The 1,049,631-nt window shown below is 37.0% G+C and overlaps 1 protein-coding gene, 2 non-coding genes and 2 pseudogenes across 3 annotated transcripts; 2 read left to right on the forward strand and 3 right to left on the reverse strand.

Annotated features, from left to right (window-relative positions):
- Window positions 1–75,716: 75,716 nt before the first annotated feature.
- On the reverse strand, window positions 75,717–940,668 carry DACH2 (dachshund family transcription factor 2). The gene is made up of 13 exons (XM_070366582.1): window positions 940,160–940,668; window positions 721,070–721,108; window positions 580,748–580,860; window positions 383,025–383,156; window positions 287,442–287,600; window positions 249,089–249,261; window positions 225,085–225,220; window positions 214,878–214,961; window positions 87,555–87,703; window positions 87,282–87,429; window positions 79,637–79,783; window positions 76,866–76,931; window positions 75,717–75,760 (listed from the first exon to the last, which is right to left on the reverse strand). The coding sequence occupies exons 1-13, from the start codon at window positions 940,666–940,668 to the stop codon at window positions 75,717–75,719; spliced, it is 1,899 nt and encodes a 632-aa protein (XP_070222683.1).
- On the forward strand, window positions 405,413–405,515 carry LOC138986535 (U6 spliceosomal RNA). Its single transcript, XR_011463350.1, has one exon. It is a non-coding gene; the product is annotated as a U6 spliceosomal RNA (small nuclear RNA).
- On the reverse strand, window positions 476,960–478,488 carry LOC138983911 (ubiquitin carboxyl-terminal hydrolase 10-like; annotated as a pseudogene).
- On the reverse strand, window positions 479,257–518,174 carry LOC102284834 (ubiquitin carboxyl-terminal hydrolase 10-like; annotated as a pseudogene).
- LOC138986594 (U6 spliceosomal RNA) lies at window positions 573,672–573,778 on the forward strand. The gene has a single exon (XR_011463398.1). It is a non-coding gene; the product is annotated as a U6 spliceosomal RNA (small nuclear RNA).
- Window positions 940,669–1,049,631: the final 108,963 nt, after the last annotated feature.

A 1,049,631-nucleotide genomic window follows, 5' to 3' on the forward strand; every position in this document is an offset into this window, starting at 1 on the left:
ATAAAATACTTAGGAATATATCTACCTAAAGAAACTAAAGACCTATACATAGAAAACTATAAAACACTGGTTAAATAAATCAAAGAGGACACTAATAGATGGAGAAATATACCATGTTCATGGATTGGAAGAATCAGTATAGTGAAAATGAGTATACTACCCAAAGCAATTTATAGATTCAATGCAATCCCTATCAAGCTACCAACGGTATTCTTCACAGAGCTAGAACAAATAATTTCACAATTTGTATGGAAATACAAAAAACCTCTAATAGCCAAAGCTATCTTGAGAAAGAAGAATGGAGCTGGAGGAATCAACCTACCTGACTTCAGGCTCTATTACAAAGCCACAGTCATCAAGACAGTATGGTACTGGCACAAAGACAGAAATGTTTATCAATGGAACAAAATAAAAAGCCCAGAGATAAATACACGCACATATGGACACCTTATTTTTGACAAAGGAAGCAAGAATATACAATGGATTAAAGACCATCTCTTTAACAAGTGGTGCTGGGAAATATGGTCAACCACTTGTAAAAGAATGAAACTAGAACACTTTCTAACACCTTACACAAAAATAAACTCAAAATGGATTAAAGATCTAAACATAAGACCAGAAACTATAAAACTCCTAGAGGAGAACATAGGCAAAACACTTTCTGACATACATCACAGCAGGATCCTCTATGACCCACCTCCAAGAATATTGGAAATAAAAGCAAAAATAAACAAATGGGACCTAATTAAACTTAAAAGCTTCGGCACAATAAAGGAAACTATTAGCAAGGTGAAAAGGCAGCCTTCAGAATGGGAGAAAATAATAGAAAATGTAGCAACTGACAAACAACTAATCTCAAAAATATACAAGCAACTCCTACTGCTGAACTCCAGAAAAATAAATGACCCAATCAAAAAATGAGCCAAAGAACTAAATAGACATTTCTCCAAAGAAGACATACAGATGGCTAACAAACACATGAAAAGATGCTCAACATCACTCATTATCAGAGAATTGCAAATCAAAACCACTATGAGGTACCATTTCACGCCAGTCAGAATGGCTGCGATCCAAAAGTCTACAAGCAGTAAATGCTGGAGAGGGTGTGGAGAAAAGGGAACTCTCTTACACTGTAGGTGGGAATGCAAACTAGTACAGCCACTATGGAGAACAGTGTGGAGATTCCTTAAAAAACTGGAAATAGAACTGCCTTATGATCCAGCAATCCCACTGCTGGGCATACACACTGAGGAAACCAGAAGGGAAAGAGACACATGTACCCCAATATTCACCACAGCAGTGTTTATAATAGCCAGGACATGGAAGCAACCTAGATGCCCATCAGCAGATGAATGGATAAGAAAGCAATGGTACATATACACAAAGGAGTATTACTCAGCCATTAAAAAGAATACATTTGAATCAGTTCTAATGAGATGGATGAAACTGGAACCTATTATACAGAGTGAAGTAAGCCAGAAAGAAAAACACCAATACAGTATACTAATGCATATATATGGAATTTAGAAAGATGGTAACAATAACCCTGTGTACATGACAGCAAAAGAGACACCGATGTATAGATCAGTCGTATGGACTCTGTGGGAAAGGGAGAGGGTAGGGAGATTTGGGAGAATAGCATTGAAACATGCATAATATCATGTATGAAATGAGTCTCCAGTCCAGGTTCGATGCACGGTACTGGATGCTTAGGGCTGGTGCACTGGGACGACCAATAGGGAGGGGAGGGGAGGGAGGAGGGAGGATGGTTCAGGATGGGGAACGCGGGTATACCTGTGGCGGATTCATTTCGATATTTGGCAAAACTAATACAATATTGTAAAGTTTAAAAATAAAATAAAATTAAAAAAAAAAAGATGATGCTGTGAAAGTGCTACATTCAATATGCCAGCAAATTTGGAATACTCAGCAATGACATAGGACAAGAAGAGGTCACTTTTCATTCCAATCCTAAAGAAACTTAATGCCAAATAATATTCAAACTACCACATAGTTGTGCTCATTTATCATGCTAGCAATGTAATGCTCAAAATCCTTCAACCTAGGCTTCAACAGTACATGAACTGAAAAGTTACAGAACTTCACAGGTCAGATCCCAAGGAGAGGACTGGATGGGCTGCCATGAAGACAGTCTGAGGGGTTTAATTGGACACAGCTGAGGGAGTCAAGGAAACAGTCTAGGCTTTCCATATAAGCAAAAGATTATTGTTGTGGGATGTGAGAGGAGAGGGATATGCTAGCCAGGAAGCTTCCAACTTCATGTTGCAATGCCATCACAGATGCTATGCCATCACAGATGGCAGGGCACTGCCCTCATGAGATCCAGAAGTGGAATGAGCAGTGGTTGCTATCTCCAGCCCCATAGGTGGGTGTGATGGCTGCCAATGCTGCCATCAAGCTGTGAGAAAGCAGAGAGCACTGCCTATATCCTCTGTGGAGCCTGCACAGCCTGGCACTGCTAAGAGTCCCATGAACTGCGACCAACCAAGACTCCAGGACTGGGCCATCTCAGGCCAAACTACAAGGAGAGATCACAGCCCCACCCACCAGCAGAAAATGTGATTAAAAATTTATTGAGCATGGCCCTGGCCAACAGAGGAAGACCCAGTTTTCCCCACAACCAGTCCATCCAATAAGGAAGCTTTCACAAGTCTCTTATCCTCATCCATCAGAGGTCAGACAGAATGGAAACCACATTCACAGAAAACTAACCAAAAAGATCACATGGATTATAGCATTGTGTAACTCAGTGATGCTATGAGCCATGCTGTGAGGGCCATCAAAAATGGACAGGTCATGGTAGATAGTTATTTCAAACATGGTCCACTGGAGAATGAAATGTCAAGTTACTTCAACATTCTCACCTTGAGAACACCGTGAACAGTATGAAAAGGCAAAAAGAGTTGACACTGAAGGATGAACTGCCCCAGGTCCAGAGGTATCAAAAATGCTACTGCAGAAGAATGGAGAACAATGCCAGAAAGAATGAAGAGGCTAGCCAAAGCAGAAATGAGGTCCAGTTGTGGAAGTATATGGTAGTGAAAGTAAAGTCCAATTCAGTGAAGAACAGTATTTTATAGGAACCTGGAATGTTAGGTCCATGAATCAAGGTAAATTGGAAGTGGTCAAACATGAGATTTGACCAGGGCTTCTCTCATAGCTCTGTTGGTTAAAAAAAAAAAAAAAATCCACCTGCAAAGCAGGAGACCCTGATCCAATTCCTGGGTTGGGAAAATCCACTGGAGAAGGGATAGGATACCCACTCCAGTATTCTTTGGCTTCCCTTGTGGCTCTACTGGTAAAGAATCCACCTGCAATGCGGGAGACCTGGGTTGGGAAGATCCCCTGGAGAATGGAAAGGCTACTCACTCCAGTATTCTGGCCTGGAGAATTACATGAAGTCCATGGGGTTGCAAAGAGGTAGACACAACTAAGGGACTTTCATTTGCACTTACCTCATTTCAAACATGAGGTGGCAAGAGTGAAAGTCTACATTTTAGTAATTAGGGAACTAAAATGGATGGGTATGGCTGAATTTAATTCATATGACCATTATATCTACAATTGTGGGCAAGAATCCCTTAGAAGAAATGGAGTAGCCTTTATAGTCAACAAAAGAGTTCAAAATGGGTGCGATCTCAATAACGTCAGAATGATCTCTCTTCATTTTCAAGGCAAACCATTCGACATCACAGTAATCCAAATCTATGCTTCAACCACTAATGCTAAAGAAGCTGAAGTTGAATGAATCTGTGAAGACCTACAAGACCATCTAAAACTAACACCAAAAAAGATGTCCTTTCAGAATAAGGGAATGGAATAAACAGGTAGGAAGTCAAGGGATACTTGGATTAACAGGCAAGTTTGGCCTTGGAGTACAAAATGAGCAGGGCAAAGGCTAACAGAGTTTTGCCAAGAGAATGCACTGGTCATAGTAAACACCCTCTTCCAGCAACAAAAGACATGACTCTACACATGGACATCACCAGGTTGTCAATATCAAAATCAGATTGATTATATTCTTTGCAGTGAAAGATGGAGAAGCTCTGTATAGTCAGCAAAAACAAGACCAGGAGCTGACTGTGGCTCAGATCATGAGCTCCTTACTGCAAAATGCAAACTTATGTTGAAGAAAGTAGGGAACACCACTAGGCAATTCAGGCACGACATAAATCAAATTCCTTATGATTATACAATGGAAATACCAAATATATTCAAGGGATTAGATTTAATAGACAGAATTCCTGAAGAACTGTGGACAGAGATTTGTAACATTGTACAAGAGGCTGTGACCAAAACCATTTGCAAGAAGAAGAAATGAAAAATGACAAAATGGTGGTCTGAAGAGGCCTTACAAATAGCTGAGAAAAAAAAAAAAACATGAAGAAGTGAAAGGCAAAGGAAAAAAGGGAAAGATATACCCATCTGAATGCAGAGTTTCAAAGAATAGCAAGGAGAGGTAAGAAAGCATTATTAAGTGAACAATGCAAAGAAATATAGGGGAAAATACAATAGGAAGGACTAGAGGTCACTTCAAGAAACTTAGAGATACTAAGGGAACATTTCATGCAAAGATGGGCATAATAAAGGACAGAAATGGCAAGGACCTAACAAAAGCAGTGGAGATTAAGAAGAGGTGGCAAGGAAACACAGAAGAACTGTACACAAAAAGGTCTTTATGACCCAGATAACCATGATGATGTCACCTAGATGCAGACATCCTGGAATGTGAATTCAAGGGAGCCTTAGGAAGCATTCCTATGAACAAAGCTATTGGAGATAGTGAAATTCCAGATGAGCTATTTCAAATCCTAAAAGATGACACTGTTAAAGTGCTGAACTCAATAAGTCAGCAAATTTAGAAAACTCATCAGGGGCCACAATCTTGAAAGGTCAGTTTTCATTCTAATCCCAAAGAAAGGCAATACCAAAGAATGTTCAGACTACCGCACACTTGCACTCATTTCACACATCATCAAAATAATGCTCAAAATTCTCCAAGGTAGACTTCAACAGTACAATGACCATCAGATGTTCAGGCTGGATTTAGAAAAAAACAGAGAAACCAGAGATCAAATTGCCAACATCTGTTGGATCATAGAAAAAGCAAGAGGATTCCATAAAAACATCTACTTCAGCTTCATTGACTATGATAAAGTTTTTGACTGTGTGGATCACAACAAACTGTGAAAAATTCTTAAAGTGATGTTAATACCAGACCATCTTATCTGCCTCCCGAGAAACATGCATGGAGGGAGTTGAGAGGGTGTTCAGGATGAAGGAACACCTGTACACTTGAGGCTGATTCATGTTGATATATGGAAAAACCACCACAATATTACAAAGTAATTAGCCTTCAATTAAAATAAACAAATTAGCTTTTAAAAAAAATGGTTAGAACCAGAAGTGGAAAAACAGACTGGTTCCAAATTGGGGAAAGAGTACATCAAGGCGGTATATTGTCACCATGCTTATTTAACTTATATGCAGATTACATCATGCAAAATGATGGGCTAGATGAAGTACAAGATAGAATCAAGATTTCTGGGAGAAATGTCAATAATCTCAGATATGCAGAAGACATTACCCTTATGGCAAAAAGTGAAGAGGAACTAAAGAGCCTCTTGATGAAGGTGAAAGAGGAGAGTGAAAAAGCTGGCTTAAAACTCAGCATTCACAAAGCTAAGATCATGGCATCCAGTCCCATCACCTCATGAGAAATAGATGGGGAAACAGTGGAAACAGTGACAGACTTTATTTTCTAGGGCTCCACAATCACTGAAGATGGTGACTAAAGCCATTAAATTAAGACACTTGCTCTTTGGAAGAAAAGCTATGACCAACCTAGACTGCTTATTAAAAAGCAGAGACTACTTTGCCAGCAAAGTTCCGTATAGTCAAAGCTATGATTTTTCCAGTAGTCATATATGGGTGTGAGAGATGGAGCATAATAAAGAAGGCTGAAACCTGAAGAATTGATGCTTTTGACTTGTGGTGTTGAAGAAGACTCTTGAGAGTCCATTGGACTGCAAGGTCGCCAAATCAGTCAGTCCTAAAGGAAATCAATCCTCAATATTCATTGGAAGGACTAATGCTAAAGATGATGCTTCAATACTTTGGCCACCTGATGTGAAGAGTTCACTCATTAGAAAATACCCTGATGCTTGGAAAGATTGAAGGCAGGGGGAGAAGAGGATGACTGAGAATGAGATCGTTGGATTGCATCACCAACTCAATGGACATGAGATTGAACAATCTCTGGGAGATGGTGAAGTACAGGGAAGCTTGATGTGCTGCAGTCCATGGCATTACAGAGTCAGACACGACTGAGTGACTGAATACCAACAATTCAAAATTAATTGTTGTGAGTAGTGCAATATAGGAATTCTATTTCATTTGTCTGCATATGTCTATCTAGTACACTCAACACCATTTAGTAAACAGAATATCCTTTCCCCAGTGAATGTTCTTGACTTCCTTATTGAGTATTCATTGCCCATATTTGCTGAAGTTTATTTCTCGGCTCTCTATTGTGTTTCATTTTTCTATATGTTTTTATGCCAGTACCATACTCTTTGATTATTATAGATTCATAGTATTGAAGAAAAGAATGGCAAACCACTCCAGTATCCTTGCCTGGAGAATTCCATGAGCAGAGGAGCCTGGCAGGCTACAGTCCATGGGATCTCAAAGAGTCGGACATGACTGAGCAACTAACACTACACTACTATACTGTTTGATTACTATAGATTCATAGTACAGTTTGAAATTAAGAAGTGTAAGATGTTCATCTTTGCTCTTTATCAGGTTTGTTTTAACTATTTTGGGTCTTTTGTGGTTCCAAACAGATTGTAGGAGTGTTTTTTTTTTCTTCTTCTATTTCTGTGAAATATGACAGAATGTGAAATTTAAGTAGGTATTTCATTTAATTAAAAATGGCTTTGGGTAAGACAGACCTTTTAAAAACATTATTTTTTTCATTCCATATACACGAGGTATGTTTCCATTTGTTTGTCTTCTTCAATTATTTTTTTTTTCATCAAAGGTTTAAAGTTTTGATCTTATAGCCATGAGAAAGAAGGAAATTCTTCCATTTACAAGATGGATGGACTTTGCAGGCATTATGCCAAGTGAGAAAAATCAGCCTAGGACAGAACTCATAAAGTCTGATATCATTTAAATGTGAAGTTTTAAAATTTTGAACTCATAAAAAGAGTAGAATGGTGATTATCAGGGGTTGGGAGTATGTCAATTAAGGAGTTGTTGGTCAAAGGACACAAGCTTTCAACTAATTGATGAATGTCTCTAAGGTCTAATCCACAGTTTTGTAATTATATTCAATAATACTCTATTATATATATCAAAGTTGCTATAGGTCTAGATCTTAAATGTCTTTAACTCAAAAAATGATAATTATGTTACATGACAGATATGTTATCTAGTGCTGTAGTGATTATATTGCAATATATAAATGCATCAGATCAATACATTATTTTAAACACAGACTACATTATTTGCAACCATATCTCAGTAAATACAAAATGAAAGAAACTATTTGACAGTACTGAGAACTGATAAAAAAAATCCATAAAACTGGGGATTTTGAAGGGAGCTAAAGTGGCCTCAGGTTTGTACCACCCACAACCTCCCAGTAGCCCAGTGGGGAAGAAAGCATTCACCCAATGTGGAATGCTAACAGATTAAAAATAATTGAATACGTATTTATCATCAAAAATCACTGAAAACATACAGGCAAAAAATCTACACATTTATATACTCAGGATTTATTTATCACAATTATTAGATGCAGAACATGAGATAACTATAATAAATATGTAAATAATAAATGAAACTCCAAAAATGAGTAAACAAAAATAGTCTACACAAAAACAAAACTAAAAAAGGCAGAAATAATGTCTATACATATAGAATGTGAAATTAATAAACAGAATCCCACTGGGTCAATTAAAAGTAAAATCAGATAAAGTGGAAGAGGCAAGTAGAAAGAACAAAAGAAATTATAAAAATTCCAAAAGTAGATAATAAAAAGAATTTAGGGGAAGCAATATATTTTTATAAAGATATAACTGACATATAACATTATATTGGTTTTAGGTATACAGCATAATGTATATATGTATACATATAGGTATATGATATATGTATACATTGAAAAATATTATCACAGTAAGTCTAGTCAGCATCCATCTTCACACATAGGTACAAATTTTTTCTTTTGATGAAAAATCTTAAGATCTACTGTCTTAACAACTTGCAAATATACAGTACAGTATTATTAACCATAGTCACCATGCTGTTGTATATTACATACCCAAGATTTATTTATTTTGGAACTAAGAGTTTGTACCCTTTGAATATCTCCACCTATTTCAACCCCCACCCTCACCCCCGTCTTGCATGTCTTACAGCCACAAGTTGGTTCTTTGAACCTATAAGTTCACTTTTATCATTTTTTAGACTTCACATACAGTATAAGTGAAATTACATGATACTTGCTTTCTCTTTCTGAAGCATTTTACTTAGCATAATACCCTAAAAGTCCATCTATGTTATTAGAATTCTGCAAGTGACAGAATTTCTTTATTTTTAAGGCTGAACAATATTCCACATGTGTCTGTATATATACAAAATGGAATACTGTATAGGGATTACATATTCTTCTCAGGCTCACATGGAACATTAACCGAGATATTAACGGAACACATTCTGGGCCATATAACAAAATTTAACAATTTAAATAATAGAAATGATACAATGTCTACTCTCAGACCACAGTGGAATTAAACTAGAAATCAATAATAGAAAGATAGCTAGAAAATTCCCAAATACTTGGAGATTTAAGAACACACTTCTAAATTAGACATATGTCAAAAGAAGAACTCTAAAGAGAAATTTTAAAATATTTGGAACTAAATGAAAATAAAAATATAAGCTATTAAAATTTGTAAAATGCAACAAATGCAATATCTAGGGAAAACGTATGGTATTGATGCATATATCAGGAAAGAAGAAAGTCCAAAATCAATAATCTAAGTTTTATCTTAGTAAATTAAAAAGAAGAGCAAATCCAAAATAAGAAGAACAAAAGAAATAATAAATTTAGAACAGAGATCAATGACATTTGAAACAGGAAATCAGTAAACAAAACTAAAAGTTGCTTCTTTGAAAAGATCAATAGAATAAAATAGCCTTGAGACAAGGTTAATTGAGAAAAAATATTAATATTAGAAATGAAGAAAAGAAAATCACTACAGAGCCAAACAATATTAAGAGGATAATACAGAGATATTAGGAATAATTCTACATCCACAAAACTGATAACAAGGATGAAGTAAAATGGATGAAATCTCACAAAAAAATCAAACAGTAAATTTGAATATGCCTATATCTATTAAAGACACTGAAACAAAAATGAATAACTTTCCAAAACAGAAAATGCCAGGCCCATTGGATTCATTGATGAATTTCACCAAACGTTAAAGGAATAAGTCGTACAAATTCTTGATGATCTTTTTTTTTTTTTTTAAGAGTTGCAGAGGCATACTCTTTACTTATTTACTTATTCTAAGACGTCAGCATTATCCTAATATCAAAATTGAACAAACACATTATAAAAAAATAGAGATAAATATTTTCAGGAAACATAGATATAAAAATTCTCAACTAGGTATTACCAAATCCAATCCAAAAATGTATAAAATAAATATATACCACTATCAAATGGGATTTATCACACCTATGAATTTCAACCTTCAAAAATCAAACAATATGACCAATCATTTCAAAATATTGAAGAAAAAAACACATAATCATTTCATTAGGTGAATAAGCATAGAAAGCATTTGACAAATGCTTCCCTATCTATCACCAACCAATACCCGGAGCTTACTCAAACTCATGTTCATTGAGTCAGCGATGCCATCCAACCATCTCATATTCTGTCAGCCCCTTCTCCTTCTGCCTTCAATCTTTCCAGCATCAGGGTCTTTTCTAGTGAGTCAATTATTTTCATCAGATGTCCATCGTATTGGAGTTTCAGCTTCAGCGTCAGTCTTTGCAATGAATATTCAGGACTGATTTCCTTTAGGATGGACTGGTTGGATCTCCTTGCAGTCCAAGGGGCTTGCAAGAGTATTCTCCAACACCACAGTTTAAAAGCATCAATTCTTCTGTGCTCAGCTTTATAGTACAACTCTCATATCCATACAAGATTGCTGGTAAAACCATAGTTTTGACTTCACAGACTTTGTTTGCAAAGTAACATCTCTGCTTTTTAATATGTTGTCTAGGTTGATCATAGCTTTCCTTCCAAGGAGCAAACATCTTAATTTCTTGGCTACAGTCATCATCTGCAGTGATTTTGAAGCCCAAAAACATAAAGCCTGTCACTGTTTCCATTGTTTCCCCATCTATTTGCCATGAAGTGATGGGACCAGATGCCATGATCTTAGTTTTCTGAATGTTGAGTTTTAAGCCAACTTTTTTACTCTCCACTTTCACTTTCATCAAGAGGCTCTTTAGTTCTTTGCTTTCTGCCATAAGGGTGGTGTCATTTGCATATCTGAATTTATTGATATATCTCCCAGCAATCTTGATTCCAGTTTGTGCTTCATCCAGCCTGGCATTCCCCATAATGTACTCTTCATATAAGTTAAATAAGCAGGGTGTCAATATGCAGCCTTGACATACTCCTTTCCCGATTTAGAACCAGTCAGTTGTTCCATGTTCAGTTCTAATTGTTGCTTCTTGACATGTCTATAGGTATCTCAAGAGGCAGGTCAGGTGGTCTGGTATTCTCATCTCTTTAAGAATTTTCCACAGTTTGTTGTGATCCACGAAGTCAAAGGCTTTGGCATAGTCAGTAAAGCAAAAGTAGATATCTTTCTGGAACTCTCTTGCTTTTTCAATGATCCAACAGATGCTGGCAATTCTATCTCTGGTTCCTCTGCCATTTCTAAATTCAGCTAGAAGAACTGGAAGTTCATGGTTCAGATACTGTTGAAGCCTGGCTTCAAGAATTTTGAGCATTACTGTGCTAGCATGTGAGATAAGTGCAATTGTGCAGTAGTTTGAACTTTCTTTGGCATTGCCTTTCTTTGGATTGGAATGAAAACTGACCTTTCCTAGTCATGTGGCCACTGCTGTTTTCCAAATTTGCTGGCATATTGAGTGTAGCACTTTCACAGCATCATCTTTTCAGATTCAAAATAGCTCAACTGGAATTTCATCACCTCCACTAGCTTTGTTCATAGTGATGTTTCCTAAGGCCCACTTGACTTCACATGCCAGGATGTCTGGCTCTAGGTGAGTGATCACACCATGGTGGTTGTCTGGGTAGTGAAGATTTATATATATATATATATATATATATATATATATATAGTTTTTCTGTGTATTCTTGCCACCTCTTAATATATTTTGCTTCTATTAGGTCTATACAATTTTTGTCCTTTATTGTGCCCATCTTTGCATGAAATGTTCCCTTTGTATCTTTAATTTTCTTGAAGAGATATCTATTTTTTCCATTCTCTTGTGTTGCTCTATTTTGTTGCATTGATCAGTGACGGAGGCTTTCTTATCTCTCCTTGCTATTCTTTGGAACTCTGCATTCAAATGGGTATATCTTTCCTTTTCTCCTTTGCCTTTAGCTTTCTTCTTTTCTCAGGAATTTGCAAGGCCTCCTCAGACAACCATTTTGCCTTTTTGCATTTATTATTATTGGGGATTATTTTGGTCACTGCCTCCTGTACAATATCATGAACCTCCATCTTTAGTTTTTCAGGCACTCTGTCTATCAGACCTAATCCCTTGAATCTATTTGTTACTTCCATTATATAATCGTAAGGGGTTTGATTTAAGTCATACCTGAATGGTCTGGTGGTTTTCCCTTCTCTCTTCAAATTGTCTCTTTTTAAATTTATTTTTCTTATTGTACTGAATTAGCTAGGACATCCAGTACAATGTTACAAACCAACCATTAGAAACAACATCCTAGACTCATTCATGATCTTAGTGGGAAAGTTTGGTGTTCTGTACTGTTGCTTTGCAACATTGTACTGACTGTTCTAGCTAATTCAGTAAGATAAGAACATAAATAAAACATGTGCCAATCTGGAAGGAAGAAATAAATCTGGTTTTGTTTGTAGATGACATAACATTTGTGTCAGAAATCTAAAATTATCAACTAATAACACTCCTGGAATTAATAAGCAATTATAGATCTTCTTCAACTTATAGTGGGGTTACATACTGCTAAACCCAACCTAAGTTGAAAATATTACAAGTCAAACGTGTATTTAATACACTTAACCTACCGAACAGCATGGCTTAGCCTAGCCTATTTAAACATACTCATAACATTTGCATTTGGGCAATATTTAACACAAAGCTTATTTTATAGTAAAATATTGAGTATCTCATGTGATTTACCTAATACTGTATTGGAAGCTAAATGATAAGCAAACAAACAAACAAAAAAAAAACAGAAAAGTTGTGTGGGTACAGAAATGGTTTTAATTGTATCAGTTTCTTACCCTTGTGATCTCATTCTGACTGAGAACTATGGTTTTTTGCTAGTACCCAGCATCAAAAGAGAGTAGCATACTGTGTGTCAGTAAAGCAGGAAAAGATCAAAATTAAAAATTAGAAGTATGGATTCTATTCAACACATACCACTTTTGCATCAACATAAACTCACAATATTGTAAGTCAAAGCATCATAAACATCAGAGTCTGTATATCAGGATGCAGGATGTAAGCTTAATATGTAAGAGTCAATTGCTTGTCTATAAATGGCAATGAACAAATGAAATATGCAATTAAAAGTACTTTACATGAACCAACTCTCTCATCACTACTACTCTTATCTTTTATTGTTATAAAAATATAATTACCAAGTGAAAAGAAACCCAGCTTACAAAAAGCATGTACAATATCATTCATCTCTTAAATGCATGGTGGCAAAAATATCTGGAAGGTTATAAATAAAAAAATTGTAAGTGTTATTTTGAAATGGTAGGGTTCTAGATGAGTTTTATTTTCTTTTAAAAATTAATTAATTAATTAATTTATTTTAATTTTCTTATTTTTTTTTTTTTTTTTTGTTTATTAAATATTTAAAAAAATCACATGCTCCCCATCCTGAACCCTCCTCCTCCCAACCTCCCCATACCATCCCCTGGGCCTTCCCAGCGCACCAGCCCCAAGCATCCAGCATCGTGCACTGAACCCGGACTGGCATCTCGTTTCATATATGACATTTCACATGTCTCAATGACATTCTCCCAAATCTTCCCACCCTCTCCCACAGAGTCCATAAGACTGTTCTATACATCAGTGTCTCTTTTGCTATCTCGTACACAGGGTTATCGTTACCATCTTTCTAAATTCCATATACATGCGTTAGTATACTGTATTTATGTTTTTCCTTCTGGCTTACTTCACTCTGTATAATAGTCTCCAGTTTCATCCACCTCATTAGAACTGATTCAAATGTATTCTTTTTAATGGCTGAGTAATACTCCATTGTGTATATGTACCACAGCTTTCTTATCCATTCATCTGCTGATGGACATCTAGGTTGCTTCCATGTCCTGGCTATTATAAACAGTGCTGTGATGAACATTGGGGTACACATGTCTCTTTCCCTTCTGGTTTCCTCAGTGTGTATGCCCAGCAGTGGGACTGCTGGATCATAAGGCAGTTCCATTTCCAGTTTTTTAAGGAATCTCCACACTGTTCTCCATAGTGGCTGTACTAATTTGCATTCCCACCAACAGTGTAAGAGGGTTCCCTTTTCTCCACACCCTCTCCAGCATTTATTATTTGTAGACTTTTGGATCGCAGCCATTCTGACTGGTGTGAAATGGTACCTCATAGTGGTTTTGATTTGCATTTCTCTGATAAAGAGTGATGTTGAACATCTTTTCAAGTGTTTGTTAGCCATCTGTATGTCTTCTTTGGAGAAATGTCTATTTAGATCTTTGGCCCATTTTTTGATTGGGTCATTTATTTTTCTGGAGTTGAGCTGTAGGAGTTGCTTGTATATTTTTGAGATTAGTTGTTTGTCGGTTGCTTCATTTGCTATTATTTTCTCCCATTCTGAAGGCTGTCTTTTCACCTTGCTAATAGTTTCCTTTGATATTTTGTAAAAATCAATGCCTATTGTCTATAATAGAAAAGGTAAAGCTATACTTAAGAGTAAAGGGAGGGGATAGACACAGAGAAACAAAGATATAGCGTTGAGGGAAAGAGACAAACTTTTTTGAGGTCTGTGAAAATTCAGATATTTAATCAAGATATACATTCCCTAGTGTTAATTATCTGCTTTTTGCAATTCAGGGTAGACATTGACTACTACTTACACTATTTTAAATCCTCTAAATTTTAAATCTGTATAGCTGTATTTCTAAGTCAGAGGTGCACATGGAGATAATCAGGGGGATTTTTTTTTAATATCCTTACCAAGGCCCCAACCTCAAAAGTTCCAATTCAGAATGCCCAAGTAATGTCTGGTTCAGAGTCAGGTGAAAAAACCTTCCCAGGTGTTCTAATCCTCAACTCATATTGGCTGAGAATTATGTGTTGTGCAAGATGATCTGCTGGGGTATCTATAAAAAAAAGTAGAAATTCTAATTTTATTTATTTTATATTGCATCCTTTTAAAAACTCTACTTGTGTGTGTGTATATATATAGTATATATAATATTGCTAGAGTAAGATGAATAATTTGCAAATAATAAGTTTAAATACTCTAAAAACACATTTATATTAGTACAGAAAACCAATTAAATATGCACATCCATCAAAACAGTTTGAGAGGCTCCCAGAATCTCTAACTGGGCTGATTTTTTCTGTGTCAAAGTGAAGTGAAAGTTTCTCAGTTGTGTCAGACTCTTTGCAACTCCATGGACTATACAGTCCATGGAATTCTCCAGGCTGGACTGGGTAGCCGTTCCCTTCTCCAGCAGATCTTCCCAACCCAAGGATCCAATCCAGGTCTCCCACATTGCAAGTGGATTCTTTACCAGTAGAGCACAAGGGAAGCCCAAGAATAGTAGAGTGGATAGCCTATCTCTTCTCCAGTAGCTCTTCATGACCCAGGAAGAGAGCTGGGGCCTCCTGCATCGCAGGAGGATTCTTTACCAGCTGAGCTACCAGGGAAGCCTTCTGTGTCAAACTAGTTCATCAAAACTGGGAGAAGTTCCTGTTCTTTATTATGTACTGACACCAACACGAAAAATCAGGGAGGTTTAAAAAAACACAGAAAGGAAGAATATAAACTTCCAGTAACCAACTTGAAAGAAATGGATATCTATGAATTACCAGGGAAAGGGTTTTTTTTTTTTTTTTTTTAATTATCTTAAGAACAGAGAGGAACAAGATGGTGAAGGAATAGGTGGATGTGGAGTACATCTCTCTTCATAGATACATCAGATCAGGAATACACCTTCAGACACAGAAGATCTTGCAGAACACCAGCTGAGAGCAGGCGGGAGTACATGACCACTGGAAAAAAATATATAGAAACACACATAACTCAGCAGGAAAAGGAAATAGGGGAGAAAAAGGAGAGTGAGCAGGACTGGACCTGCCCTTAGTGGGTCAGGGAACAGAAGCAGGGGTCCAGTCCCCACATCGGGGCAAATGTTTGGAACAGAGATGAAGCATTTGAGGCTGAGAGTGAAAAAGCTGCTCTGTGACAGTCTAAAAGGAATGAGAATCACACAGACAACCCCTGCCACAGCCATATCCACTCTCGACAGGGACACAGCACCCTAGAAGGCACAGTGGTTGGTAGCCTGAGCATAGGGATTGAGGAGTGATCCCACGGTAAGGTCTGGTGTTGACTACAGGGAGACAGCCCAAGGAGATGTGAAGAAGGAGACTGTGGTGGGAAATGCCTGTGGAGGAAAATCAGGCAGCATGGAGGCAAGGCAATACTGCTGAGTCATATGTAGGGGGAGGAGCCAGGAGTATAGCCCCTCTCTCCCCACATGCCACCACAAGCAACTGAATAACACAGAGAAAGACCTAAGAGAGGCTGGCCTTATAAGTGCCTGATATGTCAAACAACAGAGAAGAACCCCAGCCACAGTGACCATTTAAGTGCCTGATGCACCAAACAACAGAGAAGGACCCCAGAGGAGGTTGGGGGGGGGGGATCCTTTAAGTGCCTGAATGGGCAAAGCATCAGAGAAGGGCCAGCCAAAGAGGCCCACTGATTGCCATCTGCCGGGGGCTAGAATAAGACTCATATAGGGCCATAGCCTGTGTGACTAAGGCATTCAGTGTCCCTGAATACTTGAGTCACCAGGGTCTCTATGATCCAAGCAGCTGAATCACCTTCACACTCAATCTTCACTAAGAAGAGCTGCCACAGGCTACAAAAAGTCCTAATAGCACCATACCTCCTGTGACAATAGTCGCCAGCACCCCTACATAGCTGCCACTGCCAAGATTACTGTGAAACAAGCAACTTAGACCATTCATGGGGTTACAAAGGCAAGAAAACTGAAGTGGTTTGCCATTTCCTTCTTCACTCGGATCATCAAAAAATACTGAAGTGGTTTGCCATTTCCTTCTTCACTCGGATCATCAAAAAAGCAAGAGAGTTCCAGAAAAACATGTACTTCTGCTTTATAGACTATCCCAAAGCCTTTGACTGTGTGGATTACAACAAACTGTGAAAAATTCTTAAAGAGAAGGGAATCCCAGACAACTTGACCTGCTTCCTGAGAAATCTGTAGGCAGGTCAAGAAGCAACAGTTAGAACTGGACATGGAACAACAGACTGGTTCCAAATTGGCAAAGAAGTACGTCAAGGCTGCATATTGTCACCCTGCTTATTTAACTTATATGCAGAGTACATCATTAAAAATGCTGGGCTGGAGGAAGCACAAGCTGGAATCAAGATTACTGGGAGAAATATCAATAAACTCAGATATACAAATGACACCACCCTTATGGCATAAAGCAAACAAGAACTAAAGAGCCTCTTAATGAAAGTGAAAGAAGAGAGTGAAAAAACTGGCTTAAAACTCAACATTCAAAAAACTAATATCATGGCATCTGGTCCAATCACTTAATGGCAAATAGATGGGGAAACAAGGGAAACATGACAGACTTTATTACTGGGGGCTCCAAAATCACTGCAGATAATGACTGCAGGCATGAAGCTTGTTCCTTGGAAGAAAAGCTATGACCAACCGAGACAGCATATTAAAAAGCAGAGACGTTACTTTGCCAACAAAGTTCCATCTAATCAAAGCTATAGTTTTTCCAGTAGTCATGTGTGGATGTGAGAGTTGAACTATAAAGAAAGCTGAACACTGAAGAATTGATGCTTTTGAACTGTGGTGTTGGAGAAGACTCTTAAGAAGCCCTTAGACTGCAAGGAGATCCAACCAGTCAATCCTAAAGGAAATTAGTCCTGAATATTTAATGGAAGTGCTGATGCTGAAACTCCAATACTTTGGCCACCTGATGTGAAGAACTGACTCATTGGAAATGACCCTGATACTGGGAAAGATTGAAGGCAGGAGAAGAAAGGGATGACAGAGGATGAGATCGTCGGATGGCATCACCAACTCAATGGACCTGAATTTGAATAAGCTCCGGAAGATGGTGATGGACAGGGAAGCCTGGTGTGCTGCAGCCTATGAGATCACAAAGAGTTGGACACGACTGAGCGACTGAATTGAACTGAAGCAAGTGAAATACCTCCATGTCTCAAGCAATGGATATAAAGTCATAAAGAATAGACTATTGGAAATTGTGTTGGTTGGGTTGAGGAGGAAGGAGAGGTGGGATGTACAGACAGAGTAATATGGACACTTACATTACCATATGTAAAATAGATTGCCAATAGGAATTTGCTGTATGACTCAAGGAACTCAAATCAGGGCTCTTTAACAACCTAGATGGGTGGGATAGGGAGAGAACTGGAAGGGAGTTTCAAGAGGGAAGGGATATATGTATATCTGTGGCTGATTTATGTTGATGTTTCAGTTCAGTTCAGCCGCTCAGTCTTGTCTGACTCTTTGCGACCCCATGAACCGTGGCATGCCAGGACTCACTGTCCATCACCAACTCCCTGTATTCACACAAATTCATGTCCATTTAGTCAGTGATGCCATCCAGCCATCTAATCCTCTGTTGTCTCCTTCTCCTGCTCTCAATATTTCCCAGCACCAGGGTCTTTGCAAATGAGTCAACTCTTCGTATAAGGTAGGCAAAGTATTGGAATTTCAGCTTTAACATCAGTCCTTTCAATAAACACCCAGGACTGATCTTCTTCAGGATGGGACTGGTTGGATCTCCTTGCAGTCCAAGGGACTCTCTCAAGTGTCTTCTCCAACACCACAGTTCAAAAGCATCAATTCTTCAGCACTCGGCTTTCTTTACGGTGCAACCCTCACATCCATACATGACTGCTGGAAAACCTAAAACCTTGACTAGATGGGCCTTTGTTGATAAAGTAACTTCTCTGCTTTTTAATATGCTGTCTATGTTGGTCATAACTTTCCTTCCAAGGAGTAAGCATCTTTTAATTTCATGACTGCAATCACCATTTGCAGTGATTTTGGAGCCCCCCAAAATAATAAGGTCAGCCACTGTTTCCACTGTTTCTCCATCTATTTTCCATGAAGTGACGGGACCAGATGTCATGATATTTTTCTGAATGTTGAACTTTAAGCTGACTTTTTCACTCTGCTCTTTGACTTTCATCAAGAGGCTTTTTAGTTCTTCTTCACTTTCTGCCATAAGGGCAGTGTCATCTGCATATCTGAGGTTATTGATGTTTCTCTGGGCAGTCTTGATTCCAGCTTGTGCTTTTTCCAGCCCAGTGTTCCTCATGATGTACTCTGCATATAAGTTAAATAAGCATGGTGAAAATATACAGCCTTGATGTACTCCTTTTTCTATTTGGAACCAGGCTGTTGTTCCATGTCCAATTCCAACTGTTGCTTCCTGACATGCATACAGGTTTCTCAAGAGACAGGTCAGATGGTCTGGTATTCCCATCTCTTTCAGAATTTTCCACAGTTTATTGAGATCCACACAGTCAAAGGCTTTGACATAGTTAATAAAGCAGAAATAGATGTTTTTCTGGAACTCTCTTGCTTTTTTGATGATCCAGCAGATGTTGGCAAATTGATCTTTGGTTCCTTTGCCTGTTTTAAAATCTGCTTGAACATCTGGAATTTCACGGTTCACATATTACTGAAACCTGGCCTGGAGAATTTTGAGAATTAGTTTACTAGCGTGTGAGATGAGTGCAATTGTGTGATAGTTTGAGCATTCTTTGTTATTCTTTGGCATGTTGATGTTTAGCAAAAACCAATAAAATTCTGTAAAGAAATTATCTTTCAATGCTTTCCTTGTAGCCCAGCTGGTAAAGAATCCATCCAGAATGCAGGAACTCCCAGTTCAATTCTGGATCAGGAAGATCTGCTGAAGAAGGCATAGACTACCCACTCCAGTATTCTTGTGCTTCCTTGGTGGCTCAGCTGGTAAAAAATCCGCCTGCAATATGGGAAACCTGGGTTTGATACCTGGGTTTGGAAGATCCCCTGGAGAAGGGAACAGCTATCCACTCCCATATTCTGGCCTGGAGAATTATTTAAGGGTTGCAAAGAGTCGGACATGATTGAGCAACATTCACTTACAGCTTCCATAATAGCTCAGTTGGTAAAGAATCTGCCTGCCATGTAGGAGGCCCTAGTTAGATTCCAGGGTAAGGGATAGGCTATTCACTCCAGTATTCTTGGGCTTCCCTGTGGCTCTGCTGGTTAAGAATCTGCCTGCAATGCAGGAGACCTGGGTTGGGAAGATCCACTGGAGAAGGTAAAGGCTAACCACTCCAGTATTCTGGCCTGGAGAATTCCAGGGATTGTATAGTCCATCCAGTCGCAAAGAGTTGGACATGGTTGAGCGGTTTTTAAAAAAGTATATTAATTTAAAAAATCATCCTAAGGAAGCTCAATGAGTTACAAAAGAAAACAGAAAGGCTACTAAACAAAATCAGAAAAATGAATTCTTATGAACAAATGAACAAGTTAGAATTTGTTCTCGTGAACAAATGAGAATAAATACAAAGAGATACAAACCATGAAAAGGAAAAAAATAGAATTTAGGGACTGGAGAATAGAACTGAATAGGAAAAATATGAAGAGAGAATTTCAAGAGCAAAACTTGATCAAGCAGAAGAAAAAATTAGTGAACTTGAGGATCTTTCACTTGAGACAATCTAGGCAGAGGGCCAACAAAAAAGAAATGAAAAAGACTGAATCAAGACTGAGGGACTTATTAGAAACCAGCATGAAAATCAGCATATCCATTAAGTGAGACCATGAAAGAGAGAAAGAAAAAGGTAAAAACCATATTTAAGGAAATATGGGTTGAAATCTTATCCAAATATGAAGCAAATTGCCACCCAGATTCATAAAATACAGATATTTCAAATAGGATGAACCCCCAAAAAACTGCACTGAGACATATAATAATTTAATTGCAAAAAGTCAATTAAGAGAATTTTCTAGGTCCATTTATGTTGCTGCCAAAATGGCATTATTTCTATTCTTTTATGAGTAATATTCTACTGTATGTATGTGTGTGTGTGTGTGTATGTGTGTATGTATGTATATACACCATATATACCATTTTTTTATCCATTCATCTCTCAGTGGATATTGTGATTGCTTCAATGTTCTACTGCTACTGCTGCTAAGTCACTTCAGTTGTGTCCGACTCTGTGCGACCCCATAGATGTTTCTGGCTACTGTAAATTTTGTTGCAGCGTACATTGTGATTCACACATGCTTTTGAATTATGTTTTTCTCCAGATATATGGCCAGAAATGGTATTGCTATATCAAATGGGAGCTATATTTTTAGCTTTTTAAAGGAGACTGTATACTGTTCGCCATAGTGGCTGTACCAATTTACATTCCCACAAGATGGCAGAGTAGAAGGACGTGTGCTCATCTTCTCCTGTGAGAGCACAAAAATCACAACAAGCTGCTGAACAACTATAGACAGGAAGATGTTGGAATGCAGCCAAAAAAAGGATACCCCACATTCAAGGACAAAGGAGAAGACACAATGAGACAATAGGAAGGGTGCAATCACATTAAAAATCAAACCCCACAACCACCTGAGACTCTTTGAAGGCACAAACAAAGCCTTGTGTGCACAAAGACCCAGGGGAAAGAAGCAGTGACCTCAGAAGAGACAGAGCCAGATCTGCCTGTGTGTGTTTGGGGTTTCTTGCAGAGGTATGGGTAAACAGTGGCCTGCTGAAGGGACAGGGGCACTGGCAGCAGCATTCTAGGGAGGTGCAGCATGTTGGCCTAAGTCCTCTTGGAGGAGGTCACTATTAGTCCTACCATAGAGCCTGGAGACCTACCATAGAGTCCCTGGTAGTGGGAGGTGCGACCCACAAACTGGAAAACAACTATACCAAGGAAGTTCTTGCACTGTTATGAAGGTTCTAGGCCACACATCAAAATTCCCACCCTGGGGATCTGGCTAAGGGATTGGAAATCCCCAGGTTTGAAGGTCAGCTGGATTTGATTACAGAACTTCCACAGGACTTGGGGGAAAAGAGACACTTGAAAGGGACAAACAAAACCCTGTACACACCAAGACGCAGAGGAAAGAGCAGTGACCCCACAAGAGACTGAGCAAGACTTGCCTGTGAGTGTTTGGGAGTTTCCTACAGAGGTGTTGGTCTATAGTGGCCTGCTGTGGGATCAAGGGCACTGGCAGCAGCATTCCTGGGAAATGTGGTGTGTTAGCATAAGTCCTCTTGGAAGAGGTACCCATTAAGCCATCAAGAGACTGCAGACACCAGGACTGGGCCACCTCAGGCCAAACTTGAGGGACGGAGTAGAGTCTCACCCATCAGCAGAAAATTGGATGAAAGTTTTACAGAGCATGGCCCTGCACAACCAAGCAAGAGATTCAGTTTCCTCCCATCAGGAAGCTTGCACAAGCCTATTAACCTCATCCATTAGAGAGTAGACAGAAGAAGCAAGAACCGCAATCCCATGGCCTCCAGAATGAAAACAACAATCACAGACGACTAAGAAAATTATCACATGTATTACAACCTTGTGTAACTCAATGAAACTATGAGCCATGCTGTACAGAGCTGCCGGGAGCCGGCGAGAGACATTCCGCTCGTGACAAAGGTCATGAGGAAGGAGGCTTGGCATACGCAAAGGCGGGATCGAGCCTCGGGAGTCTCCCCGGATATTCTCGAGCATCTTCCCCCCCAAAAAATAGAACTGCCTTATGATCCAGCAATCCCACTGCTGGGCATACACACTGAGGAAACCAGAAGGGAAAGAGACACGTGTACCCCAATGTTCATCGCAGCACTGTTTATAATAGCCAAGACATGGAAGCAACCTAGATGTCCATCAGCAGATGAATGGATAAGAAAGCTGTGGTACATATACACAATGGAGTATTACTCAGCCATTAAAAAGAATACATTTCAATCAGTTCTAATGAGGTGGATGAAACTGGAGCCTATTATACAGAGTGAAGTAAGCCAGAAGCAAAAAACATAAATACAGTATACTAACGCATATATATGGAATTTAGAAAGATGGTAACATAACCCGGTGTACGAGATAGCAAAAGAGACACTGATGTATAGAACAGTCTTATGGACTCTGTGGGAGAGGGAGAGGGTGGGAAGATTTGGGAGAATGGCAATGAAACATGTAAAATATCATGTAGGAAACGAGTTGCCAGTCCAGGTTCGATGCATGATGCTCAATGCTTGGGGCTGGTGCACTGGGACGGCCCAGAGGGATGGTATGGGGAGGGAGGAGGGAGGAGGGTTCGGGATGGGGAACACATGTATACCTGTGGCGGATTCATTTTGATATTTGGCAAAACTAATACAAATATGTAAAGTTTAAAAATAAAATAAAATTAGAAAAAAAAAAAACAAAAAACAGAGTCTGCCTACTTTATTGCTTTGTGCTCTCACCTCTGACTTTACTGGGGGCTGTCCCCCACCACCATCTCACTCTCTCTGTCAAAGAGTTAACTTACAGCTCCAATTAATAAAGTTCCTGGGCAATTAGGAGTGTTTAAATCCAAACCCCTCAGATGGCTCTCTAACTCGCCTGACAAGTTTACCCAGACTCCTACAGCTATGCATACGATTGTTTACAGTCTCCCAGCCTCGAGAGGCACGGAAAGCTTAAGATATTCAAATAGCTTAGAGCCTCTCAGAGAGTTAGAAATTGTCAGAATAAAACTAGTAAAGGATTTCATTGATGAGCCAATGTTTGTTGCCAAGTTTTCACATCCCCTGAATTGTATCCTTGAATATGTATTAATTAATAGTTGGTATGTAGAAAAAATAAGTAGTGGCCTTGGTGTTAGTAACTTTAGACCCTTAAGGTAATAAATTATTTCCTTTGTTGTAAACCCATTACACATCCACCCTATAGGAATGCAATTTTATCTTCAGAAGATGGCTCCAAACCTTAAAATAATTACTCTTAGAGAAAATAAGTCTTTGTTGATAAGTCCTTGTCAAGAGTCATAAAATGTTAATAGGCCTTCTGGCCAGAAGATGATGTAAATCACCTAAACCATTTGTATACGACAAATTTGCAGGAAAGAAACCCTGGTTTTTGATAAGGATCAAAAGCTGCTGACTTTGCATCCCCTATTATCCTCTATGTGTAACTTAGGGTATAAAAGCCCCCATTGAAAATAAAGCTACGGGCCTTGCTCACCAGCGCTTGGTCTCCCCATGTCATTCTTTTCACATTCTGGCTGAAGTCTCCATCTGGAGCGCGGAACCCACCATGCTTACTAATTATGCCTGGGCTTCTAAGACCCACTCGAGAAGGTGTCTAGGGTGGGGCACCTTCCGCTATTCGAGAGGGCGCCTGCGGCCTACGTAAGTGGTTCAAACTTCTTGTCTTGAAGTTTTATTGGTCTCCCGCGTAAACCAAGCTACTCAGTCTCTTTTCTCCACTGAATTTTCCTACTGAGCTATCCTCATTCTATTACTCTTTATATCTTTGATAAATAAATAAATAGTCGCCGACGCCATCTCCCCTTCGAATACCCTGGATCAGCCGGGGCTGGTCCCCGGCACAGAGCCACCCAAGACAGAAGGGTCATGATGCAGAGTTCTGACAAAATGTGGTCTATAGGAGAAGGGAATGGAGAACAATTTCAGTATTCTTGCCTTGAGGATCCCATGAACAGTAAGAAATGTAAAAAAGATATGAAACAAGAGATGCGTTCCACAGGTTGGTATGTGCCCAGTATGTTACAAGGGAAGAACAACAACAAAAAAAATTCTCCAGAAAGAATGAAGGAAATGATGACCAGTTGTGTGTCTGGTATAGAAAGTAAAGGCTGATGCTGTAAAGAATAATACTGTATAGGAACCTGAAATGTTATTTCCATGAATCAAGATAAATTGGATGTGGTTAAACAGGAAATAGTAAGAGTAAGCCTCAACAATTTAGGCATCAGTAAACTAAAATGAACAGGAATGGGCGAATTTAATTCAGATGACCGATATATCTACTACTGTGGGCAAAAATTCCTTAGAAAGAATGCAGTAGCCCTCCCTGTGTCCCTGCCTGATAAGTTGCTTCAGTCATGTCCAACTCTTTCCAACCCCGTGAACTGTAGCCTACCAGGCTCCTCTGTCCATGGGATTCTCCAGGCAAGAATACAGGAGTGGATTGCCATATTCTCCTTCAAGGAATTTTCCAAACTCAGGGATTGAACATGCATCTCTTGTGTCTTCTGCACTGTCAGGCAGCTTCTTTACCACTAGTACCATCTTCAGTGGCCCTCAGAGCCAGCAAAAGATTCTGAAAGGCAGTACTTGGGTGCAATCTCAAAAACAGAATGATCTCTGTTCATTTCCAAGGTAAACTATTCAACATCACAGTATTCCAAGTCTATGCTCCAACCACTAATGTTGAAGCAGTTGAAGTTGAATGTTTCTATGAAGACCTAGGAGACCTCTAGAACTAATACCAAAAAAGATATCCTTTTCATCTTAAGGGATTGGAATGTAAAATTAGGAAGTGAAGAGATACCTGGAGTAACAAGCAAGTTTGGCTTTGGAGTACAAAATGAAGCGGGACAAAGGCTAACAGTTTTGACAAGAGGAAGCATTGATGATAGCAAACACCCTCTTCCAATAACCTAAGAGATGACTCTAAAAATGGACATCACCAGATGGTCAATACCAAAATCAGGTTGATTATATTATTTGCAGCCCAAGATGGAGAAGCTCTATACAGTCAGCAAAAACAAGACCTGGAGCTGATTATGGTTAATATCATGAGTTATTTACTGGAAAATTCAGACCTAAATTGAAGGAAGTTGAGGGAACCACTAGACCATTCACTATGACCTAAATCAAATTCCTTATGATTATACAGTGGAAGTGACAAATAGATTTAATAGAGTGTCTAAAGAATTATGGATGAAGATTCATAACATTATACAAGAGACAGTGATCAAAATCATCCAAAAGAAGAAGAAATGCAAGTAGTTAAAATGGTTGTCTGAGGAGGCCTTAAAAATAGCTATTAAAAATAGCTGAGAAAAGAAAATAAGCAGAAAAAGGAAAGATACACTGAACTGAATGCAGAGTTCCAAAGATTTGCAAGGAGAGATAAGAAAGCCTTCTTAAATGAACAATGCAAATAAATATAGGCAAACAATAGAATGAGAAAGACTAGAGATTTCTTCAAGAAAATTGGACACAATATAGGACAGAAAAAGTAAGGACTTACCATAAGCAGAAGAGCTTAAGAAGAAGTGACAAGAATACACAGAAGAACTATACCAAAAAAAAAAAGTCTAAAGTGACCCAGATAACCACCATGATGTGATCACTCACCTAGAACCAGACATCCTGAACTGTGAAGTCAAATATTAGTCAAGGTATCACTACGAACAAAGCTAATGGAGCTGATAGAATTCCAGCTGAGCTATTTCAAATCCTAAAAGATAATGCTGTGAAAGTACTACACTCAGTACACCAGTAAATTTGGAAAACTCAGCAGTGGCCACAGGACTGGAAAAGATCAGCTTTCATTCCTATCCCAAGAAGGGCAATGCCAAAGAAGGTCAAAACTACCAGACAACTGCAATCATCCACATGCTAGTAAGTTAATGCTCAAAATCCTTCAAGCTAGGCTTCAATAGTAAGTGACTCTAGAACTTCCAGATGTATAAACTGGATTTATGAAAGGCAGAGGAACCAGAGATCAAATTACCAACATCTGTTGATCATAGAAAAAGTTAGAGAATTCCAGAGATATATTTACTTCTGTTTCATTTACTACACTAAAGCTTTTTACTGCATGGATCACAACAAACTATGGAAAATTCTTAAACAGATGGGAATACCAAACCACCTTATCTCCCTCCTGAGAAACCTGTATGCAGGTTCAGAAGCAACAGTTAGAACTGGACATGGAAAAACAGATTAGTTCAAATTTAGAAAAGGAGTACATCAGGGCTATATATTGTCTCCCTGATTATTTAATTAATATGCCAAGTGCATCATGTAAAATGCCAAGCTGGATGAATCCAAAGCTGGAATCAAGCTGGCTGGTAGAAATATCAACAACCACATATATGCTGATGATACAACCCTAATGGCAGGATGTGAAGAGAAAGTTGAAATAGCAGAGTAAAAAAGCTGGCATAAACTCAACATTCAAAAAACTAAAATCTTGGTATCCAGTCTCATTACTTCATGTCAAATAGAAGGGGAAAATTTGGAAATAGAGATATTATTCTCTTGACTATGCCAAAGCCTTTGACTGTGTGGATCACAATAAACTGTGGAAAATTCTGAAAGAGATGGGAATACCAGACCACCTGACCTGCCTTTTGAGAAATCTGTATGCAGGTCAGGAAGCAACAGTTAGAACTGGACATGGAACAACAGACTGGTTCCAAATAGGAAAAGGAGTACATCAAGGCTGTATATTGTCACCCTGCTTATTTAACTTATATGCAGAGTACATCATGAGAAACGTTGGACTGGAAGAAGCACAGGCTGGAATCAAGATTGCCGGGAGAAATATCAATAACCTCAGATATGCAGATTACACCACCCTTATGGCAGAAAGTGAAGAGTAACTAAAAAGCCTGTTGATGAAAGTGAAAGTGGAGAGTGAAAAAGTTGGCCTAAAGCTCAACATTCAGAAAACGAAGATCATGGCATCCGGTCCCACCACTTCATGGTAAATAGATGAGGAAACAGTGGAAACAGTGTCAGACTTTATTTTTGGGGGCTCCAAAATCACTGCAGATGGTGACTGCAGCCATGAAATTAAAAGATGCTTCCTCCTTGGAAGGAAAGTCATGATCAACCCAGATAGCATATTCAAAAGCAGAGACATTACTTTGCCAACAAAGGTCCATCTAGTCAAGACTATGGTTTTTCCTGTGGTCATGTATGGATGTGAGAGTTGGACTGTGAAGAAAGCTGAGCGCTGAAGAATTGATGCTTTTGAACTGTGGTGTTGAGAAGACTCTTGCAAGTCCCTTGGACTGCAAGGAGATCCAGGCAGTCCATTCTGAAGGAGATCAGCCCAGGATTTCTTTGGAAGGAATGATGCTAAAGCTGAAACTCCAGTACTTTGGCCACCTCATGCGAAGAGTTGACTCATTGGAAAAGACTCTGATGCTGGGAGGGATTGGCGGCAAGAGGAGAAGGGGACGACAGAGGTTGAGATGGCTGGATGGCATCACTGACTTGATGGACGTGAGTCTGAGTGAACTCCAGGAGTTGGTGATGGACAGGGAGGCCTGGCATGCTGCGATTCATGGGGTCGCAAAGAGTCAGACATGACTGAGCGACTGAACTGAACTGAACTGTGCTCCAAAATCACCATGGATGGTGACTGTCATCATGAAATACAAAGACACTAGCTTCTTGGAAAAAACAAGTTATGACAAACTTAGCATATTAAAAAAAATTAAATAAATAAAAAGCAAAGACAGCTCTTTGCTGACAAAGGTCCATATAGCCAAAGCTATGGTTTTGCAATAGTCATGTTTTGATGTGAGACTTGGATCATAAAAAGTTCAGTTCAGTTCAGTTCAGTCGCTCAGTCATGTCTGACTCTTTGCAACCCCATGAAAGGCAGCATGCCAGGCCTCCCTGCCAATCACCAACTTCCAGAGTCCACCCAAACCCATGTCCATTGTGTCAGTGATGGCATCCAACAGTGTCATCCTCTATCATCCTCTTCTCCTCCTGCACTCAATCTTTCCCAGCATCAGGGTCTTTTCAAATGAGTGTGGCCAAAGTATTGGAGTTTCAGCTTCAACATCAGTCCCTCCAATGAACACCCAGGACTGATCTTCTTTAGGATGGACTGGTTGGATATCCTTAAAGTCCAAGTGACTCTCAAGGGTCTTCTCCAACACCACAGTACAAAAGCATCAATTCTTCAGTGCTCAGCTTTCTTTATAGTCCACCTCTCACATCCATATATGACTACTGGAAAAACCATAACCTTGACTAGACAAACCTATATTGGCAAAGTAATGTCTCTGCTTTCTAATATGCTGTCTAGTTTGGTCATAACTTTCTTTCCAAGGAGTAAGGGTCTTTTAATTTCATGGCTGCAATCACAATCCACAGTGATTTTGGAGCCCAGAAAAATAAAGTCTGTCACTGCTTCCACTGTTTCCTCATCTATTTGCCATGAAGTGATGGGACTGGATGCCATAAAGAAGGCTGAGTGCTAAAGAATTGATGCTTTGGAACTGCGGTGCTGGAGAAGACTTTTGAGAGTTCCTTCAATTGCAAGGAGATAAAACCAGCCAATCCTAAAGGAAATTGACCCTGAATATTCAGTGGAATGACCAATGCTGAAGTTGAAGCTCCACTACTGTGGCCACCTGATGCAGGTAGCCAACTCTTTGGAAAAGACCCTGATCCTGGGAGAGATTGAAGGCAGGAGGAGAAGGGGACAACAGAGGATTAGATGGTTGTTTGGCATCACTGACCACTCACCTGAATTTTTTGAGGCCAAAAAACTTATTTTATGAGGCCAACACCACCCTGATAACAAAGCCAAACAAAGATACCATTAGAAAAAGAAAACTACAGGATAATATCTCTGACAAAAATAAATGGGAAGTCTACAACAAAAAATTAGAAAACTGTGTTAAGCAGCAAATGTTTTATGGACCATGTGTCTTATGGACCAAATATCTTGTGGCTGTTTTGTTGTTGTTATTCAGTCACTCAGTTGTGTCTGACTCCTTGAGATCCATGGACTGCAGCACACCAGGCTTCCCTGTCCATCAACCAACTCCTGGAGCTTGCTCAAACTTATTTCCTTTGAGTCAGTGATGCCATCCAATTACCTCATCTTCTGTCGCCCCCTTGTCCTCCTTTTCTCAATCTTTCCCAGCATCAGAGTCTTTGCCAGTAAGCTGTTTCTTTGGATCAGGTGGCCAAAGTATTGGAGTTTCAGTTTCAGCATCAGTCCTTCCAATGCATATTCAGGGTTGATTTTCTTTAGGATTGACTAGTTTGATCCACTTACTGTCCAAGGGAATCTAAAGAGTATTCTCTAGCACTACAATTCAAAAGCATCAGTTCCTCAGTGCTCAGCCTTCTTTATGGTCCAACTCTCACATCCATACATGATTACTTGAAAAACAATAAGTTTGACTAGACAGACCTTTGTTGGCAAAGTGATGTCTCTGCTTTTTCTTTTCTTTTCTTTTCTTTTCTTTTCTTTTTAAACTTTACATAATTGTATTAGTTTTGCCAAATATCAAAATGAATGTCTCTGCTTTTTAATATGCTGTTTAGGTTTGTCATAGTCTGCCTTCCAAGAAGCAAGCAAGTCTTTTTACTTCATGGCGTCAGTCACCATCTACAGTGATATTGGAGCCCAAGGAAATAAAATCTGTCACTGTTTCCACTTCAGTTCAGTTCAGTCCCTCAGTCATGTCCGACTCTTTGCAACCCCATGAACTGCAGCACGCCAGGCCTTCCTGTCTATCACAAACTCCAAGAGTTCACCCAAACTCATGTCCATTGAGTGGGTGATGCCATCCAGCCATCTCATCCTCTGTCGTCCCCTTCTCCTCCTGCCCCCAATCCCTCCCAGCATCAGAGTCTTTTCCAATGAGTCAACTCTTCGCATGATGTGGCCAAAATACTGGAGTTTTAGCCTCAGCATCAGTCTTTCCAATGAACATCCAGGGCTGATCTCCTTTAGAATTGACTGGTTGGATCTCCTTGCAGTCCAGGGGACTCTCAAGAGTCTTTTCCAACACAATAATTCAAAAGCATCAATTCTTCGGCACTCAGCTTTCTTCACAGTCCAACTCTCACATCCATACATGACCACTGGAAAAACCATAGCCTCGATTAGATGGACCTTTGTTGGCAAAGTAATGACTGTGTTTTTAAATATGCTATCTAGGTTGGTCATAACTTTTCTTCCAAGGAGTAAGCGTCTTTTAATTTCATGGCTGCAATCACCATCTGCAGTGATTTTGGAGCCCCCAAAAATAAAGTCTGTCACCACTTCCACTGTTTCCCCATCTATTTGCCATGAAGTGATGGGACTAGATGCCATAAAGAAAGCTGAGTGCCAAAGAATTGATGCTTTTGAACTGTGGTATTGGAAAAGACTCTTGAAAGTCCCTTGGACTGCAAGGAGATCCGACCAGTCAATTCTAAAGGAAATCAGCCCTGGGTGTTCTTTGGAAGGAATGATGGTAAAGCTGAAACTCCAGTACTTTGGCCACCTCATGCGAAGAGTTGAATCACTGGAAAAGACTCTGATGCTGGGAGGGATTGGGGGCAGGAGGATGAGATGGTTGGATGCCATCACCAACTCGATAGACATGAGTTTGAGTGTACTCCGGGAGTTGGTGATGGACAGGGAGGCCTGGCATGCTGCAATTCATGGGGTCTCAGAGGGTCGAACACGACTGAGTGAGTGAACTGAACTGAACTGAATGTGAACAGATGATTCAATCGAAAAGTCCGTGACGCTGTGAAAGATTGAGGGCAGAAAGAGAAGACGTTGTCAGAAGATGAGGTGTCTTGAGGGCATCACCAATGCAATGAACATGAACTTGGGCTAACTCCGGGATATAAGAGGGACAGAAAGACCTTGCGTGCTGTGTCCATGTGGTCACAGAGTCAGACAGGACTCGGTGACTGAACAACAACAATGGTAGTTGTATACCTGGTTTTATAAGTAAGCCCCATACTGTTCTCCAAAGTGTCTATACCAATTTACATTCCCAGCAACAATGTAGGAGGGTACCCTTTTCTTCACACCCTCTCCAACATTTATTATTTGTAGATTCTTTGATGATGACTACTCTAACTGGTGTGAAGTGACATCATTGTAGTTTTGATTTGCAATTCTCTAATAATTAGCAATGTTGAGAATCTTTCCATGTGTGTTTTGGCCATCTGTACATCCGCTTTGGAGAAACGTATACTTAGATCTTCTGCCCATTATCAAATTAGATGTTTGTTCTTATGATATTAAGCTGCTTAAGCTGTTTTTATATTTTGAAGATTAATCCTTTTTCAGTTGTTCTGTTTGCAAATACATTCTCCCATTCTTAGGGTTCTCTATTTGTTTTGTTTATGGTTTCCTTTGTTGTGAAAACTTTTTAAGTTTAATTAGGTGCCATTTGTTTATTTTTTCTTTTATTTTCATTACCTTAGGAGATGGATTAAAAAGAAACTTTGCTGCAATTTATGTCAAAGACTGTTCTACCTCTGTTTTCCTTTAAGAGTTTCAAAGTATCCTGACTTACACTTAGGCCTTTAATCCATTTTGAGTTTATTTTTGTGTATGATGTTATAGAGTGTTCTAATTTCACTGTTTCGCCAGTAGCTGGTCAGTTTTCCCAACATTACTTATTGAAGAAGTTGTCAGTTCTCCATTGTATATTATTGCTTATTTATTATTGATTAGGTGACCATAGGTATGTGGGTTTATCTCTAGAATTTACGTCCACTTTCATTTATCTATATTTCTGTTTTTGTGCCAATACAAAATTGATCTGATTACTGTAGCTTTGTATTATAGTCTGAAGAAAGGGAGCTTGTTTTCTCTGGCTGTGTTTTTCTTTCTCATGACGGCTTTGACTATTTGGGGTCTTTTGTGTTTTGTACAAGTTGTAATATTTTTCTTCTAATTTTTTGAAAAATATCATTGGTAGTTTGATAGGGACTGCATTGAATCTGCAGATTGCTTTAAGTAGTATAGTCACTTTCATAATATTGATACTTCCAATTCAAGAAATTGGTATATTCTCTCCATCTGTTTGAGTCATCTTTTATTTCTTTTATCACTATCTTAGAGCTTTCTGAGGGCAAGTCTTTTTGCCTCTTTGGGTAGGTTTATTCCAAAGTATTTTTTGTTTTGTTTTGTTTTGATGGTAAGTTTTAAATTTTCTCTTTCTGATCTTTTATTGTGGTGTATAGAAATGCAAGAGATTTCTGCATATAAATTTTGTATCCTGAAACTTTACCAAATACAGTGATGACCTCCAGTAGTTTTTGGGTAGCATTTTTAGGATTTTCTACGTATAGTACCACACATCTCCAAACAGTGACATTTTGATTATTCCTTTCCAGTTTTGATTTAATTTTACTCTCTGATTTCTCTGGCCAGGACTCCCAAAACAATGTTGAATGATAGTGATGAGAGTGGACATCCTCATCTTGTTCTTCATCTTAGAGGGGATTTTTTCTTTCCTTCACTATCAATAATAATGTTTGCTGTGAGTTTCTCATATTTGGCCTTTCTTATGTTGAGCTAGATCCCCTCTCTGCCCACTTTCAGAACAGGTTTTAATCATATATGGATACTGAATTTGTGAAACATTTTTCTGCCTCTATTGATAGTATGGTTTTTCTTCATCAGTTTGTTAATATGGAGTATCACATTGAATGATTTGCATATGTTGAAAAATCCTTGCATCCCTGGGGTAAATATCACTTGATCATGGTACATGATCTTTTAAATATATTGTTTAATTCTGCTTACTATAATTTTGTTGAGGATTTGTGTATCAATGTTCATTAGTGATTATTGGCCTGTAATTTTCTTTTTTGGGTGATGTCTTTGTCATGTTTTGATATCAGAGTGACGGTGGCCTCATAGAATGAGTTTTGGGGTGTTCCTCCCTCTGTAATCTTTTGGAAGATTTTGGGAAAGATAGGTATTAGCTCTTCTCTAAACATTTGTTAGAAGCCTGTGAATCCATCTGGCTTTTGTTTGTTGGAAGATTTTTTATCACAATTTCGATTTCAGTGCTTGCAATTGATCTGTTCATAATTTCTATTTCTTCCTGGTTCAGTCTTGGAAGGTTGCACTGTTCTAAGAATTTGTCCACTTCTTCCAAATTGTACATTTCATTAGCATGTAATTACTTGTAGTAGTCACCTTTGATGCTTTGTATTTCTGCATTATCTGTTATACCCTCTGCTTTTTCATTTGTAGTTTTATTTATTTGATTCTTCTTCCTTTTTTCTGGATAAATCTGGCTAATGGATTGTCAGTTTTGTTTAACTTCTCAAAGAGCCAGCGTTTAGTTTTTATTGATCTTTGTTATAGTTTCCTTCATTTGTTTCCATTTATTTCTGTTCTGATCTCTATGATTTCATTCATCTTAGTAACTTTGGTGTTTTTCTCATTACTATTCTTTTGTTATTTGTTTTAGATGAATGTTAGGTTGCTACTTGGAGTTTTTCTTCTTGAGGAAAATTTTTAGCAGTAGGATTGTATTTCTAAAAACTTCCCTCTTACAAACTGCTTTTGGTACATAACATAGGTTTTTGTTCTTCATGTTTTCATTGTCATTTGCTATTAGATATTTTAAAAAAATTCTTGATTTTTTTTCAGTGATGACTTGCTTATTTAGAAGTGTATTGCTTAGCTTCCAAGTGTTGCTGTTGTTGTTTTTTTACAATTTCTTTTTCCTGTAATTTATACCTGATCTCATAGCATCATTTATATATAATCTAATAGCATTCACAGAATGGCAGAATAGAAGGACTTGCACTCATCTTCTCCTGTGAGAACACCAAAATTACAACTCACTGCTAAACAACCATGACAGGAGAATGTTGGATCCCACCAAAAAAGATGCCCCACATCAAAGGGCAAAAGAGAAGCCCAAGCAAGATTTTAGGAGGGGCAAAATAACATTTTGAATCAAACCCCATACCCACCAGAGATGCTCTGAAGGCTCAAAAAAAACCTTGTGCACACCAGGAGACCCACAGAGACTGAGCAAGACCTGCCTTTGAGTGTTTGAGTGTCTCTTGTGGAGGTACAGGTCAGCAGTGGCCTGCTGCAGGAGCAGGGGCACCAGGTGCAGCAGACCTGGGTGTGGCATAAGCCCTCTTGTAGAAAGTCACCATTAACACCATCACAGAGCCACCAGAATTTACACAGAACTGGGGAAACAGAATCTTGGAGGGCACAAACAAAACTTTGTGCAACCAGGACTCAGGAGAAAGGAGCAGTGACTCCACAAGAGACTGACCTAGACATGCCTGTGAGTGTCCAGGAGTCTCCATTGGAGACCTGGGTCGGTGGTGGCCTGCTGCAGGATTGGGGGCATTGAGTGTGGCAGTGTGTGCATGGGACCTTTTGAAGGAGGTCGCCATTATCTTCATTACCTCCACCATAGTTTGGTCTCAGGTCGAACAACAGGGAAGGAATACAGACCCACCCATTAACAGAAAATTGGATTGCAGATTTACTGAGCGTGGTCCCTCCATCAGAAAAAGACCCAGTTTCCTCCACAGTCAGTCTCTCCCATCAGGAAGTTTCCATGCATCTGTTACCTTATCTCTCAGAGGGCAGACAAAATTAAAACCACAACCAGAGAAAACTATTCAAACTGATCACATGGACCACATCCTTGTCTAACTCAGTGAAACCATGAGCCATGCCATGTGGGGCCACCCAAGATGGACTGGTCATGGTGGACAGTTCTGACAAAATGTGGTCCAATGGAGAAGGAAATGGCAAACAACTTTAGTATTCTTGCCTTGCTGCTGCTGCTGCAGCTAAGTTGCTTCAGTCAAGTCCGACTCTGTGCGACCCCATGGATGGCATCCCACCAGGCTCCCCTGTCCCTGAGATTCTCCAGGCAAGAATACTGGAGTGGGTTGCCATTTCCTTCTCCAGTGTTTGCATGCATGCTAAGTTACTTCAGTCATGTCCTACTCTGTGCCACCCTATGGACAGCAGCTCACCAGGCTCCTCTGTCCATGGAATTCTCTAGGCAAGAATATTGGAATGGGTTGCCAAATCCTTCTCCTTTCCTTTACAGTACCATAAACAGTATGAAAAGGCAAAAAGATATGACACTGAAAGATGAACTCCCTAGGTCGGTAGGTGCTCAATATGCTACTGAAGAAGAGAGGAGAAATAACTCCAGAAAGAGTGAAGAGTGAGAGCCAAAGCAAAAACAATTCCCAGCTATGAATGTGACTGGTGATAGAAGGCAAGTCTGATGCTGTAAGCAACAATATTGCATAAGAACCTGGAATGTTAGGTCCATGAATCAAGGTAAATTGTAAATGTTCAAACAGGAGATGACAACAGTGAACATCAACATTCTCAGAATCGGTGAACTAAAATGGACTGGAATGGATGAATTTGACTCAGATGACCATTGTAGCTACTACTGTCAGCAAGAATCTCTTAGAAGAAATGGAGTAGCCCTCATAGTCAATAAAAGAGTCTGAAATGCAGAACTTGGTTGCAGTCTGAAAAATGACAGAATGATCTCTGTTCATTGCCAAAGCAAACCATGCAATATCACAGTAATCCAAGTCTATGCCCCAGTAAGTACTGCTTAAGAATCTGAAGTTAAATGGGTCTATGAAGACCTACAAGACCTTCTAGAATTAACACCTAAAAAAGATGTCCTTTTCATTATAGGGGACTGGAAAGCAAAAGTAGGACATAAAGAGAAACCTGAAGTGACAGGCAAATTTGGCCTTGGAGTACAAAATGAAGCAGGGCAAAGGATAATAGAATTTTTCCAAGAGAATGCATTGATCATAGCAAACACCCTCTTCCAACAATAGAAGAGAAGACTCTACACAAGGACATCAAAAGATGGTCAATACAGATATCAGATTGAATATATTCTTTGCAGCCAAAGATGGAGAAGCTCTATACAGTCAGCAAAAACAAGATGAGGAGCTAACTGTGGCTCAGATCATGAATTCCTTATTGCCAAATTCAGACTTAAGGTGAAGAAAGTAGGGAAAACCACTAGACCATTCAGGTATGACCTAAATCAAATTCCTTATGATTATATAGTAGACGTGACAAATAGATTTAAGGGACTAGATCTGATAGACAGACTGCCAGAATAACTATGGATGGAGTTTCATGACATTGTATAGGAGGCAGGGATCAAGACTATCCCCCAAAAAAGAAATGCAAAAAGGCAAAATGGTTGTCTAAGGAGGACTTAAGAATAGCTGCAAAAAGAAGAGAAGTGAAAAGCAAAGGAGAAAAGAAAACATATACCCATTTGAATGGAGAGTTCCAAAGAATAGCAAGGAGAAATAAGAAAGCCTTCCTAAGTGATCAATGCAAAGAAATAGAAGAAAACAAGAAAATAGGAAAGCCTAGAAGTCTCTTCAAGAAAATTAGAGATACCAAGGGAATATTTCATGCAAATATGGGTTCGATAAAGGACAGAAATTGTATAGACCTAACAGAAGCAGAAGATATTAAGAAGAGGTGGCAAAAATACATAGAAGAACTATACAAAAAAAAATTTTTTTAATGACCCAGACAACCACCATGGTGTGATCATTCACCTAAAAACAGACATCCTGGAATGCAAAGTCAAGTGAGCCTTAGGAAATATCACTATGAACAAAGCTAGTGGAGGTGATGAAATCCCAGTTGAGCTATTTTGAATCCGAAAAGATGATGCTGTAAAAGTGCTGCACTCAATATGCTAGCAAATTTGGAAAACAGCAGTGACTACATGACTGGGAAAGGTCAGTTTTCATTCCAATCCCAAAGAAAGGTGATGCCAAAGAATGTTCAAACTACTGCACAGTTGCACTCATCTCACATGCTAGCAAAGTAATGCTCAAAATTCTTGAAGCCAGGCTTAAACAGTACATGAACCTTGAACTTCCAGCTGTTCTAGCTGAATTTAGAAAAGGCAGAGGAACCATAGATAGATTTGCCAGCATCCGCTGGATCATTGAAAAAGCAAGAGAGTTCCAGAAAATATCTACTTTTGCTTTACTGACTATGCCAAAGCCTTTGACTTTGTGGATCACAGCAAACTGTGGAAATTCTTCAAGAGATGGGAATAGCAGACCACCTTACATGCCTCGGAGACATCTGTATGCAGGTCAAGAAGCAACAGCTAGGACTGAACACGGAACAGAAGACTGTTCCAAAATGGGAAAGGAGTACGTCAAGACTGTATATTGTCACCCTGCTTATTGAACTTATGTGCAGAGTATATCATGAGACACGCTGGGCTGGAAGAAGCACAAGCTGGAATCAAGATTGCTGGGAGAAATAGCAATAACTTCAAATATGCAGATGACACCACCCTTATGGCAGAAAGCAAGGAACTAAAGAGCCTCTTGATGAAAGTGAAAGAGGAAAGTGAAAAAGTAGACTTAAAACTCAACATTCAGAAAACTAAGATCATGGCATCTGGTCCCATCACTTCATGAAAAATAGATGGGGGGGGGAAATGGAAACAGTGAGAGACTTTATTTTGGGGAGCTCCAACATCACTGCCTTTCTTTGGGATTGGAACGAAAACTGACATTTTCCAGTCCTGTGGCCACTGCTGGGTTTTCCAAATTTGCTGGCATATTGAGTGCAGCACTTTCACAGCATCATCTTTCAGGATTAGAAATAGCTTAACTGGAATTCCATCACCTTCACCAGCTTTGCTCATAGTGATGCTTTCTAAGGCCCATTTGACTTCACATTCCAGGCTATCTGGCTCTAGGTGAGTGATTACACCATCGTGCTTATCTGGGTCGTGAAGATCTTTTTTGCACACTGCGGCCATGAAATTAAAAGACGCTTACTCCTTGGAAGAAAAGTTATGACCAACCTAGATAGCATATTGAAAATAAGAGACATTACTTTGCCAACAAAGGTCCATCTAGTCAAGGCTATGGTTTTTCCAGTGGTCATGTATGGATGTGAGAGTTGGACTGTGAAGAAAGCTGAGCACCGAAGAATTGATGCTTTTGAACTGTGGTGTTGGAGAAGACTCTTGAGAGTCCCTTGGACTGCAAGGAGATCCAACCAGTCCATTCTGAAGGAGATCAGCCCTGGGGTTTCTTTGGAAGGAATGATGCTAAAGCTGAAACTCCAATACTTTGGCCACCTCATGCAAAGAGTTGACTCACTGGAAAAGACCCTGATGCTAGAAAAGATTGAAGGCAGAAGGAGAACTGGATGGCTGAACATGAGTTGGTTGTGTGGCATCACCAACTCAATGCGCATGAGTTTGATCAAGCTTCAGAAGCTGATGATGGATAAGGAAGCCTGGCATGCGACAGTCCATGTGGTCTCAAAGAGTTGGACATGACTGAGCGACTGAACTGACTGTCTGAGTCAGCATTTTGGGGCCAGACAAGGTACTTGATACATTTCAATTTTCTTATACGTATTTGTTCCAAACTTGTGATGCAGATGTGCTCTATCCTGGAGAATGTTTCATGTGCACTTGAGGAAAAAAAAAAAAAAGTGTATTCTGCTGCTTTTCATTGGAATGTCTGCTGCTGCTGCTGCTGCTAAGTAGCTTCAGCCGTGTCCGACTCTGTGGGACCCCATAGATGGCAGCCCACCAGGCTCCCCCGTCCCTGGGATTCTCCAGGCAAGAATACTAGAGTGGGTTGCCATTTCCTTCTCCAGTGCATTAAAGTGAAAAGTGAAAGTGAATTCTCTTAGTCATGTCTGACTCTTAGCGACCCCATGGACTGCAGCCTACCAGGCTCCTCCATCCATGGGATTTTCCAGGCAAGAGTACTGGAGTGTGATGCCATTGCCTTCTCCGATTGGAATGTCTAGTAGATATCAATTAGGTACATCTGATTTAATGTATCATTTAAGTCTTGAATTTCCTTACAATTTTTCTGTCTGCATGATCTGTCCCTTGGTGTAAGTGAGGTGTTAAATTCCCCCGCTATTATTGTGTTGCTCTATATTTCTGCTTAGCATTTTTCTTATGGATTGTGTTGCTCCTATGTTGGGTGCATAAATATTTTCAATTGGTATGTCTTCTTCTTGGATTGATCCTGTGATTGTTATTTAATGTGGTTCCTCATTTTTTGTAATATTCTTTATAGTTTATTTTGTCTTCTATGAAAATTGCTGCTGCAGCTTTCTTTTGATTTTTATTTGCATGGAGTATATCTTTCCATCCCCTCACTTTCAGTCTACATGTGCCCCTACATCTGAAGTGGGTCTCTTGCAGACAGCTTATATACTGGTCTTGTATATATACTGGTTTTGTATCTACTCAGCCAGTCTGTAACATTGAAACATTTAATTCCTTTACATTTAAAGTCATTATTGATGTACATGTTCCTTTTACTCTTCCTTCTCTTGTGTTTCCTGCCTAGGACAGTCCCTTTTGCATTTGTTGTAAAGTTGGTTTGGTGGTGCTGAATTCTCTTAACTTTTGCTTGTCTGTAAAATGTTTTGATTTTTCCAATTTTGAATGAGATCCTTGCTTGGTAGAGTAACCTTTGTTGTAGGTTTTTCCATTTCATTACTTTAAATATATCTTGTCACTCCCTTCTGGACTGTGGCATTTCTGCAGAAAGATCTGCTGTTAACCATATGGGGATTTCCTTGTATGTTATTTGTTGCTTTTCCATTGCTGCTTTTAATATTCTGTTTATTCTGTGCAAGACTGTCTGCATTTCCTGGACTTGGGTGGTTATTTCCTTTCCCATGCTAAGAAAGTTTTCAACTATAACCTCTTCAAATATTTTCTCAGACTTTTTTATTTTTGGGACCCATGTAATTTGATTTTTGGTGTGTTTAATATTGTTCTAGAGATATAAAAAATGTCCCTGAAGTCCTTTACTTCTTTTTTATTTATTCTGCTCTTTGGCAGTTATTTCCAGCTTTCTATCTTCCGAGTCACATATCTATTCTTCTGCTTCAGTTATTCTGCTATTGACTCATCTAGAATGTTTTTAATTTCACTAATTGTGTTGTTCATCACTTTTTGTTTATTCTTTATTTCTTTTAGGTCCTTGTTAAATATGTTAGCAGAGAAGGCAATGGGACCCCACTCCAGTACTCTTGCCTGGAAAATCCCATGGATGGAGGAGGCTGGTAGGCTGCAGTCCATGGGGTCGCTAAAAGTCGGACATGACTGAGTGACTTCACTTTCACTTTTCACTTTCATGCATTGGAGAAGGAAATGGCAACCCACTCCAGTATTCTTACCTGGAGAATCCCAGGGATGGTGGAGCTTGTTGGGCTGCCGTCTATGGGGTCTCACAGAGTCGGACATGACTGAAGCGACTTAGCAGCAGCAGCAGCAGCAAATATGTTAGAGACTGCTTGCATTATCTCCATTCTATTTTCAAGATTTTAGATCATCTTTAATCTCATTACTGTGAAATTTTTTGAGGGAGTTTGCTTATTTCTTCTTAGTTCATTTGGTCTTGTGTGCTTTTACCTCATCCCTTCATCTGTTAGATATTTCTCTGTCTTTTCCTTTTTTCTAACTTACTGTTACAGTTCTCCTTTCCCCAGGGTATAAGGTCATGGTTCATCTTACTTCTGGTCTCTGCCCTCAGTGGGGAAGTTTGGCCCAGTGTATTATGTAGGCTTTATGTTGGGAGACACTTGTGCCTATATTCTGGTTGGTGGAGATAAGTATTTTCCCTCTGATAGGCAGAGTATGTGATGTGTTTTGGGGTGTCTCTGGGCAGTCTGTCTGCTGATGGTTGGGTCTGTATTCCTGCCTTGTTTCGCTGAATCATCTAACACTGGGTGCTGCAGGCAGTTGGGTGGTACCAGGTCTTGGATTTGGGTGGAAGCCTTCATGGGAGCTCTCACCAATTAATACTCTTAGGTCATACGTTCTTTGGCTATCTAGCATCCTGAACTCAGTGCTCCCACCCCAGAGGCTCAGTCCAAACTTCTGGTCAGGAAAGCGAGACTCCACAAGCCATTTGTCATGGCAATAAAGGGGATTCACACACACACACACACACACACAAAGATGAAACATGAAATCCAGACAGATGGTAAAAGCAAAATCAGGCAAACATAAACAAAACCAAAGGAGTCAATGCACACAAAACCAAAATAGACCAAGACAACAGAGTATTAGAAAGTGACCTAATGAACAAATAAAACCAAAAATGAAAACAATCAATTAAGAATGAAATTAGTTAAAACAGAAAACAGGGGAAAAAAAATCAAGGCAGAATGCTACCCAGTGAATGAAGCAAAGAAAACTAAACAAACGGATAAAAATGGTGAAAAATTAGAAAAACAAAGTTAAAATAGAAGTATACAAAAGATCTATATATATTAAAGAAAAATAACAAAAAAAAACCCTAAAACAAATAAAAATAATTCAAACTTTAAAAGCCTAAATAGAAATAATAACAATTAAAACAATAGCCAAAACAACAGAGAAAAAAGAAGAGAAAAAATAGAACCAACAAAACAACAAATTAAAACTTATAAATAATAATGAAAGTTTTTCCTAAAGTCTCACCTGTTAATATCTTTTCCTCTGCTGTGCGACACAATCCAACTTCACCTCCCCAGGAGGCCCTCCAATGCTAGGGAGGGCTGGTCTCCTCTGTAGCGGTTGTGAGGACAACTCATACTTTAATGTGACTCTACTCCCATATGTGTTTGCCTCCGATGTTCACAGCTGCTAGAGTTGAGTGTTTCCTTTTGTGAGAACATTCATTGTCCTTTTATATATTCCAGACACACAAAATCTACCTATTTGATTGTGTGGACTTAATCTGCAACCAAAAAATGGTGTTGTTAAGGTGCTGCACTTAATATGCCAACAAATTTCTAAAACTCAGCAGTGGCCACAGGCCGGGAAAAGGTCACTTTTCATTCAAAACCCAAAGAACAGCAAAGCCAAAGAATATTCAATTCACACAATTACACTCATTTCAGTGCTAGCAAGTTTATGCTCAAAATCCTCCAAGCTATGCTTCAGCATTACATGAACCAAGAACTTCCAGGGGTTCAAGGGGAAGTTTAGAAAAGGAAGAGGAATGAGAGACCAATTGCCAAAATTTGCTGAATCAAAGAGAAAGCAAGGGAATGCCAGAAAAACATATCTCTATTTCATTGACTATGTTAAAGCCTTTGTGTGGATCATAGCAAACTTATTTTGTTTGGAAAGCTCTTAAAGAGATGAGAATATACGACCATATTACCTGTCTCCTGAGAAAACTGTATGTGGAAACAACAGTGAGAACATTGACTGGTTCAGGGCTGAGAAAGGAGTACGACAAGGCTGCTTATCATCACCCTGTTTATTCAACTTACACACAGAGCACATCATGTGAATGGCCAGGCTGGATGAGCAACAAGCCAGAATCAAGATTTCCAGGAGAACTATTGACAATCTCAGACATGCTTCTTTGTAGGAAAGCCCTGACAAACCAAGAGATTGTGTTAGAAAGCAAAGACATCATTTTGCTGACAAAAGTCCATATAGTCAAGGGTTTGGTCTTTCTTGTAGTTATGTATGGATGAGAGAGTTGGAGCATAAAGAAGGTAGAGCACTGAAGAACTGATGCTTTTGAACAGAGGAGCTGGAGAATACTCTTGAGAGTACCTTGGAAAGCAAAGAGATGAAATCAGTCAATCTTAAAGGAAATCAACCCTGAATACACTTTGGAAGGATCGATGCTGAAGCTGAAGCTCCAGTACTTTGGCCACCTGATGCGAACAGCTGACTCATTGGAAAAGACCCTGATATTGGGAAAAATTTAAGGCAGAAGGAGAAAAGGGTGACAGATTGTTGGATGGCATGGAGATGGTCAGGGACAGGGAAGCATGGCATGCTGCAGTCCATGCAGTTATGAAGAGTTGGATACGACTGAGCAACTGAACAACAACATGATATCCAATATATTATTTTACAGAGATATGGTGTTAAATATAGTATTATGCCAAAGCTTATGTATTAAAATGGAATTTTTAATGGATATGCTCAAATTTCAAATAGAACACATATAAGTGCAATAAAACATCAGACTTCCTTGTTCTTCATCTCCTGGAGTTTGGTCAAACTCATGTCCATTCAGTTGGTGATGTCATCTGCATATCTGAGGTTGTTGACATTTCTCCCTGCAATCTTGATTCCAGCTTGTGCTTCATCCAGCCTGGCATTTCACATGATATACTCTGCATACAAGTTAAATAAGCAGGGTGGCAATATATAGCCTTGACGTACTCCTGTCCCAATTTTGAGCCAGCCCATTGTTCCATGTCTAATTCTAACTGTTACTTCTTGATTTGCATACAGGTTTTGCAGGAGGCAGGTAAGGTGGTCTGGTATTCCCATCTGTTGAAGAATTTTCCAGTTTGTTGTGATATACAAAGTCAATGGCTTTAGCATAGTTAATGAAGTAGAAGTAGATGTTTTTCTGGTATTCTCTAGAGTTTTCTATGATCTGATGGATGTTGGCAATTTGATCTCTGTTTCCTCTGCCTTTTTTAAATCCAACTTGTACATCTCAAAGTTCTGGAGTCATGTACTGTTGAAACTTAGCTTGGATAATTTCGAGCATTACTTTGTTAGCATGTGAAATAAGTGCAATTGTGTGGTAGTTTGAACATTCTTTGGCATTGCTCTTATTTGGGATTGGAATGTAAACTGACATTTTCTAGAACTATGGCCACTGCTAAGTTTTCCAAATTCCCTGGCATATTGAGTGCAGCACTTTCACAGCATCATCTTTTAGGATTTGAATAACTCAGCTGGAATTCCATCAGCTCCACTAGCTTTGTTCACAGTGATGCTTCCTAAGGCATCACTACTTTCTAAGGCCCACTAGTATATAAGTGTTCAACAAATATTTAGAGAAAAAAAGACTAAAAGTAAGAAAGGAAATAAAGAAAGAAGAAAAATTCATAATATTTTTGTTTTCAGATTGGCCAGATTACTTCATATAATAATAATGATGGTGTTGATAATTGCTATGTTTTTTTTTAATGGACTTTAGTAATATATAGCATAATAGCTAATCTTCTGAATTTTGGTGATGGGCAATAAAAGATTTATATCTCTTTTACACTTGATCCTCAAAAAACATTGAGACTCGGGTGCACTGATCCATGACACAGCTGAAAATCATGTAAAACTTTACAGTTATTCCTCCCTATCCAAATTTCTTCATCAATGAATTCAACGTAACTTGGATCAGTAGTGCTATAATATGTTTTTATGAAAAAATGTTATAAATAAACCCTCATAATTCAAACTTCTGTTGTTCAGATCAACTGTATTTGGTATATTTGAAGTTTAATATAATTTATTACTTATATTGTAACTATAACCACTACTATTCTACAACTACAAACATAATATTCTGCATAGGTACAGATATACATGTCCATTTGCATATCTGTAGGCAAACAAACTAATTCCTCTCCTTTATGAGTATCTATATTGTCTGTATAAGAATATGTATACATACATGTTAATGACATGTATCTTCACCAAATAATTGATGCCTTAGCTATAATTTTTCATTTGCTATCATGACTATGTTCTAAAATGTTTTACAGTGGCTGTTTTTCAAAATGTTGCTTGATTTACACACTCAGTCTGGCATTAATCCACTTACATATATTTGAGGACTGTCAATTTAAAATCATAGTATAGTACTATAGTAGCCCGCCAAGCTCCTCTGTTCATGGGGTCACAAAGAGTTGGACACAACTTAGCCACTAAACAAAAATTTAAAGTCATAGTAACACTTTTATATATATTGTTATATTCCACACAGTCAAAATAGACCATATATTAATAATCAGAAACTGTACTCTTGTTAGCTGCCATGCATCTTCTATACTGATTATCAACTAAATTTTCCTTTAGTAACTGTTTTAGATAACTTGTAAATCCAATAAGTCTGTCCTGATGATGATGCTGATGATGACTTTTGGCTATTTAGTTAGAGAAAGCTAATATCAGATAGATGCTTGTGGCTTTTAATCTGTACATAACTGGAGCCATTTTAATTTTCAAAGTGTAATCATTTAATACTGAAAAAAAAGTAACGTGCTCTGTCATCTGTTTTTCACTGGATATTTTTATCCTGTGAAGAAACTCCTATTTAAAAACATTCAATAAATCGAAATGCATTCAGTAGCAATCCATTATTACCACTTGTCATTAGGTATTGTGAGATAGACCATGTTATAAATGAATATTTTAAACATTAAATTATATAATAGGTAATTCTGTGTAGATGGCTGTTGGAGTAATGCTTTTATGGCATAAAAGTTGCTGCCATGCCTTAGGGCCTCTACAAATGATTTCTCTGGAATGCAGGCACAAATACATATTTTGCTCCTTTCTGTATTCATCACTGAGGGCTCCTTCAGATATAGGATATTCAACATGAAAGAAATTTCCACTGAGAAACATTATGTTAGTCTTTGGTATCCTTGAAATAGAAATATTATTTATCACATAGAGATATTTTCTGGCAGCTTGTTTCACATGAGAGTTACACAAATGAAATGTTTGGATTCTTTTAAATTAATTTTAATATCACATTAAGGAATCAGTGGTTACTTGATGATAATTCTAATTTGCTCATATTGAATGTATGAAAAAATTAAGCAAAAGAAAATATTAATGTCATTTGCCAGTACCTTGACATTTAAAATTCTTAGAATGGTAAATTAGAAATCAATATTGTACTCACCAGGCTAATATCTGTTCAGTTTAGACAAATGTAAAGCAAGGTTTGAAGGAAAATCCCAAAGACTGCAGCCTTCCAGGCTCCTCTGTCCATGGAATTCTCCAGGCAAGAATACTGGGTAGTGGGTAGCCATTCCCTTCTCCAGGAGATCTTTCTGACCTAGGGATGGAACTCTGGTCTTCTTCCTTGCAGGCAGATTCTTTACTGTCTGACCTACCAGGGAAGCCCACTAAAATTACAATTGTGGGAAGTTAACTTCATGGGAAATAGATGGGGAAACAGTGGAAACAGTGTCAGACTTTATTTTTTTGGGCTCCAAAATCACTGCAGATGGTGATTGCAGCCTTGAAATTAAAAGACACTTACTCCTTGGAAGAAAGGTTATGACCAACCTAGATAGCATATTCAAAAGCAGAGACATTACTTTGCCAACAAAGGTCCATTGAGTCAAGGCTATGGTTTTTCCAGTGGTCATGTATGGGTGTGAGAGTTGGACTGTGAAGAAAGCTGAGCACCGAAGAATTGATGCTTTTGAACTGTGGTGTTGGAGAAGACTCTTGAGAGTCCCTTGGACTGCAAGAAGATCCAACCAGTCCATTCTGAAGGAGATCAGTCCTGGGATTTCTTTGGAAGGAGTGATGCTAAAGCTGAAACTCCAGTTCTTTGGCCACCTCATGCGAAGAGTTGACTCATTGGAAAAGACTCTGATGCTGGGAGGGATTGGATGCAGGAGGAGAAGGGGATGGCAGAGGATGAGATGGCTGAATGGCATCACTGACTTGATGGACGTGAGGCTAAGTGAACTCCGGGAGTTGGTGATGGACAGGGAGGCCTGGTGTGCTGCGATTCATGGGATCACAAAGAGTTGGACATGACTGAGCGAATGAACTGAACTGAAAGAAAATTCATGAAGATGGCTCCTGAAGTTCTTTATGAAATGCCTACCATTAAACTTTACTTTTAGTCCTTATATTATAATGTTGTAAATTCACATAGAGTTTAGTTGTAAGAGAAAATCGTATTACTCCTTCAGTCAACACGAGGGAACTGATAAACTTATGCCCAAAGGCTTCATGCTAACAGGTCATGGAATGTTAATGATATCGATGAGTCTGAACTGACATTCTAGGTGTGTTGAAATGTTGGCTGAATTGTGACAGAACATCAGATGTCATTCCATCAACATTTTCTTTTACCACTAAAGCGTAGCAGGATCATAGCTTGGAATTCTGAAAGATGGTTTAGCCTCTCTATTTAATTTACTGTGAAATTCTAAGAGCTAGTCTCAACAAGAAAAGAAAAATAAAGCTTTTTATTGGTCATCTTGCACTATGGTATTAAAAAGAAAGCTTGCCCTAAGTCAGAAACCTACTAAAAACTCCAGCATCCCCTAAGACAAGAATGACTGGACACATTTGATAGAAAATCTCCTCTCCCCAATATTTTCCCTTTTTTGACCACTCCTCATGACATGTGAGATCTTAATTCCCTGACCAGGGATTGAACCCACCCCATGCATTAGAAGCATGGAGTCTTAACCACTGGACCACTAGGGAAGTTCTGATAGTTTCCTTTTAATATAACTTCATTTCCTTGGAATGGGAAGAAACATTTCTTGCTTTCAGTCCCACCAGAAATATCCAGCAAAATTGTTTTCTAATTTTGGCTGCAACTGAGAACTGTGACTTTAGCTAAATCTAGGATGTAAAAGAATAATTTTTTTATGAATTCTAGAAAAATCTGTTTTTAACAGGAGACACAATTGCAGTTTGCTGTGTATTTGTAGCAGTGGATGTCAGCTTCAACTGAAATGTACATGATGATGGTTAAAACAATGATTCCTTCAAAGTAATATGACACACATTAAAAGAATGTGTACTGTGTGACAGGTGTTGTGCTAAGTGCGCAAGAAAAGATTTAGCTCATTTATTCAGCGTACTTCCTTTGAGTGTGCTGAGAGCTATGGTAGATACTGAGGGGAATATAGAGAATAGATGATCTCTAGTATAGTGAGGAGAGGAACACAAATAGTCAGTATAGTGTCACCTGTTAATAATGACAATAAAGCTACCATTTATTGAGTGCTAAACACTGTTCAAATTATTTAAATAATTTTAAGCCTCATACAATCTTGTGGGTACTGAAATCTATATTTTAGACAAGGAAATTAAAACTCAGAATGAATAAATATTGTATCTAATGACACAGAGACAGAGTCAGATCTCAAACTTAGTTTTCTGGTTCCAAAGCCTATGTATATTAACAGGGAAAAGTGCAAAAAGTTATAAAGTCAATAAAAAATGGATGTTGTGAAAAATTTACAGAGAGGAATGTGGTTGTGCTAAGTTTTAAAGACCAGGTAGGAATTAACCCAATGGAGAAGAATTAACTGGCAAGGCTGACTTTTGTATTGAAAACTGTCAGCACTCACTATAAAACTGAATGTTAAAATCCATATTAATAATATTTTTCTTTTTAAAAATTATTTATTTTAATTGGAGGCTAATTACTTTACACTATTGTGGTGGTTTTTTCCATACATTGACATGAATTAGCCATGAATGATATTAAATAGCAAATAAAAACATCATGTCCAGATAAAAGAGAGGCCATGGGAGAAAGAAAAAACCTTTATACGTACATTTAATAGCACTTCTTCCCTATTTTTTGAACAAGGTTATATATCTTCATTTTTCACTGGGCCTCACAAATTATGTAGTTGGCCTTAAGTAATAATCATTTTAGGCAGAAAGAATATGAGAGATACAAGGAAATGGAGGCATTAAATCTTTTATCTTGCATACATTGTGTGTGCATGTTTGTTATATGAGGGAATGTAGTAGGAATTAGGGTGGAAGAAGTAAGACTGCCTTGAATGCCACCCCTAATTAAGGAAAATATATTGAAAAATTAATATTAATAACAACATGATCCAAATAAGGTCCAGGTAAAATCTCTCTAGTAGGTGGATTAATGATGGAATGAATAAGAAAGACTAGAAGCTGAAAGACCAGATATGCCCTGAAATTCTCTGGGTAGGAGAAAATAAGGATTTGAAGTAATACAGTAGCAATTTGAAAGAAAATTATTTTGAAAGATATTTCTGAGACAGAGCTGATATGTAATGTTCAAATGGATATGTCCAATAGACTGTTGGAAATATGAATCCAGAAATAGTTGTGTTCCAGGAAGACAATCTGTTAAACCTTCAGCAATAATTGTGAATTATCTGTCTCTGATTTTTGGTCATTCACATTCTTCAGAAATAGTTTCTAATTCCAGAAATAAGAAAATCAGCTTGAAACAACAAAATATTGTTCACAAACTCTGTGGACTTAAACAATAGAGTGTATTCCTTTAGACTGTGATCTGAAGTTTTACTCTTAGTATCAATAATATTTAATCAGGTTGAGAATCCAACCCTGAGATTCATGTCACTCATGCCGTACTTTTTAGAAAAAAGTTCTGAAAAGCATCAAGTATATGTAATGAAGGACTATATAGAAATAAAAGAAGTAATTTTCCTTTATAAACATGTTGGGTAGTTAACATTAAATGAAAAGGTAAAGACAACTTATCAAATGCCTATACAAATATCTGCTATGGTAATAGTCATTTAAGGTAAAACTGGTCATCCTCATCATTGAGGATAGAGGGTAAAACACATATTTTCTCTTCTCACAGTTGCAACTATTATAAGAAATAAGGAAGGGTGACTTAATCTGGGAAGATGTTTGAGCCTTGAAGAACTGGAAGCTTTCAGGGACTTTGGAACCCTTCAAGGCCTATGGACTTTGGAGTGAGTACCTTGTATTTAGGGTCATCTCTAATACTTGAGAAATAGTGGATCACAGAGAAGAGAAAACCAAAGGAAAAACAAAGATGAGGATATTTTAGTCTTATTTTATCCTAGAATAGGAAGATACTGAAAAGAGAAGGATTTTAAGGAACAGAAGTAGAGTTTTTTTCTGGAAATAAATTTTATCTTTGCTCTAACACCTAGCTAATGGTGCTCATTCTTCAGGTTGCAAATGAGATGTCATTTTTTCCAGGAAGTTCTCCTTGAACTCCTTAAACTCCAGGTCTTAGAAGTGCTCCCCCAGAAACCTTTATTCCTCACCCTCAGATCACACAAAATGTGTACTTATGTGTAAAAGTATTGTGAGGTTCCTGAAGACAATGGCCATTGTTGTCTTATCCATTACAACATCACAACATACACCAAAGAGCTCTATAAGTATTTGTTGTATGAAAGAATGAATAGATGAATGGAAGAAATGAGTGAATAAATGGTCTATTTTGGAGGAATCTGAGTCTTTGTGTAAATGGGCATATTGAACAGTTAGAGAACCACAGCAGAAGATTCTGAATGGAACAGATTTCAACCATCAAAAAGTAGGTAGGAGAGAATGGACATTATTAAAAGCAGTCATAGAGACAGTAAAAATTATAGTTGTCTACTGGATATAGAAGGAAGAGTAAAGAAAACTGAAATGCAGATTTCCCAGCAAGTTAGCCTGTAAAAAAAAACAAAATAAAAAAAACACTCAGTTGCATCTGACTCTTTGTGATCCCATGGACTGTAGCCTGCCAGGCTCCTCTGTCCATGGAATTCTCCAGGCCAGAATACTGGAGTGTATAGCCATTCCCATCTCCAGGGGATTTTCCCAAACCAGGGATCGAACCCAGGTCTCCAACATTGCAGATGGATTCTTTACCATCTGAGCCACCAGGGAAGCCCAAGTTAGCCCATAAGAAAAAATAATTATGATCCTGAGTCATAAAAAAAGAAAATTAGGCATTAGAAGATGTATGGTATATATGTGACTGCTTTTTACCTCAAATAGTCCTCCCCCCAATATTTTAGTGTTTAAAATAATTTTAGTAATCAAAACAGTACATTTTTTACCTAAAAAGAGACATACATATCAATGGAATAGAATATAGAGCACATAAATAAATATACATTTATAGGATCAATCAATTTATAACAAAAGAGATAGGAATATACAATAAGCAAAGGATAGGTTCTTCAATAAATAGTGTTGGGAAAACTGAACAGCCAATACAAAGAATGAAACTTGACCACTGTCTCACACAATACAAAAAAGGCAACCGAAAATGGATTAAAGATTTGACTGTAAGACTTTAAACCACAAAATTTCTAGAAGAAGACATATAGTGTAAGCTCCTTGGCATTGGTCTTGCCAATGATTTTTTGGATTTGACACCAACAGCAAAAATAAAATGGGACTACATCAAGGTAAAAAGCTTTTGTATAGCAAAGGAAACCATCAAAAACAAAATAAAAGCAATCTGTGCAATAGGGTTTCCCTGGTGCCTCAATGGTAAAAATCTGCTTGCAATGCAGGAGACTGCCTGCAATGCAGGAGTAGCAGGTTTGATCCCTGGGTTGGGAATGACCCTGGGGAAAAAAAAATGGCAACCCCTCCAGTATTCTTGCTTGCTAAATCCCATGGACAGAGGATCCCGGTGGGCTACAGTCCATGGGATCGCAAGAGCTGGACAGGACTTAGTGATTAAACCACCACCAAAACCTGTGGAATGGAAGAAAATATTTGCAAATCATATGTCTGATAAGGAATTGATATCCAAAATAGATAAAAAACTCATATAACTCAGCAAAAAATATTTTTATTAAAAAACGGTCAGAGGAACTGAATAGACAGTTTTCTGTGGATATCCTAATGGCTAATAGGTACCTAAAATGATGCTCAACAACTCTAAGCATCAGGGAAATGCAAATCAAAACCACAATGAGATATCACCTCAGACCTATTAGGATCAGTTCAGTTCAGTCGCTCAGTTGTGTCTGACTCTTTGCGACCCCATGAATTGCAGCACGCCGGGCCTCCCTGTTTGTCATCATCTCCTGGAGTTCACCCAAACTCATGTCCATCAAGTCAGTGATGCCATCCAGCCATCTCTTCCTCTGTCGTCACCTTCTCCTCCTGCCCCCAATCCCTCCCAGCACCTATTAGGATAGCTATTATCAAAAAGATAATAAATATATTGGAGAGGATATGATTTTTTAAAAAAGGAACGTTTGTCCGTTGTTGGTGAGAATGTTTCTAGTCATTATGGAAACCAGTATGGAGTGTCCTCAAAAAATAAAAGTTAGAGCTACAATATGATTCAGCAATTCCACTTCTGAGTATTTATCTGAGGGAAACGAAAGCACTATCTTCAAAAGATACCTACACCTCTATGTTCATTTCATTATTTTTTACAGTAGACAAGACATAGAAACAACTTAAGTCTTCATCAAAGAATGAATGGAAATATAAAACATGATATAGTTCAGCCATAAAAAAAGAAGGAAACTGCCATTTGAGACAATTTGGATGATGTTGATAGCAAGTGACCTTATGTTAAGTGATAAAAGTCAGAGAAAGACAAATACTGTATTATCTCACTTATATGTGGAATCTAGAAAATTTGAACTGATAGTTACAGAGAATATTAGTAGGTGACATGATGGGGGGTGGAAGGTAGATGAAATATGGGTAGGTGGTGAAAATGTAAAAACTTCCAGATATAAGATAAATAAGTTCTGGAGATGCAATGTACAGCATAGTGACTAAAAAATAATAATTTTAGTTATTGGGAAAATTTATTTATGACTCCACCTTGTTGCCTGTCAAAGTGGTATTACTATTAGGAAATCCATGATTTCCACCTGGAATGTGTTCAAACGTTTCATTGGTGAGTAGGTTTTTCCCAATGAAAACTGCATTTTCCCTATCAGTCTTGTTATTTATAATGTCTATCTTCTTAAACCAACAAAAATAGAATTAAACCAATAGGATATCCAAACTGTAGATAGAACCACACATCCTTTAAAACTCCCAGTTACTAACAATCTTGTCCATGGGGAAAAATCAGCTTCATTTTGAGTTCTATATTAGACCTAAAGGATATAGCCATCAGTGCATATTTAGTAGCAGGATACAGAAATTATTGATAGTGATGGAAGCAAGGGGTTTCACTGGACTGGGAATGTTGTAGAGGCCCTGACTTTAGGGTTAGCCTGAACATAGAGGTACAGATGGTGGGGGATGGACAAGTCAGACAAAGTCAGAGCATGTCTTCTTAGGTGGTAAAACAGCCTACATCTAAAAGTAGCAAAAACCATGAAACTTTGGATAGTAGGAAAGGAGATAACAGAAAGCTGGAGCCATTTTCACACATTGTTAAGCTATGTAGAATTAAAGAGTTACTAGTATTAGTAAAAGTGAAAGAATTAGATTGAGTCTTCAGTTGAAATGTTTATTTCAAATGAAACCCAGTTTATGGTTTATGATTTTATTGATTTTTGCAGAAGCTTAAATCCAAATATTAGATCTTGCCAAAAATGTTTTCTTCACTTTGATTGACCCACAACATACCTCACATTTTCACAGTTGACTAGAATTTTAAACACTGGAGAAAATTGACAGTAAGTGTGACATCCTTAATTACAATAAACACTGTTTACAAATTAGAAATATGTAGAGGAAATATGAAAGTTATTTTAAGGCTTGTTACTATCTCTTCCTGTATCATTTCCATTTAAATCATTCTACAGTACTTTCAGATTAATCTCTCAAATTGGTTCCTATTATATGCTTATTGCCTACCCATTCACTGTGGTCTGTGATTTAGTCCCATATTAACTGATGGAACCCAGGTCTCCTCCACTGCAAGTAGATTCTTTATAGTCTGAGACACCAGGGAAGCCCTCCATATTAACTATCAAACCTTATCTCCCACGAATTCTGTGTTTCCTTTTAGTTGATTCCTCAGTGTTTCATGACAGAGAAGGCAATGGCACCCCACTTCAGTACTCTTCCCTGGAAAATCCCATGGACAGAGGAGCCTGGTAGGCTGCAGTCCATGTGGTTGCTATGAGTCAGACACAACTGAACAACTTCACTTTCACTTTTCACTTCCATGCATTGGAGAAGGAAATGGCACCCCACTCCAGTATTCTTGCCTGGAGAATCCCAGGGATGGGGAAGCCTGGTGGACTGCCATCTATGGGGTCACACAGACTCAGACATGACTGAAGCGATTTAGCAGCAGCAGCAGCAGCAGTGTTTCATGAACAGTATCTAAACTCCAATTTCTTACTCTTTGGTTCACCTGGTGCTAATCTCTTATCTTCAACCTCCCCCTTCAGTTTTACTTGTTCTTTAGTGCTCTATTCAAGTTTTATAAAGACTACCCATTATTATTGAGTACAACATGTTCTTTCTCCTTTTGCCTTTGAATCATGCATATTGATATTTAACTATAGCTTTTATAGTGATTTCTAATTATTTATAATGTAAACCCTGTTGCTTCAACTCTATTGGAAATTTTTTACATAAAAATTATTTTCAATTTTAGACATTGAATTATACCTAAATACTTTTTAAATTTTCATTCTCCACCTTGATGAATTAAGATAGATTTTTTTCTTTGGCATGTTCATGTTGCTTTGGAATTTCAAAATCTTCACGGGCTGCAAATCTCAGATGGCATGGCAATCCAAGAGTCAAGCTCTAACATCTTTTTAAACATAAATTGTATCCAAAGTGTTTTGAGTTTAACTTGTTTTATTAAAAAAAAAAAAAAAAGTCATCCAAAGTGAAGAAATACCCTCCCTCATCAAAATACAATGAATTATCATGGCATAGTCTGAAAAGTTCATTCAGTTCAGTTCACTTCAGTTGCTCAGTCATGTCCTTCTCTTTGTGACCCCATGAATTGCAGCACGCCAGGCCTCCCCGTCCATCACCAACTCCTGGAGTTCACTCAGACTCACGTCCATCGAGTCAGTGATGCCATCCAGCCATCTTATCCTCTGTCATCCCCTTCTCTTCCTGCCCCTAAATCCCTCCCAGCATCAGAATCTTTTCCAATGATTCAAGTCTTCACATGAGGTGGCCAAAGAACTGGAGTTTCAGCTTTAGCATCATTCCTTCCAAAGAACACCCAGGACTGATGTCCTTTAGAATGGACTTGTTGGATCTCCTTGCAGTCCAAGGGACTCTCAAGAGTCTTTTCCAACACCACAGTTCAAAAGCATCAATTCTTCAGCACTCAGCTTTCTTCACAGTCAAACTCTCACATCCATACATGGCTACTGGAAAAACGATAGCCTTGACTAGATGGACATTTGTTGGCAAAGTAATGTCTCTGCTTACTGGTAGTAAGCAACCTTGATAGTAATGTTATCTAGGTTGGTCATAACTTTCCTTCCAAGGAGTAAGTGTTTTTTAATTTCAAGGCTGCAATCACCATCTGCAGTGATTTTTGAGCCCCCAAAAATAAAGTCTGACACTGTTTCCCCACCTATTTCCCATGAAGTGATGGAACCAGATGCCATGATCTCAGTTTCCTGAATGTTGAGCTTTAAGCCAACTTTTTCACTCTTCTCTTTCAATTTCATCAAGAGGCTTTTTAGTTCCTCTTCACTTTCTGCCATAAGGGTGGTGGCATCTGCATATCTGCGGTTATTGATATTTCTCCTGGCAATCTTGATTCAAGCTTGTGCTTCCTCCAGCCCAGGGTTTCTCATGATGTACTCTGCGTGTAAGTTAAATAAGCAGGGGGACAATATACAGCCTTGACATACTCCTTTTCCTATTTGGAACCAGTCTGTTGTTCCATGTCCAGTTCTAACTGTTGATTCCTGACCTGCACATAGGTTTTTCAAGAGCCAGGTCAGGTGGTCTGGTATTCCCATCTCTTTGAGAATGTTTCACAGTTTATTGTGATCCACACAGTCAAAGGCTTTGGCATAGTCAATAAAGCAGAAATAGATATTTTTTCTGGAACTCCCTTGCTTTTTCAATGATTCAGTGGATGTTGGCAATTTGATCGCTGGTTCCTCTGCCTTTTCTAAAACCAGCTTAAATGTCTGGAAGTTCATTAGTTCAACTCAACTGGATTTCTCTTTATTGTAGTGCATACTGGTCAGCAGCAGTATCTGATTAAAATAAGTGATGGAAGTTGTTGATAGCTCTGTTCCAAAAATTTTAATAAATATGCTTCATATCCCAGGAAGCCTTGCCATTGCAAAATCAGTACATTTGCCTTCCTGGAATTTCTGCCTCCTGTAATTCTAATGTATCAAGGCTTAAAACAGGGTCCCACTGGGATGACCCAGAGGGATGATACGGGGAGAGAGGAAGGAGGAGGGTTCAGGATGGGGAACACATGTATACGTGTGGTGGATTCATGTTGATATATGGCAAAACCAATACAATATTGTAAAGTTAAAAAAAAAAAAAAACAGCATCCCAGGTCTGTTTTCTCAGTTCTGCTATCATTTCTTTTAAAACTATAAATGTTAGAGAAGGATTGAAATAAACCTAAATAATGCATAAAAGGGGGAAATATCATATGGTTAGTGTGGGGCCAAGAAAGGGGACTTTTGTTTAAACTTTTAAAGGGCCAAGATTCAGAATTATCATCATGATTTAAGCATTTTATATTTGAAATGACTACCACTCTTCCCAGTGATACTCAACCACCTTTATACATGACTTTGCTTTTATATTTCTTAATTTAGTCATTCATAGACTTCAAGGGAGAGAATTTTTTTTTTAATTTCCAAAGTTGATTTCAATACTTCATTGATAAAAGAAGACATGCTTTGTGTGTATATACTGTGTGTGTGCACACATGCATACAAATGAATAAAAAGAGGAATGAAACTATGTTGAATCATTTTCTATTACCTGTAATAACTGATGGATTGCTGTCATTTTAAATAAGAACCCACTAGCTATGTGTGTAATTGGGAGTTGTTTTCCTTCACCAAATCCAAGTTCAAGTGGCAAAATTTTGGGTATCACCTTTGATCTTTCTAATACTGAGAACTGTCTAACGAATAATAGTTCCATGACATTATAATTGTTCAAATAGTAATTGTGTGTTATCTTTGAGAAGTCAGGCAGTTGATAAGTTTCAAAGACACTGCCACTCATTCCCTAATCTAACATCCTAAGTTATTTTTGCAATGCTATACACACAGACACTTTCCTCTAAGTAAGAAGGCACAATGTTGATATTGGTGGAGGGGACCTTCATGGCCAGATCCCTTGGGGTTATATATGCATTAGTTAGTTGGGCAGAGTGACAACAATTGGACCCCCTAAAAGGTTAGTTGCTTTGAAGGGTATGGGAAGACACTTATACTAAGACTGTAATTATACATGAAGGTACTGTGAGTATGTGTGAAGTTGAGAGCAGTTGTGTTCTCCCGGCATTACTGCACAAGCAGTGAACTTGAGGTTAGAGTCCCTTAAATTTGTATAAGACTGATCTAGTTCCTTTAGCCATAGTCTGAATATAATCTGTATGTTTTCCAAAGAGAGTGCAAGGAGAATGATGTAACACTGATCCTCCCAACTCTAGAAGAAGGTATACACCTGAGAAAAAATTGACATACAGTGAAACCACTGCCCTGCAATGAAGGAATTCCTGTCCTATACCTGGCTTCTTTCCTTAAGATTCTTATGTTATAGAGAAAAAAAGAAGTAGTGAGCAGGAGACTGTGGAAGGGTAGTTAAGGGTTTGCCTTGAAATTGCAGCAGTTTTATCCCAGGAAACATGGTGGTGGAGGGTGGGTTTCATTCTCTCCAGATGGACCAATTAAGTGGGCTTCATATAACCAGGAGATTCCTATAGTTGCTCTGCTAGTAAGTCTGGTTATCTATGCAAACCTGAATCAAATCGCCCCCATCAATATTAAGCCAAGGTAGGTAACTTCTGAGTAAGCTAAACTATGGACAATATTGAGCACTTGGATCCCTGAGAGATGGGCAGCCAATGCCATAGATGTCCTCTGATTGTGACATTAAGCTTTAAATAATGTGACCCTGAATATCATATGATTAACTATTTGGTACCCTGCTTATTGTGCTATGGTGAAGACAGGACATACTACCAGAGCAAACCTGTTTAATCAACAAAAGTCCTTAGGAATCTTTTTCCTCTAGAGCAGAGGAAGAGCTTTAACCTTTTTAGGACTCTTAAAAATTCTATAAATAAGGATGGTGATGAGGTGATAATGAGAGGACATATTTTTGGAAGAAAGCAATCTGGTTCACAAACAGAAGACCTACAGTCTTTGGCTGACAAGCTAGAAGCACTGTGAGATACAACACACCTTTTATAAGAAAGGATCAGGAGTGGAAGTGGCACTTATAGGAAAAACTGAGGGTTCCTTGGTGAACCAGAATTTGGATGAGCTCCAGGATTTTTGTGTAAATGAGCTGAGGAGAAGGTAGAGATAGACTAGATAAACTGTAGGGCAGGGCTATGGTATTGGTTTATGATTAGGTTATTTTTTTAAAAATTTGCTTTGTTTTTTCATTAGCCTACAATGCTTATTATTTGTAGATACAAGGACACTTGGATTTTCTTTGGGCCTGAGTAGATATATGACCTTCATATTTCTGTTCTTCACTGAAAGTGGGAGAAGCTGTTTTGAAATAATAGATATTCAGAAAATATTTTCCAGCTCAATTCACCACATATTTCCTGCTTCCTAGTACAACCCTTCTTCCTGGAAGCAGGTTTACTAAGCACACACAGCCACGAAAAGGAAATCTGGTGTGATTCAATAAGAACATTTGGAGACAAGAATATTGGCCAGTTTAAATAAGTTAAATGGAATAAGTTGATTTGTACTATAACTCTGCTTCAATAATTGCAGTTGGCAACTTGAAAATAAACAGTTCAATTGACAAAGTCATAATGCTTTTATTTTACTGAAGTTTAGCAAGTACATTTTTAACAAAGAAGATGTAATTTAACTTAATATATGGTAGAACAGAGAAACAATACATGTTCCTAGTCTCTAACACACTACCGAATTTTTTTTTCCCTTAAAAGACAAAAAACCAAGCTGAAGTGAGCATAGAAAAGCATAAAATATGGTCAAGTTACTTTAGACATTAATATTTAGCTCATATTATTAAACTGGTCAATCTAATACAAAAACAAAGCTTACATCATTGTTTTTAAAATGCACACACATTCTTTTTTTTTATAAAAAATGTAATATAGACTGAATAACTCCTTCAGTAAACAAAGCTTTGCTGATAAAAACAATTAAAATGACACCATGTTGAATAGTTTCAGAGATAAACTGGAATCACAAGCATCTTCATTTATGTAAAGCCAGTGAGGACCTTTCCAGCCAAATAAAACTGTTGTGCCATTGCTAAACAGTAATAGTTACCTCCGTTAAAAAAAAGAAAATGAGTTAGTTTTTCTGAGGAATAATCGTAATACGTGCTTTAAAATACTAAATTTCTATCTTCAGGAACTTAAATGATCTGATGTAACAGGCTTGATTTAATATCAGTAAAATTAAAATTTCTTAACATTTCTATATGCTAATGCGTCAGTTTTCAAAGATCCTTTAAGCTGCATGCTACAGCTCCTGGTTTTTCCACAGCACTGAACACATCAAAGACTGAAAAGAATCTTCAAAAACTATTATGTCTATGGTTATCAACATTACTTATCCTTTTGTACAGAATGCCATGTTTGAGATCCTTTTACTTTACCAAAACAAGGAAAAGGGAATATCTGGTTATGATCTAAAGGTGATGACAGCTTTACAGAATCATTTTGTTTCCTCTCCCCAGGTTAAATGAGACCATGTATACTGCATGAAAAGAGACAAATTGTGAATATAATTTAAACCATAGTGTTTAGTCAAACTGGTATCTATTTAAATATTGATGATCAAAAGAATCCATTCCATCCTAGAGTTAGAAAAATATTTCATCGTAGAAGTTATAGTAGGAAACAATTTTCAACAACAATTCCACCTCTTTGTCTAACCTTCCTCTCTTTTCCATAACCATGACTTATAGCCCCAATATCTATTCAGCTACCTCATAAAAATTGGCTTTTGGTGACAAAAGAAGAAGAAAAGAAAGTGTGGATGATCAGTACAAATCCATTACCCAGGCTTAAGAAACACTTAAAGTCTATGTTTGCATCTTCTTCACATATAAAGCAGAATACATTATCATTGTTGGACTGATAGGCCTCCTGTAAAATATTAATTCAATCAAATCAAAGCTTAGAATTGTCAGGAGGATAATATACCCCTCTAATGTATAAACTCTTTAAAATATTTTCAAAGATAAGGTAATAGAATAATAAAGAATGTGGTTCTATGTTAGTCAGACCACCTGAAGGGTCAGACTTCATTAGAAGGCAACCTAGCATTTTGCCTTAGAACCCATGGAATTCATTTGAACTTTTCCAGGGAAGAAGAATACAAAGCTTGAATTTTGGGAAAATATCTAGTAATCTGTCACTCTAGAGAATTGCTTAGACTCCTTTATGGTGTCTGAGAATATTTATTTTAACAAAATTCACCAGATAGTTACTCAGTTTTCCAGTCTATCTCATCCTCCGTATACACAGCCTAAATGTCAAAGGAAAGCACCTGAACATCAAAGAGCAGACACTCATTTTACCAGATATCAAATTTATACAATATAACTAAAACTTAAATCATGCAATACAATTTGTGAACATTACAAATATGAAAGCAAATAGTAAACAAAATAACATCCTGTTTAAAAAAAAAAAAAGGTACATAAACACTAACAAATGGCAAAAGGCAATCACCATTTGTCCTTTAGCAAAATGCAGTTTCTAAAAAATCTCCCTCCTTTAATGTTTAATTTTTGTCTTTATTAAAAAAGACAAACATATTTGCCCACACTCTTCATTAAATGTGCCCGTTTATAAGGCTTATCAGGAATTGTTTCCACAGCAGTTCAAAAATCCGAAGAAAAACTAAGCCAGCAAAGACAGTATTAATATGATTTTTTTTTTTTTTTACTTAGAATACAGTAAGCTGACGATACACAGTAGTAAAACTTTTTTTTTCTTCTAATTTAAAGGTTAGTAGCAAAATAGAGAAGGCAAGGGCACCCCACTCCAGTGCTCTTGCCTGGAGAATCCCGTGGACGGAGGAGCCTGGCAGGCTGCGGTCCATGGGGTCGCTAAGAGTCGGACACGACTGAACGACTTCACTTTCATTTTTCGCTTTCATGCATTGGAGAAGGAAATGGCAACCCACGCCAGTGTTCTTGCCTGGAGAATCCCAGGGACCGAGGAGCCTTGTTGGGCTGCCGTCTGTGGGGTCGCACAGAGTTGGACACGACTGACGTGACTTAGCAGCAGCAGCAGCAAAATATACTCCTGTGCAGCTTGCTATACAGTGTTGACATAGATTCTGTTACTCTTTTACATATGCCAATACTATGATCATAGGGAAGGAGACAATACTGACCTGCTAACTGACACTGATTCTTGGAGCAATCTCAAAACTTTGCCACATTTCAATCTCAAAATACATTTCAGCTATAATATGAGTGATCTATCACTTAGTAGTAGCTGTCAAAGTAAACTCCGAGATAAAACAAAAACATCTGGAACCATAAACAGAGGAGAACAGTAGCTGAATTTTAATCCAAACCTGGCATGCCCACTTCATTAGGAACAGGAAACACCTAATTAGTATTTGAATGCTTCAGGTTTTTAAAAAGGTTTGTACTTTAGCTCCAAACAGAGATGAGCCAATATGCATTTTGGATGTAAACAAGATTAAAGATCAGGAAGAGCAATAAACATAGCCTCTCCAGAGGAATGTTAGGGAGTTTGGGAACTTACAAAGGGTGACACACTGACATTTCAGGAGAGCTGGTAGAGTTTATTGCTTTAAGATTTATAAGATAATTAAAAGGGGGAATTCAAATACATACAAAATTTACCATTGTAAAAATAAAAGTAAAGGCCCATACAGTCCATTGCTTAGTACAGTGCTGCTTGACATGGGCATACCCCATGGCACAGGACTCTGGTGTGTCCTCCATACAGTAGATGAGCCTCTACTCATCAGTTTTCTTTAAAGGGGCATACCTGGTTGTTCCAAACTCAAGTTAAGTGTGAGATTTGCCTTCTGTGGTACATACCTGATGCTTATGAAAAATAAAAAGCTAAAATAAGGCATCATAAAGAAGGTGGATATGTGGCAAAAGACCAGACTAAAATACATGGGGATTTCTTATAGTTCAACTGAAGTTAATTAAATATGTCTATTTGTAAAAAGATATAATTAGTTTATTTTTAAGTAGCAGTTAATTTGAAAATACTGTTCAATTTCCCCTATTGTTCAATATAAGCTGTTTGACTATCATGACTATCAAATAATGAGACATTCCAGGATGTTATTTTTAAGTAATGCCTCTTTGTTATTCATTTCAAATAATTGATATTAATAAATTTCTAAAAGAAGTATTTGCCTCAGTTCTTCTCCATTATTTATTTTTTAAATTAATGTATTCAATTTAATTGGAGGCTAACTACTTTACAATATTGTGGTGGTTTTTGCCATTAATTGATATGAATCAGCCACAGGTATACTTGTATCCCCCATCCTGAACCTCCCTGGCACAATTTCACTGAATTGGGTTAAAGCAACATACCTGCTCTATACAAAAAGATCTTCTACAGTATATAGAGAGCACCAGAAGCCTTAAAAAATCTTTCCAAGCATGGAATGACTGGAATGTTACACTGATATGAATTAATGTGATGTTTTATGACGTGTAGGGAAAGCAGCAATTCCAATAGAAATTGCATGTATTGCCACCAGGAACTGGTTATTGGGGAATGCATAAAAACTCAGTTGGAATTTTGCATAGAATGTGTGGTACCTCTGTCATATCAGAACTTAATTCTAGGGCAGATGTAAAAATAACATAATGGATTAGTTTTTGCTTGGTATAAAGAGAGCACTTTAGGAGGGGAATTGATTTTTTTTTATACTATTTAGCACACTGGACTACTGCTGTATTAGATTTTGTTGTTGTTCTTGTTTAGTTGCTAAGTCATTTCCAACTCTTTTGCAACACCATCGACTGTAGCTCTTCCCAGGAGCTCTAGGTTCCTCTGTCCATGGGATTTCCTAGGTAAGAATACTGGAGTGGGTTGCCATTCCCTTCTCCAGGGAATCTTCCTGACCCAGGGATTGAACTCACATCTCCTGCATTGGCAGGTGGATTTTTTTTATCAGTAGGCCACGAGGGAAATCCTATTAGATTCCTGCTGCTGTTCCTGCTAAGTCGCTTCAGTCATGTCCGACTTTGTGCGACCCCATAGACAACAGCCCACCAGGCTCCCCCGTCCCTGGGATTCTCTAGGCAAGAACACTGGAGTGGGTTGCCATTTCCTTCTCCAATGAATGAAAGTGAAAAGTGAAAGTGAAGTTGCTCAGTTGTGTCTGACTCTTAGCGACCCCATGGACTGTAGCCCACCAGGCTCCTACATCCATGGGATTTTCCAGGCAAGAGTACTGGAGTGGGGTACCATTGCCTTCTCCAATTACATTCCTAGGAGGCATGAAAATAATGATAGGTATTTGCCACCGGCCTTTGGTGGGTATCCATTAAGTAAACAGTTAAATATACTTGAGGCCATTTCTTGGGCATCTCAAGCAAAATGGCCCATTTGTTTCTAATCAGTGCAGCAGCTTAGGCATCTGGCCATGTCTAGACAGAGGGTGAGCAATGGAAAATATCCATGATGTGACTGACCCATAATATCAGCCTTTCTCCTTTCATTCATTCATTCATATATATATATATATATATATATATATATATATATATATATCTTGGTCTGTTTAACTGTTGATAGCTTGAAGAAGATTGAAGATGGAAGGAGAGCAAAAAATAATAAAGGGGTATATTTTTTTGCTGCTTAGGTATGTGTTTTTATTGTTGCCTTCTTTACATGTAAGGAACAAACTAGTAGAAAGGTATTAAATAACTTTCTCTACCATCAACAAATCAAAGGAAGAACTAGGTGTGGTAAAACCTACAAACTAGAGCTCTCTATATTTCCTAGAGAACTCTACAGGCAATGTGCTTTTTTCAGAAAGGTGATCTTCAATGCAATGATAATAAATATTGATTATTTGCACATATGAATTACCTCCTCACATTAATTCCTATTAAATCTCGGGTCATCCAAATATAAAGCTATTTCATAGCAATTACAGCTGAAACTGGGTTTGTCTGCATTTTCATTTCTGTCACACCATTTAGAAATAGGATTTTCTGTGTCTTAAAAATTCTTCCACCTACTTACCCCACTAGGGTGATCCGGGTTTAATGTGATAATGTTTATGAAGCACTATGAACTCCGTGAAAGAAAGGGGTTATAAATGTGTAACATATTATGTTCAATCATCATTATGATTATTCCCTAAACATTGTGAAGCCCAATCTCTAACTTTTTTCCTGTACATGTAAGGTTCTAATTATCAGCAATGAACACGTAGTAATCGATGGTTCCATATTTTAAGAATTTGAGTATGAATTTCAAAGATTTACAACACTAGGTAAGCAGGTAACTGCTACAGCACCCTATTGGTGCCTATGATCAGTTGGAGTTCCGGCGTCAGTGTTCAGGCTGCACAGAAAAAACAATAAAACCTGGTCAAAATTTCATTCCAACAAACGAAATCCAAAATCTACTCCAAAAATAAAAAAAAATTCAAAATGAATTTCACTAAAAAACACAAACTGACTTTCTAGTATTTTGCTAAACTATACATTTTCAAGATTTGAATAAAGCTGTGTGCAATAAATGTATTACTTCATTACAAATATCCCTTAATCATATGTTCATTGATGTGACCCTCATTCTATTAAAAGCAAAATTATACAAAGGTGAGTAAAATTGTAGATTTGCATAATTTAAAGCTCAATCAAATTCTCTGGGTGTGATATTGACAATACAAAATTAGCCTAAATTATATTCCCTAACTCTGAAATATGCATTATGAGCCCCGTGTGCATGTTCTACTGTTTTACTACCTATAATGAAATGCATGACTAGCTTAATAAGCAAGACATTTCAAAAACATATTTATTTCCCCTTCACAATCTAAAACACGAGTAAAGATTAACACCATTTTCTCTGAATCAAAATCTTTGTTAATGATTGCAATTTCCTTTCAGGATGAGATTTCCTTCCCCAACAGGATGGTTATTTAAAAGTAAACTCTCACTTAAAAAAAAAATACTAATAAACATGTCTATAATGTTTTTGAAGGCTAAATTTAAATGTAGAAAATGATTTTTTCTACCCAGGACTCATATTTTCTTCCAAGTGTTGCCTCAAATCTTATTCACTTATATAATATAAACAAAGAGATTGCCTTAAGAACTACTAGGCTTCATCACAGGCATATTTTCAGCTATCAAATCTTTCTTTTGTGGGTAGCTAATTTATTCATGAACAAATGCCAATATTTTATAAATGATTTACCCTGCTAAGTATGACATTTCTATTTTCTTGAAATTTGTTTAATTAGTGATATGCTTCTAATTTGAAAATGGGCATAATTCCCATTATGCCCACATAATGTGCCTTGGTAGTAAAATAAGATCACATCTAAAAGATCATGTTATCCTAACTTGAATAAGAGAAAGATAAAACATGCTGGTCAATGGTCCACTTTAGTCTTAGGTTCAATCCAAATTAATTTTATACAGTTATTTGTATGAAGTAGACTCCAATTCTGAAATATGTTCAGAATATGATAAATAAGCAACAGTAATGAGGTTATTTTGAGGTCCAGTTAGATATTAGTACAGTTATATAAAAACAATGCTTCTAATCTGAGAGTAGGAAAAGTAGGCCATTACAAGATAGTGGCAGATTAAAAAAAAAGTAACATTTGATTGTTCTTTCTCTAGAGAAAAGCATTGTTTTATAATCATTTTCAGAACGGTCTAGTGCTTATTTTAATAACGTGGTGGTTCTGTGGGAAAAAAAATGGAGATTTAATGAAAATTATAACCACTTAGCCTTATTAGCTTTAAAAATTTCTGACTTACACGTTAGTCAAAACAAATACCAGTACAAGTCATCTTTTTATTGTAAATGGTATCATAATGAGTATCAATCTCTCTCACTTGTATTTAACTCACTTTATTTTTGAGAATGAATTCTTTAATATACCATTTTCTCCTTTATTTAATCTCTAGTTCTTGTAAGAAATATCCTCAAAAGGGATATGGATACCTCTTATTTCATATGGGGATAAAATACAAAAATATGTTTACCACAACTATATATTAAAGAACAGATGTTTTATATATCAATTATAGAATACTAAATATTTCACTCCTATTAAAATCTATATACACAAACAGAAATGTTAACTTCAAATGTATTTTATAAGGCATAGTAATAATATCTTGTACTTATATTTGTCAAAGAATATGGATCTAACTTATTGATGAGGAAGATCAGGCAAACATAATTTTACTAAAATTAAGGCAGAGAAGTTGAATGACTTCTCAAGGTTAGTAACTGATTTAGCCAGTTAGTAACTGAGAAACCCTGACTACTAGACAAGTCTTCTTCCCACTACTTCATTGTGCCTCCTATAGATGAGTTAAAAATGTCAGTAGACGTTCCTGTGTTCAACACACAGACCTGAAAATTTTGAGCTACGAGTTCTAAAAGTTTTAGAATTTTACTTTCCAGCATGGAAGAGAAAGAAAGGGAAAGGAGAATAAATAAAAACTACTATTCATGGATGCTATGTTAGAAGGCATACTAAGCCATTCTAAGCATTTATGTCACATGTGGAATGCTATATTCTTTCACTACTTCTTATTGTAGATCATACCATGGTAAAAGAGGTAAGCTGCTTATGTTTCTATGCTATTGCAGTAAAAATTCTAGGGTCATATAACCCACCTTTTATACGTGTGTAAGTTACAAAATGATTTGCAAAAGTCAAATTTACTTGAGTTTTGTATACGATGTACATTGGAGATATTTTAATGCAATATTTAAAAGTACAACTATGTTCTTTTCATAACTTTTAACTATTTAATTTTAATGCTTAATTGTTAGAAAAACACTATACAACTCAAAGTAATCATAATATGAAATCAAAATATGGAGAAAATGACAATGAGAGTAATGTAAAAACGTTAAATGTTTATTTGAACATTAAAAATGACCACTTCCAACATTTCCCATTGAAATGCAATTATCAGGAGATTGTAAGATTTGAGTTGCAGGCTTTGATGTATTAATTTTAGTTACTCATCAATGGTGGGATCAACAAGACACTCATTTGTATTGTTTTGGAGAAAGTAAGACCACTTAAATTTGGAAGAATAGGGAAATAGAGAAGGAAAACATAAAATAAGATGCTTTCTTTAAAGTCATAGAGGAATTGGTGAACTTGTTCAAATAACCATTTGTAATACTGAGGTAGTATCCAACTTTAATATACAGGTTATTACTAGTGTTCAAGTATTAAATGTCTAAATCATAAACTTTGGGGTTAATGGATTAAGGAGCATCCGTGAGGTCTGTAAAAAATTCTAAACAATATTTTTCTTTAAATTAAATATAATTTTCAAATGGAATACTATATGGCTGTCAAAAATGAAAAATGTTCCTGTGAGCAACAAATAAACCTTTATGCTACTGTCCCACAGAAAAGAATCCTAGCATAAAATTAAATAAAAATCTGTTAAGGTCTAGTTCCAATATGGTGATGTGAATTTAGCCACAAATAGAAAATTTCTTTCTATGAGTACTTAAGCTTCTCTTCACAGTTTCAAATAGAAAAGAGAGATTGTATTTGTGTAATTTTTAAGTATTACCCCAATCTATGCAAACTTTTAAGGCAGAAGTGATTATTATAGTTGGCTTTAGTCTATTTTGGTTAATTAAATATTACACAGAAATAATCCTGTTAGCAGATCTATGTATTAATAATGGCACAAAGACATGATCCTCTTTCTGATGGAATATGTTACTAATGAGTGAGCTAGCAGTAAGCCTGGACTTGGGACATTTTGTGCAATGGAACAGGAAAACTTAGCAAAAAAAAAAAAAAAAATCTAAGTCTTCAAAGGGAAGGGAGACTAGTGGGAACTGAAAAGGGAGAAACCTTGAATGGATTTATTATTTGGGTTTCTGGATTCAGCCATGCCTGAATCTATCCTTTGAAGTGTCAATTAAGTCACTCCATAAGTTACCTTTCAAAATTAAGTTTCCCATAAAAGAAAAAATGGCACAAAGATCACCAGGTTGTACAAATACTAGGTAGTGCCTTTTTTTTCTTTTTGTTCCAATTTTACAGCATCAATCCTCATTCCAAGAGTGACAAGCATCTTGGTGTAGAGCCACCATATATTTGCATATCAGCAATATAATAATGCTATGTTTTGACTGATGTGACAATAATGACACATGATTACAGACTTTTATGAGAATGCTGGCTGTTTTCCTGAGTAAAACACAAATGTGAAAGTGAAAAATAAAACTTAAAGTTTTAATTTAAGAAAGGCTTTCCTTTTGCTTGCCAACTGGAATAGGGTGACTCTTAAGCCAAAAAAAAAAAAAATTGTATTGCATGTGTAAATAGGATGGAACATAAAGTGAGTGGTTAAATAGTTATGTGCATTGAGTTAACCCTCCTTAGATTATAGTCACAAAGATCTGTTAATTAATGAATTAGCCCTGTAGACTCTAAAATGCTGAGTGGCAGATCAACCTATTTTGGTTTGTAAGTCTCACTATCTTTCTATCCCTACAACTACAATTTCACCTATTATGTGAGTGACATATAGCTTAAATTCTTAGATCTGTAGATGAGATTTCACATTATAATAATTAGCATGACAGCTTTTGGTCATTGCAAATATTCTTTTAACAATGCAGTCGTAAGTGGTGTAAACCAATCCACGAAAACCAGGCCCAAAAGTATAAACTAATGTTTGTCATATCTTTCTAAGAAAGAAATAGAAGCAGAATATATGGTATAATCTGACAAGTATTTCAGAGGAGAGAAGTATGATATGAGTTGGGAAGTACAATCAGTTAAAATAATGATCCTTTGGAGGATGAAGAAAATTAGAGACAAATACTTCGTGGGAAAAAAAGTAAAAAGAAGGAGTCTGTCTAATGAATCTAACAAGTAAAAACATATTGCTTTAAATAAAGATGCCATGCTATGATTTTTTTTCTGTGGGGTATGTGCTACAGCCTTTTTCCACTGATAATGCCAGTTGCAGTAAAGTTTCTCTGGGTGGTAATAGTCTCCCATTATTAAAGGAAATATTTAAGAGGAAAGAGGACCCATTTCTCACAATCCTTCTAATTTCTAACAAGCTATGTATCTCTGCTTTACAAGAGAACACTTCTACTTAACAATGGGAATATTAGAGTGCCTGTGTATGTCTTCCAACACAGTACAAGACATCAAAGGGGAGGGAAACTAATGATTATGAGGGTAAGGCAGGAAATAGTCCATAAAAAGAAAGATGTAGACCACACCCTGGTGGGAGTTAGTAGAAACGATTATAGAGAAATTCTATCTGTTCTCCTTCGACTTTTTCTTGCCATATCACTTATGTGGCAAGGCATTATATGTAATTTCTCTTTTCCAGTCCACTTACTTGCTCCTACCATCACTTTCATTGATACTTTATCAAATTCTTCAATGACAATCTTAGCTGAAGGGCAATTGTTTTCAATAAATATTGATATGTCATCTTAAGATCTTTGGAAAAGTGCTGTTTTGGTTACCAAATGAGCAGCAAAGAGAGAAGATAATGAGGTATAAAAGGTCAAGGAAGGAGAGACCAATGTTCAAATTGATTTTGAGAAAATAAATATGAATAAAATATTCATATATATATTTAATAGTATAAATATATTTGAAATTATCTATTATAGACTGCTTGATGAACTATGGAATGAGGTTCATGACATTGTACAGGAGACAGGGATCAAGACCATCCCCATGGAAAAGAAATGCAAAAAAGCAAAATGGCTGTCTGGGGAGGCCTTACGAATAGCTGTGAAAAGAAGAGAAGTGAGAAGCAAAGGAGAAAAGGAAAGATATAAACACCTGAATGCAGAGTTCCAAAGAATAGCAAGAAGAGATAAGAAAGCCTTCCTCAGCGATCAATGTAAAGAAATAGAGGAAAACAACAGAATGGGAAAGACTAGGGTTCTCTTCAAGGAAATCAGAGATACCAAAGGAACATTTTATGCAAAGATGGGCTCAATAAAGGACAGAAATGGTATGGACCTAACAGAAGCAGAAGAGATTAAGAAGGGATAGCAAGAATACACAGAAGAACTGTACAAAAAAGAGCTTCACGACCCAGATAATCACGATGGTGTGATCACTCACCCAGAGCCAGATATCCTGGAATGTGAAGTCAAGTGGGCCTTAGAAAGCATCACTACAAACAAAGCTAGTGGAGGTGATGGAATTCCAGTTGAGCTATTCCAAATTCTGAAAGATGATGCTGTGAAAGTGCTGCACTCAATATGCCAGCAAATTTGGAAAACTCAGCAGTGACCACAGGACTGGAAAAGGTCAGTTTTCATTCCAATCCCAAAGACAGGCAATGCCAAAGAATGCTCAAACTACTGCACAATTGCACTCATCTCACACGCTAGTAAAGTAATGCTCAAAATTCTCCAAGACAGGCTTCAGGAATATGTGAACCATGAACTTCCGGATGTTCAAGCTGGTTTTAGAAAAGGCAGAAGAACCAGAGATCAAATTGCCAACATCCACTGGATCATAGAAAAAGCAAGAGAGTTCCAGAAAAGCATCTATTTCTGCTTTATTGACTATGCCAAAGCCTTTGACTATGTGGACCACAATACACTGTGGAAAATTCTGAAAGAGATGGGAATACCAGACCACCTGATCTGCCTCTTGAGAAATTTGTATGCAAGTCAGGAAGCAACAGTTAGAACTGGACATGGAACAGCAGACTGGTTCCAAATAGGAAAATGAGTTCGTCAAGGCTGTATATTGTCACCCTGTTTATTTAACTTCTATGCAGAGTACATCATGAGAAATGTTGGACTGGAAGAAGCACAAGCTGGAATCAAGACTGCCGGGAGAAATATCAATAACCTCAGATATGCAGATGACACCACCCTTATGGCCAAAAAGTGAAGAGGAACTAAAAAGCCTCTTGATGAAAGTGAAAGTGGGGAGTGAAAAAGTTGGCTTAAAGCTCAACATTCAGAAAACGAAGATCATGGCATCTGGTCCCATCACTTCATGGGAAATAGATGGGGAAACAGTGTCAGACTTTATTTTTCTGGGCTTCAAAATCACTGCAGATGGTGACTGCAGCCATGAAATTAAAAGACGCTTACTCCTTGCAAGGAAAGTTATGACCAACCTAGATAGCATATTCAAAAGTGGAGACATTAATTTGCCAACAAAGGTTCATCTAATCAAGGCTATGGTTTTTCCTGTGGTCATGTATGGATGTGAGAATTGGACTGTGAAGAAGGCTGAGCGCAGAAGAATTGATGCTTTTGAACTGTGGTGTTAGAGAAGACTCTTGAGAGTCCCTTGGACTTCAAGGAGATCCAACCAGTCCATTCTGAAGGCGATCAACCCTGGGATTTCTTTGGAAGGAATGATGCTAAAGCTGAAACTCCAGTACTTTGGCCACCTCATGCGAAGAGTTGACTCATTGGAAAAGACTCTGATGCTGGGAGGGATTGGGGGCAAGAGGAGAAGGGGACGACAGAGGATGAGATGGCTGGATGGCATCACTGACTCGATGGACATGAGTCTGAGTGAACTCCGGGAGTTGGTGATGGACAGGGAGGTCTGGCGTGCTGCGATTCATGGGGTTGCAAGGAGGACACGACTGAGTGACTGATCTGATCTGATCTGATTATGAATATATATATACATATATTAAATTACATCATAAAATATGTGTTCTTTTTAACATAGGGGCATCAAGATTGTGTCTGCTACTTTTATAGTCAAACAACATTTTATTCACCTTGCTTTTAATTCTTCAGTGACATCTTCACCAAACACTGTATAGGTGAGATCATGAATTTTGCATATTAGAATGGTAAGCTTATATTCTTTGAATAAGCTCTCACTTTTTTTTCCTGAATAAAAATTGTTCACAGGGGGAAAAGGGATGTTTTATAGGTTTAACTCTTATACCAAAGTTTGGTTTACTTTTCACATGTGGGTTGGATTTAATATCCACTTCTGGTATGTTAGTCTCAAAAGAAGGGAAAATCATTTAAGATTCCATCCTATTTACTGAAAAATATCAGATTAAAAATATATTCCAGTGTTAAATCATGTTTTGTCATTGTCAAACATGTAGGCAAAAAATTAAATATGAAAATTATTCAAAGAGATTGACATTCCTTTTGCAAAAGCATTTACTAGATTTTTTTGTTTTGCTTTCTTCCCCCAAAAAATGCACTGGAAGAAAATAGAGCAATGTGTCACTGTGCCTTTGTATTTTATGATGTTATTACAATAAACATTTCAAAATAATATTTTATTTTGTTACTAGAAAGCCAGTTCATGAAGGCTATTTGTTTTCCAAAATTTAGGAGCTTCATGTTCTGGATTTGTTTTATCTGTTATTAAGATGACAATATCAATTTTTAACATTTAAGAAACATGTACTGTACCAGTAGCTCTAAACAATGAAATACAGTCATACAAAGGTTAACTAAGTATAAACATGCAAAAGGAGAAGTCTCCCTTCAATCATAAAGTGATGTTATTTTCTGTTCAGCAGTTCATGTTACTGCTGTTCATGCTAATTAATTAAAGGAGCTGTTGCTGTAATGTGCAAACAGGGAATCTGAGAAACTGAGAGGGCTTTTAGGTCTCCAAGTGAAGTTAAGTCAGTCTTGACACAAGCAATAAAATGTAATGAAATCACTTGTCATTGCTAAGCTTGTGAAAACTGTGAAGTGTGACTAGGGAGTAAAAGGATTATAATTAGATTTCCAATAGGATAATAACTAAATGGCAGAACGCAGTAAAGAGAAGATGTCACTTTGTTAGCTAATGGTACTGCAGTTTGGCTTTAGTTTTTACCATCTCACTTGTAGTTGTGCTAATTTAATTTACTTTAATCAGCAAAAGTGCACTACACAAATGGTATTTGGGTGTCATTTGCAAAAATCATTGATCTGAAGGTACACTTAATGAGAACTGATATGTTTATTTTATGTGAAAAGGAGATTAGTTGATAAAACGGTTGATGTGTGTCTTGCAGGCCTCCAACTTTGTTATGAGAATCTGGGTTGGAGGATATTAGTATACATCCTTCACTTCCAGAAATAGTGGACACTGCTATCAGAATGGGTGTGTATTCATTTTTTGATCTCCTTATAGTATACAGGAGGAGTTGCTATATAGACCATTAAAATATAAGGAATACAGAAATCCTTTTATCAGAAGGTGATCTATGCATAATAACTTGTCTGTCAAACAACACTCAAAGCATAAAAGACATAAAATAACTAAGCTGAAGAGATCTAGAATACATATAAGTATAGCAGTACATGGTCAGTTTGTGGAAATTATCATAAAACTGTACAGGACTTTATTACTTAGAATGATAGCCAAGCAACATTCTTCCAAATCCTCTTTAAGTCCTCTCAAGGAAATGTTACAATGCAACTAATAGAATTTCAAAGAGAAATCACTAAGTGAATGACAGATTTGTATCCAACAGAGATATTGACAATAGGAAGAAAAAAGACTTCACTGATGCTGGAATTATTTGCTGCGATGGAGATGGGTTGTGAAAATAGCATTGTATTAGCATGCATGAATTGACCCTCACAGACAATTCTAGGGAATAATCATCCAAGTTAAAAAATTTCCTGTTAAAGAATGCGGAACAAGCTGCCACAAACCAGAAGGAGGGAAGTGAAAAAGATGAAAATAGCATCAAAATATGTCAAAAAAGAAAGATAACACAAAAGAACAAAATTATCAGGCAGAAAGGAAAAATAGTGGTTAAAATTGCATTTTATGTCCACCAACCATTATACATTGTCTCAAGTTCATAGGTACATATAAAAGTAATTTCTCAATTCTGTGCATCTTAAACAAAAAAGTAATATTATTGGGATGTTGGGAGAGGGTTGGATGATTTGGGACAATGGCATTGAAATATGTATAATATCATATATGAAACGAGTCACCAGTTCACCAGTCCAGGTTCGATGCACGATACTGGATGCTTGAGACTGGTGCACTGGGACGACCCAGAGGGATGGTATGGGGAGGGAGGAGGGAGGAGGGTTCAGGATGGGGAACACATGTATACCTGTGGCAGATTCATTTTGATATATGCCAAAACCAATACAATATTGTAAAGTTAAGTAAAATAAAATTTAATAAAAACAGAATGAAAAAACAAAACAAAAAATATCATTTGAATTTATTGATTCAATGAACTATTTTTAAGATTAATTATGATAATATTTTCAGGCATCTATTCACCTAGTTAATAGAATAAATCAATTTCTGCTCATAAAGTAATTTCTTTTAGATATTAAATTGTGATTCTACTATCATATTAATATAAGGCATTTACTCTAGTTTTTCATAAATTGATGATAAGAACTTTATCATTTATCATACTTATATATTGTGCTAAGGAAGGTGAGAATATGAACTTTTTCATTTTTACCATATTTATTCAAGAATACTATTTAACATAACCCAAAAGGCAGATATTTAATAAAAATTATTAACCATCATATTTTACCATATATATGGAAAATATTAACCACAAATGCTAGAAAATTTGACTTATAATTTGAAAAGTATATATAAGTTAATCTCCTTGCTTTAAAATTGTTCTATCTCAATCCTTTTAAAAGTAGACCAAATTTTCTCATATTTAGCTAGCAAAAACTAAGGAAGATTATTAAAATTATACTCACTGAATACAAGTATTAAATGTGCCCTCTCCTAATCACAAGTTAATATCAAAAGCCATTCTTTGAAGACTTCACTAAAATAAAAGACTGAGCCAAATAGTGAATGTAACTTTTCCTTATATCATCTAATTGGCCTTCTATGAATAAGTTATCTGTTTGTTGCATTGAAATGCAACTTTAGGACAGTTCAAAATTTATATTTATTTCAGAGTCAGGAAAGATGCTATTACTGGGGACTAAAGGAATTTGTATATAATACAGATAGATATAGATAAAGATTCATGGGCTTCCCTGGTGGCTCAGACAGTAAAGAATCCGCCTGCATTGTGGGAGACCTGGGTTGGATCCCTGGGTTGAGAAGATCCCCTGAAAAGGAAATGGCAACCCACTGCAGTATTCTTGACTGGAAAATCCCATGGACAGAGGAAACACACACACACAGATATATATATATATATATATATATATATATATATATATGTATATGTATGTATATATAATAGCTATGAATGGTGAGTATAAGATTAAAGGATAGTAAAGATACAACCTGCTGATAGTTTACCTTCTACAGTTCCAAAGATGACCTTATATCTCACTTAAAGAAGGGCCCAATCAAGCTCAATGCTCCTTAAAGATTCAGTCTATATTTGTGTTTTACAGATTCACTAGGGACCATATGCTTCAGACTTGCTCAATCCTACCTTGGACCTGTGGTGGCAACCTTAAATAGTGGTAGCCCACAAATAGTGGGGATTTATTTATCAATTTCACAGTGGTAAATTGATTGGATAAACACCGAGTCTCATTCAAATTGGCTTTGCTCACACAGACACAGCCTTTAAGTTGAGAGAAGAAAGTAGGTAAGCTAAAGAGGCACAAGACAAAGCAAAAGCTTTATGAGCTACACATGCATGTTTCCACACCTAGTAAAGTTAATACATTAGTTAAGTCTATCCAGCTGCAGCAGAATCAGCCATTCCCAGAAGATCCATGATCTTTGACACTCCTAGATTTGCAAAGATGATGTGCAAAACTTCATGAGTGAGGATTTCTAAATTTTCTGAAACTGCCACATAAAATGGTGATCCACAGACAAACCCACATGGATCTTTTGGTCATATCTGGTTCTGTTGTCTTCATATTGATCCAGTCATTACACTATGGAAAGGCACTGATTAGTTAAACCTCCAAAAGGTAACATTTCTATGGTTGTTTCCTTTTTGAAAGTTAGGTAATTTTTTTTCTTTTTTTATTAGAGTGAGACATGAATATGAAAATAAATATAATCTGCATACAGAGGGCTAGAAAACTGTATTAGAAAGACACAGAGAAACTCCAGTGGTCAAATTTCAATTTTTAATTTTAGTTGTGTTTGCACTCCAATGAGACTATATTGATTTGTTTTGCCTATTTTCATACTACTAAATACTTTTAAATATTTTAAAGGATCTAAGCAATTATGGGAATCCTACAAATTATGAATTACAAGTCCTGCTTTTATTTTCATAGTCAGTTTCTAAAATATCTAAATTTGGCACCAGAACTTAAATATTGATAAAAATGTTGCCTAGAATACTTTGCAAATATTGATAGGTTATGATTATTGAACCACTGTCTTTTAAAAACAGTAAAGTAGCAAGATTTAAAAACTGTATTATTGTACACTTATAAAAAGGTAAATTATATTCACATTTTGTATTTTTAGAATATGCCTAACTTCTAAATGTACATTCTTTTAACAAGTAAACATACAAGAAATTTCCTCACATTGTGTATGTAAAATTCTTAGTCCCTAAATACATAGTCTCAATAAACATTACAGACTTTTACCCTATCATGAAGTAAGAAAAGTTTAACTTATTTATTTACGTTACTTATATGAAAAGTATCAACAAAGGAGCTCATCCTCATCCAACCCTCTGGGATCACATATTAAGCAGTTGTAGAAAGAAGTACACTATTTACTGTACCTTGCATAGCAGTACTATCATGTAGAGTTCCAGTGTTTTCTATTTCAATATCTGGAATCACAGTATCTGAAAGAAGTGACACTCAAGATTAAGGCATATTCAATTTTTCCTGACTCCATTTGAGTAAAAACTCTCAGCTGGTCAGGGTCTTGGTCCTATAGTAAACACGAGACTTTGAGTGGCGTTTTGATTTTTTTTAATGTCAATATATATATATATTTTTATTTTATTTTATTTTATTTTATTTTTAAACTTTACATAATTGTATTAGTTTTGCCAAATATCAAAATGAATCCATCACAGGTATACATGTGCTCCCCATCCTGAACCCTCCTCCCTCCCCATACCATCCCTCTGGGTCGTCCCAGTGCACTAGCCCCAAGCATCCAGTATCGTGCATTGAATGTCAATATATTTTTAATGGTAGTGTTTAGAGAACCACTGACTGAAACTTCCCAGCCTGGCCATGCACTATAGTAAACACAGGCATGAGTTATCTTACAAAAGGTGGTCCTGGTAAGGAATGCAGAACTAACAAGCTACTAACAACTGGAAGAATTCTGGAAAGGTCAAAAGGAGAGAGGAAACACCAGTCCATATGTCCTACCAACCTCCTAGAATCCTTCTCACTGGAATCTATCTATCTTTGCTGAGTGATGTGCATGCCACTAGAAAGGACCCTGAGTCAAGAGTGATTGGCCAGAGACAACTTGGAAACTAATCTAATTATCATAAAATCCAAGACTGTGAGCCACATGGCAAAGCAGTTCTCCTGGGTTCCCTTACCCTCCTGCTGTCCACCTAGGGGGGCCCCTTTCCAATAAAGTAACTTGTGCCTCCTTGGACAATCCATTGCCAAGTGTTAGGCAAGAGCTCACTCTTGTGCCCTAGAAAGGGTCCCCTTTCCTATAACAGTAAGAAGGAGGATTATAAACCTTAGTTAAATTCTACAATTGGGCATATATTTCCAGGTATATAGTAAATACTTCTTTATTCATTTTACTCTCTAGAGATAAACCTCAAGAAAATAATATATCCATATAAACCCCCTCAGACTATCAGGTAACATGCTCTATGAAATAAAGAAAAAGTTAATATAATTACCCCATTCTTATGTATATTTTCCATTTGTGAAATGTGATAGATGATGATTATCTCTATGGTAAATGTACATGAACACTAAAACACAGACTATGATTTCTGGTCTTTATTTAGTACTGGCTCTTGGGACCAAGAGATACATGAATTGTTTAAAACAAAAACAAAAAAAATAAAAACTTGAGGAGAAGAAACAAGGAGATGGGTTTCTTATTTTCAATTTTCAATATGATTACCTAAAAGTTATTCATATTCATGAAACACAGTTTAATATGTTCATTTCTATATATAAATTGCTCAGACCCCCTTGGGTAATATAATAACAGAAGCCTATGTATCATCCAATGTCATCAAGGATTAATGTGAGAAAGAAATTATTTGAATACAAGTTACCCACATGCTGTAAAAACAGCCTCTTTTCCTTTATAACAGAGAACACTGGAGCTACAGTGGAATTCACATATGGGTGGATTTCAAATATATAAAAAAACTCAAGGGTCCTCATAATTACATCTTCAGAGCCTCAAATAATGAGTGTACTGAACATTTGCTCCATATCTGATTCCCATTGTCTAAGATGTTCCACAGTATGAAATATCGATGTATTATTATTTATCCTCTCTCTTCTGTGTCTCAATGAGGCATAGCTGTCATGAGCTAATAATCTAGTTCTGTATTCCTATTGACTGTGATGACAATGATTTAAGATAGTCACAGCAAAAAGGGAATTGAATTTTTAGGAGGTAAAAATATGATTGAACATTTGTATGGAATTGTCTATTTGTTCTTAGTATATGGCACTTGAAGAAACACTATTTCAGTTCATGCTTGTGTCATATCATGTACGGAATATGTGTACATGCATGTATGAAATTCTTAGGCTCATCCTTTTTATATACACATATCAGTTAAATATACCAGCTGTTAATATGCTATGAAAGAAGAACTTGAGTAGCCTATGAGATAAAATTATGTTGTAGACTTTCATCATTTAAAATAGAATCAGAAAAATTTGGAATTAAGAGATTTCATGAGAAGCACCTCTTCTCACAGGAACTCCAGTAATTTATTTAGAACATTCTTTTTCAACCAGGCACTCTTGAAGCCCTCATCACTGATACAATCTGCACTAAAGGAACCACCTTTCTAAAAGCTCATTAAAATAAATGAAACATTAAAACAAACATTAGCACATTTTATCATGAATGGAGATAAAATGCATTTTAAGTGTAGGGAAGTTATCAATATTACTTCTGCAAAAACCAGGAGGATTCCCTGTTACTCCTAAACTATTATATTTATATCTCCCAGGATAGGGATTATTTTGACAGATTAAATTAATGACCTAAAACACTTGGCTTCAAATTGATGTATTAATTGTGTGCTTAGTCACTCATTCATGCCCAGTTCTTTGCGACCTCATGGACTGTAGCCCTCCAGGATCCCCTTTCCATGGAGATTCTCCAGGCAAGAATACTAGAGTGGATTTTCATGCCCTCCTTCATGGGATCTTCCGAACCCAGTGATCGAACCCAGTTCTCTTTACCATTTGAGCCACTTGGGAAGCCCTGATATATTAATTGTTCCTAGACAAAATCTCTCCCATTCCATCTCCCTCCCTCACCCCCTCCCCTTTGTGTACCCTAATTGTGAAGTTCCAATTCACACATTACCTTTCAACATCCTTAGTCCACTGTCACTAGTAGTGGCTTGCTTAAATGCTTGCTCCACTTGCTCCCTGCACTTTGATTCAAATTCCAAGGCTTCTTGTAGTTTTTTCTTTGCTTTTTTCTCCTTCTTTAGGCGCTTTTGCATGGTAGCTAAAATATGGAAAGGGAAGTAGTTTTCAAAGGCTTGGTCATTGAAATCAAGTTGCCAGTTTTGATGAATTATAAAAAATATATACAGAGATTCAGGTAGATATATAAATGTATGATTAGCTTCTGTTGATTCCAGTTATCATTAGACTCAACCAAAGAATATTCAGTCATATAACTGATTTGTTATTGCTTTCACATCTCCAGTAAGTAAGCTCTATAATACACATGCATTTGTACAGTGTTGGTGGTAGTACTGGAAAACTGTTTTCTACCTTGACTACATGGATTTAGTGATAACATGAAATATTTTATAAACTTGTTAAGAAAAGTATTCTTATTATTCATCAGGTTATTCCTATACATACTTAAAAATACAAAAAAAAAATCCTGAAAGTATTTATTGAGTTTCAAAACATGGTATGTTTTTTAAAACTTACAATGTCCAGGGTCTATTTCTCTGAGATGTTACTACTTTTAAGGGAAAATATCTATCTCTTTAAGTATATGCATATATCATGGGACTCTGCATCTCTCCATATATTTATATTTGAACCTATCTACACATTTTAAAGAGAATAATATTCAGCAATCATTTTATTAAGCAATCTATAAAAGCACAATAGCATTTTTTATAAACAGTAAAGGAAATGAAGAGTTACAAACAATTATAACTCAACTCTCAAGGCTTTTTATCCTAACAAGAAACTTTAACTGCCCTAATGTATAATTGTTACTATACTCTGAAACCTTGAAATCTGTGATAATTTCTCAAATAGAATTAGTGAACTTTAGCAATAATATTGGTACACAGCAGGGCTTTAACAGGGTTCTAAGCAAACCGACCTTCATATTCTTCCAAAATCAGTTTGTAAAAATTAAGATATTAATATCATGGCAATAAAAAATTATTCAAGGAACATTAAGCAAAATTATAAATTATATGATATTTTAAAAGTTAAAATATTCATATACATTTAAAATATTTCAGTCACAGTAAACTGAATATGATGCTAATTTGAATTTCAATTGCTTTATCTCACATTTCAATGTCTTTCCATATAAATGACCTTCACAACTTGAAAAGAGTCAGTTACTCATCTAAATGTGTGCATATTTCAGAGGACTAAGGTAATAACAAAATGAAAATCTTGAAATAAAAACACTGAGAATGTATAGTTCTTGTTCCATTTTTGATAAAAGGCTGATAAATAAGGTTAAACATAAAAATATTTTACTATTATAATTGTACAATATTACATCTACTATGTCTAGGAATTTTTAAAAGAAAATAGATGTGTTATCAATTACAAAGATTGACCTGAAGAGTCTATAAGGAGTAAACAGAAATCAGTATGGGTAGATCCCTAAAAGTTAGATGCCAATTTTAATGTATGTAGTTTTTCATAAATCAATTTGTGAATGTTAGTATATTAAACATATAATTATTTCATTTTTGTTGTTGTTTAATCACTGTCATGTCTGATTCTTTTGAGACCCCATGGACTGCAACCTGACAGTCTCCTCTGTCCATGGGATTTTCTAGACAAGAATACTGGAGTGGGTTGTTATTTCCTTCTCCAGGGTATCTGCCTGACCCAGGGATCAAACCCACGTCTCCTGCATTGCAGGTGGATTCTTTATCACTGAGCCATCAGGGAAGCCAATAATTATTTGTTACTTTAGTATAAATAATTTCCCTACAAAAGAAATGTGCTTTTATGACTCTTAATCATAATAATTCACAATTGCCCTCTGCTCTTTCATAGTAGCAGATTAGTTACCTTGCTTGTTTAACTTATAAGCAGAGTACATCATGTGAAATACCAGCTGGATGAACCACAAGCTGGGATGAAGATTGCCAGGAGAAATTTCAACTGCTTCAGATATGCAGATAACCCCACCCTAATGTCCAAAAGTGAAGAGGAACTAAGGAGCCTTTTGATGATGATGAAAGAGGAGAGTGAAAGCTGACTTGAAACTCAACATTCAAAAAACTATGATCATGGAATCTGATCTCACCACTTCATGGCAAATAGAAGGGGAAAAGTGGAAGCAGTGACAGGTTTTCTTTTTATGGGGCTGTAAAATCACTGCCGGAGAAGGCAATAGCACCCCACTCCAGCACTCTTGCCTGGAAAATCCCATGGATGGAGGAGCCTGGTGGGTTGCAGTCCATGGGGTTGTGAAGAGTCGGACACGACTGAGCGACTTCACTTTCACTTTTCACTTTCATGCATTGGAGAAGGAAATGGCAGCCACTCCAGTGTTCTTGCCTGGAGAATCCCAGGGATGGGGGAGCCTGGTGGACTGCCGTCTATGGGGTCGCACAGAGTCGAACATGACTGAAGCGACTTAGCAGCAGAAACAGCAGCAAAATCACTGCAGAGGATGACTGCAGTCATGAAATTAAGAGACACTTTTTTTTTGGATGGAAGCTGTGACAAACCTAGACAGTATATTTAAAAGCAGAGACATCAGTTTGCCAATAAATTTCCGTATAGTCAAAGCTATGGTTTTTCCAGTAGTCATATACGGATGAGTGTGTTGGACCACAAAAAAGGCTAAGTGCAGAAGAATTGATGCTTTCAAATTGTGCTGCTGGAGAAGACTCTTGAGAGTCTCTTGGACTAAAAGGAGAGCAAACCAGTCAATCCTAAAGGAAAACAACACTGAACATTCATTGGAAGGACTGATGCTGGAGATGAAGCTCCCATAATTTGGCCACCTGGTATGAAGTGCCAACACATTGGAAATGACCCTGATGGTGGGAAAGATTGAAGGCCCAAGGAGAAGAGAGAGGCACAGGATGAAATGAATACATAGCATCACCAACTTAGTGTACATGAATTTGAGCAAACTGTGGGAGATAGAGGAGGACAAGGAAGCCTGCTATGCTGCAGTCCATGGAGTCACAAAGAGTCAGACACGACTTACTGAATGAACAGCAATCATAATAATACATATCGCATACCAAATATCAAAAATGTACTAATTTCTCCAAACCTTAGAAAGATAATTTAGCCTTTGTTTTCTAGTATTTAATGACTTCAGCAAGATAAGATAATGTTTAATTCTTCTGAAATGCAAAGGTTAAATTTCCATTTTGAACTAAGCTTATAATTTCTAGGCCTTAAGGAAAATATCTATAAAATTTCAACTTCTTGATACAAATTTATGAATATAATGTTATTTTGGAATAATATAAAGTTAGTGGATTTTACTTAAATGGAGTAATCCTTCCTTGTTTAGGGAAGTATTATGTGGGTTGTAAATTTTCTCTCCCTTTTTTGCCTCTCCTTCATACTCTTTAACTCTTACTTAACGTTTGCTTTGTGATCATTCTAGAGAAGACTAAGCAAAGAAAGGAAAGAAGCTAAAAACACAGTAACCACTTGCTGCTGTATAGTAATTTATGGGAAATATAGGAAGAGGTGGAAATTATTGGTTAAAGTAAAATTTTGAATTTTCTTTGATTTTGATACAAGCTAGTCTCATTATCCATGTCTGCAGATTATCAAATGTCTACCCATTGTTGAAAAGGTATTTCTATTTCTGAACAGTATTTCTTCATTCTTTCCCTTTGTGTCTATATGCTACCCTATTTCAGTCCTCTTCACCACTGTCTAGATGACAGCAATCTCCTTTTATATAGCTTCCTTGTTTCTAACCTCACTCTAAGGCCCCTTCTAATCTATTCCCAACACTGGAGTGTTTTATCTAATTAAAATCAGACCAGATCATTCCCCTGTTTATCTTTTAATACTTCCCATAATCTACAGGTCAAAATCCAAGGTAATATTTTCCATAATTAAAAATCTCCTTCATAATTCAGCTTCAACTTTCTGCATCGTCTCTCAACATTTACTTTATAAAAGTCAGAGCCACAGTAATAAAAAACTGTATATAGTTCCCCATGTTTGAGGCTTCTTGCCTCTATGCTTGGGCTTCCCTGGTGGCTCAGTTGGTAAATAACTCATCTGCAATGTGGGAGACTTGGATTCAATCCCTGGGCTGGGAAAATCTTCTGGGGAAGGGAACGGCTACCCACTCCAGTATTCTGGCCTGGAGAAGTCTATGGACTGTGTAGTCAGGCTCATTGGTGCAGAATGAACAAACTGCTCAGGTACTTTCATGCCCTTTCTTGGCTTACTGATTCTTCAAGACTCAGATTCAAGTGGCAGCATCAGAAAACCTTCCTCAACCATTAAATCCCCAGAGCACCAATTTGAACTAACTATCTTCTCTCTATATAAACATATATAAATACATCATTGCTCTTGCCACTTTGTCTTAAAATTAACTGATTGGTTGTGCTAGTCCTTTGAAATGTAAATCTTTCAAGAACAGGAACTGAGTGTTATTTATCTTCTACCTTCAGAATCTAGTGTTGTTCTTGCCAAAGAGTAAACATTTCATACATAAGGATTTTTTTTTTACAATAGTGAAAGATGTTTATCAGTTTTCACAATCAATAGCCAGACAAAAAATAAAAGATAATTAAAATTGCAAGCCATAATGGGAACATGATTAACAACAATATAAATAATTACATACAATCTTGGGGGTCAACAAGTGGAAGTGCATACATGCACATGTTTTCGTCCACCCAGCCAGTCTATGTCTTCTGGTTGGTGCATTTATCCATTTACATTTAGGGTAATTATCTTAGGTAATTATATGAACCTATTACCATTTTCTTAATTGTTTTGGATTTATTTTTCTGTAGGTCTTTTCCTTCTCTGGTGTTTTCTGCCTAGAGAAATTCCTTTAGCATTTGTTGTAAAGCTGGTTTGGTGGTGCTGAATTCTCATAACTTTTGCTTATCTGGAAAGCTTTTGATTTCTTCATCAAATCTGAGTGAGAATCTTGCTGAGTAGGGTATTCTTGGTTGCAGTTTCTTCCCTTTTATCACTTTAAGTATGTTCTGCCATTCCCTTCTGACTTGTAGAATTTCTGTTGTTAAATCAGCTGATAGCCTGAAGGGAGTTTCCTTGTATGCTATTTGTCATTTTTCACTTATTGCTTTTAATATTTTAACCTTGTCTTTAATTTTTGTCAGTTTGGTTACTATGTGTCTTAATGTGTTCCTCCATGCTTTTATTTGGTTGATTATTTCCTTTCCCATGTGAGAGAATTTTTTAGCTATTATATCTTCAAATATTTTCTCAGGTCCTTTCTCTCTTTCACTTCTCCTTCTGGGACCCCTATAACATGAGTGTTGGTGCATTTAATAGTATCCCAGAGGTCTCTTAGGCTATCTTCATTTTCCATTCTTTTTCCTATATTCTGTTCTGCAGCAATGATTTCCACCATTCTCTCTTCCGGGTTATTTATCAGTTCTTCTGCTTCAGTTATTCTATTAATTCCTTCTGGTGTATTATTCATTTCTGTTTCTTTTTAGTTCTTCTAGATTTATGGTGAACATTTCTTGCATCTTCTGCATTGTTTGCCTGAGATCTTGGCTCATCTTCACTATCATTACTCTAAATTCTTTTTTTCTGAAAGGTTGCCTATCTCCACTTCTTTTAGTTGTTTTTCTGTTTTTTTTTTTTTTTTTTTTTTTCTTGTCACTTCACCTGGAACATAATTTTCTGCTTTTTCATCATGATTACATTCTATAATATGTATGTTTGTTTGTTTGTTTAGCCACTGTGAAACTGTGCTTCTTTTTGCTTCTTCTGTCTGCCCTCTGATGGATGAGGCTAAGAGTCTTGTGCAAGCTTCCTGCTGGGAGAGGCTGATGATGGGAAAAACTAGGTCTTGCTCTGGTGGGCAAAGCCTTGCTCAGTAAAGCTTTAAACCAGTTACTTGCTGATGGGTGGAGTTGCATTCCCTCACTGTTCATTGTTTGGCCTGAGATGAATCAGCCTTGGGGTCTATGAGTTCTATATCTAGGGTTAATGGTGAACTCCATAAGGGTTTTACAACAAGGGGGACTTTCCTGGTCTGATGCTGCCAGTGCCCCCACCTGTGTGGTGAGCCCCTGTGAACCCACGCCTTCACAGGAGACCCTTCAACACTAGCAGGTAGATTTTGTTCAATCTCCTGTGGGTTCTGACTATGTGGATGATAACAAACTAGAAAATTCTTAAAGAGATGGGAACACCAGACCATCTTACCTGTCTCCTGAGAAACCTGTATGCAGGCCAAGAAGCAAAATTTAGAACACTGCATGAAACAAATGACTGGTTCAGGATTGATAAAGGAATATGACAAGGCTGTTTACTGTCATCCTGTTTGCTTAACTTATATGCAGAGCACGTCATGCAAAAAGCTGGGCTAGATGAGCTACAAGCTGGAATCAAGATTGCTGGGAGAAACATCAAAAACCTCAAATATGCTGATGATATTATTCTAATGGCAGAAAGTGAAGAGGAGCTAAAGGACTTCCTGATGAGGGTGAAGGAGAAGAGTGAAAAACCTGGCTTAAAACTCAATATTAAAAAAAAAATTAAGATCATGGCATCCAGTCCCATCATTTCATGGCAAATAGATGGTGAAAAAGTGGAAACAGTGACAATTTCCTCTTCTTGGGCTCTAAAATCACTGGTGATGGTGACTGCAGACATGAAATTAGAAGACGATTGCTTCTTGGTAGGAAAGCTATGAAAAAGCTAGACAGTGTGTCATTTTGCCAACAAAGATCTATATAGTCATGTCTATGGTCTTTCCAATAGTCATGTATGGATATGAGAGCTGGACAATAAAGAAGGCAGAATGCCAAAGAATTGATGTTTTCAAACTGTGGTGCTGTAGATGACTTTTGAGAGTCCTTTGTAAAGCAAGGAGATCAAACCAGTCAATCTTAAAGGAAATCAACCCTGAATACTCTTTGGAAGGACTGATGCTGAATCTCCAATAATTTGGCCACCCGAGGGAAAGAGTCGACTCATTGGAAAAGACCCTGATACTGGGAAAGTTTGAAGGCAGGAGGAGAAGAGGGTGGCAAAGGATGAGATGGTTGGATGGCATCACTGATTCAATGGACATGAACTTTGGCAAATTCCAGGAGATGGTAAGGGACAGGGAAGCCTGGTGTGCTGCATTTCATGGGGTTGTAAAGAGTTGAACATGAGAGTGACTGAACAACAACCTGTGGGCTCACTGCTCCTTTCCTCTGGTTCTTGGTGTGTGTAAGGTTTTGTTTGTGCTCCCCAAGACTAGAGTCTCTTTTTATGTCAGTCCTGTGGAAGTCCTATAATCAAATCCCTCTGGCCTGCAAAGCTTGATTCCCTATGGATTATCAGTCCCTTTGTAGACCCCCAGGCTGGTAATCCTGACATGGGGTTCAGAATCTTCACAACATTGGGAGAACTTCTTTGGTATTATTGTTCTCCAGTTTGTGGGTCATCTACCTGGTGGGTATGGGATTTGATTTTATCATGATTGTGCCCTTTTCAGCAGTTCCAGGCTATATCTGAGAATATTTCTATTACTACGGAAAATATTTCCAACACAATGTTAACTTTTTCAGTTACACTGAGTTTGTTAAACTTACTTCTGCTTTGAAGCTCAACTGCCAGTTGTCTTTCAAGGTTTTCTCTAATTTCTCTCTCTCTATAGAGCTCCATTTGCAGTTCCCTTTTTTCTTGTTGAATCTGCTTCTCTTGAATGCGAGCATTATCCAAAGCCACTTTCAGTAAACCCTGTCAAAGTACAGGAAATGACATACAGTTCATCTTATCTGTTTTAATTTCTCAAATGTGAAATAATTGATGTAGGTGCTAATGTCTTGTATTACATTTATTTTGTTTATAGAAATATTGTTGACCTGAATGTTGGTCAACAGAGTCTCCACAGAGGACAGACTATCAGCAAAAATGAATGGTCCAGGAAATCCAGGAGGCAGTGCCTGCCCAGGAGTCAGTTGGATCTTGTCCAAGGGTGACTTCATCATTGGAATTTGAACAGGTACCTCTTCTGCAAAAAACAAAACTAATATCAGAAGGTTCATAAACTAATAGCTCAAAATCTTCACTATGTTTCCTTCACCTCTAATAGCATCTATAAAGATTTTGTTTCTAAAGCTAACTGATGGAAAACTCATAATTGGAAGCCACACCTATTTTGCACCTGACTCTAACTTCTCAAAAATAAATGTTTCAGTAAAGAATCTGTGAAATGAAGCAACATTTACTGCTAACTGGCATAAAGTTTTTAAAAACAAATTTAAGATATCTTCATTACTATCTATAAGTTAAATAATCCAATCATTTCTTAGTAAAACATAAATTGCTTTATATGTTTCTCTTTAAATGTATATATATATCTATGTCTATATCCATCTATCTCCATGTTTTAACACATTTATTGGAATATAATTTACATATAATAAAATTCACCTTTTGAATGTATGCATCACTAATTTTTACATTGTACATCCATTACCAAAACTCTATTTCAGAATACCTCATTCACCCCCAAAATAATCCTTATGCCCATTTATATTAATCTCCTTTCCCACTTCAAGTCCCTAAAACTACTAATTTAATTTTTGTCTCTATAGGATTGCCTTTACTAGGTGTTTACATAAATAGAATCATACAGTAAATGGTCTTTTTGTCTGTCTTTTGCTTAGCATATATTTTTTGAGGTTTACCTATGTTGTGGCATGTATCAGTGGATTTTTTTTTCCTTTTTATTGCTGAAAAGTTTTCTATTTCATGGATATATTACTTTGTGTTTAATCATTCACTAGTTTAGGATCTGGACTGTTTTCCAGTGTTACCTCTTACTTTGAAGACTATTTCTTATGAAAAAAATAATAACCTATGGTGTAAAGCCACAAAATGTATATTTTCTCTCCTTTGATTTGTATATTAACTTCTACACACTCATGACTTTAATGAGATTCCTTTAGAGCTTGATATGAAGAGACAGAAATAGAATTTTTGTCTAATAAAATATTTCAGGTTTGGCACAGATACATCTAATTACAAAAGGAGTCTCCTGTTACTTTGAGAAGCTAACTAATTGACTATCTACTTGAATTCTGGTTGAAAATCTTTTGTGTGAGATGTGTGAACCAGATAGCAAAATTTTCTCTGCAATTAGGAATTGGAGATTTTTTGACATATGTAAAAGCAAACTTCTACAGAGGTAATCATGGAAAGTAATCAAAGTCTGATATTGTTAAATGGCTTCTATAGCAGTGTACAGTGAATTGAATCACAGCACCTCAAACAAAATTATTCTATTCACCACAGTTTCCTTATTTCAGTAACTCAGCACATGCAAAATTTGAAAATATGCATCTCTCTGGTCATAAAAAATTTCAGTGACCCTATATATATTGAGACTTATTAAAAAATATTAAAAAAAACTAGACTTGAATCTAGACTAGAAATCTAGAATTTTCACATGGTTTGAAAACAAAACTCTACCTATTGGTTCTGGTCCTTGTAAGGATAGGAATATGGATTTGTCATAGACTTCATTTTTCAATTGCCCAAGCAGCCTATATACTTAGTGTCCAGAGTCTTGAATCCCATTGATTTCACAGTCATCATGGTTTGCTGTGTGGAAACCTGTGGCATACAATTGTGGGAACTTCTGTGGGATTACTTAATGGGATAGCATTATCTCTGAATAAAGTACTCTTATGTAGATCACCTATACAATTTCTAATTTTCTAAAGCCTATAGAGATAAAAATGCAAACAATTATTTTAGAGAATAAAGTTTCACATTATTTGAATCCAAAATGTTACAGGGCATTTGAATATTGGTTTTAAAGAATTCAATAATATGGATAAAATAAACTGTGAATTTCCTTTTTGCACAGCAAACTATAAGGAACATCTCTATAGCACTGGTGCAAAGACAGAAATATAGATCAATGGAACAAAATAGAAAGCCCAGAGATAAATCCATGCACCTATGAACACCTTATCAAACACAAAGGAGGAAAAAATGTACAATGGAGGAAAGACAAACTCTTTTAACAAGTGGTGCTGGGAAAATTGGTCAACTACTTGTAAAAGAGTGAAACTAGAATATTTTGTAACACCATACACAGAAATAAACTCAAAATGGATTAGATCTCTAAATGTAAGACCAGAAACTATAAAACACTTAGAGGAAAACATAGGCAGAACACTCTCTGACATAAATCACAGCAAGATCCTCTGTGACCCATCTCTCAGAGTAATAGAAATAAAAACAAAAATAAACAAATGGGACCTAATTAAACTTAAAAGTTTTTGCACAATGAAGGAAACTATAAGCAAGGTGAAAAGGCAGTTTTCAGAATGGGAGAAAATAATAGTGAATAAAATAACTGACAGAACATTAATCTCAAAAATATACAAGCAGCTTAATACCAGAAAAATAAATGACCCAAACAAAAAGTAGGCCAAAGAACTAAACAGACATTTCTCCAAAGAAGACATAGAGAAAAGATGCCCATTGTCACTAATTATCAGAGAAATGCAAATCAAAACTACAGTGAGGCACTATCTCATGCCGGTCAGAATGGCTGCCATCAAAAAGGCTACAAAAAATAAATGCTGGAGAGGATGTGTAGAAAAAGGAAGCCTCTTACACTGTTGGTGGGAATGTAAGCCGGTACAGCCATTATGGAGAACAGCGTGGATATTCCTTAAAGAAGTGGAAACAGAACTGCCAGCAATCCCACTGCTGGGCATACATACCAAGGAAACCAGAATTGAAAGAGACACATGTACCCCAATGTTCGTTGCAGCACTGTTTACAATAGCTAGGACATGGAAGCAACCTAGATGTCCATTGGCAGGCGAATGGATAAGGAAGTTGTACATATACACAATGGAATGTGACTCAGCTATAAAAAAGAATGCATTTGAGTCAGTTCTAATGAGGTGGATGAAACTGGAGCCTATTATACAGAGTGAAGTAAGTCAGAGAAACATCAATACAGTATATTAACACATATATATGGAATTTAGAAAGATGGTAATGATGACCCTATATGTGAGACAGCAAAAGAGACACAGATGTAAAGAACAGTCTTTTGGACTCTGTGGGAGAAGGCGAAGGTGGGATGATTTGAGAGAATGATATTGAAATGTGTATATTACCAGATGTGAAATACATGACCAGTCCAATTTCGATGTGTGAAACAGCACACTCAAAGCCGTTGCACTGGGACAATCCAGAGGGATGGGGTGGGGACGGAAGTGAGACAGAGGTTCAGAATGGGGGGACATATGTGGCTGATTCATGTCAATGTATGGCAAAAACCACCACAATATTTTAAAATAATTATCTTCCAATTAAAATAAATAAAATATTTTAAAAGGAACATATTCCCAGGAAATGGTTTTTAGTAAAACTAACAAATAATATCTTGAACCTAAATGCTTGATGCATGTGTTTTATAGAATTTGCTTATAAATTAACCCTAACCTCTTACAGAACTTTTCTTTCTTCCTTCCTTCTCTCCCTCCTTTCTTTCTTCCTTCTTTGTCAGTAGTAGCTTTAGAAGAGGCAAAGTATTCCAGAGAGAATGAACACAGATTCTGTGAACTATTTCAACTACAAGGTTTGAACATTGGAAATATCTCATTAAAAATCTAATTTATAAAAAATGTCTTATGTAGCAGCTGTAATGTCTCAAAAGGCTCATTTCTCAACAACTAATGAAGCAATATTATGCTTTATTTATCGAAGTCTTGATTTAGCTAGCATTTTGTCTTCTGCCTATGAATGAATTAAGTGGATAGATAGAATGACTTCACAATGATCTATCAATATTAACAGTAATTAGGGAGTTTCAACATATTTATATTGGTGTTTATAAATCTTCAAGATGAATTTATGTAGCCTCATAGAAGATTTATTTTTGCAAAATGAACCACTACAAAGTTAGAATGTTGACTTCCTGATGATTCATATATAACATAATGTTTCTCCTGAATAAATATTTTGTATCAAGGCAGAGTTCTTAAAAATATGGATTATTTGTCATGTCTTACTCTACACACACATGTAACCTCAGTGGTCAGAATCAGAGGGGTATTCTATTAACAAAAATCTGAAAAGGAAAGCAGTAAATTAAGTATGCATAAAACAAAATTAAAACTACATTAAAATCGCTAGAAATCGTCTATTTGGAGATTAATGAAATTCCATTAAATTGTCTGAAAGGAAAATTACTATTGACTAAGAAGACAGGTTGCATGGACTATGGTTTGTAATGTTGCTGTACAGTAGATTGAAGTTTCAAAACTGTATTACTCTTCTTTAAAGAGACAGACACAGCTGAATTAGGTGCTACTTGCTGCAATGAGGATCAAATGCAAAAGAATCATATTTCATCAGACCTAGTCAACACCAGTAAAATAAATAGAAATATAAGAGGTATGCAGGCAATGATTCATTTTGATAATCTGGCCCAAGAGAGACACACAGAGACAGCACACAGATCTAAGCTTCTACTAAAAGACAAATAGGACACAGAGGGTGGGAACTGAGATGACAGTAGAGCAGAGATCATATCGATTTTCAGCAGCCGTTTTCACATGGATGAGATAACCCTGGACTCTATTTGGCCCATTGTTCATATTCTATCTGTCCCACAAGAAATATATTTCCTAGTCCTAGAAAAGGGCAATAAAGAAGAAGGATTCTATTTATGACTTCTCATGATTAAGTTTCTGTGCAAACCAAACACGCTTTTCCTGACCAAGGTCATATTGCATTTTAAGGTCCATAATAGCCAAAAACTAGTTGAAATGTATTATATTTCGGTGTATATAAGTGAAAACTGTCAAACCATTCATCATTTTTTTTTTAATTTAAGTCACAGGCTACAAAAATGAATGATCTGAGTAGCACTTACATTTTCCTCAGAGTTTGAATAGATGTACTTTTATGTAGGATTTTATTAGGTAGGATTGGAAAATCCTTATTGGCAATGAAATTAAATGTGGCAAGTACTAGAAATATATACTGTTAGTGAAATAAGAGAATCTCTTTTTAATCCAGGGAGAAAGTGTTTTGATGGAGAAATTTTATTTAAAAGTCTAGTGTTCAAGATACATGTATTAAAATATTTAGCAAAACATATGATGCAATGGCATAAACAAAAAGATAAAGATAGAACTGCTATCTAGTTGAGGATATGAGCAATGCCTGAATTTATTGAAGCAAATTGGAGACTACTTTTATTGAACATGTTGGTTAAACCTGCCATACTTTGCAATAGCACTTGTAAATCCATTTAGAGAACAAGCTGTTAATTTTAATATCTTACTTTTAGGGCCCAGATGAATAAATATAAAAGTTGACAAGAAGTTTATTTATAGAAAAACATATAAACATATGGTAAGTACTCAGGATGGAAAAATCGTTCTAAAAATTAAAGTCAAGGATGCTGGAGACTTTCTGCTTGACTCTAGTGTTTTTCCATTTTTCATGGGGTTAAGTGTTTCTTCTTTCCTCTGGGCTTTGAGGATTGTGGTACAGGAATAGAAATTGAACACAGCTGAATCACTTAGCAGTGGAAAAATGCAGCCACCTACCAGGTCATCAGTTTTCATTCTTTAACAAATAAATTAAATTTCATTATTTCAGAGCTTTCCCCTAAATAGATCTAGCCCAGGGGATTCTGTTTTGTTGGTGTCACTAGTATTACATTTGGCACAAGCAAGACACCTGCTTCCCTCTTCCAAAATGAGGAACAATAACAACAACAAAATGACCAACTGTTGTGAAATGATCTGACCTGCATGAATATGAGGAAGTGTTCATGGTCTGAGTTGAACAATGACTCAAGTGTTGCCATCATCAAATTTGAAAAGAAAAACTTGATCCCCAAATTGTTACATTTCTTTAGGGAATCAAAAAAAAAAAATGCTGATAAATGAAAACTGAAAGTTAGTAGCAAAGGAATGAAGGGTCACCAGCCTGAGACAGTGAGGCAAAATACTTTTAAACCAATTATGGCCCTGTATTGCTCTAGATGCTTAGATTAGCAATTTGGAAAAACAGACTCCCTTTATAAATTATTAATTAGAAATAAATCATCTTTCAGATAAAATAGTATGCTGATAATAAATATTATATTTAGTGAAGGATTTGGAGGAAGTATGATACTCAGTCCCTTTCATTAAGAAGCTGACACATTATTTTGGAAAAAAGTCAACAAGTTATAGAAGTGTACAATTATAGAAGTGTACAATTATGTGTGAAATCATGTGGCATAGATTAAGTGCCCCTCTGAGTTCAAAGAATGAGAGATCACTGTGGTCTGGAGTAAGTACTCAAACTAATCTATTGACTCTAGTTGAAAAGTGTTCCCACTGCCCTTAGAGGAAAGTCCCATGGAACTTCTCTAGGATATTAAGTGTTGCGATAAGAAAAAGTTTCCTTGCTCAAACTAGTGTTGAAAAAAATTTCTTTGAACAGTATTAAACAGTTTTCTTTAAAGCAAGAGCTGTCAGATAAATTACAGGGTGCCCAGTGAAATTTGAATTTCAAATAAAGAACAAATTATTTGTTTACTATATTAATAAGTATGCCAAAACATTCTATGGAACATCCTTATGCTAAATAATGATTTGTTTAGCTGAAATTAAATTTTACTGAGCATTTTGTTCTCATTTTTATTTACTAAATCTATCAAAATAAAACATATCAGAACCTTTAAAATGCTAATTATAAATATTAACATAGTTAGAAGTTAAAACAGATAGCTGAGACCATAGTGACAAAGAATAAAAGATGCTAGAACTTGACTTTCTATGTTTGCAATACTGCTCTGTGATTTGCTAGCCCCAGGAAAATTTCCTTAATCTTTCTGTGCTTCAATTTACTCATCTGTAAAGTTAAGATAATAATAATATTTATATTACAGGGTTGTTATAAATATTAATAAAGTAATATTTGTAAAGTTATTCAAAGTAAAGGCAATATACATGCTTGTTAAATAAATTGTTTATTGAAAATTCCCAGGAGTGGAAGAGGAGACTACAGTAATGTATTTGACAAACTAAGCATCCACTAACACCTCATGAAATGACATGTTGAAATAAATCCTCTTTTGGAAGCCAGAGTTGGATGACTCTGGCTTCACTCTAAATTAGGCCAATGTTACTTTCTCAGTTATCAAAGGTCTGAGAAAACTTACTAAGCCAAGACCAGTGGCTCTCAGCTGGGAGCAATTTTCCTGCCCAGAGGAGAGCTGGCAGTAGCTGGAGACATTTATGACTGTCAAAACTGAGGAGGTAGGGGTGTGTGCTACTTGCATCCAATGGTAGAGGCCAGGGATGCCCAGCCCCCTCCTCCATCCCCACCAAATAATTATCTGGCCCAAATGTCAATACTGGTTGAGAACCAGAACTGTTTCAAAATTATATAGGAAAATCTCAATGAATTAACAATTAACTAGATCTCCCTTTCTGTACTAAACTTCTAGAGAGTTTAATATGCTTAATAAGACAATAAAGTACAGTCAGTGATTTAGAACTAACACAGTAGTTTACATGGTATGTTTTAGAGTTCTTAGACATTTAATTTCAGGTTCCTGACTTCAGTTCTTTGCTCAAATATCACCTTATTAGTGAAACTTATGCAAAACATCTGATTTAACATTGCAGCCTGAACCGCATTTCCATCCCCTTTACATGATTTTTTCCTATAAAATTGATCACCATTTAATATACAACATAACTTATTTATTCTTTATTTTTGTTACATGTTTCAAGGATTCCTAGCTAGTAGAGTTGTAATGAATCCGCCTGCCAATGTAGGAGACATGGGTTCGATCCCTGGATCAGGAAGATCCTCTGGAAGAGGAAATGGCAATGCACTCCAGTATCCTTGCCAGGAAAATTCCATGGACAGAGGAACCTAGTGGGCTACAATCTATGGGGTCGCAAAGAGTTGGACATGACTGAGCATGCATAAGGTAGCAGTGGCTACATTTCATTTTATTACAGTATACTCTCTATGAGAGTGGGGACCTTTTAGTGTTTTTAATGTTCCTATTGCTGTCTATCTGGTATTTAATTAACTATCAGGTATCTACAACAGTTGCAATGATTTTGAATACATACCAATAATCTTAAACCGTGAGGTAAAACTTCAGATCATCAGATTTATTCCCTTTTTTTTTTCCTATTTCAAAAGGTAATATAGTACATGAATACATAAATATAAAAGTTTTTTTTTTTTTGTACAAATATATGGTGAAAGGAAGGAATAAATAGGGGACTGAAGTAGAGTTTCTTGTCAACTCTTAGCCTTTCCAATAGAATAAATAATTATTATAGTCTACAGATGTTATCACTGAAATCATATTGATTATATTATTTGCAGCAAAAGATGGAGAAGCTCTATACAGTCAGCAAAAACAAGACCAGGAGCTGACTGTGACTCAGATCATGAACACCTTATTGTCAAATTCAAACTTAAATTGAAGAAAGTAGGGAAAACCACTAGACCATTCGGGTATGACCTAAATCAAATCCCTTATGATTATACAGTGGAAGTGAGAAATAGATTTAAGGGACTAAATCTGATAGACAGAGTGCCTGATGAACTATGTACTGAGGATCATGACATTGTACAGGAGACAGGGATCAAGACCACCCCCATGGAAAAGAAATGCAAAAAAGCAAAATGGATGTCTGGGGGGGCCTTACAAATAGCTGTGAAAAGAAGAGAAGTGAAAGCACAGGAGAAAAGGAAAGATATAAGCATCTGAATGCAGAGTTCCAAAGAATAGCAAGAAGAGATAAGAAAGCTTTCTTCAGCAATCAATGCAAACAAATAGAGGAAAACAACAGAATGGGAAAGACTAGAGATCTCTTCAAGAAAATTAGAGATACCAAGGGAACATTTCATGCAAAGATGGGCTCGATAAAGGACAGAAATGGTATGGACCTAACAGAAGCAGAAGAGATTAAGAAGAGGTGGCAAGAATACACAGAAGAATTGTACAAAAAAGATCTTCATGACCCAGAAAATCACAATGGTGTGATCACTCACCTAGAGCCAGATATCCTGGAATGTGAAGTCAAGTGGGCCTTAGAAAGCATCACCACAAACAAAGCTAGTGGAGGTGATGCAGTTCCAAGTGAGCTATTTCAAATCCTGAAAGATGATGCTGTGAAAGTGCTGCACTCAATATGCCAGCAAATTCGGAAAACTCAGCAGTGACCACAGGACTGGAAAAGGTCAATTTTCATTCCAATCCCAAAGAAAGGCAATGCCAAAGAATGCTCAAACTATTGCACAATTGCACTCATCTAATACGCTAGTAAAGTAATGCTCAAAACTCTCCAAGCCAGGCTTCAGGAATATGTGAACCATGAACTTCTGGATGTTCAAGCTGGTTTTAGAAAAGGTAGAGGAACCAGAGATAAAATTGCCAACATCTGCTGGATCATCGAAAAAGCAAGAGATTTCTAGGAAAAAAAAAAAAAAATCTATTCCTGCTTTATTGACTATGCCAAAGCCTTTGACTGTGTGGATCACAATAAACTGTGGAACATTCTCAAAGAGGTGGGAATACCAGACCACCTGACCTGCCTCTTGAGAAATCTGTATGCAGGTCAGGAAGCAACAGTTAGAACTGGACATGGAACAACAGACTGGTTCCAAATAGGAAAAAGAGTACATCAAGGCTGCATATTGTCATCCTGCTGATTTATCTTGTATGCAGCATACATTATGAGAAACGCTGGGCTGGAAGAAGCACAAGCTGGAATCAAGATTGCCGGGAGAAATATCAATAACCTCAGATATGCAGATGACACCACCCTTATGGCAGAAAGTGAAGAGGTACTAAAAAGCCTCTTGATGAAAGTGAAAGTGGAGAGTGAAAAAGTTGGCTTAAAGCTCAACATTCAGAAAATGAAGATCATGGCATCTGGTCCCATCACTTCATGGGAAATAGATGGGGAAACAGTGGAAACAGTGTCAGATTTTATTTCAGGGGCTCCAAAATCACTGCAGATGGTGATTGCAGCCATGATATTAAAGGATGCTTCCTCCTTGGAAGGAAAGTTATGACCAATCTAGATAGCATATTAAAAAGCAGAGACATTACTTTGCCAACATAGGTCCGTCTAGTCAAAGCTATGGTTTTTCCAGTGTTTATGTATGGATGTGAGAGTTGGACTATGAAGAAAGCTGAACGCCGAAGAATTGATACTTTTTAACTGTGGTGTTGTAGAAGACTCCTGAGAGTCCCTAGGACTGCAAGGAGATCCAACCAGTCCATTCTAAAGGAGATCAGCCCTATGTGTTCTTTGGAAGGAATGATGTTAAAGCTGAAACTCCAGTACTTTGGCCACCTCATGTGAAGAGTTGACTCATTGGAAAAGACTCTGATGCTGGGAGGGATTTCGGGCAGAAAGAGAAGGGGACAACAGAAGATGAGATGGCTGGATGACATCACTGACTCGATGGAAGAGTTTGAGTGAACTCCGGGAGTTGGTGATGGACAGAGAGCCCTGGCGTGCTGCGATTCATGGGGTCGCAAAGAGTCGGACACGACTGAGCGACTGAACTGAACTGATGTTATGGACTTCCCTTTTGGATCAGACGGTAAAGTGTCTGCCTACAGTGAGAGAATCCGTGTTCAATCCCTGGGTCGGGAAGATCCCCTCGAGAAGGAAATGGCAACCCACTCCAGTACGCTTGCTTGGAAAATCCCAGGGAAGGCGGATCCTGGTAGGCTACAGTGCATGGGGTCGCAAAGAGTCAGACACGACTGAATGACTTCACTTTCATAGATGTTATGACAAACTGAAATTTTGCAATTTCAAAAAATAGTTGATATAGTTATCAAAACATGCCTACTGTATATTTATTGAACCAGTCTGCATATCCTAGTCCTTTGAGGACTAAAAAGAGTAATAGTATATACATACTTTTCTTTTATCTTTGAGATGTATTATTGTATTAAAGCAAAAATGACTGATTTTTTTAAAAATCCATCTGTATTTTCTAGAACATAGAAACAGAAAAAAAGCTGAGGACTTGGAATAGAAAGAAATTTCATACAAAGAATAGAATTTGATCTAAAAACTGCAAGAGAGACAAGAATTTTCAATATACAATCAAACAGCACTAGAGGCATGTTCAAGTCTCTGCTTCAGAAAACAAGCCCGGTTACCTCTGTGAAAAAGGGCTGCAAAGGGGAGAACAATAAATGAGTGGAAAGCTAATATGTAGGAGTCTGCATTAGAAACTGGCAAACAGGAAGCAGGTGTGGTCATAGAGGTAAAGTGGGAAGGAAGCTGATGCTTTAAAGAGATGTGTTTAGGAAAAATGGGGGAGAGAGTACATATTTCCATCAATCAGTTGCTCCTTCCAGGTGATAATGTTTCATTGCCCTGGCTTAATCTGCAAAATAGCCTCAGGGTTCTAATATAACCCTGCTTTTAAACACTTACTGGAGGTTCAGTCATCTAGCTGACTGCAGATGCTATAAAGCAGATTTTTCATTTTGCTTCCCTGCCAGGAAATGTGCAATCATTTCCATCCACCAGGGAGGAAAATTCTCTTCTTAATCTGGCACAAATCAGGAAGAAAAATTTACTGCTCTGATCTGGCAGTCCTGCTAACTTTAAAATCACTGTTTTTTTTTTTTTTTTTTAATCCCTTAGTTAACATATCTAAGTAGCTCAGTGGAAGGTACAGAAGAACAACTTATTAATCCAGTACCTTAACATCAGTGGTTGGTAAACTTTATCATGCATTGGAACGTCCTGAAGTTCTTTAAAAATTTTTTCCAACTCCCAAATTTTCTGATTCAGTAAGTTTAGGGTAGGCCCTAGCAACTGGAATTACTAAGTACCCAGCTGATGTTTTATGTTCCTGGTGTGGAGATCACAGTTTGAGAAACCACTGAACTATATAAAAGTAAATTTTGCTACATTTAAAGATGATTAATATTGCTTCTTATACTTTAAGAAATTTAAAAATGATACCTAATTTTAAACATGTATTTTCATAGCCTCAAGAAATTGTGTAAAATTAGAGACACATAAACTAGATTGTTCTACAGACTTAGAGATTCTGAAGACCAATTTATACTGCACTAAAAAAAAGTGTATAATGAAATCTATTTGTAACAAAGGATCAGGAAACAACAGTTAAAAAAAGTTAGTCTATACAGGTAAAAGCAAAATACTTTTCCAAGAATGAATTTAACATAAGCAACCATTCAGTATGGAAATCAGCTGTTATATGGATTAATATTTGAGTACTATTTCATTGTATTTGTGAAAGATAGAAGTTGGATATTTTGTTAGGATTAAGATGAAAAATTAAAGACGAGTTAAAGTTAGAATGACACTGTCATTTGAATGACAATGACATTTTGGCAAGAACAGTCTATGTGTTGGATTATAATTTGTCACCTTGTATAAATTCTGTAATGAGGAATATGTAGATAATTATACAGGTATGGCATTTATATTGACACAATCACTAATAACTCTGCGATTGTACCCATTTATGGCCTGGAAATATTTACACTTTTGATGTTACCACAGTACCAATGATATAAACATGAAAACATTCTTTTATTCATTAATTAACTCTCTCTTCTCTCCATTCCTCTCTCTGTGTCTCTCTCAGACATAGAAAATTGTATGCACACACGTTGAAGAGAACATATACTGATCTTTCTGTTTTAGCTAGTAAATAAAAAAATCTGAGGCACTGAGGCATCATATTTTTATAATAGAAAACAATTAAGAGTTTTTTCTAATAGATGAGTCTTGAAATCATAATCAAAACACTATTGTAAATCTAGCCAGTTCAAAATTATGCCAATCAATTCAGTTCATTTCAGTTCAGTCGCTCAGTCTTGTCTGACTCTTTGTGATCCCATGGACTGCAGCATGCCAGGCCTCCCTGTCCATCACCAACTCCCAGAGCTTGCTCAAACTCATGTCCATTGAGTTAGTGATGCCATCCAACCATCTCATCCTCTGTCATCCCCTTCTCTTTCTGCTTTCAATCTTTCCCAGCATCAGAGTCTTTTTCAATGAGTCAGTTCTTTGCATCAGGCAAAGTATTGGCGTTTCATCTTCAAAATGAGTCCTTCCAATGAATATTCAGGACTGATTTCCTTTAGGATTGATTGGTTTGATCTCCTTGCTGCCCAAGGGATTCTCAAGAGTCTTCTCTGACTCCACAGTTCAAAAGCATCAATTCTTCAGTGCTCAGCTTTGTTTATGGTCCAATCATTTAATTATTTTACAAAACTGAATTTTCTTTAAAATAAATTTTAATTACTAGAGAAAAACACAGCAATTTTTACATTTTAAAAAATTTTCTGTGTAATGTTGGCGTTAAGACCATCAAAACTGTTGCTTCTCCTTTGGAAATCTCTGAAGTTTTATCAAAGAAGTAAGTATCCATTAATAATGCTCAGATCAACAATCTTCACCAAATGCACAATCCTATTTTTAGATAGTGTCTATTGCCATGATAGCTTATACTATCTGCTGAACAAATTCTTTTAGAAAATGATGTAAATAGATGATAAAAAATAATAATAAAATAATTCATAAGATATAGCCAAGGAAGCAAGGAGGGCTAAACATTATCAATAAAACAAGTTAATATCCTATTTTCTTTCATGTTTCACATTATCTCTTCCTCAACTATGTTTTGAGTTAGGTTGTATGGCTTGTTTGTTTTACTCACTTCTATTTCAATATTCACATCTAACGTTGTGACTTTTATCAGAAGCATTTATTGAGTACTCAGTTGTGCCTGGTATTGTGGTGCCAATTAAAATGAGTTCACATATTTGCAAATTGCAAAGTATTGCAGTGATTTCCTTTAATAATTGTATTAGAAGTCTCAATTACAAAATGTTCACAAATGTATCATTCAGGATAACTTCAATAGTTATTCAAAGGTTAATCACCAGATACCCCACTTTCTTATTTTAATTCCTTTCTTTCCTGAAATGTATGCTTCTTCTGTTCTACTTAAAACACAACAAAGTTGCCTGAATCTGTGTCTTGGAATGTTATATCTCTTAACTTCAATGGCCTTAATTGTAGAATAGGAAGAATTACCTGAGAAGTGTTTGTGGAAGGTTTAAGTGGAAAAACAAACATGGAATCACATAGCACTGTACATAGCATATGAGGTGAAAAAGTGAAAGTGTTAGTCCCTCAGTCATGTCCAACTATTTGTGACCCCATGGACTGCAGCCCGCCAAGCTCTTCTGTCCATGGAATTCTCCAGGCAAGAATATTGGAGTGGATGGCCATTCCCTTCTCAAGAGGATCTTCCTGGCTATAGTCCATGGGGTCACAAAGAGTAGGAGACAACTGAGCACATATGCGTGTGTGTGTGTGTGTGTGTGTGTGTGTATCAGTCAGTCATCCAGTTCAGTCGCTCAATCCTCTCTGACTCTCTGCGACCTCATGAACTGCAACACACCAGGCCTCCCTATTCATCACCAACTCCCAGAGTTTACTCAAACTCATGTCCATTGAGTTGGTGATGCCATCCAACCATCTCATCCTCTGTCATCCCCTTCTCCTCTCGCCTTCAATCTTTCCCAGCATCAGGGTCTTTTCAAATGAGTCACTTCTTAGCATCAGGGGGCCAAAGTGTTGGAGTTTCAGCTTCAGCATCAATCCTCCCAATGAATATTCAGGACTGGTTTCTTTTAGGATGGACGGGTTGGATCTCCTTGCAGGATATATATATATATATATATATATATATATATATATATATATCTCCTATTAAAAGCACATGACATAAAAGAATTGTTTGCATGATCTGAATTACTTTAATACTACACAAAGTGATCAGAACTACCCAGGTAACTTCTTAGCTCTCAACATCCAGTGACAGCTTGGGTTCCTCTGATTTTCTCCATTTTCTTTACTTATCTGATTCCAAATTTATACATATGCATAATCAATGATATTTCCTCTGAGGAAAAAATACATTTTTAAGGTTTACTTTGTACAAAGCCCAACAAAAAACAGTAGTTAATATTAAGTATAATTCTCTAAACTTTTCTGTATCTATGAATGTATAAATATTATGAATTCATCCAGAGGAATCATGTAGTGAGAACAAATGAAAATAAAACCAAAATTAAGAACCAATATAGTATATATTTAATTATTGTAAATGTAAAATGAAGCAGGGCAAAAGCTAACAGAATATTGTCAGAGGACACACTGGTTATAGTAAACACTTTTGCAATAATCAAAAAGACAGCTCTAAAATTTGACATCACCAGATGGTCAGGACTGAAAGCAAATTAATTACATTCCTTGCAGTCAAAGATGGAGAAGCTCTATATAGTCAGAAAAAAAAAAAAGACTTTGATCTGACTGTAGCTCAGATCATCAGCTCTGTATAGCAAAATTCAGACTTATATTGAAGAAAGTATGGAAAAACATTAGTCAATTCAGGTGTGACCTAAACAAAATCCTTAATAATTACACAGTAGAGGTGACAAATAAATTCAAGGGATTAGATCTGGTAGATAGAGTGCCTGAAAAACAATGGGTGGTGGTTCATAGCATTGTACAAGAGGCAGTAATCAAAACCATCCCAAAGAAGAAGAAATGCAAGAAGGCAAAGTGGTTGTCTGAGGAGGCTTTACAAATAGCTGAATAAAGAAGAGAAGTAAAAGGCAAGGGAGAAAGGGAAAAATATACCCAAATGAATTCAGAGTTCCAGAGCATGGCTAAGAAAGATAAGAAGGCTTTCTTAAATGAACAATGCAAAGAAGTAGAGGAAAACAATAAAATGGGTAAGACTAGAGATCTCTTCAAGAAAATTGCAGATATCAATGGAATATTTCATACAAAGATGGGCATGATAAATGACAGAAACAGTAAGGATCTAACAGAAGCAGAAGAGATTAAGAAGAGGTGGCAAAAATACACAGAATAACTATACAAAAAAAAAAAAAGATCTCAATGACCTGGATAACCACAATGGTGTGGTCACTCACCTAGAGCTGGACATCCTGGAGTGTAAAGTGAAGTGGGCCTTAGGAAGCATTATTATGAACAAAGCTAGTGGAGGTGATGGAATTCAAGCTGAGTTATTTCAAATCCTAAAAGATGATGCTGCATTCAATATGTCAGCAAATTTGAAAAACTCAGCAATGACAGAGGACTAGAAAAGGTCACTTTTCATTCCAATCCTAAAGAAGGACAATGCCAAAGAATGGTCAGACTACCATATAATTGGGCTCATTTCACACACTAGCAAAGTTATGCTCAAAATTCTTCAAGCTAGGCTTCACCAGTATGAATTGAGAATTTGCAGATGTGCAGCCTGGGTTTTGAAGAGACAGAGGAACCAGAGATCAAATTGTCAACATTAGCTAGATCATAGAGAAACCAAGGGAATTCCAGAAAAAAACATATACTTCTGCCTCATTGGCTATGGTAAAGCCTTTGACTATGTGGGTCACAACAAATTGTGCTAAATTCTCAAAGAGATGGGAGTACCAGACAACCTTCCCTGTCTCCTGAGAAACCTGTATGTGAGTGAAAAATCAACAATTAGAACCAGACATGGAACAACTAACTGACTGGTTCCAAATTGGGAAAGGAATATGACAATGTATTTATTGTCATCCTATTTATTTAAGTTATATGCAGAGTGCATCATGCAAAATGCCAGCCTGGAATAATAACAAGCTGTAATCAAGATAGCTGGGAGAAATAGCAACCATTTCAGATATGCAGATGATACTACTCTAATGGCACAAAGTGAAGAGGAAGTAAAGAGCCTCATGATGTGGGTGAAAGAGGAGAGTGAAAAAGCTGGCTTGAAATTCAACATTCAAAAAATTAAGATCATGGCATCTGATCCCATCACCTCATGGCAAATAGAAGGGGAAAGTGGAAGATGTGACAGATTTTCTTTTCTTGGGTCAAAATCATGGCAGATGGTAACAGCAGCTATGAAATTAAAAGACATTTGGACCTTGGAAGGAAAGTTATGACAAACCTACACAGTGTATTCAAAAGCAGAGACATCTCTTTGACAACAAAGGTCTGTATAGACAAATGTGTGGTATGGATGTGTGTGTTGGACTGTAAAAAAGGTTGAGCACTGAGGAATTGATGCTTTCAAATCATGGTGTTGGAGAAGACTCTTGAGAGTCCCGTGGACTGCAAGAAGATGAAACCAGTCAATCAGAAAGAAAATCAGTCCTGAATATTCATTGCAAAGGCTAATGCTGAAGTTCCCATACTTTGGCCACGTGGTGCCAAGTCAACTCACTGGAAATGACCCTAATGCTGGGAAAGAATGAAGGCAAAAGGAGAAGGGAGTGGTAGAGGATAAGATGGCTAGATAGCATCACTGACTCAATGAACATGAATTTGAGCAAACTCCTGGAGACAGTGGAGGGCAGTGGAGCCTAGCATACTGACAACCATGAGTCAGACAAGACCTAGCAACCGAACAACAACAGCAGTCAGACTTGAATATATCACCCAAACTTTTGTACTAGATTCCAATTCTATGTTTTTGATTCATTTATTTGGATAAAGTGTTTTAAGTAGCAACATTATAACATTAGATTCCTATTCATTTTAGTACCATATATCAACCATTTCTGCATATGACGTGTACCTGTCTTCATTTTCCTTTGGTTTACTTTAAGGAGCATGATTTTATCCCCTGGTCAGATGTGTTTATCTAGTTTCCCCAGACTGTCATTTTCCCAATCTGAATGGATCAGTATGGAAAATCACTTTTCTCACTCCTTCTATACTGACTGTCACCTCCCAGCCATCATTCAGCTCCCATTTGGCATTTTTCCAGCGTTTAAAAACAAAACAAAACAAAACAAAAAAACCGTATTTTTATATAATGTTGGAAATTACTTCCTACTCTTAGTTGCTAACAGTGCAATCCATCCTACCTTCAGTTAAAACACCTATGTTAATAGATAATGAAATGTGCCATAGTTAGCCTGTATTTTCAAGCACAATCTACATCACAGTTTCTTGGGAGAATGTTCTAATAACCCAAGTAAATATCTAATTTAATTTAACATTGTCTCTAAGAAAATCTGATTAAAAAAAAAAACTTTCAGAGAGTAAAGGCTACACAATATGCTATTCTAGCCTGGACATTAATGCATCAATATAATTATTGCTTGCAACGTCCTCTGAGCTATCTGGACACTTATAATATGTATTATTTTTCCCACTTACTAAGAAAGTGGGCTCTATGGTTAGCAAAATTCTATTAAAAATATTTCATAGCTTTTTAAACTTTGTCAACCCTCCCAAACATTTAAAGTAATAGAGGCCAAATTTTCAGCTCCCAGGTAATATTTATTATTTACTTTTCTAATGACCTGGAGGGATGATATGGGGAGGGAGGAGGGAGGAGGGTTCAGGAGGGGGAGCACATGTATACCTGTGATGGATTCATTTTGATGTTTGGCAAAACTAATACAATTAGGTAAAGTTTAAAAATAAAATAAAATTAAAAAAAAACATCTTATAAAGATAAATCTTGTCTTTCCCTGCTTAGTCTTCTTAAATAGTATATCCCATGCCATCCACTGAAGCCAGAAAGTATAGACAGGCAGTAGTAGGAGTATTACACAGATGTAAAATACCCTAATAAAATTGAGACATAAAATTGGAGCAAATTACTCAGGTCTACTATAATAAAAGACAGGCCTTAAAACTGCATTACACTAGTGATACTGGCATTCCTATAGGTGTATTGTATATACACTTTCAAAGCTATACACCTTGTTCAAATGACACGGCCTTTTTGTAATACAGTTTATGTCCAAGCAGATCCAATGCTTTTAGAGAATATAATGTCTAGGGAGTCATAAAGCTGGTAAAAACATATTTATCCATGATAGCTTAGTACTTTGAAAAATTCAATCACAGGGAAAAATAAATATCTTAAAAGCCTTATAAAGGCAATGGCTTCCCATAGTACTTGTTTAAATAATTTTAAGAGTTGGAATAGATCTTATATATCACAGATCAAACTCTTTTTAATTTCCTTCATTTTTCTCAGACTTTGTTCATTAATTTAAACAAATTTTAAGTGCAATGCAATCTGTATGCCAATATGATAGTGAATAATCTGGCTGCCAATTTGTAACATTACAATATTTACCAAAACAAAGCCAAAAATTGCATTTTCCCTCTGCTTTGTGTTTACTCTTGCCACAGAATGTATTGTTTGATAACTATAATTTAGCAAAGAAGATTGGCATTTTACATATCCAGTGTGCTATGTATGCTTTTGTAAGGTTGACATGAGTCAAAGTAGGGAAAAATGGCCTATGAATTCCTTTTTTTTTTTTTTTAATGCATTCCTCATAGTAGAGTTAGAGTTTAACTTAAAAGCAAAGACAGTCAAATCCTAAATTCAGGATTTGGAAAGTTGAATTTTGCAGTATATGTTTTTGTTTACAAGCTTTTTCATTTTTTTAATAAGTTATTTAAAAATTAAGTTCTTCACCGTTATATGTTGTGCCTGTTCAGGTCTCATAAATTTCATGTCCGTATTTGTGAACAAGAAATGTAAGTATATGTGTGTTTGCATATGTATGCATATATTCTCCACTAGCATTCAGTGAGTAGATCAAAATGGTCCAGTAAGAGGATGTGGAACTCACCTCTCTCCACAAACACATCACAAATACATCTCCATGTGGAAGAATTCTCACTGAAAACTGGAAACCGAGAGAAGGACTCCTGTACAAGCAAGGTTGCAAGAAAGATACACACATAAGATAAGAAGGGAAGAGAAATGAGGACCAGATTGGAACCTGTGCCCCAGGGAGGGGATGCAGAGGGAGAGGGAGATTAAGCAAGTGGATATGCTCCCTGGGGAGTGAGCAGTTCAAGTCACATATTGGGCAAGTGAGTCCTGGGATCTGACATAGGAAAGATGAGTCTCCTTGGTCACTTGGAGGACTGGTCCTGGTGGGAGCAATAGGAGGGCTGTGGGAAGCTTGAACTCTGCTTGTGAGGAACATACACACATAAACTTGTTGCTGAAGGAGGGCAGAGGGTAGATTAAAGCTGCACAGGTGGCTGACTGGTTTCCTGTAACTGCACTGGCACATGCCCTAGCTTGAGGCAAGAGAGAGCGCTAGCTCTGCATCTTCATTTTGCAGATCCACACTGGAGCAAGAGCTATGTGACCAAGAGAAGAGCTCGGTTGTGGACAAAGAAGTGATTAAGACCAAAAGTACTGTATCAGAAGGATGACAGCAGCCATTATTGACACTTACAAAGGGAATATATCAGAAGCAGTCCAACCTCTGTGGCGGAACTTACACAGCTCAAGCCCTAACAGATACTGACAGCACACACAGACCCTGACTACTCTGCAGCACTGTTCCACACAAGAGCAGAGGCAGCAGAGGCCAGTGGGAAAGATTGGTTGTGAAGGACAAAGGGGGCTCAGGCCAAAAAAAGGCATCTAGTTTTGCAGGGAAGCCACTGTAGGTGCTTACCAAGGCAGTGCATCAAAAATAGTCCTGACTTGTCTACAGCTTGACTGTTACTGGCCATGCAACATGAGATACCACATGAGCCCCTATTGCTCCAGCACTGGTTCCCTCAGACTCAAGAGGGCTAGGACTGGGAAGAGAGAGAGCATATACTTGAGGGGAACAGAGTAAGTTCAGACCTGAACCTCAGGACTCCTGATCCAGCAACTTGAAACTTTCCCCTAAATCTAGTAGTGCAATTACAGCCACTAAATAGAGGGGAAGTCCCAGCTTCACCTTCTATCAAGGCAAGAGCTACCAGAACATCCTGGGGAAAAAACGTGACTCACGTTCATATCATATCCAACTCTCCCAATAAAGCTACTGGGCACAAGCAGAGAGTATCAGGATGTTCCCACATAAGGACACCCTTTAAGACCTCATCAAGCAAATATTTTACCTAACTTCATAGAGACATAGAAAGTTAAGCAAGGTGAAATGATGGATGAAGTGGTTTCAACTGAAAAAACAACATTAACAAAAAACCTGAAAAATCAAATAATGAAATAGAAATAAATAATTTACCAGGTAAATAATCCAAGGCACTAATTATAAGTATGCTAACTGAATTATGGGAAATAATTTAAATATCAGTAGGAAGTTTAATAAGAAACTAGGAAATAAAAAATAACCCATCAGAAATGAAAAATACAATAACTAACATGAAAACCACACTAGAAGAAATTAACAGCAGACTAGCTTGTATACAAGAATACATAAATGATCTGGAAGATAAAATAATGGGAATCATCCAAAGGGAGCAGCAGAAAGAAAAAATAAATAAATAAAGTGAGTACGGCATAAGATATCTTTGAATAACAATGAATGTACCAACATTCTGGTTCCTCAGAAGGACAAGACAGAGAGAAAGGCATTTATAACATATTTGAAAAAATTACAGTTAAAAATTTCCCATACCTAAAGAAGGAGCTTGTGATCTGAGCCACAGTCAGCTCCTGGTCTTGTTTTTGCTGACTGTAGAGCTTCTCAGTCTTCTGCTGCAAAAGTACAACCAATCTGATTTTGAACTGACCATCTGGTGATGTTCATGTGTAAAGTTATCTCTTGTGTTGCTGGAAGAGAGCATTTCCTATGACCAGTGAATTCTCTTGGCCAAACTCTTTCCACCTTTGCCCTGCTTCATTTTGTATCCCAAGGCCAAACTTGCCTGTTACTTCAGGTACCCCTTGATTTCCTACTTTTGCATTCCAATCCCTTATGATGAAAAGAACCTCTATTTTTGTTGTTAACCTTAGGAGGTCTTGTAGGTCTTAAGAAAACTATTCATCTTCTTCGGTATTGGTGTTTAGTCGTAGACTTGGATTACTGTGGTATTGGGGGCTTCCCTCATAGCTCAGTCAGTAAAGAATCTGCCTGAAATACAGGAAACCCAGGTTTGATTCCTGGGTTGGGAAGATCCCCTAGAGAAGGAAATGACGACCCACTCCAATATTCTTGCCTGGAGAATCTCTTGGGCAGAAGAGCCTGACAGGCTACAGTTCATGTGGTCGCAAGAGGCAGACATGACTTAGTGACTAAACCACCACAACCATCATTGTGATATTGATTGGTTTACCTTGGAAATGAACCAAGATCATTCTGTTGTTTTTGAGATTGAACCCAAGTACTGCATTTCAGACTCTTTTGTTGATTATAAGGGCTACTCCATTTCTTCTAAGTATTTTTGCCCACAGTAGTAGAAATAATGGTCCTCTAAATTAAATTTGCCCTTTCCCATCCATTTTAGTCCACTGATTTCTAAAATAGTGAAGTTCACTCTTACCATCTCCTGTTTGCCCACTTCCAATTTACCTTGATTCACAGACCTAACATTACAGGTTCATATGCAATAGTGTTTCTACAGCATCAGACTTTACTTTCACCACCAGACACATCCAGTACTGGATGTCATTTCTGCTTTGGCTCAGCCTTTTCATTCCTTCTGTAGCTATTTCTCTGCTCTTCTCTAGTAGCATATTTGACACCTACCAATCTGGGTGGGTTCATCGCTCAGTGTCATATCTTTTTGCATTTTTATATTGTTCATGGTGTTCTCATGGCAAGAATGCTGAAGTTGTTTGTCATTCCATTCCCCAGTGGGCAGAATATACTCATATTCAACCTATAAGGCCACCATATCATGTAAAAATCAGACAGTGATACTATAAAAATTGAACATTATAGTCCAATATATTTAATGAAAATAGATGTAAAAATCCTCAACAAAATATTAGCAAACGGAACCCAACAATACATAAGAAGGATCAACAACCATGATCAAGTGGGATTTATTCCAGAGATTCAAGAATTATTCAACACTTGAAAATCTATCAATATAATATGACCACATTAACAAAATGGACTACACAAATCACATGATTATCTCAAAAGATGCAGAAAAAGCATTTGACAAAACTCAGCATCCATTCACAATAAAAATTCTTCTCAAGACTGGCAGAAAGGGAATATAGATTAATGTAACAAGGCCCATTTATTACAAATCCACAGTTATCATATTCAGCTATGAAAACCTGAAATTTTTTCCTCTAAAATCATGCACAAGTCAAAGATGTCACTTTCTCCACTTTATTCAACAGTCTTGAAGGTCCTAGACCCAGCTGTCAGCCAAGAGAAGGGAATAAAAGGCATCTAAACTGGTAAGGAAAAATATGAAAACAGGTAATTAGTAAAAAAAACTAGAGGAAAGTACAAGAGTCACTATTTGCAGATGATATGCTGCTAGGTTAAGAAAACTCTAAAGTATCCACAGAGAAAGTGTTAAAACTGATAAATGAATTTAGTAAATTTCACAATGCAAGATCAATATCTATTTCTTTTCTCTGCACTAATAAAATGGTATCAGAAAGAGAAAGCAAGAATATAATACCATTTAAAAATATACCAGACAGGAAACCGAGTGGCTGGGAACAGGGAGGTGATTGAAACACACTGTACACCTGGGACAGTGTGCTCACCAAGCACCTGGTGGCCTGAGCTCCTCGGACCTAGGAAGGGCACAAAACACAGGCCCAACCAAGTCTGTGCCTTTGTGGAGTACCGAGAAACTGAACCTGAGCAGCTAAGACGGGGGAAGTGCGTGCAACCCAGGGCCCGCTTTGGACAGTTCCCCTTCAGGGGAACCTGGAGCCTGAGCAGACCGGGAAAGCACACATGCAGTGAGCTGGGGCAAACCCAGTGTGGTCTGTATACTGTGAATACTCCCCACACATGCCAGTGATATTTGTTTCCAGTGTCCCTCCATCCAAATAGTACAATTGGACAAATGAGCCTAAATAAGTGACCAGCTTCACTCCCTTGTGTCAGGGAGGAAATTAAACACTGAAGAATCTTGCAAATAGAGGAAGCCAAAATAAGCAAAGAAGAGGGAGCTGCTCTGGAAGTGACAGGTGCAACAGATTAAAACCCTGTAGTTAGCATTGACTAAACATTGGAAGGGGCCTATAGACCTTGAGAAGAAGTATAAGCTAGAACAAGGAACTCTCTGAAACCGAACTGACCCCACTCTGTGCTCAACAGCTCCAGAGAAATTCCTAGATGTATTTTTACTATTATCATTTTTTAATTTTTAAGTTCTTTATTACCGCTTTAATTTTCATTTTTATAACCTACTATTACCTTACAGAATAAGACCCTATTTTAAAGTAAATTTCGCATATATATTTTTATAACTTTTGTGATTGAATTAGTTGTGTATTTTTAATATTATATTTTTGAGACTTTGACCTCTACTCTAGATTTTTAATCTTTGCTTTTTGGTATTTGTTATCAGTTTTGTACCTTTAAGAATCTAGTTTTCAGTACCCATTTTTACTTAGGGGCGTGATTACTGGCTTGATTGCTCTCTCCTCTTTTGACTCTCCCTTTTATCCCCCAGGTCACCTCTATCTCCTCCCTACCTCCTTTCTTCTCTACTGAACTCTGTAAATCTCTCTGGGTGTTCTGGGCTGTGGAGAACGCTTAGGGGAGTGACTACTGGATAGATTGGTCTCTCCACTTTTAACTGTTCTTCTTTTCCACGTGGCCATGTCTATCTCCTTTCTCCCTCTTCTCTTCTCTATGTAACTCCATGAACCTCTCTGGGTGTTCCAGACTGTGCAGAGCACATAGGGAATTGAATACTGGCTAGATTGCTCTATCCCCTTTTGATTTCCCCTCTTCTCCTCCTGGTCACCTTTATCTCCCTTCTCCCTCTTTTCTTCTCCATGTAACTTTGTGAACCTCTTTGGGTGTTCCTTACTATGGAGAATCTTTTCACCTTTAACCTAGATGATTTATCATCAGTACTGTAAGGATTGAGAAGTCTTGAGAGTACTGTAAGGATAAACCTGAAAGCCAGAGTCGGGAGGCTTAGATCCAAAACTTGAGAACACCAGAGAACTCCTAACTCCAGGGAACATTAATCAACAAGAGCTCATCCAAAAGCCTCTGTACCTACATTGAAACCAAGCTCCATCCAAGAGCCAACAAGTTCTGGAGCAAGACATATCAAGCTAATTCTCCAGCAATGCAGCAACATAGTCCTAAACATTCAAATACAGGCTGCCCGAAGTCACACCAAACCCATAGACATCTCAAAACTCACTACTGGACACTTGCTTGCACTCCAGAGAGATGAAATCCAGCTCCACACACCAGAATACCGACAGAAGCTTCCCTAACCAGGAAAACTTGACAAGCTACTCGTCCAACCCCATCCACAGGGAGAAACTTCCACAATAAAGAGGAAGCACAAACTTCCAGCATACAGAAGGGTCACCCCAAACACAGCAATCTAAGCAAAATGAAAAGGCAGAGAAATATTCATCAGGGAAAGGAACAGGATAAATGCCCACCAAACCAAATGAAAGAGGATGAGATAGGGAGTCTACCTGAAAAATAGTTCAGAACAATGATAATAAAGATGATCCAAAATCTTAAAAACAAAATGGAGGCACAGATAAATAGACTAGAGACAAGGATTGAGAAGATGTAAGAAATGTTTAAGAAGGACCTAATAAAAAAGAGTCAATCAGTAATGAAGAATGCAATAACTGAGATCAAAAGCACTCTGGAGGGAACCAACAGTAGAATAACTGAGGAAGAAGAGATGATAAGTTAGGTGGAAGATATAATGGTGAAAATAAATGAAGCAGAGAGGAAAAAAGAAATAAAAAAAGGAGTTAAAAGAAATGAGGACAACCTCAGAGACTTCTGGGACAAAGTTAAAAGCCTCGAGATTCGAATCATAGGAGTCCCACAAGAAGAAGACAAAAGAAAGGCCATGAGAAAATACTTGAGGAGATAATAGTAGAAAACTTCCCTAAAATGGGAATGGAAAGAGCCATCCAAGTCCAAGAAAACTAGAGGGTCCCAAACAGGATAAACCCAAGGTGAAAACCCCCAAGACACATAGTAATCAAATTAGTGAAGATCAAACACAAATAGCAAATATTAAAAGCAGCAAGGGAAAAGCAACAAATAACACAGAAGAGGACACCCATAAGGATAACAACTTATCTTTCAAAAGAAACTCTTCAGTCCAGAAGGGAATGGAAGGGCATACTTAAAGTGATGAAAGAGAAAAACCTACAACCCAGATTACTATACCCAGCAAGGATTTCATTCAAATATGAAGGAGCTTTACAGACAAGCCAAAGCTGAGAGAATTCAGCAGCAGCAAACCAGAACTTCAACAAATGCTAAAGGATAGTCTCTAGACAGGAAACACAGAAAAGGTGTATAAACTCCAACCCAAAACAACAAGGTAAATGGCAAATGGATCATATTTATCAATAATTACCTTAAATGCAAATGGGTTGAATGCCCTAGCACCCCCACTCCCCCAAAAAAAAGACTGGCTGAATGGACACAAAAACAAGACCCCTATATATGCTGTCTACAAGAAACCCACCTCAAAACAAGGGACACATACAGACTGAAAGTGAAGGGCTGGACAAAGATATTTCACGCAAATGGAGACCAAAAGAAATCAGGAGTAGCAATGCTCATATCAGATAAAATAGACTTTGAAATAAAAGCCATTAAAAGAGACAAAGAAGGACACTACATAATGATCAAAAGAACAATCCAAGAAGAAGATATAACAATTATCAGTATATATGCACCCAACATAGGAGCACTGCAATATGTAAGGCAAATGCTACCAAGTGTGAAAGGCGAAATTAACTGTAAGACAATAATAGTGGGCGACATTAATACCCCACTGACACCTATGGATAGATCAACTAAACAGAAAATTAATAAGCAAACACAAACTTTAAATGATGCAATGGACCAGTTATACCCAATTGATATCTATAGGATATTTGACCACAAAACAATGATTTTCACCTTTTTCTCAAAAGCACAGGGAATATTTTCCAGGATAGATCACACCCTGGGCCATAAATCTAGCCTTGATAAATTCAAAAAAATTGAAATCATTTCAAGCCTCTTTTCTGATCACAATGTGGTAAGATTAGATGTCAACTACAGGGGAAAAAAAAAACTATTAAAAATACAAACATATGGAAACTAAACAACACGTTTCTCAATAACTAATAATCACAGAAGAAATAAAAAAAGAAATCAAAATATTCACTGAAATGAATGAAAATCAACCCAAAACCTATGGGATTCAGTAAAAGCAATGCTAAGGAGAAGGTTCATAGCAATACAAGCTTACCTCAAGAAACAAGAGGAAAATTAAATAAATAATGTACATTTACACCTAAAACAATTAGAAAAAGAAGAAATGAAGAACCCCAGGGTTGAGACTATAACAAAAATCAACAAAACTAAAAGCAGGTTCTTTGAGAAAATAAATAAAATAGACAAACCATTAGCCAGACTCATCAAGAAAAAAAGGGAGAAGAATCAAATAAAAAAAATAGAAATGAAAATGGAGAAATCACAACAGGAAACACAGAAATACAAAGGATCATAAGAAACAACTAACAGCAGCAATATGCCAATAAAATGGACAGACTGGAAGAAATGGACGAATTCTTAGAAAAGTATAACTTTCCAAATTTGAACCAGGAAGAAATAGAAAAATTTAATAGACCCATCACAAGCACAGAAATAAAACTGTAATCAGAAATCTTCCAACAAACAAAAGCCCAGGACCAGAAGGCTTCACAGGGGAATTCTAACAAAAATCTAGGGAAGAGCTAAAACCTATCCTACTCAACCTCTTCCAGAAAATTGCAAAGGATGGTTAACTTCCAAACTCATTCTATGAGGCCACCATCATCCTAATACCAAAACCTCACAAAGATGCCACAAAAAAAAAACAAAACAAAAAAAAAGAAAACTAGAGGCCAATATCACTGATGAACATAGATGCAAAAATCCTTAACAAAATTCTAGCAAACAGAACCCAATAACATATTAAAAAGATCATACACCATGACCAAGTGGGCTTTATCCCAGGGATGCAAGGATTCTTCAATATTCACAAATCAATCAATGTGATACACCACATCAACAAATTGAAAGATAAAAACCATATGATTATCTCAATAGATGCAGAGAAAGCCTTTTACAAATTCAACATCCATTTATGATAAAAATCCTCCAGAAAGCAGGCACAGAAGGAACATACCTCAACATAATAAAAGCCATTTATAATAAATCCACAGCAAACATTATCCTCAATAGTGAAAAATTGAAAGCCTTTCCCCTAAAGTCAGGAACAAGACAAGGGTGGCCACTCTCACCACTACCATTCAACATAGTTTTGGAAGTATTAGCCACAGAAATCAGAAAAGAAAAAGAAATAAATGGAATCCAGATTGGAAAAGAAGAAGTAAAACTCTCAGTGTTTGCACATGACATGATCCTCTACATAGAAAACCCTAAAGACTCAATCAAAAAATTACTAGAACTAATCAATGAATATAGTAAAGTTGCAGGATATAAAATTAACACACAAAAATCCCTTGCATTCTTCTACACTAACAATGGGAAAACAGAAAGAGAAATTAAGGAAACAATTCCATTCACTATTTCAATGAAAATTAAAATACTTAGGAATAAATCTACCTAAAAACTAAAGACCTATATATAGAAAACTATAAAACACTGATGAAAGAAATCAAGTATGACACAAATAGATGGAGAAAAATACCATGTTCATGGATCGGAAGAAAAAATATAGTGAAAATGAACATACTATCCAAAGCAAATTATAGATTCAATGCAATTCCAAACAAGATAACAACGGTATATTTTAGAGAACTAGAACAAATAATTTCACAATTTGTATGTAAATACAAAAAAACCTTGAATAGCCAAAGCAATCTTGAGAAAGAAAATGAAACTGGAGGAATCAACCTGCCTGACTTCAGAGTATGCTACAAAGCTATAGTCATTAAGACGGTATGGTACTGGCACAAAGACAGAAATATAGATCAATGGAACAAAACAGAAAGCCCAGAGATAAATCCACACACCTATGGACACCTTATCCTTACAAAGGAGGGAAAAACATACAATGGAGAAACACAATTTCTTTAACAAGTGGTGCTAGGAAAACTGGTCAACCACTTATAAAAGAATGAACTATAACACTTTCTAACACCATACACAAAAATAAACTCAAAACGGATTAAAGATCTAAATGTAAGACCAGAAACTAAAACTCCTAGAGGAAAATATAGGCAAAAAATTCTCTGACATAAATCACAGCAGGATCCTCTATGACCCAAATAAATAAATGGGATCAAATTAAAATTAAAAGCTTTTGCACAACGAAGGAAACTATAAGAAAGCTGAAAAGACAGTCTTCAGAATGGGAGAAAATAGTAGCAAATGAAGTGACTGACAAAGAATTAACCTTAAAAATATACACGCAGCTCCTACAGCTCAATGCCCGAAAAAGTAACGACCCAATTAAAATATGGGCCAAAGATCTAAACAGATAATTCTCCAAAGAAGACATAAAGATAGCTAATAAACACAGGAAAAGATGCTTAACATCACTCATTTTCAGAGAAATGCAAATCAAAACCACAATGAGGTACCATCTCATGCTTCTCAGAATGGCTGCCATCAAAAAGGCTACAAACAATAAATGCTGAAGAGGGTGTGGAGAAAAAGGAACCCTCTTACATGGTTAGTGGGAATGCAAGCTAGTACAGCCACTATGGGGAATAGTGTGGAGATTCTTTAAGAAACTGGAAATAGAACCGCCATATGACCCAGCAATCCCACTGCTGGGCATACACACCAAGGAATCCAGTATTGAAAAAGACACGTGTATCCCAATGCCTGTTGCAGCACTGTTTACAATAACTAGGACATTGACGCAATCTAGATGTCCATCACCAGAGAAATAGATAAGAAAGTTGTCATACATATACACAATGGAATATTACTCAGCTATTAAAATGAATTTGTTTAAATCAGTTCTAATGAGGTGGATGAAAGTGGAGCCTATTATACAGAGTGAAGTAAGTCAAAAAGAAAAACACCAATACAGTATATTAATGCATATATAGGGAATTTAGAAAGATAACAATGACCCTATATGCAAGATAGCAAAAGAGACACAGATGTAAAGAACAGTCTTTTGGACTCTGTTGGAGAAGGTGAGGGTAGCATGATTTGAGAGAATAGCATTGAAACATGTATATTACCATATGCGAAATAGATCACTAGTCCAGGTTCGATGCATGAGGCAGGGCACTCAGGGCTGGTGTACTGGGATGACCCTGAGGGATGGGATGGATAGGGAGGTGGGAGTGGGGTTCAGGATGTGGGACATATGAACACCTATGGCTGATTCATGTCAATGTATGGAAAAAACTATTAAAATATTGTAATTAACCTCCAATTAAAATAAATTAATTTTTAAAAATGTGCCATAAAGTATAAAATACCTACCAGTAAACTTGATTGAGGTCGTTAAAGACATATACTTTGAAAACTAAAATGTAAATGATGAAAGAAATTGAAAATGATACAAAGAAATGGAACAATATTTCATGATTTTGAGTTAGAAGAAACAGTATTGCTAAAATGTGCATAATACTCAAAGAAATCTACAAATTAAATACAATTCCTTATCAAAAATTTCTGTTGTTCAGTTGCTCAGTTTTGTCCAACTCTTTGCAATCCCATGGGTTGCAGTACGCCAGGCTTCCTTGTCCTTCACTATCTCCAAAAGCTTGCTCAAACTCATGTCCATTGAGTTTGTGATGCCATCCAACCATTTCATCCTCTGTCATCCCCTTCTCCTCCTTCTTTCTATGTTTCTCAACATCAGGGGCTTTTCCAGTGAGTCAGCTCTTCTCTTTAAGTGGAAAAGGCATTGTAGATTCAGCTTCAGCATCAGTCCTTCCAATGAATATTCAGGGTTAATTTCCTTTAGGATTGACTGGTTTGAGTTCCTTGCAGTCCAAGTGACTCTCAAGACTCTTCTCTAAAACCACAGTTCAAAAGCATCAACTCTTTGGTGTTCAGCTTTCTTTATGGTCCAACTCTCACATCAATACATGACTACTGGAAAATCCATAGCTTTGACTAGGCAGACCTTTGTTGGCAAAGTAATGTCTCTGCTTTTTAATATGCTGTCATGATGTGTCACAGCTTTCCTTCCAAGGAGCAAGTGTCTATTAATTTCATGGCAGCAGTCATCCTCTGCAGTGATTTTGGAGCCCAAGAAAATAAAGTCTGTCACAGTTTCCATTGTTTCCCCATCGATTTGCCATGAAGTTATGGGACTGGATGCCATTATTTTCATTTTTTGAATGTTGAGTTTTAAGCCTGCTGTTTCACTCTCCTCTTCCATTTTCATCAAGAGGCTTTTTAGTTCCTCTTCAGTTTCTGTCATAAGAATTGTGTCATCTCCATATCTGAGGTTATTGATATTTCTCTGGGCAATCTTGATTCCAGCTTGTGCTTCATCCAGCCCGGCCTTTCACATAATGTACACTGCATATAAGTTTAATAAGCAGGGTGACAATATACAGCTTGATGCACTCCTTTCCCAAATTTGAACCAGTCTGTTGCTCCATGTTCAGTTCTAATCATTGCTTCTTGACCTGCACACTGGTTTCTCAGGAGGCAGGTAAACTTGTATGGTATTCCCATCTCTTTAAATATTTTCCACAGTTTTTTTGTGATTCACACAGTCAAAGTCTTTACTGTAGTCACTGAAACAGAAGTAGATGCTTTTCTCGAATTTGATTTCTTTCTATATGATCCAGTGGATGTTGGCAATTTGATCTCTGATTCCTCTGCCTTTTCTAAATCCAGCTGGTACATCTGGATGTTCTCAGTTCTCAATCTCTTGAAGCCTAGCTTGTAAGAATTTGAGTATGCACTTGCTAGCATGTGAAACGAGTGCAATTGTGCAGTAGTTGAACATTCTTTAGCATTGTCCTTCTTTGGTTTTGGAATGAAAACTGACCTTTTCCAGTCCTGTGGCCACTGCTGAGTTTTCCAAATTTGCTGCCATACTGAGTGCAGCACTTTAATAGCATAATCTTTTAGGATTTGAAATAGCTCAGCTGGAATCCCATCACTTCCACTAGCTTTGTTCATAGTAATGCTTCCTAAGGCTCACTTGAGTTCACCCTGCATGATGCCTGCTCTAGGTGAATGATCACACAATAATGGTTATCTGGGTCATTAAGATCTTTTTTGTGTATTTCTTCTGTGTATCCTTGCCACCTCTTCTTAATATTTCTGCTTCTGGTAAGTCCATGCCATTTCTGTCCTTTATTGTGGCTATCTTTGTATGTAAGATTCCTTTGGTATCTCTAATTTTCTTGAAGAGATTTGTCACTTCCACTGTATAATGTAAGGGTGTTTATTTAGGTAATATCTGAATGGCTGAGTAGTTTTCCCTGCTTTCTCAATTTAAGTCTGAATTTTGCAACAAGGAGATCATGATGAGAGCTGTAGTCAGCTCCTGGTCTTGTTTTTGCTGACTGTATAGAGCTTCTCCATCGTTGGCTGAAAATAATATAATCAATCTGATTTTGTTATTTACCATCTGGTGATGCTTATATATATATATATATATATATATATATATATATATATAGCCATCTCTTGTGTTGTTGAAAGAGGGTGTTTGCTAAGATCTGTACATTCTCTTGACAAAACTCTATTTGCTTTTGCCTTGCTTCATTTTGTATTCCAAGGCCAAATTTGTCTGTTACTCCAGGTATCTCTTGACTTCCTACTTTTGCATTCCAGTACCCTATGATGAAAAGGATATTTTTTTCAGGTGTTAGTTCTAGAAGATCTTGTAGGTCTTCATAGAACCATTCAACTTCAGCTTTTTCAGCATTACTGTTTGGGTCATAGGCTTGGATTAAACTAATCTTGAATGGTTTTCCTTGGAAATGAATCAAAATACCCTATCAAGTTGCCAATGACATTTTTCATAGAAGTGATATTGAAACTTATGTGGCAACACAAAAGACACTGAATATCCAAAGAAATCTTAAGGAAAAAAGAGCAAAGCTGAAGGTATCATGGCCTTGAATTCAGACAATAATATAAAGTCACTGTAATCAATACAGCATGGTACTAGCAGAAAAACAGACAAGATCAATGGAAGAGAACTGAGAGCCAAGAAATAATTCCACACATTTATTGTCAGTTAATCTACCAAAAAGGAGATGAGAATCTACAATGGAAAAAAGACAATCTCTTTAATAAGTGGTGCTGGGAAAACTGGATAGCTACATGCAAAATAATGAGATCTCAGAAAATCTCTTCACACCATATACAAAAATAAACTCAAAATTGATTATAGACCTGAATGTAAGACCTGAAACACTAAAGTTTCTAGAAGAGAATACAGACAGAACACACTTTGATGTGATTGTAGTAATAATTTTTTGAATTTGTCTCCCAAGACAAAAGAAATCCATGCATTTAAGTTCAAACACATTCTAAAGGATCAATATTCATTACATGCACCCCCACCCCATATTTTATGGTTTTGATAACATATTTTATATCTCCATGTTTATCCTTTCAGTGTTTATTGTAGGTATAGTTGCTTTTACAAATTTTTGTCTAGTAATGTACATACTGGCCTATTTAAGGAGGTGATCTTCTATCCTTTCTTTATATTTGTCTTTTCTAGTGAGCTAGTCCTTTTACTATAGATTCTTACTTCCTTTCCATTTAGAGAAGACCCTTCAACAATTCTTTTAAGGTAGGTTTAGAATTGCTGAACTCTTAGCTTTTGCTTGTCTGAGAAATAATTTATCTCTCCTTCTATTCTTTCTTTTAAAATTGAAATATAGTTATTTACAATATTGTGTTAGGTTCAGGTGTACAGAAAAGTGATTCAGTTCTACACGTGAATATGTATATATCTATATTTGTTTAAAAAATTCTTTTCCATTACAAATTATTATAAGATATTGAATATAATTCCCTATGCTATAGAATGAATACTTGTTGCTTACCGTCCTTCTATTCTAAATGATAACCTTTCTGGAAGCGTTTCCCATTCAGCACTCTGAATATGTCATGTTACTCCCTTCTGGCCTGCAAAGTTTCTGGAGGAAATCCGTTGATAGCTTTATGAGTAATTCCTTTGTAAATGACACTTTTTTTTTTTTCTTGCTGCTTTTAGAATTATATATCTTTAGCTTTTGCTATTTAATTATGATATGTCTTCTTGTGAGTCTGTTTGAGTTAATCTTGTTTGAGACCCTTTTAGCTTTTATAACTGGATACAATTTCCTTTCTTTAGGCTTGGGAATTTGTCAGCCATAATTTCATAAAATACATTTTCTACACCTTTTCTCATTCTGGGAAGCCTATAATTTGAATGTTAGCATGCTTAATGTTATCTTATGTATCTCTTAAACTGTTTTCACTTTTTATGTTGTTTTTCTTTTGGCTGTTTTTATTGGGTGTTCCATCATTCTACTTTCCAGGTCACATAAGTGTTCTTCTGTATCAGTTAGTTTACTATTCATTTCTTCTGGTGTGCTTCCTATTTTAGCTATTGAATTATTCATTCATCATTGAATTTTTAAATATTTTCCTGTTCTTGTTAAAATGATCAATATATAGATCCATTATTTTCTCTAATGCAGTTAATATTTTTATTATGAATATTTTCAACACTTTATCTGATAAATTGTTTATTCTTCATTATTTTTTCAGAGGTTTTCTATTGCTCTTGAAATTGAGAGTAGTACCTTGGCCATTTCACTTTGCTTAACTTTCAATGCCTCTATGAATTTGGGTGAAACAGTTATCTACTGTGGTCTTGATTGAGTGTTCTTATGTACAAGTGTCCCCAAGCAGACAATGTGTGCCTAGTGACTATTGTGGGAAGGTTGGATTTGACACCAGTCATATATTTCCTTTGGATGTTATGACAATTATCATTATGGAAAAAGGTGAGGCTGAAGACAGAGGAGCTAGTAATAGACTCAGAGATCCAGCAATTCCATTTCTAAGCATACATCTGAAGAAAATGAAAGTACTAATCTGAAGAGATACATGCACTACAATCTTGATAGTAGAATTTTCTAAAAAGCCAAGATATAAAAGCAATGTAAGTATTCATCATATTCATCAGCAAATGAATGCATAAAGAAGATGTGTGTGTGTGTGTGTGTGTGTGTACACACATATATGGGCTTCCCTTGTGGCTCAGCTGGTAAAGAATCAGCCTCCAATGCAGGAGACCTGGGTTTGATCCTTGGGTTGGGACGATCCCCTGGAAAAAGGAAAGGCTGCCCACTCCAGTATTTTGGCCTAGAGAGTTCCATGGACTGTATAGTCCATGGGGTCGCAGAGTCACGTACATGTACAATGGAATATTCAGTTCAGTTCGGTTCAGTTGCTCAGTCATGTCCGACTCTTTGTGACCCCATGGACTGCAGCGCACCAGGCTTCCCTGTCCATCACCAACTCCCAGAGCTTGCTCAAACTCATGTCCATCAAGTCAGTGATGCCATCAAACCATCTCATTCTCTGTCACCCCCATCTTCTCCCACCTTCAATCTTTCCCAGCATTAGTGTCTTTTCCAATGAGTCAGTTCTTTGCATCAGGTAGCCAAAGTATTGGAGTTTCACCTTCAGCACCAGTCCTTCCAATGAATATTCAGGACTTATTTCCTTTAGAAAGGACTGCTTTGATCTCCTTTCAGTCCAAGGGAATATTACTCAGCTCTAAAAAAAAATGAAATTTTGCCATTTGCAACAATATGGATGGATCTAGAGGATATTATGCTGACGGAAATATGTCAGACAGAGAAAATAAAATACGATGATAACACTTGTATGTAGAATATAAAAAAAAAAAAAATTACAAATGAATGCATACAGTGAAACAGAGACTCACAGATACAGAAGAAAAAGTAGAGGTTACCAGTGGAGAGGGAAGGAGGAGAGGGAAGGAGCACATTACGGATATGGGATTAAGAGATACAAACTAATATGTATAAAATTGGTAAGCTGAAATCAGAGACAACATGGCAGAGTAGAAGAACGATTAATAAAGTGGACATAGGCAATCTACCTTAAAGATAATTCAGAGTAATGTCAGTAAAAATAATCCAAGATATAAGAAAAAGAATGGAGGCACATATTGAGAAGATATAAGAAATCCTTAGTGAAGACCTAGAAGAACTGAAAAACAAACAGAGATGAATAATACTATAAATGATATGAAGAAGTCATTAGGAGGAATTAACAGCAGAATAACCAAGGCAGAATAAAGAATAAGTGACCTTGTAGACAAAATGGTGGAAATCACTGTCACAATACATAATACAGGAAAAAGACCAAAAATAAATTAAGACAGCCTAAGAGACCTCTGGGACAACATTAAACAGATAAATATTCGCATTATATGGATCCCAGAAGGAGAAAAGAGAGAGAGAACACCTGAAAAAACACTTGAAGAGATAATAGCTGAAAACTCCCTAACTTGGGAAAGGAAATAATCAACCAAGTCCAGAAAGAACAGAGAGACACAGGCAGAATAAACTCAAGGACACATAGCAATCAAACTGACAAAAAGTAAAGGCAAATATAAAATATTAAAAGCAACAAGGGGAAACCAATAAACAGCATACAAAGGAATTTCCATAAGGTGATTCCATAAGCTGAGTTTTCAGCAGAAACTCTGCAGGTCAGAAAGGAGTAGCGAGATATATTTAATGCGATGAAAGGGAAAAACCTACAACCAAAAATACTCTACAAAGAAAGGCTCTCATTCAGATTCAATGAATAAGTTAAAAGCTTTAAAGACAAGAGAAAACTAAGAGAATTCATCACCATGAAACCTGCTTTAGAATAAATGCTAAAGGAGCTACTGTAGTCAGGGGAAGAAGAAAAACAAAAGAGGGCAACAACTAGAAATAAGAACATCACAATTGGGAAAGCTCACTGTTAAAGACAAACATACAATAAAAGTTGGAAGTCATTCATACACAAATATGATATCAAAACCATAAACCATGAGAAGAGTACAACTGCAGGAAATGGGAATTGCATGCAACACTAAGAGAGTAACAACTTAGAACAACATTTACATATACAGACTGCTTTATCAAAACCTCATGGGAAATGCAAACCAAAAAACTAAAATAGATACATCCCAAATAGGAAAAGTAATCCAAACACAACACTGAAGATTGTATTTAAACCACATGAGAAGGGAACAAAAGAAGGAAAAAAAAAAAAGACCTACACAAACAAACCCAAAACAATTCAGAAAATGGCAATTGGAACATTCATACATATCAATAATTTCCTTATTGTAAATAGACTAAGTGCTCCAACCAAAAGATATAGATTGGGCGAATGAATACAAAAACAAGATTTGTGTGTATGCTGTCTAAAAGAAACTCACTCCATACCTATGTACACATAAAGCCTGAAATTGAGAGCATGAAAAAATGATATTTGTACAAATGGAAATTTTAAAAAGCAGGAATAGCAATACTCATATCAGACAAATGGACTTTGAAATAAAGACTATTACAAAGAGACAAGGAAAGACACTATATAATGATCAAGGGATCAATCCAAGAAGAAGATAAAACAATTATAATTATTTATGCACCCAACATAGAGCACCTCAGTGCATAAGGCAAATGCTAACAATAAAAAAAAGGGAAATCCACAGTAACACAATAATCATACTTAAACCAATGGACAGATCATCCAGACAGGAAATTAAGAACAAGCCTTAAATCACACATTAGGCCAGATGGACCTAATTGATATCTTCAGGAATTTTCATTCAAAAACAGCAGAATTACACTTTTCTCAGGTTCATATGGAACATTCTCCAGGATAAATCACATCTTGGGTCACAAATCAAACTTCAGTTGCTTTAACAAAACAGTGAAATTAGAATACCTTCTAACACCATACACAAAAATAAACTCAAAATGAAATAAAGACATAAATGTAAGGCCAAACACTATAAAATTCTTAGAGGAAAACATAGGGACAACACTCTTTGACATAAATCACAGCAATATCCTCTTTGACCCACCTCCTAAAGTAATGGAAATGAAAACAAACATTTGGACCTAATTAAAGTCAAAAGCTTTTACACATCAAACTATAAGCATGATTAAAAGACAACCCTCAAAATGGGAGAAAAAAATGCAAATTAAGCAACTGACAAAGGATTAATCTCCAAAATATATAAGCAGCTCATATAGCTCAAAATCATAAAAACAAAGAACCCAATTCCTCCCCCCGCAAAAAAAAAAATGGCCAGAAAACCTATACAGACATTTCTCTAAAGGATAAATACATTAGCCAATAAACATTTGAAAAGATGTTCAACATCACTCATTATTAAAGAAATGCATATCAAAACTACAATGAAATATCACCTGACACCAGTCAGAATGGCCATCATCAAATATCTACAAATAATAAATGCTGGAGAGGATGTGGAGAAAAGGAAACCTCACTACACTATTGGTGGGAATGTAAATTGGTACAGCCATTATGGAAAATGGAATGGAGATTCTTTAAAAACAAACAAACAAACAAACTAGTATTAAATCTACCATAAGACCAGCAACCCCACTACTGGGCATATACCCTGAGAAAACCACAATTTAAAAAGACACATGTTCCCCAATATTCATTGAAGAAATATTAATAGTAGTCATAACATGGAAGCAAACTAGATGTCCATCAAAAGATGAATGGATAAAGAAGTTGTGGTACATTTATACAATGGAATGTTACTCAGCCATAAAAAAGAATGAATCTGAGTCAGTGATAGTGAGGTAGATGAAGAGAGAGCCTCTTATACAAAGTGAAGTAAGTCAGAAAGGGAAAAACAAGTATCATATATTAACACATATATATGGAATCTAGAAAAGTGGTACTGATGAACCTAGTAGAGAATGGACTTCTGGACATAGTGGATGAAGGGGAGGGTGGGATGAACTGAGAAAGTAGCATTGACATATATACGCTATCATGTGTAACAGAGTGGGAAGTTGCTAAATAACACAGGGAGACCAGACTGGTGCTCTGTGATGACCTAGAGAGGTGGGATGGGGGGAGAGGAGAGAGACTTATGAGGGAAAGGCTGTATCAATGCAAAATTATGAGTGATTCATGCTATTGTACAGCATAAACCAACAGAAAAATGGAAAGCAATTTCTCATTATCAGAGAAATGCAAATCCAAACTACTATGAGGTACCACTTCACGCCAGTTAGAATGGCTGCGATCCAAAAGTCTACAAGCAATAAATGCTGGAGAGGGTGTGGAGAAAAGGGAGCCCTCTTACACTGTTGGTGGGAATGCAAACTAGTACAGCCACTATGGAGAACAGTGTGGAGATTCCTTAAATAACTGGAAATAGAACTGCCTTATGACCCAGCAACCTCACTGCTGGGTATACACACTGAGGAAATCAGAACTGAAAGAGACATATGTACCCCAATGTTCATCACAACACTGTTTATAATAGCCAGGACATGGAAGCAACCTAGATGTCCATCAGCAGATGAATGGATAAGAAAGCAATGGTACATATACACAATGGAGTATTACTCAGCCATTAAAAAGAATACATTTGAATCATTCTAATGCGTGGATGAAACTGGAGCCTATTATACAGAGTGAAGTAAGCCAGAAAGAAAAACACCAATACAGTATACTAACACATATATATGGAATTTAGAAAGATGCTAACAATAACCCTGTATACGAGACAGCAAAAGAGACACTGATGTATAGAACAGTCTTTTGGACTCTGTGGGAGAGGGAGAGGGTGGGATGATTTGGGAAAATGGCATTGGACCATGTATAATATCATATATGAAATGAGTCACCAGACCAGGTTCAATGCACGATACTGGATGCTTGGGGCTGGTGCACTGGGACGACCCAGAGGGATGGTATGGGGAGGGAGGAGGGAGGAGGGTTCAGGGTGGGGAACACGTGTATACCTGTGGTGGATTCATATTGATATATGGCAAAACCAATACAATATTTAAAGTTAAAAAAAATAAATTAAATAATTATATAAAACACTAGAAAAATATAAAATAAAAGCTAAATAGACAGCTACATAACTTCAATAAATATCATCAAAAATTAAAAAATAGGTAACAAATATATATTGTACAGCACACTAGGAAATATAGAAATTGTTTTATATTAATTTTAAATGGAATATAATCTATGAAAATACTGAACCACAGAAAGTATATGATAAAAGGGTTCTTTCCACATGATTATTTTTTCAGCAAAGAGTTTGTTCTCTTTTACGCATTTCAACAATCATTTTTTTTTTTATCAATTAGCTCCCTTCTTCAAAATTTACTAGTGTTTCCCAATTGTTTATCCAAAAGAATATATTTATTATTATGAAATGTAAAACCTTCACCAACTACTTATCCAGCTGTCTTTTTTTTAAATCAGTTATGTGTCTGCCAAAATACTGAAATTTCTTAAATATGTCATAAGTATTAATGATTCTTTCTTGTCTCCTAAAGTTATCCAGACCAATGAAGATGGTAAAGTTATAGTTTTGTTTTGTTTTGTTTTTCTTTGAAATAGAAAGTATTAATAAGTATCTAATTCAGCAATGATTTGTACTTTCAAATTCCTATTGGACACTTTCACTGGAATATTCAATTATTACATGAAAATATTGAGACATCAAGTCTATTGCTTTATTGAGGTTAATTATCATGAAGCATGGCTTGATGCTGTAAAGAGTAATATTGCATAGGAACCTGGAATGTTAGGTCCATGAATCAAGGCAAATTGGAAGTTGTCAAACAGGAGATGGCAAGAGTGAATGTCAACATTTTAGGAATCAGTGAATTAAAATGGACTGGAATGGGTAAATTTAACTCAGATGACCATGATATCTACTACTGTGGGCAAGAATCCCTTAGAAGAAATGGAGTAGAAATCATGGTCAACAAAAGTGTCTCAAATGCAGTACTTGGATGCAATCTCAAAAATAACAGAATGATCTCTGTTCATTTCCAAGACAAACCATGCAATATCACTGTAATCTAAGCACTTTACAATTATTATCTCAATTAATCCTCATAACAACATCATAATATTGGTACTATTGTTTTCCCAACTAGTTGAGGAAACAGGCTTTGAGAGGTTAAAGATGCTTTCTCAACTCACATCTCAACTTATCTCCATCTGACATCAGATTCTAAAATCTTACCAGTTGTCTTTTAACTATGCAGCATAACGCTTGCCTTGTGATAACAATATATTAATATATAACCAGTTCACAAACCTCAAAAGTCATACTCAGAAAAAGAAGACATGCTAGGATGATGAAGCTTTGGTTTTGAGTTTTCCTTACAGCAAAGATTCTCAGTCATGTTTGCTAATAGGGACATGCCTAAATTATGTGTTTATGTAGGTGAATAGGATTCAAGAAGCCACCATATGAAACCTAATCAGGTTTAGCTATACCTAGCAACATACACACTTATTTAAAAACAATGTAAAATTCAGTCTTCCACAAAAGAAGCAATATCATGAGAAATCTTGGGTTTCAAGTTTATAAATGTAGCATTTTCAATATCACAATGTCAGTCTTCATTCACTCTTGACAAGGTTGTCAATCAAATAGAAATTTGGTTTTATAAGACTTTAAACAAAGATCAAAGGAATGACACTGCTGAGTTAATATTATCTTCCCACTTAAGCACTTTCGTACTCTAGCATCAATATTAAATTCAAGGTATTCTTTCAAAGCAAACAAAATGATACAAACTTTAGTATTTCTCTTGCTCATATAAGGTAAATAAACGGGGTGACAATATACAGCCTTGACGTATTCCTTTTCCTATTTGGAACCAGTCTGTTGTTCCATGTCCAGTTCTAACTGTTGCTTCCTGACCTGCATACAAATTTCTCAAGAGGCAGATCAGGTGGTCTGGTATTCCCATCTCTTTCAGAATTTTCCACAGTTTATTGTGATCCACACAGTCAAAGGCTTTGGCATAGTCAATAAAGCAGACATAGATGGTTTTCTGGAACTCTCTTGCTTTTTCCATGATGCAGCAGATGTTGGCAATTTGATCTCTGATTCCTCTGCCTTTTCTAAAACCAGCTTGAACATCAGGAAGTTCACGGTTCACATATTGCTGAAGCCTGGCTTTGAGAATTTTGAGCATTACTTTACTAGCATGTGAGATGAGTGCAATTGTGCAGTAGTCTGAGCATTCTTTGGCATTGCCTTTCTTTGGGATTGGAATGAAAAATGACCTTTTCCATTCCTGTGGCCACGGCTGAGTTTTCCAAATTTGCTGGCATATTGAGTGCAGCACTTTCACAGCATCATCTTTTAGGATTTGAAATAGCTCCCCTGGAATTCTATCACCTCCACTAGCTTTGTTCGTAGTGATGCTTTCTAAGGCTCACTTGACTAAGGTTATTATAACCAAAACATGTTACTTTCCTTTGAAAAGTAAGATATTCGGCCACATTTGAGAGTTTGACCTTGTCACCTTATTATCAGCTAGTGATAGAAACTGTCAGGTGAAATAACTCTCTAGCCATTTTTGAGTAAAGGAATTGATGGATTTATTAATGTATGCTTTATCCCCGGGTACAATTTGGTGATGAGAGTTGGTCAGGAAGAAAATGCAGCATTTTGTTTTATGTTTGCAATTGTTGGGGAAAATGAGCTGATCCGTGTGGGCAAAACTGATGCAATTCAAGTGAATTGCGTACAACTACATCAAGTCTAAAGTAGCCAGGAGTTCTTCATGATTCTTCAAAAGATGTTTCTGAAGCCAAGGGAATGGCATTTGAGAAGTCTTTGACAGGATGAACTTATGATTCTCTGGACTCCACAATAATTTTCCTGTGAAATTGTAGACATCCACATGAATATTGGGCATATTGATGCTTGAATAAAAAGTGGCTCATATATAGTCACTGATGGGTATTTGTTTGTGTATGTGTACTCCAAAATTAATGGTGAGTTCACTGAATATTCCCCATATAAAATGAGGGTAGCATAAAGGGTCATTGTAATTACAGTCTTCTACTACTGGTATACCAGAAGAATCTAATAGAGCTTCTGGTATTATTTGTGGTGTCAGAATTCATAATAGTATCCTGTAATTAAAATGCTAAATGTGACCCTTCAGGTGAAATTACTTTACCTTAACCTACTGTGATACTGCCAAGAATATGAGAAGGTCTATGTCCTTGATTTCTATATGACTATATACTTACATATATATGTTTTCGGATTTTTAAAAAATCATAAAGTCATGTTATAACACTCCAAGCTATAGCAAATGAGATAGTGATATACATATCTTGGCATTTTTCAAGAAATTAGTTGGAATATATGCAAAATAATCTTTTTAATGATATAGATTTATCATTTAAATTAACTTTATCATAAGGCTACTGAACCCTCTCCAAGATCAATTATTTTCAAATAATTGCAAGAAAACTCTCTAGACTCTATTGAAGTTTTCTTTCACATAGAGACAGAAAGACGTGGATGCTAATTTAAGCACAACTGACAGTTTTCAGTGTTTTGCTAAGTCGCTTCAGTCGTGTCTGACTCTTTTCAACTCCATGGACTGTAGTTAGCCAGGCTCCACTCTTCAGTTCATGGGGATTCTCCAGGCAAGAATACTGGAGTGGGTTGTCATGTACTCCTCCAGGGGATCTTCTCGACTCAGGGATCAATCCCACGTCTCTTATGTCTCCTGCATTGGCAGATGGATTCTTTACCACTAGCACAACCTCAGTGCTTTACCTAGAACAAATTTGAAAAACTTACAGAGTTAAAAGGGAAATGTAAGTACAATTACTTTTAAAAGTAGATATTAATAGTGATTCTTGAGTTGTTCTAAGTCTTTGTTAAATCCTTCTTTCATAGTCTCAATCTTCACCTCCATTCTTTTTTCTGGCTCATCTTTTTCTATCATCTTCGCTATCATTATTCTGAATACTTTTTTCTGATTGGTTGCCTAAGTCCAATTCAGTAAGTTGTTTTCCTGGGTTTTTGTCTTATTCCTTCATTTGGGAGACAGTCCTCTGCCTTTTCATTTTGATTAACTTTCTGTGATTATGGTTTTTGTCCTGGAGGCTGCAAGATTTTGGTTCTTGCTTCTGCTGTCGGCCCTCTGGTGGCTGAAGCTATCTAAGAGGCTTATACAAGCTTGTTGATGGTAGGGTCTGTTGGTGGGTAGACCTATGTCTTGCTCTGGGTGGGCCAGTGGTAAAGAATCTGCCTGCCAATGCAGGAGATATGAGACATTGGTCGATTCCTGGGTCAGGAAAATCCCTTAGAGGAGGGCATGACAATGCACTCAAGCATTCTTGTCTGGAGAATCCCATGGACAGAAGAACCTGGTGGGCTACAGTCCATGGTGTCACAAAGAGTCAGACACAACTGAAGCAACTTATCACAAACACACTGGTGGGCAGGGCTCAATGAAATTTTAATCCACTTGTCTGCTGATTGGTGGGGCTGTATTCCCTCCCTATTAGACCTGAAGTGACCCAGCCCTGGAGTCTACAGTCTCTATGGTAGGGCTAATTGTGATGACCTCCAGAAGGGCTCACACCAACAGGTGCTTCCTAGGACTGCTGCTGCCAGTGTCTCTGTAGTAGCCACTGCAGACACACACCTCTGCAGGGGACCTTCCAAGGTTAGGAAGTTAGTCTGATTCAATCTCCTGTAGGGTCCCTGCTTCTTTCCCCTGGGTCCTGGTGTGCACAAGATTTTTTGTGTGCCCTCCAAGAGTGAAGTCTCTTTCCCCTGGTTCTGTGGAAGTCCTGCAATCAAATCTCACTGGCCTTCAAAGTTAGATCCCCTGAGTATTCTTAGTCCCTTTGCTGGATCCACAGACTGAGAAGCCTGACACGGGTTTGAGAACCTTTACAACAGTGGGAGAATGGTATTATTGTTCTACAGTTTGTGAGTTACCCACACAGTGGGTATGGGATATTATTTTGTCATTATTGTGCCTCTCCTATTATCTCATTGTGACTTCTCTTGTAGGAGTGTTTTTTTTTTTTTTTTTTAGGATCCAGTGTCCTCCTGTCGGCAGTTATTCAATGGTTAGTTGTAATTCCATTGCTCTCACAGGAGGAGGTGAGTGCTTGTCTTCCTATTCTACCATCTTGAACCAATCTCCCCAGACATTACTAATCATGAATTTTTGTCAAACACTCAATCTTTCTCTTTATTTTTTATATTGATAATTTATTGGTTTTCAAAAAAAATCCATTAATCATTTCAGAAATATCAAATGTGATGAGAGAATTCATGTTTAAGTTTGGCTTAAAGCTGTGAATGATTTGTTTGTTAGAAATACTATTCCATATACCACCATACAGGAAAAATATTTGTTATGACATATTATATCAAAAATAGAACCAATTCTTAATTACCTATACAAACAGAAGATGGCAAAGAAAGGAAAAATCTAATACAGGGGATAATTCATTTGATTATGAAATATGTTATATGGTTTTAAGTTAACTTTCCTTCCTAATTGCTTTGCTTAAACTACAACATGTTCCACAATCTCAATTTTCTGAGCAGAAGAGGACTTAATTTTCCCGTATTCTAATCCATCCTGCAAAAGGACAATAGATTTACCTTTCAAAACAGTGTTTTCATAGCACTACTCTAAGACCTGTAAAATAAAATATAACACTTTATCCTGAAAACACCTGATCTACAACTGGATCCCACTGGTTCTTCCTACCATTTCATCTAGAAGTCTCTAATGGAGGAACCCTTTTTTAACATGAAAAAACAGCAGGCTGTTTTCAGAAGATATTTTGTGAAGGTGGTCAGTCAATGTGTTATAGGGCAAAGAAAATGCAAACCTGTGTTCAGATTTTGGTGTAATGCTTACTAGCTGTGTCAAAGTGGCCAAATTGCATACTCTTTCTGTTCTCCAATTTTCTCACCAAGTTCTTTGAGTATAGCCCATATATTAAACACTTTGAATTTGTCAATCATTTAATATATTAAATATAGATAAATATAGCCTAGGCCACTTGAGTTAGCCTGAGATATAAATTTGTGATAGAGATTTCACAAAGTGGCAAATAATAGAAAAAGGCAAATTAAGAGTTGACATCAGTTATAATTTAGTTAATAGGAATTGGAGGAGAAATTTGTAAGAGACTATACTCTAATTATGCCCATAGATTCTCAGAGTAACTACTCACCCACACTTCTGGCAGGTGGCCTCCAATTTGATGCTTTCTAGAAAAAATATCATTTGGATACTTAAAAGACATATCTTTCTCTGTGATACTTTGCTTAAACTATGGAGGAAGGAGAGAAATACATGTTTAAATAAAGGTATAAAGTCAGTTCACTTCAGTTCAGTCACTCAGTTGTATCCAACTCTTTGCGACCCCATGGACTGCAGCACGCCAGGCTTCCCTATCCATCACCAACTCCTGCAGCTTGCTCAAACTCATGTCCATCAGGTCAGTGATGCCATCCAACCATCTTACCCTTTGTTGTACACTTCTCCTCCTGTCTTCAATCTTTCCCAGCATCAGGGTCTTTTCAAATGAGTCTGCTCTTCACACCAGGTGACCAAAGTATTGAATTTTCAGCTTCACCATCAGTCCTTCTAACGAATATTCAGGACTGATTTCCTTTAGTATTGACAGGTTTGATCTCCTTGCAGTCCAAGGGACTCTCAAGAGTCTTCTCCAACACCAAAGTACAAAAGCATCAATTATTTGGTGCTCAGTCTTCTTTATGGTCCAACTCTCATATCCATGCATGACTACTGGAAAAACCATAGCTTGACTAGATGGACTTTTGTCAGCAAAACAATGTCTCTGCTTTTTAATATGGTATCTAGTTTTGTCACAGCTTTTCTTCCAAAGAAGAGGTGTCTTTTAGTTTCATGGTCGCAGTCACCATCTGCAGTGATCTTGGAGCCCAGGAAAATAAAGTCTGTCACTGTTTCCATTGTTTCCCCATCTATTTGCCACAAAGTGATGGGGCTGGATGCCATGATTTTCGTTTATCTAGTGTTGTGTTTTAAGCCAGCTTTTCACTCTCCTCTTTCACTTTCAACAAGAGGCTCTTTAGTTCGTCTTCACTTATAAGTAAAATACAAATTATCATTATAGGAAATAAATATTGCTTCAGAGGTTCTAGCCAATGAATTTACCCTCATTCAAATCTTTTGCAGCCCAAAAGTAGTTAAAACACAGGTATTTGGTGGTATTAATTTTCTTACAAAAGCAAAATTCGGTGGTCTGTTAAATCTCTAATGTTTATTTATTAAAGACAATTGTTTACTGCAATGATTAATTAGATATGTCAAGTCTACACAAAGTTAAACAACTAGATTTTTTGGTACAGTGATCTGTTTCAGGGAAACTTGTTCCTGTCACTTTACAAAATGCGGAAGAAGAGAGTTTAAATGCATCACTAAAATACATCAAACAATATTGATTAGCTGCAAGTGAGTGGTTTGTCCATCAGCTATCAATTTGTTTCAACTGTAGGTATTGAGGATATAAGCAAAACTAGTCTGAGTACTTCTGGGAGGAAAAACAAATCCCTGGACTCAAGATGATGTATGTCAAAAACCATCACAATATTGTAAAGTAATTATCCTCCAATTAAAATAAATTAATTAAAAAGAAAGGGAATGTAAAAAGAAGAAACAATCAAGATATTAAAAATATAATGAAAGCATTAAAAAGATACAAAGAACCTTGATTATGAAAAGAGATAGGTTTGGAATTCATAAAAGCAACTCACAAAAGAATACAACATAGAGTAAGTTAGTGTGGATATCAGAAAAATCTTAAAGGAACTGGACATTTAAAAGTTGATTAGAAACAAAGGGAGAAAAATCAAATCAATAAAATTAGAAATGAAAATGGAGAGATCACAACAGACAACACACAAATACAAAGGATCATAAGAGACTACTATCAGCAATTATATACCAATAAAATGGGCAACATGGAAGAAATGGAAAAATTCTTAGAAAAATACAGCTTTCCAAACTGAACCAGGAAGAAACAGAAAATCTTAACAGACCCATCACAAAGCACAGAAATTGAAACTGTAATCAAAAATCTTTCAGCAAACAAAAGCCCAGGGCCAGATCGCTTCACAGCTGAATTCTACCAAACATTTAGAGAAGAGCTAACATCTATCCTACTCAAACTCTTCCAGAAAATTGCAGAGGAAGGTAAACTTCCAAACTCATTCTATGAGGCCACCATCACCCTAATACCAAAACCTGACAAAGATCCCACAAAAAAAGAAAACTACTGGCCAATGTCACTGATGAACACAGATGCAAAAAACCTTAACAAAATTCTAGCAATCAGAATCTGACAACACATTAAAAAGATCATACACCATGACCAAGTGGGCTTTATCCCAGGGATGCAAGGATTCTTCAATATCCACAAATCAATCAATGTAATACATCACATTAACAAATTGAAAAATAAAAACCATATGATTATCTCAATAGATGCAGAGAAAGCCTTTGACAAAATTCAACATCCATTTATGATAAAAACTCTCCAGAAAGCAGGAATAGAAGGAACAGACCTCAACATAATAAAAGCTATATATGACAAACCCACAGCAAACATTAACCTCAATGGTGAAAAATTGAAAGCATTTCCCCTAAAGTCAGGAACAATACGAGGGTGCCCACTCTCACCACGACTATTCAACATAGTTTTGGAAGTTTTGGCCACAGCAATCAGAGCAGAAAAAGAAATAAAAGCAATCCAAATTGGAAAAGAAGAAGTAAAACTCTCACTGTTTGCAGATGACATGATCCTCTACATAGAAAACCCAAAAGACTCCATCAGAAAATTACTAGAACTAATCAATGAATATAGTAAAGTTGCAGGATATAAAATCAACACACAGAAATCCGTTGCATTCCTATACACTAATAATGAGAAAATAGAAAAAGAAATTAAGGAAACAATTCCATTCACCATTGCAATGAAAAGAATAAAATACTTAGGGATATATCTAACTAAAGAAACTAAAGACCTATATATAGAAAACTATAAAACACTGGTGAAAGAAATCAAAGAGGACACGAATAGATGTAGAAATATACTGTGCTCATGGATCGGAAGAATCAATATAGTGAAAATGAGTATATTACCCAAAGCAATCTATAGATTCAATGCAATCCCTATCAAGCTACCAATGGTATTTTTCACAGAGCTAGAACAAATAATTTCACAATTTGTATGGAAATACAAAAACTTCAAATAACCAAAGCAATCTTGAGAAAGAAGAATGGAACAGGAGGAATCAACCTGCCTGACTTCAGGCTCTACTACAAAGCCACAGTCATCAAGACAGTATGATACTGGCACAAAGACAGAAATATAGATCAATGGAACAAAATAGAAAGCCCAGAGATAAATCCATGCACCTATGGACACCTTATTTTTGACAAAGGAGGCAAGAATATACAATGGAGAAAAGACAATCTCTTTAACAAGTGATGCTGGAAAAACTGGTCAACCACTTTTAAAAGAATGAACCTAGAACACTTTCTTTTTTTTTTTTCCTCCCTTTTTTTTTTTTCTTAATTTTATTTTATTTTTAAACTTTACAATATTGTATTGGTTTTGCCAAATATCAAAATGAATCCGCCACAGGTATACATGTGTTCCCCATCCTGAACCCTCCTCTCTCCTCCCTCCTCATACCATACCTCTGGGTCGTCCCAGTGCACCAGCCCCAAGCATCCAGTATCGTGCATCAAACCTGGACTGGCGACTTGTTTCATACATGATAATACACATGTTTCAAAGCCATTCTTCCAAATCTTCCCACCCTCTCCCTCTCCCACAGAGTCCATAAGACTGTTCTATACATCAGTGTCTCTTTTGCTGTCTCGTATACAGGGTTATTGTTACCATCTTAATAAATTCCATATATATGTGTCAGTTTACTGTATTGGTGTTTTTCTTTCTGGCTTACTTCACTCTGTATAATAGGCTCCAGTTTCATCCATTTCATTAGAATTGATTCAAATTAATTATTTTTAATGGCTGAGTAATACTCCATTGTGTATATGTACCACAGCTTTCATATCCATTCATCTGCTGATTGACATCTAAGTTGCTTCCATGTCCTGGCTATTATAAACAGTGCTGTGATGAACATGTCTCTTTCCCTTCTGGTTTCCTCAGTGTGTATGCCCAGCACTGGGATTGCTGGATCATAAGGCAGTTCTATTTCCAGTTTTTAATGGAATCTCCACACTGTTCTCCATAGTGGCTGTCCTAGTTTGCATTCCCACCAACAGTGTAAGAGGGTTCCCTTTTCTCCACACCCTCTCCAGCATTTATTGCTTGTAGACTTTTGGATCGCAGCCATTCTGACTGGCGTGAAATGATACCTCACAGTGGTTTTGATTTGCATTTCTCTGATAATGAGTGATGTTGAGCATCTTTTCATGTGTTTGTTAGCCTTCTGTATGTCTTCTTTGGAGAAATGTCTATTTAGTTCTTTGGCCCATTTTTTGATTGGGTCATTTATTTTTCTGGAATTGAGATGTAATAGTTGCTTATATATTTTTGAGATTAGTTGTTTACAGTTGCTTCATTTACTATTATTTTCTCCCATTCTGAAGGCTGTCTTTTCACCTTGCTAATAGTTTCCTTTGTTGTGCAAAAGCTTTTAAGTTTAATTAGGTCCCATTTGTTTATTTTTGCTTTTATTTCCAATATTCTGGGAGGTGGGTCATAGAGGATCCTGCTGTGATGTATGTCGGAGTGTGTCTTGCCTATGTTCTCCTCAAGGAGTTTTATAGTTTCTGGTCTTATGTTTAGATCTTTAATCCTTTTTGAGTTTATTTTTGTGTATGGTGTTAGAAAGTGTTCCAGTTTCATTCTTTTACAGGTGGTTGACCAGATTTCCCAGCACCACTTGTTAAAGAGATTGTCTTTAATCCATTGTATATTCTTGCTTCCTTTGTCAAAGATAAGGTGTCCATATGTGTGTGGATTTATCTCTGGGCTTTCTATTTTGTTCCATTGATCTATATTTCTGTCTTTGTGCCAGTACCATACTGTCTTGTTGACTGTGGCTATCCATAGGTGTGAGTGGGGTATTAAAGTCTCCCACTATTATTGTGTTATTGCTAATTTCTCCTTTCATACTTGTTAGCTTTTGTCTTACATACTACAGTGCTCCCGTGTTGGGTGCATATATATTTATAATTGTTATATCTTCTTTTTGGATTGATCCTTTGATCATTATGTAGTGACCGTTTTTGTCTCTTTTCACAGCCTTTGTTTTAAAGTCTATTTTATCTGATATGAGTATTGCTACTCCTTCTTTCTTTTGGTCCCTATTTGCATGGAAAATCTTTTTCCAGCCCTTCACTTTCAGTCTGTATGTGTCCCCTGTTTTGAGGTGGGTCTCTTGTAGACAACATATGTAGGGGTCTTGTTTTTGTATCCATTCAGCCAGTCTTTGTCTTTTGTTTGGCGCATTCAACCCATTTACGTTTAAGGTAATTACTGATAAGTATGATCCTGTTGCCATTTACTTTGTTTGGGGTTCGAATTTATACACTGTTTTTGTGTTTCCTGTCAAGAGAATATCCTTTAGTATTTGTTGGAGAGCTGGTTTGGTGGTGCTGAATTCTCTCAGCTTTTGCTTGTCTGTAAAGCTTTTGATTTTCTCCTTCATATTTTTTTTTGTTTTGTTTTGTTCTTGCATCTGACACTTTATTTTTTTTATTTATTTTTTTTTAAATTTTATTTTATTTTTAAACTTTACATAATTGTATTAGTTTTGCCAAATATCAAAATGAATCCGCCACAGGCATACATTTGTTCCCCATCCTGAACCCTCCTCCCTCCTCCCTCCCCACACCATCCCTCTGGGTCGTCCCAGTGCACCAGCCCCAAGCATCCAGTATCACGCATCGAACCTGGACTGGCAACTCGTTTCTTACATGATATTCTACATGTTTCAATGTCACTCTCCCAAATCTTCCCACCCTCTCCCTCTCCCACAGAGTCCATAAGACTGTTCTATATGAGATCCTTGCTGGGTACAATAATCTGGGCTGTAGGTTATTTTCTTTCATCACTTTAAGTATGTCTTGCCGTTCCCTCCTGGCTTGAAGAGTTTCTATTGAAAGATCAGCTGTTATCCTTATGGGAATTCCCTTGTGTGTTATTTGTTGTTTTTCCCTTGCTGCTTTTAATATTTGTTTTTTTGTGTTTGATGCTTGTTAACTTGATTAATATATGTCTTGGGGTGTTTTGCCTTGGATTTATCCTGTTTGGGACTCCCTGGGTTTCTTAGACTTGAGTGATTATTTCCTTCCCCATTTTAGGGAAGTTTTCAACTATTATCTCCTCAAGTATTTTCTCATGGTCTTTCTTTTTGTCTTCTTCTTCTGGGACCCCTATGATTCGAATGTTGTAGCGTTTAATATTGTCCTGGAGGTCTCTGAGATTGTACTCATTTCTTTTAATTCATTTTTGCGTCTTTGTTTGTTTTTGTTGGTTTTTTTTTTTTCCCCTCTTTCTTTTTCTTCTTTTTTTTTAACATTGTATTTTTGAAATTCCAAACTCTACTCTAGATTTTTAACTTTTGCTTTTTGGTATTTGTTATCAATTTTACACCTATATTTTCTTTATAATTTTTGTGACTTTGTTTTTTTTTTTTTTTTTTTCCTCTCTCTCTTTCTTTTCCTTCTTCTTTTCTTTAATATTGTATTTTTGAAATTCCAAACTCTACTCTAGATTTTTAATTTTTTTCTTTTATGTATTTGTTACCAATTTTGTACCTTTAAGAACCCAATCTTCAGTACCCATTTTTCACTAGGGATCGAAATTACTGGCTTGACTGCTCTCTCTCCCTTTGGACTCTCCTTTTTCTCCACCAGGTCGTCTGTGTCTCCTCCCTAACCCCTCTCTACTCTACCCTACTCTGTGAATTTCTGTGTGTTCCAGACGGTGGAGAACACTTAGGGAACTGATTAGAACACTTTCTAATACCATACACAAAAATAAACTCAAAATGAATTAAAGATCTAAACATAAGAGCAGAAACTATAAAGCTCTTAGAGGAGAACATAGGCAAAATACTCTCCGACATAAATCACAGCAGGATCCTCTATGACCCACCTCCCAGAATATTGGAAATAAAAGCAAAAATAAACAAATGGAATCTAGTTAAAATTAAAATCTTCTGCACAACAAAAGAAACTATAAGAAAGGTGAAAAGACAGCCTTCAGAATGGGAGAAAATAATAGAAAATGAAGCAACAGACAAACAACTAATCTCAAAAATATACAAGCAACCACTGCAGCTTAATTCCAGAAAAATAAACGACCCAATAAAAAAATGGGCCAAAGAACTAAATAGACATTTCTCCAAAGAAGACATACAGATGGCTAACAAACACATGAAAATATGCTCAACATCACTCATTATCAGAGAAATGCAAATCAAAACCACTATGAGGTACCATTTCAGGCCAGTCAGAATGGCTGCGATCCAAAAGTCTACAAGAAATAAATGCCGGAGAGGGTGTGGAGAAAAGGGAACCCTCTTACACTGTTGGTGGGAATGCAAACTAGTACAGCCACTGTGAAGAACAGTGTGGAGATTCCTTAAAAATCTGGAAATAGAACTGTCGTATGACACAGCAATCCCACTGCTGGGCATACACACTGAGGAAACCAGAATTGAAAGAGACACGTGTACCCCAATGTTCATTGCATCACTGTTTACAACAGCAAAGACATGGAAACAACCTAGATGTCCATCAGCAGATGAATGGATAAGAAAGCTGTGGTACATATACACAATGGAGTCTCACTCAGCCATTAAAAAGAATACATTTGAATCAGTTCTAATGAAATTGTTGAAACTGGAGCCTATTATACAGAGTCAAGTAAGCCAGAAAGAAAAACACCAATACAGTATACTAACACATATATATGGAGTTTAGAAAGATGGTAACGATAACCCTGTATGCGAGAGATGAAAGAAACACAGATGTATAGAACAGTCTTTTGGACTCTGTGGGAGAGGGAGTGGGGATGATTTGGGAGAATGGCATTGAAACATGTATAATATCATATAAGAAATAAATCGCCAGTCCTGGTTAGATGCAGGATACAGGAAGCTTGGGGCTGGTGCACTGGGATGACCCAGAGGTATGGTATGGGGAGGGAGGTGGGAGGGGGGTTCAGGATTGGAAACACATGTACACCCGTGGCAGATTCACATTGATGTATGGCAAAACCAATACAATATTGTAAAGTAATTAGCTTCTAATTAAAATAAAGAAATTTAAATTATAAAAAGAAAAGAAAAGCTGATTAGGATTCAGTTAGCTAAGGGTGGAGTGTGAGGTTTTTCCAAATTCAGTCAATAACATGAACATAGCAGTTTATGAAGATACAGGTAGAAATGTGTGGTGCACACTCAGCAAATAGTAGTTTAATCTAATTCAGTGCAGAAAGAGAATATAAAGCTGGACATAAAGTTTGAGGACATGGTAAAGACAGTGATGTATTGGAGATGGTTCACACTAGTTTGTCAGAGGAGACTATTAGCATCTCTTTTCATGTCTGCTTTCAGTGACATCCTGTTGTTAGCTTGAAACTGACAACAGTAGAAGAATTTATATCACAAAATTTGGCAAAGTCTCCAAGTCAACACTGTTATTTATTTATTTATTAAGAGCCAGGTAACAAACCCTTTTCAGGACACTACTGTGCTTAAAAATTTGAATGCTAGGATCAGGAAAATATTTATTATAGGAAACAACTGTGAAACCTTGGAGAATTTTAGCAGAGAATGATATAACATGAGTCACTTCTTTGATCTGAAAGTTAAAGCCACAGACATGGATAGGGTATTTAAAAGAGAAATTATTTAGAGAAAGAAGAGTTCTGAGGAAAGAATGTTAAGGAGGGGAAAAAGCAGAAGCAGTGACAGATTTTATTTTCTTGGGCTCCAAAATCACTGTGAATAGTGACTGCCGCCGTGAAATTAAAAGACACTTGCTCCTTGGAAGGAAATCTATGACAAACCTAGATGGTGTTTTAAAAAGAAGAGACATCAGTTTGCTGACAAAGGTACATATAGTCAAAGCTATGTTTTTTTTTTTTTTTTTTCCGGTAGTCATATACAGATGTGTGTTGAATCATAAAGGCTGAGTGCTAAAGAACTGATGCTTTTGAATAATGCATTACTGAGAATTGATGTGGTGCTGGAGAAGAATGTGAGACTAGAACCCAGGGTTTCTGATTCAAAGACCAGATTTATTTTTCCTACAATAAGTTGGCTCACATATTCCTCTTATCTTAGTACTTATTAAATTGCAAAGCCATGCTCCTTAATTGAATTAACACCTAAACTTAATGATTTGGTACAGTGTCTTGATATACAAGGAATGACTAAGACATAGTGAATAAGAGTGTGTTCACTGACTTAGATATGAAACCTAGTTGTTCTTGCATGTGACTTTGGTAAGAAATTTTACTTCTCTGTGCCTCAGTTTTCTCAAGTGTAAATGAGAAATTTCATGTGAATATTTAATGAGACAATCCTTTCAAGCACTTATAACAATATATAGCAATAAGTTGGTCATAAATGCTAGATACATAAATGCTAGATACAGTAGCCCCCTTATCTGTGGGAAATACATTTCAACATTCCCAGTGAATGCCTGAAACCAGAGATAGAACCAAACCCCATATATACTATTTTTTCCTATACATACATACCTATGATAAAGTGTAACTTGCAAATTAGGTACAGGGATGGATTAATAACAACAATTAATAATAAAATAGAACAATTATAATAATACAGTATAATAAAAGTTATGTGAATATGGTCTCTGTCTCTCAAAATATCTTATTGTACTGTACTCACAATTCTTGTAATTATGTGAGATGACAAAATGCCTAGACGATGAGATGAAATGAGGTGAATGAAATAAGCATTGTGACATAGTATTAGGCTACTATTGACCTTCTTATAATATATCAGGGGGATTATCTGCTTCGATTGATCTTGGATCATCCAGCCATGACTATGTGGATGGCTGGATATCAGGAGCAGAAAATGTTGATGGCTGGGAATCCTGATCGTAGTGGAGTAGGGTGGCACAAGTTTTCATCATGACACTCAAAATGGCATGCAATTTAAAACTTATCAATTGTTTATTTCTGGGAATATTCATTTAATATTTTCAGACTGTGATTTACTTTGGTTAACTGAAACATGGAAAGTAAAACTGCAGATAAAGGAACATGTACTTAGATCACAGCATTGTAGAAAGCAAGAGCCACTTACTAATATTCAACAGTTAAATATGCTTTTTATATGGGGCTGGGATCTTTCTGGATTGATGGCACTCTGATAAGTAAATGCTGGAATTTACTAAAACTGTTCTATGTAAGGTGAAACAGTAAGTTTCAAAGATAAATCAGTGATTGTGCTAATCATAATACATTCTGCCTTTAACTAAATGTAAATAGCCCCTCCTTATAAAGTGCCACCATCTCAAATATAGTATTCATAAGTTTTTGAAATAACTATAACAGATGTCATGATAGTCCAAATTACATTCAGAAACAATAACAAGGAATAAAATTTCAAACAAAATAAGGAGTTTCTGTGAACATCAATACTTTAAAATAATTTAAAATATGTTTTACAGATGCAAGCAAAGTTTTTTTTTTTTTTAAGGCACATAAAAATTTTTCAATAAATTAAATATGACCATTATAAGAAACACAAAGATATCCTTTTAAAAATACTTTAGCAAATTTGTTCCATAGCAAGTATTATTCATCAGTTTTGAAATCAGACCAAATATTAACAGTGGAAATGCACAAATCTTGGCACACAATAAAAAGAATGGCAATCTCTCCCCCTTTCAAATGCAGGTTAACATCAGATTTACACATTTGTCAAGTTCTTATTTCAAAGCTCAAGCACTGTTAACATACTTTTCAGAAATCATTATACACTGTTTCTAATGATTTCCTCATAGTGGATTTTCTTAAAAAAAAAAAACGAAACATTGATTGTCTGTTACTATCACTTTTTACTACTTAATTTTGCATATAACAAAAATGGACTCAAAAGATTGAAGAAAAAAAACAGCTACTTCAATTTTTTTCATTTTCTATTTCTATATTTTATAGATATCTTCACACTGTGGTATAATTTGTCTTTGTTTTTTAGATGTCCAATCTAATGTTAGGGCATGGTTGTCCATTTTTATCATGTCTTCAAAATAAGAATCTTTTTTTCTCTCTCTGTGAAAGGCAGAATAATGACCCTACTCCACAGATGCCCAGATCCTAATTCCTAAAACTTGTGAACACATTACCTTACAAGGCAAAAGGGAATTTGTAGATGTGATAAAGCTTAAGAACATGAGATCAGGAGATATTCTTGATTATTAGGATAGACCTAGGGTAACTGCATGAATAACTAAAAAGGAAGAAGAGTGGGTCAGAGAGATAAAACATAAGAAGATCCAAACCCACCATTACTGACTTTGAAGATGGACGAAGGGGGATGTGAACTAAGGAATGTAGATGGCCTCTGCTGCTGCTGCTGTAAGTCACTTCAGTCGTGTCCAACTCAGTGTGATACCAGAGACAGCAACCTACCAGGCTCCTCTGTCACTGGGATTCTCCAGGCAAGAACCCTGGAGTGGGTTGAGATGGTCTCTAGACACTGGGAATAGTATTCAAGGAAAAGCCAGTGAGCACACATGGACCTTAGTCCTACCATCACAAGGAACTGAATTCTGCCAATAATCCAAAAGGCCAGGACATAGATTCTCCGCTAGAGCCTCCAGAAAGGAAAACCTACTGCCAACACTTCAATTTTTGGTCTACTAAGGCCCGCATAAGACTTCCATGACCTACTGAGATATAAGATAATAAATTTATATTGTTTTAAACTACTAAGTTTGAGATAATCTTGTTAAGTAGCAATATAAAACTAATACTTTTTATAAAAATTCTTTTATACAGAAGTTTCTACAGATTTTATTTTTTCTTGAAAATATGAATAAAATAAATAAAAATGGGACCCCATAAGGATCACCTGTTATATGTGACTATAAAAATTGCAGCCATTCTTACTTGTTATCTGCTTCACTAAGGAAAATAAAACATATAATTATCTGAGTTAGGTCAATTAAAATGTGTGAAGCAACAGATATTTTGTATCAAGTAAGAATCTAATCCATAAGCCTGTATTTTAAGATTTTCTGATATTATGAAATTCAAATTCAGATAACATATCTGGAAATATAATCTTAGTTAAGTATTTTGAAACAGAAACAGCTACACTGACTACAAATTGGGGATATTTAATTGTACTGATGTAAGGCACATCATGGCATCTGGTCCCATCACTCCATGGTGAATAAATGGGGAAACAGTGGAAACAGTGGCAGACTTTATGTTGGGGGGCTCCAAAATCACTGCAGATGGTGACTGCAGCCATGAAATTAAAAGACACTTGCTCCTTGGAAGGAAAGTTATGACCAACCTAGACAGCATGGAAAGTTATGACCAACCTAGACAGCATATTAAAAATCAGAGACATTACTTTGTCAACAAAGGTGCATCTAGTCAAGGGTATGGTTTTTCCAGTAGTCATGTATGGATGTGAGAGTTGGACTACAAAGAAAGCTGACTGCTGAAAAATTGATGCTTTTGAACTGTGGTGTTGGAGAAAACTCTTGAGAGTCCCCTGGACTGCAAGAAGATCCAACCAGTCCATTCTAAAGGATATCAGTCCTGAGTGTTCATTGGAGGGACTGATGTTGAAGCTGAAACTCCAATACTTGAGCCACCAGATGCAAAGAGCCGACTCATTGGAAAAGACCCAGATGCTGCAAAAGATTGAAGGCGGGAGGAAAAAGGGATGACAGAGGATGAGATAGTTGGATGGCATCACCGACTCAATGGAGATGAGTCTGGGTAAATTCCAGAACTTGGTGATGTATAGGGAGGCCTGGCGTGTTGCAGTCCATGGGATCGCAAATGGACATGACTGAGTGACTGAACTGAACTGAAGGCATATGAGAGATAGAAAGGAGATCTTAACAGACATTAATCGGTTTCCATTGGTTTCTTTAGGGCTCAAAAATTTGCCTTTATTTATTTTACTAATAATTATGAAAGAATCAAAAAAAAATATTTATAGAGAAATTCTATCTTTAACACTTTCATTTTTAAAACAAACAAAATTACCCTACATATAAATAATTCTAAATTGACAATGCAAAAAGTGGTTTCATATTCATTAATACAACAGGCTTCAGAACAACACTGAGAGGTTAGATATTATTTCCATCTTACAGGTAAGGAAACTAAGACTCAGAGCTCTTAATTTATCTAATTTGTCATTGATTAATTACTTAATTCATTTATATTATCAAAGGTCAATTATCTACAAGATACATTAGCTAGTATGCTGGAAAAGGACAAAGGACATACAGCTTTTAATTTCAAATATGCATTTCATTCTACTACTTTGCTTGTGAAAACACTCTTTTTTAAGTGGGAGCTTGACATGTTAAAAAAAAAAAAAAAAAGTGAATTCCTTAATCTGAATTAGCAGCATGCAGATAGAGCTCTACTTTTTCTACACATTATAGAGAATAACAGTATTCAATTTCTCCATTATTAGGAGTTGGCTTCCTGATTCCAGGAATTAGCAAAGCATCTTACCAATAGAAGACTCTCAAAGAAAAAAATATGAAAGGGTGGGAAATAATCACACCTTTATCTCATTTCCACACTTACTGAGTCAGTCAGTTCAGTCACTCAGTCGTGTCCGACTCTCTGCGACCCTATGAATTGCAGCACACCAGGCCTCCCTGTCCATCACCAACTCCCGGAGTTCACTCAGACTCAAGTCCATCGAGTCAGTGATGCCATCCAGCCATCTCATCCTCTGTCGTCCCCTTCTCCTCCTGCCCCCAAGCCCTCCCAGTATCAGAGTCTTTTCTAATGAGTCAACTCTTCGCATGAGGTGGCCAAAATACTGGAGTTTCAGCTTTAGCATTATTCCTTCCAAAGAAATCCCAGGGCTGATCTCCTTCAGAATTGACTGGTTGGATCTCCTTGCAGTCCAAGGGACTCTCAAGAGTCTTCTCCAACACCACAGTTCAAAAGCATCAATTCTTTGGCTCTCAGCTTTCTTCACAGTCCAACTCTCACATCCATACATGACCACTGGAAAAACCATAGCCTTGACTAGACGGACCTTTGTTGACAAAGTAATGTTTCTGCTTTTCAATATGCTATTTAGGTTGGTCATAACTTTTCTTCCAAGGAGTAAGCGTCTTTTAATTTCATGGCTGCAGTCACCATCTGCAGTGATTTTGGAGCCCCCCAAAATAAAGTCTGACACTGTTTCCACTGTTTCCCCATCTATCCCACTTATCTCATTTCCACACTTACTGAATAGTACAAGATTTATGGAGATTTATTTTTAAAAAAATAAAACACTGTTTATTTGAGATTAACTGCCTGTAGATTCTAATTTAGAGATATAAGCAATTTATCTTGCATTTATCTTTAAATACATACTCCCTTTCTTTTGCTTGGAAGGCAGGATATTAGCTATATGGCTATATATGTATAAATGCGTGTATGTGTATATATATATGTATATATATATATATATATATAGAGAGAGAGAGAGAGAGTGATATCAGGCTTAACACAGATTTATAATAAGTATCTACCAAAATACATCTATATAAACCTTCTTTTCTCATAACATCCTATATCTTCAAATAAAGTAGCTTAATAGAACCCATGTTTAACACTGTTCTTGCTTTATTAACTTTTATTAAACTATTAATTGCTTTCCATGAGAAGAAATGCACTGTCAAACAGGAAATTGGTGTTAAATTCCTGTATGGACTAAAACAGCAAGAGAAGCAAACAAATTAGATAATGTTTTCAAAGTGACATGCTGGGTACAAATTTAGTGAAAGGAGTGTGCTAGAAATTAAAGTAGTTGAAACACTAATTGGCATTTTAGCTTATCTCTTCAGTGGCTCTCTCAATTTTTACATCTTTTTCAGAACAGTAAACATTAGCTTTTCATATTTTTTTTTTCATTTTTCATTTCTCTCTGTATTGTCTATTTTGTAAAGATTTCAGTGCATAAATCCAAGAGATATCTTAAATGTATTCTGTATTCACAGAAGTATACCATTAGCCATGTTGAAGTTACTGAATTCAATAAGATAAAAGTTATAAATATAGAGGATAATTAATGCACAGATGTAAAGATATTATAACCTCACTTAATATGGGCTTCCCTTGTGGCTCAGATGGTAAAGGATCTGCCTACAATGCAGGAGACCCAGGTTCAATCCCTGGGTCGGGAAGTTCCCCTGGAGAAGGAAATGGCAACCCACTCCAGTATTCTTGCCTAATTCAATTAGGCTATTAACAAAACATGGAATTTCTTTTCTACCCAAGAATTTGGGTTATACAAATCTTTACTGGACACAGTTTCATTACCTATGTGATGTGGCATACGAAATTTTCACAATGGCTTCCAACCCTCAATCAAAAAATTCTCCATGTTTTGGAGAAAGCACTCTTGAAGTCTGTTACCCTAATGTCACTATTCACTCGTCCCTTCCCATGACTGTTCAACTCTGAAAGGTGATTGCACATGCTGTTTCCAATTGCAATACAACACAGATATTTAATTATATTAATTATGGTTCCAGAGATACGTTCTTGAAAATTTCTTAGCCATTTTCTCTTTGAGTATTTCCTTTCTTCTGTGTTCTCTATTCCCTTCTCCAGAGAATTCACCTAAATATGTGTTGGAATTTCCTGCCTTACCCTCATTTCTCTTAAACTCTCATATTTTCTATCTCCTTGTCTGTCTATACTGCATACTGCATGATTTCTTCAAATATATCTCCCAGTCCACTATTTCTCTCTTTAGGTTTGTCTACTCTATTGTTTAACCTATACATCAAGCTTTTAATTTTAAATATTATATTTATTCCTAACAACTCTATTTTGTACTTTAATATATGTTGTACTTGAAAAATATCAATTTAATCTCATTTTTTGTTTCTTTAGGAAGTTCATATAAAGTATAAAATGACTATACATCTGAGTTCTTTAGGTGTCTAAATCTATGGGGTTTTCTGTTTTTTTTTGTTTGTTTGTTTCTGTGATTCTCTCTTACAGTGGGTTGATTCCTTAGATGTTTGAGCAGTTGTTTTTTTTTTTTTTTTTTCCTCTTGTGAGATCACATTTGGTTAAATTTAATTATAAGAATCCAAAGGATCTAAAAGGGTATTTCTTTAGTGAAAAAAAATGTATTGGCTTAGACTAGGAGCCAGGAAGTGCTAATGACATAAGGGTTCTAGCAAAATGCATGTGTTTAAGTTCAGCCTCTTCATCTTATTTGTAGCTCAAAGCTTTGTCTCTTGATATCACTACAGAATGGATATTTATTTCTATGGCAACCCACCTTTCCTATTAATTTATTACTTACTGTGTACAGCCACAATTTTGAACTCTTGGTTTTCAATTCTGTGCATATTTTCCTTTATTTGTTCATTCTTTCTTCCCCTTCCTTCATCCCTCCCTTTTTCTTTCTGTCTGTCTCTCTATTTGGTCCACTGGGATTTATCTCCTGTGAATCCAACAATATATTAAAATACATATTCTTTTAATGAGGATCTAACTGTAGCAGGAGAGCCTTTCAGGGTAACTAATTTGACATTGTTGAAAGCAGAATTCTCAATATATGTTTACAATGAATGAATAAACATGCGTCACTGTGTATCTGAGCTCACTGTACATTATAGCACATGTATGCAAATATTACTTTTGAATATAAATATCAAAATACTGGGGAAACAAATACTCTAATAATAAACACTATTAAATATACTAATATATTAGAAACATTCTTGTAAATGTATAGATTTTTATGCAAAATACTGAACTCACAGAAAACTATCTCTTTAAAGAATACATCACAATTTATTTCAATAGAATTATGGCATTATCTGTGAGCTATTAGAGGACACAAAAAGATCCTGTCATCATTATATTCCTAGCACGTGAAAAATAATGTGGGGCACAGAAAACATTATTTACAAAAGTAATTAATTAAAATCATATTAAGGGCCCAAATTATGGCCCCGAGAAAATTATGCACGTGTAAACTCTTTTTGTTATTCTATCACTGCTACTGCTGCCCCTTCTGCTGCTAAGTCGCTTCAGTCGTGTCCGACTCTGTGTGACCCCATAGACGGCAGCCCACCAGGCTCCCCTGTCTCAGGGATTCTCCAGGCAAGAACACTGGAGTGGGTTGCCATTTCCTTCTCCAATCACTGCTACATCAAATATTAATTTGATTTTTATAGTGTTCCCTACCATAGTACTTTAACAAGATTAGCTCTGATCTATTATAACCATGGAAATCATCAAGATTCCTCTTAATGGAAATCTACAAAGTAAATAAATATATATAACTATACTTTCATTCATAATAAATAATTTTTAAATACTTTTTTTTCTTAATTTTACCTATGGACTTATATAATAGAGTTATCCAAAAAAATACATCCAGAATAAATAAAACCTTGACAGAGCTATTTATTATTAGAAGATTAAAGCTAAATTTTGACGCTGGATCACTATAGAACTTGGGAGAAAAAAAAGAGATGAAGTGCACTTTTTTTTACAACATGGAGAGGTTCATATCCTCTTCACATATTTTTTAATTAATTTATTTATTTTAATTGGAGACTAATTACTTTACAATATTGTGGTAGATTTTGCCATACATTGAGATGAATCAGCTACGGGTGTACATGTGTCCTTCCCATCCTGAACTCCCCTCCCACCTCCCTCCCCAACCCATCCCTCTGAGCTGTCCCAGTGCACCAGACTTGAGTGCCCTGTTTCACACATCAAACTTGTACTGGTAAGCTATTTCACATATGGTAACATACATGTTTCAATTCCATTCTCTCAAATCATCCCACCTTCGACTTCTCCAAAAGAGTCCAAAAGTCTGTTTTGAATATCTGTGCCTTTTTTGCTGTCTTGCATATAGGGTCATCATTAACATCTTTCTAAATTCCATATATATGCATTAATATACTGTATTGGTGTTTCTCTTTCTGACTTACTTCACTCTGTATAATAGGCTCCAGTTTCACCCACCTCATTAGAACTGACTCAAATGTGTTCTTTTTAAGAGCTGAGTAATATTCCATTGTGTATATGTACCACAATTTCCTCATCCATTTGTCTGCCAATGGACATCTAGGTTGCTTCCATGTCCTAGCTATTGTAGTGCTGTGATGAACATTGGGGTACACGTGTATCTTTAGATTCTGGTTTCCCCAGTGTGTATGCCCAGCACTGGGATTGCTGGGTTGTATGGCAGTTCTGTTTCCAGATTTTTAAGGAATTTCCACACTGTTCTCCAGAGTGGCTGTACTAGTTTGCATTCCCACCAACAGTGTAAGAGGGTTCCCTTTTTGCCACACCCTCTCCAGCACTTATTTTTGTAGACATTTTGATAGTAGCCATTCTGACCAGCGTGAGATGGTGCCTCATTGTGGGTTTAATTCGTGTTTCTCTGATAACAAGTGATGTTGAACATCTTTTAATGTGTTTGCTAGCCATCTGTCTTCTTTGGAGAAATTTCTGTTTAGTTCTTTGGCTCATTTTTTTGATTGGGTCACTTATTTTTCTGGTACTGAGCTGCATGAGCTGCTTGTATATTTTGGAGATTAATTCTTTGTCAGTTGTTTCATTTGCTATTATTTTATCCCATTCTGAAGGCTGCCTTTTCACCTTGCTTATATTTTCCTTCATTGTGCAACAACTTTTAAGCTTAATTAGGTCCCATTTATTTATTTTTGCTTTTATTTCCATTACTTTGGGAGGTGGGTCATAGAGGATCTTGCTGTGATTTATGTCAGAGTGCTCTGCCTATGTTTTCCTCTAGGAGTTTTGTAGTTTCTGGTCTTACATTTAGATCGTTAATCAATTTTGAGTTTATTTTTGTGTATGGTGTTAGAAAATGTTCTACTTTTAATCTTTTGAAGGTCGTTGACCAGTTTCCACAGCATCACTTGTTAAAGAGATCATCTTTCTTCCACTGTATATTTTTGCCTCTTTTGTCAAAGATAAGGTGTCCGTAGGTATGTGGATTTATGTTTGGGCTTTCTATTTTGTCCCATTGATCAATATTTCTGTCTTTGTGTCAGTACCATAGTCTCTTGATGATTGTAGCTTTGTAGTATAGTCTGAGGTAAGGCAGGTTGCTTCCTCCAGTTCCATTCTTCTTTCTCAAGATTGCTTTGGCTATTCGAGGTTTTCTATTTTTCCACACAAATTGTGAAATTATTTGTTCTAGTTCTGTGAAAAATACCATTTGTAATTTGATATGGATTGCATTGAATCTATAGATTGCTTTGGGTAGCATACTCCTTTTCATTATATTGATTCTTTTGATCCATGGACATGGTATATTTTTTCCATCTATTTGTATCATCTTCGATTTCTTTTGTCAGTGTTTTATATTTTTCTATTATAGATCTTTTGTTTCTTTAGGTAGATTTATTCCTAATATTTTATTATTTTCATTGCAATGGTGAATGAGATTGTTTCATTAATTTCTTTCTGTTTTCTCATTGTTAGTGTATCAGAAAGCAAGGAATTTCTGTGTTTTAATTTTATATCCTGTGACTTTACTATATTCTAGCAATTTCCTGGTGGTATCTTTGGATTTTCCTATGTAGAGGATCATGTCATCTGCAAACAGTGAGTTTTATTTCTTCTTTCCAATCTGGATTCTTTTTTTTTTTTTTTTTCTTATCTGATTGCTGTGGCTAAAACTTCCAAAACTATGATAAACAGTAGTGGTGAAAGTGGGCATCCTTGTCCTGTTCATGACTTTAGGGGAAATGCTTTCAATTTTTTGCCATTGGGATAATGTTTGCTGTGGGATTATCCCATATGGCTTTTATTGTGTTGAGGTACGTTCTTTCTATGCCTGCTTTCTGGAGAGGTTTAATCATAAATGGGTGTTGAATTTTGTCAAAGGCATTCTCTGCATCTATTGAGATACTCATATAGTTTTTATCTTTCAATTTGCTAATGTGAAACATCAGATCAATTGATTGGCGAATACTGAAGAATCCTTCCATCTCTGGGATAAAGCCCACTTAATCCTGATGTATGGTCTTTTTAATATGTTGTTGGATTCTGTTTGGTAGAATATTGCTAAGGATTTTTGCACCAATATTCATGTGATATTAGCATGTAGTTTTCTTTTTTTGTGGCATTTTGTCTAATTTTTCTATTAGGGTGATGGTGAACTCATTGAATGAATTTGGGAGTTGACGCTCCTCTGCAATTTGCTGGAAGAGTTTGAGTAGGATAGGTGTTAGCTCTTCTCTAAATTTTTGGTAGAATTCACCTGTGAAGCCATCTGATCCTGAGCTTTGTTTTGCTGGAAAATTTTTGATTACAGTTTTGATTTCTGTGCTTGTGATGGGTCTGATAAAAGTTTCTATTTTTTCCTGGTTCAGTTTTGGAAGGTTATACTTTTCTCAGAATTTGTCCATTTCTTTCAAGATGTCCATTATTTGGCATATAGTTGCTGATAGTAGTCTCTTATGATCCTTTGTATTTCTGTGTTGTCTGTTGTGATTTCTCCATTTTCATTTCTAATTTTGTTGATTTGATTCTTCTCCCTTATTTTCTTCATGAGTCTGGCTAACGGTTTGTCTATTTTATTTATCGTTTCAAAGAACCAGCTTTTAATTTTGTTGATTTTTGCTATGGCCTCCTTTGTTTCTTTTTTCATTTATTTCTGCTCTGATATTTGTGATTTTATTCCTTCTACTAACTCTGAGGTTTTACATTTCTTCTTTGTCTAATTGTTTTATGTGTAAAGTTAGGTTATTTATTTGATTTTTCCCTTGTTTCTTGAAGTAAATTTGTATCCCTAAGAACCTTTCTTTTAGCACTGCATTTATTGAATCACATTACTTTCAGGTTGTTGTGTTTTCATCTGTTTCTATGCATATTTTGATTTCCTTTTTATTTCTTCTGTGATTTGTTGATTATTCAGAATCATGTTGTTTAGCCTCCATATGTTTGTATTTTTAATAGTTTTTTTTTTCCTGTACTTGACAACTAATCTTACCTCATTGAGATTAGATAAGATGCTTGATATGATTATAATTTTTTTGAATTTACCAAGGCTAGAGTTTTGGCACAGGATGTCATCTACCCTGGAGAATGTTCCTTGCACACTTGAGAAAAAGGTGGAATTCATTGTTTTTGGTGAAATGTCCTGTAGGTCTAACTGGTCCATTTATCATTTAATGCTTATGTTTCCTTGCTAATTTTCTGTTTAGTTTATCTATCCATAGGTGTGAGTGGGTATTATTTTGTTACTCCCAGTATTATTGTGTTACTGGTAATTTCCTCTTTCATACTTGCTAGCATTTGCCTTACGTATTGAGATGCTTCTGTGTTGGGTGCATATATATCTATAATTTCTATATCTTCTTGGATTGATCCTTTGATCATCATGTAGTGTCCTTCCTTGTCTCTTTTTCTGGCGTTTATTTCAAAGTCTATTTATCTTTTATGAGTATTGCTATTCCTGCTTTGTTTTTGTCTCCATTTGCATGAAATATCATTTTCCAGCCCTTTAATTTCAGTCTGTATGTGTCCCTTGGTTTGAAGTCGGTCTCTTGTAGAAAGCATATGCCCCTTTTTGCATCCATTTTTTTGCATCCATTCAGCCAGTCTTTGTCTTTTAGTTAGGGCATTCAACCCATTTACATTTAAGGTAATTATTGGTAAGTATGATCCCTTTGGCATTTACTTTGTTTGGGGTTTTGTTTTGTTTTGTATTCAAGTTTATAAACCTTTTCTGTATTTCCTATCTAGAGAATATCCTTTAGCATTTGTTGAAGAGCTGGTTTGGGGGTGCTGAATTCTCTCAGCTTATGATTGTTTGTAAAGCTTTTGATTTCTTCTTCATATTTGAATGAAATCCTTGCTGGGTATAGTAATCTGGGTTGTATGTTTTTCTCTTTCATCATTTTAAATATGTCCTGCCATTCCTTTCTGGCCTGCAGAGTTTCTAGTGAAAGATCAGCTATTATCCTCATGGGGATCCCCTTGTGTGTTGTTTGTTGCTTTTCCCTTGCTGCGTTTAATATTTGCACTTTGTGCTTGATCTTCATTAATTTGATTAATATGTGCCTTGGGGTGTTTCACCTTGGGTTTATCCTGTTTTGGACTCTCTCGGTTTCTTGGACCTGGGTGGTTACTTCCTTCCCCATTTTAGCAAAATTTTCAAATATTATCTCCTCAAATATTTTCTCATGGCCTTTCTTTTTGTCTTCTTTCTATGGGAGTCCTATGATTCAAATGTTGAGGCTTTTAACATTGTTCCAGTTATCTCTGAGGTTGTCCTCATTTTTTTAAATTATTTTCACTTTTTTTTTCTCTCTCTGCTTCATTTATTTCCACCATTCTATCTTCCACCACACTTATCCTATCTTCTGCCTCAATTATTCAACTGTTGGCTCCCTCCAGAGTGGTTTTGATCTCAGTTATTGCATTGTTCATTACTAACTGACTCTTTTCTATTTCCTCTACATCTTTGTTAAACATTTCTTGCATCTTTTTAATCGTTGTGTCTAGTCTCTTTATCTGTACCTCCATTTTGTTTTCAAGATTTTGGATCATCTCTACTCCAAAATCACTACAGATTGAAATTGCATCCATGAAATTAAAAGACGCTTACTCCTTGGAAGGAAAGTTATGACCAACTTAGACAGCATATTAAAAATCAGAGACATTACTTTGCCAACAAAGGTCCATCTAGTCAAGGCTGTAGTTTTTCCAGTAGTCATGTATGGATGTGAGATTTGAACTATAAAGAAAGCTGAGCACCGAAGAATTGATGCTTTTGAACTGTGGTGTTGGAGAAGACTCTTGAGAGTCCCTTGTACTGCAAGGAAATTCAACCAGTCCAGCCTAAAGGAGATCAGTCCTGGGTGTTCATTGGAAGAATTGATGTTGAAGCTGAAACTCCAATACTTTGGCCACCTGATGCGAAAAGCTGACTCGTGAGGGCAGGAGGAGAAGGGGACAACAGAGGATGAGATATTTGAATGACATCACTGACTCAATGGACATGGGTTTGGGTAGACTCCTGGAGTTGGTGATGGACAGGGAGGTCTGGCGTGCTGCAGTTCATGGGGTCACAAAGAGTCGGACATGATTGAGCAACTGAACTGAACTGAACTACTATCATAATTCTGACTTATTTTTAAAGTAGACTCCCTATGTCCTCCTCTTTTGTTTGGTTTGGTGGGCATTTATCATGTTCCTTTACCTGATGAATATTTCTTTGCCTTTTCATTTTGTTTAGACCGGTGTGTTTGGGGTGGCCTATCTGTGTGCTGGAATTTTGTGGTTCTTCTTATTGTGGAGTTTCCTCCATATGTGTGGGGTTGGACGAGTAGTTTGTCAAGGTTTCCTGGTTAGGGAAGCTTGCATCAGTGTTTGGGTGGGTTGAGCTGGTTCTCTTCTTTCTGGAGTGCAATGAAGTGTCCAGTAGTGAGTCCTGCTGAATATTTCTCTGCCTTTTCATTTTGTTTAGATTGCTGTGTTTTTGGTGCCCTTTGTGTAAGCTGGAAGGTGTTTGTTCCTCTTTATTGTGGAACCTGGTCTTTATGGGTGGGGTTGGCCTAGTGGTTTGTCAAGGCCCTGGTTGTGGGAGCTTACATCTGTATTTTGGTTCATGGAGCTGGATGTCTTCTTTCTGGAGTGCAGTGAAGTGTCCAATAGTGAGTTTGGGTTGTTTATGGGTTTGACATGACTTTGGGCACCTTGTCTTTTAATGATCCGTGTCGTGTTCCTGCTTTGCTGGAGAATTAGTCTAGTATGTCTTGTACAGCAACTTTTTAGCTCTTGGGTGAAGCTTGTTTCAGTGTAGGTATGGAGGCTTTTGGGTGACCTTTTGTCTATTAATGTTTCCTGAAATCAGGAGTTCTCTGATGTTCTCAAGTGTTGGAGATAAGTCTCCTGCCTCTTGCTTTCAGTCCTTCTCTCACAGTAGCCTTAAGACTTCTCTATCCATACAGCACAGATGATAAAACATCTAGGTTAATGGTGAAACAGTTCTCCACAGCAAGGGAAGCCCAGAGAGACTCACAGAGTTACACAGAGCAGAGAAGAGGGAGAAGAGAGATAGAGTTCACCAGGAAGAGAAGAGTTGGAGTCAAAAGGGGAGAGAACAATCTAGCCAGTAATCAGTTCACTAAGTGCTCTCCACATCCCAGAACACCCAGAGAGTTCCCAGAGTAAAGTAGAGAAGAGAAGGGGGAGGAAGAATATAGAAGTGACTTGGGGGAGAAAAGGGATAATCAAAAGGGGAAATAATATTAAATACAGTAATCACACCCCTCCTTTCAAAGAGAATGGGCTGCCTTTCTGGGTGACTGGTGTCCTCTGCCACAATTCAGAAACTGTTTTGTGGAAGTCCCTCAAAATTCAAATGATCTTTTGATGAATTTGTGGAGGAGAAAATGTTCTCCCCATTCTATTCCTCTACCATCTTGGGAACACTCCAACTACATGTATTTTTAAAGTGCTGTCTTACAGCACTTTAAGTATAAGAATCAAGTAAACCAAACTCTCCTTTATATTTGTATTCAAATAACTATATTTTCATTTAGGTTAAACATGAATGTAGATTGTGTAGACTTATAATACTACTCTAATAGCATACTAGAAAGTTTATTCGACCAGAGTTTCATGAATATGACTATGAGACTATTAATGTAGAACTTGTAATATCAAGCAAGTTTCTATTATTTGAGCTCTCACATTTAAATTCAATACAATCTCAAATACTTCTTTTAGAATTTAGCTCCCTTAAAAAGGTGAGTGTGCACACAGACACACACACAAACACACACCATGGCTCATTCATTATTTAAGAAAAGCTCTTGGTTAAAAATAACAAAAATACATTTTCATTACAACCAGTTTGTTTAATGTGTTATTTTTGGCTGTTAAACTGATGGTCTAAATAGGAATATTTTAGAACTATAACAAATCTCTACATCAGGTTCAAATAATTTATAAAAAGGGAAACCCAGTCACAATGATCAAAATAGCTCAGACAGGGTCAAAAGTGGTGTAGCTTATCTTGACAAATTTTGATAAGAAGGATTAAAAAAAAAAAAAAAAAAAGGAGTTTCTAAAAGATATAAACTACTAGTTTGATCTGTCTGATTTGAGATTTGTCAAATTACTCCCAGAAGTACTATTATAGCAATCACATCCTTATAAGCAGAAGCAGACTCTGTTCTAACATGATTTTCAGATATGGGCAATAGAAATTGAGATAAAACTAGTTTAAGTTATTAAAAACTCCATGTCATTTTAACCTGGAATGCTAAATTAGTGTTATTAAAGACTTATTTTGTCATGATTTTACAAAATGGGGAAAATGAATGGCTGATCTTTAACTTGAGAGAGAGATATATATATATATATATATATATATATATATATATATATATATATTTACCAGCAAAAACTTTACTGATGATGCATGTAAAATCATGTCTTGAATGATTTACCTTAAAATGGTATGAAAAAACTCTAGCTCACAGGTCATGACTGATCCAAACTAGTAATAGGTCAAACAATACACAGGTGTTATAAAATAATATTGCCTTTTAAAATCTTTGGATTTAATGTGTACCTTGGTTTCTCATCTCACTGTTTGTACTTTGTTCACTTCATCTGTATGCTTTCAGGTTAATTGTTAGAAAACTTCTGGAGATTTAATCCTTATGTCACTTTTGCCTATTGCTGTTTCAGGTCTTGTGCACCTGTTTTTTTTGTTTGTTTGTTTGTTTGTTTGTTTTTTAATCATTTCATCACTTTAAAAAAATTAACTCTCTTTTGTCAAAGGAGTATCTCCAAGTGTACAATATATTTTTTCACTAATAGAATATGTTAAATTAAAAAGAAGTAACAGAATGCTTCCCAAATAATTCTATAAAGCCAGTTTCACAATTTATCCTATGAAGCAGTAATTTCCTGATGCTAAAAGCAGACAAAGACATTACTAGAAAGAAAAAAAATCTATGAAACAATATAAATTATGAATATAAGTGAAAAAAAATTCAACAAAATATATAAGAAAGTGAAACTCAAAAACAAAAAAAATAAGTATATGCTATGACCAAGAAGACTTTATGAACAAAAGTTTAGTTCAACATAAAAAAAATAAAACAGTAAAAATATCTCTTTTTGTGATGACATGATATGTCATGTAAAAAATGCTCAATACTCCACAGAAAGCTTATTAGAACTAGTAAACAAATTTACTAAAGTTGCAGAATTCAGAATCTGCATACAAAAATCAGCTGTTTATTAGTTCTATACACTAATAAAAAACAACAAAGAAGAATTAAGAAATCAATTCCAAGTACAGCTGCATCAAGAAGAATAAAATACTTAGCATTAATTGAACCAAAAAGGCGAAAGACTTGAACACTGAAAACTAAAAAATATTGAAGAAAGAAATTAAAAGCATAAATAGAAAAAAATCTCATGTTCAGGAGTCAAAAGACTTAATATTATTATGATGTCCATACTACTTAAAGTGATCTAGAAATTTAATGCAATTACCATTAAAATATTAATAGATTTTTTATATAAATAAGAAAAAACAAGTATAAAATAGAAGTTCAAATGACCCCATATTGCAAAAGAAAGAACAAAGATGGAGGCATCATACGTCCTGATTTAAAATTAACCCCAACTCCAACTCTAACACTAACCCCATGCCAAAGCTGCAGTAATCAATAGCATGGTCCTAGATTAAAAATAAACATATGGACTAAAGGAACACAGAAATAAACCCATGCATATATGGTAAACTGATCTTTGACAAAGGTGAGAAGAATACACAATGAGAAATAGTGTCTTCAACAAAAAGGTGCTGGGAAAACTGGATATGCATATGAAAAATAATAAAGTTGCCTTACAACATAAACAAAAACTGACTCAAAATGGATTAAAGACCTGAGATTGTAAAACTCTTAAATTAAAGCAAAGAGGGAAATATCCATGACACTGGTCTAGGGAATAATTACTTTGATATGCCACCAAAAGTGCAAGCAACAAAAGCAAAAATGGTAAGTAGTTATGCATCGTAAGAAAAAGCATCTATATACCAAAGGAAAAATAAATGTAGTGAAAAGGCAACCTATAGAATTGGAGAAAATATTTACCAACTAGATTATGTGGTAAGGTGTTAATATAATTACCAGGGAAATTCAAAATCAAAGTGAGATATAACCTTACATCTGTTAAGATAGTTATTTTTTTTAATGTAGGAAATAACATAGCATCAAATTTATAATCTTAACAATTTTAAGTGTACCCTTCAGTATATTAAATACACTCACATTGTTGTGCAACCATCACCACCATCCATCTCCATAATTATTTTCATCTTGAAAACTGAAACTCTATCCATTAAATAATAACTCCCTGATGGCAAAGAGGGTAAAGAATCCACCTGCAATGCAGTAAACACAGGAGAGGTGGGTTCAATCCTTGGGTCAGAAAGATCCCCTGGAAGAAGAAATGTCAACTCACTCCAGTATTTTGACTGGAAAATACCATGGACAGAGTAGCCTGACAGGCTACATTCCAAAGGGTCACAAAGAGTCAGATATGACCAAGTGACTAAACACAGAGCACACCACATTTATCCTTTCTGTAGGCCCTGGTAACCACAATTAGATTTCTGTCTCTATGACTTTAAATATTCTGATTACTTTGCAGAAGTGGAACTATACAATATTTGCCCATTTTTACTGGATTATTTCACTTGGCATAATGTCCTCAAGCTTCATACATGTTGTAGTATATGTCAGAATTTCCTTCCTTTTTGTTTGTTGTTGTTCAGTCACTAAGTCATATCTGATTCTTGTGACCTCATAGACATGCCAGGTTTCTCTGTCCTTCACTACCTTCCAGAGTTTGCTCACACTTACGCCCATTGAGTCGGTGACACCATGCAACCATCTCATTCTCTGTCGCCTCTCTTCTCCTCCTGCCCTCTCTTTCCCAGCATCAGGGTCCTTTACAACGACTCAGCTCTTGTCATCATGTAGCCAAAGTATTGTAGATTCAGCATCAGCCCTTCCAGTGAATATTCAGGATTGATTTCCTTTAGAATTGACTGGTTTGATCTCCCTGCTGACCAAGGGACTCACAAAAGTCTTCTCCAGCACCACAATTCGAAAGAATGGATTATTCAGTGCTCAGCCTTCTTAATGGTCCAACTCTCACATCCATACATGACTACCTGAAAAACCATAACTTTGACTATATGGATCTTTATCAGCAAAGTGATGTCTCTGCTCTGTAATATGCTATCTAGGTTGGTCATAGCTTTTCTTCCAAGAAGCAAGTGTCTTTTAATTTTGTGGCTGCAGTCACCACCTGCAATGATTTTGGAGCTCCAAAAAATAAAGTCTGTCACCGTTTCCATTTTTCCCCATCTATTTGCCATGAAGTGATGGGACCGGATGCCATGATCTTAGTTTTACAAATGCTGAGTTTTAAGCCAGCCTTTTGCACTCTCCTCTTACACCTTCATCAAGAGGCTCTTCAGTTCCTTTTATCATTCTTCCATTAGGGTGGTATCACCTTTTAAATGGAGCTTGTTGATATATCTCCAGTAAATCTTGATTCTAGCTCGTGATTCATCCAGCCTAGCATTTGCATTATCTTGATGTACTCCTTTCCTAATTTTTAATCAGTCTGTTGTTCCATGCCCAGTTCTAACTGTTGCTTCTTGACCTGCCTATGGTTTCAGGAGGCAGGTAAGGTGGTCTGGTATTCCCATCTCTTTAAGAATTTTCTACAATTTGTTGTGATCCACACAGTCAAATTCTTTAGCACAATGAAGCAGAAGTGGGTTTTTTTTTTTTGTTTGTTTGTTTGTTTGTTTTAGAATTCTATTGCTTCTTCTTTGATCCAAAGCGTGTTGGAAATGTGATCTCTGGTTCCTCTCTTTTTCTAAACCCAGCTTGTCCATCTGAAAGTTCATGTACTGCTGAAGTCTAGCTTCAAGGATTTTGAGCATTACCTTGCTAGCATGTGACATGAGTGCAACTGTACAGTAATTTGAACATTCTTTTACATTACCTTTCTTTGGGATTTGAATGAAAACTGACCTTTTCCAGTTCTGTGGCCACCGCTGAGTTTTCCAAATTTGCTGGCATATTGAGTGCAGTACTTTCACAGCATCATCTTTTAGGATTTGAAATAGTTCAGCTGGAATTCCATCACCTCTGCTAGCTTTGTTAATAGTAATGCTTTCTAGTGAAAGTCACTCAGTCGTGTCTGATTCTTTTCAACCCTATGGAATTCTCTAGGCAAGAATACGGGAGTGGGTATCCTTTCCCTTCTCCAGGGGATCTTCCCAACCCAGGGATCAAACCCAGGTCTCCTGCATTGCAGGCGGATACTTTACCAACTGAGATATCAGAGAAGCCCTTTAATGCTTCCTAAGGCCCACTTGAATTTTACACTCCAGGATGTCTGTCTCTAGGTGAGTGATCAAACCATCATGATTATCTGGGTCGTGAAGATTTTTTTTTTAATAGTTATGCTATGGATTCTTCCCACCTCTTCTTAATCTCTTCTGCTTCCCTTTGGTCCTTGCTGTTTCTGTCCTTTACTGTACCCAATTTTGCATGGACTATTCCCTTGGTATCTCTAATTTTCTTGAAGAGATCTCTAGTCTTTCCAATTTTATTGTATTCCTTTATTTATTTGCATTGCTCACTTAAGAAAGCTTTCTTAGCTCTCCTTGCTATTCTTTGGAACTTTGTATTCAGGTGAGTATATCTTTCCTTTTCTCCTTTGCCTTTAACTTCTCTTTTCTCAGCTATTTTTAAGGTCTCCTTAGACAACCATTTTACCTTCTTGTGTTTCTTCTTTGGTACAGTGTTGATCACTACCTCCTGTAGAATGATATGAACCTCTGTCCATAGTTCTTCAGGGACTCTGTCAGATCTAATCCCTTGAATTTATTTGTCACTTTCACTGTATAATGCTAAGTTATTTGATTTAGGTCCTACCTGAATGGTCTAGTGGTTTTCCCTAATTTCTTCAATTTAAGTCTGAATTTTTCAATAAGAAGCTCATGATCTGAGCCACAATCAGCTTCAGGTCTTGTTTTTTGCTTACTATGTACAACTACCAATATATGTATAAATCCTATTTTGCTTTTCCATTCAACTTTCAGTGGAGTCAGGATGTTTCCATACTTTACCAAGTCTAAAATTCTGCTATGAATATGGGTAAACAAATATTTCTTTAAGACACCGCTTCAATTCTTTTTAATATATATCTGGAATTCAGAGTCATATGTCAACTCTACTTAAAAAATTTTTAATATAAATTTATTTATTTATTTTAATTGAGGTTAATTACTTTCCAATATTGTATTGGTTTTGAGACACCTCCATAGTGTTTTCCAAAGAAGATACACAATTTTATATTCCTACCAACAGTGTACAAAGATTCCAATTTTTTGACATCTTTGCCAATGATTTTGTTTTCTGTTTATTTTTTAATAATTGTCATCTTAATGGGTATGAGATGGCAACTCATTGTAGTTTTGATTAGCATTTCCCTATGAGAAAAGCTGGGCTGGAAGAAGCACAAGCTGGAATCAAGACGGCTGGGAGAAATATCAATAACCTCATATATGCAGATGACACCACCCTTATGGCAAAAAGTGAAGAGGAACTAAAACGCCTCTTGGTGAAAATGAAAGAGGAGAGTGAAAAAGTTGGCTTAAAACTCAACATTCAGAAAACAAAGATCATGGCATCTGGTCCCATCACTTCATGGGAAATAGATGGGAAAACAGCGGAAACAGTGTCAGACTTTATTTTGGGGGGCTCCGAAATCACTGAAGATGGTGACTGCAGCCATGAAATTAAAAGACGCTTACTCCTTGGAAGGAAAGTTATGACCAACCTAGATAGCATATTCAAAAGCAGAGACATTACTTTGCCAACAAAGGTCCATCTAGTCAAGGCTATGGTTTTTCCAGTGGTGATGTATGGATGTGAGAGTTGGACTGTGAAGAAAGCTGAGTTCCGAAGAATTGATGCTTTTGAACTGTGGTGTTGGAGAAGACTCGAGAGTCCCTTGGACTGCAAGGAGATCCAACCAGTCCATTCTAAAGGAGATCAGCCCTGGGTGTTCTTTGGAAGGAATGATATTAAAGCTGAGACTCCAATACTTTGGCCACCTCATGTGAAGAGTTGACTCATTGGAAAAGACTCTGATGCTGGGAGGGATTGGGGGCAGGAGGACATTGGGATGACAGAGGATGAGATGGCTGGATTGGACTTTATGGAAATGAGTTTGAGTGAACTCCGGGAGTTGGTGATGGACAGGGAGGCCTGGCGTGCTGCGATTCATGGGGTCGCAAAGAGTTGGACACGACTGAGCGACTGAACTGAACTGAAGTGAATCATTAGTAATGTTGAGTGCCTTTATCATGCTTTTTGGCCATCATATATCTTTAGAGAAACGTCAGTGTAAGTCCTTTGTCCATTTTTGAATTGATTTCTTTATTTTTTAAATTAATTTTTATTTGGAGTGTAATTGCTTTACAATGAAACAGTAACATTAAAACATATACATTGCCATATGTAAAATATATATCAAGTGGAATGTTGTTGTATTACACAAGGACATTAACATGGTGCCCTGTGACAACCTAGAGGGGTGAGATTGGGAGTTTGGAGGGAGACTCGAGGGAGGGGCTATATGTATACCTACAGCTTATTCATGTTGTCGTATCGCAGAATCCAATACAACATTGTGAGATAGTTATTTTTAAAAGATGAGAAGGGTTTCTGAGAATATGGAGAAATTGAAACACTTGTACATTGTTGAGTGAGAATTTGGTAGCCACTATGGAAATAGTATGGAAGGTCTTAAAAATTTTTTTTAATAATTGCCAAGTGATGGATTCTTGGTATATACCCAAAAGAATTGAAATCTGTAACTTGAAGATATATCTGAAGTCCCAAATTCATTGCATCGTTATTTACAACAACCGAGATATTGAAACAACACAAATCCTCATCAATAAAGAAAATGTGGTATGTATACATAATTAACTATTTAGTCATAAATAAGAAAATTCTGCCATATGCAACAACCTGGATGAAACTAGAGGACATCATGCTAAGTGAAATAAGTCAATCACAGAAAGAAAATTATTTTATGATTTCACAATATGAGGTATCTAAAATAGTTAAGCCAATAGAAACGGGGAGAAGAATTGTGGTTTGTTAGGGGCTAGAGACAGATGAGTGGGAAGCTGTTGTTCAATAGACACAAATTTCAATTATGCAAGATGAATAAATTTCAAAGATATGCTATAAACAGTGTTCCTACAATTAAAGATATTGTTTTGTGCACTTAAATTTTTGTTAAGAGGATAGATTTCACATTAAATGTTCTTATCACAATAAAACAATTATAATTATTATTATTTTTGATAAGATTTTTTTTAAAAATGAAAACAATCAATGTAAAACATTTGTTAGTAGAATAAAGTACATAAACACATGATAAACTCAATTGAAGCAGAAAAATAATATGACAATATCTAACACATATTCATGATAAATGTGCATGTACAATGAATAAGACCTACAAAGAAATTTCCTTAACCAGATAAAAAGCATCTATGAAAAACCCTCTGACAGACAGAAGTGCATGCAGAACACCAGTTGAGAATGGATAGGGGTACCTGACCAAGGGAAAAGAATATATAGAAACACACAATAATCAGTAGGAGGAAGGAACTAGGGGGAAAAACAGGAGTGTTAGGAGGACTGGACAGTCCCTCAGCTGGTAGGGGAACTGAAGCAGCAGTCTGATCCCCACATCAGGTCATTGTCTGAGTCAGAGGAGAAACATTTAAGGCTGAAAGTGAAACAGGTGATCTGTGGCAACCTAAATGGAATGAGAATCAGACAGTCCTTGCCACAGCCATACATACGCTGGACAGGGACACAGGGACCCTGGAAGGTGCAGCAGCTGGGAGCTGGATTTTTGGGATTGTGGAGCAATCCGAGGGCAAGGGCTGCTGTTGACTGCCGAGAGATGGATCAAAGGGATGTGAGGGAGGAGACTGTGGTGTGAAATGCCTGAGGAAGAAGGCTGGGCTGCCATGAAAACAAGGTGATACTGCTGAGTCACACGTAGGAGGTGGAGCCATCACCATAGCCTCTCTTTCCCCATATGCCAGCATTGGCAGCTGAACAGTAGAGAGGCTGGCCATCAGATGCCTGATGCACTGAACTAGAGTAGGACCCCACCGAGTGTGCCCCTTTAAGTGCCTCACGTGCCTATCTACAGAGTAGGACGCCAGCCTGGGGGGGCCCTCTATGTGCCTGATGCATCAAACAACAGAGAAGGACACCAAGCAAGGAAGGCCTCTAAGTGCCTGAACAGGTGGAGCTACGGAGAAAGACTGACCAAAGAGGCCGTCTGATTGCCAGCTACAAGAGGCTCAAAAAAAATACTCTGATAGGGCCATAATTCCTGTAGCCGAGGCAGTCCACATCCCTGCACACTTGGCGCCACCAGGGCCCCCACAAGTCAAGCAGCTGTGCCACTTTCACACTCAACTCTCATTGGGGCAGAGCTGACACAGGCAAAAAAAAAAAAAGTCTTGTGTCTATGCACACAGGGTCGCTTCAGTCGTGTCTGACTCTTTGCAATCCTGTAAGCTGTGGACTGTCAGGCTTCTCTGTCAGGGAGGGGGGACTCTCCAGGCAAGAATACTGGAGCCTATGGGCAATACTCTTTGTCATACCCTTCTAGAGCACTATATTTTTTGCTGCCCTAGCCACCAACTACCCTGAGTACCTGGTGCTGCCAGAAACCCTGCAACCCAAGCAGCTACACCACCTCCACACTTGGCCCTTACAGGGGTAAACCCGAGTCCACCAGTGCAGCCTCAGGAGCAAATCCAAGTGGACAACCCACATGCAGAGGGGGAAATAAAACCACAATTGAAAGCCAGGGGCAGTGTGGCTAAGGAAGAAGATCCAAAACCTTCCCACCAGCTGTACAAGTTGCAGATTAAATCCACAGGATCAACTAGGCAGACTCTGTGACTATGGAATATATAAAAGGTCATTGAGAGCTCCTACAAAAGAAAACGCACTAGTTCTGATAGCTATGGACACTGGAGGCAAGAACACACAGGAGTAGGACCGGATTAGAATCTGAGCTGCCCCCAGAGCAGGTCTAGAGATCAGCACAGTGTTGGAGGGCATCCTAGAGAGGTGAGGTGGACTGTGACTCCCAGTGAGGGAAAGGACTCTGACAGCAGTGACTCAAGAAAAACATTTATTATTCTTATGTTTTGACTTGTTCTATAAATTCTTTTGGAATTTTTTTCTTCTTCTTTTGGATTCTTTTGTTTTTTAAACCTCTGTTGTAGTTGTCAATTTTATTGGTGCTATGAAATCTAATTAAGCTTATGAGGTTTTTTTTCCCCCTCAGTCACAATTTTTACTGTTATAAACATGTGCCTCTACGTTTGGCTTTTGCAGTTCTGTGGCGTTTTCCTTTTTTTTCTCTTTTTAAATTTTACTTTTTAAACCTTTTACTATTTTTCTACACTTATTCATTTGTTTGCTTTTCCTACTCTTCTTTTCCCCTTGCAGTTCATCTTTAATGTATATAAATCTCCTTTAACTACCTCTATTTAACTTTGCATATCTCTTCTTTCATTCTTTTCTTTCCTTCCTTTCCTCTTAACATTTTTTTTTTTAGTTGTATTTTAACTGCTTTATTCCTCAGTTGGCACCTTGCTTTAGTTTTGTTTTCCAGTTTGCGCTTTAGTTAATTTTGTTCTGGTAGATGTAATTTTTGGTTCCCTTTGTTCACCAGGTCAATCTATTGTACTTTATTTTTGTTGGACGGTTTTGATTTTGCTTATGGGTGTATATGTATATGTGTATATTCAGTTACACTTATTGGTGTTATAAACCTCTGCCTCCACATTGGGCTTTTGCAGTTATGTGGAATTTTCCTTTTTTCCCTTTTTCCTTTCTTCTTCCTTTTATTCCTTTTTCTCTTTTTATAATTATAATTTTAATTTTTTAAAACCTATTATATTTTTCTATATGTATTCCTTTGTTTGCCTTTCTTACTGTTCTTTTTCCCTTGCAGCTAATCTTTAATGTATATAAATCTCCATCCACCTATATTTAACTTCGCATATCCATTCTTTCTTTCTTTTCTTTATTTCCTTTCCTCTAAATATATTTGTTAGTTTCTTTTCATTGCTTTATTCCCCACTTTGCACCTTGCTTTAGCTTTGTTTTCCAGTTTGTTCTTTAGTTAGTTTTGCTCTTAATTTGTAAATATAATTTTGTATTTCCTTTGTTCACTGGGTCAATCTACTGTACCTTATTTTTGTTGGACTGTTTTGAGTTTGCTCATGGGTATATATATATATATATATGTGTGTGTGTGTGTGTGTGTGTGTGTTTATTCATATTTAATTATTATTTGCCTTATTTTGTAATGGCCATTTGTCTGGGGTTCATCTTTGGTTTCTCATTTTTGAATTATTATTATTTTTTTTAATTTCACTTAATGTCATAATAAACCACTTGTGGAATCTTTGTTCCTGACAAGAGATCAAGCCCTGAGCCTTTGGAATGAGAGCACTGACTCCAAGACACTAGACTACCAGAGAAATAACCCTAGGGAGTATCGAATAGTGAGAACTCACACAAAGGAAATCACTTGAATACAAGACTGAGCATTGCCCAACGACCAGTAGCAACCTGTGCCAGACACCTCATCTAAACAACAAATAAAAACATAAATCTAATCATCTGCAGATAGTATTAACACTTCACTCAGCTTTGCCCATCAGAGGAAAAACAAACAACAACAACAAAATAACTCAGCACAAATCTCACCCAATAGGAAGTTTGCACAAACCATTGGACCAAACTTAGGAGGGTAGAAACCAAAAGGAAGAAAGAATTCAACCTTGAAGCCTGGGAAAAGGAGACCTCAAATAAAATAAGTTTTAAAAAAATGAAAAGGCAAAGAAATACAACACAAATAAAGGAACAAACCAAAAACACAGAAGTCCAAATAAATGAAGAGGAAATAGGCAAATTACCTGAAAAAGTATTCAGAATAATGATAGTAAAAATGATCAAAAACCTTGAAAACAGAATGGAGAAAATGCAAGAATAATTAACAAGGATATAGACAATTTAAAGAATAAACATACAGTGACAAACAACACAACTACTGAAATTAAAAATACTCTCAAAGGAATCAATACCTGAATATCTGAAGCAGAAGAACAAATCAGTGAGCTGGAAGATAAAATGGTAGAAATAATTTCTGGAGAACAAAATATAGTAAAAAGAATGAAAAGAACTGATGATAGTCTCAGAGACCTCAGAAAGTGAAAGTTTCTCAGTTGTGTTTGACTCTTTGCAACCCCATGAACTATAGAGTCCACGGAATTCTCCAGGCCAGAATACTGGAGTGGGTAGCCTTTCCCTTCTCCAGGGGATCTTCCTAACACAGAGATTGAACCCAGGTCTTCCACATTGCAGGCGGTTTCTTTACCAGCCGAGACACAAGAGAAGCCCCAGAGACCTCAGGGACAATATCAAACAAACCAAAATTTTAATTATGGGGGTCCCAGAAGAAGAATAGAAAAAGAAAGGGTATAAAAAAATTTTGAAGAGATTATAGTAGAAAATTTCCCCAACATGGAAAATGACATAGTCAATCAAGTCCAAGAGGCACAAAGAGTCTCATACAGGATAAACCAAAGGAGAAACATGCCAAGACACATAATAATCAAACTAACAAAGACTAAACACAAAGAAATACTATTAAAATCAGCAAGGGAGAAGCAACAAGTAACATTTAAGGGAAACCCTATATTCTTAACAGCTAATACTTCAGCAGAAACTCTGCAGGCCAGAAGGGAATGGCAGGGTATATTTAAAGTACTGAAAGGGAAAAACCTACAACCAAGATGAGTCTACTCAGCAAGGATTTCATTCCAAATTGATTGGAGAAATCAAAAGCTTTTCAAACAAGGAAAAGTTAAGAGAATTGAGTACTACCAAATCAGCTGTATAACAAATGTTAAAGCAACTTATATAGTCAAGAAATATAAGAGAAGAAAAAAGATCTACAAAATTAACCCCAAACAATTAAGAAAAAGGCAATAGGAACATATATATATATAATTACATTAAATGTAAATGGATTAAATGCTCCAAGCAAAAGACACACAAGGGCTGAATGGATACAAAAAGAAGACCCATATATATGCTGTCTACAAAAAACCCACTTCATACCTAAAAACGCATATAGACTGAAAGTTAGAGGATGGAAAAATACATTCCATGCAAATGGGAAGCAAAAGAAAGCTGGAGTAGCAATCCTCATATCAGACAAAATAGACCTTAAAATAAAGATTACAACAGATAAGTAAAGACACTACATAATGATTAAGGGAGCAATCCAAGAAGAAGACATAACAAGTATGAATATCTATGCACCCAATGTAAGAGCACCTCAATACATAAGACAAACACTAACAGACATAAAAGAAGAAATTGACAGTCACACAATAATAGTAGGAGATTTAACACCCCACTTACACCAACAGACAGCTCATCAAAACAGAAAATTAATAATGAAACAAATCTTAAATGATTTATTAGATGAGAAGGATCTCATTGATATCTTCAGGACATCCCATCCAAATGTGGAAGAATACACTTTCATCTCAAGTGCACATGGAACATTCTTCAGGATACACAACATCCTGGGTCACAAATCAAACCTCAGTATATTTAAGAAAATTGAAAGTGAAAGTGAAAGTGAAGTCGCTCAGTCGTGTCCGACTCTTTGTGACCCTGTGGACTGTAGCCTACCAAGCTTCTCCGTCCATGGGATTCTCCAGGCAAGAATACTGGAGTGGGTTACCATTTCCTTCTCCAGGGGATCTTCCCCACCCAGAGATCGAACCCAGGTCTCCCACATTGGAGGCAGACACTTTAACCTCTGAGCCACCAGGGAAGCCCTTAAGAAAATTGAAATCATATCAAACATCTTCTCCAACAACAATGCAATGAGACTAGATATCAATTATAAGAGAAAATATAAGAAACACAAACACATGGAGATTAAACAACACGTTTCTAAATAACCAGTAGGTTACTGAAGAAATCAAATGGGAAATCAAAACATTTCTAGAAACAAATGACAATGAAAACATGACAAATCAAAACCTATTGGATGCAGCAAAAGCAATTTTAAGAGGGAAGTTTATAGCAATACAATCCTACCTCAAGAAACAAGAAAAACATTGAATACATAAGATCATTTTACACCTAAAACAACTGGAAAAAGAAGAACAAAAAAAAAAAATTTAATAGAAGGAAAGAAATCATAAAATCCGAGCAGAAATAAATGAAAAAGAAATGAAAGAAGCAATATTAAAGATTACTAAAACTGACAGCTGGTTCTTTGAGAAGATAAACAAAAATTGACAAATCTTTAGCCAGATGCATCAAGAAAAAAAGTCAAAAGAAACAAATCAACAAAACTGGAAATGAAAAAGCAGAGGTTGCAACAGATAATGCAGAAATACAAAGGATTATAAGAGACTATTATGAACAAGTATATGGCAGTACAATGGATAACCTGGAAGAAATGCACAGCTTCTTAGAAAAGTTCAATCTTCCAAGACTGAACCAGGAAGAGCTAGAAATTATGAATAACCCAGTTACAAGAAATTAAATTGAAGCTGTGATAAAAAAAAATCTCGCCAAAAACAAAAGCCAAGGACCAGATGGCTTCAGAGGAGAACTATATCAAACATTCAGAGAAGAGCTAATGCCTATCCTTCTAAAACTCTTTCCAAAAAATGGAAGAAGAAGGAACACTTCAAAACTCATTTTATTAGGCCACCATCACCCTGATACCAAAACAAAAGACAACACAAAAAAGAAAACTACAGGCCAATATCACTGATGAACATAGATGAAAAAAGATCCTCAACACAATTTTAGAAAACGGAATTCAGCAACACATCAAAAAACTCATACAACATAATGACGTTGAGTTTATTCCAGGAATTCAAGGATTCTTCAATAAATGCAAACCAAACGATATGATACACCATATTAACAAATTGAAAGATAAGAAAAACATATGATAATCTTAATAGATGTAGAAAAAGCCTTTGACAAAATTCAGCACCCATTTATGATTAAAACTCTTCAAAAAATGGGCATAGAAGAAACCTACTTCAACATAGTACAGGCCATATATGATAAACCTAAAGCAAACATTATTCTAAATGGTGAAAAACTGAAAGCATTCCCCCTAAGATCAGGAACAAGACTAGGGTGTCCACTTTCACCACTATTATTCAATGCAGTCTGGAAATCCTAGCTACATCAATCAGAGAAGAAAAAGAAATAAAGGAATCCAGATTGGAAAAGAAGTTAAGCTCTCATTGTTTGCAGATGCCATGATACTGTTGATAGAAAACCCACAAATATTATCACAAAATTATTAGAGCTAATCAGGGAATTTAGAAAAGTTACAGGATACAAATCAAGACACAGAAATCACTTGCATTTCTATATAGTAACAATGAAAACTCAGAAAGTGAAATTAAGGAATCAATCAAATTCACCATTGCAACAAAAATAATTAAATATCTAGGAATAAACTTACCTAAGGAGATAAAAAGAACTGTACTCAGAAAATTATAAGACAGTAATGAAAAATCAAACATGACATAAACAGAAGAGAGATAGTCCATGTTCCTCAGTAGAAAGAATCAATATTGTGAAAATGACTACAATATCAAATGCAATCTACAGATTCAATGTGATCCCTATTAAATTACCAATAACATTTTTCACAGAACTAGAACAAAAAATTTCACAATTTATATGGAAACACAAAAGACATCGAATACAAGAATCAGTCTTGAGAAAGACTATTGGAGCTGGAGGAATCAACCTTCCTGACTTCAGATTATGCTACAAAGCTACAGCCATCAAGACAGTATGGTACTGGCACAAAAACAGAAATATAGACCAATGGAACAAGATAGAAAACCCAGAAATAAACTCATGCACATTTGGGTAACTTATTTTTGACAAAGGAGGCAAAAATATACAATGGGGAAAAGACAGCCTCTTCAATAAATGGTGTTGGGAAAACTGGACAGCTACATGTAAAAGAAGGAAATTAGAACATTTCCTAGCACCATTCAGTTCAGTTCAGTCTCTCAGTTCTGTCAGACTCTTAGCGACCCCATGAACTGCAGCATGCCAGGGCTCCCTGTCCATCACCAACTCCCGGAGTCCAACCAACCCATGCCCATTGTGTCAGTGATGCTATCCAACCATTTCATCTTCTTTTGTCCCCTTCTCCTGCTGCCCTCAATTATTCCCAGCACCAGGGTCTTTTCAAATGAGTCAGCTTTTCGCATCAGGTGGCCAAAGTATTGGAGTTTCAGCTTCAACATCAGTCCTTCCAATAAACGCCCAGGACTGATTTCCCTTAGGATGGACTGGTTGAATCTCCTTGCAGTCCAGGGGACTCTCAAGAGTCTTCTCCAACAACACAGTTCAAAATCATCGATTCTTAGGTGCTCAGCTTTCTTCATAGTCCAACTCTCACATCTATTCATGAATACTGGAAAAAACATAGCCTTTACTAGACGGACCTTTGTTGGCAAAGTAATGTCTCTACTTTTTAATATGCTGTCTAGGTTGGTCATAACTTTCCTTCCAAGGAGCAAGCATATTTTAATTTCATGGCTGAAATCATCATCTGTAGTGACTTTTGGAGTCTAGAAAAATAAATTCAGCCACTGTTCCCACTGTTTACCCATCTATTTGCCATGAAGTGATGGCACCTAACACCATACACAAAGATAAACTCAAAATGCATTAAAGACATAACCGATCTATATTTCTGTCTTTGTGCCAGTGCCATACTGTCTTGATGACTGTGGCTTTGTAGTAGAGCCTGAAGTCAGGCAGGTTGATTCCTCCAGTTCCATTCTTCTTTATCAATATTGCTGTGGCTATTCGAGGTTTTTTGTATTTCCCTATAAATTGTGAAATTATTTGTTCTATCTCTGTGAAAAATACTGTTGGTAGCTTTATAGGGATTGCGTTGAATCTATAGATTGCTTTGGGTAGTATACTCATTGTCACTATATTGATTCTTCCGATCCATGAACATGGTATATTTCTCCATCTATTAGTGTCCTCTTTGATTTCTTTCATCAGTGTTTTAGAGTTTTCTATACATAGGTCTTTAGTTTGTTTAGGTAGATATATTCCTAAGTATTTTATTCTTTTCATTGCAATCGTGAATGGAATTGTTTCCTTAATTTCTCTTTCTATTTTCTCATTATTAGTGTATAGGAATGCAAGGGATTTCTGTGTGTCAATTTATCCTAAAACTTTACCATATTCATTGATTAGCTCTAGTAATTTTCTGGTGGAGTCTTTCGGGTTTGCTATGTAGAGGATCATGTCATCTGCAAACAGTGAGACTTTTACTTCTTCTTTTCCAATTTGGATTGCTTTTATTTCTTTTTCTGCTCTGATTGCTGTGGCCAAAATTTCCAAAATTATGTTGAATAGTATTGGTGACAGTGGGCACCCTTGTCTTGTTCCTGAATTTAGGCAAAAAAAAAAAAAAAAAAAAGAGCCAAAGAACTAAATAGACATTTCTCTAAAGAAGACATACAGATGGCTAACAAACACATGAAAAGATGCTCAACATCACTCATTATCAGATAAATGCAAATCAAAACCACAATGAGGTACCATTTCATGCCAGTCAGAATGGCTGTGATCCAAAAGTCTACAAGCAATAAAGGCTGGAGAGGATGTGGAGAAAAGGGAACCCTCTTACACTGTTGGTAGGAATGCAAACTAGTACAGCCACTATGGAGAACAGTGTGGAGATTCCTTAAAAAACTGGAAATAGAACTGCCATATGACCCAGGAATACCAATGCTGGGCATACACACCGAGGAATCCAGAACTGAAAGAGACACGTGTACCCCAATGTTCATCGCAGCACTGTTTATAATAGCCAGGACATAGAAGCAACCTAGATGTTCATCATCAGATGAATGGATAAGAAACCTGTAGTACATATACACAATGGAGTGTTATTCAGCCATTAAAAAGAATACATGTGAATCAGTTCTAATGAGATGGATAAAACTGAAGCCTATTATACAGAGTGAAGTAAGCCAGAAATAAAAATACCAGTACAGTATACTAACACATATATATGGAATTTAGAAAGATGGTAACGACAACCCTGTATGTGAGACAGCACAAGAGACACAGATGTATAGAACAGTTTTTTGGACTCTGTGGGAGAGGGAGGGGGGAATGATTTGGGAGAATGGCATTAAAACATGCATAATAACATGTAAGAAACGAATCACCAGTCCAGGTTCGATGCAGGATACAGGAAGCTTGGGGCTGGTGCACTGGGATGACCCAGAGGGATGGTATGGGAAGGGAGGTGGGAGAGGTGTTCAGGATGGTGAACATGTGTACACCTGTGGTAGATGCATGTTGATGTATGGCAAAACCAATACAATATTGTAAACTAAAAAAATTATTAATTAAAAAAATAAAGACATAACCGAAAGACCAGAAACTATAAAACTCTTAGAGGAAAACATAGGCATAACACTCAATGACATAAATCAAAGCAAGATCCTCTATGACTCACGTCCTAGAGTAATGGAAATAAAAGTAAACAAGTGGGAGGTGATTAAACTTAAATCCTTTTTGCACAGCAATGGAAACTATAAGCAAGGTGAAAAGACAACCCTCAGAATGGGAGAAAATAATAGCAAATGAAACAACTGACAAAGGATTAATTTTCAAAATATAAAACCAGCTCATAAAACTCAATGCCAGAAAATCAAATAACCCAGTCAAAAATTGGGAAAAGACCTAAACAGGCATTTCTACAAAGAAAACATACAGATGGCTAACAAACATGAAGAGACGCTAATCATCACTCATTATTAGAGAAACACAAATCAAAACTACAATGAGATATCATCTCAAACCGGTCAGAATGGCCATCATCAAAAAACTACAAACAATAAATGCTGGAAAAAGTGTGAAGAAAAGGGAACGTTCTTGCACTGTTGGTGGAATGTAAATTGATACAGCCACTATGGACGATAGTATGGAGATTCCTTAAAGAACTGGGAATAAAACCACCATATGACCTAGCATTCCCACTCCTAGGCATATACCCTGAAAAAAACAAAATTGAAAAAGACACATGTACCCCATTTCCTCACTGCAGCACTATTTACAATAGCTAGAACATATAGGAAACATAGATGCCCTTCAACAGATGAATGGATCAATAACTTGTGGTACATATACACAGTGGAATATTACTCAGCCATATAATGGAAAATATTTGAGTCAGTTCTGATGAAGTGGATGAACCTATAATCTATTATACAGAGTGAAGTGAGTCAGAAAGAGAAAGAAAAATATCATATTCTAATATATATATATATATATATAATCTAGGAGAATGGCTCTAAAGAACTTATTAACAGGGCTGCAGTGGAGAAACAGACATAGAAAACAGACTTAGGGACATGGGGACAGGGGAGGAGAGCATGAGATGTATGGCAAGAGTAACATGAAACTTACATAACCATATGTAAAATAGGTAGCCACAAACTAGAGGGGCAGGATGGGGAGGGAGATGGGAAGGAGGTCCATAAAGGAGGGGATATATGTATACCTATAGCTGATTCATGCTAAGGTTTGACAGAAAACAACAGAATTCTGTAAAGCAATTATGCTTCAATTAAAAAATAAGTTTTAAAAAAAGAAAAAAAAAACACTGATAAAATTATACTCAGTGATGAAAGACTGAATGCCTCCTCCCTAATTCTGGAAAGAAAGACAAGAGTTTCCACTCTCACCACTTCTACTCAACATTTCATTGGATGTTCTACGCAAAGGAATTAGGTAAGAAAAAGAAAAGGCATGTAGATTGGAAAACAAAGCAATAAAACTATTTTCAGATATCATGATTTTATACATAGAAGATTTTAAAGCATCTACAGAAAAACCATAGAGCTAATAGTCAAGTTTAACAAGGTTGACGAATACAAATTAAATATTGAGAAATAAAATGTATTTCTATACAGTAGCAATGAACAATTCAAAATTGAAATTAAAATGATTTCATGTACAACTGAAATTAAAACATTAAAAGTAAATATGAATAAACTAAGCAAAAGAAGTACAAAACTATGCTCTTAAAACTACAAAACATTACTGAAGAAATTAAAGAGAACTTATAATAAATAGAAACAGACTCTTGAGAGTCCCTTGGACTGCAAGGAGATCCAACCAGTCCATCCTAAAGAAAATCAGTTAACTTTTCACTGGAAGGATTGAGGTTGAAGCTGAAACTCCAATACTTTGGCCACTTGATGCGAAGAACTAACTCATTTGAAAAGATCCTGATGGTAACAATAACCCGGTGTACGAGACAGCAAAAGAGACACTGATGTATAGATCAGTCTTATGGACTCTGTGGGAGAGGGAGAGGGAGAGGGTGGGAAGATTTGGGAGAATGACATTGAAACATGTAAAATATCATGTAAGAAACGAGTTGCCAGTCCAGGTTAGATACACGATACTGGATGCTTGGGGCTGGTGCACTGGGACGACCCAGAGGGATGGTATGGGGAGGGAGGAGGGAGGAGGGTTCAGGATGGGGAACACATGTATACCTGTGGCAGATTCATTTTGATATTTTGCAAAACTAATACAATTATGTAAAGTTTAAAAATAAAATAAAATTTAAAAAAAAAAAGAAAAAAAAAGAAAAGATCCTGATGTTGGGAAAAATTGGAGGCGGGAGGAGAAGGGGATGACAGAGGATGAGATGGTTGGATTGCATCACTGACTCAATGGACACAAGTTTGAGTAAACTCCAGGAGTTGGTGATGGACAGGGAGGCCTGGTGTTCTGCAGTCAACACGGTCACAAAGAGTCAGACAAAACTGAGTGACTGAACTGAACTGAAAATATTAATATTTTTATGATGACAATATACCTCATACTGGTCTACAAATTCATCATCCTCCCTATAGAAATTCCTATTGACTTTTTAATAGAAATTTATCATGAAGTTCTTATGGAAATATAAGGGACATATAATTTACAAAATATAATCTTTAAAAAAATAAAGGGAAAAAATTAGAAAACTCATATTCACAAATTTCAAACTTACCCTAAGTTTACAGTAAGCAAGACATTGTAATACTGGCATGATGATAGACATATTAGTCATGGAACAGAATTGAAGGTCCAGAAATAAGCCTTTAACTTTGATGGTCATGTCTTTTTTTGACAAGGGTGCCAACTCAACAGGGGAAACAATAATATTTTCAATAAATTATGCTGGGACATTTTGATACCCACCTGCAAAAGAATAAAAGTGATTCCCTGACTAATACCAAACACAAAGTTAACAGAGATCATAGGTTCAAGTGTGAGAGCTAAAATTATAACCTTCCTAGGTCAAATAACTAGGAATATATCTTTAAGTATTATAGTTCAACTTTCAAGGATCAAATGACAGGAGTATATCTTTGAAAAGTGTCCTTTGGTTTTAGCAAAGAATTCTTAGATATGACAAGAAAAGCTTATGTGGCAAAAGAAAAATAGATAAATTGAACTTCATCAAAATTAAAAAAACTTTTTTCATCAATAATATAGAGATATTAATAATACAGAGATGTCAATAATACTGGGACTCTTGAGATCTCTGCAAGGAGATCAAACCTGTCAATCCTAAAAGAAATCAGTCCTGAATATGCATTGGACAGACTGATGCTGAAGCTGAAAATCCATTATTTGGCTACCTGATGCAAAGAACTGACTCATTGTAAAAGACCCTGATACTTGGAAAGATTAAAAGCAGGAACAGAAGGGGATGACAGAGGATGAGATGGTTGGATGGCATTGCTGCCTCAATGGACATGAGTTTGAGTAAGCTCCAGGAGTTGATGATGGACAGGGAAGCCTGGCATACTGCAGTCCATGGGACAACAAAAAGTCAGGCAAGACTGAGAGACTGAAATAAATCTGAACAAGAGGGAGAAAACACACTTTTAACAAACAGGGAGAGACAGAAACTACAGAGGTTTGTGGAACTATGACAAAAGATTCAACATTTGTATAACTGGAGTCTCAAAAAGAGAGGAGAAAAAAAGTAAGGTTTAAAAACCACTCAAAGAAATAAGTCCAAAAGCTTCTCAAATGTTGAAAGACATGCATGTACAGATTCAAGAAGCTGAACAAATCCCAAAGAGAATATATTCAAAGAAATCTTCCAAGATACATCATAGTCAAACTTCTAAAACTAAAGACAGAAAAAATCATGAAAGTAATCAACCATTATATATAAAAGGAAAAGCAATTCAAACAGCAATGGATTTCCCATCAGAAATCATGGCAGCCAGAAGGAAATGAAATAATATTTTTCAAGTGCTGAAAGTATTAATAATAATCAACTCTGAAATATGTGAAAATATCCTTCAGGAATGAAGAGGAAATGAAAATATTTTCTGACGAAATCAAACAAGGAAAATTTGTTATTAGCCAACTTAACATTAGGTGAAGTGAAGCAAAAGTTGCTCATTCTTGTCCATCTTTTTGTGACCCCATGGACTATACACTCCATGGAATTCTCCAGGCCAGAATATTAGAATGAGTAGCTCTTCCCTTCTCCAGGGAATCTTCCCAACACAGAGATCGAATCCAGGTCTCCTGCACTGCAGGCAGATTCTTTACCAGCTGGGCTACAAGGGAAGCCCAATAAATGAATGGCTAAATAAAACTGTCTAAACAGAAAGTGAATAAGAGAATGAAATCTTGAACATAAAAAAGAAATAAAAAATAACAATGGACTCTGTGGGAGAGGGAGAGGGTGGGAAGATTTGGGAGAATGACATTGAAACATGTAAAATATCATGTAAGAAACGAGTTGCCAGTCCAGGTTCGATGCACGATACTGGATGCTTGGGGCTAGTGCACTGGGACGACCCAGAGGGATGGTATGGGGAGGGAGGAGGGAGGAGGGTTCAGGATGGGGAACACATGTATACCTGTGGTGGATTCATTTTGATATTTGGCAAAACTAATACAATTATGTAAAATTTAAAAATAAAATAAAATTTAAAAAAAAATGAGCACTTTGCTGTTAAGTGAATTTTTCTATAAATAAATATCAATTAGATCCAAAAAAAAAAATATAAGAATGGGAAGGCAAAAAATGAGTAAATATTTATGAAACACTTTGAATTGAGTGAAAATAAAATTACAAGACATCAAAATTAGTAGAACATAGATAAACTAGTATGGAAAGAAATTTTATAACATTAAATGTTTATATTAGAAAAGAGAAAGTGTATAAAATAAGTCATCTAAGCTCTCACTTTAAGAAACTAGAAAAAGGTAGCGTTAAATAAAAACAAATCAAGCAGAAAAGGCACTAATAAAGGTAAGAGCAGAAATAAATGAAATTGTAAGCAAAGGAACAATTAAAAAAAAAAAGCAAATAAACAAAAGCAGATTTTTTAAAAGAGCAATAAATTTTGGAAATGTCTAGCTGGAATGACAAGTATAGAAGAGAAGTCACAAATTACCATTATCTGTATTTCAGAAATATCAAAAGGATAAAAATGAATACTACAAAAAATATTATACACATAAATTCCTCAAGTTAGATTAAATGCTCAAATTCTTTAAAAACCACAGATAGCCATAACTTGTATAATAGAAAAACTAACCTAAGTATTGCTATAACTGTTAAAGAAATTAAAACCTGAATTTTTAAATATCTCTAAAATAAAATTTTTGCATTCAAATAGTTTCATTGAATAATTCCACAAAGCATTAGCACAAAGAGAATTGACACCAACTCTACAATTCTACAAAGAGAATTGGCACCAACTCTACAAAATTTTTTCCAAGAAATAGAAAAAAAAAAAAAAAAAAACCACACCTTTCCAATGCATTTTATGAGACAAGTATTACTATGTCTCTAAATACAAAACCATTGCCCAGAATAGACTACAGGCCAATCCCTCAAGAATATAGATGCAAAACTGCAAGTAAAATATTAGCTAACCAAATCTAACAATATATACAAATAATTATATACTATAACCAACTATAGGGAAAGAACAAATTATCCAAGATGGTGTGTTCATGTTCTCTCACCCCACAGCCTCTAGCTCTTGCCCCACGTTTTGTAAATAATGATTATGTAACAGCTGAGATCTTTTATAGCACTGTGCATGTGGGTCATGAGGTACTCACTTGCTCATGGGTTGTGTGCCATAGGGATTTATGAGCTCCACCTAGAATGCAGTGGAATTACTGCTGTGTCATGGCTGTGTTGGTGGGGTCAGCCACGAGAGGAGAGATTTATGGTAGGGCTGCTGCATCAGCTAGGAGAGAATGCTATTATGGCTGCTGTGCCAGCCAGGAGAAAATAAACGTGTCTGCAGTTCCTGTCGCTCTTCCTCTTGTTATCTTCTTCCAGCCTCTTAGCTCACGCCTTTCCTGCCCTGGGTTCAATGAATGGTGTGCATAGTGTGAACAGCAAAACAAGTGGCACTGTGAGCAGTATGAAAAACAATACACCAAGTGTGATTTATTCCAGGTATGCGAGGTTGGTATAACATTGGAAAAATAATCAATCTACTTTACTTCATCAATAGACTAATTTTTTTTTTTAAACGCATACTATCCTATAAACATATGCAGAAAATACATTTGACAAAATGCAGTACCCATGCATGAAACAAAATCAACTAGTTAACAACAGAACTAAATTACCTCAACTAGATAAAGTGTATCTACAAAGAAATCAACAGATAATATCATACATGATGTTGAAAAACTGAATGTTTTCCTACCATAATCAGGAAGAAATGAAGGATGTCCACATTCATCACTATTATTCAGTGTAGTAATAAAAGTCTTGGCCAATACAATAAGGTAAGAAAAAGAAATAAAATTTCCATAAATCAAAAAAGCAGAAAAAAATTGTTTTCATTTGCGGATGGCATAGCGTGATTGCATATGTAGAAAATCTCAAGGGTTAAAACCATCCAAAAACCTTTTATAGATAATAAGTGAGGTTAAGTAAGGTGGCAGTATGCAAGACCAGTATGTAAAAATCAGCAGTATTTTGATATATTAAGAAAGCTGTAGTGTGAAAGCTGAGTTTGAGAATACAAAACCACTTATAGTCAAATGAACAATTTGTAATTATACAAATAATGAAATAGGTAGAAATTTAACAAATCTTGTACAGAACTTGTATGCTAAAAGCTAAATTAGCTGAAGAAAGAAATCAAAGAAAACCTAAATAAATGGAAAGGCATACTGTACTCATGTATTGGAAGACTCAAAATAGTAAAGATGTACCTTTACCAAAGTAATCTGTAGTTTTAATGTAATTCCTACCAAAACCCCAGCAAGGATTTGTACAGATACATGCTATATTTTATAAGATACATGGAAAAGGCACAGTCTCTAGAACAGCCATGAAAATCTTAGAAGAAAAAAAAGAAGATTAAAGTAGAAAAAGCATTTCTGTAAGTTATTAAAACTTACTATGGAGCTTCAATAATCAAGAGTGTGGTACTGGTAGAAGGACAGATACATAGATAAATAAAACTGAAGAGAGAAAAAGTCCTGAATAAGTAAAGATTACTGATTTTTGATAGAAAGTAACAAAACAATCCTTCACAGATCCTTCACAGATCACTGCCTTGTGGTGAAAGGGCTTGAATAACTCAATGAAGCTATGAATCATGCCATGTAGGGCCACCCAAGATGAGTGGGTCATAGTGGAGAGTTCTGACAAAACGTGATTCACTGGAGGAGGGAATGCCAAATCATCCCAGTGTACTTGCTGTGAGAACCCCATGAACTTTATAAAAAGACAAAAAGATATGACACTGAAAGATGAGTTCCCCAGGTGGGAAGGTGTCCAATATGCAATTGAGGAAAAGCAGAGGACAACTACCAATAGCCCCCAAAAGACTGAAGCAGCAGGGCCAAATCAGAAATGACACTCAGTTGTGGACATGTCTGGTGATGAAAGTAAAATCCAATGCTGCAAAGAACAGTATTGCATAAGAACCTGGAATGTTAGGTCCATGAATCAAGATAAATTGGACATGATCAAGAGGGAGATGGTAAGAGTAAACATCAACATCTTGGGAATCAGTGAACTAAAATGGACGAGAATACATGAATTTAGTTCAGATGACCATTATTTCAATAACTGCGGGCAAGAATCCCATAGAAGAAATCAAGTAGCCCTTATAATAAACCAAAAAGATTTGAAATCAATACTTGGATGCAACTTCAAAAACGACAGAATTATCTCTGTTTTCAACACAAGCCATTCAACATCAGAGTAATTCAAGTCTATGTCCCTACAACCAATGCCTAAGAAGCCGAAGTTGATCAGTTCTATGAAGACCTAGAAAACCTCCCAGAACTAACAAAAAAAGATGTTATATTTATTATTGGAGATTGGAAAGCAAGAGTAGGAAGTTAAGAGATACCTGAAGTAACAGACAAGTTTGGCCCTGGAGTAGAAAATGAAGCAGGGCAAAGGCTAACTGAATTCATCCAAGAGAATGCACTGGTCATAACAAACACCCTTTTCCAACAACACAAGTGATCACTTTACACATTGACATAACCAAATGGTCAATACCAAAACCGAATTGATTACATTCTTTGTAGCCAAAGATGGAGAAGCTGTATACAGTCAGCAGAAACAAGACCTGGAGCTGACTGTGGCTCAGATCATCAGCTTCTCATGGCAAAATTTAGGCTTAAACTAAAGAAAGTGGGGAAAACCACTAGACCAGTCAGGTATGACTTCAGTCAAAGCCCCTATGAATATGCAGTTGAGGTGATGAATAGATTCAAGGGATTAGATCTAGTTAACATTGTGCCTGAATAACTATGAACAGAAGTCTGTAATATTATACAGGAGGCTGTGAACAAAGCCATCCCAAAGGAAAAAAAAAAAAAAAAAGCAAGAAGGCAAAGCGGTTATCTGAGGAGGCATTACAAATAGCTGAAGAAAGAAAAGTAGCAAAAAACAAGGGAAAAGGGGAAAGGTACATCCAAATAAATGCAGAGTTCCAAAAAATAGCAAGGAGAGACAAGAAGGCCTTCTTCAATGAACAATGCATAAAAAAAGAGGAAAACAAAAGCAGGGAAAATCTAGACATCTCTTAAGTGAAATTGGAAATATCAAAATAACATTTCACCCAAAGATGTGTACAATAAAGGACAGAAATGATAGAGACCTAGTAGAAGCAGAATAGGTGAAGATGAGATGGAAATAATACACAGAAGAATTGTACAAAAAAAAAAAAAAAAAACTTAATCAACTGGCTAACCATGATGATGTGATCAGTCACCCAGAGTCAGGCATTCTGGATTGTGAAGTCAAGTGGGCCTTAGGAAGCACAGCTGTTGATAAAGCTAGCGGATGTGATGGGATTCCAGTAGACCTATTAAAAAGCCCAAAAGACAAAGCTGTCAAAGTGTTTCATTCACTATGTCAGCAAATCTGGAAGGCCCAGTAGTGGCCACAGTATTGGAAAAGGTCAATTCTTATCCCAATTTCCAAGAACAGAAGTACTAAAGAATGCTTAAACCATCAGACAATTACACTCATCTCCCGTGCTAGTAAGGTCATGCTTAAAATCTTGCAGCTGGGCTTCAGCATTACTCAAACCAAGAATTTCCAGATGTCCAAGCTGGGTTTGTAAAAGGCAGAGAAACCAGAGATCAAATTGCCAACACTCACTGGATCATAGAGAAAGCAAAGGAAGTCCAGAAAAAAACATCTACCTCGGTTTTATCAACAATGCTAAAGCTCTTGATTGTGTGTATCATAACAAACTGTGGAAAGTTCTAAAGAGATGGGAATACCAGACCATCTTACCTGTCTCCTGAGAAATCTGTATTCGGGTCAAGAAGCAACAGTTAGTACCTTGTATGGAACAACTGATTTGTTCAGGTATTGAGAAAGGAGTAGGACAGGGCTGTATGTTGTCACTGTGTTTATTTAACTTATAGGCTGAGCACATCATGGGAAATGCTAGGGTGGATGAGTTACAAGTTGGAATCAAGATAGGCAGGTGAAATACCAATGACTTCAGATATCCAGATGATGATACCAGTCTAATGGCAGAAAGTGAAGAGGAAATAAAGAACCCCTTGATGAGGGTGAAAGAGTAGAGTGAAAAAGCTGGCTTATAAATATTTAAAAAAATAATAATAAGATCATGGCATCTGGTCCCATTTTTTTCAAGGGAAACAGAAGGGGGAAATGTGGAAACAGTGGCAGATTTTCTATTCTTGGGCTCAAAAATCACTGAAGATGGTGACTGCAGCCATGAAATCAGAAGACGATTACTTCTTGTCAGGAAAGCTATGAAAAACCTACACAGTGTGTTGAAAAGCAGAGACATTACTCTGCTGACAAAGGCTTGTATGGTCAAGGCTATGGTCTCCCAGTGGTCACGTATGGTTTGGACTGTTGGTCCATAAAGAGGGTAGAGTATGAAAGAATTGATGCCTTTGAACTGTCATGCTGGAGAAGACTCCTGCGAGTCTCTTGGACAACAAAGAGATCAAATCAGTCAATCTTAAGGGGAATCAACTCTGAATACTCGATGGAAGGACTGATGCTGAAGCTCCAGTATTTTGGTCACCTGATTCAAACAGCTGACTCATTGGAAAAGTCCCTGATGCTGGGAAAGATTGAGGGCAGAAGGAGAAGAGGGCATCAGAGGATGAGATGGCTGGTTGGCATCACCAATGTAATGGACATGAACTTGGGCAAACTCCAAGATGGTGAGAGACAGGGAGGCCTGGCATACTGTAGTCCATGGAGTCGCAGAGAGTTAGACATGACTGGGTGACTAAACAACAACAAAAAATTCAATACAGAAGAATAGCCTTTTCAACAAATGGTACTGGAGTAGAAAAACAGAAAGAACCTTGACTTGAGATCATGATCATAAATGTAAAAGGTAAACCATAAAAGATAGAAGAGAAAACACAGGAGAAAATCTTCAGGACCTAGGTAAGGTGAAGTGATTTTAGACTTAACAGGAAAATTACCATAAAAGAAAAAAATCAGAAATTGAACTTTATCAAAATTAAAAACATTTGTTCTGCATGTGACTCTTTTAACAGGTCATACAAGACTCTTTTAACAGGTCATACAAATAAGATACAGAGTGGGAAAATATTTTCAAACGATATATTTGACAAAGGACTTGTAAGTAGATATATAAAGAGCTTTTAAAATTCAACAATATGAAAACAAACAAATGAATTATAAAACAAGGAAAAGACATGCAGACAGACATTTCATCAAAATTGATATATTACAAACAAGAGGTTCAAAATAACTAGTCACTAGAGAAATGAAAATTAAAACTGCAATGAGACAGAAGAATGGATAAGTGAGCTAGATGATAGAATGGTGGAAATAACTGCCAATGAGCAGAATAAAAAAGAAAAGAATGAAAAGAAATGAGGACAGGTTCAGAGACCTCTGGGACAATGTTAAGTATACGAACATTCAAATTATAGGGGTCCCAGAAAAATAGGAAAAAAAGAAAAGGTCTGAGAAAGTATTTGAAGAGATTGGAGTTGAAAACTTCCATTATATGGAAAAGGAAATAGTCACCCAAACTCAGGAAGCACAGAGAGTCCCATCCAGGAGAAACACCTGGTGAAACATGCTGAGACACATATTAATCAAAATTTAAAAAAAAATAGACACAAACAAAACTATTAAAAGTAGCAAAAGAAACAAATACCATATAAAGGAATCCCCCCTGATTTTTTCAGCAGAAACTCTGAAGGCCAGAAGGGAGTGGCAGGATATGTTTAAAGTGATGAAAGGGAAAAACCTACAGCCAAGATTACTCTAACCAGCAACGATCTCTCTCAAATCTATTTGACAGAGAATTCAAAAGTTTTACAGACAACTATAAGCTAACAGAACTCAGCACTCCCAAACCAGCTTTAGAAAAAATGCTAGATAAAATTCTTTAGGTGAAAAACACAAGAGATAAGAACAACAAAAACAAATCCAAAACAATGAAGAAAATTAAGAAAAAATGAAGAATAATGAAGAAAAACATATCAATAATTACCTTAAATGTAAATAGACTAAATGTTCTAACCTAAAAACACATACTCGCTTAACGGATACAAAAATAAGACCCATGTACATGCTATCTACAAGAGACCTGTTTCAGAACTAAGGACACACATAGACTGAAAGTGAGGGGATGTAAAAAAGATATTCCATGCAAATGGAAATCAATATAAATCTGGAGTAGCAATAGTCATATCAGACAAAATAGAATTTAAAATAAAGGCTGTTAGAAGAGATAAGAAAGGACACTACATAATGATCAAGGAATCAATCTAAAAAGAAGATATAACAAGCACAATTATTTATGCACCCAACACTGAAGCACCTCAAAACAAAGCAAATGCTAACAGCCATAGAAAGGGAAATCAACAGTAACACAATAATAGTGGGGACTATAATATCCCACATATTATAGTGTCCATAGTATACTGTCCATATATCAATGGACAGATCATCCAGACAAAAAATTAGGGAAGAAACACAAGCCTTCACTGACAAATTAGACAGATTTAATTGATATTTATAGGACAGTCTATCCTAAAGCAGCAGAATGCATTTTCTTCTCAAGTGCACATGGCACATTCTCCAAAATAGATCACGTCTTGGGTTACAAATCAAGCCTCAGAAAATTTAAGAAAATTGAAATCATATTAAACATCCTTTGTGATCACAATACTACAAGATTAGAAATCAATTACAGGAAAAAATAAACTGTAAGAAACACAAACACAAATGGAGTTTACACAATATGATACTAAATAACCAAGAGATCACTGAAGGAATCAAAGAGTAATTCAAAAATGCCTAGAACCAAATGAAAACAAAAAATACATGACCCAAATCCTATGAGATGAAGCAAAAGCAGTGTAAGAGGGACGTTTATAGCAATATAGTATTTTTTCTTAAATATCTCAAATAAACAGCCTAATATTACACCTAAAACAACTAGATAAAGAATAACATACAAAACTCAAACTTACTAGAAGGAAAGAAATCATAAAGACTGGAGCAGAAAAAGTGAAATAGAGATGAAGAAAACAATAGCAAAGATCAATTAAACTAAAAGCTGGTTCTTTGAGAAAATAAACACAATTCATAAACTCATCAAGAAAAAAGCGAGAGGACTCAAATCTATAAAATTTAAAATGAAAAAGGAGAAGTTACAACTAATGCCATAGAAATACAAAGGGTCATAAGAGACTTCAACAAGCAAGTATATGCCAATAAAATGGACAACCTGGAAGAAATGAACAACTTCTTAGAAAATACAACCATTCAAGACTGAACCAGGAAGAAATAGAAAATATGAACAAATCAAAGTCAAGTAATGAAATTGAGACTGGGATTAAAAATCTTCCAAGAAACAAAAGGTCAGGAACAGATGGCTTCAGTTGACTTCTATCAAATATCTAAAGAAGAGTTAATGCCTATCCTCAAACTCTTCCTAAAAGTTGCAGAGGGAGGAATAATCCAAAGCTCATTCTACAAGGCCAATGTCATTGTGATAACAAAGTCAGACCAATATATCACAAAAATAAGAAAACTCCAGACCAATATCACTGACGAACATAGATGCAAAAATACTAACAAGATATTAGCAAGCAGAATCCAGCAACACATTGAAAAGATCATACACCATGATCAAGTTGAATTTATCCCAAGCATGCAAGATTTCTTCAGTATATGCAAATCAACCAATGCGATATAACATATTAACAAATTGAAGAATAAAAACCATATGATCATCTCAACAGATACAGATAAAGCTTTTAACAAAATTCAACACATTTATGATAAAAACTCTCCAGAAAGTATGCATACAGGGAACCTACCTGAAATAATAAAGGCCATATATGACAAACTCACAGCAAACAATGTTCTCAATGGTGAAAAACTTAAAACACTTCCTCTAAGATCAGGAACAAAACAAGGATATCCACTCTCATCACTATGTTCATCATTGTTTTGGAAGTGTAACAAGAATAAAGAGTAAAGAGAGATGAAAAAGAAAGAAAAGGAATTCAACCTGGAAAACAAAAAACAAAACAAAACAAAAAAACAAAAAAAAAAAAAAGAAAAACTCTCACTTTTGAAGATGACATAATACTATACATAGAAAATTTGTAAGATGCCTCCAGAAAATTACTAGAGCTAATCAATGAATTTGGAATAACGACAGGATACAAAATTAATGCACAGAATTTACTTGCATTCCTATACACTAACAATGAAATATCAGAAAGAGAAATTAAGGAAACAAACTCATTTACCATTAAAAAAAAAAAAACGATTAAATACCTCAAAATAAGTCTACTTAAAGAGGTAAAATACTTCTACTTGAAAACCTATAAGATACTGATGAAAGAAATCAAAGATGACACAAACAGATGGAGAGACATGCCATACTGTTGGATTTCAAGAATCAATATTGTCAAAATGACTATACTACATAAAGCAATGTACATATTCAATGCAATCTCTTTTATATTACCAATGACATTTCTCACAGAACAACAACAAAAAAATCTTAAAATTTATTTGGAAACACAAATGACCCCAAATAGCCAAAGCATTCTTGGGAAAGAAAAATCGAGTGAAAGTGATCATGCTCCTTAACTTCAGACTATACTACAAAGCTGTAGTAATCAAGAAAATATGGCACTGGAACAAAAACAGAAGTATAAATCAATGGAACAAGGTAGAAAGCCCAGAGTACCCATGTACCTATGGTTATCCAATCTATGACAAAGGAGGCAGGGATATACAATGGAGAAAACAGTTTTTTTTTTTTTTTTTTCAAATAAATGTTGCTGGAAAACTGGACAATTACATGTAAAATAATAAATTTAGAACACTCCCTAATACTATATACAAAAATAAACTCAAAATGGATTAAAGACCGATATGGAAGGCTAGACACTATAAAACTCTTAGTGAAAAACATAGGCAGAAGACTCTTTGATATAAATTGCAGCAAGATCTTTTGTCCCCACCTGCTAGAGTAATGAAAATAAAAACAAAAATAAACAAATGGAACCTGATTAAACTTAAAAGATTTTGCACAGCAAAAGAAACCATAATCAAGATGAAAAGACAACCATCAGAATATGAGAAAGTATTTGCAAATGAAGCAACAGACAGTGAGTTAATCTCCAAAATATACAAACAGCTCATGCAGGTAAATATCAAGAAAACAAACAACCCAATCAAAAAATAGAAGACCTAAACAGACATTTTCCCAAATAAGACACAGAATTTGCCAACAAACACATGAAAAAAGTTCAATATCACCAACTATTAGAGAAATGCAAATCAAAGCTACAGTGAAGTATCACCTCACACCAGTCAGAATAGTCATCATCAAACTACCTACAAACAATAAATGCCAGAGAGGGTGTGGATAAAAAGAAACTCTCTTACACTGTTTTTGGTAATATAAATTCACTCAGCCACTATGGAGAACAATAGGAGGTTCCTTAAAAAACTAAACATAGAACTACCAAATGACCCAGCAGTCCCATTCCCGGGCATATTTCCACAGAAATCATAATTCAAAAAGGCACATCCACCTCATTGTTCATTGCAGCATTCTACAATAGCCAGGACGTGGAAGTAACCTAAATGTCCGTCAACAGAGGAATGGATAAAGAAGATGTGGTACATATATACAATGGAATATTACTCAACAGTAAAGCAACAAAATTGTGCCCTTTGCTGAGATGTGGATGAACCTAGAGATGGTCATCCAGAGTGAAGTAAGTAAAAAAAAAAAAAAAATGTTTTATATTAATGCATATACTCTAGAAAAATGATATAGATGATCTTATTTGCAAAGCAGAAATAGAGACACAGAAATAGAGAACAAACATTTGGCTACCAGAGTAGGAAAGGGTGTGGGATGTATTGGGAGGTTGGGATGAGAAATATATGTTACTATGTATACGTAGATAACTAATGAGAATAAACTGTATAGCACAGGAAACTCTACTTAATACTCTGTGGTGATTTAAATCAGAAGGAAACACAAGGAAGTGGCGATAGTTGTATATATGTGGCTGATTCACTATTCTGTATAGCAAATATTATCACAACAGTGTAAAACTCTATACTCCAATAAAAATGAATAATACCAATATAAGAGTAAAAAATGCAATGAGATATTGCTACACACACCTCTGAGCAGAGCTAATTTGTTTTTTACAAAAAGATACCACACAATGCTGATGAAGATGTGGAGAACTTGGACCAATCATATATTTCTAGTTGGAATATAAAAATGATCTGGCGACTCTGGGAGATAGTTTGGCATTTTGTTATAAAACTATACATACACATATCACATGACCCAGCTTTTGAGCATTTGTCCCAGAGAAATAAAGTTATATACATAAAAACCTGTACATAAGTTTTCCTAGAAGCTTTATTAATAACAGACAACTAGAAACAGCAAGATATTGTAAAATAAATGTTGGCAAATTCTGGTGCATGCATACCACGGGGTACTACACAGTAATAAACAAAACAAAACAGGAAAAATTACTGACACATCCAATAATCTGAATTAGTACCAAGGAAATTTTGCTAAGTGAAAAAATTGTCATTCTCCAAATGTCATATACTGTGTCATTCCAGTTTTAGAACATTCTTTCTGCTGCTGCTGCTGCTAAGTCACTTCAGTCGTGTCTCACTCTGTGAGACCCCATAGACGGCAGCCCACCAGGCTCCCCCGTCCCTGGGATTCTCCAGGCAGGAACACTGGAGTGGGTTGCCATTTCCTTCTCCAATGCAGGACAGTGAAAAGTGAAAGTGAAGTCGCTCAGTCGTGTCCGACTCTTAGCAACCCCATGGACTGTAGCCCACCAGGCTCCTCCATCCATGGGATTTTCCAGGTAAGAGTACTGGAGTGGGGCGTCATTCCCTTCTCCAGAACATTCTTAGGATGATGGAATTATAAACATGGAAAACAGTGGTTTTGTGGGGTTAGGGATAATAGAATGGGGAGGGAGACAATAAAATAATAGCAGGAGAGCTTTTTGAGGATGGCAACTGATTCGGTGGAGCCGCCCCAGGAGATGCACCTACAGTATCACCTCTTCCACTTCCCCATTGCAAACAATAAAGGCCATTTGTACCGTTTGTAAAAAAAAAAAAAGGATACATGCAGACATACACATCAGTGAATTCATGTAATATGGTGAACATTTTATTAAAGTCTGTGGACATACCTATATAAAGTTTCTGATTTCCACATTATGTTATAATTATGTAAGATTAAGCCATCAGGGGAAGTGGTTGAAGGGTACAAAAGATCTGTATGTACTCTTTTTGCAACTTATTTTGAGTCTATATTAACACGTTCATACTCAGTTGTGTTGAGTCTTTGCAATCTCATGGACTGTAGCCTGGCAAGCCCCTCTGTCTACAATTATTTCTAAATAAAAAGCTTAAAAATGAAAGTAATTCAGAGAAAATTTCCAGTAAAATATGTTCCTTGTTTCTCTAATTTCTATTTAGAATCACTTTGATAAAATCCAGTAGTAATGTGTGTATGTAAGAGTTGAACTATAAAGAAAGCTGAGTGCAGAAGTATTGATGATTTTGAACTGTGGTGTTGGAGAAGACTCTTGAGAGTCCCTTGGACCACAAAGATATCAGAGCTGTCAATCCTAAAGGAAATCCATCCTGACTATTCATTGGAAAGACTGATGCTGAAGCTAAAGCACCAATATTTTGGCTACCTGATGTGAAGAACTGATTCATTGGAAAAGATTCTGATGCTGGGAAAGATTGAAAGCAGGAGGAGAAGGGGAGACAGAAGATGAAACGGTTGGATGGTATCACTGACTCAATGGACATGAGTTTGAGCAAGCTCCAGGAGTTGGTGATGGAAAGGGAAGCCTGGCATGCTGTAGTCCATGGGGTTGCAAAGAGTCAGACACAACTGAACAACTGAACTGAACTGAGGATAAAATGCACAAAATTATATTATCCACTTTCCTTTAATGTATCTTAATGCCACTATAAATTTATTTGTAATGATGTTTGTATTTTAGTTGGTCAAATATAGTAGTCTCTCTTATTCAAAAAATATAATATCCATCAGATATATTATCCTATTTAGCCAGGGACATGATCATTTCCAAACACTTTCACAAAGAGACTTAGGATTTCTGCTCACAAAGAGACTTAGGATTTCTGCTAAGATGGCGGAGGAATAGGAAGGGGAGAACATCTTTGTCCCCACAAATTAATCAAAAGATCATTTTAACGCTGAGCAAATTCCACAAAACAATTTCTGAATGCTGGCAGAGGACACCAGGCACCCAGAAATGCAGCCCATTCTCTTTTAAAGGAGGTAGGACAAAATATAAATGATAAAAAGACGGAAAAAAAAATTTAGGGATGGAGACCTGTCTCAGGGAGGGAGTCATGAAGCAGGAGAAGTTTCCAAACACCAGGAAACCCTCTCACCAGCAGGTCTGTGGAGAGTTTCGGAATATCAGAGGGCAACATAACTGGGAGGGGAAAAAAAAGAAAAAAACCATAGATACAGGCCTAGCGGCAACTCCCATTGGAGATGTATCCCAGATGCTCACGTCCACCTGCAGTGATCAGGGGCTGAACAGGAAGACACGGGCTGCATGCTTAGGGTAAGGACGGGGCCTGAATGCCCTGAGGACAATCTAAAGGAGCTAACATGAGCTAGCAATGCAAAGTGTGGGACAGCCAGGGAGAGAGAGAAACAAAAAAAGAGAGAGAGAGAGAACTTTCCCATGAAAAACTCTAACCTAAGGCACTGCCCGGCCTGATCACAGAACAAAGGGATGAGTGAATACCAGAGGAGAGCTAGCCCGCTGCGAGCTGGCCCCTCCCCCCACTGGAGGCAGAGAGGCAGGTGGGGGACAGCCAGAGCCAGAAGGCAAGGGGCAATCTCAACCCCAGAGATGGCATCCTCCACCAAATTGTGAGCAGACTTACAGCTGCTATCCAAATCTTCCTGGGACCGTGGATGGCTGACATACACCAGGAGGGTTGCAGTCAGAGATCAGCTCCCCAGAAGAGACACACAGCACACGTGAGATGGTGCTCTGGTGGCACAACCAGGAAACCAAAGGTTGGGACCAGGGAGGTGATAAGAGGCACCGCACACCTGGGACAGTGCAGTCTCCAAGCACATGATCTCCTGAGCTGCTTGGACCTGGGAAGGGCACAAAACACAGACCCAAATGAGTCTGTGCCTTTGTGAAGTACCAGAGAACCTGAAGCTGAGTGGCTTAGACCTGGGAACTGCACACAACCCAGGGCCCACATTAGACAGTTCCCCTGCAGAGCAACCTGGAGCATGAGCAGTGTAGACCGGGAAAGCACACATAGTGAGAGCACGGTCAAACTCAGTGTGGCCTAGACACTGCAAGCACTCGCCACACATGCCAGTGATATTTGTTTGCAGTGTTCCTCCTTCTGCACATCACAACTAAACAAGTGAACCTAAATAAGTGACCACCTTCACCCCCTTGTGTCAGGGTGGAAATTAGACATTGAAGAGACTTGCAAACAGAGGAAGCCAAAATAAGCAAAGAAGAGGGAACCGCTTTGGAAGTGACAGGTGCAACAGATTAAAACACTGTAGTTAGAACTGACTATATTGGAAGGAGCTTATAGACCTTGAGAAGAAGGATATGCTGGAACAAGGAATTATATGAAACTGAACTGACACCTCAAAGTCCTCAACAGCTCCAGGGAAATTCCTATATATATTTTACTACTATCATTTTTATTTATTTCATTTTTAAAAATTTTTAAGTTCTTTACTACTCCTTTAATTTTCATTTTTATTTTCAAAGTGAATTTCATATATGTATTTTTTTTTTATAATTCTTGTGATTTTTTTAATAGTATTTTTGAGAGTCTAACCTCTACCCTAGATTTTTAATCTTTGCTTTTTGGTATTTGTTATCAATTTTGTACCTTTAAAAATCCAATCTTCAGTACCCATTTTTACTTAGGAGTGTGCTTACTGGCTTGATTGGTCTCTCCCCTTTTGACTCTCCTTTTCTTCTCCAGCTCACCTCTATCTTCTCCCTCCTCCTTCTCTTCTCTACCCAACTATGTGAATCTCTTTGAATGTTCTGGGCTGTGGAGTACACTTAGGGAACTGACTACTGGATAGATCTCTCTCCTTTTGACTCCCACTCTTCTCCTGGTAACCTCTATCACCTTCCTCCTTCTTCTCTTCACTATGTAACTCCTTGAGGGAATCTGAGTGTTTCAGACTGTGGAGAGCACACAGAGAATTGATTTCTGGCTAAATTGTTCTCTACCATTTTGATCCTCCCCTTTTTCCTCCTGGTCACCTCTCTCTCTCTCCTCCCTTTTCTCTTCTCCATGTAACGCTATGAAACTCTCTGGGTGTCCCTCACTGTCGAGAATCTTTTCACTATTAACATATATGTTTTATCATCAGTGCTGTATGAATGGAGAAGTCTTGAGGCTACTGTAAAAATAAGACTGAAAGCCAGAGGCAGGAGGCTTAAATCCAAAAATTGAGGACACCAGAAAACTCCTGACTCCAGGGACCATTAATCAACAAGAACACATCCAGAAGCCTCCATACCTACACTGAAACCAAGTTCCACCTAAGAGCCAACAAGTTTCAGAGCAAGACATACCAAGCTAATTCTCCAACAATGCAGGAACATAACCCTGAGCATTAAAATGCAGGTGGCCAAAAGTGACAGCAAACCCACACACACCTGAAAACTCACTATTGGACACTTCATTGCATTCCAGAGAGAAGAGATCCAGCTCCACTCACCAGAACACTGACACGAGGTTCCCTAACCAGGAAATCTTGACAAGCCACTCGTCCAAACCCACCCATATGGAGGAACCTCCATAATTTAATGAACCGGAAACTTCCAGCATACAGAAAGGCCATGCCAAACACAAAAATGTAAACAAGAATAAAGGGCAGAGAAGTATTCAGCAGGAAACGGAACATGATAAATATAGCCACCAAACCAAACAAAAAAGGAGGACATAGGGAGTCTACCTGAAATAGAATTCAGAATAATGATGGTAAAAATTATGCAAAATCTTGAAAACAAAATGGAGTTACAGATAAAAAGTCTGGAGACAAGGATTGAGAAGATGAAACAAATATTTAGCAAGGACCTAGAAGAAATAAAAAAGGTCAATCAATAATGAATAATGAGATAACTGAGATTAAAAGGATTCTGGAGGGAACCAACAGTAGAATAACTGAGGCAAAAGAAAGGATAAGTGAGGTGGAAGATAGAGTGGTGGAAATAAATGAAGCAGAGAGGAAAAAAGGAAAAATAATTAAAAGAAATGAGGACAACCTCAGAGACCTCTGGGACAATGATAAACGCACTAAAATTCGAATCATAGGAGTCCCAGAAGAAAAAGACAAAAAGAAAGGCCATGAGAAAATACTTGAGATAATAGTTGAAAACTTCCCTAAAATGGGGAAGGAAATAGTCATCCAACTCCAAGAAACCCAGAGAGTCCCAAAACAAGATAAACCCAAGGTGAAACACCATGAGACACATATTAATCAAATTAACAAAGATCAAACACAAAGAGCAAATATTAAAAGCAGCAAGAGAAAAGCAACAAATAACACACAAGGGATTCCCATAAGGATAATAGCTGATCTGTAAATAGGAAATCTTCAGAATGGAATGGCAGGACATACTTAAAGTGATGAAAGAGAAAAATATACAACCCAGATTACTATACCCAGCAAGGATCTCATTCAAAGATGAAGGAGAAAGCAAAAGCTTTACAGACAAGCCAAAGCTGAGAGAATTCAGCACCATCAAACCTGCTCTTCAACAAATGCTAAAAGGTTTTCTCTAGACAGCAAACACAGAAAAAGTTTATAAACTCAAACCCAAAACAACAAAGTAAATGGCAATGGTATCATACTTATCAGTAATTACCTTAAATGTAAATGGGTTGAATACCCCAACAAAAAGACAAAGACTGGCCGAATGGAATACAAAAACTAGACTCCTATATATGCTATTGAGAAGATACACTCCTCAAAACAAGGGGCAAATACAGACTGAAAATGATGGGCTGGAAAAAGATATTTCACGCAAATGGAAACCAAAAGAAATCAGGAGTAGCAATACTCATATCAGATAAAATAGACTTTGAAATAAAGGCCGTGAAAAGAGACAAAGAAGGACACTACATAATGATCAAAGGATCAATCCAAGAAGAAGATATAACAATTATAAATATATATGCACCCAACATAGGAGCACTGTACTATGGAAGGCAAATGCTAACAAGTATGAAAGGGGAAATTAACAGTAACACAATAATAGTGGGAGACTTTAAAACCCCACTCACAACTATGGATAGATCAACTAAACAGAAAATTAGCAAGGAAACATAAACTTTAAATGATACAATAGACCAGTTAGACCTAATTGATATCTATAGGACATTTCACTCCACAATGAATTTCACCTTTTTCTCAACCACACAGAAAACCTTCTCCAAGATAGATCACATCCTGGGCTATAAATCTACCCTTGGTAAATTAAAAAAAAAAAAAAAAATATTTCAAGCCTCTTTTCTGATCACAGTGTGGTAATATTAGATGCCAACTACAGAAGGAAATGGAGAAGGAAATGGCAACCCACTCCAGTACTCTTGCCTGGAAAATCCCATGGATGGAGTAGCCTGGTAGGCTGCAGTCCATGGGGTCGCTAAGAGTCAGGCACAACTGAGTGATTTCACTTTCACTTTTCACTTTCATGCATTGGAGAAGGAAATGGCAACCCACTCCAGTATTCTTGCCTGGAGAATCCCAGGGACAAAGGAACCTAATGGGCTGCCATCTATGGGGTCACACAGGGTTGGACATTACTGATGTGACTTAGCAGCAGCAGCACAGAGGAAAAAAAAAGACTATTAAAAGTACAAACATATGGAGGATAAACACCTCGCTTCTGAATAACCAAGAAACCACAGAAGAAATAAAAAAAGAAATCAAAATATGCATAGAAACAAATGAAAATTAAAACACGACTACCAAAAATCTCTGGGATTCAGTAACAGCAGTGCTAAGGGGAAGGTACATAGCAGTACAAGCTGCCCTCAAGAAACAAGAGAAAAATCAAATAAATAACATAACTCTACATATGAAGCAACTAGAAAAAGAAGAAATGAAGAAACTGAGGGTTAGTAGAAGAAAAGAAATCATAAAAATTAGGGCAGAAATAAATCCAAAACAAGGAGGCCATAAAAAAAATCAACAAAGCTAAAAGCTGATTCTTTGAGAAGATAAATAAATTAGAAAAACCATTAGCCAGACTCATCAAGAGAAAAAGGGAGAAGAATCAAATCAACAAAATTATAAATGAAAATGGAGAAATCACAACAGACAACACAGAAATACAAAGGATTATAAGAGACTATTCTCAGCAACTATATGTCAATAAAATGGAAAACTTGGCTATTATAAACAGTGCTGCGATGAACATTGGGGCACTGTTTATAATAGCCAAGACATGGAAGCAACCTAGATGTCCATCAGCAGATGAATGGATAAGAAAGCTGTGGTACATATACACAATGGAGTATTACTCAGCCATTAAAAAGAATACATTTGAATCAGTTCTAATGAGGTGGATGAAACTGGAGCCTATTATACAGAGTGAAGTAAGCCAGAAGGAAAAACATAAATACAGTATACTAACGCATATATATGGAATTTAGAAAGAGGGTAACAATAACCCGGTGTACGAGACAGCAAAAGAGACACTGATGTATAGAACAGTCTTATGGACTCTGTGGGAGAGGGAGAGGGTGGGGAGATTTGGGAGAATGGCAATGAAACATGTAAAATATCATGTAGGAAACGAGTTGCCAGTCCAGGTTCGCTGCACGATGCTGGATGCTTGGGGCTGGTGCACTAGGACTGCCCAGAGGGATGATATGGGGAGGGAGGAGGGTTCGGGATGGGGAACACATGTATACCTGTGGCGGATCCATTTTGATATTTTGCAAAACTAATACAATTATGTAAAGTTTAAAAATAAAAAAAAAAAAAAAAAAAAAAAGAGCTGGAAAAAAAAAAATGGAAAACTTGGAAGAAATGGACAAATTCTTAACAAAGTATCACCATCCAAAATTGAACCAGAAAGAAATATAAAATCTTAACAGATCTATCACAAGCACAGAAATCGAAACTGTAATCAGAAATCTTCCAACAAACAAAGTCTCAGGACCAGGTGGCTTCCCAGGGGAATTCTACCAAAAATTTAGAAAATAGCTAACACCTATCCTTCTCAAATTCTTCCAGAAAATTGCAGAGGAATGTAAACTTCCAAACTCATTCTATGAGGCCACCATCACCCTAATACCAAAACCAGACAAAGATGCCACCAAAAAAATAAATAAATAACTACAGGACAGTATCACTTACGAACATAGATGCAATAATTCTTAACAAAATTCTAGCAAACAGAATCCAACAACATATTAAAAAACATCATACATCATAACCAAGTGGGCTTTATCCCAGGGATGCAAGGATTGTTCAAGATTCGGTAATCAATCAATGTGATGCACCATATTAACAAATTGAAAGATAAAACCATATGATTATATAAATAGATGCAGAGAAAGGCTTTGACAAAATTCAACATCCATTTATTAAAAAAAAAAACCTCCAGAAAGCCTAAGGAAACAAAAGACCTATATACACAGAAAACTATAAAACACTGATGAAAGAAATCAAAGATGATGCAAATAGATGGAGAAATATACCATGTTCATGGATCTGAAGAATCAATATAGTGAAAAGTAGTATGCTACCCAAAGCAATCTATAGATTCAATGCAGCCCCGATCAAGCTATCAACAGTATTTTTCCTAGAACTAGAACAAATAATTTCACAATTATTATGGAAATACAAAAAAAAAAAAAAAACTCAAATAGCCAAAGCAATCTTGAGAAGAAAACTGGAACTGGAGGAATCAACCTGCCTCACTTCAGGCTCTACTACAAAGCTACAATCATCAAGACAGTATGGTACTGGCACAAAGACAGAAATATAGATTAATGGAACAAAATAGAAATCCCAGAGATAAATCCACACACCTATGGACTTCTTATCTTTGACAAAGGAAGCAAGAATATACAAGGGAGAAAAGACAATCTCTTTAACAAGTGGTGCTGGGAAAACTGGTCAAATACTTGTAAAAGAATGAACTAGAACATTTTCTAACACCATACACAAAAATAAACTCACAATGGATTAACAATCTAAATGTAAGACCAGAAACTATAAAATTCCTAGAGGAAAACATAGGTAAAACACTCCCTGACGTAAATCACAGATGGATCCTCTATGACCCACCTCCCAGAGTAATGGAAAAAAAGCAAAAATAAACAAATGGGACCTAATTAAACTTTAAAACATTTGTGCAATGAAGGAAACTGTAAGCAAGGTGAAAAGACAGCCTTCAGAATTGGAGAAAATAATAATAATGAAGAAACTGACAAAGAAGTATTCTCAAAAATGTACAAGCAGCTCCTACAGCTCAATTCCAGAAAAATAAACGATCCAATCAAAAAATGGGCCGAAGAACTTAACAGTCATTTTTCCAAAGAAGACATACAGATGGCTAACAAACACATAAAAGATGTCCAACTTCATTCATTATCAGAGAAATGCAAATCAAAACCATAGTGAGGCACCATTTCATGCCGGTCAGAATGGTTGCTATCAAAATATCTACAAACAATAAATGCTGAAGAGGGTGTGCAGAAATGGGAACCCTCTTACACGGTTGGTGGGAATGCAAACTAGTGCAGCCACTATATAGAATAGTGTGGATATTCCTTAAACAACTGCAAATAGAACTGCCATACAACCCTAGCAATCACACTGCTGGGCATACACACCAAGGAAACCAGATTTGAAGGAGACACGTGTTCCCCAATGTTGATTCCAGCACTGTTTACAATAGCTCGGTCATGGAAGCAACCTAGATGTCCATTGGCAGATGAATGGATAAGAAAGCTGTGGTACATATACACAATGGAATATTACTCAGCTATTAAAAAGAATGTGTTTGAATCAGTTCTAATGAGGTGGATGAAACTGGAGCCTATTATACAGAGTGAAATAAGCCAGAAAGAAAAACACCAGTACAGTATATTAACGCATTTATGTGGAATTTAGAAAGATGGTAACAATGATCCTATATGCGAGACAGCAAAAGAGACACAGATGTAAAGAACAGACTTTTGGACTCTGTGGGAGAAGGCAAGGATGAAATGATTTGAGAGAATACCACTGGAACATGTATATATCATATGTGAACTAGATCACCAGTCCAGGTTCAATGCATGAGACAGCCCTGAGCACACTGGTGCACTGGGATGACCCAGAGGGATAGGATGGGGTGGCAGGTGGGAGGGGGTTTCAGCATGGGGAACACATGTACACCCATGGCTGATTCATGTCAATGTATGTCAAAAACCATCACAATATTGTAAAGTAATTAGCCTCCAATTAAAATAAATAAGTTAATTTAAAAAAGAAGATTTAGGTAACATCTGCGATTATCTCAGGAAAAGACTAAGATAATGAAGCACCTGCCTGAATAGAAAATATTTACATTTTAGTGTCAGTATATACCCCAAAGCTTTCCCTGAGGCTCAGGATAAAGAATCCACCTGCAATGAAGATCACAAGTTCGATCCATGGGATGGGTAGATTCCCCAGAAGAGGGCATGGTAACCCACTCCAATATTGTTTCCTGGAGAATCCACATGGGCAGAGGAGCTTAGTGGGTTACAATCCATAGGGTCACAAAGAGTCAGAAACCACTTGATGACTGAACATATGTGTGTGTGTGTGTGTGTGTGTGTGTGTATATATATATATATATGGTCCTGAATGGATAGTCATTTACTTCTCCAGGGATTCTTCCCAACCCAGGAACTGAACCCAGTTTTCCCACATTGCAGGCAGATCCTTACCATCTGAGCCACCAGGGAAACCCCAAACTGAAATTAGCCTATTTGTAAAAAATAATAAATGATAGTACCTTTATTTTCATTTATTTTTACACAGATATGCTAATTTCAGTTCAGCAGAGGGTTTAGAACATGTATTGATGCTATGATAGTATATTTATTTTGGGCTTGATATGATAGTATCTTTGTTTTAGGCTTCCCTGGTGGCTGAATGGTAAAGAATCTGCCTGCAATGCAGGAGACCTGGGTTTGATCCCTCGGTCAGGAAGATCCCCTGGAGAAGGGAATAGCTACCTACTCCAGGATTCTTGCCTTGAGAATTCCATGGACAGAGGAGCCTTGTGGGCTACTGCCCATGGGGTTGCAAAGACTTGGAAATGACTGAGCAACTAACACTTTCATTTTCATCTTTATCTTAGATTAAATATACTTTATGTTCTTAAGATTCTTAAGGATGGTCAAACCATTATCTTTTCATCTATAGTGGACTGACTTAAAATGTAATGTTTTAGTGGACTCAAGTATTGGGGTTGATGATAAATTTATTGTTCCAGTATTTAGATAGCATGCCAAAGTTTGATCATTGGCACTTATTTTACATATAAAGTTTTCAATAGATACAATCAATGTTAAGTGTAAAATATCAAAAAGCCCCTGTATTCCTACTAGCAGTTTCAGAAACCAAAGGCTGCCAAGGGCAGAGGGCCTTTCTTTGTGCCTTTGCTTCCACATGGGTAAAGTAGAGTGGATAGTCCCAAAGTCTCTAAAAAATTCCAAAACTGATTGCTAAAAAATTATGTAATACAATGTCATAATATACAATTGATTTGGTCAATTTGTTTGAATATATGTAGAAAAATAAAATCAAAGTCTTTAACTGACCAGTCAGTTTAGTGAAACTATTAATACTTGAGTCAAAACTAAAATATCAATTTTGATAATTCATATCAGATACAATATAAAGGGACATCACTGCCAGGAAAGCCTAGATCATATAGACTATGAAATGTCTGCATATGAAAACTCAAGGCAAAATGCAGATTATCATTTGAGATACATATTACACTGTCTGTCACCTAATTTTACAAGATAGAGCAAGGGGCAGTCTACATGAAGCATATTCTATGGTATTTCTTCATTTTCTGAAAATTTAGACATAACAGTAAAGTTGGCATTTTCTAATTTCCAGAGCCATGGATGATACTACTCAATAAAATCATGATAATATTACTCAAAACAGATGTGAAAACATATGTTTGCCACAGTTGTATAAACTGCCTACTTGTCAAACTTAATGAATGTTGAGATTTCTACTTTAAACTGCATTCCCTTTTAAGAACTAAAATCTATTTCAGGAAAATATATTTTATCTTAATACCACAAATCCAGCTGGTAGAACTTGACGTAGAAAATCTCATTTAAAAGAAAGCTTTTGAATGACCCTGAGGGGCAGTCCTAAGATGATGGAGGAATAGGATAGGGAGAACTCTTTCTCCCCCACAAATTCATCAAAATACCATTTGAACACTGAGGAAATTCCAGAAAACAACTTCTGAACACTGGCGGAGGACAGCAGGCACCCAGAAAGCAGCCCATTCTCTTTGAAAGGAGGAGGACAAAATATAAAAGACAAAAAGAGAGACAAAAGAGTTAGGGGTGGAGACCCAGCTGCAGGGAGGAAGTCATGAAAGAGGAGAAGTTTCCAAACACCAAGAAGTCCTCTCACCAGCAGGTCTGTGTTGAGTTCTGGAATCTCAGAGGGCTAACCAGGAGGGGAAAAACAAAACAAAACAAACAAACAAACAAAACAAAACAAAACAAACAAAAAAAAAACAGAATATGCACCTAAACACCACTCCCAGTGGAGAAGTAGCCCAGATGCTCGTGGCCACCAGCAGAGAGTGGGGCATGAATATGGAGGTATGGGTTGAATGCTTAGGGTAAGGATGGGAACTGAATGTCTTGAGGACAACCTAAGGGATGTAACATGAGATAGCAACCCAAACTGTGGGATAGCCAGAGAGAGAGAAAAAAGAGAGAGAGAGAACTTCCCGACAAAGAGCTGTAACCTAAGGCATAGCCTGGTCTGCTCACAGAACAAAAGATTGAGTGAATACCAGAGGAGAGCTAGCCGGGTGTAGAATGGCCCATCTCCCCACCAGAGGAAGTGAGGCAGGCAGGCAACAGCCAGAGCCAGAAGGCAAGGGGCAACCTTGGCCCCAGAGATGGCATCCTCCACCAAATTGTGAGCAGGCTCCCAGTTGCTAAGTCTTCCTGGGATTCTGGATGGTGGATATCTGCCAGGAGGGTCACAGCCTGAGATCAGCTCCCCAGAGGAGATGCATGGTACACCTGAGACAGCACTCTCATGGTGCAACCAGGAAATCAAGCAGCTGGGGCCAGGGAGGTGATAAGACACACCGTATACCTGGGACAGTGTGCTCACCAAGCACCTGGTTATCTGAGCTGCTTGGACCTGGGAAGGGCACAAAACAAAGGCCCAAATGAATCAGTGCCTTTGTGGAGTACCCGAGAACCTGAACCTGAGTGGCTTAGACCTGGGAAGTGCAGGCAACCCTGAGCCTTGTTGGACAGTCCCCCTGGGGAGCAACCAGGAGTCTGAGCAGTGTAGACCAGGAAACACACACTCAGTGAGCAGAGTCAAACCCAATGTGGCCCAGTCACTGTGAGCACTCCCAACACAGGCCAGTGATATTTGTTTGCAGTGTTCCTCCCTCCCCAAAGCACAACTAAACAAGTGAGCCTAAATATGTGACCACCTTCGCCCCCTTGTGTCAGGGCAGAAATTAGACACTGAAGAAACTTGGAAACAGAGAAAGCTGAAATACACAAAGAGGGAACTGCTTTGGAAGTGAAAGGTGCAACAGGTTAAAACATTGTAGTTAGCACCGACTACATTAGAAGAGGCCAATAGACCTTGAGAAGAAGTATAAGCTGGAACAAGGAACTATATGAAACTGAACTAACCCCACATTGCCCTCAACAGCTCCAGAGAAATTCCTAGATGTATTTTACTATTATCACTTTTTAATATCTAAATTTTTAAATTATTTATTACTCTTTTAATTTTCATTTTTACAACTTATTTTACCTTGCAAAAAAAAGACCCCATTTTAAACCAAATTGCATATGTATATATTTTTTATAATTCTGTGACTTTTTTTAATATTGTATTTTTTGAGAGTCTAAACTCTACTCTAGATTTTTAGTATTTGCTTTTTAGTATTTTTTTTAATCAACTTTGTACCTTTAAGAATCTAATCTTCAATACCCATTTTACTTAGGGGTGTGATTACTGGCTTGACTGCTGTCTCCCCTTTTGACTCTCCTTTTTCTCCCCCAGGTCACCTCTATCTCCTCACTCTCACTCCTCTTCTCTACCTAACTCTGTGACTTTCTTTGGGTGTTCTAGGCTGTGGAGAACACTTAGGGAACTGACTACTGGCCAGATTTGTCTCTCTCCTTTTGACTCCCCTTCTCCTCCTGGCCACCTCTACTTCCTTCCTCCCACTTATCTTCTCTATGTAACTCTGTGAAACTCTCTGGGTGTCCCTCACTGTCGAGAATCTTTTCACCATTAACCTATATGTTTTATAATCAGTGTGGTATGGATGGAGAATTCTTGAAGCTACTGTAAGAACAAGACTGAAAGCCAGAGGCAGGAGGCTTAAATCCAAAACTTGAGAACACCAGAAAACTCCTGACTCCAGGGACCATTAATTGACAAGAGCTCATCCAAAATCCTCCATACCTGTACTGAAACCAAGCTCCACCTAAGTGCCAACAAGTTTCAGCGCAAGACATACCAAGTTATTTCCCCCAAAACACAGGAACATAACTCTGAGCATTAAAATACAGGGGGCCAAAAGTCACACCAAACCCACAGACACCTCAAAACTCACTACTGGACATTTCATTGCACTCCAGAGAGAAGAGATCCATCTCAACCCATCATAACACTGATGAAAGCTTCCCTAACCAGGAAACCTTGACAAGCCACTCATCCAATGCCACACATATGGAAGAACCTCCACAATAAGAAGAACCACAAAATTCCAGCACACAGAAAGGCCACCCCAAATACATCAACTTAAACAAAATGTAAAGGCAGAGAAATATTCGGCAGGTAAAGGAACATGATAAGTACCCACCAAAGCAAACAAAAGAGGAGGACATATGGAGTCTACCATAAAAATAATTCAGAATAATGATAGTAGAGATGATCCAAAATCTTGAAAACAAATGGAGGTACAGATAGAGACTAGACACAAGGATTGAGAAGATGCAAGAAATGTTTAACAAGGACCTAGAAGAAATAAAAAAAAAAATAGTCAATCAATAATGAATAATGCAATAACTGAGATAAAGGCACTCTGGAGGGAACCAACAGTAGAATAACTGAGGTAGAAGAGAGGATGAGTGAGGTGGAAGATAGAATGGTTAAAATAAATGAAGCAGAGAAGAAAAAAGAAAAAAAAAAAAGAATTAAAAGCAATGAGGACAACCTCAGAGACCTCTGGGACAATGTTAAATGCACCAACATTTGAATCATTGGAGTCCCAGAAGAAGACAAAAAGAAAGGGCGCCATGAGAAAATACTTGAGGAGGTAACAGTTGAAAACTTCCCTAAAATGGGGAAAGAAATAGCCACCCACTTCGAAGAAACCAGAGAGTCCCAAACAGTATAAACCCAAGGCGAAACACCTCAAGACACATATTAATCAAATTAAAGAAGATCAAATACAAAAAGCAAATATAAAAAGCAGCAATGGAGAAGCAACAAATAACACAGAAGGGGATTCCCATAATGATAACAACTGATCTTTCAATAGAAATTCGTCAGGCCAGAAGGGAATGGAAGGACATACTGAAAGTGATGAAAGAGAAAAATATACAACCCAGATTACTGTACCCAGAAAGATCTCCTTCAAAGATGAAGGAGAAATCAAAAGCTTTACAGACAAACAAAAGCTGAGAGAACTTAGACCACAAATCCAGCTCTTCAACAAATGCTAAAGGATCTTCTCTGGACAACAAACACAGGAAAGGTTTATAAACTCGAACCCAAAACAACAAAGTAAATGGCAAAGGTATCATACTTACAAATAATTACCTTAAATGTAAATGGGTTGAATGCCCCATCAAAAAGACAAAGACTGGCTAAATGGAATACAAAAACAAAACCCCTATATATGCTGTCTACAAGAGACCCACCTCAAAACAAGGGACACATACAGACTGAAAATGAAGGGCTGGAAAAATATATGTCATGCAAATGGAGACCAAAAGAAAACAGGAGTAGCAATATTCATATAAGATAAAATAGACTATGAAATAAAGGCCGTGAAAAGAGACAAAGAAGACACTACATAATGATCAAAGGATCGATCCAAAAAGAAGATATAAAAATTATAAATATATATGCACCCAACATACAAGCACTGTACTATGGAAGGTAAATGCTAACAAGTATGAAAGGGGAAATTAACAGTAACACAATAATAGTGGGAGACTTTAAGACCCCACTCACAACTATGGATAGATCAACTAAACAGAAAATTAGCAAGGAAACACACACTTTAAATGATACAATGGACCAGTTAGACTTAATTGATATCTATAGGACATTTCACCCCCCAAAAATGAATTTCACCATTTTCTCAAGGGCACACAGAACCTTCTCCAAGATAGATCACATCCTGGGCCATAAATCTAGCCTTGGTAAATTCAAAAAAATGAAATATTTTCAAACCTCTTTTCTGCAGTAAGATTAAAGGTCAACTAAAAAAAAAAAAACTATTAAAACTAGAAACATATGGAGGCTAAACAACATTATTCTGAATAAAAAACAAATAACAGAAGAAATCCAAAAAGAAATCAAAACATGTATAGTGTACACCTGTGGCGGATTCATGTTGATGTATGACAAAACCAATACAATATTGTAATGTAATTAACCTCCAATTAAAATAAATAAATTTGTATTAAAAAGAAACAAGTACATGAAAATGAAAACACAATAACCCAAAACCTATGGGATTCAGTAAAAGCAGTGCTAAGGGAAAGGCTCATAACAATAAAAGCTTACCTCAAGAAACAAGAGAAAAATCAAATAAAGAACCTAACTCTACACATGAAGCAACTAGAAAAAGAAGAATTTAAGAACCCCAGGGTTATTAGAAGGAAAGAAATCATAAAAATTAGGGCAGAAATAAATCCAAAACACAGGAGACCATAGCAAAAATCAACAAAGCTAAAAGCTAATTCTTTGAGAAGATAAATAAAATAGGAAAACTGTTATCCAGACTCATCAAGAGAAAAAGGGAGAAGAATCAAATCAACAAAATTTGAAATTAAAATGGAAAAATCACAACAGACAACACAGAAATACAAAGTATCATAAGAAACTACTATCAGCAACTATATGTCAATAAAATGGACAAATTTTTAGAATGGCAAAACCAATACAATATTGTAAAGTAATTAGCCTCCAATTAAAATAAATTTATATTAAACAAAAGAAAAGTATAACCTTTTAAAACTGAACCAGGGAGAAATAGAATATATTCACAGACACATCACAAGAACAGAAATCGAAACTAGAATCAGAAATCTTCCAACAAACAAAATCCCAAGACCAGATGGCTTCACAGGGGAATTCTACCAAAAATTTAGAGAAGAGCTAATACCTATCCTACTCAAACTCTTCCAGAAAATTGCAAAGGAAGGTAAACTTCCAAACTCATTCTATGAGGCCACCATCACTGTAATACAAAAACCAGACAAAGATGCCACAAAAAAGAAAACTACAAGCCAATATCACGGATGAACATAGATGCAAAAATCCTCAACACAATTCTAGAAAACAGAATCCAACAACATACTAAGAACAACATACATCATGACCAAGGGGACTTTATCCCAGAGATGCAAGGATTCTACAATATTTGCAAATCAATCAATATGATGCACCACATTAACAAATTGAAAGATAAAAAACATATGATTATCTCAATAGACGCACAGAAAACCTTTGACAAAATCTAACATCCATTTAGGATTAAAAAAAAAAAAAAAAAAACAGAAAGCATGAATAGAAGGAACATACCTCAACATAATAAACGGCTTATCTGGTAAACCCACAGCAAACATTATCCTCAGTGGTGAAAAACTGAAAGCATTTCCCCTAAAGTCAGGAACAGGACAAGGGTGCCATTCTCATCACTACTATTCAACATAGTTTTGGAAGTTTTAGTCACAGAAATCAGAGAAGAAATAGAAATAAAAGGAATCCAGATTGGAAAAGAAGAAGCAAAACTTTCACTGTTTGCAGATGATATGATCCTCTAGATAGAAAACCCTAGATTCCACCAGAAAATTACTACAGCTGATCAATGAATATAGTAAAGTTTCAGGATATTAAAATTAACACACAGAAATGCCTTACATTCCTGTACACTAACAATGCAAAGACAGAAAGAGAAATTAAGGAAACAATTCCATTCACCATTGCAATAAAAAGAAAGAAAAAAAAAACTTAGGTATAAATATACTCAAAGAAACAAAAGACCTATATATAGAAAACTATAAAACACTGATGAAAGAAATCACAGATGATACATAAAGATGGAGAAATATACAATGTTCATGGATTGGAAGAAACAATATAGTGAAAATGAGTATACTACCCAAAGTAATCTATAGATTCAATATAGTCCCTATCAAGATACCAATGTATTTTTCAGAGAACTAGAACAAATAATTTCACAACTTGTATGGAAATACAAAAATCCTTGAATAGCCAAAGCAATCTTGAGAAAGCAGAATGAAACTGAAGGAATCAATGTGTCTGACTTCATACAATACTGCAAATCTACAGTCATCAGGATGGATTGGTACTGGCACAAAGAGAGAAATAGAGATCAATAGAACAAAACAGAAAGCCCAGAAATAAACGCACACACCTATGGACACCTTATCTTTGACAAAGGAGGCAAAAATATACAATGGAGAAAAGACAATCTCTTTAACAAGTGGTTCTGGGAAAACTGGTCAACCACTTGTAAAAGAATGAAACTAGAACACTTTGTAACACCATACACAAAAATAAACTCAAAATGGATTAAAGATCTCAACGTAAGACCAGAAACTATAAAACTCCTAGAGGAAAACATAGGCAAAACACTCTCTGACATAATTCACAGCAGGATCCTCTATGGCCCACCTCCCAGAGTAAGATGGTAACAATAACCCTGTATACGAGACAGCAAAAGAGACACTGATGTATAGAACAGTCTTATGGACTCTGTGGGAGAGGGAGAGGGTGGGAAGATTTTGGAGAATGGCATTGAAACATGTATACTATCATGTATGAAACGAGTCGCCAGTCCAGGTTTGATGCACGATACTGGATGCTTGGGGCTGGTGCACTGTGATGACCCAGAGGGATGGTATGGGGAGGGAGGAGGGAGGAGGGTTCAGGATGCGGAACACGTGTATACCTGTGGCAGATTCATTTTGATATTTGGCAAAACCAATACAATATTGTAAAGTTTAAAAATAAAATAAAATTAAAAAAAACACAGAGGATTATCTCTGTAATATCACTGTCCAAAAAGAATGCAGCTTCTTTTAATAAAATGAAATTACATGATATAATACCTTGAAAAAAAAAAAAAGCAAGAATAAACAAGTGAGACCCAATTAAACTTAACAGCTTTTGCACAACGAAGGAAACTATAAGCAAGGTGAAAAGACAGCCTTTAGAATGGGAGAAAATAACAGCAAACAAAGCAACTGACAAATAATTAATCTCAAATATATATAAGCAGCTCATGCAACTCAATTCCAGAAAAGTAAATGACCTAATGAAGAAATGGGCCAAAAAATTCAACAGACATTTCCCCAAAGAAGATCTACAGATGGCTAACAAACACATGAATAGTTGCTCAATGTCACTCATTATCAGATAAATGCAAATCAAAACTACAATGGAGTACCATCTCACGCTGGTCAGAATAGCTGCTATCAAAATGTCTACAAACAATAGATGCTGGAGAGGGTGTGGAGAAAATGGAACCCTCTTATGCCATTGGCTAGAATGCAAACTAGTACAGCCATTATTGAGAACAGTTTGGAGATTCCTTAGAAACCTGGTAATAGAACTGTCATATGACCCAGCAATCCCACTGCTGGGCATACACACCAAGGAAACCATGTGTACCTCAATGTTCATCGCAGCACTGTTTACAATAGCTAGAACATGGAAGCAACCTAGATGTCCATCGGCAAACAAGTGTATAAGAAAGTTGTGATACATATACATAATGGCATATTACTCAGTTCTTAAAGAGAATTCATTTGAGTCAGTTCTAATTAGGTGGATGAAACTGGAGCCTGTTATACAGAGTGAAGTAAGTCAGAAAGAAAAACACCAATACAGTATATTCACACATATATACAGAATTTAGAAAGATGGTAACAATAACCCTATATGTTAGAAAGCAAAGGAGACACAGATGTAAAGAACAGACTTTTGGACTCTGTGGGAAAAGGAGAGGGTGGGATGATTTGAGAGAATAACTTTGAAACATGTATATTACCATATGTGAAATAGATTTCCAGTCCAGGTTTGATGCATGAGACAGGGTGCTCAGGGCCAGTGTACTGGGACGATTCCAAGGGAAAGGATGGGGAAGGAGGTGGAGGGGGTGGTTCAGGATGGGTAACACATGTACACCCATGGCTAGTTCATGTCACTTTATGGCAAAAGCCACTACAATATTGTAATTAATTAGCCTTCAATTAAGATAAATAAATAAATTTTAAAAATAGAGAAATAAAAATTTAAGAAACAAAAAATAAAATAAAACAGTGACCCTAAACCAAATAAATCAAGGAATGAATAAATCAGAAAAAAAGATAAGCTTTCCATTATAACTGAATAAATGCAGTTTAATATGTCACTCTTGTCTATTAATATCCTCATCAGGATGTGTGACCAATCTATTTCAAATGAGTATAACTGTGCCATTCCACAGCAAGAGACTCAGAAATGGCAGTGCATACCACTGTGTATTTTTATGAAATTCAGTTACTGTACATCTGTACTAGCACTCCAGCTGATTTTTCATTAGACGTAGCAGTGTGTCCTTGAGCATTGCAGCACACAAGCCAGTCCTAAATGCCACTGTGACTTATGGGGTTTGCAGTTCTGATGGAATCATGTGTATCATGTACAGCTTGAGATTTTCCTAGAAAATCTGCTTTACTACCAAGCTGTCCTTCAAATTGTCATCACTTGCTGGGAAAGAGGTTTCAGGAACAAATTGTTGCTGAGTTATGAATGAAGTTTCATCTTTAACTACAGTTCCATTACCTCTGTAAGTGTTTGGGTAATTTAATATACTAAACTTGACTTCTTCCACTCTGACAACTTTTCTGAAATCAAGCATTTACAACTTGGGCCCCAGAAAGTACAGTCTTTGAATAAGAAAAGACAAAACATATGGCAAGAAAACCAAACATGGTTCGATGAAATTAAAATCCTAGAATATTCCAAATTCTAACTAAAATGCTCATCTAGGTAATTAGAAAGCAAGTTAAGTCTAGAGAAAAAGTAAAAGAAAATTCTCCGTCAACTCCTCAGCTGTTCATGGAGGTTTTTTTTTTTTTTTTCCTACATATTATCAGCATCTTTATTAAAGACAGAAAAATGCATCCTAATAGTGAAGTACAGTCAGACCATCTGGTGATCTGACAAATTACCTATTAGCTTATGTTCTTTAGCTTAGAGTTAATAAATTCATGATGACAATCATAGTGCATAGCCTATAACATATGCCGATATATTTTCCTTTACTCTTACCTTAAGTCTTTTAAACAAAGTTGTACTCAGTTTTCATATCAAGGAAATGTGACTGAAATTCTTACTCTCCCTACCTTCTTCAAACAGATATCCTAAGAAAAAATTGGATGCTGTGCAGAAATTACACATTTGTCAGTTGATTACAAGCCAGATTGATGTCATCATTCTAGGTAAATACATGATTGGAGTAGCTTGCTAAAATTTCATTTGAAATGTCTAAATCAGCATATACTTTTAAAATCACTTTTGCATGTTGAGGGTAACATCTTCCTGCATGACAGCAACTCAAGTTTTTCAAACATAACCATAAAATGATGATTAATTTAAATATAGTCAACAAAGTACAAACATAATAAAAAGAGAATCAGATGTCTCTAATCAGGCATAATATAAAGAGCTTAGGGTAAAACTTCCAACCACAGGCACTAAGAAACTTCAGGTTAATATGTTATTTATAATATCAAATAAAATTCAGGTAAATATTATTTTTAATACTAAAAGAATTTATCCAAAGTCAGTATAGATCTATTCTGACTGAGGGAAATGTGTATACAATATACCGCAATAGGGTGTTAAGTGAGCTAGTGTCCAATCTTTATATGTACATTAAATAAGCAAAAATTATTTTACCTTTATTTTCCCTTTGGAATTTTTTGATAGTTGGTCCAGTATCCTGGTCAACAATAAGGTCCTCTCTATTGTTGGGCATCATAACTATAAGTAAAAGATTTAAGTGAGTAATTCTCTTGCAAAATACGCAAAAGAAAAGCAGAAAAGCATTGCATAAATAGCTATTTTACCACAATAAATAACTAACAGGAATTTTATACACTTCTACTTATGAACCACTGAAAAGATTTTTGTTGGTATGATGATCATGCAATTTAAAAATCAATAAGCTGCTCAATCACGATTTTTAAAGTATAATTAATGCATAGTACATATATAATTTCTAACATATTTCTTTAAATCATTTAAAATATATCCTCTTTTAAAATTCATGTGCAAATTAGCTATTTACCTCTATAATCAATAATTCCAAAAATGCTTCTGAAATGAATTTTGCATTTAATCTTATGAGTTTAAAATAATTATGATTCAAATGTACCTTACAGAGTTTTTGCAAATATATAGCAAAATTAATAGATATGATATAATTTTCTGGTCGTTGTTGTAAGTACTTCACAAAACATTTATATTGAAAGAGGAAAATCATGACAATTTCAGTTTATCACTTAATATTCCTTATTTATACTTTATTAAAATATTATATAGCACCATCAATAAATATGGTCACTTTAAAACAAAAATCATCAAAACTTTTTATGCAGTTATAGACAATCTCATCATGCTTCAACAATTGCTGAATGCACATAAAGAGTATAATTGCTGTCAGTGTAATTAGAAATACTTTATGTTGTCAAGATTTTTTTTTATAATACTATACTGCTTTGACATATTTTATTTATAAACATAAGACATCCTTTAAAATATGTGTATGACAGTTCAGTTCAGTCACTCAGTCATGTCCAACTTTTTGTGACCCCATGAATCGTAGAACACCAGGCCTCCCTGGCCATCACCAACTCCCGGAGTTCACTCAAACTCACGTAAATCGAGTCGGTGATGCCATCCAGGCATCTCATCTTCTGTCATCCCCTTTTTCTCCTGCCCCCAATCCCTCCCAGCATCAGAGTCTTTTCCAATGAGTCAGCTCTTTGCATGAGATGGTCAAAGTATTGGAGTTTCAGCTTTAGCATCATTCCCTCCAAAGAACACCAAGAGCTGATCTCCTTCAGAATGCACTGGTTGGATCTCCTTGCAGTCCAAGGGACTCCCAGGAGTTTTCTCCAACACCACAGTTCAAAGGCATCAATTCTTCGGTGCTCAGCTTTATTCACAGTCCAACTCTGACATCCATACATGACCACAGGAAAAATCATAACCTTGACAAGGCGGACCTTTGTTGGCAAAGTAATGTCTCTGCTTTTCAATATGCTATCCAGGTTGGTCATAACTTTTCTTGCCAGGAGTAAGCATCTTTTAATTTCATGGCTGCAGTCACCATCTGCAGTGATTTTGGAGCCCAAAAAATAAAGTCTGACACTGTTTCCACTGTTTCCCTATCTATTTCCCATGAAGTGATGGGACCAGATATCATGATCTTTGTTTTCTGAATGTTGAGCATTAAGCCAACTTTTTCACTCTCCTCTTTCAATTTCATTAAGAGGCTTTTGAGTTCCTCTTCACTTTCTGCAATAAGGGTGGTGTCATCTGCATATGTGAGGTTACTGATATTTCTCCTGGCAATCCTGATTCCAGCTTTTGCTTCTTCCAGCCCAGCATGTCTCATGACGTACACTGCATATAAGTTAAATAAGCAGGGTGACAATATACAGCCTTTACGTACTCCTTTTACAATTTGGAACCAGTCTGTTGTTCCATGTCCAGTTCTAACTGTTGCTTCCTACCTGCATATAGGTTTCTCAAGAGGCAGGTCAGGTGGTCTGGTATTGCCATCTCTTTCAGAATGTTCCACAGTTTATTGTGCTTCACACAGTCAAAGGCTTTGGCATAGTCAATAAAGCAGAAATAGATGTTCTTCTGGAACTCTTGCTTTTTCCATGATCCAGCGGATGTTGGCAATTTGATCTCTGGTTCCTCTGCCTTTTCTAAAACCAGCTTGAACATCTGGAAGTTCACAGTTCACGTATTGCTGAAGCCTGACTTGGAAAATTTTAAGCATTACTTTACTAGCGTGTGAGATTAGTGCAATTGTGCAGTAATTTGAGCATTCTTTGGCATTGCCCTTCTTTGGGATAGCAAGGAAAACTGACCTTTTCCAGTTCTGTGGCCACTGCTGAGTTTTCCAAATTCGCTGGCATATTGAGTGCAGCACTTTCACAGCATCATCTTTCAGGATACTAAATAGCTCTCCTGGAATTCCATCACCTCCACTAGCTTTGTTTGTAGTGATGCTTTCTAAGGCCCACGTGACTTCACATTCCAGGGTGTCTGGCTCTAGGTGAGTAATCACACCATAGTGAACATCTGGGTTGTGAAGCTCTTTTTTGTACAGTTTTTCTGTGTATTCTTGCCACCTCTTCTTAATATCTTCTGCTTCTGTTAGGTCCATACCATTTCTGTCCTTTATCGAGCCCATCTTTGCATGAAATGTTCCCTTGGTATCTCTAATTTTCTTTAAGAGATCTCTAGTCTTTCCCATTCTGATGTTTTCCTCTACTTCTTTGCATTGATCGCTGAGGAAGGCTTTCTTATCTCTTCTTGCTATTCTTTGGAACTCTGCATTCAGATGCTTATATCTTTCCTTTTCTCCTTTGCTTTTCATGTCTCTTCTTTTCACAGCTATTTGTAAGGCCTCCCCAGACAGCCATTTTGCTTTTTTGCATTTCTTTTCCATGAGGATGGTCTTGATCCCTGTCTCCTGTATAATGTCATGAATCTCAGTCCATAGTTCATCAGGCACTTTATCTATCAGATCTAGTCCTTTAAATCTATTTCTCACTACCACTGTATAATCATAAGGGATTTGATTTAGGTCATACCTGAATGGTCTATTGGTTTTCCCTACTGTCTTCAATGTAAGTCTGAATTTGGCAATAAGGATTTCATGTTCTGAGCCACAGTCAGCTCCCGGTCTTGTTTTTGCTGACTGTATAGAGCTTCTCCATCTTTGGCTATAAAGAATACAATCAATCTGATTTTGGTGTTGGCCATCTGGTGATGTCAATGTGTAGAGACTTCTCCTGTGTTGTTGGAAGAAGGTGTTTGCTATGACCAGTGCCTTCTCTTGGCAAAACTCTATTAGCTTTTGCCCTGCTTCATTCTGTATTCCAAGGCCAAATTTGCCTGTTACTCCAGGTGTTTCTTGACTTCCTACTTTTGCATTCCAGTCCCGTATAATGAAAAGGACATCTTTAGGGATTTTAGTTCTAAAAGGTCTTGTAGGTCTTCATAGTACGTTCAACTTCAGCTTCTTCATCAGTAGTCGTTGGGGCATAGACTTGGATTACTCTGATATTTAATGGTTTGCCTTGGAAACAAACAGATCATTCTGTTTTTTTTTTTTTTTTTGTAGAAATATACTGGAACTTTATTTTTTTTTAATTTTATTTTATTCTTAAACTTTACATAATTGTATTACTTTTGCCAAATATCAAAATGAATCCACCACAGGTATACATGTGTTTCCCATCCTGAACCCTCCTCCCTCCTCCCTCCCCATACCATCCGTCTGGGTCGTGCCAGTGCACGAGCCCCAAGCATCCAGGATCGGGCATCGAATCTGGACTGGCATCTCGTTTCATACATGATATTTTACATGTTTCAATGCCATTCTCCCAAATCTTCCCACCCTCTCCCTCTCCCACAGAGTCCATAAGACTGTTCTATACATCAGTGTCTATTTTGCTGTCTCGTACACAGGGTTATTGTTACCCTCTTTCTAAATTCCATATATATGCGTTAGTATACTGTATTGGTGTTTTTCCTTCTGGCTTACTTCACTCTGTATGATAGGCTCCAGTTTCATCCACCTCATTAGGACTGATTCAAATGTTCTCTTTTTAATGGCTGAGTAATACTCCATTGTGTATATGTACCATTGCTTTCTTATCCATTCATCTGCTGATGGATATCTAGGTTGCTTCTATGTCGTGGCTATTATAAACAGTGCTGTGATGAACATTGGGGTACACGTGTCTCTTTCCCTTCTGGTTTCCTCAGTGTGTATGCCCAGCAGTGGGATTGCTGGATCATAAGGCAGTTCTATTTCCAGTTTTTTAAGAAATCTCCACACTGTTCTCCATAGTGGCTGTACTAGTTTTCATTCCCACCAACAGTGTAAGAGGGTTCCCTTTTCTCCACACCCTCTCCAGCATTTATTGCTTGTAGACTTTTGGATCTCAGCCATTCGGACTGGTGTGAAATGGTACCTCATAGTGGTTTTGATGTGCATTTCTCTGATAATGAGTGATGTTGAGCATCTTTTCATGTGTTTGTTAGCCATCTGTATGTCTTCTTTGGAGAAATGTCTATTTAGTTCTTTGGCCCATTTTTTGATTGGGTTATTTATTTTTCTGGAGTTGATCTGTAGGAGTTGCTTGTATATTTTTGAGATTAGTTGTTTGTCCGTTGCTTCATTTGCTATTATTTTCTCCCATTCTGAAGGCTGCCTTTTCACCTTGCTAATAGTTTCCTTTGTTGTGCAGAAGCTTTTAAGTTTAATTAGTTCCCATTTGTTTATTTTTGCTTTTATTTCCAATATTCTGGGAGGTGGGTCATAGAGGATCCTGCTGTGATGTATGTGGGAGAGTGCTTTGCCTATGTTCTCCTCTAGGAGTTTTATAGTTTCTGGTCTTACATTGAGATCTTTAATCCATTTTGAGTTTATTTTTGTGTATGGTATTAGAAAGTGTTCTAGTTTCGTTCTTTTACAAGTGGTTGACCAGTTTTCCCAGCACCAGACCCACCTCAAAACAGGGGACACATACAGACTGAAAGTGAAGGGCTGGAAAAAGATTTTCCATGCAAATAGGGACCAAAAGAAAGCAGGAGTAGCAATACTCATATCAGATAAAATAGACTTTAAAACAAAGGCTGTGAAGAGAGACAAAGGTGGTCACTACATAATGATCAAAGGATCAATCCAAGAAGAAGATATAACAATTATAAACATATATGCACCCAACACGGGAGCACCACAGTATGTAAGACAAATGCTAACAAGTATGAAAGCAGACATTAACAATAACACAATAATAGTGGGAGACTTTAATACCCCACTCACACCTATGGATAGATCAACTAAACAGAAAATTAGCAAGGAAACACAAACTTTAAATGATACAATAGACCAGTTAGACCTAATTGATATCTATAGGACATTTCATCCCAAAACAATGAATTTCACCTTTTTCTCAAGCGCACATGGAACCTTCTCCAGGACAGATCACATCCTGGGCCATAAAGCTAGCCTTGGTAAATTCAAAAAAATAGAAATCATTCCAAGCATCCTTTCTGACCACAATGCAGTAAGATTAGATCTCAATTACAGGAGAAAAACTATTAAAAATTCCAACATATGGAGGCTGAACAACACGCTGCTGAATAACCAACATATCACAGAAGAAATCAAGAAAGAAATCAAAATTTGCATAGAAACGAATGAAAATGAAAACACAACAACCCAAAACCTGTGGGACACGGTAAAAGCAGTCCTAAGGGGAAAGTTCATAGCAGTACAGGCATACCTCAAGAAACAAGAAAAAAGTCAAATAAATAACCTAACTCTACACCTAAAGCAACTAGAAAAGGAAGAAATGAAGAACCCCAGGGTTAGTAGAAGGAAAGAAATCTTAAAAATTAGGGCAGAAATAAATGCAAAAGAAACAAAAGAGACCATAGCAAAAATCAACAAAACCAAAAGCTGGTTCTTTGAAAGGATAAATAAAATTAAACCATTAGCCAGACTCATCAAGAAACAAAGGGAGAAAAATCAAATCAATAAAATTAGAAATGAAAATGGAGAGATCACAACAGACAACACAGAAATACAAAGGATCATAAGAGCCTACTATCAACAATCATATGCCAATAAAATGGACAACGTGGAAGAAATGGACAAATTCTTAGAAATGTACAACTTTCCAAAACTGGACCAGGAAGAAATAGAAAATCTTAACAGACCCATCACAGGCACGGAAATTGAAACTGTAATCAAAAATCTTCCAGCAAACAAAAGCCCAGGTCCAGACAGCTTCACAGCTGAATTCTACCAAAAATTTAGAGAAGAGCTAACACCTATCCTGCTCAAACTCTTCCAGAAAATTGCAGAGGAAGGTAAACTTCCAAACTCATTCTATGAGGCCACCATCACCCTAATACCAAAACCTGACAAAGATCCCACAAAAAAAGAAAACTACAGGCCAATATCACTGATGAACATAGATGCAAAAATCCTTAACAAAATTCTAGCAATCAGAATCCAACAACACATTAAAAGATCGCATACACAATGACCAAGTGGGCTTTATCCCAGGGATGCAAGGATTCTTCAATATCCATAAATCAATCAATGTAATACACCACATTAACAAATTGAAAATAAAAGCCATATGATTATGTCAATAGATGCAGAGAAAGCCTTTGACAAAATTCAACACCCATTTATGATAAAAACTCTCCAGAAAGCAGGAATAGAAGGAACATACCTCAACATAATAAAAGCTATATATGACAAACCCACAGCAAACATTATCCTCAATGGTGAAAAATTGAAAGCATTTCCTCCAAAGTCAGGAACAAGACAAGGGTGCCCACTTTCACCATTACAATTCAACATAGTTTTGGAAGTTTTGGCTACAGCAATCAGAACAGAAAAAGAAATAAAAGGAATCCAAATTGGAAAAGAAGAAGTAAAACTCTCACTATTTGCAGATGACATGATCCTCTACATAGAAAACCCTAAAGACTCCACTAGAAAATTACTAGAACTAATCAATGACTATAGTAAAGTTGCAGCATATAAAATCAACACACAGAAATCCCTTGCATTCCTATACACTAATAATGAGAAAACAGAAAGAGAAATTAAGGAAACAATTCCATTCACCATTGCAACGGAAAGAATAAAATATTTAGGAATATATCTACCTAGAGAAACTAAAGACCTATATATAGAAAACTATAAAACACTGGTGAAAGAAATCAAAGAGGACACTAATAGATGGAGAAATATACCATGTTCATGGATTGGAAGAATCAATATAGTGAAAATGAGTATACTACCCAAAGCAATTTATGGATTCAATGCAGTTCCTATCAAGCTACCAACGGTATTCTTCACAGAGCTAGAACAAATAATTTCACAATTTGTATGGAATGACAAAAAAACCTTGAATAGCCAAAGCGATCTTGAGAAAGAAGAATGGAACTGGAGGAATCAACCTACCTGACTTCAGGCTCTATTACAAAGCCACAGTTATCAAGACAGTATGGTACTGGCACAAAGACAGAAATATTGATCAATGGGACAAAATAGAAAGCCCAGAGATAAATCCACGCACATATGGACACCTTATCTTTGACAAAGGAGGCAAGAATATACAATGGATTAAAGACATTCTGTCATTTTTGAGACTGCACCCAAGTACTGCATTTCAGACTCTTTTGTTGACTATGATGGCTACTCCATTTCTTCTAAGGGATTCCTGCCCACAGTAGTAGATATAATGTTCATCTGAGTTAAATTCACCCATTCCAGTCCATTTTAGTTCACTGATTCCTAGAATGTCATCATTCACTCTTTCCATCTCCTGTTTTACCACTTCCAATTTTCATAGATTCATGGACCTGACATTCCAGGTTCCAATGCAATATTGCTCTTTACAGCATTGTACCTTGCTTCTATTACCAGCCACACACACAACTGGGTGTTGTTTTTGCCTTGGCTCCATCCCTTCATTCTTTCTGGAATTATTTCTCCACTGATCTCCAGTAGCATATTGGGCACCTACTGACCTGGGGAGTTCCTCTTTCAGTATCCTATCATTTTGCCTTTTCATACTGTTCATGGGGTTCTCAAGGCAAGCATACTGAAGTGGTTTGCCATTGCCTTCTCCAGTGGACCACATTCTGTCAGACCTCTCCACCATGACCCATCCATCTTGGTTGGCCCCACCAGGCATGGTACTCTAAAATTTCCCTATGTGCTCTGCTTATAACCAGTACTCTAAATAATTCTCTCTCTCCTTTTACTCTCCACCCCCTCCCTCATCAATACAAAGATTATTCTAATAGAAGAATATGTGTTTCTTGATTGCTTAATGGTCATTTGGCTATATCCTAAGACTCCCTTTAATCAGTTGCACACAATATTGTAACAAGTAAATTAGGCTTTATCCACAGAAGAGAGTTAAGCTAGAAAACCTCTGTCACTTCTTCCAGGAATTAAATTTACTCCAGTATGGATATTAGCTAAAAGTTCTAATTCAGTGGTTCTTAACTCTGGCTGCACATTAGAATATTCTGAGGATATATTGAAAAGCAAAACAGAACGCTGCTGTTAGGCTCTATACTACACCAGGTACATGAGACTGAGCGTGTGGCCTGGGCATCCATATTTGTAAACCTTCCATAGGCGATCATAATGGGGAGACAGTTTTGTGAGTCACTGAGATCACTACAAAGCTAAATAGCTACAAAGAATACATAAAATTGAGAAGCTAAATGAGACTTGGATGAATTTCCACAAGAGTGAAATCATCTTTATCCTTTCCCAGAACAAATCCAGAATGTAAAACCTTCCCTAATCCCTCAAATTCCTTTCTTCCCCCACAAAAACATTATTTTGGACAGACTTGAGATGATCATTATTATGAATTGTAAAAATTTAGAATTTACATGAAATAAATATTCCTATAATAAGATTAAAAGAAGAGCAGAAATTATTTTCCCTAGAGGAAATGGATACCTACAAAATTGGACTTGTGTAGGTATAGAAGATTAACAAAGATTTTACTTAGCTCACCTGACTCATAATTATCATATATTATATGAAAATTAGTTATAGCTGAATGCAGTGGGTAACATCTGTATGCCTGAGTAGGATCAGACAGCAGTTGATAAGCAATCAAGGTAAAGCCACAGAGAAAAAAAATAATGTTTATCCATCACATTTCCTTAGTGCTTTAAATTTCTGAAGTATTTTCCCACATATTATTTCATTAGACCTCACAAAACTCCAGTGCAATAGGCAGAGCATTAATCATATCTATGCATGTGTGTGGGTTCCAGGTCACTTGAGTCGTGTCTGACTCTGCAATGCCATGGACTGTAGCCTGCCAGGCTCCTCTATCCATGGGATTCTCCAGGCAAGAATACTGGAGCGGGTTGCTATGCCCTCCTCCAGGGGATATTCCTGACCCAGGTATCAAACACACATCTCTATGTCTCTTGAATCGTCAGGCAGGTTCTTTACTACCTAGAAGCCCAATCATATTCATATGTTAGGTAAAGATACTCATGGTGGTTAAGTGACATACCCAAGATGTCATAGCTAATTAGTGCCAGACTGTGGCTAGATTAGAGTCTCCAGTATACCAGATCACTGAAAATAATATTATACTATTTATGGAACAATGTCCTAGGTGTAAGACTTCTGAAACAATTAAAAAATGTGTGAAAAATCATGCCAAATATTAGATCAAATATTTTTTTTATCTAAATTATTGTTGCTGTTGTTCAGTTACTAAGTCGTGTCTGACTCTTTGTGACCCCATGGACTACAGCACATCAGGTTTCCTGGTCCTTCACTATCTCCCAAAGTTTGCTGAAACTCATGTCCATTGAGTCAGTGATGCCATACAACCATCTCATCCTCTGTTAACATTAAAATTGTTGAGATTATTGCAAATCATATATTGATTCACTTTTTAATCACTCTTACATAATCAACTGCACAAAATATATTTTATCATCCATTATTCAAAGGGTGCTGTGAATATAGCAAGTGATTTGTGTCACACTAGCTGCTAAATACCAACATATTGAATTAACCTATATTCTATAAAACTCCCATCAAATTGTTCCCATCAGATCCAGTGATACATTATTTAAGACTCTTCTGGAGAACAAACTACTAACATTTTTGTTGTTGTTGTTCATATGACTTTTCCAATAACAATTCACCATTTTAAAAAACCATTTAAATCAAGGAGGCATCAGCTCCCCCAGATTTTTCCCCCTTCACTATTGCCTAATGAAGAATTTCCTGAAAGATTATCTTTCAGTTCCTTGCTTCAGGTGAGATACTCACCTATTCTCTCTGAATGGTGATCCATCTGAGAGGGAGAGCTGGACACGCTGCTGCTGGGGTGGGAGGAGGTCTGGCTCCCAGGGCGATGACTCTCTTCCGGAGAGGGAGCAGGAGAAGGACTCTGTGGAATCCGTTCCTTATATAAAAGGAAATACAAAAGGAAATGTCATCTCGCACCGAGTTTTTGATGTTGGTGGAATCCATAACGTTAGAAATGTTGACCTCTCATCTTTAAACTGAGTATATACCTGATTTTAAAATACCTGATCATAAACATGTATCTTTAAACAAAACCATATTTTTTGATATTGGGAAATTAATGGGATATTGTGAGGTTTAAATAAAATAAGAATGTGAAAGGCCTCAGTGCTATTTCAGATACATGGTAGAACTCAAGAAAGGTTAACTTGCACTTCCTTTCCTAGGAAATTCACCAATCGAATTTATGAGGTGAAGTGATTATTATTAGTGAAGGTTTGTTATTATAAGCTTCTACAATGATATAACGTTCAAGCCATAACTTGGAGGGTGAGCCTACTACCTGAGTAAGAAGATCTCCCAAAGGTAAACACTTGGAACATTGGAATAAAACTCAAAAACAGTGGGAGGACCTGGTACATGTTGTGTCTTTCTGCACTGAAAACATTATGGCAATAATATATGTGTAATCTATCACACCTTAGGAATTTATTTTTAATGTTGGCAACAAAACGGTTTGATGGTCACAAGACACAATGATGGGTGTTTGAAACCAACACTAAGACCTATTATCAATTTGTTCAGTACAGTCGCTCAGTCATGTCTGACTCTTTGCGACCCCATAGACTGCAGCCCACCAAGTTCCATGGAGTTCCATCACCAACTCCCAGGGCTTACTCAAACTCATGTCCATATAGTGGGTGATGCCATCCAACCATCTTATCTTCTGTAGTCCCCTTCTCCTCCTACCTTCAATCTTTTCCAGCATCAGAGTCTTTTCCAATAAGTCAGTTCTTCACATCAGGTATCCAAAGTATTGAAGTTTCAGCTTTAGCTTCAATCTTTTCAATGAATATTCAGGACTGATTTCCTTTAGGATGGACTGGTTTTATCTCCTTGCAGTCCATGTGACTCTCAAGAGTCTTCTCCAGCACCACAGTTCAAAAGCATCAATTCTTTAGTGCTCAGCATTCTTTAATTCAACTCTTAACCCCATACATGACTACTGGAAAAATCATAGTTTTGACTAGATGGACCTTTGTTGGCCAAGTAACGAATGTCTCTACTTTTTTAATATGCTGTCTAGGTTGGTCATAGCTTTTCTTCCAAGGAGCAAGTGTCTTTTAATTTCATGGCTGCAGTCACCATCTGCAGTGATTTGGGAACTGAAATGATTTTCATCAAATTTATAATTTAAAATTATAAAAATTAAACAATACTAAAAGGATGTTCGTTAGTATTGTTTAAATTTTTATAGTTTAAAATTACGAATTTGATAAAAATCAGTTCAGTTCAGTCACTCCCTCATGTATGACTCCTTGCAAGTCCATGGACTGCAGTACGCCAGGCTTCCCTATCCATTACCAATTCCCGGAGCTTACTAACACTCATCCATTGAGTTGGTGATACCATACAACCATCTCATCCTCTGTTGTCCCTTCTCCTCCTGCTTTCAGTCTTTCCCAGCATCAGAGTCTTTTCTAATGAGTCAGTTTTTTGCATCAGGTGGCCAAAATATTTCAGCTTCGGCTTCAACATCAGTCCTTCCAATGAATATTCAGGACTGATTTCCTTTAGGATCAGCTGGTTTGATCTCCTTGCAGTTCGAGGGACTCTCAAGAGTCTTCTCCAACACCACAGCTCAAAAGCATCAGTTCTTCAGTGCTCAGCATTCTTGATGGTCCAACTCTCATATCCATACATGACTACTGGAAAAGCCATAGGCTTGACTAGATGGACCATTGTCAGCAAAGTAATGTCTCTGGTTTTTAACATGCTGTCTAGGTTTATCATAGTTTTTCTTCCAAGGATCAGTTCAGTTCAATTCAGTCATTCAGACTTGTCCAACTCTTTGTGACCCCATGGACTGCAGCATGCAAGACCTCCCTGTCCATCACCAACTCCTGGAGTTTTTTTCAAACTCATGTCCATTGAGTCAGTGATGCTACCCAACCATCTCATCCTCTGTCATCCCCTTCTCCTCTTGCCTCAATTTTTCCCAGCATCAGGGTCTTTTCAAATGAGTCAGCTCTTTGCCTCAGAAGGCCAAAGTATTGGAGTTTTAGCTTCAACATCAGTCCTTCCAATGAATATTCAGGACTGATTTCCTTTAGGATGGACTGGTTTTATCTCCTTGCAGTCCAAGGGACTCTAAAGAGTCTTCTCCAACACCACAGTTCAAAAGCATCAATTCTTCGTCACTCAGCTTTCTTTATAGTCCAACTCTAACATCCATACATGACTGCTGGAAAAAAAAACATAGCCTTGACTAGATGGATCTTTGATGGCTAAGTAATATCTCTGCTTTTTAATATGTTGTCTAGGTTGGTCATAATTTTTATTCTAAGGAGTAAGCATCTTTTTATTTCATGGCTGCAGTGATATTGGAGGCCCCCTCCCCCCCCCAAAAAAAAAAGTCTGACACTGTTTCCACTGTTTGTCCATCTATTTGCCATGAAGTGATGGGACTGGATGCCATGATCTTTGTTTTCTGAATGTTGAGCTTTAAGCCAACTTTTTCACTCTCCTCTTTCACTTTCATCAAGAGGCTTTTTAGTTCCTCTTCACTTTCTGCCATAAGGGTGGTATCATCTGCAAAACTGAGGTTATTGATATTTTTCTCAGCAATCTTGATTCCAACTTGTGCTTTTTCCAGCCCAGGGTTTCTCATGATGTACTCTGCATATAAGTTAAATAAGCACGGTGACAATATACAGCCCTGATGTACTCCTTTTCCTATTTGGAACCAGTCTGTTGTTCCATGTCTAGTTCTAACTGTTGCTTATTGACCTCCATACAAATTTCTCAAGAGGCAGGTCAGGTGGTCTGGTAACCCCGTGTCTTTCAGAATTTTCCACAGTTTATTGTGATCTACAAGTCAAAGGCTTTGGCATAGTCAATAAAGCAGAATTAGATGTTTTTCTGGAACTCTTTTGCTATTCTGATGACCCAGTGGATGTTGGCAGTTTTATCTCTTGTTCCTCTGCCTTTTCTAAAACCAGCTTGAACATATGGTAGCAAATTTGGAAAACTCAGCACTGGCCACAGGACTGGAAAAAGTCAGTTTTCATTCCAACCCCTAAGAAAAGCAATGCCAAAGAATGCTCAAACTGCTGCACAATTTCACTCATCTCACACTCTAGTAAAGTAATGCTCAAAATTCTCCAAGCCAGGCTTCAACAATACATGAACCGTGAACTTCCAAGGAGCAAGCGTCATTTAATTTCATGGACTCAGTCACCATCTGCAGTCTAGCCCAAGAAAATAAAGTCTGTCACTGTGTCCATTGTTTCTCCAACTATTTGCCATGACATGATGGGACTGTATGCCATGATCTTAGTTTTCTGAATGTTAAGTTTTAAGCCTCCTTTTTCACTCTCCTCTTTCACTTTCATCAATAGGCTCTTTAGTTGCTCTTCGCTTTCAGCCATAAGGGTGCTGTCATCTCCATATTTGAGGTTATTGATATTTCTCCAGGTGCTCGTGATTCCAACTTATTTTTCATCCAGCTCAGCATTTTGCATGATGGACACTGCATATAAGTTAAGTAAACAAGGTGACAATATACAGCTTTGATGTACTTCTTTCTCAACTTGGAACCAGTCCATTTTTCCATGTCCTGTTCTAACTGTTGCTTCCTGACCTGAATACAGATTTCCCAGGAGGTAGGTAAGGTGGTCTGGTATTCCCATCCTTTTAAGAATTTGTCATAGTTTGTTGTGATCAGCACAGTCAAAGACTTTAGCATAGTCAATGAAACAGAAGTAGATGGCTTTTATTTTTCTTTCTTTCTGTAATTCTCTTGCTTTTTCTATGATGCAATGGATGTTAATAACTTGATCTCTGGTTCCTCTGTCTTTTCTAAATGCAGCCTGAACATCCCAAAGATCTCAGATCACATACTTTTGAAGCCTAGCTGGGAGAATGTTGAGCATTACTTTGCTAGCATGTAAGAATAGTGCAATTGTGTGGTGGTTTGAATATTCTTTGGCATTTTCTTTCTTTGAGGTTGGAATGAAAACTGACCTTTTCCAGTCCTGTGGCTGTAAAATTATTGATAAAAATAAAATAAAATGTTTATTTTATATAGCTCTACAGTAACTGTTATGGTTCTCAGGATTTTTATCATAATTAATATTGCTATAAAGCTCTGAAGTTATTCACTATGTTTATGAATCACAAACTGATGAATAAATTTGACATTTAGTTAATTTGATCAATTAAAAATACATTATTGTTTATCCATATATGCAATAAATGTGACTGAATAATAGACATTCTGGGACAGAGAATATTTGTTTTATTATATAACTCATTCATAATGAATTTCTTAAAGTTCTGTATATTTATATGCAATTACAACATCAGTATTCTAATCACCATAAGATTAAAAATCAGTTTGTCAAATATGTGTTTATATATTTTCACATTGATTTTGCATGAAAAGCCCCAAACTGATAAATTCTTCAAAGAAAAACTGTTTGCTTAATGCAAAATTAATAATATGAGAGCTAAAGTCTATTATTTCATTAGTAGATGTTAAGATTTTCCAAAGTTTATCATTATGGCAGACAGAATAATATCATTAGCTCAGCAAAAAATGTTTAGTCCACGTCCTAATAGTTGAACTTGTGAATATGTTATCTTATATGGCAAAATGGACTTTTCAGATGTGACTGAGAACCTGGAGATAGAGCTATTACATGGCTTAACTTGAGGGTAGAAAGGAAAGTCAGAGGAAGATATGATTATTGAAGAATGGTCAGAGAGATAACCTGGAAAAGGGAAGGAAACTGATACTATCCTGGAAGCTTACAGAAAGAAATTCAGCCCTGTGATTTTAGCTCAGTGATACCCATGTCAGACATCTGACCTACAGAACTGCAAGCTAATAAACTTGCATCATTTAAAGCTATTAAATATATCATACCTTGTTCCAAAAGTAATAAGGAACTAATACAGTCATCTGTGTAGTACGTTCATTTTTTATTGATGTATAATGTTATTTAGTATTCAGTAAACATCTGATAAATTTAATGAAATGAATAGTGGACTTTGAGTATATTAGCTGCAGTATCATATAGTTATTAAATACTATTAATTGTAAATATATTACCTCTGAAAGGCTTTATAACTTTTGTTATGCTTCAAACACAATATTTTATGACAGAGAAATATACATGCATTTATATTTAGTATACAGTTAAATATACAGTTGTAATACTCTATATACAGGAAAAGATAAAAAGATACATATAAACAAAGCAGAAGATAATATTTTTTTCCAAATAATTATATATGTTGTTTAGAGGGATAGTATGGGCATGGATAGCAAATTATATATGGCTTTTATAATACATTTTTAAATTTTTTGAAAAGTTCATCAGTTGTGAAATTCAACCTAAAGTGCAGTGATTAAAATTATAATCCCTAAATAGCATATGTACACACACACCAATGAAAGGAATTTCATATATGAGGTCAAAATTATTTTCTTACTTTTCACTGTTGTGTAGTCTCAATGATTCTATGCTAAAATATGTATATAAATTGTGGAACAGTCTTTGCATTCTAACATTGGTTATTTGCTGAAAAATATTTAATTTAATGAACTACTTTTATCTTTAATGGACTGGTAAGTGAATGGATAGGGACAAAAGTACAGCAGTTATTGAGCAAAAATAAAACTGAACAAACAAAATCACTGTGTAGTGGTAAACAATAATCACACATAGCAATATATCCTGCCATAATAAAAATGGAAAATTTGGGAATGAATTATAAAGTTGATGGTTTAGAAAAAAAGAGAATACAAGTGATGTGACCTTGCCCATTCTGCTTAAAAAATGAATGGTCATTCTGAATTTTTTTTAATTGAAAGAATATCTACACAAATAGAAAATGCTATAAATAATGAGGAAAATTTACAATGCTATAAAGAGGAATCCTCCAAAATGTTTTAAAAGTACATATGATCAAATACTATGAACTCAAATACTTTACTTTTAAATTCATCTTTTGCCATTGTCAATAGCACATCAGGTGGATATTATTTCAAATAACTTTGAAAACATGATTTAGAGTTACAATAACATTTTGCATAAAACCACAGTTCATATTTAAGATTTGTAGCCTGCACTTACCAAATTCAATCAAAATTCAATTCATTGTTATTGTTTCCTAAGGCATCACAGAGGTCACATTTTTTTTCACCATATAAACATTAGATGAGTCCAATACCTTACACTGATTAAGAATTAGGTGGGTTTTTAAAATACCTGTATGGAACTGGAAACGTTAATTTCTTCTAAAATAATCAATAGTTATATAACTAATTTCTACTTTGCAAGTAAACAGATCCATTTTTAAGGCCTGTAATCAGTATGCATCTATTTAGCTACTTAACTGCAATGTGCTTCGGGTCATTAGGTGGTTACTGTTGTGTCTCAGCCTAGTTAAATTTTCACAGCAAGTTAATCTGTTTTATTACAAATGAGAAGACAAGGATAATGTCTTCACCACTTACCAAATACAGGGTTAACAGTATTTGCAACAAATCAGTAAGGACATTAAAAAGGAAAATTGAAAATCTAAAACCCAAATCATTTTATTCATTCATGACTTAATTTTATTTGGCATTTATGACTTTTACAACCCTGTTACTTTTCATTTATTTCATTCAAGCCCCTTCAAAACAGCTGTAGCTCTTCTAAATCACTGCAGAAATCTTCTCCAGATTCAGTCACTGTAGCAGAGAAGGGAGATTTCCAAAACTGATACATACTTACCCAATGAAATCCCGAATTTCCCTTGCAATTAGTAAAATTATCTTCAGTAATAACTCAAATTTCTAGCATATAGTTATATAGTTCAAGGCTTATGCTGAAGAAGAAAGAGACATTATAGAAAATATTTCTAATTAGTACATGTTATTACTTCCTCTTCTATCATACTGTTTCCATTTTTAGCAGGTACATATGGTCAAAGGACATTTACCTCATATTAAAAGATTTAAGAGTACATTTGAACCTTGAATAAAGAGCAGGGTCAAAGCTAAGGAAAATTAGCTTTATATGGTTTAACACAATCAATAGAGTATAGAACTTAGTTTATTGGCACTAAGGTATCAACTCTACCCTTTTTAATGGAGATCTTTTATTTCATCTCAATGTATTTCTTTACATACCTAGATATGGCAAAACACAGAACTTGTAATGTACTAATGCATGCATATTATACATGTGTTCACATTTATGTATATGTGTGTGTAGTTGACTTTTAAGAACACCTATCTCATTGTGTTGTATCTATGATATTCTCTTATATTGATTCTTCTCAAGCATTTGGTGGGGTTATGTAATATATAATTTGTCTTTTTTTATTTAATTGCAATTCAACTCTCACTGTAATTAATCTCCCAAATGTTAATCTCTTAATAAGTTCCTAAAGGATTTAATGGCATTTCGCTGCTGAGGAGTGGCTTTTGGAAGTTTAACTGATACTAGATATTTTATTCATGCATTTGTCGAGATATTTTGCATTTAACTGATGTGTTCCTTCTGTACTGTCACCAGAGTGCTAAAGAAATAGAATAGATTGTAATCTGACAAATTTAAATAATAAAATCAGGAACAAGACTATATGTTTGTTCATTGATTTTGTTAACTTGGTTTACCACTAGTACTGAGAAAGAATTACATGCTTTGTTTTATCTTTGAATATTATTGGATGCATGACACTTTATGAATTTTTTTGAATCAGTTTAAGAATTAATATATGTTCCACAATCATCAATTTACAATTGCATTTAGGTTAATGCAGATGGATATGGCAAGTTTTCATTAATTTTCATATGAGAGAGTCCAAAATCATAAGCATACCCTATCTGTGACCTATGTGATAGCTGGACAAAGTACCCTCTCACCTCTTCAATGAGATCAACTTATCCTGGAAGAGGCTGACAGCTTAAAGGGAATCAGCTATAATATCTGTTCATAGGATGCAAATGCCCTCAAATGGGAGAAGGAATAGTTCAGTGGAAATATGTATGGCTTGCAAATTATGTTGTAGGCCTGGGCCTCTGCCACCCACCCAAATACATACACACATACACAGCAAACAGCCCTCAATTCTCACACAATGCATCTTCATCACATGTTCTAAAATATAAAGTAAATAAATAATAAAATAAAATAAAATATAGTAATAGTTTTTCCTTTCCACAGAGCACTTAGAATAAGATTCACCTAGTGATTTTTTTCAGTGAATTTGAATTATCACAAAAAGTGCTCTCTGTGTTGACTAATTTTAATGCCAGATGTTCACATGCTAATGCCATTGCCCTGTGACCATTTCCAATCAATTCATTAATTACCAGCTGCTCAGGCAACCAAAAAACACAACTCATCAGATGGTATTGGTAAACGGCCAAATAACAGCTTCCTACTCAAATTTCTTAAATTTGTTATCAGAGAAAACGACGATGAACTTTCCCACAAATATAGAAAAAATGTACTATGAGATATTTAAATGTAAGAAAATATGTGTTCATATCAGTCAGGTATTTTACCTATTCTGCTCTCAGGATTTTGCCACATTGTGTAATATAACAGAAAGATAAGTCTTAAAAATCTAATGATCATAATACAATTTCTAATTAATGTTATAGCTCTATTAATTATTAGCTACAAATGCTAATAGCTGAGCCAACAGTTAAGAGATCTGAGTCAGACCTAAGGACTCTGTGCCCAGGCACAATAATAGTCTCAATCTATTTTTGACCAAAAAACAGAAATAACAACAAAACTAAAATTAAAAAAAAAAAATATTTCACAACTTACAGTGTTTTTTTTTTTTTTGTCAGTTTTGGAATTAACATCTATATCATTAATGATCATTATTTTAAAAACACTCCCCAATGTTTAATATCCAATGAATCATTAGTTTGCATTCATTTATGCAACAAACATTTATGGAGTGTATAATGTACCCATTGAAAATGACAGAAAATCCTACAGGTGCCTTCATATTGTGTTTATAACTGCACAGTTCAGACTACAGACTAAATAATCCACATAGAAACATTCAAATAGTTGGGGCAAATAGAAGGGGAAACAACAGAAATAGTGAGAGACTATTAAGGGGGGCTCCAAAATCACTGCAGATGGTGAGTGAAGCCATGAAATTAAAAGACGCTTGTTCCTTGGAAGAAAAGCTATGACCAACCTAGACAGCATATTAAAAAGCAGAGACATTACTTTGCCAACAAAGGTCCATCTAGTCAAAGCTATTATTTTTCCAGTAGTCATGTATGGATGTGAGAGTTGGACTATAAAGTAAGCTGAATGCTGAAGAATTGATGCTTTTGAACTGTGGTGTTGGAGAAGACTTGAGAGTCCCTTGGACTGCAAGGAGATCCAACCAGTCCATCCTAAAGGAAATCAGTCCTCAGTGTTCATTGGAAAGATTGATGCTAAAGCTGAAACTCCAATACTTTGGCTACTTGATGCAAAGAATTGACTTATTTGAAAAGACCCTGATGCTGGGACAGATTGAGGCAAGAGGAGAAGGGGATGACAGAGGATGAGATTGTTGGATGGCAACACTGACTAGATGGACATGAATTTGAGGAGAAGGTCATGACAGAGGATGAGATAGTTCAATGACATCACCAACTGAATGGACAGAGAAACCTGGCATACTGCAGTCCATGGGTTCACAAAGAGTCAGACAAGACTGAGTGACTGAACTGACTGAACTGAAATATTCAAAGGTAATTTAAAATAGAATAAAACTCGGATCAACTTTGATATTAAAATGGGCATCTCTCTCCAGTCCCCACCAGATCCCTAACCTTCCTTTTGTGACATCAGGATCAAAGTACTACAAGTTATCAGTTTCTCTGCAGAGGGAGAGTCCAATACCTGTATATGCGTCTAATGGTGGGGACCCCTTAGTCCTATTACTGATAAGAATTTGCATAGACAAATGTATATAGGAAAAGCTATTTCTTTCTCAGTCTAGCTCTCTGCCATGATCTTGGTTTCCACTTATTACTATTTCTATATGAGTCCTTGAGTATAAAACATAATAAAATATAATTAGCTTACACTGAGTATTTACTAAGTATAAGCACACTAAGTGTGTTAACAAGTTTGTCTCATTTAAGTATATATTAACACCCCATGTTATGAGGTAGATACAATTATCTTCTGCACTTCACTGCAAAATAAGGCAAATTGATGGGCAAGTATGGACAGGTAAATTCATTTTCCTGAATTCACATAACAAGAAATTGTGCAATCAGAATTCAAATACAGGCATACAATCTGACTTCAGAGCTTATGCTCTTACCCATCATTCCATATTCCTCCACTGAAATCTTCTTCTTAATACATCTTACTTAACTGACAAATTATGATATATCTAGAGAGAAACAGTATATAATTCTATAAACTATTTTTGGGGGTGGGGTATCTGTTTCTTTTTCTTTCTTTCTTTCTTTTTTTTTTTTGATAAAGCAACATAACATGATTATTTGCAAATATTAGACCTATGTTAAATCAGTTAATTCTGTTCTTGCTCTCTGTTTTCTAATAGAAAATGATGACAATAATAATGGACTAAGCTTCTCGATGAGGGTGAAGGGGGTGAAAGTGAAGGAAGAGAGTGAAAGAGCCAGCTTAAAACTAAATTATTAAAACTAAATTAAAAAAATTAAGATAATGGCATCTAGCCCCATTACTTCATGGTAAATAGAGGGGGAAAAGATGGAAGTAGTGACAGATTTCCTCTTCTTGGGCTCTACAATCACTGCGGATGGGGACTGTAGCCATGAAATCAGAAGACATTTGCTTCTTGGCAAGAAAGTTATAACAAACCTAGACAGTGTGTTGAAAAGAAGAGACAATATCTGCTGACAAATGTCCATATAGTCAAGACTTTGGTCTTCCCAATGGTCACACATGATTGTGAGAGCAGGACCATAAAGAAGGTACAGTACTGAAGAACTGATGCTTTTGAACTGTCGTGCTGGAGAAGACTCCTGAAAGTCCCTTGGACAGCAAGGAGATCAAACCAGTCAGTCTTAAGGGAAATTGAGAGGGTAACAGGCAGGAAGGCCAGGGGTCTCCAAATGGAGGAAAGAGGCTGCAAGTGTCAGACATTTTTATCTCTCATAAGCGGCAGGAGGAAACAAACTAGCAATATTCTTTTCTTTCTCTATACAAATTAAAGAAATTTTCTCTTAAAATACTGATGCAATAATAACACCTGGTCTCACCTGAAGTTAACTATTCTCAAACCTTGAGTTAACCAAAGCATTTTTCTTATGGAAATGTTTGTCTTAAGCTATGTTAGTGTACTATGCATTTACCTCAAACTCTTGTCTTCAAATTGGTTCTGCCTAATGGCTCAGAACCTACTTGACAAACCAGTATGTTACACTCAGATATTGTTCCCCTAATCTATGTAAATGAAACTATTTGTATGGTAATCTGCCCTTCTACAAGACTCAAGTCAATCGTTTTTATGGCCCGGGATGAATCGCCTGCAGCCAAGATTATCCCAAAATACAATTTATGGATGAGGGGTCTGGTGCCATTCTGAGTTTTAAGACATTCCTTTCTTTCATTAACAGACTGCTAGTGACTATATAGCATCCAGCTGAAGACTATCAGGGGGGTACTCTTTCTGCCCCCTTCTGATGCCTATGTCAGAAACTTTCTCTATCTCCTTTATACTTTAAAAAAACTTTATTACACAAAAGGTCTGAACAATCAAGCCTCATCTCTGGCTCCAGATTGAATTCTTCTCCTCCAGAAGCCAAGAATCCCAGCGTCTTTTCATGCTTCAGCAACAATTTTTTTTTTTTTTTTTAAACTTTACAAATTGTATTAGTTTTGCCAAATATCAAAATGAATCCATCACAGGTATACATGCGTTCCCCATCCGGAACCCTCCTCCTTCCTCCCTCCCCATACCATCCCTCTGGGTCGTCCCAGTGCACTAGCCCCAAGCACCCAGTATCGTGCATCGAACCTGGACTGGCAACTCGTTTCATACATGATATTATACATGTTTCAATGCCATTCTCCCAAATCCTCCCACATTCTCTCTGCAACAAAGTCCATAAGACTGTTCTATACATCTATACATCTATACATCTATACATCAGTGTCTCTTTTGCTGTCTCGTATACAGGGTTATTGTTAGCATCTTTCTAAATTCCATATATATGCGTTAGTATACTGTATTGGTGTTTTTCTTTCTGGCTTACTTCACTCTGTATAATACGCTCCAGTTTCATCCACCTCATTAGAACTGATTCAAATGTATTCTTTTTAATGGCTGAGTAATACTCCATTGTGTATATGTACCACAGCTTTCTTATCCATTCATCTGCTGATGGACATCTAGGTTGCTTCTATGTCCTGGCTATTATAAACAGTGCTGTGATGAACATTGGGGTACACGTGTCTCTTTCCCTTCTGGTTTCCTCAGTGTGTATGCCCAGCAGTGGGATTGCTGGATCATAAGGCAGTTCTATTTCCAGTTTTTAAGGAATCTCACACTGTTCTCCATAGTGGCTGTACTAGTTTGCATTCCACCAACAGTGTAAGAGGGTTCCCTTTTCTCCACACCCTCTCCAGCATTTATTATTTGTAGACTTTTGGATTGCAGCCATTCTGACTGGAGTGAAATGGTACCTCATAGTGGTTTTGATTTGCATTTCTCTGATAATGAGTGATGTTGAGCATCTTTTAATGTGTTTGTTAGCCATCTGTATGTCTTCTTTGGAGAAATGTCTATTTAGTTCTTTGGCCCATTTTTTGATTGGGTTATTTATTTTTCTGGAGTTGAGCTGTAGGAGTTGCTTGTATATTTTTGAGGTTAGTTGTTTGTCAGTTGTTTCATTTGCTATTAATTTCTCCCATTCTGAAGGCTGCCTTTTCACCTTGCTAATAGTTTCCTTTGATGTGCAGAAGTTTTTAAGTTTAATTAGGTCCCATTTGTTTATTTTTGCTTTTATTTCCAATATTCTGGGAGGTGGGTCATAGAGGATCCTGCTATGATTTATGTCAGAGAGTGTTTTGCCTAGGTTCTCCTCTAGGAGTTTTATAGTTTCTGGTGTTATCTTTAATCCATTTTGAGTTTATTTTTGTGTATGGTGTTAGAAAGTCTTCTAGCTTCATTCTTTTACAGGTGGTTGACCAGATTTCCCAGCACCACTTGTTAAAGAGATTGTCTTTAATCCATTGTATATTCTTGCCTCCATTGTCAAAGATAAGGTGTCCATAGGTGTGTGGATTTATGTCTGGGCTTTCTATTTTGTTCCATTGATCTATATTTCTGTCTTTGTTCCAGGACCATACTGTCTTGATAACTGTGGCTTTGTAGTAGAGCCTGAAGTCAGGTAGGTTGATTCCTCCAGTTCCATTCTTCTTTCTCAAGATCGCTTTGGCTATTCAAGGTTTTTTGTATTTCCATGCAAATTGTGAAATTATTTGTTCTAGCTCTGTGAAGAATACCGTTGGTAACTTGACAGGGATTGTATTGAATCCATAAATTGCTTTGGGTAGTATACTCATTTTCACTATACTGATTCTTCCAATCCATGAACATGGTATACTTCTCCATCTATTAGTGTCCTCTTTGATTTCTTTCACCCGTGTTTTAAAGTTTTCTATGTATAGGTCTTTAGTTTGTTTAGGTAGATATATTCCTAAGTATTTTATTCTTTCCATTGCAATGGTGAATGGAATTGATTCCTTAATTTCTCTTTCTGTTTTCTCATTATTAGTGTATAGGAATGCAAGGGATTTCTGAGTGTTGACTTTATATGCTGCAAATTTACTATAATCATTGATTAGTTCTAGTAATTTTCTGGTGGAGTCTTTAGGGTTTTCTATGTAGAGGATCATGTCATCTGCAAATAGTGAGAGTTTTACTTCTTCTTTTCCAATTTGGATTCCTTTTATACTCTGATTGCTGTGGCCAAAACTTCCAAAACTATGTTGAATAGTAATGGTGAAAGTGGGCACTCTTTTCTTGTTCCTGATTTTAAAGGGAGTGCTTTCAATTGTTCGCGACTGAGTATAATGTTTGCTGTGGGTTTGTCATATATAGCTTTTATTATGTTGAGGTATGTTCCTTCTATTCCTGCTTTCTGGAGAGTTTTTATCATAAATGGGTGTTGAATTTTGTCAAAGGCTTTCTCTGCATCTATTGACATAATCATATGGCTTTTATTTTTCAATTTGTTAATGTGGTGTATTACATTGATTGATTTGTGGATACTGAAGAATCCTTACATCCCTGGGATAAAGCCCACTTGGTCATTGTGTATGATCTTTTAATGTGTTGTTGGATTCTGATTGCTAGAATTTTGTTAAGGATTTTTGCATCTATGTTCATCAGTGATATTGGCCTGTAGTTTTCTTTTATTGTGGGATCTTTGTCAGGTTTTGGTATTAGGGTGATGGTGGCCTCATAGAATGAGTTTGGAAGTTTACCTTCCTCTGCAATTTTCTGGAAGAGTTTGAGCAGGATAGGTGTTAGCTCTTCTCTAAATTTTTGGTAGAATTCAGCTGTGAAGCCGTCTGGACCTGGGCTTTTGTTTGCTGGAAGATTTTTGATTACAGTTTCAATTTCCGTGCCTGTGATGGGTCTGTTAAGATTTTCTATTTCTTCCTGGTCCAGTTTTGGAAAGTTGTACTTTTCTAAGAATTTGTCCATTTCTTCCACATTGTCCATTTTATTGGCATATAATTGTTGATAGTATTCTCTTATGATCCTTTGTATTTCTGTGTTGTCTGTTGTGATCTCTCCATTTTCATTTCTAATTTTATTGATTTGATTTTTCTCCCTTTGTTTCTTGATGAGTCTGGCTAATGGTTTGTCAATTTTATTTATCTTTTCAAAGAACCAGCTTTTGGCTTTGTTGATTTTTGCTATGGTCTCTTTTGTTTCTTTTGCATTTATTTCTGCTCTAATTTTTAAGATTTCTTTCCTTCTACTAACCCTGGGGTTCTTCATTTCTTCCTTTTCTAGTTGCTTTAGGTGTAGAATTAGGTTATTTATTTGACTTTTTTTCTTGTTTCTTGAGGTGTGCCTGTATTGCTATGAACTTTCCCCTTAGGACTGCTTTTACTGTGTCCCACAGGTTTTGGGTTGTTGTGTTTTCATTTTCATTCGTTTCTATGCAAATTTTGATTTCTTTTTTGATTTCTTCTCTGATTTGTTGGTTATTCAGCAGGGTGTTGTTCATCCTCCATATGTTGGAATTTTTAATAGTTTTTCTCCTGTAATTGAGATCTAATCTTACTGCATTGTGGTCAGAAAAGATGCTTGGAATGATTTCTATTTTTTTGAATTTACCAAGGCTAGATTTATGGCCCAGGATGTGATCTATCCTGGAGAAGGTTCCATGTGCACCTGAGAAAAATGTGAAATCCATTGTTTTTGGATGAAATGTCCTATAGATATCAATTAGGTCTAACTGGTCTATTGTATCTTTTAAAGTTTGTGTATCCTTGTTAATTTTCTGTTTAGTTGATCTATTGATAGGTGTGAGTGGGGTATTGAAGTCTCCCACTATTACTGTGTTATTGTTAATTTCTCCTTTCATACTTGTTAGCATTTGTCTTACATACTGCGGTGCTCCCGTGTTGGGTGCATATATATTTATAATTGTTATATCTTCTTGGATTGATCCTTTGATCATTATGTAGTGACCATCTTTGTCTCTTTTCACAGCCTTTGTTTTAAAGTCTATTTTATCTGATATGAGTATTGCTACTCCTGCTTTCTTTTGGTCCCTATTTGCATGGAAAATCTTTTTCCAGCCCTTCACTTTCAGTCTGTATGTGTCCCCTGTTTTGAGGTGGGTCTCTTGTAGACAACATATGTAGGGGTCTTGTTTTTGTATCCATTCAGCCAGTCTTTGTCTTTTGGTTGGGGCATTCAACCCTTTTACATTTAAGGTAATTACTGATAAGTATGATCCCGTTGCCATTTACTTTAGTTTTCGGTTCAAATTTATACACCGTTTTTGTGTATCCTGTCTAGAGAATATCCTTTATTATTTGTTGGAGAGCTGGTTTGGTGGTGCAGAATTCTCTCAGCTTTTGCTTGTCTGAAAAGCTTTTGATTTCTCCTTCATACTTGAATGAGATCCTTACTGGGTACAATAATCTGGGCTGGAGGTTATTTTCTTTCATCATTTTAAGTATGTCTTGCCATTCCCTCCTGGCTTGAAGAGTTTCTATTGAAAGATCAGCTGTTATCCTTATGGGAATTCCCTTGTGTGTTATTTCTTGTTTTTCCCTTGCTGCTTTTAATATTTGTTCTTTGTGTTTGATCTTTGTTAATTTGATTAATATGTGTCTTGGGGTGTTTCGCCTTGGATTTATCCTGTTTGGGACTCTCTGTGTTTCTTGGACTTGGGTGTTTATTTCCTTCCCCATTTTAGGGAAGTTTTCAACTATTATCTCTTAAAGTATTTTCTCATGGTCTTTCTTTTTGTCTTCTTCTTCTGGGACCCCTATTATTCGAATGTTGTAGCATTTAATATTGTCCTGGAGGTCTCTGAGATTGTCCTCATTTCTTTTAATTCGTTTTTCTTTTATCCTCTCTGATTCATTTATTTCTGCCACCCTATCTTCTAATTCACTAATCCTATCTTCTGCCTCTGTTATTCTATTATTTGTTGCCTCCAGAGTGTTTTTAATTTCATTTATTGCATTATTCATTGTATATTGACTCTTTTTTTATTTCTTCTAAGTCCTTGTTAAACCTTTCTTGCATCTTCTCAATCCTTGTCTCCAGGCTATTTATCTGTGATTCCATTTTGATTTCAAGATTTTGGGTCAATTTCACTATCATTATTCGGAATTCTTTATCAGGTAGATTCCCTATCTCTTCCTCTTTTGTTTGGTCTGGTGGACATTTATCCTGTTCCTTTATCTGCTGGGTATTCCTCTGTCTCTTCATCTTGTTTAAATTGCTGATTTTGGGGTGTCCTTTCTGTATTCTGGACGTTTGTGGAGTTCTCTTTATTGTGGCATTTCCTCGTTGTGTGTGGGTTTGTAAGGTGGCTTGTCAAGGTTTCCCGGTTAGAGAAGCTCGTGTTGGTGTTCTGGAGGGTGGAGCTGTATTTCTTCTCTCTGGAGTGCAATGAAGTGTCCATTAATCAGTTATGAGATGTCTGTGGTTTTGGGGTGACTTTTGGCAGCCTGTATCTTGAAGCTCAGGGCTGTGTTCCTTTGTTGCTGGAGAATTTGCTTGGTATATCTTTCCCTGGAACTTGTTGGCCCTTGTGTAGTGCTTGGTTTCAGTGTCAGTATGGAGACTTTTGATGAGCTCTTGTCAATTAATGTTCTTTGGAGTCAGGAGTTCCCTGGAGGCAGGGTTTGGATTTAAGCCTCCTGCTTCCAGTTATTGGTCTTATTTTTATGGTAGTTTCAAAACTTCTCCTTCTATACAGCACCAATGCTAAAACATCCACGTTAAAGATGAAAAGTTTCTCTACCATGAGGGTCACCCAGAGAGGTTCACAGCGTTACATGGAGAAGAGACGAGGGAGGAGGGAGTTAGGGGTGACCCGAATGAGATGAGGTGGAATCAATAGTGGAGAGAGTGGACTAGCCAATAATCACTTCCTTATGTGCACTCCACAACTGGACCGCTCAGAGATGTTCACAGAGTTATACAGAGAAGAGAAGATGGAGGAAGGAGACAGAGGTGGCCAGAAGGATAAAAGGGGGGAATGAAAAGGAGGGAGACATATCCAGCCAGTAATCTGTTCCCTAAGTGTTCTCCACTGTCTGGAACACACAGAAATTCACAGAGTTGGGTAGAGTAGAGAGGGGTTAGGGAGGAGATACAGGCGACCTGGTGGAGAAAAAGGAGTGTCCAAAGGGAGAGAGAGCAGTTAAGCCAGTAATCTCGTTCCCTAGTGAAAAATGAGTACTGAAGATTGGGTTCTTAAAGGTACAAAATTGGTAACAAATACATAAAAGCAAAAGTTAAAAATCTAAAGTAGAGTTTGGAATTTCAAAAATAAATGTTAAAAAAAAGAAGAAGAAAAAGAAAGAGAGAAAAAACAAACAAACAAAAACAAACAATGTCGCAAAAATTATAAAGAAAATACAGGTACAAAATTGATATCAAATACCAAAAAAGCATAAATTAAAAATCTAGAGTAGAGTTTGGAATTTCAGATATACAGTGTTATATAAAAAGAAGAAGAGAAAGAAACAGGGAAAAGAAAAAAAGAATCACAGAAATTATAAAAAAAACTATAGGTACAAAATTGATAACAAATACCAAAAATCTAAAATCAAAAATCTAGAGTAGAGTTTGGAATTTCAAAACTACAATGTTAAAGAAAAAAGAAAAAAAAAAGTCAAAAAGTTATAAATATATACATATATGAAGTTTGCTGAAAAAAAAATAGGATCTTTTTTTTTTTTTGCAAAGTAATAGGCTATAAAAGTGAAAATTAAAGGAATAATAGAGGACTTAAAATTTTTAAAAAATTTTAAAAAAGAAAGAAAGAAAGAAAGAATGATCGTAAAAATAGTATAAATATATCGAGGACTTTCTCTGGTTTTGTTGTGAGTATTGTGGGTTCAGCTCATTTTTGGCTAGTTCCTTGGTCCAACTTTTACTTCTCAAGATCTATAGGCCCCTTCCTATGTAGTCGGTAGTAACCACAGGGTTTTAATCTGTTGCCTGTAGCTTCCAAGGCGGTTCCCTCTGTTATTGCTTCTTCTGTTTGCTGGACTCTTCGGTGTCTGGTTTCCGCCCTGATGCAAAGAGGATGGTGGAGGACACTTTTTTTTTTTTTTTTCTTTTTAGGCTCACTTGTTCAGTCGCGCTGTGGGGAGGGATGGCGGGATGCTGCAAACAAGTAACACTGGCGTGTGCTCACAGTGCCTCAGCCACACTGGCTCTGCCCCCACTCACGGCGCGTGTCGCCTCCCTGCCCACACTGCTCAGGTTCTAGTTTGCTCCGCCGGGAACCATCCGTAGCCGGCCCTGGGCTGCCTGTACCTCCCAGGTCCAAGCCGCTCAGGTTCAGGCACTCGGGTAGTCCTCAGAGGCGCAGACTCGGTTGGGCCTGCATTTTGTGCCCTTCCCAGGTCCGAGCAGCTCAGGTGATGAGGTATTTAGTGAGCGCGATTGCCGCGACTTATCGCCTCCCCGCCACTCAGTTATTTAGGTGTACAACCGGCACACCTTCCCAGGGAGATGTTGACCGTCCAGACCCCCAAGAAGTTTTAGTTAGCAAAGAAGCCTACTTACAGTTTTATAGATAATGTCTCTCTGGGGCTGTGATTGCCCCTTCTGGCTCTGGCTGCCTGTCACCGGAGGGGTAGGTCTGCAGCCTGCTATCTCTGTTAAGTCCTTTGTTCTGTGCACGGGCCTGGCGGTGTCTTAGGTTAGGGCTGGCTTTTCGTGTGATAGATATCCCACAGTCTGGTTTGCTAGCCCAGATTATTTTGCTCAGATAGCGCTCAGGGTATTCAAGCCAGGTCCTTACTCTAAGCGATGCAGCCTGTGCCCCACCTCCCTGCCCAGCCCCTGCTTGCTAATGGCGTGTGCAGGCGTCTGCGCTGCTTCTCCGCTGGGGTAGTTACCATAGGGCTCGCGATCTGCAAGTTTTAATTGTTTATTTATTTTTTTCTCCCTATTATGTTGCCCTCTGTGCTTCCAAAGCTCGGCACAGATTCGGCAGTGAGGTTTCCTGATGTTTGGAAACTTCTCTCTTTTTAAGACTCCCTTCCCGGGACAGAGTTCTGTCCCTCCCTCTTTTGTCTCTTTTGTCTTTTATATTTTTTCCTACCTCCTTTCGAAGACTTGGGTTGCTTTTCTGGGTGCCTGATGTCCTTTACCGGCATTCAGAAGTTGTTTTGTGGAATTTACTTGGCTTTTAAATGCTCTTTTGATGAATTTGTGGGGGAGAAAGTGTTCTCCCCGTCCTACTCCTCCGCCATCTTGGCTCCTCCCAGCAACAACCTTTCAAAATCAACCCTAAATACTCATTGGAAATACTGATGCTGAAATTCCAATATTTTGGTCATCTGATGTGAACAGCTGACTCATTGGAAAAGTCCCTGATGCTGGGAAAGATTGAGGGCAGAAGGAAAAGAGGGAATCAGAGGATGAGACAGCTGGATGTCATCAACAATGTAATGGACATGATGATGAGGGACACAGAGGCCTGGGTGTGCTGCAGTCCATGGGATAGCAAAGAGTTGGACAGGACTGGGCAACTGAACAACAGTAAGGCCATTTAAGCAACAACTATCCTTTCTGGCCAAATTCAAGGCAAATTGCAATACACTTGCTGATTTTTCAAAGTGTATTATCTCTTTTCCCCATAGACTGAGTGTTCTGAACTTTGCAACCATCCTATCTAACGTCTTAGAAACAGTGCTGTCTGATAAAATTTTCTGTAAATAGGCAAATGTTCCCTATCTGTACTATCTAATTAGAAATTTAAATGTAGCTAGTAGCCATTGAGGAACTGAAATGTCCATTTTATTTAATTATTTTAAATTGAAATAGCCACATGTGGCTAATGGCTACTATATTAAATAGTATTGCTGTAGTAGGTATGTGCTATGCATCTAAGATTGTTTGTTGATTGTTTACCACCATGGAGGTGGGGAATTTATTAAAATCTAAGTAAATACATATTTTCTTTAGATGTCTAAGATTCTAAAAGTCACATCACTTCTCAAAGCTCTTAAAAGCTGTGGTTTTATTTCCTACCTGTGAGAAGGAAATTCAAAAGATGAAGCCAGGTCTAGTCTCCCTTGTGTTAGTTTTCACTATTTAAGAGCATTTGCAGAAGTCAACACCTCTATTCACCAATTTCCTTCTTTTTTTTTTTTTTTTTTCCACATTGGGGTGGAAATATTTACACACTGGTAGAAGAAGAAGGCATAAATGCAATTATGCTCTTTCCAATGTGACTTTATTTTATGTTAAAGTGGCATAATTTCAACAACAGGAAAAAAAAACTTTACTCATTTTTATAGAGATCTCAAAACTTGAGTTACATGTTATGTTTTTCTGAGTAAATATGAGAGGTAAACTACTTTGAAAATATTTTGTTTGATTTACTGGATATGGGGGAATATTGGTGTAGAGAAGCTGATTTGATAAACATTTCATATTTCATATAAGGCTTTAAAGGAGAGTATTGTCTTTGTTCAAATTAGAGCTAATTATTAAAAACACAGTAATTCTGTGAGTCAGGTGTTAAGCTGCTGTTAACATTAAATCAGCTATGGTGGGAATTACTTATACCACATAAATTGGCAAATGTTATAAATCAGAGGTTTTCACTTTCTTTTCTTTTTTTTTTCCCTCATCTATAGGCATACCACTGGATGCTGGCCCAAATACAAACTCTAAAACACTGGACTTTTAAGCCTATTACAGGAACCTGAAGGTTTTTATTTAATTCTAATATGCAACATTATCAGACTAGTCAAATGATATTATGAATAAGTATACTAAGTGGTGCATTCATTTGAGTCTATGAGCATTCAAACAAAAGTATACTGTCACATTATAAAAATACATATTATATAAATATGTAATCATGATTGTATGCACTTTACATCGCTCCTTTTAAAGAACCTGAAAAAATAAAGACAAACATAACACATTAATAATCATTTACTACTAAAATTTTAAGCACACAGAATATAGGAAAATTTAAAGCATTATATGTAGTTTTCACATGACTCAGGAATCCTGGCTTCAGATAGTACAAAACAAAATCAGCAAAAGCATGTTTTCAAAATAGTACACATTTGTTTATTTTATCCATTTACATTTTAAATCAAAAACTTTGTTTATTTTTTGTCTCTCCCTATTAGGTCACAAACCTTAATAATCACATGATGCATAATAGGGACCCAGTCAATAGAAAGCAAAAAATACAGATGGATCCACAGTATTTTAAAACCAGATATCAGTGTCTTATTCTGATTCTCCAGAAAGTGAGCATATAGGGAATGTATTTCAGCATAATAAAGGCCATATATGACAGATCTACAGCTAACATACCCAACTGTAAAAAGCTGAAAGCATTTCCTCTAAGATTAGTAACAAGATAAATATGTCCACACTCTTCACTTTTAGTCAAAACAGACTAACTCACTGAGGGCCACAGTCCTTACAGAAAGCATACTGCTACATGGCCATAAAAATATAAATGGAGCTTAATAAAAAATTATCAGTTCTTTCCCTTTCTTATAAAGATTATATTTTAAATTTTCTTTATTGCTTTAGAAGTTCACCAAATTAGAAGCTAATTTAATATTAAACAAATATGTCTAGAATCTCTTATTTCTTCTACCTTCAGTTCTTTTTCTCTCATGTTCACCTATTACAATAATATCAATATTTCAAGGCCTAGCTCAAATCCATCAACTGTAATACCATTTGTGATTCCTGTTCCCTCTCTTCTCTAACCTAGATTTGCTCTCTCCCTCCTCTAAATTCATGTAATGCTTGATGGATTGCTATGCATCACAGTCTGTGTTGTTATGCAAGTTAAATGTGTACTTGTTATTCTCTAGAATTTAGGTTGTGGGTCCTGGAAGTCAGGAACTACATCCTAATTATTTCCCATATTACCCTATGTGATGTCTACATATTGAGTATTTTTGTTGAATAAATGGAGGGACAAAGGAACAAATCAAGGGTTGCCCTGATTAACTATACTATTTGATTCTATACACCCTTATATTATCTTCTCCACAAAAGGAAAAATGTATTACAAAACTTAGTTCATGTTATACTTGGAAGGCAAAGGAAGATGTGACAAACTAATAGGAGACATAAGGAAGATTATAAAATATTTGTGTTTCATTACACAATGGTCCAAACATTTTGAAAAATTTTATTCTAGAATATGATAATGATAAAACTCCAATACTTTGGCCACCTCATGCAAAGAACTGACTCATTGGAAAAGACTCTGATGCTGGGGAAGATTGAAGGCGGGTGGAGAAGGGGATGACAGAAGATGAGATGGTTAGATGGCATCACCAACTCTATGGACATGAGTTTCAGTAAGCTCCGGGAGTTGGTGATGGACAGGGAAGCTTGGCATGCTGCAGTCCATGGGGTTGCAAAGAGTCAGACATGACTGAGCAACTGAACTGAACTGAATACTATAAATTATCATAAGGATTTGTTTAATGTTTCACAATTTTAAACTGTATTTTACTCATATTACCTCCAGACGGCCAATGAAATAGGTGGGATAGATTAGGACTTTTATTTTACAGTTGAGGAAAAAGTTGAGGAAGGTTAATTGCTATATCCAAGGTCATTCAGATATTAAGTAGCAGAATCAGAACTGAAATGCAGGTCTTTTTAACTATAAATCTTTTATGATATATACTATTCCACAACTGTCTCACAAACACCAAGAAGATGCAGTGTTTACTTTGTTTCACTCCAGCAATGGGAATGGATTTTGCACATTCTTCTGTTCTCTCTTTAGCTGAGCATGCCTCCCACACACTGTGCTCATGAATACAAGACAGGATGCTAGAATTAAAGGTAGTATCTGTGGTCATTGAATGAAAACAAATGACAATAACAAAAACACCTTAGCAGGCCTAGTCAGAAATCAAACTCATCAATACTTTATGCTAAGCAACTGAGTCAATGAGCTATGTGTTTATACTGAAGATTTCATGGAATTATTATTATTTTATCAAAATTGACATGTTATTAACAACTTTATCCTCTTCTAAATTACTATTCTTACCTTTATAACTGAGGCCCCAGCTCTAGAGAGTGGATTGTGAATCTGGGCTGCAGCAGCCATGTTGGCAATAGTATTAAGATGGTTCATCTGATTCATTGCCATAGCAACTGATGCAGGAGGTAAGCTGACTGGAAGTAGGGGATGAGGCATCATCATAAATGGCAGATCCAGTCCTAAAAGAGACAGTGCATGTTAAACTATAATATTAGTTACATTATATGGACAAATGGAAATTACATAAAAATTGATGTTATTAAATAGTTAAGAAAAAAAGTCTTCACTCTTGTTGAATTTTAAGTGGTTTTATCATATTTTAGTATCTCCTTGAGGAAATAATAGTATCTGTGGAATTTAACATGGTTTTATAATTTAAAAATGCACCTATATTCAGACTTTTATTTAACAATATTCCTTATTCTTGCTCTCACTTCCAAAATATTTATTTATAATGTTCAATTTTTTACTCATAAAAAGAAACAAAAAACTTTAAGCTAAACATCGTTGTGTTTAATAAAAAGAAGCAACTTGCCTTTTAAATATTATAATGTAATGATGTGTTGATACTTTCTAGCTTAACTCTTTCCTTAGGAGTAAAGCTAGTGAAGGTGATGAAATTTCATTTGAGCTATTTCAAATCCTGAAAGATAATGCCGTGAAAGTGCTGCACTCAATATGCCAGCAAATATGGAAAACTCAGCAGTGGCCACACGACTGGAAAAGGTCAGTTTTCATTCCAATCCCAAAGAAAGGCAATCCCAAAGAATGCTCAAACTACTGCACAATTGCACTCATCTCACACACTAGTAAAGTAATGCTCAAAATTCTCCAAGCCAGGCTTCAGCAACATGTGAACCTTGAACTTCAAGATGTTCAAGCTGGTTTTAGAAAAGGCAGAACAACCAGAAATCAAATTGCCAACATCCACTGGATCATCAAAAAAGCAAGAGAGTTCCAGAAAAACATCTATTTCTGCTTTATTGACTATGCCAAAGCCTTTGACTCTGTGGATCACAATAAACTGTGGAAAATTCTTCAAGAGATGGCAAAACCAGACCACCTGACCTGCCTCTTGAGAAACCTATATGCAGGTCAGGAAGCAACAGTTAGAACTGGACCTGGAACAACAGACTGGTTCCAAACAGGAAATGGAGTACGTCAAGGCTGTATATTGTCACCCTGCTTATTTAACTTATATGCAGAGTACATCATGAGAAACACTGGGCTGGAAGAAGCACAAGCTAGAATCAAGACTGCCAGGAGAAACATCAATAACCTCAGATATGCAGATGACACCACCTTTATGGCAGAAAGTGAAGAGGAACTAAAATGCCTCTTGATGAAAATGAAAGAGGAGAGTGAAAAAGTTGGCTTAGAGCTCAACATTCGGAAAACGAAGATCATGGCATCTGGTCCCATCACTTCATGGGAAGTAGAAGGGGAAACAGTGGAAACAGTGTCAGACTTTATTTTTGGGGGCTCCAAAATCACTGCAGATGGTGACTGCAGCCATGAAATTAAAAGACACTTACTCCTTGGAAGGAAAGTTATGACCAACCTAGATACCATATTTAAAAGCAGAGACATTACTTTGCCAACAAAGGTCCGTCTAGTCAAGGCTATTGTTTTTCCAGTAGTCATGTATGGATGTGAGAGTTGGAATGTGAAGAAAGCTGAGTGTCGAAGAATTGATGCTTTTGAACTGTGGTATTCGATTAGACTCTTGAGCGTCCCTTGGACTGCAAGGAGATCCAACCAGTCCATTTTAAAGGAGCTGAGTCCTGGGTGTTCTTTGGAAGGAATGATGCTAAAGCTGAAACTCCAGTACTTTGGCCACCTCATGCGAAGAGTTGACTCATTGGAAAAGACTCTGATGCTGGGAGAGATTGGGGGCAGGAGGAGAAGGGGACGACAGAGGATGAGATGGCTGGATGGCATCACTGACTCGATAGACATGAGTTTGGGTGAACTCTGGGAGTCGGTGATGGACAGGGAGGCCTGGCGTGCTGCAATTCATGGGGTCACAGAGTCGGAGATGACTGACTGAGTGACTGAACTGAACTGAACTGAATAGAGGTACTAGTATGATAAGATGTAGATTCTTTAGGCTTCAGAATGATTGAAGAAAATAAGACTGGGACTATGTCCTAGTCTTTTAGCTATAAATCTCTAAAATGAATGCTTATAGTTCTAATTTGAAGACTTTGTCCATAAGGAATAAGTCCTCTATCAAAATATCAACCTGTTTTCCAGTTTAATAATGAATATCCACATATTTGGGTAGTTCCAAGAATTCTATTTGTTTTATTATGCAAAGTGAAATATTTTTCACATATTTTAAATTTCTGAAAGAATATCTTTCAAGTATTATCCATATAACACTTGTGGTAGCCACAGATATGTCATTATGAAAAAAAAAGTAACAAATTGAAATAGTTGTCTGCTTATCCTTCATAAGGTTGGTATTTGTATGGAAAGAATGGAAAGACCTTTGAGTAGAGGCTAGGGAAAGTTGGCCTAACATTATGGATATTAACATGACTACAATAAGTAAACCATATCACATTATAATGTATTTTAAGCTATTGTCTTGACAGTAATCTTGCCTTTTTTGGACATGATCCCAGAAACAAGTAATATTTAACAGATGTTCGAAAATGTGCCTCCTTGTAATTTTCCAAAATTATTATAGGCTATTGAAACTCTACTATGGGCAATGTTTATGTTAATCTTACACACAATTATCAAATGTTAATAACATCCCTTTCTCCTGTTTGCATCCCATCATTTTTTCTCGTTTCCAATATCACAACAACAAGTGTACAATGAATCTATAGGAAATATATTCAGAGACCTCTTAAATCTCATTCCTCAAAACAACAGTAATGGTAATACAAACACTCAAAACATAATTTTAGGACACAAACAGGGTTAGAAGGAAGAATGTTGTAAATAAATCTCCTGGGCTCAACAAAGATGGTTGAGTTAAAGTCATTAACAAAGTTTTCAAAAGTAGCACAATGAAACAAACTCCTAGATATGACAGGTCTCACACATTAAAATGATCACTCTATTAAAGAAATTCCTAAATAAAGAATAAAACAGTCATCAATATTTCTGATAAAGACAGACACAAAATGTACTGTTATCAGAATTATTCAAGGATAAAAAAGCTGGAAACAAATTTAGTGTGGAATCTAAGAAGGGAAACATGTTCTACACTTCCTATGACTCCAAATCCCCAAAGAGTATTAGTAAAGTATTTAAAAATCTTCCCCATCACTTCATTTATGGCTCACCCTCTGATTTGCTTTTAGGAGCAATCTATTAAAACAGATTTTGCAGTTTTGAAGCCTTTTTCCTGTGATTATTAATTTAAAGTCTCAATAGAGTGCAAACACTGAATTAAAAATGGATTTCTGTGTCACCTTTTAAATTAGTTTATTTTCAGTTAACTTTACAAAATTATGTAGATGTATATGTATTTTATGCTTTACCCATCATGCAGCTTTGCTATAATGATGGGACATTCCATAACATAAATTAATCACTATTTATCTCTCCCTAAAATCTTCACCTCTTGTTCAACATAATAGCAACCATCAATAACCTTCGCCTTATGTTCAACATAATAGCAACTATCAATAACCCATTTATATAAGGTTAACATTTACAACAAACCCAAGACAATTGTGGACTTCCAATTCTTCTTTGTATAGTTAGTATTTTAATAGAAAATTGATCAAACTATAAATGAAAAGTAGCCATCAGTGCCTCAATTTATCACTCAAATGCTCAAACTTTTGTTGAATTTACACTTCTGTTAACAGTATAATACTCTTTCCTCATCCTTGAAAGGTTTTCAGTATTATCCAGATACCATTTGGCCATATCAAGGCATATGCCTATGTAAAGTCCAGTTGACAAGCAAACTACATGCAAACCACAAAGAGAATTTAACAGCCCACTGACAGTTTTAAAATATAATTCATTCAAACATTTCAAATAACCATGAAATACTTAAAAGCCACAACTTCAGATCATGACCTACAATAACCAACCATCAATTGACTATAATATCCTGGAATTTAAGCTAATATTTATATTACATGTGAGTTTAATAGTGACCCCACTTGAGATGCACATGCAAAGCATATGCAAATACAGAGTTATGCAAGTCAAACTTTTTCCGAAAGCTGAAAACATTAAATTAAGAGCCATCAATATATATATAATTTCAGCAATCTGGCTCATTGAATTACATCTCAGAAATGTACAGAGACTTTTAATAGAATGGTAATGAAGACAAATTCTTTTCAAAAATCACCAAAATGTTATTTTTTTCTTTCTTGTCAATCACATCAGGTGTACTACTATAAGCCCTCTTTCTAATGCATCTTGGTATTGTGGCAACTCCTTTAAGTTTTATGCAAGTGCATGGCACCACCTCCTTTCAGGAATTAAGGCTACAAATTTCATAATACTCTGATCTTCCCTCTACAATTACACTTACATTTGGTTTCCAAGTCATTGTCATATGTAATATCTTGTATTCTACAGTCAGGCACCAATCCTGTCATGCCTAGATGGTAAAATGTTTTCCTGGTTGGTTTTCCTATACCATTGAATTTGCCTTTCCACTTCAATTTTTAAGACTTTCAGCGGCTACTCATTATCTCCAGAATAAAACAGAAGCTCTCTGGTTTCATATGAATTTAACTTTCTAGCTTTGATATTTCACTATATTCTTCTATGTATGCCCTATTCTTTCCCCTCTGGGCCAGCTGCAGTTCTCCACAATTTTAATTCATCTTAGCTTTCACTTTTTTTTTCTTTTCTCATTATTATTTTATTTAATTGGAGGCTAATTACAATGTTGTGGTTTTTGCCATACATTGACATGAATCAGCCATGGGTGTACATGTGTTTCCCATTGTGAACTCCTCTCCCACCTCTCTCCCCATCTCATCTCTCAGGGTTGTCCCAGTGCACTGGCTTTAAGTGCCCTATTTCATGCATAAAATTTGGACTGATCATCTGTTTCACATATGTTAATATACATGTTTCAATGCTATTCTCTTAAATCATCCCACCCTCGCCTTATCCCACGGAGTCCAAAATACTGTTCTTTATATCTCTGTCTCTTTTGCTGTCTCGCATATAGGGTCATCATTACCATCTTTCTAAATCCCATATATATGTGTTAATATACTGTATTGGTGTTTTTCTTTCTGACTTATGTCACTCTGTATAATAGGCTCCAGTTTCATCCACCTCATTAGAACTGAAAATGCAAGCCTTCACTTTTGTTGATTTTTCTCTCTGAATTCTGCCACTCTAACCCTATTTATTCAGGTATGGCAAAAGTTGTCTTTTATTTTAATCAACTGACTTTATTTTTAGAACATTTTTACATTTACAGAAAAAGTGAGCAGAAATTACAGAGAATTTCCATATACTTCCTCTCCACCAGCAGTTTCCCCTCTAATTAACATCATATACTAGTGAGGTACACTTGCTGCAATACATGAATCAATATTGATACACTATTGTTAACTACTGTCCATAGTGTACAACAGAGTTCATTCTTTGTGTTACAAATTATATGGCTTTTCACAAATGCACAACATCATGTGTCTACCATTACAGTATCATACAGACTACTTAGTTTCACTCCCTTAAAAATCTCTTCTGCTCCATCTATTCACTCCTTCTCTTAAACTTGGCTTTTAATATCTCTATAAGTTTGCCTTTTCCTGAATGCCATATAGGTGGAATCATACAGTATTTACTCTTTTCAGACTGGCTCTGTTTCACTTGGCAATATGCACTAGTCTTTTCTTGATTTCATAGTTTATTTGTTTTGTTGCTAATTATTGTTCCATGGCATGGATATACCAGTTTGTTTACTCATTTAACTACTGAAGGACACTGTGGTTGCTTTCAACTTTTAGCAATTATGAATAAAGTTGCTATAAACATTGGTATGTAGATTTGTTTAGACATAATATTTTAATTCATTTGGATAAACAAGGAGACTCTGTTTAGCTTCGTGAGAAAGCACCAAATGCTTTCCAAATTGCTGTGCCATACTACATTCCCACCAGCAATAAATGAGAGTTCTTATTGCTCCACATCCATACCAGCAGTTAATGTTGATACAGTTCTGAATTTTAGCCATTCCAATAGGTGTGCAGGGGTACCTCATTTTTGTTTAATCTGAAATTCTCTAATGGCATATGATGTTGAATATATATTCATATGGTTATATGTCATTTGTACATTTTATTTGATGAGGGTCTGTTCCAGGTCTTTGACACGATTTTAATCAGGTTCTTTTTTTTTTTTTTAATTGAACTATAACTGACTTACAATATTAGATTATCTTCAGGTGTACACTTAGTTATTTTATATTTTATAGCTTACACACCATACAACACTATTAAAAAATATTGATTCTATTTGATGTCATGTTTGTTACATCCTTAAAACACTTATTTTCTAACTTGCAGTTTGTACTTCTTAATCCCTTTCACCTATTTGGTCCTTCCCACAATACCTGTCCCTTGTGATAACCACTAATTTGTTCTCTGAATCTGCCAGTCTGTACCTGTTTTTAATACTTGTTAATTTTGATTTTTGAAAAATTTCACATTTTTGATATACATACAACATAGAGCATTTGTTTTTCTCTGACTTATTTCTCTAAGCATAATACCTTCCATGTACATCCACACTGTTGCAAATGGTAAGATTTCATTCTTTATTATTGCTGAGAAATATTATATTGTGGTGTGTGTGTGTGTGACCTTTTCTTTATCCATTCATCTGCTGTAGGCACTTAGGTGGCTTCCATTATTTGGCTATTATAAATAATGCTGCTATGTACATCTAGGTTCATATTTCTTTTTAAGTTAGTATTTTTTTGTTTTTGTTTTTTGTTTTTTTTGTTTTTTTCAGATAAATACCCAGAGTAAAACTGCTGGATGGTATGGTAGTTCTGATTTCAATTTTTTGAGGAACTTCCATATCATTTTCCATATGGTTGCACCAATTTAAATTCCGTCAACAGTGCATGACGGTTCCTTTTCTCCAGATTCTTGCCAATATTTGTTTTGTTTTGTTTTTTAATAACAATAATTCACAGGCATGAGGTGATATCTCAGTTTGGTTTTGATTTGCATTTCCCTGATGATTAGGGATGTTGAGCATCTTTTCATGTGTCTATTTGCCATCTAGATTTTCTTTGGAAAAATCTCTTCAGGTTTACTACTCATTTTTTAATCAGGTGATTTTTGGATGTTGAGTTGTATAATGTATAAGTCTTTTGTATGTCTTGGGTATTAAGTTTCTTATCAGATATATTTTTGAAAATATCTTCTCCCATTCAGTAAGCAACTTTTTCTATTAATAGTTTCCTTCACTGTGCAAAAACTTTGTAGTTTGTAGCCACAACTGATTCTTTGTTTACTTTTGTTTCCCTTGCCTGAGGACAAATATCCAAAAGAATATTGCCAAGACTGATGACAAAGACCTTACTTTGTATGTTCTATTATTTCCCAAATAATCCCTCTGCCCCCCTCCAGCAAGTTAATTTTAGGATTCTTGATGTTTTCCCTAAATTGTTTTCATTTTTTTAAATTTTATCCTCTTTCTGTTCAGATTGGGTGATTTCCACTACTCTGTTTTCCATTTTGCAAATGCATTCCTTTGTATCATCCTATCAACTGCTGATTGCTTCTAGTTCATTTTTTTATGTTATTATATCCTTAATTTATGTTTAGTTATTCTTTATATCTTCCATCTGTTAAATTCCTCTTTGTGTTCACCCATTCTTCTCTTGACTTCACTGAGGGTCTTTATGATATTAACTTGAACTCTTTATTGGGTAGATTCCTTATCTCCACTTTGCTAAGTTCTTCTGTGGTTCTGTCTTATTTCTTTGTTTGAAACACATTCTTCTTTCTTCTCACTTTGCCTACTTTTCTGTGTATAATTCTATGCATTAAGGAGCTTGGTTACATTTCCTGATCTTGTAAAATTGGCCTTATATAGGAGACATCCTATGAGGCACAGCAGCACAAGTTATATGCTCTAAGAGTGCCTTCTGTGTGGGCTGCATGAACACTTCGTTGTGATGGGATCAATTACTATGGGCACACTATTAGGAAGGGTTAGTTTCGCCCATTTGGCTGCCAGGGATCTTTTTGTGCAATGGCTACAGGCTCATTGGTGGGTTGGACTGTGTGTTGGCTGGGATAGTTGTACTGCTCAGGCAGTCCCAAGGTTTGTGCTAGCCCACTGGCAGTGGGGATGGGGATGGGGAGTCTCAGTATCACTGGCTCCTGGGCCTCAAGTGTCCCAGGGGTGGTGTTTGCATATACATTCCTGCGATAAGGTTCTGGTGTGACTGGATATAAGGCCTGTGTGGCTAGGATTGGTGCCAGCATGCTGGTATGTGGAACTGGATCCTAGAGAATTTGTCTGTGTGACCCAGTGGGCCTGGGACTGACACCAGCCCTGTGGGGGCAGGGCCAAGTCATAGCTTGGCTGGTTATGTCACCTGGTGAGTCTCATGGCTGGCAAAGACCCACTGGTGAGTATAGCTGTAGCTGGCTACTTAACCAGAGGAGTGTGGGACTCAGGTTATTATAGATGGGATATAAAACCTCAGGGCTAATAGACTACAGAGAGAAGTCCAAAATGGCACTCATCAGAACTGGTGTTCTCATGATAAAATGAGCTCCAAAAAATGTCTACTGACATTCTATGTCCCCAGGCATAATCCTTGTTGCTTCCTGCCTCTCTGAGAGGCTCTCTAAGATCAGCAAGTGTATCTGATTAAAGCTTGTTTCAAACTACTGCTTCTGTGCTGCAAAAGTTACAAGATTTTACATGCATTCCTTAAGAGCAGAGCTTCTGTTTCCTACAGCCCACTGACTCTCTATACACAAGCCCCACTGGCCTTCAAAACAAGGCCTTCTTGTTCCAGGGAGTTCTCTGTTGGATGCAAGTTGCCTAGGCTACGGAACTTGATGTGAGGCTTGGGCAACTTTCTCCTTGGAGAGAATCTCTGCTATTGTGATTACTCTCCCATATTTCAGTTACCTACCCTGGTGTGTGAGTGCTGATGATTTGACTTCTCCACTCATCCTATCTATCTTGTTGCGGTTATTTCCTTATGTCTTAAGTTGTGGAAAATCTTTTCTGCTGGTCTTCAGGTCATTCTATAAATACTTACTCTGTGAATAGTTGTAATTTTAGTGTGCTTTTGGAAGAACTTTGAACTTGGCTTTCCCACTCTTCCAACTTAGCCACACTGCCTCCAATTCTATATTTTTAATAAATATGTGTCTTTATAATTAAAGTAAGTTTCTTAAAGAAAATAAATTGTTTTCTTATCAACTTCAATAGTTTCCATATTTGCTGTTTTTTTTTTTTTTTTTAATTGAATCACGATTATATACAAGGGCCACTCTGGTGGTTCAAATGGTTCAGAATCTACCTACAATGCAGGAGACCAAGGTTCAATCCCTGGGTCGGGAAGATCCCTTGGAGAAGGGAATGGTTACCCACTTCAATGTTCTTGTCTGGATAACTTCATGAGCAGAGACTACCAGGCTACACTCCATGGGGTTGCAAAGAGTTGGACATGACTGAGCAAGCACACATGCATAATTATAGTTGGACATGACTGAGCAAGTACACATGCATAATTAAATAGGAAGTAGGTGGTTTACATACAAGCAAAATCACCAACACCATAGGTCACTAATATGCACATTTATGTCTTTAGTTGGTATATTCAGTTCAGTTCAGTTCAGTTGCTCAGTCGTGTCCGAGTCTTTGTGACCCCATGAATCGCAGCACGCCAGGCCTCCCTGTCCATCACCAACTCCCGGAGTTCACCCAGACTCACGTCCATCGAGTCAGTGATGCCATCCAGACATCTCATCCTCTGTTGTCCCCTTCTCCCCCTGCCCCCAATCCCTCGCAGCATCAGAGGCTTTTCCAATGAGTCAACTCTTCACATGAGGTGGCCAAAGTACTAGAGTTTCAGCTTTAGCATCATTCCTTCCAAAGAACACCCAGGACTGATCTCCTTCAGAATGGACTGGTTGGATTTCCTTGCAGTCCAAGGGACTCTCAAGAGTCTTCTCCAACACCACAGTTCAAAAGCATCAATTCTTCTGTGCTCAGCCTTCTTCACAGTCCAACTCTCACATCCATACATGACCACAGGAGAAACAATAGCCTTGACTAGATGAACTTTTGTTGGCAAAGTTGTGTCTCTGCTTCTGAATATGCTATCTAGGTTGGTCATAACTTTCCTTCCAAGACCAATCATATTTAGAATGTGCTGCATTCAATATGCCAGAAAATTTGGAAAACTCAGCAGTGGCCACAGGACTGGAAAAGGTCAGTTTTCATTCCAATCCCAAAGAATGCTCAAACTACCACACAATTGCACTCATCTCACACACTAGTAAAGTAATGCTCAAAATTCTCCAAGCCAGGCTTTAGCAATACGTGAACCATGAACTTCCAGATGTTCAAGCTGGTTTTAGGAAAGGCAAAGGAACCAGAGGTCAAATTGCCGAAATCTGCTGGATCATTCAAAAAGCAAGAGAGTTCCAGAAAAACATCTATTTCTGCTTTATTGACTAGGCCAAAGCCTTTGACTGTGTGGATCACAGTAAAATGTGGAAAATTCTGAAAGAGATGGAAATACTAGAACACTTGACCTACCTCTTGAGAAACCTATATGCAGGTCAGGAAGCAACAGTTAGAACTGGACATGGAACAACAGACTGATTCCAAACAGGAAATGGAGTACTTCAAGGCTGTATATTGTCACCCTGCTTATTTAACTTATATGCAGAGTACATCATGAGAAACACTGGGCTGGAAGAAGCACAAGCTGGAATCAAGACTGCCTGGAGAAATATCAATAACCTCAGATATGCAGATGACACCACCTTTATGGCAGAAAGTGAAGAGGAACTAAAACGCCTCTTGATGAAAGTGAAAGAGGAGAGTGAAAAAGTTGGCTTAAAGCTCAACATTCAGAAAACTAAGATCATGGCGTCTGATCCCATCACTTCATGGGAAATAGATGGGGAAACAGTGAAAACAGTGTCAGACTTTATTTTTGGGGGCTCCAAAATCACTGCAGATGGTGATTTCAGCCATGAAATTAAAAGACACTTACTCCTTGGAAGGAAAGTTATGACCAACTTAGCTTATTCAAAAGCAGAGACATTACTTTGCCAATAAAGGTGCGCCTAGTCAAGGCTATGTTTTTTTTCCAGTAGTCATGTATGGATGGGAGAGTTGGACTGTGAAGAAAGCTGAGCACCAAAGAATTGATGCTTTTGAACGTGGTGTTGGAGAAGACTCTTGAAAGTCCCTTGGACTGCAAAGAGATCCAACCAGTCCATTCTGAAGGAGATCAGTCCTGGGTGTTCTTTGGAAGGAATGATGCTAAAGCTGAAACTCCAATACTTTGGCCACCTCATGCGAAGAGTTGACTCATTGGAAAAGACTCTGATGCTGGGAGGGATTGGAGGCAGGAGGAGAAGGGGACAACAGAGGATGAGATGGCTGGATGGCATCACCGACTCGATGGACGTGAGTTTGAGTGAAGTCTGGGAGTTGGTGATGGACAGGGAGGACTGGCGTGCTGCAATTCATGGGGTCTCAAAGAATCGGACATGACTGAGCAACTGAACTGAACTGAACTGATGCTACTTGAATAAGTAGCTATCATATTTTCTATTCATTATCCTTGGTTCTTTTTAAATCTTGTTTTCCATTATTTTCTTGACTTCTGTAGTGTTAACTGATGATTTTATATGATTCATTTTCTCTCCTCTTTTATCAGGTTATTTATACTTATTTTTACAAAATTTTAGTGATTTCTCTTTTAGTTTGTAATATATATTTTACAACTTATTTAAAACTGCTTTCGATTAACACTAAATCACTTCATGAATTTTTGAGGTTGCACACAAGAACTGTCTTTCAGACTCTTTTGTTGACTATGAGGGCTGCTCCATTGCTTCTAAGGAATTATTGCCCACAGCAGTAGATATAATCGTCCTTTGAATTTGCCCATTCCTATCCATTTTAGTTCACTGATTCCAAAAAGGTTGATGTTCAATCTTGCCATCTCCTTCTTAACCACATCCTATTTACCTTCATTCATGGACCTAACATTCCAGGATCTTATGCAATAGTGTTTTTCATGGCACTGGATTTTATTTTTATGACCAGACACATCCAGAGGACACATCCACCACCAGAACTGAGTATCATTTCTGCTTTGTTCAAGCTGCTTCATTCTTTCTAGAGTTATTGGTAATTACCTTCCACTTTTCCTCAGTAGCATAGTGAACACTATCCAACTTGGAGGTGGGGATCATCTTCTGGTGTCACACTTTTTCGCCTTTTCCTACTGTTAATAAGGCCCTCATGTCAAAAATGCTGGAGTGAGTTTGTATTTCCCCCTCCAGTGGACCACAAATTGTCAGAACTCAAAAACTATAGAATGATCATAGTTCATTTCCAAGGCAAACCATTCAACATCACAGTAACCGAAGTCTATGCCCCAGCCACTAATGCTAAAGAAGCTGAAGTTGACTGGTTGTATGAAGATTTACAACACCTTCTAGAAGTAATAGTAGAAAATGATATCTATTTCATCATAGGGGATTGGAATGCAAAAGTAGGAAGTCAAGAGAAACCCCAAAAAACAAGCAAGTTTGGCCTTGGAATGCAAAATGAAGCAGAGCAAAGGCTAACAGAGCTTTGACAAGAGAACACACTCGTCATAGCAAACACTCTTTTCCAACAACCCAAGAGACAACTCAACACATTGACCAGATGGTCATTATTGAAATCAGATTCATTATATTTTTTGCAGCCAGAGATGGAAAAGCTCTATACAGTCCAAAAAAAAAAAAAAAAAAAATGGAGGTGACTGTGGCTCAGATCATTAGCTCCTTATTGCAAAATTGAGGCTTAAATCGAAGAAATTAGGAAAACTACCAGAACATTCATGTATGACCTAAATCACATCACTTATGATTATACAGTGTGGTTGATGAATAGATTCAAGGGATTAGATTTGGAAGATAAAGTGTCTGAAGAACTACGAACAAAAGTAGATAAAATTATACAGAAGGCAGTCATTAAAACCATCTCAAAGAAGAACAAATGCAAGAAGGCAAAGTGGTTGTCTGAGGAGCTTTTACCAATAGCTGAGGAAAGAAGAGAAGTGAAAGTCAAGGGAGATAGGGAAAGATATAGCTAAGTGAATGCAGAGTTCTAGATAATAGCAAGGAGAAATAAGAAGGCATTTGTAAATTAACAATGCAAATGAATAGAGGAAAACAGTAGAATAGGAAAGACTAGAAATCTCTTCAACAAACTTGAAGACATCTAGGAAACATTTCAAGCAAGGATGGGCATGATAAAGGATAGAAACAATAAAGATCTAACAGAAGCAGAAGAGATTAAAAAGAGATGCCAAAAGTACACAGAAGAACTGTACAAAAAATGTCTTAATGATCCAGATAACAACGATGGTATACTCACTAACTTAGAGCCTGATATCCTGAAACATTAACTTATGTGAGCCTTAGGAAGCATTATTACGAACAAAGTTAGTGGCGATGACAGAATTCCAGTTGAGCTATTTTAAATCCTAAAAGATGATGCTTATAAAGTGCTGCACCCAACATGCCAGCAAATTTGGAAAACTCAGCAATGGCCCCAGGACTAGGAAAGGTCAGTTTTCATTCCAGTCCCAAAGAAGGGCAATGTCAAAGAATATTCAAACTACCATACATTTTTGCTCATCTCACATGATAGCAAGGTTATGCTCAAAATCCTTGAAGCTAGACTTCAGCAGTACATGAACTGAGAACTTTCAGATGGAAAAGCTGGTTTTCTAAAAGGCAGAGGAATCAGAGAAAAAATTGCCAACAATCATTGGTTCATGGAGAAAGCAAGGGAGTTACAGAAAAACATATACTTCTGCTTCACTGACTACACTAGAGCCTTTGATTGTGTGGATTAAAAAAAAAAAAAAAACTGAACAAATTATTAAAGAGAAGAGCCTTTGATTTTTTGGATCACAAAAAAATTGAAAAATTATTAAAGAGATGGAATTGCCAGACGTCCTACTTGTCTTTTGAGAAACTTGTATGTGGGTCAAGAGGAAATAGTTAGAGTCAAAAATGGAAAAACGGACTGGTTCTAAATTGGGAAAGGAGTACAAAAAGTCTATTTATTGTCACCCTTCTTATTTAACTCATATGCAGAGTACATCATGTGTGATGCCAGGCTGGTTGAATTACAAGCTGGAATCAAAATTACTGGGAGAAATACTAACCACCTCAAATAGGCAGAAGATACCACTCTAATGGCAGAAAGTAAAGAGGAAGTAAAGAGCTTCTTGATCAGGATGAAAAAGGAGAGTGAAAAAGTTCGTTGAAACTCAACATTTCAAATAAGATCATGGCATCTAGTCTCATCATTTCATGTAAAATAGGGAAAAATTGGAAATGCATATTTTATTTTCCTAGGCTCCAAAAACACTGCGGATGGTGACTACAGCTATTAAAAGATGCTAGCTCCTTGGAAGAAAAACTTTGACAAACTAGACACCATATTAAAAAGCAAGAAGTAATTTTGCTGACAAATGTCGCTATAGAAAAAGTTATGTTTGTCAAGTAGTTCTTTACAAATGTGAGGGTTGGACTACAAAGAAGGCTGAGCACTGAATAATTGATGCTTTTGAATTGTGGTAAGAGAAGACAATATACAGACTTGACGTACTCCTTTTCCTATTTGGAACCAGTCTGTTGTTCCATGTCCAGTTCTAACTGTTGCTTCCTGACCTGCATAAAGGTTTCTCAAGAGGCAGGTCAGTGATCTGGTATTCCCATCTCTTTCAGAATGTTCCACAGTTTATTGTGATTCACACAGTCAAAGGCTTTGGCATAGTCAATAAAGCAGAAATAGATGTTTTTCTGGAACTCTCTTGCTTTTTTGATGATCCAGCAGCTGTTGGCATTTTGATCTCTGGTTCCTCTGCCTTTTCTAAAACCAGCTTGAACATCTGGAAGTTAATGGCTCACGTATTACTAAAGCCTGGATTGGAGAATTTTGAGCATTACTTTACTAGCATGTGAGATGAGTGCAATTGTGCAGTAGTTTGAGCATTCTTTGGCATTGCCTTTCTTTGGGATTGGAAGGAAAACTGACCTTTTCCAGTCCTGTGGCCACTGCTGAGTTTCCCAAATTTGCTGGCATATTGAGTTCAGCACTTTCACAGCACCATCTTTCAGGATTTGAAATAGCTCCCCTGGAATTCCATCACCTCCACTAGCTTTGTTTGTAGTGATGCTTTCTAAGGCCCACTTGACTTCACACTCTAGGATGTCTGGCTCTAGGTGAGTGATCACACCATCGTGATGATCTGGGTCGTGAAGCTCTTTTTTGAACAGTTTTTCTGTGTATTCTTGCCACCTCTTCTTAATATCTTCTGCTTCTGTTAGGTCCATACCATTTCTGTCCTTTATCGAGCCCATCTTTGCATAAAGTGTTCCCTTGGTATCTCTAATTTTGTTGAAGAGATCTCTAGTCCATTCTGTTGTTTTCCTCTATTTCTTTGTATTGATCACTGAGGAAGGCTTTCTTATCTCTTCTTGCTATTCTTTGGAACTCTACATTCAGACGTTTATATCTTTCCTTTTCTCTTTCGCTTTTCACGCCTCTTCTTTTCACAGCTATTTGTAAGGCCTCCTCAGACATTTTGCTTTTTTTGCATTTCTTTTCCATGAGAATGGTCTTGATCCCTGTCTCCTGTAGAGTGTCACGAATCTCAGTCCATAGTTCATCAGGGACTCTATCAGATCTAGTGCCTTAAATCTATTCTCACTTCCACTGTATAATTTGATTTAGGTCATACCTGAATGGTCTAGTGGTTCTGCCTACTTTCTACAATTTAAGTCTGAATTTGGCAATAAGAAGTTCATGATCTGAGCCACAGTCAGCTCCCAGTCTTGTTTTCGCTGACTCTATAGAGCTTCTCCATCTTTGGCTGCAAAGAATATAATCAATCTGATTTTGGTGTTGACCATCTGGTGATGTTCATGTGTCGAGTCTTCTCTTGTGTTGTTGAAAGAGGGTGTTTGCTATGACCAGTGCGTTCTCTTGGCAGAATTCTATTAGCCTTTGCCCTGCTTCATTCCATACTCCAAGGCCAAATTTGCCTGTTACTCCAGGTGTTTCTTGACTTCTTACTTTTGCATTCCAGCCCCTTATAATGAAAAGGACACCTTTTTTGGGTGTAAGTTCTAAATGGTCTTGTAGGTCTTCATAGAACTGTTCAACTTCAGCTACTTCAGCGTTACTGGTTGGGCTGAAGGAAGCACAAGCTGGAATCGAGATTGCCAGGAGAAATATCAATAACCTCAGATATGCAGATAACACCACCTTTATGGCAGAAAGTGAAGAGGAACTAAAACTTCTCTTGATGAAAGTCAAAGAGGAGAGTAAAAAAGTTGGCTTAAAGCTCAACATTCATAAAACGAAGATCATGGCATCTGGTCCCATCACTTCATGGGAAATAGATGGGGAAACAGTGGAAACAGTGTCAGACTTCTTTGGGCTCCAAAATCACTGCAAATGGTGACAGCAGCCATGAAATTAAAAGACGCTTACTCCTTGGAAGGAAAGTTATGACCAACCTAGATAGCATATTAAAAAGAAGAGACATTACTTTGCCAAAAAAAGGTCTGTCTAATCAAGGCTATGGTTTTTCCAGTGGTCATGTATGGATGTGAGTGTTGGACTGTGAAGAAAACTGAGCGCCGAATAATTGATGCTTTTGAACTGTGGTGTTGGAGAAGACTCTTGAGAGTCCCTTGGACTGCAAGGAGGTCCACCCAGCCCATCTTAAAGGAGATCAGTCCTGGGTGTTCATTGGAAGGAGTTTAGTTTTCAGCTAAAGCTGAAACTCCAATACTTTGGTCACCTCATGTGAAGAGTTGATCCATTGGAAAAGACCCTGATGCTTGGAGGGATTGAGGTTAGGAGGAGAAGGGGATGACAGAGGATGAGATGGCTGGATGGCATCACTGACTTGATGGAGATGAGTTTGAGTGAACTCCAGGAATTGGTGATGGACAGGGAGCCCTGGCGTGCTGCAATTCATGTGGTCGCAAAGATTCAGACACGGCTGAGGCCTGAACTGAACTGAATAGAGAAGACTCTTGAGAGTCTCTTGGACTGCAAGGAGATCAGACCAGTCAATTCTAAGGAAAAGCAGCCCAAAATAATCATTGGAAAGACTAGTGCTGAAGCTCTCATACTTTGGCCACCTGATGTGAGGAGCCAACTCATTTGGAAAAGACAAGACTGAAGGCAAAAGAGAAGGAGTGGAATAGAATGAGATGGGTATATAGTACTACCAAATCAATGGACATGAATTTGAGCAAACTCCTGGAGATAGTGGAAGGCAGAAAAGCCTTGAATGCTGCAGTCCCTGGGGTTCACAAAAGAGTCAGATATGACCTAACAACTGAACATCAACAACTTAATGGTAGTGAAAATTAACTTAAAGCAGATTATCTTCATAGCTCAGTTTTGTGTTTTGTGTGTAACATCACTCTCATCTTCTGTATTATCATTGGTGTTATTATTTGGAAGAGTGTATTTGCTAGATTAAGAATAGAGACATAGACATATTAATGTATTGCTTCTCTAACTCTCTCCTTTTATGTTGATCAAAATTTCTGACCTATATCATTGTTCTTCTCTATGAAGACTTTCTTTTAACATTTTTGCAAGGCAGCACTGATGGTATGGCCACAAATTCCTTTAAATTTTGTTTGTCTGAGAAACTCTTTATTTTTTCACTTCAAAAGGAAAGGTTCAGTAAGTTGAAAATTCTAGGTTGGTGGGTTTGTTTCTTTTATTATTGAGTATTTCATACCACTCTATTCTATAGTGCCTGGTTTCTGAAGGTAAGTCTAAAGTAATTCTTCTTATACCCCTCCCTAGCCTAAATGAGTAAAATGTGCCCCAATCAGTCACTCCTTTCTCTCCCTCTCAACTCAGAAAGGAACAGACATATGAGGGTGGCACACACAGAGAGATGAACCCCAAAACAAAGCTGAGCCCCATAAGTAGTGCAACTAAAGAAGAGAATGGAAATCTCTCTGAAGCTTCACAAGCTGAAGATTAAATCCCTGTGATTGGCATGGTAAATCCTGTGTCTTTGGAATGTATTAATAGACAGAGTGTTCCCACAACTGAGACCAGTCTAGCTTTAGTAGCAGTGTACTTTGTGGGGAAATACACGTGGGAGTTGGCACAGATCAGAATCTGAGCCACCCCAACAGTGCCCACAGTGGGTCAAGAGACCTATCTAGAGGGTCCAGTGCTGGACATTTAACACAAAGAGCCAGCAAGACAGGGACACAGTCCCATGATCAGCAGATGGGCTGCCCAAAGTTGTACTAAGCTCACAGACACCCCCGAACACACAAACTGATGTGGCCTTGCCCATCAGAAGGAAAACAGTAAACTTCACTCACCAGAGTTCAGACACCAGACCTGCCCACCAGGAAACCTACATAACTCTGGATCAACCTCACCCACCAGGGGACAGACATCAGGAATAAGTGGAACCATGACCCTGAGGGTTTTGGAAAAGAGATTACATAAAAAGTAAGACGAAATGAAATGACAGAGAAATATGTTGCAGAAGAAATAGAAAGATAAAAACCCACAAAACCAAAAAGTGAAGAGGAAATAAGTTATCCACCTAAAACAGAATTCAGAGTAATGATAGTAAAGAAGATTCAAGATCTTGGAAATAGAATGTAGGCATGGATCAAGAAGATACAAGAAATGTTTAACAAGGATCTACAGGAACCAAAGAACAATCAGTGATGAACAATACAATAACTAAAATGAAAAACACCCTAGAAGGAATCAACCACAGAATAACTGAGGCAGAGGAACAGATAAATGAGATGCAAGGTAGACTGGTATAAATAACTTTTGGGGAGCAAGTAAAGAAAAAACAAATAAAAATAAATGAGGAGGGCAGCAGAGACCTTTGTGACAGCAATCAACACAGAAACATTCAAATTATAGGTGTCCCAGAAGACACAGAGAAAGCACCTGAAAAAATACTTGAAGAGATTATAGACAAAAACTCCCATAATATGGGAAAGGAAACAGTTACCCAAGTCCAGGAAGCACAGAAGGTCCCATACAGGATAAACCCAAGGAGAAGAACACCTAGATACATATTAATCAAAATAATAAAAATTAAACCCAAAGAAAAAATATTAAAAGTAGCAAAGAAAATGCAACAAAAACATACGAGGTAAACTGCACAAGATTATCAGCTGATTTTTTCAGCAAATTCTGCAGACCAGAAGGGAGTCACAAGATATATTTAAGTGATGAAAGGGAAAAATCAACAACCAAGATAACTCTAACAAGCAAGGATCTCAATCAGATTTGACAGAGAAATCAAAAGCTTACAGACAAACAAACAAAAGCTAAGAGAATTGAGGACCACCAAACCAGCAGTACAACAGATGCTAAAGGAACTTCTCTAGGCAGGAAACAGAAGAGAAGAAAAATACCTACAAAACAAACAAAATACAATTAAGAAAATGGTAATAAGAAAATATATAGTGATAATTAACTTAAATGAAAATAGACTGAATACTGCAACCAAGACACAGACTGGCTGGATGGATATGAAAACAAGATCCATAAATATGTTTGCTACAAGAAACCAACATCAGATCTAAGGACATATACAGACTGAAAATGAAGGGATGAAAAAGATATTCCATGCAAATGGAAATTGAAGGAAAGGAATAGTAGTAATGCCCATATCAGAAAAATAAATAAATAAATAAATAAAGACAGTTATAAGAGACAATAAATAACACTAAACGATGATCAAGAGATCAATCCAAGAAGATACAGCAACTGTAAATATTTATGTTTCCCAATATAAGAGCACCTCAATACATAAAGCAAATGTTAATAGCCATTAAGCCTGGTGTGTTGTGGTCCACGGGGTCGAAAAGAGTTGGATACGACTGACTGACTGACCTGAACTGAACTGAATTGAACACAATAGTCATAAAAGGGGAAATTGACCACAAAACAAAAATAGTGGTAGACTTTTGCATGGCAGTTTCCAATGGACAGAACATACAGACAGAAAATTAATGAAGAAAGACAAATCTTCAATGACACATTAGACTAGATAGAATTATGATATTTGTAGCACATTCCATTCCCAAAGCAGCAGAATACACTTTCTTCTCAAGTTCACCCAAAACATTTTATCTAACGGATTACATCTTGGGTCACAAATAAAGCCTTGGTAAATTTAAAAACATTGAAATTGTATCAAGCATCTTTTCTGACCACAAAGCTATGAAATTAGAAATCAATGTCAGGAAAAAAAAGAAAAAACAACAACAACTGCAAAAAATATGAACACAGGGAGGCTAAACAATATGCTACTAAATGACCAAGAGATCACTGAAGAAATTAAAGAGGCGATAAAAATTACCTAGAAACAAATGACAATGAAAACACAATAGTTAAAAAGCCATGGGACACAGCAAAAGTAGTTTTAAGAGGGAAGTTTATAACAATATAATCCTACCTCAAGAAACTAGAAAACCCTCAAATAAACAACCTTAACTTACTTACAACCTTAAGTAACAACCTTAGCTTACACCTAAAGCAACTAGAGCCAGACATCCTGGAGTCCGAAGTCAAGTGGGTCTTAGGAAGCATCACTGTGAACAAAGCTAGTGGAGGTGATGGAATTCTAGCTGAGCTATTTCATGTCTTTAAATATGATGCTGTGAAAGTGCTGCACTCAATATGCCAGCAAATTTGGAAAACTCAGCATTGGCCACAGGACTGGAAAGGGTCAGTTTTCGTTCCAATCCCTAAGAAAGGTAATGTCAAATAATGTTCAAACTATCATACAATTGCACTCATCTCACATGCTAGCAAAGTAATGCTCAAAATTCTCCAAACAAGGTTTCAACAGTATGTGAACTTCCAGATGTTCAAGCTGGTTTTAGAAAAGGCAGAAGAACCAGAGTTCACATTGCCAACATCTGTTGGATCATAGAAAAGGCAAGAGAGTTCCAGGAAAACATCTATTTCTGCTTTATTGACTATGCTGAAGCCTTTGACTGTGTGGATCACAACAAACTGTGGAAAACTTTTAAAGAGGTGGGAATACCAGACGACCTTACCTGCCTCCAGAGAAATCTGTAAGCAGATCAAGAAGTAACAGTTATAACCGGACATGGAACAACAGGCTGGTTCCAAATTGGGAAAGGAGTACGTCAAGGTTGTATATTGTCACCCTGCTTATTTAACTTATATGTAGAGTACATCATGCAAAATGCCAGGCTGAATGAAGCACAGGCTTGAATCAAGATTGCTAGGAGAAATAACAATAACCTCAGATATGCAGATGATACCACCCTTATGGCAGAAAGCAAAGAGGAACTGAAGAGCCTCTTGATGAAAGTGAATGAGGAGGGTGAAACAGCTGGCTTAAAATTCAACATTTAAAAAACTAAGATCATGGCATCCAGTCCCATCACTTCATGGCAAATAGTTGGGGAAACAATGGAAACAGTGACAGACTTTATTTTCTTGAGCTCCAGAATCACTTCAGATGGTGACTGCAGCCATGAAATTAAAAGACACTTGCTCCTTGGAAGAAAAGCTATGACCAACATAGACCACATATTAAAAAGCAGAGACATTACTTTGCCGACAAAGGTCCATCTAGTCAAAGCTATGGTTTTTCCAGCAGTCATGCATGGATGTGGGAGTTGTTCCATAAAGAAAGATAAGTGGTGAAGAACTGACACTTTTTAACTGTAGTGTTGAAGAAGACTCTTGAGAGTCCCTTGGGGTGCAAGGAGATCAAACCAGTCCATCCTAAAGGAAATCAATCCTGAACATTCATTTGATGAACTTACGCTGAAGCTGAAGCTGAAGCTCCAATACTTTGGCTACCTGATGTGAAGTTTTGACTGACTGGAAAAGATACTGATTCTGGGAAAGATTGAAGGCAGGAGGAAAAGGGGATGACAGAGGACTAGATTGTCAGATGGCATCACTGACTTGTTGGACATGAATTTGAGCATGCTCTGGGAGTTGGTGATGGACAGGGAGGCCTGACATGCTGAAGCCATGGGGTTGCAAAGAGTCAAACGTGACTGAGCGACTGAACTAAATGAAAGCAACTAGAGAAAGAAGAAGAACAGCAACAACAACAAAAATTGGTTCAAGGGAAGAAATCATAAAGATCAGAGCAGAGATAAGTGAAATAGAGATGAAGAAAACAAAGGCAAAGATAAATGAAACTAAAAGGAAGTTCTTTGAGAAGATAAACACAATTCATAAACCTTTAGTCAAACTCATCAAGAAAAAAGAGAAGAGGACTCAAATCAAAATTAGAAATGAAAAAAGAGAAATTACAACTGACATCCAACCCTTGGCGACCCCATGGACCATAGCCTATCAGGTTCCTCCGTCTATAGGATTTTCCAGGCAAGCGTGCTGGAGTGGATTGCCATTTCCTTCTCCAGGGGATCTTCCTGACCCAGGAATCAAACCTGGGTCTCCCACATTGCAGGCAGACGCTTTACTGTCTGAGCCACGGAAGCCCACAACTGACATCACAGATATACAAATGATCATAAGAGACTACTACAAGCAACTAGGACTTCCCTGGTAGTCCAGTGGTTAAGAATCTGCCTACCAATGCAGGGGCCACAGATTCAATACCTGCTCTGGGAAGATTCCATGTGCATCGGGGCAGCTAAGCCAGTGCACCACAACTACTGAGGCCAAGCTCTAGGAACCAAAAGCCTCAACTGCTGAGTTCAAGAGAGACAACTGCTGAAGCTCACATGTCCTAGAGCCTGTGCTCCACAACATAAGAAGCGCCTGCAATGAGAAGCCCGAGCACCACAACTTGAGAGTAGCTCCCACTTGCTGCAACTAGGGAAAGCCTGAGCAGTGCACAAAGGCCCAGTATAGCCAAAAATTAATAAGCAATTTTTTTAAAAAAAGAGACAACTACAAGTGACTATATGCCAGTAAGACGGAAAACATGCGAAAAATGGACAAATCTTAGGAAATTGCAACCTTCCAAGACTGAACCAGGAAGAAATAGAAAGTATGAACAGACCAATCACAAGTAATAAATTTAAAACTATGAGTATAAAAGACTCAACAAACAAAATTCCACAACCAGGACAAGAGGGCTTCAGAGGTGAATATTACCATATATTTTGAGAAGAATTTACACACATCATTCCCAAACTCTTTCCCAAAATGTCAAAGGAAGGAACACTCCAAAGTTATTTCTATGAGGCCACCATCACCTGATATAAAGACTAAAGAAAGATATCACACTGAAAGAAAATTACAAGCCATTGTCACTGATGAACATAGATGCAAAAATCCTCAACAAAATATTAGCAAACCAAATCCAACAACACATTAAAAGGATCCTAAACTATGATCAAATGGGATTTATCCCAGGGACACAAAATTCTTCAATATGTGCAAATCAATTGATGTCATACACCCTATCATTAGTGACAAATTGAAGAATTAAAACCATATCATTTAAATAGATACAGAAAAAGCTATTGACAGATTTCAACACCCGTTTATGGTAACAATTCTCCAGAGCATGGACAGAGAGGGAACCTACCTCAATAATAAAGGCCATATATGACCAACCCAGAGCGAACACTAATGTCAATGGTGAAAAACTGAAAGCATTTCTTCTAAGATCAGGAAAAAGACAAGTTTAATGACTCTCACCATGATTATTCAACATAGTTTTTTAAGTCCTAGCCATGCCAATAACAGAAGAAAAAGAAATAAAAGGAATCCAAATTAGAAAAGAAGAAGTAAATCTGTCACTTTTTGCAGATGAAATGATAACAGTACATAGACAATCCTAAAGATGCCACCAGAAAACTCCTAGAGATAATTAATGAATTTACAAAGGTTTCAGGATACAAAATCAATAAACAGAAATATCTTGCATTTCTATGCACTAACAATGAATGATAAGAAAGAGAAATTAAGGAAACAATCCCATTCACCACTGCAACAAAAAGAATAAAATACCTAGGAGTAAACCTACCTAAGAAGGCAAAAGACCTACACTCAGAAACTATAGTATACTGATGAAAGAAATAACAGATGATGCAAGCAGATGGAGAAATACACCATGTTCTTGGATTGGAAGAATCATTATTGTGAAAATGACTGTACAACCCAAAGCAATCTACATATTCAATGCAATCTCTTTCAAATTACCAATGGCATTTTTTTGCAAAATTAGAACCAAAATTATACAATTTGTATGGAAACACAAAAAGCCCAAATAGCTAAAGTAATCTTGAGAAAGAAAAAAGGAGTTAGAGGAATCAGGCTCCCTGTCTTCAAGCTTCACTACAAAGTACAGCCATAAAGACAGTCTGGCAGTGACACAAGAATAAAAATATAAATCTGTGGAACAGGATAGAAAGCCCACAGATTAGCCCACACTACTTATGGTCACCCAATCTATGACAAAGAAGTCAAGAATATACAATGAAGAAAAGACAATCTCTTCAATAAGTGGTGTTTATTGTGGAAAACTGGAGAGCTGTATGTAAAAACATGAAATTAGAACACTCACTAACACTATACATAAGAAATAAACTCAAAATAGATTAAAAATCTAAATATAAGTCAACATTCTATAAAACTCATAGAGGAAAACATAAGCAGAACAGACTTTCACATAAATCACAGAAACATCTTTTTTGACCCATCTCCTAGAATAATTAAAATAAAAACAAAAATAAACAAATGGAACCTTATTGAACTTAAAAGCTTTTGCACAGAAAAGGAAACCATAAACAAGGTGAAAAGAAACCATCAAATGGGAGAAAATATTTATGAATGAAGCAACTCACAAGGGATTAATCTCCAAAATATAAAATCAGCTTATGCAGCTCAATATTAAGAAAACAAACAACCCAATCAAAAACTAGGCAGTGGGAGAGGGAGGGTGGATGATTTGGGAGAATGGCATTAAAACGTGTATAATATCATATAAGAAATGAAACACCAGTCCAGGTTCGATGCAGGATACAGGAAGCTTGGGGCTGGTGCACTGGGATGACCCAGAGGGATGGTATGGAGAGGGAGGTGGGAGGGGGGTTCAGGATGGGGAACACGTGTACACCCGTGGTGGATGCATGTTGATGTATGGCAAAATCAATACAATATTGTAAAGTAAAATAAATAAATAAAATAATAATAATAAAATTAAAATAAATAAATAAATATGAAAAAAAACTAGGCAGAAGACCTAGAAAGATATTTTTCCAAAGGAGACATACAGATGCCCAACAAACACATGAAAAGATGCTCAACATAACTACTAGAGAAAGAAATACAAATCAAAACCACAATGAAGGTGGTCCTGTGGTTAAGACTCTTTACTTCAACTATAGGGTCATGGGCTCAATCTCTAATCAGGGAGCTAAGATCCCACATGCCACACAGCATGGCCAAAAACAACAAAAAGAATAAAATGAGGTATCACCACAGACCCATCAAAATGGCCATCACCAGAAGATCTACAAATAATAAGTCCTGGAGATGATATGGAGAAAAGGGAGCCATCTTGTACAGTTGATGTGAATGCAAATTCAGACAGCCACTATGAGTAACGATATGGAAGTTCCTTTAAAACCTAAAAATAAAACTACCATACTACCCAGCAACAACACTCCTGAGCATATACCCAGAGGAAATGACAATTCAGAAAGATACATGTGCCCCAATGTTCATTACAGCAATATAGCCAAGACATTGAAGCAACCTAAATTTACAACAAAGGAATGGATAAAAAAAATATGGTACCTATATGCAGTGGAATATTCAGTTCTGATCAGTTCAGTTAAGTTGCTCAGTCGTGTCCGACTCTTTCTGACCCCATGAACTGCAGCATGCCAGGCCTCCCTGTCCTTTACCAACTCAGGGAATTCACTCAAACTCATGTCCATCAAGCGGGGATGCCACCCAGCCATCTCTTCCTCTGTTGTTCCCTTCTCCTCCTGCCCCCAATCCCTCCCAGCATCAGAGTCTTTTCCAGGGAGTCAACTCTTCGCATGAGGTGGCCAGAGTATTGGAGTTTCAGCTTTAGCATCATTCCTTCCAAAGAACACCCAGGACTGATCTCCTTCAGAATGGACTGGTTGGATCTCCTTGCAGTCCAAGGGACTCTCAAGAGTCTTCTCCAACACCACAGTTCAAAAGCATCAATTCTTTGGCGCTCAGTTTTCTTCACAGTCCAACTCTCCCATCCTTACATGACTACTGGAAAAACCATAGCCTTGACTAGGCGCACCTTTATTGGCAATGTAATGTCTCTGCTTTTGAATATGCTATCTAATTTGGTCATAACTTTCCTTCCAAGGAGTAAGCGTCTTTTAATTTCATGGCTGCAGTCACCATCTGCAGTGATTTTGGAGCCCCCAAAATAAAGTCTGACACTGTTTTCACTGTTTTCCCATCTATTTATCATGAAGTGATGGGACCAGATGCCATGATCTTAGTTTTCTGAATGTTGAGCTTTAAGCCAACTTTTTCACTCTCCTCTTTCACTTTCATCAAGAGGCATTTTAGTTCCTCTTCACTTTCTGCCATAAGGGTGGTGTCATCTGCATATCTGAGGTTATTGACATTTCTCCTGGAAATCTTGATTCCAGCCTGTGCTTCTTCCAGCCCAGCATTTCTCATGATGTACTCTGTATATAAGTTAAACAAGCAGGGTGACAATATACAGCCTTGACATATTCCTTTTCCTATTTGGAACCACTGTGTTGTTCCGTGTCGAGTTCTAACTGTTGCTTCCTGACCTGTATATAGGTTTCTCAAAAGGCAGGTCAGGTGGTCTGGTATTCCCATCTCTTTCAGAATTTTCCACAGTTTATTGTGATCCACACAGTCAAACGCTATTACTCAGCATTAAAAGTAATCAAACTGTGTCATTTGCAGAGCCATGAATGGACCTAGAGACTGTCCGACAGAGTGAAGTAAGTCAGAAAGAGAAAAATCACTTTTATATTCAGGCATATATGTGGGATCTAGAGAAATGGTATAGATGATCTTATTTTCAAAGCAGAATTAGAGATGCAAAGAACAAATGTATGGATGCCAAGAGAGAAGTGGGGGTGGTGGGATGAATTGGAAGATTGAAATTGACATATATATTGTTGTTCAGGCACTGTTGTGTCTGATTCTTTGCGACCCCATGAACTGCAGCACACCAGGCTTGCCTGCCCATCACCATCTCCCAGAGCTTGCTCAAACTCATGTCCATTGAGTTGGTGATGCCATCCAACCATCTCATCCTCTGCCATCCCCTTATTCTCCTGCCTTCAATCTTTCTCAGGATCAGAGTCTTTTCTAATGAATCTGCTCTTCACATCAGGTGGCCAAAGTATTGGAGCTTCAGCTTCAGCATTAGTCTTTCCAATGAATACTCAGGACTGATTGATTTAGGATTGACTGGTTTGATCTCCTTGCAGTCCAAGGGACTTTCAAGAGTCTTTTCCAACAACACAGTTCAAAAGCATCAATTCTTCTCTGCTCAGCCTTGTTTATGGTCCAACTCTCACATCCATACATGACTACTGGAAAAACAATAGCTTTGACTAGACAGACATTTCTCAGCAAAGTAATATCAATTTTTTTTAATACTTTTCTTCCAAAGAGCAAGCATCTTTTAATTTCATGGCTCAGTCACCATCTGCAGTGATATTGCAAACCAAGGAAAAAAAAGAGTCTGTCAACTTTTTTCCATTGTTTCTGCAACTATTTGCCATGAAGTGAAGGAACAAGATGCCATGATGTGCCTTTTTGAATGTCCAGTTTTAAGCCATTTTTCACTCTCCTTTTCCAACTTCAAGAAGAGTCTCTTTACTTCCTCTTTGCCTTTGGCCATAAGGGTTGTGTCATGTGCATATCTGAGGTTATTGATATGTCTGCTGGCAATCTTGATTTCACCCTGTGCTTCATCCAATCTGGCATTTCGCATGATGTACTCTGCATATAAGTTAAATAAACACGGTGACAATATACAACCTTGACGTACTCCTTTCCCAATTTGGAACCAGTTCATTGTTCCATGTCCAATTCAAACTGTTGCTCCTTGACCTGCATACAGGTTTCTAAGGAGGCAGGAAAGGTGGTATGTTTTTCCCATTTCTTTAATAAAAATTTCCAGTTTCTTGTGATTCATACAGTCAAAGGCTTTAGCATAGTCAATGAAGCAGAAGTAGATTTTTTTTCTGGAATTCTCTTGCTTTTTCTAGTATTCAGTGGATGTTGGCAATTTGATCTTTAGTTCCTTTGCCTTTTCAAAATCCAGCTTGAACATCTGGGAGTTCTTAGTTCAAGAACTGCTGAAGCCTGGCTTGGAGAATTTTGAGCATTACTTTGCTAGCATGTAAACTGAGTGCAATTGTGTGGTAGTTTGAAGATTCTTTGGCATTGCCTTTCTTTGGTAGTAGAATGAAAACTGACCTTTTCCAGTCTTGTGGCCAATGTTTAATTTTCCAAATTTGCTGGCATGTTGAGTACAGCACTTTAACAGCATGATCTTTTAAGATTTGAAATAGCTCAGGTGGAACTCCATCACCTCCACTAGCTTTGATTCTAGTGATTCTTCCTAAGGTCCACTTGATTTCCCACTCCAGGATGTCTGGCTATAGGTGAGTGATCACACCATTGTGGTTATCTGGATCATGAAGATGTTTTTTGTATATTTCTTCTGTGTATTTCTGCCATCTCTTCTTAATATCTTCTGTGTCTGTTATGTTCATACCATTTCTGTCCTTCACTGTGCCCATCTTTGCATGAAATATTCCCTTGGTATCTCTAATTTTCTTGAAGAGATCTCTAGTCTTTCCCATTCTATTTTATCCTCTATTTCTTTGCATTGATCACCAAGGAAGGCTTTCTTATCTCTCTTTGATATTCATTGGAACTCTGCATTCAGATGGCTATAACTTTCTTCTTTTCCTTCTCTTTTTGCCTCTCTTCTTTTCTCAGCTATTTGCATGACGTCCTCAAGACAACTACTTTGCCTTTTTGCATTTCTTTTTCTTGAGGATGGTCTTGATCACAACCTCCTGTACAATATCATGAACCTCCAACCATAGTTCTTCAGGCATTCTGTCTATCAGATATAATCCCTTGAATCTATTTGTCAGTTCCACTGAATAATCATTAGGGATTTGATTTAGGTCCTACCTGAATGGCCTAGTGGTTTTCTTTACTTTCTTCAATTTAATTTTGCAATAAGGAGTTCATGATCTGAGCCACAGTCAGCTCCTGGTCTTTTTTTTGCTGACTGTATAGAGCTTCTCCATCTTTGGCTGCAAAAATTATAATCAATCTGATTTTGGTACTGACCATTTGGTGACTTCCATGTGTAGGGTCATCTCTTATGTTGTTGGAAGATGATGTACTAAAATAGATAACTGATGAGAACATACTGTATAGAACAGGAAATTATACTTGGTGTTCTGTGGTGACCTAAATTGGAGGGAAATCTGAAATAGAGGGCATCTGGGTATATGGCTTTTTCACTTCCCTGTATAGCAGAAACTGACAAAGCACTGTATAGCAACTACATTTCAATTTAAAAAAAAAAAAAAAAGTTTTGTGTTCAGTTGCTAAGTCCTGTCTGCCCCTTTTGTGACCCCATGGACTGCATTATGCCCAGCTTCCCTGTCCTTCACTATCTCCCTGAGTTTGCTCAAACTCATGTCCATTGATTTGGCATTGCTATCCAACCATCTCATTCTCTGTCTTCCTCTTCTCTTCTTGCCCTCAGTCTTTCACAGCATCAGGGTCTTTTCCAATGAGTCAGCTCTTCTCATCAGGTGGACAAAGTATTGGGAGCTTCAGCTTCAGTATCAGTACTTCTGATGAATATTCAGGGTTGATTTCCCTTAGGATTGACTGGTTTGATTTTCTTGCTGTCCAAGGAACTCTCAAGTGTCCTCTCTAGCACCACAGTTTGAAAGCATCAATTTTCTGTGCTCAGCCTTCTTATGTTCTAACTCACATCTGTACATGACTACTAGAAAAACCATAGCTTTGACTAGACAGACTTTTGTCACTGAAGTGATGTCTCTGTTTTTTAATATGCTGTCTAGGTTTGTAATAGCTTTTATTCCAAAGAGAAGCATCTTAATTTCATGGCTGCAGTCACAGTCTGCAGTGATTTTGCATCCCAAGGAAAAAAATCTGTCACTGTTTCCATTTTTTCCCTATCAATTTGCCATGGAGTGATGGAACCAGATGCATGATCTTAGTTTTCTTAATGTTGAGTTTTAAGCCAGCTTTTTCACTCCTTTTTTTTTTTAACACTCATTAAGAGGCTCTTTAGTTCCTCTTTGCTTTCTACCATTAGAGTGGTATCATCTTCATATCTGAGGTTGCTAATATTTCTCCTGGTAATCTTGATCCCAGTTTGTGTTTAATCCAACCTGGTATAAAATAAGTAATTTTTCTGTTCATTCCTGTCTGCATAAAGAGTTTTTTCCCTTCATGTTCCTTAAAGATTTTTAATTTTCCATTTTGAATATAATGTTCATACCTGTATATTTTAAAATATTTATCCTTCTTAGTGCTTTTTGTGAGCTTTCTGGATTTGCAGTTTGGTATCTCTCATTAATTTACAAAACTTTTCAATCATTGTTATCTCTTTCTTTCTAATATAAATTTATTTATTTTAACTAGAAGTTAATTAATTTACAATATTGTATTGGATTTGTAATACATCAACATGAATCTGCCATGGGTGTACATGTGTTCCCCATCCTGAACCCCCCTCCCAACTCCCACCCCATACTATCCCTCTGGGTCATCCCAGTGCACCAGCCCTAAGCATCCTGTACCATGCATTGAACCTGGATGTGTGATTTGTTTCACATATGATATTATACATGTTTAAATGCTATTCTCGCAAATCATCGCACCCTCGCCCTCTCCCACAGAGTCCAAAAGACTGTTCTATACATCTGTGTCTCTTTTGCTATCTCACATACAGTGTTATCGTTACCATCTTTCTAAATTCCATATATATGTATTAGTATACTGTATTGGTATTTTTCTTTCTGGCTTACTACACTCTGTATAATAGGCTCCAGTTTCATCCCCCTCATAAGAACTGATTCAAATGTATTCTTTTTAATGACTGAGTAATACTCCATTGTGTACATGTACCACAGCTTTCATATCCATTCTTCTGCTGATGGACATCTAGGTTGCTTCCATGGCCTGGCTATTATAAACAGTGCTGTGATGAATATTGGGGTACACGTGTCTCTTTCAATTCTGGTTTCCTCAGTGTGTATGCCCAGCAGTGGGATTTCTGGGTCATATTGCAGTTCTATTTAGTATTCTAAGGAGTCTCCACACTGTTCTCCATAGTGGCTGTACTAGTTTGCATTCCCACCAACAGTGTAAGAGGGTTCCCTTTTTTCCACACCCTCTCCAGCAATTATTGCTTGCAGACTTTTGGATAGCAACCACTTTGGAGTGAAATGGTACCTCATTGTGGTTTTGATTTGCTTTTCTCTGATAATGAGTGATGTTGAGCATCTTTTCATGTGTTTGTTAGCCATCTGTATGTCTTCTTTGGACAAATGTCTGTTTAGTTCTTTGGCCCATTTTTTGATTGGGTCATTTATTTTCCTGCAATTGAGCTGCAGGAGTTGCTTGTATATTTTTGAGATTAAGTTATTTGTCCATTGGTTTGTTTGTTATTATTTTCTCCCATTCTGAAGGCTGTCTTTTCACCTTGCTTATAGTTTCCTTTGTTGTGCAGAAGCTTTTAATTTTAATTATGTCCCATTTGTTAATTTTTGCTTCTATTTCCAATATTCTGGGAGGTGGGTCATAGAGGATCCTGCTCTGATTTATATCAGAGAGTGTTTTGCCTACGTTCTCCTCTAGGAGTTGTATAGTTTCTGGTCTTATGTTTAGATCTTTAATCCATTTTGAGTTTATTTTTGTGTATGGTGTTAGAAAGCGTTCTAGTTTCATTCTTTTACAAGTGGTTGACCAGTTTTTCCAGCACCACTTGTTAAAGAGATTGTCTCTTCTCCATTGTATATTCTTGCCTCCTTTGTCAAATATAAGGTGTCCATAGATGCGTGGGTTTATCTTTGGGCTTTCTATTTTGCTCCATTGGTCTATATTTCTGTCTTTGTGCCAGTACCATACTGTCTTGATGACTGTGGCTTTGTAGTAGAGTCTGAAGTCAGGCAGGTTGATTCTTCCATTTCCATTCTTCTTTCGCAAGATTGCTTTGGCTATTCGAGGTTTTTTATATTTCCATACAAATTGTGAAGTTATTTGTTCTAGCTCTGTGAAAAATACCATTGGTAGCTTGATAGGGATTGCATTGCATTTTATTGGCATATAGTTGCTGATAGTAGTCTCTTATGATCCTTTGTATTTCTGTGTTGTCTGTTGTGATCTCTCCATTTGCATTTCTAATTTTATTGATTTGATTTTTCTCCCTTTGTTTCTTGATGAGTCTGGCTAATGGTTTGTCAGTTTTATTTATCTTCTCAAAGAACCAGCTTTTGGCTCTGTTGATTTTTAGTATCGTCTCTTTTATTTCTTTTGCATTTATTTATTGTCTAATTTTTAAGATTTCTTTCTTTCTAGTAACCCTGGGGTTCTTTATTTCTTTCTTTTCTAGTTGCTTTAGGTGTAGAGTTAGGTTATTTATTTAACTTTTTTCTTGTTTCTTGAGGCATGCCTGTATTGCTATGAATGTTCCCCTTAGCACTGTTTTTACAGTGTCCCACAGGTTTTGGGTTGTTGTGTTTTCATTTTCATTCGTTTCTATGGATATTTTGATTTCTTTCTTGATTTCTTCTGTGATTTGTTGGTTATTCACAGCAGCGTGTTTTTCAGCCTCGATATGTTGGAATTTTAATAGTTTTTCTCCTGTAATTGAGATCTAATCTTACTGCACTGTGGTCAGAAAAGATGCTTGGAATGATTTCAATTATTTTGAATTTACCAAGGCTAGAGTTATGGCCCAGGATTTGATCTATCCTGGAGAAGGTTCTTTGTGTGCTTGAGAAAAAGGTGAAATTCATTATTTTGGGGTGAAATGTCCTATAGATAACAAATAGGTCTAACTGGTCTATTGTATCATTTAAAGTTTGTGTTTCCTTGTTCATTTTCTGTTTAGTTGATCTATCTATAGGTGTGAGTGGGGTATTAAAGTATCCCTCTTATTTGTTATTGTTAATTTCATCTTTCATACTTGTTAGTATTTGTCTTACATATTGTGGTGCTCCTATGTTGGGTGCATATATATTTATAATTGTTATATCTTCTTCTTGGATTGGTCCTTTGATCATTATGTAGTGTCCTTCTTTGTCTCTTTTCACAAGCTTTATTTTAAAGTCAATTTTATCTGATATGAGTGTTGCTACTCCTGCTTTTTTTTGGTCTCAATTTGCATAGAATATCTTTTTCCAGCCCTTCACTTTCAGTCTGTATGTGTCCCTTGTTTTGAGGTGGGTCTCTTGTAGACAACATATATAGGTGTCTTGTTTTTGAATTCCATTCAGCCAGTCTTTGTCTTTTGCTTGGGGCATTCAACCCATTTACATTTAACGTAATTATTGATATGTGTGATCCCATTGCCATTTAGTTTCTTGTTTTGGGTTCGAGTTTATGCACCCTTTTTGTGTTTCCTGTCTAGGGAAGATCCTTTAGCATTTGTTGGAGACCTGGTTTGATGGTGCTGAATTCTCTCAGCTTTTGCTTGTCTGTAAACCTTTTGATTTCTCCTTCATATTTGAATGAGATCCTTGCTGGGTACAGTAATCTGGGCTGTAGGTTATTTTCTTTCATCACTTTAAGTATGTCCTGCCATTCCCTCCTGGCCTGAAGAGTTTCTGTTGAAAGATCTACTGTTATCCTTATGGGAATCCCCTTGTGTGTTATTTGTTGTTTTTCCCTTGCTGATTCTAATATTTGTTTGTGTGTGTGTATGTGTGTTTTTGATCTTTGTTAATTTGATTAATATGTGTCTTGGGGTGTTTCACCTTGGGTTTATCCTGTTTTGGACTCTCTGGGTTTCTTGGACTTGGATGATTATTTCTTTCCCCATTTTAGGGAAGTTTTTAACTATTATCTACTCAAGTATTTTCTCATGGTCTTTCTGTCTTCTTGAATGCTAGGGCATTTCGCATTGTCCCAGAGGTCTCTGAGATTGTCCTCATTTCTTTTAATTTGTTTTTCTTTTTTCTTCTCAGTTTCATTTATTTCTACCATTCTATCTTCTACCTCACTAATCCTATCTTCTCCCTCCATTATTCTACTATTTGTTCCCTCCAGAGTGTTTTTAATTTCATTTATTGCATTATTCATGATATATTGACTCTTTTTTATTTCTTCTAGGTCCTTGTTAAATCTTTCTTTCATCTTCTCAGTCCTTGTCTCCATGATATTTATCTGTGATTTCATTTTGTTTTCAAGATTTTGGATCATTTTCACTATCATTATTTGGAATTCTTTATCAGGTAGATTCCCTATCTTTTCCTCTTTTGTTTGGTGGGCATTTATCTTGTTCCTTTACCTGCTGAGTATTCCTCTGTCTCTTCATCTTGTTTATATTGCTGTGTTTGGGGTGACCTTTCTGTATTCTGGCAGTTTGTGGAGTTCTCTTTATTGTGGAGTTTCCCCACTCTGTGTGGGGTTGTACGGGTGGCTTGTCAAGGTTTCCTGATTAGGGAAGCTTGTGTCAGTGTTCTGTTGGGTGGAGCTGGATTTCTTCTCTTTGGAGTGCAATGAAGTATCCAGTAATGAGTTATGAGATGTCAGTGAGTTTGGAGTGACTTTGTGCAGCCTGTATATTGAAGCTCAGGGCTGTGTTCCTGTGTTGCTGGAGAATTTGCATGGTATGTCTTGCTCTGGAACTTGTTGGCCCTTGGGTCATGCTTGGTTTCAGTGTAGGTATGAAGGCTTTTGATGAGCTCCTGTCGATTAATGTTCCCTGGAGTCAGGAGTTCTCTGGTGTTCTCAGGATTTTGACTTAAGCCTCCTACTTATGGTTTTCAGTGTTATTTTTACAGTAGCCTGAAGACTTCTTCATCTATATAGCACCATTGATAAAGCATCTTCTTTCAAAGACAATGGGCTGCTTTTTTGGGTGCCTGATGTCTTTTGCCAGCATTCAGAAGTTGTTGTGTGGAATTACTCAGCGTTTAAATATTCTTTTGATGAGTTTGTGGGGGAAAGTGGTCTCCTTGTCCTATTCCTCTGCCATCTTAGGACCGCCTCTCCAATCACTGTTATTTCAAATATTTCTTCTGTTCCATTCTAGTCTTATCCTTCTTGTATCTCCATTACATATGTACTACACATTTTCTAATTGCCACACAGTTCTTGGCTATTCTGTTGTATTGTTTTTGTATTTATTTCTGTTTTTCTTTTTCAGTTAGAAAAATTTCTATTGACATATCCCCAAGTTTCCTAATCCTTGCTTTGACCCTGGCCAGTCTACCTATGCCCATCACAGGCATTCTTCACTTTGTTGGAGTGCTTTTGATTTTCAGTATTTCCTTTTAATAGTTGGATTTTCCCTTTCTCTGATTAAAATTTCCATGAATAATTTTGTTTTCCACTTTTTCTATTCTCTTAGTATACTGTGCTAAGTCACTTCAGTCGTGTACAACTCTGTGCAAACCTATGGGCTGTAGCCTGCCAGGGTCCTCTGCCCATGGGATTCTCCAGGTAAAAATACTGGAGTGGGTTGCCATACCCTTTTCCATGGCATCTTCCCAATTCATAGATTGAATCCATGTCTCATGTCTCCTGCATTGGCAGGTGGGTTCTTTACCACTAGTGCTCCCTGGGAAATCCATATTAATCATAATTATATAAAATTCCTAATCTGATAATTCAAAATATTGACTATATCTAATTCTGGTTCTGTTGTTTGCTTTATATCCTCATATTATTCTTCCCCCCCCCCCTTATTTATGTCTTGCACGTCTTGTTTGAAGCTAGAAAATATATATTGTGTGTATTCGGAAGAAACATAAACATTTAGTGGGAAATTTTATGTTTTCTGGCAATAAGTTAGGATGTTTGGTGTAGCTGTCATATTAGTAACGGTATTTTCCTATCTTCCCTGTTGTCTTTGTTTTTTTCCTTGAGATTTTGTATTAAATAGGGTCTGAGGCTTTCTGTTCTTTCAATAGTTACCTCCTGGTATTATGTAGAGCCCCAGTGTGGTATTAGTAAAGTGTGTATAGAGATGCAGCAGTCTATAATTTTATGATTAAGTCTCAGTCTCCTATTGAGACTGAGTGTCCTTGGGTTGTGACTTTCACAAGTACTTTTCAGCTTCTCCCCTCCTCTTAGGTTGGCCAGGAAGGCTAGACAGGACTATAGGTGAATATTCCTCTTTTTTTTTTAATATAAATTTATTTATTTTATTTGGAGGCTAATTACTTTACAATATTTTTTTTGCAGCCCACTTTATTTATTTATTTATTTTTAATTTTTATAACTTTACAATATTGTATTGGTTTTGCCATATATTGTAGTGGTTTTGCCATACATTGTCATGAATCCGCCATGGGTGTACATGTGTTCCCCATCATGAACCCCCCTATTTCTAATTCTCCACATGAGAACTAAAGGGGCTGGAATTTTATAACCTTGTTCCCTCATATTAACAGCTACAGGATACTGGAGTTTAGTGTATCCCTTCCTCTGGGTCATGCTGTGCTAAAACCAAATAGCTTAAGCTCTGGGAAAATAGTTTCCTTTGAGGATGGGCCTCTGTGTTAAGGAGAATAGAATATTCTGGACATATTTTGAAATGGTTACTTTTCCTTCCCTTTTCCAGAATATAAGGACAATTTTCTCAAATTAATATCTGAGAACCTCATGGGGCTTCTGGAAGTAAAATTCATGAAAATGTAGAGGCCCCTTTAAGAATGGCCTCCTAGGAAATTTTATTTCTCAAGCTAGATCCACACTGAATCTTCAGAAATAACTCAATCACCCTTTAAATGCTTCTATCAGTCTTCAACTCTGGCTTCTTTTCCCAATAAGCTGTGATTCTCTGTATCTGCCTATTTATTTAGTTTGTGCCCTATGTACTCAATCTGTGATAAATTTAAAAGAGTTGTTGATTTTCAGATTGTTCCATATTTTTTTCTTGTTATGTGGACAAGAATGACAATTTATAAGCTCTTTACATGTCAAACAAGAAATCAGAAGTCTTCTAGGTTCCCCTTTGTTTAAAGCTGCTTTTTACTTCTTGTAACATAAAATTTACAACTTTTCGGGCATTGATTTTATTTTCTTTTGCTTAACATTACATTTTTGTGAGACATTTAACTCTTTAGATTATAATCTTCTTAAAGGATGACATTATAACTTATTTTATATCATTAATAACTGATGAATTTCATTACAATTTAGATTATGTTAAAGTTTCTCAGAATTCCTCTGTTTTCTTCCTTCTATTGAAAGACTGAAAGTCTTAGAGAAAGGAATAATTAAACTTTTCTGTTATACTTCCTATCTGTAGGAAAAGTAAGAGTTTGTCCAAGTAATGTATATAAGGCCTGCTTTCCTATAGAAAGATTTCTGAGTCTTTGAAGTTTCTAAAAACATCTCTAAATGTGAATTTCTATAATTCAGCTATAGTTTGACTACTGAATAATAAGTACTTACTATATGCAAGTCACTGCTAACAGTTTTCCCTTTAATATTTTTAGCCCTCTCAGTAGCCTTAAAGATTGGGTACATTTGTATTCCTATTTTACAGTTGTGGAAACTGAAACTTGAAAAAGTTATCTGACTTCTCCAAATCCAAATAGTGATACAGGATTCAAAATATGTAGAATTCAAACCCAAGTTTATGTGACTATAGCCAGAATTCTTAATTACTCTGTTAACATATCCTCCTAGGTACCTCTACTCTGCTACATGGCCATTCAATCTATTTCTTCTCTAAAAACCTCACCCTGTCAAATGAATCCCTCTCTATATACCTCCTAACTTCAAATTGTTAAATCTTATTGAAGAGAAATAAATTATCCCTGATATCCCAAGTTGTCCAATGGGTCTTGGGTGGTATTTTTCTTACCAAATCCTGGGAGGACAGTATACATACTATTGGTCATCAGGTGGTTCTGCTGCAGTGGATTGAGGGTAGGAGTACCCCCAAGGCCTGGCTGGCCAGCTAAGGATGCATGAACAATTCCATGTTGGGGTCCAGGAGCAACAAGAGGAGACTGCATCTTATCCTTATCCCAGGAGGATTCACATCCACCTGAAAAACATTCATATAAACAGATTGCAAGTTGACAACTTTCTAAGAGAAGGATTTATAAACTCCCTTTGTAAGGTTGTAATTATTAATATTACTCCATAGAAAATTATTACTAAATAAAAGTGACTCATTTTTATCATGGTTTCAAAACTCTCAATAGTCTTGGATTTAAGCTGACTCTGGGAAGACTAAACAACTCTCACTAAAAAGATAGGCTCATTTGTCTACAGGTAGTCAAAACAAGTCTGGAAACATAATGAATAACTTTAGAAAGCATGTATATGTTAAAGGCCATTAACTGAACACTACTGCCTCCTCCCAGAGAAGGCAATGGCACCCCACTCCAGTACTCTTGCCTGGAAAATCCCATGGATGGAGGGGCCTGGTAGGCTGCAGTCCATGGTGTCACTAAGAGTTGGACACGACTGAGCGACTTCATATTCACTTTTCACTTTCATGCATTGGAGAAGGAAATGGCAACCCACTCCAGTGTTCTTGCCCAGGGACGGGGGAGCCTGGTGGGCTGCCATCTATGGGGTCGCACAGAGTTGGACAGGACTGAAGCGACTTAGCAGCAGCAGCAGCAGCAGCAGCAGCAGCCTCCTCCTGCAACCCTCTAACATACGTGCACTATATCTTACTGACGAGCAGTTGCTATTCACTCCAAAAGAACACATTTATAAGAGCATGATGACATGCAAAAATATATGGTAAGATACAAAATGATCAGTTATTTTGTTCTGATATACAGCCCTCAAAAAGCTAATCTCTTTATACACAGCAGGATTTTATGCAAAATAAACTGGATAAAACATAAAACCATGGCTCTCAACTTGAAATTGTGCTTTACTTTGATCATCCACGCTATAGAGTGAAGTAAAGTATGCATAAATGCAGACTATTATATTATCATGATAAATTATAGTGGCATAGCTATTACATCAGGCAATTAGCATATTATGGGACAGAATCATTGCTTAAAAGCATATAAGAAACAAACAAAAATTATTTCCAGGGTGTCCTTTTAAGAGGAATACTTTAAACAGACTGGTCAGGGATTAAATTACAGTAGCAGTAGCAGACAATTTGGCTTTAGAAAACAAGGTGGTTGTGTAGGCAGTCCTATTGATTCACTTGATGTGTTTCATTACTTGAGAGATCCGTGCTTCTGCTCCTATGCTCATACTGGAATTGTGACATTAGGATCTCTACTTGGCTGACTCTGTCCCATCTGCTGCCCAAAACATATACCCTGTTGTGTGGAGAAAGTTAAGTCTGGAAATCTTGCACCTATTGGTCTAAAAAAAAAAATTAAAAATAAATCAAGGTGCTCACATCCCTAACATTAAACATTGTAACTTTTTCACTTCTTTGAGTTCCATCAAACACCTCTGCCATTTTGCTTCAGATATTATATTTAAAAAGTATAATGGCTATATAGTAGTCTACTGAATTAATGTAATATAATTTATTAAAATTGGGTTTTCTTTTAAATTTGTCACTATTATAATAAGATCATTCATTTGAATATTTTCTTAGACTCAAACAACTTCTTAGAGTGGGATTTCTGGGTCAAAGGAAATGAATTTTTTTATTTATAAAGTATTTATTTATTTTATACTTCTGCTTTCTAGTATTACATTTGTAAAAATCAGGTTTTAGAGTTACATACATTTTAGGGAAATGTTTTCAAGGCAAATTGGCGTTCTCCCTGAAAATTCTAAATTTATTTAAGCAAACTGCAACTGCTAAATCTCTGAGAAGTTTTTGTTCATTTGTTTTTGTTTTGTTTTTCAACTATTCTACTTATACCTCTATTCTTCCCCCAGATATGGGATTCAATCACTTTTGCAGGACTCATTCAAGCTCTCCTGAGTGCAGAGTCAATTTTTAATTCAAAAGTGGGAGTCTTGGCTAACCTCCAACTAGGTAAGTTCCAGAGAAGGAAATACCAGATTCTCCATCAGCATATATAAAGGCTGAGGGATACCTGGCCATGATTATAAAGACAAAGTTTTTCCAATCAAATGGGGAAGATATAAGTAGCTAACTGTTCAGTTTCTGATTTATGGGTGTTCATGTGTTACCCATCCTGAACCCCCCTCTCTGCTGCCTCCCCATCTCATCCCTCAGGGTCCTCCCAGTGCACCAACCCTGAGCACCCTGTCTCATGCATCCAACATAGATTGGCGATCTATTTCACATATGGTAATATACATATTTCAATGATATTCTCTCAAATCTTCCCACCCTCACCTTCTCCCACAGAGTCCAAAAGTCTGTTCTTTACATCTTTACATTCTATATATATGCATTAATATGGCAGTGAGATATTTCATGGTTGGTGCATTGACATAATTTAGGATTCACAAATTTGAAATTCCAATTAAAATCAATATGATATTGTCATGCTGTAATGAACAAAAATGCTGGAGGGGAATGAGGATAGTATCTTAATAAATGATGAATAACCACATTACAACACTGAGATTCTTTATAGTAACATTGGGCCAATATACATGATTAATACCAGAAAATGCAAAATTTTGAAAGATCCATTGCTGAGCAAAAAACAGAACCACTTCATCATTTTAGCACTATGTCCAAAATATGAATTACCTCACCATTACAGAACTGTAATTTGTAAAATGATAAACAATACATTGACAGAGATACATTTTGAATAAACTAATATTATGCCTTTGATATTAACATGGTATTGTACCATCACAACAGCAACAGCATATAGCAATACTAGGGCTGAGACTGTCAATATTTATTTTATAAAGTGAAAATCCTTTAGTCAATTTTCAATAACAAATGTACATTAGGTATTAGTTTAATATTTTGTATATTATATATTCCAAATAACTTGAATATAAATGATTTTTAAACTGCATTAAAAGATTCCAGGTGTTATAGTGTCTGCTTTGATGAGAGCTTTAGATGAACTTTCACCAACAACTCTCATCTTTTTAACTACTGTGTTAAAAATAATACAAGGAGGCTGGTTACCAGGTATGCCCATCTTTGCCAAGTATAAATATATGAAATTATCCTGCATTCTTAAGGTAACTATTTATGAAGCAAGTGAAAGCAGAGTATAGGACATCCTTGATGCTTGCATAAGAAGCTCTGGACACATTTTTGTCTTTTGACCCAAAACACTTACCATTTTAAAGTCTATACAAATTGACTTATGAATCAGTATTGAGGCTTTGGTAGCCTGAAACTTGATATTTGCCTATGCCTTTGTGCCAATCTGTAATAACATCCACTGAACTTAAAGTTAACAAAATATTTTTACCAATCTAATCTAGAGTCAACCTTTTTTTTTTTTTTTACTACTATGTGATGGGCTTGAGTATTTATCTTCTTTTTCTATCTATCTAATATATATGTATATATATGTGTGTGTGTATATATATATATATATATATATATATATATATATATATATATATTGGTAAGGCTGTCAAAATAAAATATATACTATAGACTGAATGTTTGTGACTCCCCAAATTCATATATTAAATACATATTCCTAATGTGATGGTATTTCATGATGGGTCATTTAGGAGGTGATGAGGTCATGAATGGGATAAGTGTCTTTATAAAGGAAATCCCAAAGAATTTCTGAGCCTCCTTATACCATGTGAGGACACAGCAAGAATATGGTTCTCTGTGAACTAGGAACTTGGTCCTCATCAGATATTAAAAGGGCCATGGTATTGATCTTGGTCTTCCAGCCTCCAGAATTGTAAGAAATAAATTCCTGTTGTTTGTAAGTCACCAACTCCATGGCATTTCTGTTATAGAAGACCAAATGGACTAAGATACCATAGAGTGCATAGATTAAACAACCAGAATTATTTTTATTAGAGTTCTAGAGGCTAGAGGTCCAGAATCAAGATGTCAGTAGATTTGGTTTCTCCTGAGGGTTCTCTTCTCCCTGTGTCCTTACATGGTCTTTCTTCTGTGTGTTCAAATTTCATCTTCTTATAAGGATACCGCTCAGATTGGATAAGGGGACACTCTAAGAGTTTAATTTTAACATAATCACCATTTTAAAGATGCTATTTCCATATATGGGCACATTCTGAAGCACTGGGTGCCTTCAACATATGAGTTTTTGATGCATACAATTCAAGCAGTAACCCTAGAGTATGTACCATTTACTGACTCAGATATTAGCTTTATGAAGGAATCCCTCTAATAAAGAGAAGAAAAACTGGATAACATTTCAACAAGGCAAGTCTAAGAAACAAAGTACACAGTTGGTTAGGGCAAACAAAGAAGGCTCATCAAAGGCTTCACCTTTACTTCAAGAAACTTCATATTAGGTATAAAACTAATACAACACAGTCCTAAGTAGAGAAAGATAATGTATAAAACACAGAAAATTCTTAAGAATTGAATAAATGACAAGCTTTTCCATATCATCTAATTATCACTACTTTAGCTTGATGTTTAGAAGAACTAAAACTAGGAAATAAGAAGGACAGGGACTGTTGCTACATTAATACTATACTTAACTAATTAATACGGTCACAATCTTTCCAATGAGAAAGATAGAGAGAACTACATTTTTATAAGGTTCCACTTAGTAGAAAGTTATTATTAATTAGAATCAGTGTAAGAATAATTAAGTGATGAATGATGAAGGAATATTAATTTGACAAACAATTTGACAAACTTTCGTTGCCACAGTTAAACACTCTTAAGTTGCAATTTATTTTTTTCCTTTAAGACTCATTGCAAAATGTTAAGGTTCCCAGAGGATTGTTTATTTTTGCTGTTTTTTCTTTGTTGGAGAAGTGGCCAGAAGAAGAAGACTCCTGAGTCATGCAAACTTTGTGATAGATACATAACATTTCAGGGATGGACAGATTTTTATATCCATTTACTTTAAAATAATACATTTGACAAGGAGAATGAACATGAGTAGGGCCCAAGGAAGTATTTTAATTTACCAAAATTTTGCCTAACTAGTATTCTTTCAACCCTGTTCTTTTGATACACTTAATAACTGAATGCTTTCTGTGGTCAGGTTCATGAAAAGTAATGGAAAATAGTTTATGTTTCAAACAAATTAACATAGGCCTACAAGCCAAAACCCTCAACTTATTTCAAATAAGTATAAAAGAAATCCAGCAGTAAGGCCATAAAGACCATTACAAAACATCATTCTTAACCTTAACACTCTCATTTTACCAGACTACTGGTCTTCACTTAATATGCTTTGCTCTTAAGAATGAAAGGAGCTAATAAAACATTGACAGAAATCACAGTGAAGAGTCTCAGAATAACTTAGTAATCAGTGATCATATTCCCCCTTAGGGTGAGTAATCCTCTATAAATGCATAAACTACTACTGTGGGTTTGAGTTTTTAGGACTACTAGATTTAAGTGAGATATCTATAAGGAATTTATACTTAAAAAAGATCTCTGTCTTCTGACTAACATTGAATGTGTCTTGACTTTTAAAGGAATAATACAGTAGGAGTTGCTATTAGAAATTGGAAAGCAAAAATATAAAAGCTACTCATTAGAAAATATAAATTAATTATTAAATGTAACAGTATGCTCTTGCTATTCAGTCCCTCAGTCGTGTCCGACTCTGCGACCCCAGGGGTAGCAACACACCAGGTATCAAAAAATGTAAACATTTATAACAAGCTACCCTTACTTTCAGAGTTTTATAGCTACAACAAAACATATAACTTTGATTATTTGCAATATGGATCTAAATTAATCATGTTTCCAGTAATCTTGTATACATAAGGCACAAAGCAAGCAGTCAAATAGGAAGAAAAATCTATGTAGCATATGACCTAAGTCGAGCTTGTTTTCTTATTCATAGGATATTTTGTTTAGCTAGAGTCTTAAATGAATGTACATTGCTTGATGAATCTAAATAGCATGTAGCCTTTAGAATTTAAAAAAAAAATAAAAGTCATAATTAAATCAGTAAATTGGAAGTAGTCTAAAAAATATGGAGCTTTCCCTGAATAGTAAGGAGTTTGTACTCAACATCAGCACTCTAAACATTGAGAATTACACTGAATAGATGCACCCTCAACATGTTTACCTTTAAAATCCAATGAAGTTTACTGCAGAATAACCAAAGGGAAGTTGGAAACTGAGATTCTACTCTTAAAGCATTCACTCACAGTCTGACTTACTTCGGAACTCAGCACAAAAGCAGCAGTTCGAATAGAGCCTAAGCTATATGTGAAGGAGATTCAGTTGCTAATCTTAAAGCATATGGTGAAAGAGTAAGGGTCTGTTGGGACTTTATTGAGAAGCAGAGACACTGGAGGGTACCATTTTTGCACTCTACTTCTGTCTGGCTAGTAATGGCACTGGCAGGTACCATTTTTGCACTGTTCCTCTTCCATGGTAGCACCAAATGGGATTCTGAGTCACAGCACTCTTCCAATGTCCCACTTAAGCCTGTGGGCATGCCCTGCCCCTGTGCTCTCCCAGTTGCTTATTAAAACAGGTGCCAACCCTTGATTATTAAGCTCCAGCCCTGCACACTCTGGATGCCTCGCTAAAGCCAGCAGGTGCACCCTGACTCTGTGCTTTTCTGCTGCCTCACTAAAGCTAAAGCCAGCAGACATGCCCAAGCCCTGCACTCTCTCTATGTCTTGGTAAAGCCAGCAGGCATACAGAGTCCACACAGGGGATGCTCCTTGCTCACCTGTCTCTTTTGGCCAAGGGGATTTGTGTGGCCGAGATAGACATAAACAATTGGAGAGACAGTTCTTGGTGGGCTGCCACCTACAGGACACTTCAAAACAAACTGACACATCCACAATTTTCCTGTGAAAAGATCTATTTACTAACCTAAGTGGCAGGCTTTAGGTTTGCCACATTTCTAGAGGCTAGAGTGGAGCTTTCAGAAAACAGGCTAAGAAATGCCATTTTTTCATTTTTTTCTTGGCCTCACTACAGCTTGGTAGCTCCCAGAAAGGAGTACACAAGTATTCACCTGGAATAATTCACCTCAATTTTTGAAACTGTCACTCAGGAGACACCTCCAGATAACCAAGTGAGGAGGCAAGCAGGATTTTCAACTGGGACTCACAGGAATTTACATATTTGCATAGTTTAAAAGTTGCAGCCTGAGACTCTAACTTCCACTCAACCTGAATCTAGGTTCTGACTGAGATTCCTCCCTTTGCAACACTGACAAGTATTGGCACACACTCATTAACCAAGACCCATCAAGAATAAAACAAGCTGCTTAGACAATCACAAGATTTCAGAAGACAACCAAGAGCAAGAGCAAGGTTGAACATCAAGGTTCATAGGTTCATATACTATACAAGTTCACTCCTTCAAGATTGGGAGATGTAGCTGTTTCACCTAATATACAGAAACAGAGATTCTAGCAAATTGAGGGAACAGAAATATACAACAATAAAAGGAAAAGATAAAACATCAGGAAAAAAATCCTAAAGAAACAGCCATAAATTACATGGTAAAGAGTTCAAAGTAATGATCGTAAAGGTGCTCAACAAACTCAGGAGAAGAATGCATGAACACAGTGAAAACTTCAACAAGGAGACAGAAAATAAAAGAAAGCACAAAACAGAAGTAACAGAACTAAAGAGTACAATAAATATACTGAAAAAAAATACACGAGAGTAGTTGTACAGAAGGCTAGGTGAAGCAGAAGAAATAATCATTGATCTGGAAGACAGGGCAGTGGAACAGCAAAAAGAAAATTTGAAAAAATTAGCTAGACTCACTATTTAATAAAGAGAGTGAGAACAGAAATAAAATCAGAAATTAAAAAGAATTTTAATTGGCCACAGAGAAATGTGAATTAACATAAAGTACTGCTTTGAGCAATTGTATGCCAAAAAATTGAACCAGCTAAAGAAATTAACAAATCCCTAGAAACATATAGTCATCTAAGACTGAATCAGGACAAAACAGAAAATCTGAATAGAGTGATTATTAGTAAAGAGGTTGAATCAGTAATCAAAAATCTTTCAACAAACAAAAGTCCAAGACCATACAGCTTCGCTAGTGAATTCTACCAAATGTTCAGAAATTTAATACCTATCCTTCTCATATTATTTTAAAAAACTAAAGAAGAGTAAATGCATCCATACTCATTTTACTAGGTCAACATTACCCTGATACCAAAGCCAGACAAGGACACCACACATACACACACACACACACACACACACACAAAGTTACAAGTCATTATCAATGAGAAGCATAAATGAAAAATCCTCAACAAGATACTAACAAATTAAATTCAAGAATACATTAAAAGGCTCATACAATACAATTAAGTGGGTTTGATCACAGAGTTGCAAAGGTGTTTCAGTATTCACAAATCAATCCTTGTGATAAACCACATTAACGAATTGAAGAATAAAAATCATATGATCATCTCAATAGATGCAGAAAAAGCATTTGACAAAATTCAACACCCTTTTATGATTAAAAACTCTTAACAAAATACATATAGAGGGAACATACTTCAACATAATAAAGGTCGTATAAGTCAAGCCCACAACTAACATCACACCCAATATTGAAAAGTTCAGAGGTTTTCCTCTAAAATTAGAACCAAGACAGTTTAACTCAACATAGTAGTAGAAGTCAGCCAGAGGAAATAGTCAAGAAAAAGACATAAAAGACATCAAAGTTAGAAAGGATAAAGTGAAACTACCAATGTCTGCAGATAACATGATTTTATATACAGAAAATTCTTAAGACTCTACAGAAAAACTTCAGGAATTAATAAAAGAATCAGTAAAGTTTCAGGACACAAAATCAATATATAAAAATTGATTTTTTCATTTCTACACAGTAACAAATAACTATGAAAAAGAGAAAGTAAGAAAACAATTTCATTTACAAATGCATTAAAAAAAATAATATAGCTGGAAGTAAATTCAACCAAGATCTGTACACTGAAAACTAATACACTGATAAAAGAAACTGAAGAAGACACAAATAAATTACGTGCACATGGACTGGAAGAATTCACAGTGTTAAAATATCCATATTACTCAAGGCAATCTACAGATTCAATATATTCCCTATCAAAATCAATGACTTTTTAAAAATAGAAATAGAACCAAAATATCCTAAAATTTCTATGGAAACACAAAAGACCCTGAATAGCTGAAGCAATCTTGAAAAGGAAGAACAAAGTTGGAGGTATCATGCACCCTGATTTCAAACTATATTGCAAAGCTACAATAATAATAATAATAATAAATTGATATTGGCATAAAAGCAGATACATAGATGAATGGAACAGAATCAAAAGTATAGAAATTATCCCATGCATATGTGGTCAGTTAATTTATGACAAAGGAGGCATGAACACACAATGAGGAAAGAACAGTCTCTTCTATAAATACTGCTGAAAAAACTGGACAGCCACATTCAAAAGAATAAAATTAGACTAGTATCTTACAGCTTACACAAAAATTAACTCAAGATGGGTTAAAGACATGAATGTGATACCTGAGAGGAGAAGGGGATGACAGAGGATGAGATGGTTAGATGGCATCATCAACTTGATGGACATGAGTTTGAGCAAGCTCCAGGAGTCAGTGATGGATAGGGAAGCCTGGAGTGCAGCAGTCCATGGGATCACAAGGAGTCAAACACAACTGAACGACTAAAGTGAACTGTGATACCTGAAACTATCAAACTCCTAGGAGGAAGCATGGACAGTAACACTTGGACATTTGTCTTGGTGATGATATTCTGGATTTGACTCCAAAAGTAAAGGCAACAAAAGCAAAGACAAATGGGTGGGACTATTAAAAGCTTTTGTGCAGCAAAAAAAAAATATATATATATATATATATATATATATACATATATATATATATATATATGTGTATATATATAAAGAATGAAATAACAACTTATTGAATGGAAAAATGGAAATCATATATCTGATAAGTGTTTAATATCCAAAATATACAAAGAACTCATAAAACTAAACCTCAAAAAACAAAACGCTGGATTAAAAATGGCCAGAGGACCTAAATAGATATTTTTTTTCCAGAGAAAATATACAGATGGGCGATATACACATGAAAAGATGTTCAACTTCACTATTCATGAGGGAAATGCAAATCACAACCACAATGAGACATCACATCACACCAGTCAGAAATGTTATTTTCAAAATTATATCAAATAACAAGTGTTGGTAAGGATTTGAAGAAAAGCCAACTGTCATGCATTGGTAGGAATGGTAAATTGGTAGCAATGTAAACTGGTGTAGCCAGTATGGATAACAGAATAGAGGTTCCTCAAAAAATTAGAAACAGAACTACCACATTATTCAGCAATTCCATTTATGGATATTTATCTGAAGACAACAAAAACATTAATTTGAAAAGATGCATACACTCTTTTGTTCATTGCAGCATTACTTACAATAGACAAGATAGGAAACAACCTTCATGTCCATTTGTAGATTGATGGATAAAAAAGATTGGTATACATATACAATCGAAAATTAGCCAGAAAAAATGAAATCTTACCATTTGCAACAACATGGATGGATCTAGAGGGTATTATGTCATGCAGAAAGAGATAAATACAATATAATTTCACTTATATATAGAAACTACAAAACAAAACAAATGAACAACAGAAAAACAAAATAAAAGTTATATATACAGAGAATGGGTTAGTGGCTGCACCTTTGCCCTATAGGAATGCAACTTTATCTAACACCTTCAGAGGATGTCGCCAAACTTTAAAATAATTACTCTTAGAGAAAATAAGTCTTATGGTTGACAAACCTTTATCAGAGTCATAAAATGTTAACAGGCCTTCTGGCCAGAAGATGATGTAAATCACCTAAACCATTTGTATACGATAAGTTTGCAGAAAAGAAAGCCTGGTCTCAATAAGGATCAAAGACTGCTGATTGTGCATAATTTTACACCACCCCCCCCCCCATTATCCTCTATGCACAACTTAAGGTATATAAGCTCCCTTTGAAAATAAAGCTATGGACCTTGCTCAAAGCTCGGTCTCCCCGTGTCATTCTTTCTTGCTTCCTTTTCTCTCCTTTTCTTGTCTGTTCTTCCTTCAGGACAAATAATTGGAGTGTGGGGGCCCTCTGAGACCACTTATTTGCCCAGGCTTCTAAGACCCACTTGAGAAGGTGCCTAAGGTGGGGCACCTTCCGCTATTCAAGAGGGAGCCTGCGGACCCTGTGGTCAGTGCAAACCTGGTGTCACAGGTTTTATTGGCTTTCCGCATAAACCAGTTATATTGAGCCTCTAATCTTTCTCCTAAACCAGTTATATTGAGCCTCTGATCTTTCTCCTTTTATCTATCCTTTTAATCGCCAACTCTGTCCTCCCGAGGGAATCCCTGGATCCAACCGGGGCTGGACCCCGGTAAGAGTATAACAAGTAACTACTCAAAAATGTTGAAGAGATCTCTAAATCAGCTTGTCTTCTATATGATTTGAAATGTTGTCTATAGGAACAACTACCTCCTGGGGCTATAGGCTAGGAGTTTCAAGTTTCCTCAGAGGTAAAAATGGTGGTTCAGATCTCTAGGGCTATAGTCTCAAATATAGTAGCCAGTCTTCACATAAGGCTATTTAAATTTAAATTTTAATAAATTTAAATGGAATAAAATAAAGAAAATCACCTTCTCAGTTGCACTAAGTCACATTTCAAATGTTCAAAAGCCACATGTGACTAGTGACTACCATATTGGAAGGTGCAGATATTATTCCCTTTGCTGAAGAAGGTTATATTAGATAGCACTATTCTAGAGTGTAAGGAGTCAGCAGTTTGTGTAAAACAAATACACAGAGGTATCCACAGCATCTTTAGTTCACCATGAAAGTGAAAACAGGAAGTGTTAGTCGCTCAGTCATGTCCAACTCTTTGCAACCCCATGGACTGCAGCCTGCCAGGTTAGGCTCCTCTGCTCATGGAATTCTCCAGGTAAGAATACTGTATTGGGTAGCCATTCTCTTCTCCAGGAAATCTTTCCAAACCCAGGAAGGACTGAACCTGGGTCACCTCCATTGCAGGCGAATTCTTTACCATCTAAGTCACTAGACAAGCCCCTTAGTACACCATATGCAATAGTAAATTGACCCTTATTCAATGAAAAAGATTTTGTCCCTTTACTTTCTATATCTGGTAGTAGCATAATTTAATTGTTTTATCTGGAATATATTGAGTTCCCAATATGTATCAGGTGCCATTTTCAAGTACTCAGAATACAGAGAATACAGATCTTTGTCCTCAAAGATCTCTATCTAATAAGTATCACTGACATCTCTCTATCTCTTTGCTTCCTGTTAAAGTGGCCAAGTCTCTGCACTTGGCCTTGCATTTGTTTCCTTTCCATTCCCATTGCCACCATCTTCATTTGGACCCTTGTTACTCTCACTTATCTTGAGTCACTTAGCAGACTTTCCTACCTGAAGATCCTGTTGGATCTTCTTCTCAAAGTGACCTTTGTCACTGCTGCCAAAATAAGCTATCAAAAATGAAAATAAAGAAGGTGGAGTTTCAGAAAGGACAATCAGAAAAGTAGGGGGAAACAACACAGCAGTATGCAGAAAGCAAGAAAGGAATACTTTGATTCCATGACATCCAAGTTTACACACAATGAACACCAGTATAGAAGAGTTAACATGGACAGGTATGCTCCATAACTGTTGTATCAATGTATCAGCATCACTCTAATTATGAAATTAAAACAGCTTTACATTTTTATCAACATCATCATTCTAAAGGATGTGAAGTCAAGCCCCAAAGTTTATATCTGGGTTTAATGGGAAACTGTTGCTTAAAAGTATACTTATTAATTAAAAATTAAGTATTCACCTCTGGCTTATCCAAATAAATTGCACCTGACTCGTTCTAAGAATTAAGCTGACATGTTTCACTAAATAAATGTGAAACTCAAAGTCCCTGTACATTTGTTTCTAAATTAAAATGCTACAAGATGTACATATATTTACTGTGCGTCACTTCAAAGCACAGTTGTTAAAATATGAACATCACATTATTGAGTTTCAAAGATTAGTTCAGATAAATACAGAATTAAATTGTACATATTGAAAGCACAGTACTCGCCTATAAGACCTGCTGAGTGTGATGACAGTGTCAGAGAAACTCTTACAAGCTGTTAGTCTATGTATAACTTGAAAAAGTCTGGTTGAAAGGAATTTTGCTGAAGACAGGAAGAAAATGAGATTTTGTCTGCTATTAGTTTGTAATTACAAATGATAAACTTTTCTTAATTACTCTTCTGTGAACCCCACAGGTGTTTTAATTGTCCTTGTATTTATAGTGGTATAACTTTGAATTTCCTGGAGCCAAACTTTTAAAAATACTGCAATTTCATAAAAACTGTATGCTATGGCTAGTACAGAACATTTTTGTCTGTGCTGTGATCTTGGACTGCAAGGAGATCAAACCAGTCAATCCTAAAGGAAATCAACCCTGAATATTCATTGGAAGGACTGACGCTGAGGTTGAAACTCCAATATTCTGGCCACCTGATATGAAAAGCTGACTAACTGGAAAAGACCCTGATTCTGGAAAAGATTGAGGGCAGGAGGAGAAGGGGATGACAGAGGATGAGATGGCTGGATGGCCATCACTGACTCAATGGACATGAGTCTGAGCAAACTCAAGGAGATGGTGAAGGACAGGGAAGCCTGGTGTGCTACAGCCCATTGGGTCACAAAGAGTCTGACATGACTTAGCAACTGAAGAACAACAATAACATTTTTTTGAAATTTGGATTCATCTCTTGCTAGTGTAAGTAGTACACATAGAAAGATCCTCAAAAATTATTATAATTTTAAGCCACTGACAGTACTTTCTTATCTGAATTTGAGTTTTCTCTGTCACCCTAAAGGCATGTGGTCTGTCTAAATGACAACCATATTATTTTCACTTTTTAATAAATAATCATATAATACCAGTATACATCTTATCCCTTTTCTGTCATATTTTAAGAAATATGAAAATACTGAATATCTGTTGCTGAGAATAAATTCTAAAAATTTATTTTAAAGATATAGGTACTAGAATTCCTAAATTATGACATATTCTTTTGTGAAATATATTTTAAATTGGAGGTCCCTAAAGTGAGGCATGCATATCCCAGGAAATACAAAAGATGAAGATAAAGCAAGATATGCAGATTTTATTTTCTAACTAAAAAGAAAGTACAACATTATATTTCACTAATTTTTGAGATATGGATAACCACCAATGCCCTCATCAGTCAAGTACTAGAAGTATCTCAAAGGAAAAGTGGGAGTTTGAAGCAGAGCAATTGGTTGGCAATTAGCAACTCCAGTCTTATACTTACCTCATTGTAATGTGATCTACATATGCCCCATTGGGTGGATAAATGGGCTACCTTATTTATTTTTAACCAAGCCATATTACTTAATGGATAACACAACCACAAACTTAACATAATGGAAGTACAGGGGTAAAACAATAAAATAGCAAAGCTGATATGTCTTCTTTTAGTAGGAACTCTTTGTCAATTTTATTGTCAGGGTTATAAGATAAGACATATTAGTTGTATTGTTCTTTTTGCCATCAATAATATATTTTAAAGTTTTCATATCATTGATAAATGCATTGGTTATAATCTTCTTTAAATCTTACTCTAAATATCTAATTATGTCTCTTAATATAAGATTAAATATCTTATAATTCAACTTATACTATGAAAATAGAATGCTTACTATTTATCTGATAGGGTATATGAACAAAAGATTTCAGAAAATTGCCTTAAATTGAAAAACAATTAAAAGGAAGCAGAAACTTAAATTTCTTTTCACAGTCTATCAGAAATCCTCCCAAAATATACATTAAGGATCCTCAGTTTTACAACTTTCATTTTTCATTTTTTTATATAATAGAACTATGATCTATAAACTTTCTATTTACATAATTAAGTACTGTTTCTATTATACTATTAATTTAATCAAATGAGCCACTCTTTTGAAGACAATGAGCTACATCTAAAAGCATAAGACAAGACTGGCCACATGGATTGAAGCAGGAGAATTCATCTTTTCTGGTTTTTACCCCTCCTCAATGGTGATATATTGTACATAATTATCATATGTATATACATGATCAATATGTATAATGAATGCATGCTAAGTCACTTCCGTCATATCCTACTCTTTATGATCCTATAGACTATTGCCAGCCAGGATCCTTTGTGCATGGGATTTTCCAAGCAAGAATATTGGAGTGGGTAGCCATTTCCTACTTCAGGGGATCTTATGTCTCTTGTATCTCCTGCATTTGTAGGGGGGTTCCTTAATACTAGTGCCACCTGAGGGGGCCCAGTATGTATAATATATATGTATTAATATTATCTCTACAAATAATACTACTTTTCTGTCAGAATAATCCTTACAACTATCAATAATTATTTGGGAGAACCATAAAGTGGTTTCTAGATAATAAAATTAATTTATCCAAGGAAACTGAAGTGAAGCCATTATGACTGTTTGGAGATAATAAGGAAATTTAATTATTACTCACACAATTACTTTTTTCTTGGGGTTTTTATGCCTTTGCATGTGAGATTAGAGTGATCTTACTTGACTGGCAGTTGAAAACTAATGAGTGTTTAAGAAAAAATAGTGGCAGATAGAGACAGATGCAAAATAGAGAATGAAGGACTGTATCCTCCCCAAACTAGAATAGCACACTAAAAAGAGCATCAAGCAGACTTAAGGTTGAATCTTGGCTCCTCCAATTAATACCTATGTTGTTTTTATATCTAGTATGGAGATCATTATATCTACCTATTTAATGGTTGTTGTAAGGATGAAATGAGATATAACAGAAGACACATAGATTCGATTCCCAAGTCTGGAAGGTCACCTGGAGAAGGAAATGGCAACCCACCCCAGTATTCTTGCCTGGAGAATCCCATGGACAGAGAAGCTTGGCAGGCTACAGTTCATTTGGTTGTAAAGTGTCAGAGACAATTGAGCCTAAACACACACACACACACACACACTCACTCATACATGTAAAACAGCACACTATCTGGATATAATAAGCACTAAATTAAATGTAAGCAATTACCATTTAAATTAGTTTAGAATATAAAAGAAAATAAAATGTTATTTTAGTTATTAATATCATTAAATTATCTATAGGGTAAATATATTTTTAACGATAATACCAATATGATGAAGAGCACCAGTGACCCCAAAAACTGAATAAATAATTCATAAAAGTAAATTTCATTATTTTTGCAGGTAGAATGTTTACTTGCATGGCCATATGCATTTTAACATATTGTCCTTAAAATGATCTGTATAATCAGGTATGTTAAAACTGAAAACCAAGAACTCCAGATATGATTTTACTGGGCTACTTCCAATAAGATATCAAATGGTTCAGCAGACGTAATTACCATCAAACCTTGCCAAGGTTTTGAAATGTGCCCATTAATTAGCAATTCCCAATCTGTTCATCTGTCAGTCATACTTTAAAGATATGCCTGTCACCATGTAGGTGAAGAAATCTATTGATTATTATACAATAAAATCCTTTTGAATACTTAAATATATACTCCAAACTTTTTCTTAAAAATATCCCATTAGCAAAATCAATCTTTGTCTCAGGAGCAGGTACAAAAGAGATACTGAAAATAATGAGCAGTTCAGAAAGTTATTCACAAAACAACTGACTGTGCTGAGGTTGAATAATATCTAAACAACCACTTGTATTTTGGTATCCTCTTGGGAAAGCATTACTTTGCCAACAAAGGTCTGTCTAGTCAAGGCTATGATTTTTCCAGTGGTCATGTATGGATGTGAGAGTTTGACTGTGAAGAAATCTGAGCGCCAAAAAATTGATGCTTTTGAACTGTGGTGTTGGAGAAGACTCTTGAGAGTCCCTTGGATTGCAAGGAGATCCAACCAGTCCATTCTAAAGGAGATCAGTCCTGGGTGTTCTTTGGAAGGAATGATGCTAAAGCTGAAGCTCCAGTACTTTGGCCACCTCATGCAAAGAGTTGACTCATGGAACAGACTCTGATGCTGGGAGGGATTGGGGGCAGGAGGAGAAGGGGATGACAGAGGATGAGATGGCTGGATGGCATCACCGACTCGATGGACGTGAGTTTGAGTGAACTCTGGGAATTGGTGATGGACAGGGAGACTTGGCATGATTCATAGAGTCGCAAAGAGTCGGACACGACTGAGTGACTGAACTGAACTGAACTGAAGTGGGAAAGCAGAAGCAAAGTGCTTGTTTTTCTTTCTCTGTACACAGGAGACTAAGTTTGGTTGGCAGAAAGTTTATATTAATCCTAGAATTTCCTGAAAGAATTATCATAAGAAACAGCAACATACTTACATACTTAGTAAGATGAAACAAGCACTAATATGAAAAGAATCTTGGTAGAAAAAAATGATTATAACCTTTTAAAGTTTTTTCATGTCACTCTAAAAGAATGCAAAGTATAATAAAAGATAAGAGAGGAAAGAATCAGCAAACAATGTAAAACTACAAGGTCTAAAGGAAAGGAGAATTTCACCAGGAATAAAACCATAATTTTACTTAAAGACAAACTCTACACTAGATAAATGAGATAACACATTTAGAGCTTTTAGCTAAAGATCAAACTTCACAGAAAGCTATAAAATTGGGCAAAATATAACAAATTGAAATACAAGGCAGAATCTAGGATAACAAATACAAAGGTAAAAACGTATTTTGTTAAGTGGAGACATTAGAGTGAATACACAAAAATCCATTTTAGATGAAAAAAAGAGATGATAGAACACAGCTTTTTAAAAGGGAAAAATAGAAAGGAGAAGGAAATGGAGTAGGAGAAAAGAAATGAATAGAATATAATCAAAGTAACATAACAGTACATAATGATTATTAATTTGACAGGAGACATTTACTAGGTCTGAGTTCTTAATTCTTACAGATACATGGCATTAGTCTTTCACTTTTATGATGAGGGGATTTCTGAGTTACTGCTGATGGTACCAAATAAGTTCATAAATGTACTTTATTATTATGTTAGAAGTTAAAGCTATAATTAACAGTTATGGGCCACTACTTAGAATAAATGCAATGCATATCTAATATCTGTGGGAATCACAATTAGTAAATGCTTATTATGTGCAATAAAAGTGTTCAAAGCACATTGAGTACTGGATATGTGCCAGAAAGTACTCATCTAGTACTCAGGACAGCCCTATAGGTTAGTATTATAATCAGTCACATGTTATAGAGAAAACTTGGGCTGAAAAAGATTTCAGAATTTTCCAAAATTTACACAACCAAGAAGAAATTGAACCAAAATGGGCTCCAGAATGCACACACTAAACCACCATCATCAACTGTTGTTAATATAAGGCTGCTGCTGCTGCTGCTGCTGCTGCTGCTGCTGCTAAGTCGCTTCAGTCGTGTCCGACTCTGTGCGACGCCATAGATGGCAGCCCACCAGGCTCTCCCATCCCTGGGATTCTCCAGGCAAGAATACTGGAGTGGGTTGCCATTTCCTTCTCCAATGCATGAAAGTAAAAAGTGAAAGTGAAGTCTCTCAGTCGTGTCCTACTCTTCGCGACTCCAGGGACTTCAGCCTACCAGGCTCCTCCATCCATGGTATTTTCCAGGCAAAATTCTGGAGTGGGGTGCCATTGCCTTCTCCATAATATAAGGCATATTGATGCAAATACTTTCAACTGAAACTATTTTTATATGTGCACCCTGTTTCAACTCTGAGGAACAAAATGAGGCACTTGGTGAAGAGAACTGAGAAAGTAGGAGTTTTAAAGACAGGCTTACTCGTGTGGAATCTAATTTAAAATTATACAAATGAACCTATTTACATAACAGAAACAAGTGCACAGACTTTGAAAACAAACATATGGTTACCAAAGGGGAAACTTGGGTGGGGGGAAGAATAAATTAGGAGCTTGGGATTAACATATATGTACTACTATATATATAATAGATAACCAACAAGAACCTACTGAATAGCACAGGAAACTCTACTTAATGTTATGTAACAATCTATATTGAAAAAGAAACTGAAAAAGAATGAACATATGTATATTTATAACTAAATCACTATACTGTAGACCTGGAACTAACGCGACCCTGTAAATGAACTATATTCCCATAAAATTTTAAAAAGAGAGACCGGCTTACTAGACTAGGCCAAGATCTGTAGTGAGCAGACCCATGAGTCATGAAGTACAAAACCTTTACAGAAAATGTCTCAATTCCAAGTAAGCAGGAAAGCTACATTTGTATTCAGGTCTCTCTTTTAAAAGCAAGTCTTAAAAATTACAAATCATATGGGCTGACTCTGGGTAGTATTTTCTCTGTCTTTTGAAAACAAGGGAGACTGCAAAGCATCAAGAATAAAAACGCCATCTTGATGCCTGAAGAGGAAACAAAAGAGTGGAAAAATAATGGCATTTCTTGGAAGTCAATCATTGCAAAGAGGACAGAACATATAAGGGCTAATACCACAACTGAAAAGGATAATTCAAGTGGAAAAGGCAGCATTATTACATCCAATATGATTGTCAACACTTATTTAATTTTCAGGAAAAAGGATAAAATCCATGGGTTTAAAGTAATGAAAATATACAAAATTCAAAATACAATAAAAATGCCATAAGTAGAGAGAAAATCTTGATAGTTTTGTTTTTTAACCTCAATTCCCAACCTCTATTTAACCAGCAGGAATTATTTTTCAAGAAGTATACAAGACAGACATTAGAAAAAAACAAGAGAATATATCCTTTTAGTAGCTGCATTCTTTCAATATATCTAAGCATATCATAAATAAATAAATTCAAGAAAATCATATGAATCATGACAGAATGGAGTCAGACATACATATGGATTTATGAGTCTGAAATATATCGCCTCAATTCCCTGTGAACTGAGTCCTAGATAAAGAAATGTCCTGTTTTAAAATCAAGGGAAAATGAGTCATTTACTGGCTTTAAAGCCACTAAAATTTTTTTTAAAGAAAATAATGATGAGTGTAGTCAAGACATTCACTACATTTTCAAGCGATAAGGAGAAGCACTACAATTTGCTCTCCAAATGGCCATTCACTGGACCATAGGCATGTGTGCATGCTCAGTTCCTAAGTTGTGTTCAACTCTTTGCAACCCCATGGACCCATAGACCCATGGCCAACCCCATGGTCCACCAGGTTCCTCTGTCCATGGGATTTCTCAGGCAAGAATCCTGGGAGTTGCCATTTCCTTCTCCAGAGGATCTTCTTGACAATAAAAACAAGTATCTGATAGTTTGTTCTAATTCTAGATATTCCTCTGAATACATTTTTCAAAGAAAGAAATAAAACATTACATTAAAATACTTAATACATTAATAGTTTAGCATAATTGTTTACTACACATATATAAATGTAATAGGTAGATTTTTCAAAAATATGATTATATATTTTATATTAATGGCTGGATGGTCCTTAGTTAACTTTAACACATTTTAGTTACACAGGAGCAGTGCAATAATTAGAAAAGTTTTAGAAACTTTCAGTTATGTTTCAATGCTCATTTTCAAAATTCAGCAAGATTTGGAAGGGTGAAATTGATCTCAAAATAAAAATAATGCAATTTAGTATGTTTGGAATTTTTCAATTAAAAATTTAGTATTTCATCATCATTAAGTTCTTTGACTTGATCTCTTCATATATGTAAGGTATGCTCAGAAAAGACAGTAGAATTAAAACTAATGCATTTATTTTTCCTAAAATATATATTTTTAACTTGTGAATTATTAGTAGACCATATTTTTTCACATGCAAGCCCTTATTCAGTTACATAATGTAATTCAGTATGAGATTTTCTATTTATTGTTCACAGGCTACTAAATCCCAATACATAACCACTATTAAGCTCAGACTCATTCCTGTAAAAATGAAAGGTTCAATATGCACCAGCACACCACAGAGGCTCAGCTTATTAGGGCTGGCAAAGCAGCACAGTGGCTGCGATGGTGCAGGAGCGCAGCAGCTGCAACAGTACAGGAACATGGCTGAGAGGAACTACCCCACGTCCAAGGTCAGGGGTGGTGGCCGAGAGGAGCTACCCAATTTCAAGGTTAGGGGCAGTGGCTGAGAGGAGCTACCACATGTCCAAGGTAAGGAGCAGTGGCTGCACTTTGCTGGAGCAGCCGTGAAGAGATACCCAGTGTCCAAGGTAAGAGAAACCCAAGTAAGATGGTAGGAGCCAAGAGAGGGCATCAGAGGGCAGACAGACTAAAACCACAATCACAGACAACTAGTCAATCTGATCACACAGATGACATCCTTGTCTAACTCAATGAAACTAAGTGATGCCATGTGGAGCCAACCAAGATGGACTTGTCATGGTGGAGACGTCTGAAAGAATGTGGTCCACTGGAGAAGGGAATAGCAAACCACTTCAGTATTCTTGCCTTAAGAACCCCATGACCAGTATGAAAAGGCAAAAAGATAGGACACTGAAACATGAACTCCCCAGGTCAGTAAATGCCCAAAATGCTACTGGAGATCAGTGGAGAAATAACTCCAGAAAGAATGAAGGGATGGAGCCAAAGCAAAAACAATATCCAGTTGTGGATGGGACTGGTAACAGAAGCAATGTTTGATGCTGTAAACACCAATATTGCATAGGAACCTGGAATGTTAGGTCCATGAATCAAGGCAAATTGGAAGTGGTCAAACAGGCGATGGCAAGAATGAACATCAACATTCTAGGAATCAGTAAACTAGGATGGACTGGAATGGGTGAATTTAACTCAGATGACCATTATATCTACTACTGTGGTCAGGAACCCCTTAGAATAAATGGAGTAGCCATCATAGTCAACAAAAGAGTCTGAAATGCAGTACTTGAATGCAATCTCCAAAATGACAAAATGATCTCTGTTCATTTCCAAGGCAAACCATTCAATATCACGGTAATCCAAGTCTATGCCCCAACCAGTAATGCTGAAGAAGCTGAAGTTGAACAGTACTATGAAGACTAACAAGACCTTCTAGAACTAAAAGCCCAAAAGATGTCCTTTTCATTATAGGGGACTGGAAGGCAAAAGTAGGAAGTCAAGAAACACCTGAAGTAACAGGCAAATTTGGCCTTCTAGTACAGAATGAAGCAGGGCAAAGGCTAATAGAGTTCTGCCAAGAGAACGCACTGGTCATAGCAAACACCATCTTCCAACAACACAAGAGAAGACTCTACAAATGGACATCACCAGATGGTCAACACTGAAATCAGATTGGTTATGTCCTTTGCAGCCAAAGATGGAGAAGCTCTATGAAGTCAGAAAAAAACAAGACCAGGAGCTGACTGTGGCTCAGATCATGAACTCCTTATTGCCACATTTGGACTTAAATTGAAGAAAGTGGGGAAAACCACTAGACCATTCAGCTATGACCTAAATCAAATCCCTTATGACTATACAGTAGAAGTGATAAATGGATATATGGGACAAGATCTGATAGACAGAGCACCTGATGAACTATGGATAGAGGTTCATGACATTGTACAGGAGACAGGGAGCAAGACCATTCCCAAGAAAAAAGAAATGCAAAAAAGCAAAATGGCTGTCTGAGGAGGCCTTACAAATCGCTGTGAAAACAATAGCGGTGAAAGGCAAAGGAGAAAAGGAAAGATATACCCCTTTGAATGCAGAGTTCCAAAGAATAGCAAGGAGAGATAAGAAAGCCTTCCTCAGCGATCAATGCAAAGAAATAGAGGAAAACAACAGAATGGGAAAGACTAGAGATCTCTTCAAAAAAAAATAGAGATACCAAGGGAAAATGTCATGCAAAGATGGGCTCAATAAAGGACAGAAATAGTATGGACCTAACAGAAGCAGAATATATTAAGAAGAGGTGACAAGAATACACAGAAGAACTGTACAAAAAAGACTTTTATGACCCAGATAATCATGAAGGTGTCATCACTCACACTCACCTAGAACTGGATATCCTGGAATGTGAAGTCATGTGGGATTTAGGAATCATCACTGCGAACAACTAGTGTAAGTGATGGAATTCCACTTGAGCTATTTCAAATCATCAAAGATGATGCTGTGAAAGTGCTGCAATCAATATGTCAGCAAATTTGGAAAACTCAGTAGTGGACACAGGACTGGAAAAGATCAGTTTTCATTCCAATGCCAAAGAATGCTGAAACTACCACAAAATTGCACTCATCTCACATGCTAGTATAGTAATGCTTAAAATTCTCCAAGCTAGGCTTCACCAATACGTGAATGGTGAATTTCCAGATGTTCAAGCTGGCTTTAGAAAAGGCAGAGGAACCAGAGATAAAATTGCCAACATCCGCTGGATCATCGAAATAGCAAGACAATTCCAGAGAAATATCTATTTCTGCTTTATTGACTATGCCAAAGCCTTTGACTGTGTGAGTCACAATAAACTGTGGAACATTCTGAAAGACATGGGAATGCCAGACCACCTGACCTGCTTCTTGAGAAATCTGTATGCAGGTCAGGAAGCAATAATTAGAACTGGACATGGAACAACAGGCTGGTTCCAAATAGGAAAAGGAGTACGCCAAGTCTGTATATTGTCACCCTGCTTATTTAACTTATATGCAGTGTACATCATGAGAAACGCTGGGCTGGAGGAAGCACAAGCTGGAATCAAGATTGCCTGGAGAAATATCAATAACCTCAGGTATGCAGATGACACCACCCTTATGGAAGAAAGTGAAGAAGAATTAAAAAGCCTCTTGATGAAAGTGAAAGAGGAGAGTGAAAAAGTTGGCTTAAAGCTCAACATTCAGAAAACTAAGATAATGGCATCCAGTCCCATCACTTCATGGCAAATGGATGGGGAAACAGTAGAAACAGTGGCTGACTTTATTTTTCTGGGCTCCAAAATCATGGCAGATGGTGATTGCAGCCATGAAATTAAAACACGCTTACTCCTTGGAAGGAAAGTTATGACCAACCTAGAGAGCATATTAAAATGCAGAGACATAATTTGTCAACAAAGGTCCATCTATTTAAGGCTATGGTTTTTCCAGTGGTCATGTATAGATGTGAGACTTGGACTATTAAGAAAGCTGAGCACTGTAGAATTGATGTTTTCAAACTGTGTTGTTGGAGAAGACTCTTGAGGGTCCCCTGGACTGCAAGGAGATCCAACAAGTTCATCCTAAAGGAGATCAGTCCTGGGTGTTCATTGGTAGGACTGATGTTGAAGCTGAAACTCCAGTACTTTGGCCACCTATGTGAAGAGCTGGCTCATTTGAAAAGAACCTGATGCTGGGAAAGATTGAGGGCAAGAGAAAGAAGGGATGATAGAGGATGAGATGGTTGGATGGCATCACTGACACAGTGGACATGGATTTGGGTGGACTCCGGGAGTTGGTGATGGACAGGGAGGCCTGGTGTTCTACAGTTCATGGGGTCATAAAGAGTTGGACATGACTGAGCGACTGAACTGAACTGAAAGCAGCAAAGGTAGCATAGGTTTATAGCCAAAGAATGTCTGGTACGTTTGGCCTATTTAGACTTCCTTTTCTAAGGCTGGTAATCTGATGTGATGAATACATTTGGAAGAAAACAATATATCACCAATGCCTGGCATTGTAAGTAATGTCCATATGTTAAATTTTAAAAATAACTCTTTGAAGTTTTATAAAATAATAGTAGCTTCAAATTTATTAACATAAATTTATAGGCATCTATACCTGTGGCAGATTTATGTTGATACATGGCAAAAAAACATCACAATGTTGTAAAGTAATTATTCTCCAATTAAAATAATTACTTTTTTCAAGTTTGAATTTGTCTAAAATTTTTGCATTAAGTTGTGAATAGTAATATATATTTTTTCCCGATTTTAGAACAGAAAGCAGCACAGATAGGATCTCCAAATAAAGAGTGGAATGAGGCTCTTGTTAGATCTGTAGAAGGGCAATTTATCCTTGTGTATTCAAACAAATTTCCTTAGCACTCCCAACCTAACACTGAATATTACAAAGCAGCTTTCAAAAATGGGTTTCAAATTAAGGAACCACAAGAACATGTGTTTTTTAAAAGGCTGCTGCTGCTGCTACTGCTACTGCTGCTGCTAAGTCGCTTCTGTTGTGTCCGACTCTGTGCGACCACATAGACGGCAGCCCACCAGGCTCCCCCGTCCCTGGGATTCTCCAGGCAAGAACACTGGAGTGGTTGCCATTTCCTTCTCCAATGCATGAAAGTGAAAAGTGAAAGTGAAGTCGGTCAGTCGTGTCTGACCCTCAGCGACCCCATGGACTGCAGCCTACCAGGCTCCGCCATCCATGGGATATTCCAGGCAGGAGTACTGGAGTAGGGTGCCATCTTCTTCTCTTTTAAAAGGCTAGAATTTATTATTTCCCAAGCTTTATTAACAACTCAATTCATATCTGTTTACTTCATGCAGTCTAGATAGTTCAGACACAATTTATAAAGTAAGCCTGAAAATTTTAAATTATTGTAGAAAGTGAGATAAGAAGGAACATACCTGGGGTGTAACTTGCATAAGACTGTAAGAGATGGATGATGATGTAAGATTGCTGCCCAAGAGTAATCTAAGAAAAGGACATAGAGATCAGGAACCTTTGATGCCAAGGGAGCAGGTAGCTCCATATATTTGTCCTTATGCCCTCTTCTTTTTCACTGACCAAAGGGATCTAATTTGCAATCATTCAGTTAAATTCAGCATCTAGTATGCAGGTGACAAAGATGAAAGAGACACCTACTCCTTAAGGAGGTCAGAAAAGTTCAAAGATAAATCCACTAGCTCTTGTACATATGTTTTCAACTTAATAAAACACACTTAAGTGGTCTATTTTACTATTTTATATTCTAAAGGTTACTCTTATTTGTTTCACCGTTACACCTATGGAAAAATGTCTATAGATCATACGTATCTGAATGTTAAATTTATAAAATGTACTCATTATGCAATTATTGCTGCTGCTGCTGCTGCTGCTAAGTTGCCTCAGTCGTGTTCGACTCTGTGCAACCCCACAGACGGCAGCCCACCAGGCTCCCCCGTCCCTGGGATTCTCCAGGCAAGAACACTGGAGTGGGTTGCCATTTCCTTCTCCAATGTATGAAAATGAAAAGTGAAAGTGAAGTCACTAAGTCGTGTCCTACTGTTAGCGACCTCATGGACTGCAGCCTACCACGCTCCTCCACCCCTGGGATTTTCTAGGCAAAAATACTGGAGTGGGTTGCCATTGCCTTCTCCAGCAATTATTGCTACAAGTCAATGAATGTGCTGATAAAATGAAGTTATTTAAATTTCTGCTATTGATATTTTGTAAGTGATATGAAACATGGTTTCTTATTCTGTCTCATTTTTATGAAGTAAAACAATTTAATGTTTTGAAACACTGTTTTCTCACTAATATGTTTTCTTTTGATATTAAGTTTGTTTTCCAGTTTTGAAGCATATTTTCAGTTTGGCAACATAAACAATAAATATTTCATATTCTGTTATCTGATTGTAAAGAAAAACAAACAATAGTTTGTCTTTGAATAGAGAATGTGTGTACTTTCCTTCAAATGAAAATAGGTCACTTTTTATCATAAAATATCATAGCCTGAAAGATTTCATGGCTACAGGGATCAGTAGGAATATAACATCTAAAAATGTATTAATCATCTGAAATGTGAAAACCTGTGCCTTTGTATTTTCTCCTTAAAATATGAGTTATATTTTTATCATGTACCACCTTCATTATCTATTAAAAAATATTAACAACTTGCCTCCTCATTCCAGTGCCCAGTTACAAATATTTTATCACATTTCTTGTGAGCAATGCCATCTGCCAGAGGAGGCATTTCATGGCTGTTTACCATAATTCCCTCTAAGAATTCATCTGCCACTATCTAATGCTGCCTGAATAAAGGGGATTAAGACTCTGATGCAACAGAGACTATTGATAATTTGGTATAATTGGGAAGAAATGAAGATAAATGAGGTTGAGGAGGCAGAGGCAATTAGTTGCGCTCCCTGTACAGCTGTGTTCTCAGCGTTGCTCCCCTGGCCTTTTCTTCAATGAGGTTGTGCAAATTAACCATAATGACAAATACACACTTCACAAAGGTCTTGTACTTTCTAAAACTTGAGAATTCACTTTTCACTTCTGAAAACTGAGTTGGTTGTTTGGTAAATTTAACACAGTCTCCTAAAGTCCTTATAACACAGGACTACTGCACCTGCTCTATTTCAGGAATCATGCCCCAGCCCTACACACACACACATACTATATTTTGCTTTTAGTTGATCTCAGGCTACTATTCTCAACCTGAGTAGATTGCAGATCCAAACCCTTAATTACCTTAATTTTAATCCAGAGTTTAGGACAGATTGTCAATGTTTTCATTTTTAGATGATTAGAAGCCAAGAGAACTCTTTAGTCAATGAAAAGAAGCTTCTAATTATTTTTAGGAAATAGTCTATAAATAAATTCTTTTTGACAGTTTTCAACGAAATGGTAGGGATAGCTTTACAAAGAGGCTCTAAGGGATCTTTAGAGATTGGCAAAATCAGTATTTTCAAGGAATAAATTTACATATTCATATAAAAATAATTATTGTCATTATTAATATGTTTCCTAAATGAAAAAAAAAAAGCCACCTTAGTACAAAGTTATCCATTAAAATGTTTAGGCACTAATAAACTTAATTCTAAGATATCTTTTTCTAACCACAGAAACGGTTATTTAGGGTATTTAGTTAAGGATGCTATCATAAGAACTAAATATTTTGAGGTCCATATTTCTATTGGCAGCTTCTCCTCTATTTTGTTCTTGAAATTTTTCTTATTACTCCTTGTTTTAACTGGGAATCATATCACTGTGTGTCTCTCAGTTGTTACTTGTTACACAAGAATGACAAATCTACACTAATAAATAATAAAGTGTCAGATTATGGATGTCTTTCCCATTATATAAAAAGAAATGCATGAAAATAAACACTTCTTCAGAGGGCGGTTCTAAGACAGCAGAGGAATAGGATGGGGAGAACACTTTCTCCCCCACGAATTCAACAAAAGTTCATTTGAATGCTGAGCAACTTCCTCAAAACAACTTATGAATGCTGGCAGAGGACACCAGACACCCAGAAAGGCAGCCCATTTTCTTCAAAAGGAGGTAGATCAAAATATTAAAGACAAAAAGAGAAACCAAAGAGTTAGGGACAAAGACCCGTCCTGGGCAGGGAGTGGTGAAGGAGGAAAAGTTTCCAAACAGTAGGAAACCCTCTCACAGGCAGGTCTGTGGGGAGTTTTGGAATCTCAGAGTGCAACATTACTGGGGAAAAAAAAAAAAAAAAGAAAGAAAATGTACCTAATCGCAACTGCCAGCAGAGAAGTAGCCCAGACTCTCACATCCACACCAGCGGGTGGGAGCTGGACAGGGAGGCTCGGGATGCATCATCAGTGTTATAGGGTAAGGATCCAGCCTAAATGCCATGAGGACAATCTGAGGGACCTAACATGAGACAGCAACCCAAACAATGGGATCACCAGAAAGAAAAAAGAGAGAGAGAACCTCCCTGTGAAAGGATCTAACGCTCAGGCTGGCTTGCTCACAGAACAAAGGATAGAGTGAATACCAAAGGAGAGCTAGCCAGCTGTGCCCCTCCCCCTCACTGGAGGCAGAGAGGCAGGCATGGGACAGCCAGAGCCAGAAGGTAAGGGGCAATCTCTACCCAAGAGACTGGCATCCTCCACTAAACTGTGAGCAGGCTCCCAGTTGCTAACCAATTCTTCCTGGGGCCCTGCACGGTTGACATCTGTCAGGAGGGTCACAGCCTGAGATCAGCTCCCCAGAGGAGACACATGGCACATCTGAAATGGTGTTCTCGCCACACACCTAGGAAACCAAGTGGCCAGGAACGGGGAGGTGATTAAGATGCACGGCCCACCTGGGACAATGTGCTCGCCAAGCACCTGGTTGCCTGAGCTGCTCGGACCTGGAAAGGGCACAAAACACACGAGCAACCAAGTCTGTGCCCTTGTGGCATACCAGAGAACCTGAACCTGAGCAGCTTAGACCTGGGAAGTGCACAAAATGCAAGGCCAGCTTTGGACAGTGCCCCTGAAAACACCCTGGAGCCTGAGGAGTGTGGACCCAGAAAGCACACTCTATGAGCTGGGGAAAACTCAGTGTGGTCTGTACCCTGCGAGCACTCCCCACACATGCTAGTGATATTTGTTTGCATCACCCCTTTGTGTAAGGGAGGAAATTAGACACTGAAGAGACTTGCAAACAGAGGAAGCCAAAATAAACAAAGAAGAGGGAACCACTCTGGAACTGACAGGTGCAACAGACTGAAACCTGTAGTTAACATTCACTAAGAACTGGAGGGGGCCTATAGACCTTGAAAACAAGTATAAGCTGGAACAAGGAACTATTTGAAACTGAAATGAATCCACATTGCACACAACAGCTGTAGAGAAATTCCCAGGTATATTTTTACTATTATCATTTTTAAATTTTTAATGTATTATTACTCCTTTAATTTTCATTTATAATCTAATACCTTGCAAAAAATTCTATTTATAAAGCAAATTTCATATATATATTTATATTTATAATTTTTTGTGACTATTTTTGCTTTGTATTTTTAATATTGTATTTTTGAGAGTCTAACCACTATTCTATATTTTTAATCTTTGCTTTTTGGTTTTTGTTATCAATTTGTACCTTTACGAATCTAATCTTCAGTTTCAACTTTCACCTAGGGGTTTGATTACTGGCCTGATTGCTATCTCCCTGTTTTGACTCTCCCTTTTCTCCCCCACCTCTATCTCCTCCCTCTGCCTTCTCTTCTCAACTCTGTAAATCTCTGTGGGTGTTCTGGGCTGAGGAAAACACTTAGGGAACTGATTACTGGCTAGATCTGTCTCTCTCTTTTTTACTACCTCTCTTCTCCTGGTCACCTCTATCTCCCTCATCCTTCTTCTCTTCTATGTGTAACTGTGTGAACCTCTCTGGGTGTCCCTTTTGTGAAGAATTGTTTCACCATTAGCCTAGATGTTTTATCATCTCTGCTGTATGGATGGAGAAGCCTTGAGGCTACTGTAAGAATTAGACTGAAAGCCAGCTTCAGGAGGCTTAACTTCAACACTTTAGAACATCAGAGAACTCCTGATTCCAGGGAACATTTAAAGACAAAACTCACCCCTAAGTCTCCATACCTACAGTGAAACCAAGCTCCACCCAAGAGCCAAAAAGTTCCAGAGCAAGACATGCCATGCTAATTCTCCAGGAAAGCAGGAACACAGCCCTGACCATAAAAAGACAGGCTTCCCAGAGCTATGCCAAACCCATAGACACCCTAAAACATACTACTGGATACTCCATTGCACTTCAGAAAGAAGAGATCCAGCTCCACCCACCAGAACAGAGATGTAAGATCCCCTGACCAGGAAACCTTGACAAGCCACTAGTCCACTCCCACCTATAGGAAGCAACCTCCACAATAAAGAGGAACCATGAACTTCCAGCCAACAGAAAGGACACCTAAAACAAACTAATCTAAACAAAAGGAAAAGACAGAGAAATATTCAGCAGGTAAAGGAACATGATAAGTACCCACCAAACCAAACAGAAGAGGAGGAGATAGGGAGTTTACCTGAAAAAGAATTCAGAATAATGATAGTAAAGATGATCCAATATCTTGAAAACAAAATGGAGTTACAGATAAATAGACTAGAAAGAAGGATTGAGAAGATGCAAGAAATGCTTAACAAGGACCTAGAAGAAATAGAGAAGTGTCAATCAGTAATGAAGAATGCAATAACTGAAATCAAAAGCACTCTGGAGGCAGCCAACAGTAGAATAACTGAGGCAGAAAATAGGATCAGTGAAGTGGAAGATAGAATGGTAGAAATAAATGAAGCAGAGAGGAAAAAAGAAAAAAAAAAAATAAAAGAAATGAGGAGAACCTTAGAGATCTCCGGGAAAATGTTAAATGCCCCAACATTCAAATAATAGGAGTCCCAGAAAAAGAAGACAAAAATAAAGGGCGTGAGAAAATACTTGAGAGATAATAGTTGAAAACTTCCCTAAAATGGGGAAGGAAATAGCCACCCAGGTTTAAGAAACCCAGAGAGATGTGAATAGGATAAAGCAAGGTGAAACACCCCAAGACACATATTAATCAAACTAACAAACATCTACCACAAAGGCCAAATATTAAAAGCAGCAAAGGAAAAGAAACAAATAACACACAAATGCATCCCCATAAGGATAACAGCTGATCTTTCACTAGAAACTCTTCAGGTCAGAAAGGAATGGCAGGACATACTTAAAGTGATGAAAGAAAAAAAAACCTAGAGCCCAGATTACTATACCCAGCAAGGATCTCACTCAAATATGAAGGAGAAATAAAAAAAAATTTCTGGACAGGCAAAAGCTGAGAGAACTCAACACCACCAAACCAGCTCTGCAACAAATGCTAAAGGATCTTCTCTAGACAGGAAACAAAGAAAAGCTTTATAAATCCGAACCCAAAACAACAAAGTAAATGACAATGGGATCATACTTATCAATGATTACCTTAAATATAAATGGGTTGAATGCCCCAAAGAAAAGAGAAAGACTGACTGAATGGACACAAAAACAAGACCTCTATTATATGCTGTCTACAAGAGACCCATCTCAAACCAAGGGACGCATACAGACTGAAAGTGAAGGACTGGAAAAAGATATTTCATGCAAAAGGAGACCAGAAGAAATCAGGACTAGCAATAACTCATATCAGATAAAGACTTTGAAATAAACGCCATTAAAAGAGACAAAGGACACTACATAATGAACAAAGGATCAATCCAAGAAGAAGATATAACAATTATAAATACATATGCACCCAACAAAGGACCACCACAATATGTAAGGCAAATGCTAACAAGTATGAAAGGGGAAATTAACAGTACCATAATAATAGTGGGAGACTTTAATATCCACTCACACCTATGGATACATCAACCAAACAGAAATTAGCAAGGAAACACAAACTTATATGCTACAATGGACCAGTTAGGTCTAATTGATATCATAGGATACTTCACCACTAAACAATGTATTTCACCTTTTTCTAAAGTGCACACAGAACTTTCTCCAGGATCGATCATATCCTGGGCCATAAATCTAGCCTTGGTAAATTCAAAAAAAAAAAAAAGAAAGAAAGAAAGCATTTCAAGCTTATTTTCTTTCTTATCACAATGCAGTAAAATTTGATGTCAACTACAGGAAAAAAATATTAAAAATATGAACATATGGAGGTAACCAAAAAATCACAGAAGAAATAAAAAAGGAAATCAAAATATGCATAGAAACAGATGAAAATGAAAGCATGACAACCCAAAACCTATGGGATTCAATAAAAGAAGTACTAAGAGGAAGGTGCATAGCAATACAAGCTTACCTAAACAAATAAGGTAAAAAATCAAATAAAGAACCTAACTTTACACCAAAAGAAAGTAGAAAAAGAAGAAATGAAGAACCCCAGGGTTAGTAGAAGAAAATAAATAATAAAAATTAGGGTAGAGATAAATGAAAAAGAAACAAGGAGACTATAGCAAAAATCAACAAAACTAAAGGTGATTCTTTGAGAAGATAAATAAAATAGATACAATAGACAAACCATTAGCCAGACTCATCAAGAAACAAAGGGAGAAGAATCAAATCAACAAAATTGGAAATGAAAATGAAGAAATCACAACATACAACACAGAAATACAAAGGATCATAAGAGACTACTATCAGCAACCATATGCCAATAAAATAGACAACTTGGAAGAAATGGACAAATTCTTAGAAAAGTATAACCTCCAAAAACTGAACCAGGACAAAATAGAAAATCTTAACAGACCCAATCACAAGCACAGAAATCAAAACTGTAATAAAAAATCTTCCAGCAAACAAGAGCCCAGAATCAGATGGCGTCACAAATGAATTCTACCAAAAGTTTAGAGAAGCACTAACATGTATCCTACTCAAACTCTTCGGAAAATTGCAGACGAAGGTAAACTGCCAAACTCATTCTATGAGGCCACCATTACCCTAATACCAAAACTGGATAAAGATGCCATGGGAAAAAAAAAACTACAGGCCAATATCACTGAGGAACACAGATGCAAAAACCCTCAACAAAATTCTAGCAAACAGAATCTAACAACATATTTAAAAGATCATACATCATGACCAAGTAGGCTTTATCCCAGGGATGCAAGAATTCTTCAATATTCACAAATCAATCAATGTGATACACCACATTAACAAATTCAAAGATAAAAACCACATGATCATCTCAATAAATGCAGAGAAAGTCTTTGACAAAATTCAACTCCCATTTATAATAAAAACTCTCCAGAATGCAGGCTTAGAAGGAACATACCTCAACATAATAAAAACCATATGTGACAAACCAACAGCAAACATTATCCTCAATGGTGAAAAATTGAAATCATTTCCCCTATAGTTAGGAACAAGACAAGAGTTCCAACTCTCACCACTACTATTCAACATAGTTTTGGAAGCTTTAGCCACAGCAATCAGGGAGGAAAAAGAAATAAAAGGAAACCAGATTGGAAAAGAAGAAGTAAAACATGTATTGTTTGCAGATTACATAGTCCTCTACATAGAAAACCCTAAAGACACCATCAGAAAATTACTAGTGTTAATCAATGAATAAAGTAAAGTTACAGGATACATAATACACAGAAACCCTTTGCATTCCTATGCACTAACAATAAGAAAACAGAAAGAAAAATTAAGGAAACATTCTAATTCACCATTGCAAAAAAAAGAATAAAATACTTAGGAATAAATCTACCTAAGGAAACAAAAGACCATTATATAAAACACTGATGAAAGATATCAAAGATGACAGAAATAGATGTAGAAATATACCATGATCATGGATCAGAAGAATCAATATATTAAAAATGAGTTTACTATCCAAAGCAATCTATAGATTCAATGCAATCCTTATCAAGCTACCACCGGTATTTTTCATAGAGCTGGAACATATAATTTTACAATTTGTATGGAAATACAAAAAACCTTGAATAGCTAAAGCAATATTGAAAAAAAATAATGGAACTAGAGGGATCAACCTGCCTGACTTGAGACTATACTACAGAGCTACAGTCATCCAGACAGTATGGTACTGGCACAAAGACAAAAATATAGATCAATGGAACAAAATAGAAAGCCCAGAGATAAATCCACACACCTATGGGCAGCTTATCTTTGACAAAGGAGGCAAAAATATACAATGGAGAAAATAGAATCTCTTAACAAGTGATGCTGGGAAAACTGGTCAACCACCTGTAAAAGAATGAAATTAGAACACTTTCTAACACCATACACAAAAGTAAACTCAAAATGGATTAAAGATATAAATGTAAGACCAGAAACTATAAAACTCCTAGAGTAAAACATAGGCAGAACACTCACTGACATAAATCACAGCAAGATCCACTATGACCCACCTCTCAGGGCAATGAAAATAAAAGCAAAACTTTACAAATGGGACCTAATTAAATTTAAAAGCTTTTGCACAACGAAGGAAACGATAAGCAAAGTGGGGAGACAGCCTTCAGAATGGGAGAAAATAATAGCAAAAAAGCAAATTATAAATAATTAATCTCAAAAATATACAAGCAGCTCCTGCAGCTCAATACTTGAAAAATAAATGACCCAATAAAAAAAAATGGGCCAAAGAGCTAAACAGACATTTCTCCAAAGAAGACACACAGATGGCTAAGAAACATGAAAAGATGCTCAACATCACTCATTATCAGAGAAATTCAAATCAAAACCACAATGAGGTACCATCTCAGGCTGGTCAGAATGGCTGCTATCCAAAAGTCTACAAACAATAAATGCTGGAGAGGTTGTGGAGAAAAGGGAACCCTCTTACACTGTTGGTGGAAATGCAAACTAGTACAGCCAGTATGGAGAACAGTGTGGAGATTCCTTAAAAAACTGGAAATGTTACTGCTCTACGACCCAGCAGTCCCACTGCAAGGCATACACACTGAGAAAACCAGACCTGAAAGAGACACGTGCACCCCAATATTCATCACAACACTGTTTACAATAGCTAGGGCATGGAAGCAGCCTAGATGCCCATCAGAAGATGAGTGGATAAGAAAGCTGTGGTACATATACACAATAGAATATTACTCAGCTATTAGAAAGAATGCATTTGAATCAGTTCAGATGAGGTGGATGAAACTGGAGCCTGTCATACAGAGTGAATTAATTCAGATAGAAAAACATCAATACAGTATATTAATGAACATATATGAAATTTTGAAAGGTGGTAACGATGACTGTATATGAAAGTGAAAGCGACGTTGCTCAGTCCTGTCTGACTTTTTGTAACCCCATGGACAGTAGCCTACCAGGCTCCTCCATCCATGGGATTTTCCAGGCAAGAATACTGGAGTGAGTTGCCATTTCCTTCTCCAGGAGATCTTCCCAACCCAGGGATGGAACCCAGGTCTTCCACATTGTAGACAGACGCTTTAACATCTGAGCCACCAGGGAAGTCTTTATATGCAAGACAGCAAAAGAGACACAGATATAAAGAACAGACTTTTGGATATAAAGAACAGACTTTTGAACTCTGTAGGAGAGGGCGAGGGTGGGATGATTTGAGAGAATAGCATTGAAAATTGTATATTACCATATGTGAAATAGATCACCAGTTCAAGTTTGATGCCTGAAACATGGCACTCAAAGCTGGTGCACTGGGAAAACCCATAGGGATAGAATGGGGAGGGAGTTGGGTAGTGGTTCAACATGGGGGACACATGTATACCCATGGTGTCTCATTCATGTCAATGTATGGTAAAAAACAGCACAATATTTAAAAGAAATTAGCCTGCAATTAAAATAATACATTCAATTTAAAAAGAAGAAAATAAACACATCTTCAATTTTTATTTTATTTACATGAGAAACTAACCTAAATTTATTTATTAAAAAAAAATCATGATGATTACAAATGCATATCAACTCAGACAAACATGCCCAGTAGGATGCCTCTTTATAATTATAACCTAACCTTATTTCTTGCATAGCTACCAATTAGCCTTTTATTAATTTTTGTCTGATATTTCCTGATGGTTCAGATGGTAACGAATCTGCCTGCCATGCAGGAGACCTGGGTTCCATCTCTGGGTTGGGAATATTCCCTGGGGAATGCAATGGCAACCCACTCCAGTACTCATGCCTAGAGAATACCATGAACAGAAGAGCCTGGCATGGCAGGCTAAAGGCCGCAAAGAGTCGGACACAAGTGAGCAATTATCACTTTCATTTGATATTTCCAATGCAGTAGCCACATGTTGCTATCTAAGATATTCAAATAAATTAAAAATTCAGTGTCTCAATCACACTAGCCACATTTTAAGTGCTATAGAGTCCCATGTTTCTGTGTATGTAAAAATATTTCCATCATCAAAGAAAGTTCTATTGGTCAATCAGAGTGAAAGTCACTCAGTTGTGTCCAACTCTTTGCAACTCCATGGACTATACAGTCCATGGAATTCTCCAGGCCAGAATACCAGAGTGGGTAGCCCATTCCCTTCTCCAGAAGATCTTCCCAGCCCAGGGATCGAACCTATGTCTCCCACATAGCAGGTGGATTCTTTACCAGCTGAGCCACAAAGGAAACCTATTGGTCAGTGTTGGTCTATATTTCAGACTTACTACCTCCCTATTAATATAAAATGGTGACGTTGAACTTTAGGCAAAACTATGATTTTAACACAAGATATACCAAAAACTGAAAATTCAATTTGCAAAAGTATTCACAATTCCTTTCCTCGGGAGGTGGGCAAACATTATAATCTGATTAAAAAACACCAGCATCTTTTTAAGATTTCAGAAAACTTTAGCAAGACTATTTAACAAAATCAGTGCCACTTTACCCACAATGCCCCTTAAATGAATCCAGAAGCCAATATATGGAGTGAAAAAATGAAGAGGGATCAGAAATAAGTCTTAGGTTATCAATTCTATAAGGAGATGACTGGGATGTAATAATGTGTTACAATTTCTAGGAACTGTTTTGGAAATTAATACTCTAGTTTGCTGGTCTGAGAATATACACACATACTTGGACTCATCACATTAGTTCACTAGTTCACCACACTGTTTTAATGAGTGCAGTGATATAATTTAAAGAAAATCAGCATAGATTAATATTTTAATAAGAAATTATTTTTCATTGACATATTTCTTCTATAACAATTTACTACACATTTTAAAGTTTGCTACTATCAAATGAAACTGATACTGTGTTTATATATAAATAAGAGACTGATATATAATGCATACAGCTTTAATTTATAAGCAGCTTTTCTGTAAATAAGTTCTTATATAGTTTATATATTTTAACATACAAAGATTTCTAATTTGAGAAATATTAACACCTAGCTTTATTAAGTATTCAATATCAATTATTATGACGGGGTTACCACTGAATAGATAGTAGATTCACAGAATATTAGTATTTTTTCAACCTCCAGATGATGACAGTACTCTCACTTAAGAGCTAGATATTCTCATTCTATCTTCTGTGAAGTTGAGTTTTCTTTTAAGAAGCAGTGTAGCTCTGTCATTCTATAAGGAGGAAGGTAAAAGCCTGGGAAAAAATATAGGCAAATAAATAAATACAAGTTTTGGATATTTTAGTTCTTGGATTGCTTGGTGGGTTTACTGATATTTATATTATTATACTTTATAATTACATTTATGTTATATATTTGTTTTCTATATTTTAAATATTTTTAAAATAATAAAGGGAAAATACACACTGGCCACTGACAAACCCATTTGGTTCTTAGAATCAAATTACTTAATGTTAAGATGTGGTACATTAACTATTTAGGGCAAGACTGCTTTTAACCAAATATTGATGAGAGAAGAGTAGATATGTCCAGATATCAGAGAGTGAACAGAACTAATTCAAAATACTTGTCATTTTCTTATAAGGTAGAAATCGTATATTTTTATCAATTAAGACAAGCCAAAATGGAGAAGAGTAACAGATTTTTAATTTGTGGAATGTCATTTCTGAGCCAGAGAAGATAAACACTGAAAATCCAAAGGATTTGTATTGACAATGATGCTACTCATCCTTAACATGCACGACATCTTAATGAGTGAGTCCAGATTTATATTAAACATGATTCTATTGTGCATTTTGGACCATTCAGCTGTAAAAGATCAAAACCAACTGTCTGTATATACCAATAAAAATCAATTCAAGATAGAATAAGTTTGACACTGAGGTCACAACCTTCTTTGCTGGTAGAACATTTGGACATTTACAGCTTGTAAATTTCCAATCACATATTTCCTGAGCCCTGTGGCCAGTAAAGTTAATGAATTGTGACTTCAAAAGTTGTCAAATCTTTTATGGTTCTACAGTGGAGGTGACAAATCAGATCAGATCAGATCAGATTAGTCACTCAGTCGTGTCCGACTCTTTGCGATCTCATGAATTGCAGCACTCCAGGCCTCCCTGCCCATCATCAACTTCTGGAGCTCACTGAGACTCACGTCCATCGAGTCAATGATGCCATCCAGCCATCTCATCCTCTGTCGTCCCCTTCTCCTCTTGCCCCCAATCCCTCCCAGCATCAGAGTCTTTTCCAATAAGTCAACTCTTCGCATGAGGTGGCCAAAGTACTGGAGTTTCAGCTTTAGCATCATTCCTTCCAAAGAAGTCTCAGGGGTGATCTCCTTCAGAATGGACTGGTTGGATCTCCTTGCAGTCCAAGGGACTCTCAAGAGTCTTCTCCAACATCACAGTTCAAAAGCATCAATTCTTCGGCACTAAGCCTTCTTCACAGTCCAACTCTCACATCCATACATGACCACAGGAAAAACCATAGCCCTGACTAGACAAACCTTTGTTGGCAAAGTAATGTCTCTGCTTTTTAATATGCTATCTAGGTTGGTCATAACTTTCCTTCCAAGGAGTAAGCGTCTTTTAATTTCATGGCTGCAGTCACCATCTGCAGTGATTTTGGAGCCCAGAAAAATAAAGTCTGACACTGTTTCCACTGTTTCCCCATGAAGTGATGGGACCGGATGCCATGATCTTTGTTTTCTGAATGTTGAGCTTTAAGCCAACATTTTCACTCACCTCTTTCACTCTCATCAAGAGACTCTAGTTCTTCTTCATTTTCTCCTTTTCCTATTTGGAAACACTCTGTTGTTCCATGTCCAGTTCTAACTGTTGCTTCCTGACCTGCATACAAATTTCTCAAGAGGCGGATCAGGTGGTCTGGTATTCCCATCTCTTTCAGAATTATCCACAGTTTATTGTGACTCACACAGTCAAAGGCTTTGGCATAGTCAATAAAGCAGAAATAGATGCTTTTCTGGAACTCTCCTGTTTTTTTCCATGATCCAGTGGATGTTGGCAATTGGATCTCTGGTTCCTCTGCCTTTTCTAAAACCAGCTTGAACATATGGAAGTTCACAGTTCATATATTGCTGAAGCCTGGCTTGGAGAATTTTGAGCATTACTTTACTAGGGTGTGAGATGAGTGCAATTGTGTGGTAGTTTGAGCATTCTTTGGCATTGCCTTTCTTTGGGATTGGAATGAAAACTGACCTTTTCCGGCCTTGTGGCCACTGCTGAGTTTTCCAAATTTGCTGGCATATTGAATGCAGCACTTTCACAGCATCATCTTTCAGGATTTGGAATAGCTCAACTGGAATTCCATCACCTCCACTTGCTTTGTTCGTAGTGATGCTTTCTAAGGCTCACATGACTTCACATTCCAGGATGTCTGGCTCTAGGTCAGTTATCACACCATCGTGATTATCTGGGTCATCAAGCTCTTTTTTGTACAGTTCTTCTGTGTATTCTTGACATCTCTTCTGTATATCTTCTGCTTCCGTTAGGTCCATACTGTTTCTGTCCTTTATCGAGCCCATCTTTGCATGAAATGTTCGTTTGGTATCTCTGATTTTCTTGAAGAGATCCCTAGTCTTTCCCATTCTGTTGTTTTCCTCTATTTCTTTGCATTGATCGCTGAGGAAGGCTTTCTTATCTCTTCTTGCTATTCTTTGAACTCTGCATTCAGATGTTTATATCTTTCCTTTCTTCTTTGCTTTTGCTTCTCTTCTTTTCACAGCTATTTGTAAGGCCTCCCAGGCAGCCATTTTGCTTTTTGCATTTCTTTTCCATGGGGATGGTCTTGATCCCGTCTCTTCTTGTACAATGTCACGAACCTCATTCCATAGTTCATCAGACACTCTATCTATCAGATCTAGGCCCTTAAATCTATTTCTCACTGCCATTTAATCATAAGGATTTGATTTAGGTCATACCTGAATGGCCTAGTGGTTTCCCTACTTTCTTCAATTTCAGTCTGAATTTGGCAATAAGGAGTTCTCATGGTCTGAGCAACAGTCAGCTACCAGTCTTGTTTTTGCTTGACTGTATAGAGCTTTCATCTTTAGCATCTCAATTGATTTTTGCTGAGAATCTTGTGTTGTTGAAGATGATATGTCCATGTGTTAATTTGCCTGTTATCACAGGTGTTTCTTGACATTTCCTACTTTTTGCATTCCAGTCCCTTATAATGAAAAGAAAAATTTTTTTGTTACTCCAGGTTTTCTTGACTTCCTATTTGCATTCCAGTCCCTTATAATGAAAAGGACATCTTTTTGCCTGTTAGTTCTAAAAGGTCTTGTAGGTCTTCATAGAACCGTTCATTTCAGTCAGAATTTGGCATTAAGGAGTTCATAAACTTGGATTACTGTGATACTGAATGGTCTTGTTTTTGAAACGAACAGAGATCATTCTGTAAAGAATATTTCTGATTGCATCCAAGTACGGCGATGTCCATGGACTCTTTTGTTGACCAAGAGGGTGGCTACTGACCATTTCTTCTTGGCAAAAGGGATTAGCCTTTGCCCTGCAGTTCAGATATAATGGTCGTTACTCAGAGTTATATTCAGTCCCATTCCAGTCCATTTAGTTCTAAAAGGTCTTGATTCCTAGAATGTTCAACTTCATTCTCATTACTTGCCATCTCTTGTTTAACAGAGATCACTTCCAATTTGCCTTGATTCGACTCTTTTGGACCTGACATTCCATTTCTTCTGGTTCCTATGCAATATAATGGTCTCTGAGTTTATAACATTCCAGTCCATTTCTTCTGATTCCACCAGTCACATCCACAGCTGGGTATTCTCTTTATTTTGTTTTGGCTCTTTTTGTTTTGGCTCCATCCCTTCATTCTTTCTGGAGTTATTTCTCCATTGATCTCCAGTAGCATATTGGGCACCTACTGACCTGGGGAGTTTCTCTTTCAGTATCCTATCATCTTGCCTTTTCATACTGTTCATGAGGTTCTCAAGGCAAGAATACTGAAGTGGTTTGCCATTCCCTTCTCCAGTGGACCACATTCTGTCTTATCTCTCCACCATGACCTGCCCATCTTGGGTTGCCCCACGGGTATGGCTTAGCTTCACTGAGTTAGACAAGGCTGTGGTCCTAGTGTGATTAGATTGACTAGTTTTCTGTGAGTATGGTTTCAATGTGTTTGCCCTCTGATGCCCTCTTGCAACACCTACAGTCTTACTTGGGTTTCTCTTACGTTGCGCGTGGGGTATCTTTTCACGGCTGTTCAAGCAAAGCACAGCCATTGCTCCTTACATTGAACGAGGGGTATCTCCTCACCGCCGCCCTTCCTGACCTTCAACTTGGGATAGCTCCTCTAGGCCCTCCTACGCCCACACAGCCACGGCTCCTTGGACGTGGGGTTGGTCCTCCGGCCACTGCCCCTGGCCTCGGGTGTGGGGTTGCTCCTCCCGGCCGCTGCCCTTGGCCTTGGGCATGGGGTAGCTCCTGCCACCCACCACCCCTGACCTTGGGCTTGGGGAGTGGGGTGTCTCATAGATTCAAGGAATTAAATCTGGAAACAGAGTGCCTAAAGATCTATAGACAGAGGTTCATAACATTGTAAAGAGGCTGCTGCTACTGTTAAGTCACTTCAGTCGTGTCTGACTCTGTGCGACCCCATAGACAGCAGCCCACCAGGCTCCCCCATCCCTGGGATTCTCCAAGCAAGAACACTGGAGTGGGTTGCCATTTCCTTCTCCAATGTATGAAAGTGAAAAGTGAAAGTGAAGTCGCTCAGTCGTGTCCGACCCTCAGTGACCCCATGGACTACAGCCTACCAGGCTCCTCCACCCATGGGATTTTCCAGGCAAGAGTACTGGAGTGGAGTGCCATTGCCTTCTCCCGTAAAGAGGCAGGGACCAAAACAATCCCAAAGAAGAAGCAATGCAAGAAGGTAAAAAGGTTGTCTGAGAAAGCCTTACAGACAGCTGAGAAAAGAAGAGAAGTGGGAGGCCGTCCTAAGATGGCAGAGGAATAGGACGGGGAGACCACTTTCTCCCCAACAAATTCATCAAAAGAACATTTAAACGCTGAGTAAATTCCACAGAACAACTTCTGAATGCTGGCAGAGGACATCAGGCACCCAGAAAAGCAGCCCACTGTTTTCTAAAGAAGGTAGGAAAACAATATAAGACAAAAAGAAAGACAAAAGAGGTAGGGACGGAGCTCCGTCCCAGGAAGGGAGTCTTAAAAAGAGAGAAGTTTCCAAACACCAGGAAACACTCACTGCCAAGTCTGTGGTGAGCCTTGAAACCACACAGAGCAACATACCTGGGAGAGAAAATAAATAAATAATTACAACCCACAGATTATATGCCCAACAGTAACTCCCCCAGCGAAGAAGCAGCACAGACGCCTGCACCCGCGACTAGCAATCGGGGGTTGGGCAGGGAGGCACAGGCTGCATTGCTTAGAGTAAGGACTGGGCCTGAATGCCCCGAGGGCAATCTGAGGGAACTAACTTGGACCAGCAAAACCAGACTGTGGGATAGCTACCACATGAAAAGCCCTAACCTAAGACACTGCCAGGCCTGCTCACAGAACAAAGGACTGAACAAAGCTAGCCGGTTGCAGATCATCCCCCTCCGGTGACAGGCAGCCAGAGCCAGAAGGGGGCAATCTCAGCCCCAGAGAGACATTATCTACCAAAGTGCAAGCAGGCTTCCTTGCTAACTAAGACTTCTTGGGACTCTGGATGGTCAACATCTGCCTGAGAAGGCACGCCGGTTGTACACCCAGAAAACTGAGTGGCAGGGATGGGGGATGTGATAAGTTGCAGCGACCGTGCTTGTCAAACACCTCATCACCTGAGCTTCTAGGACCTGGGAAGGGCAGGAAACGCGGGCCCAACCGAGTCTGTGCCTCTGAGGACTACCCAAGTGCTTGAAACTGAGAAGCTTAGTCCTTGGAGGTGCATGCAGCCCAGGGCCGACCTTGGACAGTTCCTAGCAGAGCAACCTATACCTGAGCAGTGTGGGCAGGGAGGGCACACGCGCTGTGAGCAGGGGCAGGCCCAGTGTGGCTGAGACACTGCAAGCACACTCCAGGGTTATTTCTTTGCAGTGTCCCTCCATCCCTACAGCACGACTGAACAAGTGAGCCTAAAAAAGTGTCCACCACTGCCCCCTTGTGTCAGGGCAGAAATCAGACAGTGAAGAGACCAGCAAACAGAAGAAGCTAAAACAGAGGGAACCATCTTGGGAGAGACAAGTGCAATAGATTAAAACCCTGTAGTTAGTACCGACTACATAGGAAGGGGCCTATAGATCTTGAGAAATATAAGCTGGAGCAAAGAACTAGACAAAAATGAACTGATCCGACACTGCCCACAACACAACCAGAGAAAGTCCTAAATATATTTTTACTACTTTTACTATCATTTTTTAATTTATTTTTAAATTTTTAATCCCTCTATTACTCCTTTAATTTTCATTTTTATAATCTACTACTTTGCAAAAAAAAAAAAAAAGAGAGAGAGAGAGACCCTATTTTTATTTGGGAGTGAGATTACTGGCTTACTGCCCTCTCCCTCTTTGGACTCTCCTTTTTATCCACCAGGTCAACTCTATCTCCTCCCTCCCCCTTCTCTTCTCTACCCAACTCTGTGAATCTCTGTGTGTGTTCCAGATGGTGGAGAACACTTAGGGAACTGATTACTGGCTGGATCTGCCTCTCTCCTTTTGATTCCCCCCCTTTATCCTTCTGGCCACCTCTGTCTCCTTCCTCCCTCTTCTCTTCTCTGTGTAACTCTGTGAACATCTCTGAGTGGTCCAGACTGTGGAGCACACGTAAGGACGTGATTACTGGCTAGCTTGCTCTCTCCTCTTTTGATTCCACCTCATCTCATGTGGGTCACCTCTAACTCTCTCTTCCCTCTTCTCTTCTCCATGTAACTCTGTGAACCTCTCTGGATGTTCCTCACTGTGGAGACACTTTTCATCTTTAACCTAGATGTTTTATCAGTGGTGCAGTATAGATGGAGAAGTCTTGAGGCTACTGTAAAAATAACACTGAAAACCAGAAACAGGAAGCTAAAGTCCAAACCCTGAGAACACCAGAGAACTCCTGACTCCAGGGAACATTAATCAACGGGAGCTCATCAAACGCTTCCATACCTACATTGAAACCAAACACCACCCAAGCACAACAAGTTCCAGAGCAAGACATACGATACAAATTCTCCAGCAACCCAGGAACACACCACTGAGCTTCAATATACAGGCTGCCCTAAGTCACTCCAAACCCACTGACATCTCATAACTCATTACTAGACACTTCACTGCACTCCAGAGAGAAGAAATCCAGCTCCACCCACCAGAACACTGATACAAGCTTCCCTAACCAGGAAACCTTGACAAGCCACCTGTACAACCCCACCCACAGCGAGGAAACTCCACAATAAAGAGAACTCAACAAACTGCCTAACACAGCAATATAAACAGGATGAAGAGACAGAGGAATATCCAGCAGAATAAATGTCCACCAAACCAAACAAAAGAGGAAGAGATAGGGAATCTACCTCATAAAGTATTCTGAATAATGATAGTGAAAATGATCCCAAATCTTGAAATCAAAATGAAATCAGATAAATAGCTTAGAGACAAGGATTGAGAAGATGCAAGAAGGTTTAACAAGGACCTAGAAGAAATAAAAAAGAGTCACTAAATAAAGAATAATGCAATAAATGATATCAAAAACACTCTGGAGGGAGCAAATAGTAGAATAATGGAGGCAGAAGATAGGATCAGTGAAGTAGAAGATAGAAGAGTAGAAATAAATGATCAGAGAAGAAAAAAGAAAAACTAATTAAAAGAAATGAGGACAATCTCAGAGACTTCCAGGACCATGTTAAACGCCCCAACATTTGACTCATATGAGAAACAGAAGAAGAAGACAAAAAGAAAGACCATGTGAAAATGCTTGAGGAGATAATAGTTGAAAACTTCCCTAAAATGTGGAAGGAAATAATCACCCAAGTCCAAGAAACCCAGAGAGTCCCAAACAGGATAAACTCAATGCTAAACACCCAAAGACACATATTAACCAAATTAACAAAGATCAAACACAAAGAACAACATTAAAAGCAGCAAGGGAAAAACAACAAATAACACACAAGGGGTTTCCCATAAGGATAACAGCTGATCTTTCCATAGAAGCTCTTCAGGCCAGGAGGGAATGGCAGGACATACTTAAAGTGATGAAAGAAAATAACCTACAGCCCTGATTACTGTACCCAGCAAGGATCTCATTCAAATACGAAGGAGAAATCAAAAGCTTTACAGACAAGCAAAAGCTGAGAGAATTCAGCACCACCAAACCAGCTCTCCAACAAATGCTAAAGGATCTTCTCTAGACAGGAAACACAAAAAGCGTGCATAAACCTGAACCCAAAACAACAAAGAAAATGGCAACAGGATCATATTTATCAATAATCACTTTAAATGTAAATGGATTTAATGCCTCAACCAAAAGACAGACTAGGTGAATGGATACAAAAACAAGATCCCTATATATGTTGTCTACAAGAGACCCACCTCGAAACAAGGGACACATAGAGAGTGAAAGTGAAGGGCTGGAAAAAGATATTCCACACAAACAGAGACCAAAAGAAAGCAGGAGTAGCAATACTCTTATGAGATAAAATACACTTTAAAACAAATGCTGTAAAAAGAGACAAAGAAGGACACTACATAACGATCAAAAGATCAATCCAAGAAGAAGATATAACAATTATAAATACATATGCACCCAACATAGGAGCACCACAATATGTAAGACAAGTGCTAACAAGTATGAAACGTGAAATTAACAATAACACAATAATAGTGGGAGACCTTAATACCCCACTAACGCCTATGGATAGATTAACTAAACAGAAAATGAACTAGGAAACACAAACTTTAAACAATACAATAGGCCAGTTAGACCTAATTGATATCTATAGGACATTTCACCCCAAAACAATGAATTTCACCTTTTTCTCAAGCTCACATGGAGCCTTCTCCAGGATAGATCACATCCAGGGCCATAAATCTAGCCTTGATAAATTCAAAAAAAAAAAAAAAACTGAAATCACTCCAAGCATCTTTTCTGACCAAAATGCAGTAAGATTAGATCTCAATTACAGAAGAAAAACTATTAAAAATTCCAGCATATGGATGCTGAACAACACTCTGCTGAATAACCAACAAATCACAGAAGAAATCAAAAAAGAAATCTAAATATGCATAGAAATGAATAAAAATGAAAACACAACAACCCAAAACCTGTGGGACACTATAAAAGCAGTGCTAAGGGGAAGGTTCATAGCAATACAGCCATACCACAATAAACAAGATAAAAGTGAAATAAACAACCTAACTCTACACCTAAAGCAACTAAAAAACGAAGAAATGAAGAACCCCAGGGTTGGTAGAAGGCAAGAAATCTTAAAAATTAGGGCAGAAAAAAATGCAAAAGAAACAATAGAGACCATAGCAAAAATCAACAAAGCCAAAAGCTGGTTCTTTAAGACGATAAATAAAATTGACAAACTATTAGCCAAACTCATCAAGAAACAAAGGAAGAAAAATCAAATCAATAAAATTAGAAATGAAAATGGAGAGATCACAGCAGACAACACAGACACACAAAGGATCATAAGAGACTACTATCAGCAATTATTGGACAAATTGGAAGAAATGGACAAATTCTTAGAAAAGTACCACTTTTCAAAACTGAACCAGGAAGAAATATTCTCCTTCTCAATATTTATCTAAAGAAATAGAAAATCTTAACAGATCCATCAAAAGCATGAAAATTGAAACTGTAATCAGAAATCTTCCAGCAAATAAAAGCCCAGGTACAGACAGCTTCAGAGCTGAATTCTACCAAAACTTTAGATAAGAGCTAACACCTATCCTACTCATATTCTTCCAGAAAATTGCAGAGGAAAGTCAACTTCAAAACTCATTCTATTAGACCACCATCACCCTAATACCAAAACCTGACATAGATGCCACACACACACACACAAAAAGAAAACTACAGGCCAATATCACTGATGAACATAGATGCAAAAATCCTTAACAAAATTCTAACAATCAGAATCCAAAAACACATTAAAAAAAAAAATCATACACCATGACCAAGTGGGCTTTACCTCAGGGATGCAAGGATTATCTGCATATCAATCAATGTAATACATCACATTAACAAATTGGAAAATAAAAGACATATGATTATCTCAATAGATGCAGAGAAAGCCTTTGACAAAATTCAACATCCATTTATGGTAAAAACTCTCCAGAAAGCAGGAATAGAAGGAACATTCCTCAACATAATAAAAGCTATATATGACAAAACCACAGCAAACATTATCTTCAGTGGTGAAAAATTGAAAGCATTTCCCCTGAAGTCAGGAACAAGACAAGGGTGCCCACTCTCACCACTACTATTCAACATAGTTTTGGAAGATTCGGCCACAGCAATCAGAGCAGAAAAAGAAATAAAAGGAATCCAAATTGGAAAAGAAGAAGTAAAACTCTCATTGTTTGCAGATGGCATGATCCTCTACATAGAAAACCCTAAAGACTCCACCAGAAAATGACTAAAACTAATCAATGAATACAGTAAAGTTGCAGGATATAAAATCAACACACAGAAATTCCTTGCATTCCTATACACTAATAATGAGAAAATAGAAAGAGAAATTAAGGAAACAATTCCATTCACCATTGCAACAAAAATAACAAAATACTTAGGAATATTCTACCTAAAGAAACAAAAGACCTATATATAGAAAACTATAATATACTGGTGAAAGAAATCAAAGAGGACACTAATAGATGGAGAAATATACCATGTTCATGGATCAGAAGAATCAATATAGTGAAAATGAGTATACTATGCAAAGCAATCTATAGATTCAATGCAATCCCTATCAAGCTACCAATGGTATTTTTCCCAGAGCTAGAACAAATTATTTCACAATTTGTATGGAAATAGAGAAAATCTCGAATAGCCAAAGCAATTTGAGAAAGAAAAATGCAACTGAAGGAATCAACCTGCCTGACTTCAGGCTCTACTACAAAGCCACAGTCATCAAGACAGTATGGTACAGGCAAAAAGACAGAAATACAGATCAGTGAAACAAAATAGAAAGCCCAGAGATAAATCCACACACCTACGGACACCTTATCTTTGACAAAGGAGGCAAGAATATACAATGGATTAAAGACAATCTCTTTAACAAGTGGTGCTGGGAAAACTGGTCAACCACTTGTAAAAGAATGAAATTAGAACACTTTCTAACACCATACACAAAAATAAACTCAAAATGGATTAAAGAATCTAAACATCAAATATGTATATATATGTGTGTGTATATACATATATATATATATATATATACATAACTTGCATACATATTTTTCAAAAGATAAAAGGCAGATTGGGAAAAATATTTGTAACATGTTAAATGTGATTAATATCATTCATATCAAAGTACATCTATACATCAATAAAAAAGAAACAAAATAGAAAAATCAGTAATAGATTAGAATGCAATCTCACAATATAAGAAGTATAAATGGAAAATAAATATGATACATGAAAAAATAGTTCCATGAATAATAAGAAAAATGACTTCCCAAGTTGTCTGCCCACACCTACTGTCCAACTGCCTGACTGAAATTTAAGAGGATAACAAGTCACCAAGGACTCCAGAGGAGGAGATGGAAGCTTGGGGCCATCAGAAGATGTTTAAAGAAATGGTCTCCAAAGATCTTAGGATTTATAAAAGTGAGAAGAAGCAGCTAGCAGCAGCTTCAGGAGTAAGCTATCAAAGAGGGCAGGGGCTAACAAGATGAGCTCTTTAAAAAAAAAAAAAAAAGATGAGCCCTTGTATGTTAGCTAATATTTCTGGCTTCATTTTGTTGATTCTACCCTTGTTGTTCTTTCTTTTTCACTCCTGGTTTGGTTTTCATAGGCCACTTTATGGTATCTTATTAATCTTATAAACTGCCTTACATATTTGCAACATTTTTAGAATGGTCAATCTAATCAATTTAGAATGTAGAATAAAATGAACGAATAATTTACTCATCAAAAAAAAAAAAAAAAAAGATTCTAAACATAAGACCAGAAACTATACAACTCCCAGAGGAGAACATAGGCAAAACACTCTCTGACATAAATCACAGCAGGATCCTCTATGACCCACCTCCCAGAATATTGGAAATAAAAGCAAAAAAAAAAAAAAAAACAAATGGGACCTAATTAAAATTAAAAGCTTCTGCACAGCAAAGAAAACTATAAGCAAAGTGAAAAGACAGCCTTCAGAAATGGAGAAAATAATAGCAAATGAAGCAACTGACAAAGGACTAATCTCAAAAATATACAAGCAACTCCTGAAGCTTAATTCCAAAAAAAATAAATGACCCAATCAAAAAATGGGCAAAAGAACTAAATAGACATTTCTCCAAAGAAGACATACAGATGGCTAACACATGAAAAGATGCTTAACATCACTCATTATCAGAGAAATGCAAATCAAAATCACAATGAGGTACCATTTCACCCCAGTCAGAATGGCTGCTATCCAAAAGTCTGCAAGCAATAAATGCTGGAGAGGGTGTGGAGAAAAGGGAACCCTCTTACACTGTTGGAGGGAATGCAAACTAGTAAAGTCACTATGGAGAACAGAGTGGAGATTCTTTAAAAAAAAACTGGAAATAGAACTGCCTTCAGTTCAGTTCAGTTCAGTCACTCAGTCGTGTCCGACTCTTTGCGACCCCATGAATCGCAGCATGCCAGGCCACCCTGTACATCACCAACTTCCGGAGTTCACTCAGACTCACGTACATTGAGTCAGTGATGCCACCCAGCCATCTCATCCTCTGTTGTCCCCTTCTCCTCCTGCCCCCAATCCCTCCCAGCATCAGAGTCTTTTCCAATGAGTCAGCTCTTCACATGAGGTGGCCAAAATACTGGAGTTTCAGGTTTAGCATCATTTCTTCCAAAGAAACCCTAGGGCTGATCTTCTTCACAATGGACTGGTTGGATCTCCTTGCAGTCCAATGGACTCTCAAGAGTCTTCTCCAACACCACAGATCAAAAGCATCAATTCCTTGGCGCTCAGCCTTCTTCTCAGTCCAACTCTCACACCCATACATGACCACAGGAAAAAGCATAGCCTTGACTACATGGACCTTTGTTGGCAAAGCAATGTCTCTGCTTTTGAATACGCTATCTATCTTGGTCATAACTTTGCATCCAAGGAGTAAATGTTTTTAATTTCATGGCTGCAGTCACCATCTGCAGTGATATTGGAGCCCAAAAATTAAAGTCTGACACTGTTTCCACTGTTTCCCCATCTATTTCCCATGAAGTGATGGGACCGGATGCCATGATCTTCGTTTTCTGAACTTTCTCACTCCCCACTTTAACTTTCATCAAGAGGCTTTTGAGTTCCTCTTCACTTTCTGCCATAAGGGTGGTGTCATCTGCATATCTGAGGTTATTGATATTTCTCCCGGCAATCTTGATTCCAGCTTGTGCTTCTTTCAGTCCAGTGTTTCTCATGATGTACTCTGCATATAAGTTAAATAAGCAGGGTGACAATATACAGCCTTGATCTACTCCTTTTCCTATTTGGAACCAGTCTGTTGTTCCATGTCCAGTTCTAACTGTTGCTTCCTGACCTGCATACAGATTTCTCAAGAGGCAAGTCAGGTGGTATGGTATTCCCATCTCTTTCAGAATTTTCCACAGTTTATTGTGATACACACAGTCCAAGGCTTTGGCATAGTCAATAATGCAGAAATAGATGTTTTTTCTGGAACTCTCTTGCTTTTTTCATGATCCATCAAATGTTGGCAATTTCTTCTCTGGTTCCTCTGCCTTTTCTAAAACAAGCTTGAACATCAGGAAGAACATCCTAACTGGGCCTTAGGAAGCATTAATATGAACAAAGTTAGTTGAGGTAATAGAATTCCAGTTCAGCTATTTAAAACCCTAAGGGATAATGCTCTTAAATTGCTGCACTTAATATCCCACCAGTGAACCAGTGAAGTTGCTCAGTCGTGTCCAACTCTTTGCCATCACATGGACTGTAGCCTACCAGGATCCTTCATCCATGGAATTTTCCAGACAAGAGTACTGGAGTGGGTTACCATTTCCTTCTCCAGGGGATCATCCCAACCCAGGGATCGAACCCACGTCTCCTGCATTGCAGGCAGACGCTTTACTGTCTGACCCACCAGGGAAGACCCCTTAATATGCCAGGAAATTTGAAAAGCTCAGCAATCATTACAGGACTGGAAACGGTCATTTCTTTCCAATCCCAGAGAAAGGCAATGCCAAAAAAATGTCCAAATTACTATACAATTGTGCTAATTTCACATGCTACAAAGTTAATGCTCAAAATCGTTCAAGCTATGCTTCAGCAGTGCATGAAACAAGATCTTGCAATATACAAGCTGGGTTTAGAGAAGGTAGAAGAATCAGAGATCAAATTGCCAACATTCCTTGGATCATATATAAACAAAGGGAATTCTGGAAAAACATCCACTTCTGCTTCATTGACTATTCTAAAGCCTTTGGCTATGTAGATCACAACAAACTATGGATAATTCTTAAAGAGATGGGAATAGCAGACCGCCTTACCTGCCTCCTGAGAAACCAGTAGGCAGGTCAGGAAGCAGCAGTTAGAAATAGACATGGAACAATGGGCTGATTCCAAACTGGGAAAGGAGTAGTCAAGGCTGTATATTGTCACTCTGCTTATTTAACTAATACACTGAGCACATCATGCAAAATGCCAGCCTGGATATGTTACAAGCTGGAATCATAATTGCTAGGAGAAGTATCAATAACCTCACATATGCAGATGAAACCATCCTAATGCCAGAAAGAGAGGAGCAACTAAAGAGCCTCTTGATAAAGCTGAAAGAGGAGACTGAAAAACCTGGTTTAAAACTCAACATTCAAAAAATGAAGATCATGGCATCTGGTCCCATCACTTCATGGCTAACAGACAGCAAAAAAGTGGATACAGTGGCAGATTTTATTTTCTTGGGCTCTATAATCACTGCAGATGGTGACTGCAGCCATGAAATTAAAAGACGCTTGCTCCTTGGAACAAAAGCTATGACAAACCTAGACTGGGTATTAAAAAGCAGAGACATCACTTTGCTAACAAAGGTCTGTATAGTCAGGATGGTTTTTCCAGAAATCAGGTACGGATGAGAGAGGTGGACCATTAAGAAGGCTGAGCACCAAAGAATTGATGCTTTTGGATTGTGGTGCTGGAGAAGACTCTTGAGAGTCCCTTGGACAGCAAGGAGATAAAACCCTGTCAATCCCAAAGGAAACCACCTCTGAATATTCATTGGAAGGACTGATGTTGAAGCCGAAGCTCCAACACTTTGTCCACCTGGTGGGAAGAGCTGACTCACTGAAAAAGACCCTGGTACTGGGAAAGATTGAAGACAGTAGGAGAAGGGGGTAGCAGAGGATGCATTGGTTAGAAAGCATCACTGACACAATGGATATGAATTTGAACAAACTCTGGGAGATAGTGGATGACAGAGGAACCTAGCATGCTACAGTCCATGAGGCCACAAAGAGTCAGATATGATTTAGCAAGTGAACAACAACAATAAAACTGTTGGTGTCAATGCTAATGAGCTAGAATTAATCAAATTCTTATTACTAAGTTAATGATTTTTAATGCTAATTGCTAAATTAATGCTAGTACAATGCATGGATTTTAACAAGCTAATATGGAACATAGCTGAGCCTAACTGAAATAGAAGTTAGTATGTATACAACTAAGCTCACTGAGAACTATATTGTTAAAAAATATATCTATTTTATTTTTTGCTTTATGTCACCCATTTGGTACTCATATAGTATATATGACATGGAGAGATTTTTGTTACTGTGCCAAATGATATTCAATTGGTTTTGTCACTAAAACAAAGGAAACAATTCAATCAAGTTAATACACATTAAGAACTTGGATTGTGAGGCAATTACTATATCATATTTAATATATCTCACCCCATCCCCATTGATTTCTGTCACCAGCAGTGCTATCTGTACCACGTAGCACTAACTCCTCAAAAAAAAAAAAAAAAAAAAACTGAGTTGCAGTAAGGGGTAATTTAAAATATACTGGCTAGTTTTGTAACTACAGCATTTGTTGTTGTTTAATCACTATGTCACTTTCAACTCTTCAAGACCCAATGGGCCTCTGTCCATGGCAGAAGATTTTACAGGCAAGAATATTGGAGTAGGTTGTCATTTCCTTCCCCAGTGGATCCCAGATCAGGGATTGAACTCTTGTCTCCTACATTTGTAGGTGGATTCTCTACTGCTGAGTCACCAGGGAAGCCAACTATCATACTGTTGTTGTTCAGTCAGTCAGTCCAACTCTTTGTGTCCCCATGGACTGCAGCATGTCAGGCTTCCCTGTCCTTCACCATCTCCCGGAGCTTTCTCAAACTCATGTCCATTGAGTCGGTGATGTTATCCAACCATCCTGTCCTGTCATCTCCTCCTCCTGCCTTCAATCTTTCCCAGCATCAGGGTCTTCTCTGAGTCAGCTCTTCACATCAGGTGGGCAAAGTATTGGAGCTTCAGTTTCAGCATCAGTCCTTCCAATGAATATTCAGGATTGATTTCCTTTAGGATGGACTGGTTGGATCTCCTTGCTGTCCAAGGGACTCTCAAGAGTCTTCTCTAACACCATAGTTCAAAAACTGCAGCATACCTTCATGTTAAATGTAAAGAAGAGAAACAACAAATTCTAATTTGTACTCATAGTAACAGTATATTTCAGCTGGAAGGAACTTTTAAAATCATGTTTTAGATAGGAGAAACTGAGATTCATACAGAGGAGAATCAAGATCACACTGTCACTTAGTGGTTGGACCATTAATTTACTGCTAAAACCTCTTTCTGTTCATCAGTCAAAAAATATAAATACATAAATATATCTGTACTAGGATGCAGGGTCAGGATAGGAATCAAGCTTAAGTTGGCAAGTAGGTAGATTTCATAGGGGATATGAAGGTGGTATCTCTCCTCTTGGAGAGAAACTATCCGCATTCTCAGGTAAATAATTACCACTTGTATATATTTTACAATTAGAATCTGTAAAGTATATTTCACATCCATAATGTCATTTGATTTTCACAACATGAACTCATAAGACAATGGATATACAACTGCCTTGAAATTTAAAAGTTCTATATAACCTCTATAACTAAAAAAGTATTGTAGCTATACAGAAAAACTTGCTATCCATTTTCCTCCCACATATATTTCCCAGAAGTACCTTAAAAATAAGAAAAAAGATAGCCATGAGGCCTAATTCATTCAGATGAAATGTCTGTATGCACTATCCAAGTTTATGAAATAGTCATCACACATACTGGGAGTTTGCAATAAAAATACTTAGCATTTGTAAAGTACTTTTAGTTTTTGAAAGCACCTTCAAAGCCATTATTTCATTTATCTTCACAACAGTTCTATGGGTATCTCTAGGAAACAGACTCCTACTTTCCTTTACATCAATATCACAGAGTAGGCAATCAATAAATATTTATTGAAAGAATACGTGAATTAAAGGATAGAAGAATAGATGGATTGTGTGAAAACAAAGGAAATCTCATTTAAAATGGAATCGGCAAGCCAGTAATGGGAAACTTTCAGGTACCACCACTAAGATCCCAGGAAGAGGAAAGAATTTCTCCTTGCCCAGTCAGTCAATTAGAAGCAGGGTTGGACACAACTGAGCAACTTTCACTTTCTACTTTCACCACCCTCTTAGAAATAGCAACTCCCAACTCACTCTTCTCTATAAAAACAAGCCCTTTTCCTCCATTCTTCAGACTTGCCTATAATGAACCATAGTTTACTTGTCCCAAATTGCAATTCTCTGCTATTTCTGAGTAAATTCATTTTGCTAGTAAAGAACTGATTCTTTTGCTTTTTTTTTTTTTAAGGTCAACAGTTTCATGGATGTGTAAATTAATAAAAAAGAAGCAGTTATTTATTTTTATTGTATTTCTTGGCAATGCATCTATAATCTGTCCCTCCAACTCTATATATGTAACAATGTTTTAGATGATTAAGTATTCAATCTTGCCTTTATTTTTCTTTAGTATTATAGTTTGAAGTCTATTTCCTTTCTGACTTATATTGCCTTCCTATCTTTAGGAATATCCTAATTCAGTATACTTTACGTAACTGAACTAACTCAGACATGAGATTATCTGAATGCTTCCATAAATGGGTGAAAAATATAGATATGCCTACACTTGTTCTTATTTTTTCATTGCTTATTTTACTGACCATTCTAATTCAGTATTCCTGGATTTTATTTTATTTGAGCCTCTTTATATTCAATATCATGACTTTTCACAGGTTTCCAGTGATTTCATTTCAACCATCACTTGATTTTTGCTTTTGAGATAACTAGGCACCACTGGTTTGATTTAAGTTGTTCCAATTTTGTCTGGCTTTGTATCTACTGGCCAACACCACGTTACTCCTCCATTTACCCTGACACATGCTATCAAAACTATCAACAGCAGGTCAAAATATATTAAAATCATGTGCTCTCAGTGATTTGATTTTTTTCCAAATTTTCTATGATCAGCTTTTTATGTTACATAGTGTTAGTCACTCAGCCATGTCTGATTATTTGGAACCCCGTGGATTGTATAGGCTCCTTTGTCCATGGGATTCACCCAGCAAGAATACAGGAGTGGGTGACCATTCTGTTCTCTAGGGGGTCTTCCCAACCCAAGGATCAAACCTGGGTTTCCCACATCACAGGCAGATTCTTTACCATATGAGCCACCAGGGAAGTCCTTTTATGTTACCTTCCATGCCTAATACCTAAATTTCCCTGTACTAATGCTTCCAATCACCAAGACAAGCTTATCTTTCAAATTGGAAGTGATTCACAATAATCCATTAGTAATTACTCTGTAACTGACTTTGCTTTATTGTGCCTGCTGTTATTTATTTTTTAACTAGTTAATTTATTTTAATTGGAGGCTAATTACTTTACAACATTGTGGTGGTTTTTGCCATACATTGACATGACCTAATTAAACTTAAAAGCTTTTGCACAATGAAGGAAACTATAAACAAGGTGAAAAAGCAGCCTTCAGAATGGGAAACAATGATAGTAAATAAAACCACTGACAAAGAATTAATCTCCAAAATATACAAGCAGCTCATGACTTTGTTTTCAGTAGCAAACCACAGCAACAAATTCAACTTTTCCTTTGTAGTTTCTAAGTTGAAACTAATTACAAAATTGTTCATTATAGCTATTTTACCTTTAAGTATATTTTTTCTGTAGGATGTTTAGAAGGAAAAATAACATTAGTCATAAAATTTCTATTTATGTATTTATTTCAGACTTCGAAGGGAAGTGCAATCTTTTGTTTTTATTGACAAAAATATCTTTGTCGATAATGAAGACCAAGCTAGAATGACAATATAGTGTAGTAATCCATAGGGCTCCCGTGTAATGTATAAAATATGATGCACATTACATTATCAGCATTCAGTAAACATTTGGTATTATTCAGTAAACCTACTGTGTGCTAGGAACATACATTAAGCTTGATATAATTGGTCTATCTTTTATATATTTATCATACCAACTTTATGTTAAGATATTATTTTAGGCTAATGAATATAAACAGGAAAATTAGACAATTGCTGTATTGCTGCATAAGTAAAAAGAGTTTTCTCATATTTAGTAATGAAGCAGCTCAAATCCCTACAGTTAATTTGTACTTTGGAGCACAAACAGGTCATTTTATTAGCCCTTATAGCTTACTGACTATGTGTACAAATAACAAATAAATTTATTTTAAAAGTAGGAAAAGAAAATCAAATTAAAACCTCCAATGCATATATGTTGGTGTTTGCAATAAATTGCAACAGGAGTGGTAAAGTGCACATGCCTTATTTTTAATCTTATGAAGCAAGCATTTTATAATTGTTGCTTTGTCATTGATATGATCTTTAATTTCTTTTGCAAGGAAAGAGTCAGCAATCTAGTGGTGATCCTATGTTTCATGCAAAAAATGCTAGTTATCATAACAAATAAAATATTCTGTTCATCAACAGCAAACTAAATCCACTCTATCACTTTGAAATGTGAGCAGAGTTATGAACCCACTTTTCGGGTGTATTCCAATTCTAATTACACTGTGTTCTTATTCATGATGGAGTCACCAAGATCTATTAACCTGTATATCGATGGAAACATAAGCATTCTCCATGCATTCTCAATTTAATTTCTTCATAGTGAGTAATTTTACCATGGAAAAATGTTGGCTTTGGCATTAAAAGTAATGTATTTAACAATATACTATCTGCTTGAACTTAACCAAATCTTTGAGCCTTTTGTGGCTCTGGTTTCTTCAACTAACAAAAAAGGGATAATGATAATACCTGCTCTGCTTACTTTATAGGAATTTTGTGATAACCAAAGGAAATAAATAGATATGAAGACTGCTTTGTAAACTAAATTGCTAACAAATTCGAGCTTCTGAGGAAATGACCCACTATATTTTTCCTCTTTTGCAAAGTCCTAGATCTACTGAGTCCAACATATGAATTAGAAAGCAAAGGAATGCAGTAACACCTCAACTGATGAATATATACTATCAAGTACATACTATTCCGGGCTTCCCAGGTGGCACTAGTGGTAAAGAATACGCCTGCAGATGCAGGAGACACAAGAGACTCTGGTTTGATTCCTGGGTCAGGAAGATACCCTGGAGAAGGGCATGGAAACCCAGTGCCTGGAGAATCCCATGGAAAGAAGAGTTTGATGGGCTATAGTCCATAGAATTGCAAAGAGTTGGACACAACTAAGTGACTTAGCATACACAGACATACTAATCAAAATCTCCAAGAAAGTGTCTGGGTGTACTTATTATTATAAATGTCAATAACACACGTGTTTGAAGAGACAGTGAACCCTATCCATGACACAACTAATTTCTTTGTATGTATTTTTTTTGGTTCTTGGAATCCATTTAGCATTAAATGTAAAAACATTCACTATCTACAAACACTACTAAATTGTCAGTGTCCAGTATGATTTGTGACAATAGCATTTACTGACAATGAATAATATCATGTACAGAAGAGCTGTTGCTTTCACTTGGCCCACTCTTTAAATTCTTTGTATAAATCTAAAATTTGTTTTTTAAAAGATGATATTAATTATTTTGTATAATTATCCTGACACAAAATATATGCGGCAATGATATGATCTCTGTCACTTAATCAAACTTCTCTACCTAGTCTTTGAAATAACATTCAAAGATCATTATCAGGAACAAAACAACAAACCTAAAACTCTTGTTTCCTGAAATTAAAAACAAGTTACGTGCCCTTTCCCTCCCTCGCTGCAATATGTTGAAAATAAAACTAAAATATTTAGATTGGAAGTTTTTATTAGATCTTATTTTCCTTTTAAAAATCAATTTATTTGCTCCTTGTACATATCTCCTGTCAATAAAATGAAAAATGATATAGATTTAGGAGGATAGTGGTCTCAGCGTAGTATCTCTCATATTATTATTCCAGTATCATCTGTTACAAAGTAAGTCCAATTCCCACATCTAATTACAAACAGGATTTCAGAGTCATTAAACAAAATACATTTCCATTAGTGCTGCTGTAAGAAGATAGAGGGAAAAATGAAGATTAGTTCATGCTGCACCTCTGTTTTTTAAGCTTTGAAGATTTAGACCATGTACTCAGAGAACATAAATTTATAGAAGATCAGCAAGGTTATAGACTTGTGAAAATGTTTATTATAAACAGTTTAACGTGCTACTTGCATTTTTATTACTAGTTTTTGTTGCACTGCATTTAGTTCTTGTAGTAAATATAGCATGAAACTAAGAGGTTCCTTCCCTATTACTTGGCAGGTGCCTGGAGTATCTTCTTGTACTCTACAAAGATGTGTTCCTTATACTTCAAAGTAAATTTGGTACAACAAAACTTACATATGAAAATAAATTACTTGCAAGCAGATAATTTTGATTTAATTAGACAAAGTTATTTTTTATGCTATTAAAACACAGAGTCAGTTCTTAAATGTAAGGAAGGTTACAAACTAGGTAAATCAAGTAAAATAGATCATTTGATTATGCCTAAATTGCTGAAATACAAGCTAAAAAGTATATATTTTTCTTCAGTGAGTGCATTAAGTTCCCATTAACGTTAATGCATTCAGGGAAGAGTATACCCTGAAGCACTGTAGAATAACTGAAATACACAATCTGGTGCACTTTATCTAGTTACAGTTTTTCTTACAGAAAGCCTATTCAGGTAGTTCAAAGAGAGCTTGAAAGTTTTGCTCTCCACAGTATGTTAAGCCATACAGTTCATGGAAATCAGAATTATTCTAAACTGAAGGAGATAAATACAGTTGACATGGTCCTACAAGCAAAGAAGATAGACAGCTTCTCACTTGAGTCTTAACTCTTTCAAGAACAATGCCAAACCCAGTTCTTCTTCCAGCATATATTATATTAATCCTTGTACCTTTTTATTGTGAGTACAGGAAGATTTTGGTGAGGATCACTTTATCATGTACTATTGAGATGCATTCCATAGCAATTCAGCATTATCTAATACGTATGAATTCAGATGTATTCTGCTGCTGCTGTTAAGTCACTTCAGTCGTGTCCGACTCTGTGTGACCCCATAGACGGCAGCCCACCAGGCTCCGCCGTCCCTGGGATTCTCCAGGCAAGAACACTGGAGTGGGTTGCCATTTCCTTCTCCAGTGCATGAAAGTGAAAAGTGAAAGTGGAGTTGCTCAGTCACATGTCCAACTTTTAGCGACCCCATGGACTGCAGCCCACCAGGCTCTTCCATCCATGGGATTTTCCAGGCAAGAGTATTGGAGTGGGGTGCCATTGCCTTCTCCGCAGATGTTTTCTATGCTATGCTATGCTAAGTCACTTCAGTCGTGTCCGACTCTATGCAACCCCATAGACGTCAGCCCACCAGGTTCCCCCGTCCCTGGGATTCTCCAGGCAACAACACTGGAGTGGGCTGCCATTTCCTTCTCCAATGCATGAAAGTGAAAAGTGAAAGTGAAGTCGCTCAGTCGTGTCTGACTCTTAGCGACCCCATGGACTGCAGCCTACCAGGCTCCTCCGTCCATGGGATTTTCCAGGCAAGAGTACTGGAGTGGAATTCTAGAAAAGAAACAGGGCTCACAATAAAGTCATATCTGAATTATTCCTTTTCTAAAATCTATTTAAAGGTAGTCTCTGAACTAAACAGCAACACTTATCTATGCACAGAACACTTTCCTTGCCCCATTCTGAAATCAGAGTGCCAGAAATAAGCACTTAGCCTGTGCACAAAGGCTGAATCTCCACAGCTGGAATTGTCCTTAAATGTCATCTAGTTCCACTTTCTCTTTTTACATGTTAAAAAGCACAGGGTCAAACACAAGAAGAGAATTGCTTAAGGTCTCACAGCTACTTCTTGGCAGAGTTGGTTCTAGAACCCATATCTCCTAACATTTAATAATCTGCTGGCTTTTCCAACTTAGCCTCAAATGCATCCTCTTATTTTTGTTCATTTCAAAAACCATCCTGGGAGTTCTTGTTTCTTGCTTGAGGGCAGAGCTTTAATTCGATCGAATATAATCCATTTATGTTCAATCAACACAACTACTTGACAAAGTGAAGGATGTACCAAATTTTTTTTTTTAAAGTAACTGTAACAGATAACGATACCATTCAAAGTGGAAAATAATCAGAAACAATTAGGAAGACTTTGCCTAGGAGGAATATCTTTCTCTCCTCTTTTCTCTCTCTTTCACACAAACCTCCAGAAATACTACTACAGGATAGGAAATGCTCTTATTAATGTATATGGTTGTTACTTACACAGGTAGACACAACTCAGAAAGAGGGTAAAAAGAGACTGTTGAAGAAGAAAGAGATTGAGTCTGAAAACACCAACAAGAGACAAAGAAGCCGGGTGAAGTGGTAATTTAGACCTCAGACCATTCCATAGATAGAACTGAAAGTATTGTTAACTCTCTGCGAATTTCACTGTTGTGATTTTGTCAGTAGAAAGAGCAGGTAATGGTAATGACGATGAATTTTCTGGAAATAAGAAACGCAAATTGATGCTCCTTTTAAAGGAGTATTTGCAACACAAAACCCACAAGAACTTATGGAAAGAGAGTTTAATCATCTATGTGTCAAAATATGCACATCTCTCTCCACAGAAAGGCTGTATGTATGCATGCTCAGTCACTAAGTCATATCTGATTCTTTGCAACCCCATGGACTGTAACCCACCAGTCCCCTCTGTCCATGGCATTTTCCAGAAAAGAATACTGGAGTGGGTTGCCATTTTCTCCTCCACAGGATCTTCCCAACCCAGGTGTCGAACCTATGTCTCTTGCACTGGCAAGTGGATTCTTTACCACCGAGCTAAGGAAGTCCCCACAGAAAGGTTAGAGACCCAGAAAATGGAAAAAAAAATACATTCTATAAATTACTCATATTCATTATTTCCAGTGGTAATAATATCAAAGGCTTATCATTTTCTACCAAAGTAAGGTGCAGTTTTAAATTGGACCACCTCGTTATCAATTTTACTTCTACAATATATCTGCATAGACTTCCAAAATATTGATGAGACTGAAAATCTTATTTTCCAATTTCATGCCATTACCACCAGTTAGCTCATTACATGGTTTTTTTCTTCATTGTCTATAAATTATCAACTAATAACCAGTCAATCCTAAAGAAAATCAACCCTGGATATTCACTGGAAGGACTGATGCTGAGGCTGAAGCTCCAATACTTTGGCTACCTGATGAGAAGAGCCGACTCATTTGAAAAGACCCTGATGCTGGGAAAGATTGAGGGCAGGAGGAGAAGGGGGCAACAGAGGATGAGATGGCTGGATGGCATCACTGATTCAATGGACATGAGTTTGAGCAAACTCTGGGAGATAGTGAAGGACAGGGAAGCCTGGTGTGCTGCATTCTATGGGGTCACAAATATTAGAACACGACTCTTTGAACCACAAGACACAGAGGCAAATTGAACACTTATACATGCACAGCAACTTACAGAGAAAAGTCTGGGTGTAACAATAGCATAGAAAGTCCACTAGGCTCAGTAGGCTGAAACATAAAATCTTGTCTCTATTACCATTCATTTTCTCCTATAATTAAGATTTGTAACTTTAAAGAAGGCACTGGATTTGTTTGTGTCTTTCTTTTATACAATAATAAGAAGAGTATTGCCTTCTTACTGTCTCAAAGGAGTAATACAAGAGCATGAGGGGGTCAATAACTGTATTTTTACAGTATAGTACCTAGAGAGAGGATAAATTATGTATTTAATAATAATAGAATTATTTTAAATGTGGATTTCCTTGGTGGCTCAGATGGTAGAGTCCATCTGCAATGCTAACAGACCTGGGTTTGATCCTTGGGTTGGGAAGATTCCCTGGAGAAGGGAATGGCAACCCACTTCACTATTCTTTTTTTTTTTCTTAATATAAATTTATTCATTTTAATTGGAGGCTAATTACTTTAAAATACTGTAGTGGTTTTGCTATACATTGACATGAATCCACCATGGGTGTACATGTGTTCCCCATCCTGAACCACAATCTCACCTCCCTTTGCATCCCATCCCTCTGGGTTATGCCAGTGCACCAGCCCCAAGCACGGTGTCTCATGCATCGAACCTGGACTGGCAATTTGTTTCAAATATAATAATATACATGTTCCAATGCCATTCTTCCAAATCATCCTACCCTCGCCTTCTCCCACAGAGTCCAAAAGACTGTTCTATACATCCATGTCTCTTTTGCTGTCTCTCATATAGGGTTATCATTACCATCTTTCTAAATTCCATATATATATATATATATATATATATATATGGAATTCCATATATATATACTGTATGTGTTAGTATACTATATTGGTGTTTTTCTTTCTGGCTTACTTCACTCAGTTTCATCCACCTCATTAGAACTGATTCAAATGTATTCTTTTTAATGGCTGAGTAATACTCCATTGTGTATATGTACCACAGCTTCCTTATACATTCATCTGCTGATGGACATCTAGGTGGCTTCCATGTCCTAGCTATTATAAACAGTGCTGCGATGAACACTGGGGTACATGTTTCTCTTTCGATTCTGGTTTCCTCAATATGTATGCCCAGTAGTGGAATTGCTGGGTCATATGGCAGTTCTATTTACAGTTTTTTAAGGAATCTCAACAATGGTCTCCATAGTGGCTGTACTAGTTTGCATTGCCACCAACAGTGTAAGAGGGTTCCCTTTTCTCCACACCATCTCCAGCATTTATTGCTTGTAGACTTTTGGACAGCAGCCATTCTGACCGGCATGAAATGTACCTCATTGTGGTTTTGATTGGCATTTTTCTGATAATGAGAGATGTTGAACATCTTTTCATGTGTTTGTTAGCCATCTATATGTCTTCTTTGGAGAAATTTCTGTTTTTCTTTGGCCCATTTCTTGATTGGGTCATTTATTTTTCTGGAATTGAGCTGCAGGAGTTGCTTGTATATTTGTGAGATTAATTCTTTGTCAGTTGCTTCGTTCCACTCCAGTATTCTTGCCTGGAGAATTCCGTGGTCAGAGGAGACTACAGGCAGGCTACAGTCCATGGAATCGCAAAGAGTTGGATACGACTTAGTGACTAACACTTTCACTTTCTTTCACGTATGCTATCTACATTTTCATTTTTAATACTGATAGAGGATAAAACTTTCCAAGTTTATAAATGACAAGCTAGTGTGGTTAAAGCACTAAAACGAAGTTTTTCCTCCTGTTCTTTGAAAGGAAAATAACTTAAAAATACTTTAACTATAAGATAGATATGTAAAAATAATACTTAGCTTAACAACTGTAGAGCCCTCCTGGAAAACTTCCATAGCACTCATAAAGATGAAAAAGTCTTTCTTTGGTCTTGCCATCTTTACTCAACAGTAAAATAATAGCCTACACATATGTTTTTTTCAGAATAAAAGACCTACCTCTTTTGCCTTTTGAAGCACTTGAAAATTTAAAAGAGAAAAAATAAAAAGCTAAAAAACGCTGACCACATAATAGCTCACTATTCATGGTGGGTGTAGACATGAAAGGCTATAATATGGATCTTTGCCTATGTGTTTCTTTTCAACTTGAGCAGCATCCTCCTGCTTTTGCTAACTCGGCAATCATACAGCTGACAGATTTCTGAGTTGTCTAAATAATGCATGGGCTTTTCTTTTAACTTGTCAGTGCTAAAGTTTCAATTCTGCCCCAGTGTCATTCGTGATACTGATTTGACTTGACAGCATTCCATTAAACCAATGAGTGTTTCCCCTCCTGATGGTTCCTTAAATATTCCTCTGAATGATGCATTTGTGGGTTAAAACACACACACACACACACACACACACACACACACACACACACACACACATTGTGAAGGATGCTTGCATTTATGAGAAAACTCCATGGCAGGTATATTTGGAAAAAAAGTACAACAATAATAAAACTTTATAACAGGACACTTCTCCCCATTCTCTGGATTCCTCAAATGTCACTCCTCTTACCATCTCTAGAAAAGCTTCACATTCAAAACATTTGAACTTCATTAGGAAACACCACTGAAATATTTAGAACTGTTTAATATCTCTCCTGGGAAAGTAGAAACACATTTATTAAATCATGCATGCTAACTTCAGAACCTACACAAGGAAAACAAATGCTTTGTTCATTGCTCAGTTCTTTATGGAAGCAGGTTCAGTCTTTAGCACAATGCATCGATGCTTCATTGATTATTACCCAGAAGGATAAAGCAGTCCAAAAGCCAGAAAATTTTAATGAAAGAGCATTTGCACTCTATTTTTATAACGAGGTATATATTTTTTTGCAGAAGTTGCTGTGCCATAAAATGCAAACCTTGAACATCTAGAGGAAAAAAAAAAAATTGCCTCTTGGCTAGGGATGATTTAGATGCAAATAAGTCCTGGGGGTTTCTAGTGGTTGCTTTGCAAATTTCTGCAAGCCATTTAAATAAATATTAGGAACTTATAATGATCACCTAGAGAAAAAAAAATTTTTTGTAAACATTCATGACCCAGCTAGAGAGGCTTGACAATTTGATTCATATAGAAAAAATAAAACATGGTCTGGGAATACATTAGGTATAGTAGACATAGACACAGTTGCATGTGGAGGACAATTCTTGTGAAGAGACTTTTGTGGGGTTTTTTTTGGCAAGAAAGAGAAGCTAGACATTTTCAAATTTAGAATTTTTGTAAAATTTAGATATAGTTTTTCTTGGGACATGTTGGTTTAGAAAAGAAAGAGGTAAAATGTAAGTGTCATTTAAAAGAGGCTACTAAGTGTTTGTGGCCCTAACCTTCAATTCTCTCTTCTCGTTGCACACAATATCTATCTGTCAGGCTTTATCAAGAGAACATCATCAGCATCAATTCTCAAACTTTCATTCACTAAGATTTAAAAAATAGATAAGTGTGAAAATTATAATACCCTGGACAGCTTTGAAATGAACTTTATATTTTTGCATTAGACAGGTACTGTGAGTGTTGATAATTACACAAACATTGATGTCATTTCACAGAGTCCATGAAATCATCTTAATTACAGATCAAGCCAGCTTTGACGAAGTGTCTTATATTACTTGTGTAATTTAATTTTGCTAAAATAAACATGTTCTATGAGAATCCAGGCACAATCAATTTCTCTCAGTAAATCAGAAAATAAAACTCTCACATGTAAGTGAAATAAATATTTCCTACACTGAGTACTTATATTAAGTTTCTACCTTGAGCTTCTACCCTAAGAGCCAGTGGTCTTAATTGAGATTTCTGGAAAGTTTCTCCAAATATATTCTTCTGTTATTCCTGAAGACTGACTCATTTTTACTGTGTTTACTAAGATTTGTGACTTGTTTTCCCTTGGCTTTCCATGCTACTGCTTAATTATTTATTCAAAATATTTAACCAGAAATATACTGACAGTATTTTAATAATTATTTATGTGTACATACCACAGAAGTGCACTCATCTCACATGCTAGGAAAGTAATGCTCAAAATTCTCCAAGCCAGGCTTCAGCAATACATGAACTGTGAACCTCCAAATGTTCAAGCTGGTTTTATAAAAGGCAGAGGAACAAGAGATAAAATTGCCAATACCAACTGGATCATTGAAAAAGAAGGAGAGTTCCAGAAAAATATCTATTTCTGCTTTATTGATCATGCCAAAGCCTTTGACTGTATGGATTACAATAAACTGTGGAACATTCTGAAAGAGATGGGAATACCACACCACCTGACCTGCCTCTTGAGAAACCTGTATGTAGGTCAGGAAGCAACAGTTAGAACTGGACATGAACAACAGACTGGTTCCAAATAGGAAAAGGAGTACGTCAAGGCTGTATATTGTCACCTTGCTTATTTAATTTATATGCAGAGTATATCATGAGAAACGCTGGGCTGGAAGAAGCACAAGCTGGAATCAAGATTGCTGGGAGAAATATCAATAACCTCAGTTATGTAGATGACAACACCCTTATGGCAGAAAGTGAAGAGGAACTAAAGAGCCTCTTGATGAAAGTGAAAGAGGAGAGTGAAGAAGTTGGCTTAAAGCTCAACATTCAGAAAACAAAGACCATGGCATCTGGTCCCATCACTTCATGGCAAATAGATGGGGAAACAGTGGCTGGCTTTGTTCTTTGGGTCTTCAAAATCACTGCAGAGGGTGACTGCAGCCATGAAATTAAAACATGCTTCCTCCTTGGAAGGAAAATTTATGACCAAACTAAAGAGCATATTGAAAAGCAGAGACATTACTTTGTCCACAAAGGTCTATCTGGTCAAGGCTATGGTTTTTTCAGTAATTATGTGTGCATGTGAGAGTTGGACTATAAAGAAAGCTGAGCGTCAAAGAATTGATGCTTTTGAATTGTCGTGTTGGAGAAAACTTTTGAGAGTCCCTTGGACTGCAAGGAGATCCAACCAGTCCATCGTAAAGGAGATCAGTCCTGGGTGTTCTTTGGAAGGACTGATGTTGAAGCTGAAACTCCAATATTTTGGCCACCTGATGCGAAGAGCTGACTCATTTGAAAAGACCCTGATGCTGGGAAAGATTGAAGGCAGGAGGAGAAGGGGATAACAGAGGATGAGATGGTTGGATGGCATCACCGACTCAATGGACATGAGTTTGGGTAAACTCCTGAAGTTGGTGATGGACAGGGAAGCCTGGCATGCTGCAGTTCATGGGATCACAAAAAGTCAAACATGACTGAGAGACTGAACTTAACTGAACTGATGTGTACACCTATCCTTTTATCATTAAGATGATATATGTGCTTATTTACAGATAAAAAAAATACTTGTGTGTGATTTTTGGTGTGACAGTCACCTTGAAAAGGGTTCTATTTAATTTTTTTAGGGCTTAAGATTCAGTCCTAACTCCATGGTAAGATGAGAGAGAATGGAAAAACCCTAAGACATAGTAACTCCCTTGAGAATATACTCAAATCCATGAAAAATGTATCTTAAAACATTCAGCCAGTGACAACTCCTAGCATATGAATTATTCTCGCCTCTTTCATGCTATATCAGTAGGAAAGCATTGTACAGCCTCCTCCAAGTCAAATATGTATGAGTTTATCCCTGCTAATAATACTCTTCACAATACTTTGACTAACCTTTTTCCCTCTGAACAATCTTACTTCCACCTGTAATCAGTAGCCAAGAGTTAGAATGCCAGACTAATTCTAGGAGGATTTTATCTATGAAATCACTAGTTTTGATGACAAACTGCTATAATAATCTTTTTGTTGTATGATTTATTTCTCTCTTGTATTTATATACTATAAACTGGAAAAGTAAGGGGTCAATTCTGTTCTCCCTAAATCAACAGAACTATCATATTTCACTTCTCAAATTCTCTATCAATTAATAATATTTGCTCTTCTTAGAAGTTTTTGGAGTACTTGAATTTCTGCTATGCAGCAGGATCAGCTTCCGTTTAAAGGTGGAGGAGGGGTGTTTAATGTTGGAATATCATGAAAATTACACAATGAAGACCACAGAGTAAAGAGTATCCAGTAAATGTATGATCTATTAAAATGTGATTTTCGAAAACAATCTGTGGATACATAAGCCACAAATGTACTTTGAGAATGTAAGATGTTGCAGTCATTTTGGAAAACAGAGATTTTTTCAAAATGTTAAACATAAAGTTACCATTCAATCCAGCAATTCCACTTATAGATATATATGGAAGATAGATGAAAACATATGTCCACCTAAAAATTTGCACCTAAACATTATTTATAATAAGCAAAAAGTGGAAACAACCTAAATTTATCCGTCAACACCTGAACTGGGAAACAAAATGTAGAATAGAATATGTAGAATGTTCATATGATGGAATATTATTCAGGCATTAAAAGCATTGAAGTACTGAAAAATGCTAAAGTATGTATGAGCCTTAAAAACATCATGTTGAGAAGGTAACAGGCAGGAAGACCAGGGTCTCCAAATGGAGGAATAGGCTGCAAGTGTCAGACATTTTTTATCTCTCTTAAGTGGCAGGAGGAAACAAACTAGTGTTATATTTTTCCCCTTCTCCATACAAATATAAAAATAGTTTTCTCTTAAAATTTTGTGTTGCCATAATGACACTTGGTTCCACCTGAACTTCACTCTTCTCAAACCTTGAGCTAACCAATGCATTTTTTTTTTTTTTGGAAATGTTTGTCTTAAGCCATGTTAATGTACTATGTATTTACCCTAGACTCTGTCTTCAAGTGGGTCCCACCTAAAAGCTCAGAACCAACTTGACAAACCAGTATGTTATACTCATACATTGTTCTCCTAATCTATGTTAATGAAATTTGGAAATCTGCCTTTCTTCAAGATTCATATCAGTCATTTTATGGCCTGGGATGATTCACCTGGTTCCAATGTTATCTCAAAATGCATGTTGTGGGTGAGGGGCCTGGTGCCATTCTCTGAGTTTTGAGACATTTCCTTTCTTTAATTAGCAGCCTGCTAGTAGTTATATATCATCCAGCTAAAGACTAACGGGGGCATTCTTTCTGCCCCCTTCTAATGTCTATGTCAGAAGCTTTATCTATCTCTTTTATACTTTAATAAAACTTTATTACACAAAAGCTCTGAATGATCAAGCCTCATCACTGGCTTTGGATTGAATTCTTCTCCTCCAGAGGCCAAGAATCTCAGCATCTTTTGTGGTTCAGCAACAACCTTTCAATGTCAAGTTAAAGAAGTCAAACTTAAAAGATCATATGTTCTATAATTCCATTTATATGAAATATCTAAAATGAGCAAATCCATAGAGACAATATAATGCATTAATAGATTAGTAGAGGACTGGAGGGACTGGAGAGTGAAGAAAAGTGAGGTAACTCTTAATAGTTATGAGTTTCTTTTAGGGGTGACAAAAATTTCTGGAATTGGATAATTGTGATTATCTCACAGATCTAAACTCTCAAAAGCACCTGAACTGTGTACTTTTAAAGGGTGAACTTTGTGGTGTATGAATTATACTCTAATAAAGCTTATAACAAATCACTTTGTGACAACACAGATGGACCTTGATGGCATTATGCTAAGTGAAATAAGTCAGATAGAGGAAAAAATATATGCTATGATGTCATATATAGAACAAGAAAAAGCTCATAAATATAGAGAACAGATCAATAGTTGCTGAGGCTAGGTGGAGGAATGGGCAAAATGGGTGAAGGGGATCAAAGGTAAAAACCTCCAATTATAAAATAACTAAAGTCATATGATTATAATGTAGAGCATAATGACTATAGTTAATAATACTGCATACTTTAAAGTTGCTAGAGTATTAAAAGTCCTCATTTCTAGAAAAAAAATAAAATAAAACTTTTTAACTCTGACAGTGACAGTTAACTAGACATATGATGGTGATCATTTTGTAATATATGCAAATCTTAAATCATTATGTTTTGCACCTGAAACTAATTCAATGCTATAAAATAAGAGATACCAAGGGAACATTTCATGCCCATTTCATGACAGAAAGGACAGAAAGAGTATGGACCTAATAGAAGCAGAAGATATTAAGAGGAGGTGTCAAGAATACTCAGAAAAACTGTACAAAAAAAAAAAAATTAATGACCCAGATAACCACGATAGTTTGATCACTCACCTAGAGCCAGATATCCTGGAGTACCAAATCAAGTGGGCCTTAAGAAGCATCACTATGAATAAAGCTAGCGGAGGTGATGGAATGTCAGCTGAGCTACTTCAAATCCTAAAAGATGATGCAATTAAAGTGCTACACTCAATATGCCAGCAAACTTGGAAAATATCAGTTTTATTCCAATCCCAAAGAAAGGCAATGCCAAAGAATGTTCAAACTATTTCCCAATTGCACTCATTTCACACACTAGCAAATTAATGCTCAACATTCTCCAAGCTAGTGTTCAACAGTATGTGAACCAAGAACTTCCAAATGTTCAAGCTGGATTTAGAAAAATGGAGAGGAATCAGAGATCAACTTGCCAACCTCCACTGGATCATAGAAAAGGCAAGAAAAACCTACTTCTGCTTCATCGACTATGCTAAAACCTTTGGCTGTGTGGATCACAACAAACTTCAGAAAATTCTTAAAGACATGGAAATACCAGACCACCTTACCTGCCACCTGAGAAATATGTATGCAGGTCAAGAAGCATCAGTTAGAAGTAGACGTGGAACAGCAGACTGGTCCACATTGGGAAAGGAGTATGTCAAGGTTGTTTATTATCACCCTGCTTATTTAACTTATATGCAGAGTACATCAAGCACAAGCTTGAATCAAGACTGCCAGGAGAAAAATTAATAACCTCAGAAATTCAGATGACACCACCATTATGGCAGAAAACAAAGAGGAACTAAAGAGCCTCTTGATTAAGGTGAAAGAGGAGAGTGAAAAGGCTGGCTTAAAACTCAACATCCATTAAACAAAGATCATGGCATTCGGTCCCATGTCTTCATGGCAAATAGATGAGGAAACAATGGAAACAGTGACAGACTTTATATTCTTGGGCTCCAAAGTCACTGCAGATGGTAACTACAGTCATGAAATTAAAAGACATTTGTTCCTTGGAAGAAAAGCTCTGACAAACCTAGGCAGTATATAAAAAAAAAAGCTAACAAAGGTCCAGTAGTCATGTCTAGATGTGGGAGTTGGACCATAAAGAAGGCTGATCATCAAAGAATCGATGCTTTTGAAATATGGTGTTGGAGAAGACTCTTGAGAATCTCTTGGACAGCAAGAAGATCAAACCAGTCAATCCTAAAGGAAATCACTCATTGGAAGGACTGATGCTGATGCTGAAGCTTAAGCTCCAATACTTTGGCCACCTGATGCAAAAGAACTAACTCATTAGAAAAGACCCTGATGCTGGGAAAGATTGATGGCAGAAGGAGAAGGGAATGACAAGATGAGATGGTTGGATGGTATCACCGACTCACTGTACATGAGTTTGAGCAAACTCTGGGAGATGGTGAAGAAAAGGGAAGCCTGGCATGCTCCATCCATGGGGTCTCAAAGAGTTGGACTGACTGAGTGACTGAACAACAATAATGTCAATTACATCTCAATTTAACAAAAGTTACATGATTCTGTTTTCTAGTCCCAAAATCCAAAAAAGAGTATTGTGATTGATAGATTAACATTAATTTGAGTTATAAATGACTGAATCTTTCTGAAAATTTTCTTTCAAAATTGTTTTAGTAAATAGTAAAAGCTGCTTTTGCAACATAAAAATACATTTTAGATAATAGAAAACCTTTAAACTTGCTAATAAAGACACAAATATGTTTTGAATTTAGATTCAGTGCATGCATTTAGTTTCACTGTATGCACTGGTCTTATTCATACTTCAATACTGATGATATCCAAGTATGACAGAACCATAAAGGATGGAGTTTAGAAAAACTAGGGATTATTTCCAAGTCCCTTAGACTAATATGTTCATGAAATGTGTGTGCGTATTTGTGCACTCAGTCACTTCTGACTCTGCGACCCATGGACTGTAGCCTGTCAGGCTCCTTTGTCTATGGGATTGTCCCTGCAAAAACACTTGTATGGGTTGCCATTTCCTCCCTCAGTGCTTCTTTCAAAAGTAAAAATCAGCCCCAGGTCTCCTGTATCTCCTGTATTGCAGGATTCTTTACCACTGGGGAAGCCTCACTAAATGTGAATCTTCATTAAATGTGAGAGAAAATTTAATATGCCCAGTTATATATTAAAACTTTATGTATATTAACCTGCCATTTATAAAAGAAACAGGAACAATGATGACAGTGCATAGTAATTGCTATTTTAATTTTTAAGTTACACATATAATTTTAAGAGGTAGATATATGCTGTAAATCAGCTTTTGAAATCTGGCTCTGCAATAAGCACAATTACTATTAAATTTTTTGTGAAGTTCCAATTAATTCGCAGATGACCTTCTTCAAAATGTTAAAATGTACCCACAGTCAGCTATTGTAAACTCTATATATGAACACAATCTCTCAAGTAACATATAGAACCAATTATTTACAATAATTTATCCAAAGGTTTTAGAGAAAGGAGTTAAAATTCTATATTTTGTCCAGTTTAAGAACTATCACTTATATTTTCCTTGTTATTTTTCACCTGTTTGCACTTAATCTGTAAGGACAACATGCATTTTCTAGATGATACTGCAAATAAACTTGCAAATACCTTGAAGAGAAAAGTCTGCTGGGTAATACCCAGCATGGTTTCCTAAAGATCAAGTATTGTCAGATGAATTTAATCTCCTTCTGTGACAGAATGACAGCCTGAGATATCGAGGGGAAGTGATAAACGTAATTTATTTTGACTTTATCAAGGTTATTGAGACCAGTCTAAAATACTGGCTCATCAATAAACTGTGAAAATCCAAGCAAATGATACACCTACAAAGTGTTCTCAGGAGGCAGGAAATGGGCACTCTAAGAGTGGTCGCCCATGGATCAATGTCAGTCTGGGGTTATGATAAAAAATATCTCCCAGATTCCCAAGGGTAGAAAAATATTTGTATCCGTGCCCTGAAAGTGGACATAGGCATAATTTTGATCATGTGACACTAGCCCAAAGCTTCTGAAGACCAGTTTAGAATTTGAAGTGTCATCACTAAAGGAAGATTCAATAAGAAATTAATGATACAGAAAGTCAGAGCACTGGATTCAGGAGAGTACCCATTAAGTAAAAATGATTCAAACAGGTTATGGGGACAAACAATGTTTGAGAATCATAGAAATAAAATTAGAATTCAAAAGCAATAATGATCTTTCAAACTCCTTTATTGTATCTAAGGCACAAAGAGAGGAAGGGACTCATTCAAAATCACAGGACAAAACTGCACCAGAGCTAAGCATTTAGTATTAGAAATATTTAAGGAGTATATAACATGTAGGAATCAAGACAACAAACCTAATACTGGTTAGATCCTTCCTTAGAAGTAGATTTCTGCACATTATTCTATTGATATTGTATATGAGGGCAGGAGGAAGTTGGGGGATTAAGAAAAATTCAGAATGATTATAGTATGGCAAATGAGATCTATAAGGAAAGATCACATCGTTTCAAATTATTCACTGTAAAGAAGATGAAATGTTTAGCTTAGCTTGGAGGTACTATTATACAAACTATCTTAATAACACTGACAAAACAAGTTGTTAATCCACTACATGGGTTATTGAGAGTAGACACTGTAATTCTCCAATAGTGAGTTACTTATTCCTGGAATAAGTTTTTAGAAGTGTCTTTGAAAGTACAATTTTTCCCTGTTTACATCCTTTTGAAGGAGCCATGGTGGCTCAGATGGTAAAGAATCTGCCTGCAATGCAGGAGACCCAGGTTCAATCCCAGGGTTGGGAAGCTTCCTTGAAAAAGGGAATGGCAACCCACTCCATTATTCTTGTCTGGAGAATCCCATGGACAGAGGATCCTGGTGGGGGGAATCCATGGGGTACAAAGATACAGTTCTTATTATTAGGATCTAATGAACACAAGCATGCCTCACTTGATTCTCTAGAAACATCTTGTTTATCCACTGGGGTGTTTGGATAACATAAAGAAGGTAACCTTGAGAGTTTCTAATTCTACTTTGCAAGTTAATCACATATACTTTGATTATTTTCACTATAAATGATATTTTCTAAAAGGCAAAATATTAAACATCTGCTCAGAAGTGAAAGCAACACAAAGTCAGAACAAGCAGGGACTCAGAAGTTAAAGATTTCCATGACTATCATCTTGGATTCTCCAGTGAAAGTCACTGTGCACAGTTCTTCCTGAAAAAAAAACAATGCAGTTAAAAAATACTCCATTTATTTCTACAAATAAATGGGCGCATGTTGAAATCTTTGTTACAGTAAAACAAAAATGTATTGATGTATAACTATATTTCTGATTTGACAGCTACAGCTATAATCATTCAGGCATCTATTTCCCATAAACTCTCCACAGCCATAACCTTTAGAGATTAATTATAAAGTTCCAGGACCAATAGTACACAGACTAATTTTCTAAAACTAATTTTCTAAAATTTGGAGCTAAATGAAACACTAACAGGTTTTTATTCATGGAAATCTTGATGCAAAATCATGGTGCAGCCATTATAGAAGCTATTAAACAAAACCTCAAATCAAAGAAAGTATAGGTGTTCAAAAGAGAAAATGCTTTTCCTGCTAAAGAATCCTCTAAATTCTATGCCTGCTTTTCCTTTTAAACTTATGAACTATGTTTTCAATTTTTCTTGCCTCTACTCTTTCAGAATCATCAAATATTATCAATATTAACTAAACAGAAGGAGATACAAGAATTCACAGAAGGAAAATTCCTACTACATTCAAACATCTCAACTGAACACAGGCTACCTGTTTTGCTTATTTCAGGATATATCAATAAATTTGTAAATTACCCTGGGTTAGGGATCACATGTTCTGCGACTGCCTTTGTTAGTTTTTTTTTTTTTTTTAAGCAAAACAAAATAGGCAATAGTTGACCCTATACCCTGGATGAAGATGTTCCATTCTGTACATTTTCCTGTTAAGTTTGGAAAAGGCTGTGTTTCATTCCTTATTTTGATAAAACTTATCACAAACAAACGTTTTTTTAAAAAAGTTAAATGGCAAGAGTCAAGCATATAATGTGGATTGGAATAAGAAGTTATGAGAAATGTGCAGAGAATATAAAATGTAATTATTTTTAAATGACAAAATTGTAAACATATTAACACCAATATAAAATTTTAATTGACTACTATATTTTTAGTTTTCATACTTTACCTTCTGGGGATTTAGGAACTAGTAACAGTGATAAAGCTGAATGGCAATCCTGCTACAATATGATGTTTAAAATAGAGTATGTTCCTTCTGAAATTAAAAAAAAAAAGATTCTCCTCCTTTTTTGAGTTTTCTGGTTATATAGATCATTGTGGAAATGGCTTATAGGAAGTAAACATCTTCCTCTAATGTTAAATGCTCACATGGCCACAGATAAAAAGAACTGAGAGATTATTCATTTCTATTTACAATTTTGCCTTATAAAAAAATGCTGCCCAGGAGGGGAAAATTAAAATATTCACTCAGATTGATCTGAAAGCTGAGATCTTAGTTATTGAGCTATATTTTTTAAATGATAGAAAATTATAAATCATTTTTCATCATTTGTGCATTTGTGATATTTGTGGGTTTAGAGTATTTTACTTCAGTCGCTCAGTCATGTCCAGTGAACCCCATGAACTGCAGCACACCAGGCATCCCTGTCCATCACCAACTCCCAGAACTTACTCAAACCCATGTCCATTGAGTCAGTGATGCCATCCAACCATCTCATCCTCTGTCGATCCCTTCTCCTCCCACCTTCAATCTTTCCCAGCATCAGGGTCTTTTCAAATGAGTCAGCTGTTTGCATCAGGTGGCCAAAGTATTGGAGTTTCAGCTTCAACATCAGTCCTTCCAATGAATATTTAGGACTGATTTTCTTTAGGATGGACTGGTTGGATGTCCTTGCTGCCCAAGGGGCTCTCAAGAGTCTTCTCCAACACCACAGTTCAAAAGCATCAATTTTGGTGCTCAGCTTTTTTATATTCCAACTTTCACATCCATACATGACTACACAAACACAACTTTGACTACAAGGACCTTTGTTGGCAAAATAATGTCTCTGCTTTTTAATATGCTGTCTAAGTTGGTCATAAGTTTTCTTCCAAGGAGCAAGAGTATTTTAAGGATTAATTAATTGAACCCAGTTTCAGAACTATAAACATTTCTTTTCTATCCATACCACATTAATTTAGGAGAAATAAGATAATATCAAGAAATAAAATCTATCAGAAATATAGTTAAAATATAATGCCCAAAGTAGATCCTGAGGTCAGGTTAAGTCTGACCTTGTAAACAGAACTTTAGTCAGTCTGAATTAGGGACAATCTCCCTTTCAGCTGCATCTCAATCTCCTAGCCTATTGATTGATTGATACGATATAAAGGAATGGAATTTCCTTATATACCTTAGACTATACTGGAAAATCAGTTGAAATATCAGAAGTATAATGTTATAGCAGAATCACTGCCAGCTCTTTCATTATCTATCTGTGTTACCACAAATAAGTCAATTTCTCATCCTGCAAGTACCATCTGTAATAAGAAGGGATTGTGTTAATTATTTCAAGTCACTTAGATCTCTAAAATTTAACTTGAGAAATACTTGCCAATTCTGGTTTCCTTGGTGTGCATGCCCAGCAGTGGGATTGCTGGGTCATAAGGCAGTTCTATTTCCAGTTTTTTAAGGAATCTCCACACTGTTCTCCATAGTGGCTGTACTAGTTCGCATTCCCACCAACAGTGTAAGAGGGTTCCCTTTTCTCCACATCCTCTCCAGCATTTATTGCTTGTGGACTTTTGGATCTCAGCCATTCTGAATGGTGTGAAATAGTACCTCATTGTGGTTTTGATTTGCATTTCTCTGACAATGAGTGATGTTGAGCATCTTTTCATGTGTTTGTTAGCCATCTCTATGTCTTCTTTAGAGAAATGTCTATTTGATTCTTTGGCCCATTTTTTGATTGGGTCATTTATTTTTCTGGAATTGAGCTGCAGGAGTTGCTTGTATATTTTTGAGATTAGTTCTTTGTCAGTTGCTTCATTTGCTATTATTTTCTCCCATTCTGAAAGCTGTCTTTCCACCTTGCTTATAGTTTCTTTTGTTGTGCAGAAGCTTTTAATTTTAATTAGATCCCATTTGTTTATTTTTGCTTTTATTTCCAATATTCTGGGAGGTGGGTCATAGAGGATCCTGATGAAACTGGAGCCGATTATACAGAGTGAAGTAAGCCAGAAAGAAAAACACCAATACAGTATACTAACACATATATATGGAATTTAGAAAGATGGTAATGATAACTCTGTATGTGAGACAACAAAAGAGACATCGATGTATAGAACAGTCTTTTGGACTCTGTGGGAGAGGGAGCGAGGGGGATGATTTGGGACAATGGCATTGAAACATGTATAATATCACGTAAGAAATGAATCACCAGTCCAGGTTCGATGCAGGATACAGGAAGCTTGGGGCTGGTGCACTGGGATGACCCAGAGGGATGGTATGGGGAGCAAGGTGGGAGAGAGGTTCAGGATGGGGAACACATGTACACCCGTGGAAGATTCATGTTGATGTATGGCAAAATCAATACAATATTGTAAAGTAATTAGCCTCTAATTAAAATAAGTAAATTTAAATTAAAAAAAAGAAAAAGAAATACTTGCCAATAAGAATATAAACAATAGTTTTTTTATTGATAACCTAAGAATGCAATTAATCAAAACTTTCTAATTATCAAATGTAATATTTCCTCAAACAAATAGTCAACACTTATCTGACTCCTAGAGACAAGCTGAGGGCTTTAGGAACTACTCTTTGAAAATCAGTGACATGGGGAATCACTCATACAATCTCCACAATACATTATTTAATACTATTCATTTTTCTCATGTTCACTTTGACATCCTTCAAAGACCAATTCAAATGTCACATGCTAAGCTTGAATTCCTTCCTTATTTGGTTATTCAGAAGATTTTCCCCTTTCTCTGTATTCTCACAGCACTTTGTCCTCTCATCACTTTTATCACATTTCTTTTCAGAGTATGATCATTTATCAGTTCAGTTCAGTTCCCTTGCTCAGTCGTGTCTGATTCTTTTGGACCACATGGACTGTAGCATGCCAGGCTTCCCTGGCCATCACCAACTTCCATAGCTTGCTCAAACTTGTCCATCGAGTCAGTGTTGCCATCCAACCATCTCATCCTCTGTTGTCCCCCTCTTCTCCTGCCTTCAGTCTTTTCCAGCATCAAGGTCTTTTCCAGTATGTCAGTTCTTCACATCAGGTGGCCAAGTATTGGAGCTTCAGTTTCATCATCAGGCCTTCCAATGAATATTCAGGACTGATTTCCTTTAAGACTGACTAGTTTGATCTCCTTGCAGTTCAAGGGACTCTCAAGAGTCTTCTCCAACACCACAGTTCAAAAGCATCAATTCTTCATCACTCAGCCTTCTGATCATCTATACATTTATAAATGTATGATCATTTATATACTTATTCATCTTTAATGTTTCTTTGACTAGATCATAAGCACTTGAAAGCCAGTAATCCTTGTCTTTTCTCCTCATAGTGTCAATGTATAGCTTTATCCATTGCTGGAATATTGTAGATTGCAGATAAATGAATTTTGTTAAAAAAAAAACCCTATATAAGAATTAAGCTAATTAGACTCCAATTAAAATAATGAAATTTAAAAAATAATTAAGCTAATTATTGTGGAATGGCTGTTAATGGTCACTAGCTACATTTCATTCATATACTGAACCTCTGAGTATGTCTGTTATTATCATTTGCTAGTCATTTTTATCTATACAAAAGAAAGGCAGTGCCAAAGAATGTTCAAACTACCACAAAATTGCATTCATTTCACACACTAGCAAAGTAATGCTCACAATTATTCAAGCTAGGCTTCAACAGTATGTGAACCGAGAACTTCCAGATGTTCAAGCTGGATTTAGAAAAGACAGAGGAACCAGAAATCAGATTGCCTTTGTCTCATAGAAAAAGCAAGAGAATTCCAGAAAAGCACTTACTTCTGCTTCATTGACTATGCTACAGCCTTTGACTCTGTGGATCACAACAAATTGCAGATAATTCTTAAATCTCTTTAAGGCAGGCACCTTACCTGCCTCCTGAGAAATCTGTATGCAGGTCAAGAGTCATCAGTTAGAAGCGGACATGGAAAAACAGAGTGGTCCACATTGGGAAAGGAGTACATCAAGTCTGTATATTTTCACCCTGTTTATTTAACTTATGTGCAGAGAACATCATGTGAAATTCTGGGCTCAATGAAGCACAAGCTGGAATAAAAACTGCTGGGAGACACATCAATAACTTCAGATATGCAGATGACACCACCCTTATGCAGAAAGCAAAGAGGAAGTGAAGAGCCTCTTGATGAGAAAGAGGAGAGTGAAAAAGCTGGCTTAAAACTCAACATTTAAAAAGCTAAGGTCACAACATCCAGTCCCATCACTTCATGACAAATAGATGGGGAAACAATGGAAACATTGACAGACTTGATTTTGGGGGCTCCAAAATCATTGCAGATGATGACTGCAGCCATGAAACTAAAAGACACTTGCTCCTTTGAAGAAAAGCTATGAGAAACCTAGACAGTATTTTAAAAAGCGAAGGTATTACTTGGCAGACAAAGTCCTATCTAGTCAAAGCCATAGTTTTTCCAGTAGTCATGTATGGATGTGAGAATTGGACCATAAATAAAGCTGAGCACTGAAGAATTGATGCTTTTGAACTGTGGTGTTGGAGAAGCCTCTTGAGAGTCTCTTGGGGTGCAAGATCAAAACAGTCAATCCTACTGGAAATCCTTCCTGAATGTTCATTGCAAGGACTGATGCTGAAGCTGAGGCTTCAATACTTTGGCCACCTGATGTGAAGAACTTCCTCATTGTAAAAGATTCTGATGCTGGGAAAGATTGAAGGCAGGAGGAGAAGGGGATGACAGAGGATGAGATGGTTGGACGGTATCACCGACTCAATGGACCTGAGTTTGAGCAAGTTCCAGGAGTTGGTGATGGACGGGGAGGTCTGGTGTGCTGTAGTCCATGGGGTCACAAAGAGTCAGACATGACTGAGCAACTGAACTGAACTGAGAGTTGTCATGCTTCTGTATTTTCTAATTTTAGACAGAAAGCTTTAAAGTTTTCATGATTCAATATGATGCTTGCTTTGAGTTTTTCATTAATAGTCTTTAATATAGTGAGATATGTCCCTGCTATCCCAACTTTATTGAGAGTTTTTATCATGAATGGATATTGAATATTGTCAAATGCTTTCCTTCATCTAGGGAGATGATCATGACTTTTAGACTTCATTTTGTGAATGTAGTGTATCATATGGATTGAACTGTGGCTATTGTACCATGTTCGCATCCCTGGAATAAATCACATTTGCCATGGTATATGATCCTTTCTATACATGGTGGAATTCTGTTTGCTGGTATATTGTTAAGGATATTTCCATCTACATTCATCTGAAATATTGTTATGTAATTCTTTCTTTTTTGGTAGTGTCTTTTTTTTTCTGATTTGGCATCAGGGTAATGGTGGTCTCAGTATTAATTGGGAGTGTTCCCTTATTTTCAATTTTTTGGAATACTTTGAAGATACATGTAAATCCATCTTTATATATATGAATTCTCCTGTGAGTCTATCTTGTCTTTGATTTTTGCTTGTTGAATGGTTTTGTTTATGGATTCAATTTCAATAATAGTAACTGAGAGAATCAATTCCTAAGCAGACTGATAAGAAGTTCAGGGTGCCAAAGGAGGAAAAGGGGTCTGCTGCTGCTGCTGCTGCTGAGTCACTTCAGTCGTGTCTGACTCTGTGAGACTCTATAGATGGCAGCCCACCAGGCTCCCCCATCCCTGGGATTCTCCAGGCAAGAACACTGGAGTGGATTTCCATTTCCTTCTCCAATGCATGAAAGTGAAAAGTGAAAGTGAAGTCGTGCAGTCGTGTCCGACCCTCAGTGATCCCATGGACTGCAGCCCACCAGGCTCCTCCATCCATGGGATTTTCCAGGCAAAAGTACTGGAGTGGGGTGCCATTGCCTTCTCTGGAAAGGGGTCTGGGGCTCTCGAAATTGAGATTGGTGGTCTGGAATTCTCAAGGGGGAGCAAAGGACAAATGTTTTGTTTTGTTTTGTTTTTTCATCCTCTGCATTCCTTCTGTTCAGTTCAGTTCAGTCTCTCAGTCATGTCCAACTCTTTGCGATCCCATGAACCATAGCACGCCAGGCCTCCCAGTTCATCAACAACTGCTGGAGTCCAACCAAACCCATGTCTATCAAGTCGGTGATGCCATCCAACAATCTCATCCTCTGTCGTCCCCTTCTTCTCCTGCCCTCAATCTTTCCTAGCATTAGGGTCTTTTCAAATGAGTCAGCTCTTCGTATCAGGTGGCCAAAGTATTGGAGTTTCAGCTTCAACATCAGTCCTTCCAATGAACACCCAGGACTGATCTCCTTTAGGATGGACTGGTTGGACCTCCTTGCAGTCCAAAGGACTTTCAAGAGTCTTCTCCAACACCACAGTTCAAAAGCATCAATTATTCGGTGCTCAGCTTCCTTTATAGTCCAACTCTCACATCCATACATGACCACTGGGAAAATAATAGCCTTGACTAGACGGACCTTTGTTGACAAAATAATGTCTCTGCTTTTTAATATGCTGTCTTGTTTGGTCATAAGTTTCCTTCCAAAGAGTAAGCATCTTTTAATTCCATGGCTACAAAAAACATCTGCAGTGATTTTGGAGTCCAGAGAAATAAACTCAGACACTGTTCCCACTGTTTCCCCAACTATTTTCCATGAAGTGATGGGACCGGATGCCATGACCTTAGTTTTCTGAATGTTGAGCTTTAAGCCAACATTTTCACTCTCCTCTTTCACTTTCATCAAGAGGCTCTTTAGTTCTTCTTCACTTTCTGCCATAAGGGTGGTGAAATCTGCATATCTGGGGTTACTGATATTTCTCTGGGCAATCTTGATTCCAGCTTGTGCTTCCTCCAGCCCAGCGTTTCTCATGATGTACCCTGCATAAAAGTCAAATAAACAGGGTGACAGTAAACAACCTTGACGTACTCCTTTTCCTATTTGGAACCAGTCTGTTGTTCCATGTCCAGTTCTAACAGTTGCTTGCTGACCTGCATACAAATTTCTCAAGAGGCAGATCAGGTGGTCTGGTATTCCCATCTCTTTCAGAATTTTCCACAGTTTATTGTGATCCACACAGTCAAAGGCTCTGGCATAGTCAATAAAGCAGATATAGATGTTTTTCTGGAACTCTCTTGCTTTTGTGATGATCCAGTGGATATTGGCAATTTGATCTCTGGTTCCTCTGCCTATTCTAAAACCAGCTTGAACATATGGAATTTCACGGTTCACATACTGCTGAAGCCTGGCTTGGAGAATTTTGAGCACTACTTTATTAGCCTGTGAGATGAGTGCAATTGTGTGGTAGTTTGAGCATTCTTTGGCATTGCCTTTCCTTGGGATTGGAATGAAAACTGACCTTTTCTAGCCCTGTGGCCACTGCTGAGTTTTCCAAATTTGCCAGCATATTGAATACAACACTTTCACAGCATCATCTTTCAGGATTTGAAATAGCTGAACTGGAATTCCATCACCTCCACTAGCTTTGTTCATAGGGATGCTTTCTAAGGCCCACTTGACTTTACATTCCAGGATGTCTGGCTCTAGTTGAGTGAGCATGCTATCGTATTTAGCTGGGTCATGATGATCTTTTTTGTACACTTCTTCTGTGTATTCTTGCCACCTCTTCTTAATATCTTCTGCTTCTTTTAGGTCCATACCATTTCTGTCCTTTATTGAGCCCATCTTTGCATGAAATGTTCCATTGGTATCTCTGATTTTCTTAAAGAGATCTCTAGTCTTTCCTATTCTGTTGTTTTTCTCTATTTCTTTGCATTGATTGCTGAGGAAGGCTTTCTTATCTCTCCTTGCTATTCTTTGGAACTCTGCATTCAGATGCTTATATCTTTCCTTTTCTCCTTTGCTTTTCACTTCCTTTTTTTTTTTTTCACAGCTATTTGTAAGGCATCCTCAGACAGCCATTTTGCTTTTTTGCATTTCTTTTCCATGGGGACGGTCTTGATCCCTGTCTCCTGGACAATGTCATGAACCTGTTTTCCATAGTTCATCAGGCACTCTGTCTATCAGACCTAGTCCCTTAAATCTATTTCTCACTTCCACTGTATAATCATAAGGTATTTGATTTAGGTCATACCTGAATGGTCTACTGGTTTTCCCCACTTTCTTCAATTTAAGTTTGCATTTGGCAGTAAGGAGTTCATGATCTTGATTTTGCTGACTGTATAGAGCTTCTCCATCTTTGGCCGCAAATTATATAATCAACCTTATTTTTGTGTCGACCATCTGGTGATGTCCATGGGTAGAGTCATCTCTTGTGTTGTTGGAAGAGTGTGTTTGCTATAACTAGTGTCTTCTCTTGGCAGAATTCTATTAGCTTTTACCCTGCTTCATTCTCTATTCCAAAGCCAAATGTGCCTGTTACTCCAGGTGTTTCTTGACTTCCTACTTTTGCATTCCAGTCCCCTATAAGGAAAAGGACATCTATTTTGGGTGTTTATTCTAGAAGGTCTTGTAGGTCTTCATAGAATTGTTCAACTTCAGCTTCTTTAGCGTTACTGGTCTGGGCATAGACTTGCATTACCATGATATTGAATGGTTTGCCTTGGAAACAAACAGAGATCATTCTGTCCTTTTTGAGATTGCATCAAGTACGGCATTTCAGAGTCTTTTGTTATAAATTACATAACTCACTCTGTACTAGGGAGTAAACAACAACAGTGTATCTGGCTGGAAGAGAGTTTCTCCTTCCTGAAAACCTTCTGACTAATCTTGATATCTTAGAATGCATGTTATGGGAGTGGGTCTGGAAGATCTTTCTATTATTAAATTCTAATCTTGTTATCCTAAAATGTAAATTGCTGTAAAGGTAAAATTTTCACAAACTTGAGACATTCTTTTGATTAATTGTAAGAACTAATTAAAAGGTATATAACTCCATTGCTAACACTAGTAAGGGTATATTCTTTCTGCCCCCTTCTGATGTCTATGTCAGAAGCATTTTCTATCCCTTTTACACTTTAATAAAACTCTATCACACAAAAACTCTGAGCAATCAAGCCTCGTCTTTGACCCCGGATTGAATTCTTCTTCTCCAGAGGCCAAGAATGCTGGGGTCTTTCATGGTTCAGCAACAACCTTTCATAACTGTCTGTTTAGATTTTAGATTTCCAGTTTCTTCCTGTTCAGACTTGGAAGTTTGTATGCTTCTACGTACTTATTATTTCTTCTAGGTTGTCAAGTTTGTTGTTTTCTATTGTCTATATCTCTGTAATATTTCTCCTCCATCATTTCTTAATTTGTTTGTTAGTGTTCTCTCGTTCTTCCTTAATGAGTCTAAAGGCTTGTCAATTTTAACATTTCAAAAATCTGTTTTTTCTTCTTTTTTTTTTTGGTCTCTATTTTATTTATTTCTTCTGTAATCTGTATTATTTCCTTCCTTTTGTTCTTTTTGTGTTTGTTTTTATTTTTCTAATTCCTATATGTGGTAGGTTATTTTTTTTATTTTTTTTTTTTTAGATTTCTTTTTCTTTAAGTAGGCCTATAAACTTTCCACTTAAAACTGTTTTTACTACACCCTATAGATTTTGAAAACTTATGCTTTCATTTTCATTTATCTCAAATATATTCTGATTTCCTTTTTGATTTCTTCACTGGCACATTTGATTTTTAGTAAAATTTTTTTATACTCCACCTGTTTGTCTTTCTCCCATTTTCTCCCTCTACTTGATCTATGTTTTATACCATTTTTGTCAGAAAAGATGCTTGATGTAATTTCTATCCTCTTAGCATTTGTTGAAAATTGTTTTGTGATCTATCATGATCTATTCTGGATAATATTTCATGTGCTCTTTAAAAGAATGCATGTACTGCTGGTTTGTCCCTCAAGAAATCTATTAAGCCCAATTGGTCAAATTTTTCATTTAAGACCACCGTTGACTTACTGATTTAATGTCTGGATGATTTGCCCATTGATATTAGTGGGGTGTTAAAGTCCCCAACTATTGTAATATGTTAATTTCTCCCTTTATTTCTGTTAATATTTCCATTGTATATTTAGGTGTTCCTACATTAGGTACACATATGTTTATAAATGTTATATCCTCTTCTTGTATTGATACATGTATCATTACTAATGAAATTCTTAGTCTTTTGTTTTAGACTGTTTTAATGTCATTTTGACATGCATCTTGCTATCTTAGCTTTCTTTTCATTTCCATTTGCATGGAATATCTCTTCCCACACCTCACTTTCATTCTGTGCATGTCTTTACCTCTGAAGTGAGTCTCTTAAGCGGCATATAGACTGATCTTTTGTGTTTTATTCAATCAACCACCTTGATGTCTTTAGATTGGAGCAATTAGTCCATTGACTTATAAAGTGACTATTGATAGGCATGTAGTTACTTTTTTTTTTTTGCTTGTTTTCTGGTCATTACTGTGGTACTTCTCCATTATTTTCTTCTTCCTTTAGTCATTTCCTTTCAAACTATTACGATTTTCATTAGTGTGATGCTTTGTATTTCTTTCTCTCTAGTTTTTGTGTATATATTGAAGGTTTTTCATTTGTGGTTACAATGGATTTCATATGTATTTCCCTCTTACCATATTTTGCTTGTTTAATCCAATATTTTTGTTCAAACACACTGTAAAAAATCTACAATTTGTAGATTGCTTTGACTATTTGAAGTTTTTTGTATTTCCATACAATTTGTGAAAGTATTTGTTCTAGTTTTCTGAAAAATACTGTTGGTAGCTTGATAGGGACTACATTGTATCCATAGATTGCTTTGGGTAGTATACTCATTTTTACTATATTGATTCTTCCAATGCATGAACATGGTATATTTCTCCATCTATTCGTGTCATCTTTGATTTCTTTCATCAGTGTTTTATAGCTACACATATATATTTTTTTCTTTTGTTTATATATATTGCTTATATATTTCTTGTGTATATACTATATATATATATATATATAATTTCTTTTTCTTCTCTGACTGCTGTGTATAAAATTTCCAAAACTATGTTGAATAATAGGGTGAGAGTGGGCATCCTTGTCTTGTTCCTAACTTTAGCAGAAATGCTTTCAATAATTCATCATTGAGGATAAAATTTGCTGTGGGTATATTATATATGGCTTTTATTATGTTGAGGTATATTCCTTCTTTGCCTGCTTTCTGCAGGGCTTATTTATTTATTTATTTATTTTTATCATAAATGGATGTTGAATTTTGTCAAAGGCTTTCTCTGTATCTATTGAGATAATCAAATGATTTTTATCGTTCAATTTGTTAATGTGGTGTATTACATTGATTTATTTGTGAATATTAATGAATCCTTGCATTCCTGGGATAAAGCCCAATTGGTCACGATGTATGATCTTTTTAATATATTGTTGGATTCTGTTTGCTAGAACTTTATTGAGGATTTTTGCATCTATGTTCATCAGTGATATTGGCCTGTAGTTTTCTTTTATTTTCTTTTTGTAGCATCTTTGTCTGGTTTTCCTATTAGGGTGATGGTGGCATCATAGAACGAGTTTGGCAGTTTACTTTACTCTGAAATTTTCTGGAAGAGTTTGAGTAGGATAGGTGTTAGCTCTTCTCTAAAATATTGGTAGAATTCCCCTGAGAAACCATCTGGTTCTGAGCTTTTGTTTGTAGAAGATTTTTTACTACAGTTTTGATATTTGGGCTTGTGATGGATCTGTTAAGATTTTCTATTTCTTGTTGGTTCAGTTTTGGAAGGTTATACTTTTCAGGGGAGGTCAGAGGAGGCGGCTGAGAAGAGCAACCCCACGTCCAAGGAGCAGCGGCTGTTCAGGCACAGGAGGGCCAAGAGGAGCTATTTCATATTCAAGGTGAGGAGAGGCAGCCATGAGGAGATGCCCCTCGTTCAAGGTAAGGAGCAGCAGCTGTGCTTTGCTGGAGCAGCCATGAAGAGATACCCCACATCCAAGGTAAGAGAAACCCAAGTAAGATGGTAGGTGTTGCGAGAGAGCATCAGAGAGCAGACACACTGAAACCATAATCACAGAAAACTAGCTAATCTGATCACAAGGACCACAGCCTTGTCTGACTCAATGAAACTAAGCCATGCCATGTGGGGCCACCCAAGATGGGAGGGTCATGGTGGAGAGGTCTGACAGAATGTGGTCCACTGGAGAAGGGAATGGCAAACCACTTCAGTATTCTTGCCTTGAGAACCCCATGAACAGTATGAAAAGGCAAAACGATAGGATACTGAAAGGGGAACTCCCCGGTTTGGTAGGTGTCCAATATGCTACTGGAGATCAGTGGAGAAATAACTCCAGAAAGAATGAAGGGATGGTGCCAAAGTAAAAGCAATACCCAGTTGTGGATGTGACTGGTGATAGAAGCAACATCTGATGCTGTAAAGAGCAATATTGAATAGGAACCTGGGATGTCAGGTCATTGAATCAAGGCAAATTGGAAGTGGTCAAACAGGAGATGGCAAGAGTGAAAGTTGACATTCTAGGAATCAGCGAACTAAAATGGACTGGAATGGATGAATTTAACTCAGATGACCATTATATCTACTACTGTGGGCAGGAATCCTTTGGAAGAAATGGAGTAGCCATTATGGTCAACAAAAGAGTCCGAAATGCAGTACTTGTATGCAATATCAAAAATGTCAGAATGATCTTTATTCGTTTCCAAAGCAAACCATTTAATATTACAGTCATCCAAGCCAATGCCCCAACCAGTAACATAGAAGAAGCTGAAGTTGAATGGTTCTATGAAGACCTACAAGACCTTTTAGAACTAACACCTGAAAAAGATGTCCTTTTCCTTATAGGGGCCTGGAATGCAAAAGTAGGAAGTCAAGAAACTCCTGGGGTAACAGGCAAATTTGGCCTTGGAGTATGGAATAAAGCAAGGCAAAGCCTAATAGACTTTTGCCAAGAGAACACACTGATCATAACAAACACTGTCTTCCAACAACACAAGTGAAGACTCAACAAATGGACATCACCAGATGGTCAACACCAAAATCAAATTGATTATGTTCTTTGCAGCCAAAGATGCAGAAGCTCTATACAGTCAGCAAAAACAAGACCGAGAGCTGACTGTGGCTCAGATCATGAACTGCTTATTGCCAAATTCAGACTTAAATTGAAGAAAGTAGGGAAAACCACAAGACCATTCAGGTATGGCCTTAATCAAATCCCTTATGATTATACAGTGGCAGTGAGAAATAGATTTAAGGGACTAGATCTGATAGACAGAATGCCTGATGAACTATGGATGGAGGTTCATGACATTGTACAAGAGACGGGGATCAAGACCATCCCCATGGAAAAGAAATGCAAAAAAGCAAAATGGCTGTCTGAAGAGGCCTTACAAATAGCTGTGAAAAGAAGCGTAGCAAAAAGCAAAGGAGAAAAGGAAAGATATAAACATCTGAATGCAGAGTTCCAAAGTATAGCAAGGAGAGATAAGAAAGCCTTCCTCAGCGATCAAGGCAAAGAAATAGAGAAAAACAACAGACTGTGAAAGACTAAAGATCTCTACAAGAAAATTAGAGATACCAAGGGAACATTTCATGCAAAGATGGGCTCAATAAAGGACAGAAATGGTATGGACCTAACAGAAGCAGAAGACATTAAGAAGAGGTGGCAAGAATACACAGAAGAACTGTACAAAAAAGAGCTTCATGACCCAGATAATCATGATTGTGTGATCACTCACCTAGAGTCAGACATCCTGGAATGTGCCGTCAAGTGGGCTTTAGAAAGCATCACTATGAACAAAGCTAGTGGAGATGATGGAATTCCAGTGTGGCTATTTTAAATCCTGAATGATGATGCTGTTAAAGTTCTGCACTCAAAATGCCAGCAAATTTGGAAAACTCAGCAGTGGCCACAGGACTAGAAAAGTTCAGTTTTCATTCCAGTCCCAAGAAAGGCAATGCTAAAGAATTCCCAAACTACCGCACAATTGCACTCATCTCACACACTAGTAAAGTAAAGCCCAAAAGTCTCCAAGCCAGGCTTCAGCAGTATGTGAATAGTGATATTCCGTATGTCCAAGCTGGTTTTAGGAAAGGCAAAGGAACCAGAGATCAAATTGTCAATATCTGCTGGGACATCAAAAAAGCAAGAGAGCTCTAGGGAAAACACACACACACACACACACACACACATGTATTTCTGCTTTATTGACTATGCCAAAGCCTTTGACTGTGTGGATCACAATAAACAGTGGAAAATTCTGAAAGAGATGGGGATACCATACCACCTGACTTGCCTCTTGAGAAACCTATATGCAGGTCAGGAAGCAACAGTTAGAACTGGACATGGAACAACAGACTGGTTCCAAATAGGAAAAGGAGAACGTCAAGGCTATATATTGTCACCCTCCTTATTTAACTTATATGCAGAGTATATCATGAGAAACACTGGGCTGGAAGAAGCACAAGCTGGAATCAAGATTGCTGGGAGAAATATCAATAATCTCAGATATGCAGATGACACCAGCCTTATGGCAGAACGTAAAGAGGAACTAAAACGCCTCTTGATGAAAGTAAGAGAGGAGAGTGAAAAAGTTGGCTTAAAGCTCAACATTCAGAAAACTAAGATTATGGCATCTGGTCCCATCACTTCATAGGAAATAGATGGGGAAACAGTGGAAACAGTGGCTGACTTTATTTTTTTGCAGTCCAAAATCACGGCAGATGGTTACTGCAGCCATGAATTTAAAAGACACTTACTCCTTGGAAGGAAAGTTATGACCAACCTATATAGTATATTCAAAAGCAGAGATATTACTTTGCCAACAAATATCCGTCTAGTCAAGGCTATTGTTTTTCCAGTGGTCATGTATGGATGTGTGAGTTGGACTGTGAAGAAAGCTGAGTGCTGAAGAATTGATGCTTTTGAACTGTGGTGTTGGAGAAGACTCTTGAGAGTCCCTTGGACTTCAAGGAGATCCAACTAGTCCATCCTAAACAAGATCAGTCTTGAGTGTTCATTGGAAGGACTGATGCTGAAGCTTAAACTTCAATACTTTGGCCACCTTATGCAAAAAGGTGACTCATTGGAAAGACCCTGATGCTGGGAAGGATTGGGGGCAGGAGAAGGGGACGACAGAGGATGAGATGGCTGGATGGCATCACTGACTCAGTGGACATGAGTTTGAGTGACCTCCAGGAGTTGATGATGGACAGGGAGGCCTGTTGTGCTGTGATTCATGGGGTCGCAAAGAGTCGGACACGATTGATCGACTGAAATGAACTGAACTGAAACTTTTCTAAGAATTCGTCCATTTATTTCAAGTTGTGTAATTTATTGGCATAGTAATCTCTTATGGTCCATTGTATTTCTGTTTTGTCTGTTGTGATTTCTCCAATTTCATTTCTAATTTTATTTATTTGGTTCCTCTCCCTTTTTTTTCTTTATGAGTCTGGCTAATGGTTTGTCTCTTTTATTTATCTTCTCAAATAACGAGCTTCAGTTTTGTTGATTTTTGTTATAGTCTCCTCTGTTTCTTTTTTATTTATTTCTGCCCCAATTTTTATCATTCTACTAACCTTGGGGTTCTTAATTTCTTCTTTTTCTAGTTGCTTTAGGTGTAATGTTATGTTATTTATTTTATTTTTCTCTTGTTTCTTGAGGAAATTGTGTATTGCTATGAACCTTCCCCTTAGCACTGCTTTTACTGAATCCCACAGGTTTTGGTTGTTGTGTTTTCATTTTCATTTGTTTCTATGCATATTTTGATTTCTTTTTTTATTGCTTCTATGATTTTTTGGTTATTTAAAAGAGTTTTGTTTAGCCTTCATATGTTTGTATTTTTAATATTTTTTTTCTGTAGTTGACATTTAATCTTACCACTTTGTGATCAGAAAGGATGCTTCCTATGATTTCAAGTTTTTTGAATTTACCAAGGCTAGATTTATGGCCCAGGATGTGAACTATCCTGGAGAATATTCCTTGTGCAGTTGAGAAAGAGGTGAAATTCATTGTTTAGGGGTGAAATGTCCTATAGATATATAATTAGGTCTATCTGGTCCATTTTATCTTTTAAAGTTTTTGTTTCCTTTCTAATTTTCTGCCTGGTTGATCTATCCATAGTTGTGAGTGGGGTATTAAAGTCTCCCACTATTATTGTGTTACTGTTAATTTCCCCTTTCATACTTGTTAGTGTTTGCATTACATATTGCAGTCTTCCTACGTTGAGTGCATATATATTTATAATTCTTGTATCTTGTTCTTGGATTGATCCTTTGATCATTATATATTGTCCTTCTTTGTCTCTTTTCACAGCCTTTGTTTTAAAGTCTATTTTATCTGACATGAGTATTGCTACTCCTGCTTTCTTTTAGTCATCATTTACATGAAATATCTTTTTCCATCCCTTTACTTTCAGTCTGTATGTGTCCCTTGTTTTGAGGTGGGTCTCTCGTAGACAGCATATATAGGGGTCTTGTTTTTGTATCCATGCTGCAAAAACTGGTCAAGCACATGTAAAAGAATGAAACTAGAACACTGTCTAACACCATATAGAAAAGTAAACTCAAAATGGGTTAAAGATCTAAATATAAGACCAGAAACTATAAAACTCCTAGAGAAAAATATAGGCAAAATAATCCCTGACATAAATCACAGCAGGATCCTCTATGACCCACCTCCTAGAGTAATGGAAATAAAAGCAAAAATAAACTATGTGACTTAATTAAACTTAAAGCTTTTGCACAATGAAGGAAACTATAAGCAAGGTGAAAAGACAGCTTTCAGAATGGGAGAAAATAATAGCAAATGAAGCAACTGACAAAGAATTAATCTCAGAAATATATAGGCAACTCCTGCAGCTCAGTTCCAGAAAAATAAATGACCCAATCAAAAATTGGCCAAAGAACTAAACAGACATTTCTTCAAAGAAGACATACAGATGGCTAACAAACAAATGAATACATACTCAACATCACTCATTATCAGAGAAATGCAAATCAAAACCACTATGAGCTACCATCTCTCCCCAGTCAGAATGGCTGCTATCAAAAAGTCTACAAACAATAAATGCTGGAGAGGATGTGGAGAAAACGGAACCCTCTTACACTGTTGGTGGGAATGCAAACTAGTATAGCCACTATGGAGAACAGTGTGGAGATTCCTTAAAAAACTGGAAATAGAACTGCCATACGACCCCGCAATCCCACTGCTGTGCATACACACTGAGGAAACCAGAATTGAAAGAGACACATGTATCCCAATGTTCATTACAGCTCTGTTTACAATAGCTCGAACATGGAAGCAACCTAGATGTCCATTGGCAAACAAATGCATAAGAAAGTTGTGGTACATATGCACAATGGAATATTACTCAGTATTAAAAAGATTGCATTAGAACCTATTCTAATGAGGTAGATGAAACTGGAACCTATTATACAGAGTGAAGTAAGTCAGAAAGATAAATACCAATAAAGTATACTAACGCATATATATGAAATTAAAATGATGGTAACAATGACCCTACATGTGAGATAGCAAAAGAGATACTGATGTAAAGAACAGACTTTTGGACTCTTTGGGAGAAGACGAGGGTGGAATGATTTGAAAGAATAGCACTGAAACATATATATTACCATATGTGAAATAGATCGCCAGTCCAGGTTCAATGCATGAGACAGGGCACTCAGGGCCAGTGCATTGGGACGTCCCTGAGGGATGGGATGGGGAGGGAGGTGGGAGAGGGATTCAGGATGGGGGACACATGTGCACACATGGTTGATTCCTGTCAATATATTTGAAAAACCACTACAATACTTTAAAGTAATTATCTTCTAAGTAAAATAAATAAATTAATTTAAAAATTTATTCCAAGGTTAAACAAAATAAAATTCCTCTTAACAAAACAACATTGAAGTGGAGGAGAATGTGAAAAGGGTACATACTTTGGACTTAACCATATACGGTTGAAACTGAGCTCTGCCACTTACTAGCTTTGTGATTATCAGCAAAGCTTAAACATTCTGTGCCTCTGTTTCACCATCTGCAAAATGGAAATTTTGAAAATTCCATTTTCCCAGGAATTTGGTAAGAAATAAACTAGTTAACATGAGAGATAGAAGATGGATAATTTCAAGAAATCTAATGCACAACACTATGATTGGAATTAACAATATGGTATTGTATATTTAAAAGTTGCTATTAGAATTGATCCTAAAAGTTCTCACTACCAAAACAGAAATGATAATTATGACATAATAGAGGTGTTAACATTATTGTTAATAATTATAATGTAATATATACATGCATCAAATCAACACTGTGTACATTTCAAACTTACACAATATAAAAATGAACATGTTTCCATTTATTCCCCATTGTGAACACTGGTTGAAGACCAATTCCCACTCCATAATTCCCCATGAACACTTCAACTTTACATGAGTTTATTATGTTGAAATGATTCAGTAATTTATTTCTTTAATTCTCCTTTCCTTTTCTCTTCAAAAGAAAGTCCCAAAATGCTTGAAATTTTATGAGCCTAATAGAAGAGAGAAAATGCTGCTACCTATTTGCCTATCAAATTATATTGAATTTAACTGAAAAAGCATATTGGAAGCTTGTGGCTCCTATGACCATTATTGGTTGCCCCTTATTATTCCTTATTAAAAGTACACTTTATTTATTTGTCTAGTTATTTATCCATTCACGTGTGTTACACAGATAGTCATAATCCCACCTACTTCCTAAAGAGATCTCGAGGGTGATCTTATGATCAAAGTCAAGGTACAATTATTACAGGGTAATGGGAAAAAAAAAAAAAAAAAAAAAACAGTTACTGAGAAGGAAGAGGACATTCCATTTCACAGGCATTTTTCTCATTTTCTTCCCACCCCCATCTTTTTTCTTTGCTTTCTGCTTGTTCTACCACATTTCTTTAGCCCCTACTGATAATGCCTCATCTCGTAGCACCTCAAAACAAAGGTAGATTCTCAGTATTGCATTTCAGTGTTAAATTTAAAAAAAAAAAAAAAAGTGAAGAAGGCTGTGGTGAAACTGAAGTAGGCATCATTTAGTAAGCAAAGGGTGCAATAGGTAGCACTATAAAAATTAGAATTTAACCCCACAACAACAAACAATGGAGATACTAAATGTTTCCTGAAATGAGGTTTTGATCTATAATAGTTTTCTAATTTCAATGTACAAGTTAGAGGTAAGATTAAGCCTCCTTTTTTGTGTGCATGTGTGCTAAATTGCTTCAGTTGTGTCTGACTCTGTGTGACACTAACAGCAGGCTGCCAGGCTCCTCTATCCATGGGATTCTGCAGGCAAAAATACTGGATTGGGTTGCTGTGCCCTCCTCCAGGAGATCTCCCTGACCCAAGTATCGAACATCTTTTACATCTCCTGCATTGGCACGTGGGTTCTTTACCACTGAGCCACCAGGGAAGCCCCCTCCTTTTGTAGTAGCTGCTTATAATCAAAGTATACATGTTATTCTCTCCTTTCCTCCTCTCTCCAATTCCAGAATAAGTCAAAGAGAGCCACCTGCCTTGGATTCCTAAAGACACTCACCTGTATGAGAATTAAGATCATCAGGCTCTGATTCATTTCCATTTTGGCTTCCTTTTCCCTGAAGAGTGTTCATGGCTATAAGCTTCATCTTCTGCAGCTTCATTGCCTCAGCCATTGCTGCAGCTGTTATACCTAAAACCAGAACCATTCCTTTTAAAACAGGGATCATTTCTTAATGTAATTGAAAACAGGATACGTTTAACAGGACTATACTAGACAGCACAAGCCAAAAGGAAACCCGAGTCTAATTTATGAACAATATCCTTTCAAAATTTAATTTTCTACTCTTGTAATAACTTCATCTTACAATGGACAAGTTGAAAATCTGAAAAAAAAAAAAAGTATTAAATATGCATCTGATTCTCAATTCAAAACAGAGAAAACATAGAGCATAACATGGAAAACTTGGGAAAATACCAAAACTCTTGCTAATATCTTCTGGTGTCTAGTAAGAGCTCTGGATAGTTGATTAAGACAGAACTCACTATGCTCTAAAAACCCATCTAAGACAAAACTGTCAGAAGAAGCACTCTGAAATGGTATAGGGAATGACTTTCTATGGAATATCCTTGTTGACCCTTCTGCTAAAGAATGGGCTATTTTGCCTCGAAAGTTACCTTAGCAAAAAAGAATAAAGGGGAGTAAACATTTAAGTAGTCATCATTCTTTTACTGGCCTCCTTCTTATACGCTGAGAGAAAAAAAAGAAAAAAAGAAAACATAGCAGATCACTGCAGAAAGTGTGCCAGCCCTTGCAATATAATTACATTATTTTATTAATATAAAGCAATTTTTACAATGCTTGTGTAAACTCACCTATATTCATGCACAAACCTCCACACACAAATACCACACACATTTCTATATCCATGTGAACCCATAAATACAGACACATGTGCATATTACATTCACACATCAGATTTGCCAATTTAGAAAGAATGTGTACAGATGGAGGAATGGAAGAACATATGCTAACCCCTTCTTATGAGAACATCAGAATCACAGTTAACTGCTAAGCAACCATTCACAAAAAGACACTGAAATGTACCAAAATGATACCCTACCTCCAAAGAAAAATCCACAATGAGACGGGAACAGGGACACAATCATGATAAAATCAAATCCCATACCTGCCATGTGGAAGATTCACAAAGTGGAAAACAATTATACCACAAAAGTTCTCCCACTGAAGTAAAGGTCTGAGACCCACTTCAGTCTTCCCAGCATGAGGATCTGACAACAGGCAGAGACAACCCCAGAACATCTGGCTTTGAAGGCTAGCAGTGTGTGCCTGCAGGAATTACACCAGACTGGGGGAAACAGGCTCTACTCTTGGAGGGTACACACAAGGACCCATGTGCACCAGGACCCGGGGAAATGAAGCAGTGACCCCATAAGAGACTGGGTCAGATATACTGGCTGGTATTGGAGGGTCTTTCATGGGGCGGTAGGGCTGGGGACCACTGTGGGGGCAAATAAACTTGCAGCAACAATTATAGGGGGCACTCATGGTGTGAGATACTGCAGAGGTTACAACTAGCCCCACCAACAGCCTGTAGGCACCAGTACTGGGAAGCCTCTGGCCAAACAAGTAAAAGGGTGGGGAACATAGCTCTACCCATCAATAGCTGCTGCTGCTACTGTTAAGTCGCTTCAGTCGTGTCCGACTCTGTGCAACCCCATAGACAGCAGCCCACCAGGCTCCCCCGTCCCTGGGATTCTCCAGGCAAGAATACTGGAGTGGCTTGCCATTTCCTTCTCCAGTGCATAAAAGTGAAAAGTGAAAGTGAAGTCGCTCAGTCGTGCCTGACTCTTAGCGAGCCCATTGACTGCAGCCCACCAGGCTCCCCCGTCCATGGGATTTTCCAGGCAAGAGTACTGGAGTGGGGTGCCATTGTCTTCTCCACCCATCAATACAAAAGTGGCTAAAAGTCTTACTGAATACAGCCCTGCCCACCAGAAGGACAAGAACTGGCTCCATTCATCACCAATCTCTACCTTCAGGAAGCCTACACAAGCCTCTTAGATAGCCTCATCAATCAGAGGACAGATAGCAGAAGCAAGCAGAACTACAATCCTACAGCCTGCAGAACAGAAACAACAATCACAGAAAGTTAGACAAAGCAAAATGGCAAAGAAGTATCTCCCAGATAAAGTGACAACTACCAGAATAACTAAATGAAGTAGGCAACCTTCAGAAAAAGAATTCAGAATAATGGCAGTGAAGATGATCCAGGATCTCAGAAAAAGAATAAAGGCGAAGATCAAGAAGACACAATAAATATTTAAGAAAGATCTAGAAGAACTAAAGAACAAACAAACATGAAAAATATAATAACTGAAATGAAAATGCACTAGAAGGAATCAATAGCAGAATAACTTTGGCAGAAGAATGGATATCGAACACAGAATAGCAGAAATCACTGCCACAGAATAGAATAAAGAAAAATAAATTAAAACAGCCTAAGAAACATCTGGAAGAACAGTATATGAATCAATATTCACATTATAGGTGTTCCAGAAGTAGAGGACAGAGAAAAAGGATCTGAGAAAATATTTGAAGAGATAATAGCTAAAAACTTCCCTAACATGGAAAAGGAAACAGTCACCCAAATCCAGGAAGCACAGAGTTTTAGGCAGAATAAATCCAAGGAGGAACATACCGAGACATGTAGTAACCAAACTGATAAAAATTAAAGACAAAGAAAACTATGAAAAAAGCTACCAGGAAAAAGCAACAAATAATAAACAAGGGAACTCTCATAAAGTTATGAGTTGATTTCTCAACAGGAACTCTGCAAGCGAGAAAGGAGTGGCAAGATATATTTAAAATGATGGAAAGGAAGAAACCACAGCCTAGAATATTCTACCCAGCAAGACACTCATTCAAGTTCAATGGAAAAATCAAAAGCATCACAAACAAGCAAAGTTAAGTGAATTCAGCACCACCAGACAAGCTTTACAACAAATGCTAAAGGTACTTCTCTAATTGGAAAAGGACACAACTAGAAACAAGAATTCAGTACCACCAGACAAGCTTTGCAACAAATGCTGAAGGGACATTTGTAATTGGAAAAAGAAAAGGTCACAACTAGAAACAAGAAACTTATGAATGGAAAAGCTCATCAGTAAAGACAACCACATAGTAAAGTTAGGAAATCATCCACACACAAATGTGGTATTTAAACCAGCAATTGTTAGAAGAGAAGAACACAAATGTAGGGTATGGGAAATGCATCTGAAATTAAAAGACCAGCAACTTAAAACAATTTTATTCATATATAGATTGCCATATTTAAATGCCATGTTAATGGCAAGCTGAAAATCAACGATAGACACACACACACACAAAGGAATAAAAATACAACACTAAGATTAATTATCAAATCACAAGAGAAAAGAACAAAAGAGGAAGGGAAGAAAATGTACTTATAAAAACAAATCCAAAACAATTGACAAGATGGCAATAAGAATATTCATATAGATTATTACCCTTAACATAAACAGATGAAATACTCCAATCAAAAGACACAGATTGGCTGCCTGGATACAAAATCAAGACTTGTATATATGCTGCTACAAGAGATCTACTTCAGACCTAGGGACACATACAAACAGAAAGTGAGGGGGTATGAAAAGATAATCCATGCAAACAGAAAGCAAAAGAAAGTTAAAATTGCAATACTAAAATCAGAAGAAATACTTTAAATAATATAAGAGACAAAGGAACACTTTATAATGATCAAGAGATCAAGCTAAAAATAAGATATTGCAAATATATATGCACCCAACATAGAAAAACCTCAATATATAAGGCAAGTATCAATAGCCATAAAGGGAGAAATTGACAGTAACGCAGTAACACCAGGGGATTTAGCCCACTTACACCAATGGACAGAACATCCAGACAGAAAATCAATAAGGAAAAACAGGCCTTGAAAGACACATTAGTTCTGATAAACTTAACTGATTTTTATAGAGCTTTCCAACCAAAAACAGCAGAATACATATTCTTCTCATGGGCTCAATGAACATTCTCCAAGATTGACCACATACTGGGCCACAAAAAGTCTTGGTAAATTTAATAAAACTGAAGTTATATCAAGCATCTTTTCTGACCAAAACACTATCAAATTGGCAATTATCTACAAGAAAATAAAAACTCTAAAAATCACAAACATGTGGAGGCTAAATGATATTGTACACAAGAATCAATTGATCACTAAAGAAATAAAAGAGGAAATAAAAAAAATAAATAGAGACAATGAAACAAAAACACAACATTCCAAAAGCTGTGCAAAAACAGTTCTGATATGGAAGTTTATAGAAATACACTCTTACCTCAGGAAACAATAAAATCTCAAATAAACAACCTAACTTTACCCCTAAAGCAACTAGACAAAGAAAAACTAACAAAACCTAGAGAGCATGAGGAAAGAAATTTAAAAATCAGAGCAGAAATAAATTAATTAGAAACAGAAATATTTAGAAAAAAAGAAAAGATCAATGAAACTAAAAATGGCTTCTTTGAGAAGATAAAACTGACAAATTTTTAGCATATACTTTTGCTTTTCATGCTGTTAAAAGAAAAAGCAAGGGAATTCTACAGAAATATCTACTTCTACTTCATTTACTATGCTAAAGCCTTTGACTGTGTGAATCACAACAAACTGTGGGGAATTCTTAAAGATATGGGAATACCAGACCATCTTACTTGCCTCCTGAGAAACCTGTATGCAGGTCAAGAAGGAACAGTTAGAACTGGACATGGAACAACAAACTGGTTCAAAGTTGAGAAAAGAGTACATCAAGGCTATATATTGTCACCCTGCTTACTTAACTTATATGCAGAGTAATTCATGCAAAATGCCAGGTTGCATGAATCACAAGCTGGAATCAAGATTGCTAGGAGAAATATCAATAACCTCAGATATGCAGATAACACCAACATAATTGCAGAAAATGGAGAGGAACTAAAAAGCATCTTGATCAAGGTGAAAGAGAAGAGTGAAAAAGCTGGCTTAAAACTCAACATTCAAAATACTAAGATCATGGCATCTGGTCCCATCACTTCATGACAAATAGATGGGAGAACAATGGAAACAGTAATAGACTTTATTTTATTGGGCTGAAAAATCACTGAGGGTGATAACTGCTGCCATGAAAATAAAAGACGCTTGCTCCTTGAAAGGAAAACTATGACAAACCTAGACAGCATATTAAATAAAGAGACATCACTTTGCTGAAAAAGGTCCATATATTCAAAGCTATGATCTTTCCAGCAGCCATATACAGATGTGAGAGTTGGACCGTAATGAAGGCTGAGAGCCAGATAATTGATGCTTTTGAACTGTGGTGCTGGAGAAGATTCTTGAGAGCCTCCTGGACTGCAAGGATATCAAACCAGTCAATTCTAAAGGGAATCTATCCTTAATATTAATTGGGAAGACTGATGCTGAAGCTGAAGCACCAATATTTGGTCACCTGATGTGAAGAGCCAAATCATTGGAAAAGACCTGATACTGGGAAAGATTGAGGGCAGGAGGAGAAGGAGGGTGATAGAGGATGAGAAGGTTGGATGGTGTCATCGACTGAATGGACATGAGTTTGAGCAAACTTCAGGAGATAGTGAAGGACAAGGAAGCCTGGGGGGGGGGGGGCAGCAATCTATGGGTTTGTAAAGAGTTAGACATGACTGAGCAGCTGAACAACAACAAACCTTTAGTAAGACTTATCAAGCAAAAATTAAAGGCGAGGGCTCAAATCAATATAATTAGAAATGAGAAAGGAAATGTTACAATGGACATCAGGTAATACAAATGATCATAAGATACTACTACAAGCAACTATTTATCAATTAAATGGTCAAACTGGAAGAAATGGAAAAATTCTTAGAAAGGTATAATCACCCAAGACTGAAACAGATAGAACCATATAATATGAATAGATCAATTAAATGTACTGAAATTGAAACTATGATTTAAACATTCTCAACAAACAAAGTTAAAGAACCAGATGGCTTCACAAACAATGTCTATCAAACATTTAGAAAAGAGTTAACAGCTATACTTCTGAAATGATTCCAAAAAGTTACAGAGGAAAGAACACTCCCAAACTCAGTATATTCGGTGACCATCACCCTGATACACAAACTAGACAAAGAAAGCATTCACAAAACAGAAAAATACAAGCCAATATCACTGATGAAGGTAGACACGAAAAACCTCAACAAAATTCTAGCAATCAGAATTCAATAATATAGTAAAGGCATTATCCACCATGATCAAGTGGGAATCATCCCATGAATGCAAGGGTTTTCCAATATCCAAAAATCAGTGTAAAACACTGTACTGAAGAATAAAAACAATATGATCATCCTACTAGATGCAGAAAAAGCTTTGACAAAATTCAGCACGCATTTATGATTGAAAAAAAAAAAAAAAAAGAAATCTCCAGAAAGTTGGCTTCGAAGGAACATAACGTAGTAAAGGCCATATAAGACAAACTAGACATTACATAGTAAAAAGTTGAAAGCATTTCCTCTACAATCAGCGAGAAGACAAGGATATCTACACTCTTCATCATTATTCAGTATCAGTCAGTTCAGTTCAGTTGCTCAGTCGTGTCCAATTCTTTGCAAACCCATGAATCACAGCAGACCAGGCCTCCCTGTCCACCACCAACTCGCAGAGTTTACCCAAACTGACTCATGTCCATCGAGTCAGTGATGCCATCCAGCCATCTCATCCTCTGTTGCCCCCTTCTCCTACTGTCCCCAATCCCTCCCAGCATCAGGGTATTTTCCAATGAGTCACCTCTTCGCATGAGGTGGCGAAAATATTGGAGTTTCAGCTTCAGCATCAGTCCTTCCAATGAACACCCAGGACTGATCTCCTTTGGAGGGACTGGTTGGACCTCCTTGAAGTGCAAGGGACTCTCAAGAGTCTTCTCCAACACCACAGTTCAAAAGCATCAATTCTTCAGTGCTCAGCTTTCTTCACAGTCCAACTCTCACATCCATAAATGACCACAGAAAAAACCATAGCCTTGACTAGATGGATCTTTGTTGGCAAAGTAATATCTCTGCTTTTCAATATACTATCTACATTGGTCATAACTTTCCTTCCAAAGAGTAAGCGTCTTTTAATTTCATGGCTGCAATCATCATCTGCAGTGATTTTGGAGCGCAAAAAATAAATCTGACACTGTTTCCACTGTTTCCCCATCTATTTCCCATGAAGTGATGGGGCCAGATGCCATGATTTTGTTTTCTGAATGTTGAGCTTTAAGCCAACTTTTTCACTCTGCTCCTGCACCTTCATCAACAGGGTTTTAGTTCCTCTTCACTTTCTGCCTTAAGGGTGGTGTCATCTGCATATCTGAGGTTATTGATATTTCTCCTAACAATCTTGATTCCAGCTTGTGCTTTTTCCAGCCCAGCTTTTCTCATGATGTACTCTACATATAAGTTAAATAAGCAGGGTGACAATATACAGCCTTGACGTACTCCTTTTCCTATTTGGAACCAGTCTGTTTTTCCATGTCAAGTTCTAACTGTTGCTTCCTGACCTGCATATAGGTTTCTCAAGAGGCAGTTCAGGTGGTCTGGTATTCCCATCTCTTTCAGAATTTTCCACAGTTTACTGTGATCCACATAGTCAAAGGCTTTGGCATAGTCAATAAAGCAGAAATAGATGTTTTTCTGGAACTCTCTTGCTTTTGTGATGATCCAGCAGATGTTGGCAATTTGATCTCTGGTTCCTCTGCCTTTTCTAAAACCAGCTTGAACATCTGGAAGTTCATGGTTCACATACTGCTGAAGCCTGGCTTGGAGAATTTTGAGTATTACTTTACTAGCATGTTAAATGAGTGCAATTGTGCTGTAGTTTGAGCATTCTTTGGCATCGCCTTTCTTTGGGATTGAAATGAAAACTGACCTTTTCCAGTCCTGTGGCCACTGCTGAGTTTTCCAAATTTGCTGGCATATTGAGTGCAGCACTTTCACAGCATCATCTTTTAGAATTTGAAATAGCTCAACTGGAATTCCATCACCTCCATTAGCTTTGTTCGTAGTGATGCTTTCTAAGGCCCACTTGACTTCACATTCCAGGATGGCTGGCTCTAGGTGAGTGATCACACAATCATGATTATCTGGGTCATGAAGCTCTTTTTTGTACAGTTCTTCTGTGTATTCTTGCCACCTCTTCTTAATGTCTTCTGCTTCTGTTAGGTCCATACAATTTCTGTCCTTTATTGAGCTCATCTTTACATGAAATATTCCCTTGGTATCTCTAATTTTCTTGTAGAGATCTCTAGTCTATCACATTCTGATTTTTTCCTCTATTTCTTTGCACTGATTGCTGAGGAAAGCTTTCTTATCTTTCTTTGCTATTTTTTGGAACTCTGCATTCAGATGTTTATATCTTTCCTTCTCTCTTTTGCTTTTCATTTTGCTTCTTTTCACAGCTATTTGTAAGACCTCCTCAGACAGCCATTTTTCTTTTTTGCATTTCTTTTCCATGGGGATAGTCTTGATCCCTTTCTCCTGGACAATGTCATGAACCTCCATCCATAGTTCATCAGGCATTCTATCTATCATATCTAGTCCCTTATATCTATTTCTCACTTCCACTGTATAATCATAAGGGATTTGATTTAGGTCATACCTGAATGGTCTAGTGGTTTTCCGGAACCACTTTCTTCAATTTAAGTCTGAATTTAGCAATAAAGAGTTCATGATCTGGGCCACAGTTAGCTCCTGGTCTTGTTTTTGCTAACAGTATAGAGCTTCTCCATCTTTAGCTGCAAAGAATATAATCTGATTTTGGTGTTGACCATCTCGTGATATCCATGTGTCGAATCTTCTCTTCTGTTGTTGGAAGAGGGTGTTTGTTACGACCAGTGTGTTCTCTTGGCAAAAGTCTATTAGCCTTTGCCTTGCTTCATTCTGTACTCCAAGGCCAAATTTGCCTGTTACCCCAGGTGTTTCTTGACTTCCTACTTTTGCATTCTGGTCCCCTGTAATGAAAAGACATCTTTTTTGGGTATTAGTTCTAAAAGGCCTTGTATGTCTTCATAGAACCATTCAACTTCAGGTTCTTCAGCATTACTGGTTGGGGCATAGCCTTGGATTACCGTGATATTGAATGGTTTGCCTTGGAAATGAACAGAGATCATTCTGTCGTTTTTAAGACTGCATCCAAGTACTGCATTTTAGACTCTCTTGTTGACCATGATGGCTACTTCATTTCTTCTAAGGGATTCCTGCCCACAGTAGTAGATATAATGGTCATCTGAGTTAAATTCACCCATTTCAGTCTATTTTAGTTCACTGATTCCTAGATAGTTTTCAATATTCTAGCTAAGACAATCAGAGAAGCCAAAGAGAAGGACTCCAAATTGGAGAAGAGGTAAAACTGTCACTGTTTGCAAATGACAAAGAAAATCTTATAGATGCTAACAGAAAAATACTAGTGCTCAACAATGAATTTGGTTAAGAGGCAAAATTAATACAGAGAAATATGTTGCATTTCTATACATTAACAATGAAAAGTCACAAAGAGAAATTAAAGAAACAACACCATGTACCATTGCATCAAAAATAATAAAGTGTTTAGGAATAGACATACTTAAGGAGACAAAAGACCTGTTCTCTGAAAATGATGATGCTGATTAAAGAAATTGAAACCAACATAAACAGATGGATAAAAATATACCGTATTCTTGGATTGAAAGAATCAATATTGTTAAAATGCTTACAGTACCTAAGACAATCTACAGATTCAATGCAGTCACCATCAAATCACCAATTGTATTTTTCACAGAACTAGAGCAAAAAAATCTTAAAATATCTATGGAGATACAAACGAACCCAAATAGCACAAACCTGAGAAAGAAAAAAGAGAGCTGGAGGAATCAGGCTCCCTGACTTCAGAGTATACTACAAAGCCATAGTCATCAAAACGGTATGGTATTGGCACAAAAACAGAAATATAGATTAATGGAACAAGAAAGCAAGCCCAGAAATGAACCCATAAATCTATGATCAATTAATCTAAAACACTGGAGGTAAAACTATATAGTGGAGAAAAGACAGTCTCTTCAATAAATGGTACTGGGAAAACTGGATAGCTACATGTTAAAAAAAAAAATGAAAATAGAATGCTCTTTAACATCACTCACAAAAAATAAGCTTAAAAAAATGGATTAAAGACCCTAGTGTAAATTTGGATACTATAAAACTCTTAGAGGAAAACATAGAAAGAAGACTCTCTTTGATATAAATCATGGCAATATCCTTTATGATTCATCTGCTGGAGTAATGAAAATAAGAAGAAAAATAAACAAATGGGGCCTAATTAAAAAGCTTTTTCACAGCAAAAGAAACTACAAACAAGATGAAAAGACCACCCACAGAAAGGAAGAAGATATTTGCAAATGATGCAAGTGAAAATGGATTTATCTTCAAAACTTACAAACAGATCAGGTGTCTCAATATCAGTAAAACAAAAAACCTAATAAAAAAAATTTGCAGAAGGACTAAATATAGACATTTCTCCAAAGAAGACATACAGGTGGCCAAGAGGCACACGAAAAGATGTTAAAAATTACTAATTAAAAGAATTAAAATCAAAACCACCATGAGCTATTACTTCACACCTGTCAGAATGGACATCATTAAAAAATCTACAAACAATAAATGCTGGAGATGGTGTGGAGAAAAGGGAATTCTCCTATACTGTTTGTGGGAATGTAAATTGGTATAGTCACTATGGAGAACAGTCTGGAGGTTCCTTAAAAAACTAAAAATAGAACTATCATATGATAGAGCAATCCCACTCTCAGGCATATATTCAGAGAAAAACTTTATTTGAAATTATGCATACACTCTAATATTCACCAAAGCACTGTTTACAGTAGCCAATACAGGGAAGTAAGATATATGCCCTTCTACAAATGAATGGATAAAGAAAATGTGATACATAAATAAAACAGAATATTACTCAGACATAAACAAAAGAATGAAATAATTCCATCTGTAGCAACATGAATGGATCTGGAGACCATCATACTAAGCAAGTCAGGGAGACAAAGACAAATGTTATGATATCACTTACATGTGGAATCTAAAATAAGAAAGATACAAATGAACTTCTCTACAAAACAAAAACAAACTCACAGGCTTAGAGAATGAATTTATGATTACCAGGGAGAAATGTAGGGGCAAGGAGATAGACTGGAAGCTTGAGATTGACATGTATATACTGCTAGATTTAAAATAATCAACAACTACTTACTATAATATATATACGGCAATTTTTTTAACTCTATGTAAACAGTTCAGTTCAGTTCAGTCGCTCAGTCGTGTCCGACTCTTTGCGACCCCATGAATCGCAGCACGTCAGGCCTCCCTGTCCATCACCAACTCCCAAGATATAATATGAATACTCAGGTTTGAAATTTTTCCTCCTATGAAGTCTGTATCAGGCTAAACCATAGAAATATATCAGGAAATAGGTACTAAAAATAGATCAATCCATACTTCACCAATGCTTTCCAAAATATCTAGTGAATTCAACTACATTATTTTTTATTTTATATTAATTAATTTATTTAGTTTTGGTGGCACTGGGTCTTTGTTGCTACACACAAGGCTTTCTCTAGGTGAAGCAAGCAGGTGCTACTTCTTATTGAGAAGCACAGGCTCTAAAGCCTATGGGCTTCAGTAGCTGTGGCTCACAGGCTGTAGAGTGAATGCCCAGTAGTTGGGGTGTGCAAGCTCAGTTGCTCTGCAGCAGGTGGGATCTTAGCTCCCAGACCAGGGAACAAATCCAGAATCCACGTCCCCTGCATTCCAAGTCACATTCTTAAAAAACTGAACCACCAGGGAAGTGCCTAAATTATTTATAGATATTATCAAAATCCCTAACCATCTACTGGTACACTGGTGCCATGAGCCAAAAAGAAAAAAAGTTCTTGCCAATTTAAAACAATATTTTAGAATTCAGTCAAACCCATTCTCCCCTGCAAATGCAAATCAAATAACACATGTATTGATTGTTGCAAAAAGAAAATATAGCTACTATTATTATAAATACATATTATAAAGGACATGTGAATTCTTATCAAAGGTATAAGGGGAAGTAAATACAGCCTGGAACATCTGTCTATGTTTAGTGGCATCAATGAGCTCTTATTTTGTCACTCTGCACTTTTTGTAGTACATGGAAAATGCAAGATAAAGCAAACTTTTCTCCACATTAGCTTGTCTATGAATCGTGGCAAGCAAAAGATCTGAAAGAAAATTGCTTTAATCTCTGAAATGATGGTACACGTTTGTGCATTTTCTAGATAGTCCTAGAGATTTTCTTGCCATATTTATCATTGCTGAATCCCAATTACTCAAACTGGCCTATCCAACATCCAAGGGTTACTATGAACAGAAAATATGATGACAATGATTTAAACAAAGGGATCCTGCTTAGAACTGCCAGGACTGAGTGCTTCAAAACTAAAAATGTATCAGGAAAAGTTTCCAAAATTTATATCTGATCTTCTGACTACCAACTCAGAACTGGATCTTAACTATAGTACTTATTGAATTACTGGTTGTTTCATTATCGGTAGTATAAATAGTGGATTTTTGTGTACAATATATGGATTCTTATGATATGAAAAATAAAAGTTGACATAATATCTTATAGACAGATAAGGTAAATGTATATCTAATACAATGACACTAAGAATTAATGAACAAGATTCCCCTACTATTTTTTTTTCTTAAAAGATGGTAAGTTCCAATATCAATTCATTTGTTCAAGAAAATGCTATCTGTATGTCACTGCAGAAAAAAAAAAAAAAAAAAAAAACAGTAAATTCAGAAAGTAATAAGGTGGTGAAGAATCATGGTATAATAGCACTACAAAGACATTTAAGAGCCATCTGGTTCAGTCTCTTCATTTTGAAGATGAGGAAACTGTCTCACCGTGATGTGTCATAGATAAGTTATTTAGGGGGAAACATGGAGCAAAACTCAAGTTTCCTGATGTGATCTAGATATATTTAAGTACTAAAGTTGTTCAAATATGAATTAATGAAAATCTCTAAAGGGATATGATCCCCTCGTCACACCACAGTCTCATATTGTATTTTATACTTCCTTACAATTTATTTGAGGTTTAGAGACCTAAACTCTAACACATATTTTGTATTGCCTCATGGTTCATATTACAGTGACTTTAGCCTTAAACAAAATCTTAAACCCTACTTGTTGAATCTTCAGTACATCATTTGAATATCTATCTTCAGGGAAAACCAGAAACACATGAAAAGCAGTGGAAAAGATGTTATAGTTTATTTGGTATTCATTAGCAATTTCTCCTCTCATTCAACTGATCAATTAAATTTTTAACCTCAAGATATGGCTCAGATGGATTTAGAACAGACAATTAGTTCCAGACACCAAGTTCTCAAAAAATAGCCCTGAAATAGAACATGCTGTGAAAATGATGCACTCAATATGTCAGCAAATTTGGAAAACTCAGCAGTGGCCACAGGACTGGAAAAGGTCAGTTTTCATTCCAATCCCAAAGAAAGGCAATGCCAAAGAATGCTCTAACTACCGCACAGTTGCACTCATCTCACACGCTAATAAAGTAATGCTCAAAATTCTCCAAGCCAGGCTTCAGCAGTACGTGAACCGTGAAGTTCCTGATGTTCAAGCAGGTTTTAGAAAAGGAAGAGGAACCAGAGATCAAATTGCCAACATCCGCTGGATCATGGAAAAAGCAAGAGAGTTCCAGAAAAAGATCTATTTCTGCTTTATTGACTATGCCAAAGCCTTTGACTGTGTGGATCACAATAAACTGTGGAAAATTCTGAAAGTGATAGGAATACGAGACCACCTGACCTGCCTCTTGAGAAATCTGTATGCAGGTCAGGAAGCAACAGTGAGAACTGGACATGGAACAACAGACTGTTTCCAAATAGGAAAAGGAGTACGTCAAGGCTGTATATTGTCACCCTGTTTATTTAACTTATATGCAGAGTACATCATGAGAAACGCTGGACTGGAAGAAACACAAGCTGGAATCAAGATTGCCAGGAGAAATATCAATAACCTCAGATATGCAGATGACACCACCCTTAAGGCAGAAAGTGAAGAAGAACTAAAAAGCCTCTTGATGAAAGTGAAAGGGGAGAGTGAAAAAGTTGGCTTAAAGCTCAGCATTCAGAAAACAAAGATTATGGCATCTGGTCCCATCACTTCATGGGAAATAGATGGGGAAACAGTGGAAACAGTGTCAGGCTTTATTTCTGGGGGCTCCAAAACCACTTCAGATGGTGACTGCAGCCATGAATTTAAAAGACGCTTACTCCTTGGAAGGAAAGTTATGACCGGCCTAGATAGCATATTCAAAAGCAGAGACATTACTTTTCCAACAAAGGTCCGTCTAGTCAAGGCTATGGTTTTTCCTGTGGTCATGTATGGATGTGAAAGTTGGACTGTGAAGAAGGCTGAGCGCCTAAGAATTGATGCTTTTGAACTGTGGTGTTGGAGAAGACTCTTGAGAGTCCCTTGGACTGCAAGGAGATCCAACCAGTCCATTCTGATGGGCAACTCAGAACTTACAGAACTAACACCCAAGAAAGATGTCCTTTTCATCATAGGGGACTGGAATGCAAAAGTAGGAAGTCAAGAGATGCCCAGAGTAACAGGCAAGTTTGGCCTCAGAGTACACAGTGAAGTAGGGCAAAGGCTAACAGAGTCTTCCCAAGAGAACACGGTGGTCATAGCAAACACCCTCTTCCAACAACACAAGAGAATATTCTACATATTGACATCACCAGATAGTCAATACCAAAATCAGACTGATTATATTCTTGCAGCCAAAGATGGAGAAGCTCTATACTCATCAGAAACAAGACTGGGAGCTGACTGTGGCTCAGATCATGAATTTCTTATTGCATAATTCAGCCTTAAGTTGAAGAAAGTAGGGAAAACCACTAGACCATCCAGGTATGACCTAAATCATATCCCTTATGATTATACAATGGAAGTGACAAATAGATTCAAGGGATTAGATCTGATAGACAGAGTGCCTGAAGAACTATGGATGGAGGTTCATGATGTTGTATAGGAGGTAGTGCTCAAGACCATCCCAAAGAAAAAGAAATGCAAAAAGAAAGGCAAAATGGAAAGTCCAGAGATAAATCCACGCACATATGGACACCTTATCTTTGACAAAGGAGGCAAGAATATACAATGGATTAAAGACAATCTCTTTAACAAGTGGTGCTGGGAAATCTGGTCAACCACTTGTAAAAGAATGAAACTAGACCACTTTCTAACACCATACACAAAAATAAACTCAAAATGGATTAAATATCTAAACGTAAGACCAGAAACTATAAAACTCCTAGAGGAGAACATAGGCAAAACACTCTCCGACATACATCACAGCAGGATCCTCTATGACCCACCTCCCAGAATATTGGAAATAAAAGCAAAAATAAACAAATGGGACCTAATTAACCTTAAAAGCTTGTGCACAACAAGGGAAACTATTAGCAAGGTGAAAAGACAGCCTTCAGAATGGGAGAAAATAATAGCAAATGAAACAACCGACAAACAACTAATCTCAAAAATACACAAGCAACTCCTACAGCTCAACTCCAGAAAAATAAACGACCCAATCAAAAAATGGGCCAAAGAACTAAATAGACATTTCTCCAAAGAAGACATACAGATGGCTAACAAACACATGAAAAGATGCTCAACATCACTCATTATCAGAGAAATGCAAATCAAAACCACTATGAGGTACCATTTCACACCAGTCAGAATGGCTGCCATCCAAAAGTCTACAAATAATAAATGCTGGAGAGGGTGTGGAGAAAAGGGAACCCTCTTACACTGTTGGTGGGAATGCAAACTAGTACAGCCACTATGGAGAACAGTGTGGAGATTCCTTCAAAAACTGGAAATAGAACTGCCTTATGATCCAGCAATCCCACTGCTGGGCATACACACTGAGGAAACCAGAAGGGAAAGAGACACGTGTACCCCAATGTTCATCGCAGCACTGTTTATAATAGCCAGGACATGGAAGCAACCTAGATGTCCATCAGCAGATGAATGGATAAGAAAGCTGTGGTACATATACACAATGGAGTATTACTCAGCCATTAAAAAGAATGCATTTGAATCAGTTCTAATGAGGTGGATGAAATTGGAGCCTATTATACAGAGTGAAGTAAGCCAGAAGGAAAAACATAAATACAGTATACTAACGCATATATATGGAATTTAGAAAGATGGTAACAATAACCCGGTGTACGAGACAGCAAAAGAGACACTGATGTATAGAACAGTCTTATGGACTCTGTGGGAGAGGGAGAGGGTGGGAAGATTTGGGAGAATGGCATTGAAACATTTAAAATATCATGTAAGAAAGGAGTTGCCAGTCCAGGTTCGATGCACGATACTGGATGCTTGGGGCTAGTGCACTGGGACGACCCAGAAGGATGGTATGGGGAGGAAGGAGGGAGGAGGGTTCAGGATGGGGAACACATGTATACCTGTGGCGGATTCATTTTGATATTTGGCAAAACTAATACAATTATGTAAAGTTTAAAAATAAAATAAAATTAGGGGAAAAAATCAAAAAAAAAAAAAAAAGAAAGGCAAAATGGTTGTCTGAGGAGGCCTTACAAATAGCTGAGAAAAGAAGAGAAGCGAAAGGCAAAGGATAAAAGGAAAGATATACCCATTTGAATGCAGAGTTCCAAAGAATAGCAAGGAGAGCTAAGAAATCCCTCCTCAGTTATCTATGCAAAAGAATAGAGGAAAAGAATGGAATGGGGAAGAGTAGAGATCTCGTCAAGAAAATTAGAGATACCAAGGGAACATTTCATGCAAAGATGGGCACAATAAAGGACAGAAATTGGATGGACCTAATAGAAGCTGAAGATATTAAGAAGAGGTGGCAAGAATACACATAAAAACTATACAGAAAAGATCTTCATGACCCAGATAAGCACAATGGCGTGTTCACTCACCTAGAGCCAGACATTTTGGAATGAGAAGTCAAGTGGGCCTTAGCACTATAAACAAACTTAGTGGAGGTGATGGAATTCCAGTTGAGCTATTTCAAATCCTAAAAGATGATGCTGTTAAAGTGCAGAACTGAATGTGCCAGCAAATTTGGAAAACTCGGCAGTGGCCTCAGGACTGGAAAAGGTCAGTTCTCATTCCAATGCCAAAGAATGTTCAAACTACTGATCAATTGCACTCATCTCACATGCTAGCAAAGTAATGCTCCAAATTCTCCAAGCCAGGCTTCAACAGTAGGTAAACCATAAATTTCCAGATATTCAAGCTGGACGTAGAAAAGGCAGATGAACCAGATATCAAATTGCCAATATCCGTTGGATCATCAAAAAGGCAAAAGAATACCAGAAAAACATCTACTCTGCTTTATTAATTACTCCAAAGCCTTTGCCTGTGTAGATCACCACAAACTGTGGAAAATTCTATAAGAGATGGGAATGCCAGACTACCTTACCTCCTTCCTGAGAAATTTGTATGCAGGTCAAGAAACAACAGTTAGAACTGGACATTGAACAACAGACTGGTTCCAAATTGGGAAAAGAGTACTTCAAGACTGTATATTGTTACTTTGCTTATTTAACTTATACGCAGAGTACATCATGCAAAATGCTGGGCTGGATGAAGCACAAGTGGGAATCAAGATTTCCAGGAGAAATATCAAAAACCTCAGATACACAAATGACACCACCCTTATGGCAGAAAGCAAAGAAGAGCTAAAGAGCCTCTCATTGAAAGAGAAAGAGGAGAGTGAAAAAGCTGGCTTAAAACTCAACATTCAAAAAACAAAGATCATGGCATCTGGTCTGATCACTTCATGGAAAACAGATGGGAAGCAATGGAAACACTTTATTTTTTTTTAAATAAAAAGACTTTATTTTGGAGGGTGTCAAAATCACTGTAGATGGTGACTGCAGCCATGAAATTAAAAGACACTTGTCCTTTGGAAGAAAAGCTATGACCAACCTAGATAGCATATTAAAAAGCAGAGACATTACTTTGCTGACAAAGGTCCATCTAGTCAAAGCTATGGTTTTTCCAGTAGTCATGTATGGGTGTGAGAGTTGGAATATAAAGAAAGCTGAGCGCCGAAGAATTGATGCTTTTGAACTGTGGTGTTGGAGAAGACTCTTGAGCATCCCTTGGACTGCAAAGAGATCAAATTAATCAATCCTAAAGGAAACCAGTCCTGAATATTCACTGGAAGGACTGATACTGAAGCTGAAACTGCAGTACTTTGGCCACCTGATTGGAAGAGCCGACTCATTAGTAAAGACTGATGCTAGGGAAGATTGAAGGTAGGAGGAGATGGAGGACAATAGAGGATGAGATGGTTGGATGGCATCACCAACTGGATGGACATGAGTTTGAGCAAGCTCTGGGAGTTGATGATGGACAGGAAAGCCTAATATGCTGCAGTCCATGGTATCACAAAGAGTGGGAAACAACTGAGAGACTGAACTGGAACTGGAATAAGAATGAAAGATGCCTTCAAAAATGAAAGTGCTATAATTATAGGTAAATATCTACATAAACATCTAGAAGCATAAAAGTTGTCTTCAGTAACTGAATTTGAAAGTGGTAACTTTTACATTATGTTTAAATTACATATATTTAGCTGATTGATAATGATTTGGAAAGGCAGAGACTCATTGATACTGGGGAAATATTCACCTTCTGCATTGTCTAATACTTGTGCATTTACTCCTATAACCATAGCACCTTTCATACTTGTTCACCTACTTTCATAACTGGCTCATGGCTAGTCAGTATAATTATTGACCAAGTCATAAAAACAGCCCTTATAATCATTTACACTCACTCCCTAATCTACAATTCAACATAACAATATGAAAATGCCCCAAATATCATAAATTCATGTGCATGAACATGTGCCCCTTGTGTGTGATTATTATTATTGTAAGTATTCAGATATTCAAACTCCAGCTTCAGATTTAGAGTAGTGTAGAAAGTTCTTAAGAGTAACAAGAACTTTAATGAATATCTAAACCAACCTCTCCATCTTACAAATGAAGAACTGGATCCTAAAGGGGATAAGTGAGAGACAATACAAAATAGACAGTAGGGCTACGATAAGAAATCAAGTATCTTGAGGCAATTTTATAGTTTCCTATTTGGATGAACTGTGCCCATCTCTTCATACGTTTGAAAGCTTTTCTGTCAAAACTGTGAATAAGTAAATTAATTAAAGGAGAACTATGAGTAATCAAATCTTGAGGTTTGCAATTACTTAAATGAAATGGTGGGTCAGTTTATTGCAATATGGTTTTATTATTAAAATAACATTTAATTAAATTAATGGTGTTGCATTAATAATATCACTCCAAAAATGAAAAACAGTTTATATCTCCCTCATTATGTCTCTCTACTGTCAAGTACTGCATGTTGGCTTGTTTATTGTTTACATTCAAAGCTACTTTGGGTTAAGTATGATGTACTAAAATATGAATAATGAAACATCTGGCGATATGAAATGTTAATGTGGTATATCACATTGAATCTAATGGAAACAATTTTGAAATTCCCTATAAATCAACTGGGTAGATGTAAGCCTTTTCAGAGGTAGTATTCAGACTAATTTTCAGGAAATGCTTATGCTCTGAACTCTGTTATTTGGAAAAACATTTGGACTCCAAAAGATTCAGAACTCAACTAACAGGAAAGCCATACAAATATAAGAATAGAATGAAAGATCAGAGAAGCCACATGCAAGTAGTTACAGACCACTTAAGTGAGGAGCAAATATTACAGTGATTCTTAGGAATCACCACTCAGGGATAGATACAAAATTTAAAACTACTCAGCTCAGCACCATGGCTAGGAGGGAAAGGCAGTCAAACATAGGTATATGCAGAGTTTGTAAAACATTTGCAGCTGTATGTGGGCTAGACATCACCAAAGCCATCAAATGATGTGAGACTGGAAATCTGCTATATTGGCATGAACTGTTTGTTCAGTTCAGTTCAGTTACTCAGTCGTGACTGATTCTTTGTGACTGCATGGACTGCAGGGCGACATGCTTCCCTGTCCATCACCAACTCCCAGAGTTTACTCAAACACATGTCCATTGAGTCGGTGATGCCATCCAACCACCTCACCCTTTGTCATCCCCTTCTCCTTCTGCCCTTAATCTTTCTCAGCATCAGGGTCTTTTCAAATGAGTCAGCTCTTCACATCAGGTGGCCAAAGTATTGGAGTTTCAGCTTCAACATCAGTCCTTCCAATGTACATTCAGGACTGATTTCCTTTAGGATGGACTGGTTGGATTTCCTTGCAGTCCAAGGGACTGTCAAGAGTCTTCTCCAACACCACAGTTCAAAAGCATCAATTCTTCAGCACTCAGCTTTCTTTATAGTCCAACTCTAGTTTGTACACTTTGTTAAGCCACAGATAGATATGAAGAGAAGATACACTCAATCTTTGTTAAAGTTCAGCTTATTCTACAAAAACAGCAGATTGGAGAATGCACAATAAGGCAGTGAATTTGCCATTTAGAATGGGGCCAGAGATAGGAAAATGATAATTAGTAAGGGTTGGGAGGGAAAGCAGCATTGCTCATTAGAAAGTGCAACCAAACCAGGAACCTAGGAGAAGGCTGACTTCTGCTTTGAGCAAACTGCTATCCTGTAGCCTGAAATGCCTAACAAAATTTGAGGTTGCCAAGCAACATTTTATTTTCCTATATACTATTATGAAAATGAATAAAAATACATTTTAAATGTCTTTGAGATTCTAATAATCTCTTCAAATGCTCCAATTACATCTAATGTTAAAAGATTAAAGCAAGAAAGAAACATCATATTGAACTTATACCAGTATATTTTATTTTCCATTTTCCTGCTTGTTCACGAAATGTTAAGAGAATTGATGAAAAAAGCGAGGATAGTTAGGAAGGTGAGAGAGTTTCATGACCAATTGAGCTAACACTAAGTTGGAAACAACAAATTTTATATACCACTTATCATATGCCACACAGTTGTAAGTTCTTTACATATTTACTTATTTAATATTTACAAAACACTTCAGAGGGAAGTAGCATCAGTATTTCCATTTTTCAGATGAGGAAACTGATTCACAGAAACTGAAAAAACCTGTCAAATGAAAAACCTGTCAAAATTAACCTTCACAGCTAATAAGCCTTGAAGTTGTATTTAAACTCAGGTACACTGACTCCAGGTTTCCTTAATGCAGATATTTTCAAAGTTTATAATATGCTAGTATTTATTGTGACTTTCCAAAAGAGGTAGAGAGCACACTATTTTCTAAACTTTTGCAATAATGGAACTTGTTTTTACAGAATATCTATTAAAGACTCAAAAGACACCACTAATCCATAGAATGAAGTTTGAGAAATACTGTTGTAAACATTTTTTTTTAACTTGGATGCATGCTTAACTTCAACTATTTTGACACTATTTCTCTGTTTTTGAAATATATATTTATATAAATATATCGGGAATTTTTACATAGTTATAAATTTAAATTTAGGAGTTTTCAGTTTACATAATGTTAACTACTATCTCAGTTTTCACAGTTTACATACAATTAACTACTATCTCATTGGGTTATACTTGCCCTTGGTGATATCTTTTTAAATTAGAAATGTTCCAGGTTTTTAAGCATAGTCACTGACAATTATTATATTGTTGGTACCTCTCAATAGACCATTTCTTTTTCATGAAAATTTGAGCCGTAAAAATTCTTCAAATGGTACACACAAGTTCTTATAGGTTATACATGTCCCTAGGTACTTTACTTGAGCATTTTTATATAGTATTATAGAGTAGACATGTCAAGATAATTTCTAAGGTCTTGCAGCCCTGACCTCCAATTGGTCTGATTTTCAAACGAGAATTGACACATCCAGCAAATATCATTGTAAGTCTATGGGAGGGTTGCATTAGACATAGATTAATGGTAACAAAACATCTCAAATTTCTGACATTAGGGCAAAGATTAGCTATTCCCAGGAAGCTGGGGACCCAAGACAAGTTGAAGGAGCTCCTTCCACAGCCCTTCCATCCTCAAGTGCAGGATTTTCTCGTATAGACCATCCCACCAAATAAGAAACCAAGCTACTAGTCTATGAAATATAGACTCTCAGATATCAGTCAACTTCCAAAAGCTACAGAAATAATTAAAAGCTAACACTTCATATACCAGAATGACCTTGAAAACTGTTGGAGTAGTCAACTTATTTTACTTTTTATATTTCATTTCATAGATATTCTTGACACTTTAAAAATATATTTGGGTGTCAGCTTCAATAGCTCATATACTAAAATTAGGACAAAACAGAGAAAACTACCATGGCCCCTGCACAAAGATAAAATGTGAATTTGTGGAGTGGTCAATATTTTTGGTGATAGTTGCACAACAGTGTGACTGTACTAAATGCCACTGAATAGTAGTCATAAAATTGTTAAAATTGTAGACTTTATACCATGTATATTTTATCAGAGGAAGAGAAAACATAATTGGTCAAGTTAGTGACCTCTTACAAATTAAAAACAGATTAACATGGATGTAAAAGAAGAAAAAAAATTATTAACTTCTGGGATACTGCAAAATTTGTGATTATTTTCTCCCATAGTTGCTCAAAGAAAGAATTTAAGTTTTGTGTTATACATGTTGCTGTTTGTTGTTCAGCTGCTCAGTCATGTCCGGCACTTTATGATCCTATGGACTGCACCACAACAGGCTTCCCTGTCCTTCAACAACTCCAGGGCTTGCTCAAACTCATGTCCATTGAGTCGGTGATGCCATAAAAACATCTCATCTTCTGCCATCCCCCATCTCCTCCTGCCTTCAATCTTTCCCAGCAACACAGTCTTTTCTAATGAGTCAGCTCTTTGCATCAAGTGGACAAAGTATTGGAGCTTCAGCTTCAACATCAGTACTTTCAGCGAATATTCAGGACTGATTTTCTTTAGGATTGACTGGTTTGATCTTGCACTCCAAGAGACTCTCGAGAGTCTTCTTCAACAACACAGTTTGAAAGCATCAATTCTTCAGGGCTTAGCCTTCTATATCGTCCAATTCTGACATCCATATATAACTACCAGAAAAAACATACCTTTGACTAGATGAACTTTTGTCAGTAAAGCAATGTCTCTGCTTTTCAATATGCTGTTTAGGTTTGCCATAGCTTTTCTTCAAAGGAGCAAGTTGTTTTAATTTCATGGCTGCAGTCACCATCTGCAGTGATTCTGGAGCCCAAGAAAATAAAGTCTGTCACTGATTGATCTATTTGCCATGAAGTGATGGGACCAGATGCCATGATCTTAGTTTTATGAATGTTGAGTTTTAAGCCAGCTGTTTCAATCTCCTCTTTCACCTTCACCTTCATTAAGAGGCTCTTTAGTTCCCCTTCACTTTCTGCCATAAGGGTGGTGTCATCTTCATATCTGAGGTTTCTGATATTTCTTCTGGAAATCTTGAATCCAGCATGTGATTCACCCAGTCCAGCATTTCTCATGATGTACTCTATGTAGGTTAAATAAGCAGGGTGACAATATACAGCCTTGACATACTTCTTTCCCAATTTTGAACAAGTCCATTTCTCCATGTCCAGTTCTAACTGTTGCTTCTTGACCTGCATATAAATTTCTCGGGAGGCAGGTAAGGTGGTCTGGCATTCCCATCTCTTGAAGAATTTCCAACAGTTTCTTGTGATCCACACAGTCAAAGGCTTTAAGTAGTCAATGGAGAAGAAGTAAATGTTTTTCTGGAATTATCTTGCTTTTTCTGTGATCCAACGGATGTTGGCAATTTGATTTCCAGTTCCTCTGCCTTTTCTAAATTCAACTAGTACATATGGAAGTTCTCAGTTCACGTATTGTTGAAGCCTCACTTGGAGAATTTTCAGCATTGCTTTGCTGGCATGTGAAATAAGTGCAATTGTACAGTAGTATGAACATTCTTTGGCATTGCCTTTCTTTGGGATTGTAAGGAAAACTGACCTTCCCAGTCCTATGGCAACTGCTGAGTATTCTAAATTTGCTGGCATACTGAGTGCAACACTTTCACAGCATCATCTTTCAGGAATTGAAATATCTCTACTGGAATTCCATCACCTCCACTAGCTTTGTTCATAGTGATGCTTCCTAAGACCCAGTTGACTACACACTCCAGGATGTCTGGCTCTAGGTGAGTGATCACACCATCAAGGTTATCTGGGTCATTAAGACCTTTTTTGCACAGTTCTTTGGATTCTTGCCCTCTCTTCTATCTTCTGCTTTTGTTAGGACCATACCGTTTCTGTCCTTTATTGTGCCCATCTTTGCATGAAATGCTCCCTTGGTATCTCTAGTTTTCTTGAAGCAATCATTAGTCTTTCCCATTCTATTGTTTTCGTCTATTTCTTTGATTACTGAGAAAGGCTTTCTTATCTCTCCTTGTTATTCTTTGGAACTCTGCATTCAAATAGGTATATCTTTCCTCTTCCCCTTTGTCTTTCACCTCTTTTCTTTTCTCAGCTATTTGTAATGCCTCCTCAGACAACCATTTTGCCTCTTTGCATTTCTTTTTCTTGGGGATGGTTTTGATCACCGCCTCTTGTACAATGTTACAAACTTCCATCCATTGTTATTCATGCACTCTCTATATCAGAACTTGAATCTATTTGTCACTTTCACTGTATATCATTGGGGATTTTATTTAAGTCAGAACTGAATGGCCCAGTGGTTTTCCCTACTTTCTTCAAATTTGAGTCTGAATTTTGCAATATGGAGTTCATGATCTGAGCCACAGTCATGCATGTTAGGCAAAATTAACTTCAATTTTAAAACGTCCTTTACTCTAACAATGGTGCCAGCAAGAATATATACAATATAACACATAGCCATTTTAATTTTAATTTACAGAAACATGCAGCCACACACGAGTCATATTCCTAGAAGAAAGCTAAAAAAAATAGTGATTCATTAATTAAATTTACTTTTAATTTGCAAATCAATAATAACAGTAATCAATCAAAGTGCAACATGCATTTAAATGATTTGGTACTGCACTGCAGCAGGTATCACCAATTAATAGAAAGGAGAGAGCATTAACAGAATTAATGGGAGAGAAAGAGAAACCAACCTAGCCAAGTTCAAATTTATAACAAAAATCAAGTTTCCCTTAAGATAGCTTCCATAGTAAAAGGAAATTCAATTTACTAAATGTATTTTTGAAATGTGGATTTCAGGAACTCAGAATGTGTTTAGGAGAGATAGACTTATCACTGAGGATATTAATATGAAAAAGTGATCAGTGGTTATTATGTAATTTCATTTTCTCTACTTGGTTTGTTCTGCTCACTGTAACTATAAGACTTTTCTTCCTGCTGCATTTTGGAAAGCTATTTTTGCCTGTGTGAAAAACCAGCAACATGCTTAAGAGTTAGATAAAGTAAAATATTTTATGTCTAGAAGGCAAATTCAAGAGGAAAACTTCCTATCCATTTTCCTTTAGAAATAGAAGAAATGGGAATTTAGCCTCAAACAAAAATGTAACTTTGTCTAACATTGAGCTGAAGTGCTAACTCCTGTGTAGCAGCTAATGAAAACTCAAATGTATTTTGTGTTCATTAAAAGGTATCAAATTGCTACTACAAGAATATTGTTGTTTAGACACTAAGTCATGTCTGACTCTTTTGTGATACAGACTCATTCACTGTTGCTAACCAGCCTTTTCTGTCCTGGGATTTCCTAGGCAAGAATACTAAAGTAGGTTGACTTTTCCTAATCTAGGGGATCTTCCTGACCCAGGGATTGAAACAGTGTCTCCCACATTAACAGGTAGATTATTTATCACTGAGCCAGCAGAGAAAATGAACATTTACATCTTAGGAACCAGTGAATTAAAATGGATGGGAATTGGGTGAATTTAATTCAGATGACCATATCTACTGCTGTGGGCAAGAATCCCTTAGAAGAAATGGAGTAGCCCTCATAGTCAACAAAGAGTCTGAAATGCAGTACTTGGTTGCAATCTAAAAATGATAGAATAATTTCAGTTCCTTTCCAAGGCAAACCATTCAACATGACAGTAATCCAAGTCTATGCCCCAACCACTACTGTCAAAGAAGCTGACACTGAATGGTTCTCTGAAGACCTACAAGACCTTCTAGAACTAACACCAAAAAAGGATGTCATTTACATCATATGGGATTGGACTGAAAAGGTAGGAAGTCAAGAGATATCTGGAAAAGAGGTAAGTTTGTCCTTGGATTACAAGATGAAGCAAGCCAAAAGGTAACAGGGTTTTATCAAGAGAACACTAATCACAGCAAACACCCTCATCCAACAACACAATAGACCACTCTACACATGGACATCACCAGAAGGTCAGCACTGAAATCAGATTGACTATATTGTTTGCAGCTAAAGATGGAAAAGCTCTATATTGTCAGTTAAAACAAGACCTGGAGTTGACTATGCAAAGACCATGAGCTCCTTATTGTAAAATTCAGGCCTAAATTGAATAAAGTAGGGAGAACCACTGGGCCATTCATGCATTACCTAAACCAAATCCCTTATGATTACACAGTGGAGGTGATGAATAGATTCAAGGGATTAGGTCTGATAGACAGAGTGCCTGAAGAACTATGGACAGAAGTTCCTAACATTCTACAGGAGGCAGTGATGAAAACCATTCCAAAGAAAAAGAAATGTAAGAAGGCAAAATGATTGTCTGAAGAGCCTTTACAAATAGCTGAGGAAAGAAGAGAAGTGAAAGACAAGGGAGAAATGGAAACATATACTCAACTGAATGCAGAGTTCCAGAGAATAGCAAGGAGAGATAAGAAGGCCTTCTTAAATGAACAATGCTAAGAAATAGAGGAAAATAATAGAGTGAGAAAAACTAGAGATCTCTTCAAGAAAATTAGAGATATCTTGGGAACATTTCATGCAAGGATGGGCATGATAAAGGACAAAACAGTAAGGATCTAACAGAAGTAGAAGAGATTAAGAAGAGGTGGCAAGAATACACAGAAGATCTATACCAAAAAAAAAAAAAAAAAAGTCTCAGTGACCTGGATAAACACAATCGTGTGGTCACTCACCTAGAGCTGGACACCCTGGAGTGTGAAGTTAAGTGGGCCTTAGGAGTTATTACTATGAACAAAGATAATGGAGGTGATGGAAGCCCAGTAGTGCTATTTAAAAGCCTAAATGATGATGCTGTTAACATGCTGTACTCAATATGTCAGCAAACTTAGAAAATTTAGCAGTGGCCATAGGACTGGAAAAGGTCAGTTTTCATTCCAATCTCAAAGAAACACAATGTCAAAGAATGTTGAAACTACCATACAGTTGTGCTCATTTCACACACTAGCAAGGTTTTTCTCAAATTCCTTCAAGCTAGGCTTCAGCACTATGTGAACCAATAATTTCCAGATGTACACGCTGGGTTTTCTAGAGGCAGAGGAATCAGATCAAACTGCCAACATTCATTTGATCATGGAGAATGTAAGGGAGCTCCAGTAAAACCTGTACTTCTGTTTCAGTGACTACGCTAAAGCTTTTGACTGTGTGGATCACAACAAACTCTGGTAAATTCTTAATGAGATGGGAACACCAGACCACCTTGCCTGTCTGCTGAGAAACCTGTATGTGGGTCAAGAAGCAACAGTTAGAACTAGACATGGAACAATGGAGTGGATCCAAATTGGGAAAGGAGTATGACAAGGCTGTATATTGTCAGCCATATGTAACCCTGCTTATTTAACAGATTACAGAGTACAATCTGTGAAATGCCAGTCTGGATGAATCACAAGCTGGAATCAAGATTGCCTGGAGAAATATCAACAACCTCAGATATGCAGATGATACAACTCTAATGGCAGAAATTAATGAGGAAGTAAAGAGACACTTGGTCAGAGTGAAAGAGGACAGTGAAAAAGCTGGCTTGAAACTCAACATTCAAAAAATTAAGATCACAGCATTCAGTCCCACCATTTTGTGGCAAATAGAAGCAGAAAAACTGAAGTAGTGACAGATTTTATTTTCTTGGGCTCCAAATTCATTGAGGAAGTTAACTGTAGCCATGAAATTAAAAGACAGTTGCTCCTTGGAAGGAAAGCTATGACAAACCTAGACAGCATATTAAAAAGCAGAGAAATCACTTTGGAGACAGTCTGTATAGTCAAAGTTACATTCTTTCCAGTAGTCATGGTAGGTAGGAAGATAGGCATGGACAAGGAGGGGGCCTAGCTGAAAAGGATGCAAACTGATCTCTAAACCCCACCTGACACACCCTGCAGAGCTCACAGATAGACTACAAAAATAACCAGAGACTTTTCCAACTCCTGCACATGCACCCTAGGCACACACTGGATACAAACTAACCACTGGGGCTTCCCCAACTTTGGCACATGCACACTTGATGTATAGCTGTGTCCTCAAGTAACCTTATGCAGCTAGAATAAAGCTTTGTAAATATTCTGTACATACATACACCTGATTATAACAGACTGAATTATGGGGAAGACCTGTGCAATAGAGCCTATTGCTATGTAACTTGCAACTGTCAATCAAAACTCTCAGTCCACGCCCATCTAGATGGATATGCAAAGGCCTTATTTTGCATGTGCCTAGATATGCCCCTTTCTCTGATTAGCCTTGAGTGTATGACTATTTGCATTTTGCACAGGGCAGAAACAAGAGAATGAGACCGGGCATATAAAAAGGGAAGCCAAGAAGCATTGTGACCACTCCTTCAGGGTCAGCCCACTCCCACATCTTGGGAATGTACTATCTGCTGTCTGTTTAATAAAAGATCTGTCTGCTTGAGCTGTAACTGAGCTGTAAACCAGTTTGTTGTTTTAGATCCTTGCTAAGAGGAGACAGGATCAGATAAATCTTGCCTGCTTGAGCTGTAATTAGTCTATTGTTCCAAATCTTAGTTACAATGAGATAAGAACTGAGTGAGAGAAATAAACAAACCTGACGGTGGGGTACAGATTTGAAAGTTGGACCATAAAGAAGGCTGAATACTGAATAATTGATTTTTCCAATTGTGCTTCTGGAGAAGACTCCTGAATGTCCCTTGGACTACACAGAGATCAAACCAGTCAATCTTAAAGAAAATCAACCCTGCATGTTCACTGGAAGGACTGATGCTGAAGCTGAAGCTCCAATACTTTGGCCATCCCAATGCGAAGAGCCAACTCATTGGAAAAGACCCTGATGCTGAGAAAGATTGAAGATAAAAGGAGAAGAGGACAGCAGAGGATGAGATGGTTAGATAGTATCACCAACTCAATGGACATGAATTTGAGTAGACTTTGGGAGATAGTGGATGGCAGAGGAGCCTGGCACATACAGTCCATGGGGTTGCAGTCTGACACGACTTAGCAATTCAACAACAACAATGAAAATATTAAACTTGATTCCAAATCACCTTCTGTAAAGGTAATTGGTTTCCAAAAGATGACTGCCACTCATGGCTTGTAAGTAGATGGTTTTCACTTGTATATGCCATAAGTGCCAGAGAATCAGGTGTGCAATACATTCTCCAATCTTCTATACAGTAGTCCTCAAACATTGCCATGTTCTGTTGCCCAGAGAGCTACTACAATGATTCTGTTATCTGTGTTTAACAGTGGTTGGTTAAAAAAAAAAAAAACAAACCTCTTTATGATAATCTGCATATTTATAATAGTCAAGATGTAACATATAACATCAAGAAAGACCTGAGAAAATTGCAAGGAGAATGTTCCTCTCATGTGAAAAATTATGTCCCAAATCATGATTTTAAAAATACTGCATGAGGAATCTGAAGGGATGCATGTTAAAATTGGACTTTTCTATAACTAGTTATATGCCTATATTACCCTCTTTCAGAATCAATATTCTTGTCTTAAAAATTAGGTTCATGGAAGCAGCCATGTTGTCCTTCAATAGGTAAATGGAAAAAATAAAATGTGGTACATCCAGGCAATGGAATATTAGTTAGTGCTACAAACAAATGAGTTAGCAAGTCATGAAAAGACATGAAGGAACTTTAATACATATTACTAAGTGAAAGAAACCAGTCTGAGAAGCCTACATACTATGTGATTCCAACTATATGGCATTCTGAAAAAGGACAAATCACTGAAATAATGCAAAGATAAGTGGTTGTCAGGGATGAGGATGGGGACAAATAGGAAGATCATGGCATTTTTAGGGCAATGAAAATACTGTGTAATATCATAATGGTGCATGTATGTCATTCATTTGCCCAAAACAACAGAATGCACAGTACCAAGAATGAACTCTAAGGTAAAGTATAGACTTCAGATTATAATGATGTAGGTTTATCCTTAGTAATGAATGTACCATTCTGCTGAGTTATATTGATAATAGGAGAGTCTGTTTTTGTGAGGATGTAGGGGAGAAATCAGGATAGTATAGAGTATACAGGAAATCTCTATACTTTTCTCTCAAATTTAAACCTAAATCTGGTCTAAAAATATTGTCTTTAAAAATATGAGATTCACGTGTTCCCAATCCTGAACCCCCCTCCCACCTCCCTCTCCATACCATCCCTCTGGGTCATCCCAGTGCACCAGCCCCAAGCATCCTGTATCCTGCATCAAACCTGGATTGGCGATTCAGTGCATTAACTTTCAATGAGTCTACATGGAAAAATTACTTCCAAGATAGTCATTTATTGAGTTGTTATGTATTCATTTTTTAAAATTTATTTATTTTTAATTGAAGGATAATTGCTTTACAGTACTGTGTTGATTTCTACCAAACATCAACATGAATCAGCCATAGGTTTGCCTATGTCCCCTCCCACTTGAACATCCCTCCCACACCCCTCCCCATTGTACCCCTCTAGGTTGTTACCAAGCCCTGGTTTGAGTTCCCTGAGTCACACAGCAAATTTTCATTGGCTATCTATTTTACATATGGTAATGTATTTTATATATATATATATATATATATATATATATATATACACACATATATATAAAATATGTTATATACATTGTGTATATATAATTATAATTATATGTTAATCATGTTGCTCCTATATAGGCTGCAATCTCTTTACTTGAAGAAATTATGTATTATTATTTTCTATATTATTCTTAACTTTCTTACATTCCTTGGTGCTTGACATAGTAGTGGGTATTTGGTAAGTAAGTAAGTAAGTAAGGAGGCTTCCCTGGTGGCTCAGATGGTAAAGCATCTGCCTGCAGTGCAGGAGACCCAGGTTTGATTCCCTGGGTTTGGACGATCCCCTGGAGAAGGAAATGGCAACCCACTCCAGTACTGTTGCCTGGAAAATTCCATGGACTGAGAGGCTCCTCAGAGCCTGGTAGGCTACAGTCCATGGGTTCGCAAAGAGTTGGACAGGTACTTGGTAGTGCCTAGTAAACGACTGCAGAATAATCAAATGTATATTTGAAGGGACAGGGCCAGGAGGCAGGAAAAGGTCTAATTTAGTTGCTGTACAATAGTAATTTTGCATGATTCTTTAGTAGGTCTATTTTCCACTGTTTCCACAATCACATTCTGCCTGACCCTCCCGCCAAGACATGATAACAAACATGAGAAATGGGGAAAGAGATGGTTCACTCAAATACAAACTGCCAATAGTTCTGTTTTGTTTTACTTTTGCTGTCTGATGATGCCATTCTTTATCGTTAGCTTATGCTTATGCTTACTGAAGCAGTATATGTCAAGCATCTGTTTTAGAAGGCAAAGCAATATGTAATATTAACCATAATTATGTCAAAAAATTGCAATAGAATTAGTTTTATTTGAAATTTAAGAAGCACATGAAGTTAACCATAGGTATACTGATCGAAATGCATGAATAAATTTATGGTCACATCTCAGAGGCTTCCATCTGTATAATATTAAATAAATGTGAATGCTAATTCTTTTAAACATAAAATTTTAAAGAGATTAATTATAAAACTCTGAAGGTATATAGACAAAGGGAAAAAGTCTAAATTATATCCACTATGATAATAATAATATTCAATTATATGTATATTTTCCTAGATGTTTTTAGATAGATAGGTAACTATGTCTCTATTGGCTATCAGAATGTGTAATTACTTGAGGTTACCTGAAACAACCAACAACGACATGAACATTTGTCATATGAGTTACAAGGGAGAGTAAATAAGTACCATGAGAACCTGGCTCTTATTCTGGAATCTTAAAAGACACAAGGTATCTGGCAAGATTATTTTTCAAAGCTTACATTATTTTGCCTCATAAAATGCAGTGTGATAACTCAGACTTCTGTCACTTTTGAAACATATCAGTCCATTACATTTTTACCAACCAAGAATAATAAGAAATTTTGGTATTATTATTTCCACATTAAAACTCCACTAAATTTTTAAGACCAGGAAAACCTGGCTATCGGAGTGTTGACATGGACAAGGATTCTTTTACATCATATGACATTTTACTTTAAATAGAGCTACCTTCTAGGAACAATATCATTGTCAGGAAGGGCAAGATTTAGAAAATTGTGAGATATTGCCACTCAACACTAAAAATATATCCAATGAACATGATTTTCCCCTAAAATTTCTGTGTAGAATATTTTCCTCAGTTGAGTCATTATAAAACATGTTTGAACTACAAACATCCAGTATTTCATTATAGCCCAGTAGAATAAAGAGTTACAAAGGATAATTCTGACTCCTATCCATCTTGCTCAAAAGCATTATTATCTGATTGTATACAAGTTAGTGCTTGGGTGGCAGAAAAATAAATGGAAATTAAATAATTAGGCCAGATCATTAATAGTGGACACACACACACACACACAAGCATATACATGCAATAAAAATGATTTGACATGGAATTGGGGGCTAATGAATGATTTATAAGGTGGCAAATTCTTTCTGGTTTCCTGAATTCTGTCATACAACAAATTAACAACAAATTCAGAAAGAGATACAAACCATTATTTTATACTTCAACCAATAACTTTAGGTTACTAAAGGGGCACACAAACTCAAATGTATCAAATTAAATAGAAGTCATAAGGAAATTTATCTCCTTCCTAAACTTTTTTCCAGTCAGAATTTGAAATATTTTTGGTAATAATATATCTGACCTCAAAACTGCTATAGCTAGAGATAAACAAACACACAGCTGGGCGATAGATGATGACAGAATTGTCTAGCAAAATGTTAGGAACACTATATCATCTTGATGATGAGACAGGGAGCTCCATCTTTTGGGGACGTGTGAATTTCCACAGCTTTTGTTCCTGTGAATAAGATACTATGTCTAGAACCAATAAATAAGAACAGAAACATCATCCCAGATTCCAGTTCTCTAAACTATGTTCTATTTATTCCCTTTCAGTTCAATTTATTTGTTCCTTTTTCTTTGTTATCCTCCTATATCTTTGATATGGATGGAAGACTTTGTTTCCATACTGTAGTAATTTGTAGAAACAGAGTGGCCTAAATCATGGCTTTCTCTAGTATCATTTCAATGTGATCTGTACCACCACTTTGTACCATCATTCTTTAGTGATGCCAGTAACAAAGCCCCTTCAACTCTTCCAAGTTAAACATCTTTTAACAAGTTATTACTCTCTATTTAAAAAAAAAAAATAAGAAAAAGAATCTTAGTTTAGTTACATGTACTATATATATATTTACAATTGCCATGCATCTAAGAAAGACTGACACATTAAAAAAAAAAAAAAAGTTTCCTCTGGCTGGTTGCAATTGAATTGAAGGCATAAAAATTCTAAAATGTTTGGTATAAAATAATCAGATATTTTAGTTAGAATTTCTGCTACCCAAACTTTCAAACGCACCAGAGTTTAAACAGCATTACTACAAACTCATACATTATGAATCTAAAAGGGGTATTTTGAGTCCATAAAATTAACTAAGAATTTCACAACTCACATTTTTATAGTTCTATATTCCTTCTCAGCCTGACTACCTAAAGAACTTCCTAAGTGATACCCAAGCCCCTAATTCTTCCCCCGCAGTACATCCAATACTTATTTCTCAGTAATATTTTAATAGCATTATAGTCACATTCCTCACTCACACCAAAAATGTTTAGAAGTTCACTATTGCCTATAGAATAAAGTCCAGAACTGGTAGTTACAACTTCCCACAGTGTGTTCCCACCCATCTCTACAGGTAAAGCTCTACTTTTTTCCATTATGTACCACATATTATAATCAGACTGAACACTCTGTTGCCCGTACAAACTCAGTACTAGCTCATCTTCACATCTTTGTAGATTATATCTTTTCTCTGGAATGCTTTTATTCCTGTCTTGACAACTGCAGCCTAAACAATCTTTAAAGCACAATTTAATGCCATCAACTCCAAAAAGCTTTAATTCCTACTACTGGAAATCTCTTCTTTGTAGGTTTCCACAGTACTTTACACAGACACATTCATATGAACATACTTATTACTTTCTGGCCTATTATGAGTATGTCTATAAGTAGCCCTCATTTTCCCACCTAAAATGAAGGTTGTGATGTTTTAGTTTTGTAATCATAGCAGGATACAGAATGCTGTCTTGCAGTAGGCAGTACTTGATAAATACGTGTTTAATGAATTTACCATTCCATAGAAAGAGGTTTATTAAAAGCATTATAAAGACCTTTTATACTCAGAATGTAGTCATATAGATGGGTAAACAGTACCCACATACACATATATGTATACTGACCTCAAACACCACTTTTTTCTATTTAACTCAGCTAATCACTATGTATTCTCATGTCTCTTTTTTCTTTTACATATCATGGAAATTTCCCTATAATTTACTTAAAATATGAAAGAAAGAATGAAAAATATATAATGCTTCCTAGTGGTTTTAAGATATATTTTAAACGAAGATTTTACTAAAAAATATCTATGGAGAAAAATTGTTTTCCCTTGACTAGTCATGGAGTAGCTATGACTAGTCAGGAGGAAATTACATTACAAATGAACAGCTATTTGTTATCAAATTACAAGGCATCTTCATCAAAGGACCTAAAAAGGGCAGCAAACTGACCAGTTAACATGCTTCCACTGACCTGGGGGGATTTTTTCCTGTTAATAGCTTCTTAAAAATGCTTCCTTTTGGTTCTTGTCTCTGACACAAAAATGATTGTCCCATTTAACCAGTCTTCTATCACGTCTATCAGAGAATCCTATTTACTCACATACTACTGGAACATTAAACACAATAGAGTGATTCTTTCCAGAAGAAAAATTTAAAGATTGACATTTTTTTTTACCCTAAAAGGGGGTTGAGATCAAAAGCTAACTTTAATAGATGTTTGACTAAGGTCATACTCCCAGGAAATGGAACACTGAAGATGAAAGAAAAGAAATAGATTTTGTTTTTGATATCAGTCAAATCCATTTGGCATTGTTTAACTTTTATATGATACTTCAGTTTTAGGCGATATCATGACTGAAATGAATTAGCTTTTTTCTTGAGGCTTTAATAGCTCGGTATTACTTTGACATTTAGCAAAGTTTAGTAAAACAGATTCCTGCTTTTTTTAGCTGGTAATACAATGATAGTTGCAAATATATTTTCTTCATCTACAAGTGCCACTATCATATGATAAACGTGATATATCTTCAAAAATGTAACAGAGAGCTCAAAATCCAAAATTTTCCTATGAAATACTCTTCAAAGAAAAGCATCATTCATTGAAGCCACCACAAATTTTTAAATAGTAAAAGATATTCTTATTTTTGAGTACACTTGATTGTACATTTTCCAGAACTGGAAGGGGTTTATTGTTACTTTGTAGCTCATCATTGGATAATGCCAATGTAAAAGAAAAAAACAAAAGCTATTACTGAACACCCACTACTATACGTCAAGCACCATTTAGGAACATTATATGCATTATCTTATGTAATCTTCAAAACAACTCTGTGGAAATGAAAGGACTATTACACTAATAATAAAAATGAGAAAAGTGAGAGTGAAATAAACTGATTAGATTTGTCAGATCATATAGTGAATAAGTGATAAGGCATAATTTTGAATCAAGCTTTATCTAACTCCAAAATTCTATTATTTCCATTCTGCTCTTTAACATTGATGGTACAGTGGTAAAGATAGCTGCCTTCCATTCTGCTTTTTAACTATTAAAATAATAAAACAAAAATTTATTTCTCTTAGTTCTATGAATTAAGTGAATTAAAACTACACCGTATATATGTATATAAAATATGGGACATTATTTGAGATGTGTGGAAGAGTTATACTGTTTATCAAGCACTTGTCAAAATAATCCATGCCCCTGCAAATTTACTTTTGTCAAAGGCTTACAGATTATCACCCTTAAAGTTTAGGATATTGTGTTTTATTTAATTATTCTAGTAATTTTCTCAATGTGCCACTTCTCTTTAGCAGGTGCAAGCTGTCTATAAATACCTACATGTCATAATGCTTAAAAAAAAAAAAAAGAAAAGAGGTTTCTAGGTGACAGCTTCCCATAATCTATCAGAAGACTTTATTCAGTGGATATTTTTTTACAAAAAGGATCACCACAAAGATAAGTTACTGTAAAGAGGAGCTTGAGTTGCCAAATTAATAGATTAGCAAATGATTTTAGAAGGGGAAACAAAAGTCAAATGATATATCATATACAATAGCCTCTTTTTAACAGATTTTAAACTTCTGAACTTTATTAAAAGAGAGACCCACAGTTCCTACGTCACACTAACCTCAAAAATGGTAGATGTCAATCAAAAAAGTTAAGGACTCTCTGTACTGAAAATTGACAGCTACCCAGAATTGGAGGTCCCTGCAAATCTACTTGTCTTTGAAAAACATAGTGGATTAAGATATTCTCTTTTCTCTCCCTTCTTTTATTTACTTTGCTTGTCAAAAATTATTCAGTGCCATTTTTTCCTCTCCTGACTGTCCCCACTCCTCACTCCTCTACCCTAGCACTTTCATAGGCCGTCTCAATCACAAATCAGAAGGCACAGTGGAGAAATAACAAAAGAGTTTTCTGACTCTTCTCTGGAACAAATTGAAATTTAAACATCTTAAGGATACAAGGCTCAAATTAAAATACTTTTGAAACTCAGATATTACAATGTTTGGCATTCCATTTTCAAAAGAAAAACAGTCTAATAGGTCAAGGAATCACTGAGGGTTTTTTCCCCACTCTTCAAGGTGAATAAACTCTAGTAGAGGGAAGGATGTAAAAGACAGAAAGCATACCATTAACATTTATTGGTTATCTTCTCTGGTGCCTTTTTTATGAGAATGATGGTGAGTCAGCTGGGAAAGGCTGCTATCCATGTTGCCCATGGAGAAGGAAGAATTATTCTCCATATTTCAAAACAATTAGCCAGCTCTAATTCAGAAAGTGACAGGGAGCCAAGCACAAGTGACAGTCTCAGCAGTTACTTGATTGATGAGAAGAGGCCATTCAACTTCATATCCTTTGTCTATGTACAAATTTAAAGGTAACTAGATTTTCCATTTTAAAAGTTATGACCATAAAGGAACAGTTAACAGTTGACTGGAATGATTTTATCTTTAGTGCCAAATGGTGGAGGTGGGACAAGGGGAAATGAAATATATCAATCAATAAAGATCTGAATAAAGCTAAATTCAACCACTTTAATTCTATGGATATTTGACTGAATAAGCCTGAAAAATTATCTTTCAAATAATCATTGCTATGTTTCCCTTATCAGAGTTAAAATTTGCAACCTACATAAAGCAGTCACTGAGTAAAAAACAAACAAACAAACAAAAACTGCTTTTTGTTGCAATTTTTTTCAATAAAAAAACTAGTCATTTGAAGACTCAGTAAATACATATATCAAAGACTAAAATAAGTTGATTTGTATTTAAAATTATTCTTAATGTTAAAATTACGATAACAATTGTGACTAGTAAAAGTCTTTTATCTTTAGACTGACATATAATTGAAATATTTGATATTTCAGCTGCTACGGCCTTAACAAATCAGAACCATTTCTCCTCACATCTACCTTTCAATAGCATTACAATATTTTTGTTTGTAATGAATTGATATTATAAGTATTTAATGCATGCCTACATTAGCAGACCCCTAAGTATTTTCATTTTTAAATGTGATCAAACTATCAAATTGATTTTAAATGCAACATGTCATGGTACAATGACTAAGGCAAAATAGTGTATTATCAGCCCAAGCACAACAGATTCATATCCATCTTGCTCGAAAGCATTATTATATATCTATATATGAGTTAGTGCTTGGGTAACAGAAAATAATTTGAAATTAATAATTAGGCCAGATCATTAATAGAGATGTGCACGTGCACGCACACACACACACACACAATCTCTCTCTTCATCCAGCAATTCACTTACACAGTTCCTGTGGGGAAAAGATGATAGGTAGGTATTACACAGCACCTGAAATCCTGAGAACCATGGTTTCTTTAATAGCAATGCCAGTCAGGATCTGTGACTAAAGAAATCCTGTGTTTATTGTTAATTCCACAGAGAGCATAGGATACTTTTCAAAACAGTTTCTTCCTAATAGGTAGATAATCTTGAAGTCAATAAGTTGATGCATTTCACTGGTATTTAGGACATTATATTAAAACAATTTCCCCCATATCCTCCCTTATCACTGCTAATTTCAGTAAAAATAAATTCACACAGAATATTTGCCTGGGGATGCTTTTCTGGTTTCCAGTAATATTTGATTAATGTATAGAAAATAAAATAGGACATAGTTCAATTGTTCAAGTCTAAATCATAGATATTCAAATACAACAGATGTTGCCTTTGAAAAGGAAATTTTTACATAAAATTATTTTATGCTTTAATGTAATAGGGTTCCTAAAAGACTTATTCAAACAGATACTTGACTATTACATTTTCTCTTCTTTAAAAAAAAAAAAAAAAAAACTAAAATATCTCTAAAAAGATCCTAGTTATACTTGAAGATCAAGTTTCTTTCCCAGCATTAACAGTAATTTTCCAGCTGAAATAAATTCATTTTAGACTATCAAGTGTATTTTCATGTGCTCAGTTGCTCAGTCATGTTATCATGGCAGCTCAATGGACTGTGGTCTGCCAGGCTCTTCTGTCCATGGAATTTTCCAGGCAAGAATACTGGAGTGGGTTGCCATTCCCTCCTCCAGAGGGTCTTCCTGACCATGGGATCAAACCTGTGTCTCTCAAGTCTCCTGCATAGGCAGATGGATTCTTTACTACTAGCACCACCTGGGAAGCCCACAGGAAAAAAAAAAAAAAAACTGATATACATAGCTGAATTATATGGGAGAAATAAATGACAGAAAGAACAAGATTAAAAAGTTAGAACCGAACCTATGTAAACATGAACGACAATTCTGTGCACACTAAAAATGAGCAAATAGGGACTTCTCTGGTGGTCCAGTGGCTAAGACTCCACACTCCCAATTCAGGGGCTCTGGGTTTGATCCTGGGTCAAGGAATTAGATACCACATGCTGCAACTAAAGATCATGCACACTGCAACTATGACTCAGTGCAGCAAAAATAAATAAACAAACAAAAAAAAAAAAAAGCTAAGGGGAACTTCAAAAAAATGAGCAAATAGATGTAGGTAGAACATGGCAGGTAAGCCAATTCTACTGTGAAATTCCACGTGCATGTGCTCAGTTGTTTCTGTCATGCACAATTCTTTGTCACCCTGTGGACTGTAGCCTGCTTGGCTCCTCTATCCATGGGATCTTCCAAGCAAAAATACTGGAGTGGGTTGCCATCCCCTCCTCTAGGGGATCTTTCCAACTCAGGGATTGAACCTGTGCCCCCTGTGTCTCTTGCATTGCAGGCGATTGTTTACTGCTGAGCCAACGGGGAAGCCCAAACTTTCATGCAGCTTATATAAATGAGTGTATGTATGTGTGTGTGTATATATATATATATATATATATATATATACTAGAAAATTTCTACAGAGTAATCCAATTTAAGCTTACCACATTTCAACAGGTATATATATTATGCACTGTATAAGATATATGTATCCATTTTATCTCTTAAAATATTAAATATAAAAGAGAAAAACAATCAAAAGCAAACACAGAAAAGTCTTTGTAAAATAGTGACACTTTATGGCATTTTTCTTTTTTATTTATGATTAACAAAATATAATAGTACATTTTTCACTAAACCAACAAATACCAAAATAATATTTGTTAAACTCATAAAATGTTTCTGGCAATATGATATTTTTTAAAGATACACTGTCTAGAGGTGGTCCTAAGATGGCAGAGGAATAGGACGGGAAGACCACTTTCTCCCCCACAAATTCATCAAAAGAACATTTAAACGCTGAGTAAATTCCACAAGACAACTTCTGAATGCTGGCAGAGGACACCAGACACCCAGAAAAGCAGCCCATTGTCTTGGAAAGGAAGTAAGAAAAAATATAAAGGATAAAAAAAGAGACAAAAGAGGTAGAGATGGAGCTCCGTCCAGGGAAGGGAGTCTTAAAAAGGGAGAAGTTTCCAAACACCAAGAAACACTCTCACTGCTGAGTCTTGTGAGCCTTCGAACCACAGAGGGCAACATAACTGGGAGGCAAAATAAATAAATAATTAAACCCCACAGATTACATGCCCAACGGTAACTCCCCCAGTGGAGAGCAGCACACATGCCTGCAACCGCCACTAGCAAGTGGGGGCTGGGCAGGGAGGCACGGGCTGCATTGCTTAGAGTAAGGACCGGGCCTGAATGCCCCGAGGGCAATCTGAGGGAACTAACTTGGGCTAGCAAACCAGACTGTGGGATAGCTATCATGCAAAAAGCCCTAACCTAAGACACTGCCAGGCCCGCTGACAGAACAAATGACTGAACAGAGATAGCTGGCTGCAGACAATCCTTCTCCGGTGACAGGCAGCCAGAGCCAGAAGCGGGCAATCACAGCCCCACAGAGGCATTATCTACCAAACTGCAAGCAGGCTTCTTTGCTAACAAAGACTTCTTGGGGTTCTGGACGGTCAACATTCTCCTGAGAAGGCACACCAGTTGTAATCCCAGAAAACCGAGCAGCAGGGACGAAGGAGGCAATAAGTCGCCGTGACTGCTCACCAAACACCTCATCACCTGAGCTGCTTGGACCTGGGAAGGGCACAAAACACAGGCCCAACCGAGTCTGTGCCTCTGACGATTACCCGAGTGGCTGAACCTGAGCAGCTTAGACCTGGGAGGTGCATGCAGCCCAGGGCCAGCCTCAGACAGTCCCTGGTGGAGAAACCTAGAGCCTGAGCAGTGTGGGCAGGGTGGGCACACGTGCCGTGAGCAGGGGCAGGCCCAGTGTGGCTGAGACACTGTAAACACACTCCAGAGTTATTTGTTTGCAGCATCCCTCCCTCCCCACAGTGCGACTGAACAAGTGAGTCTCAGAATAAGAAGACAAAAGAAAGACCATGAGAAAATGCTTGAGGAGATAATAGTTGAAAACTTCCCTAAAATGGGGAAGGAAATAAAAACTCAAGTCCAAGAAACCCAGAGAGTCCTAAACAGGATAAACTCAAGGCAAAACACCCCAAGACACATATTAATCAAATTAACAAAGATCAAACACAAAGAACAAATATTAAAAGCAGCAAGGGAAAAACAACAAATAACACACAAGGGGATTCCCATACGGATAACAGATGATCTTTCAATAGAAACTCTTCAGGCCAGGAGGGAATGGCAGGACATACTTAGAGTGATGAAAGAAAATAACCTACAGCCCAGATTACTGTACCCAGCAAGGATCTTATTCAAATACGAAGGAGAAATCAAAAGCTTTACAGACAAGCAAAAGATGAGAGAATTCAGCACCACCAAACAAGCTCTCCAACAAATGCTAAAGGATCTTTTCTAGACAGGAAACACAAAAAGGGTGCATAAACTTGAAGCCAAAACAATAAAGTAAATGGCAACGGGATCATACTTATCAGTAATTTTCTTGAACGTAAATGGGTTGAATGCCCCAACCAAAAGACAAAGACTGGCTGAATGGATACAAAAACAAGACCCCTATATATGTTGTCTACAAGAGACCCAGCTCAAAACAGGGGACATGTACAGACTAAAAGTGAAGGGTTGGAAAAAGACATTCCATGAAAATAGAGACCAAAAGAAAGCAGGAGTATCAACACCCATATCAGATAAAATAGTCTTTAAAAGAAAGGCTGTGAAAAGAGACAAAGAATGACACTACATAATGATCAAAGGATCAATCCAATCCAAGAAGAAGATATAACAATTATAAATATATATGCACCCAACATAGGAGCACCACAATATATAAAACAAATGCTAACAAGTATGAAAGGGGAAATTAACAATAACACAATAATAGTGGGAGACTTTAATACCCCACTCACACCTATGGATAGATTAACTAAACAGAAAATGAACAAGGAAACACAAACTTTAAATGATACAATAGACCAATTAGACCTCATTGATATCTATAGGACATTTCACCCCAAAATAATGAATTTCGCCTTTTCTGAAGTGCACACGGAACCTTCTCCTGGATAGATCACATCCTGGGCCATAAATCTAGCCGTGGTAAATTCAAAAATATTTAAATCTTTACAAGCATCTTTTGTGACCACAATGCAGTAAGATTAGATGTCAATTACAGGAGAAAAACTATTAAAAATTCCAACATATGGAGGCTGAAAGACACACTGCTGAATAACTAACAGATCACAGAAGAAATCAAAAAAGAAATCAAAATATACATAGAAACAAATGAAAATGAAAACACAACAACCCAAAACCTGTGATACAATGTAAAAGCAGTGCTAATGGGAAAGGTTCATAGCAATACAGGCATACCTCAAGAAACAAGAAAAAAGTGAAATAAATAACCTAACTCTACACATAAAGCAACTAGAAAACGAAGAAATGAAGAACCCCAGGGTTGGTAGAAGGAAAGAAAACTTAAAAATTAGGGAAGAAATAAATACAAAATGAAACAAAGAGACCATAGCAAACATCAAAAAAAACCCAAAAGCTGGTTCTTTGAGATGATTAATACAATTGACAAACCGTTAGCCAGACTCATCAAGAAACAAAGGGAGAAAAATCAAATCAACAAAATTAGAAATGAAAATGGAGATATCACAACAGACAACACACAAATACAAAGGAATATAAGAGACTACTATCAGCAACTATATGTCAATAACATGGACAACTTGGAAGAAATGGACAAATTCTTAGAAAAGTACAACTTTCCAAAACTGAACAAGGAAGAACTAGAAAATCGTAACAGACACATCACAAGCACAGAAATTGAAACCGTACTCAGAAATCTTCCAGCAAACAAAAGCCCAGGTCCAGATGGCATCACAGCTAAATTCTACCAAAAATTTAGAGAAGAGCTAACACCTATCCTACTCAAATTCTTCCAGAAAATTGCAGAGGAAAGTAAACACCCAAACTCATTCTATGAGGCCACCATCACTTTAATACCAAAACCTGACAAAGATGCCACAAAAAAATAAAACTGCAGGCATATATCACTGATGAACGTAGATGTAAAAGTCCACAACAAAATTCTAGCAATCAGAATCCAACAACACACTAAAAAGATCATACACCATGACCAAGTGGGATTTATCCCAGGGATGCAAGGATTCTTCAATATCCACAAATCAATCAATGTAATACACCACATTAACAAATTGAAAAATAAAAGCCATATGATTATCTCAATAGATTCAGAGAAAGCCTTTGACAAAATTCAACATCCATTTATGATAAAAAAAAAAAAACTCTCCAGAAAGCAGGAATAGAAGGAACATACCTCAACATAATAAAAACTATATATGACAAACCCACACTAAACATTATCTCCAATGGTGAAAAATTGAAAGCATTTCCCCTAAAGTCAGGAAGAAAACAAGGGTGCCCACTTTCACCACTACTATTCAACATAGTTTTGGAAGATTCGGCCACAGCAATCAGAGCAGAAAAAGAAATAAAAGGAATCCAGACTGGAAAACAAGAAGAAAAACTCTCACTGCAGATGACATGATCCTCTACAGAGAAAACCCTAAAGATTACACCAGAAAATTATTAGAACTAATCAGTGAATATAGTAAAGTTGCAGGATATAAAATCAACACACAGAAATTCCTTGCATTCCTATACACTAATAATGAGAAAATAGAAAGAGAAATTAAGGAAACAATTCCATTCACCATTGTAACGAAAAGAGTAAAATACTTAGGAATATATCTACCTAAAGAAACTAAAGACCTATACATAGAAAACTATAAAACACTGATGAAAGAAATCAAAGAGGACACTGAAACAGGGAGAAATACACTGTGTTCATAGATTGGAAGTATCATTATAGTGAAATGAGTATACTACCCAAAGCAGTCTAAAGATTCAACGCAATCCCTATCAAGCTACCAACTCTATATTTTTCACAGAGCTAGAACAAATAATTTCACAATTTGTATGGAAATCCAAAAAAACTTGAATAGCCAAAACAATCTTGAGAAAGAAGAATGGAACTGGAACAATCAACCTGCCTGACTTCAGGCTCTACTACAAAGCCACAGTCATCAAGACAATATGGTACCGGCACAAAGACAAAAATATAGATCAATGGAAGAAAATAGAAAGCCCAGAGATAAATCCACACACCTATGGACACCTTATCTTTGACAAATGAGGCAAGAATATACATTGGAGAAAAGAGAATCTCTTTAACAAGTGGTGCTGGGAAAGTTGGTCAACCACCTGTAAAAGAATGAAACTAGAACACTTTCTAACATCATACACAAAAATAAACTCAAAATGGATTAAAGATCTAAATGTAAGACCAGAAACTATAAAACTCCTAGTGGAGAACATAGGCAAAACACTCTCCGACATAAATCACAGCAGGATCCTCCATGACCCACCTCCCAGAGTATTGGAAATAAAAGCAAAAATAAACTATTGGGACCTAATTAAAATTAAAGGCTTCTGCACAACAAAGGAAACTATAAGCAAGGTGAAAAGACAGCCTTCAGAACGGGAGGAAATAATAGCAAATGAAGCAACTGACAAAGAATTAATATCAAAAATATACAAGCAACTCCTGCAGCTCAATTCCAGAAAAATAAATGAGCCAATCAAAAAAATGGGCCAAAGACCTAAACAGACATTTCTCCAAAGAAGACATACAGATGGCTAACAAACACATAAATACAAGCTTAACATCACTCATTATCAGAGAAATGCAAATCAAAACCACAATGAGGTACCATTTGACGCCAGTCAGAATGGCTGCTATTCAAAAGTCTACAAGCAATAAATGCTGGAGAGGGTGTGGAGACAAGGGAACCCCCTCTTACACTGTTGGTGGGAATGCAAACTAGTACAGCCACTATGGAGAACAGTGTGGAGATTCCTTAAAAAACTGGAAATAGAACTGCCTTATGACCCAGCAATCCCACTACTAGGCATACACACCGAGGAAACCAGACCCGTGTACCCCAATGTTCATCACAGCACTGTTTGTAATAGCCAGGACATGGAAGCAACCTAGATGTCCATCGGCAGATGAATGGATCCGAAAGCTGTGGTACATATACCCAATGGAGTATTACTCAGCCATTAAAAAGAAAGCATTTGAATCAGTTCTAATGAGGTGGATGAAACTGGAGCCTATTATACAGAGTGAAGTAAGCCAGAAGGAAAAACACCAATACAGTATACTAACGCATATATATGGAATGTAGAAAGATGGTAACGATAACCCTGTATGCGAGACAGCAAAAGAGGCACAGATGTATAGAACAGTCTTTTGGACTCTGAGGGAGAGCGAGAGGGTTGGATGATTTTGGAGAATGGCATTGAAACATATATAATATCATATATGAAATGAATCGGCAGTCCAGGTTCGATGCGTGGTACAGGATGCTTGGTACTGGTGCACTGGGATGACCTAGAGGGATGGTATGGGGAGGGAGGTGGGAGGAGGGTTCAGCATGGGAAACACATGTATACTCGTGGCAGATTCATGTTGATGTATGGCAAAACCAATACAATATTGTAAAGTAGTTAGCCTCCAATTAAATAAATTTATATTAAAAAAATAATAAAGATACACTGTCTAAATTCATTCTCCCTAACAATTGCAGTTGTCTCATTTTGCAGACAGGTAATGTGAAATGCAAAGAAGTTAAAATCTTTCACTTTTCATATAATTAAAGATGATGGAAACAGAATTCAATGTAAAAGTTTTCATTATGAATGTTTCAATACATAAGGTACTTCAGGATGCATTGTTCGAAACTGGACTTTTTAAGTAAAAAATAATCCTTATTCTGTCGTGAGAAATATTTTTCTTTAATTATATTTAAAAATTTGTTATGTTAAGAAAGGAACGTTCCCTGGTAACATTTGGCTACTTTACATGTACTTAACATGGATCATATGTGAACTGGCACAAATGTTATCAATATTTATAGGAAATAAACTATTACTAATGTCTGTAGTAATACTTACTCTAAAACTTTGGGAAGTTAAATGACTGCTGTCCCTCTATAAGTTCAGTGGTGCATAGAAGAGAGATTATAGGATTTGGAGGCATAGAGAGTTATATTCAAATACAGTATAAGTTGAATGGTTCCATAAAAATCTACAAAACCTTCTAGAACAAACACCAAAAATATGTCCTTTTCATCATAGGGGATTGGAATGAAAGAGTAGGAAGTGAAGAGATACCTGGAGAGACAGTGAAATTTGGCCTTAGGGTACAGAATGAATTGGGGAAAAGGCTAACAGAGTTTTGCCAAGAGAACACACTGTTCATAGCAAATATTCTCTTCCAAGAGAATGACAAGAGATGACTATAAACATGGACATCACCAGATGGTCAATATTGAAATCAGACAGATTACATTCTTTGCAAGTGAAGATGCAGAAGCTCTATATAATCAGCAAAACAAGACCTGGAACTGACTGTGGCTCAAATCATAGCCTTCTTAGTGCAAATTCAGGATTAAATGGAAGACAGTAGGGAAATCGAGTGAGCTATTCAGGTATAACCTAAATCAAATGACAAAGAGATGCACAGGATTAGATCTGGTAGACAGGATGCCTGAAGAACTATGGACAGAGTTTCATGACATCATAGAAGAAGCAGTGATCAAAACCATCCCCAAGGAAAAGAAATGCAACAGGACAAAATAGTTGTCTGAGGAGGCCTTACAAATACGTGAGGAATGAAGTGAAGTGAAAGGCAAGGGAGAAAGGGAAAGATAGACTCAACTGAATGCAGAGTTCCAGAGAATAGCAAGGAGAGATAAAAAGGCCTTCTTAAATGAGCAATGCAAAGAAACAGAGGAAAACATAGAAAGGAAAATACTAGGGATCTTTTCAAGAAAATTAGAGATATCAAAGGAACATTCCATTCAAAGATCAATACAATAAATGACAGAAAGAGCAAGGATCTAAGAGAAGCAGAGGAGATTAAGAAAGGGGGCAAGAATCTACATATACACAATGGAGTATTACTCAGACATTAAAAAGAATACATTTGAATCAGTTCTAACGAGATGGATGAAACTGGAACCTATTATACAGAGTGAAGTAAGCCAGAAAGAAAAACACCAATACAGTATACTAATGCATATATATGGAATTTAGAAAGATGGTAACAATAACCCTGTGTACGAGACAGCAAAAGAGACACTGATGTATAGATCAGTCTTATGGACTCTGTGGGAGAGGGAGAGGGTGGGGAGATTTGGGAGAATAGCATTGAAACATGTATAATATGTATGAAACGAGTCGCCAGTCCAGGTTCGATGCACGATACTGGATGCTTGGGGCTGGTGCACTGGGATGACCCAGAGGGAGGGTATGGGGAAGGAGGAGGGAGGAGGGTTCAGGATGGGGAACACAGGTATACCTGTGGTGGATTCATTTTGGTATTTGGCAAAATTAATACAATATTGTAAAGTTTAAAAAAAAGAAAAAAGGCAGCACTGACCTCAGAACTTAAAAAAAAAAAAAGTCTTAATTACCAAGATAACCACGATGGTGTGGTCACTCACTTAGAGCCAGACATCCTGCAGTGTGAGGTCAAGTGGTTTTAGGAAGTTCATTACAATGAACAAAGCTAGAGGAGGTGATGGAAAATCAGCTGAGCTATTTCAAATCCTAAAAGATCATGCTGTGAAAGTGCTGCACTCAATATGCCAGCAAATTTGGAAAACTCAGCAGTGGCCACAGGAATGGAAAAATGCCAGTTTTCATTCCAATCCCAAAGAAGGGTGATGTCAATGAATATTCAAACTACCAGGCAATTGTGTTCATTTCACATGCTAATAAGGATATGCTGAAAAACCTTCCAGCCAGGCTTCAGCAGTACCTGAGCCAAAAACTTAAAGGTGTACAAGCTGGATTTATAAAAGACAGAGGAACCAGATCAAGCTGCCAACATTCATTGGATCATGGAGAAAGTATAGGAGTTCCAGGAAGACATCTAGGTCTGCTTCAATGACTACACAAAGGCACTTGACTGTGTGGATCAAAGAGATGGTAACACCATACCTTACCCATCTCCCAAGAAACCTGAATTTGTGTTAAAAAGTAACAGAATCAAACATGAGACAACTGACTAGTTCCAAATTGGGAAAGGAGTGCATCAAGCCTGCATAATGTCACCCTACTTATTTAACTTATATGCAGAGTACAATCTGTGAAATCCCAGGCTAGATAAATCACAGGCTGGAACAAAGACTGATGGGATAAATATCAACCACCTCAGATGTTTACATGATATCACTCTAATGGCAGAAAATGAAGAGGAACTAAAGAGCATCTTGATGAGATTTAAAGAGGAGAGTGAAAAAACTGTCTTGAAACTCAACGTTGAAAAAAACGAAGATCATGGAATCTGGTCCTATCACTTCATGGCAAATAGAAGGGGGGAAAAATGGAAGCAGTGATAGATTTAGTTTTCTTTGGGTCCAAAATCACTGCAGATGGTGACTGCAGTCATGAAATTAAAAGACACTTGCTCCCTGAAAGGAAAACTGTGACAAACATAGAGAGCATATTAAAAAGCAGAGACATCACATGACTGGCGATGTCTGTACAGCCAAAGCTATGCTTTTTCTAGTACTCATGTACAGATGTTAGAGTTGGACCAAAAAGAAAGCTAACCAACCAAGAACTAATGCTTTTGAATTGTGGTGCTGAAGAAGACTCTTGAGAGTTGCTTGGACAGCGAGGAGATTAAACCACTCAATCCATGTTTTTGTTTGGTCACTCAGAAGATTCTGACTCTTTGCAACTCCATGGACTGCAGCATGGCAGGCTCTCCTGCCCTTTATTAACTCCCAGAGTTAGCCTAAACTTACGTCCACTGATTCAGTGATGTCATCTAATCCTCTGTTGCCCCCTTCTCCTGCCCTCAATCTTTCCCAGCATCAGTATCTTTTCCAATGAGTTGGCACTTCACATCAGGTGGCCAAATTATTGGAACTTCAGCTTCAGCATCATATCCAGGGTTTATTTCCTTTAGAATTGACTGGTTTCACCTCTCTGCTGTCCATGGGACTCTCAAGAGTCTTCTTCAGCACCACAGTTTAAGAGTATTAATTCTTTGGCCCTCAGCTTTCTCTATGATCCAACTTTCAAATCTGTATATGACTACTGGAAAAACCATAGTTTTGACTATACAGATATTTGTCAGCAAAGTGATGTCTCTAGTTTTAGTTTTTTGAATGTTCAGTTTTAAGCCAGCTTCTTCACTCTCCTCTTTCATCCCCCATTAAGAGATTCTTTACTTACTCTTCATTTTCTGCCTTTAGAGTGGTATCATCTGAATATCTGAGATTGTTGAATATATCTCCTGGCAAACTTAATTCTAGTTTGAGTTTCATCCAGCCTGGGATTTCACCAGATGTACTCTGAATATAATTTAAATAAGCAGAGTGAGTATATACAGCCTTAACATACTCCTTTCCCAATTTTGAATCAATCTCTTGTTCCATGTCTGATTCTTAACTGTTGGTTCTTGTCCTGCATACAGGTTTTTCAGGAGGCAGGTAAGGTGGTCTGGTATTCCCATCTCCCTAGGAATTTTCCACAATTTGCTGTGATCCACAAAATGGCTTTAGTGTAGTAAACGAAGGAGACATAGATGGTTTTCTGGAATTCTCTTGCTTTTCCTATGATCCAGTGGATGCCTGCAATTTGATCTCTGGTTCCTCTGCTTTTTCTAAATCTAGCTTGTGCATCTGGATGCTCTCGGTTCGGGTACTGTTGAAGCCTAGTTTGAAGGATCTATGTGAACTATGTGATACTACTATGTGAAATGAGCACAACTGTCCCATGGCTGGAATATTCTTTGGCATTGCCCTTCTTTGGGATTGGAATGAAAATTGACCTTTTTCAGTCCTGTGGCCACTGCTGAGTTGTTTGTTTGTTTGTTTAATTTCTTGGCATATTGAGTGCAATACTTTAACAGCATCAGCTTTTAGGATTTGAAATAGCTCAGCTGAAATTCCTTCACCTCAATAGCTTTGTTCATAGTAATGCTTCCTAAGGCCCACATGATTTCACACTCCAGGATGTCTGCCTGTAGGTGAGTGATCATAACATTGAGGTTATCTGGGTCATTAAGACCTTTTCTGTGCAGTTCTGTGGACTCTTGCCCCCTCTTCTTAATATCTTCTGTTTCTGTTAGGCCCATACCATTTCTGCCTTGTATTGTACCCATCTTTGCATGAAATTTTCCTTTGGTATCCCTAATTTTCTCAAAGAGATCTCTAGTCGTTCCCCATTATATTGTTTTCCTTTATCTCTTTGCATTGTTCAGTTAAGAATGCTTTCCTATCTCTCCTTGCTATTCTCTGGAACTCTGCATTCAGATGGGTATATCTTTCCTTTTCTCCTATTCCTTTCATTTCTCTTATTTTCTCAACTATTTGTAAGTCCTTGTCAGACAACCATTTTGTCTTCTTGCATTTCTTTTTCTTGGAGATGGTTTTGATCACCACCACCTTTGAAATGTTAAGAACCTCCATTCATAGTTCTTAGGGCACTCTGTCTATCAGGTAATCCCTTGCATCTCTTTGTCACTTCCACTGTATAATCATAAGGGATTTGATTTAGGTCCTACCCGAATGTCTTACTCATTTTTCTTATTGTCTTCAGGTTGATTCTCAATTTTGCACTGAGAAATTCATGATCTCAGCCACAGTCAGCTCCAGGTCTCGCTTTTTCTGACTGTATAGAGCTTCTCCATCTTCACTTGCAAAGAATGTAATCAGTCTGATTTCAGTATTGACCATCTGGTGATGTCCATGTGTAACATCAGTCATCTCTTGTCTTGTTGGAAGAGAGTGTTTGCTATGACCAATGCGTTCTCTTGACAAAACTCTGTTAGCCTTTTCCCCACTTCATTCTGTACTCTAAGGCCAAATTTCACTATCTCTACAGGTACCCCTTCACTTCTTACTCTTTCATTCCAATCCCCTATGATGGAAAGGACATCTTTTTGGTGTTAGTTCTAGAAGGACTTGTAGGTCTCCATAGAACCGTTGAACTTCAGCTTCTTTGGCACTACTGGTTGGGGCACAGACTTGGATTACTGTAATGTTGAATAGTTTGCCTTGGAAATACACCAAGATCATTCTGTCGTTTTTGAGACTGAACCTGAATACTGCGTTTCAGACTCTTTTTCTGACTATAAGAGCCACTCCATTTCTTCTAAGGCATTCTTGCCCAAAGTATAATGGTCATCTGAATTAAATTCACCCATTCCCATCTATTTTAGTACACTTGAGTCCTGAAATGTCAATGTTCACTTTTTCCATCTCCTGTTTGGTCACTTCCAGTTTACCTTAAGGCATGGACCTAACGTTCCAGGTTCCTATGCAACATTGCTGTAAGCATCAGACTTTACTTTCACCACCAGACACATCCACAACAGGGCATTGTTTCTGCTTTGGTTCAGCTGCTTCACTCTTTCTGGAGCTATTTCTCCCTCCTTCTCCAGTAGCATATTGGACACTGGAGTTTCATTTTTCAGTGTCATATATTTTTGCCTTTTCATACTGTTCATGGGTTTCTCACAGCAAGAATGCTGAAATGGTTTGCAATTCCCTCATTCCCTTCTCCAGTGGATTATGTTTTGTCAGCTGAGTGTCAAAAAAATTGATGATTTCAAGTTGTGATGTTTGAGAAGACTCCTGAGAGTCCCTTTGACTGCAAGGAGATCAAAGCAGTCAATCCTAAAGGAAATCTACCCTGAATATTCATTGGAAGGACTGATGCTGAAGCTGAAGCTCCAATACTTTGGCCACCTGGTGCAAAGACCTGACTCATTGGAAAAGACCCTGATGCTGGGATAGATTGAAGGCAAAAGGAGAAGGGGGGTGACAAGATAAGATGCTTAGATAGCATCACTAACTCAATGGACAGTGGAATTTGATCAAAATCTGGGAGACAGTGAAGGATAGAGGAGCCTGGCATGCTACAGTCCATGGGGTCACAAAGAGTCAGACACAGGATTTAGTGACTGAACAACAACTGATACATTATTATTAACTAATGTACACAATTTATTCAATTATCTTAATGTTTTACTTAGTGTCCTTTTTCTGTTCCATGACCCTCCAGGAATACATTACATTAGCCACCTCATCTCTTTAGGCCCCTTTTGCTGTGACAGTTTTTCAGATTTTCTTTGTTTTTTATAACCTTGACAGTTTTGAGGCACAGTGGTTGTTTATTTTGTAGAATACCTCTCACTTGGTATTTGTTTGATGCTTGTCTTATGATTAGACTGAGGTTGTGGGTTTTCAGAAGAAAAACAACAGAGGTAAGATGTCATGCTTATCACATCACATCACAGTTGATGCTAACCTTGATCACCTGAATGAGGGATAGCTTTTGTTGTATTTCTCCACTGTAATGTTACTGTCTTGTTACCCCTTTCTATACTGGATTCTCTGTAAAGGAGTAACTATACACAGTCATACTTAAGGAGGAAGGAATTAAATTCCACTACTTTGAATGAAGAGTATCTTCATAAATTATCTGGACTTTGTCTTCATTGGGGATTTGTCTATGCTCTTTCCTTTATATGCTTATGTAATCACCTATCAATATGAAGTCATGACTAATTATTTTATTTTGGTTATAATACATCACTGCTGTACTTCTTTTGTTACTCAATTTTTTTCTAGCTTTGGTCATTGTAAACTTTCATTTGCTCCTATGTCCCCAAGATTGCATTTTTTAGTTTGTCATTTGTGTTTCTAAGCACTCTCTTACTTTCTGGAGCTACAAGATGCTCCCGGATCATCGTGTATATTTGCAGCTCCAGTCCAAGATGCAACTATTTCTCCAATAGTCCTGGTTTCCCTTATTAGAAAATGGTATTTAGAAACAAAGATTGGGTTTTAGGTGCTATGTGTATGTGCGTGTGTGCACGCGCTCAGTCGTGTCCAACTCTTTTGCACCCCATGGACTGTAGCCCACCAGGCTCCTCTCTCCATGGAATTTTCCAGGCAAGAATACTGGAGTAGGTTGTCATTCCCTTCTCCAGGGGATCTTCCTGACCCAGGGATTGAACCCGCGTCTCCTGAGTCTTTTGCATTGGCAGGCGAATTCTTTACCACTGAGCCACCTGGGAATCCCTGTGCTAGTACACTTTTAAATTTCTGATTTACTAATTTTTTTTTTAATTAAGTAGCTGCTGAATTTTGACAAATGTTTTTTCTGTGTCTTTTGAGATGATAATATGTTTTGTGTTTTTAGTCTGCTGATGTGGTGAATTACATTTACTGACTTTGGAAAATTTATCTGACCTTACATTTCCTGGATACACTCTGGTTGGCCATGATATATTATCCTTTCTTTGTATTGCTAAAAGTAATATGCTAATTTCTTGAATTTTTGCACCTAAGATTTTCCTCCAATATTCCTTTCTCCCAGTTCTTTAAACAATATAGGTTTTGCTGTGACAGTATCTGCAGATATAATTGAAGTTACTAATCAGCTGACCTTCAGGAAATTATCCTGGATTATGTTGTTGAATGCAATGTAATCACATGAGTCCTTAAAAGCATATGATGAAGGCAGAAGTGTCAGAGGGATGTAAAGAAGTAATTAAGGAGGAGAAGTTAGAGATATTTCATAGATGAGAAGGATTCGAAGTTCTGTTGCTGAATTTGAAATATTGGAGGCCATGTGTAGGAACTGAAAAGAGGTGATTGGGAGCTAAGGGCAACCACTGACTGGTAATCATGTGAAAGTATGGGAAACTCAGTCTTATAGCTGCAAAATCTTGATTCAAATAATAACCTGAATGATCCTAAGAGTGGATATCTTCACAGAGACTTGAGTAGGGTCTAACCTTCAGACATCCTTATTCTAGTCCAGTAAGTCTTGGGTCAGATTTCTGACTTACAAAAACAAAGATAATCATTTTATGTTACCTTAAGGTGCTGCTGCTGCTGCTGCTGCTAAGTCACTTCAGTCGTGTCTGACTCTGTGCGACCCCACAGATGGCAGCCCACCAGGCTGCCACATCCCTGGGATTCTCCAGGCAAGAACACTGGAATGGGTTCCCATTTCCTTCCCATTTCCTTCTCCTATGCATGAAAGTGAAAAGTAAAAGTGAAGTAGCTCAGTCGTGTCCGACTCTTAGTGACCCCATGGACTGCAGTCTACCAGGCTCCTCTATCCATGGGATTTTTGAGGCCAGAGTACTGGAGTGGGGTGCCATTGCCTTCTCTGCTGTAAGGTTCTAAGTCTGTTCAAATGTTTTGTTTTGTTTTGTTTAACGTGAGCAATATAAAACAAAAGCACTTTCATTATAGTCATTTCTACTTCCATCAAGCAGTTATTCTGCATTTCATAGCATATTGAACGTCAGAAAATAATTAAAGGAGTGCTGATTATGTATATATATACATATATATGATATTATATCATTATATATAATATATATTCTATATATACATGGAAAACTTGAAGCAGTGACATGCATTATTTAATACAGTAAGACATATATTGCTAACCCTGGAACCCGGTCTAAAATCCTCTTCTAACAGATGAAGTAACTGAAGCATAAAGAAATCCAGAGATTTGATCAAAGACAAATAACGAGATAGTGGAAAGGCATTATTTATAATACAAGGTCTTTCTCCTTGAATCTCAGATTCAGGACAAAAAATGGGGCTATTTTAATCAATATGTTCTTCATGTGTTCCTAAAAGGATGTAGGATAAAGTTTCTGGGAATAACTTCACAGATGGGACAGAAACAGATACTAAATTAAGGGTAAGATTTGTTTAGTTCAACAAACATAAAATAGAAATTTAGATATAAGAATGAGCCAGTACATTAGAAAATCTTCTGTAGTAGGTTAAGAATTGTAGAGCTCTGGTGGGAATAAATGACAAAAAGCATTGAAAATCAAAGACGTTTGTATTTATGTTGAAAGTGGTAAGCATTTTTGATAATATATCATTTCTGATAATAAATCCATTGACTATAAGTATTTTGTTACCTTGACAATTAGGTAGTAATATGAGGACTAACAAAAATAACATTTATGGAGACATTATTTTGTTCATATTGTGTTTAATATTGCATTGAATTTAAACCCTGTACACAGAATTTTCATGGATACTTGAATTTTGATCTGTTACACATTGTTCTAAATTATTTTGCTGCTCTATAGATGACCACTATGATTTCCTACGAACAAAGCTAGTGGAGGTGATGGAATTCCAATTGAGCTATTTCAAATCCTGAAAGATGATGCTTTGAAAGTGCTGCACTCAATATGCGAGCAAATTTGGAAAACTCAGCAGTGGCCACAGGACTGGAAAAGGTCAGTTTTCATTCCAATCCCAAAGAAAGGCAATGCCAAAGAATGCTCAAACTACCGCACAATTGCACTCATCTCACACACTAGTAAAGTAGTGCTCAAAATTCTCCAAGCCAGGCTTAAGCAATACGTGAACCATGAACTTCCTGATGTTCAAGCTGGTTTTAGAAAAGGTAGAGGAACCAGAGATCAAATTGCCAACATCTGCTGCATCATTGGAAAAGCAAAAGAGTTCAAGAAAAACATCTATTTATGCTTTATTGATTATGCCAAAGCCTTGACGGTGTGGATCACAATAAACTGTGGAAAATTCTGAAAGAGATGGGAATACCAGACCACCTGAACTGCCTTTTGAGAAACCTATATGCAGGTCAGGAAGCAACAGTTAGAACTGGACATGGAACAACAGACTGGTTCCAAATAGGAAAAGGAGTATGTCAAGGCTGTAAGTTGTCACCCTGCTTATTTAACTTCTATGCAGAGTACATCATGAGAAACGCTGGGCTGGAAGAAGCACAAGCTGGAATCAAGATTGCTGGGAGAAATATCAATAACCTCAGGTATGCAGATGACACCACCCTTATGGCAGAAAGTGAAGAGGAACTAAAAAGCCTCTTGATGAAAGTGAAAGAGGACAGTGAAAAAGTTGGCCTAAAGCTCAACATTCAGAAAACAAAGATCATGGCATCTGGTCCCATCACTTTATGGGAAATAGATGGAGAAACAGTAAATACAGTATCAGACTTTATTTTGGGGGGCTCCAAAATCATTGTAGATGGTTATTGCAGCCACAAAATTAAAAGATGCTTACTCCTTGGAAGGAAAGTTATGACCAACCTAGATAGCATATTCAAAAGCAGAAACATTACTTTGCCAACAAAGGTCAGTCTAGTCAAGGCTATGGTTTTTCCAGTGGTCATGTATGGATGTGAGGGCTGGACTGTGAAAAAGGCTGAGTGCCAAAGAATTGATGCTTTTGAACTGTGGTGTTAGAGAAGACTCTTGAGAGTCCCTTGGACTACAAGGAGATCCAACTAGTCCATTCTAAAGGAGATCAGTTCTGGGTGTTCTTTGGAAGGAATGATGCTAAAGCTGAAACTCCAACACTTTGGCCACCTTATGCAAAGAGTTGACTCATTGGAAAATACCCCGAAGCTGGGAGGGATTGGGGGCAAGAGGAGAAGGGGACGACAGAGGATGAGACGGCTGGATGGCATCACCGGCTCGATGGACGTGAGTTTGGGTGAACTCCCGGAGTTGGTGATGGACAGGGAGGCCTGGCGTGCTGCAATTCATGAGGTCGCAAAGAGTCAGACACGACTGAGAGACTGAACTGAACTGAACTGATGATTTCCTAGCTTCTCAGTAAAGAGCTGAAAACCTTTGTAGGAACTATTTCCTTCGGAAACTTTCAGAAAGAACACTTTCAGAAACAAAGTGTTTGTTGTCTTCTCAAACTGATTCCATTCATCAGTTATTTGGTGGTCTTCTGGGGTTCACTGATTGTGGAAACCAAATTGTTAATGTCTTTTAAGACTACACATTTGTGTGGAGAACTGGATTTTGCCAGTATTTTTATTTTTAATGTCTCATTTTTTTCTGGGAAATGTCAGCTTGAATACTTGAATGAATTGAGGAAGACAAAAATAGACTATCAAGGAAAGGTAGGTAGTTTTGAGCTATTATTCTAAAATAACAAATAGGATATGTAATTATGGGTATTTATGCTTAATGAATTGTAACAGTGATATTATCTAACAACATTGTTAGCTTTTTACCCTATATACCTACTTGATTCTCAAGAAGTTAGATTGTACAGAATAAATATACATTTCAGAGATTATTTCTCTTTCAAAATTCATGGCTGAGACAAACAAGAACATTAGATTACCTCACGACTTTTTCCTATGGAAGGAAACTAAACCAACACAAAACACATACTAATTCTTAATTTTTTATAAAAATGGACAATAGTTCCTATTTTCAACAAGGTTCTTTTAATGGTTGTAATGGCCAAGTCCATCCATATCAGCTCCAGAAATACAGCTATAAACCTTTATGGTTCATTCTTACTTCTAGTTTTTCCCTTCAAACTAGGGTGCATTAGAAGTACTGTATTTTTTTGTGGAAAAATTAGAAGTTGAGGGAATATTCTTGTCAGTTATTTGTTATAGCAGAGCTTGGTTTCTTTGATAAGAGTAAGATATCATTACCTGTAATGCATTGGACCTAGAAGACAAACTTGGAAGTCATTTAATTCAATACTCTCAATTTCAGATCATGACACCAAGGTACATACATGGTATTGTGACTTCCCCAAATTTACAGAGAGAATCAGTGACAAACCCAGAACTAATGTTCTTGAGTACTGACTATCAGACAAATGCCTTTCTTTTATAGTATTCCATCTCTTATTGCTGGGGAAATGTCAGTGGTTTACAAAGTCCTAATTCATAGTTTAATGATCACATGATAGATTTCTTTCTCATAGGAAAATGTCAGTCAATTTATCCTACTGCATATTCTCAGAAGTTCTTTCAGACTTTCTGGAAATAATTTGCAATTAAATAATCCATAGGCACCTAGAAGAATTAACATGTTATTTAACTAGCTCAGCTTTTTCTTAAGACATCTATTTTCTCTCTTAAGAAAGAATAGAGGGCAGCAAAGAAACTGTTTATTGACAGCCTGCTATATCACTGGACTCTGTACCAGCCATGTCAGGACTTATGTTACCTCAGCTAGTTTTAAAAGATATATATTATTTTATACTCAACTTTTTAGGACTTCAAGGTTTTCTTTTTTAAGTTTCACAATATTTATAATCAGGAAATTTATCTTGATAACTGATCTTAACTTGTTTTCAGTGTTGTCTTCCTAGCTAAACATCCAAGTTTATGTATCAGGAGTTTACTACCTGTTAACATGAATAGTAGAATATATTTTGTTATATAAATTTTTACAATCTGCAAGGTCTTTAATTCTTAATACAGATATTTTATGTTCATTTATCAGTTGTTAGAAACTTTGTCATTTCAGTAATTTTTTAGTTTTCAGTTCAGTTCAGTCGCTCAGTCGTGTCCGACTCTTTGTGACCCCATGGATCGCAGCACGCCAGGCCTCCCTGTCCATCACCAACTCCGGGAGTTCACTCAGACTCATGTCCATCGAGTCAGTAATGCCATCCAGCCATCTCATTCTCTGTCGTCCCCTTCTCCTCCTGCCCCCAATCCCTCCCAGCATCAGAGTCTTTTCCAATGAGTCAACTCTTCGCATGAGGTGGCCAAAGTACTGGAGTTTCAGCTTTAGCATCATTCCTTCCAAAGAAATCCCAGGGCTGATCTCCTTCAGAATGGACTGGTTGGATCTCCTTGCAGTCCAAGGGACTCTCAAGAGTCTTCTCCAACACCACACTTCAAAAGCATCAATTCTTCCGTGCTCAGCTTTCTTCACAGTCCAACTCTCACATCCATACATGACCACTGGAAAAACCACAACCTTGACTAGATGGACCTTTGTTGTCAAAGTAATGTCTCTGCCTTTGAATATGCTGTCTAGGTTGGTCATAACTTTCCTTGCAAGGAGTAAGCGTCTTTTAATTTGATGGCTGCAGTCACCATCTGCAGTGATTTTGGAGCCCCCAAAAATAAAGTCTGACACTGTTTCCACTGTTTCCCCATCTATTTCCCATGAAGTGATGGGACCGGATGCCATGATCTTCATTTTCTGAATGTTGAGCTTTAAGCCAACTTTTTCATTCTCCACTTTCACTTTCATCAACAGGCTTTTTAGTTCCTCTTCACTTTCTGCCATAAGGGTGGTGTCATCTGCATATCTGAGGTTATTGATATTTCTCCCAGCAATCTTGATTCCAGCTTGTGCTTCCTCCAGTCCAGCGTTTCTCATGATGTTCTCTGCATATAAGTTAAATAAGCAGGGTGACAATATACAGCCTTGATGTACTCCTTTTCCTATTTGGAACCAGTCTGTTGTTCCATGTCCAGTTCTAACTGTTGCTTCCTGACCTGCATACAGATTTCTCAAGAGGCAGGTCAGGTGGTCTGGTATTCCCATCTCTTTCAGAATTTTCCACAGTTTATTGTGATCAACACCAGTCGTTTTTAGTTTTAATAATCTATAATTGATTTGTGGCTTAAAAAAAAGACTCTATCCCTTAGATGGAGGAGTTTTTCTCACTCCCCACCTCTTGTCATTGCAGGTGTTCATCTCAGCTTTTGGTTTACTCTCCATCTTGAATTTCTTATTTACTCTGTGCTGACTACTGCTCTATAGCTTTTGCCACCTTTCTATTTCAGTATATACATAATGTATACAATTCTTTAAATTACTATCTTGTTGCTATCAATAAAGCCTATTAGTAATGCCTTCACTTAAGAGTAAAACATTGTCTTATTTGGTACAATCTTGAGTAATGACTTCCTAGTGAAGTATGCTCTCTTGGATTTGGCAGGATAAAATAGATTATCACATTTTTAGTTTGGTGTACCTTACTGAGAATAAGATACTATCTGTGACACCTTCTTACCAGATGGCGTGATCTTGTCATACCTCTTATAAAATATAATATATAAGCCTATTTGTCAATAATTCAGGACCCACAGCATAAATCAGTCATATGGTCTGTTCCAGCAGATGGGGAAGTTCTATTTTCATATTTAAGATCTAATTCATAAAATGTTTTTCAGCCTATTTCTATATAATTCTCATATACTCATAAAGGAGTAGTACAGAATGTACTTCTTGTTATAAACTAATATTAACTTTTTTACCAAACGTTTCTGTAGACCCATACAAACATTAAAAATGAGCTACTATATTACATAGTTCAGCATTTTACTCAAAGATAAACTACAGTATAGTAATATAGTTTTCTTAAATAAATTTACTTTTACAAGTGAGAAACTTGATCTGTTGGAAAAAAAAATGATTACTATTTTTCCAGGATGCTTGAACAAATGACCATATGATTTAGATATGTGTGTATGTGTTAGTTACTTAGTCATGTCTGACTCTTTGTGACCCCATGGACTGTAGCTTGCCAGGCCCCTCTGTCTATGGGATTCTCAGGTGACAATACTGGAGTGGATTGCCATTGCCTTCTCCAGGGGATCTTCCTGACCCAGGAATCAAACCCCGATCTCCTGAATTACAGGTAGATTCTTTAACATCTGAGCTATAGAGAAGTCCACACTTAGATGGATATGTGTATATTCATCAATTTGCACAATAATTATATTAAGATTTATTAATTTTGCTAGAAGTTGATAGTGTTTGGGGAATCTTGACCACCACCTGTAACAAGCAATCTTGTTAATGGGAAAGATAATTTATTTGTAATTATTTAGACTTTTGAAAAATGGTTTTTAAAATGATATTTAAAAAAATAAGAAAATCAAGACAAATATGATATTGGAACTATTAAGAAAATTCTTGAGAAAAACACCTATCTTGGCTGAAATACTTTAATGTTTACAAAGGTATTTGTCATATTTCTTATTTCATTGATACCTCACAATAAATCGGCAGAGAAGATGTTATCTCTGTTCTATAGGTCAGGAAACTGAAGCTCACAGTTTAACATTATTCTCTTGATTCTGTGTTCAATATCCTTTCTGGTACTTTCATATCATATTTTTTAGTTGAATGGCATTTTAATTCTTTTGAATTTGACAGTGGATAGCAGGCCACTGCCATTTGTGATATAGCAAAGGGCTTAGAAAGTGTTGTAGAAACATTATGGTTAAAGGAAAATTCTATATATCAAGCTACCTCCAAAATTTTAGGGAATACAGCTCAGTAAACATTGTTCATTAACAAAAGTGGGTTAATTCATATATTCATTTAAGGTAAACTGTACTTAGGAGGTTAATCTCAGGAAACAGTTTAAGATGCTCAAATCTAAAAACAGAAAAAGAACATTTACAGGATTACTTTTATGTCACTGCTAAAAGTTCTTCCTTAACATTTGACAAGGAATAGCAAAGTTTCTTGAATATGCCTATTTATACAGAGTGAATTAAGTCAGAAAAAAAAAAAAAAAAAACACCAATACAGTATATTAACACATATATATGGAATTTAGAAAGATGGTAACAATGACCCTACATGTGAGACAGCAAAAGAGACACAGATATAAAGAACAGACTTTTGGACTCTGTGGGAGAAGGTGAGGGTGGGATGATTTGAGAGAGTAGTATTGAAACACGAATATTACCATATGTGAAATAGATGACCAGTCCAAATTTGATGCATGAAACAGGACACTCAAAGCCGGTGCACCGGGACAACCCTGAGAGATGGGATGGGGAGAGAGGTGGGTAGGGGGTTCAGGATGGGGGACACATGTACACCTATGGCTGATTCATGTCAATGTATGGCAAACACCACTACAATATTGTAAAGTAATTAGTCTCCAATTAAAATAAATAAATTAAAGAAAAAACAACCACAGTGAGATAGCGTCTCACACCCATGAGAATGCCCACTATGACACACACACAAAAACAAACAAACAAAAACGAAGGCCAGAAAATAAAAAGTGTTCTCAAAGGAAAAAAAAAATTATATTTTTTCCTTGCAAAGCCTTTTTTGGGGGAGGAATACAATGAATAGATCCATACAATGTTAGATCATCTTGAAGGCTTCTAAAGCACTGAATCACTGCCTGATGTCACCCTCTCCCATTAGTCCTTTCTGAAAAAGACCATAAGGCAGATAAGAAAAGTAAAGTTTTTTTTTTTCATCTGGAGCTACTGCTATCAGAGTGTAGATTAAGTTTGTAAAAGAAATTTGACCATTTTTTAAATTTCTTTCCTTCTTTGATGTGGTTCTTCATGTATTTCTGGGACAAAATTAGCAAATGCAAACCTTTATAAGGCAAACAATCCTCTCTTTATCTTACTACTCACAACACTGAAAGGATATTGCGGTCCCTGTTTTTTTTTTTTTTTATGTTTTCTCTTTTTTTTTTTTTTTTTTATTTCATGAAGAAACTGGAATTTGACAGGTATAGTAACTCGACCAAAATGACTGTTACAGCTGAAATTTGAAACCACATTTACATATCTCCAGATCACAATGGTCTGGTGGTGGAAACTAGACTTTATATTTCAAAGACTAATAATAATTATTATTATAAATGTATATTTATTTATATATATTTATTCACTACCAATGAATGCAGTTGTTTTATTTACAAAATCCATCTTAACCCTCACAGCAACTACACAAATTGTAAAGTTTCATCTTCTTTATTTTGTAAATGAGAATACTGAGTATTTGCACAAGATCAAATATCCACTGAGTAACTAAAGCAGTTGTTCAGTTGCTAAGTCCTGTCTGACTCTTTCTAACCCCGTGGACTGCAGCACACCCAGCTCCTCTGTCTTACACTATCTCCCAAATCTTGCTCAAACTCATGTCCATTGAGTTGGTGATATATCTAAACTTTTAATCTTCTGCCACCCCCACTCCCCTTCTTTTGCCTTCAATATTTCCCAGTATCAGGGTCTTCCAATGAGTCAGCTCTTCACATCAGGTGGCCAAAGTATGAGAGCTTCAGCTTTAACATCAGTCCTTCCAATGAATATTCAGGGTTGATTTCCTTTAGGATTGACTGGTTTGATCATTGTGCAGTCCAAGGGACTCTCAAGAATCTTATCCAGCAACACAGTTCTCCTTCTCCAGCATCAGTGTTTCAGCAATTATCCTTCTTTGTGGTCCAAATCTCACATCAGAACATGACTACTGGAAAAAACATACCTCTGATTATACATACACTATCATCAAAATGATATATTTGTTCTTTAATACATTGTCTAATTTTGTCATAGCTTTACTTCTAAGGAGCAAGCACCTTTTAATTTCATGCCTTCAGCCACTATCTGCAGTGATTTATGACCCCAAGGAAACAAAATTTGTCACTGCTTCCATTTCCCCCCTTCTATTTGCCATGATGGGATGAGATGACATGATCTTCATTTTTTGAATGTTGAGTCTCAAGCCAGCTTTTTAATCCTATTTCACAGTCATCAAGAGGCCTTTTAGTCCCTCTTCACTTTCTGCCCTTAGAGTGGTATCATCTGCACCTCTGAGGTGGTTGATATTTCTCCCAGCAATCTTGATTCCAGCTTGTGATTCATCTAACATGGCTATTCACAGATTGTATTCTGCATATAAGTTAAATGAGCAGGGTGACAATAAACAACCTTGACATACTCCTTTCCCAATTTGGAACCATTCAGTTGTTCCATGTCCTATTCTAACTGTTGCTTCTTGACCCGCATACAGGTTTACTCAGGAGACAGGTAAGGTGGTCTGGTACTCCAATCTCTAAAAATTTTCCACAGCTTGTTGTGATCCCCACAATTAAAGGCTTTTGCATAGTCAATGAAGAAGGAGTAGATGTTTTTCCAGAACTCCTTTACTTTCTCTATGATGCAATGAATGTTGGTAGTACAATCTCTTGTCCCTCTGCCTGTTCAAAATCCAGCTTGTACATTTGGAAGTTCTCAGTTCACAAACTACTGAAACCTAGCTTGAAGAATTTTGAGCATATTCTTACTAGAATGTGAAATGATCACAATTGCCCAGTAGTTTGAACATTCTTTGACATTGCCCTTTTTTGGGATTGGAATGAAAACTGACCTTTTCCATTCCTGTGGCCACTGCTGACATTTTTAAACTTGCTGGCATATTGAGGCAGCACGTTAACAGCATCACCTTTTAGGATTTGAAATATCTCAGCTGGAATCCCATCTCCTCCTCTAGCTATGTTTATAGCAGTGCTTCCAAAGGCCACTTGACTTCATACTCCCTGCTGTCTGGCTGAACGTCAGTAACTACACCATCATGGTTATCTGGGTCATTAGGACCTTTTTTTCTATAGTTTTTCTATGTATTCTTGACACCTCTCCTTAACCTCTCCTGCTTCTGTTAGGTCCTTACCATTGTGTCTTTTATTATGCCCATCCTTGCATGAAGTATTCCCTTGATAACTCCAATTTTCATGAAGAGATCTCTAGTCTTTCCCATTCTATTGTTTATCTCTATTTTTTTGTGTTGCCCACTTAAGAAGGCCTTCTGATCTCTCCTTGCTGTTCTATGGAATTTTGCATTCAACTGTGTGTATCTTTCCCTTCTCCCCTTGTTTTTCACATCTCTTTGCTCAGCTATTGTAAAGGTTTCTCAGACAATCGTTTTACCCCTTGCATTTCTTAATCTTTGGGATGGTTTCGGTCACTGCCTCCTATACAGTGTTATGAACTTCTATCCATGGTATGTTTCATTAATTGCAATAAATGTGTCATACTAATATAAGATTTTAAGTAGCTCAGTAGTGCATTATGTCCTGAGAGTTGCCATAACAAAATATTACAGATCTGGTAGCTTAAATAACACAAATATATTTTTTCACAGTTTTGGAGACGAGAAGTCCAAGATTAAGCTGCCAGCAGATTTGATTTCTTCTGAAGCCTCTCTTCTTGGCTTGCAGATGACTTTCTTCTTGCTGCATCTTCAAATGGTCATTCAGCTGTGTGCACATATCCCTGGTGCCACTGTGTTCAAATGTCTTATTTTTATAAGGACATCAATCAGTTTGGATGAGGTTCTACCCTAATAATCTCATTTCAAGTTAATACATTATTAGTCCCAGCCCCAAATCCAGTCACATTCTAAGGTAATGTGCTTGTGTTTTCAGTCGCCCAGTCACGTCCAACTCTTTGCATCTCCACAGACTGTAGTCCATCAGGCTCCTCTGTCCATGGGATTTCCAAACCAAGAATACTGGAATGGATTGCCATTTCCTTCTCCAGGGGATCTTGTCAAACCATAGATCAAACCAACATCTCCTGCATTGGAAAGTGGATTCTTTATCACTGAGCCATCTGGGAAGCCCCTCTAAGGTTAATAATCCAATATAATTCCAATATAATTAATGTCATTATATAAAAAGAGAAATTTGGACACAGAAACATGCATTTAATGAAGATGTCAAGTGACAGAGAAGATGGTCATTCACAAGCCAAGAAGAAAGGCATAGAACAGATCTTTTCCTTATAGCTCTCAAAAAGAACAATCTCTGCCTATAACTTGCCTTTTACTTCCAGCCTTCAGAACTCAGAAACAAATTTCTGTTGTCTAAGCCACCTAGTGTTAGTATTTTGTTGTGGAAGACATAGCAAATTAAAACAGATTTCGGTATCAGGAAGTGGGGTTCTGTTTTAACAACAACAACAACAAAAATGTAGAATTTGGTAATGAGTAGAGGTTAGTAGAGTTTTGGAGAAGGCAATGGCAACCCACTCCAGTACTCTTGCCTGGAAAATCCCATGGACAGAGGAGCCTGGTGGGCTGCAGTCCATGAGGTCGCTAAGAGTCAGACAGGACTGAGCGACTTCACTTTCACTTTTCAATTTTCACTTTCATGCATTGGAGAAGGAAATGGCAACCCACTCCAGTGTTCCTGGTTGGAGAATCCCAGGGACGGCAGAGCCTGGTGAGCTGCCATCTGTGGGGTCGAACAGAGTCGTACACAACTGAAGCGACTTAGCAGCAGCAGCAGCAGCAGCACACTAATTTAATAAGCCTATATGGTAAAACCGAAATTTATAAAGTATTTTAGAAAAGAAAAAAAGAAAGTATTTTAGTATTTTATAAAGTATTTTAGAAGAATACAATAGGAGAAAGACTTGTGACCTTGAATTATGCAAAGTTTTCTTAGGTAAAATTAAAAAACAAAATTCATAAAAAATTATAGACTGTGTCATCAAGATGGTCAAGTAAGAGAATATAGAGTTCACCTCTCCCACAAATACATCAAAAATACATCTACATTTTGAACTATCTTAATTGAAAACTAATTGGAAACTGGTAGAAAGTCTCCTGTGCAACCAACATTTTAAGAAAGATACACACTTAATTGGGTAGAATGGAAAGAAAGGTGATCAGGTTGGGAATAGTGCCCATACTCAGAAGAAAAGGAAGATTACATGGGCAGATATCTGCCCTGGATAGTTAGTAGTTCAAGCCACAGACTGAATGTCCAAGTTCTGTCCTATGTAAAGGGGAAAAGCCTTCTTGGCTGGTAGGAAGGCCACTGGAACTAATAGAAGGACTGAGGGAAGCCTGGACTCCACTCCTGAGGAGCACAAGCATTCAGGTTTTCCCTCAGGGAAAGGTGGAGAGAGATCTGCTCTAGTGGTTGCCAAGTGTCCCACAAACACGTTGACATACACCCCAGCATGAGCAGAGTGAACACTCTGGCCCAACTCCAGGACAGAGCACAGCACTGGATCTGGGGCAGTCATGACCAGGGAAAATCTTTGACCATGGACACAGAGAAGACCCAGTCACAAAGGGGAACCTGAGTGGGGAGTCAGTGGCCATTGTTGGTGCTTACTCAAGCAGTACCTCAGAAGTAGCCCAGATCTCTGATGGCAGCTCCTTCCTCATAGCTCACCCCTGGATACAAGCCAGGAGGCAATGCGCTGCCGCCCCCACCCCCCCGCCCCAGCCTATACAGCAATTCTAAAACACTGCAAGTACAGCAGAGGCTGGAGGTAGTAATTGGTTGCAAAGGACAAAGAAGATTTTCACCCTAGTTTGTGTCTCAGTGGAACAAGGGAAAATATTGTGGGCACCTGCATAGGCAATGTACTAAACATCAGTCAATGGCCAACATGAGCTGAAAGCCTACATAAGCCCCACTTGTCTCAGCACTGCCCTTCTTCAGGACAAGGGTCTCAGAGCAATGAGAGGGAAAAACATACACTTAAAAGAACAGAACAAGCTCAGTCCTGATACTCAGGACTTCTTCACCAGCAATGTGGCAGCAGACTTCATCCCTGATAGGGTGGTGATGGCCACTGACCAGAGGGGAAGACTTGCCTAGAAAACTAACACCAGCTCTAGGCAGTCCATATACAGTCCCATCCCCTAGAAAAATGAAAGCTTCCATCAAACACTGAAGAAAAATATGATTTGAGTCTACATCAAACCAGTTCTTCCACCAAAGGTATTGGGCACACACAGTCAATATAGAGATGCTCCCACGTAAGGTAACACCTTCAGGACAACAATAGATACTGTTTCAAGTAAAATCATAGAGGCAGAGAAAATTAACCAAAATGAAAAGGCACAGGAACTATGTTCAATTGAAAACGCAAGAGGAAAACCTTAAAAAATAAAACAGAAATAAACAGTCTATCAGATTAAAAATTCAAAGCACTGGTAGTAAAAATGTTAAATGAATTAGGGAAAACTGTTGATGTACATAGTGAACACTTTAACCAGAAACTATAAGATATAAAAAAATACCAAATTAGAAATGAGGAATTTCATAGCTAAAATTAAAAACAAAATATACTAGAAGGAATGAACAGCATACTAAGTGATATGGAAAAATGGATAAATGATCTGGAAGAAAGAATAATGGAAATTACCAAACCAGAATAGCAAAAAAGAAAAACAAATTTTTTAAAATAAAAATCATTTAAGATATATGTGTGAAAACATTAACCACAACAATATTTGCATTATCGGGGTCTCAGAAGGAGAAGGGAGAGAAAAATGTGTCAAGAATTATTTTGAGGAATTTATGGCTGAAAACATGCTGAACATGAAAAAAGAAACATAAATCCAGGTATAAGCAGCACAGAGGCTTCCAAACAAGATTAACCCGAACACAGAGTCATACCAAGGCATATAATAATTAAAGTAAATACAAAATGAAAGGTAGAAAGATAATTCTAAAAATATAAAGAGAAAAACAACAAGTCTCATAAAATGGAACCCCTATAAGGCCATCGGTTAATTTCTCTGCAGAAAATTTGCAGGCCACAAGAGAGTGCCACAATATACTCAAAGTTTTGAAAGGGAAAAATCTAGAACCCAGGATATTGTAGACATCAAGATCATCAATTAGAATCAAAGAAGAGATAAAGAACTCAGATAAGCAAAACCCAAAAGTTTATCAATATGAAACCAACTTTTAAAGAAATTCTGAAAGGTCTCCTCCAGGGGAGGAGCCAAGATGGCGGAGGAGTAGGATGGGGAGAACACTTTCTCCCCCACAAATTCATCAAAAGAGCATTTAAACGTCGAGTAAATTCCACAAAACAACTTCTGAATGCCGGCAGAGGACATCGGGCACCCAGAAAAGCAATCCAACTCTTCGAAAGGAGGTAGGAAAAAATATAAAAGACACAAAAAGAGACAAAAGAGGGAGGGATGGAGTTCCGTCCCGGGAAGGGAGTCTTAAAAAGAGAGAAGTTTCCAAACACCAGGAAACCTTCTCACTGCTGAATCTGTGCTGAGCTTTGGAAGCACAGAGGGCGACATGACAGGAAGAAAAAATAAATAAACAATTAAAACTCGAAGATTGCGAGTCCTACGGTAACTCCCCCTGCGGAGAAGCAGCGCAGACGCCTGCATGCGCCATTAACAAGCGGGGGGCTGGGCAGGGAGGCGCAGTGCGGGCTGCATCGCTTAGAGTAAGAATCTGGCCTGAATACCCTGAGCACTATCTGAGCGAAAAAATTTGGGCTAGCAAACCAGACTGTGGGATATCTACCACGCGAAAAGCCAGCCCCAACCTAAGACACCGTCAGGCCCGCACACGGAATAAAGAATTGAACAGAGATAGCCGGCTGCAGACCTTCCCCCTCCGGTGACAGGCAGCCAGAGCCGGAAGGGGGCAATCGCAGCCCCAGAGAGACATTATCTATAAAACTGTAAGCAGGCTTCTTTGCTAACTAAAACTTTTTGGGGGTCTGGACGGTTAACATCTGCCTGAGAAGGTGCACCGGTTTTACACCCAGATAACCGAGTGGCGGGGAGGTGATAAGTCGCAGCATTGGCGCTCGCCAAACACCTCATCACTTGAGCTGCTCGGACCTGGGAAGAGCACAAAACTCAGGCCCAACTGAGTCTGCGCCTCTGAGGACTACCCAAGTGCCTGAACCTGAGCAGGTTGGACCTGGGAGGTACATGAAACCCAGGGCCAGCCTCGGATTGTTCCCGGTGGAACAACCTAGAGCCCGAGCAGTGTGGGCAGGGAGGCTACACGCGCCGTGAGCAGGGGCAGACCCAGTGTGGCTGAGGCACTGCGAGTGCACACCAGTGTTATTTGTTTGCAGCATCCCTCCCTCCCTCCTCACAGCGCGACTGAACAAAGAGAAGAAATACAGCTCCACCCATCAGAACACCGACACAAGCTTCCCTAACCAGGAAACCTTGACAAGCCACCTGTACAAACCCACACACAGCGAGGAAAAGCCACAATAAAGAGAACTCCACAAACTGCCAGAATACAGAAAGGACACCCCAAACTCAGTAATTTAAACAAGATGAAGAGACAGAGGAATATCCAGCAGATAAAGGAACAGGATAAATGCCCCACCAAACCAAACAAAAAGAGGAAGAGATAGGGAATCTACCTGATAAAGAATTCGAATAATGATAGTGAAATTGATCCAAAATCTTGAAATTAAAATGGAATCACAGATAAATAGCTTGAGACAAGGATTGAGAAGATGCAAGAAAGGTTTAACAAGGACCTAGAAGAAATAAAAAGAGTCAATATATAATGAATAATGCAATAAATGAAATTAAAAACACTCTGGAGGCAAATAAATAGTAGAATAACAGAGGCAGAAGATAGGATTAGTGAATTAGAAGATAGAATGGTAGAAATAAATGAATCAGAGAGAATAAAAGAAAAACAAATTAAAAGAAATGAGGACAATATCAGAGACCTCCAGGACAATATTAAACGCTACAACATTCGAATCATAGGAGTTCCAGAAGAAGAAGACAAAAAGAATGACCATGAGAAAATACTTGAGGAGATAATAGTGGAAAACTTCCCTAAACTGGGGAAAGAAAGAATCACCCAAGTCCAAGAAACTCAGAGAATCCCAAACAGGATAAACCCAAGGCGAAACACCCCAAGACACATATTAATCAAATTAACAAAGATCAAACACAAAGAACAAATATTAAAAGCAGCAAGGGAAAAACAACAAATAACACACAAGGGAATTCCCATAAGGATAACAGCTGATCTTTCAATAGAAACTCTTCAAGCCAGGAGGGAATGGCAAGACATACTTAAAATGATGAAAGAAAATAACCTACAGCCCAGATTATTGTACCCAGCAAGGATCTCATTCAAGTATGAAGGAGAAATCAAAAGCTTTTCAGACAAGCAAAAGCTGAGAGAATTCTGCACCACCAAACCAGCTCTCCAACAAATACTAAAGGATATTCTCTAGACAGGAAACACAAAAATGGTGTATAAACTCGAACCCCAAACAATAAAGTAAATGGCAACGTGATCATACTTATCAGTAATTACCTTAAACGTAAATGGGTTGAATGCCCAAACCAAAAGACAAAGACTGGCTGAATGGATACAAAAACAAGACCCTACATATGTTGTCTACAGGAGACCCACCTCAAAACAGGGGACACATACAGACTGAAAGTGAAGGGCTGGAAAAAGATTTTCCATGCAAATAGGGACCAAAAAGAAAGCAGGAGTAGCAATACTCATATCAGATAAAATAGACTTTAAAACAAAGGCTGTGAAAAGAGACAAAGAAGGTCACTACATAATGATCAAAGGATCAATCCAAGAAGAAGATATAACAATTATAAATATATATGCACCCAACACGGGAGCACCACCAGTATACGTAAGACAAATGCTAACAAGTATGAAAGGAGAAATTAACAATAACACAATAATAGTGGGAGACTTTAATACCCCACTCACACCTATGGATAGATCAACTAAACAGAAAATTAACAAGAAAACACAAACTTTAAACAATACAATAGACCAGTTAGACCTAATTGATATCTATAGGACATATCATCCCAAAACAATGAACTTCACCTTTTTCTCAAGCGCACATGGAACCTTCTCCAGGATAGATCACATCCTGGGCCATAAAGCTAGCCTTGGTAAATTCAAAAAAATAGAAATCATTCCAAGCATGTTTTCTGACCACAATGCAGTAAGATTAGATCTCAATTACAGGAGAAAAACTATTAAAAATTCCAACATATGGAGGATGAACAACACCCTGGTGAATAACCAACAAATCACAGAAGAAATCAAAAAGAAATCAAAATTTGTATAGAAACGAAAGAAAATGAAAACACAACAACCCAAAACCTGTGGGACACAGTAAAAGCAGTCCTAAGGGGAAAGTTCATAGCAATACAGGCACACCTCAAGAAACAAGAAAAAAGTCAAATAAATAAACTAACTCTACACCTAAAGCAACTAGAAAAGGAAGAAATGAAGAACCCCAGGGTTAGTAGAAGGAAAGAAATCTTAAACATTAGAGCAGAAATAAATGCAAAAGAAACAAAAGAGACCATAGCAAAAACCAACAAAGCCAAAAGCTGGTTCTTTGAAAGGATAAATAAAATTGATAAACCATTAGCCAGACTCATCAAGAAACAAAGGGAGAAAAATCAAATCAACAAAATTAGAAACGAAAATGGAGAGATCACAACAGACAACACAGAAATACAAAGGATCATAAGAGACTATTATCAACAATTATATGCCAATAAAATGGACAACGAGGAAGAAATCGACAAATTCTTAGAAAAGTACAACTTTCCAAAACTCGACCAGGAAGAAATAGAAAACCTTAACAGACCCATCACAAGCACGGAAATTGAAACTGTAATCAAAAGTCTTCCAGCAAACAAAAGCCCAGGTCCAGACGGCGTCACAGCTGAATTCTAACAAAAATTTAGAGAAGAGCTAACACCTATCCTGCTCAAACTCTTCCAGAAAATTGCAGAGGAAGGTAAACTTCCAAACTCATTCTATGAAGCCACCATCACCCTAATACCAAAACCTGACAAAGATCCCACAAAAAAAGAAAACTACAGGCCAATATCACTGATGAACATAGATGCAAAAATCCTAAACAAAATTCAAGCAATCAGAATCCAACAACACATTAAAAAGATCATACACCATGACCAAGTGGGCTTTATCCCAGGGATGCAAGGATTCTTCAATATCCGCAAATCAATCAATGTTATACACCACATTAACATATTGAAAAACAAAAACCATATGATTATCTCAATAGATGCAGAGAAAGCCTTTGACAAAATTCAACACCCATTTATGATAAAAACTCTCCAGAAAGCAGGAATAGAAGGAACATACCTCAACATAATAAAAGCTATATATGACAAACCCACAGCAAACATTATCCTCAATGGTGAAAAATTGAAAGCATTTCCTCTAAAGTCAGGAACAAGACAAGGGTGCCCACTTTCACCATTACTATTCAACATAGTTTTGGAAGTTTTGGCCACAGCAATCAGAACAGAAAAAGAAATAAAAGGAATCCAAATTGGAAAAGAAGAAGTAAAACTCTCACTATTTGCAGATGACATGATCCTCTACATAGAAAACCCTAAAGACTCCATCAGAAAATTACTAGAACTAATCAATGATTATAGTAAAGTTGCAGGATATAAAATCAACACACAGAAATCCCTTGCATTCCTATACACTAATAATGAGAAAACAGAAAGAGAAATTAAGGAAACAATTCCATTCACCATTGCAACAAAAAAGAATAAAATACTTAGGAATATATCTACCTAAAGAAACTAAAGACCTATATATAGAAAAAACTATAAAACACTGGTGAAAGAAATCAAAGAGGACACTAATAGATGGAGAAATATACCATGTTCATGGATTGGAAGAATCAATATAGTGAAAATGAGTATACTACCCAAAGCAATTTATAGATTCAATGCAATCCCTATCAAGCTACCAACAGTATTCTTCACAGAGCTAGAACAAATAATTTCACAATTTATATGGAAATACAAAAACCTCGAATAGCCAAAGCAATCTTGAGAAAGAAAAATGGAACTGGAGGAATCAACCTACCTGACTTCAGGCTCTACTACAAACCACAGTTATCAAGACAGTATGGTACTGGCACAAAGACAGAAATATAAATCAATGGAACAAAAGAGAAAGCCCAGAGATAAATCCACACACATATGGACACCTTATCTTTGACAAAGGAGGCAAGAATATACAATGGATTAAAGACAATCTCTTTAACAAGTGGTGCTGGGAAATCTGGTCAACCACTTGTAAAAGAATGAAACTAGAACACTTTCTAACACCATATACGAAAATAAACTCAAAATGGATTAAAGATCTCAGTGTAAGACCAGAAACTATAAAACTCCTAGAGGAGAACATAGGCAAAACACTCTCTGACATACATCACAGCAGGATCCTCTATGACCCACCTTCCAGAATATTGGATAAAAGCAAAAATAAACAAATGGGACCTAATTAAACTTAAAAGCTTCTGTACATCAAAGGAAACTATTAGCAAGGTGAAAAGACAGCCTTCAGAATGGGAGAAAATAATAGCAAATGAAGCAACCGACAAACAACTAATCTCAAAAATATACAAGCAACTCCTACAGCTCAACTCTAGAAAATAAATGACCCAATCAAAAATGGGCCAAAGATCTAAATAGACATTTCTCCAAAGAAGACATACAGATGGCTAACAAACACATGAAAAGATGCTCATCATCACTCATTATCAGAGAAATGCAAATCAAAACTACTATGAGATACCATTTCACACCAGTCAGAATGGCTGCGATCCAAAAGTCTACAAATAATAAATGCTGAGAGGGTGTGGAGAAAAGGGAACCCTCTTACACTGTTGGTGGAATGCAAACTAGTACAGCCACTATGGAGAACAGTGTGGAGATTCCTTAAAAAACTGGAAATAGAACTGCCTTATGATCCAGCAATCCCACTGCTGGGCATACACACTGAGGAAACCAGAAGGGAAAGAGACACGTGTACCCCAATGTTCATCACAGCACTGTTTATAATAGCCAGGACATGGAAACAACCTAGATGTCCATCAGCAGATGAATGGATAAGAAAGCTGTGGTACATATACACAATGGAGTATTACTCAGCCATTAAAACGAATACATTTGAATCAGTTCTAATGAGGTGGATGAAACTGGAGCCTATTATACAGAGTGAAGTAAGCCAAAAGGACAAACACCAATACAGTATACTAACGCATATATATGGAATTTAGAAAGATGGTAACGATAACCCTGTGTACTAGACAGCAAAAGAGACACTGATGTATAGAACAGGCTTATGGACTCTGTGGGAGAGGGAGAGGGTGGGAAGATTTGGGAGAATGGCATTGAAACATGTGAAATGTCATGTATGAAACGAGATGCCAGTCCAGGTTCAATGCACGATGCTGGATGCTTGGGGCTGGTGCACTGGGACGACCCAGAGGGATGGTATGGGGAGGGAGGAGGGAGGAGGGTTCAGGATGGGGAACACATGTATAATTTTTTTTTAATTAAAATTGAAAAAAAAAATAAAAAATGAAAGGTCTCCTCCAACTAAAGAAATAATATATAAGGAAGGGAAAATTCCACTAGGAAATGAAAGTACATAGAAAGGACTGAGGATCAAATACTTAGATAAAATAGTATGGAGATTAAAAGGCAAAAAATTGTAAAATCAACTATAACTACAATAAACAGTGAAGGACTAAGCATGAAGATGTAATATATGACATCATAAACACAAATTATTAGTTCAGTTCAGTCACTCAGTCGTGTCCCAATCTTTGCAACCCCATGAATCGCAGCACGCCAGGCCTCCCTGTCCATCACCAACTCCCGGAGTTCACTGAGACTCACGTCCATCAAGTCAGTGATTCCATCCAGCCATCTCATCCTCTGTCGTCCCCTTCTCCTCCTGCCCCCAATCCCTCCCAGCATCAGAGTCTTTTCCAATGAGTCAACTCTTCGCATGAGGTGGCCAAAGTACTGGAGTTTCAGCTTTAGCATCATTCCTTCCAAAGAAATCCCAGGGCTGATCTCCTTCAGAATGGACTGGTTGGATCTCCTTGCAGTCCAAGGGACTCTCAAGAGTCTTCTCCAACACCACACTTCAAAAGCATCAATTCTTCAGCACTCAGCTTTCTTCACATTCCAACTCTCATGTCCATACATGACCACAGGATAAAACATAGCCTTGACTAGACGGACCTTGACGAGACCGACCTTGACTAGACGGACTAGAGGTAGCAAAGTAATGTCTCTGCTTTTGAATATGCTATCTAGGTTGGTCATAACTTTCCTTCCAAGGAGTAAGTGTCTTTTAATTTCATGGCTGCAGTCACCATCTGCAGTGATTTTGGAGCCCAGAAAAATAAGTCTGACACTGTTTCCACTGTTTCCCCATCTATTTCCCGTGAAGTGATGGGACCAGATGCCATGATCTTCGCTTTCTGAATATTGAGCTTTAAGCCAACTTTTTTTTCACTCTCCACTTTCACTTTCATCAAGAGGCTTTTTAATTCCTGTTCACTTTCTGCCATAAGGGTGGTATCATCTGCATATCTGAGGTTATTGATAGTTCTCCCAGCAATCTTGATTCCAGCTTGTGTTTCTTCCCATCCAGCGTTTCTCATGATGTACTCTGCATATAAGTTAAATAAGCAGGGTGACAATATACAGCCTTGATGTACTTCTTTTCCTATTTGGAACCAGTCTGTTGTTCCATGTTAGGGGAATAATAAATGGAGATCCTTTATAATGTGTGTGAACTTAATGTCTATCAATTAAGAACAAGTCAATATAATTATGAGTCAATATATATGGAATCAAGTTCAGTTCATTCACTCAGTTCTGTCCTACTCTTTGTGACCCAGTGGACCACAGCATGCCAGGCTTCCCTGTGCATCACCAATTCCAGGAGCTTACTCAAACTCATGTCCATTGAGTTAGTGATGCTGTCCAACCATCTCATCCTCTGTCATCCCCTCTCCTCCTGCCTTCAACCTTTCCCAGCATCAGGGTCTTTTCCAAAGAGTCAGTTCTTTGTATCAGGTGGCAACCACAAATCAAAAACACACAATAGATACAAAAAGAACACAAAAACACATACTACAAAGAAAATCATCAAGCCACAGGAAATGAAATAAAAAGACAAATTAAACAAAGAAGAATTTCAAGAATAGCCCAAATAAAAGCAACAAAATGGCAATAAAGACATACTTGTCAGCAATTACTTTCAAATGACAATGAACTAAATGCACCAATCAAAAGACATATCGTGGCTGATTGGATTAAAAACACAAGACCCACCTATATGCTGCCTACAACAGAATCATTTCAGAACTAAAAACATACACAAACTGAAAAATAATAGGATGGAAAATATTTCATACAAACTAAAATGACAAGGGGGGAAAAATAAAATAAAATGACAAGGGGGTGGAGGTAGCAATATTATACCAAATAAAACAGACTTAAACCTAAATGCTATATGAAAAGACAAAGAAAGGCATTATATAATGATAAAGAGATTAGTACAAGAAAATAATTTCACACTCCTTAACACAAATGTACCCAATACAGGATCTCCTAAATATACAAATAAATACTAACAGACATTAGAAGATAAGCTGACAATAAAAAAAGAAACAAAAATTACAGGGCATCTCACTGCCCTCAATGGCCAGGTCATCCAGAAAAAAAATCAATAGGGCCATAGTGACCTTAAATGACACTATGGAGAAGGTGGACATACAGATATCTACAGAACTAAGAATAAAGCTAGTGGGGGTGATGGAATTCCAGTTCAGCTACTTCAAATCCTAAAAGATGATGCTGTGAAAGTGCTTCACTCAATATGCCAGCGAACTTGGAAAACTCAGCAATGGTCACAGGATTGGAAAAAGTCAGTTTTCATTCCAATCCCAAAGAAAGGCAATGCCAAAGAATCTTCAAACTGCCACACAATTGCACTCATCTCACACACTAGTAAAGTAAAGCTCAAAATTCTCCAAGTGAGGCTTCAACAGTATGCGAACTGAGAACTTCCAGATTGTTCAAGCTGGACTTAGAAAAGGTAGAGGAACCAGAGATCAAATTGCCAACATCCACTGGATCACTGAAAAACCAAGAAAGTTGCAGAAAAACATCTACTTCTGCTTTATTGACTATGCCAAATCCTTTGACTGTGTGGATCACACCAAACCGTGGAAAATCCTTCAAGAGATGGGAATACCAAAACACCTTACCTGCCTCTTCAGAAATCTGTATGCAGGCCAAGAAGTAACAGTTAAAACTGGACAGGAAACAATGGACTGGTTCACAATTGGAAAAGGAGTATGCCAAGGCTGTATATTGTCACCCTGCTTATTTAATTTATATGCAGAGTACATGATGTGAAATACCAGGCTGGATGAAGCACAAGCTGGAATCAAGATTGATGGGAAAAATATAAATAGCCTCAGATATACAGATGACACAATCCTTATGGCAGAAAGGAAGAAGAACTAAATAGCCTCTTGATGAAAGTGAAAGAGGACAATGAAAAAGCTGGCTTAAAACTCAGCATTCAAAAATCAAAGATCATGGCATTTTGTCCCATCACTTCATTGCAAACAGATGGGGAAACAATGGAAAAACTGAGAGACTTTATTTTTGGGGGCTCCACAATCGCTGCAGATGATGATTGCAGTCATGGATTGAAAGACACTTATCTTTGAAAGAAAACCTATGACCAAGATAGACAGCATATTAAAAAGCACATTCTTTACTTGGCCGACAAACGTCCATCCAGTCAAAGCTATGGTTTTCCCAGTAGTCATGTGTGGATGAGAGAGTTGGACTATAAAGAAAGCTGAGGGGAGGGAGGGAGGGATGCTGCAAAGAAAAAAAAAGTGTCCTCCACCGTGCCCTTTGTGTCAGGGCGGAAACCAGATACTGAAGAGACCAGCAAACAGAAGAAGATACAACAGAGGGAAACGCCTTGGAAGCTACAGGCAATAGATCAAAACCCTGTGGTTACTACGGACTACATAGGAAGGGGCCTATAGATCTTGAGAAATATAAGTCTGACCAAGGAGCTAGCCAAAAATGAACTGAACCCACAACACCCACAAAAAAACCAAGAAAGTCCTAGATATATTTTTATTATTTTTACGATCATTCTTTTTTTTTAATTAAAAAAATTTTTTAAGTCCTCTATTGTTCCTTTAATTTTCACTTTTATAACCTATTACTTTTGCAAAAAAAAAAAAAAAGACCTTATTTTTTTTCTTCAGCAAACTTCATATATATATATATATTATAATTTTTTTGACCTTTTTTTTTGTTTGTTTTTTTTGTTTTTGTTTTTCTTCTTTTCTTTAACATTGTATTTTGAAATTCCAAACTCTACTCTAGATTTTTAATTTTCGCTTTTTGGTATATGTTACAATTTTGTACCTATAGTTTTTTTTTTTATATAATTTCTGTGACTTTTTTTTTTTTTTTCTTTTCTTTTCTTCTTCTTTTTCTGTTTCTCTTCTTCTTCTTTTATATAACATTGTATATCTGAAATTCCAAACTCTATTCTAGATTTTTAATTTATGCTTTTTGGTATTTGATATCAATTTTGTACCTGTATTTTCTTTATAATTTTGTGACATTTTTTGTATTTGTTTGTTTTTTTTTCTCTTTTTATTTTTCTTCTTGTTTTTTTTTTTAACATTGTATTTTTTAAATTCCAAACTCTACTCTAGATTTTTAATTTTTGCTTTCTGGTATTAGTTATCAATTTTGTACCTGTACTTTCTTTATAATTTTCATGACCTTGTTTGTTTTTGTTTGTTCGTTTTTTCTCTCTTTCTTTTCCCTCTTCTTTTCTTTAACATCGTATTTTTGAAATTCCAAACTCTACTCTAGATTTTTAATTTTTGCTTTTATGTATTTGTTACCAATTTTGTACCTTTAAGGACCCAATCTTCAGGACCCATTTTTCACTAGGGAGCGAGATTACTGGCTTGACTGCTCTCTCTCCCTTTGGACTCTCCTTTTTCTCCACCAGGTCGCCTGTGTCTCCTCCCTAACCCCTCTCTACTCTACCCAACTCTGTGAATTTCTGTGTGTTCCAGACGGTGGAGAACACTTAGGAACTGATTACTGGCTGGATCTGCCTCCTCCTTTCATTCCCCCTTTTATCCTTCTGGCCACCTCTGTCACCTTCCTCCTCCTTCTCTTCTCTATATAACTCCGTGAACATCTCTGAGTGGTCCAGTTGTGGAGTGCACATAAGGAAGTGACTACTGGCTAGCCCACTCTCTCCACTCTTGATTCACCTCATCTCATTTGGGTCACCTCTAACTCCCTCCTCCCTCTTCTCTTCTCCATGTAACCCTGTGAACCTCTCTGAGTGACCCTCACCATAGAGAAACTTTTCATCTTTAATGTAGATGTTTTATCAATGGTGCTGTATAGAAGGAGAAGTTTTGAAACTACTGTAAAAATAAGACCGATAACCGGAAGCAGGAGACTTAAGTCCAAACCCTGACTCCAGGGAACTCCTGACTCCAAGGAACATTAATTGACAGGAGCTCATCAAATGCCTCCATACCGACACTGAAACCAAGCACCACACAAGGGCCAATAAGCTCCAGGGCAAGACACACCAAGCAAATTCTCCAGCAACAAAGGAACACAGTCCTGAGCTTCAAGATACAGGCTGCCCAAAGTCACCCCAAAACTATAGACATCTCATAACTCATTACTGGACATTTCATTGCACTCCAGAGAGAAGAAATACAGCTCCACCCACCAGAACACAGACACAAGCTTCCCTAACCAGGAAACCTTGACAAGCCACCTGTACAAACCCACACACAGTGAGGAAACGCCACAATAAAGAGAACTCCACAAACTGCCAGAATACAGAAAAGACACCCCAAACTCAGCAATTTAAACAAGATGAAGAGACAGAGGAATACTCAGCAGATAAAGGAACAGGATAAATGCCCACCAAACCAAACAAAAGAGGAAGAGATAGGGAATCTACCTGATAAAGAATTCCGAATAATGATAGTGAAATTGATGCAAAATCTTGAAACTAAAATGGAATCACAGATAAATAGCCTGGAGACAAGGATTGAGAAGATGCAAGAAAGGTTTAACAAGGACCTAGAAGAAATAAAAAAGAGTCAATATATAATGAAAAATGCAATAAATGAAATTAAAAACACTCTGGAGGCAACAAATAGTAGATTAACAGAGGCAGAAGATAGGATTAGTGAATTAGAAGATAGAATGGTAGATATAAATGAATCAGAGAGGATAAAAGAAAAACGAATTAAAAGAAATGAGGACAATCTCAGAGACCTCCAGGACAATATTAAATGCTACAACATTCGAATCATAGGGGTTCCAGAAGAAGAAGACAAAAAGAATGACCGTGAGAAAATACTTGAGGAGATAATAGTGGAAACCTTCCCTAAAATGGGGAAGGAAATAATCACCCGAGTCCAAGAAACCCAGAGAGTCCCAAACAGGAGAAACCCAAGGTGAAACACCCCAAGACACATATTAATCAAATTAACAAAGATCAAACACAAAGAACAAATATTAAAAGCAGCAAGGGAAAAACAACAAATAACACACAAGGGAATTCCCATAAGGATAACAGCTGATCTTTCAATAGAAACTCTTCAAGCCAGGAGGGAATGGCAAGACACACTTAAAATGATGAAAGAAAATAACCTACAGCCCAGATTATTGTACCCAGCAAGGATCTCATTCAAGTATGAAGGAGAAATCAAAAGCTTTTCAGACAAGCAAAAGCTGAGAGAATTCTGCACCACCAAACCAGCTCTCCAACAAATACTAAAGGATATTCTCTAGACAGGAAACACAAAAACGGTGTATAAACTCGAACCCCAAACAATAAAGTAAATGGCAACGTGATCATACTTATCAGTAATTACCTTAAACGTAAATGGGTTGAATGCCCCAACCAAAAGACAAAGACTGGCTGAATGGATACAAAAACAAGACCCCTACATATGTTGTCTACAGGAGACCCACCTCAAAACAGGGGACACATACAGACTGAAAGTGAAGGGCTGGAAAAAGATTTTCCATGCAAATAGGGACCAAAAGAAAGCAGGAGTAGCAATACTCATATCAGATAAAATAGACTTTAAAACAAAGGCTGTGAAAAGAGACAAAGAAGGTCACTACATAATGATCAAAGGATCAATCCAAGAAGAAGATATAACAATTATAAATATATATGCACCCAACACGGGAGCACCACAGTACGTAAGACAAATGCTAACAAGTATGAAAGGAGAAATTAACAATAACACAATAATAGTGGGAGACTTTAATACCCCACTTACACCTATGGATAGATCAACTAAACAGAAAATTAACAAGGAAACACAAACTTTAAACGATACAATAGACCAGTTAGACCTAAAGGATATCTATAGGACATATCATCCCAAAACAATGAACTTCACCTTTTTCTCAAGTGCACATGGAACCTTCTCCAGGATAGATCACATCCTGGGCCATAAAGCTAGCCTTGGTAAATTCAAAAAAATAGAAATCATTCCAAGCATTTTTTCTGACCACAATGCAGCAAGATTAGATCTCATTTACAGGAGAAAAACTATTAAAAATGCCAACATATGGAGGATGAACAACACCCTGCTGAATAACCAACAAATCACAGAAGAAATCAAAAAAGAAATCAAAATTTGCATAGAAACGAATGAAAATGAAAACACAACAACCCAAAACCTGTGGGACACGGTAAAAGCAGTCCTAAGGGGAAAGTTCATAGCAATACAGGCACACCTCAAGAAACAAGAAAAAAGTCAAATAAATAACCTAACTCTACACCTAAAGCGACTAGAAAAGGAAGAAATGAAGAACCCCAGGGTTAGTAGAAGGAAAGAAATCTTAAAAATTAGAGCAGAAATAAATGCAAAAGAAACAAAAGAAACCATAGCAAAAATCAACAAAACCAAAAGCTGGTTCTTTGAAAGGATAAATAAAATTGACAAACCATTAGCCAGACTCATCAAGAAACAAAAGGAGAAAAATCAAATCAACAAAATTAGAAACGAAAATGGAGAGATCACAACAGACAACACAGAAATACAAAGGATCATAAGAGACTACTATCAACAATTATATGCCAATAAAATGGACAACGTGGAAGAAATGGACAAATTCTTAGAAAAGTACAACTTTCCAAAACTGGACCAGGAAGAAATAGAAAATCTTAACAGACCCATCACAAGCACGGAAATTGAAACTGTAATCAAAAATCTTCCAGCAAACAAAAGCCCCGGTCCAGACGGCTTCACAGCTGAATTCTACCAAAAATTTAGAGAAGAGCTAACACCTATCCTACTCAAACTCTTCCAGAAAATTGCAGAGGAAGGTAAACTTCCAAACTCATTCTATGAGGCCACCATCACCCTAATACCAAAACCTGGCAAAGATCCCACAAAAAAAGAAAACTACAGGCCAATATCACTGATGAACATAGATGCAAAAATCCTTAACAAAATTCAAGCAATCAGAATCCAACAACACATTAAAAAGATCATACACCATGACCAAGTGGGCTTTATCCCAGGGATGCAAGGATTCTTCAATATCCGCAAATCAATCAATGTAATACACCACATTAACAAATTGAAAAATAAAAACCATATGATTATCTCAATAGATGCAGAGAAAGGCTTTGACAAAATTCAACATCCATTTATGATAAAAACTCTCCAGAAAGCAGGAATAGAAGGAACATACCTCAACATAATAAAAGCTATATATGACAAACCCACAGCAAACATTATCCTCAATGGGGAAAATTGAAAGCATTTCCTCTAAAGTCAGGAACAAGACAAGGGTGCCCACTTTCACCATTACTATTCAACATAGTTTTTGGAAGTTTTGGCCACAGCAATCAGAACAGAAAAAGAAATAAAAGGAATCCAAATTGAAAAGAAGAAGTAAAACTCTCACTATTTGCAGATGACATGATCCTCTACATAGAAAACCCTAAAGATTCAACCAGAAAATTACTAGAAATAATCAATGACTATAGTAAAGTTGCAGGATATAAAATCAACACACAGAAATCCCTTGCATTCCTATACACTAATAATGAGAAAACAGAAAGAGAAATTAAGGAAACAATTCCATTCACCATTGCAACGAAAAGAATAAAATACTTAGGAATATATCTACCTAAAGAAACTAAAGACCTATATATAGAAAACTATAAAACACTGGTGAAAGAAATCAAAGAGGACACTAATAGATGGGGAAATATACCATGTTCATGGATTGGAAGAATCAATATAGTGAAAATGAGTATACTACCCAAAGCAATTTATAGATTCAACGCAATCCCTATCAAGCTACCAACAGTATTCTTCACAGAGCTAGAACAAATAATTTCACAATTTATATGGAAATACAAAAACCTCGAATAGCCAAAGCAATGAGAAAGAAAAATGGAACTGGAGGAATCAACCTACCTGACTTCAGGCTCTACTACAAAGCCACAGTTATCAAGACAGTATGGTACTGGCACAAAGACAGAAATATAAATCAATGGAACAAAAGAGAAAGCCCAGAGATAAATCCACACACATATGGACACCTTATCTTTGACAAAGGAGGCAAGAATATACAATGGATTAAAGACAATCTCTTTAACAAGTGGTGCTGGGAAATCTGGTCAACCACTTGTAAAAGAATGAAACTAGACCAGTTTCTAACACCATACACAAAAATGAACTCAAAATGGATTAAAGATCTAAATGTAAGACCATAAACTATAAAACTCTTAGAGGAGAACATAGGCAAAACACTCTCCGACATACATCACAGCAGGATCCTCTATGACCCACCTCCCAGAATATTGGAAATAAAAGCAAAAATAAACAAATGGGACCTAATTAACCTTAAAAGCTTCTGCACATCAAAGGAAACTATTAGCAAGGTGAAAAGACAGCCTTCAGAATGGGAGAAAATAATAGCAAATGAAACAACCGACAAACAACTAATCTCAAAAATACACAAGCAACTCCTACAGCTCAACTCCAGAAAATAAACGACCCAATTAAAAATGGGCCAAAGAACTAAATAGACATTTCTCCAAAGAAGACATACAGGTGGCTAACAAACACATGAAAAGATGCTCAACATCACTCATTATCAGAGAAATGCAAATCAAAACCACTATGAGGTACCATTTCACACCAGTCAGAATGGCTGCCATCCAAAAGTCTACAAATAATAAATGCTGGAGAGGGTGTGGAGAAAAGGGAACCCTCTTACACTGTTGGTGGGAATGCAAACTAGTACAGCCACTATGGAGAACAGTGTGGAGATTCCTTAAAAAACTGGAAATAGAACTGCCTAATGATCCAGCAATCCCACTGCTGGGCATACACACTGAGGAAACCAGAAGGGAGACATGTGTACCCCAATGTTCATCGCAGCACTGTTTATAATAGCCAGGACATGGAAACAACCTAGATGTCCATCAGCAGATGAATGGATAGGCAAGCTGTGGTACATATACACAATGGAGTATTACTCAGCCATTAAAAAGAATACATTTGAATCAGTTCTAATGAGGTGGATGAAACTGGAGCCTATTATACAGAGTGGAGTAAGCCAGAAGGAAAAACATAAATACAGTATACTAACGCATATATATGGAATTTAGAAAAATGGTAACAATAACCCGGTGTACGAGACAGCAAAAGAGACACTGATGTATAGAACAGGCTTATGGACTCTGTGGGAGAGGGAGAGGGTGGGAAGATTTGGGAGAATGTCATTGAAACATGTAAAATATCATGTAAGAAACGAGTTGCCAGTCCAGGTTCGATGCACGATACTGGATGCTTGGGGCTAGTGCACTGGGACGACCCAGAGGGATGGTATGGGGAGGGAGGAGGGAGGAGGGTTCAGGATGGGGAAAACATGTATACCTGTGGCAGATTCATTTTGATATTTGGCAAAACTAATACAATTATGTTAAGTTTAAAAGTAAAATAGAATTAGAAAAAAAATTTAAAAAAAAATAAAAGAGAAAGACTTTAAAAAAAAGAAAGAAAGAAAGAAAGCTGAGCGCCTAACAATTGATGCTTTTGAACTGTGGTGTTGAAGGAGCCTCTTGAGAGTCCCTTGGGCTGCAAGGAGATCAAATTAGTCAATCCTAAAGGAAATCAGTCCTGAATAGTCATTGGAAGCAGTGATGCTGAAGCTGAAATTCCAATACATTGGCTACCTGATGCAAAGAACTGACTCATTCGAAAGACCTTGATGCTCAGAATGATTGAAGGCAGGAGGAGAAGGGGATGACAGAGGATGAGATGATTGGATGGCATCACCGACTCAATGGACATGAGTCTGAGCAAGCTCTGAGAGTTGGCGATGGACAAAGAAGCCTGGCATGCTGCAGTCCATGGGGTTGAAAGAATCGGACACAACTGAGCAGTTGAACTGAACTGAACAGGATATTCTAGTCAAAAACAGCAGAGTATTTATTCTTTTCCAGTGTATATGGACCACTCTCCAAAGAGATCATAGGTAAGGCCATAAAAAGTCTCAACTAATTTAATAGGATAGAAATTATATCAAGCATTTTTTTTCATAAACACAACACTATGAAACTGGAAAACACTTGCAGAAAGAAAAATGAGAAAAGGATAAGTGCCACTGAACAATATTCTATAAAAAAACCAATGTGTCAAAGAAGATACCAAGGAGGAAATTCGAAAATAACAGGAGACAAATTAAAAGTTAAACAGAACATTCCAAAACCTCTGGGATGCAGCAAAAGCACTTCTAAGAGGCAAATTTATAGCTATACATGCTTTGATCAAAATAAGAAAAATCTCATATAATAAACCTCACCTACCACCTGAAAGAATTATAAAACTCTAGCAAATTTCAACATCAGCAGAAGGAAGACAATAATCAAGATCAGAGAGGAATTATATAAAATAGAGACTAAAAAGAGTGTTTTTTTTTTTTTTTTTTTTAAGAAAAACAAAATAGTTAAACTTTTACCCAGGGTCACCAAGAAGAAATCAGAGAAATAACCTAAATAAAATGATAAATGAAAGGGGAGAAATAACTACCAACATCACAGAGATACAAAAATCACAAGTGAAATCTATAAATAGTTATATACCAAAAATCAGACAACATAAAAATAGAAAGTTATAGAAATATACAAAATGCCCAAGCCTGAATGAAGAAAAAATAGACAATTTGATAAGGCTTATTATTAGTAGTGAAATTGAATATGTAACAAAAATACTAGTACCAAACACAGCTTCACAGGGGAATTCTACCAAATATATAAAGGAGAGATAATACCTGTCTTTCTCAAAGTATTTCAAAAAAATTTAAGAGAAAGGAATATTCCTAAATACATCATATGAAGCCACCATTACCTTGATTCAAAAACAGAGAAAAACACTACAATTAAAAAAAAAAACTACAAGCCAATGTCTTTGATGAATATAGATGCAAAATTCTAACCAAAATATTAGCAAACTGAATTCAACATTATATAAAATGATTATTAAACAGGATCAATGTTTAGTATTTTCATAGATCATGAAGATGATTCAACATTCACAAATAAATGTGACAGACCATATTAATAAAAGAAAAGATGAAATCACATGATCATCTCCATAGACACAGAAAAAGCATTTGACAAAATTGAATACTAATTCATTATAAAAACTTTCATCAAAGTAAATATATAGATAACATATCTCAACACAATAACAGTAATTTATGAAAAATCACAGCTAATATCATTTTCAGTGATGAAAACCTGAAATCAGTTCCTTTGAATTCAGGAGCAAAACCAGGTGATAAGTGGTATTCTCATCACTTCTATTTAACATAGTATTGGATATCTTAGCCACAGCAATTAGAGAAGAAAAGGATATAATAGCAATCTAAACTGGATGTGAAGAAGTAAAATTGTTACACTTTGAAGATGACATTAAATTGGGTTGGCAAAAAAATTACTGCAGCTTTTAAGTAAAAATAAAAGCTATATATTTTTTCCTTTTTTTTTTTTTTAAATTAATTTATTTATTTTAATTGGAGGCTAATTACTTTACAATATTATAGTGTGTTTTGCCATATATCGACATGAATCAGCCATGGCCACACATGTGTTCCCCATCGAGAACCCCCCTCCCACCTCCTTCCCCATCCCATCCCCCAGGGTCATCCTAGTACATCAGCCCTGAGCACCCTGCCTCATGCATTGAACCTGGACTAGTGATCTATTTCACATAATATACACATTTCAACGTTATCCTCTGAAATATCCCACCCTCGTCTTCTCCCACAAAGTCCAAAAGACTGTTCTTTACATCTGTGTCTCTTTTGCTGTCTCACATATTGGGTCATCATTACCATCTTTCTAAATTCCATATAAATGTATTAGTATACTGCCTTGCTGTTCTTCATTCTGACTTACTTCGCTCCAGTTTCATCCACCTCATTAGAACTGATTCCAATGTAGTATTTTTAATGGCTGAGCAACATTCCATTGTGTATATGAACCACAACTTTCTTATCCATTCATATGCCGATGGACATCTAGGTTGCTTCCATTTCCTGGCTATTGTAAACAGAGCTCTGATGAACACTGAGGTACACATGTCTCTTTTAATTTTGGTTTCCGTGGTGTGTATGCCTAGCAGTGGGATTGCTGGGTCATATGGCAGTTCTACTTCCAGGTTTTTAAGGAATCTCTGCACCATTCTCCATTGTGGCTGTACTAGTTTGCATTCCCACCAACAATGTAAGATGGTTTCCTTTTCTCCACACCCTCTCCAACATGTATTGTTTGTAGACTTTTTGATAGCAGCCATTTTGACTGCAGTGAGATGGTACCTAATTGTGGTTTTGATTTGCATTTCTCTGATAATGGATAAGTAAGTGTTAGTCGCTCAGTCATGCCCAACTCTTTGTGACCCAATGTTGAGCATCTTTTCATGTGTTTGTTAGTCATCTGTATGTTGTCTTTGGAGAAATGTTTGTTTAGTTCTCTGGCCCATTTGTTGACTGGCTCATTTAATTTTCTGGAATTGAGCTGCAAGAGCTGCTTGTATGTTTTTGAGCTTAATTTTTTTTCAGTTGCTTCATTTGCTATTATTTTCTCCCATTCTGAAGACTGTCTTTTCACTTTGCTATACTTTCCTTCGTTGTGCAAAAGCTTTTAAGTTTAATTAGGTCCCATTTGTTTATGTTTGCTTTTATTTCCATTACTCTGGGAGGTGGGTCATAGAGGGTCCTGCTGTGATTTATGTCAGAGAGTATTTTTCCTATGTTACCCTCTAGGAATTTTATAGTTTCTGGTCTTATTTATATCTTTAATCCATTTTGAGTTTATTTTTGTGTATGGTGTTAGAAAGTGTTCTAGTTTATTCTTTTACAAGTGGTTGGCCAGTTTTCCCAGCACCACTTGTTAAAGAGATTCTCTTTTTTCTGTTGTATATTCTTGCTTCCTTTGTCAAAGATAAGGTGCCCACAGGTGTGTGGATTTTTCTCTGGGTTTTCTATTTTGTTCCATTGATCTATATTTCTGTCTTTGTACCAGTACCATACTGTCTTGATGAATGTACCTTTGTAGTATAGCCTGAAGTCAGGCAGGTTGATTCCTCCAGTTCCATTCTTCTTTCTCAAGATTGAAAAACCATATTTTTCACTTTCACCAAGAACTTTATTGAGCATTGTAGCCACCATTTTGTTCTACTATCTTCTTCCATATTTCAGCCAACTTAATAATTTCATCTTCCCCAAATTTTTTATCTTTTTGAGCAAAGAACTGTTCCAAGTGTCTTTACAGTTTTCCATGGAATTGAATTTTTTTCCATTAAGAGAATTTTGTAAATAAAAAAATTAATGGAAATCTGAAGGTGCAATATTTTGTGAATAAAAGTTCAGGTGAATCAGAACTTCCCAGCCAAGCTATAAAAGTTTTCCCCTGACCATCAAACAAACAGGTTGTCTTGTGTTATCTTGACAGATTATGCATTTTCTGTTGAGTAACTCCTGAATCTTTTTCTTGAGTACTGCCTTTAGTTGGTCTAATTGGCAGCAGTACTTATTGGAATTAATACTTTGGTTTTTTACAAAGAGTTCATAATAGAGTACTTCCCTCCAATTCCATCATATATACAACATCCCCTTCTTTGGATGAAAATTGGCCTTTGGTGTGGTTGGTGGTGGTTCATTTCACTTGCCCCATGATCTCTTCCATTCTGCATTATAGTAAAGTAACCAGTTTCTATTGCTTATAACAATTTGTTTTAAAACTGGAACATTTTAATTATGTTTCAGAAGAGAGTCACATATGGAAATATGGTTAAGAAGATTTTTTTTCATTTCGCTTATATGGAACCCAAACATCAAAGTGATGAACATAACCAACTTGCTGTAAATGATTTTTAAAATTTGATTTGGAGGTTTTGAGTATGTCAGCTATCTCCTGTGTAACATAACATTGATTGGTCTCAAAGTCTTGATTTTATTGTTATCATCTTCAACTGGTCTACTTGAACATGGAGCATCATCCAGAGAGAAATATCCAGCACAGAATTTCACAAACCACTTTTGAAATGTTCAGTTCTCCATACACTGAACTGAACAACAACAAAAAAATTGCATTTCAGTTGCATTTTCACCTTTTTTGAAATAATAAAGCATAATATAACAAAATATTGCTTTTCCCTTCCATCTTCAATATTAAAATGACTATACAAAAGTTTACCAATTTCGATGCCTTTTTAAATTGCACACTGATCTGACATCTGTCACTATACAATCTAAGAAAATTGTTTCTAATGAAGTTAAAGACACCTAAGTGCTACTAGAGCCATTTTATGGAAAAAAAAAAGAAAGCTTTTGGCCAACTCAATACTATACACAGAACACACTGAAGTCTCCACTGCAAAACTAGCAGAACTAATAAATAATTTCAGAAAAGTTAAGGGATATAAGAGTAATATGTAGAAATATGTTGCTTTTCTATACACTAACAATGAACTACAAGGAAGAGAGAATTTTTAAATATCCAATTTGAAATCACACCAAAAAGAATAAAATACCTACCAGCAAATCTAACCAAGAAGGTAAAAGGTCTATACTCTGAAAACTATGAAATAATGAGGAAAGAATTATGCAAAGAAAAGGAAAGACATCCTATGCAATAGCACAGGAAGAATTGGAAGAATTAATATTTTTAAAATGACCCTACTACCCAAAGAAATCTATAGACTTAATGCAGTTCCTGTCAAACCACTCCATGGTATTTTTCACAAAACTAGAATGAATAATCCTAAATTTCATATGGAACCACAAAACACTCTGAATTACCAAAGTAATCTTGAAGAAAAGAACAAAGCTGGAGCTATCCTCCTCCCTAACTTCAGACTATACTACATAGCTACAGCAATCAAAATAGTATGATACTGGCACAAAACTAGACACATAGATCAATTGAACAGAATAGGGAGCCCCAAGATAACAATTCACTTATGCTCAATTTATATATGACAATGGAGGCAAGGATATACAATAGAGAAAGGACAGCCTCTTCAAAAAGTGGTGCTGGGAAAATTGGACAGCTACATATAAAACAATGAAATTAGGACACTTACTCACACCAAATACAAAAATAAACTCAAAATGGATTAAAGACCTAAATATAAAATCTGAAATCATAAAGCTTCTAGAAGAGAACACATACAGAACATTATTTAATATAAATCATAACAATATATTTTTTGAAGCTCTCTCCTAAAGCATAAGAAATGAAAGTAAAAATAAACAAAGGAGAACTAGTTAAAATTAAAAGCTTTTACACAGCAAAGGGAATTTTCAACAAAATGAAAAGACAACCTATGGGATAGGAGAAAATATTTGTAAATGATAATATCCAATAAGATATAATATCCAGAATATATAGACAGCTCATATGATTTAATATATTTCATTATATACTAGTTATTTTCATATTTCTTAAACCAATATTTCTCTCAACAGAAAGCCAAGAACTTTTCTGTAATAGCTAATACTTTCCTTAAATTTCAAAAAGTATGTTTGGGTGCATTTATATCCATTGATATGGCTTTTAAAACTGCATTAAAAATACCACCATTTCATTTTCTCATTAAGGCATATTTTTATCTATCAATCTGTAACTACCATTTTACAAATGTGATTCAAGGCAGTAACTTACTTTTTTTTTTTCTGGATGCAGAGGGCTGTAATTCCAAACTGGGAAGATGACAATCTTTTTATTTATTTACTTATGTTAGTTATAAATAAGTAAATAAAAATAAAGTAAAATTTTATTTATTTATAAATAAATTAAAAAAATAAGATGGAGGCTACTTTAATATTTTGTGGTGGTTTTTGACATACATTGACATGAATCAGCCATGGGTGTACATGTGTCCCCTCCACCCTGAAATCCCCTCCCACCTCCCTCCCCTTCCCATCCCTCTGATTGTCCCAGAGCACCAGCTTTGGGTGCCCTGTTTTTTGCATTGAATTTGCACTGGTCATCTATTTTACATATGGTAATATACATGTTTCCTATGCTATTCTTTCATATCGTCCCACCCTCACCTCCTCCCACATAGTCCTAAAGCCTGTTCTTTACATCTGTGTCTCTTTTGTTGCCTTGCATAGAGGGTCATTGTTACCATCTTTCTAAATTCCATGTATATGCATTAATATACTGTATTGGTGTTTCTCTTTCTGGCTTACTTCACCCTGTATAATAGGCTCCAGTTTCATCCACCTCATTAGAACTGACTCAAAGTGCTCTTTTTTATAGTGAATAATATTCCATTGTGTGTATGTACAACAACTTCCTTATCCATTCGTCTGCTGATAAGATGACAATCTTAAAATAGAAAAAAAAAAAAAACTTATTTTAAAATGAGGATAAACTTTTTTAAAAAAGATCAACTTGTTTTTTTATTGATGGGTGACAACTTTATACTCCTAGGTAGCACTAACTGTGTATAATTAGAGGTGCAGCATTATAGAGGAGCAGATAGCAGAATTACACAGTAGAGGCAGGAAAATGTCAATCTTCATTATTTTGCCTATTTTTCACTATGTATACACATAAACATGAATGTAATTTGAAATCCTTTAATGGCAATGAAGTTACAACCACACATCTATGTAACATCTTAATTTCAAACATTTGATCTGCAATGTATATATAATCAGTATCCACTCCAGTATTCTTGGGCTTCCCTAGTGGCTCAGCTGATAAAGAATCTACCTGCAATGTGGAAGACCTGGGTTCCATCCTTGGGTCAGGAAGATCCCCTGGAGAAGGGAATGGCTATCCATTCCATTATTCTGGCCTGGAGAATTCCAAGGACTGTGTAGTCCATGGGGTTGCAAAGAGTCGGACACGACTGAGTTTCACTTTCACTTCACTTTCAAGAAGCTTCTCTTGAAATTATTAAAATGCCCTTTTTTTCCTGTTAAGAACCAGTAAATTATTTTTGTGTTTATTTATCTTCTAAAGTAAGAATTATTTCTCTCTGATTGGTGGCTCATTTTAATCATTTATCAAAACCTAAAGGGTAGAGAAAGAAATGTGATGGATTAGAAAAATTACTTTTTAAGAAAAATAAAATTCATTTTCACAAATTTACTGGTATATGTTGTTGGTGCGGCATTTATTCTACTATGTAATTACACTGGGAATCAGTATTATTTCAGGAATCATCTTTATTTCAGCAATATGTTTATTGTGTGCATTTTCTTAAGTACAGCCACAGTCTTTTTTAACCAAATGATTTTCATTTGGAAATTAGAAGTCAAAATAAACTGTGTTGGGTGCAAACCCCAAGGCATCTCTTTCATTTTAGTCCATTTTTGCAACAAAATGTTTCTCTCTAAAGAGCCACTAAAGAGAGGAGGATATTTGGTGAAACTTGGTTCTCTACAAGGAGCATCAAGTGCACATAGTGATGGCTACAGCAGGTCCACAGAGTGGTAATACAGAACGAGGGCAGTGTACTCAGCAGTGGCTTTCACCACCTTGTACTGATTAATCACTTCAGCCTACTGGCCCTTGATGCACAGCCAGCCATTCAGATCTATCTGAGACATCCGTGGTATAGTGGTCACCTGTGGTGCTGCATTCATGGTGGTAGACCACTGAAAATAGCTTCTATATTCTGTGGCATTTTAAATTCTTATTTTTAACCCCTGAATAAAGCAGTTCTTTATTAATTTCCAAGTCCACAGGATATTCAATATTTTTGATAAGCTTCTGACATTCATCAGTCTTCTGGTAAACAAAATGTTTCAGGTGCAACACGAGAATAGGAGGGAGTTTTTCCAGAGTGACTCTTTGACTGATCTCAACTTCTTGTTTGGTTTTGATGATGTGTAATCCTAGACATACAATCTTGCCACCAGAATTTCCTGGACAGTGTGTATCATGTGGAACTGAATATACTAACTACAACATAAAGAAAGGCTGCAGGGTGGTAGACTCTTGAATTTTGCTGGGAAACCACAGATCTGATGTGTCCACCAAAAATGCAAGTGATTGGAATCTAAACAAAATCTACCTGGCAAATGACCTAAGTCTTATTTCAGGGGCCCATTTTCTCCCATTGGTGCTTATTTCCTTCACCTGGTTCTTCCTGCTTGTCTTCATTCACTGAATGGCTTTTGGGCCCATTAGAAATAGTAAGTTTTTCATTATTTGGTGACAGAAGTTTCTTTGAGTTCAGCATATCTCGTGAAGTCCATCTAGGATAAAGCCTATGTATCACCTCATGGCAAATAGATGAGGAAACAGTGGAAACAGGGAGAGACTTTATTTTGGGGGGGCTCCAAAATCACTGCAGATGGTGATTGCAGCCATGAAATTAAAAGACGCTTACTCCTTGGAAGGAAAGTTATGACCAATCTAGACAGCATACTAAAAACCAGAGACACTACTTTGCCGACAAAGGTCCATCTAGTCAAGGCTATGGTTTTTCCATTAGTCACATGTGGATGTGAGAGTTGGACTATAAAGAAAGCTGAGTGCTGAAGAATTGATGCTTTTGAACGGTGGTGTTAGAGAAGACTCTTGAGAGTCCCTTGGACTGCAAGGAGATCCAGCCAGTCCATCCTAAAGGAGATCAGTCCTGGGTGTCCATTGGAAGGTCTGATGTTGAATCTGTAACTCCAATACTTTGGCCACCTGATGTGAAGGGCTGACTCATTTGAAAAGGCCCTGTTGCTGAGAAAGACTGAGGGCAGGAGGAGAAGGGGATGACAGAGGATGAGATGGTTAGATGGCATCACCGAGTCAATGGATATGAGTTTGAGTGGACTCTGGGAGTTGGTGATGGACAGGGAGGCCTGGCATGCTGCAGCTCATGGGATCACAAAGAGTCAGACATGACTGAGCAACTGAACTGAACTGACTCCGCAGTATCTTCTTTTAGACCTTTTTCAGACAGGTTTGACTTGATAAATCTTTGAAGTCTATAAACACACATGGGTCCAACAGCAGCTACAGAGGGGATTTTGTTGTTGTTGTTCAGTTGCTAAATCATGTCCAACCCCATGGACTGCAGCACACCAGGCTTCCCATCCTACATTATCTCCCGGAGTTTCCTCAAATTCATGTCCATTGGGTTCGTGATGCTCTTTAACCATCTCATTCTCTGTCATCCCCTTCTCTTTTTACCTTCAACTTGTCCCAGCATCAGGTTCTTTTCAAATGAATCAGCTCTTCCCATCACCTGCCCAAAGTATTGGAGCTTCAACTCCAGTATCAGTCCTTGGAAGGACTTTTCTTTAAGATTGACTGGTTTGATCTCCTTGAAGTTCAAAGGACTCTCAACAGTCTTCTCCAACACCACAATTCAAAAGCATCATTTTTTCTGCACTCAGCCTTCTTTATGTTCCAACTCTCACATCCATCCATGACTACTGGAAAAACCATAGTTTCAATATACAGACCTTTGTTGGCAAAGTGATGTTTCTGCTTTTTAATATGCTTTCTAGGTTTGCCATAGCTTTTCTTCCATGCAGCAAGTGTCTTTTAATTTTATGGCTGCAGTCACTGTCTGCAGTGATTTTGGAGCCCAAGAAAATAAAATCTGCCACTAAATCCACTTTTCCCCCTTCTATTTGCCATGAACTAATGGGACTGGATGCCATAATCTTAGGGGCTTTTTTAATGTTGAGTTTTAAGCCAGCTTTTTTACTCTCCACTTTCACTTTCATCAAGAATCTCTTTAATTTCTCTTCACTTTCTACCATTAGAGTGGTATCATCTGCATATCTGAGGTTGTTAATATTTCTCCTAGGGGGTACATATCCCTTATGATTTTATCCCATAAAGCTTGTATAGGTTTTAGAGGTACTTACATAAGAGTAAACTCATACATTAGCTAAACAAAGTTATCTATGATAAGTGTGAACTTACAAGGCCTTTGCACTTTTGAATATAGGGGAATGAACTTCAGCTGAAAAAATGGGGGTGATACATTGGAAGGCAAGCAACCAATGACTGCAGTATAGTGTTAATGTAGCACCAGTTTCCTTTATTAATCAGCCCACAAACTTGCAATGGCACTAGTTTATGAACCAGGGTTTTGTTTTCCAATTACTCTACAATTTTTATGGCTACAAGATTCTCCAAAACTGGAAGCAGCCCTTTCTTGACTTTGGCCAGCTTTTCAGAGACCAGGGGAGACGTTACAGGAAGGGAACACTTAGTTTCCACAGACACCACAGGGAAGAGGAGGAATAGGAGGGGTCAGGGGCAGGGGGAGGGGAGGGGAAGAAGGAGGAAGAAGAGGGTTTAGAATCATGAAAAAGACTGGCACACAACTTCACGAGTTGACTAGCAGGTGCAGTGCCTGCCACAGAGCCTGGGCTTCCCACGGGAGGGGAGGCAATCTTGGCTTTCCATGTCTAAGCTTTTCACAGTATGCAACACCACCCTGTTGGCAGCTGTGCCCTCACTCAAGGATTCAAGTATTTGTCTGTTGGAAACTCTGGGGTTCTCAGTAATACCAGCCCTAACATAAGGCTGAGCCACAGCTATCTTCAACAGGATGTTCCTGCCAGCCTCTGCAGTGAGGCATGGTTGTTCAAAGTCAACCCCATGGCAGCCCTCAGGCTGCCCTGCAGTCCTGGCCCCATTGTCAAGGGTTCTGGGGAAAGAACTACCAGGCACAGTGTCACTGATGAAGTCCATGGCATTCTCAGGGCTGCCATAAGTCTTGGGTGTCCCCAACAGGGGCACATTATCTATGAACTCCACAACCTCTACACCTACACTGTTCGAGACTGCTGGATTGGCATGGCCATTGACCAGGGCTTCTGTGGAAGTACTACTCTCTCCACCATCATTTGAGTAACTCTAATACCCAGGTGGACATTTTCCTTCCTTTTTATGCTTCATTTGTTCTAACACCTAAGATGCCACTGTTGTCTAAAACTTCCACCTCCACATTAGAGCTGCCATATGGAGGAAGGGCAGAGCCTCAGTACTGGTAGCTGGTAAAGCTACAATTCACTTCTTTATCTATGTCATCAGAAATCTTGCTGGAAGTTGTGCAACTAAGGACAAATTCAGGGGCCTATGGATTCAATGTGCTTGAAATGCTGTAGTTGGGAGTTCTTGGCAAAATGTCACTGGGTTCAATTACTTCATTAATGCCAAATTTAACTATCTGATAATTTCTCTATCAACAACTTGTGCACACAGAACTGTTCCACTGTATGGAAGAAACTCAACTGAAGAGCACTGAGTCACAAAGAACTGATTTAATTCATCAGGGCTAAAATTCCCCAAATATACTACAGGTTGACAGGGCCATGGCAGCCCATTTTAATAAACCTTGGTGCTCAACCAACTCTTCACACTGCTTCTTCTTTGCATCAGATTTTAATTTATATATATTCTCAATAAGATCCCTTAGGTATCATTACCAAAACTGTTATAGAATAACAACAACAACAACAAAATACATGTAATAAGTAGTTAAGGAATAAATGAAGAGGAGGAAGAGGATGGAAAAGCATTAAAGCAAGACAAGTGGAAACTAAGGGTGTTCACAACAATAAGAGAGTAGAGTTCAATAATTTTATAGACACAAAAGAACCAAGGTTCATTTTATTCCACCCTTCATTTTGAAATAAGCACCAAGTGTCTAGATACTAATATTTATTCCCCTTTTGCCAATGTTTCCTCCATATTAAATACTTGTTCAAAAGACAAAAATATAATTCTGTCCTTGAGATTAAAAACAACAATTACAAAAGTAACAGCAGTACATATACTGTCCCAAGGAAATAGCTCTGTTCCATTTGAAAGAACTTAATATTATGATCCTCAATAATGAAAGGAAACTGCATTGTATAATGAAGTAAAAATAATAAATCTATAATGAAGATCTCTAAACAGAAGTCATGGAAACTGGACAATTTACTGTCTGCTCTTAATTTTTTTGTCAGGATTTTTATTTTAACTGAGAAAGGAAGTTTGTATGCCTGGGTTGCTATTGGCCTCAGTCATAATTTCCAACTACATTTATTCACAGATGACTACATATTGTCTTCTATTCCTGAATTTTCTTTTGGCCAGTCAGAACAGACAGAAAATATGTCTGTTGTCCTTTGATATACTATTCATTGCAGTGAAAAGTAAATAAGAACTATTTCATCTTAAGAGTACTTTTCTTTCTTTTTTTTTAAATTTATTTCTTATTTTGGATATGACATTCCTTTTTTTGTTTTGTTTTGTTAAGGAAATTTAGTTCCCTTCTTTAAATTTTTTTTTTTTTTTTTTGATGTGGACTATTTTATTGAATTTGTTACAATATTGTTTCTGTTTTGGTTTTTGTCCATAAGGCATGTGGAATCTTAGCTCCTCTGTTCAGTTCAGTTCAGTCACTCAGTCATGTTCCACTCTTTGTGACCCCATGAATCGCAGCATGCCAGGCCTTCCTGTGCATCACCAACTCCTGGAGTTCATTCAAACTCATGTCCATCGAGTCGGTGATGCCATCCAGCCATCTCATCCTCTGTCATCCCCTTCTCCTCCTGCCCCCAATCCCTCCCAGCAACAGGGTATTTTCCAATGAGTCAGCTCTTCACATGAGGTGGCCAAAGTATTGGAGTTTCAGCTTCAGCATCAGTCCTTCAACTCCTCAACCAGGGATCAAACCTATACTACCTGCATTGGAAGGTGAACTCTTATCCAGTGGACCAAAAGGGGAATCCCCAGAGTATTTTTCTATGACATTAAAATGTAAACAATATTAAAGTCACATTTCAGCTGTTTATTAAATTAAAGACATATAACAGAAGATATGCAGTATTAACACATTTTTGCTTTAATTTAATGCAGTAATAATGGTGTCAAGTTAAATAATAGTTTTCAATATAATAAACATTTTATTTATAAACAAGTGTTTGAACACATTACTAGAAGCAAATGCAATAAATTTCAAGATTTTAAACTGCAGAGGAAAAGATGTGAGTTGAATTGTACTTCATAGTATTATAAACAGGGCTTCCCAGGTGGCTCAGTGGTAAAGATTCCACCTGCCAATGCAGGAGACACAGTTTCAATTCTTGGGTTAGGAAGACCCCCTGAAGAAGGAAATTGCAGCCCATTCCAGTATCCTTGACTTAAAAATCCCATGGACAAAGGAGCCTAGTGGGCTACAGTCCATGGAGTTGCAGAGTCGAGCATGCTGAGTACCTGAGCATGTTATGTCATGTCAGTAATATGAATTTCCTCTTTCCGTTAGGACCACAAGGGGAAATCAGTAGATTAATAGGTAATCATAACCGAAGTTTATAAAAACTCAGGGTCTTTGTTACAAGTACAGCAAGGACTACTAAAATCATAGGCCATAATTTACGTGTGTGATTGGTGGTACAGAAATGGTGTACCTTGACATTCAGGGAAAGACCAAAATACATGCTTTAACAAGGTTGACTGTGCTTCTATGTAAAGGAGGTAAATATATACCACCCTTTTCCTCTCACACAACACAATGATATGTAGATGGAATGCATAGTATAGCTCATTGAGAATTCTGAAAAGTATGTCAGCAGAAGGATAGAGTCAGAAGCTCAGAATTCAAAGACTACCAATCTGGTAGTAGGTTTATACAATTTTCTCTCCAGTATCTTCTAGCTTGAACTCAACATAGCTTGAAATATATAAATGGGCACTAGTGCAGACAGAGAGGGAAATAGAAGTCCTCTGCTTCTGGCTTAAGGAGTAAGAAAGGGAACTCCTAATATTCAGATACTGGAAACCCTCATTTTTTTGCTTGTTTTCATTTCTTTGTTTTCCTTTCTCTAGTACTTAATGTCCTATGTCTCAATTTATAGTACAGAAACAAGAGTACAGGAATTTTTCCTTCTGATAAAAGGAGATCTGATACCAAGAATGTGGGGCCAGACCCACTGATATTTTTTTTTTCTTTCTGATTCTCCACTACTTGAAAATGAACACAGGCACAGGAATGGAAGTGTACAAATATAGTAGAGTAGCTAAGTCTCAAATATCTTCCAAAGGTCTCACAAAAGGAAAGCCAAAGAACTGGAAACCACAGGAGAAATCAGGAAGAGGGAGGCACTCAAGGCAGTGAGCCTATAAAATAATTTATGAAATCCTGGTATCAGTTCTGAACTGTGCATACATGGGGATCTAATATTGGTCTGTAAATTTTGACTTTGAGAAATAAACTAAATGAAACCACTGCCATGTTACAGAATGTCCTAGATTATGTACACAAAGGATGGATTTGTGTACAAAACTACTGCAAAGACTTTTAACAAAAATTACATCGAAAACACAACATACACAATGTGAATGAGAAGTTGTGGCCTGAAAACAAAAAGGTGATTTCCTTGATAAAATAAAATATAAACATTCTACACAGGCAACATTCTGCATAGGCAACATTCTGGATAGACTGTAAGTAAGTCCTAAAATCTAACATAATATTCATAATGTACAGAATAGAATTCAAAATTATTAGATATACAATGAACCAGGAAAAACCGAGCTTACATGGAAGAAATAGTAATCGTTATGAGATGACTTCAAGAACAGTGATGTTAGGACCTCTGCAGAATTGCTTCTAGAGGGAAAACATAATTGATAAGAATTATTTAAAACCAAAAATTTTAAGTCTCGGGAAACAATCCTAATTAAATACAGCAAAAGAAGAAACATTTATCCCCACTTGAATATACTAAATCCCAACAACAGGAAAAGTGACATTTGAGCCAGGAAACCCTCTCCCTCTCCCCTCTGCTTCCATTCAATAAACAGAATCTCCATTATGAGGAGAAGTGACCAAAAAACACATGGGCATCTCTTCCTCCAGATCCCAGTTAAAGGAATGCAATCTCTCTGAGGGGGGACAGGTCATTTCATACCTTCCCCAGTTCCATGTTGCAAAAGCTCTATTACATTCTGAGTGCTGCAGGGCTCTCTTCCTCCACCTAGCCACAATTCACAAGGCAGAAGCTCTAAAAGAGAGTGCAGCGGGGGAAAAAAAAAACAAAAAAACAGTGCAGCCCAGATCACCTTTTCCCAAGCTCATTCAAAGAATGAAGGTTTCATCTTGGAAAAGGCAAGCCAAGAAGAGAAAAGTTACTCCCATATAAAGCAGGAGTATCATTCTGAGAGAAGTGAGCCACCTCCCGATCCCCAAATTCAGATCAGTGGTATAGTTTTTCACTAGAGAGACAGAGGTGGGCCATCATAACAGAAAACTAAGATGGTCTTTCCAAGGGAACTGACTTTATTTCTAAGAGTTTTGGAAAATTTAAACTTAATGGTTCTGTTGAATGTAATGGATATTTTAGATGTAAGTGATAAAGAGGAGACTAAAAACTCCAAGAGAGCAACCAGATAAACCACAGGCCAGCTGGCTGAGCAGAGAAAACCATGGAGACAATCAAGATGATTCCTCCTCCTGGGGGCTTACCTCATAGCTCAGTTGGTAAAGACCCTTCCTGTTAAGGCAGGAGACCTGGGTTCAATTCCCGAGTTGGGAAGATCCCTTGGAGAAGGAAATGGCAACCTACTCCAGTATTATTTCCTGGAGAATCCTATGGACAGAGGAACCTAGCAGGCTATAGTTCATAGTATCACAAGAGTCAAACAGCTCAGTGACTAAACCACCACTATACCACTTCTGGGGTCAGAACAAACCACAAAGAATAGCCTATAAAAACAATTCCTGCCAAAGGATCAAAATATAATTGGATCAGACTATATATAGTATTTATACACCCAGCGAATTGTCAAAAATAAGATAAAAATCAGCTGGCTATGACTCAGGGCTAAGGGCTGAGTGTGATATCAGCTTGACAGAAATATCAGAGAAAATGACAGCCAAAGAGAACCATACTAAAACACTGTCATCCTATAGTGGCTGTACTTATACTAAAGGCTGTACCCTCTGAGGAGGGACAAAATAGACATTTAAAAAATGTTACTAGGGATAAAGAGTGACATTTTATAATAATAATGGTCAATACATCACAAAGATATAATGATTATAGATATATATGCATCTATAACAGAGCTCTAAAATGTATAATGCAAAGCCTGAAATAGTAAATGTAAAAATAGATAATTCAAATCATAGTTGGAGGCTTAAGCAATCCACTTAACAATAACAGAACAACTAGGCAGAATGTCAACAAGGAAATATAAGAAATTGAACAACACTTCGAAGAAAATAAATCTTAATGAAATCTACAGAATACTCCACCCAAACCCAGCAGAAAACATTCTCCTCAAGTACACAGAACATTCTCCAAGATAGAGCATACACTAGGCAATAAAACAAACATTAATAAATTTAAAAGAATTGAAAACTTGCAAAGTATATTCTCTATCTACACTATGGCATTAAATTAGAAATCAATAAAAGGAAGAAATTTGGGGAATTCAAAATGTGAGGAAACTAAAACACATAAGCCTACATTACCAATGGTTGAAAGAGAATATCATAAGGGAAATTAGACAGTAGTTTCAGATGAATGAAATGTGGACACAACAAATCAAAACTGAGAATGTAGCTAAAAATGTGCTTAAAGGAAATTTGTAGATTTAAATGACTATGTTAAATATGAAAATGGACATACACCCCATGTTCATGAATTAAAAGACTTAATATTGTTAAGATTGCAATACTCCCCAAAGAAATCTATAGATTGAATGCAAACCCTATCAATGTGCTAACAGTTCTTTATTTCTGCAGAAAAGAAAAATATATAATCTTAAAATTCAGATGGAATTGCAAAAGGCTCCAAATGGGAAAAAAAAAAATCTTGAAGAACAATAACAAAGTTGAAGAACTCAAACTTCCCAATTTCAAAACTTACTACAACACTGTAATAATCATGATAGGATGGAACTTCCTTAAGGATAAATACCTAGAACAATGGAATAGAATTGAGTGTCCAGACATAACCCATACATCTATGATCCCAAGGGTCAAGAGACCATTCAATGGGGAAAGGATAGTCTGTTCAACAAGTTATGCTAGGACAACAGGAGCTAACTCTAAAAATTTCAGAAGAAATTATAAAGGTACATCTTGATAATCTTGGATTTGGCAATGATTTCATAGTTATAACACCAAAAGCACAAAGAACAAAAGGAAAAGCTAGATAAATTGGAATTTACTAAATTCTAATTTTTGTGCATTAAACACTATCAAAATAGTGAAAAGACAACCCATAAATAGGAGAAAATCATATACTGGATACAATTATTGTATCCAGAATATGTAAAGAATTTTTACAGCCAAAAAAACAGAAAAACCACTAAATAATGGGCAAAGGAGATGAATAGACATTTCTCCAAAGAGGATACACACACACAACAAGGACATGAAAAGTTGTTCAATGTCATTAGTCATTTGTGAGATGCAACTCAAAACCAAAAGAGATGCCACTTCACATCCATGAGCATGACCACATGGGAAAAAAATAAGTAAATTTTGGTGAGGATACGGAGAAATCCTAACCCATATGCAATGCTGGTTGGATTGTAATATGGTGTAATCCCTGTAGAAAACAATTTTATGGTTTCTGAAAAAGTTAAACATAAAACTATGATATAGCAGACAATTACACTCCTAGATATCATCAATGAAAACATATTATAAAGCAAAAGTTTATACACTAATGTTCATAGCAGCCCTATTCACAGTAGTCATAAGAAAGGAATAAACCAAATGGTCATCAGTTGATAAATGGATAAACAAAATATTGTATGTCTATAAAATAGAATATTACTCAGACATAGAAAATAATGAAAACTGATACATGCTATACCATAGATGAACCTTGAAAACATGCTAATGAAAGAAGCCAGATGCAAAAGGCCACATGTTCTTTTCACATAAACTATCATGAACAGACAATTCAACAGATAAGAAAGTATAATAGTGGTGGCCAGCGGCTGGAAGAGGGAGTATGAAAAGTGACTGCTTAGTGGGTAGGAGATACAACATTGGGATGATGAAAAAATTGTATAGCAACACAGTGATTGTACAATGCTGTGACTCCAATAAGTGTTCCTGAATTGTAAACTTCACAATGGCTAAAACGGTAAACTTTGACTTTTAAAACATATTTTCATTTATATGGATTCCCCGAAAGCTTTAACTAAAACATTCATTTTATTAATATAGTGTAGACCCAGGCCTTACATGCATGAATTCACTAAATTTGAAAAGAATGACTAGATTCCATGCTTCAGAATAAATATTGCAATGCTATTAACCTCAGATTTTAGTAGGCTTTTTTTTTTATCAATTTCATACACTAATTTTATATTACTATGTTCATAGTATTATAGTAAATGTGTCCTCTATTGTAATCTTAAATTGTATTTAGCAGTAGGTATATATAAATAATGCTTCACGTACTGCTCAAGCCTTGCTTGGAGAATTTTGAGCATTACTTTACTAGCGTGTGACATGAGTGAAATTGTGCAATAGTTTGAGCATTCTTTGGCATTGCCTTTCTGTGGGATTGGAATGAAAACTGACCTTTTCCAATCCTGCGGTCACTGCTGAGTTTTCCAAATTTGCTGGCATGTTGAGTACAACACTTTAACAGCATGATCTTTTAGGATTTGAAATAGCTTAGATGGAATTCCATCACCTCCACTAGGTTTGCTTCTAGTGATGCTTCCTAAGGCCCACTTGATTTCACACTCCAGGATGTTTGGGTATAGGTGAGTGATAACACCATGATGGTTATCTGGGTCATGAAGATCTTTTTTGTATAATTCTTTGTATTCTTGCCACCTCTTAATATCTTCTGCTTCTGTTACGACCATACAACTTCTGTGCTTTATTGTGCTCGTCTTTGCATGAAATATTCCCTGGGTAACTCTAATTTTCTTGAAGAGATCTCATAGTTTTCCCATTCTATTATTTTTCTCTATTTATTTGCACTGATCACTTAGGAAGGCTTTCTATCTCTCCTTGCTATTCTTCGGAACTCTGCATTCAAATGGGCATATCTTTCCTTTTCTCCTTTGTCTTTAGCACCTCTTCTTTTCTCAGCTATTTGTAAGGCCTCCTCAGACAACCATTTTTCCTTTTTGCTTTTCTAGCTGAGCAGAAAAAAATTGATGCTTTTGAAAAGTTGTGCTGGAGAAGACTCTTGAGAGCCTTAAGAGTCTGCCATGAGATCAAACCAGCCAATCCTAAAGGAAATCAGTCCTGAATACTCATTGAAAGGGCTGATGCTGAAGCTGAAGCTCCAGAATGTTGGCCATCTCATGTGAAGAACTGACTCATTGGAAAAGACCCTGATGCTGAGAAAGACTGAAGGCAGGAGGATAAGGGGACAACAGAGGATGAGATGGTTGGATGGTATCACTGACTTGATGGACGTGAGTTTGAGCAAGCTCTGGGAGTTGGTCGTGTACAGGGAAGCCTGGCATGCGGTGGTCCATGGGGTCACAAAGAGTCAGATATGACTGAGAGACTGAACTGCACAGAAATATAAATTACATATTTAAATATATAGAAAAATTCAGGGGTACTCTTTCTACCCCCTTCTGATGCCTATGTCAGAAGCTTTCTCTATCTCCTTTATACTTTAATAAAACTTTATTACACACACACACAAAATAAATAAATATATAGAAAAATTCAATAATTGAGGTTGAGAATAAAGAAAACATGGATTGTTCTTTCTTCTAAACTTTATGTTATGTATGTTCTGCCACAAAAAAAAAGAGAAAAACTCAAAACAACTACCTAACCTTCCAACTTATGCAACCAGATAAAAGAAGAGCAAACAAAAATCAAAGAAAGTAGAAGAGAGAAAATGCTAAAGTTTATAGTGAAAAAGAGACTAGAAAACAACTAATAAAATCAAGGAAAACATAACGGAGGCAGAAGATAGAATAAGTGAGGTAGAAGATAGAATGGTAGAAATAAATGAAACAGAGAGGAAAAAAGAAAAAAAAAATAAAAGAAATGAGGACAAACTCACAGACCTCTGGGATACTGTTAAATGCCCCAACATTTGATTCATAGGAGTCCCAGAAAGAACAAGACAAAAAGAAAGACCATGAGAAAATACTTGAGGACGTAATAGTTGAAAACTTCCCTAAAATGGGGAAGGAAATAATCACCCAAGTCCTAGAAACCCAGAGTCCCAAACAGGATTAACCCAAGGCAAAACACCCCAGGACACATACTAATCAAATTAACAAAGATCAAACACAAAGAACAAATATTAAAAGCAGCAAGGGGGAAAAAAAAAATAACACACAAGGGTATTGCCATAAGGATAACAGCTGATCTTTCTATAGAAACTCTTCAGGCCAGGAGGGAATGGCAGGACATACTTAAAGTGATGAAAGAGAAAAACCTACAGTCCAGATTACTGTACCCAGCAAGGATCTCACTCAAATATGAAGGATAAATCAAAAGCTTTCGAGACAAGCAAAAGGTGAGAGAATTCAGCACCACCAAACCAGCTCTCCAACAAATGCTAAAAGATTTTCTCTAGACAGGAAACACAGAAAGATGTATAAACTCGAAACCAAAACAATAAAGTAAATGGCAATGGGATCATACTTATAAATAATTACCTTAAATGTAAATGAGTTGAGTGCCCCAATCAAAAAACAAAGACAGGTTGAATGGATACAAAAACAAGACCCCTATATATATCGTCTACAAGAGACACACCTCGAAAAAAGGGACACAAACAGACTCAAAGTGAAGGGCTAGAAAAAGATATTCCATGCAAAAAGAGACCAAAAGAAAGCAGGAGTAGCAATACTTATATCAGATAAAATAGACTTTAAAACAAAGGCTGTGAAAAGAGACAAAGAAAGACACTACATAATGATCAAAAGATCAATCCAAGAAGAAGATATAATAATAATAAATAAATATGCAACCAACATAGGAGCACCGCAACATGTAAAACAAATGTTAACAAGTATGAAATGGGAAATTAACAAAAACATAATAATAGTGGGAGACTTTAATACCCCACTCACACCTATGGATAGAATAACTAAACAGAAAATTAGCAAGGAAACACAAACTTTAAGTGATACAATCGACCAGTTAGACCTAATTGATATTTAAAGGACATTTCACTCCAAAACAATGAATTTCACCTTTTTCTCAAGTGCACACAGAAGCTTTTCCTGGATAGATCACATCCTGGGCCATAAATCTAGCCTTGGTAAATTCAAAAAAGTTGAAATCACTCCAAGCATCTTTTCTGACCACAAGGCAGTAAGAGTGGATATCAATTAAAGGAGAAAAACTACTAAAAATCCCAACATATGGAGACTGAAAAACACACTGCTGAATAACAGATCACGGAAGAAATGAAAAAAAATCAAAATATGCATAGAAAAAAAAAAGAAAAACGAAAACACAACAATCCAAAACCTGTGAGACACTGTAAAAGCAGTGCTAAGGGGAAGGTTCATAGCAATACCGGAATACCTCAAGAAACAGGAAAAAAGTCAAATAAATAACCTAAATCTACACCTAAAGCAACTAGAAAATGAAGAAATGATGAACTCTAGGGTTAATAGAAGAAAAGAAATCTTAAAAATTAGGGCAGAAATAAATGCAAAATAAACAAAAAGGGACCAGAGCAAAAATCAACAAAGCCAAAAGCTGGTTCTTTGAAAAGATAAAAAAACTGGCAAACCATTAGCCAGACTCATCAAGAAACAAAGGGGGGAAAATCAAATTAACAAAATTACAAATGAAAATGGAGAGATCACAACAGACAATACAGAAATACAAAGGATCATAAGAGACTAATATCAGCAACTATATGCCAATAATATGGACAACTTGGAAAAAATGGACAAATTCTTAGAAAAGTACAACTTTCTAAAACTGAACCAGAAAGAACTAGAAAAACTTAACAGACCCGTCACAAGCACAGAAATTGAAACTGTAATCAGAAATCTTCCAGCAAACAAAAGCCCAGGACCAAACGGTTTCACAGCTGAATTCTACAAAAATTTAGAGAAGAGCTAACACCTATGCTACTCAAACTCTTCCAGAAAATTGCAGAGGAAGGTAAACTTCCAAACTGATTCTATGAGGTTACCATCACCCAAACCTCACAAAGATGCCACAAAAAAAAAAAAAAAAAAAAAAGAAAACTACATGCCAATATCACTGATGAACATAGATGCAAAATCCTTAATAAAATTCTAGCAAACAGAATCCAACAACATACAAAAAATATCATACATCATGACCAATTGGGCTTTATCCCAGGCATGAAAGGATTCTTCAATATCTGCAAATCAATCAATGTAATACACCACATTAACAAATTGAAAAATAAAAGCCATATGATTATCTCAATAGATGCAGAGAAAGCCTTTGACAAAATTCAACATCCATTTATGATAAAAAAATCCTCCAGAAAACAGGAATAGAAGGAACATACCTCAACATAATACGAGCTATATATGACAAACCCAGAGCAAACATTATCCTCAATGGTGAAAAATTAAAAGCATTTCCCCTAAAGTCAGGAACAAGACAAGGGTGCCCACTCTCACTACTACTATTCAACATAGTTTTGGCCACAGCAATCAGAGCAGAAAAAGAAATAAAAGGAATCCAAATTGGAAAAGAAGAAGTAAAACTCTCACTGTTTGCAGATGACATGATCTTCTACAGAGAAAACACTAAACACTCCACCAGAAAATTACTAGAGCTATTCAATGAATATAGTAAAGTTGCAGGATATAAAATCAACACACAGAAATTCCTTGCATTCCTATACACTAATAATGAGAAAACAGAAAGAGAAATTAAGGAAACAATTCCATTCACCGTTGCAAAGAAAAGAATAAAGTACTTAGGAATATATCTACCTAAAGAAACTAAAGACCTATATATAGAAAACTATAAAACACTGGTGAAAGAAATCAAAGAGGACACTAATAGATGGAGAAATATACCGTGTTCATGGATCAGAAGAATCAATATATTGAAAATGAGTATACCACCCAAAGCAATCTATAGATTCAATGCAAAACCTATCAAGCTACCAACCCTTTTTTTCACAGAGCTAGAACAAATAATTTTACAATTTGTATGGAAATACAAAAAAACTCAAATAGTGAAAGCAATCTTGAGAAAGAAGAATGGAACTGGAGGAATCAACCTGCCTGACTTCAGGCTCTACTACAAAGCCACAGTCATCAAGACAGTATGGTACTGGCACAAAGCCAGAAATATAGATCAATGGAACAAAATAGAAAGCCCAGAGATAAATCCATGCACCTATGGACACCTTATCTTCAACAAAGGAGGAAAGAATATACAATGGAGGAAAACCAGTCTCTTTAAGAAGTGGTACTGGGAAAACTGGTCAAACACTTATAGAAGAATGAGACTAGAACACTTTTTAACATCACACACAAAATTAAACTCAAAATGGATTAAAGATCTAAATGTAAGACCAGAAACTATAAAAATCCTAGAGGAGAATATAGGCAAAACACTCTCTGACATACATCATATCAGGATCCTCTATGACCCACCTCCCAGAATATTGGAAATAAAAGCAAAAATAAATAAATGGGACCTAACTAAAATTAAGTGCTTCTGCAAAACAAAGAAAACTATAAGCAAGGTGAAAAGACAGCCTTCAGAATGGGAGAAAATAACAGAAATGAAGCAAGTGACAAAGAATTAATCTCAAAAATATACAAACAACTCCTGAAGGTCAATTCCAGAAAAATAAATGACCCAGTCAAAAATAGGCCAAAGAACTAAACAGACATTTCTCCAAAGAAGACATACAGATGGCTAACAAACACATGAAAAGATGCTCAACATCACTCATTATCAGAGAAATGCAAATCAAAACCACAATGAGGTACCATTTCATGCCAGTCAGAATGGCTGCTATCCATAAGTCTACAAGCAATTTTGGAGAGGGTGTAGAGAAAAGGGAACCCTCTTACACTGTTGGTGGGAGTGTGAACTAGCACAGCCACGATGGAGAACAGTGTGGAGATTCCTTTAAAAACTGGAAATAGAACCACCATCAGTTCAGTTCAGTTCAGTTGCTCAGGCCTGTCCAACTTTTTGCAACCCCATGAATCACAGCATACCAGGCATCCCTGTCCATCACCATCTCCCAGAGTGCACTGAGACTCATGTCCATCTAGTCGATGATGCCATCCAGCCATCTCATCCTCTGTCATCCCCTTCGTCCCTGCCCCCAATCCCTCCCAGCATCAGAGTCTTTTCCAGTGAGTCAACTCTTTGCATGAGGTGGCCAAAGTACTGGAGTTTCAGCTTCAGCATCATTACTTCCAAAGAACACTCAGGGCTGATCTCCTCTAGAATGGACTGGTTGTATCTCCGTGCAGTCCAAGGGACTCTCAAGAGTCTTCTCCAACACCACACTTCAAAAGCATCAATTCTTCCTTGCTCAGCCTTCTTCACAGTCCAACACTTGCATCCATACATGACTACTGGAAAAACCATAGCCTTGACTAGATGAAACTTTGTTGGCAAAGTAATGTCTCTGCTTCTCAATATGCTATCTAGGTTGATCATAACTTTCCTTCCAAGGAGTAAGCGTCTTTTAAATTTCATGGTTGCATTCACCATCTGCAGTGATTTTGGAGCCCCCCAAAATAAATTCTGACACTGTTTCCACTGTTTCCCCATCTATTTCCCATGAAGTCATGGGACCAGATGCCATGATCTTCGTTTTCTGAATGTTGAGCTTTAAGCCAACTTTTTCACTCTCTTCTTTCACTTTCAGCAAAATGATAGGATACTGAAAGAGGAGCTCCCCAGGTCAGGAGGTACCCAGTATTCTACTGGAGATCAGCGGAGAAATATTTCCAGAAAGAATGAAGGAATGGAGCCAAAGCAAAAAGAATACCCAGCTGTGGATGTGACTGGTGATAGAAGCAAGGTCCAATGCTGTAAAGAGCAATATTGCACAGGAACGTGGAATGTTAGGTCCATGAATCAAGGCAAATTGGAAGTGGTCAAACAGGAGATGGCAAGAGTGAATGTTGGCATTCTAGGAATTAGCGAACTAAAATGGACTGGAATGGGTGAATTTAACTCAGATGACCATTATATCTACTACTGCAGGCAGGAATCCCTTAGAAGAAATGGAGTAGCCATCATGGTCAACAGAAGAGTCCAAAATGCAGTACTTAGATGCAATCTCAAAAATGACAGAATGATCTCTGTTCGCTTCCAAGGCAACCTATTCAATATCACAGTAATCCAAGTCTATGCCCCAAACAGTAACACTGAAGAAGCTGAAGTTGAACGGTTCTATGAAGACCTACAAGACTTTTTAGAACTAACACCCTAAAGAGATGTCCTTTTCATTATAGGGGACTGGAATGCAAAAAAGTATGAAGTCAAGAAACACCTGTAATAACAGGCAAATTTGGCTTGGAAAACGGAATGAAGCATGGCAAAAGCTAAAAGTGTTTTGCCAAGAGAACACACTGGTCATAACAAACACCCTCTTCAAACAACACAAGAGAAGACTACACACGGATATCACCAGATGGTCAACACCAAAATCAGAACTGCCATATGATCCAACAATCCCACTGCTGGGCATACACACTGAGGAAACCAGAATTGAAAGAGACATGTGTACCCCATTGTTCATCGCAGCACTGTTTATAATAGCCAGGACATGGAAACAACCTAGATGTCCATCAGGAGACAAATGGATAAGAAAACTCTGGTACATATACACAATGGAGTATTACTCAGACATTAAAAATAATACATTGGAATCAGTTCTAATGAGGTGGATGAAACTGGAGCCTATTATACAGAGTGAAGTAAGCCATAAAGAAAAATACCAATACAGTATACTAACGCATATATACGGAATTTAGAAAGATGGTAACCATAACCCTGTATGTGAGACAGCAAAAGAGACACAGAGGTATTGAACGGTGTTTTGGACTCTGTGGGAGAGGGTGAGGGTTGGATTTTAAGGGAGAAAGGCATTGAAACATGTAAGTTATCATATGTGAAATGAATCACCAGTCCAGGTTTGACGCATGATACAGGGTGCTTGGGGTTAGTGCATTGGGATGACCCAGAGGGATGGGATGGGGAGGGAGGTGGGAGGCGGGTTCAGGATGGGGAACACATGTACACCCATGGAGGATCCAAGTCAGTGTATGGCAAAACCAATACAATAATGTAAAGTAAAATAAATAAACAGAAAAAAACAATGAATAAACAACAAGGGCATACTGTAGGGCAGCCTGAATGGGAAGGGAGTTTGGGGGAGAATGGTCACATATATTTGTATGGCTGAATCCCTTCACTGTTCACCTGAAAGTAATACAGTATTGGTAATTGGCTATACTCCAACACAAAATAGTAAAAAAAAGAGAATTTAAATCATATCAACCATATTTTCTGTCCAAAATATTTATGAGACTGGAAATCAACTAAAAGAGGAAAACACACACACACACGCACACACACACACACACACACACACACAAATAAAGATGAAAGCTAAATTATATGTTTCAAAACAACCAATGAATCACTTAAGAAATCAAAAAGATAAAAAAGAAGTTAAAAAACTACCTAGAGACAAATGAAAATGAAAACACAACAATCCAAAATCTATGAGAACCAGCAAAAGCAGTTTTAAGAGGAAAGTGTAGAGTGATACAGGCCTCCTTAGGAAAGAAGAAAAAACTCAAACAACCTAACTTTCCACCCAAAAGACAAGAAATGGAAGGAAAAAACAAAGCCTAAAGTTTGTAGAAGGAAGGAAATCACATAAAGACCAGAGTAGAAATAAATGAAGTAAAGACCAAAATAAATAAATAACAGAAAAGATCAATAGAATTAAGAGTTGGTTCTTTGAAAAGATAAACAGAATCAATAAACCTTTAACCAGACTCATTAAGCAAAAAGAGCTCAAGTCAATAAAATGAAAAAGAATTTACAAGCAACATCACAAAAATGCAATCACTATGAACAACTATATACCAATAAAATAGACAAATTCCTAGAAAAGTACAACTTCCCAACACTAAACCAAGAAGAAATAAAGAACATGAACAGAACAATTACCAGTAATGAAACTAATAAAAATATTTCAACAAAGAAGGTCCAGGATGGCCTCATAGGTGAAGAGTTAACATCTATTCAGTTTGAGAAGAGTTAACAGCTATTCTTTTCAAACTATTCCAAAAAACTGTAAAGAAAATAAGGCCTGCAAACATTCTACAAGGCCAGAATCATCCTGACACCAAAACCAAACTTAACACACAAAAAAGAAAATTATAGGCCAATATCACTGGTGAATATATATGCAAAATCCACCAAAAATAATAGCCTACCAAATTCAACAATCCATGAAAAGGATTATACACCATGAACAAGTGGAATTTATTGAAGGAATGCAAGAATGTATACAATATCTACAAATCTATCAAAGTGAGACACCACCATAACAAAAGAATAAAAATGATATGATCATGTCAAAAGATGCAAAACAAGCTTTCTGACAATCCAACGTCCATTTATGATAAAAACTCCACAATGAAGATACAGAAACAAAACACCTCGACATAATAAAGGCCATATATGATAGAGTCACAGCTAACGTCATCTTAAAAATAAAAAGTTAAAATCATTTCCTCCAAGATTAGGGACAAGACAAGGATGCCCACTCTCAATAATTTTACTCAGTATAGTATTGAAAGCCCTAATCAGAGTAATCAAACAAAAGAAATAAAGGAAAGGAATCCAAATTGGAAAGGAAGAAGTAAAATCATCACAGCTCTCTGTTGTTTGCTTGCAATGTTCTTCCCTCTCCACAACACAACTAAGCAAGTGAGCCTGAATAAGTGTCAACTTTTGCCCCCTCATGTCAGAGCAGAGATTGGACCCTGAAGAGATCTGCAATCAGAAGAGGTCAATCTAAGCAAAGAAAAGAAAGGAGAATTGCCCTGCAAGTGACAGATGCAACAGATTCAAATTCTGAAGTTAAGCTGAGACTGTGCATTTGAGGGGCAGCTGTAGACTATGAGATCAAGTATTAACCAGAACAAGGGATTATCTGACACAGAACAGACCCCACAATATTTGTCTTAATTGTGGTGTTTGGTTTTTTAAATATTGTACTTTTGAAAGTCCAATCTCTATTCTAGGTTTTTAATTTTTACTTTTTGATGTCTGTTATTAATTTTGTATCTTTAAGAATCTAATTTTTAGTATTCATTTTCACTTAGGGATTTGATTATTAACTTGATTGCTCTCCTCCCTTCTGACTCTCCCTTTTCTTCTCTTGGTTACCTCTATCTCCCTCCTACCTCTTTTCTACATAACTCTGCTAATCTCTTTGGGTGTTCCTGGCTGTGGAGAATTGTTTCACCATTAACCTAGGGGGTTGTCTTCTGTGTTGTGTAGACAGAAAAGTCTTAATGCTACTGTAAGAGGGACAACAAAACCGAGAGGCAGAAGCCTCAACTCCAGAACTTTGAACAATCACAGAACTCCTGACCCCGGGGAACATCAATAGACGAGAGCCCACCCAAAAGCATTAATACCTACACTGAGGTCAAGCTCTACTCAAGAGCCAGCAAGCTCCAATGCATGACGACCCATGCTAATCCTCAAGCAAAACAGGAATACAACCCTGAATATTAAAAGACAAGATGCCCAAAGCCATACAAAAACCATGAATACCCCAAAACTCATTACTGGACGCTGCATTGCCCTCCAGAAAGACAAGATCAAGCTCCATCTACCAGAACACAGACACAAGTTCCCCCAACCAGGAAAACTTCACAAGCCACTGATCTAACCACACTCACAGGGAACAGACTCCACAATTAAGAGGAACTACAACCTTCCAGCATGCAGAAAGGAGACCCTCAAACACAGCAAACTAAACAAAATAAAAAGACAGAGACATATCCAGCAGGTGAAAGAACATGATAAAAACATATCAAACCAAACAAAAGAGGAGGGAATAGGGAATCTACCTGAAAAAGAATTCAGAATGATGATAGTAAAGATGATCCAAAATCTGGAAAACAAAATGTATCAACAGATAAAAAGGTTAGAGACATATATTGAGGAGATGCAAGAAATGTTTACCAAGGACTTAGAAGAAATAAAGAATAGTCAATCAATAATGAACAATGCAATAACCGAGAGTAAAAACACTCTGGAGGGAACCAACAGTAGAGTAACTGAGGCATAAGAAAGACCTGTATACAGAAAACTATACAACACTGATGAAAGAAATCAAAGATGACACAGATGGAGAAATATACCATGTTCTTGGATTGGAAGAATCAATATGGTGAAAATGAGTATACTACCCAAAGCAATCTACAGATTCAATGCAATGACTATCAAACTACTAGTGGCATTTTTCACAGAAGTAGAACAAATAATTTCAAAATTTGTATGGAATCACAAAAGACCCAAAATGGCCAAAGAAATTTTTAGAAAGAAGAACAGAACTGGGGTAATCAACCCTCCTGACTTCAGACTATATTACAAAGCTCCAGTGATCAGACAGTATTGGTACTGGCACAAAGACAAAAATATATATCAGTGGAACAAAATAGAAAGTCCAGAGATAAATCCATGCACCTGTGGACACCTTATCTTTGACAACAGAGGCAAAAATACAGAATCAAGAAAAGGCAGTCTCTTCAATAAGTGGTGCTGTGAAAACTGGTTCACTTCAGTTCAGTTCAGTCACTTAGTCATGTCTGACTCTTTGAAATCACATGAATCGCAGCATGCCAGGCCTCCCTGTCCATCACCAACTCCCAGAGTTCACTCAAAATCATGTCCATCAAGTCAGTGATGCCATCCAGCCATCTCATCCTCTGTCATCCCGTTATCTTCCTTCCCCCAATCCCTCCCAGCATCAAAGTATTTTCCAATGAGTCAACTCTTCTCGTGAGGTGGCCAAAGTATTGGAGTTTCAGCTTTAACATCAGTCTTTCCAGTGAACACCCAGGACTGGTGTTCTTAGGATGAATTAGTTGGATCTCCTTGCAGTCCAAGGGACTCTCAAGAGTCTTTTCCAACAACACAGTTCAAAAACATCAATTCTTTGGTGCTCAGCTTTCTTCACAGTCCAACTCTCACATCCATAGATGACCACTGGAAAAACCATAGCCTTGACTAGATGGACCTTTGTTGGCAAAGTTATGTCTCTGCTTTTTAATGTTCTATATAGGTCGGTCATAACGTTCCTTCCAAGGAGTAAGCGTCTTTTAACTTCATGGCTGCAGTCACCATCTGCAGTGATTTTGGAGCCCAGAAAAATAAAGTCTGATACTGTTTCCACTCTTTTACCCCATCTATTTGCCATGAAGTGATGGGACCAGAAGTCATGATCTTCATTTTCTGAATGTTGAGCTTGAAGCCAAAATTTTCACTCTCCTCTTTCACTTTCATCAACAGGCTCTTTAGTTCCTCTTCACTTTCTGCCATAAGGGTGGTGTCATCTGCATATCTGAGGTTATTGAGATTTCTCCTGGCATTCTTGATTCCAGCTTGTGCTTCTTCCAGCCCAGCATTTCTCATGATGTACTCTGCATATAAGTTAAATAAGCAGGGTGACAATATACGACCTTGACGTACTCCTTTTCCTATTTGGAACCAGTCTGTTGTTTCATGTCCAGTTCTAACTGTTGCTTCCTGACCTGCATATAGGTTTCTCAAGAGGCAGCTCAGGTGGTCTGGTATTCCCATCTCTTTCAGAATTTTCCACAGTTTATTGTGATCCACACCGTCAAGGCTTTGGCATAGTCAATAAAGCAGAAATAGATGTCTTTTTGGAACTCTCTTACTTTTTCCATGATCCAGCGGATGTTGGCAATTTGATCTCTGGTTCCTCTGCTTTTTCTAAAACCAGCTTAAACATCTGGAAAACTGGTTAACTACATGTAAAAGAATGAAACTAGAATACTTTCTAATTCTATATAAAAAAATAAACTCAAAATGAATTAAAGACCTAAATGTGAGGCCAGAAAGCATAAAACTCTTAGAAGGAAACAGGCAGACCATTCCCTGACATAAATCACAGCAAGAATCTCTATGACCATCCTCCAAGAGTAATGGAAATAAAAAGAAAATAAACAAATGGGACCTAATTAAACTTAAAAGTTTTTGCACAATGAAGGAAACTATAAGCAAGGTGAAGAGACAGCCTTCAGAATGGGAGAAAATAATAGCAAATGAAACAACTGACAAAGAACTAATCTCAAAAATATACAAGCAGCTCATGCAGCTCAATACCAGAAAAGTGAACAATCCAATCAAAAGGTGGGCAAAAGCTCTAAACAGATATTTTTCCAAAGAAGATATATAGATAGCTAATAAACACATGAAAATTTGCTCAACATCACTCATTATTAGAGAAATACAAATCAAAACCACAATAAGGTATTATCTCATGCCCATTAGTATGCCCATCATCAAAAAGTCTACAAGCAATAAATGCTGGAGAAGGTGTGGAGAAAAGGGAACCCTCTTACACTTTTGGTGGGAATACAAGCTGGTACAGCCACTATGGAGAACAGGGTGGAGATTCCTTAAGAAGCTTGGAATAGAATTGTCATAGGACCCAGAAATCCCACTGCTGGGCATATACCCTGAGGAAACCAGAATTGAAAGAGACACATGTACCCCAATGTTCATTGCAGCACTGTTTACAATAGCTAGGACACGGAAGCAACATAGATGTCCATCAGCAGATGAATGGATAACAAAGTTGTAATACATATAAATAATGGAATCTTACTCATCTATAAAAAAGGAATGCATTTGAGTCAGTTCTAATGTGGGGCATGAACCTGGAGCCTATTATACAGAGTGAAAGAAGTCAGAAAGAGAAAGACAAATACTGTATATTAATGCATATAAATGGAATTTAGAAAGACAGTACTTATGATCCTACATGCAGGGCAGGAAAGGAGACACAGAGGTAAAGAACAGACTTTTGCACTCAGTGGGAGAAGGTGAGGTTGGGATGATTTGAGAGAATAGCATTGAAACATGTACATATACTTATGTAAAATAGATGACCAGTGCAAATTTGATGCATGTAGAATGGCACCCAAAGGAGGTGCTCTGGGACAACCCAGAGGGATTGAGTGGAGAAGGAGGTGGGAGAGGGGTTGAGGATAGGGGGGATACATGTATCTCTGTGGCAAATCCATAAACGTATGGTAAAAAGCCATCACAGTATTCTAAAGTCATTATTCTCCAATTAAAATAAATTAATTAATTAAAATAAATAAATAAAATAATCATACTACCAAATGTAATCTATAGATTCAGTACAATCCTTTTCAAAGTACCAACGACATTTATCACAGAACCAGAAAAAAAAAAAATCCTAAAATTTATGTGGAAATAAAGACTTCAAATAGAGAAAGTAATCTTCAGAAGAAGAACAGATCTAGGAGTATCATTCTCCCTGAGTTCAAACTTTATTACAAAGCTCCAGTAACCAAAACATCATGGTACTAGCACAAAAGCTGGCACTTAGATCAATGGGAAAATAAAAGAGCTAAAAATAAAACCATGCATGTACGGTCAATTAGTCAGTAACAAAGGAGTCAAGAATATACAATGGGGAAAGACACTCTCTTCAACAAGTGATGCTGCAGAAACTAGACAGCTACATTTAAAGAAATGTAATTGGAATTTTCTTTACACTATGCACAAAACAACCCCTTAAAATGGGTTCAATACTGGAAAACATAAAACTCTTACATGAAAACATAGGCAGAACACCCTTTGACATAAACCTTACCAATAATTTTTTTGGATCTATCTCCTAAGGCAAAGGAACGAAAAGAAAAACTAAACAAATAATAACTAGTTAAACTTTAAAGCCTTTTCAACAGCATAGGAAACCACTGACAAAACAAAAAGTCAAACTAAGAATGGGAAAAATATTTGCAAATGCTTTGACGGATAATGGGTTTACTTCCAAAATACATAAACATCTCATGCAACTCAATACCAAAAGACCAAACAATCCAATTAATAAGTGGCTAGAAGACCTGAAAATATGTTTTCCCAGAGAAGAACTATAGATGATCAATAGGTACATGAAGAGATGGCTCAACATTACTAATCATCAGAGAAATGCAAATTGAACCAACAAATATCACCTCACACATGTCAAAATGGTTATTATTAAAAAGACTACAAGTAATAAATATTGGAGAGGATGTGGAGAATAGGAAATTCTATTACACTGTTGGGGGGAATGTAAATTAGTGCATCACTAAAGAAAGACCATGCCAAAGAATGCTCAAACAACTGCACAATTGCACTCATCTCACACGCTAGTAAAGTAATTCTCAAAATTCTCCAAGCCAGGCTTCAGCAATACTTGAACCGTGAACTTCCAGATGTTCAAGCTGGTTTTAGAAAAGGCAGAGGAACCAGAGATCAGATTGCCAACATCTGCTGGATAGTCAAAAAAGCAAGAGAGTTCCGGAAAAAACATCTGCTTCTGCTTTATTGACTATGCCAAAGCCATTGACTGTGTGGATCACAGTAAACTGTGGAACATTCTGAAAGAGATGGGAATACCAGACCACCTGAGCTGCCTCTTGAGAAACCTATATGCAGGTCAGGAAGAAACAGTTAGAATTGGACATGGAACAACAAACTGGTTCCAAATAGGAAAAGGAGTACGTCAAGGCTGTATATTGTCACCCTGCTTATTTAACTTATATGCAGAGTACATCATGAGAAACGCTGGGCTGGAAGAAGCACAAGCTGTAATCAAGAATGCCAGGAGAAATATCAATAATCTCAGATATGCAGATGACACCACCCCTATGGCAGAAAGTGAAGAGGAACTAAAGAGCCTGTTGATGAAAGTGAAAGAGGAGAGTGAAAAATTTGGTATAAAGCTCAACATTCAGAAAATGAAGATCATGGCATCTTGTCCCACCACTTCATGGGAAATAGATGGGGAAACAGTGGAAAAAGTGCCAGACTTTTATTTTTCTGGGCTCCAAAATCACTGCAGATGGAGATCACAACCATGAAATTAAAAGACGCTTACTCCTTGGAACCAAAGTTATGACCAACCTAGACAGCATATTCAAAAGCAGAGACATTACTTTGCCAACAAAGGTCCGTCTAGTCAAGGCTATAGTTTTTCCAGTAGTCATGTATGGATGTGAGAGTTGGACTATAAACAAAACTGAGGGCTGAAGAATTGATGCTTTTTAACTGTGGTGTTGGAGAAGCCTCTTGAGAGTCCCTTGGACAGCAAGGTAATCCAACCAGTCCATCCTAAAGGAGATCAGTCCTGGGTGTTCATTGGAAGGACTGATGTTGAAGCTGAAACTCCAATACTTTGGCCACCTGATGCGAAGAGTTGACTCATTGGAAAAGACCCTGATGCTGGAAAAGATTGAGGGCAGGAGGAGAAGTGGCCGAAAGAGGATGAGATGGTTGGATGGCATCACGGACTCGATGGACATGGGTTTGGTTGGACTCCAACAGCTGGTGATGGACAGGGAGGCCTGGAGTGCTGCAGTTCATGGGGTTGCAAAGAGTCAGACATGACTGAGCGACTGAACTGAACTGAACTGAACTGAAAATGATGTTTATAATGGAAACACAGTTCCTTACCAACAAGTACCCAACATGACACATCAGCAAACAAATGTTCCACATTCAAATAAAAAATAAATCCCTTCCTTCTATTAAACAAATATTTTTCTCACCTATTTTTCATATTGATGTAACAATAAGCGAAATCACTAAAGTTTTCCCTGAAAAGGGGAGCATACTGAGGTGCACAATAAAGAATTTATAATTATCTATGTAATGCTAAGGGCACAACATTCCAAAAAACAAATCAATAAATTTATGTAAAGGAAGTTTGAAGCACTATGGTGTGTTCAGAATTACTACATGATATATATAACAATGAAAAAATTGTGTGGAGGATGAGAATGAAGAGTCATGCAGAAGTCAGATTAAGAAGGGTCTTGCTGCTGCTGCTGCTGCTAAGTAACGTCAGTCATGTCCGACTCTGTGCGACCCCATAGTCGGCAGTCCATCAGGCTTCACCGTCCCTGGGATTCTCCAGGCAAGAACGTTGGAGTGGGTTGCCATTTCCTTCTCCAATGCCTGAAAGTGAAAAGTGAAAGTGAAGTTGCTCAGTCGTGCCCGACTAGTAGTGACCACATGGACTACAGCCTACTAAGCTCCTCCATCCATGAGATTTTCTAGGCAAGAGTACTGGAGTGGCTTGCCATTGCCTTCTCTGAAGAAGGGCCTTACAATGACTAAAACTAACCTAAGAAGAAAGAAAAAACAAAAAGAGCTTTAGATTAAGTAAATTAAATCTGAATTAAAACATTTCCAAAATCAAAATTCCTGTCCAGAATAGCTTCACTGGTGAATCTGATTAAACATTTAAACAGAAATAATAACAATCCAAAAGAGCAACTGGATCTCCCATGCTGCTGGTAGGAATGCAAGTTAGTTGAGCCACTTGAGAGATTTGGCAGTTTTCTTCTAAAGTTACATAAACTTACCATATGACTGAGCAATTCTATTCCTAGTTTTACACTCCAATAGAAATGAAAACATATGTCTAAAAGATTGTAAGTATAATCCTGCAAGATCAGAGTACCATTAATCATAATAGCAAAACTGGTAGCAAGCCAATCATCATCAATTGATGAATGGATAAACAAATTTTGGTGTGTCCATAAAAGAAAATTTAATTAATTACTAATGCAGGCAGTGTCATACATAAATCTCAGAAAGACTATGTTGAGTAAATGAAGCTAGAAGCAAAAGACTACAAAGTGTATGCTTTCAATGGAAAGCAATCATTAGGCTGAGATCATGGGAGGGAACTGAACTGCAAAGAGGGTAAGAAGTATTCTGAATCTTGATTTTGGTACTTATTACTTACTACATACAATTGTGAAACTCATTATGTGGTACATATAAATTGGCAATATTTATCGTTTGTAAATTATACCTCAGTAAAAGTGGGGGGACTTCTATAGAGGTCCATTAAAGGGGCTTTAAGTTGTTGCCTATGGAAACAATGAAGAGCATTTTTAGGGTATTGGCAGTGAGAACAGAAGGGAAGAAATAGACATAAGAGGGCTAAAAGAAAATGTATAGTATAAGTTGATTGTTCACTTGAGTGAGAAGTTAATGATGACTTACAGATTTCTGGCTTGGCCAGAATTGTATCACCTTCTTTGAGAAAAAAAACGAAGGGTATATGATAAAATATTGAAGGCAAAGACAATGGATTTGGTTTTGTATACGTTGGATTTAAGTGGCATTTTAAAAACATCAGATCAGATCAGATCAGTCACTCAGGCATGTCCGACTCTTTGGGACCCCATGAATTGCAGCACGCCAGGCTTCCCTATCCATCACCATCCCGGAGTTCACTCAGACTCACATCCATCGAGTCAGTGATGCCATCCAGCCATCTCATCCTCTGTCATCCCCCTTTCTTCCTGCCCCCAATCCCTCCCAGCATCAGAATCTTTTCCAATGAGCCAACTCTTCGCATGAGGTGGCCAAAGTACTGGGTTTTAGCTTTAGCATCATTCCTTCCAAAGAAATCCCAGGGCTGATCTTGAGAATGGACTGGTTGGATCTCCTTGCAGTCCAAGGGATTCTCAAGAGTCTTATCCAACACCACAGTTCAAAAGCATCAATTCTTCGGTGCTCAGCCTTCTTCACAGTCCAACACTTGCATCCATACATGACCACAGGAAAAACCATAGCCTTGACTAGACGAACCTTTGTTGGCAAAGTAATGTCTCAGCTTTTGAATATGCTATCTAGGTTGGCCATAACTTTCCTTCCAAGGAGTAAGCGTCTTTTAATTTCATGGCTGCAGTCACCATCTGTAGTGATTTTGGAGCCCAGAAAAATAAAGTCTGGCACTGTTTCCACTGTTTCCCCATCTATTTCCCATGAAGTGCTGGGACTGGATGCCGTGATCTTCGTTTTCTGAATGTTGAGCTTTAAGCCAACTTTTTCACTCTCCACTTTCATTTTCATCAAGAGGCTTTTTAGTTCCTCTGCATTTTCTGCCATAAGGGTGGTGTCATCTGCATATCTGAGGTTAAATGATATTTCTCCCGACAATCAGCTTGTGTTTCTTCCAGTCCAAAATTTCTCATGATGTACTCTGCATGTGAGTTAAAAAAGCAGGGTGACAATATACAGCCTTGACGAACTCCTTTTCCTATTTGGGACCAGTCTGTTGTTCCATGTTCAGTTCTAACTGTTGCTTCCTGACCTGCATACAAATTTCTCAAGAGGCAGGCAGGTGGTCTGGTATTCCCGTCTCTTTCAGAATTTTCCACAGTTTATTGTGATCCACACAGTCAAAGGCTTTGGCATAGTCAATAAAGCCGAAATAGATGTTTTTCTGGAACTCTCTTGCTTTTTCCATGATCCAGCGGATGTTGGCAATTTGACCTCTGATTCCTCTGCCTTTTCTAAAACCAGCTTGAACATCAGGAATTTCATGGTTCACATATTGCTGAAGCCTGGCTTGGAGAATTTTGAGCATTACTTTACTAGTGTGTGAGATGAGTGCAATTGTGCAGTAGCTGAGCATTCTTTGGCATTGACTTTCTTTGGTATTGGAATGAAAACTGACCTTTTGCAGTCCTGTGGCCACTGCTAAGTTTTCCAAATTTGCTGGCATATTGAGTGCAGCACTTTCACAGCATCATCTTTCAGGATTTGGAATAGCTCAACTGGCATTCCATCACCTTCACTAGCTTTGTTCGTAGTGATGCTTTCTAAGGCCCACTTGACTTCACATTCCAGGATGTCTGGCTCTAGGTCAGTGATCACACCATGGTGATTATCTGGGTCGTGAAGATCTTTTTTGTACAGTTCTTCTGTGTATTCTTGTCACTTCTCCTTAATATCTTCTGCTTCTGTTAGGTCCATACCATTTCTGTTCTTTATCGAGCCCATCTTTGCATGAAATGTTCCTTTGGTATCTCTGATTTTCTTGAAGAGATCCCTAGTCTTTCCCATTATGTTGTTTTCCTCTATTACTTTCCATTGATCACTGAAGAAGGCTTTCTTATCTCTTCTTGCTATTCTTTGGAACTCTGCATTCAGATGTTTGTATCTTTCCTTTTCTACTTTGCTTTTCACTTTTCCTCTTTTCACAGCTATTTGTAAGGCCTCCCCAGACAGCCATTTTGCTTTTTTGCATTTCTTTTCTAATGGAATGGTCTTGATCCCTGTCTCCTGTACAATGTCACGAACCTCATTCCATAGTTCATCAGGCACTCTTATCTATCAGATCTAGACCCTTAAATCTATTTCTCTCTTCCACTGTATAATCATAAGGGATTTGATTTAGGTCATACCTGAATGGTCTAGTGGATTTCCCTACTTTCTTCAATTTAAGTCTGAATTTGGCAATAAGGAGTTCATGGTCTGAGCCGCAGTCACATAGGTATCCAGAAAGGTAATGAACATATAGTCTGGAGCTTAGGTGAGAGAGGTCTAGAATGGTGTTCAGTCACTTCCTGTTACTTTTTTAGGAATGGTTAATTTTCATTTTATTTTGGTTAGTTTGTTTTGGATAGTGCAATTGACTGAAAGCTTAAAGAGCAAGCATAATGACAATTATACTTTTGTCACAAACCATGGATGATTATTTAATTTCAGAGCCTATAAGATTTGTATAACATTAAAGTGAGCTGCCAAGGGGTTCCTTAGGATAATTGTGGAGCTCATCAAAAATGAGAAATATTTGCCTTAGCATATTGTCATCATAAACCAAACCTAATCTTCTGTGGAGATAATGTGCTTGATGTAATGAATATCAACCAGGAATTAAAAAAAAATTGCCAAATCAAAGCTCTGAAGAAACAACTCAGAGTACCATTTGGTAGTAATACATCCAAAGATTCAGCTAAATCCTCTCTGTCACATTGGACTTAAAAATAAACGCGTGGATCGCAGCCATTCTGACTGGTGTGAAATGGTACCTCATAGTGGTTTTGATTTGCATTTCTCTGATAATGAGTGATGTTGAGCATCTTTTCATGTGTTTGTTAGCCATCTGTATGTCTTCTTTGGAGAAATGTCTATTTAGTTCTTTGGCCCATTTTTTGATTGGGTCGTTTATTTTTCTGGAGTTGAGCTGTAGGAGTTGCTTGTATATTTTTGAGATTAGTTGTTTGTCGGTTGCTTCATTTGCTATTATTTTCTCCCATTCTGAAGGCTGTCTTTTCACCTTGCTAATAGTTACCTTTGATGTGCAGAAGCTTTTAAGGTTAATTAGGTCCCATTTGTTTATTTTTGCTTTTATTTCCAATATTCTGGGAGGTGGGTCTACAAATAATAAATGCTGGAGAGGGTGTGGAGAAAAGGGAACGCTCTTACACTGTTGGTGGGAATGCAAACTAGTACAGCCACTATGGAGAACAGTGTGGAGATTCCTTAAAAAACTGGAAATAGAACTGCCTTATGATCCAGCAACCCCACTGCTGGGCATACACACTGAGGAAAACAGAAGGGAAAGAGACACGTGTACCCCAATGTTCATCGCAGCACTGTTTATAATAGCCAAGACATGGAAGCAACCTAGATGTCCATCAGCAGATGAATGGATAAGAAAGCTGTGGTACATATACACAATGGAGTATTACTCAGCCATTAAAAAGAATACATTTGAATCAGTTCTAATGAGGTGGATGAAACTGGAGCCTATTATACAGAGTGAAGTAAGCCAGAAGGAAAAACATAAATACAGTATACTAACGCATATATATGGAATTTAGAAAGATGGTAACAATAACCCGGTGTACGAGACAGCAAAAGAGACACTGATGTATAGAACAGTCTTATGGACTCTGTGGGAGAGGAAGAGGGAGGGAAGATTTGGGAGAATGGCAATGAAACATGTAAAATATCATGTAGGAAACGAGTTGCCAGTCCAGGTTCGATGCATGTTGCTGGATGCTTGGGGCTGGTGCACTGGGACGGCCCAGAGGGATGGTGTCGGGAGGGAGGAGGGAGGAGGGTTCGGGATGGGGAACACATGTTTACCTGTGGCGGATTCATTTTGATATTTGGCAAAACTAATACAATTATGTAAAGTTTAAAAATAAAATAAAATTAGAAAAAAAAATAAAAAAAATAAACGCGTGTATTTTAAACCTTTTGAGCTTTAAATCTGTTCAGATATATACGAGATTCCATACTGAAAATAAGGGAAAAGTAATACTCTATAGGGAAAAATCTAAAGGTGAAACTGGGAGTGATCATGACTAACATAACTAACTTCTTCCCAAATCCATTTCTCAATAACTTTATATTTTTTTATATATTCTATTTACCTACTTATTTTCCTTCCCACATATCAACCTTTGTTAATGACAAAATCATCATATTTATTAGTGTGTGTGTTAGGTGCTCAGTTGTGTCCGATTCTTTGCCACCCCATGGACTGTAGCCTGCCAGGCTCCTCTGTCCATGGGATTCTCCAGGCAACAATACTGGAGTGGGCTGTCATCTCCTTCTCCAGGGGATCTTCCAAACCCAGGGATCGAACCAGGGTCTCATATTTATTAAGTAGCTATCATGGTATATCTAGGAAGTTTTGGTATAACCTTTTCTAAAAAGAGGTAATTCAAACATTCAGTGTAAACTTCCACTCTAACCTTAATGTCCCTTTATCCATATGTAAACTAAAACTAAAGTTTCAGTAACAAATGCAATTTTAAAAAATCTCAACTACAAAGTCCAACCCCAAATTTACAAAAATAAATACCATTATTACCTCTACTTTAAACACAATGAACATTTCATGCAGCTAGCTAGTCAACAATATTTGTTACTCATCTACAATAAGCAAAGCACTTTGTTTGACAAGCTCTATGGGAAACATGTATAATTTTTTCATTATTTTAATTTAAATTTATTTTTTTAATTGGAGGCTATTTACTTTACAATATTGTATTGGTTTTGCCATACATCAACATGAATCCACCACGGGTGTACACGTGTTCCCCATCCTGAATGCTCCTCCCACCTCCCTCCCCGTACCATCCCTCTGGGTCATCCCAGTACACCAGCCCCAAGCAATCTGTATCCTGCATCGAACCTGGACTGGTGATTCATTTCTTATATGATATTATACACGTTTCAATGCCATTCTCCAAAATCATCCCACCCTCTTGTTCTCCCACAGAGTCCAAAAGACTGTTTTATACATCTGTGTCTCTTTTGCTGTCTCACATACAGGGTTATCGTGACCATCTTTCTAAATTCCATATATATGTATTAGTATACTATATTGGTATTTTTCTTTCTGGCTTACTTCACTCTGTATAATAGGCTCCAGTTTCATCCACCTCATTAGAACGGATTCAAATGTATTCTTTTTAATGGCTGAATAACAGAAATCATCAGGATCTTATAAACAAGGAAAAAAGGCAGCACACTCCACACATGTACAGATAAAGAATGTACATACCACTCTTTTCTTTTGTCACTACTGAGGTTCTAGCTCAGGCCTCATCTCAAATTGGGATCATCAGTTCAGTTCAGTTCAGTTCAGTCACTCAGTCGTGTCCGACTCTTTGCGACCCCATGAATCGCAGCACGCCAGAACTCCCTGTCCATCACCAACTCATGGAGTTCACTCAGACTCACGTCTATCGAGTCAGTGATGCCATCCAGCCATCTCATCCTCTGTCGTCCCCTTCTCCTCCTGCCCCCAATACCTCCCAGCATCAGAATCTTTTCCAATGAGTCAACTCTTCCCATGAAATGGCCAAAGTACTGGAGTTTCAGCTTTAGCATCATTCCTTCCAAAGAAATCCCAGGGCTGATCTCCTTCAGAATGCACTGGTTGGATCTCCTTGCACTCCAAGGGACTCTCAAGAGTCTTCTCCAACACCACAGTTCAAAAGTATCAATTCTTCAGTGCTCAGCTTTCTTCACAGTCCAACTCTCACATCCATATATGACCACTGGAAAAACCACAGCCTTGACTAGACGGACCTTTGTTGGTAAAGTAATGTCTCTGCTTTTCAATATGCTATCTAGGTTGGTCATAACTTTCCTTACGAGGAGTAAGCGTCTTTTAACTTCATGGCTGCAGTCACCATCTGCAGTGATTTTGGACCCACCCCCCCCCCAAAAAAATAAATAAAGCCTGACATTGTTTCCACTGTTTCCCCATCTATTTCCCATGAAGTGATGGGACCAGATGCCACAATCTTCGTTTTTTGAATGTTGAGCTTTAAGCCAACTTTTTCACTCTCCTCTTTCACTTTCATCAAGAGGCTTTTGAGTTCCTCTTCACTTTCTGCCATAATGGTGGTGTCAGTTGGGATCATGGCAACCTCTAATTGAGCCCAAAGTCTAGACACTCTTCCCACCTACCTCTCTGTTTCAATAAAATTACTTATAACTGCCAGGTAAATCTCCATAAAATTTTTATTCTACCATTCTCTATTCATAAGAGATTCATTTGCTTCCTATAAAGTTCAAGCATCACTTTGGAACAGAACACTTATCATAACGAAACAATCTATCTTTCCCATCTCCCACTTCTCTCTCTCCAAAGTGCATTTCATTAATAACACATTCATCAGTATTACTTGGCTTAAACTACATTTCTTTTTATTATAACTCCAACCTAGACTGGTTTGCTTTTTACTTAATACCCTACAAGACACTGGAATATATCATACAAATATACCAAGCATAATGTCTGACAGACAATAGTCAGTCTATGCATTTTAGGTGAATGGAACTGAATCTGTACAAGTATGGGAGAAGTATAATAAAGTGGAAGAAGCACTTGGCTAGCATTCAGGCAACTTAGTTTCTATGGCTAGTTTTGTCATTTTAGTTATCTGAGTCTTGATTTCTTCATCTATGAAATAAGAATCATACCTGTTTCAACTACCTTATAGGATATGGGGAGGATGAAATAAGAAATTGAATATCAAAGTATTTTGAAACACATAAAGGTTTTGTTATGACAGTATGATGATGAAGATATTCATGTATATATAAAAAGTTGTCTATTTTTAAAAGCCACAATAAATATAACCACATGGTATGGGCATACACATAAATTCATATCCCATAAATAACTGCTTTTATCTACATGTACATGAAGAATATGATTTATGATGTTCCTACACAATTGCTAATACTGTTTAATCTTCCAAGGCTTATTTTTTGCTTCTGAAAGCACATACATTCTCCAAATGGAATGACAAAAAGGTTATATTATAATATCATTTGAGTTTGACTTTTCTATCTGAAAAAGCTCCTCCCAAAATACATTATATTCCTAAGAAATGTTTTAAAAGTCTAGAAGGACTAGAAGAACATGAATCAAGTAGATTCATGTTATTGATATAAACAAAATTTAAAGCTAATAGAGAGGAATAAAGAGCACTTAACCGTTGTTAACATACATTATTTATTTTATAGTTGAGATTAATGTAATTTAAGAGATAAAATGAAGTTTTCAATGACTTCAGTGTAGTTTGATATTGTCTATAATTTTTTCTGGTCCCAGTTACCTATATATTACTTATCTGTATTAATGTATTCACTTGATAAAAAATAGATTTTATAGAACCTTAATACCCACAGTCAAAATACCAGGAACATACAACATACATTATACCATGCAATACCCAGGTGTTAGCAGAAAGTTATGAGTTTAACTAAAGAATGTTAATTTTAACATTTAAAATAGACTATCTTGGCTGCATTACATGGTCAATGTTTTTGTTTTTGTTTTACCCAAAACATTTATTCCAAAGATAAACAATATAAAACTTCTGAGAATATCAGTAATCATACAAACAAACATATTTTTGTGGGATTCATTTTTGTTGCACAAAAAGAATTGACATATTGATCATTTATGACCTTGATTTCACTATTTAAAATACAGAATCTACACAAATAGGGAGACAGATTTTTCACTTTATTTAGATAAAGGGGCAATTTGGAAGTCACTTGATTTTTTCATAGCTTCTCTAAGATTTGCCATTTTTGCATACCATTTATTATATCTTCCCATAACACATTCATTGAAAAAAATATTCTTACTTACTATGTGCTATTATTGGTCATGCAATGAAGATTTTTCAAATGAGTAAGTTTTCACTATGCTTGCAAGGTGCTCACAATCTAAATGCTTCTCAAAATCCATCAGAATCACCTGCATGGCTTGTTAAAACAGTTTGCAAAACCCCAACCCTGGAGTTTCTGATGCAGTAACTATGGGATGAAGGCTGAGAATTTGTATTACTAACAAGTTTCCAGATGATGCAGATACGGCTGGTCCCAAAACCACACTTTATAAACTGTTAGTTCAGTGGTTGGAGGCAAACATGCTAACAGGAACAAAAGGCAGTGAAGTAAGTGAAATAATAGAAGAGTCTAAAGTTTTGAAGTACAATAGAAAAAAAAAAAAAGGTGATGAAATTTGAGGAGTGTCAAAGAAAACCTCATGGAGGTGATGATAGATAAGCAAGGAAACCATTGATAAATCAGGAAAATTAACTGTAGGCAGCAGATTTTATCTTCCAAGTTGATAATTAAGTTTTAAACAGTAGATTAAATTGCTTTGGGTAGTATACTCATTTTCAGTATATTGATTCTTCCAATCCATGAACATGGTATATTTCTCCATCTATTAGTGTCCTCTTTGATTTCTTTCACCAGTGTTTTATAGTTTTCTATATATAGGTCTTTAGTTTCTTTAGGTAGATATATTCCTAAGTATTTTATTCTTTTTGTTTCAATGGTGAATGGAATTGTTTCCTTAATTTCTCTTTCTGTTTTCTCATTATTAGTAAATGAAGCAACCAACAAACAACTAATCTCAAAAATATACAAGCAACTCCTACAGCTCAACTCCAGAAAAATAAATGACCCAATCAAAAAATGGGCCAAAGATCTAAATAGACATTTCTCCAAAGAAGACATACAGATGGCTAACAAACACATGAAAAGATGCTCAACATCACTCATTATCAGAGAAATGCAAATCAAAACCACTATGAGGTACCATTTCACACCAGTCAGAATGGCTGTGATCCAAAAGTCTACAAATAATAAATGCTGGAGAGGGTGTGGAGAAAAGGGAACCCTCTTACACTGTTGGTGGGAATGCAAACTAGTACAGCCACTATGGAGAACAGTGTGGAGATTCCTTAAAAAACTGGAAATAGAACTGCCTTATGATCCAGCAATCCCACTGCTGGGCATACACACTGAGGAAAACAGAAGGGAAAGAGACACGTGTACCCCAATGTTCATCGCAGCACTGTTTATAATAGCCAGGACATGGAAACAACCTCGATGTCCATCAGCAGATGAATGGATAAGCAAGCTGTGGTACATATACACAATGGAGTATTACTCAGCCATTAAAAAGAATACATTTGAATCAGTTCTAATGAGGTGGATGAAACTGGAGCCTATTATACCGAGTGAAGTAAGCCAGAAGGAAAAACACCAATACAGTATACTAACGCATATATATGGAATTTAGAAAGATGGTAACGATAACCCTGTATACGAGACAGCAAAAGAGACACTGATGTATAGAACAGTCTTATGGACTCTGTGGGAGAGGGAGAGGGTAGGAAGATTTGGGAGAATGGCATTGAAACATGTGAAACGTCATGTGTGAAACGAGATGCCAGTCCAGGTTCAATGCACGATGCTGGATGCTTGGGGCTGGTGCACTGGGACGACCCAGAGGGATGGTGTGGGGAGGGAGGAGGGAGGAGGGTTCAGGATGGGGAACACATGTATACTAATTAAATAATTTTCTATTAAAGAAAAAAAATAAAAAAAATAAACAGTAGATTAAGGGCCAGATTGTGAGAGAATTCTTATGTCATGCTAGGAAATTTCAACTTTATCTTCTGGACAATAGGTAGCAATGAAAGTTTACATCGAAAATGGCTACAAGATATGATTTGTGTGTACACTGAGGGTGGGTTGGTGTTGGGGTTGGGCAGATAAGTAAAAAGAGATAATAGTTATACTAAGTCAGTGGCATTAGAGATGGAAAGAATGGGATGGATTTATCACCTGTTTTCCCTATTCTTCCCTATATAAAGTCAATAAAATGATTACTTTTCACATGGCACACCTGTTTTCTAAAACTAGAGGAACAATTAAATGAAATTTAAATCTAAAGTGCAACCCCTGGTTGTGTGGGAATATATATGGTTGCTGCTTTTGGAAGATTTCACATTACGTCTTTCATTATGGGCATTTAGCAGACAGCCTCTTATTAATAAGATACTGCTGACTTTTATTGTCAATGTGGCCACAGGACAAAGCTAATAATTACCAGCACCAGAAATAGCTTGTGGTTTTATATTACATTGAGGTAAATTACACTGGAATTAGAGTGGATTACTTTTATCAAATGGGGAATAAACTGTTAATTAACTCCCTGCTGTAGCAATCTTTTTCTGAGCTTGCAACTGTTATTAAGCCCAGATTAAACTGTTGAATTAATTTCCCTCTTACTATTTCAAGAGTTTTTAATTTAACTGGCAGCAGTTTTAATGGGAAATTGCATTAGTGAGTATAAATTGTTTTGGGGAAGGGTAAATAGTTTGTGATAATGTTTATTAAGTCGTTTTGTTTGAGAAAAAATATAATTGCAGTTTTAATTAGTGCATGGTTGTTGGAATATTAGGTTCGAGATTACATTATGGCTTTCTGAGAAAACACTCAGGTGATCCCAGCATTTATAACTTATAGCAAATAGAAAAACTATGTCAATGTGACATTGACTTGGATTTTGTACCATAGTTCAGGAAGGATTATGGGAAAGTATCTAAGTGTTCTTCCTTCAATTACCTTAAGATTTATTGGCTGCTCCTGAATATCACTGTCCACTGTGACAGGTATATAAGAAATAGTACATATGAAGGGTTAACAAAAAAAAATTTTTTTTTTTAATTAAAAGGTACAGTTTCTTTTAAGGTAAAACAAATGTAGAAATCAGGAATTTTTTTTTTTTAGATGATCAATAAACTTTTTGTGCTCTATTATTGGTTATAATGCTGGCATTACTATTTGTCTTATAATACCAACAATAATCATGCATTATGTTAGTATGGTGTTTTACAGAAGTGAACTAATGGATAAAGAACTTAGGAGGAAGTTGAGAGATAACAGTGCACATTGAAAACTGAGGTCTAAAGAGAATAAAAAGATCTTCCCCAGGATATAAAGCTAGTGACTGAAGTAAAACAAAACATGGGGCTATTTGCATGACAACAAATAATATCTCAGTCCAACATTTAGGCTCCATTCCTTCCCCAAATTAGAGTTGGCTTTCATTGTAAATAATAAGTAGAATTTTATGTCCCATAGAAGTCTAAAATCTTTCCCTCTGTCACTTTCAATATTACACCTTCAAATTAATATTATACTTGTTGTTTTCAATGATACAATTGCCTGATTCATACAAAATTATTTTGTAGCCAAACTCTTTATAATAAGCAGTCTTGGGGGGAGGGCGGTCCTAAGATGGTGGAGGAATAGGATGGGGAGACCACTTTTTCCCCCACAAATTCATCGAAAGAACATTCGAACACCAAGCAAATTCCACAAACCAACTTCTGAATGCTGGTAGAGGACATCAGGCACCTAGAAAGGCAGCCCATTGTCTTCAAAAGGAGGTAGGACAAAATATAAAAGACAAAAACAGAGACAAAAGAGGTAGGGATGGAGATCCATCCCAGGAAGGGATTCTTCAAAAAAGAGAGAAGTTTCCGACACCAGGAAACACTCTTTTTGGCGGGTCTCTGATGAGCCTTGGAATCTCAGAGGGCAAAATAACCTGGAGGAAAAATAAATAAATAATTGAAACTCACAGATTACGTGCCTAACAGCAACTCCCAGTGGAGCAGCAGCTCAGACACTCGCATTGCCCACTAGCAAGCAGGGGCTGGACAGGGAGGCACAGGCTGCATTGCTTAGGGTGAGGACCAGGCAAAAATGCCCCAAGGGCAATCTGAGGGAACTAACTTGAGATAGCAACCCAGACTGTGGGATAGCTATCTCCCGAAAAGCCCTAACCTAAGACACTGCCAAGCCCATTCAAAGAACAAAGGACTGAGAAGAGCTAGCCGGCTTCAGACCAGCCCATCCCCTGCCAGAGAAAGGCAGGTGAGGGCAGCCAGAGCCAGAAGAGGGCAATTGCAGCCCCAGAGAGGCATCCTATAACAAACCGCAAACAGACTTCATTGCTAACCAAGACTTCTTGGAATTCTGGATGGTTGACATCCACCGGCAGGGTTGCAGCTAGGGATCAGCTCCGCAGAAGAGACACACGGCACACCTGAGAAGGCACGCCCATTGTACACATAGAAAACCAAGCAGCTGAGACAGGGGAGGGGATAAGACACAGCCTTCAACTCGGGGCTACTGTGCTTGCCAAGAACCTGGTTACCTGAGATTCTTGGACCTGTGACGGGCACAAAACGCTGGCCCAACCAAGTCTGTGCCTTGTGGAGTACCCAAGAACCTGAAACTGAACCTGAGTGGCTTAGGCCTGGGGAGTGCATGCCAGATATACCACGAAAATTCTCCAGCAACACAGGAACATAGCCCTGAGCTTCGATATACAGGCTGCCCAAAGTCACTCCAAACCCACTGACATCTCATAACTCATTACTGGACACTTTATTGCACTCCAGAGAGAAGAAATCCAGCTGCACCCAACAGAACACAGACAAAAGTTTCTCTAACCAGGAAACCTTGACAAGCCACCCGTCAAAACCCACCCACAGTGAGAAACCTCCACAATAAAGAGAAAGAACAAAGTTCCAAAATACAGAAAGGCCAGCCCTAACACAGAAATATAAACAAGATGAAAAGGCAGAAAAATACCCCACAGGTAAAGGAACAGGATAAATGCCAAAAAAAAAAAAAAAAAATAGAAAGAGATACAGAGTCTACCTGTTAGAGAATTCTGAATAAAGATAGTGAAAATGATCCAAAATCTTTAAAACAAATTGTAGTTACAGATAAATAGCCTGGAGACAAGGATTGAGAAGATGCAATAAAGGTTTAACAAGGACCTAGAAGAAATAAAAAAGAGTCAATATATAATGAATAATGCAATAAATAGATCAAAAACACTTTGGAGGGAACCAAGAGTAGAATAATGGAGGCAGAAGATAGGATAAGTGAGGTATAAGATTGAATGGTAGAAATAAATGAAACAGAGATGAAAAAAGAAAAAAGAATTAAAAGAAATGAAGACAATCTCAGAGACCTCTGCTGCTGCTGCTACTAAGTCATTTCAGTCGTGTCCAACTCTGTGTGATCCCACAGACAGCAGCCACCAGGATTCCCCATCCCTGGGATTCTCCAGGCAAGAATACTGGAGTGGGTTGCCATTTCCTTCTCCAATGCATGAAAGTGAAAAGTGAAAGTGAAGTCGCTCAGGCATGCCCGACTCTTAGCGACCCCATGGACTGCAGCCTACCAGGCTCCTCCATCCATGGGATTTTCCAGGCAAAGTACTGGAGTGGGGGGCCATTGCCTTCTCCACAGAGACCTCTGGGACAATGTTAAACACAACAACATTCGAAGTCCAGGAGTCCCAGAAGAAGACAACAACAACAAAAAAAACACCATGAGAAAATACTTGAGGACATAATAGTTGAAAACTTCCCTAAAATGGGAAAGGAAATAATCACCCAAGTCCTAGAAACCCAGAGAGTCCCAAACAGGATAAACCCAAGGCAAAACACCCCAAGACACACATTAATCAAATTAACAAAGATCAAACACAAAGAATAAATATTAAAAGCAGCAAGGGAAAAATAACAAATAACACACAAGGGGATTCCCATAAGGATAACAGCTGATCTTTCACTAGAAACTCTTCAGGTCAGAAAGGAATGGCAGGACATACTTAAAGTGATGAAAGAGAATAACCTACAGCCCAGATTACTGTACCCAGCAAGGATCTCATTCAAATATGAAGGAGAAATCAAAAGTTTTACAGACAAGCAAAAAATCGGAGAATTCAGTACCACCAAACCAGCTCTCCAACAAATGCTAAAAGATCTTCTCTAGACAGGAAACACAAAAAGGGTGTATAAACTCGAACCCAAAACAATAAAGTAAATAGCAAAGGTATCATACTTATCAATAATTACCTTAAATGTAAATGAGTTGAATGCCCCAACCAAAAGACAAAGACTGGCAGAATGGATACAAAAACATGACCCCTATATATGCTGTCTACAAGAGACCCACCTTGAAACAAAGGACACATACACTGAAAGTGAAGGGCTGAAAAAAGGCATTCTAGGCAAATAGAGACCAAAAGAAAGCAGGAGTAGCATTGCTCATATCAGATTAAATAGACTTTAAAAGAAAGGCTGTGAAAAGAGACAAAGATGGACACTACATAATGATACAAGGATCAATCCAAGAAGAAGATATAAAAATTACAAATAATATGCACCCAACATAGGAGCACCACATTATGTAAGACAAATGCTAACAAGTATGAAAGGGGAAATTAACAATAACACAATAATAGTGGGAGACTTTAATACCTCACTCACACCTATGGATAGATCAACTAAACAGAAAATTAACAAGGAAACACAAACTTTAAGTGATACAATAGACCAGTTAGACCTAATTGGTATCTATAGGATATTTCACCCCAAAACAATGAATTTCACCTTTATCTCAAGCGCACATGGAACCTTCTCCAGGACAGACCACATTCTGAGCCATAAATCTAGCCTTGGTAAATTCAAAAAAATTGAAATCATTCCAACCATCTTTTCTGACCACAATGCAGTAAGATTAGATCTCATTTACAGGAGAAAAACTATTAAAAATTCCAACATATGGAGGCTGAGCAACATGCTGCTGAGTAACCAAGAAATTACAGAAGAAATCAAAAAGGAAATCAAAATATGCATAGAAACGAATGAAAATGAAAACACAACAACCCAAAACCTGTGATACAATGTAAAAGTAGTGCTAAGGGGAAGGTTCATGGCAATACAGGAATACCTCAAGAAACACGAAAAAGTCAAATAAATAACCTAACTCTACACCTAAAGCAACTAGAAAAGGAAGAAATGAAGAACCCCAGGGTTAGTAGAAGGAAAGAAATCTTAAAAATTAGGGCAGAAATAAATGCAAAATAAACAAAAGAGACCAGAGCAAAAATCAACAAAGCCAAAAGCTGGTTCATTGAGAAGATAAATAAAACTGACAAACCATTAGCCAGACTCATCAAGAAATAAAGAGAGAAGAATCAAATCAATAAAATCAGAAATGAAAATGGAGAGATCACAACAGACAACACAGAAATACAAAGGATCATAAGAGACTTTATTTGTCTGGGCTCCAAAATCACTGCAGATGGTGACTGCAGCCATGAAATTAAAAGATGCTTACTCCTTGGAAGGAAAGTTATGACCAACATAGATAGCATATTCAAAAGCTGAGACATTTCTTTGCCAACAAAGGTTCGTCTAGTCTAGGCTATGGTTTTTCCTGTGATCATGTATGGATGTGAGAGTTGGACTGTGAAGAAGGCTGAGCACCGAAGAATTGATGCTTTTGAACTGTGGTGTTGGAGAAGAGTCTTGAGAGTCCCTTGGACTGCAAGGAGATCCAACCAGTGCATTCTGAAGGAGATCAGCCCTGGGATTTCTTTAGAAGGAATGATGCTAAAGCTGAAACTCCAGTACTTTGGCCACCTCATGCGAAGAGTTGACTCATTGGAAAAGACTCTGATGCTGGGAGGGATTGGGGGCAGGAGGAGAAGGGGACGACAGAGGATGAGATGGCTGGATGGCATCACTGACTCGATGGATGTGAGTCTCAGTGAACTCCGGGAGTTGGTGATGGACAGGCAGGTCTGGTGTGGTGCAATTCATGGGGTTGCAAAAAGTCGGATATGACTGAACGACTGATCTGATCTGATCTGATCTGATCAGCACCTATATGCCAATAAAATGGACAACTTGGAAGAAATGGACAAATTCTTAGAAAAGTACAACTTTCCAAAACTGAACCAGGAAGAAATATAAAATCTTAACAGACCCATCACAAGCAAAGTAATTGAAACTGTAATCATAAATCTTCCAGCAAACAAAAGCCCAGGACCAGACTGCTTCACAGCTGAAATCTACCAAAAAATTAGAGAAGAGCTAACACCTATCCTACTCAACCTCTTCCAGAAAACTGCAAAGGAACCTAAACTTCCAAACTCATTCTATGAGGCCACCATCACCCTAATACCAAAACCTCACAAAGATACCACAATAAAAAAGAAAATTACGGACTAATATCACTGAGGAACATAGATGCAAAAATCCTTAGCAAAATTCTAGTAAACATAATCCAACAACATATTAAAAAGATCATACATCATGACCAGGTGAGCTTTATCCCAGGGCTGCAAGGATTCTTCAATATCCGCAAATAAACCAATGTAATACACCACATTAACAAATTGAAAAATAAAAACCATATGATTATCTCAATAGACCAAGAGAAAACCTTTGACAAAATTCAACATCCATTATGATAAAAACCGTCCAGAAAATGGGAATAGAAGTAACATACCACAACATAATAAAAGCTATATATGACAAACCCACAGCAAACATTTTCCTCAATGGTGAAAAATTGAAAGCATTTCTCCTAAAGTCAGGAACAAGACAAGGGTTCCCACTGTCACCACTACTATGCAACACAGTTTTTGAAGTTTCTGCCACAGCAACCAGAGCCAAAAAAGAAATTAAATGAATCCAGATTGGAAAAGAAATAAAATTCTCACTGTTTGCAGATGACATGATCCTCTACATAGCGAACCCGAAAGACTCCACCAGAAAATGACTAGAACTAATCAGTGAATATAGTGAAGTTGCAGGATATAAATCAAAACACAGAAAACCCTTGCATTCCTATATACTAACAATGATAAAACAGAAAGAGAAATTAAGGAAACAATTCCATTCACCATTGAAACAAAAAGAATAAAATACTTAGGAATATATCTACCTAAAGAAACAAAAGAACTATATATAGAAAACTATAAAACACTGGTGAAAGAAATCAAAGAGGACACAAATAGATGGAGAAATATACCATGTTCATGGGTCAGAAGAATTAATATAGTGAAAATGAGTATACCACCCAAAGCAATCTATATTCAATGCAATCCCTATCAAGCTACCAGCGGTATTTTTCACAGAGCTAGAACAAATAATTTTACATTTTGTATGGAAATACAAAAAAGAAACTCAAATAGCCAAAGCAATCTTGAGAAAGAAGAATGGAACTGGAGGAATCAACCTGCCTGACTTCAGGCTCTACTACAAAGCCACAGTCATCAAGACAGTATGGTACTGGAACAAAGACAGAAATATAGATCAATGGAACAATATAGAAAACCCGATAAATCCACATGCCTATGGACATCTTATCTTTGATAAAGGAGGCAATAATATACAATGGAGAAAAGACAATCTCTTTAACAAGTGGTTCTGGGAAAACTGGTCAAACACTTGTAAAATAATGAAACTAGAACACTTTCTAACACCATACACAAAAATAAACTCAAAATGGATTAAAGATCTAAACATAAGACCAGAAACTATAAAACACCTAGAGGAAAACATACGCAAAACACTCTTCGACATAAACCACAGCAGGATCCTCTATGACCCACCTCCCAGAATATTCGAAATAAAAGCAAAAATAAACAAATGGGACCTAATTAAACTTAAAAGCTTCTGCACAACAAAGGAAACTATTAGCAAGGTGAAAAGACAACCTTCAGAATGGGAGAAAATAATAGCAAATGAAGCAACTGACAAAGAATTAATATCAAAAATATACAAGCAAGTCCTGCAGCTCAATTCCAGAAAAGTAAACGACCCAATCAAAAAATGGGCCAAACAACTAAACAGACATTTTTCCAAAGAAGAGATACAGATGGCTAACAAACACATGAAAATATGCTCAACATCACTCATTATCAGAGAAATGCAAATCAAAACCACAATGAGGTACCATTTCACATCAGTCAGAATGGCTGTTATCCAAAAGTCTACAAGCAATGAATGCTGGAGAGGGTGTGAAGAAAAGGGAACCCTCTTACACTGTTGGTGGGAATGCAAACTAGTACAGCCACTACGGAGAAAAGTGTGGAGAATTTTTAAAAAACTGGAAATATAACTGCCATATGACCCAGAAATCCCACTCCTGGGCATACACACCAAGGAAACCAGAAGGGAAAGAGACATGTGTACCCCAATGTTCATCGCAGCACTGTTTATAATAGCCAGGACATGGAAGCAACCTAGATGTCCATCAGCAGACGAATGCATAAGAAAGCTGTGGTTCATATACACAGTGGAATATTACTCAGCCATTAAAAAGAATACATTTGAATCAGTTCTAATGAGGTGGATGAAACTGAGCCTATTATACAGAGTGAAGTAAACCAGAAAGAAAAACAACAATACAATATACTAATGCATATATATGGAATTCAGAAAGATGGTAATGATAACCATGTATGCGAGACAGCAAAAGAGACACAGATGTATAGAACAGTCTTTTGGACTCTGTGGGAGAGCGCGAGGGTGGGATGATTGGGAGAATGGCATTGAAACATGTAAAGTATCATATGTGCAATGAATCGCCAGTCCAGGTTCAATGCAAGATACAGAATGTTTGGGGCTGGTGCACTTGGATGACCCAGAGGGATGTGATGGGGAGGGAGATGGGAGGGAGGTTAGAGTGGGGAACACATGTACACCCATGGTGGATTCATGTCAATGTATGGCAAAACCAATACAATATTGAAAAGGAAAAAAATAAAATTAAATGAATTAAAAAAAAAAAAAAGCAGTAGTAGTTCCAAGATGGCAATAAACGTTTAAATTATAAGTACTATAAAATTAATATTATTTCTTTAGTGTTCATTTCTAATCCAAACATAATTGATGTTTCTATATTATTGCAGTAAGCATTCATGAAATAATAAAATTTCCTTAAAATTAGGTCAGCAGCTTTGACTCCATAAAAACCACCTACTACTCTACATAAAATTAATTTTCAGTATCTTCTGAATATCCATATTATATATTATACTATTCTATTTCAGAAAATAAGATAAATTTCCCTGCATAAGGCTAATAAGAAAATAGATTTCCTTTATTCTTTAAAGAAACCCAGATCAGTCTAAAACCTTGTGCAACAAAATATACTCATAATGTCCAAATCCTCTGTATATGCCTGTCAAGTTAAAATTGGCTATTTATCATTTATATCTTTGAATATTTAAAGAAATGGGAATACAATCATATTTTTGCTATTGAATTATTTTCATCTCCTTACTTCCCAATACATGTTGGATTTTGAATGAGGAAATTAAGATGATAAAAATGCATTAATGATACAATACAGACATTACCAAGAAATCCTGTAGTTGTTAAGAATAATAACTTATAAAAGGAGTGCCTGGGAAACTCTGTGCCCTTTTATAGCTGCATATCAATTAACTTCATTCAAACACAAACCTCCTGGGTTACCATTCAAATTTAGGATTAATTTTTGAAAACCATCTTAATGGTTTTCTTTGGATTAAAATTATAAGATTTAAAATTTAATCTTTGATTAAAACTATAAAATAATTTGTTTTGATTTTTGAAAGTTATATGTCATAAAACAATGTTACTGCTCTGAAAAAGTTTAGTTAGGAAATAAGAGATTGATATATATATATATATATATATATATATATATATATCCATTCCAAACTAATAAGAAGTTTCCATGTTTTCCATTAATTTGCTATTAATGTATCTGTATTATATGTATACATAATTTTAAGTAACATTAAGCAGGTGGCTCAAATATGAAATGTAGGTCATTTATGTTAAGAGGTTTCAGAAAACCTTGATGTGATTAGGTATACCATTTCTCGTTATAATGCAAAAAAGAAGAGCTCTTCATTGCTCAAACCTTCCTAACTCTTCTTTAAAGCTATGAACCATTTATATGAATCATGTAACTGGGAAACCACCCTAAGTCATTTCCAACAAAATGAGGTTGTGTTGTCTCTTCACAGTGAAACAGACAATCTCACTGTCACAGATTAATTGAGAGGAAAAAAAGAACAACCAACACAAATCTTACAGGCAAAAAATAATGCACCTTATCCTTGAAAATTCAACCTTCCAGACAGGCAGCAGTATAATAGTATTCATCCCCATGAACAATAAAATAATAAAATACCATCTCACTCTTAAATATTGAAAAATGAGGAAAATAAGAGAAGCATGTATTATTGGGGTGTTTTGTCTTAGTTTATAAATTCATTTACAAGGCCACTGACTTCTGGATATAAATGCATTTTTTCAGAGCCCACTCATGTGCATGCATGCTAAGTTGCTTCAGTGGTGTCTGACTCTTTGAGACCCTATGGATTATAGCCTGCCAGGCTCCTCTGTCCATGGGATTCTCCAGGCAAGAATACTGGAGTGGGTTGCCATGCCCTTCTCCAGGGGATCTTCACAAACCAGGGATCGAACCCACATCTCGTGTCCCCTTCATCGGCAGGCAGTTTTTTACCTCTAGCGCCAGCTGGTCTCTCGCCAAATTTTGTTCTCCCAATGACCTACAGACAGAGATATCATCCCCATTAGGTAGATGAAGAAATGAGACACAATGAAGTTAATTAAGCAATCTGTCCCAGTTTAAAATGGGCTATAGGCACAGAAGGAAAAAGGTACTTGTTCTTTTTGCTATCCCAGTATCCCACAGTGACTGGCAGATACTACACCTGGAATTTAGAACTTAAGAAAGGTAATGTGGCTCAGTAGTTAAGGGAAGGATCTTGGAAAATTCAGATAGATTTAACATTGATTCACTAGCACTGTGACGTCTCTGAATTGGTTTCTTCATCTATAAAACAATGATAATGATGACTCTCTCATAAGTTTTTTGTGAAAGTTAAGTGAGATAATGGATAGAAATCACCCAGCACAGTTCCTAACTTACAGTAAGCACTTGTGAAGCTGTTTCTATTGTTCTTACTTGATTGCTATGGACTGAATGTTTGTGTCCCCCCAGATTCGTATGTTGAATCCCTAATGTTGAATGTGAGGCCTTCAGCAGTTAATTAGGTCATGCAGGGGGGGGAGCGCCATGATGGGATTAATATCTTTATAACAAGAGAAAAAGCACTCCTTTCATTCTCTCTCTTTTTATTTCTCTCTCTACCTCCTTTGGCCATGTGACGATACAATGAAAAGGCACTTGTCTATAAAGCAGAAAGGCAGCCCTCGCTAATAACTGAATCTGTTAGCACCTTGATCTTAGACATCCCAGAACTATGAGATTTAAATACTTGTTGTTTAAGCCACCCAATCTATGGGTACTTTTTATAGCCCAAACTGATTAAGAGAATGATTATGTTAACATACTTTTTAAATTAAAAAGAATTGCCTATTCTGACTATACAGTGCTCAACAATTTTCTTTTAGGCTATGAATTAGTGTCATCTCCCTGCTTCTATTGAGTAATTTACCCATGTGAAAAAGAGAAGAGTTTTCCCTATTGTAAACTTCCATCACTCCCATTCTCCAGTACTGGAGTTTGGCACTGTGTACTACATGAGTGATTGCAAACTCTAGCTTTCTAGGATTCTATAAAAGATCTATTATCAAAATAAATACAAGCATCATTCACATAGAGAAGTGATGCCTTTAAATTGGATGTCTTACTTTTACTCATTATCATTTAAGGTATTTTGAGAGCCTGTGGGTTGAAATAACTACTGCACAAATCATAATTTCTGTATTGGTTGGGAAATTATGCTGATCAAATCTAATTTAGATATTGTAGATGCTGGAGTTAAAGTGTATATTAACTTAGTAAACACACTGGGTTTAAAAACTGAAAATAAATGGTGCTTCACACAACATCGGCACTATTTTCCCTTGCACTGCATTAAATTTGGGTGGAATGAACATATTAGCCACTGTCACTAGTTCTGAAAAGTCTACAATGCACTTTTGAAAATGGATACAAAAACATAAAAATAAAAAACATTCAATTGGAGTTTATTTAATTAATTATAGCTTCTAATTAATAAAGTTTTTCTTATTTAATCAAAGGAAAATGAGAATTAAAAATGTGTTTGAAGACATGATGTGCTGACACCCAGCACAATTTTATAGCTTTTTTAATACTGAAGTAATTTTAAAAATAATAGGCTTCAAATAGTAAAAAAACAAAACTAATAGTTCTGCTAAATTGCATTTTTATTACATGGTTTCAATTAGCATTTTTCTTCTCAATGATACAAATTTTGCTTTAATTTCTACTGGAGTAAATTATAGGATGATAGAAACATGAAGAAGACTTTTTCCAAATGGTGGCTGACCACCCAGCTGATGGCATTTATAGCATTTATGGTTTCCAGAATGATTTGCTCTTGTAAATATTGAAAACATTAACTCTTGAGAGCATGCGTGAGCTTCAAAATATATTTCTCATATATGGAAAGGAATATCTTTCTACAAAACTCATCTCTTTTACATTTAATATAGAAAATACACAAAATTACAAATAACAAAATGTTTTCAGCATGCATGTGATTTTGGATAGGTTTGGAGTCATTAGAAGTATGCTTTGGTATTACTTAAGGTATTATGCTATGGCATGAGGAACCTGTTACATGACATGTGTGTATAAGATTTATTCCATATGTTATTAGCCATCTGGGTTATAAATAGTGGGATGAGTGATATGTTTTTGGTAGTAATGAAATGCATTTCATAGGTCAGGGGAAAAAATCATTCAACTCATGAGTTAGTGTATGACAGCCACAAAATCAATATATTTTCCTTCACATTACAAGGAATCTACATCCTAATTCTGCAATATAGCATACATTCATATTAAAATATTGACAAAGAGTAAAAAAAAATCAAAGTATATAAGAATAGTACTGAATAAAGTATTTTGTATCATTCAACGTATTTTCAAACACCATTCATTCATTTGTACTTAAACAAGGCAAGGGTGATCATGTATATCTTACAGATGAGAAACATATTCCTTGGAGAAGATAAATATGACTTACCAGAAATGACACTTAATTGGTTGTTAGCTAGGACCCAATCCGGTCTCATTCTATAGCATCATGCTGCCATAACAGAGTCAGAAGAAAAGAAATATCATGATACTCTCTAAATAACAACAGAAGCTAGGATAACTACTTTCTCTTATCCAGCTCCATCCCAATTTATAATTTATGAGTAAAATAATATATGCCCTCATTTCTATCATAAAGACATATTAATACAGGCTAATAATGCCCCTGTAAAAAAATCTGTTCAGGAGAACTCTTCATGTAATACAGTGTTTCATTTTGTATATGTACATGGAAAAAAATATTAATAATAAAGTGAACTGACAGTAAAGCAAAACATACATTTCAATAAGAAAATGTTTTATACTTTGTATAATATATTATTATGTTATTATTTTATACAGACTTCCTCTGGATGATATGATTACACCTTTCCTTTTGATACTTATGAAAACAATAACAAACCCAACTAAAGCATAAAAACAATTGTATTACTTCTCATTAAAGTCTGTACAACCTTTATATAATAAATATATCAGTCATCAAATGTTTCTAAATTAGCTACATTAGGGAAATCAAATATTACCATGTACGTGCGCACACACACACACACACACACAAGAAACCTGTTTTAAAGCACATTGGCAAACACAAAATTTGTCCTGAATAGTTACTGAATGTGGTGGTCTGACCTCAGTAGTCAGACATGTTTTTTCTTCCTATTGTTATCCATGAATGATTTATACTTGGTGAGTGAGTGAAAATCAGGTGTGTCAGATTCTTTGTGACCCCCCATGGACTATAGCTTGCCAGCATCCTCTGTCCATGGACTGTAGCCTACCAGTATCCTCTGTCCATGGAATGCTCCAGGCAATTCTACGGGAGTTGGTAGTCATTCCTTTTTCCAGGAAATCCTCCCAGCCCAGGGATTGACCTAGGTCTCCCGCATTGCAGGCAGATTCTTTACCATCTGAGTCACCAAGGAAACCCTTATAACTTTATATATACAGTTAAAGAGTGTTTTTTAACTGATGGTCAAGGAAGGCTATTTGCTACCAAGAAGATCTAAGTAATCTGGAAATAAGAATCAACTGTTCATTGCATTTAGACTTACAACCAACTGGATGAAATAAGTTATATCCAGTACATTTGACTTCTAAACTTATCTAACTACTTACTTAACTTTTCTACCTATCTACTAAACATCTAAACTCACTTACTTATCTATTATTGCTATGTACATTTTTTTCTTTCTTTGAAATAAACTCTGTCCCCTAAATGTATCTGTTGCTTGGATCCTGATTATATACTACACAGTATATTATCTGATGTATATTTAGTTATTATAATATACTACATAAGTAACAATAAACATTATGTTAGGAACATTTTTGTATTCCTATGGGACTTTCAATGCTGTCAAGCTGCTACTATACACTAAATATAGAATACAGGAAAGTCCATTTATTTTTTAAATTGGGGTGGAGAATTAACAACCATCGGATTAGATTAGATTCACAGTAACTTTACCTTCTCTGTAACAAATCCGGCTATAAATTTAATAAAGACATTTTCAACCAAATTATAGCACGTTTTACTTCATATGTAGCTATAGTCAAGCATACCATGCATTTGCATGGTATGGATTGTATTGTTACCTTTAAATTTTTAAATGTTCAAAATTTCTGTTTAAAGCAATTCATACTTTCTTTGCATTTTAATTTTCCTAAGAATAGACCCATCTTTAGCTCCCTCATTAGTTTTGCTGCCTGGGGTGTTTTGCAATAATGCCAAATGCTTAATACAATGAATAGAAACATATCATTAATTGTGTCTTAGCACTTTACAGTATGATGATCTAGAGAAAATTGGGAGAACTTTAAGTGCTACATTACAGCTAGTTTAGCCACTGGAAAGGGTGAGGATCAATGGTGGGTACAAAAAATTTTAAGACCCATTTTAGCATTCCAATTGTCTCCATATGAGTATCTAAAATGAGGTGCCTGTTATGCATAATATGCCTCTTTTTTTCTTCCAGTCAGAAAAGTGTTAATTGATAGGTATTGGCTATGGAAGTGAGAGGAACAATAAATAATAATGGAATTCACTTCTATACATGTTAAACTTCAAAAGACACTAAGATAAATTTATTTATATAAAGATTACATGGCTTAATAACTACATAATTTATCTTTCAAATAAAGGCACTTTTGAGAGTAATAAAACACAAAAGAAGACAGGGAGTCAGAACAATCATAGACCAAGAATATCCCAGGAAAATAAATTATCTTTATTTTAACCCATAGATCTCTTCCTAAAATTAAATTGAGATGGAATCAAGAAGCACTTGGAATCAGGCCTGCAAAAGCTGAAAGCTTCAAGGTCCCACAACTTTGAAAAAGCATGCTCAGATCATATTTTCTACTAACCACTTAAGCCATTTTCACAAGATAAGAAAGGATACAGATTGGATTTGTGTCATCAGGAAGAGAAACTTCATATATTGAGGTAAAAAGGAAAAATAACAACATGAAACAAGTTACTGATTTGCTGAAAAAATAAAATCGTTCAGCTACAGAAAGAATGTACTTAGAATTACCTATGTAAGAGGCTTCACATCCAACATCATGCCTTCCTAATGTAACTCATAAGAAGGAAAGGAAGTTTTAATGTAGTTAGATACAAAGTACTGATAGAAAATCTCCTTGGTGACATTTAACAATGCTAGAAATCTTCAAGGGGAAGAGGCATCAATCTTCTATTATACCTTGGTGTAAAATTTTTTTTCAACTCAATTGATGATTTGTAATCAGTTTCCTACATTGGTTACTGAGTGATGTTGGAGATCATGTAGCAAAAAGCTGTGAACATAATTCATAATCAGAAATATTCTGTATGAGGCAGGTATGCTGTAACATTTCAGTGATGCCTTTGAATTCTAATGGTTTCAAGCTGCTTCAAACTCCTGTAGCAATCAAAAATAATCTGTCATGGGAACAAGGGCTATGAACATCATGTCATAGCCACTCTGCTGTTCGATTTATTAGAGGGTAAAGCATATCATTTATGCATCAACTCACAGAAGAAAAAAGCTATCCCTATGAAGTTAATCTAATAATAGACTGGAAAGCAATGATTACCATTTCATGTACACTAGGTATTTGTAGCAGTGGTTAGCCTAGTTCTTCAGGTAATCAAGTCACCTGCTCAGTGGTTGCTAGGGCCAAGTCAATAGTACTCCAATGAGCACTGAGTGTTTGCAGGGAGTGACAAGAACAGCTTTTTGTATATATGTGCAGAAACACTGAGAGTTAATAATAGTGGGAATTAACTCTTCCTAATGCATTGTTGTGCTTTCCTTTCCATGTAATACGTAATGTGAAAAAGAGGTAGCCACCTTATATCCTCAAGTTACCACCCATTCCAAACAGTGCGAATGGTAGGTTTGCTTCCTTTACTAATAGATTTTAAAATACATTTAAAAAATCAACCTAAAAAGGTACAAAGGAAAACACTGTGACACCATCTTTCCCTCTAAACTGAATCATGTCAATAATGTATATTACTGTAGGCAGCTATGGGGTATGTGTGGTGGCAGTGGTGTGTGTTTGCTGCAACATTTTAGGCTTCATTTCTTCTAAAAGCTGACTGAGGCAGTACCATCTCAACACAAAACAAAAAATATATATCAAATGACAAGATTTGATCATAGAAACAATTAAAACAATAAGAATGAGTTATAAATACAAACTTCAATTCATAAATGTGACCGTTACAAAATGTATTTCCATTCATTACCAATGCATAACAGACATTCCCACTTGCCAACAAATTTATAAATGCTATCTTAGGAAACTCCAAGGGTTTACTTTAATTGCTACTCACTTAGTAAGTGTTCATTAACATTTCACTGAATGCATTTATATTTCTGTTTACAAGTTAACCTCTTTATTTTACATAATAGATATTCTCTCTGGTATGTCAAAAGGCATCAGGCAAACAACTAGATTAGGGCATTGGAGAATTTTCATTACTTTCACTCCTTCACTAAAAACAGAGGCCTCTAATCCCCAGGAATGTGGCCCAAATTTTTCTACACTCAGTAGATCCAATATCTAGATAAAGGGGCCTCAGGAGTGAGGTTAAGGTTGACAATATCAAGGCAAGGGAGGAGAGAGTCAAGTTCCACAGTGCTAATATTAAGGAAATAAAAGAGGACATAGTTCAATTGATTTATATCAGCAAAAATAGATAAGTGCTGCCAAACAATGGCCCAGAGGCTTCTAGCCCCTCTCCATTATCCACAGTTTGAAAGGGAGGTGTTACAGATGCTTCAGATGCAAGACGATCAGCTCAGCAAGCCAATCACTGAACACTGACCACTTTAGGTTGAATCCATCTGATACCAAAATTTTGCAAATACTTCATTTGAAAGGCATAGTCAATCAATCAGCACATGAATTGCTCCCACATTAATTGAGTCATTCAAGGGAAAAACCTGCTACAAAAATAATTGAAAAATAATGTATATTATTCCATCTAAATTGTTACTATTTTAGCCCATATTTTATTTCTTATTCTGTGATATGATTCATCCACTTTTTTCCTTAGGAATAAAATACACAACCTTGCAAACCATTTATATTAGTAAAATGAAAAGGTGACCTTTTTAAATTTAATAAGAAAGTGTAGAAATATTCTTTCAATATGCTAAGACTTATGAACAATTGCATCTTTCATTTCTTGAGGTTATTCTTTCCCTTCAGGATTCACTTTTTAATCTACCCATATTTCTCAGATACAAAAAATATTATGGAATGTGATCTGCCTTTACTAAATTTTTCTGAAAATATATTTCATTTCTAATTTAAGTTACAGGTATGAAAATAGCAGTAACATTATGTATTAAATTTGCCAAAATGGACTTAAGAATTGGAAGAAATTTTTGATGTTTACAAAAAAGACCATGAGCTCTAAATAACTTTAAAAGTCTTCCCCTTAGTTATGTTTATCAGCCTGGAGGGATTATATTAAATTCTAGATTATCTGTGTTATTGAGTGGAAGAGTGACTGAAATGCAAAGTTAAATCTGATATTTTAGTCTTTCTCCAGGGATTTTTTTTTCTTTTCCTACCCTTATCTGTCTAGTGGAGAAGCAAACAGAGAAACAGACAAAAGGCAAACAAGTAAGATGGAAGATAGTATGAGAGATTATCCCATATCTTTATAGCACTACCTCTGCAATGAAACAAACAACTTGTTCATAATGAAATAACAGGGCAAGTACTGTCTGGAGATGGGGTATTGTGTATATGAAAAATTATATTACATCATGAGAAATGCTGGACTGGATGAAGCACAAGCTGGAATCAAGATTGCCCAGAGAAATATTAAAAATTTCAGATATGAAGATGACACCACCCTATGGCAGAAAGCGAAGAAGAACTAAAGAGCCTCTTGATGAAAGTGAAAGAGGAGAGTGAAAAAGTTGGCTTAAAGCTCAACATTCAGAAAACAAAGATCATGGCATCGAGTCCCATTACTTCACAGCAAATAGATGGGGAAACAGTGACAGACTTTATTTTGGGGGGCTCCAAAATCACTGCAGATGGTGACTGCAGCCATGAAATTAAAGGACACTTGCTCCTTGGAAGAAAAGCTATTACCAACCTAGACAGCTTACAAAAAAGGCAGACATTACTTTGCTGACAAATATCTGTCTAGTCAAAGCTATGGTTTGTCCAGCAGTCATGTAAGGATGTGAGAGTTGGACTATAAAAAAAAAAGCTGAAAGTGAAAGTGAAGTCGATCAGTTGTGTCTGACTCTTTGTGACCCCATGGACTGTAGCCTATCAGGCTCCTCCATCCATGGGATTTTCCAGGCAAGAGTGCTGGAGTGGATTGCCATTTCCTTCTCCAGGGGATCTTCCCAACCCAGGAATCGAACCTGGGTCTCCCGCATTGCAGGCAGATGCTTTACAGTCTGAGCCACCAGGGAAGCCCTCCCCCAAAAAAAAAAAAAAAAAAAAAAAAAAAAAGCTGAGCACCAAAGAATTAATGCTCTTGAACTGTGGTGTTGGAGAAAACTCTCAAGAGCCCCTTGGACAGCAAGGAGATTCAACCAGTCCATCCTAAAGGAAATTAGTCCTGAATATTCATTGGAAGGACTGATGTTGAAGCTGAAACTCCAATACTTTGGCCACCCGATGGGAAGAACTGTCATTTGAAAAGACCCTGATGCTGGGAAATGTTGAAGGTGGGAGGAGAAGGGGACAATAGAGGATGAGATAGTTGGATGGCATCACCAACTCAATGGATGTCAATTTGAGTAAACTGCAGGAGTTGGTGATGGACAGGGAGGCTTGGTGGGCTGCAGTCCATGGGGTTGCAAAGAGTCAGACATAACTGAGTGACTAAACTGAACTGAGAGTCGCTCAGTCATGTCTGACTCTTTGCAACCCCATGGACTATACAACCCATGGAATTCTCTAGGCCAGAATACTGGAGTGAGTAGCCTATCTCTTCTCCAGAGGATCTTCCCAACCCAGAAATCAAACCAGGGTCTCCTGCACAATAGACAGATTATTTACCAACTGACCTATCTGGGAGATGGGGCATTTCTTTTAAAATGTACCAAATTCTTTATAGTGATTAATCATCTCCTAACACTCAAAAGTTCCTTTTTTTCCCCAAAAATGCAAGCATTAAGAGTGTAAGCACCAGGGTCAGGACTTCTTGGCTGAAATCTTATAGCCAGTGTATATAGCAGATTTTTTCTTGGGAAAATCACATTACCATCCCCCATACTAGTAGTATAATATCTTGATCTATAACATCAGAATAATAACAGTAGCCATCTCACATAGTTATACAAATTAAATAAGATGGTATGTGTGTATAGTACAGTATTGGACATTCAAATTATTCAATAAGTGTTATCTATTATTTTATAAATATAATCTCAAATAAATTTAGTATTATTGATCTATTATTTTAATAATAATTCTTGAACTAAAATCAGACATTTCCTTTTTTCTATTTTATAAACTAAGGGGTATAAATGTTAACTCAAGGAAGCCTGGGTTCTAATAAATGACCAAGTTAATATGTGACCAAGTTTCACTTCTTTTTTTGAATTTTGCCTATTTAATCATGTGTCTTTACATGCATATTTCCATTTAACAAACACATATTGAACAACTGTTAAAGGTGATATATAATGTTAGACACTGGCAGGGAGGGGAGATGGAAGGGAATAAAAGAGACTTGGATCACAAACAGCCCATAAACTTGGGTGAGAAGGAAGCAATTATTACATTGTTAAGTATAGCTGCAAAGAATCATTATCACAGAGGCCAAAATTGAATGGTATGGAGAACATATTCTAATATAATCAAGTAACAATTGTATTTTCTTACATTTTGTAAATTCAGTACAGTAAGAATGACCTGGTATGCCCTCAAAAAGTAATGAGAGCAAGAAAGGAAGTCTGCTTTACATACCAATGTGTTTCTGATTTATAGGGCTAACCAAACATTGTAATCATTATATTCAGTTCAGTTCAGCTCAGTCGCTCAGTCATGTCTGATTCTTTGTGACCTCATGAATTGCAGCACGCCAGGCCTCCCTGTCCATCACCAACCCCGGGAGTTCACTCAAACTCATGTCCATCGAGTCGGTGATGCCGTCCAGCCATCACATCCTCTGTTGTCCCCTTCTCCTCCTGCCCCCAATCCCTCCCATCATCAGAGTCTTTTCCAATGAGTCAACTCTTCACATGATGTGGCCACAGTACTGGAGTTTCAGCTTTAGCATCATTCCTTCCAAAGAACACCCAGGACTGATTACCTTAGCACCCATATTTTTGCAATACATTGCTTTTTCACAGGTAAGCATTTGGTCCTGAATATTTCAGTCCCTTGGCTCATTAGGACTACAGAGTGAAAGATGAAATTCATTTTGGGTGAAAACATTGTTTAGTCCTAACATTTTTTAGTTGCCATTCCTGGATGGCAACCAGGCATCCTATCAGCATTCATAAATATATGCACTATTACTTCTCTAGCACAGTAGTTTCCATTAATTTATTATACTTTTATGTAGTAAAGACCAAACATCTCTTTCATAGCCTGTCAGAACAGCAACAAATGATAGCAATCATAACGCTAAAAATTACAGCATAACATAAATATTTATCTAATTTGGAGTTTGTAATTTTGAAACTAAGTGAATCAGCTCTATGCTACATAAAGTGAGTGAATGAATGAATAAATGAATACCAGTCCAGCAATTTAATTTCCAGATCAGCAGCCACAATTTGGATATTCCCCAAAAGATGTCACTGTACTGAATGTGCCAGCAGAATAGATCAAGACACATGTTGTAATTCTTCATACTTGACAATGACTCTGCTGATTGGGCTACTTCTTATGCATACAAATGTGGTTACAGAAATGGATGTGAAGCTGGTAATGTTTTCAACACAATTTATATGATTCACTTTTTCTTTCTATTATGATTGTAGCCTCTGCCCTCAGGATCTTTCACATTCTATATACTGTTTCTTAGTTTGTGGTCTTCCTGGCACTTATTTCAGATATAGACTGCTGAATATTTACATATGCTACCTACCCTTGATTTGCCTCAAATGTAGAAAAAGGTCAATTGAGATGTATTTAGGACTATCTGGAAATTGGCAGGCAGCAAATATCCAACAGTGGGAAAATGAGGAATCAAATGCATTCTCTAAAATATTATAACAAAAAATATCAAATAATGTTATATTCAAACAGATAATTTTTAAAAAGATTTATTGAGTATATTACAGCTAAATACAATGTTATTTTATAATTTCTTAGATTGATAAAAATGGGACTGCTTTATGACTATAATTTTACAATAAATTATTTTTTAATAAACCATTTTGCTGTTTCTTAAACTTCCCAAGTCAAGTTGTAAATGGAAAGCCTTCTTTTCAGATGGATCAACTGTCTTTATGTCATGGCCACATAATTTTAAGTCAGATTTCCCACACAATAATAATAATAGTAATGGCTAACTATTATTGAATGTTTATTATATCAGACACCATGCTAAGTTATTTATATGCATAATGTCATGTAACTCTTACATCACACTTATTAGGCCAATAATATCGTTACCTTCTTTTTACAGGTAAGGAAAGTCATGTACAGAAAAGAAAATAAAATAAGCTCACAGTCATAGAAATAGTTATATAACATCTTTGTGTGCCTCACATCTAAATGTATTCACTCAGTATTCAATATAGCAGTTTTCACCTTTCTGCCATTGTGAAAGCACTAAATATGGACTCAGAAATGTTATATTTCTATTCTGATTCTACTGCTAATTCCATACACTTGTATGCATGCTAAGTCACTTCAGCCATGCCCAACTCTTTGCAACCCTATGGACTGCAGCCCATCTGGCTCCTCTGTCCATGGGATTCTCCAGGCAAGAATACTGGAATGGGTTGCCATGCCCTCCTCCAGGGTATCTTTCCAACCCAGGGATTGAACTCTCATCTCTTTCTTGCATTGGCAGGCCGGTTCTTTACCAATAGCACCACCTGGGAAGCCCTCCATACTCAAGCATACAATTTTATAGTCTATGAGTCAGTTGCATTATCAACAAAAATGTTAAGATAAATACTCCACTCTGTCTACCTCAAAGGATTTAATATCTTAATAGTCATCAAAATTCTTTTAAATTTCTATGGTACTATGTATGCTTAAAAGACTAATCATCATCAATAAGGAAAAGAGGGGGGCTGGTCCTAAGATGGCAGAGGAATAGGATGGGGAGACCACTTTCTCCCCCACAAATTCATCGAAAGATCATTTGAACGCTGAGCAAATATGTCAAAACAACTTATGAATGCTGGCAAAGGACACCAGGCAACCAGAAAGGCAGCCCATTCTCTTTGAAAGGAGGTAGGACAAAATATAAAAGGCAAAAAGAGAGACAAAAGAGTTAGGTACAGAGACCTATCCTGGGGAGGGAGTTGTGAAGGAGGAAAAGTTTCCAAACACCAGGAAACCCTCTCACAAGCGGGTCTGTGGGGAGTTTTGGAATCTCGGAGGGCAAGATAACTGGGAGGAAAAAAAAAGAGAACCCACACATTACACGCCTAGACACGACTCCCAGTGGAGAGGTGGCCAGGACACTTGCATCCACCAGCAGCGAGCAGGGGTTAAACAGGGAGATTCAAGTTGCAAGCTTAGGGTGCAGACTGGGCCTGAATGCCCTGAGGAAAATCTGAGGTAGCTAAAGTGAAATAGCAATCAAAACTGTGGAATAGCCAGAGAGAGAAAAAGAGAGAGAGAACCTTCCTGCAAAAAGCTCTGAGTTACAGCCTGGTCTGCTTACAGAACAAAGGACTGAGCGAATATCAAAGGAGAGCTAGCTGGCTGCAGACGGCCCCTCCTTCTGCTGGAGGAGCCAGAAGGTGATGGTCATCTCAACCCTAGAGATGACATCCTCCACCAAACTGTGAGCAGGCTCCCAGTTACTAACCAAGTCTTTCTGGGATCCTGGATGGTTGACATCCACCAGGAGGGTCACAGTCAGAGATCAGGTCCCCACAGGAGACACATGGCACATCTGAGACAGCGCTCCTGCACTGCACCCAGAAAACCGAGGGACTGGGACCAGGGAGGTGATAAGACCCACCGCACACCTGGGAGATTGTGCTTGCCAAGCACGTGGTCATCTGAGCTCCTCAGACCTGGGAAGGGCACAAAATGCAGACCCACACGAGTTATTGCCTTTGTGGTGTACCCGAGAAAATGAACCTGAGCAGCTTAGACCTGGGAAGAGCATGCAACCCAGGGCCCGCTTTAGACATTTCCCTTGCAGAGCAACCTGGAGCCTGAGCAGTGTAGAATGGGAAAGCACACAAGCCATGAGTGGGGGCAAACCCAAAGTGGCCCAGACACTATGAGCACTACCCACACATGCCAGTGATATTTGTTTGCAGTGTTCCTCCCTTCCCACAGCACAGCTGAACAAGTGAGCCCAAATAAGTGACCTCCTACACCCCCTTGTGTCAGGACGGAAATTAGACACTGAAGAGACTTGCAAATGGAAGAAGCCAAAATAAACAAAGAAGAGGGAACTGCTCTGGAAGTGACAGGTGCAACAGATTAAAACCCGGTAGTTACCATTGACTACATTGGAAGGGGCCTATAGACCTTGAGAAGAAATATAAGCTGGAACAAGGACCTATCTGAAACTGAACTGACCTCACACTGTCTTTAACAGCTCCAGAGAAATTCCTAGATACATCTTACTATTATAATTCTTTAATTTTTATTTTGCTTAATTTTTAAGTTATTTACTACTTTTTAATTTTCATTTTTATAACATAATATTGCCTTCCAAAAAAAAGCAAATGTCATATATATATTTTTATAATTTTTGTGACTTTTTTATTTTTTTAATTTTATTTTATTTTTAAAATTTACAATATTGTATTGGTTTTGCCAAAAATTGAAATGAATCTGCCACAGGTATACATGTGTTCCCCATCCTGAACCCTCCTCCCTCCTCCCTCCCCATACCATCCCTCTGGGTCGTCCCAGTGCACCAGCCCCAAGCATCCAGTATCGTGCATCGAACCTGGACTTTTTTTTTTTAATCTTGTATTTTTGAGAGTCTAACCTCTACTATGGAGAAGGCAATGGCACCCCACTCCAGTACTCTTGCCTGGAAAATCCATGGACAGAGGAGCCTGATAGGCTACAGTCCATGGGGTCGTGAAGAGTCGGACACGGCTGAGCGACTTCACTTTCACTTTTCACATTCATGCATTGGAGAAGGAAATGGCAACCCACGCCAGCGTTCTTGCCTGGAGAATCCCAGGGATGGGGAAGCCTGGTGGGCTGCCGTCCATTGGGTCACACAGAGTCGGACATGACTGAAGCGACATAGCAACCTCTACTATAGATTTTTAATGTTTTGCTTTTTGGTTTTTGTAATTAATTTTGTACCTTTAAGAATCTAATCTTCAGTACCCATTTTTATTTAGGAGTGTTATTACTGGCTTTATTGCTCTCTCCCCCTTCTGACTCTCCTTTTTCTCCCCCAGGTCACCTCTATCTCCTCCTTCTCCATTCCCTTCTCTACCCAACTCTGTGAATCTTTTTGGGTGTTCTGAGCTGTGGAGAACACTTAGGGAACTGATTTCTGGCTAGATCTGTCTCTCTCCTTTTGACTCCCCCTCTTCTCCTGCTGGTCACCTCTATCTCCTTCCTCCCTCTTCTCTTCTCTATGTAACTCTGTGAACTTCTCTGAGTGTTCAAGACTGTGGAGAGCACATAGGGAATTGATTACTGGCTAGATTGCTCTCTTCCCTTTTGATTCCCCCTCTTCTCCTCCTGGTTACCCCTATCTCCCTCCTCATTATTCTCTTCTCCATGTAACTCTGTGAACCTCTATGGGTGTCCCTTGCTGTGCAGAATATTTTTTCACCATTAATCTAGATGTTTTATCGTCAATGCTGTATGGATGTAGAAGTCTTGAGGTTACTGTAAGAATAAGACTGAAAGCCAGAGGCAGGAGGCTTAAATCCAAAACTTGAGAGCTCAGAAAACTCCTGACTCCAGGGAACATTAACTGACAAGAGCTCATCCAAAAGCCTCCTTACCTACACTAAAACCAAGCTCCACCCAAGAGCCAACAAGTTTCAGAGCAAAACATACCAAACTAATTATCCCACAACACCAGAACATAACCCCGAGCATTAAAATACAGGCGGCCAAAAGTCATACCAAACGCATAGAAAGCTCAAAACTCACTACTGGACACTTCATTGCACTCCAGACAGAAGATACCAGCTCCATCCACCAGAAGACTGACACAAGCTTCCCTAACCAGGAAACTTTGACAAGCCACTTGTCCAACCCCACTCAGAGGGAGCAACTTCCACAGTAAAGAAGAACCACAAACTACCAACATACGGAAAGGCCACCCCAAACACAACAATCTAAACAAGATGAAAAGGCAGAGAAATATTCAGCAGGTAAAGGACCGTGATAAATGCCCACCAAACCAAACCAAAGAGGAGGAGATAGGGAGTCTACATGAAAAAGAATTCAGAATAATGAGGGTAAAAATAATCCAAAATCTTGAAAACAAAATTGAGTTACAGATAAATAGTCTGGAGACAAGGATTGAGAAGATGCAATAAATGTTTAACATGGACCAAGAAGAAATAAATAAAAGCCAATCAATAATGAATAATGCAATATCAGAGATCAAAGCCACTCTAGAGTGAACCAACAGTAGAAAAACTGAGGCAGAAGATAGGATAAGTGAGGGGGAATATAGAATGGTGGAATAAATGAAGCATAGATGACAAAAGAAAGAAAGAACTGAAAGAAATGAGGACAACCTCAGACACCTCTGGGACAATGTTAAACGCCCCAACATTCAAATCATAGGAGTCCCAGAAGAAGAAGACAAAAAGAAAGGCCACAAGAAAATACTTGAGGAGATAATAGTTGAAAATTTCCCTAAAGTGTAGAAGGAAATAGCCACCTAAGTCGAAGAAACCCAGAGTCCAAAACATGATAAAGCCAAGGCAAAACACCCCAAGACACAAGTTTATCAAATTAATGAAGATCAAACACAAAGAGCAAATATTAAAAGCAGAAAGGGAAAAACAACAAATAGCACACAAGGGGATTCCCATAAGGATAACAGCTGATATTTCAACAGAAACTCTTCAGGCCAGAAGGGAATGGCAGGACATACTTAAAGTGATGAAAGAGAAAAACCTAAAATCCAGATTACTGTACCCAGCAAGGATGTCATTCAAATATGAAAGAGAAATCAAAAGCTTTACAGATAAGCAAAAGCTGAGAGAATTGAGAACCACCAAACCAGCTCTTCAACAAATGCTAAAGGATCTTCTCTAGACAGGAAACACAGAAAAGGTGTATAAACTCGAACCCAAAACAACAAAGTAATTGGCAACAGGATCATATTTATCAATAACTACCTTAAATGGAAATGGGATGAATGTCCCAACCAAAAGACAAAGACTGGCTGAATGGATACAAAAACAAGGCTGCTATATATGCTGTCTACAAGAGACCCACCTCAAAACAAGGGACACATACAGACTGAAAATCAAGGGCTGGAAAAATGGAGACAAAAAGAAAGCAGGAGTAGCAATACTGATTTCAGATAGAATAGACTTTGAAATAAAGGCCGTAAAAAGAGACAAAGAAGGACACTACATAATGATTAAAGGATCAATCTAAGGAGATACAACAGTTATAAATATATATGTACCCAACATAGGAGCACCACAATGTGTAAGGCAAAAGCTAACAAGCATGAAAGGGGAAATTAACAGTAATGTGATAATAGTGGGAGATTTTAATTCCCCACTCTTGCCTATGGATAGATCAACTAAACAGAAAATTAACAAGGAAACACAAACTTTAAATGATACAATGTACCAGTTAGACCTAATTGATATCTATAGGACAATCACCCCAAAACAATGAATTTCACCTTTTACTCAAGTGAACATGAAACCTTCTTCAGGATAGATCACATCCTGGGCCATAAGTCTAGCCTTGGTAAATTCAACAAAATTGAAATCATTCCAAGCATCTTTTCTGATCACAATGCAGTAAGATTAGATGTCAACTACAGGAAAAAATTATTAAAAATACAAACGTATAGAGGCTAAGCAACACACTTCTGAATAACCAACAAATAACAGAAGAAATCAAAAAGAAAATCAAAATATGCATAGAAATGAATGAAAATGAAACCACAACAACCCAAAACCTATGGGATTAGTAAAAGCAGTGCTAATGGAAAGGTTCATAGCAATACAAGTTTACATCAAGAAACAAGAGAAAAATCAAATAAATAAACCACACCTAAAGCAACTAGAAAAATAAGAAATGGAAAACTCCAAGGTTAGTAGAAAGAAAGAAATCATAAAAGTTAAGGCAGAAATAAAAAAGAAACAACGGAGACCATAGCAAAAATCAACAAAGCTAAAAGCTGGTTCTTTGAGTAGATAAATAAAACAGATAAAACATTAGCCAGATTCATCAAGAAAAAAAATCAAAATTTGCAAAAATTTTAGAAAAAGAAATCAAATCAACAAATTTAAAAAAATGAAAATGGAGAAATCATAACAGAAAACAGAGAAATACAAAGGATCATAAGAGACTACCAGCAGCAACTATATGTCAATAAAATGGATAACTTAGAAGACATGGACAAATTCTTACAAAAGTATAACTTTCCAAAACTGAACCAGAAATAAGTAGAAAATCTTAACAGACCCATCAAAAGCACAGAAATCAAAACTGTAATCAGAAATCATCCAACAAATAAAAGCCCAGGACCAGATGGCTTCACAAGAGAATTCTACCAAAAATTAAAGAAGAGCTAACAACTATCCTGCTCAAATTCATCCAGAAAACTACAGAGCAAGGTAAACTTCCCAACTCATTCTATGAGTCCACCATCACCCTCATACCAAAACCAGACAAAGATGCCACACACACACACAAAAAGAAAACTACAGGCCCATATCACTGATGAACATAGATACAAAAGTCCTTAAAAAATTCTAGAAACAGAATCCAACAACATATTAAAAAGATCATACATCATGACCAAGTGGACTTTACCCCAGGTATGCAAGGATTCTTCAACATTTATAAATCAATCAATGTGATACTCCATATTAACAAATTAAAAGAAAAAACCATAGGATTATCTCAATAGATGCAGAGAAAGCTTTTGTTAAAATTCAACATCCATTTATGATAAAAATGAATGGGCCTTCTGCCTCTAGACAGCAGGCATATAAGGAACATACCTCAGCATAATAAAAGACATATATGATAAACACACAGCAAACATTTTCCTCAATGGTGAAAAATTGAAAGCATTTCCCCTAAAGTCAGGAAAAAGACAAGGGTGCCCACTTTCACCACTACTATTCAGCAAAGTTTTGGAAGTGTTAGTCACAACAATCAGAGAAGAAAAAGAAATAAAAGGAATACAGACTGGAAAAGAAGACTCTCACTGTTTGCAGATGACATGATCCTCTACATAGAAAACCCTAAAGACACCACCAGAAAATTACTGGAGCTAATCAATGAATATAGTAAAGTTGCAGGATATAAAATTAAAACAGAGAAATCCCTTGCATTCCTATACACTAACAATCAGAGAACAGAAAGAGGAATTAAGGAAACAATTACTTTCAACACTGTGACGAAAAGAATAAAATACTAAGGAATAAATCTACCTAAAGAACAAAAGACCTATAGATAGAAAACTATAAAACACTGATGAAAGAAATCAAATATGACACAAATAGATGGAGAAATATACCATGTTCATGGATTGGAAGAATCAATATAGTGAAAATGAATATATTCCCCAAAGCAATCAAGACAGTCAATGAAATCTCTATCAAGCTACCAATGGTATACTTCAGAGTACTAGAACTATTAATTTCACAATTTGTATGGAAATACAAAAAACCTCAAATAGCTAAAGCAATTTTGAGAAAGAAGAATGGAACTGGAGGAATCAACCTGCCTAACTTCAGACGATACTACAAAGCTACAGTCATCAAGACAGTATGGTACAGGCACAAAGATAGAAAAATAGATTAACAAAACAAAACAGAAAGCCCAGAGATAAATCCACACACCTATGGACACCTTGTCTTTGACAAAGGAGACAAGAATATACAATGGAGAAAAGCTAATCTCTTTAACAAGTGGTGCTGGCTATTTACAATAGCCAGGACATGGAAGCAACCTAGATGTCCATCAGCACATGAATGGATAAGAAAGCTGTGGAAATATTACTCAGCTATTAAAATAAAAGCATTTGAATCAATTCTAATAAGGTGGATGAAACTGGAGCCTATTATACAGAGTGAAGTCAGCCAGAAGGAAAAACACCAATACAGTATATTAACACATATATATGGACTTTAGAAAGATGGTAACAATGACCCTATATGCGAGACAGCAAAAGAGACACAGATGTAAAGACCAGACTTTTGGACTCTGTGGGATAAGGCAAGGGTGGGACGATTTGAGAGAATAGCTGAAATATGTATACTATCATATATGAAATAGATCACCAGTCCAGGTTTGATCCATAAGACAAGGTGCTCAGGGCTGGTGCACTGGGATGACCCTGAGGGATGGGATGTGGAGGCAGGTGGGAAGGGGTTCAGGATGGGGAACACATGTACACCCATGGCTGATTCATGTGAATGTATGGCAAAAAATACTACAATATTTTAAAGTAATTAGCCTCCAATTAAATAAATTTTGAAAAACAATAAAATAAACTGTTTCAAGTTATTGTAAAATAAATGTAGGAAAGTGATACACTCAAGGTGCTTTTTTTTCTGGAGCTGTCCTTTAAAGAACCCATACTTATGATGAATACCAATATCTTTCTTTGGAAGGTATGCCACAACTCTCTGATTTTTACTCATTCTACCAAAAAAAAAAACATGCCACCTGCCCTTCTTATGGTAAATTCCTTTGTCTCCCTACACATTCAAAACTATCACAAAATTGTTTCTTTGGTCTGAAACATTCTGAATCTCTCTTTTATAGTGTCCTTTTTTTAATAAACAAAGAGGCCTAAATAAAATTATCTAATATCTTCAAGTTTATTGAGATACTCTCCCAACTTGCAGGGTGAGTTATTTGAAGGCAGGTGTCATGTGAATCCCCATTGCTGCTGCTGCTGCTAAGTTGCTTCAGTTGTGTCCAACTCTGTGTGACCCCATAGACGGCAGCCTACCAGGCTCCCCTGTCCCTGGGATTCTCCAGGCAAGAACACTGAACTGGGTTGCCATTTCTGAATCCCCACTACCAAATGCTAAATAAATGAGTTGAGTGAAATGAGACATTACATAAATAAAGTCACTACTTCCACCTCAAAATACAAAACTTTTCTTTTAAAAAAAGAAACAGAAAATAATGTTTTGTAAAAAGAGCTATGAATAATTTATAATTATGTGTGGTTTGGCACGTCACAATTAATTGAAAAATTTCTACATATTGGCTGTCTTTTTCATCTATGCTTTTACTAAGGAAATTTGTGTGTGACAGGAAAGTTATAAGCATGTTGAATATAGTCAGATAACTGGATTTCCTTTATATTTAGGTGAGGATCAGTGTAAAGTTGACAAGACAAATTGAAAATTAGGGATTATTCTGGAAAAAAAAGATAAACTCAATTTAAAATAACAAATAGTAAGTTGCCTGAAATGATATTTAAAAGGTACAAAATGAAATAAACACAAAATGAGATGCATTAAAATAAAAATTAGGGGGGTCCTAAGATGATGGAGGAATAGGATGGGGAGACCACTTTCTCCCCCACAAATTCATCAAACGAACATTTAAACGCTGAGTAAATTCCATGAAACAACTTCTAAATGCCAGCAGAGGACATCAGACACCCAGAAAAGCAGCCCATTGTGTTTGAAAGGAGGTAGGAAAAAATACAAAAGACAAAAAAAGACACAAAAGAGGTAGGGACAGACCTCTGTCCCGGGAACGGTGTCTTAAAAAGAGAGAAGTTTCCAAACACCAGGAAACATTCTCACTGTCAAGTCTGTGGCGAGCCTTGGAACCACACAGGGCAACATAACTGTTATGAAAAATAAATAAATAATTAAAACCCACAGATTACGTGTCCAACAGTAACTCCCCCAGTGGAGAGCAGCACACACGCCTGCACCCGCCACTAGCAAGCGGGGGCTGGGCAGGGAGGCGTGGGCTGCATTACTTAGAGTAAGGACCAGGCCTAAATGCCCTGAGGGCAATCTGAGGGAACTAACTTGGGCTAGCAAACCAGACTGTGGGATAGCTACCACGCAAAAAGCCCTAACCTAAGACACTGTCAGGCCTGCTCACAGAACAAAGGACTGAACAAAGCTAGCCGGCTGCAGATCATCCCCCTCTGGTGACAGGCAGCCAGAGCCTGAAGGAGGCAATTTCAGCCCCAGAGAGGCATTATCTACCAAACTGCAAGCAGGCTTCTTTGCTAACTAAGACTTCTTGGGGTTCTGGATGGTCAACATCCGCCTGAGAAGGCACACTGGTTGTAATCCCAGAAAACCGAGAGGCAAGAACGAGGGAGGCGATAAGTCGCAGCAACCACGCTTGCCAAACACCTCATCACCTGAGCTGCTCAGACCTGGGAAGGGCACAAAACGCAGACCCAACCGAGTCTGCATGTATGAGGACTACCCGAGTGCTTGAACCTGAGAGGCTTAGAACTGGGAGGTGCATGCAGCCCATGGCTGGCCTGGGAGAGTTCCCGGTGGAGCAACATACAGCCTGAGCAGTGTGGGCAGGGAGGGCACACGCACCGTGAGCAGGGGCAGGCCCAGTGTGGCTGAGACACTAGGAGCAAAAGGCAGTGTTATTTGTTTGCAGGGTCCCTCCCTCCCCAAAGCGCGACTGAACAAGTGAGCCTAAAAAAGTGTCCACCACAGCTCCCTTGTGTCAGGGCAGAAATCAGACACTGAAGAGACCAGCAAACAGAAGAAGCTAAAACAGAGGGAATTGCATTGGAAGTGACAGGTGCAATAGATTAAAACCCTGTAGTCAGTACTGACTACATAGGAAGGGGCCTATAGATTTTGAGAAATATAAGCTGGATCAAGGAACTATCCAAAAATGAACTGAAGCCACACTGCCCACAACAACACCAGAGAAAGTCCTAGATATATTTTTACTACTTTTACTATCATTTTTTTTTTTTTTAATTTTAAGTCCTCTATTACTCCTTTAATTTTCATTTTTATAACCTATTACTTTCAAAAAAAAAAAAAAAAAAGAGACCCTATTTTTTAAAAGCAAAATTCATATATATATATATATATATATATATATATATATATTTGTGACTTTGTTTTTTTTTTTCTTTTCTTTAATATTGTATTTTTGAAAATCCAACCTCTCCTCTAGATTTTTAATATTTTCTTTATGGTATTTGTTATCAATTTTGTACTTTAAGAACCCAATCTTAAGTACCCATTTTTACTTGGGAGTGAGATTACTGGCTTGACTGCTCTCTCCCCCTTTGGACTCTCCTTTTTCTCCAACAGGTCAACTCTATCTCCTCCCTCCCCCTTCTCTTCTCTACCCAACTCTGTGAATCTCTTTGTGTGTTCCAGATAGTGGAGAACACTCAGGGAACTGATTACTGGCTGGATCTGTCTCTCTCCTTTTGATTCCCCCCTTTATCCTCCTGGCCACCTCTGTCTCCTTCCTCCCTCTTCTCTGTAAAACTCCATGAACATCTCTGAGAGGTTCAGACTGCGGAGCACACATAAGGAAGTGATTACTGGTTAGCTTGGTCTCTCCTCTTTTGATTCCACCTCATCTCATTCAGGTCACCTCAATCCCCCTCCTCCCTCTTCTCTTTTTGATGTAACTCTGTGAACCTCTCTGGGTGTCCCTCATTGTGGAGAGACTTTTCATCTTTAACCTAGATATTTTATCATTGGTGCTGTATAGATAGAGAAGTATAGAGAATACTGTAAAAATAAGACTGAAAACCAGAAGCAGGAGGCTTAAGTCAAAATCCTGACAACACCAGAGAACTCCTGACTTCAGGGAACATTAATCGATAGGAGCTCATCAAACACCTCCATACCTACACTAAGGCCAAGCACCACCCAAGGGCCAACAAGTTCCAGAGCAAGACATACTATCCAAATCCTCCAGCAACACAGCCCTGAGCTTCAATATACACGCTGCCCAAAGTTACTACAAACGCTTTGACATCTCATAACTTATTACTGGACACTTCATTGCACTCCAGAGAGAAGAAATTCAGCTCCACCCACCAAAACACTGACACAAGCTTCCTTAACCAGGAAAACTTGAGAAGCCACCCGTACAACCCCACACACAGTAAGGAAGCTCCACAATAAACAGAACTTCACAAACTGCCAGAATACAGAAAGGCCACACCAAACTCAGCAATATAAACAAGATGAAGAGACAGAGGAATACCCAGCAGGTAAAGGAACAGGATAAATGCCCACCAAACCAAACAAAAGAGGAAGAGATAGGGAATCTACCTGATAAAGAATTCTGAAAAATGATAGCAAAAATGATACAAAATCTTGAAATCAAAATGGAATCACAGATAAATAACCTGGAGACTAGGATTGAGAAGATGCAAGAAAGGTTTAACAAGGACCTAAAAGAAATAAAAAAGAGTCAATATATAATGAATAATGCAACAAATGAGATCAAAAACACTCTGGAGACAACAAATAGTAGAATAATGGAGGCAGAAGATAGGATTAGTGAAGTAGAAGATAGAATGGTAGAAATAAATGAATCAGAGAGGAAAAAAGTAAAATGAATGAAAAGAAATTAGGACAAATCTCAGAGACCTCCAGGACAATATTAAATGTCCCAACATTCGAATCACAGGAATCCCAGAAGAAGGAAACAAACAAACAAAAAAAAGACCATGAGAAAACACTTGAGGAGATAATAGTTGAAAACTTCCCTAAAATGGGGAAGGAGATAATAGTTGAGAACTTCCCTAAAATGGGGAAGGAAATAATCACCCAAGTCCTAGAAACCCAGAGAGTCCTAAACAGGATAAACCCAAGGCAAAACACCCCAAGATAGATATTAATCAAATTAACAAAGATCAAACACAAAGAACAAATATTAAAAGCAGCAAGGGGAAAACAACAAATAACACACAAGGGGATTCCCATAAAGATAACAGCTGATCTTTCAATAGAAACTCTTCATGCCAGAAGGGAATGGCAAGAAATATTTAAAGTGATGAAAGAAAATAACCTACAGCCCAGATTACTGTACCCAGCAAGGATCTCATTCAAATATGAAGGAGAAATAAAAAGGTTTACAGACAAGCAAAAGATGAGAGAATTCACCACCACCAAACCAGCTATTCAAAAAATGCTAAAGGATCTTCTCTATACAGGAAACATAAAAAGGGTGTATAAACCTAAACCCAAAACAATAAAGTAAATGACAATGGGATCATACTTATCAATAATTACCTTAAACGTAAATGGGTTGAATGCCCCAACCAAAAGACAAAGACTGGCTGAATGGATACAAAAACAAGACCCCTATATATGTTGTCTACAAGAGACCCACCTCAAAACAGGGGACACATACAGACTGAAAGTGAAGGGCTAGAAAAAGATGTTCCATGCAAATAGAGACCAAAAGAAAGCAGGAGTAGCAGTACTCGTATCAGATAAAATAGATTTTAAAACAGATGCTGTGAAAAGCGAAAAAGAAGGACACTACATAATGCTCAAAGGATCAATCCAAGAAGAAGAAATAACAATTATAAATATATATGCACCCAACATAGGAGCACCACAATATGTAAGACAAATGCTAACAAGTATGAAAAGGGAAATTAACATAACACAATAATAGTGGGAGACTTTAATACCCCACTCACATCTACAGAAAATTAACAAGGAAACACAAACTTTAAATGATGTAATAGACCAGTTAGACGTAATTGTTATCTACAGGACATTTCACTCCAAAACAATGAATTTCACCTTTTTCTCAAGTGCACACGGAACTTTTTCCAGGACAGATCACATCCTGGGCCATAAATCTAGCCTTGGTACATTCAAAAAAATTGAAATCATTCCAAGCATCTTTTGTGACCACAATGCAGTAAGATTACATCTCAAATACAGGAGAAAAATTATTAAAAATTCCAACATATGGAGGCTGAACAACATGCTGCTGAATAACCAACAAATCACAGAAGAACTCAAAAAAGAAATCAAAAAATGCATAGAAATGAATGAAAATGAAAACACACAACCCAAAACCTGTGCTACTGCTAAGTTGCTACAGTTTTGTCCGACTCTGTGCGACCCCATAGACAGCAGCCCACCAGGCTCCACCATCCCCAGGATTCCCCAGGCACAAACACTGGAGTGGGCTGCCATTTCCTTCTCCAAAACCTGTGGGACACTGTAAAAGCAGTGCTAAGGGGAAGGTTCATAGCAATACAGGCATACCTCAAGAAATAAGAAAAAAGTCAAATAAATAACCTAACTCTACACCTAAAGCAACTAGAAAACGAAGATATGAAGAATCCCAGGGTTAGTAGAAGGAAAGAAATCTTAAAAATTAGGGCATAAATAAATGCAAAAGAAAGAAAAGAGACCATAGAAAAAATGAACAAAGCCAAAAGCTGGTTCTTTGAAAGGATAAGTAAAATTGACAAAATCATTAGCCAGACTCATCAAGAAACAAAGGGAGAAAAATCAAATCAATAAAATTAGAAATGAAAATGGAGAGATCACAACAGACAACACAGAAATGCAAAGGATCATAAGAGACTACTATCAGCAATTATATGCCAATAAAATGGACAACTTGGAAGAAATGGACAAATTATTAGAAAAGTGCAACTTTCCAAAACTGAAGCATGAAGAAATAGAAAATCTTAACAGATCCATCACAAGCAAAGAAATTGAAACTGTAATCAGAAATCTTTCAGCAAACAAAATCCCGGGTCCAGATGGCTTCACAGGTGAATTCTACCAAAAATTTAGAGAAGAGCTAACACCTATCCTACTCAAACTCTTCCAGAAAATTGCAGAGGAAGGTAAACTCCCAAACTTATTCTATGAGGCTACCATCACCTTAATAGCAAAACCTGACAAAGATGCCACACACAAACACACACACACACAAAAAAAAAAAACTTCAGGGCAATATCACTGATGAACACAGATGCAAAAATGCTTAACAAAATTCTAGCAATCAGAATCCAACAGCACACTATAAAGATCATACACCATGAACAAGTGGGCTTTATTCCAGGGATGCAAGGATTCTTCAATATCCACAAATCAATCAGTGTAATCAGATCAGATCAGTCGCTCAGTCGTGTCCGACTCTTTGTGACCCCATGAATCGCAGCATGCCAGGCCTCCCTGCCCATCACCAACTCCTGGAGTTCACTCAGACTCACGTCCATCGAGTCAGTGATGCCATCCAGCCATCTCATCCTCTGTTGTCCCCTTCTCCTCCTGCCCCCAATCCCTCCCAGCATCAGAGTCTTTTCCAATGAGTCAACTCTTCGCATGAGGTGGCCAAAGTACTGGAGTTTCAGCTTTAGCATCATTCTTTCCAAAGAAATCTCAGGGTTTATCTCCTTCAGAATGCACTGGTTGGATCTCCTTGCAGTCCAAGGGACTCTCAAGTCTTCTCTAACACCACAGTTCAAAAACATCAATTCTTCGGCACTCAGCCTTCTTCACAGTCCAACTCTCACATCCATACATGACCACAGGAAAAACCATAGCCTTGACTAGACGAACCTTTGTTGGCAAAGTAATGCCTCTGCCTTTTTGTTTTTTATTTTATTTTATTTTTAAACTTTACAATATTGTATTGGTTCTGCCAAACATTGAAATGAACCCGCAACAGGTATACATGTGTTCCCCATCCTGAACCCTCCTCCCTCCTCCCTCCCCATACCATCCCTCTGGGTTGTCCCAGTGCACCAGCCCCAAGCATCCAGTATTGTACATCGAACCTGGACTGGCGACTGGTTTCATACATATTATACATGTTTCAATATCATTCTCCCAAATCATGCCAGAATATCCTATCTAGGTTGGTCATAACTTACACCACATTAACAAATTGAAAAATAAAAGCCATATGATTATCTCAGCAGATGCAGAGAAAGCCTTTGACAAAATTCAACATCCATTTATGATAAAAACTTTCCAGAAAGCAGGAATAGAAGGAACATACCTCAACATAATAAAAGTTATATATGACAAACCCACAACAAACATTATCCTCAATGGTGAAAAATTGAAAGTATTTCCCCTAAAGTCAGGAACAAGACAAGGGTGCCCACTCTCACCACTACTATTCAACACAGTTTTGGAAGTTTCAGCCACAGCAATCAGAGCAGAAAAAGAAATAAAAGGAATCCAAATTGGAAAAGAAGAAGTAAAACTCTCACTGTTTGCAGATGACATGATCCTCTACGTAGAAAACCCTAAAGATGTCACCGGAAATTTACTAGAACTAATCAATGAATATAGTAAATTTGCAGGATATAAGATCAACACACAGAAATCCCTTGCATTCCTATACACTAATAATGAGAAAATAGAAAGAGAAATAAAGGAAACAATTCCATTCACCATTGCAAAGAAAAGAATAAAATACTTAGGAATATATCTACCTAAAGAAAATAAAGATCTATACATAGAAAATTATAAAACACTGGTGAAACAAATCAAAGAGGACACTAACAGATGGAGAAATATACCGTGTTCATGGATCGGAAGAATAATTATAGTGAAATGAATATACTACCCAAAGCAGTCTATAGATTCAAAGCAATCCCTATCAAGCTACCAATGGTATTTTTCACAGAGCTAGAACCAATAATTTCACAATTTGTATGGAAATCCAAAAAACCTAGAATAGCCAAAGCAATCTTGAGAAAGAAGAATGGAACTGGAAGAATCAACCTGCCTGACTTCAGGCTCTACTACAAAGCCACAGTCAAGCCACAGTCATAAAGACAGTATGGTACTGGCAGAAAGACAGAAATATAGACCAATGGAACAAAATGGAAAACCCAGAGATAAATCCACGCACCTATGGACACCTTATCTTTGACAAAGGAGGCAAGAATATACAATGGAGAAAAGACAATTTCTTTAACAGGTGGTGCTGGGAAAACTGGTCAACCACTTGTAAAAGAATGAAACTAAAACACTTTCTAACACCATACACAAAAATAAACTCAAAATGAATTAAAGATCTAAACAGAAGACCAGAAACTATAAAACTCCTAGAGGAGAACATAGGTAAAACACTCTCTGACATAAATCACAGGAGGATCCTCTATAACCCACCTCCCATAATATTTGAAATAAAAGCAAAAATAAGCAAATGGGACCTAATTAAAATTAAAAGCTTCTGCACAACAAAGCAAACTATAAGCAAGGTGAAAAGATAGCCTTCAGAATGGGAGAAAATATTAGCAAATGAAGCAACTGACAAAGAAGTAATCTCAAAAATATACAAGCGACTCCTGCAGCTCAATTCCAGAAAAATAAGTGACCCAATTAAAAAATGGGACAAAGAACTAAACAGACATTTCTTTAAATAAAACATACAGATGGCTAACAAACACATGAAAAGATGCTCAACATCACTCATTATCAGAGAAATGCAAATCAAAACCACAATGAGTTACCATTTCACGCCAGTCAGAATGGCTGCTATCCAAAAGTCTACAAGCAGTAAATGCTGGAGAGGGTATGGAGAAACCTGAACCCTCTTACACTGTTGGTGGGAATGCAAGCTAGTACAGCCACTATGGAGAAGAGTGTGGAGATTCCTTAAAAAACTGGAAATAGAACTGCCTTATGATCCAGCAATCCCACTGCTGGGCATACACACCAAGGAAACCAGAATTGAAAGAGACACGTGTACCCCGATGTTCATTGCAGCACTGTTTATAATAGCCAGGACATGGAAGCAACCTAGATGTTCATCAGCAGATGAATGGATAAGAAAGCTGTGGTACATATACACAATGGAGTATTACTCAGCCATTAGAAAGAATACATTTGAATCAGTTTTAATGAGGTGGATGAAACTGGAGCCTATTATACAGAGTGAAGTAAGCCAAAAAGAAAAACACCAATACAGTATACTAATGCATATATATGGAGTTTAGAAAGATGGTAACGATAACCCTGTATGAGAGAGAGCAAAAGAGACACAGATGTATCGAACAGTCTTTTGGACTCTGTGGGAGAGGGAGAGGGTGGGATGATTTGCGAGAATGGCATTGAAACATGTATAATATCATATAAGAAATGAATCACCAGTCCAGGTTTGATGCAGAATACAGAACGCATGGGGCTGGTGCACTGGGATGACCCAGAGGGATGGTATGGGGAGGGAGGTGGGAGGGGCGTTCAGGATGGGGAACACGTGTACACCCGTGGTGGATTCATGTTGATGTATGGCAAAACAAATACAATATTGTAAAGTAATTATTCTCCAATTAAAATAAATAAATTTAAATTTAAAAATTTAAAATAAAAGAAAAATTTAAAAATAAAAGAAAAATTAGGAATAATGTACAATCATAAAGCATATAAGATTTTCAAGAAGAAAGAGACTGTCAAATACTGGAGATCCATAAATAAAAATATACAATTAAAAAAGAGAAAGCATTTTATTAAAATCACGGGGCTACATAAAATAGAATTCTAGTTCATTCTTAGATGGATCAACCATAGAAAGAGGAACACTATTAAGTCTAGAAAGAAGGCTAAGTGTAATCAAATGCATGATTTATACCAAGCTGAATACAGTTTGGCCAGTAGAACTCAAATACAAAATGTTGGGCATACAGTCTTCAGTGCACATGGGTTTTTATTTTTGTTTGATTAATATGGAACAACTAATGAAACGGGAAACATATTATACCTTTCAAATAATTTAATCCCTTATTTTTTTGCCATTCTACTGTACCCATCACAGGTGATAAAATTAAGTTCTTCAGTTTCCTATCCTGTAAATGAAAATACAGCATACAACCCACAATGTTTACTAGCTAGACAAATACAACTGGCCAATTAACTTCTTCCTTCCCTTTCTATAACTCCATGCAATGATAGCCACACTGTGTTGAAATTTCATCTTTAAGTACTTTCCCACTACCATCTTTGATTTCTACTTTCCTTCCAGGTGCTCCCCAACTCCATCATGCAATACTGCATACAAATGGCTGTGGTTTCAAATTAATAGATTAAAATATTTTAAAGTAATCAGGCTACAGGGAATCTGCTAGCAGATAAATCAATGTTCCAGAGTAATTTTACTAGTCTCAAGTTGTCAGTTCATTTTTCAGGGTGGCAGGGCATGTTCACTAAGTAACTCCTAGCAGTTCACAAAGGTTGGCAGTACCTTTTTTCAAGTAATCAGATCAATGGAAATTGATCATAGAAGTTGCTTCTTTTGCACACATGTGACACAAAAGAGATATCATCTGGCTTATGTTTAATCCTTAATCCTGACATTCTGGAACCAAAGCCTTAAAATGGCATGTGATTAGTGACATCAAAGAGGTTATTAGAGTGAAAAATGTAATTGAAGCTTTGTATGTATTCATTAAGTACTTTTTTGTAAAGAGAGCTCTAAGCAAGCATTTATTCTAATATCCTCATTTTCAGAATCTTAAACTGGCCTTGAATGAATTAAATATTAGGATAAATCATACTTAGAATCAAGACTGGAATTATATGAAATGACATTTTTTGTCTTATTATTTTATTGTACAATCAAGTAACATATTATTTTGTATTCTCACCAGAGTATCAGCCCCTCAGTGATCAAACCAATCTTTGTTTTCTCTATATTTATAGTAGATAAAATATTTTGATGTCATGAATGAATGATAAATACTTCTGTTAAAAGAACTTGATACTAAAAGCAAATTGACAAAATTTATCACACTATTCAAGTATTTTATTTTCATTTTAAAGAGAATAAAATAGTTGTATGTAATTACTATCTTGCTGTGCTAATTTAGACATTCCTATGGAAGAAACACAAGCTGGAATCAAGATTGCTGGGAGAAATATCAATAACCTCAGATATGCAGATGACACCACCCTTATGGCAGAAAGTGAAGAGGAACTAAAAAGCCTCTTGATGAAAGTGAAAGTGGAGAGGGAAAAAGTTGGCTTAAAGCTCAACATTCAGAAAATGAAGATCATGGCATCCGGTCCCATCACTTCATGGGAAATAGATGGGGAAACAGTGGAAACAGTGTCAGACTTTATTTTTCTGGGCCCCAAAATCACTGCAGATGGTGACTGCAGCCATGAAATTAAAAGACGCTTACTCCTTGGAAGGAAAGTTATGACCAACATAGATAGCATATTCAAAAGCAGAGACATTACTTTGCCAACAAAGATTCGTCTAGTCAAGGCTATGGTTTTTCCTGTGGTCATGTATGGATGTGAGAGTTGGACTGTAAAGAAAGCTGAGCGCTGAAGAATTGATGTTTTTGAACTGTGGTGTTGGAGAAGACTCTTGAGAATCCCTTGGACTGCAAGGAGATCCAACCAGTCCATTCTAAAGGAGATCAGCCCTGGGTGTTCCTTGGAAGGAATGATGCTAAAACTGAAACTCCAGTACTTTGGCCACCTCATGCGAAGTTGACTCATTGGAAAAGACTCTGATGCTGGGTGGGATTGGGGGCAAGAGGAGAAGGGGACAACAGAGGATGAGATGGCTGGATGGCATCACTGACTCGATGGATGTGAGTCTGAGTGAACTCCGGGAGTTGGTGATGGACAGGGAGGCCTGGCATGCTGCAATTCATGGGGTCACAAAGAGTCAGTCACAACTGAGCGACTGATCTGATCTGATCTGATGTCAAAAGTGATTCTGTTTTGACCATAATAGTCTTTGCTCACATTTGTAAGTAAAGCAGACCAGAGGGCAGAGCATACTCAAAGCCAAGGATGTGGGGAAGAGCATGGAATAGTTGAAGAACAGAGAGAAATTTAATAAGATTATACAATACACAGTATTTGAGGAAGAAGTTGTAGGAGATGATGATAAAAAGTCATGCTGAGGCAGGATCAGAAAGACTCTTTCTCCGTGTTAAGGGACTTAAACTTTACTGTCAATAACAAAGCATAGAAAAAATTCAAGCAAAGGATAATAAGAGATGGGTATTTCTGAAAGATCTGAAGTGCTACTCAGAAGGTAGTAGGCAGGAAGGCTGCTGCTGCTGCTGCTAAGTCGCTTCAGTCATATGTGACTCTGTGCAACCCCATAGACAGAAGCCCACCAGGCTCCTCTGTCCCTGAGATTCTCCAGGCAAGAATACTGGAGTGGGTTGCCATCTCCTTCTCTGGCAGGAAGGCTAGGGGTCTCCAAATGGAGGAAATAGGCTGCAAGTGTCAGACATTTTTTTTTTTTTTCTCTCTCTCTTAAGCAGCAGGAGGAAACAAACTACAAGTGTCAGATTTCTTTTCCCTTCTCCATACAAAATTAAAAGGATGTTACTTTTAAAAGTCTGTGTTGGCATGACAACACCTGGTTCCACCAGAACTTAACTTTTCTCAAACCTTGAGCTAACCAATGCATTTTTCTTACAGAAAATTTTTTCTTAAGCTATCCTAATGAACTATGTATTTATCTTAGACTCTGTCTTTCTTCAAGTCGGTTCCGCCTAAGACTTAGAACCAATAATGGCTCAACAAACCAATATGTTTTACTCATACAATTGTTCTCCTAATCTATGTTAATAAGACTATGTATTTGCTTGGAAACCTGCCTCTCTTCAAGAGTCATGTCAATCATTTTATGGCTCGGGAATACTCACTTTGTGCCAATGCTGTCTCAAAATTCATGTTGTGGGTGAGGGGCCTGGTGCCACTGTCTGAGTTTTGAGACATTTCCTTTCTCTAATTAGCAGCCTGCTAGTAGGTATATAACTTCCTGCTAAAGACTAACAGGAGGGCACTCTTTCTGATCCCTACTGATGTCTTTGTCAGTAGTTTTCTCTATCTCTTTTATACTTTAATAAAACTTTATTACACAAAAGTTCTGAGCAATAAAGCCTTCTCACTGGCCCCAGACTGAGTTCCTTTCCTCTGGAGGCCAAGAATCCTGGCATCATTCATGTCTCAGCAACAATTTTTCACTACAGAGGGTTGATCTGTCAACTACAACTAGGACTAATGTTAAAGTACTGTCCTTTTGGGATTTTAAACATGGACAAAACTATGGAAGCTATGCATGTTATCTTCAGTTAATGCTTATGTTTAATTTTTGGAAAACCACAATATATCAGTTACTATTAGTTGGAAATTACTAATATAAAATCAATATAAAATAAATTTGAATATGTAACATTAAAGGAGTGTTCATTGCTGTTCAACTGAACAAAACTAACATTTAGGCAAACAGTTTTATTTGGAACTCCTCAAAAACAAAAGGAAAAAAATAATTTTATTTTATATAACTTTTCAAAAGTGCTATTTTTAGATTTTTATTGCTTTATAATACTGTGCTGGTTTCTGCCATACATCAACATGAATGAGCCATAGGTATACATATGTCCCTTCCCTCCTGAACCTCCCTCCCAACCCCACTCCTCTAGGTTGTCAGAGAACACTGGGTTTGAGCTTCCTGTGGCATACAGCAAATTGCCACTGGCTATCTGTTTTACATATGGTAATGTGTATGTTTCAATGCTATGCTCTCAATTCATCCAACCCTCTCCTTCTGCCACTGTCTCCACAAGTCTGTTCTCTATGTCTGCATCTCTATTGCTGCCCTGCAAATAGGTTCATCCATACCACCTTTATAGATTCCATATATATGTGCTAATATATAATATTTTTAAAAATTAATTTGTTTGTTATTGAAGGATAACTGCTTTACAGAATTTTGCTGTTTTCTGTCAAACTTCAGCATGAATTAGCCTTAGGGATACATCTATCCTCTCCCTTTTGAAACTCCCTCCCATCTCCCTCCCCATTCCATCCCTCTAGGTTGATAGAGAGCCCCTGTTTGAGTTTCCTGAGCCATACGGCAAATTCCTGTTGGCAATTTATTTTTTATATGGTAATGTAAGTTTCCATGTTACTCTTTCCATACATCTCACCCTATCCTCCCCTCTCCTCATGTCCATAAGTCTATTCTCTATGTTTGTTCTTCATTTCTTCCCTGTAACTAAATTCTTCAGTACCATTTTTCTAAATTCCACGTATATGTGTTAGAATACGGTATTTTTCTTTCTCTTTCTGACTCACTTCACTCTGTATAATAGGGTCTAGGTTCATCTACCTCATCAGAACTGACTCAAATGCATTTCTTTTTATGGCTGAGTAATATTCCATTGTGTATATATACCACTACTTCTTTATCCATTCATCTGTTGATGGACATCTAGGTTACATCCATGTTCTAGCTATTGTAAATAATGCTGCAATGAACAATGGGATACATGTGTCTCTTTCAATTTTGGTTTCCTCGGGGTATATGCCTAGGAGTGGGATTGCTGGGTCATATGGTGGTTTTATTCCTAGGTTTTTATGGAATCTCTATACCATCTTCCATAATGACTATCAATTTACATTCCCACCAACAGTGCAAGAGTGTTCTTTCTCCACATCCATTCCAGCATTTATTGTTTGTGGTCTTTTTGATGAGGGCCATTCTGACTGGTGTGAGGTGATATCTCATTGTAGTTTTGATTTGCATTTCTCTAATAACCAGGGAATCTCAATAATGAGGGATGTAGAGCATCTTTTCATGTGTTTGTTAGCCATCTGTATGTCTTCTTTGGAGAAATGTCTGTTTAGTTCTTTGGTCCACTTTTTGATTGAGTCATTTACTTTTCTGGAATTGAGCTTCAGGAGTTGCTTGTATATTTTTGAGATTAATCCTTTGTCAGTTGCTTCATTTGCTATTAGTTTCTCCCATTCTGAAGGCTGTCTTTTCACTATGCTTATAGTTTCCTTTGCTGTGCAAAAGTTTTTTAGTTTAATTAGGTCCCATTTGTTTATTTTCGCTTTTATTTCCAATATTCTGGGAGGTGGGTTATAGAGGGTCCTGCTGTGATTTATGTCAGAGAGTGTTTTGCCTATGTTTTCCTCTAGGAGTTTTATAGTTTCCAGTCTTATGTTTAGATCTTTAATCCATTTTGAGTTTATTTTTGTGTATGGTGTTAGAAAGTGTTTTAGTTTCATTCTTTTACAAGTGGTTGACCAGTTTTCCCAGAACCACTTGTTAAAGAGATTATCTTTTCTCCACTGTATATTCTTGCCTCCTTTGTCGAAGATAAGGTGTCCATAGGTGCATGGATTTATCTCTGGGCTTTCTGTTTTATTCCCTTGGTCTATATTTCTGTCTTTGTGCCAGTACCATACTGTCTTGATGACTGTAGTTTTGTCTGAGGCAAAGCTTCAGGCTATGACTGAGCCTAAAGTCAGGCAGATTGATTCTTCCAGTTCCATTCTTCTTTCTCAAGATTGCTTTGGCTACTTGAGATTTTTTGTATTTCCATACAAATTGTGAAATTGCTTGTTCTAGTTCTGTGAAAAATACCGTTGGTAGTTTCATAGGGGCACATTTCTTTTGTTATATCTCTAACAGGACATGCAAGGATGATTTGTGGTAAATTGTGATCATTTACTCCAACAAATGTCACCTTTGTGGGGGATGGGAATGGGCTTATCATGAACAGTCCTAAAATTTCTTAATCATTCTCCATGACTTTTTTATATGGATAAGTTCTAACAGACCATTCACTGGACTATAATTGAGACAAACTTCTAAACCAGAATATCAATCTGTCTCTCCTTTTCAGCCTATAAAATTTTCAAGTATTATTCCTATATCCAAATATGAGTGAAATCACACAACACCAAGACATTTTGTAATTAAAATAGTACAAAAATAAAGAGAATACTAAATGGAAGCAAAGGAAAACCAGGAAGTTATATACAAGAAAGTGACCATAATAGGAAATCTAAAGACCAGAGGGAGTGGCATGATATTTGAACATATAAAAAGGAAAACCTACAAAAAAAGAATAGTTGTTCAGTCACTAAGTCATAACTGACTCTGCAACCCCATGGAGAGCAGCACACCAGTCTTCCCTGTCCTTCACAATCTCCCAGAGTTTGCTCACACTTGTCCATTGAATCGGTAATGGAATCCAACCATCTCATCCTGTATTGTGCCCTTCTCTTCCTGCCTTCAATCTTCCCCAGCATCAGCGTCTTTTCCACTGAAATGGCTCTTCGCATCAAGTGGCCAAAGTATTGGAGTTTCAGACTCAGCATCAGTCCTTCCAATGAATATCCAGGACTGATTTCCCTTAGGATTGACTGGTTTGATCTCCTGGCAGCCCAAGGGACTCTCAATAGTTTTCTCCAGCTTCACAGTTTGAAAGCATCAATTCTTCAGTAGTCAACCTTCTTTAGGGTCCAACTCTCACAACTGTATATGACTACTGGAAAGACCATAGCTTTGATTATATGGACCTTTGTTGGCAAAGTAATGTCTCTGCTTTTTTTTTTTTTTTACATTTTTTTTTTTATTCTTCCAATTTTATTTTATTTTTAAAATTTACATAATTGTATTAGTTTTGCCAAATATCAAAATGAATCCGCCACAGGTATACATGTGTTCCCCATCCCGAACCCTCCTCCCTCCTCCCTCCCCATACCATCCCTCTGGGCCGTCCCAGTGCACCAGCCCCAAGCATCCAGCATCATGCATCGAACCTGGACTGGCAACTCGTTTCCTACATGATATTTTACATGTTTCATTGCCATTCTCCCAAATCTTCCCACCCTCTCCCTCTCCCACAGAGTCCATAAGACTGTTCTATACATCAGTGTCTCTTTTGCTGTCTCGTACACTGGGTTATTGTTACCATCTTTCTAAATTCCATATATGTGCTGGGAAATCTGGTCAACCACTTGTAAAAGAATGAAACTGGACCACTTTCTAACACCATACACAAAAATAAACTCAAAATGGATTAAAGATCTAAACGTAAGACCAGAAACTATAAAACTCCTAGAGGAGAACATAGGCAAAACACTCTCCGACATACATCACAGCAGGATCCTCTATGACCCACCTCCCAGAATATTGGAAATAAAAGCAAAAATAAACAAATGGGACCTAATTAACCTTAAAAGCTTCTGCACATCAAAGGTAACTATTAGCAAGGTGAAAAGACAGCCTTCAGAATGGGAGAAAATAATAGCAAATGAAGCAACCGACAAACAACTAATCTCAAAAATATACAAGCAACTCCTACAGCTCAACTCCAGAAAAATAAACGACCCAATCAAAAAATGGGCCAAAGAACTAAATAGACATTTCTCCAAAAAAGACATACAGATGGCTAACAAACACATGTCTCTGCTTTTTAATACACTGTCTAGGTTTGTCATAATTTTTCTTCCAAGGATCATGTGTCTTTTAATTTCATGGCTGCAGTCACCAATTTTAGAGCCCAAGAAAATAAAGTATGTCACTGTTTCCCATCTATTTACCATGAAGTGATGGGACTGGATGCCATGATCTTAGTTTTTTGAATGTTGAATTTTAAGCCAGCTTTTTCAGTCTCCTCTTCCAGCTTCATCAAGAGGCTCTTTAGTTCCTCTTTGCTTTCTGCCATAAGGGTGGTGTCATCTGAATATCTGAGGTTATTGATATTTCTCATGGCAATTTTGATTCCAGCTTGTACTTCATCCAGCCTGGCATTTCACGTGATGTACTCTGCATATAAGTTAAATAAGCAGGGTGACAATATACAGTCTTAACATACTCCTTTCTTAATTTGGAATCAGTCTGTTGTTTCATGTCTGGTTCTAACTGTTACTTCTTGACCTACATACAGATTTCTCAGGAGGCAGGTAAGATGGACTGATATTCCAATCTTTAAGAATTTTCCATATTTTGTTATGATCCACCCTGGCAAAGGCTTTTAGCATAGTCAATAAGGCAGAAGTATATATTTTTGTAGAATTCCCTTCCAACTGATATTGGCAATGTGATTTCTGGTTCATCTGTCTTTTCTAAAGTTATACATGTGGAAGTTTTAGGGTCACATACTGCTGAGCCTAGCTTGAAAGATTTTGGGCATCTATACAACAAAGATTTTATTCAGATTTGATGGAGAGAATAAAAGGTTTACAGTAGCTTTGCAAGAAATAAACAGACCTCTCTAAGTTAAAAACAAAAGGACATAGATAGAAATATGACAATTAAGAAAGGAAAAATATCACAAGTATAGGCAATATGCAGTTGTTGTTACTGTTTAGTCACTAAGTTGTGACCAATCTTTGCAGCCCCATGGACTGCAGCATGGATTTTCTGGGTGGCTCAGCAGTAAAGAATCTGCCTGAAATGCAGAAGTCACAGGAGAAGCAGGTTCAATCCCTGGGTTGGGAAAATCCTCTGGAGGAAGGCATGACACCCCACTCCAGTATTCTTGCCTACAGAAATCCATGCATAGAGGAGCCTGGTGGGCTAAGTCCATAGGGAGGCAAAGAGTCGGACACAACTGAAGCAGTTTATCACACAGGCACGGACTGCAGCATGCAGGCTCCTCTTTTTTCACTATCTCCTGAAATTTTTTCAAATTCATGTTTATTGCATTGGTGAAGGCAATGGCACCCCACTCCAATACTCTTGCCTGGAAAATCCCATGGATGGAGGAGCCTGGTAGGCTGCAGTCCATGAGGTCGCTAAGAGTCAGACACAACTGAGCGACTTCACTTTCACTTTCATGCATTGGAGAAGGGCATGGCAACCCACTCCAGTGTTCTTGCCTGGAGAATCCTAGGGACAGAGGAGCCTGGTGGAAGGCCGTCTATGGGGTCACACAGAGTCGGACACAACTGAAGCGACTTAGCAGCAGCAGCAGCATACTGTCTAACCATTTCATCCTCTGCCGCCCCCTCGTCTTTTGCCTTCAATCTTTCCCAGCATCAGGAACATTTTCAATGAATCAGCTTTTTCTATAGGGTGGCCAAAGAACTGAAGCCTCACCTCAGCATCAGTTCTTTCAATTAATATTCAGGGTTGACTTCCTTTAAGATTGACTGGTTTGATCTCCCTGCAGTCCAAGGGACTGTGAAGAATTTCTCCAGCACCACAATTTGGAAACATTATTTTTTTGGTGCTTATATTACTTTATGGTACAACTCTCACTTTCATACACGACTACCAAATAAAAACCATAGCTTTGACTATGCAGCTCTTTGTTGGTAAGGTGATGTCTCTTCTTAATATGTTTTCTAGGTTTATCATATCTTCCCTACCAAGGAGCAAGTGTCTTTTTTATTTCATGGCTCCAGTGATTTTGGAGCCCAAGAAAGAAAAATCAGTCACTGCTTCCACTTTTTTACCTTCTGTTTGTGATGAACTGATGAGACCACATGCCAAGATCTTAGTTTTTTTTAATGTTGAGCTTCAAGCCAGCTTTTTCACTCTCTTCTTTCATGCTCTTCAAGAGGCTCTTTAGTTACTCTTTACTTTCTTCCATTATAGTGGTATCATCTGCATATCTGAGGTGGTTTATATTCCTACTGGAAATCTTGATTCCAGCTTGTGATTCATTCAGACTGGCATTTCGGATGAGGTACTCTGCATATAAGCTACATAAGAAGGGAGACAATACACAGCCTGTTGTACTCCTTTCTCAGTTTTGAACCAGTCAGTTGTTCTATGTCTGGTTCTGTTGCTTTTTGACCCACATGTAGGTTACTCAGGAGACAGGTAAGTTGGTCTGGTATTCCCATCTCATTAAGAATTTTCCAATTTGCTGTGATCCCCAAAGTCAATGAAGCAGAAATCAATGTATTTTTCTGGAATTCCCCTGCTTTCTCCATGAGCCAACAAATGTTGGCAATTTGATCTCTGGTTCCTCTGTCTCTTCCTCTGACCCAACTTGGACATCTGAAAGTTCTTAGTTCATGTAATGCTGAAGCCTAACCTGAAGGATTTTGAGCATAACCTTGCTAACATATGAAATGAGCACAATTGTACTGTAGTTTGAACACTCTTTGGCATTGCTTTTTTGGGGGATTGGAATGTAATCTGAACTTTTCCAGTCCTGTAGCCACTGCTGAGTTTTCCAATTTGCTGACATATTGAGTGAAGTGCTTTAACAGCATAATCTGTTAGGATTTTAAATAGCTCAGCTGAATTCCATCACCACCACTAGCTTGGTAGTAATGCTTCTTAAGGTCCACTTGAGCTCACATGCCAGGATGTCCGGCTCCAGTTGAGTGACCACACCATCATGGTTATCCAGCTCATTAAGACCTTTCTGTATAGTTCTTTTATGTATTCTTGCCACCTTTCCTCAATCTTTTCTGTTTTTTGTTAGGTCTTTAATGTTTCTGTCCTTTTTCATGCCCATGCTTGTATGAAATGTTCCCTTGTCTCAAATTTTCTTGAAGAGACCTCTAGTCTTTCCTTTCCTTCTTTCTCTCTATTTCTTTGCATTATTCATTTAAGAAGGACTTCTTATTTACCTTATTAATCTCTGTAACTATGCATTCATTTGGGTATATCTTTCCCTTTCTCCCTTGCCTTTTGCCTTGCTTCATTCCTCACCTATTAGTAAAGTCTCCTCAGATGACCACTTTGCTTTCTTGCATATCTTTTACCTTGTGATGGTTTTGGTCACTGCCTCCTGCAAAATGTTACAAACTGCTGTCCATAGTTCTTCAGGCACTCTGTCTGTCAGATCTTATCCCTTGATTCTATTCATCTCCTCTACTTATAATCATAAGGGATTTGATTTAGGTCATACCTGAATGGCCTACTGCTTTCCATATTTTCTTCAACTTAGGCCTGAATTTTGCAATAAGGATCTCATGATCTGAACCAGTCAGTTCAAAGTTTTTTTTTTTTTTTTTTTTGCTGACTGTATAAAGCTTCTCCAAGCTTCTCCATCTTTGTCTTCAAAGAACATTATTTATCGGATTTCAATATTGACCATCTGGTGATTTCCATGTGTAGAGTCATCTCTTGTTGGAAGAGGGTGTTTACTATGACCAGTGAGTTCTCTTCACAAAACTCTATTAGACCATACCCTGCTTAATTTTATTCTCCATGGCCAAACTTGCCTGTTATTTTAGGTATCTCTTGACTCCCTACTTTTGCATTCCAATCCCCTATGTTGAAAAGGACATCTTTTTGGTTGTTAGTTCTAGAAGGTCTTATAGGTCTTCATAGACCCAAACAACTTCAGTTTCTTCTGCATCAGTTGTTGGGGCATAGACTCAGATGACTGTGACATTGAATGCTTTTTCTTGGAAATGATCCAAGATTATTCTATAGTTTTTGAGATTGCACCCTAGTACTGCATTTCAGATTAATTTGTTGATTTCCCCACAAAGTAGCTATATGTATACAAAAGAAGATTCATATGTATGCTGTGTATAAGAGATTTACTTCAGATCTACAAACACACACACACTGAAAATAAGGGAATAGAAAAAGTTATTACAGCAAATGGGAGTTAAAAGAAAGCCAAGGTAGCATTACTTATATGAATCAAAATAGGCTTTAAAACAAAGATTGTAATGAGAAACAAGATGGACATTACATAATGATCAAAGCATTGATGATACAATTTTTAAGTATATCTGTAACCAGCAAAGGAACATGTAAACACATAAAGCAAATATTAACAGACACAATGCGAGAAACTGAAAGTACAGTAAAAGTAGGAGCCTTTAATACCCCTACTTCATCAATAGACACATCCAGAAAGTAAATCAATAAGGAAACACTGGTCTTAAAGGTGGAACACATGTCTTAAAAGACACATTAGACCAGATGGACTTAACAAATATATATATAGACTATTCTACCCATTTTTTTCACATACACATGGAATATTCTTCAGGTCAGATTATGTGTTAGTCCACAAAATGTCTCATTAAATTCAAAAACTCTGAAAATACATCAAATATCTTTTCTGGCCACAATACTACAAGACTAGAAATTATCTTCAAGGAAAAAAGACTACAGAAAACGCAAACATGAAGAGGTTACACAATATGCTACTAAACAACCATTACTGAAGGAATCAAAGAAAAAAAATTAAATACCTGGGGACAAATAGAAATGATAACACAACAATATAAAAAGCATGGACAAAAGCAGAAGCAGGTAAAAGCAGTTCATAAAGGAACTATATAACAAACCAGCCTAACTCAAGAAACATGAAACATATCAAACATCCCAAACTTACACATAAAGTAACAAGAAAAGAAGAACAAACATAACTCAAAGTTAAACAAAGGAAAGAAATCATAAAGATCGGAGCAGAAATAAATGAAATAGAGGCTAAATAAATATCAATGAAAGTTAGAGTTAAGTCTGAAAATATAAACAGAACTGATAAACTTTTAGACATACTCATCAAGAAAAAAGAGAGCTGATATCAATAAAATTACAAATGAAAGAGAAGATACAACTGACACCACGGAAATACAAAGGATAATGTAAGATTACTATAAAATTATATACAAATAAAGTGGAAAACCTATAAGAAATAAGTTCATAGAAAATTCCCAGAAATGTACAATCCCCCAAGAGTAAACCAGGAAGAAACAGAAAATACCAATAAATCAATTAAAAGTAATAAAAGAGAATCTGATAGTAACAAAAAACAAACAAAATTCCAGGGCCAGATGTCTTCACAAGTGAATTCTAACAAACATTTAAGGAAGAATTATACCAAAACCTTTCATGTGGAAAGTTTCCCAGGTAGTTCAGATGGTAAAGAATTTGCCTGCAATGCAGGAGACTTGGGTTCAGTCCCTGGGTCAGGAGGGTCTCATGGAGGAGGAAATGGAAACCCACTCCAGTATTTTTGCCTGGAGAATCCATTGGACAGAGGAGGCTGGCAGGCTACAGTCCATAGGGTCTTACAGAGTCTCACTTGATTGAAGCTGTTTATTAGTAGTAGTATACCAAAACGAGACAAAGATGTCAACAAAATAAAAAGAGAAAATTATAGGCCAATATCACTGATGAACATAGACACAAAAATTCTTAACAAAATATTAGCTAATCAAATCCAAGAACACATTAAAAGGATTATACACTGTGATCAAATGGGATTTAACCCTGGGATGGAAGGATTCAACATACTTAAATCAATCAATGTGATAGACCATATTAACAAATCAAAGAATAAAAACCATATGATCAGCTCAACAGATGCAGAAAAAGCTTTAACCAAGATTCAACATCCATTTACAATTAAAAAAAGAAAAACACTCCATAAAGTGGCCATAGAGGGAACATACCTCAACATAATAACGGCCATATACAAAAAACCCACAGCAAATGTCATTCCCAAACAATGTACTACTTGAAAGCATTTTCTCTAAAATTAGGAACAAGAGGATGATGTCCACTCTCACCAGTATTCAACACAGTTTTGGAAGTCCTAGCCATGGCAATGATAGAAGGAAAAGGATTAAAATGAAACTAAATTAGAAAGGGATTAAAATGATCACTGTTTTCAGATGACATGATATTATACATAGAATATCCTAAAGATGCTCCCAGAAAACTACTAGAGCTTATCAATGAATTTTGTATGGTTGTGGGATACAAAATTAATATGCAGAAATCTCTTGCATTCCTATCAGAGAAGGCAATGGCAGACCACTCCAGTATTCTTGCCTGGAAAATCCCATGGACGGAGGAGCCTAGTAGGCTGCAGTCAATGGGGTTGCTAAGAGTCGGACACAACTGAGCGACTTCACTTTCACTTTTCTCTTTCACGCATTGGAGAAGGAAATGGCAACCCACTCCAGTGTTCTTGCCTGGAGAATCCCAGGGACAGGGGAGCCTGGTGGACTGCCGTCTATGGGGTCACAGAGAGTCGGACATGACTGAAGCGACTTAGCAGCAACAGCAGCTTTCATTCCTATACACTAAGAATGAATGATCAGAATGAGAAATACAGGAAACAATCCCACTTACTGTTACATCAAAATAGAACAAAAGAAATAAAAATAAATCTACATAAGGAGGCAAAAGATCTGTAGTTGGAAAACTGTAAGATGCTAATGAAAGAAATTAAAGATGACACTAAAATCTCTGGAGAGATATACCATGTTTTTGGATTGGAAGGATAGATATCGTCAAAATGACTATACTACCCAAAGCAATGTACAGATTCAATGCAATCTCTATCAAATTATCAATAGCATTTTTCACAGAATTAGAACAAAATAATTGTACAATTTTTATGGAAACACAAAAGACCCTGAATAGCCAAAGCTATCTTGAGAAAGAGAAAAGGAGCTAGAGGATTCAGGTCCCCTGACTTCAGACTATACCACAAAGTTACAGTAATCAAGATAATATGTTACTGGCACAAAAACAGAAATATATATAAATGGAACAGGATAGAAAGTCCAGAGATAAACACAGGCACCTATGGTCACCTAATATATGGCAAAGGAAGCAAGAATAGACAATGAAGAAAAGACAGTCTCTTTATTTTTTTTAATTTTATTTTATTTTTAAACTTTACATAATTGCATTAGTTTTGCCAAATATCAAAATGAATCCACCACAGGTATACATGTGTTCCCCATCCTGAACCCTCCTCCTTCCTCCCTCCCCATACCATCCCTCTGGGTCGTCCCAGAGCACCAGCCCCAAGCATCCAGGATCGTGCATCGAACCTGGACTGGCATCTCGTTTCATACATGATATTTTACATGTTTCAATGCCATTCTCCCAAATCTTCCCACCCTCTCCCTCTCCCACAGAGTCCACAAGACTGTTCTATACATCAGTGTCTCTTTTGCAGACAGTCTCTTTAATAAGTGATGCTGGCAATGAAGGACAGCTACATGTAAAAGAATGAAGTTAGAACATTGTCTAAAACCATAAACAAAAGTAAACTCAAAATGGATTAAATACTTAAATATAAGACCAGGTACTATAAAACTCTCAGAGGGAAAAACAGGCAGAACATTCTGACATAAATCACAGCAAGATATTTTTTGATCCACCTCCTAGAGTAATGAAAATAAAAATAAAAATAAAGAAAAAACATAACATAAAGAAGGTTTACCACTTATCCTTCTCAAACTATTCCAAAACATTGTTGAGGCAGGAATGCTTAAAATCTCATTCTATGAGACCAGCATTACAGTGATACCAAAATCTAACAAAGATATCACACAAAAAAGGAAATTACAGGCCGATACCACTCATGAACATAGATGCAAATATCTTCAACAAAATACTAGCAAACCAAATTCAACAAAACAGCAAGAGGATCACATACTCTGCTCAAGTGGGATTTACCCCAGGGATACAAGGATGGGTCAATATCTGCAAATCACTCAATAACATACACTATATTAACAAACTGAAAAATAAAAATCATATAATCATCTCAATCGATGAAGAAAAAGCTTTTGACACAATTCAACATCCAAATAACAAGGTCCTATTGTATAGTGCAAGGAACTATATTCAATATTCTATGATTAATCATAATGGAAAATAATATGAAAAGGAATGAGTGATATATATGTATGTATAACGAAATCACTTTTATAAACAGTAGAAACACACAAAACATTGTAAAACCACTACATTTCAATAAAATAATTTTTAAAAAATTCAACATCCATTTATGATAAGAATTATACAGAGTGAGTATAGAGGAAACAATTTGACATAATAAAAGCCTTATATGACAAGCTCACAGCTTGTCAACTGTGTCAACATCATACTCCACTGTGAAAAGCTGAAAATATTTCCTCTAAAATCAGGAACAAGACAAGGATGCCAACTCTCACCACTTTTATTCAACATAGTATTGGAAGTCCTAGCCAGAGCAACCAGAAAAAAAAAAAAAAATAGAAGGAATACAAATTGAAAAGGAAGAAATAAAATTGTCATCATTACTATGCATACAGCATGATACTATACATACATAGAAAATCCTAAAGACCATAAAGGCATGATATTATACACAGAAAATCCTAAAGACAACAGAATAGCACTGGAATTCATCAAAGATTTAGTAAATTTGCAGGATATAAAATTAATATATATAATTATGTTGCCTTTTTAGACACTGAAAATGAACTCTCAGAAAGAGAAATTAAGAAAACAATCCCATTTACAATCACTTCAAAAAGAATAAAATTCTACGGAATAAATCTAAAAAGGAAAAGACCTGTTTACTGAAAACTATAAGACACTGATAAAACTGAAGATCACACACACACACACACACACACACACACACACACACACACGAGGTAAGATATACCATGTTCATGGACTGGAAGAATTAATATTGTTAAAATGACGATACTACCCAAGACAATCTACAGATTCAATGCAATCTCTATAAAAATACCAATGGCATTTTCATAGAAGTAGAAAAAATAATTCTACAACTTGAATTAGAACACAAATTCTAAAATTTGTGTAGAAGCACAAATGACCCCAAAGAGCTAAAACAATATGAGGAAAAAGTAAAAATCTAGAGATATTCACACTCCTGATTTCAAACTATACTATGATACTGTAGGGTAATCTAAACTGTAGGGTACTGGCACAAATACAGCCACATAGATCAATGTACAGAATAGTGAGCCCAGATATAAGCTCACACACTTATGATCAATTAATCTAACAGAGACAGTATGAATATACAATGGGGAAAAGACAACCTCTTCAATAAATACTGTTTTGAAACTGAACAGTTACTTGCAAAATAAACTGGATTACTATCTCAAACCATGCACAAAAGTAAAGTCATAATGGATTGACATCTTAAGTGTAGGACCTGAAACCATAAAATTCATAGAAGAAAACATAGGCAATAAGATCTTGACCCTGGGTTTAATAATACTTTTTTGGATATGTCTTTTTGGGCAAAGGAAATAAAAGTAAAAATAAACACATGGGAGTACATCAAAGCAAAAATCTTTTGGACAGTGAAGGGAACTATCAACAAATCATAAAGGCCACCTACTGAGTGGGAGAACATATTTTCAAAGGATATATCTGATAAGGAGTTAATATCCACACACACACAAAAAACTGCATACAATTCCACATCAAAAGAGCAAACAATCCAATTAAATCTGTGTAGACATTTTTCCAAAAGAAGACTTACACATTGCCAATAGGCATGTGAAAAGATGCTCAACATCACTAATGATGACTAATCAAATCAAAACCAAAATTAAGTGCTCGCTTCGGTAGCACATATACTAAAATTTGAATAATACAGAGAAGATTAGCATGGCCCCTGCCAAAGGATGACACATAAATTCGTGAAACATTCCATATTTTTACAATATTGTAAAGTAATTATCCTCCAATTAAAATAAATTTAATTAAAAAAAAACACAATGAAGTATCAGCTCACAGCTCTCAGGATGGCTATTTCGAAAAAGGCAACAAATAACAAGCATTGGCAAAGATGTGGAGAAAGTAAACCCCCGTGCACTGTTGGTGGGAATTAATTGGAAAAAATATGACATTTTCTCAAAAAATTAAAAATAGAACTACCATAAGATCCAGTAATTCCACTCCTGGATATTTATCCAAACAAAACAAAAGCACTAATTTGAATATATATTTACACACCTATGCTCATTGCAGCATTATTTACAATAGCGAAGATATGGAAGCAACCTAAGTTCCTATCAATAGATGAATGATTAATGAAGAAATGTTATACATATAAAATAGAATACTACTCAGCCATAGAAAAGAATAAAAAACCTGCCATTGGGACAACATGGATGGACCTTGAAAATTGTTCTTTTTAAAACTTAAAGTTTAGCTACATACATACACATAGACAGGCTTCCTCAATGGTTCAGTGGTAAAGAATCCACCTGCTAATGCAGGAGACATGGGTTCAGTCCCTGGGTTGGGAAGATCCCCTGGAGAAGGAAATGGCAACCCACTCCAGTATTCTTGCATGGAGCATTCCATGAAGAGAGGAACCCAGCAGGCTACAGTCTATGGGGTTGCAAAAAGAGTTGGACAGGACTTAGCGACTAACCAACAACAACAATACACATTGACACACCTTAAAGATGTGAGAGTGGTTTATAAAGCACTATACGTTTTTATCATCATCATCATCACCATAATCCTGCAAGGTTTGCTTAAATTCCAAGTTTTCCCCTCCACCTACATTGGAAATAAGCAATGGGTTTTCCTCTATAAGTCTTCAAGGCAGTACAAAAATTGGTAGGAGTCTAAAAAGGTGGGTGGGAACACTTTTTAGGTTAGGATATTTATACAGAGGGAAAAAAGCATTGAAAGATATTAAAATAAAAATATTTGGAAACCCACATTTAGCTAAAATAATGGATGGAGTTCCTGTTATTAAACTGATAAAATTAACCTTTTTGGTTAGTAGAGAAACAGTAAGTGTATGTAATCTAAACTAACTATTAGAAAATATTAGTCATTCAGCTCTGGCTCCATTCAGGCCAATGATTCTTCCTGGGCACATGAGAAATAGAGATAATTGTTACTACCATTTTTGACATAAAAGCAATCTCCATTTGTGTGACATGAAGAATGCTTTACAATATTAATCATTGAAAAAGTCAAAAATAGTCACAGGAAAAAAATGTTTTAAGTCAACCATTAAAAAGTTGGTTTGTTTCTTTCTAGATAGATTTCTCCTGTGTTACACTCACAGAAGAAAGGCTTAGGACCACTCTGTCCTACTTATGACCACTTCTTAGCAATCAAACTGAGTAATTATACAAAACATGTCTTGTAAAGGGAAGCTGATTCCAATCATGCTATCAGGCTAATTGACATTATATCATGTCATAAAATTGACATATCACTATGAAGATTTGGCAGGATTCTACTTATAGCTCTGCCAATCCTGAGTTGATTTTTGAAGCTACTATTACTGGATTGGATATTCATAGGCTCAGTTTCCCAGGAACATAGATGGCAGCTGAAATTCCTAAAAATATTTTACCACAACAGAACTCAAAGAAAAAAGAAAACAGCTGAAGAATCTTCTACCTTTTAAGAAATGAACACTATAGAAATTTTATTTGAAGCACTTTATTACTTCCTTGTAAGGTGTCAGTTTACATCTCTCTCAGGCCAAATTCCACATCTGTCTGTCTGAACCAGTTCATAAGCCAAGGAAAAGGGAGTAGTCATCTTTTGTAAAGTTCAAAGACACATATGACAAATCCATCCTTTGAGTATGATTCAGGGATATTAGCACTTTTGCAGTTTTGCTGAGAAAGATGGGGATAAAAGTCCTTCGTTTTCCCCTCTATAACACAAAACATTTTTTAAAAAAATACTAGATAATAGGATTATTATATATTAATGACCTAACAAGGAATTAAGATTGTTTCTATTGTACAGATTCTACAATACATGGCAAAAACAAACAATATTGTAAAATTTAAAAAAAATTAAAAAATAAAAAAAAAGAAATAGAGACAGAGACATGAGATGAGAATATCAGCAGTGCAATATATGAAGGCAAAATACAATTAAATTTCATCATTTTGTAATTACTCAGTAAAAGGTTGGGTGGAATTTGAGAAAACTCTGACTCACAAAATAAATTTTAACGTGTTCTAATATTTTTTCATATTGTTTGGTGCAGAATGGATGTTCAAGAAACATTATATGTTAAATGAAAACCATAAATTCATATATATATTTATCTAAAGATAGATATTAATCAATAGATAGATATTAATAGATCCTATATCTCTGGGTCTATAGTTACATAGATAGTCTCTAAATGAATATCAGACAACATTGTCAAGAATACTTCCTAAGGATCCTATCTCAGTGAAAAAAGTATTATCATCAGTAATTAGTAAGTTGATTATTTTGTATAGAAATAAATTATTTGAACTAATTGTTAGATACCTAAGTACATTTAAATTTCCCAAGTATTTTAGTATGGAATATGGAATGTAGACAGTATTCAGTTGTGTCCGACTCCTTGTGACCTCATGGACTGTAGCCCACCAGGCTCCTCTGTCCATGGAATTTTCCAGGCAAGAATACTGGAGCACATTGCTATTTTCCTACTCCAGGGGATCTTCTTGACCCAGGAATAGAGCCTGCATTTCTTATGTCTCCTGCATTGGCATGCGGATCCTTTATCACTGGAGTTACCCAGAGAGCCAAGTATTTTAATAACTCAATACCAATATATACACAGACATTTTTATTTATACTTTTAACTGGCTAAATAAGATACATTTGATATCATAGACTTTAGCATAGTGACCCTGAATTATCTCAAAATTTTAATTAGTGGGGTTGAATGAATTGGTTTCTATTACATAGGGGAAATATGACCAAGAAGAAAATAAACACATTTGAAATGAAAATAAAACAAATCAAAAAGGAATAAAGTCATATAAAATAGAAATTTTAAAAATTACCTATATGCTAAGCAGATAAAAACAACATGGCATACCTGACATTATTCAATATTATTCTGCATTGTTAAGAATTTACATGTCAAGCTATGTGAATAGAGAACTCTTCGTAAATCTAAGCATGATGACTTAACCATTTCTAAACCTTTTCACTTGCATGTTTTTGCTTGCAACTGTTGGTGGGGATTTAAAAGCAAAATAATATACAAAAAATCACTATATTTAAAAAGGAACATTGTGATCATTGCATTTTATTACCCTTAGACCCCATTTTCAAATTACAAATGCAAATAAACAATATAAACAAATGGAAAACAAGTTTCATTTACTTAGGCAAATTCAGCAGGATTCAAAGTAGGCTCACCAGACATATGACCTTGAAACAGAAGGTAGCAGCACACTCACCAATAATTATTCAGTTTTATGTAAAATTATACACAGTTGTAAAATATTATCTCTTTCTTTACATAAAATGTTGAGACTTAAGACCTGAAACTTTATTGGAAATAATTTTAATAATCATTTGAGAAAAAAGATAATTCTCAACCCATAACACACCATATTAATATCAATTGAATTCTTCTAAATTATATTTAAATAAATTAATGAAAATTAAGCTGGCAATGAATAGTAAGTATAATATCAAATATGAAACTTGCTGATAGCTAAATTGAGAATTGATTTTATCTCAATTATCTTTGCTAATGGAGGGGTGAAATGGTGTATCTAATGCAAAATAATGTATAATCCCAGAATTATCTCTACTTGGTTCACAGAGCCTTTTTTATTCTTATATGTCTATAGTTGAGTAGGATAGCCTTAGGCATGTAAAATAAATTAATGTATTCTAAGAAAATAAATTACTACAGAGCTGTGCAGACTCCTTTTCCTCCCCCTATTAAATGATTTTCTGTCTGCCATTTAGACATAAGTATTCATGCCTTTTCCTACTCAATCCCTTATCTATCTCTATCATCTCTTTCTAGGTACAAGCAAAGGGTTTTGAATTGAGGAGTCTTTTTTTTCCCCCAATGTTTCTCACTGTGGTAAATTCAAGTTGTAGGAAGGAAGGCCAAGGTTTTAACCCAAGGAAGGAGCCTCCATTATCTTGGAGGAGCTGAAGCATACATGCCAAGTAAATTAGGAGCAGATGAATACCTCAACCTGGATTTTAACATGTACTATAAGACATCATGATGAGGAGGGAAAAGTATTGGCCCTGGACTTTAAAAGACCTGAGTTTGAAACCCAGTTCTGTTACTCAATTGCTTTGTAATCTTAAGCAATTAATGTAAATACACTGAGCCATGTATTATTTACTTGAAAAATGAAGACAATATTCATAAACCTACTGTGAAGATTAAATGAAGTACATATAAAACACCCATGTCTGGTGCATAATAGAAACTTAATATATATTACAGGTTTTCCTCAACAGATAAGGTACCAAAGTTTACTTGAGTACATTAGCTTCAAGGCAATTATAAAATCCTTTCTTTTCTTTTATCTACATAGGACACATCTTTGATCAGGACATAGATCTGATTATATGGTAATGATTTTAGGCTCTGTCAATGTGTTTTAAAAAGCAGAGATATTACTTTGCACAAAGATCCATTAGTCAAAGTTATGGTTTTTCCAATAGTCACGTATGGATGGGAAAGTTGGACTATAAAGAAAGCTGAGCACTGAAGAATTGATGCTTTAAATTGTGGTGTTGGAAGACTCTTGAGAGTCCCTTGGACTGCAAGGAGATCAAACCAATCAATCCTAAAGGAAATCAGTCCTGAATATTCATTGGAAGGAATGATGCTGAAGCTGAAACTCCAATACTTTGGCCACCTGATGCAAAGAACTGACTCATTGGAAAAGACCCTGATGCTGGGCAAGATTCAAGGTAGGAGGAGAAGGGGACAACAGAGGATGAGATGGTTGGATGGCATCACCAACTCAATGGACATGAGTTTGAGTAAATTCTGGGAGTTGGTGATGGACAGGGAAGCCTGGCATGCTTCAGTCCACGGAGTCACAAAGAGTCAGACATGACTGAGTGACTGAACTAAACTGAACTGAATGTGTTTTAAATCAAGAAATAGATTATCATTTATTGAGCATCCATGACAATATATTTCAGGGGATAATATGTTATCCCTTCTATATTCATTTATATGTGAAGGGCTGCTTTCTTCTTGTATCAGAATTTGTTTATAAATATTTAAAGTCTAAAAAATTATCATCTAATCCCCAAAGACTCTTCCTAAATTTTCTATTTTAGCTAATGACATTATCATCCAACTGATAACATGAATCATCCTAGACTTCATCTTCTCACTCTCTATTTTGATCAAGTATCAACCGTAATTAATTCTAATTATGAAGCAACTCTGAATCTCTTTTTTACTCTACTGAATTTTCCTTAGTTCAGGTCCTCGGTATTTCTCCCTTCATTGCTACTTTCCTTCAACAGCAATTGTTTTTAGAGCATTTACTCATTTACTTATCAGTGGTCCTTTAACCTATAAGAGCTGGTTTTTTTTTTAATCTGAACAAAATCCTACATGAAATAGAACATGTAAAATTCTGAGACAGAAGTGGGAAACCTAGAAGTACTTCTGCAATTCTGTGTAAGCCAGTAAGGAAAGTGCTTGAAAGACACTTTGGAAAACTATTGCCAGGGACAATCCTAAACTGCTGAACATGATAGGTTCACAAACTTTTTTTCCCCCCACTTTAACTGTATTGTCTGTAAGTCTCTCATTTTAAATCTCTCCTTTGGTCTCTGCCACTTAATTGCTATTGCCCCTAGGATACTAGGCTTTTTCTCATCATTGTACATCTACATTCTACATTCAGAAGATGTTTTCCCTCCTATTATCCATCTGCTAAACATTCAGCCTATAAGGCATAGCTCAAATCTCTGTGAGCATTACCCAACTTAACAAATTGTTTTAGTTGCTACCATTCTGTGATATTATAGCACCTTATATATACTTGTATTGTAGTCTCTATCATACTTCAATGAAATTATTAGTTTACATGAACTTATGTGACAAGGACTGCTATTCATATAATTTTGCATCACCTAGGACCTAATACCCAAAACACAGTAGGTGTTTGTTTGTTTAATTTTTTGTATCATTGAAGGTATAAAGATAATATTATCATTAAATACATTTTCTTTCATATAGTAGCTTTAATGATTTTCAAAGCTTCAGTTACAGAAATAGCAAGCAAGTTTAAGTGTTTTGTGTGCTTTTCTTTTTTTAGAAAACAAAAAATGTTCAGTGCTAATTTGTAAGACTGGTATTTTTAGGGAAGTAGTGTTTACCACAGTGTTTGATGAAAAACAGTGAATCATTTAAGACAATGACTATTTCCACTTTCTTGTCTAATTGTAATGTGTTACCAGGGATGATACATATTATTTTTACATTTTATCCTAGAATATTAACATAGAAAAGATGTCCAGAACTTTTAAAAACAAAAAGAATATTATTGAGACATATCAATAAGCAGGTACAGTACATCCCGTCAGAGGTTTTGAGAAAATACTAGTTTGGCCAGTGACACCCTCCCCCAATCTCTGCCCTCAACATACAAAAACACACATACATACACACAATAAGGCCATGAAAGATATTTCCTACAAGGAAGTGACAATTAATTTTTAAGTCATGCCCATTTGATTTGCATCATTGGAGTAACAAAACTGTTTTCATGAATATTCAAAAATCCAATAATGTAACCTCTAGTAGAGCTTGAAAAACTCTGAAGGACAAGGCAGTTAGTTCAATATTAGTTTATTTCAAATGTTGGGCAATATGAAGAGACAAGGCTGATCATTGGATGGATTTTATTACCTGTTGGGGTGATAAGTCCTGGTGATAAAAGTCCTGGGATTGAATGGGGCAGAAGGCGAGCACTGTCTTGCAACACTCCCAAAGAACGCTTAGGAGGCCTGCCAGGCCTTGAACTGTTGGAGAAAAAGACAAAGATCAGGTTAAAATACACTCTTTGGAAATGCCATCACTTGCTACATTCACCTAAACCTTGTTTAATTGTCAAAAAATGATAGAATTTTATATTAAAGACTATTTTCATTTATTACTAAAAGATCAATACTTTTCTTTCTACTAAGCTTCCCAACATACTTATGGTTGTATGTGTGCTCAGTTCTGTCAAGACTCTCTGCAACCTCATGGACTGTAGCCCTCCAGGCTTCTCTGTCCATGGGATTTCCCAGGCAAGAATATTGGAGTGGGTTGCCATTTCCAATGCCAGGGAACCTTCTCAACCCAGGGATCAAACCCGCATTTCTTGTGTCTCCTGCACTGGCAGGCAGATTCTTTACAATATAGTTAAGGCAAGCTTTAAAACCATAAGAGATTAATTTCTAGCTTAGATCTATTTAGACACCAGCACTTTGCATTGCAGCTTACCTGTTGTGAGAAACCCAAAGTTACCTTCTGCTCTTAAAGCTACACTTCATCCCTGGTATTAATACATGCAACTGAGATACGGACTCACAGAATTAAGATGGTACAGAATGTGAAGTGATTAACTCTCTGCTCAGCATGCCAGAGGTGAGGGGTAGAAAGCTGAAATGTAGAATAAGACCTGATGTTTATTAACATTTCCACAGCTTCCACAGCCCACAAGGAATAAAGATCCCTTATCCTCAGTAGGTTTTTTTCCTACCTAGTATTTAAACCAAGCTGTATAACTGGCAGTGTACTCACTTGGAATGACTTTAGTATGGAAACCTACCACCTTTGTAATCGGTGTATTTTTTCACAGATTGCTTGGTATTTTTAAGGGAGTTGACGTTAAACTTAAAACACTAACCTATTATATTTGCATTCTTTACCCCGGTGTGAATAGTTCAGGAATTGCAGTTATAAATGCTAATCCATAAAATAATGAAATAGAAAGTCAGTATCAGGCTTCCATCTTGTACTCTAACACAGTCAGTGTACGCAATACATTATTTGGAAGCTGTCACTACAATAAGGAGACTTATAAGTCATTGAACATTAGGACTAAGTTATTCTCAAGTCATGAAATATATTTCAAATATTTTCAACATTTTTAATGCTGCCTAAAATATTGCTGCTGTTTCTTGGTAGAAATGTAGTTTATAAATCTGAATAATAGGGATTTTCATAAAATACTGTAAAATACTACATTAAATAACCCAAGCCACAAAAATTTATAAGGTTCTGATAGAGAACATTTCCAAAAAATGACTTTTGTTCACAAAGAAATTTAAGTTAAATCTCACTCTATCAACTTTGCAGTAATAAAGTGCTCCATCAATGTAAGACAAACTGCTTTTAAATGAAGACAACTTTTAACAACCTTGACCTTACACAGAGGCACTATTACTCAGTTCACTTTTCACTTACCATGCTGATGCTATTTCTTTTTATTATACATCAATATTGTATATCAATCTAGTATGAAATATTCATTTTTCTCATTTAATGTTTCAATTTTGTAAACTGAATCTCTTCTTCTTTCTACTCAAGTTTGGGTCATGATTTATTTTATTTAATTCAGTGTTGTTATTCTGTTTGTCCTTGCCCTGTTTATGGCTTCCTAACTCTTCCTAACTCTTCCTAATACTGGTAAGAAAGATATCCTATTTACTTTAAATGTCCTAAAGGATTTCAAGATCACTAAACAATATTAGTCAGGTTATATCCAGTCATTAGAAGAAGGCATGTTATTTTGTTGAGTAATCTTCAAGTCTGTACTTTCTTTTTCTTTTTTTTTTAAATTGGAATATAGTTTCGTTAGTTTCAACTGAACAGCAAAGTGAATCATCTCTACATATACACATCTCTACATACACCCTCTTTTTTGGATTTCCTTCCCATTTAGATCACCACCATTGAATAAAGTTTCCTGTGCTATTAAGTAGGTTCTCATTAGTTATCTGTTTTATACATAGTAGCGTACATATGTCAATCCCACTCTCCCAACTCATCCCACCCCGCCTTTCCTCCATTGGTATCCATGCATTTATTCTCTACATCTGTGTCTTTATATCTGCTTTTACAAATAGGTTCATCATTTTAAGGACACTCTACTCCTATATAGTCAGTCATTTTCTTCTGTTATAATATTTACTGTCTTTCAGGGAAATCCTTTATAACGTTTCAGTCTTATGTTAATAGTCACAGGGGAGACAACATCAGATCTGGCTATAGAGTCTCACACCACGTTTTACTGTGTTGGAAGGAAAATTTCAAAATTGTTTGCCTAGTTAAGCAATTAACTACAGAGAAGTCTATACTTTCTAAGTGCTTCTCTATGTCTTTCTATTTATCAGAATTCAAGCCTACTAACTTTATTAAAGCCCACCTGATAACTCTTTGTACTCACCCAGCATAAAAGTTTCAGTGCTGTCTTTATGCTTACAATCACTGAGCTTTATGCTTTCTTTCTGATGCTCTCTCTATGTCTAGGAGCCAGCTGTTGACAGTGTATTTTGGAATCTATGAGATTTAAACAGTTCTTTTCCAAATTTCTTGGTCAATCTCATGATTTGATGTAGCAATGACCTCATCGCTTATTCAAACATCCAATAAACAAACATCCACTAAGTGCCCATTCAGTTTGTGTCCGGCATCGAAACTAGGTATCAGGGTTACAGAGGTTAAAATGTAAGCTTGACAATGGCAATGGTTTTTGGTCTATTTGTTCAGTGATATATTGTGAGAAACTAGAATATAGTTTCTTCTGCTTTTGAAGAGCTTAAGGTACAGTGATAGAGATGTGTATTTGACCTGCTACTTAAAATTTATGATTAATTCTTTAGTGAGTATGATTGTGTGATGAATACTTCCAAACTTGATTAAACTTATCAGTGAACAAAATCATATCCAGATTCCTTTGTTTATATTAGTGGAAAGAAGACTTGTGCCCCCAGAGTAAATTAATTAGAATCAAGATTGTGAAGACGCTTTATAATCAATAGCATTCTAAAAGATAGATTTATTCTAACTTTTAGAACAAATAATCCTCAGTAGTAAAATATCCCTAGCACTAAAGTTCCTGCACTACTTTTCAAAGAACACAAGCCTTACAACATGAGAAAAGACTATGGAGGACACTGTAGAAAGTTGGAAAAGATTATTCTTGATAGATGATCTTGCCATACTTATCTTTAAGAGCTTTATTAGCATCAGGCAGATGTTTACATATAAATCAAGAAAAAATAAACATGTGGTGGTTTAACCAGAAAATTGTTATTCGGATGACAAATAGGTTGAAAGGTCCAGCACCCTGTTTCTGCTAAAATATTAATTGGATTACTAATTTCTGTAATGATTTATTTCACAGGGCACAAATAACCATGTAATTACTCTTTAACTGAATGATAATTGCTTGTTGGCAATTATTTGTTTTCAGTTTAATTACAAGGTTATTTGTACTCTGTAAAATAAAACAGGCCCTTTTTAAAGTTTCCACCCAAATGACTCAGTGGCTATGTCACCCAAGAACACTATTAACAAAAGTTTATGGACCTTGGCCAACAATCCCCCAAAGAGCAAAGCTCCTATTAAACAGCTCAGCTAAATCTTTGAGAGCATCATTTTTCTAAAATCAACATTTATAGGTGGTTTGGAGGGAAATTATACCAAAGAACCATGATTTTCTCTGGGTTCAGTTCATTCTGTAACACAATTTATCCTGTTATGTATTTTACCATTCATTCTGTAAACTTCTTCAGGAGAAATGAAATAGTAACGAAGCTTCCTGAGATTAAAGAATAAACCAAATTGAAATATGTATCAAGAGTATTTCATTTTTCTGCAGTTAAAGTGGATTACAAACTCTGTAGAGTTGACAGGTCCCTAAGAAAGAAATTCCATAGGTCTTCTGGTGTCAACAGTCTGTAAGATATCCATTCCAAGTTGTAGTAACATAACTGATACTTTGCTCATTAAGATTATTAAATTTCACTTGAAGTTGTTTTCATTTTGTATGATCAGCTATTTGTATATGAATCAAGGACTAAGAATTTAGAAAGGTAATTTTATTTCAAAGAAAAAATCTTGTTAATGAATTAATTAGTGATTTCATGAGCCTTCAATATATTTAATATAAACCATATAGTTAGCACATGATTTAGCAAGGAGTCATAAGATCATATCATCCTCTTCAATGAAAGTTTGGCTTACTACTCTTTAAAGAAACACTCATAACATTTTGGGACAAACTGAGAAAATTGCTGGTTATAGTGGCAGTTAAGTGTGGTATTAGCAGCAACTTGTAAAGATTGCTACAGTTGGATTCCCAAAGTGGGAGTTGTCAGCCATGACCTGGGATTCATTTTTCAGAGCCATCACTGATATTTAAAATCCCCTTGTATAGTCCTAAATGTGTCTTTTTTTTTTTTTCAACTATGTTAGAAGCCAAGAAAGCCAAGGATGACATTAGCTTTGAAGGTGTTGTTTACCTGACTGTAAAGTGCTTTTTTTCAATATGCTTATTAAATTAAATAAGAATCTTTCTTTCAGAACAATAGGACTTTTAACTGCATCATGGATTAATAATAATCTATAAGGTCTCACGTGTATTACAACATTTCAAGGATGCCAACAGTAGTTAAACTCTACCTGACCTTTCAGTGTTGATGAGGAGAAACAAACTCTGATCTCACAGCAACCTAAATCCATCTTCTTTCAGTGTTGGCAAACTGATCACTTGTCTAACTATTGCATTGGATTGTATTCCCAACCAGATCAAAGGCAGCAGCAACCAATTCAGCACCCGGGAAAAAGCTATACATGAAAAATCGGTGGTTAACATTAATCATATATGAAACTGTTCAAGTTGATAACTGGAAACTGGTCACTATGGCAACTCTCATAAAATGGTGCTTATGTTAAACTGTGCATCAATCAGCTCTTGGTTTATGGGAATTTAAAGTGTGGCTCATCAAGTCTCCAGAAGATTTCAACACACACACAAAAAATACTAGAGTCAAGATCATATATATTCCATTACCATTTACTCCTTTTTTCATTTCTTATAAGCATAACCAAAACTTAAATTTGAATATATTAAAAGCATCAATACCATCATTCCATTAGAGTTAGTAAAGTTTAGGAAATTTTCTTTAACATAAGGGTGTTCATGGGACGAGGGAAAATACCCCTTGCTAGGGTCACATATTATATCAAGGATCATATAAAATAATTCATATTTAGCATTAATCTTATGATTGTGTGTATGCTCAGTCATGTCTGACTCTTTGTGACCCCAAGGACTACAGCCCATCAAGCTCCTCTCTCCAAGGAATTTTCCAGGCAAGAATACTGAAGTGTGTTGCCATTTTCCGTCCAGGGGAACTTCCTGAGCCAATCATTTTAAATAGGGATGTTTAACTCATTTGCTAATGCTAAATTTCTATTTTTCCTTCAATAAAAATAGAAATCTTATGTGACAGACAATTTTGGGGTTGACTACTCACTTGATTGTATAAATGTGAAGCTATTTTTATACTTCATTTGCTTGATCTGCTCCCTATTTAAATTAAATGTGCTCTAGGCCTGCTGTTAACACTTTTAAACACATTTACTTTTTGTCATAAACTGACTGAATTCTAATAAATGTCTTAGTGTAAATAACAAAGACTGTAAAACAGAAATGCTGGTATATGATGAATTCTTAGCAGCTTCTTTCCTTTCTGATTAACAGAACATTGATAACACTGATAGTATCACTGAATCTTAGTAAATTTTAGAGTAAACTAAATTAAATATTCCCCCTTCTAAAGTGTATCTTTTCACAGTCTGACACAATTTTGTTTGGTTTTAAGTTTATTTTTAATTGGAGAATGATTGCTTTACAATGATGTGTTGATTTCTGCCATGTATCAACATGAATCAGCCATAGGTATACATATGTCTCCCTCCCTCCAGAACCTCCCTCCCATGTCCCACACCATCCCACCTCTCTAGATTGTCACATGGCACCCATTGAGCTTCCTGCATCATACAGCAAATTCCCACTGGCTATGTGTTTTACAAATGGTAATGTATGTTTCTATGCTACCTTTCTATTCATCCCACCCTCTTCTTCTGCCGCTGTGTCCACAAGTCTGTTCTCTATGTCTGCGTCTCTATTACTGCCCTACAAATAGTTCATCAGTACCATTTTTCTGTATTCCATATGTATTTGTTAATATACAATATTTGTTTTTTTCATTTTCTGACATTTCACTCTAGAAAAGGCTCTAGGTTCATCCACCTCACTAGAACTGACTTGAATTCATTCTTTTTGTTGCTGAGAAATATTCTATTGTATATATGTACTATAACTCCTTCATCCCCTCATCTGTCAATGGAAATCTAGGTTGCTTCCATGTCCTAGCTATTGTAAAGAGTGCTGAAATGAACAATGGGGTACATGTGTCTTTTTCAATTATGGTTCCTCAGAGTATATGCCCAGTAGTGAGATTGCTGGGTCATATGCAAATTTTAGTCCTACCTTTTAAAGAAATTTCCATACTGTTCTCCATAGTGGCTGTTTCAATTTACATTACCATCACAGTGCAACAAGGTTTCCTTTTCTCCATATCCTCTCCAGCATTTATTGTTTGTAGATTTTCTGATGATGGCCATTCTAATCAGTGTGGGGTGATACATCATTCTAGTTTTGATTTGCATATGCAGAGTACATCATGAGAAACGCCGGACTGGAAGAAGCACAAGCTGGAATCAAGATTGCCAGGAGAAATATCAATAACCTCAGATACGCAAATGACACCACCCTTATGGCAGAAAGCGAAGAGGAACTAAAAAGCCTCTTGATGAAAGTGAAAGTGGAGAGGGAAAAAGTTGGCTTAAAGCTCAACATTCAGAAAACGAAGATCATGGCATCTGGTCCCATCACTTCATGGGAAATAGATGGGGAAACAGTGGAAACAGTGTCAGACTTTATTTTTTGGGGCTCCAAAATCACTGTAGATGGTGACTGCAGCCATGAAATTAAAAGACGCTTACTCCTTGGAAGGAAAGTTATGACCAATCTAGACAGCATATTGAAAAGCAGAGACATTACTTTGACAACAAAGGTCCGTCTAGTCAAGGCTATGGTTTTTCCTGTGGTAATGTATGGATGTGAGAGTTGGAGTATGAAGAAGGCTGAGCACTGAAGAATTGATGCTTTTGAAGTGTGGTGTTGGAGAAGACTCTTGCGAGTCCCCTGGACTGCAAGGAGATCCAGCCAGTCCATTCTGAAGGAGATCAGCCCTGGGATTTCTTTGGAAGGAATGATACTGAAGCTGAAACTCCAGTACTTTGGCCACCTCATGCAGAGTTGACTCACTGGAAAAGACTCTGATGCTGGGAGGGATTGGGGGCAGGAGGAGAAGGGAACGACAGAGGATGAGATGGCTGGATGGCATCACTGACTCGATGGACGTGAGTCTCACTGAACTCCGGGAGTTGGTGATGGACAGGGAGGCCTGGCGTGCTGCAATTCATGGGGTCGCAAAGAGTTGGACACGACTGAGCGACTGAACTGAATTGAACTGAATAATGAACAATGTTGAATATTTCTTCATATGTTTATTAGCCATCTGTATGTCTTCTTTCAGAGAAGGCAATGTCAACCCACTCCAGTACTCTTGCCTGGCAAATCCGATGGATGGAGGAGCCTGGTAGGCTACAGTCCATGGGGTTGTGGAGAGTCAGACACGACTGAGCAACTTCACTTTCACTTTTCACTTTCCTGCACTGAAGGAAATGGCAACCCACTCCAGTATGCGTTGGAGAAATATCTATTTAGGTCTTCTGTCCATTTTTTGATTGGGTTGTTTGTTTTTCTAATATTGAGGTCCATGTGCTGTTTATATATTTTGGAGATTAATCCTTTGTCAGTTGCTTCACTTACAATTAATTTTTCCCTATTCTGAGTGTTGTCTTTTCATCTTATTTTTGGTTTCCTTTGCTGTTCAAAAGCTTTTAAATTTAATTAGGTCCCATTTATTTATTTTTGTTTTTATTTCCATTACTCTAGGAGGTGGGTCATAGAGGATCTTGCTATGATTTATGTCAAAGAATGATGTGCCTATGTTTTCCTCCAAGAATTTTATAGTCTCTGGCCTTACATTTAGGTTTTTAATCCATTTTGAGTTTACCTTTGTATATGGTGTTAGGAAGTGTTCTAATTTCATTCTTTTACATGTAGCAGTTTGCAGATGATATGATACTATATAGAGAAAGTACTAAAGATACTAACAAAAAAATACTAGAGCTAATCACTGAATATAGTAAAGTTGCAGGATACAAAATCAATACACAGAAATCACTTGCATTCCTATACACTAAAAATGAAAAATCAGAAAGAGAAATTAAGGAATCAATCCCATTCACCTTTGCAACAAAAAGAATAAAATACCCAGGAATAAATCTACCTAAGGAGACAAAAGAGCTGTATATATAAAACTATAAGACACTAATGTAAGAAGCAAAGATGACATAAACAGATGGAGAGATATATCATGTTCTTTAATTGGAAGAATCAACATTGTGAAAATGACTATATTACCCAAACCAAAATACAGATTCAGTGCAGCTCTTATCAAATTACCAATGGCATTTTCCACAGAACTAGAATAAAAAAAAAAAAAATCCACAATTCATATGGAAACACAAAATACCCTGAATAGCCAAAGCAATCTTAAGAAAGAATGGAGCTAAAGGAACCACTCTTCCTGACTTCAGGCTATACTACAAAGCTATAGTCATGAGACAGTATGGTGGTGGTGGTGTTCAGTTGCCCAGTAATGTCTGAGTCTTTGCAACCCTGTGGACTGCAGCATGCAGGTCTCCTTGTCCCTCACCCCCCCACCCCGCAGTTTATCCAAGTTCATTTTCATTGCACTGATGATGCCATCCAGACATGCCAACCTCTGACATCCTCTTCTCCTGCCCTTAATCTTTCTCAGTATCAGGAGTTTTTCCAATGAGTCATCTGTTCTCATCAGAAAACTAAAATATTGGAGCTTCAGCTTCAGCATCAGTCCTTCCAGTGAATATTCAAGGTTGATCTCCAATAAGATTGAGTAGTTTGACTTCCTTGCTGCCCAAGGGACTTTCAGAAGTTTTCTCCAGCACAAAAACAGAAATATAGACCAATGGAATAAGAAAGAAAGCCCATAGATAAACCCACACACCTATGGACACTTTATCTTTGACAAAGGAGGCAAGAATATACAATGGAGAAAAGACAGTCTCTTCAATAAATGGTGCTGGAAAAGCTGGAGAGCATTGTATTAAAAAAATTAAATTAGTACACTTCCTAACACAATTTAATATAGGCTTTCTTGAACTCAAAGAATGTGTCACTGTTCAAAAGTTTGATGAAGAGAATGGTAAGTTAATACTCACATTTGGATACATTCCACTGGCAGCACAAATTCAGAATTTGCCTCCTCAAATCCCACTCCCTTGTTTTATCAATAACATAAGCATGCTTTTGGTTGCCAGAATTATAAAGTTGAGGGTAATTTTGATTCTCCCTCCACTTCTCCCTTCATTTTCAGTCTCCTATATTTTTATTCCATTGTAATATGTGTTGCAAATTTCCATCTCTATCCATTCCTGTTTTTAACACCCTACTTCAGGCCCTTATCACTTCATGCCCAGGTTATGTTCAACAGGTTCTCAGCTCCAATCTATTCTACATAAACTGTACTCTGAATATTGGTGAAACATCCCTTTCATCATGTCATCTTTTGCTCTTCAATACTTCCTGATTGCAAAGAAAATAAAATCTAAATACTGTAGTCTCTCAATCTGCCCCAATATACATTTATTCCTTTTTATTGAAGTACTTATTAAATGAATGTTTTACTCCAGCTAGCTGGATGAGTAGATTCACTATGTGCTAAGTATAGTACTTGATCTTAGAATCCTTCCATTAGGAAACATCTTCAAAGTATTAGGATTCTTGGGGACAAATTTTATTAAGCTCCACTGTCTTGGGAAGATTTCATTATAATCTGCTGCAAATACTGCTGTTTTTCTGAAAGACTACTGTCTTTTACTTTGTGTCATCATACAGGCTATCTTTAATGATGATCACAATGGGAACATTAGCACCAGCATTAAGTGTGTGTGTTCAGTTCTGCTCAGTGCAGTCGCTCAGTCATGTCCGAATCTTTGTGACCCCATGAATTGCAGCAAGCCAGGCCTCCACGTCCATCCCCAACTCCCGGAGTTCACACAGACTCATGTCCATTGAGTCGGTGATGCCATCCAGCCATCTCATCCTCTGTCGTCCCCTTCTCCTCCTGCCCCCAATCCCTCCCAGCATCAGAGTCTTTCCCAATGAGTCAACTCTTTGCATGAGGTAGCCAAAGTACTGGAGTTTCAGGTTTAGCATCATTCCTTCCAAAGAAATCCAAAGTCTTATCTCCTTCAGAATTGACTGGTTGGATCTCCTTGCAGTCCAAAGGACTTTCAAGACTCTTCTCCAACGCCACAGTTCAAAAGCATCAATTCTTCAGTGCTCAGCTTTCTTCACAGTTCAACTCTCACATCCATACCTGACCACTGGAAAAACCATAGCCTTGGCTAGACAGACCTTTGTTGGCAAAGTAATGTCTCTGATTTTCAATATGATATCTAGGTTGGTCATAACTTTTCTTCCAAGGAGTAAGTGTCTTTTAATTCCATGGCTGCAGTCACCATCTGCAGTGATTTTGGAGCCCAGAAAAATAAAGTCTGACACTGTTTCCACTGTTTCCCCATCTATTTCCCATAAAGTGATGGGACCAGATGCCATGGTCTTCGTTTTCTGAATGTTGAGCTTTAAGCCAACTTTTTCACTCTCCTCTTTCACTTTCATCAAGTGGCTTTTTAGTTCCTCTTCACTTTCTGCCATAAGGGTGGTGTCATCTGCATATCTCAGGTTAATGATATTTCTCCCAGCAATCTTGATTCCAGCTTGTGCTTCTTCGAGCCCAGCGTTTCTCATGATGTACTCTGCATATAAGTTAAATAAGCAGGGTGACAATATACAACCTTGACATACTCCTTTTCCTATTTGGAAACAGTCTGTTGTTCCATGTCCAGTTCTAACTGTTGCTTCCTGACCTGCATATAGGTGTCTCAAGAGGCAGGTCAGGTGGTCTGGTATTCCTATCTCTTGAAGAATTTTCCACAGTTTATTGTGATCCACACAGTCAAAGGCTTTGGCATAGTCAATAAAGCAGACATAGATGTTTTTTTCTGAAACTCTCTTGCTTTTTCCATGATCCAGCGGATGTTGGCAATTTGATCTTTGGTTCCTCTGCCACTTCTAAAACCAGCTTGAACATCTGGAAGTTCACAGTTCACGTATTGCTGAAGCCTGGCTTGGAGAATTTTGAGCATTACTTTACTAGTGTGTGAGATGAGTGCAATTGTGTGGTAGTTTGAGCATTCTTTGGCATTGCCTTTCTTTGGGATTGGGATGAAAACTGACCTTTTCCAGTCCTGTGGCCACTGCTGAGTTTTCCAAATTTGCTGGCATATTGAGTGCAGCACTTTCACAGCATCATCTTTCAGGATTTGAAATAGCTCCACTGGAATTCCATCACCTCCAGGAGTTTTATTTGTAGTGATGCTTTCTAAGGCCCACTTGACTTCACATTCCAGGATGTCTAGCTCTAGGTCAGTGATCACACCATCGTGATTATTTGGATCGTGAAGATCTTTTTTGTACAGTTCTTCTGTGTATTCTTGCCACCTCTTCTTAATATCTTCTGCTTCTGTTAGGTCTATACCATTTCTGTCCTTTATCGAGCCCATCTTTGCATGAAATGTTCCCTTGGTATCTCTAATTTTCTTGAAGAGATCTCTAGTCTTTCCCATTCTGTTGTTTTCCTCTATTTCTTTGTATTATTCACTGAGGAAGGCTTTTTTTTTTTTAATCTCTTCTTGCTATTCTTTGGAACTTGGCATTCTGATGCTTATATATTTCCTTTTCTCCTTTGCTTTTTGCTTTTCTTCTTTTCACAGCTATTTGTAAGGTCTCCCCAGACAGCCATTTTGCTTTTTTGCGTTTCTTTTCCATGGGGATGGTCTTGATCCCTGTCTCCTGTACAATGTCATGAACCTCATTCCATAGTTCATCAGGCACTCTATCTATCAGATCTAGTCCCTTAAGTCTATTTCTCACTTCCACTGTATAATCATAAGGGATTTGATTTAGGTCATAACTGAATGGTCTAGTGGTTTTCCCCACTTTCTTCAATTTAAGTCTGAATTTGGCAATAATGAGCTCATGATCTGAGCCACAGTCAGCTCCTGGTCTTGTTTTTGTTGACTGTATAGAGCTTCTCCATCTTCGGCTGCAAATAATATAATCAATCTGATTTCAGTGTTGACCATCTGGTGATGTCCATGTGTAGAGTCTTCTCTTGTGTTGTTGGAAGAGGGTGTTTGCTATGACCAGTGCGTTCTCTTGGCAAAACTCTATTAGCCTTTGCCCTCCTTCATTCCATATTCCAAGGCCAAATTTGCCTGTTACTCCAGGTGTTTCTTGACTTCCTACTTTGTGTGTTCCTACTTTTTGTGTGTGTTACAGCTAGCCAAAATAATATTTTTCATGTCTGGCAAGAGAAATCAAATTGGTAACTATTAGTATGTGCATAATCCCATGATGATTTCAAGAATTTACATTTCATGTTTGTCAATCAGAAAATTCATAAATATGCTGTTAATATCACAATTCTGAAGAGATTAGTAATAAAATTTTTAGGAAGCTGATCACTAGTAACATCAATCTATAATTAGGAATAGCACTCAGAAGCATACATTCAAATGATAAATACAGAAGCCAACTTTCTTTCTGATTTAAAATCTTCTTAAAATTTTGCTCATCGTGGATAAATATTAGCAACCAGTATTAAAATAAAGCTACTTTAAACAGTCTTAGATATTCAGTGTGGTGCAGTGGAAAGCACTAAGACTTAAACCTGAGATTGGTAGGCAGAATTCCAAAATTCTCCTCCATCCCAAGATTTCCAGTTCTAATTGCTAAAACTATGAAAGTAATGAGATATTACGTTATGTTACATGGCAAAGGGGATTTTCCATATGTGATTAAAGTAACTAATCAGATGACTCTGAATTAATAGGAAAGAAGATCATGGCTCAGACGGTAAAATGTCTGCCTACAATGCAGGAGGCTTGGGTTTGATCCCTGGGCCAGGAGGATCCCCTGGAGAAGGAAATGTCAACCCACTCCAGTACTCTTGCCTGGAAAATCCCATGGACAGAGGATCCTTGCAGGCTACAGTTCATGGGGTCCCAAAGAGTCGGACATGACTGAGAGACTTCACTTTCACTTTCAAGATTATCTAGGTGAACCCAATATAATTGCATGAACCTTTTAAAAACAAAGAAAATCACAGAACATATCATTACTGGTTTGAAAATGGCGAGGGCTGTGTCAAGGAATGTGGGTAGCTTCTAGAAGCCAAGAGCAACCCTGGACTGACACCCAGCTAGGAAATAGATACACAAGTCTTACAATTGAAATGAACTAGGTTCTATCAACAAGGTCAATGAGCCCATGAGCACATTCTACCCCAGAGCTTCCAGATAAGAGCCCACCCTGAACAGCACCTCAATTTCAGCCTTGTAAGACTGTGAATACAGTCAAGTTTCTCCAGACTCCTGACAAATAGAACTGTGAGTCAACAAATGGTGTTGCTTTAAGTTCCTAAATTTGAGGCAATTGCTTGCACAACAGAAAACTAATATACTAGTTTTGACATTATTGAGCTGTGTGCCCTCTGGTAAATTACATGACTATTCTAAATGTGTTATTTCTTTTTTTTTTTTTCAATAATGACAAACTTTTATTAAAAATATTAAAAGCGAACCAATACCATCCCAAATAATAAACATTGTGTTTTGCACCATTTTCTGTACATTTTGAAAACTGTAGTCACACAAAACTTTTTTCTTCTTTTACTTCTTTTTCTTCTCTTATTCTTTCTCTATTTTATTTTTTTAAATTTTATTTAATTTTTAAACTTTACATATTGTATTAGTTTTGCCAAATATCAAAATGAATCCAGCACAGGTATACATGTGTTCCCCATCCTGAACCCTCCTCCCTCCTCCCTCCCCATACCATCCCTCTGGGTGGTCCCAGTGCACCAGCCCCAAGCATCCAGCATCGTGCATTGAACCTGGACTGGCATCTCGTTTCATACATGACATTTCACATGTTTCAATGCCATTCTCCCAAATCTTCCTACCCTCTCCCTCTCCCACAGAGTCCATAAGCCTGTTCTATACATCAGTGTCTCTTTTGCTGTCTCGTATACAGGGTTATCGTTACCATCTTTCTAAATTCCATATATATGCGTTAGTATACTGTATTGGTGTTTGTCCTTCTGGCTTACTTCACTCTGTATAATAGGCTCCAGTTTCATCCACCTCATTAGAACTGATTCAAATGTATTCGTTTTAATGGCTGAGTAATACTCCATTGTGTATATGTACCACAGCTTTCTTATCCATTCATCTGCTGATGGGTGTTATTTCTTTTGACAGTTGGAAATGTAAACTAAATAATCCATGAGTCTGATCACTAGAACCATGTTACATTTCTGGTCAAAAGCAGATAATTCATTAAATTCTAAGTGTATGTAGTTCTCTATCTTCTCATACATCTATTTTAGTTCATATTTTAAGTAAAGCTGCTGGGTTGCTTATATGTAAAATTACTCGAAAATGGGAAAAATGTGTACAAAAAACAATAGCATTGTCTTCACCTTATTGTTGTGTGCAGAAAATTCATCAATATATATGAACACCAGTTTAAAGGCTAAAAGTTCTATATGGCTTAAAAGAAGGAAATTATGACACATGCAACAACATGGATGAAACTTGAGGACATTATGCTAAGTGAAATAAGGAAGTCACAAAAATACAAATGCTATGATTCCAGTTATATACAAGGTATTTAGAATAACTGGGGCTTCCCTGGTACTCAGGGGTAAAGAATCCACCTGCAATGCAGGAGACTTGGGTTTGATCCCTGAGTCAGGATTCTCCTGCCCCCACCCCCACCCCCACTGCCCAGAGAAGGAAATGACAACCTACCCCAGTCTTCTTGCCTGGGAAAATTTCATGGACAGACAAGCCTGGCAGGCCACAGTCCATGGGGTCACAAAAGAGAGGGACATGACTTTAGTGATTAAACAACAACATCTAGAAGAATTAAATACTCATGGAAGCAAAAAGCAGAAGTATGTTTTCCAGGCTCTGGGAAGCAGGGGAAATGAGAGTTGTTGTCCAATGGGCATAGAATTTCAGTTTTGCTAGATCAAAAAGTTCAGGATTGACACACACACACTAAGAACTCATCTCAGTATTCTGTAAACCTAACCCTAACCCTATCTCTGTAATGACCTATATAGTAAAAAGTGGAAATGTTAGTTGCTCAGTCGTGCCTGACTCTTTGCGACCCCATGGACTATAGTCCACCAGGTTTCTCTGTTTATGTGGAGAAAGAATCTTAAAAAAAAAAAAGAGAGAGAGAGAGAGAGAGAGAGGGTGGATATATGTATAATAGATTAACTTTGCTGCAAACCCAAAAATAACACAACATTGTAAATGAACTATACCTAAATAAAAATTATAAAAAATAGGAAAACAATTTTAAGAAGCTGAGATCTGTTTCACAACTATGTGATTATAGTTAAAATTCCTGATAGTTTGTTGGTTGGTTAGTCGCTGTCATGTGAGACTCTTTTGTGACCCCACAAACTGTAGCCCACCAGGCTCCTCTGTCCATGGGATTTCCAAGGCAAGAATACAGGAGTGGGTTGCCATTTCCTTCTCCAGAAGATATTCTCAACCCAGGGATTGAACCCAAATCTCCTGCATTGGCAGGCAGATTCTTTACCACTGAGCCACCAGGAAAGCCTTAACATTATTGAACTGTACATTTAAAATGGTATACAGGATAAACTGCATATTACACATATTTTACAAAAAAATCTTAAATAAATAAAATGGTTAAGATAATATACTTTATGATATACTTTGTTATACATATTTTACCACAATTTTTAGAAGTGCTATATAAATGAAACAGTAATATTACTATGTGAGTGAAAGTTGCTCAGTTGTGCCCGACTCTTTGCAACCCCATGAACTACATAGCCCATGGAATTCTCCAGGCCAGAATATTGGAGTGGGTAGTCTCTCTCTTCTCCAGGGGATCTTCCCAACCCAGGGATAAAACCCAGGTCTCCCACATTACAAGTGAATTCTTTACCAGCTGAGCCACAAGGGAAGCCCAAGAATACTGGAGTGAGTAGCCTATCCCTTCTCCAGCAATCTTCTGTTTACAGTTAAAATCTCCAATGAAATCATTTTGAATACCAGAGATGTCTAGCCAGAGAGATATATCCTGCATTACATATTAGAAAAGTAGTCTCATCTGAATGCTAGTACTGAAAGAATTACCAACTCGCTCAACTATCTCCTACTACATACTTAATTTACATCCTGAGATATCCTTACTTGTAAGGCAAAATTCAAGAGTTCAACATTTACATTTTAATTTCATAACTCTGATTTTTCTTAATGTAACTATACAGATTTCTTCCTCATTTTCCTACCCCATTCCTTACTTTGACAGGAAAACTTTTAAGGCATTCCTCCCCCTCAAAACTTTTCCCCTCCATCACTTTCCTGCTTTGAAATTAAAATTGTCATCAATGAGAGAATAGGTCATAGCAGTTGACTAGGAAATAAAGAACTAAATTTTAATTTACTCTGTCACTGATTGTGACATAATCATGGATAAGTTACTAAATTTTAGTAAATAGGCATGAAGATCTTCAAGGTTACCATGGCAGTCAACGTTAATTTATAAGGTTCCCTGCCCACATCATTTTCATTTTCAAGTCAGGTAAATTTGGGCTTCCCTGGTGGCTCAGATAGTAAAGAATCTGCCTACAATGCAGGAGACCTGGGTTCATTCCCGGGGTCAGGAAAATCCCCTGGAGAAAGAGGGAATGGCAACCCACTCTAGTATTCTTACCTGGAGAATTCCATGGACAGAGGAGCCTGGCAGGCTACAGTCTATGAGGTTGCAGTCAGACATGGATGACAGTCTAACACTTGAGCTTTCAAATTTGGGTAGATTTAGCCATCACAAATAAATCTTGACACAGTGCAGCCTGGATACAGATTAACACATTTTTCTAAAAAGACATTTTTCTTCCTAAGTCAAGATTCCCATGAAGCAACACAATTCAATAGGCCAGCAAGAAACTGAACCCAGAAACTGGATTTATCTTTGCCATTGATTCAGATTGTGACCCTGAGAAGCAACTCCCCCATACTTCAGTTTCATCATCTGCTAAATAAATAAATAAATAAATCAAAATTATTTGATTCAAGGAATTATGAAGAATTGGAATCTCCCCTAAGTTCCTCCACAATAAAAGAATGTGCAAGAAGAAAAACAGCTAATGTGTGAGCACATTTGAGCAGAGTTTTCTGATTTAAATAGATTCTTACTTTATTATAATAGTTGTGTTGTGCACATATACCACTTAAAATGACAAAATTTTTCCCAATATAGGGAGGGAAAGGGTGTAAAAATAAATTAGAAAACTTTTCAGTTTACGTGAGGGAACTGTGATTATAAATGAGAAATGAGAGTATGCATTTATTTGGTGTGGTTTTGCTTTTGTTTTTTGTTTCATATCATTACCTAGACCATTATTCTTGGTGGTGCTGATGGTTTAGTCACTAAGTTGTGTCTGATGCTTGCAACCCCTTGCACTGTAGCCCACCAGGATCTTCTGTCCATGGGATTCTCCAGGCAAGAATTCTGGAGTGGTTGCCATTTCCTTCTCCAGGGGATCTTCCTGACCCAGGAATCAAACCCGTGTCTCCTGTATTTGGGCAGATTCTTTACTGACTGAGCTAAGAGGGAAGCCCTAATCATTACTCTTATATTAATATTATTTGTGACAGAATCTCACAGTTTATATATTCACTGTCTTTGAACTTTCTCTTTCTGGAGGTTATTTGTTTTTTGCTTTGAAAGTGAAACGGAAAGTCACTCAGTCCTCTCTGACTCTTTGCGACTCCATGGACTATACAGTCCATGGAATTCTCCAGGCCAGAATACTGGAGTGGGTAGCCTTTCCCTTCTCCAAGGGATCTTCCCAACTCAGAGAATGCTATTTTCCGGCACAGCAGGGTAGACAATAACACACATGCAGTTAAATAACATTCCCTCTTAAGGCAGAAGAATATAGATAGAAATAAACTTTTATATATTAAAATTAAAAGTATTTCATCAATGATAATTTTCCCAAGACAAATTCAACTAACTTGTTTCTAAAACATAATTGCCAAATATAATTCAAAACCTGCTCTAAGCAGTAAAAACCTGTTGTTTCTACTTTTTGAGAAGAAAAAAATTACATTTATCAAGGTCAGAACCACAGAAGATTTAAAATTCTTAAACAGTTCTGGCAATTTAACCCCATCAGTGGGGTATACTGAGAGCAATGTTAGTATCCACCTCATGAAAGAGCTGGTGATGATCTCACTCTAACCCTCTTTCCATTTTCAGAATAGCAGGGCATTTTCTGCACATGTACAACACTTTAATATTCCCAGGCATCACATGAATGTAAATTAAATTTATCTCAGTACCATGGAAAAGTTAGCATCTTGTCCCAACCTGTCTGTTGGAAAAAAAAAAAATTAGGTGTAAATAATAGACTATAGCTACTTGTCTAACTCTAAATTTCTTGTTGATAGGGACTATCCCTTACTGAACATGTAGTGCTTGATTGTGCCTAACAAAATCCTTGGTACAAAGTAAACATCATGTAGGAAGGAAGGAAGGGATGGAGGGAGAATTATTTTTCATGTTTTATCAGGATGCTTTGTATTGTGCTATGTAAGCACTTTTATGAGATTTGTTTGGAGTTTTGGAGGTACAAGCAAGAGCCAAATACATTGATTTTCTCCTGAACTCTCCCAGAACTGGTTTAAAATACCAAAATTAACAGGTGGCAGGATTATCAATTAGTGGACCAAGAGATAATTACACTGAATATTTTTGCAATCTAAACTTTTGAAAGAAAACCTTTTTTGAAAATTTGCAGAATACAAAAACCGAAAAGTATTTTTCCTTTAGTTTTCATGTAATATTTAAATAAAGGGATTGATTCTATTTCAAATGCACTTGGTTAGAAAAGCCATCTACAAGTTTAGTTTGAAAACTGGGGAAGCAATGCCAGTGAAGCAACACAGTTTCTATTTAATTCTCAATTTACATTAAGCCACAGGAAAATTAATAATTCCAATTAAACTTCAAAGTAACAGTGAGGAAGGAAGGGGTTTTGCATTCTCCTAAACCCTTGCTGAGGGCTTCCCTGGTAGCTCAACTGGTAAAGAATCCACCTGCAATGCAGGAGACCCCAGTTTCATTCCTGAGTTGGGAAGATTCCCTGGAGAAAGGACAGGCTACCCACTCCAGTATTTTGGGGCTTCCCTGGTGGTTCATTTGGTAATGAATCTACCCGCAATTCACAAGACCTGTGTTCAGTCCCTGGGTTGGGAAGATCCCCTGGAAGAGGGCATAGCAATCCACTCCAGTATTCTTACCTGGAGAATCCCCATTGTCAGAGGAGCCTGGTGGGCTACAGTCCATGGGATTGTAAAGAGTTAGACACGACTGAGTGCCTAATCACAAACTCTTGCTGAGAAGTTATTGTGTACTTTATCTCCCTGTCTTCCAGAAAGTTACTGGTTGTGTTTAAGTAGTCATTTACCCTTTAGATATAACATATTATGAGATGCTGTTCAATGACTATTAGCAGCTAAAAAGTACAAACTCTCTGTAAAGCTTCCTTTAAATTCTTGCATTTAGAGGAGCATTTCACAAACCCATCTTCACAACCATACACATTATCATTTACACATTAACTACAACAGTGCTTCACCTTAGGTCTGTTGCCAAGCATAATCATTTTAAATCTTTTAATCCTTTCTTAAAAGGATAATTATAAATGTGAAAAAAGCAGCAAAGGAAAGATGTTAAGAAAGTGTTTAGAATAATCTCTTCCATTTGAATACAGGAAAGCTGATAAAATAAAGAATTAGGAGGTGAAAAAATTCACCAAATGAATTTTTTGGTGAGAGGTAACATGTCAAATGCAAGGCATCATATATTAAACTGAAGGTGTGATAAATCTAATTGTCCCAAGCACACCCAACCTGCCTTTGTGCTGGAAGGACAGGAAAGCTCACAAACATTGTTCATTGGAATCTACTGGTAAAAAACCAGCAATAAAATATACATGCAAAAGGATACTTACTGCTTGTACTTCCATGAGTTGGGGCTGTCCAACAACTTAGCAACTATATTTCCCTAAAGATAAATAGCATGTTTATTTAAATGGTCTTTTGTTATAATCTGAATGCATATAGTCTAATCTTGAAGTCACTTCCTTTACACTACAGGTGCTTCCCTTTAGCTAATTAAGCATAACATTGTGCAATTCTCAGTGTTCTAAAATTGGTGGTTAATCACCTCTGACTAAGAGTACTACAGAAGGTCTAAGCAAGTTGTGTTCCAGATAAATTGCAATGAATTGCATTTACCATCCGTCCTTTAAAGCACTACACTGGAAGTTCATAGCTTAGTTTTCAAGATTTCTACTTTAAATGGCATTGTTTTCATTTTTACAACTCCATTCCTTGAAGGAGTGAACAGTAGTGTGGGATATGAATAAAGGATGTTCTTAGAGGAACGTGAGTCAAAAACATGGGGATTTTGCTCAAATATTCCTACTTGTAGAGTTGGGAAATTCTTTGTTTTTTTTTTTGTTTGTTTGTTTTGTTTTGTTTTTTAACCAGGAAATGTCCTGATTAATGTTAAGGTTTACATCCTCCTATGAGCCAGCATCTATTACTCAAAGTAATATTTTTAATATATACAAGAATTAGTAATACATTACCAAAGTGATGGATATTGTGTTTAAATAGAATATAGACAAAATCATGAAATTCACAAGTCAAATGTATGTATCTGTGTGTATGTATGTACACTAAACTGAAACTCAGAACACAAGTGAGGAAAAAAAGACCTTGACTCTGATCCCCAGTCTGTCATTTGTGCTCTCAAAGCATTGGTATGCTAAAACCAACTTTTACCAGCTTTCAAGTGCCAGTTGCATCAACTCCTAACTTTACATTGAGGATATCATGTTGGTAGCTTGAAATAGGCTGTGATGGGAGTGTTAACACCACAGAAGTCAGCAAACACTACAAATCAGGGCTCCATTCCCACCCTAACCTCTACCCAGTTATTAAACATTTACTAGCACATAACTGTCTGAAAGGAAAGCATGGTGGTCATGTCTTCTAAACCAAGTAATTGTTTATTTGACCAGGTAATTTTCATATTTTATATAACTGAAGATAAAACTATTCTACCTACAATGAAATATCATGAAGAAATACAATGTAAATTGTCTGATTTTAGTAAAACTTAACTGTGAGTAACATATTCATATACGAAAAGATATGGAAAGCTGTTTTCCTAAATATTTAGCAGTAGTGAAAATAAGCATATTTAGAAGCATGAGAGTGTTACAACAAACTTGGAACCACCATTATAATCTCCACAATCTTGGGAGAGCCACTTGTACATTATTCCTCTATATTTGTAAGCTGAATATACCAGCTTAAATAACTTCTTCTGTTCCTTCTATTTAACACTATAAGGATCTTTGTGATAATACCAAGAAGCCTTCATTTGCCTCCATACAGATAATTTTTCCTGTCTTTTTATGGGGAAAATAGCAGTCAGGGTGGCTTATGGAGACTTTGATAGCAACTCCCACCCTTTGGAGTATCAGGGGCTTTTTTGTTTGATCTTCCTACATTTTCAATAATTCATCTTTTTTGTATATTAACTATCCACAAAGGTAGATGGGTAGCACACTAAACCAACTGCATTCTGCTCAATAATGTCCTTACTTACAGTAAACATTAACTTTTTCAAATTCAAACTTGTTTTTTATAATCTGAGTAGGATATTTCAAAAGAAATAAGCTGCCTATGTATACACTCGTAGTTAATAAATAAGCTGCCTATGTATACACTCTAGTTAATGTTATTAGATTAAATTTTAGATATGATGCAAACATTCAGAGTACTGATCATTTTTTAAAGCTAATATATGTCAACAGAATACATCATGTGAAATGCTGGGCTGGATGATGAAGTGGAAATGCTAGCATTTCCAAAACATTTAATGCTAATGTTCCTGGAATCAAGATTGCCAGGAGAAGTATCAATAACCTCAGATACACAGATGATACCACCCTTATGTCAGAGAGTGAAGAGGAACTGAAGAGCCTCTTAATGAAAGTGAAAGAGGAGAGTGCAAAAGCTGGCTTAAAGCTCAACATTCAAAAAACTAAGATCATGACATCCAGTTCCATCACTTCATGGCAAACAGCTAGGGAAACAATGGAAACAGTGACAGACTTTATTTTCTTGGGCTCCAAAGTCATTGCAGATGGTGACTGCAGCCATGAAATAAAAAGATGCTTGCTCCTTGGAAGAAAAGTTATGACCAACCTAGACAGCATGTTTAAAACCACAGACATCACTTTGCCGACAAAGGTCCATCTAGTCAAAGCTATGGTTTTTCTAGTCGTCATGTATGGATGTGAGAGTTGAACTATAAAGAAAGCTGAGCACCAAAAAATTTATGTTTTGAACTGTGGTGTTGTAGAAGACTCTTGAGAGTCCTTTAGACTGCAAGGAGAGCAAACCAGTCCATCCTAAAGGAAATCAGTCTTGAATATTCATTGGAAGGACTGATGCTGAGGCTGAAACTCCAATACCTTGGCCACCTGGTGTGAAGAACTGACTCATTGGGAAAGATCCTAATGCTAGGAAAGATAGAAGGCACAAAGAGAAGGGGACGACAGAGGATGAGATGGTTGGATGGCATCACTGACTCAATGGACATGAGTTTGAGCAAGCTCCGGGATTTAGTGATGGACAGGGAAGCCTAGCGTGCTGCAGTCCTTGGGGTCACAGAGTCAGATACGAGTGAGCAACTAAACTGAACTGATATGTCAGCAAAGAAATACAAAGCAAGTGAGTTATCAACTTTTAACCACAATTACTTATAAGTAATATATAAATTAAAACTGACTAGATTGAGAGTGATAAGGACAATAATGAATTGATTTCATATTTCAGACTCTGAGATTATATGCTTTTGAGAGAAATTCTATTCAACAGGCAGGCAAAAATGTAAACATCCAAGTGCTAAGAGAAAATATCAGCATATGAATGAATTGGTTTATGCCTGGTATGATTTCTATAATCATAACTATAAAACCAGCAAGTCATAACTATGAAACAGGTATGATTCTTACTTTCATTAAAATCCAAAGTACAAAAAAAAATCCAAAATAAAAAAGGTCGAGGTTGACTACTGAATACAATAACTGCCAGTGTCCTAAACAGGGACAGTTCTGAGGAATGTTTCACAGTATGTATATTGTGGAATGTACAGATAATGTGATGTGCAGCAATTAAAAGCATTTCCACAACATTTAAAGCTAATAGTATGCTAATATTATGTCTATGCCAGGGACATAGCTATTAATCTTTTGGTAAATCATCTAACTGTAAATACAAACTATATTTGCACAGTCATTATTCAGACATATGCTAAAACTGTGATTACTCACTTACCTGTTTAATAATAATGGATTTGGTATCAAAGAAATAGTTTATCATAGTTCTAGCTTTTATAAGTAATTCACTTCTTTCATTTAAACTATACTTTTACTATAATAGTTACAGCTTAAATACAGAAATTTACACATCAAAATACTTCTTATTTTATGTAGCCCCATTTGGCTATTGAGCAATTGAAATGTGGTGAGTACAAATCGAGATGATGTGAAATAAAAATACCGACTGGATTTTAAAATCTTGGTACAAAAAATTAATAATGCAAAATGTATCATTAATAATTTTATATTATTATATGTCACAATGATATCACTTTGGATATATTGGGGTTAATAGAATGTATTACAATTAATTTTACTTATTTCTTTTACTTATTAAATGTGGAAATTAGATAACTTAAAATTACGCTACACATCACATTTGGTGGCTCATATCGTATTTCTACTGGACAACACTGGTTTAGAATATATATATATATATATATTCATCTGTAAATATTAGTGCATCAAATGATGCTCTTGTTTCTTAACCTCATTTAACTGATATTTTTTAAAAGTCTGAGAAAGACAAGATAAAGAGCAATAAAAGTGTTACTTGGTGATTTAGAGGAAGAAAAGAAATATGTATAGTGGCTTATTCCAGAAAAAAATACAAGATTAAGTATATTGATTGGAAGATGTCAAAGTTGGGAGATAGGTGCCCAATGACAGCTCTGAATTTTAATCATTTATTTGTATTGAACACTTCATTCATTCATTACACTCATCTTTATTGTGACATTTCTTATATCCTAGTCAGATATCTTCATGTAACTCTCCAATTTAAAATTTAATTAACGTTTTATTTCCATGTCTTTCTTTCTACTTACTTACATATATTATTGATGCTAAAAAAAATGTTAGGGTATTAGCAATTACTCACTATTTGTGAGTTTTAAAAGTTGAGCCAGAAAATAAATTTTCTAATTTAGAAAGTTTCAAATCAGATTGAACAGTCCTTACAAATAATTTTTGTTGTTGTTGTTGTTGATTTTTATTTATTTTTTAACTTTACAATATTGTATTGGTTTTGCCATATATCAACATGAATCCACCACAGGTATACACATGTTCCCCATCCTGAACCATACTCCCTCCTCCCTCCCTGTACCATCCCTCTGGGTCATCCCAGTGCACCAGCCCCAAGCATCCATGTATAATATCATATATGAAACAAATAATTTTTTAAATGCACCTCGTTATACCCTTCTTCAGTTGCTAAAGCCTTGTTCCATTTATGCAAAATGTCACAGCTACATCTTCGTGTAAGTTTGCTATACTATTTTCTCACTTGCAGCCATGTGGATTTCACTGCCATTCAGAATTAGGCAGAGATAACACCCATGGTCTCCATTTAGGCCACACTAATGGGCTGAAAGCATCTTGTTGCCTTCTAAGTCAAAGGCATGAAATAGACCTCCAAGAATTATGGCCAGAGTTTGACTTTGGGGCCTTGCTTTGGACAGATCATTTTTCATGACAAACAAGATTGCTTCTGTCTTAGTTTCATTCTAAAATCCAAGTGAAAAGATTGAATTATTATTATAAAGGCTGTTACTTGAAGCAGTTGTGTAACAAAGAACCAAAGATGTTTTAAATTCCTTTAATATTATATAGACCAGGTTTTCAGCCTATTTCCAGCTGTACCTGGGCAAGTAATTTGATACTAAGCAAGTCATTTAACCTATGGGTCTCCGATTCTTAATTTGCAAATTGTCAGTATTAACACCTACCTTTCAGAGTTTTATAAAAGATACACACACACACACATACAACCTGGTACATTGTCTTTAATTATTGTGCTTAATAATTTGACAGCTATTACTGGTAGTAGTGTTGTAATTAAGAATCTTAGATTGTTAAATTAATATAGTTTATTTAATTGGTATAACATTTTGCTTTCACTGTAGGATAGAACATAATGAGTATCTTATTTTGCTTTTCTCAAACTTCTTATCCACATTGTCTAGTAAACCTCATTAGAACTCCACAAGCAGTCTAACGTTTTAAACCACAAATGATAACATAAAGAAAAACTACTACTCATGTTTCATTGAGGGTTTATATTCACCTTTTTCCTTTTCATTAGACTTAACTCAAGATAGATGCAGGTCTGAGACAAAGAGGAAAATCATTTAAACTGGTTTTAGAGACAGTTGTGTTATAGCAGAAAACATTTGAATCCATCCATACCTGCTATGGTAAATAGCACATACAAATAACTGGAAATAATTAATTCATGTTTCAGAAAAATATGCTTGTTTTATTTCCTTATTTTTATTTATTTAAATAAAACACAAGGGCAAGAGAATTCACCATTAGGGAAAAATTTATGATATGGGCCATGTTTTATTTAAAATAAAGATGATACTTAGATCTTTGTTTTGCTTTTTTAAAAAAATATAAATTTATTTATTTTAACTGGAGGCTAATTACTTTACAATATTGTACTGGTTTTGCCATACATCAACATGAATTTGCCATGGGTGTTCACGTGTTCCCCATCCTGAACCCCCCTCAAACCTCCCTCCCCATACCATCCCTCTGGGTCATCCCAGTGCACCAGCCCCAAGCATGCTGTATCCTGCATCGAACCTGGACTGGTGATTCATTTCACATATGATATTATACATGTTTAAATGCCATTCTCCCAAATCATCCCACCCTCGCCCTCTTCCACCAAGTCCAAAACACTATTCTATACATCTCTGTCTTTTTTGCTGTCTTGCATACAGGGCTATCATTGTCATCTTTCTAAAATCCATATATATGCATTAGTATACTGTATTGGTGTTTTTCTTTCTGGCTTACTTAACTCTGTATAATAGGCTCCAGTTTCATCCACCTCATTAGAACTGATTCAAATGTATTATTTTTAATGGCTGAGTAATACTCCATTGTGTATATGTACCACAGCTTTCTTATCCATTCGTCTGCTGACAGACATCTAGGTTGCTTCCATGTCCTGGCTATTATAAACAGTGCTGCAATGAACATTGGGTTACACATGTCTCTTTCAATTCTGTTTTCCTCAGTGTGTATGCCCAGCAGTGGGATTGCTGGGTCATAAGGAAGTTCTATTTCCAGTTTTTTAAGGAATCTCCACACTGTTCTCCATAATGGCTATACTAGTTTGCATTCCCACCAACAGTGTAAGAGGGTTCCCTTTTCTCCACACCCTCTCCAGCATTGATTACTTGTAGACTTTTGGATAGCAGCCGTTCTGACTGGCGTGAAATGGTACCTCATTGTGGTTTTGTATTGCATTTCTTGGATAATGAGTGATGTTTAGCATCTTTTTGTGTGTTTGTTAGCCATCTGTATATCTTCTTTGGAGAAATGTCTGTTTAGTTCTTTGGCCCATTTTTTGATTAGGTCATTTATTTTTCTGGAATTGAGCTTCAGGAGTTACTTGTATATTTTTGAGATTAATTCTTTGTCAGTTGCTTCATTTGCTATTATTTTCTCCCATTCTGAAGACTGTCTTTTCACCTTTCTTATAGTTTCCTTTGTTGTGAAGAAGCTTTTAATTTTAATTAGGTCCCATTTGTTTATTTTTGCTTTTATTTCCAATATTATGGGAGGTGGGTCATAGAGGATCCTGCTGTGATTTATGTCGGAGAGTGTTTTTCCTATGTTCTCCTAGATCTTTGAAGACTCACGTATTCGATAGATATTTTACTGAAATGCAAAATGTAGATTATATGGCATTTAGTAAAACTCCGTCATCTTGATGATTAAGAAACTTAAAGCTGAAGAGAGGTGAGCTGATCAGTTAAAGATCATCTAACAAGTGAGAAACGCTGGACTGGAAGAAACACAAGCTGAAATCAAGATTGCTGGGAGAAATATCAATAACCTCAGATATGCAGATGACACCACCCTTATGGCAGAAAGTGAAGAGGAACTAAAAAGCCTCTTGATGAAAGTGAAAGTGGAGAGTGAAAAAAAAGTTGGCTTAAAGCTCAACATTCAGAAAACGAAGATCATGGCATCCGGTCCCACCACTTCATGGGAAATAGATGGGCAAACAGTGGCAGACTTTATTTTTCTGGGCTCCAAAATCACTACAGATGGTGACTGCAGAGGGTTCAGGATGGGGAACACATGTATACCTGTGGCGGATTCATTTCGATATTTGGCAAAACTAATACAATCGTTTAAATTTTAAAAATAAAATAAAAGGAAAAAAAATGCAATCGTGGGGCTTCCCTGGTGGCTCAGTAGAAAAGAATCTGCCTGCCAATGTAAGAAACATGAGTTTGACCCCTAGTCCAGGAAGATCTACATGCAGAGGAGCAACTAAGCCCATGCACCACAACTAATGAGCCTGTGCTCTAGAACCCAGGAATCACAATTACTGAGCCCAGATGCTCTAGAGCCCATCCTCTTCAACAGAGAAGCCACCACAATGAGAAGCCCAAGGACCACAACCACAGAGTAGCCCCAGCTCATCACAACTAGAGAAAAGCCAGTGCAGCAATGAAGACCCAGCACAGCCAAAAATAAATAAATGAGTTTTTTTTTTTTTTTAAGGAAAAAAATAAAAAAAATAAAAGACGCTTACTCCTTGGAAGGAAAGTTATGACCAACCTAGATAGCATATTCAAAAGCAGAGACATTACTTTGCCGACAAAGGCTTGTCTAGTCAAAGCTATGGTTTTTCCTGTGGTCATGTATGGATGTGAGAGTTGGACTGTGAAGAAGGCTGAGCGCCGAAGAATTGATGCTTTTGAACTGTGGTGTTGGAGAAGACTCTTGAGAGTCCCTTGGACTGCAAGGAGATCCAACCAGTCCATTCTGAAGGAGATCAGCCCTGGGATTTCTTTGGAAAGAATGATGCTAAAGCTGAAACTCCAGTACTTTGGCCACCTCATGCAAAGAGTTGATTCATCGGAAAAGACCTTGATGCTGGGAGGGATTGGGGGCAGGAGGAGAAAGGGGATGACAGAGCATGAGATGGCTGGATGGCATCACTGACTCAATGGACGTGAGTCTCAGTGAACTCCGGGAGTTGGTGATGGACAGGGAGGCCTGGTGTGCTGCGATTCATGGGGTCGCAAAGAGTCAGACACGACTGAGCGATTGATCTGATCTGATCTCTGAACAAGTAAGCTACTGAGTCAAAGCTGATATCTAGTTTCATCACTTGTAGTATTCTTTCAACTGCACCAATCATGTTTCTTTAATCTTCCTTAAATTTTGAGAGCATCCTTCTGACACTTATAAAGACAACATTTTCAAAAATGTTTTTGCTGTTTTCATGGTCAAAATATATTCTCAAAATATTTCCATAGGGTAATTGTTGGGAAGGAGAGAGGCTCTCTTTGTGAAAATAAAGGGTGGAAACATTTTGAAAATGCTCTGAAAACATATGGCTGCCTTAACAGACTTAAAGAAAACATTTATTTTGGCCACAGTGACTGAAACATTTGCTTCCTTTGGAAATGCTTGTTGCCAAAATAAAGATTTGTTTCTGTTTTCATATAGAAGCAAACATTGTATTAAATGAAATATTTTGTGTTATTGTATACATTATTTGAATATTGATTATGACCACTCTTAGTGGCATCACTGTGCATACAGTTTGTTTTATAAAGAAATTAAGGACCCTTGTATTTCAAAAAAGATTTAACATTCTGAAATGGCAACTGTAGTGCAGCAAAATACCTACATGAGTAATGAAAAATTCAGTCATCCTGTTAAAGAAGTTTGTCCTGTACAATGGTTATGTTCATATAAGTAAAACATCTGGAATAAAATGCACTGTGTACATCACATAGCCAGAAGACAGACTGACAGACTAAACTTTTCACACTTTAGGCTACAGTTGTTTTTTTTTTTTTTTTTGGAATTATTCTATATTCTAAGGATTTATCTATATTGAGTGAATAATACATATTAAGAAACTTAATTTGCTTCTACCTGGAGGTTATTTCTGATATCTAGGCTGATTTCAATGTATTTTACATATGTTATAATTTTGGTTAGTGGTCTTCGGCTCTAATCCTCCAAATAAAGTCACCTACAGTTACATTCATGAATCTATGCAGGCATTAATTGAAAGGACCCACTACTTCTATAAGAGATGTACTACAACCCACTACTTTAAAAAACATACCAATGTTAAGACTTTGAGGCTTACAGCAAACCATTACTCACTTAATTTATAGTTTCACAGTTAAAGTAGTTCACCCTGAAGAAAATGGAAAAGGGAGACAATTTTTATCATAGAAATGAATAACCTGGTGATTCTCAATTCAAGAAATGCATCAGAATTACATGTGAGGCTTTTAAAAATTACAACTGCCTAGGTCTTACTACAGACCTACTGAATCTCTTTTAAGGGTGAGTTTTAAGCCACAGGAAATCATTATAGAACCTAACCAGCACATAGCCACCTCAAACTTGGATAACTAATGGGATTGAAGTATCTAGGTTTGGTCTTATTCTACTAGAAATAAACAAACTTGACCTAAGTCAATTGATGGTAACCAGCATTACATTTCTTGGCATTATTATTCAGACATAATCAGACTGACATTACATTTATATTTCTGAGAGCCATCAAAAAAATGGTTTTCCACCAGAAAATTACTAGAACTAATCAATGATTATAGTAAAGATGCAGGATATAAAATCAACACACAGAAATCCCTTGCATTCCTATACACTAATAATGAGAAAACAGAAAGAGAAATTAAGGAAACAATTCCATTCACCATTGCAACGAAAAGAATAAAATACTTAGGAATATATCTACCTAAAGAAACTAAAGACCTATATATAGAAAACTATAAAACACTGGTGAAAGAAATCAAAGAGGACACTAATAGATGGAGAAATATACCATGTTCATGGATTGGAAGAATCAATATAGTGAAAATGAGTATACGACCCAAAGCAATTTATAGATTCAATGCAATCCCTATCAAGCTACCAACAGTATTCTTCACAGAGCTAGAACAAATAATTTCACAATTTGTATGGAAATACAAAAAACCTCGAATAGCCAAAGCGATCTTGAGAAAGAAAAATGGAACTGGAGGAATCAACCTACCTGACTTCAGGCTCTACTACAAAGCCACAGTTATCAAGACAGTATGGTACTGGCACAAAGACAGAAATATAGATCAATGGAACAAAATAGAAAGCCCAGAGATAAATCCACACATATGGACACCTTATCTTTGACAAAGGAGGCAAGAATATACAATGGATTAAAGACAATCTCTTTAACAAGTGGTGCTGGGAAATCTGGTCAACCACTTGTAAAAGAATGAAACTAGAACACTTTCTAACACCATATACAAAAATAAACTCAAAATGGATTAAAGATCTCAATGTAAGACCAGAAACTATAAAACTCCTAGAGGAGAACATAGGCAAAACACTCTCTGACATACATCACAGCAGGATCTCTATGACCCACCTCCCAGAATATTGAAATAAAAGCAAAAAATAAACAAATGGGACCTAATTAAACTTAAAAGCTTCTGTACATCAAAGGAAACTATTAGCAAGGTGAAAAGTCAGCCTTCAGAATGGGAGAAAATAATAGCAAATGAAGCAACCGACAAACAACTAATCTCAAAAATATACAAGCAACTCCTACAGCTCAACTCCAGAAAAATAAATGACCCAATCAAAAAATGGGCCAAAGATCTAAATAGACATTTCTCCAAAGAAGACATACAGATGGCCAACAAACACATGAAAAGATGCTCAACATCACTCATTATCAGAGAAATGCAAATCAAAACCACTATGAGATACATTTCACACCAGTCAGAATGGCTGTGATCCAAAAGTCTACAAATAATAAATGCTGGAGAGGGTGTGGAGAAAAGGGAACCCTCTTACACTGTTGGTGGGAATGCAAACTAGTACAGCCACTATGGAGAACAGTGTGGAGATTCCTTAAAAAACTGGAAATAGAACTGCCTTATGATCCAGCAATCCCACTGCTGGGCATACACACTGAGGAAAACAGAAGGGAAAGAGACACGTGTACTCCAATGTTCATCACAGCACTGTTTATAATAGCCAGGACATGGAAACAACCTAGATGTCCATCAGCAGATGAATGGATAAGAAAGCTGTGGTACATATACACAATGGAGTATTACTCAGCCATTAAAAATAATACATTTGAATCAGTTCTAATGAGGTGGATGAAACTGGAGCCTATTATACAGAGTGAAGTAAGCCAGAAGGACAAACACCAATACAGTATACTAACGCATATATATGGAATTTAGAAAGATGGTAACGATAACCCTGTATACGAGACAGCAAAAGAGACACTGATGTATAGAACAGGCTTATGGACTCTGTGGGAGAGGGAGAGGGTAGGAAGATTTGGGAGAATGGCATTGAAACATGTGAAATGTCATGTATGAAACGAGATGCCAGTCCAGGTTCAATGCACGATGCTGGATGCTTGGGGCTGGTGCACTGGGACCACCCAGAGGGATGGTATGGGGAGGGAGGAGGGAGGAGGGTTCAGGATGGGGAACACATGTATAATTTTTTTTAATTAAAATTGAATAAAATTTAAAAAAAAAAGAAAAAAATGGTTTTCATATTATGTATTGCTTCATATCATGAGATCAGAGATATCACATTGCTCTAGGATCCACAACTGCCCCCAGCACAGGGATTAGTAATGGAAGTTTACCTTTTTTCATTCACTGTTACATTCTTTAAAGTTAGCCTGGGCTGTTTGTTTTTAGAATGAGACCTACAATATTTTAAGGAGATGTCTGCACTTATTATTTTTTCTACTTAGGAAAAAAAGAATACACAATAACTAGCCTCCATTTTACAATGAATATTCTGAAAATTAAAACAAATGGAGAGGAAATAAGTAGCAAAATGAATAAGAAAACACATGGATGTGCTCTGCAACTATGTCCAAATGGCAGCAAGCAAAAAGAGCTTAAGATTCTTTCTAAAGTAAACTGTGACTTCCTGACTTTGATTATATAGCTTTTCCTTAAGTAAACATTAATGACAGAGTAAGTATTCTTGTCTTCCAAAGAGGCTAATTTCAAGTAATTTTGTAGACTATTCGTTTTAAGGCCTCATACATAATACTAAGTAAACATTCTAAATAATAATAAAGAATAGATTTAGAGAGACTTTCTAATTCCATCAGCAGATAATTTTCCTCTTCTAACAATAAGACAATATTTTTCCAACCTTATAGCACAACAATGAGCATTTAGCATATAGGAATATATTCCTATATGCAAGGATAAATTATGTGGGGAAAAATTAATCAGAAATGTGATAGTGAAAGTAGTCTAGGCTAAAATGTAATTTATGAAGTGAGGTCATCTATAATCTTTATCATCCATATTGCCCAATATTGTTATTTGCTCATCATGATTCAGGGTGCATTCTTCCATACACATGTATCTAGAGTCATATTAAACTTAAAAATGAGAACTTTGGATTTTTTTAATGCAGCTACTCCAGAAAGGATTAAAATCTGTATCATCAATCAACTATTCCTAAGCAGCTATTTGGGCAAGGTCTAATGTCAGGTGATCCGAATGAGGGACAATAGGACGTATAAGATGTGAATGTTGTCCTCAAGTAATTTCAAAATGTAAGATATGAATTCATGAAAGGATATCTAACAATATAGGAAAATATAACATTAGGCCTAAATACAGGTCATTTAGTTTTGTGCAGATTCAAATTAATATCCCAATATCAAAATATATAGATGAAGTATCATGCTGGATTACTGGCTATACTCACAGACTCACTGCCTTATGGATATATGTTTGTATCATCAGGATGTAAAATAAGCAGGAACATATTTCATTAGTATGTGTCCTCTGCAATTTTGCATAATAATAACATGTAATTTTTTTACCAGGTACTTATTATATATCAGGAATTCTTTGAAGTTCTTTATGTATGTCGAATCATTTAATACTCTTAACAACATTATGAAGTGTATATAATTATTATCCTGCTCATTTTAAAGATCAGGAAACTGTGGCTCAAGGGATATAAGTGTCTTTCCCAAGTCATACGGCTATTATGTTGGGAGACAGATTAGAGCCCACGCATACTGAATCTCCAGCATACTGACTTGCTATGCTATAAGAACTCAAGACTCAAAGAATCTAAGAATACTAAAATTTAAAGCTGTAAGAATCTTAGGGGACAGTGCAAATTATTCCTCATACACATAGGGAAACTAAAGCTCAAAGAGGTGAAATGGCTTGCCTATCTGTAATCACTTAGCTAGTTAGAGACCATGATAGCAAACTGTTTACTGATTTCCAGCCTATGGGTCTTTCCATAACAATCATTATAAGCATTTCTCCTTTGCTTCATTTTTCCAATCTGGACTATTAAAAATGATGCATGTCTAAAATCATCTGAGTTGAATTTGATTGTATAAAAGCAAAAATAAATGGAAACATAGAGATATAAAGTGTGATATATAAAGTATGATAAATGAGAGATACATGGATAGAGATATAGACAATATATGGAGATATATATATATATATATATATATATATATATATATATATATATATATATACTGGCAAAACTCTGCTAGCAGATACTATTATCTTCAATTTACAGATTAGGAATCTAAAGAACATAGAGATTAGATAATCAGCCTTATGTCACACAGCTAGTAAATAAATTCAAAATCAAGTCTGCTTGACTTTAAACTCTTAGGTCATTTGTACTACCTGAGTAGTGGTTGCAATAGGAAAATATTTCACAACTTTTACTCCATGGAGAAAAAACTTTGTGCACTGTTGTGCTATGACAAAGATCATAATTTATTTCCTATTATATGTAGTTGATAAGAATGGTTTTAGTTTAGAGATAATTTATAATTAGACATTTTATTATTTCTAAATGTTATTATTTTTTACTAAATGTATGTTATGATGAGGAAGAGAAAATTTTAAACAAAACTTTCATTGAATATTTTCAATAAAGAATTGTCATGTACAAGAAAGGTGAGCTTGAAAAATAAATACAGGCAAACACTCTTATATGCATGCTCTGTGAAAGAGATCTATTCTTTAGGAACTGAAATATCAAACTGAATAGATTTAGTGAGACCCTAGATAGTGCGAAGTGCTCTTTAAGATCTCCTCACCACATTAGGTTTACATGGCCAGTTTTGTGTGAAGCTTACCATTTTCATCATTGGGACCACCACAGTTTCTGACATAGTATCTTACATGCAAATAAATGTAGGCTGAGTTAGATTACAGAAAAAAATATACTAAAGTCACAAAATCAAACAGAAAAGAGTATATAATAGGCTATTTTAAAGAGTTGAAATTATTACAGTCAGAGAAATTACACTTGGAAGTGAGTCCAATTCCAATGAGCCACAGTGGAGAAGAGCTTATCTTCTTTGAGACCTGGAAATACCTAAGTGTTTATGCTTAGCCAGCTTTCATATTCTAACTGGAAAAAGCCTCAAATAGATGCATCCTGATTGTGATTCTTTTTATTTTCTTTAAAAAAATGTATGTGTTAAAATTAGGCACTTATACATTCTGGTTCCAGAAGAAAAAATTTGAAAATTCAGTCACACAGTGCTCTTGGACAAACTCTCTGTCCTTCCCCAGATTTCAGTTAAAGAAGAGTTTTAATTCCATTGTACACCCATTATTATGAGTTTTGTTACTGTTGTTGGGTGATTAAAAGGAAGGGAAAGGACAAATGAACACCTACTATGTATTGTGTGTGCGTGATAAATCGCTTCAGTTGTGTCCAACTATTTGCAACCCTATGGACTGTAGCCCACCAAGGTCCTCTCTCCACAGGATTCTCCAGGCAAGAATACTGGAGAGGGTTGCTGTGCCCTCCACCAGGGGATCTTCATGACCCAGGGATCGAACCCATGTCTCCTTTAGCTCCTGCATTGCAGGCAGCTTCCTTTTTATTATCATTTATTTTTTAATTGAAGGTTAATTGCTTTACAGAATTTTCTTGTTTTCTGTCAAACATCATCATGAATCACCCATAGGTATATACATGTCCCCTCCCTCTTACCTCCTCCCCATCCCACCCCTCTAGGTTGATACAGAGCCCCTGTTTGCTGGAAGGTAGTGAGTTATCTCGGAGAAGGCAATGGCACCCCACTCCACTACTCTTGCCTGGAAAATCCCATGGATGGAGGAGCCTGGTAGGCTGCAGTCCATGGGGTCGCTAGGAGTCGGACATGACTGAGCAACTTCCCTTTCACTTTTCACTTTCATGCATGGGAGAAGGAAATGGCAACCCACGCCAGTGTTCTTGCCTGGAGAATCTCAGGGACGGGGGAGCCTGGTGGGCTTCCGTCTATGGGGTCGCACAAAGTCAGACACAACTGAAGTGACTTAGCAGCAGCAGCAGCAGTGACTTATCTCAATTGATTGTTCACAGTCAGTTGTAGGCAGATTATTTACTGCTGAGCCACTGGGGTATGTGCTGAGCATTATGCTAAGGTTTACATCAACTTAATGTGTGTACTTAGTCGCTCAGTCATGTCTGACACTTTGTGACCCCATGGACTGTATCCCACTAGGCTTCTCTGTCCATTGGGATTCTCCAGGCAAGGATACTGGGGTGTGTTGCCATGCCCTCCTCCAGGGAATCTTCCCAACCCAGGGATCAAACCCAGGTCTCCTGCATTGCTGGTGGATTCTTTACCATCTGAGACACCAGAAAGCCCCAGGAAGAGAATCACAACTTAATGGAGGCATTTTTAATTCTCTAAATAATTCCATATGATGGGTACTATTGTCCCTATTTTAAGATGAGAAGCTAATCCTCAGAAAGGCTAAGTTGCTGAAGATGAGCAAATAAATACACCCTGTACCTATCATCTGTCTGACTCTGAATCCACTATATCATATGAGTGTATTTCTCAACCTGTTGTTGTTGTTTAGTCTTTAAGTCATGCCTGACTCTTTTGCAACCCTATGGACTATAGCTTGTGAGGCTCCTCTGTCTATGGGATTTCTCAGGCAAGAATACTGGAGTATGTAGCCATCCCCTTCTCCAGGGGATCTTCCTAACCCAGGGATCAAACCTGTGTCTCCAGCATAGACAGGCAGATTCTTTACTGCTGAGCCAACAGGGAAACCCATTTCTAAACATAGTGGAAGACAGAAGAGCACTTCCTCAAAGTGGAAGAAACAAACTCAACAATGATGGAACAGAAAAAGCAGGGGCCTGAAAGTCGGGAGTTGTGTATGGTCATCTCATCTCACTTGAGGCTTGAAATATGTTGCAGCTCCAAACTTGCATAAAGGCCAAACAGATAAAGAGGGCTAGTATTTCACACTAGGAGTAATTTTTAAGTTACATTGCAGAAACCAAACTGGAGAAGGCAATGACAACTCTTGCCTGGAAAATCCCATGGACAGAGGAGCCTGGTGGGCTGCAGTCTGTGGGGTCGCAAAGAGTCGGACACGACTGAGTGACTTCACTCTCACTTTTCACTTTCTTGCATTGGAGAAGGAAATGGCAACCCACTCCAGTGTTCTTGCCTGGAGAATCCCAGGGATGGGGGAGCCTCCTGGGCTGCTGTCTATGGGGTCACACAGAGTCAGACACAACTGAAACGACTTAGTAGCAGCAGCAGCAGAAACCAAATAAGAAGACCCTAGGTTTCACAACTGTAAGCTTGGTGCAAACAAGGGAGATACGTAAATGATTAAACAACAAAGACTGTGATAGACGAAAACTAAGAGAAAGTGGAGATAGTTAAGAGGAAAGAGTCAATGAAGATTTTACGGAGGAAAGAAGCCCTTAGTCAGGTCTCAAGTTTGGATGGGTCCTGGAGAAGAAGAGGATACATTGTAGATCCATTCCAGACTAAATCATAGAGATAAGAATGAAGCTGAATTGGGACCAGAGAGGAGATAGGCCTGAATGGCAAAAAATGAGAGTATGACAGAAACAGTGGAAACAAATAACAACACAAGTTGCATAGAGCTTACCAAGTACTGGGGACATTTCTAAGTGATTTATATTGTCACCTCATTCTGGCAGAAATCCTGAAATCCACAGTTAAATGATCTGCCCAAAGTCACACAACAGGTAGTGTCAAAGCTGGGATTTGGAACCTCTGACATATGATTCCAGAGTTTGTACAATTAACTACTACAATGATATATTAGAGGAAAAACATATTCAAGCAAAGACATACAGGTACCATTTTTCTAAAGTCAACCACTTGTAAAAGAATGAAACTGGACCACTTTCTAATACCATACACAAAAATAAACTCAAAATGGATTAAAGATCTCAATGTAAGACCAGAAACTATAAAACTCCTAGAGGAGAACATAGGCAAAACACTCTCTGACATACATCACAGCAGGATCCTCTATGACCCACCTCCAAGAATATTGGAAATAAAAGCAAAAATAAACAAATGGGACCTAGTTAAACTTAAAAGCTTCTGCACAACAAAGGAAACTATTAGCAAGGTGAAAATACAGCCTTCAGAATGGGAGAAAATAATAGCAAATGAAGCAACCGACAAACAACTAATCTCAAAAATGTACAAGCAATTCCTACAGCTCAACTCCAGAAAAATAAACGACCCAATCAAAAAATGGGCCAAAGAACTAAATAGACATTTCTCCAAAGAAGACATACAGATGGCTAACAAACACATGAAAAGATGCTCAACATCACTCATTATCAGAGAAATGCAAATCAAAACCACTATGAGGTACCATTTCACACCAGTCAGAATGGCTGCCATCCAAAAGTCTACAAATAATAAATGCTGGAGAGGGTGTGGAGAAAAGGGAACCCTCTTACACTGTTGGTGGGAATGCAAACTAGTACAGCCACTATGGAGAACAGTGTGGAGATTCCTTAAAAAACTGGAAATAGAACTGCCTTATGATCCAGCAACCCCACTGCTGGGCATACACACTGAGGAAACCAGAAGGGAAAGAGACACGTGTACCCCAATGTTCATCGCAGCACTGTTTATAATAGCCAAGACATGGAAGCAACCTAGATGTCCATCAGCAGATGAATGGATAAGCAAGCTGTGGTACATATACACAATGGAGTATTACTCAGCCATTAAAAAGAATACATTTGACTCAGTTCTAATGAGGTGGATGAAACTGGAGCCTATTATACAGAGTGAAGTAAGCCAGAAGGAAAAACATAAATACAGTATACTAATGCATATATATGGAATTTAGAAAGATGGTAACAATAACCCGGTGTATGAGACAGCAAAAGAGACACTGATGTATAGAACAGTCTTATGGACTCTGTGGGAGAGGGAGAGGGTGGGAAGATTTGGGAGAATGGCAATGAAACATGTAAAATATCATGTAGGAAACGAGTTGCCAGTCCAGGTTCGATGCACGATGCTGGATGCTTGGGGCTGGTGCACTGGGACGACCCAGAGGGATGGTATGGGGAGGGAGGAGGGAGGAGGGTTCGGGATGGGGAACACATGTATACCTGTGGCGGATTCATTTTGATATTTGGCAAAACTAATACAATTATGTAAAGTTTAAAAATAAAATAAAATTAGAAAAAAAAATGAAGTCAACAATTAAACTTTTCAATGTAAATTAAGAGAAAGCAAATATATGGGAAAAATAAGTAAGAACTAGATATAGCCCATAACTGTTCAAGATTTATAAATTACTTATGGGCAATGTGATTTACTATAAACTATAAATAAGTTGAAACATGTTTTAAAAGAAAGAACAACATTTGCAGTAAACTTTAAGTGGGTCTATTAAATTTACATCCTTTTAATTCAAAATGTGATAACATAGAAAAATTAAGTGGAAAATTTCAAAGAATTTTAATTTGCCTCTTTATACTAATCTTTATATTACATGGTGTTAGAAATACTATGATCAAACAAAGGTTAAAACTATACATGCACAAAGCTACATCTATACACACTACATATCTAAGAGCAAAGGCAGATAGTCAGCTCTGTCTCTATTGACTATTTTAAGTATTTTTAAGATAGTAGCATATAGGAAGTCATGTACAGTATTAATATTCCAACAGTCTATATTAAGAAATGTCATCTGTAATTACTATTGTCCAATTTGGCATACTAAAATATATGGTAGTATCTGAAATACATTTAAAATTACATTTAAGTTTTAAGCCATTAACATTCAAACCAAATATTTTTCATATCTATCATATACGACAAACTGCAACCATTGTAATATAATAGCAGTGTTCTTATAATTAAAGGCAAATTTCTTTTTTCTTTAAATGCCTTGATTTTTCTATGAAACAATGACCACATAGTTGGAAAATGTGGATAATATGTGTAAAATTTTGATTTAAACCGTCTCCCACTTCTTTCTAAAGACATCAGCCAAGAAACTGAATAAGTCAGGGTGCCTTTCAAGATATTTAATTAAAATCTAATCCCACATTCTTAAAAGCTCACATAAATTAAGCTGTCATTCAGGAGATTTATGCATTCATATTTGCATATTACATACAATTCATCAATTACTCATGTTTGAAAGCAATGCCTTTCCCAGGGTGCTGAACTGCCAACAGTGCCAACAGGCACATGCAACTCACAAAAACATACCTGCTCATAACTTGGAGAAAGCTACCTCCATATGGCCCTTTGTTTGCACATCCATAGAGCTCCAAACACACTTAGAAAACTACTACTACTGTTTGATGGATTCTATTCAGCTAAATTTAACAGAGATGAAAATTTCACTTAATCTTGGTGAAATTGTATAGTGATGGCAATTCAAACAATCTTTATTCCACTTATGGAAAGTTTTAAGATTACAGGAAAGATACAGAATCGTTGCTGAGCTTCAGCATCACCAGCCAAACCAGTTAAGCTAAAAATATTCTCTTCAAGTTGATAGAAGGCAACCATTTGTTTAACATGACATATTTGAGTAAGGTAAAAAAGTAACAGATACACACCTTTGTGTCTACATACATACATTATACATAGATATACATACACAAAGAGAGAGAGAGAGATGAAGGTGAAAATATCAAATTGAGGAATCGACCATTGAGAACACTTGGAAAGTTTCAGATGTGGCAAAAACAAAATGCCCACAGCATTTCCAGAATGCATTTTTTCCTAAATACTTTTTGGGTGGAAAATGGAAGACTCTTTCATAGCACAATGTCTACAAGCAAATAGATGCAAAGACATATTTTCCCCCATGAGCTATAAGCTGTTACAAGATACCTTTAATCTTTCATACATACTGAGAAAAGAGGTCACTCCAGTAGACCCAAAGGGAAAATGGTATGCTTACAAGTCACCACACATAACAAAAAGAATGACACAAACATAATGGGGTAAGTTGAGCAACTGCTACATTTTACTTGAATCTATTTCTTGATAGTCAGGATAAGTATTTTAGAATTCCAAACACATGCTTGCTTTAAAAAGTGAGGCCTGAACCAGGGACATTTCTTCTTTCATACATTATGTCTTCCCTTCCCTAAAATTTGTCACCAATTCCTTTATCATTTAGATATTCAGAAATCTCCCAAAATTAAAGCACCTGGTAAATTTAAATTATTGTCTCTCATTCATTTTATGTAATTCATAAGTCTATGTATTTGCACAAGTGCATACTGTAGCTAATGTTCAGCAAATGACTCATAAAAATTTAACTCTATAAAGATGTTTCGAGTGCCCACTATGCACAAGGCACTGTGCTAGATGTTGTGGGGAGTATAAAGATGAATTATACATGATCAGAAATTTAAAAAAGGGGGGGAAAACACACATGTACACTAATGACTAAAATGCTAACATAAACAATGCATTTTGAGCACAAAAGGAAATATTCATCATAAAGTAGCATTTGATCTGGTCCTTAAAGATAAGTAGGATAAATGTAAAGACTGTTTCATAAATGTACATGCTCTGTCAAGAGGCCACGCTAATCCTTCCCTGTACCATTCCAAATTCTAGCATATGTTGATAGAAAAACATAATCAAAACTAGCTTGAGAATCTGGCCCACGTTCAAAGAAGGAAAAGAACATAGGAATACAGGAGATAAACATTGTGTCTTCTATTTATTTCCTATTTTCTATGGTACTTTCAGCTGGTTTAGTATAAACTGTGGTTTTACATATATGGAATATTGACCGTTAGACAGTCTTAAAGTCAATTGTCATTGGGTATTAACTTGTTGTTGAACATTAGCTGGAATATAATGACAGAAATAATAGTGGATTTATTCTATCAGAAGACAATATTTGCCTTTTATTCCTATCATCCTCTTCAATTTTCAAAATACTGATTTTCCCCAACAGGTGATAGTAATAGTGTATATTACTTTTGTCATATAATTTTAATGTAATACATTTCTATAAGCGACAGTACATTTACTGTCTGTAATGGGAGTAAGGGAACTGTAGAATAGAAGATTAAATGTTTGTGTATATGTATGTGTGTGTGTGATGTCACTCTCTCTAGCTGTAATTTAACCCTGAGGAAAAGCATTTGAGTTTGGTTCTGTATGAAAAAAAATATCTCTCATGAGTTATCAGATTCAGTTAACAATGTTAGCAAAACAACTGATATTCGATGTGTCCAGTGCTCTAGCATTCAGCTTTAGTTTTCAGGCCTTCTTCAAATCCTCCACCTCTAAACCCTATAAAACCTATGTGGGTTTTAATTATGATCAAGAAGCTTTAAAAAAAAAAAAAAGCTAACTGTAAGAAAAAACCTATATGGACAGATTTTAGAATAATTAATTATTCATTGTAACAATTCAACTAATTAAATAATGTTTGAAATGTGTTATTTTTAAATATTGCAGTGTAGTAGGGATATGTACAATATAAGGTGATTATATCTGGACAGTTAGTGATAATTTACCATCATAATGTTTTTGCCTTACAGGGCTAAAAAAAGGTCTTGACTTAAATCATAACTGCTATTTACAACTGAATGTTGTCTTATTACAATATCTTTTCCAAAATGAAGAGCAATGTATTATAACTGCCATCTGTCTCTCTTCAAGAAATATTTCTCTATTCTTTCAGGAAAAAAATCTTTACAGACTATAACCTCACAATTTTATTTCTTCAGATGCATGTACCCTAATCTTGAATAATGTCTTATTGAATGATTAGAAAATAGTTCTTCATTTCTTATGCTTACTGTGGGAAGTTCCTATTTTCATAAAGGGAGGAAAATATTTCCTAGGTGAAAAATCATAGCAGAATTCAAACCAAAGGGAATTCAAGTTCTGTTAATAAATAAAACTTCCATAAAGCCAAATAACAAGGCTGACATTTACCAGATATATTAAAGAACAATCTATCCTAAGTTACTCACTATTCTAAATATTCAGTTCAGTTCAGTCACTCAGTCATGTCCGACTCTTTGCGACCCCATGAATCACAGCATATCAGTCCTCCCTGTCCATCACCAACTCCCGGAGTTCACTCAAACGCACGTCCATCGAGTGGGTGATGCCATCCAGTCATCTCATTCTCTGTCATCCCCTTTTCCTCCTGCACCCAATCCCTCCCAGCATCAGAGTCTTTTCCAATGAGTCAACTCTTTGCATAAGGTGGCCAAAGGACTGGAGTTTCAGCTTTAGCATCACTGCTTCCAAAGAACACCCAGGACTGATTTCCTTTAGAATGGACTGGTTGGATCTCCTTGCAGTCCAAGGGACTCTCAGGAGTCTTCTCCAACTCCACAGTTCAAAATATTGTTAAACTAACTAGTGAATTAAAAGTTATTGTAAGCCAGAATAAAGAGGAAAAAAGCCTCTTAATTGTCAGGATCCGTGTTAGGCATTACTGACAAAATGGAGGCATGGCCCCATCTCCCCTCCTCATCTCACAAGCATGGCCCCAGGATGAAGGAGTTAGGCCTTGTGATTCTGACTTGTTCTTTCCTTTCTTCGGTTGAGTTGGCTGGAAAGAATGTTAAGGTGATTGAGAGAAGCATAAGAAAGCACAAAGTCTTCTACAGTTGTGCCCAGAAAATAATCTATAAAATAACCATTGATATTTGTTCAAGGATCTTTACAAAGAATGTCCCAGGATGAGCACATAGGCCACAGCTTGAGGCCATGGGGAGGATTGTTATCTGCAACCTGTTTGTGAGGGAAATATGTATAGCAAAAGAAGATTGCTGAGTTTAGGGTTTAGGAATAATTAAGAATAGCTAGAAGCCTTTTTGGAGAAGGCAATGGCACCCCACTCCAGTATTCCTGCCTGGAAAATCCCATGGACGGAGGAGCCTGGAAGGCTGCGGTCCATGGGGTCACTGAGGGTCGGACACGACTGAGTGACTTCCCTTTCACTTTTCACCTTCATGCATTGGAGAAGGAAATGGCAATCCACTCCAGTGTTCTTGCCTGGAGAATCCCAGGGACAGGGGAGCCTGGGTGGGCTGCCGTCTATGGGGTCACACAGAGTCGGACACGACTGAGTGACTTAGCAGCAGAAGCCTTTTGAGGAGACAGTGATCTTAAGATGCTAGGGGCACACAGGATTTAGAAAGATAAGAAATAAACTGAGGAATGTAGCATGAGTTACAATGTAATCACAAGTCAAGTACAGTAAATCTGGGTGGGGGAAACTAAAAATGTCAAACCTCTGACCTAATGCTTTTGTCAAAGTATAAAAGAGAACCTGAAGCTTGAAATAGACATGTAGTTCCGTACTATGAGTCAGAGGCTATATCATCGTCCATGGACACCGCTCACCCCTTCAGGCTGATTCCCTGGCTGCCGGAGCTGGACTCCGGCACTTAATCCCTATAAAATATATTGAAGTGACAAAATTTACAAAGTTGTTAGTGTTCTATGCTTATTTTAAAATGTATCTTAATGATAGGTTTAAGGGGATTCCCTGGTAACTCAGTTGGTAAAGAATCCACCTGCAATGCAGGAGACCCCAGTTGGATTCCTGGGTCGGAAAGATCTGCTGGATAAGGGATAGGCTACCCACTCCAGTGTTCTTGGGCTTTCATTGTGGCTCAGCTGCGAAAGAATCCACCTGCAATGCAGGAGACCTGGATTCAATCCCTGGATTGGGAAGATCCCCTGGAGAAGGGAAAGCCTACCCACTCCAGTATTCTGACCTAGAAAATTCCATGAACTGTAAAGCCCATGGGGTTGCAAAGAGTCGGATACAACTAAGTGACTTTCACTTCACTCTTACAATGATAGGTACACTATAAAAATATTTTATGCTACAGATGTGTGAAATGAATGATATATGCTCCGTTTAGAGGCTATTCTGATACACTGGTTTTGTTCTAGTCCAATAGTTATAGTAAATCTATAAATTCAATTCCAGTTCTAGCTGCATCATTGGATTAAAAAAAATTTTGCTCAGTTTTTGATTGAGTAAAAATTATAATGATAATAATTTGGAGAGTTAGTAAGGCTTACTGCATTTTTTTGATCATCATTTAGTTTAATTCAAATCCTTATTTTAGATAATAGCAAAGAGCTAGACTCATGACTAAATTACAGCAGTGTTCAAAAATACCTTTAGTCTTTTGATATATAATGTGTAAGCATAATATCCTTCCACACTGTGTTAATTTTCATTTTACTTCCTCTTTATATTTTATGTCTAACAAAACTGTCTTAAATTAACTTATGCAAAAAATATGTTACATGATAGTTGTCTTCAAGAGTCTAATGATGTTATTATATGACGTACAACAGGTTATACAACTTCTGTGCTGGATAAGGCAGCACCTAACAGGAGAGATAAATGTCCTGTCCACTGTGAAAACTCTATTATATGTATGTTGTTCAAGCAAGAAAATCATTGAAAATGACAGCTATTAAAAATGTTTAAATACATAGATTGATATCCATACTGTGCTAAAAGAAGCTCAATAAGTAGAGCATTTTCTATACTATAAACTTAAGGAAGGTGATAATTCTTGCCCCAAGCATATCTGAATGTGAAACCTTCTTACTACTTTTTTGCAAGTCTCTCCATGATCACCCATCAATTTTGCTGTCCATAATGCTGTTTCAATCAAAATAAGATTAACAGTGCCACAGCAGAATATCAAAGAAATCTCTAACTTACTGAGAGCACCTGTCAGGACAGAATGAGACAGAGTTTAGGCAGAAAACAGACACTGCTAAACTCTCAAAGTTGGAGGATAAGGCAATAACAATTTCAATTCATTCAATGTGATATAGCAAATGTTTACTGAATTATTAATACTTAGCACTGATTAGCACTTTATAGATCTAGTAGAATTTGGAAACTTTACACACAAACATAGGTGCATGCATAAAGTACGTGTGTATTAACATCACCAGAGCCTAGTAGAATGAATGGCACGTGGTAAGCACTTAATAAAGGTTTATTGAATGACTTAATGATTTAATCAATTTTAGTTTTCTACAGAAAACATCCTAAAAATGTATCGTCACATCTCTTCTACCAATAATGTTATCTTTGTGAGGCTTATTGCAGACTATGGGTTAAAATGGAGGATGTAAAATAACTGCTGGGCTTTATTGCTTTGTCCTTACTCCTCATAAGCTATACAGGCTAAACTAAAGAGCTAAGTCTTTAATTTTCAACATATTAGATAATATCACATTATAACTGTCTTTGGGGTTTTGTTGGACTTTGAATACAAGTCTTTAACATGCTGACAAGATACACTTCCTAAACTTGTTTGGTGTGTGCATTAATTTCCAGGAGTAACAAGCTTGGAATAAACAAAAAGAGTGGTAATTTACAGATGCTTTAACTAGAAATGAGATGAGTTTACATCTTCAGAAAAAAGCTCAAAAAATAATTAGGAATATGCCCACTAGCTTTAAACTAAAATCAAAATTAAGAGAGTCCCTGACACCTTAAGAGAAGGAGTTAGAATTAAATCAGCAAGTGAAGACATGCTCAATGAGAAAGTGGAATAAGGACAAGTGGTAGATGTCATACTAATAAATAATAACAAGAAAATAGTAAGATAAATAAAATGGGCAATAGTTTACAAAGTTACAAATATAACCAAATGAAGAGGAAAATTCTGTAAATGGTATCCAAATATTCAGAACATTATTTTAGTCAATACTCCAACATCAAAATGTAAACATGTGCCATTATCTATTTCATGGTATTTTGCTTATATTCTATTATCCAAGCACAAATGAACTTGACTCATGACCATTGATAGTTACTATATATTTCTAGATTGATAGTTTCTATATATTTCACTCAGTCATGTCCAACTCTTTGCGACCCCATGGACTGTAGCCTACCAGGCTTCTCCGTCCATGGGATTTTCCAGGCAAGACTACTGGAGTGGGTTGCCATTTCCTTCTCCAGAGGATCTTTCTGACCCAGAGATTGAACTCGGGTCTCCCACATTGTAGGCAGACGCTTTGCCATCTGAGCCACCAGGGAAGTCATTCTAGATTGAAATACTGTCCAAATAAGAATGCAGTAAACAAGGCTTGCTCTGGCAGTCCTTTTACATCTTTCATTCTTAAGCAGAATTGGAACTTTCTGATCATTTCTAGTTATTGATAACAAGAAGCAGTCAGTTACTTAGGAAAAGAAAAAGAAAAGGAGAGTTTGGCATCATTTCTGCTGCCGCCATGATTGCACCCTTAAAACCATTTCTACATTAAAAGGTCAGGTATTTGAAACCAGTTACCCCAACATATAAAAAGTAACATATGACAACAGTTGTATGAACTTGAAGAAGCCTCACCAACCACATTCAATCACTGTAAAGTACCAACCCCACTTCTACCATTCAAAAACTTATCCATTTAGCCTACTAGTTTTATCTAGTTTATCAATGTTAGATATGCATTTAGATTGTGCATCCATGGGGAACCATATAGCACAGTCTTGAACTCCTCCAGCCTCCTTGCCCCAAATTGGCAAAATAAAATGACTCTCTTAAGGTCTTTAAGGTTACCTTCAAAGGTCATAGTATAGGAAATCAGTAACATATAGGCAAAACAAATGCATTATTCAATTTTTGTAATACTATAAAGAGATCCCCAACTCTTTGAGCTCTTGAAGCCCAAACTCAAAGCTCTTCAGATCATTCATTCTGAAAAAATCATTGAAAATGAATATATTAAAGCAATTTTTCTATGTATTGAGATTATCAGTAAGTAATTCTTTTTGAAGTAACAAATACTCTAAACCATCTTTTTAAAGCTAATAGGAATCAAGTCAGGGCACAGAAGACTTAAGACATCAAAGTGATATCCTATAACATCAGGTACACATTTCTTCTATATACTCAAAGTTATGGTCAGTTTCATTGGATCTGGTGCCTCTTACTTCAAAGAACCTACAGATATCTGTCCTAATCTATGGCATGTGAATGTGTATTCTGCTAGTCAAGAATATCACACACACACACACACAAGAATATCACAAATTCAGAGCCATAATCTTGGGTGCTCTAAGCATTTAAGCATGATCTGATGGACACCATAGGCTCCTTTCAAAATGGAGCTGCTAGGAACATGCAAGTGTCCCTTGACAGTACAAAGACATAGAGTTTGCAAAGGAGGCAAATAGAGGTCACCTCTTTTTTGGACATGGGCATCCATGCAAATCTCTATCCATACCTCTATTCTGAAAGGATGGAAGAGTTCCAAATATACCAAAAATTCCCATTTGTGTACTTTGACGTTAGTTAAAATTTAAGACATTACTAATATTTTGCACTTTGTCTCTCTTTCTCTGAATTTAAAGCTGTACTATATTTCAAGTTTTATACTTCCACTAGAGTAAAAAAAAAAACAAATATTGCCATGGAAGATCCCTGAAAAATCTATCCATATATTTTCTTACAAGGAAATGCAGCAATGTAAATTTATAAAAATTGTTTAGCTTTAAATTGTGATTTTTAGAAGTTTAGGAGTCAAGAAAAAGTATAATACTGAGTTCAGCTCTATTCTTTGCTTAATATAATAATATATATTTCCTGTCTTAGTGACACTGACTTTCAGTCATTTTATTCATTGTAAGCCTTTCTATTCTTAGCAACTAAAAGCTGTTCATCCTTCTAAAACTTCTTTACCTGAAGTTTTCTATCTTTTCTATATCTATCTTAAGCATTTATACTTCTATCTTTTATTTAATAATTAATACAGAAATATATAAATTATTTTTCCTACTAGATTCATCAAGGGACAGGCAGGAAAAATACATGCCTTTATATACTCCTATGATATCATATACCTATGATAGGTATGACCTAAATCAAATCCCTTATGATTATACAGTGGAAGTGAGAAATAGATTTAAGGGCCTAGATCTGATAGATAGAGTGCCTGATGAACTATGGACTGAGGTTCGTGACATTGGACAGGAGACAGGGATCAAGACCATCCCCATGGAAAAGAAATGCAAAAAAGAAAAATGGCTGTCTGGGGAGGCCTTACAAATAGCTGTGGAAAAAGAGAAGCAAAAAGCAAAGGAGAAAAGGAAAGATATAAGCATCTGAATGCAGAGTTCCAAAGAATAGCAAGAAGAGATAAGAAAGCCTTCTTCAGCGATCAATGCAAAGAAATAGAGGAAAACAACAGAATGGGAAAGACTAGAGATCTTTTCAAGAAAATTAGAGATACCAAGGGAATGCAAAGATGGGCTGATAAACGACAGAAATGGTATGGACCTAACAAAAGCAGAAGATACTAAAAAGAGGTGGCAAGAATACACAGAAGAACTGTACAAAAAAGATCTTCATGACCCAGATAATCACGATGGTGTGATCACTCACCTAGAACCAGACACCCTGGAATGTGAAGTCAAGTGGGCCTTAGAAAGCATTACTACGAACAAAGCTAGTGGAGGTGATGGAATTCCAGTTGAGCTATTTCAAATCCTGAAAGATGATGCTCTGAAAGTGCTGCACTCAATATGCCAGCAAATTTGGAAAGCTCAGCAGTGGCCACAGGACTGGAAAAGGTCAGTTTTCATTCCAATCCCAAAGAAAGGCAATGACAAAGAATGCTCAAACTACCGCACAGTTGCACTCATCTCACATGCTAGTAAAATAATGCTCAAAATTCTCCAAGCCAGGCTTCAGCAATACGTGAACCGTGAACTTCCAGATGTTCAAGCTGGTTTTAGAAAAGGCAGAGAAACCAGAGATCCAATTTCCAACATCCACTGGATTATTGAAAAAGCAAGAGAGTTCCAGAAAAACATCTATTTCTGCTTTATTGACTATGCGAAAGCCTTTGACTGTGTGGATCACAATAAACTGTGGAAAATTCTGAAAGAGATGGGAATACCAGAACACCTGACCAGCCTCTTAGAAACATATATACAGAGGAGGAGGAGCCAAGATGGCGGAGGAGTAGGACGGGGAGAACACTTTCTCCCCCACAAATTCATCAAAAGAGCATTAAACGTCGAGTAAATTCCACAAAACAACTTCTGAATGCCGGCAGAGGACATCAGGCACCCAGAAAAGCAACCCAACTCTTTGAAAGGAGGTAGGAAAAAATATAAAAGACAAAAAAAGAGACAAAAGAGGGAGGGACGGAGTTCCGTCCCGGGAAGGGAGTCTTAAAAAGAGAGAAGTTTCCAAACACCAGGAAACCTTCTCACTGCCGAATCTGTGCTGAGCTTTGGAAGCACAGAGGGCAACATAACAGGGAGAAAAAATAAATAAACAACTAAAACTTACAGATTGCGAGTCCTACGGTAACTCCCCCAGCAGAGAAGCAGCGCAGACGCCTGCACGCGCCATTAGCAAGCGGGGGCTGGGCAGAGAGGTGCGGCGCGGGCTGCATCGCTCAGAGTAAGAATCTGGCCTGAATACCCTGAGTGCTATCTGAGCAAAATAATTTGGGCTAGCAAACCAGACTGTGGGATATCTACCACGCGAAAAGCCAGCCCCAACCTAAGACACTGCCAGGCCCGCGCACGGAACAAAGAACTGAACAGAGATAGCTGGCTACAGACCTTCCCCCTCCAGTGACAGGCAGCCAGAGCCAGAAGGGGGCAATCGCAGCCCCAGAGAGACATTATCTATAAAACTGTAAGCAGGCTTCTTTGCTAACTAAAACTTCTTGGGGGTCTGGACGGTTAACATCTGCCTGAGAAGGTGCGCCAGTTTTACACCCAGATAACCGAGTGGCGGGGAGGCAATAAGTCGCAGCATTGGCGCTTGCCAAACACCTCATCACCTGAGCTGCTCGGACCTGGGAAGAGCACAAAACACAGGCCCAACTGAGTCTGCGCCCTGAGGACTACCCGAGTGCCTGAACCTGAGTGGCTTGGACCTGGGAGGTGCATGCAGCCCAGGGCCGGCCTCGGATTGTTCCCGGCGGAACAACCTAGAGCCCGAGCAGTGTGGGCAGGGAGGCTACACGCGCTGTGAATGGGGGCAGACCCAGTGTGGCTGAGGCACTGCGAGCGCACGCCAGTGTTATTTGTTTGCAGCATCCCTCCCTCCCTCCCCACAGCACGACTGAACAAGTGAGCCTAAAAAAAAAAAAAAAAAATTTTTCCTCCACTGTCCCCTTTGTGTCAGGGTGGAAACCAGACACTGAAGAGACCAGCAAACAGAAGAAGCTATGACAGAGGGAAACGTTCTGGAAGCTACAGGCAATAGATGAAAACCCTGTGGTTACTATGGACTACATAGGAAGGGGCCTATAGATCTTGAGAAATATAAGTCGGACCAAGGAACTAGCCAAAAATGAACTGAACCCCAAATACTCACAACAAAATTAGAAAAAAGTCCTAGATATATTTTTACTATTTTTACGATCACTCTTTCTTTCTTTCTTTCTTTTTTTTTAATTAAAAAAAAATTTAAGTCCTCTATTGTTCCTTTAATTTTCACTTTTATAACCTATTACTTTGCAAAAAAAAAAAAAAAGACCCGATTTTTTTCTTCTTCAGCAAACTTCATATATATATATATATATATTTTATAATTTTTGACCTTGGTTTTTTTTTCTTCTTCTTTTCTTTAACATTGTATTTTTGAAATTTCAAACTCCACTCTAGTTTTTCAATTCTAGCTTTTTGGTATATGTTATCAATTTTGTACCTATAGTTTTTTTAAAATTTCTGTGACTTTTATTTTTCTGTTTCTTTCTCTTCTTCTTTTATATAACATTGTATATCTGAAATTCCAAACTCTACTTTAGATTTTTAATTTATGCTTTTTGGTATTTGATATCAATTTTGTACCTGTATTTTCTTTATGATTTTTGTGACATTGTTTTTGTTTGTTTGTTTGTTTGTTTTCTCTCTTTATGTTTCTTCTTCCTTTTTTTTAACATTGTATTTTTGAAATTCCAAACTCTACTCTAGATTTTTAATTTTTGCTTTTGGTATTAGTTATCAATTTTTACCTATATTTTCTTTAAAATTTTCGTGACCTTGTTTGTTTTTCTTTGTTGGTTTTTTCTCTCTTTCTTTTCCTTCTTCTTTTCTTTAACATCATATTTTTGAAATTCCAAACTCTACTCTAGATTTTTAATTTTTGCTTTTATGTATTTGTTACCAATTTTGTACCTTTAAGAACCCAATCTTCAGGACCCATTTTTCACTAGGGAGCGAGATTACTGGCTTGACTGCTTTCTCTCCCTTTGGACTCTCCTTTTTCTCCACCAGGTCACCTGTATCTCCTCCCTAACCCCTCTCTACTCTACCCAACTCTGTGAATTTCTGTGCGTTCCAGACGGTGGAGAACACTTAGGGAACTGATTACTGGCTGGATCTGTCTCCCTCCTTTTCATTCCCCCTTTTATCCTTCTGGCCACCTCTGTCTCCTTCCTCCTTCTTCTCTGTTCTGTATAACTCCATGAACATCTCTGAGTGGTCCAGTTGTGAACTGCACATAAGGAAGTGACTACTGCTACCCCACTGTCTCCACTACTGATTCCACCTCATCTCATTGGGGTCACCTCTAACTCCCTCCTCCCATTTCTCTTCTCCATGTAACTCTGTGAACCTCTCTGAGTGACCCTCACAGTAGAGAAACGTTTCATCTTTAACGCAGATGTTTTATCAATGGTGCTGTATAGAAGGAGAAGTTTTGAAACTTCTGTAAAAATAAGACCGATAACTGGAAGCAGGAGGCTTAAGTCCAAACCCTGACTCCAGGGAACTCCTGACTCCAAGGAACATTAATTGACAGGAGCTCATCAAATGCCTCCATACCGACACTGAAACCAAGCACCACACAAGGGCCAACGAGTTCCAGGAAAAGACATACCAAGCAAATTCTCCAGCAACAAAGGAACACAGCCCTGAGCTTCAAAATACAAGCTGCCCAAAGTCACCCCAATACCATAGACATCTCATAACTCATTACTGGACATTTCATTGCACTTCAGAGAGAAGAAATACAGCTCCACCCATCAGAACACCGACACAAGCTTCCCTAACCAGGAAACCTTGACAAGCCACCTGTACAAACCCACACACAGCGAGGAAAAGCCACAATAAAGAGAACTCCACAAACTGCCAGAATACAGAAAGGACACCCCAAACTCAGGAATTTAAACAAGATGAAGAGACAGAGGAATACCCAGCAGGTAAAGGAACAGGATAAATGCCCACCAAACCAAACAAAAGAGGAAGAGATAGGGAATCTACCTGATAAAGAATTCTGAATAATGATAGTGAAATTGATCCAAAATCTTGAAATTAAAATGGAATCACAGATAAATAGCCTGGAGACAAGGATTGAGAAGATGCAAGAAAGGTTTAACAAGGACCTAGAAGAAATAAAAAAGAGTCAATATATAATGAATAATGCAATACATGAAATTAAAAACACTCTGGAGGCAACAAATAGTAGAATAACAGAGGCAGAAGATAGGATTAGTGAATTAGAAGATAGAATGGTAGAAATAAATGAATCAGAGAGGATAAAAGAAAAACGAATTAAAAGAAATGAGGACAATCTCAGAGACCTCCAGGACAATATTAAATGCTACAACATTCGAATCATAGGGGTTCCAGAAGAAGAAGACAAAAAGAAAGACCATGAGAAAATACTTGAGGAGATAATAGTGGAAAACTTCCCTAAAATGGGGAAGGAAATAATCACCCAAGTCCAAGAAACCCAGAGAATCCCAAACAGGATAAACCCAACAAGAAACACCCCAAGACACATATTAATCAAATTAACAAAGATCAAACACAAAGAACAAATATTAAAAGCAGCAAGGAAAAACAACAAATAACACACAAGGGAATTCCCATAAGGATAACAGCTGATCTTTCAATAAAACTCTTCAAGCCAGGAGGGAATGGCAAGACATACTTAAAATGATGAAAGAAAATAACCTACAGCCCAGATTATTGTACCCAGCAAGGATCTCATTCAAGTATGAAGGAGAAATCAAAAGCTTCTCAGACAAGCAAAAGCTGAGAGAATTCAGCACCACCAAACCAGCTCTCCAACAAATACTAAGGGATATTCTCTAGACAGGAAACACAAAAACAGTGTATAAATTCGAACCCCAAACAATAAAGTAAATGGCAACGTGATCATACTTATCAGTAATTACCTTAAACGTAAATGGGTTGAATGCCCCAACCAAAAGACAAAGACTGGCTGAATGGATACAAAAACAAGACCCCTACATATGTTGTCTACAGGAGACCCACCTCAAAACAGGGGACACATACAGACTGAAAGTGAAGGGCTGGAAAAAGATTTTCCATGCAAATAGGGACCAAAAGAAAGCAGGAGTAGCAATACTCATATCAGATAAAATAGACTTTAAAACAAAGGCTGTGAAAAGAGACAAAGAAGGTCACTACATAATGATCAAAGGATCAATCCAAGAAGAAGATATAACAATTATAAATATATATGCACCCAACACGGGAGCACCGCAGTATGTAAGACAAATGCTAACAAGTATGAAAGGAGAAATTAACAATAACACAATAATAGTGGGAGACTTTAATACCCCACTCACACCTATGGATAGATCAATTAAAAGAAAATTAACAAGGAAACACAAACTTTAAATGATACAATAGACCAGTTAGACCTAATTGTTATCTATAGGACATTTCATCCCAAAACAATGAATTTCACCTTTTTCTCAAGCACTCATGGAACCTTCTCCAGGATAGATCACATCCTGGGCCATAAAGCTAGCCTTGGTAAATTCAAAAAAATAGAAATCATTCCAGCATCTTTTCTGACCACAATGCAGTAAGATTAGATCTTAATTACAGGAGAAAAACTATTAAAAATTCCAACATATGGAGGCTGAACAACACGCTGCTGAATAACCAACAAATCACAGAAGAAATCAAAAAAGAAATCAAAATTTGCATACAAACGAATGAAAATGAAGACACAACAACCCAAAACCTGTGGGACACGATAAAAGCAGTCCTAAGGGGAAAGTTCATAGCAATACAGGCACACCTCAAGAAACAAGAAAAAAAGTCAAATAAATAACCTAACTCTACACCTAAAGCAACTAGAAAAGGAAGAAATGAAGAATCCCAGGGTTAGTAGAAGGAAAGAAATCTTAAAAATTAGAGCAGAAATAAATGCAAAAGAAACAAAAGAAACCATAGCAAAAATCAACAAAGCCAAAAGCTGGTTCTTTGAAAGGATAAATAAAATTGACAAACCATTAGCCAGACTCATCAAGAAACAAAGGGAGAAAAATCAAATCAAGAAAATTAGAAATGAAAATGGAGAGATCACAACAGACAACACAGAAATACAAAGGATCATAAGAGACTACTATCAACAATTATATGCCAATAAAATGGACAACGTGGAAGAAATGGACAAATTCTTAGAAAAGTACAACTTTCCAAAACTCGACCAGGAAGAAATAGAAAACCTTAACAAACCCATCACAAGCATGGAAATTGAAACTATAATCAAAAATCTTTCAGCAAACAAAAGCCCAGGTCCAGACAGCTTCACAGCTGAATTCTGCCAAAAATTTAGAGAAGAGCTAACACCAATCCTGCTCACACTCTTCCAGAAAATTGCAGAGGAAGGTAAACTTCCAAACTCATTCTATGAGTCCACCATCACCCTAATACCAAAACCTGACAAAGATCCCACAAAAAAAAGAAAACTACAGGCCAATATCACTAATGAACATAGATGCAAAAATCCTAAACAAAATTCTAGCAATCAGAATCCAACAATACATTAAAAAGATCATACACCATGACCAAGTGGGCTTTATCCCAGGGATGCAAGGATTCTTCAATATCCGCAAATCAATCAATGTAATGCACCACATTAACAAATTGAAAAATAAAAACCATATGATTATCTCAATAGATGCAGAGAAAGCCTTTGACAAAATTCAACACCCATTTATGATAAAAACTCTCCAGAGAATAGGAATAGAAGGAACATACCTCAACATAATAAAAGCTATATATGACAAACCCACAGCAAACATTATCCTCAATGGAGAAAAATTGAAAGCATTTCCTTAAAGTCAGGAACAAGACAAGGGTGCCCACTTTCACCATTACTATTCAACATAGTTTTGGAAGTTTTGGCCACAGCAATCAGAACAGAAAAAGAAATAAAAGGAATCCAAATTGGAAAAGAAGAAGTAAAACTCTCACTATTTGCAGATGACATGATCCTCTACATAGAAAACCCTAAACACTCCACCAGAAAATTACTAGAACTAATCAATGACTATAGTAAAGTTGCAGGATATAAAATCAACACACAAATCCCTTGCATTCCTATACACTAATAATGACAAAAGTGAAAGAGAAATTAAGGAAACAATTCCATTCACCATTGCAACAGAAAGAATAAAATACTTAGGAATATATCTACCTAAAGAAACTAAAGACCTACATATAGAAAACTATAAAACACTGGTGAAAGAAATCAAAGAGGACACTAATAGATGGAGAAATATACCATGTTCATGGATTGGAAGAATCAATATAGTGAAAATGAGTACACTACCCAAAGCAATTTATAGATTCAAGCCAATCCCTATCAAGCTACCAACAGTATTCTTCACAGAGCTAGAACAAATAATTTCACAATTTGTATGGAAATACAAAAAACCTCGAATAGCCAAAGCGATCTTGAGAAACAACAATGGAACTGGAGGAATCAACCTACTTGAATTCAGGCTCTACTACAAAGCCACAGTTATCAAACAGTATAGTACTGGCACAAGAGAGAAATATAGATCAATGGAACAAAACAGAAAGCCCAGAGATAAATCCATGCACTTATGGACACCTTATCTTTGACAAAGGAGGCAAGAATATACAATGGATTAAAGACAATCTCTTTAACAAGTGGTGCTGGGAAATCTGGTCAACCACTTGTAAAAGAATGAACCTAGAACACTTTCTAACACCATATACAAAAATAAACTCAAAATGGATTAAAGATCTCAACGTAAGACCAGAAACTATAAAACTCCTACAGGAGCACATAGGCAAAACACTCTCTGACATTCATCACAGCAGGATCCTCTATGACCCACCTCCCAGAATATTGGAAATAAAAGCAAAAATAAACAAATGGGACCTAATTAACCTTAAAAGCTTCTGCACGTCAAAGGAAACTATTAGCAAGGTGAAAAGACAGCCTTCAGAATGGGAGAAAATAATAGTAAATGAAGCAACCGACAAACAACTAATCTCAAAAATATACAAGCAACTCCTACAGCTCAACTCCAGAAAAATAAATGACCCAATCAAAAAATGGGCCAAAGATCTAAATAGACATTTCTCCAAAGAAGACATACAGATGGCTAACAAACACATGAAAAGATGCTCAACATCACTCATTATCAGAGAAATGCAAATCAAAACCACTATGAGGTACCATTTCACACCAGTCAGAATGGCTGTGATCCAAAAGTCAACAAGTAATCAATGCTGGAGAGGGTGTGGAGAAAAGGGAATCCTCTTACACTGTTGGGGGGAATGCAAACTAGTACAGCCACTATGGAGAACAGTGTGGAGATTCCTTAAAAAACTGGAAATAGAACTGCCTTATGATCCAGCAATCCCACTGCTGGGCATACACACTGAGGAAACCAGAAGGGAAAGAGACACGTGTACCCCAGTGTTCATCACAGCACTGTTTATAATAGCCAGGACATGGAAGCAACCTAGATGTCCATCAGCAGATGAATGGATAAGAAAGCTGTGGTACATATACACAATGGAGTATTACTCAGCCATTAAAAAGAATACATTTGAATCAATTCTAATGAGGTGAATGAAACTGAAGCCTATTATACAGAGTTAAGTAAGCCAGAAGGAAAAACACCAATACAGTATACTAACGCATATATATGGAATTTAGAAAGATGGTAACAATAACCCGGTGTACGAGACAGCAAAAGAGACACTGATGTATAGAACAGTCTTATGGACTCTGTGGGAGAGGGAGAGGGTGGGAAGATTTGGGAGAATGGCATGGAAACATGTAAAATATCATGTATGAAATGAGATGCCAGTCCAGGTTCGATGCATGATACTGGATGCTTGGGGCTGGTGCACTGGGACGACCCAGAGGGATGGTATGGGGAGGGAGGAGGGAGGAGGGTTCAGGATGGGGAACACATGTATACCTGTGGTGGATTCATTTTGATATTTGGCAAAACTAATACAATTATACAAAGTTTAAAAATAAAATTAATTAAAAAAAAGAAAAGAAAAAAAAAAGAAAATAAAATGTAACCATATAAAAATTAAATAAATAAATAAATAAACCACATAGAAGTTTACAAAATCAAAAAAAAAAAAAAAAAAAGAAACATATATACAGGTCAGGAAGCAACAGTTAGAACTGGACATGAAACAACAGACTGGTTCCAAATAGGAAAAGGAGTTCGTCAAGGCTGTATATTGTCACTCTGCTTATTTAACTTATATGCAGGGTACATCATGAGAAACGCTGGGCTGGAAGAAGCACAAGCTGGAATCAAGATTGCCGGGAGGAATATCAATAACATCAGATATGCAGATGACACCACCCTTATGGCAGAAAGTGAAGAGGAACTAAAAAGCCTCTTGATGAAATTGAAAGTGGAGAGGGAAAAAGTTGGCTTAAAACTCAACATTCAGAAAACGAAGATCATGGCATCTGGTCCCATCACTTCATGGGAAATAGATGGAGAAACAGTGGAAACAGTGTCAGACTTTATTTTTTTGGGCTCCAAAATCACTGCAGATGGTGACTGCAGCCATGAAATTAAAAGACGCTTACTCCTTGGAAGAAAATTTATGACCAACCTAAATAGCATATTGAAAATCAGAGACATTACTTTGCCAACAAAGGTTCGTCAGTCAAGGTTATGGTTTTTCCTGTGGTCATGTATGGTTGTGAGAGTTGGACTGTGAAGAAGGCTGAGCACCGAAGAATTGATGCTTTTGAACTGTGGTGTTGGAGAAGACTCTTGAGAGTCCCTTGGACTGCAAGGAGATCCAACCAGTCCATTCTGAAGATCAGCCCTGGGATTTCTTTGGAAGGAATGATGCTAAAGCTGAAACTCCAGTACTTTGGCCACCTCATGTGAAGAGTTGACTCATTGGAGAAGATTCTGATGCTGGGAGGGATTGGAGGCAGGAGGAGAAGGGGACGACAGAGGATGAGATGGCTGGATGGCATCACTGACTTGATAGACGTGAGTCTGAGTGAACTCCAGGAGTTGGTGATGGACAGGGAGGCCTGGCATGCTGCAATTCATGGCGTCACAAAGAGTTGGACACAACTGAGTGACTGAACTGAACTCAACTGATACTCCTATAATGCCCAGTATAGTTATTTGAATATTATCATATGCATGAAAATAGAATTATACACATATAATACACTTAACGATAACTAACATGTTTTTCAAAGTTAAATAATTAGCAGAATTGTTCAGAGAATGGAATATTATGGTTAGCACATTTTAGAACTTTGCTAAATCTGCTCAAAATGACTATTGAAAGAATGTTTAAAGACCTGTAGTTTAATATCTTTAGACATATGTTTGAAAAAATTTCTACTTTTGTAAAAACAATTTTATAAATTGGGATATTTTTCAGATGACCAGAGATCTTCCTATAACTTCGTTTCATCATTTTGAATATAAGCAACCACTGTGCCATAATAGCAATGCAGAGAGAAAACAAAGTTGAAATGGGAAAAAATAGATTTTATTTTCTTTGGCTCCAAAATCACTGTGGACAGTTACTGTAGCCTTTGGACAAAAGCAATGATAAACAGAGAGGATATTAAAAAGTAGAAGCATCATTTTGCCAACAAAGGTCCATCTAGTCAAAGCTATGGTTTTTCCAGTAGTCATGTACGGATGTGAGAGTTGGACTGTAAAGAAGGCTGAGCGCCAAAGAATTGACGCCTTTCAATTGTGGTGCTGGAGAACACTCTTGAGAGTCCCTTGGACTTCAAGGAGGTCAAAGCAGTCAATCCAAAAGGAAATCAACCTTGAATATTCATTGGAAGAACTGATGCTGAAGCTGAAGCTCCAATACTTTGGCCACCTGATGTGAAGAGCTGACTCATTGCAAAAAACCCTGATGCTGGGAAAGACTGAGGGCAGGAGGAGAAAGGAGAAACAGAGGATGAGATGGTTGGATAGCGTTACCGACTCAATGAACATGAGTTTGAGCAAACTCCAGGAGACAGTGAGGGACAGAGAAGCCTGACAGGCTGCAGTCCTTAGTGACTGAACAACAACAACAATTGATCCCAAGATAATTCTTGAATTGCCTTATCTTACCATATTCTCCTCAAAGTTAAGTAAAACTCCCCAGAGAAATTTGCTTAACTGAGTATTTCAAGTAGTTGTTTTTCTGTAACATCACCAAGAATAGCATTTCCTACCAGCTCTACAGAATGAGCCAGACATCCATGTTCCATTAAAAATATACTATGCAAGTATATATGTATATATATGCATGCATGTTCAGTTTATTCAGTCGTGTTTGACTCTTTGCGACCCTATGGACTATAGGTCACCAGGTTCCTCTGCCCATGGGATTCTCCAGGCAAGAATACTGGAGTGGGTTGCCATGCCTTCCTCCAGGGAAATCTTCCCAACCCAGGGATCAAACCTACATCTTCTGCATTGCAGGCAGATTCTTTACCACTGAGCCATGGGGGAAAACCCATATATATGCATAATGTATAAATTGTAAATGTATAAATAAATATATACAAAAGTTACAAATGTGTAAATACAAAAATATAAAAGATTATATAAATACATAGATACAAAATAATTCAAAACTCTTATGATAACAAACAACTTATCACAATGAATAGGCATTTTGCAGTTCTTCATGTTACTGTGGACTTGTGAATTTGCAAAAAGGAGCAAAGAATATATTAATTAGGTGAACAATACATGTACAATCCCTTTTCTGCAAAAATGCTCTTATTTGAATGGTAAAATCTAATGATGCCAACTGATTTTCAACTTTTAGTTTTGTATTCTCTGCTATTCATTTCCCACTCATCATCTTAATTAATTTCACTCTATTCATTCTGCTTTCATGTCAATATAATGCAAAAATATAACAACCAAAACATCATTCCCAAGAAAGGATTTTACAGTATTCTAAGCTTGCCTGGAGAATCCCATGGACAAAGGAGCCTGGAAGGCTATTGGGTCACATGAGTCGGATGTGACTTAGTGACTAAACCACCAACAAGGATAATGTTCATTTTATACAAAAATATATCTAAGAGAAATATAAAGAAACTATTCAATTCAGAGTGAGCTACTGAATTACCCTTACATATTTATAGTTTAATCTGTTATTTTCCTTCCTTCTTATCTCTATCTTATTACATTTGTTTTTAACATCACAAATATTTTCAATTAAATGGAAAATCAACAATGCTTTCTTCTCTAAATATAGAGATGGAAACCTCTCAATGACATTTCTATATGGATAGCCTTCCATAATTTTTACATAATGTTTTTTGGTCAAGGTCTTGCAAATACTTTCCAAAATAATTACCTTTTTGCCAAGAAGTTCTGAGTGTATATTACTTTTCCATATGTGAAAGAGGAAACTTATCCAATAAATAAGAGGCCAAAACTTTGAAAGGGTAAATCTCAAAAGCAAATTAGACCTCTGATGACACAAACTCCAAGGAAAATCAAATACAATATTTCTTCTATGAATTTGTAATTGCATACCAGAAAGTAAAATATAAGATAAACATTTTTCTGTTTGTTTTTCACTTTCACAGAAACTCCATCCTTATATGCTTTTAGATGGTTACATTTTGCTGACATTTACAAACATTTCATGTTGATCTTACATGGGTCACATCAATCATCTATACAGTTTCAATGACACTTTGTTAAATAAACTCTCATGAAAGATTTATAGAGAATTTGATAAAAGTAAAGAAGATGTAGTTTAGCTTTTAAAGCTGCATTATCCCTTTTCTGAAGGGTAATATCATTTCTAACATACCAGTAAGGTTTTCTAGCAATAAATACAGAAAGAAAAAAATAAAAACCCCTTTCCCCCATACTTGTATTTGCATAACATTCCTCTTCCAAACGTAGGAGGTGGGAAGGGGGAAAGAACCATCCCAATTTAATGCTCCTTGGGTTTAATGGTTGTGCATTGATACCATTTTAAGAAACATTACATGTAAGTTAACATGAAGGAAGCAAACAAGTGCTTCCTTCAAATACCTGAATACTTGTATTCTGAATTGGATGCTATATGATGACAAAAATGACACAAATTATTCCTAACACATTATTGAGGTATTCAAGTGAAAAAGGGTTACAATGGAATTCATAGATTTTTTTAGCATGAATAATTACAAAATGCAACCATTTAATTGAACCTTAAGCTACCAGCTGCCTTAGACATGTGGATAGTTTCATTGTTTTCTCATGAAATTAAAAACAGGTTATTTTGACTTTGACTTGTCAAGTCACTCAGCCTCTAGCAGACAAGCAATAATGAAGTCATGATACAATAATGTTCACAATTATATATCACATTGTGGCAGCAGATTAGGCAATAAAGATGTTGTTAACATCATGGATATCATTTCTTTTTTCACTTTACATATGAATTTGTTGAAAAGAATCAATACTACTTAGAATATAATTCCAAATTGTGGCACCATTCTAGACTCTCATGTAAGACTCCTTGCCTAATGATATACTTGCTGAGATATTTCCTTTTCTACCAAGTCTCAGGAAAATTTTAAAATCTTTCAGATAACTGAATTTTGTTGCCTGAAAAACAAGGATATAATCTGATAAAGAATAATTTATAGACTAAAAATTTCAGATGCTTATATTTAAGATGCTAAACTATATATGCTAGAACTAAAAAATATAAATGCTTAGTACAATATTTTACATATGTCAAATGCACATGATGTATTAAATATTAAGGCATTTACTGGTTATGTATCTAAAGATGAGTATAGACCTGTTGTGTGATCAAATATGTGTTTTAAAAATAAGTTCTACTATAGTTCAGTTCAGTTCAGTCGCTCAGTCATGTCCGACTCTTTGCGACCCCATGAATCGCAGCACGCCAGGGCTCCCTGTCCATCACCAACTCCCGGAGTTCACTCAGACTCACGTCCATCAAGCCATCTCATCCTCTGTCGTCCCCTTCTCCTCCTGCCCCCAATCCCTCCCAGCATCAGAGTCTTTTCCAGTGAGTCAACACTTCGCATGAGGTGGCCAAAGTACTGGAGTTTCAGCTTTAGCATCATTCCTTCCAAAGAAATCCCAGGGCTCATCTCCTTCAGAATGGACTGGTTGGATCTCCTTGCAGTCCAAGGGACTCGCAAGAGTCTTATCCAACACCACAGTTCAAAAGCATCAATTCTTCAGTGCTCAGCCTTCTTCACAGTCCAACTCTCACATCCATACATGACCACAGGAAAAACCATAGCCTTGACTAGACGGACCTTTGTTGGCAAAGTAATGTCTCTGCTTTTCAATATGCTATCTGCTGCTGCTGCTGCTGCTAAGTCACTTCAGTCGTGTCCGACTCTGTGCGACCCCATAGACGGCAGCCTACCAGGCTCCCCCGTCCCTGGGATTCTCCAGGCAAGAGTATTAGAGTGGGGTGCTGTGCCATTGCCTTCTCTGTAATATGCTATCTAGGTTGGTCGTAACTTTCCTTCCAAGGAGTAAGCGTCCTTTAATTTCATGGCTGCATTCACCATCTACAGTGATTTTGGAGCCCAAAAAAATAGTCTGACACTGTTTCTCCATCTATTTCCCATGAAGTGATGGGACCGGATGCCATGATCTTCGTTTTCTGAAAGTTGAGCTTTAAGCCAACTTTTTCACTCTCCACTTTACTTTCATGAAGAGTCTTTTTAGTTCCTCTTCACTTTCTGCCATAAGGGTGGTGTCATCTGCATATCTGAGGTTATTGATATTTCTCCCAGCAATCTTGATTCCAGCTTGTATTTCTTCCAGTCCAGAGTTTCTCATGATGTACTCGGCATATAAGTTAAATAAGCAGGATGACAATATACAGCCTTGTCGAACTCCTTTTCCTATTTGGAACCAGTCTGTTGTTCCATGTCCAGTTCTAACTGTTGCTTTCTGACCTACATATAGGTTTCTCAAGAGGCAAGTCAGGTGGTCTGGTATTCCCATCTCTTTCAGAATTGTCCACAGTTTATTGTGATCCACACAGTCAGAGGCTTTGGCATAATCAATAAAGCAGAAATAGATGTTTTCCTGGAACTCTCTTGCTTTTTCCATGATCCAGCAGATGTTGGCAATTTGATCTCCAGTTCCTCTGCCTTTTGTAAAACCAGCTTGAACATCAGGAAGTTCACGGTTCACGTATTGCTGAAGCCTGGCTTAGAGAATTTTGAGCATGACTTTACTAGCATGTGACATGAGTGCAATTGTGCAGTACTTTGAGCATTCTTTGGCATTGCCTTTCTTTGGGATTGGAATGAAAACTGACCTTTTCCAGTCCTGTGGCCACTGCTGAGTTTTCCAAATTTGCTGGCATATTGAGTGCAGCACATTCACAGCATCATCTTTCAGGATTTGAAATAGCTCAACTGGAATTCCACCACCTCCACTAGCTTTTGGTTGAAGTACACTAAGCATACTTTATAAAACAAAAGCCCCGAGACAGTGTACCTTTGAAACACAGCATTCATAATCCATTTACACATGAAAGTGAAAGTAACTTAGTCATCTCCGTCTCTTTGTGACCCAATGGACTATACAGCCCATGGAATTCTCCAGGTCAGAATACTGGAATGAGTAGCCTTTCCCTTCTCCAGCGGATCTTCCCGACCAAGGAATCAAATCAGGGTCTCCTGCACTGGAGGGGGATTCTTTACCAACTTAGCAATCAGGGAAGGCCCTCATTTACACACAGCAGTTTGAAATTTACTAATCACATTAAAAAGCAGAGACATTACTTTGCCAATAAAGGTCTGTCTGGTCAAAGCTATGGTTTTTCCAATAGTCATGTATGGATGTGAGAGTTGGATTATAAAGAAAGCTAAGTGCTGAATAATTGATGCTTTTGAACTGTGGTGTTGGAGAAGACTCTTGAGAGACCCTTGGACAGCAAGGAGATCCAACCAGTCCATCCTAAAGGAAATCAGTCCTGAATATTCATTGGAAGGACTGATGCTGAGGCTGAAACTCCAATATTTGGCCACCTGATGTGAAGAACTGACTCATTTGAAAAGACCATGATGCTGGAAAAAAATTGAGGGCAGGAGGAGAAGGGGATGACAGAGGATGAGATGGTTGCATGGCATCACCAGCTCGATGGCCATGAGTTTGAGTAAACTCCAAGAGTTGGTTATGGACAGAGAAGCCTGGTGTGCTGCAGGCCATGGGGTCACAGAAAGTCAGACACAACTGATCTACTGAACTGAATCTTATAATAATAAGATAATATAATATATAGATATAATATGTAAAATATATTTTTCTATTTCAAAGGCTACATTTCTCCTCTGATAAGAGTTACTAAATTTTTCTTACACATTTTAATGTCAAAATATCTTTCTCTTAAGCATCTTTCTTTATGAAACCACAATAATGCCTAACATGTTTTACTCATGTGAGAGTAGGCTGTTTTTAACTTTTGGTTCTTTTATTCTTAAGTAAAGAACTCCTTACTTATTATGAAATTAAGGGAGAAGTTTCTGAATTGGTAAGGTTGAAGGAGGAGCACACTTGATTTTTAAATTAAGTCTTGACTTAGCATTTCAGTAGTAGAAATACATTTTGAGAATCACTGGGCAATTTTTTGCTTCCCAGGTGGCACAGTGGTAAAGAACCTGCCTGCCAGTGAAGGAGAAGCAGGTTCAATCCCTAGATCAGGAAGATCCCCTGGAGTAGGAAATGCCAACCCACTCCAGTATTCTTGCCTGGAAAATTCCATGGACAGTGGAGCCTGGTGGGCTAAACTTCATGGGGTCACAAAAGAGTTGGGCACAACTGAGAGACTGAACATGGACAATTTTATAGTAGTTAGTAAGTAATAAAGGCATTATTAATATAATACAAAGGCAGCTTATTATTACACTCCTATATATAAAAAGACATTCACTATCCTGTTCATGGCTTATCATAAGAATTTTGAGTAAGAGAACTTAGCTTTCAAAATAGAAAAAGCTAAATAAGCACTCTACTTAATAGCACCATATCTGTACCCTTACTATCTTGTCTCAGTTGTTTTCATTACAAAACTATTACAATTCAATCATTAGCTTTGGTAAACTGATATTTAAGAGATTCTTATTCTAAGTAAAACTAAGCATTATCTATGAAAGTAGAGACTACAAAAAATGAAACATGGCATTTTAATTATCTTTAATATTTACAAGTTAAGGTTGCTAAGTTGAAGTTCAGTGTAATATATTTGCATCCTATATTAGATTGTCATACAAACTTAGAGGTTAATAAAATATGTTTGAATCCTCATGAATCCAAATGAGCAAATATATAAAGCCTACAGCATGGTGTCAGGTACACAGTGAGTGCTCAAAGGTTGATTTTAAATAACTAAAAGGATTCTCTCAGAAAACATTTGAAAGAAACAGCTAAAACTCTAGCAAAAAGTACAATTAATTTTTCATTAAATTTTTGAGATGCATCCAGATGCCTTTTAATTGTCTTTAAGAGTTTAAACAGCATCTATAAATATCTCTCCTGATCTACAGTGTTAACTTCTGGAAACAAGTTTTACAGGGCAAAACATGTGTTATAAAACAAATAAAGAACAAAATAGCATGTTATTTTCATGTCTGATGTGAAAAAAAAGTTTATATTTGGAATGCTTACATGATTTGAAAGCAAGTATTTATAATTAAATGATACCTCATTTCTATATTTTAAAATAGTTTAAGCCCTTATATGATAAGTAATTCTTCTGTACAGTAAATTTTACCTCACAATTCTTAACCCTTTATCTATGGAAAATTCTAAAATGTGTCCAATTATACTATATCTGACTCTTACAAATTCTTTGGTACAGACTTGAACATGAAACCAACTTTTAAAATCCATTATAAGCATATCTTATTTATGCATACTGAGTATTCATTGAAAACTAAAATGCTGTATTATTTCATGACCACATCATCACTATCAGAAGTCCTGGGTGGTCCCAAGATGGTGGAGGAGTAGGACAGGGAGACCACTTTCTCCCCAACAAATTCATCAAAAGATCATTTGAATTCTGAGCAACTTCCACAAAACAACTTCTGAACACTGGTGTAGGATACCAGGCACCTAGAAAGGCAGTCCATTCTCTTTGAAAGGAGGTAGGACAAAATATAAAAGACAAAGGAAGGAAAGGAAAGTTAGTCTCACAGTGGTGTCTGACTCTTTGCAATCCCATGGACTGTAGCCTGGCAAGTCCTCTGTCCATGGAATTCTCCAGGCAAGAGTACTGGAGTGGGTTGCCATTCCCTTCTCCAGGGAATCTTCCTGAGCCAGGTTCAATCCTGGGTCTCCTGCATTGCAGGCAGAGTCTTTACCAACTGAGATACTGGAGAAGCCCCAAAAAGACAAAAAGAGAGACAAAAGACTTAGGGATGGAGACCTGTCCTGGGGAGGGAGTCATGAAGGAGGAACAATTTCCAAACAGCAGGAAACTCTCTCACTGTCAGGTCTGTCTGGTGTTTTGGAATCTCAGAAGGCAACATAACCAGGAGGAAAAAAACAAAAAAACAAAAACAGAAAACATGCCTAACCGCAACTCCCAGTGGAGAAGTAGCCCAGACACTCTCATCTGCCACCAGCAAGCAGAGGCTGGACCAGGGAGGCACAGGTTGCATGTTTAGGTAAGGACCAGGCCTCAATGCACTGAGGACAATCTGAGGGAGATAACTTGATACAGCAACCCAAACTGTGGGATGAAAGAAAGTGAAAGTGAAGTCGCTCAGTCATGTCTGACTCTTTGCGACCCCATGGATTTTAGCCTACCATGCTCCCCTGTCCGTGGGATTTTCCAGGCAAGAGTACTGTAGTGGGTTGCTATTTCATTCTTCAGAGGATCTTCCCAATCCAGAGATCCAACCCAGGTCTCCCCCATTGTAGGCAGACGCTTTACTGTCTGAGCCACCAGGGAAGTCAGCTGGCGGGGGAGGTGGGGGGGGGGGGGAGGGGAATTTCCCACAAAAGGCTCTAACCTAAGGCACAGCCTGGCCTGCTCACAGAACAAAGGATTGAGAGAATACCAAAGGAGAATTAGCCGGCTGCATACAGGCCCCTCCCATGCCACTGGAGGCAGAGAGGCAGGTATGCAACAGCAAGAGCCAGAAGGCAAGGGGCAATCTCGACCCCAGAGACCTGCATCCTCCACCAAACTGTGAGCAGGTGCCCAGTTGCTAAACAAATCTTCCTAGCAGACGGTTGACATCTGCCAGGAGAGTCACAGCCTGAGATCAGCTCCCCAGAGGAGACACATGGCACACCTGAGGTGGTACTCTCCAGGTGCAACTGGAAAACTGAGGGGCCAGGACTGAGGAGGTGATTAAGATGCACAGCCCACTTAGGACAGTGTGCTTGCCAAGCACCTGGTGGCCTTAGCTCCTTGGACCTGGGAAGGGCATAAAATGCACGCCCAACCAAGTCTGTGCCTTTGCAGAGTACCCAAGAACCAGAACCTGAGCAGCTTAGACCTGGGAAGTGCATGAAACGCAAGGCCTGCTTTGGACAGTACCCCTGCAGAGCAACCTGGAGCCTGAGCAATGTAGAATGAGAAAGCACATGCACCATGAGCTGAGGTAAACCCAGTGTAGTCCATAAACTATGGGTACTCCCCACACATGCCAGTGATATTTGTTTGCATGTTCCTCCCTCCTGACAACACAATTGAACAGGTGAGCCTAAATATGTGATCATCTTCACCCCCTTGTGTCAGGGTGGAAATTAGACACTGAAGAGACTTGCAAACAGAGGAAGCCAAAATAAACAAAGAAGAGGGAACTGCTCTGGAAGTGACAGGTGCTACAGATTAAAACCATGTAGTTAACATTGAATAAGCATTGGAAGGGGCCTATAGACCTTGAGAAGAAGTACAAGGTGGAACAAGGAACTATCTAAAACTGAACTGACCCCATACTGCCCACAACAGCTCTAGAGAAATTCCTAGATATATTTTTACTATTACCATTTTTTATTTTTTTATTTTTAAGTTCTTTATTACTCCTTTAATTTTCGTTTTTATAACCTACTATTACCTTGCAAAAGTCCCTATTTTTAAAGCAAATTTCATATATATATATATATATATATATTATAATTTTGTGATTGACTTTGTTTTGTATTTTTAATAATGTATTTTTCAGAGTCTAACCTCTACTCTACATTTTTAATCTTTGCTTTTTGGTATTTGTTATCAATTTTGTACATTTAAGAATCTAATCTTCAGTATCCATTTTCATTTTGGGGTGTGATTACTGGCATGATTGTTCTTTCCCCTTTTGACTCTCCCTTTACTCCCACAGGTCACCTCTATCTCCTACCTCCCCATTTTCTTCTCTACTTAACTCTGCAAATCTCTCTGGGTATTCTGGGAGAACACTTAGGGAACTGATTACAGGCTAAATTGGTCTCTCTCCTTTTGACTCCCCCTCTTCTCCTGGTCACCTCTATCTCCCTCCTCCCTCTTCTCTTCTCCAAGTAACTCTGTGAACCTCTCTGGGTGTCCCTCACTGTGGAGAATTTTTTCATGATTAACCTAGATGTTTTATAATCTGTGCTGTATGGATGGAGAAGTCTTGAGGTTACTGTAAGAATAAGACTGAAAGCCAGAGGCAGGAGGCTTAAATCCAAAACGTGAAAACACCAGAAAACTCCTGATTCCAGGAAAGATTAATCCACAAGAGCTCATCCAAAAGCCTCCATACCTACACTGGAACCATGCTCCACACAAGAGCGAACAAGTTCCAAAGCAAGACATACCACACTAATTCTCCAGCAACTCAGGAACATAGCCCTGAGTATAAAAATACAGGCGGCCAAAGTCATGGCACAACCATAGACACCTCAAAACTCACTACTGGACACTTCATTGCTCTCCAGAGAGAACAGATCCAGCTCCACCCAGCAGAACACAGACACAAGCTTCCCTAAGCAGGAAACTTTGACAAGTCACTAGTCTAACCCCACCCACAGGGAGCAACCTCCACAATAAAGAGGAATTACAAACTTCCAGCCTAAAGAAAGTGAGAGTCAATTCCTAGGCAGATTGATAAGAAGTCCAGGGTCCCTAAGGAGGAGAAAGGGATCTGGGGCTCTTGAAGGGGAGATAGGGGTCTGAAATTCTAAAGGATGATGAAAGGACAAACATCTTTTTTTCCCTACATTCCTTACTCTTGGTCACATGAAACTTTTTTTTTTCTTTAAGCCCAGAATTGATGATTACACAACAAACAACTCAGCTTAAACTCTGTACTCAGTTCAGTTCAGTCACTCAGTCCAGTCCGACTCTTTGCGACCCCATGAACTGCAGCACGCCAGGCCTCCCTGTCTATCATGAACTCCTAGAATTCACTCAAACTCACATCCATTGAGTCGGTGATGCCATCCAGCCATCTCATCCTCTGTCGTCCCCTTCCCCTCCTGCCCCCAATCCCTCCCAGCATCAGAGTCTTCTCCAATGAGTCAACTCTTCACATGAATTGGCCAAAGTACTGGAGTTTCAGCTTTACCATCATTCTTTCCAAAGAAATCCCGGGGCTGATCTCCTTTAGAATGCACTGGTTGGATCTCCTTGCAGTCCAAGGGACTCTCAAGAGTCTTCTCCAATACCACAGTTCAAAAGCATCAATTCTTTGGTGCTCAGCTTTCTTCACAGTCCAACTCTCACATCCATACATGACCACAGGAAAAACCATAGCCTTGACTAGACGAACCTTTGTTGGCAAAGTAATGTCTCTGATTTTCAATATGCTATTTAGGTTGGTCATAACTTTCCTTCCAAGGAGGAAGCGTCTTTTAATTTCATGGCTGCAGTCACCATCTGCAGTGATTTTGGAGCCCAAAAAGTAAAGTTTGACACTGTTTCCACTGTTACCCCATCTATTTCCCATGAAGTGATGGGACCAGATGCCATGATCTTCGTTTTCTGAATGTTGAGCTTTAAGCCCTTTTTCACTCTCCTCCTTCACTTTCATCAAGAGGCTTTTTAGTTCCTCTTCACTTTCTGCCATAAGGGTGGTGTCATCTGCATATCTGAGGTTATTGATATTCCTCCCAGCAATCTTGATTCCAGCTTGTGCTTCTTCCAGCCCAGTGTTTCTCATGATTTATTCTGCATATAAATTAAATAAGCAGGGTGACAATATACAGCCTTGACGTACTCCTTTTCCTATTTGGAACCAGTCTGTTGTTCCATGTCCAGTTCTAACTGTTGCTCCCTGACCTGCATATAGGTTTCTCAAGAGACTGTTCAGGTGGTCTGGTATTCCTATTTCTTTCAGAATTTTCCACAGTTTATTGTGATCCACCCAGTCAAAGGTAGGTATTATACAACAACAATGTACCCTGCTTGAGTACAGTTTCTCCTTCTTGAAAACCTTCTGGCTAATCCTGTTATCTTCAAATGTAATTTATGGGAGTGGATCTACTAAGATCTTTACAACCTTGAGATATTCTTTTAATTGCTGCATGGGCGCAGGCAGGCCAAGAGGAGCTATCCCACGTTGAAGGTCAGAAGGGGTGGCAGTGAGGAGATACCCTTTGTCCAAGGTAAGGAGCAGCAGTCGCACTTTGCTGGAGCTGCTGTGAAGAGATATCCCAGGCCCAAGCTAAGAGAAACCCAGGTAAGACAGTAGGTGTTGCAAGAGGGCATCAGAGGGCAGACAAACTGAAACCATACTCACATAGAACTAGTCAATCTAATCACACTAGGATCACAGCCTTGTTTAACTCAATGAAAGTAAGCCATGCCCATGGGGCAACCCAAGACGAGCGGGTCATGGTGGAGAGGGCTGACAGAATGTGGTCCACTGGAGAAGGGAATGGCAAACCACTTCAGTATTATTCCTCGAGAATCCCATGAACAATATTAAAATGCAAAATGATAGGTTACTGAAAGAGGAACTCCCCAGGTCAGTAGGTGCCCAATATGCTACTGGAGATCAGTGGAGAAATAACTCCAGAAAGAATGAAGGGATGGAGCCAAAGCAAAAGCAATACCCAGCTGTGGATGTGACTGGTGATAGAAGCAAGGTCCGATGCTGTAAAGAACAATATTGCATAGGAACCTGGAATATCAGCTCCATGGCAAATTGGAAGTGGTCAACCAAGAGATGGTAAGAGTGAATGCTGACATTCTAGGAATCAGCGAACTGAAATGGACTGGAGTGAGTGAATTTAACTCAGATGACCATTATATCTACTACTGCGGGCAGGAATGTCTCAGAAGAAATGGAGTAGCCATCATGGTCAATAAGAGTCTGAAATGCAGTACTTGGATGCAATCTCAAAAACGACAGAATGATCTCTGTTCATTTCCAAGGCAAACCATTCAATATCACAGTAATCCAAGTCTATGCCCCAACCAGTAACATTGAACAAGCTGAAGTTGAACGGTTCTATGAAGATCTACAAAACCTTTTAGAACTAACACCCAAAAAAGATGTCCTTTTCATTATAGGGGACTGGAATGCAAAAGTAGGAAGTCAAGAAACACCTGGAGTAACAGGCAAATTTGGCCTTGGAATACGGAATGAAGCAGGGCAAAGACTAATAGAGTTTTGCCAAGAAAATGCACTGGTCATAATAAACACCGTCTTCCAACAACAACAGAGAAGACTCTACACATGGATATCAGATTGATTATATTCTTTGCAGAGAAAGATGGAGAAGCTCTATACAGTCAACAAAAATAAGACCAGGAGCTGACAGTGGCTCAGATCATGAATTCCTTATTACCAAATTCAGACTTAAATTGAAGAAAGTAAGGAAAACCACTAGAACATTCAGGTATGAACTAAACCAAATTCCTTATGATTATACAGTGGAAGTGAGAAATAGATTTAAGGGCCTACATCTGATAGATAGAGTGCTTGATGAACTATGGACTGAGGTTTGTGACATTGTACAGGAGACAGGGATCAAGACCATTCCCATAGAAAAGAAATGTAAAAAAGCAAAACGGCTGTCTGGGGACACCTTACAAATAGCTGTGAAAAAAGAGAAGCAAAAAGCAAAGGAGAAAAGGAAAGAAATAAGCATCTGAATGCAGAGTTCCAAAGAATAGCAAGAAGAGATAAGAAAGCCTTCTACAGCAATCAATGCAAAGAAATAGAGGAAAACAACAGAATGGGAAAGACTAGAGATCTCTTCAAGAAAATTAGAGACACCAAGGGAACATTTCATGCAAAGATGGGCTCGATAAAGGACAGAAATGGTATGGACCTAATAGAAGAAGATATTAAGAAGAGGTGGCAAGAATACACAGAAGAACATTCCAAAAAGTTCTTCACGACCCAGATAATCACAATGGTGTGATCACTCACCTAGAGCCAGACATCTGGGAATGTGAAGTCAAGTGGGCCTTAGAAAGCATCACTACAAACAAAGCTAGTGGAGGTGATGGAATTCCAGTTGAGCTATTTCAAATCCTGAAAGATGATGCTGTGAAAGTGCTGCACTCAATATGCCAGCAAATTTGGAAAACTCAGCAGTGGCCACAGGACTGGAAAAGGTCAGTTTTCATTCCAATCCCGAAGAAAGGCAACGCCAAAAAATGCTCAAACTACCGCACAATTGCACTCATCTCACATGCTAGTAAGATAATGCTCAAAATTCTCCAAGCCAGGCTTCAGCAATACATGAACCGTGAACTTCCAGATGTTCAAGCTGGTTTTAGAAAAGGCAGAGGAACCGGAGATCAAATTGCCAACATCCGCTGGATCATGGAAAAATCAAGAGAGTTCCAGAAAAACATCTATTTCTGCTTTATTGACTACGCCAAAGCCTTTGACTGTGTGGATCACAATAAACTGTGGAAAATTCTGAAAGAGATGGGAATACCAGACCACCTGACCTGCCTCTTGAAAAATTTGTATGCAGGTCAGGAAGCAACAGTTAGAACTGTACACGGGTCAACAGACTGGTTCCAAATAGGAAAAGAAATACATCAAGCCTGGATATTGTCACCCTGTTTATTTAACTTATATGCAGAGTACATCATGAGAAACGCTGGGCTGGAAGAAGCACAAGCTGGAATCAAGATTGCCGGGAGGAATATCAATAACCTCAGATATGCAGATGACACCACCCTTATGGCAGAAAGTGAAGAGGAACTAAAAAGCCTCTTGATGAAAGTGAAAGTGGAGAATGAAAAAGTTGGCTTAAAGCTCAACATTCAGAAAACGAAGATCATGGCATCTGGTCCCATCACTTCATGGGAAATAGATGGGGAAACAGTGGAAACAGTGTCAGACTTTATTTTTGGGGGCTCCAAAATCACTGTAGATGGTGACTGCAGCCATGAAATTAAAAGACGCTTCCTCCTTGGAAGGAAAGTTATGACCAATCTAGATAGCATATTCAAAAGCAGAGACATTACTTTGCCAAAAAAGGTCTATCTAGTCAAGGCTATGGTTTTTCCTGGGGTCATGTATGGATGTGAGAGTCGGACTGTGAAGAAGGCTGAGCACCGAAGAATTGATGCTTTTGAACTGTGGTAATGGAGAAGACTCTTGCGAGTCCCTGGACTGCAAGGAGATCCAGGCAGTCCATTCTGAAGGAGATCAGCCTTGGGATTTCTTTGGAAGGAATGATACTAAAGCTGAAACTCCAGTACTTTGGCCACCTCATGCGAAGAGTTGACTCATTGGAAAAGACTCTGATTCTGGCAGGGACTGGGGGCAGGAGCAGAAGGGGACGACAGAGGATGAGATGGCTGGATGGTATCACTGATGCGATGGACGGGAGTCTGAACTCTGGGAGTTGGTGATGGACAGGGAGACCTGGCGTGCTGCAATTCTTGGGGTCGCAAAGAGTCAGACACGACTGAGTGACTGAACTGAACTGAACTGAATCTAATTAAAATATATAGTACTTAAACTAATTAAAGTATATAACTCCCTTGCTAACAGTAGCGAGGGGGGCACTCTTTGCCCCCTTTCTGATGTTTATGTAAGAAGCTTTCTCTATCCCTTTTCTTACTTTAATAAAACTCTGCTATACAAAATCTCTTGAGTGATCAAACCTGGTCCCTTGTCCTAAAGGTAAATCTTCAAAGATCATGAATCTGACATCATAAACTGTAAGCTATCGTCTTGGGGCCTTTCCAGGATCTTCAGGACAAGGTAAGAACACTCAGAGCTCTAGCCTCTCTGATTTCTCAGTATACACATTTTCTGCTTTACTTTTTTGTAACTTGTGTGAATAAATGACACACCCTGCATGAAGCAAGTGATAAGTCCTACTCTGCAGTTTTGTACCTCGTAATTACTGAAGGCAGCCCCCAAAAGGGGAGCCTTTTGGGGGGTTTATACCAACCTGCCAATGCCAAGGGACACCCAAGTCTCTGCTAGGGGAGTGGCCAGAGATGGGCAAAGCGTGTGGACCAACCTTTCCTTTCTTGGTCACCTTTTCCTGGTCTCTTTGGCCATTTTGTAACTATTTGGGGAATTAGCACTACTAACCTAATCTGTCGGATCATAGACTTTCAAGGGAATTGTGATACATGCTGTTACTATTGTCAACTACAAATTGGCACTTACCAAGAGCATTGCCAATGACTGAACAACAAAGGCGTTTGCCATCTGCCTCTATGGAGACTGAGGACTTCCCTCGTGGCTCAGAGGGCAAAGCATCTGCCTGTAGTGTGGGAGACCTGGGTTCAATCCCTGGGTCGGGAAGATCCTCTGGAGAAGAAATGGCAACCCACTCTGGTATTCTTGCCTGGAAAATCCCATGGATGGAGGAGCCTGGTGGGCTACAGTCCGTGGGGTCACAAAGAGTCAGACAGGACTGAGTGATTTCACTTTCACTTTCTATGGAGATTGAACCTCATGCCGCTATAGCTGTTGACCTTCAACAGCCCCTGAGGGAGTTCAGGGTGGAGTCAGGTACTCTGTGTTCCAGGGAATCTGGTGGGATAGGTTTTTAGATAGTTGGATGTTTCTAGGAACAGATTTTATTATCTCAATCCTTACATCTCCTCATATCTAGAGAAGCACTGAATCCCTTCATGGTGATATCAGATCCTCATGACTAACAAAAATCCTTTTATAAAATGAGTGCTTCGTGGTATTCAACTTCCCCTTCACCAAAACCTTATATATTGTCTTTCCCCCACTGCCACTTGGGAGCAGTCTCTCAGAGCTATCTGAGATGCTGCCTCCCAGGCTGCAGTCCTCATTTTACCCCAAATAAAATTTAAAACTCTCAAGTCGTACTTTTTTTTTTTTAGTCAACACTATGTACTTTTACTTAGACCCCAAGTATGGAAGTGCCTAGCCTTGCTGGGCAGAGAAGGCAAAGGCATCCCACTCCAGTATTCTTGCCTGGAAAATCCCATGGATGGAGGAGCCTAGTAGGCTGCAGTCCATGGGTTCGCTAAGAGTCAGACACGACTGAGCAACCTCACTTTCACTTTTCACTTTCATGCATTGGAGAAGGAAATGGCAACCCACTCCAGTGTTCTTGCCTGGAGAATCCCAGGGATGGGGGAGCCTGGTTAGATGCCATCTATGGGATTGCACAGAACTGGACACAACTGAAGCAACTTTGCAGCAGCAGCAGCAGCCTTGCTAGGAGTTGAAAGTTACAGGAGCACATTTGGGAGCAAGGTGGAACTCTAACTCTAGGAATGTCTCTCAGGCTAGAGATCACTCTCTTGACAACCTGCCTCAGGAGACAGAGTCCTAAAAGTTGAGTCTTTGTCACGGCTCTGTCTATGTGGATAGAATCACTGCTAGTGACCATGAGGTTTTTGAGGACACAGACTGGGAATAGCAGGATCTGGTCAGATTGGAAATGCAATGGGCTTCTTCCTTTGGTAGTGCTAGCTCTTAGTGGGCCAGAGGAGGCTGTCTGATGGCTTTTGTCTCAACTCCTTAGATATTTCTTTCTGTGTAATCTGTGTAAATTAATTGGAAGGATTGGTCCTAGTAGCTCAAGGACAAAAAAATCACTTTTTCCTCACTGGCCAACCCTCCAACACCTCTTTTGCTATATTGGTATTGTGATACTCAGAGAAGGGACATCTTGGTTGTTGTTCATCCTTTTATGACTCACTGCTTCTACTGCAGTCAGGACTGTACTCAGGAATGTGCATGGGTACATGTAAGCTAGTAGTCCCAGCTTGGGAAACATTCTGGGAAACTACTCTGGCAAATCAAACAAAGGTCTTGGTGGTATGGCACTAAGTCAATCTGAGATGCCATCAGGTCTACCCCTGGTGCATCTCCACCCCACCTCAGTGGTAGAACTGGGAGGGATGAGTAAGGCAACTGCATCGGTAAGGGACAGACTAAGTCTGACCAGGGAAGGAAAGCTTTGGTGGAGAATCTGTCTACACCCCCACCTAGAGCAGGAAAAAGATGCTTCTGGTGCGGGGTGGGGAGCCATGGCTATGGATGCTGCTTTTTTCTCTCTTACAGATGGGAGATAACAGTTCTAGAACCACTTCTTTATTATTTTTATTATTTTTTTATTTTTTAGAACCACTTCTTTAAAATGTACTTAAAAAAATGGGACAAGCTCAATCCAAGAATTTAAAACTAGACCGGTTCTGTAGAAAACAAGAGAAATGGTTAGAAGTGCTACATGTGTTGCTCTTTATCTCTCTACAAGACATGCCAGATTTATGTCCTAAGGGGGCAGATTTGTATCTGGAACCTTCAGATTCCTCCTGTCCTCTACTTTGCTCCTATATCTGGGACTCCCAACTGAACAGGTTGAACATTAGGGCACCCTTTCAGGAGGGGTTGCCTCAGTCTCGGTAGAAATTAAAACAGTACCAATTGTGGTCGAGACTATCTAGAGAATCCAGGAAAGTACATAGACGCCTTTATGGGAAGCCAACTTTACTTTATAACCTTACTTGGAAAGATGTAATATATGTCTTGGGACAGATGCTGACTCCTGACTCAAAAACCCGAATTTTGGGGGAAGCTCCTACTTTTGGAGATGAATGGCTTGAACATGAGACAAGGAGAAAGAGGGAACATGAACTAGTCCTCCTTCCTACTAGGAGCCAAATGGTTCCCATAACAGACCCACTTTGCCAGATATATTCTTGTAGGACTTAAGCAAGTGCATGCTAAGATTTTAAACTATGCTAAGTTGGCGAACATAGAACAGGGAGAGAAGGAAACTCCTGGTAAATTCCTAGATAGACTCTGGGAGGCTCTCCAAAAGTTTACTGATGTTGATCTTTAAAGTGCAGAGGGAGAAATGATCCTAAAATATAGATTTCTCACTCAGTTGGCTCCAGGTATCTGCTGTAAGTTCCAGAGAAACATCTATTTTTGCTTTATTGACTATGCCAAAGCCTTTGACTGTGTGAATCACAATAAACTGTGGAAAATTCTGAAAGTGATTGGAATACTAGACCACTTGACCTGCCTCTTGAGAAACCTGTATGCAGGTCAGAAAGCAACAGTTAGAACTGGACATGGAACAACAGACTGGTTCCAAATAGGAAAAGGAGTACTTCAAGGCTGTATATTGTCACGCTACTTATTTAAATTCTATGCAGAGTATATCATGAGAAATGCTGGGCTGGAAGAAGCACAAGCTGGAATCAAGATTGCCGGGAGAAATATCAATAACCTCAGATATGCAGATGACACCACCCTTATGGCAGAAAGTGAAGAGGAACTAAAAAGCCTCTTAATGAAAGTGAAAGAGTGAAAAAGTTGGCTTAAAACTCAACATTCAGAAAACGAAGATCATGGCATCTGGTCCCATCACTTCATGGGAAATAGATGTGGAAACAGTGTCAGACTTTATTTTTGGGGGCTCCAAAATCACTGCAGATGGTGATTGCAGCCATGAAATTAAAAGACACTTACTCCTTGGAAGAAAAGTTATGACCAACCTAGATAGCATATTGAAAAGCAGAGACATTACTTTGCCAAAAAAGGTCTGTCTAGTCAAGACAATGGTTATTCCTGTGGTCACGTATGGATGTGAGAGTTGGACTGTGAAGAAAGCTCAGCACCGAAGAATTGATGCTTTTGAACTGTGGTGTTGGAGAAGACTCTTGAGAGTTCCTTGGACTGCATGGAGATCCAACCAGTGCATTCTAAAGGAGATCAGCCCTGGGTGTTCTTAGTAAGAAATGATGCTAAAGCTGAAACTCCAGTACTTTGGCCACCTCATGCGAAGAGTTGACTCACTGGAAAAGACTCTGATGCTGGGAGGGATTGGGGGCAGGAGGAAAAGGGGATGACAGAGGATGAGATGGCTGAATGGCATCACTGACTCGATGGACGTGAGTTTAAGTGAACTCTGGGAGATGGTGATGGACAGGGAGGCCTGGCATGCTGCGATTCATGGGGTCTCAAAGAGTTGGACATGACTGAGCAACTGAACTGAACTGAACTGATGCACCCAACATAGGAGCACTGCAATATGTAAGGCAAATGCTATTGAGAATGAAAGGGGAAATTACCAGTAACACAATAATAGTGGGAGACATTAATACCCCACTCCCACCTATGGATAGATCAACAGAACAGAAAATTAGCAAGGAAACACAAACTTTTAATGATACAATGGGCCAGTTAGCCCTAATTGATATCTATAGGACATTTCACCCCCAAATAATGAATTTCAACTCTTTCTCAAGTGCACAAGGAACATTCTTCAGGATAAATCACATCCTGGGTCATAACACTGGCCTTGATAAATTCAAAAATATTAAAATCATTTCAAGCATCTTTTCTGCTCGCAATGCAGTAAGATTAATGTCAACTGCAGGACAAAAACTATTAAAAATACAAACATCTGGAGGATAAATAACATGCTTCTGAATAAGCAGCAAAGCACAGAAGAAATAAAAATATGTGTAGAAACAAATTAAAATGAAAACACAACAACCCAAAATCTATGGGATTCAGTAAAAGCAGTGCTAAGGGGAAGGTTCATAGCAGTTAGCTTACCTCAAGTAACAAGAGAAAAATGAAATAAATAATGTAATTCTATACCTAACACAACTAGAAAAAGAAGAAATGAAGAACCCCATGGTTAGTGGAAGGAAAGAAATTATAAAAATTAGGGCATAAATAAATGAAAAAGAAACAAAGGAGACTATAGCAAAAACCAACAAAGCTAAAAGTTGATTCTTTGAGAAGATAAACAAAAGAGACAAACCATTAGCCAGACTCATCAAGGGAAAAAGGAGAAGAATCAAATCAACAAAATTAGAAATGAAAATGGAGAGATCACAACAGACAATACAGAAATACAAAGGATCATAAGAGACTACTAAATGGAAAAATACTTAGAAAAGTATAACCTTCCAAAAGTGAACCAGGAAGTAATAGAAAATATTCACAGACCCATATCAAGCACAGAAATCAAAACTGTAATAAAAAAAAAATCTTCCAACAAACAAAAGCCCAGGACCAGATGACTTCACAGCTGAATTCTACCAAAAATTTAGAGAAGAGCTAACACCTATCCTACTCAAATTCTTCCAGAAAATTACAGAGGAAGGTAAACTGCCAAACTCATTAAATGAGGCCACCATCACCATAATACCAAACCAGACACAGACGCCCCAAATCCTCAACAAAATCCTAGCAAACAGAATCCAACAACACATTAAAACATCATACATCATGACCAAGTGTGCTTTACCCCAGGGATGCAAGGATTCTTCAGTACTCACAAATCAATGAAATACACCACATTAACAGATTGAAATATAGAAACCATATGATTACCTCAACAGATGAAGAGAAAGCCTTTGATAAAATTCAACATCCATTTATGCTAAAGACCCTCCAGACAGTGAGCATACCTCAACATAATAAAAACCATATATAATAAATCCACAGCAAACATCCTCAATGGTGAAAAACAGAAAGTGCGACAGCAGGCATACAAGAAACATACCTCTCAACAAAATAAAAGCCATATATGATAAACCCACAGCAAACACTATCCTCAATGGTGAAAAATTGAAAGCATTTCCCCTAAAGTCAAGAACAAGATAAGGGTGCCCATGCTCACCACTACTACTCAACATAGTTTTGGAACTTTTAGCCATAGCAATCAAAGCAAAAAAGAAATGAAAAGAATCCAGATTGGAAAAGAAATAGTAAAACTCTCACTGTTAGCAGATAAAATGATCCTCTACATAGAAAACCCTAAAGATTCCACCAGAAAATTACTAGAGCTAATCAATGAATATAGCAAAGTTGCAGGATAGAAGACTAACACACAGAAATCCCTTGCATTCCTAAACACTAACAATGAGAAAACAGGAAGAAAAATTAAGGAAACAATTCCATTTACCATTGCAACAAAAAGAATAAACTACCTAGGAATAAATCTACCTAAAGTAACAAAAACCTATATATAAAAAACTATAAAACACTGATGAAAGAATCAAAGATGACACAAACAGATGGAGAAATATACCATGTTCAGGGATCGGAAGAATCAATATAGTGAAAATGAGAATACTACCCAAAACAATCGATACATTCAATGAAATCCCTATCAAGCAACCAACGTTATTTTTCACCGAACTAGAACAAATAATTTCACACTTTGTATGGAAATACAAAGCAACTTGAATAGCCAAATCAGTCTTGAGAAAGAATGGAACTGGAGGAATCAACCTGCCTGACTACAGACTATACTACAAAGCTACAGTCATCAAGACCATATGGTACTGGTGCCAAGACAGAAATATAGATCAATGGAACAAAATAGAAAGCCCAGAGATAAATCCACACACCTACAGATATTATATCTTTGACAAAGGAGGGAAGAATATACAATGGAGAAAAGACAATCTCTTTTAAAAGTGGTGCTGGCAAGGGAATATTACACAGTTATTAAAAAGAATGCCTTTCAATCAGTTCTAAAGAGGTGGGTGAAAATGGAGCCTGTTATACAGAATGAAGTAAGTCAAAAGGAAAATACCAATACAGTTTATTAATGCATATATATAGAATTTAGAAGGATGACAACGATGATCCTATATGCAAGACAACAACAGACACAGATGTAGAAAACAGACACTAGGACTTTGTGGGAGAAGGTGAGAGTGGTATGATTTCAGAAAATAGCATTGAAATATGTATATTAACATATGTGAAATAGATTGCTAGTCTAGGTTCCATGGATGAGACAGGGCGCTCAGAGATAGTGCAATGGGATGACCCTGACGCATGGGGTGGGGAGGTAGGGGAGGGGGTACAGGATGGGAGACACAGGTACACCCATGGCTGATTCATGTCAATGTATGGGAAAAACCACTACAATAATGTAAAGTAATTAGCCCCCAGTTAAAATTAATAAATTAATTTAAAAAATAAAAAGTGGAGCTGGAAAACTGGTCAACCACTTTTAAAAGAATGAAACTAGAACACTTTATAACACCATACACAAAAATCAACTCAAAATGGATTAAAGATCTAAATGTAAGAACAGAAACTATAAAACTCCTAGAGGAAAACATAGGCAAAACACTCTCTGACATAAATCACAGCAGTATCCTCTAGGACCCACCTCTCAGAGTAATGGAAATAAAAGCAAAAATAAACAAGTGGGACCTAACTAAACTTAAAAGCTTTTGCACAACTAAGGAAACTATAAGCAAAGTGAAAAAACAGCCTTCATAATGGGAGAAAACAAATGCAAATGATGCAACTGACCAAGAATTAATATCAAAAATATACAAGTAGCTCATGCAGCTCAATACCAGAAAAGTAAATGACCCAATCAAAAAATTGGTCAAAGAACTGAACTGACATTTCTCTAAAGAAGACATACACATGGCTAACAGACACATGAAAAGATGCTCAACATCACTCATTATCAGTTCAATTCAGTTCAGTTCATTCAGTCGTGTCCGACTCTTTGCAACCCCATGAACTGCAGCACACCAGGCCTACCTGTCCATCATCAACTCCCGGAGTCCACCCAAACCCACGTCCATCGAGTCGGTGATGCCATCCAACCATCTCATCCTTTTTTGTCCCCTTCTCCTCCTGCCCTCAATATTTCCCAGCATCAGAGTTTTTTCAAATGAGTCAGCTCTTCGCATCAGGTGGCCAAAGTATTGGAGTTTCAGCTTCAACATCAGTGCTTCCAATGAACACTCAGGACTGATCTGCTTTAGGATGGACTGGCTGGATCTCCTTGCAGTCCAAGGGACTCTCAAGAGTCTTCTCTAACACCACAGTTCAAAAGCATCAATACTTCGGCACTCAGCTTTCTTTATAGTCCAACTCTCACATCCATACATGACCACTTGAAAAACCACAACCTTGACTAGACAGACCTTTGCTGGAAAAGTAATGTCTCTTCTTTTTAATATGCTGTCTAGGTTGGTCATAAGTTTCCTTGCAACGAGTAAGCGTCTTTTAATTTCATGGCTGCAGTCACCATCTGCAGTGATTTTGGAGCCCAGAAAAATTAAGTCAGCCACTGCTTTCACTGTTTCCCCATCTATTTGCCATGAAGTGATGGGACTGGATGCCATGATCTTCGTTTTCTGAATGTTGAGCTTTAAGCCAACTTTTCCACTCTCCTCTTTCACTTTCATCAAGAGGCTCTTTAGTTCTTCTTCACTTTCTGCCATAAGGGTGGCAAATCGAACCACAGTGATGTACCATTTCACACCAGTCAGAATGGCTGCTATCAAAAAGTCCACAAACAATAAATGCTGGAGATGGTGTGGAGAAAAGGGAACCATCTTACACTGTTGGTGGGAATGCAAGCTGTACAGCCATTATGGAGAGCAGTGTGGAGATTCCTTAAAAAACTGGAAACAGAACTGCCATAAGACCCAGCAACTGCACTGCTGGGCATACACACCAAGGAGACCACAATTGAAAGAGACACATGTACCCCAGTGTTCATCGCAGCACTGTCTACAATACCTAGGACATGGAAGCAACCTAGATATTCATCGGCAGACAAATGGATAAGAAAGCTGTGGTACATATACACAATGGAATATTACTCAGCTATTTAAAAGAATGCATTTGAATCAGGTCTAATGAGGTGGATGAAACTGGAGCCTATTATACAGAGTGAAGTAAGTCAGAAAGAAAAACAATACAGTATATTAATGCATATATATGGAATTTAGAAACATGGTAATGACGACCCTACACTCGAGTAGCAAAAGAGACACAGATATAAAGAACAGACTTTTGGACTCTGTGGGAAAAGGCGAGGGTGGGATGATTTGGGAGAATAACACTGAACCATGTATATTACCATATATGAAATTGATTGCCAGGTCAGGTGCAATGCATGAGGCTGGGCCCTCAAGGCCAGTGCACTGAAACAACCCTGAGGGAAGGGAGGCAAGGAAGGTGGGAGGGGGTTTCACCATGGGGTACACATGTACACCTATGGCTGATTCATGCCAGTGTAAGGCAAAAACCACTACAATACTGTAAAGTAATTACCTCGAATGGAAATAAATAAATTATTTTTTTTTTAAAGTATTCAACCTTGAAGCCTGGGAACAGGAGACCTCAACCACAATAAGTCAAAAAAATAATAATAATGAAAAGGCAAAGAAATACTACACAAATGAAGGAACATACTAGAAAAATTGAAGTCCAAATAAATGAAGAGGAAATAGGCAAACTCCCTGAAAAAGAAATCAGAATAATGGTAGTAAAGATCATCAGTGACCTTGAAAACAAAATGGAACTGGATGAATTAAGGAACAGAAATACAGAGACAAACAATGCAATTACTGAATTTAAAAATTCTCTATAAGGAATTAATAGCAAAATATGTGAAGTAGAAGAATGCATCAGTGAACTGGAAGATAAAATGGTGGAAATAACTTCTGAAGAGCAGAATAAAGTAAAAAGAGTGAAAAGAACTGAGGATAGTCTCAGAAAACTCTGTGACAATATCAAATATTCGAATTATAGGGGTCTCAGAAGAAAAAGAGCAAATAAAAAAAGAGTATGAGAAAATTTTTGAAGAGATTATAGTTGAAAATTGAAAGTACTGAAAGGGAAAAATCTACAACCAAGATTACTGTACTTGGCAAGGATCTCATTCAAAATTGATGGAGAAATCAAAAGCTTTTCAGACAAGCAAAAGCTTTACAAAAAATGTTAGAGAATTCAATACCACCAAACGAGAATTGTATTAGTTTTACTGAAAAATATCAAATGAATCCATACATACAATAATACATATTATTTTTATTTATTTATTTATTCCTTCCTCCTCCCTCCAAATACAAAGTGAATCCCTCTGTGGTCTATCCCACCCTCCTCCCTCCTCAGCCCCATACCATCCAGTCATCTAGCCCCAAGCATCCAGCATCGAACCTGGACTGGCATCTCGTTTCATACATGATATTTTACATGTTTCAATGTCATTCTCCCAAATCTTCCCACCCTCTCCCTCTTCCACAGAGTCCATAAGACTGTTCTATACATCAGTGTCTTTTTGCTGTCTCGCACACAGGGTTATTGTTACCATCTTTCTAAATTCCATATATATGTTAGTATACTGTATTGATGTTTTTACACACTGAGGAAACCAGAAGGGAAAGAGACACGTGTACCCCAATATTCATCGCAGCACTGTTTATAATAGCCAGGACATGGAAGCAACCTAGATGTCCATCAGCAGATGAATGGATAAGCAAGCTGTGGTACATATACACAATAATTACTTTAAATGTAAATGGATTAAATGCTCCAACCAAAAGACACAGACTAACTGAATGGATAAAAAAACAAGACCCATGTATATGCTGTCTACAAGAAACCCATTTCAGGCCTAAAGACACATATAGACTGAAAATGAGAGGATGGAAACATATATTCCATGCAAATGGGAAGCAAAATAAAGCTGGAGTAGCAATTCTCATATAAGACAAAATAGAGCATAAAATAAAGATTATTACAAAAGATAAGGAAGGATACTACAAGAGGAAGACATAATAATTGTAAATATCTATGCACTCAACATAATAGCACCTCAATACATAAGGAAAACACTAACAGACATAAAAGGAGAAATTGACAGTAACACAACAATAGTAGAACATTTTAACACCCCACTCACAACAATGGACTGATCATCAAAACAGAAAATTAATAAGGAAACACAAGTCTTAAATGATACATTAGATGAGATGGATCTCACTGATATCTTCAGGACATTCCACCCAAATGCAGAAGAATAAATCTTCTCAAGCGCATATGGAAGATTCTCCAGGATAGACCACATCTTTGGTCATAAATGAAACCTCAGTAAATCTAAGAAAACTGAAATCATACCAAGCATCTTCTCTGATCACAATGCTATGAGACTAGATATGAATTACAAGAAAAAAAAAAACTGTAATAAACATGAACACATGGAGATTAAACAACACTTTTCTAAATACCCAACAGGTTACTGAAGAAGTAAAAAAAAATTCTAGAAAAAAATGACAATGAAATCATGACAACTCAAACCTTATGGGACACAACAAAAGCAGTTCTAAGAGGGAAGTTTACAGCAATACAATCCTACCTCGAGAAACAAGAAAAACATAGAATAGACAACCTAACTTTACATTTAAAACAACTGGAAGAAGAAGAAGAACAACAACAAAAACTCAAAGTTTGTACAAAGAAAGAAATCATAAAGATCCAAGCAGAAATAAATGAAAAAGAAATGAAAAAAAAAACAATAGTAAAGATTAATAAAACTAAAAGCTGGTTCTTTGAGAAGATAAAATTGACAAGCCTTTAGCCAGACTCATCAAAAAAAAGGGAAAAGAATCAAATCACCAAAATTAGAAATGAAAAAGGAGGTTACAACAGACAATGCAGAAATACAAAAGATTATAAGAGACTATTATGAACAACTATATGGCAATACAGTGGATAACCTGGAAGAATTGGACAGATTCTTATAAAAGTTCAATCTTCCAAGACTGATCCAGGAAGAAGTAGAAATTATGAAACCCAATTACGAGCACTGAAATTGAAGCCGTGATAAAAATCTCCCCAAAAAACAAAAGCCCAGAACCAGATGGCTTCACAGGAGAACTCTATCAAATATTTAGAGAAGAGCTAATGCCTATCCTTCTAAAACTCTTTCAAAAAATGGCAGAGGATGGAATACTTCCAAACTCATTCTACAAGGCCACCGTCACCCTGATACCAAAGCCAGACAAAGACAACACACAAAAAAGAAAACTATGGGCCAATATCACTATGAACATAGATGCAAAAATCCTCAACAAAATTTTAGCAAACATTTCATCAACACATCAAAAAGCTCATACACCATGATCAAGCTGGGTTTACTCCAGGAATGTAAGGATTCTTCAATATATGCAAATTATTCAATGTGATACACCATATTAACACATTGAAAGATAAAAACCATATGATAATCTCAACATATTCAGAAAAACCCTTTGACAAAATTTAGCATTCATTTATGATTTAAACTCTTCAAGAAATGAGCACAGAAGGAACCTACCTCAACATAATAAAGGCCGTATATGATATGCCTACAGCAAACATTATTCTCAATGGTGAGAAACTGAAAGCATTCCCCCTAAGATCAGGAACAAGACAAGGGTTTCCATTGTCACCACTATTATTCAACATAGTTCTGGAAGTCCTAGCTACAGCAATCAGAGAAGAAAAAGAAATAAAAGGAATCCAGATAATAAAAGAAGTAAAGCTCTCACTGTTTGGAGATGATATGATAATGTACATAGAAAACCCTAAAGATAGTATCAGAAAATTACTACAGCTAATCAGTGAATTTAGCAAAATTTCAGTTACAAAATCAGTACACAGTCATCACTTGCATTTCTAAATAGTAACAATGAAAAATCAGAAAGAAAAATTAAGGAATCAACCCCATTCCAAAAAGAATTAAATCCCCAAAAGAATTAAATATCTAGTAATAAACTAAACTAAGGAGACAAAGAACTGTATAAAGAAAATTATAAGACACTGACGAAAGAAATAAAAAATGACATAAACAGATGGAGAGATAATTCATGTTGCTGGGTAGGAAGAATCGATATTGTAAAAATGTCTATACCACCAAATGCAATCCACAGATTCAACGTGATTGCAATCAAATTGCCAATGGCATTTTCCACAGAACTATAAAAAAATTTTCACAATTCACATGGAAACACAAAAGATCCCAAATTGCCAAAGTAGTCTTGAGAAAGAAGAATGAAGCTGGAGGAATCAACCTTTCTGTCCAGATTATACTACAAAACTACAGTCAAAAGGACAGTATGGTCCTGGCACACACAAAAAAGAAATATATACCAATGGAACAAGACAGAAAGCCCAGAAATAAACCTGTGCACCTATGGGTACCTTATTTTTTATAAAGGAGGCAAGAATATACAATGGGGAAAAGACAGCCCCTTCAATAAATGGTGCTGGGAAAACTGGACAGCTACGTGTAAAAGAAATGAAATTAGAACACTTCCTAACACCATACACAAAGATAAACTCAAAATGGATTAAATACCTAAATGTAAGACCAGAAACTATAAAACTCTTAGGGGAAAACATAGACAGAACTCTTGATGACATAAATCAAAGCAAGATCCTGTATGACTCACCGCCTAGAGTAACAGAAATAAAAACAAAAGTAAACAAGTAGGACCTGATTAACGCTTTTGCACGGCAAAGGAAACTAGTAGCAAGGTGAAAAGACAACCCTCAGAATGGGTGAAAATAATAGCAATTGAAACAACTGACAAAGGATTAATTTTCAAAATATTCAAGCAGTGCATACAACTCAATACCAGAAAAACACACAACCCAATTGAAAAGTGGGGAAAAGCCCTAAACAGACATTTCTCCAAAGAAGACATACAGATGGCTCACAAACACATGAAAAAATGTTCAATACTACTCATTATTAGAGAAATGCACATTAAAACTACAATGAAATATCACCTCACACTGGTCAGAATGGCCATCATCAAAAAGTCTACAAACAATAAATGCTGGAGAGGATGTGGAGAAAAGGGAACACTCTTGCACTGTTGGTGGGCATGTAAATTGATACAGCCACTATGGAAGACGGTATGGAGATTCCTTTAAAAACTAGGAATAAAACCACTGTACGACCCAGAAATCCCACTCCTAGGTATATACCCTGAGGAAACCAAAATTGAAAAAGACACATGTATCCCATTGTTCATTGCAGCACTATTTACAATAGCTAGAACATAGAAGCAACCTACTTGTTCATCAACAGATGGATCAAGAAGTAGTGGTACACATACACAATGGAATATTACTTAGCCATAAAAATGAACACATTTGAGTCAGTTCTGATGAGGTGGATGAACCTAGAACCTATTTTATAGAGTGAAGTGAGTCAGAAAGAACGAAATAAATATATTCTAACGCATATATATATATATAATCTAGAAAAATGGTACTAAAGAATATATTTACAGGGCAGCAATGGAGGAACATACATACAGAATGGACTTATGGACATGGGGAGAGGGGAAGAGAGGGTGAGATGTATGGAAAGAGTAACATGGAAACTTACATTACCATATGTAAAATAGATTGCCAACAGGAATTTGCTACATGGCTCAGTAAACTCGAAACAGTGTCTCTGTATCAACCCAGAGGGGTGGGATGGGGAGGGAGGCAGGCGGGAGCTTCAAAAATGAGGGGATATATGTATACCAATGGCTGATTCATGTTGAGGTTTGACAGAAAACATCAAAGTTCTGTAAAGCAATTATCTATCCTTCAATAAAAAAATAAAAAAAACTGGACCATATGATGGTCTTTTACTTTTATGTAATTTGTTTCACTTTTTCTACTTCACATTCCATGCTATTTCATTTAGTTTATGTTTTACAATTTCTCCATCTCTTCTTGCTGTTGTTCTTTCTCAAGCCTTTATCAAGTGTAGCAGAATAGCTTTTGTGTGTGTGTGTATATACACATATACACACACAAATATATATCATGTAAAATATATATATTAGAAAAGTTATGAATTTTTGATTTGCTAAAAATTTATGACATTTTGGTTAAACTGTTTTGGTTAAGCATGAATAGAATGCTAGATTTCTAATTTATATTTACTCAAAATTTTGATACACTTCCATTTATTCTGGCATCTAGTATTACTGTTAAACGTCTAGGAAGCTTATTAGTTTAGTGATTAAAAATTAAAAAAAAAAAGAACTTGAATGATGCTTGAAACTTCTAATCCAAATCTGAGAACATAAAGAAATATTATGTTTTTAAAAAACAGGGAATTAGCATGTAATATAGCTGTTGTTGTTCCGTCTCTAAGTTGTGTCCGACTCTTTGAGACCCATGGACTACAGCATGCCAGGCTCCCCTATCCTTCACTGTCATCTGGAATAACTCAGATTTATGCCCATTGAGTCAGTGCTGCTATCTACCTATCTCATCATCTACCATCCCCTTCTCCTTTTGTGTTCAATCTTTTCCAGCATTAGGATCTTTTCCAATGGTCTCTTGGCATCAGGTGGCCAAAGTGTTGGAACTTCGACTTCAGCAACTATCTTTCCAATGAATATTCAGGGTTGATTTCCTTTAGGATTGACTGGTTTGATCTCCTTGTAATCCAAGGGACTCTCAAGAATCTTCTCCAGCATGACAATTCGAAAACATCAGTTCTTTGGTCTCAGACTTCTTATGGTCCAACTCTCACATCTGTACATGACTACTGGAAAAACTATAGCTTTGACTATACAGACCATTATAAACAAAGTGATGTCTCTGGGTTTTTAATGTATATATTTTAATTGGAGGCTAATTACTTTACCATACTGTAGTGGTTTTTGCCATATATTGACATTAATCATCCATAGGTGTGTATGTGTCCACCATTCTGAACCTCCCTCCCACTCCCTCCCCATCCCATCCCTCAGGGTTGTCCCAGTGCACCGGCCCTGAGCACCCTGTCTCGTGCATCGAACCTGGACTGGCAATCTATTTCACATGTGGTAATATACATTATTTCAATGCTATTCTCTCAAATCATCCCACCCTTGCCTTCTTTTTAATACACTGTCTAGGTTTGTCATAGCTTTCCTTCCAAGGAGCAAGAGTTTTCTAATTTCATGGCTGCAGTTACCATCCACAGTGATTTAGGAGCACAAGAAAATAAAATCTGTCACCACTTCCACTTTTCCCTTTCCATTTGCCATGAACTGATGGGATTAAATGCCATGATCTTAGTTTTTTGAATGTTGAGTATCAAGCTCGCTTTTTCACTCTCCTCTTTCACCCTTATCAAGAGGCTTTTTAGTTCCTCTTCACTTTCTGCCATTAGAGTGGTTATCATCTGCATATCTGAGGGTTTTTTTATATTTCTCCTGGTAATCTTGATTCCAGTTTATGATTCACCTAGTGATATAGTATTATTAACTAAAGTATAGATTTTGTTCAAATTTCACAAAATTTCATGCTAGTGTCTATTATTCGTTTTCAAACCTTATTCAAGATTCCAAATTGCATTTCACTGCATTGAGCAGCTTCAGCTGCATTTACAAAATCTGATAAATTCTCTTTTCATTTGTATTCTGTTATGCTGCTGCTGCTACTGCTGCTAAGTCACTTCAGTCGTGTCTGACTCTGTGCAACCCCATAGACGGCAGTCCACCAGGCTCTCCCATCCCTGGGATTCTCCAGGCAAGAACACTGGAGTGGGTTGCCATTTCCTTCTCCAATGCATGAAAGTGAAAAGTGAAAGTGAAGTCAGTCAGTCTGTCCGACTCTTAGCGACCCATGGACTGCAGCCCACCAGGCTCCTCCGTCCATGGCATTTTCCAGGCAAGAGTACTGGAGTGGGGTGCCATTGCCTTCTCCATTATTCTGTTATAGACATTTTCTAATTTTCCTTGCTATGTCTTAGATGGGCTTCACTGGTGGCTCAGAGGTTAAAGCGTCTTCCTCCAATGTGGGAGACCCGTGTTCAATCCTGGGTCGGGAAGATCCCCTGGAGAAGGAAATGGTAACCCACTCCAGTATTCTTGCCTGGAGAATCCTATGGACAAAGAAGCCTGGTAGGCTACAGTCCACAGGGTCACAAAGAGTTGGACATGACTGAGCAACTTCACTCACTCACATATCTTAGATACACCCATCATTTAAAAGTGGAAATTTAATTTCCAAATATATAGGGTTTTAAAAGTATCTTTGATATTAGTTTCCTATTTTGATACTGATTTCTCATTTAAATGCTTTCTTCTCTGCAATCACCCTCTGTGTTTTTTTAGTCTTTTAGTTTCATTGAGGCTAAATTTAGTTTCACTTAATGGTTAATCAAAGATCTCTCTTGGTAAATGTCCCATTGCACTTGAAAATATAGGGGTTGTTTTCAAATATCTTCTGATATTGATTTCTAACTTAATTTCACAGTGGTAAGAGAACAGATTCTATATGACACCTTTAAGACTATGAAATTTTTGCACATTATTTTACATCACTGGATGTGTTCTAGTGTCTCCTGGTTCATAGTCTATGGGAACATGAAAATAATTTACATTCTGCTGCTGTGTGAAACTGTGTAAATCTTAATTAAGTTCAATTGGTTCACAGTGATTTTCAGGTCTACTATATTCTTCTACTTTTCTATATATTCATTCTATTAATTTTTGAGAATTTGATATTGAAATTCCAACTAAAAATCTTAATTTATCTACTTTAAAAATAATTGCAATGTATAGTGGAACTATAGGTAACTTTCTTCTGTATTTTCCAAGTTGTCTGTAAATATGTTTCATACTTTCATAATTTAAAAAAGAAAAAATTACTGTATTTGAGCTTTATGCTGGGAGGGATTGGGGGCAGGAGGAGAAGGGGACGACAGAGGATGAGATGGCTGGATGGCATCACCGATTCGATGGACTCACGTTTGCGTGAACTCCGGGAGTTGGTGATGGACAGGGAGGCCTGGCGTGCTGCAATTCATGGGGTCGCAAAGAGTCGGACACGACTGAGCCACTGAACTGAACGGAACTGAGCTTTATGTATTTAACCATTTGGACCTAATCAAGCAAGGTTTTTCTAGATACCATCACAGGAAAGAACAACCTATAATCTCATGGATTAAGGTTGAAGTAATTTATCCCCCCAATTCTATGTATATATTTAACAGACACATATACTCTTCCTATGTACAAGAAACTGTTCTAAGGACTTCACAAATAATGGCTCATTTAATTCTTAAAACAGCCTTATTATTATCATCGCCATCCTTGTTATACAAATTCAGAGACTGAAAGAGACAGTTTAAGCCACTTGGCCAGGACCACATCACTAGCAAATGCTGAATTTAGGGTGAGAGTCTCCACAATCTGGCTCCAGAGTCCATGTGTTCCACAATCACACTATGCTTCATCTAAGTATGATTTTACTGATTGTCTTTAATTCTCAAATAATAGAATTGTATCCTGTTGTCTTAACAATTTTGCTTTCATAACATGTTTCAAAATCCACAAATGCAACTTTTTTTTTAATGATGCTTTTTATTTATTTTTAAATTTATTTATTTTAATTAGAGGCTAATTATTTTACAATATTGTATTGGTTTTGCCATACATCAACATGAATCCACCACGGGTGTACACGTGTTCCCAATCCTGAACCCTGCTCCCACCTCCCTCCCCATACTATCCCTCTGGGTCATCCCAGTGCACCAGCCCCTAGCATCAACTTTTAATTAGGGTACAACTCTCATCTGGCCATGCAAGAGCAAACTTCCATAAATCTAAAACTAATACTCCAGATGGAAGTAATTTCATAGATTTGGTTCTTTAGAGATATTCACAGTAATAAACCCACAGGGTGGAGAAAAACAGACCCATCTTATACTAAATTCCAGTCTATAAATAAGATATATCATTTTGAATCTTCAATGTACACTATAATGTACATACTTTTATGTATGTATATACCATACATATGTATGAAGAAATTACATCAGCCTTCATCCATGAGATTATAGGTTGTTATTTCCTGTGGTGGTATCTAGAAAAATCTTGCCTGATTAGGTCCATTAGCTTTATGTATTAGGGTAAATACATAAAGCTCAAATACAATATATTTTAAAAATTATGTAAGTATGACACATAACAATGTATGTACATATGTATGTACATAATTTACATATGTTATGCAAGCTATACACAGAAACTATAAAGTCTACAAACAAGTATTTGTGTAGATTGTTCAAAGTGAAATGAACCAGAAAAAGTAAACTATTGATCTCACTCATATGTGGAATCTAAAAATATTGAACCCATAGAAACAAAGAGTAGAATAGCAGTTGTCAATAGCAGAGGTATTGGAGAAATGGGGAAATGTTGGTCAAAGGGGTACAAACATTTAGTTATAAGATAAGTTCCAGGGCTGTAATGTATAGCATGGTGATTATAGTAAGCAATACTGTATTGTATATTTGAAAAATGCTATGAGAGTATAAGCTTTAATGTTCTCACCATAACAACAACAATAATATAATAATTATGTGAAGTGAAGGATGTATTAACTAACCTTATTGTGATGAGCATTTCCCAATTCATATGAGTATCATTTCATCATACTGTACACCTTAAATATACACAGTGTTACATGTGAACTATATTTCAATAAAGCTTGAAAAATATATACGTGCTTGGGACATTTGTAACACTCGATGACTCTTCCAAGCTTCATATAAATTGTATTTCTTCTCAGTCTGGTATTTCTGATTCTTCCTATCATTCTCATTGAGCATTACAGGCTACAGAGGGATTTGCCTAACAACTTTTACTAATGTCAGAAATCCTCTTTTGTCAGAGAGGATTACTGTTACTCAGTATCAGGGGAAACAGAACCCTGAGCTCATTTGGTGGTATTTATTTAATATTCTATGCTAACCTGTTTAAAACTGTAGCAGTACAAAATGTCTTGGAAAGATATAAATACTCACTAAATTCTTTTTTGTACCTACAAGCAAACGAAATGGAAAACAAATACCCAGTATGTTTCCTGTCACTCAAACTTTTTTAAGATTTAACATTTCACCTGACTTGAGACTGTGTGGACTTCTCTGATGAAGCAGCAGCCAACAATGTATCTTGGGCATGCTTGTCAATCCAAATAAAACTAGCAGATATATTTTTTTAAGTGAGTTTTCCCTGAACTTAAAAGTTCCTTTTTATTATAGACCTGACAACCCAGAAAGAAAAAATACTTTTTCTCACTAAGACCAGAAACACTCAAACTAAACATAGAAAGTACTTTGTTAATCCAAGCACTTTTGTCCAAATATCATTTTAGAAGATCTATCATTAATAGAATGATCAATTGTACTTTTACAAGTTCAACTTTTACGAGTTGTTTAAAGAAGAATGTAAAGTTTAATAGACTTGTGGGGAATTCAAAACAATCATTGTTTACAAATGGTATAAATTATAAAACTAGGCTTAAGTAAATAATCTAATGATTCATAACCTTAAATTTTAAGAGACTGTACAAATGACCACTGGAATTATTCTCATTACACTATTATTAAGCTGTTTTTATTATTATTGTTATGATTCTATGGCAACATAATGATATTACAACAGGAGAGCTGAGTCACTCTGTGTATGATATTCAGACTCAAGCCAATAATCACATTCACACTCACTATCTGATCTTTCATATTCTCAGTTGGATACAAGTCTTCAAAAGCTCATATTAGTCTTCTCTCTAACTGCTGACTGTATAATATTAAATCTTTCATGGTAATTAAATCCATTTGAACGTTCCTTCTAAATAAGACACCATTTGTTTCATTTTTCTGTTTCACCTATTTTCTTCGATTTGCTCTAAAAAACTATGCTGGGCATTACAAAACCCATTTCTTCATCCTTAAGTAATTCAGTAAAACCAATTTGGCTAAAGTGGTTCTCCAAAGGAACGCAAAATTTACAAAAGGGTGGCTACACACTTTTAACTTATGAAAACCATCATGAAAGAAATATATTTTGCTTTCTGCAGCTTCTGTTCTCTCCTTGGAGGAATATAAATCCATAAAAAATCACTATGTATGATTGCTATGTCCAAATTGTTCACTCTCAAGCCCAAAAGGAGAGAGGAGAGAGAGGAAATATATCCAATGTATATGAAAATTTATACAATCTCAAGGCATACTAAAAGCAGAGACATTACTTTTCCACCAGTCTGTATAGTTAAAATTATGGTTTTTCCAGTAGTAATGTATGGATGTGAGAGTTGGACCATAAAGAAGGCTGAGCATCAATTGATGCTTTCAAACTGTGGTGTTAGAGAAGACTCTTGAGAGTTCCTTGAACAGCAAGATCAAATCAGTCAATACTAAAGGAAATCAATCCTGAATACTCATTGGAAGGACTGATGCTGAAGCTCCAATATTTTGGCTACCTGATGTGAAGAGTTAACTCATTGGAAAAGACCCTGATGCTGGGAAAGAATGAAGGTGGGAGAAGGGGTGACTGAGGATGAGATGGCTGCATGGCATCACCAACTAAATGGACAAGAGTTTGAGCAAACTCCAGGAGACAGTGATGACAGAAGTGAAGGACAGCCTGGCATGCAGCAGTCCATGTGGTCACAAAGAGTCAGACATGACTTAGCAACTGAACAAAAATAGCTCAGTTCAGTTCAGTCACTCAGTCATGTCTGACTTTTTACAGCCCCATGGACTGCATCACGCCAGGCTTCTCTGTCCATCACCAACACTCAGAGTTTACTCAGACTCATGTCCGTTGAGTCGGTGATGCCATCGAACCATTTGATCCTCTATTGTCCCCTTCTCCTTCTGCCTTCAATCTTTCCCAGCATCAGTGTCTTTTCCAATGAGTCAGTTCTTTGCATCAGGTGGCCAAAGTATTGGAGCTTCAGCTTCAGCATCAGTCCTTCCAATGAATATTCAAGGTTGATTTCCTTTAGGATGGACTGGTTGGATCTCCTTGCAGTCCAAGGAACTCTCAAGAGTCTTCTCCAACACCACAGTTCAAAAGTATCAATTCTTTGGTGCTCAGCTTTCTTTATAATCCAACTCTCACATCTATACATGACTACTGGAAAAACCATAGCTTTGATGAGATGGACCTTTGTTAGCAAAGTAATGTCTCTGCTTTTTAATATGCTGTCTAGGTTAATCATAACTTTTCTTCCAAGGAGCAAGCATCTTTTAATTTCATGGCTGCAGTCACCATCTTCAGTGATTTTGGAGCCCCCAAAAATAAAGTCTGTCATTGTTTCCACTATTTCCCCATTTTTTGCCATGAAGTAATGGGACCAAATGTCATTATCTTAATTTTCTGAATATTGAGTTTTAAACCAGTTTTTTCACTCTCCTCTTTCACTTTCATCAAGAGGCTTTTTAGTTCTTTTTTTCTTTCTGCCATAAGGGTGGTGTCATCTGCATATATGAGGTCATTTGGCCTTTCTCCCGACAATCTTTATTCCAGTTTGTGCTTCATCCAGTTCAGCATTTCTCATGATGTACTCTTCATCTAAGTTAAATATGAAGGGTGACAATATACAGCCTTGACATACTCCTTTCCCGATTTGGAACCAGTCTGTTTTTCCATGTAAAGTTCTAACTGTTGCTTCTTGACCTGTATACAGATTTCCCACGAGACAGGTGAGGTGGTCTGGTATTCCCATCTCTTGAAGAATTTTCCAATGTGTGTTTGTTGTGATCCACACAGTCAAAAGCTTTGGCATGGTCAATAAAGCAGAAGTAAAAATAAATAAATAAATAAAGCAGAAGTAGATGTTTTTCTGGAACTCTCTTGCTTTTTTGATGATCCAACAAATGTTGGCAATTTGATCTCTGGTTGCTCTGCCTTTTCTAAATCCAGCATAAACATCTGGAAGTTCACATTTCATGTTCTGTTGAAGCCTGGCTTGGAGAATTTTGAGTATTACTTTAGTAGCGTGTAAGATGAGTGCAATTGTGCAGTAGTTTGAGCATCCTTTGGGATTGCGTTTCTTTGGGATTGGAATGAATACTGACCTTTTCCAATCCTGTGGCCACTGATAAGTTTTCCAAATTTGCTGGCATATTGAGTGCAGCACTTTCACAGCATCATCCTTAAGGATTTGAAATAGCTTAACTGGAATTCCATTGCCTCCACTAGCTTTGTTCATAGTGATGCTTCCTAAGGTCCACTTGACTTCGTATTCCAGGATGTCTGGCTCTAGGTGAGTGATCACACCATCATGATTATCTGGGTTGTGATGATATTTTTTGTACAGTTCTTCTGTGTATTCTTGCCACTTCTTCTTAGTATTTTCTCATTCTCTTATATCCATATGATTTCTGTCCTTTATTGTGCCCATCTTTGCATTAAAAGTTCCCTTGATATCTCTAATTTTCCTGAAGAGATCTCTAGAGTAGAGATCTCTTCAAGACTATAGATCAAAAACAACAAGGTATCAAACAATAGAGTTTAGTCACTCATAATTAGTTGATCATACAGAAGGGGCATGCACACAGGCTGTGACAGTGAATAGGACCACCAGCTAAGGTTTCTAGGTAGCAAAACCCAGCCATATTTTATAAGACTTCAACATTACATAAAGTGACTCTAAGCATGTATTTTATCACTCTTGGTTGGAACATGGATAGCTTTTGAGTTACATTAGTACAGTACTACAAAGTAAAACGTAATCCTCCCAAACCTATAGGTTACATTTGAAATCAGTATTTATTTCAAAACTCTAGGTCTTTTTCTTTCCCCAAGTCAAAATAAAGGTTTGCCTACTTGAATCTTAGTGGACACAATTTATAGAAAATATGGGGAACATTCACTAGAGAAAAGAAAAAAAAGTAATAGGGCCAAGTGAAAGTGAATTCATAGAGAAAGATTATCTACTCTATTCATACAGCTGTGTTAGTATCTCAATTTTTGTGTTCACCAGAAAAGAATGTAAATGTCTCCTTTGCATTTTCCCAAGTACACAAAATTTAGACTTCTATAAAGGACAAATTTAGAGAACCTAATCTTGCCTTTATTTATATATTCCACAACCTGTATATACAATGCACCATACAAGGTGCTAAGAGTACAATCAAAAGCAAGCTAGATCTGATCTTAAATTAATGGATTCAGTTGCTACACATTTGGCTCTTAAGTCTCCAACTTATCTTTCATTTGTATAAAAGGGGATAATTACCACTCAATATTATCTTAAAATTATAAAATACATTAAATAAGTTTAGGTGCCTGCTTCCATAGTATTCATAATGAATTTTGAGACAAGTTCAGATTATTAAAGATTTTGATATCTTTTACTTAAAAAAGTGAATAAGGAATTTTAAAATACATCATATTTTTTATCTGTAATGAAAATTCTATACCAACTAAATTAGATGTCAAAAATGTTTTTAAATTACTAAAGAGGATAGTGCCAACTCAGCCTTTCACTCTAGGCCACTCATTTGACTGTTTTCCAGTTCTAATAAACAGGTATTTTCAGTTGGCTGCAGGAATTTTATATGCAGAATTAAAATAGTTCATAAACTCATAATATCATTAATAATAGTCATTCATCTCAAGCAGATCAAAAATCAAATAGGCATTAGCAGTGGTGGCTTTTATAAAAATAACAAGCCAAATGGCAATTTAACAACTAAATTCAGTAACACTATGAAAACACACATCTATAAATTACAAATTTAATAATGTGTGTTAGTAATCTGAAGATTATTAGTAATAATAATCTTCATTATTTTGTTTCATATTTTGTATTGACATATCTTGAAGAGTATTTGTAGGACATCAGTTTCAGTGGCTATTTTTTAGCTTTAAATTTTCTGCTTTTATTTGGGATTTTATACAACATGGTTATATTATATTTATGCTACTATCTTAGTAATTTGTAAATTGTATAATATAATAGCTAATAGTTCTATTTCATCTCTCCTGATAAATTTTAGCATATTCTGAATTTAACAATCTCACTGTAGTTAGTGTAAATTTCATTGCAGTTTTGAAATAAACAAATAGTATTCTAATTTTTAAATAATGTACAAACTTCTGTTTAGAACTGCTATTTGATGAACCCCCCAACTCTTTCTCTTACTCAACCTAAAATGATCTCAAGGTCAGTTTCTGAAGGTAAAGAAATACTTATATTACATCAATATTTTTCTTTCTAAAATAAAGCTCCAACCATTATCTTTTCTGGAAGTAGAAAAAGGAAACTTAAGTCCAAATATATACATAAAAATGTCCCTTTTATTCAGGAGACCTGGGTTCAATTCCTGCGTTGGGAAGATCCCCTGGAAAGGGCAATGGCAACCCACTCCAGTATTCTTGCCTGGAGAATTCCATGGACAGAGGAGCCTGGTGGGCTACAGTCCATAGGGTCTCAAAGAGTCAGATACAACAAGCAACTAATCCACCACCGTTGTCTATCCTTGGCCTATTTCCATTTCCTGAATCAAGTTAGTAAATATTTAATGATATTTACTTCTTACAGATTATATATTTAAGATTTTTCATTTATATTTGAAAGATCTACCTTATTTCTTGACAACTGTGGCTAGAAGAACACTTTGTTTTATACACAAATTTTTCCTTTTTTTAATTTTATTTTTAACTTTACAATATTGTATTGGTTTTGCCATATATCAACATGAATCTGCCACAGGTATACATGTGTTCCCCATCCTGAACCCTCCTCCCTCCTCCCTCCCCGTACCATCCCTCTGGGTCATCCCAGTGCACCAGCCCCAAGCATCTAGTATCATGCATTGAACCTGGACTGGCAACTCGTTTCATATATGATATTATACATGTTTCAATGCCATTTTCCCAAATCATCCCACCCTCTCCCTCTCCCACAGAGTCAAAAGACTTCTATACATCAGTGTCTCTTTTGCTGTCTCCTATACAGGGTTATTGTTACTATCTTTCTAAATTCCATATATATGTGTTCATATACTGTATTGGTGTTTTTATTTCTGGCTTACTTCACTCTGTATAATAGGCTCCAGTTTCATTCACCTCATTAGAACTGATTCAAATGTACTCTTTTTAATGGCTGAGTAATACTCCATTGTATACACAAATTTTTCTTAGGGATCTAGAATCAGCTTCAACTTCAGCAAAAAAAAAAAAAATTAAACTTTACAGCATTTCCAAGTATCAAGTCACCCATAGTCTAAATCTGTTGAAATACTTCCAAGAGACTGTAGAACAACTGCCATTCCTAACATTTTTTGTCCCAAAATGGACTTTTTTCCTTAGACAATTCATCACATATTGAAACCAAATTTACTTCATAGGAATAAATCACTGATAATAAAAAGTTGCAAAAATCTTTCCTTGGAGTGGGAGAACTAATCCTTAACAATTTTTTTATTGATCAGAGTGTCAACTCCTGAATTTATAGACAATTTTGCCCAATTTCCAGTGTAATTTCTGAAAAAAATATGAAACCTACATCTCACCATCAAATATAAGACAATACTTTGTGAACCAATTAAGAGGTATGATCCATGTTCAATACACAACCAACCTTAGACTTCAATCAGCATGTCTTTGAAAACAAATGGCAGACTCGTTAACATAAAAGCAAATTCTTCCTGTAACTTATTAAATGTAACAGAGCTCCTATCATCTGGATTGAATTCTTTTGAATGATATAAGTGGAGTTATCAGGCAAAAGAAATAGCAAGTTCCCATGGGCTATCTATTTTGCATATGGTAATGTAAACAGGGGCTCTGTATAAACCTAGAGGGTGGGATGGGGAAGGAGATGGGAGGGAAGTTCAAAAGGGAAGGGACATATGTATACCTATGGCTGATTCATATTGAGGTTTGACAGAAAAAAATAAAATTCTGTAAAGCAATTATCTTTCAATTAAAAAATAAATTAATTTAAAAAATAATAATAAAGTAAAACTGACAAAAAGGGATACACTCTAAATATTTAATGCTGCTTCAGTATTTTGGCTGACAGGAACTCTCTAAAGGAAATCTACTTTGAAAAGCAAAATCAGCTTTTCTAGAGGGTGTAAATTGGATTTATTCTCATTAAATGTTTTATTTAATTTCATATTTACATATTTATGCTTATTTTTCACTTGTTTTTACCTATTTTATAAATAAAAGCAAACAAAAATATTCAAAATGCATAAATACCTTGAGGAAATCCTGTCTCTTGTCTCTTTGGGGTTAGACTGAACAATGAGGATTAGACTGAGAATGCTAGTTCTACAAGCCAGCATTCTAGTAAGCATAGTGAATTGAAATATTTTAATCAAAATGACAAGAAATTAGCTTTTCTCTGTTTCAAAGAGAAAGCTGAAGGCAGAGGGGAAAATAAAGGCACAATTTATTTTAATTCTGCAGATAAGTATCTAGAACTGGGGGGAAATTTAATAACTATAAATTTAGCAAAGCTGTTCAGAGTTAAGAATACATTACATTACAAAATTATCTAATGAATCTGCTACAAAAAGTTTTTCTTTAAGTAATTATAGCTTGAAAAAGAACTCCTTGTGATGGTTTAAAAAAAAAAAAGTTTCTAGAGAAACCCCCTAGATGACATAGCCAAAGCAACCCTCAGAACTGGTAAGATTTGTTTTTAAGTAGGGTGAGAAACCAAGTCAGACTTTAAGGAAATAGCTGTAGCTCCCAAAGGAGAAAGAGGCTACACGCAGGGAAGGGGAAGAAACCTGTCAAGGTGTACATGTATGTGTGCTCATGCACACACCCCACATATACATGCACATAAGTAATGTCATCCCCACCAAGAGATGGAAACTTCAGCAATACCATCAACTTTAATACTCTAATAAGTATATTTTTGTTTAGCTAATTTTATGCAAACACCAAGTCCAAATAGGGAAGAAGAAAAAAAAGAGCTCCATGTTCATCATTCAATTCCATGGCTAAAATATTTGCTATTTTAAAATCACAACATTATTACATAATTTTTCCAATATATCAGTCTCCTAAGCATGCAGTTTCAATATTAAAAGCATTCCTTTGCACTAATTTATGTTTTGATCCTACACCTGCTCACCCCAAATACTATAATTTCCAAATTGTTCGTTTCCCTTAAACACCAGAAAGTATACTTATTTGCTAATGTCAAGAAAGTTATCATCCTAGCCTATTATCTGAATCATACCATACCTTAAACCTTACCTAAGGTCAGTTTTCATTCCAATCCCAAAAAAAGGCAATGCCAAAGAATGCTCAAACTACCGCACAATTGCACTCATCTCACATGCTAGTAAAGTAATACTCAAAATTCTCCAAGCCAGGCTTCAGCAATATGTGAACCATGAACTTCCAGATGTTCAAGCTGGTTTTAGAAAAGGCAGAGGAACCAGAGATCAAATTGCCAACATCCGCTGGATCATGGAAAAAGCAAGAGAGTTCCAGAAAAACATCTATTTCTGCTTTATGTACTATGCCAGAGCCTTTGACTGTGTGGATCACAATAAACTGTGGACAATTCTGAAAGAGATGGGAATACCAGACCACCTGACCTACCTCTTGAGAAACCTATATGCAGGAAGCAACAGTTAGAACTGGACATGGAACAACAGACTGGTTCCAAATAGGAAAAGGAGTTCGTCAAGGCTGTATACTGTCACCCTGTTTATTTAACTTATATGCAGAGTACATCATGAGAAACACTGGGCTGGAAGAAGCACAAGCTGGAATCAAGATTTCCGGGAGAAATATCAATAACCTAAGATATGTAGATGACACCAGCCTTATGGCAGAAAGTGAAGAGGAAGCGTCTTGATGAAATTGAAAGAACAGAGTGAAAAAGTTGGCTTAAAGCTCAACATTCAGAAAACGAAGATCATGGCATCTGGTCCCATCACTTCATGGGAAATAGATGGGGAAACAGTGTCAGACTTTATTTTTTGGGGCTCCAAAATCACTGCAGATGGTGACTGCAGCCATGAAATTAAAAGACGCTTACTCCTTGGAAGGAAAGTTATGACCAACCTAGATAGCATATTGAAAAGCAGAGACATTACTTTGCCAACAAAGGTCCGTCTAATCAAGGCTATGGTTTTTCCAGTGGTTATGTATGGATGTGAGAGTTGGACTGTGAAGAAAGCTGAGCACCAAAGAATTGATGCTTTTGAAGTTTGGTGTTGGAAAAGACTCTTGAAAGTCCCTTGGACTGCAAGGAGATCCAACCAGTGCATTCTAAAGGAGATCAGCCCTGGGTGTCCTTTGAAGGAACGATGCTAAAGCTGAAACTCCAGTACTTTGGCCACCTCATGGGAAGAGTTGACTCATTGGAAAAGACTCTGAGGCTGGGAGGGATTGGGGGCAGGAGGAAGAGGGGAGGACAGAGGATGAGATGGCTGGATGGCATCACAGACTCAATGGACGTGAGTTTGAGTGAACTCCGGGAGATGGTGATGGACAGGGAGGCCTGGCGTTTGGCAATTCATGGGGTTGAAAAGAGTCGGACGCGACTGAGCAACTGAACTGAACTGAACTGAATTGAATTCTAGTTTACGACCTCACTTTAATTTGTGCTTCATAGTTCTTCACCAGAACTCTTTACACCAAGTAAAGCTTATCATTTAATCTTATATCCCTAAATGGAACTTAGTTTGAGGATGGCAAATTTATTTCCTCTCCTTTAAGGGCTCCACCTAAGCATAAGAAAATCTCCACCAAGATTACAAAGATTCCAAAATCTTTTCATTGCTCTTCCTACTAATAACCCTTAAAAATCTTTCTCCTTCTTGAAACATTCTAGAATGATTAAAGGAGAGATCACCTTCCTGCATCCAGTTACAATCAACATATGAACTCTCAAAATTAACTGTATCTTTTTCTACTTACAAATGAATTCATCTACTCTTTTCATACCTAAAATACATTTAGCCGTCCCCTGTACCTAATGCACACATTTTAACTATTTGAATTTTTATTCAATGTTTTCATCCTGCCATATACTTTCAGTGTCGATGTACATCAGATTTGCCTTTGATTTTAAAATCCTTCAGGAAGATGGTTAGATAATCTGCACAGTTTCTACCTTGCATGAAATGATGGTAAATACATGCTTACTGCTTAGTATGATAAAAGTGATGAATCTGATCATTATGATTATTTTCCATTATACACCATTCTTAAGTGTATGAAGTTATTTCTGAAGGCTGCATGCATGAACTCTTTGAGGCCAGTAGGGCAGTATAATAAATAATGATTCAAGTGTAATACGGTTCACTTAGGACTTGCAATTTAGCATTTGACTCATCATGAATACAGATGAACACTAGGTTAGGCCAAAGCAAAACTGTAGTTCCCTACATGGACCAAAAATTACAGACTGCCTCCTAAGTCAGTTTTCTGCAAAGGCACATCACTGAGAAAAAGGAGGTAGCCCAGATGAGATAACATAGACTGAGCTAAAACAAAGTAACTTTTTAAGAAACATCAAAAGAAAGATTCAAAAGGGTGATTTTCATGCATGAGAAACAATCAATTATGAAATAACCTTCCCCAATAAATATCACAAAAGATTCCAAATACAGCAATGCTATTCTGTCAAGTTCCTCCAGAAGAGGAAGAGAAACTGTAGCCAAAGAAGGTAAATAATGAAATCATAATATAAAACAAACCAAAACCACTATGAGGCACCATTTCACGCCAGTCAGAATGGCTGTGATCCATAAGTCTACAAGCAATAAATGCTGGAGAGGGTGTGGAGAAAAGGGAACCCTCTTACACTGTTGGTGGGAATGCAAACTAGTACAGCCACTATGGAGAACAGTGTGGAGATTCCTTCAAAAACTGGAAATAGAACTGCCTTATGATCCAGCAATCCCACTGCTGGGTATACACACTGAGGAAACCAGAAGGGAAAGAGACACATGTACCCCAATGTTCATCGCAGCACTGTTTATAATAGCCAGGACATGGAAGCAACCTAGATGCCCATCAGCAGATGAATGGATAAGAAAGCTGTGGTACATATACACAATGGAATATTACCCAGCCATTAAAAAGAATACATTTGAATCAGTTCTAATGAGATGGATGAAACTGGAACCTATTATACAGAGTGAAGTAAGCCAGAAAGAAAAACACCAATACAGTATACTAACACATATATATGGAATTTAGAAAGATGGTAACAATAACCCTGTGTACGAGACAGCAAAAGAGACACTGATGTATAGATCAGTCTTATGGACTCTGTGGGAGAGGGAGAGGGTGGGGAGATTTGGGAGAATGGCATTGAAACATGTATAATATCATGTATGAAACGAGTCGCCAGTTCAGGTTCAATACACGATACTGGATGCTTTGGGCTGGTGCACTGGGACGACCCAGAGGGAGGGTATGGGGAGGGAGGAGGGAGGAGGTTTCAGGATGGGGAACACAGGTATACTTGTGGCGGATTCATTTCGATATTTGGCAAAACTAATACAATATTGTAAAGTTTAAAAATAAAATAAAATTAAAAAAGAAAACAAAAACAAAGACAAATTAGTCTTTTAAAACTATCCTATCAGAGTTGATTCAAGGAAAAGATAAATATCAAACAGAAACTTGGATATGCAAATTCCTTCCCAGTAGAATATTTACTTGACTCATTTTGCCATGTGTACTATATATGTCAGTTCTTTTCTGTTCTGTACTAACTACACTAACAAGAAAAAGTCTCTTAATTGTGAGGATGTCATATCCTTAAATACTAACAAATAATGATCTATACTTACACAGTGAGAGTTTTTCCTCCAATTTTCATTGTAGCCCCTACATACACATTACTGGCACAAGTTTAAATTTTTTCAGCTTTATTCTGGCCCATTGCCTCAACCCTCCCCAGGAGGCTTCCCTCATTTTCTATTAAAATATGAAGCTATTTACATGTCTGTAATGTCAATGGTATAAGAATTTAAGTATTATAAACACTATCCTATATGACTAAGCAGGTTTTATTTCAAGTTAGAACTTTAAAAAGTATTTAAACAATAAACTACCTTCTGGAATAAACAAAGTGAAGATTTTTTCCCCCTCTAACTAAAAGCTAAGCAGCATTCCAAAACCTGAATTATTTTTATAATATAAGTTGATTTCACAAAGAAAGGTAATACCTATACATTTATACTACAAAAGGGTTTTAAAATTAATTTAGAAATTAGTTATAAATATTAATAATCTGAAAAAATTTCCACTAACTAAGCTTCTTTTCAAAACAATAAATTTTGGTGTTGAGAATTTGGATTTATCTTTAAAGAGATTAACAAGGCAAAGAAAATTATTTTACCAGGTCTTCACTCAAAAACCTTTTCTCTTTTTAGCCAAACAGAATTGTTCTGCATTTCTATGCTTTCTCATCACTTCACTCTTACTTGTGCAACTCCCTCCACCTGGAATATCCTTATTCCTAATCTACACCCATTCAAATCAATTACTCTTTAGGGCAATGCTCAAATATTATGTGGGCCTTTTTTTTTTTTTTTTTACCTTTTTTTAAAATTTATTTTTGGAGGCTAATTACTTTATAATATTGTACTGGTTTTGCCATACATTGACATGAATCTGCCACGGTTGTACATGTGTTCCCCATCCTGAACCCCCCCACCACCTCCCTCCCCATCCCATCCCTCTGGGTCATCCCAGGGCACCAGCCCCGAGCATCCTGTCTCATGCATTTAACCTGGACTGGTGATCCGTTTCACATATGATAATATACATGTTTCAATGCCATTCTCCCAAACCATCCCACTTTTGCCCTCTCCCACAGAGTCCAAAAGACTTCTATACAAACACATGAAAAAATGCTCAACATCACTCATTATCAGAGAAATGCAAATCAAAACCACAATGAGGTACCATTTCATGCCAGTCAGAATGGCTGCGACCCAAAAGTCTACAAGCAATAAATGCTGGAGAGGGTGTGGAGAATAGGGAACCTTCTTACACTGTTGGTGGGAATGCAAACTAGTATAGCCACTATGGAGAACAGTATGCAAATTCATTAAAAAACTGGAAATAGAACTGCCTTATGACCCAGCAATCCCACTGCTGGGCATACACACCGAAGAAACCAGAATTGAAAGAGACACATGTACCCCAATGTTCATTGCAGTATTGTTTATAATAGCCAGGAGATGGAAGCAATCTAGATGTCCATCAGCTGATGAATGGATACGAAAGCTGTGGTACATATACACAATGGAATATTACCCAGCCATTTAAAAGAATACATTTGAATCAGTTCTAATGAGGAGGGTGAAACTGGAGCCTATTATACAGAGTGAAGTAAGCCAGAAAGAAAAACAACAATACAGTATACTAACACATATATATGGAATTTAGAAAGATGGTAAAAATAACCCTGTATGTTAGACAGCAAAAGAGACACAGATGTGTGTTTTAAATCTTCTTTCAGTCATTAATAATCCTGGCATCCTTAATCTGTCACACTAAAATGGTTCAACCTAACTCTTAGGGCTGCTTTAAAGATCCATGAGATAACGTATGCCAAACTTACTAAATTATAAAGCACTATACAATTGTGAACTGTTGCAAGTGCTCTAAAAAATACTTGTTGGGTACATGTATGAGAGCATCTGCTCATACTCATGAAATATTTTAATCTTCAGGTTTTATAGTGAAGTGAAAGTTGCTCAGTTGTGTCTGATTCTTGGTGACCCCATGGACTATACAGTCCATGGAATTCTTGAGGCCAGAATACTGGAGTAGGAAACTTTTCCCTTCTCCAGGGGATCTTCCCAATCCAGGGATCGAACCCAGGTCTCCCACATTGCAGGCGGATTCTTTACCATATGAGCTATCAGGAAATCCTTTAAGCTTTGTAAGGATATACCATAAAACTTACATTCATAATCTACAATTTACATACTGAAAATCAGGGTGCAAGTGCATATTATAAAGCTTTGTGTGCTGTGGTGCATGATAAATGGATAGAAGAGGAAAAGTCTAGAGGAGAAACATTCACTCTATGGTTGTATCAGATCAGATCAGATCAGATCAGTCGCTCAATCATGTCCGACTCTTTGCGACCCCATGAATCGCAGCACGTCAGGCCTCCCTGTGGCTGAAAATTAGTTTCTACCATCAGTTCCTAAAAAGTCCTACATAATTATCTATATTTTTATATCATATATTTTCTTTGTATATGATTCATTATTTAAAAATTCATTAAAAATGTAAAGGCAGCATACAATATACTAAACTTCTTTAAAACTATTCAAAGTGTTGTATGGTTAACAAATAAAATGCAATCAAAAGTACTGGAGTCTAGGAGACAGAATTCATAAATTCAAAATCTTGATTAATTTGTATCTTAATGAAGCAAATAACTTTAAACGTTTATAATTTCTTGTATTCTTTCAATTTTACATTAACATAAATGAGATATATTATTATTATTAACTTCTGACATTAAGCAATACAGTTTAGGTGCATGTGAATATGATTAAGGGTTAAATAGAGGGTAAATTTTCTGTAACACAATTATAGAATAAAAATAAGCTGCTGAGAAATTGTGACACGTTCTGGTTTGTGTTCATGTAAATGTGTTCTATTACAAAAAGAAAAATGCTTGGCCACAAATACATGTTCAGTACTTGGGATTTTATTAGACAAGGCATAATTCCATGGAATATTTTAAGGAAAGTGAAAGTCGCTCAGTCGTGCCTGACTCTTTGCGACCCCATGAACTGTATAGTCCATGGAATTCTCCAGGCCAGAGTACTGGAGTGGGTAGCCTTTCCCTTCTCCAGGGGATTTTCCCAAGCCAGGGATCGAACCCAGGTCTCCCACATTACAGGCGGATTCTTTACCAGCTGAGCCATAAGGGAACTCCAAGAATACTGGAGTGGGTAGCCTATTCCTGCTCTAGTGGATCTTCCCCACCCAGGAATCGAACCGAGGTCTCCAGCATTGCAGGCAGATTTTTTACCAACTGAGCTATGAGGGAAGCCAAAGGAAGCCCCCTCTAAAGACAGTAATTTGTAATTCTGTAAGGAAAAGAAAGTGTGCATGTCTATGTCTGTCACAAAAATTTATTATTTATGCATCACGAGACAATAAAGTAATCACTGATGCTTATTTCTGGTCAAAAGAAAAATATATTATTCAGAGACCTAGAACATAATAAAAGTAATAAAAGACACACAGAAAGTGCAATTGCTTATTTAACTGGCATATGGCCCTGGCACCATGTGTTTATTTGCATGGCTTACTATCACTGAGGTAACTGTGACTGACCAGTTCTTGCCGTTTAGTCACCAAGTCGTGTCTGACTCTTTGCGATCCCAAGGACTGTAGCCCACCAGGCCCCTTTGTCCATGGCATTTTCCAGGCAAGAATACTGGAGTGGGTTGCCATTTCCTTCTCAAGCGGATCTTCCTGACCCAGGGATAGGACCTGTGTTTCACGCACTGGCAGGCAGATTCTTTACTGCTAAACCACGGGGGCAAGCCCCCATGACTGACTAGCTACTCTGCATTATTCCCTGTTTTTGTTCTTTATCAGGAACTGAAGCCAATTGGAAAACTACAACTAGGAATGTTCACTGCAGGTGAGATTGACATTTATTGAGCACTGATACATGTCAGGTATCAATCTTCACACAATGACCCTTTGGGTAATATTATTTTCATTTTGCAGCTGAGCTTACAGAATGTGAGAATTCTGCACCAGTTCACAATAGCCAGAAAAAATAGTACATGGGTTTGAATCAACGTTTCTCTGATGTCAAAATCTATACCCTTTCTATTAGACAATGCTAACTCCTTGAAGCTGTATCAAGGAGTATACACCTGTATGATCTTATGGCTGCTTTGCTTCAATCCAAGAATCAGGAGCTCACTTACAAAAGCAATTAGTTAGTGGTGTTATTGTTCGAAAAAATTTTCTGAGACTCCCCAACAGCTACACTTTCTTGAAATTCCCACTTAACATTGCACAAGCTAAACATAAGAAATTTGCCTTTTAAATAATTAAGTATATTTAATAGAGTTCTGCATTCCCACCTTCTAATGAACAGATATTTCTGCATCTTTTTCTGCTATTATAAAGAAATTGAATTTGAAGGACCCAAGTCTCTGTTAAGTAATAGAAAGCTCATTTATAGTTAATGAGTATACACACACACTTTTTTTTCACACACACCTTTATATTTAAAAGTATCACATGTAAACAGCAACACAAAACACTACACACACACACACACACACACACACACACATATATATATATATATATATATATATATATATATATTCAAATTAAGGCAATGAAGATACTAAAACCAGAGGATAAGTGACTGGAATCCACTTATTGCAAGTCAATATTCTGGGCTGTACTCCTCCCACCCTACCTAAGTCAATCTCTTCAGAACTTAAACTGACAATTTACTTCATCAAATAAGTACAAAGTCACATTTATCTCATATCTCTGTGGAATCTCATTTCAGGGACAAAAAAAAAGAGGTTTCTGTATATATAATCTTGTTAAATTCCTAAATCTATGTCCTTCAATCTCCCACATTTTGCTTGACTTTTATGTTTCCCAGTTATGACTCTCATTTTGGCCCACCAGCTTCTCAATAAGGACTAACAAACATTGTTTGACTGCAAATCAGGAATATAAACAGGAAGAGATTGAGAATCTTTAAAACAGGAATAAAACTAATGAGCCCATTTTCTTTCTTCCCCTCAGAAACCTGGTTGTTTATAGATAGGTAGGTAGTAATATCTTCTTATACACAGAAAATATTTTGGTAGAGTTTCTCAATGTATTAGATGGATAACTCTCTCAGATATTCTAACTATTTCTTTCTGGTTAAAGAAAATATTCTAATTTCTCTCTTGCTAGAAATTCTGGATTTGAGCCAAGGCACAGTGGGAGCCATACATTTTCTGCATATGAAATTTTGTGTTGAGTACAAATCACTAGTAACATTTTATACTTTGTAAATGTGAAGGAAATCAACATTTTGTCTTTTATAAACTTGAGGGAAATCTTAAAAGTATTCTCATATGATGCAGAAAGTTGAAAGTCAGTACCAAAAATGGAGGGGAAAAGAGAGAGTGAATAAGGAAGAACTTTAAGATAAAACTGTACCAATCCAAACTCAGAAACAAGATAACGTCCTGGACTAAAATTAAAAATTCATGATATCTTGTTGTCTAAAATTAAGATATTACTATTATGAAAGCAAGTAGTCAGTTCCAACTAGGAACAGCTGTTATTTTCCAATTAAAATTCACAAGACCAAAATATTAAGTTATTAGTCAACAATGTTTAATTTAGGCAATCAGAACAATATTTTTTAGCAAAGTATTGTTTTTAAAAAGGAAGCTGTCATGATTTTTTGGCAAAATAATTTAATATGAAAAAACAATTTATTGTCTGTTGTTACTATGTAAACAACTTTATCCCATATTGTGAAACAGCTACTTAACAGGAACCCAAGTTTAAAAGATTGTTCCTTAGTACAAACTGAACATCATTGACAGCTTCCTAAATATTTCACTCAGTAAAGTATTGCTGTTTTATACAGTGGAAAGATTATATTTTGCTATCAAAGAAGCAAGTTAATAAAGTGGTAATAACAAAGTGATGTATCTGTCAAAGTTTATAGATATGGTTGTCAAGCTATAGGTTATCACCTTACAGCATTGACACTGTTCATATATCATAGCTCCCCAGTACACTCTGTCAGCATTGTTTATTTTCAGTCAGGGGTTAAATAATGACCATGTATTAAGAATGCTTTGGGGAACTGCTTTGTCTTGCGTTCACCTGTTTACTTCAAAGCAAGTTTTCAGTTGCTTTTGTTTAGTTTTTTGTTTGGACAGAGGCATTTATCAATTTGAAAGAAACTTTAGGTCAACTATATGAAAAATATGTTTACTCTTTTTCCATATTTACAAATTACTCTTTGCATATCAAAATGAAGTGCTACTCTGCCCAGTTATTGCTCCAAATGCTTCAGTTATCGTCACTTAATTATGAATAGTTTTTTGTTGTTGTTGTTGTTTGTTTTAAACACTTGCCTCACACACCATATCTATGTAACCTAAGAAGGATGATAGGATACGTGATAGTCTATAAAAATAACTAAAAAGTATCTGGACTTGGCTTCCCTGGTGGCTCAGAAAGTAAAGAATCTGCCTGCAATACTGGAGACCTTGGTTGGGAAGATCCCCTGGAGGAGGGAATGGCAAACCACTTCAGTATTCTTGCCTGGAGAATTCCCACGGAGAGAGGAGCCTGGTGGGCTACAGTCCATGGTGTCACAAAGAGTTGGACATGACTGAGTGACTAAGCACAGCAGAGTACACATTTGGCCTTGTATGAGTAACTTGACAAGCCATCAGAAAAGAAGAGTGATGGTTAGTTCTTGCTATTAAATAGATAATTAGCCAAATATTCTTCTCATTTTACTAACCTCAAAAACTAAACCTATCCCTCGGATTATTCTGGATGGAAAAAAGAAGGTAGGCTCTTGAAGGACCTGGAATAAAGCCTCAGGATACATCTTTTTAATTCAATGTCACCTTCTGCCCTAGTTTAACCAGTTTTTAGTAAATTTGTATTTACTTGATGATGCATTTACTTTTATTTATTAAACATCTATTAATGTGCACATTTTTGGATCTAGGTTATCAAAACAGGTTTCTTGACACCTCTTTTCCAGAGGTTTATAGTGAAGTTAGGGAAACAAAACATCTATGGCACATGTGACTAAAAGCAATTCAAGTGTTGTCTTGGGTCCAGATCCTAACAGAAATAGCTAGGAAGCACAAATCCTCCCAGATATTTTCTTTCTACTTCAATTCGGCTGCTAAGTCACTTCAGTCGTGTCTGACTCTGTGCAACCCCATAGACAGCAGCTCACCAGGCTCCCCCATCCCTGGGATTCTCCAGGCAAGAACACTGGAGTGAGTTGCCATTTCCTTCTCCAATGCATGAAAGTGAAAGGCGAAAGTGAAGTCGCTCAGTCGTGTCTGACCCTTAGCGACCCCATGGACTGCAGCTTACCAGCCTCCTCTTCAACTAGTTCTTCTTAAATCCCAATGTCCTCACACAAAATGCACCTGATTTACCTGTGGGGTTAGTGTTAAATTTTTAAATGAATCAATTCTAGTAAAATTATCTAATATGCTATTTTGGGTGTAAAAGACAACTTTTATATAGGAACAGTACTTTTAGGGACTTCCCTCGTGGCCCAGTGGTTGAAAAACTACTTTACAATGCAGAGGATTCCTGATTGGAGAAGTAAGAGCCTTCATGCTGCAGAGTAACTAAGCCTGTGTATTGCAATTACTGAGCCCAAGTTTCAGAGCCCAAGTGCCACAACTGGAGAGCCTGCATGCTGCAATTAATGAGCACACATGCCACAACTAGAGAGTCCATATGTTGCAATGAAAGATCCCACATGCTGCGACTAAGACTTTACACAGCCGAATAAATAAAAAATATTAAAAAACGAAAAAATAATGTCACATTTAAAAAAGAACAGTACTTTTAGAGAAGCAGTCATGTTATCTACTTAATATGTGTTTGAGTTTCTTTTACTAACTTAAAAGTAGGGAGAGGAATCTTCTCATGTGTTCCTATAGCACTTGAATCATAAACCACTAGCATACAATTTAACATGCTTATATAAAAAAAGTTTCCCACAACTTCTCTTTATCTTCCAACTATCTGAACCCAACATTCACAATATGTTGAGCTACTTGACAATAGAGAACAAGTTATATTCATCTTTGTATACTTTCTATCCAACACAATTTCTGGCATATTAAATATCTGTCACAGATTGCCAAATCTGGTCATAGTGTATTCAAATGTTATTATAGGCTAGACTCTATAATATCTAAAGGATGAAGTTGAGAATGAATCACTATTTAATTGTATATAGTCCCAATAGTACTATTTTGTTCTGAAACCAGAGCATGTGACATTAAATAGAACGCTGGTGGTGCAGTACAGTGAAAGGGGTATTATGCTGTACTCAAATGGTATGTGTTTAAGTCCCAACTCTGCCAGTTACTAATTATGAAACCCATAGTGTTTATTTCCTTACCTGAAAAAAAAAAAACTATCATTATTGCCTTCTTCACATAAATAGCCTGAGAAACAAATGGGTTGGGGGTAGAAAAAAGCTTAGTGAAATAGAAAAAAACAAGTCAAAGATGTATGATTTTCAATTGCTCAGAAAATTTTTCTGAAAAACTGTTTAAATCTGCTGCAAATTCTTTATCCATCCTTGATATTGAATATTATACCTATCCTTTTCATATGTAATACTCATGCTCTTAAACCTTTGGGCTTCAAGGATCTAGAAAAAAAATCTGTCAACTTACTTATGAAAATTTGCCTCCCCAAAACTGTAGCAATGTTTTTGTAGGTCAGTTTCCCAAGGCAATAGAAATAAAAGCAAAACTAAACAAATGGAACCTAATCAAACTTGTAAGTTTTTATAGCAAAGGAAACCATAAGCAAAACAAAATGAAAAGACAACCTACAGACTGGGAGAAAATATTCGCAAATGATGCAACCAACAAGGGCTTAATTTCCAAAATAAATAAACAGCTCTACAACTCAACAACAAACAAAACAAATAATCCAGTCAAAAAACAGGCAGAAGACCTAAGTAAACATTACTCAAAAGAAGACATACAGCTGACCAAAAAACACATGAAACATGAAACACATCACTAATTATTAGAGAAATACAAATCAAAACTATAATGAGGTATCACCTCAAACAGGTCAGAATGGCCATCATCAAAATGTCTACAAATAAATGCTGGAGAAAGTGTGGAGAAGAGAGAACCCTCTTGCACTGGTGGGAATGTAAATTGGTGCTGCCACTATGGAAAATATTATGGAAGTTTCTTAAATAGAGTTGCCATATGATCCAGTAATCCCACTCCTGTGCATATATCTGGAAAAACTCTGATTTGAAAAGATATATGTACCACCAATGTTCACAGCAGCACTATTTACAATAGCCAGGACATAGAAGCGACCTGAATGTCTATCAACAGATGAACAGACAAAGAAGATGTGGTAGATATATACAATAGATTATTAACCATAAAAATAATGAAATAATGTCATTTGCAGCAACATGGATGAACTATGAGATAATTATACTAAGTGAAGTAAGTCAGAAAAAGAAAGACAAATATGATGTGATCACTTATATGTTGAATCTAAAATATGAAACAAATAAGTTTATTTACAAAACAAAAGCATACTCAAATAGAAAACAAATTTATGGTTACAAAAAAATGGGAAAGGGTGTTGGGGAGGTATAAATTGCAGGTTTGGGGCTAGCAGATACAAGCTACTGTATATAAAATAAACAACAAGATCCTACTGTATAGCACAAGAAACTGTATTTAATGTCCTGTAATAAGCCATAATGGAAAATATGAAATAGTGTATATATTTATGTATATGTAAGTGAATCACATTTCTGTACACCAGAAATTAATACAACATTGTAAATCAAGTATACTTCATTTAAAAAAAAAATTAACTTGTCTCCCTTCCTTTCTCTGCATTTTTGAGTACAGTGTACCTTCACTTAGAAGCTCTTCCCCAACCATTAACAACTGAATACAATTCAACATTCAGACAAAGTTCAATTCCATTCCCTCATCCATGGAGTCACAAAGTACTGTAGGCCACTGTGATCTCTCTCTCCTCAAAACTTTTGTCTGTACTAATCATGTCAAGTTTGTAATCACAGACAATGAATTGAAATATAAAGAGAAAGACAACTTTTGCAGGTGGAGTACCGAGAGACAGATACTTTACATGCATCATATATTCCCACAACAAAGCAGTTTCATAGAGAATATTATTATCCTTTCTATAAATAAGAAAATTGAGGCTCAACAAGATTATGTAACTGAAAAAAAGGGGATAAAAAACGGCAGAGTTGGGGATATAAATTCAGGTCGGTCATGCTCATTAAATTTTGCTATATTGTCTTCCTAATTAGATTTCCAAAGTTCCAAGCTTTGTTTCCTGAACCTAGCACAATATTCCGTTCAGTTCAGTTCAGTCGCTCAGTCGTGTCCGACTATTTGCGACCCCATGAATCGCAGCACGCCAGGCCTCCCTGTCCATCACCAACTCCCGGAGTTCACTCAGACTCATGTCCATCGAGTCAGTGATGCCATCCAGCCATCTCATTCTGTTTTCCCCTTCTCTTCCTGCCCCCAATCCCTCCCAGCATCAGAGCCTTTTTCAATGAGTCAACTCTTCGCATGAAGTGGCCAAAGTACGAGAGTTTCAGCTTCAGCATCATTCCCTCCAAAGAAATCCCAGGGCTGATCTCCTTCAGAATGGACTGGTTGGATCTCCTTGCAGTCCAAGCAACTCTCAAGAGTCTTCTTCAACACCACAGTTCAAAAGCATCAATTCTTCAGTGCTCAACTTTCTTCACAGTCCAACTCTCACATCCATACATGACCACTGGAAAAACCATAGCCTTGACTAGACGGACCTTTTATCAGTTCTCAATACTGTTGATAAATGAATAGATGAATGCACTGTGTTCGCTTATTATTACATTATCATATCAACTAAAACTTTTCAAAATAAATCATGTTATTCAACTTTCTGTGTTCAAAGACCTTTACTCTATGCCAATAAAAGAAGATTAATCCAGCCTGATATTAATTATAAAGTTTGTGTTTCATGAGTTGATTCATATGCATTTCCCCTCCTCTACATTTCCCTTTTAGGTCTTTAAAGTTGTTCACTTAGGAAGTTTTCATTTTTGAAAAATCCAGAGTAAGTAACTCTCAGATCAGATCAGTCTAGGTAGTTAAAAAAAAAAACACACAAAACGTGTATCTAAAAACTTAGACCATTAACCAGATATGCACACTGTTCTCTGCAGATACTTCGAAACTAGGGATGTATATCTGCTTCTGACATAAGAACTTAGGTGGAAATCTGGAATATATTCTTTCTAGCAGTCAACTCAAAGTTTATTATAGGGATTAGTCATTATCTCATATATTATATACATATATTAGCATTTCTGAAATAACATAAATTATGTCTATGTTTTAATGAGGCCAACATAACACAAACTAAAATCATGCCAGTTTCATTATCAACACCTTTAACAGACTTCTTAATTAAATTTACAGTACTGTCAATACCACATATTATTGTTACTTTTCGTAATGAGTCCTATGAGCATCTTTGCTTCCTGTTATTTTCCCTTGCTATAAAAACTTAGTGTTCTTTGGATAAAGCATTTTCCTATTTAAGAAGAAGTAATAAACCTTACATATGACGTATCTTATTACTCAAACTTGTTTCAGGCTCATATTGCCATGAGTAACAGAAAATATGTTTACATTTACTTTTAATGACTTGAATAACTCATGGCAAAATTACTTTTTTATGCTTTCTCAAGTTTCTCTGTATGCTTATGTGACTTTATTCTGTCATAAAATAACTTTATTTTCTCTCTTTTTTAGAATCTATTGTGATCTGTACTACTAATACTTTTTTAAAGCAACCTTGTTCTATGAAAAATACACCAAGGATATTATGATTGATCATTTTGTTGTATTTTTGCTTTTTTTTTTTGGCTGTATCATGTGGCTTGCAGGATCTTAGTTCCCTGACCAAGAATCAAACCAGGGTGCCCAGGAGTGGAAGCATGGAGTCCTAACCACTGGACTGCCAGGGAATTTCCTGATTCATTATTTTAAAAGACAGTATGATGAGGGAGGTGGGAGGGGGGTTCAGGATGGGGAACACGTGTACACCCGTGGTGGATGCATGTTAATGTATGGCAAAACCAATACAATATTGTAAAGTAAAATAATAATAATAATAAAATAAATAACATAAGAAAATAATAAAAAAATGAAAAAAAAAGACAACTATGCATGAAGTTTTGTTTCTTTTACAAAGAACTTCCTGAACAATGACCTTGCCCTTGTCCCCAGGAGTTTACAAATACAGTGAGGTAAGTGTACATATTATACATTTAACTATATAATCTGGAGACCTGTGCATTTCCACACTTTTATTCAATCATATTTGTAGGACTTGAAGTACGTTTGAGTGTATAAGACCTACATGTGTGTGTGTATGTATGTGTATGTTAGTTGCTCAGTGTGTCCAACTCTTTGTGACTCCATGGATTCCTCTGTCCATGAGATTTTTCAGGCAAGAATACTGCAGTGGGTTACCATTCCCTTCCCCAGGGATCTTCCTGACCCAGGAATCAAACCTAGGTCTCCTGCATGGCAGACAGATGTTTTTACCATCTGAGCCAACAGGGAAGGAATAGCCACCCATTCCAGTATTCTTGCCTGAAGAATCCCATGAACAGAGTAGCCTGGTGTGCTGCAGTCCATGGAGTCACAAAGAGTTGGACAAGACCTACATAGAACCACCAGTTAAAGGTTTTATTACGTGGTTAAAATATATGAACCTACTCAAGTTTTGGCTGCTTACTCTTCACACACTTCATACTATTGGGCCTTAGGTGAAGTAGGTGTTTTCCTTGTTCCTCATTGCTTCCAGATCATTTCCACTTTTTCCATAAACATTCAGCTTTGAGTAGCATGTTATCAAAAGATTCATCAAATAGTCTTCTCTTTAGACTCATCTACTGATTTATAGGTAATTCTGTTTTAATCTCTTGAATATTGTACATACCTGGATCATTCTCTGACTATATATATATATATATATATATATATATATATATATATATATATATTTGTTATAATTCTTGGTTAAATATCCTAGTAGACAAGATCTTTCCACAGAATAATTCTATTAAAACTTAAGTAATAGCATGTTGGAGAAGGCAATGGCAACCCACTACAGTACTCTTGCCTGGAAAATCCCATTGACAGAGGAGCCTGGTAGGCTGCAGTCCATGGGGTCGCACAGAGTCGGACACGACTGAAGCGACTTAGCAGCAGCAGCAATAGCATATTACTCCTCTTTTCAAAACCTTTCAATGGCTTCTCATTTCTGTAAAAGCAGGGGCTTCCCTGGTGACACAGCAGTAAAGGATCTGCCTGCCAATGTAGGAGACACAGGTTCGATCCCTGGTCCAAGAAGATCCCACATGCCTCAGAGCAACAAAGCCTGTTTGCCACAAGTATTGAGCCTTTGCCCAGGCTACAACTACTGAAGCCCATGTGCCCTAGAGCCCATGCTCCACAACAAAAGAAACCACCACAATGCGAAGTCTGTGCACTGTACCCCTCAATCACAAGTAGAAAAAGTCTGTGCTGCAACGAGGATCCAACACAGCCAAAAATAAATATTTTTTTTTTTTTAAGTAAAAGCAAGACTCTACATATTCTATTCCCTTGTCTCCTCTTTCATCTAATCTCTTACCACTGGTCCCATCTTTCACTCCACTCCAGCCACACTGCACTTCTTGTTCTTTGGAGAACTCAGTCAAAGCTCCTGCCTGAGGGCTTTTGTGCTTACTATTCCTTGTGCCCAGAGGATTCTTCCCCCAGATACCCACATGGCTGGTTTCATCACATCCTCAGATCTTTCCTCAAAAATCAACTTAGAAAGCATTTCCCTGGTCACCTTATCCAAAATTTCAATTCTTCTCTTTCTCAAATTTCAAATCCCCCTTTTCATCTTTTTTCTCTTTAGCATTTATTACTGCAAAATAATATAATATACATTTTACTAGTTTATCTTATTTGTTGTCTGTCTCGACCCACTAAAATATAAGTTTCTTGTATGCAGGGTTTTTTTTTTTTCTACTTTGTTCATAATTGTATGTCAGCTACCTAAAACAGTACCTGACACATATAGGTTCTCAATAAATGTTTTTAATAAACTGAAAAAGTAATAAATATGAATGATACACAATAAAGACTATAAGAAGACTTTAGAGAAGGAGGAGTATATATATATATATATTTTTTTTTGTTCCTTCCTTCAAGAATGGTACATGGAGGAAGTGACTTAAGAGTAATTACAATAGAAGGCACTTTTCCCTTTATAATTCAAGAAGTTGAATTTAACTATGTTTAATATCACTCAAGTTGCTTAAATAAACAGTTCAATAATGGAATGTTTTCTGGTCTATAATGTGTTTATACATTTATGAAATTACATTTATTTGTAGCCCTTGTCTCTTACCTATTCTGAGGAAGTCAACCAAAAATTTAGATAGATATTTAGATAGATATTTATGGAATACTGCCTCATTACCTTACCTCTTTCAGTTACCTTTGAATCAGCTAAATGTCACTCACTGCCTGTTGATGCAAGTTCATGTATGGTGCAATAAATAATGATATTTTTCCATGCAATGATCCCTACTTATGCAACATCCAGTTGCAGTTGCAATCAAAAAATGGGCCAAAGGACTAAATAGACATTTCTCCAAAGAAGACATACAGATGGCTAACAAACACATGAAAAGATGCTCAACGTCACTCATTATCAGAGAAATGCAAATCAAAACCACTATGAGGTACCATTTCACACCAGTCAGAATGGCAGCGATCCAAAAGTCTACAAGTAATCAATGCTGGAGAGGGTGTGGAGAAAAGGGAACCCTCTTACACTGTTGGTGGGAATGCAAACTAGTACAGCCACTATGGAGAACAGTGTGGAGATTCCTTAAAAAACTGGAAATAGAACTGCCTTATGATCCAGCAATCCCACTGCTGGGCATACACACTGAGGAAACCAGAAGGGAAAGAGACACGTGTACCCCAATGTTCATCGCAGCACTGTTTATAATAGCCAGGACATGGAAGCAACCTAGATGCCCATCAGCAGATGAATGGATAAGAAAGCTGTGGTACATATACACAATGGAGTATTACTCAGCCATTAAAAAGAATACATTTGAATCAGTTCTAATGAGGTGGATGAAACTGGAGCCTATTATACAGAGTGAAGTAAGCCAGAAGGAAAAACACCAATACAGTATACTAACACATATATATGGAATTTAGAAAGATGGTAACAATAACCCAGTGTATGCGAGACAGCAAAAGAGACACTGATGTATAGAACAGTCTTATGGACTCTGTGGGAGAGGGAGAGGGTGGGAAGATTTGGGAGAATGGCATTGAAACATGTAAAATATCATGTAAGAAACGAGTTGCCAGTCCAGGTTCGATGCATGATACTGGATGTTTGGGGCTAGTGCACTGGGACGACCCAGAGGGATGGTATGGGGAGGGAAGAGGGAGGAGGGTTCAGGATGGGGAACACATGTATACCTGTGGTGGATTCATTTTGATATTTGGCAAAACTAATACAATTATGTAAAGTTTAAAAATAAAATAAAATTTAAAAAACAAAGATAAATGAAAAACATGTTCTCTTGAGATTTCTCCACCATCTAGAAGAAAACTGACAAAGTTAACTTATTTTCTTATAAAAAACTGAGACAAATCATTATGACATTAAATGGTAAACTCAACTTTAACTAATTAACAGGGAGCAAAATTACTAACTCTGAGAACAGTCAGTTAATTAAGGACTTTATATCCCTTCCAAAGCCTTGTAGGAAATGTATAAATAAAACATATTAATGAATAGATACAAGAGATGTTACTCAATATACTTGGCTTATCTGATCCTCTGAATGAAATGAATACTATGGATTTTTATCCTTAGAAAGGTTTAAATTATATAAGAAGTATTTGGAGAATTCCTTACATTCATGATTTTAAAGCCTGATGTATAAAAGCTTCATTAATTTTGATATGCATGCTTGTTATATACCTGTCATTTAAAGTTAGATAGTTTCAGTATATTTTGCATTCAATATCTCCAATTCTTGATGCTTCTACAACTCCTTATAAATCATAGACTGATCCCACTGACTCTTTTGTTGACTATGAGGGCTACTGCATTTCTTCTAAGGGATTCTTGCCCACAGTAGTAGATATAATGGTCATCTGAGTTAAATTTATCCATTCCAGTCCATTTTAGTTCGCTGATTCCTAAAATGTCAGTGTTCACTTTTGCCATCTCCTGTTTGACCACTTCCAATTTGCCTTGATTCATGGACCTAACATTCCAGGTTCCTATGCAATATTGCTCTTTACAGCATTGGACATTACTTCCATCACCAGTCATATCCACAACTGGGTGTTGTTTTTGCTTTGGCTCCATCTCTTCATTCTTTCTGGAGTTATTTCTCCACTGATCCCCAGTAGCACCTACCAACCTGGAAAGTCCATTTTTCAGTGCCCTATCTTTTTGCCTTTCCATACTGTTCATGGGGTTCTCAAGGAAAGAATAGTGAAGTGGTTTGCCATTCCCTTCTCCAGTGGACCATGTTTTGTCAGAATTTTCCACCGTGACCTGTCCATCTTGGGTGGCCCTACATGGCATGGCTCATAATTTCACTGAGTTAGACAAGGCTGTGGTCCATGTGATTAGATTGTTTCTTTTTCTATGATTGTAGTTTTCAGTCTGTCTGCCCTCTCATTGAGAAGGATAAGAGGCTTATGGAAGCTTCCTTATGGGAAAGACTGACTGACAGGGAAACTGGACTATAAAGCAAACTGAGCACTGAAGAAGTGATGCTTCTAACCTGTGTTGTTGGAGAAGACTCTTGAGAGTCCCTTGGACTGCAAGGAGATCCAAGCAGTCCATCCTAAGGGAAATCAGTCCTGAATATTCATTGGAAGGACTGATGTTGAAGCTGAAACTCCAATACTTTGGCCACCTGATGCAAATAACTGACTCATTGGAAAAGACCCTGATGCTGGGAAAGACTGAAAGTGGGAGGAGAAGTGTATGACAGAGGATAAGATGGTTGGATGGACCAACTCGATGGACATAAGTTTGAGCAAAGTATGGGAGTTGGTGATGGACAGGGAGGCCTGGCGTGCTGCAGTTCATGGAGTCACAGAGAGTCAGGCATGACTGAGTGACTGAACTGACTGACTGATCCCACTGGAAGGATCTCAAAATGATTATCTTATCTAGTCCTTTGTTTCAATAAAATAGGTGGCAGAAAAATCAAGGAAACTTTCTACAGGTCCAGATATTGAATAATTTCACTTTTGATAAATTGACAATAAAACCAAGGCAAAGGTTCATTACATTTCCAGTATCTTAAATCACCTACAATAGAAAATCTTATAGATGATCCAAGTAATGGTAACATGTTATTCCTAAGTCTACCAAACACATTCAAGTCATCCTTGAATATACAATTATATATTTATTCCACTTTTAGAAAAGCTTCAACATTAAAATCAAATTAAAATATCTTTCTTCTGAGTTCAAAGCAAGTTCAATGCACACCACTCTTTCTTCCTCCTTCTCCCACCTCTCTATATAAGGATATTATCAGTTGCAGAGTACATCATGAGAAACACTGGGCTCGAAGAAGCACAAGCTGGAATCAAGATTGCCGGGAGAAATATCAATAACCTCAGATATGCAGATGACACCACCCTTATGGCAGAAAGTGAAGAGGAACTATAAAGCCTCTTGATGAAAGTGCAAGAGGAGAGTGAAAAAGTTGGCTTAAAGCTCAACATTCAGAAAACGAAGATCATGGCATCCAGTCCCATTACTTCATGGGAAATAGATGGGGAAACAGTGGAAACGGTGTCAGACTTAATTTTTCTGGGCTCCAAAATCACTGCAGATGGTGACTGCAGCCATGAAATTAAAAGAGGCTTACTCCTTGGAAGGAAAGTTATGACCAACCTAGATAGCATATTCAAAAACAGAGACATTACTTTGCCAACAAAGGTCCGTCTAGTCAAGACTATGGTTTTTCCAGTGGTCATGTATGGATGTGAGAGTTGGATTATATTATCAGTTGCTGAAGAATTGATGCTTTTGAACTGTGTTGTTGGAGAAGACTCTTGAGAGTCCCCTGGACTGCAAGGAGATATAACCAGTCCATCCTAAAGGAGATCAGTACTGGGTGTTCATTGGAAGGACTGATGCTGAAGCTGAAACTCCAATACTTTGGCCACTTCATGCGAAGAGTTGACTCATTGGAAAAGACCCTGATGCTGGGAGGGATTGGGGGCAGGAGGAGAAGGGGACGACAGAGGATGAGATGGCTGATGGCATCATGGACTTGATGGACATGAGTTTGAGTAAACTCCAGGAGTTGGTGATGGACAGGGAGGCCTGGCATGCTGCAATTCATGGGGTCGCAAAGAGTCAGAAACAACTGAGCGGCTGAACTGAACTGAACTGAATGGATTAAGAGAGGAGTAGACTTTCTTGTATGTCATGTTGGACACTTTTCACTGGTACCAGCAAGCCCTGATATAAAAGTAACCTAGGGGTGCCAGTGATGAAAGACTTTGTTGCCATGGTGTCATCTCATAAATCATCAATTATTGTCTGTTATTATAAATGTGACAGCCACATACTGTCATAAAAGGATTCACATTTTCATCTATTTTTCAGAATTTTTTTCCAGAGATCATTTGCTTTGTAAAAGAAATGTCATGACAACCGTTGAACCATTCATTTGGACTTTTGTCAATTTGGCATGTCTGCATCCCAACCTCTTTTGCATTATTAAGTAGTTTATAGTTTATAAATGTATCTAAACATGGGTATATAGCATAATAGACTAATACAGAAACAATGGAACTCTTTTGGTTGCTATGACAACCAAAGCTGATCAATTTCCTGTCACTGTTTTAAAAGAAACACTCCAAAGACCGTAAATACTAATTACAATTGCAAGCCATTTGCTAACATGTTCACTTTACAGATTAAAACAGTTCATGCCTAATTTATCATTTGACATGTCCTCCCACATTTGTAGTGTGGTTCAGAATGAATAATAACTTCACTTGTTTACAAAATCTCCAACTTTATTTAACTATTTTTGCAGTTTTTGGAATCTAGCTGTGCCACCATAAATTCAAAAAAACTCAATGAATTTTAAAAGTGCAAGGAAAGATTTTGAAAGGTAATTTCTTGATTAAGGTTGAAATGTTTGCTTTAACTCTTCCCTATAAATGCTTATATATATGGCAAAACCAATACAATATTGTAAAGTTAAAAATTAAATTAAAAATGAATATAAAAAAATAAATAAAGAAGACTAGTTGCAAAAATTTCAAAATAACATGTGAAAGAATGTCTTGTCCAACAATCTATTCAGTTAAATAACTAGTAAAATTGGTTAAAATCTGAAATGATTTATTTAGTGAAGGTACCAGCTGAAACTCTGAGAAATTCATCTTTTGAAAGAAAGCGGTAGATTTAGGGGGGAAAATTAAAAATCCATTAGGCAATGCAGTCATAGTACTGTATAATCTAATATTATGTCCTCCCTTCTCCACTCACACACATTTTATACAGGCTTTAAAGTACATACTTCATCTTTTCATGGGGAAGGAGACATGGGGCAAGTATTTCTATTTAAGAGAGTACATAAGAGCAGTGCTACAAATTATTAAACTATCTTTGGAGGATTTCCATGTCTGACTAACACTTGTGAAAATAACAGGATACCGTTATCCTATATAGAGCTTTTTTTAACTAAAGTTATTTTTTCAGCATTCATAAATCACATTATGAAAAAAGCTTTGCTAGTGTGCATCATTTTGATTTAAATATTAAGAAAGGAAAGAACCCTGCACTGCTCATGTTCATTTTTTTACTAATTAACAAATCTAGTACTCGATTAAAATACTTTCCAAAGTTAAATGGGTTCTTCCTAGACTTTAAATAATCACCTAGCATTTCTAGAGAGGCTGATAATTTTTTCAAAATTAAATATAATACATATGATCCAGTTGATTCCCTAACAAGGAGAAGCTGCAACTTAAAATGTTTGCCTCCGAAAATACCTACAGAATGTGCTGTTTTGTGGGGGATTAAGCAAAACAGATGACGTGAGGTCCCTGTCCCTGTTACTATCTGAACAATACTATTCTTACCAAAATTTATTGCTTAACAGGGCCTGTCCTGACACTCCCATGACAGACCCACCCCATAATTCCTGTTAATCAACACGGATTATACGTCCAAAGAAAGTAAAAATCCTTTAGTGGGTCTCCTTTGGTTGTACAAGAAGGAGTGACAAAGTGCTTCCAACTGCTTCTTAACCCAGCAGCTGTAGCCTCAACACTTTAGGGCTCAGAAGGCCATCTGACAGCCCGTGCTCACAGATGCTCCTCTTCTTCTAGCACCAGCTCAATGACTCAGAAGCAGGAATTTTATATCACCACAGTGTTCAAGTGAAAGCTCCAGTGCCCTTATTTCAAAAGGAAATCTGGTCAGCCTGAAGCAATGAAAACTAATCTGAACGCAGTCAGTCATTGGCTGGAAGCATATGCTCAGTAAAACAAAGACTGAAATAAGGTTTGTTTGTTCATTTGTTTGTTTTCTTCGCCACTTCAACTGTGCCTATATCCTGTCTTTGTTTGTTTGTTTGTTGCATAGACTCCTCATTTCAGAAAAAACTTACAAAATGTCATAAGTGCTATACAGTGCTATGTGAGAAATAGAAAATAATGTAATTGATAGTAACATTTAACTGCTCAATAAATATTTATTGGATTTGAAGACTGAATGTCAGGAAAATTTGCTGGATAATGGAGATAACAGAGGTCAGCAAAACAAAGGCATGGTCCCCACCTTCACAGAGATTATTAAATTTTGTGAGACATGACAATCTTGTGAGAGACATCCACAGGTCCATCTGATCAATAAGAAAACAAAGACTTAAGAGATTTTCAGTGGTTAGCTTGTAATCAGAGAGCTAGTTATTTACAGTGACGGATTAAACACAAGATTTCTGACCACAAACTAAGGACTCCTACCACTATAACAGTATTTTCAAAAGTGTATTTCATGGGATACCAGTTTTCTAAACAAAAGGTTCTTTTAGTCAAAATACTGAGAAATTGTGTATATCACATCTTATAGATTCATAGAGCAAATTAATGAATTATAAGCCCTGAGAAGACCTGTGATAAACGAATTTGTTTATGTTTGTTTAACACCATATTTCCCAAACTTATTTGACCCAAAACTCTCTCTGAGGAAAAAAGGGATCCACAGTGACTCAGGAACTGATGATAAATTTAGTATATTGGATACAGGGGGTGGGGGGTGTTTTACAGAAAGGACATGTATGCTGGAGAGGTGCACAGTACCTTTTAAAATCTATGCATGACCATGGATGTGTGTGACTATAGAAGACTATGATATATTCTAGATATCATAGATATAGTATGAAATTACTAGATATTATGAAAGAAATGAAGATATATATGTGGTAAGATAATGAGGTCTATGTACATTACCAGGATGATGGAAAATTTAGGGTATAAACAAGAAAATGGAACTGAAGAGTTCCCCTGACCTTCTTTTTTAGCCACTTCCAACACTTACTCAGGAATGAGAAGATCAAATCTTCCCCTAATCAAACTTTCCCCTCATGGCTGATTCTAGAACTAGAGCAGTAAATATACAAAATGAGCTTGGGGCATCTTATAGTACTAGAAAGTAAAGAAGTACTCAGAAAAATATACAATGACAGGGACATGTAGAAAGTACACAGCAGCCAGCTGAAACAGCACCCAATGACGAAAGCTGGAAAAATTTAAGGAATAAAATGAATAATGTTGTACTGGATTACAAGTCAAAATATAAATTAAATACCTATGAGATCATAGTGAAAAAAAATGAGTGAATAAATAATAAGAGGCAAATCTTCCTTGCAAAAGAATTCCAAATAATTTCTGCAAATGCTTTGCCTTTATGAACGTGAAGCATAAATAACTCCCTACTCCTTAAACTGTGGGCTGCACATAGTGACCTTCTTCCAAAAACTTCAGAAGAGTACAGTATAGACAGGGAAAAGGAAAAAAATAACTTTATATAGTGGAGAAACTTAGTAAACACTACAGAAGCCAGGTGATTAAGTCAACCCCAATAATGATAAGTCATAATGATTTTATGTATCATTGTTGTGTTGAAAATGGCACATTACTACTGAGGTCTTCTTTCCAAAGACATAATTTAACAATGAGAAAAACATCCGAAAAACTCCCATTGAGGGACATTCCACAAATACCTGACCTATACTTCTCAAAACAGTTAAGGTCATCAAAAACAAGGAAAGTCTGAAAAACTGGCAGAAGGCAAGAAGAGTCTAAGGAGACATGATGACTAAGCATAAGGTGGTATCTTACATCTTGGTCTTCCCTTGTGGCTCAGCTGGTATAGAATCCGCCTGCAATGCGGGAGACCTGGGTTCGATCCCTGGGTTGGGAAGATATCCTGGAGAAGGGAAAGGCTACCTACCCACTCCAGTATTCTGGCCTGGAGAATTCCATGGACTGTATAGTCCATGGGGTGGCAAAGAGTCGGACACGACTGAGCAACTTTCACTTTACATCCTAGAATAGAAAAAGGACATTAGGGGACATTGAAGAAGTCTAAATAAACCATAAACTTGAACAATAGTATATCAATACTGGTTCACTAACTGTGACAACTGATTCATTAATTTTAAGATATTAACAATAAGGAAACTGGGTACAGGGTATATGGCAAGTCTTTTGTACTCCCTTTACAATTTTTCTGTAAATCTAAAACTATTTTAAAATAAAAACTTCATTAAAATGAAAAACCATCATCTCTAACCATTTTGGTACCAAGCTCAACTTTATTAAAAACTGCTTTGTCTCTACATGAATCTCTAATTTAGTCCCCAAAATCACAAGGAGTGATTTTTGAAGAGGGAGGGCTGGACAAACACGAATTAAGGAAAGCACTATTTGTTTATAATGCAACTGAAAAGTAAAATATGTATATACAATTGTTTAATAGGCTGCTTCAAACAGAAGTCACCAATTCCCTTTATGTAATGTTCTGAATACAGTGGGAGCTTTATTGCCACAAGTAAACCATGATTAAACAATAAAAACTACTAACTTTTTTATATTTAATATGTTAGATACATCTATATCAATATAATATCAATATATTGATGCACTATAAATTACACCAATGTAATTTAATGCATTTTTGTAAAATGCTTACAGAATAAAGAATATAAAATGACTATTTTTGTTATTTAGGTTAATTTCAATTTAAAGTAGCATAAGCATACAGCTCTGTTGATTATATTGCAGAAACATACTATTTAGCTAGAAATAGCCATTTTATTTTTAATATAAATTTACTTATTTTCACATTATCTTCATTATTTTCACATTATCACATTATTTTCACGTTTTGAGAAGTATAGAGGTATATTCACTTTTCACATTATCTTCATTTTATTTTTTAATATACATTTATTTATTTTAATTGGAGGTAATTACTTTACAAATATTGTAGTGGTTTTGCCATATATTGACATGGATCCGCTACAGGTATATATGTGTTCCCCATCCTGAACCCCACCCCACCTCCCTCCCCTTCCCATCCCTCTGGGTTATCCCAGTGCACCAGCCCCTAACACCCTGTCTCATGCATCGAACCTGGACTGGTGATCCGTTTCACATAAGATAATACGCATGTTTCAGTGCCATTCTCCTGAATCATCCCACCCTCTCCCTCTCCCACAGAGTCCAAAAGACTGTTCTATACATCTGTGTCTCTTTTGCTGTCTTGCATAAAGGGTTATCATTACCATCTTTCTAAATTCCATATATATGTGTTCGTATACTGTATTGGTGTTTTTCTTTCTGGCTTACTTCACTCTGTATAATAGGCTCCAGATTCATCCACCTCATTAAACTGATTCAAATGTATTCTTTTTAATGGCTGAGTAATATTCCATTGTAAATATGTACCACAGCTTTCTTATCCATTCATCTGCTGATGGGCATCTAGGTTGCTTCCATGTCCTGGCTAAAATAGCCATTTTAAATGAAAATGTCCAAATCATCTGACCTCCATCAAATAAAAATCAATGAATAATTCATATATATATAAATAAAAATATTGTCTATAGGGAGAATCTCTGGTAATAAATCAGTTCAAAATGTTTTAAATATTTCTAATTGCAACAAATCAAAGCATGGCTGCTATTATTAATAGGCTTGAATATTTTATATGTTTTCACATTATTTACATATTTTTAAAATCTATAACACTACATATCAGATGATATATCACTTTGTATCATGAATTATGAGCTATCACTTTACATGAATCTACTGATTGAGCTACATATAATTTTAACATCTTAGTTTCCTAATGGATATATTAAGACAATCTTTTACATTTTATGGCTGAATCATTTTGTACTGGCCCTCTTTTTAACATTATAATTAGTTAAAAAACAAAAAACTCCCAATAATAATCCAAAGTAACAGCAGATCTTTGAAGTCTTAGTATACTGGGAGGAGGTGAATCCTTTGAACAAGTGTATTTTTTTGTATTGAAAACTCGGGTATTCTCAAAAATAGAAAGCAGGGCATGTCTTTAAGGTGCTTCACACATATCTGCAGGACTGTTGAGCATGTTGCCATGGAACATAATTCCTTCAAGGACTACAAACCAAAGAATGGCCATTTTGGCATAATAGTACCATTTCCGTGGTGGATTCATGTTGATGTATGGCGAAACCAATACAATATTGTAAAGTAATTAGCCTCCAATTAAAATAAATAAATTTATATTAAAAATAAATAAATAAAAAAGTCTGTCCCACTTAAAAAAAAACAAAAACATGATTTTTATTTTCTCAAAAAAGCAGAATGGTAATTTCCCAACAGTCTTCTCAGTCACTTTTTTTTTTTTTTTTTTTTAACACCCAAGATGTGCTGTCTTGAAAATGCTCTGACCTACAGAAACTAGCTGAAAGGTTTTGGGATATCTCTGTTTTGAGTGATTTACTTAGTGCTTATTGAAAAAGTTAGATAACTTGATTACATCTCCACATAGGATAGGTATGATCAGGGAAAAAAATAATCTAGATTAACTTGGCACAAGTTCTTCTTCACTGAACTAATGGAAGTAATACAGTAAGCAAAATAGCGGTTTTCAGAGTATGCTTAAACTGTAAAGCAGGATGCCAATTAGCAAAAATTGGCAATGGAAGTTCTTAAATATGGGCCCAAGGGTCAGTTCACAAATACACCAAAATGGGTAAAAACACTCAAAGGCAACTTATGTGGGATTTTCTAGGCTGATTGTCACATTCGGACAATGAAGGATGCACATGTGAATTGTATTAATCTGTAAGTCATTTGAACAAAGTGTGTGAACCACAATTTTCTTGAAATATCTGATATTGAAACTGTAGGAGGCCAACTCACTTTCTAGGAATGCTACAGTCAAACATTTTTCTCAGGACTATTCATAAAAAGAGAGGTCTCTAAAAATGTCTTCATCACCAGAGATTAACTGATTTAGATTCTGTTTGCCAGAACTGAAAACTTCCATAAGTAGAAGCTTCACTAAAAACATAACTATGTTCAATATTCTCATAGACAAAAAAAGTTTCCTTTTAAAAAGTCATTGGAAATAGGTATTCTGGGTATTCTGTGCTTGAAATAGTATATATACTTGTGTTTGAACATGTGAGTGTCTGTGAGTGTGTTTTATGGCATATTTGCAATTCCAGGAGTTTAAATAAGATCAGTTTCACATCTTTCCATTTTATATTTTAATCTCATAATATTAGATAGTTATGCTTCTGAGTGTTCTTTCTGGTACATATAGAATCTAAGAAATCCTGAAACCTCTTTGTTAAACCTCAGGTTAAAGATCCAAATCTTCCTAATGATAAGTCTCTCCAAATGCAAAATCCAATTACTTACTCTCCCTCTATCCAAATAGAAATACAGAATATACAGAATAGTCAACCTGAGTCCTCTCAATACTTTAAGTAGTTGTGTGCAGCACCATAAAAACATTGCTAGAAACAAATCTTAAGTGAGCTGAAAATACTGAATAGTCTCTTCTTTGAATCTGAAATCTGCATAAAGTGAATTTGAAAAGAAACAAAAAGCCACAACAAACAGTGGTGGAACTTTGATTGCATTTTCAGCATTTGAAATATGATGCTTCAGAGTATGCAACATTGAAGATTAATTCAAGATTGTGTGTTATGACAGTCTAGTCCTTCTAATGCTGAACACCCGCTTCCATCTTCTATCCCTCCCACACCCCCAGTTGTCCTTGAATTAAGAGACACACAAGATAAATAGGATAAACTCATAATCTTAAATAAGTGAGAGAGTGTTACAAGAGATTTCACAAATTGATAAGATTCAATTTTGGCTTTATGGTTTATGCACAATAAGTAAATTGGGGTTCAAGGAAAGGGGGTGATATGTATCATAGAACAAAGGTTATAGTTTGTTTCTAAGAGATTGCTTAGTCAAACATCCTAATTTTACAGATGTAGCAATTGAGGTCCCAAGCCATAGAGTGATTTTCAGGGTTGTTAAGGCCATGAACTTCTGACCTGAGATTTTCCAGAGCTCTTCCTGGTACACCACACTATTTCATCAAATGAGGCTTTATGAGAAAGTGCTTTGTAACCTGGAAAATAGTTTACAAAATTTTACATACTATTTGTATGCTTATCACAACTTCATATATTTTAAATGAAAAATAGTGATGCAAATAGTGTCAGTAAACATTGCTATGTGCACTAAGTGATCAGAATCAATATTTCATCTGTAATGTATAATCATGGAAGAGAATCAATTAAAAAAAACAATCATTTTTTCTTCAAAGAAATATTTGTTTAAAAAATACCTACTACATTTGCAAGAATGTTAAGACATAGGAACTCTTATATAATGCTAGTGGGAGCGCAAACCAGATCAGATTTAAAGAGCAATTTGGCAGTAACTATTAAATTAAAGCCCACAATTCAAAAATCTCACTTATGGCGTATACACCAGAGAAATTCTCCCACATGGACAAAAGAAAATATGATGTTCATTACAGTACTGTATTTAAAGGGAAAAAAGCTAACCAAGGTTTATTTTGAAAATTCTGTCAATCTATTTGAATCTCCTTTTATAGGTGCTGTCTGATTTTATTTTTACAAACATTTATTTTAAGTTCAGCAAATATGTTTTTGGTCCCTCTAAAAGTAGTCATGTATGGATGTTAGAGTTGGACCATCAAGAAAGTGGACTGCCAAAGAATTGATGCTTTTGAACTGTGGTGTTGGAGAAGACTCTTCAGAGTCCCTTGGACTGCAAGGAGATCAAACCAATCAATCCTAAAGGAGATCAGTCCAGAATTTCCATTGGAAGGACTGATGCTGAAGCTGAAGCTCCAATACTTCAGCCACCTGATCCAAAGACCTGTCTCATTGGGAAAGACCCTGATGCTGGGAAAGATTGAAGGTAGGAGGAGAAGGGGACGACAGAGGATGAGATGATTGGATGGCATCACCGACTCAATGGACATGATTTTGAGCAAGCTCTGGGAGTTGGTGATGGACAGGGAAGCCTGGCGTGCTGCAGTCTGTGGGGTTGCAAAAAGCTGGACACAACGGAGCGACTCAACTAAACAGAAAACTAGATTGGCTATCCTGAGTCTGGTATGGTAAAACTGTAGTTCTTCATTTTAGGACAGTGGAATAAAACAATAATTTCAAGCATAATTATGATATTTTTTAATGTTATATACACAATATATTTCAGCTTCATGACCTCCTCTGAATGTACATTAAGTATGTAAGTGGGCGGCCCCATGGCAAATAGATGGGGAAACAATGGAAACAGTGAGAGACTTTATTTTCTTGGGCTGCAAAATCACTGCAAATGGTGACTGCAGCCAGGCAATTAAAACACACTCGCTCCTTGGAAGAAAAGCTATGACAAACCTAGACAGCGTATTAAAAAGCAGAGATATTACTTTGCCAACAAAGGTCCATAGAGTTTTTCCAGCAGTCATATATGGATGTGAGAGATGAACCATAAAGAAGGCTGAGCACCGAAGAATTGATGTTTTTTAACTGTAGTGCTGGAGAAGACTCCTGAATGTTCCTTGAACATCAAGAAGATCAAACTAGTCAATCCTAAAGGCAATCAATCCTGAATATACATTGGAAGGACTGATGCTGAAGCTAAAGCTCCAATACTTTGGCCATATGATGTGAAGAGCTGACTCATTAGAAAGGACCCTGATGCTAGGATAGATTGAGGGTAGGAGGAGAAGGGGATGAGAGAGGACAAGATGGTTGAATGGCATCACTGACTCAATGGACACATTTGAGCAAACTCCAGAAGATAGTGAAGTACAGGAAAGCCTGGAATACTGCAGTCTGTGGGGTCACAAAGAGTCAGACATGACTGAGCGAATGAACAAAATGTACATATATACACACATATAATGAAATTAGATGTTTTGGTAACTAGTCTGATTCTAGTTGTCAGGTTATAAAATATATTGATCCAACGTATATGAACTTTGAAATCAAACAGCCTTGATTCAAATGCTAGCTCAGTATTTGTAGGCTGTGTGGCCTTAGATAAATCACTAACCTTCATTGTACCTCAATGTCATCATCTGCAAAACAAGGATCACAATAATAGCCCTTGCTTTATGGGGCTGTCATGATGATTAAATGAACTAATACATGAAAAATCACCAGGTGTATCATATTTGAAAACTGTTAGATACTATAATGTTCTGGCAAAAAAAAAAAAAAAAAGCTAGTTCATCAAAATATATCCTGAAAAACTTTATTTATATGTCTGCTGCTGCTAAGTTGCTTCAGTCGTGTCCGACTCTGTGCAACCCAATAGATGGCAGCCCTCCAGGCTCCCCCGTCCCTGGGATTCTCCAGGCAAGGACACTGGAGTGGGTTGCCATTTCCTTCTCCAATGCATGAAAGTGAAAAGTGAAAGTTAAGTCACTCAGTCATGTCCGACCCTCAGCGACCCCATGGACTGCAGCCTTCCAGGCTCCTCCGTCCATGGGATTTTCCAGGCAAGAGTTTTGGAGTGGGGTGCCATCACCTTCTCCAATTTATATGTCTACATTGGTCAAATGCATCAAAAAGTCACTTATTTCTTAGATTCTCTACCTTTGAGGATTAACCAATTAACTAAGAATCTCCATTTGTTAAATTTTTCAGGGAGCGGTTTTAATTAATTACTTCATTTAAACATAGTTCATCTGTATAACACAACAGATTACTTGTGATCAAAACTATCTGCTGATCTAGAAAGGGAAGCACTGTCCACCCAAATTTTATTTAAGTAAATAAACATCAGCTGTTTTACACGGTGTCATATGTATTGACCAGTTGTCCAACCATTTCTCATCTTTCATATGTGTCTGTATTAAATCTGCAAGTAGAATAATATGTGAAGAAGTGAAAGGTGGGGATTTTTTAGTTAAGATTTGACATTTGGCATTCTTTTATTTCTTTTTCACTTTTCTCCTTTTAAAAATTCCTCTAAGTTTCTCATCAAAAATGACAATATTAATTTACCATCCTAAGGATTTATGGTATATATCATAGGGGTTGTTAAAGCAAGTTTGCTGCTAAGTCACTTCAGTCGTGTCCGACTCTGTGTGACGCCATAGACGGCAGCCCACCAGGCTCCCCTATTCCTGGGATTCTCCAGGCAAGAACACTGGAGTGGGTTGCCATTTCCTTCTCCAATGCATGAAAGTGAAAAGTGAAAGTGAAGTCGCTCAGTCGTGTCTGACTCTTAGCGACCCCATGGACTGCAGCCTACCAGGCTCCTCCATCCATGGGATTTTCCAGGCAAGAGTACTGGAGTGGGGTGCCATTGCCTTCGTAAAGCAAGTTTAGCAGTGGGTAGTTTTCTTTTTTCTTGTTTTCCTTTTTTTCCTAGAGAGATTGGAATTTAATTGTTTCCTTTTTAGACAAATATTCTTTTGGATTGCCAGTGATGAAGGGGTATACAGATGTCAAAAGCAATGTAGCACAGTGGGATTATGTGCTAAAGTCCAGGGCAAGACAGAAAAACAAGCAAAGTCCAGATCAGTCCAAGCTACTTCTTAGTAAAATCTCAAATGACCAGCTTTTGTTTTATCTTTGCCAATGCCTATCAAAAGTTCAAATGAAGTTTTGTTGTGTTAACTACTTACATTTCTTTTATTTCTTATTTTAACCATTTGTAAAAACAAAGGAATTTCACTAGATAAAATTCGGAATTTGTTTAAAGGCAAGCCAATTTAAAATAAAACAACACATGCTAATATACATGGCTTTCTTCCTATTAAAGCACCATAAATAGGGCTTTATATAGTAGCCTTAATTATATGACAGAACCTATACCTAAACATTGTCTTTTGGACATAGATGAAATGATCTTTCATACCACATTTCATTGATAAACATGAAAACAAAAAATTCATGATTTTATCTTAGTTTTCAAACCACATTGAGGTAAAACTATCTTGTCTATTTCTATATAGTAAGAAAAATATCACAAAGTGCATAACCACAATTTTTAATATCAGGAGAATTATTTACAAGCACTCCACTTATTATTTATTTACTTTATATGAATTTTCCATCATCAAGACCTTTGGGTGCATTTATAACATACTGTGATTTTTTTTTTACACAGAGGACTTACAATTTAAACTAAAGGTTGCAAACTAAGTCCATAGGCTAAATTCAGACCACAGTTGAGTTTTGCTTTGCCTGAATAGCGTTGCTTTTTTTCTTTTTTTTGGGGGGGTGGGGGGTGGGGAGGGTGGTTATTGACTTTGTTACCAACATTTAAGAATTGGGGAATTTAATATAAAATTCTGGATTCCCAGCTTCTCTTAAACAGTCAGATATTAACAACACTGAGCCTGAATTCCCATTCTGGTAGCAATCAGCTGAGTTGAGTAATAGCTGCCACCTTTGGAGAAGGAAATGGCAACCCACTCCAGTATTCTTGTCTGGAGAATCCCATGGACAGAGGAGCCTAGTGGGCTACAGTCCATGGGGTTACAAGAATCAGACACAACTAAGCAACTAAACCTACCTTGGAAAGAATATATGTTCTCCTGGTCACCATAGTCCCCACCACTCCCTACTGTTTATGGCCTTTCGTTTATGCTACTATTCTTGCTTCAGTAGGTATTAGAATTTGCGAGTCTCCTGTTTCTCTGTAGTTTGTGTGTCAGTACATATACTTTCAAAAACATTTCACAGTTTTTCTCTGATTACAGCAAATGTAAAAACTGCATATATAATGTGTGTTCAGATTAATATATCTGCATATATAATGTGTGTTCTGATTAATCTAGAAGTAAATCTATACAGCTATTAACTATTTTGTTTAATTTAGAGAAAAAAGTTGACATTAATTTGCATGTTATTATACTTTTAAAAAGTCCATTTCAATGCCTGAATTCAATTGCATTTATATAAAATCAAGAACACTTATTTTCAATATCCCAAACCTAACCTCAAGGCTTAATCCATTTAAACTTTTTCAGTTAAAATCATTCATTAATTAAATCTAGTGAGTTCTAGTCTCCCTAACATTGAAGTTACAGTTTAAAAATAAGTTTAGCACTTAAGGAGGCACATCCACTGCTTCAGGTCACTTGGATATTCTTTAGTGTGCATGATATTTAAGAGTAACATTCAGTACAGAAAATACCCCAGATATTTGAAACACCACCCTGATGATTTTCATTTTCCATGTTGAAAACCCAGGAAAATCACATGGTATGGCCCCCATCTTTCCAACAACCCTATGACATTGTCCTTGTAAAAAAAAATACAGATAAAACATGCATCATGAGCAGCCCTGAAGGAAGGGGGCAAAAGTCAACAAAGGGTGACTTAACCTGAAGAGGAGGTGCTACTGGCAGGCAATATCAAAATGTACTTTAGAATCATGGGTTCCCTTCCTTGTCCCTTAAATCTCTGTTAACTGCCCATTCGTTGTTCCCATTACAACCTAAAAGGTATGAAGCCTTGAGCAATATGGCATCTCTGGTTGCAATTTAGCTGAAATTGCATATATAAAGTATAAATATATATAAATATATATAAACATATATAAAGTATAAATCTTAAGAGTTTCAAATACTTTAAAAGGTATTTTTAGAGTAAAAATAATTTCAAATATTTTAGAACTAGTATCATGCTTACAGCATATATATCTGTGCCTAATGCTTAGAAAGATCCAGGAGATTAGAACGCCTGTTTGTTTGTTTTTGCATTATTGCTATAGCACACTTAATAGCCTGTGCTGCCCTGCAAAAGTGAATGTACCTTCCTAAGCATTTCAGAGCCACAGGGCAGGTGAATCACTTTCCCATGATTTTACATAGGTGACATTATTTTTATGTCAGTGACCTTACTCAACCCCCATCAACTTTGTAGCCTTTCTCTAGCTTCTGCTTTAGTTCCCAGGAAAGGAGATGCTTTCTATGGTGGAAGTCATCTCCCACCTGTATGATCCCGGGATCCACTCTCAGTTAATACAGTATATATGAATGATCATTAACTGGCAATAGTGAAACTGTGAAGACCCCAATTAACTAAAACCCTCAAATAGATAGATAGGTTCTAATCAGGTATTTGGATTTTATTATTAATTAAGGATTAAGCAAGATTCAATATTTGCTGCTGAAAATTTTAAACAGTTCTACTTTCCTACCTTAGTAAATATAACACAGGGAACAAAATTATCGAAGTTGGGCTGAATCTGTACAGGCTCCAGGACATTCCCAGTAAGTTGATTTTTAAAAAATAAATACATAAATACCTGTTAACAGCTTGTTTTCTTGTCATTTGCCTCTTCCTTCTAAAAGGAGAGTGTAGCAAAAAATAAATAAATAAAACTGGTTAATTGAGAGCTCTGGTTAGTTAGTTTCCAATTAATCAAGGCTTTATTATATTTTACAAAAAATCTTCTTAAATTCTGCAGAAATTTTAGACAGGTTACACACAATGAAACACCAGCAGGGAAAACACAAAGAAAGTTGGAAAGCCTGAATTGCTATCAGATAGTGTTTTAAATATATGAATAATGTTATTACATTTCTGGTCTAATCCCCACTGAGTAAAGAATAATGTGAAATGTCATGTGGTTTAGGGCTTTTCTATGTATGAAGGCAAGGAAATATCATTATAGATTTATGTTGAAGAAAGTGGCCTAGGGTCATAACAATTTCAAAAAAGGATTCAGGAATATTGTGTCTTTTCCCTTTCTCTCAAGAGCCTTCCTTCCCATCCCATTGGGTATGCCAATACTTTTTAGGGAAAATAATCCTTTCTAATTTTCTTCTCATTTTTATCAGGCCAACAGGATGATAAAAGTAAGCCAGTATCAACACTATGCCTTAATTTCCTAAACATGGAGCCATTAATCACACAGCTCACTATACACTTTTTCTGAAGCAATACTGAACTATCTTACATCTTCCCCAAAAGAGTTATGTGCACATGTGCGCGTGCACACACACACACTCAGACACATACACATACACAGTCATACACACATCCACACAAAATAAGTTAAATATATAAAAGAGATTGATAAAAACCCATATAATCATCTTAGTTAACAAAACAACCATTATTTCTAACAGTATAATAGTTCCCAGTGCTCCTATACCCTTTAAGAACAATGAAATTTAAAATGATAAGCTGAAAAACAAAACCTGTAAGTAATGTAATTTGGCTATTTTGAGCCTTATTCCATTTCTTAGTAGTACAGAAACAGGAATCTCCCTCTAATACCCACTACAAATATATATGGTCAGTTCATCACCTCTTCAAAATCTATCCTTCTAATAGCTTTTTTTTTGAAAGGCAACTGCTTTCCTGCTTAAAGGTCTATAGAAAGATTTTTTAAATAAACCACAGTTGCAAACATATATCTGAGGTTGCTGGGGAAAGGAAGTGACAATGAAGGAAAGAGAGCATTTTTCACCTACTCTTGTGTCTGTCACTTAATTGTCAGAACTATTTGTTTTTGTTTTATAGTTCACTTACCCAACTTGTTTTGAAATTACATTTTCTTAAAGTAGAAAATACTCATACATACCAAGTCAATGATTATGCATACTTCCTTAATCTAGTGGGCTTTATGTTGGAGGACTTATTTCCCTTTCACCAGAGATCCTCCTTCTTTAACTATAAAACTTTCTAAACTCAACAGAACTTTTTTTGACTGTCACCATATGTACATAATTATACTAAGTTAAGAAAAAATAATTTAAATCTTCTATAGCTTAAGTTTAATAGATTATTTAAAATAGATTTTGAAATTACCAAATTCTGAGAAAACATTCTTGTTAGAATTATCAATAAATATATAAATATCCATGAGCTAACTGTCCTTTTATTAAGGATTTTTAAATTTATTAGAAAATTAGGAGTTTACCTTGACTTTTGAAAATTTCTCATTTGTCTTGTCAATTGTTTAAGAATGTATTTTACAATACTGCCTAACACTAGTTATAACTCCAGGACCTTAGGGACCACAAGATAAATACACATACTTTATTTTTGACATTCAAAATAAAACATTATTTCTACATTTCTGAATTTGTTCAGAAGCAGTATCATTCAATCAAAGTAGTTGCCATATATTCAAATTTCCAAAAGATCAATAAAACATTTCTATGTTTTAATATATGTAAAATGATTGTACACCTTAAAAACATACAAATTGGACTTCCATGGTGGCTCAGTAGTGAAGAATCCACAGGAGACATGAGTTTGATCCCTGGTTTAGGAAGATTCTACATGCCAAAGAGCAACTAAGCCTGTGTGCCACAAATATTGAGCCTGTGGTCTAGAGAATGGGAACTGTAACTACAGAGCCCACATGCAGCAACTACTGAAGCTCCTGTGCCCTACAGCCCAGCTCTGCAACAAGAGAAGCCACTGCAATGATAAGCCAGCACACTGCAACTAGTGAGTAGCCCCCACTCATCATCACAAGTAGAGAAAGCCCATGCACAGCAACAAAGACCAGCCAAATAAATAGATAAATAAAATGATTATTTAAAAAACATACAAATTTTGTCAACTACCTCAATAATACTAGAAAAAAATGTTTCCTATGCTTTTAAATGAGTCAGTGATTAACTTGCACATATTGCCATACTTTAGAGACTACTAAATTCGGCTTTAGCTGTTTGCAGACAAGATGATTTAGTCATTTAATGTGTTTTCCTGGCCCAATGCAATAAACAAAATGCTGATTTGGGCAACAAATGTAATAAATATGTCCTACCCTGCCTCTACTTCTAACTTTATCTGTAGGGGATAAATGACAAGTAAATCTGTGTTGGTAATTTTTTTTTAGTTTCTCATTGGAGATGTGATTACATCATGATAATGGGTAGCTGTTACATTTCCACTGTTGGAGCCTTTAGGAAACTTTCTTCACTCTAATAACTTTCTTCATTTTATATGCCAACTCTTACTCCACAGCAGCTTTTATAAACCTGTTTAATCTCTTTAGGGATCCCGGAAATTCTTTGACAAGAATGTATGTCAAAAGAAAAAGGAGCTGAATGTATCTTTCATTTTAAAAATATAAAAATAGAGGCCTGGATATTTTAGGCCTACTTAAGTTTCCAGAGGGCATCCAAACAGCCTCTTGATCACTTAAGTCTCCAAAGGCATGATTTTCTCATTCAAGAACCCAAACAATAAAACAACTTCCTCTTTTCCTCCATAAAATTCAGAAATTTATTTTTCCTAGAACTGGGGAACACATGTATACCTGTGGCGGATTCATTTTGATATTTTGCAAAACTAATACAATTATGTAAAGTTTAAAAATAAAATAAAATTAAAAAAACTTTGGTCATATTAAATATGTTTCTTCTGAAATACTTTGGTGCATGAGCTTGACTCTTTAAAACCTCAGTCAGATTTAAAGTCAGTCTAAAGGGAAGAAAAGGAAAATTAAATATGGGATGGATTGGTAGTTAATAAATGAGCTTACAACATTTTAAATTTTTGTAAGAAGGGGGCATCGATACATATATATTGTAAATAGTAACATAAATGAATTCTAATTATTAGATAATGTATCTGAAAGTATTCTTATTTTATCAAGCTTAAACATCAAAATTTCTCAAAACCTTCATAAATTTTAAACCACTTATTGTTGTGGCATATTTGTCCACAATATTTCTGTTGGAAAATTTTTTCCTTATAATCTTGCTATCCATGACTGTAGGTCTGGCTAGAGAAAACATGAGTGACCCTTTGAATCCTGTTCTTGGTCCATTTGGGAATTTTAGCCAGCCTTTCATAAGAGACTTTTTAAACCTTGTTTACACTAGTTATATTTCAGGTCTGCTGGTTGATGATTATGTCTTTCTATAGTATGTTTAGAATGACTCACAGAAAACACTAAGGAAATGCTCTAGAAGCCAAAGCAAACATTTATGGTAGATGTACATTAAAGCCCAGAGACACTGGGTGCAATCACAGCTTTATCAGATTTTAGTTAACTTGTTTTTGATGATTTGATAACACACTGAGGCAATAGTAAATTGACTTACATCTAAATAGTATGTCAATGTATGGCAAAACCAAAACAATATTGTAAAGTAATTAGCCTCCAAAATAAATTAATTAATAAATAAATAAATAGTATGCTGCCTACATAAAGAAGTTAGTGGCAGTCTCCAATTCTAAATTACTGAATTAAATGGTGTTTCCTTCATAGCATTTATAGTAATGTGTAAATATTTTATTTATTTATGCATTTTAGATCTATTTTTCTTTTGAAATAGAATTTCCATTGAAGAATGAGTTTAGGTTTCTTGTTCACAAAGTAAGCATTCAGTAAAAAGTTGTCAAATGAATAGGAAATTAGTTATGTAATGGGACAATTTACTCATTTAAATCCATCATTGTACAGTCTTCAAGCTTATTTTAATAAAATATATCTTAAGAACATATTTCTTCTATGCTACACTGATTTACATCATTCACGATAGGGCTTAAATTTCTACAAGGACAGCCAGGGTGTTTTAGAATTAGTAAACTTTCACTGAGTAGCTAAAGTTGATTAGAAATATCATGAGCTCAAATTTAATTGATGGCATCAAATAGTCTAAACTTTTGATAGGTAAAAATATAGAATCATTATGAAGTTACTCAGGAGAGAAAGAATAGTTTAAATTTTATTTTAATTATACCTTTACTTTTTTTAACATTTGGCTTATTTGTTTAGTGAAGCTTAAATTAAATGTGAAACACTGACAGTTCTATAGGCAGAACTCAGCTAAGCTGTTTCTAACAAAATGAGTTCATTTGCCAGTTGATCATTCTGGTAATCCTATCTGGTTTAGTCTTGCTGCAGATGAAGACAAGCACTGTCAGAGCAAAGGAATCTTGATCTGGATATGCTCTCAATGTAATGGTAAGGGGCAGGAGTGGGAATGAAGAAAAGTATGTATCTGAAAGTCTATTAAGTCCCTTACATTCCTCCCTTGATTTAATCTCTGACAAGGATCACTCTACCATCATAAAATAAAATAAGATTAAATTAAAAGCATATTATCACCAATTAAGATATGAGAGGCAAGTACTTAACATTACAAATTACTACATTTTAATATAGCCCCTTTTTGAATTCAGAATTCCATTAAATAATAATACCTTATAGTTACATAGATTTACAGTAACAAAACACCTTACTGTTACACAGTTTTACAGTTCTCATCATTAACTAATGCAGTACAACTACTCTATATGCAAAAGTGGGTTTGAAACACTGTCCCATTTGTATATATGTAGAAACTGAGATTGAAGTGTTTTTAATCCGATTCAGTGTTCTTCCACTTCCTATTGTTGACAATATTTATCTGAGTATGAATGAAATACCCCCTTTTCCTTGATACTTCTTCCTTGATCATTTTATCACTTTCATGATATGTAAAGAATCAACTTCTTTAAGAGTTAAGGGAAGCTCTTCAAATAGTTATAATTGATATCTAACAGTTTGTGTACTGATCCTACAGAGGCCACTTTCATCTCCCTGATAGCACCTTCTTAGCTCAAAATATATCTACAAATATTTACAGATCATCAACTATGTACAAAAGGCTCTTTGCTATGGGGCTATGGAGAATACAAAAATCTTCAAGCATGGTCCCTGTTATCAAGTATATTATAATCTGAAAAAAGAAATATAGTCACAAATTATTGCACTTAAAGTCTGTAAGTAGTAAACTCCACATGATTTCCTAGCATAGAATAGGAACTCAAAAGTATCTGATGAATTAAAGTTGAATGCTAATAGCTTAAGAATTTAATAGCTATAACAAACTAATAGCTATATGAATTTAGATGAAGGCATCACTTATATCTAGAGTAATAGCTATCAGAATTTAACAGCTATAACAAACTAATAGCTATATGAATTTAGATGAAGGCATCACTTATATCTAGAGTGATAGCTATCAGAATTTAATAGCTATAACAAACTAAGAGCTATACAAATTTAGATGAAGGCATCACTTATACCTAGAGTGGTAAGTAAAGTCATGATGAAAGAGACGATCTTTGATTTCGGCCTTGAAGAATACATAGATTTTGGAAAACAAAGAAAGAGGATAACATGCTTTAAGAAGTTGAAACTGACAAGATGGGCAGAATGAACTGCTACAAGTGTTTGTAGGTGAGATCATGTAGGAGGTAACTGCAATGTCCTCTGCATGAGATGACCAGATAGAGATGAGAATTAAAAGGAATGGACACGTGCAATAGAAAGTCTAAGGCTAGCATTAATATGACTTAAAGCTTAAATTAGCATAGAAACAAAGTATAGAATGGAGCAAAGGAGAATTCTTAGCTTATGACTTTGTTTCCATGAAATCATGAAACTTAGCTATAAATGAATTTTTAAACAACAACCTATTCTGTAAGCAACAGTATTAACAGAAAGAACACTGAACAAGACATAAGGAGACTTGGGTACTAGTATCAACTATGCAATTGTATGATGCTGTATGTATGAACTGATGATGCTGTTAAAGCACTCCACTCAATATGCCAGCAAATTTGGAAAATTCAGCAGTGGCCACAGGACTGGAAAAGGTCAGTTTTCATTCCAATTCCAAAGAAGGGGAATGCCAAAGAATGTTCAAACTACTGCACAATTGTACTCATGTCACATGCTAGCAAAATAATGCTCAAAATTATCCAAGCCAGGCTTCAATAGTACATGAACTGAGAATTTCCAGATGTTCAAGCTGAATTTAGAAAAGGAAGAGGAACCAGAGATCAGATTGTCAAATTCGTTGGATCATAGAAAAAGCAACAGAGTTCCAGAAAAAAAAAAAAAATCTACTTCTGCTTTATTGACTATGCCAAAGCCTTTGACTGTGTGGATCACAATAAACTGTGGAAAATTCTGAAAGAGATGGGAATATCAGACCACCTTACCTGCCTCCTGAGAAACCTATTTGCAGGTCAAGAAGCAACACTTAGAACTGAATATGGAACAATAGACTGGTTCCAAACTGGGAAAGGAGTATGTCAAGGCTGTATATTGTCACCCTGCTTATTTAACTTACATGCAAAGTACATCAAGTGAAATTCCGGTCTGGATGAAGCACAAGCTGGAATCAAGATTGCCAAAGAAGTATCAGTAACCTCAGATATACAGGTGACACCACCCTTATGGCAGAAATTGAAGAAGAACTAAACAGCCTCTTGATGAAAGTGAAAGAGGAGAGTAAAAAAGTTGGCTTAAAACTCAACGTTCAAAAAATGAAGATCATGGCATCTGGTCCCATTACTTTAAGGCAAATGGGGAAACAACAGAAACTGTGAAAGTCTTTATTTTCTTGGCTCCAAAATCACTGCAGATGGTGACTGCAGCCAGGAAATCAAAAGACACTGGCTCTTTTGTAGAAAAGCTATGACAAACCTATGACAAACCAATGTATTAAAAAGCAGAGACACTACCTTGCCAACAAAGTCCATCTAGTCAAAGCTAGGTTTTTCCAGTAATCATGTATGGATGTGAGAGTTGGACCATAAAGAAAGCTGAGCACTGAAGAATTGATGCTTTTGAACTGTTGTGTTGGAGAAGACTCTTGAGAGTGCCTTAGACTGCAAGGAGATCAAACCAGTCCATCCTGAAGGAAATCTATCCTGAATATTCATTGGAAGGACTGATGCCAAGTCTGAAATTCCAATACTTTGGCCACCTGATGCAAAGAACTGACTCATTGGAAAAGAGCCTGATGCTAGGAAAGATTGAAGGCAGGATAAAGAGATGACAGAGGATGAGATGGCTGGATGGCATCACCAAGTCAATGGACATGAGTTTGAGCAAGCTCCAGGAGTTGGTGATGGACAGGGAAATCTGGGATGCTGCAGCATATGGTGTCGTGAAGAGTTGGACACAACTGAGCAACTGAACTGACTGATACAATTGTATGTGTGACCATGAGCAAATGACTTGCCCTTTCTAGATCCCAGTATCCTTATTTGTAAAACTGGGGTTGGATAAATTGACATCTCTGGCCAATCAAGCTCAAATAACTTTGTGGTCCTCTGATCTTTGAGTTGCCAACTACCTGCCTAAAATACAAATAGATTAAATTAAAATTTATCTGAGAAATTAGTAGCTATTGCAACATAGTTGCCACTCCAGAGACATCTTTCTTAATTCATAAAAAGTTATTGGATGCTTGTCAGTGGTATTCAGCTAAGGGACATATCTTTTCTATGTTCCATAAAAGTACTGAAGGAAAATTCTTCAGACATTTTACCTCACAAAGTAAATCATGAAAGCGTTGTTCTATTTGATGCTACAGAAAAATTGACTTGAAATCCTGAGGAGTACAGATAGTTTGTTTCAGCAAATTTCATTTCCACTGAATTTATGCATCTCTTTACAATTATCTGTACTATAATAAAAACAGAATTGGGACTCTATTGTTGGTCCAGTGGCTAAAATTCTATGCTCCCAATGCAGGGGGCCCAGGTTCTATCCCCGGTCAGGAAACTAGATTCCACATGCTACAACTAAGACCCAGTGGAGCCAAAAAAAAAAAAACAGAGCTAACATTATATGTATGTTGAAGTGAGTTTATTTTCAATTAAATCTTCTTCAACTGTTCTCTTTAAAGATTATAGAAATTCATAATTCTATTCTGTTCTGGGTTCTATTCTGTCTTCACAGCTAATATCAGGTAGCCCTAAAGTCAATCTAATTCCATTTTTTCAATGCTATATCTTTTTTTAAAATATGGTAACTAGAACTAAGCATAACACTCTAAGTGAGGTTATACGAATGTTGTAATCTCATCATCTATCCCACAGAATTTTAGATCTTTCTTTTAACCCTGAAAAAGTGAAAGTGAAAAGGGAAAGTGTTAGTTGCTCAGTTGTATCCAACTTTTTGCGTCCCGATGGACTGTAGCCTGTCAGGATCCTCTGTCCATGGAATTTGCCAGGCAAGAATACTGGAAAGGGTAGCCATTCCTTTCTTCAAGGGGTCTTCCTGACCCACAGACTGAACCTGGGTCTCCTGTATTGTAGGCAGATTTTTTACAGCCTGAGTGACCAGGGATAACCCTGAATGTAGGTAAAAATAAGCCGTCATTCATCTAGAACATCATAGGTTTTTTTTTTTAATTTCTTCTTTAGAAAATTAGTTTTATTTGGAACCTCTTGATTGGAAAATTTCCAGAAATAAAGAAAATGAATGACATAGTTTTCCTAACAGTTACACAGAGAAAAACACACCACTCCCACTGACTACTGTCTACCAGCTCACTTCATCCCCCTCAGATAAAAGTGAAATCACCTAACAATATGTACATTTTCATCAATTTATTGATATGTTCAACACTATCTAACCCCATGTGTATCTGCTGACTTTATTATATAAAATGCAAACAACTAAAAGCAAGCACCATAACTAATGTATATTTCCTTAACAGATCAGATCAGTCACTCAGTCGTGTCCAACTCTGCGACCCTATGAATCGCAGCACGCCAGGCCTTCCTGTCCATCCCCAACACCTGGAGTTCACTCAGACTCACGTCCATCGAGTCAGTGATGCCATCCAGCCATCTCATCCTCTGTCGTCCCCTTCTCCTCCTGTCCCCAATCCCTCCCAGCATCAGAGTCTTTTCCAATGAGTCAACTCTTCACATGAGGTGGCCAAAGTACTGGAGTTTCAGCTTTAGCATCATTCCTTCCAAAGAAATCCCAGGGCTGATCTCCTTCAGAATGGACTGGTTGGATCTCCTTGCAGTCCAAGGGACTCTCAAGAGTCTTCTCCAACACCACAATTCAAAAGCATCAATTCTTCGGCGCTCAGCCTTCTTCACAGTCCAACTCTCACATCCATACATGACCACAAGAAAAACCATAGCCTTGACTAGACGGACCTTTGTTGCCAAAGTAATGTCTCTGCTTTTGAATATGCTATCTAGGTTGGTCATAGTTTTCCTTCCAAGGAGTAAGCGTCTTTTAATTTCATGGCTGCAGTCACCATCTGCAGTGATTTTGGAGCCCAGAAAAATGAAGTCTGACACTGTTTCTACTATTTCCCCATCTATTTGCCATGAAGTGATGGGACTGGATGCCATGATCTTCGTTTTCTGAATGTTGAGCTTTAAGCCAACTTTTTCACTCTCCTCTTTCACCTTCATCACAGGGCTTTTTAGTTCCTCTTCACTTTCTGCCCTGGTGGTGTCATCTGCATATCTGAGGTTATTGAAACTTCTCCCGGCAATCTTGATTTCAGCTTGTGTTTCTTCCAGTCTGGCGTTTCTCATGATGTACTCTGCATAGGAAGTTAAATAAACAGGGTGACAATATACAGCCTTGACGAACTCCTTTTCCTATTTGGAACCAGTCTGTTGTTCCATGTCCATTTCTAACTGTTGCTTCCTGACCTGCATACAAATTTCTCAAGAGGCAGATCAGGTGGTCTGGTATTCCAATCTCTTTCAGAATTTTCCACAGTTTATTGTGATCCACACAGTCAAAGGCTTTGGCATAGTCAATAAAGCAGAAATAGATGTTTTTCTGGAACTCTCTTGCTTTTTCCATGATCCAGCGGATGTTGTCAATTTGATCTCTGGTTCCTCTGCCTTTTCTAAAACCAGCTTGAACATCAGGAAGTTCACAGTTCACATATTGCTGAAGCCTGGCTTGGAAAATTTTGAGCAGTACTTTACTAGCATGTGAGATGAGTGCAATTGTGTGGTAGTTTGAGCATTCTTTGGAATTGCCTTTCTTTGGGATTGGAATGAAAACTGACCTTTTCCAGTCCTGTGACCACTGCTGAGTTTTCCAAATTTGCTGGCATATTGAGTGCAGCACTTTCACAGCATCATCTTTCAGGATTTGGAATAGCTCAACTGGAATTCCATCACCTCCACTAGCTTTGTTCATAGTGAGGCTTTCTAAGGCCCACTTGACTTCACATTCCAGGATATCTGGCTCTAGATGAGTGATCACACCATCATGATTATCTGGGTCATGAAGATCTTTTTTGTACAGTTCTTCTGTGTATTCTTGCCATCTCTTCTTAATATCTTCAGCTTCTGTTAGGTCCATACCATTTCTGTCCTTTATCGAGCCCATCTTTGCATGAAATGTTCCTTTGGTATCTCTGATTTTCTTGAAGAGATCCCTAGTCTTTCCCATTCTGTTGTTTTCCTCTATTTCTTTGCATTGATCGCTGAGGAATGCTTTCTTATTTCTTCTTGCTATTCTTTGGAACTCTGCATTCAGATGTTTATATCTTTCCTTTTCTCCTTTGCTTTTCACTTCTCTTCTTTTCACAGCTATTTGTAAGGCCTCCCCAGACAGCCATTTTGCTTTTTTGCATTTCTTTTTCATGGGGATGGTCTTGATCCCTGTCTCCTGTACAATGTCAGAATGTGGTCCAGTGGAGAAGGGGATGGCAAACCACTTCAGTATTCTTGCCTTGAGAACCCCATGAACAGTATGAAAAGGCAAAATGATAGGTTACTGAAAGAGGAACTCCCCAGGTCAGTAGGTGCCCAATATGCTACTGGAGATCAGTGGAGAAATAACTCCAGAAAGAATGAAGGGATGAAGCCAAAGCAAAAAGAATACCCAGCTGTGGATTTGACTGGTGATAGAAGCAAGGTCCGATGTTGTAAAGAGCAATATTGCATAGGAACCTGTAATGTCAGGACCATGAATCAAGGCAAATTGGAAGTGATCAAACAAGAGATGGCAAGAGAGTTTTGCCAAGAAAATGCACTGGTCATAACAAACACCCTCTTCCAACAACACAGGAGAAGACTCTATACATGGACATCACCAGATGGTCAACACCGAAATCAGATTGATTATATTCTTTGCAGCCAAAGATGGAGAAGCTCTATACAGTCAGCAAAAACAAGACCAGGAGCTGACTGTGTCTCAGACCATGAACTCCTTATTACCAAATTCAGACTTAAATTGAAGAAAGTAGGGAAAATCACTAGACCATTCAGGTATGACCTTAATCAAATATTTCCTTATAGTGTCTAACAAAAGACCATGTAAACAAAGCCTCTAAAACAAAGTGGTGAAAATGAACACTTAAAAGGGCTGTGAAACTTTCTGGTCCTTATCTCTGCTGTGAGTAAGTTCCTCTATTCCTTTCTAACAGCAAAATGGAGTCAAACAATATGCTGGTCTTAACATTAACCTTCGTTGCTTCATTTTTTTTTTTTTTTGCATTTTTTAAACACATAAACTAACAATGGCTCCTTCATTTCTGCTCACATAGCACTTTGTGATTGCCTTTGCTATAACATTCAGTCATATGTTCATCTCTATCACTAGACTCTGATTCTTTGAAAGCAACAAAACCTAGCTACTTAACATCACTTTGATAACAAAAACAGCTGTAACATTATAAAATATGATTAAAGTCTTTAGTACTGTCAAGATCAAGTTCATTTTTCCAGGTCTTATATAAAATCTTTAACGCAATTTTTATTTTTAATGTAAACTTAAAACTATTCTTTGTTTTGTATTATACTCATTATTCCCCAGATTTTAATTTATACTACTAAAATCTTTATGAACACAGTTCAAAAATTTTTACATTATCTGATTTTATTACTTTTTGTCTTGTTGGAATGCCATGAATTATGAATTATAGAAAGTTTCCTCCAACTGACATTTTCTTCCCTAAGTATTATTGTTGTGGACTTTCCATACTTTCCAAAGTTAGTTTTCTGTTGCCTCAAAAGTGTTCCATATCATCTCACTCAGGTTTCTTTAATACAAGTTTTTGTCTTTATCATTTGATCCCAATAAAATAATTATTTCTCCTTGGTGAAAAATCAATATTCTGACACTGTCATATTTCAGACGTAATTTTTCATGTTTTAGCAAAATCAAACAGACCCACCAATAAGTCTTCAAACAAAATTTCCAATATATGAATACCTAGGCAGCTTATTAGGGTTATGATTATCACTAATTGAATACAAATGAAGGCTGTTAGCTATTTCACTACCTAATATTTTCTTTTGGCTATTCTCTGTTAGGTGATTAAGTGGCATTTTTCTCTCCTTTTCAGAAGTTTCTGTATTATTCCTTTTGTATATTTACCCTCTTCACTTTATAAATTTACTAGAAGTTACTTCCATAACCGTCTTCTCAAATAATGCATAAGCATCTCCCTTATTCATTCATAGCTATGTACATATTCCATCTGTTAGAAGGTATGCCCCCTTAAGTGTAAAACTTCACCAGGCATCATTTTTTTTCCTAAATATTTATCAGCAATACTGTCACAGGGTTTTGGAAAAAAACTCTTCCTGTCAATTTGTCTCTCTCTCAATTCAAACAAAATTTTTAAAAAAAAAAAAAAAAAAAAAACCAATGAAAGAATAAATGAAAAAAAAGAACTTCACTCTTCTCTTATTTATACAAATATGAATCATGGCTAATAGTAATGATTCAGTACATATGTTGTGGATCCTTTCCACCCATCACATCATACTTCTCCTAGTGTCTCTGTGCTGCTGCTGCTGCTAAGTCGCTTCAGTTGTGTCTGATTCTATGCGACCCCATAGACAGCAGCCCACCAGGCTCCCCCGTCCCTGGGATTCTCCAGGCAAGAACACTGGAGTGGGTTGCCATTTCCTTCTCCAATGCATCAAAGTGAAAAGTGAAAATGAAGTGGCTCAGTTGTGTCCAACTTTTAGTCGACCCCATGGACTGCAGCGCATCAGGCTCCTCCATCCATGGGATTTTCCAGGCAAGGGTACTGGAGTGGGGTGCCATTGCCTTCCCCGAGTGTCTCTATAGTCACCCCTTATTTAGGACCCCTTAGTATTGCATTCTTTCTCTTCCACACTGTAGAACATGTAGCTGTCTTCACACTGAAAATCAAGAGATTTCTGACTGCCTCCTCATCTCCCCAGTGCAGGTAGACCTTCCCTTTTTTTCCTTCTACCCAATGTAGCAATCCTACATGAGATCTTCAGTCTTTTACTCTGTTTACTTGTAAAGGCTCTTGGCCTTACCACGCTCACATCTTAAAGAATGTTTTTGTATCTGTGAATGCTTCCTCCTAAAACTCACATCAAGTGGCAATGAAAGACCACCCAGTTATTTCTTTTTTTTCACCGTTATTTCTGAAGGTTTATTCCTAGTAGGAAACAATATATTTTTTGCCTTGTTCACAAATAGCATGCCCTTTCCACCTCACATTCACTATTTACCCATTACAACCTACAGCAAAGCAAAATTTTAAAAATCAATAACAATGTCACAATACAAGCAGACAGGTCTTAAATTCTTCTTCTTCTTCTTTTTTTTTTTTTTTTTTTGCATGTGAACCTTCAAGTGGCAAACTTTTATTTTTTTTTTTTTTTTTTTTTTTTTTTTATTTTTAACTTTACAATATTGTATCAGTTTTGCCATATATCAACATGAATCTGCCACAGAGCATTTATAAATGGAGAAAATTCAAAGACATTCAAAGCTTTGACTTTCTTTTAAAAGCATCAATTAGCAACTGGCAAATATACACTATTTTATCTACACCATTTTAGAGTCATGTTCTTTTCAAAGTTAAGTAAATATGTAACACATTGTAGTTATAAGCAGTTCTGTTTGCAAAGGCTCTATAAAAAGGAAAGATTAAGTGAATTAGAAAACATAAAAGTGTGTTTTTCTTTCACCTAAAACAATTATTAGAATGAAGTAGGGGAATGTCAAGAAATTAAGACCATTCTTTCCCCAAATTATACGTTTTAATGGTATATTGCTTAAGAATATTTGTTTTCAAAACAAACCTCCTTTTTAAACTTCATTTTATTTAGTATACCATCTCAAATTTGTTTTAATTTATTTAAAATATGTTGGCGAAAATTCATCACCTTAATAGACTTTACCCAATTTCTTTTTAAAGTTTATTTTTTAGCCATCTGCATTTTCTGTCAATTCTGCATATCAGTTCAGTTCAGTGGCTCAGTCGAGTTCGACTCTTAGCAACCCCATGAATTGCAGCACGCCAGGCCTCCCTGTCCATCATCAACTCCCGGAGTTCACGCAGACTCACATCCATTGAGTCAGTGATGCCATTCACCCATCTCATCCTCTCCTCCTCTTCCCTTCTCCTCCTGCCCCCAATCCCTCCAGCATCAGAGTCTTTTCCAATGAGTTAACTCTTCGCGTGAGGTAGCCAAAGTACTGGAGTTTCAGCTTTAGCATCATTCCTTCCAAAGAAATCCCAGGGCTGATCTCCTTCAGAATGGACTGGTTGGATCTCCTTGCAGTCCGAGGAACTCTCAAGAGTCTTCTCCAACACCACAATTCAAAAGCATCAATTCTGCAGTGCTCAGCTTTCTTCACAGTCCAACTCTCACATCCATACATGACCACTGGAAAAAACATAGCCTTGACTAGACAGACCTTTGTTGGCAAAGTAATGTCTCTGCTTTTGAATATGCTATCTAGGTTGGTCATAGTTTTCCTTCCAAGGAGTAAGCATCTTTTAATTTCATGGCTTCAGTCACCATCTGCAGTGATTTTGGAGCCCCAAAAAATGAAGTCTGACACTGTTTCCACTGTTTCCCCATTTATTTCCCATGAAGTGATGGGACTGGATGCCATGATCTTTGTTTTCTGAATGTTGAGCTTTAAGCCAACTTTTTCACTCTCCTCTTTCACTTTCATCAAGAGGCTTTTTAGTTCCTCTTCACTTTCTGCCATAAGGGTGGTGACATCTGCATATCTGAGGTTATTGATATTTCTCCCGGCAAACTTGATTCTAGCTTGTGTTTCTTCCAGTCCAGCATTTCTCATGATGTATTCTGCATATAAGTTAAATAAGCAGGGTGACAATATACAGTCTGGACATACTCCTTTTCCTATTTGTAAAATGTCTGTTGTTCCATGTCCATTTCTAACTGTTGCTTCCTGACCTGCATCCAGATTTCTCAAGAGGCAGGTCAGGTGGTCTGGTATTCCCATCACTTGAAGAATTTTCCACAGTTTATTGTGATCCACACAGTCAAAGGCTTTGGCATAGTCAATAAAGCAGAAATAGATGTTTTCCTGGAACTCTCTTGCTTTTTCCATGATCCAGTGGATGTTGGCAGTTTGATCTCTGGTTCCTCTGCCACTTCTAAAACCAGCTTGAACACCTGGAAGTTCACGGTTCACGTATTACTGAAGCCTGTCTTGGAGAATTTTGAGCATTACTTTACTAGCGTGTGAGATGAGTGCAATTGTGTGGTAGTTTGAGCATTCTTTGGAATTGCCTTTCTTTGGGATTGGAATGAAAACTGACCTTTTCCAGTCCTGTGACCACTGCTGAGTTTTCTAAATTTGCTGGCATATTGAGTGCAGTGCTTTCATAGCATCATCTTTCAGGATTTGAAATAGCTCAACTGGAATTCCATCACCTCCACTAGCTTTGTTCATAGTGATGCTTTCTAAGGCCCACATGATTTCACATTCCAGGATGTCTGGCTCTAGATGAGTGATCACACCATCATGATTATCTGGGTCATGAAGATCTTCTTGGTACAGTTCTTCTGTGTATTCTTGCCATCTCTTCTTAATATCTTCTGCTTCTTTTAGGTCCATACCATTTGTGTCCTTTATTGAGCCCATCTTTGCATGAAATGTTCCCTTGGTATCTCTAATTTTCTTCAAGAGATCTCTAGTCTTTCCCATTCTGTTGTTTTCCTCTATTTCTTTGCATTGATCGCTGAGGAATGCTTTCTTATTTCTTCTTGCTATTCTTTGGAACTCTGCATTCAGATGCTAATATTTTACCTTTTCTCCTTTGCTTTTCACTTCTCTTCTTTTCACAGCTATTTGTAAGCCTCTCCAGACAGCCATTTTGCTTTTTTACATTTCTTTTCCATGGGGATGGTCTTGATCCCTGTCTCCTGTACAATGTCACGAACCTCAGTCCATAGTTCATCAGGCACTCTATCTATCAGATCTAGGCCCCTAAATCTATTCTCACTTCCACTATATAATCATAAGGGATTTTATTTAGGTCATACCTGAATGGTCTAGTGATTTTCCCTACTTTATTCAATTTAAGTATGAATTTGTTAATAAGGAATTGATGATCTGAGCCATAGTCAGCTCCTTGTCTTGTTTTTGTTGACTGTATAGAGCTTCTCCATCTTTGGCTGCAAATAATATAATCAACCTGATTTCAGTGTTGACCATCTGGTGATGTCCATGTGTAGAGTCTTCTCTTGTGTTGTTAGAAGAGGGTGTTTGCGATGACCAGTGCATTTTCTTGGCAAACTCTATTAGTCTTTGTCCTGCTTCATTCTGCATATATACATATACATATATATACACACCTATATACATTATATTTCAATGACTTCCATTGTTAAAATTAATGCTCTAAAAATTCTCTCTCTCTGGATTTATACCTCACAGTATAACTCAAATCATGGACTAGTCTAAATTTTACATTTATCTTTGTCCTGGGCTATAATGACTATGTAAACTCTTAACACTTTCTTAATTTAATATTTAAGTCCCACTCCAGTACTCTTGCCTGGAAAACCCCATGGATGGAAGAGCCTGGTAGGTTGCAGTTCATGGGGTCACTAAGAGTTGGACACGACTGAGCAACTTCACTTTCACTTTTCACTTTCCTGCATTGGAGAAGGAAATGGCAACGCACTCCAGTGTTCTTGCCTGGAGAATACCAGGGAAGGGGGAGCCTGGTGGGCTGCCGTCTATGGGGTCACACAGGGTTGGACATGACTGAAGTGACTTAGCAACAGCAGCAGTAGCATTGTTCTAAAGACCGACACTCATTAAATACACAATGAATATTTATCCAGTGAAAAGCAAAAATAATCCAAGGATTTTCTGACATAATTCAATATGTTTGACTATAAGTATAATCATTTGGAGGTATTAAAGAGATTTACTAATAGGGATCAGATGTTCATTTACTATATCATCTTTGGTACCATCAAGGTAACATCTGGTAAGTAAATTTTCTATCTCTGAATTTTTAAATGAGTGGTGGTCTTTATTATTTTTTAAATGCTGTAAAAGAAATCCTTTGAATCTGTACCTCCATAGAGAAAATGGATATAATTTACTCTGAATTCTTCTATTCAACTTCATTTTCATGTCAAAATATTCAACATTCTGTCATATGATACAAGCTGTACACTGGGTTTAGAATATTTTATAAAAATGAATAGTTTATTAAGTTTATATCTTTTGTGATAATACAAAAATGCTTGTATCTACCGAATAAAAAATTATAAAGTCACTGTACACCAATTAAGTTCACTGTATCTTGACACCTTGCAAATAAAGCCCTTCTTTAAACACTATACTTAATTATGAAACAATTTTATTTTGCAGAGAGAAAAAGTGTTAACAAGATGAATAATAATCTTGGTATGATTATACACACTGAAACATCATTACATCTCTCTTTATCCTGTGATAAGATATCAAGAAAATCATTGGAATTCTCATTTTGAAATATTGGGATCAAATAATGCAATAAAAATTATTTAATACAAAAAATCATATATAAGCTGAAAAGGTATCATTATTTCAATAACCAGCATCTTTAGATACCAACCACGTATTTTAAAACTATAACATCAAGTAATAGTCGCAATTTACCTCTGGTGACTTTAAACACTCCAATTAAAACAATAATGACAAAAAATAGGCAGAAGGTCTACACACAAAATAATAAAATTATGTATAATATTATAAATTTTATATTGTTACTGAAAGATGCTTCAGAAGCAGGTACACTTTAAAGGGTTTTTCAAATTTTAGCAAATTGCCAGATGGGGCAGAAAAAAAGACAAGCTGTTCTTTCATTTCCAAAAGGTTATTTCAGGTTTTATATGTGTTCTGAATTAATAACATTGTTGTTAATAATGGATTTTTCAAGGGTCCCAAAGAATAACAATGTATACTATACCTCAAAATATACTCATCTACAAAAAATGCATATTTTGGATCATCATTAAAAGAACTTACAAAACCGAAAGAGACTCACAGACTTAAGAGAAGGAACTCCTGTTTGCTAGTGGGGGAAGTAATAGTTAGGGGATTTGAGATGGATAGGTACACATTGCACACATATTTAAAATGCATAACCACCAAGGACCTACTGTATAGCACATAGAACCCTGCTCGATGTTATATGGCAGCCTGAAAGAGAGGGAAGTCTGGGGGAGAATGGATACATGTATATGTATGGCTGAGTCCCCTTCGCTGTTCACCTGAAACTATCACAATATTGTTAATTGGTGATAGCCCAATACAAAATAAATGGCTTAATAAAAATAAAACAAATATTAAGTTACCACTAAAATATTATCTAACATGTAAGTTTTGCTTCTTTTATTTTTTTTTAATTTTATTTTTAAACTTTACAATATTGTACTAGTTTTGCCAAATATCGAAATGAATCCACCACAGGTATACCTGCATCCCCCATCTTGAACCCTCCTCCCTCCCCTCCCCTCCTGCTGGGTTGTCCCAGTGCACAAGCCCTAAGCATCCAGTACCGTGCATTGAACCTGGACTGGCGACTCGTTTCCTACATGATATTATACATGTTTCAATGCTATTCTCCCAAATCTCCCCACCCTCTTCCTCTCCCACAGAGTCCATAAGACTGATCTATACATCCGTGTCTCTTTTGCTGTCTCGTACACCGGGTTATTGTTACCATCTTTCTAAATTCCATATATATGCATTAGTATACTATATTGGTGTTTTTCCTTCTGGCTTACTTCACTCTGTATAATAGGCTCCAGTTTCATCCACCTCATTAGAACTGATTCAAATGTATTCTTTTTAATGGCTGAGTAATACTCCATTGTGTATATGTACCACAGCTTGCTTATCCATTCATCTGCTGATGGACATCTAGGTTGCTTCCATGTCCTGGCTATTATAAACAGTGCTGCGATGAAGAGTGGGGTACACGTGTCTCTTTCCCTTCTGGTTTCCTCAGTGTGTATGCCCAGCAGTGGGATTGCTGGATCATAAAGCAGTTCTATTTCCAGTTTTTAAAGGAATCTCCACACTGTTCTCCATAGTGGCTGTACTAGTTTGCATTCCCACCAACAGTGTAAGAGAGTTCCCTTTTCTCCACACACTCTCCAGCATTTATTGCTTGTAGACTTTTGGATCGCAGCCATTCTGACTGGCGTGAAATGGTACCTCATAGTGGTTTTGATTTGCATTTCTCTGATAATGAGTGATGTTGAGCATCTTTTCATGTGTTTGTTAGCCATCTGTATGTCTTCTTTGGAGAAATGTCTATTTAGTTCTTTGGCCCATTTTTTGATTGGGTCATTTATTTTTCTGGAGTTGAGCTGTAGGAGTTGCTTGTATATTTTTGAGATTAGTTGTTTGTCCGTTGCTTCATTTGCTATTATTTTCTCTCATTCTGAAGGCTGTATTTTCACCTTGCTAATAGTTTCCTTTGTTGTGCAGAAGCTTTTAAGTTTAACTAGGTCCCATTTGTTTATTTTTGCTTTTATTTCCAATATTCTTGGAAGTGGGTCATAGAGGATCCTGCTGTGATGTATGTCGGAGAGTGTTTTGCCTATGTTCTCCTCTAGGAGTTTTATAGTTTCTGGTGTTACGTTTAGATATTTAAACCATTTTGAGTTTATTTTTGTGTAAGGTGTTAGAAAGTGTTCTAGTTTCATTCTTTTACAAGTGGTTGACCAGATTTCCCAGCACCACTTGCTGAAGAGATTGTCTTTAATCCATTGCATATTCTTGCCTCCTTTGTCAAAGATAAGGTGTCCATATGTGCGTGGATTTATCTCTGGGCTTTCTATTTTGTTCCATTGATCAATATTTCTGTCTTTGTGCCAGTACCATACTGTCTTGATAAGTGTGGCTTTGTAATAGAGCCTAAAGTCAGGTAGGTTGATTCCTCAAGTTCCATTCTTCTTTCTCAAGATCGCTTTGGCTATTCGAGGTTTTTTGTATTTCCATACAAATTGTGATGTTATTTGTTCTAGCTCTGTGAAGAATACCGTTGGTAGCTTGATAGGGATTGCATTGAATCTATAAATTGCTTTGGGTAGTATACTCATTTTCACTATATTGATTCTTCCAATCCATGAACATGGTATATTTCTCCATCTATTAGTGTCCTCTTTGATTTCTTTCACCAGTGTCTTATAGTTTTCTATATATAGGTCTTTAGTTTCTTTAGGTAGATATATTCCTAAGTATTTTATTTTTTCCGTTGCAATGGTGAATGGAATTGTTTCCTTAATTTCTCTTTCACTTTTCTCATTATTAGTGTATAGGAATGCAAGGGATTTCTATGTGTTGATTTTATATCCTGAAAATTTACTATAATCATTGATTAGTTCTAGTAATTTTCTGGTGGAGTCTTCAGGGTTTTCTGTGTAGAGGATCATGTCATCTGCAAACAGTGAGAGTTTTACTTCTTCTTTTCCAAATTGGATTCTTTTATTTCTTTTTCTGCCCTGATTGCTATGGCCAAAACTTCCAAAACTATGTTGAATAGTAATGGTGAAAGTGGGCACCCTTGTCTTGTTCCTGACTTTAGAGGAAATGCTTTCAATTTTTCACCATTGAGGATAATGTTTGCTGTGCGTTTGTCATATATAGCTTTTATTATGTTGAGGTATGTTCCTTCTATTCCTGCTTTCTGGAGAGTTTTTATCATAAATGGATGTTGAATTTTGTCAAAGGCTTTCTCTGAATCTATTGAGATAATCATATGGTTTTTGTTTTTCAATTTGTTAACGTGGTGTATAACATTGATTGATTTGCGGATATTGAAGAATCCTTGCATCCTTGGGATAAAGCCCACTCGGTCATGGTGTATGATCTTTTTAATGTATTGTTGGATTCTGATTGCTAGAATTTTGTTAAGGATTTTTGCATCTATGTTCATCAGTGATATTGGCCTGTAGTTTTCTTTTTTTTTTTTTGGCATCTTTGTCAGGTTTTGGTATTAGGGTGATGGTGGCCTCATAGAATGAATTTGGAAGTTTACCTTTCTCTGCAATTTTCTGGAAGAGTTTGAGCAGGATAGGTGTTAGCTCTTCTCTAAATTTTTGGTAGAATTCAGCTGTGAAGCCGTCTGGACCTGGGCTTTTGTTTGCTGGAAGATTTCTGATTACAGTTTCAATTTCCATGCTTTTGATGGGTCTGTTAAGGTTTTCTATTTCTTCCTGGTCGAGTTTTGGAAAGTTGTACTTTTCTAAGAATTTGTCCATTTCTTCCACATTGTCCATTTTATTGGCATATAATTGTTGATAGTGGGCTCTTATGATCCTTTGTATTTCTTTGTTGTCTGTTGTGATCTCTCCATTTTCATTTCTAATTTTATTGATTTGATTTTTCTCCCTTTATTTCTTGATGAGTCTGGCTAATGGCTTGTCAATTTTATTTATCCTTTCAAAGAACCAGCTTTTGGCTTTGTAGATTTTTGCTATGGTCTCTTTTGTTTCCTTTGCATTTATTTCTGCCCTAATTTTTAAGATTTATTTCCTTCTACTAACCCTGGGGTTCTTCATTTCTTCCTTTTCTAGTTGCTTTAGGTGTAAGGTTAGGTTATTTATTTGACTTTTTTCTTGTTTCTTTAGGTATGCTTGTATTGCTATGAACTTTCCCCTTAGGACTGTTTTTAAAGTGTCCCACAGGTTTTGAGTTGTTGTGTTTTCATTTTCATTCGTTTCTATGCAAATTTTGATTTCTTTTTTGATTTCTTCTGTGATTTGTTGGTTATTCAGCAGCGTGTTGTTCAGCCTCCATATGTTGGAATTTTTAATAGTTTTTCTCCTGTAATTGAGATCTAATCTTACTGCATTGTGGTCAGAAAAGATGCTTGGAATGATTTCTATTTTTTTTAATTTACCAAGGCTAGATTTATGGCCCAGGATGTGATCTATCCTGGAGAAGGTTCCATGTGCGCTTGAGAAAAAGGTGAAATTCATTGTTTTGGGATGAAATGTCCTATAGATATCAATTAGGTCTAACTGGTCTATTGTATCATTTAACGTTTGCATTTCCTTGTTAATTTTCTGTTTAGTTGATCTATCCATAGGTTTGAGTGGGGTATTAAAGTCTCCCACTATTATTGTGTTATTGTTAATGTCTCCTTTCATACTTGTTAGCATTTGTCTTACATATTGCGGCACTCCCGTGTTGGGTGCATATATATTTATAATTGTTATATCTTCTTCTTGGATTGATCCTTTGATCATTAGGTAGTGACCATCTTTGTCTCTTTTCACAGCCTTTGTTATAAAGTCTATTTTATCTGATATAAGTATTGCTACTCCTGCTTTCTTTTGGTCCCTATTTGCATGGAAAATCTTTTTCCAGCCCTTCACTTTCAGTCTGTATGTGTCCCCTGTTTTGAGGTGGGTCTCTTGTAGACAACATATGTAGGGGTCTTGTTTTTGTATCCATTCAGCCAGTCTTTGTCTTTTGGTTGGGGCATTCAACCCATTTACATTTAAGGTAATTACTGATAAGTATGATCCCGTTGCCATTTACTTTATTGTTTTTGGTTTGAGTTTATACACTGTTTTTGTGTTTCCTGTCTAGAGAATATCCTTTAGTATTTGTTGGAGAGCTGGTTTGGTGGTGCTGAATTCTCTCAACTTTTGCTTGTCTGAGAAGCTTTTGATTTCTCCTTCATATTTGAATGATATCCTTGCTGGGTACAATAATCTGGGCTGTAGGTTATTTTCTTTCATTGCTTTAAGTATGTCTTGCCATTCCCTCCTGGCTTGAAGAGTTTCTATTGAAAGATCAGCTGTTATCCTAATGGGAATTCCCTTGTGTGTTATTTGTTGTTTTTCCCTTGCTGCTTTTAATATTTGTTCTTTGTGTTTGATCTTTGTTAATTTGATTAATATGTGTCTTGGGGTGTTTTGCCTTGGGTTTATCCTGTTTGGGACTCTCTGGGTTTCTTGGACTTGGTGATTATTTCCTTCCCCATTTTAGGAAGTTTTCAACTATTATCTCCTCAAGTATTTTCTCATGGTCTTTCTTTTTGTCTTCTTCTTCTGGGACCCCTATGATTCGAATGTTGTAGCATTTAATATTGTCCTGGAGGTCTCTGAGATTGTCCTCATTTCTTTTAATTCGTTTTTCTTTTATCCTCTCTGATTCATTTATTTCTATCATTCTGTCTTCTAATTCACTAATCCTATCTTCTGCCTCTGTTATTCTACTATTTGTTGCCTCCAGAGTGTTTTTAATTTCATTTGTTGCATTATTCATTTTATATTGACTCTCTTTTATTTCTTCTAGGTCCTTGTTAAACCTTTCTTGCATCTTCTCAATCTTTGTCTCCAAGCTATTTATCTGTGATTCCATTTTGATTTCAAGATTTTGGATCAATTTCACTATCATTATTCGGAATTCTTTATCAGGTAGATTCCCTATCTCTTCCTCTTTTGTTTGGTTTGGTGGGCATTTATCCTGTTCCTTTGTCTGCTGGGTATTCCTCTGTCTCTTCATCTTGTTTAAATTGCTGAGTTTGGGGTGTCCTTTCTGTATTCTGGCAGTTTGTGGAGTTCTCTTTATTGTAGCGTTTCCTTGCTCTGTGTGGGTTTGTACAGGTGGCTTGTCAAGGTTTCTTGGTTAGGGAAGCTTGTGTCGGTGTTCTGGTGAGTGGAGCTGTATTTCTTCTCTCTCCTTTCGAAGACTTGGGTTGCTTTTCTGGGTGCTGATGTCCTCTGACGGCATTCAGAAGTTGTTTTGTGGAATTTACTCGGCGTTTAAATGTTCTTTTGATGAATTTGTGGGGGAGAAAGTGTTCTCCCCATCCTACTCCTCTGCCATCTTAGCTCCTCCAGTTTTGCTTCTTTTAATGTCATTGGGGTAAAAGTGTTTTTTGAAAAATTTATTTATTGGTCATGTATCTGAGTTCAAACTTTTTTCTTGGAAATCATTTAGCATTGGCTTTTTAAAGTTTCTCATTACCCAAAAGATAAAAAGAGATTCAATCTCTTCTTAGGAAAGGATGGGAGGGAAATGCACTCAAATCAAAAAGGAATGTACATTAGCTGCAAGCCTTTGGAAGAATAACAATTACATAAATAACACTACTGCACTATTAAACAATAGGGTGAAAATATGCATTTTGTTGATACTACAAAATGTAAAGGTGTGCTTTTTCCTTAAATCTTTATAAGGTGCTCAAAAATGAAAAATTTGTTGATCTTATTTTCTTGGGGAAAACGAGAACAATGCATTGTTAGAAATGTCCATTCTAATCCATGTACCTGGATAAATGTTTCACTCTTATGCTCCATCTATCTCTCCTCCAGTGCTTTATATAAAGATGCCAACAGAACAGAAATATGAAGTTCAGAAGGAAATATCTTTGGGAAAGAGATCATTCTGCAGAGTGGTAATGATCTTGATATAGAAACATCTGATTCTATATTACTATCCTACAAATGCCTATAATGTTTCTAGGAAGAGAAGACATATAGATATATAACAAAATGGATACCATTATATGGTGTTATGCAAACAATGAATATTTAAATATAGAAAAACAATCTTAAAGGAACCACAAATCTAAAATGAAAAGATAAATCAAATGTGCAGGGAGAATCATTCTAGTCAATTGAAATCAGAATTTAACACTTTCTTATTTTACCTTCCTTTATTTTTTTAATTTAAATTTACTATTTTAATTGGAGGCTAATTACTTTACAATATTGTATTTTTTTTAATTCCTTAAAAAACTGGAAATAGAACTGCCTTATGATCCAGCAATCCCACTGCTGGGCATACACACTGAGGAAACCAGAAGGGAAAGAGACACATGTACCCCAATGTTCATCGCAGCACTGTTTATATTGTATTTGTTTTGCCATACATCAGCATGAATCTACCATGGGTGTACACGTGTTCCCCATCCTGAACCCCCGCCCTCCACCCTCCCTGTACCATCCCTCTGGGTCATCAGTCTTCTACACGACCACACAAGTTTATGATTCCTTTCCTTGCCCTAAGGATATCAGAAAATCCTGTGTTCAAGATGTCACAGATTTTCGAGGGTGGACATTTTTAATGTATAATATTAAAATTGAGCTCAGCTCACAGATGATCTTTCCATATGAAACTTGCATTGCAATATATTTCATCTTAATTCTTCATTTGACCTTGAATTTTTCAAGTTTATAATAGCATTTATATTCTTCATCAGAACCAACAGAAATTAAACTTAATTGTAATAAAATTATCTGTAAGAACCTAAAGATATCCTTTTTAGTTAACAGCACATAAGGTAAACCATGATGGTCCTATTTATTCCTTTCTCTTGTGGCATATTCTTTACTGATATATAACATCCATTAACATCTCACTTCCTACTGGCTAGGCAACCTGGCTCTATGACACTAACTCATCATTTTCAAGGATCTAATTTGAAAGTTTTAAAAATGGAAATTTTAATTATATCCTGCAGGCCTAGTTTCTTATCCAAGGAGCTGAAGGTTCCATTCAACCTCCATTCATCAGATTGTTACTAGGATTGTTATATAGTAACACTTATATAACTGTTAAAACTGGCTTTCTATAGACAGTGCATAACATTTCAGTCTTAACACCAAGTTCACAGCATCCTTTCACCAGTCATTAGCAAAACAGAGACTATATATATTTTTTTCTTTTTTCAATCAAGAAGAATCAAAGATGAGTTGAGAGGAAGAATAGGCTCCTAAGAGGGGCTTTTTCCCTACCCAGTTTTGTTATCATGCTGCTGGGCAATCCTTCTGGCTGAAATTCTCATGATGAGTCTGTTCCGTACTGTTTGCAGGAGGCCAAATATTAGAGGTTAAAAAGAAGAGGATTATCAGAGCAGGGTTGGAGGGGCCCTATCACAATTCCATTAATTACTACCCAGATCTGGAATGTGTGTGTGTGTGTGTGCTTGTGCACATGAGTGTTTGAGAAGACTCAGAGGAGATAATTTGGAAAACACATTTTTGTCTCAACTAAATCTACTCTGACTAGTACTGTAAACAAGTTTATTTAATCATTGGATAAAGTGACTGGAAGAAACACACAAATTCAGAGAGCCCTAGCTAGTAATGCAGATCTTCTAATGAGAATTGTTTCTATCTCTTACAACTTGGCTGAAAGATTCAGTTAGTTCTTTGTTTAATTATTATTATCATTATTACTATTATTATTATATCAATTTCAGGTATACAACATTATAGTTCAACATCTATATACACCACAGAGGGATCACCACTACAAGTTTAGTTACCATCCATTACCATACAGTTGACCCCATTCACCCACCCTCAAACCCCAATCTGTTCTCCATACCTATGTGTTCATTTTCATTTGTTGTAGTTTGTTTTGTTTTAATATTTCACAAATGAGTGAAATCATATGCTATTTTTCTTTCTTCATTTGACTTATTTCACTTAACATAACACCTTCAAGGTCCATCCATGTTGTCACAAATGGCATAAGTTCATCTTTTTATATATATATATATATATATATATATATATATATATATATTCCATATGCCTTAATATTTCATCCATCAATGAACACTTCCGTTGTTTCCATGTCTTGGCTATTGTAAACAATGCTGCCACAAACATTGGGTTCGTGTATCTTTCAAATTAGTGTTTTCATGTTCTTTGGAAAAATACCCAGAAGTGGAATAAATGGGTCATTTGGTAGTTCTGGTCTTAATTTTTTGAGGTATCTCCATACTGTTTTCCATAATGACTGCACCAATTTACAGTCCCACCAACAGTGTACAGATGTATCCTTTTCTCCACAACTTTTCCATCATTTGCTATTCCTTGTCTTTTCAATAATCACCGCTCTAACAAGTGTGAGGTGACATCTCGTGGTTCTGACTTGCATTTTACTAATAATTAGTGATGTTGAATATATTTATATACTTGTTTGCCATCTGTATATATTTTTTGAAAAAGTGTCTACTGAGATATTCTTTGCCCATTCTTAATTGTTTTCTTTGCTGCTGAGTTGTATGAGCTCTTTATTTATTTTGGATATTAATCCCTTGGATCTATGATTTGCAAATATCTTCTCCTATTCAGGAGACTGCATTTTCATTTTTATGATGTTTTCTTGGCTATACAGAAGTTTTTTTAGTCTGATATAGTCCCACTTGCTTATTTTTGCTTTTGTTCCCCTTGCCTTTGAAGTCAAATTCACAAAAATATCTCTCAGATTCAAGTCATTGTGGTCATCACCTAGATTTTCCTCTAAAAACTTTATGGTTTCAGGACTTACATTCAAGTCTTTAATCCATTTTGAATTAATTTTTGTGTGTGTTGTAAAAAGACAGCTGTCCTTTTACAATATACAGTTTTCTCAACACCATTTAAGAGACTGTCCTTCCTCTATTATAAGTCCTTTGCTCCTGTATCATAGACTAGTTGTCAATATATGTGTGGGTTTATTTCTGGGCTCCACATTGGGTTTCATTAAACTGTCGTTTTTGTGCCAGTGCCACACTGTTTTTCCTTACTGTAGCTTTGTAGTGTACTTTGAAACCAGGCGATATGATGCATCCAGCTTTGTTCTTTCTCAAGAATATTTTGGCTATACAAGGTCTTCTGTGGTTCCATAAAAATATGATGATTGTTCTGGTTCTGTGAAATGTGCCATTGACATTTTGATAAGGATTGTATTTTATCTATAGATTTGGTAGAATGGATATTTTAATAATATTAATTCTTCCAATCTATGAGCACAGAGTTTTTCCATTTTGGTCTCTTCATTTTTTTTCCATTAATGTCATTAGTTTTCAGTATATAGGTCTTTCATCTCCTTGGTTAAACTTTTTCATAGGTATTTTATTCTTTTTTGATGGAATTGCAAATGGAATCATTTCCTTAATTTCTCTGAGAGTTTGTTAAGAATGTATAGAAATGCCACAGGTTTCTGTGTATGGATTTTCTATTCTGAAACTTTACTGAATTTCTTCATTAGTTCTACCAGTCTTTTAGTGTAATCGTTAGGGTTTTTCTATGTACAATCATCTCATCTGTAAGAAGGGCTTCCCTCATAGCTCAGTTAGTAAGGAATCCACCTGCAATACAGGAGACACCAGCTCGATTCCCTGGGTTGGGAAGATCTGTTGGAAAAGGGATAGGCTACCAATTCCAGTATTCTTGGGCTTCTCTTGTGGCTCAGCTGGTAAAGAAACCGCCTGCAATGTGGGAAACCTGGCTTCAATCCCTGGGTTGGGAAGATCCTATGGAGAAGAGAAAGGCTACCCACTCCAGCATTCTGGCCTGGAGAATTCCATGGACTGTATATTCCATGGGGTTGCAAAGAATCAGACATGATTGAGCAACTTTCACTTCACTTTCACTTTCATCTGTAAAAAGTGACAGTTTTACTTCTTTTCTATTTTAAATGCCTTTTAATTTCTTTTTTTCTTGCCTAACTGCTATGGTTAAGACTTCCAGTACTATGTTGAATAAAAGTGGCAAGAATAGGCATCTTTGTCTTGTTCCTGACCTTAGAGGAAAAGCTTTTAGTTTTTCACCATTGAATATGATGCTAGCTGTGATGTCAGATAAGGCCTTTATTATGTTGAGGTATATTGACTCTATGACCACTCTGTGGAGCGTTCTTACCACAAACGCATGTTGAATTTTGTCAAAAGCTTTTTATGTATCTATTGAGATGATCATATATATGTATCCTTCATTTTTTTAGTCACACTAATTGATTTGTAGATTTTAAACCATCCTTGCATCCCTGGAATAAAACTCATTTCATCATGGTGTATGATTATTCTAATGCATTTTTGGATTAGGTTTGTTAGTATTTTGCTGGAGATTTTTGCATCATGTTCATCAAGGATACTGATGTAACTTTATTTACTTATTTATTTTTGTGGTCTCCTTGTCTGCTTCTGGTATCAGGGTAATGTTTCATAAAATGTGTTTGGAAGGTTTCTTTCCACTTCAATATTTTTTGTAAGAATGTGAGAAGGATTGGTATTAAATCTTCTTTCAATGTTTTGGCGAATTCACCAGTGAGGCTATCTGGTCTTTGGCTTTTGTTGGCTGGGAGCTTTTTGACTACTATATTAATGTCCTTATTAGTAATCAATCTATTCAAATTTTCTATTTCTTCATAAACAGTCTTAGAAGATTGTATGCTTCTATTAATTTACATTTCTTATAGGTTATCCAACTTGTCAGTAGAATCATTTCTATATAGATGTGTTGGTGTTAAGCAAATATTAAATAATACACTACACCAGAGTTTATTCAACTCATAATCTGAAACCAAACTCTGTAGGGGAAAAACAGAGGGGTGAGGTAGGAGGGGAGGTGACAGGAAGAATGAGAAAAGATAAAATAGGTTGTGAAGAAGAGAGCAACCCATAAGTCTAGTGTCTTCACTGCCTATAATACCCACCTCCCAATACACACACACATGCACACACACATACCCTTTGTCTGCCCATTAAGTTCCTAACCATACTTTAAAACTTCACTCAGATATCACTTTCTCTGTCTCTAAGACCTTTGCTTTGGAATAAAGGGGAGAAGATTGCTATCAATACGTTTGTCTGATGGGTATTCAGAGGAAAAGAAAATACAGAAATACATAAATAGGATCTTTATTGGCATCCGTTCATCAGTTCACTCCATTTAATCAAGTGTACACAGGTATAAGCAATTCAGTTTCTTCCTTTGATTTGCAGGTGAATAAAGAATGAATTTAAAAACACAGAGGTAATACCCAAGCATTACCTTATTAAGGCTAGGTGTTTGGAGAAACCATGAAAAAGTTTAGCAAAAATAATATTATTCTGTTCTAATGTATTTAAATATATGATGAATGTCACAACATAGAATTTTACTCTAAAGATAAAAGCATTACTTTTTTGGCCTGACCCTATAATTGTAGTGGCTTCTATAAGAGGAACATTTACATACACATTTCCTTATAGAGAGCTCAGATTGTTTCTATTTTGTAATACATTGTGTGCCCAGGCATTTCAAAGCTCTAAAAGTCAGGAAATAGTTTTCATGCCTATATCTTAAAACTAAAACACAGAACCAAGTGCAAAATGATTTGTAATCCTGTTTGTACATAATAAAAATAATAAATGCTATGTATTAATAAAAATACTGATTAAATATAATACAGACAAGTTAATATAACTAAGAATATACAGAGAAAACCAGCTCAGAGCACTACTGTTCAGCTTAGCTTCCATAATTCATTAGATTCTGGTTATGCTTCTAAAAATGATTATGCTCCATGAGATGCAAAAGAACTATGATGAGAAGATTCATAGAAAGACAAAGATAACTGTAAAAATGAAGCCTCCCATTCAAACTTTGAATGAGATTAATTTGATGTGTAAGAATATTTAATGAATTACCTTGAAAAAGTCAACTTGCTCTTTTCTATTTTATGTTTTTTCCATTTTATAAATTAACAGGAGGAGCTAAGATGGCGGAGGAATAGGACGGGGAGAACACTTTTTTCCCAAAAATTCATCAAAAGAACATTTAAACGCTGAGTAAATTCCACAAAACAACTTCTGAATGCCAGCAGAGAACATCAGGCACCCAGAAAAGCAACCCATTGTCTTCGAAAGGAGGTAGGAAAAAATATAAAAGACAAAAAAAGAGACAAAGAGGGAGGGACGGAGTTCCAACCTGGGAAGGGAGTCTTAAAAAAAGAGAAGTTTCCAAACACCAGGAAACATTCTCACTGCCGAGTCTGTGCCGAGCCTTGGAAGCACAGAGGGCAACATAACAGGGAGGAAAAATAAATAAACAATTAAAACCCACAGATGACGAGCCCTACGGTAACTCCCCCAGCAGAGAAGCAGCACAGATGCCTACATCCGCCATTAGCAAGCGGGGGCTGGGCAGAGAGGTGTGGCGCGGGCTGCATCACTTAGAGTAAGGATCTGGCCTGAATACCCGAGCGCTACCTGAGCGAAATAATTTGGGCTAGCAAACCAGACTGTGGGATATCTACCACGCGAAAAGCCAGCCCTAACCTAAGACACTGCCAGGCCCACACACGGAACAAAGGACTGTACAGAGATAGCCGGCTGCAGACCGTCCCCCTCCAATGACAGGCAGCCAGAGCCAGAAGGGGGCAATCGCAGCCCCAGAGAGACATTACCTACAAAACTGTAAGCAGGCTTCTTTGCTAACTAAAACTTGTTGGGGTTCTGGACAGTCAACATCCGCCTGAGAAGGTGCGCCGGTTGTACACCCAGATAACCGTGTGGTGGGGAGGCAATAAGTCACAGCAACTGCGCTCGCCAAACACCTCATTATTGAAAGACAAGTGTCTTTCTTGTCTGAGCCGTTCGGACCTGGGAAGGGCACAAAACGCAGGCCCAAACGAGTCTGTGCATCTGAGGACTACCCGAGTGTCTGAACCTGAGCGGCTTAGACCTAGGAGGTGCAAGCAGCCCAGGGCCAGCCATGGATGGTTCCCGGCAGAGCAATCTAGAGCCTGAGCAGTGTGGGCAGGGAGGCTACATGCGCTGTTAGCAGGGGCAGGCCCAGTGTGGCTGAGGCACTGCCAGCACAAGCCAGTCTTATTTATTTGCAGCATCCCTCCATCCCCACAGCACGACTGAACAACTGAGCCTTAAAAAAAAAAAAAAAAAGGTGTCCACCACTTCCCCCTTTGTATCAGGGTGGAAATCAGACAGTGAAGAGACCAGCAAACAGAAGAAGCTATAACAGAGGGAACCGCCTTGGAAGCAAAAGGCAATAGATTAAAACCCCATGGTTAGTACCGACTACATAGGAAGGGGCCTACAGATCTTGAGAAATATAAGCCGGAACAAGGAACTAGCTGAAAATGAACTAAACCCACAATACCCACAACAACATCAGAGAAAGTCCTATATATATTTTTACTATTTTTACTGTCATTCTTTTTTTTTTTTTTTAATTTTTAAAAAATTTTAAGTCCTCTATTACACCTTTAATTTTCACTTTTATAATCTACTATTACTTTGAAAAAAAATGTATTATTTTTAATGGCTGAGTAATACCCCATTGTGTATATGTACCATAGCTTTCTTATCCATTCCTCTGCTGATGGACATCTAGGTTGCTTCCATGTCCTGGCTATTATAAACAGTGCTGTAAAGTTTAAAAAATAAAATAAAATTTAAAAAAAAATAAACCCTTTTTTAAAAAAAAAGAAAACTTCATATATATATTTTTTATAAATTTTGTGACCTTCTTCTTCTTTTTCTCTTCTTTTCTTTAACATTGTATTTTTGAGATTCCAAACTCTGCTCTAGATTTTTAATTTTAGCTTTTTGGTATTTGTTATCAATTTTGTACCTATATACTCTTTTTATAATTTTGTGACTTTTTTTTCTCTCTTTTTTTTCTCTTCATCTTTTCTTTAACATTGTATTCCTGAAATTCCAAGCTCTACTCTAGATTTTTAATTTATTTTTTGGTATTTGTTATCAATTTTGTACCTAGATCTTCTTTATAATTTTGTGACTTTGGTGTTTTTTTTTTTTTTTTTCTCTTTCTTTTTTCTTTTTTCTTTAACATTGTACTTTTGAAATTCCAAACTCTACATTTTTAACTTTTGCTTTTTGGTAGTTTTTAATCAATTTTATACCTATATTTTCTTTATAATTTTTGTGACTTTTTTTTCCTTTTTCTTTTTCTCGCTTTCTTTTCCTTCTTCTTTTCTTTAACATCATATTTTTGAAATTCCAAACTCTACTCTATATTTTTAATTTTTGCTTTTAGGTATTTGTTACCAATTTTGTACCTTTAAGAACCCAATCTTCAGTATCCATTTTTTACTAGGGAGTGAGATTACTGGCTTGACTGCTCTCTCCCCCTTTGGACTCTCCTTTTTTTCCACGAAGTCACCTGTGTCTCCTCCTAACCCTTCTCTACTCTACCCAACTCTGGGAATTTCTGTGTGTTTCAGACAGTGGAGAACACTTAGGGAACTGATTACTGGCTGGATCTATCTCTCTCCTTTTCATTCCCTCCTTTTATCCTCCTGGCCACCTCTGTCTCCTTCCTCCGTCTTCTCTTCTCTGTATAACTCCATGAACATCTCTGAGCAGTCCAGTTGTGGAGTGCACATAAGGAAGTGATTGCTGGTTAGCCCACTCTCTCCTCTACTGATTCCACCTCATCTCATTCAGGTCACCTCTAACTCCCTCCTCCCTCTTCTCTTCTCCATGTAACACTGTGAACCTCTCTGGGTGACCCTCATGGTGGAGAAACTTTTCATCTTTAACCTAGATGTTTTATCAATGGTGTTGTACAGAAGGAGAAGTTTTGAGACTACTGTAAAAATAAGACGGATAACTGGAAGCAGGAGGCTTAAGTCCAAACCCTGACTTCAGGGAACATTAATTGACAGGAGCTATTCAAATGCCTCCATACCTACACTGAAACCAAGCACCACACAAGGGCCAACAAGTTCCACGGCCAGACATACCAAGCAAATTCTCCAGCAACACAGGAACACAGCCCTGAGCTCAAAAAAACAGGCTGCCCAAAGTCACCCCAAAACCATAGACATCCCATAACCCATTACTGGACACTTCATTGCACTCTAGAGAGAAGAAATCCAGCTCCACCCACCAGAATACCGACACAAGCTTCCCTAACCAAGAAACCTTGACAAGCCACCTGTACAAACCGACACACAGTAAGTAAACGCCAAAATAAAGAACTCCACAAACTGCCAGAATACAGAAAGGACACCCCAAACTCAGCAATTAAAACAAGATGAAGAGACAGAGGAATACCCGGCAGATAAAGGAACAGGTTAAATGCCCACCAAACCAAACAAAAGAGGAAGAGATAGGGAATCTACCTGATAAAGAATTCTGAATAATGATAGTGAAATTGATTCAAAATCTTGAAATCAAAATGGAATTACAGATAAATAGCTGGGAGACAAGGATTGAGAAGATGCAAGAAAGGTTTAACAAGGACCTAGAAGAAATAAAAAAGAGTCAATATATAATGAATAATGCAATAAATGAGATCAAAAACACTCTGGAGGCAACAAATAGTAGAACAACAGAGGCAGAAGATAGGATTAGTGAATTAGAAGATAGAATGCTAGAAATAAATGAATCAGAGAGAATAAAAGAAAAACAAATTAAAAGAAATGAGGACAATCTCAGAGACCTCCAGGACAATATAAAACACTACAACATTCGAATCATAGGGGTCCCAGAAGAAGAAGACAAAAAGAAAGACCATGAGAAAATACTTGAGGAGATAATAGTTGAAAACTTCCCTAAAATGGGGAAGGAAATAATCACTCAAGTCCAAGAAACCCAGAGAGTCCCAAACAGGATAAACCCAAGGAGAAACACCCCAAGACACATATTAATCAAATTAACAAAGATCAAACACAAAGAACAAATATTAAAAGCAGCAAGGGAAAAACAACAAATAACACACAAGGGAATTCCCATTAGGATAACAGCTGATCTTTCAATAGAAACTCTCCAAGCCAGGAGGGAATGGCAAGACATACTGAAAGTGATGAAAGAAAATAACCTACAGCCCAGATTATTGTACCCAGCAAGGATCTCATTCAAATATGAAGGAGAAATCAAAAGCTTTACAGACAAGTAAAAGCTGAGAGAAATCAGCACCACCAAACCAGCTCTCCAACAAATACTAAAGGATATTCTCTAGACAGGAAACACAAAAACGGTGTATAAACTCGAACCCAAAACAATAAAGTAAAGGGCAACGGGATCATACTTATCAGTAATTACCTTAAACGTAAATGGGTTGAATGCCCCAACCAAAAGTCAAAGACTGGCTGAATGGATAAAAAAACAAGACCCCTACATAGGCTGTCTACAAGCGACCCACCTCAAAAAAGGGACACATACAGACTGAAAGTGAAGGGCTGGAAAAAGATTTTCCATGCAAATAGGGACCAAAAGAAAGCAGGAGTAGCAATACTCATCAGATAAAATAGATTTTAAAACAAAGGCTGTGAAAAGAGACAAGGTCACTACATAATGATCAAAGGATCAATCCAAGAAGTTACAACAATTATAAATATATAAGCACCCAACATAGGAGCACCACAATATGTAAGACAAATACTAACAAGTATGAAAGGATAAATTAACAATAACACAATAATAGTGGGAGACTTTAATACCCCACTCACAACTATGGATAGATCAAGTAAATAGAAAATTAACAAGGAAACACAAACTTTAAATGATACAATATATCAGTTAGACCTAATTGATATCTATAGGACATTTCATCCCAAAACAATGAATTTCACCTTTTTCTCAAGCGCACATGGAACCTTCTCCAGGATAGATCACATCCTGGGCCATATATCTAGCCTTGGTAAATTCAGAAAAGTTGAAATCATTGCAAGCATCTTTTGTGGCCAAAATGCAGTAAGATTAGATCTCAATTACAGGAGAAAAACTATTAAAAATTCCAACATATGGAGGCTGAACAACACCCTGCTGAATAACCAACAAATCACAGAAGAAATCAAAATTTGCATAGAAACGAATGAAAATGAAAACACAACAACCCAAAACCTGTGGGACACTGTAAAAGCAGTCCTAAGGGGAAAGTTCATAGCAATACAGGCATACCTAAAGAAACAATAAAAAATTCAAATAATAATCTAACTCTACACCTAAAGCAACTAGAAAAGGAAGAAATGAAGAACCCCAGGCTTAGTAGAAGGAAAGAAATCTTAAAAATTAGGGCAGAAATAAATGCAAAAGAAACAAAAGAGACCATAGCAAAAATCAACAAAGCCAAAAGCTGGTTCTTTGAAAGGATAAATAAAATTGACAAGCCGTTAGCCAGACTCATCAAGAAACAAAGGGCGAAGAATCAGATCAATAAAATTAGAAATGGAAATGGAGAGATCACAACAGACAACACAGAAATACAAAGGATCATAAGAGACTACTATCAGCAACTATATGCCAATAAAATGGACAACGTGGAAGAAATGGACAAATTCTTAGAAAAGTACAACTTTCCAAAACTGGACCAGGAAGAAATAGAAAATCTTAACAAACCAACCACAAGCATGGAAATTGAAACTGTAATCAGAAATCTTCCAGCAAACAAAAGCCCAGGTCCAGACAGCTTCACAGCTGAATTCTACCAAAAATGTAGAGAAGAGCTAACACCTATCCTACTCAAAGTCTTCCAGAAAATTGTAGAGGAAGGTAAACTTCCAAACTCATTCTATGAGGCCACCATCACCCTAATAGCAAAACCTGACAAAGATCCCACAAAAAAAGAAAACTACAGGCCAATATCAATGATGAACATAGACACAAAAATCTTTAACAAAATTCTAGCAATCAGAATCCAACAACACATTAAAAAGATCATACACCATGACCAAGTGGGCTTTATCCCAGGGATACAAGGATTCTTCAATATCCGCAAATCAATCAATGTAATACACCACATTAACAAATTGAAAAGTAAAAACCATATGATTATCTCAATAGATTCAGAGAAAGCCTTTGACAAAATTCAACATCCATTTATGATAAAAACTCTCCAGGAAGCAGGAATAGAAGGAACATACCTCAACATAATAAAAGCTATATATGACAAACCCACAGCAAACATTATCCTCAATGGTGAAAAATTGAAAGCATTCCCTCTAAAGTCAGGAACAAGACAAGGGTGCCCACTTTCACCATTACTATTCAACATAGCTTTGGAAGTTTTGGCCACAGCAATCAGAGCAGAAAAAGAAATAAAAGGAATCCAAATTGGAAAAGAAGAAGTAAAACTCTCACTGTTTGCAGATGACATGATCCTCTACATAGAAAACCCTAAAGACTCCACCAGAAAATTACTAGAACTAATCATTGAATGTAGTAAAGTTGCAGGATATAAAATCAACACACAGAAATCCCTTGCATTCCTATACACTAACAATGAGGAAATAGAAAGAGAAATTAAGGAAACAATTCCATTCACCATTGCAACGAAAAGAATAAAATACTTAGGAATATATCTACCTAAAGAAACTAAAGACTTATATATAGAAAACTATAAAACACTGGTGAAAGAAATCAAAGAGGACACTAATAGATGGATAAGTATACCATGTTCATGGATTGGAAGAATCAATACAGTGAAAATGAGTATACTACCCAAAGCAATTTATAGATTCAGTGCAATCCCTATCAAGCTACCAAAGGTGTTCTTCACATAGCTAGAACAAATAATTTCACAATTTGTGTGGAAATACAAAAAACCTCAAATAGCCAAAACTATCTTGAGAAAGAAGAATGGAACTGGAGGAATAAACCTGCCTGACTTGAGGCTCTACTACAAAGCCACAGTTATCAAGACAGTATGGTACTGGCACAAAGACAGAAATACAGATCAATGGAACAAAATAGAAAGCCCAGAGGTAAATCCACGCACATATGGACACCTTATCTTTGACAAAGGAGGCAAGAATATACAATGGATTAAAGACAATCTCTTTAACAAGTGGTGCTGGGAAAACTGGCCAACCACCTGTAAAAGACTGAAACTAGAGCACTTTCTAACACCATACACAAAAATAAAGTCAAAATGGATTAAAGATCTAAACATAAGACCAGAAACTATAAAACTCCTAGAGGAGAACATAGGCAAAACACTCTCCGACATATATCATAGCAGGATCCTCTATGGCCCACCGCCTGGAATATTGGAACTAAAAGCAAAAATAAACAAATGGGACCTAATTAAACTTAAAAGCTTCTGCACAACAAAGGAAACTATAAGCAAGGTGAAAAGACAGCCTTCCGAATGGGAGAAAATAATAGAAAATGAAGCAACAGACAAACAACTAATCCCAAAAATATACAAGCAACTCCTGCAGCTCAATTCCAGAAAAATAAATGACCTAATCAAAAAATGGGCCAAAGAACTAAATAGACATTTCTCCAAAGAAGACATACAGATGGCTAACAAACACATGAAAAGATGCTCAACATCACTCATTATCAGAGAAATGCAAATCAAAACAACAGTGAGGTACCATCTCACACCAGTCAGAATGGCTGCGATCCAAATGTCTACAAATAATAAATGCTGGAGAGGGTGTGGAGAAAAGGGAACCCTCTTACACTGTTGGTGGGAATGCAAACTAGTACAGCCACTATGGAGAACAGTGTGGAGATTCCTTCAAAAACTGGAAATAGAACTGCCTTATGATCCAGCAATCCCACTGCTGGGCATTCACACCGAGGAAACCAGAATTGAAAGAGACACCTGTACCCCAATGTTCACTGCAGCACTGTTTATAATAGCCAGGACATGGAAGCAACCTAGATGTCCATCAGCAGATGAGTGGATAAGAAAGCTGTGGTACATATACACAATGGAGTATTACTCAGCCATTAGAAAGAATACATTTGAATCAGTTCTAATGAGGTGGACGAAACTGGAGCCTATTATACAGAGTGAAGTAAGCTAGAAAGGAAAACACCAATACAGTATACTAATGCATATATATGAAATTTAGAAAGATGGTAACAATAACCCTGTATATGAGACAGCAAAAGAGACGCTGATTTATAGAACAGTCATTTGGACTCTGTGGGAGAGGAAGAGGGTGGGATGATTTGGGAGAATGGCACTGAAACATCTATAATATCATATATGAAATGAGTTGCCAGTCCAGTTTTGATGCACAGTACTGGATGCTTGGGGCTGGTGTACTGGGACGACCCAGAGGGATGGTATGGGGAGGGAAGAGGGAGGAGGGTTCAGGATGGGGAATACATGTATACCTGTGGCAGATTCATTTTGATATATGGCAAAACCAATACAATATTGTAAAGTTAAATAAAATTAAATTAAAATAAATAAAATAAAATAAAATAAAAAATAAATAATAAATAAAGCAAAACAAAACAAAATTAACAGGGGCCAGAGTCCAAAGCTGACCAGAATAAAGCTGTGTCTGTAATGACAAAAATATGAAAGATGGGAATGCTTTTTAAAACAAAGTCTAAATTCTCAGGTTCACAGCAGCTAATTATGTCCTCACTATTAAGGGAATATTTCCTTTATTCCATTTTGAAGAAAACTGTTTTGTTAGACATCACAAAAGGAAAACCTTACCTCCACCTCAAAAATCTAAAATATAGTACAATTTTCCTCATATCAAATTTAGTAAATGTGAATTTTATAGCAATGAGGTAAAGGGCTGAACAAATAATTCTGTAAAAAATGAAATGCATTGATAATAGTATAAAGGTGGCACAAAAATTGATATATCTTTTTAACTCTATAGGACTTGTACATACTAGAGACAAAAGACAAAAGGTTTTATAAACAAGATTTTCTTTAAAAAAATTTTAAGCATTGAAAAAAATTACTGGAATATTTGAGCCTAATCATAGCTTTCAAGAAGGGTTCAAACTGAGGCTGTACTCATTTTCAAATTTGAATTAAGCTCTGGGGTCACCATTCATAACCATGCTTGGATGTCTTTTGATTATCACTCAAATACACTTCCAATAATAAAGGTTCAAAACCTATACATCTTGAGTCAACAACACAAAGTGTAGATATCTATCATATTAAGAAATCTAAGAAACAGCATCACTCACAAGCCTAGTGGCAAAGCATGTCAATTTTAGCAGCATTCCAAGATGATGAGAGTCTGAGTAGAAGGTTTATTCCCAAATTCTGTTAGTACATGAGAAAGCCTTCAAATAAGAAAAGACAGATGGTGGGACACTGACTTGTAAATAATACCTCCACATTAGAATTCATGAGCTTGAGTCTCTCTAGAAAAATATCTGCATTCATAGCAATGGGTGCTCTTACGAGTACTTTACCTAAAGTGCCTTCTTGAATATATGTTTAAAGATTGTGTATTCATAAAAATGAGATATTAACAGGTTTGAGTATCAATCCCTAATATTAGAAAGCAAAAGGTGAGGCGAAAATAAGACCTTAAACAGAAAGCTTAAGTTATAAATATTAAGGAACTTTTCCCCTTAGCATAAATTGTTTGGTGGAGCAGGGGCTGCGGTTGGGGGTGGCGGCAGAAGGGGAAGCACGCAGTACTAGTATCCCAAGTCATTTTATTTTATACTGATTAATGGAATAAAAACTGTGTATTTGAATTCAAAATGTTGATATCTCAACTGCAACAGTAGCATTTATGTTTCTTTGAAAGATGATGGTGACCCTTTAATTGTTAAAGCAAACGTATTTAATAGATGGTCAAAGAAAAGTACTTTTTAAAAAGTTGCCCAGAGGGTTATATAAACAAACAAGCTAAAACATCTGGCAGCTGGTGCATGAAATCAATAATAAGAAAATGAGTTCTACTGTATCTTTGTTTTCATTGTCTAGTTGAGGACAGAGAAGACAAGAGAAAGAGCAAGAGGAAATCAACTTGTGAACTTAACAAATAGGCTGAATGGATTATGAGTATCTAATCAAAAAGAGAGAAACCTCTTGGAGTGAGGCTATAAAACTAAGGAAATTGTGTGTGTGTGTGTGTGTGTGTGTGCGTGCACTCTTGTTTGTATGTGTGTGCAAGTGTACCAAGGTGCTGAGTGGACAGGAATACAGAGATGAAACTGTCCTGACTACTTCGGCTACACTGTTGTGAGTGATTGCTGATTTTATGGCCTCAAAAAGTCCAAATTGCACTTCTGTTCAGTTCAGTCAGTCAGTCGTGTCCAACTCTTTGCAACCCCTTGGAATGCAGCAAACCAGGCTTCCCTGTCCTTCACTATCTCCCAGAGTTTGCTCAAACTCATGTCTATCATGTCAGTGATGCCATCCAACCATCTCATCTTCTGTTACCCCTTGTCCTCCTGCCCTCATTCTTTCCCAGCATCAGGGTCTTTTTCAATGAGTCAGCTCTTCGCATCAGATTGCCAAAGTATTGGAGCTTCAGTAAAGGTCCTTCCAGTGAGGATTCAGGGTTGAGTTCCTTGAGGATTGGCTGATTTGATCTCCTTGTTGTCCAAAGGACTCTCAAGAGTCTTCTCCAGCACCACAATAGAAAAGCATCAACTCTTCAGTGCTCAGCAGTTTTTATATTCAAACTCTCACATCTGTACATGACTACTGGAAACAGTATTACCTTTGACTATATGGATTTTGGGGCAAAGTGATGTCTTTGCTTTCTAATATGCTGTCTAAATTTGCCATAGCTTTCCTTCCAAGAAGCAAGGGTCTTCTCATTTCATGGCTGCAGTCACCATCCACAGTGATTTTGCAGCCCAACAAAATAAAATATGTCACTGCTTCCACTTTTTCCCCTTCTATTTGCCATGAAGTTATGGGACCAGATGCCATAACTTAGATTTTTGAATGTTGAGTTTTAAGCCAGCTTTTTCATTCTCCTGTTTCAACCTCATCAAAAGGCTCTTTAGTTCTTCTTCACTTTTTGCCATTAGAGTAGTATCATCTGCATATCTGAGGTGGTTGATATTTCTCCAAGCAACCTTGATTCCAGCTTGTGATTCATCCAGCCTGGCATTTTGCATGATGTACTCTGCATATAAGTTAAATAAATAGGTGACAATATACAGCCTTGTCGTACTCATTTCCGAATTTTGAACAAATAAATTGTTCCATGTAAGGCTCTAACTGCAGCCTCTTGACATGCATACAAGTTTCTCAGGAGACAGGTGAGGTAAGGGTATTCCTATCACTTTAAGAATTGTACACAGTTTGTTATGATGCACACAGTTAAAGGCTTTAACATAGTCAAAGAAGAAGAAGTAGATATTTTTCTGGAACTCCTTTTATTTCGCTATGATCCAAGGAATGTTGGCAATTTGATCTCTGGTTCCGCTGCCTCTTTGAAACCCAGCTTGTACATCTGGAAGTTCTCAATTCACATACTGCTAAAGTCTAGCTTGAAGGATTTTGAACATATCCTTGGTAGAATGTGAAATGAGCACAATTGTCCACTAGTTTGAACATTTTTTGGCATTGCCCTTATTTGGGATTGGAATGAAAACTGATCTTTTTTTTTTAATTTAAATTAATTTATTTTAATTGGAGGCTAATTACTTTACAATATTGTATTGGTTTTGCCATACATCAACATGAATCTGCCACAGGTGTACACGTGTTCCCCATCCTGAAACCCACTCCCACCTCCCTCCCTGTACCATCCCTCTGGGTCATCCCAGTGCACCAGCCCCAAGCATCCTGAATCCTCCATTGAACCTGAACTGGCTATTCGTTTCTTATATGGTATTATACATGTTTCAATGTCATTCTCCCAATTCATCCCACCCTCTCCCTCTCCCACAGAGTCCAAAAGACTGTTCTATACATCGGTGTCTCTTTTGCTGTCTCGCATACAGGGTTATCGTTACCATCTTTCTAAATTCCATATATATGCGTTAGTATGCTCTATTGGTGTTTTTCTTTCTGGCTTACTTCACTCTGTATAATAGGCTCCAATGGCTGAGTGATATTCCATTGTGTATATGTACCACAGCTTTCGTATCGATTCATCTGCTGATGGACAGCTAGGTTGCTTATGTCCTGGCTACTATAAACAGTGCTGCGATGAACATTGGGGTACATGTGTCTCTTTCAATTCTGGTTTCCTCGATGTGTATGCCCAGCAGTGGGATTGCTGGGTCATCAGATCAGATCAGTCACTCAGTTGTGTCTCTTTGTGACCCCATAAATCGCAGCATGCCAGGCCTCCCTGTCCATCATCAACTCCCGGAGTTCACTGAGACTTACGTCCATCAAGTCTGTGATGCCATCCAGCCATCTCATCCTCTGTCATCCCCTTCTCCTCCTGTCCCAAATCCCTCCCAGCATCAGAGTCTTTTCCAATGAGTCAACTCTTCACATGAGGTAGCCAAAGTTCTGGGTCATAAGGCAGTTCTATTTCCAGTTTTTAAAGGAATCTCCACACTGTTCTCCATAGTGGCTGTACTAGTTTGCATTCCCACCAACAGTGTAAGAGGGTTCCTTTTCTCTACACCCTCTCCAGCACTGATTGCTTGTAGACTTTTGGATCACAGCCATTCTGACTGGCGTGAAATGGTACCTCACTGTGGTTTTGATTTACATTTCTCTGATAATGAGTGATGTTGAGCATCTTTTCATGTGTTTGTTAGCCATCTGTATGTCTTCTTTGGAGAAATGTCTATTTAGTTCTTTGACCCATTTTTTGATTGGGTCGTTTATTTTTCTGGAATTGAGCTGCAGGCGTTGCTTGTATATTTTTGAGATTAGTTGTTTTGTCAGTTGCTTCATTTTCTATTATTTTCTCCCATTCAGAAGGCTGTCTTTTCACCTTGCTTATAGTTTCCTTTGTTGAAAACTGATTTTTCCAGTCCTGTATCCACTGTTGAGATTTCCAAATTTTTTGAGATGCTTAGTGCAAAATTTTAACATAACAGCATCATCTTTTAGGATTGATGAGGATAAGTAGCTTAGCTGGAATGCCATCACCTCCACTAACTTTGTTGGTAGTTGCTGCTACTGTTACTGATGCTAAATCGTTTTAGTCGTGTCTGATTCTATGCAACCCCATAGACAGCAGCCCACCAGGCTCCCCCATCCCTGGGATTCTCCAGGCAAGAACACTGGAGTGGGTTGCCATTTCCTTCTCCAATGAATGAAAGTGAAAGTGAAGTCGCTCAGTCGTGTCCGACTCTTAGCGACCCCAGGGGCTGCAGCCCTCCAGGCTCCTCCGTCCATGAGATTTTCCAGGCAAGAGTACTGGAGTAATGTTTCCTAAAGTGCACTTGACTTCACACTCCAGGATGTCTGCTCTAGGTGAGTGACCACACCATCGTGGTTACCCTGGTTATTAAGACATTTTTGTATAGTTCTTCTGTATATTCTTGCCACCTCTTCTTAATATATTCTGCTTCTGTTAGGTCCTTACAATTTCTGTCCTTTAGCATGACCATCCTTGCATGAAATATTCCCTTGATCTCTCCAATTTTCTTGAAGAAATCTTTAGTCTTTCCCATTCTATTTTTTTTTTTTACTCTTCTTCTTTGCATCATTCTTTGAAGAAGGCCTTATTATCTCTCCATGCTATTCTCTGGAACTCTGCATTCAGTTAGGGATATCTTTCCCTTTCTCCCTTGCTTTTCACTTCTCCTTTTTCCTCAGCTATTTGTAAAGGCTCCTCAGACAACCACTTTGCCTTCTTGCATTTCTTTTTCTTTGAGATGATTTTGATCACTACTTCCTCTATGATGTCATGAACCTCTGTCCATAGTTCTTCAGGCACTCTGTCTACCAGATCTAATCCCTTGAATCTAACCATCACCTTCACAAGGAGTTTTATTTAGGTCATGCCTTTCATCATTTCATGTGTGAAATAGTAGGCTCATGATGCTATTAAAATGTATTTTATTGGCTATAGAAAATAAATTTTGACACAACTTCAACACTTCCAACTTCCTGAGTCCATAAGGATAAAAAAACTATAGCTGACCTATCAATTTCATCAGGAGAAGGACATTGATCACATTGATTTATTTAATCCTTATTGGTTAATTAAAATTAAATTTTGCTCTGAATTACCTCTCACAGAAAGAAGGGAGAAACTTTATAGAAATATAGGAAAGAGTTGGAAATGTTTAATGATTTAAAATGAAAGAAAAATAATATCATTGTAATACTGCTCATAATTCTCTGGTCATATCTACATTACAGTCTATAAAGGATATCATCAGTAACATATAATCCAGGAAACAAATAAAACTGCAAGTATTTTAAATGCAATACTCATTGAAGGTGGTTGAGTTTATTTAGGATTTATGGGTCCAGAAATGAATGCCAAACAGAGATGTAGTTGCTCAGATGTGTGTGCTCTCTTGGATCAATGAGACAAGGGGAAGGAGATCTGTAAGAAAGCCCTGAATGTCAGGCAGAAATCTTTAGACGTGTCACCACAGTTATCTGAGCACAGAAACAATATGGAAGAAATGAAGTGTATGCAAAAATACCTTTCAATAGGATTAGAAAGGGAAAATGACTGTGGATAGAAGGAAGTATGACTAGAAGGTGGTAAAAGAAGTTCCAGATGTACAGTAAGAACAGCCTAAGTCAGTATAAAAAAATAAGAAAATAAAACTAAAAGATAAGTTTTTTTCTAAAACACAATGTGGAAAAAAAAATTGGTAGGTGTTGTTGATATAATGACTGAAACCAAAGACAAAAAACTAAAGGCATGGTTTCAGGTCTAGAGAACTAAAAAATTAATGATGTAGAGGAAATGGGCAAGGGGACCAAAGAGGATCTCAATTCTCAACATGATGTATATTTCTATATAGATTCACCCTTACGGTTACTTTTTGATTGGGCCAATATCATTAAATCCTTGAAATTTGTTGCTTCTTTCTAGAATTCTAGGATTCTAGAATTTTGAAAATACTAATCTAAGCTCTACTGTCTGTCCAATATATAATAGATTGTAGAATGTTTTAAATTATATCTCCCAAGAACATAACTGTAGTGAACACTATTTCAAAAATAATTTCACATGCTAGTCTTTATTATGTACTCCCAATCTCCAGCTAAATCCTTGAAGACCTTACCCTTATTCTTGAATTCTCTAAGACCAAACTCTAATGTTTAAAATTCCAAGGGTATTATTATCACTTTAGTTGCTATTTTTCACCTTTTCTACTTGGGCTACATTCTCTCTTTTGCTCTACGGCCTATTTTTTTTTTTTTAATTTTGTTTTATTTTTAAACTTTACATAATTGTATTAGTTTTGCCAAATATAAAAATGAATCCGACACAGGTATACATTTGTTCCCCATCCTGAACCCTCCTCCCTCCTCCCTCCCCATACCATCCCTCTGGGTCGTACAGTGCACTAGCCCCAAGCATCCAGTATCGTGCATCGAACCTGGACTGGCAACTCGTTTCTTACATGATATTTTACATGTTTCAATGTCATTCTCCCAAATCTTCCCACCCTCTCCCTCTCCCATAGACTCCATAAGACTGTTCTATACATCAGTGTCTCTTTTGCTGTCTCGTACACCGGGTTATTGTTACCATCTTTCTAAATTCCATATATATGCGTTAGTATACTGTATTTATGTTTTTCCTTCTGGCTTACTTCACTCTGTATAATAGGCTCCAGTTTCATCCACCTCATTAGAACTGATTCAAATGTATTCTTTTTAATGGCTGAGTAATACTCCATTGTGTATATGTACCACAGCTTTCTTATCCATTCATCTGCTGATGGACATCCAGGTTGCTTCCATGTCCTGGCTATTATAAACAGTGCTGCAATGAACATTGGGGTACACGTGTCTCTTTCCCTTCTGGTTTCCTCAGTGTGTATGCCCAGCAGTGGGATTGCTGGATCATAAGGCAGTTCTATTTCCAGTTTTTGAAGGAATCTCCACACTGTTCTCCATAGTGGCTGTACTAGTTTGCATTCCCACCAACAGTGTAAGAGGGTTCCCTTTTCTCCACACCCTCTCCAGCATTTATTATTTGTAGACTTTTGGATCGCAGCCATTCTGACTGGTGTGAAATGGTACCTCATAGTGGTTTTGATTTGCATTTCTCTGATAATGAGTGATGTTGAGCATGACTACAGCAGAATCCTGTCTTTAAAAAAAAAAAAAAAAGTATACTTCTTCCATCGGATATGATTATAAGGCTGCATTATTATAATTTGCTAGGCTCCACATCACCCTACAGTTTTGGGTAAAGATGATGCAAACTGGAATTGAGGCTATAAACATACTCAGATAAGCAGCTGACAGGATTAAATCTCCAATTTCCGGGTCAAGAACTATTGTTATAAAATTAGTATCTGAAGTACCAAAAATGATATCAAATAGTTCCCCTTCAAATATCTCTCCAACAGAAGCAGACTCTCTTTCTATTCAGTAATGTATATTTGATTCATATCTATCTTCTTGGATAAAGAATAGGCTAAGGCATTCTAGGAAAATCAGTCAGGCCAAAACCATTTGCCAGGTAAAAGGTAAAAAATAATTTTTATTTTTACTGACTTTTACTAACTGTGCAGGTAATAAGGTGATGAAAATATTTCCAATACTTTTTAAAAGGATTTTAAGAATGTTGGTAACTATTTATTAAGAAAATTTACAAAGGTTATTAATGTACTTTATATAGTCAACAAGTTTTTTATATGTTTTTCTGAAAAAAATCTTAATGTTGCAATATCAAGGTATTTCAGTTCCTATTTTCTAGAGTTTCATTTAACCTCATGAAGGAAAGAAACACAGTACACATAGTGAATATACATCACATTAGCATTTTTACAGAATCTTTCAGAAAAAAAGTTTTATTTTATTTTATTTAACTTTACAATATTGTATTGGTTTTGCCATATATCAAAATGAATCTGCCACAGGTATACATGTGTTCCCCATCCTGAACCCTCCTCCCTCCTCCCTCCTCCCCCCCATACCATCCCTCTGTGTCGTCCCAGTGCACCAGCCCCAAGCATCCAGTATCGTGCATCGAACCTGGACTGGTGACTCATTTCATATATGATATTATACATATTTCAATGCCATTCTCCCAAATCATCCCACCCTCTCCCTCTCCCAAAGAGTCCAAAAGACTGTTCTATACATCAGAAAAAAGTTTTTAAAACTATTGCAGACCTTCAGACTCCTTCCCTTTTCCTGATATCTTGGCAAATTTGCACCAAACCTAAGAGGCACAGTGGTGCAGAAATAAAGAGCATGGAATTGGAAGCCAGGATTAGGAACTTCATTCAAAAAATTCTACCACGTTTTAACTGTCTGACGTTGAGCAAGTAATTCAGCCTTCTGTGCCTCAGTATAGAGTGGGATGTCATTCCCTTCTCCAGGGGATATTCCCAACCCAGGGATCAAACCTGTATCTCCTGCTTTGGCTGGCAGATTTTTTACCACTGAGCCACCAAGAAGGCCCTTATTTGATGTATGAAGATAGAAAGTCTATAAATTTTCCATAGTTACTAAATGAAACTACAAGATGTATAAATCTGACTGGTGAGTATTTCTTATAAAACAATGTTATAAGGCATAAGTTCTTGTCCCACCAGGTATTGCAATTGCTGTTTGAGAGAATACCAGCTTAAAAGATATTTTCTGTTTCATATTTTGCCGTTAAATATTCATTTTAATGTTAAAATAGCTATCAAAGACTAATATTTCAATCAATGTTAACCTTATAGAGTTGTATCTCATTATTTTTTCTCAAATATCTACCACTCTTTTGAGAAAAAGCTGGTACATAAAGGAGTGTCAAGCTTCTTTGATTTAAGTCAACAAGGGCACCTTTTGCCTATGTTTAGACTTGCCCACTAGTTATTAATTCTCATTGTTCACTTTCAAGCTCTCTTAACCATCCCCTTGCTTCCAGTTCAGACTAAATAACCATGCTTGCTACTGTTAAGAGTATATTTGAGTATATATAAGAGTATATATACTGTTAAGAGTGTGAGAAGGGCGGCAAATGTTGCTCCTCCCCATAGACTCACTGGAGAATTCACACAAAGATGGGGAGTAAGCCTCTATTGCATTTTCCCTCCAACAAAATGCAGGCTTTCAGTGACACAGCCTTTTGAAATTATCCAGCAAGTTCATCTTTATTTTAAAGTGTGCATGATTTTTAAATATGTAATTACTTCATCTTTTAAGTTTTCTTTCATTTGAAGATTCAGGAAATGAGATCAAAAGGTCATTGCTAAATATGAAAAACTAAAAAATGGAAAATCAACAGAATAAGAGAAAAAAATTCTGAAAATATAAGAAGTCTACATCTGGAGGCATCAAATCATAGAGTAATCTCTGGGTATTGACTATTCTAAACCACAAAGTACTTTCGTATGTTGTTTTCTTTTCTTTGCAAAAGAGTTAATATAATATCAATTTATAAATTACTATTCATAACAACAAATCAATGAGAAACTAATAAGCACAAATTATTGAACATTTGTTTAAATCGGCAGCATTAAGCAAAATATAACACATGCACAAATATATACGTGTTTTCTAACTCTCAATGTATTTTTCCTCTAGTATAACCTTACAAATTTGATGAGATAAAAGAAATAGGTTATAGTATGTTACATTGATGAAATTCTTTAGTCTGCCATTATGGAATTTCAGTCTTCTAATCTTAATCAAACACAAAAGATAGAGAAATAGTCAGAATTTAAATCTATCTTTTAAAAATTGTTCATTTCAGCTTAATAATACTATCATAGCTAATCCTCTGATAACAACAGTACAGCAATTTCTCAGGTCCCTGTTTTTTGACATGTTAGTGTTATGTCTATAACAATATTTACTTAAATAACTCAAAATGATCTTCATATATTGTCTCAATCAAAAATAGTATCTGAAGACAGATACTATTATAATCATTAATATACAGATTGACTAACTCTTATTAAGAAGTTAAGTTCTGTAGTAAAGGTGAAACTGCAGTAAAAATTTTCCTCATTTTACTCTTTACAGATTAAAGTACTTATTGAAATATACTGGTTACTATTGCTGCTGCTTCTGCTAAGTCACTTCAGTCGTGTTTGACTCTGTGCGACCCCATAGACGGCAGCCCACCAGGCTCCCCTGTCCCTGGGATTCTCCAGGCAAGAACACTGGAGTGGGTTGCCATTTCCTTCTCTAATGCATGAAAGCGAAAAGTGAAAGTGAAGTCGCTGAGTCGTGTCCAACTCTTCGCGACCCCATGGACTGCAGCCTACCAGGCTCCTCCATCCATGGGATTTTCCAAGCAAGAGTACTGGAGTGGGGTGCCATCGCCTTCTTCAGTTACTACTAGATCTGATCATATACAAATATAACTAACAGCTGACAGTCTTAGGCCATACCAACAATATGATCCTTAGAGACAATTTAGTATTCTGGAAAATAGTATATATCTGTACTGATCTTTAAGAATCAGGTGTTTTCAAAATAAAATCATTTAATTTAATACAAAAACAATGGTAACAAATGAGTAGCACATAGCCGTAAGACACATAGTCTAATATGTCATAAAAAAATTTACCCACCACTTGCATAGTTTTCCTTTTTTTTTTAATTTAATTTTATTTTTAAACTTTACATAATTGTATTAGTTTTGCCAAATATCAAAATGAATCCGCCACAGGTATATTTGTGTTCCCCATCCTGAACCCTCCTCCCTCCTCCCTCCACATACCATCCCTCTGGGTCGTCCCAGTGCACTAGCCCCAATCATCCAGTATCGTGCATCGAACCTGGACTGGCAACTCGTTTCATACATGATATTTTACATGTTTCAATGTCATTCTCCCAAATCTTCCCACTCTCTCCCTCTCCCACAGAGTCCATAAGACTGTTCTATACATCAGTGTCTCTTTTGCTGTCTCGTACACAGGGTTATTGTTACCATCTTTCTAAATTCCACATATATGCGTTAGTATACTGTATTGGTGTTTTTCTTTCTGGCTTACTTCACTCTGTATAATAGGTTCCAGTTTCATCCACCTCATTAGAACTGATTCAAATGTATTCTTTTTAATGGCTGAGTAATACTCCATTGTGTATATGTACCACAGCTTGCTTATCCATTCATCTGCTGATGGACATCTAGGTTGCTTCCATGTCCTGGCTATTATCAACAGTGCTGCGATGAACAGTGGGGTACACGTGTCTCTTTCCCTTCTGGTTTCCTCAGTGTGTATGCCCAGCAGTGGGATTGCTGGATCATAAGGCAGTTCTATTTCCAGTTTTTGAAGGAATCTCCACACTGTTCTCCATAGTGGCTGTACTAGTTTGCATTCCCACCAACAGTGTAAGAGGGTTCCCTTTTCTCCACACCCTCTCCAGCTTTTATTATTTGTAGACTTTTGGATTGCAGCCATTCTGACTGGTGTGAGATGGTACCTCATTGTTGTTTTGATTTGCATTTCTCTGATAATGAGTGATGTTGAGCATCTTTTCATGTGTTTGTTAGCCATCTGTATGTCTTCTTTGGAGAAATGTCTATTTAGTTCTTTGGCCCATTTTTTGATTGGGTCGTTTATTTTTCTGGAGTTGAGTTGTAGGAGTTGCTTGTATATTTTTGAGATTAGTTGTTTGTCAGTTGCTTCACTTGCTATTATTTTCTCCCATTTTGAAGGCTGTATTTTCACCTTGCTAATAGTTTCCTTTGATGTGCAGAAGCTTTTAAGGTTAATTAGGTCCCATTTGTTTATTTTTGCTTTTATTTCCAATATTCTGGGAGGTGGGTCATAGAGGATCCTGCTGTGATGTATGTCAGAGAGTGTTTTGCCAATATTACACTCAGTGACTATAGAGTCATACATTTAAAACATTTTACCATCATTTTACAATGAAACCTTAGTTACCATACCCTTCAGACGAATGTGAGTTTTCAGTTAAGCTTATTTTTCAGGTTAACTGAGTGTTATTCAGAAAATTCCCAGTTGATGAAAATCTTTTCAAATAGTCTTACAAGCTCAGAATGGGAATATATTTAATCCCTTTTTTTTCCCCTAATGGATCAGGACCTCCCAGGATCTCACTCTGCACATGTGTCATCATTAACATAAGAACCTGTAGATTTGAGAAGGGTAAAATTGTATGTACATTGTATGTAAAATCCTTCTCATGGAATTGTATCATGTCTCTTAACTCTCTTCCTCCAAACCACACCCATTACACTCACTGCAAGTTGAAAGATTTGACATTTATATTAGTATATTTTAATATTAATCTATGATTTTTTAATTGTGAGAGGAAGTGGACATTTGATAGCAAAAAAATCATAGACTTAAGTGCTGACAATTTCCATAATTCCCTGATATGTACATTTTTCCTGCCAATTTACCTCTATGTAAAGTGGAGGGCAGATAAAATTCCCTATATGATAGCAATGTTAACCTGGAGGACAGGCAGCAGTCAGTGATGATTAGACTCCAGACAGACTTGCTTCTGTTTTTCTTCAGAGATTTACACTGTAATTTAGACTATTTAATATTCTGAAACTAGAAGTAATACCAAGCTTCTAGAAAAAAGCTCTTGTCTGGAATATTATGCAAGTGGCCTTACACTATTTTAAACTCCTGCTGCCCTCAAATGGTATAATTGACTGTATTTGGTTAGTTTTTGTTGATGGAACCTATATTTACTGACACCAACAGCCTTGAATCTTGTAATTGCCCCAACAATAGTAACTTGATAAACCTTTCATCCAATGATGTATGAATCAAAAACTTCACTTTGACATGTACAGACTCCAGGGTAAATGGACAAGCATTGAAGTAGCTTTCCATGTTCAAATACAAAGCTGGTTTACAGTACAATCAGTTTGAATCACAATACTATAGTAAAAAATACATTCCCTCATTCTCAGAGTCATGTGAAATTGTGGTTTTGTAAGTAAAAAATTATGTATATAGTATAATAAGTTCAAATGATCTCTGTACATTTGAAATCATGTTCTCCATAGATATTCAAATCATGAAGTAGGGAAAAAATCCAGGTAGTCATGTTCTAAGCAATCTAAATGATTCATTAATTAAATTAACATTTTTACTTCAAGGGATGAAGGTAAAAGTGTTAAAGATGTTTTATACCTCTGTATTTCTTAAGATCCCATATGTTTATTGTCAAAAGTACTGTAACAAATCTGCTTATTTCACAAAAAAACATGTAAACATATCTTCCATTAACTTCCATTCAAGGAAGACCTAAATTAAATAACTTGATTATCTATAATTCAATTAGCTAGAATAACTAACACCACCTATTTAATTATATACTACCATTAGGAGAAAATATTTTTAATTAATAAGAAGTGATATTTTAAAATTGTTTTATAAAGCATCACTGACAAGCATATCACAAGATATAGTAAAAACCAAACTTTTATATACCCACGTAGCTGCACAATCAAAATGGTGAGTAGAATGATGATTCTGAGGTTCTAAGAATTTAATCACCCAAATAAAGTTATATATATGTTCACTGTAGTATGCTACATAGGACAGGCAAAAAAATGGACCAGTATTATTTAAAAGATTTTCAAAAAGAATTAGCAACACAAATAATTGATTAACTTCAATTAGCTGGAACCTACTTATCCGATTTGTCTTGTTAATCAATTTTTTTATGTAAACAAGTCTACATTCCACAAAAGAATTCTTATTTGGAACAAATAAAGTTTTGATGATCTACAATCAGTTGTATACCCTGCTAGGCGAATTCTTGTGAGGGAAACAGCTATCTAGTTGTATCAAATTTGTTCTCTTTCTTAAAACAAGAATGAATAACAAGTCTCTTACCTGAAGCAAATATTCTGCTTAATACAGTGGCACAGGCCTGCTCAAGAAATTTCCATTTTTCTTGCTCTCACCAGTCACCAAAGACCACAATTCTAGTTGTTCTCTCATCAAATACATATATTTCTCTATTTTCCAAGAAAAATCACTTCCAATGAGTTTTCAAACACTAGCCCAAAATGAAAGCATTCCCAGAGAATTTCTGTACACTGGAATCCCATACCAACTACATGGTATTAATATCGCCTAAACACTCAGATTAATGTTAACAGTGGTTTGCAATAAATGAGTCCTAATGAATTCTAATGGAGCTCCAAATACCACTGGCTGTTGAAAGACTATTGTCAAAAGTCCCCTAACATGATCTAAAATAATGTTATACTACTCTATTGTTCTTGAAGATATTTTACTCTTCCATTGCTTTTCTGTGAACAGAATGCTCACAGATTTACATAGCCCCTTACTCAACCACAACCAAACCCAAAGCTCACTAGTATTCACATACAGCAAGGTCAGAATTCTTTTAAGTAAGAAAAAAACTTATCTGATTAATGCTGAGCTGCACCATGTTTAGACAGGTTCATGACCCCAGGCATCCATTTAATCAAATTTCTCTGCTGCCTGTCCCAGTGGAGCCATTACAACAAGAAACTCTCTCAATGAAAAGGGAGTGGGGGGGGGGGGGCGGGCAGTGGGAATCATTGTTTACATCCTGTTAAGTAATTATTTCACTTGTGCACCCACACTGGCCATAAACAGACAAATCACTTCCCTGGAGACTCTGAAAAGCCATTCAGCTGTATATAGCTCTCCCCCTCTCCATAGTGAAGTTAACTGCTTCACTTAAAGACTTCTTTGTGGATACTAAAGTATGCTTTGGGAGGAGGAGCTAAGATGGCGGAGGAGTAGGACGGGGAGAACACTTTCTCCCCCACAAATTCATCAAAAGAACATTTAAACGCCAAGTAAATTCCACAAAACAACTTCTGAATGCCGGCAGAGGACATCAGGCACCCAGAAAAGCAACCCAAGTCTTCGAAAGGAGGTAGGGAAAAATATAAAAGACAAAAAAAGGGACAAAAGAGGGAGGGACGGGACTTCCATCCTGGGAAGGGAGTCTTAAAAAGAGAGAAGTTTTCAAACACCAGGAAACCTTCTCACTGCCGAATCTGTGCTGAGCCTTGGAAGCACAGAGGGCAACATAACAGGGAGGAAAAATAAATAATTAAAACCCACACATTGCGAGCCCTACGGTAACTCCCCCAGTGGAGAATCAGCGCAGATGCCTGCATATGCCATTAGCAAGCGGGGGCTGGGCAGGGAGGCGAGGCGCGGGCTGCATCGCAAGGATCTGGCCTGAATACCCCGAGCACTATCTGAGCGAAATAATTTGGGCTAGCAAACCAGACTGTGGGATATCTACCACGCGAAAAGCCAGCCCTAACCTATGACACCGCCAGGCCCGCGCACGGAACAAAGAACTGAACAGAGATAGCTGGCGGCAGACCATCCCCCTCCGGTGATAGGCAGCCAGAGCCGGAAGGGGACAATCACAGCCCCAGAGAGACATTATCTATGAAACTGTAAGCAGGCTTCTCTGCTAACTAAAACTTCTTGGGGGTCTGGACGGTCAACATCTGCCTGAGAAGGTGTGCCGGTGCGCAACTAGATAACCGAGTGGCGGGGAGGCGATAAATCGCAGCAATCGCACGCGCAAAACACCTCATCACCTGAGCTGCTCGGATCTGGGAAGGGCACAAAACGCAGGCCCAACCGAGAGTCTGCGCCTCTGAGGACTACCCGAGTGCCTGAACCTGAGCGGCTTGGACCTGGGAAGTACAGGCAGCCCAGGGCCGGCCGCGGATGGTTCACGGCGGAGCAGCGTGGGCAGAGAGGCTACACGCGCCGTGAACAGGGGGCAGACCCAGTGTGGCTGAGGCACTGAGAGCACACGCCAGTGTTATTTGTTTGCAGCATCCCTCCCTACCTCCCCTCAGTGCGACTGAATAAGTGAGCCTATAAAAAAAAAAAAAAATTAACTCCTCTATTAATCCTTTAATTTCCACTTTTATAACCGATTACTTTGCAAAAAAAAAAAAAAAAAAAAGACCCTATTTTTTTAAAGCAAACTTCATATATATATAATTTTTTAAATAATTTTTTGACTTTTTTTTTTCTTTTTCCTTCTTTTCTTTAACATTGTATTTTTGAAATTCCAAACTCTACTCTAGATTTTTAATTTTAGCTTTTTAGCATTTGTTACCAATTTTGTACCTATAGTTTTGTTTTTGTTTTTGTTTTTATATAATTTCTGGGACCATTTTTTATTTCTTCTTTTTCTTTTTCTCTGTTTCTTTCTCTTCTTCTTTTAAATAACATTGTATATCTGAAATTCCAAACGCTATTCTAGATTTTTAATTTATGCTTTTTGGTATTTGTTATCAATTTTGTACCTGTATTCTTTATTTTTATATTTTATGCGACCTTGTTTGTTTTTTTTTTTTTTTTTTCTCTCTCTCTCTCTTTTTCTTCCTATTTTTTTTTTTTTAACATTGTATTTTGAAATTCCAAACTCTACTCTAGATTTTTAACTTTTGCTTTTTGGTATTAGTTATCAATTTTGTACCTATATTTTCTTTATAATTTTTGCGACCTTGTTTGTTTTTGTTTGTTCGTTTTTTCTCTCTTTCTTTTCCTTCTTCTTTTCTTTAACATCGTATTTTTGAAATTCCAAATTCTACTCTAGATTTTAAATTTTTGTTTTTATGTATTTGTTACCAATTTTGTACCTTAAGAACCCAATCTTCAGTACCCATTTTTCACTAGGGAGCGAGATTACTGGCTTAACTGCTCTCTCTCCCTTTGGACTCTCCTTTTTCTCCACTAGGTCGCCTGTGTCTCCTCCTTAACCCCTCTCTACTCTACCCTACTCTACCCAACTCTGTGAATTTCTTTGTGTTCCAGACGGTGGAGAACACTTAGGGAATTGATTACTGGCTGGATCTGTCTCCCTCCTTTTCATTCCCCCCATTTATCCTCCTGGCCATCTCTGCCACCTTCTTCCTTCTTCTCTTCTCTGTATAACTCTGTGAACAACTCTGAGTGGTTGAGTTGTGGAGTGCACATAAGGAAGAGATTACTGAATAGCCCACTCTCTCCTCTATTGAGTCCACCTCATCTCATTTGGGCCACCTCTAACTCTCTCCTCACTCTTCTCTTCTCCTTATAACGCTGTAAACCTCTCTGGGTGAAACAAGTTTCAGGGCAAGACATACCAAGCAAATTCTCCAGCAGCAAGGAACACAGCCCTGAGCTCCAAGATACAGGCAGCCGAAAGTCACCCCAAAACCATAGACATCCCATAACTCATTACTGGACATTTTATTGCACTCCAGAGAGAAGAAATACAGCTCCACTCACCAGAACACCGACACAAGCTTCCCTAACCAAGAAACCTTGACAAGTCACCTGTACAAAGACACACAGAGTGAGGAAACGCCACAATAAATAGAACTCCACAAACTGCCAGAATACAGAAAGGACACCCCAAACTCAGCAATTTAAACAAGATGAAGAGACAGAGGAATACCCAGCAGATAAAGGAACAGGTTAAATGCCCACCAAACCAAACAAAAGAGGAAGAGATAGGGAATCTACCTGATAAAGAATTCCGAATAATGATAGTGAAATTGATCCAAAATCTTGAAATCAAAATGGAAACACAGATAAATAGCTTGAAGACAAAGATTGAGAAGATGCAAGAAAGGTTTAACAAGGACCTAGAAGAAATAAAAGAGAGTCAATATAAAATGAATAATGCAATAAATGAAATTAAAAACACTCTAGAGGCAACAAATAGTAGAATAACAGAGACAGAAGATAGGATTAGTGAATTAGAAGATAGAATGGTAGAAATAAATGAATCAGAGAGGATAAAAGAAAAACGAATTAAAAGAAATGAGGACAATCTCAGAGACCTCCAGGACAATATTAAATGCTACAACATTCGAATCATAGGGGTCCCAGAAGAAGAAGACAAAAAGAAAGACCATGAGAAAATACTTGAGGAGATAATAGTTGAAAACTTCCCTAAAATGGGGAAGGAAATAATCACCCAAGTTCAAGAAACCCAGAGAGTCCCAAACAGGATAAACCCAAGACAAAACACCCCAAGACACATATTAATCAAATTAACAAAGATCAAACACAAAGAACAAATATTAAAAGCAGCAAGGGAAAAACAACAAATAACACACAAGGGAATTCCCATTAGGATAACAGCTGATCTTTCAATAGAAACTCTTCAAGCCAGGAGGGAATGGCAAGACATACTTAAAGCAATGAAAGAAAATAACCTACAGCCCAGATTATTGTACCCAGCAAGGATATCATTCAAATGTGAAGGAGAAATCAAAAGCTTCTCAGACAAGCAAAAGCTGAGAGAATTCAGCACCACCAAACCAGCTCTCCAACAAATACTAAAGGATATTCTCTAGACAGGAAACACAAAAACAGTGTATAAACTCGAACCCAAAACAATAAAGTAAATGGCAACGGGATCATACTTATCAGTAATTACCTTAAACGTAAATGGGTTGAATGCCCCAACCAAAAGACAAAGACTGGCTGAATGGATACAAAAACAAGACCCCTACATATGTTGTCTACAAGAGACCCACCTCAAAACAGGGGACACATACAGACTGAAAGTGAAGGACTGGAAAAAGATTTTTCATGCAAATAGGGACCAAAAGAAAGCAGGAGTAGCAATACTTATATCAGATAAAATAGACTTTATAACAAAGGCTGTGAAAAGAGACAAAGATGGTCACTACATAATGATCAAAGGATCAATTCAAGAAGAAGATATAACAATTATATATGCACCCAACACGGGAGCACTGCAATATGTAAGACAAATCCTAACAAGTATGAAAGGAGAAATTAACAATAACACAATAATAGTGGGAGACTTTAATACCCCACTCTCATCTATGGATAGATCAACTAAACAGAAAATTAACAAGGAAACACAAACTTTAAATGATACAATAGACCAGTTAGACCTAATTGATATCTACAGGACATTTCATCCCAAAACAATGAATTTCACCTTTTTCTCAAGCGCACATGGAAACTTCTCCAGGACAGATCACATCCTGGGCCATAAATCTAGCCATGGTAAATTCAAAAAAATAGAAATCATTCCAAGCATCTTTTCTGACCACAATGCAGTAAGATTAGATCTCAATTACAGGAGAAAAACTATTAAAAATTCCAGCATATGGAGGATGAACAACACCCTGCTGAATAACCAACAAATCACAGAAGAATCAAAAAAAAAATCAAAATTTACATAGAAACTAATGAAAATGAAAATACAACAACTCAAAACCTGTGGGACACTTTAAAAGCAGTCCTAAGGGGAAAGTTCATAGCAATACAGGCATACCTAAAGAAACAAGAAAAAAGTCAAATAAATAACCTAACCCTACACCTAAAGCAACTAGAAAAGGAAGAAATGAAGAACCCCAGGGTTAGTAGAAGGAAAGAAATCTTAAAAATTAGGGAAGAAATAAATGCAAAAGAAACAAAAGAGACCATAGCAAAAATCAACAAAGCCAAAAGCTGGTTCTTTGAAAGGATAAATAAAATTGACAAACCATTAGCCAGATTCATCAAGAAACAAAGGGAGAAAAATCAAATCAATAAAATTAGAAACGAAAATGGAGAGATCACAACAGACAACATAGAAATACAAAGGATCATAAGAGCCTACTATCAACAATTATATGCCAATAAAATGGACAACGTGGAAGAAATGGACAAATTCTTAGAAAAGTACAACTTTCCAAAACTGGACCAGGAAGAAATAGAAAATCTTAACAGACCCATCACAAGCAAGGACATTGAAACGGTAATCAAAAATCTTCCAGCAAACAAAAGCCCAGGTCCAGACGGCTTCACAGCTGAATTCTACCAAAAATTTAGAGAAGAGCTAACACCTATCCTGCTCAAACTCTTCCAGAAAATTGCAGAGGAAGGTAAACTTCCAAACTCATTCTATGAGGCCACCATCACCCTGATACCAAAACCTGACAAAGTTCCCACAAAAAAAGAAAACTACAGGCCAATATCACTGATGAACATAGATGCAAAAATCCTTAACAAAATTCTAGCAATCAGAATCCAACAACACATTAAAAAGATCATACACCATGACCAAGTGGGCTTTATCCCAGGGATGCAAGGATTCTTAAATATTGGCAAATCAATCAATGTTATACACCACATTAACAAATTGAAAAACAAAAACCATATGATTATCTCAATAGGTGCAGAGAAAGCCTTTGACAAAATTCAACATCCATTTATGATAAGAACTCTCCAGAAAGCAGGAATAGAAGGAACATACCTCAACATAATAAAAGCTATATATGACAAACTCACATGTATAATATATAAGAAACGAATCGCCAGTCCAGGTTCAATGCAGGATACAGGATGCTTGGGGCTGTGCACTGGGACGACCCAGAGGGAGGGGAGGGGAGGGAGGAGGGTGGAGGGTTCAGGATGGGGAACGCGGGTATACCTGTGGCGGATTCATTTCGATATTAGGCAAAACTAATACAATATTGTAAAGTTTAAAAATAAAATAAAATTTAAAAAAACAAAAACAAAAAAATAAAGATAAATGATTAAAAAAAAATAAAGTATGCTTTGTCCATATTAATGATCTCACTAATTATAAGGGTATTTATCATATAGATGCTCTTGGTTTCTCTTTGTGAAAACCACTGTTATTCAACTACTCTAGAGTAATCATTTCTGAATAATTTGTCCACTGCCAGCACATCACTTCAGTACTTCAAGGTGAATACACATACACACATACACAAGAAACCTGTTTTTCCAAGGAACTGTGTCATTGGTTGAGTGATCAAACAAGTTATTATTTTTCAGGAGTTTTCAACAACACTCTGATCTTTAACACAGCTTTTCTCCTGGACAAGGAGCAGAAAAGAGGCAGACAGATAATAAAGAATTACAGTTTGCCTTTACTTAATAGCTCTATAAGTCAGAATAATACAGATGTATAAAATGGTAACCTACCCACTCAACCCTTGCAGTTTGCTGTCTTAAAAAGCAAAAGGGGAAGTGGGGACAAGAAAAGATGTTTGTATCTAGTTGAAGTTCAAGAATTAAAGGTAAACAACCCAAAAGCTAAGTATAAACAGAATCTTCCCAAACCCAAATGGAAACAGTCTACAAAATACACTATTTTTAGAGACTGAGGAGAAAACTGAAAGACAGGAGTCTCAGACATCAAAATCAGAGGCTGTTTTTCTCTCTGAATTTCTTGTTTTTCTGCAACTTCTGATGAAATAAACATTTCATACCATTTTATTCATATTGGAAGATAAAGAGAAAAAAATGCAAAGATTTTTCTGATTAAAAAACAAAGCTTCAAGGAAGTTGGTAACTTTTTTATAATTCTTACTAGAAAATACAATTTCAAGTGAGCACTTTTCCTTATTTTGTTGCCAATATTACTTTCTGGTAAATGGTCAACAATGAAAATAAAGGTATTAAAATATCTCCCAAATTATACTTCTAATACCTTAATAGATTATTGATAATAATCTTATAAGTATAATACATGCTTCTTTCCCAAGAAAATTAATACCCAAGACATAGTTGGATTCAGATTTCTGCCCTTTCAGTCCTTGTACAATGTCCATTACTAAAAGGAAAACAGTACACTTGCTTGATCCACAGAGATTAAAACCACAAAATTACCATAGTGGGTGTGAATGAAATTGTTTTTGTGTTTTCATATGTGGCTATAGTAAATACAGAGAAGGAAATGGCAACCCACTCCAGTATTCCTGCTTGAGGAACCCCACGGACAGTATGAAAAAGCAAAAAAATATGACACCAGAAGATGAGCCCCCCTGTTCGAAGGTGTCCAATATGCTACTGGGGAAAAGTGGAGGGAAATTATGAATAGCTCCAGAAAGAATGAAGCATCTGGGCCAAAGCGGAAACAACACTCAGTTCAGGATGTGTCTAGTGGTGAAAGCTAAGTCTGAAGCTGGGAAGAATAATATTGCATAGGAAACTAGAATGTTAGTTCCATGAATCAAGGTAAATTGGACGTGGTCAAGCGGGAGGTGACAAGAGTGAACACTGACATCTTAGGAAGCAGTGAACTAAAATGCATGGGAATAGGCGAATTTAATTCAGATGACCATTATATCTACTACTGTGGGCAAGAATTCCTTAGAAGAAATGGAGTAGCCCTCATAGTCAACAAAAGAGTCTGAAACACCGTACTTAGGTGCAATCTCAGAAACAACAGAATGATCTTGGTTCGTTCCAAGGCAAACCATTCAATATCACAGTAATCCAAGTCTATGCCCCAATGACTGATGCCAAAGAAACTGAAGTTGATTGGTTCTATGGAGACCTATAAGACCTTCTAGAACTAATACCAAACAAGATGTCCTTTTCATCATAGGGGATTGGAATGCAAAAGGAGGAAGTCAAAGAGATACTTGAAAAACAGGCAAGTTTGGTCTTGGAGGAAAAAATGAAGCAGGGCAAAGGCTAACACAGTTTTATCAAGATAACACACTGGTCATACCAAACATCTTTTTCCAAAAACACAAGAGACATGGATATTATCAGATGGTCAATACTGAAACCAGATCGATTATGTTCTTTGCAGCCAAAGATGGAGAAGCTCTGTACAGTCAGTAAAAACAAGACTGGAGCTGACTATAGCTCAGATCGTAAGCTACTTTCAGCAAAATTCAGGCTTAAATTCAAGAAAGTAGGGAAAACCACTAGGCCATTCAGGTACGGCCTAAAACGAACCCTTTATGATAATACAGTGGAGGTGACAAATAGATTCAAGGGATTAGATCTGGGAGACAGAGCGTCTAAAGAACTATGCACAGAGGTTTGTATCATAGTACAGGAGGCAAAAATAAATAGTGGAAAAATATAGAATGGGAAAGACTAGAGATATCTTTTAAAAAAAAATTGGAAATACAAAGGGAACATTTTATCCAAGGATGGGCACAATAAAGGACCAAAATGGTAAGGACCTAAGAGAATTTCCCTGGTAGCTCAGCTGATAAAGAATCCTCCTGCAATGCAGGACTCACCTGTTTGATTCCGGGGTCAGGAAGATCCCCTAGAGAAGGGAATGCCTATCCACTCTACTAATCTGGCCTGGAGAATTTCATGGACAGAGGAGCCAGGCAGGCTACAGTCCATGGGGTAGCAAAGAGTCAGACACAACTGAGTGACTTTCACTTTCACTTTCTAAGAGAAGCAGAAGAGATTAAGAAGTGGCAAGAATATACAGAAGAACTATACAAGAAAAGGTCTTAATGACCAGGATAACCAGGATCGTGTGGTCACTCACCTAGAGCCAGACATCCTGCAGTGTGAAGTCAAGTGGGCCTTAGGAAGCTTTACTATCAACTAAGCTGGTGGAGGTGATGGAATTCCAGCTGAGCTATTTCAAATCCTAAATGATGATGCTGTGGAAGTGGTGCACTCAATATGTCAGCAAATTTGGAAAACTTAGCAGTGGACAAAAGACTGGAAAAGATCAGTTTTCATTCCAATCCCAAATAAGGGCAATGCCAAAGAGTGTTCAAACTAGTGGACAACTGCACTCATTTCACATGCTACCAAGGTTATGTTCAAAATCCTTCAAGCTAGACTTTAGCAGTATGTGAATTGAAAATCTCCAGATGTACAAGCTGGGTTTCAAAGAGGCAGAGGAACCAGAGATCAAATTGCCAACATTCCTTGGATGATGGAGAAAGCAAGGGAGTTCCAGAAAAACATCTACTTCTTCTTCATTGACTATGCTAAAGCCTTTAACTGTGTACATCACAACAAACTGTGGAAAATTCTTAGAGAGATGAGAATACACCTTACCTGTCTCCTGAGAAACCTGTATGAAGATCAAGAAGCATCAGTTACAGTCAGACATGGAACAATTGACTGGTTCAAAATTCAGAAAGGAATGTGACAAGGCTGTATATTGTCACCCTGATGATTTAACTTATATACAGAGTATATCATGCAAAATATTGGGCTGGATGAGTCACAGGCTGGAATCAAGACTGCTGGGAGAAATATCAACCACCTCAGATATGCAGATGATACTACTCTTATGGCAGAAAGTGAAGAGGAACTAACGAGCCTCTTGATAAGGATGAAAGAGGAGAGTGAGAAAGCTGGCTTGAAACTCAATATTCAAAACACTAAGATCATGACATCTAGTCCAATCACTTCAAATAGAAGGGGGAAAAGTGGAAGCAGTGACAGATTTTATTTTCTTGGGCTCCAAAATCACTGTGGATGGTGACTGCAGCCATGAAATTAAAAGACCTTTGCTCCTTAGAAGGAAAGCTATGTCAAACCTAGAGAGCATACTAGAAAGCAAAGACATCATTTTGCTGCAAAAAAGTTCATATAGCCAAAAGTATGGTATTCCCAGTTGTCATATATGGATGTTAGAGCTGGTCCATAAAGAAGGCTGAGTGCCAAAGAATTGATGCCTTCAAACTGCAGTGCTGGAGAAGACTCTTGAGAGTCCCTTGGACTGCAAGGAAATCAAAGCAGTCAACTGTAAAGGAAATCAGTCCTGAATATTCATTGGAAGAACTGTTGTTGAAGCTGAAGCTCCAATACTTTGGCCACCTGAAGCAAAGAGCTGACTCACTGGAAATGACCCTGATGCTTGGAAAGAATGAAGACAAAAGGAGAAGGGGGCAGCAGAGTATAAGATGATTAGATAACATCACTCACTCAATAAACATGAATCTAGGCAAACTCTGGAAGACAGTGGAGGACAGAGGAACCCAGAGTACTGTGGTCTATTGGGTTACAAAGAGTTGGACATGACTTAGCGACTGAACAACAACAACAGTAAGCATTTCCAATGAGGAAAGAAAAAGTGGACAACCAGTTAAGAAATAAAGTCACCAAAGAGGGGGGAAAATGCAGTGTAGAGTGGGAAACAGCAAGGTCGGAGGTGGGAGGGAGGTTTTAGAGAGAGGGGATATATGGCTGATTCACATTGTATGGCAAAAACAATACACCATTGTAAAATATTTATCATCCCAAATATTTTATTTTAAAAAAGAAACAGGGAAAAGTAGTAAATTATAAGGAAGATTGGGAAATATATAAATTCAGAAAACAAAGTAAAAAATACTGAAATAAAAATTTAATGTGGTTTGACCATAAAGATTCTAGTTAACCTTTTTTAAATATAAATTTATTTATATTTAAATAAAATAAAGCGTGTGAAGTACGCTTTCGAGTTCCAAGAGGGAACGAGGGTTTTCTTTGGAAATGCTGCAGCGTAAAAAATACTGAAATAAAAATTTAATGTGATTTGACCATAAAGGTTCTGGTTAACTTTTTATTAAATATAAATTTATTCATTTTAATTGGAGGCTAATTACTTTTCAATATTGTATTGGTTTTGCCATACATCAACATGAATCCACCACGGGTATACACGTGTTCCCCATCCTGAATCCCTCTCCTTCCTCCCTCCCTGTACCATCCCTCTGGGTCGCCTTGGTGCACCAGTCCCAAGCATCCAGTATCATGCATCGAACTTGGACTGGCGATTTATTTCATATATGATATTATACATGTTTCAATGCCATTCTCCCAAATCATCCCACCCTCGCCCTCTCCCAGAGTCCAAAAGACTGTTCTATACATTGGTGTCTCTTTTGCTGTCTCGCATACACGGTCATAATTACCATCTTTCTAAATTCCATATATATGCGTTAGTATACTGTATTGGTGTTTTTCTTTCTGGCTTACTTCACTCTGTTTAATAGGCTTCAGTTTTATCCACCTCATGAGAACTGATTCAAATGTATTCTTTTTAATGGCTGAGTAATATTCCATTGTGTATATGTACCACAGCTTGCTTATCCATTCATCTGCTGATGGACATCTAGGTTGCTTCCATGTCCTGGCTATTATCAACAGTGCTGCAATGAACATTGGGGTACAGGTGTCTCTTTCAATTCTGGTTTCCTCGGTGTGAATGCCCAGCAGTGGAATTGCTGGGTCGTATGGCAGTTCTATTTCCAGTTTCTTAAGGAATCTCCACACTGTTCTCCACCAACAGTGTAAGAGGGTTCCCTTTTCTCCACACCCTCTCCAGCATTGATTGCTTGTATACTTTTGGATTGCAGCCATTCTGACTGGCGTGAAATGGTACCTCATTGTGGTTTTGATTTGCATTTCTCTGATAATCAGTAATGTTGAGCATGTTTTCATGTGTTTGTTAGCCATCTGTATGTCTTCTTTGGAGAAATGTCTGTTTAGTTCTTTGGCCCATTTTTTGATTGGGTCATTTGTTTTTCTGGAATTGAGCTGCAGGAGTTGCTTGTATATTTTTGAGATTAGTTGTTTGTCAGTTGCTTCATTTGCTATTATTTTCTCCCATTCTGAATGCTGTCTTTTCACCTTGCTTATAGTTTCCTTTGTTGTGCAGAAGCTTTTAATTTTAATTAGGTCCCATTTGTTTATTTTTGCTTTTATTTCCAATATTCTGGGAGGTGGGTCATAGAGGATCCTGCTGTGATGAATGTCAGAGAGTGTTTTGCCTATGTTCTCCTCTAGGAGTTTTATAGTTTCTGGTCTTACGTTTAGATCTTTAATCCATTTTGAGTTTATTTTTGTGTATGGTGTTAGAAAGTGTTCTAGGTTCATTCTTTTACAAGTGGTTGACCAGTTTTCCCAGCACCACTTGTTAAAGAGATTGTCTTTTCTCCATTGTATATTCTTGCCTCCTTTGTCAAAGATAAGGTGTCCATACGTGCGTGGATTTATCTCTGGGCTTTCTATTTTGTTCCATTGATCTATATTTCTGTCTTTGTGCTAGTACCATACTGTCTTGATGACTGTGGCTTTGTAGTAGAGCCTCAAGTCAGGCAGGTTGATTCCTCCAGTTCCATTCTTCTTTCTCAAGATTGCTTTGGCTATTCGAGGTTTTTTGTATTTCCACACAAATTGTGAAATTATTTGTTCTAGCTCTGTGAAAAATACCGTTGGTATCTTGATAGGGATTGCATTGTATCTATAGATTGCTTTGGGTACTATACTCATTTTCACCATATTGATTCTTCTGATCCATGAACATGGTATACTTCTCCATCTATTAGTGTCCTCTTTGATTTCTTTCACCAGTGTTTTATAGTTTTCTGTATATAGGTCTGTAGTTTATTTAGGTAGATATATTCCTAAGTATTTTATTATTTTTGTTGCAATGGTGAATGGAATTGTTTCCTTAAATTCCCTTTCTATTTTCTCATTATTAGTGTATAGGCATGCAAGCGATTTCTGCATCTTGATTTTATATCCTGCAAATTTACTATATTCATTGATTAGCTCTAGTAGTTTTCTGGTGGAGTCTTTAGGGTGTTCTTTGTAGAGGATCATGTTATCTGCAAACAGTGAGAGTTTTGCTTCTTATTGTTCAAGCTGGATTCCTTTTGTTTTTTGTTCTACTCTGATTGCTGTGGCCGAAACTTCCAAAACTATGTTGAATAGTAGTGGTGAAACTGGGCACCCTTGTGTTGTTCCCGACTTTAGGAGAAATGCTTTCAATTTTTCACCATTGAGAATAATGTTTGCTGTGGGTTTGTCATATATAGCTTTTATTATGTTGAGGTATGTTCCTTCTATTCCCGCTTTCTGGAGAGTTTTTATCATAAATGGATGTTGAATTTTGTCAAAGGCTTTCTCTGCATCTATTGAGATAATCATATGGCTTTCATTTTCAATTTGTTAATGTGGTGTATTACATTGATTGATTTGCAAATATTGAAGAATCCTTGCATCCCTGGGATAAATCCCACTTGGTCATGGTGTATGATCTTTTTAATGTGTTGTTGGATTCTGATTGCTAGAATTTTTTTAAGGATTTTTGCATCTATGTTCATCAGTGCTATTGGCCTGTGAAGTGAAGTGAAGTGAAGTGGCTCAGTCCTGTCTGACTCTTTGCAATCCCATCGACTATAGCCTATCAGGCTCCTCTGTCCATGGGATTTTCCAGGCAATATTACTGGAGTTGATTGCCATTTTCTTCTCCAGGGGATCTTCCCAACCCAGAGATAGAACCTGGTTCTCCCACATTGTAGACAGACGTTTAACCATCTGAGCCACCAGGGGGATATTGGCCTGTAGTTTTCTTTTTTTGTGTGTGGCATCTTTGTGAGGTTTTGGTATTAGGGTGATGGTGGCCTCATAGAATGAGTTTGGAAGTTTACCTTCCTCTGCAATTTTCTGGAAGAGTTTGAGTAGGATAGGTGTTAGCTCTTCTCTAAAGTTTTGGAAAAAATCAGCTGTGAAGCCATCTGGACCTGGGCTTTTGTTTGCTGGAAGATTTCTGATTACAGTTTCAGTTTCCATGCTTGTGATGGGTCTGTTAAGATTTTCTATTTCTTCCTGGTCCAGTTTTGGAAAGTTGTACTTTTCTAAGAATTTGTCCATTTCTTCCACGTTGTCCATTTTATTGGCATATAGTTGCTGATAGTAGTCTCTTATGATCCTTTGTATTTCTGTGTTGTCTGTTGTGATCTCTCCATTTTCATTTCTAATTTTATTGATTTGATTTTTCGCCCTTTGTTTCTTGATGAGTCTGGCTAATGGCTTGTCAATTTTATTTATCCTTTCAAAGAACCAGCTTTTGGCTTTGTTGATTTTTGCTATGATCTGTTTTGTTTCTTTTGCATTTATTTCTGCCCTAATTTTTTAAGATTTCTAGTTAACCCTTATAGCCATGAAGATAAATGAAATAGTAAAGGAAAATTGAGAGTGTGCCAGAAAGAACACTGGGCTGAGTCTCAATAACTAGATTCCAATGACTATTACTAAATATCTGAACTACAAAAGGCAAGCCATTTCATATTCTTTTTAGGTTTAGTTTCCTCATCTATAAAATCAGAGATCAAACTAAAGGATCTTTAATGTTCCTTCTGTCTCTTAGTGAAAGTTCTAAGATAACTGAAACCACTAAAATGCATTAATGCTTGCATTACTGATTTTTTTTTATCTTTTACATTCATGATAGCTTCATTTTTTTAATGGCAATAGAGGAAAGATAATCTATTGTTGACTTCACTACTATTCAATATTGGCATTTAGCAAAGAATATTGATTTACAGGAATCACCAGTAATTGGAAAACTAATGGGAATCTCAGTCTAATACCTATTTTTCTCTCAAAGCCTAGAGTGTAAGACTGGTTTACAATGATATATATATATATATATATATATATATATATATATATATATACATATACATATACAGATAGATAGATAGATAGATAGATAGATTTGGTGTAAAGTAAAGCCAGAGGTGGAGAAAAAACAAGAACCAGCAAGTGATTAGAAAAGGGGTATTTATATTTAACATTTCCTTCCTTTCATGTCTCACCATCCATTTAAAAAATGTCCAATATTTCATAGTGACAACTGTAGGAATATTGGACAGATATCTTGAGAGAAGGGAAAGCAAAAGATTTCCAGGTCTCTGACCTAGTTTGTATCTAACAGCAGAGAGCCCTTATTTTAAAAAAGTAATTGTGTATTTTTATCCCTTAAGGTGTTTACTTACTCAAGTTCAAACACATATTTCATTTTCATCCACTTACCTAGAATTGAGTGGCTATTATAGTGTCTGGTACACAGCCAACTTTTGGAAAATATCAGTTAAAAGGAAGAATGGATGGATAGATGGGTAGATGGACAAATTGATCATTATTTCCTTCACTTGGCTTCTTCATTACTCACAAAAGGCAGTGCCATTAGAAATGTTATGAACACACCCAATCTGAACTTTAAGTCTTTATTATTTACAAAGTAAAAGTCCATGTTGATGTATGACAAAACCAATGCAATATTGCAAAGTAATTAGCCTCCAATTAAAATAAATAAATTTATATTAAAAATTAAAAACAAAGTAAAAACCCTTTAATAAAGAAAATTTAAACATGTAAATAATGGCCAAAGATTGGACAACTCCAAGTTGTGCCATTCATATCATATTTTGTGTAAATGGTGATTCCTGGGAAAATTTAAGGGAATAGTCTGACAAGTTGGGAAATTTTTCTAACAGAAACCCTAAGGGCCATGTCTCTTATTACCCCCATTTTATAAATGAGAAAAGTAAGATTTGAAACATTAAATTATTTCTCAAATTTCACAGGTAGTAATGGTAAACCTTCATTTAAATCTAGACAATGTTTCTCCAGGGCACATACTTACAGCCACCCTGTTGTATATAATTAAGGTATAAGGAAGGAAGCATCATGGTTATTATTATTATCATTAGTATTTTGACTCTAGCACATTCATTCTCTCCACTGAGGAAAGAAAAACAATATAAGCTTTTTTGTTTATACATAGCTATATTGCACTACACTCAAATTTCTCTTAAAAGAAATTTTATCTTTAGCAATTTATTAATCTTCTGGCTTGAGCAGCGACATGGGTAAACTTTCTTATTTGGGGTACCAAAAAGGAAAACTTTTCTCCTTGGCACACCCAGGAGTGTTAAAGCACACTCTAGAGAAGATATAAAGAAAAGTTGCAAGAAAATATTTATAAAAGAACAACTCACAATTATAAAAGGTCCTTTCCAATTCCAGAAGAAAGTTTGCAAAAGCATACAATTAATTATCTGTAATTTAAGTCAATGGAAACAGTAGCCATCTAAGACTTTTTTCATGGTCTTTCTCAATGAATAAATGTCAACCACCAAGTATAAACTCATTGCTAGATCACTTTACACATAAATCTATTATTAATCTACTCATAGAGATAGTTATCCTTTCTTAGATTAACTGGAAGATTTCACAGCAGAAAGAAATCAGATACTAAAGAGATCTATATTCTAGAGTTACACAAAGTTAAGAAATGAAAGATTTTGTCTACAGCTATTTAGACTAAATACTCAAATTGTATCTCTGGCTATTTAGAAGTAATTACTGAATTATCATACATTTTGACATAAAAAGTGGATCTACTTTATAAAACACTTGTTCAAAATATTTGGTAAATACAATGTGTTATTCCAGAGAGTGAGAAGAGTTATAGAATAAAAGAAAAGAGAAAAAGGTAAAACCAACTCCATTTTCCTTCATTTACCTGACTTCTTGAAGTAGAAGATACTTAAGCCAAAAAGGCTTAAGAAGACAGAAATTTGGTGAAGTAATAAGGATGTTAACTACATATTAACACTGGTCAGGCGGTAATTACTAATTCTCCTTATTTTAAGGCTTTATAAAATAGCAGAGGAGAGAAGAGGAAAGAAAATAAGTGGGATCAAAAATACAGGTATGCTGGCCTCCCATCAGTATAGATGTCTTTCAAAAATATTCAGAAATCTTTCTTTGTCTATGCCATATTGGGAACAATTTAACATGGTGCAGATATAGATAAAAATTCCAACCATGTAACAACAATGCAGTTGACAACCTGTATATTATGCAATTATGACTGTCATTTTATTACCGTTATTAATTTATTAGTATAATTGCAATTTTTTCAATGTCATAATGTGATAATAAAGGACTTGTCATTACTAAGTTAACCTCTGAACATCTCTGACCTCAGGGGAGGTATTTGCATGCTTTTAGTCCAAAATGAGCTGTCAGTTACCACAACAACATTTTGATGACTACATTATCTTGTAATTAAATTTCTCAACAAACTTCTGCTTTTGATTGACAAGTAGTTAAGACTATCATTGACCACAGGGCAGTTATTTTATATTTCAAGAATAATTTTCTACATATTTCAATAATAATTTTTATCACTGATGCAGTAAAATAAGGTTTTAAAAATTAAATGTTTTCAATAATATATTTATTAATCTATGTTTGGTTCTGGTAAAAACAAAAAAATATATACTGCTATGTTGATCTGTTGCCTAATCCATTGTATTACAGTGAAAACTTCAAGGAATTTCTATAGTATTCTTTGTTAACACTACAGAAAATATAGAATAATCTCATTACACTTCTCTCTCATGTTCAATTTTCTCCATAACTGAAATAATTGAAACCCACAGATGATGTATACTTGTATATGTTTTATGATCATTATTCCTCTTACCATTCTTGAGTTCAATGTGTTAGTTCAGTATTCTAAGGGCAAGACAGATCACATATAACACAGATACTGCATTCCTTCTACTTTTCCTTGTTAGCCTTCCTTAATATATGTGCCATTAAAGAAATCCATTTCATATTATATCGCTCACAATACTGACATTAACATTTGTATTATTTCAGATTGAAAGACAATTTTTGTTAGGATAAATATTTGCTGCATTTTAATAATTTTTAAATTGTAGGAAACTGAATAAGCAAAAAGCCAGCAAAAATAGAATTGTCATGTATCACACTTTAAGATTACTACAAATTGCATAGTCAGGTATTCAAGAATAAAGCCACTGAGAAGTTAAATTAAGATGAGCCCCTTGGATTTTTTTTATTATTATTATACTAGCTTTGAAAAGTTTTATTTTAAAAACTGGCATATTTATAAAGGAAACTTTTTTAAAAATAAAGATCTGTCATGGTTAAAATATGTTAGAAGTAACATAACCTGAGAAATTCTACTTGTAAAGTGAAATCAAATTAAAACCCAACATTATTAGCACTGAATTAGAGACACCTTTTTTCAATCCCCATGATATTTTTCTTCACAAACTGTAGTTCCTTCAAGTTTCTTCACTAAGTGTTTTATTTGGAATGACTATATACTAAAAAAATATAGAATGAGAATCTCTAAAATGTTTTATATTGTTACTGTCAGCAACCTGTAAATTTTATGGAGAGACTACTTGCATGCAAATACACACACCCTTCTCAAAATGCCAACAAATGAAAGAGGCAAAAAGGGGAGAAACGCTACAAATGGCTTTGATTTTAAGCTGAGCTCTATGTGTATGCACATTACTTGGAAACATTTGCTTCTTCATTTGAATGAGCAATATTACCTTTTTCAAGTTATTGAATAACCTGACTTATCAGAATATAAAACAGATTTGGGGGAGGTATTCACCTTTTCCCCTTACTACAGGCAAAACCTAGCCTAAAGCAACCTTCACAACCCCTAGTAGTCCTGAATATTCCTTAGGTAATCATATCTAAGCATACAAATCTTTGTGACTTACAAAAATAAATTTTATGACCAAATCACATTCAGCAGAGAAGCATCTAATTTGTGCTAAGCACTTTCACAGTCACTGCATAATTAAACACAACCATTATTTTCACATGTCACCGGATATAAAAAAGCCGAAATAGAATGAAAATCTTCATTTATGGTAGGGGAGTGAGGTAAAGAGAGGTGACCTTAATTGCATATAACATAGGAATAATAATAAAACTGCTTCTTATTTACTGTGGAAAGATTGATTAAGGTAACAATTATAAAATGCAACTGGCATTACCTAGTCTCTTTCAAAAAGAATTATACTGCATATTTATGAAAAATGGTTGTATAGCTTACAAAACTAATGTTTAAGGCTACCAAAATATGTGGGTACAAAGTAGGAACTTATTTAAAAAGAAACAAAGATGTTGACAGAGTAAAGAGGAACTTTCCAAACTTGACATACCTCAGAATCTAAAGATACAAATTAAGAAATAATGCAAAGTGGGAATGAACTAAGAGAAAACATTGATGATTACATTTCTTATTAGCCAATGAAGAGGGTGGAGTGGCCTTATCTTTCAACAGCACAGTTACACAGTCACAAAAATTTTAAACTGAATTGTGTTTTTCCTCAAAATGTTATGGAAATTAAGTCTATGGGTTATACATTGAAGGTGCAGAACAAGAAACAAATAAGAAATAGCCAAGCAGCTCCCAGATAAAATAACTTTTGCCATCATGTTACAAGTTGCACCTGAACTTTGAAACCTTTCTCTATGAAAATAACTCAGAGGCACTGGAACAACTGATCAAACTAGATCTTTTCAAAGTTGGAAAAAATCTTTTCAACAGCATTTTGAACAGAGAATTAATGACTTGTGGTTGACTGTTTCACCTGTAAAGGACTTAGCTTGTGGTTCTATTGAGACAATACTACTCCACATGGCTATATTGTCTTTCAACTGAAAAAATCTAAGGAAGCTGCACTCACAGTTTATTTTATTATAAAACTTCATAAAGATGTTAACAAAACCACTTGGTGCTTTGTCTTAGAGGCCACAGTGAAACAGCATCAGAGCAAACAAGAGAACCAAGAGTGTTTCTCTCAAGCTTCTCTTTTAACTACAATGACCGTATTATTCAGATGTGCAGAAAAAATAGGGTTCAAAAAGGAAGTAAATAAAACATACTACATTTTGTAAGACTGTAAATCAATCTCAAACAAAAAGTCTAAGAAGGAAACAGAAATTGGAAGTAGATCGAAAAGGTAAAAACACTAGTAGAAATTATGGAATTATATCATGTCTGATGGCAGCCATTGTTATGAATCACTTCCATCCAATGATACGGCAACACCCTACCACATTCAAACTTCTTTAGGGCTCAGAAGGAAAAATCCATAGGCAAAATTTGCTCAGGAACTGTACTATATCCTCATGTTATAAAATGAATATACAGCAAGTGGAAATTGGTTCATTAATTCAAATGTCTGGTGATTTCAGAATCAGGCAGATGACAATGGGTTTCACTATCAGTCAGTCCTGAGTCACCTGTGGACTGTCTTGTAGTTTTACATCTTATTCTTAAGGTACTTTTATACCCAATTTTTCAAAAATAGTCCTTTCTGATTTATGCCCACTGAATTGATGTAATTATTAGTAGAGGTTCCTGTTTCACCCTCAGAAATCTTGCTGTTTGGAAGATAAATTATATGGCCTCCCTCTTAATATTTCATTGTTGTTGTTCTTTAGTCACTAAGTCATGTCTGGTTTTTGTGACCCTGTGGACTGTAGCCCACCAGACTCCTCTGTCCATGGGATTTTCCAGGCAAGAATACTGGAGTGGGTTGCTAGGGTATCTTCACAATGCAGGGATTTAACTCACATCTCTTGTGTTTCCTGCATTGGCAGGAGGATTCTTTATCACTGAGTCACCAGAGAAGCCCAAAGCCAATATCTCATTGACCATATATAAATAGGTAGAATTATCTACTATGCAAATAGCTTCATTTACTCTTTTATCCAGCTAGTATTCTTCTGACAGCAGTATGAGTAGAGTATGAAACATTTTCTAAGCCAACATAATATGTTGGGACCACTGAGTATTACTACTCACAATTCAGCTACCACCAATTTCACACACTTAGCTCCTGATTTCCTTGCTGTAAAGTAATTAAGAGTCTCATACAATCTGACTAAATTTCAATAAATTATTTTCTCATTACTCTTGTCAGAAAGAGATTTCATTCAGAAGGCTTCTGAAATGGTCTACATAAAATGAAATCACATAACAACAGGACCCCCTATTCCTAGTACAACTAACCTCCTATGATGTGGTTGCTGTATGCCTTACTGCTTAGGAAGCTACTCACAGACCAATACAACTGACTAATTTTTCATGCTAAAAAGCAGAAAGGTACTTCTTATCACTGGGCAGTGATACAGGTTGTATCAAATCATATTGAGAGCCAGATGTGATCTTGGACAGTGAACTTGGTCTCATTTGTCCCTTGGTTTTTGGAAGGAATGTATCTAGAAGGTCAAAGCTATTTTTTTACACTTTAACCCTATAATACCTGAAAGTTGAGCTACTTGTCACTCTATTATAAAGTTATCAGATTGACACCTTGTATTGGTAGAACTGGAGAGTTTTCATTGCCTTAAGTACTCAGATTATAATATGTTTGTGTACATAATTGTATGTATTTCTGTATATTACTCTGAAGCCAGAAAAAGTATATTTGTGAATAGTTGTATTATGGAATGTGTGCACATATGTGCTGCATCCCTGTTTCCAGGTTCACTGTTTTCAACAAGAGACTGCCAGTAACATCTATTTTTTTATCTTCCGTGTGCAGTCTCTACATGTCCCTCACAACCTGAATTCTCAAGAATAATCTTATACAATAAAATTATTAAATGCTGCAAAATGTAATTACACCAGTATATACATAATCAATTACACCAGATCTCTTTATAGTCAACGTGACATATATTTGTAAACCTCAAAATCTGCATTTAAAATCAAAGGGATTTAATTTTTATTCAGCTTACAGGCAAATTGAAAGAAAGCACAACAGAATTCCATGGACAGAGAAGCCTGGTGGGCTACAGCCCATGGGGTCACAAAGAGTTGGACACAACTGAGTAACTAACAAGGAGATTCTAATGTTAAAAAAAAATGAGATTATTCTTCTAATATACATACATGGAAGACACTGTCACTGATTCTTATATTTTATAGGTAAATTTGAACATGGTCTAGTAATAGTAAAGATACGGTGAACCTTCATACACTGTTGGTGGGAGTGTAAATTGGTACAGCCACCATGGAAAATAGTATGGAGGTCCCTCAGAAAACTAAAAAGAATTGCCATATGATCCAGTAATCCCAGGATTGGGCATATATCCAGAGAAAATTGTATTTCCAAAGAGACATACACCTCAATGGTCATTTCAATAACCAAGTTATTCACAATAACCAAGACATGGAAGCAACAAAAATATCCATGACAGAAAAAAGGATAAAGAAGATGTGGTACACACATACAATGTAATGATACTTATCCTAAAAATGAATGAAATTGAGCCATTTTCAGAGATGTAGATGGACCTAGAGATTGTCATACAAAGAGAAGTCAGAAAGAGAAATATCATATACTACCACTTATACGTGAACTCTATAAAAAAAATTAGTACAGATGAATCTATTTCCAAAGCAGAAACAGAGACACAGTCATAGAGAACAAACTTATGGACATCAAGGGGGGAAAGTTGGATAGATTGGGAGATTAGGATTGACGTATATTCACTACTACATATAAAATAGATAACTAATGAGAACCTACTGTATGGCACAGGGAGGAAAAAAGAAGGTAAAATCTGTTTTTAGCACATATAAGTTAACCTTAAAAGTGCATTCCATGCAAACTAGTACAGCCACTATGGAGAACAGTGTGGAGATTCCTTAAAAGACTGGAAATAGAACTGCCATATGACCCAGCAATCCCACTGCTGGGCACACACAGCGAGGAAACCAGAATTGAAAGAGACACGTGTACCCCAATGTTCACCGCAGCTCTGTTGATAATAGCCAGGACATGGAAGCAACCTAGATGTCCATCAGCAGATGAATGGATAAGAAAGCTGTGGTACATATATACAATGGAGTATTACTCAGCCATTAAAAAGAATACATTTGAATCAGTTCTCATGAAGTGGATGAAACTGGAGCCTATTATACAGAGTGAAGTAAGCCAGAAAAAAAAAAACACCAATACAGTATACTAATGCACATATATGGAATTTAGAAAGATGGTAACGACAACCCTGTATGCGAGACAGCAAAAGAGACACAGATGTATAGAACAGTCTTTTGGACTCTGTGAGAGAGGGAGGGGGGAATGATTTTGGAGAATGGCATTAAAACATGTATAATATATAAGAAACGAATTGCCAGTCCAGGTTCAATGCAGGATACAGGATGCTTGGGGCTGGTGCACTGGGATGACCCAGAGGGATGGTACGGGGAGCGAGGTGGGAGAGGGTTTCGGGTTGGGAACACATGTACACCTGTGGCGGATTCATGTTGATGTATGGCAAAAACCAATACAATACTGTAAAGTAAAAAAAATAAATAAATAAAATTTAAAAGTGCATTCCAATATACAGTGGGTACAGACAAATACCTAAACAAATTTTGATTCCACTTATACAAGGTACTTAAAATAGTCAAATTCATAAAGAGAAAGTACATCAGTAGATGTCAGGGGCCATCATGGGGGTGGGGTGGGGAAGGGGAAATGGAGACAATGTTTAATGGGGACTTAATGTTTAAAAGGGACAATGTTTCAGTTTCAGTTTAGTTCAGTCGCTCAGTCGTGTCTGACTTTTTGCAACCCCCATGGACTGCAGCATGCCAGGCCTCCATGCTCATCACCAACTCCCAGAGTTTACTCAAACTCATGTCCATTGATTTGGTGATGCCAGCCATCTCATCCTCTGTCATCCCCTTCTCCTCCTGCCTTCAATCATTCACAGCATCAGGGTCTTTTCAAATGAGTCAGTTCTTTGCATCAGGTGGCCAAAGTATTGGAGTTTCAGCTTCAACATCAGTACTTCCAATGAATATTCAGGACTAATTTCCTTTAGGGCGGACTGGGTGGATCTCCTTGCAGTCCAAGGGACTCTCAAGAGTCTTCTCCAACACCACAGTTCAAAAGCATCAATTCTTCAGCACTCACCTTTCTTTACAGTCCAACTCTCACATCCATACATGACCACTAGAAAAACCATAGCCTTGACTAGATGGAACTTTGTTGCAAAGTAATGTCTCTGCTTTTTAATATACTGTCTAGGTTGGTCATAGCTTTTCTTCCAAGGAGCAAGCATTTTTGAATTTCATGGCTGCAGTCACCATCTGCAGTGATTTTGGAGCCCAAGAAAATAAAATCTGACAAAGTTTCCATTGTTTCCCTATCTATTTGTCATGAAGTGATGCAACTAGTTGCCATGATCTTAATTTTCTGAATGTTGAGCTTTCAGCCAACTTTTTCAGTCTCCTCTTTCACTTTCATCAAGAGGCTTTAGTTCTTCTTCACCTTCTGCCATAAGGGTGGTGTCATCTGCATATCTGAGGTTACTGATATTTCTCCCGGCAACCTTGATTTCAGCTTGTGCTTCTTCCAGCCCAGAGTTTCTCATGATGTACTCTGCATAGAAGTTAAATAAGCAGGGTGACAATATACAGCCTTGATGTACTCCTTTGCTGATTTGTAAAAAGTTTGTTGTTCTATGTCCAGTTCTAACTGTTGCTTCCTGACCTGCATACCGATTTCTCAGGAGGCAGGTCAGGTGGTCCGGTATTGCCATCTCTTTCAGAATTTTTCACAGTTTATTTTGATCCACACAGTCAAAGGCTTTGGCATAGTCAATAAAGCAGAAATAGATGTTTTTTTCTGGAACTCTATTGCTTTTTTGATTATCCAACGGATGTTGGCAATTTGATCTCTGGTTCCTCTGCCTTTTCTAAAACCAGCTTGAACATCTGGAAGTTCACAGTTCACATACTGTTGAAGCCTGGCTTGGAGAATTTTGAGCATTACTTTACTAGTGTGTGAGATGAGTGCAATTGTGCATTAGTTTGAGAATTCTTTGGCATCAGTTTAGCAAAGTGAAAAATCAGGAAACGGATAATGGCAAGAGTTGCACAATAATGTGAACGTAATTAGTACCACTGAACTGTACAGTTAAATATGATTAAAATAGTACATTTTATATTATGTGACTTTCACCACAATAAAAAAATTAAAAATGAAAAAGATTAAATTCTACATATAATTGGCATGCTACATTTGTCACTAATTATATCAGTATGATGTATTAAGGTATTCCACATGATTTTTGCAGTTTTGCTTTCAAAAATTATCTTAAAATTTTATTCTATTCAATATTTTAATTAAATGATTCCAAATTAGTATCAAACTATAATTAAAATTTAAATAATTAAACATGAAATCATTTTTGAAATATCAAAATGGTGATGTGGTATCAACTTTCTATAACAGAAAGTTTACTAAACTACAAGGAAGTTCTAACTTTCCCAATAAAGTTTGTGGTATAAACATTTTGTGGTGTATTACTTTATTATATGTAAACAAGGATGAAAAAAAATCACTGCAATGCATTCTTCTTTATTCTGTCCATTTAGTTCCTTCAAGCCTGACCTGCAGGGATCACATTCTCTAAAGCATGCCCATAGAAATGGGCAAAGTCAAGTGTCTCATTTAGTTTTAACACATCCTTACTGTGTTACCTTCATTTTTTTTTTTTAATTTTATTTTTTTAAAAAAAATCACATGCTCCCCATCCTGAACCCTCCTCCCTCCCAACCTCCCCATACCATCCCCCTGGGCCTTCCCAGCGCACCAGCCCCAAGCATCCAGCATCGTGCACTGAACCTGGACTGGCATCTCGTTTCATACATGACATTTCACATGTTTCAATGACATTCTCCCAAATCTTCCCACCCTCTCCCACAGAGTCCATAAGACTGTTCTATACATCAGTGTCTCTTTTGCTGTCTCGTACACAGGGTAATCGTTACCATCTTTCTAAATTCCATATACATGCGTTAGTATACTGTATTTATGTTTTTCCTTCTGGCTTACTTCACTCTGTATAATAGGCTCCAGTTTCATCCACCTCATTAGAACTGATTCAAATGTATTCTTTTTAATGGCTGAGTAATACTCCATTGTGTATATGTACCACAGCTTTCTTATCCATTCATCTGCTGATGGACATCTAGGTTGCTTCCATGTCCTGGCTATTATAAACAGTGCTGCGATGAACATTGGGGTACACGTGTCTCTCTCCCTTCTGGTTTCCTCAGTGTGTATGCCCAGCAGTGGGATTGCTGGATCATAAGGCAGTTCTATTTCCAGTTTTTTAAGGAATCTCCACACTGTTCTCCATAGTGGCTGTACTAATTTGCATTCCCACCAACAGTGTAAGAGGGTTCCCTTTTCTCCACACCCTCTCCAGCATTTATTATTTGTAGACTTTTGATCGCAGCCATTCTGACTGGTGTGAAATGGTACCTCATAGTGGTTTTGATTTGCATTTCTCTGATAATGAGTGATGTTGAGCATCTTTTCATGTGTTTGTTAGCCATCTGTATGTCTTCTTTGAGAAATGTCTATTTAGTTCTTTGGCCCATTTTTTTGATTGGGTCGTTTATTTTTCTGGAGTTGAGCTGTAGGAGTTGCTTGTATATTTTTGAGATTAGTTGTTTGTCGGTTGCTTCATTTGCTATTATTTTCTCCCATTCTGAAGGCTGTCTTTTCACCTTGCTAATAGTTTCCTTTGATGTGCAGAAGCTTTTAAGTTTAATTAGGTCCCATTTGTTTATTTTGCTTTTATTTCCAATATTCTGGGAGGTGGGTCATAGAGGATCCTGCTGTAATGTATGTCAGAGAGTGTTTTGCCTATGTTCTCCTCTAGGAGTTTTATAGTTTCTGGTCTTATGTTGAGATCTTTAATCCATTTTGAGTTTATTTTTGTATATGGTGTTAGAAAGTGTTCTAGTTTCATTCTTTTACAAGTGGTTGACCAGATTTCCCAGCACCACTTGTTAAAGAGATTGTCTTTAATCCACTGTATATTCTTGCCTCCTTTGTCAAAGATAAGGTGTCCATATGTGCGTGAATTTATCTCTGGGCTTTCTATTTTGTTCCATTGATCTATGTTTCTGTCTTTGTGCCAGTACCATACTGTCTTGATAACTGTGGCTTTGTAGTAGAGCCTGAAGTCAGGTAGGTTGATTCCTCCAGTTCCATTTTTCTTTCTCAAGATCGCTTTGGCTATTCGAGTTTTTTTTTTTGTATTTCCATACAAATTGTGAAATTATTTGTTCTAGCTCTGTGAAGAATACTGTTGGTAGCTTGATAGGGATTGCATTGAATCTATAAATTGCTTTGGGTAGTATACTCATTTTCACTATATTGATTCTTCCAATCCATGAACATGGTATATTTCTCCATCTATTAGTGTCCTCTTTGATTTCTTTCACCAGTGTTTTATAGTTTTTTCTATATAGGTCTTTAGTTTCTTTAGGTAGATATATTCCTAAGTATTTTATTCTCTTCGTTGCAATGGTGAATGGAATTGTTTCCTTAATTTCTCTTTCTATTTTCTCATTATTAGTGTATAGGAATGCAAGGGATTTCTGTGTGTTGATTTTATATCCTGCAACTTTACTATAATCATTGATTAGTTCTAGTAATTTTTCTGGTGGAGTCTTTAGGGTTTTCTATGTAGAGGATCATGTCATCTGCAAATAGTGAGAGTTTTACTTCTTCTTTTCCAATTTGATTCCTTTTATTTTTTTTTCTGCTCTGATTGCTGTAGCCAAAACTTCCAAAACTATGTTGAATAGTAATGGTGAAAGTGGGCACCTTGTTTTGTTCCTGACTTTAGAGGAAATGCTTTCAATTTTCACCATTGAGGATAATGTTTGCTGTGGGTTTGTCATATATAGCTTTTATTATGTTGAGGTATGTTCCTTCTATTCCTGCTTTCTGGAGAGTTTTTATCATAAATGGGTGTTGAATTTTGTCAAAGGCTTTCTCTGCATCTATTGAGATAATCATATGGTTTTGTTTTTCAATTTGTTAATGTGGTGTATTACATTGATTGATTTTGCGGATATTGAAGAATCCTTGCATCCCTGGGATAAAGCCCACTTGGTCATGGTGTATGATCTTTTAATGTGTTGTTGGATTCTGATTGCTAGAATTTTGTTTAGGATTTTTGCATCTATGTTCATCAGTGATATTGGCCTATAGTTTTCTTTTTTTGTGGCATCTTTGTCAGGTTTTGGTATTAGGGTGATGGTGGCCTCATAGAATGAGTTTGGAAGTTTACCTTCCTCTGCAATTTTCTGGAAGAGTTTGAGCAGGATAGGTGTTAGCTCTTCTCTAAATTTTTGGTAGAATTCAGCTGTGAAGCCGTCTGGACCTGGGCTTTTGTTTGCTGGAAGATTTTTGATTACAGTTTCAATTTCCATGCTTGTGATGGGTCTGTTAAGGTTTTCTATTTCTTCCTGGTCGAGTTTTGGAAAGTTGTACTTTTCTAAGAATTTGTCCATTTCTTCCTCGTTGTCCATTTTATTGGCATATAATTGTTGATAATAGTCTCTTATGATCCTTTGTATTTCTATATTGTCTGTTGTGATCTCTCCACTGTCATTTCTAATTTTATTGATTTGATTTTTCTCCCTTTGTTTCTTGATGAGTCTGGCTAATGGTTTGTCAATTTTATTTATCCTTTCAAAGAACCAGCTTTTGGCTTTGTTGATTTTGCTATGGTCTCTTTTGTTTCTTTTGCATTTATTTCTGCTCTAATTTTTAAGATTTCTTTCCTTCTACTAACCCTGGGGTTCTTCATTTCTTCCTTTTCTAGTTGTTTGAGGTGTAGAGTTAGGTTATTTATTTGACTTTTTTCTTGTTTCTTGAGGTGTGCCTGTATTGCTATGAACTTTCCCTTAGGACTGCTTTTACTGTGTCCCACAGGTTTTGGGTTGTTGTGTTTTCATTTTCATTCGTTTCTATGCAAATTTTGATTTCTTTTTGATTTCTTCTGTGATTTGTTGGTTATTCAGCAGGGTGTTGTTCATCCTCCATATGTTGGAATTTTTAATAGTTTTTCTCCTGTAATTGAGATCTAATCTTACTGCATTGTGGTCAGAAAAGATGCTTGGAATGATTTCTATTTTTTGAATTTACAAGGCTAGCTTTATGGCCCAGGATGTGATCTATCCTGGAGAAGGTTCCATGTGCGCTTGAGATAAAGGTGAAATTCATTGTTTTGGGATGAAATGTCCTATAGATATCAATTAGGTCTAACTGGTCTATTGTATCATTTAAAGTTTGTGTTTCCTTGTTAATTTTCTGTTTAGTTGATCTATCCATAGGTGTGAGTGGGGTATTAAAGTCTCCCACTATTATTGTGTTATTGTTAATTTCTCCTTTCATACTTGTTAGCATTTGTCTTACATACTATGGTGCTCCGTGTTGGGTGCATATATATTTATAATTGTTATATCTTCTTCTTGGATTGATCCTTTGATCATTATGTAGTGACCTTCTTTGTCTCTTTTCACAGCCTTTGTTTTAAAGTCTATTTTATCTGATATGAGTATTGCTACTCCTGCTTTCTTTTGGTCCCTATTTGCATGGAAAATCTTTTCCAGCCCTTCACTTTCAGTCTGTATGTGTCCCCTGTTTTGAGGTGGGTCTCCTGTAGACAACATATGTAGGGGTCTTGTTTTTGTATCCATTCAGCCAGTCTTTGTCTTTTGGTTGGGGCATTCAACCCATTTACGTTTAAGGTAATTACTGATAAGTATGATCCCGTTGCCATTTACTTTATTGTTTGGGGTTGAATTTATACACCATTTTTGTGTTTCCTGTCTAGAGAATATCCTTTAGTATTTGTTGTAGAGCTGGTTTGGTGGTGCAGAATTCTCTCAGCTTTTGCTTATCTGAGAAGCTTTTGATTTCTCCTTCATACTTGAATGAAATCCTTGCTGGGTACAATAATCTGGGCTGTAGGTTATTTTCTTTCATCATTTTAAGTATGTCTTGCCATTCCCTCCTGGCTTGAAGAGTTTCTATTGAAAGATCAGCTGTTATCCTTATGGGAATTCCCTTGTGTGTTATTTGTTGTTTTTCCCTTGCTGCTTTTAATATTTGTTCTTTGTGTTTGATCTTTGTTAATTTGAGTAATATGTGTCTTGGGGTGTTTCACTTGGGTTTATCCTGTTTGGGATTCTCTGGGTTTCTTGGACTTGGTGATTATTTCCTTCCCAGTTTAGGAAGTTTTCAACTATTATCTCCTCAAGTATTTTCTCATGGTCTTTCTTTTTGTCTTCTTCTTCTGGAACCCTATGATTCAATGTTGTAGCATTTAATATTGTCCTGGAGGTCTCTGAGATTGTCCTCATTTCTTTTAATTCGTTTTTCTTTTATTCTCTCTGATTCATTTATTTCTACCATTCTATCTTCTAATTCACTAATCCTATCTTCTGCCTCTGTTATTCTACTATTTTGTTGCCTCCAGAGTGTTTTTAATTTCATTTATTGCATTATTCATTGTATATTGACTCTTTTTTTTATTTCTTCTAGGTCCTTGTTAAACCTTTCTTGCATCTTCTCAATCCTTGTCTCCAAGCTATTTATCTGTGATTCCATTTTAATTTCTAGATTTTGGATCAATTTCACTATCATTATTCGAATTCTTTATCAGGTAGATTCCCTATCTCTTCCTCTTTTTTTGTTTGGTTTGGTGGGCATTTATCCTGTTCCTTTATCTGCTGGCTATTCCTCTGTCTCTTCATCTTGTTTTAAATTGCTGAGTTTGGGGTGTCCTTTCTGTATTCTGGCAGTTTGTGGAGTTCTCTTTATTGTGGCTATTTCTCACTGTGTGGGTTTGTACAGGTGGCTTGTCAAGGTTTCCTGGTTAGGGAAGCTTGTGTCAGTGTTCTGATGGGTGGAACTGTATTTCTTCTCTTTGTTCAGTCGCTGTGGGGAGGGAGGGAGGGATGCTGCAAGCAAATAACACGGGCGTGCGCTCGCAGTGCCTCAGCCACACTGGGTCTGCCCCACTCACTGCGCGTGTAGCCTCCTGCCCACACTGCTCGGGCTCTAGGTTGTTCCGCCGGGAACAATCCGAGGCTGGCCCTGGGTTGCATGTACCTCCCAGGTCCAAGCCGCTCAGGTTCAGGCACTCGGATAGTCCTCAGAGGCGCAGACTCAGTTGGGCCTGAGTATTGTGCTCTTCCCAGGTCCGAGCAGCTCAAGTGATGAGGTGTTTGGCGGCGCCAATGCTGCGACTTATCGCCTCCCGCCACTCGGTTATCTGGGCGCAAAACCGCGCACCTTCTCAGGCAGATGTTAACCGTCCAGACCCCCAAGAAGTTTTAGTTAGCAAAGAAGCCTGCTTACAGTTTTATAGATAATGTCTCTCTGGGGCTGCGATTGCCCCCTTCGGCTCTGGCTGCCTATCACCGGGGGAAGGTCTGCAGCCGGCTATCTCTGTTCAATTCTTTGTTCCGTGCGTGGCCTGGCAGTCTTAGGTTGGGGCTGGCTTTTCGCGTAGTAGATATCCCACAGTCTGGTTTGTTAGCCCAAATTATTTCGCTCAGATAGTGCTCAGGGTATTCAGGCCAGATTCTTACTCTAGCGATGCAGCCCGCTGCTGCGCCTCCCTGCCCAGCCCCGCTTGTTAATGGTGCCTGCAGGCGTCTGCGCTGCTTCTCCACTGGGGAGTTACTGTAGGACTCGCAATCTTGAGTTTTAATTGTTTATTTATTTTTCTTCCTGTTATGTTGCCTCTGTGCTTCCAAAGCTCGGCACAGATTCGGCAGTGAGAAGGTTTCCTGGTGTTTGGAAACTTCTCTCTTTTTTAAGACTCCCTTCCCGGGACGGAGCTCCGTCCCTCCCTCTTTTTCTCTTTTTTTTTTTTTTATATTTTTCCTACCTCCTTTGAAGAGTTGGATTGCTTTTCTGGGTGCCTGATGTCCTCTGCCGGCATTCAGAAGTTGTTTTGTGGAATTTACTCGACGTTTAAATGCTCTTTTGATGAATTTGTGGGGGAGAAAGTGTTCTCCCTGTCCTACTCCTCCGCCATCTTGGCTCCTCCCCCCACTGTGTTACCTTCAATACTCTGTGCTACATGATAACCTTAAGCCTCAAATTAATTGTATATTCATTGAAGATGATTTCTATATTTATCCTCTTTTGTGATGCCCTTTGCTTTTATTGATTCTTCTGCCCAACACCTCCAGTCTTTTAAATACTATATGCCTCCAATATTTACATAAATTAAAATGTTAACATGATTGAGAATTTAAAGTGTCAGCTCACTATAAATCCATCTTAAGACATGTTACATCTCAGGTTTGTCAAAGAAATGGTGCCACTACATCTTTTTTTGGCTAGTACATTCAGCCTGACTGGTCAGTTTTACAATCGTTTCCATAACGTTTTGGAACTGGGCCTCAATTGAAATTGCTTCTCATCTTGTTCAAAATTACATCAGTTGAAAGACACAATACATTGGGCTGCTTCCCAGTATAGTGTAGGTTTCCTCCATTTAGAAAAGTGCAGTGATTCATCAGTAATTTAACCTATAGACATTTGAAGCTTGGAGAGTACCTCTATGGGGCTGTTGACCTTCAGCAACTGAAAGAACTGGAGCTCCAGCCTCAGTCAATAAATATTTATCTTTCTGTCGGGACTATTACAACTGTGCAAGTAATGCTGACTTTGAAACTTCTAGTGCAGGATTCACACAAATAAAGTTCCCTAAAGAAAAATATAAAAATACCAAAATAGGATGCCTAGATCTAAAATGCACATTCCGTTAAGAGATAAAAATTAAGTATTCTAAACATTAAAATCAACTATGAAAGCAATAAGCATATTATTTTTTATGACCTACCAAGTTTCTCTTAAATATGAATCTGGGTATAACCCTATTAAACCAGAATCAGAGAATTTGGAAATGCTAAATATTTCTGATTTTCCCAAAGGTTACTGATATCAAGAGCTTGGCTTGTTTTCAGGAGAACTAATTCTATTTCCCACAGTATCCTAACAATATAGTTCTCTAAAAAAATCATCACTCTGATTGCTTAACTTTATATAAAATCAAGCTTTTGTTTTTAATCACAAGAAAATCTAAATGGTGATATGCTGAAACTTTTGTTAGCAATTTTCTGTGTTATCTAATGGAATATTTGTCTTGAAGGAGACTTTTCCCCCTTATAAACCATAGTCTGTATTGTCAGTAGGTACCAAATGGGAATATGTGTATTCTTTTAGGAAACTGACTTAGTATATAAAAATTTAAGTGTGTTAAATAGAGGTCAAAAGAGTAAATTAAAATTGACTAAGTATATTAGAACTGAGTTGTAACTAACAACCAGTAAGTAATAGAAATCTTAGAAGAGTTTGCTGGGCATTCTACTCAAATAAAGTAGGAGATTTTAGAAAAAACAAAAAACATAAATACCTATTCTTTCATAAACAAATAGAAAAGTAATGTATAGGGCTACTTAAAAGTAAAAGTGAAGTAATAAGACCTTTTGAAAGACAGACATAGCTATATATTATTGGTAAAAACATATAACTTATTTTCCTACAATTTTGTTTTCCTAAAATACATATACAGATAACTGCTGCTAAGTCGCTTCAGTCATGTCCGACTCTGTGTGACCCCATGGACTGCAGCCTACCAGGCTCCTCCGTCCATGGTATTGTCCAGGCAAGAGTACTGGAGTGGGTTGCCATTGCCTTCTCCTGTATACAGATAACTGGAGCAGTATAAACAGGTCTATGAGTGTTAAGAGAGACCTGACTATATAGTTTTTTTAAAACCTCTCTATTATCAAATAATTGGTTTCCCTTTTGAGTGGCATGAGGTCATTTGAACATCCCCTCTTTGGATGTCTTCATTGTTACAGAGAGAAACAACCACTTGGAGTTGGGGAGAAACTCCTTTACGGTCCTTTTAGCATTAAAATTCTTTAGTCCTTTCCCCACCCCAGAAAAAAAAATGTTTGCAACAGATACAAAACCAAGAGAGTGACAGATTTGCTGATATATTGATAAAAGCTATATTATCCTACTGAGAGTCTGGTGGTATTTACAATGTTAGGGAAAAGTTTTGTTCATTCAAAAAAAAGGTTTTCAACTAATCTTATATGAAATAATCAAGTAAATCTTTGCAGGGACTTTTCTCTAATGTACACTACCTCACTTGAGTTGACTTCTGAATTGATTCATACAATTCAACTCAACAAAAATCTAAATCTAGTTGCTATTCAAAGGTATTATGCCAGTTTTACTCTGTATCAGAAATGCAGATCACTCCAATTCTTTAATTAAGCATCCAATCTCTCTCAATCCAAATTATCTTAGCAGTGCTCACATAAGGTGGTTTCTCTCTCTCTATCTCTCTTTGTTTATTGTTTTATCTGTATACTCTAGCTACTTTCAGAGAGTGACCTCTACAATAAATTTAACTTTCTTATCATTTATTCTTAAATTCTCCTTTAATCCAAGTTAAATTTGATCATTTTTTACTTTCCCCCCCATTTTCCCCAAAATTCTCTCTTCAATTAAAATAATGTATTTAACATCCTAGGTATTATTTTAAGAAGGATAATTCAAAACACACCAAGCTTTATAAAGCTATTTTAACAAAAGCATGATAAAATTTGATACATTAAAATTCATTGGTTCTGGGGAATATAATGAAAAGTGTAACCAATACCTCTATTATACTCAAAATCCCCTACATTTTAGAATGTACTTTTCTTTCTGCTTATAACATTGCCAAATTCAATTGTACACTCATACTGTATTCCTTACTTTCTTCTGCCTACCAATTCCTACTCATCTCTCAGAGATCAGCTTCTATGCAATTCCCATCAATTATAAGTCCATTGAACAAACATATATTGATGTTCTATTATGTGATAGGCACTGGTGATGGTGGTGGTTTAGTCGCTAAGTCATGTCCAACTCTTGCAACTGCATGGACTGTTGCCTGCCAGGCTCCTCTGTCCATGGGATTGCCCAGGCAATAATACTGGAGTGGGTTGCCATTTCCTTCTCCAAATAATCTTCCTGAACCAGGGATTGAATGCATGTCTCCTGCACTGCAAGAGGTCTTCTGCACTGCAGGCAGATTCTGTACTGACCGAGAGACCAAGGAAGCCCATACATCTGTCTAAATATTTATTTGATTTATCTTGATGCTTTAAAAACAAAGCAGAGCTATCTCCCTCTTTGGGGAACCTATAAGCACACAAAAAAGGATATATGTATTCACTCACATGTTAAAAGTGAAACAGATGAAATCTGCACAGTCAAATCAAATGGAAAACTATACTTCAAATACTGTTGAGTCTACACCTTATCTTCCTATCATCGAAATGTAATGATGAATTTGACAAGAGTGATAATCAATAAGTTAGAAGAAAACTTGCTAAAATATGTGCAAGTGTAAACAGTGAAAATATTTTTACATTCTCATGTTTTGAAGCATCAGAATAAATTGACTACTGAGGAAATAACCTTATAAGTTTACAGAAAAAATTGACCTGAAACTAATTCAATTTGTAACTAACCATGTCTTGTAATCCAAATGAGTTTTACAGGTTCTGGCAAAGTGCATGTGATTCATAACTCTTCCATATAGAGTGAGGTATTCACAAGCGTTGCTGTTGTTCACTCACTAAGTCACGTCAGACTCTTTGCAGTCCCACTGACTACAGCAAGTCAGGCTTCGCTATCCTTCACAATCTCCCAAAGTTTGCTCAAACTGATGTCTATCTCATCCTCTGTCATCCCTTTCTCCTCCTGCCTTCTATCTTCCTCAGCATCAAGGTCTTTTCCAATGAGTCGGCTCTTTGCATCATATGGTCAAAGTACCAGAGTTTCAGCTTCAGCATCAATCCTTCCAATGAATATTCAGGGATGATTTCCTTTAGGATTGACTGGTTTGATCTCCTTGCTATCCAAGGGATTCTTAAGAGTCTTTATACCACCACAATTCAAAGCCATCAATTATCTGACACTCAACCTTCTTTATGGTCCAACTCTCACATCCATACATGACTACTGGAAAAACCATAGCTTTGATTAGACAGACCTTTGTCAGCAAAGTGATATCTTTGTTTTTCAATATGCTGTCTAGATTTGTCTTAGCTTTCCTTCCAAGGAGCAAGCGTCTTTTAATTTCATGGCTATAGTCACCGTCTGCAGTGATTTTGGAGCCCAAGAAAACAAAATCTATCACTGCTTCCATTTTTTCCCTATCTATTTGCCATGATCTTAGTCTTTTGAATGCGGAGGTTTAAGCCAACCTTTTCACTCTCCTCTTTCACCCTCATCAAGAGACTGTTAATTCCTCTCCACTTTCTGCCATTAGAGTGTTTTCATCTACACATCTGAGGTTGTTGATATTTCTCCCAGAACTCTTGATACCAGTTTGTGATTCATCCAGCCCAGCATTTCACATGATATATTCTTCATATAAGTTAAATGAACAGGATGACAGTGTACAGAGTTGACATACTCCTTTCCCAATTTTGAACCAGTCATTTATTCCATGTCTGGTTCTAACTGCTGCTTCTTAACCTGCACACAGCTTTCTCAGGAGACAGGTAAGGTGGTCTGTTGTTTCACTTCAACCATTTTTCACAGTGAATATATGCAGAAATTAATTTAATAATCATTGTCTCATTTTCCCTTCAACTTGCTCCATTCTTTTTCTTTCTCAAAAAGAAATCTGTTTTGTTTCTTTTCTGTATTCAACACCATTGTAGAAATAAGGGCTTTACTATCCAAAGTGATATTTTGTAACAAAATCTAAGAAACAAATATTTAGATAAAGAATCAGGAGCATTAAGTTCCAATATTAGCCTTCAAGCTCTACAAGTCATTCGACTTTGTTTTAACCAAAATACACTCATTTGAAAACATGAATTCCTACAACCTGCATGCATCCCCACCCCCAAGCCAATTTTATCCAATTGAAGAATTTTCTGAATATAAATTAGAAAAGATATGTGAGGGTTCATTAATTTTAAGAAAAAATATAATTGAAAGATGAATTTCATCCTAAGTTGTTTTCTACTTAGATAAGTGAGTAGAGAATCAATACCTATTCACTTATCTGAAAGCTTTATATTTAGAAAAAATTGTCCCATTAGCTTAAAAATTTAAAATCTAATAGACAATAATAATGTGTATATATATATATATATATATATATATATATATATATATATATATATATATATACACACTTCCCAGGTAGCTCAGCTGGTAAAGAATTCACCTGCAATGCAGGAGACCCCAGTTTCATTCCTGGGTTGGGACGTTCCCCTGGAGAATCGATCAGCTACCCACTCCAGTATTCTTGCACTTCCCTGGTGGATCAGATGGTAAAGAATCTGCCTGAAATGTGGGAGATCTGGGTTCAATCCTGTGTTGGGAAGATCCCCTGGAGGAGGGCATGGCAATCCACTCCGGCATTCTTGCCTAGAGAATCCCATGGACAGAGGAGCCTGGCGGACTACAGTCCCTGGAGCTGTAAAGAGTCAGATACTTGCACAGCACAGCACAGCACAGCACATACATATATAAAACCAAACAGCAAAGCCTTAAAGGTCTGAGAGTAATCTTTAACACAAAATGACAAATCTCAGAGAACCCTATTAGAAAGCAATGATTAAGTTCTACAATTTTAGTCCATTCTACTGTACAGTTAAGCAGATTGATTTCTAACATTTCATCTCTACATAAATTTTGTCCCATTATAATATACTTTTTAGATTTTATTTTATTTTTTTTAAATTTTATTTTATTTTTAAACTTTACAATATTGTATTAGTTTTGCCAAATATCGAAATGAATCCGCCACAGGTATACCCGTGTTTCCCATCCTGAACCCTTCTCCCTCCTCCCTCCCCTACCCTCCCTTTGGGTCCTCCCAGTGTACCAGGCCCAAGCATCCAGTACCGTGTATCAAACCTGGACTGGCGACTCGTTTCATACATGATAATATACATGTTTCAATGCTATTCTCCCAAATCTCCCCACCCTCTCCCTCCCCCACAGAGTCCATAAGACTGATCTATACATCGGTGTCTCTTTTGAAGTCTCGTACACAGGGTTATTGTTACCATCTTTCTAAATTCCATATATATGCGTTAGTATACTGTATTGGTGTTTTTCTTTCTGGCTTACTTCACTCTGTATAATAGGTTCCGGTTTCATCCATCTCATTAGAACTGATTCAAATGTATTCTTTTTAATGGCTGAGTAATACTCCATTGTGTATATGTACCATGGCTTTCTTATCCATTCATCTGCTGATGGGCATCTAGGTTGCTTCCATGTCCTGGCTATTATAAACAGTGCTGCAATGAACATTGGGGTACACGTGTCTCTTTCCCTTCTGGTTTCCTCAGTGTGTATGCCCAGCAGTGGGATTGCTGGATCATAAGGCAGTTCTATTTCCAGTTTTTTAAGGAATCTCCACACTGTTCTCCATAGTGGCTGTACTAGTTTGCATTCCCACCAACAGTGTAAGAGAGTTCCCTTTTCTCCACACCCTCTCCAGCATTTATTGCTTGTAGACTTTTGGATCGCAGCCATTCTGATGTATCCACCTGCAATGCAGGAGACATGGGTTCAGTCCTGGATTAGGAAGATCCCCTGGAGGAGGGCATGGCAACCCACTCCAATATTCTTGCCTGGAGAATTCCATGGCCAGAGTAGCCTGGCAGGCTACAGTCCATGGGATCACAAAGAGTCAGACACAACTGAAGTGACTGAGCACAGGCATATTGATAAAAGAACGTATCAGGTTCTATGGATTGGCATTTATAAAGGTAATTCATCCAGTGAACTGCTGAGCTCTTTATATAGGGCAGAAATGTTTTCTTCTTGACCTTACAGGAGACCACCATATTCTCTCAACTGGGAAATTTGATTATCTGTATTATCAGAGCTTACTTTTTTTTTTAAATAGGCAGACTACTGTCTGAATCACTAAAATACAAAGCAGTGGATTGTCCCATTGTGTGGTATGTAGGGTTTGGCTGCTATAGTTTCAAGTCAAATCTGGTGAGAAGCCAAAGTCCAAATAATACTTCATTTCTCTAAATACAGCAGTAACAGAGCACATGACACAAACCTATAGGACAGCCTAACCTGAACTGTGGTGTTGGAAAAGACTCTTGAGAGTTCCTTGGAGTGCAAGGAGATCCAACCAGTCCATCCTAAAGGAAATCAGTCCTGAATATTCACTGGACGGACTGATACTGAAGCTGAAACTGCAATACTTTGGCCACCTGATTCGAAGAACTGACGCATTGGAAAAGACCCTGATGCTGGGAAAGACTGAAGGCAGGAAGAGAAGGGGAAGACAGAGGATGAGATGGTTGGATGGCATCACCGACTCTACGGACATGAGTTTGAGTAAGCTCCAGGAGTTGGTGATGTATAGGGAAGCCTAGCATGCTGCAGTCCATGGGGTTGTAAAGAGTTAGACACGAATGAGCAACTGAACTGAACTGAAACCACAACTTTGACTTCCATCCTAGATAAAGCATCGGTATTAATTTTGAGGAATCATCATTGTTTTGTTTTGTAAACTTATTCTTAAAGATTATATGTATAGCAAAACCAATACAATATTTTAAAGTAAAAAAAAAACAATAATAAATAAATGATAAATGGTTAAAAAATAAAATGAAATCAGGGAATAAAAAAATATATATCTACTATTACTGTATATCTGGCTCAGATAGCTTTGAGTAACAAGGTAAATTTGCACCTAGTAATAACAGTCACTAAGGAGTATTACTTATCACTAGTATATTATGAGGTCCTCAATTAAGCTTCACTTTTTACTTGCCATGTGAAAGGGGTCAAATTGTGAAAATTTTCAAATTGTGAAAGGTATCAAAAGTGTGAAAGGGTAAAATAATTTAACTTGCACACTAGCTTTTCTCAAGCAAGTTAATAAATTTGAGATTATTGTATTTCCATTACATGAATAAAGCAATAAAATCTATTATGACATTTCCACACATGATTAAATGAACTTAACCTAGCTCATTTCATTCACAGAGCTGAAATCCTTAGTTTCCTTGAAAAAAGTTTTCTTATGTTTTCTAGTCATCTTTTTTCCCTGCCAATTGTTCTCATCTACTACTATTTCCCCAAGTACATTTTGGCTGAGAAATCAAACTGGTAACTTTATGGGAGTTCCCCTGTATGTTATATGGTGCTTTTTCCTTGTTGCTTTTAAGATTTTTTTGTTGTTGTTGTTTTTAATTTTTGTCAGTTTGATTACTACATGTCTCGGCTTGTTCCTCTTTGGGTTTACCCTGCCTGGAACTCTGTACTTCCTGGAATAGAATGACTGTTTCCTTTCCTGTGTTAGGGACGTTTTCAATTATTATCTCTTCAAATATTTTCTCCTTCTGAATGACTTCAATTGTTTTGGTGTCAGAATTTAACTTGGCAAACTGTGGTCTGTGACATGAATGTAATAAGCACTTGTTTTACCTATATTAGCCATGAAGACAATATATGGCTAAATTTAGGTCTATAATGAATTGAACTATAATATTTAGTTCCAAAAAATGGAGGAAGATGCTTAACATTCTAAGCCAGGAATGGTTTTAAAACATCAATACAATGAATATGAACAATCTATATTTGGCACATTACTGTAAGGACTTTCTCATAGCACTAATAGTATAAGAATTGCAGAACATAGTGGTTGAAAGTGATCTTAAAACCATTGATGCTGACCACATTTTACAAATGAGGTAAATGAGGCCTAAAATGACTAAATGAATGAACTAATGATACACAGGAAGAACTGACATGAAAAAACATGAAATAAACTTTGAGCAGGCATTCAATCATTAGTCTCCACTTCACATTGTTCAGTCACTCATTCATGTCCAGCTCTTTCCGACCCCATGGACTGCAGCATTCCAGGCTTCCCTGTCCTTCACCATCTCCCAGAGCATGCTAAAACTCATGTCCACTGTGTCAGTGATGCCATCCAACCATCTCATCCTCTGTCATCCCCTTCTTCTTCTGCCTTCAATCTTTTCCAGCATCTGGGTCTTTTCTAGGCTATTCGCATCAGATAGCCACAGTATTGGAGCTTCGGTTTCAGCATCAGTCCTTCCAATGAACATTAAGGGTTGATTTTCTTTAGGATTGACTGGTTTGTACTCCTTGCTGTCCAAGGCACTCTCAAGCGTATTCTCCAACACCATAGTTCAAAAGCATCAATTCTTCAGCATTCAACCTTCTCTCTCCAACTCTCTCCAACTTCTCCCCAACTCACATCCATACATGACTACTGGAAAAAACATAGTTTTGACTATATGTACCTTTGTTGGCAAAGTAATGTCTCTACTTTTTAATACATTCTAGGTCTGTCATAACTATTCTTGCAAAGAGGAAGCATTTTTAATTTCGTGGTTTCAGTCACCATCTGCAGTGATTTTGCAGCCCAAGAAAATAAAGTCTCTCACTGTTTCCATTGTTTCCCCATCGATTTGCTATGCAGTGATGGGACTAGCTGCCATGATCTTCATTTTTTAAATGCTGAGTTTATGACAGCTTTTTCACTCTCCTCGTTCACCTTCATCAAGAGGTGTTTTAGTTCCCCTTTGCTTTCTGCTATAAGGGTGGTGTCATCTGTATATCTGAGCTTATTGATATTTCTCCCAGAAATCTTGATTAAAGCTTGTGCTTCATCCAGCCTAGCATTTCACATGATGTACTCTGTATATAAGTTAACAGGGTGACAGTATACAGCCTGCCTTGATGTACTCCTTTCCCAATTTGGAACCAGTCCATTGTTCTACATCTGGTTCTAACTATTGCTTCTTGATCTGTACACAGGTTTTGCAGAAGGCAGGTAAAGTGATCTGGTATTCCCATATCTTGAAGAATTTTCCACAGTTTGTTGTAATGTACACAGTCAAAGCCTTTGGTATAGTCAACAAAGTAGAAGTAGATGTTTTTTTCTGGAACTCTTTTGCTTTTTTGATGATCCAGTGGATGTTGGCAATTTGATCTCTGGTTCCTCTGCCTTTTCTAAATCCAGCCTGAACATCTGGAAGTTCTTAGTTAACCTAATTTTGAAGCTTTGCTTGGAGAATTTTCAGCATTACTTTGCTAGCAGGTGAGATGTGTACAATTGTGCAGTAGTTTGAACATTCTTTGGCATTTCCCTTCTTTAGGATTGGAATGAAAACTGACCTTTACCAGTCCTGTGGCCACTGCTGAGTTTTCCAAATTTGCTGGCATACTGAGTGCAGCACTTTCACAGCATCATCTTTTAGGATATGAAATAGCTCCACTGGAATTCCATCACCTCCACTAGCTTTGTTCATAGTGATGCTTCTTAAGGCTTCCTATGTACTTCAGGCAATGATTTTCAAGAAATAAATATAATATTTTAAAGAATCAATAACTTTTGAAATTTTCAGATATTCCCATGTCAAACAGTCAAGACAGTCTTCAGATGCTTATATTTAAATAAATAGATTGTTACCTTCACGGACCTTCATATGAACATGCACTTCAACAGTATAGGAATTTCTAGTGAAATGTTCATTTATCTCAATTTGATTTCTAGAAGGTAGTGAAATACTCTCTAAAATTTGTTATTGCTGCCGTTCAGTCACTAAGTTTTGTCTGACTCTTTCCAACCCTATGGACTGCAGCACACCAGGTTTCCCTGTCCTTCACTATCTCCCAGAGTTTGCTTAAACTCATGTTCACTGAGTCAGTGATGCCTGTGTTGCCCTCTTCTCTTCCTGCCCTCAAGGTTTCCCAGCATCACAGTCTTTTCCAATGAGTAGTCTCTTAGCATCCGGTGGCCAAAGTATTGGAGTTTCTGCTTCAGCATCTGTCCTTCTAATGAATATTCAAGTTTATTTCCTTTAGGACTGACTGATTTGATCTCCTTGCTGTCCAAGAGGCTCTAAAGAGTCTTATCCAGCACCATGGTTCAAAAGCATCAATTCTTCTGTACTCAGCCTTCTTTATGATGCAACTCTCACATGACTACTAGAAAAACCATGGCTTTGACCATACAGATCTTTGTCAGCAAAGTGATGTCTCTGCTGTTTTATTTTCTTGGACTCTAAAATTTAGATACTGAATATTAATATATACACACACACACACACACACACACACACACACACAGAAGGTCTAATCCACAGTAATCAGTGACACATTCCTTTCAAAACTTACAAATTAAAAACAAAGCTAATCATTAGTATAAATTCATGATCATTTATCAATATAAAGATAATCAAACAATTGAATTAATTTAAATTTGGCTTTACATATTTAGAAAATCGAATTTAGAAAGTAGTCTAAGCTGCATCATTATGCTTATTTCAGACTACTATCTAAATTATTTTTTCACCCAAAGAAGATATTGAATATCACCAATAAAAAAGGAAAAGTTAGTTCAATATCCTATAAAATATTTTAGAGATAAATTTATATAATTTTCAAATAATATTAGTAACTGATAGTTACATGACACTATTAAAGGTCAGGAAATTGATTTATCTGTTTTTACATGGATAATATAATTTATTCTTTATAACTCCATAAGGAAGGAACCACAGAATGTGTTGAAAAAAACTGAGAAACAGAGAAACAACATGCCCAAACTCATATTGCAAGTTAACAACAAAGCCAACACCCAACTTCAGGCAGTCTGTTCCAGAACCTACACTTTTGCTATTAAGCTATGGTGCCTCCAGATCATGATGCAAATTTATATGAAATGCATTGCATGAATCACTGCGTGAAGCTGCATAATAGAGTAAAATCATATACTTTGATTTATCAATTGTGTTTTTCCTTTTTATTTTTAAAATTTCAGTGTCCTGCTGCTGCTGCTTCTGCTGCTGCTAAGTCGCTCCAGTTGTGTCCAACTCTATGCGACCCCATAGACGGCAGCCCACCAGGCTCCCCCGTCCCTGGGATTCTCCAGGCGAGAACACTGGAGTGGGTTGCCATTTCCTTCTCCAATGCATGAAAGTGAAAAGTGAAAGTGAAGTCGTTCAGTGGTGTCTGACTCCCAGTGACGCCATGGACTGCAGCCCACCAGGCTCCTCCACCCATGGGATTTTCCAGGAAAGAGTACTGGAGTGGGGTGCCATTGCCTTCTCCATTCAGTGTCCTAGTGGCCTTCAAAATCATCCAAGTCTTATCGCTTCATCCTATGGATGAGAAAACTAGAAGTTTCTAGAACTTAATTGCTTAAAATCATCTCACTAACTATAGTTGAATTTACCCTACCATCAATCCTTGTTTCCTACAGAGTTAAGATAGATTGGATATGAAAACAAAATCTAGTAGATTTATTCTAGAACAGTCCTAGTCAGTGTTATCCCCAGACCAGTGGCAACAACATCTCCTGGAAACTTAAAAAAAAAAAAAAAAATTCTTGATCCCATGGGAAACCTACCAAATCAGAAAGAAAGGATGGGGCTCAGCAATCTGTGTTTTAACAAGACCTCCAGGGGTTTCTGATCCATGATTTGAAAACCACTGGCCTAAAGCCTGCTTTTCCTCTAAACTCAATCCATACCCTTGGACAACTTCATTTTGTTAGTTGAAATCCCATGAGTTTTACAGACAGAATAATAAGCTATCCCTTTCATCTACTCATACAGACACAAATTTTATTTTTACATATACAGATTTACATTATGCTATTTACATTATATACATACATAACATGATCATATGCATAAATATGACTAATTAATATCTATATAATATACATAGATATGATGTTATTTATGTATACTGTATAGATAGTTCTGCCAGAACACAGACACATTTCCATTCTAATCTCCGTGCTCATCTACCTTTATAAAGAAAATTTCTCCTCTACCAAAGTTTCACATTAAGAAAGTATAATGCTTCCTCTTTTTCTCATATCTCAACATCTGTGGATAACACTGTATCACTCACCATTTCTTTCATAAGATGTAAAATTACTAGACTACCAATCACTCTAAGAAATATATTAACTAAAGAAATAGAATGTGCAATTAATACTTTGTTTATTCTTTGATTTTATAGTGTGTACAAATGTGCTGATTCAAAATATTGGTTCAAAGACAGGACATGTCCATAAAATTACCTTAATTCAGGTACTCCTTCTTCAAAAGATAACACAGTAATGTTACTGTAATTCTGTATCAAGGCTGAATTAAAAAAAAAAAAAACTCTAATTCCCAAATATAATTTTGCCTTTGTTCTAGGTAACTTGGTCAGCAAATGAAAGGCAGAAAAAAGTGGTAACAAGTCTTTTAAAATACAGAATGACACTAGTCTTTTAGAAAGTTAATATAATGTGCCCTATTGGAAGTAAACAAAAGTCCATCTAGCCAAGGCTATGGTTTGTCTAGTAGTCATGTATGGATGTGAGAGTTGGACTATAAAGAAAGCTGAGTGCTGAAGAATTGACGCTTTTGAGCTGTGGTATTGGAGAAGATTCTTGAGAGTCCTTTGGACTGCAAGGAGATCCAACCAGTCCATCTTAAAGGAAGTCAGTCCTGAATATTCATTGGACGGACTGATGCTGAAGCTGAAACTCCAATACTTTGACCATCTGATTTGAAGAACCAGTGCATTGGAAAAGACCCTGATGCTGGGAAAGACTGAAGGCAGGAAGAGAAGGGGAACACCAGGAAGAGGTGGTTGGATGGCATCACCGACTCAATGGATATGAGTCTGAGTCAACTCCGGGAGTTGGTGATGGAGAGGGAGGCGTGGAGTGCTGCAGTTCATGGGGTCCCAAAGAGTCGGACATGACTGAGCGACTGAACTGAACTGAATTGGAGGTAAATATAAATGTTCCCTTAAGAGAAGGAGACCCTACTCTCTAGGAAGATTGAGAGAATCTGTTTCATCACTCATTCTTCCCACAGTAGTGTTGCCTATGTGTGTTCATTTACAAAAGTAACTGCATCTATTGAAACATGGAAGTACAAGGAACTGTTAACACTCACTCTCCATAATATGCACTGATCTCTGCATATTCCAGTGCTGAGCTTATCATGTAAAACTTTAGGTTCAGATGGCTTTGGATCTAATGACCATGGAGATTATCCACCCCTTCTCATCTTCTCATGTGCCTATCTGACTAGAGATATTAGTTATACCCCTCTTATTATCTTATCCCCAGTTTTGTACTTCAGCAAAAGTCATGATAAAGGATATTTCCCAGAGAGAGCTGAGAACTTGGGAATTCTTTTTCTCTAGTTCAAAATAAACCTTTACAGTGAGGGACAAGTCTATATAGCACAGTGCCATGAACTATTAAAATGGGACATTAAGGTTCTGGTCCCATTTTCAGGCAGGTCATAGATCTTTACAGAGACTTAAAGAGATTAGTTTAATCTAGTCACATGACGTGAACATGCAGCAGAAACCACATCTAATGTTCAGCCCACCAATCTTTTTATAGCACCATAATGTCTCTCTTTCAACAATATTCCCATTTTTATAAAAATATATATCTATGGAAAGGTTTTTATAGTCTTATACAAATGGACGACCATAGTAACTCACTGTTGATTAAATTGTAAGAGAACAGTTTGTGACACCCTCAGATTTTCCAATTTAAATAAATAAGTGATTAAAAAAAAAAAGCTCTTCAACTTGAACTATTTAATTTAAACTGGATTGGAAAGAACTACTGGAGATACTGAGCCTTTTAATATAGAGGATTCAATATTGCAGTTTCTCCAATAAAATGCTGACTATTTCTGTCCTATCTAATAAAAATTAAATTTGCAAAAACTTAGTAAATAAAATGGCAGATGAGCTGATTTAACTCACTTGAGAAAAGAAGCTCCTTAAGCAAAGTCCCACAACAAATGTGCATAAATATCTATTCATAAAAGTCTATCATAACTGCCAGAAAAGAGCAATTCAACTTACTGAATGCATATGAAAAAACTGTAGCTTTTTGATTCAGTATTCTATGATAGGTTTTATTTTTGTCTTTTTAGCATTGAAAAATATTATAATAAATGATCTTATATTCAGTGTCCATACAAAATATCATTTCAAATTTAATAAGCATATTTGACATTATTAACAATACTTTTGGAATAAATTTTGATAATAAGAATTACTTTTTTTTTTCTGGCAGTGCTGAGTGTCTTGAATCCTGGCCACAGCACTAAAAGCAAAAATCCTAACTACTGGGCCTCCAAGAAATTCCCAAGACTTAATAATTTTAACCAGCTAACATTCATATATTCAAGTTATTTTGTCCTCAACAGAAATACAACTAATTTCTTAGTGCTGTGTCTGTAAAAGAATCATATCCAAAATTTGGAAAGATCAAATTTTGCATCAATGTCACAAATGAATATGGTGAATACAGGAGACCTCAGTTTGATCCCTGGGTTGGGAAAATCTTCTGGAGAAAGAAATGGCAACCCACTCCACTATTCTTCCTGGAGAATCCCATGGACAGACGAGCCTGGCAGGCTACAGTTCATAGGGTCACACAGAATCAGACATGACTGAGCAAATAACAAACACATGCAAAAACTACATTCAGAAAATTTTCTTTCCATCTGACTGATTGCAAGAGAAAAGGAGATTCTTTAGGTTTTGAAAATATTTAACAATTTATGACTTCTTTATAAAATTATTCTATACTTAGCATGTTAACAATCAGTTACCTCTTGAATTTTATATCCAAAAATCTGAAAGAGATATAAGTTTGGGGGCAATGAGGGATTCCACCCCTCTAATTCAACCCCGCATTCAATCCCAGGGGATGGATCCCTGGGTCGGGAAGATTCCCTGGAGTAGGAAATGGCAAACTACTCCAGAATTCCTGCCTGGAGAATCCCATGGAGAGAGGAGTCTGGCAGGCTACAGTCCATAGGGTTACAAAGAAGTTGAACATGACTGAGCATTTATACAGGGAAGAGAATAAAGCTCTCTCTATCCTAACCAAAAAAGCTGTACCTAATTGTTCTTCAAATGCCTTTAAAGGTCCCAGCCTGGGTTTCTACCTGATGTGAGCCATTTGATTTGTACTTACTGAATAGTCATGGTTAGCAAGCTCTTAGAGTCACTCAAGAGAATGAACTACAAGACACTAGAATCCTGCTGGCAGCCTGGAATGAAGCTAAACATTCTCATTCAATGACATTACCAAAGTCCGGACACCATTTTTAGTAGCTTGAACTATCACAAGCAAGGAGAGATAAGAAAGCCTTCCTTGGTGATCAATGCAAAAAAAAAAAAAAAAAGAAGAAAACAATAGAATGAGAAAAACTAGAGATCTCTTCAAGAAAATCAGAGATGTCAAGGGAAGATTTCATGCAAAGATGGGCACAATAAAGGACAGAAATGGTATGGATCTAATAGAAGCAGAATATATTAAGAAGAGGTGGCCAAGAATACACAGAAGAACTATACAAAAAAGATCTTCATGACCCAGACAACCATGATGGTGTGATCACTCACCTAGAGCCAGACATCCTGGAATGTGAAGTCAAGTGCACCTTAGGAAGCACCTCTATGAACAAAGCTAGTGGAGGTGATGGAATTCCAGCTGAGCTATTTCAAATCCTAAAAGATGATGCTGTGAAAGTGCTGCATTCAATATGCCAGCAAATTTGGAAAACTCAGCAGTGTCCACAGGACTGGAAAATGTCAGTTTTCATTCCAATCTCAAAGAAAGGCAATGCCAAAGAATGCTCAAACTACGGTACAACTGCACTCATCTCACATGCTAATAAAGTAGTTCTCAAAATTCTCCAAGCCAGGCTTCAACAGTATGTGAACCCTGAACTTCCAGGTATTCAAGCTAGATTTAGAAAAGGCAGAGGAACAAGAGATCAAATTGACACCATATGTTGGATAACAGAAAAAGCAAGAGTTTCAGAAAAACATCTACTGTGTGTGGATCACAGAAAACTAAGGAAAATTCAAGAGATGGGAATACTAGACCACCTTGCCTGCTTCCAGAGAAATCTGTATGAAGGTCAAGAAGCAACAGTTAGAACCAGACATGGAATATCAGACTGGCTCCAAATTGGGAAAGGAGTACATAAAGGCTGTATATTGTCACCCTGCTTATTTAACTTATGCTGCTTCTGCTGTTAAGTCACTTCAGTCATGTCCAACTCTATGAGACCCCAGAGATGGCAGCCCACCAGGCTCCCCCGTCCCTGGGATTCTCCAGGCAAGAACACTGGAGTGGGTTGCCTATGCAGACTACATCATATGAAATGCTGGGCTGGATGAAGCACAAGCTGGAATCAAGATTGCCGGAAGAAATATCAATAACCTCAGATACACAGATGACACCACCTTTATGGCAGAGAGTGAAGAGGAAATGAAGAGCCTCTTGATGAAAGTGAAACAGGAGAATGAAAAAGCTGGCTTAAAACTCAACATTCAGAAAAGGAAGATCATGGCATCTGGTCCCATCACTTCATGGCAAATAGATAGGGAAACAGTGGAAAGAGTGACAGACTTTATTTTTTGGGGTTCCAAAATCACTGCAGATGGTGACTGCAGCAATGAAATGAAAAGATTCTTGCTCCTTGGAAGAAAAGCTATGACCAACCTAGATAGCATATTAAAAAGCATAGACATTACTTTGTCAACAAAGGTCCACCTAGTCAAAGCTACAGTTTTTCCAGTATTCATGTATAGATGTGAGAGTGGGACTATAAAGGAAGCTGAGGCGGGGGCGGTCTTAAGACGGCAGAGGAATAGGGCAGGGAGACCACTTTCTCCCCAACAAATTCATCAAAAGAATATTTGAATGCTGAGTAAATTCCACAAAACAACTTCTGAATGCTGGCAGAGGACATCAGGCACCCAGAAAGCAGCCCATTGTCTTCAAAAGGAGGTAGCAAAAAATATAAAAGATAAAAAGAGAGACAAAAGAGGTAGGGATGGAGATCCATCCCAGGAAGGGAGTCTTAAAAAAGAGAGAAGTTTCCAAGCACCAGGAAACACTCTTACTGGCGAGTCTGTGGTGAGCCTTGGAACCTCAGAGCACAACATAATGGGGAGGAAAAATAAATAAATAATTAAAACCCACAGATTACATGCCCAACAGTAACTCCCAGTGGAGAAGCAGAACAGATGCCAGCATCCAACAATAGCAAGCGGGGGCTGGGCAGGGAGGTGCAGGCTGCATTTTTTAGAGTAGGGACTAGGCCTGAATGCACCGAGGACAATCTGAGGGAAATAACTTGAGATAGAAAACCAGACTATGGGATAGCTATCCCACGAAAAGCCCTGGTGGCTCAACTGGTAAAGTATCTGCCTGCAATGTAGGAGACCTGGGTTCGATCCCTGGGTTGGAAAGATCCCCTGGAGAAGGGCACGGCTACCCATTCCAGTATTCTGGTCTGCAGAATTCCATGGACTATAGAGTCCATGGGGTCACAAAGAGTCAGACATGACTGACCAACTTTAACTTCACTTCAAGACACCACCAGGCCCACTCACAGAACAAAGGACTGAGCAGAGCTAGCCGGCTGCAGACTGGCCCATCCCTCACCAGAGACAGGCAGGCGAGGGCAGCCAGAGACGGAAGGGGGCAATCACAGCCCAGAGAGGCATCACCTACCAAACTGCAAGCAGGCTTCATTGCTAACCAAGACTTCCTGGGATTCTGGATGGTCAACATCTGCTGGGAGGGTCACAGCCAGAGATCAGGTCCCCAGAAGAGACACACAGCGCACCTGAGAAGGTGCACCAGTTGTACACCCAGAAAACTGAGGGGCAGGGATAACGGAGGCAATAACTCACAGCGACCGCACTCGCCAAGCACCTGGTCACATGAACTGCTCGGACCTTGGAAGGACACAAAATGCAGGCCCAACCGAGTCTGCACTTTTGTGGAGTACCCGACTACCTGAACCTGAGTGGCTTAGACCTGGAAAGTGCATACAACCCAGGGCCAGCCTCAGACAATTCCTGGCAGAGCAACCCAGAGCCTAAGCAGTGCAGACAGGGAAAGCACACACACTGTGAACAGGGACAAACCTAGTTTGGCCAAGACACTGTGAGCACAAGCCAGTGTTATTTGTTGGCAGTGTTCCTCCCTCCCCACAGCACTACTGAACAAGTAAGCCTAATGTGTCCACTGCCGTCCCCTTGTGTCAGGGCATAAATTAGACACTGAACTGACCAGCAAACAGAAAAAGCTAAAACAAGCAGAGGGAACCACCTTGGAAGTGACAGGTGCAATAGATTAAAACCCTGCAGTTAGCACCAACAACATAGGAAGAGGCCTATAGATCTTGAGAAGTGTAAGCCGGATCAAGGAACTATCTGAAAATGAACTGACCCCACACTGTCCACAACAACACCAGAGAAAGTTCTAGATATATTTTTACTATTATCATTTTTAAATTAAAGAAAAAATAAATCCTCTATTACTCCTTTAATTTTCACTTTTATAAACCTATTACAAAAAAAAAAAAAAAAAAGACCCTATTTTTTAAAGTAAAATTCATATATTTATATATATTTTATAATTTCTGTGACTTTGATTTTTTTATTTAATATTGTATTGTTGAGAATCCAACCTCTACTCTAGAATTTTAATCTTTGCTTTCTGGTATTTGTTTTCAATTTTGTACCTTTAAGAACCAAATATTCAGTACCCATTTTTCTTTGTGAGCGAGATTACTGGTTTGACTGCTCTCTCCCCCTTTGGACTCTCCTTTTTCTCCACCAGGTCGCCTCTATCTCCTCCCTCCCCCTTCTCTTCTCTACCCAAATCTGTGAATCTCTTTGTGTGTTCCAGACAGTGGAGAACACTTAAGTAAGTAAGTTCAGTCGCTCAGTCATGTCCGACTCTTCGCAACCACATGAATTGCAGCACGCCAGGCCTCCCTGTCCATCACCAACTCCCGGAGTTCACTCAGACTCACGTCCATCAAGTCAGTGATGCCATCAAGCCATCTCATCCTCTGTCGTCCCCTTCTCCTCCTGCCCCCAATCCCTCCCAGCATCAGAGTCTTTTCAAATGAGTCAACACTTCGCATGAGGTGGCCAAAGTACTGGAGTTTCAGCTTCAGCATCATTCCCTCCAAAGAAATCCCAGGGTTGATCTCCTTCAGAATGGACTGGTTGGATCTCCTTGCAGTCCAAGGGACTCTCAAGAGTCTTCTCCAACAACACAGTTCAAAAGCATCAATTCTTGAGCGCTCAGCCTTCTTAACAGTCCAACTGTCACATCCATACATGACCACAGGAAAAACCATAGCCTTGACTAGACGGACCTTTGTTGCCAAAGTAATGTCTCTGCTTTTGAACATGCTATCTAGGTTGGTCATAACTTTCCTTCCAAGGAGGAAGCGTCTTTTAATTTCATGGCTGCAGTCACCATCTGCAGTGATTTTGGAGGGCCCCCCCCCAAAAAAAAAAAAAGTCTGACACTGTTTCCACTGTTTCTCCATCTATTTCCCATGAAGTGATGGGACTGGATGCCATGATCTTCGTTTTCTGAATGTTGAGCTTTAAGCCAACTTTTTCACTCTCCACTTTCACTTTCATCAAGAGGCTTTTTAGTTCCTCTTCACTTTCTGCCATAAGGGTGGTGTCGTCTGCATATCTGAGGTTATTGATATTTCTCCCAGCAATCTTAGTGCGTGGAGAACACTTAGGGAACTGATTACTGGCTGTATCTGTCTCTCTCCTTTTGATTCCCCCCTTTATCTTCCTGGCCACCTATGTATCCTTCTTCCCTTTTCTCTTCTCAGTATAACTCCGTGAACATCTCTGAGCAGTCCAGACTGCAGAGAGCACATAAGGAAGTGATTACTAGCTAGCTTGCTCTCTCCTCTTTTGATTCCCACTCTTCTCCTGGTCACCTCTATCTCCCTCCTGCCTCTTCTCTTCTCCATTTAGCTTGGTGAACCTCTCTGGGTGTCCCTGACTATGGAGAAACTTTTCATTTTTAACCTAGATGTTTTAACACTAGTGCTGTATAGATGGAGAAGTTTTGAGGTTATTGTAAGAATAAGACTGGAAACCAGAGGCAGGAGGCTTTAGTCCAAATCCTGAGAACACCAGAGAACTCCTGACTCCAGGGAATATTAATTGAGAGGAGCTCATCAAAAGCTTCCATACCTACACTGAAACCAAGCACCACCCAAGGGCCAACAAGTTCCAAAGTAAGACATATCACACAAATTCTCCAGCAACAGAGGAACATAGCCCTGAGCTACAATATACAGGCTGCCCAAAGTCACACCACACCCAATGACATATCATAACTCATTACTGGACACCTCATTGCACTCCAGAAAGCAGAAATCCAGCTCCACCCACCAGAACACTGATGCAAGCTTCCCTAACAAGGAAACCTTGACGAGCTACCCATCCAACCGAATCCACAGCGAGGAAAATCTACAATAAAGAGAACCCCACAAACTGTCAGAATACGGAAAGGCCACCCCAAACACAGTAATATACATAAGATGAAAAGGCAGAGAAATACCCAGCAGGTAATGGAACAGGATAAATCCCCATGAAACCAAACAAAAGAGGAAGAGATAGGGAATCTACCTGATAAAGAATTCTAAATAATGATAGTGAAAATGATCCAAAATCTTGAAAACAAAATGGAGTTACAGATAAATAGCCTGGAGACAAGGACTGAGAAGATGCACGAAAGCTTTAACAAGGACATGGAAGAAATCAAAAAGAGTCAATATATAATGAATAATGCAATAAAAGAGATCAAAAACACCCTGGAGGGAACCAACAGAACCAACAGTAGAATAATGGAGGGAAAAGTTAGGATAAGTGAGGTAGAAGATAGAATGGTAGAAATAAATGAAACAGAGAGGAAAAAGAAAAACAAATTAAAAGAAATGAGGACAATCTCAGAGACTTCTGGGACAATGTTAAATGCCCCCAACATTCGAATCATAGGAGACCCAGAAGAAGAAGACAAAAGGAAAGACCATGAGAAAATACTTGAGGAGATAATAGTTGAAAACGTCCCTAAAATGGGGAAGGAAATAATCACCCAAGTACAAGAAACTCAGAGAGTCCCAAACAGGATAAACCCAAGGCGAAACACCGCAAGACACATATTAATCAAATTAACAAAGATCAAACACAAAGAACAAATATTAAAAGCAGCAAGGGAAAAACAACAAATAACACACAAGGGGATTCCCATAAGGATAACAACTGATCTTGCAATAGAAACTCTTCAGGCCAGGAGGGAATGACAGGACATACTTAAAGTGATGAAAGAAAATAACCTACAGCCCAGATTACTGTACCCAGCAAAGATCTCATTCAAATATGAAGGAGAAATCAAAAGTTTTACAGACAAGCAAAAGCTCAGAGAATTCAGAACCACCAAACCAGCTCTCCAACAAATGCTAAAGGATCTTCTCTAGACAGGAAAAACAGGGTGTATATACTCGAACCCAAAATAACAAAGTAAATGGCAATGGGATCATACTTATCACTTTAAATATAAATGGGTTTAATGCCTCAACCAAAAGACAGACTAGCTGAATGGATACAAAAACAAGACCCCTATATGTGTTGTCTACAAGAGACCCACCTCGAAACAAGGGACACAAACAGACTGAAAGTGAAGGGCTGGAAAAAGATACTCCATGCAAATAGAGACCAAAAGAAAGCACAAATAACAATATTCATACTAGATAAAATAGACTTTAAAACAAAGGCTGTGAAAAGAGACAAAGAAGGACACTACAGTATGATCAAAGTATCAATCTGAGAAGAAGATGCAAAAATTATAAATATATATGTACCCAACATAGGAGTACTGCAATATGTAAGAAAAATGCTAACAAGTATGAAAGGGGAAATTAACAATAACACAATAATAGTGGGAGACTTTAATACCCCACTCACAACTATGGATAGATCAACTAAACAGAAAATTAACAAGGAAACACAAACTTTAAATGATACAATAGACCAGTTAGACCTAATCGGTATTTATAGGACAATTCACCCCAAAACAATGAATTTCACCTTTTTCTCAAGCACACACAGAACCTGCTCCAGGATACATCACATCCTGGGCCATAAATCTAGCCTTGGTAAATTCAAAAAAATCCAATCATTCCAAGCATCTTTTCTGACCACAATACAGTAAGATTAGATCTCAGTTACAGGAGAAAAACTATTAAAAATGCCAACATATGGAGGCTGAACAACATGCTGCTGAATAACCAACAAATCACAGAAGAAATCAAAAAAGAAATCAAAATATACATAGAAATGAATGAAAATGAAAACTCAACAATCCAAAATCTATGGGACACTGTAAAAGCAGTGATAATGGGGAAGGTTCATAGCAATACAGGCATACCTCAAGAAACAAGAAAAATGTCAAATAAATAACCTAACTCTACACCTAAAGCAACTAGAAAAGGAAGAAATGAAGAACCCCAGGGTTAGTAGAAGGAAAGAAATCTTAAAAATTAGGGCAGAAATAAATGCAAAAGAAACAAAACAGATCATAGCAAAAATCAACAAAGCCAAAAGCTAGTTCTTTGAGAAGATAAAAAAAAATTGACAAACCATTAGTCAGACTCATCAAGAAACAAAGGGAGAAGAATCAAATCAATAAAATTAGAAATGAAAATGGAGAGATCACGACAACACAGAAATACAAAGGATCATAAGAGACTACTATCAGCAACTATATGCCAATAAAATGGACAACTTGGAAGAAATAGACAAATTCTTAGAAAAGTACAACTTTCCAAAACTGAACCATGAAGAAATAGAAATCTTAACAGACTCATTCCAAACACAGAAATTGAAACTGTAATCAGAAATCTTCCAGCAAACAAAAGCCGAGGTCCAGACGGCTTCACAGCAGATTTTTTCCAAAACTTTAGAGAAGAGCTAACACCTATCCTATTCAAACTCTTCCAGAAAATGGCAGAGGAAGGTAAACTTCCAAACTCATTCTATGAGGCCACCGTCACCCTAATACCAAAACCTGACAAATTGTCACACACACAAAAAAAAAAAAAAAAGAAAGAAAGAAAGAAAACTACTGGCCAATATCACTGATGAACATAGATGCAAAAATCCTTAACAAAATTCTAGCAAACAGAATCCAACAACACATTAAAAACATCATACATCATGACAAAATGGGCTTTATCCCAGGGATGCAACAGTTCTTCAATATCCGCAAATCAATCAATGTAATACACCAGATTAACAAATTGAAACATAAAAACCATATGCTTATCTTAGATTCAGAGAAAGCCTTTGACAAAATACAACATCCATTTATCTATTCCAAAAAGCAGGAATAGAAGGAACATACTTGAACATAATAAAAGCTATATGACAAACACACAGCAAACATTATCCTCAGTGGTGAAAAACTGAAAGCTTTTTCCCAAAAGTCAAGAACAAGAAAAGGGTGCCCACTCTCACCACTACTATTCAACATAGTTTTGGAAGTTTCGGCCACAGCAATCAGAGCAGAAAAAGAAATAAAAGGAATCCAAATTGGAAAAGAAGTAAAACTCTCACTGTTTGCAGATGACATGATCCTCTACATAGAACACCCGAAAGACTCCACCAGAAAACTACTAGAGCTAATCAATGAATATAATAAAATTGCAGGATCTAAAATCAACACACAGAAATCCCTTGCAGTCCTATACACTAATAATAAGTAAACAGAAAGGGAAATTAAGGAAACATTCCATTCACCATTGAAATGAAAAGAATAAAATAATTAGGAATATATCTACCTAAAGAAACAAAAGACCTATACGTAGAAAACTATAAAACATTGGCAAAAGAAATCAAAGAAGACACTAATAGATGGAGAAATATACTGTGTTCATGGATCGAAAGAATCAATATAGTGAAAATGAGTATACTATCCAAAGCAATCTATAGATTCAGTGCAATCCCTATCAAGCTACCAACGGTATTTTTCACAGAACTAGAACAAACAATTTCACAATTTGTATGGAAATACAAAAAACCTCGAATAATCAAAGCAATCTTGAGAAAGAAGAATGGAACTGGAGGAATCAACCTGCCTGACTTCAGGCTCTACTACAAAGCCACAGACATCAAGATAGTATGGTACTGGCACAAAGACAGAAATATAGATCAATGGAACAATATAGAAAGACCCGAGATAAATCCATGTACCTATGGACACCTTATCTTTGACAAAGGAGGCAAGAATATACAACGGAGAAAAGACAATCTCTTTAACAAGTGGTGCTGGGAAAACTGGTCAACCACTTGTAAAAGAATGAACCTAGAACACTTTCTAACACCATACACAAAAATAAATTCAAAATGGATTAAATATCTAAATGTAAGACCAGAAACTATAAAATTCCTAGAGGAGAAATTAGGCAAAACACTCTCCGACATAAACCACAGCAGGATCCTCTATGACTTACCTCCCAGAATATTGGAAATAAAAGCAAAAATAAACAAATGGGACCTAATTAAAATTAAAAGCTTTTTCACAACAAAGGAAACTATAAGCAAGGTGAAAAGACAGTCTTCAGAATGGGAGAAAATAATAGTAAATGAAGCAACTGACAAAGAATTAAGCGGAAAAATATACAAGAAACACCTGCAGCTCAATTCAAGAAATATAAAAGACCCAACCAAAAATGGGCCAAATAACTAAACAGACATTTCTTCAAAGAAGACATACAGATGGCTAACAAACATATGAAAAGATGCTCAACATCATTCGTTATCAGTTCAGTTCAGTTGCTCAGTCGTGTCCGACTCTGCGACCACATGAATCGAAGCACACCAGGCTTCCCTGTCCATCACCAACTACTGGAGTTCACTCAGACTCACGTCCATCGTGTCAGTGATGCCATCCAGCCATCTCATCCTCTGTCGTCCCCTTCTCCTCCTGCCCCCAACCCCTCCCAGCATCAGAGTCTTTTCCAATGGGTCAACTCTTCACATCAGGTGGCCAAAGTACTGGAGTTTCAGCTTTAGCATCATTCCTTCAAAAGAAATCCCAGGGCTGATCTCCTTCAGAACGGACTGGTTGGATCTCCTTGCAGTCCAAAGGACTCTCAAGAGTCTTCTCCAACACCGCAATTCAAAAGCATCAATTCTTTAGCACTCAGCCTTGTTCACCGTCCAACTCTCACATCCATACATGACCACAGGAAAAACCATAGCCTTGACTAGACAGACCTTTGCTGCCAAAGTAATGTCTCTGCTTTTGAACATGCTATCTAGGTTGGTCATAACTTTCGCCAAGGAGGAAGCGTCTTTTAATTTCATGGCTGCAGTCACCATCTGCAGTGATTTTGGAGCCCCAAAAAATAAAGTCTGACACTGTTTCCACTGTTTCTCCATCTATTTCCCATGAAGTGATGGGACTGGATGCCATGATCTTCGTTTTCTGAATGTTGAGCTTTAAGCCAACTTTTTCACTCTCCACTTTCACTTTCATCAAGAGGCTTTTTGTTCCTCTTCACTTTCTGCCATCAGGCTGGTGACATCTGCATATCTGAGGTTTTTGATATTTCTCCCGGCAATCTTGATTCCAGCTTGTGCTTCTTCCAGTCCAACGTTTCTCATGATGTACTCTGCATAGAAGTTAAATAAGCAGGGTGACAATATACAGCCTTGACATACTCCTTTTCCTATTTGAAACCAGTCTGTTGTTACATGCCCAGTTCTAACTGTTGCTTTATGACCTGCATACAGATTTCTCAAGAGGCAGGTCAGGTGGTCTAGTATTCCCATCTCTTTCAGAATTTTCCACAGTTTATTGTGATCCACACAGTCAAAGGCTTTGGCATAGTCAATACAGCAGAAATAGATGTTTTTCTGGAACTCTCTTGCTTTTTCCATGATCCAACGGATGTTGGTAATTTGATCTCTGGTTCCTCTGCCTTTTCTAAAACCAGCTTGAACATCAGGAAATTCATGGTTCACATATTGCTGAAGACTGGCTTGGAGAATTTTGAGCTCATTATCAGAGAAATGCAAATCAAAACCACAATGAGGTACGATTTCACACCAGTCAGAATGGCTGCGATCCAAAAATCTACAAAAAATAAATGCTGGAGAATGTGTGGAGAAAAGGGAACCCTCTTACACTGTTGGTGGGAATGCAAACTACTACAGCCACTATGGAGAACAGTGTGGAGTTTCCTTAAGAAAACTGGAAATAGAACTGCCTTATGACCCAGCAATCCCAATGCTGGGCATACACACTGAGGAAACCAGAATTGAAAGAGTCACATGTACCCCAATGTTCATCACAGCACTGTTTATAATAGCCAGGACATAAGCAACCTAGCTGTCCATCAGCACATGAATGGATAAGAAAGCTGTGGTACATATACACAATGGAATATCACTCAGCTATTAAAAAGAATACATTTCAATCAGTTCTAATGAGGATGAATATGGAGCCTATTATACAGCGTGCAGTAAGCCAGAAAGAAAAACACCAATACAGTATACTAACACATATATATGGAATTTAGAAAGATGGCAACAATAACCCTGTATGTGAGATAGCAAGAGACACAGATGTATAGAACAGTCTTTTGGACTCTGTGGGAGAGGGTGAGTGTGGGATGATTTGGGACAATGGCATTGAAACAGGTATATTATCACATGTAAAATGAATCACCAGTCCCGGTTTGATGCATGATACAGGATGCTCGGGGCTGGTGCACTGGGATGACCCAGAACGATGGTACGGGGAGGGAAGTGGGAGAGGGCCTCAGGATGGGGAACACATGTAATCCTGTGGCAGGTTCATGTCAGTGTATGGCAAAACCAGTACAATATTGTAAATTAGCCTCCAATTATAATAAATATATTTATATTAAAAAAAAGAAAGCTGAGCACCAAACATTTAATGCATTTGAACTGTGGTGTTAGAGAAGATTCTTGGGAGTCCCTAGGACAGCAAGGAGATCCAGTCAGTCCATCCTAAAGGAAAAGAGTCCTAAATATTCATTGGACGGACTAATGCTGAAGCTGAAACTCCAATACTTTGGCCACTGGATGCAAAGAACTGACTCATTGGAAAAAACTCTGATGCTGGGCAAGATTGAAGGCTGGAGGAGAAGGGGATTAAAGAGGATAAGATGTTTGGATGACATCACCAACTCGATGGACATAAGTTTGAGCAAGGGCTAGGAGATGGTGATGGACGGGGAAGCCTGGCCTACTGCAGTCCATGTGGTTGTTAATTGTTGGACTCGACTGAGCAACTCTACTGAACTGATCAAATAAAAAGATTTCTCTTTTACCCAACTTAATTCTGACCATTTGTCGTAAATATAAATAAATAAAAACCTTAACATTTTTTAATAAAATGTGAGAGAAATATATCAAGTCCTTATGGGTGATATTCATGTTGTTAATCTACTTCGTGTCTATAATCCGAATACTCAGACTTGCTGCATTTAATGCAGTCATCTTCAAAGGTAAATAATTAAGACAGAACACTTCTGCAATAAATATTCTTCTAACATCATTGTTTAAAGCTATTTTAGATAAGTGAGATAAAGCCCATTTTAAAAAGCATTGGCTACTTAGGTGTTAAGCATAAGCAGTAAATTCACTTTTCTAAATTGCCCCATTTATTATATTTAATCCTCTTTCTATAATTAGGAGCACAGAAGTACACATTCATAGTTGCTTTCCTTTGACACCGTTCTTTTTATTACTGTCTCTTTTCCTTACATAATATCCCACAGCAGCTGGCCTACTATTATCATACTTTTTCTCCTGTCTTTTTCTTCAGCAGTTTCGCTAGCACAAATGAATGTACTTACCTTCACTGTTTTGGCTGCAACTAAGGGTGATTTTGGTGCATATCTCTGAGAGTGGAGTTGTGGAGAGGAGTTTTAATGTAAAGGGGAGCTGGGGTTCTTTGTTTCTTTTTACTTTATTTCTGAACAATGATATATTGATGTTTCAGATAATAAATCATTCCAATTTGTTGATCCTGCAAGCAATGGTTTTAATCTTCATTTATGACTTGCGAAGTCCGTTTTGATAGAAGTACTTGAAAAAATACTCAGTTACCATTTTTTTACACTGTACTTCAACTGCTATGTTGATAAAAGGCTCCAGCTCAGAAGATAAACAGCAAATAATTCCTGAAGAACAAATGTCAGACGTGTTTTACAATGAATGGGACCTTTTTAAGCAGATTATTCCCTCACCAAAGTGACAAGTTGGTTCAATATTTATTTTGTTGAGAAAGTCATTGAAGTATTTTTTGACACCTGCTCCCTATAGTCAGCTACTCATCACATTACAATTTCAAGGGATTTAAAAGTAAGACTTAACTCTATCTCTATTCAGAGAAAAAGAAACTCACCTATAAACCAAGATTAAAATTACACTGCTGATAGTATGCAAATTATTTAAATAAATCGAAATGCAATCGAGTTTTGTGGGGTTATATGGGAGAAGAATATTTAAGGTTTGACACACTTTCCTGCCCTTAGCTTTCAAGTGCTTATTTTTGAGATTATATTTGAAATCTAATCAAGAATACCTACCTGTTCATTCATTAAATTGCCTTTTTCTAAACAATCAGGCAGAGGAACCAGAGATCAAATTGCCAACATCTGCTGGATCATTGGAAAAGCAAGAGAGTTCCAGAAAAACATCTATTTCCGCTCTATTGACTATGCCAAAGCCTTTGACTGTGTGGATCACAATAAACTGTGGAAAATTCTGAAGGAGATGGGAATACCGGACCACCTGACCTGCCTCTTGAGAAACCTATATGCAGGTCAGGAAGCAACAGTTAGAACTAGACATGGAACAACAGACTGGTTTCAAATAGGAAAAGGAGGACGTCAAGGCTGTATATTGTCACCCTAATTATGTAACTTATGCACAGAGTACGTCATGAGAAACGCTGGGCTGGAAGGAGCACAAGCTGGAATCAAGATTTCTGGGAGAAATATCAATAACCTCAGATATGCAGATGATACCACTCTTATGGCAGAAAGGGAAGAGGAACTAAAGAGCCTCTTGTCGAAAGTGAAAGAGGAGAGTGAAAAGGTTAGCTTAAAGCTCAAAATTCAGGAAACTAAGATCCTGGCCTCTGGTCCCATCACTTCATGGGAAATAGATGGGGAAACAGTGGAACTATTGTCAGACTTTATTTTTTGGGGCTTCAAAGTCACTGCAGATGGTGATTGCAGTCATGAAATTGAAAGATGCTTACTCCTTGTTAGGAAAGTTATGACCAGTTTAGACAGAATATTAAAAAGCAGAGACATTACATTGCCAATAAAGGTCCGTCTAGTCAAGGCTATGGTTTTTCCAATGGTCATGTATGGATGTGAGAGTTGGACTGTGAAGAAAGCTGAGCGCCCAAGAATTGATGCTTTTGAACTGTGGTGTTGGAGAAGACTCTTGAGAGTCCCTTGGACTGCAAGGAGATCCAACTAGTCCATTCTGAAGGAGATCAGCCCTGGGATTTCTTTGGAAGGACTGATGCTAAAGCTGAAACTCCAGTACTTTGGCCACCTGATGTGAAGAGTTGACTCATTGGAAAAGACCCTGATGCTGGGAGGGATTGGGGGCAGGAGGAGAAAGGGATGACAGAGGATGAGATGGCTGGATGTCATCACTGACTCGATGGACATGAGTTTTAGTAAACTCTGGGAGTTTGATGAGATGGACCTTTGTTGGCAAAGTAATGTCTCTGCTTTTTAATTGTCCTCCAATTAAAATAAATAAATTTTAAAAAATAAAATGTAAGATAATACTGTGAGTAATTTTTAAAACTTGGACAAAAGCTAGAAAAATATAACTGTCCCAGGAAAAATTGAAATATGAATTGATAGCCTGGCAGGCTACAGTCCATGGGGTTGCAAAGAGCCAGACATCAGTTAGCAACTAACACTATCCTTTCCTATGTATAAAATAGATTACTAATATGAACCTGGCTTCCCTGATGGCTCAGTGGTAAAGAATCCGCCTGCAGTGCAGGAGACACAGGAGATGCGGGTTCAATCCCTGAGTCAGGAAGATTCCCTGCAGGAGGAAACGGTAATCCACTCTAGTATTCTTGCCAGAAAAATCCCATGGACAGAGGAGCCCTACATAGGGTTGCAAAGAGTCAGACACGACTGAGCAACTGAGCACAATGAGTATCTATTGTATAGTACTGGAATTCTATTCACTTCTCTGTGGCAACCTAAATGGGAAGGAAATCTAAAAAATAGAGACAATACATATATGTATAACTGATTCACTTTGCTGTATAGCAGAAACTAACACAACACTGTATAGCAACTATATTCCAATAAAAATTAATTAAAAATATCTATGCAGACACATAATTTCCCTTCTGATAGTTTTAAATGTCTTCATTATATACACATGAGAAAACTAAAACAAAAAAAGATTGATTATACCAAGTGTTAATAATTAACTGGAGAGTGGGAGGGAGGCTCCGGGTTGGGGGGGGGGGGGTGCGGAATATGTATAAATACAGCTGATTCACTTTGTTGCACAGCAGAAACTAACACTACATTGTAAATGAAACGTGTATTACCATATGTGAAATAGATCACTAGTACAAGTTCAGTGCATGAAAGAGGGCACTCAAACCCTGAGGGATGGGATGAGGAGGGAGGTAGGAGGGGGGTTCAGTATAGGGGACACATGTACACCCATGGCTGATCCATGTCAATGTATGGCAAGAAAACAAAAACAAAGAAACTACAATATGATAAAGTAATTAGCCTTCAATTAAAATAAATAAGTTAAAAGAAAACTATACTCCAGTAAAAACAAATAAAATGAAAATGAAAAAAATTGATAAAATTTAAGAAAACTGGACTATATGATGATCTTTTATCTAGTTTATTTTACTTTTTCTATTTCATTGTCAGTGGTCCCATTTCATTTCAGTTCAGTTCAGTTGCTCAGTCGTGTCCGACTCTTTGCGACACCATGAACCACAGCACGTGAGGCCTCCCTGTCCATCACCAACTCCCGGAGTTCACTCAAACCCATGTCCATCGAGTTGGTAATGCCATCCAACCATTTCTCTGTCATCCCCTTCTCCTCCTGCCCTCAATCTTTCCCAGAATCAGGGTCTTTTCCAATGAGTCAGCTTTTCGCAACAGGTGGCCAAAGTATTGGAGTTTCAGATTCAACATCAGACCTTCCAATGAACATCCAGGACTGATCTTTAGGATGTACTCGTTGGATCTCCTTGCAGTCCAAGGGACTCTCAAGAGTCTGCTCCAACACCACAGTTCAAAAGCATCAATTCTTTGGCGCTCAGCTTTCTTCACAGTCCAACTCTCACATCCATACATGACCATTGGAAAAACTCTAGCCTTGACTAGACGGACCTTTGTTGGCAAAGTAATATCTATACTTTTTAATATAACATCTGTTTCTGCTTTATTGACTGTACCAAAGCCTTTGACTATGTGGATCACAATGAACTGTGGAAAATTCTGAAACAGATGGGAATACCAGACCACCCGACCTTCTTCCTGAGAAATCTGTATACGGGTCAGGAAGCAACAGTTAGAACTGGACATGGAACAACAGACTGGTTCTAAATAGGAAAAGGAGTATATCAAGGCTGTATATTGTCACCTTGCTTATTTAACTTATATGCAGAGTACATCATGAGAAATGCTGGGCTGAAGGAAGCACAAGCTGGAATTAAGATTGCTGGGAGAAATATCAATAACCTCAGATATGCAGATGACACCACTCTTATGGCAGAAAGTGAAGAAGAACTAAAGAGCCTGTTGATGAAAGTGAAAGAGGAGAGTGAAAAAGTTGGCTTAAAGCTCAACATTCAGAAAACTAAGATCATGGCATCCAGTCCAATCACTTCATGGAAAATAGATGGGGAAACAGTGGCTGACTTCGTTTTTGGGGACTCCAAAATCACTGCAGATGGTGATTGCAGCCATGAAATTAAAAGACGCTTACTCCTTGAAAAGAAAGTTATGACCATTTCATTTAGTCTTTCCAATTTCTCCATCACTTTTTTTCTTGTTCTTTCTCAAGCCTTTATCAAATGTATCAGAAAAGGTTCTTGTGTGTGTGTGTGTGTATGTATATATATATATATATAGAGAGAGAGTATAATATATATTAGAAAACTTAGGAATTTTTGTTTAGCTAAAAACATATGACACTTTGGCTAAGTATGAATAGAATGCTAGATTTTATAATTTATATTCATTCAAAACTTTGATATAGTTCCATTTATTCTAGTATTACTGCAAAAAGTCTAGAAAGCTTATTATTTTAGTGATTTTCTTAAAAATTTTTGAATGAGGCTTGAAACATCTAATCCAATCTGAGAATATAAAGAAATACTACGTTGTAAAAAAAAATAGGAATTTAACAAGCAATATAATTTTATTAATTGAAGTATAGATTTTATTCAAATTTCACAAAATTTTATGCTAGTGTTCATTATTGGTTTCCATACCTTATTCAAGATTCCACACTGTGTTTAGTTGCATCGAGCAGCTTCAGCTACATGCAACAAATTCTGATAAATTCTCTTTCCATTTGTATTCTGTTACAGATATTTTCTAATTTTCCTTGTTATGACTTCTTAGATATATCCATCATTTAAAAGTGGACATTTAATTTCCAATTACATGGTGTTTTAAAGTATTTTGATATTAATTTCTCATTTTGATATCAATTTATCATTTAAATGCCTTCTTCTCTGCAATCATTCTCTGTGTGTATGTGTGTGTTTTAATTTTTTAACTTTATTGAGGCTTTCAATGGCTAAGTCAAAGATCTCTCTTGGTAAATGTCACACTGAACTTGAAAATATGTGCGTTATTTTCAAATATTTTTTGATATTGTTTTCTAACCTAATTTCATAGTGATAAGAGAACAGACTCTGTATGATTTCAATACTTTTAGACCATGAAATTATTGCACCTTGTTTATGTCCCTGGATATGTTCCAGTGTCTCCTGGTTTATAGTCTATGGGAACTTGAATAGAATTTGTATCCTGCTGTTACATGAAAGTTGTATAAATCTTAATTATGTTGAATTGGTTCATAGTGCTTTTCAGGTCTACTATATCTCTATTTTTCTGTCTATTCTTTTTATTAATTTTTGAGAGTTTGATATTGAAATTACAACTAAAAATGTATGGCAAAAACCAATACAATATTGTAAAGTAAAAAAAATAATAATAAATAAGGAGTTTAATGAAAAAAATAATTATAATATATAGTGGAACTACATGTAACTTTGTTCTGTGTTTTCCATGTCTCCTATAAATGTGAGATCATATTTTTAAAATTAAAAAGAAAGAAGTAAAAAATTAAAAAATAGAATCTTAAAAAAATGTGGGTATCTGTTGTGAGGTAACAAGGTTAATTAACTGAAGTCAATTAAAAGAAGTTGCTTAAAACTTCTCAAAGTTCAACTTAAATTTTATCCAGACAAAAATATATCATGATCTTCAACTTTAAGTCGTTGCAATTTAACAAATGTTACAGTACTTACTATGTGCAAGGCACTGAGCTAGCTGGTTAAATTACCTCCTCCCCCACACTTAGTATTGTCAGACTTTTAAAAATCCACTATTGCTTTTCACTTGCCTCCCAGAGAGTATTAAAGATAATGAATTGTGTTTCCAAATGTTTCTCATTTTCCTCTCAACTTCTGTAGTTCAATACAGACATCATTACTTCTCTACTAATATAGTGATTCTGTTTGTCATGCCTGAAACAACTACAGCACAGAGATTAAATACAATCTATACCCACATAAATCACTGAATAAATGAATCATGAAATTAATATGTAAATTGTGTGTTTAACCTCTATTTATACAGCACTGTCTGTCATCATGTTGTAAATCTAAAACTAATTTCAAATTCACAGTTCTTCAAAAAGAACACCATGGTAAAAGCTTGACATATTTATTAACTAAATGTTGAACTATATTGTGTAAGTAATTAACAGTCATGCCAGAACAGGGAGAAAAAAAATATATTTAAGCACAAATGTCACCTGTATGAAATGGCTAAAACTATTTTAGATTAGATTTTTATATTAATCAAAGAATACTGCTATTTAATTTTTGACAGACAAATCTGTTCCCATTTATTCACGATTCCATTAAGTATTTCACATTTAAATGTGCATGTCACAATCATCCATAGAAAAAAAATTCCCTTCAGTCTCCTTAAAGAAAAGAAGATTCTCAAAAAATTAGATGATAATAAACCCATTCAAAGTTTAGTAAAAACTTCCTCAACTCAGCACATTAACATTTTATTTCTGATATAGGGATAGACCACCTAAAATAAACAATATGTATATGTATTTTAATGATGTACTGAATAACATTATTTAAATGTTTAATGAGTCTTGTCATGACCAACATGGTATTTTCTGAAAAAAAGTATTTTGTTCTATAAAGCTGTTCAAAGAATACAACTCTGAAGTTAAGCATAGCACAAAAATACGTACCCAGAAAAATGTGTTAGACTAAGTATTCTTGTTCCCTCATGCATTTTTATCATTGATTTTAAGAACTCTTTCTTACTCCTAGCTGCTATATTTCTAATCAGATTTTCTCTTAAGAAGTTATATTAAAAAATAAATGCATAAACTATAGGATATGGTATTTAAAATATTTATAATATATAATCTTGATCACAATGAAAAATAATCACTTATTTCAAACGGTCTTGCACATGCACATGAGAGGCAAAATCTGATTCGTGTCTAATTTTCTTATCTAGTTAAATCAAATTAACTGGTTACATTGACAAAAAGCAAACTATAACAAATTTCAAATTCTGCTAAAGAAATCTGTTTCTCAGAGTTTTACCCTTCAATAAACACGTGCTTTAAGTTTCCTCATGTCTGAGCCATTTAGAATGTGCATAAATACTCTCAAAAAAAAATCTAAGGTCCAAAGTCAAGTTTACAAAGTATGAATAACTTTCTGATAAAATATTTCAAAAAGAACTGTACAAAAAATGAGGCAACCAATACTCATAATTTCTATGTTAGCACCTTATCTTGGAAAATACTTCTTTGTTCAATATGTAGTAAATGTCATTAATACTCCACAACCCTCATGGATAGCTTGTCCTGAGCCATCCATATTCTCCTGCCTGATTGTCCTTATAACCACTGGAATGCATTCTTAACACAGTTGACTGGAATTATCAGTACACTTCATATTTATGAGGTGGAATTTCTCTGTGTTTAAGGCTTCCTGGTCCCTACCAGATCTGGACCCATATCTGTGGCATTTCCAACCAAACTAAATAGAGCAAATTCCTCCATCCCAGGAATCCTAAAGAGGGGGTCGGGGAGGGAGAGAGGGCCTTAGCTAATCACATCAAATAGAAGCAGAAAAAAAAACATAATCACAATATTTTTATATAGATAGCATTCATTAGAATGAATTAGAGTGCAATAATAAGACAGTTTCCCCTTTGCTTCTTATTTACTAAAAGAAAGAGATGGTCCAATATACTTCACTCCCTTTTGCATATGATCTGTCAAGTAGATCTCATGATAGAAAGGTTTCAAGGGACACAAAGTAAGATTATTTGCTAGATGAAATAGCTAAACACCTCAAAAAATAATTAAATGCTATAAGGCATGTTAAGAGTTTAGCACAGTGCCTAGACCATAACTAAGATTCAATAAGTGTTGAATATAATGACAAGAGTGATGATGATGATGAAGATGATAATACCATCATCTCTATTAACAGAATGATAAAGCTGACATATAAGGAAGCATTATACCATTAGTAAATTGCATCTTTCTGAAGATTATAAAACAATGCTACAAAAGTATTAATTATATGAAGTTAAATGAAAAAAGAATGGAGAAATATGTATACCTTGTAATTACAATTTTGCTTAAATAAATAGGTAGAAGTATACATAGAAGAAAAGAAGGAAGATCATGCAATACCTCTGGATGGTAGAAATATAGGCTTGTATTTGCATTTGTGTAGATCCTCAAATGTTCTCTAACATATTTTACTTTTATAATCAGGCTATATATGTATATATATGTAAATTATGAGATGATCTAACCTCTAAACAAAAATAAAAATCCTTGTATCTTATTTTAGCAGTTCTGAGAGTTTTTTAGTCTTAGAATCACTTTCCAAATTATTAATTTATTTAAAATAACAATAATAAAACCAATATATATTAACAAAAATAACATATTATGAAAAAGTTATTTTACAAACCAAAAAATGCATTTTTTTAACATTTTGTGAGAATGATTTCTTTTACACTTTTGTAAATCTAGAAGACAGATGGATTGTCTATCGACTTCTATACTCAATCTAATGCATGATGATGTTCTGGATGAAACACAGGGAGAAAATTCAACTTTATAAACATGTGTAATTGGAAAAGCAGGGGACCTTGTGGATCTCCTGGAAGTATCTTAGGGGCTCCCAGGCAAATCTTAAACCATACTTTGAGAACTGCTGTCTTAACGTGTTATTTTACAAGAATCTTTTCCCATAATTTTACAATAATTCTCATCTTGGAGAGGAAATTATGACCTATTACTTTCCTAAAAATAGAGTAGGTCAAGGAACAACATGTTACTCTTCCAGGAGTAAAAATTTGGCATGCTGCTGCTGCTGCTGCTAAGTCACTTCAGTAGTGTCCACCTCTGTGCGACCCCATAGACAGCAGCCTACCAGGCTCCCCCATCCCTGGGATTCTCCAGGCAAGAACACTGGAGTGGGTTGCCATTTCCTTCTCCAATGCATGAAAGCGAAAAGTGAAAGTGAAGTCACTCAGTTGTGTCCGACTCTTAGCGACCCCATGGACTGCAGCCCAGCAGGCTCCTCCGTCCATGGGATTTTCCAGGCAAGAGTACTAGAGTGGGGTGCCATTGCCTTCTCCCAAAATTTGGCATAATTTGGCTGAAAAGTATGATGATTAATGTGTATGTAGATCAATTAGGATTTCCTGATGCTTTTCTGCTTTGAACTGTGGTGTTGGAGAAGACTCTTGAGAGTCTCTTGGACTGCAAGGAGATCCAACCAGTCCATTCTGAAGGAGATCAGCCCTGGGATTTCTTTGTAGGGAATGATGCTAAAGCTGAAACTCCAGTACTTTGGCCACCTCATGCGAAGAGTTGACTCATTGGAAAAGACTCTGATGCTGGGAGGGATTTGGGGGCAGGAGAAGAAGGGGACGACAGAGGATGAGATGGCTGGATGGCATCACTGACTCGATGGTCATGAGTCTGAGTGAACTCCGCGAGTTGGTGATGGACAGGGCGGCCTGGTGTGCTGCAATTCATGGGGTCACAAAAAGTCGGACACGACTGAGCGACTGAACTGAACTGAACTGAACTGATGCTTTTCTTGTTTCCCTAAAAAGAGATACCTGAGTCTTTTTTTTTTTTTTTTTTTTAAGGAAAATCCCTATGTTAATCTAGATGCCCAGTTACAAATCGTATAAATCAAACAAGATTGTGCTGCATGGAAAGAAAAACAACTCACTGCTCATTTCTAACTCTGCTAATAATTCTCTCTGTGGTTTTAGGCAGGTCACTTATTTTTATTTTTATTTTTTTTATTTTTTAACTCTACAATATTGTATTGGTTTTGCCATATATCAACATGAATCTGCCACAGGTATACATGTGTTCCCCATCCTGAACCCTCCCCCCTCCTCCCTCCCCATACCATCCCTCTGGGTCATCCCAGTGCACCAGCCCCAAGCATCCAGTATCGTGCATAGAACCTGGGCTGGCAAATGGTTTCATATATGATATTATACATGTTTCAATGCCATTCTCCCAAATCATCCCACCCTCTCCCTCTCCCACAGAGTCCAAAAGACTGTTCTGTACATCAGTGTCTCTTTTGCTGTCTCGCATACAGGGTTATCGTTACCATCTTTCTAAATTCCATATATATGCATTAGTATATTGTATTGGTGTTTTTCTTTCTGGCTTACTTCACTCTGTATAATAGGCTCCAGTTTCATCCACCTCATTAGAACTGATTCAAATGTATTCTTTTTAATGGCTGAGTAATACTCCATTGTCATTTAAAATCAATATGTGACTAAAATGATGATGAATAAAGTTACCATCCTCCTCATATTACAAATTTACTCTAAATACTTTGTTAGAATTTTTTCTTCTGTAAATTAGGTGTATTTCATTTTGTTTATTAAAAATGCTATCGGTTTTGGTAACTTGGTGATTTTATATATATATATATATATATATATATATATATATGTATATCCTAGATTATATTATATTGATGACATTATATTAATTTTTAAAAAAATAACAAAAAAAAAGGTGGCTGTTGTCATTTAACCATTTCTAGGAAAATAATGGCTATATAAGTTATAAGCCTAGTGGAAAGGGAAAGAGACTAACATTTTTCAATTAGTTATAATGCACAAAGCACTGTGCTTGGTTCTTTTCGTATGTCATCCCAGGAATTTTCCCAATAATTTATCATCACAATTTACTGATGAAGAGATCTATACTCAAAAAGGGTAATAAGTAGCCTCCTTAAAATTGCAGAGTTACTGATGTAGAATTGCAGTTAGCCAGAAATCAAGACCTGGGCTCTATACATTTTACTACATGCAGTACCTTCTTATAACTGAATGTCATTCCAACCTAACATATCTTTCATGCTAAACCAAAAGTGTGAATTCTTTAAAATTTTTGTTTCTGATTTTTTTAAATTTTATTTTATTTTTAAACTTTACATAATTGTATTAGTTTTGCCAAATATCAAAATGAATCCACCACAGGTATACATGTGTTCCCCATCCTGAACCCTCCTCCCTCCTCGCTCCCCATACCATCCTTCTGGGTCGTCCCAGTGCACTAGCCCCAAGCATCCAGTATCGTGCCTCGAACCCACATCAAATCAAGTAGAGAATTTTTATCATCATTTACCTATTCTGCTTGCTAGGATGGGAAGGAATTACTAAAAGGGAGCATTTTCTTCACCTCGTGTTTAAGTTGGAGGTTGGCACTGCACCGTCTTTCTGCCCCTCCTGGAGATTTATGTTAAAGACATAATGTTCTCCTACTTTTTTTGTTTTCATCTGTTTTCTGTCTCTGTCTGACATTTCATTCTGGAAAGGAGAAAGAGCTGCTCATTTCAGTGGCAGGAAAGAACAATCTTCGATTTATAACATGCTAGGAACCCATCACTGTGATAGAACAATCTTTCCCCCAGACGTCTCTCCATTACTGAAGCTGATGCCTCCTTGCCCTGATGCCACTTCAGTACTGATCTCTCAGTCCAACAGTAAGGCTAATGGCATCACCTGTCCCTGTGTGCATTTTTCATCTTTATCTCAGAAAAAAAAAAAAAAAAACTTCTTTTGTGAGTTCTTTAAACAAACTGAAAATATATTTCCACAATTGTTTTTTTTTACAAACCTCCTCCCTCGCATATATATTTGAATGTCAAACCACAAACTTGGCAGTGTACCTTAAATTGTACTTGCTTTCCTTCCTTCCTTTCCTTAATAAGTGCTTTATTTCTTGGGAATACAAGAAAAACTAAGTAGAGAAGCTTCATTTGCCAAGAACTGCAGAAATAGCAAATCAAGAAATTATTTAATTACTATTGGGAAGTCACTGGAATAGATACAAGGATTCTTTGTTAAAAGCCTCTTTGCCAAAGCTGAGTTTTATTCTTGGCTATATTTTTTGAATTTGGCATATGGTATAAATTAGATACTGAAATAAGGCTTTTAATTGCTTTTCAAAAAGTACTGAAGAGTGAACCCCAAAGAAAGGGAGAGAGCATCATATGAGAATCTCAAGTTTCTAGGAAGGTAATGAATAAGAGAAAGAAAAGATGAATAAATGGTCATTTATGTTTAGGCAATCAGCAACAATTCTGAATATTATATCTGCCTTACTCTGAAGTAGACAGAGGAATATTAAAGTGATGCTGTTACACATACCTGTACAAGGATCATTTAGAATACATGCTCAAATTCATTTAAACGTGTTAGGAAGTATTAGCCACCTGTCAGAAACTCTAATTTCCCCATGTTTTGAAATGTAGATACTATATTCAAAGTAAAATATATTTTGATTAAGGCTGATCATCTAAAAAAGTTTTAATGTCCCCCTTATATCCAGGAATTGCTCTTACAGTTGATTCTTTTCAACTTAGTATCCCTTGACTTAAAATATTCATAGGGATCACTTGAAAATCTAATAAATTACACAAAATATTTGTTAGGATTTAATATATTTCTCTGTAAATATGAGAAGTATACTGACCAGAGTGTCAAAAGCACAGATAACATATTCTGCAAATATCTGTCACCTCCTTACTAGAATAACCTCCCTAACACAGTAAACATGAAGGTCCAACCACATTTCTGGATGACTTGTATAGTATTTATGAATTTAGCCTTTCTTTATCTTTCCATCCACCTCAGAGTTTCCTGGTTTTCAAAGTCCATCTGGTTCTTAAACTAAAGACAAATGCAAACAGAGGGTAAATGTTAAATTTTTTTTTGTTGATGAGTAGCACATTCCTCTGAGTCACATTTATCCTAAGTTCCCTTAAAACTCGTAAACTGATGCCATAAAAACTATTATTTACCTCTGACGTCAAAATTGGTTTAGAACCCTATTTTCCAGGGCTATTTAGATGTTATATTTTAATCTTGCTAGTCTTGTTTGAAGCTTTTTTTTTTTTTTTTAAGAAATTCTTGGAGTTGGATATCAACATGCAAAAAAAGCAACACATATTAATCATCTGGACAAAAACAGTTTAATACAAGGGAATTTAGGAAGTAGTCATTTAAGAGGTGACAAGATGGTCAGTGAATGAGAAGTCTCAAACAGGCTAAAATATTTCTTCATTTAGTGAAACAGATAAAATTTTCTGCTTTTACATCTTTGATACTTCTATGAGACTGTGAAGACAGATCATCTCCAAGATTCATTTAAAGTATATATCTATTTTCAATAGACAACTGTGTTTTATATAAAATCTTCTAATGATATACTTTTAATATTCACAGCAAATTAAGATACATCACATAACTGGAAAGGTAACTATACAAGTTAGGAGTCAGAAATTTTACAGGGAAATGTGCCTTGTTGAAACTAACTGGAAACCTCACATTGGTGCTCTAGTAAGTTAATCACCTGAGTTAAAGGTAGGCTGCCTTTTATTTTATCTTAGAAGTAAACCAACAGCAGTGAGGCTTTTATAATGACACTGTTATGATCAATATTGTAGCCTCAGATGTTAATGCTTCGTTTACCTTTAAAAGCAAATGAAATAGCCCAGAGAGATCAATACTATAAGCTCTTTATTTGGTGTTAAATTACCATGGATTCACTGAATTATTATATTGCAGAGATTTTTCAGTGACATTAATTTAAAAACCAAATAAATGTTTTTCAGAATGGTATATCTAATTTCTTTGTAAGAACTTTGTAGTTACCTATACAAGGAGTTTATAATAATGTTTAGAATTCAGATAACATGTTCAGAATTTATATTAACCTAAAATGAACAAAATGAGAAAGGATGTAAAATGATGAAAGAGTACAGTCATAAAATATGTAATATCTTTAATAATTGTTTTTATAACTCCAGTTAATTGCATGTATCCATATAACAACATGAACCCATTTCCCTAGAACAAAACAATACTCTGAGCTAGAAATGTCCAAGTGATACGCAAGTATTTGATATTCCTCCTGAACTAGTACCAAAATAATAGTAATCAGTTGTCAAACATAACTAGCCACTATATATACACGATCCCACTGATGACATTTTAATTAGCTTTTCTTTGATTATCTTGAATTTTCACATTTATTTTAACTCCTTTGCCATGGATGGGAAGAATTGGTGGTGGAGAATTCATAGTGAGTTTTTTTTTCAATATTTCCTCAAAGTAAGACAGTTAAAACAATATTTTTGTTTTACTGGTTTTATCACATTATGTCCTATATTATTTTCTATAATATTAATTTTGTTCTTATAGCCTTGCCTTAAATCCTTTATGAGACTAACTCTTACTGACAATGCAAAACTTTATTAAATAATTAAAATTTTATAAAGTATATAACACAAGGTATGAATATATTTTTCTGTTTTATGTTCTATGGTTTTGCCAGTTATCATATATAATGTGTACTCAACAGAAATAAAATTTTCTTCTCTTCCTGTAAAAATTTTAGTAGCAATCTCTATAACCTAAATATGTAAAATCCTAGTAACTGTACTATGTTTACAAAGTGCTTAAAATTTATAAATCTTTTTAATGCTTATGATAGACATATAAGATGACAAGAATAAATATTTCTTCTTCTTTTACAGATGCAGAAGCTAAGATTGAGAGAAGCTAATGACTTGCATAATGTTACACAGATAGCAATAAGACTAGAAATGTTCTGCCAGCTATTTCAGTCTTCCATCTGCTACAACGTCAGCCTCAGTCTAATCAAATCTTTTCTTGATAAATCCATGAATTAGTTATAACCATATCTTTCTAAGATATTTATTCAGTATTAGTAGTATTAGGATAATTAATTGACTCAGTGGATGATTATACAACAGAAAGACTTCTATTCTCTTTTTACATTCAATGTAGACATAGAATAAACTCACATTGATGTAAGCAATGCTCTTGAGTGGCTTTGCAATATGACCTCTCTTAGGAGCTAATAACAGATTAAACTCTTTTAGGAATAGTCTCCCTTTTATTAAAACAAGATAATCAATTCTTAAAATATAATATACTGTAACACTCACTGAATTTCCCAGATAGTCAGATATTGACATATGATAAAGTAAAAATGAATTATTCTAAACTATTGACACAAAAATTTTAGCAAATATTAAACCTAATACTACAAAAATACTGCCAATTGCCTAATGTTATGGAGATGAGGTGAAAATGTAAATAACCTGGTGGTTCCAGACAGAAAAATGTAATAGATTCCATGACTCTGAAAACAATGCCACCTCATGGTTAATTTATGACCTGATGGAATATTATACATTAGCCTTCATAAACAATGATCAGGTATTTTTCAAACATCTCCTCTTTATATACTATAATTCTAGATTTATTCAGATAGACTGAAAAATATAACCAGAGACAGTGGAGAACACATATTTCTTGGAAGAAACCCTGAGTGGTAAAAACAAGAAAGAAAATATTCTCTGCCTCTGTAAAAATCCATTTCAAGTAGTGGGCAACCTATCACATCAAGAAAATCAGCAGATGAAAAATAATATCTCTTAAAGAGGTAATGATCAGAAAATGAAGGCTGACAGAGTAACTATCTCTTCACTGTCATCTAGTTTTAAAAAACATTTTGGGAAGGATGAAGAAGAAGAAATAAAATAATAATACCCTGATACAGTAGCCACAGTGATTCTCTTTTTATATCCAATTGAGAAATACATGTAGCTTATAGGAATGAGGTTTGAGAATATCCAATTATGACATTTCATAGACTTTCAAAATGCATATCCTACTTGTTGATCGACAAAATACAGCAAAACTCTGGACTGGTGAGTATATTTTTAAAATTCAGAATTGAGATTAATCAAATTAATCCTTCAAGATTATTGAATACTTCACTTCCAGGACTGCATCAGCTTACAAGGCTGGTTTCAAATGAGTTTAAATAGAGTCATTTTGGAAGTTGCTTGCTTTAGTTGTAATTAGTGAAATGAAAAGATCGAAATTAAGTGAATAACATTGAGCTTTTTCATGGAGAAATGATGACCCTGAATAGGACACTGGTTCTTCCCACCTTGGGGACTGTGCAGTCAATATCAGGCTATCACATATAGATCCTCACTGAATAAAATTTTGTGTATTTAAAAATACCTAAGCAATACAATCTCACCTCAAGAAACAAGAAAAATCTCAAATAAACAACCAAACCACTAGAGAAAGAAGAAAAAAACAAAACTCAAACCTAGTAGAAGGAAAAAGAGTCATAAAGATCAGAGTAGAAATAAATGAAATAGAAATGAAGAAAACAATGGCAAAGACCAAGGAAACTGGTCTGGTTCTCTGAGTAGATAAAATAAATAAATCTTTAACTATATTCGTCAAGAAAAATGAGAGAGAATTCAAATCAATAAAATTATAAATGAAAAAAGAGAACTTACAACTGATACCAAAGAAATACAAAGGACCATAAGAAACTATATGCCAATAACAATGACAACCTGGAAGTAATGGACAAGTTCTTTGAAAGGTAGAGCTTCCAAAACTGGACTAGGAAGAAATGAAAATATGAACAGACCAATTACAATTAATGAAACTGAAACTGTGATTTAAAATCTTCCAACAAGCAAAAGTTCAGGACCAGATGGCTTCATAGGCAAATTGTATCAAATATTTAGAGAAGAGTTAACATTTATCCTTTTCAAACTCTTCTAAAAAACAGGTACAGTCACATGTAACAAAATGAAATTAGATCATTCCTTAACTCCAAACACAAAAATAAGCTCAAAATGGATTAAAGACCTGAATGTTAGACCAGACACTATAAAACTCATAGAGGAAAAGATATGCAGAACACTCTCTGACATAAATCACAGCAATATCTTTTTCAATCTACCTCCCAGAATAATGGAAAGAAAAGCATAAATAAACAAATGGGACCTACTTAAACTAAAAGCTTTTGCACAGCAAAGGAAAAATAAAACGAGAGACAACACACAGACTGGGGGAAAATATTTGCAAATGATGTGACTGATAAAGGAATAGTCTCCAAAAATGACAAATGGCTTATGACACTTAATAGCATCAAAATAAACAACTCACTCAAAAAATGGGCAGAAGACCTGAATAGACATTTCTCTAAAGAAGACATCCAGATGGCCAATAGGCACACAAAAAGATGTCCCACACCAATAGTAATTAGAGAAATGCAAATCAAGTCTGTGGGAGAGGGAGAGGGTGGGATGATTTGAGAGAATATCATTGAAACATGTATATCATCACATGTGAAATACATCGCCAGTCCAGGTTCAATGCATAAGACAGGGCTGGTACACTGGGACAACCCTGATGGATGGGATGGGGAGGGAAGAGGGAAGGGGGGTCAGGATGAGGGACACATGTACACCCATGGCTGATTCATGTCAATGTATGGCAAAAACCACTACAATATTGTAATTAGCCTCCAATTAAAATAAATTAATTCATTTAAAAAAACTACAATGAGATAACATCTCACACTGGTTAGAACGGCTATCATCAAAAAATCGACAAATACTGGAGATGATGTGGAGAGAAGGGAGCCCTCCTGCAATGTTGGCAGGAATGTAAATTGGCACAGCCACTATAGAGAACATTATGGATGTTCCTTAAAAAACTAATACAGAGCTACCATATGACCCTGCAATCCCACTCCTGGGCATATATTCAGAGAAAAACATGGCCCAAAGATACATGCACCCCAATATTCATTGCAGCACTGTTTACAATAGACAAGACATGGAAACAACCTAAATGTCTATCAACAGAGGAGTGGATAAAGAAGATGTGGTACATATACACAATGAAATATTACTCAGTCATTAAGAAGAATGACATAATGCCATTTGCTGCAACATGCATGGACCTAGAGATTGTCATACTGAGTGAGGTAAGTCAGAGAGACAAAGAGAAATACCATATGATATCCCTTATATGTGGAATACAAAAAGAAATTATACAAATGGACTTATTTTCAAAAAAGAAAGAGACTCATAGAAAAAAACTCATGGTTGCCAGGGGGGAAGGGATAGTTACAGACTTTGGGAAGGTCATGTGCACACTGCTATATTTAAAATGGATAATCAACAAAAGCCTATTTTATAGCACATGGAACTCTGCTCAATATTATATGCCAGCCTGGATGAGAGGGAGAATGGATACATGTTTATGTATGGCTGAGTCCCTTCGCTCTTCACTTGAAATTATCACAATCTTGTTAATCGGCTATACCCCAATACAAAATGTTTTTGGTGTTAAAAAATAAAAATAATTTTTTTAAAAAATGCATAAAATGGGTAGTTTTGCCATTCTTTGAATGGAACCATCAATATCGTGAAATGGCTATACTACTCAAAGCAATCTACAGATGTGACACAATATCTGTCAAATTACCAATGGTATTTTTCACATAATTAGAACAAAAAAGTTGCAATTTGTATAAAACACAAAAGACCCCAAATTGCCAAAGTAACTAGAGAAAGAAAAACGGAGCTGGAGGAATCAAGCTCCCTGACTCAGACTATACTACAAAGTTACAGTAATCAAAACAGTATGGTACTGGCACAAAAACAGAAATATAGGTCAATGGATCAGGACAGAAAGCCCCGTGATAAACCCATGTACCTATAGTCACCTAATCTATGAAAAGGAGGCAAGAATATACAATGGAGAAAAGACAGTCTATTCACTAAGTGGTGCTGGTAAAACTGAACAACTATGTATAAAAGAATGAATTTAGAACACTCCCTAACACCATACACAAAAATAAAGTTTAAATGAATCACAGACCTAAATGTAAAGCCCAGACACTACAAAACTCTTAAAGGAAAACATATGAAGAACACTTCTTGACATGAATTGCAGCAAGACCTTTGTTAGATTCACTTCCTAGAGTAGTGAAAATTAAGACAAATTAAAAAAAAAAAAAAGAGAGAGACCTAATTAAACTTAAAAGCTTTTGCACAGCAAAGAAAACCATAATCAAAAAGACAACCCTTAGAATGGGAGAAAATATTCGCAAATGCAGCAACTGACATGGGATTAATCTCCAAAATATACAAACAGTTCACACAGCTCAATTAAAAAAAAAATTCAAAAAATTGTGGGAACACCTAAACAGACATTTCTCCAAAGAAAACATAGAGATAGCCAAAAAACATATGAAAAGATGTTCAATATCACTAACCATTAGAAAGAAAGAAAGTGAAAGTGGAGGTCACTCAGTCATACCTGACTCTTTGCAACCCCATGGACTATACAGTTCATGTAATTCTCTAGGCAAAAACCTGGAGTATGTAACCTTTCCCTTCTCCAGGGGATCCCCCCAACCCAGGGATCAAACCCAGGTCTCTCCCATTGCAGGTGGAATCTTTACCAGCTGAGCCACAAGGGACACCCAAGAATACTGAAGTGCGTAGCCTAAACCTTCTCCAGCAGATCTTCCTGACCCAGGAATCAAACCAGGGTCTCCTGCACTGCAGAGTTACCAACTGAGCTATCCAGTCCACTAATCACTAATCATTAGAGAAATACAAGTCAAAACTACAATGAGGTATCACTTCACTCTGGTCAGTATGGCTATCATCAAAAAAATCTACAAATAAAACATGCTGGAGAGGGTGCATTCATATATTGTTGGTGGAAGTGTAAATTGGTACAGCCACTATGGAGAAAAGTATGCAGGTACCTCAAAAACCTAAAATTAGAACTACTATATGACCCAGCAATCCTACTACTGGGCATATACCAAGAGAAAAATGTAACTCAAAAAGATGCATGCAGCCCAAGGTTCATTGCAGCACTATTTACAATAGCCAGGACAGGGAAGCAACCTAAATGTCCATCAACAAGGAATGGATACAGAAGGTGTGGTACATATATACAAGGGAATATTATGCAGCAATAAAAAGTAACAAAAGTGTGCCATTAGCAGAGATGTGAATAGACCTGGAGACTGTCATAAAGAGTAACATAAGTCAAAAAGATTTTTTTAAATCATATAATATCACTTATATGTGGAATCTAGAAAAATAGTACAAATGAACATATTTGCAAAGCAGAAATACAGACACAAATGCAGAGAACAAACTTATGGATACCAAGGAGGGAAGTGGAGTCAAATGGACTGGAGATTGGACTGACATCTGTACACTACTATGTAAGAAATAGGGCTTCACTGGTAGTCCAGATGGTAGTGAATCCATCTACAATGCAGGAGACCCGGGTTTGGTCCCTGGTTTGGGAAGATCCCTTGGAGAAAGAAATGGCAACCCACTCCAGTATTCCTGCCTGGAGAATCCCATGGACAGAGGAGCCTGGCAGGCTACAGTCCATGGGGTTTCAAAGAGTCAGACATCAGTTAGCAACTAACACTATCCTTTCCTATGTATAAAATAGATTACTAATATGAACCTGGGCTTCCCCGGTGGCTCAGTGGTAAAGAATCTGCCAGCAATGCAGGAGACACAGGAGATGCGGGTTCAATCCCTGAGTCAGGAAGATTCCCTGGAGGAGGAAATGGTAATCCATTCCAGTATTTTTACCAGAAAAATCCCATGGACAGAGCAACCTGTCAGGCTACAATACATAGGGTTGCAGAGAATCAGACACTACTGAGCAACTAAGCACAATGAGTATCTATTGTATAGTACAGGAATTCTATTCACTTCTCTGTGGCAACCTAAATGGGAAGGAAATCTAAAAAAAAAAAAAAAAAGAGGCTATACATATATGTATAACTGATACTTTTCTGTATAGCAGAAACTAACACAACATTGTATAGCAACTATATTCCAACAAAAATTAATTAAAAATATCTATGCAGACACATATTTTCCCTTCTGATAATTTTATATGTCTTCATTTTATACAATGAGAATACTAAAACAGAGAAGATTGATTATAGCAAGCGTTAACTGGAGAGTGGGAGAGAGGCTCCAGAGGGAGGGGAAATACATATAAATATGTTACACAGCAGAAACTAACACAACATTGTAAAGCAACTATACTCCAATAAAAATAAATAAAAGAAAATAATAAAGTAGAGAAACCAGAACTCTAACACTCTTCTTGATGATGGGAATATAAAACAATTTGGCAGCATCTATAAAACTTAGAATAAAAGTATCTTATGATACAGTGTGTTTGTGTGTGTGTGTGTGTGTGTATATATATATATATATTCTTCACATCAAGAATGAGGGCATATGTCCACCAAAAGACATTAGGACAAACACACAAATGTTCATAGAAACACTATTCATAATAGCCCCCCAAATTGAAACAACCCAAAATTCCATCAGCATTAGAATAAAAAATAAATTGTGAAATATCATGGTATATTTATACAATGGTGGACTTCCCTGGTGGCTCAGATGGTAAAGTGTCTGCCTACAATGCGAGAGACCCAGGTTCAATCCCTGGGTTGAGAAGATGCTCTAGAGAAGGATATGGCAACCCACTCCAGTACTCTGGCCTGGAAAATCCCATGGATGGAGGAACCTGGTAGGCTACAGTCCATGGGGTCGCAAAGAGTTGGACATGACTGAGTGACTTCACTCACATTCATACAATGGAGAATTTGTTGTTGTTGTTGTAGTTCATTTGCCAAGTTGTGTCTGACTCTTTGTGACCCAATGGACTGAAGCAAGCCAAGCCTTCCTGTCCCTCACCATCTCCAGAAGTTTTCCCAAATTCATGTTCAGTGCATTGGTGATGTTGTCCAGCCATCTCATTCTCTGATGGCCTCTTCTGCCCTCAATATTTCCCAGCATCAGGGACAAGGGAGAATTATGTAGCGATAAAAAAGAACAAACTACCACTGCACATAAAAACTTGAATGTATCTCACAGACAACAATGAATAAAAGAAGCCATATACCAAAGGCTACATACATTGTGGTTCTATTTAGAGGAAGCTCAATAATAGGCAAGGGGCTTCCCAGGTGGCTCAGTGGTAAAGAATTTGCCTGCCAATGCAGGAGCCTCAGGAGATGCAGGCTAAATCCCTGGGTCAAGAAGTTCCCCTCTGGAGGAGGAAATGGCAACCCACTCCAGTGTTCTGAGTCGGACAAGACTGAGCAACTTCATTTTCACTTTTCACTTTCATGCACTGGAGAAGGAAATGGCAACCCACTCCAGTATTCTTGCCTGGAGAATCTCAGGGATGGAGGTGCCTGGTGGGCTTCCATCTATGGGGTCACACAGAGTTGGACACGACTGATGAGACTTAGCAGCAGCAGCAGTGAATAATAGGAAGAATGAAGCAGACTCACAAATACACAGAACAATCTAGTGGTTACCAGTGAGAAGAGGGAAAGGCAATGTAGGGATAGGGGATTAAGAGATACGAAGTATCATATATAAAATAAGCTATAAGCATATATTATACAATATAGGGAATACAGCCAATATCCATAATAACTATAAACGGAGTATTACCTATAAAAATAATTTAAAAATATATAATGATAAATATAAGAATATAGCTTAACCTTTAGCAGGGTGATAGAATCTGAAAAGGGCCAAAAGGGGGGAGGTTTTGGGATTCTGCTGATGCTCTAATTCAGGGTGCTGGCTTTACAAGCACAGGTACATTTCACTTGTGAAAATTAATCAAGCTGTATACTTGTGATTTGTGCACTCCTCTATAGGTATATTTCATTAAAATGGAAAAAAAGAAAATTAACAATCTGAATTAGTTACCTCAAAGTTCACCCCAGTAACCATGAGTGCTTTATCTCATCACTCTTACCTGTAATAATACTACATTAACTATGATATAAACTATGATGAATAAGATTTGGTATTGTGGCCTTACTATTTTCTCTATTAGCAGAGAAGTGACTCACTGACACCAAAATATGCAAACCTAAAGATCTTTGTTTTCTTTTGATTTTTAGTACTACTCACTTTCAAGGAGTTATCTATTAATTGTCATAAATATACACACACTAAAGCCATCCTGTCATAGTTGAATGATTTATAAATATGATTTGTAAAAGATTTATAAATATCATGATATATCTGCTTGCTTTGTTTAAATAACAATGTTAAAATGTTTTTAATGAAAACCCTCTTTCTTGAATTTTAATATAAAATTTAGTTACCCCACGAATCAACTGAATTCAAGACAAAAGCATACACCCAATATTGGAAACTTTAAAAACCTAAATTTTGAATTATTTCATGTTCTTGCATTATGTACTGGGAGGGACACACATTCATTATGTCATGCAAACTGTTATTGTATCTGAACTGCTCTTTTATATTTATATAAGTATAGATACAATCAGAAAGAAGCAATGGAAAATTTTATTAAAGTAAACAGTATCCAAATGTTGAATTTTCTTTAAGTAAATATTGAGTATTACTCTTGTAGAAGATTAATAAATGGGCAATGACTTTTGCTGGAACATTGTATTTTTACCAACATATACATTATTTTCAAAGTTTAAGAATAGGTTTAATAACCTTAAAAGCTGCTGCTTTGGCATTTGGGGTCTTTTGTTATGAAGAACTTGATTACGTCCTTGTAGGAATGTATCACATGTGTCTAGTGCTACCAGATAGCCATAGAGATATTTGAACACAGATATACCTGTGGTGGATTCATTTCGATATTTGGCAAAACTAATACAATATTGTAAAGTTTAAAAATAAAATAAAATTTAAAAAAAAGATATTTGAAGGCTTTCAATTAAGGAAATAAAGCTGTATTTAAATTCTATCACTACAGCAAAATATTAAATCAGGGCTAATGTCCCCTCCTCCTTTATTTTTAACCCAATCTGGATTGCTGGAAACACACTATGAATGTTTCCCATATCATTAAGAAAAGCTTGATGATGTTGACAAGGGGAACCTACCAAAAGGCATCTAAAGATCATCACACAAAAAATGAGGCTAATGAGGTAAGAAGAGTAATTGCAGGCAAATCATTAGAATTAAAAAGATACTTATTATAGCACTGTGAATATGACCCTATAAAATCTGTCAAGTAAAACTAACAGAACCTCAATTAGCCAAAAAGATCCACAAATGGATTAATCTGATTTAGGAAATTTTGATTACCTTGGGATTAAGGTGAAAACTGCTTTTGTTTAAAAACTTGAACAACATCAATCTAAAATGATTAAAGATCTCACAAGAGCACATGATCATAATTCTGCATGTCAATGATCACACAATGTCGAAAAAGAGAGAGGACTAAATATGTACTTCAGAACGATACTCCATCAAAGTCATCTGTTCTAGATTTCCACAAGTATCAGATACATGTCTTTTTTCCCCTTTTAAATAGGCTTCCTTCTAACAGTGAATTATAGGGGAAATAATTATATGAGACATAATAGATGAGTTTACGTTAACTTTAAATTTCAGTTCTTTTACTCACTCCTTCATTCATTTATTCTTTTAATAAGCATTTACTATGTACCCACAAAGTATGAGACATTGTTTGATGGTTGAGGATACAAACTCAAGACATGGTTCCTTTTTTTTTTTTAATTTATTTTTAACTGGAGGATAACTGCTTTACAATATTGTGTTAGTATCTGTCATACATTAACATGAACCAGCCATAGGTATAGACATATGCCCTCTTTTTTGAACCTCCCTCCCAACTCCTACCCCATCCCACCCATCTAGATTGTCAGAGAGCACCAGGTTTGAGCTCCCTGTGTCATACAGCAAATTCTCACTAGCTATCTGTTTTATATATGGTAATGTATATGTTGCAATGTTACTCTTTCAATCATCTCTCCCTCTCCTTCCACCATTGTGTCCACAAGTCTGTTTTCTATGTCTGTGTCTTCATTCCTGCCCTGCAAATAGGTTCATCAGTACCATCTATTTAGATTCCACATATATGTGTGACTGAGCAACTGATCTGATCTGATACAATATTTATTTTGCTGACTTACTTCACTCTGTATAATAGTCTCTAGGTTCACCCACCTCATTAGAACTGTCTCAACTGTGTCCCTTTTTATGGCTGAGTCATATTCCATTGTATATATGTACTACAGTTTCTTTATCCATTCATCTGTCAATGGACATCTAGGTTGCTTCCTTGTTCTGGCAATTTTAAATACTGCTGCAGTGAACATTGGGGTACATGTGCCTTTTTCAATTATAGTTTCCTCAGGGTATATGCCCAGGAGTAGGGCTGTTGGATCATATGTTATTTTTATTCCTAGTTTTTTTAAGGAATCTCCATACTGTTCTCCATATAAAGTGAAAGTGAAGTAGCTCATCCATGTCCGACTCTTTGCGACCCCGTGAACTGTAGCCTACCAGCCTCCTCCATCCATGGGATCTTCCAGGCAAGAATACTAGAGTGGGTTGCCATTTCCTTTTCCAGGAGATCTTCCTGACCCAGGGATGAAACCTGCATCTCCTGCACTGTAGGCAGACACTTTACCATCTGAGCCACCAGAGAAGTCTATAATGGCTATGCTAATTTACATTCCATCCAACAATGCAAGAAGGTTCCCTTTTCTCCATACCCTCTCCATCGTTTACTTGTTTGTAGATTTTTTTTTTTTTAATGATGGCCATTCTGACTGGTGTGAGGTGATATCTCATTGTAGTTTTGATTTGCATTTCTCTGATAATGAGAGGCGCTGAGCATCTTTTCATGTGTTTATTAGCCATCTGTTTATATTCTTGTCCTGGATATTAGGTCCAGTGGGAAAGTCAAACTAGTAAAAACAGCTATTGAACAGCTTAGTAAGTGCTTTATAGGAATATGGACATGGCTATTTCAACAGAGAAGAGGCTCATCTAAATCTGACTGAGCAGAGGCACCCCCAGAGAAGTTATGAACTACATGAATACATGACCTAAGTGGAGAGGGACAACTAAACAGAAGAACTTCATGCCTAAAATGGTGAAACAGCATAAAGTATGTGAAGTTCATTGAAGGTCAGTAGCAGGAAATGGTGGAAAAGGAGACAAGACAGGAAGCTAAACCAAAGAGTTAAAATTTTATTACAAAAAGTCAAAGTTAACAGTTATAACCATGTTGATAGTATCTATTCTTGATATGATGTGATGAAAATGGCACTTTATCTCTTTGGTCTTACTCCAAGTAACTCATAACCCAAGATTATCATGAAAAAAAAATTAGATAAATCTCATTAAGAATATTCTACAATGAAAGAAATCAAAGATGACACAAGTAGATGGAGAAGTATACCATGTTCATGGATCAGAAGAATCAATATAGTGAAAGTGAGCATACTACCCAAAGCAATCTATAGATTCAATGCAATCCCTATCAAGCAACCAACGGTATTTTTCACAGAACTAGAACAAACAATTTCACAATTTGTATGGAAATACAAAAAACCTCGAATAGCCAAAGCAATCTTGAGAAAGAAGAATGGAACTGGAGGAATTAACCTGCCTGACTTCAGGCTCTACTACAAAGCTACAGTCATCAAGACAGTATGATACTGGCACAAAGACAGAAATTTAGATCAGTGGAACAAAATAGAAAGCCCAGAGATAAATCCACGCACCTATGGACACCTTATCTTTGACAAAGGGGGCAAGAATATACAATGGAGAAAAGACAATCTCTTTAACAAGTGGTGCTGGAAAAAACTGGTCAACCACTTGTTAAACAATGAAACTAAAACACTTTCTAACACCATACACAATAATAAACTCAAAATGGATTAATAAACGTAAGACCAGAAACTATAAAACTTCTAGAGGAAAACATAGGCAAAACACCCTCTGACATAAATCACAGCAGGATCCTCTATGACACACCTCCAAGAGTAATGGAAATAAAAGCAAAAATAAACAAATGGCACCTAATTAAACTTAAAAGCCTTTGCACAATGAAGGAAACTATAATCAAGGTGAAAAAATAACCTTCAGAATAGGAGAAAATAATAGCAAATGAAGCAAATTACAAAGAATTAAGCTCAAAAACATACAAACAGCTCCTGCAGGTCAATTGCAGAAAAATAAATGACCCAATCAAAAAATGGGCCAAAGAACTAAACAGACATCTCTCCAAAGAAGACACAGATGGCTAACAAACACATGAAAAGATGCTCAACATCACTCATTATTAGAGAAATGAAAATCAAAACCACAATGAGGTACCATCTTACACCAGTAAGAATGGCTGATATCAAAAAGTCTACAAACAATAAATGCTGGAGAGGGTGTGGAGAAAAGGGAGCCCTCTTACACTGTTGGTGAGAATGCAAACTAGTATAGCCACTATGGAGAACAGTGTGGACATTCCTTAAAAACTGGAAATAGAACTGTCATACAACCCAGCAATCCCACTGCTGGGCATACACACCGAGGAAACCACAACTGAAAGAAACACGTGTACCTCAATGTTCATCACATCATTGTTCACAATAGCCAGGACATGGAAGCAACCTAGATGCCCATCAGCAGATAGACGGATAAGAAAGCTGTGGTAGATATACACAATAGAATATTACTCAGCCATTAAAAAGAAGGCATTTGAATCAGTTCTAATGAGGTGGATGAAACTGGAGCCTATTATAGAGTGAAGTAAGTCAGAAAGAAAAACACCAATTCAACATACTAATGCATATACATGGAATTTAGAAACATGATAACAATGACCCTATATACAAGACAGCAAAAGAGACACAGATGTAAAGAAAGTCTCTTGGACTCTGTGGGAGAAGGCAAGGGTGGGATGATTTGAGAGGGTAGCGTTGAAACTTGTATACTATCATATGTGAAGTCGATCGCCAGTCCAGGTTTGATGCATGAGACAGGGTGCTCAGGATTGGTGCAGTGGAATGACCCTGGGGGATGGGATGGGGCGGGAGGTGGGAGGGAGGTCAAGATGGGGAACACATGTACACCCATGGCTGATTCATGTGAATGTATGGCAAAACCACCACAATATTGTAAAGTAATTAGCATCCAATTAAAATAATAAAAAATAAATAAAATAAAGTATAAATATTGGTTAATTATTTTAATAAATGTATTTTACTAATGTCCAAAAGGGAAGATTAGGTACAGAGTATATAAGGTATGTGACATGAAAGTAGCTCAGTTGTTTCCAACTCTTTGTGATCCCATGGACTATACCCCACCAGGCTCCTCTGTCCATGCAATTCTCCAGGCAAAAATACTGAAGCAGGTTGCCATTTCCTTCTCTAAGGGCTCTTCCCAACCCAGGAATTGAACCCACATCTCTTGAACTGGCAGGTATATTCTTTACCACTGAGCCACCTGGAGGCCCTATAACAGGTATGGGGTATAACTCTCTGTATTATCTACTCACTTTTTTTCATAAATAAAAAACTGTTATAAAAAATAAAATCTATTTTTAAAAGGGGGATTCAGCTCAGTTCAGTTCAGTCGCTCAGTCATGTCCGACTCTTTGTGACCCCATGAATTGCAGCATGCCAGGCCTCCCTGTCCATCACCAACTCCTGGAGTTTACTCAAACTCATATCCATCGAGTCAATGATGTCATCCAGCCATCTCATCCTCTGTCGTCCCCTTTTCTTCCTGCCCACAATCCCTCCCAGCATCAGGGTCTTTTCCGACGAGTCAACTCTTCACATGAGGTGGCCAAAGTATTGGAGTTTCAGCTTCAGCATCAGTCCTTCCAATGAACACCCAGGACTGATCTACTTTAGGATAGACGGGCTGGACTTCCTTGCAGTCCAAGGGACTTACAAGAGTCTTCTCCAACACCACAGTTCAAAAGCATCAGTTCTTTGGTGCTCAGCCTTCTTCACAGTCCAACTCTTACATCCATACATGACCACTGGAAAAATCATAGCCTTGACCAGACAGACCTTTGTTGGCAAAGTAATATCTCTGCTTTTTAATATGCTATCTAGGTTGGTCATAACTTTCCTTCCAAGGAGGAAGCGTCTTTTAATTTCATGGCTGCAATCACCATCTGCAGTGATTTTGGAGCCCCCAAAAATAAAGTCTGACACTGTTTCCACTGTTCCCCCATCTATTTCCCATGAAGTGATGAGACCAGATGCCATGATCTTCGTTTTCTGAAAGTTGAGCTTTAAGCCAACTTTTTCACTCTCCTCTTTCACTTTCAAAAAGAGGCTTTTTAGTTCCTCTTCACTTTCTGCCATAAGGGTGGTGTCATCTGCATATCTGAGGTTATTGATATTTCTCCCGGAAATCTTGATTCCAGCTTGTGCTTCTTCCAGCCCAGCGTTTTTCATGATGTACTCTGCATGTAATTTAAATAAGCAGGGTGACAGTATACAGCCTTGACGTACTCCTTTTCCTACTTGGAATCAGTCTGTTGTTCCATGTCCAGTTCTAACTGTGGCTTCTTGACCTGCATATAGGTTTCTCAAGAGGCAGATCAGGTGGTCTGGTATTCTCATCTCTTTCAGAATTTTCCACAGTTTATTGTGGTCCACACTGTTAAAGGCTTTGGCATAGTCAATAAAGCAGAAATAGATGTTTTTCTGGAACTCTCTTCGTCTTTCGATGATCATAGCCAAGGTTAAAATTTGGTAGCATGCTACATGTGCTCAGGCAATGTGGAGTACTTCAGATTAATTTGTAGGCAGAGTTCATGTTGCAAAATAATAATAGCTAGAATCAGAGAAATAAGTCCAATTGTGGTGGACAAGCCTGAAATTTCTCAAAACACATTAAATTATACTAAGCTTCCTTGACTAGGTCACCACTAATTCTGTTTGTGCATGTCATTGCCCACAGGGTTCAAATGATATAATTTGTACCACTTTTAAAAATCTTCCTCATACAAAGTTTTTGTCCTCTAAGTTCATTTCCCTGAAAAGTACATTCCCAAATGAGTCAAATGCAAACATGTTTATCTATATCTTGAATCACAAACACCTACATTGAAATTGCCTCACTATTTTCCTATAATGCGTTTCCTCTAATGTCCTCTTCTAGCTTACCTTAAGTTCTCTAAGAGGCACAACCCTTTATTTCCCTAGGTTTATCCTTACTACTATCTCCCACCCTAGAGGATATAGAATTTACTCCAGAGGGGGGAAGAATTGTGCTTGCTCCTTTCTAACTATGAATATTCATCAGTTAAAATAATTTTGGGGCTGGAGTCTTTGGTATCCTGTTCTAGTACCTGCTAGCAGAATTTTGCACCATAGCTCTGGATTCATAGCCCTCATTTAGACATCATGGTATTCAAAATGCTGGCTTTAAATATCTGCCACACAGATACGAGTAACAAAAAGAGACAGTATAGTTATTGTGCCTTCAAAGAAGAGCAATAAACAATTCTGCTTGCTTTCCTTCATGTTCTTTAATTAATTTCATTTAACTATTCAGAACAATTTCACCAGCCATTAGCCTAGAATGAAACCTTACAAAGGATGATTGTTGTTATCAAGATGGGTCTCAATTCTCCATCCCCCTCTTTTTAATACGTTTTGGGGAAAATAAGCTACTTTGTAGCCCAGACTTTTTTTTGAATGGAGAAACCTTGTGAAGCAAAGGGTAGACAAATTTCAGATCTAGATTTGAAAATTTCAAAATAATATCCACTGAGAAAAATTTTGTGTCACATTTTATAAATCAAGACCAACTTTATGCAAAAAATAATAATAATAACAGGAGGAAAATCTCTTTTGTATATTCTAAAACTAGATAACCCACAGTTTGAATATGAAATAAAAACATCTCAGCTACTAATTACCAGAGTCATGAAAATCAGCTAGTTAAAGATGGAACACATGTACACCCATGGCTGATTCACGTCAATGTATGGCAAAAACCACTACAATATTTTAAAGTAATTAGCCCCCGATTAAAGTAAATAAAAATTTTTAAAAAGAATGTTTTAAAAGAACACTAACCTCCTAACATGGTAATAGGGGAGGATGAATATTTTGCAATATTGAACTTGAACAATAAAACTAGTTGTTGAAAGTTATATCCAGAATGACATATCTAAGTTCACTACACTTCTGGATACAGGTGATTAGCATATTTGGAAATATAAATTAGCTGTCATTTTAGAGTGCACATAGATTTTTCAAGAGAGTTCATGAAAAATTTACAATTTTATTGGAGAAATATTAAGACCAGAGCTCACAAGGAAGTGAAGAGCATCTCTGACTTTGTTAACAAAGAACATTTCCATTCCCTGTCAGTACTGACAGCTCTAACTAGTCATTAAGAACCTCAATGAAGGCTCCTGCCACATGCAGGAACTAAACTCTCCAAGTAGGAGGCACATGGAGCTGGGGGTTATATTCAGTTCAGTTCAGTCACTCAGTCATGTCCAACTCTTTGTGACCCCATGAATCGCAGCACACCAGGCCTCCCTGTCCATCACCAACTCCCGGAGTTCACTCAAACTCACATCCATCGAGTCGGTGATGCCATCCAGCCATCTCATCCTCTGTTGTCCCCTTGTCCTCCTGCCCCCAATCCATCCCAGCATCAGGGTCTCTTGCAATGAGTCAACTCCTCGTATGAGGTGGCCAAAGTACTGGAGTTTCAGCTTTAGCATCGTTCCTTTCAAAGAACACCCAGGGCTGATCTCCTTTAGAATGGACTGGTTGGATCTCCTTGCAGTCCAAGGGACTCTCAAGAGTCATTTCCAACACCACACTTCAAAAGCATTAATTCTTCGGTGCTCAGCTTTATTCACAGTCCAACTCTCACATCCATACATGACTACTGGAAAAACCATAACTTTGACTAGACTGACCTTTGTTGGCAAAGTAATGTCTCTGCTTTTTAATATGCTACCTAGGATGGTCATAACTTTCCTTCCAAGGAGGAAGCATCTTTTAATTTCATGGCTTCAGTCACCATCTGCAGTGATTTTGGAGCCCCCCAAAAAGTAAAGTCTGACACTGTTTCCACTGTTTCCCCATCTATTTCCCATGAGGTGATGGGACCAGATGCCATGATCTTCTTTTTCTTACTGTTGAGCTTTAAGCCAACTTTTCCCTCTCCTCTTTCACTTTCATCAAAAGGCTTTTTAGTTCCTCTTCACTTTCTGCCATAAGGGTGGTGTCATCTGCATATCTGAGGTTATTGATATTTCTCCCGGAAATCTTGACTCCAGCTTGTGCTTCTTCCAGCCCAGCGTTTCTCATGATGTACTCTGCATGTAATTTAAATAAGCAGGGTGACAGTATACAGCCTTGACGTACTCCTTTTCCTACTTGGAACCAGTCTGTTGTTCCATGTCCAGTTCTAACTGTGGCTTCTTGACCTGCATATACATTTCTCAAGAGGCAGGTCAGGCGGTCTGGTATTCCCATTTCTTTCAGAATTTTCCACAGTTTATTGTGATCCACACAGTCAAAGGCTTTAGCATAGTACATAAAGCAGAAATAGATGTTTTTCTGGAGCTCTCTTGCTTTTTCGATGATCCAGCAGATGTTGGCAATTTGATCTCTGGTTCCTCTGCCTTTTCTAAAACCAGCTTGAACATCTGAAAGTTCATGGTTCACGTATTGCTGAAGCCTGGCTTGGAGAATTTTGAGCATTACTTTACTAGCATGTGAGATGAGGGCAATTGTGTGGTAGTTTGAACATTCTTTGGCATTGCCTTTCTTTGGGATTGGGATGAAAACTGACCTTTTCCAGTCCTGTGACCACTGCTGAGTTTTCCAAATTTGCTGGCATATTGAGTGCAGCACTTTCACAGCATCATCTTCCAGGATTTGAAACAGCTCCACTGCAATTCCATCACCTCCACTAGCTTTGTTCGTAGTGATGCTTTCTAAGGCCCACTTGACTTCACATTCCAGGATGTCTGGCTATTATATTAGAAGCAACAAAGCCCCTTTTTTGAGTAAAGTATATTGTTTGTGATGCCAATACCAGGAGAACTCTTTTCGGTTTTCTTGAAATCTACATATTTTCCTATTCTTAAACTGTATAAAATGGCTGCATATTAAATCATTATTTTAAGAGTATGATTAACAGAATGCTGAATTAGTTGAAAAAAAAATCCAGTTGTCCTCAGCATTTGAGAAAATCCTTTCATCTTATAAATATTTTATTCATTATATTTGCAAATTTCACCTCCCAATAAGATGTTAAGAAAAAAATACTGATTTCAGAAAAAGCCTTGTCTCATCACCCTACTTTTTAAGTAATTAACATGCATTTCAAATAGAAAAATAAGGATGTGTAATAACCTTATTCTGAAAGATCTGGGTAACTTGGGTCATCTCCTAATATTTGTACAATTTAATGTGGAAGATGGTGGTTTGTGATTAATAAGTTTCAGAATACACATGCATCAGCGTTAACCACCAGATATGTATGGAGAATGTTTATCAGGCAAGAGATAGTGAGCACACTAACAAATACAGACACAAGAATCAAATTCATCCCCATGATACTTCTCAAGGCTTTTATTCTTTAAAAGAGATGAGTACAACTTTACCCAAAAATGCACATGTCCTTTAAAAACTTCTTAAAGTTGAACTCATCTCTAGATAAATGTACATACTTCAGCCCATTTTCAGTTCCTAAGTGAAAAAAAAAAAAAAAAACACAATAAATTTAGAAACTCACATTATTTCTAAATGACGAATTTCCTTCTTATGGGAAAGGGCAAAGAGCAAGTCAATCGCCCAAGACAAAACAGAAACTACATTCCAAACATAGAGAAGAGATTGATGTGGAAATCTATGAAACTAGAATTTCAAAGAGAACCCTTTTTGATAAATGATGAAACACCTTTCCATGTTACGAAAAGATACAAGCTACACAGCAATACACCAAGGCCCTACTTCTCAAGAGATGGTCAGCATCTAGAAATGGGAACATCAGTCTAGCATTCAATGCATTGGAATGTGTGCACAACAGAAGATAAATAGCTACAACCCCAACAGTCAGATGAACAGAAAAAGGTTATTTCTCCTTAAATCTCAAGTCTATCTTTTCCTTTGGCAGGGACACAAACTGTGATGTCCCTTTCTGTTTGAATCTTCCCTTGAAAACAGAAGTTGTCAGGATGATCTATGAGCTGACAGTGAGCTCCTCATTATAAACACATCTCCCAATTCTATTTTCTGGTATAAGAAAAAGGGCTTTATTTTATTTAGGGCCTAATAAAAGATAGAGAGAAAAAAAGATGTACTTTACTGTACACATAAAAATAATATATATTTACTTACATAATATACATAAGTATGTAAGGTTAATTATTATCATTAAAATTCAGAATATACTTGCATTCAGGAAGGGGAATTCTTCATGGCTAATGTCATCATGCTAATGTAGAAGATTTAACAAAAAGGGTATCAGGCTAAAATTTTTAAAGGCACCAACAGAAACCAAAATCTAGAGGTAAGAAAGAGAACATTTTTTTGAGGTTTGATGTAAAAGGAAGCAAAGTTCTCTGTTAAGGACATTACCTTATACATTAAAAATATGAAGTTCAAAAATGTGATTATACTTCAGTTCCTTACCTTGGACAGGACAATTGACTATAGAGCAAAGGCCAGTCACTAAATATCACTTACATATTATTTATTAAGTTCTTATTGTTTACAAAGCAATAAGCTATTAATTCATCTATAAGTTATGATATAACTATTCAATATTATGCTTTTTTTAATACTCCCCACTTTGTAAGCAGGAGTTGTAGCTATCTGGTAGCGTAATTTTTGAGGTAAGTTCACATTGCATCATAACACAAAGTTTGTACTCTCTTTCCTAAACATTCAACATTTTTCCCTTCCCCCACACATATCCCTTTTTACAAGGGATACAATTTAAGGTATTTTCTTCTTTCTTGATCATTTTTAACTGTGGGCTAATAAACAACTGGACTCCCTTCACATAGGAGTATTGCAATTTTCCTTCTTTCATGTCATGCCCTCAGTCTTTTCTCTCCCTTCCCATGCTCTCCTGGTTGGTAGCCATTCTCACTGATCCAACTCCGTTGGTTAAGTAGCCTGCTTTGTGTCCCACTCCCAGGTGCTGCATTCTCTTCCTTATACTTTCTTTTAGCACCCTTGGGTAAAATCATGAAATTAAGTCTGCCTTTTGGGACTCTCAAACTACCATTTTACTGTAAGCTTCTCCTACCTAGTACCTACCAGTTCCAGTATCTTTTTGTTATCCTTGATTACCTTAAGGCAGTCATCCAATAAGTGACCCCATGCCCCAGAGCTCTCTTTCTCTAGCTGCCATATGGTTGTTACCCAACTCCCAAGGAAATCCACTCTTTACCAACTGATAACTTGATCCCTTTCTTGCACTCTTGGCTCTTAGGTCATTTGTTCATGTGCTCCTGTTAAGCTATAATAGATATTGTCCATCCTGTACTTCCAGAATGGTATTCTAAATAGACCATATGCAGATTCTTTTATGTAACACAGTTCATCAACTAGAACTGACCTAATATTCCGGTCTGTCATAATTTGAAGCAAGAATTTCTAGAGGCCCAACCCATCCTGCTAATAATTGAGAGAATTGAGAGATTCCTATTCTTATATGTTAATCCAATTAAATTGTTATCTTAGAAAGTTTACCTAATGTTATGGACTGAATTATGCCCCCCAATTTTTATTGAAACCCTAAACCCTAATGTTACTGTATGTGGATATATGGCTTTTGCAGAGGTAATTAAGGTTAAACAAGGTCATAAGAGTGTACTTCCAATACAGTATGGCTGGTGTCTCTATAAAAAGAAGAAGAGACATCAGAGATTTTTCTCTTTAGCACTGTGCATACACAGAGGAAAAGCTATCAGAGTACAGAGGGAGAAAGCAAACACTGCAAGCCAAGCAGAGAGGCCTCGAGAGAAACCAAACTTGCTGACACCTTGATCTTGAATGTCCAGACTCCAAAACTGTGAGAAAATAAGTTTCTGTTCTTTAGTTCATCCAGTCTGTTGTATTTTTGTTATGGCAGCATGGGTAGACATACATCTGACTTTATAGATTTAAGTACTTCTCTAGTTTGCTATTTATGTTAATAAATACTTGTTTAAAATGTGACTATAAATGCACCAACTATTGGATGGCAGGGATCCTAAATTAAGTTTCCCTCAAGGAAAAAGAACTAGAACTCACTACATTCCTATATTCTCATTTCAATTTTTTATTTTAATGTAATGTCATTCTATGTCCTAACTTGGTCCACAAATTCTATTATATAAGATTTAATGTTATGTTAAAATAGATAACCATTTTCACTATTCATGTTTCAACTTACCAAATATTTTTACTTAAAAGTAGTTTGGTTACAAGCCTTTCTGCGCTAAACAATATAATATAAAAAATGATTCCATGGAAAGTTCCCTAGGGATCATAAACCCTCTTCTCAGCAATTGTTACAGGAGAAATCTATTTCATATGAAGTGTCCCATATCAAAAATAATGCAGAAACCCAAATATTACAATCTTGATGCTTCAACTTACATTCTGAGTTTGTGCAAATGTTATGTTATAAAACTGATATTAAGTAGTTCATCATAGTGCCAGTTTTTACTAAAATATAAAGATGGATCATACATCTTATTTCCATCAATGTGTATTTGTCATACAATCAGACTATTTTCCCAAGTACTTTCAGGATATCAAAGAAGAAATTAGAACAGGTCAATCCAATGTGTATTTCTTTAAATATCCTACTATCACATTTCTAGTAATTACAACCCAGAGATAAGAATTCAGGTTTTGTGTGATTGGGAAACTATTTCACTTTAAACATATTTTTTAATAAAATTAAAATTTTAACTTTTATGGAATACAAATAATATAAGTTATTTTTAATTTTTGAGATTTACTCAAATCTCAGAATTCATACAACATGCAGATCCTAATGGAAAGTCACAAAAAGAGTTAAAGAGGAGAGATGGTATAAGTCCTCATGAAATTTTAAAGTTTCACAGGTAAACTGTCCTCCAAAGAATTTTACTTTATTCTTTTTTAGAGTTCATGTAATTATATACTTCAGTTTTACTATCAATCATCACACTTTAGCACAAAGTGTAATCAGAAAGTATTAACCATGCATGGGGAAAGAATTTGAAAAAGGATACATATAGGAATTCCCCTACATATGAATGAATTCTGTTTCAAAAGTGCATTTCTAAGTCCAATTTGTTTGTAAGTCCAATAAAATTAGCCTAGGTACCCAACTGTATATATAGTACTGCACCATAATAGATTTATAATACTTTTCACACAAAGGATACATAAGAAACAAACACAAAAAATAAAGAAAACTTTTTTTATCTTACACTACTTCTCAAGAGGCAGATCAGGTGGTCTGGTATTCCCATCTCTTGAAGAATTTTTCACAGTTTATTGTGATCCACACAGTCAAAGGCTTTGGCATAGTCAATAAAGCAGAAATAGATGTTTTTCTGGAACTCTCTTGCTTTTTCTGAATATTCAGGACTATTTTCCTTTAGGATTGACTGGTTTGATCTCCTTGTAGTCCAAGGGACTCTCAAAAGTCTTCTCCAACACCACAGTTCAAAAGCATCAATTCTTTGGTGCACAGCTTTCCTTGTGGTCCAACTCTCACATCCACACTTGATTACTTACAGGTAGGAGAGAATCAATATGTAAAGGACTGAATAATTAGCTTGGGAGTTCAAATTTAATGCTAAAGGCAAATAGAAAGTCACTAAAAATTCACTAAATATTCTTAAAGAAAATAACAGCATTCCATAAAATTTTAAAAATCATCATTCTGGAAGTAATATGAAGGATAAACCAGAAAAAGAGGCTGAAAAAGCCAAGAAGCTATTTCTTTTTTTAATTGAATTTATTTATTTTAATTAGAGGCTAATTACTTTACAAAATTGTATTGGTTTTGCCATATATAAACATGAATCCACCACGGGTGTACACGTGTTCCCAATCCTGAACCCCTCTCCCACCTCCCTCCCCATACCATCCCTCTGGGTCATCCCAGTGCACCAGCCCCAAGCTTCCTGTATCCTGCATTGAACCTGGACTGGCGATTCATTTCTTATATGATATTATACAGAAGTTATTTCAACATTAGAGTTTTTGTGTGTTAGGGTTGCCTGGAAATAGAAAGTAGGAAAGGAGAGAAAAAGGGTGAATGGGGTCAAAGGTCAGAAAAGTGTGAGTGGGAATCATCAATTTTAAAATGAAATCAAGAGATGCTATGCACAACTATGAAAAATATATACATTATTACATATACAATCAATATTAATAGAGGAAATTATGAATAGAGGAAATAGATGAAAATTCTAAAGTTCAGTTTGGGATATGTGAAGTAGGACATGATAGAAGGCAGATAGAATTTTAATACAGAAAACAGAAGCTGTTGTTTCTGGAGTTTGCAGATCATTTCTGAAGAGGTAACAGTTAAACTCACAAACTCTTCAAAGAAGTGAATTCAGAAGCAGAAGAGCAGAGAACACAGGACAGAATTTTGTTATTCATTAGGTATGGGGCTAAAAGTGGGACCAGCAAACGATGAAGAGTGATGAAAGAGGCCAAAGAAAACCAGAAAATTAAATTGTCACAGAAGGCAAAGAAGAAAGAATTCCAATCTTTACAAAGGCTGCAAAGAGAACATGTAAAATGAGACAGAAAAAGATTAATTGAGTTTTATATTTTTTCACTAATATGTACATTTTCTGATTTATAATGAAAGATAAGCCATACTAAAAGAACTGACATCACTAAGAAAAATAAAATACATGATTAGACTATAATCCCAAAAATGGTGACTCAAAAATGTTATAAGCAAAAGCACTATGAGTGGGAAATATTTATATCTAAATAACTAGTTTAGATACATAAATTCTGATTTATTCATTATATATCACAACATAGACACAATTCATAAGCAAGTCTCTGCTCCACCTTTATCCCTTTGTCTATCAGTAGCCTCTTAAGTATGTTTATTCCTTTACTGGATCAACCTTCCAAAAGTATTTAATTCTGGTTTCTCAGTCTAACCATAGTAAATGGAATTTAAGTGATTTACTTCTATTTTGTTGTTGTTGTTGTTGTTGTTGGAGTTTGGCCATGGACATTAATAGAATGTTATCAGAAAATTGCACTGAAGAAAGAGATTGTGTAAGTTTAACCATGTCCATTCATTTATTTTTGCTTTTATTTCTTTTGCCTGAGGATACAGATCAAAAAAAAAACAACAACTTTGCTAAAATGTATATCAAAGAGTGTTCTGCCTATGTTCTCTTCTAGGAGTTTTATGGTTTTAGGTTTATGCTTTTATGGTTATAGGTCTTACATTTAGATCTTTAATCCATTTTGAGTTTCTATTTGTATATGGTACATAGAAATGTTATAATCTCATTCTCTTACATGTAGCTGTTTTCCAAGCACCACTTATCGAAGAGACTGTCTTTTCTCCATTGTATATTCTTGCCTCATTTGTCATGGGTTAATTGACCATAGGGGCATGGGTTTATTTCTGGATTCTCTATACTGTTCCATTAACTTATGTTAATCTGTTTTTGTACCAGTACCATGCTGTTTTGATTACTGTAGCTTTGTAGTATTTGTTGGTCTGTGACTCAGTCATTTCCAACTCTTTGCAACCTCATGGACTGCAGAATGCTAGGTTTCTCTGTCCTTCACTATCTCCTGGTGTTTTCTCAAACTCATGTCCATTGAATCAATGATGCCATACAACCATCTCATCCTCTGTTTCCCTCTTCTCCTCCTGCCCTCAATCTTTCCCATCATCAGGGTCCTTTCCACTGAGTCAGCTCTTCACATTATATGGCCAAAGTACTGGAGCTTCAGCTTCAGCATCAGTCCTTCCAATGAATATTCAGAGCTTATTTCCTTTACAATTGACAGGTTTGATCTCCTTGCTTTCCAGGGGATTCTCAAGAGTCTTTTCCAGCACCACAGTTCAAAAGCATCAATTCTTTGGCTCTCAGCCTTCTTTATTGTCCACCCTCACATCTGTATATGATGTTGCAGTATAATCTACTCCAATTAAAAATATTCAAGTCGGAACTTCCCTGATGGTCCAATGGCTAAGATTCCATACTCTCAATGAAGGGGGAAAGCGTTCAATCACTGGTCAGGGAACTAGATCGCACATGCCACAACTAAAGATCCCGTCCCTTCAGGGACCATAGCCTTATGGTGAAGGGGCTTATGTAACTCAATAAAGTTATGAGCCATGTAGTGCAGGCCACCCAAGACAGACAGGTCATAGTGAAGAGTTTTGACAAAACATGGTCCACCAGAGGAGTGAATGGCAATGCACTTCAGTATTTTTGCCATGAGAACCCCATGGACAGTTGGAAAGGGCAAAAAGATATGAAACCAGAAGATGAGCCCCACGGGACAGAGAGTATTCAATAAACTACTGGGAAAGAGTGCAGGGCAATTACAAATAGCTCCAGAAAGAATGAAGTGGCTAGGCCAAAGTGGAAACGACACTCAGTTGTAGATGTGTCTGGTGGTGAAAGTAAAGTTTGATGCTATAAAGAACAATATTGCATAGGAACCTGGAATGTTATGTCCATGAATCAAGGTAAATTGGATATGGTCAAGCAGGAGATGGCAAGAGTGAACATCGACATCTTAGGAATCAGTGAACTAAAATGGACAGGAATGGGCAATTTAATTCAGATGACCATTATATCTACTTCTGCGGGCAAGAGTCCCTTAGAATGGGACTAGCCCTCTAAGAAGTAGAAGGCTAAATGGTCTCATAGTCAACAAAGGAGTCCAAAATGCAGTACCTGGGTGCAATCTCAAAAACGACCCAATGATCTCGGTTCATTTCCAAGGCAAACCATTCAACATCACAGGTATCCACATCTATGCCCCAACCACTAATGCCAAAAAAGTTGAAGTTGAATGGTTCTATTAAGACCTACAAGACCTTCTAGAAGTAACACCAAAGTAACATCCTTTTCATCATAGGGGATTAGAATGCAAAAGTAGGAAGTCAAAGAGATACCTAGAGTGACAGGCAAGTTTGTATCAGAGTACAAAATGAAGCAGGGCAAAGCTAACAGAGTTTTCTCAAGAGAACATACTGATCATAGCAAACACCCTCTTCCAACAACTCAAGAGAGGACTCTACACGTCAACATCACCAGATGGTCAATACTGAAATCAGATTAACTATATTCTTTGCAGCTGAAGATGGAGAAGCTCTATACAGTTAGCAAAAAATAGACCTGGAGCTGACTGTGGCTCAGATCATGAGTTCCTTTTTGCAAAATTCAGACTTAAATTGAAGAAAGTAGAGAAAACTATGAGACCATTCAAATATGACCTAAATCAAATCCCTTATGATTATACAGTGGAGAGGAACAGACTCAGGGTATTAGATCTGATAGACAGAATGCCTGAAGAACCACAGACAGAGACTCATAACACTGTACAGGAGGCAGTGAACAAAACCACCCCAAAGAAAAAGAAATGCAAGAAGGCAAAGTGGTTTTCTAAGGAGGCTTTACAAATATCTGAAGAGAGAAGAGAAAAGAAAGGCAAGGGAGAAAGGGAAAGATATTCTCAACTGAAAGCAGAGCTCCAGAGAATAGCAAGGAGGGATAATAAGGCATTCTTCAATGAACAATGCAAAGAAGTAGAGGAAAACAACAGAATGGGAAAAACTGGAGATCTCTTCAGGAAAATTAGAGATAACAAGGGAAAACTTCATGCAAGGATGGGGATGATAAAGGACAGAAATGGTATGGACCTAACAGAAACAGAAGAGATTAAGAAAATATGGCAACAACAGACAGAAGAACTATACAAAAAAAGGTCTTAATCACCTAGATAACCACTATGGTGTGGTTACTCATCGAGACCAGAAATCCAGGAGTGTGAAGTCAAGTTGGCCTTAGGAAGCATTACTACTAACAGAGCTAGTGAACTACTGGAATTCCAGCTGAGCTATTTAAAATCCTAAAAGATGATGTTGTTAAAGTGCTACACTATGTTAGCAAATTTGGAAAACTCAGCAGTGTCCACAGGATTGGAAAAAGTCAGTTCTCATTCAAATCCCCAAAAAGGGAAATGCCAAAGAAGGTTCAAACTATGAGATTACTGCACTCATTTCACATTCTAGCAAGGTAATGCTCAAAATCCTTGAAGTTAGGATTCAGCAGTATATGAATTGAGAACTTCCAGATGTAGAGCTGTGTTTAGAAAAGTCAGAGAAACCAGAGATTAAATTTTCAACATCCATTGTATCATAGAGAAAGCAAGGGAATTCCAGAAAAACATCTACTTCTACGCTAAAGCCTTTGACTGTGTGGATTACAATGAACTATGGAAAATTCTTAAAGAAACAGGAATACCAGACCACTGTACCTGCCTCCTGAGAAACCTGCATGCAGGTCAAAAAGAAACAGTTAGAACTACACATGGAATAATGGACTGGTTCAAAATTGGGAAAGGAATACAACAAAGCTATATATTGTCACCCTATTTATTTAACTTATACGCAGAGTACATCATGGGAAATGCCAGGCTGGATGAATCACAAGCTGGAATCAAGATTGCCCAGAGAAATATAAACAACCACACATATGAAGATGATGCCATTCTAATGGCAGAAAATTAAGAGGAACTAAAGAGCCTCCTGATCATGGTGAAACAGGAGAGTGAAAAAGCTGCTTTTAAACTCGTTGTTCAAAAAACTAAGATCATGGCATCAGTCCCATCACTTCATGGCAAATAGAAAGGAAAAAGTAGAAGCAGGGACAGATTTTATTTTCTTGGGCTCCAAAATCACTGTGGATGGTGACTGCAGCCATGAAATTTTTAAAAGACCCTAGCTCCTTGGAAGGAAAGCTATGGCAAACCTAGACAGTGTACTTGAAAACAGAACTATCACTTTGCCAACAAAGGTTCTATAGTCAAAGCTATGGTTTTTCACGTATGAATGTGAGAGTTGGACAATAAAGAAGGCTGAGCACTGAAGAATTGATGCTTTCGAATTGTGGTGCTGGAGAAGACCCTTGAGAGTTCTTTGGAAAGCAAAGATAACAAACCAGTCCATCATCAAGAAAATCAACTCTGAATATTCATTGGAAGCACTGCTGCTGAAGCTGGAGCTCCAATACTTTGGCCATCTGATGCAAAGAACTGACTCATTGGAAAAGACCACTGAGGCTGGGAAAGATTGAAAGCAACAGGAGAAGAAGGAAGCAGAGGATGATATGGTTAAATGGCAATATCAACTCAAATGACATGAATTTGAGCAAACTCTGGGAGACAATGAAGGACAAAGGAGACTCACATGCTGCAGTCCATGGGGTCACAAAGAGTCATATACAGCTTAGTGACTGAACAACAACAAAGATTCCACAGATCAGACATTCCACATGCCACAACTAAAACCTGGAACAGCCAAATAAATAAATACATAAAAAGAAATATTAAAAATATTCAAGCTAAGCTGGTTTGATAAATCAAAAAAATCATAGTTTCATGAGTATGTACATTGATGGTTATGGTTCAGTCGCTAAGTCATGTCTTACTCTTGTGACCCCATGGTCACAAGCCCAACATCCTCCTCTGTTCATGGGATTTCCCAGGCAAGAATACTGGAGTAGGTTGCCATTTTCTTCTCCAGTGGATCTTCCTGACCTGGGGATTTAGTCCAAGTCTCCTGAACTGCTAACTCAGCTGGCAAAAAAGCTGCGTGCAATGCAGGAGACCCTGGTTCTATTCCTCAGTCAGGAAGATCCCCTGCAGATGGTATAGGCTATTCACTCCAGCATTCTTGGACTTCCTGGTGGCTCAGATGGTAAAGACGGAGAAGGCAATGGCACCCCACTCCAGTACTCTTGCCTGGAAAATCCCATGGACGGAGGAGCCTGGAAGGCTGCAGTCCATGGGGTCGCTGAGAGTCAGACACGACTGAGCGACTTCACTTTCACTTTTCACTTTCATGCATTGGAGAAGGCAAAGGCAACCCACTCCAATGTTCTTGCCTGGAGAATCCCAGGGACGGGGGAGCCTGATGGGCTGCCGTCTATGGGGTCACACAGAGTCGGACACAACTAAAGTGACGTAGCAGCAGCAGCAGATGGTAAAGAATTTGCCTGCAATGTGGGAGTCCTGGGTTCTATCCCTGGGTTGAGAAGATCCCCTGGAGGAGAGCATGGCAACCCACTCCAGTATTCTTGCCTGGAGAATCCCCATGGACAGAGGAGCCTGGTGGGCTACAGTCCACAGTGTTGCAGAGTCAGACTTGACTGTGTGACAAAGCACACAGCACTCCTGCACTGCAGAAAGATTCTTTACAGACTGAGCCATCAGAGAAGCTCATATGTACATTAGGTATACATTATGATAACACAACCTGGGGTGCTATTTAAGCTATAAATTCATTCTAAAATATTCTCATTTCTCTTTACCCATAAAATTCCCCCATCTAAAATATTCAGGATATTAGTTAATGAAATTCACTATAAATAAAATAATAAGTTGTTGATCTACATATGCAAAAAATGGAGACATACAAACCTCAGTTTATTTACACATGTAGATTTTCAATATTCTAGATCTTATAATAATTTTTTGAGAAAACATTACAACCTTGACAAAGAAATTGCAGTGCCACTGCCTGTTAGGCCTCAGAAATAAAAGTGAAATAAGAAAGAAATACAGTAAGATATAGTCTGCAACAGAAAATTTGGTGACAGTCTCTCAGCTGACTTGATCCTTGACTTTCTCCCAAACAAACTATACATAAATACTATTCAATGCAAGTCAGGTCTCTTCTAAGAACCTTTGAGATACAGATGTTTTCCTGCTTTAGTAACTTTTTTAATAGCTTGCAAACAATTAACTGTACTTATAAACTGGACAGGGTCAATGTTTCTTGCAATCAGCTCCAACAACTGAAATTAGTGTGTTTGGCACACAATACTACAGAATCGCTTCTGTAAACTGCTGGTTGAACTATAAAGTTAAAACAGGTATGTGATGCTTTGAAGATCATAGTTTTAAATATATACTTTAGATGAAAACCTAAAGGTGCTACATTATTTTCAATATATAGAATTTTCATACTCAACTCCACTTTACCAAGATAAAAGGCATACAAATAGCACAAAAAATTCCAAAATTTATCAATTAATTTGAGGCAAATTCGGTAACTTTAAGGAAGGGAGTTAATACAATGAATACAAATGGTCATTGCAGTTTTGATCTTCCTTTCTTTAATTTTAATATTCTGAATCATTCATAAACACAAAAAACCTGCTGGTCATCAAGAGAACTATGTCAGAGCCAAAAACTCCCCTCTGACTTCCAATTCAAATTATACTAATTAGCTATAATTTAATGAAGTAGCTATGCTAGGCATCCCATGGTTCCATCCAAATCAGCCTCAATAATTTATTGAGGCACACTAGTAAATGCCAACATCTATTCATAGAATTAAGGCTTACTTAAAAGGAAAAACACAAAAATATATATGAGGAAAAATCAGCAATAATTTATAAGTAGCAAATAATCAGAACTGCAAACTTTTCATGTGTAGAAAAAATTTAGTTTCCACCCAAAAAATGTATCTCAAATGACTTCACTGTGTTCTCAGTACAGACAAAATACTTTTTGTTTGATTATTTCTTTTAAAGGTGCCTTTTTTTGGAATTCACGAGAAAAGAAAAGCCCCAAGGTCAACCGTCAATAACAGAACAAACCCTCGGTAAATCACAGTGCTTCACAAATAAATTCCTCATCAGTAATTAAAACCAGGCCTCTCTGGCCCTGTGTTATCAGCTCATCAAATTCATTGCTCATCTAGAATAACAGATCCACATCTGCAGTCATTACAGCACGCCAGATAAATCAATCCCCTCAATGATGCTTTGAGCCATCTCTGCTCCCTTTTAACCAGCCCGATATTTATTTCCCCCTGACACTTCTGACATTCTATTTACTGTAGGCAAATGGAACTCATACTGCACCTTGTAATGGCTTTACCAAATCCCATTGTGGGGAATATCTTAGAAGACTGATGGTTGCAATAAACAAGGTTTTATGGTATAAGTGTGAGCTTCCAACTTTTTTCCCCCTAGAATTTGACTTCTGCTGTGAAGGTTTATTATACTTGATTGCAGATGGAAGACTAGTAAACATTTAGAGCTTTGTTAACTAAATGTCAAAAAAAAAAAAAAAAAAACTTTTGAGTTGATGTCAGTGTTTCTTGTCCCTCTTTTAAATTTTTTCTTTTAATTTAATTCTCTATCAAAGGAATCCTGAACAGAAGTTTGCAGAGCCAAAGTCCACAGTCTAACAACAGCAAAGGTATGATAATTCATTCCTTTATTTTTTGAGATTTTTAAAAAAAATTAAACTATCACAAGATTAAAAGTGATTTTTAAATTATTTATTCTTAAAAGGATATAATCACACAGAAAAATTATACACATCCTAAAAGCAAACATTCATGCATTTAATACAAACTAGCTTTTTTTTTTTTTTAATATATATTGTGTAAACATTGTATAATAGCAATTCAAGGAAAATAGAGATAGTAGTCATGCTTTTGAACAAAGTGGACATTTTTAGAGAGCCCCCTTTTTAATCTTCACAAATGAGTCAATACTGTACAGGAAAAATAAAACTAGAAATTGTACCCATTGTGTTATTCTAGTCAGCCAGACAAATCTGGGGTAGATCTTCACAAACCATTCTTCACTGAGCTGCACTACCTTTCTTGGCAGCACAGGGCTCAAGGAGATTTGCATTAAATTAATATCACAATGTTACTGGAGCTCACTCTTGGCATATGTTAAAGTTATTTCCTATGCCACAATAATATTTGAAAGAAACACTGTAAGTTTATTTTCTGTTCCTTTCTTTTCTTCACCAGCAAAAAGCTAAAGCACATAGGAGGTTGTAAATGCAGATATCACCTTCTGAACATTGATTTAAAATTACAGAATATAGTGTTTATTTATCTTTAATGACAATTCTATATTTATCACTCTATTCTTCTGGTGTACTGATTCGATTGCTCCCAGAGGCCAAAGTTTGAATATATTGGATTTTGAAATAATCACCTAAAGCAAGCAGTTGAGTTGCTGGGCCATGATACACAAGTGGTAGGATGCTACCCCTCCCCCATAACCTTCCTGCTAACCACATCAAGTAGGGAAAGAAAAATACAGATTCTAAGTTGAAACTTTTAGGAAGCCTGTGTTATCTGCACTGAAATGGAAATTATGCATGGATTTTCTTAGGACTCCAAGGAGCACAAACAATAAGGATATTCTGAGCAAGATAAATCTGCTTACAAGAAAGATATAGTAAATCACACAAAGTTGTCTGTTTGAAAAATAAAATGTTTTATTTCTGCCCTCACTTAACACTGCACACAGCAACAATCTCAAAAAGCCCAATTTTTATTGATCCTCTAAATTAAAGAAATGTAATCTAAGACAATAAATTCAGCTTGAAAGATTGTTTGTGTCTATGGTGGGCTAGATAGGATCACTAAGCTCATCATTTCTCTTTACACACATGATGAAAAGTGTTATTTATTCAAGGGTTGATAGGGGACCTTTCATCATAGATATTCTTCTTCAATCTTGATTGTCTAATAAGGCTAATGAAAAGAAACTCCCTTGCCTTTATGAACTGCTATCTTACCTATAGCATGATGACTGAAACTCATAGAAACTCAGAACTAAATGAAGTCTTAAAGATAACAGATGAGAAAACTGAGATGCAAAGGAGCTAAGCTAATGTACCCAAAGTCACACAGCTAGATAATACATGAAAACTGGAAAATAAGAGCCAGCACCTCAAGCTTCACTCCTGTGAAATAATAGACATGATCATTAATAACTTCAACTGGGCATGCTTTGTTGGGGCCTGTCAACATTCTGCTTTCTTGCATGTACCTGAATAACAGCAGGACTCAGCTGAAGAAACTTGTGACTTATACCTCTAAGTCTTCCAAAAGCACAGATAGGGAAGTACCACTTTTGAACTTCTAGTACTAAGCCCAATTCCTGGCACACAGTAGGTATTCAATAAATATTTGTACAATGAGTGAAATGAATAATATTTCAACTTAAGTCAATAATACAAGATTCCTCTATCAAGCCCATGAGTAGGGGTAGGGAATACAGAAGAAAGACATATGAAAAATTCTCTAACTACATACTAGAGAGAAAATTTTATCTCTCTAATTTATTTATATGTGCTGGGAGAAATATTAATAACCTCAGATATGCAGATGACACCACCCTTATGGCAGAAAGTGAAGAAGAACAAAAGAGCCTCTTGATGAAAGTGAAAGAGAAGAATGAAAAAGTTGGCCTAAAGCTCAACATTCAGAAAATGAAGATCATGGCATCCGGTCCCACCACTTCATGGCAAATACATGGGGAAACAGTGGAAACAGTGGCTGACTTTATTTTGGGGGTCTCTAAAATCACTGCAGATGGTGACTGCAGCCATGAAATTAAAAGATACTTACTGCTTGGAAGGAAAGTTATGACCAACCTAGACAGCATATTCAAAAGCAGAGACATTACTTTGCCAACAAAGGTCCATCTAGTCAAGGCTATGGTTTTTCCTGTGGTCATGTATGGATGTGAGAGTTGGACTGTGAAGAAAGCTGAGCACCAAAGAATTGATGTTTTTGAACTGTGGTGTTGGAGAAGACTCTTGAAGAATCCCTTGGACTGCAAAGAGATCCAACCAGTCCATCCTAAAGGAGATCAGTCCTGGGTGTTCATTGGAAGGACTGATGTTGAAGCTGAAACTCCAATACTTTGACCACTTGATGTGAAGAGCTGATTCATTGGAAAGGACCCTGATGATGGGAAAGATTGAGGGCAGGTGGAGAAGGGGATGACAGAGGATGAGATATTTGGATGGCATCACCGACTCAATGAACATGGGTTTAGGTAAACTCTGGCAGTTGGTGATGGATAGGGACGCCTGGCATGATGCGGTTCATGGGGTCGCAAAGAGTCAGACACAACTAAGTGACTGAGCAACTGAACTGAACTGAACTGATGCTAACACTGTCCAAGAAGATGCCAGTGAGAATAAAACGTGATAGTAACTGTTATGGGCCTTTATATTTGAGAATCTCAAAAAAGGAAAGTTAAGCTTCATAACATCCTGTATGATGTAGTTAAATATTATTATCCACATTTTACAGAAGGTAAATTCAGGAACAAAAGGTGTGAAGTTGGATGTTCACAGTCAAATAGGAAGTTTATGACAAAATTGACAATGTAATCCATGAACCCTGATCTTCATTGCTTAACAAACCAACTGTACCAGCTATAATGGCTATGTTATTATAATAAAAAGCTCTATTTTTTATAATGCTTTTCCTGCTAGGAGTTCAAAGTCCTCTACAAACACATTGTGTGCCCAACAGTTTTGTAAATACCAATCTACATATGGACAAAGAAAAGCAACCCCAGTCCCAAAACTACACTAAGGTAGCTCTGAATTTTAAAAAAGTTATTATTGTTTGTGATCAGGAAACACTGTTATATTCAGACCTTGTATTAGGAACTATGGGCTTCCCAGGTGGCTCAGTGGGAAAGAACCTGCCTGCCAATGCAGGAGACAACAGTTTGATCCCTGGATCAGGAAGACCCCCCTGGAGAAGGAAATGGCAACGCACTCCAATATACTTGCCTGGAGAATTCCATGGACAGAGGAGTCTGGTGGGTTCAGTCCATTGGGTCGCAACTAGTCAGACACAACTTAGAAACTAAACAGCAGCAGCAGCATTAGGAACTGTAGTTTTTCTAATTGTTAATTATATGAATTTTCAATAACAAAATATCATTACCTAACTGTATTCCAATATATTTTTTAAAATTATATCATTGCTGCTGCTGCTGCTGCTGCTAAGTCGCTTCAGTTGTGTCCAACTCTGTGCGACCCCATAGATGGCAGCCCACCAGGTTCCCCTGTTCCTGGGATTTTCCAGGCAACAATACTGGAGTGGGTTGCCATTTCCTTCTCCAATGCATGAAAGGGAAAAGTCAAAGTGAAGTCGCTCAGTCATGTCCGACTCTTGGTGACCTCATGTACTGCAGCCTACCAGGCTCCTCCATCTATGGGATTTTCACCTCACTGCAAAAGTACTGTGGAGGGCAAGCTGAAACACTTAACTTGCTAGGATGAGTTACGTTTTTCTGTTCGTATTTTTTTCATCAACTCAAATCAAATATACTAAGTTACAGGGGTTTCTTCCAAGCAATGAAGATGAAAATTATTCAAAAGTAAAATAGGGACTTCCCTGGTGGTCCAGTGGTTGAGACTTCACCTTTCAATGCAGAGGGTGTACGTTTGATCCCTGGTTGGGGAGCTAAGATCTCACATACCTTGGGGCCAAAAAAAATCAAAACAGAAAACAGAAACAATATTGTAACAAATTCAATAAAGACTTTAAAAAAAATGGTCCATATAAAACATCTTTACAAAATGAAAAATAGGTGAATTTACTTTCAAAGAGTAAAATAAAATATAGTTGATATAAGTATCACAGTATTTGAAATGTTTATGTCTAAATTTTTACCTCAAAACTACTTATGACATGACCAGGCATTTTTCTTCCTTTTTAGGGTGTGTAACGCTGGCCTGGAAGAACCTCAGATGTGCAGATGACACCACCCTTATGGCAGAAAGTGAAGAAAAACTAAAAAGCCTCTTGATGAAAGTGAAAGTGGAGAGTGAAAAAGTTTGCTTAAAGCTCAACATTCAGAAAACGAAGATCATGGCATCTGGTCACTTCATGGAAAATAGATGGGGAAACAGTGGAAACAGTGTCAGCCTTTATTTTTCTGGGCTCCAAAATCACTGCAGATGGTGACTGCAGCCATGAAATTAAAAGACGCTTACTCCTTGGAAGGAAAGTTATGACCAACCTAGATAGCATATTCAAAAGCAGAGACATTACTTTGCCAACGAAGGTCCGTCTAGTCAAGGCTATGGTTTTTCCAATAGTCATGTATGGATGTGAGAGTTGGACTGTGAAGAAAGATGAGCACCAAAGAATTGATGCTTTTGAACCATGGTGTTAGAGAAGAGTCTTGAGAGTCCCTTGGACTACAAGGAGATCCAACCAGTCCATTCTAAAGGAGATCAGCCCTGGGTGTTCTTTGGACAGAATGATGCTAAAGCTGAAACTCCAGTACTTTGGCCACCTCATGCAAAGATTTGACTCATTGGAAAAGACTCTGATGTTGGGAGAGATTGGGGGCAGGAGGAAAAGGGGACAACAGAGGTTGAGATGGCTGGATGGCATCACCAACTCGATGGACGTGAGTTTGAGTGAACTCGGGGAGTTGGTGATGGACAGGGAGGCCTGGTGTGTTGCAATTCATGTGGTCGCAAAGAGTCGGAGACAACTGAGCGACTGAACTGAACTGAACTGAACAAGATCATTATGGGCATGATTCATTAAAATGTTTAAATTCACAATGGAGTATTACTCAGCCATTAAAAAGAATACATTTGAATCAGTTCTAATGAGGTGGATGAAACTGGAGCCTATTATACAGAGTGAAGTAAGCCAGAAGGAAAAACATAAATACAGTATACTAACGCATATATATGGAATTTAGAAAGATGGTAACAGTAACCCTGTGTACGAGACAGCAAAAGAGACACTGATGTATAGAACAGTCTTATGGACTCTGTGGGAGAGGGAGAGGGTGGGAAGATTTGGGAGAATGGCATTGAAACATGTAAAATATCATGTAAGAAACGAGTTGCCAGTCCAGGTTCGATGCACGATACTGGATGCTTGGGGCTAGTGCACTGGGACGACCCAGAGGGATGGTATGGGGAGGGAGGAGGGTTCAGGATGGGGAACACATGTATACCTGTGGCGGATTCATTTTGATATTTGGCAAAACTAATACAATTATGTAAAGTTTAAAAATAAAATAAAATTAGAAAAAAAAAGATTCACTAAACTAAAATTGTACAGACATAATAATATGTATATTATATACAGTACCATATACAGTAGATATATGTAGTACTATAATAATCACATCTTCAATAAAATATGTGGATGTTAAAAAAAAATGTTTAAATTCAAAGTTTCAGCTCTCATACCCATTATAAACCAGTGATTCTCAAACATTGGAGAGCATCAGTCTGCAGTGGACCATGTTAAACATACATTTGTCACCAAAAGAGTCAGTGGTTTGCGGTGGAAGAATCACTGCTCTCTTCCTAAGGCCCTTTATCTCGGCAAAGCCAAATCATATTCTTTTTCAAATTTTTTACAGATCAACACAAATAAAGTTTTATTTTAAAACACATAAGTTTGCTATTGACCTAATGTTTCAAGATTCATTATGGTCTTCAATCAGAATCATAATTGGTAAAAAACACCCTGAAAATGTATTTTTAACAGCAGCATGTTTTAGCATGTGCCTATTCATATCTGCAGCCACATCAGATTTGTTAATAAAAATTTGGTAGCTTGTGCATGAACTACATACACTAAAAAGATCCTGGCACTAGTATAAAGCAACATGATGCAAAATTACACAAAGACTGATTGGATTGTACAATCTACAGAACCAGAATAAATGGATCTTGTGTTCTAGGACATATGAGAATATCACCCAATTTATTTTTCCTCCTCTTGACAACAGAGACAGAAATATGGCCCAAAACATAAAATAATAGACCCAGAAGCCCTCAGGTGGTGCAGTGGTAAAGAGTCCACCCACTAAAGCAGGAAACACAAAAGACACAGATTTGATCTCTGGATTGGGACGATCCCCTAGACAAGGAAATGGTAACCCATCCCAATATTCCTGCCTAGAAAGTACCATGGACAGAGGAGCCTGGTAGGCTATAGTCCATGGGGTTGCAAAGAGTTGGACACAACTGACCAACAGACACACAACCTTCACGTTTGACTAAATCATTTTACTTCCTTATTCCTTGATCACTTCATGCATAAAGCACAGTTTGTAAGAGTGACTTTCCCACTCTAAACCACTGAATATTTGGGGACAAATGTATGTTTAACAAGATCTACTGCAGACTGTGATGTTCTCTAAAGTTTGAGAACCACTGGTTTACAACATTCACAAGTGACATTCAGTTCAGTCACTCAGTCATGTCCAACTCTTTGTGACCCCACAAAACACAGCATACCACGTTTCTCTGTCCATCACCAATTCCTGGAGCTTATGCCATCCAACCATCTCATTCTCTGGCGTCCTCTTCTCCTCCTGCCCTCAATCATTCCCAGCATCAGGGTCTTTGCAAATGATCTAGTTCTGCACATCAGGTGGCCAAAATATTGGAGATTCAGCTTCAGCATCAGTTCATCATTGAATATTCAGGACTGATTTCCTTGGTTGGATCTCCAACCAGAGTCCAAGGGACTATCAAGAGTCTTCAACACCACAGTTCAAAAGCACTAATTCTTTGGTGCTCAGCTTTCCTTATGGTCAAACTCACATCCATACATGACTACTGGAAAAACCATAGCTTTGAACATATGGACCTTTGTTGGCAAAGTAATGTCTCTGCTTTTTAATATGCTGTCTAGGTTTGTCGTAGCCTTTCTTCCAAGAAGCAAGTGTCTTTTAATTTCATAGCTGCAATCACCATCTGCAGTGAATTTGGAGCACAAAAAAACAAAGTCTGTCACTGTTTCCATTGTTTCCCTCATCTATTTCCCATGAAGTAATGGGACCAGAAGCCATGATCTTAGTTTTCTGAATGTTGAGCTTTAAGTCAACTTTTTCAATCTCCTCTTTCACTTTCATCAAGAGGCTCTTTAGTTCTTCTTCGCATTCTGCCATAAGGGTGGTGTTATCTGCATATCTGAGGTTATTGATATTTCTCATGGCAATCTTGATTCCAGCTTGTGCTTCGTCCAGCACAGCATTTCACATGATGTACTCTGTATATAGGTTAAATAAGCAGAGTGACAATATACAGCCTTGATGTACATGTTTCCCGATTTGGAACCAGTCTGGTGTCCATGTACAGTTCTAACTGTTGCTTCTTGACCTGCATACAGATTTCTCAGGAGGCAGGTAAGGTGGTCAGGTATGGCCATCTCTTTAAGAATTTTCCACAGTTTGTTGTGATCCACACAGCCAAAGGCTTTGGCATAGTCAATAAAGCAGAAGTCGATGTTTGTCTGGAACTCTCTGGCTTTTTCTATTATCCAACAGATGTTGGCAATTTGACAACTAGTTCCTCTGCCTTTTCTAAAACCAGCTTGAACCTCTGGAAGCTCACATTTCACATACTGTTGAAGCCTGGCTTGGATATTTTGAGCATCACTTTGCTAGCCTGTGAGATGAGTGCAATTGTGTGGTAGTTTGAACATTCTTTGGCATTGCCTTTCTTTGGGGTTGGAATGAAAACTAACTTTTTCCAGTCCTGCAGCCACTGCTGAGTTTTCCAAATTTGCTGGCATATTGAATGCAGCATTTCCACAGCATCATCTTTTAGGATTTGAAATAGCGTAATTGGAATTTCATCACCTGCACTAGCTTTGTTCATAGAGAGGCTTTATAAGGCCCACTAACTTCACATTCCAGGATGTCTGGATCTATGTGAGTGATCACATCATAATGGTTATCTGGGTCATGAAGATCTTTTTTTGTATAGTTCTTCTGTGTATTCTTGCCACCTCTTCTTAGAATCTTCTGCTTCTGTTAGGTCCATACCGTTTCTGTCCTTTATTGTGCCCATCTTTGCATGAAAAAATGTTCCTTGATATCTCTAACTTTCTTGAAGAGATCTCTAGTCTTTTCCATTCTATTATTTTCTGCTATTTCTTTGCAGTGATCACTGAGTAAAGATTTCATATTTCTCCTTTCTATTCTTTGGAACTCTGCATTAAAATGGGTATATCTTTCCTTTTCTCCTTTACCTTTCATGTTTCTTCTTTTCACAGCTATTTGTAAGGCCTCCTCAGACAGCCATTTTGCCTTTTTTCATGTCTTTTTCTTTGGGATGGTCTTCATCACTGTCTCTTGTAAATGTCATGAACCTCTGTCCACATTTCTTTAGGCATTCTGTCTATCTGATCTAATCCCTTGAATTTATTCATCACTTCCACTGTATAATCATAAGGGATTTGATTTAGGTCATACCTGAAAGATCCAGTGGTTTTCCCTACTTTCTTCAATTTCAGTCTGAATTTGGCAATAAGGAGTTCATGATCTGAGCCATAGTCAGCTCCTGGTCTTGTTTTTGCTGACTGTATAGCACTTCTCCATCTTTGGCTGCAAAGAATATAGTCAATCTGATTTCGGTGTTGACCATCTGCTGATGTCCATGTGTAGAGTCTTCTCTTGTGTTGTTGGAAGAGGGTCTTTGCTATGACCAGTTCATTCTCTTGGCAAAAGTCTGTTAGCCTTTTCCCTGCTTCATTTGGTCCTCCAAGGGCAAATTTGCCTGTTACTCCAAGTATCTCTTGACTTGCTACTTTTGCATTCCAGCCCCCTATAATGAAAACAACATCTTTTTTCAGTGTTAGTTCTAGAAGGTCTTGTAGGTCTTCATAGAACCAATCAACTTCAGCTTCTTCAGCATTACTGGCCAGGGCATAGACATGGATTACTATGATATTGAATGGTTTACCTTGGAAACAAACAGAGATCATTCTGTCGTTTTTGAGACTGCATCCAAGCACTGCATTTCAGACTCCTTTTTTAACTATAAGGGCTACTCCATTCCTTCGAAGGGATTCTTGCCCACAGTAGTCAATATAATGGTCATCTGAGTTAAATTCACCCATTCAAGTCCATTTTAGTTTGCTGATTCCTAAAATGTCAGTGTTCATCCTTGCCATCTTCTGTTTGACCACTTTCAGTTTGCCTTGATTCACTGACCTAACATTCCAGGCTCCTATGCAATATTGCTTTTTATAGCATTGGACCTTGCTTCTATCACTGGTCACATCCACAATTGGATGTTGTTTTTGGTTTGGCTCAATCTCTTCATTCTTTCTGGAGTTTGTCCTCTGATCTCCTGTAGCATATTGGGCACCTACTGACCTGGGGAGTTCATGTTTCAGTGTCATATCTTTTTGCCTTTTCATGCTGTTCATGGGATTCTCAAGGCAAGAATACTGAAGTGGTTTTCCATTTCCTCCTCCAGTGGACCACATTTTGTCAGATCTCTCCACCATGACACGTCCGTTTGGGTGGCCCTACATGACATGGCTCATTGTTTCATTCAGTTAGACAAGGCTGCGGTCCATGTGATCAATTTGGTTAGTTTTCCATGATTGTAGTTTTCATTATGTCTGCTCTATGATGGATAAGAGGTTTATGGAAGCTTCATGATGGGAGAGACTGACTGTGGGGGGAAGCTAGGTCCTGTTTTGATCAGATCAGATCAGATAAGTCACTCAGTCATGTCCGACTCTTTGGGACTCCTTGAATTGCAGCACGCCAGGCCTCCCTGTCCATCACCAACTCCCGGAGTTCACTAAGACTCACGTTCATCGAGTCAGTGATGCCATCCAACCATCTCATGCTCTGTCATCCCCTTCTCCTGCTGCCCCCAATCCCTCCCAGCATCAGAGTCTTTTCCAATGAGTCAAATCTTCGCATGAGGTAGCCAAAGTACTGGAGTTTCAGCTTTAGCATCATTCCTTCCGAAGAAATCCCAGGGCTGATCTCCTTCAGAATGGACTGGTTGGATCTCCTTGCAGTCCAAGGGACTCTCAAGAGTCTTCTCCAACACCACAGTTCAAAAGCATCAATGCTTCGGTGCTCAGCTTTCTTCAGTCCAACTCTTATATCCATACATGACCACAGGAAAAACCATAGCCTTGACTAGACGAACCTTTGTTGGCAAAGTAATGTCTCTGCTTTTGAACATGCTATCTAGGTTGGTCATAACTTTCCTTCCAAGGAGTAAGCGTCTTTTAATTTCATGGCTGCAGTCACCATCTGCAGTGATTTTGGAGCCCAGAAAAATAAAGGCTGATACTGTTTCCACTGTTTCCCCATCTACTTCCCATGAAGTGATGGGACCGGATGCCATTATCTTCGTTTTCTGAATGTTGAGCTTTAAGCCAACTTTTTCACTCTCTTCTTTCACCTTCATCAAGAGGCTTTTAAGTTCCTCTTCACTTTCTGCCATAAGGGACATGTCATCTGCATATCTGAGGTTATTGATATTTCTCCTGGAAATCTTGATTCCAGCATGTGTTTCTTCCAGTCCAGCATTTCTCATGATGTACTCTGCATATAAGTTAAATAAACAGGGTGACAATATACAGCCTTGACGTACTCCTTTTCCTATTTGGAAAAAGTCTGTTGTTCCATGTCCAGTTCTAACTGTTGCTTCCTGACCTGCATACAAATTTCTCAAGAGGCAGATCAGGTGGTCTGGTATTCCCATCTCTTTCAGAATTTTCCACAGTTTATTGTGATCCACACAGTCAAAGGCTTTGGCATAGTCAATAGAGCAGAAATAGATGCTTTTCTGGAACTCTCTTGCTTTTTCCAATATCCAGCGGATGTTGGCAATTTGATCTCTGGTTCCTTGGCCTTTTCTAAAACCAGCTTGAACATCAGGAAGTTCACGGTTCACATATTGCTGAAGCCTGGCTTGGAGAATTTTGAGCATTACTTTACTAGTGTGTGAGATGAGTGCAACTGTGCAGTAGTTTGAGCATTCTTTGGCATTGCCTTTCTTTGGGATTGGAATGAAAACTGACCTTTTCCAGTCCTGTGGCCACTGCTGAGTCTTCCAAATTTGCTGGCATATTGAGTGCAGCACTTTCACAGCATCATCTTTCAGGATTTGGAATAGCTCAACTGGAAATCCATCACCTCCACTAGCTTTGTTCGTAGTGATGCTTTCTAAGGCCCACTTGACTTCACATTCCAGGATGTCTGGCTCTAGGTCAATGATCACACCACCGTGATTATCTGGGTCGTGAAGATCTTTTTTGTACAGTTCTTCTGTGTATTCCTGCCATCTCTTCTTAATATCTTCTGCTTCTGTTAGGTCCATACCATTTCTGTCCTTTATTGAGCCCATCTTTGCATGAAATGTTCCTTTGGTATCTCCGATTTTCTTGAAGAGACCTCTAGTCTTTCCCATTCTTTTGTTTTCCTCTATTTCTTTGCATTGATCGCTGAGGAAGGCTTTCTTATCTCTTCTTGCTATTCTTTGGAACTCCGCATTCAGATGTTTATATCTTTCCTTTTTTCCTTTGCTGTTCACTTCTCTTCTTTTCACAGCTATTTGTAAGGCCTCCCCAGACAGCCATTTTGCTTTTTTGCATTTCTCTTCCATGAGGATGGTCATGATCCCTGTCTCCTGTACAATGTCACGAACCTCATTCCATAGCTCATCAGGCACTCTATCTATCAGATCTAGGCCCTTAAATCTATTTCTCACTTCCACTCTATAATCATAAGGGATTTGATTTAAGTCATACCTGAATGGTCTAGTGGTTTTCCCTACTTTCTTCAATTTAAGTCTGAATTTGACAATAAGGAGTTCATGGTCTGAGCCAAAGTCAGCTCCTGGTCTTGTTTTTGCTGACTGTATAGAGCTTCTCCATCTTTGGCTGCAAAGAATATAATCAATCTGATTTCGGTGTTGACCATCTGGTGATGTCCATGTATAGAGTCTTCTCTTGTGTTGTTGGAAGAGGGTGTTTGTTATGGCCAGTGCATTTTCTTGGCAAAACTCTGTTAGTCTTTGTCCTGCTTCATTCCGTATTCCAAGGACAAATTTGCCTGTTACTTCAGGTGATTCTTGACTTCCTACTTTTGCATTCCAGTCCCCTATAATGAAAAGGACATCTTTTTGGGGTGTTAGTTCTAAAAGGTCTTGTAGGTCTTCATAGAACCGTTCAACTTCAGCTTCTTCAGCGTTACTGGTTGGGGCATAGACTTGGATTACTGTGATACTGAATGGTTTGCCTTGGAAACAAACAGAGATCATTCTGTCGTTTTTGAGATTGCATCCAAGTACTGCATTTTGGACTCTTTTTTGACCATGATGGCTACTGCATTTCTTCTGAGGGATTCCTGCCCACAGTAGTAGATATAATGGTCATCTTAGTTAAATTCACCCATTCCAGTCCATTTCAGTTTGCTGATTCCTAGAATGCCGACATTCTCTCTTACCATCTCTTGTTTGACCACTTCCAATTTGCCTTGATTCATGGACCTGACATTCCAGGTTCCTATGCAATATTGCTCTTTACCACATTGGACCTTGCTTCTATCACCAGTCATATCCACAGCTGGGTATTCCTTTTGCTTTGGCTCCATCCCTTCATTCTTTCTGGAGTTACTTCTCCACTGATGTCCAGTAGCATATTGGGCACCTACTGACCTGGGGAGTTTCTCTTTCTGTATCCTATCATTTTGCCCTTTCATACTGTTCATGGGGTTCTCAAGGCAAGAATACTGAAGCGGTTTGCCATTCCCTTCTCCAGTGGACCACATTCTGTCAGATCTCTCCACCATGACCCGCCCATCTTGGGTTGCCCCACGGGCATGGCTTAGTTTCATTGAGTTCGACAAGGCTGTGGTCCTAGTATGATTAGATTGACTAGTTTCCTGTTCCGGAGAAGGCAGTGGCACCCCAACTCCAGTACTCTTGCCTGGAAAATCCCATGGACGGAGAAGCCTGGTGGGCTGCAGTCCAAGGGGTCGCTACAAGTTGGACACGACTGAGCGAATTCTCTTTCACTTTTCACTTTTATGCATTGGAGAAGGAAATGGCAACCCACTCCAGAATTCTTGCCTGGAGAATCCCAGGGACAAGGGAGCCTGGTGGGCTCCCGTCTATGGGGTCACAGAGAGTCAGACATGACTGAAGCGACTTAGCAGCAGCAGTTTCCTGTTCTGATGGGCAGACCCATGTTCAATAAATCTTTAATCCAATTTTCTCTTGACTTGTGGGGCTGTGTTCCCTCCCCGTTGTTTAACCTGAGGCCAAACTATGGTGGAGGTAACGAAAATAATGGGGACCTCCTTCAGAAGGTCCCATGCACACACAGCCCCTAACCCTGCAGCAGTCCACTGCCAAGCTACACCTCCACCAAAGACTCCTGAACACTCACAGGCAAGTCTAGGTCAGTCTCTTGTGGGGTCACTGCTCCTTTCTCCTGAGTCCTAGTGGGAACAAGGTTCTGTTTGTCCCTCCGAGAATCTGTTTCCCCAGTCTTGTGTAAGTTCTGGAAGCTCGGTGGTGGGGTGAATGACATTACCAGTTTTCAAATGAATTACAATAAAGATTATAAGGGGATTACCTAATATTGCACCTAAGTTTCCCTTCTAAAATATGAAAACAAACATCCCAAGTTATAAAAGGGCATTAACCTTTCAGGTCACTGGTTCATTTAGTGTTTGGGCAGTGCTCTAGGTTAGAAAACTGCTGTAGGGTTAGGTTCAAGGACAGACTTTCTAACAGTAAACTGAGGAAAACAAGACACTTTATATTCAATGAGGCATAAAGGATGGTTATAATTATTTTCATTTTATAAATGAGTATTTACCCTTGCTAAATAACTCTGCCATGGCTACATGTTTATAAGTTCTGGAACCATGACTTGAACTCAGGCCTCCTGACTCTTGTCTAGCTTCTTGTGTCTTTCTATTATATCATGATGCCGTCCTGGTAAGTTGAAGGCATTTTTTGTATTTTCACTTTCAGAAGACATGTACAAATCAGTCTACATTTTACAAATGCATTATGTATCTTACCAACAGTATTCACTGAGACAAGCAATGCAAGAGACAAGCAATACTAAACAGATTCAGACAAACCATCACTTGGTCCCAAGGATTCCCAGTGAAGTTCATTCTTTAGCATGTGCCAACAGAACACTAATTAGGAGAGGATTTGAAAAACAAGTAAACCTAGTTTCTTCCTTTTGGAACATATCCCAGTGAAAATAACTTAAGAAAAAAGTTGCATGCATATACCAAGGAATGCAAATTCATATGTTATGCTGACTAAACAAAATGATAAATTGGGTATGGTTTTATCAGGGACAGATTCCTAGCAAGGGATTGGTCAGTTTGGCTTCCAACACATATAGGACAGATTACACTAGTCCTTTTATCATTTATTAGCAGTAGAGTCCAGGCCAGTTTTCTTTTCCTTCCACATAAAATGAGGGAAAACTCTATTTTTTCATAGGGTATTATGAAGATTCAGCAAAAGAATAAATGCAAAAGTACTTTGTAAAGCATAACAGCTATTGATTTGGAGTAGGCAGCAGGTTAAGAGCTTACAACTCCACTACAGACTTTTGAACATAAAGAAGCAGATACTGGCTATCTTGGGAATTTCCACAATGCCTTATTCATATGGAGCATTATATATACAAACTGTCATTTATTCTTTCTTGCATTTATTTCCTTTACTCAAAAAACCTATTTATTGAATTAAGTTGTTAATTGAATAAAATACTCTAAAAAAGGAAAACATTTATTCCCCAGAGGTATCATTCTGGTACCTTTTAAAGCATTTTAAATTATTTTTTAAGTATCCAAGGGCTAGAATATACAGTTCTGTTTTTATAAGTAAAAGCATAAATCATATATGGCTGCCTTCTTTATTAACAAGGAGTTAAATAAAAATTATGCTATAATACATGTCATGTATACCTACACAACAGCCTTGTTTTTTTATCAAGGTCAGCTACATAGGACTTCCTTTCAAGTATAATCAGCCCTACCTGTCTCCAGGTTTACATCCACGGATTCAACTAACCGAGAATGAAAAATATTTGAAAAAAAAAAAAAAATACCAGAAAATTCCAAAAGCAAAACTTGAATTTGCCACACTCTGTCTATCCACATGACATTTACACTGTATTTACAACTATTTACATAGAATTCATATTGTATCAAGCATTACAAGTAATCTAGAGATTATTTAAAGTATGTGGAGGATGTGTGTAGGTTAGTCTTGAACAACCTCAGAATTTGAGTATCTATGGTGGGAGTGTACTACTCCCTCAAGGATACTGAGGGATGACTGTACTTCTCTTTTTTTTTTTTTTTCCTCTAATTTTATTTTATTTTTAAACTTTACATAATTGTATTAGTTTTGCCAAATATCAAAATGAATCCGCCACAGGTATACATGTGTTCCCCATCCCGAACCCTCCTCCCTCCTCCCTCCCCATACCATCCCTCTGGGCCGTCCCAGTGCACCAGCCCCAAGCATCTAGCATCATGCATCGAACCTGGACAGGCAACTCGTTTCCTACATGATATTTTACATGTTTCATTGCCATTCTCCCAAATCTTCCCACCCTCTCCCTCTCCCACAGAGTCCATAAGACTGTTCTATACATCAGTGTCTCTTTTGCTGTCTCGTACACCGGGTTATTGTTACAAAATTCTTCCTCTACTGCAGTGTCATTTCCCCAATTTAATCTGGATTACAAACGATTTTCAAGCACCATCTGCTAAAAAAAATATTGTCCGAGGAGCTTGATAAAAATACATATTCCTGGGTCTCACTGAGGAACTGAAATCAGAAATGAGGGAGATTCCTGACACTAAGATTTATTAGCTGTCATCCTTAGAGAAGTTATTTTACCTTTTCAAGTATCAATATCTTCAGCTATAATATGAATGTAATATTTTCTCTCAACTTCAGAGGGCATTTTATGAGGATTACCTATGGCTTCCCAGGTGGCTTGGTGGTAAGGAACTTGCCTGCCAATGCAGGAGACACACCAAAACCAAAAATATTGACTTTTCCTCACGGCTGCTTTGGAGAAGTCTCTCAGAGCTATCTGAGGTGCTGTCTCCCAGGCTGCAGTCCTCATTTTGCCCCAAATAAAACTTAACTCACAATTCTCAAGTTGTACATCATTTTTTAGTCAACGTCTATGTCTGTGTCTCCACTGCTGCCCTGCAAATAGGTTCATCAGCACCATCTTTCTACATTTCACTCCAGTATTCTTGCCTGGGAAATCCCATGGACAGAGGGGTCCAGTGGGCTACAGTTCATGGGGTCACAAAGAGTCGGACACTTTTTAGGGTAATTAAATTTTTGCAAATGTAATATTTTAATTAAGAATACTATAAATCTGTCCAGGAAGTTCTTTTATCAGGTATACTGAAAAGATAAACATCAACCCAGTTCTGTTCACACAATAACAATTAACAAGTTTCTGAATATCTCTACCTATTCTTTCCTATCCTCAATAATGAAGAAGTCAATTAGTAAATTGTTCATGCTTTTTTTAAAAAAACAGACATATTTTTGCCCTTGGAGACCTTAATAATCATGTAATAGAAAATCTAATATTCTTAAAAGTTGTTGGTTTGGTACCTGTAGAAACAAGAAACTAAAGTCTCATTTTTATGATGATAATACTAATATCTTCTAGACAAGAGCTTCAGTCAATCCAATTAGACAACAAATTAATGGCCCCTTACTATGAACAAGGCACTTGCATGGTTCTGATCACAAGACCCAAAAGGCTCTAACTATTTTTTCAGTCAGTTCACAAGTACTGTTCAATGTTACTTCAGAGACAGCTCTCAAACAAATCCATTCTCCATTCCCACTTCCAAGTCCTCAAAATCTCTTTCCAGAGCACTACAGTAGTCTCCTAGCTAATTTCCTAGTTTCTCATCTCCTTTCCTTCACTCCATTCTTTCTTCTTAGAATATTTTTCCATGCTTTTAAAAACTTAAAGTTAGCCAACTTCTGTAGGATTTTGAGTCAGTTCCCATGCATCTATAATGCACCTCAGTAAAACAAGTTACTCAGTCTTTCTAGAATATACAAAGTATTTCCACAAATCTCTCCTTTCTCCAAACTCTTCTCTTTCCAATTTTCTTTCTTTGTAATTCTGCCTGAAAAATAAAAGTCCTACCCATGCCTCAGAAACCAGTTCTAAAGACATCTTTAAGAAACTATCTGAATCTCTCAAGTCAGGATCAATAACTTTCCCACTTTCATATTTTTCACATGCCTCTATTGCACAGCTCTATAGAAATATACTGGATTACCCAAAGAGTTCATTTGAGAAACCCAAATATTTAGTTGAATATAGTATAATAGATTTTCTGAACTTAATAAGGATCATGGTATTGATCCACGGTATTGATACCACATTCATGATATGAATAATAAATATACTCAAATAAAATATACTTTAATCCAGTAAAAATAATTACTATGAATAAGTTATATATTATTTATTAGCCCATAATTTTTCATTTTCATTCTATAACATTTTTTCATGTAAAACACTTAATACTTGTTCCCTTGAAGAGCAGTTTAAGAAATCACAATAACAGAGTATGTTAGGATGAACAACCAACTGAAATACATAATTTTAACTAAGTGTATCAAATGATATTTGTCAAATATTTCTACTTAGTTATATCTTGGAGGGAGACCACACTATAATGAGCTTATAAATTTCTTCAGGAAGAACATGCAGGGTTTTTCCCAAAATGCACTAAATTACTCGACATAAGATGGATTTCACTTTAACCAAGTTCTCCATGGCTTTGATTTTTATTAAAAAAAAAAAAAAAAAAAAAACTGCTAAATAGTCTCCTTCAGTCAAATTAACTGAACTGGGGCAGTCTGGTTTCTTTCTATGTCACACAGAATCCTAAACAATTCCATCTATCTGTCAATTTCAAGTGATATATATAAAGGTTACTAGCAGGGCAGGAAGATCACATGACAATGATATAAACAGCAAAGCTGACTTATGAAAAACTATCATAATTTTCAGTATATTCCCTTCAACCTATGTTCACTTAAAAAATGATATGAAGATCTTTGAAATACTAATGTCATATACAGGTCTCTAAAGAAAACAATAGAGTTATTCACAAATGGTAGATAGACCCTGAAGTAAGTTGTTCTGTGACTACTACGCATATAAAGCATAGCTCAGTCATGTCCAACTCTTGGCAACCCCATGGACTGTAGTCTGCCAGGCTCTTCTGTCCATGGAATTCTCCAGGCAAGAATACTAGAGTGGGTTGCCATTTCCTTCTCCAGGAGATCTTCCCGAATCCAGGGATCTAGGGATCCATTCGATCTAGGGATCGAATCCAGGTCTCCCACATTGCAGGTAGATTCTTTACTGTCTGAGCCACCATGGAAGCCCTTATACCTCTTATATACCTCTTAGCTATACATGCCTTTTATATACTGCATACACTTGTTAGTAAATAAACTGTCTAAAGGAGTTCTTAGTACCTAGATAAAATAATTGCTAACAGTGTTTACTGTTCTTTTAAAATATTCACTTTGTTTGTTTTGGTGAAGTTTGGTTTAATCCTTGAAAAAATTCAAGAACTGGGCTGAGGTCATAAAAAGTCTATACTGAAATTCTTAAAATATATCTGTCTATTTTCCCTGACTTGCTATGTTGTTACAAACCACTTTAAACACCAGATAGCTTCTAGTTAAGCCCATTAAAAAAGTAGATGCTACCTCTTTAAGCAAGCATGTTGTAAAGAAAAGGTTAACAAAATTCATGGCTTAAATACGGGGGAAAGTATTACAACCCAATTTTGACCTGTGATATTTGAGCCTGCAGATAAAATGCTTTCCCCTGTAGAATAATACCCTCGTTGACATTGTTGTATTTTATTGCAGTATCAGTAACAGTACAACCTCTTTAAGAAATGCAAAAGTAGTGACTGGCAACACTATCAATAAGTGCAGGGAGTTTAATTTACTTCTCACACAGGAAAGTAATGGAAAAAAGAAGGCAGGCAAATTTTTATTGTCCTGATTAGAAGAAATTTATGTGGGCTTCAGCCACAATCATTTGAAATTTTTATTATAAATCAAATTATTGTCTTTCTCTTATTCAATATGTCATTATTTTCTGGAAACTCGTGAGCAAATAGAATTTATTTTCCAATAATGTTGAATAGAATAACTGATTTTGCCAAAAAAAAAAAAAAAAATCAGTGAAATAGAATCCTTACACTGGAATGCACATTTCACCAGAGGGCACTATACTGCATAAAAAAGATAAGCCAAATTCTTGCTAACAGTGTATAGTTTACATGTGTAAGGATAAGGAGACCGTGATTCTCTACACTACCACAAAGTAAATGAAAAGCAGACACGTTTTTAAAAGAACTGAAAATATCAAGATCCTTTTCTAAACTTCTACAGAACCTATATAACATATTTGATAATTATATGTGTTTGTTGTTACATGTGTGCACATATTGTTTATCCAATGGAATTCACTGAAGGTAGGAAATAGGAAAAGATCATTCACATCTTTGGAATCTATCATCTCTAAATTAGTGCTAAATATATTAATGAACCTTACTTGTTAAATTCATTTTAGTAGGTTAGATGGAGTTATTTGAAGTGGGACATGTAATAATACGTGTAGCTAAAATTTTTAAATCCCTAAGAGACTTTTTTCCCCACAAAGTTTTGGATCTGCAACTAATAAAAAATGAGACTTGTCTATGGAGATTTGGGTTCACAATAAAACTATCCCAATGGCACAAAAACAAAACAAACAAAAAAAAAAGTTTACATGGAGATAACCAAAACAACAACTTTTAGCAACAATCTACCGAACACCAATCTCATATCCCATAAAGGAAGAATGGATTTTTTTTTCAAATACTACTCTTATTAATTAGCATTAATTTAGCATTTATTATGTGACAGGTCCTGTGCAAAGATACATAACACACACATACATGCACACTTACTTACAAAAAATATTGAATTTTCACTATATCATGATTTCCACAGTATTTTTTATGGGTAAAGTCAAGCTGATTACAAACAGGTTGAATGATAAAAGCCAAAGCAGCTATTTGCATCATTTAATTATTAGTAAAATATTCACTATAATGTTTCAATTAAACTCAATACTTATTGAGCACCTCCTGTTTGTAAGGCACTGTTTTGTGGAGAAATCAAAACACACATGGCTTCTTACTGATTCCAAGGTGATAACAACCTAGAAAGCACCAATCAGGTGTATAAAGTGCTCTTTTCTTTGCCTAGGGTTTTTTGGATTCTTTTTCAAAACAGATCAGATCAGTCGCTCCGTTGTGTACGACTCTGCGACCCCATGAATCGCAGCATGCCAGGCCTCCCTGTCCATCACCAACTCCCGGAGTTCACCGAGACTCACGTCCCTCGAGTCAGCGATGCCATCCAGCCATTTCATCCTCTATCATCCCCTTCTCCTCCTGCCCCCAATCCCTTCCAGCATCAGAGTCTTTTCCAATGAGTCAACTCTTCGCATGAGGTGGCCAAAGTACTGGAATTTCAGCTTTAGCATCATTCCTTCCAAAGAAATCCCAGGGCTGATCTCCTTCAGAATGGACTGGTTGGATCTCCCTGCAGTCCAAGGGACTCTCAAGAGTCTTCTCCAACACCACAGTTCAAAAGCATCAATTCTTCGGCGTTCAGCCTTCTTCACAGTCCAACTCTCACATCCATACATGACCACAGGAAAAACCATAGCCTTGACTAGATGGACCTTTGTTGGCAAAGTAATGTCTCTGTTTTTGAATATGCTATCTAGGTTGGTCATAACTTTCCTTCCAAGGAGTAAGCGTCTTTTAATTTCATGGCTGCAATCACCATCTGCAGTGATTTTGGAGCCCAAAAAGATAAAGTCTGACATTGTTTCCCACTGTTTCCCCATCTATTTTCCATGAAGTCATGGGACCGGATGCCATGATCTTCGTTTTCTGAATGTTGAGCTTTAAGCCAACTTTTTCACTCTCCTCTTTCACTTTTATCAAGAGGCTTTTGAGTTCCTCTTCACTTTCTGCCATAAGGGACGTGTCATCTGCATATCTGAGGTTATTGATATTTCTCCTGGAAATCTTGATTCCAGCTTGTGTTTCTTCCAGTCCAGCATTTCTCATGATGTACTCTGCATATAAGTTAAATAAACAGGGTGACAATATACAGCCTTGACGAACTCCTTTTCCTATTTGGAACCAGTCTGTTGCCCCATGTCCAGTTCTAACTGTTGCTTCCTGACCTGCATACAAATTTCTCAAGAGGCAGATCAGGTGGTCTGGTATTCCCATCTCTTTCAGAATTTTCCACAGTTTATTGTGATCTACACAAAGGCTTTGGCATAGTCAATAAAGCAGAAATAGATGTTTTTCTGGAACTCTCTTGCTTTTTCTATGATCCAGTGGATGTTGGCAATTTGATCTCTGGTTCCTCTGCCTTTTCTAAAACAAAAATTGTTTAATTCAACATTATTCATAATAATGAGAATATGGCAAAATATTTTGGACATTGTTCTATGAAAGTTGACTTTGCATAAATCTGCAATTGCATCCAAGAACACTCAACAGATACTAGACATGTCTGGGACACTGATAGAAGTAAGGTGAACCAAGCACCCAGCAATAATAGTGTCATAGTATGAGTATGGGCCAGCACTGGCTCACCTACAAAGCACAAGTCAGAGAATCCATAGATGTTGGAAACTACAGTAAGAATAAAGAGAAATCCAAGTTGAGTCTTGAAGCTCAAACTCCAATAGTTTGGCCACCTGATGTGAAGAACTGACTCAATGGAAAAGACCCTGATGCTGGGAAAGATTGAAGGCAGGAGGAAAAGGGGACAACAGAGAATGAGATGGTTGGATGGCATCAGAGACTCAATGGACATGAGTTTGAGCAAGCTCCATGAGTTAGTGATGGACAGGGAATCCTGGCATGCTGCAGTCCATGGGGTTGCCAAAAGTCAGATACAACTGAGTGACTGAACTGAATGTTCCTGGCATCAGGGTCTTTTCCATTAAATTGGCTTTCCATTGAATTTCCTTTAGTATTGACTGGTTTGATCACAGCCTTGTCATGGTGAAGGGGCTTGCATAACTCAGTGAAGCTATGAGCCACGCTGTGCAGGGCCATTCAAGACAGACGGGTTAGAGTGAAGAGTTCTAACAAAACGTGGTCCACTGGAGAAGAGAATGGCAAACTACTTCAATATTCTTGCCTTGAGAACCCCATGAATAGTATGATAAGGGTCCTCATATAGACTATTTAGTATTGTATATAGTATTGAAGGAGTGGCAATAGAAAAATTATAAATTTTGTTTTTATGATGTTTCACTGCCAGAGGGACATTAAAATATGAATATCAAAAACTTTCATTTTAATATTTTATATTTCTAATGCAGCTATAACCTACATAGTAACATTTTTACTTACAATTTTGGTATCACGGCCTAAGAAAAGGCTTACCTTTGGGTTAGTTTTAGGTTGACTTTTATTCTTTGGGTTTAGTTACTTTACTTAATGACTATTATGCCCTATCTGAGAGCATTCAGACTAAACTGAAAAACACAGTAGTTTATATAACCCATTCTGAGGCTGTTATAGAGCCATACAGGCTATTATATTTTAAGCATACCTATCTGTGATGTGCTCTTGTCCATTATTTGAACCTATCAATATTATGGAGTCTTAATAAGCAATTAAATAAATTGCACTTGCTCACTGACATAGTTTATGAAAATGAATGTAACCAAGCCCCCCAACCACCCCCAAGTTATCATTCTTCCTATTTAATATAATTGAGTTTTATTCCAGTGATAAAAATAGCAATGTGGATTGCCTACAGCATTCAGACTGTTCTGCCACAGTTAAATGATAACTAAGTCAAAATATCTAATGACAACTAACTTCCTATACTTTCTAAATATTTGTGTGAATATGGAGACCTGTAGTATTTAGCATAGAATATAGCTACCTTGGAGAAGGCGATGGCACCCCACTCCAGTACTCTTGCCTGGAAAATCCCATGGATGGAGGAGCCTGGTAGGCTGCAGTCCATGAGGTCGCTAACAGTTGGACACGACTGAGCAACTTCACTTTGACTTTTCACTTTCATGCATTGGAGAAGGCAATGGCAACCCACTCCAGTATTCTTGCCTGGAGAATCCCAGGGATGGTGTAGCCTGGTGGGCTGACATCTATGGGGTCGCACAGAGTCAGACACGACTGAAGTGACTTAGCAGCAGCAGCAGCAGCATAGCTACCTTAATCTTTAATATGTCTAGGGCAAATTCTAGCATTTCACAAAAATTTTGAAGATTTTCTGAATCTTTTCAAAAACTGTCTACTAATTATATAAAGATTCTCAAAGTCACTTATAGTTAATCTTTACCTAGCTTTTCTGGAAATCTAGCCAAACAATTTTTTTTTTTTTTTTTTTTACTATCTACCATGTACTGAGTCATGTAATAGATGTTGCAGGAGAGACAACTGTATTTAAGGTATGTATTAGTTTCCTACTGCTGCTGTAATAAGTTATCACAAACTTAATGATTTGAAACAGCATAAATGCATTTTCTTATAGTTCTGGAGGGCAGAAGTCTAAATTCAAGGTATCAGTATGCTTGGTTCCTTCAGAGGAGAATCCATTTTCCTGCTTTTTTTCAGTCTCTAGAGGCCACCTGCATTCTCCTTCCTCACATCACTCCCACCTCTTGCTTCCATCATCACATCTCCTACTACTGACTGATCCTCCACCCAGTTTTATAAGGTCCCTTTTGATCATATCAGGTTCACTCAGATAATCCAGAATACTTTCCTCATTTTAGGGTCCTGAACCATAACTGCATCGGCAAAACCCTTTTCCCATGTAAGGTAACATTCACAGGTTCCGGGGATTAGGATGTGGAAGTCTTTGTGGAGTCATTATTCACACAACCACAAGGTTTAAAAGATATAAACTGATGTCAAATATCTTATCTGATAAGATCAATGGTGTAGCCACAGAGAAATACTCTTATCGTGGTCACCATCAAAGAATATCTCCTTACCTGTAACTAGACATAAGGTTGGGAGTAGAGGACAACACAACTCTTCTCAACTACTGATTTGCCCTGAATTTCAATCACTATCTTATTTTCCCTTAGTTATTGATTTCTAGCATTTATATAGTAGAACAGAAAAAAGAAAACAGGGACTAGAGAAAAGAAAATGGACTTAACAATTCATGCTAATTACATTCTCAGCAGACTTAGCTTATCTGGAATTATTATTGAGTATCCCTTTCATGTTATCAATTGTACAGATAAAAATACCTAAAATGCTTCAGACCACATAAAATTTTATAAGCTCCCTTTCTCTGAAGTTAAACAGACTATCAAACTGATAAAACAACCTCCTTCTCTAGTGACATAGCATTTCTTTATTAATGGCTGCCCAAAGACAGGTCAGTAATTATATGCAAACCATTTTAGATGTATATGACAATAAATCAAACTTAGAAACCCATTATTATTTATTCTATCCCATCTTCTTGGCATATATGTCCTCTCTACTCTAACTCTATTACTACATTTCTGATATCTTATGTCCTAGAATTTCCTTCTTTCTTATAGTGGAATCTCAGGTGTAGATACATATTGGTACCTTCCTGGTCTCAAATTGGAAAAGCTTTATCAAATGTTTTCCCCAAAATCATCTAAATCAAACTGCAAGTTACCTTATTAGGTACTGCTGAAGAGGAAGTATATTTCAACGAAAATATCTTGCAGTTTCTCCCTTATACAGTAAGATTTGAAACAGGGACCATTGCTAAAACTTTTCATATACAATCTTTTCTTTTTCTTTTTTCTTTTTTTTTTCATTGAATTGGAGGCTAATTACTTTACAATATTGTGGTGGGTTTTGCCATATATTCACATGAATCAGCCATGGGTGTACATGTGTTCCCCATCCTGACCCTCCCTCCCACCTCTCTCCCCATCCCATCCCTCAGGGTCATCCCAGTGCACCAGCCCTGAGTACCTTGTCTCATGCATTGAGCCTGGACTGCCGAAATATTTCACATATAATAATATACATGTTTCAATGCTATTCTCTCAAATCATCCCAACCTCGCCTTCTCCCACAGAATCCAACAGTATGTTCTTTACATCTGTGTCTCTTTTGCTATCTCACATATAGGGTCATCGTTACCATCTTTCTAAATTCCATATATATGCATTAATATACTGTATTGGTGTTTTTCTTTCTGACTTACTTCACTCTGTCAGCTCCAGTTTCATCCACCTCATTAGAACTGATTCAAATGTATTCGTTTTAATAGTGAGTAATATTCCATCGTGTATATGTACCACTGCTTTCTTATCCATTCATCTGCTGATGGACATCTAGGTTGCTTCCATGTCCTGCCTATTGTTTACAATGCTGCAATGAACATTGGGGTACACGTGTCTGTTTCAATTGTGGTTTCCTCGGTGTGTATGCCCTGCACTGGGATTGATGGGTCATATGGCAGAAAACGAAGATCATGGCATCCGGTCCCATCACTTCATGGGAAATAGATGGGGAAACAGTGGAAACAGTGTCAGATTTTATTTTTCTGGGCTCCAAAATCACTACAGATGGTGACTGCAGCCATGAAATTAAAAGACGCTTACTCCTTGGAAGGAAAGTTATGACCAACCTAGATAGCATATTCAAAAGCAGAGACATTACTTTGCCAACAAAGGTTCGTCTAGTCAAGGCTATGGTTTTTCCTGTGGTCATGTATGGATGTGAGAGTTGGACTGTGAAGAAGGCTGAACGCCGAAGAATTGATGCTTTTGAACTGTGGTGTTGGAGAAGACTCTTGAGAGTTCCTTGGACTGCAGGGAGATCCAACCAGTCCATTCTGAAGGAGATCAGCCCTGGGATTTCTTTGGAAGCAATGATGCTGAAGCTGAAATTCCAGTACTTTGGCCACCTCATGCTAAGAGTTGACTCATTGGAAAAGACTCTGATGCTGGGAGGGATTGGGGGCAAGAGGAGAAGGGGACGACAGAGGATGAGATGGCTGGATGGCATCACTGACTCGATGGACGTGAGTCTCGGTGAACTCTGGGAGTTGGTGATGGACAGGGAGGCCTGGCGTGCTGTGATTCATGGGGTCGCAAAGAGTCGGACACGACTGAGCGAATGATCTGATCTTATCTGATCTGATGGCAGTTCTATTTCCAGACTTTTAAGGAATCTCCACACTGTTGTCCATAGTGGCTGTACTAGTTTCCATTCCCACGAACAGTGTAAGAGGGTTCCTTTTTCTCCACACCCTCTCCAGCATTTATTGTTTATAGACTTTTTGATAGCAGCCATTCTGACCAGCATGAGATGGTACCTCATTATGGATTTGATTTGCCTTTCTCTGATAGTGAGTGATGTTGAGCATCTTTTCTTGTATTTGTTAGCCATCTGTATGTCTTCTTTAGAGAAATGTCTGTTTAGCTCTTTGGCCCATTTTTTGATTGGGTCATTTATTTTTCTGGAATTCAGCTGTAGGAGTTGCTTGTATATTTTTGAGATTAATTCTTTGTCAATTTCTCTATTTGCTATTATTTTCTCCCATTCTGAAGGCTGTCTTTTCACCTTGCTTATAGTTACCTTTGTTGTGCAAAAGCTTTTAAGTTTAATTAGGTCCCATGTGTTTACTTTTGTTCTTACTTCCATTACTCTGGGAAGTGAGTCATAGAGGATCCTGCTGTGATTTATGTCAGATAGTGTTTTGCCTATGTTTTCCTCTAGGAGTTTTAAAGTTTCTGGTCTTATGTTTAGATCTTTAATCCATTTTGAGTTTATTTTTGTGTATGGTGTTAGAAAGTGTTCTAGTTTCATTCTTTTACAAGTCGTTGACCATTTTTTCCAGCATCACTTGTTAAAGAGATTGTCTTTCTCCATTGTATATTCTTGCCTCCTTTGTCAAAGATAATGGGTCCATAAGTGTGTGAATTTATCTCTGGGCTTTCAATTTTGTTCCATTGATCTATATTTCTGTCTTTGTGCCAGTACTATACTGTCTTGATGACTGTAGGTTTGTAGTATAGCCTTAAGTCAGGAAGGTTGATTCCTTCGGTTCCATTCTTCTTTCTCAAGATTGTTTTGGCTATTCGAGGTTTTTTGTATTTTCATACAAATTGTGAAATTATTTGTTCTAGTTCTGTGAAAACTACCATTGGTATCTTGATAGGGATTGCATTGAATCTATAGATTGCTTTGGGTAACATACTCATTTTCATTATATTGATTCTTCTGATCCATGAACATTGAATATTTCTTCATCTATTTGTGTCATCTTGACGTCTTTCATCCATGTTTTATAGTTTTGTATACATAGGTCTTTTGTTTCTTTAGGTAGATTTATTCCTCAGTATTTTATCTTTTCACTGCAATGTTGAATGGAATTGTTTCCTTAATTTCTCTTTCTGTTTTCTCATTGTTAGTGTATAGGAATGCAAGGGATTTCTGTCTGTTAATTTTATATCCTCCAACATTACGATATTCATTGATTACCTCTAGTAATTTTCTGGTGGTATCTTTAGGGTTTTCTATGTAGAGGATCATGTCATCTGCAAACAGTGAGAGTTTTACTTCTTTTCTAATCTGGATTCCTTTGATTTATTTATCTTCTCTGATTGCTATGGCTAAAACTTCCAAAACTATGTTGAGTAGTAGTGCTGAGAGTGTACATCCTTTCCTGTTCCTGACTTTAGGGGAAATTCTTTCAATGTTTCACCATTGAGGATAATGTTTGCTGTGGGTTTATCATATACAGCTTTTAATATGTTGAGGTATGTTCCTTCTATGCCTGCTTTCTGGAGGGTTTTTATCATAAATGGATATTGAATTTTGTCAAAGACTTTCTCTGCATCTATTGAGATAATCATATGGTTTTTATCTTTCAATTTATTAATGTGGTGTATCACATTGATTGATTTTCAGATATTGAAGAATCCTTGATCCCTGGGATAGAGCCCACTTGGTCATGATATATGATCTGTTTAATATGTTGTTGGATTCTGTTTGCTAGAATTTTGTTGAAGATTTTTGCATCTATGTTCATCAGGGATATTGGCCTGTCATTTTCTTTTTTTGTGGCATCTTTGTCAGGTTTTGGTATTAGGGTGATGGTGGCCTCATAGAATGAGTTTGGCAGTTTACCTTCCTCTGCAATTTTCTGGAAGAGTTTGAGTAGGATAAATGTTACCTCTTCTCTCAATTTTTGATAGAATTCAGCTGTGAAGCCGTCTGCTCCTGGGCTTTTGTTTGCTGGGAGATTTCTGATTACAGTTTCGATTTCTATGCTTGTGATGGGTCTGTTAAGATTTTCTACTTCTTCCTGGTTCAGTTTTTGAAAGTTATACTTTTCTAAGAATTTGTCCATTTCTTCCAAGTTGTCCATTTTATTGGCATATAGTTGCTGATACTAGTCTCTTATGATCCTTTGTATTTCTGTGTTGTCTGTTGTGACTTCTCCATTTTCATTTCTAATTTTGTTGATTTTATTCTTCTCCCTTTGTTTCTTGATGAGACTGGCTAATGGTTTGTCTATTTTATTTACCTTCTCAAAGAACCAGCTTTTAACTTTGTTGATTTTGGCTCTGGTCTCCTTTGTTTCTTTTGCATTTATTTCTGCCTTAATTTTTATGATTTCTTTCCTTCTACTAATCCTGGTGTCCTTAATTTCTTCTTTTTCTAGTTGCTTTAGGTGTAGAGTTAGGTTATTTATTTGACTTCTCTCCCATTTCTTGAGGTAGGCTTGTATTGCTATGAGCCTTCCCCTTAGCACTGCTTTTCCTGAATCCCATAGGTTTGGGGTTGTTGTGTTTTCATTTTCATTCATTTCTATGCATATTTTTATTTCTTTTATTTCTTCTGTAATTTGTTGGTTATTCAGAAGTGTGTTTTTTAGCCTCTATATGTTTGTATTTTTAATAGTTTTTTTCCTGTAGTTGACATCTAATCTTACCGCATTGTGTCAGACGAGATGCTTGGAATGATTTCCATTTTTTTGAATTTACCAAGGCTAGATTTATGGCCCAGGATGTAATCTATCCTGGAGAAGGTTCTGTGTGCACTTGAGAAAAAGGTTAAATTCATTGTTTTAGGGTGAAATGTCCTATAGATATCAATTATGTCTAATTGTTCCATTATATCATTTAAAGTCTATACACTCTTATAGTGGTTTGAAGTGAAAGTTTCTCAGTCATGTCCAACTCTTCATGACCTCATGGACTACGTAGTCCATGTAATTCTCCAGGCACAAATACTGGAGTGGGTATCCTTTCCCTTCTCCAGGGGATCTTCCTATCCCAGGTCTCCCACATTGCAGGCAGATTCTTTACCAGCTGAGCCACCAGGGAAGCCCATAGTAGTTTATGCCATGCCAAAGATTTAGGAGACATTTTCCTCTGATGGCATCAATTATAATCTCGAGGTAGTTGATACCTCTGACTAGGTTTTCACAATATCTAGTCAGATATCTCACTCTGCTCTAATGAAATACCCCTCATTAAATTTTGTTGTCATCCTATATAACTGTAATACTTCACTAACTACTGTTAATAAGCTATTCCAAAATCCTTAAGTAAATTGAGCTATATGGCAAAGAAAATATTGTAGAAAATATTGCCCAGTGACTAGAGAACTCTAAGTACATTGCAATTTATTTTCTACCATCACCATTGCCAGTCCAGCTTTGATAGGACACAGTCCCTTTAAGACTTTGTTTTTCTATTCACAAAATGAGATAGTACTAACTTGACAAAGTGTCAAGAAAATATATGCATGAAGAAGGAATTCCATATATGCCCTACAATTTAGATCACCACTATCATTAGGAAAGTGTTAATTCACTTATATATCCTATAACCCAACCTGGCATCTGGAACCCAATTTGTATGGATTCTCACTATTCTTTTCCCCAATATGCTTTCTTTGTGTCGAATGAAATGTTATCTCTCCTTCTCCTTGAAGTTTCAACAAATAGCATAATTAAATCCTGCACAGTAGAAATGTACGACTTTTTCCAGTTTATAGCTCCCTATAAACAGCCTACTTAACACTCAACAGACTGAATTATTTTTTAAGGATTGTTGCTACTTGTCTTCTAAACAACATTTTATCATTTAAAGGCAGTAGACAAGAGAAACAGAACAATGATGGGCTCAATGACGCTATTTCCTCTTGAAATATATTTTTCAGCATTTGGAATGCTTACTGATAAGTTCAATGAATAAATGACATCAAAATAAATAGATATTCATTATAAAGATAACAATCTCTATTCCATTTATAATCAGAGCCTGATGAGAACATATCTGAAGAAAACTAGCATTTGCCAATACCCTTCAAAAATGTGCTAGTGTATCAATGATTAAGATGTGTTCTCTATTCTAAGCAATCAAATATAAATCATTTCAATTTTCTGTCATTATTTCAAGTATCTTTTCCTCAAGTCTGATCCAGTTGGTGGCTCAATTTGCCGATGTTTAATTAATGTATTATTTTAGTTAGTACAGAATAGAACAGTCAAAAAGAGCATAGGTTTGGTGTCAGAGAATTCCTGGCTCTGCATTGACTAGCTCTTTTACCTAATTTTCCTTAGCTTCAGCTTTCTCAACTGTAAAAAAAGACTAGCAATGGCAAACTTGTATGGTGGTTGTGAGGATTAAATTGGGTAACGAATGGAAAGTCCCAAGCACTGTGTCTGCCTCATATATGATGCTCAGTAAATGGAAATTATTATTATAACTTCAAACCCTATAAAAAGATTACAGGCTTATTTTTTCTAGGAACTTCAATCTACAAATTTTCATTAAATTATAGTGCAGCAGCCATGTCTGTTTGGGTACAGATATGTGGTAATGAATGTCATTTAGTAAATCATGTTTTGAAACTAATGTTATTAGTTAGAAGTTACTCAAAAGTTACTCAAAATTTATTTAATAATCTCTCTCATATATATATATATATATCAGTTCATGTCAGTCGCTCAGTCATGTCCAACTCTTTGCAACCCCATGAATCACAGCACCCAGGCCTCCTTGTCCATCACTAACATATATATATATATATATATATATATATATAGAAAGAGAGAGAGAGAGGATATGAAAGAAAGCTATATGATGTTCTACACTGAATAAATATCACTCTGAATGGTTTATTACAACTGAGAAAATGAGTAAACTTCAAAAGCAACTACAAAAAATACAGAAATTAATCACTACCACAAAACTGGTATCAACCAAGGGCAAGATTCTGGAGAATCAGGCATGCCAGAAGGTTAAGTATGCACTGGATAAGAAATCAGGCCCTGTAGCAAACTAAAAGACATGTTCTTCCTCTGCCTCAGCCTCTTAAACTAATTATCTAGAAATTATAGCCTGAAGTTAAGTCCTGTCCCATCTCATTAAGATTCCCTACCACTACACAGTATAAACAACTGGAGAAAATAAATAGTCACATGAATGAGAGGAACACTGAGTAAAACTATTGATGGTGCTTCCCTATATTCTGAGGGAATATAGAAAGTTGTCTCTTACAGGTAGGGTTCACCAGAGGCATATATTCCTCACCACCAGATGTTTTTCTAAGGTTTGACCGAAACCAAGTCTCTGCAGATGTATGGCCATCTCAGGTTTTCCAAAGATCACTCACCATTCCCAATCATTGAAGAAGAGGAAAAATAAGGTTGTAACACATTAATCTTCCATTTCTTGAGTCCTCCTGAGGTATATTACAAACCCAACTACTTATAGTTTGGAATTTTAAGACAGTGATCCCATTATTGTGGCTATAATATAACAGCATATGATAAACTTCTCTGAGTTTTTTTTTTTTTTTTTTCAATTCTCAGAGAAGATAAGCTTCCTGTAGAGGGTAACTAGACTCTCATTTGGATAGTTAGCTTGTTTTATGCATTCCTTATTCCAGCCCTTGAATGAAGAAAAATTAGTGGAGTTTTAGATTCAAACTGCTTTCCAACTTTCTTGATAATACATAAAAAGTATTTAATTGCTCCAAACTCTGTTTTAAAATCTGTTGCTCATAATTCTAGGGTTCTATGAAGGTGTTTTAAGAGCCCAGGAGATACGGGTAGCACTTGATAGTGTGACTGAGTTTCTTAATCAACTAAAGTAGATCTCCTGTTAATCTTCTATGTAAAGAACCAAATGATAAGTCATAAATATATTTTTTATTATAACAACAAAAATGAGATTGAATATCACAATTCTATCATCATGTACAAATGACATGTAGAAAACTTACTAGAAGCCAGGGATTATAAAATTGCTTACTACTATTCCTGATGTTCAAATCATCCTTTTTTGGCTCCTTTAAAACCAAGGGAATGTCTGTTAAACTTAGACTCATTTTAAAATCACAATAGTGGTTAAGAATTAACTCAGTCTCAAAAAAGAATGTATTAATAGGGACATATTTAGTTCACTGTTTTCTATCATATGATATGGTAATGCCCAACTTTCCAGGGGTTAGGGAGTTGAGAAATGTAATAATCATGTTAGTTTTTGAAGGGAAAAGAGAGATAAAGCATCATAGGATGGAAATGCAGTGGTATAAAGGACTCACTCTTTATTTCCACAAACTAACCTTCAGTTCAGTTCAGTTCAGTTGCTCAGTTGTGTCTAACTCTTTGCGACCCCATGAATCGCAGCACGCCAGGCCTCCCTTTCCATCACCATCTCCCGGAGTTCACTCAAACTCACGTCCATCGAGTCAGTGATGCCATCCAGCCATCTCATCCTCTGTCGTCCCCTTCTCCTCCTGCCCCCAATCCCTCCCAGCATCAGAGTCTTTTCAAATGAGTCAACTCTTAGCATGAGGTGGCCAAAGTACTGGAGTTTCAGCTTCAGCATCATTCCTTCCAAAGAACACCCAGGGCTGATCTCCTTTAGAATGGACTGGTTGGATCTCCTTGCAGTCCAAGGGACTCTCAAGAATCTGCTCCAACACCACAGTTCAAAAGCATCAATTCTTTGGGGCTCAGTCTTCTTCACAGTCCAACTCTCACATCCATACATGACCACTGGAAAAACCATAGCCTTGACTAGATGGACCTTTGTTGGCAAAGTAATGTCTCTGCTTTTCAATATGCTATCTAGGTTGGTCATAACTTTTCTTCCAAGGAGTAAGCGTCTTTTAATTTCATGGCTGCAGTCACCATCTGCAGTGATTTTGGAGCCCAAAAAGATAAAGTCTGACATTGTTTCCCACTGTTTCCCCATCTATTTTCCATGAAGTCATGGGACCAGATGCCATGATCTTCGTTTTCTGAATGTTGAGCTTTAAGCCAACTTTTTCACTCTCCTCTTTCACTTTCATCAAGAGGCTTTTGAGTTCCTCTTCACTTTCTGCCATAGGGTGGTGTCATCTGCATATCTGAGGTTATTGATATTTCTCCTGGCAATCTTGACTCCTGCTTGTGCTTCTTTCAGCCCAGCATTTCTCATGATGTACTCTGCATATAAGTTAAATAAGCAGGGTGACAATATACAGCCTTGACGTACTCCTTTTCCTATTCAGAACTTAGCCCTTCTGAATTTAGTGCAATCCTGGAGGCAGTGGTCTCTTCATTGTACAAATCTATAAATGTCTGTCCTCTACAGGAATGTATGTCAAATCTCCATCACAAAGTTCAAAAGTGTCAACCTTGGAAGGTCCAATAAGTTAGACTCATTGGCTTCAATTGTCCAAATAAATAGCTTAAACAGTTTTCCTCAATAAAAGCAGATAAACTATAGTTTGATGCCTACTCTTAACAAGAAAAAATGTTAAATAAATGCTTGTATCCACTTGGCATCAATATAGTAAGGACCTACAACACTCCAATAAATAGCAGCTCCTGGTGATCAATGGGGTCTTCTCAGTGAACTGAACCAGCACAGGCAGAAGAATAAGCTCAGTGACAAATAGAATGATCACACTCATTTCAAGAACTTGAGAAAATTTATTTGGTACAAATTTGGTACAAAAAAATTTTATTCTATTTAGGATATACTTCTTGAGATTTTGTTCTCACATATGTTGGGAAATGGTTTACATTATATAAATAAAATACCCTGGAGTTCACTGTAATAACCAGCATAGAAATCAAATCAATAAAAGATTATATTAAAAGGACATAAATGTTATGATTTCTGACTCCCACAAATGTACCTATAAGAAAGACTTTTAGGAGACTCTAAAATACTCACAGTAATTTTATTGGTATAGTCTGATTTATTATGTTTTGTTTTACATTATTATAAGAACTATGTTAACATATAATATTTGACATGGTATTGACTAAACAACATCAGTAATACTATTTTTTACTATTATAGTTATTAACTGTTAACATAATAAGTATTATTGATAAGGAGATAATCTCTATATTGTATAGAATAATTATGGCCACAACTAATAGAATGATTGTGCTAAAATCTCTTCACAATCAATGTCTAGAAGCAGAAGCACAAAACTTAAAAGGTAAGATCTTGCAAATGTATATCTTGAATGCTACTTGGAATTTATACCTAAGTTCCCTAATAGGAGGACCATATTTTTCCTAGGTTTGTATGTCCTGATTTGGTTTTATTTTTCAAGGAAAAGGGAACTATTTTGATAAAGTAGCAATCTGAAAAACCTAGTGTATGTTCAGAATCAATGTATAATCCCATTTCTTTGCTGCAGATTAAATTCTGTGGATTAAAAGAACAAGTCAATTACTTCATTGGGTGAGATAATAAAACTCCCAGATCTCTCGAGTGTTCAAGAACACAGGAAATTTAACAAGTGCCTTACTAAGAGTTTAATCTCAAAAAAAGATATCATCATAGATAAGGAACTATATTTTCTGCCAAAGGAGAACACATGTCAGATCTATGGATAATATGTATGAGCCTTCCCATGTCTTTTTGTACCATATATGTAGATTCATCTACTACACATTATTGTACCTTCAATGGTTTTGCTGTCAGCTCCCATTTTCTGCTTCCAGCATTCATCCTCCTGATTCAAAAACATCCCTTTACCACATCATTCCTAATTAGATGATTAGTTCTTGGAAGGGCAGGGGATAAGTCATTTGCATAACTTAATCATAAATTGAAGTTAAAGATACAGATTTTGCTGTTCGTTTGTACAATTATCTTCCTCAGCCTGGGGGCGCTTAGACATTAATGTGATTAAACAGTATATCTGCAAACAGGCAACTGTGTGTCCTCTATTAAAGCAAGGCTAGAGGCAAATGAAAAATTAATTTCAGAAGACAATCCATTTTATTCTACATGACTGTAATAAATAACAGCCCATCTGTAGACAACTCATTAAGCCTTGGGAGAGTACATGTGTCACAAACTCTAAATGACACACAAGGCTGAATTTTGCACCAAAATAGAACTAGTAATAAGTGGCCTACCAGCTTCCATATCAGCCTAGTAAGCCAACAGACAAGAATTTCCTAGAAAATGAAGTGCATACAGTGTCACTCGCAGTCAACCAGTTAATTACTACTAGTAGCAAAAGCTTCTGAAAACTGGTTAATATTATTCTGGGATTTGCTCTTTTTCTTGTGTTCTGTATGTATGTATATGTGTATGTTCACACATATTACTGTGATACCACTTTCACTAATAAGAGCTAATATTTACTGAGCTCTTATTATATGCTAAGCATTTTGTGTACATTATCTTAATTAACCTTATTAACCCCATAAGTTATGTAACTAATAGTATCCCCATTTTAGATGAAAAAGCTGAGGCTTAAATGATCGTACATCTAGAAAGTGTTAGAAAAAATGTGGCTATCTAAGACAGAATAATAATTCCCTAGGCTTTCGTTGTTCAAGAGGAGCTATCAATCAGAATCAGAAAAATACACCTCTTTGGTATAACAATAAATTTCCTTAAAATATGAACAGTTTCACTAAGTAAATACATTAAATTATAATAAATCATAGTTACACTGTCAAAGCAACAAACTGAATACATTTTGAGTACTTACATCCATGTACCACATTAGGCACTATGAATGATAAAACAACACATCAGATTATTCTTGAAGTTGAGGAATTTGGAAGCTATTTGGGGAGGGAGAAAACACATGCAGCTTAAAACAATTTATAAAATGAGAAGGAAGAGCAGGAGGAGGAGGTGGAGAAGGGGAAGGGGAAGAGAAAGGAGGAGGAGAGGAAATAAGAAGAAAAGCTATGGACACCTTATCTTTGACAGAGAAGGCCAGAATATACAATGGAGAAAAGACAATCTCTTTAACAAGTGGTGCTGGGAAAACTGGTCAACCACTTGTAAAAGAATGAAACTGGAACACTGTCTAACACCATACACAAAAATAAACACAAAATGGATTAAAGATCTAAACATAAGACAAGAAACTATAAAACTCTTAGAGGAGAACATAGGCAAAACACTCTCCAACATAAATCACAGCAGGATCCTCTATGACCCACCTTCCACAATATTGGAAATAAAAGCAAAAATAAACAAATGGGATCTAATTAAAATTAAAAGCTTCTGCACAACAAAAGAAACTATAAGCAAGGTGAAAAGACAGCCTTCAGAATGGGAGAAAATAATAGCAAATGAAGCAATTGACAAACAACTAATCTCAAAAATATACAAACAACTCCTGCAGCTCAATTCCAGAAAAATAAAAGACCCAATCAAAAAATGGGCCAAAGAACTAAATAGACATTTCTCCAAACAAGACATACAGATGGCTAAAAAACACATGAAAAAATGCTCAACATCACTCATTATCAGAGAAATGCAAATCAAAACCACAATGAGGTACCATTTCACGCCAGTCAGAATGGCTGCTATCCAACAGTCTACAAGCAATAAATGTTGGAGAGGATGTGTAAAAAAGGGAACCCTCTTACACTATTGGAGGGAATGCAAACTAGTACAGCCACTATGGAGAACAATGTGGAGATTCCTTAAAAAACTGGAAATAGAACTGCCATACGACCCAGCAATCCCACTGCTGGGCATACACACCGAGGAAACCAGAATTGAAAGAGACACGTGTACCCCAATGTTCATCACAGCACTGTTTATAATAGCCAGGACATGGAAGCAACCTAGATGCCCATCAGCAGATGAATGGATAAGAAAGCTATGGTACATATACACAATGGAGTATTACTCAGCCATTAAAAAGAATACATTGGAATCAGTTCTAATGAGATGGATAAAACTGGAACCTATTATACAGAGTGAAGTAAGCCAGAAAGAAAAACACCAATACAGTATACTAACACATATATATGGAATTTAGAAAGATGGTAACAATAACCCTGTGTACGAGACAGCAAAAGAGACACCAATGTATAGATCAGTCTTATGGACTCTGTGGGAGAGGGAGAGGGTGGGGAGATTTGGGAGAATAGCATTGAAACATGTATAATATCATGTATGAAACGAGTTGCCAGTCCAGGTTCGATGCACGGTACTGGATGCTTGGGGCTGGTGCACTGGGACAACCCAGAGGGAGGGGAGGGGAGGGAGGAGGGAGGAGGGTTCAGGATGGGGAATGCGGGTATACCTGTGGCAGATTCATTTCGATATTTGGCAAAACTAATACAATATTGTAAAGTTTAAAAAAAAAAAAAAGAACACATTTGAATCAGTTCTCATGAGGTGGATGAAACTGGAGCCGATTATACAAAGTGAAGTAAGCCAGAAAGAAAAACACCAATATAGTATACTAATGCCTATATATGGAATTTAGAAAGATGGTAACAATAACCCTGTATGCGAGACAGCAAAGGAGACACAGATGTATAGAACAGTCTTTTGGACTCTGTGGGAGAGGGAGGGGGGAATGATTTGGGAGAATGGCATTGAAACATGTATAATATCATATAAGAAATGAATCGCCAGTCCAGGTTTGATGCAGTATAGAGGATGCTTGGGGCTGGTGTACTGGGATGACCCAGAGGGATGGTATGGTGAGGGAGGTGGGAGGGGGGTTCAGTATTGGGAACACGTGTACACCCGTGACAGTTTACATACTTCAGTTCACTTTCATTCAGTTTTAACAAATCTGCCAATGATTTATGCTTGAATAAAATATTCATTTGAAGTTCTAATCTCATCAAATTTGAAATATGGGGCAGGATGAGTAATCACTTGTTCCTTTTGTCGAATACATATTAGGGTCCTAATGCCTAAAATAGTCTTTCCACAACACTTTGCACAGACTATTCTGACTGAGATAACCCAAAGTATAGTGTATGCACATGTCTCTTTTCAGTGCTATATAAAGAAGGGAAACAAGCTTTTTTTAATCAACCCAATGGGCTAAAATCAAATTTTAACAATGGAACTGCATTTTTCCCCTAAACAAGAGTCTTAATAGCAGATGTTACTACATATGGCTTCCCTTGCTCTTCTCCAGCTGCAGAAATTAAAACTCAGAATCAGTGACAGAATCTATTAGTTTGCAAATGCTGACCAAACTCTTCTTCCCAACCACTCTATTAACATACCAGGTGAATGTCTGGGCATACCCCATCAGAGAAACTTTGTTTCCTAGGTAATTAATAAGGAATTAAGATTGGGATCACCAACTTCTTAGCTTTGCTCTGCTATGATTTCACATGAGAACCTCATGTTTAAAGCTTAACTATTTCTTCATCATTAAACCTCCAAGGTCACAGAAATCCCAAGAGTAGTCAAAGAGTAGTGAGGAGAAGTAGTGACTACAGAAGAAGCTGTTTAAGTATTTAGATTCCATGTGAGGTTAATAATGCATGAATCAGAGAACAGCAGGTGTTAAACATACAGTGATTGGGTTTCTGCCACTTTGAAAGCATTATAAACACTCTATAAGTAAAGAACCATGACAATTTCCTAGTTCTGGACCATGCCTAGAAGCTTTGTAGTACTCTGCTTAGAAAATACTAGTGTGTTGAAATGAAAGTAGGAACTTAATGCATTCTTTCTGAGTATATGACATACTAATAAGATCAACAAACACACAGCCTAGGACCAAGAATGCTTCTGGTATAAAGTCAGTTCATAATAAAATGAAGTATATCACCTATTATAGAATAATGTTAATTACAAATGAAATAAACCAAACATTATTTCAATTATTCAGAAAATATTATTTTTCACCATATTCTTCAAGCTTAACTGAAACATAGCACACCCATGGCAAAACAGGAATTATTAAGTATACGTACCTTCATAATATAGTGAATGTGGTTATTTCTAAAGAATGCATTTGTCAAATTGAGCTCCCTGAGTTCTTAATTCCAGTAACTTAATTTTAAATTTTTTAGAAAGTTAAATAGTTTTTAACAAAGCATACTCTAATAGCATTACTATATGTACTACAAAATTTGAAATACATCAAGACTCCTCTCTTAATCCTTAGCAATTTCAGTGAACAATGTATATACATAGACGACATGACCAACACTCTAGTCTTTCAGTTTTGATGACATGACCAACACTCCTCTCCTTCAAAGATCTTGTTCTCTTTACTCTGTCACTCATGCTCATGACATACGGAACCCTAAGTTCCGTAATTACCAGGAATTTCAACTCCTCCGTATTCTTAATTTCAGGCATCCTACCCTCTGACCACAACTACTTCTGCTTCACTCCTTCTAGTACTCCAATTCCAAAAATTATTTGACCTCTTTTTGGAACCTCCAATTCATTGATATTACCAGCTTTTTACTGTATCTCACTTTCTTGAATTCCTTTTTTTCCTTACCAGTTTAAAACTTGTTGTCACTCATTATAATCACTTTTTGCATAAAGCCTCAACTCCCTTGCACCCTCTGGTTTTGCTATACTCATAGGACTTAGCAAAACCACAGTTCTTATTAAATTCAATTATTTGCCTTTGCAGCAAAACTGATGCAGTTCTATATGGTGGAAATAAAATACACAACCATACTGACCATTTTGAATTTATGATCAAAAACCTCAGTGGGCATTTAATATGGCCTGGCAATCATACTAAACTTTTAAGTAGTTTACTCTCCTACTCATATAGATGGCTATTTCACATTTTGCCTTTCTCCTCAAATCTCCAAAACTTCCTTTCCAGTCCTCATTCTTAACGAATGACTTGTTACCCACTCCACTGGGAAAGTTGAAACAATCAGAAAAGGTCTTTCATGGAGTCCTTAAACCAGAGCAACCAAAATCTCCACCATCTGTTAATGAAAATACACTAACCTTGCTCCTACCTAAACCCAATGCCTCTGCTTGTGCACTAGATCCTATCTGCTCTCTCCTATTCAAGAATATCACTTCAGGGACTTCTCTGGTGATCCAGTGGTTAAGAATCTGCCTGCCAAGGCCGGGGACACAAGTTGGATCCCTGGTCTGGGAAAATCTCACATGCTGCAGGGCAACCAAGCCCGTGCATCACGACTACTGAATCCTTCATGCTCTGGAGCCCACTCACCGCAACTACTGAAGCCAGCATGCCCTAAAGCCCGTGCTCTGCAATAGGAGAAGCTATCTCAATGAGAAGCCTGCACCACAATTACAGAGTAGCCCCCACTCGAGGCAACTAGAGAAAGCCCAAGCAAAGTAACAAAGACCCAATGCAGCCAAAAATAAAATTAATAAATATTCCCTTTTTAAAAAAGAATATCACTTCAGCAATACTACAACATCATTTTTCTTAATTTCTAATGTATTATTCCTAATAGCCCATGCTATAACTTCTTATTTCATTCTTTTTTTTTTTTTTTTTCCTTACCGGACTGCAGCAGGTTTAATAGCAGCCCCAAGGGTATGCCCAAGTTGTAACCCCCAGAACCTACAAAGAGGACCTGATTTGGAAAAACAATCTTTGTACACGTGATTGTGGATTTTGAGAGGAGATCAATCTGGATTAAGGTGGGCCTGTGTTTGTGCTCTGCTGCTCAGTTGTGTCGACTCTTTGTGACCCCATGAGCTGTAGCCTGCCAGGCTCCTCTGTCCACAGCCTTTTCCAGGCAACAATACTGGGATGGGTTGCCATTTCCTACTCCACTCTTATTTCATTCTCCCCTACTCTCAGGCTACTCCCTCCCACCTGGAAACAATTATCTATACACTCTGCTTCCAATTCACCTCCTCTTGATCTCTCTTAAACACATCACTTAGACTTTTCATTTTTATTATTCTACTAAAACTGCTCTCATAAAGCTCACTAATGACTTCCACTTTTATATCTAATGGCCAATGTTCAGTCATGGCTTTTGGCTTATCAACAGCATTTGATATGGTTGATTACTGCCTCCTTTTTGATACATTTTTTGCACTTAGCTTTCAAGAACATCATTCTCCCTTGGTATTCCTCCTACTTCACTGCATGTTCCTTAGGCTTTTGTTAGTTTCTCTTTTCCCTAATCTCTTTATCTTGGTGAGACCCAGAACTTAGTACTTAAAACTCTTCTTTTTTCTATGTATGGTCACTCCTGTCCAAAATTTGTATTTCCTGTTTAGATATTTCTTTCAAACACCATCCAATGACTACTATAAAAGGCTGAAAAGGCTAAAATGTATCTAAAAACTAACACATATAAAACTGAACACTTAAACTTTCTCCCCAAACCTGCTCCACATACAGCCTTCTCCTTCACAAATGATGGAAAACTCATCTTTCCAGTTGCTCAGACCAAAATCTTGGGAGTTTTCTGTGACTCTTCTTTTGCTCACACTCAGTATCTAGTTCCTAGCTCAGTCAGAAAATTCTGTTGGTTTTATTTTCAAAACTTATCCAGAATCTGACCAATTCTTACTATCTATACTCTATCACCAGAGAAGGCAATGGCACACCACTCCAGTACTCTTGCCTGGAAAAGCCCATGGTTGGAGGAGCCTGGTAGGCTGCAGTCCATGGGGTCGCTAAGAGTCAGACACAACTGAATGACTTCACTTTCACTTTTCACTTTCATGCATTGGAGAAGGAAATGGCAACCCACTCCAGTGTTCTTGACTGGAGAATCCCAGGGACGGAGGAGCCTGGTGGACTGCCGTCTATGGGATTGCACAGAATCAGATATGACTGAAGCGACTTAGCAGCAGCAGCATACTCTGTCACAATGGTCTAAGCCACCACCATCTCTCTCCTTGTTCACCGCAGTAGCATCATAACTGCTTCTACGTTGCCCCCATTTGAAACCTGTTCTCAATCTAGTAGCCAGTCATCATTTAGAAACCTAGGTCAAATCATGATAGTCATGCTCAAAACTCTGCAGTGACTCCCTATTTCATTCAAAGTCCTTAAAATGTCCTAAAGGTCCTATATAATCCCCTCCCAACATTACCATTTAGATCTTGTTCTTACTATTCCCCTCAATCACTTCACTCCAGCCAAACTAGCCTCCTTACTATTCCTCAAACCTACTAGCTATGCTACTAGCCAAAGCCATGTTTTTGGGCTTTTGGCTGGATAAGTTTTGGTCAAACTGTTTTCTCAGCCTGAAACACTTTCCTCAGATTTGGCTAGGCTAACACCCCTCTGTGAACAAAGCTCATGTTCTCAATGAGGCCTATAGTATCCATTCTATTTAAAACTGCAACCAACTCCAGTGCCTGCCATACCCTTACTTTGCTCTATTTGCTCTATAGTTTCCATAGCACTTACCACCTTCTAACATACAGTATTATTTACTTATTTATTATGCATACTGTTTATTGTCTTCCTCATCCATACTACCAGGTGGCTCAGTGTAAAGAATCCACCTGCCCATGCAGGAGACATGGGTTCGATCCCTGGGTCGAAAAGATCCCCTGGAGAAGGGAATGGCAACCCACTCCAGTATTCTTGCCTGGAGAATCCCATGGACAGAGGAGACTGGAAGGCTACAGTCCATGCAGTCGCAAAGAGTCAGACACAACTTAGCGACTGAGCCACCCACACGCATCCATATCACCATACCCTAGAATATAATCCTCTTCTCAGGGACAAGAATCTTTATTTTTAACAAATATATCCCAAGCACCTAGAAGAATGCTTGACAGAATAGTCACTCAACAGCTTTCTGATGAATGAATGAACAACTAGTAATCTTTTTTATGTGTTTATGCCTTGTCTCTACAGTAAGATTTAAATCTCTCTGAACTTACCAACCAATGCTAGCATAATATTTCAGACACAAGAGACAATTCATATTTTAGTAACTATTAATAGATCCCACCATCATATATTCTTTCAATATTATGCTTTGATGAACTACTGACATTCCTATACACTTTCTTGAATTACTATTCCTTTCACTTTTCCATTCAAAATGTTAAGTTTTTGTTGATTCCCAAAATCTTTCTGTACATGTATATGGAACTGAATCTCCACAGAGGGAGTTCAGTTACTACATTTCTGAAAACATCATCATTAAAAATCAGTATGTCCCATCAAGCATGCACCCTGAAGACATTCTAGGGAAGCTCCTAGTGCCTCTCTTTCTTACTAGTTTATCTCTATCTCCCACCACTAGTTTTTCCATAATTTCCTGACTATCTGCAACAATCCACCCCCAAACAAAACTTTTTTTTCAAATTTGTCTCTCAAGACTTAATACTTCAGAGACAATATAGAGAGCATAATGTACCAGAGGAGATAAAACAGAAGCTTAGGTTCAAGGACTGTATCTGCCTGTACTAGATTCTATGGCCTTAAGCAATTCATTTTCTTTACCTATATTTCAATTTTCTCTCCTAAATTCACAATCAGATGACATGCTTTGTAGAATTGCTGTGAGGATAAATGCAGAGAGTGTATGATTAAGCTTTGCAGCCTGTGAACTGCACAAATTTAAGTCACTATTATTGCCTAGAAGCACTATAAGCTTCATTATAACTATGGATGATGCTGATTTAGCACTGAGAGGAAAAAGAGTCTAAATGACATTAAGTGATGCCCAGAAGTATCATGTTGTACAGTGATCAGCCATCTGTTTATTAAAAATTTAGAAATTTCACAACAAAATTATAAAAATAAATTAAGGATTAGATTAAATGAGCTAATGTATATGAAATCACTATATAAACTGTAAATCAGTACATACATGTAAAGTTTTTACTATTACACCTAGCTAGTAATTTTAAACTTCCAGATATATTTTCAGGGAGAAGGCATGAAGGAAATATTTAAACTTTATTGTACTTATTAACTATATAAATGCCACTTTGATGTTCTTTAATTCAAATTTTAATGTTCATTAAATAACATTGAATGCAGTGGTTCAAATTACTCCCTAAAATGCAAACTTAATCTTGAATACCATAAAAACTTCACACACATACCCAAAGGCAAAATGTAACCCTTTTTAATAAATTCATACTCAACATGTGTTTCAAAAATGTGCTATGGCAAGCTAGAATCAGGTTAATAGACCAATAGTAAGGCAACTTACAGAGGAAATATAGTTGGACACTGCATAAAATATTTTAGAAATTAATGTAACATTTACTAGTATAGTAAAGGAATATTATTTTAGTGTCAACACACATGCAAATATTCTGTCATGGTTTCAAATACTACTAGCTCACCTCAAATAGAATAACATTTCCACATTTTGCCTTTAGTGTTTTTATTTTTCCTCACAGCTAATATTTTTATACTTTCTGTTCCTATTCATGAATCTGCTTAAACTAACCACTAGAATAAAATGAATGCAATTAAAGGAAATAATTCATTCAACAGATCTGTGGAAAGGCCTTCCTCAGTCCACATTATGCTACCTACTTCTCATCTGTCATCTAAATATTAATAATTCCTGATCCATTCAATATTTCCATGAGAAATATTTTCTCAAGTTTTCTTCACTCTTATTTATCTTCATTCCTTTGTTCATGCCTAAATGGTACTACATCAATGCTGCTGCTGCTAAGTCACTTCAGTAGTCTCTGACTCTGTGCAACCCCATAGATGGCAGCCCACCAGACTCTGCCGTCCCTGGGATTCCCCAGGCAAGAACACTGGAGTGGGTTGCCATTTCCTTCTCCAATGCATGAAAGTGAAAAGTGAAAGTGAAGTTGCTCAGTCGTGTCTGAGTCTTTGCGACCCCATGGACTGCAGCCTACCAGGCTCCTCCATTCATGGGATTTTCCAGGCAAGAGTACTGGAGTGGGGTGCCATCACCTTCTCCAACATCAATGCTAGCATGACCCAAAGTATATAGTTCTCCTATGTTTAAAATCAAGAGTCCTCCTAATTGGACAGAAAACTTGAAAGTCTTGAGCTCCATGGCCCCTTCTTTGATGGACACTTTTACATTTTTTCCACTAATACAGAAAAAGACCTAAAAATCTGAATTTCTTGAATTGTATTTACATTTAAAAACTGAAAGCCCGCTTGGGGGAAAAAATATGAAACAATACACAGAAGAGCAGTTATTCAATTCACTGGGGCTAAACTGAAAAGAATAAGAAAAGCTTTAGACTCTGGCAGAATGGAGATTATGTAAACATACAACCTCATGAAAAAGAATATCGCCCTAAAATAACAAAAATCTGTCAGTCTTCTAGTATGACAAGGACCAATCCAAAACAAATGCAAGAAAGCGGTGATCCTACAGTACTTGTATCAGTTAAGCTCTGGAACAGTTACTACTCTCTTCAGAGACCACAGTACTCAACTTGTACCCATCATCAAAATGGCCACTCTTGCAGGACATGATCAGCATTCCATTTTTGAAACTGCAAGTGGAATGTCAATTAATTATTCCAATCATAGAGTAGAAACACTTCACAAAAAATTGATTTAGCACTATACTCATCAGTGTGTTTTAACTCAAAAGCCATGATTCCTCTGATGTCAACACATGTTTATTTAACTTATAGTGAAAGTCACTCAGTCGTGTCCAACTCTTTGCGACCCCATGGACTATACAGTCCATGGAATTCTCCAGGCCAGAATACTGAAGTGGGTAGCCTTTCCCTTCTCCAGGGGATTTTCCTATCCCAGGGATTGAATCCATGTCTCCCACATTGCAGGTAGGTTCTTTACCAGCTGAGCCACAAGGGAAGCCCCTATTAAATGGTAGGTGGTTGTTTAGGGGTCCTAAGCACAGGAAACAAGATTAAAGACAACAACTGAACTCATGCAGTTTTCCAGGTTTTGATCTGCTAATAACTATAATGAGTACTGCATCCTTTAAATGGATAAATGTTTACATAGAGAATATAAGAATAAATTCAAACAAAATATACTAATTTAGTTAAGCACTAACATGATCCAGTACACAGCTGTTAGCTATGACATATAAGCTCAATGTCTGTTTATGCTTTGTTCATTTCAGGTGTTTTCTACATGAAGCATTGGATTCAACCTTAGTATGTTTCTGGTCTATCTCTCCTTCCCACCAGCGAATATTTATAAAATGTAAATACAATTTAATAGTAGAATAAGCAAGATAAATTTAGACAGGTACCATAAACATTGCATAATGTACTACAAAGCCTAATTAATGTTATGTTAATTTTCCACAATTTTGAATTGCATACATCATTTACTGTTCCTTGCATTAATGTAGGTTAGCTGAGAGTCAACCATATAACAATAAAATTCTACCTAGGTAATCTGGAGATGAGATGAAGAATTTGGATAATTCTTAAGATCACTCCTCTCTCCTTGATAAGTAGCCCGGTACAGACTAATAGTAGGAACTTATTTAATATTTGTTGAAGTGAAGTGACAAATGGGTTGAACTGGAAATATATAATATATACATATGACATATACATATATACACTATATATATTGTATGTATATGTGTATTCAAATTGAATATTCTAATTGAGTTATAAAATGAGAGCAAAAATTTGTGTACTGTGCATAAAATGTACTATGCATGAAATTTCTTTGTATGAATGAACTCCCCTTTTGTCTTCCTCAAGTAAAAACCCAGAGGGTACTCATAAACTTTTTTACAAAATACATTTAGAAGTTTAGCAGATCGTAGGCTATTTTCAAGGCAGAAAGTTTAATATTGACATTTAGTTATAGATGTTTATAATTTTCCAGAGTTATTTATGTTTAAATGTAATACATGCAAGGGTCAATGTACTCTGAAAAAATAAAAACAAATAATTTTTTCTCATCTCTGTTTTAATTTTTGGCACATAATATTGTATAGGACTACATGTAAAAGCATATTAAACTTTTAAACTTGAGAATCTATTTAAAACTAACATAAACGAAGGCAAGCTTTTTTACATGGGAAAAAAAAAACCATGTTTTTCTAATCCACAGTTATACATTCTACTATAAAAACTTGTATTGTCCACTACTGTAAAAATTTTATTGTCCAAAATAAAAACTCATAGAATAACTAATTTTATGAATTTTTAAGGACTCATACCCCTTGCAAAAATACTATATGTCAGAGAAAAGATACTAAAGTGAATTAACTGCAGCCATTCTTAAATGGAAATACATATTTTATTCCCAGTTCCTCTTGATGAGTATTTTATATAGTTATATCATAAGTAAAACATAAAACTAAAATATTTCATATATTAATAACTATTTTTAGTTTGACCTTTCTGGTATAATTCTAAAGACTGAAAAAATTCTAGTGTTACTGATATAGCACACAGGCAGATACAAGATATTTAAGGATTATTCAACAATGGATAAGGCAAAAATTTGTAATCTCAAAGATTTCACAATTTAACAAATATAAAAGGGGGATATAGACTTTATATACCCTAAGCTAAAGACAGCATGATTCCAGAATATAAGCTCCATGAGAGAAGAGACTGTGGTGTTCACTCTCTTCACCTAGAACACTGCCTGGCACCACAGAATATACTGTATACACACACAAACACACACTCCATTATGACAAATCTAATCATGAGAGATCAAAATTATCATGAAGATATTTTTATTTATTTAAATTCTAATAATTAAGTGGACAAAATAAGTTTTCCAAATGTCTACAGATTAAAGAAAATATTTCAATAAAGATACTCACACTAGGGTCTAACTTATGTCCTCCAAAGAACTATTTCAGGTGAATTCCCCTTGAGATTTTGTAATTAAAATTCCTTGGATTGAATTCAAGGGGGAAACCATATCATAAAGCATCCCACCATATTGTCTATAGTGTTATATAAAGCAAGCCCTCAGTGTCTGAATGTTTATTATCCTTTCAGAAGGATCAAGGCCTAACATACATATATAATCACATTTTATGGATGGTCACATTGCAATTTTTATGCCATTTATGTGAATTTGATGTGCTTTAATATGGCATTAAACTCAACATTCTTAAAATAGGTACTGTGTAAATAGCACCTATGTATCCTACTGTCAAAAGCCATTAAGAGATAGTATAGTCTTACATGATAATTAAGTCTGATTTTTTTAATGTTTTTATTGCAATAAAACAGGGAGCCTCACAATTGATGTATAGTGTAAATAATGCATTAACAAATGTGCTATAAAATAAATTTATCTAAATATCATTTAGATATTACTATATTTCTTAAATAAGCAAGTAAGAGACAAACTTCTTCCAAAATAACTAAAAGCTCCAAATCATATTGCTGTAAGCTATAATGGTTATAACTGTTAATCCAATACACCTTTTATACAAACCCATAAACACATGAGTGGAAAAATAGCACAGATGTTCATCTCTAATGCAATTTCCATTCAATTTCCTAAGTGCGGTCCCTGTGTGCAAACTAGCTTAACGTTATGTTTAGCTTGCAAATTCTTTAAATAAATAATGAATGCAATAAAACTAGGAGATCAATAGCAAGCTGAGAAATCATAAAAAAAAAAAAAAAAGCCCTTTGTATTCAGGCTGTTGCCCATTTCAAACTTTAATCTGGAGACAGATCAATATTACTTTTTTCTTTTTAACATCACATAAATAGCAGATAGACTAAATGTAGACTAAATGCTGTTACCAGCTAGCAGTTGCCAGCAATCTGATAAGATCATCGGACACAGTTACAATTGAATGTTTTATACCTTAATATACACACTACATCATACACTATTAAGCAACTTGTTTAAAAATAAAAAAGGTTATTTAGCAATAAAAATACCATGGTTCATTATTTTTTAAACTCCAGCAGTTTAATTACAAAGTTTCCACCACGATTTGATCTAATAAACTAAATAATTGTAATGAGTTAGAATAGTACCTGCATATGAGTAGTTTCAACCTCAGGGGTCTTAGATGAAAGGAAATGTTACTCTTCAAAATTAATTACACCTGAAAAAGTTAAGCTATTCCTTTAAATGGAGGTGAGGGGAGGGGGCAGACACTTCATGCAAATTTGTATTGCAATGAATGGGTCCTGAGATTATTCAAGAAGAAAATAAATCACTATATTCCTCTTTCTATTCACAAACTATAGATAGAATGGAGGAAAACCCTCTTCTTACCAACCCATTTTTTATAAACACTTTGAAAAAATATCAAAAGTCAACTGCCTGGTTCAAGTGCTGGTATCAAGTAGTATAAATCTAAATCGTTGAGAATCATTTTATAGTAGTATTAGAACATCTCCTATGGGTTTTCACTAAAAGAAAATATCAAGAAGTCATACTTTCTTTACAGATACATTTCATTTAAACATTCTAATTTCATATAAGAGATTTGTATAGCTTTAATGTACATGTGAAAATTTTATGCCATGATTAGAAATGGTTTTATAATGGAATTAAATTTTTAGGATTAGTGTCTTTTTATAATTGTACATTTTATGTAACTACTTAGGTTTTTTTTAAGCACAGCAATTTGTGCAAAGAATTCTAATGAGAAGAATAAATGTGTATGTGTACATGACTGTATTCATTAAACAAATGTGAATTAGGTGCCTAAATGTATATGATATCAGGCTTATTAAAATTTTACTATAAATATTACTGAAGTTAAAGATAACTCCTCAGAAATTATTATTAAAAATCCAAGGTTTTGTTTTATGTAACAAATTCAGTTTTATTTTAGGGATATCATTTTAGATAGTGATAAATGTATCCATTTGCTATTTAGCTATGTTATATTCAATTTTGCATAAATTAATGTATACCACATCTTACATTTTCAATATAATAATTTTACCAATTGTAATATATAAATTTATCTTTAAAGAAGGATGTGGCAAGACCTCACAATGAAGACATTCCCACAGTTTAAGCAAAATAGAAAAAAAAAAGCTAACTCTTGTCCATAACTTATTCAACTTACTTATAAACTTCTTTTTAAATTATACTGCAAATCATAACATGTATCCTAAGCTTCCAAGATTAGCCTCACACTGCAGATAAAAATATCCTGAAGAATTTGAGACCTCAACAGTATCAGTTAATAGTTTCCTGTTTTCCTATTCTAATAAAGCTAACAGTAAAAATTTGATGGAAGAATACTGTAAAGGCCTGCAAAGAGAACTACCTCTGAGAGTTGATTTTTAAATATATACATTCTTCAGAAAGTTGAAGAAGAAAAAAAATTGAATATCCTTTCTAAAATTTGTATTTTCAAGCATCAGAGATTAACTTTAAAAGTTGTAACAATGACAACATTAAACTCAAAATATTTCCAACAATTAACACAATTGTTTCTCTCCAAAATCCAAGGCAATGATGCCATGGATGAAATGAAATAAAACATGATAGTGATGATAGTAAATGCAGGTAGGTAATAAAGTTCACTAGAGTTATACAAAGAGCCTTTCAGTGTGCATATGTGTTTCTATAGTTTAAGAAAGTAAATTATAAAAGTAGCATTTATTGTTACTGAATGATTTTTAATTTACAATTACCCAAACTATAAACAGCTGCGATATACTAAAATAAAATAAACTTTTCTAAGATTTTCAGCACTCTAAAGTGAGGAAATGATGAATACACAATGGACAAGCTGTGTCCTTACTACTAAAGAGAAATATTAAATCCTGAAGTTCTAAATCTTTTGGTAAGAGTATATTACAGCTGCATTAAGCCAACAAGAAGCTTATTAGTAAGGATTTAAAAGCTAACACCCTTCTGTAATCAATTTAGATACTGCATTATTCTATTTATAGTGATACTTTCAATGTATTCCAATCATATATTACTTATTCTCATTTTTCCGACCATGATTAAATATTAATGTGGAGGCACTATTTATTAAGCAGATACCCTATATTTAGGTTTTAAGATATTGATTTCCACCATTTTGGAAGAGTTAATATAGCATGAAAATTAAGAATCTTTCCCATGAAGAAACTTATGATTGGTTAGATATTTTTCTTTGATTCCTAAATAAAATAAAATAAATTTAGTTGTTCTAAAGTAGAAAATGGAAAAAGGGATGCCACCACTTTAAAAGCTTCGATCTCTCTTACATTGCTGGCAGTATATGGGAACATTAATGCATCTGTCATGATAACAAGCTAAGAATAACATCTAGACATCAAACCGAGCAGAGAATCCATCTAAAGTGATTCATTCAGATCTGTCTCATTGATTTATTAAACACAAGGCAACATCTGCAGCCTCACAGAGCTGCTTGGTGAAATTAATGCAAGATCAATTCAAATGGAAAAAAGTGTAAAAGAGATAAATCAAAACACAATTTGCATGCAGTTCCACAATCAGGCTTATTGGGTGCAAATGTTCAATTTCCCTAGCAAAGCAAATGTGTTTAAATGTTGTTTTATTCTTTTTAGAATTGTGTGATCTTAAGTGACAGTGAAGAGTTTTGCAGGTTGAGATGGTGAAAGGGAAGAAAAAAATGCTACCAAAGACCTTTTGATTATGCAACAAGAATATCATTAATACCTAATTGTTTTTCTTTTGGGAAAAAGGTTTGATGTCCTTCCTCTGAAAACATGATATTTTCAGTTTTTGTCAATTAGGGCAGTTTTAATGTATATCTGAAATGTATAGAGTGGATAAATTTAAATCATTTTTTTCTTGAAATGCATCAGATAAAGCGTCACTGTAGATATAGGTTACCAACTGAAATATAATGTATTATGATTAGAGTGTCTCACAATTACATTTGCCTGCTGGAAGCACTTTTAAAACATCTAGAGATTTCATTCGGAGAAAGCGATGGCACCCCACTCCAGTACTCTTGCCTGGAAAATCCCATGGACGGAGGAGCCTGGTGGGCTGCAGTCCATGGGGTCGCGAAGAGTCGGACACGACTGAAGCGACTTAGCAGCTTAGCAGAGACTTCATTAAGACAAAATAAGTTTACTTAATAATGCATCAAACAACTCAGACTTGCTATTTTATACAAGTATTAGAGAATTCCTGTATGAAAACACCTAAACATTAATGTCTGAAGACGATCACTTCCTAATGACTTATTAGCATTCATGTACTACACACACTGAGATTAAAATCATACATAAATATCCAAAGATATTCTCTATCATACCATGCATCATTTCTTTAATGTAATACCCATTACCTAATAATGAGTTTTAGGGCAAATATGAAATCCAGCAAAAGTATTAGATAAATACAACAGTTGTTATTTATGCAGAAGTGTACTTTTTAAATGAATGTACATGTGGAAGTTCTGTGGACTGGCACATGAGTAGACTGCCTTACTTATAATATTGACATCATTCTCTAATAAAAGACAGTGCATTGTTGACTATGTGACTGACTATAGTCAGTTAACAGACATGACTATCCCCCTCATTATCCCATGAATTAAAATGTCTGCATTTATTGCCAAGATTAATTTCTAAAACCTTTTGATCATTTCTGAAAATGTAAGTCATACAAAATATTAGCCTAGGAAAGTGATGCAAGTTCTTCAAAAATTTGATTTTGCTTAACTTTACAATGAATGAAAACATCTATTTTCAAAGTTGTTATGCTTTGTGGATTATGAACTATATTCATCAAGTGTGAATACAAAGCCAAACTCTTTGACTATTTTAAAATATTTGTAGTATTTGAAAGTAGTAGTTTTAAATTGTTGTAAAAGTCACTATAAGTCACAAAAAGTTATTCTAACATGGAAGCCCATTTATGTTCTGTTCACACACAGTCAGAATAACAATAAACCATGACTTAATTAAATTTTTAATTAAAAACTGAATTATATTAATTTGAATATATGTTGAATGTCTCCAAATGCATTAAAATATTTTCTTAGTCATACATTGTGGTCTAAGCATCCATTTAACTATATGTAAATAACTGAATAACATTTAATCAGTTGGTCCTCAAATGAAATTAAATGCTGATTATGAAATCTGACAATGTTACTTTTATAGAGATAGGTAGATAAACAGAGATAACAATAAAATGTTTTGGTTGCTTTTTCATATTTACTGAATAACAATTTTTAATTTAATATTTTACTGCTATATTAAACTTTGAAGAATTCAGTAAGGAAAATCCATTGCATAAGAGTGAGATACTTTAGACATTTGCTTTCTGAATCGGCCCGGACTCTATAATATTAAAACTCTAAGTTCTCTTGGACAAGAAATGGAAAATAATCACAGTGCTTCATCTGCAAAAACAAAGATCTAAAACAAGATAACAAGTTTTCCTATTTGGTTTGGGTATTTTTAATCATCATTTTCTTAATAACCCTCAAAATAATCTTCTTTACAATTAATTTCTGAAGCTAAGGGGCATCAAGGAAAAATACCTGGATAGCCATTTTCAAATGCAGCGATATAAAGCCTGACATTTAATAGAACAATGAATATTCAAGAGTTTCAGTCTTTCCATTCTCTAGTAGCTGAGGCAAGTATTATTCTCCAACGACTTTTCTGGGAAGAGAACTGTGAATATTTTAATAATTAGTTAATAAAAGTTGTTAATATAAGGCACTGATTTAGCTATTTTTGTGACTTTCAGTACTATCAAAGAAATAATTATGTAAGTATTTTACTCATTGATTTTCAGTGGCAACACCTCAAGGTCTCTGAAAATGACCAGTTTTAAAGTGGTCTATTTTGTTTGTTCTGGAATAGTGTAGGAAGCATTCCAAATTAAAATATCCTATATTAGGCCTTGTATCCTTCCATAGTTATCTGACAAAGAAGGGCAGAAATGTTTATTATGTAGGAAAAGAAAATTGCCAACAACACCATTACAGATAGGCCTTCCATTCAACAATACAGTTTGGAGATTGATCCATTAGGAGATGAAGGTGAATCGCTTTTTTCAAATAAGAACAGTAGTATGTAGGTGTTCCTTGCACTTCTCCCCTCTTTTAGCTTAAAGTGCTAGGAAATCATGAGTCCTAAATGACAATTCTCTTTAGCCAAGTCTCCACTGGTATATTGCTCATCTTCTTTGGGCATCTCTATAAGCTCCTCTGATCCATCTTTCACTCCATTTTATGACATCATTCTGCTCATATCCTATATCTCTTTTCTCTTACTGTCTCCATCTCATCTACTTTATGTTGTCTCTCTTGGGCCTCATTCTTATTTACATCCTTCACCTTTCTTTTCACTGAATAGAAAAGTCATGGAAGTAATGTTTACTTAAATACTAATTTCACAGATGGAAGGAATGATTTAAGGTACACACATCTGTAAATAATGTTACCTCAAGTCATAAGGCATCCATTATAAGCATTATCATATTTTGTAGTTTTTTAACTATATGATTATGAGGACAAAATGTGGTAATGTTAATTAGATTTTTTCCAGAAATTTTGAGCATTTTTTTTTACTGTCTAGAAATTGCAACATAGGGGTTTCTAGTAGTTTTCCTCATCTTTATTTATAGATTGAATTCATAGAATATATTTCATAAATTTTTTCAATTACATATTGCAACACTTGTAACACAATTATAGAATATGTATGTAATAAAATACTCATAAAGAAAAACTGCAGTAGGAAGCACATTCATCATATTCCAGATATGTTTCCTCTTATATTTTTAATATTTATCTATCACTTTTACATGTGCACATACACAAAAGCAATCTAAGCCCTCAAAAAGTTGGCACTATAAATGCTTGATAAGGAATAAGTAAAACATAACAATAGAAATAATAACCTAAAACACATCATATAACAGGGTTCAAAAATAGCATAAGAACACTTGACTCTGGATACAGGGAAATTTATTATTTTTTCCTTTAGTAAGTAGCTCTAATAAAAATTAAAGTTTCTATTTACAGAGGGAAGCATCAAAATCACATTAAAGTGTTAATCTATTTATTTTTTTAATGAAAATTATAGATTTTGCTCAAAGGTGTGTAAATTATTTATTAAAGAAAGTATAATTTCCTATGTGTAATAATTGTTCATTTCTCTTTAAGAGTGGGCATTTGCAAGAGAAACCAGGGAAAGGAGAAAGGAGGACAGAAGATAGGTTTTCAGGTCTACAATTGTTCAAGTCTTTTCAAATGACAACAAATAAACTAGATGACCCTCATCTGAAGTCCCTGGTAATCCTCTGAGTTTAGGTATTAATAAAGTGCTTTGTGGTCAAAATAAAATATCCTTTCTACTCTTAAAACCTATAATTGCTTCTTTTATTGAGGGAACAGGTATCCTTTGTGTTTTAAAGCAATCTATCTTCCTTAAGAAAATGTGGTCTAATAAGCCAGGTTTTTAAGCCCCAGATATGATTCAGGTAGGAGTTCTTATATGAATAGGTTTCTGCTTAATTGCTAGAACCCAGGAGAACACTGCTCAAAGAGAAAAGAAGAAAAACAAAGGGTTCCCTTGTAAGTTCTGTAGCATTATCTTATTGTAGCAGTCAGCAACAGTTTGTCTACAAGTTGCCAGTATACTTCGACTATGCATAGTAATTTGGATTTTACAGCAGATGTGTCAATTGGGTCAGTTTTGGTTCATAAACCCAGAGATCTTATGATTTAAAGTTGCATTGTGAGAAAATCTACCTCTGCAGATGTTTTATGCAAAATGATAAACAGCAGTGCTGTTTCACAACAAAACCGTTTGCCCCCTTTAGCTTGGTGATGGTGGTTTGGTTTATATGCTAATCACATCTACCAAATGTGCACTTTCCTAACAGATATTATTATACTAGAGATGGAATAAATACTAAGAAAACTAATTTAAAAGTCTTTAAAATATTATACATGTTTCAATGCCATTTTCCCTAATTATCCCACCCTCTAAAATTAAATGATCTTGAATATACTTTACTTTCTTAAAACTCAAACATTGAATAAAATTTGCTTATGGACATATGCAAATAAATATTTGTTCTACAATGTAATTCTAAGCTGTATTACGAAGGAGGTGCATTTACAACCAGAGAAGCTGACCATCATCATTTAGGGAATCCTCTCTTTGGGGGAATGGGATCCTTCCAATTATTTGCCTGGGGGAAGAGCTGAAAGCATCTTCTCCAGAAAACCTACCAATTTTTATTGCACTCCCCACCCGGTCCCGGCCCCGCCGCTCATGCCCCACATTGCCCTCTGCAGATTACCCAAAGGGTCGATCCCAGGAAAGTTACACTTGCCATCGTTCTTTAAAAAAAAAAAAAAAAAAAGGCTCCATCGACTTTCCTGTATCGTGTACGGGGAAGCTTTGCGCAGCAGGCATGAGCACTCATCTTTATGAGCTCGTTCTGGCTCTCTCTCACAGACAGACACACACACCACCACCACCACTACCACCATCACACACCAACGCATTCTCACAACAAACATACAGGTTGGGGAACGAATCATCCTCTGGGATGGATTCTAGACTTCCGACCCTCTGCATCCCCCAAATGCTGTGTTCTGGATTGCTAGCTTAGGAGCACAGTTTACAGCTAAGCCAGCCCTCTACTCCGGAAAGCCCTTGGTGTCCGTGTTCAGGAGAAAAATCTATCAGACCCGTATGGCCACAAATGAGCAGGAAAGAAAACCAAATAGAGAAATTAACAAATAATCACAAGCAGCCAGAACGCCATGCAAGATAAGGGCGAAAGGCTGGAAACTTTCAGTACAGGACCGCAAACTGAAGTTTGTACGAGACTTTCTTAGACCCAAGCCCTGCCCCTGAGCTCGGACTAGAAGCGACAGGAAATTAATGAGTTTTTCCAGTCCTCTTTTTCCCACCGACTTAGAGCCTAAAGAGTAGAGCAAGCTAGTTAAAACTCACTCTACAAAGTTGGAAGAGGATGAGACACGCAGAAGAGGGCAAAGGGGGAAGAGAAAGCTAAGAAACGAGAATCTCACCTGGCATTGGTACAATCGATGAACAAAGTTTCGAAGTCTTTCCTGGTGATGAGTTTGCAGCGGTTGACCCCGGGCTGGATGGCCCCCAGCCCGCGGAGGATCCGGACCTGCTCAACAGTACACACCACCGGGGATATGTCCAGTCTCTTCAGCTTGGTGTACACCGTATGCAACCCTCCCACCAGGTGTTTGAGGAAGAGATCAAAGACTTGAGGCAGGCAAATCAGTTCCTGGCCGTCCATCAGGAAGGAAGCCACCTTTACCCCATGCATGTCGACCATCCGGCACTCGTTGGTGTTGGTATTGCCGCTGCCTGCGCTGGTACTACCGACCCCTCCACCCCCGGCGCTGCCGCCGTGGTTATTGGCCATGAAACTGTTGATCATACTGGGGGTGAGACGAGGGGGCTCTCCAGGCGTCGAGTACAGAGGTTCCGCCCGAAACAAGCCCCCCGGGACGCCTGCGCCGCTGGAAGTTGCAGAGATTACTGGAGGTGCGGAGACAGCCATGGTCATTCAGTCTCAAATCTTTGGTCTTCAGGCCTTTGCTTTCTCGCTCAGTCTCCTCTAGGTCCCCTACTACCCTCTCCCTCACTCTCTCACTCTCTCTGGCTCGCTTACGCTCGCTCCGAACTGTTTGCAAGTCTACGGTAGCGGAGCTCACGCTACGCTCGAGCTCACTCACCACCCTGCAAACTGTGAGCTGCCTGGACCTGCTGCGGCCCGAAACCCCACCCCCACCACACCCCCTCCCGAGACTGGCAGCGCCCCCCAGCCAATGGGTTCCAACCCGTAGGCTCCCGAGCGCGCCGAATGGCTGACGCCCGTGAGTAGGTGGAGACTCCCTGGCCAGCCTCCGGACTACCTGAGGCAGTTAGGGGCCAGCCGGTGAATGAGGATGGAGCCGGAGAAGGGGGCAGTGTATTTCCTCAGCTTCAAGCCTAGCAGTCTGATAGAGAACATCGAGTTGTTATGCAGAGCTCCCAAAGTGGCCTCGGACACCGAACTACTCCCCTTGGCGCCCCAAGAGTGTCGAGGTGGGAACACAAAGAGGAATTCCAGACTGTTCCTCGCCCCAATCTGCTGCCACCCCGCACCCGGGTTCAATCAAGGAAAGGGAGATGCCAGCTCCAATTCATTTGCACATTGTTCTTAAACTCAGCAGGGGCTAAGAAACGGCTTTGCCCAACTTGCAAGGGGAAGAATCCAGTGAGTTCCAAAGTAAACAGCCTTCTCCTGCCCACCTGGCGCGCTTGGTGTAAGTTCTCCCACAACCAGTGCACAAAGAAACTAGCGTCCAATACCGCACTCAAATCACAGTTGCGGGTTTTTAATACGCTCCTACGCTCTGACAATCAGGAGGCGCAGAGAGCTTGTGAACATTTTGGAAAACAGCAGACTTGGTGTTTGGGTGGCGGACGGACACCTCTTTCTACAGAACTTCCGCCACGGTGTCCTGAACAGACTCGGCTTCCTGCGTAGCCATCCCTTAATTTCAAGATTGTCGCGTCCCATTCTCGGCTAAAATTGATAAGAAAAGTTCCTTTATGACTCAAGACAGTCACTACAGAATATGAGAGAAGAGCGAGGGTTTGTGCTCTTTAATACTGCATTTTCTTCCTTCGTCCGTGGGCTTGGATGGTTCAGTGATTAGAGCTCCACGTCCTGAACTGTAGTTCAAAATTTCTCCTCCCCTACTTGTCAAGTGTCCCTAAACGCACTGTAGAGCTCATAATGAGCAAAATGTCTAGACAAGGTACGTTCCAGGGCAAAGGCAGGGGTCTTTTCCACAGTCACATGGTGGTTAGATCACTGTAGCAAAGTTGTTTAAAGACTCCTTGTCGACCTTTCAGTTCTTTGATATCAAGCCATTTCTTCTCCTGTAGTCCTCTCCTCTAGAGGCTGTTATTTGGAAAGTGAAAGCCATGCTTTCCTTTCCTTACAAAACTTAAAAAACAAAAGGAAATGCTTTCATTTCCTTATCAATGATACAACTAAGACGACTTCTCCAATACTCTTACAGAATGTAAATAATTTTAGGAACTTACTGAATTTTATTCCCATCTCCTTGTACTTAACAGTGTCAAAGAGTAGGAATAAGCGGGCTTTCCCCCAATGAGTTGCTAAGTTGGACTCTCTTGCAACCTCAGGGACTGTAAACCGCCAAGCTCCTCTGTCCATGGGATTTCCCAGGCAAGAATACTGGAGTGGGTTGCCATTTCCTTCTCCAGGGGGAAAAAAAAAATAGTAATCTTCCCGACCCAGGGGGTCTTTCCCACCCAGGGATCCAACCGGTGTCTACTGAGCCATCAGGGACGCCCTTCAGTTCAGTTCAGTTCAGTTCAGTCGCTCAGTCGTGTCCGACTCCCTGCGACCCCATGAATCGCAACACGCAAGGCCTCCCTGTCCATCACCAACTCCCAGAGTTCACTGAGACTCACGTCCATCGAGTCAGAGATGCCATCCAGCCATCTCATCCTCTGTCGTCCCCTTCTCCTCCTGCCCCCAATCCCTCCCAGCATCAGAGTCTTTTCCAATGAGTCAGCTCTTAATAATACATAAATGTCCTAAATTAGATTTATCAGCCTCTCTCTTCAATACATTTTCTCCTTTTGTCTTTTCATCAACCAAGTAATAAGAATTGTCCCTTGAGTCACTTTAAAGTTTCATTTTTAATTGTATGGAGTCAAAATGGTAAGATGTTATGATGATTCTTTTTGGAATACTGTGAAAAGTGACTCTAACATAATAGGCTGGAATGGGTGCAGCCACAAAATACTTGTAAAAGACATTGAATTGGTCTTGCTAGTTTGCTACTGTTGTGGAAAGAAAAGAAGGAGCAAAAAGAGACAATTGAAAAAGACAAGTACAGGCAGAAAAAACTTCCACAAAAAGTGGAGGTTTTCAAAAAAGAATAGAAAAGCACTAACAGAAATGTTGGTGTTTACAAGTTTTTTTAAAGATAAATCCAAATTGTGTTCAACAAGTTTTTTGATTTAGAAATGTCTATTAAGCTGTGTGCTGAAATAACTTTGATAACTGATTGTGATTGAAGTTTCAAAATGAATAAGTTTGACTTTAAAAGGGAAGTGTTTTTGGTTTTGAGTTTGTTTTTTTTTTTTTTTAAGAAATTTCTCTAACTGCATTAAAAATCCCAAGGCCAAGCTGCTCTCTTGTGTATTGCTGTACTTAAATTATCAAATCTTTTTTATTCACACAGTGGTTTGAAGTTTTCAGGAATAGGATGTTGCAGAGATATTTTGATGTTTCAAATTTAAATTATGATATATCAAAAAGAAAATTAGAAGTCAGGTTGCAAGCACTATTTGTAATACTGAAAAACAAACATGTGAACAACTTTTGAACAGGCTCAAACTAGATATGTCATATACTCAATGTGTCGTATACTCAATGTGATATATCAGATATGTAGTTGTATTTTAATTATGACCAGAGATTAATGTTCAAATTCTAGTAGAAATACTGGAGACTAAAATTGGTCATTTGATCATTGAAGGGTTAATGTCCCTTGAATGCTTGAAATACACAAAAGATACTTCACTTCATTATTTGAATCCCCTCCTATCTGCAGCCTTATAGAAAATAAACTTGGTAATTTTCATAAGAGATACTTGTAATTTAAAGATTTAGTCAGTTAGATCTAATAGGCCATGTGTTGTCTCTGGGTTTTCTTAATATTTTGATTACTCTATTTCTTCTTTTATTATTATCTAGATTTTGAGATTGAGACAATCAAATTCCACATGGAGAGTTTGTTTTCATCCCTTTCTGACTATAATGTCTTCCATAAACCAAACAGATTTCTAAATAAGGCTGGGTTTCTTTTATTTTTAGGGCTGGGTTTCTACAAGGCCAGAGGAAGCCTTGCATGTCAACACCCAATAAGCTGGAATTGCATGAAACAGTATAAAATCATAAAGGTTCCAGTAAATGGAAAACCCTTGGCAGATGATTCTCTATGGAGAGCTGCTGCTGCTGCTGCTGCTGCTAAGTAGCTTCAGTAGTGTCCGACTCTGTGCGACCCCATAGACGGCAGCCCACCAGGCTCCAACGTCCCTGGGATTCTCCAGGCAAGAACACTGGAGTGGGTTGCCATTTCCTTCTCCAATGCATGAAAGTGAAAAGTGAAAGTTAAGTTGCTCAGCCGTGTCTGACTCTTCGCGACCCCATGGACTGCAGCCTATCAGGCTCCTCCTTCCATGGGATTTTCCAGGCAAGAATACTGGAGTGGGGTGCCTTTGCCTTCTCCGTCTATGGAGAGAGGCACTAACAAAACTATGGAAATACTCAAAGTGTGTGAATTCCAGACACTCCAGCAACTAAGAACAAAATTAATATGAACAGATATCATATCTTATCAGAACAAAAAGTTCTAGATGCCACTATTTAGTGGAATGATTTGGGCCTAAATGTAGCTTCTCATAAACTGAAATGCTGTAATCTTCTGAGATTTAATTAGCAATTGACATTTACTCCTAATTCATGCTCAGTTTGGAGGAGGAGCTCATTTGTGACTTTAAGCAAAACATTCCACTTTGTTCCACATTGTCAGTGAAAGCAGGTACTATTTTGATTAAAAATAAATAAATACATTGGCAGTCTAATGCAGGATTAGGAAATGTCCAGAACCATTTGAAGGGGGTGGCTTTTACAATGGGCACTCAAACAAAACCCAAGGTAATGAATGGTATTATTTGAAACCTTCAGCCCACTGAGGGTTTGTGGGCTCTAATATGGCCTCTAATCAGAACCTCTCAGGAGCCCTCTAAGGTTCATTTTCAAGCAAACAATAAAAGGAAGTTGACTGGGCAAGGCAATAAATGTGAAATTAAAGCATTCATATAATCAAGAGTTTAACAAGCTAGGGCCTATAGGTATACCCCACTCAAAGGAATATATGGTTTCCTAGGAAACTAGCTGTAAAATGACCTTCTATAATATAAATTCTTTTTTTCACTCAGTTCAAAATTAAATTGAATATGAGTTCCAAGGGAGGCAAAGATGGAGAAGGGGGACCACTGGAGCAAGAAGAAAACTGGTCAAAACGTAAGGAGTAACACTTAAAATCAGATGCTCAAAGGAAAAAAAAAATGAACATTTACTAACTGAAATATAAAAAGAAACTCTCAAAGCACCGCAGAAAGTATAAGCACTTGTCAACTTTCAACATATCATGCCCCAATCTGCACTTTTCTAGGAAAGAAGATATGTCGACTTTAATTCCATCTCTGTCTCTCTATGTATTGTTCATTTTTAAATCTTTTGCTTTTTACTGTTCAAATTCAAGCCATTCTAACTTCAGCTGGACTCCCACTGCTACTTAGTATCCTTTTATTCCTTTTGTTACCTCCCTGTTGAATTTCCTGCAGCAGCAACTCCAACCCTTTTCTACTCTGCAAATAACCCTCCTCCCTCCTTCTTTTCAACTATTGCCTCCTACTTCTCTATGATTTTACCACAAAGTTATTCAAAAGGAACTCCCTCAACCTCTCTCTTCCTCTAAAAAGCTTTGTCTGTATTCTCTCTTATCTTCTACTCCCTCCCTCATTCCTCAGAAAATAAGTCTTCTCTACCGCCTTCACTGATTTTCATGACCCCCTTCTCCTCGAAGTCACTAGTCTACCAAATGTATCCCCATCACTCTCTTTGGCATCTCCAATATCTCCCTCTCTACTTGATCTTTCCCCTTTTATTATTAAAAATGTTGAAGGCTGGGAATCCTTAAGACAGGTAAAACTTTCCTCAGCTTCAACCAGTGCCTCTCAGAGTGTGGTCTTTGGACCACTCAGTTCAGTTTAGTTCAGTTCAGTCGCTCAGTCGTGTCCGACTCTTTGCGACCCCATGAATCACAGCATGCCAGGCCTCCCTGTCCATCACCAACTCCCGGAGTTCACTCAAACTCATGTGCATAGAGTCGGTAATGCCATCCAGCCATCTCAGCCTCTGTTGTCCCCTTCTCCTCCTGCCCCCAATCCCTCCCAGCATCAGAGTCTTTTCCAATGAGTCAACTCGTTGCATGAGGTGGCCAAAGTATTGGAGTTTCAGCTTCAGCATCATTCCTTCCAAAGAAATCCCAGGGCTGATCTCCTTTAGGATGGATTGGTTGGACCTCCTTGCAGTCCAAAGGACTCTCAAGAGTCTTCTCCAACACCACAGTTCAAAAGCATCAATTCTTGAGCGCTCAGCCTTCTTCACAGTCCAACTGTCACATCCATATATGACCACTGGAAAAACCATAGCCTTGACTAGATGGACCTTTGTTGGCAAAGTAATGTCTCTGCTTTTGAATATGCTATCTAGGTTGGTCATAACTTCCCTTTCAAGGAATAAGTGTCTTTTAATTTCATGATTGCAATCACTATCTGCAGTGATTTTGGAGCCCAAAAAAATAAAGTCTGACAATGTTTCCACTGTTTCCCCATCTATGTCCCATGAAGTGATGGGACCAGATGCCATGATCTTCGTTTTCTGAATGTTGAGCTTTAAGCCAACTTTTTCACTCTCCTCTTTCAGTTTCATCAAGAGGCTTTTTAGTTCCTCCTCACTTTCTATCATAAGGGTGGTGTCATCTGCATATCTGAGATTACTGATATTTCTCCTGGCAATCTTGATTTCAGATTGTGCTTCTTCCAGCCCAGCGTTTCTCATGATGTACTCTGCATATAAGTTAAATAAGCAGGGAGACAATATACAACCTTGATGTACTCCTTTTCCTATTTGGAACCAGTCTGTTGTTCCATGTCCAGTTCTAACTGTTGCTTCCTGACCTGAATATAGGTTTCTCAAGAGGCAGGTCAAGTGGTCTGGTATTCCCATCTCTTTCAGAATTTTCCACATTTCATTTTGATCTACACAGTCAAAGGCTTTGGCATAGTCAATAAAGCAGAAATAGATGTTTTTCTGGAACTCTCTGGACCACTAGAATCAGCATTAATTGTCTGGCCTGACCCCAGACCAATCAAATGTGAAACTCTGGGAGTGAGGCCCAGTAATCTGCATTGTAAGAAACCCTGATGATTCCGAAGCCTGTAAAAGTTTGAGATCCACTTGCCTTGAAGTTGTCAACCTTTCACACACTTATTGGAAATCTATAATTGTTTCTCTTCTTCCTTACCAAACTTTCATGCCTTAACCTTTTTCATGCTTAATTTGATTTCTGCTCACTACTTGACTGAAAGTAAATACTTTCACAGAGGTAATCATTGATCTCCTAAATGCCAAATTCAAAGTCATTTTCAAAATCCTAATCCTTTGAGATTCTACAGCTTTTTACACTACCGACATCATTCTCGAACACCTAGCCCTTGGCTTTCATGGCTCTCCAATAATCTGTTCCTCTTCTTCCTTACTCTCCTTTTCCTTTTCATGTCCTTGCTGTTGACACTAAATGCTAAAATGCCTAATGTCTATACTCTTATTTGTGGCAATTTAATTAACTTTATACAGCTTCAACAACCACCACTTTACAAATTACCCCAAGTCTTACTTCCAGCTTTGTTAAAACTCTGCTGGGAAATTGGGCATTTCCACTTGGATGTCCCATGGTCAGCTCAAACTCAGCATACCTCAAATTGATTAATTACCTATTTCCTTCAAATCTGTTCTTTGTTTTTCACTTCTCGTACTTCTTAATGCTTTCTCCATGTAGCTAGTCACCTGATAAAGAAACTTGGAAGAAACTTTTGATTTCTCTGTATCCATTATTCCCTCACCGAATCAGTCACTATGTTTCATGACTTCCCTTTCAGCAATATCTTTTTCCATTCTTTTCCATTCTCAATGTTGCCAACTTAGTTTTGTCTATTGTTTGTTGCTTCTACCATTACAATTACCTCTTACCTACATACTTTCAGGTACTTCCTTCTCCAATCTAGTGAGTGTATCAGGTTCTTTTTTCTACAGTTTCAACTACTATTCAAATATCTTTATTATTAGCTCTCTGGCCATGAGATAAATTCCAAACTTTAAAGAGTGACATTTAACTTTATTGAGTTATTTACATACTTTCCTCTCATACTCTTGACATGTTGCCTGTGCACTGGTAAATGGGTATTACTTTCTACAATTCTCAAACCCCTTATACCCTCCCATCCTGGTACTAATGCTTATGTCATTCTTTCCACATGGAATATGTTGCTGCATACCACCTCACCTCCTTTAAGACTTTACTCCAAATGACCTTCATAAAGAGCTCCATTTTTTCTCTCAGCCAGAAATGAGCTCCCTCTGAACTAGCATATCACATTGTGCCTCTCTTAATGCAGCTAAAACATGCTGCCTTGTATTACAGTCTTTTGTATTAGGTTCTCTCATAGAATAAGGCTCGGTCAGGTTAGGGGTAACATGTTTCTAACCAATATGCCATTTCTTTTTTAATTGGAGTATAATTGGTTTGGAATGTTGTGTTGGTTTCTGCCATACTATAACACAAATCAGCCATAATTATATATATACCCTCCCTCTTAAGCTGACTTCCTCTCTCCCATACCTCCCCTCTAGGCATTGTGGTTGGCTTTTGAAATGGAATATTGCATAGGACTGCCAACCACAATGCCTGGCTCATTGTAGATGCCCAAACATTTATTAAATGAATGATAGGTGATAATCATCCATAAGCTATTAAATTACATAAATTTTACCAATTCTGAAGCAGAGTCTAAGAGTTTGATGTACATTAAAGATATATTCTTGTTAAAAAATGATTTGTTTATTAGTATCAATAGTTTCTGGATCATTTTAGTGATGGCTAAGTTCTCAGATTTCTTAAGAATTACTTCAATTTTTATTTATCTAAGCACTAATTTCATCACAAAATCTTTTTTAAATGTGATAAATTTACATTGTGTTATGTTTGCTTCTATGAACCCTAAAGAATCTGTTATACATGTGCAATGAATATAAAACAAAATAAATATAATAAAATATATTTAATTTACATATTTGTGTAATAAAACATTTAAGTCTCTGAAACCTTATTAAATTTTTTATTCTACATATTTTGTTTTATGTAAGGGTACCGACTTAAACTAAGGAAGTATGCCATTGAAATAACTATTGCTAATCATTGCTGAAAAATGTTAGAAATACAAAGCTAATGTAAATGTACTATTGTATGTAAAATAACAAGCTCTGGCTTGAGAGATAAAAAGAAAGACTCTACCCCTCTTTATCTTGCATAGGATAGAAATAGGTACCTTTCTCTGATGTGAGGAAAATGTAAACATGAGGGCGTTTATACTCCCAGAGGCCTCAGAAGGCAATTACTACCTTTTGTTGTTGTTATGTTTCCTCTGCAAAAGATGAGTAAAGAAAGCAAAAAATCTAAGTGTGGTGTTATTGAAAACATAGCTAAGGCCTTCCTTAGGTTTTGCTAGAACAATTCAGACAAAGATGACTGAATCATTTTTGGCTGAGCCAGACATCCTGGAGTGTGAAGTCAGGCAGTAATATAAACAAAGCTAGTGAAGGTGATGGAGCTTCTGCTGAGCTATTTCAAATCCTAAAAGATGATGCTGTTAAAGTGCTGCACTCAATATGCCAATTGCCCACTGGAGAAGGGAATGGCAAACCACTTCAGCATTGCCTTGAAAACCCCATGAACAGTATGAAAAGGCAAAAAGATATGACACAGATAAATGAACCCCCCAGGACAATAGATGTCCAATATGCCCCTAGCTATGAAATTAAAAGACACTTACTCCTTGAAAGAAAAGTTATGACCAACCTAGACAGCATATTGAAAAGCAGAGACATTACTTTGCCAACAAAGGTCCGTCTAGTCAAGGCTATGGTTTTTCCAGTGGTCATGTATGGATGTGAGAGTTGGACTGTGAAGAAAGCTGAGCGCCGAAGAATTGATGCTTTTGAACTGTGGTGTTGGAGAAGACTATTGAGAGTCCCTTTGACTGCAAGGAGATCCAACCAGTCCGTTCTGAAGGAGATCAGCCTTGGGATTTCTTTGGAAGGAATGATGCTAAAGCTGAAACTCCAGTACTTTGGCCACCTCATGCGAAGAGTTGACTCATTGGAAAAGACTCTGATGCTGGGAGGGATTGGGGGCAGGAGAAGAAGGGGACGACAGAGGATGAGATGGCTGGATGGCATCACTGACTCGATGGATGTGAGTCTGAGTGAACTCTGGGAGTTAGTGATGGACAGGGAGGCCTGGGGTGTTGTGATACATGGGGTCGCAAAGAGTCAGACATGACTGAGCGACTGAATTGAATTGAACTGAATGCCCCTAGAGAAGATCAGGGAAATAGCTCCAAAAAGAATGAAGAGGCTAAGGCAAAGCGGAAGTGATCCCCAGTTGTGGGTGTATCTGGTGGTGAAAATAAAGTCCAATGCTGTAAATGACAATATTGTATAGGAACCTGGAATTTTAGGTCCATTGTCTAAGTCACTCCAGTCGTGTCCAACTCTGTGTGAGCCCATAAATGGCAGCCCACCAGGCTCCCCCATCCCTGAGATTCTCCAGGCAAGAACACTGGAGTGGTTGTCATTTCCTTCTCCAATGCATGAAAGTGAAAAGTGAAAGTGAAGTCGCTCAGTCATGTCCGACTCTTAACGACCCCATGGACTATAGCCCACCAGGCTCCTCCGTCCGTGGGATTTTCCAGGCAAGAGTACTGGAGTGGGGTGCCATCGCCTTCTCCGTGCCATAAACCAAGGTAAATTTAGGTCCATGAACCAAGGTAAATTAGAAGTGATCAAGACTGAACATCAACATTTTATGAAATAGGCAAACTGAAATGAACTGGAATGGGAGAATTTAATTTAGATGACCATTATGTCTACTACTGTGGGCAACAATCCCTTAGAAGAAATGAAGTAGCCCTCATTAAAAAAAAAAAAAAAAAAAATCTGACATGCAGTGTCTCACTGCAGTCTCAAAAACAACAGAATGATCTCAATTCGTTTCCAAGGCAAACCATTCAGCATCACAGTAATCCAAGTCTAACTTTGGGACACCCATGATGCAGGCAAAGGAGACAGGAGACATATTTGTCAGAGAACTTTTGCCTATAATCCTGCTTCTTCTTAGTCTATTTCCATTACTGCAATAATCTTCATCAAGTGCATAAATCTTTTTGTATAAACAAAAAAGCTACATATATGCCTGGTCCATAAAATAACTCAATTCTCAGTTAATTTTCAAGTTAGATGTAGAACATGGAATATTGTTCAGTGTCTCAACTTGTCCTGTGCTAAAGCAGAACTGATAATATTGACAGTGGACAGGAAAGCCAAGGAGACCCTGAACATATATACTCAATGTTCTTCTCTAGAAATTTCTATAAATGCATACATGTTCTAAGTTTCTGTGAACAGTAATTTATGTAGGTTATAAGAGATATGGAAAAACTAACAGGAAATAGGCTTCCAGAAAGAAGCTTATTCAAGTAATGGAAACCCAAACAGTACACCTTTACAATTAAGTGAGTTACATCCCCAGAAAGAAGTGGAGACAAATATAGGAAAGAGAGATTGTAATTCTCCAACACCCTTTTGCCAACTAGAATGCTGATTTCTCCTTTGTTTACACTTAGAATCATCCATTTTCTTTTTCTGAAAATGATTATGAAAATAGTTTCCTCTCAGAACTAAAAAGACAGCTATGGCTTGTGGTGTGGAATTCAGGTGATGGTATTAGGAGCAGTTTCACCATAGTTTTGGCTTTACTAGTATTACTGAAATCAAACTCAGTTTCATAGAAATCTTAAAGGTAGGAGAAATACTATCTTACACTGTAAAATAAATAAATAAATAAATCCCCCTGCTGTCTCCGAAGACCTACACCAAATAGAATAATTTGCTTTTATATTTCATTTATACATACAATATTAGATTGAGCCAAGACACCAAGCCAAGGGACTACTTGTGGCCTATGGGAAGAGAGAAGAACAATTATCAGGATAGCAATGCTAAGTAATGGAATTTGTTTCCACTATGAACTCCCCTCTTCCAGACACCCTGCTTACCTTATCCTACTCCCTAACCTGGACCCTGTGAATCATCACACTTGTTCTCACTACTCTCCTACAAGTCAAACTGTTGTAGTCAATATCCTCTAAGCCTACATTTCTCTTTTATATCTTCAAGCCTTTGTGTATGCTATTACTCTGCCTAAAATTATCTCAGCTTATGAAGATCTATCTTGCAAAGTATCAATATTTGGTCTGTTTTAAAGTCTTCCCTGACTGCCACAGGCAAAGGTGATACTACTTTCTTCAAAAAGCTTTAGAATACATTTCCATCATAAAAATTTCTAACATTTTTTTTCAAGATCAACATTTAGACAGCAAATATTTGTTGCAGTCCTATACTGTACACAAGATATTCTTTTAGGCAATGTGCAGGGTGTGTGTTTAAGTGCTGAAAACTGCACAGTTCTAAGAAGTTATGAATCATTGGTGATCTCAGAGATATATTATTGAGCAGCATATCAAAATTAATGTAATCTTGCTTAAAACCTCACATTTCTTAGGCATCCTTTTAAAGGAAACAGAGTTGGTTTGATATTAATATCACAAGTACATTCTTATTTCAGTTTAGATCAACCTTTATTACTCAAATATTTTTTTTGTTGTTTTTAAATAAAAACTGATGAATTCAGATGTCTGTATATGGACAGGAAAATGAACCTTTCTTCTGTGTAATTAAGTGCATTGTTTCAATGTGTGCATAATGTAAAATCAATAAATAATGATTATCACTGATTGCAATTGCATGTTTTCATAATTTTATTGTCAGCCATAATAAATAATCAGTATATTTATCCTTCATTAAATTAGTGTGTCATTTCTATTATATATATCAGCAGTGAAGTAATTCATTGACATTTGTTTTTAATGTTTTAAAGACAGAATACCCCTTGTTAAGTAAAAGGAGTTACCAGAGATGTTTTTAATGATTGGCATTTATGGTGGTATCTTCATAAAGGTCTAATAAAGGCATTTATACTTCCTACAATAACTACATTTTAATCAATTATGAGCAACAATACTCAGGCATAAACTCTGTTGAAATAAATTGAGGAACTCTTGTTATGTTGTTCTATCACATTGAAAGCTTATCAATTAGCAGTGGTAGGCTATTCCTCTGCCCTTCTAAGATATTGCTGAGTACAGACTACAAACTATAAACATAGTTTCAGTTCAGTTCAGTCACTCAGTCGTGTCCGACTCCTCGCAACTCCATGGACTGCAGCACGCTAGGCTTCCCTGTCCATCACCAACTCCTGGAGCTTGTTCAAACTCATGTTTATTGAGTTGGTGATGCCATCCAACTATTTCATCCTCTGTCGTCCTCTTCTCCTCCTGCCTTCAGTGTTTTCCAGCATCAGAGTCTTTTCCAATGAGTCGGTTTTTCACATCAGGCCGCCAAATTATTGGAGCTTCAGCTTCAGCATCAGTCCTTCCAATGAATATTCAGGACTGATTTCCTTTAGGATTGACAGGTTTGATCTCCTTGCAGCCCAAGGAACTCTCAAGAGTCTTCTCCAATACCAGAGTTCAAAAGCATCAATTCTTCGGTGCTCAGCTTTCTTTATGGTCCAACTCTCATAGCTTAATCAGTTTAAAACATAGTTTAGTCAGGCCAGAAATGAACAATGGAGAATTTTGTATTGAAGTCCACTTTTTAACACTTTGTAATTAGTCTTTTCACAAAAGCCATACTCTTGTACTTTGTTAGTATCGAAGGCAAATAACAATAAAGGAATTCTCATATGGCATTATTTGACAAAGTCAATGAAACCTCACATTTTGTAAATGACAAAAATCTCTTAACTAAAGTAAGATTGCCAGATTTAGCAAGGAAAAATACAGGAAGCAATATTTGGGACATACCTATACAAAAACATTGTTCATCACTGATTTCTGATTTTAAATTCAAAATTAGTTATGTTTCCAATATCATTATTTGCTAAATCTGGCAACCCTTACATAGGGGGAATCAGGGAAGACTTCTCAGGTGAGCTGATACTTGAGCCACTATGAAAAACCACTTGAAGTTAACTAGTTGAAAAAAGTAGGTAAAGGATGGGGCAAGGCATGTTAATCAGAGGCATGAAGATAAGAGTAAATATGGCTGGAGGATAGGAGTGTGTGAGAGTGATGAAATATAGGGGTGAGCCCTTCAGATTATCTAGAAAACTATAACTTCACAAGCATAAAAAATAAAAGCGACATTAAATTTCAAACTTTTCCTCCAAGTCTGACAGGTTTAAAAACAGCAACAGTTGTGCAAAAACAGCTTAAAAGAATACAAAGTTCTGCTATGTTTGAAATTCTTTTTCTTCTGTCGGAAGCTTCAACAGGTTTCACCTTGCTTTGTAAGAGCTAATCAGCCTTTGATTTTCTCCAGTAAGGAATTTGATCTCTTCTCTTCTTTGAACATGTCACATTCCACATTCTATGCAACTGTTTCCAACTGTCAGGATATCAAGTCACAATGTAATTTTATGGCTGGAGTAGGAAATTTGAGTGCCCCCAAAGGAAATTTTTCACTGATAACTGATGGTTGATGAAAGAACCAAATGCCCTTTTAATGTAAACTGATGTTTGTATCCTATCTGGGTACTGACTTCTGGAAAGTTTTGTTCTAAGGATGAACTGTTGTTCATCATGCTACTCACTAAAATTTCTCAGCATGAGGCCATTCTATGGCAAATCACACTTGTCTCTATTGTCCTGGGGTGTCTCTTCATACAAAGTATAAATTTGCATTGTTAGCACTTATCACAAAGAGTCTCAAAAATTCATTTAAAACTGAGTTAAAAATGTATATTCAAATAATTTACCTAAACTCTCTACCTAAAATATAGAGCCAAATGGATGCATTTTGAGTCCAAAATGTCTGAAAAGACAGAAAATGTCAAGTGGAAGATATGACCTGCTCTTATATAAAAATGATGTCCTATAATGCCGTTTACAGTGGCATGGATGACCCTGGAGATTGTCATGCTAAGTAAGTCAGGCAGAGAAAGAGAAATGTCATATGCCACTTGTATGTGGAATTTAAGAAAATATACAGTTGAGCTTACTTGCAAAACAGAAACAGACTCACAGACTTTGAGGAGATTTTGTTTGCCAGTGAGGAGGGTGTGGGAGAGGTGGAGGTAGATTGGGAGTTTAAGACTGACATGTACACACTTCTGTATTTGAAATAGATGACCAACAAGGACCTACTGTTTAGCAGGGGAACTCTTGCTCAATAGTCTGTAGTGACCTAATAGGAAAAGGATCAGAAAAGCAAGAGATATGTGTGTGTGTGACTGAATCATTTTGCTGTGCATCTGAAACAACATAGTGTTCTTAATCAACTATGTCCCAATATAAAATAAAAATTAAAAAAATAAATAAAAATGATGTCCTGCTATCAACATTAACAATGACTTGTAAATCATCCTGTTTGGAATATAAATATTAAATGTCTATGTAAAAGGGTAATGTATGAAAATGTCCTATATTTTATCATATGAAATTTTTATCTTTTTCTAATTCTTTATTTGGTTTTCATATCATATATATGCAAGAAAGTAAGCTAAAACAGGGTTGCAATTCTCTTATAAGCCATGGGCAATGTCTTTAACACAAAAACATTCACACACACACACACACCCCACCTCCATCTTCCCTTCTCCCACAGACACTCATTCTACCACTACCACTAAAATCTTAATCATGGATAACTACCTAACATACCTTTATCTTTGGTGCAAGCAAACAAAACTTTCCATTTCACTGCTTTACTGCAAGAGGCCCATCCTGGAGTTACCACCATCTAGTGACAAGTAGGGGTATTTAATCCTTTTATTTTTCAAAACTAAATTGCCTAAGATTTTAAAAAGTAAAAGAAAATGGAAATAAATGAGAAAATAAGTATAAAGACTGAAATATAAATATAAAATATAACTATATATTGTATATATAAATGTAAAATTAAATATGTAAGTATATATTAAATATAAAACTCTTCATTCTACAATATAGCTGCCACTGTATCATTTGACTCTATATGAAGGTAATTATTTTTGTTTTCAAATAAATTGGATTTCCCCCATGTCTCTAGCATGTTAACATTTTAATTTGTGATGAAAATGTAAACTATACTTATATGTATTTCTTTGCATTTTAAACTTATTGAAATTCTATGCTGAAATAATATTTCTTTTTATTGACTTATAAGTTGTTTTCAATAATAATAATTTGCTATTTTTATAGAACTTGCTTACATCTGTAGCTCTTATCTTGAGAAGTTTCTTTGTGTGTAGGTTCCTGAGATGTTGTCCCAGATGATTTCCTCTCATTCATATCTACACAAATATTGCCTTGAAGGAAAAAAAAGTGTTAACATTTGGTCAAAATATTTTAGAATTCTTTAAGAAATAAGTTATTAAATAAATTATACTAAATATATCTGTAAAATCTAGCTGTGTAGGAGTAACAAGTTTTTTTTTTTTTTTTTTTTTTTTTTTTTTTTTAAACAGTGCCCTACTATTATTTTTCAGAGTCACACACATGGTAACCTCAATCTGGAAAGTGACCTATTGTTTAAACTAGGAAACACAGAGATACTGCAGGATTTCTCTTCAGACCTCTTAACAATCAAATTCAGCCCTATTAACTACAGATGGTAAATTCCAGATAATGTCCACATTTTATAAAGAACTAGTATTTAGTGTCAAATAGTGCTTATTTTAACATCATCCTACCTGATTTTAAAACACAAAGGATTATATATAATATTTTTATTTAGTTCACTTTTTCATAAAAACAAGATAACAATGTTTTCCATGCATACTGACCACCCCAAATGGGTAATTTAATCACTTCATCCAGTTGAAGAAGTGCTGGGGTGCTTAGGCCAGTTCTTTTGTCTCTGACAGTAAGGAAAACCCTTAAATATGAATGGGTAGGTTCTGGGTCTCTAGGTTAGCAACCACTTTTCATTTCTCAGAGTCACTGGACAAAGTCTCATTAATCTATATCTTGTAAAAAGTTATAGAGGTCATATTAAATGTGTTTGATATAACCATTTCTCCATCTGGGCTAAAAAGGAAAGCAAAAGTAACAGTAGATATCTGAGGCTTAGCTCTTTCATAATTTAATATTGAATTCAAGAAAAGTAATAGTAATATAACTGAGTCCTAATATTAGGAATGCAAGGATTAAAATCAGTTGATGCCTTAGACATAGACATCTACTAATTAATGTGAATATTTGGTTTGTGGTTGGATTATATTTTAAATGATTTTGAATTACAATGCCATTTAAATTAGGTTATATGAGAATTAAAAAATTTATTTTCTTTACTTAAAAGACAATCTACTTGCATCATGTAAAATACTCAAAGCAATATAAAATAGGCTTCATTCCTGTTCATCTTTCTCTGTTTTCATATTCATGATTTTACCCCAAAAACACAATCTAAGTTGAGAAATAGTTAATGAGCACCTGTGGTGTATCCTGGATATTATATAACTATGCTTTAATATATTCAAATAAAGAATGTGATAGGAATTATGCAATGGTTTCAACATTAGAAAAGTCCAAAATCTTTTATGATTAATGTGAAAATTAATATGGCACTAAAATGATTAAATTGAACAAGCACTATCTCAAACATAAGAAGCATATTTTCTCAGCTTGATGGCTTAAGTGGTCATTGTTTCATCTGTATTATAGGAATCTCAAATTTTTAAAAAAGGGGGGTAAAATTTCCTTAGATATTAATATAGCAATAGGAATCAAAAGAAGCAACATTTGCTTTAGTTAGATCGATATAAAAAAAAAGTTTATTTTCAGGGATCCAGAAATCGTCCAAGAGAAAGTTATAATAGAAATTTAAAGGACATTCATTAAATAAAAGATTTATTTCTCCAAATATTCATGTTAGTTTATTCAATTATGAGCTAGATATATTGCTTCCAATTTAAAATACATGTTTTGAATTCACTGAGCATTTTTTATTTTAAAATCAGCATATAGGTCAGGGGTTAGGCTACAGTAATCCATCAGAGGGAAACCTTCCATGTGTAAACATTGGAGTGGGAAATTTTGTTGTAGCGTCTGGAAAAACAGTAAAACCCTATATTATTGTATCCTGTGGCCTCATAAGGCAAGAATTAGAGAGAGGCATTTCTTAAATTTAAGACAAAGACAACAAATTTAAACTCAGGCAACTCTGATTGTCTAAATAACCTGAGGCAATTAAGCTCAGAGAAAATTTTGACCTTAACTCATTGACTTAGATCCTAAAAGAAAAACTGTACCAAGACAGTGGGAAGTCCTAAAAAATGAAAATCTCACTATGTAACTAAAAATAATTCCCAAGTACAAGAAAAGGAGAGTGAATCTAAAGATGATGTGACCTTACAGAGAACTTTCAGATGAGCTCAGATTACAAAATGAGGGATAATAAGGAGGATAGAAAAATAAACACACTCAATATTTTTAAATGGCACATTTATACACTATTAGGAAGACTGAAGCCAAGGAAAGAATAACAACTATAAAACTTGAAGAAAAATGTAAAACCTCCAAAAGTGCATTTTTAAAAATGTATATTTGGAACACATGTATACCTGTGGTGGATTCATTTTGATATTTGCTTAAAACTAATACAATTATGTAAAGTTTAAAAATAAAATAAAATTTAAAAATAAAAAAATTTATATTTGGAACAAACAAAAAGAGCTACACTGATGTGTTTCTCAGAATTAGGATGTTTATTTAAAATGCAGAGTCTTCCCTGTGTACTAATAAATCTAAGCTTCCAGTAATCTGCACTTTAATTGAGTCCTCAGGTGAGTCTGATAATTATTTCAAAGTAGAAAGTGAATATAATTTTAGAAGTCAAGGTGGCCCTAAGATGGTGGAGGAATAGGACAGGGAGATCACTTTCTCCCCTACAAATTTATTAAAAGGGCATTTGAATGCTGAGCAAATTTCACAAAACAACTTCTGAATGCTGGCAGAGGACATGAGGTACCCAGAAAGGCAGCCCAGTGTCTTTGAAAGGAGGTAGGACAAAATATAAAAGATAAAAAGAGAGACAAAAAAGGTAGGGACAAACATCCAGCCTGGGAAGGGAGTCTTAAGAGAGAAGTTTCCAAACACGAGGAAACATTCTCACTGGCGGATCAATGGGGAGTCTTGGAATCTCAGAGGGCCACATAACCAGGAGGAAAAATAAATAAATAAATAAATAATTAAAACCCACAGATTACTTGCCTAACGGCAACTTCCAGTGCTCACAGCCGCCACAAGTAAGCAGGGGCTGAACAGAGAGTCCCCAGGAGGCATTGCTTAGTGTAAGGACCAGGACCGAATGCCCTGAGGGCAATCTGAGGGAATCAAGGTGAGATAGCAACCCAAACTGTGGGAAAGCCAGAGAGAGAGAAAAAAGAGAGAGAGAGAGAGAACTATCCCGCAAAAGGCGCTAACCTGAGACACTACCAGGCCCGCTCACAGAACAAAGGACTGAGAAAATACCAGGGGACAGCTAGCAGGCTGTGGACCGGCCCATCTCCAGCCAGAGACAAGCAGGCGGGGGGCAGCCAGAGATGGAAGGGGACAATCACTGCCCCAGAGAGGCCTCTTCCACCAAACTGCAAAGAGGCTTCATTGCTAATCAAGACTTCTTGGGATGCTGGACGGTTGACATCTGCCAGGAGGGTTGTAGCCAGAGATCAGCTTCCCAGAAGCTGAAATGGAGTGCCCATTGTACACACAGAAAACTGAGCAGCTGGGATGGAGAAGGTGATAAGATGCACCCCCAACCTGGGGGTGACTGCGCTCACCAAGCACCTGGTCACCTGAGCTGCTTGAACCTGGGAAGGGCACAAAATGCAGGCCCAACCAAGTCTGTACCTTTGTGGAGTACCTGAGAACATGAACCTGAGCTGCTTAGACCTGGGAAGTACACGCAACCCAGGGCCTGCTTCAGACAGTTCCCGCCATAGCAACCTAGAGCCTGAGAAGTGTAGAATATGAAAGCACACACGCCGTGAGCAGGGCTAAGCCCAATGCATTTGAAACACTGCAAGCACTCCCCACACACGCCAGTGATATTTGTTTGCAGTGTTCCTCCCTCCCCACAACAAAATTGAACAAGTGAGCCTTAAAAAGTGACCATCACCTCCCCCTTGTGTCAGGGCAGAAATTAGACACTGAGGAGACCAGCAAACAGAAGAAGTTAAAATCAACAGAGGAACTGCTTTGGAAGTGACAGGTGCAACAAATTAAAACCCTGTAGTTAGCACTGACTACATTGGAAAGGGCCTATAGATCTTGAGAAGTACAAGCTTGATCAAGGAACTATCTGAAACTGAAATGACCCTACACTGTCCACAACAGCTCCAGAGAAAGTCCTAGATATATTTACACTATTATCACTTTTTAAATTTTTCAATTTTTTTACTTATAAGTCCTCTATTACTCCTTTAATTTTCATTTTTATAACCTACTATTACCTTGCAAAAAAAGACCATATTTTTAAAGCAAACTTCATATATATATTTTATAATTTTTGTGATTTTTGTTTTGTTTTTTAAATATTGTATTTTTCAGAGTCTAACCTCTACTCTAGATTTTTAATCTTTGCTTTTTGGTATTTGTTATCAATTTTGTACCTTTAAGAACCCAATCTTCAGTACCCATTTTTACTTGGGGGTATGATTACTGTCTTGACTGCTCTCTCCTCCTTTTGACTCTCCTTTTTCTCCACCAAGTCACCTCTATTTTCCTCCCTCCCCCTTCTCTTCTCTACCCAACTCTGTGAATCTCTTTGTGTATTCTGGGCTGTGGAGAACACTTAAGGAACTGATTACTGGCTGGATCTGTCTCTCTCCTTTGATTCCCCCTTTTATCCTACTGGTCACCTCTGTCTCCTTCCTCCCTCTTCTCTTCTCTATGTAACTCTGTGAACATCTTTGAGGAGTCCAGACTGTGGAGAGCACATAGGGAATTGATTACTAACTAGCTTGCTCTCTCCCCTTTTGATTCCCCCTCTTCTCCTCCTGGTCACCTTTATCTCCCTCCTCCCTCTTCTCTTCTCCATGTAACTCTGTGAACCTCTCCGGGTGTCCGTCACTGTGGAGAAACTTTTCATCATTAACCTAGATGTTTTATCATTGGTGCTATATAGATGGAGAAGTCTTTAGGTTACTCTAAGACTAATACTGAAAACCAGAGGCAGAAGGCTTAAGTCCAAAACGAGAGAACACCAGAGAACTCCTGACTCCAGGGAACATTAATCGATAAGAGCACGTCCAAAAGTCTCCATACCTAAACTGAAACCAAGCACCACCCAAGAGCCAACTCCCATAGCAAGACATATCTTGCAAATTCTCCAGCAATACAGGAACATACCCCTGAGCTTCAACATACAGGCTGCCCAAAGTCACACCAAACCCACCAAACCCACCTCAAAACTCACTACTGGACACTTCATTGCACTCCAGAGAGAAGAAATCCAGCTCCACCCATCAGAACCCCGACACAAGCTCTCCTAACCAGGAAACCCCGACAAGCCACACATCAATCCCCACTCACAGTGAAGAATCCACAATAAAGAGATATCACAAAATGCCAGAATACAGAAATGCCACCCCAAACATAGAAATATAAACAAGACGAAAAGGCAGAGAAATACTCAGCAGGTAAAGGAACAGGAAAATACCCACCAAACTAAACAAAAGAGGAAGAGATAGGGAATCTACCTGAAAAAGAATTCAGGATAATGATAGTGAAAATGATCCAAAATCTTGAAAACCAAATGGAGTTACAGATAAACTGCCTGGAGACAAGGATTGAGAAGATGCAAGAAATGTTTAACAAAGACCTAGAAGAAATAAAAAAGAATCAATATATAATGAATAATGCAATAAATGAGATCAAAAACACTCTGGAGGGAACCAACAGTAGAATAACAGAGGGAGAAGATAAGATAAGTGAGGTAGAAGATAGAATGGTAGAAATAAATGAAGCAGAGGGGAAAAAAGAAAAAAAAGAATTAAAAGAAATGAGGGGAGGCAGGCCTAAGATGGCAGAGGAATAGGACAGGGAGACCACTTTCTCCCCCACAAATTCTTCAAAAGAATATTTTAATGCTGAGAAAATTTCACAAAACAACTTCTGAGTGTCGGCAGAGGACATCAGGCACCCAAAAAAGCAGCCCATTGTGTTCAAAAAGAGGTAGGAAACAATATAAAAGATAAAAATAGAGACAAAAGAGGTAGTTATGGAGCTTTGTCCCAGGAAGGGAGTCTTTAAAAAGAGAGAAGTTTCCAAACACCAGGAAACACTCTCACTGCCAAGTCTGTGGCAAGCCTTGGAACCACAGAGGGCAACATAACCGGGAGGAAAAATAAATAAATAATTAAAACCCACAGATTATGTGCCCAATGGTAACTCCCCCAGCAGAGAAGCAGCACCTGTATCCGCCACTAGCAAGCGGGGGCTGGGCAGTGAGGCATGGGCTGCATTGTTTAGGATAAGGACCAGGCCTGAATGCCCCGAGGGCAATCTGAGGGAACTAACTTGGGATAGCAAACCAGACTGTGGGATAACTACCAAGCCAAAAGCCCTAACCTACAACACTGCCAGGCCCGCTCACAGAACAAAGGACTGACTAGAGCTACGCAAAAAGCCCTAACCTAAGACACCTTCAGGCCTGCTCTCAGAATAAAGGACTGAGCAGAGCTAGCCAGCTGCAGACCGGCCATCCCCCTCTGGTGACAGGCAGGTGAGGGTAGCCAGAACCGGAAGGCGGCAATCATGGACCCAGAGAGGCATTATCTACCAAACTGCAAGCAGGCTTCATTGCTAACCAAGACTTCTTGGGATTCTGGACAGTCAACATTCGCCTGAGAAGGTGTGCTAGTTGTACACCCAGAAAACTGAGCGGCAGGGACAGGGGAAGCAATAAGTTGCAGTGACTGTACTCACCAAACACCTGGTCACCTGAGCTGCTCAGACCTGAGAAGGGCACAAAACGCAGGCCCAACTAAGTCTGCACCTCTGAGGACTACCTGAGTATCTGAAACTGAGCGGTTATGACCTGGGAAGTGCATACAACCCAGGGCCAGCTTCAGACAGTTCCTGGCAGAGGAACCTAGAGTCTAAGCAGTGTAGACAGGGAAAGCACACACGCCATGAGCAGGGGCAAACCCACTGTGGCTGAGACACTGCGAGCACACACCAGTGTTATTTGTTTGCAGTGTCCCTCCATCCCCATAGCATGACTGAAAAAGTGAGCCTAAAAAAGTGTCCACCACCACCCCCTTGTGCCAGAGCAGAAATTAGACACTGAAGAGACCAGCAAACACAAGAAGCTAAAACAGAGGGAACCGCCTTGAAAGTGACAGGTACAATAGATTAAATCCCTGTAGTTAGTACCAACTACATAGGAAGGGGCCTATAGATCTTGAGATATATAAGCCAGATCAAGGAACTATCTGAAAATGAACTGACCACACACTGCCCAAAACAACACCAGAGAAAGTCCTAGATATATTTTTACTATTTTTACTATCATTCTCTAATTTTTATTTCATTTTTTTTATTTTTAAATCATTTATTACTCCTTTAATTTTCATTTTTATAACCTACTCTTACTTTGCAAAAAAATACCTATTTTTTAAAGCAAACTTCATGTATATATATTTTATAATTTTTGTGACTTTGAATTTTTGTGTTTTTTTTCTTTAATATTGTATTTTTGAAAATCCAACCTCTATTCTACATTTTTAGTCCGTGCTTATTGGTATTGTTATTAATTTTGTACCTTCAAGAACCGAATCTTCAGTACCCATTTTTACTTGGGAGCTTGACTGCTCCCCCCCCCAACCCCACCCCCACACACACACTTTGGACTCTCCTTTTTCTCCACCAGGTGGCCTCTAGCTCCTCCTTCCCTCTTCTCTTCTCTACCCAACTCTGTAAATCTTTTTGTGTGTTCCGGACGGTGGAGAACACTCAGGGAACTGATTACTGGCTGGATCTGTCTCTCTCCTTTTGATTCCCCCCTTTATCCTCCTGACCACCTTTGTCTCCTTCCTCCCTCTTCTCTTCTCCGTATAACTCTGTGAACCTCTCTGGGTGTCCCTCACGGTGGAGGAACTTTTCATCTTTAACCTAGACGTTTTATCAACGGTGCTGTATAGATGGAGAAGTCTTGAAGCTACTGTAAGAATAAGACTGAAAACCAGATGCAGGAGGCTTAAGTCCAAGTCCTGAGAACACCAGAGAACTCCTGACTCCAGGGAACATTAATAGATAAGAGCTGATCACAAGCCTCCATACCTACACTGAAACCAAGCACCACCCAAGGGCCAACAAGTTCCAGAGCAAGACATACCATGCAAATTCTCCAGCAACACAGGAACACAGCCCTGAGCTTCAAGATACTGGCTGCCCAAAGTCACTACAAACCCTTTGATATCTCAAAACTCATTACTGGACACTCCATTGCACTCCAGAAAGAAGAATCCAGCTCCACCCACCAGAACATAGACACAAGCTTCCCTAACCAGGAAGCTTTCCTAACCAGGAAACCTTGACAAGCCACCCATACAACCCCATACACAGCGAGGAAACTCCACAATAAAGAGAACTCCACAAACTGCCAGAATACAGAAAGACCACCCCAAACACAGCAACATTAAACAAGATGAAGAGACAAAGGAATACCCAGCAGGTAAAGAAACAGGATAAATGTCCATCAAATCAAACAAAAGAGGAAGAGATAGGGAATCTACCTGATAAAGAATTCTGAATAATGATAGCGAAAATGATCGAAAATCTTAAAAACAAAATGGAATCACAGATAAATAGCCTGGAAACAAGGACTGATAATATGCAAGAAAGGTTTAACAAGGACCTAGAAGAAATAACATAAAGTCAATATATAATGAATAATGCAATAAATGAGATTAAAAACACTCTGGAGGGAACCAACAGTAGAATAACAGAGGGAGAAGATAGGATAAGTGAGGTAGAAGATAGAATGGTAGAAATAAATGAAGCAGAGAGGAAAAAAGAAAAAAGAATTTTAAAAATGAGGACAATATCAGAGACTTCTGGGACAATGTTAAACGCCCCAACATTCGAATCATAGGAGTCCCAGAAGAAGAAGACAAAAAGAAAGACCATGAGAAAATACTTGAGGAGCTAATAGTTGAAAACTTCCCTAAAATGGGGAAGGAAATAATCATCCAAGTCCAAGAAACCCAGAGAGTCCCAAACTGGATAAAGCCAAGGCAAAACACCCCAAGACACATATTAACCAAATTAACAAAGATCAAAAACAAAGAACAAATATAAAAAGCAGCAAGGGAAAAACAGCAAATAACACACTAGGGTAATCCAGTAACGCTGAAGAAGCTGAAGTTGACTGCTTCTACAAGACCTTTTAGAACTAACACCCCCCCAAAAAAGATGTCCTTTTCATTATAGGGACTGGAATGCAAAAGTAGGAAGGCAAGAAACACCTGGAGTTACAGGCAAATTTGGCCTTGGAGTGCAGAATGAAGCAGGGCAAAGAATAATAGAGTTTTGCCAAGAAAATGCACTGGTCATAGCAAACACCCTCTTCCAACAACACAAGAGAAGACTTTACACATGGACATCACCAGATGGTCAATACAGATATCAGACTGATTATATTCTCTGAAACCAAAGATGGATAAGCTCTATACAGTCAGCAAAAACAAGACCAGGAGCTGACTGTGGCTCAAATCATGAACTCCTTATTGCCAAGGTAAGACTTAAATTGAACAAAAGTAGGGAAAACCACTACACCATTCAGGTATGACCTGAATCAAATCCCTTATGATTATACAGTGGAAGTGAGAAATAGATTTAAAGGACTAGATCTGATAGATAGAGTGCCCAATGAACTATGGACAGAGGTTCGTGACATTGTACAGGAGGCAGGGATCAAGAACATCCCCATGGAAAAGAAATGCAAAAAAGCAAAATGGCTGACTGAGGAGGCCTTACAAATAGCTGTGAAAAGAAGAGAAGCGAAAAGCAAAGGAGAAAAGGAAAGATATAAGCATCGGAATGCAGAGTTCAAAAGAATAGCAAGAAGAGATAAGAAAGCCTTCCCAGCAACCAATGCAAAGAAATAGAGGAAAACAACAGAATGGGAAAGACTAGAGATCTCTTCAAGAAAATTAGAGATACCTAGGGAACATTTCATGCAAAGATGGGCCCGATAAAGGACAGAAATGGTATGGACCTAACAGAAGCAGAAGATATTAAGAAGAGATGGCAGGAATACACAGAAAAACTGCACAAAAAAGATCTTCATGATGAAGATAATCACGATGGTGTGATCACTCACCTAGAGCCAGACATCCTGGAATGTGAAGTCAAGTGGGCCTTAGAAAACATCGCTACGAATAAAACTAGTGGAGGTGGTAGAATTCCAGTTGAGCTATTTCAAATCCTGAAAGATGATGCTGTGAACATCCTGCACTCAATATGCCAGCAAATTTGGAAAACGCAGCAGTGGCCACAGGACTGGAAAAGGTCAGTTTTCATTCCAATCCCAAAGAAAGGCAATGCCAAAGAATGCTCAAACTACTGCACAATTGCACTCATCTCACATGCTAGTAAAGTAATGCTCAAAATTCTCCAAGCCAGGCTTGAGCAATACGTGAACGTGAACTTCCAGATGTTCAGGCTGGTTTTAGAAAAGGAAGAGGAACCAGAGATAATGCCAGCATCTGCTGGATTATCAAAAAAGCCAGAGAGTTCCAGAAAAAAACATCTATTTCTGCTTTATTGACTATGCCAGAGCCTTTGACTGTGTGGATCACAATAAACTGCAGAAAATTCTGAAAGAGATGGGAATACCAGACCACCTGACCTGCCTCTTGAGAAACCTATATGCAGGTCAGGAAGCAACAGTTAGAACTCACATGGAACAACAGACTGGTTCCAAATAGGAAAATAAGTACATCAAGGCTGTACATTGTCACCCTGCTTATTTAACTTAAATGCAGAGTACATCATGAGAAACACTGGGCTGGAAGAAGCACAAGCTGGAATCAAGATTGCCAGGAGAAATATCAATAACCTCAGATATACAGATGACACTACCCTTATGGCAGACAGTGAAGAGGAACTCAAAAGCCTCTTGATGAAAGTGAAAGAGGAGAGTGAAAAAGTTGGCTTAAAGCTCAATATTCAGAAAATGAAGATCATGGCATCTGGTCCCATCACTTCATGGGAAATAGATGGGGAAACAGTGAAAACAGTGTCAGACTTTATTTTTGGGGACTCAAAAATCACTGCAGATGGTGACTGCAGCCATGAAATTAAAAGACGCTTACTCCTTGCAAGGAAAGTTATGACCAACCTAGATGGCATATTGAAAAGCAGAGACATTACTTTGCCAACAAAGGTCCGTCTAGTCAAAGCTATGGTTTTTCCAGTGGTCATGTATGAATGTGAAATTTGGACTGTGAAGAAAGCTGAGCTCTGAAGTACTGATGCTTTTGAGCTGTGGTGTTGGAGAAGACTCTTGAGAGTCCCTTGGACTGCAAGGAGATCCAACCAGTCCATTCTGAAGGAGATCAGCCCTGGGATTTCTTTGGAAGGAATGTTGCTACAGCTGAAACTCCAGTACTTTGGCCACCTCATGAGAAGAGTTGACTCATTGGAGAAGATTCTGATGCTGGGAGGGATTGGGGGCAGGAGGAGAAGGGGACGACAGAGGATGAGATGGCTGGATAGCGTCACTGACTCGATGGAACTGAGTCTGAGTGAACTCCGGGAGTTGGTGATGGACAGGGAGGCCTGGCATAATGTGATTCATGGGGTCGCAAAGAGTCAGACACGACTGAGCAACTGAACTGAACTGATTAATTATTATGATCCCATTGCCATTTACTTTATTGTTTTGGGTTCGAGTTTATAAACCCTTTCTGTGTTTCCCGTCTAGAGAAGATCTTTTAGCATTTGTTGGAGAGCTGCTTTGGTGGTGTTGAATTCTCTCAACTTTTGCTTGTCTGTACAGCTTTTGATTTCTCTTTCATATTTAAATGAGATCCTTGCTGGGTACAGTAAACTGGACTGTAGGTTTTTCTCTTTCATCACTTTAAGTATGTCCTGACATTCCCTTCTGGCCTGAAAAGTTTCTATTGAAAGATCAGCTGTTTTCCTTATGGGAATCCCCTATGGTGTTATTTGTTGTTTTTCCCTTGCTGCTTTTAATATTTGTTCTTTGTGTTTGATCTTTGTTAACCTGATTAATATGTGTCTTGGGGTGTTTCACCTTGGGTTTATCCTGTTTGGGACTCTCTGGATTTCTTGGACTTGAGTGACTATATCCTTCCCCATTTTAGGGAAGTTTTCAACTATTATCTCCTCAAGTATTTTCTCATGGTCTTTCTTTTTGTCTTCTTCTTCTGGGACTCCTATGATTCGAATGTTGCAGTGTTTAACATTGTCCCAGAGGTCTCTGTAGTTGTCCTCATTTCTTTTAATTCTTTTTTCTTTTTTCCTCTCTGCTTCATTTACTTCTACCATTCTATCTTCTACCTCACTTATCCTATCTTCTCCCTCCATTATCCTACTTTTGGTTCCCCCCAGAGTATTTTTTATCTCATTTATTGCATTATTCATTATATATTGACTCTTTATTTCTTCTAGTCCTTGTTAAACCTTTCTTGCATCTTCTCAATCCTTGTCTCCAGGCTATTTACCTGTAACTCCATTTTGTTTTCAAGATTTTGGATTCTTTTTACTATCATTATTCAGAATTCTTTATCAGGTAGATTCCCTATCTCTTCCTCTTCTGTTTGGTTTGGTGGGCATTTATCCTGTTCTATTACCTGCTGGGTATTTCTCTGCCTTTTTATTTTGTTTATATTGCTCTGTTTGGGGTGGACTTTCTGTATTCTGGCAGTTGTAGTTCCTCTTTATTGTGGGGAGTTCTTCACTGTGGGTGGGGTTTGGTGGATTGCTTGTCAAGGTTTCCTGGTTAGGGAAGCTTGTGTCCATATTCTGGTTGGTGGAGATGGATTTCTTCTCTCTTGAGTGCAATGAAGTGTCCAGTAGTGAGTTTTGAGGTGTCATTGGCTTTGGTGTGACTAGAGCAGCCTGTATATTGAAGCTGAGGGTCATGTTCCTGTGTTTCTGGACAATTTTTGTGGTATGTCTTGCTTTGCAACTTGTTGGCTCTTGGGTGGTGCTTGGTTTCAGTCTAAGTATGGAGGCTTGTGATCAGCTCTTATTGATTGATGTTCCCTGGAGTCAGGAGTTCTCTGGTGTTCTCAGGTTTTGGACTTAAGCCTCCTGCCTCTGGTTTTCAGTCTTATTCTTACAGTAGCCTCAAGACTTCTCCATCTATACAGCACTGATGATAAAACATCTAGGTTAATGATGAGAAGTTTCTCCACAGTGAGGGACTCCTGGAGAGGTACACTGAGTTACATGGAGAAAAGGAGAGGGAGGAGGGAGATAGAGGTGTCCAGGAGGAGAAGAGGGGGAATCAAAATGGGCCAGAGCAAGCTAGTCAGTAATCAATTCCCTATGTGCTCTCTGCAGTCTGAACACCTTAGAGATGTTCACAGAGTTACACAGAGAAGAGAAGGGGATGGAAGGTGACAGAAATGGCCAGGAGGATAAAAGGGGGTATCAAAAGGAGAGAGACAGATCCAGCCAGTAGTCAGTTCCTTAAGTGTTCTCCTGGAACACACAAAGAGATTCACAGAGTTGGGTAGAGAGAGTAGGGGGAGGGAGGAGATAGAGGTGACCTGGTGGAGAAAAACGAAAGTCAAAAGGGGGAGACAGCAGTCAAGCCAGTAATCTCGCTTCCAAGTAAAAATGGGTACTGAAGATTGGGTTCTTAAAGGTGCAAAATTGATAACAAATACCAAAAAACAAAGATTAAAAATCTAGAGTAGAGGTTAGATTCTCAAAAATACAACATTAAAAAAACAAAACAAAGTCACAAAAATTATAAAATATATATATATATATATGAAGTTTGTTTTAAAAATAGTGTCCTTTTTTTGCAAGGTAATAGTAGATTATAAAAATGAAACTTAAAGGAGTAATAGAGGATGTAAAAATTAAAAAAATTTAATTTAAAAAATGGTAATAGTAAAAATACATCTAGGACTTTCTCTGGAGCTGTTGTGGACAGTGTAGGATCAGTTCAGTTTCAGATAGTTGCTTGATCAGGCTTATACTTCTCAAGATCTATAGGCCCCTTCCTATATAGTCGGTGCTAACTCCAGGGTTTTAATCTATTGCACCTGTCACTTCCAAAGCAGTTCCCTCTGTTGATTTTAGCTTCTTCTGTTTGTTGATCTCTTCAGTGTCTAATTTCTGCCCTGATACCAGGGGGCAGTGGTGGTCACTTTGTTAGACTCACTTGTTCAGTTGTGCCGTGGGGAGGGAGGAACACTGCAAACAAATATCACTGGCATGTATGGGGAGTGCTCACAGTGTTTCAGCCCCACTGGGTTTGCCCCTGCTCACAGCATGTGTGCTTTCATGGTCTACACTTCTCAAGCTCTAGGTTGCTTTGCCAGGAACTGTTTGAGGTGAGCTCTGGGTTGCGTGCACTTCCCAGGTCTAAACCACTCAGGTTCAGGTTCTCAGGTATTCCACAAAGGTGCAGACTCGGTTGGGCCTGCGTTTTGTGCCCTTTCCAGGTCTGAGCAGCTCAGGTGACCAGGTGCTTGGTGAGCAGAGTCACCCCCAGGTGGGCAGTGCATCTTATCACCTCCCCCATCCCAGCCACTCAGTTTTCTGATTGTACAATGGACACACCTTCTCAGGTGTGCCATGTGTCTCTTTTGGGGAGCTGATCTCTGGCTGCAACCCTCCCAGCAGATGTCAACCATCCAGCATCCCAAGAAGTCTTGGTTAGCAACAAAGCCTGCTTGCGGTTTGGTAGAGGAGGCCTCACTGGGGCTCCAATTGGCCACTTCTGGCTCTGGCTCACCTTGTGTGCCTGTTTCTGGTGGGGAATGGGCCAGTCCACAGCGGGCTAGCTCTGCTCAGTTCTTTGTTCTGTGAGCGGGCCTGGCAGTGTCTTAGGTTAGGGCTTTTAGCGGTATAGCTATCCCACAGCCTAGGTTGCTACCTGAAGTTAGTTCCCTCAGATTGCCCTCTGGGCATTCAGGCCTGGTCCTTACATTAAGCAATGCAGCCTGCGCCTCCCTGTCAAGCCCATGCTTGGTAGCGGTGGAAGCGAGCATCTGGGCTGCTTCCCTGTTAGGAGTTGCGTTAGGCATGTAATCTGTGGGTTTTAATTATTTATTTATTTAGTTAGTTAGTTTTCCTCCTGGTTATGTTGCCCTCTGACATTCCAAGGCTCGCTGCAGACCTGCCAGTGAGAGTGTTTCGTGTTTGGAAACTTCTCTCTTTTTTAAAACTCCCTTCCTGGGATGGATCTCCATTCTTACCTCTTTTGTCTCTCTTTTTATCTTTTCTATTTTGTCCTACCTCCTTTTGAAGACAATGGGCTGCCTTTCTGGGTGTCTGATGTCCTCTGCCAGCATTCAGAAGTTGTTTTGTGGAATTTGCTCAGCGTTCAAATGTTCTTTCAGTGAATTTTTGGGGGAGAAAGTGGTCTCCCCATCCTATTTCTCCACCATTTAGAACCACACTCCCAGGGAACCTGATTCCTCCAGCTCCATTTTTCTTTCTCAGTTATTGCTTTGGCTATCCAGGGTCTTTGTGTCTCAATAAAAATTTCAAGATTTTTTCATTCTAATGTATGAAAGCTGCCATTGGTAATTTGCTAGGGATTGCACTGAATCTGTAGATTGCATTGGGCAGCATAGGTATTTTGACAGTATTGAATTTTCCATCCCAAAAACTTGGCATAGTTTTCCATCTCTTTGTGTTGGTTTCAATCTCTTTTATCAGCATCTTACAGTTTTCAGAGTATTTAATGCGATGGTAAGTGGGATTGTTTCTTTAATTTGTCTTTCTGATTTTTCATTGTTAGTGTATAGAAATGCAAAAGATTTTTGTGTATTAATTTTGTATTCTGCCATCTCACCAAGTTCTTTGATGAGCTCAAATAGTTTTCTGACAGCATCTATAAGATTTTCTATCTATAGTATCATCTCGTCTGCAAACACTGGCAATTTTACTTCTTACTTCCAATTTGGATTCCTTATATTTCTTTTTCTTCTCTGATTGCTGTAGCTAGGACTTCCAAAACTACATTGATTAAAAATGACAAGAGTGGACATTCTTGTCTTGTTCTTGATCTTAGAGGAAATCCAGCTTTCCACCATTGAGTATGATGTGAATTGTAGGTTTGTCATCTATGACTTTTATTATGTTGACATATATTCCTTCCACGCTCACTTTCTGAATTTTGAACGTGTGCCAAATTTTGTCAAAACTTTTTCTGTATCTATTGGGATAATCATATTGTTTCTGCTCTTCAATTTTTTGATGTGGTATAGTACACATTGTGGATGCTGAAAAACTCTTTCATCCCTGGAATAAATTTCACTTCATCATGGTATATAATACTTTTAATGTATTGTTGGATTTCAATTGCTAGCATTTTATTGAGGATTTTTGTGTCTATGTTCATCAGTGATATTGGCTGGTAATTTTTTTTTTCCTGATACCTTTGTCTGGTTTTAGTATCCGAGTGATGGTGGCCTCAATAATGAGTTTAGGAGTATTACTCCTCTACAATTTTTGTGTAATGGTTTCAGAAGGTTGAGTTCAGTTCAGTCACTCAGTCATGTCTGACTCTTTGTGACCCGATGAACTGCAGCATGCCAGGCCTCCCTGTCCATCACCAACTCCTGGAGTTTACCCAAACTCATGTCCATTGAGTCGCTGATGCCATCCAACATTCTCATCCTCTTTCCCAGCATCAAGGTCTTTTCAAATGAGTCAGCTCTTTGCATCAGATGACCAAAGTATTGGAGTTTTAGCTTCAACATCAGTCCTTCCAATGAACACTCAGGACTGATCTCCTTTAGGATGGACTGGTTGGATCTCCTTGCAGTCCAAGGGACTCTCAATAGTCTTCTCCAACACCACAGTTCAAAAGCATCAATTCTTCGACACTCAGCTTTCTTCACAGTCCAACTCTCACATCCATACATGACCACTGGAAAAACCATAGCCTTGACTAGATGGACCTTTGTTGGCAAAGTAATATCTCTGCTTTTCAATATGTTATCTAGGTTGGTCATAACTTTCCTTCCAATGAGTAAGCATCTTTTAATTTTCATGGCTGCAGTCACCATCTGCAGTGATTTTGGAGCCCCCCAAAATAAAGTCTGACACTGTTTCCACTGTTTCTCCATCTATTTCCCATGAAGTGATGGGACTGGATGCCATGATTTTCGTTTTCTGAATGTTGAGCTTTAAGCCAACTTTTTCACTCTCCTCTTTCACTTTCATCAAGAGGCTCTTTAGTTCTTCTTTACTTTCTGCCATAAGGGTGGTGTCATCTGCATATCTGAGGTTATTGATATTTCTCCCAGCAATCTTGATTTCAACCTGTGCTTCCTCTAGCCCAGGGTTTTTCATGATGCACTCTGCATATAAGTTAAATAAGCAGGGTGACAATATGCAGCCTTGATTAACTCCTTTTCCTATTTGGAACCAGTCTGTTGTTCCATGTCTAGTTCTAACTGTTGCTTCCTGACCTGCATACAAATTTCTCAAGAGGCAGGTCAGGTGGTCCGGTATTCCCATCTCTTCCAGAATTTTCCACAGTTTATGGTGATCCACACAGTCAAAGGCTTTGGCATAGTCAATAAAGCAGAAATAGATGTTTTTCTGGAACTCTCTTGCTTTTTCGATGATCCAGCAGATGTTGGCAGTTTGATCTCTGGTTCCTCTGCCTTTTCTAAAACCAGCTTGAACATCTGGAATTTCACGGTTCACGTATTGCTGAAGCCTGGCTTGGTGAATTTTAAGCATTACTTTTATTTGCCTGTAAAACTTTAATTTATCCTTCAAATTTGAATGACAGCTTTGCTGAGTACAGTATTCTAGGTTGTAGTTTGTTTCCCTTTATCACTTTAAACATATTTTGCCACTTCCTTCTTGCCTTCACAGTTTTTGCTAAGAAAATCAGCTAATAACTTTATCAGAGTTCCCTTGTATGTTATTTGTTGTTATTCTCTTGTTGGTTTTTCCATTTTTTTCTTTGTCTCTAATTTCTTTCAGTTTGATTACCATGTGTCTTGTCATGTTCCTTCCTGTTTTTATCCTGCCTGGGATTCACTGTACTTCCTGGAGTTGGGTGGCTATTTCTTTTACCATGTTTGTGAAGTTTTCAGTTATTATCTCTTCAAATATTTTCTCATGTCCTTTCTCTGTGAGACCCCTATATAGTGAATGTTGGTGTGTCTCCCAGAGATCTGTTAGGCTGTTTACATTTATTTTCATCCTGTTTTTCCTTATTCTATTCCAAAGCAGTGACTTTCACCATTCCATCTTCCAGGTCATTTATCCATTCTTCTGCCTCAGTTATTCTGCTATTGATCCTTTGTAGTTTGTTTTTCATTTCAGTTATTGTATTGTTCATCTCTGTTAATTTGTTCTTTAGTTCTTTTAGATATTTGTTAAACATTCCACATGTCTCCTTAATCCTTGCCTCCATTCTTTTTCTGAGATCCTGGATAATCTTCACTATCATTATCCTGATCTATTTCACATATTATAATATACACGTTTCAATGCTATTCTTTCAAATCACCCCACCTTCACCTTCTCCCACAGAGTCCAAAAGTCTGTTCTTTACATCTGTGTCTCTTTTGCTGCCTCGCATATAGGGTCATTGTTACCATCTTTCTAAATTCCATATATATGCATTAATATACTGTATTGGTGTTTTTCTGACTTACTTAACTCTGTATAATAGGCTCCACTTTCATTCACCTCATTAGAACTGATTCAATTGCATTCTTTTTAATAGCTGAGTAATATTCCATTGTGTATATGCACCATAGCTTTCTTATCCATTCATCTGCTGATGGACAACTAGGTTGCTTCCGTGTCCTGGCTATTGTAAACAGTGCTGCATTGAACATTTGGGTACATGTGTCTCTTTTGATTCTGGTTTCCTCATTGTGTATGCCCAGCAGTGGGATTTCTGGGTCATATGGCAGTTCTATTTCCAGTTTTTTTAAGGAATCCCCACACTGTTCTCCATAGTGGCTGTACTAGTTTGCATTCCCAAATGGCTGTACTAGTTTGCATTCCCAAAACCAAAAGGGTTCCGTTTTCTGCACATCCTCTCCAGCACTTATTGCTTGTAGACTTTTGGATCACTGCTATTCTGACTTGTGTGAAATGGTACCTCATTGTGGTTTTGATTTGCATTTCTCTGATAATGAGTGATGTTGAGCATCTTTTCATGTGTTTGTTAGCCATCTCTATGTCTTCTTTGGAGAAATGTCTGTTTAGTTCTTTGGCCCATTTTTTGATTGGGACGTTTGTTTTTCTGGAATTTAGCTGCAGGAGTTGCTTGTATATTTGTGAGATTAATTCTCTGTCAGTTGCTTCGTTTGATATTATTTTCTCCCATTCTGAAGGCTGTCTTTTCACCTTTCTTATAGCTTCCTTTGTTGTGCAAAAGCTTTTAAGTTTAATTAGGTCCCATTTGTTTATTTTTGCTTTTATTTCCAATATTCTGGGAGGTGGGTCATAGAGGATCCTGCTGTGATTTATGTCGGAGAGTGTTTTGCCTATGTTTTCCTCCAGGATTTTATAGTTTCTGGTCTTATGTTTAGATATTTAATCCATTTTGAGTTTATTTTTGTGTATGGTGTTAGAAAGTGTTCTAGGTTCATTCTTTTACAAGTGGTTGACCAGTTTTCCCAGCACCACTTGTTAAAGAGATTGTCTTTTCTCCATTGTATATTCTTGCCTCCTTTGTCAAAAATAAGGTGTCCATAGGTGCGTGGATTTATCTCTGGGCTTTCTATTTTGTTCCATCAATCTGTATTTCTGTTTCTGTGCCAGTTCCATACTGTCTTGATGATTGTGGCTTTGTAATGGGGCCTGAAGTCAGGCAGGTTGATTAATACAGTTCCATTTTTCTTTCTGAAGATTGCTTTGGCTATTGGAGGGTTTTTTTTTTTTTTTTTTTGTATTTCCATACAAATTGTGAAATTATTCTAGTTCTGTGAAAAATACCATTGGTCGCTTGATAGGGATTGCATTGAATCTATAGATTGCTTTGGGTAGCATACTCATTTTGACTATATCGATTCTTCCAATCCATGAACATGGTATATTTCTCCATTTTTGTCTCTTCTTTGATTTCTTTCATCAGTGTTTTATAGTTTTCTATATATAGGTATTTTGTTTCTGTAGGTAGATATATTCTTAAGTATTTAATTATTTTTGTTGCAGTGGTGAATGAAATTGTTTCCTTAATTTCTCTTTCTGTTTTCTCATTGTTAGTGTATGGGAATGCAAGGGATTTCTGTCTGTTAATTTTATACCCTGCAACTTTACTATATTCATTGATTAGCTCTAGTAATTTTCTGGTGGATTTTTTAGGGTTTTCTGTGTAGAGGATCATGTCATCTGCAAACAGTGAGAATTTTACTTCTTCTTTTCTGATCTGGATTCTTTTTATTTCTTTTTCTGCTCTGATCACTGTGGCCAAAACTTCCAAAACTATGTTGAATTGTAGTGGTGAGAGTGGACACCCTTGTCTTGTTCCTGACTTTAGGGGAAATGCTTCCAATGTTTCACCTTTGAGCATAATGTTTGCTGTGTGTTTGTCATATATAGCTTTTATTATGTTGAGATATGTTCCTCTTATACCTGCTTTCTGGAGGGTTTTTATCATAAATGGATGTTAAATTTTGTCAAAGGCTTTCTCTGCATCTATTGAGATAATCATATGGTTTTTATGTTTCAATTTGTTAATGTGGTGTATTACATTGATTGATTTGTGGATATTGAAGAATCCTTGCATCCTTGGGATAAAGCCCACTTGGTCATGATGTATGATCTTTTTAATATGTTGTTGGATTCTGTTTGCTAGAATCCTGTAAAGGATTTTTTATCTATATATATCAGTGATATTGGCCTGTAGTTTTCTTTTTGTGGCATCATTGTCTGGTTTTGGTGTTAGGTTGATTGTGGCCTCATAGAATGAGTTTGTAAGTTTACCCTCCTCTGCAGTTTTCTGGAAGAGTTTAAGTAGGATAGGTGTTATCTCTTCTCTAAATTTTTGGTGGATTTCTGCTGTGAAGCCATCTGGTCCTGGGCTTTTGTTTGTTGGAAGATTTCTGATTATAGTTTCAGTTTCTGTGCTTGTGATGAGTCTGTTAAGATTTTCTATTTCTTCCTGGTTCACTTTTGGAAAGTTATAGTTTTCTAAGAATTCGTCCATTTCTTCCAGGTTGTCCATTTTATTGGCATATAGTTGCTGATAGTATTTTCTTTGATCTTTTATATTTCTGTGTGTCTGTTGTGATTTCTCCATTTTCATTTCTAATTTTGTTGATTTGATTCTTCTCCCTTTTTTTCTTGATGGGTTTGGCTAATGGTTTGACTATTTTATTTGTCCTATCAAAGAATGAGCTTTTAGCTTTGTTGATTTTGGAAATGGTGTCCTTTGTTTCTTTTGCATTTATTCCTGCCCTAATTTTTAATATTTCTTTCCTTCTACTAACCCTGGGGTGCTTCATTTCTTCTTTTTTCTAGTTGCTTTAGGTGTAGAGTTAGATTATTTACTTGATTTATCTTATGTTTCTTAAGGTAAGCTTGTGTTGCTCTGAACCTTCCCCTTAGCACTGCTTTCACTGAATTCCATAGGTTTTGGGTTGTTGTGTTTTCATTTTCATTCGTTTCTATGCATATTTTGATTTCTTTTTTTTTATTTATTTTGTGATTTGTTGATTATTCAGAAGTGTGTTGTTTAGCCCCCGTGTGTTTGTATTTTTAATAGTTTTTTTTTTCCTGTAGTTGACATCTAATTTCACCCCATTGCGATAAGAAAAAATACTTGAGGTGATTTCAACAGTTTTGAATTTACCAAGGTTAGATTTATGGCCCAGGATGTGATCTATCCTGGAGAAGATTCTGTGAGCACTTGAGAAAAAAGTGAAATTCATTGTTTTATGGTGAAATGTCCTATAGATAACAATTAGGTCTAAGTTTTCCATTGTATCATTTAATATTTGTGTTTCCTTGCTAATTTTCTGTTTAGTTGATCTATCCATAGGTGTGAGTGGTGTATAAAATTCTCCCAATATTATTGTGTTACTGTTAATTTCCCCTTTCATAGTCGTTAGCATTTGCCTTACATATTGTGGTGCTCCTATTTTGGGTGCATATATATTTATAATTGTTATATCTTCTTCTTGAATTGATCCTGTGTTCATTATGTAGTGTCCTTGTCTCTTTCCACAGACTTTGTTTTAAAGTCTATTTTATCTGATATCAGTATTGCTACTCCTGCTTTCTTTTGGTCTCCATTTGTGTGAAATATCTTTTTCTAGCCCTTCACTTTCAGTCTGTATGTGTGCCTTGTTTTGAGGTGGGTCTGTTGTAGACAGCATATTTAGGGGTCTTATTTTTGTATCTATTCAGCCAGTCTTTGTCTTCTGGTTGGGGCATTCAACCCATTTACATTTAAGGTAATTATTGACAAGTGTGATCCCATTGCCATTTACTTTGTTGTTTGGGTTCGAGTTTATACACCCTTTCTATGTTTCCTGTCTAGAGAAGATCCTTTAGCATTTGTTGAAGAACTGGTTTGGTGGTGCTGAATTCTCTCAGCTTGCTTGTCTGTAAAGCTTTTGGTATCTCCTTCATATTTGAATGAGATCCTTGCTGGGTACAGTAATCTGGGCTGTAGGATTTTCTCTTTCATTGATTTAACTATGCCATGGCTTTCCCTTCTGGCCTGAAGAGTTTCTATTGAAAGATCAGCTATTATCCTTATGGGAATCCCCTTGTGTGTTATTTGTCACTTTTCCCTTGTTGCTTTTAATATTTGTTCTTTGTGTTTGATCTTTGTTAATTTGATTAATATGTTTCTTGGGTTGTTTTACCTTGGGTTTATCCTGTTTGGGACTCTCTGGGTTTCTTGGACTTGGGTGGCTATTTCCTTCCCCATTTGGGGAAGTTTTTAACTATTATCTTCTTAGGTATTTTCTCATGGCTTTTTTTTTTTTTTTTGTCTTCTTCTTCTGGGACTCCTGTGATTCAAATGTTGGGGCATTTAATGTTGTCCCATGGGTCTCTGAGGTTTTCCTCATTTCTTTTCATTCTTTTTTCTTTTTCCTCTCTGCTTCATTTATTTATACCATTCTAAGTTCCACCTCACTTATTCTCTCTTCTACCTCAGTTATTCTACTGCTGGTTCCCTCCAGCATGCTTTTGATCTCAGTTATTGTATTATTCATTATTGATTGACTCTATTATTTCTTCTAGGTCCTTGTTAAGCTTTTCTTGCATCTTCTCAATCCTTGTCTCCAGACTGTTTACCTGTAACTCCATTTTGTTTTGAAGATTTTGGATCATTTTCACTATCATTATTCTGAATTCTTTTTCAAGTAGACTCCCTATCTCCTCCTCTTTTGTTTGGTTTGGTGGGCTTTTATCATGATCCTTTACCTGCTGAATATTTCTCTGCCTTTTCATCTTGTTTAGGTTGCTGTGTTTGGGGTGGCCTTTCGGTATGCTGAAAGTTTGTGATTCCTCATTATTGTGGAGGTTCCCCCTCTATGGGTGGGGTTGGACGAGTGACTTGTCAAGGTTTCCTGATTAGGGAAGCTGGTGTCGCTGTTCTGGTGGACGGAGCTGGATCTTTTCTCTCTGGAGTGCAATGAAGTGTCCAGTAGTGAATTTTGAGGTGTCTATGGGTTTGGTGTGACTTTTGGCCACCTGTATTTTTGTGCTCAGGGTTATGTTCCTGCCCTGTTGGAGAATTTTCGTGGTGTGTCTTGCTCTTAAACTTGTCGGCTCTTGGGTGGTGCTTGGTTTCAGTGTAGGTATAGAGGCTTTTGGATGAGCTCTTGTTGATTAATGTTCCCTGGAGTCAGGAGTTTTCTGGTGTTCTCAAGTTTTGGTTTTAAGCCTCCTGCCTCTGGTTTTCAGTCTTATTCTTACTGTAGCCTCAAAACTTCTCCATCCATACAGCACAGATGATAAAACATGCAGGTTAATGGTGAACAGATTCACCACAGTCAGGGACACCCAGAGAGGTTCAAAGATTTACACAGAGAAGAGGGAGGAGGGAGATAGAGGTGACCAGGAGGAGAAGAGGGGGAATTAAAAAAAAGAGGAAAGAGCAATCTACCCAGTAATCAATTCCCTATTTGCTCTCCACTGTCTGGGACACTCATAGAGGTTCACGGAGTTCCATAGAGAAGAGAACAGGGAGGAAGGAGATAGAGGTGACCAGGAGGAGAGGAGGGGGATTCAAAGGAGAGAGAGCAATCTAGCCTGTGATCAGTTCCCTAAGTGTTCTCCACAGCCCAGAACACTCAAAGAGTTTCACAGAGTTAAGTAGAGAAGAGAAGGGGGAGGGAGGAGATAGAGGTGACCTGGGGGAGAAAAAGGAGAGTCAAAAGGGGAGAGAGCAATCAAGCCATCAATCACACTCCTAAGTAAAAATGGGTACTGAAGATTGGATTCTTAAAGGTACAAAACTGATAACAATTACCAAAAAGCAAAGATTAAAAATCTAGAGTAGAGGTTAGACTCTCAAAAATACAATATTTTTTTAAAAAATTGCAAAAGTTATGAAAAAAAAAATATATATGAAATTTGCTTTAAAAATAGGTCTTTTTGCAAGGTAATAGTAGGTTTTAAAAGTGAAAATTAAAGCAGTAATAAAAAAACTTAAAATTTAAAAAATTAAAATTGATAATAGTAAAATACATCTCAGAATTTCTCTGGAGTTGTTGAGGGCAGTGTGGGGTCAGTTCATTTTCAGATATTTCCTTATTCCAGCTTATACTTCTTCTCAAGGTCTATAGGTCCCTTCCAATTTAGCCAATGCTAACTACAGGATTTTAATCTGTTGTACCTGTCACTTCCAAAGCGGTTCCCTCTTCTTTTATTTTGGCTTCCTCTGTTTGCAAGTCTCTTCAGTATCTAACTTCTGCCCTGACACTAGGGGGCAAAGGTGGTCATTCATTTAGGCTCATTTGTTCAATTCTACTGCAGGGATGGAGGAACACTGCAAATAAATATCACTGGCATGTCTGGGGAGTGCTCACAGTGTCTGGGCCACACTGGTTTGCCCCCGTTCATGGCATGTGTGCTTTCCCAGTTAACAGTGCTCAGGCTCCAGGTTGCTCTGCAGGGGCACTGTCTAAAGCAGGCCCTGGGTTGCATGCACTTCCCAGGTCTAAGCCACTCAGATTCAGGTTCTTGGTACTCCACAAAAGCACAGACTCGGTTGGGCTGGCGTTTTGTGTCCTTCCCAGGTCTGAGCAGCTCAGGCGACCAGTTGTTTGGTGAGCACACACTCCTCAGGTGGGGCAGTGCATCTTATCACCTCATCTGTCCCAGCTGCTCGGTTTCCTGGGTGCACAGCAGGAGCACTGTCTCAGGTGTTCAGTGTGTCTCCTCCTGGGAGCTGATCTCTGGCTGCAGCTCTCCTGGTGGATGTCAACCGTCCAGGATCCCAGGAAGTCTTTGTTAGCAACTGGGAGCTTGCTCACAGTTTGGTAGAGGATGCCATCTCTGCGTCCGTGTTTGCCCCTTGCCTTCCGGTTCTGGCTGTCTCCTACCTGCCTCTGGTGGGGGATGGGCCAGTCCATAGCCGGCTAGCTCTCCTCTGGTATTCACTCAGTCCTTTGTTCTATGGCAGCCTGGCGGTGCCTTAGGTTAGAGCTTTTCACGGGAAAGTTCTTTTTCTCTCTCTCTCTTTTCCCTCCCTTTGGCTATTCCATGGTTTGAGTTGCTATCTCACATTAGCTCCCTCAGATTGCCCTCAGGGCATTCAGGCCCAGTCCTTACCCTAAGCAATGCAAGCCACACCTCCCTGTTCAGCCCCCGCTTGCTGTTGGAGGACGTGAGAATATGGGCTACTTCTCCACTGGGAGTTGAAGTTAGGCATGTAATCTGTGGGTTTCATTTATTTATTTTTCCTCCCAGTTATGTTGCACTCTGAGATTCCAAAACTCCCTGCAGACCTGCCTGTGAGAGGGTTTCCTGGTGTTTGGAAACTTCTCTTTTACAACTCCTTCCCTGGGTTGGGTCTCCATCCCTAACTCTTTTGTCTCTCTTTTTATCTTTTATATTTTGTCCTACCTCCTTTTGAAGACAATGGGCTGCCTTTCTGGGTGCCTGGTGTCCTCCACTAGTGTTCAGAGGTTGTTTTGTGGTATTTGCTCAGCATTCAAATGATCTTTCAATGAATTTGTGGGGAAGAAAGTGGTTTCCCCATCCTAGTCCTCTGCCATCTTAGGACCACTCCCCACTCTAGTATTCATGCCTGGAGAATCCTATGGACAAGGAGCCTGGCAGGCTACAGTCCATAGAGTCACAAAGAGTCAGACACGACTGGAGCAACTTACCCTGCATGCATGCACATTCAACGTTTTCTAGTGTTTTCATAAGAAGGGTAAGTGTCCTTCTATTCTGCCATCTTGTGAGACGTTCTCTCAACTCCTTTTTTTCCCCCACTACCTCTATATGAACTTTTTCTCGTGAAAAGGAAAAATGTAGAAGTTAATTATGTTCTTAGTGCCTATCATATAGGCATTTGTATAGTGTAGTGTTGTGTTAGTGGCTCAGTTGTGTCCAACTCTTTGTAGCTCCATTGACTGTAGCCTGCCCGGATCTTCTGTCAATGGAATTCTCCAGACAAGAATACTGGAGTGGGTTGCCATTGCCTTCTCCAGGGGATCTTCCCAATCTGGGGATCGAGCCCAGGTCTCCTGCATTTTAGGCAGATTCTTTACCATCTGAGCCACCAGGGAAGTCAGGCATTTGTATAATCTAGCTCAAAAATGACAGGTTACATGAAATCCAAAGGTTAGTTCTCTTTACACTACAGTCTGTTTCTTCCCCAAAACACTCAAGTTCCCTCAGTTTCCAGTTCTGCCCAAACTTCCTCAATCCTCATAACAAAATACTAATGCTTACATATTTAAGAAAGTTACGCCTACATTACCTTTCACAATATATTTAAAGTGGAAAAACAACTCCACAGGTAAAACACTTTAGAGACTCATTGTGAGATTAAATTTTCAGCTAGATTTAGTTGGGATATCCAATTGAGAATTTAGTTTATGTATTTTCTAGGAATCAGGCATACTTGGAGGTATAAGAGAAGTGGAGTGGCTACAGATCTATTACATGTAATTCCTGGGGCAAAATTCAAAGTAAAAGAAGAGGGACTCAAAGCACATAAAGACAGTACAGAAGAATGGATGGAGAGGTACAATTCTGAGTATATCCCCAGGGTTCTAATTCTGCATGGTCCCCTGGGAATCCATGGCACAGGTGATATATATGGAGAGTGCAATAAAAGAATAAAAAGGAAAAGGATTATTTCTTTAAGTCCTTTGGAGAGCTGAGCAGTGCTTCTCTGTACCCTCCTTAGGAGTATATCACACTAGTAGATGTTATGGTTACTTACTCTAGTGGGGTTTACTACTAAACCACAGAATGGACAAAATATTCATGAGCTTCAGTTGGTATGGGTGCCTGCTGTAGGCACTGGGTTAACCTTATGTATCACAGATGTGCATATAAACTACTTAGCACAATTTCTGACACAAAATATATGCTCAGAAAATGACTGCTTAACAACATGGTTATTACTAGTAGCAGCAACCATTGCTTTTATGAGCTGAATTGTGTGTGTCCCAAAATTCAACTCAGAATGTGATTTTATTTTCAGAAAGGTTTTTTAAAGGACTAATTAAGTTAAATGATGTCATTAGGTTGGAACTTAATCCAAAATGACCATTATCATTATATCTTATAAGAAGAGTATATTTAGACACAGATGTGTACAGAGGGAAAACATGTGAGGACACAGGAAGATGGCCATTTATAAGCCAAGGAGGGAAACCTAGAACAAATCCTTTGTCCATGGCCCTCAGAAGGAGCCAACCCTGATGACATCTTGATCTCAGACTTCTAGTCTCCAGAACTATGAAAAACAATATTTCTGTTATCTAAGCCACCCAGTCTGTAGCATTTTATCATCAGCATCACTAATACAGCAGACATTAGCAGCAATAGGATACGTTATGCTATCGAACTGGAGGAAACAAAGAAAATGGTGATAGCTGATATGACTAACTTGTAAGCATTCACTCACTCATACACATTCACTCAATAAATACTGCTTAGTCATTGTATGTGCCAGATATTATTCTAAGTACTAGAAGTACAAAGCTCAACAAAGCATAGTCCCTACCAGTGAGGAGCTGATAGACTTCTGTATGTGTGGTCATTTGGGAGTGAGAAAAAGAGGAGAAGAAAAAGAAGAAGAATGAGATGATAGAAAAGAAATAGGGCTTCATGTATGTAAATCAGTGATTACAATTTCATAATCAACACTGAAAAGCAGGATAAAGTTAGGCATGAGATTTTATGGATGTACAGAGTCAGGTCATCTAATTCAAAATGGTGGGCAGGAGTTAGCTAAGACATAAACTGAGAGGAAGGACATTGCTAATTAAGATACACTACTCCTTCTTCATAAACTCTTGCAATAGTCAAATGAAAAGTGTCATAAAAATTGTTTTATTGTTCTTCTGATGATATAACTTTCATCCTCCAGCTGGAATGGCCTAGGAAATTCAGGGATTTTACAGATGTGCAGCAAAGTTCAGTTTTGTATTCAAACTAAAAATTAAAAGCTACACACACAGGCATGCATATTTCCAAATGCTAACAAATCCCAGTTGCTGCTGCTGCTGCTGCTGCTGCTGCTGCTGCTAAGTCTCTTCAGTCGTGTGCGACTTTGTGCAACCCCATAGATGACAGCCCACCAGGCTCCCCCGTCCCTAGGACTCTCCAGGCAAGAACACTGGAGTGGGTTGCCATTTCCTTCTCCAATGCATGAAAGTGAAAAGTGAAAGTGAAGTCGCTCAGTCATGTCCGACTCTTCACGACCCCATGGACTGCAGCCCACCAAGCTCCTCCATCCATGGGATTTTCCAGGCAAGAGTACTGGAGTGGGATGCCCTTGCCTTCTCCAACAAAGCCCAGTTAATGAAGTGTAATCTTTTTTTTTTTTTTTTTAATAATGACTATATTGAACATCAAGAAAAAGAGACTAAAAATAAATTTCAACTCATATTGCATTGATATAAAATTTTTTTACAGTGCTTTTACCAACCACTATGTAAGAACTCATTTATCCTTCTCTTGATTTCAGCATCTGACTTGTATCTAGTTCACCAATGCTCTAAATGATCTTTCATAAGTTTAGTAATGAGATTTGAAGTCACATAGAATAATACATATATTAATGTTTTCTAATATCTCATTTCATGTATAATTAGCACTCCTATGAACTATGAAATCAACTAATATCTCTGTATATCAGTTTTCTGTCTATAAGAAGGTTAATTTTTCCTCCTAGAAAAAATGGCAAAATTGATTTCAGCACAAAATAACTCTTCTAGTTTTATATTGTATTTGAATAATGAATAATGTAGGCCTATGAATTGAAAAAGATGATAATAACATCTCTGGACAGTTTGGAAGCTAAAGAAAGCAAATTTTTAAAATAAAAGCATGATTGTAAAAATTAAGGTGAAAATTAACTTAGGCTCACAAAGATAATGATGTTTATTATAACACAATCATATTCAGCCAAAATATTTATTTTAATTCATTTTCTATTACAAATTTAAAAAATCACATTTCTTTCTCTTCCAAGAAGGAATGTAATCATTTAATAATAGGTCTTCTTGAGGGGGAGGAGCCAAGATGGCGGAGGAATAGGACGGGGAGAACACTTTCTCCCACACAAATTCATCAAAAGAGCATTTAAACGTCGAGTAAATTCCACAAAACAACTTCTGAATGCCGGCAGAGGACATCAGGCACCCAGAAAAGCAACCCAACTCTTCGGAAGGAGGTAGGAAAAAATATTAAAGACAAAAAAAAAAGAGACAAAAGAGGGAGGGACGGAGCTCCATCCCGGGAAGGGAATCTTAAAAAGAGAGAAGTTTCCAAACACCAGGAAACCTCACTGCCGAACCTGTGCCGAGCTTTGGAAGCACAGAGGGCAACATAACAGGGAGAAAAAATAAATTAACAATTAAAACTCGCAGATTGAGAGCCCTACGGTAACTCCCCCAGCGGAGAAGCAGCACAGACGCCTGCATCCGCCATTAGCAAGCGGGGGCTGGGCAGGGAGGTGTGGCGCAGGCTGCATCGCTGAGAGTAAGAATCTGGCCTGAATACCCTGAGCGCTATCTGAGCGAAATAATTTGGGCTAGCAAACCAGACTGTGGGATATCTACCACGCGAAAAGCCAGTCTTAACCTAAGACCGCCAGGCCCGTGCACAGAACAAAGGACTGAACAGAGATAGCCGGCTGCAGACCTTCCCCCTCCGGTGACAGGCAGCCAGAGCTGGAAGGGGGCAATCGCAGCCCCAGAGAGACATTATCTATAAAACTGTAAGCAGGCTTCTTTGCTAACTAAAACTTCTTGGGGGTCTGGACGGTCAACATCTGCCTGAGAAGGTGTGCCGGTTTTACACCCAGATAACCGAGTGGCGGGGAGGCGTTAAGTCGCAGCATTGGTGCTCGCCAAACACCTCATCACCTGAGCTGCTGGGACCTGGGAAGAGCACAAAACGCAGGCCCAACTGAGTCTGCGCCTCTGAGGACTACCCGAGTGCCTGAACCTGAGCGGCTTGGACCTGGGAGGTACATGCAACCCAGGGGCGGCCTCGGATTGTTCCCAGCGGAACAACCTAGAGCCCGAGCAGTGTGGGCAGGGTGGCTACATGTGCCGTGAGCGGGGACAGACCCAGGGTGGCTGAGGCACTGCGAGCCCATGCCAGTGTTATTTGTTTGCAGCATTCCTCCCTCCCTCCCCACAGCGCGACTGAACAAGTAAGCCTAAAAAAAAAAAAAAAAAGTGTCCTCCACCTTCCCCTTTGTGTCAGGGCGGAAACCAGATACTGAAGAGACTAGCAAACAGAAGAAGATATAACAGAGGGAAACGCCTTGGAAGCTACAGGCAATAGACCAAAACCCTGTGGTTACTACAGACTACATAGGAAGGGGCCTATAGATCTTGAGAAATATAAGTCTGACCAAGGAACGAGCCAAAAATGAACTGAACCCACAACAACACCAAGAAAGTCCTAGATATATTTTTATTATTTTTACGATCATTCTTTCTTTTTTTTTTAATTAAAAAAAATTTTTTTAAGTCCTCTATTGTTCCTTTAATTTTCACTTTTATAACCTATTACAAAAAAAAAAAAAAAAGACCCTATTTTTTTCTTCTTCAGCAAACTTCATATATATATATTTTATAATTTTTTGACCTTTTTTTTTTTTTTTTTCTTTAACATTGTATTTTTGAAATTCCAAACTCTACTCTAGATTTTTAATTTTCGCTTTTTGGTATTTGTTATCAATTTTCTACCTATAGTTTTTTTTTATATAATTTCTGTGACTTCTTTTTTTTTCTTCTTCTCTGTTTCTTTCTCTTCTTCTTCTATATAACATTGTATATCTGAATAATATCAATTTTGTACCTGTATTTTCTTTATAATTTTTGTGACATTTTTTGTTTTGTTTGTCTGTTTTTCTCTCTTATTTTTCTTCTTCTTCTTCTTTTTTTTTTAACATTGTATTTTTGAAATTCCAAACTCTACTCTAGATTTTTAATTTTTGCTTTTTGGTATTAGTTATCAATTTTGTACCTGTACTTTCTTTACAATTTTCGTGACCTTGTTTGTTTTTGTTTGTTCGTTTTTTCTCTCTTTCTTTTCCTTCTTCTTTTCTTTAACATCGTATTTTTGAAATTCCAAACTCTACTCTAGATTTTTAATTTTTGCTTTTATGTAATTGTTACCAATTTTGTACCTTAAAGAACCCAATCTTCAGGACCCATTTTTCACTAGGGAGCAAGAATACTGGCTTGACTGCTCTCTCTCCCTTTAGACTCTCCTTTTTCTCCACCAGGTCACCTATGTCTCCTCCCTAACCCCTCTACTCTACCCAACTCTGTGAATTTCTGTGTGTTCCAGACGGTGGAGAACACTTAGGAACTGATTACTGGCTGGATCTGTCTCCCTCCTTTTCATTCCCCCCTTTTATCCTTCTGGCCACCTCTGTCACCTTCCTCCTCCTTCTCTTCTCTGTATAACTCCGTGAACATCTCTGAGTGGTCCAGTTGTGGAGTGCACATAAGGAAGTGACTACTGGCTAGCCCACTCTCTCCATTATTGATTCACCTCATCTCATTTGGGTCATCTCTAACTCCCTCCTCCCTCTTCTCTTCTCCATGTAACCCTGTGAACCTCCCTGAGTGACCCTCATCGTAGAGAAACTTTTCATCTTTAATGTAGATGTTTTATCAATGGTGCTGTATAGAAGGAGAAGTTTTGAAACTACTGTAAAAATAAGACCAATAACTGGAAGCAGGAGACTTAAGTCCAAACCCTGACTCCAGGGAACTCCTGACTCCAAGGAACATTAATTGACAAGAGCTCATCAAATGCCTCCATACAGACACTGAAACCAAGCACCACACAAGGGCCAATAAGTTCCAGGGCAAGACAAACCAAGCAAATTCTCCAGCAACAAAGGAACACAGCCCTGAGCTTCAAGATACAGGCTGCCCAAAGTCACCCCAAAACTATAGACATCTCATAACTCATTACTGGACATTTCATTGCACTCCAGAGAGAAGAAATACAGCTCCAACCACCAGAACACCGACACAAGCTTCCCTAACCAGGAAACCTTGACAAGCCACCTGTAACCCACACACAGCGAGGAAACACCACAATAAAGAGAACTCCACAAACTGCCAGAATACATAAAGGACACCCCAAACTCAGCAATTTAAACAAGATGAAGAGACAGAGGAATACCCAGCAGATAAAGGAAGAGGATAAATGCCCACCAAACCAAACAAAAGAGGAAGAGATAGGGAATCTACCTGATAAAGAATTCCAAATAATGATAGTGAAATTGATCCAAAATCTTGAAACTAAAATGGAATCACAGATAAATAGCCTGGAGACAAGGATTGAGAAGATGCAAGAAAGGTTTAACAAGGACCTAGAAGAAATAAAAAAGAGTCAATATATAATGAATAATGCAATAAATGAAATTAAAAACACTCAGGAGGCAACAAATAGTAGAATAACAGAGGCAGAAGATAGGATTAGTGAATTAGAAGATAGAATGGTAGAAATAAATGAATCAGAGAGGATAAAAGAAAAACGAATTAAAAGAAATGAGGACAATCTCAGAGACCTCCAGGACAATATTAAATGCTACAACATTCGAATAATAGAGGTTCCAGAAGAAGAAGACAAAAAGAAAGACCATGAGAAAATACTTGAGGAGATAATAGTGGAAAACTTCCCTAAACTGGGGAAGGAAATAATCACCCAAGTCCAAGAAACCCAGAGAGTCCCAAACAGGATAAACCCAAGGAGAAACACCCCAAGACACATATTAATCAAATTAACAAAGACCAAACACAAAGAACAAATATTAAAAGCAGCAAGGGGAAAAAACAAAAATAACACACAAGGGAATTCCCATAAGGATAACAGCTGATCTTTCAATAGAAACTCTTCAAGCCAGGAGGGAATGGCAAGACATACTTAAAATGATGAAAGAAAATAACGTACAGCCCAGACTATTGTACCCAGCAAGGATCTCATTCAAGTATGAAGGAGAAATCAAAAGCTTTTCAGACAAGCAAAAGCTGAGAGAATTCTGCACCACCAAACCAGCTCTCCAACAAATACTAAAGGATATTCTCTAGACAGGAAACACAAAAACGGTGTATAAACTCGAACCCAAAACAATAAAGTAAATGGCAACGGGATCATACTTATCAGTAATTACCTTAAACGTAAATGGGTTGAATGCCCCAACCAAAAGACAAAGACTGGTTGAATGGATACAAAAATAAGACCCCTACATATGTTGTCTACAGGAGACCCACCTCAAAACAGGGGACACATGCAGACTGAAAGTGAAGGGCTGGGAAAAGATTTTCCATGCAAATAGGGACCAAAAGAAAACAGGAGTAGCAATACTTATATCAGATAAAATAGACTTTAAAACAAAGGCTGTGAAAAGAGACAAAGAAGGTCACTACATAATGATCAAAGGATCAATCCAAGAAGAAGATATAACAATTATAAATATATATGCACCCAACATGGGAGCACCACAGTACGTAAGACAAATGCTAACAAGTATGAAAGGAGAAATTAACAATAACACAATAATAGTGGGAGACTTTAATACCCCACTTACACCTATGGATAGATCAACTAAACAGAAAATTAACAAGGAAACACAAACTTTAAACGATACAATAGACCAGTTAGACCTAATTGATATCTATAGGACATTTCATCCCAAAACAATGAATTTCACCTTTTTCTCAAGCGCACATGGAACCTTCTCCAGGATAGATCACATCCTGGGCCATAAAGCTAGCCTTGGTAAATTCAAAAAAATAGAAATCATCCCAAGCATTTTTTCTGACCACAATGCAGTAAGATTAGATCTCAATTACAGGAGAAAAACTATTAAAAAATCCAACATATGGAGGCTGAACAACATGCTGCTGAATAACCAACAAATCACAGAAGAAATCAAAAAAGAAATCAAAAATGAAATCAAAATTTGCATAGAAACGAATGAAAATGAAAACACAACAACCCAAAACCTGTGGGACACGGTAAAAGCAGTCCTAAGGGGAAAGTTCATAGCAAGGCAGGCACACCTCAAGAAACAAGAAAAAAGTCAAATAAATAACCTAACTCTACACCTAAAGCAACTAGAAAAGGAAGAAATGAAGAACCCCAGGGTTAGTAGAAGGAAAGAAATCTTAAAAATTAGAGCAGAAATAAATGCAAAAGAAACAAAAGAGACCATAGCAAAAATCAACAAAACCAAAAGCTGGTTCTTTGAAAGGATAAATAAAATTGACAAACCATTAGCCAGACTCATCAAGAAACAAAGGGAGAAAAATCAAATCAACAAAATTAGAAACAAAAATGGAGAGATCACAACAGACAACACAGAAATACAAAGGATCATAAGAGACTACTATCAACAATTATATGCCAATAAAATGGACAACGTGGAAGAAATGGACAAATTCTTAGAAAAGTACAACTTTCCAAAACTGGACCAGGAAGAAATAGAAAATCTTAACAGACCCATCACAAGCAAGGAAATTGAAACTGTAATCAAAAATCTTCCAGCAAACAAAAGCCCCTGTCCAGACGGCTTCACAGCTGAATTCTACCAAAAATTTAGAGAAGAGCTAACACCTATCCTGCTCAAACTCTTCCAAAAAATTGCAGAGGAAGGTAAACTTCCAAACTCATTCTATGAGGCCACCATCACCCTAATACCAAAACCTGACAAAGATCCCACAAAAAAAGAAAACTACAGGCCAATATCACTGATGAACATAGATGCAAAAATCCTTAACAAAATTCTAGCAATCAGAATCCAACAACACATTAAAAAGATCATACACCATGACCAAGTGGGCTTTATCCCAGGGATGCAAGGATTCTTCAATATCCACAAATCAATCAATGTAATACACCACATTAACAAATTGAAAAATAAAAGCCATATGATTATCTCAATAGATGCAGAGAAAGCCTTTGACAAAATTCAACATCCATTTATGATAAAAACTCTCCAAAAAGCAGGAATAGAAGGAACATACCTCAACATAATAAAACCTATATATGACAAACCCACAGCAAACATTATCCTCAATGGTGAAAAATTGAAGCATTTCCTCTAAAGTCAGGAACAAGACAAGGGTGCCCACTTACACCATTACTATTCAACATAGTTTTGGAAGTTTTGGCCACAGCAATCAGAGCAGAAAAAGAAATAAAAGGAATCCAAATTGAAAAGAAGAAGTAAAACTCTCACTATTTGCAGATGACATGATCCTCTACATAGAAAACCCTAAAGATTCCACCAGAAAATTACTAGAAATAATCAATGACTATAGTAAAGTTGCAGGATATAAAATCAACACACAGAAATCCCTTGCATTCCTACACACTAATAATGAGAAACCAGAAAGAGAAATTAAGGAAACAATTCCATTCACCATTGCAACGGAAAGAATAAAATACTTAGGAATATATCTACCTAAAGAAACTAAAGACCTATATATAGAAAACTATAATACACTGGTGAAAGATATCAAAGAGGACACTAATAGATGGAGAAATATACCATGTTCATGGATTGGAAGAATCAATATAGTGAAAATGAGTATACTACCCAAAGCAATTTATAGATTCAACGCAATCCCTATCAAGCTACCAACAGTATTCTTCACAGAGCTAGAACAAATAATTTCACAATTTATATGGAAATACAAAAAACCTCGAATAGCCAAAGCGATCTTGAGAAAGAAGAATGGAACTGGAGGAATCAACCTACCTGACTTCAGGCTCTACTACAAAGCCACAGTTATCAAGACAGTATGGTACTGGCACAAAGACAGAAATATAGATCAATGGAACAAAATAGAAAGCCCAGAGATAAATCCACACACATATGGACACATTATCTTTGACAAAGGAGGCAAGAATATACAATGGATTAAAGACAATCTCTTTAACAAGTGGTGCTGGGAAATCTGGTCAACCACTTGTAAAAGAATGAAACTAGACCACTTTCTAACACCATACACAAAAATAAACTCAAAATGGATTAAAGATCTCAACGTAAGACCAGAAACTATAAAACTCCTAGAGGAGAACATAGGCAAAACACTCTCTGACATACATCACAGCAGGATTCTCTATGACCCACCTCCCAGAATATTGGAAATAAAAGCAAAAATAAACAAATGGGACCTAATTAACCTTAAGAGCTTCTGCACATCAAAGGAAACTATTAGCAAGGTGAAAAGACAGCCTTCAGAATGGGAGAAAATAATTGCAAATGAAGCAACTGACAAACAACTAATCTCAAAAATATACAAGCAACTCCTACAGCTCAACTCCAGAAAAATAAATGACCCAATCAAAAAATGGGCCAAAGAACTAAATAGACATTTCTCCAAAAAAGACATACAGATGGCTAACAAACACATGAAAAGATGCTCAACATCACTCATTATCAGAGAAATGCAAATCAAAACCACTATGAGGTACCATTTCACACCAGTCAGAATGGCTGCCATCCAAAAGTCTACAAATAATAAATGCTGGAGAGGGTGTGGAGAAAAGGGAACCTTCTTACACTCTTGGTGGGAATGCAAACTAGTACAGCCACTATGGAGAACAGTGTGGAGATTCCTTAAAGGACTGGAAATAGAACTGCCTTATGATCCAGCAACCCCACTGCTGGGCATACACACTGAGGAAACCAGAAGGGAAAGAGACACGTGTACCCCAATGTTCATCGCAGCACTGTTTATAATAGCCAGGACATGGAAGCAACCTAGATGTCCATCAGCAGATGAATGGATAAGAAAGCTGTGGTACATATACACAATGGAGTATTACTCAGCCATTAAAAAGAATACATTTGAATCAGTTCTAATGAGGTGGATGAAACTGGAGCCTATTATACAGAGTGAAGTAAGCCAGAAGGAAAAACATAAATACAGTATACTAACGCATATATATGGAATTTAGAAAGATGGTAACAATAACCTGGTGTACGAGATAGCAAAAGAGACACCGATGTATAGAACAGTCTTATGGACTCTGTGGGAGAGGGAGAGGGTGGGAAGATTTGGGAGAATGACATTGAATCATGTAGAATATCATGTAAGAAACGAGTTGCCAGTCCAGGTTCGATGCGCGATACTGGATGCTTGGGGCTGGTGCACTGGGACGACCCAGAGGGATGGTGTGGGGAGGGAGGAGGGAGGAGGGTTCAGCATGGGGAACACATGTATGCCTGTGGCGGATTCATTTTGATATTTGGCAAAACTAATAAAATTATGTAAAGTTTAAAAATAAAATAAAATTTAAAAGAAAAAAAGAAAAGAAAAAATGGATATAACATATAAAGAAATGAGTAATTGGGAATAAATAATGGAAAAAGCAAAAAAAAATAATAATAATAGGTCTTCTTGCCAGTCTCCTTCTAATAACCTGCTTCAGAATGAAGAACTGAAAAATCATTCTTTTAGCGTCAAAGTTTTCACTGGATGCTTTGACTTCTATGGAAGGCAGAATACTGGCAGCATGGCATGCTGGCTTTGGAACTGCTGGAGTTAGGCTTATGGTATATTTGAACATATATTTTTGTTATAGCTTGGCAAGTTTTTCTTCTTACTTAAGTTCCCAACCTACCATAATTCTTTGTCCTTTTTTGAGACAGATTCTATTTACCATGAAAGATAGAGTATGAAAACAGCCGAAATCTTGAAAAACAGCCTATTTTAGACAAAATCTCTGGCAATTTGGAACCCTTGTAGATTCTGTCCAAGAACCTAGAAACAAAACAAATGCTGGTCCCAGTCTGATTATGGAGCCCAGACTTGGTATCTGAGACAGAAAATCATGCAAATAAGAATTACAATAAAATGCTAAATAATGTTGGAGAAGGAAATGGCAACCCACTCCAGTATTCTTGCCTGGAGAATCTCAGGGACAGAGGAGCCTGGTGGGCTGCAGTCTATGGGGTTGCACAGAGTCAGACATGACTGAAGCAATTTAGCAGCAGCAGCAGCAGCTAAATTATGTGGGAGAGAAAAAAAGGCTAAGTTATGAGAACATCTCCATTACTTAGGTGATGTGAGGATAGACTTTGGGATATCTAAAGAAATGAGAACAAAATTCAAATCATAAAAGATAAAATTATTGAGAGAAAGTTTTGTGTTCTCTTAAAGAGTTAACTTTTAAAAGGCATGCTTCCAAACCATGAAATAAAAATCTTGTTTTCATAGCTAAAGGAAATATTGGGAGTGAATCCAGAATGATGAGTTTTGTCTTGTTGTTTGTTATGGAAAGCAGACACACAAATGCCTGGCATGAAAGAAAAACTTGTTTCTGTCATTATGTTCTGTTCTGTTTCTGTCATTCATACATCCTGTTCAGGAAGAGTGTATTCATATTAAAATATGACCCCTATCAGGCTGCCAAGTTTAGCAAAATCTAAGGTGAGTTGTCAAGGAAATGCTAAAAGCAGCTTTAACTTACACACCCAGTTTTGTAAGTCTTTCAAAAAACCTCAAGGAGAATACTTATAACACACTGGTAATTCCCTCCTCTTTCTGACTTCCTTTGTCTCAATTTATACACTATATAAATATATTGTTCCTGAAAGAACTGGAAACATTCTGCTTAACTTGTAACGTGTTTTTCAACTTTGTAGCTTGCATGTTGTGGATACTAAAGTTTCATATTTGTTTATATCCCTGTGAGTGTAAAGTAAGTGTCTTCAAAAAATCTGAGTTTGTAAGAATTCATTTCATATGATGTTTTTATGGCCTTTTGTTTATGGTTTCTTTTTTTAAGAGTTTAAGGTAAGACATTGCATATGACAGACATCAGTGATTTAGCTGATGTAAAGAACCACATTCGGAGAAGGCAAGGGCAACCCACTACAGTACTCTTGCCTGGAAAATCCCATGGATGGAGGAGCCTGGTAGGCTGTAGTCCATGGGGTCATGAAGAGTTGGACACTTACGGAGCGACTTCAATTTCATTTTTTACCTTCATGCATTGGAGAAGGAAATGGCAACCCATTCCAGTGTTCTTGCCTGGAGAATCTGAGGGACAGCAGAGCATGGTGGGCTGCCATCTGCGGGGTCACACAGAGTCAGACACGACTGAAGCGACTCAGCAGCAAAGAACCACATTAAACTCTCTTAATTTTGTGATGAACTGTATGGTAAAGTTCAAAAGAGTTTAGTCAGTTTCAAAATTTGGGGGATTATGAAGGATTTTATGTTTTGGTTGTGTATAATTTTATGTTTCAGGGTTATAGGAGGGTTATATTTTCTTTTAAATTCCCTAATTTTCCCATTTCTTAAAAAGCACAGACAATGTAAGCTTCAAATTGGAGTTTAGCTAGCTCTACAGTGACACAGAGCTTTTAGTATACCCAAAATAATTGTATGCAATTTTGATAAATGTGAGTTGACTCTTGAGAGTGGGTTCAACACTTGTGATGAGAGTTTTGGTGTACCTTCTGTGATGGGTTGGAGAATACATATAGCAGCAGTCACAGACTCATGTGTTTACAAGCACCTGGCAGGAATATAAATGAATGAAGCACTCTGGTACAAGAATAATTGTCTTGAAATAGAAATCAATCATGGTCTTCCATTATCCTACTTTTCATGACATATAGCTAAGCTGTTTGGTTTATTTTCCTTTCAATTACTGTAGGAAAAACAACAATGCAAGCAAAACAAGAAATAACAATTAAAAATTGGATTCAAAATATGTCAATGTGCAAGATTTGTCCATGTGTTGTCATTAGTTTGTGACTTCTGGTTTATAGCAAAATATAAAAATTGTTAGGCTACCCAGTTTCTGTGATGTCAGGCACACAGCACCATGTGTGAAGTACTCTTGCCAAGAAATTGATCTTGAACCTAATTAAATCTCTAGAATTAGCTCTCATTTACAGAAACATAAAGGACAGAGGAGCAAGTAAAATGACACCACAAGGAAGGAGACAGACAAATCTGGAATGTGGACTATTCCATATGAACAACCATGGGGTCGCAAAGCATCAGACATGACTGAGCAACTAACAGTTTCACTTTCAATGGCAGTGAATATGAAGGTGGAGACCAAACAGGCATATCAGTCAAATGCAATTGTGGATCTTATTTGAATTCTAAATTGAATATGAATGCTTAAACAAGCAGGAACATTTGTTTATGGATTATATATTAAATAATACTAAAAATACTGTTATTTTTTAAGGCATGATAATGGGTCTTCTTCAGCGATCATTGCAAAGAAATAGAGGAAAACAACAGAATGGGAAAAACTAGAGATCTCTTCAAGAAAATTAGAGATACCAAGGGAACATTTCATGCAAAGATGGGCTCGATAAAGGACAGAAATGGTATGGACCTAACAGAAGCAGAAGATATTAAGAAGAGGTGGCAAGAATACACAGAAAAACTACAAAAATGATCTTCAAGACCAAGATAATCACGATGGAGTGATCACTCACCTAGAGCCAGACATCCTGGAATGTGAAGTCAAGTGGGCCTTAGAAAGCATCACTACGAACAAAGCTAGTGGAGGTGATGGAATTCCAATGGAGCTATTTCAAATCCTGAAAGATGATGCTGTGAACGTGCTGCACTCAATATGCCAGTAAATTTCGAAAACTCAGCAGTGCCACAGGACTGGAAAAAGTCAGTTTTCATTCCAATCCCAAAGAAAGGCAATGCCAAAGAGTGCACAATTGCACTCATCTCACATGCTAGTAAAGTAATGCTCAAAATTCTCCAAGCCAGGCTTGAGCAATATGTGAACCGTGACCTTTCAGATGTTCAAGCTGGTTTTAGAAAAGGCAGAGGAACCAGAGATCAATTGCCAACATACACTGGATCATCGAAAAAGCAAGAGAGTTCTAGAAAAACATCTATTTCTGCTTTATTGACTATGCCAAAGCCTTTGACTGCGTGGATCCCAATAAACTGTGGAAAATTCTGAAAGAGATGGGAATACCAGACCACCTGACCTGCCTCTTGAGAAACTTATACACAGGTCAGGAAGCAACAGTTAGAACTGGACATGGAACAACAGACTGGTTCCAAATAGGAAAATAAGTACATCAAGGCTGTATATTGTCACCCTGCTTATTTAACTTCTATGCAGAGTACATCATGAGAAACACTGGGCTGGAAGAAGCACAAGCTGGAATCAAGATTGCCAGAAGAAATATCAGTAACCTCAGAAATGCAGATGACACCACCCTTATGACAGAAAGTAAAGAGGAACTATAAAGCCTCTTGATGAAAGTGCAAGAGGAGAGTGAAAAAAGTTGGCTTAAAGCTCAACATTCAGAAAACAAAGATCGTGGCATCTGGTCCCATCACTTCCTGGGAAATAGATGGGGAAACAGTGGAAAGTATCAGACTTTATCTTTTTGGGCTCCAAAATCACTGCAGATGGTGACTGCAGCCATGAAATTAAAAGACATTTACTCCTTGGAAGGAAAGTTATGACCAACCTGGACAGCATATTCAAAAGCAGAGACATTACTTTGCCAACAAAGGTCCGTCTAGTCAAAACTATGGGTTTTTCCAGTAGTCATGTATATATGTGAGAGTTGGACTGTGAAGAAGGCTGAGTGCCAAAGAATTGATGCTTTTGAACTGTGGTGTTGGAGAAGACTCTTGAGAGTCCCTTGGACTGCAATGAGATCCAACCAGTCCATTCTAAAGGAGATCAGTCCTGGGTGTTACTGGGAAGGACTGATGCTAAAGGTGAAACTCCAGTACTTTGGCCACCTCATGTGAAGAGTTGACTCATTGGAAAAGACTCTGATGCTGGGAGGGATTGGGGGCAGGAGGAGAAGGGGACTACAGAGGATCAGATTGTTGGATGGCATTACCGACTCGATGGACATGAGTTTGGGTAAACTCCAGAAGTTGGTTACGGACAGGAAGGCCTGGCATGCTGCAATTCATGGGGTCGCAAAGAGTCCGACACGACTGAGCGACTGAACTGAATGGAATGACATTGTAGTTATATAAGATAGTATCTATAATTTTTAGATATATATATATATATATATATATATATATATAGAATTACATAGAGGTAAAATAATGCCATCAAGTATTTGCCTTAAGTACTTAAGAAAAATGAGAAAAAGTAGAAAAGAGACAGAAAAAACAAGTGAAGTAAATCTTGATAGTGACCAAGTCTGGTGATAGGTATAAGGAGATCCATTGTACTACTACTTTCTATTTTTTTTGTTTGAAATTTTCATTAAAAAAATTAAAACTGCATAGAGTTCAGCTTCCAGGTATGATAGACTAAAATCCTATGTGACAACTCTCCACCCCTACCCCACTGCATAAAATAACTATAAAACCTGTGCATAAAACAAAAAGAAAATAACTGAACATATTGGAGAGTGAACAGAAGTGTCTACTAGGTTGACAGGCCAAGTTCATTTGAGAGAAGGAAGACAAATATATCCCTATCTTCAGTTTTTAGCCTGAGGCTAACTGCAGTCCACATCTGGCTGGGATTAATGTAGAAAAACAGCAATAACAACAACAACGAAGCACACAATCTGACTCTGGTCTGTGAAATAAGAACATTGAATTCAGAAAACTCTGGATGCTGATGAGAATGGAGGAATTCTGCAAAGGAAAGACCCCAAGAGTAGATTCCCCCAAACTCTGTCCATCCACATTTCTGACTCACCTCTGAATTAGGCATGTATAAAACAGATTAAAAGCATCTCAACTAAAGACCATGTAATGCTAGACAAGAGATTGTAAGCTGATAACTCATGGGTAATTCCTGAACATTGACACATCTAAATCCAGTCTCAACTGAGTTAGAAGTTCAACCCAGGCTCACCTACAAAAAAAAAAGTCACCTTCTTAAAGAATACAATACTCATCATGGGAAAATAAGGGAATCCAAAATCTCCACAACTTAAATTCAAAGTATCTAGGATATATTAGAAAATTATGAAGCATATGAAGAACCAAGAAAATGGAACATATCAGAAAGAGGAAAAATAAATCAATTGGATCTGACTGCAAGATGAATCAGTTGTTGGATTAATATACAACAATTTTAAAGTGGCTATAATAATCATCCTCAAAGAAGTAAACAAAATATGTTTGAATAAATAAAAATTTCATCAGGGAAGGAGAAACAATAAATGAGAAGTAAATGGAAATCTTACAACTGAGAAAAATACACTTTCTGAAATTAAAAGTTCAGAGTAGTCTGAACAGCCAAATGGAAATGACAGAGGAATGAGTAAGTGAATTTGAAGATTGATTAAAATTATCTAATGTGAAGTACATTAGATTTTCTTGGGCTCTAAAATCACTCCAGATGGTGACCTCAGCCATGAAATTAAAAGATGCTTATTCCTTGGAATAAAAGCCATGACAAAGCTAGACAGCATATTACAAAGCAGAGACATTATTGCACCAACAAAAGCCTGTATAGTCAAAGCTGTGGTTTTTCCTGTAGACATGTATGGATGTGAGAGTTGGACCATAAAGAAGGCTGAGTGCCAAAGAATTGATGCATTTGAATTGTGGTATTGGAGACTATTGAGAGTCCTTTGGACTGCAAGGAGATCAAACCAGTCAGTCCTAAAGGCAATCAACCCTGAATATTAATTGGAAGGACTGATTCTGATGCTGAAGCTGAAGCTCCAATACTTTGGCCACCTGATGCAAAGAGCTGACTCATTAGAAAAAGACCATGATCTGGGAAAGATTGAAGGCAGGAGGAGAAGGGAACAACAGAGGATGAAATTGATGAATGGCATCACTGACTCTATGGACACAAGGTTGAGCAAGCTCCAGGAGATGATGAAGGATAGGGAAGCCTGGCGTGCTGCAGTCCATAGGGTCACAAAAAGTCAGACACAACTGAGCAACTGAACAACATAGAGCAAAAAGATGGAAAAATAATAGGCAAGAGTCAGGGAACCATTAGGTGATATCAAGTGATTTGACATGTTTGAAAATGCAATACCAGCAGATGAGGAGAAACAGAATGGGGTAGAAAAAATTTTGAAGAGATAATAGCTTAAATTTTCCCAAACTTGATGAAAGTCAGAAATATGAAGATTCAGTGAACATCATGGAAAATAAACAAAACGATTCTCATGCCAAGGAACATCAAAGACAAGGCAAAGTACTGAAAGACAAAGATAGCCAATCTTGAAAGCAGCAAGAGTAAGACAATATTAGCAGTGGTAGTGGGGAACAATAGCTCAATTAACACCTGACTTCATAAGAAAAGAACGAGGCTAGAAAAGAATGCAGAAAATAATTTAATGGTGAAACAAAGAAAATTGTTAACCCATTACTTTATATTCAACAAAAATATTCCTCTAAAATGAAGTGGAAATATAGACATTTTCAGAAAAACAAAGATAATTCCATCACTGTTGTATATGCATGACAAAACATGCTAAAGAAAATAATACCAAATGGAAACTTAGACCATTAGAAAAAAATAAAGAGCATTAGAATGGCAAATATCTAGGTGAATGAAAATGTGACTTTGTTTTTGCCCTTTTGTTCTTAATTGCTTTACAAATCACTTAACTAAAGAAAAATAGTATTGTTTTTTGGTCATTAGAATGTATATAAATATAGTATATATAACAACTATAGCAGAAAGGATATTATTAACTATAAAAGAACTATAGAATTTAAGGATTAAAAATCACAAAGAAATAAAATGCAAATAATTATAGCTAAATATTCATCAAAAAATAGAATTCTAAAAAAAATCAATTTGATAAAAGGCAAGAAAGGAGGGGGAAAAAAAAGACGGAGGATGTAAGTTGAAAACAAATGCAATTGGTAGAATCACGTATGTGTCAATAATTACATTAAAAACTACTGAACTAAATATGTCTAGTAAAGGTAGAAATTACTGAAAATGGTAAAAAGAAAACAAGACTCAGCTATATGTTGTCTAAAAGAGATATCAGTTCAGTTCAGTTGCTCAGTCATGTCCGACTCCTTGCGAACCCATGGACTGCAGCATGCCAAGCCTTCCTGTCCATCACCAACTCCCAGAGCTTGCTCAAACTCATGTCCATCAAGTTGATGATGCCAACAATCTCATCCTCCGTCGTCCCCTTCTCCTCCTGCCTTCAATCTTTCCCAGCATCAGGGTCTTTTCCAATGAGTCAGTTCTTCCCATTAGATGGCCAAAGTATTGGAGTTTCAGCATCAGTCCATCCAATGAATATTCAGGACTGATTTCCTTTAGGATGGACTGGTTGGATCTCCTTGCAGTCCAAGGGACTCGCAAGAGACTTCTCCAACACCACAGTTCAAAAGCATTAATTCTTTGGTGCTCGTCCTTCTTTATGGTCCAACTCTCACATCCATACATGACTACTGGAAAAACCATAGCCTTGACTAGACAGACCTTTGTTGGCAAAGTAATGTCTCTGCTTTTGAATATGCTATCTAGGTTGGTCAACTTTCCTTCCAAAAGCAAGCATCTTTTAATTTCATGGCTGCAGTCACCATCTGCAGTGATTTTGGAGCCCAAGAAAATAAAGTCTGTCACTCTTTCCATTGTTTCCCCATCTATTTCCCATGAAGTGGTGGGACCGATGCCATGATCTTAGCTCTTTGAATGTTGAGTTTTAAGTCAGCTTTTTCACTCTCCTCTTTTCATTTTCATCAAGAGGCTCTTCAGTCTTCTTCGCTTTCTGGCATAAGGGTGGTATCTTCTGCACATCTGAGGTTATTGACATTTCTGCTGGAAATCTAGATTCTGGTTTGTGCTACATCCAGCCCAGCATTTCTCATGATGTACTCTGCATATAAGTTAAATAAGCAGGGTGACAATATACAGCTTTGACATACTCCTTTCCCAATTTGGAGCCAATACATTGTTTCATGTCAGGTTCTAACTGTTGTTTCTTGAGCTGCATACAGATTTTTCTGGAGGCAGGTAAGGTGGTCTGGTATCCCCATCTCTTGAAGAATTTTCCACAGTTTATTGTGATCCACACAGTCAAAGGATTTGGCATAGTACATAAAGCAGAAATAGATGTTTTTCTGGAAATCTCTTGCTTTTTCAATGATCCAGCAGATGTTGGCAATTTGATCTCTGGTTCCTCTGCCTTTTCTAAAACCAGCTTGAACATCTGGAAGTTCACGGTTCACATACTATTGAAGCCTGGCTTGGAGAATTTTGAGCATTACTTTGCTAGCACATGAGATGAGTGCAATTGTGCAGTAGTTTGAACCACTTTTGGCATTGCCTTTCTTTGCAATTGGAATTAAAAATGACCTTTTCCAGTCCTGTGGCCACTGCTGAGTTTTCCAAATTTGTTGGCATATTGAGGGTAACACTTTCACAGCATCATCTTTTAGGATTTGAAATAGCTCAACTGGAATTCCATCACCTCCACTAGCTTTATTCATAGTGATGCTTCCTAAGTCCCACTTGACTTCGCATTCTAGGATGTCTGGATCTAGGTGAGTGATCACACCATCGTGGTTATCTGGGTAATGAAGATCTTTTTTGTGTAGTTCTTCTGTGTATTCTTTCTGCCTCTTCTTAATATCTTCTGCTTCTGTTAGGTCCATACAATCTCTGTTCTTTATTGTGTCCATCTTTTCATGAAATGTTCCCTTTGTATTTCTAATATTCTTGAAGACAGCTCTAGTCTTTCCCATTCTATTGTTTTCCTCTATTTCTTTGCACTGATCACTGAGGAAGGCTTTCTTATCTCTCCTTGCTATTCTTTAGAACTCTGCATTCAAATGGGTATATCTTTCCTTTTCTCCTTTGCTTTTAGCCTCTCTTCTTTTCTCAGCTATTTCTAAGTCCTCCTCAGACAATTATTTTGCCTTTTTACATTTCTTTGTCTTGGGTATGGTATTGATCACTGCCATCTGTACAATGTCACAAACCTCCGTCCATACTTCTGTAGGGAAAATAGATATACCTTCAGTTAAAAATCATGGGCTGAAAGCAAAAGGATGTATACACCTTGCAAATATTAAACTCAAAGCATATTGACTTAAAAGAGCAAACATCTATTTTCCCGTTTCTGTGGGTTGACAGTACTTTCTGTGGGGCTCTCATAAGGTTGAAATCAAGCTTTGGTTGTGGCTGCAGCCATCTCAAAGTTTCCCTGAGAGGTGGATGTTTGTCTAAATTCACTCCTGTGACTGCTGACAGGCCTCAGAAGATCTTTAACAAGTGGTGCTGGGAAATCTGGTCAACCACTTGTAAAAGAATGAAACTGGACCACTTTCTAACACCATACACAAAAATAAACTCAATATGGATTAAAGATCTAAATGTAAGACCAGAAACTATAAAACTCCTAGAGGAGAACATAGGCAAAACACTCTCCGACATACATCACAGCAGGATCCTCTATGACCCACCTCCCAGAATATTGGAAATAAAAGCAAAAATAAACAAATGGGACCTAATTAACCTTAAAAGCTTCTGCACATCAAAGGAAACTATTAGCAAGGTGAAAAGTCAGCCTTCAGAATGGGAGAAAATAATAGCAAATGAAGCAACCGACAAACAACTAATCTCAAAAATATACAAGCAACTCCTACAGCTCAACTCCAGAAAAATAAACGACCCAATCAAAAAATGGGCCAAAGAACTAAATAGACATTTCTCCAAAAAGACATACAGATGGCTAACAAACACATGAAAAGATGCTCAACATCACTCATTATCAGAGAAATGCAAATCAAAACCACTATGAGGTACCATTTCACACCAGTCAGAATGGCTGCGATCCAAAAGTCTACAAATAATAAATGTTGGAGAGGGTGTGAGAAAAGGGAACCCTTTTACACTGTTGGTGGAATGCAAACTAGTACAGCCACTATGGAGAACAGTGTGGAGATTCCTTAAAAACTGGAAATAGAACTGCCTTATGATCCAGCAACCCCACTGCTGGGCATACACACTGAGGAAACCAGAAGGGAAAGAGACACGTGTACCCCAATGTTCATCGCAGCACTGTTTATAATAGCCAAGACATGGAAGCAACCTAGATGTCCATCAGCAGATGAATGGATACAAGCTGTGGTACATATACACAATGGAGTATTACTCAGCCATTAAAAAGAATACATTTGAATCAGTTCTAATGAGGTGGATGAAACTGGAGCCTATTATACAGAGTGAAGTAAGCCAGAAGGAAAAACATAAATACAGTATACTAACGCATATATATGGAATTTAGAAAGATGGTAACAATAACCCGGTGTACGAGACAGCAAAAGAGACACTGATGTATAGAACAGTCTTATGGACTCTGTTGCAGAGGGAGAGGGTGGGAAGATTTGGGAGAATGGCAATGAAACATGTAAAATATCTTGTAGGAAACGAGTTGCCAGTCCAGGTTCGATGCATGATGCTGGATGCTTGGGGCTGGTGCACTGGGACGGCCCAGAGGGATGGTATGGGGAGGGAGGAGGGAGGAGGGTTCGGGATGGGGAACACATGTATACCTGTGGCGGATTCATTTTGATATTTGGCAAAACTAATACAATTATGTAAAGTTTAAAAATAAAATAAAATTAGAGGAAAAAAAAAATAAACTTCACTCATGTGGCTATTGTCAGGAGATAGGTCCTCACTGGTCTTCAAAATTCATGTAAGAAATCATGCCCTTTCTTTATAACACATCTCCTCTATTGATCCTGCAATGTAAACTTGATGTTTCTATGGTGTCTGCATTTATAGCCCATGTCCAATCCCTGGGTCAGGAAGATCTCATGGAGAATGAAATGGCAACCCACTCCAGTATTCCTGACTGGGAAATTCCATGGACAGAGGAGCCAGGCAGGCTACAGTCCATGGGGTCAGAAAGAGTTGGACACGATTTAGCAACTAAACCACAAAACCACCAGTATATTTGATGATATGGCCTCAGGAAAAGCACAATGGCATGTGCAAAACCATCTAGATAGAATACCAGTGTGGAATGAAATATTATAAACTGCACCTAGCTAACCATTCTACAGTCAGTTCATGAAATTTAGAATTTGGGTAGTGACATCTTAACTATCTTAGCATATATTTCAAAGTATACCAAAGGAGTGGATCCTCTTGTCTCTGTATAATTGTGCCCTGAAAGAGAGCTAAGGGGGTCTAGCAATAGAAAAGAAAAGAGTGACTTCTCATCACAAAAGCAATAAAGGAACCACCCAAGTCTCAGTTGCTTAGGGAAAATGAAAATCTCTTGAGCAAATTCTCACATACTAGTAATGATTTCTCTATAGCAGAGTTTTTCAACCTGTGCTTATTGACAATTGGAGTTGGGTAATTCTTGGTTGGTGGAGAAGAGGCAGAGACTGTCCTGTGAATTTTAGGAGGTTTAGCATCCATGGCCTCTACCCACATGAGTGAAGTTTAAAGTGAATCTTCTGAGGCCTGTCAGCAGTCACAGGAGTGAATCTAGACAAACATCCACTTCTCGGGGAAGCTTTGAGATTGCTGCAGCCACAACCAAAGCTTGATTTCAACCTCGTGAGAGCCCCACAGAAAGTATTGTTAACCCACAGAAACTGGGAAACAGATGCTAGTAGCTACTCTCCTACCTTCACCAACGCCTGCAATTGTGAGAACAAAAAGTGTTTGTAAACATTGCCAAGTGTTCTCTGGGGAGCAAAACCACCTCCCACTGAGAACCAGTTCCCCAGACAGCACTTTTCAGCTGAAGCATATCCGTTACTGCGTACTGAATTCAGTTTAGTGGACACCAAACCAGCATTTTTTAATGAAATTGAATTGAATAGAAAATAACAGACCACATAGTCTGTAGTACATCATGTGTGTACTGTGATGCTATGTAGAAGTCTTTTTCCTCAGCCTCAATTTCTTTCTGCAAAAACACAAATATGCTTATATGCCTATAATATGATGGACATGAAATGCTCCTTTTTAATATTCAGAAAAAAAGTAGTATGCTTGGTTTGAAAACTCTAAAGGAATTGTAGAAACTCTTAAACTTTAGATAAAGAACCCAGATTGAGAGAGTTTCCTGGTGGTCCAGTGGCTAAGAATCCACATTCCAATGCAGGGGATTTGGATTTAATCCCTGGTCCAGGAACTAAGATCCCACAAACCATGGGGCAACTAAGCCAGTGCTCGAAATTAGAGAAGCCTCCACACAACTAAAGAAAGCCCACATGAGGCAACAAATACCCAGCATAGCCAGAGAAGGAAAAAAAAAAAAAAAAAAACGATTGGTTTTCTTTCATATCAGAATTAAAAGATTCCTCCAGACTCCTGTCAATACGCTTTTCTTTCTCCTGTTTACTGGTCCTTTCTCTCCCTGATGATGCTCTTTAAATTTTCTACATATGTAGTTTCAATAGAATCTTACTCTGGGTTGTGACCCCCCAAAAGCTTGAAAGCACCTGAACCCGAGCACAACTGAGAGCCCTCAACTAGAATGGCTGCTCTGAGGTTATAGAATTTATTTTAGCTGATCTAAGAGTCTATGATCCTGAACCATTGTCCAAACTTGACCCAGCCCCACTATACTCTTCAGAAATATGCTCACGCCTTCCTGTCTTTACCCTTCTTCTCCTACAGTTTTACCTGAACTATTTATCAATATTGCCCATCTTTCAAGGTCTCTCCAATACTCTATGATGTAATACCTGATATTCCAGTACAAAATAATCCCTTTATTATACCTTTGTCCATATTGCAGATGCCCTCTTTTTATTTTTGAAATGACAAAACAAATTACGAAACTGGTCTTAATAGAGCATTAAGATCATTCTGAATTTAAATGCTGGAATCTGAACATAGATGTTAAGGCAACAAGAACCAAACTGATAAAACAGGTTTTCATTATTTTGGTGCACTAGAGTAAAAAAAAAAGAAAAAAGAACCCTTCACTAGCTTTTAGGAAATGGTAGATAATCAGGTCAATTTAGTTGTTAGTTGAGACATTGTTGGTCTGTTAAAAAGATAGCCTTAGTATAGATTCCTTACTACTTGATCTTTGATGGGTTAGATAATGTGACTTTATGAGCATATATCTTTTGCTTTCGCATTTCAGACAGTCAATAAAGTTTTGATTTGTGTAACTTCTGAGCAATGTAGATGCCCTCTTAAACGATGTAATTAGGAACCATATTTTTGAGGTTACTATTTAAAAAATTAATGAAAAATGTGACATATCTAAAACATTTTATGGAAATGTAAATAATATAAAGGGCTTCCCTGGTGGCTCAGTTCAGCTCAGTTCAGTGGCTCAGTCGTGTCCGACTCTTTACGACCCTACGAATCACAGTACGCCAGGCCTCCCTGTCCATCACCAACTCCCGGAGTTCACTCAGACTCACATCCATCGAGTCAGTGATGCCATCCAGCCATCTCATCTTCTGTCGTCCCCTTCTCCTCCTGCCCCCAATCCCTCCTAGTATCAGAGTCTTTTCCAATGAGTCAACTCTTCACATGAGGTGGCCAAAGTACTGGAGTTTCAGCTTTAGCATCATTCCTTCCAAAGAAATCCCAGGGCTGATCTCCTTCAGAATGGACTGGTTGAATCTCCTTGCAGTCCAAGGGACTCTCAAGTGTCTTCTCCAACACCACAGTTCAAAATCATCAATTCCTCAGCGTTCAGCTTTCTTCACAGTCCAACTCTCACATCCATACATGACCACTGGAAAAACCATAGCCTTGACTAGACGGACCTTTGTTGGCAAAGTAATGTCTCTGCTTTTGAATATGCTGTCTAGGTTGGTCATAACTTTTCTTCCAAGGAGTAAGTGTCTTTCAATTTCATGGCTGCTGTCACCATCTTCAGTGATTTTTGAGCCCAGAAAAATAAAGTCTGACACTGTTTCCACTGTTTCCCCATCTATTTCCCATGAAGTGATAGGACCAGATGCCATGATCTTCATTTTCTGAATGTTGAGCTTTAAGCCAACTTTTTCACTCTCTTCTTTCCCTTTCATCAAGAGGCTTTTTAGTTCCTCTTCACTTTCTGCCATAAGGGTGGTGTCATCTGCATATCTGAGGTTACTGATATTTCTCCTGACAATCTTGATTCCAGCTTGTGCTTCTTCCAGCCCAGTGTTTCTCATGATGTACTCTGCATAGAAGTTAAATAAGCAGGGTGACAATATACAGCCTTGACGTACTCCTTTCCTATTTGGAACCAGTCTGTTGTTCCAGTCCAGTTCTAACTGTTGCTTCCTGACCTGCGTATAGGTTTCTCAAGAGGCAGGTCAGGTGGTCTGGTATTCCCATCTCTTTAACAATTTTCCACAGATTTTTGGGATCCACGCAGTCAAAGGCTTTGGCATAGTCAATAAAGCAGAAATAGATGTTTTTCTAGAACTCTCTTGCTTTTTTCGATGATCCAGCAGATGTTGGCAGTTTGATCTCTGGTTCCTCTGCCTTTTCTAAATTCAGCTTGAACATCTGGAAGTTCACGGTTCACATATTGCTCAAGCCTGGCTTGGAGAATTTTGAGCATTACTTTATTAGTGTGTGAGGTGAGTGCAATTGTGTGGTAGTTTAAGCATTCTTTGGCATTGCCTTTCTTTGGGATTGGAATGAAAACTGACCTTTTCCAGTCCTGTGGCCACTGCTGAGTTTTCCAAATTTGCTGGCATATTGAGTGCAGCACTTTCACAGCATCATCTTTCAGGATTTGAAATAGCTCCACTGGAATTCCATCACTTCCACTAGCTTTGTTCGTAGTGATGCTTTCTAAGGCCCACTTGACTTCACATTCCAGGATGTCTGGCTCTAGGTGAGTGATCACTCCATCATGATTATCTTGGTCTTGAAAATCTTTTTTGTACAGTTCTTCTCTGTATTCTTGCCATCTCTTCTTAATATCTTCTGCTTCTGTTAGGTCCATACCATTTCTGTCCTTTATCAAGCCCATCGTGGCATGAAATGTTCCCTTGGTATCTCTAATTTTCTTGAAGAGATCTCGAGTCTTTCCCATTCTGTTGTTTTCCTCTATTTCTTTGCATTGATTGCTAAGGAAGCTTTTCTTATCTCTTCTTGCTATTCTTTGGAACTCTGCATTCAGATGCTTATATCTTTCCTTTTCTCCTTTGCTTTTCACTTCTCTTCTTTTCACAGCCATTAGTAAGGCCTCCCCAGACAGCCATTTTGTTTTTTTGCATTTCTTTTCCATGGGGATGGTCTTGATCCCTATCTCCTGTACAATGTCACGAACCTACGTTCATAGTTCATCAGGCACTCTATCTATCAGATCTAGTCCCTTAAATCTACTTCTCACTTCCACTGTATAATCATAAGGGATTTGATTTAGGTCATACCTGAATGGTCTAGTGGTTTTCCCTACTGTCTTCAATTTAAGTCTGAATTTGGCAATAAGGAGTTCATGATCTGAGCCACAGTGAGCTCCAAGTCTTGTTTTTGTTGACTGTATAGAGCTTCTCCATCTTTGGCTGCAAAGAATATAACCAGTCTGATTTCGGTGTTGACCCTCTGGTGATGTCCATGTGTAGAGTCTTCTCTTGTGTTGTTGGAAGAGGGTGTTTGCTATGACCAGTGCATTTTCTTGGCAAAACTCTATTAGTCTTTGCCCTGCTTTATTCTGTATTCCAAGGCCAAATTTGTAGGAAAAGTAGGAAGTCAAGGAACACCTGGAGTAACAGGCAAATTTGGCCCTGGTGGCTCAGACGGTAACAAATTCCCCTGCAATGTGGGAGACCTGGGTTCGATCCCTGCATTGGGAAGATCCCCTGCAGAAGAGAACGGCTACTCACTCCAGTGTTCTGGCCTAGACAATTCCATGGACTGTATAGTCCATGAGGTCACAAAGTGTCAAACACAAGTGAGTAGTGTATATGCCTCTTAAATGGTAATTAGGAACCATACTTTTGAGGTTACTATTAAAAAATTAGTGAAAGACATGACATACCTACTAAAACATTTTGTGGAAATGTAAATAATATAAACATTCATTAATTTGACAGTCTTTTGTTGTAGAAGCCAAGGCTTTTTCTTTGAGCACACATCTGATTCAAGTTCTTTATAGTCAGTTACTATCTCAATTTATTTCTTTAAAATAAGACAAAAGCCTTAAAGATCTTTGTGTTAATAAATCTAAGTGCAGAGTTCTTCAGATTATTTTTTTCCCCACTCTGTGGCAGTTTTCCCCCAATTCAACAAGGTTCTTTTTTAAGCAACTAAACTTTATTCAGTCTGTCTGAAATATTGGACTTAGTTTTCATAAACTGGACCTTGCTACACAACCAGCATAGCTGAGGTATTCTAGCTGTGAGTATTCAGTGGGCCATGGGTATCAGTCAGTATGAGAGGTGTGTGATGAATGGCATGAGAACAAGTATTTGTAAGCAATTACCATCCTCATACTCTCTGGACTCTTACCACCCTATTAATGCCTCAAAGGAGAGGTATGGCTAGAGAAGGAGTAGGGTAAAGTGGTTGCTCACCCTTGAAATCTGTCTCCAAAGTATCACCTTACCAACATTTTTAAATGTAATAACTGTACATTGACCTAAAACTTGGTTGGGCCAGTGTTTCTCAAACTATCTGTTGTGAAGTAACTTTTTAGGAAATTTGCAAATCAATTACAGACTGATACCTTGTAAAATACAATTACCAGAAAAATGAAAGGCCTAAAATACAAACCTAATTATTATATTCAACATACATAAAATTACTGTTAATTCCTATAAATATTTCTTAATCTTTACCCTCAATTTCTGTACTTATCCTAGGACAGTGACAATCTGGGGACAGGTACTGGTCAAAGGACCTCACTTTGAGTAGCCTCAGAATATAATGTCAAGACTGTAGAGAAAGTAATGTTAATTATGCAATTGAAAAATATAAGTGAGACCATGAGATGGGAGTAAAATGGTATTACTTTTTCCATGTCCTCACTCATCTACCAACCAAAAAGTGCAGGTTCTTGCCCATTCTGATACCCCTGTTGGAGCCTGCCAAGTTTTAGCAGGCAAGAGAGTATAGATTGAGGTGTGCCTTGGATACACCTGAAGGCAACATTGATATTCATTTCAGCTCTTTCTTAAATTCCTACTATCCTGTTCTGCATTACCTACTCCAGAAATTCACCTATTATGCCTGACACACATTAAATAATTACTTCTTTAAAATGTCACTTTGTATAATAGAAACCAAGAGAACTGATAAAAGTAAGCCATGTTTAAAAAAACTTTCTTCTTGAAATTAACATGTATTGACCCTTTTGGCAAAAATGTAAATATTGTAAGCATCTTTAAGCCTCTTTCCTTCAACTCTTTTCTCACAGATGGTTTTAAAAAATGACACACAGAGAGTGAAGGTAATGAACTCTGTGTCCAGAAATGAGGAAACATTTACGTAAGAAGCAGTAAGTACCCACAGTGTTTCTAAATTTGAACACATTTGGTATTGGAGAGAGACAGTAATTACATCTACACTTTCAGTAAGTATATTGGATATGTAGTAAATGTCAAAAGATACAAATAAGTTTCATAATTACAATATTCCACTGGGTTTCAGAGCTTGTAAAGATAATGATTAGGAACTTTCTTCACTATTTTGAGTTTTTTGAACAGTTTTTGCTCTTTGTTGCTAACGTGCTTTCAGCAGTTACTGAACAATGAATTACTTAAGCTAAATCACTCACATTACAATTATTTCTTTTCTCATAGAATTGTGTAAGCTCCAAGAAGGTAAGGACTTTGTTTTTCTGACTCATTGCTGGATCCTCAGCATTTGTCACAGTTTTTGACACATGGCAAAAGTTCAATAAGTGCTTGTTGAATGAATAATACTGCACAATTTTAATGATATATCTATAATTGTATTTGGAATATAAATTCTTAAAAACAGTGTCTGTGGAGTTTTGGTGTCGATAGAATATCTAACCTTATCACATACCAGCAGGCAATATCACTTGTAGGCAGAGATGAGCTCTTAAATATGTGTGGTGTATATTTCCAAAGAAGGCTAATTTTGAGCCACACAGCTAATTCCTGAACTTGGAGCTGGGAAGAGATATGAACAGCTCCAGCATATCACTCCCAGGGAGATGTCAGTCCCCACTTACTCTATCCTATCAAAATTTAGATATTAAATCTACAGTTTAAAGGTTTCAATATCTCCTAAAACAATGCTTGACAAGCCTGGCATTTTGTTGTTGTTCAATTTCTAGGTCACATCTGACTCTTTGCGACCCCATGGACTGTAGCATGCTAGGCTTCCCTGTCCTTCACTATCTCAGATTGCTCAGATTCATGTCTGTTGAGTCAGTTATGCTATCTAACCATCTCATCATCTGACGCCCTCTTCTCCTCCTGTCCTCAATCTTTCCCAGCATCAGAGTCTTTTCCAATGAGTCGGCTCTTTGCATCAGGTGGCCAAAGTATTGGAGCTTTAGCATTAGTCATTTCAATGAATATTCAGGGTTGATTTCCTTTAGCATTGACTGGTTTGATCTCCTTGCTATCCAAGGGACTCTCAAGAGTCTTCTCCAGCACCACCATCCCATGGACAGTATGAGAAGGTCTGGAATTTTACAAGAAGCTCTATTTCTACCAGAAGATGAAAGTCTGTAATTAGTGTTGTTGCTATAATCCAGTAGTTCTCTAAGTCCCAAGAGCAGCAGCATTATTATTACATGAGAGCTTGCTACAAAATTGCTAGGCAAATTCTCAGTCCCCACTCCAGACCTATCTATCTAATCAAGAACTTATGTAATGAGTGGCAGAATCTGTGTTTTAAATCTTCCAGGTGATTCTGATACTCAAGCTGGAGAACCTTTGCCTTAATCCAATATTCTGTAGTCCTGAGGCAGGCGCCACAAGCACCTGCATTTTCAGCCAGCTGCAACCTTTCTCTCCTACATCCACATGTAATTTCAATCAGTTTACCTTAGTGTCTACCCCTTTCAGTGAATCTTAATCCACTTCTCTGAAGGGACTACTAATGTCTTGACCTAAACTACAAATAGAACCTTTAAGAATTAGACAAAGATGCCAACTGAAATGGAACCAGTTACACATAACCAGGACTGTAATGTTAGTCTTCCTATACCAGTTGTAGCTCTTTTTTTCTAGTAGCTTTTAACCTAGACACCACAGATTTTATCTCTTTGCTCAAATATCTAGAAAAAGTGACAAACATGACAGTATTTTTTTTTTTTTTTTTGGTTTTGTACCTATCTTTCTATCCACACTGTTCACTGAACCCCAGGTACACAAGGCATGAACAGAGAAGAAAACTTGAGGAACTGTAGGAACTGCAGACATGTTTATTCTCCCAGGGCTGGTACAGCAGCCACACAGCAGATATGCTGTGTTCTCTCGTGGTTGACCCAGAATACACAGCCATAATGCAGTCATGACACAGATTCAAGGGCTTTTCAGGTGGAGCTTATGTATGCTTACAGAACAAAAGTGGCCCTTGGCCAAATGGATGCATTGTGATCTGCATGTGCAGTGCTGTCAGTGATCTCAGCTGTTACATAATCATGTATTGACAAAACGTGGAGTTACAGCAAAAGGGTGTGGGGTGAGAGAGCCTGACCACTGCCATCTTGGTTAATTTGCTCTTTCCATATAGTGAAAGTGAAGTCACTCAGTCGTGTTTGACTCTTTGTGACCCTATGGACTGAAGCCCACCAGGCTCCTCTGTCCATGGGATTCTCCAGGCAAGAATACTGGAGTGGGTTGCCATTTCCTCCTCCAGAGGATCTTCCCAACCCAGGGATTGAACCTGGGTCTCTGGCAATCCAGGCAGACGCTTTACCCTCTGAGCCACCAGGGAAGCCTTTTCTCAAAAACCATATGAAATGGTGATTTTAGGCATGATTTTAGTTTTGAGAGTCTCTAAAACAAAATATAGGTTTACAAATTGTGCTCTAAGGCAGCTATAGAGAGATTAAAATATAATGAAGCTACACAGGTTCGATCCCTGGGTCGGGAAGACCCCCTGGAAGAGGGCATGGCAACCCACTTCAGTATTCTTATCTGGAAAATTCCATGAACAGAGGAGCCTGGCAGACTATGGTCCATAGGGTCACAAAGAGTCAGACACAACTGAAGTGACTTAGTATGCATGCACATTCTCCAATAATTACTTTCTTAGTTGTCATATTGTAGAGAAAGAGCAAATTAGCCAAGATGGCATTGTCAGGCTCTCTTGCCCCATGGCCTCTCACTCTTGTCCCATGTTTTGTAAATAATAATTATGTAAGAGCTGAGGTCACTTATAGCACTGCATATGCACATCATGGGGTACTTGCTTGGACACAGGCTACTTTTGTTATATAAGCTCCACCTGGAAAAGTCCTGGGGGTTGTGTGTGGTATGCCTGTATGAGCTTCACCATGAAGGCCCTGGTTGCTGTTGCATGGGGCTACACTTGGGCAGCGTCATGGTTATGTTATTATATGAGATTATGTTATATAAGATTATATTATGGCTCCTTCATGGCTTTTATGGTTGTTATGGCTGTTCCTACAGCTGCTGCATCAGCCAGGAGAGAGGCTGTGTTATGGCTGCCATGCCAGCCAGGAGAGAATAAATATGTCTGCTGCTCTTACAGCACCTCGAGTCTTCTTCCAGCCTCTTAACTCGTGCCTTGCCTACCCCGGGTTCAGTGGACAGTGTGAATAGTGTAAACAGCAAGACAATTGATATCACAAACAGGATCATCAAGATACATATTATTTAAGCATTAACTCCTAGGACTTCTCAGAAAAGGCACTTCCCAGAGGCTTCTTCCTCTATCCTGTCCAGGTCTACCACAGAAATATAGAATGTATACTAGCAGGATGTATGAATATAAATCACTAAAAAAAGTAAACCTTATATTTTAAATAGCCAGGAACTACAAACAATAATGTAAATTAGTAGAGACCTTGAATTCTGGGGCTTTCCAGGTGGCACTAGTGGTAAAGAACCCACCTGCCAAGGCAGGAGACAGTAAGAGACATGAGTTTGATCATTGGATTGGGAAGCTCCCCTGGAAGAGAGCATGGCAATCCATTCCAGTATTCTTGCCTGGAGAATCCTGTGGACAGAGGAGCCTGGAGGGTTACAGCCCCTAGGGTAGCAAAGAGTTGAACATGACTGAACTGACTTAGCATGCACACACACTTGAATTCTGTGATGTTAAAGAAATTAACAGGATCTAAAAGAAACTGAATTACATGTACATTTAGAATGTCATTTCCACACAAATTGTGAAATTATTTGTTCTAGCTCTGTGAAGAATACTGTTGGTAGCTTGATAGGGATTGCATTGAATCTATAAATTGCTTTGCGTAGTGTACTCATTTTCACTATATTGATTCTTCCAATCCATGAACATGGTATATTTCTCCATCTATTAGTGTCCTCTTTGATTTCTTTCACCAGTGTTTTATAGTTTTCTATATATAGGTCTTTAGTTTCTTTAGGTAGATATATTCCTAAGTATTTTATTCTTTCCGTTGCAATGGTGAATGGAATTGTTTCCTTAAATTCTCTTTCTGTTTTCTCATTATTAGTGTATAGGAATGCAAGGGATTTCTGTGTGTTGATTTTATATCCTGCAACTTTACTATAGTCATTGATTAGTTCTAGTAATTTTCTGGTGGAGTCTTTAGGGTTTTCTATGTAGAGGATCATGTCATCTGCAAATAGTGAGAGTTTTACTTCTTCTTTTCCAATTTGGATTCCTTTTATTTCTTTTTCTGCTCTGATTGCTGTGGCCAAAACTTCCAAAACTATGTTGAATAGTAATGGTGAAAGTGGGCACCCTTGTCTTGTTCCTGACTTTAGAGGAAATGCTTTCAATTTTTCAGTATTTTTCACAGAGCTAGAACAAATAATTTCACAATTTGTATGGAAATACAAAAAACCTCGAATAGCCAAAGCGATCTTGAGAAAGAAAAATGGAACTGGAGGAATCAACCTACCTGACTTCAGGCTCTACTACAAAGCCACAGTTATCAAGACAGTATGGTACTGGCACAAAGACAGAAATATAGATCAATGGAACAAAATAGAAAGCCCAGAGATAAATCCACACACATATGGACACCTTATCTTTGACAAAGGAGGCAAGAATATACAATGGATTAAAGACAATCTCTTTAACAAGTGGTGCTGGGAAAACTGGTCAACCACTTGTAAAAGAATGAAACTAGAACACTTTCTAACACCATATACAAAAATAAACTCAAAATGGATTAAAGATCTAAACATAAGATCAGAAACTATAAAACTCCTAGAGGAGAACATAGGCAAAACACTCTCTGACATACATCACAGCAGGATCCTCTATGACCCACCTCCAAGAATATTGGAAATAAAAGCAAAAATAAACAAATGGGACCTAATTAACCTTAAAAGCTTCTGCACATCAAAGGAAACTATCAGCAAGGTGAAAAGGCAGCCTTCAGAATGGGAGAAAATAATAGCAAATGAAGCAACTGACAAACAACTAATCTCAAAAATATACAAGCAACTCCTACAGCTCAACTCCAGAAAAATAAATGACCCAATCAAAAAATGGGCCAAAGAACTAAATAGACATTTCTCCAAAGAAGACATACAGATGGCTAACAAACACATGAAAAGATGCTCAACATCACTCATTATCAGAGAAATGCAAATCAAGACCACTATGAGGTACCATTTCACACCAGTCAGAATGGCTGCGATCCAAAAGTCTACAAATAATAAATGTTGGAGAGGGTGTGGAGAAAAGGACCCTCTTACACTGTTGGTGGGAATGCAAACTAGTACAGCCACTATGGAGAACAGTGTGGAGATTCCTTCAAAAACTGGAAATAGAACTGCCTTATGATCCAGCAATCCCACTGCTGGGCATACACACTGAGGAAACCAGAAGGGAAAGAGACACGTGTACCCCAATGTTCATTGCAGCACTGTTTATAATAGCCAGGACATGGAAGCAACCTAGATGTCCATCAGCAGATGAATGGATAAGAAAGCTGTGGTACATATACACAATGGAGTATTACTCAGCCATTAAAAAGAATACATTTGAATCAGTTCTAATGAGGTGGATGAAACTGGAGCCTATTATACAGAGTGAAGTAAGCCAGAAGGAAAAACACCAATACAGTATACTAACACATATATATGGAATTTAGAAAGATGATAACAATAACCCTGTGTACGAGACAGCAAAAGTGACGCTGATGTGTGGAACAGTCTTATGGACTCTGTGGGAGAGGGAGAGGGTGGGAAGATTTGGGAGAATGGCATTGAAACATGTAAAATATCATGTATGAAACGAGATGCCAGTCCAGGTTCAATGCACGATACTGGATGCTTGGGGCTAGTGCACTGGGACGACCCAGAGGGATGGTATGGGGAAGGAGGAGGGAGGAGGGTTCAGGATGGGGAGCACATGTATACCTGTGATGGATTCATTTTGATATTTGCAAAACTAATACAATTATGTAAAGTTTAAAAATAAAATAAAATTTAAAAAAAATAAAATGTCAGTAAAAAATTTAAATGTAGCCCAGTGTATTTTCCTACTCATTGTTTTTTTTGTAGGAGATGTCTATTACTTTTGTCCCTGAGGGTATTCATTATTTGGTTATATCAATAACCTCACATATGCAGATAACACCACCCTTATGGCAGAAAGTGAAGAGGAACTAAAAAGCCTCTTGATGAAAGTGAACGTGGAGAGTGAAAAAGTTGGCTTAAAGCTCAACATTCAGAAAATGAAGATGATGGCATCCAGTCCCATCACTTCATGGGAAATAGATGGGTAAACAGTGGAAACAGTGTCAGACTTTATTTTGGGGGGTCTCCAAAATCACTGCAGATGGTGACAGCAGCCATGAAATTAAAAGACGCTTACTCCTTGGAAGGAAAGTTATATCTAACCTAGACAGCATATTCAAAAGCAGAGACATTATTTTGCCAACAAAGGTCCGTCTAGTCAAGGCTATGGTTTTTCCTGTGGTCATGTGTGGATGTGAGAGTTGGACTGTGAAGAAGGCTGAGTGCCAAAGAATTGATGCTTTTGAACTGTGGTATTGGAGAAGACCCTTAAGAGTCCCTTGGACTGCAATCCATTCTGAAGATCAGCCCTGGGATTTCTTTGGAAGGAATGATGCTAAAGCTGAAACTCCAGTACTTTGGCCACCTCATGCGAAGAGTTGACTCATTGGAAAAGACTCTGATGCTGGGAAGGATTGGGGGCAGGAGGAGAAGGGGACGACAGAGGATGAGATGGCTGGATGGCATCACTGACTCGATGGACTTGAGTCTGAGTGAAACCCGGGAGTTGGTGATGGACAGGGAGGCCTGGCGTGCTGCGATTCATGGGGTCGCAAAGAGTCGGACACGACTGAGCGACTGAACTGAACTGAACTGATATTCACTATGCGGTTTGTGACAAAATGTATCATAATTTCCTCAGAACTCTCTCTCTTCTATTCAGTTTATGTGCTTAGGGTGGAACTGAGTCCATCCCAAGCTTTAAGGGAAACTACCTATGTCACTTGATCCTTGCCACGGAGAACATCATATTTCCACAATGATTGGGTCCGAGATGGGCACATGGCCAAGTTGGAGCTAATGAGATTTTAACTGAATTAATTAAAAGAAAAGCAAATTATCTTCCCTATCGGAAATGTGTTTATCTAAGAGGATCTTGCCACTAGTAAAGGAAAGCCTAAAGCCACTGGAGGGCCACCACACTCTAAGAAAGGAGTGACATACAGCAGAAGGTAAAGCTGAAAAATGGAGTCCACTGGAGTTCTAGTGACATGGTTTGGACCATACTCCTTGATATTCAGTTATACAAGTCAATAAATACTTTTAACTTGAGGCAATCTGAATTTGATTTTCTGTCTGATAGAAATGTATCATCATGAAGTCCGTGAGGAGTAGTTGTGAGTTTGTATCTACCCCATGCACCATAATGTTCTGAAGGAAGAGTCAAGAAAACTTCAAGGGCACTCAATAAAGTATGTAGAACAATTTAAAATGCCTCCACAGAACAAGCTGAACAAATAAGCTGACAGATTTAGGAACCAAAAGAAACTGGGAGCAGGTGAAAAACAACTCTTCAAGGAAAACTGTAGGGGAACCAGTGGATATCCTGTTCTTTTTCTTGAAGAATTCAGAAGCTACACTATTTGGGAAGTGTATTAAGAAGTTACAAATGATTAAGAAGTTCTATTGGTAAATAAAGGAGAAAGTTTCTGTGTATTTTTAAAACCTTATATGAGATATGGCTGATTCATGTTGATGTTTGGCAGAAACCAATGCAATAATGTAAAGCATTATCCTTAAATTAAAAATAAATAAATTTTATTTAAAAAACCTTATATGAGAAGCTTATATTTAATTTTTTGAAATGTTTTATACCTCAAAATTTCAAAAATAACAAATCAGAAAATGGATTAAATGTACATTTCCTCATGGGCTACTTTTTTCATTCAAATAGTAGATATCTCAACATAGTTATTTAATTTGTGGTACATATGCATGTGTATGTGTGTAGATTGAAGTAATAACTTTAAGGATCGCAAACTCAAGTATCTACACAGATAAGGCAGGTAATCTGAATGAAGGAAGTGGCTATCTGAGACAAAGAACCAGTGGAGATTGTGGTGAACTGGAAAACCAAATATGCTATTCAATTCAGTTGTCCTGTGGGAATATAGATCCAGTATTGCCATATCCTTTGAATTTTCAAGATAGCCTCAAAACCTGTATTTTCACAAGAAATAATCCAATTTTTTAATACTGGCAAATATTCTCTTATTGTCAACACTGTGCTTGCCAAACAAATTCCAGCATTCATTTATGTGACAAATATTTATTGAGCTCCTACTATTATATTCCAGACCTTATGCTAATCACCAAGGATAAAATAAATACACAAAACAGACAATATATCTGACCTCATGGAGCTTGCTGTCCTAAAATAACAGTGTAGGCAACACAATTTATAGTAATGCTTCTTAGGTCCTTGTTCACAAAAGTTGACAAAAACAGTTTCAATGGAACATGTATGGAAGTGTAATATTTTTCAGCATGTCATTTTTTCTTCCTCTTCTCTAGTAAGTAAATATTAAAATTACATCTGTACATTAATACTATATTGTTATGTAACAGAAATGATTATTATATTTTTCTAATTTTCCACTGCTTTTTAGGGTGTGTGAATAGTGGTAAATTTATGGACCTTTGTTTGTTGAGCTCCTGTGGGTGTGTATGTGAACTATTGTGAGCTAATATTTTGAGATATTTTATCTCCATTGCCTCTATTCCTTGTATCCATTATCCTTTCCCACTAATGGGGCAACAGAGATAGCTTTCAATATGCCCTGCCTTTGCTTGCAGGATGAGCCTGTCTTAAAACAAAAATGTCAGTTGCATTGCTAATTGGATTTTAAAAGTTATAACAAACATTATAATTTAAAAGGCAAATTATTTTGATTTGTAAGATCTAAGTATAGTTGGTAAATAAAAATGTTCCTGGAATTTAAAAATTTATATATAAAACCAAAGCTGAGAACATGGAGTTTGTATTATTATCAGCCACTAAACAAGACTTTTTTTATGCATTTGTTTTTTTGGACTGTGGAAAGCAGACCATGACACACCATTGTCCAGCTTCTCAAGGTGTAGTGTACTAAAAATTAAAAGTCTCCTAGGGATGTACCTTTACAGTAGATGAGCAACAGTGGTGGGAGGTGTTTAGGTAGATATACCTCAGGGCAGCCTGCATACATCATGCCTACCTCAACGTGGTGCCTGTAAAGCAACTATGTGCTCCAGAGCCCCAAGAAGAGATAAAGACAGTGCTGATGGAACCAGTTTTGAAGATAAAAGGAGAAAGAGGAAGTGATAATTTCAAATCCTACACTGACCACATTTACAACTAGAGGTGACCAAGTTACACTGCAATCACAAGTTCAAGTTTTCTGCCATTTGTGAAAATGGGATTTGTGAATTACAGTAAAATAGAAGTTCTATTGCTTCATATCTGACTTTTGAGACAGAAAATTTATATCTGCTGCATGAGTTTTGAAGAGCTGAGGTAAGCTTGAACAGTGCTGCTGAATAAAGGAACAAGATTTAAAGGTCCAGGGGAAAGATCTTAGATCAAAGTATATCCAAGTCAAAAAGACTGGACAGTAAGGAGAAAGATGGCAAGTAAAAAGGAAGGAGAGAATGGAAGAATCACTGCTCCCTCCCTGCTCAGCACACACACACACACACACACACACATTGATGATGCAACTAGAGAAACTTAAGAGGATTTTCATCATTAAATTCTATGCAACATACAGTGTGTTCCTGTGTACCCACAGATTTTCAGTAAAACTGAAAACAAAAGAGCAAAGACAAATAACGATATGTTCAATATGATTGGAATACTTGTGAAAGTCAGTGAAGGAGTCAAGTTTTGTGTCAAGGTTTGTGCGAGGCCAGATTATAGTCACATTTTACAAATGGGGTATGTAGCCCAATAAAAGAGTTTGAAAAGTTAGTTATGTATGAGAGAGTTCAATATAGGAATTATGTCTCAAATGTCTTTGTATCTCTCCAAACTTCAGCTATTCAATCTGTAAAATGAAGATGAAAATATCTAACTTGTAAAGTTGCCCAAAGGATTAGAGATAATGTATTTAAAATACTTAACAGAGCGTCTGGCACAGCAGCCCCATAATAAATGACGGCAAGTATTATTATTAGCTCATTGCAAGAAGCTTTTTTAATATATGTATTTTGGCCATGCCACATGGCACGCGGAATCTTAGCTTCCTGATCAGAGGTTGAAACCATTATTTATTAATTTTTATTATAGCTAGTTTCTTCCCTTGATGCAATCAATATATGAATTCTTACGTTGTCCATTAAACATTTATGCTGATTAGGACATTGACAAATATAGTTTGAAATGAGTTCCTTTACAATATATGGGCTATTGGTAGTGTTTTAAATGGAAGAGTAATGTGTAATTTTGAACAATGTATATTGAGCTTTAAAACTAAATGTAATATGGGACTTCCCTGGCAGTCCAGTGGTTAAAAACTGTGCCTCCACTGCAGGGGGCATGGTTTCAATCTCTGGTCAGATTGATCCCACACACTGTCCTAATCAGCATAAATGTTTAATGGACAATGTAAGAATTCATATATTGATTGCATCACGGGAAGAAACTGGCTATTTTACCTAACAATTATAGAAACATCCAGAATACATATTTTATTATCTTAAAAAATCTTTATGTGAAAAAATAAGTTCTGACAGGTTTATTTAGCTACAGTATGACAGACCTCTTCCTAGTTCTTCAAACATATCTTTACTTTAATGCTTCAAACTCATTAAGGATTTCTACCAGTCCCCATAGCAGAAGAATTCCTTCCTTTGCATGTACATGACATTCTGTTTATTCCTTTATAATGGCACTTATCATCTAATGTCTGGTATTATAAGCCATTTCTTGTCTATTTTCTCAAAGAAGGATCTGTCTACTTCTTATTCACCTTTTATATATACTGCTGATATGTTATACCTAGTAGGTCTACTCAATATATCTTTTAATTTTAACATTTTTCAATTCTTTCTAATTTACACACTCAAATAAATGATGTAAATATACTTTTTAAAAAATTTATTTATTATTTGATTGAAGGATAATTGTGATTTTGTTGTTTTATGTCAAACCTAAACATGAATCAGCCATAGGTATACATCTTCTTAAGTAAACTGTTGTCAAGATTTTAAAATAACCTTTTCATTATCATAAATGTGAGGATATTAATTTGAAGGTCTGCACTTAGCTCCCAAACAATTAGGGAAATGCAAATAAAAACCATAATGAGATGCTATTTCATTTTTACTAGCATGGCTACCATTAAAAAGTCAGATAATGAGAAGTGTTAGCAAAGATTTGGAGAATCAGAACCCTGATATAATGCATGTGGGAAAGGAAAATGGTGCAGTCACTTTGGAAAACAGTCTTCACAGGCGTGATTCAATAATCCCACTACTAGCTATACACCTAAAAGAAACAAAAACAAATGTCCATTCAAAAACTTGTACACGTTAGCTCAGTGGTAAAGAATCCACCTGCTAATGCAGGAGACATGCATTCAATCCCTGATCCAGGAAGATTCCATATGATACAAAGCAACTAAGCCCCTGCACCACAACTATTGAGCCTGCTCTAGAGCCCAGGAACTGCAACTACTGAGCCCTCACACCACAGCTACTAAAGGCTGTGCACCTAGAGCCGGTGCTCCACAAGAGAGGCCACTGCAATGTGAAGCCCGCACACCACAGTGAAGACCCAGCACAGCCAAAAATAAATATAAATAAAATAAAACTTGTACACAAATGTTTATGGTTCAGTTCAGTCACTCAGTCCTGATTGACTTTTTGTGATCCCATGAACTGCAGCACACCAGGCCTCCCTGTCCATCACCAACTCCTGGAGTTCACCCAAACCCATGTCCATTGAGTTGGTGATACCATCCAACCATCTCATCCTCCGTCGTCCCCTTCTCCTCCTGCCTTCAATCTTTCCCAGCATCAGGGTCTTTTCCAATGAGTCAGCTCTGCGCATCAGGTGGCCAAAGTATTGGAGTTTCAGCTTCAACATGAGTCCTTCCAAGGAACACCCAGGACTGATCTCCTTTAAGATGGACTGGTTGGACCTCCTTGCAGTCCAAGGGACTCTCAAGAGTCTTCTCCAACACCACAGTTCAAAAGCATCAATTCTTTGGTGCTCAGCTTTCTTTATAGTCCAACTCTCACATCCATACATGACCACGGGAAAAACCATAGCCTTGACTAGACAGACCTTTGTTGACAAAGTAGTCTCTGCTTTTTAATATGCTGTCTAGGTTGGTCATAATTTTCCTTCCAAGGAGTAAGTGTCTTTTAATTTCATGGCTGCAATCACCATCTGCAGTGATTTTTGAGCCCCCCAAAATGAAGTCAGCTACTATTTTCACTGTTTCCCAATCTATTTGCCATGAAGTGATGGGACCAGATGCCATGATCTTAGTTTTCTGAATGTTGAGCTTTAAGCCAACTTTTTCACTCTCCACTTTCACTTTCATCAAGAGGCTCTTTAGTTCTAGCATTACTCATAATAGCCAAAAGGTAGAAACAATCCAAATGTCCATCAACTGATGAGTGAACAAACTGTGGTGTATTTGTACAATGGAATATTATTCAGCAATAAAAAAGAATGCATGTTTTCAAGCAAGAGTAAACCTTGAAAACATGTATTATGAAAGAAGCCAGACACAAAAGACCACTTATTGTATTATTCTATTCATGTAAAATGTCCAGAACAGGAACATTTATAGAAATAGTAGGTTAGTGGGTTAGTGGCTGCCAGGAGCTGAGAAGTGGAGGAAGGTATCAAAAGGGAAAAGAGGGTGATAGTTAAAGAGTATGGACTTTTGAGGGAGTGATTCAGTCAGTTCAGTCGCTCAGTTGTGTCCGACTCTTTGCAACCCCATGAATTGCAGCACACCAGGCCTCCCTGTCCATCACCAACTCCCGGAGTTCACCTAGACTCACATCCATCAAGTCAGTGATGCCATCCATCCATCTCATCCTCTGTCACCCCCTTCTCCTCCTGCCCCCAATCCCTCCCAGCATCAGAGTCTTTTCCAATGAGTCAACTCTTCGCATGTGGTGGCCAAAGTACTGGAGTTTCAGCTTTAGCATCATTCCTTCCAAAGAAATCCCAAGGCTGATCTCCTTTAGAATGGACTGGTTGGATTTCCTTGCAGTCCAAGGGACTCTCAAGAGTCTTCTCCAACACCACAGTTCAAAAGAATCAATTCTTCGGTGCTCAGCTTTCTTCACAGTCCAACTCTCACATCCATATATGACCACTGGAAAAACCATAGCCTTGACCAGATGAACCTTTGTTGGCAAAGTAATGTCTCTGCTTTTCAATATGCTATCTAGGTTGGTCATAAGTTCCTCCTAGAACTGGGCAACGTGGTAGCCTTGATAAAATATTCTTTGGTTTCATTGCCATTCTCCAATCATCTAGGGTCGAGTTTGGCTTACTGCTTCTCCTCACATCCACTCCACAACATATTGACTGGTATGTCATTGTTACTAATAAGTCTCCTAAATTCATTCTCATTCCATTCTCACTGTCATTGCCCTCGTTTCATTACTCATTTTCCTTTGTCAATTGTTGCAATAGTTTCCTAAGTAATCTATCTCCTATTTTCCACTATATCCTTCATACCATAAGCAGAATTTTCTTCTAAGGATATAATTATACCTTTCCTTGTACGAAAAGCTCACAGTGCTTCCAGTTTGCTGTAAAGTCCACAATTCTTACCCTGTAATCCAAAGTCTATCATGACCTCAGTATGCTGCTGCTGGAAAATCCATGGATGGAGGAGCCTGGTAGGGTGCAGTCCATGAGGTCGCTAAGAATTGGACCTCAGTATAACCTACTTTTAAAACCTCATTTTTAACCAATTCTTCCCTGTGTTCCATACTACAACCAAATAGGTCTATTCTCTTCCTCAAACCTCATGGATTTTGCTGCCACCATATTTCAGATCATGTTCTCTCTTCTTTCTAATGTCTTTTTAATTCATTTCCATCTATTTAAATTATATTCATTCCTTAAGGCCTACCTTACTGTTACCATCTCCTGTGTGTCTTCTCCCATCCTTCTTGGTAGAATGAATAGATCTTTATTAGGCAGGCTTATATTATTTTGTTGTTCTTGTTCAGTTGCTAAGTTGTGTCTGGCTCTTTGCAACCCCATAAACTGCATGACACCAATTTCCCATGTCCTTCACTATCTCCCAAAGTTTGTTCAAACTCATGTCCATTGAGTTGGTTATGCCATCCAACCTTCTTATCCTCTATCATCCCCTTCTCCTCTTGCCCTCAATCTTTTCCAGAATCAGGGTCTTTTTCAATGCATTGGCTCTTCGCATCAGGTGGCCAAAGTGCTAGAGCTTCAGTTTCAGCATCAGTCCTTCCAATGAAACATGTATATCTGTGGCTGAGTTCCTTTGCTGTTCACCTGAAACTATTACAACCTTGTTAGTTGGCTATACTCTCATACAAAAGTAGGAACACATGTATACCTGTGGCGGATTCATGTTGATCTATGGCAAAACCAATACAATATTGTAAAGTTAAAAAATAAAATTTAAAAATAAATAAATAAAAATAAAAAATAAAAAAAAAAAAAAAGTAAACAAAAAAAATATATTTTTGTAGAAGCTGTTTGATGGTTTCTTTAGATAAAAAGACTCACAACAGAAAATACAAGAAGTAAGTGAATGTGTGAAATTGAGGATAAATAAGAAAGGATAATTTTGATAGCATTTATAAACTAAAGTATTTCTTTTTGCAAAGAAATTATAGCAAATCCAAAGTTAGGGTCATTTTATATTCATGTTTGCACATATTTTCACAACTGTATTATGTATTATTGTGGTCACAACATTTCCCACATTAGTCATACTTCAACTGCCTTGACAACATTTCTTATTCTAAGACTAGGTCCTAATGGAGCCAGGCAGTTTGTAAAGAAAAAGATGAAGACAAATTTACAATTTTAGTTTCAAAGATTAATGCCTTTTTTGGCAATATTAAACTAATATTTATTAGATTATATGAAAAATTTTGTCAACACTGCACTTTGGCAAGTCAAGTCCTGCTACTTCTATGAAATTTGCACTGCTCTGTCATTTTATTAAAATAAATGTGTACCTCTTAGATAATAAAGATATAACTATTTCATTTCACTAACAAATACTTTTTTTCACATAAGTTTATGTAATATAAACATTTTAGAGTTCTATTAGGAGAAATAACACATGACATATAGTACTTTTAATCTCTCCCAACTTCATTACTATTTAACATCTATGGCAAAGGTCAAACCAACTTTTTAGTAGGTCTAAATGTCCAGAAACAGACAGACATAAATATATGGAGCAAAGCATCCATGTTTGTGCAGGAAATGTGCCTTGAGGGCAGGATTTCTAGCTGAGAAAATCTGACAGATTGTAAATCCTAACCTCATGTCACTCTTAGATAAGGGCATCTTTGCCAATGATGCAAGCTCTGATATAATTACAAATCATTCATTTCCAGGCATTTATAAAAGACATCTCCGAGCCAACTTGGAACACATGAAATGTCTCAAAATAGAACGAAGATAAAAGCTTTATTTATATTTCCATTAATTGTTCTCAAAACATATAAACAAAAGATTTTCCAACTGAATATTCATTAATATTACTCATTAATTTTATTTAAGAATTGTTCCATGTATTGCAATGAGTACTGCAGTAGACTCAAAGATGATTATAAAAATACATAAGCTGTGTTCTCTAGGTACTTTTAATCTGATTGGTAGGATAGGAAAAATCAGAACTAACTATAACTTAAGACTGAAATTAATTGCCCTCAAAAATAGTCTAAAGCAGAATTGGGTTTGCACTAGACATATTTTTCATCCAATAACATTTGGGGTACTACCTCATACCAATCTATGGTTCTGATGATTCTGTTCATTATTGTGTCACCTTGTCCCCACCTCAGTCCTCTTCCCCCAGGGTGACCATGTGACACTAGCTGGTCAACCTGACTAGCCTGACCTGTGCCATAGGCCTATATATGGGGGCATGATAAAGTCAGGTGTCTGAAATATTTTCCCTTCCTCTCTTCAGATCTATTATCTACCTTTTTCTATCCTACTCTAAACCCCAGAAGGCTGACCTTTATCAAATATATTAATGGACTTCTTTGTCCTCTATTTTCTTGTTGGGTTTAGACAATGAGGAGCTTTAATAAATTAATACAAGGGAGGAAAATGAGGCCATCCAAGGTATTTGTTCCTGTATTTTTTTCCTTTGCAAGGTTGCTGTGCAATTGGCTACATCCCTCTACTGAAGTCACAGCACATGCCAGGTGACCTTTGTATAGTTCCCCTCTCTGGGCTCAGTTAACTCTGCCCATCCCTTATCTCTTCTGGTCCAGAGAGGATAATAGCTTTTCTCAGTTGTAATTGCTGCAGAATTCTTTGCAGATTTCCCCAAACTCTGGCAACAAATTGTACAGGTTGAGTGTGTCCTCAATTCCTGCTGGGACCCTGGTAAATAGGAACAGTCAGAGTCTTCTTTTATATATGGAGGTAGAGAAGAGAGAGAGAGAGAGAAACAGCTTATGACATTGTTTGAGCCTCAGGATCCAGTCATGGTTAAATCATCTCTATCCCTTGGATATCCCACTTACGTGAACAAATAAATTCACTTTTTGCTTGAACTAGTCTGAGTTAGGATTCTGTCACTTGCAACTAAAATAGTCCTGAATAATACAGGGCTTAAAAATAAAAAGCTGTATCACCCAGTTTGGGAGATCAATAAAGCTTGCATAAAATGGATGGCACCTGAGAGGGATTGTGAAGGAAATGTGACTTTCACAGCAAAGATAGGAAAAGCAAATTATTTTCAGTGAGAGAAAACTATTTGAATGAAGATATGGAGGCATAAAAATGCTCATGGGGTAGTGAAGTTGACCAGTTTTGCTGGACCATATAGTATAGATAGTAGAGAAGTAGTGATAGATAAATCTGGGAAGGTAGATTAGGGCTTGACTTGACTAAAATATTTGGGATGAAGTGGGGGCATAGGTTTCTTAGATGTAGCAGTGGCAGTTCTCTCCAAGAGACAGCATGATTGAAATGTCATCTTCAGGTGGATTCAGTTCAGTTCAGTTGCTCAGTTATGTCCTACTCTTTGCAACCTCATAAACTGCAGCATGCCAGGTCTCCCTGTCCATCACCAACTCCCGGAGTTTACTCAAACTCATGTCCATTAAGTGTCAGGGCTTTATTTCTTTTACAAGCTACCTATTGCTGAATAACGGAGAAGGCAATGGCTCCCCACTCCAGTACTCTTGCCTGGAAAATCCCATGGACAGAGGAGCCTGGAAGGCTGCAGTCCATGGGGTCGCTGAGGGTCGGACACGACCGAGGGACTTCACTTTCAACTTTCACTTTCAGGCATTGGAGAAGGAAATGGCAACCCACTCCAATGTTCTTGCCTGGAGAATCCCAGGGACAGAGGAGCCTGATGGGCTGCCATCTATGCGGTCGCACAGAGCCGGACACGACTTAAGTGACTTAGCAGCAGCAGCAGCATTGCTGATAAGAAATCACTTTAAAAATTAATATCTTAAAACAATAAATATTTATTACTTTACAGTTTCTGTGCATCAAGAATTCAGGAACAGCTTCGCTGAACAGTTGTTTTGAGGTCTTTCATGAGGTTGCAGTCAAGATGGCAGCTGAGGCTGCAGGGCATCTGAAGCTTAATTGGGAATGGAAGATCCACTTCCAAGAAGGGTCACTCACTCACATGGCTTCTGGGAGGAAGTCTTGGTTCCTTGCTGCCTGTGGACAGAGTTACTGCCACATTGAGCTCTCCTTAGAGTTGTTTGAGTGTTTTCATGAATTGACAGCTGGATTTTCCCAGAGAGTGATCCTAGACAGAGTAAGGTGGAAACTGCAATGTCTTAAATGGCCTGTCCTCTGAAGTCCACAAAATTCTATTTGTACAAAGGTCAGCCATGACTGAGCATACACACACACACACAGCCAATTTCAGTGGGAAAGAACTGCACAAGTCCATGACTGCCAGGATATGGGACCCATTGGGGCCATTTTGGAGACTGGCTACAACAGTTTCAATCTTTCTATTTTGATTTGTTGTTGTTCAGTCACTCAGTTGTGTCTGACTCTTCACAATCCCATGTACTGCAGTATGCCAGGCTTCCCTGTCCTTTACTATCTCCCAGAGTTTGCTCAACTCATGTCCGTTGAGTCAATGATGCCTTCCAACCATCACATCCTCTGTCACCCCCTTTTCCTCCTGCCTTCAATCTTTCCCAGCATCAAGGTCTTTTCCAGTGAGTCAGCTCTTCACATCAGGTGGCCAAAGTATGGAAGCTTCAGCTTCTAGTGTTAGTCCTTCCAATTAATATTCAGGGTGATTTCCTTTAGGGTTGACTGGTTTGATCTCCTTGCTGTCCAAGAGACTCTTAAGAGTCTTATCCAGCTCCACAGTTCAAAAGCATCAATTCTTCGGTGCTTAGCCTTCTTTTTGGTCCAATTTTCACATCCATACATGACTACTGGAAAAATCATAGCATTGACTAGATGGACCTTCATCAGGAAAGTGATGTCTCTGCTTTTTAATATGCTGTCTAGGTTGGTCATAACTTTCCTTCCAAGGAGCAAGTGTCTTTTAATTTCATGGCTGCAGTCCCCATATGTAGTGATTTTGGAGCCCAAGAAAATAAAGTCTGTCACTGTTTCCATTGTTTCCCCATCTATTTGCCATGAAGTGATTGGGCCAGACATTACTTTGCCAACAAAGGTTCGTCTAGTCAAGGCTATGGTTTTTCCTGTGGTCATGTATGGATGTGAGAGTTGGACTGTGAAGAAGGCTGAGTGCCAAAGAATTGATGCTTTTGAACTGTGGTGTTGGAGAAGACTCTTGAGAGTTCCTTGGACTGCAAGGAGATCCAACCAGTCCATTCTGAAGGAGATCAGCCTTGGGATTTCTTTGGAAGGAATGATGTTAAAGCTGTAACTCCAGTACTTTGGCCACCTCATGTGAAGAGTTGACTCAGTGGAAAAGACTCTGATGCTGGGAGGGATTGGGGGCAGGAGGAGAAGGGGACGACAGAGGATGAGATGGCTGGATGGCATCACCAACTCGATGGACATGAATCTGAGTGAACTCCGGGTGTTGGTGATGGACAGGGAGGCCTGGCGTGCTGTGATTCATGGGGTTGCAAAGAGTCGGACACAACTGAGTGACTGATCTGATCTGATCTGATCTGATGGGGCCAGATGCCATGGTCTTAGTTTTATGAATGTTGAATTTTAAGCCAGCTTTTCACCCTCCTTTTTCACTTTCATCAAGAGGCTCTTCAGTCCTTTTCACTTTCTGCCATATGGGTGGTGTCATCTGCATATCTGAGGTTATTGATATTTCTCCCAGTAACCTTGATTCCAGCTTGAGCTTCATCCAGCCCAGTGTTTCTCATGATGTACTACTCTGCATATAAGTTATATAAGCAGGGTGGTAATATACTCCCTTGACTTACTCCTTTTCCAATTTGGAACCAGTCCATTGTTCCATGTCCATTTCTAACTGTTGCTCCTTGACCTGCAAACAGATTTTTCTGGAGGCAGGTAAGGTGGTCTGGTATTCCCATCTCTTTTTGAATTTTCCACAGTTTGTTGAGATCCACAGAGTCAAAGTTTTAGCATAGTCAATGAAGCAGAAGTAAATGTTTTTCCGGAATTCTCTTGCATTTTCTATGACCCAGTGGATGCTGGCAATTTGATCTGTGGTTCCTCTGCCTTTTCTAAATCCAGCTTGTACATCTTGAAGTTCTCAGTTCATGTACTGTTGAAGCCTAGCTTGAAGGATTTTGAGCAATACCTTGCTAGCATGTGAAATGAGTGCAACTGTGTGGTCTGTTGAACATTCTTTGGCATTGCCTTTCTTTGACATTGGAATGAAAACTGACCCTTTCCAGTCCTGTGGCCACTGCTATGTTTTCCAAATTTGCTGACATATGAGTGCAACATTTTGACAGCATCATCTTTTAAGATTTGAAATACCTCAGCTGGAATTCCATCAACTCCACTAGTTTTGTTCATAATAATGCTTCCTAAGGCCATTTCACCTCACACTCTAAAATGTCTGGCTCTAGGTGAGTGAACACACCACTGTGGTTATCCAGGTCATTAAGATGCTTTTTGTACAGTTTTTCTGTGTATTCTTGCCACTTCTTCTTACTGTCTTCTGCTTCTGTTAGGTCCATACTATTTCTGTCCTTTATTGTGCCCGTCTTTCCATGAAATGTTCCCTTGGTATCTAATTTTCTTGAAGCAATCCCTAGTCTTTCCCATTCTATTGTTTTCCTCTATTTCTTCACATTGGATGAAAACCTGTAATTTGTATACTGCTGTATGGAAATTAGGACTGCAACTGAGGATTCACCATTAACACAGCTGATTTCACATGTTTTGATAGTTCTATAACATTTCTCACAGAGTCCTTGATATCATGCATATATTAGGACCATTGTATGGAGCATTTTGAATGCTAGGCTGAAATGGCATCAGTTGTTTTATATTTAATCACTTCATGATGATATTTTAATAAGTTATTAATATATCACCTAGATTTCCGAACTTAATATTAAAAATTATAGCAACCAGCATTGCAGTAGTAGTTTCGTAACAGTGAAGAAATGGGCAAAAAGATTGAGATACAGTTCTCCAGAGATATTCAAAATATAATAGCTTCTTCAAGCCACCTGGAATAATTTGACCACAAACTGGGCTGAAGGCAAAGATAAACAGGTTATCTCTTAAGATCTGTTTTCATCCTATGACTTCTTGATCACTACTTAAATTTGAATTGTAATAATATTTGAATGGGCTTCCCATTTGCTCCCTGGGTAAAGAATCCGCCTGCAGTTCAGGAGAGGCAGGTTTGATCCCTGGGTTAGGAAGAGCCCTTGGAATAGAGCATGGCAACCCACTCCAGTATTCTTGTCTGGAGAATCCCATGGACAGGAGGAGACTGGTGGGGTATAGTCCATAGATTTACAAAGAGTCAGACATGAATGAAGTCACTAAGCATGCATGCAATATTTGAATGTTGATAATAAATACTCTTTCAGCTGTAATTTTTGGGTGGAGAAATAGTTTGCAGAGAACCATCTGTAATTGTCTTTTATTTTGCAGGGTCCACTACATAGGTGTTTAAAAATATTTTTTTATTAATTTTATTTTATTTTTAAACCTTACATAATTGTATTAGTTTTGCCAAATATCAAAATGAATCTGCCACAGGTATACATGTGTTCCCTATCCTGAACCCTCCTTCCTCCTCCCTCCCCATACCATCCCTCTGGGTCGTCCCAGTGCACCAGCCCCAAGCATCCAGCATCGTGCATTGAATCTGGACTGGCATCTCCTTTCATACATGACATTTCACATGTTTCAATGCCATTCTCCCAAATCTTCCCACCCTCTCCCTCTCCCACAGAGTCCATAAGCCTGTTCTATACATCAGTGTCTCTTTTGCTGTCTCGTATACAGGGTTATCGTTACCATCTTTCTAAATTCCATATATATGCGTTAGTATACTGTATTGGTGTTTTTCCTTCTGGCTTACTTCACTCTGTATAATAGGCTCCAGTTTCATCCACCTCATTAGAACTGATTCAAATGTATTCTTTTTAATGGCTGAGTAATACTCCATTGTGTATATGTACCACAGCTTTCTTATCCATTCATCTGCTGATGGACATCTAGGTTGCTTCCATGTCCTGGCTATTATAAACAGTGCTGCGATGAACATTGGGGTACACGTGTCTCTTTCCCTTCTGGTTTCCTCAGTGTGTATGCCCAGCAGTGGGATTGCTGGATCATAAGGCAGTTCTATTTCCAGTTTTTTAAGGAATCTCCACACTGTTCTCCATAGTGGCTGTACTAGTTTGCATTCCCACCAACAGTGTAAGAGGGTTCCCTTTTCTCCACACCCTCTCCAGCATTTATTATTTGTAGACTTTTGGATGGCAGCCATTCTGACTGGTGTGAAATGGTACCTCATAGTGGTTTTGATTTGCATTTCTCTGATAATGAGTGATGTTGAGCATCTTTTCATGTGTTTGTTAGCCATCTGTATGTCTTCTTTGGAGAAATGTCTATTTAGATCTTTGGCCCATTTTTTGATTGGGTCATTTATTTTTCTGGAGTTGAGCTGTAGGAGTTGCTTGTATATTTTTGAGATTAGTTGTTTGTCGGTTGCTTCATTTGCTATTATTTTCTCCCATTCTGAAGGCTGTCTTTTCACCTTGCTAATAGTTTCCTTTGATGTGCAGAAGCTTTTAAGTTTAATTAGGTCCCATTTGTTTATTTTTGCTTTTATTTCCAATATTCTGGGAGGTGGGTCATAGAGGATCCTGCTGTGATGTATGTCAGAGAGTGTTTTGCCTATGTTCTCCTCTAGGAGTTTTATAGTTTCTGGTCTTACGTTGAGATCTTTAATCCATTTTGAGTTTATTTTTGTATATGGTGTTAGAAAGTGTTCTAGTTTCATTCTTTTACAAGTGGTTGACCAGATTTCCCAGCACCACTTGTTAAAGAGATTGTCTTTAATCCATTGTATATTCTTGCCTCCTTTGTCAAAGATAAGGTGTCCATATGTGCGTGGATTTATCTCTGGGCTTTCTATTTTGTTCCATTGATCTATATTTCTGTCTTTGTGCCAGTACCATACTGTCTTGATAACTGTGGCTTTGTAGTAGAGCCTGAAGTCAGGTAGGTTGATTCCTCCAGTTCCATTTTTCTTTCTCAAGATCGCTTTGGGTATTCCAGGTTTTTTGGATTTCCATACAAATTGTGAAATTATTTGTTCTAGCTCTGTGAAGAATACTGTTGGTAGCTTGATAGGGATTGCATTGAATCTATAAATTGCTTTGGGTAGTATACTCATTTTCACTATATTGATTCTTCCAATCTATGAACATGGTATATTTCTCCATCTATTAGTGTCCTCTTTGATTTCTTTCACCAGTGTTTTATTTTTTTTCTATATATAGGTCTTTAGTTTCTTTAGGTAGATATATTCCTAAGTATTTTATTCTTTCCGTTGCAATGGTGAATGGAATTGTTTCCTTGATTTCTCTTTCTGTTTTCTCATTATTAGTGTATAGGAATGCAAGGGATTTCTGTGTGTTGATTTTATATCCTGCAACTTTACTATAATCATTGATTAGTTCTAGTAATTTTCTGGTGGAGTCTTTAGGGTTTTCTATGTAGAGGATCATGTCATCTGCAAATAGTGAGAGTTTTACTTCTTCTTTTCCAATTTGGATTCCTTTTATTTCTTTTTCTGCTCTGATTGCTGTGGCCAAAACTTCCAAAACTATGTTGAATAGTAATGGTGAAAGTGGGCACCCTTGTCTTGTTCCTGACTTTAGAGGAAATGCTTTCAATTTTTCACCATTGAGGATAATGTTTGCTGTGGGTTTGTCATATATAGCTTTTATTATGTTGAGGTATGTTCCTTCTATTCCTGCTTTCTGGAGAGTTTTTATCATAAATGGGTGTTGAATTTTGTCAAAGGCTTTCTCTGCATCTATTGAGATAATCATATGGCTTTTATTTTTCAATTTGTTAATGTGGTGTATTACATTGATTGATTTGCGGATATTGAAGAATCCTTGCATCCCTGGGATAAAGCCCACTTGGTCATGGTGTATGATCTTTTTAATGTGTTGTTGGATTCTGATTGCTAGAATTTTGTTTAGGATTTTTGCATCTATGTTCATCAGTGATATTGGCCTGTAGTTTTCTTTTTTTGTGGGATCTTTGTCAGGTTTTGGTATTAGGGTGATGTTGGCCTCATAGAATGAGTTTGGCAGTTTACCTTCCTCTGCAATTTTCTGGAAGAGTTTGAGCAGGACAGGTGTTAGCTCTTCTCTAAATTTTTGGTAGAATTCAGCTGTGAAGCCATCTGGACCTGGGCTTTTGTTTGCTGGAAGACTTTTGATTACAGTTTCAATTTCCGTGCTTGTGATGGGTCTGTTAAGGTTTTCTATTTCTTCCTGGTCCAGTTTTGGAAAGTTGTACTTTTCTAAGAATTTGTCCATTTCTTCCTCGTTGTCCATTTTATTGGCATATAATTGTTGATAATAGTCTCTTATGATCCTTTGTATTTCTGTGTTGTCTGTTGTGATCTCTCCATTTTTCGTTTCTAATTTTGTTGATTTGATTTTTCTCCTTTGTTTCTTGATGAGTCTGGCTAATGGTTTATCAATTTTATTTATCCTTTCAAAGAACCAGCTTTTGGCTTTGTTGATTTTTGCTATGGTCTCTTTTGTTTCTTTTGCATTTATTTCTGCTCTAATTTTTAAGATTTCTTTCCTTCTACTAACCCTGGGGTTCTTCATTTCTTCCTTTTCTAGTTGCTTTAGGTGTAGAGTTAGGTTATTTATTTGACTTTTTCTTGTTTCTTGAGGTGTGCCTGCATTGCTATGAACTTTCCCCTTAGGACTGCTTTTACTGTGTCCCACAGGTTTTGGGTTGTTGTGTTTTCATTTTCATTCGTTTCTATGCAAATTTTGATTTCTTTTTTGATTTCTTCTGTGATTTGTTGGTTATTCAGCAGGGTGTTGTTCATCCTCCATATGTTGGAATTTTTAATAGTTTTTCTCCTGTAATTGAGATCTAATCTTACTGCATTGTGGTCAGAAAAGATGCTTGGAATGATTTCTATTTTTTTGAATTTACCAAGGCTAGCTTTATGGCCCAGGATGTGATCTATCCTGGAGAAGGTTCCATGTGCGCTTGAGATAAAGGTGAAATTCATTGTTTTGGGATGAAATGTCCTATAGATATCAGTTAGGTCTAACTGGTCTATTGTATCGTTTAAAGTTTGTGTTTCCTTGTTAATTTTCTGTTTAGTTGATCTATCCATAGGTGTGAGTGGGGTATTAAAGTCTCCCACTATTATTGTGTTATTGTTAATTTCTCCTTTCATACTTGTTAGCATTTGTCTTACATACTGCAGTGCTCCCGTGTTGGGTGCATATATATTTATAATTGTTATATCTTCTTCTTGGATTGATCCTTTGATCATTATGTAGTGACCTTCTTTGTCTCTTTTCACAGCCTTTGTTTTAAAGTCTATTTTATCTGATATGAGTATTGCTACTCCTGCTTTCTTTTGGTCCCTATTTGCATGGAAAATCTTTTCCCAGCCCTTCACTTTCAGTCTGTATGTGTCCCCTGTTTTGAGGTGGGTCTCCTGTAGACAACATATGTAGGGGTCTTGTTTTTGTATCCATTCAGCCAGTCTTTGTCTTTTGGTTGGGGCATTCAACCCATTTACGTTTAAGGTAATTACTGATAAGTATGATCCCGTTGCCATTTACTTTATTGTTTGGGGTTCGAATTTATACACTGTTTTTGTGTTTCCTGTCTAGAGAATATCCTTTAGTATTTGTTGAAGAGCTGGTTTGGTGGTGCAGAATTCTCTCAGCTTTTGCTTGTCTGAGAAGCTTTTGATTTCTCCTTCATACTTGAATGAAATCCTTGCTGGGTACAATAATCTGGGCTGTAGGTTATTTTCTTTCATCATTTTAAGTATGTCTTGCCATTCCCTCCTGGCTTGAAGAGTTTCTATTGAAAGATCAGCTGTTATCCTTATGGGAATTCCCTTGTGTGTTATTTGTTGTTTTTCCCTTGCTGCTTTTAATATTTGTTCCTTGTGTTTGATCTTTGTTAATTTGATTAATATGTGTCTTGGGGTGTTTCGCCTTGGGTTTATCCTGTTTGGGATTCTCTGGGTTTCTTGGACTTGGGTGATTATTTCCTTCCCCAGTTTGGGGAAGTTTTCAACTATTATCTCCTCAAGTATTTTCTCATGGTCTTTCTTTTTGTCTTCTTCTTCTGGAACCCCTATGATTCAATGTTGTAGCGTTTAATATTGTCCTGGAGGTCTCTGAGATTGTCCTCATTTCTTTTAATTTGTTTTTCTTTTATTCTCTCTGATTCATTTATTTCTACCATTCTATCTTCTAATTCACTAATCCTATCTTCTGCCTCTGTTATTCTACTATTTATTTGCCTCCAGAGTGTTCTTAATTTCATTTATTGCATTATTCATTATATATTGACTCTTTTTATTTCTTCTAGGTCCTTGTTAAACCTTTCTTGCATCTTCTCAATCCTTGTCTCCAAGCTATTTATCTGTGATTCCATTTTAATTTCAAGATTTTGGATCAATTTCACTATCATTATTCGGAATTCTTTATCAGGTAGATTCCCTATCTCTTCCTCTTTTGTTTGGTTTGGTGGGCATTTATCCTGTTCCTTTATCTGCTGGCTATTCCTCTGTCTCTTCATCTTGTTTAAATTGCTGAGTTTGGGGTGTCCTTTCTGTATTCTGGCAGTTTGTGGAATTCTCTGTATTGTGGCTTTTCCTCGCTGTGTGTGGGTTTGTACAGGTGGCTTGTCAAGGTTTCCTGGTTAGGGAAGCTTGTGTCGGTGTTCTGATGGGTGGAGCTGTATTCCTTCTCTTTGTTCAGTCGCGCTCCTTTCGAAGAGTTGGATTGCTTTTCTGGGTGCCTGATGTCCTCTGCTGGCATTCAGAAGTTGTTTTGTGGAATTTACTCGACGTTTAAATGCTCTTTTGATGAATTTGTGGGGGAGAAAGTGTTCTCCCCGTCCTACTCCTCCGCCATCTTGGCTCCTCCTAAAAATATTTTTATTGAAACTGTTTTGGTAGCAATACTCATACAGGCTACCTGAGGAAAATAAGGTGTTATTGTTCCAGACACTGGAGTCTTCTGGAACTGAAGAATAAAAAAACAAAAACAAACAAACAAAAAAACACAGTCATCTTGGGACAGACACCACAAGCCTTTCTTCACAAGGGCAGGAACTTGCTCTTGCCCTCACGGCAACTGTACTTCTCTTTGCAGGTCTCTTCTACTCTCCTTCCTCTTTATCAGTCAACTTCCTTTGGTATTTATCTTGATTATGGCCATAAACAATATGGATGCTTTACACAATGAGTGCTCCAGCCCACCTCACATCAAGACAAATCTCAATACTTCTTTCAACTTCTCTTATACTATAACTTCTATCTGTGTCATTTGTTTAGAATTTCCTGAATAGGGAATCTGGTTGGCCTGGGTTATTTTTTTAAAACAGACCTCAAGTCTAGGCATAAATCTTGGCAAGCCATGGATTCTCTTGGGTCAGCTTTATTCTTTTCCCTCCAGTCAACTGTGGTTAGAGGCTTGAAGTCAAGTGGTATTTAAGACATGATTGTTGTCTTTTGGCAGGGATGTAGGAGGGTTATTTTTCAGGAGAAGGTAGAGTGGCAATGGTAGACATAGATACTATAGAAATACAGAGACAATTCTTGCTTTTTGGTAGGCATTTCATATATTTCTCCCTAAACTCCTAATCTATTCAGATGGATAATATACAATATGGTTCAAATGACCTCATCATATTCAAACTTGTCACAAAATCAGTCTAAACATGAAATGGTTCTATTTTTAATGTTTTGAGTCATACCTAGACTTAAAAAAAAAACATTATCCTTGAAGATCAGAGAAAATAAAAAGCTCTGAATCTTAGGTTTTTCAACAATATCCTGTAAAGACCAATTTAAAATGCTTTTGTGTTGAGATAAAACATGAATATATTATAGTAAAATCAGACTGTACTAATAAAACACAAAAAATAGGAAAGACTACTAGTACGAAGTATAGATATTTTAAATTTTTGCTATAAACATTTATGTTGTAAATTCTCATGTGAGGCTTTTGTCAGCAAATCTGGAGGGGATAGCTCACCCTTTAAGATTAATTATCTCTTTAAATATGAATTTTTTCTTATCAAAATGAAAAATCAAATACAATTAAATGGGAAGCCATCCTATATTGCAGAGTTCCATGTGCTTGCCTGAATTTTTTACTTTGTGTAACCATATACAGAATTCGCTACATTCAAACTTTGTGGATAATAAAACTGCTGCTGCTGCTAAGTCGCTTCAGTCGTGTCCAACTCTATGCGACCCCATAGACGGCAGCCCACCAGGCTCCCCCGTCCCTGGGATTCTCCAGGCAAGAACACTGGAGTGGGTTGCCATTTCCTTCTCCAGTGCATGAAAGTGAGAAGTGAAAGTGAAGTCGCTCAGTCGTGTCTGACTCTTAGCAACCACATGGACTGCAGCCTACCAGGCTCCTCCATCCATGGGATTTTCCAGGCAAGAGTACTGGAGTGGGGTGCCATTGCCTTCTCCGAATAAAACAGAAGAACGCAAATTATTTTATTGAATGATGAAATGCAAATGAACAGTGCTGACACTTAATCTTTTCAGTGTGTATGCTTGAGTATGTTTAGACAATTCTAATTAACTGGATGTTAGTTTGATAAAATACAGGGAAACTTAGGAATCAGGCCACTTAATATTCAGTTTAATTATGTTGGTAGCACTTCTATTTACTTGGAATGCCAAGGATTCTTTGGTGAAATGAATGCCCATTTTGTGGTCTGTTATGCAGAAATGTTTAATCCAGTGTTTGATTTACTCTATTAAATCTTCCTTGTTGAATGTGCTTATTCATCCATGCAGAATTGGGTATGCTGCTTTCTGTTACTATGACATTACAATTAAACAGCTAAAAGAAGAACAGTAAGACTTTCTGTAAAGGTTCATGAAATTCCCACAAAACTATTGATAGTTTATTACTTTGTTCTGTTTTGTAAGGACTGTGAAAAAATGCAAATGCATTCTGATTATTTCTGTATCAAAGAAACTGAGAAATAGTTACTACAAATAGTCACTTTGTTAATAATACTAACACTTAAAACATATTTCTGATATAGCAGAAATGATTCCTGTGATTACATTGATTATTTTTTAAAGGTGGAAATGAACATGAACTCAAAGTACCCAAATATAAGGGGGAAAAATGGATGTAATAATATTTGTACTATTTTCAAATGGAAAAGTCTAAGTTGACTTTGTCTGGATATGCTGTTAGACTCAGAGAGTTTATATGCTCAAAAGTACTACTTTGTGTAATATCAGGCTGTTCTCCAGTAAACTGGACTTTCTCCACTTTTAGCTATTTTTTTTTTTTGTCCTAAGTACTTGTGTTTGTGAACTTTTATTACCACACAACAACAGGCTTAGACTGAAAACTTTTAATTCAAAGCAAGCCCTAATACTAGATCTTAATTTTTAAAAATTCTACTTTGTAAGTATGGAACTTTAGCAAGATACTAATAATATACTTCTGAACTGTTACTCCTTGTTTTTTCTTTTTTTTTGAGGGATGTTAAGAGACAGAAAGACCAGACAGAATGATCTCTGTTCGTTTCCAAGGCAAACCATTCATTATCACAGTAATCCAGCCTATGCGCCAACCAGTAACGCTGAAGAGGCTGAAGTTGAAGAGTACTATGAAGACCTACAAGAACTTTTAGAACTAATACCCAAAAAAGATGTCCTTTTCATTATAGGGGACTGGAATGCAAAAGTAGGAAGCCAAGAAACACCTGGAGTAACAGGCAAATTTGGCCTTGGAATACGGAATGAAGAAGGACAAAGACTAATAGAGTTTTACCAAGAAAATGCACTGGTCATAGCAAACACCCTCTTCCTACAACACAAGAGAAGACTCTACACATTTACATCACCAGATGGTCAACACCAAAATCATATTGATTGTATTCTTTGCAGCCAAAGATGGAGAAGCTCTATACAGTCAACAAAAACAAGACCAGGAGCTGACTGTGGCTCAGATCATGAACTCCTTATTGCCAAATTCAGACTTAAATTGAAGAAAGTAGGGAAAACCACTAGACCATTCAGGTATGACCTAAATCAAATCCCTTATGATTATACAGTGGAAGTGAGAAGTAGATTTAAGGGAATAGATCTGATAGATAGAGTGCCTGATGAACTATGGACGTAGGTTCATGTCATTGTACAGGAAACAGGGATCAAGAACATCCCCACAGAAAAGAAATGCAAAAAAGCACAATGGCTGTCTGGGGAGGCCTTACAAATAGCTGTGAAGAGAAGCGAAAAGCAAAGGAGAAAAGGAAAGATATAAGTATCTGAATGCAGACTTCCAAAGAATAGCAAGGAGAGAGAAAAAAGCCTTCCTCAGCGATCAATGCAAAGAAATAGAGGAAAACAACAGAATGGGGAAGACTAGAGATCTCTTCAAGAAAATTAGAGATACCAGGGGAATATTTGATGCAAAGATGGGCTTGATAAAGGACAGAAATGGTATGGACCTAACAGAAGCAGAAGATATTAAGAAGCGTTGGCAAGAATACACAGAAGAACTGAACAAAAAAGATCTTCATAACCAAGGTAATCACGATGGTGTGATCACTGACCTAGAGCCAGACATCCTGGAATGTGAAGTCAAGTGGGCCTTAGAAAGCATCACTACGAACAAAGCTAGTGGAGGTGATGGATTTCCAGTTGAACTATTTCAAATCCTGAAAGATGATGCTGTGAAAGTGCTGCACTCAATATGCCAGCAAATTTGGAAAACTCAGCAGTGGCCACAGGACTGGAAAAGGCCAGTTTTGATTCCAATCCTAAAGAAAGACAATGCCAAAAAATGCTCAAACTACTGCACAATTGCACTCATCTCACACACTAGCAAAGTAATGCTCAAAATTCTCCAAGCCAGGCTTGAGCAATACATGAACCGTGAACTTCCAGATGTTCAAGCTGGTTTAGAAAAGGCAGAGAAAAGAGACATCAAATTGCCAACATCCGCTGAATCATGGAAAAAGTAAGAGAGTTCCAGAGAAACATCTATTTCTGCTTTATTGACTATGCCAAAGCCTTTGACTTTGTGGATCACAATAAACTGCACAAAATTCTGAAAGAGATGGGAATACCAGAGCACCTGACCTGCCTCTTGAGAAACCTATATGCAGGTCAGGAAGCAACAGTTAGAACTGGACATGGACCAACAGTCTGGTTCCAAATAGGAAAACGAGTACATCAAGGCTGTATATTGTCACCCTGCTTATTTAAATTATATGCAGAGTACATCATGAGAGACGCTGGGCTGGAAGAAGCACAAGCTAGAATCAAGATTGCCAGGAGAAATATCAAAAACCTCAGATATGCAGATGACACCACCCTTATGGAAGAAAGTGAAGAGGAAATAAAAAGCCTCTTGATGAAAGTGCAAGAGGAGAGTGGAAAAGTTGGCTTAAAGCACAACATTCATAAAACGAAGATCATGGCATCTGGTCCCATCACTTCATGGGAAGTAGATGGGGAAACAGTGGAAAGTATCAGACTTTCTTTTTCTGGGCTCAAAAATCACTGAAGATGGTGATTGCAGCCATGAAATTAAAAGACGCTTACTCCTTGGAAGAAAAGTTATGATTAACCTAGATAGCATATTGAAAAGCAGAGGCATTACTTTGCTAACAAAGGTCTGTCTAGTCAAGGCTATGATTTTTCCACTTGTCATGTATGTATGTGAGAGTTGGACTGTGAAGAAGGCTGAAGGTCAAAGAACTGATGCTTTTGAACTGTGGTGTTGGAGAAGACTCTTGAGAGTCCCTTGGACTGCAAGGAGATCCAACCAGTCCTTTCTGAAGGAGATCAGCCCTGGGATTTCTTTGGAAGGAATGATGCTGAAGCTGAAACTCCAGTACTTTGGCCACCTCATGTGAAGAGTTGACTCATTGGAAAAGACTCTGATGCTGGGAGGGATTGGGGGCAGGAGGAGAAGGGGATGACAGAGGATGAGATGGCTGGATGGCATCACTGACTCGATGGACGTGAGTCTGAGTGAACTCCGGAAGTTGTTGATGGACAGGGAGGCCTGGTTTGCTGCGATTCATGGGGTCGCAAAGAGTCGGACATGACTGAGCGACTGTACTGAACTGAACTGAAAAGCTATACATTCAAACAAACAGGGTTATTTTCTAAGGCAAAACGCTCACTTTTCGAACTCAGAGTATTGATAGTTATATGACATACTTACTTTATATAGTAGGAGATCAGTGTCTGGTTCTTTTGGTTTTCTACAATATGATAAGAATGAGATTCTCTGACAGTGGACACAGTGTGTGTGTGTGTAAAATTATGTGACTACTGAATCATAAACTGCACTAGTAACACTGAAATCTGGGAAAAGTATGTAATAGTTCTGGTTCATCTGGCCCATTACCATTCTTAGAAATTATTTTGCATGTCCTTCTGATGAGCAGGCAAACTATCATCTATGAAAACACATAGATGTTTTTAATATATGTTAAAAATTTGTCTGATTAACATTCTGAATCAGACCAATTTCAGCCTAGGGTTTCCTAAGGTGTGTTCTGTGGCTTAAAACTTATTATGAAATCTTCATAAGTCACATATATATTTATTATAAAAGATTTGAAGAGTCCTCCAGTAAGGAAACCATTTAATTGCTCCCTAAATGTATTTGATCATGAAATCCCTCTTAATATCCTGATGAATTACTTTCCTCCCAAGAACACACTTTGGGAAAGAGGTTAACCATGGTACTGAAAGGGATTTCATAGATCAGTATTATAGCTCTCTACCCCTGCAGCATTGAAGAAGTATTTATTAAGCTCCTATCCAATTATAGGCATTCTTCCAGATGCTTTGGGTAGTTCAGTGAAAAAGTTTCCTTCCTTCCTGCTGCTAACTTTTATGATTGTTGAATTTATTTACATAAGCCATTCTTTAATATATTTATGTGTTCAATTCCCAAGCTACCTTGGAGGGAATATATTTTATATATTGGTATTTTCATTTTTTGCCAATCAGGTTGGTGAAAATCTGTATCTCCCACATGCTCACAATGACTATTACTACTACTGTAGGTACTGTTACTAACAACAACATTTACTGAGTGCTTGCTGCTACTCTTGCTGCTGCTAAGTCGCTTTAGTCGTGTCCAACTCTGTGCGACCCCAGAGACGGCAGCCCACCAGGCTCCCCCGTCCCTGGGATTCTCCAGGCAAGAACACTGGAGTGGATTGCCATTTCCTTCTCCAATGCAGGAAAGTGAAAAGTGAAAGGGAAGTCGCTCAGTAGTGTTTGACTCTTCACGACCCCATGGACTGCAGCCCACCAGGCTCCTCCATCCATGGGATTTTCCAGGCAAGAGTGCTGGAGTGGGGTGCCATTGCCTTCTCCAGAGTGCTTACTACCAGTCAAATATAGTCTTAAGCACTTTATTTACCTCTCATAACTACCTTGGAGGGTTAGTAATATTATTGTCACCATTTTTACAGATGAGGAAACTGAGATTTAGACAGAATAATAATTTACCTAAGATTGTTCAGCTGGATAGAATAGGGACTCAAAAATGAATTCATAACTATTATCCTATACTGCCTTTCTAAGAAAAGGCTGTTCATTGCAGTATCATTTACAGTAGAAAAAGACTAGAAAAACTTAATATCCATCAATAAAGAAATATTAAATAAATCTTGATGTATCCATATAATGGAATTATAGGAAGCCATTAAAAATGAGGCATCCATATATGTACTAAGAATACAGGATCTCCCAAATATACATTAAATGAAAAAAATAAACGTGTAAAGTAAGGAATAATGTTTATAGCATGCTACTGTTTGTGTCAAAAAATAAATATATTACTACTACACACACACACACACACACTCTAACGCACAAAATCTTTAGCAGGATTCACAAGAAACCGAATACAGTATTTATTTCTGGGGAAGACAACAGGGGGCAATGATGGTATGAAAATTTATTAGTATATCTTTGTATGACATTCTGTACTGATTGAATTTTTATTAACCATGTGTGTATCATCTGCTTAATTATAAACACAAAATCTGCTGATGAAACAATTTCATTTGGTAATAAACTCATTTTATTCCCATTTAAAATAGTACTCCTGTATTGTTTCCTGAAGAATTCCTATACAATATTATTTATCTAGTCACTAAGTAGATTAAAATTTATTTATTTTTGACAAACAAAAATTCCATATATTTAAGGTATACAATGTGATGTTTTGATATATGTACACAGTGTGAAATCATTACTATAATCAAACTAATTAACATATTCCTCACTTCTCATAGTTACCATTTTTCTATGATGAGAACACATGAGATGTACAGTTACAACAGAATTCATATATAAAATACATTATTATTGACTATAGCCCCCATACTCTACATTCAGTTCAGTTCAGTCGCTCAGTCGTGTCCGACTCTTTGCGACCCCATGAATCGCAGCACGCCAGGCCTCCCTATCCATCACCAACTCCCGGAGTTCACTCAGACTCACGTCCATCGAGCCAGTGATGCTATCCAGCCATCTCATCCTCTGTCATCCCCTTCTCCTCCTGCCCCCAATCCCTCCCAGCATCAGAGTCTTCTCCAATGAGTCAACGGTTTGCATGAGGTGGCCAAAGTACTGGAGTTTCAGCTTCAGCATCATTCCTTCCAAAGAAATCCCAGGGCTGTTCTCCTTCAGAATGGATTGGCTGGATCTCCTTGCAGTCCAAGGGACTCTCAAGAGTCTTCTCCAACACCACAATTCAAAAGCATCAATTCTTCGGCACTCAGCCTTTTCCACAGTCCAACTCTCACATCCATACATGACCACAGGAAAAACCATAGCCTTGACTAGACGGACCTTTGTTGGCAAAGTAATGTCTCTGCTTCTCAATATGCTATCTAGGTTGGTCATAACTTTTCTTCCAAGGAGTAAGCGTCTTTTAATTTCATGGCTGCAGTCACCATCTTCAGTGATTTTGGAGCCCAGAAAAATAAAGTCTGACACTGTTTCCCCATCTATTTTCCATGAAGTGATGGAACTGGATGCCATGATCTTCGTTTTCTGAATGTTGAGCTTTAAGCCAACTTTTTCACTCTCCACTTTCACTTAAGTTTCCAGAAATTACTCATATTATAACTGAAAATTTTCACCCTTTGACCAATATCTCCCCTTTTTCCTACTCCCAGCCTCTAGTAAGCACTATTGTATTCTCTGCTACTATTAGTTTGACATTTTTTTTTTAAGCTTCTTCTTATAAAGTGAGATCAGGTGATATTTGTCTTTATTGTTTGGCTTATTTCACTAGCATAATGTTTTCCAACTTCAGCCATGTGATTCTTCTTTTTTAACACTTATTTTATATCTAATATACATGTAGATGGCACATTTTCTTTATTCATTCATTGATGAACATTTGTTTCTATATATTGGCTACTGTAAATAATGGTGCAGTCAAGATGGATATCTCTTTGAGATACTGTTTTTATTTGCTTCAGACATCCACCCATAAGTGGAATATTTTTGATGTCTATTATTTGCCAGGCACTGAAAGATGTGGCGGGAATGTAACAGTGAACAATAGAGGTACAGTCCTTGACTTTGTGGAACTTACTTTCTAGGAGGATGGCAAATATGAAACACATAATTGCATAAGGAACTCATTATTTCCTATCATGAAAAATTCAACAGAGGAGTGTAGAGTGAGATCCTAAGCTAGTCCGAGGCACTTGCCAGATTGTGTCGCTTTGAGTAAACTGCAAAATGAAGATTAAACTAGAAGAAAGAGGGAAACTAGAAGAAAGAGGGAAAAAGGATCAAAGTTCACCTCAGGCACATGGAGTAACATGTGCAAAGACCCTGAAATAGGAAGAAGCATGGAATATCAGTGGAAAGTAAAGAGAGCCAATCTGGCTGGAACTCAGAAAAAGGTGAGAGATACGAGATGACTGTTGAGTTCAGCAGGGCCTTTTAGAACACGTTTAAAATCTTGGAGTGGATTTTTAAAGCAATAGGAAATCATGGAAGTTTTAGGTAGAGAAGAACATGATCAGATTTGAATTTTTAAAAGTTTACCCTACTGGTAGTGTGGGGCGTGAACTGGGGAGGAACAAGAATGAAGGAGGTGGCCAGCTGGGATCTACTGTAGTAGCCTAGGGAAGAGATTATGGGGGCAGTCCAGATTTAGAGGTGGATATATTTACAATATATCCTTGAGATAAATCTGGCAAGAGTTGCTAATGAATTGGTTTAGGGTGAAAGACAGTAATATATTAAAAAGATGATAAATGATTATATATTAAGTTTTTGACTTGAGAAACTGATGAGAAGTTGGGAACATTTCCAAGCTAGGGAACACTGGGTGAAGAGGTTTGGGAGTAATGTTGAAATATTCAGGAATTTAGTACTGGATACGGCCAGAAGAGAGAGGGTTGGATATATGGATTTGGAGTTCAAAGGAAAGGTATGGGAGAGAGAGCATTAAATTGAAGTTTGTAAAAATTTTTATGGTTTGGAGGAACATCATATCCCACAGTTGAATAAACTTCTGAATACAAGGTAAATGTTCAGAGAATTGTGGTTTCTCAATTCAAGAAATCTTTAAATAAAAAAATAATGTCACAATGATTTAACAGATTAGTCAGTTTGTAGGTATCCATCAACTCATTGTACTGTGATTTATCCACAAAAAATATTTCAGTTCTCAAAAATAGATATCTTTAGAATAATAGACACAATTAAGCTGCTTTGCTTTATGCTATTTTGTTGATGTTGTCAACCCCTACACTCATTTTTGCCTTGCAAAAGATTAACAAAAATACATGGGAAATAAAAAGTACTTTGAGTGTTTTCTCCATGAAGATACTTTACATTTTCCTAATATAATAATCTTTTCTATGCCCAGAGAGGGTGTGATAACTTCAGAGAAAGGGCAGCTAAATATAGGCTGGCACTTTGTGAAAAAATTATATTTATTTATGGCTGTGCTGGGTCTTCATTGCTCCACACAGGCTTTCTCTAGTTGCGGTGAATGGTGGTTACTCTTTGTTGCAGTGAGCGGGCTTCTCAATGCAGTGGTTTCTTTTTTGCAGAGCACAGGTTCTAGGAACACGAGCTTCAGTAGTTGCAGCACACAGGCTTATTAATTGTGGCTCAGGGGCTCAGTTGCTCTGACATGTG

The sequence above is a fragment of the Bos mutus genome, chromosome X (genome assembly GCF_027580195.1).
Source record: "Bos mutus isolate GX-2022 chromosome X, NWIPB_WYAK_1.1, whole genome shotgun sequence".
Classification (NCBI taxonomy): Eukaryota; Metazoa; Chordata; class Mammalia; order Artiodactyla; family Bovidae; genus Bos; species Bos mutus.

Excerpts from the sequence above, each read along its gene's own strand:
- DACH2 (XM_070366582.1), bottom strand. The coding sequence starts at position 940,668 with ATGGCTGTCTCCGCACCTCCAGTAATCTCTGCAACTTCCAGCGGCGCA. Across the intron at positions 721,109-940,159 it reads ATCGATTGTACCAATGCCAG|AAGGAAGAGGCAAATGACAA; the intron begins GTGAGATTCTCG and ends CTCTCCTTTTAG. Across the intron at positions 87,704-214,877 it reads ATTCCAAAGGGAAAATAAAG|AAGAGGTACCTGTTCAAATT; the intron begins GTAAAATAATTT and ends TGTTTTTTGCAG.